The sequence below is a fragment of the Pseudophryne corroboree genome, chromosome 9 (assembly GCF_028390025.1).
Source record: "Pseudophryne corroboree isolate aPseCor3 chromosome 9, aPseCor3.hap2, whole genome shotgun sequence".
NCBI lineage: Eukaryota > Metazoa > Chordata > Amphibia > Anura > Myobatrachidae > Pseudophryne > Pseudophryne corroboree.
The window spans coordinates 358,652,905-359,806,337 of record NC_086452.1 but is presented as its reverse complement, the minus strand read 5'-3'; the positions used below and the strand labels follow the sequence as shown (position 1 = coordinate 359,806,337).

The following is a 1,153,433-nucleotide window of genomic DNA, read 5'->3' as shown; positions in this document are numbered from 1 at the left end:
TACTTGTAAATTTGTTAATATAGCTGGTAAATCTAGATTTAGCTGATATGAAAGCATATATTTGGGAGGCAATATTTAAACACTGCAGTCCACAGTCCACCTAGGGTACATTTACTGTGTACCCAAAATTGATACCTCTCCTTAGTTGGTACTGGGCATTGCAGCCTATTCCGTGGAGACCGGTGAACAGATGATGACCTGCACAGTGTTCCCTTTTAGGTAAATGCCTCACTCCAATGTAGCAGTAGCGGCCAGGTGTAACTGTGAATAGCAGAATAGCAGAGTGCGGTATTCCAGCGGCCAAAGAGTCACCAAACGCGTTTCTCCGCCTACCCTCCGGCTTCAGCGGCTTCCTCAGTGTGTAGAATCCTAGGTGGACTGTGGACTGCAGTGTTTAAATATTGCCTCCCAAATATATGCTTTCATATCAGCTAAATCTAGATTTACCAGCTATATTAACAAATTTACAAGTACTAACATGGATGGACTTTAACCAATGATATCTGCTTGATTAACATTGTGCCTTACCTGCATGTGGACTGGCTTATTAACTCCATGCTGCTTGTTGCATTAACACCTTGCACCTCACATGTGGGCTCATTAGCTAATGAAGATCTATCTATATAAGTTTGCTTGTGTCATTATTGAAGCCCCTTTAGATATTATATATATTTCTATATATCCTTTTAAATAGAGTTATATTGGGATTGCGATATCTATGTGTAATATATGTTATCTGCATGTGGTAAAACATGTTTTAAATAATACTTGTATGTTTTAGTATTGGCACTGGCCGGTGTCTTATTGTGTTTAATTTATATATGAAGTCAAAATACTTTGATACAAAGTGAGAAGCGCTGTCTTATTGTCTGGTTAATTTTGATTTATTATTGATTTTCCACATTTTTCTTCTTTGTATCATGTTCTGTTTGGGGCCTAGTTTTTTAAGTGCCATCCTGTCTGACACTGCCATACAAGTCCAGGGGTACTGCCATATAAGTCCAGGAGTACTGCCGTACAAGTCCAGTGATGCTGTATTGTGCTGCATCAGTCCACTGGTGGTGTCTTGTGCTGCCATAAGTCCAGTGGTGGTGTCCTGTGCTGTATATTATTTACTCCAAATAAAAGGGTTATATACTGACAATGCTAAATACTTTTGTCGTATAAACAACCCTTTATGAGGTCTAAGAACACTGTACGCTGTTTACTTAAGAAGTACCGTACGGGTACGCTGGTTGCGTAACGATCGCTCAGCCGTAGGCGAGACGCTCAAGCGTCACGTTCGCTCACGGCCCAGTGATCACAGGACACTTTATTGGTTATGACTAGAGTAATGATTCGCTATGGCGTAGCATACGCTCGAGACCACGAGGAGGTCACCAGCGGCGCAGACGCTCACAACGCTATACCTTTATGTCTAAACCTTTTAACAATGAAATACACAGAATACCTTAATGTGAATACAGGGTGTAAGTGCAACCTTGTGTAACCTGACTAACTACAAAGCTGCTTGTGCGTCACCGACGCTCAAGTGAACACTTAACACTATAGGAAATACACAGATACCGGTTTAGGGTCCAAAGCCTATTAACTGTATTATATCTAATATACTTGTAAAAGGGGATAACCGTACAAATGATACACTACAATATAACAAAGACTTCCTAACCACAGAACTAAACAATAAATACAAAAAGACAATACTACACTGACCTAAATGCAATACAATACAATACTATAATACTATGAGAGATATAAGAGAAAAGAGGAGAGAGAGAGAGAGAGAGAGAGAGAGAGAGAGAGAGAGAGAGAGAGAGAGAGACGGAGAGAGATGAGAGAAATTGGCTCACAGTAAGACAATGATAACATTAAATAAGAGACAACATGGTTGCAGATAAAACTACACATGTGAGAGACAATCGCTGCGCAGTTAGTCAATGCTGAATACAGCATGGGATGGAAGCTAGACTCCATTTTGAGAAACCTCCACTTGATTCCAAAGACCACACCACATGGCTGAAAGGGGGAGGGGAAGACATCCAGCAGCAGCCATTTTAGATTTGCAGGTCCAAACACATGGCACTTTATTCCAAAATGTCCAAGCCTCAAAACAATGCATATGTTCTGATTTTACAATTCCAAACCATCTAAATCACCTTTCACAATGTAATCCAACTTCCTAGAACCATCTCATAATTTCACATCCCAAACAACTTCAGTATCTCAATAACCAGAGCATATTCATCACAAGACCAGATCACAATGTAATTAACACAAACGTAACTGCATGGTGGTATTTATGATTAACAGGATATATAGTATAACTAACCAGCACAATCTATTTTAAATCTCCATAGGCAAACAAATACCACAAATACTATGCTACAGATTGTATACTGTTCCAATTTATCACAGACTTCACAGAGTATCCACAAACACCCAACAATCACACAACCAAGTTACAATATTCTATTTAAACCAGAAAGCAATCTGTCTGTTTCCTTATCTAGCCATGTGAAATTCAATACTTAGCCTTTAGTTTGGAAGATGTCCTGGGGATTTAGCTGCCATGCTGCTGGGTGCCAGGTAGCTGTGTGTGTGTGTGTGTAGCTACATTACATCTGTTCTCTGAGGCCACACCTGACCACTACCTTCCTGTTTGACCAGTACCTGGGGGAGGGGTCTTTCTTTCTCCTTTGTATATGCTAATCAGGTTCAGCCCTGAAAACTTAGTAAAAGGTTGTCTTGAGCATCCATTGTTCTAACAATGTGATCTTAGCTTTTATACATATAATCATATCTATCCGCTGCAATGTCCCACAACTTCACAACAGGCCTCAAACTAACCCACACCTCATTCTGCTTGCTTCAATACCAAACATGATGTGTTTATCTGGTTCGGTTCGAATGATACACATCCATGACATTAATTCATTAGCCAATTCTAAATCTCCATGATGTCTGGTGCTGTTCATTATTATAACCATGTACTGTATGAAACAAGTGCCGAATCCATCTCAGTGCCATGTCCGAGCAAATGCGTGTGTTTCCATATATTGCTGTGCTCGCTGCGCATATTTGCAAGTATAGCGACTTATATGTGTGCAGTTTATATGGTCTCTCTATGTAATATTTTTGACTTTGACAGTCCACCCTTTGGCAGTCACCAATAACTGCCACTTCCTAAAACATTTCAAAAAGAGAAAAATATATGTCAGGGGTTAATACATTTCCATGGTTGGGTAAGGGAGGAGAGAGGAGAAGGTGTGAAGAGGGTATGACCTAGTGAGATAGCAGAAGCATGTGTGTATGAATCCATGTTTGGGGGGTCATGTATCATCGTGCCGTACGTGTTGTACATCAAGCTTCGAGGTATTGCGAAGTATACATTTGAATTCCTTCTTATCCCGTACTAAGGGTCTGTGGATGGGCTGTCAAACTCTACCGAGCTCATTTCGGCTGTGGTTGTAACAAAATGGGGGAGCACATTTTAGTTGATGATACATGAATGGGGGAGGTATGTGGTTGCTGATATCTGTGCCTGTATTCCCTATCGACTATGTGTGTCATTACCTGAGGGTTGTAGAGATGAAGATAAAGAACACTTATGGAAAATGCAATGATATTCTATGTCAGGGAAATGTACATCTGTTGTTGAAGTTTTGTTCGGTATCTGTTGAGAGTCGTCTTCTTTGCGCTGTATTGCTCTTTGGGCATGAGCAAATAGCTTTGTCAGTGCCATCAGATTTACAAAAAATGTTGGGCTAGCGTGAGTTTAAAATACTAGGGAAACTGGGGATCCATGGCAAAGTTCATCAAGTGTCCATATCATAGGTCGTCAAAACTTCATCTTTGGTTCTTGTCTGTTGTCTGTATAGCGTCTCGTTAACTTCCTCGTCCAAGGGGTCTTTGTATCTTGGAGAAAAGCAGAAAAACAGGTGAAAGAAACGGACCGTATAATCGCATTTTCATCACATCATGGTTTCTATCATTGAGTCATATACCAAATCCAGGTTAATTACAGTTTCCTCACTCCTTAGACTCATTACCTCAGGTAGTACTTTTCCAATACAACACAATCCTTCAGAGTTTGGGGCAAGCCGCTCATACGCCTTTCTCCCGCATATGAAATATGCATCATCGGGGAGAACATATGGGACGGAATATGTCATTACCATGTTACACATTTTCCGTGTGAACTCTCCTAACCCTAATTCTCCCATCTGTTTAGTACACGTATCAGTTTGTACGATATGTGCACAGTATCCTGGTGATACTTCTCCAACTCTCGTAATCCTATTTCCTAAGGTATACCTATACCGGAAAGATTTTCCTCTACTGGCTATGTGGCGTACAAGCTCTGTATCTGTAGGCATCCTATCTGCTCTATGCGAAAAGGTCATGGTTAGGTTGCTCCATGACACTTCCCAATTTCCCGGCTTTCGGGGATTGGAGATGTTAAAACATAATAGGGACCTATCCACATGGTATTGGTGGAGCTTCAAACTAGGAGGGCTGGAGATATTAAACCTCCTGTCCACCGGTCTCCCACCCTTTAGCTCAAGTACCTCCCCTACCGTTAAAGGAAATGGTACTAGCCCTGATTTACTATGACCCTGAGGTACTTGAGAGCATACCCAACAATCTGTTTTATTTAACACACTACCCACTAAGGAGTGATAGTCACTCAATGGATGCCGGTCCATATGGACATTAAAACTGGACTGGCATTTCTTTATGCATCCATCCTCCACCAGACCGTCACAGAGCCTACAGATACAATTTTCTTTTTGAACTAACAATCCTTCACAATTGTTTACAAATAACATGGTTGTTAGATCGTGCCCGGTACTCGCCTTTGCTTGGTGATTGGGTTGCTATTGGAAATTTACACCTCCGTCTCAGTCATCAGGACCTTTCTGGATCCTCTCTCGACCTCACTGGTACTCTCACCGAAACAGACTGCTCTGGTCAACATCATGGTTAACGGGAAAATCCATATCACAGTCTCTTGGGGCAAGTCCATCTTACAGGAGGAGAAAAGAAGAAATTTTGTAAAGGGGGTATAAGAAAACAGTTTGAGGGGGAGAGAACTTGTTACGATAACAAGTTCTCTCGTCTTGTTGTTCTTCTTGTTCTGCTGTCCTCTCAAAGGTGCTGTCTCTCAGTCTTCCAAACGAACATTCTGGTGATGCAATATTCCTTCCTAACCGGCGATCTTTCTGTAAGGAGCAAAAATCTGGCATTACCATTGGTCCAACTGAGGGGTGACATACCATCTTTAAACCATGAAAACATGAGTGGGAAGAGAGAGACAACAAAAAAACAAAAGAGATAGAGAACAATTCATGTGCATATATACATTACATAACTCGACAATAACCACCAATGAGAAAAGAGAAACAAAACATTTTTAAACATTGTCAACATTAAGAAAACATTGTTAGCATTAGAAAAACATTGTCAGACTTATTAGGCTGTCATATCTATGTGTCTACTGGTCTCCTTGAGCAGTCCCTCCCCACCAGCACCTGCATTACTCCACTGTCTGTATCTGGCCAGAAATACATTGTGGCGGAGGTCATGCTGGGGTTTGGTAGACTTCTGCAAGGACCAAGCGGATATGCAATGTGTGAATTCTTACCAATACTCGTCAGAGATGGGGATAGAGAGAGAGAGAGAAAAAAAACATTTCACAGATACATTTACAACGTTTCACCTGGTCATTCCTGTGTCTTCAGGGAATGACCTCCCAATTTATTAACCGTTACCTCAGGCTTACCATCAGTCCTAATGATCACCTTTCCTGACTATATATTATGGGTGTGGCCCAAAATTCTTCCTATATGATCCCTGATTATAATTTGGTGTGTCATAACTTTTGCTCATTTTCATGTCTAGGGGGTCTGATTTTATGTGGGCTGTTGCAGTTACTGGCATAATGCCCTTCTCTTTTGCACAGATCACAAATCCTTAAGTACCTCCATGTGCCAATGGCCTGGGGTTTTGGTTGATTTGATGCCTCCTCAAACGCTTGGATGCTCATCACCATCAACCGCTTTCCCTGTACCTACCTGATTCCTTGGATACCATGATTATGTCGTTGTCTAGGGAGTTGATATACCTTCTGTGAATCTTTGATCATACAGTTAGATCTTTCCTAGGATCTGGGTAATCAGACATGATTGATCTCAATTCTGTCCGGGACCAGGGATGGCGCATTGCACTGTCCTTGACGGGAATGGTTCCCTGATCATCAGTCTTCCCATTGGGGACTGTGATCACCCTGACAGGACTAAACTCAATCACATCACCTTGTTTTGGTCTTACAATATGGGGTACATTTGTTTGTGCGTGATATAAAACATTGTACGTACCTGTGGACACGACCTCACCTGACCCTCCGTTAGGGGGTTTGATTATTGCCTTTACCAATTTGGTCGCGTCCACCTGGATGTCTTGTAGGATGGCTTCTGGAAGATGTGCCGACATCGTTCTGGGCTCACTTTCTTGTTGGTAATCCTGAGGGAAGTTTAACATGGGGTGTGACTTGCACAGGTTAACGTTTGTAATTTTTACACTTTCATTTTCATAAACATTATTACATTTAACACTTTCATTCTTAATACAGTTACTAAGTGCATTTTTATCGTACAACATTGTGCCATTTCTCTGCAACCATAATCCTCTTCAATGCCATGTCTCTCCTCTCAAGATGAAAGTTAGATATGTAAGTTACATTTCTTTGCATTTCACTTTCCTGTTGCCATAACTGCAAACAATCATCATGTTTAACTCGTTTCCAGGATTTTATGAGACTGATCCTTTGCCTTAAATTATGCAACACCTCTAAGTCAAAACTACCTATCCCGGGAAATGGTGCCTTATCCCCCGCAGTCATTCGTGTCCATTCATCACAAAAGGTCTCAGTGTGGGGACCATATTTCCCCCACATTACTAACCGAGCAGACCCTCGGGGTCTGCAAGCCTCTGGAGTCTGACTTCTTCTGCTCCGGGTATCTCCGGTCCGCCTTCTAGCAGACACGTGTAGCCGTTGCAGGCCCTATCTCTAGAGATTTTCCTGAGAAAATTCCCTTCCTTTTTCTTTACACAAATCACGCTTGCATGTGCTCCCTACAACACGTATGAGGGCAAGATTTACGCATGGATATACGACCTCATATCACGTTGCGTTATTGGTCACACATACAACCGTGCGGTCCAATCGTACCACTTATAGACACTTGTTGCCCATAAATGGTAGGATCATTGGAGTCTCCCTACTGTGCTCCAAAACAGCCAGAGCATAATACAACGAAAACTTTATCACACTCTGTTGCACGTTTTCACTCAGATCGTGCTCATCACGTTCCACATAGATCACACAGATCACAAAGTCCACAAAGCGGAATTCAATACCGTTTTATCACATAGATCACAAAGTCCACAAAGCGGGATTCAATACACTCATACCGTTTTCAACCCACTATCATTCTTATAGTTTTCTGATCAGAAAAATCATTTCCCGTAGTCTGATAGCTCTCCCCAGAGGCGTTACAGTAAAGTAAGGTATTTAAACTAAATTTTGGAAACTGAACAAATGTGTGCTATTGTCTTGTGGCTTCTGTATCGCCTTACTATAAGCGATATTTCACTATATAAACGCTTACCAAACACCACACAGTATCTTCTATGCTGTGTGCTTGTTTTTTTTTTTTGTTTTTTTTATAGCAGCAAATTTTCTCAGCACGTTATCAATGCAAATGGCAAACAGGAAGGTGAGATGTGAAACTTACACAGATGAAAATGCAATTCTAAATTTAATCTAATAACATACATTGATGTAAGCACACGCATATAGATATTACATATAAGTACCAATCACTATTACTTATGATTGACTATGATATAGATTAAATAAATGCATAAAAAAAAAAAAAACTCATTAAATGATGATTTCTTTTTGACAGTGGATGGCTGATTGTTTCCTGAGTCAACTGAAAACCAGCCGCTCAGAAAAAAAAAAAAATTTTGACCTTCGCAAAATGGCCGCTGCTCCTCCCCCTTCCACCTCCATGAGGGTCACACAAAATGGTGGACAGACCATGCGGCCTCTTGTCACAAAGAAAGTCATCATTCAAAACTCCTAAAGTTATTCTAGGCCTGAGTGTGTAGTTGGCACCAAATTGAAATAAAAACCAGATTTTCAAAGACAACAGCGTACTGTTCTTACCTCCGGTCCCGGATTCCCTCAGCACCCTTTACTAAGCGAAACAGACGCTTATCCCGTCAGCACTGCGAGACAACCTCCCACCCTTTGCTGGGGGATAATGTCTGCTGATCTACCTAGTGCAGATATGTGAAGGACTGGACGGCCCCCAATTGACAATGCTAAATACTTTTGTCGTATAAACAACCCTTTATGAGGTCTAAGAACACTGTACGCTGTTTACTTAAGAAGTACCGTACGGGTACGCTGGTTGCGTAACGATCGCTCAGCCGTAGGCGAGACGCTCAAGCGTCACGTTCGCTCACGGCCCAGTGATCACAGGACACTTTATTGGTTATGACTAGAGTAATGATTCGCTATGGCGTAGCATACGCTCGAGACCACGAGGAGGTCACCAGCGGCGCAGACGCTCACAACGCTATACCTTTATGTCTAAACCTTTTAACAATGAAATACACAGAATACCTTAATGTGAATACAGGGTGTAAGTGCAACCTTGTGTAACCTGACTAACTACAAAGCTGCTTGTGCGTCACCGATGCTCAAGTGAACACTTAACACTATAGGAAATACACAGATACCGGTTTAGGGTCCAAAGCCTATTAACTGTATTATATCTAATATACTTGTAAAAGGGGATAACCGTACAAATGATACACTACAATATAACAAAGACTTCCTAACCACAGAACTAAACAATAAATACAAAAAGACAATACTACACTGACCTAAATGCAATACAATACTATAATACTATGAGAGATATAAGAGAAAAGAGGAGAGAGAGAGAGAGAGAGAGAGAGAGAGAGAGAGAGAGAGAGAGACGGAGAGAGAGAGAGAGAGAGAGAGAGAGAGAGAGACGGAGAGAGATGAGAGAAATTGGCTCACAGTAAGACAATGATAACATTAAATAAGAAACAACATGGTTGCAGATAAAACTACACATGTGAGAGACAATCGCTGCGCAGTTAGTCAATGCTGAATACAGCATGGGATGGAAGCTAGACTCCATTTTGAGAAACCTCCACTTGATTCCAAAGACCACACCACATGGCTGAAAGGGGGAGGGGAAGACATCCAGCAGCAGCCATTTTAGATTTGCAGGTCCAAACACATGGCACTTTATTCCAAAATGTCCAAGCCTCAAAACAATGCATATGTTCTGATTTTACAATTCCAAACCATCTAAATCACCTTTCACAATGTAATCCAACTTCCTAGAACCATCTCATAATTTCACATCCCAAACAACTTCAGTATCTCAATAACCAGAGCATATTCATCACAAGACCAGATCACAATGTAATTAACACAAACGTAACTGCATGGTGGTATTTATGATTAACAGGATATATAGTATAACTAACCAGCACAATCTATTTTAAATCTCCATAGGCAAACAAATACCACAAATACTATGCTACAGATTGTATACTGTTCCAATTTATCACAGACTTCACAGAGTATCCACAAACACCCAACAATCACACAACCAAGTTACAATATTCTATTTAAACCAGAAAGCAATCTGTCTGTTTCCTTATCTAGCCATGTGAAATTCAATACTTAGCCTTTAGTTTGGAAGATGTCCTGGGGATTTAGCTGCCATGCTGCTGGGTGCCAGGTAGCTGTGTGTGTGTGTGTAGCTACATTACATCTGTTCTCTGAGGCCACACCTGACCACTACCTTCCTGTTTGACCAGTACCTGGGGGAGGGGTCTTTCTTTCTCCTTTGTATATGCTAATCAGGTTCAGCCCTGAAAACTTAGTAAAAGGTTGTCTTGAGCATCCATTGTTCTAACAATGTGATCTTAGCTTTTATACATATAATCATATCTATCCGCTGCAATGTCCCACAACTTCACAACAGGCCTCAAACTAACCCACACCTCATTCTGCTTGCTTCAATACCAAACATGATGTGTTTATCTGGTTCGGTTCGAATGATACACATCCATGACATTAATTCATTAGCCAATTCTAAATCTCCATGATGTCTGGTGCTGTTCATTATTATAACCATGTACTGTATGAAACAAGTGCCGAATCCATCTCAGTGCCATGTCCGAGCAAATGCGTGTGTTTCCATATATTGCTGTGCTCGCTGCGCATATTTGCAAGTATAGCGACTTATATGTGTGCAGTTTATATGGTCTCTCTATGTAATATTTTTGACTTTGACAATACATTACTTATATTATTATCCAAATCATTTTTACAGGGCTTCTCCTGTGTAGGGTAGGGGTACGCTCGCCTGTGCTGCATATTATTATAATAGCTTAAAATAAAAGTGTGTGTGTGTCTTTGGTTTAGGGGTACGCTATCCTGTGCCACCAATATTGTCCATGTATTACATCTGGGCAAATTCCAGCATGTCCCATGTTGTTTGTGCCACACATTTGTGTCGCTTAGCTTAGTCATACCCTCATTACACCTCTTTTTCTTCTTTGCATGATGTGCTGTTTGGGGCCTAGTTTTTTTAAGTGCCATCCTGTCTGCAAATAAAGTGCCACTCCTAGATTGGCCAGATGTTTGTGCCGCACACTTGTGTCGCTTAGCTTAGTCATCCAGCTTTCTCATTGCACCTCTTTTTCTTATTTGCATCATGTGCTGTTTGGGGCCTATTTTTTTAAATCTGCCATCCTGTCTGCCACTGCAGTGCCACTCCTAGATGGGCCAGGTGTTTCTGCCGCACACTTGTTTCGCTTAGTTTAGTAATCCAGCCACCTCGGTGCAGCCTTTTGGCCTAAAAACAATATTGTGAGGTGTAAGGTGTTCAGAATAGACTGGAAATGAGTGGAAATTAATGTTATTGAAGTTAATAATACCGTAGGAGCAAAATTACCCCCAAATTCTGTGATTTTAGCTGTTTTTATGTTTTTTCAAAAATCATCCAGATCCAAAACCAAACCACGAAAGGGTGGTTTTGGCAAAACCAAGCCAAAACCAAAACACGAGCGGGGAATTAGAGCCAAAACCAAAACACAAAGCACGAAAAGTGCCCGCCACACATCTCTAATTCATAGTGCAACAGTTAACATAATGAATGCTGACCATGGCTCTGATTTAGAGATGGACCCAATGTCGATGTATGCAGTGAAGCGATTGTTTACCAGTGTGCCTGCATCTACTGTAAGTCACACTGCACATTCGCCAATAAAGGTCTTGAGATGGAAGCTGCAGAGAAGATTTATTTGAAAAGTGATTCACAGTGGGCAGTAACAAAGGAATGGCGACTCAAACACAGTCGCATCGTATCCATTTCATGGACAATTTTTCATGGACAGTTCGTGACTGCGATCCTTTATGCTGTTAAAATGGCTCCAGTGTTTTACTTCCTAAGGCCGTGCTGCGTGACCATAGGGTCATATCCTGGTGGCTACAGCATGAGCATATTTTCATGCACCCACTGCATACGGGATTGCAGCTGCAAAGGCATTTGCATCCATCTCTGAATCAGGCGCCATGGCTCCTACCTAAACACTTTCTCAGAGCACTGTGATTGTCGCAATCTGACATAGATATCCTATTAACTTGGATTTATGGGGATATATGTGGCTATATAGGTACCATAACCCATATACTGGAGACAACCTGGGTAAGACACCTAAACTTTCCCTAAAAAGAACCCTCACTTCTCACTAGCTGGCACAGTGCAGCTGAAAGGGTTAACAGCTTCCCCTTGGTTAGGTTGCTAGGCAACGCCAGCAACCAAAGGACAGCAACTTGTGGAGCACTAGGACCCAGGTGCAGAATTGCAGAGCAGGAGGAATCGAAGCCGCTGATTGGGTGGTGCAGAGTGGGAAGAGTAGAAGGCAGAGTTACCATCCAGGGTGTGTGCTCTGAGGTAACAGCGCAGAGAATGATGCTGCGCTGAAGTGATGCTGAGGAGACAGCAGGGATAGTCCCGCTGAGGAGACGTGATGGGGAGAGACAGGGCTGCCCACGCTGCACGGCCTGAGAGCGCATCCAGACTGACATCCGGGATAGCACAGCGCGAGTATACTGGGTGCGCTCAGGGAAAGAAAGTGCCAGTGACCCGCCTCGCTTCTGCTCGGACACACGAGAGGCTGCTGTAAGAACTCTGGAGCTGGGGACCTGGCCGACCACTGCTGCTACCGACAGGTACTTACCACAGCCGCAATTGCACCCCAGTCAGCATCCGCAATCAGTGACACTTCCCACAGTTGAGCAAGACAGAGAGAGAGAGACTGTGTTAACCCACACAGTACAGTGAGATTTGAGAGTGACCCTATTGGTAATTAGCACAACCCTGCACCAGTGTGCGAGCCAGCAAGGGTTCATGAACATTTACAGACTGCTGTGAGGTGATTGGAGCACAGTACCTTAAGGAGGTCTCCCGCAGCACAGAGATCATCCCCATTATTGGGATTCAGTGAGAGGCATGGACAACATCCCAGCTCAGTGAGGGATAAGTGTGCCTGCTTTATGGACTATTGTAAGGATCTGTGCAATCCCCTACACGTTACTTTTAACATTGCCACCTCTGGGATACCTAAGGTCACTGCGATTAAATAATATAATAATATATTGATTTCTGTACATGTTTGAAAACTTGCTTATTTAACTGGAAAATAACGGAAAGCCAGCAAGACTTTACCTCACCATTTTCCTAGTTCTATCTTCCCGTCTGTTGGTGCACGTTATCATTTAGTGACTGAATTGAGTAGGCACTTGCACGCCCTGTTCGCTTTGCATTAAACAGTACACTTTATACTGTGCCTCAGTGACTGACTGCCAGCAACTAACTTGACCTGCTTCCGTTGAGCCTGCAATTAATATTTCCGTTGCTTCAGAACTTGAACTCTTAACTAGGTATAGGCATTGGTTAAACTAACTTGCAGCCTGAGAAGGGTAGACTGCCACATAATGAATGTTTAAAGTCGCTTCACTTGATAAATATTTTAGTGTAAATGTGAAGGGTATATTGTGGTCCTATACCTGTACAAGGAAATGTCATGTTGATATTAGTAATACTACTGTGTGTCTAAGTTTGCATTACTGACTTCATGTTGTGAATCACTTTTGCCTCTCAACTAACTAATTCCACAGCAGTGACCGGTTTGTTCCCGAATAATAAATCTTTATGTCACCGTCCTAATGTGTGGTGACTATTGTATTGGGTCCTCTGGGGTTGGGGTTCCTCGTTCCTCTGCCTAGTGTTCCAGTAGTGAGATCCGGTGCCAGAGGTGATTCCGGGCAAGGGATCCAGGTACGTCGAGCGACATCTGCACCTACAGTTACATCAACACTCAACCATACTTCCATGTTACATGATTAGTAGAATGTAGGCAGGTACCTAAGCACCATTGTCAGACGGTGTTTAAACCATTGAATGAGTCACTGAATAATATAGTGGGAGAGATGCATCAAGTATAAAAATGTGGCCTCTAGGAAAATGTAGGTTTGTGATGGTTGCAATGTTCCTGATCATCGACGGAATGATATTTCGACCATCGATGTTTAACAAATTTTTATTTAAAAAAAATTGTAAAATATTTTTTTATTTAAATAAAATTGTATTACTGTAGATATGTTTCAAATAGATGTTATTAACTTAGGGGGTCATTCCGAGTTGATCACTAGCTGCATTCGTTCGCTGTGCAGCAATGAGGCAAAAAACGGCAGTTCTGCGCATGCGTATGCGGCGCAATGCGCACGCGCGACGTACTATTACAACGAACGATGTAGTTTCACACAAGGTCTAGCGAAGCGTTTGAGTCGCACTTCTGGCCGCAGAGTGATTGACATGAAGTGGGCGTTTCTGGGTGTCAACTGACCGTTTTCAGGGAGTGTTCGAAAAAACGCAGGCGTGCAGGAAAAACGCAGACATGGCCGGGTGAACGCAGGGCATGTTTGTGATGTCAAAACAGGAACTGAACAGTCTGAAGTCATCGCAAGCGCTGAGTAGGTATTGAGCTACTATAAAACTGCACAAAAAACTTTGCCGCCGCTCTGCGATCCTTTCGTTCGCATTTCTGCTAAGCTAAAATACACTCCCAGTGGGCGGTGGCATAGCGTTTGCACGGCTGCTAAAAACTGCTAGCGAGCGAACAACTCAGAATGACCACCTTGATTCAATCATTAAAAAAACTTAAATTTCAGAGCGGTTTTTGGAAAAAATATTAACCAGTTAAGTGGTTAACAGCAGAAGTTTCTTTACCATCCGTAACATACACATGCCATGAAAACTATTTTATAAGAGGGGAGGAAGGTGAAGTAGAATAAGGGACTTCAACAATTTCCATTTCAAAATTAAATTGTAATTTAGAAATGACCTTAAGCAAAAAAGGGGAGTAGGAAATTTCAAAATTTGAGCTAAAGCAACCCTTGCCACCATATTACATTTATTTTAGCTTTCTTTCTTTATTTAAACAAACTTTTTTTTTTACTTTGTTGAATGATGAATCTTGAACTGGAAGACCAAACCCACCTCCAGTTCTAGTGTGGTGGCCGCACTAGAGATGACTAATGATAACTGACTAGTTTGCTGAGCACTGATACTACACTAATGGGCCCTATACACATAGCGACCCGCCACCGAGCTGCCCGTCGGCAGGGACAACCGACGGGTGACCCGGCGGTGGCGGGGGGGAGGTGATGGGGGGAGCAAAGTTTCTTCACTCCCCCCGTCACCCGGCTCCATGGCAGTGCATGCTAATATGGACAATCTCGTCCATATTGGCCTGCATGCATATGCGACGGGACACCAATGTTGAACAAGCGCGGTGACACGCATCGTTCATCGTTGGTGCCTACACACTAAACGATATGAATGAGTTCTCATTCATTAATGAACAAGAACGTTCATATCGTTTAGTAAAATCTATTAGTGTGTAGGGCCCTTAAGCTGGCCATACACCTAAAGATTTATCTGTCCAATCTGGGTGGTTGGAATGAAAATCTGGTAATGGATGAGAGCAAATGACAATTACCATTTGCTCCCAAACAATGCCGTAAAACTGACAATAAGGTCGTTCAGACAAATTGGTTAAATCAAATGGATTTAACCAATTTGTCTGAACGACCTTATTACAGTTTTACGGCATTTAGCCATTTGCTCTCATCCGTTACCAGGTTTTCATTCCAACCAGCCAGATTGGACAGATAAATCTTTAGGAGTAGGGCCAACTTTACATTGCCGATAGCAAATGCAAAGCTGCTCGCAACAGCTCTGCATTTGCAGTCCTTAGCAATGCAAATGCAGGAGGAGGTGCATACCACCTCCTGCCTGCACTTGATTACCTCCCATCTGTCCCGAATTTAGCGGAACAGTTCCGCTAATTGGACACCGTCCCGCTGTACCACCTATGCACCGCAGTGTCCTGCGGTGGGGGGGGGGGGGGGGGGTGTTGTGGGGGGGGGGGGAGAGGAAACAGTTGGGAGAGCCAGTGATCACCACTGTTCTGCTCTGCAAAGCAACCGGTGATCACTGAATAGATGCCGTGCGCATGCGGCTTATATCAGTGCAGGAGGGGAGCCGGGGACTGTCCAGCTGCTCAGGGAGCACTGGGCATGCTCCCAAAATGATGAAAAGAGGGGTCGCGGCACTAGGTCATGCCCCCTCAACTTGAGGTGCGTTCTCTCCACCCGAGGCCATGCCCCCTTTGCAGCCACGGTCGTGCCTCAGGCGCGGCATGTCCCTCTTCAGCAATGGCAGAAGTTGGAAGTTATGCATTTGCAATGCGATCATAAATCAGATGAACATCGCGCCGTGCCTTTTTCAAGAAGCTCTGCCCCCTTTGACTTCAGCACACGCAGGATTCCTCTCCCTGAACCACCAATGTTGGAAGTATGATATAGCGCAAAAAGGAGAGCTGTATGAGAGTAGTACAGTATGTATGTGTAATTGTTAGCATTACTGCCTCACAGCACTGAGGTCATGAGTTCAATTCCCACCACGGCCATAACTGTGTGGAGTTTATTTATTCTAACTGTACTTTCATGGGTTTACTCCGGGTACTTCGGTTTCCTCCCACAATCCAATAATATACTGGTAAGTTAATTGGCTTCCAACACAACAATTATCCCTAGTGGAAGTGTGTGCGTGTACATGTGTTTAATAGAGATGAGCGGGTTCGGTTTCTCTGAATCCGAACCCGCACGAACTTCATGTTTTTTTCACGGGTCCGAGCAGACTCGGATCCTCCCGCCTTGCTCGGTTAACCCGAGCGCGCCCGAACGTCATCATGACGCTGTCGGATTCTCGCGAGACTCGGATTCTATATAAGGAGCCGCGCGTCGCCGCCATTTTCACACGTGCATTGAGATTGATAGGGAGAGGACGTGGCTGGCGTCCTCTCCATTTAGATTAGGGTTGAGAGAGAGAGAGAGAGAGATTGACCTGAGGCTGTGATACTGTAGAAGAGAGTGCAGAGTTTAGTGACTGACGACCACAGTGACCACCAGACAGTGCAGTTGTTTGTTTTATTTAATATATCCGTTCTCTGCCTGAAAAAAACGATACACACAGTGACTCAGTCACATACCATATCTGTGTGCACTGCTCAGCCCAGTGTGCTGCATCAATGTATATATATATATCTGACTGTGCTCAGCTCACACAGCTTATAATTGTGGGGGAGACTGGGGAGCACTGCAGTGCCAGTTATAGGTTATAGCAGGAGCCAGGAGTACATAATATTATATTAAAATTAAACAGTGCACACTTTTGCTGCAGGAGTGCCACTGCCAGTGTGACTAGTGACCAGTGACCTGACCACCAGTATATATAATATTAGTAGTATACTATCTCTTTATCAACCAGTCTATATTAGCAGCAGACACAGTACAGTGCGGTAGTTCACGGCTGTGGCTACCTCTGTGTCGGCACTCGGCAGCCCGTCCATAATTGTATATACCACCTAACCGTGGTTTTTTTTTCTTTCTTTATAGTCATACTAGTTACGAGTATACTATCTCTTTATCAACCAGTCTATATTAGCAGCAGACACAGTACAGTGCGGTAGTTCACGGCTGTGGCTACCTCTGTGTCGGCACTCGGCAGCCCGTCCATAATTGTATATACCACCTAACCGTGGTTTTTTTTTCTTTCTTTATACATACATACTAGTTACGAGTATACTATCTCTTTATCAACCAGTCTATATTAGCAGCAGACACAGTACAGTGCGGTAGTTCACGGCTGTGGCTACCTCTGTGTCGGCACTCGGCAGCCCGTCCATAATTGTATATACCACCTAACCGTGTTTTTTTTTTCTTTCTTTATACATACATACTAGTTACGAGTATACTATCTCTTTATCAACCAGTCTATATTAGCAGCAGACACAGTACAGTGCGGTAGTTCACGGCTGTGGCTACCTCTGTGTCGGCACTCGGCAGCCCGTCCATAATTGTATATACCACCTAACCGTGGTTTTTCTTTCTTTCTTTATACATACATACTAGTTACGAGTATACTATCTCTTTATCAACCAGTCTATATATTAGCAGCAGACACAGTACAGTGCGGTAGTTCACGGCTGTGGCTACCTCTGTGTCGGCACTCGGCAGCCCGTCCATAATTGTATATACCACCTAACCGTGGTTTTTTTTTCTTTCTTTATACATACATACTAGTTACGAGTATACTATCTCTTTATCAACCAGTCTATATATTAGCAGCAGACACAGTACAGTGCGGTAGTTCACGGCTGTGGCTACCTCTGTGTCGGCACTCGGCAGCCTGTCCATAATTGTATATACCACCTAACCGTGGTTTTTTTTTTCTTTCTTTATACATACATACTAGTTACGAGTATACTATCTCTTTATCAACCAGTCTATATTAGCAGCAGACACAGTACAGTGCGGTAGTTCACGGCTGTGGCTACCTCTGTGTCGGCACTCGGCAGCCCGTCCATAATTGTATATACCACCTAACCGTGGTTTTTTTTTCTTTCTTTATACATACATACTAGTTACGAGTATACTATCTCTTTATCAACCAGTCTATATTAGCAGCAGACACAGTACAGTGCGGTAGTTCACGGCTGTGGCTACCTCTGTGTCGGCACTCGGCAGCCCGTCCATAATTGTATATACCACCTAACCGTGGTTTTTTTTTCTTTCTTTATACATACATACTAGTTACGAGTATACTATCTCTTTATCAACCAGTCTATATTAGCAGCAGACACAGTACAGTGCGGTAGTTCACGGCTGTAGCTACCTCTGTGTCGGCACTCGGCAGCCCGTCCATAATTGTATATACCACCTAACCGTGGTTTTTTTTTCTTTCTTTATACATACATACTAGTTACGAGTATACTATCTCTTTATCAACCAGTCTATATATTAGCAGCAGACACAGTACAGTGCGGTAGTTCACGGCTGTGGCTACCTCTGTGTCGGCACTCGGCAGCCCGTCCATAATTGTATATACCACCTAACCGTGGTTTTTTTTTCTTTCTTTATACATACATACTAGTTACGAGTATACTATCTCTTTATCAACCAGTCTATATATTAGCAGCAGACACAGTACAGTGCGGTAGTTCACGGCTGTGGCTACCTCTGTGTCGGCACTCGGCAGCCCGTCCATAATTGTATATACCACCTAACCGTGGTTTTTCTTTCTTTCTTTATACATACATACTAGTTACGAGTATACTATCTCTTTATCAACCAGTCTATATTAGCAGCAGACACAGTACAGTACGGTAGTTCACGGCTGTGGCTACCTCTGTGTCTGCACTCGGCAGGCAGTCCATAATTGTATACTAGTATCCATCTCCATTGTTTACCTGAGGTGCCTTTTAGTTGTGCCTATTAAAATATGGAGAACAAAAATGTTGAGGTTCCAAAATTAGGGAAAGATCAAGATCCACTTCCACCTCGTGCTGAAGCTGCTGCCACTAGTCATGGCCGAGACGATGAAATGCCAGCAACGTCGTCTGCCAAGGCCGATGCCCAATGTCATAGTACAGAGCATGTCAAATCCAAAACACCAAATATCAGAAAAAAAAGGACTCCAAAACCTAAAATAAAATTGTCGGAGGAGAAGCGTAAACTTGCCAATATGCCATTTACGACACGGAGTGGCAAGGAACGGCTGAGGCCCTGGCCTATGTTCATGGCTAGTGGTTCAGCTTCACATGAGGATGGAAGCACTCAGCCTCTCGCTAGAAAAATGAAAAGACTCAAGCTGGCAAAAGCAGCACAGCAAAGAACTGTGCATTCTTCGAAATCCCAAATCCACAAGGAGAGTCCAATTGTGTCGGTTGCGATGCCTGACCTTCCCAACACTGGACGTGAAGAGCATGCGCCTTCCACCATTTGCACGCCCCCTGCAAGTGCTGGAATGAGCACCCGCAGTCCAGTTCCTGATAGTCAGATTGAAGATGTCAGTGTTGAAGTACACCAGGATGAGGAGGATATGGGTGTTGCTGGCGCTGGGGAGGAAATTGACCAGGTGGATTCTGATGGTGAGGTGGTTTGTTTAAGTCAGGCACCCGGGGAGACACCTGTTGTCCGTGGGAGGAATATGGCCGTTGACATGCCAGGTGAAAATACCAAAAAAATCAGCTCTTCGGTGTGGAGGTATTTCACCAGAAATGCGGACAACAGGTGTCAAGCCGTGTGTTCCCTTTGTCAAGCTGTAATAAGTAGGGGTAAGGACGTTAACCACCTCGGAACATCCTCCCTTATACGTCACCTGCAGCGCATTCATAATAAGTCAGTGACAAGTTCAAAAACTTTGGGTGACAGCGGAAGCAGTCCACTGACCAGTAAATCCCTTCCTCTTGTAACCAAGCTCACGCAAACCACCCCACCAACTCCCTCAGTGTCAATTTCCTCCTTCCCCAGGAATGCCAATAGTCCTGCAGGCCATGTCACTGGCAATTCTGACGAGTCCTCTCCTGCCTGGGATTCCTCCGATGCATCCTTGCGTGTAACGCCTACTGCTGCTGGCGCTGCTGTTGATGCCGCTGGGAGTCGATGGTCATCCCAGAGGGGAAGTCGTAAGCCCACTTGTACTACTTCCAGTAAGCAATTGACTGTTCAACAGTCCTTTGCGAGGAAGATGAAATATCACAGCAGTCATCCTACTGCAAAGCGGATAACTGAGGCCTTGACAACTATGTTGGTGTTAGACGTGCGTCCGGTATCCGCCGTTAGTTCACAGGGAACTAGACAATTTATTGAGGCAGTGTGCCCCCGTTACCAAATACCATCTAGGTTCCACTTCTCTAGGCAGGCGATACCGAGAATGTACACGGACGTCAGAAAAAGACTCACCAGTGTCCTAAAAAATGCAGTTGTACCCAATGTCCACTTAACCACGGACATGTGGACAAGTGGAGCAGGGCAGGGTCAGGACTATATGACTGTGACAGCCCACTGGGTAGATGTATGGACTCCCGCCGCAAGAACAGCAGCGGCGGCACCAGTAGCAGCATCTCGCAAACGCCAACTCTTTCCTAGGCAGGCTACGCTTTGTATCACCGCTTTCCAGAATACGCACACAGCTGAAAACCTCTTACGGCAACTGAGGAAGATCATCGCGGAATGGCTTACCCCAATTGGACTCTCCTGTGGATTTGTGGCATCGGACAACGCCAGCAATATTGTGTGTGCATTAAATATGGGCAAATTCCAGCACGTCCCATGTTTTGCACATACCTTGAATTTGGTGGTGCAGAATTTTTTAAAAAACGACAGGGGCGTGCAAGAGATGCTGTCGGTGGCCAGAAGAATTGCGGGACACTTTCGGCGTACAGGCACCACGTACAGAAGACTGGAGCACCACCAAAAACTACTGAACCTGCCCTGCCATCATCTGAAGCAAGAAGTGGTAACGAGGTGGAATTCAACCCTCTATATGCTTCAGAGGTTGGAGGAGCAGCAAAAGGCCATTCAAGCCTATACAATTGAGCACGATATAGTAGGTGGAATGCACCTGTCTCAAGCGCAGTGGAGAATGATTTCAACGTTGTGCAAGGTTCTGATGCCCTTTGAACTTGCCACACGTGAAGTCAGTTCAGACACTGCCAGCCTGAGTCAGGTCATTCCCCTCATCAGGCTTTTGCAGAAGAAGCTGGAGACATTGAAGGAGGAGCTAACACGGAGCGATTCCGCTAGGCATGTGGGACTTGTGGATGGAGCCCTTAATTCGCTTAACAAGGATTCACGGGTGGTCAATCTGTTGAAATCAGAGCACTACATTTTGGCCACCGTGCTCGATCCTAGATTTAAAGCCTACCTTGGATCTCTCTTTCCGGCAGACACAAGTCTGCTGGGGTTGAAAGACCTGCTGGTGACAAAATTGTCAAGTCAAGCGGAACGCGACCTGTCAACATCTCCTCCTTCACATTCTCCCGCAACTGGGGGTGCGAGGAAAAGGCTCAGAATTCCGAGCCCACCCGCTGGCGGTGATGCAGGGCAGTCTGGAGCGACTGCTGATGCTGACATCTGGTCCGGACTGAAGGACCTGACAACGATTACGGACATGTCGTCTACTGTCACTGCATATGATTCTCTCAACATTGATAGAATGGTGGAGGATTATATGAGTGACCGCATCCAAGTAGGCACGTCACACAGTCCGTACTTATACTGGCAGGAAAAAGAGGCAATTTGGAGGCCCTTGCACAAACTGGCTTTATTCTACCTAAGTTGCCCTCCCACAAGTGTGTACTCCGAAAGAGTGTTTAGTGCCGCCGCTCACCTTGTCAGCAATCGGCGTACGAGGTTACATCCAGAAAATGTGGAGAAGATGATGTTCATTAAAATGAATTATAATCAATTCCTCCGCGGAGACATTGACCAGCAGCAATTGCCTCCACAAAGTACACAGGGAGCTGAGATGGTGGATTCCAGTGGGGACGAATTGATAATCTGTGAGGAGGGGAATGTACACGGTGATATATCGGAGGGTGAAGATGAGGTGGACATCTTGCCTCTGTAGAGCTAGTTTGTGCAAGGAGAGATTAATTGCTTCTTTTTTGGGGGGGGTCCAAACCAACCCGTCATATCAGTCACAGTCGTGTGGCAGACCCTGTCACTGAAATGATGGGTTGGTTAAAGTGTGCATGTCCTGTTTTGTTTATACAACATAAGGGTGGGTGGGAGGGCCCAAGGACAATTCCATCTTGCACCTCTTTTTTCTTTTCTTTTTCTTTGCATCATGTGCTGATTGGGGAGGGTTTTTTGGAAGGGACATCCTGCGTGACACTGCAGTGCCACTCCTAGATGGGCCCGGTGTTTGTGTCGGCCACTAGGGTCGCTAATCTTACTCACACAGTCAGCTACCTCATTGCGCCTCTTTTTTTCTTTGCGTCATGTGCTGTTTGGGGAGGGTTTTTTGGAAGGGACATCCTGCGTGACACTGCAGTGCCACTCCTAGATGGGCCCGGTGTTTGTGTCGGCCACTAGGGTCGCTAATCTTACTCACACAGCTACCTCATTGCGCCTCTTTTTTTCTTTGCGTCATGTGCTGTTTGGGGAGGGTTTTTTGGAAGGGACATCCTGCGTGACACTGCAGTGCCACTCCTAGATGGGCCCGGTGTTTGTGTCGGCCACTAGGGTCGCTAATCTTACTCACACAGCTACCTCATTGCGCCTCTTTTTTTCTTTGCGTCATGTGCTGTTTGGGGAGGGTTTTTTGGAAGGGCCATCCTGCGTGACACTGCAGTGCCACTCCTAGATGGGCCCGGTGTTTGTGTCGGCCACTAGGGTCGCTAATCTTACTCACACAGCTACCTCATTGCGCCTCTTTTTTTCTTTGCGTCATGTGCTGTTTGGGGAGGGTTTTTTGGAAGGGACATCCTGCGTGACACTGCAGTGCCACTCCTAGATGGGCCCGGTGTTTGTGTCGGCCACTAGGGTCGCTTATCTTACTCACACAGCGACCTCGGTGCAAAGTTTAGGACTAAAAATAATATTGTGAGGTGTGAGGTATTCAGAATAGACTGAAAATGAGTGTAAATTATGGTTTTTGAGGTTAATAATACTTTGGGATCAAAATGACCCCCAAATTCTATGATTTAAGCTGTTTTTTAGTGTTTTTTGAAAAAAACACCCGAATCCAAAACACACCCGAATCCGACAAAAAAAATTCGGTGAGGTTTTGCCAAAAAACGTTCGAACCCAAAACACGGCCGCGGAACCGAACCCAAAACCAAAACACAAAACCCGAAAAATTTCAGGCGCTCATCTCTAGTGTTTAAGGCAGACTAGATGGGAAAAGTGGTTCTTATCTGTCGTCACATTCTCTGTTTCTATAGCCCCGTGACCACTCAGCAGATATATCTCTCCACGCTCGGCACTGAGTGAGGGGGGCGGACGAGAGGGCCGCTCATTTCACCCAGCAATGAAATGAGCGACCTGCTAGATTGTGCTTGCATGCAGGCCAAACTAGCACCGGCGATAGCGACGCGCGGGCCCCGCACATCGCTATCGCTGTGGGGCATACACACAGAGAGATCCATGCTTAAGTTCTAATTTAAGCAATGATCTCTCCGTGTGTACCCCCCATATGACACATCTGTAGTCACTGCTCTCTAAGCCGGTCCTAACCAATATAATGCCCTAGGCAAGATTTTGACTGGTGCCCCCTAGCACAGCCGCTAATTCCGGCTGTGACCCTGCACCCCTTTCCCAGCACTATCAATCTTCAATAATAGCAGTCCTCATTTTGGTGTTCCTACCCCCTATATTTTAAATAGGAACAGTGCGCACGGCCCAAAAAGGGGTGTGTTCTTGCTGGGAAGGGGCATGGCCACACAATAGTACCCCAGTTTCAATTACAATACACAGTACTGCAACTTTATTCACATTTTATCATGCGATAGTATCTTATTCACGCTACATCACATAGTAGTACCACTTTACCGTATGTACGTTACGCCTTACAGTAGTGCCCCTTATTCACATTACATCACACTGAATTGCTTCTTATTCACATTACACCGTACCATATTGCTCTTTATTCACATTAGACCCCACAGTAGTGCCCTTTCTATACGTTGCGCCACAAAGTAGAGAACCTTATACACATAATACCACACAGTAATGCCCCATACACATATGACACACATTATTAATGTCCTTATAAACATTATGTGCCTTACACATTATGCCAACCTTTATTAATGCCCTTATACACATAATGGCCCTCATTCCAAGTTGTTAGCTTGCTGCAAATTTTAGCAGAATTGCTAATAGGCTACAATCCGGCAGTTCTGTGCATGCGTATGCACAGCAGGGCGCACGCGCTAAGCAAATTTACACAAAACTATGCTATTTTACTCACAGGTGAACGAAGCTTTTCAATCGCTCTGCTGATTGACAAGAAGTGGGTGTTTCTGGGCGGAAACTGGTCTTTTTCAGGTAGTGTGCTAAAAAACGCAGGCGTGCCAGGTAAAAATGCAGGAGTGGCTGGAGAAACGGGGGAGTGGCTGGTTGGATGCTGGGCGTGTTTGTGACGTCAAACCAGGAACTAAACGGACTGAGGTGATCGCAATCTAGGAGTAGGTCTGGAGCTACTCAGAAACTGCAAGGAAATTGCTTTCGATAGCAATTCTGCTAATATTAGCAGAATTGCTAATCTTTCGTTAGCAATTGCTAATCTTTCGTTAGCAATTCTGCTATGCTAAGATACACTCCCAGAGGGCGGCGGCTTTGTGTTTGCATTTCTGCTAAAAGTAGCTAGCGAGCGAACAACTCGGAATGAGGGCCAATGTCCCGTACACATATGCTGTATATTATTAATGCCCTTATACATATCATGACACACACAATGGGGGTCATTCCGAGTTGTTCGCTCGCAAGCTGCTTTTAGCAGCTTTGCACACGCTAAGCCGCCGCCTACTGGGAGGGAATCTTAGCTTATCAAAATTGCGAACGAAAGATTAGCAGAATTGCGAATAGACACTTCTTAGCAGTTTCTGAGTAGCTCCAGACTTACTCGGCATCTGCGATCAGTTCAGTCAGTTTCGTTCCTGGTTTGACGTCACAAACACACCCAGCGTTCGCCCAGACACTCCTCCGTTTCTCCAGCCACTCCCGCGTTTTTCCCAGAAACGGTAGCGTTTTTTCGCACACACCCATAAAACGGCCAGTTTCCGCCCAGAAACACCCACTTCCTGTCAATCACATTACGATCACCAGAACGAAGAAAAAACCTCGTAATGCCGTGAGTAAAATACCTAACTGCATAGCAAATTTACTTGGCGCAGTCGCACTGCAGACATTGCGCATGCGCATTAGCGACTAATCGCTCCGTTGCGAGAAAAAAATAACGAGCGAACAACTCGGAATGACCCCCCATGTCCCTTACACATATGCTGCACATTATTAGTGTCCTTATACACGTAATGACATACCTAATGCCTCTTAAACATATGCCGCACAATGGGGGTAATTCCAAGTTGATCGCAGCAGGATATTTTTTAGCAGTTGGGCAAAACCATGTGCACTGCAGGGGGGGCAGATATAACATTTGCAGAGAGAGTTAGATTTGGTTGGGTTATTTTGTTTCTGTGCAGGGTAAATACTGGCTGCTTTATTTTTACACTGCAATTTAGATTGCAGATTGAACACACCACACCCAAATCTCTCTCTCTCTGCACATGTTATATCTGCCCCCCCTGCAGTGCACATGGTTTTGCCCAACTGCTAAAAAAATGTCCTGCTGCGATCAACTTGGAATTACCCCCAATATTAATGCATTTATACATATGACACACATAATGCCCCTTACGCCTATGCCGAACACTATTGCACAACCAACCCACTCACACACAGCGCTCACATGGCCGCTAACACTGTGATTTGCATTGCTATGTGACTAGGATGCACAGGCAGCTTCTGCTGATTAAAATTATATGCGTCATGCCTATATTCTGGGTGCGATTGTGACTGTATCTGCATACAAAATGCTACGTTGTACACTGTAACGTAGCATTTCGTATGCAGATACAGCCACAGTCACACACAGAATATAGGCATGCCGCATATCATTTTAATCAGCAGAAGCTGCTTGTACCCCTAGGTATACCAGATGCCCTAGGCATTTGCCTAGTTTGCCTATGCTTAGGGCCGGCTCTGGCACTGCTCTCAATTGGGAAAAAATCCTAAACCCTGTGAAAGTCACCTGAAGAGTGCTGGTGCTGATTTTGCTAGTTTGAGTAAACAATAAACTGCTCAGTCAGTGTGAGACAAGCAGTGGCGTCGAGAGGGTGGTGAGGGGAGCTTTACCCAGGCCTGTGCCCATTGGAGAGGTCCCCAGGTACCCAGGCCTGTACCCATTTACAAATCATCTTTGTGTATCATATAATGGTATAAAGGACTAACAGTGAACTTCTGCATTAATTAGTCCACCTGAGGAGTGTGCACACTCTGGAGATTTTTCCATATAGTAAAGTACATCTGAGGACTTTTTAGGAATTGTAACATCTTTTAAGTATAATGAAGGGAGCCTCCCAGTGCCAATAATAAAAAGGTTACTGTATAAATCCCAGCAACATTGTAGCTTTGATAACATTTCAGCAGAAAGGTTTTTTATCAGTTTTTATTAAATTGTGTGTTTATCAGTAACAACGGTAATAAATATATTTTACATTTTTCACTGTTGGTGACAGAGCTTCTTATTTGTTTCTATATTTGTTCATATTTTTTTGAGGGTCGGCACCTCAAATACAGAAGCTGCAGCCGCCTAATCAGTGTTTTCATAGGTGTCTCACAGTCAATGCACTAGCGCCCACTTCCTTGTTGTTTTTTAAACCTCCTTTTTTTCGGTACAGTAGTCCACTGCTCTACCTACCTCTGTGTTGTCAAGTATACTATCCATCCATACCTGTGGTGCATTTCAGTTTTGCACAGTTTGCTGACCACCAGTATAACTATATATATATATATATATATATATATATATATATATAGCTGTACGGTACAGTAGTCCACTGCTCTACCTACCTCTGTGTCGTCAAGTATACTATCCATCCATACCTGTGGTGCATTTCAGTTTTGTGCAGTATATATAGTAGTAGGCCATTGCTATTGATATATTACTGGCATATAATTCCACACATTAAAAAATGGAGAACAAAAATGTGGAGGGTAAAATAAGGAAAGATCAAGATCCACTTCCACCTCGTGCTGAAGCTGCTGCCACTAGTCATGGCCGAGACGATGAAATGCCATCAACGTCGTCTGCCAAGGCCGATGCCCAATGTCATAGTAGAAAGCATGTAAAATCCAAAATAATAAAACTCAGTAAAATGACCCAAAAATCTAAATCAAAATCGTCTGAGGAGAAGCGTAAACTTGCCAATGTGCCATTTACGACACGGAGTGGCAAGGAATGGCTGATGCCCTGGCCTATGTTCAAGGCTAGTGGTTCAGCTTCACCTGAGGATGGAAGCACTCATCCTCCTGCTAGAAAACTTAAAAGAGTTAAGATGGCAAAAGCACAGCAAAGAACTCTGCGTTCTTCTAAATCACAAATCCCCAAGGAGAGTCCAATTGTGTCGGTTGCGATGCCTGACCTTCCCAACACTGGACGGGAAGAGGTTGCGCCTTCCACCATTTGCACGCCCCCTGCAAGTGCTGGATGGAGCACCCGCAGTCCAGTTCCTGATAGTCAAATTGAAGATGTCACTGTTGAAGTACACCAGGATGAGGATATGGGTGTTGCTGGCGCTGGGGAGGAAATTGACAAGGAGGATTCTGATGGTGAGGTGGTTTGTTTAAGTCAGGCACTCGGGGAGACACCTGTTGTCCGTGGGACGAATATGGCCATTGACATGCCTGGTCAAAATACAAAAAAAATCACCTCTTCGGTGTGGAATTATTTAAACAGAAATGCGGACAACTGGTGTCAAGCCATGTGTTGCCTTTGTCAAGCTGTAATAAGTAGGGATAAGGACGTTAACCACCTAGGAACATCCTCCCTTATACGTCACCTGGACCGCATTCATCAGAAGTCAGTGACAAGTTCAAAAACTTTGGATGACTGCGGAAGCAGTCCACTGACCACTAAATCCCTTCCTCTTGTAACCAAGCTCCTGCAAACCACACCACCAACTCCCTCAGTGTCAATTTCCTCCTTAGACAGGAAAGCCAATAGTCCTGCAGGCCATGTCACTGTCAAGTCTGACGAGTCCTCTCCTGCCTGGGATTCCTCCGATGAATCCTTGAGTGTAATGCCTACTGCTGCTGGCGCTGCTGTTGTTGCTGCTGGGAGTCGATCGTCATCCCAGAGGGGAAGTCGGAAGACCACTTGTACTACTTCCAGTAAGCAATTGACTGTCCAACAGTCCTTTGCGAGGAAGATGAAATATCACAGCAGTCATCCTGCTGCAAAGTGGATAACTCAGGCCTTGGCAGCCTGGATGGTGAGAAACGTGTTTCCGGTATCCACCGTTAATTCACAGGGAACTAGAGACTTGATTGAGGTACTGTGTCCCCGGTACCAAATACCATCTAGGTTCCATTTCTCTAGGCAGGCGATACCGAAAATGTACACAGACGTCAGAAAAAGGGTCACCAGTGTCCTAAAAAATGCAGTTATACCCAATGTCCACTTGACCACGGACATGTGGACAAGTGGAGCAGGGCAGACTCAGGACTATATGACTGTGACAGCCCACTGGGTAGATGTATTGCCTCCCGCAGCAAGAACAGCAGCGGCGGCACCAGTAGCAGCATCTCGCAAACGCCAACTCGTTCCTAGGCAGGCTACGCTTTGTATCACCGCTTTTCATAAGAGGCACACAGCTGACAACCTCTTACAGAAACTGAGGAACATCATCGCAGAATGGCTTACCCCAATTGGACTCTCCTGGGGATTTATGACATTGGACAACGCCACCAATATTGTGCGTGCATTACATCTGGGCAAATTCCAGCACGTCCCATGTTTTGCACATACATTGAATTTGGTGGTGCAGAATTATTTAAAAAACGACAGGGGCGTGCAAGAGATGCTGTCGGTGGCCCGAAGAATTGCGGGCCACTTTCAGCATTCAGCCACCGCGTGCCGAAGACTGGAGCACCAGCAAACAGTCCTGAACCTGCCCTGCCATCATCTGAAGCAAGAGGTGGTAACGAGGTGGAAAACAACCCTCTATATGATTCAGAGGATGGAGGAGCAGCAAAAGGCCATTCAAGCCTATACATCTGCCTACGATATAGGCAAAGGAGGGGGAATGCACCTGACTCAAGCGCAGTGGAGAATGATTTCAACGTTGTGCAAGGTTCTGCAACCCTTTGAACTTGCCACACGTGAAGTCAGTTCAGACACTGCCAGCCTGAGTCAGGTCATTCCCCAATTATCAGGCTTTTGCAGAAGAAGCTGGAGACATTGAAGGAGGAGCTAAAACAGAGCGATTCCGCTAGGCATGTGGGACTTGTGGATGGAGCCCTTAATTTGCTTAACCAGGATTCACGGGTGGTCAATCTGTTGAAATCAGAGCACTACATTTTGGCCACCGTGCTTGATCCTAGATTTAAAACCTACGTTGTATCTCTCTTTCCGGCAGACACAAGTCTGCAGAGGTTCAAAGACCTGCTGGTGAGAAAATTGTCAAGTCAAGCGGAACGTGACCCGTCAACAGCTCCTCCTTCACATTCTACCGCAACTGGGGCTGTGAGGAAAAGGCTAAGAATTCCGAGCCCACCCGCTGGCGGTAATGCAGGGCAGTCTGGAGCGAGTGCTGACATCTGGTCCGGACTGAAGGACCTGCCAACGATTACTGACATGTCGTCTACTGTCACTGCATATGATTCTGTCACCATTGAAAGAATGGTGGAGGATTATATGAGTGACCGCATCCAAGTAGGTACGTCAGACAATCCGTACGTATATCGGCAGGAAAAAGAGGCAATTTGGAGGCCCTTGCAGAAACTGGCTTTATTTTACCTAAGTTGCCCCCCCTCCAGTGTGTACACCGAAAGAGTGTTTAGTGCAGCCGCTCACCTTGTCAGCAATCGGCGTACGAGGTTACTTCCAGAAAATGTGGAGAAGATTATGTTCATCAAAATAAATTATAATCAATTCCTCCGTGGAGACATTCACCAGCAATTGCCTCCAGAAAGTACACAGGGACCTGAGATGGTGGATTCCAGTGGGGACGAATTAATAATCTGTGAGGAGGGGGATGTACACAGTGAAAGGGGTGAGGAATCGGACGATGAGGAGGAGGTGGACATCTTGCCTCTGTAGAGCCAGTTTGTGCAAGGAGAGATTGATTGCTTCTTTGTTGGTGGGGGCCCAAACCAACCAGTCATTTCAGTCACAGTTGTGTGGCAGACCCTGTCGCTGAAATTATGGGTTTGTTAAAGTGTGCATGTCCTGTTTATACAACATAAGGGTGGGTGGGAGGGCCCAAGGACAATTCCATCTTGCACCTCTTTTTTCTTTCATTTTTCTTTGCATCATGTGCTGTTTGGAGACTATTTTTTTGACGTGCCATCCTGCCTGACACTGCAGTGCCACTCCTAGATGGGCCAGGTGTTTGTGTCGGCCACTTGGGTCGCTTAGCTTTTCCATCCAGCGACCTTGGTGCACCTCTTTTTTTCTTTGCATCATGTGCTGTTTGGGGACTATTTTTTAAATCTGCCATCCTGTCTGACACTGCAGTGCCACTCCTAGATGGGCTAGGTGTTTGTGTCGGCCACTTGGGTCGCTTAGCTTAGTCACACAGCTACCACATTGCGCCTCTTTTTTTCTTTGCATCATGTGCTGTTTGGGGACTATTTTTTTGAAGGGCCATCCTGTCTGACACTGCAGTGCCACTCCTAGATGGGCCAGGTGTTTGTGTCGGCTACTTGGGTCGCTTAGCTTAGTCATCCAGCGACCTCGGTGCAATTTTAGGACTAAAAATAATATTGTGAGGTGTGAGGTGTTCAGAATAGACTGAAAATGAGTGGAAATTATGGTTATTGAGGTTAATAATACTATGGGATCAAAATGACCCCCAAATTCTATGATTTAAGCTGTTTTTGAGGGTTTTTTGTAAAAAAAACACCCGAATCCAAAACACCCCCGAATCCCACAAAAAATTTTCAGGGAGGTTTTGCCAAAACGCGTCCGAATCCAAAACACGGCCGCGGAACCGAATCCAAAACCAAAGCACAAAACCCGAAAAATTTCCGGTGCACATCACTACTCCTAACTTGCGATCACTGCAGACTATTTAGTTCCTGTTTTGACGTCACGAACACGCCCTGCGTTTGGCCAGCCGCGCCTACGTTTGACCAGCCACGCCTGCGTTTTTTCACTCACTCCCTGAAAACGGTCATTTGACACCCAGAAACACCCACTTCCTGTCAATCATCCTGCGGTCAGCAGTGCGACTGAAATGCTTCGCTAGACCTTGTGTGAAACTACTTAAGCTGTTGTGAAAGTACGTCGCGTGTGCGCATTGCGCCGCTTACGCATGCACAGAAGTGCCGCTTTTTTGCATGATCGCTGCGCTTCGAAGGAAAGCAGCTAGCGATCAACTCGGAATGACCCCCTTTTGTTCTTATCTTAATGAGAAGTATAAAATGCCTGAGGTTAAGTATAAAATGTGCTGTAAAGTAGTGATGAGCACCGGAAATTTTTCGGGTTTTGTGTTTTGGTTTTGGGTTCGGTTCCGCGGCCGTGTTTTGGGTTCGAACGCGTTTTGGCAAAACCTCACCGAATTTTTTTTGTCGGATTCGGGTGTGTTTTGGATTCGGGTGTTTTTTTCAAAAAACCCTAAAAAACAGCTTAAATCATAGAATTTGGGGGTCATTTTGATCCCAAAGTATTATTAACCTCAATAACCATAATTTCCACACATTTTCAGTCTATTCTGAACACCTCACACCTCACAATATTATTTTTAGTCCTAAAATTTGCACCGAGGTCGCTGGATGGCTAAGCTAAGCGACCCAAGTGGCCGACACAAACACCTGGCCCATCTAGGAGTGGCACTGCAGTGCCACGCAGGATGGCCCTTCCAAAAAACACTCCCCAAACAGCACATGACGCAAAGAAAAAAAGAGGCGCAATGAGGTAGCTGTGTGAGTAAGCTAAGCGACCCTAGTGGCCGACACAAACACCTGGCCCATCTAGGAGTGGCACTGCAGTGTCACGCAGGATGGCCCTTCCAAAAAACACTCCCCAAACAGCACATGACGCAAAGAAAAAAAGAGGCGCAATGAGGTAGCTGTGTGAGTAAGCTAAGCGACCCTAGTGGCCGACACAAACACCTGGCCCATCTAGGAGTGGCACCAGGGCCGGACTGGCCATCTGGCACTTCTGGCAGATGCCAGAAGGGCCGATGGCCACGTGGGCCGGTCCAGCGGTCACTGAGACGCGCTGCCGCTCAGTCCGGCGGCAGCGCGTCTCAGCTGTCAGGCTTGGAGAGCTGTGAGGGACGGGGGTCAGAATGCCGGGCGCCCGCCAGCACGGCTGTGTCTGGTGCAGCGCGTATAGCGGACTTCAAAGCAGCCGCCGGTTCGTGAGCCAATCAGAGCTCGCGGACCGGCAGCCAATCAGAAGCCGCCGGTCCGCGAGCTCTGATTGGCTCACGAACCGGCGGCTGGTTTGAACACTATACGCTGCCGCGCCAGACACAGCCGTGCTGGCGGGCGCCCGGCGTTCTCACCCCCGTCCCTCACAGCCCGGAGGAGGAGGAGCAGCAGCAGCAGCAACAGCAGCAGTGCAGCAGCGGTAAGCAGCTGCAGCACTGGCTGCTGTGGGGGCAATTGTATACCTGGCACTGTGAGGGCAATTGGCTGGCACTGTGGGGCAATTGTATACCTGGCACTGTGGGGGCAATTGGCTGGCACTGTGGGGCATTTGTATACCTGGCACTGTGGGGGGCATTTGTGGATCTGGCACTGTGGGGGCATTTGTGTACCTGGCACTGTGGGGGCAATTGTTTACCTGGCACTGTAGGGGCAATTGGTTACCTGGCACTGTGGGGGCATTTGTATACCTGGCACTGTGGGGTCCTCTGTATACCTGGCACTGTGGGGGCATCTGTATACCTGGCACTGCGGGGGCATTTGTATACCTGGCACTGTGGGGGCATTTGTGGATCTGGCACTGTGGGGGCATTTGTATACATGGCACTGTGGGGGCATTTGTATACCTGGCACTGTGGGGGCATTTGTATACCTGGCACTGTGGTGGGCATTTGTGGATCTGGCACTGTGGGGGCATTTGTGTACCTGGCACTGTGGGGGCAATTGTTTACCTGGCACTGTGGGGGCAATTGTTTACCTGGCACTGTGGGGGCATCTGTATACCTGGCACTGTGGGGGCATTTGTATACCTGGCACTGTGGGGGCATTTGTATACCTGGCACTGCACTATCGGGGGCATATAATGTAAATTTCGACTCATACCAGGTGCTGTAATGTGAATTTTGTCTCATACTGTGTGGTATAATGTGAAAGGGGCAGCAGTACTAGATAGTATAAGGGGTCCTACTATTGTGGTGCATAATGCGTATAAGGGGTGTATGGTGTGGTAAATTACACTGAAGACCACACCCCTTTTTGAGTGGACACGCCCCCTTTGAGTGGCCACGCCCCCTTTTCCGGAGCGCGCGCGCCTTCGGCGCACGCTTAATTACAAGCCTCACATTTCCATACCCCCACTTAAAAATTTTCACTTCAACCACTGGTTGTGTATATTTTAATAGAGAATGATGTACGCCTGTATGTTGTTAGAATATTAATTATATTTGTAAGAACATAGACTAATAAGTGGGAGGAGTCAGGAATAGTAAGGGGAGGAGTCACAGAGGTGGGCCTGTGTGCTTCAAAAATGCCAGGGCCTATTTTTAGTCCCAGTCCGGCCCTGAGTGGCACTGCAGTGTCACGCAGGATGGCCCTTCCAAAAAACACTCCCCAAACAGCACATGACGCAAAGAAAAAAAGAGGCGCAATGAGGTAGCTGTGTGAGTAAGCTAAGCGACCCTAGTGGCCGACATAAACACCTGGCCCATCTAGGAGTGGCACTGCAGTGTCACGCAGGATGGCCCTTCCAAAAAACACCCCCCAAACAGCACATGACGCAAAGAAAAATGAAAGAAAAAAGAGGTGCAAGATGGAATTGTCCTTGGGCCCTCCCACCCACCCTTATGTTGTATAAACAGGACATGCACACTTTAACCAACCCATCATTTCAGTGACAGGGTCTGCCACACGACTGTGACTGAAATGACGGGTTGGTTTGGACCCCCACCAAAAAAGAAGCAATTAATCTCTCCTTGCACAAACTGGCTCTACAGAGGCAAGATGTCCACCTCATCATCATCCTCCGATATATCACCGTGTACATCCCCCTCCTCACAGATTATCAATTCGTCCCCACTGGAATCCACCATCTCAGCTCCCTGTGTACTTTGTGGAGGCAATTGCTGCTGGTCAATGTCTCCACGGAGGAATTGATTATAATTCATTTTAATGAACATCATCTTCTCCACATTTTCTGGATGTAACCTCGTACGCCGATTGCTGACAAGGTGAGCGGCGGCACTAAACACTCTTTCGGAGTACACACTTGTGGGAGGGCAACTTAGGTAGAATAAAGCCAGTTTGTGCAAGGGCCTCCAAATTGCCTCTTTTTGCTGCCAGTATAAGTACGGACTGTCTGACATGCCTACTTGGATGCGGTCACTCATATAATCCTCCACCATTCTTTCAATGGGGAGAGAATCATATGCAGTGACAGTAGACGACATGTCCGTAATCGTTGTCAGGTCCTTCAGTCCGGACCAGATGTCAGCATCAGCAGTCGCTCCAGACTGCCCTGCATCACCGCCAGCGGGTGGGCTCGGAATTCTGAGCCTTTTCCTCGCACCCCCAGTTGCGGGAGAATGTGAAGGAGGAGATGTTGACAGGTCGCGTTCCGCTTGACTTGAAAATTTTGTCACCAGCAGTTCTTTGAACCCCAGCAGACTTGTGTCTGCCGGAAAGAGAGATCCAAGGTAGGTTTTAAATCTAGGATCGAGCACGGTGGCCAAAATGTAGTGCTCTGATTTCAACAGATTGACCACCCGTGAATCCTTGTTAAGCGAATTAAGGGCTCCATCCACAAGTCCCACATGCCTAGCGGAATCGCTCTGTGTTAGCTCCTCCTTCAATGTCTCCAGCTTCTTCTGCAAAAGCCTGATGAGGGGAATGACCTGACTCAGGCTGGCAGTGTCTGAACTGACTTCACGTGTGGCAAGTTCAAAAGGTTGCAGAACCTTGCACAACGTTGAAATCATTCTCCACTGCGCTTGAGACAGGTGCATTCCACCTCCTATATCGTGCTCAGTTGTATAGGCTTGAATGGCCTTTTGCTGCTCCTCCAACCTCTGAAGCATATAGAGGGTTGAATTCCACCTCGTTACCACTTCTTGCTTCAGATGATGGCAGGGCAGGTTCAGGCGTTTTTGGTGGTGCTCCAGTCTTCTGTACGTGGTGCCTGTACGCCGAAAGTGTCCCGCAATTCTTCTGGCCACCGACAGCATCTCTTGCACGCCCCTCTCGTTTTTTAAATAATTCTGCACCACCAAATTCAAGGTATGTGCAAAACATGGGACGTGCTGGAATTTGCCCAGATTTAATGCACACACAATATTGCTGGCGTTGTCCGATGCCACAAATCCACAGGAGAGTCCAATTGGGGTAAGCCATTCTGCGATGATCTTCCTCAGTTGCCGTAAGAGGTTTTTAGCTGTGTGCGTATTCTGGAAAGCGGTGATACAAAGCGTAGCCTGCCTAGGAAAGAGTTGGCGTTTGCGAGATGCTGCTACTGGTGCCGCCGCTGCTGTTCTTGCGGCGGGAGTCCATACATCTACCCAGTGGGCTGTCACAGTCATATAGTCCTGAGCCTGCCCTGCTCCACTTGTCCACATGTCCGTGGTTAAGTGGACATTGCGTACAACTGCATTTTTTAGGACACTGGTGAGTCTTTTTCTGAGGTCTGTGTACATTTTCGGTATCGCCTGCCTAGAGAAATGGAACCTAGATGGTATTTGGTACCGGGGACACAGTACCTCCAACAAGTCTCTAGTTGGCTCTGCAGTAATGATGGATACCGGAACCACGTTTCTCACCGCCCAGGATGCCAAGGCCTCAGTTATCCGCTTTGCAGCAGGATGACTGCTGTGATATTTCATCTTCCTCGCAAAGGACTGTTGGACAGTCAATTGCTTGGTGGAAGTAGTACAAGTGGTCTTACGAGTACGACTTCCCCTCTGGGATGACCATCGACTCCCAGCAGCAACAACAGCAGCGCCAGCAGCAGTAGGCGTTACACGCAAGGATGCATCGGAGGAATCCCAGGCAGGAGAGGACTCGTCAGAATTGCCAGTGACATGGCCTGCAGGACTATTGGCATTCCTGGGGAAGGAGGAAATTGACACTGAGGGAGTTGGTGGGGTGGTTTGCGTGAGCTTGGTTACAAGAGGAAGGGATTTACTGGTCAGTGGACTGCTTCCGCTGTCGCCCAAAGTTTTTGAACTTGTCACTGACTTATGATGAATGCGCTGCAGGTGACGTATAAGGGAGAATGTTCCGAGGTGGTTAACGTCCTTACCCCTACTTATTACAGCTTGACAAAGGCAACACACGGCTTGACAAATGTTGTCCGCATTTCTGTTGAAATACTTCCACACCGAAGAGCTGATTTTTTTTGTATTTTCACCAGGCATGTCAATGGCCCTATTTCTCCCACGGACAACAGGTGTCTCCCCGGGTGCCTGACTTAAACAAACCACCTCACCATCAGAATCCTCCTCGTCAATTTCCTCCCCAGCGCCAGCAACACCCATATCCTCCTCATCCTGGTGTACTTCAACACTGACATCTTCAATCTGACTATCAGGAACTGGACTGCGGGTGCTCCTTCCAGCACTTGCAGGGGGCGTGCAAATGGTTGAAGGCGCATGCTCTTCACGTCCAGTGTTGGGAAGGTCAGGCATCGCAAACGACACAATTGGACTCTCCTTGTGGATTTGTGATTTCGAAGAACGCACAGTTCTTTGCTGTGCTTTTGCCAGCTTGAGTCTTTTCATTTTTCTAGCGAGAGGCTGAGTGCTTCCATCCTCATGTGAAGCTGAACCACTAGCCATGAACATAGGCCAGGGCCTCAGCCGTTCCTTGCCACTCCGTGTGGTAAATGGCATATTGGCAAGTTTACGCTTCTCCTCTGACAATTTTATTTTAGATTTTTGAGTCCTTTTTTTACTGATATTTGGTGTTTTGGATTTTACATGCTCTGTACTATGACATTGGGCATCGGCCTTGGCAGACGACGTTGCTGGCATTTCATCGTCTCGGCCATGACTAGTGGCAGCAGCTTCAGCACGAGGTGGAAGTCGATCTTGATCTTTCCCTATTTTTGGAACCTCAACATTTTTGTTCTCCATATTTTAATAGGCACAACTAAAAGGCACCTCAGGTAAACAATGGAGATGGATGGATACTAGTATACTTATGGATGGACGAGCGACTGCCGACACAGAGGTAGCTACAGCCATGGACTACCGTACTGCGTCTGCTGCTAATATAGACTGGATGATAATGATATAAAAAATATATATATATCACTACTGCAGCCGGACAGGTATATATTATATAATGACGGACCTGCTGGACACTGTCAGCACTGCAGACTCCTAAAATAAGCTACTAGTATCAAGAAGATAGAAAAAAAAAAACACCACAGGTAGGTGGTATACAATTATGGATGGACGAGCGACTGCCGACACAGAGGTAGCTACAGCCGTGGACTACCGTACTGCGTCTGCTGCTAATATAGACTGGATGATAATGATATAAAAAATATATATATATATCACTACTGCAGCCGGACAGGTATATATTATATAATGACGGACCTGCTGGACACTGTCAGCTCAGCACTGCAGACTCCTAAAGTAAGCTACTAGTATCAAGAAGATAGAAAGAAAAAACACCACGGGTAGGTGGTATACAATTATGGATGGACGAGCGACTGCCGACACAGAGGTAGCTACAGCCGTGGACTACCGTACTGCATCTGCTGCTAATATAGACTGGATGATAATGATATAAAAAATATATATATATCACTACTGCAGCCGGACAGGTATATATTATATAATGACGGACCTGCTGGACACTGTCAGCTCAGCACTGCAGACTCCTAAAGTAAGCTACTAGTATCAAGAAGATAGAAAAAAAAAAAAAACACCACGGGTAGGTGGTATACAATTATGGATGGACGAGCGACTGCCGACACAGAGGTAGCTACAGCCGTGGACTACCGTACTGCGTCTGCTGCTAATATAGACTGGATGATAATGAGATATAAAATATATATATATATATATCCCTACTGCAGCCGGACAGGTATATATTATATAATGACGGACCTGCTGGACACTGTCAGCTCAGCACTGCAGACTCCTAAAGTAAGCTACTAGTATCAAGAAGATAGAAAGAAAAAAAAAACACCACGGGTAGGTGGTATACAATTATGGATGGACGAGCGACTGCCGACACAGAGGTAGCTACAGCCGTGGACTACCGTACTGCGTCTGCTGCAGTGCTAATATAGACTGGATGATAATGATATAAAAAATATATATATATCACTACTGCAGCCGGACAGGTATATATTATATAATGACGGACCTGCTGGACACTGTCAGCAGAATGCGTTTATAGAATAAAAACACCACACGACGAGTGTTTAACTTTTTCAGGCAGACAATCACAATATACTGGTGGTCAGTGGTCACTGGTCAGTCACACTGGCAGTGGCACTCTGGCAGCAAAAGTGTGCACTGTTAAAATATGTACTCCTGCTATAACTGCTCCCCAGTCTCCCCCACAATTAAGCTGTGTGAGCAGTGAGCACTCAGCACAGTCAGATATACAGTATTACATAGATGATGCAGCACACTGAGGCTGAGCACAGATATGGTATGTGACTGTGTCACACTGTGTATCGTTTTTTTTTTCAGGCAGAGAACGGATTAATTAAACTGGTGGTCACTGGTCACACTATCAGCAAGTAGTACTCCTAATATGCTCCCCAAAATTAGTAAATCAAGTATCTCTACTACTCTCTAGTCTACTCTAAACGGAGAGGACGCCAGCCACGTCCTCTCCCTATCAATCTCAATGCACGTGTGAAAATGGCGGCGACGCGCGGCTCCTTATATAGAATCCGAATCTCGCGATAGAATACGAGCCTCGCGAGAATCCGACAGCGGGATGATGACGTTCGGGCGCGCTCGGGTTAACCGAGCAAGGCGGGAAGATCCGAGTCTGCCTCGGACCCGTGTAAAAAGGCTGAAGTTCGGGGGGGTTCGGTTTCCGAGAAACCGAACCCGCTCATCACTACTGTAAAGCCATGCGGCTGATTCCTGAAATTGAGTGTCAGTAAGGTCCCTGCATCTTAATGGATGGAATACAGAGACCGATGTGTGACATTTGATAAATGATGTGTCGCATACATCTTAAAATGTTTTTTAAATGTTGATGCTAAGCAAAAGGCTGCTGCTTGTAAGGCTGGTAAATGTTTGTAAATGTGTGAGATAGCATAAAACAGGAGAGCGTTACACCTTTTTACGATCAGGCAATGCGCTTTATCATAGAGATAAGCTGCCTGGGACCAGCTTTTAGCATGTCACTGATAGTGAACAAATGTCTGTGTTAAATTGAAAGAGCATTGAATCCCATGTTATCATTGTAGATTGATTTAGATAAGGTCGTACTTAATTTAGAGAATTACATCAGAAATGTTCAAAAAACGATATATCCACTTCTGATAAAAAAAAATAATCAAACATCAAATATGAAGATGTATTGAGAATTAAAAATGAAAGATGAAAGATGTTCCTAATAATTAAAAAAATGCTAAACAGGAAAATGTATTAGAACCTAGAAAATAGGTTACATTACTGTAATGCCTCCTCTGTCCAGCATTTTGTGCCAAGATTTGTGAACCATAGAGCGGAATTGTGCAGGCTTTCAGGATATTACTGCTCTAGTTTTATGTATTACCAAAGTGCAGTCACTGGCATAGGCAAACGCGTGGGGGGGGGGGGGGGTTCCGGTTGCCTGGAAACCCCCCTCCTCTTGGCAAGTGGCTCAATTTATGACAACAATAACAAGCTGCCACCACATCATGAAGCTTCTTCTACCAAGTTTGCTGTGCGTGTCGATCCGAGTCCTAAAATCAGTGCACTGGACCAGAGAGTAGCTACCAGGAAGAAGAGACAGAACCCTTACCATGAGGTGGGAGTATAAGACAGAACCCTTACCATGAGGTGGGAGAATGTGTGCTTAGAAGTGAAGTACTGGTTCTATTATGTTTGTGTATTTATTATTTAAATATATTTGATACAGGCTATACTATAGACCATCTTTGTTGTGTTCAGGGCCGGCGCTACCACTAGGCAGCTTTAGGCAGCTGCCTATGAGCGCCGGCCACTGGAGGGCGGCACAACACGCTGAAGATGATCAAAAGCCACATGCTGCAGTGTGCTCACACAGAAGCAGAGCAGCTACCTCCCAATGCTCTGCTGGCTGAGCTTACTTCCTGCATGGACAGGAACAGGAAGTCACTTGGTGCACATGTGACTGCACTGGAGGAACCTTCAGACGTGAGGAGCAGCAGCCCAGCAGGTCTAGCAGCCAGCCATACTATACAGGGGAGCACAGACTCAGGTACATTCTGCTGCTCACACAAGAGGGAAAGTGATAAATTTACTGTGTGCTGGGGAGGGGAGGGGAGGGGGGTATATTAGTGTGTGCTGGAGAGGGGGGGGGGATTTGGAGGTATATTAATGTGTGCAGGGGAGGGGGGGTATATTAATGTGTGCAGTGGAGGGGGGTGGTGGTATATTAATGTGTGCAGTGGAGGGGGGTATATTAATGTGTGCAGGAGAGGGGGGGGTATATTAATGTGGGGAGGGTATATTAATGTGTGCAGGGGAGGGTTGGTCGTTTATTAATGTGTGCAGGGGAGGGGGGGTTTATTAATGTGTGCAGGGGAGGGTGGGTGGTATATTAATGTGTGCAGGGGAGGGGGGTTTATTAGTGTGTGCAGGGGAGGGTGGGTGGTATATTAATGTGTGCTGGGGAGGGGGAGGTATATTAATCATACTTGCCTACCTGACCCTCTCCATGAGGGAGGAAATGCTCTGTTCCTGGACTTTCCTGGTAATGTATGATTGCCATCACCTGTGGTGAGCTAGTTAATTGATAAGAAAGGTGTTTCACCATAGGTGATGGCAATCATACATTACCAGGAAAGTCCAGGAATAGAGCATTTTCTCCCTCATGGAGAGGGTCAGGTAGGCAAGTATGATATTAATGTGTGCAGGGGAGGGGGGGTTTATTAATGTGTGTAGGGGAGGGTGGTTGGTATATTAATGTGTGCTGGGGAGGGGGGGGGTATATTAATGTGTGCAGGGGAGTGGGGTATATTAATGTGTGCAGTGGAGGGGGGGTATATTAATGTGTGCAGGGGAGGGGGGTATATTAATGTGTGCAGTGGAGGGGGGTATATTAATGTGTGCAGGGGAGGGGGGGGTATATTAATGTGTGCAGGAGAGGGTTGGTTGTTTATTAATGTGTGCAGGGGAGGGGGGTTTATTAATGTGTGCAGGGGAGGGTGGGTGGTATATTAATGTGTGCAGGGGTGGGGAGTTTATTAATGTGTGCAGGGGAGGGTGGGTGGTATATTAATGTGTGCTGGGGAGGGGGAGGTATATTAATGTGTGCAGGGGAGGGGGGTATATTAATGTGTGCAGGGGAGGGTGGGTGGTATATTAATATGTGCCGGCGGAGGGTGGGTGGTATATTAATGTGTGCTTGGGAGGGGGGTATATTTATGTGTGCTGGGGAGGGGGGTATATTAATGTGTGCAAGGGAGGGTTTTTTTTTTTAATGTGTGCAGGGGAGGGTGGGTGGTATATTAATGTGTGCTGGGGAGGGGGGGGGGGTATATTAATGTGTGCAGGGGAGTGGGGTATATTAATGTGTGCAGGGGAGGGTGGGTGGTATATTAATATGTGCAGGAGAGAGTGGGTGGTATATTAATGTGTGCTGGGGAGGGGGGGTATATTAATGTGTGCTGGGGAGGGGGGTATATTAATGTGTGCAGGGAAGGGGGGACGGTATATTAATGTGTGCAGGGGAGGAGGGGATGGTATATTAATGTGTGCAGGGGAGGGGGGGACGGTATATTAATGTGTGCAGGGGAGAGGGGGTGGTATATTAATGTGTGCAGGGGAGGGGGGATGGTATATTAATGTGTGCAGGGGAGGGGGGACGGTATATTAATGTGTGCAGGGGAGGGGGGGACGGTATATTAATGTGTGCAGGGGAGGGGGGGACGGTATATTAATGTGTGCAGGGGAGGGGGGTATATCAGAGGCGTAACTAGGGTTTTTGGAGCCCAGGGCAAGATCAATAATGGCGCCCCCCCCGCAAAAAAAAAAAACTACAAAGGAAACTATGTGCGCACACCACTGGCACGCACTGAAAAAAATGGCCACTGTGTATAAAGATGTCAGGATGTGTATGTATATATGGAGGTGCAGTGGTTGAAGTGTAAATTTTTAAGTGGGGGTATGGAAAGGTGAAGGATGCAATTATGCGCTCCGGAAAAGGGGGCGTGGCCATTCTAAAGGGGACGTGTCCTTCAGTGTAGTAGGACCCATTAGTACTGGTGCCCCTTTAACATTATAGCACACGGTATGAGCCGAAATTCACATACTAGCACATGGTATGAGCCGAAATTCACATTATACCACACGGTGTGAGCCGAAATTTACATTATACCACACGGTATGAGCCGAAATTCACATACTAGCACACGGTATGAGCTGAAATTCCCATTATACCACACGGTATGAGCCGAAATTCACATTATACCACACGGTGTGAGCCGAAATTCCCATTATACCACACGGTATGAGCTGAAATTCCCATACTAGTACACGGTATGAGCTGAAATTCACATTATACCACATGGTATGAGCCGAAATTCACATACTAGCACACGGTATGAGCTGAAATTTACATTATACCACACGGTATGAGCCAAAATTCACATACTAGTACACGGTATAAGCTCAAATTCACATTATACCACACGGTATGAGCCGAAATTAACATACTAGCACACGGTATGAGCCGAAATTCACATTATACCACACGGTATGAGCCGAAATTCACATACTAGTACACGGTATAAGCCGAAATTCACATTACACCACACGGTATGAGCCGAAATTCACATTATACCACACGGTATGAGCCGAAATTCACATTATACCACACGGTATGAGCCGAAATTCACATACTAGCACACGGTATGAGCCGAAATTCACATTACACCACACGGTATGAGCCGAAATTCACATACTAGCATACGGTATGAGCTGAAATTCGCATTATACCACACGGTATGAGCCGAAATTCACATACTAGCACACGGTATGAGCCGAAATTCGCATTACACCACACGGTATGAGCCGAAATTCACATACTAGCACACGGTATGAGCCGAAATTCGCATTACACCACACGGTATGAGCCGAAATTCACATACTGGCACACGGTATGAGCCGAAATTCGCATTAAACCACACGGTATGAGCCAAAATTCACATACTAGCACACGGTATGAGCCGAAATTCGCATTACACCACACGGTATGAGCCAAAATTCACATACTAGCACACGGTATGAGCTGAAATTCATATTTCTCTAACGTCCTAGTGGATGCTGGGGACTCCGTAAGGACCATGGGGATAGACGGGCTCCGCAGGAGACATGGGCACTTTAAGAAAGAATTTAGGTTCTGGTGTGCTCTGGCTCCTCCCTCTATGCCCCTCCTCCAGACCTCAGTTTGATACTGTGCCCAGAGCGAGCTGGGTGCTTTTCAGTGAGCTCTCCTGAGTTTGCTGAGAGAAAGTATTTTGTTAGGTTTTTTATTTTCAGGGAGCTCTGCTGGCAACAGACTCCCTGCATTGTGGGACTGAGGGGAGAGAAGCAGCCCTACTCTCTGAAGCTAGGTCCTGCTTCTTAGGCTACTGGACACCATTAGCTCCAGAGGGATCGTACGCAGGATCTCACCCTCGCTGTCCGATCCCAGAGCCGCGCCGCCGTCCCCCTCGCAGAGCCGGAAGACAGAAGCCGGGTGAGTATGAGAAGCAAGAAGACTTCGAAATCGGCGGCAGAAGACTCCGTTCTTCACTGAGGTAACGCACAGCACTGCAGCTGTGCGCCATTGCTCCCACACACCTCACATACTCCGGTCACTGTAAGGGCGCAGGGCGCAGGGGGGGGGGGCGCCCTGGGCAGCATTTGGACCTCCTTTTGGCAAAAGTAAACATATATACAGTTGGGCACTGTATATATGTATGAGCCCCCGCCAAGAAAATTTATATTTAAGCGGGACAGAAGCCCACCGTCGAGGTGGCGGGGCTTCTTCCTCAGCACTCACCAGCGCCATGTTTTTTTCTCCACAGCACCGCTGAGAGGAAGCTCCCCAGTCTCTCCCCTGCTTATACCACGGTAGAAGAGAGGGTTTTAAAGAAGATGGGGGGCACATAATTTGGCGCAGATAATAACAGTGCTACTGGGTAAACATTAAATTGCTGTGTTTTTTCCTGGGTCATATAGCGCTGGGGTGTGTGCTGGCATACTCTCTCTCTGTCTCTCCAAAGGGCCTTGTGGGGGAATTATCTTCAGATGAGCATTCCCGGAGTGTGTGGTGTGTCAGTACGTGTGTGTCGACGTGTCTGAGGTAAAAGGCTCTCCTAAGGAGGTGATGGAGCAAATGTGTGTGTGGTGTCTCCGTCGACAACGCCGACACCTGATTGGATATGTGAAATTAAGTGCTGAGGTAAATTTATTGCACAAAAGATTAGAGAACAGACAGGGGGGTATATTTACTAACATTCGTAATTTTCGGAAAAAGGTCAAAGTTCAATCACGAATGACATCGAAAGTGTAAAAGTGCAACTTTTTGAATTTATTACGCCTAATTTACTAAGCTGTCGTATTCGGATTTTTCATTTGTTCCGATGTCGATGTCATTCGTGTTTTTTTCCCATTTTTTACGGCAGTGATTAGCAAAACACTGCCGACTTTATCACAATGAATCTCGGCCGGATCTGTGTGATCCGTGCTGGGGTTCATTTTTTTTTATTTTTAAAAAATAAACACTGTAAAACTTAAAAAAAAATGCGTGGGGTCCCCCCTCCTAAGCATAACCAGCCTCGGGCTCTTTGAGCCGACCCTGGTTGCAGAAATATGGGGGGAAAAATGACAGTGGTTCCCCCATATTTAAGCAACCAGCATCGGGCTCTGCGCCTGGTCCTGGTTCCAAAAATACGGGGGACAAAAAGAGTAGGGGTCCCCCGTATTTCTAAAACCAGCACCGGGCTCCACTAGCTGGACAGATAATGCCACAGCCGGGGGTCACTTTTATATAGTGCCCTGCGGCCGTGGCATCAAAAATCCAACTAGTCACCCCTGGCCGGGGTACCCTGGGGGAGTGGGGACCCCTTCAATCAAGGGGTCCCCCCCCCAGCCACCCAAGGGCCAGGGGTGAAGCCCGAGGCTGTCCCCCCCCATCCAATTGGCTGCGGATGGGGGGCTGATAGCCTTTTGTGAAAATGAAAAGATATTGTTTTTAGTAGCAGTACTACAAGGCCCAGCAAGCCTCCCCCGCATGCTGGTACTTGGAGAACCACAAGTACCAGCATGCAGCGGAAAAACGAGCCCGCTGGTACCTGTAGTACTACTACTAAAAAAATACCCAAAAAAAGACAATACACACACACCTTGAAAGTAAAGTTTTATTACATGCATCCACACAAACATACATACATACTTACCTTATGTTCACACGAGGGTCGGTCCTCTTCTCCAGTAGAATCCATGGGGTACCTGTTGAATAAATTCTACTCACCAGATCCAGGGTACCAGGCTCCTCGGATAATCCTTTTGTAATCCACGTACTTGATTAAAATAAAAAAACGGAGAGCCGAGCCACGCACTGAAAGGGGACCCATGTTTTCACATGGGTCCCCTTTCCCCGAATGCCAGAAACCCACTCTGACTGATGTCTAAGTGGGTTTCTTCAGCCAATCAGGGAGCGCCACGTTGTAGCACCCTCCTGATCGGCTGTGTGCTCCTGTACTGTCTGACAGGTGGCACACGGCAGTGTTACAATGTAGCGCCTATGCGCTCCATTGTAACCAATGGTGGGAACTTTGTAGTCAGCGGTTGACCGAAAGTGACCTCACCGCTGATCACAAAGTTCCCACCATTGGTTACAATGGAGCGCATAGGCGCTACATTGTAACACTGCCGTGTGCCGCCTGTCAGACAGTACAGGAGCACACAGCCGATCAGGAGGGTGCTACAACGTGGCGCTCCCTGATTGGCTGAAGAAACCCACTTAGACATCAGTCAGAGTGGGTTTCTGGCATTCGGGGAAAGGGGACCCATGTGAAAACATGGGTCCCCTTTCAGTGCGTGGCTCGGCTCTCCGTTTTTTTATTTTAATCAAGTACGTGGATTACAAAAGGATTATCCGAGGAGCCTGGTACCCTGGATCTGGTGAGTAGAATTTATTCAACAGGTACCCCATGGATTCTACTGGAGAAGAGGACCGACCCTCGTGTGAGCATAAGGTAAGTATGTATGTATGTTTGTGTGGATGCATGTAATAAAACTTTACTTTCAAGGTGTGTGTGTATTGTCTTTTTTTGGGTATTTTTTTTGTAGTAGTACTACAGGTACCAGCGGGCCCGTTTTTCCGCCGCATGCTGGTACTTGTGGTTCTCCAAGTACCAGCATGCGGGGGAGGCTTGCTGGGCCTTGTAGTACTGCTACTAAAAACAATATCTTTTCATTTTCACAAAAGGCTATCAGCCCCCCATCCGCAGCCAATTGGATGGGGGGGACAGCCTCGGGCTTCACCCCTGGCCCTTGGGTGGCTGGGGGGGGGACCCCTTGATTGAAGGGGTCCCCACTCCCCCAGGGTACCCCCGCCAGGGGTGACTAGTTGGATTTTTGATGCCACGGCCGCAGGGCACTATATAAAAGTGACCCCCGGCTGTGGCATTATCTGTCCAGCTAGTGGAGCCCGGTGCTGGTTTTAAAAATACGGGGGACCCCTACTCTTTTTGTCCCCCGTATTTTTGGAACCAGGACCAGGCGCAGAGCCCGATGCTGGTTGCTTAAATATGGGGGAACCCCTGTCAATTTTTTCCCCATATTTCTGCAACCAGGATCGGCTCAAAGAGCCCGAGGCTGGTTATGCTTAGGAGGGGGGACCCCACGCAATTTTTTTAAAGAAAATAACCACTTTCCCACCCCTTCCCACTGATATACATGCACGGATCTCATGGATCCCTGCATGCCTATGCAATCACGGATTAAAAAAGCAGGTCTGTTTTTTTTTAGCACTTTTTTACGAGTTGTAATTTTTCACGGCAGTGTTTTTTTTTTTTTTGCTTTGCACTTCTTAGTAAATTACCGAGATTCATGCTTAAACAGCCGCGTTTTGACCGATGGTGTATTCATTCGTAATTTTTTTCTTGGACTTCCAAAAAATTACGAATGCCCTCATCACTGCCGTGATTATTGCTTAGTAAATTACCGAGATGACACTTTGATGAAAAAACGGCATCTCGGTCAAAATCGGGACCTTAGTAAATATACCCCAGGGAATCTATAAATGTCTGTCCCTATGTCGCAGAGACATTCAGAGTCTCACAACGCTCACTATCCAAAATAATAGACACTGATATCGACACGGAGTCTGACTCCAGTGTCGACTACGATAATGCAAAGTTACAGCCAAAATGGCAGGAAAGTATTCAATATATGATTATTGTAATGAAAAATGTGTTGCATATCACTAATGACTCATCTGTCCCTGACACAAGGGTACACATGTTTAAGGGGAAGAAAGCTGAGGTAAATTTCCCTCCTCTCATGAAGAAAAAGAGCGGGAATCTCCAGACAAGAAGCTGCAGCTTCCCACAAAGAATTCTCAGGGAGTATCCTTTCCCTACTAGGGCCAGGATACGATGGGAATCTTCCCCTAGGGTGGACAAAGCTTGTCACGTTTACCCAAAAGGTAGCGCTGACTTAACAGCTATCCTCAGGGATCCTGCAGATAGCATGCAGTAAAAGTACTTTGAAGTCCATTTACACACATGCTGGTACACTACTCAGACCGGCGATTGTGTCGGCATGGGGTTATACCGCTGTAGCAGCGTGGACATTGAGACCCTAGTATGTGTATACATATGTATATACATATATATATTTAAAAGATGCTCTCTTATATATATATATATATATATATATATATATATAACATGCCCAAAGAGACATTAGTCTACTGGGTTCTAGAGTCAACGCTATGTCGATTTCTGCTAGACGTGTCCTGTGGAACAGGCACAGGTAATGCCGACTAAAAGAGGCATATGCAAGGTTTACCTTACAAGGCTGAGGCATTGTGTGGAGAAGGGCTCTCGGACCTGGTCTCCACAGCTATAGCTGGTAATTCTAATCTTTTGCCTTATATTCACGCACAGCCTAAGAGAGCACGACATTATCAAATGCAGTCCTTTCGATCACAAAGCAAGAAAGTCCGAGGTGCGTCCTTTCTTGCCAGAGGCAGGGGTAGAGGAAAGATGCTGCAAAACACAGCTAGTTCCCAGGAACAGAAGTCCTCCCCGGCCTCTACAAAATCCACCGCAGGACGCTGGGGCTCCACAGGCGGAACTAGGCCTGGTGGGGGCACGTCTTCGAAATTTCAGCCACAAGTGGGTTCACTCCCAGATGGATCCCTGGGCAATAAAAATTGTGTCTCAGGGATACAAGCTGGAAGTCGAAGAGATGCCCCCTCACCGATACCTCAAATCGGCCCGACCAGCTTCCCCCCACGAGAGGGAAATAGTCTTAACTGCAATTCACAAATTGTATCTTCAACAGGTGGTGGTCGAGGTTCCCCTCCTTCAACAGGGAAGGGGTTATTATTCGACCATGTTTGTGGTCCCGAAACCGAACGGTTTGGTCAGACCCATATTGAATTTAAAATCCCTGAACATATACCTGAAAAGGTTCAAGTTCAAGATGGAATCGCTGAGAGCGGTCATCGCAAGCCTGGAAGGGGGGGATTTTATGGTGTCTCTGGATATAAAGGATGCATACCTTCATGTCCCCATTTATCCACCTCATCAGGCGTACCTCAGATTTGTTGTACAGGATTGTCATTACCAATTTCAGACATTGCCGTTTGGTCTCTCCTGTCAAAGTCAGAAAAATATCATGCTACACGTTGCCATATATTCACCCCATGCGCTTGCCCGCTGCACATGCACATTCTCTCCCGTGCGTGCGCATATTCGCAGTTGCGTGACGGCGCCTCCTCGGACATGCGCTTGAGCACGTGGTATGTGCATTTATGGTAGAGTTTGTGTGCGTCTAGCGGGCGACTCAATCGTTACATAGTAAATCCAAATAGTATGTTTTATAGGTAATGTTCCCCTTAATAATAACTGTAAGTTTGTTTATTGTAACTGGTCGCTGGACAGAGGAATTCCTCTTTGCATGATACGAAGGGTCAGACAGGGTTTGAGCAGTGGTGTTTGGTACCTAACTAAAGAACATTTTATTATAAACAATCCGGTGCTGGTTAGGTAAAGATTAATCGCTCCTGCGTATAGTTATGTCTATTAGTAGTTTCTGGACATTTACTATATTTGCGGTTCATTATCCATGCGGCGGGAATCCTGAGATTCCCTCCCACCTGAGCAGTTCGATATAGTCACAGCCCACCTGTTCAAACTAACCTATGACCTTTTGTTATGATGCGGGGAGACATTCCTGTGTCCAATGAACAATGAGATTATAGGTCCCTTTGTAGTGTACTGTACGCAGTGTATATAAGAACAGCCAGCCTGGCCAGCTCAGTCTTCTCTCCACAACGGTTTTCATCATTGACTAACTAGAGAGCTGGTACCAGGACTGCGCAGCGATCATTCCCAGTGTGCAAGTTCTTCTCTGTGACCAACTTGTTCTCTGTTTGTATTTTGCCACGTTCTCTCTTTTACTCTTTCTCATTGTATGTTATTGTTTGCGATTGTGACGCTATTGTATATTTATGTGTAGTTATTCTGCTTAGATATTGATGTTAGTCTGTAGTGTATGAACTGTTAACTGTTTTCCCCTTTTTACATAGCTAAATATTGTTAGTAAAGGTTTTGGAGCCTTAGCAAGGTATTGTGTGTTTATTACATTGCTGAGGGTAATCGGAGTGTCTCAATCGCTCAAGCAGCTTTTGTATTAACAAGGTTAAGCAGCGTTATATCGCTACAGTATTTCAGTAATAAGGTTTACAGTATAAACTCAATCTTTCAGTGTGTTGCATACAAGGTTTACTGAGTGTCATCCCGTGAGCGTCTGGGCCGCTCGTGTTCCCCTCGTGGTCACGAGCATCCGCTACGCTAGTAGCGTAGCATTACGGTAGTCGGCCGCCCATAGCGTGCTCGACACCAAGCGTTAACTGTGAGCGAGCGTGCCGCATGCGCGTCTCGACCACAGCTAAACGTCTGCAACGCTAAGTGCGTACCCTTACGGTACCCCATACGCCAATTGCGTACTGAGTCTCTTACCCATATATAGTGTATGTTATAAGATAAATATTTAGCTTTATCAATTGGCGGCTCGTCCGTCCTCCACATATCCGCACTAGCGAACACAGACTTTATCTGTCAGCAAGGGCGGGAAGGCAGTATCCCTTCGTATCCGTATTGGTGGTGAGGGATACAGTAGTGCTGACTAGATAAGCGTCTGCATCGCTACGCTGTAGGAGTGCTGGTGGAATCCGGAACCGGAAGGTAAGAACAAAACGCTATTGTCTTTTAAAACTGTTTATCTGTTTTGCGTACGCAACACACACCTGCATTTCTTTTTATTTGTGTCATTTTCACATCTCGCCTTCCTGTTTGCCATTTATCATTGATAACGTGCTGAGAAAGATTTGTTGCTATTGGTAGTTAAAAGTAATATTAATACGTTAAGGAGTAAATTGTAAAACACGCACACGGCTTTACCTAAAGATACAAGGAAAGATCTGTGTGGTGCTCGGTAGATGATTACAGTTAAAGATCATCTACATTGATATAAACGTGTTAGTTGTATTTCTGTGGATATACCTGGCTTGCGTACACGTGTCTCTAACAAAGGGCGGGACTAGCGTACGCGACGCAAGGGCCGACGCACGGAGCTTATATTACGCAACGGAGCGTCTGGGTACGCCCACATAATACAAATCACACGATAGTATTGTTTTAGCAGGCGATACGGAGGCAACGCGATAATAGCGCAAATCAATCTCAGTGTCCAAAATTTTAAGCTAATAGATCCTTCTCTAGTTGCAACTCCTCTGGATTAGCCTGCGATACTGAATGAAAGGGATTTCTGCGCAGAAACGAAAGTAAAGAGTATATGAGGTGAAAGTGTGTGTATACATATATATAAGTTTCTAATTTTTGGGTGGAACCACAGGAAATCATCGAGTTCTCGTGAGGTACATACGTGTAAGTGACGGCACGGTGGCTTGGGAGGCATCCCTTGTTAAACATATTAAAAGAAGAGCATTAGAGTATAGCAGACTAGGAGGTCTACTGTAGCACAGACCAGGAGATCACGGACCAGGAGGTCCAGGTACAGCAGACTAGGAAGTCCGCTATAGATAAAGAGTAAAGAAGCACAACACCAGGAAGGGTTGGTGCGGTACCCATATAGGCCATTAAGCTCTGGCTGAAGGAATTCGTAGCCACAATTTTCGATTCCACTGGTCGTTCCGCACATAAGATTAGTTGCTTATGTGCAGAACGATTGTACCGCATGTAATTGTGTGCATTAGTTAGTAACTTGACCCAGTACCATTTGCGTACGCTAGAGTGGTCATAAACGCTATTTGTACATTCTAACGTGATTTGTGTAATTTTTTTTATTTTAAGGGAGGTTCGCTGGTCACTCGGGAATTCTCTAACAACCAATAGTTACTGGGAAGGGTTAAGTGCTCTTCGGATCACACCCACATGTTCCAGTAAATAGAGCTTCAGGTCGCAGGGGCCCTAGGTTGAGTACGCCAGCGCTAAGGCAGTGTGTGGGCGTATTGGTCGACGTGGGCGAGTGAGTGGAGGTACTCGGTAAACTTCCGCCGCCGGCCTACCCCGGACATCTTGGTTTTTGTAAGGGTTCGCTGAAGACCCTGATTTGAAGGTCAGAGGTAGTGAAAGCAACACCTGCAAAGATGGGGGCCAGTTGTTCAGGTAGGGGGCGATCAACCTCGGTTCAGGTTGACTTAGTAAACCGACCAATCGGGTCGGCAAGGTATATCATGTGTGAGAAATACGGTTCACACACAGAGGTTTTGTGCGATGAATGGGAAAGAATGACTGTGCATGATGGGGAAAAGTTCCCACGGGTAGGCAGTTTTAGTCCCGAGGTGTTACAAAATATAAGGAGAAGGATATGTCTCATTAAATCTGCAAAGAGACGGATCAAACATTATGATTATTTACAGTTATGGCAACAGGAAGGTGAAATACAAAGAGGATTGGCTCAAGCGGCTGGATCTAACCCTATCAGGAAACTGATAGCCACCGCGCCACCACCACCATACATAACGGGAGAGAAAGTGGTTACAGAGAATGACACACTGGTGTATGATAAACATGCACTTAGTAACTGTATAAATGTTAAGAATAATGTAACTAAGATTGTTGATGCTAATACTAACCCGTGCAAGCTGTACCCTGTTTTAAACTTTCCCCAGGATTGTGACCAAGAGGATGATCCCACAACAATATCGGCACTCTCTCTAGCAGCCACCATAGAAGAAACAACAGTGGGCACGGCCCAACCAGTAAGAGCAGTATCAAAGGCCCCTAGTGGAGGGACAGGTGAGGTCGTATCAACTGGTAAGTACGGCACTGTACACTATGCTGAAACCATTACACCACATGTTGTAGAATCTACTCAGAATGATGTTATTGAACTTAATCCCGTTAGGGTAATTGCAGTACCAAATGGGAAAACTGATACTTCAGGAGTCACTCCTGTCAGACACATCGCCATGCACTGCCCCTTTTCCCGAACGGAATTAAGATCAATGGTGTCTGAATTCCCTGATCCTAGGAAAGATCTAGTTGCAAGCCAGAAGTACATTAGAGAGCTAGGAAATACTGTGGAGCCCAATAACAAAGACTGGCGGATATTGCTGAGGGCATGTTTACCCCCCAATGTCGACTCAGCAAGATTTATAGCTGACTGTAAATTAGACGAAGAGGTACCCCTTATGGATGTGTACAACCAAGATAATGTAAAGAGAATAAATTTACAGTTAGGAGAGTATTTCCCAGCTGTTTCCAAATGGAACAAAATTTTCTCCATCAAACAAAAAGAGGGAGAAACAGCTGCTGATTATTTTCATCGGGCACTGCTGGAAATGGCTAAGTATACAGGGATAGAAGACATTAAAACAAATGTGAATCATAGAGAAGTAGCAGTATCTGTATTAATGGATGGTTTAAAGGAAGTATTGAGGACGAGGGTACAGACCACCCAACCATGTTGGAGAGGTTTGTCAGTGGCTACTTTGAGAGAGGCCGCTAGTGATCATGATCGAAACATCACCAGACACAGGGAGTCGCAGAGTGATAAGTTAATGGCCGTAAGTATACAGGCCCTGACCACAAGGCCACCTCAGTATAAGTCTCCGACCCCTGTGGGTAAGTCAAATGTGGTAACTTGTTATTACTGTCATAAAGAGGGACGTTTTGCACGAGACTGTAGATCGAAAAATGCACAAAAATCATATCAACCCCCTAGACAACGACATGACACACGAAATTGGGATCAAGGACCGCAGAGACGGAGTTATGAGCCACACGCAGGGGAAACAAAAAGGTATCCCCCAAGAAGAGACTGGCAACTCTCTGATAGTTTCCATTTACCCCCTTCACAGGTAATAGCTGCCAGCGCAATGCAGGGAGGCCACCACATACTATAGGGGTGGGGCCACACCTGTAGTCTGCAGCCAGTGAAATTAATTGCGAGCCTTGGAAATGAACCTGAGGTCACAATTGATGTAGCTGGTAAATCTCTAAATTTCCTTGTAGATACGGGGGCGGCCAAGTCAGTGATAAATTCGACCGTGGGCTTGAGAACCACTGGTAAAACAATTCCAGCCATGGGAGTAACAGGAGTAGTACAGCACTACCCTTTAAGCAAACCTGCAGAGATTACGATAGGGCCTTTGCATACCAAGCATTCTTTTCTGCTGGCTGCATCGGCTCCGACTAATCTCCTAGGGAGAGATTTACTGTGCAAAATGGGATGTGTCATATATTGTACTCCTGAAGGTGTGTTCTTGGACATACCCGAAAACCACGCACAGGAAGTGCAGGATATGCTAGACTCCCCAACAAGATTAATGTCCCACACTGTTGTTGTAAATAGGTGTCCGTCCAAGGTAGAGGAAATGATTTCCCAGATACCGGAATCACTTTGGACCAAGGATGGACAAGACACTGGATTAATGGCAAACGTAGCCCCAGTAGTTGTACAAGTAAAAGAAGGTAGGATAGCTCCAAAAATCCTACAATACCCTCTGAAGCCAGAGGTGGAGTTAGTTTTTCCTGTAATAGAGCGCTTGCTACAACAGGGCATTCTGGTAAGAACGTCCAGCACTGCCAATAGTCCCATCTTCCCTGTTAAAAAGAGTGGGGGGAGGGGTTACAGATTAGTGCAGGATCTAAGAGGGATCAACAAAATAGTTGAGAGTCAATTCCCCGTAGTGCCAAATTCAGCTGTCATCCTTATGCAAATCCCTCCCACTGCCAAATTTTTCACTGTGATTGACCTCTGCTCCGCCTTCTTCTCGGTACCTCTGCACCCTGACAGTCAATACTTATTCGCATTTACAAACAGAGGAGTTCAGTACACCTGGACTCGATTACCACAAGGTTTCATTGACAGTCCAAGTATTTTCTCTCAGGCCTTGCATGATTGTTTACAATCTTTCCAACCTGAGAGTGGATCAGTATTAATACAGTACGTGGATGATTTACTGCTGTGTTCTGATTCACTAGAAGCGTCCCTGAGAGATACAAAACAACTCCTGTTTCATCTTTCAGACACTGGACACAAGGTTTCCAAAGATAAGTTACAATTATGCCAGACCAGGGTGAAGTATTTGGGACACTGCCTAACACAAGGACTGAGACACCTTACCGCTGATAGAATTCAAGCAATTCGTGACATGACCCTGCCACAAACCCAGCAACAGATTAGAACGTTTTTAGGAATGTGTGGGTATTGCCGTAACTGGATCCCAGGTTTTTCCATACTAGCCTTGCCTTTGCAGGAGATGGTCTCCTCAAACAAACCTGACCGGATTTCGCACACAGACGAGTCTGAAATGGCATTTGAGAGACTTAAACAGTGCCTAACGCAGGCACCAGCATTAGGTATGCCAGATTACGGAAAACCCTTTGAACTGTACGGAACAGAGAGTGCTGGGTGCGCAGCAGGTGTCTTAACCCAAAAGCATGGTGATGCCAGCAGGCCGGTAGCCTACTATAGCGCTCAGCTAGACACGGTAGCGCGATCCCTCCCCACATGCTTGCAAAGTGTTGCAGCAATAGCATTGCTAGTAAGTAAAAGCGAAGATGTAGTGCTAGGACACAACCTCACAATTCATACACCACATGCAGTGTCAGCTTTACTGAATTCTGCCCAAACCAGACACGTCTCATCAGCGCGGTTTACAAGATGGGAATTGGCATTGATGGCCCCGGTAAACATTACTATAAAGAGATGCAGTGCACTAAATCCTGCAACATATCTCCCAGGTGTGCCTGGACAGCCACAAAGGGTGGAGGATGAGAGTGATGGTGAAGGAGGATTTAGTAAGGACAGCGACACACATGATTGTATGGAATATTTGACCCAAAATTTCACGGCAAGGCCTGACATCAGTGACAACCCACTGGAAGATGTAGATTTTACTTTCTACACTGACGGTAGTTGTCACAGACAGACGGACTCGGGAGACTTGTGTACTGGATACGCAGTCGTAGATGACCAAGGTACCATAGAAGCGGAACCCCTAGGCCCACCACACTCAGCACAAGTTGCTGAACTGGTTGCCCTAACCAGAGCATGCGAATTGGCTAAGGGCAAGTCAGCCAATATCTATACAGATTCTAGGTACGCCTTCGGAGTAGTCCATGGTTTCGGGGCCCTATGGCGCCTCAGAAATTTCATGACGGCAGCTGGCACACCAGTAGCGCATGCAGCCCACATCTAAAGACTTCTAACAGCGATACAGGAACCCGACAGAGTGGCTGTTATCAAGTGTAAAGCTCACACGTATAGCCAAGACCCGGTATCACTTGGTAACAGCCGAGCAGACGAAGCTGCTAAATCAGCAGCCGGTAACCCCATACAAACAGACAGTACACAAGTGATGGTATTTGATACTGTAAACACACAGAAATTATATGAAATGCAAAATTTGTGTTCACCACAAGAAAAGGCAGTTTGGAGGTCAAAAGGATATGGCCAGGAGTCCTCAGGACTCTGGACAGATGGACAGGGTAAGCCAGTGGCACACAGAGCATACCTTCCAAGTCTAGTGGAAGCGGCACATGGGCTGACTCATCTAGGCAAAGAAGGAATGTGTAAGTTGGTAAGAGCTTATTGGTGCGCCCCAGGATTTTCTTCCCATGCGGGTAAAAGAGCGATGACATGTCTCACCTGCTTGAGGAAGAATATCGGAAAGGCAATACCGACAGAGCCATCCCATATCCCTCCGACAGATGGCCCTTTTCAGGTAATACAAATTGATTTCATACAATTGCCACCTTGTAGAAATTTAAAGTATGTATTGGTCTGTATTGATGTGTTCTCAAATTGGGTTGAAGCATTTCCCGCGGCCACAAATACCGCTGTGTTTACTGCAAAGAAAATTGTGCAGGAATTTGTGTGCAGGTATGGTATCCCTAGAATCATTGAGAGTGATAGGGGTACCCATTTTACAGGTGAAGTCTTTCAAACAATGTGTAAGTTGATGGGAATTAATAGTAAGCTGCACACTCCGTACCGCCCCCAGGCGAGTGCGAAGGTGGAAAGAGTAAACAGCACTATTAAAAACAAATTAAGCAAGGTAATGGCTGAAACAGGATTGTTGTGGCCCGAAGCTTTGCCAATCGTATTATACAGCATCAGAACCACTCCCAGGTCCCCTCTTAATCTGTCTCCTTTTGAAATTCTGTTTGGTCGACAACCCCATGTTATGATTAACCCCCAGGATGATTTGAAGTGTAACAATGAAGTAACCGTAAAGTACTTGATTAAGATGAGTAAGCAATTGAGGAATCAGAATGATAATCTAAAGTTGGTGATTCCTGATTTGCCAGACAATAATTGTCATGACATTGAACCTGGGGATTATGTAATGATACGGAATTTTCTACGCTCAGGTTGCCTTATTGACAGATGGGAAGGACCATATCAAGTCTTATTGACCAGCACAACAGCATTGAAGGTTGCCGAGAGAGAGACTTGGGTCCATTCGTCTCATTGTAAAAAGGTCACTGACCCAGAGAGGTCCCGTGATAAAGAACAGACGGTAGAGGTTGTATCACTTGAGTGTCTGTTCAGGGAAGATTGAGACGACACCTGAGCGCTGAGAATAATAAGATCGGAGGCGTTTGTCGAGCCAGATTTCTTTTCCCCATTTGTTATTTTCTCCAGTTCCCATCTCCCTCCTATTTCCCTTCCCCCTTCTTATTTTTCTCCTTTCACTCCTCTAAGATGGACTTGCCCCAAGAGACTGTGATCCGGATTTTCCTGTTGACCATGATGTTGACCAGAGCAGTCTGTTTCGGTGAGAGTACCATGGAGGTCGAGGAAGGATCGGGAATGGGTTCTGATGACCAGGATGGAGGCGTAAATTTCCAAGAGCAACATAATCTCAGAGTAAAGGCGAGTATCAGAAAACGATCTGGTAGCATTGACGAATAGAAGGAATTGTGAAGGATTGTTAGCTGAAGAGAACTTCATCTGTAGGCATTGTGACAATATAGTTGAGGATGGGTGCATCAAGAAATGTCAGTCCAGTTTTAATGGCCACATGGACCGGCATCCATTGAGTGACTATCACTCCTTAGTTGGTAAAGTGTTAAACCAGACAGACTGTTGGGTATGCTCTCAAGTACCTCAAGGTCATAGCAAATCAGGACTAGTACCATTCCCTTTAACTGTAGGAGAGGTACTTGAGTTAAGTGGTGGGAGGCCGGTGGACAAGAGGTTTAATATCTCTAGTCCTCCTAGTTTGAAGCTCCACCAGTATCATGTGGATAGGTCTTTAGTATGCTTTAACATTTCCAATCCCCAAAAGCCGGGAAATTGGGAAGTGTCATGGAGTAATCAAACCATGACCTTTTCATACAGAGCCGACAGAATGCCCATAGACACAGAACTTATACGCCAGATAGCCGACCATGGAAGATTTTTCCGGTATAGGTACACTTTAGGAAGTAGGACCATGCGAGTTGGAGAAGTATCACCAGGATACTGTGCACATATCGTACAAACAGATACGTGTACTAAACAGATGGGAGAATTAGGGTTAGGAGGTTTCACATGGAAAGTTTGTAACATGGTAATGTCATACTCAGTCCCATATGTTCTCCCCGATGATGCATATTTCATATGCGGGAGAAAGGCGTATAAGTGGCTTGCCCCAAACTCAGAGGGATTGTGTTACATTGGAAAAGTACTGCCTGAAGTAATGACTGTAACCCATAACAAAATGAAAGATATTCACCGCAGTGCCCAAGCTCCTTATACTCACACTCATTACGAGCACATCGTTAAACGGCACCTGATAGAAAGAACAGAGCATCCAGCCTCTGATCTGATCCATGAATCCACCGGGATTCAATTCCTACTCGCGTTAGATATCACTCGTACCGCCAGAGGAGTGATAAATTATAAATATATATCTGCGCTTGCAAATTTGTTAGACAATATCACCGAAATGTATGACGACACGTTCAGGTACACTGGGAAAGAGTTACAAGCCTACAAAACAGAAATGGTTCAGCATAGGATGATTCTCAATTACCTCACAGCTGTGACAGGCGGCTATTGTGTTACCCTAGCAACTCAATATGGAATAAAGTGCTGCACGTACATTACAAACAGCATGGAGGACCCAGCCGAGGTCATAGACCAAAAGATGGATGACATTTTACAATTAAAGTGGGAGTTTCGAAGGAAACACAATCTCACACTCGCTGCTGTGGGTAATGAGCTGACCAGTTGGGTGTCATGGTTGAACCCATGAAATTGGTTCTCTGGTTTAGGAGAATGGACCCAAAATATTATAATGGATGTAGGAAAATTTCTCTTGTGTATTCTGGGAGTCGTCATATTGGTTGGCCTGATATTTAGATGCGTTCGGACTTTAACGAAGTGTAAAGGTAGTACTAGAGTGATGAGTCTGAGGAGCGAGGACACTGTAATAACAACAACTAATTTGATTTATGACCCAACGATAGAGACAGTGTTGTGATAAAAATGTGATTCCACGGTCCGTTTCTTTCACCCGTTTCTCCTTTGTTTTCCTCCAAGGTACAAAGACATCTGCTTGGAAGAAGAATTTGACAACCTCTTTTATACAGACCATTGATGGACTATGCCACAGACCCCCAATATCCCTAGTGACTTTAACTTTTACGATAGCCCAATACTTTAGAGACTGTAATTTTATGGACAATGGAACAACTTTTGCTCGCTATTTATAGCAAAAGCACCGAGAGACATCAGACAACATGTACATCAAGACAAGACATCAGACAAGACCTCAATCGGCGACGGTTTATTTAAACTCACATAGTTTACGACTGCATTTACAATGATTGTTTCTTATCTTCATCTCTACAACCTCCAGGTAATGACACACATAGTCGACAGGGAATATAGACACATATATCAGCATTCACATGTTCCCCCCTTCATGTATCATCAACTAAATGTGCTCCCCATTTGTTGCAACCAAAAGCCGAAAAGAGCTCGGTAGAGTTTGACAGCCCATCCAAAGACCCTTGATACGGGATAAGAAGGATTCAAATGTATACTTCGCAATACCTCGAAGCTTGATTTAAAACACCTACGGCACGATGATACATGACCCCTCAAACATGGATTCATACACACATGCTTCTACTATCTCACTAGGTCATACCTTTTTCCCACCTTCTCCTCTCCTCCCTTTACCCAATCATAAAAAGGTATTTACATGATGACATATATTTTTCTTTTTTTTTTTTTTGGAACTGTTTTAGGAAGTGGCAGTTATTGATGACTGCCAAAGGTTGGACTGTCAAAGTCAGAAAAATATCATGCTACACGTTGCCATATATTCACCCCATGCGCTTGCCCGCAGCACATGCACATTCTCTCCCATGCGTGCGCATATTCGCAGTTGCGTGACGGCGCCTCCTCGGACATGCGCTCGAGCGCGTGGTATGTGCATTTACGGTAGAGTTTGTGTGCGTCTAGCGGGCGACTCAATCGTTACATAGTAAATCCAAATAATATGTTTTATAGGTAATGTTCCCCTTAATAATAACTGTAAGTTTGTTTATTGTAACTGGTCGCTGGACAGAGGAATTCCTCTTTGCATGATACGAAGGGTCAGACAGGGTTTGAGCAGTGGTGTTTGGTACCTAACTAAAGAACATTTTATTAGAAACAATCCGGTGCTGGTTAGGTAAAGATTAATCGCTCCTGCGTATAGTTATGTCTATTAGTGGTTTCTGGACATTTACTATATTTGCGGTTCATTATCCATGCGGCGGGAATCCTGAGATTCCCTCCCACCTGAGCAGTTCGATATAGTCACAGCCCACCTTTTCAAACTAACCTATGACCTTTTGTTATGATGCGGGGAGACATTCCTGTGTCCAATGAACAATGAGATTATAGGTCCCTTTGTAGTGTACTGTACGCAGTGTATATAAGAACAGCCAGCCTGGCCAGCTCAGTCTTCTCTCCACAACGGTTTTCATCATTGACTAACTAGAGAGCTGGTACCAGGACTGCGCAGCGATCATTCCCAGTGTGTAAGTTCTTCTCTGTGACCAACTTGTTCTCTGTTTGTATTTTGCCACGTTCTCTCTTTTACTCTTTCTCATTGTATGTTATTGTTTGCGATTGTGACGCTATTGTATATTTATGTGTAGTTATTCTGCTTAGATATTGATGTTAGTCTGTAGTGTATGAACTGTTAACTGTTTTCCCCTTTTTACATAGCTAAATATTGTTAGTAAAGGTTTTGGAGCCTTAGCAAGGTATTGTGTGTTTATTACATTGCTGAGGGTAATCGGAGCGTCTCAATCGCTCAAGCAGCTTTTGTATTAACAAGGTTAAGCAGCGTTATATCACTACAGTATTTCAGTAATAAGGTTTACAGTATAAACTCAATCTTTCAGTGTGTTGCATACAAGGTTTACTGAGTGTCATCCCGTGAGCGTCTGGGCCGCTCGTGTTCCCCTCGTGGTCACGAGCGTCCGCTACGCTAGTAGCGGAGCATTACGGTAGTCGGCCGCCCATAGCGTGCTCGACACCAAGCGTTAACTGTGAGCGGGTGTGCCGCATGCGCGTCTCGAACACGGCTAAACGTCTGCAACGCTAAGTGCGTACCCTTACGGTACCCCATACGCCAATTGCGTACTGAGTCTCTTACCCATATATAGTGTATGTTATAAGATAAATATTTAGCTTTATCAATTGGCGGCTCGTCCGTCCTCCACATATCCGCACTAGCGAACACAGACTTTATCTGTCAGCAAGGGCGGGAAGGCAGTACCCATATATAGTGTATGTTATAAGATAAATATTTAGCTTTATCACTCCATGGCACCGAGAATATTTACCAAGGTAATGGCGGAAATGATGGTACTCCTGAGGAAGCAAGGGGTCACAATTATCCCATACTTGGACGATCTCCTCATAAGGCGAGATCAAGAGAGCAGTTGCTGATCAGCGTAGCACTTTCTCTGGAAGTGTTACGGCAACACGGCTGGATTCTAAATATTCCAAAGTCGCAGTTGGTTCCTACGACTAGTCTGCCTTTCCTGGGCATGATTCTAGACACAGACCAGAAAAGGGTTTATCTCCCGATAGAGAAAGCTCAGGAACTCATGACACTGGTCAGGAACCTATTAAAACCAAAACAGGTGTCAGTGCATCACTGCACTCGAGTCCTGGGAAAGATGGTGGCATCATAGAGGCCATTCCCTTCGGTAGGTTCCATGAGAGGACCTTTTAATGGGACTTACTGGACAAGTGGTCCGGATCACATCTTCAGATGCCTCGGTTAATCACCCTATCCCCCAGGGCCAGGGTGTCTCTTCTGTGGTGACTGCAGAGCGCTCACCTTCTAGAGGGCCGCAGATTCGGCATTCAGGACTGGGTCCTGGTGACCACGGATGCAAGCCTCCGAGGGTGGGGAGCAGTCACACAGGGAAGAAATTTCCAAGGTCTGTGGTCAAGTCAAGAGACTTGCCTTCACATAAACATCTTGGAACTAAGGGCCGTATACAACGCCCTGCGTCAAGTGGAGAACTTGCTTCGCGACCAACCGGTTCTGATTCAGTCAGACAACATCACCGCAGTGGCTCATGTAAACCGACAAGGCGGCACAAGGAGCAGAGTGGCGATGGCGGAAGCCACCAGAATTCTTCGCTGGGCGGAAAATCACGTAAGCGCACTGTCAGCAGTGTTCATCCCGGGAGTGGACAACTGGGAAGCAGACTTCCTCAGCAGACACCATCTCCACCCGGGAGAGTGGGGACTTCATCAGGAAGTCTTCGCACAGATTACAAGTCGGTGGGGACTGCCACAGGTGGACATGATGGCATCCCGCTTCAACAAAAAGCTACAGAGGTATTGCGCCAAGTCAAGAGACCCTCAGGCGATAGCTGTAGACGCCATGGTGACACCGTGGGTGTTCCAGTCGGTCTATGTATTCCCTCTTCTTCCTCTCATACCCAAAGTGCTGAGGATAATAAGAAAAAGAGGAGTGAGAACAATACTCTTTGTTCCAGATTGGCCATGAAGGACTTGGTATCCAGATCTGCAAGAAATGCTCACAGAGGACCCGTGGCCTCTTCCTCTAAGACAGGACTTGTTGCAACAAGGGCCCTGTCTGTTCCAAGACTTGCCGCGGCTGCGTTGGACGGCATGGCGGTTGAACGCCGGATCCTAGCAGAGAAAGGCATTCCGGATGAGGTCATTCCTACGCTGATAAAGGCTAGGAAGGACGTAACAGCTCAACATTATCACCGTATATGGCGAAAATATGTTGCTTGGTGTGAGGCCAGGAATGCCCCTACGGAGGAATTCCAGCTGGGCCGTTCCTTCACTTCCTACAGTCAAGAGTGAATTTGGGCCTAAAATTGGGTTCCATTAAGGTCCAGATTTCGGCCCTATCCATTTTATTTCAAAAGGAGTTGACTTCTCTACCTGAAGTTCAGACGTTTGTAAAGGGAGTGCTGCATATTCAGCCCCCTTTTGTGCCTCCAGTGGCACCTTGGGATCTTAACGTGGTGTTGAGTTTCCTGAAATCCCACTGGTTTGGACCACTCAAAACGGTGGAGTTGAAATATCTCACGTGGAAGGTGGTCATGCTATTAGCCTTGGCTTCGGCTAGGCGTGTGTCAGAGTTGGCGGCTTTGTCACATAAAAGCCCCTATCTGGTTTTCCATGCGGATAGAGCAGAATTGCGGACCCGTCCATCATTTCTGCCGAAAGTGGTTTCTTCCTTTCATATAAACCAACCTATCGTGGTGCCTGTGGCTACTACTGACTTGGTGGATTCCGAGTTGCTTGATGTGGTCAGGGTTTTGAAGGTTTATGTAGCCAGAACGGCTAGGGTCAGGAAAACAGAGTCTTTGTTTCTCCTGTATGCTTCCAACAAGCTTGGTGCTCCTGCTTCAAAGCAAACTATTGCTCGCTGGATCTGTAACACGATTCAGCAGGCTCATTCTGCGGCTGGATTGCCGCTGCCAAAATCAGTTAAGGCCCATTCCACTAGGAAGGTGGGCTCTTCTTGAGCGGCTGCCCGAGGGGTCTCGGCATTACAGCTTTGCCGAGCGGCTACTTGGTCAGGTTCAAACACTTTTGCAAAGTTCTACAAGTTTGATACCCTGGCTGAGGAGGACCTTGTGTTTGCTCAATCGGTGCTGCAGAGTCATCCGCACTCTCCCGCCCGTTTGGGAGCTTTGGTATAATCCCCATGGTCCTTACGGAGTCCCCAGCATCCACTAGGACGTTAGAGAAAATAAGATTTTACTTACCGGTAAATCTATTTCTCGTAGTCCGTAGTGGATGCTGGGCGCCCGTCCCAAGTGCGGACTTCTTCTGCAATGCTTATACATAGTTATTGCTTCAATAAGGGTTATGTTATGGTTGCATCAGGGTTGGACCTGATGCTCTGTTGTTGTCATACTGTTGACTGGTTGTTATAAACTCAGGTTATACGGTGTGATTGGTGTGGCTGGTATGAATCTTGCCCTGGATTACCAAAATCCTTTCCTTGTACTGTCAGCTCTTCTGGGCACAGTTTCTCTAACTGAGGTCTGGAGGAGGGGCATAGAGGGAGGAGCCAGAGCACACCAGAACCTAAATTATTTCTTAAAGTGCCCATGTCTACTGCGGAGCCCGTCTATCCCCATGGTCCTTACGGAGTCCCCAGCATCCACTACGGACTACGAGAAATAGATTTACCGGTAAGTAAAATCTTATTTACTTATGAGCCGAAATTCACATACTAGCACATGATATAAGCCGAAATTCACATTACACCACATGGTATGAGCCGAAATTCACATACTAGCACACGGTATGAGCCGAAATTCACATTATACCACACGGTATGAGCCAAAATTCACATTATAGCACATAGAATGAGCCGAAATACACATTATAGAGTGAGGGGATCTTACCCCCCTAATTAACAAAGCCCGCGGGGCACTGCGGTGAGGGGAGTCTACCCCCTTAATTAACTAATCCTGCGGGGCACTGTGGTGAGGTGAGTTTACCCCCTCAATTGACTAATTGCAGAGTTTTGCAGCGGAAGTGTTACAGCGATTTCTCACCCCAAGCTGCGGCGCTTCTGCCACCTCCGACACTCCACGTCTTCGGCGCCACCCGGGATGCAGAGCACCGCACCGGGAATGCACCCTTTTCAGTGTGGTCTGCTGTGCTCCGAAGGGGGGTCTTCTCTCCAGCTGCAGGATCCCGATCTGCGCCATCCTCCCCGCTATTCTGCGCCGTCTTTTTTAAGCCAGCCGGGTTTCTTCTATGGGTCCTTGCTCTGGTAAGCGGGTGTCCTCCACGATGCTGGTGCTCCCGTCGTTGGTCAGTCTCCTCCCTTGCTGCAGGGTCCCGGTCCGCTGAAGGTTGGATGTCCTTCCCTGATCCTGCGGCTGGCTGGATTCCTCTTCTGCGGCGTCTTCTCCACTCAGCGCGGACGGCTCTGGTCACTCCGGTGACAGGCGTAGGCGTGGGCAGCTCCTCCCTGGCGTTGGTCCTCTCCTGGTCCTGCGGCACGCTCCCTCGCGTCTCTTCAGCCGGTGCGCAGGTCTCCGTTCCTGGGGTGCGCAGCCATCTCCCTCTTCCAGGGTGAGTCCTCCAGGACCTCCGGCCTCCTTCCTACATGCTGCTGTCTGCACACTGCTAATTTAAAAAAAAAAAAAAAAAATATTCTATATATATATATATATATATATACATACACACACTTCCGGGTCTGTGGAGAAGTGCCGGTATGCCATAGCGCAGTATACCGGCCCACTTCGACCACTGTGTACATATATATATATATATATATATATATACATACAGACATATATACACACACACACATAATACATACATGCAAAACACACACACACACACACACACACACACACATACACAATTATACACAGACACACTGAACATATACACACATAAATATACACACACACGTAGAAGACATACACACAAACATGTAGACAAACACACACTTACACTGACACTGACACCTGAACGAGGCTGAGGTATGCTGCAGGAGATCACTGGCAGTGCTGTGCTGACTGGTGGCTCGGGCAGGACCAGGGGAATGCTCATCGCTAGGCTCCGCCCCCTCGCGGCCGTTTGCCGCGATTTGCGGGTCAGTGGGAGAAGGGGCGGAGCCAATATGACACCCTTCAATGTGAAACGTCATGTTGGCTCCACCACTCACCGACCCGCGAATCGTGGCATAAAGCTGCGAGGGGGCGGGGCTACAATCGCTGGCTGATGCCTGCACACTGACTCGGCTGTGGGCGCATGGGGCGAGCAGGCCGTGCAGGTGCTGGTGGCGCCCCCCTCTGCTGGGGCTGCCACGGCGCCCAGGTCACGTGCCCTGCTCGCCCTGTGCTTGTTACCCCTCTGGGGTATATTAAAAATTTATGTGGGGGAGTGGCATATTAATGTGTTTTTATTTTTTAATTAATGCACTTTCCCACTGCCTATCACCCACTGCCTCTCCCCGCCCGTCACCTCTCTCCTGACACCCTCTCCCTATCACTCACTCTTATACCGCTTTTAGACCAACAGCGCGGGTCGCAGCCGGGAGCCTGACACTGGTGCTACCCGGCTGCGCCCGAGTTGTTAGCTCGCTAGCTGCTTTTAGCAGCATTGCACACGCTAAGCCGCCGCCCTCTGGGAGTGTATCTTAGCATAGCAGAATAGCGATCGAAAGATTCGCAGAATAGCGAAAATAAATTTCTTAGCAGTTTCTGAGTAGCTCCAGACCTACTCACAAATAACGATCAGTTCAGGACGTTTCGTTCCTGATTTGACGTCACACACATGCCCAGCGTCCGGCCAGCCACTCCCCCGTTTCTCCAGACACTCCGGCGTTTTTCCCTGGCACGCCTGCGTTTTTCCGCACACTCCCAGAAAACGGACAGTTTCCGCCCAGAAACACCCACTTCCTGTCAATCACACTACGATCACTTCAACGATGAAACATCTTCGTTCGGCCGTGAGTAAATCTACTAAGTTTTGTGGTAAAATACTAACCGCATGCGCACAGCGAACCATGTGCATGCGCATTTTTGCCTTAATTGCTCCGTTGCGAAAATCAGCAATGAGCAAACAACTCGGAATGACCCCCGGTGTGTACACTCCTGCGAATGGGACGCAGCTTGCCATGGCTAGTCATCAGCGCAATGTGGCTGCTTGCTGGTAGGATGAGAGTGTCCACATCTGTATTTGTAGGAGGGCGCAAAATGTATAGTTTGCAGGAGGGCGCTGAACAACCTAGCACCGGCCCTGCCTGCAACCCCCGCATGATGCCCGCACGCCTGCTCTGCAAATTGCGGACTCGGGCATGATGCCCGCACCCCTTCTCCCCCGCAATTGTGGACTCGGTAATGATGCCCGCACAACGACTACTATATACATGATGTATATTATATCTATATCCCACGGAAACCCTTCCACACAAATCCTGTCTTTGCCCCTGGATGCCCATGCAACCCTCCCCCCCCACACACACACACACGAATTGCGGACACTCGGGCATGACATGCCCACACCTCTCCACAAATTGCAGGCTCAGGCATGATGCCTGCACCTGCCTCCTCACGAATTGCAGACTTGGCCATGATGCCTGCATCCCCCCATGATTGTGAAAACGGGCATGATACCCGCACAACACCCCCCCCCACTGCGCGAATTGCGGACTCGGGCATGATGCCTGCACCCCCCACGATTGCGGACCGGGCATGATTCTCTCCCTCACCCCCCCTGCGAATTGCGTTCTCGGGCATGATGTCCAATCGCCAATAATCCTCCGCCCCCTCCGATTGCAGACTCCAGCTTGTTGCCCTCAACACCCCCACTATTGCAGAGTTGGGGGCATGTAGCATGCACCACCAAATCCGCCCCCCACACCCCGGCGCGACTGCAGATTCTGGGATGTTTCAGTCTCCCCCATCCCCTGGATGGCAGACTCAGGTACCGCTCCCCCGTGATTGCAGACTCCCACATGTTGCCCACAAATGCCCCCCCCCCTCCCCACACCTTCTATTGCAGACTCTGTGATGTTTCCTTTTCTCTCCCTCGCAATTGCAAACTCCTGCTTGTTGCCCACCCCCCCCCCCCCCACATACTGCGATTGTAGAATTGGGCATGTTGCCCGCAAAACACTAATCCCCCCCCCCTCGCGATTGCAAATTCCCGCCTGTTGCCCGCAGCCCCCGCCCAAGCGATTGCAGTTAGTTTCCGCACCTCGCCCATTCGCAGACTATGGCATGTTGTCCGCATCCCCTCCCCCCCACACACCCCCCGCGATTGCAGACTCCCACATGTTGCCCCCCCCTGCGATTGCAGACTCGTGCAAGTTGCCCGCTAGCCCCCACCCCCACATTTGCAGACTCCTGTATGTACGGCATCCACCACGTACCACTGTGTAAACATGGGGAAGTGAAAGGGGGGGGGGGGGCGGGGAGCAGACTAAAGTTTTGCCTAGGGTGTCGAGAAACCTTGCACCGGCCCTGGTTGTGTTAAATATAAATATTGTATTCAATACAGCAGTGGTTCTCAAACTCAGTCCTCAGGACCCCACACAGTGAATGTTTTGCAGGTAACCCAGCAAGTGCACAGGTATATTAATTACTCACTGACACAAGTGGAGCTAATTATTTCACTTGTGATTTTGTGAGGAGACCTGCAAAACATGTAGTGTGTGGGGTCCTGAGGACCGAGTTTGAGAACCTGTGCAATACAGTATCCAGTGTATAAAAAAAACAATGCTTACATTAATATCCAGGTTCATTACTAGGGTCTTCTACCGCTCTCCCAGACTCCCGCACTTGCTCCAATGTTCTGCAGAGTGGGAGATTGGACTGCATTTGGAAACCTCCCTCTAGGAATCCTGCGTTTTCCAATGACTGGAGGGAGACAAGCCTGTATCCTCCATCTGCTAAATAAACAGTGTTTTTGCTGTATTAAAGTGGAACTCACACAGGCATTATCAAATCAGCTGTAGGCAGAACCAATACAGAAGTAGGTGTGGTTTGGCATAACCTGTGAAACCCGCAACGGGTATAAGCTCCCATCAACGCAAGGTGGATCCTGTCATACTAGGTTATAGAGGACACGCATTGCGGCACAGAATAATAAAATAACAGGAGCACTAAATTACTAGTGATGTGCACCGGACATTTTTCGGGTTTTGTGTTTTGGTTTTGGATTCGGTTCCGCGGCCGTGTTTTGGATTCGGACGCGTTTTGGCAAAACCTCACCGAATTTTTTTTGTCGGATTCGGGTGTGTTTTGGATTCGGATGTTTTTTACAAAAAAACCTAAAAAACAGCTTAAATCATAGAATTTGGGGGTCATTTTGATCCCATAGTATTATTAACCTCAATTACCAAAATTTCCACTCATTTCCAGTCTATTCTGAACACCTCACACCTCACAATATTATTTTTAGTCCTACAATTTGCACCGAGGTCGCTGGATGGCTAAGCTAAGCGACACAAGTGGCCGACACAAACACCTGGCCCATCTAGGAGTGGCACTGCAGTGTCAGGCAGGATGGCACTTCCAAAAAATTGTCCCCAAACAGCACATGATGCAAAGAAAAAAAGAGGCGCACCAAGGTCGCTGTGTGACTACGTTAAGCGACACAAGTGGCCGACACAAACACCTAGCCCATCTAGGAGTGGCACTGCAGTGTCAGGCAGGATGGCACTTCAAAAAAATTGTCCCCAAACAGCACATGATGCAAAGAAAAAAAGAGGCGCACCAAGGTCGCTGGATGGCTAAGCTAAGCGACACAAGTGGCCGACACAAACACCTGGCCCATCTAGGAGTGGCACTGCAGTGTCAGGCAGGATGGCACTTCAAAAAAATTGTCCCCAAACAGCACATGATGCAAAGAAAAATGAAAGAAAAAAGAGGTGCGAGATGGAATTGTCCTTGGGCCCTCCCACCCACCCTTATGTTGTATAAACAGGACATGCACACTTTAACGAACCCATCATTTCAGCGACAGGGTCTGACACACGACTGTGACTGCAATGACTGGTTGGTTTGGGCCCCACCAAAAAAAGAAGCAATCAATCTCTCCTTGCACAAACTGGCTCTACAGAGGCAAGATGTCCACCTCATCATCATCCTCCGATTCCTCACCCCTTTCACTGTGTACATCCCCCTCCTCACAGATTATTAATTTATCCCCACTGGAATCCACCATCTCAGGTCCCTGTGTACTTTCTGGAGGCAATTGCTGCTGGTGAATGTCTCCACGGAGGAATTGATTATAATTCATTTTGATGAACATCATCTTCTCCACATTTTCTGGAAGTAACCTCGTACGCCGATTGCTGACAAGGTGAGCGGCTGCACTAAACACTCTTTCGGAGTACACACTGGAGGGGGGGGCAATTTAGGTAAAATAAAGCCAGTTTCTGCAAGGGCCTCCAAATTGCCTCTTTTTCCTGCCGATATACGTACGGATTGTCTGACGTACCTCGCTCCAGACTGCCCTGCATCACCGCCAGCGGGTGGGCTCGGAATTCTTAGCCTTTTCCTCGCACCCCCAGTTGCGGGAGAATGTGAAGGAGGAGATGTTGACGGGTCACGTTCCGCTTGACTTGACAATTTTCTCACCAGCAGGTCTTTGAACCTCTGCAGACTTGCGTCTGCCGGAAAGAGAGATACAACGTAGGTTTTAAATCTAGGATCGAGCACGGTGGCCAAAATGTAGTGCTCTGATTTCAACAGATTGACCACCCTTGAATCCTAGTTAAGCGAATCAAGGGCTCCATCCACAAGTCCCACATGCCTAGCGGAATCGCTCTGTGTTAGCTCCTCTTTCAATGTCTCCAGCTTCTTCTGCAAAAGCCTGATGAGGGGATTGACCTGACTCAGGCTGGCAGTGTCTGAACTGACTTCACGTGTGGCAAGTTCAAAGGGTTGCAGAACCTTGCACAACGTTGAAATCATTCTCCACTGCGCTTGAATCAGGTGCATTCCCCCTCCTTTGCCTATATCGTGGGCAGATGTATAGGCTTGAATGGCCTTTTGCTGCTCCTCCATCCTCTGAAGCATATAGAGGGTTGAATTCCACCTCGTTACCACCTGTTGCTTCAGATGATGGCAGGGCAGGTTCAGGAATGTTTGGTGGTGCTCCAGTCTTCTGTACGCGGTGCCTAAATGCGGAAAGTGGCCCGCAATTCTTCGGGCCACCGACAGCATCTCTTGCACGCCCCTGTCGTTTTTTAAATAATTCTGCACCACCAAATTCAATGTATGTGCAAAACATGGGACGTGCTGGAATTTGCCCAGATGTAATGCACGCACAATATTGCTGGCGTTGTCCGATGTCACAAATCCCCAGGAGAGTCCAATTGGGGTAAGCCATTCTGCGATGATCTTCCTCAGTTGCCGTAAGAGGTTGTCAGCTGTGTGCCTATTCTGGAAAGCGGTGATACAAAGCGTAGCCTGCCTAGGAACGAGTTGGCGTTTGCGAGATGCTGCTACTGGTGCCGCCGCTGCTGTTCTTGCTGCGGGAGGCAATACATCTACCCAGTGGGCTGTCACAGTCATATAGTCCTGAGTCTGCCCTGCTCCACTTGTCCACATGTCCGTGGTTAAGTGGACATTGGGTACAACTGCATTTTTTAGGACACTGGTGAGTATTTTTCTGAGGTCTGTGTACATTTTCGGTATCGCCTGCCTAGAGAAATGGAACCTAGATGGTATTTGGTACCGGGGACACAGTACCTCAATCAAGTCTATAGTTGCCTCTGAATTAACGATGGATACCGGAACCACGTTTCTCACCGCCCAGGCTGCCAAGGCCTGAGTTATCTGCTTTGCAGCAGGATGACTGCTGTGATATTTCATCTTCCTCGCAAAGGACTGTTGGACAGTCAATTGCTTACTGGAAGTAGTACAAGTGGTCTTTCGACTTCCCCTATGGGATGACGATCGACTCCCAGCAGCAACAACAGCAGCGCCAGCAGCAGTAGGCGTTACACTCAAGGATGCATCAGAGGAATCCCAGGCAGGAGAGGACTCGTCAGACTTGACAGTGACATGGCCTGCAGGACTATTGGCTTTCCTGGGTAAGGAGGAAATTGACACTGAGGGAGTTGGTGGTGTGGTTTGCAGGAGCTTGGTTACAAAAGGAAGGGATTTAGTGGTCAGTGGACTGCTTCCGCTGTCACCCAAAGTTTTTGAACTTGTCACTGACTTATGATGAATGCGCTGCAGGTGATGTATAAGGGAGGATGTTCCGAGGTGGTTAACGTCTTTACCCCTACTTATTACAGCTTGACAAAGGCAACACACGGCTTGACACCTGTTGTCCGCATTTGTGTTGAAATAATTCCACACCGAAGAGCTGATTTTTTTTGTATTTTGACCAGGCATGTCAATGGCCATATTCCTCCCACGGACAACAGGTGTCTCCCCGGGTGCCTGACTTAAACAAACCACCTCACCATCAGAATCCTCCTTGTCAATTTCCTCCCCAGCGCCAGCAACACCCATATCCTCATCCTGGTGTACTTCAACAGTGACATCTTCAATTTGACTATCAGGAACTGGACTGCGGGTGCTCCTTCCAGCACTTGCAGGGGACGTGCAAATGGTGGAAGGCGCAAGCTCTTCCCGTCCAGTGTTGGGAAGGTCAGGCATCGCAACCGACACAATTTGACTCTCCTTGGGGATTTGTGATTTAGAAGAACGCACAGTTCTTTGCTGTGCTTTTGCCAGCTTAAGTCTTTTCATTTTTCTAGCGAGAGGATGAGTGCTTCCATGCTCATGTGAAGCTGAACCACTAGCCATGAACATAGGCCAGGGCCTCAGCCGTTCCTTGCCACTCCGTGTCGTAAATGGCATATTGGCAAGTTTACGCTTCTCCTCAGACGATTTTAATTTTGATTTTTGGGTCATTTTACTGAACTTTTGTTTTTTGGATTTTACATGCTCTCTACTATGACATTGGGCATCGGCCTTGGCAGACGACGTTGATGGCATTTCATCGTCTCGGCCATGACTAGTGGCAGCAGCTTCAGCACGAGGTGGAAGTGGATCTTGATCTTTCCCTATTTTAACCTCCACATTTTTGTTCTCCATTTTTTAATGTGTGGAATTATATGCCAGTATCAATAGAAATGGCCTACTAGTATATTTACTGCGCACAACTGAAATGCACCACAGGTATGGATGGATAGTATACTTGACGACACAGAGGTAGGTACAGCAGTGGCCTACCGTACTGCTATATATAGTATACTGGTGGTCACTGTGTCAGCAAACTGCAAAATTAAAATGCACCACAGGTATAGAATGTAGATGGATAGTATACTTAATGGATGACGACACAGAGGTAGGTACAGCAGTGGCCTACCGTACTGCTATATATAGTATACTGGTGGTCACTGTGTCAGCAAACTGCAAAACTAAAATGCACCACAGGCAGGGTAGGTGCTAGGGTGTTCGGCGCCCCCCTGCAAACTATAAATTTGCGCCCTCCCATATTCCTCTGGCGCGCGCCGGTAAAAGTGGTGTGGTCTCACAAGTAAGGGGCATGGCCACACAGTAGTACCCCTATTTAAAATTACACCACAATGTAGCACAATCTTTTTAATCTTATACGTAATGCCCCACCTGTAGTAGTAGCGTCCTTTTATGTAATGCACCCCAGTAGTAGTAGCATCCTTATACGTAATGCCCCCCCAGTAGTAGTAGCATCCTTATACGTAATGCCCCCCCAGTAGTAGTAGCATCCTTATACGTAATGCACCCCAGTAGTAGTAGCATCCTTATACATAATACTTCCCAGTAGTAGTAGCATCCTTATATGTAATGCCCCCCCAGTAGTAGTAGCATCCTTATACGTAATGCACCCCAGTAGTAGTAGCATCCTTATACATAATACCCCCCAGTAGTAGTAGCGTCCTTATATGTAATGCACCCCAGTAGTAGTAGCATCCTTATACGTAATGCACCCCAGTAGTAGTAGCATCCTTATACATAATACCCCCCAGTAGTAGTAGCATCCTTATACATAATTCCCCCAGAAGTAGTAGCATCCTTATACATAATGCCCCCCCCGTAGTAGTAGTGTCCTTATACATAATGCCCCCCCAGTAGTTGTAGCATCCTTATACATAATGCACCCATAGTAGTAGTAGCGTCCTTTTACATAGTGCACCCCCAGTAGTAGACGTGTCCTAATACGTAATAACCCCCAGTAGTAGTAGCGTCCTTATATATAGTGCACCCCCAGTAGTAGAAGCGTCCTTATACGTAATGCCCTCCCAGTAGTAGTAGCGTTCTTATACGTAATGCGCCCCCAGTAGTAGTACCGTCCTTATACATAATGCCCCCCGCAGTAGTAGCATCCTTATACGTAATGCCCTCCCCCCAGTAGTAGTAGCATTGTTATACGTAATGCCCTCCCAGTAATAGTAGCGTCCTTATACATAATGCCCCCAAGTAGTAGTATCGTCCTTATACGTAATGCCCCCCCAGTAGTAGTAGCGTCCTTATACGTAGTGCACCCCAGTAGTAGTATCGTCCTTATACGTAATGCCCCCCCCCCCAGTAGTAGTAGCGTCCTTATACGTAGTGCACCCAAGTAGTAGTATCGTCCTTATACGTAATGCCCCCCCCCCAGTAGTAGTAGCATCCTTATACGTAGTGCACCCCAGTAGTAGTATCGTCCTTATACGTAATGCCCCCAGCCCCAGTAGTAGTAGCGTCCTTACACGTAAAGGTCCCCCCAGTACTGTAGCGTTGTTACACGTAATGCCCCCCCCAGTAGTAGTAGCGTCCTTATACGTAATGCCCCCCCAGTAGTAGTAGCGTCCTTACATGTAATGCCCCCCCAGTAGTAGCGTCGTTATACGTAATGCCCCCACAGTAGTAGTAGCGTCCATAAAGAGCGTGCACAGACATACCACACACACTTCACACATACACACCCACCATATACACACACACACACACACACACTTCTCTCTCACCCTCCACTTACCTAAGCCAGTCTCCCTCTGTACAGCAGCTTGGTCCGTGTAGCTCCGCCCCTTTTGTCCCGTTTAGCCACGCCCCTTCCATCCCGTGTAGCTCCGCCCCCTTCTGTCCCGTACTCGGCGCTGTCACACAGGTGAGGGGAGGGGAGGGAGGAGCCTTTTCATGCTGCAGGTGCCCGCTGCCAGTGCCTGTCATACAGTGACAGACACAGCACTGGCAGCAGCACCAGCAGGAGGGGGGACAGGACGGCGCAGCAGGGAAGGAATGCAGAGCAGGGGAAGCGCCTCTCCGTCCCAGCGCCTCCCTGCACTGCATCCCTTCGCTGAGCGGGTAGCGCCGGGCCTGACCACAGGTATAGAATGTAGATGGATAGTATACTTAATGGATGATGACACAGAGGTAGGTACAGCAGTGGCCTACCGTACTGCTATATATAGTATACTGGTGGTCACTGTGTCAGCAAACTGCAAAACTAAAATGCACCACAGGTATAGAATGTAGATGGATAGTATACTTAATGGATGACGACACAGAGGTAGGTACAGCAGTGGCCTACCGTACTGCTATATATAGTATACTGGTGGTCACTGTGTCAGCAAACTGCAAAACTAAAATGCACCACAGGTATAGAATGTAGATGGATAGTATACTTAATGGATGACGACACAGAGGTAGGTACAGCAGTGGCCTACCGTACTGCTATATATAGTATACTGGTGGTCACTGTGTCAGCAAACTGCAAAACTAAAATGCACCACAGGTATAGAATGTAGATGGATAGTATACTTAATGGATGACGACACAGAGGTAGGTACAGCAGTGGCCTACCGTACTGCTATATATAGTATACTGGTGGTCACTGTGTCAGCAAACTGCAAAACTAAAATGCACCACAGGTATAGAATGTAGATGGATAGTATACTTAATGGATGATGACACAGTGGTAGGTACAGCAGTGGCCTACCGTACTGCTATATATAGTATACTGGTGGTCACTGTGTCAGCAAACTGCAAAACTAAAATGCACCACAGGTATAGAATGTAGATGGATAGTATACTTAATGGATGACGACACAGAGGTAGGTACAGCAGTGGCTTACCGTACTGCTATATATAGTATACTGGTGGTCACTGTGTCAGCAAACTGCAAAACTAAAATGCACCACAGGTATAGAATGTAGATGGATAGTATACTTAATGGATGACGACACAGAGGTAGGTACAGCAGTGGCCTACCGTACTGCTATATATAGTATACTGGTGGTCACTGTGTCAGCAAACTGCAAAACTAAAATGCACCACAGGTATAGAATGTAGATGGATAGTATACTTAATGGATGACGACACAGAGGTTGGTACAGCAGTGGCCTTCCGTACCGTACTGCTATATATAGTATACTGGTGGTCACTGTGTCAGCAAACTGCAAAACTAAAATGCACCACAGGTATAGAATGTAGATGGATAGTATACTTAATGGATGACGACACAGAGGTAGGTACAGCAGTGGCCTACCGTACTGCTATATATAGTATACTGGTGGTCACTGTGTCAGCAAACTGCAAAACTAAAATGCACCACAGGTATAGAATGTAGATGGATAGTATACTTCATGGATGATGACACAGAGGTAGGTACAGCAGTGGCCTACCGTACTGCTATATATAGTATACTGGTGGTCACTGTGTCAGCAAACTGCAAAACTAAAATGCACCACAGGTATAGAATGTAGATGGATAGTATACTTAATGGATGACGACACAGAGGTAGGTACAGCAGTGCACTCTGCACTGTACTCCTCCTATATAATATTAATTATACTGGTGGTCCCCAGTCCCCACAATAAAGCAGCACACTGAGCACAGATATGGAGTGTTTTTCAGGCAGACAACGTATACTGGTGGTCACTGTCAGCAAAACTCTGCACTGTACTCCTGCTTTATAAATAATACAGCTGCTCCCCAGTCCCCACAATTAAGCAGTGTGAGCACTCAGCACAGATATATTATGCAGCACACTGAGCACAGATATGGTATGGAGCGTTTTTTTCAGGCAGAGAACGGATAAAAACTGGTGGTCACTTATCAGCAAAACTCTGCACTGTACTCCTCCTAACAGCTGCTCCCCAGTCCTCCCCACAATTAAGCAATAAAGCAATCAACTTCAACAATAAACGGAGAGGACGCCAGCCACGTCCTCTTCCTATCATCTCCAATGCACGAGTGAAAATGGCGGCGACGCGCGGCTGCTTATATAGAATCCGACAGCGGGATGATGACGTTCGGGCGCGCTCGGGTTACCCGAGCAAGGCGGGAAGGTTCGAACCTGCCTCGGACCCGTGTAAAAAGGGAGAAGTTCGGGGGGGTTCGGTTTCTGAGAAACCGAACCCGCTCATCACTAATTAATAACATAATTAATAATTATGTTCCATTTGGATCCTACTTATAGTACCTACATTCAAGGTCTCTTGTCCGGGAGAAGCCAAGAGGAGAGCTGCTGGCCACTTTGGGTGACAGGGCTGGACTGTCACATCATTAGGCCCAGCTGTGACCAGACGCCGGCCCTCACTGGCTTTTACCAGTGATCACACATCGCGTTTGGTCACATGGGACCTCGCCAATAAGGGATTCCCTCTTAATGTCAGTAACCGCCTGTTACTGACTCCACCCACTGCGCACTGGGCAGGAATTTTGCTACCACCACCAGACTCTTACCATCGGCACCTGAATACCGCTTGCTGCTGTGTATGCACCACCACGCTACTGACACACCTCCTGAATGGCGTTCTTTGTCCCCCTGGTCACTGACCAGGCCTCTGCATTGGTATTTGTCAGAAGACGGAAAATGGAGACGCTGGGCTCAATCCAGGACAGGCGGAGAACGGGACTGCGTCTTGAGGCAATGATGTTTATTTGCCCAAATGGCCTTTGAATACCCCTCCATGCCGGCCTCCCTTTTTATCTCAATCCAACACACAACACCACAGGGGTAGGCCCTCTTTATCCAGTCACTGTAAGTTCATGAGCTATGCATGTGCTGTCCACATGCATGTTTAATGTTCTCCCCTATGGACAGTGGAGAGTGTTTACTCCTCTGGGCTTCAGCCCACCTGGAGTTTTAGTCGCCACCCAGGAGTCGGCTTGTCTGGTGTGTGGGGGAAGGTTCCCTCCAAAAATAACTCTAGGAATCTGCTTAGGGACCCAGCTCACCATCTTTAGCCTGAAACTGAGCTCCAGAGATAGGCAGCCTATATCTCCTGGTAGAGTTTCCTGCCCACTGAGTGGGAGCTCTTTGGAGCTCCATGAAAACATTTATCTGGCTGTGTTGGCAAGTCCGTCTTCTGCTTTCTCATGCTACTCTCATGTGGGAGACCAGAGCAGAAGGCATTCCGCTTGCCTGAGAGGGGGCAGAGGGTCCCAGCAGCCCTAGACCACCATGAAACCAGTAAGTACATTTTACCTTGATATACATTTTAAATACATTACACAGATATGCATCCCTTGTGCCTGGTGCCATGCATACCTAGCAGTGCCTTATACAGTAATACAAGATTTGGTTTAATACATTCATACATTTGTTTTATACACTGTGCCCAGTGCCCAGCACTGGGCTTTGGTTAACAGATCCCTGCAGCATGGGACTGCTGGGGCTCTCCATATATTTTCTCCATCCCCCATTGCAGCACACCAGGAGTTAATAGTATTGTGCCTGAGTGCCCCAGCCCATGGACTCAGTCTAGGCTGCGGGCACTCAGTACTGTCCTCTCTCTTTGCTGTGGATGCGAGGAGCTGGCTCTTCCTGTCCCAAGGTGTGTGGCACCACTGTAATGCTGAGATCGGACCTCAGCAATCAGCACACAGTGAATTGTCAGCTAGCCCAGTCCCCATTTGTGCTGTTCACTCAGGGCTGCTGCAAATCTGTTCTCCCCGGCGCAATATGGTAAACACAGCACCCAACAACTTGTGTTGCTGGGGTGCTGGAAGCGGAGCGGACCCTAGCGGTCCGCTCCTTACATCCCAACCAACCAGGCACACTGTACCAGGGGTTAACCCATCACTGCTGCAGCCACCGGAGAGGAAACATTTTAAAAAACATACATTTAAACTAGAGATGAGCGGGTTCGGTTCCTCGGAAACCGAACCCGCCCGAACTTCAGGTTTTTTTACACGGGTCCGAGCGACTCGGATCTTCCCTCCTTGCTCGGTTAACCCGAGCGCGCCCGAACGTCATCATCCCGCTGTTGGATTCTCGCGAGGCTCGGATTCTATCGCGAGACTCGGATTCTATATAAGGAGCCGCGCGTTGCCGCCATTTTCACACGTGCATTGAGATTCATAGGGAGAGGACGTGGCTGGCGTCCTCTCCGTTTAGAGAAGAGAGTGAGACAGTAGAGAGAGACACAGTAGTAGTAATTTTGGGGAGCATTATTAGGAGGAGTACTACTATACTACTACTACTTGCTGAAGTGATATAGATTAGATAGTGTGACTGTATTAATTATCTGACTTGTGGGGGAGACACTGACAGTGGGGAGCAGTTAGAGTCTGAGAGCAGGACTCAGGAGTACATATAACGTACAGTGCACACTTTTGCTGCCAGAGTCAGTGCCACACTGCCATTGTGACCACACTGACCACCAGACCAGTATAATATATTTTGTGATTGTCTGCTTAGGAGTACTACTTGCAAGTTGCTGATAGTGTGACCAGTGACCTGACCACCAGTTTAATAATCAATCACCACCACCAGTTTAATATATATATATATATATATATATATATAATTGTATATAATATATATATATATATAATATTGTATACCACCTACCCGTGGTTTTTTTTTTTCATTCTTCTTTATACATACTACTATAGTAGCTTACTGTAGCAGTCTGCGGTGCTGCTGAGCTGACAGTGTCCAGCAGGTCCGTCATCAGTCATTACATAATAAATATATATACCTGTCCGGCTGCAGTACTAGTGATATTATATATACATATATATTGATTTCATCTCATTATCATCCAGTCTATATTAGCAGCAGACACAGTACGTTAGTCCACGGCTGTAGCTACCTCTGTGTCGGCACTCGGCAGTCCATCCATAATTGTATACCACCTCCCCGTGGTTTTTTTTTTCTTTCTTCTTTGTACATACTACTATAGTATAGTAGCTTACTGTAGCAGTCTGCGGTGCTGCTGAGCTGACAGTGTCCAGCAGGTCCGTCATCAGTCATTACATAATAAATATACATACCTGTCCGGCTGCAGTACTAGTGATATTATATTGATTTCATCTCATTATCATCCAGTCTATATTAGCAGCAGACACAGTACGTTAGTCCACGGCTGTAGCTACCTCTGTGTCGGCACTCGGCAGTCCATCCATAATTGTATACCACCTCCCCGTGTTTTTTTTTTTTCTTTCTTATTTGTACATACTACTATAGTATAGTAGCTTACTGTAGCAGTCTGCGGTGCTGCTGAGCTGACAGTGTCCAGCAGGTCCGTCATCAGTCATTACATAATAAATATACATACCTGTCCGGCTGCAGTACTAGTGATATTATATTGATTTCATCTCATTATCATCCAGTCTATATTAGCAGCAGACACAGTACGTTAGTCCACGGCTGTAGCTACCTCTGTGTCGGCACTCGGCAGTCCATCCATAATTGTATACCACCTCCCCGTGGTTTTTTTTTTCTTTCTTCTTTGTACATACTACTATAGTATAGTAGCTTACTGTAGCAGTCTGCGGTGCTGCTGAGCTGACAGTGTCCAGCAGGTCCGTCATCAGTCATTACATAATAAATATACATACCTGTCCGGCTGCAGTACTAGTGATATTATATTGATTTCATCTCATTATCATCCAGTCTATATTAGCAGCAGACACAGTACGTTAGTCCACGGCTGTAGCTACCTCTGTGTCGGCACTCGGCAGTCCATCCATAATTGTATACCACCTCCCCGTGGTTTTTTTTTTTTCTTTCTTCTTTGTACATACTACTATAGTATAGTAGCTTACTGTAGCAGTCTGCGGTGCTGCTGAGCTGACAGTGTCCAGCAGGTCCGTCATCAGTCATTACATAATAAATATACATACCTGTCCGGCTGCAGTACTAGTGATATTATATTGATTTCATCTCATTATCATCCAGTCTATATTAGCAGCAGACACAGTACGTTAGTCCACGGCTGTAGCTACCTCTGTGTCGGCACTCGGCAGTCCATCCATAATTGTATACCACCTCCCCGTGGTTTTTTTTTTTTCTTTCTTCTTTGTACATACTACTATAGTATAGTAGCTTACTGTAGCAGTCTGCGGTGCTGCTGAGCTGACAGTGTCCAGCAGGTCCGTCATCAGTCATTACATAATAAATATACATACCTGTCCGGCTGCAGTACTAGTGATATTATATTGATTTCATCTCATTATCATCCAGTCTATATTAGCAGCAGACACAGTACGGTAGTCCACGGCTGTAGCTACCTCTGTGTCGGCACTCGGCAGTCCATCCATAATTGTATACCACCTCCCCGTGGTTTTTTTTTTTTCTTTCTTCTTTGTACATACTACTATAGTATAGTAGCTTACTGTAGCAGTCTGTGGTGCTGCTGAGCTGACAGTGTCCAGCAGGTCCATCATCAGTCATTACATAATAAATATACATACCTGTCCGGCTGCAGTACTAGTGATATTATATTGATTTCATCTCATTATCATCCAGTCTATATTAGCAGCAGACACAGTACGGTAGTCCACGGCTGTAGCTACCTCTGTGTCGGCACTCGGCAGTCCATCCATAATTGTATACTAGTATCCATCCATCTCCATTGTTTACCTGAGGTGCCTTTTAGTTGTGCCTATTAAAATATGGAGAACAAAAATGTTGAGGTTCCAAAATTAGGGAAAGATCAAGATCCACTTCCACCTCGTGCTGATGCTGCTGCCACTAGTCATGGCCGAGACGATGAAATGCCAGCAACGTCGTCTGCCAAGGCCGATGCCCAATGTCATAGTACAGAGCATGTAAAATCCAATACACCAAATATCAGTAAAAAAAGGACTCCAAAATCTAAAATAAAATTGTCGGAGGAGAAGCGTAAACTTGCCAATATGCCATTTACCACACGGAGTGGCAAGGAACGGCTGAGGCCCTGGCCTATGTTCATGGCTAGTGGTTCAGCTTCACATGAGGATGGAAGCACTCAGCCTCTCGCTAGAAAAATGAAAAGACTCAAGCTGGCAAAAGCACCGCAAAGAACTGTGCGTTCTTCGAAATCCCAAATCCACAAGGAGAGTCCGACTCCAATTGTGTCGGTTGCGATGCCTGACCTTCCCAACACTGGACGTGAAGAGCATGCGCCTTCCACCATTTGCACGCCCCCTGCAAGTGCTGGAAGGAGCACCCGCAGTCCAGTTCCTGATAGTCAGATTGAAGATGTCAGTGTTGAAGTACACCAGGATGAGGAGGATATGGGTGTTGCTGGCGCTGGGGAGGAAATTGACCAGGAGGATTCTGATGGTGAGGTGGTTTGTTTAAGTCAGGCACCCGGGGAGACACCTGTTGTCCGTGGGAGGAATAGGGCCATTGACATGCCTGGTCAAAATACCAAAAAAATCAGCTCTTCGGTGTGGAAGTATTTAACCAGAAATGCGGACAACATTTGTCAAGCCATGTGTTGCCTTTGTCAAGCTGTAATAAGTAGGGGTAAGGACGTTAACCACCTCGGAACATCCTCCCTTATACGTCACCTGCAGCGCATTCATAATAAGTCAGTGACAAGTTCAAAAACTTTGGGCGACAGCGGAAGCAGTCCACTGACCAGTAAATCCCTTCCTCTTGTAACCAAGCTCACGCAAACCACCCCACCAACTCCCTCAGTGTCAATTTCCTCCTTCCCCAGGAATGCCAATAGTCCTGCAGGCCATGTCACTGGCAATTCTGACGATTCCTCTACTGCCTGGGATTCCTCCGATGCATCCTTGCGTGTAACGCCTACTGCTGCTGGCGCTGCTGTTGTTGCTGCTGGGAGTCGATGGTCATCCCAGAGGGGAAGTCGTAAGCCCACTTGTACTACTTCCAGTAAGCAATTGACTGTCCAACAGTCCTTTGCGAGGAAGATGAAATATCACAGCAGTCATCCTGCTGCAAAGCGGATAACTGATGCCTTGACAACTATGTTGGTGTTAGACGTGCGTCCGGTATCCGCCGTTAGTTCACAGGGAACTAGACAATTTCTTGAGGTAGTGTGCCCCCGTTACCAAATACCATCTAGGTTCCACTTCTCTAGGCAGGCGATACCGATAATGTACACGGACGTCAGAAAAAGACTCACCAGTGTCCTAAAAAATGCAGTTGTACCCAATGTCCACTTAACCACGGACATGTGGACAAGTGGAGCAGGGCAGGGTCAGGACTATATGACTGTGACAGCCCACTGGGTAGATGTATGGACTCCCGCCGCAAGAACAGCAGCGGCGGCACCAGTAGCAGCATCTCGCAAACGCCAACTCTTTCCTAGGCAGGCTACGCTTTGTATCACCGCTTTCCAGAATACGCACACAGCTAAAAACCTCTTACGGCAACTGAGGAAGATCATCGCAGAATGGCTTACCCCAATTGGACTCTCCTGTGGATTTGTGGCATCGGACAACGCCAGCAATATTGTGTGTGCATTAAATATGGGCAAATTCCAGCACGACCCATGTTTTGCACATACCTTGAATTTGGTGGTGCAGAATTTTTTAAAAAACGACAGGGGCGTGCAAGAGATGCTGTCGGTGGCCAGAAGAATTGTGGGACACTTTCGGCGTACAGGCACCACGTACAGAAGACTGGAGCACCACCAAAAACAACTGAACCTGCCCTGCCATCATCTGAAGCAAGAAGTGGTAACGAGGTGGAATTCAACCCTCTATATGCTTCAGAGGTTGGAGGAGCAGCAAAAGGCCATTCAAGCCTATACAATTGAGCACGATATAGGAGGTGGAATGCACCTGTCTCAAGCGCAGTGGAGAATGATTTCAACATTGTGCAAGGTTCTGATGCCCTTTGAACTTGCCACAGTGAAGTCAGTTCAGACACTGCCAGCCTGAGTCAGGTCATTCCCCTCATCAGGCTTTTGCAGAAGAAGCTGGAGACATTGAAGGAGGAGCTAACACGGAGCGATTCCGCTAGGTATGTGGGACTTGTGGGGAGCCCTTAATTCGCTTAACAAGGATTCACGGGTGGTCAATCTGTTGAAATCAGAGCACTACATTTTGGCCACCGTGCTCGATCCTAGATTTAAAGCCTACCTTGGATCTCTCTTTCCGGCAGACACAAGTCTGCTGGGGTTCAAAGACCTGCTGGTGACAAAATTGTCAAGTCAAGCGGAACGCGACCTGTCAACATCTCCTCCTTCACATTCTCCCGCAACTGGGGGTGCGAGGAAAAGGCTCGGAATTCCGAGCCCATCCGCTGGCGGTGATGCAGGGCAGTCTGGAGCGACTGCTGATGCTGACATCTGGTCCGGACTGAAGGACCTGACAACGATTACGGACATGTCGTCTACTGTCACTGCATATGATTCTCTCTCCATTGAAAGAATGGTGGAGGATTATATGAGTGACCGCATCCAAGTAGGCACGTCACACAGTCCGTACTTATACTGGCAGGAAAAAGAGGCAATTTGGAGGCCCTTGCACAAACTGGCTTTATTCTACCTAAGTTGCCCTCCCACAAGTGTGTACTCCGAAAGAGTGTTTAGTGCCGCCGCTCACCTTGTCAGCAATCGGCGTACGAGGTTACATCCAGAAAATGTGGAGAAGATGATGTTCATTAAAATGAATTATAATCAATTCCATCGTGGAGACATTCACCAGCAGCAATTGCCTCCACAAAGTACACAGGGAGCTGAGATGGTGGATTCCAGTGGGGACGAATTGATAATCTGTGAGGAGGGGGATGTACACGGTGATATATCGGAGGATGATGATGAGGTGGAGATCGTGCCTCTGTAGAGCCAGTTTGTGCAAGGAGCGATTAATTGCTTCTTTTTTGGTGGGGGTCCAAACCAACCCGTCATTTCAGTCACAGTCGTGTGGCAGACCCTGTCACTGAAATGATGGGTTGGTTAAAGTGTGCATGTCCTGTTTATACAACATAAGGGTGGGTGGGAGGGCCCAAGGACAATTCCATCTTGAACCTCTTTTTTCTTTAATTTTTCTTAATTTAATTAATTAATTAATTTTTCTTAATTTAATTTTTTGCGTCATGTGCTGTTTGGGGAGGGTTTTTTGGAAGGGCCATCCTGCGTGCCACTGCAGTGCCACTCCTAGGTGGGCCCGGTGTTTGTGTCGGCCACTAGGGTCGCTTATCTTACTCACACAGCTACCTCATTGCGCCTCTTTTTTTCTTTGCGTCATGTGCTGTTTGGGGAGGGTTTTTTGGAAGGGACATCCTGCGTGACACTGCAGTGCCACTCCTAGATGGGCCCGGTGTTTGTGTCGGCCACTAGGGTCGCTTAGCTTACTCACACAGCTACCTCATTGCGCCTCTTTTTTTCTTTGCGTCATGTGCTGTTTGGGGAGGGTTTTTTGGAAGGGACATCCTGCGTGACACTGTAGTGCCACTCCTAGATGGGCCCGGTGTTTGTGTCGGCCACTAGGGTCGCTTATCTTACTCACACAGCTACCTCATTGCGCCTCTTTTTTTCTTTGCGTCATGTGCTGTTTGGGGAGGGTTTTTTGGAAGGGCCATCCTGCGTGCCACTGCAGTGCCACTCCTAGATGGGCCCGGTGTTTGTGTCGGCCACTAGGGTCGCTTATCTTACTCACACAGCTACCTCATTGCGCCTCTTTTTTTCTTTGCGTCATGTGCTGTTTGGGGAGGGTTTTTTGGAAGGGACATCCTGCGTGACACTGCAGTGCCACTCCTAGATGGGCCCGGTGTTTGTGTCGACCACTAGGGTCGCTTAGCTTACTCACACAGCTACCTCATTGCGCCTCTTTTTTTCTTTGCGTCATGTGCTGTTTGGGGAGGGTTTTTTGGAAGGGACATCCTGCGTGACACTGCAGTGCCACTCCTAGATGGGCCCGGTGTTTGTGTCGGCCACTAGGGTCGCTTATCTTACTCACACAGCTACCTCATTGCGCCTCTTTTTTTCTTTGCGTCATGTGCTGTTTGGGGAGGGTTTTTTGGAAGGGCCATCCTGCGTGCCACTGCAGTGCCACTCCTAGATGGGCCCGGTGTTTGTGTCGGCCACTAGGGTCGCTTATCTTACTCACACAGCTACCTCATTGCGCCTCTTTTTTTCTTTGCGTCATGTGCTGTTTGGGGAGGGTTTTTTGGAAGGGACATCCTGCGTGACACTGCAGTGCCACTCCTAGATGGGCCCGGTGTTTGTGTCGGCCACTAGGGTCGCTTAGCTTACTCACACAGCTACCTCATTGCGCCTCTTTTTTTCTTTGCGTCATGTGCTGTTTGGGGAGGGTTTTTTGGAAGGGACATCCTGCGTGACACTGCAGTGCCACTCCTAGATGGGCCCGGTGTTTGTGTCGGCCACTAGGGTCGCTTAGCTTACTCACACAGCTACCTCATTGCGCCTCTTTTTTTCTTTGCGTCATGTGCTGTTTGGGGAGGGTTTTTTGGAAGGGACATCCTGCGTGACACTGCAGTGCCACTCCTAGTTGGGCCCGGTGTTTGTGTCGGCCACTAGGGTCGCTTATCTTACTCACACAGCTACCTCATTGCGCCTCTTTTTTTCTTTGCGTCATGTGCTGTTTGGGGAGGGTTTTTTGGAAGGGCCATCCTGCGTGCCACTGCAGTGCCACTCCTAGATGGGCCCGGTGTTTGTGTCGGCCACTAGGGTCGCTTATCTTACTCACACAGCTACCTCATTGCGCCTCTTTTTTTCTTTGCGTCATGTGCTGTTTGGGGAGGGTTTTTTGGAAGGGACATCCTGCGTGACACTGCAGTGCCACTCCTAGATGGGCCAGGTGTTTGTGTCGGCCACTAGGGTCGCTTAGCTTACTCACACAGCTACCTCATTGCGCCTCTTTTTTTCTTTGCGTCATGTGCTGTTTGGGGAGGGTTTTTTGGAAGGGACATCCTGCGTGACACTGCAGTGCCACTCCTAGATGGGCCAGGTGTTTGTGTCGGCCACTAGGGTCGCTTAGCTTAGTCATCCAGCGACCTCGGTGCAAATTTTAGGACTAAAAATAATATTGTGAGGTGTGAAGTATTCAGAATAGACTGAAAATGAGTGGAAATTATGGTTTTTGAGGTTAATAATACTTTGGGATCAAAATGACCCCCAAATTCTATGATTTAAGCTGTTTTTTAGTGTTTTTTTAAAAAAACACCCGAATCCAAAACACACCCGAATCCGACAAAAAAAAATCGGTGAGGTTTTGCCAAAACGCGGTCGAACCCAAAACACGGCCGCGGAACCGAACCCAAAACCAAAACACAAAACCCGAAAAATTTCCGGCGCTCATCTCTAATTTAAACTAGAGATGTGTGCTGGCACTTTTCGTGTTTTGTGTTTTGGTTTTGGTTCTAATTTCACTTTCGTGTTTTGGTTTTGGCTTGGTTTTGCCAAAACCACTGTTTTGTGTTTTGGTTTTGGATCTGGATGATTATTTTTTTTTAAACATAAAAACAGCTAAAATCATAGAATTTGGGGGTAATTTTGCTCTTATTGTATTATTAACCTAAATAACATTCATTTCCACTAATTTCCAGTCTATTCTGAACACCTCACACCTCACACCTCACAATATTGTTTTTAGGCCTAAAAGTTGCACCGAGGTGGCTGTATGACTAAGCTAAGCAACACAAGTGTGCGGCACAAACATCTAGGAGTGGCACTGCAGTTGTAGACAAGATGACACTATTCAAAAACTAGCCCCCAAACAGAACATGAGGCACAGAAGAAAAAGAGGTGCAATTAGGTAGCTGGATGGCCAAGCTAAGCGACACAAGTGTGCGGCACAAACACCTGGCCCATCAAGGTGTGGCACTGCAGTGTCAGACAGGATGGCACTTTTCAAAAACTAGGCCCCAAACAGCACCTCATGCAAAGATGTCGAAGAGGTGCAATGAGGTAGCTGTATGACTAAGCCAAGCGACACAAACAATTCCAACTGGAATTATACGTCCAAATCACTGGAATTATACATCCAAATCACTGGAATTATACATCCAAATCACTGGAATTATACATCCAAATCACTGAAATTAAATGGCAAAATCACTGGAATTAAATGGCAGTACCACTGGACATTTACGGAAGTGTCAGACAGGATGGCACTTTAAAAAAAATAGTCCCCAAACAGCACATGATGATAAGAAGAAAAAAAGGTACAAGATGGAATTGTCCTTGGGCCCTCCCACCCACCCTTATGTTGTATAAACAGGACATGCACACTTTAACAAACCAATCATTTCAGCAACAGGGTCTGCCACATGACTGTGGCTGAAATGACTGGTTTGTTTGGGCCCCCACCAAAAAAGAAGCAATCAATCTCTCCTTGCACAACTGGCTCTACAGAGGCAAGATGTCAACCTCATCCTCATCCTCCGATTACTCACCCCTTTCACTGTGTACATCCTCCTCCTCACAGAGTATTAATTTGTCCCCACTGGAATCCACCATCACTGGTCCCTCTGTACTTTCTGGAGGCAATTGCTGGTTCAAGTCTTCCAAGAGGAATTTATAATACATTTTGATGAACATCATCTTCTCCACATTTTATGGAAGTAACCTCGTACGCCGATCACTGACAAGGTTACCGGCTGCACTAAACACTCTTTCAGAGTACACACTGGAGCAGGGGCAACTTAGGTAAAATAAAGCCAGTTTGTGCAAGGGCCTCCAAATTGCCTCTTTATCCTGTCAGTATACGTACGGACTGTCTGACATGCCTACTTGGATGCTGTCACTCATATAATCGTTCACCATTCTTTCAATGGTGACAGAATCATATGCAGTGACAGTAGACATGTCAGTAATCATTGGCAGGTCCTTCAGTTCAGACCAGATGTCAGCACTCGGTCCTCACTGCCCTGCATCACCTCCAGTGGGTGGGCAAGGAAATATTATCCTTTTCCTTGCAGCCCCAGTGACAGAAGAAATTGAAGGAGGAGCTGTTGACGGGTCATGTTCCGCTTGAGTTGACAATTTTCTCACCAGTAGGTCTTTGCACCTCTGCAGACTTGTGTCTGCCGGAAAGAGAGATACAACGTAGGCTTTAAACCTAGGATCGAGCTTGGTGGCCAAAATGATTTCAACAGATTGATCACCCTTGAATCCTGGCAAAGCAAATGAAGAGCTCCATCCACAAGTCCCACATACTTTGCGGAATCGCTCCATCTTAGCTCCTCCTTCAGTTTCTTCAGCTGCTTCTGCAAAAGCCTGATGAGGAAAATGACCTGACTCAAGCTGGCAGTGTCTGAACTGACTTCACATGTGGCAAGTTCGAAGGGTTGGAGAACCTTGCACAAGACAGAAATCATTCTCCACTGCGCTTGAGTCAGGTGCATTCCCCCTCCTTTGCCTATATCGTAAGTGGATGTATAGGCTTTAATGGCCTTTTGCTGCTCCTCCATCCTCTAAAACAAATAGAGTGTTGAATTCCATCTCGTTACCACCTTTTGCTTCAGGTGATGGCAGGGCAGGTTCAGGGGTGTTTGCTGTCGCTCCAGTCTTCGGCACGCGGTGGCAGAATGTTCGAAAGTGGCACGCAAATTTTCGGGCCACCAACAGCATCTCCTGTACACCCCTGTCATTTTTCAAAAAATTCTGCACCACCAAATTAATTGTATGTGCAAAACATGGGACGTGCTGGAATTTGCCCAGATGTAATGCATGCTTAATATTGGTGGCGTTGTCCGATGTCACAAATCTCCAGGAGAGTCTAACTGGGGTAAGCTATTCTGCGATGATGTCCCTCAGTTTCCGTAAGAGGTTGTCAGCTGTGTGCCTCTTATGGAAAGCTGTGATACATAGCGTAGTCTGCCTAGGAACGAGTTAGCCTTTGCGAGATGCTGCTACTGTTGCCGCTGTTGTTGTTGCTGCAGGAGGCCATACATCTACCCAGTGGGCTGTCACAGTCATATAGTCCTTAGTTTGCCCTGTTCCACTTGTCCACATGTCCGTGGTTAAGTGGACGCTGGATACAGCTGCATTTTGTAGGACACTGGTGACTCTTTTTCTGACTTCTTTGTACATTCTCGGTATCGCCTGCCTAGTATAGTGGAACCTAGATGGGATTTGGTACCACAATACCTCCATCATTTGTTTAAATCCCACTGCACTAATGTCGGATACCGGACGCACGTCTAACACCAACATAGCTGTCAAGGCCTCAGTTATCTGCTTTGAAATAGGATGACTGCTGTCATATTTCATCTTCCTCACAAAGGACTGTTGGACAGTCAATTGCTTAGTTGAAGTTGTACAAGTGGTCTTCCTTCCCCTCTAGGATGATGATTGACTCCCAGCAGCAACAACAGCAGCGGCAGCAACAGCAGGCGTACCACTCAAGGATCCTCCAGAGGAATCCCGGTTAGGAGAGGACTCCTCAGCCTTGACAGTGACATGGCCTGCAGGACTACTGACGTTCCTGACTGAGGAAGAAGTTGACATTGAGGGAGTTGGTGCTGTGGCTTGAAGGAGCTTGGGTACAGGAGGAAGAGGGATTTAGGTGTCAGTGGACTGCTTATGCTCTTATCCAAAGTTTCACAACTTGACACTGACTGCTGATGAATGCGCTGCAGGTGACGTATAAGGGAAGATGTTCCTAGGTGGTTAACATCCTTACCCCTACTTATTACAGATTGACAGAGGTAACAGATGGCTTGACTACTGTTGTCCGGATTTGTGGAGAAATAAATCCACACCGAAGAGGTGGCTTTTTTGGTAGTTTGCCCAGGCATCACAATGGGCTTCTTCATCTTACGGACAACAAGTGTTTTCCCCGATGCCTGACTTAAACCACTTCACCATCAGAATCGTCATCGTCAACTTCCTCCTCAGCGCCAGCAACACCCATATCCTCATCCTGGTGTACTTCAACAGTGACATCTTCAATTTCAATATCAGGAACTGGACTGTGGGTGCTCCTTCCAGTGCTTGCAGAGGGTGTCCAAATGGTGGAAGGAGCCACCTCTTCCCGTCCAGTGTTGGGAAGGTTAGGCATCACAACCGCTGACACACTTGGACTCACCTTGGGGATTTGTGATACCATCTCAGAACGCACAGTTCTTTTCTGTGCTCTTTCCAGCATAACCCTTTTAATTTTTCTAGCGGGAGGATGAGGGCTTCCATCGTCATGTGAAGCTGAACCACTAGTCATGAACATAGGCCAGGGCCTCAGCCGTTCCTTGCCACTCCGTGTCGTAAATTACATATTGGCAAGTTTACGTTTCTCCTCAGACCATTAACATTTCTTATTTTGGGTCTTTTTATTGAACTTTGGCTTTTTAGATTTTACATGCCCTCTACTATCACATTGGGCATCGGCCTTGGCAGACTTCGTTGATGGCATTTCATGGTCTATGTCATGGCTAGTGGCAGCAGCTTCAGCACTAGGAGGAATTGGTTCTTGATCTTTCCCTATTTAATCCTCCAAATTTTTTCTCTCCATTATTTTTTGGGAGTTATATAACACAATGGGGGTCATTCCGAGTTGTTCGCTCGTTGCCGATTTTCGCAACGGAGCGATTAAGGCAAAAATGCGCATGCGCATGGTACGCAGCGCGCATGCGCTAAGTATTTTAGCACAAAACTTAGTAGCTTTACTCACGTCCGAACGAAGAATTTTCATCGCTGAAGTGATCGGAGTGTGATTGACAGGAAGTGGGTGTTTCTGAGCGGAAACTGACCGTTTTCTGGGAGTGTGCGGAAAAACGCAGGCGTGCCAGGATAAAACGCAGGAGTGTCTGGAGAAACGGGGGAGTGGCTGGCCAAACGCAGGGCGTGTTTGTGACGTCAAACCAGGGACGAAACGGGCTGAGCTGATCGCAGTGTAGGAGTAAGTCTCGAGCTACTCAGAAACTGCTAAGAATTATTTAATCGCAATTCTGCTACTCTTTCGTTCACTATTCTGCTAAGCTAAGATACACTCCCAGAGGGAGGCGGCCTAGCGTCTGCAATGCTGCTAAAAGCAGCTAGCGAGCAAACAACTCCGAATGAGGGCCAATATGCGGCGCAGGAATGACTGATGGCTGATGGCCAGGACACTACCACTGGTCTGATGCAGCACAACACAGCAACACTGTAAGGGACTTGTTGTTGTTGTTTTTGTTGTTGTTATTATTATTATAATATGGCAGCAGAGGATATATAGCAGCAGCGTATACCACTGTGACTGCCTGGTCACTGGAATGACTGATGACCAGGACACTACCACTGGTCTTATGCAGCACAACACAGCAACACTGTAAGGGACTTGTTGTTGTTGTTGTTGTTGTTGTTGTTGTTGTTGTTGTTGTTGTTGTTGTTGTTGTTGTTATTATTATTATTATAATACGGCAGCAGTGGACATATAGCAGCAGTGTATACCACTGTGACTGCCTGGTCACTGGAATGACTGATGGCCAGGGCACTACCACTGGTCTGATGCAGCACAACACAGCAACACTGTAAGGGTCTTGTTGTTGTTATAATTATTATAATACGGCAGCAGTGGACATATAGCAGCAGCGTTTACCACTGTGACTGCCTGGTCACTGGAATGACTGATGGACAGGACACTACCACTGGTCTGATGCAGCACAACACAGCAACACTGAACTGATGCAGCACAACACAGCACCAATGGACATATGGCAGCAAGATGACACAAACACTGTGACTGCCTGGTCACTGGAATGACTAATGGCTGATGCACAGAACACTATCACTGGACTGATGCAGCACAATACCCCACCACTGAACTTATGCAGCACAACACAGCAGTAATGGACATATGGCAGCAAGAGGACACAAACACTGTGACTGGACAAATACAGCACAAGACACTACCACCGAGGACACTGACGGAGAAACGTCCTCTCTCTACACTCTCCAATGACGGAGTGAAAATGGCGTGGACGCGCGGCTCCTTATATGGAGTCCAAACCTCGCGAGAATCCGACAGTGGGATGATGACGTTTTGCCTCGTTTTGGTTTCCGAGTTAGGCGGGAAAACCTGAGCCTGGCTCGGAACTGGACTCAAATGGTGAAGTTCGGTACGGTTCGGTTCTCTGAGAACCGAACCCGCTCATCCCTTATTTAAACATGGCGCCTAGCACCTATTGTCCTTTCTCTACACGTGGGTTGGGCACACCCGCCCCCACGACAGAAACATTTTGTTGTTTCATAGGTCCACAAGGAGGGGTTCAGTGTCAGACCTTATCTCTGCTGTGCGTTTTCGCACAGCGAACGATTATTTATAGACTGCACATGCATATACACCGCAATGCGCACACACATCGCCAAACAACAGGCATCGCCGAACAGCGACAAGCTGGTGCAAAAATTTAAATTGCACACCAATTTGCAAGCTGATTGACATGAACAGTCCATTTGTGGGTGGTAACTGACCATTTTCTAGGAGTATCAGGAAAAATGTAGGCGTTCCCAAGCATTTTCAGGGAGAGTGTGTGACGTCAGCTCCGGACACGATCAGCCTGTTCTCATCGCACTGTAGGAGTATGTCCTGGTCTGCGCTCAGACTGCACACAGTGGTAAAAACATTTGATGGTGAGTGTGATGCGAATGGATTTGCAGCTGTCCGCTGAATGAGGGACATTTTTAGCTTGCATACACATGCGATCGCACACTTGCATGGGGCAAATTTACACTCCCCTTGGGCGATGACTATCTGATCATGGGACGACAAAATTAGCAGCACAGCGATCAGGACTGAATTAGGCCCTATAGATCTACACTAAAAAGTTCTACAGTCAATAGGTCTGCCACTAATGGTAGACATGGATGAGGTCGATAGGTTCAAAAGGTCGACAGGGTCAAAAGTTCGACATGTAAAAGGAAGACAGGGTCAAAAGGACGACATGACAATGGTCAACACACATATGGTAGACACAAGTTTTTTCATTTTATTTTTATTTTTTCAACTTTTTCATACTTTACCATCCACACGGACTATGATTGTGAATAGTAACCTGCCTTTGCTCACCATGCAAGGGGACGTGGTACACTAATGGGGCTTGTTTGTGGCAGAAAAGTAACAAAAACCCCTAAAAAACTGCAAAAATTGTCTACTTTTTTGTGTCGACAAATTACATGTTGACCTTTTGATCCTGTCATCCTTTTGACCGTCAACCTTTCCTACTGTCTACCTATTCTATGTCGACATTTTGACCCTGTCGACCTAATGCATGTCCACCAATAGTGGCAGACCTATTGCCTGTGTAGATTTTTAGTGTAGATCTAATAATCCACACCCGTTGTTAGCATTAGCTTAGAGATGTGCGGCGGGCACTTTTCGTGTTTTGTGTTTTGCTTCTGGTTCCATCCTCGTGTTTTGGATCTGGATTGGTTTTGCCAAAACCACCCTTGCGTGTTTCGGTTTTGGTTTTGGATCTGGATGATTTTTTTAAAAAACATAAGAACAGCTAAAATCACAGAATTTGGGGGTAATTTTGATCCTACTGTATTATTGACCTCAATAATATTAATTTCCACTCATGTCCAGTCTATTCTGAACACCTCACACCTCACAATATTGTTTTTAGGCCTAAAAGTTGCACTGAGGTGGCTGTATGACTAAGCTAAGTGACACAAATGTGCGGCACAAACACCTGGCCCATCTAGGAGTGGCACTGCAGTGGCAGACAGGATGGCACTTTAAAAAAACTAGGCCCCAAACAGCACATGATGCAAAGAAGAAAAAGAGGTGCAAGATGGTAATGTCCATGGGCTCTCCCACTCACCCGGTGCAAGATGGAAATGTCTATGGGTCCTCCCACCCACCCCTATGTTGTATAAACAGGACATGCACACTTTAACAAAGCAATCATTTCAGCGACAGGGACTGCCACACGACTGTGGCTGAAATGACTGGTTGATGTGGGCCCCCACCAAAAAAAGAAGCAATCAATCTCTCCTTGCACAACTGGCTCTACAGAGGCAATATGTCGACATCATCCTCATCCTCCGATTACTCACCCCTTTCACTGTGTACATCCTCCTCCTCACAGAGTATTAATTTGTCCCCACTGGTCCCTGTGTAACTTCTGGAGGCAATTGCTGGTAAAGGTCTTCCCGGAGGAATTTATAATTCATTTTGATGAACATCATCGCTGACAAGGTTACCGGCTGCACTAAACACTCTTTCGGAGTACACACTGAAGGGGGGGGGGGGGAACTTATGTAAAATAAAGCCAGTTTGTGCAAGGGCATCCAAATTGCCTCTATTTCCTGCCAGTATAAGTACGGACTGTCTGGCATGCCTACTTGGATGCTGTCACTCATATAATCGTTCACCATTCTTTCAATGGTGACAGAATCATATGCAGTGAGAGTAGACATGTCAGTAAACACTGGCAGCTCATTCAGTCCGGACCAGGTGTCAGCACTCGCTCCTGACTGCCCTGCATCACCACCAGCGGGTGGGCTAAGAACTCTTATCCTTTTCCTTTTCAGCCCTAGTGGCGGGAGAAAATAAAGGAGCAGCTGTTGACGGGTTACGTTTCGCTTGAGTTGAGAATTTTCTCACCAGCAGGTCTTTGAACCTCTGCAGACTTGTGTCTTCCTGAAAGAGAGATACAACGTAGGCTTTAAACCTAGGATCGAGCACGGTGGCCAAAATGTAGTGCTCTGATTTCAACAGATTGACCACCCTTGAATCCTGGCAAAGCGAATGAAGGGCTCCACCCACAAGTCCCACATACCTTGCGGAATCGCTCCATCTTAGCTCCTCCTTCAATTTCTCCAGCTGCTTCTGCAAAAGCCTGATGTGGGGAATGACCTGACTCAAGCTGGCAGTGTCTGTACTGACTTCACATGTGGCAAATTCGAAGGGTTGCACAAGACGGAAATCATTCTCCACTGCGCTTGAGTCAGGTGCAGTTCCCGTCCTTTGCCTATATCATAGGTGGATGTATAGGCTTGAATGGCCTTTTACTGCTCCTCCATCCTCTGAAGCATATAGAGTGTTGAATTCCACCTCGTTACCACCTCTTGCTTCAGGTGATGGCAGGGCAGGTTCAGGAGTGTTTGATGGCACTCCAGTCTTTGGCATGCAGTGGCTGAATGCCGAGAGTGGCCCGTAATTTTTCGGGCCACCGACAGCATCTCCTGCACGCCCTTGCCATTTTTCAAAAAATTCTGCACCACCAAATTAATTGTATGTGCAAAACATGGGATGTGCTGGAATTTGCCCAGCTGTAATGCACGCACAATATTGGTGGCGTTGTCTGATATCACAAATCTCCAAGAGAGTCTAATTGGGGTAAGCCATTGTGCAATGATGTCCCTCAGTTTCTGTAAAAGAGGTTGTCAGCTTTGTGCCTCTTATGGAAAGCAGTGATACATAGCGTAGCCTGCCTAGGAACGAGTTGGCGTTTGTGAAATGCTGCTACTGGTGCCGCTACTGTTGTTGCTGCGGGAGGCCATATAACTACCCAGTGGGCTGTCAGTCATATAGTCCTTAGTCTGCCCTGTTCCACTTGTCCACATGTCCGTGATTAAGTGGACACGGATACAACTGCATTTTTTAGAACACTGTGGACACTTTTTCTGACGTCTCTGTACATTCTCGGTATTGCCTGCCTAGTGAAGTGGAACCTAGATGTGATTTGATACCAGGGATGCAGTACCTCAAACATTTCTCTAAGTTCCACTGAACTAATGGCGAATACCGGACGCACATCTAACACCAACATAGCTGTCAAGGCCTCAGTTATCCGCTTTGCAAAAGGATGACTGCTGTCATATTTCATCTTCCTCACAAAGGACTGTTGGACAGTCAATTGCTTAGTTGAAGTAGTACAAGTGGTCTTCTGACTTCCCTTCTGGGATGACGGTCGATTCCTAGCAGCAACAACAACAGTCTTGACAGTGACATGGCCTTCAGGACTACTGACGTTCCTGACTGAGGAGGAAGTTGACATTGCAGGAGTTGGTGGTGTTGCTTGTAGGAGCTTGGGACCAGATTTGTGGTAAAATAATTCAACACAGAAGAGGTGGCTTTTTGGGTATTTCGCCCAGGCATCACAATGGGCTTATTCATCCCACGGACAACAGGTGTCCCACCATCAGAAGTGGTTCTTGATCTTTCCCTATTTTGTTCTCCATTATTTTTCTGGAGTTATATAACAATGGGGGTCATTCCAACCCGATCGCTCGCTGCAGTTTATCGCAGCGCAGTGATCGGGTCGGATCTGTGCATGTGCCGGCAGCACAGTGCGCTGGCGCATGCTGGATGGTTAAAGGCCGTTGTACCCTAGCGAACGCCTCTGCCTGATTGACAGGCAGAGGCAGTCGCTGGACGGGAGAGGGCTGGACGTTAAGCCGCCGTTTAGGGTGCGCGGTCCAGCCAAAGCAGGCGTGGCCAGACCGTTGGGGGGGGTAGGCCACGGCGGTTGCATGATGTCACACGCGAGCAGGGGCAGCGTCAATCATTTCCCGGCCAGCCGCAGGAGCTGCACTGGCCGGGAGTTACTCCACAAGTACAAAAGCATCGCCGCTGTGCGATGCTTTTGTACTTGTGCGGGGGGTGGGTGCGGAATGACATGCGGGGTGGACTAGCCCTGTGCTGGTCGTCCCCCCGCATGTCAGGGAAGATGATCGTAGCTGTGCTAAATTTAGCACAGTTATGATCAACTCGGAATGACCCCCAATAGGCGGTACAGGAGAGCGTACCTCTACACCACACAGGGCAAACCCTGTTAAAATTATTTTGATTAAATATTAATAACCCCTTTATTTGGAGTAAATAATATACAGCACAGTACAGCACCACTGAACTTATATGGAAGCACCACTGAACTGGACTTATACAGCAGTACTACTGGACATATACGGCAGTATCACTGGACTGGATTTATATGCCAGTACAACTGGAATTATATGGCAGGATCACTGGAATTATACGGCAGTATCACTGGAATTATAAGGCAGTACCACTGGATTTATACGGCAGTACCACTGGACATATACGGCAGTATCACTGTACTGGATTTAAATGACAGTACCACAGGAATTATACGACAGGATCACTGGATTTATAAGACAGTACCACTGGAATTATACTGCAGGATCACTGGAATTATACGGCAGATCACTGGAATTATACGGCAGTAACACTGGATTTATACGGCAGTACCACTGGACATATATGGCAGTATCACTGGACTGGATTTATATGCCAGTACCACTGAAATTATATGGCAGGATCACTGGAATTATACGCCAGTACCACTGGAATTATACGGCAGGATCACTGGAATTATACGGCAGTACCACTGGATTTATGAGGCAGTACCACTGGACATATTCGGCAGTATCACCGGACTGGACTTATACGCCAGTACAACTGGAATTATACGGCAGAATCACTGGATTTATACACCAGTACCACTGGAATTATACAGCAGGATCACTGGAATTATACGTCAAGATCACTGGATTTATACGGCAGTACCACTGTACTGGATTTATATGACAGTACCACTGGAATTATACGACAGGATCACTGGATTTATAAGCCAGTACCACTGGAATTATACTGCAGGATCACTGGAATTATACGGCAGATCACTGGAATTATACGGCAGTATCACTGGATTTATACGGCAGTACCACAGGACATATATGGCAGTATCACTGGAATTATACGCCAGTACCACTGGAATTATACGGCAGGATCACTGGAATTATACGGCAGTACCACTGGACTTATGAGGCAGTACCACTGGACATATTCAGCAGTATCACTGGACTGGACTTATACGCCAGTACAACTGGAATTATACGGCAGGATCACTGGACTTATACGCCAGTACCACTGGTATTATACAGCAGGATCACTGGAATTATACGTCAAGATCACTGGATTTATACGGCAGTACCACTGGATTTATACGGCAGTACCACTGGACATATACGGCAGTATCACTGGACTGGATTTATATGCCAGTACCTCTGGAATTATACGGCAGTATCACTGGATTTATACGCCAGTACCATTGGAATTATACGGCAGGGTCACTAGAATTATACGGCAGGATCACTGGAATTATACGGCTGTACCACTGGATTTATACGGCAGTACAACTGGACATATATGGCAGTATCACTGGACATATACGGCAGTATCACTGGACTGGATTTATACGCCAGTACAACTGGAATTATACGGCAGGATCACTGGAATTATATGGCAGAATCACTGGATTTATACAGTAGGATAACTGCAATTATACAGCAAGATCACTGGAATTATATGGCAGTACCGCTGGAATTATACGGCAAGATTACTGGATTTATACGCCAGTACCACTGGAATTATATGGCAGGATCACTGGAATTATACGGCAGGATCACTGGAATTATATGGCAGTACCACTGAATTTATACGACAGTACCACTGGACATATACGGCAGTATCACTGGACTAAATTTATACGCCAGTACAACTGGAATTATACGGCAGGATCACTGGATTTATACGCCAGTATCACTGGAATTATACGGCAGGATCACTGGATTTATATGGCAGTAACACTGGATTTATAAGGCAGTACCACTGGACATATACGGCAGTATCACTGGGCTGGACTTATACGCCAGTACCTCTGGAATTATACGTCAGTATCACTGGACTTGCCAGTATCACTGGAATTATACGTCAAGATCACTGGAATTATACAGCAGGATCACTGAAATTATATGGCAGTACCAGTGGACTTATACGGCAGTACCACTGGACATATATGGCAGTATCACTGGACATATACGGCAGTATCACTGGACTGGATTTATACGCCATTACCACTGGAATTATACGGCAGGATCACTGGAATTATATGGCAGGATCACTGGATTTATACAGTAAAATCACAGCAATTATACGGCACGACCACTGGAATTATACAGCAAGATCACTTGAATTATACGGCAGGATCACTGGATTTATACGCCAGTACCACTGGAATTATACGGCAGGATCACTGGATTTATATGCCAGTACCACTGAAATTATACGGCAGGATCACTGGAATTATACGGCAGGATCACTGGATTTATACGGCAGTACCGCTGGACATATACGGCAGTATAAATGGACATATACGGCAGTATCACTGGACATATATGGCAGTACCACTGGACATATACAGCAGCACATGGACACCACCACTGGACTAATGCAGGACAACACAGCACCACTGCAATGGACTGGACATATACAGCAGTACTGGACATATAGCAGCAGAGGACACCACCACTGTGACTGGACTGATGCAACACAAGATACCACCACTGGACTGATGCAGCACAACACAGCACCACTGGACTGGACTTATACAGCAGCACTGTACATATGGCAGCAGAGGACACAACCACTGTGACTGGACTGATGCAGCACAAGACACTAACACTGAACTGATGCAGGACACTGAGGACGGAGACACGTCCTCTCTCTACACTCTCCAATGCCGGAGTGAAAATGGCGGCAACGCGCGGCTCCTTATATGGAATCCAAACCCCGCAAGAATCCGACAGCGGGATGATGACGTTTTGCCTCGTTCTGGTCTCCGAGTCAGGCGGGAAAACCCGAGCCTGACTCGGATCCGGGCTCGTGACATCAAGTTCGGGGGGTTCGGTTCTCTGAGAACCGAACCCGCTCATCTCTAATTAGCATTACTATGTCACATCACTGAGGTAATGGGTTTGAGTCCCACGAGGCCATATCTCTATGGAGTTTATATGTTTTCCCTGTGTTTGCATGTGTTTCCTCCAGTGGCGTAACTAGAAATTTTTCTCCCCCAAGCCAAAAAATTCTTCGGCGCCCCCCCCCCCCCCATCCCCCATAATTGGCACTATTAAAGGGATAAATGCGCGCGCGCCGCAAAATAGGGGTGTGGCTTCGTTGGTATGGGCGTGGCTTCACATAAAGGGGCGTGGCATTGCAGGAAAAGACTACGTTATACCCCAGTTTTCCAACCTGCACGCCCAGACGTTAGCCACCACGGGAAAGTAAAATAATCCTGATTCATGCCCCTTACATTATTTGTAATTTTTCCTCCTTATAGTAATGCCCAGTATACATTATGCCACATACTGCAATGGCCCTTAGACATTATGCCACACACAATAATGCACATGACACAATATGCACACACCATAATGCCCCCGACACATTATGCCACACACCGTAATGCCCCCGACACATTATGACAGGAATCGCAATGCCCGTTATACATTATGCTACACACTGCAATGCCCCTGATACATTATACCACATACCACAATGCCCGTGATATAGTATACAACACACCGTAATGCCCCCGACACATTATGACAGGAATCGCAATGCCCGTTATACAATATGCTACACACTGCAATGCCCCTGATACATTATACCACATACCACAATGCCCGTGATATAGTATACAACACACCGTAATGCCTGACACATACCGCAATGCCCGTTATACCCTATGCCACACACCGCAATGGCCGTTATACATTATGCCACACTGCAATGACCCTGAGACATTATACCACATACCACAATGCCCGTGATATAGTATGCCACACACCGCAATGTCCGTGATACATTATGCCACACACCGTAATGCCCATTACACATTAAGTCGTACAGTAAGGCTTCTAATTACTTTTAAATTACCTGCTCGTTGCCAGGGGTTTCATGCACTGGGTGTCATGCTCGTTGCCAGGGGTTTCATGCACTGGGTGTCATGCTCGTTGCCAGGGGTTTCATGCTCTTGGTTCCATGCACGGTGCCAGGGGTTTTCATGCTCAGGGTGTCATGCTCGTTGCTAGGGGGTAGTGCTTGTTGCTAGGGCTGTGCTCCCAGTGCCACATATGTCCCCAGTGCCAGATATTACCCCACGGTGCCAGGTACTCACATGATCCCAGTGCACAATATAGCCCCCCCCCCCTATGTGCCAGGTACACATATACCCCCCCCCCCAGTGCCACATATGCCTCCAGTGCCAGATATTCCCCCTCAGTGCCACAAATGCCCCCAGTGCCAGATACCCCCCCCCCAGTGCCAGATATTCTCCCAGTGCCAGATTCCCCCCCCCCAGTGCCACATATGCCCCCAGTGCCAAATATGCCCCCAGTGCCAGATATCCCCCCCAGTGCCAGATATGCTCACAGTGCCAGATTCCCCCACCCCCCCCAGTGCCACATATGCCCCCAGTGCCAGATATTCCCCCCCCCCAGTGCCAGATATGCTCCCAGTGCCAGATTCCCCCACCCCCCCAGTGCCACATATGCCCCCAGTGCCAGATATTCCCCCCCAGTGCCATATATGCCCCCTCCCCCCTCCTCCGCCGCCGCTCCCCCGCTGGTTTGTGTCGGAGGGACACGGAGGGCACAGCGCGCGCCTCTCCTGTGTCCCTCCTGCATCATCTCCGGCGGCCGCGGGTCTAATAAATGAAGTGCCGGTTCTCGAGCCAATCAGAGCTCACGAACGGCACTTTGTTTATTAGGCCCGCGGCCGCCGGAGATGATGCAGGAGGGACACAGGAGAGGCACGCGCTGTGCCCTCAGTGTCCCTCCAACACAGCAGGGAGGGTTAGCAGGAGCAGATTGACATGCGGACGCTCGTCCGCATGTCAATCTGCGCTAAATCAGTGGCGCCCCCGCAGCCCCTCGCCCCCAAGCCACCGCGAGGGCTGCGGGGGCAGTAGTTACGCCACTGGTTTCCTCCCACAATTGAAAGGCATATAGGCTGGGCCATCTTAACAGCAGTGTATGCCCCTGGGCACAGCAATGCACTGGGCCCCCTACCCGTCCTCCAGCGGTAGGGGTGGCAGGTGCTATCAGCGGCAGCTTTGATGTCCCGCGGACGGTAAGGGGTGTTCTATCTTCCGCTCAGCATGTAGGACCTGGAGCAGTAATTTCTGCTAATTACTCCTTTATTGCACAGATGGGGCTAAACTGTAGAAGGGGCATTGGGCTGAATAAAGAAGCCCTGGTACATGACTTCCAGGGTGGTAAGGGGTATTTAATACGTAGGGGAGGGCTGGATAGTGGAGTGGGCTTAATATTCATCATTTTCCTGTGGGAGGGCAGCTTGCTTGACTGCAGATATCTCAAGTTCCTGAAAATATATTTCTTAGCTTTGAATGGCCGAAAAAAACTAGAGAGTCCCACCTTTCAGAAGGTTCTGGGGACTTTCGGATCAGAGTTCAGGAGCCAGAGCAATTCAACAACGAAATCTAAAACTGCATATTAGGCGTGTGGAGCTGGAGCAGGGACCAGCTGCTTGAAGGCTGATAACTCTGGTTCTGGCCATAGTAGAGACAAGCTGACAGTGTCCACCAAAAGGGGAGAGTCACAGCTTTAGGATTGTACCCTCATAAAAACTCGAAGTCAGACAGAACCCGAGATATCTGGCTGGGAAGAGCAATTAACTGGCTCAGATGGGGACCACTGCTTTCAAGTCAGACCACTGGAAAGAGGGTACCCTCAGCTATCAGCCTAGGGCCCTTATACTCCTGGGGCCCTTGGACAAGAGTCCATTGACCCCATATGAAAAGACAGCCCTGCATATAGGTACTGCAGGTCAGTTGGATTCTGTTGAGAAATAAACCCTGGTGGATATGTACATATGCTATAGAGTATATAGATTGTAAACTCTACTGGGGCAGTGAGTTTGTGCATGGACTGTACTACTATAACACTCCTGCTGTGCCTCATTACTGAGGCAAAGCAGGAAGGAACATCGACAAGATATAGCAACATCTTGTCTGCCGAAGTGGGGGAGTCAAAAAACTCTCCCCTCTGGTGTTCCCTGCCTGAGACCACATCGCATCAGCATAGTGCTGATGCGTGGGAGAACGAATTGACAGAATAGGAGAGGAGTGGGTTAAACCTCAGCTAGTCTGGGGACAGGACGGTAAGGCATTATAGGAGTTTTATGGTTAGCCAATAGGAATGAATGTTGGAGATAGGTGGAATGGGTTCTTACACATACTGTATGGGTGATTCTGCAGAAAGTGAACATAAAGTCCCGTGCATCACACGCATTTCATTTTTTTTCCTTTTAAACTGGTCTGCTAAGAATTTGTTATTTGAAAACTTAGGGTCCGACTCAGACCTGATTGCTAGGCTGCGTTTTCTAACGTCCTGCGATCAGATCTGAACTGCACATGCGTATGCACTGCAATGCACAGGCGCGACAGACTGCCGCAACGGGGATAGCCGGTCTGCGACGAAATGGTGCGAAATTTCCGAGCGCCCGGGCAATCGCAAGGAGATTGACAGGAAGAGGGGGTTTGTGGGTGGCAACTGATCGTTTTCTGGGAGTGTTTGGAAAAACGCAGATGTGATCGCAGCGGCTGAGTAAGTCCTGGGCTGCGCAGAGACTGCACAAAATCAGTTTGTACGTTCGCACACTTGCGCAGTTAAAATACACTCCCCCTGTAGGTGGCGACTATCTGATCGCAGCAGTGCAAAAATCACTGCCTAGCAATCAGGTCTCAATTACCCCCTTTTCTCTTACGTCCTAGAGGATACTGGGTCCACATTAGTACCATGGGGTATAGACGGGGTCCACTAGGAGTCATGGGCACTTTAAGAAATTGATAGTGTGGACTGGCTCCTCCCTCTATGCCCCTCCTACCAGACTCAGTGTAGAAAATGTTCCCAGAGGAGTCAGTCACTCTTGGGAAGCTCCTGAAGAGTTTTCTGCATTTATTTTCCTTTTTATTGTTTTCAGGCAGGTCTGGCTGGCACCAGACGGACTGCTTCATGGGACTTAGCGGGGAAAATGGTCCAACCTCCCTAGGATTAATGGTCCCGCTCCCCGCTGACAGGACACTGAGCTCCTGAGGGTCCTATTCACAAGCACCACCACGGCGAGCGTACAGACCCGCAGCACGCCCCCTCCCCTAACAGAGCCAGAAGTAAGAAGAGTGGTGAGAAGGTGGCCGGCGTCCCGGTAAGCGGGTCACAAGCTGTAATTGCGGCACAAGGGGTAGGAGCGCAGCTCTGACAAGCAGGCTGCGGCTCCAGGCTTCAGAGGCATACAGGGTGCTGTGCAGAGCCGGCCCTAACCAATATGATGCCCTAGGCAAAATTTTGGCTGGTGCCCCCTAGCACCACCGCTAGTTCCACCTCTGACCCTGCACCCCTTTCTCAGCGCCATCACCCCCCACCCATAGCAGTCCTTTTTTTTGTTTTCCTAGCTCCTGTAATTTAAATAAGAACAATAAGTACATTCGGCGCACAGCCCAAAAAGGTATGTGTTTTTGCTGGGAAGGGGCATGGCCACACAATAGTACCCCCAATTCAAATTATGCCCCACAGTACTGCAACTTTATTCACAATTTATCATACAATAGTGCCCCTTATTCACATTACATCACACAGTAGTACCAATTTACCTTATATACGTTACTCCTGACAGTAGTGCCCCTCATTCACATAACATCATACTGAATTGCTCCTTATTCACATTACACCACACCATATTGCTCTTTATTCACATTAGACCACACAGTAGTGCCCTTTCTATACGTTACCCCACACAGTAGAGCACTTATATACATAATGCCACACATTGGTAATGTATTTATACACATACAGTAATACCACACAGTAATGCCCCTTACACATATGACATACATTATTAATGTCCTTATAAACATAATGCACCTTACACATTATGCCAACCCTTATTAATGCCATTATACACATAATTTCTCTTACACATATGCCGCACATTGTTAATGCCCTTATACACATAATGACACACATAATGTCCCTTACACATATGCCGCACATTATTAGTGCCCTTATACACATAATGACACACATTATTAATGCCCTTATACACATAATGACACATATGGTTCCTGGCATGAGTCAACTGGAAGCTCTGCTAACGTTGGGTGCCTATTTTTTATGAAAATGCATCTTATTTGCATTGCTATGTGGCTAGGATGCACAAGCAGCTTCTGCTGATTAAAATGATATGTGGCATGCCTATATACTGTGTGCGACTGTGGCTCATACGAAATGCTACACACAGAATATAGACATGCCACATATCATTTTAATCAGCAGAAGCTGCTTGTGCCCCTAGGCATACCAGATGCCCTAGGCAATTGCCTAGTTTGCCTATGCCTAGGGCCGGCTCTGGTGCTGTGTGTTCCGCTGTGAGGGGCGAGCTGAAGCCACAACACACATATACCCACACTGGCAGCAATTCTACAGGAGTTTTAACCCACTGTAGAACAGAAATTACCTCAGCCAGTATAAAAAAAAACAGGAAGACCGTGTGCCATTAAGGGGGCGGGGCTTCACTATGAGCAGATCCAGCAGCTCATCAGTGCCATTTTCCCTCTGCAGCTATACACAGGCAGACTGACAGGGAAGCGCAGCTCCTCCACAAGGATTCCAGAGCACCTCAGCGGTACCAGGAGGTCATAGCAAGGGGGGGGGAAGCAAAATTTGGTATACTAAACCCTATTTAGGGGTGTGTGTGTGTGTGTGTGTGTGTGTGTGTGTGTGTGTGTGTGTGTGTGTGTGTGTGTGTGTGTGTGTATTCTTTTACATTTACTATGGGGAGAGTGAGGTGGACTCGGGAGGGGGATGCAGCTTTGCAACAGGGTATACAGGCCCTGCCAGAAGCTATAAGGTGCCCATAATTTTATTGCGATTGACATAAACACTTCTTTAAGCTAGCTTATCACTAAAATAACGACACACTAAAATAACGACACGGACACGGTTAGCTGTAGTTAAAGGCCAGACGATATTTATTGATCGCTGACCTGTTCTTTAAACTATAATTGTAATTGAATTGATTTTATATTGGAGGATGGCAAAGGACCAGTCGCTACCAGACACCAGCTCCAGTCCGTTGGATGAAATCCAACCACCAAGGAGGGGAGTACCCAAACCCCGCCTCCTCCCTGCATAACCCGCATTGTGCAGGACTCACCACTCTTTTCTCTGGCAAACGTTCGGTTCCCGCAGGGGAACGTCTAAATGTCCAACCGCAAGGTAAGGACACACCTGCCGTCCTTCTAAAGAGGGTGCCCCACAATGACCACTTATGCCCATCTGACCGCTGGTTGGTAGCGACTTCCCGCCACAAAGGTTTAACAAACCGCCCCGCCATCCAAACCAATAAAAACCAGGAAAAGAAGAAAGCTAACTGAAAGGACCAAAACCCCAGGTAAGACAAAACCTGCAAAACTCCAGCCGGAGAAGACGAACGCCTTCCCCACTTGTCGAAACTGCGGCTGACGCAGTACAAGCAGAGGATGCCTGACCACCTAAAAGCCATAACCCAAAACATCAGCTGTCCTATGCGCCAAGTAATGCCCTGCCGCCCAAAAATGTAAGAGTGGCCAAACCAGCCATTCCTGTTCAAACCATCGACGGCTGCAAAAGAAAAACACCCTAAAATCATCACACTGACATACATCACATAGGAAAACCAAGTGACAGATAACAGAATTAACCCAAGTGAAGGAGAAAACTCAAAAAACCTCCCGTGGACCTTTGATGAGCCAATTGTAATTAGGCCCCCTCGGAGGAAAATTTAAAAATTCACTTCACACCCTCGATTCCTGAACGCTACCCGTTCAAAAACCGACGGGTAAACAAGTTTTTGGGTTAGCGCAACAGGCGCAACTAAACATCATCCATATGCAGAAGGCTTATAGTAAGCATCCCTCCACGGAGCACCTCCTGAATAGCTGCCGTGGAGGACCCTGTGCTGCCGCACGGTAGCCACCCCCATCCGCAAGGAATAGGACCCCAAAAAGTATACCTCCAACGGCCCACCTCCTGCATAGCCGCCGTGGAGGAACCTGTGGCTTCCGCATGGTAGCCACCCCCATCCGTATGGAATAGGACCTAAGAAGTATATCTCCAACGAACCACCCCTTGAATAGCTGCCGAGGGGGACCCTATGTCTGCCGCATGGCAGCCACCCCCATCCACAAGGAATGGACCTAAAAAACAAATATACCTCCAGCGGACCACCTCCTGAATAGCTGCCGCGGAGGACCCTGTGTCTGCCGCATGGTAGCCACCCCCATCCGCAAGGAATAGGACCCAAGAAGTACACCCCCAATGCCTCAGCTCCTGGACCGCTGCCGTGGGGGACCCTGTGACTGCCGCACATCAGCCACCCCAATCCACAAGGAATAGGACCTATAAGGAGTAAACCTCCAACGCCCCAGCTCCTGAACAAACCGCCGTGGAGGACCCTGTGGTTGCCGCATGGCAGACTCCCCCATCCGCAAGGAACAGGACCTAAAAAGTATACCTCCAACGGCCCAACACTGGAACCGCTGCCGAGGGGGACCCCGTGGCTGCCGCATGGTAGCCTCCCCAATCCGCCAGGACAGGACCTGCCACAAGCATACCCCCAGCGACCCTGCTCCTGAACCGCTGCCGTGGAGGACCCTGTGGCTGCCACATGGTCAGCCTCCCCAGTCCGCCGGAGATAGGACCTATAAGAAGCATACCCCCCACAGCCCTGCTCCTTAACAGCTGCCGAGGAGGACCCCGTGGCTGCGGCAAGGTAGCCACCCCATCTCCAACGGCCCAGCCCCTGAATAGCTGCTGTGGAGGCCCCTGTGGCTGTCGCACATCCGCCAGGAATAGGACCTAAGAAGTATACCGCCAACGGGCCAGCTCCTGAACAGCAGCCGAGGAGGACCCTGTGGCTGCCGCATGGTAGCCACCCCAACCCGCAAGGAATAGGACCTAAGAAGTATACCCCCAACGGCCCAGCTCCTGAATAGCTGCTGCGGAGGCCCCTGTGGCATGGCAGCCTCCCCCATCCGTAAGGAATAGGACCCAAGAAGTATACCGCCAACGTGCCAGCACCTGAACAGCCGCCGTGACGGACCCTGTGGCTGCCGCATGGCCAGCAGCCCCATTCCGCAAGGAATGGGTACCGAACCCAAACACAGCAGCAACACTGTACCTTAGTGAGAGGACCAGCGAGCGTCTGTATCAGCAACTGGTCGCCCCCCCCCCCCTGGAGGCCCATCTATACTCATGCGCCAGGCGCAGCGGGCAGACACCCACCACCTCCTGGGCCTCCAAGGACACCCAGCGACCCCCAGCTGCTTGATCCGATTTGGATCACACCATCCTGCAGAGCAACCGACCACCCTGCAACCCGCGTTACAGAGAAAGGTCCTGGCATCCCGAAATGCCTGGTGCTCACCACCACTCGCTTACTCGCAAAACCCAGAAGAAAGCCAAAGCAAGGATAATCTAAACAGGGGCCACCTCCAACACCGACTCGTTGACAGGAGGCAGCACACCCAGCAACTCCGCCAAAACTTGCCATGTAGCAGGCCTACGGCTATCCGCAGGCGCGGGGCACACCCTTACCCCAACACTTAAGCGCCCCCGCAAGGAGCGAAAGACCAGGCGTGGTCCACCAGCCCGCACAGCCTAGAACGGAAGGAAAAGCCCGCAAGGGCAGGATACATGGCTGCCTTGGACCTACCTCCCGATAACGCTCGAACATAAAAAAAAACAAAAAAAAAACATCAAACCGTCTACCAGGGACACACCCGCTGTATCCAACCTACTGAAAAACACCAGGACGCAGCAGACACCCCAAACGAGGAAGGAGCCAACGCATACCTAGTCCGAGTAGCCACCCGTACATTCCGCCCGACAGAAGACGGGCATGAGAAAAACCTATGTCCCCCACCCCCGGAACCCACTCACGGCACTTCTAAAACGAAAGTGAGACAAAGCATCCGCAAACCCATTCCGACACCGGGAGCGTGATGGGAAAACTGCGCCACCAGCAGACAAGCAGATGTCGCAATAGTCGCAAAACCTGTGGGGATCGGAGGCAACAAGGAGGAGGAGGCCCAAAAAACCTCCCTGTAAAAAGACTATAGGAATGAAGACCAAATCCACCAAAACATCTCTGATCTCGCGGGAAGGGAAACTGCGGGACGCTACCTGACCGCCCCCGCAGCGGCCCATATGTCCTGCAAACTATGCCACCCATGGGGATAAACCTGATCGCAAAAGGGGAGGAGCTAACAACGAGTGCACCCGCTTAAGCCGAACGTCGCTTTACCCCAAGCAGTCGTTACTAAAACCCAAAAGTGACGGTACCTTGTCAGCGAAAAGGGGACAGCAACCTGCAATTGTGCCCAGCGCCAACCCCCGAAAACTCAGGCAACCGGTAGGGCCCAAGCGGCATACCGGGGCAATGGGAACACCCCGGATCCTGAACAAAAACCTGGCCAACTACAGAGGATAGCTGTTAACCGAAATGCCTCCCAATTTCTCAAAAGAGGCACATGAGACAGAAAACCCCAGGGGCACCCACTTGTCAGCATAAAACTGGCCCCTAATCGAGGCCCGGAAACTTGCCGGTAATAGGGGCGCAGGGGGAGAGGGGAAAAACACGACCAGATGTACAAGTTAACCAAAAGGAGGTACCCAGCCCATATTCCCGAAACCAAAAGGCAGAGTCCATAAAAGACAGATACTCACCCTGCGCACGGTATCGGAAATGGAGCATGAAAAGAAAACCCCATGAGGATAAGACAAATGTAGGATAAGGCGGAACTAACCTGGGGTCCTTGGGCACCAACCCCACGGGGAAGATGCACAAGTCGGGACGAGAGGAAAAAACGGCATACAGCCCTCACGAGCCCCAAGCCGGATCTGCGTCCACCTTCCGCCAGACCTGATGCGGGACAGCGTGAGCGCACCATCACTGGACGGGTGACAGGCCTCACAAATTTGCATGAGTGATGAAAACGGGAGTGTATATCTATGGTGTACTTGCCCCTGCCATAAGCGAAAAAACCCCACCCCTACCAAGGAACGCAAAACAGAAGCGCCAAATGCGAGGGGCCGGCGACCTGGGACCCCACTGTGCGGTCCGACCTGCCGGGCGACACCCAACCACAACCTCAAGGAAAAACGGCGTTACCGTCCCGAACACGATGGACTTGACGTCATAATCCCCCACGCGTAAACCTGGGATTTAAATCGCGTGCGCTGACACAAAACTGCACCATGTGGGGATACGCGGCAGGTCGCGACCCGGTGCCACAAGCAGTAAAATCCAAAAACCGTAACCCCCGATGAAAGTACGGGCAAACCGCCACACGCCGCACCAGGAGCCTAGCCAACTAATGCGGGCGCCAAGGAGAACCAGAGGAACACTACAGAAGTTAAACGTACTGTAACAATAAGGAGAAACAACAGCATGCTCACCGGCGCCCGAAGGACCTGGAACACCATCCGCTGATGCCACCGCCACCGATCTCAGCGATGCGTCTTCCGCTGCCGCTGCAGCCCTCCTTGGCCTCCGGTTCCTCCGCGCCGAAGCCCTGACTCCCCCGGACCGGCCGACACCTGAACGGACAAAACAGAGGGGACAACAAGCACAGGAAACGCCCGCCCTTCAACAACAAAACAGGAGGCACAGGCAGTAGGGGGGGCAAGTAAAACGCCGCAACCCGGAGGGGGGGCAGCTGGCAGAGGCGGCGGGGACCCCCGCGCCGTAGGGAGGAAATCGTGAGAAGGGCAGCCATGACCCACGGGGCGTCCTACATGGTGTAGGCCGTAAGCCCTGGGAGGGGAAAATAACCGCAGCCCGGGAAAACATGGAGGAACCGCGGGGAACTGCGCGGGAGCGGGGAAGGCTGTAAAAACTGGGCCTGCGGGCCGTTGCGGGGAATTACCGAGCCGGCAGCCCGCGTGGCTGAATCCCAGGGGACGAAACTGAGCACCAGGGGGATAAATTGAGGGTAGGCGGGCAGGGGACCCGGGGAGCGCACAATGGAAGATGTGGTGACCGCCACGCAACGGGCCAGGTACGAGCTGCGGAAAAACCAAGGAAAACCCAGCCGACACCGAAAAACAAGACGGAGGGCCAGGCAGGTGGAACGATGCAGTCGAAGACGACAGCGCCGCCCCCTCCGCACCGTACCAGCCCGCAATGCGGGGGCACATGCAAGACGGGAAATGGGGGGGGGCGCAGGCGGAACAACCAAGCGTGAGAAAGGGAGCCACCCAGGTGAGACCCCACCGCGGGTACCGTGGCCGGAGGCCCCCACTAAAGGGGAGGGGCCACCCCAATGCACCCATGAAACGGAGCCCACCAGTGGAAACCTGCACCAAAACACAGGGCGCCCTGGCCGCGATCCCCTACCCACACCCAGTGAGGAACCCAACAGCCGGACCCCCTGACTAGGGAGCACCCCAGCTGCACCCAGCGCAGCAGAAGCCGTGTGGACGCTGAATAGCCGCCGCCCCCGCTACGACCCGCCCACCAGGACACGATGCGCACCCCCCTTTGCCAGCAGCCAGCCCCGGGCCGACGGGCACCACGTGGGCGCCGGAGCCTTAATCCAGGGCCGCAAACGGGGAGGAGGTAGGGGACGAGCCGGAAAAGCATGCCGGGGGAGAGAGCCTCCTGCAGCCCAACGGCCGCTGGGGATGACCCCCTGTGACCGCGGCCGCACTTACCCGCAACTGCTGCGGCAGGGGCACAGCGTAGCCCGCCGGGCGATCAGCAGGGGGAGAAGCGCTGGCCGCAGCAGTCCGACCCCACCACGCTTTATCCAGCGCCGGGCTGGAGACAGGGGTGGCCATGCTCCGGGGCTGAGAGCGCCGGAAGCCTGCGCCGCAGGCAAGCCACGGGGGAGGGGGAGAGGACTCATATGGATGCAGCAGAGAAGCGAGGGGGGGGGAGACAGGAACAACAAGCACAAACGATGGAATAATAAAATAAAAAACTAGTAGGGAGGGGAAGGGGCTAAACAGTGCTAAAGGACACAACCAGCTATAACAGTATAATGCAATCCGTACTCAGCCTTCCTGGAGCATTCCAAAATGGCAAGAGGAAGTCTGAGTCACATGACCATGGCTTATATATTATTCCAAGACCAACCCCTACATCCTTGATGGACAGCCCTATAATCCTATAGGAAAATACCCAAGAACACACTGATCTGCCTAGCAACTGCTTAGTCACCAACAACCAATCACAAAAAATTGGGCTCTTATATGGCTTCAGGCTTATGCAGCCTTCAGCTTATCTTAGAGATGTCCTGCACATCATCTGATAAGGTATCAGATGACAAGGAGGAATCTTATTTTAATGTGAAAAGGAAATCCTCAGCTACTTTCCCTGCATCTAAGGAATTAAATTTCTTATTTGAAGCAACTTGGGTAAATCCTGACAAGAAGTTTCAGGTTCCAAAATGGTTACTCACATCCTTCCCGTTTCCTCAGGATGACAGAAAAAAATGGGAAATCCCACCGATAGTTGATGCATCGGTTTCTAGGCTGTCACGTAAGATAGTTTTACCTGTTCCTGGGGCAGCTTTCATGAAGGATGCTGCAGACTGCAAGTTTGAGACCACTCTCAAATCACAGCTTCGAGGGTGGCCCAGAGACCCACTATAGCTTGTGCATGGATCTCTAGGCCCATTGCTAAATGGTCAGGTAATCTAATTGATGGGTTACATTTCTTATCCAGAGGGGAGATAATTTTACTCCCTCAGCATATACAGGATTCGGCTAACTTTATGGTGGAGGCCATAATGGAAATTGGTTTACTCAATGCACGCACCACTTCCATGGCAGTGTCAGCACGAAGGCGCTTGTGGCTACGCCAGTGGACTGCGGACGCGGATTCCAGGAAAGGCGTGGAAAGCCTACCTTTCACAGGTGAAGCCCTTTTTGGAGATGATATATTGAAAGCATTGGTCACCTATGAACCGTGCTTTAAATTAGGAAGCCTTACAGTACAAAGTATCCAAAGGGTGTATCTCCCAATACCACCCTAGAAAACAATTAGTTATGAAAACAGAAAGCGGATACGTTTCCTGCCAGGCGCCACAAGGTAAATAAATCATATAGGAAAACTTGAAGATCGATCAAACACAATCATATAGAAAACAATAATACATCCCTTGGGTAGATGCAATTTCTGCTTGTTGAAAGCATCTTCTTTCAATATGTTGACATGTCGACACCACTTAGTATATGAGAAGGAAAGATAAAAATGACATGTGTAGTACAGTACATTTAATCAGTAAAACTCATACATTCCAACAAAAGAGTATTAAAAACAGTAATAAAAATATGGGAATCCCCTCCAGTCCCTGCTGTAGTTAAAGTGCAGTACAATTACCAAAAAGGAATGAGAACCAATATTTCATAGTTCTCAAACAAGCTTGTCTTTGTTATAATCACCAGACGTCTCCCGGGAAGATCACTCTGGGAATTCTTTCAGGTACGTGTTCAGCAGTCTTGCTCCTTAAGCAGGTATGGTGGGGTCCCCTGTAGATAACCAACGCATTTCAACCCTTGTCTAGGGTCTTTTTCAAGGCAGGAAAATAGTCCCAAGTACGTGTGAGATTTGCTGGAATAAAATTAATTAAGGGCAATTATCGTCAGAAAGATACCATGTCCGCTCTTGCAAGAAGCTAAATGAAATGTATTTATGAGTGTAACACATTGCATCCACATGGGCTCAATAAGGACTTCGAAATTAAGTGGTTCCTTTAACGTATCTTTTATAATTTATGTTTTTAACTTGTCCACTTATTTATCCACTTTTCCTGTATATGAAGAATTTTTATGAAATCGAAATTTATATTTTTAGAAAAACTCCAGGGATGATGTGGCTCATATATTTATTTACTTTTATTCTAAATAGGCTGTCCATCCTACTTGATTTTATATGTGGGCTTTTGAACAAGGACATTATATCAATATTTCGGGATGACCCTATGATAGAGGAGAAGCCTTGACTTTTTTGATCCCTCCTATTAAAACAACTTGGATATAAAGCTGTAAAGGGGCTAACGATGGATATGTGATCATGGAGGAGTGCTAATTAATATGTATCCATGGGGGTGCTCTGTATTACCCGCTTGCTGTCCTCTGATGTGATGTGGTGGAGAGGACGCGGCAGGTCGGAGCTGGCGGCTTCCCTCATCGCTGGGGCAACAAGGGAATTCCCTGTTGCTGGAAGTGACGTAACGGGAATTGTGCTCTGCTCGGAGTCGGGCGGCTTTCCCCGTTGCCCAGGCAACCGGATGTCACACGAAAGAGTGCAAAAGATGGTCAGGGTAAGGAAGTCCCTTTATCAGAAGTCCAACAATGATGGTAGGGGGACTTGGTCCAGGTCTCTCGGTCCTCTGTTAATAAGTGTCCATGGGAGAAGATACGTGCAGCAGCAATCACCAACGCGTTTCGTTGCGTTCACGCAACTTTTTCAAGGTGTTATCAGTACTGCTGTTAAGGGTTTCTATACCCAAACAATATGGCTGCTCATTAGCATGTGAAATTGAATCTGATCTACTCAACTCATAGTGTGACCAAAAAATGACAGACACCTAAACTCATACTGGGCCTTATGTTATTACATAGTGCTCGATATACTGCATGAGTGAAAAAGCTAAATATAAATCATACATCATTATTTGTATGATATGGTCACATGACCACTAGTTGTAAAACAAAAATGTGTCCAGAATAATACATGGATAAAACTTTGAGCTTTCTACCTATATCCATAGTCAGGATACATGTGGGGATAGACTCCACATATTATTTCTAACCTTCCTATAGGTTCCCCGCCTCCTCTTTGATTGAATACAGATTCCATCTGGACCAAAAGGTGCAGCCGGATCGCATCCCGTTGCGTCATGCTGCCGCGCGTTGGGCGCATCGAGAGTGACGCGCCACCCAAAGATAAACAACACAAGACTCCGGCGTGACCCGGCATGTGCACAGTGATGCGGCGGGAGACCATCAGTATTCCCCCAGCGTCCAGTCTGTAAGCGGAGCATCATTTCTGGGCGTCCCGGCGTGCACAAAATGATGCGGCAGAGGGCTCCATCGGTTGCCCTGGCAACATATGTCTCCAATACATTAACCAGACAGCTGGTGGGGAATACCTTTGGTTACCAAGGCAACGCGCTGTTCTCCTGTTGTTACTGAGACAGCGTGTTACCAAAATATTGTGTATTAAAAGTATAATAAACTATTTTCCCCAAAGTATCACAAATATTATTATTAATTAAACATACCCAGTTGTTATGGATGTGGTGTAGACCCAATTATGCGCTATATATGAGCTGCAAACCTTATGACGTACTCTCTGTTAGCTAGAGTACAGATAATAGGATACAAAAATACAGAATGTCAAAGGGAGCTGTATATGTTGATTGTGTAAAATACTCTTCTGGATTATGACCACAAAGTGATAAAATAACAGTTGGTTTATTCACATATTATCTATGCACATTATACTTTGATGAACATAGATTATCACATAAAAATCAAATGGTGAACATATTTAAAATACAGATTCCAATTTTGTTGAAGACATGATATAATCAGTGTATTCCATCCAATAGTATTATATACAGGATGTCTGATGTTCTCACAGAAAAACCATACCCGACGCGTTTCGTCTCAAAGGACTTCATCAGGGGTTCATGTCTAGATAATACATATGAATCAAGTGAGACTTCTATACAATATATCATGGTGATCATAATCTAAGATGGTGTTTTTATACATACCAATCAATATTGGAAGAGTTATGGGGGAAAGAAACCGATTTAGCGGTAATGTTGTTCCCACAAGTAAATTCTGAAAGAACCATATCATAGTATGAATTAGATAATTAAATAATCAAGATCAATAGATAATCCACTACTATGGGGGGGGGGGGGAGGAAGAGGTGGGGAGGAGTGTAAGATCCATATATATGAATATAAAATTTCTCCTTGATAGTCATGAAACACTTATATATGGACCTAATAGTCTTGGTGGTATATTATTAACAGTGTATATAATATTACCAAAAAATTGATGTAAAAAGACTCATATAGAAAGAGTCCATACATATAATATTGTCATAATTAGAGGTCTCCTAAAGAAAGAGTACCTCATATATCTATACGATGATCCATATATAAATTACATGTAATCCAAAATGGCACTTACATTTTTTTATACATACCAAGGAATTAAAATCAAAACAAAATCACGCTGAGTGCACCAGTGTTCACCATTGGTCCAGCCTATAATACAAATATTGACTTTAAGGAACATTTTTTCCTCTATGAGGATAGGAGGTAGATTACTCCAGAAAGAAGGGGGCATAAAACTTGATCATACATACCCTCATATAAGTGCAAACTGGGAGGTTTTGCTGTTGTATTCCCTATCAGCTACAACCACAGTTATAATGATCCGGCCTATAAAACAATTAGTGATAACTTATAGTATTTTTCTAAATGTAACATAAGCTAACATGTTTTATATGTAACTTGTTTCACATCGTTTTTATACAACAGAACTTAATTCTCCATTACATTCATTGTATGAAAAGTCAGGGTAATAGTTTGGGCTTTAATCATACAGAGGATTCCCATATTCAATCACTGTTGTTACATAATAACAAATAATGGTTATTATGAACAAACATCTAAGTATCAGCCCAGCCTTCCAGTGTAAATAAATCAGTGAAATACGTAGTCTGCTACAAAATCCAGCACCCAAAAAGCAACATTGTAACTTACTTTGAATAGTGACAGGCTCTCCTGAACAGCAGTGTAACATAGTGCTGAACAGGTGGGTTTATATACCCTTAGCCTTAATGACTCACTTCCTGTGTGTCTCTACTTCAAACTAATTTAATCAATGAATCTACTTAGCCTTCCGTTTAATTAAGTAAATCTGTGATTTATTAGAATCTTATTTTATTATCAAATTGGGGTTTTGCTTAAGTTAAATCTGTTTTTAACCGTAGTGGACGCATTAATTGTCTATGCGTTCCACTGCGGTCCCGGCGTGCGTTCCATTGCCTTCACTTCCGGTGTATTAGGCGGAAGTGATGCGGCAGTGAGAACGGCTCAGTGCGGCCGTGGTGGCTGTCCCAATAGGTATAATTACCAACACGTACCTCTCTTCTCTCCTCAGTGTGTTCCCTGCTTAATGTGTACATATCAAATATGCCAATCCAACTTCTGAGGTCCGTGAATATACTTTTCATTTATGCGTTCCACGGCACCTCCGATTGCGTTTCACTGACATCACTTCCGCCATATCCAACGGGAGTGATGCAGAATACTGTGTAGCTATTTACTAATCCAATCCACTAATATTTTTATATTTTTTATATTTTCAATGCTTGTGATCCTTATCTAATATATAGTGCAATATACTTAATGTATAATATACCTATTTAAACATTTTATTTCTTTTTAAACTCTTTTAACCCCGTGTGTGCCATCTTTATCTCTCTTAGATATTAAATCAGAGAGAATGATGCAATGGTGGTGGATCAATAAATTTAATCTGACCTAATGGTTGTGTCTTATTTATATATAATTCTATTAGGTGCTAATTAAATCTAATATTCATTTATTCAGTGTTTGATCTTATTTATATATGAATCTATGGGGTGCTAATTAATTGTAATAATTCATTTATTCAGTGTTGAATTTATACGAATACCTTTATCTGCTTTAACGATAAAGTCTCCTATATTATTATGTGTTGTTAATTGGTGCCCATTAAATAATTAAATTTTGTATAAGTGTCCCTAAAGGATCCACCCCATATTTAATATACCTACTAATTAGTGCTATATTTAACTATTATTTAATTAGGTGCTATTATGCTATTTTTTATGTTTTTTATATATTAATTCCGTTTTAGAACTGCTCATTTAATTCTTTTACCCTTCATTATCTATTAAATGAATAGTCACCACCCCCTGTAACTTAAAGAAGTTCTCTAACTGGTTAGGCTGGGTATATACATACATGTCCGTCCACTTACAGCAAATTTGTTTGATACAATCATATTCAAAAGCCATTATCTTACACAGATTTTTTACAGAAACGAAACAATGTCACATCCTTCATTATGTCCGTTAGGGGTCTGAGTGTCTAGGGTATAAATCCAAAATGTTTCTTTTTTGGATAATATAAGATCTCTATTTCCACCCTTTGGATCTACCTGAATGTGCTCTAGAATGGTAAAAGAAAAATTGCTTTTATCAATTTTTGACCCATGTTTATCCCTGTAGTGTCTGGGTAAATTATGCGTACACACTTTATTTTTGATGTTTCTAATGTGTTCTTGTATTCTAATTTTCACCTGTCTTTTTGTTTTACCTATATAGGATAACTTGCAACTGCAAGTAATCCTATAGATCACATACTCCGTATTGCAGTTTACCAATTGATTGAGCTTATAGGTACGACCTGTATGTATCTCGCAGCTAAATGGTTTTCTTTCCATATAGCTGCAACAAATGCATTTTGAACAGGGGAAGCAACCTTTGGAAGAGATGAAACTTCCCTGATTGGGGGTGATCTTCCTTCCTTCCTCCACTTTACTGGGTGCTATAATGCTTTTCAGATTGTTGGCTCTACGAAATATAAATTCAGGTTTGTTCGGTAATTCTGGACCAAGGATGGGGTCTTTTTTTTTAAATTCCCCAATGTTTTTCCACTATCTTTCTTACACTGCAATTTTCACAGTTGTACTGGGTGATGAAAGGTCTGGAATGTTGATACCTATCCCCTCCAGGTTTTTTCTTAGGAATTAGCATTGTTTCCCTTTCTCTATTTCCCGCTTTGATCTTAGCTGTTTCTATTAATTCTTTACTGTATCCTCGTTCCAAGAATCTTTCTGTTAGAATGGATGCCTGTTCCCAATAGTCCTTTAGGGTAGTACAATTACGTCTAATGCGCAAGAATTGTGCATATGGTACTCCCTCTTTTCACCTTGCTAGATGGCAACTGGTCTGGGGGATATAACTGTTGGCATCGACTTCTTTAAAATGTGTCTTCGTTTGTATTACTTTGCCGGGAATGCCTACCAATACTAAATCCAAGAACACGATGGTAGTGGTGTTTGTTTGATGGGTGAATTTAAGATTGAAATCATTTTCATGAATGAAAATGAGAAATTGATCGATACTAGAGGGGTCACCACGCCAAATGAATAGGAGGTCATCTATAAATCTCTGATAAAACAGTATATTTTCCTTATACTCTGATTGGTATATAAATGACTCTTCCCATACACCCATATACAGATTCGCGTAAGCCGGGGCGAATTTCGTCCCCATGGTTGTCCCCTGTACCTGTAAGTAATGTTTCTGATTATACTCAAAAAAGTTATGTTCAAGAATGAATTTAATGCTTTCGAGCATAAATTCCCTGCTTAACATAGTTGTTCCAGGATCTTCTAAAAGGATTTTTTTCTATTGTTTGCAGACCTTTTTTATGTGGGATGGTAGAGTACAAAGATTGTACATCGATGGTCAGCCATCTCATGTCCTCAGTCCATACAACTGTGCTAAGTTTTTGGAGGACGCTGGTGGAATCCCTCAGATGAGATTTTAATTGTAAAACATAGGGTTGCAGTTTTATGTCCAGATAATGAGATAGATTTGACGATAATGAGTTGATTCCAGCAACTATAGGCCTTCCAGGAGGAGTGGTTTTGTTCTTATGCACTTTAGGGATGTGATAAAAAGTGGGCATGGTCGGATACTTAATGTAGAGGAAATCAAATTCTTCCTTACATATTACTTCCTTTTTTAAGGCTCCTGATAGGAGTACTGATAATTTTTCTTGATATAACTCCGTTGGGTTCTCTGATAATTCTACATATGTGATGTTATCATAAAGTATTTTGGTGGCTTCATCTGTATATGCTTTTTTTGATTGTAAGACCACAGCTCCACCTTTGTCAGCTCCCTTTATTACTAAATCCTTGTCCTCTCTCAGAGTTTTCATAGCCTTTTTCTCTTGGGGGTTCAAATTTGCGCTGTATTTATTTTCCTTGATGTTTAACTTCCTGAAATCGCTTTTTACCGTGTCATAGGATACCTCTAAATGGCTACCCCTAGACTCTACCGGGTAGATAATATGTGAATAAACCAAGTGTTATTTTATCACTTTGTGGTCATAATCCGGAAGAGTATTTTACACAATCAACATATACAGCTCCCTTTGACATTCTGTATTTTTGTATCCTATTATCTGTACTCTAGCTAACAGAGAGTACGTCATAAGGTTTGCAGCTCATATATAGCGCATAATTGGGTCTACACCACATCCATTCTATAGTAGTCTGTTAGAAGACCCGATATTGCAGCTAATAATGACCATTTTTGGAGATAGATCCAAACGGTCGACAAAAGTCAGAAATATTTTTGATGAGGAAGAACATATCATTCCATTTGATAATGAGGATTATTATGGGTATCTAAATTCAGTAGAGAAATTGGCTATTAAGGAACTAAAAAACTGGTATGACATCATCACGTTAGAAAAATACCTAGAAGTAGGACGTATCCCAAGGGGTTTACACCTTCAAAAGACACCTACTATAGGAGGGGGGAATAAGGATTTCATCATGAATTGGAATGCCACATTGGATGACTGCTCTTCCAAATTAATTGCCCTTATCATAGGGGAGAGAAAAAAAGAGTTGAATAGGTTAGATGAGGAGATAAAGAATATAGAAACATCGGCAGACAAATTTGAGGAAAGTGAGGAATTCAAGAGAGACGTTTATGATCTGCAGTACAAATTAGACACTGTAGAAAATGAGATCATCTCCCAGAAACATAGCAAGTTTATCAGAGACAAAAATAATTATATCTCAGGACATGTTCATCATATACCTGTCCCTGAGGAAAGATCAGATAAGGGGAAAATACAGTTTCAACATAATAGGAACACACGGCAAGAGAATTATTCACGGAACTATCCTACACGTTATGAAGATTCACGTGCCAATCATGTAAACCGAGGTCGGCCATACAATTACAGTACATACCAATCCCCAAAAAGACAATATAGACAACAACATAGGAATAGAATTCCCTCGTATAGAGATGACAACAGACCACGAAGGTATCAAGCTGACGTTAAGGAGAAATACCAATATGGCAGGGGAAGATACAGAAGTGCCAGATCACCTACTCCAGAAGTTTATCCATCAAGACATTTTTTAGAAGAAAGAAGGGGCCCTCGGCTCCCATATTTACAACAAACAGAATTGTTACATACCTGAATGAACTCCCCACAAGGTTTAAAGAGAAGTCTGGTTGGAGACAACGAGGAACCAGAGGGGGCAGAAAAAAGCCCCCAAAAAAGACGGGCACTATTTCACCAAGAAAAACCTCGTCAGGAATCATCACTACTACAACGAGAGAATTATCTACAGCGGAGGAGTCATTATTGAAGAAAGGCTTGAAATTTGCGCCAGACACCCATATCAATAAGTTTGACTTATTCATTGATCTAAATAAATATATACGAAAACTAACTATTCAGAGACACTTCATAAAAAACTCACAAGTGACACAAACAGCAAGTGGGAAAAAGCCAGTGGTTTCCTTGCCGTCCAAATTCTACCCGGTAGAGTCTAGGGGTAGCCGTTTAGAGGTATTCTATGACACGGTAAAAAGCGAATTCAGGAAGTTAAACATCAAGGAAAATAAATACAGCGCAAATTTGAACCCCCAAGAGAAAAAGGCTATGAAAACTCTGAGAGAGGACAAGGATTTAGTAATAAAGGGAGCTGACAAAGGTGGAGCTGTGGTCTTACAATCAAAAAAAGCATATACAGATGAAGTCACCAAAATACTTTATGATAACATCACATATGTAGAATTATCAGAGAACCCAACGGAGTTATATCAAGAAAAATTATCAGTACTCCTATCAGGAGCCTTAAAAAAGGAAGTAATATGTAAGGAAGAATTTGATTTCCTCTACATTAAGTATCCGACCATGCCCACTTTTTATCACATCCCTAAAGTGCATAAGAACAAAACCACTCCTCCTGGAAGGCCTATAGTTGCTGGAATCAACTCATTATCGTCAAATCTATCTCATTATCTGGACATAAAACTGCAACCCTATGTTTTACAGTTAAAATCTCATCTGAGGGATTCCACCAGCGTCCTCCAAAAACTTAGCACAGTTGTATGGACTGAGGACATGAGATGGCTGACCATCGATGTACAATCTTTGTACTCTACCATCCCACATAAAAAAGGTCTGCAAACAATAGAAAAAATCCTTTTAGAAGATCCTGGAACAACTATGTTAAGCAGGGAATTTATGCTCGAAAGCATTAAATTCATTCTTGAACATAACTTTTTTGAGTATAATCAGAAACATTACTTACAGGTACAGGGGACAGCCATGGGGACGAAATTCGCCCCGGCTTACGCGAATCTGTATATGGGTGTATGGGAAGAGTCATTTATATACCAATCAGAGTATAAGGAAAATATACTGTTTTATCAGAGATTTATAGATGACCTCCTATTCATTTGGCGTGGTGACCCCTCTAGTATCGATCAATTTCTCATTTTCATTCATGAAAATGATTTCAATCTTAAATTCACCCATCAAACAAACACCACTACCATCGAGTTCTTGGATTTAGTATTGGTAGGCATTCCCGGCAAAGTAATACAAACGAAGACACATTTTAAAGAAGTCGATGCCAACAGTTATATCCCCCAGACCAGTTGCCATCTAGCAAGGTGGAAAGAGGGAGTACCATATGCACAATTCTTGCGCATTAGACGTAATTGTACTACCCAAAAGGACTATTGGGAACAGGCATCCATTCTAACAGAAAGATTCTTGGAACGAGGATACAGTAAAGAATTAATAAAAATAGCTAAGATCAAAGCGGGAAATAGAGAAAGGGAAACAATGCTAATTCCTAAGAAAAAACCTGGAGGGGATAGGTATCAACATTCCAGACCTTTCATCACCCAGTACAACTGTGAAAATTACAGTGTAAGAAAGATAGTGGAAAAACATTGGGGAATTTAAAAAAAAAGACCCCATCCTTGGTCCAGAATTACCGAACAAACCTGAATTTATATTTCGTAGAGCCAACAATCTGAAAAGCATTATAGCACCCAGTAAAGTGGAGGAAGGAAGGAAGATCACCCCCAATCAGGGAAGTTTCATCTCTTCCAAAGGTTGCTTCCCCTGTTCAAAATGCATTTGTTGCAGCTATATGGAAAGAAAACCATTTAGCTGCGAGATACATACAGGTCGTACCTATAAGCTCAATCAATTGGTAAACTGCAATACGGAGTATGTGATCTATAGGATTACTTGCAGTTGCAAGTTATCCTATATAGGTAAAACAAAAAGACAGGTGAAAATTAGAATACAAGAACACATTAGAAACATCAAAAATAAAGTGTGTACGCATAGTTTACCCAGACACTACAGGGATAAACATGGGTCAAAAATTGATAAAAGCAATTTTTCTTTTACCATTCTAGAGCACATTCAGGTAGATCCAAAGGTTGGAAATAGAGATCAGATATTATCCAAAAAAGAAACATTTTGGATTTATACCCTAGACACTCAGACCCCTAACGGACATAATGAAGGATGTGACATTGTTTCGTTTCTGTAAAAAATCTGTGTAAGATAATGGCTTTTGAATATGATTGTATCAAACAAATTTGCTGTAAGTGGACGGACATGTATGTATATACCCAGCCTAACCAGTTAGAGAACTTCTTTAAGTTACAGGGGGTGGTGACTATTCATTTAATAGATAATGAAGGGTAAAAGAATTAAATGAGCAGTTCTAAAATGGAATTAATATATAAAAAACATAAAAAATAGCATAATAGCACCTAATTTAAATAATAGTTAAATATAGCACTAATTAGTAGGTATATTAAATATGGGGTGGATCCTTTAGGGACACTTATACAAAATTTAATTATTTAATGGGCACAAATTAACAACACATAATAATATAGGAGACTTTATCGTTAAAGGAGATAAAGGTATTCGTATAAATTCAACACTGAATAAATGAATTATTACAATTAATTAGCACCCCATAGATTCATATATAAATAAGATCAAACACTGAATAAATTAATATTAGATTTAATTAGCACCTAATAGAATTATATATAAATAAGACACAACCATTGGGTCAGATTAAATTTATTGATCCACCACCATTGCATCATTCTCTCTGATTTAATATCTAAGAGAGATAAAGATGGCACACACGGGGTTAAAAGAGTTTAAAAAGAAATAAAATGTTTAAATAGGTATATTATACATTAAGTATATTGCACTATATATTAGATAAGGATCACAAGCATTGAAAATATAAAAAATATAAAAATATTAGTGGATTGGATTAGTAAATAGCTACACAGTATTCTGCATCACTCCCGTTGGATATGGCGGAAGTGATGTCAGTGAAACGCAATCGGAGGTGCCGTGGAACGCATAAATGAAAAGTATATTCACGGACCTCAGAAGTTGGATTGGCATATTTGATATGTACACATTAAGCAGGGAACACACTGAGGAGAGAAGAGAGGTGCGTGTTGGTAATTATACCTATTGGGACAGCCACCACGGCCGCACTGAGCCGTTCTCACTGCCGCATCACTTCCGCCTAATACACCGGAAGTGAAGGCAATGGAACGCACGCCGGGACCGCAGTGGAACGCATAGACAATTAATGCGTCCACTACGGTTAAAAACAGATTTAACTTAAGCAAAACCCCAATTTGATAATAAAATAAGATTCTAATAAGTCACAGATTTACTTAATTAAACGGAAGGCTAAGTAGATTAATTGATTAAATTAGTTTGAAGTAGAGACACACAGGAAGTGAGTCATTAAGGCTAAAGGTATATAAACCCACCTGTTCAGCACTATGTTACACTGCTGTTCAGGAGAGCCTGTCACTATTCAAAGTAAGTTACAATGTTGCTTTTTGGGTGCTGGATTTTGTAGCAGACTACGTATTTCACTGATTTATTTACACTGGAAGGCTGGGCTGATACTTAGATGTTTGTTCATAATAACCATTATTTGTTATTATGTAACAACAGTGATTGAATATGGGAATCCTCTGTATGATTAAAGCCCAAACTATTACCCTGACTTTTCATACAATGAATGTAATGGAGAATTAAGTTCTGTTGTATAAAAACGATGTGAAACAAGTTACATATAAAACATGTTAGCTTATGTTACTTTTAGAAAAATACTATAAGTTATCACTAATTGTTTTATAGGCCGGATCATTATAAGTGTGGTTGTAGCTGATAGGGAATACAACAGCACAACCTCCCAGTTTGCACTTATATGAGGGTATGTATGATCAAGTTTTATGCCCCCTTCTTTCTGGAGTAATCTACCTCCTATCCTCATAGAGGAAAAAATGTTCCTTAAAGTCAATATTTGTATTATAGGCTGGACCAATGGTGAACACTGGTGCACTCAGCGTGATTTTGTTTTGATTTTAATTCCTTGGTATGTATAAAAAAAATGAAGTGCCATTTTGGATTACATGTAATTTATATATGGATCATCGTATAGATATATGAGGTACTCTTTCTATAGGAGACCTCTAATTATGACAATATTATATGTATGGACTCTTTCTATATGAGTCTTTTTACATCAATTTTTTGGTAATATTATATACACTGTTAATAATATACCACCAAGACTATTAGGTCCATATATAAGTGTTTCATGACTATCAAGGAGAAATTTAATATTCATATGTATGGATCTTACACTCCTCCCCACCTCTTCCTCCCCCCCCCCCCCCTATAGTAGTGGATTATCTATTGATCTTGATTATTTAATTATCTAATTCATACTATGATATGGTTCTTTCAGAATTTACTTGTGGGAACAACATTACCGCTAAATCGGTTTCTTTCCCCCATAACTCTTCCAATATTGATTGGTATGTATAAAAACACCGTCTTAGATTATGATCACCATGATATATTGTATAGAAGTCTCACTTGATTCATATGTATTATCTAGACATGAACCCCTGATGAAGTCCTTTGGGACGAAACACGTCGGGTATGGTTTTTCTGTGAGAACATCAGACATCCTGTATATAATACTATTGCATGGACTACACTGATTATATCATGTCTTCAACAAAATTGGAATCTGTATTTTAAATATGTTCACCATTTGATTTTTATGTGATAATCTATGTTCATCAAAGTATAATGTGCATAGATAATATGTGAATAAACCAAGTGTTATTTTATCACTTTGTGGTCATAATCCGGAAGAGTATTTTACACAATTAACATATACAGCTCCCTTTGACATTCTGTATTTTTATACCCAGTTGTTATATTCATCGAGGGAGCACTACAAAACAAACAGTTATGGGACTCTCTTATTGTTAGTCTTTCTCCTTATATTTTCACCATATTGAGAGTGACATACTGTTTGTATAATTAGTACATTAAGTAACATATATAGTATATATGGTACAGCTAGATTGTTGGCAGAGCCATTTTCTGATGATTCCACCAGTATACTAGTATCCATATAACAAATTGGTTCAACCCACAAATAATTCTAAAATATTTGATCAAAAAATATATCTTAATCCAAAAGTATAAAGATGTAGATAAATATTTAGGAGCCACATAATATAAAATATTGTTATTATTTATGCAGATCAAGTACCTAAAAAAGATGGAAGGGCAATACATCATATTATACACCAAAGGAGAACAAAAGAAAGGAAAGAACAAGTGAATTCGTTTTTCTCAATGGGGGAATGTAATCAGAAGAATAAACAAATCACAACACTGCGTTGAGGTCAACTGCTTCATTTAGTCCTAATGGATATATAGTATTCAATTTAAACATCCAGTATAGCTCCTGCTTACATAATACTTTATAACGGTCACCACCTCTCTTTGTCACCTCAACATGTTCTATTGCTACCAGATGAAGAGAGCTAGGGTCACCACCGTGATGGTCCCTAAAATGTCTTAAAACACTGTGTGTGGGCACTTTATTCATAGTATTACGGCGGAGTTCCATAAACCGTACTTTTAAGCTTCTTGTTGTGCGTTCCACATATTTCTGATTACAGCCACATGTCAAGAGATAAACAATATATGTTGTGTCACAATTCATAAAACTGGTCAGCTCGTATTCCTCTCCATCTTAGACATGCAAATTAGTAGTTTTTCTCGACATATATTTACAGGTGGTGCATCTAGTTGCTCCACACCGAAAAAAACTCTTTGTTTTGGCGGTAACCAGTTTAAACTGTGAATTTATTCCCCTCTTGTGATGGTTTCTTCTTAATAAAGCTGGGAGCAAGGATAGTTTTTAGGGATCTACTTTTTTTGAAAATAAATGGTAGCGGCCCACACTCACCCACACACTCACAGGTCACAGCGTCAGCGTCAGCAGCAGCTAATCCTCCTGCTGTACGCTGTGCTCAGCCCATCACCAGCCCGACCTCGCCTATCACCAGCCGGACTGCTTAATTTCCGGGTCACCGCTTCCTTCACTTCCGGGTGAACGTCTCCATTGATAATCACGGTTATGGATAACAGCCCTCCAATGTGTAAGAACATCTGCTCCCCCCTCCGGCGAAGTCCCCCTGAGCACACAGCACTTCAGCTCAGTGCTGAAGCACTGTGTCTCTCTGTCCCGGAAGGTTCCTCTGCGCATGCGCAGGATCTCGCTACTCACGCGAGATGATTGATAGGATGACATTTACGTGAGGTAAATAACATGAGGGGGTTCTCTGAGATAGCATACAAGGGCTTAAGGGGGTCCACTGATCTGGTATATAAAGGCAAGAGAGGGAGTTTGAGGACTGAGCTATATACAGTATATATAGTATATATATGTGGACCCCCGGAAAATGGTGTGTGTGCCCTTTAAAGTTTTACTTACATCTTTGCAGCAGAAAGGGAAGTGCTAGCACAGCAGGAGTTAAGTGTGCACCCTGGTACGATCATATGGTCTGAATACTGATGGATGATTAGGCATGGCAGTCTGGGAGCAGAGGAGCCATGTGGGAAGAAGGCAGAGGAGTCGGCAGTAGTGTCGAGAGGTGCTGGACACATGCTGAGTGAGAAGCAGAGCGGGAGCTGAGAACGGATGACAACCACAGGGTCCCAGTGGGCGGTGAGAGTACCGCTGCAGTGTAGAAGCAGCAGAGAGGCTACCGGGATGCCAAGAAACATGTGAGGGATTGTGAGACATCGCAACCGGAGACCAGACACCGCCAGGCCATATTTGAAAAGTGGGGAGCCGCTGGTCCAGCAAGTAAATACCTTTGTCCTAGAGTTCTGAGTGAGTACATTGAGACTGACTGTGACCTAAGGTATGGGCAGACCAGACACCCAGCCCAACTATCCAAGTTGTCACACGCTGTGCAGTGTAAAGGGTGCGGACAGCATATCGCCTTATCCACAGGTTAATCCTTGTTAAGGGGTCAGTAAAGGCATCCATCCTTTTAAGGGGTCAGTAAAGGCATCCATCCTTTACAGCAGGGAACCGTGCAGGGGCATGTGACCAACACCACTCACCAGATTGGCCCACTGCAGAGTTGGATTGATCCGGGGACTCAAGCAGCCAAGGTGTTAAAGGACAAGAATTGTACTGCCGCTGGTTAGTGTTTCTCCAATAATAATAAACAATCGTGGATTGATAGAAATAAATGAACAATTTATTTACTAGACAATAAATAGAGAAATACTCTCATTAAAAAACATAAAATAAGGGCATATAAGACTGAGAACAAAAATGAAAAGCAGCTGCTGGTGTGTATCCAAATGGGATCCTGGACTCAAAGGATAATGTTCCCTGGGGAATAATGTTGTTAAATACAGCTTGTGTTACCCATGGCGATGGAGGTTTCCTGGTGCTTGAAAATTAACAGCAAGCAAGCTGTGATGATTGTGCAAAGGTTGGGTCTCTCCAATCAAAGCTGTAATAATGCAGTCCCTCAGAGAAAGTTCCAAAGGCAAGGAATACATATTAAAAGTCCATATCCGGATCCTCATGTAATGGAGCACATTTGGTGATGGCAGCTTAACACTTAATGCGTTTCCCTAGGCACGGTCGCCTAGCTTCATCAGAAGTAAAACTCAGTCTGAATGTGGGATCTATTTAAACCCCTTTAACGACCTGATGCCCATCAGGTGTGACAAAGACATTCAATTCAATCATCCACGATCTTAATAAAAACATCACTTTATATAGTGAATATATATTAAAAAGTACTTAGAAATAATAATTAGGAGGCAAACCTACGTAAAAATTAATGGAAAAGCAACTTTATTCCTTAAATAGAGCTGATTCATTCAAACAGTATAGGGGGTCAGAGGTCAAAGTGATCACATGACTCTCCTACAGAGTGAAATTGATAACCTATATTATTCCTTATCCTCCCTGTGGTTATACGATCTTTATCACTGCAGGGACAGGATATAACAAAATCTAATGATAGCCCAAAGTAAAGCAGTGTAAATACCTCTATGCTATGTAATGTGATTGTACCTGTCAGCAAGACCACAGAGAACTCATAGCGTGATTCTTTCGGGTCACGTGGATGGGATACGTTAAGCTCCACCAATGGAGAACAGATGTAAAGAAGTTATCGGTTGCTAGGTAACTGGTACGGGACACTGCATGGTGCGCGATGACATAGGCTCCGCCGTGTATCATGTGACTGGGAACATAGAGGGCCGCAGAAGGACTCTGTATATAAAGAGAATACTTAGTGGGTAACTAGTGGAATTACCATAAAAACCCTCACATTACTACGTGCTGTCACGTGAGCGAAAAGAGGGTGAACACTGACCAATGAAAATTCATAAGTAATAAATAATATAGAGTGCCTCACGTGACTGATCAAAGTCACGTGACTGAAAAGGCTAGAGCTATGACCAATGAGGAATTCATGGATAGTAATTAGTGTGGTTGCTAAGCAACCTAACACGTGGACCCTATAATCTAAACAAAGATAATTATTACCTCTAGAAACAGAGTATGTACTCAGGGCTAGTGGGAGTGCGCCCCCCCACCACCACCACCAACCCATACCGGGAGTCTGCACAGCCCTGGATTATCTCCCACAAAAGAGGAGATTCCATGTCACTAGGAAGGTAACCGAGTGACCACTCGCCTGGTCCGAGCTGACAGGGAGAAATCCTCTGTCCCATCACAGGCAAGTGTGGAAGCCTCCAGGGCCATGCAGAACACAAACAGGTGCCACATGGTTGTCACCTGTACCAGCCGGATGTGTAGGTGACCAGTACCACCAGTCCTGATTAATATGTAACAATGATAGATAAACATTAATACAGGGTATATGAATCCTATATATAATGTCTAAATGCATTCTTTCTAATACCATCAACAAAATAAAAAAATAAAAAAAATAAAAAAGGGGGAGAAAAGAAAAAATGTATAATTTTCAGACATTGACAAAAGCTCCCTCATATAAACAATACGTAAGTATATGACAGTTTAGTGATTTAATCAAAAGAGGGGGAGGAGTCAAAAAATGAACACAGTGATAAATAGACATAAATAGAATTAAATCCTAATATAAATAAGAGAGAAGGAGAAGGAGAAAATTGGGACAACCAACTCCAAATACCCATAATATAGTATTCAAAGGACTACATTTAATTCCATTGATTCATTTAGGCCAGTCGGATGTACAGAATTGAATTGGAGCATCCAATAAATTTCTCTTTTACATAAAGTTGAAAATCTATCTCCACCTCTAATGGTCGGGGCCACCTGTTCTAATGCTAAAATGGAGAGACATCTAGGGTCTCCTTGATGTGTACAATAGAAATGGCGTGAAACGCTATGTTTTAAATAACCCTTGATGATATTTCTTTTATGTTCCATAAATCTGGTTCGAAGTTTCCTGGTGGTGCGACCCACATAATATAGATGGCAGCTACACCAAAGAAGATAAATGATATATGACGAATCACAGTTAATAAATGTTTTAATTGTATGTACATCTTTTTTATTTGGTAATTCAATTGACAGTGTTTTTCTAGGCATATGGGAACACATTTGGCATTTATTTTTGCCACAGTGAAAAAAACCCAGTGTTTTCTTAGTCAACCATTCAGAGCCCTGTTCCTGTTTCCTGGTAATATTACCATTAGCCACACTCTTCAAGAGACTTGGAGCTAAAAGATTCTTCAATGATTTGTTCTTTCTATATATTATTTGTGGAACACGGGGAAGTGTCTCCACCAAAATCTGATCTTGTTTCAAAATTTTAAAATTTCTATTTACTATATTTCGAATCTGTCCAGCACAACTATTGTATCTACATATAAAAGAGGCACTTTTATCTTCATTATTATTACACTTATGTTTCTTAGGACAATATTGTAAAAGTGTATTTCTATCTAAATCGGACACCTCCCTGAGGGCTTGTTGTAAGATATTCTCTGGATACCCACATTCCCTAAAGGAGGTTAGTAGGGTGTCTGCTGTTCAAAAAAGTGACAGAGTTGGAACAATTTCTTTTGAGACAAATAAGTTGTCCCTTGGGAATATTTTGCTTCCAGGGTCGAAAATGTGAACTGGTGAAGTGTAAATAAGAATTGATATTTGTTTTTTTATTATATGTGGACGTGACTATCTTATTATTAATAATCTCTAGACTGATGTCTAAAAAGTTAATTTTTGTAGTGTGAAAGACGGAGGTGAAAGATAAATTGTATTTATTGGAAGACAATGACTGAATAAACTGTGAAGCAGAGTGAAAATCCCCATCCCAAATAATAAATAGATCATCAATGTAGCGGCCATAGAGGACCAGATTCGATGCCCAGCTGCCACCCCACACATGGGTTTGTTCGAACTCCCCCATGTAGAGGTTGGCATAGCTGGCCGCGAACCTGGTCCCCATAGCCGTACCCATCAGCTGTAGATAGAAAACACAGAGAAATAAAAAGTGATTATGTGATAAAATAAATAAAATAGAATCAGTGAGAAAAAATTTTGTTCCTCACTGAGGTCATCATCATCATCATCCAATCGTCTTTTGATGAAATCACATCCTAGGGAGTGTGGAATATGTGTATACAAAGCAGATACATCCAAAGTGAGGAAGGCGTATGTTTCCATCCATGTGATAGTATTTATTAAATTAAGAAAATGTGTAGTATCTTTAATATGAGACCTCAGTGATGACACTCTAGATTGAAGAAAAGAATCAACATAAAAAGAAAGATTAGAAGTCAAAGAATCAATACCGGAAATAATAGGTCGCCCAGGAGGTGCGGTGATGGATTTATGAATTTTAGGAAGATAATAAAAAACAGGTATGAGTGGGTGTGAAGAAAAAATAAAATGATATGTGTCCCTAAATATAGTCCCAGATTGCAAGGCTCCTTCTAGTAGGATTTTCAACTCAGTCTGGAATCTTATTGTTGGATCTCCCTCTAGTGTACAATAATGTTCCAGATTATTCAATTGTCTAAGGGATTCTGATACATAGTCAGTGCGCTTAAGAATTACTAACCCCCCTCCCCCTTGTCTGCTTCTTTTATTATAATAGGTGAATCATCTGTAAGTAATTTAAGGGCTTCTCTCTCCTTCCTATTTAAATTAGATGGTTGTTTCTTAGCATAATACTTATGGCACATCTCCTTGAAATCCTCCAAAGTAATACGGTAGAAGGTTTCAATAGAGCTGCTTTTGGCACTAATAGGAAAGAATTCAGATTTTTTCTTAAATCTATCCGAATTCTTAATATCAAATATTTTGGTCTCAGTATTCATAGAGTCATTGTACTCTGTATTATTTTCCTGCCATAAACTTTCCAGAGTATTCAATAAAATGGCATCTGTACTATCCAATATTATGAGGATAGAAGTATCCTGCATTTCTCTTAGACGTTTGTTGGCAAAATATCGTTTGCGGCAAAGGGTGCGTACAAATTTATTTAAGTCCACATAAAGGTCAAAAATGTTGGGCCCACTCATAGGGGCGAATTTTAGCCCCTTTTCTAAGAGTGCTATTTCCGACTCACTAAGTTGTTTTGAAGATGGAACACTTTTTTAGATTTCTTAGAATGGTCAGCAGTTGTAACCCTGCCATTCTGTTTACGGGCATAGCTATGTCTTAATCGTCCTCCTCTAGTGCCTCTGCGCTTGAATTTGTTAAAGGACAGTGCAGCCGGCGGGAAAGAGTGCAGTGTGAGCGGACAGTGTGTGAGGATCATAGACTGGCTCCGTACAGGCAGCGCAGCACCTTTAGTAACCGAAGGTGCCGGCGTTCTGTACAAGCAACAACAACCCCAGCAGTTTAGTAAGGGGTGCAGCCTGAAAAGCAGAGGCACAGTGAGAGCATTGGGAGCAGGGCTGCACAGTAATCTCATCGGCCATATAAGGAGTCGGACACAGGAAGTTTATGCAGCAAATGGAAGCCTGAGATGGAGAGAGTGAGTCTGTGCAGCCTAGCAGCAGTCCCCAACATAAGGACACACAGCAGAGACTGTTTACAAACCTCCCGACAGCCTGGCAAGCAGCCACAGAGACCAAAGCAGCTATCGCAGGGAGGCCCCAGAGGAGCACAGCCGACAGTTGTAAGTAGCCTGTTACAAACTTCAGCGGACAAGTAATTGCACTCATCATGTTATAGCTATTCCTGGTATTAGTGAGAGCCCACGTCAGACACAGGCAGTCACAGAGATACTCCTGCATTCAAAGAGTTAGGCACCAGTGAAACTAGGACTACTGTATACTGTGTTGTCCAGACAGGCTACCGTACTACAAAAAGGATATCCTGGAGCTTGAAAAGGTACAGAGGAGGGCGACCAAACTAATTAAGGGCATGGAGACGATGGAATACAAGGAAAGGCTTGAAAGACTAGGCATGTTTACATTGGAAAAGCGGAGACTAAAGGTCCATACACACTTAACGATATAATGAGCGACGTCGCTCATTTTCCCCCTCCTTGAGCGACGTCGCTCATTTTATCGTTAAGTGTGTATGCCGCCAGCGACGACCTATGCGCGGCCCCGCGGGTCGGCAACGGCCGTCGCTGTCGGTAGGGCATGCATGAAGGATGTGGACTGTCGTCCACGACCTTCATGCAGGGCTGGCGGGGGCGTGATGTCACTGAGCGATATGAGCGGTCATATCGCTCAGTGCGTACAGGCGGCCGCCGACCGGCCGGCCCGGGAGGGGGAAACGTTAGACGATGTCGCTCACAGAGCAACATTGTCTAATGTGTATGGGCCTTAAGAGGGGATATGATCAACATCTACAAATATATAAGGGGACAATACACAGCTTGCGCGGGACCTGTTTTTGGTTAGATCAACACAGAGGACTCGTGGACACTCGCTCAGGTTAGAGGAGAGGAGATTCCGCACAATACGGCGTAAAGGCTTTTTCACGGTAAGGACAATACGTGTTTGGAATTCCCTGCCCGAGGGAGTTGTAATGGCGGAATCTGTCAACACCTTTAAGAATGGGTTAGATAAATTCCTAATGGATAAGGATATCAAAGGAGTATGGTGCATAGTCATGCATTATAGTTACTATAAATAGGGAAAAAATGCAACGGCTGACAGCAGCATCAGACAGAAATTTTAGTCAAATCATCATGCATAGAAGACCACAAATAGGTTGAACTCGATGGACAATTGTCTTTTCTCTGACGTCCTAAGTGGATGCTGGGGACTCCGTCAGGACCATGGGGATTAGCGGCTCCGCAGGAGACAGGGCACAAAAGTAAAAGCTTTAGGACTAGGTGGTGTGCACTGGCTCCTCCCCCTATGACCCTCCTCCAAGCCTCAGTTAGGTTTTTGTGCCCGGCCGAGAAGGGTGCAATCTAGGTAGCTCTCCTGAGCTGCTTAGAATAAAAGTATAGACTTAGGTTTTTTTATTTTCAGTGAGTCCTGCTGGCAACAGGCTCACTGCATCGAGGGACTAAGGGGAGAAGAAGCGAACTCACCTGCGTGCAGAGTGGATTGGGCTTCTTGGCTACTGGACATTAGCTCCAGAGGGACGATCACAGGCCCAGCCATGGATGGGTCCCGGCCCCGCGCCGCCGGCCCCCTTACAGAGCCAGAAGAGTGAAGAGGTCCAGAAATCGGCGGCAGAAGGCATCTTGTCTTCAAGAAAGGTAGCGCACAGCACTGCAGCTGTGCGCCATTGCTCTCAGCACACTTCACACTCCGGTCACTGAGGGTGCAGGGAGCTGGGGGGGGGGCGCCCTGAGACGCAATGAAAACACTATTTATGGTAAAAAATACATCACATATAGCTCCTGGGCTATATGGATGTATTTAACCCCTGCCATTTTACCTCATAAAAAGCGGGAGAAAGGCCGCCGTGAAGGGGGCGGAGCCTATCTCCTCAGCACACAAGCGCCAGTTTCCCTCACAGCTCCGCTGGAAGGACGTCTCCCTGACTCTCCCCTGCAGTCCTGCACTACAGAAACAGGGTAAAAAAGAGAGGGGGGGGGGGGGGCACTAATTTCGCATATAAAAACATATATAGCAGCTATAAGGGAGAAACACTTATTTATAAGGTTGCCCCTATACATATATAGCGCTCTGGTGTGTGCTGGCAAACTCTCCCTCTGTCTCCCCAAAGGGCTAGTGGGGTCCTGTCCTCTATCAGAGCATTCCCTGTGTGTGTGCTGTGTGTCGGTACGCGTGTGTCGACATGTATGAGGAGGAAAATGGTGTGGAGGCGGAGCAATTGCCTGTATTAGTGATGTCACCCCCTAGGGAGTCGACACCTGACTGGATGGTCTTATTTAAGGAATTACGTGATAGTGTCAGCACTTTACAAAAAACTGTTGACGACATGAGACAGCCGGCAAGTCAGTTAGTGCCTGTCCAGGCGTCTCAAACACCGTCAGGGGCTCTAAAGCGCCCATTACCTCAGTCGGTCGACACAGACACAGACACGGACACTGACTCCAGTGTCGACGGTGAAGAAACAAACGTATTTTCCAGTAGGGCCACACGTTACATGATCACGGCAATGAAGGAGGCTTTGCATATTTCTGAACAAGTACCACAAAAAAGGGTATTATGTGGGGTGTGAAAAAACTACCTGTAGTTTTTCCTGAATCAGAAGAATTAAATGAAGTGTGTGATGATGCGTGGGTCTCCCCCGATAAAAAATTGCTGATATCTAAGAAATTATTGGCATTATACCCTTTCCCGCCAGAAGTTAGGGCGCGTTGGGAAACACCCCCTATGGTGGATAAGGCACTCACACGCTTATCAAAACAAGTGGCGTTACCGTCTCCTGATACGGCCGCCCTCAAGGAGCCAGTTGATAGGAAGCTGGAAAATGTCCTAAAAAGTATATACACACATACTGGTGTTATACTGCGACCAGCGATTGCCTCAGCCTGGATGTGCAGCGCTGGGGTGGTGTGGTCGGAGTCCCTGACTGAAAATATTGATACCCTGGACAGGGACAGTATTTTATTGACTATAGAGCGTTTAAAAGATGCGTTTCTATATATGCGTGATGCACAGAGGGATATTTGCACCCTGGCATCAAGAGTAAGTGCGATGTCCATTTCTGCCAGAAGATGTTTATGGACACGACAGTGGTCAGGTGATGCGGATTCCAAACGGCATATGGAAGTATTGCCGTATAAAGGGGAGGAGTTATTTGGGGTCGGTCTTTCGGACCTGGTGGCCACGGCAACAGCTGGAAAATCCACCTTTTTACCCCAACTCACCTCTCAGCAGAAAAAGACACCGTCTTTTCAGCCTCAGTCCTTTCGTCCCCATAAGGGCAAGCGGGCAAAAGGCCAGTCATATCTCCCCCGGGGTAGAGGAAAGGGAAAAAGACTGCAGCAGACAGCCTCTTCCCAGGAACAGAAGCCCTCCACCGCTTCTGCCAAGTCCTCAGCATGACGCTGGGGCCTTACAAGCGGACTCAGGTGCGGTGGGGGGTCATCTCAAGAGTTTCAGCGCGCAGTGGGCTCACTCGCAAGTGGACCCCTGGATCCTACAGGTAGTATCCCAGGGGTACAGATTGGAATTCGAGACGTCTCCCCCTCGCAGGTTCCTGAAGTCTGCTTTACCAACGTCTCCCTCCGACAGGAAGGCAGTATTGGAAGCAATTCACAAGCTGTATTCCCAGCAGGTGATAATCAAAGTACCCCTCCTACAACAGGGAAAGGGGTATTATTCCACACTATTTGTGGTACCGAAGCCAGACGGCTCGGTGAGACCTATTCTAAATCTGAAATCTTTGAACACTTACATACAAAGGTTCAAATTCAAGATGGAGTCACTCAGAGCAGTGATAGCGAACCTGGAAGAAGGGGACTATATGGTGTCCATGGACATCAAGGATGCTTACCTTCTTGTCCCAATTTGCCCTTCTCACCAAGGGTACCTCAGGTTCGTAGTACAGAACTGTCATTATCAGTTTCAGACGCTGCCGTTTGGATTGTCCACGGCACCCCGGGTCTTTACCAAGGTAATGGCCGAAATGATGATTCTTCTTCGAAGAAAAGGCGTCTTAATTATCCCTTACTTGGACGATCTCCTGATAAGGGCAAAGTCCAGGGAACAGTTGGAGGTCGGAGTAGCACTATCTCGGGTACTGCTACAACAGCACGGGTGGATTCTAAATATTCCAAAATCGCAGCTGATCCCGACGACACGTCTGCTGTTCCTAGGGATGATTCTGGACACAGTCCAGAAAAAGGTGTTTCTCCCGGAGGAGAAAGCCAGGGAGTTATCCGAGCTAGTCAGGAACCTCCTAAAACCAGGAAAAGTGTCAGTGCATCATTGCACAAGGATCCTGGGAAAAATGGTGGCTTCTTACGAAGCGATTCCATTCGGCAGATTTCACGCAAGAACTTTTCAGTGGGATCTGCTGGACAAATGGTCCGGATCGCATCTTCCGATGCATCAGCGGATAACCCTGTCTCCAAGGACAAGGGTGTCTCTTCTGTGGTGGCTGCAGAGTGCTCATCTACTAGAGGGCCGCAGATTCGGCATTCAGGATTGGATCCTGGTGACCACGGATGCCAGCCTGAGAGGCTGGGGAGCAGTCACACAGGGAAGAAATTTCCAGGGAACGTGGTCAAGTCTAGAGACTTCTCTCCACATAAATATACTGGAGCTAAGGGCAATTTACAATGCTCTATGCCTAGCAAGACCTCTGCTTCAAGGTCAGCCGGTGCTGATCCAGTCGGACAACATCACGGCAGTCACCCACGTAAACAGACAGGGCGGCACATGAAGCAGGAGGGCAATGGCAGAAGCTGCAAGGATTCTTCGCTGGGCGGAAAATCATGTGATAGCACTGTCAGCAGTGTTCATTCCGGGAGTGGACAACTGGGAAGCAGACTTCCTCAGCAGGCACGACCTCCACCCGGGAGAGTGGGGACTTCACACGGAAGTCTTCCACATGATTGTGAACCGTTGGGAAAACCCAAAGGTGGACATGATGGCGTCCCGCCTCAACAAAAAACTGGACAGGTATTGCGCCAGGTCAAGGGACCCTCAGGCAATAGCTGTGGACGCTCTGGTAACAACGTGGGTGTACCAGTCAGTGTATGTGTTCCCTCCTCTTCCTCTCATACCCAAGGTACTGAGAATTATAAGACGGAGAGGAGTAAGAACTATACTCGTGGCTCCGGATTGGCCAAGGAGGACTTGGTACCCGGAACTTCAAGAGATGCTCACAGAGGACCCATGGCCTCTGCCGTTAAGAAGGGACTTGCTTCAGCAAGGACCCTGTCTGTTCCAAGACTTACCGCGGCTGCGTTTGACGGCATGGCGGTTGAACGCCGGATCCTAAGGGAAAAAGGCATTCCGGAAGAGGTCATACCTACCCTGGTCAAAGCCAGGAAGGAGGTGACCGCACAACATTATCATCGCATTTGGCGAAAATATGTTGCGTGGTGTGAGGCCAGGAAGGCCCCCACGGAGGAATTTCAACTCGGTCGATTCCTGCATTTCCTGCAAACAGGAGTGTCTATGGGCCTCAAATTGGGGTCCATTAAGGTTCAAATTTCGGCCCTGTCGATTTTCTTCCAGAAAGAATTGGCTTCAGTTCCTGAAGTCCAGACATTCGTCAAGGGAGTACTGCATATACAACCCCCTTCTGTGCCTCCAGTGGCACCGTGGGATCTCAACGTAGTTCTGGGATTCCTCAAATCACATTGGTTTGAACCGCTCAAATCTGTGGATTTGAAATATCTCACATGGAAAGTGACCATGCTGTTGGCCCTGGCCTCGGCCAGGCGAGTGTCAGAATTGGCGGCTTTGTCTCACAAAAGCCCATATCTGATTTTCCATTCGGACAGGGCAGAACTGCGGACTCGTCCCCAGTTTCTCCCTAAGGTGGTGTCAGCGTTTCAACTGAACCAACCTATTGTGGTGCCTGCGGCTACTAGGGACTTGGAGGACTCCAAGTTGCTAGACGTTGTCAGGGCCCTGAAAATATATATTTCCAGGACGGCTGGAGTCAGGAAAACTGACTCGCTGTTTATCCTATATGCACCCAACAAGCTGGGTGCTCCTGCTTCTAAGCAGACGATTGCTCGTTGGATTTGTAGTACAATTCAGCTTGCACATTCTGTGGCAGGCCTGCCACAGCCAAAATCTGTAAATGCCCATTCCACAAGGAAGGTGGGCTCATCTTGGGCGGCTGCCCGAGGGGTCTCGGCTTTACAACTTTGCCGAGCTGCTACTTGGTCGGGGGGCAAACACGTTTGCTAAATTCTACAAATTTGATACCCTGGCTGAGGAGGACCTGGAGTTCTCTCATTCGGTGCTGCAGAGTCATCCGCACTCTCCCGCCCGTTTGGGAGCTTTGGTATAATCCCCATGGTCCTGACAGGGTCCCCAGCATCCACTTAGGATGTCAGAGAAAATAAGAATTTACTTACCGATAATTCTATTTCTCGTAGTCCGTAGTGGATGCTGGGCGCCCATCCCAAGTGCGGATTGTCTGCAATACTTGTACATAGTTATTGTTACAAAAATCGGGTTATTATTGTTGTGAGCCATCTTTTCAGAGGCTCCTCTGTTATCATGCTGTTAACTGGGTTCAGATCACAAGTTGTACAGTGTGATTGGTGTGGCTGGTATGAGTCTTACCCGGGATTCAAGATCTTTCCTTATTGTGTACGCTCGTCCGGGCACAGTATCCTAACTGAGGCTTGGAGGAGGGTCATAGGGGGAGGAGCCAGTGCATACCACCTAGTCCTAAAGCTTTTACTTTTGTGCCCTGTCTCCTGCGGAGCCGCTAATCCCCATGGTCCTGACGGAGTCCCCAGCATTCACTACGGACTACGAGAAATAGAATTATCGGTAAGTAAATTCTTATTTTTTCAACCTCAGATACTATGTTACTTTGTATGACACCTGCCATAGTCAGGCAGAAATACCTTTGACATTCACCCTGAAATACTGTATAATATAATTACTGTCAGCCTACCCCACAACGCCTTTCTTTCTGTAACTGTTACTTGCTCTCTAGTGAACTTTGTGAGCTACAAGGAGGACTGTCATACCCCTCAGGATGTGCTCTCACAAAGCAGCACTTTGCTCTACCGACGGGCAGCATTAACTGAGAAAAGTAGCTGGGCAGCGCCACTTAGCGTTGAACATTCATATGGCAACTTGGACCATTACACATAGTTTACAAGGCTCCTCTCTAATCTGAACACCTAGGGAGTGGCAGAAGCCCCATTTACAAACATTGTAGTTCTCAAACAAATACATTTTCCTAACTGGAAACTTATTATTCTACTGGCACCTTGTTCTGCACAGGAGGAGATAGCTAAACTGAATGCTGATATTTGGAGGATGTCTGTGTCTTTGAGGCCTCCACTGCCTCAGAGAGCCACCAAAAGACATTTTGCCTGGACTACTGTGTACTCTCAAGGGCAGAGATTTCCAGAGGGACATAGACACCTCTCGCAAGCTGTGACACTGAAAAAATCATATGCTACTCTTGCAGGGCTGGAAGATACAACTAATAGAGGCACTACAGAACAGGAGGATATGCAGACATCTACTAAATATAGGAACAGGAAAAGGAACAGGAAAATTGCATTTCCAAAAAGGACTGCACTTCTCTTGTGAGATTCCATTATTAGAGGAATACATCTGGGAAATGCAAATGAAGTAGAGGAACAAGGTGCTTACCTGAAGCCACAGTTCCAAGGGATAAAGAGCGCATACTAAGAATTGTGAAGGCAGCAAGAAAAGATGGGAAGGTGGATGACATTGTCTACCTAGGGACAAATGACCTGGCTAATGCTGAACTCATGGCCATAAAAGATGAACTGTAACTTTTTCAGAAGTATTGCCAGTACACAGAGGGGAAGACAGAACTCATTGCATCAGAAACTTCAATGTTTGGCTAAAGACATGGTACAGTGAGCAGAGGTTTATAATTTATTGGCCATAGTCACACCGCCTGGCAAGATAGGAGTTTATACAAAATTGACGGCCTACACCCATCTTCAAGGGGAATGATAATACTAACTGAACGGTTTGGATGCTTCATCATGAACTATTTAAACTAACAGAGGGGGGCGGTGAACCAAATAGTAATAAAGCAATCTGTTTCCCCAACACAGAGGTATTGTTTCTGCAGGGAAAGGGAATAGGAAGAATATCCACAGCAACAGAAGATAATTCAAATCAAAACCAAATAAACATAGGCATAGAAAAGAACATAGCTAGGAACAGGAAAAGCACAAACAAAACTCCAAAAGCTATGTGTGCAAATGCTAGGAGTTTAGAAAATAAAATACTCTAGAACTAACTGCAATAATGACAAGAGATGATCCAGATATTGTGGCAATTACCGAGTCATGGGGCCCAATTCAGAGTTGATTGCAGCAGCAAATTTGTTAGCAGTTGGGCAAATCCATGTGCACTGCAGGGGGGGGGGGGGGGTGGCAGATATAACATGTGCAGATATAACATGTACTTACAAATGGAGACAGAATATCGGGCGTAAAAGTGGGTGACAACCTGGGATCCAGTGATCATCAAGCAGTATGGTTCAGCATAAAGACAGAGACTGACTCATCCCATACAAAAGCAAAGGTGTTGGATTTTAGGAAGGCTGATTTTGTAGGGATGAGAAAATGTGTAAGCGATTCTTTGGCAGAGTGTAGGAACTTGGAAGCAGTGCAGGAGAGGTGGGGAACATTAAAAAGTGCAATATTAAAGGCAACAGACCTTTGTATCAAAAGTGTTAGGAAAAACACAAGGAAACGGAAGCTATTGTGGTTTGCTAAAGAAGTAGCAAATATTGTGAAAGCAAAAAATATGGCTTTTAGGAAATATAAGCAGACACAAAATAATGAAGACAAAGAGATATACAATATCTTGTTAGACAGAAGGAGACTAAGAAGGTAATCAGATGTGCAAAGGCACAGGCTGAGGATAAAATGGCCCAGTCAGTGGGTAAAGTAGGCAAAACCTTCTTTAGGTATATAAGCTAAAGGAGAAAAACAAAAGGAGAAAATAAAACTAAAGACAGAGAGTCTTGTTGAGGGAGACAATGTAATAGCAGATCATTTTAATAATTATTTTTGCTCAGTATTCACTACTAAAAGAGATGGGAAGGGGCCACAGTTAAGTTGCAGGGATATTCAGGAAAATGAAACAAGTACATTTACTGAGAAGAAGGTCCTAACAGAACTCTCAAAACTGAAAGTGGACAAATCTATGGGACCAGATGGGATACAGCCAAGGATATTAAAAGAACTTAAAGAGGTGCTGGTAGCACCATTGACAGAATTATTCAACCAGTCATTAGCTACAGGAGTAATTCCAGAGGACTGGAAAAGAGTGAACGTAGTCCCACTGCACAAAAGTGGAAGCAAGGAAGAGGTAAACAACTACAGACCAGTGAGACTTACATCAGTAGTAGGGAAATTTATGGAAACACTCTTAAAAGAAAGAGTTGTATATTATCTTAAATCCAGCAATTTACAGAATCCCAAACAGCTTGGATTCACTGGGGGGAGATCATGTCAAACAAATCTTATTGACTTTTTTGACTGTGTGACTAAAGTGATGGATAAAGGTGGAGCAATGGATATAGCTCATCTAGACTTTAGTAAGGCCTTTGACACTGTTCCACATCGCAGACTGCTAAATAAACTTGAAAGCTTGAGATTGGATACTAGGATCATTGAATGGATAAGATCTTGGTTGCAGGATAGAAAACTGAGAGTTGTGGTAAATGGAGTGCATTCACAGGAGGGAAATGTTACCAGCGGAGTACCCCAGCGATCTGTACTTGGACCAGTGCTTTTTAATATCTTTATTGGTGACATTGCAAATGGCATTAAAGGGAAATTATGCCTTATTGCAGATGACACAAAGGTATACAACAGAGTAGACACACCAGGTAGGGTAAAACAAATGATTGAGGATCTAGGTAGACTAGAGGAATTGTCAAGTGTCGCAATTAAAGTTTAATGCCAAAAAATGCAAAATCATGCACTTGGGTCCCAAAAATCCAAAGGGTAAATATAGTATTAATGGCACTATACTAGAAACTACTGAGGAGGAAAGGGATCTAGGAGTCACTATTTCAGGTGACTTAAAGGCAGGTAAGCAATGTAACAAAGCAATGAGGAAGGCTAGTCAGATGCTTGACTGCATTGGGAGAGGAATCAGCAGCAGAAAGAAAGAAGTAATAATGCCACTGTATAGGTCATTGGTAAGGCCTCATCTAGAATACCCTGTTCAGTTCTGGAGGCCATATCTTCAAACGGATATTAATACATTAGAGACTACTGTACAAAGAAGGGCAACTAAAATGGTGCATGGCCTACATCACAAAACATACCCAGAAAGACTAAAAAATCTCAATATGTATAGTTTGGAGCAGAGAAGGGGAAGGGAGGACATGATAGAAACTTTCAAATATATCAAGGGTTTTAACAAAGACCAGGAGGGAAACATTCTTCAAATGTAGAGAAGCAATAGGACACGAGGACATGCACTGAGGCTGGAGGGGGGAAGGATCAGGGGAAATTTGAGGAAAAATTACTTCACAGAAAGGGTAGTGGACAAGTGGAATAGACTTCCATCAGAGGTGATAGAGGCTAAGACAGTAGAGCAATTTAAACATGCATAGGATAGACATAAGGATATCCTTACAACGAAATAAGGATCAAATAAAGTTTGAGATAAAAATATGGTAAAAAATAGGGGCAGACTAGATGGTCCAAGTGGTTCTGCCGTCAGATTCTATGTTTCTATCTTAAGCTGCACACGTGAAAGTAGCTTCAAATTGACTCTCCTCGCATATATATGCATATATATTAATATACCTAGCCACGTGACCCTGTTTAAGAGTAATTACATAACCTGGGCCCTGGTAAAAGGACGCAAATTGAGCTAAGAGACAGGCATACTGTTGCAGAACCTATATTATTCAATTTTAAAGGTTGACTAATTTGACATGTCTTGGGTTAACAATGTGATTTATGCTTAAAGTGTCAAATGCTTACTGTTCATTGCAGTTGCTATGTGAGGCTTTGAGCACTTGCTCATTTACCGAAAGCGGGTACCCTGAATTATGTATTTCATGTCTCAGTGACGTATTTATTACATTATACTTATACCAGTGTTTGTGTGTAGAGGTATATTCTACCTAAGTGTTAACTTTTGCTTTGGTATAATGTACATCATTTGAGTTGTCATTTCATAAATAAATTGTATCCAGCTGAGAATTACTGTTCCACATCACCACCCGTGGCGACTTACCTTTATTGCCCCTCCAAGTTACCGGGAAGGACGGACAGTATGTATAGTGACTTGGCAGTCCAGATCAGCTACGTGTAAGACCCTGAACCAAAAGCCAGTGAGCCCTCTTCGCACATATACACTCCTACCCACCCGTGCAAGTGAGATACTTAATTTGGAGAAGACTGCGTTATTTGTGCAAGTGAAAGTAAGATCCTTTACCTTAAAGAGACTGAGTTTATAAAACCTAAAGACCTTTTTGCCAACCGAGTTATATTATATTTGCAGAGCGGCAATGCTTTCACACCTGGTGAGTAGTTCCACGCCTATGCAGCCTAGCTGCGGATGCAGGCGAATACCCTACATGTTTTTGACCACGCTCCCTTAACACCTTTCGAACGTCGCCAGCACGTCCCCTCCCACCTCTGCCTGTCAATCAGGCAGAGGCGATCGCATCAGTGAGATTCTTTCGCATCTCACTGTGTGCGCACCCGCAGTGCGGCCGCTGTGTGTGCACACACGACATAGGCCTTCAGCCTGCAATTGCTGCCGTTGCAACGACCAGGTCTGAATTAGGCCCTATGTACACACCTATCCTCAAATCGCACCAAATAGCCCCGTTTGGTGCATCACAGACTTTGCAACCTTTTCTTAACATACAGGTATGAATCATAATCAGGCCCTTGGTGCACTATTGGCAAACTTCATATGAGTTCTCTAGCACACAATTGCGCCAGGCATATCAACCCATATGGCACAAAAAGGAAAGGTGTATGAGGACACATCTGTAGTAACAGTTGGGGCATTAAGGTATGGAATATTATGAATTGGGGATACTGCTGTGTGGCCTATTATGCGGGATATAGTTAATGTCCCAGTGCTCAGAATCCTGATGGTCAGAATGCCGACAGAAGCATCCCGTTAGGCAGAATCCCTACTGTAGGTACTAGGGCAAGGGTTAGTTTTAGGGTTAGGCACTAGGGAGAGGGTTAGGGTTTGGCACTAGGGTGAGGGGTTGGCTGCAGGAGAGAGCGTTAGGGTTAGGCTACAGGAGAGATTGGTTAGGGTTGAGTGCAGAAGGGGTGGGTTAGGGTTAAAATACTTACCAAAATCCATTGGTATTTTGAATGTCGGGATGCCACTGTCAGCATTCTGTTGTGATCATGTGTGCTGGGATATCGATACCAGCCCATATTATGCATCTCATTGTAGTGAGCAAAATAGAAATCCAAATTCATTCTAAATATGTTTATTTCAAATGATTTGTTTTAATTATAGTGTTTCTTAGTATACAATTTACTCAGCAAAGGTGCAGTTGGCTGCACTGAGGTCTCGTTAAAGTGCTGAGGACCAGGATGCCTTGTAACCATAGCTACACAGCGGAGCCCTGCAGCCCAGAGCAGTGTCTGATGAGTTGTGTGGTGGCAGCTATGGTTCCAGCTGCTCCGCTATGATGCAGCATTAGAATTGAACCACTGGAAGTGTGCCTCATAGTGATAGCAATACTGCTGGGGTATGCTGCTGCTATACTGGCTTGGGGCATTACACCAACGACTACCATGCTGGGCATGCCCAAATGGACAGACGACAGAGCAGCTGATCTCCATGGAGGCTGCTGGAGCTCTCTAAGTGAGAAGTAGCCATAGCAGATTTATTGGATCATTGCCCAGTAAGAGAATGCTTGGCTACCCCCTGGTGTTAGTGAGCACCAGTAGCAACACTATAAAAGTATCCTGTGGCCTTTATAACTGGCTAAGCTCAGACCCCCATCTCCTTCTCCCCTTCATTACCTCCAACATCTCCACTGCCACAACCCCACAAAACACCTCACCCCAAGTCCACTCATCAGGCATTTAAAAATCAGCTGATTTTCCCAGCATGACTTGCTTTCCCTGCATAGTAGGGCCATGCTTACCTTCACCTAGATCTTGGAAGCTAATCAATGGTAGGCCTGGTTAGTAATTGCTTGGGAGACCGTCAATGAATACCAGGTGCAGTAAACATATAAGCTGAAAAGCAGACGGAAGCTATCTCTTTATTTTCTACTGTTTACTCTCCTGATTCCTGTTTGATATTCATATTTTCAAGTATCTCATGTGTGGTTTGGCCTAAATAGATCAAGCCAAACCAACATAAAGGTACAAAAACCTAACCTAAGTGTAATAGTATCAGACATCTGGCATCCTGCCTGTTTCTACGCATAAAATAGCAACTGCAGTAAAATGCCTTATGGTAACACCAGTGCCCAATATTAGAGCAAAGGGTGTTTAAACCAATATAGGCAACATTTTTACACTGTATTAGGGGCCAACATAAAGGCACCTCCTGGTGGGAGTAACAACCAGTCAAATATTGTATTAAGACTGACTGGTTCCCACCACTATATTTTGATTATATTTTCACCAAGGCGCTATGTTACATGCACTACAATTAATTAATGGATGCATTGGTATCAGAAATTTTTCATTAATTTGTTTATGATGTCACATTTATTTTAAAGAAAACATTAAAAGTTAAGTCTTAACGTCTACTAATTTCCTATAAGAGTGCCCCAACACAGAGTCTTTCCTTTTTTTCTTTTTGCATAAATGTTCTGCTTACTGACTCTGGGTGCACCACCGGCAGATTAATCATACATATTGTGAATTATTATCATTGCCGGTATACAGACTAGGACCCCAACGGAGGCATAGTCTGATATACTTACCTGTCACGGAACAAAATCACTTGTTGTACTAACCTTCACCTGTTTCCCCATAGGTTTCCTGTCACTCTTTCATATCTTGTCACAGGTCTGCTGTCTTGCCTGATGTCTGCCCCCTCATCATATGCCCCATATCTCTCTTTATCTTCACTTGCCTCATATATTCCCCTTACAGTTTCTCCATGTATTGCCTAATATCTGCCCCCTGTATTGCCCCATCTGTACAGATGGAGCCCTCCTCATCTATGCCTTTAATAGGATCAATTGAGCCAGACTTAATCCCCTGCTGTATTGTTCTCTCTGTATTGTATTGCAGCTGAGAACAATAGATGAAAGTCTTATGCTAATAAACCTTGGTGCACCTAGGCGCAGCAGAGAAGCTTAGATGAGTGTGGCTCCATCTGTATCTGCTGTTGTACATGATTTACAACTAATCCCACCCCCATCCCACGACACTGGTCACACCCCCTCTGGCAGCACGCAACAGGCCCTCCATAAATTTCAGTTCAAAGGCCAATGTGGACCTTATTCTGGCACTGCAAGGTTGGCCTGCACATGAAAATCGTCAGGCCTGGACTAGTGGCCTGGAATGACAGTATTCTGCTGTAGGAGAACTGTAGGGAGCAGGGAAATAAGAGAACAACTGTATTTGTTTTACAAATGGAATCACTAAGAAAAGCTCTTGTACAGAGGCTTTATTTGGCCTGATGGCTTTAGGGGATTACTCTCTCCCAGTGTCGGACTGGGGCATGCAGGGCCCACCGAGGGAATACAGTTGTAGGGGCCCATGTTTAGGGGTGTGGCCAGTCTCTAGAGGAGATGTGCCCAGCCACCACATTGGTTTACCTAACAATTTTGCAAGTGTTGGTCCCCTAGATAAATATATACAGTAAATACTGTAGTGCATGCAAGATAATGTACTAGATTAGTAACAGCACAGTCTAGAACCTGATCCCTAGAGGAGGGGGTGGCCCCCCAGTCAGTAGGGCCCACCGGTGGTTTCCCCTGTACCCCTGTGGGCCAGTCCTACCCTGGTCTCTCCCTCTTTTCCCTCATCAAAAACTTGTAGATTGTACACAAATACCCAACTAGTGGAATACAATAAAGCCTTTAGTCTGGAAATAATGTGAGCACATAAATTATTTAACAGTATAATATATGCAAAGGATACAATAATAAAACAGAACAGTGCCTTTAAATAATTTGCAAAATCACCCCCCCCCCCCTCACCCTATTGAGATAATTTGCTCTAGAACTTGCTTGTTGAACTTGGTGGAGTGGTATTGCGCATACAATGAGCTGTGCATTTTTCCTATTGATCCAAGTGCTTTATGATAAATTGTCTTTTAGTTTTAATGCATATATAAACAATATCACTTTTGTCCATTGATTCTGTCAATAAGTAATTTTGTGCAGCAGTGCTTCTTATACGTATGTGCTTCATTGCCAACAGAATTGTTTTTATAACCCCTTCAGCAAAGTTTTTTTTTTCTTTTTTAATCCACTGTAGGTTCCTTAATATTCTAACAGGCAGCTATCTGGGAAAAGGCATTGAGAGAAATCACGATTTTAACCTTTTTAAGGATTCATTAGCGCTATAGTGTTTCTGACACCTTTTACAATGACATAGGTATTTAGAGGTATGAGATAGCAAGAAGAGGTGAGTGATGGCAGAGTGTGTGAATGAGATACAGATCGCTGTGGTGTGAAAATCCAGCCCTAATGACCTGAGCCAGCTCAGTGATGAATCCATTGACTGTAGAATATAATACGTTGTTCCCATTCCGCTTTGATGGAAATGAATAAGTATTCAGGATCGGCAGCTTTCAGCATCAGAGAGCGAAGCAGATTAAACAGATAAATGTTTCTTATGACCTTTGTTTTGTTTTAAGTCATTGCTTTGCTGGTCAGGAGCACTGTGTTTTGCTCTGTTCTCTGTCACTGTGATCATGAAGCTCTGTCACTATTTACATATTCTTACTGCATCACTGGGAACAAAATGTATTTTACTAACGCTTTTGAATGCTACGCATTGGGTGACACAGTTAAGTATTTTGTTTTAACTCATGAACACTGGGCAGGAAACAAAGCAAACACTAGAGACACGCTGGATAATGCTTTTTAGCAGAACTTGCAATCCTTTTTTTCGCATACCGGGGGCTGCCCACTACAGTGCAAGGCCGACCAGCATGCTAATGGCCGCACCCCCTCTGCGACCACGCTGAAATTGCGGTTGCACCGTGTGATCACCATCTTTTTGTTCGGAGCGGCTGCGTGTGATGTCACGCAGCTACCTCGATCACGCCCATGCCATGCCCCCCGTTTGCCCCACCATTCCTTCATTCCACTAACGCTGTCCCCGCAGCGCTCCGTCTCCACCTAAGAAACATAGCATTGCCGCCCCCCTCCCGTAAATGCGGTTGGATCGCGAGTTGCAATCGAACCTAAATAGGGTCCTAAGACCACCATTCTTAAGCAGGAAACTGTTTATCATATGACAGAAGAGTCCTACTTATTATGGTGATGCATGGGGTTGCAAGCTTCACGAGATGATAGACTACATGATTTACTTTACTTCGGTTTTAGCAAAATTATGACGGCTTCAGTGATCAAGTGCAGTCCTCTCTATATGGAGTAAATTTACTAAAGGTTCTAAAAATGAAAAGTGGTGATGTTGCCCATAGCAACTAATCAGATTCTGTCTATCATTTCTCTACTGCATCGTAGAAAATAATAGACAGAATTTGGTTGGTTGCTATGGGCAACATCACCACTTTTCATTTTTAGAACCTTTACTAAATTTACCCCAATCAGTGGCTAGCCTTAATCAATCAACCATTTTAGCTGTAACTGCTACTGTTCCATGGGTATATATTCTTCTAAAATGGGAGTTCATGAAGGAGGGACATGGGAAGATACTGGTAACTGCTATTTTACAGGCTTGGGGCACATGTATTAAGCCTGGAGAAGTGATAAAGTGGTAGGTGATAACGCACCACCAGATCAGCTCCTAACTGTCAAGTTATAGGCTGGGTTTGAAAAATGACAGTTAAGAGCTAACTGGCTGGTGCGTTACCACATTCTATCAGCTGCCGCTCTCAGTTCTTCTAGCAGCTGCCACTCTTAAAGGGACCCCAAGGTCCCCTCTGCTTCCCGGTTTCTTCCTCCTGTGCCTGCTGTGCAGCCGATCACTGCTGATCGGGCAGCCCAGCAGGCAGCACCCCCTTTCATATGGCTGCTGAGAGTAGCAGACGCAGGCGAAATGTAATAGAAGTGCCCCTTACTGTGCTTGTGTAGGCGAAATGTAATAGAAGTGCCCCTTACCGTGCTTGTGTACATAGAGAAGCAGCCACTGGGAAAATGTAGGTTCCCGAACGTCATGATGTTCTGATATTTACTTTAACTTTGAGGTATGTTTTATAAGAAAAAATAAAGAGTTGATTAGTTTAGTTTGTGTTTATTTATGAAGAGAATTAATCATACACTACACGCCCCATTATTAAAAACGTTACTAGTATTACAGTGTATGACTGAGCTATTTGGCTGACAGGGAAGCAGTTAGCTTCCTGACGAACGGGATGCCAGCAGTCAATATACCGACGCCGGGATCCCGAGTTAGGTCAGAAACTCGGCATCACTATACCGTCATAATACCAACAGCCGGCATCCTGATCGTCCTCACAGCTGGACGCGCTGGCGTCCTGCTGCGGGGGATGGAGGGGTTAGGTTTAGGCTGCAGAAGGGCAGAAGGGGGGTTAGGGTTAGGCTGCAGCACCAGAATGGTTAGGGTTAGGCACCAGGGAGGGAAGGTTAGGGTAGGGATAAGGTGAGAATAAAGGGGCTTCCTGGGGGCTGTCAGGATTTTGATGGACGGGATGCCGCTGTCGGTAGACTCGACGCCAGCATCTCGTCCATTGTCAAATCATACTGATCCCGGCTGATATTATGGTGAAAGTCTCTGCATTTGGAAAAACGTCCTTGTAGATTGTTAAAACACTTGAGGTTTACCTCAAGGTTTTAGGATCCAGCTTCTCTATAGATAAGATACTGTAGATTGCTTGCACTTTCTACTCACTCTCCTGTGCCAGACACTGGTATACCAATATGGAGCTATGTCACTTATCTTTAAACCTTGCCATATTTATCATCTGGGCCAGCTAGTAATATAGGGGGTAATTCCAAGTTGATCGCAGCAGGATTTTTGTTAGCAATTGGGCAAAACCATGTGCACTGCAGGGGAGGCAGATATAACATGTGCAGAAAGAGTTAGATTTGGGTGTGGTGTTTTCAATCTGCAATCTAATTTGCAGTGTAAAAATAAAGCAGCCAGTATTTACCCTGCACAGAAATAAAATAACCCACCCAAATCTAACTCTCTCTGCACATGTTATTTCTGCCTCCCCTGCAGTGCACATGGCTTTGCCCAATTGCTATCAAAAATCCTATTGCGATCAACTTGGAATTACCACCATAATACAAGCATCTGATTGCCACCTAGTAGGACAGTCCTCTTCTCTGCTGTGTTTCACCCTTTTAGCTTGGGTCCTATCTTCAAGAGAACGACATCTTCTGGGTTCACACAAACCTTACATTTGGACAAATGTTGCTGAAGTGAAAACTACACTTCATACTATACATCTTTTTCAAAGCAGAATTTTAATCATAAAGTTGCATGCACAAACAGATCACTTTAAGACAAACATTAATTAAATGCTGGAAAGTCAGAAGCTGAAATACTCCTTGCATATGTATACTGGAACCTTTAGATCTCTGAGTTTTACACAAGTGTCAGAAATGACACTAATGATGAAAAACTAGCATCACCACGCTCAGGGGGTGCTTCTCTGCAGGGAGTCTTGTTTCAAAGAAAGAAAAATAGATAGGAACCAACACTAAATCATGGGAGAACATTTACCATGACTATGCTCCGAAATACAGGACTACATGCAACCTTAGAGAGGCAAAAAATAAAACAGGTGACTGTTGTTGAGTCATCAAGTCAAAGTCCTGTCCTCAGCACCACTGCAAGTATGTGGTATTATTATACAGTATTATATGGACTAAAAATTCTAAAAAATGATTACACATGTGAACACTCATGGGGCGAATTTAACTGCAGACGAAGGGTGCGAACTGCCGTTTAAACGCCTGCAACAGCTCTGCATCTCGCATCCATCACCTGCCTGGCCTAAATCGCACAAAATTTGCTACCCTACAGATGAAGCCATGCTCATCTGTGCTGCGGTGCCCCACGGTGCAAGATGGCTTTCTGCATGGTGCACCAGGCTTTGACTATTGGCAGACGGCAATCGCTCTATTAGTTCCTTTAATTCCATTAGCAATTAAAGGAGCCATCGCCGGCTGCCACCGAGCCCGCAGTGTGGTGAGTGCAGGAGCCCGCAAAGGGCTTTCTAGCGCTCATTAGCCTTTTTCTAGCACTCGCCACACTGCTGGCATTCTGGCAGATGTAATCCCAGTGTGAGTGTTCCATCCCAGACCCGTTTAAGTAATGCTGTTCTACTGGCATTTAAGGTTTCTTGCACATGAGAAGGATATGATAGATATGATATACCATGTTGACATTAAGATGTCGACATTCAGAATGTCAACATGGTCTGAATCTCAACATTCAGGATGTCAGTATGGTAAGAGCGTCAACATTTGAAATGTTGACATTCACAGTGTCAACACTGACATGTTCAAACTGTTGACAATACCGTTTAACTGCAGCCTAACTGTAACCCTAAACACAACCTAATCTTTATGTTTACAATGTAAACATGTGATGTCAAATTATGAACATTTTGTCATTCTGACCAAATATGTTGACATTCTGAATGTTGGCATTAGTGTTGACCTTATGAATGTTGACAACATAACTGCTACATAGCTTTGGCAAGGCCTTTTAAGTCATTTCAGCGCCCATATGAACCGATGACTTTATGATATGACACCAGTATTTTCATTGTGAATTTTTTAAAATATTTTTATTGAGGTTTTTAAAAAGTACAAGTATACAAGAAATGAGAGATAAAGAAATATAACAAACTTCAATGAGACACATCAAGACGAAAAAGAGTCCAATACAAAACAGATGTCCAAATTTGCAGTTAAATCACAGTGGAAGGAAATAATTAGAGATGTGCGGCTGGCACTTTTCGTGTTTTGTGTTTTGGTTTTGGTTCTAATTCCACTTTCGTGTTTTGGTTTTGGCTTGGTTTTGCCAAAACCACCCTTTCGTGTTTTGGTTTTGGATCTGGATGATTTTTTAAAAAAACATAAAAACAGCCAAAATCACAGAATTTGGGGGTAATTTTGCTCCTACGGTATTATTAACCTCACTAACAATCATTTCCACTCATTTCCAGTCTATTCTGAACACATCACACCTCACAATATTGTTTTTAGGCCAAAAGGTTGCACCAAGGTTGCTGATGACTAAGCTAAGCGACACAAGTGTGCGGCACAAACACCTGGCCCATCTAGGAGTGGCAATGCAGTGTCAGACAGGAGGGCAGATATAAAAAAAAGACCCCAAACAGCACATCATGCAAAGAAGAAAAAGAATTGCAATGAGGTAGTTGTATGACTAAGCCAAGCGACACAAACAACTGGCCCATCTAGGAGTGGCACTGCAGTGGCAGACAGGAGGGTAGATATAAAAAAAAAGGCCCCAAACAGCACATCATGCAAAGAAGAAAAAGAATTGCATTGAGTTAGTTGTATGACTAAGCCAAGCGACACAAACAATTGGCCCATCTAGGAGTTGCACTGCAGTGGCAGACAGGAGGGCAGATATAAAAAAAGGCCCCTAACAGCACATGATGCAAAGAAGAAAAAAGGTGCACCGAGGTTGCTGTATGACTAAGCTAAACTACACAACCACCTGGCCCGTCTAGTAGTGTCACGCAGTGGCTGAATGTCGAGAGTGGGCCACAATTGTTCAGTCCACTGACAGCATCTCCAGCACGCTCCAGTCATTTTAAAAAAATTGTGCAATTGGTGGACTTATACGGCAGTACCCCAAGACTAATACAGCAGTACCCCTGGACTCATACGGCAGTCTCAGACAGGATGGCACTTTTCAAAAACTAGGCCCCAATAAGCACCTCATGCAAAGATGTCGAAGAGGTGCAATGAGGTAGCTGTATGACTAAGCCAAGCGATATAAACAATTCCAACTGGAATTATACGTCCAAATCACTGGAATTAATTGGCAAAATCACTGGAATTATACGTCCAAATCACTGGAATTAATTGGCAAGATCACTGTAAGTAATAATTATATGTCCAAATCACTGGAATTAATTCACAAAATCACTGTAATTAATAATTATGCGTCCAAATCACTGGAATGAATTGGCAAAATCAGTGTAATTAAAAATTAGAGATGAGCGGGTTCGGTTTTACTCGGATTTACCCGAACCTCCTTATTGGCTATCGGACGTCACGTGTTTTGGTTAGCCAATATGACAAATCCAGAAAATAAGAAATGGCGATAATTCTGGTATAAAGAACCGAGTAAATCCGAACCCGCTCATCTATACTAATAATTATACGTCCAAATGACTGGAAATAATTGGCAAAATCACTGGAATTATACGTCCAAATCACTGGAATTAATTGGCAAGATCACTGGAATTAATAATTATACGTCCAAATCACTGGAATTAATTGGCAAAATCTCTGTAATTATACGTCCAAATCACTGGAATTAATTGGCAAGATCACTGTAATTAATAATTATACGTCCAAATCATTGGAATTAATTGGCAAAATCACTGTAATTATATGTCCAAATCACTGGAATTCATTGGCAAAATCACTGTAATTAATAATTATACGTCCAAATCAATGGGATTAATTGGCAAAATCACTGGAATTATAAGTCCAAATCACTGGAATTAAATGGCAAAATCTCGCTATTGCCTGCCTAGTGAAGTTGAATCTAGATGGAATTTGGTACCAGTGACACAATACCTCCATCAATTGTCTAATTCCCACTGCACTAATGGTGGATACCGGACACACGTCTAACACCAACATAAGTGTCAAGGCCTCAGTTATGTCATGTGAAGCTGAGCCATTAGTCATGAACATAGGCCAGGGCCTCAGCCGTTCCTTGCCACTCCGTATCGTAAATGGCATATTGGCAAGTTTACGTTTCTTTTCAGACCATTTTAAAAAAAATTGGAGGGTCTTTTTACTGAACTTTGGCTTTTTGGATTTTACATGCCCTCTACTGGGCATCGGCCTTGGCAGATAACGTTGATATAATTTCATCATCTATGTCATGGCTAGTGGCAGCAGCTTCAGCACTAGGAGGAAGTGGTTCTTGATCTTTCCCTATTTTATCCTCCAAATTTTTGTTCTCCATTATTTTTCTGGAGTTATATAACACAATATGCGGCACAAGAGAGCGTACGCCTACACCTCACAGGGCAAACACTAAAAATTATTTGGATTAAATATTAATAACTCCTTTATTTTGAGTAAATAATATACAGCACAGGACAGCACCACTGAATTTATATGGCAGCACCACTGGACTGGATTTATACGGAATTATATGGATTTATATGGAATTATACAGCAGGATAACTGGAACTATATGGCAGTATCACAGGAATTATATGGCAGTATCACAGGAATTATACACCAGTATTCTGAGAATTATACGCAATATCACAGGAATTATACGCCAGTATCACAGGAATTATACGCCAGTATTCCGAGAATTATATGGCAGTATCACAGGAATTAAACGCCATTATCATAGGAATTATATGGCAGTATCACAGGAATTATACGTCAGTATCACGGGAATTATATGGCAGTATCACAGGAATTATACGCCAGTATCACAGGAATTATATGGCAGTATCACAAGAATTATACGCCAGTATCACGGAAATTATATGGCAGTATCACAGGAATTATACGCCTGTATTCTGATAATTATACGGCAATATCACGGGAATTATACACCAGTATCATGGAAATTATACGCCAGTAACACTGGATATATGGCAGCAGAGGACACCACCACTGTGACTGGTCACTGGACTGATGCTGCACAAGACACTTCCCCTGGTCTAATGCAGGACAACACAGCACCACTGAAAGGGACTTATACAGCTACACTGGATATATGGCAGCAGAGGATACCACCACTATGATTGGTCACTGGACTGATGCTGCACAAGACACTACCCCTGGTCTGATGCAAGACAACACAGCAAAAATGCAAGGGAATTATACAGCAGCCAGCAGCACTGGGGACATATAGCAGCAGAGGACACCAACACTGTGACTGGCTGGTCTGATGCAGCATAAGACACTGACTACACTGGACTAGACTGAGCAGCATGCCACAGCACTAGACTCTCCACCCCACTTTCCCGCCCCCACACAGACACTGAGGCCGGAGAAACGCCCTCTCACTACACTCTCCGAGACTGGAGTGAAAATGGCCGTGACGCGTGGCTCCTTATATGGAATCCAAATCCCGCGAGAATCTGACAGCAGGATGATGACATTTTGCCTCTTTCTGGTTTCCGAGTCAGGCGGGAAAACCCGAGCCTGACTCGGAACCGGGCTCAGAGCGTGAAGTCTGGTAGGGTTCGGTTCTCTGAGAACCGAACCCGCTCATCTCTAGAAATAATAATATGATAACGTAGAGTTGAGAGATATAAACAATCCAAAATCTAAACATATGGGGTTAAAATCCCAGAGACTCTCAGAGACTCACAAACTAAATACATGTACATAAACAAGGGAGACAAAAGACAAGGATATGAAATGAAGGGATAGGAGGGGGAGGGGGGAGGGTTAAAAGGGAAATTAGCACTCAAGTATAAATATATAAGCACAAAACCTGTCAGAGCCCAATTAAATACATAATGTGAGATCAAATGTACAAAGAACACAATAAAAAGGATGATATAGCATACTCCTAAAAAGTATAGTATAAGGAATACAAAAGTACCCAGTCAAAGAGGAGGGAGGGAGCCAATGTCTTTATACTGTTTATGGACCCCATTTTTTATAGAATAAAAGAGAAGAATGCTCAATGTCAGGGAGGTTAGACTGTCATTCAAAGTAGAGCGTAGAGGTGAGCATGGATTGAAGTTGGTGCAGTCTAGGGGGAGACTTACGTATCCTTTGCTTTAGGATTAGTTTCTTTGCTAGAGTTAATAAAACATACAGGAATGGAATAATATGTTTATTAGTTAAGGCAGTGATTTTCAACATTTTTTTACTCGCGGCACACCGAACAATATTTTAAAATTGCCAAGGCACACCATCAGTTCCCCACAGAAAAAAACAAAAAACACATATTGGCCCTCACAGTAAAAAAAATTCCACACATACATTGGCCTACACAGAAAAAACAATCACATTGCTCCACACATAAATCTTATTGCTCCCCACATGAATTATTCACATTGTGTCCCCACCCCATAAATCCATAAATCCTTATTCTACCCACATAAATCCTATTGTTCCCCACAGAAGAAATAAAATAACAAATGTTAGCCCCTACCGGTCAGCTGTCCTCCTTCCTGTCCCTCAGTGGCGGGGGTTGTTCATAGTGGAGTGCTGCGAATACTGAACAGCGGGCGGTCAGGCAGGTGTGGATGTGGGTGGGCAAGGAAAGCTGTGTATGCAGGCGGGAACTGGAATATGTGTATGCAGGTGAGTGGGCTGGCTGGGTGGTGAGACGCGGCGGCCGTGACCTATGATATCACACCACTGCGTCTTCAAAGCATAGGTCACAGCCAGAGCACGACTGATCCTCTAAGAAGAACCCAGGCCAACAGTTCACTCTGAAGGTGCAGGAAGCTGCTCTAGCTCCGCGGCACACCTTGCAACTGGTCGCGGCACACTAGTGTGCCACGGCACACTGGTTGAAAAAGCCTGAGTTAAGGGAATGTCCCATTTTGAGGTTTGGAAGCCAAGGAGGGCCACTGGATCCATAGGTAGTTGAAGGCAGAAAGAGGTGTTAATACTGTATATCCTAACACTTTATAGACATTTTTTTTTTACTTTAGGACATGACCAAAAGTTATCCATCAATAGTGCATTTGGAGCTTTACATTTGGGGCAGTGACCAGTTTTGGTAGCAACCATGTGTGTTTTTTTGCCCTGGGGCAATGTAAGCCCTATGAAGAAATCTAATATGAGTTTCTTGTAGCTGGGATGAGTGCAGAGCCTTAAGAATATGACGCAAAGGGTACAGAAAGTCTTGCACCAAAGAGGTCCAGGACCAATCTGGGGTCTATTTAACAAGTATAGGAGACCCTCATTTGTCAATATTGGCTGGGAAGATATCCCAATACAACATTGAGTCTTATAGGAATTTTTTTCCTGTCTGGAGAGTAGCGATAATAGAAGATCAAAAACTTGCGCTTGGGAACATGGAGAGGAGGGGGAGGGGAGGCATGGGTAGGGTCTGTACATAGTGGTGCAATTGGAGGGGGTGTGGTACATTAGGTCGGCATGCATTAGGTCGACATACATTATGTCGACCACTGAAGGTCGACATGCATTAGGTTGACATGGTCATTAGGTCGACATGTCCAATGTTGACATGAGTTTTTTTTTACTGTTTTTGGTGTCGTTTTCTTCGTAAAGTGATGGGGAACCCCAATTAGTGCACCGCATCCCCTCGCATGGCTCGCTTCACTCGCCATGCTTCGAGCAAGGTTGTCATTCCCAACTGTAGTCCACATAGATAGTTAAGTATGAAAAAGGTGAAAAATGAAAAATATTGTGAAAAACTCATGTCGACCTTTTTTTATGTCGACCTGGCACATGTCGCCCTAATGACCATGTTGACCTAGTGACCATGTCGACCTAATGTATGTCGACCTTCAGTGGTCTACCCAATGCATGTCAACCTAATGCTTGTCGACCTAACGACCGCCTCCTGTTGGAGGTACATATAAATTCTGAATTAAGTACAACATACCTCTCAACAAGGCTCTTAAATGAAGAGTAATACCTCACCAGGATTGAAAACATCTCTGATTATATGTATCCCTTTATGCTGCCAATTTAGGAATTTTACATTATCAAAAGGTGGAGTCAACTACGGTTTCCCACAGAAAGTAATACATTTAGAGGACTTGGAGTTCCAGTCTGTGGCTTTATTCAAGGCCGGCCATGCCAAGTAAGTATCCAAGAATAAAATATTACTCATAATAGCTGATGGGAGAGAGGATTTGGGTGTATGTAGTAATGCCCTTAGGTCAAAGGGGGATACCAGAGCTTGTTCTATAGGGAAATTTACATAAGAAGAGGTAGTCAACAGCCGATCAGATGTATAGCTGAAGGCAATTGCCATCGAAAAGGCAAGGAGGTCAGGGACTGCAAGGCCACCATCTTTGCTGTGTAATTTAAGTTTAGCCAGGGATATACGTGTTTTTTTGTTATTCCACAAAAAAATTGTGAAGAGTCTATCACAGGGTAATAAATCTGACTTCATAGGTTTTAATGGTAGCATTTGGAGAACATAAGAGATCTTAAGGAATATAATACCTTTCAAAATGGCCACCCGACCCAGTATTGATAGAGGAAGAGAGGACCAGGAGGTGAGTAATTGCAAAATCTTGGAAACCACTGGAGTGTAATTCAAATTATATAAATTGGTTAATTTAGTTGGGATATAAACCACTAAATAATTCAGTTTGGCGGTGTTAAATTGAAATAGGGGGAAGACAGAGGAGGATGACAATGAGAGAGCTGCTGGAGTGAGAGGGAGGAGTTCAAACTTGGACGTATTAACCTGATAACACAAAAAGGAGCCAAACAAAGAGATCGTATGCATGATGGCTGGAATGGAGACTGAATGGTTGGAAAAGCAAAAGCAACATCTCGACTGCAAAGAGACAAGTTTTCAATTCATGATTCAATATTTTCACGCCAAAGTGGAACGGAAGCTGATGCAGTGCCATAGCCAAGGGTTTGATCGCTATTGCAAATGGCAAAGGTGATAGCGGACACCCCTATCTGGTGGCGCGGTGCAAGAGAACAGGGTCAGACAAATAACCATTACACATAATTTGGAAGGAAGTCAATGAATACAATGCTCACAGTACATCTACCAGGCCCAATGGGAACCCGAATCTTAACAGTGTTGCGTGAAGATGGTCCCAAGTCACAAGGTCGAACACCTTTTCAGCATCTAGGGACAATACAAACTGCGCATCAGGGCACCCAGTGGAGTCTAGCCAACTAGCAGCAACAATAACCTTACGTATGTTACCCAAGATGAAACCCGTTTGGTCCAAATGGATAATGGACGGAAGCATGGGTTTCATCCTGTCCGCTATAATCTTCTCAAAAAGTTTATAGTCAACGTTAAGAAGCGAAATGGGCCTGTCTTTACAAGGCTTGGGAATAAGATGGATCATGGCATCATTAAAATAAGCAGGGACTTTATGAGAGATCAATTTAACATTAAACAACTCTGTTAGTGGCTCAACTAGTTTAGATACCAAAAGGCTGTAGTATTAGCCAAGAAACCATATGGTCCCGGAGATTTAAGTGATTTAAGTTGCTTCATAGCGTTTTCCACCTCAAGAGCGGTGATAGAGTAACAAACGCCCCCTGCTAAAGAAGGGGAAAGCTCAAGGTGAGGCAGGGACTCCCAGAAGAGCGTCTTTGAATGGTCATCTATCGGCTTGGCGTAAATGCTCGAGAAGAAGACTGAGAAGACTTGAGCTATGTCCTTGGATTCGGCTACCACAGAGCCATCAGGGCGACGCAACACCTGTAACAGGGACTCAGGGGTAGAGCCTTTCAAGAGATTAGAGAGGAGTCAACCCGTCTTATTCCCAAACCTATAACACCTATGATTCTTGTGGAAAGTATGCCTATCCCCCATAATCGACAAGACAACATCAAATTGGGTCTTTGCCTTCGAATACAATTCTCTAGAGAGCAGTGAGGGGCGATGCTTGAAAGTCTGATAGACCTCGGTCAGTTGACTTTGTGAAGTCTTAAAATTGGAGGAGAATAACTTCTTCCTAGAAGAAACATATTCAATAAGATGGCCACTAATGACCGCTTTAGAGGCCTGCCAGAAAATCAAAGGGTCAGTTAGAACCATGTCAGCATTATCCATTCTGAACTCCTCCCAAAACAGTTCCAGCTTGTCTCTAAATTCGAGAGAGGAGGAAAAATCAGTGGGAAAATGCTGTTTAAAGGAGCCGACGTCTAACGTCGTAGTGAAAGTCATCCACACCAAGGAGTGATCAGACAAGGACATAGGTTCTATAGTGGATTCAATAGCATTGTGGATTAGGGAATCAGACAGGAAAAGAAAATCAATCCTAGAGAGGGTATTGTGTGCCGATGAGAGGCAGGCATACTCCTTTTCCATGTGATGAAAGAATCGCCACACATCCATTAATTTAATATATTGCTAAATATACGGAATGCCGAGCCTAGGAGCGGAGTGGGAGTGATCAGGGTAGTTGGTGTCCATTAATTTTGAGGCAATTATGTTAAAATTGCCCCCTACAATCATGGGAACTGAAGAAAAGAGAAATAGTTTAGACAACAGAGCAGCCTAAAAGACTTTGGAATAGCCGTTAGGTGCATAAACAGTACATAAAACATATTGCATAGCACACATATTAACTTCCAGTATACGGTATCACCCATCAGGGTCTATTATCGAAGAAACCACCTCTAATTGCAATCTGCATTTAGCTAGAATTAACACCCCCCTAGCCTTAGTCGTATAAGGAGAATCAGAGATCACCTTCCATCCAAGAGTACCCAGTTTTTGAGCCTCAGAAGAGAGAAGGTGGGTCTCCTGCAAAAACACCAATTCTAGGTGCAGCTTGTTCAGATACATTACTTTTTTTCCCTTTTAATAGGAGAGTGTATACCCCCCACATTCCATAGATAATAATATACATTAATAGAAAAGTATGTAATCTGGGCTAGAGACCGACCACACCCAAACGGTGGGGGCCGGGATTAGTGAGAGAGAGGGAAACTTGAGAGCAAGAAGTGGAAACACAAGAGGAAGGGAAGGGAGAGAGGCATATACCAACAAAAACATGAAGGAAAAGGAGAGGTCCAAGGGAGGGCACTTCCAACAATTATAAACAGACATACTTCACGGTAAATATATAATGGAATTATTAAGCTTGTGAGGCAGGGAGTAATAAGCTCCTAGCGATAGCCTACCCACTGTATAAGAACACAACAAAACAGTAATATCACCCATAACAGACGGATATTAAATATGTTTAAAGATAGATGTACTCCTGAGCATATAGCACAAAGATAGTCAGCAAATAAAGAAATAGAAGACATATCAAAGTAGAACAGACAGTGTCCACATATACATCATCCGTAGGTCAAACTGCCAGAACCATAACACCAGGGAGAATGTCTTGCACGGCAGTCATAAGCAGAACTCAGGGGGTGAGAGGACTAAAAAGGCATCATTCAATGGGAGTGCTCATCCATAGAAAAAGGCAAACAGGCAGGGATTGAATAATTAGCCAGCATCAAAATTGTGTGGGAATTCTTCAGACAGGTAGGCATCTGCATCCACGGGCTTGTTGAAGTCCTTAGAGGAAGAACCATCAAAAATTCTCAGGCGGGACGGGTACAGGATGGCAAACTTACGGCCAGCCTTGGTCAATTTAGAACAGGCAGGAGAGAAGGGTTTCCTAATTCTGGTAAGCTTGGGGGCGTAGTCTTGGAAGAGCAAAATCTTGGATTCTACCCAGATCAAATCTTTTTTGCAACATAAGGTGGCCCACACAGCCTCCTTATGGATGAAATTGAGACATCTAAACAACACCGCCCGTGGCCTGGAGGAAGAAGTGGAGGATCGAACCGGACTCGACTTGTGGACACGTTCAATAACCAAATCAGAGAAAACATCTAGGATCTCTAATAATTCAGGTAGTTTGTGGCACAAAAAATGGTATAAAGCCACAGGGCCGTAAATAGGTGTGTGCCGATGGTGCCTTGCCCACAGCGCAAATGCACTGAAGGCGCACCATTGGCAGCACACACCCCACGCGGCCGTCAGCTGCAGAAAGTCACCACTGAAAGTCCCGCAGCCGCCGCTTGTCTCCCCTCCTCCCTCTGCAAGGGACTGGGAGCGCTGCCGTAGCCGCCAACTGGCAGCAGCACACACCATCCCCCTGTCTCGTTGCTCAATCTCTTAGTCCCGCCGCCACCAGCCCCCGCTGCCGCTGTCCCTGAGACCTGCTGGCCACTGCCACTGCAAGTAACTGGGAGCTCTTCCACAGTACTCTTCATTCCCCAACTCCACCCTTTAGTCATGCCGCCACTGTACCTGAGTCCCGCTGGCCGCTGCAAGCAACTGGGAGCTCTTCCGCAGCTGCCAGCTGCCAGCCCCGCCGCCTGTGTCCTGCCGCTCATCCGCCTCTAGAGTGTTGCCGCTGATGGGTGTCTCTGCCATCTTCTGGATGCCGGATCGTGCCCCCCCCCAGATGCATAACACACACACATACAGACACTCACACACTCTCTCTCTATCACACACTCTCTCTATCAATCACACACTCTCTCTCTAGGACCCTGCTGATGTAATATGTGAAAAAGGGGGGACTGCCTGCCTAATCTGGAAAAAATAGGGATCCTGCTGATGTAAAATGTAAAAAAAAAGGGGGAATGCCTGCATAATGTGGAAAAAATAGGGATCCTGCTGATGTAATATGTAAAAAAAAGGGGGGGAGTGCCTGCCTAATGTGTGTAAAAAAAAAAAAAGGGAGACTGCTGATGTAATGTTTAAAAAAAAGGGGGGGGCAGGACTCTGCCTACTTAATGTGTAAAAAGGGGGACTCTATTACTGTAATGTGTACAAAAGGGGGACTCTGCCTGCTTAATGTATACAAAGGGGGACTCTGTTACTGTAATAAGTAAAAAAGGGGGACTCTGCCTGCCTAATGTGTAAAAAAAGGGGGACTCTGCTGATGTAATGTGTAAAAAAAAAAGTGGACTCTGCTACCTAATGTGTAAAAAGGGGACTCTGCTCCCTTAATGTGTAAAAAGGGGGACTCTGCTACTGAAATGTGTAAAAAAGGGGGACTGCCTGCTTAATGTGTAAAAAGGGGGACTCTGCTGCTGAAGTGTCTAAAAGGGGACTATACCTGCCGTTCTGTGTAAAAGGGAGCTCTGTGGCTACGCCCCTTCCCCATGAAGTCACGCCCCTATATTTTTGGCACGTGCATTGACCCTGTTTTGTATATTGGAGGGGAGGGGGGCGCCGATGCTGTTTCTTGCACACAGCGCTAAAATGTCTAATTACGGCACTGTAAAGCCGGACCCTTCACAGATTCCCGAAGCTCTATAAACCGTAAGTTATTGCCGTGCAACCTATTCTCAAGGTCATCAAACTTTGTCCAGACCTGTGAATCTGATTTCTGGAGTTGAATGATAGCATCAGAGAGCTCATCAGTTTTCTGGAAGTTTTCACCCACAGTATGTTCCACTTGCAAAATCCTCTTAGCAAGCTGCTTACAATGATATCTGTGGTAGATTGCTGTAGTGCTGCAACATGAGCCTGCGCTTGTTCCTGTAACATGGTCTGCACAGTCTCCTTTACAGCTTTTACCACCTCTGTATATGAGAGGGAGCGATCCTCAGGTTCTCCAGCAAGTTCAGAGAAGAGTGGGCATTTACATACACGGTGCTGTTCCTGACTCTCAGCATGTGGATCTGCCGCCAGATCTCCGGTGTCCGGGAGTGTAGCAGCGGCCATCCTAGATGTGGCCCCGTGGTCAGATTCAGGCTTGGAGTGGGACGTTTTCCCTGGCATGTTTGGTTCCAGGAACTTCTCCATACAAAGGAGACAGCGGTCTGCGGGCCCAGGGCGGCAAGTGGGTGACTGCAGATACGCCTGGAATGGCAGTAAGCGGGGTTAACGGCAGCAGGCACCAGATTTTCAGGAGCAAGCAGCTACTCCATGCAGTGCTGGAATCGGAAGTCCTTTTATTGTGTATTTAATACCAGGAAATCGAGGATGTTAAAGATCTAGGGAATACTCCTCAGTATAGTCCTCCTCTTTTCTACTGTGTTTTATGATCAACATGAATGAGGGATAATTTACCGCTTTATACTTACTTATATATACTCATATATTTACTTATATATGAGCATGTTTTCTCTCAAATACTCCGCTTACGGGAATGGAAAGCACAGCTCTCTAATTACATTGCTTGTTTGTGATCTTTGCAAATAAACTTTGTTTTTAGATGAAATTGCACCTTAGAATGGACTAGACTGCACAGCAGTGTTTATTTTTAATGTCAATGTAAGCAAGTGAATTAAAATGAGAAAGTGATGTGGTCTGATTGTAATCATTGGGTTTCGCTGAACTGCACACGCTGATTATAAGGGACGACTTAAGACCTTGTCAGTCAATAAAATTGCTCATCTCAAGACGTCTGTCCTGGGAGAAATTGAAATCTGTTTATACATATAAGTACATGTTACTTACATTACTGTTTCAATTTCTTCTTCACGCTGTTTGTCCTTCACGTGTTTATATATACAGTTGCTCTTGTTCTGTGTTTATAGCACTATTATTCTATTTACACTCTTACAATTTTCTGTAAATGATGCAATACCTGGTACAATGTCCACTTAAAGGGAACAACTATAGAATGTATAAGTAAAACAAAAATGAAAATAAAGATATTTTTTTCAAAATAATAAAATGTAACTGAATAAAATGTTTGTTTTTTTATTGTTCCTGCTTTCTCCTGCATCTATTAATGACCTGTTCATAGGCTCCATGGAAATTAATTGGGCTTTGACTCTCTCCCTCTCTTAATGCTTTGCAAGATCTTTGTGCATTCCCTTGGCACTTAACTAGACCTTGCCCAGTGTTGTGAAGTCAAAATACACCATACACTCTGAATGTCAAGTGACTAGTACTCCACAGGGGAGACAATGGGGTGTAGGTGGTGGATATGACCGAGGGCCAAACAGAGCTTCACATATCTAAGGATGCTCCAGTCCTTTCCCCCATATCCCACCAACAGCCTGAGGCAAATCTGTTTTGTTCTGGTGCCGGCAGGAGTCGGTTCACCGTTAATCAGTGGGGCTGCTCTTAATCTACCCAAACTTAATTTTATGTTTTATTTGGGGGGGGGGTTTCTTACTGAACAGAGCTAGCAGCACTAGGTAGTCCTCTGGACGCCAGCGCTGCTGCTTATTTATTTATTATTTATTTATTACCAGTTATTTATATAGCGCACACATATTCCGCAGCGCTTTACAGAGAATATTTGGCCATTCACATCAGTCCCTGCCCAGTGTAGCTTACAATCTATATTCCCTATCACATGTACACACACACACACATTCACACTAGGGTTAATTTTTGTTGAGAGCCAATTAACCTACCAGTATATTTTTGGATTGTGGGAGGAAACCGGAGTACCCGGAGGAAACCCACGCAAGTACGGGGAGAATATACAAACTCCACACAGTTAGGGCCATGGTGGGAATTGAACCCATGACCTCAGTGCTGTGAGGCAGTAATGCTAACCATTACACCATCCGTACTGCTGCTTCATCCAGGGTCATCTTAACAGCAGTGTAGGCCCCTGGGCAAAGCAGTGCACTGGGGTCCCTACCCATTCTGCATCGGTGGGGGTGGGAGGTGCTATCAGCAGCAGCTTTGATGTCACATGAGCGGTAGGGGGTGTTCTATCTTCTGCTCAGCATGTAGGACCTGGAGCTGTAATTTCTGCTAATTACTCTTTTACTGCACAAATGGTGGCAGATGGGGTGGTAGGGAGAACACTAAACTGTAGAAGGGGGAATTGGGCTGAATGAATGGACCCCGGTACATGACTTCCAGGGTGGTAGGGGGTGTTTAATATGTAGGGGAGGGGTGGATATTGCAGTGGGCATAATATTCATTATTTTCCGGAGGGAGGGCAGCTTGCTTGATTGAAGATATCTGTGGCTCCTTGAAATAGATTTCTTAGCTTTCAATTGGATAAAATACTAGAGAGTCACACCTTTAAGGAGGTATTGGGGACTTGGGGATCAGAGCTCAGGAGCTAGAGCAATGCACCAATGAATATTTAAAACTGCACACCAGGCGTGTGAAGCTGGAGCAGGGACCAGCTGCTGGTAGGCTGATATGTCTGGTTCTGGGCATAGTAGATACAACCTGCCAGAGTCCACCAAAAAGGGAGAGTCATAGCTTTTGGATTATACAATCAGAAAAACTCTAAGTCAGACAGAACCTGAGATATCTGGCTGGGAAGAGCAATTAACAGGCTAAAATGGGGACAACTGTTTAGAAGTCGGATATCTCAGGTTTCCCCTGGGCTGATTTTCAAACATCTGGTACCCCTGGAAAAAGGGGACCCTCGGCTATCAGCTGAGGGCCCTTAGACTCCTGGTGCCCTTGGGCAAGTACCCATTGAGCTCATATGGAAAGACGGCCCTGGCTCCATCAACCCCCCTCCGGTTTGGTAGTTACGGCGGGGCACCTGGGGGCATGGCTTGCACGGCTCCATGGGAGGACCTCGGACTGCAGCCAGAGCATGGGGGGAAAGGCAAGGCAGGAACCCATGTCTTTGACGCAGTCCTACCTCCATTCTTAGGAGACAAACCGGAGGTGCTGATGTTGTGGACACCGGTTTGTCCGGGACTCCACTAGACCACAAGGGCTGACTATACTGGTATGGAGATTGTTTAATAGAGGCCAGGGAACCTGTGGTTTATGTCAGAATAGGGGAGGTCAGCCATCTCCCTGTGGCCCCTCCCAGAGCCGGCCCTAACCAATATGATGCCCTAGGCAAGATTTTGGCTGGTGCCCCCTAGCACCACCGCTGGTTCTGCCTCTGACCTTGCACCTCTTTCCCAGCACCATCACCCCTCACCCATAGCAGTCCTTGTACCCCCTATATTTTAAATAGGAACAGTTCGCACATTTGACGCACAGCCCAAAAAGGGGCATCTTCTTGCTGGGAAGGGGCATGGCCACACAATAGTAACCCCAATTCCAATTACGCCACACAGTGCTGCAACTTTATTCACATTTTATCTTGCGATAGTGTCCATAATTCATATTACATCCCACAGTAGTATCACTTTACCTTATAAACGTTACTCCTCACAGTAGAGCCCCTTATTCACATTACATCACACTGAATTGCTCCTTATTCACATTACACCACACCTTATTGCTCTTTTTCACATTAGACGACACAGTAGTGCCCTTTCTATATGCAACGCAACATAGTAGAGCACCTTATACACATAATGCCACACATTAGTAATGCATTTATACACAATTTCACACAGTAATGCCCCTTACACATATGAGACACATTAATGTCCTTATAAACATAATGCACCTTACACATTATGACAACCTTTATTAATGCCCTTTTACACATAATGTCCCTTACACATATGCCGCACATTATTAATGCCCTTATACACATAATGCCACACATAGTGCCCCCTACACATTTGCTGCACATTATTAGTGCCCCTATACACGTAATGACACACATACAGTAGTACCCTGTTACACATATGCCGCACATTATTAATGTCCTTATACACATAATGACACACATAGTGGCCCTTTACACATATGTTGCACATTATTAAAGCATTTTTACAGGACACACATAATGCTCCTTACACATATTCTGAACACTACTGCACAACCAACCCACTCACATGCACACAGCACTTCCACTAACACTGTGACCTCTGCCTCTGCTTGGATACAGATGTGTCCTCACAAATCTTGCATCAATGCTAACGTCGGGCACCTTTATTTTAATGAAAATGTATCTTATTTGCATTGCTATGTGGCTAGGATGCACAAGCAGCTTCTGCTGATTACACTGATATGCAGCATGCCAATATACTGTGTGAGACTGTGGCTGTATCTGCATATGAAATGCTACATACAGAATATAGGCATGCCGCATATCATTTTAATCAGCAGAAGCTGATGATGCCCCTAGGCATATCAAATGCCCATGGCAATTGCCTAGTTTGCCTATGCCTATGGCCGGTTCTGGCCCCTCCCCCAGATCAGGGTACCATTCCACTGCAGTCTTCCCACCTCTGAGCTGCTCCTCCTTCACCCTCCTCCCCTTCAGGGACCCATGGCAGACATTTTCTGCAAGCAGCTACAGGTCTCCCGGAACGCTGGGTCCAGTTTCCCTGTATACCGCTCCTAGGAGCCAGGTTATACAGTGCTATATCCTATATGCTTCTCAAACAACCCGTAGAACAAGTGTTTAGGGGTTCAACATACTTCATGGCTACCAGTGTTTGTGAAGCTTGTCACAGTATCGAAATTGTTGCACACTGCTTACAGCCATATTATGTGTTATACTATTCTTGTCTTGTAGCTATATCTAGCAAAGGCAAGGGTCACAAGGAGGCTGCTGTTCCTGGTCTGGTCTCATGCAAGTCCTGTTCAGTGGGATTTTCCCCTCAGGACATTGTACAGGATAGTTTGTGTTCAGCTTGCTATATTCCACATAACCAACCAGGCCCTCAGGCTCCTGTGCAGGATCCCCCCTGGGCTTCTTTTTCACAGATATTAGCACAGATAGCTGACTGTCTAGCAACCCTAGCTTGGAATACATCTACTTTCCTATCCCTACAACATTTTTCATAAAGGAGGCAACAGATAGGAGGATTGAAGCCTGTCTCAAATCTGTCTATTCCCTTACAGGAGCTATTACTCGGCCTGCTATGGTCGCTGCCTTAGTGGCCAAGGCCATTGAGAGCTGGGCAGAGGCTCTGTAGGAAGGACTTCTCTCTAACATTTCCCAGGGACTTATATCTCACATCACACATAAAGTATCAGGGATACAGCCTCCTACCTAGGTGAAGCCGCGCTGGAAACTGGTCTCGTGGTTTCCAGGGCATCTGCGACCTCGGTGGTATCCCGCTGAATACTCTGGTTATGCTCATGGAAAGCAGACACGGATTCTGAGTGCTTTGGAATTGCTACCTTACACAGGGGATATCCTATTTGGAACAGAATTGGACAAGATTGTGGCTACTTTGGCAGCCGCCAAAACTGCTTTCCTGCTCTTAGCATCTACACCGAGGTCTCTGGCATCTACCTTTTGGTCCTTTCATTTTCAAGGCAAAGCTAAAGGTCAGTTCTTCCCTCAGCAGTCAGCTTCTACAAAGACTGCCAAGCCCAGGGCCAAGCAGGGCTGGGCTTTCAGACGTCCAACTACCCTCAGCCTTATGGGGTGGTCCTGCTCCTGGGGGATCGCAGGGTGGGTGGCCGACTTCTTCAATTCACACAGTCCTATCATCAGACCACCACAGACACCTGGGTGCAAGAAGTGGTCTCTCACGGATACGTGCTCCCATTCCAGAGAAGCCCCCCTCAAGGACTTGCCCATTCAGCAGGTCATTGTGTCCCTACTGCAATCAGGGGTTTTGATTCCAGTCCCTTTCTCACAACGTGGGATGGATTTTTAATCTACCCTGTTCCTGTTAGGTGCCGCGGTCCGCGGCGCCGCTCGGTCTGCTTCCGAGCGACGCTCACGGCCGCCGCACCTCTCTCCCTGCCCGCCCGGCGCCTACAACGCCAGGACGCCATGCGTACTGTAGCCACCGGGTCCCTGGCAACGCTAGGACGCCGGGCATCCACAGCCGCTGGGTCCATAGCAACGGGGACGCCATTGGCGGACCGCGTTCCCCGTTGCCAGATAAAGATTGATTAGTTGCTCGTGCAGCAGGGCAGCTGCACGGCAACTAGTAATTAGGGTCTGGGGGCTGGTCTTGCTGGCCCTCCTGTCATTGGCCAGCAGGGCCTTTTTATGGGAGCCAGCACACTACAGCCTCGCCGGTGATAGCTTCCTGTATGCTGTTCCTGCCTTGCAACGTCTGTTCCTGGTCAGCTGTATCTGGTCGATCCTGCTCCCTGCGCTCCAGAGTCCTGGAGTTCTGAAGCCGGTCCTGGGAATCCTTCCTGTCCAAGTGAACCTGTTGCAGTCATCTGGGGGTTCTCGCTTGTTGGGGTTCTCTCCCGGTTTCGTGAGTAGCGGCTTCTGCCGCGGGTTGCGGCCTAAGCCGCTTAAGTCCTTGTGTTAATTTTGTATTGGTGGTTTTTGCGGAGGTTTCCGCTTTTCACTGTTCTCCCCGGAACACGGCGGTGCTGTGTGGGGGTGTGGACAGTGGTGTCTTTTGTTGTTCTTTTCCTTTGGCGGCGTGCCGCACATATATTTAGTTTTAGGGCAGTTAGTAGCCCCTAGCTTTCTGTTTGCTTTAGTTAGAGCCGAGGTCCCCTTGTTATTATCCTGTCTCGGCTCACGCCTTGTCTCACTCTAAGACCTGGGGGCATCGGAGTTGGGCAGACCTAATCCGCCCTTCAAACGCAGCTGCCGTGGGCCAAAGAAACCATAGTCACTCAGGCGTGAACTGACCACACGGGTAAAACAATGGAGGTAGGGTGCTAGGGGCTATTCCCGTACCATCCCTTATTTCAGCGTCACGTCCTGGTGCTCTGGACTTACTACGCAACATCTCTCTAGTTCTGAGCATCAGGAACGTAACAGTTCCTGGATCAGAAACCCAATGTTTCATCAACCTATCTTCAATCTCAAATCCCTCTACAGGTTTATCAACATACCCCGGTTTCATATGGAAACTCCCCGCTCTATTGTCCTAGCTGTTGGAGCCTGGGGATTTTATGGTGTCAGGATGCTTATCTGCATATACCTATAGCACCCTCTTATCATCAGTTCCTACGATTTTCTATTCAACAACATTTCCAGTTTCGAGCACTGCCCTTTCTACTGCTCCCAGGGTCTTTACCAAAATTATGGCTGTTATTCTTACCCCCTGCATCGTCACGGAGTCAGAATACTCCCATACTTGGATGACCTGCTGATCGTCGCACACTCTCCAGAGGACCATCTTCTGCTGACCCTTGCCTTTCTGCAAAGACTGATCAACTGGCTAATCAACTGGAAAAAGTCCTCCCTTACGCCTTCTCAAAGGATGTTACCTCTGAGAGCTCTCCTGAATTCTCAGGTACAAAGAATTTTCCTGCCAGCAGACAAAATTTACAAGTGTGCAAGTTGATTCACAGTTGCCAAGTGTCAATCCACTCAGCCATGCAGGTATTGGGGACCATGGTCTCCACCTTCAACATGGTGGAGTAAGCTCAGTTCCACTCTAGACCCCTGCAACACCTCATCCTGTCCAGATGGAATGGAGAACCCCATCTGATCAGGTCCCAGATGATGGTCCTCTCTCTGGAAGTTTGTCTGTCTCTGGCTTGGTGGCTCCATATGTGCCACGCGGACAAAGGTCAACCCTTCTGGATCTCATAATAGATACTTCTGACCACAAATGCCAGTTTCCATGGATTCGAGGCGGTGTCGGGAACACTCTTTTCAGAGCTGTTGGACTCCCACCAAAATTTGCTTGCCAATCAAAATTTTGGAACTCCAAACTGTCTACAGAGCACTCACTCTGGCACGGGACATTTTATATGGCAGACAGGTCCAGGTCCAGTCCGACATCACCACTGCGGTGGCCTACCTCAACCATCAGGGAGGCACTCACAGTTGATTGGCAATGCTGGAAGTGGATCACATTCTCCGATGGGCCAAACGCTATCTCCCATCTATCTCGGCGGTGTTCATCCCAGGGATTCTTAATGACATGAATGCCAGCAAGGGGGCTCTACACTCAGAGGTCTTCCAGCTTCTAGTGGACAAGTGAGGCCTTTCTGGACGTGGACCTCATGGCCTCCCGAAACAACCACAAGGTTCCTGTGTATGGGTCCAGAACAAGAGACCCTGAAGCAGCCTTCGAGGATGCCCTGACAGTGTAGTTGACCTTCCAGCTGGCGTAACTCTCCCTCCTTCCTTGGGTCCTTGGGAAGTTCAAACAAGAAGTAGGCACCATCCTGTTGGTAGCTCCACAGCCTGGCCCAGATGCCATTGGTTCTCACATCTTCAAAGTCTTTCCATAAATGCTCCCTTTCCACTTCCACTACAACCAGATCTGTTGTCTGAAGGTCACTGTCTGCACCCGGACCTAGCCCGTCTGTCTTTGACGGCATGGCTCTTGACTCATCCCTCCTAAGGTCCAAAGGTTTCCCTCGCTCTGTGGTCCAGACCATGCTCAGAGCACAGAAGCCGGCCTCTGCCCATATCTATTACTGTGTGTGGGATACATACTTCCAGTGGTGTGCTGCAAGACGCAATGACCCTCTGGTTTTTCAAGTTTCTCGAATCTTTGCTTTTCTTCAACCTGGATTGGATCTCGAACTCCACCTGGCCTCTCTGAAAGTGCACGTCTCTGCTCTGTCAATCTGGTTCCAGCGCAGGATTACTCTACTGCCAGATGTTCTCACCTTCATCATGGTGTCCTCCATATTCAACCTCCCTTTGACCCTCCAGTGGCTCTGGGGGATTTGTCAGTGGTTCTTCATGCACTTCAGGAGCCTTTATTTGAACCCCTGGAATCAGTGGACCTCAAATGGCTTACAGCAAAGACTCTTTTTCTTCTAGCTATTACATCATCTCGAAGGGTGTCAGATTTGGGGGCACTCTCCAGTCGCTCTCCCTTTCCGATCTTTCATCAGGACAGGGCTGTTCTTCAATCTTGTCCCATATACCTTCCCATGGTGGTCTCACGTTTCCACATTAATGCAGAGATAGTGGTACTGGCCTTCCAGTCCCCAGACCTCTCGGCAGGGAAGGCCTCCTTGGATGTGGTCCGTGCCCTGCATATCTACATGAATCGTACCCACTCCATCTGGATATCGGATTCCCTCTTTGTGCTCTATGGATTCCAGAGTCTGGCCAGATGGCTTTGCATGACTATCTTATAGGCTTACATGCAGGCTGATTTCTCTGTGCCAGACACAGTCTCTGCTCATTCCCCTCACTCTGTGGGTTCTTCGTGAACTGGGGATACTGGATGTCATAATGTGAATTGGGGATATTATTTGGCATACAATGGTTCATATAATAAACTAGGGCACTACTATGATTCAGAAAATGAACTAGGGCAGTTTTATTGGGCATAAAATTGATAACTGCTGTGGAGAGGTATATCTCAGGAAGCATTGGGACAAGGCCCCCTTCAATGTGTTGCTATGAGGCCCACAAAGTTCTGGTTACGCCCCTGGGCCAGAGATTAGGCAAGTAAAAGACTCACAGTAGTGGGACAAATTTCTGGTAGACTAAATAAGCAGAAAACACAAATGACATATAAGTGAATTAAATAGGTGTTTTGTTTGGGTATTTGGGAAAGCTCAGCTCATATTTTCCACTAAAGCCACGAGCTTATCCCTTTCTACACCACTATATAGCAGATACTATATGATTATTAATATGTATATAGTTGAGCCTCCAGCATCATTATTCATATTGGTACTGTGAGCTACAAGAAAGGATTCTTTTCTGAGCCTGTTAACCCATGCCGTTTTGGACTGCTTTGTTCCCATCAATTCTCCAAAAAAGAGAATTGAAAAATAAATGTAAAGAAAAAATTTAATATGACCTACTGTATTTGGAAGACAGCACGAGAATGGTAATAGCCCCATTTGTCTTACAGTATCTGCTTATGCATTTTTCTTTCACTAGACTACAGTGCAAAGCAGTGTAGTAATGGACTGTGTTCAATGAGAGAAGGAGGTTCTTGTGTGTTTGTTTGTTTGTTTGTTTGTTTGTTTGTTTTTTTAATACAAATAGACAACACTGTTGTTTTTTAAGAATGTCTACATTTTGCTGTCTGTTGAATTTCCAAAAATAAAGATGACAAGAATAAGAGTACAAATAAAAATGAACTCACAATTAAGCCATAGAGTATTTAAAATATGTGAATGTATCTTCTAATATGATGGGTTGTAAGTTATTCCATGTGATATTATTACAAAAATAAAGTTATGGCCTTTTTAACTGAACTGTTTGCCGTTCAGCTTTTTGGGGGCCCTTAGGGTTCAGGCTTTAGACCACATAGTGCAATCACTAAGAGCTGGGGCATATAGCCAGAACTTTGTGGGCCCCAAAGCAACATTTTGTAGGGACCCTGAGTCAATGCTTCTAGAGAGAGAACTCTCCACAGCAGTTGTTGATTGTGTGCACCATAATAGTGCCCTACTGTAGTTCATTTTTGTCGAAGTCAAAAATATTACATAAAAAAGAACATACAAACTACACACATATAAGTCGCTATACTTGCAAATACGTGCAGCGAGCACAGCAATATATGGTAACACACACATTTACACGGACATGCCACAGAGATGGATTCGACACTTATTTCATACAGTACATAATTATAATAATATCAAGCGCCAGACATCATGATGATTTAAAATTATATAATGAAGTAATGTCATGTATGTGTATTATTTGAACGAAACCAGATACACCTGTCATATTTGGTATTAAAGCAAGCAGATTAATGTGTATATTCATTTGATACTTGTTATTAAGTTGTAGGACATTGCAACAAATAATTATGATTAAATGTATAAAAGATAAAATCACTTTTATTAGAACAATAGATATTCCAAACAGGTAGTGGACAGGAAGCTCAGGCCAGCCCCTTTGGACGTCCCCAAGGCTGAACCTGATTAGCATATACAAAGAGACTAGTAACTCATCATGAATGAGTAAGTTCCCTCCCCCAAAAAACTAGATTACACATTGCTGATCACACAGGAGCTCAGTTCCTGTTTTGGTCTCAGCGTAAGATGGAGTCCCAGCATGATTTTAGAGAGAGAGACATAAACATTGAGGGAATGGTATTGTATTGCTGGCCTGTAACTGTATGTAACTGTAACTGTATGTAACTGTATGTATTAACTGCTTACTGTATGAGTTGTAACTATAGGTATACTGTACATTGTAATATATTGAATCTATATCCTTTTAATAACAAACATATACATCAATGAGCTTTGGAACTCAGATAATGTGTGGGTGTATTGCTTTCTCTTATGGGATGCAGTGTTTTGCGATGTACAGCGCACTTTTATCATATATGGTAATAAGATGCGCCTGGCGTCTGCAATATATATTAGAGTGGGCATTTTAAATATTTGTGAGAAAGCAATTTGGCATTCACATTTTCTTAACCATAGTAATGCCCTTGTTCATGTTATACCCCACAGTAGTGCTCTAGTTCGTGGCTCCATCTATGACTGGGTGCGCCCGCACAGGCGCGCCTATCAACTACGGCGTCTCCGTCCGGGCGGGTGCGTGCACCTGTGACAGAGACAACCCCCATTCTAGTGAATGGGAGAGCGTTTCTGTGCACTCCCGACGGATCGCCTAGACATGCCAGGAGTGCACGCCTGCAGGGCCGGATCTTGCCCTTGTGGCGCCCCGGGCGAAATAGGGGCGTGGCTTCATATGCGGGCGTGGTCAGTTACGCCCCCATTTGTGCCCCCTGTAGCGCAGCTGAAAAAATAAATAAAAATAAAAGTATACTTACAATCCCCGCTCCTGATTCCAGACCTCCTCCTCCGCCGGCGCCGCTCTTCTACTATCCTCGGATGGTTGTGTCTGTCCTCAGATCTATGGGAGAGACGTCATTACGTCTCTCCCATAGCACAGCATAGACACTAGAGGTCAATTATGACCCCTAGAGTCTGTGCCACTATGCTGTGCGGTGCGCGATGACGTCATCGCGCACCGCACAGCAAAGGTCCTCAACATGAAGGGAAACTAGACGCTTAGCGTCTGGTTCCCTTCAAAGCGGGGGACCAGTGGCGGGTCTTGCCATGGTGCGGCGCCCTCCGGACGGCGCCGGCGCCCTCCGCAAGGCGGCGCCCCGGGCAAAAGTACTGCTTGCCCGTGGCAAGATCTGCTACTGCACGCCTGCAGTGGAGACGCCTCAGATGAGCACGGCTCCATCTGTACAATGTCCCCAGTTTATATTATGCCACATTACAGTGCCCCAGTTCATATGATGTAACATTATAATGTTCTTCAGTTCATTTTATACCTCATTAAAATGAGCAGGTCCAGAGGCGAAACTAGATATTTGTAGGTCCCGAGTCAAAAGTTATAAGGACCCCCATTTACAACCCAATGGTAAAAACATGTATATAACACATGTAACTCTGACAGGGAAGGTGGGCCCTTCTCCGCTCTGGGCCCTATAGCAACTGCGCTACCTGCACCTATGGTAGCTATGCCCCCGTATTTAACACATGTAACTCTGAAAGGGAAGGTGGGCACTCTCCACTCTGGGCCCCATAGAAGCTGCACTCCCTGCACCTATGGTATCTACTTCCTTGACTAAGAGGAAGGTTTGACTTCCGAAGTACAACACATGCACCTCTAAGATTTATTTTTTATTTTTATGACAAAGACCCCATTCTTATATCACTCTGCAAATATAGAAGTACCGTACAGTCAGTCTAATTCCATTTTCTTTTGACTCCTGGGCTCCGCCATTATTTATTTTCTGCCATATCTACTCAACAAGACATCTTCTCCATCTGCGTTCTTTTCACCTTTTCTGAAGTTGCTCATGTGCTTGATGATGCTTTGCTTTCTTTAGTTATGATATTTTCTGTATTTTTCCCTTTTTTTAATTAAATGTTTTCTGTTAAATATTTACCACTAAGTGCAAAAATATTCCTTTAAAAAAAAGATGTATTAATTGGATCTTTCAGTTTGTCCTTCAGTACTACTTTATCTCTATTCAATGATTAACAAACGTGTGCACCTGATAATACTATTCAGATCACATATTTTTACAATAAACACCAATCAGCCATAAGTAATATGTAGTGACTTCAAAGGGAAAAGCAAAACCGCAAGTTGAAAAAAAATAAATATATTTAATAACAGACATTTATAAAAAAAAATATATATACAGTATATTAAAAAAATGTAGCAATGATTTAATAAAGTGGAGATCTCAGTGTAACTAATAATAATGCTCAGATTGAGCATGACTTGTTAACACGAGAGGATGTGAGAAAAAGACTACCTACTGGGTGTCATTGCAACCCGTTCGCTTGCTGCAGTTTCTCGCAGCGCAGCGATCGGGTCGGAACTACGCATGTGCCGGCGCCGCAGTGCGCCGGCGCAAGGCAGCCATTGTTGCCTAGCGATCGCCTCTGAGACAGAGGCGGTCGCTGGGCAGGAGAGAGTTGGACGGCGGCGTTAAGCCGCCGTTTAGGGGGAGCGGTCTGGCCAACGCAGGCGTGGCCGGACCGTTTGGGGGGCGATCTGCGGTGGCTGCGTGACGTCACATGCAGCCGCTGCGGGCCGGGGAGCGACAAGTAGCTCCCGGCCAGCACTCTAAAGCTGCGCTGGTCAGAAGCTACTCTTGAAGTGCAAAGGCATCGCCGCTGTGCGGTGTCTTTGCACTTCTATGGGAAGGGGGGGCGGCACTGACATGCGGGCGGACTAGTCCTGTGCTGGGCGTCCCCCCGCATGTCAGTGTGAATGATCGTAGCTGTGTTAAATTTAGCACAGCTACGATCAACTCGGAATGACCCCCTCTGTATCTAGATCTGCTAAGTACCACTGTAATTAATGATGACTAGTCCATATACTGCATATGGTTATAACTAGTTATATTGAGAGCTCTATATTTTCATATAATTCTAGCAGGAAGGCAGTGTACAATGCACTTGTAAAAGAAGTAAGATGAACAGTAGTGGGTACATGGAAGACGTCACAAATTCTGCTCAGTTCTGCTCATTTGGGGACTGGGCTTCACATCAACTGGATTGGACAAAATGTAATTTTCAATTGAACTGAATAACTTGTGGCTATTTAGGTTATTAGGTTTATGTTAGAATTTGATGGCAGGTAAGAACCACTTGGCACAGCTAGTCTGCCCTACACACATGTACAAGCACACACTTATACACTTGGGTTAATTTTTGTTGGGAGCCAAGTAACCTACAGCATCAGTATATTTTTATATTGTGGGAGAAAGCCAGAGTACCGTCCATGGCGGGAACTGAACCCATGACCTCAGTGCTGTGAGGCAGTAATGCTAACCATTACGTCTTACATACTGCCCTTTTTAGTGTAGAGACCAACCAACCACAAGCTATTTTGCAACATCTATGGGTCATATTGTGGGATACAGCATGCCCATGTTACATGTTTGGCAGCTCGTTGAGTGAATGGCCTGGTTGCTTCTTATTGATGTGTATAGCTACCGTTCATCATGTGGTAGACCAGACACTCACCATTATGCCCTTACTGAAAAACAGAGAGGATGTGACTAAGAATGACTGTTTGTTGTCTCTGGATAATAGACATGGATTTAGTACAAGAAGTTTGCAAATACCATCCTGTGATTGATGATGCTTGTTTTCTACTGTACAATGCAAAGTTCTATATTTATGAATGCTAATGTGATCACTTTACCTCCTGGTCTGGGGGACAGCCAAGTTATTGCATATGTGCAGTCATCAGATCAAGCATGAGCAAGCGGCCATTGCTAGGAAGGGATCCTATGGATTGGCTAAATTATGTATGGGCTAAAATGGCTCTATCTACCAGAGCCAAACTCTGGGATGGTTTGCTTTCTGAAGCTTGGTAAATATTACAAATAGCAACTCCAACAGAAACCTATTGGGTATATTCAATTCAAGTTGGATCCTTTCCGACAAGCATTTCCGGAAAGGATCCGACAATGCTCTATTCAATGAGCGGCCAAATCCGACTTTCCGATTTGGCCGTTCCCAATGTCCCGTCCGTGCTGCTACACAGCCCAGTGCCGGCCGGGCGTCCTTATCCTCCCCACGCTGCTGCTGCTGCTCACCCCGGCGCCATGCGCTGCCCAGGCTGGCTCCACCGCCCAGGGCCCGAAGCAGCTGCCCCTCATCCTGGGCTTCAAGCTGGTGAGCAGCTACCAGGAGACCTGGCTGGCAGAGAGCGGGGAGCTGCTGGTGACTGCAGGTGAGGGCAGCCACATCCAGCTGCGCTTCTACAGCGTCACCCCCGCCCTCTCATCTCCTCAATCCGACTTTTTTTAAAGTCAGATTGAGAATGTCGGAAATGGGGCCAAAACCTGTCGGATTTGGCTGCGTTTCCGACAAAAGCACGTGGATCGGGAGTTACCGACTTGTCAGAAAAAAACAGCCCATATTGAATAGTTGGAACCCCTTTCGACCTAGATCAAGACGACAGCAACTGAATATACCCCTATATCTGCTGAGGCTCCCCCAAGATACTTGAAATTGGGGGATATCTTCCAAAAGGGAGTGTTTTTTCAGCAGATATCCGCCAAAGTTCTTTTGATGAATAGGTCTCATAGTGTGAGATTTCATGTGCCACAGTTTGGTTTTGCACACTGGGGGTACTTCAGAGTTCATTGTAGATGTGCTAAATTTAGCACATCTATGATCAGTTTCTCTGACATGCGGGGGGATGCCCAGCACAGTGCTAGTCTGCCCCGCATATGTCAGCCCCCCGCACAGGTACAAAAGCATGGCACGGCAGCGATGCTTTTGTACCTGACAAGTAGCTCCCTGCCAGCGCAGCTCCTGATTGCACTGGCAGGGGGCTAACTGCCGCGTCCGGGGTCGCAGTGGCTGCGTGTGATGGCACGCAGCTGCCGCGGCCCACCCCCCAATGGTCCGGACATGCCTCCATTGTCCGGACCGCTCCCGCCAATGGCGTTCTAATGCTGCTGGCACGCCCCCTCCCGCCCCACGACTGCCTCTACCTGTTAATCAGGCAGAGGAGATTGCACCAATTATTATTATTATTACATTTTATTTATAAGGCGCCACATGTGTTTCGCAGCGCCGTACAAAGGACAGTACAGGAAGACAAAACATAGCATTACAGTAAATAAATAACAGAAATAGATTACAGGTAACATAGAGCATCACACATTCTCAAGACATAATACAGCTAAGATGTAAGTATTGAGGGAGTGATCATCGTACTAATAGGGGCTGGTGGCCATAGATGGAGATGAGCCTTTACTAGCAGGGTAAAGATGGTCGTTGAGTAGGGGAGAGCTGCGAGTGAAATGTGTTGAGACGAGGGCTTAGATAACAAGAGGAAAGAGGGCCCCGCTCTGAAGACCTAACAATCTAGTGGGGAGGGGTGACAGACAGATGACAAGAGGTGCAGGCAAGCGGGAGGTAGCGTGATGGCAGTCTGTAAGCAAAGCTGAGATGTTCATGGCAGGGGGGTGGAGGCGCTGCCTCAGGACTGGGTTATGCATCAGGAGGGTATGCTTTGATGAATAGGTGGGTTTTTAGTGCCTGTTTGAAGCTTTGCAAGGTCGAGGAGAGTCTAATTAAGCGGTGGAGTGCGTTCCACTGAATGGGCATAGTCTTGAACACGAGCATGGGAAGCAGTGACCAGGGCGGTGGAGAGGCGACGGTCATTGGTCGACCGTAGGGGGCGGGAGGGAGTATGAAGGGAGAGGAGGTTGGAGATGTAGGGAGCAGTGGAATTAGAGATGGCCTTGTATGTGAAGGTGAGAAGTTTGAAGAGGATTCTGTAGGGGAATAGGAGCCAGTGTAGATTTTGTCGAAGGGGAGTGGCAGATGTGGTGCGTTGGGGGAGGAAGATAAGCCTAGCTGCGGAGTTCAGGACAGATTGGAGTGGAGCAAGATGGGAGCAAGCGAGGCCAGTGAGGAGAACACGCCCAAGCAGCGGAGTTGGGGAACGGGGGAGATGATGGTGTTGTCAACCATGATTGAGATATTGGTCGGGGGTGTTGCTCTGGATGGAGGGAAGATGATGAGTTCAGTTTTGTCCATGTTGAGCTTCAGAGAGCGCTCAGACATCCAAGAGGAGATTGATTGAGGCAGCTGGAAACCTGAGAGAGGACAGAGGGGGGACAGATCAGGAGAGGAGAGGTAGAGTTGTGTGTCATCAGCATAGAGGTGGTATTGAAGGCCAAAGGAGTTAATGAGCGCACCCAGGGAAGAGGTGTACAGGGAGAACAGAAGGGGGCCAAGGACAGAACCCTGAGGGACACAAACAGGATGGATGGAAGGGTGTGAGGTGGTGCTGGAGGCAGACACAGAGAAGGAGCGGTTAGTAAGGTAAGAAGAAAACCAGTCAAGGACAGTGCTAGAGAGGCCAGCGTTTTGGAGTGTGCGGAGGAGGAGAGGATGATCTATGGTGTCAAAGGCAGCAGTGAGGTCCAGAAGGATGAGCAGAGAGAAGTGGCCCCTGGATTTGGCCAAAAGTAGGTCATTGGTGACTTTCACCGGGGCAGTCTCAGTTGAGTGGAGTGGGCGAAAGCCAGATTGTAGTGGATCGAGCATGGAGTTGTCAGAGAGGTAGCTTGTGAGACGGCTATAGACCAGTCGTTCAAGTAATTTGGAGGCGAAAGGGAGAAGAGAGATGGGGCGGTAGTTAGTGCGTGATGAGGAGTCGAGGTTGGGTTTTTTGAGAATAGGTGAGACCTGAGCATGTTTGAATGGTGAGGGGAAGATGCCGGTAGAGAGGGACAGGTTAAAGAGGTGAGCAAGGTGGGAGCAGGCAGTGGGGGAGAGGGAGCGGAGAAGATGGGAGGGAAGGGGGTCCAGAGGACAGGTGGAGGGGGGGAGGATAAGATGAGGGAGTGCACTTCCTTTTCTGAAATGGGACAGAAGGAGGACATGGTGGGATAGATGGAGGGGACGGATGATGGGGGCATCTCACTTGCTATACACGCCCAGTGCACACGCCGCGCGAGCGCACTGCGCAAAGTAATTCAGACTGTGATCACTGCTGCTGCAATGATGCAGTCTGAATTACCCCCATTGTTTTACCAGTTTTGTTCTTAGAGTATATAGCTAGCAGTTGTGGGGTTAGGGTGTCTGTTTTTCGGTAAAAGACAAAATCAGAAGCAGCTACATTATTTATGACATTTAATGGATTATTTTTAAAATTTTCCTCGGCAGTGATAGAAGTGTGATACATTTTCAAAGCAGTCATTCTTATGGGTAATTATAGCCACAGACTGATGTATCTATTCTGCAGAGTCATAGGTCTGTACATAAAGAACATAATCACTGTACATTTACATTTTAGCTAGAGATGTGCACTGGAAATTTTTCGGGTTTTGTGTTTTGGTTTTGGATTCGGTTCCGCGGCCGTGTTTTGGATTCGGACGCGTTTTGGCAAAACCTCCCTGAAATTTTTTTGTCGGATTTGGGTGTGTTTTGGATTCGGGTGTTTTTTTTACAAAAAGCCCTCAAAAACAGCTTAAATCATAGAATTTGGGGGTAATTTTGATCCCATAGTATTATTTACCTCAATAGACACAATTTCCACTCATTTCCAGTCTATTCTGAACACCTCACAATATTATTTTTAGTCCTAAAATTTGCACCAAGGTCGCTGGATGACTAAGCTAAGCGAACCAAGTGGCCGGCACAAACACCTGGCCCATCTAGGAGTGGCACTGCAGTGTCAGACAGGATGGCACTTAAAAAAATTAGCCCCAAACATCACATGATGCAAAGATAAATAAAAAAAAAAAGAGGTGCAAGTTGGAATTGTCCTTGGGCCTTCCCACCCACCCTTATGTTGTATAAACAGGACATGCACACTTTAACAAACCCATCATTTCAGCGACAGGGTCTGCCTCACGACTGTGGCTGAAATGACTGGTTGGTTTGGGCCCCCACCAAAAAAGAAGCAATCAATCTCTCCTTGCACAAACTGGCTCTACAGAGGCAAGATGTCCACCTCCTCCTCATCCTCCGATTCATCTCCCTTTTCACTGTGTACATCCCCCTCCTCACAGAGTATTAATTTGTCCCCACTGGAATCCACCATCTCAGGTCCCTGTGTACTTTCTGGAGGCAATTGCTGGTGAATGTCTCCACGGAGGAATTGATTATAATTCATTTTGATGAACATCATCTTCTCCACATTTTGTGGAAGTAACCTCGTACGCAGATCGCTGACAAGGTTACCGGCTGCACTAAACACTCTTTCGGAGTACACACTGGAGGGGGGGCAACTTAGGTAAAATAAAGCCAGTTTGTGTAAGGGCCTCCAAATTGCCTCTTTTTCCTGCCAGTATACGTACGTACTGTCTGACGTGCCTACTTGGATGCTGTCACTCATATAATCCTCCACCATTCTTTCAATGGTGACAGAATCATATGCAGTGACAGCAGACGACATGTCAGTAATCGTTGGCAGGTCCTTCAGTCCGGACCAGATGTCAGCACATGTTCCCGACTGCCCTGCATCACCGCCAGCGGGTGGTTTTGGAAATCTGATCCTTTTCCTGGCAGCTCCAGTGGCGGGAGAAAATGAAGGAGGAGCTGTTGGCGGGTCACGTTCCGCTTGACTTGACAAGTGTCTCACCAGCAGGTCTTTGAACATCTGCAGGAAAGAGAGATACAACGTAGGCTTTAAACCTAGGATAGAGCACGGTGGGCAAAATGTAGTGCTCTGATTTCAACAGATTGACCACCCATGAATCCTGGTTAAGCGAATGAAGGGCTCCATCCACAAGTCCCACATGCCTAGCGGAATCGCTCCATTTTAGCTCCTCCTTCAATCTCTCCAGCTGCTTCTGCAAAAGCCTGATGAGGGGAATGACAAGACTCAGGCTGGCAGTATCTGAACTGATTTCACGTGTGGCAAGTTCAAAGGGTTGCAGAACCTTGCACAACGTTGAAATCATTCTCCACTGCGCTTGAGTCAGGTGCATTCCCCCTCCTTTGCCTATATCGTTGGCAGATGTATAGGATTGAATGGCCTCTTGCTGCTCCTCCATCCTCTGAAGCATATAGAGGGTTGAATTCCACCTCGTTACTACGTCTTGCTTCAGCTGATGGTGGGGCAGGTCCAGGAGTGTTTGCTGCTGCTCCAGTCTTCGGCACGCGGTGGCTGAATGCCGAAAGTGACCCGCAATTCTTCTGGCCACCGATAGCATCTCTTGCACGCCCCTGTCGTTTTTTAAATAATTCTGCACCACCAAATTCAATGTATGTGCAAAACATGGGACGTGCTGGAATTTGCCCAATTGTAATGAACGCACAATATTAGTGGCGTTGTCCGATGTCACAAATCCCCAGGAGAGTCCAATTGGGGTAAGCCAATCTGCGATGATGTTCCTCAGTTTTCGTAAGAGGTTGTCAGCTGTGTGCGTATTCTGGAAAGCGGTGATACAAAGCGTAGCCTGCCTAGGAAAGAGTTGGCGTTTGCGAGATGCTGCTACTGGTGCCGCCGCTGCTGTTCTTGCTGCGGGAGGCAATACATCTACCCAGTGGGCTGTCACAGTCATATAGTCCTGAGTCTGCCCTGCTCCACTTGTCCACATGTCCGTGGTTAAGTGGACACTGGGTACAACTGCATTTTTTAGGACACTGGTGAGTCTTTTTCTGACGTCTGTGTACATTCTCGGTATCGCCTGCCTAGAGAAGTGGAACCTAGATGGTATTTGGTACCGGGGACACACTGCCTCAAGAAATTCTCTAAGTCCCTGTGAACTAACACTGGATACCGGACGCACGTCTAACACCAACACAGCTGCCAAGGCCTGAGTTATCTGCTTTGCAACAGGATGACTGCTGTGATATTTAATCTTCCTCGCAAAGGACTGTTGGACAGTCAATTGCTTACTGGAAGTAGTACAAGTGGTCTTCCGACTTCCCCTCTGGGATGACGATCGACTCCCAGCAGCAACAACAGCAGCGCCAGCAGCAGTAGGTGTTACACTCAAGGATCCATCAGAGGAATCCCAGTCAGGAGAGGACTCATCAGACTTGCCAGTGACATGGCCTACAGGACTATTGGCATTCCTGTCTAAGGGGGAAATTGACATTGAGGGAGTTGGTAGTGTGGTTTGCAGGAGCTTGGGTACAAGAGGAAGAAGGGATTTAGTTGTCAGTGGACTGCTTCTGCTGTCACCCAAAGTTTTTGAACCTGTCAATGACTTCTGATGAATGCGCTCCAGGTGATGTTTAAGGGAGGATGTTCCTAGGTGGTTAACGTCCTTACCCCTACTTAATACAGCGTGACAAAGGCAACACACGGCTTGACACCTGTTGTCCGCATTTCTGTTAAAATAATTCCACACCGAAGAGGTGATTTTTTTTGTAATTTGACCAGGCATGTCAATGGCCATATTCATCCCACGGACAACAGTTGTCTCCCCGGGTGCCTGACTTAAACAAACCACCTCACCATCAGATTCCTCCTTGTCAATTTCCTCCTCAGCGCCAGCAACACCCATATCCTCATCCTGATGTACTTCAACAGTGACATCTTCAATTTCAATATCAGGAACTGGACTGTGGGTGCTCCTTCCAGCACTTGCAGGGGGCGTGCAAATGGTGGAAGGCGCCACCTCTCCCCGTCCAGTGTTGGGAAGGTCAGGCATCGCAACCGACACAATTGGACTCTCCTTGGGGATTTGTGATTTAGAAGAACGCACAGTTCTTTGCTGTGCTTTTGCCAGCTTAAGTCTTTTCATTTTTCTAGTGGGAGGATGAGTGCTTCCATCCTCATGTGAAGCTGAACCACTAGCCATGAACATAGGCCAGGGCCTCAGCCGTTCCTTGCCACTCCGAGTCGTGAATGGCATATTATCAAGTTTACGCTTCTCCTCAGACGATTTTAATTTAGATTTTTGGGTCATTTTACTGAACTTTTGTTTTTTGGATTTTACATACTCTCTACTATGACATTGGGCATCGGCCTTGGCAGACGACGTTGATGGCATTTCATCGTCTCGGCCATGACTAGTCGCAGCATCTTCAGCAAGAGGTGGAAGTGAATCTTGATCTTTCCCTATTTTACCCTCCACATTTTTGTTCTCCATCTTTCAATGTGTGGAATTATATGCCAGTAATATATCAATAGCAATGGCCTACTGTACCGTACTGCTATATATATATATATATATATATATGAAGTAGAAATAGCCTGGCACTCCTCCTGATGTTACTGTGCCCGGTGCCCTCAATAAGCTGAAATGGCTAGGTTAAGAAAGAAAACTGCGGCACTCCAGGTCTTGTAAAAAGTTGAATTGTATTCGAAAGATTACAACATAGTACACCAACGTTTCGGGGTGTCTAGCCCCTTTGTCAAGATGTGAGAGTGTGTAAGTGTAAAGAAAAGCTTACCTAAATAGTGACAGAGCCCGCCAAACCTGAAGAGAGAAGCCGTCAGCGGTCCCGACGTGTGCGCTGTGCGGCGCCATGCGATGACGTGTAGGCGCATCCAGAGGGTGTCGGTGTCAGTCCGTTGCGTAGCAACGGGTGAAGCGCTGGAGTGCTGGGGACTGTGCGGCTGCGTGAGACAGAGAGAGAAGGCTGATATTACAAAGACACCGCTGGGCTGACAGCTGACCTATGCGCATAGCGGCATGTGTAAAGGATATGGCAGCTGCATAATACATAAAAGTTAAGCACACGCACATGTCCCGTAGGGGGGAAGAGTGCTAAGTGCAGCTATGCTGGCGCAGGGGGGATTAACCCTGAAAGGGTTAGACCCTTGGGTTGGAAATTGCTAGTGCCAAGCAGCCGGAAACCCTGTGTATGGGATCCAAAGATGGAACAGAGTTGAGGGTGCTCGTGCTGCAAAAATACCGAATGGGGCATATTTACTGGAAAGAGGGGGAGGAAGGGGAGGGAACACCCAAGGGGGAAAAAGAACAGTATAATAGAGCATTAGGAATCCTGTTGGTGTAGGTACTGTTACTAAATACATATATACATGCTTAACATCTGAAATAGCTGAATAAAGCAATATGCAAAAAAATGTCGGTAAATCAGAGAGTCCAATGTAGTCCAAAGTGCCTGGGTAAATAGCGGGCTCTGAATTAATAAATCACAGAGAGTCCAATGAGATCCAAAAGTGACTGCCCTGTAGCGGGCTGTCATAGTTTTGCTTCTTCGCCCCCTGGTGCACGCTGGACTGATGAACATGGACCAAACCTGATTATCCAAAAGTGCTCCATACTATTCTTTCGTTAAGACCAACTGGATGTATGGTATTCAAATTGAATATCCAGGAGGCTTCCTTTCGAAGAAGTTGGTCCTCCCGGTCACCACCCCGGAGGGATTTAGGTACGTGGTCTATAATAATGTGCTTAAGATCTGAGAGCCGATGCCGGGCTTCCTGGAAGTGCCTTGCTACAGGTTGGTCAGTAGAATTGCCAGCGATAGCTGCCTTTATCGCAGAGCGGTGCAGAGCCATGCGTTCACGTAGAGATCTGATGGTTTTTCCTACGTAGGAAAATGCAGGGTTAGGTGCGCCAAATAGACAATTACTTTTAATACAAAGAAAGGATGTTGTTGTAATGATACTCGGACTAGTGACTTTATTATGTCAGATACTGTCTTTTATTTAAACTGAAAAATATGTCTTCATCTGCTGCAAACACTAAGAGCTTACGCAGTTCTATGGATGGTTGTGGTTTAAAAATGGGGAAGAGGACTTGGGATCTGTGTGCCTGGAGGTATATTAACGAGTCCGTTAATGTGAAGGAATGGAGACACTCAGGTCGGTGGCGTCCCACCTCTGTAGTGTCTATAGTTCTGTTAGAATGTCCAGAGCCTCTGATCAGTATTTGTAATGTGTCCAAATGGAAAAGGTTCAAAACAAATAGGGGTACCCCCGGAGGGCCGGTGCGGCACGGGATCCTAGTGGTTGCTATTAGTCAGGTAGTGAGGGCTCCGGACATACCGTCCACCCCTGTGCTCTGACAGTTCACGGTGTCGCTCTTTTGAGCGCACCGTGGTTGTCTGTGCAATTGGGGAAGCGGTCACCGTCTTGGAGAGGGAGGAAGACAACTGCTTCTAGCCCTATTGGGTTGTCTGCCGTGTCTTCTCCTCTCCTACGGGCATGGGCAAATAATTAAATAAATAATGTATGTGGATGTACATGTTACCGTATGGCGGATGTAGATTTTCTTGCCCGTTGCTGGCAATTCACATGCTACTCCGTGGCAGCTGCAGCACCTCACGTTTAGTGGCTTTTAAGGCGGAACACTCGTATCCCCTTGCAATAAATCTAAGGATCATTCTGTCTTTAGACCAGGCAGCTCCGACTACTTCCAAAGGAAGAGGGCGCCCACCCGCCGGGGCGGGCAGAACACGAGACTTAAAAGAACGAGCAGCAAAAAACAAAATTTAATTTACAACTTGTCCAATCACACTCTTACTTCTGTTGAAATAGACGTCCTCAATAACGGACTTTCCTTCGTCCCTACTAACCAGCACAAAGAGTTAGATTGGAAAATTGATCTTTACCAGTTCGCCAGGAAACTCCGGAGACAAGAGTTCTTCGCTCTACATCCACCCCAAGAACCCACGCCTCCATCAATCTTTCAACCATTTATAAACAAGAGGAGTAAGTCTTCCTTTGATCCCTAGTCCACGAATCCCTCCATCAAATCATTCATTCGCTTGGTTGATGAAGCCTCAAGCAAATATACCAGGGTGGGTCAACATCATCATCATAACCTTTCTAGGCAGGAAAGGACGGCCCTGCAGACAAAGGGGGCGGAGTCGTCATTCTGGACTTGGCTTACTATCGCTCGGAGATCCTTGCCCAACTGGCAGACATCAATACATACAGTCAATTGGACTGTGATCCCACTGCAACTTACAAGCAGGAATTGGACTCCATTTTGGCAGAGGCACATGTACAAGAACTCATCTCCGACAGATTACATAAGGCCCTTCTGCAGAAGTTTCCAGTGGTCCCAGTCCTCTTTACTGTGCCCAAAATTCACAAAAACCTGCAGACATCCCCCGGTCGCCCCATCATCTCAGCGCGCCAGTCTTTATACCAACCGGTGTCCCAATTTCTGGACTGCATTCTACAGCCTCTCGTTCTGAAACAGTCGACATGTTTGAAAGACACTACTTCCTTCTTACAGTTACTAGAAGGATTCGGTACAGTCCCAGAAGGGGCGCTCTTATGTACAGTCGACATCTGTAGCTTGTACACAAGTATCCCGCATGCAGATGGCCTGGAAGCCATGAGAGCTTTTTTGATTTCTGAGAAAATGGCCGATGTAGATCTGGACCTCTTCATGACTTTATTGGAGCTAACACTCACTAGAAACTACTTCCTGTTCGACGGCCGGTTCTATCTACAGAGAACCGGCTGTGCGATGGGCAGTAACGTGGCTCCTTCTTATGCCAACATTTATATGCTCAAAGAAGAGGCACAGATGTTTTTTCAAGATCGCCACATAGCTCAATTCATTGCGCTCTTTACCAGATACATAGATGACCTATTCCTCATTTGGACAGGAGGTGAAGCATCCTTGAAAACCCTGCTGGAATCTATTAACTCCGGAGTATCCCCAATCAGGATCACTTACCAATGGTCCTCCTCAACCATCAACTACTTGGATGTCCAGGTCACTGTGTGTTCTGGTAAGTTACAGACCAGTGTATACAATAAACCTACGGACAAAAACACCCTCCTCCGGGCCAACAGTCACCACCCGCAACCACTAAAATTGGGTTTCCCGTGGTCCCAGATGATCAGGGTCGCCAGGATCAACAGTCAGCCACAAACATTAGAGGCTGAATTAGACAGAATGATCCTTAGATTTATTGCAAGGGGATACGAGTGTTCCGCCTTAGAAGCCACTAAACGTGAGGTGCTGCAGCTGCCACGGAGCAGCTTGATGCAAAAAAAGGATAGATCTATGGACAACCGAATCATCTGGACTACAACATATGACACCTCGAGTCCAGTGTTGAACAGAGCCAACAGGGCCCTTTGGCCTATCGTCTCCACGGACACCCGTCTTCCCTTTAGGCACAAGACTCCGATGATGTGCTACAAGAGGGGGCGCAACATCAAAGACATGTTGGTCCACACTGACATCTCCAACTTTCCCAGTGGGCCCCCTGCACCACAGGGCAACACATTTCTGAGAAAGAAACCTGGTTGTTATCGGTGCCTAGGCTGCACCACCTGCAGCCACATGCTGACGGGCGCTGCATGCGAATTGCCAGCAACGGGCAAGAAAATCTACATCCGCCATACGGTAACATGTACATCCACATACATTATTTATTTAATTATTTGCCCATGCGGCATGGGCTACGTAGAAAAAAACATCAGATCTCTACGTGAACGCATGGCTCTGCACCGCTCAGCGATAAAGGCAGCTATCGCTGGCAATTCTACTGACCAACCTGTAGCAAGGCACTTCCAGGAAGCCCGGCATCGGCTCTCAGATCTTAAGCACATTATTATAGACCACGTACCTAAATCCCTCCGGGGTGGTGACCGGGAGGGCCAACTTCTTCGAAAGGAAGCCTCCTGGATATTCAATTTGAATACCATACATCCAGTTGGTCTTAACGAAAGAATAGTATGGAGCACTTTTGGATAATCAGGTTTGATCCATGTTCATCAGTCCAGCGTGCACCAGGGGGCGAAGAAGCAAGACTATGACAGCCCGCTACAGGGCAGTCACTTTTGGATCTCATTGGACTCTCTGTGATTTATTAATTCAAAGCCCGCTATTTACCCAGGCACTTTGGACTACATTGGACTCTGATTTACCGACATTTTTTTGCATATTGCTTTATTCAGCTATTTCAGATGTTAAGCATGTATATATGTATTTAGTAACAGTACCTACACCAACAGGATTCCTAATGCTCTATTATACTGTTCTTTTTCCCCCTTGAGTGTTCCCTCCCCTTCCTCCCCCTCTTTCCAGTAAATATGCCCCATTCGGTATTTTTGCAGCACGAGCACCCTCAACTCTGTTCCATCTTTGGATCCCATACACAGGGTTTCCGGCTGCTTGGCACTAGCAATTTCCAACCCAAGGGTCTAACCCTTTCAGGGTTAATTTCCCCTGCGCCAGCATAGCTGCACTTAGCACTCTTCCCCCCTACGGGACATGTGCGTGTGCTTAACTTTTATGTATTATGCAGCTGCCATATCCTTTACACATGCCGCTATGCGCATAGGTCAGCTGTCAGCCCAGCGGTGTCTTTGTAATATCAGCCTTCTCTCTCTGTCTCACGCAGCCGCACAGTCCCCAGCACTCCAGCGCTTCACCCGTTGCTACGCAACGGACTGACACCGACACCCTCTGGATGCGCCTACACGTCATCGCATGGCGCCGCACAGCGCACACGTCGGGACCGCTGACGGCTTCTCTCTTCAGGTTTGGCGGGCTCTGTCACTATTTAGGTAAGCTTTTCTTTACACTTACACACTCTCACATCTTGACAAAGGGGCTAGACACCCCGAAACGTTGGTGTTCTATGTTGTAATCTTTCGAATACAATTCAACTTTTTACAAGACCTGGAGTGCCGCAGTTTTCTTTCTTTACCTATATATATATATATATATATATATATATATACTGGTGGTCAGCAAAATTCTGTACTGTCTATATACTGCGCACAACTACAATGCAGCACAGATATGGATAGTATACTTGACGACACAGAGGTAGAGCAATGGACTACTGTACCGTACTGCTATATATATATATATATATATATATATATACTGGTGGTCAGCAAAATTCTGCACTGTCCTCCTACTTTATACGGTGCACAACTACAATGCAGCACAGATATGGATAGTATACTTGACGACACAGAGGTAGAGCAATGGACTAGTGTACCGTACTGCTATATATATATATATATATATATATATACTGGTGGTCAGCAAAATTCTGCACTGTCCTCCTACTATATACTGTGCACAACTACAATGTAGCACAGATATGGATAGTATACTTGACGACACAGAGGTAGAGCAATGGACTACTGTACCGTACTGCTATATATATACTGGTGAGACCCTCCTGAGGAAGCCTTTTTGAAGGTGAAACGCGTTGAGGACTTTCCTGACTACTTCCAGACTAAGGCACTCATTGTGGACAGATTCCTGGACTGCCGCTCAAAAACTTCCCCCTCCATTTTCTGTTCAGATAAGCCATTTTTTTATTTTTTTGTTTTTTTCGTGTATTTTTTATTGTTTTTTACCACTGATACGAGAATTAAAATCATTGTTGATATTATTACTGGTTTGGACCATGGAATGAGAGTGCTCATTTGCGGTGACGTATAATTCCTGTCCTGATAAAGACCTTGTACTATGCCTAAATATTCTTTTGATGTGGTACGCGTATTATCAATTGATTAACACTATAAACAGCAATACATCAGATCATACTGCACTATGAGGAGTGTATTTCGTATTTTTAATTTATAGACCCAACCGCATGCTGAGCACTGGTGGATAAAGACCGTCCGTGACGTGCTGTTATACTTCCACCTTCTGTATCTCTGAGCTGTGAGCTGATTCTATCCGAGCTTTGGAGGATAAAAAAAACCCCGTGACGTGTCGTCACCTTTCAAGTGTTCCGACCCCTTGGCTGTGAACAATAGACGGAAGACAACAGCTTTTTGATGTGCTTGCCATATTTATTCATCTGGTACGCTTAATAACTATATATGAATGTTGTCGTGACAGAGATCAAAGTCCAAAATTACTGCACCATTAGGCGCTTGTTCTTCACTTCTCTTTTCTATATATATATATATATATATATATATATATATAAAATAAGATTTTACTTACCGGTAAATCTGTTTCTCATAGTCCGTAGTGGATGCTGGGGACTCCGTAAGGACCATGGGGAATAGACGGGCTCCGCAGGAGACAGGGCACTTTAGGAAAGAATTAGGATATACTGGTGTGCACTGGCTCCTCCCTCTATGTCCCTCCTCCAGACCTCAGTTAAGGAAACTGTGCCCGGAAGAGCTGACAGTACAAGGAAAGGATTTTGGAATCCAGGGTAAGACTCATACCAGCCACACCAATCACACCGTATAACTCGTGATAAACTTACCCAGTTAACAGTATGAACAAGAACAGAGCACCAGATAAACCTGATGCAACCATAACATAATCCTTATTTAAGCAATAACTATATACAAGTATTGCAGAAGAAGTCCGCACTTGGGACGGGTGCCCAGCATCCACTACGGACTACGAGAAATAGATTTACCGGTAAGTAAAATCTTATTTTCTCTAACGTCCTAGTGGATGCTGGGGACTCGGGACCATGGGGATTATACCAAAGCTCCCAAACGGGCGGGAGAGTGCGGATGACTCTGCAGCACCGAATGAGCAAACACAAGGTCCTCCTCAGCCAGGGTATCAAACTTGTAGAACTTTGCAAAAGTGTTTGAACCCGACCAAGTAGCTGCTCGGCAAAGCTGTAATGCCGAGACCCCTTGGGCAGCCGCCCAAGAAGAGCCCACCTTCCTTGTGGAATGGGCTTTTACTGATTTTGGAGGCGGCAATCCAGCCACAGAATGAGCCTGCTGAATCGTGTTACAGATCCAGCGAGCAATAGTTTGCTTTGAAGCAGGAGCACCCAGCTTGTTGGATGCATACAGGATAAACAGCGACTCAGTTTTCCTGACTCCAGCCGTTCTGGCTACATAAACCTTCAAAGCCCTGACTACATCTAGTAACTTGGAATCCTCCAAGTCACGAGTAGCCGCAGGCACCACAATAGGTTGGTTCAAATGAAAAGAGGACACCACTTTTGGCAGAAATTGCGGACGAGTCCGTAATTCTGCCCTGTCCATATGGAAAGCCAGATAGGGGCTTTTATGTGACAAAGCCGCCAATTCTGACACACGCCTAGCCGAAGCTAAGGCCAATAGCATGACCACCTTCCACGTGAGATATTATAACTCCACGGTTTTAAGTGGCTCAAACCAGTGTGATTTCAGGAAACTCAACACCACGTTAAGATCCCAAGGTGCCACTGGTGGCACAAAAGGGGGCTGAATATGCTGCACTCCCTTTACAAACGTCTGAACTTCAGGAAGAGAAGCCAGTTCCTTTTGAAAGAAAATGGATAGGGCTGAAATCTGGACCTTAATGGACCCCAATTTTAAGCCCAAAGTCACTCCCGACTGTAGGAAGTGAAGGAAACGGCCCAGCTGGAATTCCTCTGTAGGGGCATTCCTGGCCTCACACCAAGCAACATATTTTCGCCATATACGGTGATAATGTTTAGCCGTCACGTCCTTCCTAGCCTTTATTAGCGTAGGAATAACCTCATCCGGAATGCCTTTTTCTGCTAGGATCCGGCGTTCAACTGCCATGCCATCAATCGCAGCCGCGGTAAGTCTTGGAACAGACAGGGCCCCTGTTGCAACAGATCCTGTCTGAGAGGCAGAGGCCATGGGTCCTCTGTGAGCATTTCTTGTAGTTCCGGATACCAATCCGGAACAATGAGTATTGTTCTCACTCCTCTTTTTCTTACGATTCTCAGCACCTTCGGTATGAGAGGAAGAGGAGGAAACACATAAACCGACTGGAACACCCACGGTGTCACTAGTGCGTCCACAGCTATCGCCTGAGGGTCTCTTGACCTGGCACAATACATTTGTAGCTTTTTGTTGAGGCAGGATGCCATCATGTCCACCTGTGGCAGTTCCCATCGATTTGTAATCTGTGTGAAGACTTCTTGATGAAGTACCCACTCTCCCGGGTGGAGGTCGTGCCTGCTGAGGAAGTCTGCTTCCCAGTTGTCCACTCCCGGAATGAACACTGCTGACAGTGCTTGCACGTGATTCTCCGCCCAGCGAAGAATTCTGGTGGCTCCCGCCATCGCCACCCTGATCCTTGTGCCGCCTTGACGGTTTACATGAGCCACTGCGGTGATGTTGTCTGACTGAATCAGCACCGGATGGTTGCGAAGCAAAGGTTCCGCTTGACTTAGGGCGTTGTATATGGCCCTTAGTTCCAGGATATTGATGTGCAGACAAGTGTCCTGACTTGACCACAGACCCTGGAAATTTCTTCCCTGTGTGACTGCCCCCCACCCTCGGAGGCTTACATCCGTGGTCACCAGGACCCAGTCCTGAATTCCGAACCTGCGACCCTCGAGAAGGTGAGCACTCTGCAGCCACCACAGAAGAGACACCCTGGCCCTGGGGAATAGGGTGATCAGCCGATGCATCTGAAGATGCGATCCGGACCACTTGTCCAACAGATCCCACTGAAAGGTCCTCGCATGGAACCTGCCGAAGGGAATGGCCTCGTATGACGCCACCATCTTTCCCAGGACTCGCGTGCAGTGATGCATCGACACCTGTTTTGGTTTTAAGAGGTCTCTGACCAGAGTCACGAGCTCCTGAGCCTTCTCCGTCGGGAGAAAAACCTTCTTCTGGTCTGCGTCCAGAATCATGCCCAGGAAGGGCAGATGCGTCGTAGGAATCAGCTGCGAGTTTGGAATATTCAGAATCCAGCCGTGCTGTTGCAACACTTCCCGAGAGTGTGCTACGCTGATCAGCAACTGCTCTCTGGACCTCGCCTTTATGAGGAGATCGTCCAAGTATGGGATAATTGTGACTCCTTGCTTTCGCAGGAGCACCATCATTTCTGCCATTACCTTGGTAAATATTCTCGGTGCCGTGGACAGACCAAACGGCAACGTCTGGAATTGGTAATGACAGTCCTGTACCACAAATCTGAGGTACTCCTGATGAGGTGGATAAATGGGGACATGCAGGTAAGCATCCTTTATGTCCAGAGACACCATAAAATCCCCCTCTTCCAGGCTTGCAATGACCGCTCTGAGCGATTCCATCTTGAACTTGAACCGTTTCAGGTAACTGTTCAGGGATTTTAAATTCAATATGGGTCTGACCGAACCGTCCGGTTTCGGTACCACAAACATTGTTGAATAGTAACCCCTTCCCTGTTGAAGGAGGGGAACCTTTACCACCACCTGCTGGAGATATAATTTGTGAATTGCCGCTAACACTATTTTCCTCTCTATGGGGGAAGCTGGCAGGGCCGATTTGAGGTAACGGTGAGGGGGCATCACTTCGAATTCCAGCTTGTATCCCTGAGATACAATCTGTATAGCCCAGGGATCCACCCGTGATCGAACCCACTGGTGGCTGAAATTTCGGAGACGCGCCCCCACCGATCCTGGCTCCACCTGTGGAGCCCCAGCGTCATGCGGTGGATTTAGTGGAAGCCGGGGAGGACTTCTGTTCCTGGGAACTAGCTGTATTGTGCAGCTTCTTCATTCTACCCCTGCCTCTGGCAAGAAAGGACGCACCTCGGACTCTCTTGCCTCTTTGTGAACGAAAAGACTGCATTTGGTAATAAGGTGCTTTCTTAGGTTATGAGGGAATATATGGCAAAAAATTTGACTTCCCAGCCGTAGCTGTGGAAACTAGGTCCGAGAGACCGTCCCCAAACAATTCCTCACCCTTGTAAGGTAAAACCTCCATGTGCCTTTTTGAGTCGGCATCACCTGTCCATTGCCGAGTCCACAGGACCCTTCTGGCAGAAATCGACATTGCATTTATTCTAGAGCCCAGTAGGCTAATGTCTCTCTGGGCATCTCTCATATATAGGACCGCGTCTTTTATATGCCCCAGGGTCAGTAATATAGTATCCTTAAAGTATCTGTCCATGCTGCTACAGCACTACACATCCAGGCCGACGCAATTGCCGGCCTTAGTAGGGTACCTGAATGTGTATAAATGGACTTCAGGATTCCTTCCTGCTTTCTATCCGCAGGATCTTTTAGGGTGGCCGTATCCTGTGACGGCAGGGCTACCTTCTTAGATAAGCGTGTCAAAGCTTTGTCTACCCTAGGGGAGGATTCCCAGCGTAACCTGTCCGTTGGCGGGAAAGGATACACCATAAGCAACCGTTTGGAAATCTGCATTTTTCTATCTGGAGATTCCCAAGCTTTTTCACATAACTCATTTAACTCATGTGAAGAGGGAAAGGTCACCTCATGCCTTTTTTCCCCAAACATATAAACCCTCTTGTCAGGGACTGGGTTTTCCTCTGAGATGTGCAATACATCCTTCATTGCTATAATCATGTAGCGGATGGCTTTAGCCATTTTAGGCTGCAACTTTGCATCATCGCCATCGACACTGGAGTCAGAATCCGTGTCGATATCTGTGTCAACAATTTGGGATAGTGGGCGCTTCTGAGACCCTGACGGCCTCTGTGCTGTAGGAGCAGGCATGGATTGGGGCCCTGACTGTCCCAAGGCTTCAGCTTTATCCAACCTTTTATGCAAGGAATTAACATTATCATTTAAAACCTTCCATATATCCATCCAATCGGGCGTCGGCGCCATCGGCGGCGATCCCACATTCATTTGTACCTGCTCTGCTTCCACATAGCCTTCCTCATCAAACATGCCGACACAAGCATACCGACACACCACACACACAGGGGATGCTCTATTTGAGGACAGAACCCCCACAAGGCCTTTTGGAGAGACAGAGAGAGAGTATGCCAGCACACACCCCAGCGCTATATGACCCAGGAATTACACAGTAACTTAGTGTTTACCCAGTAGCTGCTGTATATACTGATTTTGCGCTAAATTTATGTGCCCCCCCTCTCTTTTTACCCTCTTTCTACCGTGAATCTGCAGGGGAGAGCCTGGGGAGCTTCCTCTCAGCGGAGCTGTGGAGAGAAAATGGCGCTGGTGAGTACTGAGGAAGAAGCCCCGCCCCCTCAGCGGTGGGCTTCTGTCCCGCGATTTTGTGTAAAATAATGGCGGGGGCTCATGCATATATACAGTGCCCAACTGTATATATGCCCACTTTGCCAAGAGGTCTCTAATTGCTGCCCAGGGCGCCCCCCCCCCTCCCCCTGCGCCCTGCACCCTACAGTGACCGGAGTGTGTGGGTTTAATGTGGGAGCAATGGCGCACAGCTGCAGTGCTGTGCGCTACCTCATGTGAAGACTGGAGTCTTCTGCCGCCGCTTTTGAAGTCTTCTTGCTTCTCACGCCGGCTTCTGGCTTCTGGCTCTGCGAGGGGGACGGCGGCGCGGCTCTGGGATCGGACGACCAATGGTGCTGTGTTCGATCCCTCTGGAGCTAATGGTGTCCAGTAGCCTAAGAAGCATGACCTATCCACAGTGAGTAGGTCTGCTTCTCTCCTCTCAGTCCCACGTAGCAGAGAATCTGTTGCCAGCAGACCTCTCTGAAAATAAATAAAAATCCTAACAAAATACTTTCTATTCAGCAAGCTCAGGAGAGCTCACTAAAGTGCACCCAGCTCGTCCGGGCACAGATTCAAACTGAGGTCTGGAGGAGGGACATAGAGGGAGGAGCCAGTGCACACCAGTATTCCTAATTCTTTCTTAAAGTGCCCTGTCTCCTGCGGAGCCCGTCTATTCCCCATGGTCCTTACGGAGTCCCCAGCATCCACTAGGACGTTAGAGAAATATATATATATATATATATATACTGGTGGTCAGCAAAATTCTGCACTGTCCTCCTACTATATACTGCGCAGAACTACAATGCAGCACAGCACAGATATGGATAGTATACTTGACGACACAGAGGTAGAGCAGTGGACTACTGTACAGTACTGCTATATATATACTGGTGGTCAGCAAAATTCTGCACTGTCCTCCTACTATATACTGCGCACAACTACAATGCAGCACAGATATGGAGCGTTTTCAGGCAGAGAACGTAGATATTTGCAGCACACTGAGCACAGATATTTGCAGCACACTGAGCACAGATATTTGCAGCACACTGAACACAGAAACTGAGAGAACGCAACCACGTCCTCTCGCTATAATTTCCAATGCACGAGTGAAAATGGCGGCGATGCGCGGCTCTTTATATGCAATACGAATCTCGCGAGAATACGACAGCGGGATGATGACGTTCGGGCGCGTTCGTGTTAACCGAGCAAGGCGGGAAGATCCGAGGCTGGCTCGGACCCGTGTAAACCATGTGAAGTTTGGGGGGTTTGGATCTCGAGGAACCGAACCCACTCATCTCTAATTTTAGCATTACTTTTTAGTAAACAAAAAAACTCTTATCTGGAATTTGGAGTGGGAAAGTAGCAAGATAAGGATGGTATTAGAAATATAAATAAGATGGCTTAACCATGGTTACAAATGGTTTATTCCCCTCCCACACACAGTTATTCCTCTTTTTTGTAAGGTTCTAATCAGAGAAAGATATATATATAGGTCTGATCTCCGTTCACAGAGCTACCTTTAAATAGATGAATTCTTTCTCTGCACTTGACTATTAATAGATAAAGTTTTCAAAACTTGTAGAGCAATCTGCAGAGAAATATATTTATATTATATTTCTAGGAACACTGTAATTTTCCTTTGGACTGTGCATGAGGAGGTTGTAGTATGGTATGCCGGCGGTCGGGCTCCCGGCGACCAGCATACCGATACCGGGAGCCCGACCGCCGGCATATCGACAGTGTGGCGAGCGCAAATGAGCCCCTTGCGGGCTCGCTGCGCTAGCCACGCTATTTTATTCTCCCTTCAGGGTGGTCGTGCACCCCCACGAGGGAGAATAAGTGTCGGTATGCCGGCTGTCGGGATCCCGGCGCCGGTATACTGTGCGCCGGGATCCCGACAGCCGGCATACTGAAGACCACCCCATGAGGAAGTACAGATAATATACAGTATGTTATTGGACTTTTCACATGTTAAATACTGTATGTACTGACTGATTGCCTATTGCAAAAGTAACTAATGTCAATGGGGGTCATTCCGAGTTGTTCGCTCGCTAGCTGTTTTTAGCAGCCGTGCAAACGCATAGTCGCCGCCCACAGGGGAGTGTATTTTAGCCTTGCAAGTGTGCAATCGCATGTGCAGCCGAGCTGTGCAAAAACATTTTGTGCAGTTTCTGAGTAGCTCTGGACTTACTCAGCCGCTCGGATCACTTCAGTCTTTTTGGTCCCGGAATTGACGTCAGACACCCGCCCTGCAAACGCTTGGACACGCCTGCATTTTCTCTAGAGATGAGCGGGTTCGGTTTCTCTGAATCCGAACCCGCCAGAACTTCATGTTTTTTTTCACGGGTCCGAGCGACTCGGATCTTCCCGCCTTGCTCGGTTAACCCGAGCGCGCCCGAACGTCATCATGACGCTGTCGGATTCTCGCGAGGCTCGGATTCTATCGCGAGACTCGGATTCTATATAAGGAGCCGCGCGTCGCCGCCATTTTCACACGTGCATTGAGATTGATAGGGAGAGGACGTGGCTGGCGTCCTCTCCGTTTAGAATTAGAATAGATTAGAGAGACACTTGATTTACTAATTTTGGGGAGCATTAGGAGTACTCAGTAGTGTACAGTGCAGAGTTTTGCTGATAGTGACCAGTGACCACCACTTTTATTTATAATCCGTTCTCTGCCTGAAAAAAGCGATACACAGCACACAGTGACTCAGTCACATACCATATCTGTGTGCACTGCTCAGGCTCAGGCCAGTGTGCTGCATCATCTATATATATTATATATCTGTCTGACTGCTCAGCTCACACAGCTTATAATTGTGGGGGAGACTGGGGAGCACTACTGCAGTGCCAGTTATAGGTTATAGCAGGAGCCAGGAGTACATAATATTATATTAAAATTAAACAGTGCACACTTTTGCTGCAGGAGTGCCACTGCCAGTGTGACTAGTGACCAGTGACCTGACCACCAGTATATAATATTAGTAGTATACTATCTCTTTATCAACCAGTCTATATTAGCAGCAGACACAGTACAGTGCGGTAGTTCACGGCTGTGGCTACCTCTGTGTCGGCACTCGGCAGCCCGTCCATAATTGTATATACCAGTGACCTAACCGTGGTTTTTTTTTCTTTCTTTATACATACATACTAGTTACGAGTATACTATCTCTTTATCAACCAGTCTATATATTAGCAGCAGACACAGTACAGTGCGGTAGTTCACGGCTGTGGCTACCTCTGTGTCGGCACTCGGCAGCCCGTCCATAATTGTATATACCACCTAACCGTGGTTTTTTTTTCTTTCTTTATACATACATACTAGTTACGAGTATACTATCTCTTTATCAACCAGTCTATATATTAGCAGCAGACACAGTACAGTGCGGTAGTTCACGGCTGTGGCTACCTCTGTGTCGGCACTCGGCAGCCCGTCCATAATTGTATATACCACCTAACCGTGGTTTTTTTTTCTTTCTTTATACATACATACTAGTTACGAGTATACTATCTCTTTATCAACCAGTCTATATATTAGCAGCAGACACAGTACAGTGCGGTAGTTCACGGCTGTGGCTACCTCTGTGTCGGCACTCGGCAGCCCGTCCATAATTGTATATACCACCTAACCGTGGTTTTTTTTTCTTTCTTTATACATACATACTAGTTACGAGTATACTATCTCTTTATCAACCAGTCTATATATTAGCAGCAGACACAGTACAGTGCGGTAGTTCACGGCTGTGGCTACCTCTGTGTCGGCACTCGGCAGCCCGTCCATAATTGTATATACCACCTAACCGTGGTTTTTTTTTCTTTCTTTATACATACATACTAGTTACGAGTATACTATCTCTTTATCAACCAGTCTATATATTAGCAGCAGACACAGTACAGTGCGGTAGTTCACGGCTGTGGCTACCTCTGTGTCGGCACTCGGCAGCCCGTCCATAATTGTATATACCACCTAACCGTGGTTTTTTTTTCTTTCTTTATACATACATACTAGTTACGAGTATACTATCTCTTTATCAACCAGTCTATATATTAGCAGCAGACACAGTACAGTGCGGTAGTTCACGGCTGTGGCTACCTCTGTGTCGGCACTCGGCAGCCCGTCCATAATTGTATATACCACCTAACCGTGGTTTTTTTTTCTTTCTTTATACATACATACTAGTTACGAGTATACTATCTCTTTATCAACCAGTCTATATATTAGCAGCAGACACAGTACAGTGCGGTAGTTCACGGCTGTGGCTACCTCTGTGTCGGCACTCGGCAGCCCGTCCATAATTGTATATACCACCTAACCGTGGTTTTTTTTTCTTTCTTTATACATACATACTAGTTACGAGTATACTATCTCTTTATCAACCAGTCTATATATTAGCAGCAGACACAGTACAGTGCGGTAGTTCACGGCTGTGGCTACCTCTGTGTCGGCACTCGGCAGCCCGTCCATAATTGTATATACCACCTAACCGTGGGTTTTTTTTCTTTCTTTATACATACATACTAGTTACGAGTATACTATCTCTTTATCAACCAGTCTATATATTAGCAGCAGACACAGTACAGTGCGGTAGTTCACGGCTGTGGCTACCTCTGTGTCGGCACTCGGCAGCCCGTCCATAATTGTATACTAGTATCCAATCCATCCATCTCCATTGTTTACCTGAGGTGCCTTTTAGTTGTGCCTATTAAAATATGGAGAACAAAAATGTTGAGGTTCCAAAATTAGGGAAAGATCAAGATCCACTTCCACCTCGTGCTGAAGCTGCTGCCACTAGTCATGGCCGAGACGATGAAATGCCAGCAACGTCGTCTGCCAAGGCCGATGCCCAATGTCATAGTACAGAGCATGTCAAATCCAAAACACCAAATATCAGTAAAAAGCCTCTTTTTTTCTTTGCGTCATGTGCTGTTTGGGGAGGGTTTTTTGGAAGGGACATCCTGCGTGACACTGCAGTGCCACTCCTAGATGGGCCCGGTGTTTGTGTCGGCCACTAGGGTCGCTAATCTTACTCACACAGCTACCTCATTGCGCCTCTTTTTTTCTTTGCGTCATGTGCTGTTTGGGGAGGGTTTTTTGGAAGGGCCATCCTGCGTGACACTGCAGTGCCACTCCTAGATGGGCCCGGTGTTTGTGTCGGCCACTAGGGTCGCTAATCTTACTCACACAGCTACCTCATTGCGCCTCTTTTTTTCTTTGCGTCATGTGCTGTTTGGGGAGGGTTTTTTGGAAGGGACATCCTGCGTGACACTGCAGTGCCACTCCTAGATGGGCCCGGTGTTTGTGTCGGCCACTAGGGTCGCTTATCTTACTCACACAACGACCTCGGTGCAAATTTTAGGACTAAAAATAATATTGTGAGGTGTGAGGTATTCAGAATAGACTGAAAATGAGTGTAAATTATGGTTTTTGAGGTTAATAATACTTTGGGATCAAAATGACCCCCAAATTCTATGATTTAAGCTGTTTTTTAGTGTTTTTTGAAAAAAACACCCGAATCCAAAACACACCCGAATCCGACAAAAAAAATTCGGTGAGGTTTTGCCAAAACGCGTTCGAACCCAAAACACGGCCGCGGAACCGAACCCAAAACCAAAACACAAAACCCGAAAAATTTCAGGCGCTCATCTCTAATTTTCTCTGACGTCCTAGTGGATGCTGGGAACTCCGTAAGGACCATGGGGAATAGCGGCTCCGCAGGAGACTGGGCACAAAAGTAAAGCTTTAGGACTACCTGGTGTGCACTGGCTCCTCCCCCTATGACCCTCCTCCAAGCCTCAGTTAGATTTTTGTGCCCGGCCGAGAAGGGTGCACACTAGGGGCTCTCCTGAGCTTCTTAGTGAAAGTTTAGTTTTAGGTTTTTTATTTTCAGTGAGACCTGCTGGCAACAGGCTCACTGCATCGAGGGACTAAGGGGAGAAGAAGCGAACTCACCTGCGTGCAGAGTGGATTGGGCTTCTTAGGCTACTGGACACCATTAGCTCCAGAGGGACCGAACACAGGCCCAGCCTCGGAGCTCGGTCCCAGAGCCGCGCCGCCGGCCCCCTTACAGAGCCAGAAGCAAGAAGAGGTCCGGATAAATCGTCGGCAGAAGACATCCTGTCTTCACCAAGGTAGCGCACAGCACTGCAGCTGTGCGCCATTGCTCCTCAGCACACTTCACACTTCGGTCACTGAGGGTGCAGGGCGCTAGGGGGGGGCGCCCTGAGCAGCAATAAAAACACCTTGGCTGGCGAAAATACATCACATATAGCCCCCAGGGCTATATGGATGAATTTTAACCCCTGCCAGATTCCACAGAAAAACGGGAGAAAAGGCCGCCGAGAAGGGGGCGGAGCCTATCTCCTCAGCACACTGGCGCCATTTTCTCTCACAGCTCCGTTGGAGGGAAGCTCCCTGGCTCTCCCCTGCAGTTACTACACTACAGAAAGGGGTTAAAAAAGAGAGGGGGGCACTAATTAGGCGCAGTATAACATTACAGCAGCTATAAGGGGAAAAACACTTATATAAGGTTATCCCTGTATATATATATATATAGCGCTCTGGTGTGTGCTGGCATACTCTCCCTCTGTCTCCCCAAAGGGCTAGTGGGGTCCTGTCCTCTATCAGAGCATTCCCTGTGTGTGTGCTGTGTGTCGGTACGTCGTGTCGACATGTATGAGGAGGAAAATGAGGTGGAGGCGGAGCAATTGCCTGTAACAGAGATGTCACCCCCTAGGGAGTCGACACCTGAGTGGATGAGCTTATGGAAGGAATTATGTGACAGTGTCAGCTCTTTACAAAAGATTGATGACATGAGACAGCCGGCGACTCAGCCTGTGCCTGTCCAGGTGTCTCAAAAGCCATCTGGGGCTCTAAAACGCCCGTTACCGCAGATGGCAGATACAGACGCCGACACGGATACTGACTCCAGTGTCGACGATTAAGAGACGAATGTGACTTCCAGTAGGGCCACACGTTACATGATTGAGGCTATGGAAAATGTTTTTACACATTTCTGATAATACCAGTACCACTAAAAAGGGTATTAGGTTGGGTGAGAAAAAACTGCCTGTAGTTTTTCCTGCATCTGAGGAATTAAATGAAGTGTGTGATGATGCGTGGGTTTCCCCCGATAAAAACTGTTAATTCCTAAAAAGTTATTAGCATCATACCCCTTCCCGCCAGAGGATAGGGCACGTTGGGAAACACCCCTTAGGGTGAATAAAGCGCTCACACGCTTGTCTAAACAGGTGGCACTAGCGTCCCCGGATACGGCCGCCCTTAAGGAACCTGCTGACAGAAAGCAGTAAAATATCCTAAAATGTATATACACTCACACGGGTGTGATACTGCGACCAGCAATCGTCTCAGCCTGGATGTGCAGTGCTGGGGTGGCTTGGTCGGATTCCCTGACTGACAATATTGATACCCTAGATAGGGACAGTATATTACTAACTATAGAGCATTTAAAAGATGCATTTCTATATATGCGTGATGCACAGAGGGATATTTGCCGACTGGCATCAAGAGTAAGTGCGCTGTCCATTTCTGCCAGAAGAGGGTTATGGACAAGACATTGGTCAGGTGATGATGATTCCAAAAGGCATATGGAAGTATCGCCTTATAAAAGGGAGGAGTTATTTGGGGTAGGTCTAACAGACCTGGTGGCCACTGGAAACAGCCAATTCCCAGGAACAAAAGCCCTCTCCCGCCTCCGCAAAGTCCTCAGCATGACGCTGGGGCTTTACAAGCGGTCTCAGGCACGGTGAGGGCCCGTCTCAAGAAATTCGAGACGTCTCCCCCTCGCCGCTTCATAATGTCTGCTTTACCGACGTCTCCCTCAGACAGGGAGACAGTATTGCAAGCCATTCACAGGCTGTATTCCCAGCAGGTGATAATCAAGGTACCCCTCCTGCAACAGGGAAAGGGGTACTATTCCACACTATTTGTGGTACCGAAGTCGGACGGCTCGGTGAGACCATTTTTAAATTTAAAATCCTTGAACACTTACATACAAAGGTTCAAATTCAAGATGGAGTCACTCAGAGCAGTGATTGCAAACCTGGAAGAAGGGGACTATATGGTCTCTCTGGACATCAAAGATGCTTACCTACATGTCCCAATTTACCCTTTTCACCAAGGGTACCTCAGGTTTGTGGTACAGAACTGTCACTATCAGTTTCAGACGCTGCCGTTTGGATTGTCCACGGCACCCAGGGTCTTTACCAAGGTAATGGCCGAAATGATGATACTCCTTCGAAGGAAGGGAGTTTTAGTTATCCCTTACTTGGACGATCTCCTGATAAGGGCAAGATCCAGGGAACAGTTGGAAGTCGGGGTAGCACTATCTCAGATAGTGCTGCGCCAGCACGGTTGGATTCTCAATATTCCAAAAATCACAGCTGATCCCGACAACACGACCTCTATTCCTAGGGATGATCCTGGACACAGTCCAGAAAAAGGTGTTTCTCCCGGAGGAGAAAGCCAGGGAGTTATCCGAACTAGTCAGAAACCTCCTAAAACCAGGCCAGGTGTCAGTGCATCAGTGCACAAGGGTCCTGAAAAAAATGGTGGCTTCCTACGAAGCAATTCCATTCGGCAGATTCCACGCAAGAACTTTCCAGTGGGACCTGCTGGACAAATGGTCCGGATCGCATCTTCCGATGCATCAGCGGATAACCCTGTCACCAAAGACAAGGGTGTCTCTCCTGTGGTGGTTGCAGAGGGCTCATCTTCTAGAGGGCCGCAGATTCGGCATTCAGGACTGGGTCCTGGTGACCACGGATGCCAGCCTGAGAGGCTGGGGAGCAGTCACACAGGGAAAAAATTTCCAGGGCTTGTGGTCAAGCCTGGAGACATCACTTCACATAAATATTTTGGAGCTAAGGGCCATTTACAATGCCCTAAGCCAAGCAAGACCTCTGCTTCAAGGTCAGCCGGTGCTGATCCAGTCGGACAATATCACGGCAGTCGCCCACGTAAACAGACAGGGCGGCACAAGAAGCAGGAGGGCAATGGCAGAAGCTGCAAGGATTTTTCACTGGGCGGAAAATCATGTGATAGCACTGTCAGCAGTGTTCATTCCGGGAGTGGACAACTGGGAAGCAGACTTCCTCAGCAGGCACGACCTCCACCCGGAAGAGTGGGGACTTCACCCAGAAGTCTTCCACATGATTGTAAACCATTGGGAAAAACCAAAGGTGGACATGATGGCGTCCCGCCTAAACAAAAAAGTGGACAGGTATTGCGCCAGGTCAAGGGACCCTCAGGCAATAGCTGTGGACGCTCTGGTAACACCGTGGGTGTACCAGTCAGTGTATGTGTTCCCTCCTCTTCCTCTCATACCAAAAAGTACTGAAAATTATAAGACGGAGGGAAGTAAGAACAATAAGAGATGCTCACGGAGGACCCGTGGCCTCTACCTCTAAGAAGGGACCTGCTCCAGCAAGGACCCTGTCTATTCCAAGACTTACCGCGGCTGCGTTTGACGGCAGGATCCTGAAGGAAAAAGGCATTCCGGATGAAGTCATCCCTACCCTGGTCAAGCCAGGAAGGATGTAACCGCAAAGCATTATCACCGCATTTGGTGAAAATATGTTGCGTGGTGCGAGGCCAGTAAGGCCCCGATGGAGGAATTTCAACTAGGTCGATTCCTGCATTTCCTGTAAACAGGAGTGTCTATGGGCCTAAAATTGGGGTCCATTAAGGTTCAAATTTCTGCCCTGTCAATTTTCTTCCAGAAAGAACTAGCTTCACTACCGGAAGTTCAGACGTCTGTAAAAGGGGTACTGCATATACAGCCCCTTTTGGTGCCTCCAGTGGCACTTTGGGATCTCAATGTAGTTTTGGGATTCCTAAAGTCACATTGGTTGAACCACTTGAATCTGTGGAGTTAAAATATCTCACATGGAAAGTGGTCATGTTGTTGGCCCTGGCCTCGGCCAGGCACGTGTCAGAATTGGGGGCTTTATCCTGTAAAAGCCCTTATCTGATCTTCCATTCAGACAGGGCGGAATTGAGGACTCGTCCTCATTTTCTCCCTAAGGTGGTTTCAGTGTTTCATCTGAACCAACCTATTTTGGTACCTACGGCTACTAGTGACTTGGAGGACTCCAAGTTGTTGGACGTAGTCAGGGCCTTGAAAATATATGTTTCCAGGACGGCTGGAGTCAGGAAATCTGACTCGCTGTTATCCTGTATGCACCCAACAAGCTGGGTGCTCCTGCTTCTAAGCAGACTATTGCTCGTTGGATTTGTAGTACAATTCAGCTTGCACATTCTGTGGCAGGCCTGCCACAGCCAAAATCTGTAAAAGCCCATTCCACAAGGAAGGTGGGCTCATCTTGGGCGGCTGCCCGAGGGGTCTCGGCGTTACAACTTTGCCGAGCAGCTACTTGGTCAGGGGCAAACACGTTTGCTAAATTCTACAAATTTGATACCCTGGCTGAGGAGGACCTGGAGTTCTCTCATTCGGTGCTGCAGAGTCATCCGCACTCTCCCGCCCGTTTAGGAGCTTTGGTATAATCCCCATGGTCCTTACGGAGTTCCTAGCATCCACTAGGACGTCAGAGAAAATAAGAATTTACTTACCGATAATTCTATTTCTCATAGTCCGTAGTGGATGCTGGGCGCCCATCCCAAGTGCGGATTGTCTGCAATACTTGTACATAGTTATTGTTACAAAAATCGGGTTATTATTGTTGTGAGCCATCTTTTCAGAGGCTCCTCTATTATCATGCTGTTAACTGGGTTCAGATCACAGGTTGTACGGTGTGATTGGTGTGGCTGGTATGAGTCTTACCCGGGATTCAAAATCCTTCCTTATTGTGTACGCTCGTCCGGGCACAGTATCCTAACTGAGGCTTGGAGGAGGGTCATAGGGGGAGGAGCCAGTGCACACCAGGTAGTCCTAAAGCTTTACTTTTGTGCCCAGTCTCCTGCGGAGCCGCTATTCCCCATGGTCCTTACGGAGTTCCCAGCATCCACTACGGACTATGAGAAATAGAATTATCGGTAAGTAAATTCTTATTTTTCCAAACACTCCCAGAAAACGGACAGTTGACACCCACAAACGCCTTCTTCCTGTCAATCTCCTTGCAATCGGCTGGGCGAATGGATTCTTCGTACAATCCATCGCCCAGCAACGATTCACTTTGTAGCTGTACGCAGCACCTGCGCATTGCGGTGCATACGTATGCACAGTTCTGACCTGATCGCAGTGCAGCGAAAAAACCTAGCATGCGATCATGTCGGAATGACCCCCAATATTTGAAGCAGGCATAATCTGTCTTTACCGTTCAGTATAGCTACAGTAGGTTATAGGTTTATTTGGGTTTCTATGTGTTTCATATTTAAATATTGCAGTTGTGCAAAGTTCTTAAGCATGCTATACTGTTTCTAATGATTTTTTGGTGAAGTCAGCATGCATCCATGTTGTAAATGTGCGTGTGCAGGGATGTGTTTTTTTCATACACTGAGCAGAACACTATCCTAATCAATTAATGGCGTCCTGTTTAGTCATCTGAAACACATCAAGCGGGTAAATGCTTTCCTTCTGGTTTATTTCTCATATGTCCACAGGATTTCATTCAGTTTTTGTGATTTTGCCTAAGGTTACTTTAACACCATTAAATATTTACCCACTCTTCCAGGCATCCGGGAGCACCACCTGAGGTTCGGGAGCCTCTCGGATGATCTGGGAGAGTAGGCAAGTATGCACTGGCATCTGAGGAACAGTGATTTCAGAACTACTGTATTAATAATCACCAGTATCAATTGTCAGAGCAATATAAGATATACAGTATCAGCCCTTTTCTTTAAAAGGCTACAAGCCAATATTTCCATTAAGTACTGTAGGCCAGGGTTTCCAAACCTTGGATCTCAAGGCACCCTAACAGTCCCGGCTCACTGAGGTACTAATTAAATCACATATTAATATGTATGGCTATCCTTAAAACCTGGACTGTAAGGATGCCTTGAGGCCTGAAAGTAGGTAACTCTGAAATAGGCAATAATAGACATATTGAGACCAATACATAACACAACCTCCCCACCACCCAACCTCCCCCTTGCTGGAACCATGCAGTCCTCTAGTAAAGCATTCCACTGCTTTGCTCTAAATTCAACTATTGGAAAAGTCACATCTAGAAATCTGGAGTTTGCCCCAATAGGCCATATCTTAATATATAAAGTATATGAAACATGCTTATTGCTTTGCTACAATGTATTACTAGTGAAAGTTATCTCATTTATTTTTCTGCTGCCATCTGTTATATCTAAATGATGTTCATTTATTACCTGTATATATATATATATATATATAGAGGCTCTAATAAAAATATTAATCAAAGCCACATATTCTCTCGGAATCAGTGCGAGATCCCACCGGACGGGATCCCGGCAGTCGGAATACCGACACCGGGATCCTGACCGCCACAATCCCGACAGGGGGCAGAGCGCAACGCAGCCCCTTGCGGGCTCGCTACGCTGCGGGCACGGTGCCTCGCTGCGCTCGGCACACTAATTTATTCCCTGTCTGTGGGTGTCGTGGACACCCACAGAGGGAGAATATGTTGGGATTGTGCCGGTCGGGATCCCGATGTCGGTATTCCGACCGGCGGGATCTTGACCGCATCCCATTCTCTTATTGGTAAAATGTCCCACTAGCATCTTATACTAACACTGCATTAAGTACAATGGCCCTCATTCCGAGTCGTTCGCTCTGTATTTTTCATCGCATCGCAGTGAAATTCCGCATAGTGCGCATGCGCAATATTCGCACTGCGACTGCGCCAAGTATCTTTGCTATGAAGATAGTATTTTTACTCACGGCTTTTTCCTCGCTCCGGCGATCGTAATGTGATTGACAGGAAATGGGTGTTACTGGGCGGAAACACGGCGTTTTATGGGCGTGTGGCTGAAAACGCTACCGTTTCCGGAAAAAACGCAGGAGTGGCCGGAGAAACGGGGGAGTGGTTGGGCGAACGCTGGGTGTGTTTGTGACGTCAAACCAGGAACGACAAGCACTGAACTGATCGCACTGGCAGAGTAAGTGTGGAGCTACTCTAAAACTGCTAAGTAGTTTGTGATCGCAATATTGCGAATACATCGGTCGCAATTTTAAGATGCTAAGATACACTCCCAGTAGGCGTAGGCTTAGCGTGTGTAACTCTGCTAAATTCGCCTTGCGACCGATCAACTCGGAATGAGGGCCAATATACGTGCTTCTGCCAAATTGTTACACTGTCTGTCTTCTTTTATTGTTATATGGTAGTACTAGTGCCTGTTTATTTTATTATACTTTTGCCTCTAAATTACCATTTTCTTATTTGGATCACTCTTTTTTCAGGTCTGTTTATCCCTCTTTACTCTCCATCAATATTTATCCTTCTTCCGTTGTCTTTTCTCCCATCCTTATACCTTTCAGCAAAATCCTGTAAATAATTAAAAAAGAGAAGGAATACAAGAAGAAAATCCCAGAGAGATGACAGAAGGTTTTAGTTTCCATGGCTACAGCTTTTCCTGGGGCATGCAGGCTTTATTTTAGCTCTGAGCAGCGGGGGACAGGAACACAGGGGCAGAGAATCACAGAAAACCTCTCTGACTGCTCCCTGCACTTTAAAATATCTGCATACACCCTTTCCCTGTAAAAATATTTAGTGGTGCAATCTCATGAGACTCTGACGGCAACTTAACGCCTTGTACAAATAAGACCAATCTTCTGTGTACAGAAAATATTGTGAGAAATGCTTAACCACAAGTTATAAGATTCGGGAAATATAAAGCAGTGTGGCAGATGCTGGAACTTGTGCAGCAAAAGCTAGATTAACACTTTCTTTAAAGATTAATTCTCTGTAGTGGTGGTGTCCCTGCCCGACACATTCATCCAGCAGTACGTTAACATTATTATAAATGTCTTTAAAATGACACTTCGGGAACTTTAAAAAAAAAAGTTATCTAGCTCAGGGCCCGCAAATCGCCATGTGTAGGTGGCGTTAAAAAACTATGCAGTACGTTAGTATAATCCATGCCGTACACTAGTACATATGGCACCAGCGAGTATGCATTGACCAGCTATGGGGACAGATTACGTGACAAAAGTCTTGCGGGAAGCCTGGGATGTGGAAGGAGAGCAGATTTTTTTCGATAAAACTTTAATAGTACATCTGCGATAACTAAAAAGGAAACAGGAACTTACAGTACACAGCGGAAAGACTTAGTCCATCCCACCCGGGGAGAGCTGTCCTTTGCTCATGCATACAGCATTAGTAAGCATAGGGGCACAACTACTGTGTGGCAGTACATTTCTCTATTGCACCCTAGACTCTAATGGTATGTGCAATACCCCTACTTTTCATTTTAAGATTATTTAGTAAATCTACTCCCAAATCTTTCTTGACCCCACATTCACAGTAGACCTCCACTCAACTGTTATATACCTGAATAGATACTAAGGTAGGGGTGGGCAAAATATGGCCTGCGGGCGTGATGCAGCCCGTGAACCGATCCTGCCCGGCCTGCTGCCTCCCACCAGTGTGCAATGACAAGCGACCCAACCGGTTAAGCTGCTTGTCATTGCGCTGTAGCAGGGACATGCAGTCAGGGGAGGCAGTGATTTAATTAATAAAATACAAAGAAGATACTTATGACACATATTCTGTGTCATAAGTATCTTCTTTATTTTATTCTAATAATTTTAACTCATTAAATTAGTTTGGAAAGCACTGATAGCATTCCGGGTTGGCTTCAGGACATCCCGAACCATCGACTGGATTACCAATGCTTTTTCCAACAGAAGAAAAATTTCCTTTGACTCTGTGTCCAGTATCATTCCCAAAAATGGGAGCCTCCGAGTTGGCTCTAAATGAGATTTGAGGAGATTTAAAATCCACCCTTTATCCAGGAGTGGTTTGGTTGTGAGACCAATGCTGTTCAACAACCTTTCCCAATTCCCCCTTCTCCAGACCTGAGATCACCGTAAGTACGGGTTCAGTGATTTTAGATTCAAAATCGGCCTTATCGAACTGTCCGGTTTCGGTGCCACAAACAAGTTGGAATAATATCCCTTGTTTTGAAGATGAGGTGGAACTGAAACAGTGACCTGAGTCTGTACCAGTTTTTGAATGGCATCCTGTAAGGTTAGATGAGAAGTCTGGAGCCACCACATAAGGAAGATCCTGGCCTTTGCCTCTTGTAAAACTGGTATGCCTGATTTGAAGAAGCTGTGAGGTGGGAGCTCTAGAAACTCCAGTCTGTAGCCCTGGGAAATAAGATCTATGGCCCAGGGATCCTGGCATGATGTTGTCCAGATGTGACTGAATTTTTTTATTAGGGCTCCCACCTGCCAGTGTTCCAGGCCTCGCGATCCACCGTCATGCAGAAGGCTTTGAGGAAGCAGAACTGGTGCTCTGTTCCTGAGAACCGGCAGTTGATGGTTTGCGTAGTTTACCTCTAGCGCCTCTATTGGCAGTAGACGATCCTCTGACTTTGCCCTTAAACTTGGCAGTCCAACAGGACTGTACAGTAGGTGTTGAGTAGATCTGAAAGGACTGTACAGTAGGTGCTGAGGAGGTCTTCCTGGTTGGGGGAGCTGCAGAAGGAAGATATGTGGATTTACCCGCAGTAGCTTTGGAGATCCATTTGTCTAGTTTATCTCCAAATAAGCCTTCTCCTGTGAAGGGTAGGCCTTCCATGCCTTTCCTGGAGTCCGCGTCCACAGTCCACTGGCGTAACCATAATCCCCTGCATGGACTGAAAGGACTGTACAATAGGTGCTGAGGAGGTCTTCCTGGTTGGGGGAGCTGCAGAAGGAAGATATGTGGACTTACCCGCAGTAGCTTTGGAGATCCATTTGTCTAGTTTATCTCCAAATAAGCCTTCTCCTGTGAAGGGTAGGCCTTCCATGCCTTTCCTGGAGTCCGCGTCCACAGTCCACTGGCGTAACCATAATCCCTGCATGCTGACACTGCCATAGCAGTGGTGCGTGCATTAAGCAAACCTACTTCTTTTATGGTTTCCACCATAAAGTTCGCAGAGTCCTGTATATGTTGCAGGAGTAACACAAGCTTCCCCCTAATAAAAGGAATCCAACCCTTCAATAAAGTTACGCGACCATTTAGCAATGGCTTTAGTAATTCATGCACATGCTATAGAGGATCTCTGAGCCACCCCAGCAGCTGTGTACAAGGATTTGCATGTAGTCTCAATCTTACGATCATCTGTGTCTTTTAGGGAGGCTGCACCAGGGACGGGTAACACAATCTTCCGTGACAACCTGGACACAGATGCATCCACTACCGGTGGACTTTCCCATTTTTTCCTATCCTCAGGAGGAAAAGTAAAAGATGAGAGTAACCTTTTAGGGATTTTAAATTTCTTATCTGGATTAACCCACGGCTCTTCAAACAGGGTATTCAATTCCTTTGACACAGGAAAAGTGACTGAGGACTTCTTTTTTACATTAAAATAAGATTCCTCACACTCCTCTGTCACCTTATCAGGAATTTGTAGCACATCTCTGATAGCTTCAATAAGAGCCTCTATTCCCTGTGACAGAGCAGCGTCCCCCCCTTCTGAATCCCCCTCCTCCATGTCTGACCCCTGAGCATCCGAGTCAAACTGCAGGGTAGTTTTTGTGGACAAATGGCAAGGGACTGAGACGCTTGTTTGGGGGCTGAGTCTCTGTTCATAATCTCATCAAGAGACTGTCTTAAGTATTGCATCTCTTTCTCATTGCGGGACAATTTATTAGAGATATTGGAAATCATTATTTTGATGGAATCCAACCACGCTGGTTCAGCCCCGCTAGTCTGAGAAGGTGCACTACACTGAGTACATAGTAGTGAGCTCCCTGGGGAAGAGGAACACTCTGCCGTACATGAAACATACTCTTTGCCTGACATATTGTAAATGTGAAAGCACACACAGGAAAGGTTAAAAGCACAATTAACCCACAAAGAGCCCTTCCATGGAAACACAGAGGTATTTGGAGCCAGCATTATTGCTAATGCCAAGCTTAGCCGGGTTGCAGACTAAGTACCCCGATAGGGGACTCCGTACACTAATAATCGTTCCCACCTGCTATGACCACCTGGTACCGCTGAGGTAATCTGGAGTCACACCGGAGGAGCTGCGCGTCCTTTTCAGTCAGCGTCTGTGTCCACTGCAGAGGGAAAATGGTGCTGGTGAGCTGCTGGATCCGCTTATAGTGAAGCCCCGCCCTTTCAATGGTGCGCAGTCTTCCCACTTTTTTTATACTGGCTGAGGTAATTTGTGCTTAAAATGGAAAGAGAACCGTTTAAGGCTTTGTTTGCCAGTGTGGGTATTGTGTACAGTGTACTGAGACGCAGTTGTTACTGAGTCTGGAGACGCAATCCGTCCTGTTTAGAAGCCGTGCGTCTCCGTACCCTCATGCCACCATAATGTCCGGCGACCCGCTAACCAGGACACCGGCTTAGTACTCACCACTCTTCTTCCTTCTGACTCTGTTAGGGGTGGCAGCGTGCTGCGGGAATGTACGCTCGCCGTGGTGGGGCTTGCGAATAGTTCCCTCGGGAGCTAGTGTCCTGTCAGCGGGGAACTGGACCACTAACCCTTCAAGTGGTTGCCCCCCCCCCCCTTCCCCAAGTCCCATGAAGCAGGCAGGCTGGTGTCATCCAGTCCTTCCTGAAAATGACAGTCAAATAAATGCAGAAAACTCTTCAGGAACTTCCATAAACATGACCGGCTCCACCGGGCACATTTTCTAAACGGAGTCTGGTAGGAGGGAGGAGCCAGCCCACACTATCAAATTCTTAAAGTGCCCATGGCTCCTAGTGGACCCGCCTATACCCCATGGTACTAAATGGATCCCCAGTATCCTCTAAGACGTAAGAGAAAACTCATTAAAAAAAATGCTGAAAGCGGCACTTCTACAAGTGCCTCATTGACAGGGACACCACGCCCATGTCACCGAGGCAGCTGTGATTGGACAGCGGATCCAGTGCTGGATCCACTGGTGGCCCTGAAGGCGGTGACGATGGGAAGCCCAGAGTTGTGATGCTTGCAGCGGCGACGGAGGCCAGCACTCTTCCCTCTCCTTCCTCTGCCCTCCCAGCCAGCAACAGTGGCACAATCCCAGGCCCCTCCAATGTCCCGGACACACAGGTGAGAGAGGGGGCCGCTGGGCTGGGTATTGCATTGTTTTATATGTATGTACAGTGGGGATTGAAAGTTTGGGAACCCCAGGCAAAAATTCATTTTAGAGAAAATACACAGATGGAGTGCGCTGTCAATGGCAGCCTGTACTGGGAAGGTCAGTTCCCTTGATAATTTAGGTAAAATAGAAAAGATAGGTACTGGCGCCGGCTGGAATTCAAAATGAGATGAACGACTCAATAAATAAAATTTAAAAAGTTACATTTAATAAACATTCATCAAGGAGAGGTTATCCTACCCCTCAGAAGTAAAACACAAGCAATTACTACACGATAAGAAATACACTTTGTAGGATCCCACAGGATTAACCCTTTCAAGTATAGTGTCCACAATTCCTGGCTAGGACGCTGTTCCACATTTGCCCACAAGTTCAGTTAGGTATAGGGTAATTTACCAGACTGGATTCCAAATAAGTCCCCTAGGTCTCTCTTGCAGTTAGGAACCAAATAGCAAAAGGGGGTGAGTCCAGATCATATGAAGAACTTGTGTCGGAATTTCATCCTTCCTCAGGAGCTGGCACCCATCAGACCAGCGAAACGCGTTGGGATCAAGCTTGTAGGACTACAAGTATCAGCACCCATATCCACCTCCTGGTAAACTTTGGACCTATCAGTTTCCACTAGGATGAAATTCCGACACAAGTTCTTCATATGATCTGGACTCACGCCCTTTTGCTATTTGGTTCCTAACTGCAAGAGAGACCTAGGGGACTTATTTGGAATCCAGTCTGGTAAATTACCTTATATCTATTTGAACTTGTGGGTAAATGTGGAACAGCGTCCTAGCCAGGAATTGTGGACACTATACTTGAAAGGGTTAATCCTGTGGGATCCTACAAAGTGTATTTCTTATCGTTTAGCAATTGCTTGTGTTTTACTTCTGAGGGGTAGGATAACCTCTCCTTGATGAATGTTTATTAAATGTAACTTTTTAAATTTTATTTATTGAGTCGTTCATCTCATTTTGAATTCCAGCCGGCGCCAGTACCTATCTCAAAAATTCATTTTAATGTGCAAAAAGAAGCCAAGGAAAGATGGAAAAATCTCCAAAAAGCATAAAATTACAGATTAGACGTTCTTATAACAAGTCAAAAAAAGTTTGATTTTATTTCCATCATTTACACTTTCAAAAGAACATAAAACAAAAAATGGCGTCTGCAAAAGTTTGGGCACCCTGCAGTTAATACCTTGTAATGCCCCCTTTGGCAAGTATCACAGCTTGTAAACGCTTTTTGTAGCCAGCCAAGAGTCTTTCAATTCTTGTTTGAGGTATCTTTGCCCATTCTTCCTTACAAAAGTCTTCCAGTTCTTTGAGATTCCTGGGCTGTCTGTGACACACTGCTCTTTTAAGGTCTATCCATAGATTTTCAATTATGTTGAGGTCAGGAGATTGTGAAGGCCATCGCAAAACCTTCAGTTTATGCCTCTTGATGTAATCCATCGTGGATTTTGAGGAGTGTTTAGGATCATTATCCATTTGTAGAAGCCAGCCTCTCTTTAACTTCAGCTTTTTCACAGATGGCATCAAGTTAGCGTCCAAAATTTGCTGGAATCTTTTTGAATCCATTTTTCCTTCTACTCATGAAATGTTCCTTGTGCCACTGGCTGCAATACAACCCCAAAGCATGATTGATCCACCCCCATGCTTAACAGTTGGACAGAGGTTCTTTTCCTTAAATTCTGTGCCCTTCCTTCTCCAAACGTACCTTTGCTCATTCCGGCCAAAAAGTTCTATTTTAACCTCATCGGTTCACAGAACTTTATTCCAAAATGCATCAGGCTTGTCTATATGTTCATTTGCAAACTTCAAATGCTGATTTTTGTGGTGAGGACGTAGAAGAGGTTTTCTTCTGATGACTCTTCCATGAAGACCATATTTGTACAGGTATCTCTTTATAGTGGAATAGTGTACCACAACTCCAGTGTCTGCCAGATCTTCCTGGAGGGATCGTGCAGTCAAACGTGGATTCTGACTTGCTTTTCTCACAATCCTGCGAGCTGTTCTGTCTGATATTTTTCTTGGTCTTCCAGATCTTGCTTTAACTTCCACTGATCCTGATGACTGCCATTTCTTAATTACATTCCGAACAGAGGATATGGGCATCTGATAATGCTTTGCTATCTTCTTATACCCTTCTCCTGCTTTGTGAGCGTCAACTATTCTCAGTTTCAGTGTTCTACACAACTGCTTAGAGGAACCCATGGTGCTGATTGTTGGAGCAAGGTCAGATGAGTCTGGGCTTTTAAAACCTTTGAGATTGACATCACCTGGTCTTTCCAGACGATGATTTAGAACAATCCATGACACTGCCAGGTCTCAGGTGTCAAAAGGGGGCAGTACAAGGTATTAACTCTGCAGGGTGCCCAAACTTTTGCAGACGCCATTTTTTGTTTTCTGTTCTTTTGAAAGTGTAAATGATGGAAATAGGATCAAACTTTTTTTGACATGTTATAAGAATGTCTAATCTGTAATTTGATGCCTTTTGGAGATTTTTCCATCTTTCCTTGGCTTCTTTTTGCACATTAAAATGAATTTTTGCCTGGGGTGCCCAAACTTTCAAACCCCACTGTGTATATATATATATATATATATATATATATATCTCAGTGCCTCCCCAGCCTATGACCTCCCCGCACGTCACTGCGCTGTAGAACCTGCAAGTGTCCGGAGCAGCTGAAGAGATCCTAGTGTCAGTCTCGCGATCACGTCACGTGGCGCGTCACGGCAGCAGCAAGCAGCGGGAACTGAAGTTTAAAGGCATCTGAAGGAAGAGCACATAAGGTAGACATTTTTTCATTTTTAATGAAAAGTTTAAAGCATCCATCACTGCCCTCTTAGCAAAATAAAATGCTATCTATGTGTTGGATCTGGGACTCCAGGTCGACACCAATTGGTCGACGCCCCTTTGGCGTCATGGCCAAAATGTTGACGTGGGCAAAAGGTCGACATGAACAAGGTCGACATGGAAAAAGGTCGAAATTATTTTTTTATGTTTTTTTGGTGTCGTTTTCTTCGTAGAGTGACCAGGAACGCCAATTAGTGCACCACGTCCCCTTGCATGGCACACTTCACTCGCCATGCTTCGGGCAAGGTGCCTCGCTCCGCTACCGCTGTGCTCGGCACAGGTTACCATTCCCAATCGTAGTCCACGTGGATTGTAAAGTAAGAAAAAGTTTTAAAAAATGGGAAAAAATGTGAAAAACGCATGTCGACCTTTTTCCATGTCAACCTTATTCATGTCGACATTTTGTCCATGTTAACTTTTTGCCCACGTCGACCTAAGGTGTGTCGACCTTTTTGGTGTCGACCTGCAGTCCGGATACCCTGTGTGTTCTATCCTTTCTCCACACAATACTGTGGCCACTAAAGGAAACAGCTCTAACAGCACCTTACTGTACTATACTACAAATCTAGCTTGTTTTCATCCCGTTCTAATAGCAATTATGTATAGGGAGGGAAGCTGGAAATTTTGGGGGTCATTCCGAGTTGATCGTAGCTGTGCTAAATTTAGCACAGCTACAATCATCTTTCCTAACATGCGGGGGGACACCCAGCACAGGGCTAGTCCACCCCGCATGTCAGTCAACCCCCCACCCCCACCCCGCACAAGTACAAAAGCATCGCACAGCGGCTATGCTTTTGTACTTGTGGAGTAACTCCCGGCCAGCGCAGCTCCTGCGGCTGGCCGGGAGTTGATCATCACTGCTCCTTGTCGCAGCAGCTGCGTGTGATGTCACACAGCCGCTGCGGCCCGCCCCCTGCATGCCTGCGTTGGCCGGACCGCACCCCCATAATGGTGGCCAAACGCCGCCGTGCCGCCCCCTCCGGCCCAGCGACCGCCTCTGCCTGTCAATCAGGCAGAGGCGACCGCTAGGGAACAACGGCCTTCGGCTGTCCGGCATGCGCCGGCGCATGCGCGTTTCCGACCTGATCGCTGCGCTGCGATAATCTGCAGTGAGCGATCGGCTCGGAATGACCTCCTTTGTCCAGGAAGGGGGAGGGTAGGGAGCTAGTAGTTGTGTCTAGGGAGGAATGCTGATAAGTTTGTCCAGGAAGGGGGAGGATGGGGTGCTGGTAATTAGTATTATTATTATTATTATTATCCTTTATTCATATGGCGCCACATGGGATTCGCAGCGTCCAATTACAGAGTACATAAATAATTAAAACAAGAAGACAGTGACATACAATTCAATACAATATAGGCCAAGTACAGGGTATATAAACGTAGCTGCGTATGCAGACAGCACTGAAATAAGTATCAGGGCGGCAGAAAACGGAGGGATTTGGTGCCATCAAAGGGAGTATTGAAAAGAAGATAGGTTAAGTAGGAGACGAAAAAGCATGAGAGAAGAGGACCCTGCTCATGAAAGCTTACATTCTGAAGAGGAGGATTATTGTTGTTAATACTGTATAATGATTATTATTATTATTATTATTTATTGTGACGTCAACAGCGCTGCAAGTATGGCAGACACCGGGTGTTAGAGAGAGGAGAGCACAGCATGCCCCTCGGGTCTCCAGCTTCTGTACAGCTGGAAGGCGTTGGCAGCAAGGAAGGGTAACTGCGTCACACAGGCACTTCAGCGGCACCCGGAGTGTGGAGGGAGTGAGAGATGCGGCCGCACCACAGCACGGAGAAAGCAGGAACCCAGACGCTGACAGCCGAGAGAAGGGACGCCAGCTCAGTGCAGGCCGCATGTACAGCCTCCTGGCCCTGGGCTACTTTTGCCAGGCAGCGCCTATGTATAAGGGACACCGATGTGTTCCTGGTGCTTTCCGGTTTAGCCATGACCCCCTTTTATCGCCGGCTCCTCACTCTGGGTTGCTGTCGGATGTCACATGATGTCTGCAGGCCAGAGCACCGAGACAGTCACAGAGGAGGAGCGAGCGCCGCTGATGACAGACGCTGCGCTCAGTGGCTCCTCTACTACAGCAACTGCAGAATGGGTACAAATGGAACGGGGGACAACGGAGGAAGTGCCCCCTTCTGGGCTGGAACCCGGTGGCTAAAGACTCAGTTGTCTCCGGCAGTTCAGCCCCTGGACAGACACATAGATAGATAGACAGACAGATATATAGACACATAGATAGATAGACAGGCAGACCGATATATATATAGACACATAGATAGATAGACAGACAGATATATAGACACATAGATAGACAGACAGATATTTAGACACATAGAGAGATAGATAGACAGACAGACAGACAGACAGACAGACAGACAGACAGACAGACAGACAGACAGATAGATAGATAGATAGATAGATAGATAGATAGATAGATAGATAGATAGATAGATAGATAATAGATAGACAGATAGATAATAGACAGATACAGATAGATAGATAGATAGATAGATAGATAGATAGATAGATAGATAGATAGATAGATAGATAGATAGATAAACAGAAAGACAATCACACATAAAAAGAAAACTCACTTGGTTCCTCTGTACTGGTCCCGGGCAGTCTATCTATTGTTCCTGAGTCCTGACAGGTGATGACATGTCTCCGTCCATGGAGATGGAGGCATCTAGTGGCTCCTGGCAGTACTGCAGTCTTCAGTAACTGCAGCTCTCTGCTCTCGGAGTCAGTCCCGTCCCCACACCTCCTCCTGCTAGCGTCATTGTGCTGACAGAGGATGGGAGGAGATGACATCAGCAGTAGGGCTGGAAGAGCCATGATACAGGCTGCTGGCTGCCCCTGCTTGTATAGTGATAGGCGCAGCTGCAGCCGGCAGCAACAGTGCACAGCACAGGGATACAGAGCAAGGAGAGTGCCTCTCCAGCCTGGCGCCTCCCTGCACTGCATCCCTTTGCTGAGTGGGTTCCACCGGCACTGCCTGCAGGCCATGTCACTAGCATGACTGACGAGTCCTCTCCTATCTGGGATTCCTCCGGAGGATCCTTGAGTGGTACGCCTACTGCTGCTACTGCTGCTGTTGTTGCTGCTGGGAGTTGATCGTCATCCCAGAGAGGAAGTCGGAAGACCACTTGTATTACTTCAACTAAGCAATTGACTGTCCAACAGTCCTTTTGTGAGGAAGATGAAATATGACAACAGCCACTCTGTTGCAAATCGGATTACTGAGGCCATAACAACTATGCTGGTGTTAGACGTGCGTCTTGTATCCACAATTAGTGCAGTGGGATTTAGACAGTTGTTGGACGTACTGTGTCCCCGGTACCAAATCCCGTCTAGATTCCACTTCACTAGGCAAGCGATTCCTGGACTGTACAGGGACATTAAGAAAAGTGTCCTCAGTGTCCTGAAAAATGCGGATGTACCCACTGTCCACTTAACCATGGACATGTGGATAAGTGGAGCAGGGCAAGCAGGGCAAACTAAGGACTACATGACTGTGACAGCCCAATGTGTAGATATATTGCCATCCACAGCAACAACAGTAGTTGGCACCAGCGGCATCTCACAAACGCCAACTTGTTCCTACGCTGTGTATCACCGGTTTAGATAAGAGGTACACCGCTGACAACCTCTTACGGAAACTGAGGAACATCATCGCACAATGGCTTACCCCACTTAGACTCTTCTGGGGATTTGTGATATCTGACAACGCCACCGTTATTGTGCGTTCATTACTTCTGGACAAATTCCAGCATGTCCCATGTTTTGCACATACTGTACAATTAATTTGGTGGTGCAGAATTTTTTTAAAAACAACAGGGGCATGCAGGAGATGCTGCCGGTGGCCCGAACAATTGCGGGCTGCTTTCGACATTCAGCGACTGCGTGCCGAGGACTGGAGCGCCAGCAAACACTCCTGAACCTGCCCTATGATCACCTGAAGCAAGAGTTGGTAACGAGCTGAAATTTAACACTCTATATGCTTCAGAGGAAGGAGGAGCAGCAAAGGGCCATTCAAGCCTATACATCAACCTACAATGTAGGCAAAGGAGGGGGAATGCACCTAACTCAAGTGCAGTGGAGAATGATTTCCTTGTTGCGCAAGGTTCTCCAACCCTTCGAACTTGCCACACGTGAAGTCAGTTCAGACACTGCCAGCTTGAGTCAGGTCATTCCCCTCATCAGGCTTTTGCAGAAGCAGCTGGAGAAATTGAAGGAGGAGCTAAGATGGAACTAAGTATGTGGGACTTGTGGATGGAGCCCTTCATTCACTTTGTGTTATGCACACCAGTGCCTGCAGGAAAGTACTGGTGTCAGAACTGTTATGCACTCCAGTGTCTGCAGGAATGTACTGGTGTTTGAACTGTTATGCAAAACAAATGGACTCACAGACAAACTGGGGAATATGACATAACGTACACAGAAGGTATTAGGGTAACAAAATACACACAAAGTGAACAGAGAAGCCCAGAGGCTAAGGAACTGGGTATCTCCCTTGTATTAGAACTGCACAGATGGAAAAAGCAAGATGTTGTGTTTTAATACGTAGAGAACCCGAAATGCTGTTGCTAAGGGCAACAGCAAAACCCTAAAGGGTTACCAACGGGTGTGGCAGTAAACTCCTTGGTCAGAGATGGAATGATAGACACAAGGAGAGTCTCCACAATCCTATTTCTCACTTGCAGTGCACAGGTTTTAGCTTACTGCCACTAAACTGACCCCTGACACCTAGCACAGTGAGACAGGATTAGACAGGCAAGTCTTAGAATACAGCCGCAAACTTGCTAAGTTCACAGAGTAGTAACAGAACCCCAGCAAGCTAAACGACTGACTCCGGTCTTACTGCTAGGTCTGGATTGGCAGAGTGTAATACCAAATCCCCAGGCCTATTTGCAGTAAGCAACAAACAAATACAAGGCTACACAGTACTGGCTAACTTTCATGAACTGACTAACCAACAAAGATTCAGCAGCATCTGCTTACCCTGAAAAGAGGCCTTATAAAGCAGGTGCTGTCCACGCCCCACTCAGACCTCACAGACTGTGAGCACAAAAACCAGCACCGGATCCCCTGCCGTGCACAGAGCCTATAACCACTGCACAGCAAAAGACCCGAACCGGAGTATCAGCTGCGCTCAGGTTACTCCACTAGCACTTGTCTCCCGGTTGCCATGACGACGTGGCAGCACAGGGCAGGAGACCCTAACAGTACCCCCCCTCTGACGAGGGGTCAAAGAACCCCTACCACCGGGTTTATCGGGGAACTGCGAGAAGAAAGAGCGTATCAGTCTGGGGGCATGAAGATCACAACTGCGCACCCACAACCGCTCCTCCGGGCCATACCCCTTCCAGTGCACCAAAAATGACAGCCGACCCCGAACCACCTTGGAGTCAAGAATCCTTTCAACAACAAACTCCCTCTGGCCACGTATCAGAAGAGGGGAAGGTCTTCCACTGGAAGAAGGATTACTAATCGCCCGTTTTAAAAGGGAACAATGAAATGTTTTATTGATACCCAAAGAACGGGGCAGATCTAACTGAAATGCCACCGGATTGATAACCCTGGTGATCTTATAAGGGCCGATGAACCGGGGCCCTAACTTATGAGATGGCTGTCTCAACTTCAAATTCTTGGTAGACAACCAGACGAAGTCTCCTAATTTGAAGCTGCAGGGTCTTTTCCGCTTATCAAAAACCCTTTTGGTCACTAATGACACAGACACAAGGGCTTTCTTCACTTTCCGCCAAATACCTCTAAGGACCGAAACCACAGAGGAACCACCAGGCGTGGAGTCCAGGGGGTCAAAAGAATTGGCCTTAGGATGATGCCCATACACACAAAGGAAGGGAGAGATCCCTGTAGCAGAGTGAGCCGCGTTGTTATAGGCAAACTCCTCCATGGACAGATGAGCAACCCAGTCAGTCTGACACTTGGAGACATAACACCTGAGGAACTGCTCCAAGGACTGGTTCACCCTTTCAGTCTGCCCATTAGACTGCGGATGGTAGCCTGACGACAAGCTGACAGAAATCTGGAGATCGGAACAAAATGCCCTCCAGAATTTGGCCACAAACTGGGATCCGCGGTCAGAGACCACATCAAGTGGCAACCCGTGGAGACGCACAACATGCAGCATAAATAATTCAGACAGGCGTCTGGCTGATGGCAGCCCAACCAGTGGAACGAAGTGCGCCATCTTCGAAAACCTGTCAACGACAACCCAGATGGCTGTCATCCCCGAGGATTTGGGCAAGTCCACCACAAAATCCATTGAAATGTGGGTCCATGGCTTAGATGGGATAGAGAGTGGATGTAATGGGCCAACAGGAACCCCTCTAGGAGTCTTATTTCGGGCACAGATGTCACATGCCCGAACCCACTGATCCACATCCTTAGCCACCGAGGGCCACCACACCGCCCTAGATAGCAACTCCCGAGTTCTGGCAATACCCGGGTGACCTGCCGACTTCTTGGCATGGAATTCCAGGAACACTCGCTGTCTTAACCTAGGAGGCACAAACAAAAGACCTACCGGAAGGTCTGGAGGAGCCTGCTCCTGTGCTCTAAGGACTAATGATAAGAGGTCCTGGGTAATGCCCACTTTAATACATGATGGGGAAACAATGGGCAACGGCTCCTCGGTGGTCTCCTGCATTGGAGCAAAACTCAGCGAGAGCGCATCAGCCTTGATGTTTTTTGACCCAGGGCGATATGTTATCAAAAAATTAAAGCGAGCAAAAAACAAAGCCCATCGTGCCTGCCTGGCATTGAGACGCTTCGCTGACTCTAAATATGCCAGATTCTTATGGTCAGTGAGAATTGAGACCACAAACTTAGCCCCCTCAAGCCAGTGTCTCCACTCCTCGAGTGCATCCTTAATAGCCAACAATTCCCGGTTACCCACGTCATAATTCATCTCGGCAGGCGAAAATTTACGAGAAAAGTAAGCACAGGGATGAAGGCGATTATCAGACACTCCCATCTGAGAAAGCACTGCCCCAATACCCATCTCAGAGGCATCCACCTCCACCACAAAAGGACGCTCTGGATCTGGGTGTCGCAGCACCTTGGCCGAAACAAATGCCCTTTTGAGACGGGCAAAAGCCGCTTTAGCCTCACAAGACCAGTGAGCAACATCCGCCCCTTTCTTAGTGAGTGCCACCAAGGGCGCCACTATAGACGAAAATCCAGCGATAAATCGTCTATAAAAATTCGCAAAGCCCAGGAAACGCTGAAGCGCCTTCAAACTAGTGGGCTGTACCCAATCCAGGACTGCCTGTACCTTGGAACCCTCCATTTGGAAACCTTCTGGGGAGATAATATATCCTAGAAATGCGATTTGCTGAACTTCAAATTCGCACTTCTCCAGCTTCGCCCCAAGCCGGTGGTCTCTGAGTTTCTGGAGGACTAAGCGTACATGCTTCCGATGTTCCTCCAGGGAATGGGAGAAGATTAGGATGTCATCTAAGTATACAACTAAGAATCTATCCAAATATTCCCTGAGCACATCATTCATGAAATCCTGGAAGACTGCCGGGGCATTACAGAGCCCAAAAGGCATCACCAAATATTCATAATGCCCTGAGTGGGTATTAAAGGCAGTCTTCCATTCATCCCCCTCTCTTATTCGGATTAGATTGTACGCACCGCGTAGGTCAATCTTAGAAAAAATGGTGGCAGTACGAAGCTGGTCAAACAAGACCGAAATGAGAGGCAGTGGGTATGAGTTTTTAATCGTGATACGGTTCAATTCCCTGAAGTCGATGCAGGGTCGCAACGAACCGTCCTTTTTACCCACGAAGAAGAACCCCGACCCAACTGGAGACTGTGAAGGTCTGATAAATCCCTTAGCCAAGTTCTCCTGAATGTACTCTGCCATAGCCTGAGTCTCAGGACGTGACAGGGAGTACAACCTACTCTTGGGAAGCTTAGCATTTGGCAACAAATCAATGGCACAGTCATAGGGGCGATGGGGAGGTAGTACCTCTGCAACTTTTTTGGAGAACACGTCCGCAAAATCTGCATAACACCCTGGCAATCCTGGCAAACTTAGCTGCGAGAGCCTGACTGGAAGGCTCAAGCAACTCCTGAAACAATCAGTACCCCAACTAAGAATCTCCCCAGAGACCCAGTCAAATTGAGGATTGTGGGCCCTTAACCAGGGTAACCCCAACACCAATGGGGCAAAAGTACAGACAGTCACATAAAAGGACAATTTTTCAGAGTGTGTGGCTCCAATAAACAAAGAAATCTGGCTAGTGCAAGAGGTAATTTTACCTTGGGATAGTGGTTCCCCGTTTAACCCACAAATCTCAATTTCCGATGCCAAGGGTACTAAGGGAACAGAGTGTTTCAGGGCGAATTGGCGGTCCATAAAAACCCCGTCGGCCCCACTGTCCACAAAGGCCTCAGTCTTGACAGTTTGACCGAGGATCTTCAAGGTCACCGGAATGATAAAAGTCTTCTTGGGAAATTCTGACTTCTGGCCTGACAGGATATTTCCCATCACCCTCAGGCCCTGAAGTTTTCCGGCTTTTCTGGGCATGATACTACCACATGACCTTTATTCCCACAGTACAAACACAACCCCTGCTGTCTCCTCCGCATCTTCTCACGCGAGGAGAGGCGGGTAGCCCCAATCTGCATAGGCTCCTCAGTGTCTGAGGTTCTCTTGGGAAGGAAGGAAATCTCAGTCTCCCTTTCAAGCCTACGCTCTCTCAGCCGTCTATCCACCCGGATGGATAACTGCATGAGCTGATCCAAGCTATCAGGCAAGGGATATTGTACCAGTTGGTCCTTTATCTGGTTAGAAAGACCTCTTCGGTACTGGTGTCTCAGGGCTGGGTCATTCCACTGGGTATCATGGGCCAACCTCCGAAACTCCGTACAGTAAACCTCAACTGGCCTTCGCCCTTGCTTAAGGATCGAAATCTGAGCCTCGGCTGAGGCCGTCTTGTCAGGGTCATCATACAACATGCCCAGTGCCGTAAAAAAAGCATCAACACTTTTAAGCGACGGACAGTCAGGCTGCAACCCATATGCCCAGACCTGTGGGTCTCCTTGTAGCAAGGAAATCACTATGCCCACCCGCTGAATCTCCGACCCAGAAGACTGAGGCCTAAGCCGGAAGTATAGCTTGCAGCTCTCCTTGAAACAAAAGAACTGCGAGCGATCTCCAGAAAAACGATCCGGGAGATTTACTTTCGGCTCCTTAACCCCTGCAGGTGCTGCTGCTGCGGGAGCTCCGCCAGCAGCCTGGGAGGTGTGCATTTTAATGGACAAATCATTAAATTGTCGAGTCAGGACCTGCACCTGATCGACCACCTGTTGCAACGTATTTTGAGGGGTATGCTCCATATTCCCACAAAATTTCAACAGGAGTATTAGGCTGCTGAATATGTTATGCACACCAGTGCCTGCAGGAAAGTACTGGTGTCAGAACTGTTATGCACTCCAGTGTCTGCAGGAATGTACTGGTGTTTGAACTGTTATGCAAAACAAATGGACTCACAGACAAACTGGGGAATATGACATAACGTACACAGAAGGTATTAGGGTAACAAAATACACACAAAGTGAACAGAGAAGCCCAGAGGCTAAGGAACTGGGTATCTCCCTTGTATTAGAACTGCACAGATGGAAAAAGCAAGATGTTGTGTTTTAATACGTAGAGAACCCGAAATGCTGTTGCTAAGGGCAACAGCAAAACCCTAAAGGGTTACCAACGGGTGTGGCAGTAAACTCCTTGGTCAGAGATGGAATGATAGACACAAGGAGAGTCTCCACAATCCTATTTCTCACTTGCAGTGCACAGGTTTTAGCTTACTGCCACTAAACTGACCCCTGACACCTAGCACAGTGAGACAGGATTAGACAGGCAAGTCTTAGAATACAGCCGCAAACTTGCTAAGTTCACAGAGTAGTAACAGAACCCCAGCAAGCTAAACGACTGACTCCGGTCTTACTGCTAGGTCTGGATTGGCAGAGTGTAATACCAAATCCCCAGGCCTATTTGCAGTAAGCAACAAACAAATACAAGGCTACACAGTACTGGCTAACTTTCATGAACTGACTAACCAACAAAGATTCAGCAGCATCTGCTTACCCTGAAAAGAGGCCTTATAAAGCAGGTGCTGTCCACGCCCCACTCAGACCTCACAGACTGTGAGCACAAAAACCAGCACCGGATCCCCTGCCGTGCACAGAGCCTATAACCACTGCACAGCAAAAGACCCGAACCGGAGTATCAGCTGCGCTCAGGTTACTCCACTAGCACTTGTCTCCCGGTTGCCATGACGACGTGGCAGCACAGGGCAGGAGACCCTAACACTTTGCCAGGATTCAAGGGAGGTCAAAATGTTGAAATCAGAGCACTACATTTTGGCCACCGTGCTCAATCTTAGGTTTAGAGCCTACATTGTATCTCTCTTTCTTGTGGACACAAGTCTGCAGAGGTGCAAAGACCTGCTGGTGAGAATATTGTCTACTCAAGTGGAACGTGACCCGTCAACAGCTCCTCCTTCATTTTCTCCCGCAACTGGGGCTGCAAAGAAAATAATAAAATTTCCTAGGCCACCCGCTGGCAGTGATGCAGGGCAGTCAGGAGCAAGTGTTGACATCTGGTACGGACTGAAGGACCTGTCAATAATTACTGATATGTCTACTGTCACTGCATATGATGCTGTCACCATTGAAAGAATGGTGGAGGATTATATCGGTGACAACATCCAAGTAGGCATGTCAGACAGTCCGTATGTATACTGGCAGGAAAAAGGCAATTTGGAGGCCCTTGCACAAACTGGTTTTATTTTACATAAGTTGATCCCATCCAGTGTGTACCCCGAAAGAGTGTTGAACCTTGTCAACGATCGGTGTAGGAGGTCACTTCCACAAAATGTGGAGAAGATGATGTTCATCAAAATGAATTGTTAATTCCTGCAGGAAGACCTTTACCAGCAATTGCCTCCAGAAAGTACACAGGGGCCTGTGATGGTGTATTCAAGTGGGGACGAATTAATACTATGTGAGAAGGAGTATGTACACACTGAAAGGGGTGAGGAATCGGAGGATGAGGACAACATCTTGCCCCTGTAGAGCCAGTTTGTGCAAGGAGAGATTAATTACTTCCTTTTTGGTGGGGGCCAAAAAAAACAATCATTTCAGCCACAGTCGTGTAGCAGACCCTATTGCTGAAATGATTGGTTTGTTAAAGTGTGCATGTCCTGTTTATACAGTACAACATGGGTGGGAGGGCCCAAGGACAATTCCATATTGCAAGTTTTTTTTGTTTTTTTTGTCGGAAATGCGCATGCGCGGCGCTCACAATGCGCACGCGCGGCATTGCCCAGTGACAGCTGTCGCCGGGCAATGACCAGAAGAAAGTGATCGCTAGTGTGATCTCAAGAAGATTGACAGCGGGGAGGCGTTCCGGGGCAGATAATCACCGTTTTCCAGGCGTGGAGATCCAAACGCAGGCATGTCCAGGCATTTGGAGGGCATTTGTCTGACGTCAATGTCAGGACCTTCATCGCTGGATCCATTGCACAGGGTAAGTAACTGCAGGGCTGGTCTTGTTCTGCACAATGGCCCTCATTCCGAGTTGATCGCTCGCAAGGCGAATTTAGCAGAGTTGCTCACGCTAAGCCTACGCCTACTGGGAGTGTATCTTAGCTTCTTAAAATTGCGACCGATGTATTCGCAATATTGCGATTTCAAACTACTTAGCAGTTTCAGAGTAGCTTCAGACTTACTCGGCATCTGCGATCAGTTCAGTGCTTGTCGTTCCTGGTTTGACGTCATAAACACACCCAGCGTTCGCCCAGACACTCCCCCGTTTCTCCGGCCACGCCTGCGTTTTTTCCGGAAACGGTAGCGTTTTTATCCACACGCCCCTAAAACGCCGTGTTTCCGCCCAGTAACACCCATTTCCTGTCAATCACACTACGTTCGCCGGAGCGAAGAAAAAGCCGTGAGTAAAAATACTATCTTCATTGTAAAATTACTTGGCGCAGTCGCAGTGCGAATATTGCGCATGCGTACTAAGCGGAATTTCACTGCGATGCGATGAAAATTACCGAGCGAACGACTCGGAATGAGGGCCCATATTTTTTTAGCATAGCAGAGCTGCACAAGCGATCGCAGCCCTACTATGCTAAAATACACTCCCCCATAGCGGTGTCTAGTTGATCGCACGAGCAGCAAAAAGTTGCTACGTACGATCAACTCGGAATGACCTTCCCATGTGCACTGCGGGGGGGGCGGGGGGGGCGGCAGATATAGCATGGGCAGAGAGAGTTAGATTTGGGTGGGGTGTGTTCAAACTGAAATCTAAATTGCAGTGCCGACTAGACTTAGGCAGTTCAGCATGGGGCTTCAATTTTTTAAAACTATGCTCTCAAAGAAAGAACTGCTTCTATGCGGATAGCATTAGGACTCTGCTGCCATGGATTGTTTTATTTCATAAATATTGTAGAAAGATTTAAAAAAAAAAATATTGTTCTGGTGCAATACAGGTACAGAACCAGCTAACAGAGCAATAGCTAGTGTGGAACGGCCGAGCCCCCGCACAGAGAGCATATGCCCTGTTGGTGGAACTGGCCAACTCCTATTTGCTAGTGACACTAGCTGCTGTCTACCGCCAGCTGCAATGTATAATAGTAGTTATGCGTCTGGCTCCATCTTTGCCGGGTGCACCACTACTATTATACATTGCAGTGGGCAGCGCTGCAGCTGCCTGCCCTTATGCTCCGCCCCCTCCCCTGTCTCCTGCAGTATCTTCAGGGACTGGGAGGGACTTCATGACGTCTCTCACATTGCAGTCCCACAGTACCCTACATTGAGATGACGTTAGGTCAGCATTGCGGCAGCAGAAGAGCGAGGCACTGTTAGCCGCCGTGGCTGGGATGGGGCATGCCGGCTCCCGGCCATTGCTGGGCGACGCATCGTCTTATCTCTTCCGCTGCTGGGCGTCCTGTTCTGGCCGGTTGCCTGGCGACCGGAGACGCCAGTCAGCCGCTCTCTGATGCAGTCCCGGCTGTTGCTAAGCAGCATAGATGCCACGCTCAGTGCACCAATTGACAGCTGGGTTAATCTGCGTCCGGAGGGCTGGGCTGCCTTGTTCTCCCATGATTGGTTGGCAGGGCTTTATTATGAGGTTAGGACAGTGCTGCCCCGCCGGTGATAACTTCCTGTGAGTCAGTCTGCTTGCCTCTGGCCAGTTTTCAGTCTCAGCTTGTTACTCCTGGTGTTCCTGTGGTCTGCATTCCAGTCAGAGGGATCGAGTTCAGTTTGGCTTCTGGTCTGCTGCCAGTGGAGTTGGTCCGGTTCCTGTACATCTCGGAGCTCCGGTAGTTCCTGTGCTCACCTCTCGTGGTACCGTGGGTTAGCGGCGGCAGAGGTCACATCTTCCATTCTTCTTTCAGTTTGTTTTGTCTGCTCTGTCCCACGCAGCCCGTGTTGTTTGTTCGTGATGGTGTCGCATGTTGCAGCTACGGTGCAATACTTCTTTGTTGTGCACATTCAGTTGTTACGGAATCGTCTTCTTCGGTTCCGCCGTTTGCCTTGGTTCTTATCTGGGGATTTTGGCAGCCGCTCCACACATAATCTGTTTGTTGTTTTTTCTGTATTCTCTCTCGTTGGTAGTCACACTAGTCTTAGTTAGCTTTCCCCTTATTTACTCTCAGTCTCAGTTGGTGTCTTGTTACCTTGTAAGACCTGGGGGCATCAGAGTCTGTGTGGACCTAATTCGTCCATTCAAATGCGGCTGCTATAGGAGAAGACTAGCTCTGCAGGCACCAACCGACCACTGGGTGGAATAACAGAGTCAGTGGTTAGGATAGGTGTAGCTGCAGTATCCATATCTAGCCGCAGCCTCACTCATGAGTACTGGAACTCCCTAGTTGCCACCCACACCCCTGAGTTCCAGATACTCAGTTCATAACAGGCACTTAGGGCGACATGTACTAATCAGTGATAAATGTGTAGAAGTGAGCCAATGGAGAAGTTGCCTATGGCAACCAATCAGCAGCTCTGTATACTTGAATAGTATGCAAATTATAAATGTTACATCAATGCTGATTGGATGCCATGAGCAACTTCTCCACTGGCTCACGTCTCCACTTTTATCACTGCTTAGTACATGTCCCCCATAGTGAGTGTGAGGGGGATCAGAGAGCCTACAGGCAGCAGTGAGCACAGTGCAGCACCAGTCTCTGTGTACCCACCTGCTCTCAGTCACAGAGATTAGAGGTGAGTGCTGGCCTGCACAATGTTATTATTAAAAAATATAATGATTTATTGAATTATTATAGTATGCTTCACATCATCATCTTGACATAATTGTGAAGGGTGGTGAGTTGGGGAGAATTATTAAGGACGGTTATAAATGAAAGCGAGGAATAGTTTGGGGGCTAGGGGTTATTATTGGACAGATAAAATTATAAATTTAGAGAGCGTGAAGCATAGAGAGGGGATTTGGTGGAGGAGTATTAATGGCCAGAATGAGAATGATCACTTATACAGGGTGTGCAGAAAGTGCAGCAACATACTCCAGGTTTGCGGCACTAGTGTGACTGTGTACCCCCCTGCCCTGCATCACAGATTTAGTGTTGTGCTGCATATGTTGTTATTATTATTATTATTATTATTATTATTATTATTATTATTATTAAAAATACAATCCATTAATCATTCACATCATAATGACATCCTCGATTAAGGTTATAATTTATAAATGAGAGAGGTATAGGGAGTGGGTTATTAATGGCCAGGAAAGGTTATAAATGATAGAGATAGTCAGAGGGAGGGGGTTCTCTTGGGAGGAAAGGAGGAATAAAGGCCAGGTAGGGTTAAACTGTGTGGGTGTACTGTGTAAGGGGCACTGTTACTGTGTGACAACATGTAAGGGGCACTACTACTGTGTGGAATAAATGTGCAAGGGGCACTACCACTGTATAGCATAATGTGTAATGAGCAGTTCCGGGTGGCATAATGAGTATAAGGGTGGGGGGGGGGGGGTACTTCTGTGTAGACTGTATAAGCTATACTACTGTGCAGCATAACATGAATAAGGGGTACTACTGTGTGGCGTAAAGAGTATAAAGGGTACTACTGTGTGACGTAATATGAATAAAAGACACTACTGTGTGGCATAATGTGTATAAGTGTACTACTGTGTGGTGTGGTGTAATGTGAGTAAGAGTCACTATTGTGTGGCCTCACCTTTCCCCATAAGATGCACACAGGGGTAAATTTACTAAAATGGGAGTTCTATTCAAGATGGGATGTTGCCCATAGCAACCAATCAAATTCTACTTCTTATTTATCTAGCACCTTCTAGAAGATAATACCTGGAATCTGATTGGTTGCTATGGGCAACATCCCATCTTAAGTAGAACTCTCATCTTAGTAAATTTACCCCACTGACTCTATTTACAATATGTGTATGTGGGGAAGGGGAATGTTACCAATGCACTTGCTGGCCCAGGGCACTAAAATCTCTAGTTACGGCTCTGCCAGCTAGCCCTGACGTATCCAAATTAAATGACTGCAAAGGCACAAAGACAAGTGGAGAACCTGAAGTGCCAGCATGCCCAAGCCCTCTGAGATCTGCAGTATATCTAAGGAAAAAAAATTATAATATGAAAACAATACACACATGCTGTGACAAAAATTATTTGTTAAATACTCAACCACAACCCTCCCCCCCTCCCCCCATTCACCCTAGTCACTTATATCTTAAGGCTAGAGTGTGTGAACTGCTGTCTTCTGACCAATCAGAGCATCCCAATGCAATCCTAAGACAGTGACATTCAGTCAACTTTCATACATATGTTACAGGTGCACAGCAGGTACCAACAGATCATAACTGCCATGGAATGCTGGCACTTGTGGTTCTTAAGGGAGGGCCCACATTAAAAAAAAACTTCACCAGGGATTAGGTCGCAAGCCTAGGGCTGGCTGACATTATTGTGGGTGCACCTCGAGTGTCCCTCAGCTATAGTTCTCCAGGCCATGGCTGGTAATGGAAATTTCTGGGGACCCCATACTCTTTTTCCCATGACATTTCCAATATCAGCTTATGCTTGTTAACAATTTGGGTATTTCTAAATTAATGGATATAGACAGCGGGTTAAGTTTAGAATTAAAGCATCATGTTGCAAATTAATTGGTTTTGAGCATCAATCAGCGTTTGAAAATAGAAAAAGTTCTCATCTGCTGGCGATCGCCTGCAGCTTATTTAAGGATGCTATGTGTATTGTAATAATTTTACAAAAGTTTAATGACCTACAATTGTCTGTCATTTCATATAAACAGCAAATGTCTTTCTGTTCTGTAATACTGAGACAAAATCCTTCATTTCCTCACAAATTATCCGATTAAAAATGATTGGTTTAGATAAATGTTGAAAGTAACATATTTGCCTCAATTATATCAATGAATATACAGAAATGTAATAATTTATTCAGGCAAGAATAACAGATGATTATAGATAGAGAAAAAACATACTTGAACAGCACTTTGGTTTTTTTCTTAGCACAGATATATATAATATAATACATAAAGTTGAATTAGAAATATAAAGTATGGGGTTTGGTTAAAATCATTCAATTAGTAGATAAATATCAATACGGAATAAAATACATGAAAAACACAAAATTATTATATTTACCAATCGTGCTTAAAAGTCCATAGACCAGACTATTAACCACTTGCCTGGAATGGACACATCAGATGCGACCATGCCTGCAAGTGCTTTATCTGACCTGGTCGCACAGGATGCGACCAGTCAGATAAACTGTGTTAGCAGCGGCAGGGAAGGGAAACTTCCCTCCGCTGCTGCTGTCAGAGGGACCGGAAGGTCCCTCTGCCTCCCTGCACCCAGCCCCCAGTGTTTCGTGCTGCCAATCATTGCTGATCGGTCAGCACTGCAGGATCCCCCAGCGGCTGCAGACAATAGCAGCTGCTGCTAAGTGTAATCACTGCCCACAAGCCCCCCTGTGTACCTAGCAGCTGTCTGGGCTCTAAATACTAAAGTCGCGATGGTCGCAATGTTACCAATGTTCCGATGGTCGTGATGTTCCTGATAGATGTTCCGATGTTTGGGATGGGGGCATTTTAAACAAATCATTTTTATTTATTTTTAAACTAAAATCATTTTGGATATGGTTAAATTCATATTCTTCACCTAATTCACTCATTAAAAAACCCAACAATTTCTGAGCGGTTTTTGGGGGAAAAATTTTCAGGTAAGTGGTTTAAAAGCATACCAGAGGGGTGTTGGCAAATCAGTAATGCACTGAAGACGGAGATGTTATATCCCCTTTGTGGTAGTCTTGGGATACAGTCACTGGATTAAACTAAGTATAAATCCAACAGTCCGGTAGAATTCCCAGCAAGAGGGAGTTTATATAGCGGAATATTACCCAGTCCTTGTATACTGTAGAATGCCTCTTGGCAGATGATCCTAGCTTCTATTTGGCAGGTGTAATGTTGGATCCGGGATGATCAAGCGATCACTGAGGCCTTACATGTCTGGCCAACCACGATGGGCACAGAAAGGTACCCTGTGCTGGACCTTCCTCGCAGGGGTCCCACAACGATCCTCCCTGATCCTCAGCTTGACTCTCGGCGGTCTTTAACCAGATGTCTGTCAACTTCCCTACAAACACAAATTCCTGCAATTAAAACTGGTTACAAAGAGAGATGACCATCTGAGGCTGTACATGTCTAGCTGACCTCGGCGGGCACAGAGGGGTATCCTGTGCCGGCCGTTACCTGCAGGGGTCAGTGATGATCCTCCCTGATTATCGACTTCCCTATAATCTTTAACCGTATACATTCCAATCAAACAGCACTTTGTAACATTATAGTTCAGGCTCCCACATTATAGTTCAGGCTTCCCCTTCTAATCTTTCACAATAGGGACACATCACACCCATTTAACCCCGCCCCCCATTTCACATTTCACTTCACATTCTCCTCATTCCACATATCCTTCATCGGTCACCCAGTCCATTAATACTCACATGTCACCCTGTACTTTCACTACTCTGCTCACCCCGTGTCACTTACAAAACATACGCTCCTCTCACAATAGTTTACACACCACAAAATTGAAAACAAGAAGGACACACTCACACTATCATCACATTCACTTCAATACACCTTTTACAGACCATACAGTCACCATACACTACTATGCATTTGTACTTTATTTACACACTCTCCCTTCTCTACACTGACTCACACTTCCCATACACGGTTATGTACAGTAGCATAGGACATCTATCCATGTCCCAACATGATCACCAATACACACAGACAAAATGTCTACACACCCATCATCATCATCACCTCTGTGTTTTCACATTTTCAGCATCCTGTCAACATCTCTGTTTCCCTCAACATCTAGCACTCAATAGCCCTTACTCATAATCCCTATCTTATATATATCAAGTACAGCCACAGTGGGATAGACCGGTGCCTGTTGCCATACAGGGACATACCATTGCCTTCTCATATCACTATGCGCAAACCCTAAAAACCTACTTTTAGGTACTACTTAACACTTTTAGTCTTATCTTATGATATAAAATCCTTATTCCAGGTATTCTGTACCTAAAATCGTCACTTACACCCCAATATTTTTATGACACCCAGCCAGCTTGCTAGCAAGCCATACTTATACAAACATCATGCATCCTCTATTTTAGGACATGTGTATAGGAAGCCTATACACGCATATCTCTAGGACATATATGCATAAATAACTATGCATATACATAAATACCTGTACATATTCATCACCCAGCCTGGATTGAGAAACCGAATGATTGCATATGAAAAGAGGTGGGTTAAGCCTCTAGGATGGGGGCTGGCATGGCTGCTAATCAATCTTGATTTGGTAGCCTGTTGCAGGGCAGGGGCAGGTTTTTAGTGACATTTTTTTAAGGGGCTTGGTTGTTAGGCCAAAGCCTATTGGTTTCCTGGCTTTGGTGAGTGCTACAGCACTTTATTTCTGTTGCCATTGTCACTTTATATTCTTCCTTTGTACTGTACCTGCTCTTTCTATTCTTTTTTCCCTTTGCTGCTCCCTGTTCCCCTTTGATTTATCCCCCTTTTCTTTCTCTATTTTCCCTTTCTTTTCCGGGCTGTTTCCCCATGACCTGGTATGCGTACAGCGCTCAGTGCAGCCTCCCGCCTGCTACCTCCTTGCTGGGTCCCATGTGTCCTCTGCATGGTTGTACTAAAACAGGGCTGGCCAAACCGGTCCTCGAAATCTACCAACAGTTCATGTTTTCCAGGCCTACTGGAGATCTTTAGAATTGTCAGTTAGGAATGAATGCAGCACATCTTAATTAGTAATGACTACACCTGTGCACCAGCTAGGTGGTCGGGAAAATGTGAACTGTTGGTAGATCTCGAGGACTGGTTTGGCCAGCCCTGTACTAAAAGGATGATCACAGAAAGGGATGATCGGGATGATTGCCTGCAGTTCACATTCACAGCTCTAGATGTCACTATATTTTTTAACTTCAACTGAGAATGAACAAACTACTGCAAGCACATAAAGCTTTTAAATAATAAATTTATAGGTAAAAAAAAGTTATAGCATTTATATAGCATATCTGCACTAATTTATATCAACAGGACTGTATAACTAAATAAGGAAACCAGCATCCTAATATCAATATTAAGTCCTGACACCATTTTATATGTAGTTCCAGTGGGAAGATGGCTATATCTTTTTTATTTACATGGATGATCACGTTTTAAGCGCAGATATCTATACCTGGGACTGTTTTCTATGTGTTTCCAGTGGGAATATGTTATATATTTTTTTTATTTACATGGGATGATCACATTTTAAGAGCAGATATCTATACCTGGGACTGTTTTCTATATGTTTCCAGTGGGAATATGGCTATATCTTCTTCATCCACTAGGGGTCACTGGAGTACTCTTGGGATATGGATGGGGCGTTAGCAGGGACAGGCACATTTAAATATTTTTTTATTAGAAACACTCCACCCCCTCCATTCTCCCAAGGTACATTAGTGTTTTTTGTGCCTTCACAGGGATAGGACACGTGCTGGAAGTCTCAAGACTTTCACTTTCATTTTTTCTAAAACTTTACTTTTTTCTATTCACAGTCCCTTCCCAGCTTACTAAGAAGCTTGGGTCTGGGACTGTGTGTTGCTGACGTGCCGTATAGGCTTGTCGGCTCTCAAGAGAGGTGCCCTGCCATAGACCTAAATCAGCTTTTGCTGAATTGGTTTGTGCTGCAAAAAGGCAAAAAGAAGCTGGTCAGTGCTTATGAAAGAAGCCCCATCACAGCCTCCACAATGTACTGAGGTAAGAGCGGGGGGGGGGGGGGGGGGGGAGCTCACACTGTTGATGCTCCATAGGGGAGGATTGCGCTTACAATTGTTACAACTGGATGGTCGGCTCATGCTGCCGCTCTGCCATGTGTGAACACAGCACAGCCCTCTCCCCAGCGTCCCACCATGGTTAGCCATGTTACTGCTGCTGGGCACCTGCTGCACCCCGGATAGCAGCTGCGGACAGCCCCCCAGCACGGCCTTTGGCCACAGCACTGCCGCTGGGCACCTGCTGCTCCCCGACTCTCAGCGCCCGTCATGATCACCCGACGGGCCGTGGGTAGCTCTCACTGATTTCACCTGCAGACAGCTCCAGCACGCTGCCATCACTGCACCCCTCATCCTCATACAGGTGACCATGGTAGGGGAGAGAGCTGCTGTTGCCGCTGGCCGACACTGGCTCCCAGCCACCATCAGTAGTCACAGAGAGGTGACAATACAGTGGTGGGAGATGTAAAGTGTAAAGTCCTCTAGTACAATCAGGCTATTAAGCCTAGCTAAGCAGCGATTCTCTGCAAAAGGGGAGGTGACCATGAGGATTGATACAGGCTGTAAAGCCTACATAGAGTGCTTTATGAGTTTACATGTATGGTATAGTGTGTATATGTTAAAAAAGAACATGGCTGGATGCCATTTTCTAATCACTTCCTGCTTCTTGCAGGGATTTGGTGTTGATCCTACAACACGCAGCCACTAGAGGGGGCAGGGGTGTTAGTAGGACATTTAGTTTAGCACATGTTTAAAAAACTTAGTGTGTGCCAAGTGCAGTGCATTCAGTATTATACACATTTATGTAAAAAAAAAATTTTACTGAGTCGTGCGGAGTTGTGTTTCACTGTTGTACTGTCTGTCGGTGTGCATGATGAGTAAAGCTAAAGCAAATTCAAAAAAGCAGATTGTCTGTGATATCTGTGAAAACGTGTCTTGCAAAATACGGGTCCAAATATAGATGGCTGCCCTGATACTCTTTGGGCGATGATGGCAGATGTGATGGCTGTTTAAACTCAGAATTGGCCGCTGCACAAAAATAAAAATAAAACAATGGGCGTCTGTGTGTTTTTTTTTTTTTAATTATTCATATTCTCTTAATAAACAGTTAACGGAAGCATGGAAAAATCCAGATAAATGGTTTTCTATACTTCGGTGGTTTCCGTCTAACCGTTCCCAGTCTATGACTACTAAATGGGAAAATCCACCACAATGGATTCCTCGGTTTCAAAATGTTCAAATACAAAAGTTAATCATTCCAGTCCCAGCTGCAAAGATGCCTAAAGACCCATCAGAGCATAAGCTAAAGCTATGCTAAAGTCCATGTATACAGCAGTAGAAGTGTTACTTAGACCTGCTTTAGTTGGACTTGGGTTAACAAGACTGTAGTGACATGGGCAAAACAGCTCAAGTTAGGCTTACAGCAGGATATTTCCAAAGACCAGCTTATATTTCTTGCTGATCACATTTGTGAATCAGCTGAGTATTTAGGTACGGCTTCTATGGACATCGGCCAGGTTAGTTCTCGGCTTTCAGCTTCACTAATTGCAGCCCAATGGGCTCTTTGGCTGTGTTCTTGGCAGGCTGAGGCAAAACAAGGAATAGAATTGTTGCCTTATACTGGCAATATGTTATTTTGTCCTGAATTGGACAAAGCATTTTTCAGGCTACTGGGGGGAAAGTTTGTTTTCCTACCATTGTCCGCACCAGTTCCTACAAGGAAATACGCTGGACCAGTTTTCAAATCTTTTAGACCTCTGTCCTTTCGAGGACGTGCTCAAGGAACAACCGTACAAAGTAGACATGGTAGAGGACATGGTTTTCAGCAAACCATGATGTGTCATCAAGACACAAAGTCAACTGACAAACCAGTGGCATGACAAAAAGGGCTTCCAGCCCATCTCGGATCTTCTGTTGTGGGAGCACGCCTTCAAACATTTCACTTGGCGTGGTTTCAGCTGTTCACAGAAGTGTGGATCCACAATTTAGTGTTCAAAGGTTACAAAATAGAGTTTGATTGTCTACCACCAATGCGATTTTTCAAGACAGGTCTGCCTGTGTCAGGAGACAAAAAGGCGGTTCTGCAGACCGCGATTCAGTCTCTCTTAGATTCAGCAGTTTTGATTCCGTTTCCAGTTCACCAACTGGGCAAAGGTTATTATTCCAATCTTTTTGTAGTACCAAGGACGGATGGCTCAGTCAGACCAATACTGAACCTGAAGGGACTCAGGGGGTCATTCCGAGTTGTTCACTCATTGCTGATTTTCGCTATACTGCGATGTCGCTTACTGCACATGCGCAAGGTTCGCAGAGCGCATGCGCTTGGTTATTTTACACAAAAGTTAGGTATTTTACTCACGGCATAACGAAGATTTTTCATCGTTGAAGTGATCGGAGTGTGATTGACAGGAAGTGGGTGTTTCTGGGCGGAAACTGGCCATTTTATGGGAGTGTGCGGAAAAACGCAGGCGTTCGAGTTGCAAAACGCAGGAGTGGCTGGAGAAACGGGGGAGTGGTTGGGCAAACGCTGGGTGTGTTTGTGACGTCAAACCAGGAACGAAAAGGACTGAGCTGGTCGCAATGGCTGAGTAAGTCTGGAGCTACTCAGAAACTGCTAAGAAATTTCTATTCGCAATTCTGCTAATCTTTCGTTCGCAATTCTGCTAAGCTAAGATACACTCCCAGAGGGCGGCGGCTTAGCGTGTGCAATGCTGCTAAAAGCAGCTAGCGAGCGAACAACTCGGAATGAGGGCCTCAATCAGTATGTCACTTACTACAGATTCAAGATGGAATCCCTGCGGTCAGTGTTTGCAAGTTTAGAACCACAGAAATTCATGATTTCGCTGGATCTCAAGGATACGTACTTACACATTCCAATTTGGCCACCGCATCAGGCGTACTTAAGGTTTGCAGTACAACAAAACCATTGTCAATTTCATACCGTTTGGCCTCTCATCAGCGCCTCGGGTATTCACGTAGGTGATGTCTGTGATGATAGCTCATCTCAGATCCCTGGGAGTGATAATAGTTCCGTACTTAGACGACCTTCTCATCAAGGCTCCGTCTCAACAAATATGCTTTACTGACATACAATGTACTAGTTCAGCACGGTTGCATCGTCAACTTCACAAAATCAAGCCTTGTCCCATATCAAAGAATTCAAGTTTTAGGACTGATTCTGGATATGGTGGATCAACAAATGTACCTGCCAGAACCGAAAGCACACAGTATTTGTTATCTTGTACAGTTAGTACTCAAACCACGGACAGTCTCGGTGCACTTGTGCATTCGACTTTAAGAAAGATGTTTGTGTCTTTCAAAGCACTCAAGTTCGGAAGATTTCACTAACGTCCTTTTCAGCTAGATCTTCTAGCACAGTGGTCAGGCTCTAATCTACAAATTCATCAGGTGGTGCAGTTGTCTCCAAGGGCCAGAGTGTCACTACACTGGTGGCTCCACATACACAATCTCACAGCGGGAAAAATGTTTGGAGTCTGGAATTGGGTAATTCTGACGACGGATGCAAGTCTCAGAGGTTGGGGAGCAGTGGTCCTACATTGTCAGCTTCAGGGTCTATGGTCAGACCGAGAAAAGATTACTGTCAATAAATGTCCTGGAACTCAGGGCAATTTGCAACACACTACGACAGGCAGTTCACATACTCCAGTCTCAGACTGTTCAGGTTCAGTCAGACAACGTGACGGCAGTCGCACACATAAACAAACAAGGAGGGACTCGGAGTCGCATGGCCATGCAAGAAGTTGTTCAAATCCTGAATTGGGCCGAGCATCAAGAAGTGATATTATCGGCAGTTTTCATTCCAAGAGTGGACAACTGGGAAGCAGATTATCTCAGTCGTCAGGGATTTCATCCAAGAGAATGGCCCTTACATACAGAAGTGTTCCAGATGTTAGTCCAGCGGTGGGGTTACCCACAGGTGGATCTAATGGCATCTCTCCAAAATCATCAAAGGCAGTGGCAATGGATGCTCTCACAATAGCGTCGCCGTACAGCCTCGTGTATCTATTTCCACCATTTCTACTGTTTCCTCGGTTGCTAAAGCGGATCAAAAGAGAGTCCCAACTGTCATACTAGTGGCGCCTCATTGGCTTCGGAGAGTGTGGTTCTCGGATCTCGGCGGTCTACTCGCAGATGGTCCATGGCCGCTTCTGCTACGTCCAGACCTACTACAACAGGGTCCGTTCCTTTACCCCGATTTAGTGCGGCTGCGTTTGATGGGGTGGCTGTTGAAACCGCTCTCTCAAGACGAGAGGGCGTTCCAGAGTCAGTTATATCAACCATGTTACGTGCTAGGAAGCCAGTTACAGCAGCTCATTGTCACAGGATTTGGCGAGCTTATATAGGTTGGTGTGAAGCTCTGAAGTTTCCGACATCTTCTTTCAAGTTATCCTGTCTTTTGCTATTTTTACAGGCGGGATTAGATGGAGGACTACGGTTAGCGACACTAAAGGTGCAGTTCTCTGCCTTGTCAATTTTCTTTCACAGGCGTTTGGCCCTTTTGCCAACAGTTCACACTTTCCTGCAAGGTGTCCTTAGAGTTCAATCTCCATTTATACCACCTACAGCTCCATGGGACTTGAATCTAGTTTTAGATTTTTTGCAGTCTTCCTTTTTTAAACCCTTACAACAAGTGGATGTTAAGTTTCTAACTTGGAAACTAGCCTTAGCATCAGCAAGGCGTGTTTCAGAGTTTGGTGTGTTGTCATGCAAACCACCGTATCTGGTGTTTCATGAGGACATAGCGGAACTTCGGACGAATCACTAGAGATGAGCGGGTTCGGTTCCTCGGAATCCGAACCCGCCCGAACTTCATGTTTTTTTTCACGGGTCCGAGCGACTCGGATCTTCCCGCCTTGCTCGGTTAACCCGAGCGCGCCCGAACGTCATCATGACGCTGTCGGATTCTCGCGAGACTCGGATTCTATATAAGGAGCCGCGCGTCGCCGCCATTTTCACACGTGCATTGAGATTGATAGGGAGAGGACGTGGCTGGCGTCCTCTCCATTTAGATTAGAAGAGAGAGAGTGAGATTGATTTGAGACAGAGACACTTGATTTACTGGAGCTTAGGAGTACTGTAGAGAGTGCAGAGTTTAGTAGTGACTGACCACAGTGACCACCAGACAGTGCAGTTTTATTTAATATAATCCGTTCTCTGCCTGAAAAAAACGATACACAGTGACTCAGTCACATACCATATCTGTGTGCACTGCTCAGCCCAGTGTGCTGCATCATCTATGTATATATCTGACTGTGCTCACACAGCTTATAATTGTGGGGGAGACTGGGGAGCAGTGCCAGTTATAGGTTATAGCAGGAGCCAGGAGTACATATTATTAAAATTAAACAGTGCACACTTTTGCTGCAGGAGTGCCACTGCCAGTGTGACTGACCAGTGACCTGACCACACTGACCACCAGTATAGTTAGTAGTATACTATATTGTGATTGCCTGAAAAAGTTAAACACTCGTCGTGTGACTTGTGTGGTGTTTTTTTTTTATTCTATAAAAAACTCATTCTGCTGACAGACAGTGTCCAGCAGGTCCGTCATTATATAATATATACCTGTCCGGCTGCAGTAGTGATATATATATTTTTTATATCATTATTTATCATCCAGTCGCAGCAGACACAGTACGGTAGTTCACGGCTGTAGCTACCTCTGTGTCGGCACTCGGCAGTCCATCCATAATTGTATACCACCTACCCGTGGTTTTTTTTTCTTTCTTCTTTATACATACATACTACATCTCTTTATCAACCAGTCTATATTAGCAGCAGACACAGTACAGTAGTCCACGGCAGTAGCTACCTCTGTGTCGGCACTCGGCAGTCCATCCATAATTGTATACCACCTACCCGTGGTTTTTTTTTCTTTCTTCTTTATACATACATACTACATCTCTTTATCAACCAGTCTATATTAGCAGCAGACACAGTACAGTACGGTAGTCCACGGCTGTAGCTACCTCTGTGTCGGCACTCGGCAGTCCGTCCATAATTGTATACCACCTACCCGTGGTTTTTTTTTTCTTTCTTCTTTATACATACATACTACATCTCTTTATCAACCAGTCTATATTAGCAGCAGACACAGTACAGTAGTCCACGGCTGTAGCTACCTCTGTGTCGGCACTCGGCAGTCCATCCATAATTGTATACCACCTACCCGTGGTTTTTTTTTCTTTCTTCTTTATACATACATACTACATCTCTTTATCAACCAGTCTATATTAGCAGCAGACACAGTACAGTACGGTAGTCCATGGCTGTAGCTACCTCTGTGTCGGCACTCGGCAGTCCGTCCATAATTGTATACCACCTACCCGTGGTTTTTTTTTCTTTCTTCTTTATACATACATACTACATCTCTTTATCAACCAGTCTATATTAGCAGCAGACACAGTACAGTAGTCCACGGCTGTAGCTACCTCTGTGTCGGCACTCGGCAGTCCATCCATAATTGTATACCACCTACCCGTGGTTTTTTTTTCTTTCTTCTTTATACATACATACTACATCTCTTTATCAACCAGTCTATATTAGCAGCAGACACAGTACAGTACGGTAGTCCACGGCTGTAGCAACCTCTGTGTCGGCACTCGGCAGTCCGTCCATAATTGTATACCACCTACCCGTGGTTTTTTTTTCTTTCTTCTTTATACATACATACTACATCTCTTTATCAACCAGTCTATATTAGCAGCAGACACAGTACAGTAGTCCACGGCTGTAGCTACCTCTGTGTCGGCACTCGGCAGTCCATCCATAATTGTATACCACCTACCCGTGGTTTTTTTTTCTTTCTTCTTTATACATACATACTACATCTCTTTATCAACCAGTCTATATTAGCAGCAGACACAGAACAGTACGGTAGTCCACGGCTGTAGCTACCTCTGTGTCGGCACTCGGCAGTCCGTCCATAATTGTATACCACCTACCCGTGGTTTTTTTTTCTTTCTTCTTTATACATACATACTACATCTCTTTATCAACCAGTCTATATTAGCAGCAGACACAGTACAGTAGTCCACGGCTGTAGCTACCTCTGTGTCGGCACTCGGCAGTCCATCCATAATTGTATACCACCTACCCGTGGTTTTTTTTTCTTTCTTCTTTATACATACTACATCTCATTATCATCCAGTCTATATTAGCAGCAGACACAGTACAGTACGGTAGTCCACGGCTGTAGCTACCTCTGTGTCGGCACTCGGCAGTCCGTCCATAATTGTATACCACCTACCCGTGGTTTTTTTTTTCTTTCTTCTTTATACATACTACATCTCATTATCAACCAGTCTATATTAGCAGCAGACACAGTACGGTAGTCCACGGCTGTAGCTACCTCTGTGTCGGCACTCGGCAGTCCATCCATAATTGTATACCACCTACCCGTGGTTTTTTTTTTCTTTCTTCTTTATACATACATACTACATCTCTTTATCAACCAGTCTATATTAGCAGCAGACACAGTACAGTAGTCCACGGCTGTAGCTACCTCTGTGTCGGCACTCGGCAGTCCATCCATAATTGTATACCACCTACCCGTGGTTTTTTTTTCTTTCTTCTTTATACATACATACTACATCTCATTATCATCCAGTCTATATTAGCAGCAGACACAGTACAGTACAATAGTCCACGGCTGTAGCTACCTCTGTGTCGGCACTCGGCAGTCCATCCATAATTGTATACTAGTATCCATCCATCTCCATTGTTTACCTGAGGTGCCTTTTAGTTGTGCCTATTAAAATATGGAGAACAAAAATGTTGAGGTTCCAAAATTAGGGAAAGATCAAGATCCACTTCCACCTCGTGCTGAAGCTGCTGCCACTAGTCATGGCCGAGACGATGAAATGCCAGCAACGTCGTCTGCCAAGGCCGATGCCCAATGTCATAGTACAGAGCATGTCAAATCCAAAACACCAAATATCAGTAAAAAAAGGACTCCAAAACCTAAAATAAAATTGTCGGAGGAGAAGCGTAAACTTGCCAATATGCCATTTACCACACGGAGTGGCAAGGAACGGCTGAGGTCCTGGCCTATGTTCATGGCTAGTGGTTCAGCTTCACATGAGGATGGAAGCACTCAGCCTCTCGCTAGAAAACTGAAAAGACTCAAGCTGGCAAAAGCACCGCAAAGAACTGTGCGTTCTTCGAAATCCCAAATCCACAAGGAGAGTCCAATTGTGTCGGTTGCGATGCCTGACCTTCCCAACACTGGACGTGAAGAGCATGCGCCTTGCACCATTTGCACGCCCCCTGCAAGTGCTGGAAGGAGCACCCGCAGTCCAGTTCCTGATAGTCAGATTGAAGATGTCAGTGTTGAAGTACACCAGGATGAGGAGGATATGGGTGTTGCTGGCGCTGGGGAGGAAATTGACAAGGAGGATTCTGATGGTGAGGTGGTTTGTTTAAGTCAGGCACCCGGGGAGACACCTGTTGTCCGTGGGAGGAATATGGCCGTTGACATGCCTGGTGAAAATACCAAAAAAATCAGCTCTTCGGTGTGGAAGTATTTCACCAGAAATGCGGACAACATTTGTCAAGCCGTGTGTTCCCTTTGTCAAGCTGTAATAAGTAGGGGTAAGGACGTTAACCACCTCGGAACATCCTCCCTTATACGTCACCTGCAGCGCATTCATAATAAGTCAGTGACAAGTTCAAAAACTTTGGGCGACAGCGGAAGCAGTCCACTGACCAGTAAATCCCTTCCTCTTGTAACCAAGCTCACGCAAACCACCCCACCAACTCCCTCAGTGTCAATTTCCTCCTTCCCCAGGAATGCCAATAGTCCTGCAGGCCATGTCACTGGCAATTCTGACGAGTCCTCTCCTGCCTGGGATTCCTCCGATGCATCCTTGCGTGTAACGCCTACTGCTGCTGGCGCTGCTGTTGTTGCTGCTGGGAGTCGATGGTCATCCCAGAGGGGAAGTCGTAAGCCCACTTGTACTACTTCCAGTAAGCAATTGACTGTCCAACAGTCCTTTGCGAGGAAGATGAAATATCACAGCAGTCATCCTGCTGCAAAGCGGATAACTGAGGCCTTGACAACTATGTTGGTGTTAGACGTGCGTCCGGTATCCGCCGTTAGTTCACAGGGAACTAGACAATTTATTGAGGCAGTGTGCCCCCGTTACCAAATACCATCTAGGTTCCACTTCTGTAGGCAGGCGATACCGAGAATGTACACGGACGTCAGCAAAAGACTCACCAGTGTCCTAAAAAATGCAGTTGTACCCAATGTCCACTTAACCACGGACATGTGGACAAGTGGAGCAGGGCAGGGTCAGGACTATATGACTGTGACAGCCCACTGGGTAGATGTATGGACTCCCGCCGCAAGAACAGCAGCGGCGGCACCAGTAGCAGCATCTCGCAAACGCCAACTCTTTCCTAGGCAGGCTACGCTTTGTATCACCGCTTTCCAGAATACGCACACAGCTAAAAACCTCTTACGGCAACTGAGGAAGATCATCGCAGAATGGCTTACCCCAATTGGACTCTCCTGTGGATTTGTGGCATCGGACAACGCCAGCAATATTGTGTGTGCATTAAATATGGGCAAATTCCAGCACGTCCCATGTTTTGCACATACCTTGAATTTGGTGGTGCAGAATTTTTTAAAAAACGACAGGGGCGTGCAAGAGATGCTGTCGGTGGCCAGAAGAATTGCGGGACACTTTCGGCGTACAGGCACCACGTACAGAAGACTGGAGCACCACCAAAAACTACTGAACCTGCCCTGCCATCATCTGAAGCAAGAAGTGGTAACGAGGTGGAATTCAACCCTCTATATGCTTCAGAGGTTGGAGGAGCAGCAAAAGGCCATTCAAGCCTATACAATTGAGCACGATATAGGAGGTGGAATGCACCTGTCTCAAGTGCAGTGGAGAATGATTTCAACGTTGTGCAAGGTTCTGATGCCCTTTGAACTTGCCACACGTGAAGTCAGTTCAGACACTGCCAGCCTGAGTCAGGTCATTCCCCTCATCAGGCTTTTGCAGAAGAAGCTGGAGACATTGAAGGAGGAGCTAACACGGAGCGATTCCGCTAGGCATGTGGGACTTGTGGATGGAGCCCTTAATTCGCTTAACAAGGATTCACGGGTGGTCAATCTGTTGAAATCAGAGCACTACATTTTGGCCACCGTGCTCGATCCTAGATTTAAAACCTACCTTGGATCTCTCTTTCCGGCAGACACAAGTCTGCTGGGGTTGAAAGACCTGCTGGTGAGAAAATTGTCAAGTCAAGCGGAACGCGACCTGTCAACATCTCCTCCTTCACATTCTCCCGCAACTGGGGGTGCGAGGAAAAGGCTCAGAATTCCGAGCCCACCCGCTGGCGGTGATGCAGGGCAGTCTGGAGCGACTGCTGATGCTGACATCTGGTCCGGACTGAAGGACCTGACAACGATTACGGACATGTCGTCTACTGTCACTGCATATGATTCTCTCAACATTGAAAGAATGGTGGAGGATTATATGAGTGACCGCATCCAAGTAGGCACGTCACACAGTCCGTACTTATACTGGCAAAAAAAAGAGGCAATTTGGAGGCCCTTGCACAAACTGGCTTTATTCTACCTAAGTTGCCCTCCCACAAGTGTGTACTCCGAAAGAGTGTTTAGTGCTGCCGCTCACCTTGTCAGCAATCGGCGTACGAGGTTACATCCAGAAAATGTGGAGAAGATGATGTTCATTAAAATGAATTATAATCAATTCCTCCGCGGAGACATTGACCAGCAGCAATTGCCTCCACAAAGTACACAGGGAGCTGAGATGGTGGATTCCAGTGGGGACGAATTGATAATCTGTGAGGAGGGGGATGTACACGGTGATATATCGGAGGATGATGATGAGGTGGACATCTTGCCTCTGTAGAGCCAGTTTGTGCAAGGAGAGATTAATTGCTTCTTTTTTGGGGGGGGTCCAAACCAACCCGTCATATCAGTCACAGTCGTGTGGCAGACCCTGTCACTGAAATGATGGGTTGGTTAAAGTGTGCATGTCCTGTTTATACAACATAAGGGTGGGTGGGAGGGCCCAAGGACAATTCCATCTTGCACCTCTTTTTTCTTTTATTTTTCTTTGCGTCATGTGCTGTTTGGGGAGGGTTTTTTGGAAGGGCCATCCTGCGTGACACTGCAGTGCCACTCCTAGATGGGCCCGGTGTTTGTGTCGGCCACTAGGGTCGCTTATCTTACTCACACAGTCAGCTACCTCATTGCGCCTCTTTTTTTCTTTGCGTCATGTGCTGTTTGGGGAGGGTTTTTTGGAAGGGCCATCCTGCGTGACACTGCAGTGCCACTCCTAGATGGGCCCGGTGTTTGTGTCGGCCACTAGGGTCGCTTATCTTACTCACACAGTCAGCTACCTCATTGCGCCTCTTTTTTTCTTTGCGTCATGTGCTGTTTGGGGAGGGTTTTTTGGAAGGGACATCCTGCGTGACACTGCAGTGCCACTCCTAGATGGGCCCGGTGTTTGTGTCGGCCACTAGGGTCGCTTATCTTACTCACACAGCTACCTCATTGCGCCTCTTTTTTTCTTTGCGTCATGTGCTGTTTGGGGAGGGTTTTTTGGAAGGGACATCCTGCGTGACACTGCAGTGCCACTCCTAGATGGGCCCGGTGTTTGTGTCGGCCACTAGGGTCGCTTATCTTACTCACACAGCGACCTCGGTGCAAATTTTAGGACTAAAAATAATATTGTGAGGTGTGAGGTATTCAGAATAGACTGAAAATGAGTGTAAATTATGGTTTTTGAGGTTAATAATACTTTGGGATCAAAATGACCCCCAAATTCTATGATTTAAGCTGTTTTTTAGGGTTTTTTGAAAAAAACACCCGAATCCAAAACACACCCGAATCCGACAAAAAAAATTCGGTGAGGTTTTGCCAAAACGCGGTCGAACCCAAAACACGGCCGCGGAACCGAACCCAAAACCAAAACACAAAACCCGAAAAATTTCCGGCGCTCATCTCTACGAATCACTCTTTTCTACCAAAGGTAGTATCTTCTTATTACATCAATCAACGAATCGTAGTTCCTGTTTTTTCAGAAGATTCAGGAACTACAGCTACTTTGGATGTGGTACGCGCGCTTCACATTTATGTAGCCCAAACATCAACAGTTTGTAAATCAGATACATTGGGGTATATTTACTAAGGTCCCGATTTTGACCGAGATGCCGTTTTTTCTTCAAAGTGTCATCTCGGTAATTTACTAAACTCAAATCACGGCAGTGATGAGGGCATTCGTATTTTTTGGGTAGTCCATGAAAATAATTACGAATGAATACACCATCGGTCAAAACGCGGCTGTTTAAGTATGAATCTCGGTCATTTACTAAGAAGTGCAAAGCAAAAAAAAATAAAACACTGCCGTGAAAAATTACAACTCGTAAAAAAGTGCTAAAAAAAAACAGACCTGCTTTTTTAATCCGTGATTGTATAGGCATGCAGGGATCCATGAGATCCGTGCATGTATATCAGTGGGAAGGGGTGGGAAAGTGGTTATTTTCTTTAAAAAAATTGCGTGGGGTCCCCCCTCCTAAGCATAACCAGCCTCGGGCTCTTTGAGCCGATCCTGGTTGCAGAAATATGGGGAAAAAATTGACAGGGGTTCCCCCATATTTAAGCAACCAGCATCGGGCTCTGCGCCTGGTCCTGGTTCCAAAAATACGGGGGACAAAAAGAGTAGGGGTCCCCCGTATTTTTAAAACCAGCACCGGGCTCCACTAGCTGGACAGATAATGCCACAGCCGGGGGTCACTTTTATATAGTGCCCTGCGGCCGTGGCATCAAATATCCAACTAGTCACCCCTGGCCGGGGTACCCTGGGGGAGTGGGGACCCCTTCAATCAAGGGGTCCCCCCCCCAGCCACCCAAGGGCCAGGGGTGAAGCCCGAGGCTGTCCCCCCCATCCAATTGGCTGCGGATGGGGGGCTGATAGCCTTTTGTGAAAATGAAAAGATATTGTTTTTAGTAGCAGTACTACAAGGCCCAGCAAGCCTCCCCCGCATGCTGGTACTTGGAGAACCACAAGTACCAGCATGCGGCGGAAAAACGGGCCCGCTGGTACCTGTAGTACTACTACTAAAAAAATACCCAAAAAAAGACAAGACACACACACCTTGAAAGTAAAGATTTATTACATACATCCACACAAACATATACACATACTTACCTTATGTTCACACGCAGGTCGGTCCTCTTGTCCAGTAGAATCCATGGGGTACCTGTTGAAAAAATTATACTCACAAAATCCAGTGTAGATCGGTCCTCTTCAAATCCATTTGTAATCCACGTACTTGAGAAAATAAAAAAACGGAGTCCCGACCACGAACTGAAAGGGGCCCCATGTTTTCACATGGGCCCCCTTTCCCCGAATGCCAGAAACCCACTCTGACTGATGTCTAAGTGGGTTTCTTCAGCCAATCAGGGAGCGCCACGTTGTAGCACCCTCCTGATCGGCTGTGTGCTCCTGTACTGACTGACAGGCGGCACACGGCAGTGTTACAATGTAGCGCCTATGCGCTCCATTGTAACCAATGGTGGGAACTTTCTGCTCAGCGGTGAGGTCACTTTCGGTCAACCGCAGGGCAGAAAGTTCCCACCATTGGTTACAATGGAGCGCATAGGCGCTACATTGTAACACTGCCGTGTGCCGCCTGTCATACAGTACAGGAGCACACAGCCGATCAGGAGGGTGCTACAACGTGGCGCTCCCTGATTGGCTGAAGAAACCCACTTAGACATCAGTCAGAGTGGGTTTCTGGCATTCGGGGAAAGGGGGCCCATGTGAAAACATGGGGCCCCTTTCAGTTCGTGGTCGGGACTCCGTTTTTTTATTTTCTCAAGTACGGCATACTGAAGACCACCCCTCCATACATACATACTGACCTATGTTCCCACGAGGCTCGGTCCTCTTCTCCATGTAGAATCCTTGGGGGACCTGTGAAAAAAATTATACTCACATAATCCAGTGTAGATTGCGTCCAAAGTATAATCCACGTACTTGGGAAAACAAAAAGACGGAAACCCGACCACGCACTGAAAGGGGTCCCATGTTTACACATGGGACCCCTTTCCCCGACTGCCAGGACCCCCCCTGACTCCTGTCAAAGAGGGTCCCTTCAGCCAATCAGGCAGCGCCACGTCGTGGCACTTTCCTGATTGGCTGTGTGCTCCTGTAGTGTCTGTGAGGTAGCACACGGCAGAGATACAATGTAGCGCCTATGCGCTCCATTGTAGCCAATGGTGGGAACTTTGCGGTCAGCGGTGAGGTTACTTTCGGTCAACTGCTGACTGCAAAGTTCCCACCATTGGCTACAATGGAGCGCATAGGCGCTATATTGTATCTCTGCCGTGTGCTGCCTCACAGACACTACAGGAGCACACAGCCAATCAGGAGAGTGCCACGACGTGGCGCTCCCTGATTGGCTGAAGGGACCCTCTTTGACAGGAGTCAGGAGGGGGCCTGGCAGTCGGGGAAAGGGGTCCCATGTGTAAACAGTGCGTGGTCGGGTTTCCGTTTTTTTGTTTTGCCAAGTACGTGAATTATACTTTGGACACAATCTACACTGGTTTATGTGAGTATAATTTTTTTCACAGGTCCCCCAAGGATTCTACATGGAGAAGAGGACCGAGCGTCGTGGGAACATAGGTAAGTATGTATGTATGGAGGTGTGCATGTATGTAATAAACTTATACTTTCACGGTGTGTGTGTCCTGTTTTTTTGGGGTATTTTTTTTGTAGTAGTACTACAGGTACCAGCGGGCCAGGTTTTCCACCGCATGCTGGTACTTGTGGTTCTCCAAGTACCAGCTTGCGGGGGAGGCTTGCTGGGACTTGTAGTACTGCTACTAAAAACAATATTCACATTTTTTACACATGGCTATCAGCCCCCCCATCCGCCGCCCTTGGATGGGGGGGACAGCCTCGGGCTTCACCCCTGGCCCTTGGGTGGCTGGAAGGGGGGGACCCCTTGATTTAAGGGGTTCCCACTCCTCCAGGGTACCCCGGCCAGGGTTGACTAGTTGGGTATGTAATGCCAGGGCCGCAGGGACCAGTATAAAAGTGTCCCCCGGCTGTGGCATTATGTACCTGGCTAGTGGAGCCCGGTGCTGGTTTCAAAAATACGGGGGACCCCTACGCTTTTTGTCCCCTGTATTTTTGGAACCAGGACCAGGCGCAGAGCCCGGTGCTGGTTGATGAAATATGGGGGAACCCCTGTCATTTTTCCCCCCATATTTTTTCAACCAGGACCGGCTCAAAGAGCCCGAGGCTGGTTATGCCTAGGAGGGGGGACCCCACGCAATTTTTTTTCTGTTTTTACACTAAACAGACCCATAGATAACCATGCACAGATCTCACTGATCCGTGCATGGTTATCCAAACTCGACTGGAAAAAGCAGGTCTATTTTTTTGCTGCTTTTTTTAACGAATCGAAAAAAACAGACCCGTACTTGAGCACTCAGAGAGGGTGTGTACACACGGTGAGATATTTTCTTGAGATTTTGACTATATAGTCAAAATCTCAAGAAAAGTTAGTGCAGATCGCAAGGTGAAAGTCACCTTGCGATCCCGATTCGATCCCGATGCGCGGTCCTGCCAGGTCAGCATCGCAAGAAAAGATAGACTGTGCAGGCAAGTCAATCCTTGCTAGATCGGTGTACTATCTAGTTCATCTCACATGTCAATGACATCTCACATAAGCCAAAATCTCACATAAGCCAAAATCGTAAGCACAGATCTCAGATCTCAGGAAAAGTTAGTCAAAATCTGTGCTATCTGGGCTCCGGGGAGTTCAGGGGAAATCGCAAGCAAAAATCAGGCATAGCAAGGATCCCACCATGTGTACACACCCTAACACCCAAATACGAATGAATAGTGAATGCCCGTATTGTATGAAATAACAGCCGCGTATGACCGATGGTCTATTCATTCGTATTTCTGAACTTTGCCAATCAAACCATTACAAATAGACCAGACACTGCCGTGTTTTCTGCTTAGTGAATTCCCGGATTGGGACTTAGAAAAAAAAACACAAATCGTCAAAACTCGGATTTTTAGTAAATACTGTCCCTCGTCCATATCCCAAGAGTATTCCAGTGCCCTCTAAGGATTCAAAGAAAAGGATTTATCTGGTAAGTACCAAAATCCTATTTTACGTGGGATGATCACATTTTAAGAGGAGATATCTATACGTGAGACTGTTTTACATGCGTTTCCAGTGGGAAGATGGCTATATCTTTTTTATTTACATGGGATGATCACGTTTTAAGCGCAGATACATACATTATACAAGAAACAGTTTTCTATGCGTTTCCAGTGGGGAGATAGCTATATCATTTATATTTATGTGGGATGATCACGTTTTAAGCGCAGTATGTATACCTGGGACCAGGGGCGTCTTAAGCGAGGAGGGGGCGTGTGTGCAGACTCCGAGCGGGCCCCCTCCTCTCCACGGCGCCCTAGGCTCTGACATTGTGCCAGAGCCTACTGTGCATGCACAGGTCTCCAGAAACATGGTGCCCGCCATGTTCCAGAGACAAAATTCAAACTGTGCATGCGCGGTGGCCATTTTGGAGGGGATTTTTTTGAGCAATAGATGAAGCTGCAGCGCCCGACGCAGGACTCCGAAGAGGTGAGTACTAAAATATGGGTGCAATGTGTGCGGCGGAGCCCCCCTGGACCCAAGGGCCAGTGTGCACCGCACACATTGCACCCATTATAGAAACGCCAATGCCTGGGACTGTTTTCCTTGTGTTTCCAGTGGGAAGATGGTTGTATCTGTTTTATTTACGTGGAATGATCATGTTTTAAGTGCATGTACGTATACCTGGGACTTTTTTCTATCTGTTTCCAGTGGGAAGAGGGCTATATCTTTTTTTTTTATATATATATGACGGCATTAAAGCATAAATACATCCTCAAGTAAGTTTTTTTCTTGCTGGATATACTCATTATTTAAACATAACATAGAGACTGGCACGGCGTTACTCACTCAGCAAGGGTATGCAAAGCAGGGAAGGCACCAGGCTGGAGAGATGCTTTCCCTGTTTTGCATTCCTGCTGTTGCACCTGTCCCCCCTGCTGCTGTTGGCTGCTGTGCCTGTCACACTGTTTGAATGGCAGCTTGAAGCGTCCTCCCCCACTTGACAGTGACGGCATTTGGCAGAAAAGGGGGTGGAGCTTCACAGGGTTTTGGGGGCAGAGCTATATAGGAGCAGGCTGCAGAGGAGGACAAACTGCAGATCCTGCCAGCCAGACGGTAAGTGGAGGGAGCGTGCGTGAGAAGGTATATGTGTGTATCTGTGCGTGTGTTTGTATGTATGTGCATCTGTGGGAGATCATAATGAGTTTAAGTGGCACTTCTTTGGACATTATATATAAGCGGCACTACTACTAGGAGCTTTACGTACAGTATAAGCAGCACTACTACTGGGGGCATTATGTATAGGTGGCACCGATACTGGGGGCATTAAGTATAAGTTGCACCACTACTGGGGGAATTACGTATAAGTGGCACCACTATTGGGGGCATTATGAATAAGTTGCACGACTACTGGGGGCATTATGTGTATAAGTGCCACTACTACTGGAGTCAATATATGTATAAGCGGCACTACTACGTGAAATGTAATGTGAATAAGATTGTGCTCCTGTGTGGTGTAATTTGAAATGGTGGTACCATTGTGTGGCCATGCCCCTTTCTTGTGAGGCCACACCCCTTTTTCAACATGCGCTGCCCCAGGCGGCACCAAACACCCTAGCACAAGCCCTGCGTAGAGACATAGAATTTGATGGCAGATAAGAACCAATTGGCCATGTATTCTGCCCATGTACATACATCATACTTGCTGACTTTCTGGCTGCTCTCTCTGGGAGAGAGCAGCAAGGTCAGCTCAGCATGGGGCCAGGGCAGGGACATGATGGGCAAAGGTGCGGAGGCAGAACGGGGCAGAACAGAGGCAGGACGGAAGCGTAACAGGGTGTGGCAATTGCGGGGCATCATTTAAGCCACTCCCTCACTCTGTAAAGCAGATATTACCGGCATTATACTGCAGGGGGTGTGGCTATGATGACGCAATTCAGCAAGAATCGCGTCATCAACTGCACGGACCGCCCACTTTACTCACTAGTGGGCAGCCGGGCAGGGGGGACTTTAAAAATTGGGAGACTTATCTGCTCTTCTGGGGGGGCCGAGAGGGTCACCCGATTTTCAGAAGCCTCCTGGCTATTCCGGGAGAGTAGGCAAGTATGACATACACACACTTTCACACTAGGATTAATTTTGATTCCTCCGGGTACTCCAGTTTCCTCCCCAATAACAAAATATACAAACCCCACTGTCACCCACCACCACCGCTGATTATACTCATAAACACTCAGGGATCAGTGATCGGAGCTGCTGGAGGCCTGCCGGAGGAAACAAAATTAACCCTGGTGTGTAAGTGTGTGTATGTACACACCAGGGTTAATTATCTGCCTTCAAATTCTATGTCTCTATGGGGGTCATTCAGACCCGTTCGCTGCTGTGCTTTTTCGCACAGCAATTATTGGGTTTGAACTGTGCATGTGCCGGCGCCGCAGTACTCCGGCACATGCCAGACAGCCGATGGCTGTCTTTAGCTAGCGATTGCCTCTGTCTGATTGACAGGCAGAGGCAGTCAATGGGCAGGGGGGTGGTGGTCCGGCGGTGTTTGGCCGCCGTCTAGGGGGCGCAGTCCAGGCAACGCAGGCATGCCCGGACCAATGGGGGGGGCGGGCTGTGGCGGCTGCGTGATGTCACATGCAGCCGCTGCGACCCGGGCAGCGACGAATAGCTCCCTGCCAGCGCGCAGGAGCTGCCCTGGCTGGGAGCTACTCTTCAAGTACAAAAGCATTGCTGCTGTGCGATGCTTTTATACTTGTGCGACGGGGCACATGTCAGTGTGACTGATCGTAGATGTGCTAAATTAAGCACATCTACGATCAACTCTGAATCACCGCCTATGTTATGTTTAAGATATGAGTATGTCCAGCGAGAAGGATACTTACTTGAGGATGCATATGTATATATGCTATATTTCCATCATATACAGTATAAAAAAAGAAATAGCCATCTTCTCACTGGAAACATATAGAAAAAAATTCCCAGGTATACATATCTGCTCTTAAAACGTGATCATTCCACGTACATAAAATAAGATATAGCCATCTTCCCATTGGAAACGTATGGAAAACAGTCCCAGGTATACATACTGCGCTTGAAACGTGATCATCCCACGTGAATAAAAAAGCTATAGCCATCTCCCCACTGGAAACACATAGAAAACAGTCCCAGGTATATATATCTACGCTTAAAACGTGATCATCCCACGTTGACAGGCAGAGGCGGTCGCGGGGTGGAAGTGGGCAAGCCAATGGCGTTAGAACGCCGTTGGCAGAGCATGGTCAGGACAACGGAGGCGTGTCTGAACCCTTGTTGCTCTGTGTAAAGGCTTGAACGGTGGAGGAGTTGCGGGAGGGGTCACTGGTAGAAGAGGATGATGATCAGGTAGCCAGTTGGGTCACAGTTAGAAGGAAGAAAAAGAGGGGTAGGCTCGACATCTCCGAACTATCAAACCCGAACAAATTTGCCCGATTGGACGAGGAATCGGAGGATGATAGTGAAGAAATGACGGTGCCGGAGGAGACTGCTCCCTCTAGCATCCAGAGGAGCGGTTCCTCTGGCGCTGTTGGGATAAAAGAAAGAGAGGTACCTAGTCAGATGGTGGTGGTAGGGGATTCTACCATCAGGAAGGCAGATAGGGCAATCTGCTACCGGGACCGTGATCGCCGTACAGTCTGTTGTCTCCCGGGTGCTCGGGTACGGCACATCGCGGACCGGGCAGATAGATTGTTGGGAGGGGCTGGGAAAGACCCGGCGGTCTTGGTGCATGTTGGCACCAATGACAAAGTTAACGGAAGGTGGGGTGTCCTTAAGAAAGAAACTGACGGCAAGGATATCTAAGGTAATATTCTCAGAATTATTACCCGTGCCACGCGCTAGTCCAGGGAGGCAAAGGGAGATTAGGGAGGTAAATGTGTGGCTTAGGGATTGGTGCAGGAAAGAGGGGTTTGTGTTCCTGGAACACTGGGCGGACTTCTCAGTCAGGCGCCATCTCTTTTGTTGTGACGGATTGCACCTGACTGAGGAGGGGGCAGCGGTGCTGGGGGGAAGGATGGTTAGAAGGTTGGAAGAGATTTTAAACTAGGAGCCTGGGGGGAGGGTTTAGCTAGAAACTACGGGTCATGCAGTGAGAATAGTGGGGATGGCGGTAGTAAACGAAATGGGGGAGAAGTTGGGGGGAGGGTAAGAGCAGGCGGTAAGGTTACTAACATGGGTACTAAAAGAGATTTTACCAAAGCACTAACCAATGACGAATTCAGGTCATCATTGCTACATAAGGTGAAAGATGTCCCTAACGCAAGGGAAAATACTTATCTTAGTTGTATGTATGTAAACGCCAGAAGCATTACTGGTAAAAAGGGTGAACTAGAAATACTTGCAGCAAGCAAACAGTATGATATTATAGGCATTACTGAAACTTGGTGGGATGAATCTCATGATTGGACAGTCAATCTAGAGGGCTATACACTGTTTAGGAGAGACAGACTAAATAAAAAGGGTGGAGGGGTGTGTCTTTACGTAAAGCCGTTTTTAAAACCTGATATACGGGAAGATATTCAGGAGGGGACTGTAGACACTGTCGAGACATTATGGGTAGAAATTGCATGCAGGGAAAAAGGAATAAAAAAGTTAGTATTGGGTGTATGCTATAGGCCGCCTGGTATCAACGCATCTGATGAGGAATTGTTACTAAAGCAAATTGAAAGAGCAGCAGGAGTAGGAGACATAGTAGTGATGGGAGATTTTAACTATCCAGAGATAAACTGGAAAAACGATTCATGTGATACTGCTAGGGGCAATATGTTTTTAAACACACTTAATGATAACTACTTAGTCCAACTAATTGAGGAACCAACTAGGTACAATGCAATCTTAGACCTGGTATTAACAAACAATGGGGATTTGGTATCAGGTATTATAGTAGGGGAACCCATAGGAAACAGCGACCACAATATGCTCACATTCAATATCAGTTTCCATAAACAGCCCTATACTGGCTCAACTAGGACTCTAAACTTTAGCAAAGCAAATTTTGAAAAGATGAGGGTATTTTTCAGGGATATTGAATGGGAAGGTTTGTTTTTAGGAAAAAATACTACGGAGAAATGGGAGGTACTAAAATTCCTGCTAGCTAAAAATACACTTAAATTTATTCCTATGAGCAGCAAAAAAAGGAATAAAAATCATAAACCGATGTGGCTTAACAAAAAGATTAAGGAATTTATAGGCAAGAAAAGGCGAGCATTTAAAAAATACAAATCTGACGGGGAAGCAGAGTCATTTCAGCACTATAAGGAATGTAACAAAATTTGCAAAAAGGAAATAAGAGCGGCTAAAGTTAAACTGAAAAACTAGTAGCAAAGGAAAGCAATGCGAATCCCAAAAAATTCTTTAAATACATTAATAGCAAGAGATTAAAGAAGGAGAGTATAGGCCCTTTAAAAGACAAGTTGGGAGTCTTAAGCAAAAATGATAATGACATAGCGGACACACTAAATGAGTTTTTTTCAACAGTATTCACTAGAGAGGACCCAATTCAGGGACTGACACACAATCTCAATAATGAGAATATCCCACTGATAGGTACTTATTTAAGCGAGGAAGTAGTCTGTGACGGATTAAAACATTTAAAGATTAATAAATCACCAGGGCCCGATGGTATTCACCCAAGGGTTCTAATGGAGCTTCACTCTGAACTGGCAAAACCGCTATCTTTGATCTTTAAGGATTCAGTTATATCAGGTATGGTTCCCAAAGACTGGCGTATAGCGGAAGTAGTGCCTATATTCAAAAAGGGAAGTAAAGCTGAACCAGGTAATTATAGACCAGTTAGTCTTACATCTATAGTGGGGAAAGTATTGGAAGGTATTCTAAGAGATAGTATTCAGAAGTTCCTTGAAGTCAATAAGGTCATTAAAAGGAATCAACATGGGTTTATGAAGGACAGATCCTGTCAAACCAACTTACTTGGCTTTTATGAAATAGTAAGCGCAAACCTAGATCAGGGTAAAGACGTGGATGTAATCTTTTTAGACTTTGCCAAAGCGTTCGATACTGTACCACACATGAGACTTATCTACAAGCTACAAGAATCAGGGCTAGGAAGCACAATATGCACTTGGGTCAAAAACTGGTTAGATAATAGAACGACTTAGTTAAATTAGAAGCATGGGCGGCCAAATGGAGAATGAGCTTCAACACAGACAAGTGTAAGGTAATGCACTGTGGTAACAAGAACAAAAATTACACCTACCTACTAAATGGGGTAAAATTAGGGGATTCTGTACTGGAAAAGGACTTAGGTGTCCTCATAGATAGCAAGCTAAGCAGTAGTACCCAAAGTAGGACTGCAGCAAAGAAGGCTAATAAGATATTAGCATGCATAAAACGGGGTATTGATGCTAGGGACGAGAGTATTATACTCCCGTTATATAAATCACTAGTGAGGCCACACCTTAAATACTGTGTACAATTCTGGGCACCGTACTACAAAAAGGATATCCTGGAGCTAGAAAAGGTACAGAGGAGGGCAACCAAACTAATTAAGGGCATGGAGACGATGGAATACAAGGAAAGGCTTGAAAGACTAGGCATGTTTACATTGGAAAAGCGGAGACTAAGAGGGGATATGATCAACATCTACAAATATATAAGGGGACAATACACAGAGCTTGCGCGGGACCTGTTTTTGGTTAGATCAACACAGAGGACTCGTGGACACTCGCTCAGGTTAGAGGAGAGGAGATTCCGCACAATACGTCGTAAAGGCTTTTTCACGGTAAGGACAATACGTGTTTGGAATTCCCTGCCCGAGGGAGTTGTAATGGCGGAATCTGTCAACACCTTTAAGAATGGGTTAGATAAATTCCTAATGGATAAGGATATCCAGGGGTATGGTGCATAGTCATGCATTATACTTACTATAAATAGGGATAAAATGCAACGGCTGACAGCAGCATCAGTCAGAAATTTTAGTCAAATCATCATGCATAGGAGACCACAAATAGGTTGAACTCGATGAACAATTGTCTTTTTTCAACCTCAGATACTATGTTACTATGTTACTATGTCTGAACCCTTGGGGGGCGGGCCTCGGTGGCTGCGTGACATCACATGTAGCTGCTGCGAACCGGAACGCGGAGAGTAGCCGCCTGCCAGCTCGCAGGAGCTGCACAGGTCGGGAGCTACTCGCTAGGTACAAAGCATCGTCACGATGCAATGCTTTTGTACCTCTGCATGGGGGGGGGAGGGGGCAGGGCCTGACATGCGGGGTGGACTAGTCCTGTGCTGGGCATGTCAAAGTAAATGATCGTAGATGTGCTAAAATTAGCACATCTACGATCAACTCTGAATTACCCCCTAGCCATCTCCCCACTGGAATCGTATAGAAAACAGCCCTTTCTGTGATCATCCTTTTAGTATATCCCATAGTATACTGTACGTCTGACTAGGCCATGCAATCAGGAGTTGGACCCAGTTCTTTGCATTGAGGGTCATTAGAAGGGATGGCTGGGCTGTCTCTCATCTATACAAAGAGCATGGCCCAGGGCCAGTTAGCTATTCCCCAGGGCCCACATATGACCAGTGCCCAGCGACACGTGGATGGGGAGGAAGGTTAGGAGGGGTGTCCTTGTTCACTGGCCTGTCTGCACCCCGCCGGGGCCATAACAAGTGCAGCGTGAGCGGAGGTGCAGGCCAGGGCTCAAGGCCCCGTCTGGGCGACACCGCAGCCGCACACCATTGCCCCGGAGGCAGCAACCCCCTGCATCTCCATTTCCGCCGCGCTTACAACAGTCTGTTACCGGAACCGTCACAAACCTGATGCCGTGGAGACAATGCAATGTATAGGCATGGGAGAGGGATGTGAGTGACTGGCAGTCTCTACCCTATAACATAGCATAAGAGGCACCAATCCATGCATGCTTGCCCCTACAGTGTGTGTTATTGAACCCCGATATATACTGTATATTTTAACATAAGATCACCCCCCTCCCTCCAACATATACAGTGGGGATCGAAAGTTTGGGCACCCCAGGCAAAAATTCATTTTAATGTGCACAAAGAAGCCAAGGAAAGATGGAAAAATCTCCAAAAGGCATCAAATTACAGATTAGACATTCTTATAACATGTCAAAAAAAGTTTGATTTTATTTCCATCATTTACACTATCAAGAGACCAGAAAACAAAAAATGGCATCTGCAAAAGTTTGGGCACCCTGCAGAGTTAATACCTTGTACTGCCCCCTTTGGACAGCTGAGACCTGGCAGTGTCATGGATTGTTCTCAATCATCGTCTGGAAAGACCAGGTGATGTCAATCTCAAAGGTTTTAAAAGCCCAGACTCATCTGACCTTGCTCCAACAATCAGCACCATGGGTTCCTCTAAGCAGTTGTGTAGAACACTGAAACTGAGAATAGTTGACGCTCACAAAGCAGGAGAAGGCTATAAGAAGACAGCAAAGCGTTATCAGATGCCCATATCCTCTGTTCGGAATGTAATTAAGAAATGGCAGTCATCAGGAACAGTGGAAGTTAAAGCAAGATCTGGAAGACCAAGAAAAATATCAGACAGAACAGCTCGCAGGATTGTGAGAAAAGCAAGTCAAAATCCACGTTTGACTGCACGATCCCTCCAGGAAGATCTGGCAGACACTGGAGTTGTGGTACACTATTCCACTATAAAGAGATACTTGTACAAATATGGTCTTCATGGAAGAGTCATCAGAAGAAAACCTCTTCTACGTCCTCACCACAAAAATCAGCGTTTGAAGTTTGCAAATGAACATATAGACAAGCCTGATGCATTTTGGAATAAAGTTCTGTGGACCGATGAGGGTAAAATAGAACTTTTTGGCCGGAATGAGCAAAGGTACGTTTAGAGAAGGAAGGGCACAGAATTTAATGAAAAGAACCTCTGTCCAACTGTCAATCATGGGGGTGGATCAATCATGCTTTGGGGTTGTATTGCAGCCAGTGGCACAGGGAACATTTCACGAGTAGAAGGAAAAATGGATTCAATAAGATTCCAGCAAATTTTGGACGCTAACTTGATGCCATCTGTGAAAAAGCTGAATTAAAGAGAGGCTGGCTTCTACAAATGGATAATGATCCTAAACACTCCTCAAAATCCACGGTAGATTACATCTAGAGGCGTAAACTGAAGGTTTTGACATGGCCTTCACAATCTCCTGACCTCAGCATAATTGAAAATCTATGGATAGACCTTAAAAGAGCAGTGCGTCACAAACAGCACAGAAATGTCAAAGAACTGGAAGACTTTTGTAAGGAAGAATGGGCAAAGATACCTCAAACAAGAATTGAAAGACTCTTGGCTGGCTACAAAAAGCGTTTACAAGCTGGGATACTTGCCAAAGGGGGCAGTACAAGGTATTAACTCTGCAGGGTGCCCAAACTTTTGCAGACACCCTTTTTTGTTTTCTATTCTTTTATAAGTGTAAATGATGGAAATAAAATCAAGCTTTTTTTGACATGTTATAAGAATGTCTAATCTGTAATTTGATGCCTTTTGGAGATTTTTCCATCTTTCCTTGGCTTCTTTTTGCACATTAAAATGAATTTTTGCCTGGGGTGCCCAAACTTTCGATCCCCACTGTAATCATCCCTTACTGGAACAAAATCCTTGTTCAAAAATAAGTTGGTAGTTTGGGCCATAGTTTCTGGCTCCTGGCATTACCTGATATTCCTGTTTTTTGCCCTTATTTATCAATGAGTGATAAATTTCACTGTGAGTGATAAATTGCACCAGCTGATGGGATCCCGACCATTGGTCACCTGACTACATCCCTAAATCACAGCTAAGAAAGCACCCCAACAACATATTTCTTCATCCAGAGTGCCAAACATCCACAGGTATGTTAATTTTAGAATTTCCAGGCGCTAAATACTAATTACAAAATAAATATATCCTGTTAATAATTTATTCACAATATAGCTGCAGGGTGTGTTAGCATAAAAATATCCTCGTATGCACAGGGGACCAGAAAGCTACTAAGCAGAGGCGTAGCTAGGATTTTCGAAGCCCAGGGCAAGATGGAAAATGGTGCCCCCCCCCCCAAAAAAAACACACCAAAAGAAGCATGTGCGCGCGCGGTGAAAAATGGGTGTGGCCACACACCAGAAGGGGTGTGGCCACTGAAAATACCCCACAGTGCCAGTTACATTGCCCCACAGTGCCAGATACAATGCCCCACAGTGCCGGATACATGCCCCACAGTGCCGGATACATGCCCCACAGTGCCAGATACATTGCCCCACAGTGCCAGATACATTGCCCCACAGTGCCAGATACATGCCCCACAGTGCCAGATACATTGCCCCACAGTGCCAGATACATTGCCCCACAGTGCCAGTTACATTGCCCCACAGTGCCAGATACATGCCCCACAGTGCCAGATACATTGCCCCACAGCGCCAGATACATTGCCCCACAGTGCCAGTTACATTGCCCTACAGTGCCAGTTACATTGCCCCACTGCGCCAGCTACATGCCCCACAGTGCCAGATACATGCCCCACAGTGCCAGATACATTGCCCCATAGTGCCAGATACATGCCCCACTGTGCCAGACACATGCCCCACTGTGCCAGTTACATGCCCACCACTGTGCTCTCCCCCCCGTCACTCACCGTTTTTTGATATGTGAGGGGAGGAGAGCGCAGCACCTCTCCTTCCCCTCACCGCTCCAGGTCTCCGACGGCTTTGTGGCGCTGGTTCGCTAGCCAATCAGAGCTCGTGGACCGGCAGCCAATCAGGAGCCGGTCTGCAAGCTCTGATTGGCTAACGCCGTCGGATACCGGACACAGTGCTGGCAGCGGCGGTGAGGGGAGGAAGAGACGCTGCGCTCTCCTCCCCTCACATTTCGGTGTGACGGGGGTGAGTGGGGCATGATGCCCTGGTCGCCGGCGGCGCCCCCCTCTCCTGGGCCTGCCAAGGCACCCAGGGCACGTGCCCCACTCGCCCTACCCTAGTTATGCCTCTGCTACTAAGTAACACCTGCGCTAATTAAAAATATTACACACTGATTTTAATTTCACTTATTTATTTACTAAAAGAGTAAATGTATATACCAATAAACATACGGTCTTCAGTGATCTTCAAGGTAAAAAGCCATATATAAAAAAATACATACAATACACAATCTAAAACTTGTTATAGAATATGTAACCCCCTGAATGCGGATCAATTCGACACAGTAAAAATTTCGCTCTGTACCGGAGCTTTTTCAAAGAGTCTTTGAAAACGATGCTGTACAGAGCAAAACGCGTTAGAGGATGTAGTTCAGTCATACACATAAGCCGAAACCCCCGTACAGCATTCAAACTCTAACTGGAAGTGCAAGCTGCGCATCAATCTTGGAAAACGGAGATGCCAGCTATTGCTCAGCCAGGTCCTTCCACTACAGTCCGGTACGTGAAACAGGGGGAACTAGTTATATATCCGGCAAACCAGTGAAACCATCGGCATTTACACTCCCGCAGCACGAGATGGAATAGCACGGGGTGCGCCTTTTGTTACCTGGAATAAGATCTCCACCTGCGGCAATACAAGCATGACCCACTGGGGATACTTATTGCTGAACTGTTACACAGAATCAAAAAACGGTATTATATTCATTGTTCATTTTTTCTATACTGTACATACAGTATAAATGGGACAAAACATGTGGATGTTTCTATACCATCTTATATATAAAAAGAGCTCTCCCCGGGTGGGGCTGACTGACCGGTCTTTTTCTCATCAGGCCCGTTAGGGTCAAGAAACATATGTGTGATATGTGAAATATAATCTGTTTTTTAGGAAATCAATATTTTATATGTTCTATTTGTGAAAAGTGAACCATTTAATGTGGGTTTATCTCGATATAAGGGTTTGCCGTAGAGATGTGCGGCGGGCACTTTTCGTGTTTTTTGTTTTTGTTTTGGATCTGGATCCTCGCTCATGTTTTGGATCTGGATTGGTTTTGCCAAAACCACCCTTTCGGGTTTTGGTTTTGGATCTGGATGATTTTTGAAAAAAACACAAAAACAGCTACAATCTCAGAATTTGAGGGTCATTTTGATCCTTTGGTATTAATAACCTCAATAACATTAATTTCCACTCATTTCCAGTCTATTCTGAACACCTCACAATATTGTTTTTAGGCCAAAAGGTTGCACCGAGGTAGCTGGATGACTTTGCTAAGCGACGCAAGTGGGCGGCACAAACACCTGGCCCATCTAGGAGTGGCACTGCAGTAGCAGAAGGATGGCAGATTTATAAACTAGGCCCCAAATAGCACATAATGCAAAGAAGAAGAAAAAAGGTGCAACGATGTAGCTGGATGACTAAGCTATGCGACACAAGTGGGTGGCACAAACACCTGGCCCATCTAGGAGTGGCACTGCAGTGTCAGACAGGATGGCAGTTTTAATAACTATGCCCCAAAGAGCACAAAATGCAAAGAAAAAAAGAGGTGCACCAAGGTTGCTGGATGACTAAGCTAAGCGACACAAGTGGGCGGCACAAACACCTGGCCAGTCTAGGAGTGGCACTGCAGTAGCAGACAGGATGGCAGATTTATGAACTAGGCCCCAAACAGAACATCATGCAAAGAAAAAAAAGAGGTGCAACGAGGTAGCTGGATGATTAAGCTATGCGACACAAGTGGGTGGCACAAACACCTGGCCCATCTAGGAGTGGCACTGCAGTGTCAGACAGGATGGCAGTTTTAAAAACTAGGTCCCAAGCAGCTAATCATGCAAAGAAGAAAAGAGGTGCAATGAGGTAGTTGGATGACTTTACTAAGCGATACAAGTGTGCGGCACAAACACCTGGCCCATCTAGGAGTGGCACACAGTGGATTATTGTCGAAAGTGGCCCGCAATTTTTGGGCCCACTGACAGCATCTCCTGCATGCCCCTATCATTTTTCTTAAAATTCTGCACCACCAAATGAATTGTATGTGCAAAACATGGGACGTGCTGGAATTTGCTCAGGTGTAATACAAGCACAATATTGCTGGACTTATATAGCAGTACCCCTGAACTTATACGGCTGCACCACTGGACTAGACTTATACGGCAGTACCCCTGAACTTATATGGCAGTACCCCTGGACTGGACTTATACGGCAGTACCACTGGACTTATACGGCAGTATCCCTGAACTTATACGGAAGTACCACTGGACTTATATGGCAGTACCACTGGACTTATATGGCAGTACCCCTGAACTTATTTGGCTGCACCACTGTACTGGACTTATACGGCAGTACCCCTGGATTTATATGGCAGTTTCCCTGGAGTTATACGGCAGTACCACTGGTGTTAAAGTCAAATTGCTTTCTAACAAATATTTAAAATGCCAGCTCTAATATATACTGTGGATGCCTGCACATCTTATTACCATGTGCTATGAATGTGCACTATATATCGCAAAAACACTACATCCCATAAGAGTAAATAATACACCCACACATTATCTGAGTTCCAAAGCTCATTGATGTATATATTTGTTATTAAAAGGATATGTATTCAATATATCACAATGTACAGTATATATATATATATATATATATATATATATAGTTACATGGTTACAATTTACACAGTAAGCAGTTATTACAAACTAATTCAAATACATACATGGCCAGCAATACATCACCATATTTTGTTCAAATGCTCACTATGCTCCATATCACTCTCTCTCTCTCTCTCTCTCTCAGTAAAATCATGCAGCCACTGGACAGGCAGCATCTCCACCATCATCTGGGACATAAAGAACAGCCCGCTCTTGTGTCTGCAATCAGCTATATACAATGTATTTTGGGGGAGTGCACAGACTAGTCTAGGGGAGGGAACTTTCCCATTCATGATGAGTCACTGGTCAGTTCTCTCTCTCTCTCTCTCTCTCTCTCTCTCTCAGTAAAATCATGCAGCCACTGGACAGGCAGCATCTCCACCATCATCTGGGACATAAAGAACAGCCCGCTCTTGTGTCTGCAATCAGCTATATACAATGTATTTTGGGGGAGTGCACAGACTAGTCTAGGGGAGGGAACTTTCCCATTCATGATGAGTCACTGGTCAGTTCATATGCAAGCAAGGTCCAGCCTTGATGGTGTAATTACAGGAGATAGCCACTGGTCAGGCATGCTGTCTTCCAGGAAATCCATTGTTCTAATAAGAGTGACTTTAGCTTTCATACATTTAATCATATCTACTAATGGCAATGTGCTACAACTTAATAACAGGCATCAAATGAATGTACACATTAATCTGGTTACTATGACTCCAAGCACGACATGTCCATCTTGCTCTGCTCCAATAATACACATACATGACGTTACTCCATTATATAATTTAAAACATCATGATGTCTGGCGCTTGATATGTTCAAATTATGTGCTGTATGAAATATGTGTCGAATCTATCTTTGTGGCATGTCTGTGTAAATGCGTATATTACCATATATTGCTGTGCTCGCTGCGCGTATTTGCAAGCTTAGCGACTCATAATGTGAGGAGTCTGTATGTTCGCTCTATGTAATATTTTTGACTTTGACACTGGACTTATACGGTAGTACCCCTGAACTTATATGGCCGTACCCCTCAACTTATACGGCTGCACCACTGGACTGGACTTATACGGCAGTACCACTAGACTTATACGGCAGTACCCCATGACTTATATGGCAGTACCACTGGACTTATAGGGCAGTACCCCTGAACTTATACGGCAGTACCACTGGACTTATATGGCAGTACCCCTGAACTTATATGGCTGCACCACTGGACTGAACGTATACAGCAGTACCACTGGACTTATATGGCAGTACCCCATGACTTATACAGCAGTACCCCATGACTTATACAGCAGTACCACTGGACTTATACGGCAGTACCCCATAACTTATATTGCAGTACCCCTGAACTTATGTGGCTGCACCACTGGACTGGACTTTGATAAACGCTGATTATCTTTACAGGAATGAAAGCTATACCTTAAACATACCTTAAATACACTTTAAACCTTTAGCCGCTGCGGACGCTATACTTAATTCACACTCTACGCACCTTTTATGCTATTAGCGTACAGAGTCCCGTACAGTGTACAGACTTTGCGTACACACGCCGCGCTGACGGTACAAAGTACTCACAGCGCGTACACACCCAGAGATACACTTTAAACCTTCTACAGCAATGCAATGCAATAATAATACACTTTAAACCTTAGCAGGGGAATGAGGACACGACACCAATTGTGATTTTACCGCTGGGTTCCGACACCACAGTGGATTATTTCTGAAAGGGGGTTTACAATACAAATTATACACTACAATACAAGACAATATAACAGAATAATGGCTACAGTCAATGTACATACGTGATTGGAATCGCTTGCGCTACCCGGCCGGTCCCCGGTCATCTGATAAATAACTTTGTGAGTCTTGTGTGTGGCCAGGCTGCAGCAGGCTTTATTTATACAATTCTTCCAAAAGCAATACAATGGATACTGTAATCCCTTTGTTCATTGGACACAGGAATGCACTTTTACAGTACAGGAGAGGTCATAGGTTGATTTGAAAAGGTAGGCGATGTCTTTCTCAACTGCTCTAGTGGGTGGTCTCCTCTGGATTCCCGCCGCATACATAATATACAGTAAATACAGTTTATATCTATATTCTGCTTCTGCACATAACTATCCGCAGGAACATGCGATCTTCCGCAGACCAACACCGGAATGTTACCATTAAAATACCCTACAGCTGGATACCAAATACCACCTTATAACCTTAGTCTGTCCCCTCTTATCCTGTAAAGGTGAATCCCTTTGTTCTGCAACCATTTAAACAGCTATAACTTTCTGATGTGGTGCAAGGAGACTATGTGTACATTGTGCACTATTTGGATTAAATATGTAATGTGTTTTGGTGGCTCTCCATGCGTACACAAACTCTGCCGTAAATACCCATACCACACGCCGATGCGCAGGACAGCAGGAGCGACCATACGCAAATTGCGGATATGTGCACGCATGGCAAAACAAGTGCACGCGCAGTGGGCATGTGTGTGCAATTTCTACGTGATGTGTGTTCTGCAATATTTTTCGACTTTGACAACTTATACGGCAGTACCCCTGGACTAATACGGCAGTACCCCTGAAATTATATGGCAGTACCACTGTACTTATACGGCAGTACCACTGTACTTATACGGCAGTACCCCTGAAATTATACGGCAGTACCCCTGAACTTATACAGCTGCACCACTGGACTGGACTTATATGGCAGTACCCCTAGACTTGTATGGCAGCAGCACTGGACTTATGGCAGCACAGGACACCACCACTGTACTTATGGCAGCACAGGACACCACCACTGGACTGATGCCGCACAACACAGCACCACTGCACTGGACTTATACAGCAGCAGCAATGGACTTATGGCAGCACAGGACACCACCACTGGACTTATGGCAGCATAAGACACCACCACTGGACTGATGCAGCACAACACAGCACCACTGGACTGGATTATACAACAGCACTGGACTTATGGCCGCACAGGACACCACCACTGTGACTGGACTGATGCAGCACAAGACACCACCACTGGACTGATGCAGCACAAGACAGCACTGGAATGACACATAAGAGCAGGTCGCCACACCACTTTCCACTGGAATGACACTGAGGAGACACGTCCTCTTGCTACACTCTCCAGGACTGGAGTGAAAATGGCAGCGATGCGTGGCTCCTTATATGGAATCCAAAACCCGCGAGAATCTGACAGTGGGATGATGAAGTTTTGCCTCATTCTGGTTTCCAAGTCTGGCAGGAAGTCTTGAGCCAGACTCGGATCCGGTCTCGGGACATGATGTTCGGTTCTCAGAGAACTAAACCCGCTCATCTCTAGTTTTAAGTTTACTTAAATATATTATAGATATTTGTGGTTTTAGCAACTAATATTTGTGCGCTCTCCAAACACCATTTCTATTTTTTATTCTATTTGTCCTTGCTGGCAAGGGACAAGTTGGGGACATAGCTTATCCTTACAAGGACATTATTCATATATAATCCTCACTATTTGCCAATTGTGGTATTTAGCATATTGTGTGTATATATATATATATATAGAAATTTGGGTATGCAGGCACTCACCAGTAAATTCAACAGGTATTTATTAATAACTCACAGAGACATAGAGACGATGTGTCGACGTTTCGGTCATCACGTGACCTTCTTCAGGACATCATACAGGGACATCAGGAAGACAACTGTCCAGTGCATCACCATTCACCATATGTCACCCAGGCTTCCCTTAAATAGCAGAGACAGGCCCAAGCCACACCCAACCAGTAATTGCCACAGGAAGTGCCGCAAAGGGCACTAATTTCTGCACACAAACAACTTTTTTAACAAGGACATAAAGCCTATATGGGCAATAGTACTGTAATGTGACTCAAATCCTAATATTTCTACCTAGAACGTCACCAATAATTCAAAAACAAGCAAAACACAGCCGCGACCGGAAGTGCCATGCGTTCCACTGTCAGTGGAACGCATCATGACCGGAACCGGAAATGACGGCCGGGACCGGAAGTGACGTGGTACGCGTCAGAAAGAGCTTTTCGTTATGTTAAGAGGCAAGTGGGAGGTGGTGCACACGTAGTAAGCCACACTCCGCCCCCCTAGGCAAACACATCACCATGGTAACCAGCCACTTAAAAGTATATATATGGAAGTAATGACTGCTTAATTACTCTATCACAAAAATATATAATAATCAGTCTGGCCAGGCGATTATTGTGGGAGTGTCAAGTGCTACAGCCTCACCTATAAAAGGGGGAAAGCCTGAGGACAAACACCACATAAAACAAATACTTACAAAAATACCAGGAACTGCTTGTGCGGAGCAGACGAAGTCCGACCCCCATCAAACAGCTCCCAATACAACAAATAAACTATCATAACAAAAAATTAATCCTAACGAATTAACTTAAAAAATAAAAATAAAAAATATAGAATGTATATCGTACATTCCACAGATTGGAATTCCTCGGGTCCCTACCTGCCCCTAACGGAGAAAGATATTATATGGATTGTGTTCGTTTAAACCACGAGGGAACAAAGTATCCAATTGGTAAATCCAACGTGATTCACGCTGGCGCAGCAATTTATCACATGTTACCACCGCATAGAGGCATAGGAATAAAGTCAATCAGCATACACTTCAGGCTTGAAACTGAGTGGCCCATTGTTAGAAAGTGCTTAGCCACTGGCTTATCCGTCTCTTTTGTGGCCAATGCTGTGCGGATGGAGTAACGATGATTTGCCATCTTATCCCGAAAGCAACGGGACGTCATACCGACATAATATAGGCCACACGGGCAGATGATTATATATATTACATAGTCCATTTTACAATGGAGTCGATGTCGGATGTTGATTCTTTTCCCACTATGTGGATGCGTGAAGTATGTCCCGGTCTGTAAGGATCTGCATGTGGTGCAGTCTGGATACCGAAAGCAACCCTTCCGTCTAGTGGGTAGCCAACATGCAAGGGCTCCACTTGGTTGCACAGTAGGTCTCATCAGTAATTGGTTCAAGTATGGCCCCCGTCGGTAAGCACACATAGGTGGTTGTGCACTTAGAGCCTTGAAAGCAGGATCCGTAGAGATGATCGGCCAATGCCGCCTAATGGTCTTCTCCGAATAGATGGATTTATTATCATATGTAGAGGTAAAGATCATTCTACCTGCATTCTTGTTTGTTCGTGAGTTATCAACCTGTTGTGCATATTTGTTTCTAGCCCTGGTGAGGCATTTGCAGATAGTCTTTCGTGAATAGCCTCTTTCAATGAACCTCTCTGTTATATCTTGAATCTGTACCTCCGTATTGATGGGAGATATATTGTAGCGTAATATCCGTATAAACTGTGAAATTGGCAAACTGTCCTTAAGTCTATTGGGGTGGTGGCTGCGAGCGTGTAATAATGTATTCCGATCTGTCTCTTTTCGATAGAGAGTAGATATCAACCGGTTATTTTCAAACGAAATAATTACATCCAGAAAATTGAGTGAAGATTGACTAATCTGGTATGTAAACCGTATCGGGCTAGGTAGTGCATTCAGATACTCAACCATTGCCTTGAACTCAGTCTCAGTGTCACCCCAAACAAAAAATAAATCGTCAATATATCTCCCAAAATATAGTATTTTATCCCCATACTTAGGTAGTATGAATGTATTCTCATACTGTTGCATGTAAAGATTTGCGTAGGCGGGCGCCAGGTTAGACCCCATGGCTGTCCCCGCTACTTGCATAAAGTAATCTCTACCATAAAGAAAATAATTGTTGGTCAGGACCAGCCTAGCCAAATCAACCAGAAACTCAGTGGGAGGACCAGTATGTGGACTTGAAGTCAGTGCTAGCTTCATAGCTTCCAGACCCTCATTGTGCAGTATAACCATATATAATGACTGTACGTCCATAGATGCTAGCCATACATTAGCGGGCAAGACACCCAAAGATTTAATCTTGTCCAGAAAATCTGGAGTATCACGTATGTAGCTATGCATCCGCTGGACGTATGGCTGTAAGAGCTTGTCCAAGAACACTGCTACTGGCTGAAGAGTCAAACCCCTGGCTGAAATAATAGGGCGGCCAGATGGGTCAACCAGTGTCTTGTGGATCTTGGGAAGTGAGTGTAATATGGGGCGCACGGGGTGTTCAACTTTCAAATAAGCACTAACGCTGTCATCTAACCAACCGCGCTGTGCACCCAAATCTATAACAGAATCCACCAATTTTTGAACCCTGACAACAGGGCTAGCATGCAATTTATGATAGGTATTAGTGTCGGCTAAATTGACGGCGGATTTCACGATCATAAGCGTGCCAGTCTTGGACGACAATGGCCCCGCCCTTGTCCGCCTTTCTAATCTCCAAATTATCATTATGCATTAGATCATGCAATGCCTTCCGTTACTGATGAGACCTACTGTGCAACCAAGTGGAGCCCTTGCATGTTGGCTACCCACTAGACGGAAGGGTTGCTTTAGGTGTCCAGACTGCACCACATGCAGATCCTTACAGACCGGGACATACTTCACGCATCCACATAGTGGGAAAAGAATCAACATCCGACATCGACTCCATTGTAAAATGGACTATGTAATATATATAATCATCTGCCCGTGTGGCCTATATTATGTCGGTATGACGTCCCGTTGCTTTCGGGATAGGATGGCAAATCATCGTTACTCCATCCGTACAGCATTGGCCACAAAAGAGACGGATAAGCCAGTGGCTAAGCACTTTCTAACAATGGGCCACTCAGTTTCAAGCCTGAAGTGTATGCTGATTGACTTTATTCCTATGCCTCTACGCGGTGGTAACCGTGATAAATTGCTGCGCCAGCGTGAATCACGTTGGATTTACCAATTGGATACTTTGTTCCCTCGTGGTTTAAACGAACACAATCCATATAATATCTTTCTCCGTTAGGGGCAGGTAGGGACCCGAGGAATTCCAATCTGTGGAATGTACGATATACATTCTATATTTTTTATTTTTATTTTTTCAGTTAATTCGTTAGGATTAATTTTTTGTTATGATAGTTTATTTGTTGTATTGGGAGCTGTTTGATGGGGGTCGGACTTCGTCTGCTCCGCACAAGCAGTTCCTGGTATTTTTGTAAGTATTTGTTTTATGTGGTGTTTGTCTTCAGGCTTTCCCCCTTTTATAGGTGAGGCTGTAGCACTTGACACTCCCACAATAATCGCCTGGCCAGACTGATTATTATATATTTTTGTGATAGAGTAATTAAGCATTCATTACTTCCATATATATACTTTTAAGTGGCTGGTTACCATGGTGATGTGTTTGCCTAGGGGGGCGGAGTGTGGCTTACTACGTGTGCACCACCTCCCACTTGCCTCTTAACATAACGAAAAGCTCTTTCTGATGCGTACCACGCCACTTCCGGTCCGGCCGTCATTTCCGGTTCCGGTCATGATGCGTTCCACTGACAGTGGAACGCATGGCACTTCCGGTCGCTGCCATGTTTTGCTTGTTTTTTATTTATTGGTGACGTTCTAGGTAGAAATATTAGGATTTGAGTCACATTACAGTACTATTGCCCATATAGGCTTTATGTCCTTGTTAAGATAGTTGTTTGTGTGCAGAAATTAGTGCCCTTTGCGGCACTTCCTGTGGCAATTACTGGTTGGGTGTGGCTTGGGCCTGTCTCTGCTATTTAAGGGAAGCCTGGGTGACATATGGTGAATGGTGATGCACCGGACAGTTGTCTTCCTGATGTCCCTGTATGATGTCCTGAAGAAGGTCACGTGATGACCGAAACGTCGACACACCGTCTCTATGTCTCTATGAGTTATTAATAAATACCTGTTGAATTTACTGGCGAGTGCCTGCATACCCAAATTTCTATATACTGGCCTATGGGCCTTTGTGGAGCACCCCATCGCTGATCTTACCAAGTCTGGAGTGTGGACTTTACCAATATTTATATATATATATATATATATATATACATACACACACACACACACACACGCATTTTATATATATATATATATATATATATATATATAAAGTCACTCCCTGCGCCGCCTGTCCGTGTTTTCCAGAGTTTTTTTTCAACAACTCCACCAGTTTGCAGCTCAATCCAGCCCCAAGCCAGGGAGCCGTAAGTAATTGTGCTAGAAAGAATCACGAGAGCGCACTCCTGATTCTTTCTAGCATATATATATATAATTAATAATATATATATAATATTTTTGAGAACCGAGTAAAACCGAGTAAAACCGAATCCGCTCATCACTAATATATATATATATATATATATATAAAGATGCAAGGATAGGCACTCCACAATGCTCAGGTATAGAAATGCTGGTGCCTCCGTGAAGATAACATACACAGGACCAGAGACGTGGCACTCACAGCATAGTTACAACAGATCAAAAGGACATCAGTCGCTGTTTTGCAACGTTTCAGTGGTAGTCCACTGTCGTCAGGCTTTATATAATAAAGCCTGACGACAGTGGACTACCACTGAAACGTTGCAAAACAGCGACTGATGTCCTTTTGATCTGTTGTAACTATGCTGTGAGTGCCACGTCTCTGGTCCTGTATATATATATATATATATAAAACATGTAAGAATGAACTGCAGCACTCAGAGACTTTGCAGGTACAAAATGTGTATTAAAAATCACACGCCATAACCAACGTTTCTTGGCTGGCACGCCCCTTGACAAAGGGGCATGCCAGCCCTGAAACGTTGGTTATGGCGTGTGATTTTTAATACACATTTTGTACCTGCAATGCCTCTGAGTGCCCCAGTTGATTCTTACATGTTATGCTTCCTACCATACTGGAGGCACCGGAGCAGTCAGCCAGCAATTCAATGGAGTGCCGGTCCATACATCTTTACTATATATATATATATATATATATATATATATATATATGAGTATGGATAGATAGGGGTACTGGCGACCAGCTGGTGTTTTTATATACCAAAATATTTAGCGGACTTGAGTATCATATATAAAGGACTGGATTGAGAAAAAACTCCTTTTTATGTAAAAGAGAAATAACAATTTATTTTATCAATAATAAAAAATATATATTTTACACTTGCTTTCTAAAAGATACATATAAAACCGATTCCTCTACAAATATAAAAAATGTATTAAAACGGATTATATAGTAAAAAGCAGTTGTATAAAAATATTTTAAGACAAAATGGAAAGACATAAAAAAAAATTTTTTGGATTAGTAGTTATTGAAAAACAGCTTAACTTAGGGTGGAGGGTCATACAGGAGATCCCAACGCGTTTCGTCTATCTGACTTCATCAAGGGGTAGTGACTGAATGATCCCAGTGAGCTTATATACCCACTGATAAGGAGTTACTAGCTGTGACATCACTTCCTGTCAATTAGTATTGAGAAGGTGTATCATACATACAATTCATATTTATAGCATAAGAAACAAAGATGGAGCAGTGTTAGATAAGACATGGAGAGGCTTCCCATGTTTTTAGATCAAAAAAACGAGTAGTATAACTTATTTTAAACAGTTTCATGTAAAGTTTGTATTGAGAATATGCACTTCCGCCCCACTTCCGGTTTCGGCGGTTCTTGGGTGCACATGTGCAGACGCCCCACTTCCGGTTTCGCGTCTCTGGAGTGCGCATGTGCAGACGCCCCACTTCCGGTTTCGCGTCTTATTGAAAGGAGGTGTTCAGGGCTTCATGCCCCACTTCCGTCCTAGCAGTTCGGATGGTTTTAGTCCCCACTTCCGGTTTACATGTCCGGAATCACATGATGTTTATCCTTGTTGTGAGGATGTTTGGGAGAGTTCAATGTTTGAACGGCAGCCATTTTAGAGGAGTCCCTATGGGCGGACATGAATTCTCCATACGTATTGCTCAGTAACATAAAATAAAGGGAAATAAATATTCATTAGTATCGATGCGCTTTAGGTATTTCAAAAACGATTATTAATACATTTCTGGCATATAGTATGTCCACTTTTAGATGCAAGGCATTGTATTTAGATAGATAGCAATTACTTATAATGAATGGCAGAATGCAAACCGGACAGTTTAATCTAATTATATTATCATATATTATTCATAAGCAGAGAATGGCTATTTTTGAGTCTACATAAATTATACTATATATGTATATATGTGATAGGTGCACTTGTGAAGACATTTATATATGTTGGTGCATTTATTTAAACATCATATATCATATTTGTGCATTTATTAGTAAAAAATAGTCTGTGCTTGATTATGTGCTTAGTTAATAAAAAATACGTATTGCATAATTGAATCTTATTCAGACACATTAGTGTTTGTAGACCAGTTTTTTACAGTACTTTAGCTTCCCAGGGGGTCACCCTCTTGGTACTATTAAAGCCCAACACTGCTTAGCTTCCAAGATCGGACGGGCTTGGGCGTGGAGCCAGTGTGGTATGACTGTATCTTATTGGCTATGAAAAAAACACTCATTTTTGTGTCAAATATTTTTATTTTCATGCTCACGTATACAATTAGTTTATAATTTAGTGTGGTAATGTGATAATAAAACAATGACCTTATAGGAAGGGGGCAATTTCATAACCCTCATTAAATCCTGCCGGGTGCATCGTGTTGAGCTGGTAGATCCAAAACATTTCTCTTTGAGATAGTTTATTCGCCAAGTCTCCGCCTCTTTCTCCAATTTGTACGTGTTCGATTGCTTTAAATGATAAGTCTTCTGGGTTTGAATTATGTTCCAAGATGAAATGTCTGTAGATAAGGTGGGTATCAAGCTTGTTTTTGATGCTCCTGATGTGTTCCTGAATTCTTAGTTTCAGTGTACGCTTCGTTTTCCCCACATATCTCTTCTTGCATGTACATTCCAGTAAATAAATGACTGAGCTGCTGTTGCAATTGAGGAATTCTTTTATCTTGAATTCTTTGGTATCTCCGGAGTCAAAAAAAGTTTTTCTGTTTGGGTTTAGAAATTTGCAGATGTTGCATCGTCCGCATTTGAATGCTCCCGTGCACTTCATAAATGTTTGAGTAGTTCTTTCCTTATTGGTATTGCATAGCATGCTCGGTGCAAGGTGGTCTTTGAGACTTTTAGATTTACGGAATACTATCTGTGGTTTTTCCGGGAGAATTTCCTTTAGTACAGGATCCATAAGCAAGATCTTCCAATGTTCCCTGAGGGATGTTTTGATATGATTCTCATGTTGATTGAACGTGGTAATGAATGCAGTTGATTCCTTTGGGGCTTCCTTCTTTTTGTATTCTAAGAGGTCTTCCCTTCTTAAGGTGTTTGTTCTTACAGTGGCCTTGTCCAAAATTGATTTTGGGTATGACTTACCCTCAAAGCGTTTTCTGTAGATGGCTACCTGTTCATTGCAGTCCTCTTTCCTGCTACAGTTCCGTTTTATTCTATGGAACTGAGAATAAGGGATGTTGTCTTTCCATGTCTTTGCGTGGCTGCTTTGATAGTGTAGGTAGCTATTTTTGTCCACCCCTTTGATGAAGTTCCTGGTTACCACTGATGAGCCTTCACCTATTAGTATAAGATCCAAGTACTCTATGGAGGTTTTGTTTATATTATACGTGAAGGTAAGATTCATATCATTGATTTTTAAAAGATTAAAAAATTCCATAAAAAGTTCCAGACTGCCATCCCATATTATTAAAATGTCATCAATATAGCGTTTGTACAGGATCACATTATTTTTATAAAATTGAGTGTTGTACACATGAAGTTCCTCCCATTGTCCCATAAATAGGTTTGCGAAACTTGGTGCAAATATCGTACCCATCGCGGTCCCACAGCGTTGAAGATAAAAACTCTCTAAAAATTTAAAATAGTTTCGACTCAAGATAAAATTCATCACATCACAGATAAAAGATCTTTGGGTAATTGTGAGGGTGGGGTCTTTGTCTAAAAAACCCTTGCAAGCCTTGATGCCTTTAGAATGCTCGATGCACGTATACAGAGACTGGACATCTAATGTGATCCATAAAAAGGTGTCCTTCCATTCAACTGATTTCATCAGGTTCAATACCATAGTGGTGTCTTTAAGATAGGAAGGTAGTTCCTTAACATATGGGTTTAAGAAGACATCTACATATTCAGATAGTTTTGATGTTAGGGAGTCAATTCCCGCGACAATAGGTCTCCCTGGAGGGTTCAAGAGGTTTTTATGAATTTTCGGCAAATAGTAAAAAATGGGGGTTATGGGACTAGATTGCATTAAGAATTGGAATTCTTCCTTCGTGATGCTTCCATTCCGGAGTCCTTGTGTGAGGAGTATTCTCAACTCTTCTATGTAGGCATCCTTGGGATCATTCTGTAGTGGTTCATAGGATATAGTATCTCCTAATAAGCGATGAGCTTCTTTCACATAGTTGTCTCGATCCAGGATAACTAGTCCCCCCCCTTTGTCAGCCGGTTTTATCACTATTTCTGAATTTTTCTGTAATTTCTTAAGTGCCTCTTTTTCTCTGTTAGTGAGATTTTTTGTTGCAACTGGTGCAAGATTAGTGTCGCATAAATCTTTTTTCACCAGATCATAAAATATGCTGATATGGTTGCCTTTTGATTCGACCGGGTAATATTTAGATTTGCGTTTCAATCCAGACCTTGATGCTTCTTCATAGTTTGAGATGATGGCATTATCCTTACGTGCAAAGTGTCTTTTGAGTGTGAGCTTGCGGATAAATTTGTTTAGGTCTATGAATGTCTCGAATTTATTCAGCTTTTCTGTGGGTGCAAATGATAGACCTTTGCTCAATAACGAAGTTTCGTAATTTGTCAATACATGCTTTGAAATGTTGAAAATGCCCTGCTCTTCAGGGACTAGTGCTGTACATTCCTCCTTTTGGTGTTGTAATCTTTCCCTCCTGCCGCCCCGTTTTCCTCTTCTTCTACGTGGGGCCTTTTTAGAGGGGATGCATGTGTTGATTCTTCTTGTAGCGTGCCTCTGAACGTATTTTTTGGACGGGCTCCTAGGCGTGGTGATAAAAAAACCTTTTCGTCCGTTGATCTTAATCTTTGTAAAGTAGAATATTTATTATATGTCTTGATCTTTTGTGTGTGGTGAGAGTCATTTCTAGTGTTCGATCTGCCTCTGTGTGGTACTGTTTTCCACACTTGGTTCCCACGATTAGATGTATTCGTGGTGGTGAATCTGCTCCAATTCTTTGTTTTACCATTGTCATAGTCCTCCTTGTCACGAAGAAACTTCTTTTCTTTGCCCCGTATGACTTCTTCCTCTATGCGTTCTAATTTCTTATTAAGAACCAGTTCGTTAGTTCTGTAGTCCTCTTTGGTTTTATAAGGTTCTAATTCAATTTCTTTATCCTTTATGTCTTTCTCAATAGAGGATACGTTCTTTCTCCTCTCGGAGATCAATAATTTCATTAGATTTATTGAGCAAGTGTGTAGGGTAGAGTCCCATTTTTCCATAAACTCTGGATCTGATGTTCCAATGGTGGGTTGTTTCACTAGTCTCAGTCCTCTCGGTACTCTGTTGACTGAGATGTAATGTTCCAAACCTTTTATGTCCCACCATGTTTTGATTTCTTTTACTAAGAGTCTCTCCATGTCCCAAAACAGATCATCTAAGTCCCTGGAGGGAGTTGGGATGTCAGTCAGTTTGTCTTCGCTAAATATTTTCTGGCACCAATCATTTCTTTTGTTGGTACGTTCATTAATTCTGAACATGTTTTTGGGTGTTTTTTTAGACCACAGCACCAGGCAGCTAAACAATTGACCAGTCTTAAATATAAAAAATAGGAGTGAAGCGCCACGTGTGAGGGAAAACAACACCTGAAATTAAATATATTTATATGTAAAAAAACACACTCCCTTGTAAGTAATAGGGACTCCTCTAAAATGGCTGCCGTTCAAACATTGAACTCTCCCAAACATCCTCACAACAAGGATAAACATCATGTGATTCCGGACATGTAAACCGGAAGTGGGGACTAAAACCATCCGAACTGCTAGGACGGAAGTGGGGCATGAAGCCCTGAACACCTCCTTTCAATAAGACGCGAAACCGGAAGTGGGGCGTCTGCACATGCGCACTCCAGAGACGCGAAACCGGAAGTGGGGCGTCTGCACATGTGCACCCAAGAACCGCCGAAACCGGAAGTGGGGCGGAAGTGCATATTCTCAATACAAACTTTACATGAAACTGTTTAAAATAAGTTATACTACTCGTTTTTTTGATCTAAAAACATGGGAAGCCTCTCCATGTCTTATCTAACACTGCTCCATCTTTGTTTCTTATGCTATAAATATGAATTGTATGTATGATACACCTTCTCAATACTAATTGACAGGAAGTGATGTCACAGCTAGTAACTCCTTATCAGTGGGTATATAAGCTCACTGGGATCATTCAGTCACTACCCCTTGATGAAGTCAGATAGACGAAACGCGTTGGGATCTCCTGTATGACCCTCCACCCTAAGTTAAGCTGTTTTTCAATAACTACTAATCCAAAAAAATTTTTTTTATGTCTTTCCATTTTATGTCTTAAAATATTTTTATACAACTGCTTTTTACTATATAATCCGTTTTAATACATTTTTTATATTTGTAGAGGAATCGGTTTTATATGTATCTTTTAGAAAGCAAGTGTAAAATATATATTTTTTATTATTGATAAAATAAATTGTTATTTCTCTTTTACATAAAAAGGAGTTTTTTCTCAATCCAGTCCTTTATATATGATACTCAAGTCCGCTAAATATTTTGGTATATAAAAACACCAGCTGGTCGCCAGTACCCCTATCTATCCATACTCATCTCAATTTTATACAGCATCTTACCAATGCTGTAAAACTGTTTAGGGGAAGGCTGACACCCTATTACTTACAAGGGAGTGTGTTTTTTTACATATAAATATATTTAATTTCAGGTGTTGTTTTCCCTCACACGTGGCGCTTCACTCCTATTTTTTATATATATATATATATATACACATACACATACACACACACACATATATAGCAAGACCATGGTGCTTGGCAGCAGAGTTATACAGAAATGGCCGCTAATTGCGGTTATAAAGTGAGAGGGGATGCAATTTACTGTCGGCCAGATTCTAAATGGTAAGCCGTACCAGAGCATACCGATGAATTTGCAGGACTTGGACACATTATATGTGTGCTTGGGCCCACGCTGTCGGGCCCCATAAAATGTGCATTTGGGCCGCATGTTTGACATGTTTGTTATAGACTGTGTGAAGCTGGTTTGCCCCATCAATTGGAACATACTTCAATCTCCTATATTTAATTTTTGGTAATACTGGTGAAAGCTCACATTACCATAGGCTGCTCTCTGGATGTATTTATGCAAAGTATTTAGATAACTATTTTTTAATTGTCCTATGCGGTAGCAAACACTTTTGTCCAAAATCCCACTGCTGTAAAGCATGGTAGCTGCCGTGGAGATTCAGCTGGGCAAACTGATTGGCTCTTAATTGTATTTCCCACATTATCCTGTTGGGAGGACTAATGACCTGCCGCCATAGGCGTGCGCAGCTAATTTTATTAGGGGGAGCACCACAGGAGGGGCATGTCTTTGTCTAGCACTATTTTACATTCTCTCAGTAAAATCCCATGACTTAATCTAATTTCTTCTTAGTTCCTATTAAGAAAAAAGATATAATACACGCCAGAGCCGGACAGTACTGACTGTAAGTTACGGCGTAACCCTGAGTCCTAGCTGCCTCTGCATCATATCACTGTTTACACTTCCCCAACCTATCTCTGACCCAGTGGCAGAACTAGAGTGTGGTGGACCTAGGTGCATATGCATCCACCTGTAAACGCTGATTTACATACAGGACTAACAGCAACACTTTAAAAAGACATTTCATACACTTTAAATGGAGCCGCTGCAGCCGCTATAATTAACCTTTCACCTTTATATTATTCACAAACCTTAAGTACACAAAGTCGCACAGTGTACGCACTCTGCATACGTACGCCTAAAGGGCGTAGTGACTACACAGTTTGCGTACACAGGCCTATACGCTGTTAGCACAATGCAGCAGCCCGAGTGGCTGTAAATACACTTTAATACCTTAGCAGGGAAAGGAAAACATGACACCAGATTGTATTTAAAATGCCGGGTTCCGACACCACAACATATTATTACTGAAAGGGGGTTACAATAACAAAGCAATAACATACAAAAGAATAATGGCTGCAGTCAATGGTACATACTTGTTTGGATTTCGCCGCGCTACCCAGTCTGGTCCTTGGTCATCTAGATAGATAACTTTTAGAGTCTTGTGTGACCAGGCCTGCAGCTGGCTCCTTTTATACAATCTTCCAAAACTTAACACAATGGATACTGTAATCTTTATGTCCATTGGACACAGGGATGGTCATTTACAGTACAGGAGAGGTCATAGGTTGGTTTGAATAGGTGGGCGATGTCTGTTCAAGATGCACTTGCGGGTGGTCTCCTCTGAGTTCCTGCCGCGTACCTAATGTACAGTAAATACAGTTTATATCTATATTCTGCTCCTGCACATAACTATTTGCAGGAACATGTGATCTTCTGCAAACCAACACCGGAATATTACCCTTAAAATACCCTACAGCTGGATACCAAACACCACCTTATAACCTTGTTCTGTCCCCTCCTATCCTGTAAAGGTGAATCCCTTTGTTCTGATACCATTTAAACTGTTGTAACTTGCTGATGTGGTGCAGGGAGACTATGTGTACATTGTGCACTATTTGGATTAAATATGTAATGTGTTTTGATAGCTTTTCCATGCGCTCACAAACTCTACCGTAAATACTCATACCACGCGCTAATGCGCAGGACTGCAGGAGCGACCATACGCAAATTGCGAATATGCGCACACACAGCAGAACAAGTACACGCACGGAAGCCATTTGTGTGTAGTTTGTACGTGATGTGTGTACTGCAATATTTTTCAACTTTGACACACCCCCTTCCTTGCACACACACACACACACACACCCAGCCCATTCCTTGCACCTACAGCCTGATATTGAGTGGGCCGCTCCAAAAACTACGGGAGATTTAGGGGGCCAAACATTTGGGTTTTAATATAACACATGTAAAGTATAAAATGTACATGTGCCATCAGAGTCACATTTCCCTCTTTCTATGCCATCAGAATCCACCTCTGCAGGACAATAGCATTTGTCACACATGTCCCCATGCTCTCCAGCTACTGATAGAAGTGCCCCTTATTCACATTACGCTACACAGTATGAGCTGAAATTCACATTACGCCACACAGTATGAGCCAAAATTCACATTATGCCGCACGGTATGAGCTGAAATTCACATTATGCCACACAGTATGAGCCAAAATTCACATTACACCACGCAGTATGAGCTGAAATTCACATTATGCCACATGATATGAGCTGAAATTCACATTATGCCACACAGTGTGAGCCAAAATTCACATTATGCCACAGACTATGAGCCAAAATTCACATTACGCCACACACTATGAGCCTAAATTCACATTACGCAACACAGTATGAGACCGAAATTCACATTACGCAACATTGTATGAGGACGAAATTCACATTACGCTATGTGGTATGATCCAAATTCACAATACGTCACACGGTATTAGGCCGAAATTCACATTACACCATGTGGTATAAGCCAAATTCACATTATGCCACACGGTATGAGCCAAAATTCAAATTACGCCACACAGTGTGAGCCAAATCCACATTATGCCACACAGTATGAGGCCAAAATTCACATTATACCATGCAGTATGAGCCAAAATTTACATTATGCCACACGGTATGAGCCAAATTCACATTACACCACACAGTGTGAGCCAAAATTCACATTACGCCACACAGTATGAGACCGAAATTCACATTACGCAACATGGTATGAGGACAAAATTCACATTACACCATGTGGTATGAGCCAAATTCACATTACGCCACACGGTATGAGGCCGAAATTCACATTACGCCACGTGGTATGAGCCAAATTCACATTATGCCACATGGTATGAGCCAAATTCACATTACATCACACGGTATGAGCCAAATTCACATTACGCCACATGGTGGGAGCCGAAATTCACATTACGCCACGAACAGTATGAGCTGAAATTCACATTACGCCACAAATAGTATGAGCTGAAATTCACATTACGCCACACAGTATGAGACAAAATTTACATTACGCCACACAGTATGAGCCAAAATTCACATTACGCCTCACGGTATGAGGCAGAAATTCACATTACGCCACATGGTATGAGCCAAATTCACATTACGCCACATGGTATGAGCCAAATTCACACTACATCACACGGTATGAGCCAAATTCACATTACGCCACATGGTAGAAGCCGAAATTCACATTACGCCACGAACAGTATGAGCTGAAATTCACATTACGCCACACAGTATGAGCCGAAATTTACATTACACCACACAGTATGAGCCAAAATTCACATTACGCCACATGGTATGAGTATCATCACTCTGATCACCTATATTTCTATATGCTAATAGTAAAAGAGAGGTGGTGCTACCATATCAATTTCATCATTACATATAAATACAGTTACTAAAAAGGAAAGAATGAGATCTATAAGGGCATTCTGAAAACTAGTGAATGCTTGGCTCAGCTAATATACTGTATGTATGTACCCCTTCTTTTCTTTCTAATTTTTTTTTCCTGCGTGCATCCACAGATCTCTTTTTTTTGTGGCGTGACTTCATGTGTATATGTATATATATATATATATATATATATATGTCCCCCCTGGCTGGCCTCGCTTTTCCCTGCAGCACACAGCGGTGACTTACTGTCTCAGTGACACTGACAGAGTCCCACTCTCTGCTGAACTGCCTGTCTCAGCTGAATGTGTTCTTTGTTGCAGCAGCATCTCCAAGTCCTCATTAGAGGAACACTGCCGGGGCTGGACCTCTGGCATTGACACTGAGGCAGTGGATTGAGATTGTGGTCTGGAGGAGAGTAGGGACGTGAGGCGAGGGAGGGTGTACGGTGTGACACGTCACATCATGAGGAGGAGCTTGACATCAGTCCCCCACTGTGCAGCCATATAAACTGTATATCATCCGCGACGAGCCCAGCGCAGGGGCACAGAGTGCAGCAATGAGCAGCAGGTTGGCTTGGTGAGTTGGTGGCGTCTCGTGGGTCGCGGCTATCATGACAGACTGTGCTGTAGCAAGGGTGCCGGATATTAGGGGGTGCCTGTTAGAGATGAGCGGGTTCGGTTTCTCTGAATCCGAACCCGCCAGAACTTCATGGTTTTTTTCACGGGTCCGAGCGACTCGGATCTTCCCGCCTTGCTCGGTTAACCCGAGCGCGCCCGAACGTCATCATGCCGCTGTCAGATTCTCGCGAGGCTCGGATTCTATCGCGAGACTCGGATTCTATATAAGGAGCCGCGCGTCACCGCCATTTTCACACGTGCATTGAGATTGATAGGGAGAGGACGTGGCTGGCGTCCTCTCCGTTTAGAATAGATTAGAGAGACACTTGATTTACTAATTTTGGGGAGCATTAGGAGTACTCAGTACAGTGCAGAGTTTTGCTGATAGTGACCAGTGACCACCAGTTTTATTTATAATCCGTTCTCTGCCTGAAAAAAGCGATACACAGCACACAGTGACTCAGTCACATACCATATCTGTGTGCACTGCTCAGGCTCAGGCCAGTGTGCTGCATCATCTATTATCTATATATAATATTATATATATCTGTCTGACTGCTCAGCTCACACAGCTTATAATTGTGGGGGAGACTGGGGAGCACTACTGCAGTGCCAGTTATAGGTTATAGCAGGAGCCAGGAGTACATAATATATTATATAGTGAGTGACCACCAGACACACAGTGCAGTTTATTTAATATATCCGTTCTCTGCCTGAAAAAAGCGATACACACAGTGACTCAGTCAGTCACATACCATATCTGTGTGCACTGCTCAGGCTCAGGCCAGTGTGCTGCATCATCTATATATATTATATATCTGTCTGACTGCTCAGCTCACACAGCTTATAATTGTGGGGGAGACTGGGGAGCACTACTGCAGTGCCAGTTATAGGTTATAGCAGGAGCCAGGAGTACATAATATTATATTAAAATTAAACAGTGCACACTTTTGCTGCAGGAGTGCCACTGCCAGTGTGACTAGTGACCAGTGACCTGACCACCAGTATATATAATATTAGTAGTATACTATCTCTTTATCAACCAGTCTATATATTAGCAGCAGACACAGTACAGTGCGGTAGTTCACGGCTGTGGCTACCTCTGTGTCGGCACTCGGCAGCCCGTCCATAATTGTATATACCACCTAACCGTGGTTTTTTTTTCTTTCTTTATACATACATACTAGTTACGAGTATACTATCTCTTTATCAACCAGTCTATATATTAGCAGCAGACACAGTACAGTGCGGTAGTTCACGGCTGTGGCTACCTCTGTGTCGGCACTCGGCAGCCCGTCCATAATTGTATATACCACCTAACCGTGGTTTTTTTTTCTTTCTTTATACATACATACTAGTTACGAGTATACTATCTCTTTATCAACCAGTCTATATATTAGCAGCAGACACAGTACAGTGCGGTAGTTCACGGCTGTGGCTACCTCTGTGTCGGCACTCGGCAGCCCGTCCATAATTGTATATACCACCTAACCGTGGTTTTTTTTTCTTTCTTTATACATACATACTAGTTACGAGTATACTATCTCTTTATCAACCAGTCTATATATTAGCAGCAGACACAGTACAGTGCGGTAGTTCACGGCTGTGGCTACCTCTGTGTCGGCACTCGGCAGCCCGTCCATAATTGTATATACCACCTAACCGTGGTTTTTTTTTCTTTCTTTATACATACATACTAGTTACGAGTATACTATCTCTTTATCAACCAGTCTATATATTAGCAGCAGACACAGTACAGTGCGGTAGTTCACGGCTGTGGCTACCTCTGTGTCGGCACTCGGCAGCCCGTCCATAATTGTATATACCACCTAACCGTGGTTTTTTTTTCTTTCTTTATACATACATACTAGTTACGAGTATACTATCTCTTTATCAACCAGTCTATATATTAGCAGCAGACACAGTACAGTGCGGTAGTTCACGGCTGTGGCTACCTCTGTGTCGGCACTCGGCAGCCCGTCCATAATTGTATATACCACCTAACCGTGGTTTTTTTTTCTTTCTTTATACATACATACTAGTTACGAGTATACTATCTCTTTATCAACCAGTCTATATATTAGCAGCAGACACAGTACAGTGCGGTAGTTCACGGCTGTGGCTACCTCTGTGTCGGCACTCGGCAGCCCGTCCATAATTGTATACCACCTAACCTTTTTCTTTGCGTCATGTGCTGATTGGGGAGGGTTTTTTGGAAGGGACATCCTGCGTGACACTGCAGTGCCACTCCTAAATGGGCCCGGTGTTTGTGTCGGCCACTAGGGTCGCTAATCTTACTCACACAGTCAGCTACCTCATTGCGCCTCTTTTTTTCTTTGCGTCATGTGCTGTTTGGGGAGGGTTTTTTGGAAGGGACATCCTGCGTGACACTGCAGTGCCACTCCTAGATGGGCCCGGTGTTTGTGTCGGCCACTAGGGTCGCTAATCTTACTCACACAGCTACCTCATTGCGCCTCTTTTTTTCTTTGCGTCATGTGCTGTTTGGGGAGGGTTTTTTGGAAGGGACATCCTGCGTGACACTGCAGTGCCACTCCTAGATGGGCCCGGTGTTTGTGTCGGCCACTAGGGTCGCTAATCTTACTCACACAGCTACCTCATTGCGCCTCTTTTTTTCTTTGCGTCATGTGCTGTTTGGGGAGGGTTTTTTGGAAGGGACATCCTGCGTGACACTGCAGTGCCACTCCTAGATGGGCCCGGTGTTTGTGTCGGCCACTAGGGTCGCTAATCTTACTCACACAGCTACCTCATTGCGCCTCTTTTTTTCTTTGCGTCATGTGCTGTTTGGGGAGGGTTTTTTGGAAGGGACATCCTGCGTGACACTGCAGTGCCACTCCTAGATGGGCCCGGTGTTTGTGTCGGCCACTAGGGTCGCTAATCTTACTCACACAGCTACCTCATTGCGCCTCTTTTTTTCTTTGCGTCATGTGCTGTTTGGGGAGGGTTTTTTGGAAGGGCCATCCTGCGTGACACTGCAGTGCCACTCCTAGATGGGCCCGGTGTTTGTGTCGGCCACTAGGGTCGCTAATCTTACTCACACAGCTACCTCATTGCGCCTCTTTTTTTCTTTGCGTCATGTGCTGTTTGGGGAGGGTTTTTTGGAAGGGACATCCTGCGTGACACTGCAGTGCCACTCCTAGATGGGCCCGGTGTTTGTGTCGGCCACTAGGGTCGCTTATCTTACTCACACAGCGACCTCGGTGCAAATTTTAGGACTAAAAATAATATTGTGAGGTGTGAGGTATTCAGAATAGACTGAAAATGAGTGTAAATTATGGTTTTTGAGGTTAATAATACTTTGGGATCAAAATGACCCCCAAATTCTATGATTTAAGCTGTTTTTTAGTGTTTTTGGAAAAAAACACCCGAATCCAAAACACACCCGAATCCGACAAAAAAAATTCGGTGAGGTTTTGCCAAAACGCGTTCGAACCCAAAACACGGCCGCGGAACCGAACCCAAAACCAAAACACAAAACCCGAAAAATTTCAGGCGCTCATCTCTAGTGCCTGTGCGCACAAGGCACTCCCCTCCCGCGCACGCCTATGCCTGCAGCTGAGACAGAGCTTTGTGACCCTCGGCAGTATGTTTAACTCCAGAATCCCTTGATAGTCTTGCACTGAAGGTGTGGTGTTCTGGTCTATGAATTTTTTGTTCCATAAGCTCCAGTCTTGACTCATCTGTCCAAAGGACATTCTCCCAGGAACAGTGTGTCAAAATAAGAGATGAGTGGGTTCGGTTCCCTGAGAACCGAAACCCCCCGAACTTCACGCTCCGAGTCCGGCTCAGGACTTCCCGCCAGACTCGGAAACCAGAACGAGGCAAAACTTCATCAACTTGCTGTCAGTTTCTCGTGGGATTTGGATCCCATATAAACAGCCGCGCATTCCACCATTTTCACTCTGGACTTAGAGATTGAGGGAGACAGCCCTCTGTCTCTCTGTGGGTGGGGGCGTCGGGTGGGGTTAGTGTGTGCTCTGTAGGGGTGCTGCTGCAGTCACTGTGGTGTACCTGTGCTGTCTAGGCTGTCACTGGTTGTTTCATATGCTGCAGCTGTACATGGGTGTTGCTGTCATGGCTGTCACTTTGTTGTACATGGGGCAGGGGCACTGTAAAATATAGGGGTGCTGATGTATTAATAACATTACACTGGCCCTGTATGCTATAAAAATTTGCGTGCAGTTGTTAAAAATTAAAAGCACACTGCTCCTGTATGCTGTCAAATGTAAGGGTGCTGATGTCTTAATAACATTACACTGGCCCTGTCTGCTATAAAAATTTGGGTGCCGTTGTTAAAAATTAAAAGCACACTGCTCCTGTATGCTGTCAAATATAGGGGTGCTGATGTCTTAATAACATTACACTGGCCCTGTCTGCTATAAATAAAACAGGGGTGCAGTGAAAATCAATGTACACTGGCCCTGTCTTGTATGCTGTAATAATTCTAGGGTGCAGTGAAAATCAATGTACACTGGTCCTGTCTTGAATGCTGTAATAATTCTAGGGTGCAGTAAAAATCAATGTATACTGGCCCTGTCTTGTATGCAGAGCTGGCACTAACCAATATAATGCCCTAGGCAAGATTTCGGCAGGTGCCCCCTAGCACCACTGCTAGTTCCGCCTCTGACCCTGCATCCCTTTCCCAGCACCATCACCCCTCACCTATAGCAGTCCTTATTTTGGTGTTCCTATCCCCTATATTTTAAATAGGGACAGTGCGCACATTCGGCGCACAGCCCATAAAGGGGCATGTTCTTGCTGGGAAGGGACATGGCCACACAATAGTACCCGCAATTCAAATTCCACCTCACAGTAAGGCAACTTTATTCACATTTTATCATGCAATAGTGTCCCTTATTCATGTTACATCACACAGTAGTACCACGTTACCTTATAAATGTTACTCCTCACAGTAGTGCCCCTTATTCACATTACATCACACTGAATTGCTCCTTATTCACATTACACCACAACATAGACCACACAGTGGTTCACTTTCTATACATTATGCCACACGGTAGTTCCCTTTCTATATATTATGCCACACAGTATTGCCCCTTTTTCACAATACATGACACTGAATTGCTCCTTATTCACATTAAATCACACCATATTGCTCTTTATTCACATTAGACCACACAGTAGTGCCCTTTCTATACATAACACCACACAGTAGAGCACCTTATACGCATTATGACACATATTAGTAATGTATTTACAGTATACACATAATACCATACAGTAATGCCCCTTACACATGACACACATTACTAATGTCCTTATAAACATAATGCGCCTTACACATTATGATAACTTTTATTAATGCCCTTATACACGTAATGTCCCTTACATATATGCTGCGCATTAATTTATTGTTGCCCTTATACACATAATGACACACATTTGCTGCACATTATTAAAGTATTTATACACTTGACACGCATAATGCCCTTTACACATATGCCAAACACTATTGCACAAACAACCCACTGACACACAGCACTCACACAGCTGTTACCGCTGTGACCCCTGCCTGCTGGAGTGGATACAGATGTGTCCTCATAAATCTTGCCTCAATGCACCATGCAGCAGGAGATGCCTGGCATGTATCAGCTCGCAGCTCCTGGAGAGCTCTGTTAACATCGGGTACCTTTTTTTTTATGCAAAATCATCTTATTTGCATTTGATATGCCTAGGGGCACCAGCAGCTTCTGCTGATTAAAATGATATGCAGCATGCCTATATACTGTGTGCAACTGTGGCTGTATCTGCATACAAAATGCTACACACAGAATATAGCCATGCCGCATATAATTTTAATCAGCAGAAGCTGCTGGTGCCCCTAGGCATATCAAATGCCCTAGGCGTTTGCCTAGTTTGCCTATACCTAGGGCCAGCTCTGCTTGTATGCTGTAAAATTACAGGGGTGCTGTGAAAATACAGGGGTGCTGGCACTATCTGCGGTTGCGATGTCTAGGCCTGACCTTCACAACACTGTATGGGAAGAGAAGGCTCCTGCTCCCATTTGCACGTGCCCTGAATTATTTCTCCACAAATCCAGACAACAGTTGTCAAGCCGTGTGTTGCCTTTGTCAATCCGTAATAAGTAGAGATGAGCGGGTTCGGCTCTCAGAGAACTGAACCCTACCGAACTTTGCCTTCCGAGCCCAGATCCGAGTTAGGCTCGGGTTTTCCCGCCTGACTCGGAAACCCGAACACGGCAAAACGTCATCATCCCGCTGTCGGATTCTCGCGGGATTTGGATTCCATATAAGGAGCAGCGCGTCGCAGCCATTTTCCCTCCAGTCTTGGAGAGTGTATAGAGAGGACGTGTCCTCAGTGTTCAGTGCCTGTGTGGGGGCGGGAAAGTGGGGTGGCAAGTGTTGTGCTGCTCAGTCCAGTCCAGTGTAGCCACTCAGTATATTGTGCTGCACAGTGGTGGAACTAGCGAGCGGTGGGCCCAGGTGCGACAAAATGCTTTGCCCCCCCCCACCCCCCCATCCCATCCAAGTCCACCCCCTCACCCCTGGAGAGGATCTGGTGAGGGGGACCTGCTCAGGGCCAGAGAAATGGATACCTAGCAACAGTGCCGTAACTAGACATTTTAGCACTGTGTGCAAGAAACGGCATCGGAGCCCCACCCCTGCATGCAAAACAGGGGCAGTGCGCGCCGTAGGCGCACGCAAAAATACATTGTGGCGTGGCTTCGTGGGGAAGAGGTGTGGCCACAAAATAATACCAATTCATAAAACGGTGCACAGTAGTCTCCATTATTTAAATTACGCTGCACAGTAGCACCACTACACCAGGTAGAGACCCTTTTACACCTTACGGCGGACAGATTCCTCTTTTTACACATTACGGCAGACAGCGTCCCCTTTTTACACATTACGGCAGACAGCGTCCCCCTTTTTACACATTACGGCAGACAGCGTCCCCTTTTTACACATAACGGCAGACAGCGTCCCCTTTTTACACATAACGGCAGACAGCGTGCCCTTGTTACACATTACGGCAGACAGCGTCCCCCTTTTTACACATTACTGCAGGCAGATTCCCCCTTTTTACACATTACGGCAGGCAGATTCCCCCTTTTTACACATTGCGGCAGGCAGATTCCCCATTTTTACGCATTGCGGCAGGCAGATTCTCCATTTTTACACATAGCGGCAGGCAAATTCCCCCTTTTTACACATTGCGGCAGGCAGATTCCTCCTTTTGACACATTGCGGCAGGCAGATTCCCCATTTTTACACATTGCGGCAGGCAGATTCCCCATTTTTACACATTGCGGCAGGCAGATTCCCCATTTTTACACATTGCGGCTGGCAAATTCCCCCTTTTTACACATTGCGTCAGGCAGATTCCCCCTTTTTACACATTGCGGCAGGCAGATTCCCCATTTTTACACATTGCGGCAGGCAGATTCCCCATTTTTACACATTGCGGCAGGCAGTCCCAAGAAAGACAGAAAGAAAGAAAGAAAGAAAGAAAGAAAGAAAGAAAGAAAGAAAGAAAGAAAGAAAGAAGAATTATACTTACCCTCTCCGCTGGCTAAGGCTCCTCGGTGCAGCTTCTGACGATTCCCGGGCAGGAGAGAAGGAGGAGGAAGGAGGTGGAGGAGGGAGCCGCAGCAGCGCTGTGTTATTGGTGGAGGCGCTGCTGCCCCTCTGCTTCACTATAGGCTGTTCTCGGAAGACAGCCTATAGTGAAGCAGAGGGGCAGCAGCGCCTCCACCAGTAACAAAGCGCTGCTGCGGCTCCCTCCTCCACCTCCCTCCTCCTCCTTACCCCCATGCCGCTGCGCTCCTCTCCTCTCCGGGCGGCTGTGTGCTGCGGGCAGCGGTTGCCCACAGCACACAGCGACATGTAATGAGTCAGTTTGACTCATTACATGCTTTGGGCCCCTGGACAGAGGCGTGCCCCAGTGCAACGTACTGGTTGCACTGGCGGTAGTTCCGCCTCTGGTGCTGCATCAGTCCAGCCAGTCACAGTGTTGGTGTTCTCTGCTGCCATATATCCAGTGTAGCTGTATAAAGTGGTGCTGTGTTGTGCAGACCAGTCCAGTGTAGTCAGTGTATTGTGCTGCATCAGTCCAGCCAGTCACAGTGTTGGTGTTCTCTGCTGCCATATATCCAGTGTAGCTGTATAAAGTGGTGCTGTGTTGTGCAGACCAGTCCAGTGTAGTCAGTGTATTGTGCTGCATCAGTCCAGCCAGGAACAGTGTTGGTGTTCTCTGCTGCCATATATCCAGTGTAGCTGTATAAAGTGGTGCTGTGTTGTGCATACCAGTGGTAGTGTCCTGTCTCATCAGTAATTCCAGTGACGATATACGCTGCTGCTATTTGTCCACTGCTGCAGTTTAATAATTATAACAACAACATGTTGTGCTGCATCAGACCAGTGGTAGTGTCCTGTCTCATCAGTCATTCCAGTGACGATATACGCTGTTGCTATATGTCCACTGCTGCAGTATAATAATTATAACAACAACCTGTTGTGCTGCATCAGACCAGTGGTAGTGTCCTGTCTCATCAGTAATTCCAGTGATGATATACCCTGCTGCTATATGTCCACTGCTGCAGTATAATAATTATAACAACAACCTGCTGTGCTGCATCAGACCAGTGGTAGTGTCCTGTCTCATCAGTCATTCCAGTCATTCCTCTGCCGCATATTGTCTCATATAACTCCCAAAAAATAATGCAGAAAAAAAATTTTGAGGATAAAATAGGGAAAGATCAAGAAGAACCACTTCCTCCTAGTGCTGAAGCTGCTGCCACTAGCCATGACATAGATGATGAAATGCCATCAACGTCGTCTGCCAAGGCCGATGCCCAATGTGATAGTAGAGGGCATGTAAAATCCAAAAAGCCAAAGTTCAGTAAAAAGAACCAAAAAAATTAATTTAAATCGTCTGAGGAGAAACGTAAACTTGCCAATATGCCATTTACAACACGGAGTGGCAAGGAACGGCTGAGGCCCTGGCCTATGTTCATGGCTAGTGGTTCAGCTTCACATGATGATGGTAGCCCTCATCCTCCCGCTAGAAAAATTAAAAGAGTTAAGCTGGAAAGAGCACAAAAAAGAACTGTGTGCTCTTAGATGGTATCACAAATCCCCAAGGAGAGTCCAAGTGTGACGGCAGTTGCGATGCCTGACCTTCCTAACACTGGACGGGAAGAGTTGGCTCCTTCCACCATTTGCACGCCCCCTGCAAGTGCTGGAAGGAGCCCCCACAGTCCAGCTGTTGCTGCCACTGCTGTTGTTGCTGCTGGGAGTCGATCGTCGTCCCAGAGGGGAAATCATAAGACCACTTGTACTACTTCCAGTAAGCAATTGACTGTCCAACAGTCCTTTGTGAGGAAGATGAAATATGACAGCAGTCATCCTTTTGCAAAGCGGATAACTGAGGCCTTGACAGCTATGTTGGTGTTAGAGGTGCATCCAGTATCCACCATTAGTTCAGTGGGACTTAGAGAAATGATGGAGATATTGTGTCTCCGGTATCAAATCCCATCAGGGTTCCACTTCTCTAGGCAGGCGATACCGAAAATGTACACAGACATCAGAAAAAGAGTCACCAGTGTCCTTCAAAATGCGGTTGTATCCAGTGTCCACTTAACCACGGACATGTGGACAAGTGGAACAGGGCAGACTAAGGACTATATGACTGTAACAGCCCACTGGGTAGATGTATGGCCTCCCACAGCAACAACAGCAGCGGCACCAGTAGCAGCATCTGGCAAACGCCAACTCGTTCCTAGCCAGGCTACGCTATGTATCACTGCTTTCCATAAGAGGCACACAGCTGAGAACCTCTTACGGAAACTAAGGAACATCATCGCAGAATGGCTTACCCCAATTGCACTCTCCTGGAGATTTGTGATATCGGACAACGCCACCAATATTGTGCGTGCATGTTTTGCACATACAATTAATTTAGTAGTGAAGAATTTTTAAAAAATGACGGGCGTGCAGGAGATGCTGTCGTTCGCCCGAAAAATTGCGGGCCACTTTCGGCATTCAGCCACTGCTTGCCGAAGACTGGAGCGCCAGCAAACACTCCTGAACTTGCCCCGCCATCAACTGAAGCAAGAGGTGGTAACGAGGTGGAATTCAACACTCTATATGCTTCAGAGGATGGAGGAGCAGCAAAAAGCCATTCAAGCCTATACATCCACCTACGATATAGGCAAAGGAGGGGGAATGCACCTGACTCAAGCGCAGTGGAGAATGATTTCCGTCTTGTGTAAGGTTCTGCAACCCCTTGAACTTGCCACACGTGAAGTCAGTTCAGACACTGCCAGCTTGAGTCAGGTCATTCCTCTCATCACGCTTTTGCAGAAGCAGCTGGATAAATTGAAGGAGGAGCTAAAATGAAGCGATTCCGCAAAGTATGTGGGACTTGTGGATGGAGCCCTTCATTCGCTTTGCCAGGATTCAATGGTGGTCAATCTGTTGAAATCAGAGCACTACATGTTTGCCACCATGCTCGATCCTAGGTTTAAAGCCTACGTTGTGTCTCTCTTTCCAGCAGACACAAGTGTGCAGAGGTGCAAAGACCTGCTGGTTAGTAAATTGTCAACTCAAGCGGAACGTGACCCGTCAACAGCTCCTCCTTCAATTTCTCCCGCCGCTGGGGCTGCAAGGTAAAGGATAACATTTCCTAGCCCATCCGCTGGCGGTGATGCAGGGCAGTCAGGAGCGAAAGCTGACATCTGGTCCGGACTGAAGGACCTGCCAACGATTACTGACATGTCTACTGTCACTGCATATGATTCTGTCACCATTGAAAGAATGGTGGAGGATTATATGAGTGACAGCATCCAAGTAGGCATGTCAGACAGTCCGTATGTATACTGGCTGGAAAAAGAGGCAATTTGGAGGCCCTTACAGAAACTGGATTTATTTTACCTAAGTTGACCCCCCTCCAGTGTGTACTCCGAAAGAGTGTTTAGTGCAGCCGGTAACCTTGTCAGCGATCGGCGTAGGAGGTTACTTCCACTAAATGTGGAGAAGATGAAGTTCATCAAAATTAATTATAAATTCCTCCGGGAAGACCTTTACCAGCAATTGCCTCCAGAAAGTACACAGGGATCTGTGATGGTGGATTCCAGTGGGGACGAATTAATACTCAGTGAGGAGGATGTACACAGTGAAAGAGGTGAGAAATGGGAGGATGATGATGAGGTCGACATCTTGCCTCTGTAGAGCCAGTTTGTGCAAGGAGAGATTGATTGCTTCTTTTTTGGTGGGGGCCCAAACAAACCAGTCATTTCAGCCACAGTCGTGAGGCAGACCCTGTCGCTGAAATGATTGGTTTGTTAAAGTGTGCATGTCCTGTTTATACAACATAAGGGTGGGTGGGAGGGCCCAAGGACAATTCCATCTTGCATCTCTTTTTCTTCTTTGCATCATGTGCTGTTTGGGGACTAGTTTTTTTAAGTGCCATCCTGTCTGACACTGCAGTGCCACTCCTAGATGGGCCAGGTGTTTGTGTTGCACACTTGTGTCACTTAGCTTAGTCATACAGCTACTCATTGCGCCTCTTTTTCTTCTTTGCATCATGTGCTGTTTGGGGCCTATTTTTTAAATATGCCACCCTGTGTGTAACTGCAGTGTCACTCCTAGATGGGCCAGGTGTTTGTGCTGCACACTTGTGTCGCTTAGCTTGGCCATCCAGCTACCTAATTGCACCTCTCTTTCTTCTTTGCATCATGTGCTGTTGGGGACTAGTTTTTGAATAGTGTCATCTTGTCTGCAACTGCAGTGCCACTCCTAGATGGGCCAGGTGTTTGTGTCGCACACTTGAGTCTCTTAGCTTAGTCATACAGCCACCTCGGTGCAACTTTTAGGCCTAAAAACAATATTGTGAGGTGTGAGGTGTTCAAAATAGACTGGAAATGAGTGTAAATGAATGTTATTGAGGTTAATAATACCGTAGGAGCAAAATTACTCCCAAATTCTGTGATTTTAGCTGTTTTTATGTTTTTTTCCAAAAATCATCAAGATCCAAAACCAAAACACGAAAGGGTGGTTTTGGCAAAACCAAGCCAAAACAAAAACACGAAAGTGGAATTAGAACGAAAAGTGCCCGCTGCACATCTCTAGTAATGAGTAGGGGTAAGGACGTTCACCACCTAGGAACATCCTCCCTTATATATCACCAGCAGCGCATTCATCAGAAGTCATAATTAGATCAAATTAAAGTGACGTACATTGTCAAGTATGTGCTGTTTGGGGCCTAGTTTTTTAAACTGCCATCCTGTTTGCCACTGCAGTGCCACTCCTAGATGGGCCAGGTGTTTGTGCCGCCCACTTGTGTCGCTTAGCTTAGTCATCCAGCAACTTCGGTGCACCTCTTTTTTTCTTTGCATTATGTGCTCTTTGGGGTCTAGTTTTTAAAACTGCCATCCTGTCTGACATTGCAGTGCCACTCCTCCTAGATGGTCTAGAAAAAAGCAGCAAAATTGCAGCGCACAGAGAAAGCATAAATCATTAAAAAAGAAGGTTTTAATTTATTATAACCTTTGAACAAATATGTATAAAATTTAAAACACATCACCAACTAATGATATTTTCTGCACTGAACAATCCCACAAATTCATGCTGTAATCTACAGCCAAACATATATTAAAAAGCAAGAAAAGCTCTATTCATACATTTAATGTTACCTTGTAACTAATCTCAAAATGTATCAACAATGTTGCATTCATAGAGCTAATTCCAACACTTCATAAGGATCAAAAGAACTACATTCAGGTGTGTAAAAATCAATTGGTTAATGGACTTCCTCCTGATAAAACACTTAACGACCAAGGAGTTATATTATTATGAACACTTAACTCCTGTATTTAAAAGTCCAATGTCCACAATTGTACGTTTGGATCATTCCACCTCAGCCTCCTAGAAAAGACTGCCACATAAGGTTAATAGCACTTAGCAGTCGGGGAGGATGAGGTTTGGCACGCAATGTGTGGAAAGTGGGCATTTCAGTCCCCCTGAAAAGACTGCCATAAAATGGTACGGCACCAGCAGCCGAGGAGGACGTTTGCATGATTTACAGCTTATGAGGTATATGCAATTGCGGTCGAATTGCCGAAAATGTCGAAAAACGGGGCATTTTCGACAAAAAAAAAATATTGACAATGCAATATAGTACTTTTCGACAAAAAAACGGACTTTTCAGATTCGACTTTTTAAAATTCGACAGTTCACAAATTCGACATGTCTGCAATGGTAAAAATGCGGCTTTTCGACAAAAGTATATTCAATTGAAAAATGTCGATTCGACAACAGTGCTTTTCGACAGTAAATTTGTCAATTTCATTCCGCCTCACTTTGCTGGCGGAATCTAATAAAAAAAAATAAAACGTTTTATTGTGGGTTTTTTTATTGCTAATAGCATATCTATTTATATTAGAAGGGATTAGGTACTTGGTTTGTCTATTAGGATTTTCAACTATTATTTATACATTTTTTAAAATAATATTATTATTTTTTTAACTGACTAAAATTGAGAGAGCATGGTTTTCAGTGGGAAGGGGTGGGAATGGGTTAAAATTCTGGAAAAAAAATGCATGGGGTCCCCCCTCCTAAGCATAACCAGCCTCGGGCTCTTTGAGCCGGTCCTGGGTTTAAAAATACGGGGGGGAAATGGACAGGGGATCCCCCGTATTTTTAGAACCAGCATCAGGCTCTGCGTCCGGTCCTGGTGCAAAAAATACGGGGGACAAAAAGCGTAGGGGTCCCCCGTATTTTTTGAACCAGCACCGGGCTCCACTAGCTGGGGAGATAATGCCACAGCCGGGGGTCACTTTTATACCGGTCCCTGCGGCCGTGGCATTAAATACCCAACTAGTCACCCCTGGCTGGGGTACCCTGGAGGAGTGGGGACCCCTTAAATCAAGGGGTCCCCCCCTCCAGCCACCCAAGGGCCAGGGGTGAAGCCCGAGGCTGTCCCCCCCATCCAAGGGCTGTGGATGGGGGGCTGATAGCCATTTGTAAAAATGAAAGAATATTGTTTTTTGCAGAAGAACTACAAGTTCCAGCAAGCCTCCCCCGCAAGCTGGTACTTGGAGAACCACAAGTACTAACATGCGGGGGGGGGGATGGGCCCACTGGTACCTGTAGTTCTTCTGCAAAAAAAACCCCAAATAAAAACAGGACACAGACACCGTGAAAGTAAAACTTTATTACATACATGCCGACACACATACTTACCTATGTTGACATGCCGACTCTGTCCACACGTCTCCAAGTAGAATCCAGGGTACCTGTAAATAAAATTATACTCAACTAAATCCAGTGTCCTGTTCTTTTTATGTAATCCACGTACTTGGCAAAAAAACAAACCGCATTTACCCGATCCACACGGACTGAAAGGGGTCCCATGTTTACACATGGGACCCCTTTCCCCGAATGCTGAGACCCCCTGTGACTCCTGTCACAGAGGGTCCCTTCAGGCAATCAGGGAGCGCCACGTCGTGGCACTCTCCTGATTGCCTTTGCGCGTCTGAGCTGGCAGACAGCGCATCGCACAGCCCCTCCATTATCTTCAATGGTGGGAACTTTGCGGTCAGCGGTGAGGAGTCACGGGGGGTCTCAGCATTCGGGGAAAGGGGTCCCATGTGTAAACATGGGACCCCTTTCAGTCCGTGTGGATCGGGTAAATGCGGTTTGTTTTTTTGCCAAGTACGTGGATTACAAAAAAAGAACAGGACACTGTATTTAGGTGAGTATAATTTTATTTACAGGTACCCCGGATTCTACTTGGAGACGTGTGGACAGAGTCGGCGTATCAACATAGGTAAGTATGTGTGTCGGCATGTATGTAATAAAGTTTTACTTTCACGGTGTCTGTGTCCTGTTTTTATTTGGGTATTTTTTTGCAGCAGAACTACAGGTACCAGCGGGCCCGTTTCCCCCCCGCATGCTGGTACTTGTGGTTCTCCAAGTACCAGCTTGCGGGGGAGGCTTGCTTGGACTTGTAGTTCTTCTGCAAAAAACAATATTCTTTCATTTTTACACATGGCTATCAGCCCCCCATCCGCAGCCCTTGGATGGGGGGGACAGCCTCAGGCTTCACCCCTGGTCCTTGGGTGGCTGGAGGGGGGGACCCCTTGATTTAAGGGGTCCCCACTCCTCCAGGGTACCCCGGCCAGTGGTGACTAGTTGGGTATTTAATGCCACGGCCGCAGGGACCGGTATAAAAGTGTCCCCAGGCTGTGGCATTATCTCCCCAGCTAGTGGAGCCTGGTGCTGGTTCAAAAAATACGGGGGACCCCTACGCTTTTTGTCCCCCGTATTTTTTGCACCAGGACCGGACGCAGAGCCCGGTGCTGGTTCTAAAAATACGGGGGATCCCCTGTCCATTTTTTCCCCGTATTTTTACAACCAGGACCGGCTCAAAGAGTCCGAGGCTGGTTATGCTTAAGAGGGGGGGACCCCACGCTATTTTTTTTTTCGGGTTTTTTAACGATTTTTGTGCCGTCCGAAAAGTCGAATCCAGGATGCACTTATCCGTCAATTGGTCCGTTTTTCGACAGCGGGACCGTCGAATCCGTTTTTTATTGAATATGTCAAATTCCGGCACCCGCCGGCCGGAATTCGACGGTCAAATTGTGTCGAATTTAAAAACGGGCAAAAAAATATCGCAATTCGCCCGGAATTGCATATACCTATATAACTGCATCAGGGATATACAAAATAGCTGGCCATCTTATCATATACAATTGTACAATTGTGGACATTGGACTTTTAAATACAGGAGTTAAGTGTTCATAATAATATAACTCCTTGGTCGTTAAGAGTTTTATCAGGAGGAAGTCCATTAACCAATTGATTTTTATACACCTGAATGTAGTTCTTTTGATCCTTACGAAGTGTTGGAATAGCTCTATGAATGCAACATTGTTGATACATTTTGAGATTAGTTACAAGGTAACATTAAATGTATGAATAGAGCTTTTCTTGCTTTTTAATATATGTTTGGCTGTAGATTACAGCATGAATTTGTGGGATTGTTCAGTGCAGAAAATATCATTAGTTGGTGATGTGTTTTAAATTTTACACATATTTGTTCAAAGGTTATAATAAATTGTTTTAATAAATTAAAACCTTCTTTTTTAATGATTTATGCTTTCTCTGTGCGCTGCAATTTTGCTGCTTTTTTCTAGATTTTCTATATACAGGGTTGAGTGACCCCTGTCTTTTGTCAGCTGCACAGAAATCGCAATTGATTAGCGCTGGGTCAACTCTTTTTCTTATTTATTCAGTTTCCTCCTAGATGGGCCAGGTGTTTGTGCCACCCACTTGTGTCGCATTGCTTAGTTATCCAGCTACCTCGTTGCACCTCTTTATTTCTTTGCATCATGTGCTGTTTGGTGCCTAGTTTTTAAAACTGCCATCCTGTCTGACACTGCAGTACCACTCCTAGATGGGCCAGGTGTTTGTGCCGCCCACTTGTGTCGCTTAGCTTAGTCATACAGTTACCATGGCGCAAGCTTTTGGCCTAAAAACAATATTCTGAGGTGTGAGGTGTTCAGAATAGACTGGAAATGAGTCTAAATTAATGTTATTGAGGTTAATAATACCGTAGGATCTAAATTACCCCCAAATTCAGTGATTTTAGCTGTTTTTGTGTTTTTTTCTAAAATTATCCAGATCCAAAACCAAAACACGAAAGGGTGGTTTTGGCAAAACCAATCCAGATCAAAAACACAAGCGGGGATCCAGATCCAAAACCAAAACACCAAAAGTGCCCGCCGCACATCTCTAGTCAAAATGCATTTTTTTTAACAAAGTATAATCTGACTTTTTTATGTTGTTTTTTCAAAAAAACGTGGAGTTCTCCTGGGTCTTCTTCCATGGATCCCACTATTGCTCAAAAATCGTTGGATGGTGTGATCAGACACTGGCATATCTTGACTTTGGAGTTCAGCTTACATATTTTTGGCAGTTTTCTTTGGCTATTTTTCTATCAGCCAATGGTGTGACACTGGGGACAGTGGGTATAGCTAAGGGGTTCAGTCCGGGCACCAAGGAGTTAAACAGTTTGAATGCAGCATGGGAGGCCCCTCCTCCCCTATACCCAGCCTGCACCAGGCCAGTCAGTTTTTTCCTTGGTGCTCACAGGAAAGGGACCCTTTTTTCAGGGACCAGGGCATATAATGCCCTGATGACTTTTTATAATTTCTTTATTTTTATTTTTCTGTTTCACAGGGCAGCAGCCACTGCGGTCAGCACTGCCGCTGCTCACGCTTTTGGTCAGTTCTTCTGCCTGGACCCTGACTTGAGAGCCAGCCGTCCCAGCACCTCTCGGGCATCGGGAGAGGCCGCAAGCAGGACGGATACATCAGGTAAGGATTCCTGCTCGCAGGCAGACAGTATTGCGGCGTCAGCCGCCAGGGAGAGACAGCTCCGGCGGTCCTGGCAGTGGCACTGGGTCTTTTCCTGTTTTGTACCACTAGGCCACCAGGGATGGTTAACTGGTGGGATATACAGGTGGGTCCACATTTATCTTGACCTTTAATAGGATTAACTGAGACTGGCCAGTCGGACTTAATCCCCTGCTGTAATGACTTAATCCCCTGCTGTATTGTTCTCTGTATTGTATTGCAGCTGAGAACAATAGATGAAGGGTTTATGCTAATAAATCATGTTGTGCCTAGGCGCAGAAAACTAGTCAAGATAACTGTGGACCCATCTGTAGTTCTTGGGGTATCCAGGAGGGGGGAAGGTCAGTTTTCCATAGCTCCACTCCCAAACCAGTGGGTTGTTTCCTTCACACTGGATTTCACCCTCAGGGTGCTCTCTCTGCCTTGTCTACGCCCTTACCCCTCCCACCTATACAAGATCAGCGGCCATTTTAGGCTTGTCTGAGCTGCACAACACTAAGTATAAGTTTGCACCGGAGTACCTATACGGTCTCCTCTGCTGCAGACTTCTTGGAGAGAGCCATTCCTGCCTCCCTTATACCAACACTGCATCAGTGTCAGGTTGTATGTCACTTGCCTCACCTCATGGTGTGGGTAATTGGACAATTGATGCCAGTTTCTTTTCTGTACACTGCCAGGGTACTGTAGTGCAATAGTTTAATTGTATTAGTATCACTGTTTATCTAAACAGTTGCTACTCCTGTGGTGGGCTCACAGCTGCAGTACCTGAACCACTTATTTGTTTATTTGTGCCTCTATAGGCCAGTGTTACATAGCCCATATAGTTCTCTCACACATATCTTGATAAGTTTGTGTATGTGAGTGTGTCTTTTCTGCAATAGGTTGGAACATGTCCTCCAGGGGATCTTCCAAAGCTGCCCAAAAGGAGAAGGGGACGGCTGGGCTGTACGCCTACATGTGTACAGCATGCAAGGAAAATTTCTCTTGCACGGTGCAAGAGCACACAGGGCTCTTTGACCGTTGCTCTGTCGAGCCTCCAGGCGAGCCTACAGCTGGGGGTTCAATTCCATCTGAGCCAGCTTGGGCTGCCTCCTTAGCCTCAGCTATGAAGGAACTGGCTTCCCAGTAGACAGCCAAAGAAACACCACAGGTACCTGTGTTCACACCTAGCACAGACTCGTTCCCTACACAGACAAAAACCCAACATGCTGAACTGTCATGGGTCCAGGGTTTGTCACAATCCGTACAGGGATTAGTGCAGGTTTCCAATAACCTACAGCAAGCCTTGGGTTCTTCATCTAAGTGCAGAAGTAAAAGTTCCTCTGCACTATCCCTTCTAGTTTAGCCAGAGTGGAGGCCCGTGTCCCAAATGATGCACGGACTCCTCTTTTTAAGAAGAAAAAGACATTTCCCGCTTCTACACAATTGGAGGACCTTTTCAAGGAAGCTAGGTCTCATCCTCATTAAAAATTTTGGTAACCAAGAGGAACTCTTCCGTCTACCCCATGGCAGAAGCTGACTGGAAGAAATGGAAGTGTTCCCCACAGGTGGATGCACATGTAGCCTGCCTGGTTAAGTCTTCCATCTTTCCCATCCTGGATGTCACTTCTCTGAAGGAACCTACTGACAGGAAACTTGAGCAGTCCTTGAAATCCATCTACTCCAATGCAGGAGCTGCTCTTCGCTCTGCATTTGCGTCTGCCTGGGTCCCCTTAGCAATTAGCTGCTGGTTAGATGTGTTAACAGAGGGCGTCATGTCAAACATGCGTCATTCAGACCTTATCAAATATGTTGATAATATTAGGGAGGCCAACACCTTCTTAGGTGAAGCTGTGTTGGATGCGGGAATGTTTTCATCCAAAATCTCTGCTGCCTCAGTGGTGGCTAGACGCGCCCTGTGATTATGCTCTTGGCGTGCAGATGAATATTCTAAGAAAGCAATGGAGTCCTTACCTTTCTCGGGGGAGGTGCTCTTTGGTGAAGAGCTGAACAAGATTGTGGCCACGGTTGCTGCTTCCAAGACCGCTTTTCTTCCTTCGGCTGCACCAAAAGCTAGGTCTCCAACTTTTCGTTCCTTTCACCCACGGGGAAAGACCTGTAATCAGCCATCCTCCCGTTTCCAGGCTCCTTCTACCAAGGCTTCAAAATGAAAAGTACGTCAACCATGGTCAGGAAAGCGCCAGGCTCCCAAACAGACCGAAAAGCCTGCCACATGACAGTCAAGACTCCCACCTGGAGGCTTTCAGGGTGAGCGGTCATCTGCTTCGGTTCGCCGAGGTCTGGGAGCAGACTACGTCGGATGTCTGGGTTATGGATATAGTTTCCAATGAATACGCCCTCTCTTTTAAAGACAGGCCCCCAGACGTTTCCTTCCCACTGGACTGCCAGCAGACCTCAACAAGACGACCGCGCTTCAAAACGCTGTACATTCCCTACTTCTATGAGAGGTCATTGTCCCAGTGCCAGTTTTCCAACAAGGGATGGGATTTAATTCAAATCTATTTCTTGTTCCAAATCCGGGCGGCTCATTCCATCCTATACTGAACCTGCAAACCCTGAACCGGTTTCTCAGGGTTCCAAAATTTCAGATCTATCATGCAGGCCTTGGAGCAGGGAGACTTTATGGCCTCCTTAGATGTCCAGGATGCCTATCTGCTCATCCCTATTCGGGAAAGCCACCAGAGGTTTCTCAGGTTCGCTATACAGAAGAATCATTTCCAGTTCCAGGCATTGTCATTCGGACTCTACACGGCACCGTGAGTCTTCATCAAAGTGATGGCGGTGATGTAAGTACACTTGCAGTTACAGGAACTACACATTCTACCACACCTGGATGATCTCCTTCTTATGGCACAGTCTCAGGATAGTCTTCAGGAGCACATCAGCACATCAACATCACTCTTGCAGTTCTGCAGTCACACGGTTGGCTGAAAAACTGGCGAAAATCCAGCCTCACACCGTCCCAACGCATGAAACACTTGGATGCTGTATTAGACTCTCAAGTGCAGAGGATTTTTCTCCCAGACAACAAGCGGAGAGCCTTAAACGGACATGATTCGCAAGTTTCTGAATCGGAAAACTGTCTCCATCCACTTCTGCATGCAACTGTTGGGAAAGATGGTCTCTTGTTTCGAGATGGTGGAGTATGCACAGTTCCATTCCTGGCCATTGCAATTGGAACTTCTACAAAATTAAGATCACTCTCCACTACATCTCAAATCACAGAGGATTATTCTCACCAGGGACACTTGTCTATTGCTCCTTTGGTGGCTACAGACATCTCAATTAGGTCATCCTCATGATAGATGCCAGCCTAGGTGGGTGGGGCACAGTGGTGGATGATTGTTCCTTCCAAGGTCGGTGGACCCCTTAGTAGACACAGCTATCCATCAATGTACTGGAACAGCAAGCGGTGTTCAGGGCCCTGACTCAGACGGGACCCTTCTTGTATCAGCATCCCCTAAGAATCAAGTCGTACAATGCAACGGCAGTCACCTACATAAACCACCAAGGTGGCACTCGCAGCCTAGTAACTATGAAGGAAGTCAGCCACATTTTGCGGTGGGCAGAGAATTTTCTGCCAGTCCTATTTGCAGTGGACTTTCCAGGAGTGTTGAATTGTGAAGCGGACTTCCTCAGCCGCCAGGATGTCCATTCGGGTGAATTGTCTCTACACCCAGCTGTCTTCTAGATGTTGGTCCAACGATGGGGCCTACCGCAAATCGATCTATTTGCATCCCGACAAACTCACAAGCATCTCTGCTATGGAGCACGCACAAGGGATCCAGGTGCGTATCTAGTCAACGCCTTAGCGGTGCTTGGGCCATTTAAGATGGTGTATCACTTTCCACCAGTGTCCTTCACAAGCTCAAATCAGAAACGGTGATCGCTATCCTGATTGCAGCTCATTGGCCAAAGAGGGCCTGGTATGCGGATCTCCTCGCCCTATCAGTAGCTCCTCCATGGCACCTTCCTCTCCGTCCAGACTTGCTGGACGGAGATCTTCTGGGCCCAGATCTTCAATGGCTGGCTTTGACAGGCTGGCTATTGAGAAGTTGAGGTACAAGGGATTCTCTACCAATGTCATTGACGCCATGATCGCAGCTAGGAAACCTTCCACTGCTAGAATATACTATCGAGTAAGGCGCACTTTTTTCAGGTGGTGTCATACTCGTCACTTCGACCCATTTCAGTATTGCCTTTCCAGACTCTTGGCTTTTCTGCAAGCGGGACTAGACTCTGGCCTCTGTTTAGCCTCTCTCAAGATTCAGCACTTTCTGTGTTGTTCCAGAGACTGGTGGCCCACTCCTCGGCTGTTCAAACCTTCCTACAGGGACTTCTTCATCTCCAGCCACCTTATATTCCAACATTAAACCCATGGGATTTATCCTTGGTCCTTCAGAGTCTCCAGAGAGCCTCGTTTGAACCCTTGGAAGACGTGGATCTTTGCTGGCTTCCTTGGAAGATGGTATTCTTCTTGCCATTGCTTCGGCATGTAGGGTTTCGGACTTGGGAGCTCTGTCTCTCAAGTCACCCTTTTTTATTTTCCACCCAGATCGCGTGGTTCTCCGTACCTGTCTGGATTATCTACCTAAAGTAGTCTCTCGATTTCATATAAATCAAGAGATTGATGTTCCATCCTTTCCTTCCTCGGATTCTGCCTGTGATTTTGAGGCCATGGCCACTCTGGATGTGGTCAGGGCTTTGCGTATCTATGTGTAGTGCACTGGTGCATTGCGTAAAACGGATTCTTTGTTCATCCTCTATGATGAACATAAATGAGGCTGGCCAGCCTCCAAACAAACTATTGCTCGATGGTTGCAACTTACATTTCGTCAGGGTTACCTGTTAGCCTGGAAGCCGGTTCCGGCTTCAGTTAAGGCCCATTCCACTAGGTCAGTTGGGACCTCGTGGGCGGCTCACCGGGGGGCTGAGCAGAGCAACTTTGCAGGGCTGCCACATGGTCTTCAGTCCATACTTTTTTTCTGTTTCTATAGGTATGACTGATGCAGCTTTTGAGTGTTGGGTCCTCAGTGCAGCTCGGGAACGTTCCCGCCTGTGAAAGGGCAGCTTTGGGACATCCCACTGTACCCAGTGTTACACCATTGGCTGATAGAAAAAAGGCAATTTTTGTCTTACCTGTTAAATCCTTTTTTCTGAAGCCATGATTGACACTGGGCGCCCACCCTTCCGCTGCTTGCGAGTGAGTTTCTCGGACATGTTCTCCTGCTTGTCTCGTGCCTGTGTGGATGAGGTTTGCTTTGTATATTTCTGCCTTTCCTTTCCTGTTACAGACTTGTATAGTGACAAACTGACTGGCCTGGTGCAGGCTGGGTATAGGGGAGGAGGGGCCACCCAGGCTGCACTCAGTTTAAATCCTTGGTGCCCAGACTGAAGCCCTTAGCTATACCCACTGTCCCCAGTGTCAACCATGGCTTCGGAAAAAAGGATTTAACAGGTAAGACAAAAATTCCCATTTTTCTACCATTTTTACCATCCTCCTGTGTAATCTGAAGAAAATAAATTCTATTGCAGCTGTGTCCAGGGAGGTTGGCTACAGTCCCATGGACTTTAAACATCTTAATAATATTTGCAACCATTGTCACATGAAGATCAAACTGCTTTGAGCTGGCTATCTAACCTCAAACTACAACATGCTTGTCTATAATTTTCTTTCTGATCTCCTTAGAGAACTCTCCCCTTTGCTTTCTCCATGTACAGTGCGGTGCAATTGATGATACCAAACAGCATGTGATTACTTTTTAGAATATCTTTGGAGAACAAGCATTACTTGTCAGGAGGAATGAAGCGTTGGTTCAACAACCCGTAAGAGTATTATATATATATATATATATATATATATATATATATTTATTCGTATTTATGTATGTATGTATGTATGTATGTATGTATGTATATATGTTCCAGCATAACTCTGGAATGCCTAGAGCAATTTACACCAAACTTGGTACACATAAGACTTATAATCTGTGAAAAATGCTGTGGGGGTAAAACATCCCTAGCACCCCTAGGGGTGGGGTGGGAAGGGGGTGACATGTAAAAATCCATAGTTTCCAGCATAACTCTGGAATGCCTGGAGCAATTTACACAGAGGCACACATGGGTAGGGGCAGAGAGACCCATGTGTAAGGGCAGAGGCACCCACGGGTAGGGGCAGAGGCACACACGTGGAGGGGCAGAGGTACCCACGGGGAGGGGCAGAGGCACCCACGGGTAGGGGCAGAGGCACCCACGGGTAGGGGCAGAGGCACACATGGGTAGGGGCAGAGGCACCCACAGGTAAGAATAGAGGCACACACGGGTAGGGACAGAGGCACCCATGGGTAGGGGCTGAGGCACTCACAGGTAAGGATAGAGGCACACACAGATAGAGGTAGAGGCTTCCACATGTAGGGGCAGAAGCACCCACGGGTAGGGGCAGAGGCACACATGGGGAGGGGCAGAGGCACACGTGTAGGGGCAGAGGCTCACATGGGCAGAGGCACTCACAGGTAAGGATAGAGGCACACACAGATAGAGGTAGAGGCTTCCACATGTAGGGGCAGAAGCACCCACGGGTAGGGGCAGAGGCACACATGGGGAGGGGCAGAGGCACACGTGTAGGGGCAGAGGCTCACATGGGCAGAGGCACCCACAGGTAAGGATAGAGATACCCATGGGTAGGGGCAGAGGCACACATGGGGAGGGGCAGAGGCACCCATAGGTAGGGGCAGAGGCTCACATGGGTAGGGGCAGAGGCACTTACAGGTAAGGATAGAGACACCCATGGGTAGGGGCAGAGGCACCACGGGTAGGGGCAGAGGCACCCACAGGTAAGGATACAGGCACATACGGGTAGGGGCAGAGGCAAACACAGGGGCAGATTCACCCACAAGTAAGGATAGAGGCACACACGGGTAGGGGCAGAGGCACCCACGGGTAGGGGCAAAGGCACCCACAGGTAAGGATACAGGCACACACAGGTAGGGGTAGAGGCAAACACAGGTAGGGGCAGAGGCACCACGGGTAGGGGCAGAGGCACCCACAGGTAAGGATACAGGCACATACGGGTAGGGGCAGAGGCAAACACAGGGGCAGATTCACCCACAGGTAAGGATAGAGGCACACATGGGTAGGGGCAGAGGTGCCCACGGTTAGGGGCAAAGGCACACAGGTAGGGGCAGAGGCACACACAGGTAAGGAGGGTATGGGTCAAGACAAGACTTAGGTCGACAGTCATTAGGTCAACCACTATTGGTCGACATGGTCATTAGGTCGACATTAACAAGGTCGACATGGAAAAAGATCAACTTGAGTTTTTTTTACTTTTCTTGGGCTGCCTGACAAAGATTGGCATTACAATTCCGTAGCGCAGCACAGGTATTCAGCTAGTATACTGTATATGTATATATAAAAGCATGGAATGGAGGGTAGGCGGCACTCATGAAACTTAAACTGGTAAATGAACTATAAATCTTGCTTTATGCCATATCAACGTGTCCTGAGGAAGGGGTCAAGGTCCCCGAAACGTCGATATGGAATAAAGCATGATTTGTCATTCATTTAACAGTTTAAGTCTCATGGGTGCCTCCTACCTTCCATTCCATGCTTATATAGGGGTGCAATACCCTAAGGAAGGCACCAGAAAGGGCCGGTGCAAGGTCTCTCTGCACCCTAGGCAAAGCTTCATCACTAACGCCCCCTAACCTGCGATCCCCTATCTTCCGGATGGGAGAAGCATGTGGCCACTATTTGGGCTGGCGTGGATTGCATCATTATACAAAACATATACAGAGAAAAGGGACAACACTCAAGGACCTTTAAAGTGATAAAGTATATTGTAAACAAAGTCACACAATTTTGTGACTTTGCTCACAATATACTTTCACTTTAAAAGTCCTTGAGTGCCATCTATTCTTTATGTATACATGCTAGCTGGCATGTTAGGAATCGTATAGGACACTAAGGCCAATTTCACTTCTTTTTATATACTGTATATGGGGCTGGTGGGGATATTTAATTGGGGTTGGGTAGGGGATGCCGGCGATCAGAATACCAACAGTGGCATCCTGACCACCATAATCCCTATCATTTTTAATTAAATTAATTATCTCTTAACCTTCCCCTAACCTTCCTTCCCTGCAGCCTAAGTCTAACCTTAACCCTTTCTGGGATGCTAACATTCAGGATGCCGGCTGTGGGGATTCCGGCATCGGCATTCTGATAGGTGTTGGGATTCCGGTGCCGCTGTTCTGAACGCCAGCATCTCATCTGCCGGGATGCCAACTACAACCCTTTAATTGTATGTGTATACATACAGTACATATATACATACAGACATACATATATTTGCACAATATGCTCCTTATTGGTTCTATCGCCCCATCTGTAAGTTCATTACCCCCCCCCCCCCTCCTCCATTTGTACTCTATTGTGCCCCAGTGCCTGTGTTTTCGTTATTATGCTGTTTACAAATGCAAACCACCCATCGGGCTCTGAAACTGTCTGTGGTCCAGCAGAACCCCCATGGGTTACTTACCTTCAGCAGTTTTTTTGTTTTTGCCTCATCATTAGCAGGAAACCTATTGCAGGCGGCCACAGCACTACAGCGATGCTGTTGGTGCAGACATGTAGTTAGGTGCTGCTTGCTGCTGGAGAACCTGGATCAAGAGGCCTAGAGGAGGTGCATTAGGGCTATAAAAAGTGGCCATGGGGGCACCCCTCGGGAGGCTTAGTTACATTTTCCTCCTATGTGCCATAACATGACTTGATGTTACACGTCTCAGCACGGAGGAAGCGCTGAGGCGCTATGTGGTACAGCCTGATAGCGGCGGCTGCACCTGATTAGACCCAGAGCAGCGGCCATTGCAGTATAAAAGGAGGAGATCGCATAAAGAGACTTCCTTAATTTTTTTGCTAGATGAATTCAGTGGTGCCCTTCAGTGGCCGGTGCCCCATGGCAGACACCTAAAGCTGCCTAATGGTAGAGCTAGCCCTGGCACCAGAGCAAGGTCATACCATGTGGGGTATCAGATCGCCAGGGCAATTGATTGCATATATATATATACATATATATATATATATTTTTTTTTAAATATATATATATTAAAAATATAAAGAAATTATTGCGCCACTTGTGTTTAATAACAACGATTAGAGACCAATGGTATACACTATACCATACAAAAATTATTGACACTCCCTAGAGACTATAAAGGGCGTCTGCTGACCCCCAAAACAGGGATGGTGGTTCCCTGTAGCATGAAAGTAATAACACACAAGGGGGGTGGGAGATCCATACAACTAGGCACCCCCAAAAGAAACCCTTCCCCTATATATATATAAATATATCTCCTATATAATAGCCCTATTCTGTGACCTTGTGATTCATTTGCTAACGCTGGGCGGAGTCACAACAGTGGGCGGAGTCATTCAAATGAGTCACAGAGATCTGGCCAAATCTACAGGAGCAAGAAAAAAAGCAATTGTTTCCCCAGCACCCTGAATGATAACAGTAACCAGATATAAATCCCACATGATAATAGAATTCAGAGATCTTCGTTACACATATTTGCGCAAATGTGTGGTTAAGCCCCAAAGCCGCATCAAGGCCTCTCTGTATATTTGGGGTCCCTAGCGCTATATCTAGGTGCAGGGTGTGGCACCCCAAAACACCAGAATGAGCCAGAAAGCCCAGCGTGGCACACCAGTGTAAAAAACTATAGTGTTAATAAATTAGTATTTAGGAAGCCGAAGCTATAGAGGGGGTGATACAAACATGAAATGTAATTAAAATAGAGAAATAGTGTTAGAAAATTAATAAGTGAAAAGTGTTAATAGAATGTAAAGGTATGCCACACTAAAGCCATCCAGCTCAGCCAGTCCAGAGGCACCACACCTCACACCTCCATTACCCCAATCTGGGTCTAATATTAACCAGCAAGGAGCCACATGATAATGGCTCCTTACTAAAATATGTCTAAGCTAAGAGCTACCTACCTTGGAGCAACCCCATAATGCTCCATGTGGCATGTCAGGGCCTGCACCTCCTCCTAATGCAGAAACCTCTCTGCCTCTCACAACAGACATATAGATTGGTAAATGCTCAATTAGCTTAGTGATATCATTCAGGTGCTCGAAAGGAAGGGGTATTTCTGAGCAAGAAAAAAAGCAATTGTTTCCCCAGCACCCTGAATGATAACAGTAACCAGATATAAATCCCACATGATAATAGAATTCAGAGATCTTCGTTACACATATTTGCGCAAATGTGTGGTTAAGCCCCAAAGCCGCATCAAGGCCTCTCTGTATATTTGGGGTCCCTAGCGCTATATCTAGGTGCAGGGTGTGGCACCCCAAAACACCAGAATGAGCCAGAAAGCCCAGCGTGGCACACCAGTGTAAAAAACTATAGTGTTAATAAATTAGTATTTAGGAAGCCGAAGCTATAGAGGGGGTGATACAAACATGAAATGTAATTAAAATAGAGAAATAGTGTTAATAATGATTAGACCCAGAGCAGCGGCCATTGCAGTATAAAAGGAGGAGATCGCATAAAGAGACTTCCTTAATTTTTTTGCTAGATGAATTCAGTGGTGCCCTTCAGTGGCCGGTGCCCCATGGCAGACACCTAAAGCTGCCTAATGGTAGAGCTAGCCCTGGCACCAGAGCAAGGTCATACCATGTGGGGTATCAGATCGCCAGGGCAATTGATTGCATATATATATATACATATATATATATATTTTTTTTTTAAATATATATATATTAAAAATATAAAGAAATTATTGCGCCACTTGTGTTTAATAACAACGATTAGAGACCAATGGTATACACTATACCATACAAAAATTATTGACACTCCCTAGAGACTATAAAGGGCGTCTGCTGACCCCCAAAACAGGGATGGTGGTTCCCTGTAGCATGAAAGTAATAACACACAAGGGGGGTGGGAGATCCATACAACTAGGCACCCCCAAAAGAAACCCTTCCCCTATATATATATAAATATATCTCCTATATAATAGCCCTATTCTGTGACCTTGTGATTCATTTGCTAACGCTGGGCGGAGTCACAACAGTGGGCGGAGTCATTCAAATGAGTCACAGAGATCTGGCCAAATCTACAGGAGACTAGGAGCAGAAGCAGATAGCATGGACATTGGGCATGTCACAGACAGGGCTGCATACCTCCCAGCTTTCTGCAGGAGCTTTCTCCAGGCAGAAGGAGGGAAACACTCGGCGAAAAGGGGGCGTGGCTTCACGGGAGGGTCCCCGTTTTCGTCAGTGAGGGGGCATGCCCAGCGCTCTGTGAGCTGCTGGCATGCCCCCAGGGGCTGATTATGAGTCCGGGGGGCCCAGGGCACTTGAGACAGGGGAGCCCTATCTCATTGCTGTGCCTGCTGGGGGTTGGGGGCGTGGCCTAATCGCGGACCGCGCGGCCACGCCCCCTTATGCAAATTCCGATTTTTGTTTTTATTTTTTTTTATGGGATTTTGGCCCCTCAGCTAGGGCTAAATCCAGAGGAGGTGGTCGCTCCCCCCTACACACCCGCACAGGGAGAAGAAAGCAGGGAGACTGCTGCCTCCCTGCAACACCACAGACCTGCCAATATGCAGCAGCGTGTGCTGACTGTAGCACAATGCTGCCACTGTTGCTGGCAGGATGGGGGGGGGGGTGCTTCTGAGCTGGGACAGAGCTACTCCAGCCGGGGGGGCCTCTAAAACTGTGGGGCCAACGGTACGTATCCCCTGCCCCCCCCCCCCTTAATCTGGCTCTGCTGCTGGAACCCCCCCATTAATCCGTACCCCCTGATGCCCCCTCTCCCTCTGTCTCCACTATTCACCGCTGCTCTGCTAAGCAGAACAGCGAGTACAGGAGCTTTCCAACTGCCCCCCCACCGCAGGACACTGCGACCCGCGGGTGGGACAGCGGGACAGACCCCAAAAAATGGGACTGTCCCGCTAAAATCGGGACATTTGGGAGGTATGGGGGTGTGTGAGGGGTATGTCATACAGACAGACGGGCACCGGCTCACTGTGTGCTTGACCCCCCACATCGGCATACTCAGCAGGGTCTCTCTGGTGCGGAGGAGCGTCACTTTCTGACACACTCCACGCTTCTTAGCTGCAGTTTAGTGAGGCACCTGCCGCTGTGCAGGTTCCATACTGCCTCTGTTATCTCCAGCCCCGGCAACCCCACCGCTAGCTGCAGCGCTGCCACCCGCAGTGGAGTGCGCCCAGCTCATTCACACACTTTAGCTGGCGGGTAGCGCTGCAGAAATCCGAGCTGCTTGCAGGCTCTGACCCACTCCTCCCTCCAGCCGCAGCGTCTCCTGGGAGCTAACCAGTCACTCCCAGTCTCCCCTTACCACAGTGCCCGGAAGCCGTGAGGTCCGCGCCACGTGCATGCTATGACCCCCTCCTCCCTCCAGCCGCAGCATCTCCTGGGGGCTAACCAGTCATTTCCAGTCTCACCTTACCACAGTGCCCGGCAGCTGCGCGAGATCTGCGGTGTGTGACTGAGGAGGGGGGGGAGGGATGCGGACTGGCAGAGAAAGCAGGACTCCAGCCTGAGAGAGTCAGCCATGCCAAGTCTCCAGCAGCAGCAGATCCCAACAGGTTGGAATGGAACAGCAGCAGCCAGCAGCAGTGACTCCGGTAAGACACATCTGTCTGTCACCACTGTTTTGTCCCTAATACCAATCTCTCCCGTGCCCTGTGTTCTGTCATGTCCCTGGCCTTGCCCTGCCACCCTTATTCTGGCCCTTTCACCCTTATCCTGGCCCTGTCACCCTTATGCTGGCCCTGTTACCCCTATCCTGGCCCTGTCACCCCTGTGCTTGCCCTGTGAACCCTATACTGGCCCCGTCACCCCTGTCCTGGTCCTGCTGCCCCTACCCTGGCCCTGTCACCCCTATCCTGTCCCTATCATTTCTGTCCTGGCCCTGTCACCCCTGTCCTGGCCCCGTCACCCCTGTCCTGGCCCCGTCACCCCTGTCCTGGCCCCGTCAACCCTGTACTGACCCTGTCACCCCTGTCCTGGCCCTGTTACTGCATACCCTCCAACTACCTTTTATGGCATGTACAGTACCCGCAGCACCTCCATACCTCTCCCCAATGCACCACACCTCCGCACCTTCCCCTCCACCACATGCGGCACTCCACCCCTCCCCCACATGCTGTGCCTCCAGACCCCCTACACCACCCGTGGCTCCCACTCCTCCACCCCTTCACCACCCACAGCACCTCCAGGCCCCTTCCACCATTCACCCCCCTTATACGTCTCCCCCCACACCTGCCACCCCTCCACCCGCAGCATCTGCAGACACACTCCTCCATCAGCGGTCCCCCCCTCACCCACCCCTCCCCCACCAATGGCACCCCTGCACCTGCCCCTCCACCACCTGCAGCACCTCCGGACCTCCTTTCCCATCCGCCGCAACACCCGTACCTGCCCCTACCCTACCCATGGTGCCTGCGGTCCCCTACCCAACCCCCGGCACACCCGTCCCTTCCCATCCCACAGCACCTCCGGAACCCTTCACCCATCCACAACATCCCCACCCCTGCCCCTCCCCCACCTGCGCTGCCTCCGGACCCCTCCCCCATCTGCATCCCCCACTCCTCTGCCCCTCCCCCACGCGCAGCACCTCCCGAACCTTCCCCATCCGGGCCCCACCCCCACTTCTGCCTCCCCTCCACCCACAGCATCTACAGACACCATCCGCAGTCCCCCCCGCACCCGCTACATTCTGTACATCGTGCCCTGCAGGTGCTGTTCACGCCGTCGCAAGGGGCTGCGCCTCCTTCACCATCGCACGCCCTTTCATTGTGCAATATTTAACCACTAACAAAGGAATGCAGGTAATACTCCATATAATACAAATATTAAACCCCAGAAAGGCATGCAAGGGTTAAGGGGGCGTAGCCCCTTGCGACGGTGTGAAGAGCGCCCGTAGGGCGCGATGAAGCACCTAGTATATATATATATACTGCTCAAAAAAATAAAGGGAACACTTAAACAACACAATGTAACTCCAAGTCAATCACACTTCTGTGAAATCAAACTGTCCACTTAGGAAGCAACTGATAAAGCTAGATATTTATCGTATATAAAACCCTTTGTGAGGTCTAAGAACCCTGTACGCTATTTACGTATGAAGTACCGTAAGGGTACGCTTGTTGCGTAACAATCGTTTAGCCGTGGTCGAGACGCTCAAGCGTCACGTTCGCTCACGGCCAAGAGATCACAGGCAGGCACGCTATTGGCTGCTGACTAACGTAATGGTTCACTATAGCGTAACGGACGCTGTATCGGGAGCGGGCTGCTCGAGCGATACAGACGCTCACGAGAATACGCTGTTGGTATCGGGCACACTTATAGGTGAGCGACTACCGTAATGCTACGCTATCAGCGTAGCGGACGCTCGAGACCACGAGGAGATCACGAGCGGCGCTGACGCTCACAATGTTTAAACCTTTAAATCTAAACCATAAACAATGTAATATGCTGTAAAACCTTTGTGTAGAGATAGGGTGTAGATGCAACCTAGTGTAACCTTATTAACTTAAAAGCTGTTTGAGCGTCACCGACGCTCTGAGAATACTAGACACTATAAGAAATACACAGATACCTGGGCTTAGGGTCCAACGCCTAATATATATGTATATATTTTGAATGATAAACTTGCAAAAGAATTAATACAAATACAAATCATACACTACAATATAACATAGACTACCTAACCAGCTAACTACACAGGAAATATAATACAATTACTATTTAAAGGAAAATAAGAGAGAAAGAGGAGAAGGGAGAGAGAGAGAGAGAGAAATTGGCCCACAATAACAAGAAGATCAATATAGTTGCGGAGAAACACTTACGCACAAGGGGAAACGATCGCATGCGCCTCGATATCCAGCTCCCGATTATCAGCAATGAGAACCGTTGAAGAGAGTGAACTGGATATGGTCGGCCTGCCTATTTATGCCCCACACACAATGCAATTCAATGGTCCCTACAATCTCATTGTTCATTGGACACAGGAATTCGGCTTCGCATTATAACAAAAGGTCATAGGTTGATTCATACAGGTGGGCTGTGACTGCTTCCAACTGTTCAGGTGGGTGGGACACTGAGTTTCCCGCCGCATGACTAAATAAGAACAAATAATAGTAAATGGACATAAACTTCTTATGTCCATAACTATTCGCACGAGCGATTAATCCGCTCCAAACCAACACCGGAATATTGCTATTTAAATACTCTTCCGATGGGTACCAAACACCACTGTATGACCCCTGTTAGACCCTTCATACAATACAAAGAGGGATCTCTCTGTTCAGGAACATGCTATGTTAACTAAACTTTCAGAATCTATCAAAGGGACCATGATCTACAAAATACATTATATAGTGAAAATATGTAACGATTGAGTCGCACGCTACGATCACATAAACTCTACCGTAAATACGCATACCGTGCGCCTGCGGGTGCCCGCGACTGTGAGTATGCGCACGTACGGGAGAGCGCACGCATGCGCAGCACGGACCTGTGTGAGGTGCAAATATGGTAGTGTGCATAGAGATATTTTTATGACTTTGACAGTCCACCCTTTGGCAGTCAACAATAACTGCCACCTTCTAAAACATTTCAAAAAGAGAAAAATATATGTCAGGGGTTAATACATTTACATGGTTGGGTAGGGGAGGAGAGGATAAGGTAGGAAAAGGGTATGACCTAGTGAGATAGCAGAAGCATGTGTGTATGAATCCGTGCTTCGGGGTCATGTATCATCGTGCCGTACGTGTTTTAAATCAAGCTTCGAGGTATTGCGAAGTATACATTTGAATTCCTTCTTATCCCGTGGTACGGGTCTGTGGATGGGCTGTCAAACTTTACCGAGCTCTTTTCGGCTTTGGTTGTAACAAAATGGGGGAGCACATTTTAGTTGATGATACATGAATGGGGGAGATATGTGATTGCTGATATCTGTGCCTGTATTCCCTATCGACTATGTGTGTCATTACCTGAGGGTTGTAGAAATGAAGAAAAGACATAATTACGGTAAATGCGGTGGTATTCTATGTCAGGTAAATGTACATTCGTCGATTGAGGTCTTGTTTGGTGTCTGTTGAATGCAGTCTTCTTTGTGCTTTTGCCCATAAGGTGCGAGCAAAAGCTGTCAATGTCCATAGATTTACAAAAGTGTTGGGCTAGCGTAATTTTAAAATTTCTAGGGAAACTGGGGATCCATGGCATAGTTCATCAAAAATCTGTGTATCAGGTTGTCAAAACTTCTTCTTTAATCCCTCTGTTGTCTGTATATCGGCTCATCAAATTCCTCGTCCAAGTGGGTCTTTTTACCTTGGAGGAAACGGAAAAACAGGTGAAAGAAACGGACCGTAGAAATCGCATTTTCATCACATCATTGTTTCTACATTTGGGTCATAAATCAAGTCCATTGGAATTACAGTTTCCCTGCTCCTTAAACTCATTACCCTAGTACGACGATTGCACCTCATTAAAGCCTGACCGCATCTAAATATCAAACCGATCGTTATGATAACACCTAAGATACATAGGAGAAACTTCCCAACATCCATTATGACTCCTTGAGCCCAGTCTCCTAAACCAGAGAACCAATTTCGCGGGTTCAACCATGACACCCAACCAGTCAGCTCATTACCTACAGCAGCAAGAGTGAGATTGTGTCTCCTGCGAAATTCCCACTTCAGTTGGAGAATATCGTCCATCTTTTGGTCTATGACCTCGACCGGGTCCTCGGTGCTATTCGTAATATATGTGCAACATTTCACGCCGTATTGTGTTGCCAGTGTGACACAATATCCACCTGTCACTGCTGTGAGGTAATTAAGAACCATTCTATGCTGTACCAGTTCTGTTTTATAAGCTTGAAGTTCCCTTCCAGTATACCTAAACGTGTCATCATACATTTCAGTGATATTATCTAACAAATTGGAGAGCGCAGATATGTATTTATGATTCAACACTCCTCTAGCGGTGCGAGTGATATCTAACGCGATTAGAAACTGAATCCCGGTGGATTCATGGATCATGTCAGAGGCCGGATGCTCTGTTCTTTCTATCAGGTGCCGTTTAACTATGTGCTCGTAATGGGTGTGAGTATAAGGAGTTTGGGCAACACGGTGTATGTCTTTCATTTTGTCATGTGATACAGTCATTACTTCAGGCAGTACTTTTCCAATATAACACAATCCTTCAGAGTTTGGGGCAAGCCACTTATACGCCTTTCTCCCGCATATGAAATATGCATCATCGGGGAGAACATATGGGACGGAGTAGGACATAACCATATTACACACCTTCCATGTGAAATCTCCTAACCCTAATTCTTCCATCTGCTTAGTACACGTATCAGGTTGTACGATATGTGCACAGTATCCTGGTGATACCTCTCCAACTCTCGTAATCCTATTTCCTAAGGTATACCTATACCGGAAAGATTTTCCTCTACTGGCTATGTGGCGTATAAGCTCTGTATCTGTAGGCATTCTATCTGCTCTATGCGAAAAGGTCATGGTCTGATTACTCCATGACACTTCCCAATTTCCCGGCTTTCGGGGATTGGAGATGTTAAAACATAATAGGGACCTATCCACATGGTATTGGTGGAGCTTCAAACTAGGAGGGCTGGAGATATTAAACCTCCTGTCCACCGGTCTCCCACCACTTAACTCAAGTACCTCCCCTAACGTTAAAGGAAATGGTACTAGCCCTGATTTGCTATGACCTTGAGGTACTTGAGAGCATACCCAACAATCTGTTTTATTTAACACACTACCCACTAAGGAGTGATAGTCACTCAATGGATGCCGGTCCATATGGATATTAAAACTGGATTGGCATTTATTTATGCACCCATCCTCAATGACATTGTTACAGAGCCGACAGATACAGTTTTCTTCAGCTAACAATCCTTCACAATTCCTTCTATGGTCAATGCTATCGGATCGTTTTCTGATACTCGCCTTTGCTTGTTGATTATGTTGTTCTTGGAAAACTACGCCTCTATCTTTGTCATCAGAACCCATTCCAGAACCTCTCTCGACCTCCATGGTACTCTCGCCGGAACAGACTGCTCTGGTCAACATCATGGTCAACAGGAAAATCCGGATCACAGTCTCTTGGGGCAAGTCCATCTTGTAGGAGGAAACGGAGAAGAATGAGAAGGGGAAAAAAATAATTTGAGGGAGAGGGGATGGGAAGTTGGAGAAAAACAATAAAAGGGAACAGGGGATCGACAACTGCTTTTGGTCTTGTGATTTTCAATGCTCAGGTGCCGCCTCAGTCCTCCTGGAACAGACACTCCAGTGATACAACTTCCTCTACCGTCTGTTCCTTATCACGGGTCTTCTCTGGATCAGCAACCTTTTTACAGTGGGACGAATGAACCCAAGTCTCTCTCTCAGCAACCTTCAATGCTGTAGTGCTAGTCAATAAGACCTGGTATGGTCCTTCCCATCTGTCAATAAGGCAACCTGAGCGTAGAAAATTCCGTATCATTACATAATCCCCAGGTTCAATGTCATGACAATTACTATCTGGTAAATCAGGAATCACTAACTTCAGATTATCATTTTGATTCCTCAACTGTTTACTCATGTTAATCAAGTATTTTACAGTCACTTCATTGTTACACTTCAAATCATCCTGAGGGTTAATCATAACATGCGGTTGTCGACCAAACAAGATTTCAAAGGGAGACAGATTAAGAGGGGACCTGGGAGTGGTTCTGATGCTGTACAGTACAATGGGTAAAGCTTCTGGCCATGTCAATCCTGTCTCTGCCATCACTTTACTCAGTTTATTTTTAATAGTGCTGTTCACTCTTTCCACTTTCGCACTCGCCTGTGGACGGTATGGAGTGTGCAGCTTGCTATCAATTCCCATCAATTTACACATTCCTTGAAAGACATCACCTGTAAAATGGGTACCCCTATCACTTTCGATAATTCTAGGGATACCATATCTACATACAAATTCCTGCACAATTTTCTTAGCAGTAAACATAGCGGTATTTGTGGCCGCCGGAAATGCTTCGACCCAATTTGAGAAAACATCTATACAAACAAGTACATATTTCAAATTTCGACAAGGGGGTAATTGAATAAAGTCAATCTGTATTACCTGGAAAGGGCCGCCGGCAGGTGGGATATGAGATGGTTCTGTAGGTATTGTCTTTCCGATGTTCTTTCTCAGACAGGTAAGGCATGACATTGCCCTTTTACTCGCATGAGATGAAAATCCTGGGGCACACCAATATGCTCTTACCAACTTGCACATCCCTTCCTTGCCCAGATGAGTCAGCCCGTGAGCTGCCTCAGCTAAGCATGGAAGGTATGCTTTGGGGGCCACTGGTTTACCGTGTCCATCCGTCCAGAGTCCTGAGGACTCCTGACCATATCCCTTTGCCTTCCAGACTGCCCTTTCCTGTGTGGAACACAAATTTTGCATCTCACACAACTTCTGTGTGTTGATGGTATTAAATACCATCAGTTGTGTGGTGTCTGTCTGTCTGGGGGTAGCAGCTGCTAATTTAGCAGCTTCGTCTGCTCGGCTGTTACCAAGTGATACTGGGTCTTGGCTATATGTGTGTGCTTTACATTTGATAACAGCCACTCTATCGGGTTCCTGTATCGCTGTTAGAAGCCTTTTTATGTGAGCTGCATGCGCTACCGGTGTACCAGCTGCCGTCATGAAATTTCTGAGGCGCCATAGGGCTCCGAAATCATGGACTACCCCGAATGCGTATCTAGAGTCGGTGTAGATATTGGCTGATTTGCCCTTAGCCAATTCACATGCTCTGGTTAGGGCGACCAGTTCAGCAACCTGGGCTGAGTGAGGTGGGCCTAGCGGTTCCGCTTCTATGGTGCCTTGGTCATCTACGACTGCGTATCCAGTACACAAGTCTCCCGAGTCTGACTGTCTATGACAACTACCGTCCGTGTAGAACGTAAGTTCTACATCTTCCAGTGGGTTGTCACTGATGTCAGGCCTTGCGGTAAAATTTTGGGTCAAATATTCCATACAATCATGAGTGTCTTCCTTTGTGTTAAATTCTCCTTCCCCACCACTCTCATCCTCCACCCTTTGTGCCTGTCCAGGCACACCTGGGAGATATGTTGCAGGATTTAATGCACTGCATCTCCTTATGGTGATGTTTACGGGGGCCATTAGTGCCAATTCCCATCTTGTAAACCGCGCTGATGAGACGTGTCTGGTTTGTGCAGAATTTAACAAGGCTGACACTGCATGTGGTGTATGAATTGTGAGGTTGTGACCTAGCACGACGTCTTCGCTTTTCGTTACTAGCAATGCTATCGCAGCAACGCTTCGCAAGCATGTGGGGAGGGATCGCGCTACCGTATCTAGCTGAGCGCTGTAATATGCTACCGGCCTGCTGGCATCACCGTGCTTTTGGGTTAGTACGCCTGCCGCGCAACCAGCACTTTCTGTTCCGTATAGTTCAAAGGGTTTCCCATAGTCAGGCATACCTAATGCTGGTGCCTGCGTTAGGCACTGTTTAAGTCTCTCAAATGCTGTCTCAGACTCGTCTGTATGCGAAATCCGATCAGGTTTGTTTGAGGAGACCATCTCCTGCAAGGGTAACGCTAGAATGGAAAACCCTGGGATCCAGTTACGGCAATACCCACACATTCCTAAAAATGTTCTGATCTGTTGCTGGGTTTGTGGCAGAGTCATGTCTCTAATTGCTTGAATTCTATCAGCGGTCAGGTGTCTCAGTCCTTGTGTTAAACAGTGTCCCAAATATTTTACCTTAGTTTGGCATAATTGCAACTTGTCTTTGGAAACCTTGTGTCCTGTGTCTGAAAGATGAAACAGGAGCTGTTTCGTATCCTTCAGGGATGCTTCCAATGAATCAGAACACAGTAGTAGATCATCCACGTACTGTATTAATACTGATCCACTCACTGGTTGGAAAGACTGTAAACAATCATGCAAAGCCTGAGAAAATATACTTGGGCTATCTATGAATCCTTGTGGTAATCGAGTCCATGTGTATTGGACTCCTCTGTATGTAAATGCAAACAAATATTGACTGTCAGGGTGCAGAGGTACCGAAAAGAAAGCGGAGCAGAGGTCAATAACAGTGAAAAATTTCGCAGTGGGAGGGATTTGCATTAGGATGACAGCTGGATTTGGCACTACGGGGAACTGACTCTCAACTATTTTGTTAATCCCCCTTAGATCCTGCACTAGCCGGTAACCCCTCCCCCCACTCTTTTTAACAGGGAAGATGGGACTATTGGCAGTGCTGGACGTTCTTACCAGAATGCCCTGTTGTAGCAAGCGCTCTATTACGGGATACACTCCTAACTCCACCTCTGGCTTCAGAGGGTACTGTGGGATTTTTGGAGCTATCCTACCATCTTTTACTTGTACAACTACCGGAGCTACGTTTGCCATTAATCCAGTGTCCTGTCCATCTTTAGTCCAAAGTGACTCTGGTATCTGAGATGTCATTTCTTCTACTTGGGAGGGAGTCCTATTTGTCATAATGGTATGTGACATTAATTTTGACGGGGAGTCTAACATGTCTCGCACTTCCTGAGCGTGATTCTCAGGTATGTCCAAGAATACACCTTCAGGAGTACAATAAATGACGCACCCCATTTTACACAGTAAGTCTCTTCCCAGGAGATTAGTCGGTGCCGATGCAGCCAGCAAAAAGGAATGCTTGGTATGTAAAGGCCCTACTGTAATCTCGGCTGGTTTGCTAACAGGGTAGTGCTGGACTACTCCCGTTACCCCTATGGCTGGAATTGTCTTACCAGTGGTTCTCATGCCCACTGTCAAATTTATCACTGATTTGGCCGCCCCTGTGTCTACAAGAAAGTTTAATGATTTACCAGCTACATTGATTGCAATTTCTGGCTCACTTTCAAGACTTGCAATCAATTTTACTGGCTGCAGATTACAGGTATGGCCACACCCCTATTGGGTATGGTGACCTCCCTGAATCCCGCTGGCAGCAACTACTTGTGATGGAGTTAATTGGGAGCTACCAGAGGCTTGCCAGTCTCTGTTCGGGGGGTATCTTTTTGTTTCCCCTGTATGTGGCTCATAACTCCGTTTCTGCGGACCTTGCTCCCAATGTCGTGTGTCGTGTCGTTGTCTAGGGGGTTGGTATGAGTTTCGTGAATTCTTCATTCTACAATCTCGTGCCATGTGTCCCTGTTTATGACAAGAATAACAAGTAACCACACTTGACTTACCCACAGGGTTTGGTGATATAAACAAAGGCTGCCTTGTGGTCAGGGCCTGTATACTTACTGACATTAATTTATCACCTTGTTGTTCCCTGTGTCTGGTGATGTTCCTATCGTGATCAATAGCAGCCTCTCTCAAAGTAGCCACAGACAGACCTCGCCAACATGGTTGTGTGGTCTGTACCCTAGTCTTTAATGATTCTTTTAAACCATCCATCAGTACCGATACTGCTACTTCCCGATGGTTTATGTTTGTTTTAATGTCCTCTATGCCTGTGTATTTTGCCATTTCTGATAATGCTCTGTGAAAATACTCTGCAGCTGTTTCTGACTCCTTCTGTTTAATGGAGAATATTTTGTTCCATTTAACTACGGCTGGGAAATACTCTTTTAACTGTAAGCTTATTCTTTTTACATTGTCTTTGTTGTACACATCTGTAAGAGGTACATCCTGATCTAATCCACAGTCAGCTAAAAATTGAGCTGCGTCGACATTGGAGGGTAAACATGCTCTCAGCAATATCTGCCAGTCTTTGTTGTTGGGCTCTAACGTGTTACCTAGGTCTCTGATGTATTTTTGGCTGGCAACTAAGTCTTTTCTAGGGTCAGGGAATTCCGACACTATGGTCCTTAATTCCATTCGGGAAAATGGGCTGTACATGGCAATGTTCCTAACAGGAGTGACTCCTGAAGTGTCTGTTTTCCCATTTGGAACTACTATTACCTTAACAGGATTAACTCTAACAACCTCATCCTGTGTAGATTCTACAGGCTGTGGTGAAATAGTTTCAGCATAGTGTATGGTGCCGTACTTACCCGTTGATACGACCTCACCTATCCCTCCGCTAGGGGCTTTCGTTACTAATCTCGGGGGTTGAGCTGTGCCTACAGTGGTCTCTGCTATGGTGGCTGCTAGAGAGAGCGCTGAAATTGTTGCCGATTCGTCCTCTTGATCACACTCCTGAGGAAAGTTCAAAACAGGGTACAACTTGCACGGGTTAATACTTGCATTGGTTAATTGGTTAACATTATCTTTAACATTTACACAGTTGCTAAGTGTTTGTTTGTTACACCTTAATGCGTCATTCTCCGCAACCAATTTTTCTCCCGATATATATGGTGGCGGTGGGGCCGTGGCTATCAGTTTTCTGATCGAGCCAGATCCCGCCGCCTGAGCCAATCCTCTCTGTATGTCACCCTCCTGTTGCCACAACTGTAAATAATCATAATGCTTGATTCGTCTCTTGGCTGATTTAATGAGACATATCCTTCTCCTTAAATTCGTTAACACTTCTGTGCTGAAGCTACCTACTCTTGGGAATTTCTCCCCGTCATGTATTGTCATTCTCTCCCATTCATCACATAAAGCTTCTGTGTGACTTCCGTATTTCTCACACATTACGTATCTTGCCGACCCGACTGGTCGGTTCACTGAATCAACCCGAACCGAGGTTGATCGCCCCCTACCTGAACAAGTGGCCCTCATAGTTCGAAGGTGTTGCTTTATTCAACCAACCCTTACGCAAACCAAAATGTTCAAAATAGGCCGACGGTGGCGGTTTACCGAGTACCCCACTCACTCGCCCACGCCGACCAATACGACCTGATCACACCGATATGGTGCTGGCGTACTCGACCTAGGGCCCCTGCGACCTGAACCTCTATTTACTGGAACCTGTGAGGGTGATCCGAAGAACACTTACTCTTTCCAGTAACTATTGGTTGTTGGATAGTTCCTGAGTGAGCAGCGAACCTCCCTTAAAATAAAAAAAATTACACAAATCACGTTAGAATGTACAAATAGCGTTTATGACCTTCGTACACAAATAGTACCGGTCAGGTTTACTAATGCACACAAATACGTGCGGTACAATCGTTCAGCACATAAGCAACTAATCTTATGTACGGAGCGACCAGTGGAATCGAAAATTGCGGCTGCGAATTCCTTCAGCCAGAGCTTGTATGGCCTATATGGGTGTTGCACCAACCCTTTCTTGGTGTTGTGCCTGTGGACTGTATAGCGGACTTCCTTGTCTGCTGTACCTGAACCTGCTGGTCTGCTATGACCTCCTGGTCTGTTACAGTATGACCTCCTGGTCTGCTACACTCTAATGCTCAAATTGTATGTTTTAACCAGGGATGCCTCCCTAGCCACCATGTACGTCACTTACACGCATGTACCTCACGAGAACTCGACTTTTCTTGTGGTTCAACCTCAAAAATTGTAAAAACAAACACTCACTCACCACATATACACTTTTGTTTCTATTTCTATTTCTGCGCAGAAATTTCTCTTTAGACCAGATGTGTTACAAATTAGGAGAAGGATCTATTAATTTAAATTTCGAATTTTAAAATAGATTTGCGCGATTTATCGCCTTGCGTTATTTACTGCGTTGCGCTATTTATCGCGTTGGAAAAAAAAATTGACGCTTGTGATTTGAGTTACGTTGGCGTACCCGTACGCTCCATTGCGTAATATACGCTGCGTGCGTCGGCCCTTGGATTGCGTACACAAGTCTCAGTCCTTTGTTAGAGACACGTGTACGCAAAGCAAAGATCCACCGTAACTCAATTTATACGTTTATCAATGTAGATGATCCTTTATCATCTACCACGCACCACACTGACTTCGCCTTGTCTCTTAGGCACAGCTGTGTGTTTGTCTATACTTTAACTATATTACCTTTACTCTTAAACTACTAAAATAGCGGCAAATCTCTCTCAGCACGTTTATCAATTATAAAAAGGCAAACAGAAGAGTGATATACGAAAATACACAAATGAAAAAGAAATGCAGATATATATGTGCGTGCGTGTGTACGCAAGACAGAAAAATAAACAGTTTTAAATGAGACTATCGTTTTGTTCTTACCTCCGGTCCCGGATTCCTTCAGCACCCTTTACTAAGAGAAGCAGACGCTTATCCAAACAGCACTACGAGGAATATGATCTCCCGCCCTTTGCTGCTGGATAATGTCTGCTGAAATTACCTAGTGCAGATATGTGAAGGACGGGCGAGCCGCCAATTGATAAAGCTAGATATTTATCGTATATAAAACCCTTTGTGAGGTCTAAGAACCCTGTACGCTATTTACGTATGAAGTACCGTAAGGGTACGCTTGTTGCGTAACAATCGTTTAGCCGTGGTCGAGACGCTCAAGCGTCACGTTCGCTCACGGCCAAGAGATCACAGGCAGGCACGCTATTGGCTGCTGACTAACGTAATGGTTCACTATAGCGTAACGGACGCTGTATCGGGAGCGGGCTGCTCGAGCGATACAGACGCTCACGAGAATACGCTGTTGGTATCGGGCACACTTATAGGTGAGCGACTACCGTAATGCTACGCTATCAGCGTAGCGGACGCTCGAGACCACGAGGAGATCACGAGCGGCGCTGACGCTCACAATGTTTAAACCTTTAAATCTAAACCATAAACAATGTAATATGCTGTAAAACCTTTGTGTAGAGATAGGGTGTAGATGCAACCTAGTGTAACCTTATTAACTTAAAAGCTGTTTGAGCGTCACCGACGCTCTGAGAATACTAGACACTATAAGAAATACACAGATACCTGGGCTTAGGGTCCAACGCCTAATATATATGTATATATTTTGAATGATAAACTTGCAAAAGAATTAATACAAATACAAATCATACACTACAATATAACATAGACTACCTAACCAGCTAACTACACAGGAAATATAATACAATTACTATTTAAAGGAAAATAAGAGAGAAAGAGGAGAAGGGAGAGAGAGAGAGAGAAATTGGCCCACAATAACAAGAAGATCAATATAGTTGCGGAGAAACACTTACGCACAAGGGGAAACGATCGCATGCGCCTCGATATCCAGCTCCCGATTATCAGCAATGAGAACCGTTGAAGAGAGTGAACTGGATATGGTCGGCCTGCCTATTTATGCCCCACACACAATGCAATTCAATGGTCCCTACAATCTCATTGTTCATTGGACACAGGAATTCGGCTTCGCATTATAACAAAAGGTCATAGGTTGATTCATACAGGTGGGCTGTGACTGCTTCCAACTGTTCAGGTGGGTGGGACACTGAGTTTCCCGCCGCATGACTAAATAAGAACAAATAATAGTAAATGGACATAAACTTCTTATGTCCATAACTATTCGCACGAGCGATTAATCCGCTCCAAACCAACACCGGAATATTGCTATTTAAATACTCTTCCGATGGGTACCAAACACCACTGTATGACCCCTGTTAGACCCTTCGTACAATACAAAGAGGGATCTCTCTGTTCAGGAACATGCTATGTTAACTAAACTTTCAGAATCTATCAAAGGGACCATGATCTACAAAATACATTATATAGTGAAAATATGTAACGATTGAGTCGCACGCTACGATCACATAAACTCTACCGTAAATACGCATACCGTGCGCCTGCGGGTGCCCGCGACTGTGAGTATGCGCACGTACGGGAGAGCGCACGCATGCGCAGCACGGACCTGTGTGAGGTGCAAATATGGTAGTGTGCATAGAGATATTTTTATGACTTTGACACAACACTGATTGACAATCAATTTCACATGCTGTTGTGCAAATGGAATAGACAACAGGTGGAAATTATAAGCAATTAGCAAGACACCCCCAATAAAGGATTTGTTCTGCAGGTGGTGACCACAGACCACTTCTCAGCTCCTATGCTTTCTGGCTGATGTTTTGGTCACTTTTGAAAGCTGGCGGTGCTTTCACTCTAGTGGTAGCATGAGACGGAGTCTACAACCCACACAAGTGGCTCAGGTAGTGCAGCTCATCCAGGATGGCACATCAATGCGATTTGTGGCAAGAAGGTTTGCTGTGTCTGTCACCGTAGTGTCCAGAGCATGGAGGCGCTACCAGGAGACAGGCCAGTACATTAGGAGACGTGGAGGAGGCCATAGGAGGGCAACAACCCAGCAGCAGGACCGCTACCTCCGCCTTTGGGCAAGGAGGAACAGGAGGAGCACTGCCAGAGCCCTGCAAAATGACCTCCAGCAATCCACAAATGTGCATGTGTTTACTCAAACGATCAGAAACAGACTCCATGAGGGTGGTATGAGGGCCCGACGTCCACAGGTGGGGGTTGTGCTTACAGCCCAATACCGTGCAGGACGTTTTGGCATTTGCCAGAGAACACCAAGATTGGCAAATTCGCCACTGGCGCCTTGTGCTCTTCACAGATGAAAGCAGGTTCTCACTGAGCACATGTGACAGACGTGACAGAGTCTGGAGACGCCAAGGAGAACGTTCTGCTGCCTGCAACATCCTCCAGCATGACCGGTTTGGCAGTGGGTCAGTAATGGTGTGGGGTGGCATTTCTTTGGGGGGCCGCACAGCCCTCCATGTGCTCGCCAGAGGTAGCCTGACTGCTATTAGGTAACGAGATGAGATCCTCAGACCCCTTGTGAGACCATATGCTGGTGCGATTGGCCCTGGGTTCCTCCTAATGCAAGACAATGCTAGACCTCATGTGGCTGGAGTGTGTCAAGACGAAGGCATTGATGCTATGGACTGGCCCGCCCATTTCCCAGACCTGAATCCAATTGAGCACATCTGGGACATCATGTCTCCCTCCATCCACCAACGCCACGTTGCACCACAGACTGTCCAGGAGTTGGCGGATGCTTTAGTCCAGGTCTGGGAGGAGATCCCTCAGGAGACCATCCGCCACCTCATCAGGAGCATGCCCAGGCATTGTAGGGAGGTCATACAGGCACGTGGAGGCCACACACACTACTGAGCCTCATTTTGACTTGTTTTAAGGACATTACATCAAAGTTGGATCAGCCTGTAGTGTGTTTTTCCACTTTAATTTTAAGTGTGACTCCAAATCCAGACCTCCATGGGTTAATAAATTTGATTTCCATTGATAATTTGTGTGTGATTTTGTTGTCAGCACATTCAACTATGTAAAGAACAAAGTATTTAATAAGAATATTTCATTCATTCAGAGCTAGGATGTGTTATTTTAGTGTTCCCTTTATTTTTTGGAGCAGTGTATATATATATATATATATATATATATATATATATATATATACAAGAAAACAAACCAGCGGCACTCAGGGTCTTGTCTACCTCACATCTTGACAAAGGGGTTTAATTCCCCGAAACGTTGATGTCCTTTCCATTGATGCCTTAATACAAATTTACTACTCCACAAGACCCTGAGTGCCGCTGGTTTGTTTTCTTGTATCCTGATTGTATACGGAGGGCACCGGGGCAAACATTACTCATTTCAACAGGAGTGCCGGGCTGTATCTACACTGTATATATATATATATATATATATATATATATATAAAACACACAAGGGGGGTGGTGGATAAAGTGACCAATGGTGTCTTAAAACGATGAAAACTCACGATATAAATGAACAAATCTAAGAATAATAAAATGCAATGTATAAAAATATAAAATTTGAACAACAAATCTTTTTTTTTTAAATGGGATAAGAACAATATACACACTAATATATAATACCAGTTAAAATATATAAAATATATAAAAAGATTTTTGCTTAACTGGGTATGAGGTCACCGTCAGGTTTTAAAAAGAGATTTGTTGTTCAAATTTCATATGTCAATAAATTGTATTTTATTATTCTTAGATTTGTTCATTTATATTGTGAGTTTTCATCGTTTTAAGACACCATTGGTCGCTTTATCCCCCACCCCCCTTGTGTGTGATAGATAGATATATATATATATATATATATATATATATATATATATATATATACTGTATATATTATATATATAGGGGAATGGTTTCTTTTGGGGGCGCCTAGTTGTATGGATCTCTACAGGTTAATACCTTTCAGATTTATGAAACATATATAAGGTACAGAATTTGTTCAGAATACTACGACAGATTATTCGTTGAATTCAACAAAATGCAATTTATACCATATATAAGTATATTTATTAAAATAATTCTTTAAAAATTAATATAAAATATTGTAACTGACGAGACAGTAATTGTACTAATACATGAGTATGATTGAATTCTGGGCATACATTTGAAAGACAGTTCTTTTCTTTCCTTTTGAGTTTGAATAGTAAAACAATATATCACCCATAGGGCAGGTATGTGGCTATTGGCACCTTCCTGTGACTACTTTGAGCAGGGTCTGGGCATTGTGCATGGGGAACTTCCTCCATGTGTCTGTACATTGGGGCGGGAGGTGGGGGGGCTAACACTAAAACGCAATCAAAACTTTGCAAACTGCAGTCTTTGAAGGTTTAACTGCATTTCCCAAATGCCCACATGATGGAGGGGACCCTCCTATCTTAAGTGAACCAGGGCCTCCCAAATGCTTAATCCAGCCCTGGTCTAGCAGTTCTTGCACACCCTGGGTTACGGTACACCTGCAGCATTACAGCAGCAACCTGTCCTGAAGTTCCCTCTAAGAGTCAGCACACTGGGCGGGATAGGCATGTAGGTGAGACCCCAGTATTCAACATCCTGTCAAAAGTTCGGTTAGGGTTAGGCAGCATGGGGGGGGGGGGGGAGGGGGGGTTAGGGTTAGGCTGCTGGTGGGAGGGTTAGGCAGTGGGAAAGGAGGGATAGGGTAAGGCTGCGGAAGGAGAGATTAGGGTCAGGTTTAGCCTGCAGGGAAAGAGGGTTAGGGGGAGGATTAGGGTTCTCTTACCTAAGCTCCCCTGTTGGGTTTTAGCCAGTCGGAATGCCGGGATCGGTATTCTGGCCGCCGGCATCGGTATTCTGACTGCTAGCATCCTGACTGCCAGTATACCATACCCAACCTGTGGGATGTACTTACGGGAAAATGTGGTAAAAACCAAGCACCTTGAGTCCTATTGGAGAAAGAGAGCTATATAAATAAAATTATTATTATTATTATTATTATTATTATCATTAGTTTTGGGGGTTTTACCACATTTCCCTTATGCACTAAGACCCGGACGCCGGGCTTCCAAAGGGGAGGGGGGGAGGCAGGGGCAGTATTGTGTAGCTTTGCCTAGGGCTCCTAGACACCTTGCACCGGCCCTGGATCTACTCTTTAAGAGGCCCACAGTGTTTTTTGTCCTAAACCTACTAAAGTCTTAAACTGGCCTTGATGGTAAGGAGTAACTACAGTTATCCGGAACATAGTTAATTGCTGTAAAAATAAAATATATAAATATGTATACAAGTAAAAAAAACTATTACGTTTTAGTGACATAATTTACACCATGTAAATATAGTGGTTATAATTTTATAATATTATGTACTACAACCGTTTACTGTAGCTAATGACCGGGAGTTTGGAAGGTTTGGGATACAAGCTGTATCACCTGTGACCCTCTGCATCAATGCTACAGTGTAAAAAATTGCAGAGACTATGGGGCATACTCAATTGGGTGCACAATTTATGCAGTAAAAAGGACAGCGGGTATCAGTACCAGTTTTTCATTACCGCAGGTAAGCGTAGTCCCGATACCCACGGTAGCCAATTGAAAAACCCAAAGGGCAAAAAACCTAACCTCGGTTCCTGATTGGAGGATTCCTTGGCAGAGACGTGTCCCTTGAATTGACTGGTCTGTGACAGCAATGTTAGATGCGGGCGGGCGGTGTGTGTAGTAGGGAGCGATGCTAGGAGGCGGAGACTGGTGTCATATGTACAATATGTTAATTGACAAAAATGTAATATGATTGTGCTATTGCCTAACAATTTCTTAGTTTCTATCAAATTCCCATCTAATTTAAAGTTTCATGTATGCATCACCTGAGGTGCACTGACTCTCTCCCCCCTCCAGCATCTGCCTGTGGCTGAGAATTCAAATGACTGGCGCTGGCACAACCCAAATCCAGGACAATGATGAGCGCTGTGTACAGTATATGTGCCCATCTGTCATTGGGGTCAACAGCATTATTGTTATAGCAGGAATTGCATCTCAGCTTTTGTTCCAACAAATACACTTTTTGTCTGGGTAAGTGGTTTTGGAGATGTGTATGTAATATATGTGCTGGCTGGTTCCCCTGGGGATCGGCAGCGCTGCATGCAGTGCCGTAACTAGCCATGGCCGAGGGTCATTGCACACAGCAAAATGCGCTGTGAGGCGGAAAAATCTCTGCATGCACCCACCGGGTGGAGAGAACTACTAGTGTGATGGGTGCTGTGATCGCCTCTACATCTCCCTTATCCATCCTACTCCCCCCCCCCCCGGCTGCGCCGCCGCTGCTCCGCTCACCAGCGTTACTATTGTGGAGGACTGGAGGCATCACCCGGCAGCAGCTGATCTTGAGGGGAGGAGGCTGGGGCGCTGAACATGCTCTTCAGCAATCCCTTCTCCCCTCAGCTGCGCTACTCAATGCTGGGCGTGACATCATCATGCGCGCCCAGGGCAGCCAGCCAGGAAGCCTCTTCCTCTTTGCCAGCCAGCGTTCGGCACCTGACATGCATGTGGAGCTGCAACCGCAGAAGAGCCAGGGAAGACATGGAGCAGGGACCCTACACCAGCACCTGTCAGCACTGGACTCATCCATCCAGGAGTCGGACTTACACAAGCGCACACCACCACCACAGGTTAGGGACAGATAGGGACTTATTAATGCCCCCCTTCCAACCCCCGGTGGGCCTCTCACATGTTCCCTTCATAGCTCTCCCCTCTATATGCCGCTCACCTCTATCCCAAGCCCTCCCCCTCGCAATCCTCTCACTCACAATCTAAACCTCCCCCTGCATTCCACTCACCCCCTAAACCTCCCCCTGCGTTCCTCTCACCCCCTAAACCTCCCCCTGCGTTCCTCTCACCTCCTAAACCTCCCTCCGTGTTCCTCTCACCCCCTAAACCTCCCCCTGCGTTCCTCTCACCCCCTAAACCTCCTTCCGTGTTCCTCTCACTTGCTCCCACCACGTTCCTCTCACCCCCTAAACCTCCCCCCGTGTTCCTCTCACCTGCTCTCTCACTAGCCCTCCCCAGCGTTCCTCTCACCTGCTCTCTCCCTAATCCTCCCCCCGCGTTCCTCTCACCTGCTCTCTCCCTAAACCTCCCCCCGCGATCTTCTCACCTGCTGTCTCCCTAGCCCTACCCCGCGTTCCTCTCACTGCTCTCTCCCTAAACTTCCCCCATGTTCCTCTCACCTGCTCTCTCCCTAAACCTCACCCACCGTTCCTCTTACTTACTCTCTCCCTAGCCCTCCCCCCGCGTTCCTCTCAACTGCTCTCACCCTAGCCCTCCCCCTGTGTTCCTCTCACTTACTCTCTCCCTAAACCTCCCCCCACGTTCCTCTCACCTGCTCTAACCCTAGCCCTCTCCCAGTGTTCCCCTCACCTGCTCTCTCCCTAGCCCTCCCCCCACGTTCCTCTCACCTGCTCTCTCCCTAAACCTCCCCCCGCATTCTTATCACCTGCTCCCTCCCTAAACCTCCCCCCGCGTTCCTCTAACCTGCTCTCTCCCTAGCCCTCCCCCCGTGTTCCTCTCACCTGCTCTCTCCTTAGCCCTCCCCTGCGTTCCTCTCACCTGCTCTCTCCCTAATCCTCCCCCCGCGTTCTTCTCAGCTGTTTTCTCCATAATCCTCCCCCCACGTTCCTCTCACCCGCTTTCTCCCTAAACCTCCCCCCCTCCGCATTCTTCTCACCTGCTCTCTCCCTAGCACTCCCCCCGCGTTCCTCTCACCTGCTCTCTCCCTAAACCTCCCCCGCGTTCCTCTCCCCTGCTCTCTTCCTAAACCTCCCCCCACGTTCCTCTCACTCGCTTTTTCCCTAAACCTCCCCCCGTGTTCCTCTTACTTACTCTCTCCCTAGCCCTCCCCCCGTGTTCCTCTCACCTTCTCTCACCCTAGCCCTCCCCCTGCATTCCTCTTACTCTCTCCCTAAACCTCCCCCTGCATTCCTCTCACCTGCTATCTCCCTAGCCCTCCCCCCACATTCCTCTCACTCACTCTCTCCCTAAACCTCCCCCCGCATTCCTCTCACCTGCTCTCTCCCTAAACCTCCCCCCGCGTTCCTCTTACTTACTCTCTCCCTAGCCCTCCCCCCGCGTTCCTCTCAACTGCTCTCACCCTAGCTCTCCCCCTGTGTTCCTCTCACTTACTCTCTCCCTAAACCTTCCCCCGCGTTCCTCTAACCTGCTCTCTCCCTAGCCCTCCCCCCGTGTTCCTCTCACCTGCTCTCTCCCTAGCCCTCCCCTGTGTACCTCTCACCTGCTCTCTCCCTAATCCTCCCCCCGCGTTCTTCTCAGCTGTTTTCTCCATAATCCTCCCCCCACGTTCCTCTCACCCGCTTTCGCGTTCCTCTTCTCACCTGCTCCCTTCCCAGCCCTCCCCCAGCGTTCCTCTCACCTGCTCTCTCCCTAATCCTCCTCCGCGTTCTTCTCACCTGCTGTCTCCCTAATTCTCCCCCCGTGTTCCTCTCACCTTCTCTCGCCCTATCCCTCCCCCCGCGTTCCTCTCACCTGCTCTCTCCCTAATCCTCCCCCCGCATTCCTCTAACTCACTTTCTCCCTAACCCCCCCCGCGTTCCTCTCACTTACTCTCTCCCTAGCTCTCCCCCCGCTTCCTCTCACCCTAGCCCTCCCCCTGCGTTCGTCTCACTTACTCTCTCCCTAAACCTTCCCCTGCGTTCCTCTCACCTACTCTCTCCCTAGCCCTCCTCCCATGTTCCTCTCACCTACTCTCTCTCTAGCCCTCCCTCCTCCCATGTTCCTCTCACCTGCTCTCTCCCTAAACCTCCCCCCGCGTTCCTCTCACCCGCTCTCTCCCTAGCACTCGCCCCACATTCCTCTCACCTGCTCTAACCCTAGCCCTCCCCCAGTGTTCCTCTCACCTGCTTTCTCCCTAGCCCTCCCCCTGCGTGGTCCTCACCTGCTCTAACCCTCACTCTCCCCCTGCGTTCCTCTCACCTGCTCTAACCCTGCCAAATGTGTAAAAAGGGGCAATCTGCCTGCCAAATGTGTAAAAAGGGGCAATCTGCCTGCCTAATGTGTAAAAAAAGAAAAGAAGGGGGGACTCTGCTGTTATGTGTAAAAATGGAACTCTGACTGCTGTAATGTGTAAAAAGGAGGACTCTGCTGCAGTAATGTGTAAAAGGTGACTCTACCTATCGTTATGTGTAAAAGGGGCTCTGACTGCCGTAATGTGTCAAAGGAAGCTCTGTGGCCACGCCCCTTTCATATGATGCCACGCCCTTATATATTTTGCATATGTAAGGGGGGGGGGGGCGATGCGGTTTCTTGCACACAGTGCTAAAATGTCTAGTTACGGCCCTGGCTGCATATATCAGGTGCCATACGGCACCCAGAACTCTTCTAAATGATTTTCAGTGGTAACAAATCATGTAGCACTGGTATTGGTGCATCAAACAACTGTATCGCATAAAATGAGATGGTGAGACTATAGGTGATAATCTGTCCTTTACTGCATATTTATTGCAATTGATCTGCTTGATGTGATACCTTGAAGTATAATTAGGGGTTTTTGGCACCCAAAAAAATGTGAATTCATGCTGTCTATGGATATGATGTTTTATGCCTATAAACATACGATACATAATATCTCTAATTAAGCTTGGTTTAGAGATTATATCACATTTCATAACCGTGTACAGGAGTAATATGGCAAACACAGAATTAAATTGTGTGACATGTGTACACTGTTAGGAGAAGATATATTATATCATACTCTGTATTTTTTTTGTTTTTTTTAAAGGTACGAAGGGGTATTTATTCATAACAAACCAAGTAGCAAGATTTTTTTGCACTTTGTAATTTTTGTTTTTTGTTTCTGTTTCGTTCCCCCTTCTTTATATTAACTGGGTAAGGAATAAAAGTTAAGTTTTAATATTACACATCATATCTTATTATATGGATTATAATTATTATCAAAAGTGTGCTCCAAAAAGGAATTTTCTTTGGGGTTAATCCCCACATAGTAATGTCCTATGATAGTAGCCAATGGGAATCTGTAGGGGGGGGTTTAGAAGGGATGTGATGCCTTATGCTGAGTCCCGGGTGCCGCATGAGACTGATGCACACAGCGCTTCCGATACCAGGGGGATCAAGCCAGCACATATATTACATACACCAGAACATATATGTTTATACTGTATGTGTTAAGCGGTTCCTACCTGCACTATATGGTCAGGGCTGCAATATAGGTGCTGCAGCCGACGCTAAGATTGTCATTTCAGATGTGTATATCTGTGTGCAAAGTAATGGGTTTGGACGCTGCCTCCATGCCAGGCTGTATCAGTAACTGGAACCCGTGCAATGCCAGAGCAGAGCTCTGCATATGGGCAAATAACTTGCTCACCTTCCTTCGGCAGACAGCTTGATCAGATCTGATGTCATAAAAATTCATCAATTAATTGTGAGCCCATTTTTTCCCACACATACAGATGTAGGCACCCTCTTCGTGGCTGGGAAGCGGCTGCACGTGCCCTCCCGGCTAGGTGCATGCGCACCGGGTCACGACTACTGCCAATCCAATGTAAAGTGAATAGCCAGGGCTGTGATTAAGACGCACGCTGGGTGTGCACGTGCATCACGACAAATGAGGCGCACCCACGCCTAAGCGTACGTTTATACATGGTAGTGCCAAGAGTTCTAATTACAGATGTGTCTGCTTACATTGTGGGCAAAAGATAGATCCAAGGCCAATATGTGCCAGTTCCCCTTCATTGCCTTTTGTATAATTTCGATATTGGAGTCGTAAACTGTCATGACAATTATTAAATCTTTGACACAAGCAATACACTTGCACATACATTGGTACATGTGCCTGTGTGTACTAGCGGCCGATAGACCAACTGACCCGTCACTGGCCGCAGGAACCGCCGTCAATGATATCACAATTGGGTGGGCAAATTGAATAGCTTTTCCAGTTGTGATGTCCGGCCAGACATATCTATCGGCCAATTGGTAAGTGTGTATAGCTGTGTGTATATCGATGGTGTGTTTCAGGGTCTCGGGCAGATGTACTATGCCTTTACTGGCATAGTATGTACTATGATGTACTATGCCTTTACTGTATAAACTGCATCAAATTGGTCGCTTGCTCAGCAGTTCGGTCAGTTGGCCTGTCGACGGTCAGTTGTGTACCCAGCATAACAGGAGACATCTGGTTTGTCTGTCTTAAAATCCTCTCTGTTGGCATTTTTACTACACAGAACTTGTTCCTAAATAAGAGCAGACTTGTGCTCCAGTATATTCTTTCTTCTATATTTACTGTATGAATAGAGCACCTTCTACTCTTTTCCTAAGTGTTTTGTCTTGGGAGAACACTGTGTCCTGGCAGCAGCAACAAGATAAACACCTACACCAGCGTTTATTTAATTGCAGTTGACTTGCTCAGCGCCTTTGGTATATGTATTTCTTTAGTTTTCACCTTCTACTACTCTTACCTGCAGGGAGCCCTCATAATCTTAAAACTCTTTACAAAGATTGTCTGAGCTCCCAGTTCTGTTCTGCTTTATCCTCTTCAACCCTGAACTCAGATAACCGAATAACATGAGCTGTAGCCGTGGCCTTCAATTCACTATTCCAAACAAGAGGCTCTAGATTGATTTATTGCCTTGGAATGGACATATATGTCAGCTCCTGTCAGATATACAGTACACATTTTCTTTCTCACGTCTAAAAATGTTAGCAGTTGTGTTGCTGATAGAACATTTCTATGAATCGGGAAATCTTGACCATGCATATTAGAATTCTGGATCATGATTTCCGACGTTCTTAAACTAATTTTTACTCCAGATTTATAACATTTTCAGTCTTGTACAAGACGTTAATCTCTTACCTTTCCACAGCTTCTTATTTGGCAGCAGTCGGATTAATTCTTGCATGACAATGGATTAAAGAACATTTTGACATCTGTGTTATTTTTTTTATTCACATTAACAATTGTCCTATTGCAGTCCATACTGTAGCCACCTCTTTTATACCTGGATGTCCTCCCTTCTGGATGATTTTGTTACTGTGTATTTGTCAATTGGGTTATCTTTAATATTCTCATTACGGGGAGATGTATTAGTCCTTGAAGAAAGATAAAGTGGAGAAAGATAAGTACCACCCAATCAGCTTATAACATACATTTTATAGGCTGTGGGTGGGATGTACTATCCTCAAAAAATGCTGTCAAACCTCAGGAAATTGCATTTTTTTGAGATCTGCCACATTGTAATATGCATAAAAGTGGTCTCTGATATCCACTGCGGTCCACCGGCACTTCAATCCCCATAGAATGCTGTGGGGCTGCGATGTGCTGGTATGAATCAAGCTTCAGAAAGGGAAACTTTTTGGATCTTATTCCCAATTGGAAATGTCATCTTCAAGATGGCATTGCCTATAGAAGCCTATCAGCTTCCTTTTGCAAAGTTGCCCTGAGAGGGATCTGAAGGATCCCTTTCTGACACCCCCTACGGCTTGCACATGTACTGTACATGTCAGCAGCTGATCATGCACAGAAGGCTTCCCAGGACATAATCCCAGAAGTCCTCTGTTCGCAAGGGACAGCTCTTATCAGAACAGCTGTCCCTTATGTAATTATTCATCCATATGGTATTAATAAACGCCAGTATATATGTGATAAGGGGTGGGATGTGTTTGAAAAATGACAGGAGCTGATTGGTTGGTACGATTATTTATCTCCACTTTATCTCTCTCCAAGGTTTGATATATGCCCCCCTATGAGACCATGGGGTCTATTTACAAAGTGTAGACAGAAATAAAGTGGATGAAGATAAAGTACCAGCCAATCAGCTCCTAACTGCCATGTTACAGGCTGTGTTTGAAAAACATTTGATCTCTCTCCAGTGCATATTGAATAGACCCCTAAAAACTACTGTAAATATGAATATTATATAAGTAGACCGATGACCTTATTAAGCACTAGGCTGCCAGCCAACTGCTTTTATCCAGGTCATGGAATGCTAAGGTAAAGAAAAGGGGAACATGACGGTAAGGAGCTGATTGGCTGGTGCGTTATCACCTTCCACTATAGCACTTCTCCAAGCATAATACATCTGCCCCTGTATATTTTTTTATAATAGCAATTTTCACTTACCAAAACAAGCTGTTTGTATGAAGTGACTGCTATTGTGATTGTGTTACCTGAGATATATATTCTGTCATCATTCCCTCATAGAAAAACAGTATATTCAACAGATTTGTGTTCTACTATTACATTTGTTAGAAATACTGTCTGAGTAGAACACTGCAGGTGACCAGACTTCTAAATATTGATAATATGTTTATCCAATTCTGAGGTGAAAATAGATGAAACGCGTTATAACACTCTCAACCTTTTCTTTAAAAAAAAACCTAAAAACCTTTAAGGTTTATATTTCCTGTAGAGTGCAACCTCTGTTAAAGGTATAATTAGGGGCTAATGGATGCTGCACTGCAGAAGCCACGAGAGCGATGTTTAGGTGAAAGTGCTCCTTCATTTAGACATGGTAAACGTGTCATTTAAAGTTGCTTTTTTAAACAAAGGTTTTGAAAGGGCTGTTTATGTTTCCCAGTGGTTGCCGCTATTATCTGGTTCTGCGGGGAGCTGGAACATCATGGTGTGAGGGGAGGGGAAGGAGGAGAAGGTTAGCTGAAAGTTATTTACCATCTGAAAACCAGGTTGTTCAAAGCCCTTTATTAAAGAACCGCTGAGTAATGGATCAGAGAGTTTACAGACTAGGCATACGGCAGTCATCTCTCAAAATGTTCAAGATTCTTGACTGTGAATTCATCATCCATTCATATTCATACATAACTGAAAGAACATTAGTTTAAGACATGTGCTTGAGTGAAATGTGAGTAATTCTCAATTTATCTAAACATGTACAAACCTAAGTAGACACCCAGAGAACCTGGCCTTAGCCACAGTATTCGATGCACTGTTTGCGCTGTGCTTAACCCCTTCCAGACCGACATCCAAACTTAAAATGATGATGTCAGCTTGACTGAAATGCTACTATAGATGTCTGCTGTGAATCAGATTTTATGTCAAATGTTATACACTTCCAAAAATAATAATTAACTGTTTAAAGTTGGTGGTCTGACCAAAGACAACTATGTTAGACTAGTTAAATAGAAACCCCTTAAAGCTTATTTAACAAGGTGGTGCTATAATTTACAGCAATCAGATGTTTGGTTTTAGGACCTAATTCAAGGTTGGTTGCAAAATAACATTTTCCTCTAATGGGCAAAACCATGTGCACTGCAAGTGGGGCAGATGTAACCTGTTCAGAGAGTTAGATTTAGGTGGGTTATATTGTTTCTCTGCAGAGTAAATACTGGCTGCTTTATTTTTTACACTGCAATTTAGATTTCAGTTTGAACACACCCCACCCAAATCTAACTCTCTCTGCACATGTTACATCTGCCCCACCTGCACTGCACATGGGTGGTCATTCCGAGTTGTTAGCTCGGTAATTTTCTTCGCATTGCAGCGATTTTCCGCTAACTGCGCATGCGCAATGTTCGCACTGCAACTGCGCCAAGTAAATTTGCTGTGCAGTTAGGTATTTTACTCACGGCATTACGAGGTTTTTTCTTCGTTCTGGTGATCGTAATGTGATTGACAGGAAGTGGGTGTTTCTGGGCGGAAACTGGCCATTTTATGGGAGTGTTTGAAAAAACGCTACCGTTTCTGGGAAAAACGCGGGAGTGGCTGGAGAAATGGAGGAGTGTCTGGGCGAACGCTGGGTGTGTTTGTGACGTCAAACCAGGAACGACAAGCACTGAACTGATCGCACTGGCAGAGTAAGTCTCGAGCTACTCAGAAACTGCACAGAGAAGTCTTTTCGCAATATTGCGAATCTTTCGTTCGCAATTTTGATAAGCTAAGATTCACTCCCAGCAGGCGGCGGCTTAGCGTGTGCAAAGCTGCTAAAAACAGCTTGCGAGCGAGCGAACAACTCGGAATGAGGGCCATGGTTTTGCCCATTAGAGGAAAATGTTATTTGCAATCAACCTTGAATTAGGACCTTAAACCCTTAATTAGCAATAGACTAAAAACAGGTAATATATAATTAGTTGCAACACCCTTTTGCTACGTTACATCACACTTGTCAGGAGGGCAGGGGCAGTGGGTTAACAATAATTGTTATCACGGCCCGCCTCCTGGTGCAAAATGATTATTATTATTATTATTAAAATACTGCATTCTCATCATGAGATGCGGAGGGTACTCTAGTCTCCCAAGAGTCCAGGATATCTTCCTGAAAATCGTGAGTCTCCCAGACATTCTGGGAGAGTAGGCAAGTATGTACAGTATAAGATACCCTTAAGTGAACCATTTGTCTCCAAAAACTGAATTCAGCCATTTTGTGTGATGATAAAACACTTGTGACAATATAGCCAGTCAATTCACTAGGAAGCTGTGACATCAGTGGGTCCTTTGTGCATATGACTAGTGAATCGCTGGGTTGCATTCTCAGGAATATTGGTTCAGATCTCAAAATGTCTTCCATTGCTGTGTGTAGACAACAGACATACAGTACAGTTGTGGAGCTATATAAATGCATACTGTATGTCATTTTTTAGACACTGAATGTTTGTATTTGATAACAATTTTTGTACCAGTGAGAGTAGTATCTGTATGTATACAGTTTTTTCAACGGTCAGTATATTCTAGAAAGGGTCTTATAATAACAGCGATATACAGTATGCACATGTGTAGACTTTATGGGCCGAATTTAATTATCCGTGAAATCGCAGAAATTTATCACTATTGATGTTTTTTCAATTTTTGCATCTTTTTTTGCCACGAAAACTGACTTTTTGTAGGTAAGCGCACCACCGCGATTCACCCTATTCAATTGCAAATTTGTGAAAATGGGATTAATGCGAACATTGTTGCAGAAAGTGAAAAATTAAAAATGGGTACATCTGTCCAGGTAAAAATGGGTACATCAGATAATACTATAAAACGAGTTTTATGGTAAGAACTTACCTTTGTTTAAACTCTTTCTGCGAGGTACACTGGGCTCCACAAGGAATGGACAATGGGGTGTAGAGTAGGATCTTGATCCGAGGCACCAACAGGCTAAAAGCTTTGACCTTATTCCCAGAATGCATAGAACCGCCTCCTATATCACCCCGCCTCCCTGCACAGGATCTCAGTTTTTAGTTAACCAGTCCAATGCAGTAGCAGGAAAAGAGACGACAACGGTTAGTAGCCACAACACCGCATTCTCACGACAGGAGACGTGTCAGCGGCTAATGCCATACCAACCCAAAGAAGCTTAGTGCGTCAGGGTGGGCGCCTGGTGGAGCCCAGTGAGTTTTAACAAAGGTAAGTTCTTACCATAAAACTCGTTTTCTGCTGCGGGGTACACTGGGCTCCACAAGGAATGGACAATGGGGATGTACTAAAGCAGTTCCTTATGGAAGGGGATGCACTATAGCGGGCAGAAGAACCCGGCGTCCAAAGGAAGCATCCTGGGAAGCGGCAGTATCGAAGGCATAGAACCTTATGAACGTGTTCACGGAGGACCACGTAGCCGCCTTGCACAATTGTTCAAGGGTCGCACCACGTTGGGCCGCCCAAGAAGGTCCAACAGACCGAGTAGAATGGGCCTTAATGTGATCAGGAGCAGAGAGACCAGCCTTCACATAAGCATGTGCAATCACCATTCTAATCCATCTGGCCAGAGTTTGCTTGTGAGCAGGCCAGCCCCGTTTGTGAAACCCAAACACAACAAAAAGAGAATCAGATTTCCTAATAGGAGCAGTTCTCTTCACATAGATATGGAGAGCCCGTATCACATCCAAAGACCGCTCTTTGGGAGACAGATCAGGAGAAACAAGTGCCGGAACTACAAGCTCCTGATTAAGGTGGAACGAAGAAACCACCTTAGGTAGATAGCCGGGACGAGTCCTAAGAACCGCCCGGTCATGGTGAAATATCAGATATGGGGAACTACAGGACAAGGCACCCAAATCCGACACTCTTCTAGCTGAAGCAATATCCAGCAGAAACACCACCATAAGGGAAAGCCACTTAAGGTCAGCTGAACCAAGAGGTTCAAACGGAGACTCTTGTAATGCCTCCAAAACCACCGACAAGTCCCAAGGAGCCACAGGCGGGACATAGGGAGGTTGGATACGCAACACGCCCTGAGTAAAGGTATGCACATCAGGTAAGGTCGCAATTTTTCTCTGAAACCACACAGACAAGGCAGATATTTGAACCTTGAGGGAGGCCAGACGCAGGCCTAAGTCCAGGCCCTGCTGAAGAATAGCCAACAACTTGGCTATACTAAACTTGGAAGCGTTATAATCGTTAGATACGCACCAAACAAAGTAACAATGCCAGACCCTATAGTAAATCCGAGCAGAAGCTGGTTTCCAGGCCTGCAACAAAGTTTGAATGACCGCCTCAGAAAACCCTTTAGCTCTTAAGACGGAAGCTTCAAGAGCCACGCCGTCAAAGACAGCCGGGCTAGGTCCTGGTAGACACAGGGACCCTGAACGAGGAGGTCCGGGCGTTGTGGAAGTAGAATTAGATGCTCTGATGATAGGCCTTGCAGGTCTGAGAACCAGTGCCGTCTGGGCCACGCTGGAGCTATGAGAAGCAGAATTCCTTTTTCTTGCTTGAACTTCCGAATTACCCTGGGCAGGAGTGACACCGGAGGGAACATGTACGGCAGCCGAAACCTCCACTGTACCGCCAGCGCATCCACGAATGCTGCTTGAGGATCCCTTGTCCTTGCTCCGAAGACCGGAACCTTGTGATTGTGTCGAGACGCCATCAGATCTACGTCTGGAAGGCCCCACCTTTCCACTAGGAGTTGAAACACTTCTGGATGGAGGCCCCACTCGCCGGCATGCACGTCCTGACGACTGAGAAAGTCCGCTTCCCAATTCAGGACTCCCGGAATGAATATTGCCGATATGGCCAGTAGATGGCGTTCTGCCCACTGTAGAATCCGTGAGACTTCCTTCATTGCTAGGCAGCTTCGAGTGCAACCTTGATGATTTATGTAAGCCACTGTGGTGGCGTTGTCTGACTGTACTTGAACAGGACGGTTCTGAATTAAATGCTGGACTAGGTTCAAGGCATTGAAGACCGCCCGCAACTCCAGAATATTGATCGAGAGGAGAGACTCCTCCTTGGTCCACCGCCCCTGAAGGGAGTGTTGCTCCAGCACCGCGCCCCAACCTCTTAGACTGGCATCTGTCGTCAACAGGACCCAGTCGGATATCCAGAACGGACGGCCCCTGCACAGTTGTTGGTCCCGGAGCCACCAGAGCAGCGACAGACGGACCTCCGGAGTCAATGAGATCATTTGAGACCTGGGCCAAAATTTACTAAAAAATCGAGTTTGTCCGATTTGTGTTTTTTTTTTCTAAGTCCCAACACGAGAATTCACTAAGCACAAATCTCGGCAGTGTTTGGACTATTCATAATGGTTTGAATGACAAAGTTCAGAAATACGAATGAATAGACCACCGGTCAAACGCGGCTGTTATTTCCTACAACACGGGTATTCACTATTCATTCGTATTTGGGTGTTAGTCTCTGAGTGCTCAAGTGCAGGTGTATTTTTTTGCGAATCGTTAAAAAAAGCAGCAAAAAAATAGACCTGCTTTTTCCAGTCGAGTTTGGATAACCATGCACGGATTAGTGAGATCTGTGCATGGTTATCAATGGGAAAGGGTCTGTTTAATGTAAAAACTGGGAAAAATTTTTTGCATGGGGTCCCCCCTCCTAAGCATAACCAGCCTCGGGCTCTTTGAGCCGGTCCTGGTTGCAAAAATATGGGGGGAAAATTGACAGGGGTTCCCCCATATTTTAACAACCAGCACCGGGCTCTGCGCCTGGTCCTGGTGCCAAAAATACGGGGGACAAAAAGCGTAGGGGTCACCCGTATTTTTGCAATCAGCACCGGGCTCCACTAGTCAGAGAGATAATGCCACAGCCGGGGGACACTTTTATATAGGTCCCTGCAGCCCTGGCATTAAATCACTAACTAGTCACCCGTGGCCGGGGTACCCTGGAGGAGTGGGAACCCCTTAAATCAAGGGGTCCCCCCCCTCCAGCCACCCAAGGGCCAGGGGTGAAGCCTGAGGCTGTCCCCCATCCAAGGGCTGCGGATGGGGGGCTGATAGCCTTGTGAAAAAAATAGAATATTGTTTTTTGTAGCAGTACTACAAGTCCTAGCAAGCCGGTACTTGGAGAACCACAAGTACCAGCATGCGGGGGAAAAACTGGTTCGCTGGTACCTGTAGTACTACTACAATAAAAATACCCAAATAAAAACAGAACTCACACACCTTGAAAGTAAAACTTTATTACATACATGCACACCTACATTCACACATACAGTACTTACCTATGTTCACACGAGGGTCGGTCCACTTCTCAAAGTAGAATCCATGGGTTACCTGTGAATAAAATTATACTCACAAAAATCCAGTGTAGATCGGTCCTCTTCTGAGCTTGTAATCCACGTACTTGGCAAAAAAACAAACCGTAAAAACCCGACCACGCACTGAAAGGGGTCCCATGTTTACACATGGGACCCCTTTCCCCGACTGCCAGGACCCCCCCTGACTCCTGTCAAAGAGGGTCCCTTCAGCCAATCAGTGAGCGCCACGTCGTGGCACTCTCCTGATTGGCTGTGTGCTCCTGTAGTGTCAGTGAGGCTGCACACGGCAGAGATACAATGTTGCGCCTATGCGCTCCAATGTATCCAATGGTGGGAACTTTGCGGTCAGCGGTGAGGTTACTTTCGGTCAACCGCTGACTGCAAAGTTCCCACCATTGGATACAATGGAGCGCATAGGCGCAACATTGTATCTCTGCCGTGCGCAGCCTGACTGACAGCTCAGGAGCACACAGCCAATCAGGAGAGTGCCACGACGTGGCGCTCCCTGATTGGCTGAAGGGACTCTCTGTGACAGGAGTCACGGGGGGTCCCGGCAGTCAGGCAAAGGGGTCCCATGTGTAAACATGGGACCCCTTTCAGTGCGTGGTCGGGTTTTTCGGTTTGTGTTTTTGCCAAGTACGTGGATTACAAGCTCAGAAGAGGACCGATCTACACTGGATTTTTGTGAGTATAATTTTATTCACAGGTAACCCATGGATTCTACTTGGAGAAGTGGACCGACCCTCGTGTGAACATAGGTAAGTACAGTATGTGTGAATGTAGGTGTGCATGTATGTAATAAAGTTTTACTTTCAAGGTGTGTGAGTTCTGTTTTTATTTGGGTATTTTTTTTGTAGTAGTACTACAGGTACCAGCGGGCCCATTTCCCCCTCGCATGCTGGTACTTGTGGTTCTCCAAGTACCAGCTTGCGGGGGAGGCTTGCTGGGACTTGTAGTACTGCTACAAAAAACAATATTCTTTTTTTTACACATGGCTATCAGCCCCCCATCCGCAGCCCTTGGATGGGGGGGGATAGCCTCGGGCTTCACCCCTGGCCCTTGGGTGGATGGAGGGGGGGACCCCTTGATTTAAGGTGTTCCCACTCCTCCAGGGTACCCCGGCCAGTGGTGACTAGTTAGTGATTTAATGCCAGGGCCGCAGGGACCTATATAAAAGTGTCCCCCGGCTGTGGCATTATCTCTCTGACTAGTGGAGCCCGGTGCTGGTGTTAAAAATACGGGTGACCCCTACGCTTTTTGTCCCCCGTATTTTTGGCACCAGGACCAGGCGCAGAGCCCGGTGCTGGTTGTTAAAATATGGGGGAACCCCTGTCAATTTTTTCCCCATATTTTTGCAACCAGGACCGGCTCAAAGAGCCCGAGGCTGGTTTTGCTTAGGAGGGGGGACCCCACGCAATTTTTTTTTTTGAATTTTAACACTTTAATTTTTTTTTTTAAGGTGCACAATGAAGCCCTGCACGGATCTCACAGATCCGGCCGGGATTCCTTGTGTTTTGTCAGGCAGTGTTTTACTCATCACTCCCGTAAAACACTGCCTGACATTACGAATCACATCGACATCGGAAAAAACGAATGTGCCAAACTCGGCAGCTTAGTAAATGACCGTATCAGGATTCAAAAAGTTGCAGTAAAATGCACCCGATACCATTCGAGTTCAAGCACCCTTAAAAACGGCAAAAACACAAATATTAGTAAATTTTGGCCCTGATCCGGTGAGGCAGGCCGTCCCATTTGGCTAGAATCAGCCTCTGGAGAGGGCGAGAGTGAAATTGAGTGTACTCCACCATGTCGAATGCTGACACCATGAGGCCCAGCACCTGCATCGCCGAATGTATCGACACTTGCGGACGAGATCGGAAGCAACGAATCCTGTCCTGAAGTTTCAGGACTTTCTCCTGAGACAAGAACAACCGCTGGTTGCGAGTGTCCAATAGTGCTCCCAGATGCACCATGTTCTGAGCAGGGATCAGGGATGACTTCTTCCAGTTGATGAGCCACCCATGGGCTTGCAGAAACCGGACCGTCACATCTAGATGACGCAGGAGAAGTTCTGGGGAATTTGCCAGGATTAACAAGTCGTCCAAATACGGCAATATCCTGACCCCTTGACAGCGGAGTACCACCGTCATCACCGCCATGACTTTTGTAAAGACTCGCAGAGCCGTTGTTAAACCAAAAGGTAACGCCCGAAACTGGTAATGGCAGTTGCCAATCGCAAATCCCAGGTATTGCTGATCAGACACTGCTATAGGAATATGCAGGTAAGCATCCTGTATATACAGGGAGACCATGAAGTCCCCAGGTTCCAAGGCCAGAACTATAGAGCAAAGGGTTTCCATCCGGAACTTGGAAACCTTCACAAACCTGTTCAATGCCTTGAGGTTGAGAATGGGCCGGGAGAACCCATTCGGTTTCTGCGCAAGAGGCACCTGTACTACGACTCCTGTATCCAGGAGGGTCTGTAACCACCGAATGTAGAGTGTTTGCCTTTGTCTTGTCCAATGGGACATCTGTCTGGCAAAATCGATGAGGGGGTCGGTTTTTGAAGGCTATGGCGTAACCTCGAGTGACAACTTCCCATACCCAGGCATCTGAAGTGGTCTTCAACCATTCCTGGGTATACCCTAGAAGCCAGCCCCCCACCCTGGGATCCCCCAGAGGGAGGCCCGCCCTGTCATGCAGCAGGCTTATCTGTCTTGGAAGCTGGCTGACGGGCCGTCCAGGCTCTTTTGGGCTTAGGCTTACCAGGCTTGGAAGTGCGGGCCTGCTTGTTGTACGCCTGACCTTTTGCTTTACCTGAAGGACGAAAGGGGCGAAAGGAAGTACCTTTAGCTTTCGACACAGAAGGAGCGGTATTAGGCAGACAGGCAGTTTTGGCAGTAGCCAAGTCAGCCACAATCTTATTTAAATCCTCCCCAAACAGAATATCTCCCTTATAAGCGAGTACCTCCAGGGTTTTTCTAGAGTCCAGATCCACAGACCAGGATCTCAGCCACAATATCCGGCGAGCCAGGACTGACGTAGTAGAGGCCTTGGCTGCCAGGATATCGGCATCAGAAGCCACCTCTTTAATATAACGAGAAGCTGTGACAATATAAGACAAGCATTGTTTAGCATGGTCAGAGGAGATTTCAGCATCTAACTCCAAGGCCCATACTTCAATGACCTCTGCAGCCCAAGTAGCTGCAATAGTGGGCCTTTGTGCAGCACACGTGAGGGTGTAAATTGCTTTCAAACAACCCTCCACATGTTTATCCGTAGGCTCTTTTAGAGACGTGACGGTGGTGACCGGTAGAGCTGAGGAAACCACCATCCTAGCCACATGTGAGTCCACTGGAGGAGGCGTTTCCCAATTCTTAGACAGCTCCGGCACGAGGGGATAGCGAGCCAGCATCTTCTTTTGAGGCACAAACTTCGTACCCGAGTTTTTCCAGGGTTCCTGACGTATATCAATTAGGTGGTCAGAGTGAGGTAAAACTTGCTTAATTACCTTCTGACGCTTGAACCTATCTGGTTTCTTAGGAGGAACAGATGGCTCGGGATCATCCGTAATCTGTAAAATTAACTTAACAGCCTCCAAAAGATCAGGAACATCCACATGTGAACCACCCTCCCCATCAGCCGTATCTGAGTCAGAACCTTTGGGGTCAGTGTAAGTGCCGTCTTCATCCGACGAGGTGTCAGTGACAGCAGTGGATTGTGAGGAGACAAGCGCTTGCTTAGAGGACCCCTTGGACGTAGGCGAGCGATGGTCAGACTTTTTAGTAGTCAGGCACTGGTTCAACTTCTTTATTTGAGCAGTTAAATCGTCCGCCCACAGCGGGTTAGCTGCGGGGACCACAAACGTTTGCACCGGCATTGGGGTCCCATAGGGGGTGTTAGTTTATGAACTAGAGTATGCAGAAGCGTGGAAAAAGCGGCCCATGGCGGATCATTATTTGCCCCCGTTGCCACCGTCCCACTGGGGGACAAGGAGCCCCCAGAACCAGAGCCCAAAGCTGCTATATTCTCCTCATAGGTATCTGCGGCTTCAGCAACACCGGCAGTGTGTTCAGCCCCAGAACCGTTACCCTCAGAAGCAGACATGATATAACTTGCAGTATCAGGTAACACAGTACAATTTGTCAGCAGCACAATACCTTTAGCCCAAACCCCTGCGCAGTGTAGTCAGCACCAGCAGAGATAAAGGAGATATGGTGACTAAATCACAGAGAAAAATACGTAATACAGTATATCTTTGTGAAAATCCTATATTAGATAAAACCTGACGCACCAAGCCCCCTCAGGTTATAGAATATAGGGATAGCAGGTTGAGTGAAAGACACGAAATGGACACCACTCAGCTATCAAATGCACACACAAATAGTCACAGTCTGTACAATGCAGAGGTTATTACTAACAATAATACTGCACTGGACTAGCTTACACAGCTATATAACAATAGATATAACAGTACAGAACTGGATGTATATCACAGGGTAATTGTACTAGTAAACCCTGACTAAGTGCACTCTTTCTTAACTAACACTGACTAAAAAAGGCAGGTAGAATACTTAAGTGTCTTGTAAAGTCACAGCACTGACAACCAGGCGGCTTTACGTAGGAGGATTTGCCCAAGCATTCCCAGGAACAGTGAGCTGAGGGATAATGGCACCGCAGACACTGCCAGGGAGTGAGGGAGAGACAGATATGCAACTCCAGGGCGGGAACATTTGCAGAAAATGGCACCCTGGGGCTGGGGGAGGGGCTTCAGGTCCAAGCTCTATCCCCCTGCTGGCAAAACCATCGGGTACTGCGGGCTCTAATAAAACGGTTTATAGAGAAAACCTGACCTGTCCCATGCCCTGGTGATCTAGTGGGATCGCCTGTACTGCCACAGTGTCCACCGCCAGCGCGTGCGGCCTGCCTTCCACTGACCGCGCCGGATCACGATAAAGACCACCACCTCCCGAAGCGCAGCCACACGATCCCGGAGAGCCCCCGTCGTGTGTGCCTGACAAGAAGAAAACCGGAAGCCTCCTGCTGTAGTTACCCGGCAACCAGGGCTCGGGAGTGTACAGCGCTGCTGGGGAGAGCCGGAGCTGCAGTCGTGAATGTCCACTGACATGTAACACTGCTGCTGCGCTTGAAGTCTTCACTTCACTTTTTTCCTCTGTTAAGTGCCTGCTACTGCAGCACCAATTACAAAACTGAGATCCTGTGCAGGGAGACGGGGTGATATAGGAGGCGGCGCTATGCATTCTGGGAAGAAGGTCAAAGCTTTTAGCCTGTTGGTGCCTCGGATCAAGATCCTACTCTACACCCCATTGTCCATTCCTTGTGGTGCCCAGTGTACCCCGCAGCAGAAAAGTTTATTATTGGTTATAATATTATTATTTTTATTATTGGTTAACAGATTTCTGGTACTAAAATAGGGTCAAATGGCTGTTAGATGCATTTTCTAACAAATGGAAAAAAAATTGTAAAAGCTATTTTTTTTTAGCAAAAAAAAGTGCTAAAATTAAACTCGGGGTACATAAAAATGGGTAAAAGTATATATTTGGGTAATTTGGAGGATTGTTTAAAAAAAGTAGAAACAGATCGATTAAACCCATCTGCAACTCTAAAAACACTTATCCCACTCAAAAAATTCCCCAGTGTCCCATAACTTGTACCCCAATTTTAATCATTCAATCAAACTTCTAAATGCCTAATTAGTCATTCAGAAGCGTGTCCCAGGGGTTCAGAACCAAATACCGACATTTTTTATGCAAAATAGGGATTTTGCTCAGAGTTGGTGAATTGAAATTGGAATCCGTTTTCGCGGACAATTGAATAGGCGCTTTTGCAAATTTACCGCAATTCACGGTAAATTAACTTCGGCCCTATGTGCCTATTTGATGCTGTGAGCACACCCTTAAGTGGACAGCAGTCCTTTATCTTTGAAAACGGCCTTCCTACAATAACACTTTGCATAATGATTGGCCATATGGTGGATCCAGAAGGGAATGTTCATGCTTGCAGACAAAGTTCCCTCTTGCAGCACACCCTGAATTTCACCTTTCTAATTCTCACATGAAAAAATAATACTCATTGCAACTGCATTCATATCCTTAATAAGTCTTGAGAGCAAGAGGACAACACAGCAGTCTTTACTTGACCTTCATACATGCCATTTGTACTTTTAAATGTGATTCTATTACCTCAGTACCTCTGCACTTATCATCTGTTAACTTAGAAATGTGCTTTATACCTATTGTTGCATTTGGATAGTACAAAAGATGTCCTATGGAAAGTATACTCCAGTGCTTGATATTCGGCACCAAGACAACCCCTCGCTGCCAAAATAATAATAATGAAAAAAAAACCAAAAACATAATTTAAATGTGTTGTAAAAGTAGGGGCCCCAAGAGCTGGATGACTGTGTGTTTAGCCTGCATTCAGAACACAAGAGGCCTTTAAAGTCTTGTGCTGACACACATACTGTAAAAACCTATTTCTTAATGTGGAGAAGCTCTTTTGAAGCAAGTTTCTACACATAGGGGGTAATTCAGAGTTGATCGTAGAAGTGCTAAATTTAGCACACCTACGATCATTTACTCTGACATGCGGAGGGACGCCCAGCACAGGGCTAGTCCGCCCCGCATGTCAGCCGCCCCACCCTTTCCGCACAGGTAAAAAAGCATTGCACGGCGGCGATGCTTTTGGACCTGATGAGTAGCTCCCTGCCAGTGCAGCTCCCTGGCCGCGTCCCGGGTTCCAGCGGCTGCGAGTGACGTCACGCAGCCATCATGGCCCGCCCCCCCAACGCTTCGAACACATCTCTGTTGTCCGGTCCACGCCCCGCCAATGGTGTTCTAACACCGCTAGCACACCCCCTCCCGCCCTGCGTGCACCTACCGCGCGTGAGCACTGCGCGTAGTAATTCAGACTGCAATTGCTGCCGCTGCAGCGATCTAGTCTGTATTACCCCCATAGTCACCTCCCATCTTTACAACAGTAAAATAAGATTTTACTTACCGATAAATCTATTTCTCGTAGTCCGTAGTGGATGCTGGGACTCCGTAAGGACCATGGGGAATAGCGGCTCCGCAGGAGACAGGGCACAAGAATAAAAGCTTTAGGATCAGGTGGTGTGCACTGGCTCCTCCCCCTATGACCCTCCTCCAAGCCTCAGTTAGGATACTGTGCCCGGACGAGCGTACATAATAAGGAAGGATATTGAATCCCGGGTAAGACTCATACCAGCCACACCAATCACACCGTACAACTTGTGATCTGAACCCAGTTAACAGTATGATAACAACGAAGGAGCCTCTGAAAAGATGGCTCACAACAACAATAACCCGATTTAGTTAACAATAACTATGTACAAGTATTGCAGACAATCCGCACTTGGGATGGGCGCCCAGCATCCACTACGGACTACGAGAAATAGATTTATCGGTAAGTAAAATCTTATTTTCTCTGATGTCCTAGTGGATGCTGGGACTCCGTAAGGACCATGGGGATTATACCAAAGCTCCCAAACGGGCGGGAGAGTGCGGATGACTCTGCAGCACCGAATGAGAGAACTCCAGGTCCTCCTCAGCCAGGGTATCAAATTTGTAGAATTTAGCAAACGTGTTTGCCCCTGACCAAGTAGCTGCTCGGCAAAGTTGTAAAGCCGAGACCCCTCGGGCAGCCGCCCAAGATGAGCCCACTTTCCTTGTGGAATGGGCTTTCACAGATTTTGTCTGTGGCAGGCCTGCCACAGAATGTGCAAGCTGAATTGTACTACAAATCCAACGAGCAATAGTCTGCTTAGAAGCAGGAGCACCCAGCTTGTTGGGTGCATACAGGATAAACAGCGAGTCAGACTTTCTGACTCCCGCCGTCCTGGAAACATATATTTTCAGGGCCCTGACAACGTCAAGTAACTTGGAGTCCTCCAAGTCCCTAGTAGCCGCAGGCACCACAATAGGTTGGTTCATGTGAAAGGCAGAAACCACCTTAGGGAGAAATTGAGGACGAGTCCTCAATTCTGCCCTGTCAGAATGAAAAATTAAGTAAGGGCTTTTATATGATAAAGCCGCCAATTCTGACACACGCCTGGCTGAAGCCAGGGCTAACAGCATCGTCACCTTCCATGTGAGATATTTTAAGTCCACAGTGGTGAGTGGTTCAAACCAATGTGACTTAAGGAACCTCAAAACAACATTGAGATCCCAAGGTGCCACTGGAGGCACAAAAGGAGGTTGTATATGCAGTACCCCTTTTACAAATGTCTGAACTTCAGGTACTGAAGCCAGTTCTTTCTGGAAGAAAATCGACAGGGCCGAAATTTGAACCTTAATGGACCCTAATTTTAGGCCCATAGACAGTCCTGTTTGCAGGAAATGGAGGAAACGACCCAGTTGAAATTCCTCTGTAGGGGCCTTCTTGGCCTCACACCACGCAACATATTTTCGCCAAATGCGGTGATAATGTTTTGCAGTTACATCCTTCCTGGCTTTGACCAGGGTAGGGATGACTTCATCTGGAATGCCTTTTTCCTTCAGGATCCGGCGTTCAACCGCCATGCCGTCAAACGCAGCCGCGGTAAGTCTTGGAACAGACAAGGCCCCTGTTGGAGCAGGTCCTTTCTTAGAGGTAGAGGCCACGGGTCTTCCGTGAGCATCTCCTGAAGTTCCGGGTACCAAGTCCTTCTTGGCCAATCCGGAACCACGAGTATCGTTCTTACTCCTCTCCTTCTTATGATTCTCAGTACTTTTGGTATGAGAGGCAGAGGAGGGAACACATACACTGACTGGTACACCCACGGTGTCACCAGAGCGTCCACCGCTATTGCCTGAGGGTCCCTTGACCTGGCGCAATATCTGTCTAGTTTTTTGTTTAGACGTGACGCCATCATGTCCACCTTTGGTTTTTCCCAACGGTTTACAATCAGGTGGAAGACTTCTGGGTGAAGTCCCCACTCTCCCGGGTGAAGGTCGTGTCTGCTGAGGAAGTCTGCTTCCCAGTTGTCCACTCCCGGAATGAACACTGCTGACAGAGCTATCACATGATTTTCCACCCAGCGAAGAATCCTTGCAGCTTCTGCCATTGCCCTCCTGCTTCTCGTGCCGCCCTGTCTGTTTACGTGGGCGACTGACGTGATGTTGTTCGATTGGATCAATACCGCCTGACCCTGAAGCAGGGGTTTCGCTTAACTTAGGGCATTGTAAATGGCCCTTAGTTCCAGAATGTTTATATGAAGAGATGTTTCCATGCTTGACCACAAGCCCTGGAAATTTTTTCCCTGTGTGACTGCCCCCCAGCCTCTCAGGCTGGCGTCCGTGGTCACCAGGACCCAATCCTGAATGCCAAATCTGCGGCCCTCTAGTAGATGAGCACTCTGCAGCCACCACAGAAGAGACACCCTTGTCCTTGTCGACAGGGTTATCCGCTGATGCATCTGAAGATGCGATCCGGACCATTTGTCCAGTAGATCCCACTGAAACGTTCTTGCATGGTATCTTCCAAATGGAATCGCTTCGTAAGAAGCCACCATTTCTCCCAGGACCCTCGTGCACTGATGCACTGACACCTGGCCTGGTTTTAGGAGGTTCCTGACTAGCTCGGATAACTCCCTGGCCTTCTCCTCCGGGAGAAACACCTTTTTCTGGACTGTGTCCAGAATCATTCCTAGGAACAGTAGACGTGTCGTTGGAATCAGCTGCGATTTTGGAATATTTAGGATCCACCCAGGCTGACGTAACACTACCTGAGATAGTGCTACTCCGACTTCTAACTGTTCCCTGGACCTTGCCCTTATCAGGAGATCGTCCAAGTAAGGGATAATTAAGATGCCTTTTCTTCGAAGAAGAATCATCATTTCGGCCATTACCTTGGTAAAGACCCGAGGTGCCGTGGACAACCCAAACGGCAGCGTCTGAAACTGATAATGACAGTTTTGTACTACAAACCTGAGGTACCCTTGGTGAGACGGGTAGATTGGGACGTGGAGATAAGCATCCTAGATGTCCAGAGACACCATATAGTCCCCTTCTTCCAGGTTTGCTATCACCGCTCTGAGTGATTCCATCTTGAATTTGAACCTCTTTATGTAAGTGTTCAGGGATTTTAGATTTAAAATTGGTCTCACCGAGCCGTCCGGCTTCGGTACCACAAACAGCGTGGAATAATACCCCTTTCCCTTTTGTAGGAGGGGTACCTTGATTATCACCTGCTGGGAATACAGCTTGTGAATGGCTTCCAAAACTGCCTCCCTGTCGGAGGGAGACTTTGGTAGAGCAGACTTCAGGAACCGGCGAGGGGGAAACGCCTCGAATTCCAGTTTGTACCCCTGCGATACCACCTGTAGAATCCAGGGGTCCACTTGCGAGTGAGCCCACTGCGCGTTGAAATTCTTGAGACGGGCCCCCACCATGTCTGAGTCTGCTTGTAAAGTCCCAGCGTCATGCTGAAGACTTGGCAGAAGCAGGGGAGGGCTTCTGCTCCTGGAAAGCGGCTGCATGGTGCAGTCTTTTTCCCCTTCCTCTGCCCCGGGGCAGGAAGGAATGGCCTTTAGCTCGCTTGTACTTATGGGAACGAAAGGACTGAGTTTGAAAAGACGGTGTCTTTTTCTGCTGATGGGAAGTGACCTGGGGTAAAAAGGTGGATTTTCCAGCCGTTGCCGTGGCCACCAGGTCCGATAGACCAGCCCCAAATAACTCCTCCCCTTTATACGGCAATACTTCCATATGTCGTTTGGAATCCGCATCGCCTGACCACTGTCGCGTCCATAACGCTCTTCTGGCAGAAATGGACATAGCACTTACTCTTGATGCCAGGGTGCAAATATCCCTCTGTGCATCACGCATATATAGTAATGCATCCTTCAAATGCTCTATAGTTAACAGTATATTGTCCCTATCCAGGGTATCAATATTTTCAGTCAGGGAATCCGACCACGCGACGCCAGCACTGCACATCCAGGCTGAAGCGATTGCTGGTCGCAGTATAACACCAGTATGTGTGTATATACTTTTAAGAATATTTTCCAGCCTTCTATCTGCTGGTTCTTTGAGGGTGGCCGTATCAGGAGACGGTAACGCTACTTGTTTAGATAAACGTGTGAGCGCCTTATCTACCCTAGGGGGTGTTTCCCAACGTGTCCTAACCTCTAACGGGAAAGGATATAGTGCCAATAATTTTTTAGAAATTAGCAGTTTTTTGTCGGGGGAAACCCACGCTTTATCACACACCTCATTTAACTCAGACTCAGGGAAAACTATTGGTAGTTTTTTCACACCCCACATAATACCCTTCTTTGTGGTACTTGTAGTGTCAGAAATGTTCAATGCTTCCTTCATTGCCGTGATCATGTAACGTGTGGCCCTACTGGACATTACGTTTGTCTCCTCACCGTCGACACTAGACTCAGTATCTGTGTCTGGATCTGTGTCGACCCACTGAGGTAACGAGCGTTTTAGGGCCCCTGACGGTGTCTGAAACGCCTGGACAGGCACGAATTGATTTGCCGGCTGTCTCATGTCATCAACCGTTCTTTGCAAAGTGCTGACATTATCACTTAATTCTTTAAATACGATCATCCAGTCAGGTGTCGACTCCCTAGGGGGTGACATCACTAACCCAGGCAATTGCTCCGCCTCCACATAATTTTCCTCCTCATACATGTCGACACACACGTACCGACACACAGCACACACACCGGGAATGCTCTGATAGAGGACAGGACCCCACAAGCCCTTTGGAGAGACAGAGGGAGAGTCTGCCAGCACACACCAAGCGCTATATATATATATACAGGGATAACCTTATATAAGTGTTAATCCCTTATAGCTGCTGTTTATATAGTTTTTAGCTGCCAATAGTGCCCCCCCTTCTCTTTTTTACCCTGACTCAGTAGCAAGTCTGCAGGGGAGAGTCAGGGAGCCGTCCTTCCAGCGGAGCTGTGAGGGAAAATGGCGCTTGTGTGCTGAGGAGATAGGCTCCGCCCCTTCACGACGTCCTTATCTCCCGCTTTTTCTGTAAAAAATGGCAGGGGTTAAAATACATCCATATAGCCCCAGAGCTATATGTGATGTATTCTTTAGCCAATCTAAGGTATATCATGTTATATTGCGTCTCAGGGCGCTCCCCCCCAGCGCCCTGCACCCTCAGTGACCGGAGTGTGAAGTGTGCTGAGAGCAATGGCGCACAGCTGCGGTGCTGTGCGCTACCTTAGTCTGAAGACAGGATCGTCTTCTGCCGCCGATTTCACCGGACCTCTTCGCTCTTCTGGCTCTGTAAGGGGGCCGGCGGCGCGGCTCCGGTACCCATCCAGGCTGAACCTGTGATCGTCCCTCTGGAGCTAATGTCCAGTAGCCTAAGAAACCCGATCCACTCTGCACGCAGGTGAGTCCGTTTCTTCTCCCCTTAGTCCCACGATGCAGTGAGCCTGTTGCCAGCAGGACTCACTGAAAATAAAAAACCTAAAATATACTTTTATTCTAAGCAGCTCAGGAGAGCCACCTAGCCTGCACCCTTCTCGTTCGGGCACAAAAATCTAACTGAGGCTTGGAGGAGGGTCATAGGGGGAGGAGCCAGTGCACACCACCTGATCCTAAAGCTTTTATTCTTGTGCCCTGTCTCCTGCGGAGCCGCTATTCCCCATGGTCCTTACGGAGTCCCAGCATCCACTAGGACGTCAGAGAAGTGTAATTTACTTTAAACAATTTTACCTGGGCACCACAGAAGCATCGTGAGTTGAGTGGAAAAAACATACTTTTGGGCATCATACAGAGATGCATGTAAAGCTTTCCATGTTTGGGGAATAAAGGTGAATTTCTGCTTGTATTCAGAGTCTGCCGCATCTATGTGACCCCAGCACCACCCATCCATAATTTTGTGAAAGCAGTCAACCACATCTTTAGAATACATTTAAACCGGCCCTATCATTGGTGTAAGAGATCCAACAGATGCCTGACAGATCTCCATACGCTCACCTCTGAATAACCAGCAATTCTATCAACATAGCACATATATCCCTAGTGCAAATGCCTCATTGCTCCCCATCCTCACCCACTGAGTTGCAAGTTTAGTTACGACCAGTGGTGGCTGCTGCCCGTGTGCTGCAGCATCGACCACACATGGCATGGGGATCGGCAGCGCTGTGGATAACAGCTGCCGCTGCACCCGGGACTCAGCATTCAGCTTCACTTCTTATTCCTCTATAGGCACACCACCAGACCTATGAATCTACCCAATGGGAGTCTGGGGGCGGGTTTATAGAGGAAGGAGAAGTGAAGCTGAATGCTGAGTCCCGGGTGCAGCGGCGGCTGTGAAACACAACGCTGACGATTCTTGGGGTACTGTAAGTCAGCCAACAAATATATTACATACAATGTTCCATACAGTATATGTTTATATGTGTTAACCGCCAGTAATTGTCCTACGTTTGATATGCAGGCCCCAAATCATGCCCCATTTGCTACAAATCGAGAGATCTGTCCGTAGACCGAATTGAGTATCAACTCTGAATCAGGCCCATAAATGGGAGAATAGATCTTATATGATTTGAGCAATCACATTTCTAAATAAACGTGGTGCGTGGGGTGACTCTGTAATGTTCCCCCTTCCAGAATGTACCTATTAAAATGTGTGTGTGTTTCACAGATATAACATCAAAGATTGACCAAAAATGAAGGTCGTTAACTCTCCTCCACCAAATATTTGTATTGCCACATAAAGATACCTTTTATAATACAAACTTTCAGAAAGTCCAAGCAAGAGTAAAAATAAAATATATATAAATAAAATAATATATATATTATATACTATATGTAATAGCCCCAAAGGCTGGTTACAGTACAGCGGTTCTTCCACTTCGGAGCCCTAGAGCTCAGCCGACTTTCTCTCTCTTGTCTCCAGTTGCATTGCTTGGCTGGCTCACACAGTGAGGTAATGTAACGTTTCCTGCCCGTCTGTTTGAGAGCCGTAAGGCCATTCCCCTCCACTTTGCTGAGTTAGGAAATCATCCTCCAGGAAACTGACCTGCCACCCACCCAAAGAAAGATAAATAAATCTCATCTGTTCCTCCGACTATTATTGCCACAATCCACATTTCCTGAGACTCTACTTTTAGGGATCCCTCTTTCAACAGCTGGTAATTTTGCGGTACTGCTACGACTCTGTTGGTTGTCTGAGGGAGTAGAAGTTTGGTAAAAATCCATCACCCATGATGGCATTGAAAGGAAGCCCTGTGGATCAACTGTGTAAAATTGCTTTGCTCCTCTTACCCTAGAAGGAGCAACAGAAAGACTATTTACACTGCTGCATTTTTTCATGACACCACCAGGTGGTGCTAAGGAAGAAGGTGGTGAAAAAAGGGATGTGAGGGATAAACTGCTAAGTGTCTCTGAGGGCTCACTTGTGCCTCTCAGGCTTCCTCCAGCCCCTTCTTCATCAGAAGGGTCCATGGAGTCATGAAGAGTACATCCAGGACTAGTGCTACCACCGCTGCTATGACTCCGCTGATGTCGTCGAACCTTCTGAAGTGCAAAGCTAGGGCGATTGCTCCTCCTCTGCATCATGGAAAGGCTAGAGATAGGAAGGGTTGTACGATGCGATACAGGAGCTACACGGAGATCAGGAAGGTCTAAGGTACACTGGGGAGAGTCACTTAGATTTAAACTATCCTCAAGCGTGGTTTGTAGGCTGTCCTCAGAGGTTGCGCTACCGCTTTCCATTGATGAATTGCTTTCTGTTGTCTGTAAATAAAGGAACATAACATTATTTATAGATCTTTTGAAGGGTAATCGATGTTCACAAGATGCCCTAAAAGTGTCTACCAGAAAACAAGTACTATTCTGTGCTGATGTAGAGAGTTTGCAAATGTAAATACAGTTTCATGGTTAACTGAAAGTGGGTAGCAACAGAAAACACTAGAGATAATTTGCTGAGCACCCCTGCATTACATTAGCTTGCACTTGTACCTCTGTGGCCCATCCAGCAAACATCAAGGTGCACATCTCCCACTCTCATTGCGAAGAGAGATGTTAACATCTTTAGAAGGTGAACCTAGCAAAAGTGTAAACTTAGTCACATCAAAGTCCAACCTCCTATACCTTTAATTATACCCTTTCCATTATATTTATAACCAGTTATTTATATAGCGCACACATTCTCCAGTGCTTCACAGAGAATATTTAGTTATTAACATAAGTCCCTGCACCTGTGGAGCTTACAATCTATGTCCCCTACCACATGTACATGCACACATACACACTAGAGTTAATTTTAGTGCAAATTATTTTTATTGAATTATGGAGCAAAAGAACAAACACTAATTCAGACTTGATCGCAAAAGCAAAATCTTCCTCTAATGGGCAAGACCATGTGCACTGCAGGTGGGACAGATATAACATGTGCAGAGAGAGTTAGATTTGGGTGGGTTATTTTGTTTCTGTGCAGGGTAAATACTGGCTGCTTAATTTTTACACTGCAATTTATATTTCAGTTTGAACACAGCTCACCCAAATCTAACTCTCTGCACATGTTACATCTGCCCCACCTGCAGTGCACATGGTTTTGCCCATTAGAGAAAAAGTTTGCTGTTGCGATCAGGTCTGAATTAGGGGGGTAATTCCAAGTTGATCGCAGCAGGAAATTTTTTAGCAGTTGGGCAAAACCATGTGCACTGCAGGGGAGGCAGATGTAACATGTGCAGAGAGAGTTAGATTTGGGTGTGGTGTGTTCAATCTGAAATCTAAATTGCAGTGTAAAAATAAAGCAGCCAGTATTTACCCTGCACAGAAACAATATAACCCACCCAAATCTAACTCTCTCTGCACATGTTATATCTGCCCCCCTGCAGTGCACATGGTTTTGCCCAACTGCTAAAAAATGTCCTGTTGCGATCAACTTGGAATTACCCCCTAGGTCCAGAGTCTAAAAGTTAACTAACTACAATGGTGTGACACGTCAACAAATAAACCGGGGCAGCATAAATGAAGAAAACTACAGTATGAGTAGACTAGATGGGCCCAGGGCCAGATTAATAATGGGGAGGATGGAGCCCCAGCTCCAGGCCTCCACATAAAAATAGGCCCATCATCATAACAGCATGATGATGAGCAGCCACCAGCTGGTCACACGGTAGGCCATAAATCATAAGTATTAAAATTGCATTTCTATTTTCCACACAAAATTATTAAATTTTTGTACTTTTATATATTTAGGAAGACATTGAGGCTTATGGGGTACGAGGTCTACATGGCATTGGCCTCTCCTCCTTCACTTATCATATTAGGCCCTTGAACATTTTCAGCCCCAGGCTTATGACGTCCTTAATCCGGCCCTGGATGTGCCATGGGGTTCTTATTTCCCGTCAAATGCTATGTTCATTTTATGTTGGGAGCCACTTAACCTACCAGTATATTGTTGGTTGGCATGGAGAGAATATACAAACTCCACACAGTTAGGGCTGTGGTGGGATTTGAACCCGCAACTTCAGTGCTAACCATAACACAATCTGTACTGCTCAACACCATCCATGCTGTTTATGTTTATTCCTAAAATCAAATCTGTTCAGCCTTATTTACAATGCATCCAGAAAGTATTCACAGCGCTTCATTTTTTCCACATTTTATTATGTTACAGCCTTATTCCAAAATGGAATAAATTCATTTTTCCCTCAAACTTCTACACACAATACCTCATAATGACAACATGAAAAAAGTTTTTTTGGGAGATATTTGCAAATTTATTATAAATAAAAAAACTAAGAAATCACATGTACATAAGTATTCACAGCCTTTGCCATTAAGCTCAAAATTGAGCTCAGGTGCATCCTGTTTCCACTGATCATCCTTAAGATGTTCCTACAGCTTAATTTGAGTCCACCTGTGGTAAATTCAGTTGATTGGACATGATTTGGAAAGGCACAAACCTGTCTATTTAAGGCCCCACACTTGACAGTGCATGTCTGAGCACAAATCAAGCATGAAGTCAAAGGAATTGTCTGTAGACCGTCGAGACAGGATTGTCTCGAAGCACAAATCTGGGGAAGGATACAGAAAAATATCTGCTGCTTTGAAGGTCCCAATGAGCACAGTGTTATACATCATCTGTAAATGGAAGAGGTTCGGAACCACCAGGACTCTTCCTAGAGCTGGCAGGCCGTCTAAACTGAGCGATCTGGTAGAAGGGCCCTAGTCATGGTGGTGACCAAGAACCCGATGAGAGAGTAGAACCTTCCAGAAGGACAACCATCTCTGCAGCAATCCACCAATCAGGCCTGTATGGTAGAGTGGCCAGACGGAAGTCACTTCTTAGTAAATAGCATATGGCAGCCCACCTGGAGTTTGACAAAATGCACCTGAAGGACTCAAAACAAATTTCTCTGGTCTGATGAGACAAAGATTGAACGCTTTGGTGTGAATGTCAGGCGTCATGTTTGGAGGAAGTAAGGCACCGCTCATTACCAGGCCAATACCATCCCTACAGTGAAGCATGGTGGTGGCAGCATCATGCTGTGGGGATGTTTTTCAGTGGCAGGAACTGGGAGACTAGTCAGGATAGAGGGAAAGACAGTGGGGGTAATTCCAAGTTGATCACAGCAGGAATTTTGTTAGCAGTTGGGCAAAACCATGTGCACTGCAGGGGAGGCAGATATAACATGTGCAGAAAGAGTTAGAATTGGGTGGGTTATTTTGTTTCTGTGCAGGGTAAATACTAAATACTGGCTGCTTTATTTTTACACTGCAAATTAGATTGCAGATTGAACACACCACACCCAAATCTAACTCTTTCTGCACATGTTATATCTGCCTCCCCTGCAGTGCACATGGGGGGTCATTCCGAGTTGTTCGCTCATTGCCGATTTTCGCTATATTGCGATTAGTCGCTTACTGCGCATGCGCAAGGTTTGCAGAGCGCATGCGCTTAGTTATTTTACACAAAAGTTAGGTATTTTACTCACGGCATAACGAGGATTTTTCATCGTTCTGGTGATCGTACTGTGATTGACAGGAAGTGGGTGTTTCTGGGCGGAAACTGGCCGTTTTATGGGCGTGTGCAAAAAACGCTGGCGTTTCTGGGAAAAACGCAGGAGTGTCTGAAGAAACGGGGGAGTGTCTGGGCGAACGCTGGGTGTGTTTGTGACGTCAAACCAGGAACGAAACTGACTGAACTGATCGCAGTGTAGGAGTAAGTCTGGAGCTACTCAGAAACTGCTACGAAATTTCTATTCGCAATTCTGCTAATCTTTCGTTCGCAATTCTGCTAAGCTAAGATACACTCCCAGAGGGCGGCGGCTTAGCGTGTGCAATGCTGCTAAAAGCAGCTAGCGAGCGAACAACTCTGAATGAGGGCCATGGTTTTGCCCAACTGCTAACAAAATTCCCGCTGCGATCAACTTGGAATCACCCCCAATGACCCTAAGCAAACAGCCAAGATATTAAAAAAGTAGCATCAGGACAACTCTGTGAATGTCCTTGAGTGGAGAGATCTGAAAATGGCTGTGCACCGACGCTTCCCATCCAACCTGATGGAGCTTGAGATGTGCTGCAAAGAGGAATGGGTTGAAACTGCCCAAAAGATAGGTGTGCCAAGCTTGTGGCATCACATTCAAAAAGACTTGAGGCTTTAATTAAATCAAAGTATTGAGCAAAGGCTGTGAATACTTATGTACATGTGATTTCTTAGTTTTTTATTTTTAATAAATTTGCAAAAATCTCAAAAAACTTTTTTCACGTTGTCATTATGGGGTATTGAATGCAGAATTTTGAGGGAAAAAAATTAATTCCATTTTGGAATAAGGCTTTGTAACATAACAAAATGTGGAAAAAGTTAAGCGCTGTGATTACTTTCCGGATGCACTGTATAGCTTAGACAAATCATGACAGTATATAAACATTTTATAATGTCACTTTAGCTTGTAAGAAGCTTTTGATTTCACTGTTAAAAGTGCCCCTAAAATTTATTTCTCCACTAAAAACAAGTGATGATCAGGTCTCTTTCGTTAATGTTAATGAGACACACTTACAGATACATTCTATAATGGAATCTACCACACAAATGGTCCCGATGCACAGTGCAGTGTTTAATAAAATAAAATTAATAATTAAAAACAAACAGTGCGCTCGTCTGCAAATCCTCAACCTGCTAGATCTTGGGCTGGATTTCACGGGTTCACTACGGCTGGCCGGCGGTCGGGCTCCCGGCGACCAGCATCCCGGCGCCGGGAGCCCGACCGCCGGCTTACCGACAGCTTGGCGAGCGCAAATGAGCCCCTTGCGGGCTCGCTGCGCTCGCCACGCTACGGGCACGGTGGCGCGCTACGCGCGCCACACTATTTTATTCTCCCTCTATGGGGGTCGTGGACCCCCACGAGGGAAAATAATTGTCGGTATGCCGGCTGTCGGGCTCCCGGCGCCGGTATACTGAGCGCCGGGAGCCCGCCCGCCGGCAAACAGAAGACCACCCGGATTTCACTATAACAAGGAGAACAAAAGTATAGTGGGCCTAATTTATGTTTGTATGCACTTGCCGACGCAGTTGCAAATGTTTAGGAATTGATATCATTGATATCGGGGGTAATTCCAAGTTGATCGCAGCAGGAATTTAGTTAGCAATTGGGCAAAACCATGTGCACTGCAGGGGAGGTAGATATAACATGTGCAGAGAGAGTTAGATTTGGGTGTGGTGTGTTCAATCTGCAATCTAATTTGCAGTGTAAAAATAAAGCAGCCAGTATTTACCCTGCACAGAAATAAAATAACCCACCCAAATCCTTCTCTCCCTGCACATGTTATATCTGCCACACCTGCAGTGCACATGGTTTTGCCCAACTGCTAAAAAATGTCCTGCTGCGATCAACTTAGAATTACCCCCATCATTGCAAGTGAAGCTGCTGCCCAGGAAAGAAGATAGACACCCATCGCAAACTCATTGACAACTGCGTTCATATATGCAGCCTATACACAATAACGAGGAACATTGGGGGTAATTCCAAGTTGATCGCAGCAGGATTTTTGATAGCAACTGGGCAATACCATGTGCACTGCAGGGGAGGCAGATATAATATGTGCAGAGAGAGTTAGATTTGGGTGTGGTGTGTTCAATCTGCAATCTAATTTGCAGTGTAAAAATAAAGCAGACAGTATTTACCCTGCACAGAAATAAAATAACCCACCCAAATCTAACTCTTTCTGCACATGTTATATCTGCCCCACCTGCACTGCACATGGTTTTGCCCAGTTGCTATCAAAAATCCTGCTGCGATCAACTTGGAATTACCCCCATTGACTGCTAGGGAAGCCGTGTGGCTACGCAAACTGGACACTACTATAGCAACACTGGTGCCATGTTTTTGTATATACATGATAGCAGCTGAAGGTGGATAGACGCCTCGAAAAAAACACCCATGACTCCTGGATTTTTGCTGCCACTCCCTGTTAACTCCCCCAGACTGTCCATTCCTGTCAATCCCTCTGTGTTTAAAATCTCAGTGCGATCACAAAGGTACTGTACCTTGGCATATGTGCAATGCGATTGCAGCACATGCGCAGTCTGCTGATAATCGCTCCATTGGGAAAACCGACATTGCGTATAAACATGAATTAGGCCCAGATGAAACCCAGAGGTGGTAAATAGTGTAGTTATCAAGACAGGGATACCTGGAGTGTCGCACTTTTCTCCTAGTATAATGGACAGAGCTCCCTAAAATCCTTCTTCTCATTAAAGCAATAATGTGAACAGAATGAAAATAAATTAAAAAATACATTTTTAAATAGACAAATTAAATAAAATACTCTTTAAAACTTTCCTTCACTTGTATTAAATTACGTGATGGACTATTATAGTACCAAATAAGGGTTTTCTTTTTAATTTCCAATGGTGAAGACATCAGTGAACAAGTATTTTGGGGAGTCTTATTTCATTAAAGTTTATTTTCTTTTACTTTATTTAGGCTCCACAATATGGGGATCATAAAAGCACCATTACTTTTGGCAATGAGGTGTGAAGCCTCTTGGAAGAGGGGGGTTTATTATAAACAAGGTAGGGGACCACACGTTTATGGAATCCTTGTCCAGCACTGAGGATGGTAGAGCATTAGGTGAGGAGGACACAGCACTGGGGGTAGTAGAGTATTGAGTGAGGGCGGAATAGCACTGGTGCTGGTAGAGTATTCAGTGAGGAGGACACAGCACTAGGTCTGGTAGAATATTGGGTGAGTGGGATACAGCACTGGGTCTGGTAGAGTATTGGATGAGGGGGGAATAGCATTGGTGCTGGTAGAGTATTCGGTGAGGAGGGTCTGGTAGAGTATTGGGTGAGGGGGACACAGCACTGGTGCTGGTAGAGTATTCGGTGAGGAGGACACAGCACTGGCTCTGGTAGAGTACTGGGTGAGGGGGACACAGCACTGGGTCTGGTAGAGTATTGGGTGAGGGGGACACAGCACTGGGTCTGGTAGAGTATTAGGTGAGGGGGACACAGCACTGGGTCTGGTAGAGTATTAGGTGAGGGGGACACAGCACTGGGTCTGGTAGAGTATTGGGTGAGGGGGACACAGCACTGGGTCTGGTAGAGCATTAGGTGAGGAGGACACAGCACTGGGTCTGGTAGAGTATTGGATGAGGGGGGAATAGCACTGGTGCTGGTAGAGTATTGGGTAAGGTGGACACAGCACTGGGTCTGGTAGAGTATTGGGTGAGGGGGACACAGCACTGTGTCTGGTAGAGTATTGGATGAGGGGGGAATAGCACTGGTGCTGGTAGAGTATTGGATGAGGGGGGAATAGCACTGGTGCTGGTTGTCAGCGTCCGGAGTCTTACCGGTACGCTGGGGCCGCGGGGCTGGCTTCCTTGGCGTTGTGCGGGCAGCGGCAAAGGGGGGCTGCTGCGCCGGATCCGTGGGCAGCAGTAGCGGAGGTGAGGGGGTCCGCTCGTGGCGGCGGTACGCCGCTACAGCGGGTCACTCTTGCTGAACCGTTGCTTGGAGACCAGGGGCAGTGAGCAATGTGGCTTTGCAAAAAGGTCTGCATTACTGGGCGCCGCCATGTTGGAGACCAAGTTTTAAGCATAGTTCCTGTTTCCTGTTTCTTCCAGCCAATCCAGGGGAAGCTCTCCCTATAAAAGGGGGCTGGTTTAGGACAGGGATGCCAGTGCTTCAAGTTACAACCCTGTTGTAGGTGCTTTAGCCTGTGCTCCCAGGATTCCTGCTGTATCTTGGTTCCTCCTGATCCTGCTTGGTCGGTTCTCTGTTGCTGCTGCAGCCCTGCCGTTTCTTGCCTGCTACTGCCTGTGGAAGCGCTCCTGGAAAACCCGGTCCAGTAAGACTCTTTGGGCACAGTCGGCCCCGGATCTTCTGCCTCGTCTTTCAAGCCACACTCCACAGATCTCCTTCACCAGCCACGCCTTTGTACCACTGACCACAGCCTGCAGATTATTATCTTCAAGCCTCGTTTTCCAAACCAAAGTCCTTGTCTCCAGCCACGTTTTCAACTACCATCCACAGTTCCACAGTTCATCATCTACAGTCTCGTCTTTCAAATCACAGTCCGCAGTTCTTCACCTCCAGCCACGTCTTTAACCATTGTGCTTCAGCCTCAGTTCCCTACCTCAGCCCTGTACATAATAAATACTTTCCATTGACTCTCAAACCCCGCCTACTTTCTTCATTGCTCCGTGTCCCATGCGAAGGAACTATATCCAGCCCCCTCATCTGGTTCATTCACAGCCTGCTACCTCCTCGGGCAAATCTCAGCTGCCGGATCCTCAAACCCTACCAGACGTGACACTGGTAGAGTATTGGGTAAGGAGGACACAGCACTGGGTCTGGTAGAGTATTGGGTGAGGGGGACACAGCACAGTGTCTGGTAGAGTATTGGATGAGGGGGGAATAGCACTGGTGCTGGTAGAGTATTGGGTAAGGAGAACACAGCACTGGGTCTGGTAGAGTATTGGGTGAGGGGGACACAGCACTGTGTCTGGTAGAGTATTGGATGAGGGGGGAATAGCACTGGTGCTGGTAGAGTATTCGGTGAGGAGGACATAGCACTGGGTCTGGTATAGTACTGGGTCAGGGGGACATAGCACTGGATCTGGTAGAGTATTGGGTGAGGGGGACACAGCACTGGTGCTGGTAGATTATTCGGTGAGGAGGACACAGCACTGGGTCTGGTAGAGTACTGGGTCAGGGGGACACAGCACTGGGTCTGGTAGAGTACTGGGTCAGGGGGACACAGCACTGGGACTGATAGAGTACTGGGTGATGGGTACACAGCACTTAGGCTGGTAGAGTATTGGGTGAGGGTAGCAAAGCACTGGGGCTGGTATAGTATTGGGTGAGGATGGCAAAGCACTGGGGTTGGTATAGTATTGGGTGAGGGTGGCACAGCACTGGAGCTGGTAGTGTATTGGGTGAGGGTGGCACAGCACTGGGACTGGTAGAGCATTGAGTGAGAGTGGCATGTCACACATCATGAAATAATGTTTTATTTTACAAGCATACTTTAGGAATTGAATGTTAGGTAGGAAATGCATCATGAAAACAACAGAATGAGACATCTCCTACAGCAGTGAGCTAGTACAGGAATCAGGTGGGGATGGGCATACCTGGCAACAAATACATTTCCCCCCTTTTTACAATTACAATGACCTCATGTCTCAGTACGGCTCCACAACATGAGTCACATAGGTGTGCCTACTCCATACTGAACTTCAAAAGGAATGTCCTTACCCTGCCCAATTGCTCCCATCTCTGCTTCTATGCAAATGCCATGATACTGTATTGCCAGACAAACTATGACCCCCACAGAACAAATGTTGGTGCAGTTGTGCAAATGGAAGTGGGGAGAGGTACCTCACCTGCCTAAGTAGTGAGCAGTTGACATCTGGGGATCGCAGTGTGGCCCAAGATTCTGGAGAAGAAAGTTTAGAGAGGCTTCTCTGGAGTGCTGGGTCTTCGGGATCTTTGCCTGTGGTGGAGATAGAAGGATGGAAGAACTCTGCAGGGACTGGCAAAAGGGGAATCAATGTATCTGTAGGCAGAGCCGGAGGAGACACTGGAGGTAAAAGATTATAGACACAAAGTGGAAAGAAAACATTGTTATTATTCTTAATTGTCAATTCTGAGTCATTTTTATACCTACAATAGCGGAGTTTTAAAGTGGAACAGACCACTATACAGAACTGAAAAGTTCCATAAATACACTGTTTATGGTTCAAAATACTACAGCATATGGTTCCACAATTAGTAAACAATATCTTTTTCTGAATGCATAGTCTATGAATATACAGATGTGTCCTCATACATCATTGCTGCAGTCATGCCAAACAGCCCCTCTTGGTGCGCCAGATCCTGTGAGTCTCTGCTAGTGTTGGGCATTTCTTTTTTGCCGAAAATGTGTCTTAGTCTCAATGCATGCAACTAGGACCCACAAGGCAAGGGCAGTTTGGCCATATGGCTCACCAGGAAGATTCTTTGTAGGCCAACGTGTCTGTGGGGCCTGTTTTGTGTGTTGTCATGTGCCCCCACACACATACACACACATGACAGGCAGCCCATCGCACCCTGTACACTGCATTGTCCCCATTCATTCTATTATTCCATCTCTGCAGTACAGCAACTCTGCCATCCAGTGATGCTGCCATAGCTACATGGTATGTTATACCTCTTGTGCTGCCCATGTTGGGCCACTTCTACAGAGTTTTACAGAGCCACTTTAAGTTCCCAATCCGCCCCTGGTTTCAGAGAGAACTGCAGAAAAAGACGCAAAGAAGGCCACAATTGCGTGCAATCAGGCCTTATGAGGAGGGCCCCCCTCCCCCCTTCAACAGACCCCACTCCTTTAAGAGACTGCACCTCAACAGACCCCACTCCTTCATGAGACCACAGCAATTAGGGCTGCTTCCATACATTTCCTGGGCTGGTTTTCCATCCCAATCCGCCACTGGCACAAGGAGACTGCGCTGATTAATTTGATATATGACACTTTTATAACTGTGTGTGACTAAAGGCGGGTACACACTAGGCGATTTGGAATTGCCAGCGATGAATGACTATATTGTTGAATGATATAGCATTCAACGATATAGTGTGTACACACTGAACGTTATCATTCAACGATAACGTTCAGTGACGTCACCGCTGGCATTCCCGAACATGCAGCTCAGCCCAACATTGGGGGTCATTCCGAGTTGTTCGCTCGTTATTTTTTTCTCGCAACGGAGCGATTAGTCGCTAATGCGCATGCGCAATGTCCGCAGTGCGACTGCGCCAAGTAAATTTGCTATGCAGTTAGGTATTTTACTCACGGCATTACGAGGATTTTTCTTCGTTCTGGTGATCGGAGTGTGATTGACAGGAAGTGGGTGTTTCTGGGCGGAAACTGGCCGTTTTATGGGAGTGTGTGAAAAAACGCTACCGTTTCTGGGAAAAACGCGGGAGTGGCTGGAGAAACGGAGGAGTGTCTGGGCGAACGCTGGGTGTGTTTGTGACGTCAAACCAGGAACGACACTGACTGAACTGATCGCAGATGCCGAGTAAGTCTGGAGCTACTCAGAAACTGCTAAGAAGTGTCTATTCGCAATTCTGCTAATCTTTCGTTCGCAATTTTGCTAAGCTAAGATTCACTCCCAGTAGGCGGCGGCTTAGCGTGTGCAAAGCTGCTAAAAGCAGCTTGCGAGCGAACAACTCGGAATGACCCCCATTGACGGGTTGAGCTGCATGTCAGCTCAATATTGGTGATCGCTGAATGGGGTGGGGTGCATGCATCATTCATCGGTCCCCAATATCACCGCCGTATACGCTGGACGATTTCATCCTAAAAATAAATGATATTGACATTTATGCCATTATCGTTTATTTTTTAGGTTGAAATCGCCCAGTGTGTATCCCCCTTAAGTCTCCGAATCTGTACACAAAGTGCTACAATGTAGCAGCCGCACCTTTTTTCAAATACAAGCTCTGTTCTGCGCTGCATGCAGACTCAGTCACACACAATATACATCACATATCACTTTAATCAGCTCAGTCTCCTCATGTGTCCTAGTCGTATCTTGCTACAACTAAAATGCATTTTTGGCAAAAAAGACACCTGGCGCTAGTAGAGTTGCACGGGACCTGGCGAGTCACTCACACCAGGCATCTCACGCTGCATCCTGTACAAGAATACATCTGTATTTAGGATGGCATCAGTAAATTCATTCTGCTGTGGATTAGGTTTTGGAACATTGCAGCCTAAATCCCACAAGCTATACATGCAAAATTTGGTGTCAAATTGCAGAATAAAGTTAATGTTCTGCAGATTTATCTGTTAAAGTTATAGTTGTGCTGCAAAAATGTGAAAATAAATATAACATTTGTGAAATTGTCAAAACTTTTCATATATATATACATATATATATATATATATATGTGTTGCAAATGGTCCGGCACTCTAATAACAGATGCTGAGGTCCGGACGGACAGTGGTGTTTATTTGCTCTGAAAACCTGAGTGCCGCACACTGCTTTGACTCTATATATATATATATATATATATATATACACACACACACACACACATATATATATATATTTATTCATATATTTAACTTATTCCACATTTGGCGGCATTTTCATCATTTTGCCTCATCGGCTCCACTGTTACAGTACTTTGATATTCAATTTGCCGTGAGCACATTGCAAATAGATCGCTCTCTTTGCATCTGGGACCTCCTTCCCATAGCAAGGAACAGGGCCTCGGGACCTGATGTCATCTGAATATGGCGTCAGTTCCTGCAGTCAAACTCAGAAACTGTTCAGTTATCAGAGTTTGGTGAATGTAGGTCTCCATAGCAGTGTCACATCTTGACTGTGCTGATTTAAGAGATATCAGTAATAGTGTATCTCCTGTGTTGCATAGGGCCGGATTATAGGGGAGGGGGGTATGGAAGGGTCGGTTGCCCCGGGCCAGACACTGCTTGTTGACTGTCTCGCAGCCTCTCCAGGTCCTGATGTCTGCTGGCTGTAGGAGCGCTGCTTCTGATTATCTGCTGCAGCCAGTGGGCACTAGGACCCGGAGCGGCTGTTACTGGAGGCAATGCTACCAAAAGTGTAGTAAGTCATGAGAAGCCCGCCTACCCCCATCCTGCAGTGAGTGTTGGTGCACCCAGATGTTGCAGCTGCAGAGTGACAGAGGTACCCCTCTGTGTCTTTCATTCTCCTCCCTCTGCAGCATCGGAAAAAAGGGGTGGGGGGGAGTGGTGCTTGGAATCAATTTTGTTGGTCTAGGCCCTCACAACCCTTAATCCGGCCCTGGTGCTGCAGTAACACTAAATGGGTCAATTAATAAACACATGCAGATATTACTTTTGCAGCATGTATAACGGATCTATTGCACATGAACAATAGGCCCTTGAACACAAAATTCTATAGCTTTACAGGTGGAATATTTATCTAAGCATACATAATCCTACTGCAATGACACCACAATACAGAATGAACTGATCGACATTGTGCCAGGTCTATCCATAGGTGGCATGCACAATTACAAATACAGTGTGTGATGACATTCCTCTGCATGGTAAAGCAAAAACAGAACTCAATACCATATTGCCTGGAATTGGCACTTCTTCCCAAATCATATCATATTTCCTTACACGTGGCACTATGAGTATGCCATTGTGCATGCTTCTTCTCTGTTCCTGATGTGCAATATTAATTCTTTTTATTACTTTACTGCCTTTGTGAATTACTATGATATTTAATCAATGGGGGGTGATTCAATTACGTGTGAGTTACCTCATACATGATTTTAACCAGGCTATGAACAATTAAATAACAAATCCCCTGAACAGCATTGCTTCCTGGAATCGGAAATAATATCACTTGTTTTTTGAAGGTGCTAGCAAAGATGAATGGTATTAAGCCTTATTCCAGGGAGCAACGCTGATCACTGGATTTGTGATTGAATTCCTCAGACACTTTAGCAGAATTAAAAGCAAATGCGAGGTAACTTGTACTTGATTGAATTATGACTTTCACAGGTTGACCAAATGACAGTAAAAACCTGAAATAAAACCCCATATAAATGGCATACCTGCTTAGACAAACACCTGTCACTTGTTTAGAATCCCCATGGGTCGGGGGGCAAGCTAACCCTGACCACCTTACCCCCTAACCCTCCCTTACTGCAGCCTAACTCTCCCCCCGCAGCCTAACCCCCTAACACTCCCTGTTGGTGCCTAACCCTAACCTTCCCTGGGGGTGCCTAATTGTAACCCCCTTCCGGCAGCCTAAACCTATCCCCCCAACTTACCTCTCCGATGTCCCGGCAGCCTAAACCTATCCACCCAACTTACCTCTCCTATGTCCCGGCAGTCACTTGATCGGGATCCAGGCTGTCGGTATGCCGGCGCCGGCATTATATCAGTGTCGGGAGTTTGGCCATCAGTGTTTTAACAGCTGGGATCCTGACTGGGAGTAACCAGTACTTTTATTAGATGCCAGCCAATCTCATACAGTTTCTCATGCTGGTCTCTTTTAATTGACTGGTAGATGATACTGTAGGAGTCATTTATTGGTCTATTTAGTAACCTTTTTTCTCCCTGAAAACCATGCAGTTTGCACATGCTTTAAATAACTAGCCTATTTAACATAGCCTAAACCAGGGTTGTACAAACTTTTTGCAACGAGGGCCAGATTTTGTGAGGTGAATATGTGTGGGGGCCGACCATTCAGCCTGACATTCTTGCAGGGGCAGCAGGTGGAGCCGGTCGAGTCAGCCGATACACCGGGTCAAGCAGATTAGGGAGCCAGGGGACAGCCGATGCGTTTTAAGGCCAGATTCCTAAAGAGGGGCTGCGGAGCATGCACTGTCACCCGCTACCGGATGCCGCCATGTGAAGGGAGGTGGAGCACAGAGGTTCTGTGCGCTAGGAGGAGTTAGAGAAAATGCTGCTGCTCTGCTAGCCTAGTAGCCCAGTATGGCCGGCCCATGCTTATTTTTTTTAGCAAGCAAAAATCTATTTTGGCGCCCCTTGATGGGATGAAAGGGGTGTGGTCTTACAAAAAAGGGTGTGGCTACACAATTGTACTCCCTGTGGTAGAGGGTGATAGTGGGTGACAGGGAGATAATAGGCTACTGGTGAGACAGGGCTGACAGGAAGATAATGGTGGGTGACTGAGACAGGGGTAACAGGGAGATAATGGGTAAATGAGGCAGGGTGACAGGGTGATAATGGGTGACTGAGGTACGGTGACATTGAGATAGTGGGTGACTGATGTCCCCAGTGCCAGATACACATGTCCCCACAGCGCCAGATATACCCCCAGTGCAGATACATGTCTCCACAGCGCCAGATATGCCCCCAGTGTCCTCACAGCGCCAGATATGCCCCCAGTGCAGATACACATATCCACACAGCACCAGATATGCCCCCAGTGCAGATACACATATCCCCACAGTGCCAGATATGCCCCCAGTGCAGATACACATATCCCCACAGTGCCAGATATGCCTCCAGTGCAGATACACATATCCCCACAGTGCCAGATATGCCCCCAGTGCAGATACATATATCCCCACAGTGCCAGATATGCCCCCAGTGCAGATACACATATCCCCACAGTGCCAGATATGCCCCCAGTGCAGATACACATATCCCCACAGCGCCAGATATGCCCCCAGTGCAGATACACATATCCCCACAGCGCCAGATATGCCCCCAGTGCAGATACACATATCCCCACAGTGCCAGATATGCCCCCAGTGCAGATACACATATCCCCACAGTGCCAGATATGCCCCCAGTGCAGATACACATATCCCCACAGCGCCAGATATACCCCCAGTGCAGATACACATATCCCCACAGTGCCAGATATGACCCCAGTGCAGATACACATATCCCCACAGTGCCAGATATGACCCCAGTGCAGATACACATATCCCCACAGCACCAGATATGCCCCCAGTGCAGATACACATATCCCCACAGCGCCAGATATGCTCTCAGTACAGATACACATATCCCCACAGTGCCTCCCGCCAAATAGTGCTGCTCACCACGCTGCTGTGAGGGGAGGAGAGCGCAGCGTGCACCTCTCCTGCCCCGGGACCTCAGTCTCCGGCGGCGGTGTCTATCTTCAATTCGGAGCAGGCCCGTGAGCCAATCAGAGGTCGCGGTCCGGCAGCCAATCAGGAGCCTTAGCTGCCGGTCCGCAAGCTCTGATTGGCTCATGGGCCGACGCCGAATTTAAGATAGTCACTGCTGCTGGAGATGTCTGTGCACGCCGGGCAGCGGTGGCTGGGAGCGGACCAGCCGCTTGCTGGCCACCGCTGCTGTAGACAGTGAAGTCACTGTGACTCTCTGTCTGCAGCAGCGCCCTCTACTGCCTGGCGCTCAACGCGGCTACGTAGCCTGCGTATGCGTCGGGCCGGCACTGTAGCCCGGGTCTGCTGGTGCTGGAGCTGTGGGGGGGGGGGGGGGGGGGGCGATCACCCACTGCTGGATCAGCCAGTGGGCTGCGGGCCAGAAAAAATGTGAGCAGAGGCCGCAATTGGACCTCGGGACGGACTTTGGACATGCCTGGCCTAAACGCAAGGCAAACTAACTCTACAGACCACAGGCCAAATTTTATTCAGATGGCATCAGCCATTATAGCTATGATCATTGGATTCCTCTCTGGTAGTTATGGGCATCTAGGAGCAAAGTCTTTCACTATAGGGAATGTGGGACAGCATCATTTTGGAAGAACTGTATCAGCACACAAGCGTTAAGAAGTTCTGAAAAATGAATGCAATATGAATTGTTTATTATTGGAGAAAAACCCTTATAAACAGTAGATAGGCCCCCTAGTATCAGTGGTTTGTTTAGAGATATGTTTTTTTTCCTGATTTGGAGATCATGACTGAAGAAATGGTGCAAGATGGATTCGGTGTATTCAATTCAAGTATATTTTACTCTTTTGCTATAGTGGCAATACATTTTAGGGCTTAGTTAAAACCAGGAGGCGGGGCAGCCAAATGGGAGGTGTGGGGGCGCGGTGCAACAATTGTGTCATTGTGTCTCTACCACCAATGTACAAATTCATGAAGGTGGCATGGCCAATCGAATACAGTTCAAATGACTGAATCACATAATCAAATTGGCCAGACCGCCCACTTACCTGGGGAAAAGGGCATCAGCAGAACTTGCATGCGACTTAGGGCTTAATTCAAGGTTGAACGCAAATGCAAACGCATTTGCAGCGTCCAATAATCGATACACTGTGCATGTGCAAAATTAAAATCACCTCCGCTAAATTATTCAGCAGACTGGCGCATAAAACAACCCCTCAACTAAACAATGTTAAAAAGGCGTGGTGAGGAGTGTCTGTGGGCAGTCTCTGCAAGGTTACAAATCTGGGCGTGTAACAGGGGCGTGTAGTGGGAGTGGGTACCTGGGTCCAGGGCGGTGCATATGCATATCTGCAGACAGGCAACCTTAAAGAACAGAAAAAGTCAACGCAGATTCTGGGCAGGTATAAAGCTACACACACTGGGGGTCATTCCGACCCGTTCGCACACAGCGGTTCTTCACTGCAGTGCGAACGTGTTGGAAATGCGCATGCATGGTGGACACATTGCGCATGCGCGTCGTTGCCTGGTGACGATCGTCGCCGGGCAACGCCGCCGCCAGCAACAAATGTGATCGCAGCGGACAGGCGGGAGGCGTTCTGGGGTGGATTCTCACCGTTTTCCAGGCGTGGTGGGTCCAACGCAGGCGTGTCGGGGCGTTTGGAGGGCGGATGTCTGACGTCAGGACCGGGACCTTTAACGCTGGAACCATCACACTGGGTGAGTAACTGCAGGCCTGGTCTTGTTTTGCAGGAAACCTTTTTAGCACAGCAGGGCTGCACAAACCTTTGCAGCCCTGCTATGCTAAAATACACTCCCCCATAGGCGGCGGCAGGTTGATCGCACGAGCAGCAAAAAGTTGCTACGTGCGATCAACTCGGAATGACCCCCACATGCAAGTCATTATAATGGCAGCAGTAACATCGATGATTGATGCGATGGCTGCACAATTAGCAAATAATCGCACACAGCTGATGTTGTATAGTAAAATCACACACACCGTTTTATGTGCGGCCTCACCATTTTAGCTGCAGGTTTTTGACCCTTATGCATTCTGAATTTCAGGTTTGTTTCTTTGTTTAGCTTATGTTGGTAAGTGCATCATTCAGACTGTTTATGTTTTACAATTTAGGACATTAGTAACATAAGCACATTACACTGTGTTTATAGTTTAATTTACTGGAAACACTAAGGCAGAGATTCTCTTTTTGCAAATGAACGCTAATCTGCAAAGAAACTGCAGTATAATTGCTTCTAACTCATACCTCCCAACATGACCCTCTCCAGGAGGGACAAAATGCTCTGCTTCTGGACTTCTTTCTTAATTTGTGATTGGCATCACCTGTATTGAACAGGTTAATGGATAAGAAAGGTGTTTCAGCACAGGTGAGGGCAATCATAAATTACGAGGGAAGTCCAGAAGCAGAGCATTGTGTCCCTCCTGGAGAGGGTCATGTTGGGAGGTATGCTAACGCTAGTTTGCATAGCTTTCAGGATGACTCCTATTTTGTGTATTTGGAGTTTTTTTTTGTTAGTTTGCACTGTAGGCGTGTTTTTTTTTTGTGTGTGTGCAGATTTGCGTTCATTTTGCAATTGATCGCAACTTTGCCTTTGCTAATACATTTGCGTTCAGCCTTGAATTACACTGTAGGCCCTTAGGCTGATATCCTATTAGCTGCGGTGAGTTACCACAGCTAAAGGATTCCGGCGGGGCTATCATATTAGCCCCATAAGCCTTAATTTATCGGGGAATTTGCTTCGTGTGCCTCAGGCACACAAAGCAGAATCTCTGCTAACCAGCCCATGGAGACCTAATATCGGACCCGAACGCATGGGTCCGCGATGTTATCATGAATTCCCATGTGTTATTGCCCGATAATGGTTGAGTTATCGCATGGTAAAAACAGGATGCAATTGGATAACCCAATAGCATGATCAGGCTAAAAAGCCCGTTATTACCGTGTGGTAACTCACCGCACCTAACAGAATATTGGCCTCATGGTTCGTACACACTATGCTTTATTTTAAACAATATCGCTCATTTTCACCCTTCTGAGCAATATCATTTATAATATCTCCCAGTGTGAATGATGCTCAGTCCCACACATCGTTATCGGCCCCCTCCGACGCCTGTGCATGCAGGTCAATTTGGACTTACTGTCCAAAACTGCATGTTCGGACCTGTCACGGCGTGACGCCACTGAACGATATCGTTAATGATATCATTTAGTGTGTACCCACTATCAGCCGCCCAGGAGCGTAGGGGAAACACTAGGCGATATCGCTCATGGAGCGAATCGCCCAGTGTGTACGCACCAACCTCCTCTTACAGACATCTGGGAGATTAACAAACAAGAAAGAAAAGACCCTTGTCTGGCGCACTCATTAAATAGAAAAAATTGTTGTATGTATTAATTATTTAATTCTTAAAACATAACCTTTATTGTAGTTATCGTTAAAATATGATACCCCCTGTAATATATATACTTTTTATAGGGTGTATATAGGGAGCAAAAAGTATCAGAAATATTCACTTCAAATATATTATATTTTAACAGGCTATATGCCTTATATGCAGCAGGAACAAAGGGGGTAATTCCAAGTTGATCGCAGCAGGAAATTTTTTAGCAGTTGGGCAAAACCATGTGCACTGCAGGGGAGGCAGATATAACATGTGCAGAGAGAGTTAGATTTAAGTGGGGTGAGTTAAATCTGCAATCTAAATTGCAGTGTAAAAATAAAGCAGCCAGTATTTACCCTGCACAGAAACAAAATAACCCACCCAAATCTAACTCTCTCTGCAAATGTTATATCTGCCCCCCCCTGCAGTGCACATGGTTTTGCCCAACTGCTAAAAAATTTCCTGCTGCGATCAACTTGGAATTACCCCCAATATTTTAGTCCTAAAAAGGACTTGATTGCACGGCACCCTCCATTGATCAAATGGTTACTGCACAAATTTATATGTTGAATTCAAGTAGCAGTAAAGTTACCCCCGCAATCTAGTTGATACAAAATTTACTGGGAAAAATTGTGTTCATTATTGTATCCACTGGTTATACTTAATTTCCGTCTGTTGGTTATTACGCAATAAAAAAATAAGATTTTACTTACCGATAAATCTATTTCTCGTAGTCCGTAGTGGATGCTGGGACTCCGTAAGGACCATGGGGAATAGCGGCTCCGCAGGAGACAGGGCACAAGAATAAAAGCTTTAGGATCAGGTGGTGTGCACTGGCTCCTCCCCCTATGACCCTCCTCCAAGCCTCAGTTAGGATACTGTGCCCGGACGAGCGTACATAATAAGGAAGGATATTGAATCCCGGGTAAGACTCATACCAGCCACACCAATCACACCGTACAACTCGTGATCTGAACCCAGTTAACAGTATGATAACAACGAAGGAGCCTCTGGAAAGATGGCTCACAACAACAATAACCCGATTTAGTTAACAATAACTATGTACAAGTATTGCAGACAATCCGCACTTGGGATGGGCGCCCAGCATCCACTACGGACTACGAGAAATAGATTTATCGGTAAGTAAAATCTTATTTTCTCTGACGTCCTAGTGGATGCTGGGACTCCGTAAGGACCATGGGGATTATACCAAAGCTCCCAAACGGGCGGGAGAGTGCGGATGACTCTGCAGCACCGAATGAGAGAACTCCAGGTCCTCCTCAGCCAGGGTATCAAATTTGTAGAATTTAGCAAACGTGTTTGCCCCTGACCAAGTAGCTGCTCGGCAAAGTTGTAAAGCCGAGACCCCTCGGGCAGCCGCCCAAGATGAGCCCACTTTCCTTGTGGAATGGGCTTTTACAGATTTTGGCTGTGGCAGGCCTGCCACAGAATGTGCAAGCTGAATTGTTCTACAAATCCAACGAGCAATAGTCTGCTTAGAAGCAGGAGCACCCAGCTTGTTGGGTGCATACAGGATAAACAGCGAGTCAGACTTTCTGACTCCAGCCGTCCTGGAAACATATATTTTCAGGGCCCTGACAACGTCAAGTAACTTGGAGTCCTCCAAGTCCCTAGTAGCCGCAGGCACCACAATAGGTTGGTTCATGTGAAAAGCAGAAACCACCTTAGGGAGAAATTGAGGACGAGTCCTCAATTCTGCCCTGTCAGAATGAAAAATTAAGTAAGGGCTTTTATATGATAAAGCCGCCAATTCTGACACACGCCTGGCTGAAGCCAGGGCTAACAGCATCGTCACCTTCCATGTGAGATATTTTAAGTCCACAGTGGTGAGTGGTTCAAACCAATGTGACTTAAGGAACCTCAAAACAACATTGAGATCCCAAGGTGCCACTGGAGGCACAAAAGGAGGTTGTATATGCAGTACCCCTTTTACAAATGTCTGAACTTCAGGTACTGAAGCCAGTTCTTTCTGGAAGAAAATCGACAGGGCCGAAATTTGAACCTTAATGGACCCTAATTTTAGGCCCACAGACAGTCCTGTTTGCAGGAAATGGAGGAAACGACCCAGTTGAAATTCCTCTGTAGGGGCCTTCTTGGCCTCACACCACGCAACATATTTTCGCCAAATGCGGTGATAATGTTTTGCGGTTACATCCTTCCTGGCTTTGACCAGGGTAGGGATGACTTCATCTGGAATGCCTTTTTCCTTCAGGATCCGGCGTTCAACTGCCATGCCGTCAAACGCAGCCGCGGTAAGTCTGGAGCAGGTCCTTTCTTAGAGGTAGAGGCCACGGGTCTTCCGTGAGCATCTCCTGAAGTTCCGGGTACCAAGTCCTTCTTGGCCAATCCGGAACCACGAGTATCGTTCTTACTCCTCTCCTTCTTATGATTCTCAGTACTTTTGGTATGAGAGGCAGAGGAGGGAACACATACACTGACTGGTACACCCACGGTGTCACCAGAGCGTCCACCGCTATTGCCTGAGGGTCCCTTGACCTGGCGCAATATCTGTCTAATTTTTTGTTTAGACGTAACGCCATCATGTCCACCTTTGGTTTTTCCCAACGGTTTACAATCAGGTGGAAGACTTCTGGGTGAAGTCCCCACTCTCCCGGGTGAAGGTCGTGTCTGCTGAGGAAGTCTGCTTCCCAGTTGTCCACTCCCGGAATGAACACTGCTGACAGAGCTATCACATGATTTTCCACCCAGCGAAGAATCCTTGCAGCCTCTGCCATTGCCCTCCTGCTTCCCGTGCCGCCCTGTCTGTTTACGTGGGCGACTGACGTGATGTTGTCCGATTGGATCAATACCGCCTGACCCTGAAGCAGGGGTTTCGCTTGACTTAGGGCATTGTAAATGGCCCGTAGTTCCAGAATGTTTATATGAAGAGATGTTTCCATGCTTGACCACAAGCCCTGGAAGTTTTTTCCCTGTGTGACTGCTCCCCAGCCTCTCAGGCTTGCATCCGTGGTCACCAGGATCCAATCCTGAATGCCGAATCTGCGGCCCTCTAGAAGATGAGCACTCTGCAACCACCACAGGAGAGACACCCTTGTCTTTGGTGACAGGGTTATCCGCTGCTGCATCTGAAGATGCGAACCGGACCATTTGTCCAGTAGATCCCACTGAAACGTTCTTGCATGGAATCTTCCGAATGGAATTGCTTCGTAAGAAGCCACCATTTTTCCCAGGACCCTCGTGCACTGATGCACTGACACCTGGGCTGGTTTTAGGAGGTTCCTGACTAGCTCGGATAACTCCTTGGCCTTCTCCTCCGGGAGAAAAACCTTCTTCTGGACTGTGTCCAGAATCATTCCTAGGAACAGAAGACGTGTCGTTGGAATCAGCTGCGATTTTGGAATATTTAGGATCCACCCGTGCTGACGTAACACTATCTGAGATAGTGCTACTCCGACTTCTAACTGTTCCCTGGACCTTGCCCTTATCAGGAGATCGTCCAAGTAAGGGATAATTAATACGCCTTTTCTTCGAAGAAGAATCATCATTTCGGCCATTACCTTGGTAAAGACCCGAGGTGCCGTGGACAACCCAAACGGCAGCGTCTGAAACTGATAATGACAGTCTTGTACTACAAACCTGAGATACCCTTGGTGAGAAGGGTAGATTGGGACGTGGAGATAAGCATCTTTGATGTCCAGAGACACCATATAGTCCCCTTCTTCCAGGTTCGCTATCACCGCTCTGAGTGATTCCATCTTGAATTTGAACCTTTTTATGTAAGTGTTCAAGGATTTCAGATTTAAAATTGGTCTCACCGAGCCGTCCGGCTTCGGTACCACAAACAGCGTGGAATAATACCCCTTTCCTTGTTGTAGGAGGGGTACCTTGATTATCACCTGCTGGGAATACAGCTTGTGAATGGCTTCCAGAACTGCCTCCCTGTCGGAGGGAGACTTTGGCAGAGCAGACTTCAGGAACCGGCGAGGGGGAAACGCCTCGAATTCCAGTTTGTACCCCTGCGATACTACCTGTAGAATCCAGGGATCCACTTGCGAGTGAGCCCACTGCGCGTTGAAATTCTTGAGACGGGCCCCCACCAAGTCTGAGTCTGCTTGTAAAGCCCCAGCGTCATGCTGAAGACTTGGCAGAAGCAGGGGAAGGCTTCTGATCCTGGGAAGCGGCTGCATGGTGCAGTCTTTTTCCCCTTCCTCTGCCCCGGGGCAGAAAGGAATGGCCTTTTGCTCGCTTGTATTTATGGGAACGAAAGGACTGAGTTTGAAAAGACGGTGTCTTTTTCTGTTGATGTGAAGTGACCTGGGGTAAGAAGGTGGACTTTCCAGCCGTTGCCGTGGCCACCAGGTCCGAAAGACCAGCCCCAAATAACTACTCCCCTTTATACGGCAATACTTCCATATGTCGTTTGGAATCCGCATCCCCTGACCACTGACGCGTCCATAACGTTCTTCTGGCAGAGATGGACATAGCACTTACTCTTGATGCCAGGGTGCAAATATCCCTCTGTGCATCACGCATATATAGTAATGCATCCTTCAAATGCTCTATAGTTAACAATATATTGTCCCTATCCAGGGTATCAATATTTTCAGTCAGGGAATCCGACCACGCGACTCCAGCACTGCACATCCAGGCTGAAGCGATTGCTGGTCGCAGTATAACACCAGTATGTGTGTATATACTTTTTAGGATATTTTTCAGCCTTCTATCAGCTGGTTCTTTGAGTGTGGCCGTATCAGGAGACGGTAACGCTACTTGTTTAGATAAACGTGTGAGCGCCTTATCTACCCTAGGGGGTGTTTCCCAACGTGTCCTAACCTCTGATGGGAAAGGATATAGTGCCAATAATTTATTAGAAATTAGCAGTTTTTTGTCGGGAGAAACCCACGCTTTATCACATACCTCATTCAATTCATCTGACTCAGGAAAAACTATTGGTAGTTTTTTCACCCCCCACATAATACCCTTCTTAGTGGTATTTGTAGTGTCAGAAATGTGCAATGCTTCCTTCATTGCCGTGATCATGTAACGTGTGGCCCTACTGGACATTACGTTCGACTCATCACCGTCGACACTAGACTCAGTATCTGTGTCTGGGTCTGTGTCGACCCACTGAGGTAACGTGTCTGAGACGCCTGGACAGGCACTAATTGATTTGCCGGCTGTCTCATGTCGTCAACAGTTTTTTGCAAAGTGTTGACATTATCACTTAATTGTTTGAACACGATCATCCAGTCAGGTGTCGACTCCCTAGGGGGTGACATCACTAACGCAGGCAATTGCTCCGCCTCCACATCATTTTCCTCCTCATACATGTCGACACACACGTACCGACACACAGCACACACACCGGGAATGCTCTGATAGAGGACAGGACCCCACGAGCCCTTTGGAGAGACAGAGGGAGAGTCTGCCAGCACACACCCAGCGCTATATATATATACAGGGATAACCTTATATAAGTGTTATTCCCTTATAGCTGCTGTTTATATTGTCATTTGCTGCCAATAGTGTCCCCCCTTCTCTTTTTTACCCTGATTCTGAAGCAGGACTGCAGGGGAGAGTCAGGGAGCCGTCCTTCCAGCGGAACTGTGAGGGAAAATGGCGCTTGTGTGCTGAGGAGATAGGCTCCGCCCCTTCACGACGTCCTTATCTCCCGCTTTTTTGTGTAAAAATGGCAGGGGTTAAAATACATCCATATAGCCCAGGAGCTATATGTGATGTATTCTTTTGCCACCTAAGGTATTATCATTTATATTGCGTCTCAGGGCGCTCCCCCCCAAGCGCCCTGCACCCTCAGTGACCGGAGTGTGAAGTGTGCTGAGAGCAATGGCGCACAGCTGCGGTGCTGTGCGCTACCTTAGTCTGAAGACAGGATTGTCTTCTGCCGCCGATTTCACCGGACCTCTTCGTCTCTTCTGGCTCTGTAAGGGGGACGGCGGCGCGGCTCCGGTGACCCATCCAGGCTGTACCTGTGATCGTCCCTCTGGAGCTAATGTCCAGTAGCCTAAGAAGCCCAATCCACTCATGCCAGCAGGACTCACTGAAAATAAAAAACCTAAATTAAACTTTTATTCTAAGCAGCTCAGGAGAGCCACCTAGCCTGCACCCTTCTCGTTCGGGCACAAAAATCTAACTGAGGCTTGGAGGAGGGTCATAGGGGGAGGAGCCAGTGCACACCACCTGATCCTAAAGCTTTTATTCTTGTGCCCTGTCTCCTGCGGAGCCGCTATTCCCCATGGTCCTTACGGAGTCCCAGCATCCACTAGGACGTCAGAGAAATAAAAAATATATAAATAAAGACAAAATCCTGTGAGAAGGCAAGAGAAGGTGGGAAACAAGTGTAGATGTGAATCTGCTTTCAACGTTAGACTGGATTTAAGCCCAGAACTTACTACACTGGGTATTCTCTGGGGGTCCCCCTCCAGATTCTTGCCCGGCCCAACACTTTATCACTTCCAAGATCGGATGAGATTGGGCAAATCAAGTGTGGTTTGGTAGTAAGTTGAAATGCACCTCCTCCTGAATCGTTGATGAGAGTTCATGGATATAGGAAGTTAAAGGTAAAAGTGTTGTTGACATAGAATATGTGTAGGCAAATGAGACGGCTCTGCTGTTGGTGTTAGACAGCTAAAGCCTGTCAGTTGAAAAACTGCCCCAGGAAATGATTAATCTGTGCTGAATCGCCAATGAGAGTCCTTGGAATTCAGACGAAAGAAATAAGGGAAAAGTGTAAAAGGTATAGCCTTTACTTATTTGCAGGACTATTGCCTGTTGTCACGGCAACCAGCAGCAGGAAGTACACGGCGCCTTCCGGACACAGCGTCAGCAGCAGCCCTCTACCCCGGCCTACCGTCACCCGCTCTCCCCGGACGCGGCGCCCTGCTCCAGCTCTACACCACGTACTGACAGCGCAGCTTCACACCACATGCTGACAGCGGTAACGGGTATATTACCCAAGATCCTCCTTACTAATTATATTTGCTTCTTAAATACCAACATACATTTATCATAAGTGAATACAGTATTTTTTCAATTTGATATCCTACAACAGGCATGTCTAAAGTCTGTCCCGCGGGCCAATTGCGGTCCGTGCTCACATTCTCCCCGGCCCGCAGCCCACTGACTGATCCAGCAGGGGGTGATAACGGCGATCGCCCCCCCACAGCTCCAGCAGACCCGGGCTACAGTGCCGGCCCGACGCATACGCGGGCTACGCAGCCACGTTGAGCGCCAGGCAGTAGAGGGCGCTGCTGCAGACAGTGAGTCACAGTGACTTCACTCTCTACAGCAGTGGTGGCCAGCAAGCGGCTCGATCTGCTCCCGGCCACCGCTGTCCGGTGTGCACAGACGTCTCCGGCAGCAGTGACTATCTTAAATTTGGCACGGGCCTGTGAGCCAATCAGAGCTCGCGGACCAGCAGCTAAGGCTCCTGATTGGCTGCCGGACCACGAGCTCTGATTGGCTCACGGGCCGGCGCCGAATTGAAGATAGACACCACCGCCGGAGACTGAGGTCCCGGGGCAGGAGAGGCACATGCTGCGCTCTCCTCCCCTCACAGCAGCGCGGTGAGCAGCACTTTTGGGGGAAAGGCACTGTGGGGATATGTGTATCTGCACTGGGGGCATATCTGGCGCTGTGGGGATATGTGTATCTGCACTGGGGGCCTATCTGGCGCTGTGGGGATATGTGTATCTGTACTGGGGGCCTATCTGGCGCTGTGGGGATATGTGTATCTGCACTGGGGACATATCTGGTGCTGTGGGGATATGTGTATCTGCACTGAGAGCATATCTGGCGCTGTGGGGATATGTGTATCTGCACTGGGGACATATCTGGTGCTGTGGGGATATGTGTATCTGCACTGGGGGCATATCTGGCACTGTGGCGATATGTATATCTGCACTGGGGGCATATCTGGCACTGTGGCGATATGTATATCTGCACTGTGGCGATATGTGTATCTGCGGGGATATGTGTATCAGCACTGGGGGCATATCTGGTACTGTGGGGACATGTGTATGTGGCACTAGGAACATCGGTCACCCACTATCAGTCACCCACTATCTCAATGTCACCCTACTTCAGTTACCCATTATCTCCCTTTCACCCCTGTCTCAGTAACCCACCATCTCCCTGTCACCCCTGCCTCAGTCACCCACCATCTCCCTGTCAGCCCTGCCTCATCAGTAACCTATTATCTCCCTGTCACCCACTATCACCCTGTACCACAGGGAGTACAATTGTGTAGCCACACCCCTTTCTTGTAAGACCACACCCCTTTTATCCCATCAAGGGGCGCCAAAATAGATTTTTGCTTACTAAAAAAAAATAAGCTTGGGCCGGCCCTGCCTGGCTGCTAGGCTAGCAGAGCAGCAGCTGCAGCAGCAGCATTTTCCCTAACTCCTCCTAGTGCACGGAACCTCTGGGCTCCACCTCCCTTCACATGGCGGCATCCGGGGACGAGTGGCAGCGCAGGCTCCGCAGCCCCTCTTTAGGAATATGGCCTTAAAACGCATCGGCTGTCCCCCGGCTCCCTAATCTGCTTGACCCGGCGTATCGGCTGTCTCGGCCGGCTCCACCTGCTGCCCCTGCAAGAATGTTAGGCTGAATGGTCGGCCCCCATACATTTTCACCTCACCAAATCTGGCCCTATTTGCAAAAAGTTTGGACACCCCTGTCCTACAAGGTCCTACAATTGAAGCAATGCACAAAGAAGCACAGATAATGCTTCTGGGACAGGACAGATATATACTACTGCTCATTTCAGACAATTTGATACAGGATTTTTCACTGTGTTTGGGTATGTTCATTGGCATACAGGAGAATGTTCATGAGCTAATGCAGCTTTTCTGATTGTTTTAGGCCAGGGCTGGCCAAACCAGTTCTCGAGATCTACCAACAGTTCATGTTTTCTAGGCCTCCTGGAGATCTGGAGATTTGTCAGTTAGGAATGAATGCAGCACATCTTAATTAGTAATGACTACACCTGTGCACCAGCTAGGTGGTCTGGAAAATGTGCACTGTTGGTAGATCTCGAGGACTGGTTTGGCCAGCTCTGTTTTAGGCAATCTGACATAGGACATTTACTGTGTTTTCATCATTTATTGGATCAGTTAATGCAGTCTTTCTAAACCATCTTTTTGGGTTTTATAACGGATAATATGCAGATTATGCTCTTATGATTGGACAACATAACTGCTACATAATACTGATCTTTTAGGCACTCTTTGATACAGGTTATTTAACCTGTTTATATCCTGTGTTGATTGGTTCACAGGAGGAAGTATCAGTTTGGTACCTTGGCTGTTTCTTTAAGACAGGACACACATCCCACCTACTTATAGGTGGATACAGCACTATTTTATTAACTGTCACTTGGCAATAGTCCTGCAAATAAGAAAATTCTATACCTTTTACACTTTTCCTTATTTCTTTCGCCTGAATTCCAAGGACTCTCATTGGCGATTCAGTACAGATGAATCATTTCCTGGGGCAGTTTTTCAACTGACAGGCTTTAGTTGTCTAACACCAACAGCAGAGCCGTCTCGTTTGCCTACACATATTCTATGTCAACAACACTTTTACCTTTAACTTCCTATATCCATGAACTCTCATCAACGATTCAGGAGGAGGTGCATTTCAACTTACTACCAAACCACACTTAATTTGCCTAATCTCGTCCGATCTTGGAAGCGATAAAGTGTTGGGCCGGGCAAGAATCTGGAGGGGGACCCCCAGATAATACCTGGTGTAGTAAGTTCTGGGTTTAAATCCAGTCTAACGTTGAAAGCAGATTCACATCTACACTTGTTTCCCACCTTCTCTTGCCTTCTCACAGGATTTTGTCTTTATTTGTATATTTTTTATTTTTTCTTGTGTAATAACCAACAGACGGAAACTAAGTATAACCAGTGGATACAATAAAGAACAACATTTTTCCCAGTAAATTTTGTATCAACTAGTTTGCGGGGGTAATTTTACTGCTACTTGCATTCAACATATAAATTTCTGCAATAACCATTTGATCAATGGAGGTCGCCGTGCAATCAAGTCCTTTTTAGGACTAAAATATTGTTCCTGCTGCATATAGCTCGTTAAAATATAATATATTTGAAGTTAATTGATGTTATAATATCACATATTTCTGATACTTTTTGCTCCCTATATACACCCTATAAAAAGTATATATTTTACAGGGGGTATCATATTTTAACGATAACTACAATAAAGGTTATGTTTTGAGAATTAAATAATTAATACTTACAACACATTTTTCTATTTAATGAGTGCGCCAGACAAGGGTCTTTTCTTTCTTGTTTGTTAAATGACTACCAGTAGGACACTACTGAAACCTTTTGGTGCACCGCCAACAATTTCTGAAACTTGACAATATAGTGAGTAGAATCTAATAGAGTTGGTTATGACAAATACATTTTTGTAGAATTTTTTTCAGAATAATATATATTTTATCCAGTGCGGAAACACACTCTTTTTGTTTTTTTACTACAGACATCTGGGAGACCCAACTGAGATTTGTGTGTCTTCTGTACATTCAGAAGAGAATAGGTAAGTATGTTTTAGGGACACCCTGTTCATTATACTGAGACTAATGAGGTAGGTAGCAAAGTTTCTGCTCCAGGGCTCTCAATCTTGTTACTTAGCCCAAAGACTGCAAAGTGTTCTTGTGCTCTAATCCGTGGGCTGTTATACTCTGTAAGGGACTTCCTTGGGGTGTGTGTGAAGGGGGGGTTGGGGGACGACGGGAGGGGGGACGACAACAGAGTGGAACGGATGGTAGCTACCTAACGGTAGATGGAACTAGTTTCACCTCCACAGACCTGCACAGTAATTCCAACAGAATAGCCTGCCCCACCACCCACGTCTATCGATGATGCATGCGGCACTTGTGTCACTGATGAGCTGCAGCCACCTTCCCCTTCCTCAGGCCCTGACAACTTCATGGTCCTCCTCCACCTATGGCCCACCCCTCGAAGAGGAGCATGCCCTGTGCATGCTCAAGACAAGGGGATAGGGGCTGGAGGGACACAGAGATAGGGAAGCTACAGGAGGGACACAGTGCATCGAGCTGCTGGAGTGGCAGAGATTTGTAAAAGGGGCACTACTGTGGGCATTATGTATATAAGGGGCACTACTACTGGGGACATTATGTGTATAAGGGGCACTACTGTGAGCATTATGTGTATAAGCAGCACTTCTGTGGGCATTATGTGTATAAGCAGCACTTCTGTGGGCATTATGTGTAAGGGGCACTACTACTGTGGGCATTATGTGTATAAGCAGCACTACTACTGTGGGAATTGTGTATAAGGGGCACTACTGTGGGCATTTTTATAAATGGTCCTACCTTGTGGCATAACACATATAAGGGGTACCACTGTGTAATGTAACATGAATAATGGGCACTACTGAGTGACATAATGTGAATAAGGGTCATTACTAAGTGATGTAATATGAATCAGGGGCACTATGTGCAGTGTAATGTGAACAAGATTGTGTTACTGTGCGAGACATTTGAATTAGGGGTACTATTGTGTGACCATGCCCCTTCCTTGTGAGACCACTGTGCATATATAATGTATAGGAGATAGGGCACAAATTAATAGATTGCAGGGGTGGGGGATTCCAAAAACCCTAGTACAGGCCATAGCTCTGCCTAATAGGAGGAGGTTGGGTAGGTGGCAGAGGAAATTAGTTCCACTACCTCTCCAGGACCACTGTAAGCCCTGCTTGTAACTATAGCATAGGGACTATATTTGTGACTTTCCTGTTATACAGTAGTAAGAACCAGTCTAGGCTGCCTAGTACCAGTCTTGATTAAGTGATTTTCCTTTTGTAGTAAGAACCAGCCTAGGCTGCATAGTACCAGTGATGATTAAGTGATTTCCTATTTATAGCAAGAACCAGCGTAGACTGCCTAGTACCAGTGCTGATGAAGTGATTGTTTCGACTCTGCCAGCTCTAATGTTCTGACCTGCAGTACCTCTGGGCTGCCAGGAGTGCTGCTGTTGTGTTCTAGCTTGAAGTACCTCTGGGGTGCCGGAGGTGCTGTTATCTGAGAGTAGTTCCAGCTGGGGTAGTCAGCTGGAGCATGCTGCTCTCCTGATTATCTTTTCCAGCTGCAGCACATTGTGTGTTTTAGCCGCGGCGGGGTCTCGCCGGCGCCCGGACGTTGCTTGGCAATGGGGCCGGCGCGTCATGTCTGCCGCACCTCCTCCTGCTCCCCGCACAGCGCCTGGCAACGGAGGACGCTGTGCGCAGTGAGCTGCCGGGTCCTTGCCAACGGGGACGCCAGAGGCGGACAGCGTTCCCCGTTGCCATGTAATTTGCAATCCATCTGTCAGCTCTGGGTCGTGCAGCAGGGCAGCTGCATGACATCAGTAATTAGGTTCTCTGCAGCTATTGGAGGGTTCCCTGTTATATTCTCCCTCAGTGTCTGACACAGACGCCGGTGATAACTTCTGCTAAGCTGCTTCCTGCCTTGGCGTGTTCCTGTCCATAAGTCCTGTGGTATTGCCTGTTCCTGATCCAGTTATCCTGTATATTGGCGTCCTCTGGTCTGTTGTCGGAGTTCTACCTGCCCTCCAGTTCTATGAAACTGTGTCTGCGGCTTTGGGGGTTCTTGTCCGTCTACCTGTATTTAAACCGGTCTCGTGAGTAGCGGCCTTGCCGCATCTTACGGCCTTGGCCGTAGCTTCTTGTTATATTTTGCTTTGGATTTTGCAGAGGGTTCTGCATGTGCTGTCGTCGCCGGTACACAACAGTATTGTGTCGGCGTGTGGACAGTATTGCCTTTGTTGTAGTTAGTTCTGGCGGCTGTGCCGCGCATATTTCCTTTGAGTTCTGTAGCACCTCTAACTTATTTCCATCTTTAGTTAGAGGTTCCCCTTGTTATCGCCCCGTCTCAGTTTACGCCTTGTCTCCAACTAAGACCGGGGGGCATCGGAGTTGGGCAGACCTAATCCGCCCTTCAAACGTGGCTGCTGTGGGCCCAAGCAAACATAGTCTCGCAGGCGTAGACTGACCACGTAGGCGAGACAACGAAGTCAGGGCTGTGTAGGGGTTGCTGCTGGGCTCCATTTCCATTGCAGCATTACGTTCCTGTGCTCGGAGCTTGCCCACCCTGAGTACCGAGTACAGTGAACGTACAGAACGCTTTGTTCTGTTCCTGAGTCCTTGTTGTAGCCAGAATCCTGCACCTCATCTACGCCATGCTCCAGAGACTGTTACCCTTGCCCAGGTAAAGTAACCTGCTTGTGTTTTCCTTCATTTTTGCTTCAGTTATCTTGTATTCCTCGTTTGGAATTCTGCCACAACAGTTTTATCTTTTAATCATCCTGACCTCTGTCATCTTTTTAACTCCAGCATAAATCCGTATAACATTGTAACAGTGACTTTCCTGTTATAGCAAGAACCAGTCTAGGCTGCCTAGTACCAGTGCTGATTCAGTGATTTCCCTTTTATATTAAGACCCAGCCTAGGCTGCCTAGTACCAGTGCAGATTAAGGGCAGTGTCGGACTGGGGCATGAAGGGCCCACCGGGGGAAATGCATTGGGAGGGGCCCATGTTTAGGGGTGTGGCCAGTTGCCACAGAGGCTTGGCTAACCATTAGAGCGTGCATGGTCTGGGCCCTTTGGTAAATATATGTACTGTAGTAAATACCGCTAGTACATGCATGATAATTAATAACAGAAATGCACTGTAGAAAATACACCATAGTCACTCATATATATAATGAGTAATTCAAGTGCACAGTCTGGTACCTGGTCTTTAGAGGAAGAGATGGGGCCCACCAGTGGTTTCCCCTGGTCCCCTGTGGGCCAGTCCAACTCTGATTAAGGAAAGGGGCTACACTATCCATTTGTATCAAAAATATATATTACACAATATATCGTCCACACCCTGTATACTCAGATATACATGCCACATTGGTTTATAGCTCATGATGGTTGTCAGATAGAAGCGCAATGCAGTTTTACCTAAACGCCACCTATTGCATGCGTGATGACGAATACCAACTTCTGATATCTTAATGACCCATGCTTTTTTTTCTATTACTACTCTGTATTATGTGAAAGTTATAAATAAAGGGTAACCTGGTACATGATGAAACACAAGGTGCTTGGCAGACACCATTAAAGGTGGTAGGTGATATGAAGAGGTTGAGAAACCATGCTATGGAGCTTTTCAGGAAGTTTGCAGTCAGCGATTCCATCTTTTGACAGTTCAAAATCTCCCCCCCCCCCAAAAAAAAAAAAAAAGGCTTGCAAAGAATTACATTTATTCTGCAAATAAAACATTGTGTTGTAGCTGGTTATTACTTTAGAACTGAAAAGAAAACGCACAAAGGGATATAAGCCGTGTTATTGTTTCTTTGGTGAACAAAATGCTAGAACATTACATTTGTAGAGAGACATTGTTATCTAAAGGTCAGTGCCACTCCACTAAGAATTGTGTTGGTTCTACAATTTGCCTGAAAATGAGCAGTCCTTGTCAGAAAAGGCTTCAGTGAAACTCACATTTAGAACCACTTATTGCTCACCTGTGTCAGTCTCTTCTTTTAGCCAGCTATCCCACGACTCTGCTGGAGTTAATGAGACTTTGTCAATCTCACACAGGTAACGGTCAGCTATTGGGGAACCAGGGATACTAGCAAGGGGGAAAAGGTTTTCCCCAAATACTCCAATCCCCAAAGAGTCCGGACTGTCTTGTCCATCCTGTTAATAAAAGGCAATAGTGAAAATTAGTATTAGCTCATGATGATACATTGTTTTGAGACAAAATTGCTAATTAAATAATTTGTACACTAAGGTACCACAACATTATATCAACTCTGGAGCAGGCACTATACTTTTTTTCTAGACTAAAAAGTGTGATTTCTCCGTTTGATCTTATGTTTATTTATTTTGCAGAAATGAAAGGAAATGAGTATGTGAGCTATATCTGGTGGTGTAGCCATCCCATACCTATACGTTTGGATTATATCACCAGTGCGCACTTACACAAACCTTACACTAGGTGCAAAAGATACACCTGGAAAAGGGCATATTTATGCTTGTGTCCAACTCTGTATAGGCCACAGTTGTGTCGGCATGCCCTCAATGAACTTTGCTAATGTGACAATGCCATGTTGTAGGAGAGATAATTCAGTATGTGTAGATGCGACTAGAATGATTGTGACGCTACATCGCTTGTATCTGTATACTGTATGCTTAATTACAGAGCATCAAACTACAACTACAGATGCGCCCTCGTACACCTATACTGCGCCATGTGGCAAAATACACATGATGTGACTTAGACACTCTCCTCTAGGTGGCAGATATACATACTTATTTCTGAATTTACTATACCATCTTATTTGCATCGTAGTTGTATCCAAAGTCGTGGTGTCTTAGTATTTTTGTTGCCATGGCGTTGGTATAATGTCGCAGATTAATCACAGCGCCACGTGGCATGGTTCACTCATATCGGCCCTCCATCTTTTAGCTTTTTATTCAGTTTAGTTTCCAAGTTGCACATAGCAGTTGCATGCATTGCCAGCGGCAGTATCCAGGGTACTCGTGCATTATACTTTTGTTGCATTAGTGATGTGAGCCTGGGACCCGCTGCCACTACCACATCCCCCTATTGCAGGTAGCGTTTGAGTAAAGACTGCTGCTGTAGCAGCCGCTTTCCCCAGCTCAGCATATGCTGTTGTGCTGGGAAGAGAAGTTGCTGCAGAAACAGAATCATAGAACCTTGACAGCAGATAAGAACCAATTGGCCCATCTAGTCTCTCCTAAACACATGTTCACTTACACACTAGGGTTCAATTTTGGTTGGGAGCCAATTAACCTACCAGTATATTTTGCATTGTGGGAGGAAACCGAAGAACCCGGTGGAAACCCACACAAGCATTGGGAGAATATACTCTACACAGTTAGGGACGTGATGGGAATTTAACCCATGACCTCAGTGCTGTGAGGTCATGGGCTAAACCAGTATTTTGAAAGCGAGACAAATGGGGTGTGTGTGTGTGTGTATATATATATATATATATACATACATACACACACACACACACACACACACACACACACACACACACAAGGGAGATGTCCGGCACTCCAATATCTGTAAAGTCAGCTCATCTGGGTGCCCTTCCTAAGGTAATATGGAGTCAGGAGGGATGGATGGCACTCCAGCAAACGAATAAATACTCAGGAAACCAAGTCGCTCCGAAACGTTGGCTATTGACTTGGTTTCCTGAGTATTTATTCGTTTGCTGGAGTGCCATCCATCCCTCCTGACTATATATATATATATATATATACACTGTAAGTGTAGGTGACTTACGCCTGCTGTAAACTGGGCACGTAGGCTACTTGTGCTGATCTGCGTGCATGTTGTGATGTGTACGCCTCAGCATCTGGATATAAATACTGTACACTGTTTTATACAGTTTCTTGCTACCAACTCTGCACAATTTCCAAACTCTCATTCATCCACTCAGTCACTCACATTACTGCAGCTTGACCTGATCATGTGCTGGAAAGCTACTCATTTTATAAATGGGCTTACCATACTATCCCTTTAAACAGGGACACTCATGAATTACACAGGCTCTGTGGCTTGCCGACTTGGTTTTAATCAGCCACAGAACCTGTGTAATTCATGAGTGTCTCAGTTTAAAGGGATAGTATGGTAAGTCTATAAGGAAACAACATCTATCACAGTTATCTCATTGGGCAGAGGTTCCCAAACGTGGTCCTCAAGTAGACTAACCATACTATCCCTTTAAACCGGTTAATCAAATTGACGAAGATGCTAATTAAGTCACCTGTGGCCAAGCATGGATAAACTTAAAACCTGGACCATTGAGGTGCCTTGAGGACCGCATCTGAGAACCTCTGCAATAGTACAAAGATCATCATTTAGCATGAGAAAATAAATAACGTGTTGCACTTGTTCCCATGTCTGTAAATTACTTCTAAAACATATTTGTCTTTTCTTACAAGCTTCCAGGAAGTGCAACAGGGAAACAGATGGGGCTTAATGATGTGATCAACCATCAGGTGAGCAAAGCAACTGCATCAATGCAAAGTCGGACTGCCATTTTATATCAGTGGTAACAGATAAAAATCATTAAATGCTTTAACTTTTCAGTTTTAAAAAAATATATATATTTTTTTAACTTTTCATTTGTTTTTGGGAAAAGGTGAAACTAGAAGCCCAAATATAGAATTTCTGATCAGCTGCACATGCACACGTGCATATGGCTTATGTAGGTGCATGTCTGCACCCAGACCAGTGGTGAATCTATATTGGATGCAATGTTTGCAGTGCATGAGCAATTCTCAACTGCCCATACTCTAGACCAGACCTGGCCAACCTGTGACTCTCCAGCTGTTATGAAATAAGTCCCAGCATCATACTTGCCTACCTGACTCTCTCCATGAGGGAGAAAATGCTCTGTTCCTGGACTTTCCTGGTAATGTATGATTGCCATCACCTGTGGTGAGCTAGTTAATTGATAAGAAAGGTGTTTCACCACAGGTGATGGCAATCATACATTACCAGGAAAGTCCAGGAACAGAGCATTTTCTCCCTCATGGAGAGGGTCAGGTAGGCAAGTATGCTCCTCCTGTCACAGGCTGCCCTGCTCTCACTCAAGGTGTGTACACACGGTGAGATCCTTGCTATGCCCAATTTTGACTATGCAATTTCCCTTGAACTCCCCCAGAGCCCAGATAGCACAAATTTTGACTATCTTTACTCTCGATTTTGTCTATGTACGATTTTGACTAAGGGCCTAACTCAGACCTGAGCGTAGCAGCAAATTTGTTAGTAGATGGGCAAAACCATGTGCAGTGCAGGGGGGGGGCAGATATAACATGAGCAGAGAGAGTTAGGTTAGGGTGGGGTGTGTTCAAACTGAAATCTAAATTGCAGTGTAAAAATAAACCAGCCAGTATTTACCCTGCACAGAAACAATATAACCCACCCAAATCTAACTCTCTTTGTTCATGTTATATCTGCTCCCCCTGCGGTGCACATGGTTTTGTCCATCTGCTAACAAATTTGCTGCTACGATCAGGTCTGAATTAGGCCCTAAGTGCCAATTTTAACTATACTTTGTACTAGATAGTACACTAGATAAACTGTGCAGGTAAGTCAATCTTGACTGTCTAGCCTTGCGGTACCGACCCCACGGGAGTGCGCATCGAGATCGAATCAGTATCGCAAGCTGCCTTGAGATGTGCACTAATCTCACCGTGTGTACACACCTTCAGTCACAGAAGTAAAGGGCCACCCCTCCCACAGAACTAACACACTTTTCCCCTCATGATAATCTAATGCAGTGTTTTCCAAACCTGCTTCTTATTCACCCCCAACAGTTCATGTTTTCCAGGTCACCTAGCAGGTGCACAAGTGTACTCATTACTCACTGACACATTTTAAAAGATCCACAGGTCATACCTCCTAACATGACCCTCTCCAGGAGGGACAGAATGCTTTGCTTCTGGACTTTTCTCTTAATTTGTGATTGCCGGCACCTGTATTGAAGAGGTTTATGGATAAGAAAGGTGTTACAGCACAGGTGCCAGCAATCACAAATTAAGAGGAAAGTCCAGAAGCAGAACACTGTGTCCCTCCTGGAGAGGGTCATGTTGGGAGGTATGCACAGGTGGAGCTAGTTATTTCACTTGTGATTCTGTGAGGAGACCTGGAAAACGTGAACTGTCGGGGGTCCACTGATCTAATGCAGTGGTTCCCAACCGCGGTCCTCATGTACCCCCAACAGTTCATATTTTCCAGGTCTCCTCACAGGATTGCAAGTGAAATAATTAGCTCTATCTGTGGGTCTTTTAAAATGTGTCAGTGAGTAATGAATACACCTGTCCAACTGCTTGGTGACCTGGAAAACACGAACTGTTGGGGGTACTTGAGGATCGAGGTTGGGAACCACTGATCTAATGGATAAATACTGTGTTAGCCCCACCCACTTCAAACCTGGGTACATCCTTTTTGGATGACCAAAAAGGAAGAATGGAAACAAGATGCTGATAGTTAAACAGCAATGTTATTGTAAAACAGTTCAGTGGGGGATCAGGACCAGAGTCTGACTGGCCCACAGGGGTGCCAGGGAAACCACCGATAGGCCCCACTGCTTGAGGGCCCACTCCTTCCTCTAGGGATCAGGCTCCAGACTGTGCACTTGTATTATACATGGTAGATATGTTGTATTACACTGCACTAAACTATTGTGTATTTCAAGCCTCTGTGGAGGATGGCCACACCCCCTTTGTAGGCTGATAACACCCCTAAGTATGGGACCCTATAACTGCATTCTCCCGGTGGGCCCTTCATGCCCCAGTCCGACACTGATCGGGACTTGTGCCCCAGTTGGCAAACACTGTGGTTGATCCAAGACTACATCTGTTGGCAATACTGCAATTTGATATGAATAAGCTGTATTTTCACAGCTGGAGCTTATATTGAAGGAGCTACCTCCCATTCTGTGGGCTAGACAAAAATCTAGTTTACTGGGACATACATCGGGGAATCTTCTAACTTTAGGGAAATAAGGACAGCAGTGTAAGCAGTTTATGGTTTAGACTTTAAGCAGTTTAGGCTTTAGTGAATACAGGAAACATGGTAAGCCTCATGCTTGCTTAATCTTTTCACTGCCAGAGGAGAAGAGAACAAAACAAAACAAAACACATCCCCTTAAACGTGCTAGGGCCAGTAAATATATTGTATATGTATTAATATTAGTCAGTTGTGCTTGCATTAATTAGGGGCTGGTTTAATTTATTTAGGCTTTTTTGATTACAACTATTGTTTAAGCAATATATAGTTGTAAAATGACAGGGTGATTCAAAAGTCGCAGTACACCCTTTTGTTTCCAAAACTGTGCAGGAAATGGGAACACTGAATACTCCAGTAAGGTATGGGTGAAGTGTGCTATCTTTTAGGGTATGTACCGAACATGGGCGCCATCTTGAATCTTAGTCAGTTTTTTTCAAATGGAAAGGGGGTTGTGTAACATGTCAAACAACATCATTGCGGAATTTGCTGAAAAGTTTATTGCTGCAAACAGGTTTGAAATAGCAATTATGGTTCAAAAGTTACAACACTTTTCTGTTGGAATTGCAGGCTGAACTGTTCTCTATAAAGGACAGTCATTTAATGTTTTCAACATGTTGTCCCCCTTGGTAAAACACAAATTCGAAGGTGCTGGATCCAATCATCATGCACTCGCAGAAGGATTTCTGAAGAAATGCTGGTACACGCTTCTTCAATGCATTGCTGGAGATGATGTCTGTTTCTTACATAAGGCATCTTGTTCAGGCAAACTTTTAGGTCAGTGGTAAAGTTAACCGTCACAGCCACAGGTACTGGAGTGACCAGAATCCACACTGGATGGAACATTCCAAGGTTGTTAGTAACGTAAAGGTTATGGTGTGGCGTGGGATATGGGGTACCTGTGTAATTGGACCCATTTTCATTGACCAGAACCTAAATGCACAACACTACCTCGCAGGGGCGTAGCCAGAACTTTGTGGGCCCCATAGCAACATTTTGAAAGGGCCCCGGTCCCAATGCTTCTAGAGAGATGCCTCTCCACAGCAGTTGTTTATGTTGTGCCCTAGGTACTATTTTGCCCCATAGTAGTGCCCTATTATGTCACATTGAAGGGCTGTAAGTACACATTATGCCACATTACAGTATCCCCAGTTCATAGTATGCCACACTATAGTGCATCTACTTCATACTGTTACATTACAGTGCACCAGTATATTATGCAGCATTATAGTGTCATCCAGTCCATTTTATACCACATTACAATGAGCAGGTCCAGAAGCATACTAAATATATTGCAGGCCCTAACATTTGTAAGCCCCCTATGTACTATACTACAGAATGGTGAAAAAATATATAAAAACACATGTAACTGTGACAGGGAAGGTGGGCCCCTTTCAGCTTTGGGCCCCATAGCAGCTGCACTCCCTGCACCTATGGTAGCTATGCCCTTGCTACCTCGAAATGCTGCAAGAAGTGGTGTTCCCCTCAGTTCTGAATGAAGATGGCAGCTTCCCCTGTTACTTTCCACAGGATGAGGTTCCACCACAGCAAATTCTGATGTTGTTTGACATGTTACACAACCTTCTTTCCATTTGAAAAAACTGACTTAGATTCAAGAAGGGCGATTTCAAGATGGCGCCCATGTTCAGTACATACCCCAAAAGATATCCCACCTCATCTATACCTTACTGGAGTATTCAAAGGCAATGAATTGTCCATTTGTGATTGTTAGTTAAGGTAGCACTAATTATGACGGGAAATATTAAGTAGGCTTACCATACAATCCCTTTAAAGTTTTAACCCGGAACACAAATGAATTTCACAGGTTCTGTGGCTGGCTGACTTCAAGTCTGCATTTCACCTGGTTGTAATCATCCACAGAACCTGTGTAATCTATTAGTGTCCCAATTTAAATTGATGATATGGTAAGCCTATGTCCTGTATAAGGGAGGATGGAGGAAGGGCTAGGCAGCAGACTGACGGTAAACAGTGGCGTAACTACTGCCCCCGCAGCCCTCGCGGTGGCTTGGGGGCGAGGGGCTGCGGGGGCGCCGCCACTGATTTAGAGCAGATTGACATGCGGACGAACGTCCGCATGTCAATCTGTTGTCACTAGCCCCCCGCTGTGAAGTAGGGACACGGAGGGCACAGCGTGCGCCTCTCCTGTGTCCCTCTGAGTCTCCGGCGTGTCGGGGGCGTGCCCTATGAAAAGGGGGCGTGGCTTCGCGGAGGACCCGCGATCGCGGGCCACGCCCCCGTTTAGTCACTGAGGGGGCATGCCCAGCGCTCTGTGAGCTGCTGGCATGCCCTCTCTCCCACTGTCTGCGCTGAATAGACGCTGTACGCATGCGCACAGCGTCTATTCACTACTGCTCTGCTATGCAGAGCAGTGACTGTAGGAGCCTCCCAACTGCCCCCCCCATCGCGGGACACTGCGGGAGGTATGCATATATGGCACTGAGGGGGCATATATGGAACAGGGGGGGGGGCACTGAGGGGGCATATATGGCCTGAGGGGGCATATATGGCACTGGGGTGGCACTGAGGGGCATATATGGCGCTGAGGGGGCATATATGGCACTGGGGGCACTGAGGGGGCATATATGGCACTGGGGGGGCACAGAGGGGGCATATATGGCACTGGGGGGGCACAGAGGGGGCATATATGGCACTGGGGGGGCACAGAGGGGTCATATATGGCACTGAGGGGGCATATATGGCACTGCGGGGGGCACTGAGGGGGCATATATGGCACTGGGGGGCACTGAGGGCATATATGGCACTGGGGGGCACTGAGGGGGCATAGATGGCACTGAGGGGGCATATATGGCACTGGGGAGGCACTGAGGGGGCATATATGGCACTGAGGGGGCATATATGGCACTGGTGGGGCACTGAGGGGGCATATATGGCACTGGGGGGGCACTGAGGGGGCATATATGGCACTGGGGGGTACTGAGGGGGCATATATGGCACTGGGGGGCACTGAGGGGGCATATATGGCACTGGGGAGGCACTGAGGGGGCATATATGGCACTGGGGGGGCACTGAGGGGGCATATATGGCACTGTATGTGTACCTGGCACATGGGGGGCTATATTTGGCACTGGGGGCACGTGAGCACCTGGCATTGTGGGGGAATATCTGGCACTGGGGGCATATGTGGCACTGGGGGGAGAGGCTATATTTGGCACTGGGGGCATGAGAGTACCTGGCACCGTGGGGGAATATCTGGCACTGAGGACATATGTGGCACTGGGAGCACAGCCCTAGCAACAAGCACTACCCCCTAGCAATGAGCATGACACCCAGTGCATGAGACCCCTGGCAACGAGCATGACACCGAGTGCATGAAACACCTGGCAACGAGCATGACACCCTGAGCATGAAAACCCCTGGCACCGTGCATGGAACCAAGAGCATGAAACCCCTGGCAACGAGCAGGTAATTTAAAAGTAATTAGAAGCCTTAATGTAGGACTTAATGTGTAATGGGCATTACGGTGTGTGGTATAATGTATCACGGACATTGCGGTGTGTGTCAGAATGTGTCACAGGCATTACGGTGTGTGGCAAACTATATCACGGGCATTGTGGTATGTGGTATAATGTCTCAGGGGCATTGCAGTGTGGCATAGGGTATAACGGGCATTGCGGTATGTGTCACAGGCATTACGGTGTATGGTATACTAGATCACGGGCATTGTGGTATGTGGTATAATGTCTCAGGGTCATTGCAGTGTGTGGCATAATGTATAATGGGCATTGCGGTGTGTGGCATAATGTGTCAGGCATTACGGTGTCTGTATACTATATCACGGGCATTGTGGTATGTGGTATAATGTCTCAGGGTCATTGCAGTGTGGCATAATGTATAACGGGCATTGCGGTGTGTGTCATAATGTATCACGGACATTGCGGTGTGTGGTATACTATATCATGGGCATTGTGGTATGTGGTATAATGTCTCAGGTTCATTGCGGTGTGTGTCATAATGTATCACGGACATTGCGGTGTGTGGTATACTATATCATGGGCATTGTGGTATGTGCTATAATGTATCAGGGGCATTGCAGTGTGTAGCATAATGTATAACGGGCATTGCGATTCCTGTCATAATGTGTCACAGACATTACGGTGTGTGGCATAATGTGTCGGGGGCATTACGGTGTGTGCATATTGTGTCATGTGCATTATTGTGTGTGGCATAATGTCTGAGGGCCTTTGCAGTATGTGGCATAATGTATACTGGGCATTACTATAAGGAGGAAAAATGACAAATAATGGAAGGGGCATGAATCAGGATTATTTTTCTTTCCTGTGGTGGCTAACGTCTGGGCGTGCAGGTTGCAAAACTGGGGTATAAGGTAGTCCATTCCTGCAATGCCACGCCTCTTTATGCGAAGCCGCGCCCATTTAAACAAAACCACGCCCCTTTTTGGCGCCGCGCGCCTTCGGCGCGCACATGTTTGCCCCTTTCCTGGTGCCAATTATGGGGGGGGGGCGCGCCGAAGAATTTTTTGGCTTGGGGGAGAAAAATTTCTAGTTACGCCACTGACGGTGAGGGTGGGTACACACTGGCGTATCTATAATGCGTGCAGTGTGTGCGGTACACACGGGCCCCTGGGTCCAGAGGGTGCCCACACTGCACCCATTTCTTCCATACTTATCTACCGGAGTCCATTGGTGACTGTGTGTGGGCCCTCCCCATCTCATGCAGCCATCACCGCCGCTGCTAGTGCACTGAGTGCTAGAGACTCTGGCACAGTGCCATAGTCTACAGCGCATGCGCAGGACTCCGAAAAAATGCAGCGGTGGCCATTTTTCTGAGTTCTGCGCATGCGCTGTAGACTGTAGGAACGCCGCTGTGGGTACACACTAGGCGATGTGCTTGGTGAGCGACACGCCTAGTGTTTCCCCTTCCGGGCCGGGCCCCCCGATGGCGGGCATACACACTGTGTGATATCACTAATGATAGTCACAGTGATGTCATGCCGCGGCCGGCCGGAGCATGCAGCTTTGGACAATGAGTCCAAATTGAGCTGCATGCACGGCCGAGACCAAGGGTCGTTAACAACCTGCATACACACTGGGCGATATAGTAAACTATACTGCTCAGGAAGGGGAAAATGAGCGATGTAGTTCACTATATCGCTAATACCGCTTTCAGATCTCAGACAGGTCGCACCCGGGAATTGGAAACGGGTCCTTCCCGGGTGTGACCAGGCATTGGAAATTGAGAACTGACTTTCCAACCCGGCAATTTGCCAGGTCGGGTTGCTATCAGGGGCGGGGACGGCGGAGGCATCGGGGACGGGTGCAGAGGTGGCGCTGGGAGATGAGATCATTTCTGCGCCGCCTCTCCCTAGGCTGTGAACGGGTACCAGCTGGGTAACCCATTCACACTGCGCCTGACCCGGTAATAACTCGGGAATAACCCGCGTCGACCCGGCAATATACCGGGTCAATACTAGGTTATTTGTGCGGTCTGAAAGGGGTATAAGTGTATGCCTACGCTAAGATAGTGGAAGGTGCAGAATTTCCCAGCAGCACAAATATTACTGTCAAAGAAAGGAAGATGAATGCATTCCATAAGCAAAATTATGTTTCATAATTGTTTTACAAGTGCAACATACCATATTGTCTGTGCACACAATATATTGAAAGAAATTAAAGGGTTTCAAACTTGCTTCTGCCCAAAACTGCTTTTACTGTTTTACTAAGTACTGGGATGTAGCACAACCCTTATTTACTGTACAGTATTGAGCCAACTGCAAATGATAAATCTGGACATACACCTAAAGATTATCTTTCCAACCAGCCAACAGCTTGGGTGGTTGGATTGAAAATCTGGTAATGTACAGATGTGTCCACTATGGGCCTAATTCTGAGTTGATCGCAGCAGCAACTTTGTTAGCAGTTGGGCTAAACCATGTGCACTGCAGGGGAGGCAGATATAACATGTGCAGAGAGAGTTAGATTTGGGTGGGGTGTGTTCAAACTGAAATCTAAATTGCAGTGTAAAAATAAAGCAGCCAGTATTTACCCTGCACAGAAACAAAATAACCCACCCAAATCTAACTCTCTCTGCAAATGTTATATCTGCCCCACCTGCAGTGCACATGGTTTTGCCCAACTGCTAACAAAGTTGCTGCTGCGATCAACTCAGAATTACCCCCTGTGATCTTACATGTTAATACCAGCAAATGTGACTATTTTGCCATTATTAACATGCCCGCTGGGAATGTCCATAGGATCGCGTGGTGGATACTCTCCCACATAACGGTTGCAGCTTGCTGCAAAGTCGCATTTGCAGCATATTTGCACCACGACCCGTTAGCGAGTAAGATTAACCTGGGCACATCTGTTTGCGACCAAATGACAATCTGCCATTTACTCCCATACTCCAGAAAATGTTATTAGTACAAGTTGGTTATGTCCATTTAAATTAACTTAATTGTCTGAACAACAGTTTTTGTTTATTTTCCGGCATTTGGGAGGAAATGGTCCTTTGCTCCCATGCATTACCAGATTTTCGTTCCAACCCGCCAACTAGGTGTATGGCCACCTAGACTACATCATGTGTATGCTCTTAAGATGGTAGAATTATGCCCTTAATAGAGTAATGCATTGTACACAAAAGGTATACAATGCAATATAGGTGAACACTCCCTCGTGCGCAACCTAGAGCTGCACACTTCAATATCGATCAATAAAAATAAACATACACAATAAACACTGTAGATTCTCAGCAGATGGCGCTTATCGCAGATATATACAATTAATGAATAACAGTCATCAACAATGAAAAACAAAAAGATAGAGTGAAAGAATTAAAAAATTATTACAATACATCAATATATGTTTATATACTTCTGAGAGCACCCTAGTGAATGCTTAGTGTGCCTCCACCAAGTGAAAAAATCAACTCCCTTTTCAGCAGTATTCACAAGTAGGTACTTGTTAAAAAAGATACACCTACTTTTTACATTTACCGACTTGAGGTGTTCAGCTGGAAAAGTGAGTTGCTTTTTTCACCTGGTGGAGGCACACTAAGCACTTACTAGAATGGTTTCAGAAGTACAGTGGGGTATATTCAATTGAAGTCGAAAGCTGCCGTCTGTCGAAAAGATGGCATTTTTGACTTTTTTAGGTTGGAAGGGGTTCCGACCTATTTAATCTAACCCCAAATTATTCGACAAGTCGAGAAATTCGACTTGTCGAAAAGCACGTGGATCGGCGGAATAGCTGCCGATCCGCGTGCTTGTGTCGAAAACGGGGGCAAAACCGACCGGTTTTGGCCCCCTTTTTGACCATCTCAATTCGACTTTAAAAAAAGTCGAAGTGAGATGCGGGAGCAGAGACGGGGACAGCAGCGCCGGAGGATGCTGTAGCACTGCTCTCCCCCGTCTAAGCTCCCGCATGTCAATTCGACTTTTTTTAAAGTCGAACTGAGAATGCATTGAATAGCCTAGGTCGGATCCATTCCGACAAATGATTGTCGGAATCGATCCAACTTCAATTGAATATACCCCAGTATATCTTCATAAATTTATATTGATGTATTGTAGTAGTTTTTTAATTCTCTCCCTCTCTTTGGGTTAAATTCAAATGTTTGAAAAGTCAGTTTGGTGTCTGTTTTTTTCCCCTGTCTATGAGATAGGAAAAAACAGACACCAAAGAGACACGTTTGGGCGCCCAAATGGGTCTCTTCACGATCGCACCCATTAGTTTAGTCGGGTTTAGGTGCTTCGTGTGCCTAAACCAGAATGTACTGGTCGTAATCAGCGTGATAATGAGGGCCATTTGAATATTGCCCCTCTATCTCTCGTCACTTTAGACGGGAGATAGGGGGCAAGTGAACATTTGAATTCCCCACCAAAAAGGCTGATGCAGTTGGTAGTAGGTAGCCCGGATAACTAGTACATGCCCCCACTTCTCGGCACCACTGCATACAAGGAAGGGAAGGCTGCTTCTGACGAATCTCTTGCACCTAGCCTTATGGTGATGGTTAAGCACTAATGGTGATGGTTATAGTGGTATGTGTAAAATCAGTGGGCGGCACTGCATTCTGCATGCATATGCAGGGACCCCCATATTAAACCTGCGGCTTCTCACTTTGGCTTCCTGCTACTACAGCATGCAAATCAGAATCAGCCCTAAGATGTGCAACCATATGTTTACTATTATGTATATTTTTACATGCACTCTGGACTGCTTGGCTGTCATTTGCATAAACACGCACTCACTGAAACATTGCTTATATAAGAGTGTTCCGTCAAACCCTACAGTCATAGGTGTTGATGTGTCCAAATCATGGACGACCGTGCATTCTGGGTGCATGTTTTCAGAGCATGTGCAATGCAGATTCACGCAAGATCCACAAATGGCGTATGTTCAACTCTGCCTCTAACCCAAATAGTGCATTATAGAATATCAGGAAAATACCAGTGTAATGAGGGAGAAGGTACCTACAGTGTAGTAGGCAGTGTTTTGCACTATGGCACAGGAATACTTCACAGCTGTAGGTACAATGGGTGTGACCGAACATCAGGCAACTTTATGGACCAATCATAAATGAACACTCGGGAGGGCAAGGAACAGCAATTGTACCATAAACCAATGACTTTACAAGGCTTTGGTCTGGCATACTGTACATAACTACAATAACAGGTATCCAGTCAGCGGTGTGGTTCCCCTTTTGGTATCTGGTGGCCATTGCTCCGGACACCCAAGGCGGGCACACGGTGGCACCTTTGATCACGGATGCAGCAGCAGATGGACATACAACCTTAAGATTTACAGGTGTTTGTTGAGGACGAAACACCCTCTTCTTTTATCTTATTACTTTATATCATAATTTTTTATTGTGATATTTAATTAAAGGTTATGTTTTAATATACTTCTTCTTGGGATGCACAACAAGGGACTTCAATCATATGATGAATGAAATGACTGTTTGAAATAATTATAGATAAGAGTGCTCCTGGAAGATACTTCTTTGTCCTCTCTCTTCCCCTCTTGGAATTATTGTTGTCTGTATCTACAAAAAATTCCGGGAGCACCACCAATCAATTATATAAATTCTTTCTTAATTACCAGTGCGGACTCACTTCTGTTTTGTATAATAATACTGTACATAACCCCAACTGTGTTTTCAAATATAGATTATGTAAAGAGCCAAGAATACTGATTATACTTAGGATGTGGATTAAAGAATAGAATCTGTGATATGTGTCTATGCTTAATAGTATTCACCATTAAGGCAAAGAGCAATTCACTGGGCAGAATGAGATTTGAATGCAAATTTAATTACGAGTTAATGTTATCATGTTAAAATTATAGCACATTTCCACATAGTTTACCGATTAAGAATATTAGTTAAAGTGGGCCAAGATTAACGTGACTGATCACTATATTTAAGTACTGTATTAAGTACTAAAAAACCTGAAGCTAATTATGATGTAATTAGAGAGAAAATCTAATTTGTGTAGCACATGTACAATCATTGTTTGTCATCATTTTTTAAACAATTGTTAAACTGGTAATGGGTTATCAATAAAAATCTTCCATGATTAACGTTTATAAGAACTGAAATTTACACTGTGGCTAAGGCAGAATATGAGCCCGATTCAGTAAGGATTGCAAGTTCTGCTAAGTATCGCACCGCCATTTCTGCTTGATTGCTATAAATACGGGAAGCCCGCCGCCATTTTTCTGATCGTGGCTGCTGCGTGTGATCACATTCAGCCGCCCCTGTTCATGCCCCTGTTTGCGCCGCCACGCATTTTGATGCCACGCCCTGCAACGCTCCGTCTAGGAAAAGGAGCATTGCTGCCGCCTCTCCCCCCACCCTGGTGCGAACGCCGTTTTGATGCCACGCCCTGCAATGCTCTGTCTCTGCCTAGGAAATGGAGCATAGCCACTTGCATTATTTTCGTAATTTTTACGGTTGGATGGCAATTAGCGATCCAGCCTGAATCGGGCCCAATGTTCAGTTGTTACTTTCATGCAGTTTGTCACTGAGGAATAATAAAAAAAAAAACCTCTATACAGCCAGGTTTCTGTTAACACGAATTAATCAGGGTAAATGCTCCCTGTGAGTAATAATAGTGGATGCATTATTGCTTCCCTGGAAACGTTTCTTTAAGTGACTCATAACATCAGAAACGTTAACCTTGGCCATTAATGTGACTTATGCTGACCTTAAATTGATTGCACTGTAATTTATCTAAAATTATAAATTTACAGATGGTCACAGACTGCAGTGCTTAACCTACCCAGACTCCCCAAAAGCTAATGAGGAATCGTTGTTGACCAGTGAAGAACAGTCCTGGCAAAACAAACTTGCTGTTTTAATTGAATACAGAACAAGTAAAGGTGTGTACACACTAAGATTTTTTTCCTTCTGATTTTGACTTCTGATTTTGCGTTTGACCGCCATTTAGGGGGCGTGGTCCTGGCAACGCAGGCGTGCTCGGACCATTGGGGGGTGCAGGCCGCGGCGGCTGCGTGACGGCACATGCAGCCACTGCAACCAAGACAGCGATGAGTAGCTCCCTGCCAGTACGCAAGAGCTGCGCTGGCTGGGAGCTACTCTTCCAGTACAAAAGCATTGCTGCTGTGCGATTCTTTTGTACTTGTGCGCGGGGGGGTCGGGCCTGACATGTGGGATGGACTAGACCTGTGCTGGGTGTCCCTCAGCATCTCTGCAGACTGATCGTCTATGTGCTAAATTTAGCACATCTACGATCAGGTCTGAATTAGGCCCATAGTCCGTATCGCAAGCACAGTCATCTAGGCTTGCGGCTCCGACCTAGTCGCTATCGCATAGTGAGAATCGGGGTTAGCCCAAATCTCACCATGTGTACACACCTTTAGTGCTTGATAATTAGGACTCCTAAAATGATCAAATCAGGCGCTCTGATATAAGGCACAAAATAAAGCTGTTGCTCACCCAATGTATATAATAGAATTGATATACTGATATCTATATACTTATAGCTGCTCCCACATGAGTATTCTGCGATACTCAAATAGATACAAATAAATTGTGAAACATGCAATGTCATAAGAGAGCGCTAGATACTGATCATTACTATATAAACATTTTATTCAATCACATAAAATAAAAGCATAAAAAATGCAATGCATATTTTCATAAAAGAATTATTCTCACTGCTGATATTATTTACATGCTGCCATATACTGTATCCCAATTGTATATTGCACAGATGTCCACATCCAAAAGACCGGTGTGGCTGGTTCGCTCCAAAGCAAATTATAAAGTCCCAATTTGTTTTAGGGAATGTGAATGGTGTTCACTAGATGGTGAATGTTCAGCTGTATAAACGATGGGCGCTATGCTACTACCTCCCCCGACTGCCAAACAATTTTGTGCTCACCACTTATTCCTTAGAGTCTCATGTGAGGCTGGCTGTCAGCATGCGGAATCCGTTGTGGTTGGTGGGAGCGGCGGTGTTCTATTCAGTTCACCGGGGAGGTAGGACGCCGTTCGTAGCTGCAGAATTCAGGCAGTTTGCCGTGTGCTGGAATACGGACTGTGGTGCTGTGCTTGTGTAGATCTCAGGGAAAAACAGCAGCGTGAGATGTCCTTAACATGTTTCTCCGTGAAAATCAAACCACGGTTTCATCAGAAGGTCTGAACATTCACCATCTAGTGAACACCATTCACATTCCCTAAAACAAATTGGGACTTTATAATTTGCTTTGGAGCGAACCAGCCACACTGGTCTTTTGGATGTGGACATCTGTGCAATATACAATTGGGATACAGTATATGGCAGCGTGTAAATAATATCAGCAGTGAGAATAATTCTTTTATGAAAATATGCATTGCATTTTTTATGCTTTTATTTTATGTGATTGAATAAAATGTTTATATAGTAATGATCGGTATCTAGCGCTCTCTTGTGATATTGCATGTTTCACAATTACTTTACACACCTTTAGCCCTTGGTTTACTTCTAAGCAAAAAATCTCCATGAAGTTTAGGACTGTGTGAGGTTGACAAATCCCAATCATTAGTACCAGTGGAAAGGTTAAACTGATGTCATAGATGAGATGAATCTTGTAGGCGCTGGTGTATATTCAGCTCTGATATTCTGTTTCCTTATGGCGCGTACGATTATGTATTTAGTACTGGAAAAGGCCATGATCTACATTTACTGAGCTGATCATCATGTACTACAGTAGAGATATGACCGTCATTCTGTAGCATACTAGATTAGTGTAATAAATGGGATATTAAATCCTGAGGTGGCAGTGGGCTTCCTCCTCTGTTCAGCAGGTCCAGCCCTGCATCTTGCCTAGCAAGCAGGTCCCTCCTCCACACACGGTGCCAAAGTCTTTGATTTCACTGTGCGGCACCATCTTTCCGGAGATGGCACTGGGAAGATGGCGCCGCGGAGGTGGCCTCATGCTGGCAATCTCAGAGATATCTACTGCGTGTGGCAAACTAATGCTGCAGACCACAATCCCTATAAATGTCAATGCTGCTGCTGTCCCTTCTATAGTGACGGTCCCCTCTATAGTATAGCGCAATGAAAATCCAGGTGAGAACTTGGAAGTAAAGTGATAAAGAACACTATTTTACACTCTTTGCCGAGACAGGCTCTTATTGAAAGCTGTCTAGGCAAAGAGTTGAAGTTTTCTTTATTAACCAGTAAGAAAAATAATTTCTTACCACTGCAATATGATGGAATAAGAATTGATACTTTTTGGAACCCCACTGCCTCCAGTGACACATAGACCCCTTAAGTGCTATCAGTGACTTTGTATATGGCATGGACTGTCACAGCTGTGTACAAATATAATGTCCTGGTATCCATTTGAGGTAGCCATTATCCTTTTTTTACTTAGCTACATATATTTAGGACATCTATATGAACAAGTGATGTTTAATTTGTCTCTAACTGCGGACCAATGATTTACTTTGAAGGGGTTCGGGCTGTACTTCCAGCAGACGTTAATTAATGTAGATGGTTATTTATGACAATCTAGTTCTGCACAGTGAAATCCTTGGAGTATAATGAAGTATGCAGGAGGAGTAATGACAATGTGCCTGATTCAGGCTGACTTGCAAATTCTGCTAAGTAGCAGAATTGCAATCCATGACATCATCACATGCTGGGGCATTGCAGTGCAAGGCCGCCCCGCATGCTGACCGCCATCCCCCCTCCTCCCACCACCACCACCACTTTATCAAGCAGAAATTGCTTGATAGCAGAAATTAGGGTTGCGTCCTGCCGGCGCAGCTAAGCTGAGCCTGCAGGAGGCCCGCCGCCGTCTTTCCGATAGCGTCGGCTGAGTGTGACGTCACACAGCCGCCGCGATCACGCTATGCCCCCCGTTTTGAGGTTGCCAACCCCGTTTTGCCTGCCCCAGCCACGCAACGCTCTGTCTCCGCCTAGGATATGGAGTGTTGCCGCCCACCCCACAAATGTCTCTGCTTGATTGATAGGCTGAGGCATTTGTATTTTCTGCTGCCCCCCGCAGAAAATGGGGGCGCATGCGCAGGACGGGTGATAAGCATGCTCCCGCATCCTTTTCGGAACATTTGCGGTTGGATCGTGTTTTGTGATCTTACTTGAATCAGCCCCATTGTGTACAGCTAAGCAGAACCCACTAGATGCCCAATGACTTGGCTGTGCGGTTAGATGATCCAGACAGCAGACATGAAGGTGTAGACATACTTTCTGCTCACTTGGGAGTATATTTTCTAAAGGTGGATTTCCAATAATTTTTCTCAATTTACGAAAAAAACGATATAAATTGGTGTTGTACTTCCAGGACTAAAACCCATATTTACTGTTAAAAATGAATATATAAAAAAAAAAATCACCTGTTAGTAAATGTGTTTCAGTCCCTGTAACATAACATCGATTGAGATCCATATTCATCAATTTGAAAATGATAACTAACTGACCATTAGCAAATACTGTAAACCCCAAAGCAGTGAACACTGTGCACCTCTTTAGGTTCTTCCACCTCCCAGCAAACCTAGGAACCTAAAGAGGTACACAGTGTTCTTCCCATGCTATATATCTCCAGCAGCCTGCCTGGCAAAATTTCCCTGCTGTCCGGCAGTGCTATGACCAAAAGTCACGCAGCACTGATGGAAACGTCAGCACAGTGTGACTTATTGGCTGTGTCAGTTCTCTGTTCAGAGGATACCGGATGCCCCCTCCTCCTCAACCCTGGTCCAACCTGTGAGAGCCATCCCCGCTGGAAAGAGGATACTGGCAGTCCCCTCCACCACAACCCGGCCTACCCTACCACTGTAGACAAGCACATCAGCCTCCCCCTTTACTGTGCCCACCAAACCGAAAATGAGATGCCGGATGGGAGGGGGAAAGGATGCACGATGGACTGCTGTTTACCTACTGATGTAGGGTTCATTCCATCCCCTCCACCCCTTGGTTCACACACAGCCACACACCTCTCCCCACCTCCTGGTTTGCATGTAGCCACACAGCTCTTATCATCCTCCCAGTTCGCACACAGCCACACACCCACAAACCTCTCCCCACTCACATGCCACATAATGCCACCCAGCAAGAAAAGATTTCCGAGGAGAACACTGGAAAGTAGTGTATAGGACTTAGATATTATGGCCATACACTACCTCCAAACTTTTTGTTGTCCTCAATCAGGGCAGTATGATCGCACCCCAGCAAGCAGGCGCACTAAATAGTAGCAAGGCCAAATGTTTTGAAAAGATCTTTAGCCCCTTTGATTCCCTACAAAACTCCATCAGTGCCATATAGCACCTTGTATGCGTGGCATTAAAGGGGCATCTATCATTGGGACATATTACCCAACTGTAGGGCAAAATCCTGATCTGCTGGACTGTGGGATAGTCCCCTTAAATCAGGACTGTCCTGTCTAAATCAGAACAGTAGGGCAATATAGTATTGCATATATAACCTGTGTGGATGTACCGGCTCATCAGCAAATACTGCAAATATTGTATAAATTAAAGAATATCCTGCGCTAATAAAGGATATGTGTGAACTGCATATATTGTAGTTACTATAAAATACTGGCACTATAAATACCACTTTTTATTTTTCTTCTTTAGAATCCTACATGCATAAATGGCTCAGGTTGTCGAGAAAAAATGTAATGTAAAATAAAAAACATATGAGTTTTTAATAAAAATTCAAGCTTCTGCTTCCCTGTATTGTAAATGTGAATAATATTTGCGTATCATTCTGCAGCTTACGTGTTGCTTCCAATTAAATTGCAAACACAATGCATTTGCAGAAAATATGATTTGCCTGTTCTGAAGCACCATTCTTAGAACATCCAATTTGGCATTTTCATGAAGGCATAAAATGAACACATACTGTAAAATGAGCTGTTATGTAGAGCGTTCTGAGAACCCTACCCAAGATAATCTATGGGGATAAGGGCAATAATTAAAATCTCCTCTGCTTTGAATTCCATTTACATACAAAATATGCTTTTTACCTTCATCTCCTTTAACTGACTTGTGACACCTTGATCTTCTGAACTGAGATCATCAGTCAATACTGAAGAGGACTTGTCAGAGGTTAAAGAAAAGGCCTCCATTTCTGCCAGCTGGACCTAAGCAAAACCATTATTAGTGATACGGATTTGTGAGTTAACCCGTTCAAACAGTTTATTTGTTGTGTCCTGCTTAGCATACAATCTCTGACTAACGAATTAAGTTTACAGGAGCTTTAGTAAAATAACCCCTGACTGTTATGTCCACAGGAGAGCAGATATTTTATTATAATCCAATGTGCTAATCCCACAGTGCACAAAGTCAATACAACTCATAAGCAATGCATAGAAGCCAGCAGTGCTGTTTGTAGATAAACCCATTGCGGTACCCACAGGACTGTTCATCTCCGGGAGAGCACAGTGGTTCATAATGTTTAGTAACTAAGAGCTGAACTAATCAATACACATTGCAGCAACGTTAATTGGCAATTATATCAACACTTTCCACAATGCTCTTGTGTTTTTTTTCAATGGACATCATTCATCCAACAGTGGTATTACATTACAAGAAGACAGGGCTAAATTTGGACAATTACAATTTTAGCAGCAGCTTGCAACAACGAGGTTAATATGCCCATTAGTTAAACTGTGTTGGCTCCATACACACATAGAAGTAACATACAATCTTTTTGGGGAAATTTCAAATCAAGTTTTACTATAATTTTCTGTATGTGTTTTTGTTTTAGATTTTTATTTTTACTATTTATTTACTAATTTATTTCTCCTAAAAAAAAAAAATATATATATATATATATATATATATATACACCATGATTTACAAATATAATTTGCAAAGGCAGCTGAGAGATAGTTGCCACAGAGAAACATAACCAGAGTCATGAGTTATATAAGTTTGTGTTCACATAAACATTTAACACTTTCTATCTGTTTATTCAAGTTATGTCCAGGGACAAATATAGACCAATCTGGAACTTGGAAATATGCCCTGAAAACTAAGTGAGTTGGTCAAATTATTTTTATTAGGGACAGATGCACCGTAAGGGGGGTAAAGATGGCCCCATCTGGGGGCCTGGGGTTGACCCAGCCCTGTCAGGGAGGTGTACCTACATCACTTGTTAGAAGCCTCGATCTTCACAATTAGGGGTGGCTACGCCCCCTTGGCCATACCCCTGTCTAGTACTGGGGACCTGGCAGAACTCTTAGAACAACTATGGAAACTGGTCCACAGGTAACTATACAGACTATACTGTAACCCAGTGTTTCTCCTCATAGAAGCCTAAAAATGCAAGTCTACAGAACAAGGTATCCCGATGAATAATTAATACTACCTGTAAATCTATTGCATTAGTCAATTAACACACCTGTTCTCCAGCTGGGTGATCTGGAAAACATGCACTGTTAGTGTTCCATGAGGACTGGGTTTGAGAAACAGTGCTGTAACTGATACTGAGTACTACAAGTTAGATAGTAAAATAAATTGATTATTTGGTGTTAGAACACGTTTACATTGTCATTTGTGCCCAGGTTTTCATAGATGTCCCATAATATACTTACATTTCTTAACATTTAGAGCTCCATTATCAAAGCGTATAATGCCCAAAATGTGCCAAAATAAAAAAAATGTTTCTGCCAATTTTTTTAGCATTATTTATCGATCTATCTATTTATTTATTTATTTTAAATAAAGGAACTGAAAGCTCAAACTGAGCTATCAATAACATGCATGCACCAGCCCTTCACACTATGGATAATGTTTGCTGTGGCAGCTTAGCACAGCTTAGACTTTGGTTAAGCAAGTAAGCAATTGGGCAAAACCATGGCCCTCATTCCGAGTTGATCGCTCGCAAGGCGATTTTAGCAGAGTTACACACGCTAAGCCGCCGCCTACTGGGAGTGTATCTTAGCTTCTTAAAATTGCGACCGATGTATTCGCAATATTGCGATTACAAACTACTTAGCAGTTTCAGAGTAGCTTCAGACTTACTCGGCATCTGCGATCAGTTCAGTGCTTGTCGTTCCTGGTTTGACGTCATAAACACACCCAGCGTTCGCCCAGACACTCCCCCGTTTCTCCGGCCACTCCTGCGTTTTTTCCGGAAACGGTAGCGTTTTTATCCACACGCCCCTAAAACGCTGTGTTTCCGCCCAGTAACACCCATTTCCTGTCAATCACACTACGATTGCCGAAGCGAAGAAAAAGCCGTGAGTAAAAATACTATCTTCATTGTAAAATTACTTGGCGCAGTCGCAGTGCGATTATTGCGCATGCGTACTAAGCGGAATTTCACTGCGATGCGATGAAAATTACCGAGCGAACGACTCGGAATGAGGGCCCATATGCACAGCAGGTAGGGCAGATGTATTATGTGTAGAGAGAGTTAGATTTGGGTGGGGTGTGTTCAAACTGAAATCTAAATTGCAGTGTAAAAATAAAGCAGCCAGTATTTACCCTGCACAGAAACAAACTAACCCACCCAAATCTAAATCCCTCTGCACATGTTATATCTACCCCACCTGCAGTGCACATGGTTTTGCTCAATTGCTAACTTTTTTGATTTGCTAACAAACCTGAATAACCCCCTTTATTATGAATTGCTGTATAACTCCCTACACTAATGCCATTATGCAATTCACTGTTTTGCTGTATTGTTCACTGAGAATAGAATGCTAGGAATGCAATTACTATAACATGTTTTGGGTATAGTTTTTGATAACAAAGTAGTGTGAATATTCTAGACATTTCAGAGACACTATTATCTGTTATTATTTGCAGTATTCTACTGTTATAAAGCTTTTCTCTCTCTTTTTGACTTAATAACCAAATTAGATTGTAAGCTCTGCAGTTGAATATAATATGTATGCTTAGGACGGGCCTGCAGGAATGCGGAGGCTTGTACCAAATAAGGGGATCTTTTCTTACATATCACGTCTCTCAAGGCACCCAATTGGATTGGATGCAACAGCCCATAGCATCATTTTGCTGTATGTAGGACTATATAAATAGTTTAATGTATAGCTCTAATAGGCAATGTTATTTTGCTTTTGGGATATGTGAGGACCATTTTACCTTGCCAATGGAAGTAGGAGGAGTGCTATACTCCTATGTAATATATGAAAATGATCTATGGAGCTGATGAGAGATGATTAAACAGAAAATGTGGAGATATGGGCAGAATAATAAAGAAAATAGTGCCATAAAATCATCAGCATGCAAAACAAGTAAAATTAGGTAGGTACAGGCATAACCTTGCTCGCTGGTGCCTCAAACAAAAGTCAGTTTTAACAATTTAAATTTCATTTCATTCTGATTTATCGTGTTTTTCTGCCTTCGCTGGTCTTCTTCTTATTCCTGTATGGATGCATGCACCTTAAATGCCCTACACACTGGGCGATTTTAAAGACCAACGATATTATCGTTGGTCGATTTTTCATCAACAATGTTTGTATTAACACTGGATGATATCTATGGCCGATTTAGATGATATGACAGTACATTACATCTATATTGTCCAAACTGGCGAGGATAGATCAAAGATGAACGAATGTGTGGACGTGCATCGTTCATCGTTGGTACATCCACACTGGGCGGTATAAACGATTTATTGATGATTTGTGAATGATATTGTTCATATCTACCATCGTTATCTATAAGTGTATATGACCCTTTAGACTGCCTGCTCTTACTTACTGACACATATTTGCAGTTGCACTGTAAAAAGATTTTAATTACTTCACCTGTATCAACGTCACTGGAACATACTAGCCTTAACAGGTTGCCAGCTACTGTATACCTATGACATTTGCCTTCTGTAGCAAATACCCACAGCAAGCCAGGACTTAAAAAATAAGATTTTAAACCTACCAGTAAAACTTTTTCTCGTAGTCCGTAGAGGATGCTGGGGACTCTGTAAGGACTATGGGGATAGACGGGCTCCGCAGGAGACATGGGCACTTTAACAAAGACTTTAGATCTGGGGTGCACTGGCTCCTCCCTCTATGTCCCTCCTCCAGACCTCAGTTAGAGAAACTGTGCCCAGAGGAGACGGACAGTACGAGGAAAGGATTTTTGTTAATCCAAGGGCAAGATTCATACCAGCCACACCAATCACACCGTATAACTTGTGATATACTATCCAGTTAACAGTATGAAAACGACATAGCATCAGTCCAAGACCGATGAGACTATAACATAACCCTTATTTAAGCAATAACTATATACAAGTCTTGCAGAAGTAGTCCGCACTTGGGACGGGCGCCCAGCATCCTCTATGGACTACGAGAAAAAGATTTACAGGTAGGTTTAAAATCTTATTTTCTCTTACGTCCTAGAGGATGCTGGGGACTCCGTAAGGACCATGGGGATTATACCAAAGCTCCCAAACGGGCGGAAGAGTGCGGATGACTCTGCAGCACCGATTGAGCAAACAGGAGGTCCTCCTCAGCCAGGGTATCAAACTTATAGAACTTTGCAAAGGAGTTTGAACCCGACCAAGTAGTAGCTCGGCACAGCTGTAGCGCCAAGACCCCTCTGGCAGCCGCCCAAGAAGAGCCCACCTTCCTAGTGGAATGGGCCTTGACCGATTTAGGTAACGGGAATCCTGCCGTAGAATGTGCCTGCTGAATCGTGTTACAGATCCAGCGAGCGATAGTCTACTTTGAAGCAGGGGCACCAATCTTGTTGGTTGCATACATGACAAACAGTGCTTCTGTTTTTCTGACTGTAAATTTTCAAAGCCCGGACCACATCAAGGGACTCGGGATCCTCCAAGTCCCGCGTAGTCACAGGCACCACAATAGTTCATATGAAAGGATGAAACCACATTTGGCAGGAATTGAGGACGGGTCCGCAATTCCGCTCTATCCATATGGAAAACCAGATAGGGGCTTTTATGTGATAAAGCCGCTAATTCCGACACTCGCCTAGTCGAAGCCAAGGATAATAACATGACCACCTTCCAAGTGAGATTTTTCAACTCCACCGTTTTAAGTGGTTCAAACCAGTGTGACTTAATAAAACTTAACACCACGTTAAGGTCCCAAGGCGTCACCGGAGGTACAAAAGGAGGCTGAATATGCAGTACTCCCTTCACAAAAGTTTGTACTTCAGGGAGAGAGGCCAATTCCTTTTGAAAGAAAATGGATAAGGCCGAAATCTGAACCTTAATAGATCCTAATTTTAGGCCGAAATTCACTCCAGTTTGCAGGAAGTGAAGGAAACGGCCCAGATGGAATTCTACCGTAGGAGCATTCCTGGCCTCACACCAAGAAACATATTTTCGCCATATACGGTGATAATGTTTAGATGTCATGTCCTTCCTAGCCTTTATTAGCATAGGAATGACCTCATCCGGAATACCCTTATCTGCTAGGATCCGGCGTTCAACCGCCATGCCGTCCAACGCAGCCGCGGTAAGTCTTGGAATAGACATGGCCCCTGTTGAAACCGGTCTTGTCTTAGAGGAAGAGGCCACGGATCTTTTGTGAGCATTTCCTGCAGATCCGGATAACAGGTCCTTCGTGGCCAATCTGGAACAATGAGGATTGTTCTCATTCCTCTCCCTCCTACTATTCTCAACACCTTGAGAGGAAGAGGGGGAAATACATAGACCGACTGGAACACCCACGGTGTCACTAGGGCATCTACAGCTACGGCCTGAGGGTCTCTTGACCTGGTGCAATACCTCTGTAGCTTCTTGTTGAGGCGGGACGCTATCATGTCTATCTGTGGCAGTTCCCACTGACTTGCAATCTGTGCGAAGGCTTCCTAAAGAAGTCCTCTCTTGGATGCAGGTCATGTTTGCTGAGGAAGTCTGCTTCTCAGTTGTCCACTCCCGGAATGAACTGCTGAAAATGCGCTTACATGATTTTCCGCCCAGCGGAGAATCCTGGTGGCTTCTGCCATTTCCACTCTTCTCTTTGTGCTGCCTTGGCGGTTTACATGAGCCACTGCGGTGATGTTGTCTGACTGGATCAGAACCGGTAGGTCGCGAAGCAATGTTTCCGCTTGCCGAAGGGCGTTGTATATGGCCCTCAGCTCCAGGATGTTGATTTGAATACAAGTATTTTGACTTGACCCAAAGACCTTGGAAGTTTCTTCCCTGTGTGACTGCTCCCCCACCTCGGAGGCTCGCGTCCGTGGCTACCAGAATCCAGTCCTGGATGGCGAACCTGCGACCCTGCAGAAGGTGAGCACTCTGCAGCCACCATAGGAGAGACACCCTGGCCCTAGGGGACAGTGTGATTAACTGATGCATCTGTAGATGTGATCCGGACCACTTGTTCCGTAGATCCCATTGGAAAGTCCTCGCATGGAACCTGCCGAAGGGAATGGCCCCGTAAGATGCCACCATCTTTCCCAGGACCCGAGTGCAGTGATGCACTGACACCTGTTTTGGCTTTAATAGGTTTTTTACCAGAGTCATTAGTTCCTGGGCCTAGCCTATCGGAAGATAAACCCATTTCTGGTCCGTATACAGAATCATACCCAAAAAGGGCAGACGAGTCATAGGAACCAACTGTGACTTCGGGATATTGAGAATCCAGCCGAGTTGCTGTGACACCTTCAGCGAAAGTGACACGCTGTTCAACAACTGCTCTTTTGATCTCACCCTTATTAGGAGATCGTCCAAGTATGGGATAATTGTGACTCCTTGCTTGCGTAGGAGCACCATCATTTCCGCCAATTACCCTGAAATTGGTAATGACAATACTGTACCGGAATTCTCAGGTACGCCTGACGGGGTGGATAAATGGGAACATGAAGGTATGCAGCCTTTATGTCTAGATACACCATAAAATCCCTCCCTTCCAGGCTGGCGATGATCGCTCTGAGCGATTCCACTTTGAATTTGAACCTTTTCAAGTATAGGTTCAGAGATTTTAATTTTAAAATAGGTCTGACCGAACCGTCCGGTTTCGGGACTACAGCCAAGGTTGAGTAATATCCCCTTCCTTGTTGAAGGAGGGGAACCTTGAGCACCACCTGTTGGAGATACAATGTGTGAATTGTATTTAATATTATCTCCCTTTCTGGGGGAGAAGCCAGTAGGGCCGATAAGGAAAACATGCGAGGAGGCACCTCTTCGAATTCCAGCTTGTAACCCTGAGAAACAATTTCTATTGCCCAGGGATCCACCTGTGAGTGAACTCAGATGTGGCTGAAGAGTCGAAGACGTGCTCCCACTGGGGCGGACTCCCTTAGCGGAGCCCCAGCGTCATGCAGTGGATTTAGTAGAGGCCGGGGAGGACTTCTATTCCTGGGAACTAGCTGTGCCCTGCGCCCTTACCTCTGGTAAGAAAGGACGCTCCTCGTACTTTCTTGTTTTTCTGCGACCGAAAGGACTGCATTTGATAATGTCGTGCTTTCTTAGGCTGTGAGGGAATATAAGGCAAAAGATCAGATTTACCAGCTATAGCTGTGGAGACCAGGTCCGAGAGCCCTTCTCCACACAATTCCTCACCCTTGTAAGGTAAAACCTCCATATGCCTCTTTTAGTCGGCATCACCTGTCCATTGCATGTTCCACAGGACATGTCTAGCAGAAATCGACATAGCGTTGACTCTAGAACCCAGTAGACCAATGTCTCTTTGAGCATGTCTTATATATAAGACAGCATCTTTTATAAATCCTAGGGTCAATAACATGGTATCCTTATCTAGGGTTTCAATCTCCGCTGATAAGGTATCTGTCCACGCTGCTGCAGCGCTCTAAACCCCTGCCGACACAATCGCCGGTCTGAGTAGTGTACCAGAATGTGTGTAAATGGACTTCAAAGTACTTTTCTGCATGCTATCTGCAGGATCCCTGAGGGTAGCTGTATCTTGGTATGTCAGCGCTACCTTTTGGGTAAACGTGTCAACGCCTTGTCCACCCTAGGGGAGGATTCCCATCGTATCCTGGCCCTAGCAGGGAAAGGATACGCCATGAGAATTCTTTTGGGAAACTGCAGTTTCTTGTCTGGAGATTCCCGCTCTTTTTCACACAATTCATTTGGTTCATGAGAGGGGGGAAATGTTATCTCAGCTTTCTTCCCCTTAAACATGTGTACCATCGTGTCAGGGACATATGGGTCATCAGTGATATGCAAAACATCTTTTATTACAATAATCATATATTGAATACTTTTCTGCCAGTTTTGGCTGTAACTTTGCATCATCGTAGTCGACACTGGAATCAGACTCCATGTCGGTATCAGTGTCTATTATTTTGGGTAGTGGGCGTTTTGAGACTCTGAAGGTCCCTGCGACATAGGGACAGACATGGGTAGATTCCCTGTCTGTTCTCTAATCTTTTGTGCAATAAATTTACCTCAGCACTTAATTCCACATATCCAGTCAGGTGTCGGCGTTGTCGACGGAGACACCACACACACATTTGCTCCATCTCCTCCTTAAAAGAGCCTTTTACCTCAGACATGTCGACACACACGTACCGACACACCACACACTCAGGGAATCCTCTTATCTGAAGACAGTTCCCCCACAAGGCCCTTTGGAGAGACAGAGAGAGAGAGTATGCCAGCTCACACCCAGCGCTAATACCCCAGGAAAAACACACAATGTGTTTACCCAGTAGCGCTGTCCTACTATTATTTGCTGCCAATTATGTGCCCCCCCCCCTCTTCTCTGAAACCCCCTTTCACCGTGGATAAGCAGGGGAGAGTCCGGGGAGCTTCCTCTCAGCTGTGCTGTGGAGAAAATGGCGCTGGTGAGTGCTGAGGGAGAAGCCCCGCCCCCTCAGCGGCAGGCTTCTGTCCCGCTTAAATATAATAAAAACTGGCGGGGGCTCTTTATATATACAGTACCTAGCTGTATATATATCTCTTTTGCCAGAAATTAGGTTTATATTGCTGACCAGGGCACCCCCCCTGCGCCCTGCACCCTTACAGTGACTGCCGTGTGTGAGGTGTGTGGGAGCAATGGCACACAGCTGCACTGCTGTGCGTTACCTCAGTGAAGATCATGAAGTCTTCTGCCGCCTCCGAAGTCTTCTTTTCTTCTCATACTCACCCGGCTTCTATCTTCTGGCTCTGTGAGGAGGACGGCGGCGCGGCTCCGGGACGAACTCCAGGGTGAGACCTGTGTTCTGACTCCCTCTGGAGCTAATGGTGTCCAGTAGCCTAAGAACAGAGCCTTGAAACTCAGAGAAGTAGGTCTCCTTCTCTCCCCTCAGTCCCTCGATGCAGGGAGTCTGTTGCCAGCAGGCTCCCTGAAAATAAAAAACCTAACAAATATACTTTCTGTCAGAAAGCTCAGGAGAGCTCTCTGAAAAGCACCCAGTCTCCACTGGGCACAGTATCAAACTGAGGTCTGGAGGAGGGGCATAGAGGGAGGAGCCAGTGTACACCAGATCTAAAGTCTTTCTTAAAGTGCCCATGTCTCCTGCGGAGCCCGTCTATCCCCATGGTCCTTACGGAGTCCCCAGCATCCTCTAGGACGTAAGAGAAATATCTGTTCTGAAGGCATCAAATAGATCCTTAGTATTGAAGTTTCCCTGTCACAATGAACACTTTGGTTGTAGAAGCACTGCGTTCTGGTGTGCGCCTGTGACAGGAAAGTACTGTCTCCTTGTAATTTGCCACTACAGGACTGCTTCTGTATTCAGAAACTGCTGTCTCCCAGTTAAAAAACATTTTAGCCCTGACAGTAATAAGGCATATCTTTACACCCTAGAGATGCTCAATAGTTCCTTGAGGATCTGCTTTAATAATAATGAAAATAAAAAATCTCAGGTTTTACCTCCTGCTTGTCGTGGTTGCACTTTTCACATACTGCTGGAGAGGAGTAGTGATGGAAAACAGATCCGGACAGGTTATCAATTATCATTAATTCGCCTTCAAATGAATCCTTAATTATTAGTGAAACACTGTCCAGCCACAAGTTCTCCTGAAAGAAAAAGTGAAATTAAAGGATATAAGGGTTTATTTACTAAATGGTGCCTTTAAACAAATAAAACATTTTAAAGCTTTAAATCCCGAGGTAAAATTCCTCCAAAAAACACTGAAAATGGAAGTTTGTAAAACCAGAGTTTAGTAAATGTCCCCCATAGATTGCTAGAGTGTAGATATCTGACATTGCGATCATATAAGTAATGGCAAATGTGTACTTCCTTATGTGTCATGTTCATGACATGCATACATTTGTCTGTATGGGTGTGATACATTATCCCGGTGTACGGGATGCCGGTGGTCACATAACCGGCCCTGGCATCTACCTCTCCCCCTCCCCCCCATCACACACACACACACTGTAACCCTGACCCTCCGCTGGTGGTGGCTAGGGCTAAATATTGGGTGATGGCGGCTATGGCAAACCCCCCCCCCCCCCCCCATACCTAACCCTAAGTGTACCCCCCCTCCCTGGGGCCCTAACCTTAATACCCACCAAGAACTATGCCAAATGCATTTCGTCTGTATATTTTTGTACTCATGCAATGCTTTTCATGGTTTTCGTATATGCTAAATACTGTACACACATGAAAAATTGTTCTTTTAGGCAGACCACATGATTCGTTGCATGTCATATAATACAGCGACTGTACTAGGCTTTGTGTGCATGCACAGGTCTCTGGGAACATGGCGCCTGTGCCTTGTTCCTGGTGACATCTCTACTGTGCATGCGCAAATCACTAGTTGGGAGACTTCTGTCTGCAGCGCCGGCTACCACAGGATTCCGGAAGGGTAAGTATAATTATATGGGTACGCAGAGTGAGCCCCCTTGGTCACAGGGCCCCGTGTGTACCACACACTCTGCACTCATTATAGCTATGCCAATGCATACAAGTGTATGTGAGTGAGGAGGCAGACTACTACAATCCGGCACTTTTACATCCCAGTCAGAAGCAGCTGATCATGATATTTATCTGAGAGAACATAATAGCCATGTGATGCCTGCACAAATATCACTCCCCTTTTTGCTCATTTTGGTTTTCTCTGTAGCAGACTTTATAAATGCCCCTGCCTACTGATGTCTACTACACACCACCCCAGAGAACTAGGGGGTGATGTATCAAACTTTGTAGAGAGATAAAGTGGAGAAGTTGCTTATAGCAACCAATCAGCTCTGTTATTTTATAGACTCTGCTGGATAAATATAATATCTAGAACCTGATTGGTTACTATGAGCAACATCTAAAAAAAAAATTCTCTAAGGTTTTCTACATCTTTCCCTATGTTCACTAACATATCCATCATTCTTATGCACAAAACAAATGTGGGTAGAGTGATATCACTACCTTAAAGTGGTGTTTGTAGTATTGACCATTATTTCTATCTATTAGTTATTAAGGGAGAAATGTATCAAACCATGGAGAAGTAAAGTGGGGAGAGACACTCTGGGGTCTCTAGGGGTCTATTCATGAAGCAGTGAAAAGAGTGGAGAAGTGAGCCAGTGGAATAGTTGCCTATGGCAACCAATCAGCTTTTAAGGGACATTTATCAAGTGCATTCTAGAAAATTATACGTAGCAGCTCATTGGTTACCATGGGCGACTTCTCCACTCTTTTCACTGCTTCATGAATAGACCCCAATTTACTAAGCCTTGGTGAGAGATGAAGTTTACACAACTAAAGTACCAGCCAATCAGCTCCTAACTATGTTACAGGCTGTGTTTGAAAAATAACAGTTAAGTACTTTGCTGGTACTTTAGGGTCTATTTACCAAGTCTTGGACCGAGATAAAGTGGACGGGGATAAAGTATCAACCAATCAGCTCCTAACTGTCATTTTTCAAATACAGCCTGTAACATGGCAGTTAGAAGCTGAGCTGATTGGCTGGTACTTTATCTCGGTCCACTTTATCTCTTTTGAAAGCTTAGTCAATAGACCCCATATCTCCGTCCACTTTATCTCTCTCCAACGCTTAGTACCTAGGCCCCAAAGTACCAATCAATCAGCTCCTATCATTTTTCAAACACAGCCTGTAACATAGCAGTAGCTGATTGGTTAGTATTAGTATTTTATCTCTTGCCACTTTATGTCTTGCCAAGCTTTGATAGATATCCCTCTAAGGATGAGATTTATAAAATCTTTGAGAGAGATAAAAAGAAGTTTCCCAAAGCAACCAATCAGGTGAAAACTGTCATTTTATAGAATTTGCTAATAAATAATAGTTGGAAGCTGATTGCTTTGGGCAACTTATCCGCTTTGTCTCTCTTGATACATCCCTCCTAAGACAGGACTACAAGACACAACCAGTAGTGTAGTACTAGTTACAGGGCTCACAGAAGCCACATTTGTAGTATCTGTGTACATAAAGAGAGGGTCACACTAGTGATCTACATCTGGGGTGGGTTCTAGTAGAACCTAGATTGCCACAAATGTTGCAGCCACCTTGATACAATTTCAGCTACAGCTTCTCTGTGTATTTCAGAGAACGGTGACTTGTTATCTTGGCAGCTCCTCTTGATGTCACATACACTGTATGAGCTTTCAGGAAGACGATTACTGCTCTCCATAATAGACAGGGAAGCTCTTGTTACTGAGAAGCACTATTCAAGCGCCTCTAAGCCTTGTTACCCAGCACCCTCTCTCCTCGCCTGGCCTGTAGGAGATGAAAGACACCTTTGTCAGAGGTTGTAAGTTGCTTCTTCAGTGTCACGCTTACACACTGGCTTGTATTTCTGCAACAGCAGCAAGTGACATACTGACTAGATTTGCCCTAGTGAAAAAAAAAAAAAAAGAGCCAGCACAACTTCCCCCCATACCTGCTTCATTCCCTACTTCTTAGTTCCATAATGATAACATATGGGGGAACATAAAGTGGAGAGAGATAAAGTAAAAACTAAGGTACTAATGGTCATTTTACAGGCTGTGCTTGAAAAATAAGAATTTACTTACCGATAATTCTATTTCTCGGAGTCCGTAGTGGATGCTGGGGTTCCTGAAAGGACCATGGGGAATAGCGGCTCCGCAGGAGACAGGGCACAAAAAAGTAAAGCTTTACTAGGTCAGGTGGTGTGCACTGGCTCCTCCCCCTATGACCCTCCTCCAGACTCCAGTTAGGTACTGTGCCCGGACGAGCATACACAATAAGGGAGGCATTTTGAATCCCGGGTAAGACTCATACCAGCCACACCAATCACACCGTACAACTTGTGATCTAAACCCAGTTAACAGTATGACAACAGAAAGGGCCTCTTAAAGATGGCTCCTTAACAATAACCCGAATTAGTTAACAATAACTATGTACAAGTATTGCAGATAATCCGCACTTGGGATGGGCGCCCAGCATCCACTACGGACTCCGAGAAATAGAATTATCGGTAAGTAAATTCTTATTTTCTCTATCGTCCTAAGTGGATGCTGGGGTTCCTGAAAGGACCATGGGGATTATACCAAAGCTCCCAAACGGGCGGGAGAGTGCGGATGACTCTGCAGCACCGAATGAGAGAACTCCAGGTCCTCCTTTGCCAGGGTATCAAATTTGTAAAATTTTACAAACGTGTTCTCCCCCGACCACGTAGCTGCTCGGCAGAGTTGTAATGCCGAGACCCCTCGGGCAGCCGCCCAAGATGAGCCCACCTTCCTTGTGGAGTGGGCTTTTACAGTTTTAGGCTGTGGCAGGCCTGCCACAGAATGTGCAAGTTGAATTGTGTTACAAATCCAACGAGCAATCGACTGCTTAGAAGCAGGTGCGCCCAACTTGTTGGGTGCATACAATATAAACAGCGAGTCAGATTTTCTGACTCCAGCCGTCCTTGCAATGTATATTTTTAAGGCTCTGACAACGTCCAACAACTTGGAGTCCTCCAAGTCGCTAGTGGCCGCAGGCACCACAATAGGTTGGTTCAGATGAAATGCTGATACCACTTTAGGGAGAAAATGCGGACGAGTCCGCAGTTCTGCCCTATCCGAATGGAAGATTAGATAAGGACTTTTATAAGATAAAGCCGCCAATTCAGATACTCTCCTGGCAGAGGCCAGGGCTAGTAACATAGTCACTTTCAATGTGAGATATTTCAAATCCACCTTTTTCAATGGTTCAAACCAATGGGATTTGAGGAAATCTAAAACTACATTTAGATCCCACGGTGCCACCGGAGGCACCACAGGAGGCTGTATATGCAGTACTCCCTTGACAAAAGTCTGGACCTCAGGGACAGAGGCCAATTCTTTTTGGAAGAATATTGACAGGGCCGAAATTTGAACCTTAATGGATCCCAATTTGAGACCCATAGATAATCCTGATTGCAGGAAATGTAGGAAACGACCCAGTTGGAATTCCTCCGTCGGAACCCTCCGATCCTCGCACCACGCTACATATTTTCGCCAAATGCGGTGATAATGTTTCACGGTGACTTCCTTCCGTGCCTTAATCAAGGTAGGAATGACTTCTTCTGGAATGCCTTTCCCTTTTAGGATCTGGCGTTCAACCGCCATGCCGTCAAACGCAGCCGCGGTAAGTCTTGAAAAAGACAGGGACCCTGCTGTAGCAGGTCCCTTCTCAGAGGTAGAGGCCACGGTTCGTCCGTGAGCATCTCTTGAAGTTCCGGATACCAAGTCCTTCTCGGCCAATCCGGAACCACTAGTATTGTTCTTACTCTTCTTTGCCGTATGATCTTCAATACCTTTGGTATGAGCGGCAGAGGAGGAAACACATACACTGACTGGTACACCCAAGGAGTTACCAGTGCGTCCACAGCTATTGCCTGTGGATCTCTTGACCTGGCGCAATATTTGTCCAGTTTCTTGTTGAGGCGAGACGCCATCATGTCTACAATTGGTCTTTCCCAACGGTCTATTAACATGTTGAAGACTTCTGGATGTAGACCCCACTCTCCCGGATGAAGATCGTGTCTGCTGAGGAAGTCTGCTTCCCAGTTGTCCACGCCCGGGATGAACACTGCTGACAGTGCTATCACGTGATTCTCCGCCCAGCGAAGAATCTTGGCAGCTTCTGCCATTGCACTCCTGCTTCTTGTGCCGCCCTGCCTGTTTACATGGGCGACCGCCGTGATGTTGTCCGACTGAATCAACACCGGCTTTCCTTGCAGGAGAAGTTCCGCCTGGCTTAGAGCATTGTAGATTGCTCTTAGTTCCAGAATGTTTATGTGAAGAGACTTTTCCAGACTCGTCCATACTCCCTGGAAGTTTCTTCCTTGTGTGACTGCTCCCCAGCCTCTCAGGCTGGCGTCCGTGGTCACCAGGATCCAATCCTGAATGCCGAATCTGCGGCCTTCTAATAGGTGAGCCTTCTGCAACCACCACAGAAGTGACACCCTTGTCTTTGGTGACAGGGTTATTCGCAGGTGCATCTGCAGATGCGACCCTGACCATTTGTCCAACAGATCCCTTTGGAATATTCTTGCATGGAATCTGCCGAATGGAATTGCTTCGTAAGAAGCCACCATTTTTCCCAGGACTCTTGTGCATTGATGTACTGACACTTTTCCTGGTTTTAGGAGGTTCCTGACCAGATCGGATAACTCCTTGGCTTTTTCCTCTAGAAGGAAAACCTTTTTCTGAACCGTGTCCAGAATCATTCCTAGGAACAGCAGACGAGTTGTCGGGATTAAATGGGATTTTGGAATATTCAGAATCCACCCGTGTTGTCTTAGCACCTCTTGAGATAGTGCTAAAGCTGTCTCCAGCTGTTCTCTGGACCTTGCCCTTATTAGGAGATCGTCCAAGTATGGGATAACTAATACGCCTTTTCTTCGAAGAAGAATCATCATCTCGGCCATTACCTTGGTAAAGACCCGAGGCGCCGTGGACAATCCGAACGGCAGCGTCTGAAACTGATAGTGACAGTTTTGAACAATGAACCTGAGGTACCCCTGGTGTGCGGGGTAAATCGGAACGTGTAGATACGCATCCTTGATGTCCAAGGATACCATAAAGTCCCCTTCTTCCAGGTTCGCTATCACTGCTCTGAGTGACTCCATCTTGAACTTGAACTTTTTTATGTAGAGGTTCAAGGACTTCAGATTTAGAATAGGCCTTACCGAGCCATCCGGCTTCGGTACCACAAATAGAGTGGAATAATACCCCTTTCCTTGTGTGAATGGCTTCCAACACCCTCTCCCTTTCGGAAGAGACGGTTGGTAAGGCAGACTTCAGGAAACGATGAGGAGGATCCGTCTCTAATTCCAACCTGTACCCCTGAGATATTATCTGCAGGATCCAGGGGTCTACCTGCGAGTGAGCCCACTGCGCGCTGTAATTTTTGAGACGGCCCCCCACTGTCCCCGAGTCCGCTTGAGAGGCCCCAGCGTCATGCTGAGGTTTTTGCAGGAGCCGGGGAGGGCTTCTGTTCCTGGGAAGGAGCTGCCTGTTGGTGTCTCTTCCCTCTTCCTCTGCCTCGTGGCAGGTACGACAAGCCCTTTGCTCTCTTATTTTTGTAGGAGCGAAAAGGCTGCGGTTGAAAGGTCGGTGCCTTTCTCTGTTGGGGAGTGACTTGAGGTAAAAAAGTGGATTTCCCGGCAGTAGCCGTGGCCACCAAGTCTGATAGACCAACTCCAAATAACTCCTCCCCTTTATACGGCAAAACCTCCATGTGACGTTTTGAATCCGCATCGCCTGTCCACTGTCGTGTCCATAAGGCTCTTCTGGCTGAAATGGACATAGCACTCACCCGAGATGCCAGTGTGCAAATATCCCTCTGTGCATCACGCATATAGATAAATGCATCCTTTATTTGTTCTAACGACAGTAAAACATTGTCCCTATCTAGGGTATCAATATTTTCAATCAGGGATTCTGACCAAACTACTCCAGCACTGCACATCCAGGCAGTTGCTATAGCTGGTCGTAGTATAACACCTGCATGTGTGTATATATTCTTTTGAATAACTTCCATCTTTCTATCTGATGGATCCTTAAGTGCGGCCGTCTCAGGAGAGGGTAACGCCACTTGTTTGGATAAGCGTGTGAGCGCCTTGTCCACCTTAGGGGGTGTTTCCCAGCGCGCCCTAACCTCTGGCGGGAAAGGGTATAATGCCAATAACTTTTTTGAAATTATCAACTTTTTATCAGGAGCAACCCACGCTTCATCACACACGTCATTTAATTCTTCTGATTCAGGAAAAACTGTTTGTAGTTTTTTCACACCATACATAATACCCTGTTTTACGGTATCTGTAGTATCAGCTAAATGTAACGTCTCCTTCATTGCCAAAATCATATAACGTGTGGCCCTACTGGAAAATACGTTTGAATTTCTACCGTCGTCACTGGAATCAGTGCCCGTGTCTGGGTCTGTGTCGACCGACTGAGGCAAAGGGCGTTTTACAGCCCCTGACGGTGTTTGAGGCGCCTGGACAGGCATTAATTGATTGTCCGGCCGCCTCATGTCCTCAACTGACTGTTTAAGGGAAGATAAACCATCACGTAATTCCACAAATAAAGGCATCCATTCTGGTGTCGACCCCCTGGGGGGTGACATCTGCATATTTGGCAATTGCTCCGCCTCCACACCAATATCGTCCTCATACATGTCGACACCACGTACCGACACACACCGCAAACTCACAGGGAATGCTCTAATGAAGACAGGACCCACTAGCCCTTTTGGGGAGACAGAGGGAGAGTCTGCCAGCACACACCACAAAGCGCTATATATACAAGGGATATCCTTATATTAAGTGCTCCCTTATAGCTGCTTTAATATATATATATATAGCCATTAATGTGCCCCCCCTCTCTGTTTTACCCTGTTTCTGTAGTGCAGTGCAGGGGAGAGACCTGGGAGCCGTTCTGACCAGCGGAGCTGTGACAGAAAATGGCGCCGTGTGCTGAGGAGATAGGCCCCGCCCCTTTTTCGGCGGGTTCTTCTCCCGCTATTTTTCCAGTCAGGCAGGGGTTAAATATCTCCATATAGCCCCTATGGGCTATATGTGAGGTATTTTTAGCCTTGTATAAGGTTTATATTTGCCTCTCAGAGCGCCCCCCCCCAGCGCTCTGCACCCTCAGTGACTGCCCAGTGAAGTGTGCTGAGAGGAAAATGGCGCACAGCTGCAGTGCTGTGCGCTACCTTATGAAGACTGAGGAGTCTTCAGCCGCCGGTTTCCGGACCTCTTCACGCTTCAGCATCTGCAAGGGGGTCGGCGGCGCGGCTCCGGGACCGGACTCCACGGCTGGGCCTGTGTTCGATCCCTCTGGAGCTAATGGTGTCCAGTAGCCAAGCAGCAAATCCACTCTGCATGCAGGTGAGTTTACTACTTTCCCCCTAAGTCCCACGTTGCAGTGATCCTGTTGCCAGCAGGACTCACTGTAAAGAAAAAAACCTAAACTAAACTTTCTCTAAGCAGCTCTTTAGGAGAGCCACCTAGATTGCACCCTTCTCGTTCGGGCACAAAATCTAACTGGAGTCTGGAGGAGGGTCATAGGGGGAGGAGCCAGTGCACACCACCTGACCTAGTAAAGCTTTACTTTTTTGTGCCCTGTCTCCTGCGGAGCCGCTATTCCCCATGGTCCTTTCAGGAACCCCAGCATCCACTTAGGACGATAGAGAAAAATGAATGATACTTTATTTCTCTTTACTTTATCTCTCTAGAAGGCTTGGTACAGTACATCTCCCCTAAGTATGGAATGTTGGAAGGCTGCTTGTTTTCAGTCTTCCATGTCTAGGACTTGCATTTTGATACAAAGAAAACTGGTATGAGGTATAACCCCAATCTGCTGAGCCTGTGAAAGCCAACCTATTATTTTCTGTGGGTACCTAGTAAAGCAAAGTATTATGAACCAATTAGCACTACTCCTGTTCATCTAGGTGCATTTCATATCTAAAGAGTAGGAACATTTAAAGTAATGTTTCAGGGCTAAATATGGACTGCAGGGAAAACTTGTATATGCTTAAGGTCCACTTTGGAAATGAAGGCTGATCATCACATAAAAGTAGTGCAACTACAGCACTGAACAGTTATACATACTGACCATATATTGCACTAGTCTGTGAATGGACACCATGGTAATCAGTGAGTTTGGTTTAAATATGATCTTTGTGATATTCAAGTAATGTTTATAGATTATATTTGTTATTATATCGTTAGTACTCCACTGCTGGCGACCCTACTGTATGTGTTGGGTTTCCATTTTACTGTACCTGAGCAGGGGAAAAGCACCTCAAGCTACGATGCCCCTCTGTGGCCGGCCTTCCTCCACGTCCACCATTATCCACAGAGGAAACCGGGGAAGTCTGAGAACAAAGGCCATGAGCCAGCTCCATTTCAATCTCAGCATCGAGTTCAGCATCCTCCTGTGCTTCTTTATTGCTGTCATCCAAGTGCTTCATCAATACGGCCACCACCACATTTATAAGTACAAACTGGGCTGTGAGCACGAAGCTTACAAAATAGAGAGGGGAGATGAACTGTAGGTTGCTCAAGCAGCTGCGGTCATCATTGGTACAGTCACGTAGAGTATCCTGGTGACAATTGATATAGAATTTGCATTATTGTATTTCTTTTGTCCACATGAGTTTGACACACATAATATACTGTACTGATGATGTCACTGCATTAGCATTTATACATTAAATAATTGACAATTGTTAACATCTGAGAAAGGGCATCTGCCCCTGAAACATCACTAGCTTTTGGACCATTTTGTTGATGTATGAATATTGGGAAGTGGTTACAATACCGCCAGTCGGGATCCCGACGGTCACAATACCAACGCCGGAATCGCGTCAAGGGGTGAAATGCTGCCGTCGGAATACCGACGAGATGCTATTCTCCCTCTGTGGTTGTCCACAACACCCATAGTCGGGGAATATAACCTGTGCCAGCAGAGTGGCGAGTGCAGCAAGCCCACAAGGGGCTCTCTGGCGCTCACCCCGCTGCCTGTATTCTGGTGGACGGGATCCCACTGTTGGGATCAAGGGGGTAATTCAGACTGCGTCACTGCAGCGGCAGCGATTGCAGTCTGAGGTTTTCTGTGTAGTGCGCCCGCGCAGCACCCCGGGAGCCCAGTGAGATGCTGAAAGCATCTCAGGGGTGCAATCGCCTCTGCCTGATTGACAGGCAGAGGCGGTTGCGGGGTGGGGATTGCCAACGGCATTAGAACACTGTTGGTGAGGCGTGGTCCGGACAACGGAGGTGTGTCCAGACCATTGAGGGGAGGCCGCGGCAGCTGTGTGACATCACACGCAGCCGCTGCGTCCCGGGATGCAGCGGGTAGCTCCCTGTCCGGACCATTGGAGGCCGATCCGCGACAACTGCGTGCCATCACACGCAGCCGCTGCGACCCAGGATGCGGCGGTTAGCCCCCTGCCAGTGCGCAGGAGCTGCGCTGGCAGGGAGCTAGTTGTCAGGTACAAAAGCTTTGCCGCCGTGCAATGCTTTTGCACCAGTTTGGGGAGGGTAGAGCCAGACATGTGGGGCGTCTGGCTCTTCCCTGTGCTGGGCATCCCCCGCATGTCTGAGAAAATGATCGTAGATGTGCTATATTTAGCACATCTACGATCAGATCTGAATTAGGCCCCAAGACAGCCGGGATCCTGTCCGCCGGCAAATAGCACGTATCCCTGAATATTGTTTCATCCCATTATATACTAATTATTATAGTTAATACTAGCAGTGTGTGAAGGCAACAAGTGCACTGAACTGTAGGACCTCAAGTTTGAAACAAACTTCAGCGCACAAATATTACCATATACAGTATTTCTAGCTTTCCCCAAGATCAAGTCACACAGGGAAAATAGTTCAGTCTACTGTCTATAAAACCAAATAATGGCCCAGATTTATTAAGTCTTGGAGAGTGATAAAAAGCACGGTAAAGTACCAGCCAACCAGCTCCTAATTGTAATTTTTCAAACACGGCCTGTAACATGGAAGCTAGGAGCTGATTGGTTGATACTTTGTCACCGTGCTATTTATCACTTTCCACGGCTTGATAAATTGGGGCCTTTATTACAAATAAAATAATAAAATTATACTAGTATGATCCACCTTGTTATTGATTTTACCAAATACTTTTTAAAGTACAGATGTGTCCACTTACATCTAGCCTCCCTGTATGTTAAACAACCATTCAGTGAGTAGCGCTGAGCGTCTTTATGTGCGACTTTTCCATTAAAATGTGTCTAATTTGCAAAACGATGTGAATAAGCAGCTAATGCTGATTACAAAATATATGCAGCATGCCTATATTCTGTGTGCGTCTGCGACTGTATCTGCATATGAAATGCTATGCTACAGTGGTTACCCAGATATTCGCACAGCTATGCAAATAAGCTGCACTTTCAGCGAAAAAAGACACCCGTTGCTCATGGAGTTGAATGGGACCTGTCAGCTCACTCACGCCAGGCATCTCCCAGTGCGTGGTGTATTGAGGCAAGATGTATGAGGACACATCTGTCGCTATACATGTGCAGTCATGACAAACATCCCTTCTTGGATCTCAAGGTCCCGTTCTACTCTGCTTGCTACAAGATTTTATTGAGTGTACGTCTTAATCACAATGCGATGCAATGAAACACTTCACAAGACTGCATTGATTAATTGGATATGAAACACTTGTACAGTATATTTGTGTGCGACTGAGTCTGAATCTGTATACGAAGTGCTACGAAGCAGCAGCAGCCATGACTTTTTTACATGCCAAGATCTATTGTGCTTATTTATATAGGTGTATGAGGACACAGCAGGCCATAGCCTATTAAGTTGTATATTGCACAGTGTATTAAGTAGGAAAGATAGGAAACATGAGAACAGCAGATACAGTGAGTAAGTAAGTTCTTGCTGTCCTTAGTGGATAACTGGACAAAGCTAATTGTCAATGCAAGACCTGGCCACTCATTTGTTACCTTCATTATTCCATTCCAATTATCTCCAGTAGAAACCTGGAAAAGAGTCAGAAAGGCCATCCCAAAGTTTTCAAAAGTGGCATGGCGGCTCATTCCTTCACATGGGTGGTCGTCATTGCATACTGCGATGGGAAGAGCAAGAGATATATATCATTCTTGTGTCACATCACATTCAAGGACTTTCATGACGTAAATACCTTAAGTATCTATGTATAAGTTACGCACCAAGTTTCCCAAACAGCTCCACTCCCAGAGCAGCGTAAATAAAGAAGAGAAGCATGAAGAGCAGACCCAGATTTCCTACCTGAAATAGAAAACAGGACAATCACCTAACAAGAACATAAACACTACTATAGAAATTATAGCAATACAAGCGACATGAAGATAAAGTAAGAAATACTGCCTAATGGCAGGCACGTAAACAATGTGGTAAATTTACTAAGATGGAAGTTCTATTTAAGGGCCTAATTCAGAGTTGATCGCAGCAGCAAATTTGTTAGCAGTTTGGCAAAACCATGGGCCTAATTCAGACCTGATCGGTGCTGTACATTTTCACAGCGACTAGTAGCTCCCTGCCAGCGCGCAGGTAGGGAGCTACTCTTCAAGTACAAAAGCATCGCCGCTGTGCGATGCTTTTGTACTTGTGCGTGGGGTGGGGGTGGGGGGTCGGGGCTGACATGAGGAGGACAAGCCCTGTGCTGGGCGTCCCCCCGCATGTCTATGTGACTGATTGTAGATGTGCTAAATTTAGCACATCTACGATCAGATCTGAACGCATCTACGATCAGGTCTGAATTAGGGCCCTCATTCCGAGTTGATCGCTCGCTAGCTGCTTTTAGCAGCAGTGCAAACGCTAAGCCGCCGCCCTCTGGGAGTGTATCTTAGCTTAGCAGAAGTGCGAACGAAAGGTTCGCAGAATTACTACAAAAAAAGATTGTGCAGTTTCAGAGTAGCTCGAGACTTACTCCTAGCTAGCGATCACTTCAGACTGTTTAGTTCCTGTTTTGACGTAACAAACACGCCCTGCGTTCGGCCAGCCACGCCTACGTTTCCCCACCCACTCCTGCGTTTGTATCTGACACGCCTGCGTTTTTCACTCACTCCCCGAAAACGGTCAGTTACCGCCCAGAAACACCCACTTCCTGTCAATCACTCTGCGGCCAGCAGTGCGACTGAAAAGCGTCGCTAGACCTTGTGTGAAAGTACATCGGCTTTTGTGAAAGTACGACGCGCACTGCGCACCATACGCATGTGCAGAAGTGCCGCTTTTTTACCTTTTCGCTGCGCTGCGACCGAAAGCAGCTAGCGATCTACTCGGAATGAGGACCTAGGCCCCATGTGCACCACTGCAGGTGTGGCAGATGTAACATGTGCAGAGAGAGTTAGATTTGGGTGGGGTGTGTTCAAACTGAAATCTAAAGTGCAGTGTAAAAATAAAGCAGCCAGTATTTACCCTGCACAGAAACAAAATAACCCACCCAAATCTAACTCTCCCTGCAAATGTTATATCTGCCACACCTGCAGTGCACATGGGCCCTCATTCTGAGTTGTTCGCTCGCAAGCTGCTTTTAGCAGCTTTGCACACGCTAAGCCGCCGTCTACTGGGAGTGAATCTTAGCTTATCAAAATTGCGAATGAAAGATTAGCAAAATAGCGAATAGACACTTCTTAGCAGTTTCTGAGTAGCTCCACACTTACTCGGCATCTGCGAGCAGTTCAGTCAGTTTCGTTCCTGGTTTGACTTCACAAACACTCCCAGCGTTCGGCCAGACACTCCCCCGTTTCTCCAGCCACTCCCGCGTTTTTCCCAGAAACGGTAGCGTTTTTTCGCACACACCCATAAAACGGACAGTTTCCGCCCAGAAACACCCACTTCCTGTCAATCACATTACGATCACCAGAACGAAGAAAAAACCTCGTAATGCCGTGAGTAAAATACCTAACTGCATAGCAAATTTACTTGGCGCAGTCGCACTGCGGACATTGCACATGCGCATTAGCGACTAACCGCTCCGTTGCGAGAAACATATAACGAGCGAACAACTCGGAATGACCCCCATAGTTTTGCCCAACTGCTAACAAATTTCCTGCTGCGATCAACTCTGAATTACCCCCTAACATGGAATGATGCCCATAGCAACCAATCAGATTTTACTTCTCATTTATCTAGTACCTTCTAGATTCTAGAAGATAATACCTGGAATCTCATTGGTTGCTATGGGCAACATCCCATCTTAAATAGAACTCCCATCTTATTAAATTTACCCTATTGTTGGGGAAAGAATAAATCACGTAGCTTGTAAGATTTCAAACAGTAATCTAAAACATCAAAGGTTTAAATGCTGCAAAACATCTTGAAAATAGAGCAGACCGGCAGATCATCAGCTGCTGGAGACTCTGATGCTGCTGGGAATTAGACAACAGCCGTGTAGCTTCTGCCGATTAGCAACTTTAAGAGAACATCTGGTAAATGGGACAGAAGGGGAAAGAGCAGACCAAGGTCTATATATTGGTAGAATACCAGTGTGCATGCAAGGCCTCGGGAGAGTTATCTAATGTACGAACAGCTATATCGAGTAGGAATCCGCTTATCTGCTATAGGAATGGTGATATGATTTGAAATCGATATCGTTGTCTGTTTTTGTTCTTTTCTTAATGACCACCTGCCTAAGCTTCACAGGAGTAAGGCTCGCTAGGGGCCAGCTCATCCATCAGGAGACTGACACAAATCTCATTACACCTTCTGTCATTCCCACCCATTTTAAATGAAATGCATCTGGAGTTTTCAGTCTCAACCATTTTGGTTTGGGGAGTTTTGTTCCCTTAGGGAAAAGAAGATAGAGAATTGGAAGCAATTAATAGCAACTGAAGAGGTGTATTGAGTAAAGACATGGTGGCATGGGAATGATGATATCCAAAGTAAAGAAAGGAAAGTCAGCAGAACAGCAGCACAAAAGAACCACAGTCCAGACCAGCAAGTACTGGGCAGTCTAACTCTGAGAAGACCAATATGTAAAAAATAGCATAAGGAGCCTTACTGTAGTGACTCAGATAACCAGGATGGTTACAGTACATACAGTATGTAGCGTGACAGCTGGGAAGCAAAGGTTAAATAATTTATCATAATAAAACAGAAAAAAAAGGTTTACTGGAAACCTTGAACACCAGTAGTGATAATCAGATTCTGGAACCTATGTTGGGAACCCACCACTGGCGTATATATAATGGGTGCAGTGAGTCTAGGGGGTCTCACACCGCACATGCCGCACCAATGTTTTTGAATACTCACCACTCCGGAGTCCCACGCCGACATTCGCAGAGCTGTTATATCACTGTGAAAATGGTGCAGCGGCCATTTTCATGGAGTTCTGCTTATGTGCAGTAGACAAAATCACTGTGAAAATGGCCACTGCGCCATTTTCCCAGAGATCTGCGCATGCGCAGTAGAGTCTGAGCCCTCTAGCGCTCAGACTCTCAGCACTGCCGGCAGAAAGGAGGAGGCCCGAACGTCAAACGGATAAGGCAGCACACGGGCCTCCTCCTCTCATAGAGCGCCCCTGGAACCTGCTACACGTGAAAGACTGGTTAACTTCTCCAGACAGCCACTGTGTGTGTAATATTGCCACCAATCCCCAAATCATAAAGTGTGTCCCGGCTATTCTTAACCATCCAATACAGAGATCCCCACCCGGCCTCTTAGAAACCACATGGAACGGTTTGGAATAAGTTGCTAAAAGAAAGAAGTGTTATATGTCAGCTCTCTTCTGCAGGTTTAAATAAAATGTATATTTTAAATAGTCCCATAACATCAATCTATAAGTATGATGTTCCCACACTTACAGTAGGTCTAATAAAGTTGCTGTTAACTGTACGCCTGTCAGGAAGGTCCTGGCACTACCCGTGCCCTAAACCCACAGGTTTGCCACCTCTGCTTTGTACCTGTTAGTTGTAGCAGTCATCTGGAGCGCACATAAAATTACAAGTAACAGGAAGAAGGATACATTTTATCCGCATTATATATTACCTCCATTGGCAGCTTGAGATGCAAATGCACATTTTACAGCTCTGCAGTTAATGTGCTGACATTTATAAAAAAGCACCATGATCACTAATGTTTGTTAACCCTCCCCCACCACCACTTACCTGGATCTTCTACTTGTGTCCCTCTATGCCTGCGCCCTTCTGTTTAGTCCAGTGGCGCAGGCACGCAGCCTGGTCACAATCACTTGACCGGACATCAGCTAAAGATGGGTTGAGGGAGCTCTGGCAGGAGGGGGGCCCTAAGAGAGGGGGGCCCTTGGGTACTCGCCCACCTTGCCCCCCCCCCCCCCCCCCCACACACACACACACACACACACACACACACACACACACACACACACTCTCTCTCTCTCTCTCTCTCTCACTCACTTGTGGCCCTGATTTTACAGACATTATGTACTTTGCAAAATCAGGAGTAAATCAGATATAGAGGCCCAGCAACATCATCATGAAGCCAAAATGGCTTTTCATCTTCTGTATATTGCACTTGCTTGATCCCAACAGGCCCATAAATTACTCTTTAAAATTTAAAAATCTAATTTACACTCCAATACAACTTCTTTCAATTACAATACACTCTGGTCCAGTTATTCCCACTTAATTAACTAGAACAGTTACATATGCTAAATTAGTTAGTTGGCATTGAATAAAACATCCTTGACCTCAATCAATCAGTTAATTAATTACTTTATCACAGGTAACTGCAGTAATTACTAGGAAAGACATATAGTTTTGGTGAGTCGGCAGTTCTAAATATCTTGGGGCTGATTCTGAGTTGGGAGCAGAACAAATAAGCAAGTGACTTTACACTTGGACAAACCATGCTGCAATGCAAGGGCTGCAAATACATTTATTATTTTTGCATGCAGGTTACATGGGATGGTATCGCACTGCTGATATATTTGTAGAATGAGAGATACCATATATATATATTAGTTCTTAGGGGGCCCCCATTTCTTCAGTACCCCGGGCCCTTAATCCGGCTCTGATGCAGTGTGTGCAGTGCACACAGGGTCCAGGTGGGGCCCACACTGTACACCCTGCAGCCATTTAATTAATACTTACCCTCCGGAGTCCCGCGTCGGCAGCAGCAGCGCTGTGGAGACCACTAGGAAAATGGTGCTACGGCCATTTTCCCGGTGTCTCGTGCATGCGCAGTAGGAAAATCACTGGAAAATGGCTACTGTGCCATTTTCCCGGAGATCTGCACATGCATACTAGACTCTGGGCCAACGCTAGGGTCTCCTAGTGACCCTAGTGCCCAGAGTCTCTTGCTCTGCCTCCTCTCTTGATGCGCCCCTGCTCTGTCTTGAAGGCTTACTATACAAACCATATACTGTATAAAATTAAATAATGTATAATATATTTCTTAAAGAAGTAATCACAGCATTTGTTGCGCTTAATGATTTATCAGGATGCCCTCCCTTCTCAGTTTGCTGGCATTTACATTGTACAGCCTGCTTCTATTAGAATCTATTAAGAGATATTGAAATGCATGCATTGTTTAAATATGATTGTTAAATTCATTTCACAAAACAAAATTATTATTATTATTATTATTATTATTATTATTATAATATTTAGGTGACTCTACAATGTCATTAACAAATTGTATGGCAAATCTTGGTCCAAACTGGATGCACAGCACGAGCGGATCCTGAATAAACTGCAATTTGCAATGGAGAAATGAGCATCCTGTGTAGTGTATACAGTAAATCATGACTGTTTTGTCTGCAGCTTGACTGTCCACAAAGGATGTTAATGATATCATGATGAAACCACGGAGGTCAGGCGGTTCATTACCTGCGGCAAAGCTTGTACGACAGTGTCCAGTAATGCCCTCATCCCTGTTGCCATTTTCAGCAGCTTCAGTACTGTGAGTTGGAGACAATTAATAAGAACACAATGTCACAATGTGTGAGTTTCAACAGAGCAAGCACACGTGTCCCCGATCATCTCACAGCTTCATTTAGCAGAGACTATTCTGCCTCTAGAGAGCCTTCACATCACTGTTACTGTAGTCATTCTAAACAGCTTAAAAGAAAAAGTCTCATTTGAAACCCTAATGATATGATTGGATAAATTATTATTAATGTAAAACGTTATTTACACACTGCAAACAGATTTCCGGCCTTGTTACCTCTTGTGATGCGCAGCACTCTCATGATACGAATAATGGTGGGATTGATCGGTAACGCAGCATTGATCTCAATTTCTTCCAAAGTGATTCCCATTACAGATAGGAGCACAATGGCCAAGTCCAACTGGTTCCACCTTCATGGCAATAAAAAAAAGATTCATTTAATAAGACATAAGGCTTACCTAAAACACTATTAAGCATAATTCCTTGTCAATACAGGTGCTTCCTAAATCCTTGTTTTAGGACGTGTTTTCCCATGCAGGGTAGACAGTGCAAGGGCTAAGTTCCTGTAATATGAGATTAGATACAGCGGCATTCACAGACCTTACCGTGTGGCTGGCTAATAGTGGCATAGCAGTGAGCCAGGGAAGAAGAACCTTGCCCTATTTTGTACTTTTGTGGAGACAGCAGAGAAGTAGTGGAAAATTGTTCCAACTGTGTATACTAAACTACCCAGTAGTCCTTAGTTTGATGGGCCTGTCCCAATTCAGACATGAAGGAGCAAGATCTCATTACAATGTGGTCATTGTGCGTGGTCTGGACAGATCATGGGAAGAGCTTGTTTGTGTCCAGATTTAGGTTTTTGCAATATTAGGAGGTATGCTATAACACAAATATATATTCACACTGTGCAAATAAATATGCAAATGTACCCGCGATGTACTCACAGGAGCAGACTTTTAACACTTGATTGAATTGTTAGGCTGAATATTGGTACGTTATCAAAATGTGTGGCTCACTGAAGTGTTTTAAAAAGAGAAAGGACCCCGTGTTCAGTGCCCCCAACCATATACACCCCAACTGTTTTCCCTGCTCCCAATGGCTTCATCATTTTGAATTCTCTCTCTGGTGTAATGATTGAACACTCAGATCCACAGACACACACACAGCAGACTTGGTAGCAAATTCTACTGTCATTGGGCATGTGCAGCAGTGCCATTCCATCCTTTCTACTGCATGTAGTGGCCACTGGCTATGCCGTGGGGAAAGGGAGGGGGGGTTTCCAGGCAACTGGAAACACCCCTGCACTTGCCTATGTTATGGTATCCATTAACTCACCAATTTTTGTTTTCAGCTCCACAGTGCTATGTATAAAAATCTGGGAGAGTTGGGGCAATGGGCCCAATTCAGACCTGATCGTTAGGGTGCGTTTTTTGCATCCCTGCGATCAGGTAGTCGCCGCCTACAGGGGGAGGGGGAAATCGCTGTGCAGGGGTGTGATCGCATGTGCTGGAAAGCAGCACAAACAGAAGTTTGTGCAGTCTCTGCACAGACCAGGACTTACTCTTCCAGTGCGATGATCAGGGCCGGAGCTGACGTCAGAAACCCTCCCTCCAAACGCCTGGTCCCTCCTGCGTTTCTCTGGACACTCCTTAAAAACGGTCAGTTGCCACCCACAAACAGCCTCTTCCTGTTAGTCACCTTGCGATCTCCCGTGCGATCGTTTTTCTCGCTCCATCCGTCACTGCCCAGCGCTGTGAACCGACGTGCCTGCGCAATGCGGTGCATATGCATGCGCAGTTCAGACCTGATCGCAGGGTGTACGAAAATGCAGCCTAGCGATCAGGTCTGAATTAGGCCTAATATGCGTTGCCCCTGCAGCATTTCCATGCCGTTCCAACTGCACTTTCCCCTATTCTCCCCTAATTGAACTAACCATTTAAAGTCTAGAAATCTTGCACTGTTTGCACTGAGAAACTAAAGTTCTAAAATCAGTTCTATAGCCTAATAAAACTGGCTAGCTAGTAGTCTCATGACGCTATAAAGTAAACGTACAGGTGACAAATCATATGGACATACGCTTAGAGTATTATGATCATTGCAGTTTATACAGCAGAGCATTAAAATTGATGTCAATGTCAATCTGTGAACCAGAAACCTCTTAGTATTCCCTCAAGACAGAAAGCTATTCAAAGTAAAAAGAAAAAAGCACTGTGTATAAAAACAAATATAAGCCTTTTGGTCTAATATAAAAGCAACAAAACTCGTATTTCTCTGTCAGTGGTTTTAATTAGGTGAATGGTCTCTGTCCAGGTAGAGTGCCAATGTGTTAATATCATGTGACAGATATTACTCATGCTGTATGGAGCTCAGTAGGGAAGACAGCTACACGACAAGCCTTACACATAATACTGCAGATTCATCAAACAAGCCTGGGGCGCTTCACTCAGCTGCATTTCCAGTGCAAGCACCTAAGCTAATTACACTGTTCACTGAGATTGGGGCATCATTAAAGAAGTCTGCAAAGTAATCTCTCCCGCTACCCCATGTACGCCCCATTGATCAGAGGGTACAGATAATTCCTAGTTAATTACAGCATTTTCAGTATCAGCTTCTAACATATCTATCAATCCAAAGATCCAATTAGTTACCAAAGGCAATAACTATGCACTATCAATAAACCCAATAATTTGATGAGATGAATAAAATATACACATTGGTTTTCAGGAACACTAGTACCTGATCATCCCAGTAGGAAATTGGCAATAATTACAGTAGTGATATAATTCTGCCTCTTGAATGGGATAATTTGACAACATAGCTTAATGACCTATGATAAGGAGTACTGTTTGTTAGTAGCTGTTCTGATGGTTCCTAATATCTGTGCAGGATTTCTTTTGTGTTTAATAGATCATTCATTCATCATTGAGTATGCTCATGAATGTTGGGCAACCACATAATTGTTACCTTAATTGTGAAATTTACACTTTAAGAAAATATAATCATGCCAGCAGACAGCAGAGTGCTTATTATCTATTTGCTTGTAAGTTCCATAGGATTCCATGGCACTGAATAGCATATTACACCGCCATTATTTAACCTTAACAACCAGAGGCAGATTTTACCTATGGGCTGCAGGAATGCAGCCCCCTCCCAGTAAAATCTGCCACTTCAGTGAGCTCAGCTGAGCCAGCTGCAGTCTGGTGCTGCACTACCGTAGTGGCTTCACTGTGACTGGCAGTGACTTCCTATTGGAAGTCCTACCTGCCAGTCACCCGCAGAACAGGCAGTCCCATTGGGAGGTGTTTCCTCCCTCCAGGACTACCAGACCGGGCTCCGATTAGCAGAGAGTTGGCTTTCTGTAGGAAGCCACTCCCTGCCTAATCGTCAGCCCAATCTGGCTTCTATGGGTGCACCCGATGCAGTCCATAGAAGCTGGGGGTTAGTGCATGCGCACCCAACCTTCCTCACTGGCATGGGTAGCGGCATCCCCCTTACCTAGAAAAGGTAGGAGCTGCCGCTGAGAACAGCTGATTTTTATTCTCGTTGTGAAGGACTTACCTGTCAGTCTCTGAATCTGTATATGAAAGGCTACGATACGCTGCTTCTTTCCGTGCCAAGTTCCATTGTGCAGATTAAGTTGCACACAGATATATACGTGCCGGATGTCAAATCAATCAGCATAGTCTCCTGGTGCATCCTAGTCACATCGCATTGCAACTAAAATGCAATATCAGCAACAAAATGCATCCTACGCTAGCAGAGTTGCAGTTCACATCTCATGCTGCGTGTTATATTTAGTGATGAGCGGGTTCGGATCCTCGGGATCCGAACCCGGCCGAACTTCACCTTTTTTTGCACGGGTCCGAGCAACTCTGATCCTCCCGCCTTGCTCGGTTAACCCGAGCGCGCCCGAACGTCATCATCCTGCGGTCGGATTCTCGCGAGATTCGTATTCTATGTAAGGAGCAGTGCGTCGCCGCCATTTTTCACTCGTGCATTGGAGATAATCGTGAGAGGACGTGGCTGGCGTCCTCTCAGTTTCTATGTTCAGTGGGCTGCAAATATCTGTGCTCAGTGTGCTGCAAATATCTGTGCTCAGTGTGCTGCAAGTGCAAATATCTACGTTCTCTGCCTGAAAAACGCTCCATATCTGTGCTCAGTGTGCTGCAAATATCTGTGCTCAGTGTGCTAATTGTTTTATTGTGGGGACTGGCAACCAGCAGTATTATATAGTAGGAGGACAGTGCAGAGTTTTGCTGACCAGTGACCACCAGTATTATACGTTCTCTGCCTGAAAAACGCTCCATATCTGTGCTGCATTGTAGTATATAGTAGGAGGACAGTGCAGAATTTTGCTGACCACCAGTATAACTATATATATAGCAGTACGGTACAGTAGTCCACTGCTCTACCTCTGTGTCGTCAAGTATACTATCCCATCCATACCTGTGGTGCATTTCAGTTTTGCACAGTTTGCTGACCACCAGTATATAATATATAGCAGTACGGTACAGTAGGCCACTGCTCTACCTACCTCTGTGTCGTCAAGTATACTATCCATCCATACCTGTGGTGCATTTCAGTTTTGCACAGTTTGCTGACCACCAGTATATCATATACAGCAGTACGGTACAGTAGGCCACTGCTCTACCTACCTCTGTGTCGTCAAGTATACTATCCATCCATACCTGTGGTGCATTTCAGTTTTGCACAGTTTGCTGACCACCAGTATATAATATATAGCAGTACGGTACAGTAGGCCACTGCTCTACCGACCTCTGTGTCGTCAAGTATACTATCCATCCATACCTGTGGTGCATTTCAGTTTTGCACAGTTTGCTGACCACCAGTATATAATATATAGCAGTACGTTACAGTAGGCCACTGCTCTACCTACCTCTGTGTCGTCAAGTATACTATCCATCCATACCTGTGGTGCATTTCAGTTTTGCACAGTTTGCTGACCACCAGTATATCATATACAGCAGTACGGTACAGTAGGCCACTGCTCTACCTACCTCTGTGTCGTCAAGTATACTATCCATCTATACCTGTGGTGCATTTCAGTTTTGCACAGTTTGCTGACCACCAGTATATAATATATAGCAGTACGGTACAGTAGGCCTCTGCTCTACCTACCTCTGTGTCGTCAAGTATACTATCCATCCATACCTGTGGTGCATTTCAGTTTTGCACATTTTGCTGACCACCAGTATATAATATATAGCAGTACGGTACAGAAGTCCACTGCTCTACATACCTCTGTGTCGTCAAGTATACTATCCATCCATACCTGTGGTGCATTTCAGTTTTGCACAGTTTGCTGACCACCAGTATATAATATATAGCAGTACGGTACGGTAGGCCACTGTTCTACCTACCTCTGTGTCGTCAAGTATACTATCCATCCATACTGTGGTGCATTTCAGTTTTGCACAGTTTGCTGACCACCAGTATATAATATATAACAGTACGGTAAAGAAGGCCACTGCTCTACCTACCTCTGTGTCGTCAAGTATACTATCCATCCATACCTGTGGTGCATTTCAGTTTTGCACAGTTTGCTGACCACCAGTATATAATATATAGCAGTACGGTACAGTAGGCCACTGCTCTACCTACCTCTGTGTCGTCAAGTATACTATCCATCCATACCTGCGGTGCATTTCAGTTTTGCACAGTTTGCTGACCACCAGTATATAATATATAGCAGTACGGTACAGTAGGCCACTGCTCTACCTACCTCTGTGTCGTCAAGTATACTATCCACCCATACGTGTGGTGCATTTCAGTTGTGCGCAGTATATAAAGTAGTAGGCCACTGCTATTGATATATTACTGGCATATAATTCCACACATTAAAAAATGGAGAACAAAAATGTGGAGGGTAAAATACGGAAAGATCAAGATCCACTTCCACCTCGTGCTGAAGCTGCTGCCACTAGTCATGGCCGAGACGATGAAATGCCATCAACGTCGTCTGCCAAGGCCGATGCCCAATGTCATAGTAGAGAGCATGTAAAATCAAAAAAATAAAAGCTCAGAAAAATGACCCAAAAATCTAAATCAAAATCGTCTGAGGAGAAGCGTAAACTTGACAATGTGCCATTTACGACACGGAGTGGCAAGGAACAGCTGAGGGCCTGGCCTATGTTCATGGCTAGTGGTTCAGCTTCACATGAGGATGGAAGCACTCATCCTCCTGCTAAAAAACATAAAAGAGTTAAGATGGCAAAAGCACAGCAAAGGACTGTGCGTTCTTCTAAATCACAAATCCCCAAGGAGAGTCCAATTGTGTCGGTTGCGATGCCTGACCATCCCAACACTGGACGGGAAGAGGTGGCGCCTTCCACCATTTGCATGCCCCCTGCAAGTGCTGGAAGGAGCACCCGCAGTCCAGTTCCTGATAGTCAAATTGAAGATGTCACTGTTGAAATACACCAGGATGAGGATATGGGTGTTGCTGGCGCTGGGGAGGAAATTGACAAGGAGGATTCTGATGGTGAGGTGGTTTGTTTAAGTCAGGCACCCAGGGAGACACCTGTTGTCCGTGGGACGAATATGGCCATTGACATGCCTGGTCAAATTACTAAAAAAAATCACCTCGTCGGTGTGGAATTATTTTAACAGAAATGCGGACAACATTTGTCAAGCCGTGTGTGTTGCCTTTGTCAAGCTGTAATAAGTAGGGGTAAGGACATTAACCACCTAGGAACATCCTCCCTTATACGTCACCTGGAAGTCATTGACAAGTTCAAAAACTTTGGGTGACAGCGGAAGCAGTCCACTGACAACTAAATTCCTTCCTCTTGTAACCAAGCTCTTGCAAACCACACCACCAACTCCTTCAGTGTCAATTTCCTCCTTAGACAGGAACGCCAATAGTCCTGCAGGCCATGTCACTGTTAAGTCTGACGAGTCCTCTCCTGTCTGGGATTCCTCCGATGCATCCTTGAGTGTAACGCCTACTGCTGCTGGCGCTGCTGGCGCTGCTGTTGTTGCTGCTGGGAGTCGATCGTCATCCCAGAGGGGAAGTCGGAAGACCACTTGTACTACTTCCAGTAAGCAATTGACTGTCCAACAGTCCTTTGCGAGAAAGATGAAATTTCACAAAGCGGATAACTCAGGCCTTGGCAGCCTGGGCGGTGTTAAACGTGTTTCAGGTATCCACCGTTAATTCACAGGAAACTAGAGATTTGCTTGAGGTACTGTGTCCCTGGTACCAAATACCATCTAGGTTCCATTTGTCTAGGCAGGCGATACCGAGAATGTACACAGACCTCAGAAAAAGAGTCACCAGTATCCTAAAAAATGCAGTTGTACCCAATGTCCACTTAATCACGGACATGTGGACAAGTGGAGCAGGGTAGACTAAGGACTATATGACTGTGACAGCCCACTGGGTAGATGTATTGCCTCCCGCAGCAAGAACAGCAGCGGCGGCACCAGTAGCAGCATCACGCAAACGCCAACTCATTCCTAGGCAGACTACGCTTTGTATCACCGCTTTCCATAAGAGGCACACAGCTGACAACCTCTTACGGAAACTGAGGAACATCATCGCAGAATGGCTTACCCCAATTGGACTCTCCTGGGGATTTGTGACATCGGACAACGCCAGCAATATTGTGCGTGCATTACATCTGGGCAAATTCCAGCACGTCCCATGTTTTGCACATACATTGAATTTGGTGGTGCAGAATTATTTAAAAAACGACAGGGGCGTGCAAGAGATGCTGTCGGTGGCCCGAAGAATTGCGGGCCACTTTCGGCATTCAGCCACCGCGTGCCGAAGACTGAAGCACCAGCAAACACTCCTGAACCTGCCGCGCCATCATCTGAAGCAAGAGGAGGTAACGAGGTGGAATTCAACCCTCTATATGCTTCAGAGGATGGAGGAGCAGCAAAAGGCCATTCAAGCCTATACAGCTACCTATGATATAGGCAAAGGAGGGGGAATGCACCTGACTCAAGCGCAGTGGAGAATGATTTCAACGTTGTGCAAGGTTCTGCAACCCTTTGAACTTGCCACACGTGAAGTCAGTTCAGACACTGCCAGCCTGAGTCAGGTCATTCCCCTCATCAGCCTTTTGCAGAAGAAGCTGGAGAGATTGAAGGAGTCGCTAAAACAGAGCGATTCCGCTAGGCATGTGGGACTTGTGGATGGAGCCCTTAATTCGCTTAACCAGGATTCACGGGTGGTCAATCTGTTGAAATCAGAGCACTACATTTTGGCCACCGGGCTCGATCCTAGATTTAAAACCTACGTTGGATCTCTCTTTCCGGCAGACACAAGTCTGCAGAGGTTCAAAGACCTGCTGGTGAGAAAATTGTCAAGTCAAGCGGAGCGTGACCTGTCAACAGCTCCTCCTTCACATTCTCCCGCAACTGGGGCTGCGAGGAAAAGGCTAAGAATTCAGAGCACACCCGCTGGCGGTGATGCAGGGCAGTCTGGAGCGAGTGCTGACATCTGGTCCGGACTGAAGGACCTGCCAACGATTACTGACATGTCGTCTACTGTCACTGCATATGATTCTGTCACCATTGATAGAATGGTGGAGGATTATATGAGTGGCCGCATCCAAGTAGGCACGTCAGACAGTCTGTACGTATACTGGCAGGAAAAAGAGGCAATCTGGAGGCCCTTGCACAAACTGGCTTTATTTTACCTTAGTTGCCCCCCCTCCAGTGTATACTCCGAAAGAGTGTTTAGTGCAGCCGCTCACCTTGTCAGCAATCGGCATACAAGGTTACTTCCAGAAAATGTGGAGAAGATGATGTTCATCAAAATGAATTATAGTCAATTCCTCCGTGGAGACATTCACCAGCAATTGCCTCCAGAAAGTACACAGGGACCTGAGATGGTGGATTCCAGTGGGGACGAATTAATAATCTGTGAGGAGGGGGATGCACACAGTGAAAGGGGTGAGGAATCGGACGATGAGAAGGAGGTAGACATCTTGCCTCTGTAGAGCCAGTTTGTGCAAGGAGAGATTGATTGCTTCTTTTTTGGTGGGGGACCAAACCAACCAGTCATTTCAGCCACAGTCTTGTGGCAGACCCTGTCGCTGAAATGATGGGTTTGTTAAAGTGTGCATGTCCTGTTTATACAACATAAGGGTGGGTGGGAGGGCCCAAGGACAATTCCATCTTGCACCTCTTTTTTTCTTTAATTTATCTTTGCATCATGTGCTGTTTGGGGACTATTTTTTAAATCTGCCATCCTGTCTGACACTGCAGTGCCACTCCTAAATGGGCCAGTTGTTTGTGTCGGCCACTTGGGTCGCTTAGCTTAACCATCCAGCGACCTTAGTGCACCTCTTTTTTTCTTTGCATCATGTGCTGTTTGGGGACTATTTTTTAAATCTGCCATCCTGTCTGACACTGCAGTGCCACTCCTAGATGGGCGAGGTGTTTGTGTCGGCCACTTGGGTCGCTTAGCTTAGCCACACAGCGACCTCATTGCACCTCTTTTTTTCTTTGCATCATGTGCTGTTTGGGGACTATTTTTTAAATCTGCCATCCTGTCTGACACTGCAGTGACACTCCTAGATGGGCCAGGTGTTTGTGTCGGCCACTTGGGTCGCTTAGCCAAGCCACACAGCGACCTCATTGCATCTCTTTTTTTCTTTGCATCATGTGCTGTTTGGGGACTATTTTTTGAAGTGCCATCCTGTCTGACACTGCAGTGCCACTCCTAGATGGGCCAGGTGTTTGTGTCGGCCACTTAGGTCGCTTAGCTTAGTCATTCAGCGACCTCGATGCAAATTTTAGGACTAAAATTAATATTGTGAGGTGTGAGGTGTTCAGAATAGACTGGAAATGAGTGGAAATTATGGTTATTGAGGTTAATAATACTATGGGATTAAAATGACCCCCAAATTCTATGATTTAAGCTGTTTTTGAGGGTTTTTGTAAAAAAAACACCCGAATCCAAAACATACCCGAATCCGACAAAACATTTTCAGGGAGGTTTTGCCAAAACGCGTCCGAATCCAAAACACGGCTGCGGAACCGAATCCAAAACCAAAACACAAATCCCGAAAAATGTCCGGTGCACAATAGTTATATTGAGGCTAAATGTATGAGGAGACATCTGTAGCGCACACATATTCCTATGTGCTTTATAATGGGCCCAAACAACAATAAAACAAGACTAAGTAATAACAGACAGAAAGAGAGGTAAGAGGGCCCTTCTCACAAGCTTACACTCTATGGGGAAATATATTTCATACCATACATACAAGATCCAATCAGTTACCAACATACTGCAAATGATCCAGCCAGATTTCAAAGGTTCTTGGTGGGCTGTATGATCCAGACACACAGCAATGATGGCCTGGGGTCAGTGAGTTGTGTGAGTGTAGAAAGAGAACATACTATAGTTAAAGTTATGTGTGAACTGAATAGAGGGGAGGTAATTGGTAAAATAGCTTATGGAGGTTATGTGGTGGTTCTGGAATTTGATAATCTTAGCTGGAGCTGTAAATATTCAGGAAACACTTATGGAGGCTAGAAGAAAGTCTTGTTGTGCAAGGGAGTAATTCCACAGAGTGGCGTAACTAGTGAGTTGGTGTGGGAAGTAGAGAGAGTATGAAGGGGATAGCAGAGAGGATGGGTGAAGAGGATGAGAAGAGGAAAGAGGGGACATGTGAGAGGGGAGGAAATAGGAGGGGAGTGAAATGGTCAGAATACAAGAGGGGAGCAGAAGAAAGTGGAGGGGCAGAGGCTCTGGCAGTATAAGAGACTCTGGCTTTGTTTCAAATTCTGCTGTACATATGCAGGTCTCCAGGAACATGGCACTTGCGCCTGGTTCCCAGGGTCATCTCTCTTGCGCATGAGCAAATTACAGGAAAATGTCCATTTTGTAATTTTTCTGGTGAGTTCTGTCCAACACAGGACTTCAGAGAGGTAAGTACATTTATGTGGGCACAGAGTGTGCAGTGTGGGCCCCACAATGTGGATCGCTCACCTTGCACACATTATTGCTACGCCAGTGGTAGGACTGCTCCCCTCCTTTTCACTCCATCATAATGATATCTGATGATGTCAGACGTATTGTTCAGACGTTCCCCAGCAGCAACAGGACTCCCATCCAACTGGACCACCTCCATTCCTCCAACTGGACCACCCCCTTTCCTTCGTTACTCACACAGCCCACAGTGATAGCATATATAATAATGAGTCACTAAGTAGGGTTGTTATACATCCCAGTTTTCGTGGGAGTGTGCCGGAATTGGGCTCTCTGCCCCGACGTTCTGAAGACTGCCTTTGGGACACCAAAATGTCCCCGTTTTGTGGTGTCAGACTGACAGTGTAGCCGGCTGCTTCTTCCCTCTACTCTTGAATGCCTCACCCGCCCAAAGCATAACTGTTGACCTGCCCCACTGCCTGGAACCTCCTCTTATGACATGACCCAGTCAATCACTGAGTTGGCGCACAAGCAGGGCAGTTGAAAACTTGAATAACTTTCCCCAGAGATCTCAGTCAAAGACCCGATCAGTGGTCCTCAGCAGTCCTCCTCCCCCTAGTTCACTACAGACCATTCAAACCACCCAGTAAGATTTCAGTGAGGCCGGGGGAGCTGGGAGCAGAAACTCCAGGATCCAGCATCCAGCATTGTCATTAGTCAGTGTACACACAGCACCCGGGACCCCGAGGTTGAGACGTCCCCATACACTGTGGGTCTGATGATGCCCATACTGTACATACCTGCGTATATAGACTGGGCATCAGTGACTGTGCCTCTGCAAAGCCGTGACAGGGTGCTGACTACAGGCTCAGTGTCAGATAGAGGACAATGAACATGTCACATTCACAATGGATGGCATTCGGCTGAATGGGTTAAATGCAGAAGAGGTGGCACTGAATGGGATAAATGCACAGTGAGAGGACACTGGGTTCAATGCACAGGCAATAGAACTGAATGAGTTAATTGCACAGAGGATGGCACTGAATGGGTTAAATGTGCAGGGAATAGCAATGGATGGGTTAAATGCACAGGGGGTGGCAGTGAACTTGTTTATATACCCTGGCACTTGGCACTACATTGTTAATGCATGTTAGATGTACCAGTTCTTCAGTGCTCAGAGTGAGGTGGAGGAGAGAGGGAATAAGTGCCATGGGAACGATGTACTGATGTATTGGGATATATCTATACATATTATGCCTGTGTGTTATTTTTTGAAACATAGCAACTATCTACCCTAACTATCCTATCACTGAGACTCATTAGTATTGACTAATGTGAGCCAGCTACGGGGTCGCATCAGCTGCAGTGCTGCACCGCTGATAATTCCGTCCCTGTGTGAGACACAGATCTAGCGCAGAGCAGAGGGGTCGAGCTGGGAGATATTTGGAGATAAGTGAAGAAATGTATGTTGGTGTAGTGTTTACGGCATTTTTTTGTAGAATTTTTTATTTTATAGCCACTAAACCTATTGATAAGAGAAGTAAAGGAACTATTTAACACTTTTCTCATGGCAGGAGAACTGCTCCAATCAGCAGCTGTCCTAGTGAATAGTAAATACTGCTCATTCATTGGTGATCGTAGGGGTGAAAGATTCCGATTCTGGGCCCGGCCCTGGCTGTATTCACTGCATGTGAGCAGTGCCATAACTAGGCATTTTAGCGCTGTGTGCAAGAAATTGCATTGGGCCCCCCCCCCCCCAGAAATTGCATTGGGCCCCCCCCCTCCATGCAAGATAGGGACAGTGCGTGCCGTAGGTGCGCAAAAAATATATAGCGGCGTGGCTTCATGGGGAAGGGGCGTGGCCACAAAATAATACCAATTCATACTACGGTGCACAGTATCCTCCATTATTCAAATTACACTGCACAGTAGCGCCACTACACCAGGTAGAGCCCCTTTTACACATTACAGCAGACAGTCCCCCTTTTTACACATTATGGCAGACAGCGTCCCCTTTTTAAACATTACGGCAGACAGCGTCCCCCTTTTTACACGTTACGGCAGACAGCGTCCCCCTTTTTCAAAATAGAGAGAGAGAGAGATACTTCCCATCACTCCTCGTGCTGGCAGATCCCTCGGTGCAGGCAGGGGAGAAGGAGGAGGAGTGAGGGGGACTGGAGCCGCAGCAGCGCTATGTTATTGGTAGAGGCGCCGCTGCAGCAGTCCCCTCTCCTTCCGTATTGGCTGCCCGCCACCGCTGTGAATACTGGGATGAAGAAAGTGCATCCCAGCATTCACAGCAGCGCCGGGCAGCCAATACGGAAGAAGAGGGAACTGCTGTAGCGGCGCTACTACCAATGACATAGCGCTGCTGCGGCTCCAGTCCCCCTCCCTCCTCCTCCTTCTCCGCTGCCTCCGGCGCTGCTGCTCTCCTCCCCAGCGCGGCACACACAGCAGAGGCAGCATGTAATGAGTCAATTTGACTCATTACATGCCGCTGGCCGTTGCGCCCTCAGGGCAACTGCGCAGTGTGCCAGGCACACCTGGCATACACGTAGTTACGGCCCTGCATGTGAGTGACCATACAGTAGGTCAGTGAATGCTCCTACACTGATGAGGAAAGAGGGCTCTAAAGATACCCCTCTACACCTTCCGATGGCGCTCTACATAGGAAAAACTGAGCCAATTTCATCACAAAATGCCATATTGCACATAAACCTATCTGTGCTCCACCAGGATGGCCTCTAATAGTCCTTAAAGCTGGATACATTATGAGACATATTTATATACATTTATATAAAGTGAACATTTGATTAAAGCGAATAATCATGATATGAAAATACACAGTATGGTTTGAATATCCAAAAATGTCTTCACTACCAGTCCGCATTAAGGAATATGAGAATAAAAAAAAAAATAGTGATGGGAATTAAACATTTGAGTTATGGGAAAGTTCCTTGATTTTAAGTTACAATGAAACATTTCATTGCTAAATACAGAATACTGTACATACTGCTAAATACAGAATACATACGTCATGAAAACAAACCCCAGTGAATACCCTAGAAGGTCACAAAGCCATCATCTAAATCTAAGAATAGAGTTCTTTCCTGAGAGAGCCATAGACACGAATTGCATTAATACCCTCCAAATGAGGTTTGCCATTTCAAATACAATATAAAACAAAGCTACAATTCAAACTAAAGTATCAAGTCCAGTGCAGTGGCACATACTCAGCCAGGTAAAAATAGAATTTTAATGACCTACCGGTAAATCCTTTTCTCGTAGTCCGTAGAGGATGCTGGGGTCCACATTAGTACCATGGGGTATAGACGGGTCCACTAGGAGCCATTGGCACTTTAAGAGTTTGAGAGTGTGGGCTGGCTCCTCCCTCTATACCTCCTACCAGACTCAGTCTAGAAACTGTGCCCAAGGAGACGGACATCTTTGAGAGAAGGATTTTACACAGATAGTGGTGAGATTCACACCAGCTCAACACACAAGTCAAACCAAGCTAACTAGCTTGAAACATCAGCAACGGCTGAACAAGATTACTTTACAAGTAACAAAACAGTACTTAACCTAGAACTAAGCAGTACTGAACTAAATAACCACTGCAGGATCACGAAGGAGGGCGCCCAGCATCCTCTATGGACTACGAGAAAAGGATTTACCGGTAGGTAATTAAAATCCTATTTTCTCTTACGTGCTAGAGGATGCTGGAGTCCACATTAGTACCGTGGGGATGTACCAAAGCTCCCAGAACGGGAGGGAGAGCACGGAGGCTCCTGCAGAACCAATTGACCAAACTCAAGGTCCTCAGAGGCCAAAGTATCGAACTTGTAGAACTTTGCGAACGTGTTCGACCCCGACCAAGTAGCTGCTCGGCAGAGTTGTAAGGCCGAGACACCCCGGGCAGTCGCCCAGGAAGAACCCACCTTATGAGTAGAGTGGGCCTTAACAGATGTAGGACACGGCAAGCCTGCCCTAGAATACGCATGCTGGATAGTGAACCTGATCCAGGGAGAGATCGTCTGCTTAGAAGCAGGACACCCAATTTTCTTGGGATCATACAGGACAGACAGAGAGTCCGATTTTCTGTGACGAGCAGGCCTCCTCACAGATTTTTAGAGCCCTTACAACAGCTAAGGACTTTGATGAAATTGAGGAGTCAGTCGCAACTGGCACCACAATAGGTTGGTTGATATGAAATGCCGACACAACCTTCGGAAGAAACTGCTGACATGTCCGAAGCTCAGCTCTTTTACATGACAAAGCCCCCAACTCTGACACACGTCTAGCAGAAGCTAAGGCCAACAAAGTGACAGCCTTCCACGTGAGAAACTTGACCTCAACCTCCTGTAGATGCTCAAACCAGTCCAACTGGAGGAACTGCAACACCACGTTAAGATCCCAAGGCGCCGTAGGCGGTACAAAGGGAGGTTGGATGTGCAGAACCCCCTTCCAAAAAATCTGAACCTCAGGGAGGGCAGCCAACTGTTTCTGGAAGAAAATGGATAGGGCCAAAATTTGGACCTTTATGGATCCTAACCTCATGCCCATATCCACACCTGTTTGCAGGAAGAGGAGAAAACATCCCAGTTGAAACTCCACCACAGGAAACTTCTTGGACTCACACCAAGATACATATTTCTTCCAAATACGATGGTAATGTTTTGACGTTACTGGGTAGGAATAACCTTGTTCAGAATGCCCTTCCGAGCTAGTATCTGGCGTTCAACCTCCATGCCGTCAAACGTAGCCATGGTAAGTCTTGATAGGTGAGCGGCCCCTGCTGCAGCAGGTCCTCCCGAAGAGGAAGAGGCCTTGGCTCTTCTAGCAGTAGATCCAGAAGATCCGCGTACCAAGCCCTTCTTGGCCAGTCTGGAGCAATGAGGGTTGCCTGAACTCTTGTTCTCCTTATGAGTTTGAGAACTCTTGGAATGAGTGGAAGTGGAGGAAACACGTACACCGACGGAGTCACTAGGACATCCACCACCACAGCTTGCGGGTCCCTCGACCTGGAACAATACTGCCGAAGCTTCTTGTTGAGATGAGAGGCCATCATGTCGATTTGGGGTATGCCCTAAAGATCTGTTACTTCCTTGAACACCTCCGGATGGAGAACCCACTTCCCTGGATGGAGATCGTGTCTGCTGAGGAAGTCCGCTTCCCAGTTGTCTACTCCCGGGAATGAAGATTGCTGACAGCACCAACGCGTGTTTTTCTGCCCAGAGGATGATACTTGTCACCTCTGACATTGCAGCTCTGCTCTTCGTTCCGCCCTGTCAGTTTATGTAAGCCACTGTCGTTACATTGTCCGACTGTCCTTGAATGGCCCGATTTCTCAGAAGATGGGCCGCTTGGAGAAGACCGTTGTAGATGGCTCTTCGTTACAGAATGTTTATTGGCAGGCCGGCTTCCAGACTTGACCACCTTCCTTGGAAGGTTTCCCCTTAGTGACTGCGCCCCAGCCCCGGAGACTTGCATCCATGGTTAGAAGGATCCAGTCCTGAATCCCAAACCTGCGGCCCTCCAGAAGGTGTGGTAATTGCAGCTGCCAGAGGAGTGAAATCCTGGCCCTTGACGACAGACATATTCTCTGGTGCATGTGTAGATGGGATCCCGACCACTTGTCCAGGAGATCCAGTTGGAAGGACCTAGCGTGAAACCTCCCATACTGCACAGCCTCGTAAGCAGCCACCATCTTCCCCAGAAGGCGAATGCACTGATGAACCGACACCCGGGTTGACTTCAGGACATCCCGGACCATTGTTTGTATCGCCAACGCTTTTTCCTCTGGAAGAAACACCCCCTGCACTTCCGTGTCGAGGATCATTCCCAGAAAGGACAACCTCCTGGTTGGTTCCAAATGTGATTTTGGAAGATTCAGGATCCAACCATGTTCCCTGAGAAGCTGGGTCATGAGAGCTATGAACAGTAACAGCTTCTTCTTGGACAATGCTTTTATCAGCAGATCGTTCAGATATGGAATTATGTTCACCCCCTGTCTGCGGAGGAGAACCACCATTTCCACTATCACCTTGGTGAATACCCTCGGTGCTGTGGAGAGGCCGAATGGCAGGGCCTGGAACTGAAAATGCCAGTCCAACAGTGTGAATCGAAGATAAGCTTGATGGGGCAGCCAAATCGGAATGTAGAGGTACGCATCCTAGATATCCGGGGATACCAGGAATTCCCCCTCTTCCAGACCTGATATCACTGCCCTTAGAAACTCCATTTTGAACTTGAACTCCCTCAGAAAGGGGTTTAGTAATTTTAAGTTCAAAATGGGCCTGACCGAACCATCCGGTTTTGGTACCACGAAAAGGTTCGAATAGTAACCTTTGTTTTGCATCTGGGGTGGAACTGGTACGATAACCTGTGCCTCCACCAGCTTCTGGATGGCTCCCTGTAGGGTAGCCCTGTCTGCCGGCAAAGCTGGCAAGCCTGATTTGAAGAACCGGTGAGGAGGGAGATGTTGAAATTCCAGCCGGTATTCCTGGGATACAATATCTAGCACCCAGGGATCCAGGCCGGACGACACCCAGACGTGACTGAAATGTCTGAGTCTCGTCCCCACTGGCCCTACCTTCAGGCCGCGCTGTCCACCATCCTGCTGAGGACTTTGGTGTACCAGAAGCAGGTTTCTGTTCCTGGGAACCCGCAGCAGCAGGTTTCTTGGATTTTGGCCGTACTCCTCTAAAGAAGGTGCTGGACAGTGTGGCCTTTCTTGTTTTAGTAACACGAAAGGACTCTGCTGCCGCTGAAGGAAAAGGTTTCTTCACAGCAGGTGCAGCTGAGGGAAGAAAAGGAGACTTACCCGCTGTAGCCGTGGAGATCCACGTATCCAACGCTCCCCCAAAGAGAGCCTGACCTGTGTAGCGTAGGGTCTCCACTCCTCTCCTGGATTCCGCGTCGGCAGACTACTGGCGCAGCCACAGTCCTCGACGAGCTGAGACAGACATGGAAGAAATTCCTACAGCCATTGAACCCAGGTCTTTTATGGATTCCACCATAAATCCTGCAGAATCCTGAATGTTACGTAAAAACAATTCTACGTCACTTTTTATCCATAGTATCCAAATCCCCAAGTAATGTGCCTGACCACTTTACTATAGCTTTGGAAATCTATGCACAGACAATAGTAGGACATAGTATCGACCATGAAGCCGTGTATATGGATTTGAGCGTAGTATCAATTTTGCGATCAGCCGGCTCCTTTAAGGCGGTGGAATAGGTAAAACCACCTTTTTTGAGAGTCTGGATACAGACGCGTCCACTATGGGTGGGTTTTCCCATTTTTTCCTATCCTCCTCAGGGAAAGGAAAAGCAACCAGAACCTTTCTAGGGATCTGGAATTTTTTCTCCGGGTTTTCCCATGCTTTCTCAAATATAGCATTTAATTCTTTGGACGCAGGGAAGGTTAGCGAGGCTTTCTTATTGTCAGTGAAGTAAGCCTTCTCAACCTGCTCCGGTGTTGTATCTGCAATATTCAACACATCCCTTATAGCCTCTATCATTAACTGCACCCCTTTAGCAAGAGATGCGCCCCCTAAGCACATCCCCATCACCGTCTGCCATGTCAGAGTCGGTATCCGTGTCATCCTGCATAATCTGTGCAAGAGCACGTTTATGGGAACCTCCTGAGGGGGGTCCTGAGGTAACAGAACTGGACCAAACTGCCATAGAGTTCTGTAAAACCTGAGTTGCAGAAAAATTCTGTGCAACCCTAGTAGAAATCTGAGAAATCATAGATTTGATAGAGGGATAACCATTGAGGCTCCCTTGCTGGTATCTGTGCTAAAACAGTGCAATCCTGATTACATAGAATGGGATCATCCTGAGAGGACATATCCTCTGAAGCATATGACACAGAGTCCCTGGACATAGCTTAATGGAGACCACAGACACTCTTTCACCCCCAAGAATGGCAAGAGAGACACAGAGATTGGAGCCAACCCACACACAGCGCTTTACAGGTATAGGGAGACCCTAAACCAGCGCTGACTGTGTACCTTAATAGGTTACACAGTATTACACTGCCTCCCCCCCTTCTACAACCCCCTGGTACTGTGAAAGATAGCTGGAGTTGCTCTGGAGGGACTGCACATCACTGACAGCGTTTCTGCAGGCAGGAAAATGGCGCTGAACGCTGCTGGGTCCGCTCTGAGGAGAAGCTCCACCCCCCTTAATGGTGGTATCTTCATAGGATTATACTGGCCTAAGGATTTATGCTGGCAGAGATCCCGGGACCCTGACAGGCTTGAGAGGTCAGTGTAGGGTGTAGGCGCTGGCTCAGGGCGCCCCTCACAGCGCTGCACTATGTACTGCTGAGCCCCGGAGCGCAGTTAGTACTGCGCTCCATACCCTCTTGCCGCCATCTTCACACCGGCTCCCTGCTTGCTAGGGGGGCGGTGACTAACTCACTACTGGCATGCTGCCAGGGTGAGTGATCCCCTGTGGCGGCGAACGTTCTATCCCATCAGGAGTTCAGTGTCCTGTCAGCGGAGATAGTGGGTCAGACCCTGCAGGGCGGACACTACTCTCCCCCTTAGTCCCATAAAGCATTTTCTAAACTTAGTCTGGTAGGAGGGGCATAGAGGGAGGAGCCAGCCCACACTTTCAAACTCTTAAAGTGCCAATGGACCCGTCTATACCCTATGGTACTAATGTGGACCCCAGCATCCCCTAGGATGTAAGAGAAAGGCAGGTTTGGTCTAAAGTTATAATATGTAGCTATAATTCATTTCGTAGACACAAAAGATTGCAAACTTATTTTGTTTTATATTTGAAACTGATGTATATAAGCTAAGATTATGACTGCAAAATGTGTTTCGATACAAAATCAATTTACAAATCTAATGACAGCTGATAGGGGGTGTCCCTCATATCAATCACATAAATGACTAACATATAACATTGATATAACTTACTCTAAAAATAAATACATGGATACAAAAATTTTGATTCAAATGAACGGCCTAATTCAGGTTGGACCACATAAGCGATCCAACCCGCAGTTTCCCGATAGTCAGGAAAACTGTGCATACATAAGACCCGTTCTGCGCATGTGCAAAAAGGGCCCAATCGCAGAAATGTGATCGTCTCTGCCTAATTCACAGGCAGAGGATTTGACGGAGAGGGGTGGCCAGCATTGCCAGAAATGGGGGGGTGTCAATACAGGCGTGTCCAGACCGTTTGCGGTCACATGCAGCCGTTGTGGCCCAAAACATTTGCAGCTAACCTGAGTAGGCAGGGAGCTACTCGGCGGGTGCGGGGGGGGGGGGGGGGGGGGGGGGGGGGGGAGGGGGAGGCAGGCATGCATGGCAGACTAGCCCTGTGCTGGGCATCCCTCCGCATGTCAAAGATTTTGATGGTAGATGTGCATTTTTTCGCACATCTACGATCAGCTCTGAATAAGATACATTTTCAGGTGGAGAAGACACTCAGTGCAAGCAGGATTAAATGAGACCTCACTCCCGCCAGGCATCTCACGCTGCATGGCGTATTGGGGTTACAGATATGAGAATATAGCTGTATGACTTATACCCCTTTTACACCGCCAGCTTATAACATGGGTTATTGCACATGAGTGTGCATAACCCGTTTTGTTGCTCGGTGTAAAAGGACAAAGTCGGAATAGTTCGGGTCGATTGACCCGGTATTCCAACTCGGGTAATTTGCAGGGTTGAACATGTGTTCAACCCGGCAAACTGTGCAGTGTAAACGGGAGCTGGATCGCACGACCCGGCTTCCTGTTTACAGTGAATGCACAGGCGGCGCTTGGAGATCATGTGATCTCCAAGCGCTGCCCCCGTCGCGTCACCGGCAATGTCACCAACCCAGCAATATGCCGGGCTGGTGACATTGGTGGAAAAGGGGGCTGACGCGGGTGGCAGCCGTGTAGCTCCCATGTCAGGCTCTCGGCTGTGACCCGCGATTTAGGTGTAAAACAGGTGTAACTGTACTGTAATCGGTCTGAACTGTGGCGCCGGCGCATGGCAGACAGCTGACGGCTGTCGTAGCTCTGCATTGCCTCTGCCTGATTGACAGGCAGAGGCGGTCGCTGGGCGGGAGGGAGGGGGCGGGCTGGGCAATGCAGGTGTGCCTGGGCCGTTGGGGGGCAGGCCGCGGCTGTTGCATGACGTCACACGCAGCCGCTGCGACCCGACCAGCGTCGAGTAGCTCCCTGCCAGCGCGCAAGAGCTGCGTTGGCTGGGAGCTACTCCTGAAGTGCAAAAGCATCGCCACTGTGCGATACTTTTGTACTTGTGTGACGGGGCAGGGACTGACATGCGGGGCGGACTAGCCCTGTGCTGGGCGTCCCCCCGCATGTCAGTGTGACTGATCGTAGATGTGCTAAATTTAGCACATCTACGATCAGGTCTGAATCACCCCCATTGTCTGTTGTCAAGCTATAATTTCCTCTCTGTATTTATCTGTGTGTTCACAATCTCCACATCCATCTATGAAACATCTACCTCTGTCTGTCTACTTCATCTCTCTTTGCTTTCCTGTTCGAAACAACCCCTCCCACTATAAATGCATATCACTGTAAGGCCACACTCATTTTAAAAACATTGCTTTCCGCTGGCGTGACACAGTATGAACACACAGTAAACTGAATCTATATTTTGGAAACAAAAGAGAAACAAGGCATATTGATGTAAACCTCACTTCTGATTTAATGTTGTAAACAGCACAAGGGAGCTTGTAGTGCTCATAAATCGATGTGGAAATACCAGAGCAATTCCTAGATGGTAAACTGCGTAAAAAACCCAGCTAAATTCCAAGAGCTGCCTTTCTCAGCATTCAAGGTTTAGAACCTTTTCTTGGTAAGTGAAACCATTTTACCTTTTAAGATTGAGGAGGTTTTAAATCACAAAAAATGTATCCCCACTTTTTATTCAATTATAATTTCTAAACGGCTGTATAACAAAATATATGGATAACTGACACATTCTTTACCCTATTTTGTAAGGTCAACAAATATTAGCAATCCAAATCCAGTAACCCTACAACTTCCAGATCAATTGATTTTGATATTTTTTTTTTTAAGTAATTAATCTGATTTAAATTATGCCCCAGCAACTTTTATTTATATTTATTACCAGTTATTTATATATTCCGCAGAGCTTTACAGAGAATATTTAGCCAGACCTGGGCCCCAGTGGAGCTTACAATCTATACTTCCTACCACATGTACTTGCACACACATACACACTAGGTTTAATATTTCTGTCAGGAGCCAATTAACATACTGTACCAGTATATGTTTGGATTGTGGGAGGAAACAGGACTACCTGGAGGAAATCCACACAGGCACTGGGAGAATTTAATAACAAATGTATGGTGGCGAAAAAAGAATGGCCTTGTACACAGTATCGACATTTTGCTTTATAATCCAATAAAAGGAATAGATAGAGGCATCTTCCAGCCCATCACCAGCAACTCAAGGCTTAGATAGGGGTCAATTGCCAGCCCATCACCAAAAACTCAGTACTTAAGCCGGGTACACACTGCAGCAATGTTGAGACAATTTGCCATTTTGTAAAGTCAAATCCTCTACAGTACATCGTGTAGTTTGTATACCTGATTTGCACACTCCCGCAGTTGCTAGCGATGATTTCGAGTTAGCCCTGCTACAATGCCATCAAAAGATATCCCTACAGACCCCATGCAGTGTAAATGGATGGAATTATATGTTGCTCCATCCTTCGTACAGTATGTGTACAACCAATCCCCGCTGGTCCAGGGCCAAAGGAAATTCGGCTTGACTGTCACAACAATTCGCCTTCACTGTAGTGTGTTGATACGAGTCAACTGCCAGCCCATCACCAATAACTCAATGATTATATGGAGGACAACTGCCAGTCCATAACCAACAGTTCAAGGCTCAGATGGGGGCCAACTGTCAACCCTTGGCCAACAATTCTAGGCTTAGATGTGTCCAACTGCCAGTCCATAGCTAATAATTCAAGGCTTAGATGGGGGCCAACTGCTAGCTCATCGCAAACATCTGATAATATCCAAACTCCCTGCCAATGACACACAAAATGGCCCATCGAGACTGGTGGTGTCGCTGACCACAGAAGAGTATAATTAGCCTAAACCCATAAATTGGTGGGGAGAGTACCTTAATAACTACAAGCCATTGTTACTGTACTTTCCCAATAATAAAATAAAAATCACAAAAAGTGGGTAGGTGGGATGGGAACTTCCAAAGAGGCAAGAGACCTCTCTACAGGTGTCACGGGTATATAATCACTATTATATACATGTGACACTCCATTAAGCTAAATGACCCCCCTGCAGGAGTGATGCATATTTAAATATTTCTTGAAGTTCATGTAGACATACTAAGAATAAATATGTTTATATTTATATGTATTTTTATACTCACAGGGAGGAATTCTAGTTAATATGCATCCCTCATAGAGAGGAGATGGAACAGGCTAGTCCATTGGGTTAACTGTGGAGAATATATTGTGAGGCGCGTGGCAGAAGACCATACCAAGCTGCAGAGAGAGGAGACACAGCTGGGGTTTTGGCTGCATATGGAGTGGAGAGAGGTGTGGTTCATAGGGTCGACAGTGTCTAGGTAGACCATATTTGGGTCGACCACTATTGGTCGACAGTAACTAGGTCGACAGGGATGCTAGGGCGACAGGGTCTCTGGGTCGACAGGTCAACATGAGTTTTTAATATTTTTTGGGTGTCGTTTTCTCCGTACAGTGACCGGGAACCCTAATTAGTGCACCGCTCACTTCACTTGCCATGCTTCAGGCAAGGTGCCTCGCTCCGCTACCGCTGCACTCGGCACAGGTTACTATTTCCAAACGTAGTCCGCGTGGATCGTTCAGTATGAAAAAGTTAAAAAATAGAATTTTTTTAAAAAAAAACTCATGTCAACTTTTTGACCTGTCGACCTAGAGACCCTGTTGACACTGACACCCTGTCGACCTAGTTACTGTCGACCAATAGTGGTCGACCTAAACATTGTCGTCCTAGTTATTGTCAACCTAGAGACCGGATCCCGTGGAGAGGAGGTAGCGTGTGCGGTGTGCGGGACACGGACCGGCACAAGACATGGCTGATGCAAGGGGGACTAGTGAATGCTGCCAGGAAGGGTCCCCTGAGGTATTGGAGAAGATAGGAGCTAGCGATGTACTCCAGGTAAATTTACCACAGTCGGCTGGTGTGGTCACTGGCTGGGGTGTTCTGCTGATAGCTGTAGCCGGAGGCCGGGACTTGTTCCTGGTGTGTCTGCTGGGAACCTGCATCAGAGGGGCCGCCTACAAGTCCTCACCCTAATTGTGAGTGACAGCAGGGGCTCAGAGATAAGGAGGTCTTGGTACTGGTAGTGCTGAACTGCAAAGACTCTGCTAACAGGATCAGGTCTGTGCATTAAGTTAAATAAAGACAGGCACTGAATTGGAGAGTGCAGGATCCATTAACCTTTCATATGCTATGATTGTTAACCATTATGTTAAGTAAGCAGAACAGCTATTTTTTCTTCTAAACTAGCACTCAGAGGCAGATGTATTATCCTGGAGAAGGCATAAGGAAGTGATAAACCAGTGATATGTGCAAGGTAGTGATGTGCACCGGAAATTTTTCGGGTTTTGTGTTTTGGTTTTGTATTCGGTTCCGCGGCCGTGTTTTGTATTCGGACGGGTTTTGGCAAAACCTCCCTGAAATTTTTTTGTCGGATTCTGTGTTTTTTTTTACAAAAACCCCTCAAAAACAGCTTAAATCAAAGAATTTGGGGGTCATTTTGATCCCATAGTATTATTAACCTCAATAACCCTAATTTCCACTCATTTCCAGTCTATTCTGAACACCTCACACCTCACAATATTATTTTTAGTCCTAAAATTTGCACCGAGGTCGCTGGATGACTAAGCTAAGCGACCCAAGTGGCCGACACAAACACCTGGCCCATCTAGGAGTGGCACTGCAGTGTCAGACAGGATGGCACTTCAAAAAATAGTCCCCAAACAGCACATGATGCAAAGAAAAAAAGAGGTGCACCAAGGTTGCTGGATGGCTAAGCTAAGCGACCCAAGTGGCCAACACAAACACCTGGCCAATCTAGGAGTGGCACTGCAGTGTCAGACAGGATGGCACTTCAAAAAATAGTCCCCAAACAGCACATGATGCCAAGATAAATTAAAGAAAAAAGAGGTGCAAGATGGAATTGTCCTTGGGCCCTCCCACCCACCCTTATGTTGTCTAAATAGGACATGCACACTTTAACAAACCCATCATTTCAGCGACAGGGTCGGCCACATGACTGTGACTGAAATGACTGGTTGGTTTGGGCCCCCACCAAAAAAGAAGCAATCAATCTCTCCTTGCACAAACTGGCTCTACAGAGTCAAGATGTCCACCTCCTCCTCATCCTCCAATTCCTCGCCCCTTTCACTGTGTACATCCCCCTCCTCACAGAGTATTAATTCGTCCCCACTGGAATCCACCATCTCAGGTCCCTGTGTACTTTCTGGAGGCAATTGCTGGTGAATGTCTCCACGGAGGAATTGATTATAATTAATTTTGATGAACATCATCTTCTCCACATTTTCTGGAAGTAACCTTGTACGCCGATTGCTGACAAGGTGAGCGGCAGCACTAAACACTCTTTCGGAGTACACACTGGAGGGGGGGCAACTTAAATAAATAAAGCCTGTTTCTGCAAGGGCCTCCAAATTGCCTCTTTTTCCTGCCAGTATACGTACGGACTGTCTACTTGGATGCGGTCACTCATATAATCCTCCACCATTCTTTCAATGGTGACAGAATCATATGCAGTGACAGTAGATGACATGTCAGTAATCGTTGGCAGGGTTCTTCAGCCCGGACCAGATGTCAGCACTCGCTCCAGACTGCCCTGCATCACCGCCAGCGGGTGGGCTCTGAATTCTTAGCCTTTTCCTCGCAGCCCCAGTTGCGGTAGAATGTAAAGGAGGAGCTGTTGGCGGGTCACGTTCCGCTTGACTTGACAAGTGTCTCACCAGCAGGTCTTTGCACCTCTGCAGACTTGTGTCTGCCGGAAAGAGAGATACAACGTAGGCTTTAAACCTAGGATTGAGCACGGTGGCCAAAATGTAGTGCTCTGATTTCAACAGATTGACCACCCGTGAATCCTGGTTAAGCGAATTAAGGGCTCCATCCACAAGTCCCACATGCCTAGCGGAATCGCTCTGTTTTAGCTCCTCCTTCAATCTCTCCAGCTTCTTCTGCAAAAGCCTGATGAGGGGAACGACCTGACTCAGGCTGGCAGTGTCTGAACTGACTTCACGTGCGGCAAGTTCAAAGGGTTGCAGAATCTTGCACAACGTTGAAATCATTCTCCACTGCGCTTGAGTCAGGTGCATTCCCCCTCCTTTGCCTATATCGTAGGCAGATGTATAGGCTTGAATGGCCTTTTGCTGCTCCTCCATCCTCTGAAGCATATAGTGGGTTGAATTCCACCTCGTTACCACCTCTTGCTTCAGATGATGGCGGAGCAGGTTCAGGAGTGTTTGCTGGTGCTCCTGTCTTCGGTACGCGGTGGCTGAATGCCGAAAGTGGCCCGCAATTCTTCGGGCCACCGACAGCATCTCTTGCACGCCCCTGTCGTTTTTTAAAAATTCTGCACCACCAAATTCAATGTATGTACAAAACATGGGACGTGCTGGAATTTGCCCACATGTAATGCACGCACAATATTGGTGGCGTTGTCCGAAGTCACAAATCCCCAGGAGAGTCCAATTGGGGTAAGCCATTCTGCGATGATGTTCCTCAGTTTCCGTAAGAGGTTGTCAGCTGTGTGCCTCTTCTAGAAAGCGGTGATACAAAGCGTAGCCTGCCTAGGAACGAGTTGGCATTTGCGAGATGCTGCTACTGGTGCCGCCTCTGCTGTTCTTGCTGCGGGAGGCAATACATCTACCCAGTGGCCTGTCACAGTCATATAGTCCTGAGTCTGCCCTGCTCCACTTGTCCACATGTCCGTGGTTAAGTGGACATTGGGTACAACTGCATTTTTTAGGACACTGGTGACTCTTTTTCTGAGGTCTGTGTACATTCTCGGCATCGCCTGCCTAGAGAAGTGGAACCTAGATGGTATTTGGTACCGGGGACACACTAACTCAATAAATTCTCTAATTCCCTGTGAATTAACGGTGGATACTGGACACACGTTTAACACCACCCAGGCTGCCAAGGCCTGGGTTATCTGCTTTGCAGCAGGATGACTCCTGTGATATTTCATCTTCCTCGCAAAGGACTGTTGGACAGTCAATTGCTTACTGGAAGTAGTACAAGTGGTCTTCCGACTTCACCTCTGGGATGACGATCGACTGCCAGCAGCAACAACAGCAGCGCCAGCAGCAGTAGGCGTTACACTCAAGGATGCATCGGAGGAATCCCCGGCAGGAGAGGACTCGTCAGACTTGACAGTGACATGGCCTGCAGGACTATTGGCGTTCCTGTCTAAGAAGGAAATTGACACTGAGGGAGTTGGTGGTGTGGTTTGCAGGAGCTTGGTTACAAGAGGAAGGGATTTAGTTGTCAGTGGACTGCTGACCCAAAGTTTTTGAACTTGTCAATGACTTCTGATGAATGCGCTCCAGGTGACGTATAAGGGAGGATGTTCCTAGGTGGTTAACGTCCTTACCCCTACTTATTACAGCTTGACAAAGGCAACACACGGCTTGACAAATGTTGTCCGCATTTCTGTTAAAATAATTCCACACCGACGAGGTGATTTTTTTTGTAATTTGACCAGGCATGTCAATGGCCATATTCGTCCCACGGACAACAGGTGTCTCCCCGGGTGCCTGACTTAAACAAACCACCTCACCATCAGAATCCTCCTTATCAATTTTCTCCTCAGCGCCAGCAACACCCATATCCTCATCCTGGTGTACTTCAACAGTGACATCTTCAATTTGACTATCAGGAACTGGACTACGGGTGCTCCTTCCAGCACTTGCAGGGGGCGTGCAAATGGTGGAAGGCGCCACCTCTTCCCGTCCAGTGTTGGGAAGGTCAGGCATCGCAACCGACACAATTGGACTCTCCTTGGGGATTTGTGATTTAGAAGAACGCACAGTTCTTTGATGTGCTTTTGCCAGCTTAAGTCTTTTAATTTTTCTAGCGAGAGGATGAGTGCTTCCATCCTCATGTGAATCTGAACCACTAGCCATGAACATTGGCCAGGGCCTCAGCCGTTCCTTGCCACTCCGTGTCGTAAATGGCATATTGGCAAGTTTACGCTTCTCATCAGACGCTTTTAATTTTGATTTTTGGGTAATTTTAATGAACTTTTGTGTTTTTGATTTTACATGCTCTCTACTATGACATTGGGCATCGGCCTTGGCAGACGACGTTGATGGCATTTCATCGTCTCGGCCATGACTAGTGGCAGCAGCTTCAGCACGAGGTGGAAGTGGATCTTGATCTTTCCCTATTTTACCCTCCACATTTTTGTTCTCCATTTTTTAATGTGTGGAATTATATGCCAGTAATATATCAATAGCAATGGCCTACTGTACCGTACTGCTATATATATACTGGTGGTCACAGCAAAAATTCTGCACTGTCCTCCAACTATATACTGCGCACAACTAAAATGCAGCACAGGTATGGATGGATAGTATACTTGACGACACAGAGGTAGAGCAGTGGACTACTGTACCGTACTGCTATATATATACTGGTGGTCACAGCAAAATTCTGCACTGTCCTCCTACTATATAATGCGCACAACTAAAATGCAGCACAGGTATGGATGGATGGTATACTTAACGACACAGAGGTAGAGCAGTGGACTACTGTACCATACTGCTATATATATACTGGTGGTCACAGCAAAAATCTGCACTGTCCTCCTACTATATACTGCGCACAACTAAAATGCAGCACAGGTATGGATGGATAGTATACTTGACGACACAGAGTAGAGCAGTGGACTACTGTACCGTACTGCTATATATATACTGGTGGTCACAGCAAAATTCTGCACTGTCCTCCTACTATATACTGCGCACAACTAAAATGCAGCACAGGTATGGATGGATCGTATACTTGACGACACAGAGGTAGAGCAGTGGACTACTGTACCGTACTGCTATATATATAAACTGGTGGTCACAGCAAAATTCTGCACTGTCCTCCTACTATATACTGCGCACAACTAAAATGCAGCACAGGTATGGATGGATAGTATACTTGACGACACAGAGGTAGAGCAGTGGACTACTGTACCGTACTGCTATATATATACTGGTGGTCACAGCAAAATTCTGCACTGTCCTCCTACTATATACTGCGCACAACTAAAATGCAGCACAGGTATGGATGGATAGTATACTTGACGACACAGAAGTAGAGCAGTGGACTACTGTACCGTACTGCTATATATACTGGTGGTCACAGCAAAACTCTGCACTGTCCTCCTACTATATACTACAATGCAGCACAGATATGGAACGTTTTTCAGGCAGAGAACTTAGATATTTTAAGCACACTGAGCACAGATATTTGCAAGCACACTGAGCACAGATATTTGCAGCACACTGAGCACAGATATTTGCAGCACACTGAACATAGAAACTGAGAGAACGCAGCCACGTCCTCTTGCTATCATCTCCAAAGCACGAGTGAAAATGCCGGCGATGCGCGGTTCCTTATATAGAATACGAATCTCGCAAGAATCCGACAGCGGGATGATGACGTTCGGGCGCGCTCGGGTTAACCGAGCAAGGCGGGAAGATCCGAGTCTGCCTTGGAACCGTGTAAAATGGGTGAAGTTCGGGGGGGTTTGGATCTCGAGGAACCGAACCCGCTCATCACTAGTGCAAGGTGATAAAGGCACCAGCCAATCAGATCCTAACTGTTAATTTACATAAGCTGATTGGCTGGTGCCTTTATCACCTTGCACTTATCACTGGTTTATCACTTCCTTATGCCTTCTTCAGGTTATTACATTTGCCCCTCAGTCACTCAAGAGCTACAATAAAAGTGCCAGGAAAGTGTCAGGTTTACAATACAGCTGCATAGTATAATAAACTCTACTTATTTAGCTGCATTTTAGGTAGAGAGAACTAAGGAGGTCATTCCGAGTTGTTCGCTCGCAAGGCGATTTTAGCAGAGTTGCTCACGCTAAGCCACCGCCTACTGGGAGTGAATCTTAGCATCTTAAAATTGCGAACGAAGTAATCGCAATATTGCGATTACACACCTCGTAGCAGTTTCTGAGTAGCTCCAGACTTACTCGGCATCTGCGATCAGTTCAGTGCTTGTCGTTCCTGGTTTGACGTCACAAACACACCCAGCGTTCGCCCAGACACTCCTCCGTTTCTCCGGCCACTCCTGCGTTTTTTTCGGAAACTGTAGCGTTTTTCCCCACACGCCCATAAAACGGCCTGTTTCCGCCCAGTAACACCCATTTCCTGTCAATCACATTACGATCGCCAGAACGATGAAAAAGCCGTGAGTAAAATTACTAAGTGCATAGCAAATTTACTTGGCGCAGTCGCAGTGCGGACATTGCGCATGCGCATTAAGCGGAAAATAGCTGCGATGCGAAGATTTTTACCGAGCGAACAACTCGGAATGAGGGCCTAAGTCTAATTAGTATTGAAGGCTACGCAGTTTTGAAAAAAAAAAAACAGCAACATTTCATAGATGCTATTTACCACGCTATTTACCACAGAAGGACTCTAACAGTAATACACAATCTAGTGTTTGCTTTTGGAAGGATTCACAGTGTAAAAGTTGCCTAAACGCCAGAGTTAAATTCAAACAGGCCTGGGCTTGCAACATCCAAGTTCAGCAGAATGCAGTACCTTGTTAAAGCTTATATAGCCAAGAGTCTTTGATAAAGTGAATACTACTTACAGCAGCTTTACGGTCATTAGCTACTAGGAGGATTACATTCTCTACAATATGTGTACACTATAGTGCCTGGCCAGCACATACAAACTTGGGTTAGAGTCTGAGTTATAGGACATTTGGTATTCGCCTAAGAGTATTGCTGATAAGTTGTATATTTGAAAAGGTAAAGGTGTTACCTAAATGTTCTGATGGTAAAACGCTAACTATACCTACCTTTCAGCACAAGAATAGAAGAAAATTTCTGTGTAATAAAAGACGGATTTGTGTCCAGAGTGTGTGTACAGTAACTTAATTGTTATTTATTGTTATTTATTGTTATCTTCAAATAAAGTAATTTGTTGGAAACTGTAATGCTTTGTGTTTGGAAGAAAACATACTGTATTCCTCCTCACCTCTGTAGAAGATTGAAAAGACCTTTAATGGCTACAACCATCAGGTAAAGGATAACATAGACATTCTAAATTATTAACTATCCACTGACTTACTTCATGACTCAACCAAAATTCTTACCTGAGTGTCACAAACCAGCAACTCAGCCCAAAAACTCCACCCCTTACAGGACCACACAAATTAGTCTTTCAATCTTTAACCCGTATTCTAAAATGTATTCTGACACATCCTAGTACAGTAGTTTTAATTCCGACAGTTACATGAAATTACTTTTGTCTTCTATCCAGATCATTTGCAATGGAGAATATGAAAAAGTGGACTTGGTTCACTCCAATGGACAAATAGAATAATGTGTACATTAAAGAACTTACTGCATGTTTTCCTAGTTCTGAAATGACTCATATTGTGTATTTGTAAGTTTGTAAACTCTCTGAACATAACAGTCTTAATGGACACTTACCTGTCCTTGAAAAATCGTCTAAATCCAAAGGCCACCAACTTTAGTACGGCTTCAAGTACAAACACCGTAGTAAACATGTAGTTGCAGTACTTCAGGGCAATTTCAAGAGACTACAGAACAGAGGGAATAAAGGGAAAATATAAATCTTTTCACTGAAATAATGAAAGTTAATAGAATCCATAGCAAAATGAGTAATGGGCCTTTTTAAAGTAATGATGTGACTTATAAGTTTATTTCTCTGACGTCCTAGTGGATGCTGGGAACTCCGTAAGGACCATGGGGAATAGCGGGCTCCGAAGGAGGCTGGGCACTCTAGAAAGATCTTAGACTACCTGGTGTGCACTGGCTCCTCCCACTATGACCCTCCTCCAAGCCTCAGTTAGATTTCGTGCCCGGCCGAGGTTGGATGCACACTAGGGGCTCTCCTGAGCTCTTAGAAAGTAATAGTCTTAGATTTTTTTTATTTTCAGTGAGACCTGCTGGCAACAGGCTCACTGCAGCGAGGGACTAAGGGGAGAAGAAGCGAACTCGCCTGCTTGCAGCCGGATTGGGCTTCTTAGGCTACTGGACACCATTAGCTCCAGAGGGATCGACCGCAGGCCCAGCCTTGATGTTTGGTCCCGGAGCCGCGCCGCCGTCCCCCTTACAGAGCCAGAAGCAAGAAGATGGTCCGGAAAATCGGCGGCATGAAGACTCTGTCTTCACCAAGGTAGCGCACAGCACTGCAGCTGTGCGCCATTGCTCCTCTCACACACTTCACACTCCGGTCACTGAGGGTGCAGGGCGCTGGGGGGGGGCGCCCTGAGGCGCAATAAAAACACCTTGGCTGGCTAAAATACCTCAATATATAGCCCCAGGGGCTATATATGAGGTAAATACCCCTGCCAGAATTCCATAAAAAACGGGAGAATAGGCCGCGAAAAAGGGGCGGAGCCTATCTCCTCAGCACACTGGCGCCATTTTTCCCTCACAGCTCGGCTGGAAGGAAGCTCCCTGGCTCTTCCCTGCAATCTACAGTACCAGTAAGAGGGAAAAGAGAGGGGGGGCATTAAATTTGGCAGTATATATATATTTTATTGAAAAGCAGCTATTAGGGACATAACTCAGTTAGTCCCTATATATATATATATATAGCGCTCTGGTGTGTGCTGGCATACTCTTACTCTGTCCCCCCAAAGGGCTTTTTGTGGGTCCTGTCCTCTGTTTGAGCATTCCCTGTGTGTGTGGAGTGTGTCGGTACGGCTGTGTCGACATGTTTGAGGAGGATAATGATGTGGAGGGGGAGCAGATGCCTTTAGCAGGGATGTCACTCCCTGGGGGGCAGACACCTGAGTGGATGAGTTTATGGCAGGAAATGAGTGCACGTATAGACTCCTTACATAAAAAATTTGACGACATGCCGACTGTGGGACAGCCGAGTCTTCAGCTCGTGCCTGTCCAGGTGTCTCAAAAGTCATCAGGGGCTCTGAAACGCCCGCTATCTCAGATGGCACAAGTAGATGTCGACACGGATACTGACACCAGTGTCGACGACGATGAGTCAAATTTAATGCCCGTTAAGGCCATTCACTGCATGATTGAGGCAATGAAAGAGGTGTTAAATATTTCTGATTTACATCCAGGTACCACAAAAAAGGGTATTATGTTTGGGGAGAAAAAACTACCTGTAGTTTTTCCCCCGTCAGATGAATTAAATGAAGTGTGTGAAGAAGCGTGGGCTTCCCCTGATAAGAAATTGGTAATTCCTAAGAAGATACTAATGGCGTTCCCTTTCCCGCCAGAGGATAGGTTACGTTGGGAAACACCCCCTAGGGTAGATAAAGCGCTCACACGTTTGTCTAAAAAGGTGGCACTACCGTCCCAGGATACGGCCGCCCTTAAGGAACCTGCTGATAGAAAGCAGGAGGCGATCCTGAAGTCTGTATATACACACTCAGGCATTATACTTAGACCAGCTATTGCGTCAGCATGGATGTGCAGTGCTGCCGCTGCATGGTCAGATAAACTGTCAGAAAATATTGACACATTAGACAGAGACACGATTCTGCTAACAATTGACCATATCAAAGACTCAGTCTTATACATGAGAGATGCACAGAGGGAAATCTGCCGGCTGGCATCTAAAGTAAGTGCATTATCCATCTCTGCTAGGAGATGCTTATGGACTCGCCAGTGGACTGGAGATGCAGATTCCAAAAGGCACATGGAAGTTTTGCCTTATAAAGGGGAGGAATTATTTGGGGATGGTCTCTCCGACCTAGTTTCCACAGCAACGTCTGGGAAGTCAGCATTTTTACCCCATGTCCCCTCACAGCCTAAGAAGGCGCCATTTTATCAGGTTCAGTCCTTTCGGACCCAGAAAAACAAGCGGGGAAAAGGAGGGTCTTTTCTGTCTAGAGGCAGAGGTAGGGGGAAAAGGCTGCAGCAAACAGCAGGTTCCCAGGAACAAAAGTCCTCCCCCGCTTCCTCTTCCAAGTCCGCCGCATGACGGTGGGGCTCCACAGGCGGAGCCAGGTACGGTGGGGGCCCGCCTCATGAATTTCAGCGATCAGTGGGCTCGCTCACAGGTGGATCCCTGGATCCTTCAAATAGTATCTCAGGGATACAAGCTGGAATTCGAGGCGGCTCCACCCCACCGGTTCCTAAAATCTGCCTTGCCGATTGCTCCCTCAGACAGGAAGGCGGTGCTAGCAGCGATTCACAAGCTGTATTCCCAGCAGGTGATAATCAGGGTACCCCTACTTCAACAAGGCCGGGGTTACTATTCCACACTATTTGTGGTGCCGAAACCGGACGGTTCGGTGAGACCCATTTTAAATTTGAAATCCTTGAACACATACATAAAAAAATTCAAGTTCAAGATGGAATCGCTCAGGGCGGTTATTGCAAGCCTGGACGAGGGGGATTACATGGTATCCCTGGACATCAAGGATGCTTACCTGCATGTCCCCATTTACCATCCTCACCAGGAGTACCTCAGATTTGTGGTACAGGATTGCCATTACCAATTCCAGACGCTGCCGTTTGGACTCTCCACGGCACCGAGGGTATTTACCAAGGTTATGGCGGAAATGATGATACTCCTTCGAAAAAAGGGAGTTTTAATTATCCCATACTTGGACGATCTCCTAATAAAGGCACGATCCAAGGAACAGTTGTTAGTGGGAGTAGCACTATCTCAGGAAGTGCTGCGCCAGCACGGCTGGATTCTGAATATCCCAAAGTCACAGCTGGTCCCCACGACACGTCTAATGTTCCTGGGAATGATTCTGGACACAGTCCAGAAAAGAGTGTTTCTCCCGGAGGAGAAAGCCAGGGAGTTGTCTTCTCTAGTCAGAGACCTCCTAAAACCAAAACAGGTATCGGTGCATCACTGCACGCGGGTCCTGGGAAAGATGGTAGCTTCTTACGAAGCAATTCCATTCGGCAGGTTCCATGCCAGAATTTTTCAGTGGGACCTGTTGGACAAGTGGTCCGGATCGCATCTTCAGATGCATCGCTTGATAACCCTGTCCCCAAGAACCAGGGTGTCTCTTCTGTGGTGGCTGCAGAGTGCTCATCTTCTGGAGGGCCGCAGATTCGGCATACAGGACTGGGTCCTGGTGACCACGGATGCCAGCCTACGAGGCTGGGGGGCAGTCACAAAGGGAAGAAACTTCCAAGGACTATGGTCAAGTCAGGAGACTGCCCTTCACATAAATATTCTGGAACTAAGGGCCATTTACAATGCCCTAAGTCAAGCAAAATCCCTGCTCCTACACCAGCCGGTGCTGATCCAGTCAGACAACATCACGGCAGTCGCCCATGTGAATCGACAGGGCGGCACAAGAAGCAGGATGGCAATGGCAGAAGCCACAAGAATTCTCAGATGGGCGGAGAATCATGTACTAGCACTGTCAGCAGTGTTCATCCCGGGAGTGGACAACTGGGAAGCAGATTTTCTCAGCAGGCACGACCTCCACCCGGGAGAGTGGGGACTTCATCCAGAAGTCTTCCAAATGATTGTAAATCAATGGGGTCGTCCACAGGTGGACATGATGGCGTCCCGCCTAAACAAAAAACTAGAGAGGTATTGCGCCAGGTCAAGAGACCCTCAGGCGATAGCTGTGGACGCTCTAGTGACACCGTGGGTGTACCGGTCAGTTTATGTGTTCCCTCCTCTACCTCTCATACCAAAGGTATTGAGAATAATAAGAAAGCGAGGAGTAAACACAATTCTCGTGGTTCCGGATTGGCCAAGAAGAGCGTGGTACCCGGAACTTCAAGAGATGATCTCAGAGGACCCGTGGTCTCTGCCGCTCAGACAAGACCTGCTACAGCAGGGGCCCTGTCTGTTCCAAGACTTACCGCGGCTGCGTTTGACGGCATGGCGGTTGAACGCCGGATCCTGAAGGAAAAGGGCATTCCGGAGGAAGTCATTCCTACGCTTATTAAAGCCAGGAAAGAGGTCACAGCAACTCATTATCACCGCATATGGCGGAAGTATGTTGCATGGTGTGAGGCCGAAAAGGCCCCAACGGAGGAATTTCAACTAGGTCGATTTCTGCATTTCCTGCAAGCAGGAGTAAATATGGGCCTAAAACTGGGCTCCATTAAGGTACAGATCTCGGCTCTGTCGATTTTCTTTCAAAAAGAACTAGCTTCAGTACCTGAAGTTCAGACATTTGTTAAAGGAGTGCTGCATATTCAGCCCCCGTTTGTGCCCCCTGTGGCACCTTGGGATCTCAACGTGGTGTTGAGTTTCTTAAAATCACATTGGTTTGAACCACTAAAAACCGTGGATCTGAAATATCTCACGTGGAAGGTGGTTATGTTATTGGCCTTGGCTTCTGCCAGGCGAGTATCAGAATTGGCGGCTTTGTCCTGTAAAAGCCCTTATCTGATTTTCCATATGGATAGGGCAGAATTGAGGACTCGTCCCCAGTTTCTCCCAAAGGTGGTGTCAGCGTTTCACCTGAACCAGCCTATTGTGGTGCCTGCGGCTACTAGGGACTTGGAGGACTCCAAGTTGCTAGACGTTGTCAGGGCACTGAAAATATATGTTTCCAGAACGGCTACAGTCAGAAAATCTGACTCGCTGTTTATCCTATATGCACCCAACAAGCTGGGTGCTCCTGCTTCTAAGCAGACTATTGCTCGTTGGATTTGTAATACAATTCAGCTTGCACATTCTGTGGCAGGCCTGCCACAGCCAAAATCTGTCAATGCCCATTCCACAAGGAAGGTGGGCTCATCTTGGGCGGCTGCCCGAGGGGTCTCGGCTTTACAACTTTGCCGAGCTGCTACTTGGTCAGGGGCAAACACATTTGCAAAATTCTATAAATTTGATACCCTGGCTGAGGAGGACCTGGAGTTCTCTCATTCGGTGTTGCAGAGTCATCCGCACTCTCCCGCCCGTTTGGGAGCTTTGGTATAATCCCCATGGTCCTTACGGAGTTCCCAGCATCCACTAGGACGTCAGAGAAAATAAGAATTTACTCACCGGTAAATCTATTTCTCGTAGTCCGTAGTGGATGCTGGGCGGTTTATCTGCAATACTTGTACATAGTTACTGTTAACTAAATCGGGTTATTGTTGAGCCATCTGTTGAGAGGCTCTGTTGTTTCATACTGTTAACTGGGTTTCATATCACGAGTTGTACGGTGTGATTGGTGTGGCTGGTATGAGTCTTACCCGGGATTCAAAATCCTTCCTTATTGTGTACGCTCGTCCGGGCACAGTATCCTAACTGAGGCTTGGAGGAGGGTCATAGTGGGAGGAGCCAGTGCACACCAGGTAGTCTAAGATCTTTCTAGAGTGCCCAGCCTCCTTCGGAGCCCGCTATTCCCCATGGTCCTTACGGAGTTCCCAGCATCCACTACGGACTACGAGAAATAGAATTACCGGTGAGTAAATTTTTATTATTTTATTGTATTTTATATATAGGCCCAGAATGTAGCCACAGATAGACAATATATATACTGCATAGACAGATTATGTGTGGCATGTTTTAATTATAATTCTATATGCCTATTTCCATTATGTCTCTGCATGTTTATTGAAGTTTATTTTTTTTGCTGTGGCCTTGTCTCCATTATTTCATAACTCCAGATGAAAATTGGGGAGGGGGTATGAACAGCAGCAAAAATCACAAGCCATAACTAAGAGATTGCAGCTTATGATTGGTCCTTATGCTTCACAGCCATTGAGAGGTTGATGTAGGGATGGCCATTGGTGTGTTTCCCATCGATGATTGCCATCGATGAGAAACATAAGATGAACCATCGACGGTATGAAACTATGTTATACCGTACCATTGCTGGTTTCTACCATTGGCGTTTAAGCATATTTGCTGCAGATTCCCAAAATGCAGCTTCCTTATACAGTGAGTACGCCCAGAGGGGGTCATTCAGGTATGGTTTTTCTTGCGGTTATATGCTAATATGGGCAGAAGCTAACCTGTGCAAAAGGACGCCCACTGCGGTTGCATCTTTTGCATACAGCGCCAAATAATTGTGGAAACATTGTCACACATCGAGTTGCCGCACAGAGCCTGAGTGCCTCTGAACACATGCAGACTGATCTTCTCTTCCGGGATGCACAGACTTTTCCAATAGCAAGTGTGATCACAGCTGCTAATATAAGCACACCCAGAAAACGCCGTCCGAACAGCCATGACACGTCTGTTTTCGTATGCCTACTCCCTGTTACCACCCACAAATGCTGACTTCCTGTCACGCACTTTGCAACTAAAATATTGCTGTGACTGCACTCAATATGCGCACAACTGGCGCTTTAAATCCGCACCTGAATGACTCCCAGAGAGCAGGGAGCGACCAGCAGCTCGACTGCAGCAGTAGACAGGCTGGTTGTGTTAGTTTTACTATTTTATTTACTTTTTCATAATTTACAGTTCTCTGCATCAGCACAGACACACACTGACAGGCCTGCTGCAGCAGAAGTCACAGAAATACACACAAAATCCAAGGGGTCAGGATGCCGACGACCACATGACCGACAGTAGTATCCCTACTGTGAAGATCCTGACATCGGATGGGGGTAAGTATTTACCCCCCCCCCCCCCCCCACATCCCCTACCCTAACCCTCGAGGGGTGTCAGTTACGGCTAACCCTTGGGAGTGGCGGCTATGGCTAGCCACCCCCCTACTGCCTAACCCTAACCCCCCACCCGGACCTAGCCCTAACACCTTTGGCATCCTCACTGTCGGTAATCCGGCACGGAGTCCCGCGTGGTGTTGTGACTCTGGTGTTGGTCACATGAACACCAGCATCCCAACAGCCTGGATGCTAAACGCATCCCAAAGTCACAGACTCGGTGACTTCTCCTCCCTGAGGCTGCACTCCCACAGCCTATCTATGAAGTCAGTGGGGACGAGGCACCTGACTGCTGAGTCAGTCCCTAGTCAGCAAGGCGTGCCAGCCCTCCACTCCACCCCAGCCATTCTTGACACGCACTGACTGCTGCCAGCAGGGTTGTCACAGTATGTATAAGCTGTAGAGCAAGCATTAAAAATAAAACCATCAGTATGTGGCTATCATCGATGGCAGGAAACCATATGGCCAATGACAATCGATGATTTGCAAACAGGTTGATGTATCAAGCAGTGAAAAGAGTGAAGTGCACCAGTGGAGAAGTTGCCCATCATCTACCTATCATTTTATAGAATGTGCTGGTCCACTTCTCCACCCTTTTCACTGGTTGATACATCAACCCCTTAATGTTAGTTTATATTACAGAACTTGCAGCACAATGGGAAAATATGGCTTCTTGAAACTGCTCCGAGGTTCCAACTAAGGGAAGGTGCTGCCTTAGGAAAATATTTTAATATAAAACAATGCAGGTTGCAACAAAAATTGTACTTCACCATGCAAACACCCATGTAACCCTCAACAGTAATTTAAAACATATGTATAATATTTGAAGCTCTTATTGATGGACATACTGTATGTTTTCAGCTCATTTTGCTAGCCAGTTGTATATAAAAAATTACACAATCCTCTGGCATATGTGCAACACAATAAATAGGATTTTAATACCTACCGGTAAATCCTTTTCTCCTAGTCCGTAGAGGATGCTGGGGACTCCAAAAGGACCATGGGTTATAGACGGGATCCGCAGGAGACATGGGCACACTATAAGACTTTGAATGGGTGTGAACTAGCTTCTCCCTCTATGCCCCTCCTCCAGACCTCAGTTATAGGAACTGTGCCCAGGGAGACGGACATTTCGATTAAAAGGATTTTTGTTAACCAAGGGTGAGAAACACACCAGTCCACACCACAACACACCGTACAACATGGCTGTAAAGCAATACCAGTTAACAGCATGAACTAAAAACAGCAACAAGCTAAACATAACCGATACACAACCTCCATGTAACAGAAGCAATAACTATCAATACTACTGCAAAAACAGTCCGCACAGGGACGGGCGCCCAGCATCCTCTACGGACTAGGAGAAAAGGATTTACCGGTAGGTATTAAAATCCTATTTTCTCTTAAGTCCTAGAGGATGCTGGGGACTCCAAAAGGATCATGGGTCTATACCAAAGCTCCAGACCGGGCGGGAGAGTGCGGACGACTCTGAAGCACCGATTGAGCAAACATGAGGTCCTCATCAGCCAGGATATCAAACTTGTAGAACTTAGCAAAAGTGTTTGAACCCGACCACGTAGCTGCTCGGCAAAGTTGAAGCGCCGAGACTCCTCGGGCAGCCGCCCAAGATGAGCCCACCTTCCTAGTAGAATGGGCTGTCACTAACTTCGGCAATGGCAATCCAGCCATAGAATGAGCATGCCGAATCGTATTACATATCCTGCGGGCAATAGTCTGCTTGGAAGCAGGAGCCCCAATTTTGTTGGAAGCATATAGGACAAACAGAGCCTCTGATTTCCTAATTTGAGCCGTTCTGGCGACATAAATTTTCAAAGCTCTGACTATATCGAGAGATTTTGAAACAGCCAAGGTATCCGTAGCCACATGTACCACAATAGGTTGGTTTATGTGAAACGAAGAAACCACCTTCGGCAGAAATTGTTGACGAGTTCTCAATTCCACTCTATCCACGTGGAAAATCAAATAGGGGCTCTTGTGAGACAAAGCTGCCAATTTCGACACCCGTCTTGCGGACGCCAAGGCCAAAAGCATAACCACCTTCCAAGTGAGAAATTTCAACTCAACCTTTCGCAAAGGTTCAAACCAGTGAGACATAAGAAATTGCAACACCACGTCAAGATCCCACGGTGCCACGGGTGGCACAAACGGGGGATGTATGTGCAGTACTCCCTTCACGAAAGTCTGAACCTCTGGTAGGGCGGCCAGTTCTTTTTGAAAGAAAATAGATAAAGCCGAAATCTGCACTTTAATGGAACCTAATTTCAGGCCTGCATCCACACCTGCCTCTAAAAAATGGAGGAAATGACCCAGCTGAAACTCCTCCATAGGAGCCTTCTTGACTTCACACCAAGACACATACTTTCTCCAAATACGGTGATAATGCTTCGCCGTGATCTCCTTTCTAGCCTTAAGGAGAGTGGGGATGATATCCCCGGGAAAACCCTTTCGAGCTAGGATTTGGCGTTCAACCTCCACGCCGTCAAATGCAACCGCGGTAAATCCTGGAAGATGCATGGCCTCTGTAGTAACAGATCTTCTCTGAGAGGAAAAGGCCAGGGATCTTCTATGAGCAATTACTGAAGATCCGGATAGCAGGCCCTCCGTGGCCAATCTGGAACAATGAGTACCGCCTGAACCCTTGGTCTTCTTATGACCCTTATCACTTTTGGAATGAGTGGAAGTGGAGGGAACACATATACCGACTGAAACACCCACGGAGTCACCAAGACATCCACTGCACTGGCTTGAGGGTCCCTTGACCTGGAACAATATCTCTGAAGCTTCTTGTTGAGGCGAGACACCATCATGTCTATTTGAGGAATTTCCCAATGACTTGTCACTTCTGCAATCACCTCTTGATGAAGACCCCACTCTCCTGGATGGAGATCGTGTCTGCTGAGGAAATCTGCTTCCCAGTTGTCCACGCCCGGAAGGAAGACCGCTGACAGAGCGCTTACATGTTTTTCTGCCCAGCGGAGAACTTTTGTGGCCTCCGCCATCGCCGCTCTGCTCTTTGTTCTGCCCTGGCAGTTTATGTACGCCACCGCTGTTATGTTGTCTGACTGAATCAGGACAGGTAGACCTTGAAGAAAGTGTTCCGCTTGCAGAAGGCCGTTGTAGATGGCTCTTAACTCCAGAATGTTTACGTGCAGACAAGCTTCCTGGCTTGACCATTTTCCCTGGAAATTTTGTCCCTGTGTGACTGCTCCCCAGCCTCTGAGACTTGCATCAGTGGTCACGGGACCCAATCCTGAATCCTGAACTTGCGTTCCTCTAGGAGGTGAGAACTTTGAAGCCACCACAGGAGAGATATTCTTGTCCTGGAAGATAGCCTTATTTTTCGGTGCATGTGCATGTGAGACCCGGACCACTTGTAAAACAGGTCCCACTGAAATACTCGGGCATGAAACCTGCCAAACGCAATGGCTTCATAAGCTGCAACCATCTTCCCCAGCACCCGAGTGCATTGACGGATCGACACTCTTGCCGGTTTCAGAATCTCCTTGACCATGGTCTGGATTTCCAGAGCTTTTTCCACTGGGAGAAACACTCTGCAGTTCTGTGTCCAGGATCATGCCCAAGAAAGACAGCCGAGTTGTCGGAATCAACTGTGACTTTGGCAAATTTAGAATCCAACCATGGAGATCGTCCAAGTACGGGATAATTGTGACCCCCTGCTTTCGTAGGAGCACCATCATTTCCGCCATTACTTTGGTGAAGATCCTCGGGGGCCGTGGAAAGACCAAACGGCAATGTCTGAAAATGGTAATGACAATCCTGAACCGCAAACCTCAGGAAAGCTTGATGTGGAGGATATATTGTGAAACCAGACCTGACTGAAGAGTTGGAGACGCGCCCCCACCGGTACAGACTCCCGTAGAGGAGCCTCAGCATCATGCGGTGGACTTGGCAGAAGCCGTGGAGGACTTCTGCTCCTGGGAGTTTGGCACAGCAGGAGACCTTTTTCCCCGTCCTCTACCTTTTGAGGCAAGGAAGGATGACCCTCTTCCTTTTTTGTATTTATTAGGCCAAAAGGTCTGCATCTGATAATGCGGCGTCTTTTTCTGTTGTGCAGGAACATAAGGAAGAAATGATGACTTACCCGCTGTAGCTGTAGACACCAGATCAGCGAGGCCGTCATCAAACAAGACCCTACCTTTATAAGGGAGAGCTTCCATAGCTTTCTTAGAGTCGGCATCAGCATTCCATTGATGAATCCACAGTGCTCTCCTGGCCGAGACTGCCATGGCATTGGCCCTTGATCACAATAGGCTAATATCCCTTGCCGCATCCTTTAGGTAAGCTGCAGCATCCCTGATATAACCGAGAGTCAAAAGAATGCTATCCCTATCCAGGGTATCCATGTCAGATGCCAAACTATCTGCCCACTTGCCAATAGCACTACTCACCCATGCCGACGCCACGGCAGGTCTGAGCAACGCACCCGTAGTGACATAAATGGATTTTAAGGTCGTTTCCTGCTTACGATCCGCAGGGTCCTTTAGGGCAGCAGTGTCATGAGACGGAAGCGCCACCTTCTTGGACAGTCGTGATAGAGCCTTGTCCACATTGGGAGATGATTCCTACTTTTCCCTGTCGTCATAGGGGAAAGGATATGCCATTAGAATTCTCTTGGGAATCTGCCACCTTTTGTCAGGAGATTCCCAAGCTTTTTCACAAAGAGTGTTCAGCTCATGAGAGGGGGGAAACGTCTCCTCAGGCTTTTTTCCCTTATACAAACAAACCCTTGTATAAGGAACAGTAGGTACTTCTGAAATATGTAAAATGTCTTTAATTGCCACAATCATGTACTGAATACTCTTAACCAGCTTTGGATTTAAACTGGCCTCACTATAGTCGACACTGGAATCAGAGTCCGTATCAGTATCAGTATCCGCCATCTGGGTAAACGAACGCTTTTGTGACCCTGAGGGGGCCTGTACCTGAGACAAGGCGTCCTTCATGGATTTTCTCCACGTTTGTGTCTGAGAATCAGATTTATCCAGCCTTTTAGTCAATAACGCCACATTTGCATTCAATGTACTCAACATATCCACCCAATCAGCAGTCGGCGGTGCCGACAGAGTCACTCCCAGCGTCTTATCTGCCCCCACTCAATTTCCTCCGGGGAGGAGCACTCAGCCTCAGACATGTCGACACACGTACCGACACGCACAAACACACTGGCTATAGGGGACAGACCCACAGGAAAGCCTGTTAGAGAAACACAAAGGGAGTTTACCAGCTCACACCCCAGCGCCTATCCCAGTACTGAGAGTAAATACACACAGCCTCAGACCTGTCTGCGCTGTTATTATTAATGGGTTAATAGCACCAAATTACTGTACCCCCCCCCCCGTTTTGCTCCCTGACTTGTGCAGGAGTGGAGGTCCGGTCCAGTGTCTCTGCATCCTGTAAAGAGAAAATGGCACTGGTAAGCTGTGAGGCCTAAGCCACGCCCCCTCACCGGCTCGCTGCAGTCACGCTCAAATTTTAAATATTTATACTGGCGGGGGCTATATCTAGTGCCTAGGCACTTTTGACATACATATTTTGTCCAGATTCATTGTTAAAACTCCAGTAATCATGCTGCCCAGGGCGCCTCCCCTGCGCCCTGCACCCTGCAAGTGCCGCCAGAAGTGAGTGTGGAAGCATTACGCGCAGCGCGACCTCATTACTGTAGTCTTCTGCCGTCACTGAAGTCTTCTGATCTTCTTTATACTCATCCGGCTTCTTTCTTCTGGCTCTGTGAGGGGGGTGACGGCGCGGCTCCGGGAACAAGCAACTAGGCGCACCAAGTGATCGAACCCTCTGGAGCTAATGGTGTCCAGTAGCCTAAGAAGCAGAGCCTTTGAACTCAGAAGAAGTAGGTCTGCTTCTCTCCCCTCACTCCCACGAAGCAGGGAGCCTGTAGCCAGCAGGTCTTCCTGAAAATAAAAAACCTAACATAAAGTCTTTTCAGAGAAACTCAGGAGAGCTCCCCTAGTGTGTGTACAGTCTCTCTGGGCACAGAATCTAACTGAGGTTTGGAGGAGGGGCATAGAAGGAGGAGCCAGTTCACACCCATTCAGTCTTATTGTGTGCCCATGTCTCCTGCGGGTCCCGTCTATACCCCATGGTCCTTTTGGAGTCCCCAGCATCCTCTAGGACATAAGAGAAATTTAATTATTTTCCAATATTTACACATCAGAAGAAATGAATAACAATGCCAATGGGATTTACAGAATTACTTTGGGAATCAACAGGCACCAGGAATTATTTTTATACCAGGCATAGTGTAAGCAGCATCGATGTTCAGCGAGATAGAGGGCCTGATTCAGATTTGTTAGATAATCTGTTGATTAAAGCATATCTCCAATGTTTTGCACAGACCCGTTCTGCACATGTGCAAAAAGGGTCGCGCGATACCGTACGCAGTTTCCCCAAGCCTCTGCCTAATTGATAGGCTGAAGCATTTGGGGGCGATGCAGGCGCATTCCTGGCCAGCGATCCCAGAAACTGGGGCGTGTCGTTCCCCGTTTTCTGGGATGGGAGAGCTATGGGTCTGCGTGTCACCATGCAGACCTCCTGGCCGCGCAGCCCCCACTTCTGTGAGTAAGCTGGAGCTTACTCAGCTGGCCATTTGCGTGGAACATCACAACTGATGGTCGTAATGTTGGATCCTAGTTTGCAACATTGGTTGCAGTGCTGGGATCGCAGCTGCATGCAGGAGGCAATTCTCCTACTGAGATGTCTCCTGCATGCCCCTCCTTGAGTTCCGATGAAAATACAATGCAGCTTACATGCAGCATTGCACTTTTTTCTATCTCTGAATCAGGCCCAGAGAAAGAACACAAACAAGGCCAAAGTTTAAATATAATAAATAATATATTCACACAGGTCAACAAGCCAAAATGAATTCAAATTAACAAAATTGATGGTCATTAAAAAACAGCTCTAGACAAAAATATATTGCTGGGAATGACATTTCACACTATATTATGCAATAATGAATTAATGGAGAACTCCTGTGTTCTATCAAGCAAGCAAAAATAAACATACATTATTTTAATTAATCTAAGCTTAAATGTCATTACTAAAATGTAACTGGCTCGCTGAAAATAAAAAATCAGTAAATAATTATAGAGGAAATAATTACTAAAGGAAATGTAAATTTCAGATATTCAATTAGTCAATTATATTCATTAGTAACAAATTAGGACAGTGCTAATGTTAATTTTAATCGGGAATACTAATGCTTTTTTTCAACGTGATTTCTGTAGACTGTGTATTTAAAGGGGTCAATCCAAATACCTGTGAAGGGGGCACGTTGCAGTGGGGTGTATAAGAGCCAGCAGCAGTACTGCAATTCGCCCCCCTCGAGATCGGATCTCACCCTGGATTCGTAAATCCAGCGATACCATGATGAAGTCACAGGTACAGTAATTAGATTGAGCCCAAAAAGTCAATCATTTAACTCACCCTTGGTTGACTGTAGTGCTCCAAGGACATTGTAACAACATTAAGGCAAATGATGATTGTAATGAATATATCCAAGTAATGGCTAGTACAGGCTGTGTGAATTAAGAGGCGCGCAGGGCAGTAGGTGGCATAATATGGCAAACGCTGGGCTTCTGTGAAGACAAAACAGAATAGAGACAAAACTATTACACAAGATATTAAATCGAACAAGTTGCAGTGAGATAAGCAGAATATTTTAAGATATTTTAAGAAATGATAATATGTGGGAGGCATGGTGCAGATGATAAATACAGAACAGACAGATGAATGATAGCAGCAAGTAAAGGAACACAGTGAGGGTTCATTTATGTCCAGACCGGGCATCACAACTAGCGCATTTCATTTAGCGTCTTTGCAGTTGCTTTTCTGCACCATGCATCTAACACTCATACACAACATGAAATTAAATGAACTCTCTGCTCTGATGTGACGTCTATGCCTGCTCATTACATCTTGTTTGCTGCACTTCCTTGTATGCAGCTTACAAAGACAAAAAGTCTGTTCAAAGCACAATCTACAGACGTTACTCATCTGTACTACATTCTCATTAAGCGGACTTGTCATTCTTTAATACAAATGTACTGTACTGTTTCACCCTTATGTATCTGTGAAAAGTCTTCGATTTTATTAAAATTTTCATATCTATGTATTTTGTTTTTTGGAAAACATTGCTTTGCTTTATTAATAGCTATTCCTGCACATTGAAAAAAAGAGAAAATGCAGGTGCACACTCTAAACACTAAGACCAGTGGCAATCAGAACAATTACATAAACTCTGCAATTTAGCATGAAGTGAAATAGAGGTTTGTAGTACAGTGTTAAATTAAGAGCATTGGGGCATTTGGGTTGTGCTGGGTTGTTTATTATAATTATTCTGATTGCCAGTGTTCTTAGTGTGTAGCGTGTGCACCTGCATATGTTTTTTTGTTTTTTTAAAGCACCAATCATTTACAAGGCAAAACCAGGTTGGTTGTACCTTAAAAATACGGGTATTCTCGCCCGAGTTCCACACTTCTGGCAACTTGCACCCTATTACATTTACCTCCTGAAGTTATACTAAAATCAAGAGCATTTCTGACTGCGCTACTCTTTAAAGTTGGAGATGTAGTCATGTTTCATTTATCTGTAGTCCTTGCAGACTATTTATATATCTTGCAGGCAGTTTTGTTTCTGAGGTTGGCCTAATGGGAGATGCTTGTTATTTATATAAAAAATATTCCCATTATCCACAGCAAACATTCCATTTCACCACTATGCAAAACAGATCATCTTTCTGCGCTAAGGTTACAGGTATAAGTAGCACCAAAGCACATGCATCACATCACAACTAATGACAAATATCTTTGGGGCTCAAGAGTGCTGCACTGCCTGCCCATAAATGACCCCCAATCAGTCAGAGCCAACAACGACCTTTGCATAAAAGAAATGATGTAAATGGTCATAAAGAGCTCAAACATTTCACTAAAACTCCGCAAAGTTTGTCTCTTTAGTTTTATTAGTGAAGAAAGTCACCTTGAGACCCTGAGGGGCCATAAAATGTATTTCAACTCCCGACAGTGTATGAGGAATGTACTTGCAAATACATAAGTGATTTTAAGCAAAGTGGATTTAAAGATGGATAGAAACAAAATACATGAAAATGACGATGATGTTGGATAGTTAACCCAGTTCACTGCCAAAGAAAGTTTGCAGCACATTGTAGAGTAATGCCTTGCAAATCCCTATGGAAAGGAAGAGGTTAAGGATAAACAAGGACTGGCAAAGTACAACAAAGAATTATGCAAATTACGTTACAGTTTTTTTGCATAAGATTAGAAGTCACCTCCTTCTTCCCTTTTGCTTATCTTTCTTCACTCCACCTTTATCATCTGCTTTTTATGTTGATTTGGGAAATTACATTTTGACTGTCCCCATGAAACTAATATAGTACAAGTGTCGGGATTCCGGCGCCAGTATACTGTGCGCCGGGATCCCAACATTTGGCATACTGAAGACCACCCGCTTGAGCTATATTACCCATGTCTCTCCAGAACTTGTCTAGCCACAGCTTCAGACCTGAAGTCGTGGTTCAAGAGAATTTGGTGACAGGTGGCCTGAGCCTGTTGGGAATGCAGTCTATCAATTCAATGGGAATCAAAATGTGCCACATTTAGCAATATAACTGGCTCCTACTGAAGTGATAGCTTGAATTCTCATATTGCTCACCCACAATAAGGTGACTTTAAGTTGTGATTAGTATTTTTGTGCTCAAGTATTGGAGAATAATTCTCCAATGCGTGGATGGAGGAGCTTCTCTTATACATTAGAGTGCTTTTCTTGAGATATTGAATTTATGTAGACATTGCCATTAATATATCTTCCATTATACAGGTTAACCAGGCCTAGAAGCTGAAGACTCAATGTGCATGATGTGTCATGGACACTGATAGTGGCACTGGAGGAAGGAGGAAGAAGATAGGAAGAAGTTATAGTGCCTACGAACCAACCGAACACTTAGACTTTCTCTTACTCCTTCTTTTTTTTTCCAAGCGTCTCAGCCGCTTTTCCTCTCGTCTTCGGGCTTCCTCTGCCTCCTGGTGCTGCCGGCACTTGTGGAAATTCTCTACTACTACGCCCACAAACATGTTTAATACAAAGAAACTAACAATGAGCAGGAAAGAGATAAAATAGAGCAGCATCCAGGGATTGTGATTGGTAACGGGCTGGAAAGAAAGAAGAAACACAACTTTTATAGACTATTTCAAACTGGCCTGGCATTTTTGTAATACAGATATGTTAAACACACCAGTGTAGCAAGTCACTGAAGGCTTCTTAGTAGCAGAAGTGTCATGTGACCCAGAGCAACTATTCTCCTTTATTTCCAAAGTATTAACATTGTATTCTATATTGTATTAAAGTGCACCTGTCACACAGTGAGGCTCATTTACTAAGTGTAAACACTCCAAGGTATAGTGCAAAATCTTCTTTGGTAGTGCTGTACAACTTGATTTGAACAATCATGTCTAGTTTTCTGCCAGACTTCATAGGTTTATGGGGCAAAGAGATGGTATCTACTGGCAGGAGTATTTCATCATTCCTGACAACTTTTCCTGATCATCTAGGAGACTCCAGAAGAGCTAGGCAGCAACCGCATTCCACTCACATCTTCTGAAATGGCTGGGATGGAGGCCGTGATGAAGTGGTTCTTAAATTTCATCCTCAAAGCTCTGTCCCTGTAAGTGATGCCTCAGTTCACAGCATTGCATCATAGGTGGTGGGTCCATATGGTGCAATTTGCCAGGCCAGCCCCCCTCCTACAACAGTGGCCACCTCCATCTGCCCTCTAGGTGTATGGATTTCAATTTTTTTTGTTATTATTTCATTAATTTAAGATATGAATAAGGTTATGGTGAGAAAATTTCTGGAGAAAATCTGATGAACCTGACTAATGAAAAGTGGAGATTATAAAGTGGGTGGAGGTTGCTCTTTTGATGGGATGTTTATGCTTTTGCACAGTGCATCTGTTTACTGAGTACACATCTTAAATGAGGTTGAGTGGCAATGAAATAGGGCAGTCTTTATAGTCAATTCATAGACATTATTCCCATACATATTGTTTCCACCCACAAACTGGAGAATTTAAAGGCTGCATTCCTATAAATGTTGCTTCAGCCTACAAAATGTCTGTGCAAGGGTGTTACAAATATAAAACACAATACATGCAAACTGGCCCATTACTAAAGGCTTATCTTCTGGAGTAATCTGAAGTGGGCTGAGTCACTGTTCTGAGTTAAGCGAACTACATGCATTGCGGGATCACAAGAGTCTTTAAATATTTTTTTTTAACAATCTTAGGGTCGATTCATTTGCAGGCTATGCATGTGATGTGCCATTGCAACAGCGAATGCCATCAACAGCACACAAAATTGCCCCCAATATGTCTCCCAGCAACAGTCCTTACTCATCTCAGTGGAATAAAGGGGGTCATTCTGATATGATCGCTCGCTGCAGTTCTTCGTCGCGCAGCGATCAGGACAGAACTGCACCGACGCATGACTGACAGCTGACGTTGCCTAGCGATCGCCTCTGCCTGATTGACAGGCAGAGGAGGTCACTGGGCGGAAGGGGGCGGCACAGCGGCGTTTGTCCGCCGTTTTGTGAGTGTGGTCCGCCCGACACAGGTGTGGCTGGACCGTGCGGGGGGCGGGCCGCAGCAGCTGCTGCGACCCAGGCAGCGAAGAGTAACTCCCAACCAACCGCAGAAGCTGCGCTGGCCGGGAGTTACTCTTCAAGTGCTGTGCGATGCTTTTGTACGGGGGGGTGGTGGCCTGACATGCGGAGCGGACTAGCCCTGTGCTGGGCGTCCCCCCGCATGTCAGTGTAAGTGATCGTAGCTGTGCTAAATTTAGCACAGCTACGATCAGGGCGGAATGACCCTTAAAGTACTTCAATGTCTTCGAAACACAGGTAGAGAGGTAGACAGTTTTTTCTCTCTCTGCTTCTTTTTACAATTACAGTATTTCTGTGAGGAAACCTTGGTGTTTTTGTGTTCCGGCACTTTATAGTGTAATTAGGCAGGAGTATCCCTTAATCACCATACACTTCACATGCATTAAGGGGGTAATTCCAAGTTGATCGCAGCAGGAATTTTGTTAGCAGTTGGGAAAAACCATGGCCCTCATTCCGAGTTGTTCGCTCGTTGCCGATTTTCTCTATATTGCGATTAGTTGCTTACTGCGCATACGCAATGTTCGCAGAGCGCATGCGCTTAGTTATTTTACTCAACAGTTAGGTATTTTACTCACGGCATTACGAGGATTTTTCTTCGTCCTGGTGATCGGAGTGTGATTGACAGGAAGTGGGTGTTTCTGGGGGGAAACTGGCCGTTTTATGGGTGTGTGTGAAAAAACGCTGCCGTTTCTGGGAACAACGCGGGAGTGGCTGGAGAAACGGGGGGAGTGTCTGAGCGAACGCTGGGTGTGTTTGTGACGTCAAACCAGGAACGAAACTGACTGAACTGATCGCAGTGGCAGAGTAAGTGTCGAGCTACTCAGAAACTGCTAAGAAATTTCTATTCGCAATTTTGCAAATCTTTCGTTCGCAATTCTGCTAAGCTAAGATTCACTCCCAGTAGGCGGCGGCTTAGCGTGTGCAATGCTGCTAAAAGCAGCTAGCGAGCAAACAACTCGGAATGACGGCCCATGTGCACTGCAGGGAAGGCAGATTTAACATGTGCAGAGAGAGTTATAGGCCCTACACACTGGCCGATTTTTGGAAAGATATGAACAATCTCGTTCATAAATGAACGAGAACTTGTTCATATCTTTCAGTGTGGAGGCTCCAGCGATGAACGATGCGCGTCCCCGCGCTCGTTCATCGCTGGTCTCCCGTCGGCTGTGCATGCAGGCCAATATGGACGATCTCGGCCATATTTGCCTGCACTTCAATGCAGCCGCGTGACGGGGGGAGTGAAGAGACTTCACTCCCCCCGTCACTGCCCCCCCCCCCGCCGCCGGGTCGCTCGTCGGCCGTATCCGCCGTCGGGCAGCTCGGCGGCGGATCGGCTAGTGTATAGGGCCCCTTAGATTTGGGTGTGGTGTGTTCAATCTGCAATCTAATTTGCAGTGTAAAAATAAAGCAGCCAGTATTTACCCTGCACAGAAAACAAAATAACCTACCAAAATCTAACTCTTTCTGCACATGTTATATCTGCCTCCCCTGCAGTGCACATGGGCCCTCATTCCAAGTTGTTCGCTCGCTAGCTGCTTTTAGCAGCATTGCACACGCTAAGCCGCCGCCTACTGGGAGTGAATCTTAGCATAGTAAAATTGCGAACGAAAGATTCTCAAAATTGCGACTACACACCTCTTAGCAGTTTCTGAGTAGCTCCAGACTTACTCGGCATCTGCGATCAGTTCAGGGCTTGTCGTTCCTGGTTTTACGTCACAAACACACCCAGCGTTCGCCCAGACACTCCTCCGTTTCTCCAGCCACTCCCGCGTTTTTCCCAGAAACGGTAGCGTTTTTTCACACACACCCATAAAACGGTCTGTTTCCGCCCAGAAACACCCACTTCCTGTCAATCACACTCCGATCGCCTGAACGAAGAAAAAGCCGTGAGTAAAATACCTAACTGCATAGCAAATTTACTTGGCGCAGTCGCACTGCGGACATTGCGCATGCGCATTAGCGACTAATCGCTCCGTTGCGAGAAAAAAATAACGAGCGAACAACTCGGAATGACCCCCATGGTTTTGCCCAACTGCTAACAAAATTCCTGCTGCGATCAACTTGGAATTACCCCCTAAATGTCCTGACAATGGGGTCATTCTGAGTTGATCGCTCGCTAGCTAGTTTTAGCAGCCATGCAAACGCTATGCCACCGCCCACTGGAAGTGTATTTTAGCTTAGCAGAAGTGCGAACGGTTGTATCGCAGAGCGGCTACAAAAAATGTTTGTGTAGTTTCAGAGTAGCTCAAAACCTACTCAGCGCTTGCGATCACTTCAGACTATTCAGTTCGGGATTTGACGTCACAAACCTGCCCAGCGTTCGCCCAGCCACGCCTGCGTTTTTCCACACACTCCCTGAAAACGGTCAGTTGCCACCCAAAAACGCCCACTTCATGTCAATCACTCTGCGGCAAGCAGTGCGACTGAAATGCATCGCTAGACCCTGTGCAAAACTACATCAATCGTTGTGCCCATACGTCACGCATGTGCATTTGCGCCGCATGCGCAGAACTGCCGATTTTTAGCCTGATCGCTGCACTGCGACCAAATTCAGCTAGCGATCAACTCGGAATGACCCCTTATGCTTCATGTATGGCTCTAAAAAAAATAGATTTGAATAAGTCCTTCACAGCATAACTCCAGCTGCTGCTCAACTGCAACTCAGCAACATTTTGATGAATGGGCTCACTGGGCAGCAGCCTAGGGCCCCACAATTCTAGGGGCCTTCAAGCAGGGGTGAAATGAGTCATGGGGCATATGCCCTTGGGGCTAGTGCCTTCGGAGCTTCTTGGGAGGCAGGTACTGGTAGAGAATGCTGTCCAGCATCTCTGGTTGTGAAATACACACAGACCGTCCAGGCAGCATTCTCTACCAGCCTGCAGCCAGACTGTGAATGGCTGTCAGCATGCTAATTGATGGATGGATGGAGGTATACACCAATCGGAGTGCTGACAGCCATCCACTGGATGCAAGCATGTGGAGAAACAGCATAGGATTGCAGGAGGGGTCTTTTATTGTTTTAATTTATTTGTGTGAATGGGTGGGTAGAGGTCCCTGTGCATTGCTTTGCCCATGGCCTACGAGACAATCTGAGGCGTCAAAACAGGAGGGAGGGGGGAGGGGGGGGGGGGGCAAGGGGGTAGCATAACCCCCCCAAATGAGACGCAGGCGTAGGGGAGCGCTTGCCCCCGGATCCCTGCGAGCGGCTCCTCCTGTAAAAATAGTGTGGTGTCGCAGCCTGCTGTGCCCCATGTCCTCCTAGCCGGCTCTTCACAGATGCATTACTAGGAGGAGGCGTGGCCATGCTGAGACATCCTCGCGTCCTCCTAGTAATGCATCTGTGAAGAGCCGGCTAGGAGGACATGGGGCACAGCAGGCTGCAGCAGCACACTGATTTTACAGGAGGAGTCACCCAGAGGTAAACGCTCACCCGCAATGGGGGGTGGGGAGGTTTGGGGGGAGTGCCAAAATGTCATTTTTTCTTCGCCCCCACCTCAAAACATTTCAGCGCCCCTGGAGACAACCCTGCTGCAACTACTGAACTCTGAGAAAAGTGATAGGTGTTGCACTCGTTCAGCATAGTCTCTCCCTAACATATTACAGTTATTTCAGAAGTAATCAGTCACAAAAGAGAATAAAGCAAATAATAGTGTGTTAATAGACTATAAGAATTATAAAACAATATGTGTAAGTATGCTAGAATTAACTTTCTACTGTTCCCCACCTGCTATTCACTGACTGGTTCAAATATTGATAAGGGCCCTCATTCCGAGTTGTTCGCTCGCTAGCTGCTTTTAGCAGCTTTGCACACGCTAAGCCGCCGCCTACTGGGAGTGAATTTTAGCTTATCAAAATTGCGAACGAAAGTTTTCGCAATATTGCGAAAAGACTGCTCTGTGCAGTTTCTGAGTAGCTCCAGACTTACTCGGCATCTGCGATCAGTTCAGTGCTTGTCGTTCCTGGTTTGACGTCACAAACACACCCAGCGTTCGCCCAGACACTCCTCCGTTTCTCCAGCCACTCCCGCGTTTTTCCCAGAAACTGTAGCGTTTTTTCACACACTCCCATAAAACGGCCAGTTTCCGCCCAGAAACACCCACTTCCTGTCAATCACACTCCGATCACCAGAACGAAAAAAAAACCTTGTAATGCCGTGAGTAAAATACCTAACTGCATAGCAAATTTACTTGGCGCAGTCGCACTGCGGACATTGTGCATGCGCATTAGCGACTAATCGCTCTGTTGTGACAAAAAAATAACGAGCGAACAACTCGGAATGACCCCCTAGGCACGGAGACTAAATATTGGCTTATGGAACCACTTTATAGTACATACTACTCTATAAGGAAATCAGCAACACTATTTTGATGTTTGAGGCTTATGAAATAATGAACAATAAGAATCTTATAGTTGAATTTCTATGAAATCAAGACAATTTAAGGATTGGCTTAACTTTAGGTTATAATACAGTAATGAGAAGATTCCATACCTGTTGATCCACAGCAACAGCATCAAGTCCATTATACATTATATTAACCCATCCATCTTTTGATGCCAAAACAAAAAGTGACATTAAGGCCTAGAAAGAACGGAGAAAAATTATAACCGGACTATGCAATCTTCAAGCAATGACAAAACCTGTTAGTGATGTTATTATTCAGAGGTGTTAGGTATTACCTGTCCCAGGTTATCAAAGTTGTACTTGTGATGCACCCATTTATAATTGGCAGATTCACAGTCTGACCTGTTGGTGACATTCCGAACATCTACACCCAGGCAGTAGAAAAATTTACCCTTGAAGAGCTACGGTGATCAGGAAGAGGTAGAAAGAGAAATACGTTAATGGCTATTAAAGCAGAGAAGAGTAATGCAATTTCTTTCAATAATGCACAAGAATATATATTTTCTGCTCAAGTACAAGTTCACTGTTTTAAGATATGGGGTAAGGCAGAGATCCCCAAACTCCGTAATTACAGTCCAGGTTTTAAGGATAAGCATGATTGAGTCCAAATGGTTAAATCAAATTGACTGAGGTCTGTGCTTAAGCATGGATATCCTAAAATCTGGACTGTAAAGGCAGACTTTGGGAAACTCTGGGGTAAGGTACTTAATCACTCTGGGAAAGTTTGGGAAACTCTGGGGTAAGGTATTTAGGACCTCATTCAGTAAGGATTGTAAATTCTGCCTATCAGCAGAATTTACAATCGTTTGATCACATGCTGGGGGCCGCCCATCACAGGGCAAGGCCACCCAGCATGCTACCCGCTGCCTCCTTCCTGCGACCACGCTTACATTAGGGTCGCACCGCAATTTCAGTGTGATCACAGAATTTGTTGATGCCTCTTGCCGGCACAGCCTGGCTGCAACGACAGGAGGTCCGCTGCGATCTTTGTGATCCCAGACACCGCCACCGCAATACTCTGTCTAGGAAATGGAGCGTTGCCGCCCCGTGAACGCCTCTGCTTGATTGACTGGCAGAGGCGTTCGCATTTATTGTGGGGCGCCCTGCGCATGCTCCCGTATCCTCTTTGTAATTTTTAAGGTTGGATTGCGTTTTGCTATCCAACCTGAATGAGGGCCTTATTCACTAAAATACATTTGAGATTGAGGTAAAAAAAAAAAAATGCTTTCCTTATGTGTGGGAAACAGTGGGGATAGGGCATGCTAATAATGGTCAAATCTACCTGATGCCCCCATTAGCTCTCATTAATAAAAGACTACTGCCCCTGGATTTGTATCACCTCAGTGTTTAAGGGGTCTATTCATGTAGACAACGAAAACATAATTGCTACTTATCACTATACATCGCATCTCTTCGATGCGATGTATAGCTGTGATAAGTAGCAATTCATGTATACTCACCCTTCCGACGATGCGCTGCGGTGTCTGGGGCTCCTGCGGTGAGGTCTTCTCCAGAGATCCCTCCCGGCGATGCGCGGAGTCCAACGGCGGGTCCCTTTGCGCATGCGCAGAGTGTTGACCTCCCGGCCGGCCGCAGTGGTTGCTGGGAGGTCGGGGGGCGGAGCCAGCGCGAGGTGCAGAGCAGCGATCAGGGAAGCATTGAGCTTCCCTGACGTCTCCGCACTACAGTTCAGGTTACGCCGTCCTCAGATGGCGAACCTGAACTCCATGGAGAAGCGGAAAGCAGAGCTTTCCGCACCTTCATGAATTGCACTCACCATACAAAGGTATGGTGATGCGATTCAGGCACAGAGCGGGGGTACCGCTGGAGAAGTCAGAGACTTCTCCACGGTAACCGGCTCTGTGAATTGCGGTAAGCAGAGAAAAGCCCTGTTTACCGCAAAACAGGGCTTTTCACTGCTGCATGAATAGACCCCTAAGTCACCATGTGACAATATTGTAAATGTCTACTTAGATGCATTTGTTAAAAAGTGTATATGTTAAAGGACTGTATTGTAAGCAGCTTTCAGTGAGAAAGGTGCAAATAGGCAATTTTACAAGGAAAATTAAATTGCTGGCCTAGAGAAAACTAAGGAACTCCTGCTTGGTTCTGGCTGGGGACTTCAGTTGTGTTCATGGCAAACAAGGAGAGGTACTGTAGAGTTATTATTAAGCAACAACAGAATAAATGCTAAGCCATTTATTACCATTTATTTAAATTACCACTTTAAATTGATCAGTCACTGATGATAATAATGGGCAGCATTGATAAACCGTGCAATAGTAACTCTACTCCAGAGACTTTTGGACATGGCCACTGCGTTAGTTAGCTGGAAGCAGGTGAAGTGAGACCTTTTGAGGTTTTGGGTCAGAGCAATGGAGAACATTACCCCTTACAACTGGATTAACAGTTGTTCTTCCCTTGTAGCCTACCCTGTGTTTTGCCTAATTAAGTTGGCCTGATTTATGGTTTCGTACAATATTTAACATTTTAACGGCAGTCATTATAAATTTATTGTTAGAATAAATATAATTTCATTATATACCACTTCTGGGAGTATAGTTCAATTGTTGCTATTTTAGTGTAGACACACATTTCTCAGCAGGGCCCTTATGTAATAGGGTGCGATTTGCTGATACCAGTGACATTTTGATGAGATAGCCTCTAGATAATTAGTTTTAATGTAAAAACAACCTTGTTTTGCTATATAACCAATTGCCCCTTTAAACCTAAGTGTTACAGATGTGTCCTCATACATCCAGCCTCAATACGCCATGCAGCACGGGATGCCTTGTGTGATTGAGCTGCCAGGTCTCGTGCAGTTCTGCTAACATCGGGTGTCTTTATTTGTTGACATGCGGCTAGGACGCACAAGCACAATTCACAACCTATTACCTATGGGCCCCGGACTTTCTTATCCTCTGGGTACAGGGCCGGATTAAGGTCTGTGGGGGCCCCTGGGCAACAAATTTGTTGGGGCCCCCACACACTGTCCTCACAACTGCAAAAAAACCATTGGAGAAGGAGCATACTTGCCTACCTGACCCTCTCCATGAGGGAGAAAATGCAGCATTTACCTGTCTCCTCTCCGTCCTCCTCGGCAGCTGAGCTGTTACTGCTGCGGCCGCCGAGGAGCTTCACTCACAGCAGTGTGAAGTCTTGTGAGATAATGTCAAATCTCGCGAGACTTCACACTGCAGTGAGTGAAGCTCCTCGGCGGCCGCAGCTGTAATGGGACGTCTCAGCTGCCGAGGAGGACGGAGAGGAGACAGGTAAATGCTGTACTCCTACTCCGATGGTTTTTTTTTCAGTTGTGGTCAGTGTGTGGGGGCCCCGAGACGACCGCCCCTTCTGCCCCGCCGTTAATCTGGCTCTGTCTGGGTATCATCACACCATGCATCCTCTGCTTAGGCAAATGTTACCATGGGCTTGAACCAGAAATGGCTACAAAATGTTTGCAATGCAGATGTTTGCGCAGTTGAGTGATCATTGTTGTACTGCACATGCATCTGAGTCGCACTGCGGATTGGTGCTGATGGTCTTGCAATGGAGGCGCTATGAAAATTTGTACACAGAGCAATTGACATGCAGTGAGAATGTGTTGGAGGCATCAGGGGTGATGACAGAAAAGCAGACGTATCGCAACCATTTTGGAGGCATGTCTCAGCCTGCAACTGCATCCCAGCATGCAGGTGTAAAGGCTCTGGCAGCTTGTGACCGATATTCTGAGCAACCATAGGATTGCCAGAGATCCGGAGTTGCAACAGATGGTGCATCTCATACTTGCCTACCCTCCTGGAATGGCCGGAAGGCTCCTGAAAATCGAGTGCCCCTACCGGCCCCCCGGAAAGGTGGGCAAGTCTCCCGCAGCGCCGCAGCTCCCCTGCACCCCCCCTCGGCCTCCCACTTGCTGAAACGCATCATGGTAGCCCCACCCCCTGCTGTATAGTGCCCGTAATATCGGGACTGTATAGCAGGGGGCGTGGCCAGAGTGAAGTGACCGCAAGCTCCACACCCCCTGTGCAGCCTCAGATACTTGGCTACGCTTCCATGTGACATCATAACCATCCTCCTGCTGCGCCGAGCAGGCTGCCCTCACTCGGAGGGGGCTGCCAAAAAAAAAAAGTCGGCAACCCTGGTGCATCTTTGTACACAAGTAGAGAATCAGAGATGCCGTCAGTTGGTATCGCTATACAAATCCCTGTGGCTGTTTCATTAGCATATTTTTCCCAGATTCCCCGCATCTGAATGCGCAGCTCTGAAATGTATACACCTATGAATCAGGCTCTATTTCACCATCTCTTGCATACATAGGTAACACCCCCGCATTTCCCTGTTGGAGACTGTCATCAGGTCAGAGAAATTACAGCTTTGGAAATCTAACAAACTAGCTGACAAGTAACATGAAGTATTAAGGCACTCTTGTCTTTATAACAAATGAAACTAAAATATGGAAATACATGTAAAAGGGTAGAGGAGCTGGATTTCTCATTTCACCAGCCTAGGTTCCTCAATTCCTTAGTCAATAATTAGGGCACACAATAAACACTTGTAAAACACATGTAGGCTACATGGAGATTGCATGCATAGCTCTTCAGCGAGTAAAATGGGAAAACTGAATTAATACAAAGTGGATCTGAAAGTTTTTGCACCCCCTTAGAATATCAGTCAACGCTGAATTAAAAATTAATTTTCTTAGTTATACTAACATTTCAGATTTCCTTTCCATAAAAACATACAGTACAGTACCTGTACCCCAAGGATTCCAAAGATGATGAAGAAGGCACAACAGATTAGGACAATGTTGCCAATTGGCTTTAGAGAGGATATCAAAGTTTCTACCACCAATTTCAGTCCTGGAGCTCGACTTATTACCCTGGATTAAATAAAAAACAGACAGAATAATGTTTGTATGTACAGTATGTATTTCCTGTCTAACACTGTGGTACTGTATATTGATGCTCTGAAATAATCTTTATCCTATGCTGCAGCTTCCAAATGGTAACTCTTAGGTGGTTGCCAAACTGAAACATGGAAGTAGGGAAATGTGGTTTTACTGATGTAGAACAACTACAGCCACCAATCAGGCGCCACTACTGTAGCTCAATGTTATGAATTGTAGCTTTCCAGCGACTTAAGGACCACAGGTTGCCTTTTGGCATATCTACAGACCTTGCTGCATGGTAGAGGAGCATTTGGAGCTGTTTTGAATTTGACACAATACATGACAATAAAAAGCACAGTAAGTAATGTGGGTGGTGGGGATGAGAGATTCCAAGACCCTGAAATTTGCCATCTTTAAATACCAATGTCATTGGATTTATAGAGGTGGAGCCTATATTACTGCATTGCTTGGTGAATTATTATGCGCTTGCATTGCTTATGTTTTGAAGTTGTGCCTTATGACTTAGGTTGCACAATGGGGGTTATTCAGATGTAGCTGGAGGTGTGCTGTCCATCAGAAAGCGCCGATTATCCGTACTTTGCGCATGCGCAATGGGTCCTGCGATGTAGCACTTAGTCCAGTATCAGACTGTCAGTGATTGACAGTCTGATGCCATTTGTGGGAGGCAACACATAACGTTGCCGTTTAGGGGGAGGGAAGAGGCTAAGGATCTTTGCGGTTGCACAGAGATTTACGGGCGGCTTGAAAGTCACCATGGGTGCCGGAAAACCACCTGATGGGGGGAGCGAGATTCGATGCTGCATCCTAGGATGCACCTCGGATCACTACTGCAGCAGTAGGAGTCTGCATGTAATAGACGCCTCCTGCTGCTTTACCATACAGCACTATCACTGCTGCTTCCAAGGAAGCACAGTGATAGCAACTCCAACCACATCTAAATCGTGCCCAATGTGATTGGGCAGCTTTGGCTACATTGTAGTGTGGGCTCCTCTCTCTATATTAAAAACAACACAAAAAAAAGATACCTGCACAGATCTGAGTTCAGAAAGTTGCCCCATATCTAATATTTGTATTCAATATGTATAATTTGAACAGTAGGTGGTGCTATTACTGACAGTAAAAATTGTCATTAATCATGCAAAAAAGAAGGAAAGAAAGAGTTTTGTCTTACTGAGATGCATTACAATAAAATGATTGTCTTTCCTTCTTTTTGTATGATTAAATACTCTCTCTGTATGCCTTCACTCAATGGATCAGAGGTGGCTTCTTCATCAGTAGGGATTTGCAGGTGAAATTACATCTCTCTCCAGATAAAGACCCTTCACACATACAGTATTATGTAAGTATATGTAAGATTAGAGCCCTTGAAAGCAGTGTATGTAATTGGAATTTAACACATTCTGAAGTTAAAGTCCTACTACATTGACTGCGGAGAGAAAAACAAGAAACCTCACTGTTAAAATAAGAATTTACTTACCGATAATTCTATTTCTCGTAGTCCGTAGTGGATGCTGGGGACTCCGTCAGGACCATGGGGTTTAGCGGCTCCGCAGGAGAAAGGGCACAATAATAAAAGCTTTAGGATCAGGTGGTGTGCACTGGCTCCTCCCCCTATGACCCTCCTCCAAGCCTCAGTTAGGATACTGTGCCCGGACGAGCGTGCATAATAAGGAAGGATATTGAATCCCGGGTAAGACTCATACCAGCCACACCAATCACACCGTACAACCTGTGATCTGAACCCAGTTAACAGTATGATAACAACGAAGGAGCCTCTGAAAAGATGGCTCACAACAAGAATAACCCGATTTGTGTAACAATAACTATGTACAAGTATTGCAGACAATCCGCACTTGGGATGGGCGCCCAGCATCCACTACGGACTACGAGAAATAGAATTATCGGTAAGTAAATTCTTATTTTCTCTAACGTCCTAAGTGGATGCTGGGGACTCCGTCAGGACCATGGGGATTATACCAAAGCTCCCAAACGGGCGGGAGAGTGCGGATGACTCTGCAGCACCGAATGAGAGAACTCCAGGTCCTCCTCAGTCAGGGTGTGCCCCTGACCAAGTAGCAGCTCGGCAAAGTTGTAAAGCCGAGACCCCTCGGGCAGCCGCCCAAGATGAGCCCACTTCCTTGTGGAATGGGCTTTTACTGATTTTGGCTGTGGCAAGCCTGCCACAGAATGTGCAAGCTGAATTGTACTACAAATCCAGCGAGCAATCGTCTGCTTAGAAGCAGGAACACCCATCTTGTTGGGTGCATACAGGCTAAACAGCGAGTCAGATTTTCTGACTCCAGTCGTCCTGGAAACATATATTTTCAGGGCCCTGACAACGTCAAGTAACTTGGAGTCCTCCAAGTCCCTAGTAGCCGCAGGTACCACAATAGGTTGGTTCATGTGAAAAACAGAAAACACCTTAAGGAGAAATTGAGGACGAGTCCTCAATTCTGCCCTGTCAGAATGAAAAATTAAGTAAGGGCTTTTATATGATAAAGCCGCCCATTCTGACACACGCCTGGCTGAAGCCAGGGCTAATAGAATCTTCACCTTCCATGTGAAATATTTTAATTCCACAGTGGTGAGTGGATCAAACCAATGTGACTTTAGGAAACTCAAAACAACATTGAGATCCCAAGGTGCCACTGGGGGCACAAAAGGAGGCTGTATATGCAGTACCCCTTTTACAAACGTCTGAACTTCAGGCACTGAAACCAGTTCTTTCTGGAAGAAATTCGACAGGGTCGAAATTTGAACCTTAATGGACCCTAATTTTAGGCCCATAGACAATCCTGTTTTCAGGAAATGTAGGAACGACCCAGTTGGAATTCCTCTGTAGGGACCTTCTTGGCCTCACACCACGCAACATATTTTCGCCAAATGCGGTGAAAATGTTTTGCGGTTACATCCTTCCTGGCTTCGACCAGGGTAGGGATGACTTCATCTGGAATGCCCTTTCAGGATCCGGCGTTCAACTGCCATGCCGTCAAACGCAGCCGCGGTAAGTCTTGGAACAGACAAGGCCCCTGCTGGAGCAGGTCCTTTCTTAAAGGTAGAGGCCACGGTTCTTCCGTGAGCATCTCTTGAAGTTCCGGGTACCAAGTCCTTCTTGACCCATCCGGAACCACGAGTATCGTTCTTACTCATCTCCTTCTTATGATTCTCAGTACTTTTGGTATGAGATGCATAGGAGGGAACACATACCCTGACTGGTACACCCACAGTGTTACCAGAGCGTCCACCGCTATTGCCTGAGGGTCCCTTGACCTGGCGCAATATTTGTCTAGTTTTTTGTTCAGGCGGGACGCCAACATGTCCACCTTTGGTTTTTCCCAACGGTTTACAATCATGTGGAAGACTTCCCGCTGAAGTCCCCACTCTCCCGGGTGGAGGTTATGCCTGCTGAGGAAGTCTGCTTCCCAGTTTTCCACTCCCGGAATTAACACTGCTGAGAGTGTTATCACATGATTTTTCGCCCAGCGAAGAATCCTTGCAGTTTCTGCCATTTCCCTCCTGCTTCATGTGCCGCCCTGTCTGTTTACGTGGGCGACTGCCGTGATGTTGTCCCACTGGATCAATACCGGCTGACCTTGAAGCAGAGGTCTTGCTAAGCTTAGAGCCTTGTAAATTGCCCTTAGCTCCAGTATATTTATGTGGAGAGAAGTCTCCAGACTTGATCACACTCCCTGGAAATTTTTTCCTTGTGTGACTGCTCCCCAGCCACTCAGGCTGGCATCCGTGGTCACCAGGACCCAGTCCTGAATGTCGAATCTGCGGCCCTTTCATAGATGAGCACTCTGCAGCCACCGCAGAAGAAAACACCCTTGTCCTTGGAGACAGGGTTATCCGCTGATGCATCTGAAGATGCGATCCGGACCATTTTCCCAGCAGATTCCACTGAAAGGTTCTTGCGTGAAATCTACCGAATGGGATCGCTTTGTAAGAAACCACCATTTTTCACAGGACCCTTGTGCAATGATGCACTGATACTTTTCCTGGTTTTAGGAGGTTCCTGACTAGCTCGGATAACTCCCTGGCCTTCTTCTCCGGGAGAAAACATCCTTTTCTGGACTGTGTCCAGAATCATTCCTAGGAACATTAGACGTGTCGTCGGAAAAAGCTGCGATTTTGGAATATTTAGAATCCACTCGTGCTGTCGTAGAACTACTTGAGATAGTGCTACTCCGACCGCCAACTGTTCTCTGGACCTTGCCCTTATCAGGAAAGCGTCCATATTTCTTTTAGGAAGAATCATCATTTCGGCCATTACCATGGTAAAGACCCGGGGTGCCGTGGACAATCCAAACGGCAGCGTCTGAACTGATAGTGACAGTTCTGTACCACGAACCTGAGATACCCTTGGTGAGAAGGGCAAAATTTGGACATGTAGGTAAGCGTCCCTGATATCCAGTGACACCATATCGTCCTGGTTCGCTATCACTGCTCTGAGTGACTCCATCTTGATTTGAACCCTTGTATGTAATTGTTCAAATCTTTTAGATCTCACCGAGCCGTTTGGCTTCAGTACCACAATATAGTGTGGAATAATACCCCTTCCCTTGTTGTAGGAGGGGTACTTTGATTATCACCTGCTGGGAATACAGCCTGTGAATTTTTTCCCAATACTGCCTCCCTGTCGGAGGGAGACGTTGGTAAAGCAGACTTCAGGAACTTGTGAGGGGAAGACGTCTCGAATTTCCAATGTACACCTGGGATACTACGTGTAGGATCCAGGAGTCCACTTGCGAGTGAGCCCACTGCGTGCTGAAACTCTTGAGATGACCCCCCACCGCACCTGAGTCCGCTTGTATGGCCCCAGCGTCATGCTGCGGACTTGGCAGAAGCTGTGGAGGACTTCTGTTCCTGGGAATGGGCTGCCTGCTGCAGTCTTCTTCCCTTTCCTCTAACCCTGGGCAGATATGACTGGCCTTTTGCCCGCCTGCCTTTATGGGTACGAAAGGACTGAGACTGAAAAGACTGTGTCCTTTTCTGCTGAGATGTGACTTGGGGTAACAAAAGTGGATTTTCCAGCTGTTGCCATGGCCACCAGGTCCGATGGACCGCCCCTTTATACGGCAATACTTCCATGTGCCGTCTGGAATCTGCATCACCTGACCACTGTCATGTCTATAAACATCGTCTGGCAGATAAGGACATCACATCTACTCTTGATGCCAGAATGCGCATCTCGCATATATAGAAATGCATCCTTAAAATGCTCTATAGTCAATAAAATATTGTTCCTGTCAAGGGTATCAATATTTTCAGTCAGGAAATCCGACCAAGCCCCCCCAGCGCTGCACATCCAGGCTGAGGCGATTTCTGGTCGTAGTATAACACCAGTATGTGTGTATATACTTTTTAGGATATTTTTCAGCTTCCTATCAGCTGGCTCTTTGAGGGCGGCCGTATCTGGAGACGGTAACGCCACTTGTTTTTATAAGCGTGTGAGCGCCTTATCCACTCTAAGGTGTGTTTCCCAACTCGCCCTCACTTCTGGCGGGAAAGGGTATACCTCCAATAATTTTCTATCGGAGGAAACCCACGTATCATCACACACTTTAATTTATCTGATTCAGGAAAAACTACAAGTAGATTATTCCCACCCTACATAATACCCTTATTTGTGGTACTTGTAGTATCAGAAATATGTAACACCTCCTTCATTGCCCTTAACATGTAACGTGTGGCCCTAAAGGAAAATACGTTTGTTTCTTCACCGTCGACACTGAAGTCAGTGTCCGTGTCTGTGTCTGTGTCGACCAACTGAGGTAAATGGGCGTTTTTACAAGCCCCTGACGGTGTCTGAGACGCCTGGACAGGTACTAATTTGTTTGCCGGCCGTCTCATGTCGTCAACCGACCTTGCATCGTGTTGACATTATCACGTAATTCCTAAATAAGCCATCCATTCCGGTGTCGACTCCCTAGAGAGTGACATCACCAATACAGGCAATTTGCTCCGCCTCCTCACCAACATCGTCCTCCTACATGTCGACACACACGTACCGACACACAGCACACACACAGGGAATGCTCTGATAGAGGACAGGACCCCACTAGCCCTTTGGGGAGACAGAGGGAGAGTTTGCCAGCACACACCAAAAACGCTATAATTATACAGGGACAACCCCTTATACAAGTGTTTTCCCTTATAGCATTTTCACATATGTAATCATATCGCCAAATAAGTGCCCCCCCTCTCTGTTTTAACCCTGTTTCTGTAGTGCAGTGCAGGGGAGAGCCTGGGAGCCTTCCTCACAGCAGAGCTGAGCAGGAAAATGGCGCCGTGTGCTGAGGAGAATAGGCCCCGCCCCCTAAAACGGCGGGCTCTTCTCCCGGAGTTTGTGAGATCTGGCAGGGGTTAAATACATCCATATAACCTCAAGGGCTATATGTGATGTATTTTAGCCATAAAAAAGGTATAATACATTGCTGCCCAGGGCGCCCCCCCCAGCGCCCTGCACCCTCAGTGACCGCTGGTATGAAGTGTGCTGACAACAATGGCGCACAGCTGCAGTGCTGTGCGCTACCTTATGAAGACTGAAAGTCTTCTGCCGCCTGTTTCTGGACCTCTGCAACTTCGGCATCTGCAAGGGGGGTCGGCGGCACGGCTCCGGGACGAACCCCAGGGTGAGACCTGTGTTCCGACTCCCTCTGGAGCTAATGGTGTCCAGTAGCCTAAGAAGCAAATCCATCCTGCACGCAGGTGAGTTTACTTCTCTCCCCTAAGTCCCTCGTAGCAGTGAGCCTGTTGCCAGCAGGACTCACTGAAAATAAAAAACCTAACTTAAACTTTTATTCTAAGCAGCTCAGGAGAGCCACCTAGATTGCACCCTTCTCGGCCGGGCACAAAAATCTAACTGAGGCTTGGAGGAGGGTCATAGGGGGAGGAGCCAGTGCACACCACCTGATCCTAAAGCTTTTATTATTGTGCCCTGTCTCCTGCGGAGCCGCTAAACCCCATGGTCCTGATGGAGTCCCCAGCATCCACTTAGGACGTTAGAGAAATATGTTCTTAAAATCTGGACAATTCATAATATAGAACCGTCAGCTGTGGAGGACTCATAAATTAATGCGCACTCCTTTTCTCCAGTTGTTAAATATTCAGACTGTTTTCTAACTAGCAGGTACAGAGTATATACAAGCATGCCTACATTTCAGTTGCAAAAATAAAATGCTGATTTGTTATTCCCACATATAACTGTAGACTTTCATATACAAAAACATATTATACACATATACAAACACCAAAAAAGCACTAAAACATCAACTAATAAGGTGGTCGCTGGGCATGTGCTACCGTCATGGAAAGCTACATGGTTCCCTGGTGTGCCAATGGTCAGGGGGCACCTCAAACACTGTATGTGTGACATAATGGCGTAAATTTATTAAGACGGGAATTCTATTTAAGATGGGATGTTGCCCATAGCAACCAATCATATTCTACTTCTCATGTATCTAGCTCCTTCTAGCAGATAATACCTGGAATCTGATTGGTTGCTATGGCCAACATCCTACCTTAAATAGAACTCCCATCTTTACCCCAATCTCTCTTGTGCAGTGTTTGTAATATCCTCGTAGTGTCCACTTGCTGGGCACCAGCCATTGACATGGGAGAGAAGCAGTCACAGCTTCATACCTATAAAACTGTTGGCTGCTGCAAATCACTGTTAGCGGTAGGCTGGAATTATGGTGCTAGCAGTGATGTCAATGTCCAGCACCACTTTACCCAACTGAAGGTGGCAGGAAATGTCAGCTCCACTACTTTTCCTCTGCTAAAATAATGGGGCAGGAGGCACAACGGCCTGAGGGTGGGAGGGGTGCCCACATTGCTTCCCTTGCCTTAAGTAGATGTTATCATAAGGATAGGCATGAAAAAGAGAGTACATATAGAGCATACCGAACTGTTGGCCAATTTGTAGGAAAATAAGAATAGGGAAAGTTGGCTCGAAAAGAGGAACAAGTCTTTCAGGAGAGAATGCTCTCACTTATCCATATGATGTCCCATTTGAGCTCTGTTTGTTACAATCTTATGTTTATTTCCTCCACAGAAAATCTCATTGAAAGGCAAGAGATGGAATATACGACTCATCTGACATCTGTTTGCATAGTTACAGCTGCTTTTATTGCACTGTTACGTCTCTGCATGTGACTATTGGACCAATATATAATATATAATCCCTGCAAATAATACATGTCATTCAGTTCAATGGCAATGAGAGCTCTCATTATTTTGAGAACGATATAAGCAAACAGCGCCAAGGGAGGCAGCTACTAGAGTGCAGCATCTTATTTAATTGCAACTTCTACAAAACTCTGCCAGTCACCATAACATGAAATCCTGGCAGCGTATATCGTTCAGCAACAGATAACAAGCCCCTTGCCAAACCACGAGAAGGGTATCTGATGGATAGTCACCTTAGAGGCCGCAGTGTTCGTAAAAGCCGTAGCACCCTCAGGACACCAAGAATTTTTGCTCCGCCGGCAGATGCCACAGAAACCACAATGTCAATGAGAGATACAAAGACAAGGAACCCATCTAAAATATTCCAGCTGCTGCGAAGGTAGGCCTGATCCCCGAAATATAACCCGAGAGAGACTACCTGAAGGAAACAATAAAAGGCAAACAGAAATTATATTAGGAGCAAAAACAGATAAGCAGAACTTTATTTCCATGAAGGCAGAACAAATATGAATAAATCTAAAAGACTGAATTGTAGTTGAATAAAAAGACATACCTTCAATGTCATCTCAGCTACAAAGATAGCGGTAAATATATAGTTTGATATACTGAGAAACAGTCTCTCCTGCAGAAGAAGAAAATAATAATAATAATAAAAGGAATAATGGAGAAAATGGGAACAACTTTCTCTCCTATAAACATGTATGGTATATCTTCCAGTGACGTAACATAATGTATGAAATCTGTTTTTTACCCAAAAGCTTTGAAAAACATGCCAAAAAAAAATACTTTAGAGAAACTATGGACCCCATTTATCAATGAGACATATCACCCTTAGCCAGGGGCCTCCAGGTGGACCCCCTCCTCTGTACGTTGCAGTAGACTCCGGCATTGTGCCGGAGTCTTCTGTGCATGCACAGGTCTCCGGAAACATGGCACCCACCATGTTCTGGAGACCAAAATCACTACTGCACATGTGAGGTGGCCATTTTGTCGGTGATTTTCACTGCAACTGCAGCACCCTGCACTGGACTCCGGAATGGTAAGTATTAAAAATGGATGCAGTGTGTGTGGTGTGGGCCCCTTCTGGACCCAGTGGCCTTCACACATTGCACCTATTATAGAAACGCCTATGCCTTTAGCACTTCTTCTACTTTCAGTATTTAGCAGTAAGCTCAGCTTACCGCTGTTTGTCACTGTACGGCTTACGCCATCAACAAATGACACTAGCGATATGGTGCCTATTGCCGGCAACTGCCGTTCCCTCTCCAGCAAAGCCTCCCAGGCATTGCTGAGTCCCCGCTGGGTGAAAGTGTCATGCGCATGTGTGGGCTGGCTGTAGCACAGGAGCATAACATAACAATCAATCACTGGCAGCAGTAGGCTGCCAGCGATTGAGCAGAGGATGCCGCCAAGTAGAGGGACGTCACTTGATTTCACTGTCCGGTAAGTAATATTAGATAAATATTCGTTAGTATCACTGCAATACCAAAAAGAAAATGTGCTGCTGGTAAGAATAAGCGTGACTATTAAATGGTGCCGTGTATGTTTTCCCCTGCTATATGCTAGCAAATGACACAGTCAGGTACGGACTGCGGACCGAAATCGGCCATGTGTGTGCCGCGAGTCAGGAGGGCATGGACTCATGACACGCCTCCATTTCTATGGAGACAGGAGGGGAGGCGGGGGAGTGGCCAGACCAGAGAGCCGGAGGCTGCACTGTGCGCGGCCTTCCCAGCTCTCTGTGTGACAGGACCGGCCCACCAGCCCTTCTGGCATTTGCCAGTAGTGCCAGATGGGCAGTCCGGCCCCGCACACAGTTATCTGAGTTCTCCTGCTACGGTTTAACTACAACCAGCATTTTCTAACTTCAGAGCTGGGTGTAGATGTCTAATGATTTCTGGAGAAACACAGAACAATGCCATGGTGTAGAAGTAATGTCTCCTTTCTAGTATATTCGCTTTTCTAGTAGTTACTATACAAAGAGTTAAACTGAGGTTTCAGTAACCAAACAAAAATGCTAAGTTACAATGTGGTTGTTTACCCTACCCGATGGGTGACCAGACTATTAGGCAGTATGGCTATTCAAGTGAGTAACCAGACTGATCGGGCGCCCCTCAAAACTATCAGGTCACAAAGCCTCTGGTAAAATATTTGCTACACATAGGTTATCCGTTGACTTATTTTCCACCAGGATCAAATCTAGTCTGAACAAACTGAATAGTACATTCATTTTGGATCCTACACAGAATGCCCATCTCATCATGTGTTCCACATTGGTGACAGATTCAGATCCTGCCATAGACACTCCAACAGTATCAGTGGACATAACTAGGCAATGATATTATGAGAGCAGGTGGAGTGCCAAAACTAAAATGTACCTTTTATGAACGTGTGAGCATAACAAATATACTGTATCTCATACTAACCTATCAGATCCCGTCTTTTTCTAGTGCAATTTATACACTGCTGATAAATGTATGATTTGTCTTGCAACAACTTTCTTCAGCACACCAGTAAGCATAAAGAGTCTCAGAATGAACAAACAATGAAATACTATACAGTACTCTATTGACCAGGAATCCTGCAAACACCTGATTGCATTCAGTGATAATGTTATAAAGGATGTTGCATTTTTCGAAACTGTTTGGTATTTATAGGACAGTCCTAATTGGAAATTGTGTGTACTGAGCAAATCATTTGGATTGCCAGGTTTCCTATAAAAAAATAAAATACCAAACTATTCATAACACAGTAGCTGATTGCTAAGTCTATATCAAAAAATTCCTTATGCTGAAATATTAGTCACTTAATAGCATCAATGGTAATATTAGTCAGAAATATCACCATCTAGGAATTGCAAAATCACGCTTCATCATCCTGAAGCTTTCAAACTACAAATCTGAACATATATTGCAATGGAGAGCCACTGCCTATGTTTGGCATAGTGTAAATAAACACACACTTTCATCTATAGTAAAAGTGTACATCATGCTTTAGTAAAGATTAAGATCTTTGCTTAGGAGTTGTACTTGGTCATGATTTTTTCTTGCAGTCTATAAGGAGCAGATCTCATTAGCATGCTGATTGTACATTCCCTTTAATATCAGATCATACCAGATTAAGTTAATTTCTTCAGATGCTGGAAGTAGGACTGTGTATATATATATATATATATATATATATATATATACTAGGTGAGTCATCACGCCGTACGGGCACTTTTCACACCGTCGTAAGGGGCTACGCCCCCTTAACCCTTGCACACCCTTGTGGTGTGCAATATTTTTTATTATATGGAGTATTACCTGCAATCATAATTGTGTGAGTGGTTAAATATTGCACGGACAAAGGGCGTGCAATGGTTAAGGGGTCGAAGCCCCTTGCAACGGCGTGAACAGCGCACGCAGGGCCTGATGAATCACCTAGTAGGTGCTTTGGTTGGGGGAGTGGCGGGTGCGGGGAAGACGCAGATGGGATCTAGGGGTGCCGCAGGAGGGGCAGTTGTGGTGGTGCCACAGGTGGGGGAGAGGCTGGTGCAATGGTGCCGCGGGTGGAGGAGGGTGCGTGGGGGCCGCGAGTGGGGGTCCGGAGCCACCGCGGGTGGGGGAGGAGCAGTTGCGGGGGTGCCCCGGGTGGGGGAGTGGCTGATGCAATGAGAGGGGCGGGTGCGGGGTTGCTGCGGGTCGGGGAGGGGTTCCAGAGCTACCGCGGGTGCTGGAGGGGGTGTGTGGGGGTGCCGCGGATGGGACCCGGAGGTACTGTGAGTGGGGGAGGGGTGGGTAATGCTTATCCTGCTTCTCCTCCTGTCAGCAGCTAAGCTGCTGTACTCCCTTTGGCAGTGGCTCTCCTGGAGACTCACACAGCAGCCAGTCACTATTGTTAGCGCCGGTGTACCAACGCGCTGCATTACAGGGAAGAAGATGCACTCAATAAACTACAGCTCTCAGCAGCCCTAAGGGCCGGAATGCTTCGGCACTAAGGGCTGCTGGGAGCTGTAGTTTATTTAGTGCGTCTATTATCCTGTAATGCGGCGCGTTGGGACACTGGTGCTAACAATAGTGACTGGCTGGCAGAACTGAGTAACTGGCTGAATCAATGTAAAAGATGTGCTGTGCAGTGTCAGTGTTAGTGACACTGCACACAGGCCCGGCGCTAGCCGCTCGGCAAAGGGATGCAGTGCAGGGAGGCACCAGGAAGGAGAGGCGTTCTCCCTGCTCTGCATCCCTGTGCAGAGCAGCTGCTGCTATCCCTGCTGCTGCTGCCGGCTGCTGTCACACATGCAGCGGCGCCGGCAGCACAAAACCTCCTCTCCCCCTCGGCGCCGGCAGCACAAAGCCTCCTCTCCCCCTCCCCTGTGTGACATTCAGTGGCCGGGCGGGAGCCAAAGGGGGCAGAGCTAGATGGGAATAAGGGGCAGAGCTAGATGGGACCATGCTGCACCAGGAGGATCAGCTGCTTCAGCTTCGGCCAGCCAGACTTCATTAGGTAAGTGTCTGGAAAGAGAGTGAGTGTGTGTGTGTGTATATACAGGGTCTGTGTATACTGTATATATGTGTGACTGTGTATGTGTGTAATGTATGTACAGTATGTATGTGTGTGTTTGTATATATATATATATATGTGTCTGTTGTGTGTGTATGTGTGAGTATGTGTGACTGCGGCATAATGTGTGTAAGTGTCACTGGTACAGGAGGCGTTACGTGTGTAAGTGGCACTGGTACAGGGGGCGTTACGTGTGTAAGCGGCACTGCTACAGGGGGCGTTACGTATGTAAGCGGCACTGCTACAGGGGGCGTTACGTGTGTAAGCGGCACTGCTACAGGGGGCGTTACGTGTGTAAGTGGCACTGGTACAGGGGGCGTTACGTGTGTAAGCGGCACTGCTACAGGGGGCGTTACGTATGTAAGCGGCACTGGTACAGGGGGCGTTACGTGTGTAAGCGGCACTGCTACAGGGGGCGTTACGTGTGTAAGCAGCACTGATACAGGGGGTGTTACGTGTGTAAGCGGCACTGGTACAGGGGGCGTTACGTGTGTAAGCGGCACTGGTACAGGGGGCGTTACGTGTGTAAGCGGCACTGGTACAGGGGGCGTTACGTGTGTAAGCGGCACTGCTACAGGGGGGCATTACGCATGTAAGCGGCACTGGTACAGGGGGGCATTACGTGTGTAAGCGTCACTGCTACAGGGGGCGTTACGTGTGTAAGCGGCACTGCTACAGGGGGCGTTACGTGTGTAAGCGGCACTGCTACAGGGGGCGTTACGTGTGTAAGCGGCACTGATACAGGGGGTGTTACGTGTGTAAGCGGCACTGGTACAGGGGGCGTTACGTGTGTAAGCGGCACTGCTACAGGGGGCGTTACGTGTGTAAGCATCACTGGTACAGGGGGGCGTTACGTGTGTAAACGTCACTGGTACAGGGGGCGTTACATGTCTAAGCGGCACAGATACAGGGGCGTTATGTGTCTAAGCGGCACTGGTACAGAGGGCATTACGTGTGTAAGCGGCACTGGTACAGAGGGTGTTACATGCGTAAGCGTCACTGCTACAGGGGGCATTACGTGTGTAAGCATCACTGCTACAGGGGGTGTTACGTGTGTAAGCGTCACTGGTACAGGGGGCGTTACGTGTGTAAGTATCACTGCTATAGGTGGGCGTTACGTGTGTAAGCGTCACTACTACAAGGGGGCGTTACGTGTGTAAGCGTAACTGGTACAGGGGGCGTTACGTGTGTAAGCGTCACTGGTTCAGGGGCGTTACATGTGTAAGCGTCTCTGGTACAGGGTCATTACATGTGTAAGTGTCTCTACTACAGGGGGTATTATGTGCGCTGTGCCTTTGTAAAGTATGCAAGGGTGCAAATTTATAGTTTGCAGGGGGGCGCCGAACACCCTAGCACCGGCCCTGACTGCACACCCACTGCACTGCACAGCACTGTCACCTTTTACATTGATTCAGCGTCCAAACATTACCCTCTGTGATATCACCCACTCTATCCGTTACATAAGCCATTTTGGGTCTTCCAGGCCGGCAGCCCAGGTGCTGTGTTGCGGAGTCACGGCCTCTGGGGATCTGGGCGCGGCTGTGGTGGGGAGGCACTTCTGTGACATCACACGCAGAGGAGGCTCCGGGGCTCAGAGAGTATGCGGCGCATACATCTGGTCTGGACTGAAGGACCTGCCAATGATTACTGACATGTCTACTGTCACTGCATATGATGCTGTCACCATTGAAAGAATGGTGGAGGATTATATCGGTGACAGCATCCATGTAGGCATACGGAAAGACATACTGGCAGGATAAAGAAGCAATTTGGAGGCCCTTGCACAAACAGGGTTTATTCCACCTAAGTTGCCCCCCCTCCAGTGTGTACTCCGAAAGAGTGTTTAGTGCAGCCGGTCACCTTGTCAGCGATCAGCATAGGAGGTTACTTCCACAAAATGTGGAGAAGATGATGTTCATCAAAATGAATTATAAATTCCTCCAGGAAAACCTTTATCAGCAATTGCCTCCAGAAAGTACACAGGGACCAGTGATGGCGGATTCCAGTGGGGACGAATTAATACTCTGTAAGGAGGAGGATGTACACACTGAAAGGGGTGAGGAATCGGAGGATGAGGATGACATCTTGCCTCTGTAGAGTCAGTTTGTGCAAGGAGAGATGAATTGCTTCTTTTTTGGTGGAGGGATTAATTGCTTCTTTCTTTGTGGTGGCCCAAACAAACCAATCATTTCAGTCACAGTCATGTGGCAGACCCTGTAACTGAAATTATTGGTTTGTTAAAGTGTGCATGTCCTGTTTATACAACATTTGGGTGGTTGGGAGGGCTCAAGGACAATTCTAACTTGCACCTCTTATTTTTTTTCTTTGCATTTTGTGCTCTTTGGGGCCTAGTTTTTAAAAGTGCCCTCCTGTCTGCACTGCAGTGCCAACTCTAGATGGGCCAGGTGTTTGTGCCACCCACTTGTGTCGCTTAGCTTAGTCATCCAGCTACCTCATTGCACCTCTCTTTTTTCTTTGCATTATGTGCTCTTTGTCACCTAGTTTTTAAAAGTGCCATCCTGTCTGCCACTGCAGTGCCACTCCTGTCACTTATCTTAGTCATCCAGCGACCTTGGTCAACCTTTTGGCCTAAAAACAATATTGTGAGATGTGAGGGGTTCAGAATAGACTGGAAATTAATGTTATTGAGGTTAATAATACCGTAGGATCAAAATTACCCCCAAATAATTCTGTAATTTTAGCTGTTTTTGCTTTTTTTTTTTTTTTTTAAATCATCCAAAACCAATCCAGATCCAAAACACTAGCAAGGATCCAGATCCAAAACCAGAACACAAAACACAAAAAGTGCCTGCCGCACATCCCTACTCCTCACTGACAGCAGCACATCCCCACCTCACTGATAGCAGCACATCCCCCCTTACTGACAGCAGCATATCCCTGCCTCACTGACAGCAGCACATCTCTGCCTCACTGACAGCAGCACATCACCGCCTCACTGACAGCAGCACATCTCTGCCTCCCTGTTAGTAGCACATCACTGACTCACTGACAGCAGCACATCCCTGCCTCACTGACAGCAGCACATCCCCGCCACACTGACAGCAGCACATCCCCACCTCACTGACAGCAGCACATCCCTGCCTCACTGACAGCAGCACATCCCCGCCACACTGACAGCAGCACATCCCCACCTCACTGACAGCAGCACATCCCTGCCTCACTGACAGCAGCACATCTCTGCCTTCCTGTTAGCAGCCCATCACTGCCTCACTGACAGCAGCACCTCACTGACTCACCCACAGCAGCACATCCCTGCCTCACTGACAGCAGCACATCTCTGCCTTCCTGTTATCAGCCCATCACTGCCTCACTGACAGCAGCACCTCACTGACTCACCCACAGCAGCACATCCCTGCCTCACTGACAGCAGCACATCTCTGCCTTCCTGTTAGCAGCACATCACTGCCTCACTGACAGCAGCACCTCACTGACTCACCCATAGCAGCACATCCCTGCCTCACTGACAGCAGCACATCTCTGCCTTCCTGTTAGCAGCACATCACTGCCTCACTGACAGCAGCACCTCACTGACTCACCCACAGCAGCACATCCCTGCCTCACTGACAGCAGCACATCTCTGCCTTCCTGTTAGCAGCCCATCACTGCCTCACTGACAGCAGCACATCCCTGCCTCACTGACAGACATACACATTCTGACAGAAAAATGTCAACTTCTCTATGCTATCCTGTTAAATGTTTATTCATTAAAAAGAATTCAAATTAAAAAGCCTATTCTGAACTTTTTTTCCCTCCTATTCTGTATCTGTTTTGCATTATTTCATCACAACAGGGGCTATGTTGCAAGATGGATATACCCCTCTCGGGTGTGCGGTCACATGCTGATATACAAACGCCTTGGGTGATATACAGTGCTCGTGCGGTACAATGCTCACCAAAGTGTGCGTATATCACAGCATGACCACACATAACTATCTATACTGTATTTTACAGATAGATAGATAGATAGATAGATAGATAGATAGATAGATAGATAGATAGACAGAAAAATACTGAAAAACAGCTTGCACAATATATTTTAGATGGTTCTCACCGTACTCTTGTGCTCAATCTGAGGCCTCTCCAGAGCGATGGTGATGCAGTTAAGGAAAATGAATGCAAGCACCACATAGTCGAATAGCTTGTGTGCAATTACTGTCTGACACATCATGCGAAACCTACATGGAACCAAAAGCAAAGGCACATGCAATCACACACAATCCAGAGAACTTTCGAATTGATGCTCCAAAGCAATTAACAATTTAGATTGCATTTAAATTTATAATATTTCTGGCCTGTATTTTCTGCTAGACTAGGCTGAGGGTTTAGCGGATGCTTATGGCTAGCAATACTCCAAATGTTGTGGCCAGAAAATAAAATGGCATATTTTGGCTTGCTTGTACTATTTGAATGATCGCATTGTAACATACAGTTCAGTGCTCCCACAAAAGCCTTGCCGTTGCTGTCCAACGTCCTGGAACAATCTCTCAGGCTTGTAAATTTCTACAGCTTTAACTCTGTAAAGTGATTTGTGCCACTGCATGAATTTCCTCTTATATTTTCATGGCAGTTAGTGAGCTAGGAGTGGCACGAGAATGGAACCTGATGGTTTATAAGTGTTTCAGCAAACGATGTAAGAAAACAGCTTCTGAGTTTAATCACCCAGTAGCGTAGTCAAGGAATTTAATCCCCAAAATAAATTAGATCTGAGGTTTGTTTTTTTTTGTACTATAAACGCATCAAAAGTAGAGATTTGTTATATTACAGGAAATGTAGTTTTTCTTAAACTAAGAGATATATTCTTATGTGCTATCTACAAATTAACAGTATTCTAATAAGTAATTTTTATACTGAAAACGAAAGTGAAATATTTCTTGTTTCATTTTCCATCCAATCTAGTTTTAAGCTGTAAAATATACTTAGTGAGTCCCTGTAAAATAATCTGCTCACATTAGTTTTTATTACACAAAGAAACGGGACTGATATGGTATGCCTGGCTTATATACAAGCTCATATAAATGAATTGTTTCTACATCTATTTAATATGATATTTTCTGGATAACCTAGATTAAAAACAGTTTACTCGTGTTTCAGTGTTATAACTCTCAAGGGAACACCTCCACGCTTACTATCTCTTCCTACCTTAGGACATTATACAACTTATTTGTAGACTATATCTATGTCAGCTAACCATTGTAGTCACCAGTGACTCTCACTGCTTAGGATCCTCCCTTTTCCTCTGCTCTCTGTTGTTATATTAATCAATGCAAAGAAGTATTTCCACTTTTAGATTTTAAAGCATTTCCCCTCTGGTATATTCAGCGCTTGGTGGATGAATGAAGTTTAGAGAGGGCATATGTCTAGGCATCATTGCTCCCTACTGCATGTCTGATTAATATTATGGGCAGAATTCTGGGTTATATGCAAAGTGACCAAAAGCATAGACGGCCGCGGCAGCCAGTTTTACTATTTTATGCAAATGCCAGTATTAGTAAGGCTTCATGCATTCCGCCCACAGTTTTTCCATCCATAGCAGCATCTGTCATAATTATTATTGGCATTTACACCTACCCCATACTGGGTGCAAAATTTCCTCCTGAAGCAGGCATCCCTTCACCATACACATGCCTCAAAATAGCATGGAACTCTGGTTACATGCTCGCGATACTCACATGACATACCCATACAGAGCCATAACTACCTACCTTCCTATCTCTATGACTGTTTGTTATTATTACTCATTTTTTTTTATCATTGTTGTCTCCAATTGAAAAGTGCAACAGAATTTGCTGTGCTATATAAGAAATTGTTAATAAGTAGATAAATAACTAGACAGTTTGGTTCCCTGGGCAAGATAAAGTAATAGAGCCCCCCACCCCCCATAATTTTTAAACAGCAACATGAGGTGAGCCCTGGCATTCAATGAAAGCACTTGCTATGATGGCCCTTCCCATATGATATATATATATATATATATACACACACACACACACACACACACACACACACACATACATTTATAGAACACCTATACTTACAGAACACTCCCAAGAAAATGGATTTAGACACCAATCCTCTTATACCATAATTCTTACACTTAATTTGAGAGCTCTTTGTCATTTAGTTACATTGGGGGTCATTCCGAGTTGATCGCTAGCTGCATTTGTTCGCTGTGCAGCGATGAGGCAAAAAATTTGTACTTCTGCGCATGGGTATGTGGCGCAATGCGCACGCACGACGTACTATTACAACGAGCGATGTAGTTTCACACAGGGTTTAGCAAAGCTTTTCAGTTGCACTGCTGACCGCAGAGTGATTGACATGAAGTGGGCGTTTCTGGGTGTCAACTGACCATTTTCAGGGAGTGTTCGTAAAAACACAGGCGTGCCAGGAAAAACGCAGGCGTGGCTGGGCGAACGCAGAGCGTGTTTGTGACGTCAAAACAGGAACTGAATAGTCTGAAGTGATCGCAAGAGCTGAGTAGGTTTTGAGCTAATCAGAACTGCACAAAAAAACTTTGTAGCTGCTCTGCGATCCTTTCGTTCGCACTTCTGCTAAGCTAAAATACACTCCCAGTGGGAGGCGGCATAGCGTTTGCACGGCTGCTAAAAACTGCTAGCGAGCGAACAACACGGAATGACCCCCATTATCCTTTATTTGACACATTAATTAGCAGTCATACCCAGGACCTTCACATCCTCCAATATTTTAAGCACACATTTCAAAATACTGTCATAAACAGTATTCAAACCCATGACCATCCATATTGCAGTTAGACACCTTACTCATGGAGCTATTTTCTCTTGTATGGGAATTCTGAAAGTATTTTGAAATGTGTGCCATAAATAAAGGAGTGTGTGACTGAAGGTGCTTAGGGACGTGGGGAGGGGAGAAGTTGCAAGTGAGATTGATTAAAACAGGAAACTGACGTGTGCTGCAGAACAGCTCCCCCTGCCTTGCAGTGCCCTGTGCGATGACACATGTCGCACCACCCTAGTTACGGCCCTGTGCCCACAAAACATATGTCTTCCATACGTTGCAAGGCAGCCACCCAGTTCACACCCAAAAATGTCAATTTCACAGACATAGAGAACTGGCTGCAGACATAGCCTATTTCAAGGTGCATATGCATGGTGCTGCAAGTGCGCAGTTTGTTAAAAATTAACATATGCGTCTGCTTTGTCTGCTTTTGGACTTAGAATCCGGTTCTATATCTGTATCTTGAACCTTATACTATATTTGCATGATCTAAAATGGAAACACTCACTGAGCCAATAAAACAATTGGTCCAAGCCATATTTAATTTCCCTATAAACATATAGCGAGTACGTCTCACTATGATTACCTGTTTTGTGGTGAGAAAAGGAATATGGACCAGTCCTCACGTAATTCACACCAATCCGGCCGATATACCTCAATCATTTTTCTGATCCGGAAGCACAAGCTCTGCATGGAGTAGGAATAATACATTGTGACCCTGTATTTCACCCACTTCTTTTTTTATTCTCAGAACGCATTTACAAGTCGCTTGTTTATATGTAATTGAAGCTGTCAGCTCCTGTCACAATTCTGCAATGTGCCATTGTCTTTCGGTAAACTCTCTTTGCATGTCACAGGCTTATCCTTCTACAGAAATTACTACAACATCACATACACTATTACTTTCTGCTGTCATCAGTTTCTTTCATATAAATTCTAGGCCAAGATCCCGCTAAGAGTAATATCATGCTAATTATGGCCAATCCATTTTTATGCCTAACTCGGTAGATATCAGTCCTTTAGAGAAAGGGAGACACATCACATTATTTTTTTGTTGATTAAAACATCTATGTAATTACAGTATATTAATAATTATATTTCTCCCAGTAACAAATGTCAGCAACGTGGCAATTTAATTCAATCAGAACACATCAGTAAATATATATTATTTTCAGCATGTTGATATGTCTTATCTTGTTATCTTTTCACTAATCATAATTTGTTCTTGAATGACAATTTTCACTTACAGAAGTTAATGGGGGTGGGAGTATTTATGTAGCTAATATGTATGATATAACAGAGTTGATTACTGTATAATCAAGATCTAGCCTATTGTAATCGACCAGATAAAGGACACTTAGAACCTTGAAGCTTGCATTGATTTTTGATATAGAATTAGTTATCTATTAAAGCTATTAAAGTACCTAAAAATTCCACACAGGGGCACCAAAATGTTTTTAGGTTGGCGGGGCAAGATATAATTTAATTTTGGTGTCCCTAAATTGCTGAATGTTGTCCCCTCAGAGGCTGCTGGACTTACCCGTCACACCACCTACCAAAAAAATACAGATAATAATATCTATGTTTATATAGATATCTTTTTCTGTCTATCTATCTGGGGGAAAAGGGGTGCAGAGAGAGAGGGGGGAAAGGATGAAATGGGAGCTGAGGTGGGGGGGTGGACATATGCAGTGGGAGGTGAGAAGGGCGCTGGGCTTGTCACAGAGGAGTGGCCAGCCCACAGTAAATAGCCACACACTGTAGTGGCTGGAGCTGGGTGCAGCAGGGTGGATGAGGGCCCTGGAGGAGGAGAAGGGCCTTGGGGAGTGTGGAGGTGGAGCAGCCGAAGAAGAGATTATCTACTGTATATCCTGACACTACCCAAGGTAAGCCTAGATGGCCGCCGCACTGTGCCCCGCGACCCAGTACATTGACTGTCGCCTCTCAAATATTTTTGTCCGGGGCATCGATACTGAATTAAAAATTGAAAATAGTTAAAATTCGATCTAGTTCTTCAAATAAAAGACACCATTATCAATTATACAGGGAACTTAGCCATAAAGTGTGCGTATGGAATCTACAGGAACACTCTAGAAGGTGAGATAAGCAAATATTCAAAGGGTTTACTTCACAATCATTCTAAGAAATCCCCCCTCCATATATAAGTGATTCCCCACTGTCAGTTCACATATGTCAGTTGAGCGGCTTGCATTGTCTATTGTGTTTATCATGTTTCTTATCCATGAATCTCACAAATAAAAGCCAATCTAGCAAAACTGTCATATACTAAATCAGCACCACAAAGTTACCCCAAAAGTGTTCTATGATTGGCAATAAAACGAGTATTGATCAGTGTTATCCAAGGCCGTAGCTACCATAGGTGCAGGGAGTACAACGGCTATTGGGCCCAGAGTTGAGAGGGGCCACCTTCACTGTCACAGCTGCTATGGGGCCCAGAGCTAAGAGGGGCCCATCTTCTCTGTCAAAGCTACATGTGTTATATAAATTTTTCCCTTTGGGTGTTACTGTACACAGGGACCCTTACAAACTTTTGCCTTGGGGCCTACAATGTATCTAGTTACACACTGTAATATGGTATAAAATTAACTGGAGGGCTTAATAATGTTACACAATATGAACTGGGGCACTATATGAAGTGAAGGCCCAATATGTGGCATAATATGAACTGGGGGCACTGTAATGTGGTAAAAAATAAATTGGGGACACTGTATGTCATAATGTGATTTAGGAGTATCGTGTTGCATAATGTGTACTGGCATCCCAACAATGTGACATAATGTGAACTAGGGCACTACTATAATATTATTATTATTATTATTATTATTACATTTTATTTATGGGGCGCCACAAGTGTTTTGCAGCGCCGTACAAAGGCTAATACAGGGAGACAAAACTTAGCATTACAGTAAGTAAATAAATAACAAAACTAGAGTACAGGTAACAAAGAGCACCACAATTCTCAAAACATAATACAGCTTAGATGTAAGTAGCGAGGGAGTAATCATTGTACTACTTGGGGCTGGTGGCCATAGATAGAGATGAGCCTTTACCAGCAGGAAAAAAAGTGGGTAAAGATGGTTGTCGAGAAGAGGGCTTTGACAACAGGAGGAAAGAGGGCCCTGCTCTGAAGAGCTAACAATCTAGTGGGGAGGGGCGATAGACAGGTGACATGAGGTTCAAGAAAACGGAAGGAAGCTTGATGGCAGTATGTAAGCAAAGCAGAGATGTTCAAGGCATGGGGCAGGGGGCTGGAGGAGCAGCCTAAGGACTAGGTTATGCATCAGAGGGGTACGCTTTGATGAATAGGTGGGTTTTCAGTGCCCGTTTGAAGCTTTGCAAGGTCGGAGAGAGTCTAATGGAGCGGGGGAGCGCATTCCACTGAAGGGGTGCAGCACGGGCAAAATCTTGAACTCGTGCATGGGAAGCAGTGTCCAGGGCAGAGGAGAGGCAACGGTCATTGGCCGACTGTAGTGGGCGGGAGGGAGTATGAAGGGAGAGGAGGTTGGAGATGTAGGGAGCAGTGGAATTAGAGATGGCCTTGTATGTGAGAGTGAGGAGTTTGAAGAGGATTCTGTAGGGGAATGGGAGCCAGTGTAGATTTTGTCGAAGGGGAGTGGCAGATGTGGAGCGGCGGGAGAGGAAGATGAGCCTAGCTGTGGAGTTGAGGACAGATTGGAGGGGAGTGAGATAGGAGCAAGTGAGGCCAGTGAGGAAAATACTGCAGTAGTCGAGTCGTGAGATGAACAGTGAGTGGATGATAAGTTTAGTTGCACTCTGGGAGAGAAATGGCCTGATGCAAGCAATGTTGCGTAGCTGGAACCGTCAGAATTGCACCAGAGCTTGGATGTGGGGGGCAAAGGAGAGGGAGGAGTCAAGAGTGACGCCAAGGCAGCGGAGTTGGGGAACAGGGGAGATGATTGTGTTGTCAACAGTGATAGAGATATTTGTAGGGGGTGTTGCTCTGTCTGGGGGAAAGATAATGAGTTCAGTTTTGTTCATGTTGAGCTTCAGAGAGTGCTCAGACATCCAGGCGGAGATTGCAGAGAGTCAGCTGGAGACTTGAGAGAGGACAGAGGGGGACAGATCAGGAGATGAGAGGTAGAGTTGTGTGTCATCAGCATAGAGGTGGTATCGAAGGCCAAAGGAGTTAATGAGTGCACCCAGGGAAGAGGTGTACAGGGAGAACAGAAGGGGGCCTAGGACAGAACCCTGAGGGACACCAACAGGAAGGATGGAAGGGTGTGAGGTGGTGCCGGAGGCAGTCACAGAGAAGGAGCGGTTAGTGAGGTAAGAGGTAAACCAGTCAAGAACGGTGCTATCGAGGCCAACGTTTTGTAGTGGATCAAGGATGGAGTTGTCAGAGAGGTAGCTTGTGAGACGGCTGTAGACCAGTCATTCAAGTAGTTTGTAGTCAAATGGGAGAAAAGAGATGGGGCGGTAGCTAGTGAGTGATGAAGGGTCGAGGTTGGTTTTTTTGAGAATAGGTGAGACCAGAGCATGTTTGAATGTTGAGGGAAAGATGCTGGTAGAGAGCGATAGGTAAAAGAGGTGAGCAAGGTGGTAGCAGGCAGTGGGGGAGAGGGAGCGGAGAAGATGGGAGGGAAGGGAGTCCAAGAAACAGGTTGAGGGGGGGGGGGAAAGATGAGGGAGTGTACTTCCTTGTCTGAGGTGGGACGGAAGCAGGACAGGGTGGGATAGATGAAGGGGAGGGATGATGGGGGCAGGGGGGCAGCAGAGGGATGACAGGAAGAGATGTCATTTTGGATTTCCTCAATTTTGGAGATGAAGAAGGAGGCAAAAGTCAGTGGAGGCGAGGGAGGAGGGTAGGGGAGGAGGAGGGGGGGCAAAGTAGAGTGTTGAAAGTTTCAAATAGACAGCGTGGACTGGAGGACTGAGAAGAGATGAGTACTTGGAAAAATGATTGCTTGACGAGAGAAAGAGCAGAGCTGTAGGAGGAGAAAATAAACTTGAAATGGAGGAAGTCCACCAGAGAGTGAGATCTCCTCCTGGAGCATTCTGCGTAGCGTGAACATTTTTGTAGGAATCGTGTTAATTTGGTGTGCCAGGGTTGGGGTTTGGAGCGGCGTAGGGGGACAGAGGAGAGGGGGGCCACAGAGTCAAGAGCAGCGGTAAGCATACTATGGTGCATAAACTTTACCTCTGTGGAGAGGTGTCTCTCTAGAAGCATTGGGACAGGTGCCCCTTCAAACTTTGCTATGGGGCCCACAAAGTTCTGGGTATGCCCCTGGTGTTATCTTTATTATTATTTGCATGTCTAGACCTTTGATCATGATCATGGGTTTACAGGTTGAAGATTCTTCTTACAAAACACATTACTTACATAATCAATCTCCTCCTCTTCTTCTTCCTTATCTTTACGGTTGTTCATTTTGGGGAAAACATCTTTCATGATCTGTGGAGTTTTTCCAGAGATATCATGATACTCTCCAGCTGAAGAGGTTCCCTTGCTGGATGATTTATGATTAGCATGAATTCCAGATTGATCTGGAATATCAGATGAGCCCTTGTTGTCCAGGGACATTGCCCTCCTGTGTTTTAGGCTGGAGGTTCTCCTGGAATAGCCTCTATCTCTATGGTCCTCTCCCCGAGAGAGTAAAGATTCATGCTCTGCTGTACATGGTCTAGGTTTTATACTGGGACGACGTCCTAAACTGTTCCAGCTGGACCTGCGACTGCCATATGCTCCACTTCGGTTCCAGTGAGATGGTCGGGATCCTGTCTGTAAACCATAATAACACTCATGCATTGGTAGTAAACCTTCCATACTGACTCATTCATTCTTACATAATTTGTACATATTATTTGTCTACTTTTTCAACTATGCATGAAATGTGAAGTTTTATATTAGTGTTTACAATAGTTATGCTGCTTTATCCTCTTATGGAATAATCAAGAAGTACTTATTGCTTCTGATACTCCATATACCTAACTCTGCTCAGTATTATGCATGTAATATATATGTATATATATTCGGACACTTTTTTACCTTGTAATCTGTGCTTTTTGTTTTCACTTTTTATTTTTAAATGGAACTCAGTAGTCTGAGAATACTAACCACAGAGCATAATCACTAAAAATTGTGGCATTGGGAAAAGTACTATACAGTACTTCTCACTAAAGATCATAGGTGAAGTTGTGAAAAATGCTTTTGAGTAGCTCATAGGCCATTTCTCCCCCTTTTATAACATTATGTTCAATTTCTGTGCAATTACCTTCATCTGTGAGGAAAAGCATAACACTTAGCACATCATGACCTGTGTTTTAGCAGGTGGAGGAAGCAGATGAGGGTGTCCATCCCTTGCTAAATGCACTTAGGGGGTGATTCAGACCAGGCACTCGGATCCATGCCCCCCCCCCCCCCTCTGTCGTTTCTGACTTCTTCTTTTTTCAAAAGGAGAACAGCAGCAGCTATTGTTATTTCCGTCAGTCAAATTTGATAAAAGAGCCGGCAGGCACTAGGACCCGACATGGCTCTAACAGCAAGTCCGTGTGGTAACCAATGGGGAGGATGGAGCTGCAGCTCCAGCCTCCCCCTGCTCACACTGCAACCTACCTCCCCCACTGCCAGCCAGAGTCGAGCCCAGGCGCGGGGTTCAAATGCCAGTATCGAGTAAGTCTGTTACTTATAATGGTGCAGAAGGCTTCATTAGCCCTCACTGCACCGCACAGTTTCCCAGCACTTCCTTTGCCACCATGCTAGGTGCAGTCACACTCAGCCTCAGCTTTGAGAAGGCAGCCCGTGTGATTGTGACAGGGCTGTCCTGCAGAAGTCTTATGCTGCTTGTTGGAGATCCATCTGGCTGCTTCTGCTAATCAAAGATGGGCAGTTCGTGTCCTGCAGTCTGAGTCTCACTGCAGTGCCCAAAACAAGGTATGCTGCACCTGCCACCACCAACCAAAAACTATAATAATTATATTGTGCTGGGGTGCCTTCCAGGCTCCCATAACTAATGGAACAGGTGACCAACATTTCAAGGCCCAATCAGCCTTTTCATCAGGGTGAAACATTGGCAATAAACCAGAATGCGCTCCTACAGCCAATCATTACCTGATGGTGTACTCTGTGAGGCCACACCCCCTGTGATACCACTCCTCTTATCTGGGAGCATGCGTGCCTTAGGTGCATGTAAATATAACTATTACTGTTCCCCTATCATGGTGCCCCCCCCCCCCCTTTCATTTTCTTCTGGATCCGCCCCGATCAGCTTCCCTGACATGCGGGGGGGGGGGGGGGGGGGGCAACACAGGGCTAATCCACCCTGCATGTCAGGCCCTACCCCCGTCACACAAGTACAAAAGCATCACACAGCGCCATCTATTGGGGAGCACCAGATGGTTTCCCTCCATCGATGGAAAGGTATAACCAAATACTTTTTTTTCTTTATGTGGTGTTGGGACATGGAGCATAGCTCTGCCCCCCTACACCTACTAAGCCCCTCCCCTGCTTATTTATTGGTCTGCGGATCAGCCAGCACCTTTCAGTGGTGACCATAAAGTGGTGCAAGCCATCGATGGATCTCCATAGATGGTTTGTGTACAATCGATGGCTCTCATCGATGGTATCATCGATGGCAACCATCGATGGACACCCCACCGATGGCCATTCCTAGGAGCTACTCGTTGCAGCCCGGGTCACATCCGCCACAGCCTGCCCCCCCCCAACGGTCCGGGCACGCCTGCGTTGCCCGGACCGTGCCCCCTAAATGGCGGCTAAACGCCACTGGGCTGCCCCCTCCCGCCCTGTGACCGCCTCTGCCTGTCAATCAGGCAGATGCGATCGCTGGGCTAAGACACGCACAGCACCGATCAGGTCTGAATTAGCCCCTTAGTACAGTAATGCTTCTCATACTGAAAACAAATGGAATAACCAAATTATTTGTGCTATGGTAGCATTAGAAATGGAGTCTGAAGTCATAGATCCTTTTCTCCCCCACAAACCAACTTCACTTTTATACATGATCATTGCACTGCTCAGGAATTGGCATATATGGGACTGTTTATTAAGGCAGATATTTACATTCACATTTGATATTATGGACAACACTAGGACAGTCAGCTAGATATTGTATATCATTTAAGTAACACCATTGCCCAGGATTCCAGAAAAATGGGACAGTTTTCCACTCACCTGTGACCTCTGGTCAAAGGTCGTTCGACCTAATGACATCACACTACTTTTCCTGCAGTCCATAGCTACGAGCACTTGGTCCCTTTGTAGAGAATTCCTGGATGTGTTCATTACTCCTCCAGCAAGCTGCTGGCTTGTTATAGGTGTGTTCTCTAGATGCCCATTCGGAGTCATTGGAACTGTACAAAGCTTTGGATCTAAGCAAACAGAACTATAGGTATGATATGTCCATACACTAAGCTTTAGATGCATAATTTAAATTAATCATCGTTTCAGCTGATCTATACTGCAGTACTCTGAGGTGGGGACTTAGGCCCACTCATTTCAGAGCAAGTGTCAACCTTTGATTTGTTTTCCTCCATAAAATGTACCCATAACCTATACACAGAGAGCAGGCATTTTGGGCTCTGTTCATGAAGCAGCGAAAAGAGTGGAGAAGTGAGCCAGTGGAGAAGATGCCCATGGCAACCAATCAGCTGCTCCATACAATTGTATAGTATGCAAATTGTAAATGTTACTTCAATGCTGATTGGCTGCCATTAGCAACTTCTCCACTGGCTCACTTATCCACACTTTTCACTGCTTCATGAAAAGACCCCTTTGTGAGCTAAGTCAATGTTTATAAGAGTACATCCCACCAATTATCTAGAAGCCAATGACATCACTAATATGTGATATTAATGAGAATGCAGTGATTTATTAGCAGCTGGCTACAAATGGCCTGATGCAGAGATGCATGCAATTATGTCTGCATGCTATTCTCATTTTTTTTTTTGCAAACTGCACATGCATCGGGATCTGCACACAGTATGCAGCTTATAGACAATTCCGAGCTGTATCAGGGCTGTTCAGAAGGGGGAGCAATCACTGTGATGCCCACAACTCTGTAGCAGTTCTCACCTTTCTACTACCACTGGTTGCTGTATAGCAACACAGCCACAGCGGCACGCCATGCAGGGAGAGAGAGAAAAAGGAGACTGCTGCTGTTTCCTCAGATCCTCTGCAGTCCAGCACCACCTGAGCAGCAGAAGTCTTCTCTCTCTACCTGTATGATGTGCCGCTGTGGCTGTGCTGCTGTACAGCAGCCAGGGCTGTAGAGCGTTGGACTGGGCCCCAGTAGTTTTCAGAGGCCTGTCCTAATCACAGGGGGTGTGACCATGCCCCCTCAAGAAAAAGATGGAAAAAAGTATGCTGAAAAGTCGGGCGTCATGAGCCCCCAGCCAGGGGCAAATCTAAGGGGCATAGGCAAACGCAGGGGGGGTTTCTGAATGCCTGGAAACCCCTCTCCCTCTCTGCGTGTTTCTCAAATTATGACAATAATAGCAATAGTATATAATACGATTACTAGAGCTGCTGCCACATCATGCAGGTTATGGAACAGAGCGGAGCTACTGCACACGCCCAGTGGTAGCAACTTCTTCTACCAAGTTTGCTCTATGTGAGGATCTGAGTCCTCACTCCGTGCTCTGGACCAGAGAGTAGCTACCTGGAAGAAGAGACATGAGCTTACCACGTGGTGGGAGAATGTGTGCTTAGAAAGTGCAGTACTGGTTCTACTATAGTTGTGTACTTTATTTATAGTTTGTTTACCCTTTTATAGTTTGTTTAACCTTTTCCTGACCACTTCTTTATATAATTTAAATGTTTGATACAGCCCATACAATAGACCATCTAAAGTTTCAAATATTAATACTGTATTCCATACAGTATCCAGTGTATAAAAAGACTAATGTGTACATTAATGTCCAGGGACGTTGCTAGGTTCTTCTACCGCTCCCCCAGTCTCCTGCACTTACTTTAATGTTATGCAGAGTGGGAGATTGTGGACTACATTTGGAAACCCCTCTCTAGAAATCCTGCGTTTGCCACTGAAGGGGGGAGAGTAATCAGTGTGATCACTCCCCCCAACTCCTGCACAGGCTGAGCTGCCTACTGCTACTGCATCCTTGGCCACACTGCAGCCCAGCACAGAGCTGCGTGTGCTGGGCTGGGCTTACGCTACTAATAGGTAAAAGGGGGGTGGTGGCAGAACCCTCCCAGCAAGCCAGGCCCAAGTAATTAGTACCCGCCTCTCCCTAAACCCGCGGTGGCCCAACAGCGGCCAGTGGTAATGGACAGGTGAGAAGTGTTAAGGGGGTGGGAACGAACGCACTGATTGCTCCACCCCTAAGCCAAATGGTTGTCAATCATATATCCACACTTGCGGCTAAGTGGACGTAACAGGTCATACTAGTGAAAACACACATTTTTCTGAGCATGGAAAGTGCCTGCAAGTACGGCTGCTTTACTTGCAACATGAGGCACAAGGTGGGACTCTTGATGTCCAAAGTTCCTAATGAATTAATAAGCTATTTTCTTTTTAATGTTGCTTAGCTCAGAAAATTGTACTGTAGCCTGCACTTGTGTTAATGATGCTGAGGGTTTTTAAAACTCTGGCCTTTTAAATCTGCTTTGGTGTTTATAGTGCATGTAACACATAAAAGCGACATCAACTATAAAAAATTATTTAGCAAATTTTACATGAATTAGAATTTTGTGTTCTTTTATATTAGAGTGTTCTAGAAATGTTGGGCCCGTTTCATAGGGAACCTGTATAGAGGGGTATTTCTTTGCCAGATATAAAACTACAACCATATCTTACCAGACCCCGTCTGAATTTCACGATATTTGTCACAATCTTCCATGTTTGAAGAACTCCTTTCTTCATCAGAATAAGACCTGTTGGCATCCCCCTGTATGTAAATAAACAACCCTTATATTGACATTATATATTTATATACAAATTAAAATATGTATTGTCAGGGCAGGCCCAAGACCACTTTTTTTTGTAAGCGAATATACTGTATACTTCAGTGCCCTCAGAGTACTGAAAAAATTATGGGGGCATAGTCTCATGGGAAAAGCTCAGTTGTAGTGCTCCTTACACATTATGCCCTAATCCTTACAGATTATGCCCACTGTAGTAGTGCCCCTTACACATTATGCCACAGTTGTAGTGCTCCTTACACTATACCCACAATTGTAGTGACCCGTACACATTATGCCCACATCTCCTCTCCAAACAGCTGCCCCCACACTGTGTCTGGAGCTGCAACCATATTGTGGAAACTGCGCACTTAGGGCGCCAGTGCACGCACAGTTGAAATAACATCAGACAGCTATGATTGAATCTGTACAACGTCCAACTATGAATCAGCCCCAAAAGCAGTTAAGTGGAAAAACCTGTAAAGTATAATATCTTTCCAACTTCCCCTCAAATGTAGTGGTGCACACAATGTATGGATAACATAATTGGTCCAGTCAGAGAAGTGAGGTTGCTGGTGAGATAATGAACTCATTTATACCCACGTAACATATGGTGGAGACTAATTATAATTAGAGCCTTGTAATTGCTGGCTATTTAAACATGAAATCGCTCTAATGCACATTAATATACTGTACTCATAGGAAATATATACAGCTGTGCCGTCAAGCTTGCAGTATATTACTGATATGACCTGGACACAAGAGAAAAGAGTTTAATTAACAATTAGGCCCTTTGCCATCAAGCACCACTGGTATTGACTATTTGTATTAACATTGCTATAGAAATGGTGCTTTTGTTTTGTTACCAAGCAGGGAAAAGCGGAATTATGCACAGGAAATAAAGAACATTAAGAGAAGGAAGCTTAATGGATGAGAAGAGGGATGAATATGCAGACAAAAATGTGCTGCCTAGTTTGTTCAATGAAATTGCTTTGCTTTTCCGATTAAAAATAATGTGTTTGACACTTGAGACGCCCAGGTTCAAATAAGTCTGCTGACATAAAGGCAGCTAACGACAATGACAGTGTTCTATAATAAGCTAGAGATGCTATTCTTATTGCAGTAATATCTGAGTGACTGAAACAAAGCGCCATAGCTGGAACTTGAGAAGCATGACCTTGTAATCAGTATCACAATACCCGATCAGATCGCAATCCTACCAGATGAGCCAGTGGCTGAGAGCAGGAATGTTTAAGAGACATTTTCCTGTATAATGTATGAGAATTCAAGATAAAACAAATACAATCTGATTTGAACTGTTTCTGATTAGCATAACATACATGATGGCTTATTTTAGGGAACTAAGTAAATGACCCTTAAAATATGTTTGCTCTGTGCTCACAGACTCATTTCTGACAAATATTCTCATTTTATTCTCTTTGACAGCATCCCTCACTGTAAATTGATGCACTAGTTAGGTAAGGAGGTTCGTACATGCTGTCAAATTATATTTTCTATCCATGTGCTTCAGTGGCTTAAGTATTTCCCTGTACATCTCACACGGTTTATGGCTTCTTAGACACATATTCTAAACGGTCCAGTTCCCCGTGACAAGTTCCAGGCTTAGACAGTGCGCATTGGAAAACAACATAGAATATCCATTTACCTCTGCTTGAAATCCTTCTACTAGAATGGCAACCAGTAGATTGAAAAGAACGTAATTGCCAAACGTCATCAGTGCCACAAAGTAGAGTGCAGCCCATGGAGATGTGCTTGCCATCCCATTGTAGAGCACCACGTTCCAGTCTTCTTGTGTCAGGATCTATGGGAAAGTAGAGTAGGCAGAGGTTTAGAGCTTTGGTCTTGCTCAGTCTAAACCTAACTCTTCCAGTTGCAGCGGCAGGATGGCTTAGATATAAGCAGTGGCGTATCTATAATGGGTGCACACGGGCCTCTGGGTCCAGAGGAGCCCACATCGCACACCCTGCACCAATTTTTTTCAATACTTACCTCTCTGGAGTTGTGTTGCAGTGACAGGTATCTAGCAAAATGGAGTGCCGCCTATTTTTTCGGCATTTTATGCAGGCGCAATAGGGAAAATGGCTGCCGCACCATTTTGCCAGAGACCTGTGCCCCACCTAGTGCTCAGAGTCACTGTCATTGGCGCTGCCTGCTAGAGAGGCAACGGCCTGGACGGAGACTGCACAAGGGCCTCTCCTAATACACCCCTGGATATAATAAGATATATATTTTTTTATCAAAAGTTGATTTAAGCATGAAAAAAAAATTATTTTTCCATCAAGACTCCATCTAAAGAAAACTGTGAGGCTTACGTTACAATTGCTCATTTTCCTATATAATTCTGCACACCCAGTGCTTTCCAAAAAGAAGCTTCCCTGATGGATTTGACCAGTGGTATATCTATAATGGATTCTTGGTGTGCGGGCCCCACACCACACACCGTGCACCCATTTAGTGTAAATATAACATGTTAGGAACTGTAGTTGTCGGGGGCGCTCCAAAAGTTTTATACATGACCTGCATGGATATACTGGATCAGCAACTGTATCACCAGAAAATATTTTCAAACATTGGCATAGATGCCCATACATGCCAGCAGTTTTTAATACGGAGACATGCTGTGTGCATGTGACCTAACCGCAGTGCAGCCATGTAGCCTGTGTTTCATGTACTGTATCTGGATTTATGTGCAGGAGCGGATTTATTATATAGGGGTCTATTTACTAAGACTTGGATGGAAATAAAGTGGATGGAGATAAAGTACCAGCCAATCAGCACCTAACTGACATTTTTTAAACCCAGCCTGTGACATGGCAGTTAGGAGCCGATTGGATGGGACTTTATCTCCATACCAGGCTTAGTAAATAGACCCCGAGAGGGCTCGTGTGCATGCTCCGTGCTGGCCACTTCCGATCTGGCAGCGGCCACAGCACTATAGACTCTGGCTTTGAAATTTCTTAGATTGTTTAATATTTAGGTTATATTATACTAATCTACCAATCGCCAAAAAGACTTGGCCTATAGTCAAACAGCGAAAATAATAAAATTGGGTGGCAGGGGTAGCCACTTCTGTTTTGCCTAGAGCAGAGATTTTCAACCTTTTACAACTCGCGGCACATTGAACAAGATTTAAATATTGCCAAGGCACATTCAAATATAATGGTGATGCATGGTGCAGTTGCGTGTCCTAGGATGATCACCTGAGCCACATCTGGGAAAGCCAGAAGAGCCCAACACTGCCACGGCCCAAAATTAGAACTGGCTCTGCAACCACTAAACCCACCAGTATTGATTGTTACAGGGCCTCAGTAGCGGTAAAACACTGACGGGCCTGGCTGTGCTTCTATGGCGGCACACCAGGAGACTGCTCAGGGCACACTAGTGTGCCACGGCACAGTGGTTGAAAAACACTGGCCTAGAGGCTCGCTAACCCCTAAATTCACCCCTTGATACAGGGGCCCATGTACACCCATTGTAGATTTGCCAATGTTATTATTATGGTAAGCATACGTTATGTTGATACATGCACATGATATTCCAGAGCAGCTGCTTCCTGCGTTATATGTCAGATTTTATAAAAACAAATGTAAAAAAAATGTCTCACTTATAGCAGTAACGGACGTCTGACCCTATTCAGTATCAGTAGCGGATTCTGCTACAGCTGCAGATCGCATGCGGGGGACCGCCCAGCGATCACAATCTAACTGCGATCACATCGCTGACCAGAGAACAGCAGAAGCCCCCGCATTGCTGACACTTTCTTCAATGGAGTAGCTGCGTGTGGTGTCACGCAGCAGCCCCCAAAATGGTCCAGCCGCGCCTACGTTGGCTGGACCACTGCCCTGCAACATTGTAAACCCCCCGGCCCCCAATGTCAATCAAAATGAGATTGCATCCTCACAGGGTGGGAATACCATGGATCGGTCGGTATACCGGCCGCCTGCACTCCGGGATCCCGACAGCCGGTATATTAACTGCATCCTCTCCCCCATTTTATCCTTGGAACAGTTGTGTTTTTCAATGAGGACCCTTTATTATTATTATTATCCTTTATTTATATGGCGCCACAAGGGTTCCGCAGCGCCCAATTACAGAGTACATGTGCACATAATCAAAACAGGAAAACAGTGACTTAGAGTTGAAGACAGTAAAGGACAAGTACAGGGTAACTAAGCATAACTACACCAGTAAATGACATAGAGATAAGTTCCAAGGTGGCCAAGAAACTGCGGGATTTGGGCAGTTGAGGATTATTAAAGTAAGAAAAGGATAAACACATGAGGGAAGAGGGCCTTACTCGTGAGAGCTTATATTCTAAGGGGAGGGCTAGACACAGATGGGGTACATATAGAGCGTGGAATAGAGGGTTAGGATGAGATTTGGCTGGGTTTGGTAGAGAAATGGGTCTTAAGAGCCCGTTTGAAGTTTTGTAGAGAGGTGGAGAGTCTGAGGGGGAGAGTTAAAGAATTCCAGAGAAAGGGAGCAGCATGTGAAAATCTTGGAGATAGGAGTGGGAGGAAGTAATCAGAAGACAGTAGAGTCGGCGTGCATTAGCAGAGCGAAGAGGATGGGTGGGAGAGTAAAGGGAGATAAGGTCAGAGATGTAAATGGGAGAGGAGTGGGTGAGTGCTTTGTAAGTGAGTGTGAGAAGTTTGTATTGGATTCTGAAAGGGAAGGGAAGCCAGTGAAGGGCTTGTAGGAGAGGTGAGGTGGACGTAGTGCGTTTGGTGAGGAAGATGAGCCGGGCAGCAGCATGGAGGATAGATTGGAGTGGAGAGAGGTAATTGTCAGGGAGGACAGTTAGGAGGAGATTACAGTAGTCCAGTCTGGAAATAATCAGTGAGTGAATAATGATCTTAGTGGCATTCTGGGTGAGAAAAGGTCTGATCCTGGAAATGTTTTTGAGATGAAAATGACAGGTTTATGAGAGGTGCTGAATGTGTGGTTTGAAGGAGAGGGAGGAGTCAAGGATTACGCCAAAACAGCGTAGAGGAGATAGTCATGCCATCAATGGATAATGAGATTGTGGGAGGTGAGGTTGTGCGGGAGGGTGGGAAGATGATCAGCTCAGTCTTAGACATGTTGAGTTTAAGAAAGCGCTGGGACATCCAGGAAGAGATAGCAGAAAGACAGTTGGAGGTATGAGTGAGAAGAGCGGGGGAGAGATCAGGGGAGGAGAGGTAGATTGAGTGTCATCAGCATAGAGGTGGTATTGGAAGTTAAAAGAACTAATGAGTTCACCTAAAGAGGACGTATAGAGAGAGAAAAGGAGAGGACCAAGAATAGAGCCTTGGGGGACACCAACAGTTAGTGGAAGTGAAGGGGGGGGTAGCATCATGAGAGGAGACGGAGAAGGAACGATCAGAGAGGTAGGAGGACAGCCAGGAGAGGGCAGTATCACGCAGACCAAGAGAGTGAAGGATTTGCAGAAGGAGAGCCTTTGGTAAAAGGTTATAGTCAACATTGTATTTAATGCAAGATAATTTCCATTATGTTCTGCAAAGTATTAAACTATGGGGGCAATTCACTTAAAGTGACAACGATATGGTCTAAAAGCTAACAATATTGCATATTTTCCTTTGCACCCCATAGAGGAGTGTAGGATGTTACTGTAATTCTCCGTTATATGTGCTGCTGCACATAACGAGATTCATGACCACACGTGGATGCGAATTGAACTTTCGCCTATGATTGTAGCAAAATGTTGTTTAGAATACAATAAACATATTATTCTGATAATAAAGTGCTTTCAAAGGGCACATCTGGAGAAAGCACTCTATTAGCCAGAATGTACAATTATTACAAAATACAGAAATCTCCTTCTCTTACTTTTCTCCCTAAACACGTCCTCCAGCTATTGATTTATTTCAAAACAATTTTCCTGGAGAACAAAGAGCTGGACATATTGCTTCTGCAAATTTTTATTTAAAAAAACAAAGTGTATTTATTATGTATGCGAGAAAACAGCTGTTCACATTTACTAACTGAGATTTAATTATTTTAAAATGTGCTTTAATGTAGATTTCATTAATTTAAACTGTACATGCAGTGAGCATGAACAAGCTAGGAAAATAGGAAATACTATTAATAAAAGTGGGAAAATTATTTCCTACATTACCTTTGTAACTTCATTAAAGTTAAGCACAGTAGGTAGAAGAAATATCAAAGTAAATATAAAAGAAATCTTGAAAAACTAACTAGAAAGTTAAATATTTCTAGAGGCAAAAGCAGTATTTACGAGCCTGATTCTGAATCGAATGCAGTTCTAAGTGGCCGTGTCTAGTGAATATTAGCAAAATGCGCTGAGTTGGAGGCGTCTCAGCCGATTCACTCCATACAGTACATTGGGGTATGTGGATGTCAACTTGGCGGTAACTGGACAGATGCACAGAAGAGAACCATCTCATAGGAGTGTCTGTGTAGTGGGCATGCAGCCAGAGTTGCGTCCTATTCTGCGTAGTGCGTATGCGGAGGAGATGGCTATTTCAGGCAGAATTTGCATCCATCATGGAGTAGGTGTAATTATCAATACTTATAATGATAGACAAAATTAGCTGGTGGCACTATGTGTAACATATAGATGTGCGTATAGTTGCATTAGCAATCCGTTAAATGTGGCTATTAGGGACCCAGAATCAGGTCCAGAATGTTTTCAAATGTTTTCCTTAATTGCAATTTAAAAACAATGCATAGGGGCATATTTATCAAATCTTGGAGAGTTATAAAGTGGAGAGCTATAAAGTACCAACCAATCAGCTTCTGTCATTTTTCTAGTTTAGTCTTTCAAATGACAGTTAGATGCTGATTGGTTAGTAACCCCCAGAGCCATAACATGGTGGCACTAAGTTACAAGCACCAAGACCATTTCATTGTGTAAAAGGAACTATATTGATTGCTTAAAGTAGTATCCTTTTACTAATACTTTATTAATACCTTAGCAACCATTCAGACACTTGCTGTCATTGTTTCTGATGATAGGTCAACATTACTTAGGTCAACAGTCAATAGGGCGACATCATATGGTTGATATGCATTATGTCGACATAGTCCAAAGGTTGACATGTAAAAGGTCAACTGGTTCAAATGGTCGACATGACAACGGTCGACACACATATGTTTGACACAAGTTTTTTTCTCCACTTTTTTCAACTTTCTCATGATTTACTATCCACCTGGACTACGATTGGGAATAGTAACCTAGTCTGAAGCGTGGCGAAAGAAGGACACTGTAGACTAGTTTGGCTTACATTTGGTTACATTTCCAAAATTACACAAAAAACCCTTCAAAAAACTTTATCGACTTTTTTTGTGACAACCATTTCCATTTTGACCTTTTTACTGTGTCGACCTTTTGCACCTGTCAACCTTTTGTGGTGTCTACCTTTTCCATGTTGACCCATTTACCCTGTCTACCTTTTGTCCCAGTCAACTTACTGCATGTTGACCATATGGGGTTGACCTAACTCTGGTCAATCCAATGACCAATAACCTGTCTGACTTGCACCAGAGATATAAAAAGCTAATTATTGATTTACTGTTATGATGCAATACAAATTTTGCAACTCAGCATTATGGTCTGTTTGCAACGTGCCACGATATTCCACAGTGCCACAAGTGGAAACACTTTTCTGCACACAGGACACATAAAGAACAGAGATTATTTTATAAACTTCTTTTAACTTTCTTTCATTTTTTAATGTTTTAAATTTTTGTAGTATTTGTATTACCTGTGTGCGCCAAGGAAAGATTTGTATTGATTATCTAACTGATATGGCATAGCCTATGTTATTTGTTATGTATAACTAAAGTCAATCCCAAAAATGGGTATTATTGTTAGAGATGGAGCCGCGCATTTTCACTCCAGGCCTGGAGAGTGTAGCGAGAGGACGTGTCTCCTCAGTGTCTGTGTGGGAAAGTGGTGTGGCGCGTGGGGTGGCGACCTGCTCTTATGTGTCATTCCAGTGATGTTTTGTGCTGCATTAGTCCACTGGTGGTGTCTTGTGCTGCATCAGTCCAGTCACAGTGGTGGTGTCATAAGTCTAGTGCCATAAGTCTAGTGCTGCTGTATAAGTGCAGTCCAGTGGTGCTGTGTTGTGCTGCATCAGTCCAGTGGTGGTGTCCGGTGCTGCCATAAGTCCAGTGCTGCTGCCGTATAAGTCCAGGGGTACTTCCGTATAAGTGTCTAGTGGTGCAGCCGTATAAGTTCTGGGGTACTGCCGTATAAGTCCAGTGGTACTGCCGTATAAGTCCAGTGGTGCAGCCGTATAAGTTCAGGGGTACTGCCGTATAAGTCCAGTGGTGCAGCCGTATAAGTGCAGGGGTACTGCCGTATAAGTTCAGGGGTACTGGCGTATAACTCCAGTGGTACTGCCGTATAAGTCCAGTCCAGTGGTGCAGCCATATAAGTTCAGGGGTACTGCCATATAAGTCCTGGGGTACTGCAGTATAAGCCCAGTCAAGTGGTGTATCCGTATAAGTTCAGGGGTACTGCCGTATAAGTCAACCAATATTGTGTTCACTACATCTGGGCAAATTCCAGCAAGTCCCATGTTTTGCACATACAATTAATTTGGTGGTGCAGATTTTTTTTTAAATGACAGGGGCGTGTAGGAGATTCTGTCAGTGGCCTGAAAAATTGCGGGCCACTTTCGACATTCAGCCACTGCGTGCCACGCCTAGATAGGCCAGGTGTTTGTGCCACACACTTGTGTCGCTTAGCAAAGTCATCCAGATACCTCATTGCACCTCTTTTTCTTCTTTGCATGATGAGCTGTTTGGGGCCTAGTTTTTAAAAGTGCCATCCTGTCTGACACTGCAGTGCCACTCCTAGATGGGCCAGGTGTTTGTGCCGCACACTTGTGTCGCTTAGCTTAGTCACCCAGCGACCTCATTGCACCTCTCTTTCTTCTTTGCATGAGGTGCTGTTTGGGGCCTAGTTTTAAAAGTGCCATCCTGTCTGACACTGCAGTGCCACTCCTAGAGAGGCCAGGTGTTTGTGATGCACACTTGTGTCGCTTAACAAAGTCATCCAGCTACCTCATTGCACCTCTTTTTCTTCTTTGCATGATGAGCTTTGGGGCCTAGTTTTTAAAAGTGCCATCCTGTCTGACACTGCAGTGCCACACCTAGATGGGCCAGGTGTTTGTGTCGCACACTTGTGTCACTTAGAAAAGTCATCCAGCTACCGCATTGCACCTCTTTTTCTTCTTTGCATGATGAGCTGTTTGGGGCCTAGTTTTTAAAAGTGCCATCCTGTCTGACACTGCAGTGCCACTCCTAGATGGGCCAGGTGTTTGTGCCGCACACTTGTGTTGCTTAGCAAAGTCATCCAGCTACCGCATTGCACCTCTTTTTCTTCTTTGCATGATGAGCTGTTTAGGGCCTAGTTTCAAAAAAGTGCCATCCTGTCTGACACAGCAGTGCCACTCCTAGATGGGCCAGGTGTTTGTACCGCACACTTGTGTCACTTAGCAAAGTCATCCAGCTACCTCATTGCACCCCTTTTTCTTCTTTGCATGATGAGCTGTTTGGGGCCTAGTTTTTAAAAGTGCCGTCCTGTCTGACACTGCAGTGCCACTCCTAGATAGGCCAGGTGCTTGTGATGCACATTTGTGTTATTAGCAAAGTCATCCAGCTACCTCATTGCACCTCTTTTTCTTCTTTGCATGATGTGCTGTTTAGGGCCTAGTTTTTAAAAGTGGCATCCTGTCTGATACTGCAGTGCCACACCTAGATGGGCCAGTTGTTTGTGCCGCACACTTGTGTCACTTAGCAAAGTCATCCAGCTACCTCATTGCACCTGTTTATCTTCTTTGCATGATGAGCTGTTTGGGGCCTAGTTTTTAAAAGTGCCATCCTGTCTGACACTGCAGTGCCACTCCTAGATGGGCCAGGTGTTTGTGCCGCACACTTGTGTCGCTTAGCAAAGTCATCCAGTTACCGCATTGCACCTCTTTTTCTTCTTTGCATGATGAACTGTTTGGGGCCTAGTTTTAAAAGTGTCATCCTGTCTGCCACTGCAGTGCCACTCCTAGATGGGCCAGGTTTTTGTACCGCACACTTGTGTCACTTAGCTTAGTCACCCAGCAACCTCATTGCACCTCTCTTTCTTCTTTGCATGATGTGCTGTTTGGGGCCTAGTTTCAAAAAAGCGCCATCCTGTCTGACACTGCAGTGCCACGCCTAGATGGGCTAGGTGTTTGTACCGCTCACTTGTGTCACTTAGCAAAGTCATCCAGCTACCTCATTGCACCTCTTTTTCTTCTTTGCATGATGAGCTGTTTGGGGCATAGTTTTTAAAAGTGCCGTCCTGTCTGACACTGCAGTGCCACTCCTAGATAGGCCAGGTGTTTGTGATGCACATTTGTGTTATTAGCAAAGTCATCCAGCTACCTCATTGCATCTCTTTTTCTTCTTTGCACGATGAGCTGTTTGGGGCCTAGTTTTTAAAAGTGCCATCCTGTCTGATAATGCAGTGCCACTCCTAGATGGGCCAGGTTTTTGTGCCACACACTTGTGTTGCTTAGCAAAGTCATCCAGCTACCTTATAGCACCTCTTTTTCTTCTTTGCATGATAAGCTGTTTGGGGCCTAGTTTTTAAAAGTGCCATCCTGTCTGACACTGCAGTGCCAATCCTAGATGGGCCAGGTGTTTGTGCTGCACACTTGTGTCGCTTAGATTAGTCATCCAGCTACCTTGGTGCAACCTTTTGGCCTAATAACAATATTGTGAGGTGTGAGGTGTTCAGAATAGACTGTAAATCAGTGGAAATGAATGTTATTGAGTTTAATAATACCGTAGGATCAAAATTACCCCCAAATTCTGTGATTTTAGCTGTTTTTGTCAAAAATCATCCAGATCCAAAACCAAAACCAAAACCCAAAAGGGTGGTTTTGGCAAAACCAATCCAGATACAAAACACAAGCGAGAATCCAGATCCAAAACCAAAACACGAAAAGTGCCCGCCGCACATCTCTACTTATTGTATGTCATTGGGTCTTCAATAACAGTAAGCATGGACCTGAGATTATTTTGGACAATGGGGGTCATTCCGAGTTGATCGCTAGCTGCTTTCGTTCGCAGTGCAGCGATCAGGCTAAAAAACTGCACTTCTGCACATGCGTATGATGCGCAGTGCGCACGCGCGACGTACTTTCACAAAAGGCGATGCAGTTTTACACAAGGTCTAGCGACGCTTTTCAGTCGCACTGCTGATCGTTGAGTGATTGACAGGAAGTGGGTGTTTCTGGGTGGTAACTGACCGTTTTCGGGGAGTGTGTGTAAAAACGCAGGCGTGCCAGATAAAAACGCAGGAGTGGCTGGGGAAACGGGGGAGTGGCTGGCCGAACGCAGGGCGTGTTTGTGACGTCAAAACAGGAACTCAATAGTCTGAAGTCATCGCAAGGTAGGAGTAAGTCTAGAGCTACTCTGAAACTGCACAATTTTTTTTTAGTAGCAGCGCTGCGATCCTTTCGTTCGCACTTCTGCTAAGCTAAGATACACTCCAAGAGGGTGGCGGCTTAGCGTGTGCACTGCTGCTAAAAGCAGCTAGCGAGCGAACAACTCGGAATGAGGGCCAATGTTTCACAATGTAGCGGCTAATTCAGACCTGATCGTAGATGTGCTAAATTTAGCACATCTAGGATCAGCTTCCCTGACATGTGGGGGGACAACCAGTACAGGGCTAGTCCATCCCGCATGTCAGGCCCTACCCCGGTGCACAAGTACAGAAGCATCACACAGCGGCGATGCTTTTTTACTTGTAGAGTAGCTCCCTACCAGCACAGCTTCTGCGCACTGGCAGCAAGCTACTCGTCGCTGTCCGGGTTGCAGTGGCTGCACGGTCCGGGCACGCCCCTAAAACAGCGGTCAAGCGCTGCCGACCCGCCCCCTCCCGCCCAGCGACCACCTCTGCCTGTCAGTCAGGCAGAGGCGATCGAAGGGCTGAGATGGCCGTCGGCTGTATGCCATGCGCCGGCACAGCATGCGCAGTTCAGACGTGATCGGCTACTGTGCGAAAATGCACAGCAGCGATCAGGTCTGAATTATGCCCGTAGTTCTCTGCTGTTCAGTAAAAGTTGTTCACTGCTCTGTGTTCTAAATGCTACATCCCTACTACAGACAATATTACACTATTTATTTTCCCCAAAACTAATATTTGGTGGCTACAGTAAGTTCTGTGGCCAAGTAATCTTGGTAAATAAGGAGGTATCCTTGTTGAACCAATACGTGTAAAGAGCTGTTTTAGTAGGAAGCTTCTATTTTCTCTTAGAGCTGCAATCTCTACCTGGCACCTACGAAGAAAAACATTTTGCTTCTATAGAGAAGACACTGGCAAAATAAGCAATAAAGGTTGGTAGATACCTGTTCATGAGAGCTTACAATCTAGATGGAAAGCGTGATTTTAAGGCAGAGGGAACTCCCTACTCAGTGGCGTACGCAGGGGGGAGGGGGGGGGGGGGGGTTCTGAGTACCCAGAAACCCCCCCTGTTAGGGCAAATTCTTGTTTTTAGAGATGGACACAGCTGTGTCTCCGTCTCAATACAAACCGCGATCTCGACCGCTACCACGACCACAGCTTCTGCTACTGCAGGGAGCTGTAATCGTCAGAGCTCTCTGCACAGAATACTGTATACCTGGGAGCTGTTGCGCATGTTTAGCAAAACAGCAGCTCCCTCTCTGTTATGCATGATCATTATATCTACAGGGACCAGGCGGCCACCAGTTTCCTCCTCTCAGCCTGGGGTACAGTATGTGTGTATGTTTATATGTATGTACAGTGTGTGTGTGTGTGTGTGTGTGTGTGTGTGTGTGTTATGTATGTGTGTGTGTGTGTCATACTGTATATAGATTTATTTATATATATTTATATATATATATATATATATACTGCAACAATGGCTTGGCACTCTGGACTATATAGGAATAAATGTGGTGCCCTCCCCACATGCATAGATAGTTCCTCGGTTCTTATAAATAAGAATAAAGGGCGGCACTCCAATATCTTCAAAATAAATAGATTCCTTTAGTGAAACTTCATGTTAAATCGTCGTCAACGTTTCAAGGCCCTCCGGCCTTTTCGTCAGGACGCAGTTACAAAAGTGCAAAGTAGTGACTATACATATAAGAACCAATATATATATATAAGAACCGAGGAACTATATATATATATATTTATTTATTATATATACACACAGTGTGTGTGTGTGTGTGTGTGTGTGTGTGTGTGTGTGTGTGTGTGTGTGTGTGTGTATGTGTGTGTATATATACAATTCATTTGCTGGGCACTCTTTATTTTAAAGATGTCATGTGCGTGCTATATACATGTGTATACAGTATATATATATATATATATATATATATATATACATATATATATATATATATATATATATATATACAATGTGTATATATATATATATATATATATATATATATATATGTATGCAGTCCATGAGGCAGCACTCCCATATGTAAATGACCATAGGCAAATGCACGGGAGGTTCCGGTTGCCCAGATAACCCTCTCCTCTTGGCATGTGGCTTAAATTAGGACAATAGAAATGATATATAATACAAATACTAGAGCTGCTGTGAAGCTACCAGGTTCCAAATCACTCAGGGACGGTGGTAGATGAAAACCCAACAGTGGTTTATTGAACAGAATGGGTTATAAACAGCTCAGCAGACTTCTGTAATCCAATTCTACACGACAATTCCCACCACAAACTCCTGACAGAACATGGGCCCTCATTCCGAGTTGTTCGCTCGCAAGCTTCTTTTAGCAGCATTGCACACGCTAAACCGCCGCCTACTGGGAGTGAATCTTAGCATAGTAGATTCGCGACCGAAAGATTAGCAGATTTGCGAATAGATAGTTCTTAGCAGTTTCTGAGTAGCTCCAGACTTACTCTTCCAGTGCGATCAGTTCAGTCAGTTTCGTTCCTGGTTTGACGTCACAAACACACCCAGCGTTCGCCCAGACACTCCCCCGTTTCTTCAGACACTCCCGCGTTTTTCCCAGAAACAGCAGCGTTTTTTCGCACACACCCATAAAACGGCCAGTTTCCGCCCAGAAACACCCACTTCCTGTCAATCACACTACGATCACCAGAACGAAGAAAAAACCTCGTAATGCCGTGAGTAAAATACCTAACTTAATAGCAAATTTACTTGGCGCAGTGGCACTGCGGACATTGCGCATGTGCATTAGCGACTAATCGCTCCATTGCAAAAAAAAAAATAACGAGCGATTAACTCGGAATGACCACCATTACTTCTTAGTCTTGGAGCAAAGAATCTCTTCCAGCAACACAAAGTCCCAGATAAATCCAATATAATGGGTCCCACAGCAGATCCCTGGCAGAACATTACTTCTTAGCCTGGGGTCAAAGAATCTCTCTTCAGCTTTCTGGGTAGCTCTACTTATACCTCCAGAAGCTTCATATTGCAGGGGTGTGAGTGACCTCTGTGTTTTAGGATCTTACAGCATTGGAATACAATACATATTCTAATCAAGGGGATTACATAGCCAGAGAGCCACCCTGTCAGCTCACTTTTGGACAATAGAGAGTAAACAAAAAGGGACAATGATACCTTATATAACTCAACATTTGAGTGTCCACTGTGGTGTATGAAAACAATAGGAAACTAGGTCTAACATAAATACATTATCTAAAGGGTAACAGATAACATAACACAATTGCATATATTAACAATATTAAGGTTGATTTAAACACAGTATTGAGTGAGCAACAATGGACATGTTATGGAGAATGAACAAACATACGAATTGGATGTTTATGGATATGGGTATAAAAAGTACATGTTTGACACAGCAAATGAGACATAGTTATATTAATTGTCACAGACCTCATTTCTTTACATTCCTCTCCCACTTTTTAACAACTTTTTAATGTTGTAGGTAAAGTCCTCAATGTCCAAGTGAGGCTATTGGGACAATCCAGTAAGTCTTTCCTTAAGTTTGATGAGAGAGTGATTAGCAGTTCAGAAGTTCCTCCACCACTTTGAAGCCCTGTGCCTGGGCAGTACAAACTAGCTGGCACTTTAACCCCCACCTAGGTCAAAAGGACTGATGGCCATGTTTCCTGAAGAGTCTAATGACCGGCCTTTTGGGTCTGGTGACATTATGATTAGCAATCCACAATTGTTCAGTTCTTCACCAGATTCCCAATTATATGTCCCTGGTAGCAAATAACTCTGGTCCCAAAACATACTTGTAAATGCCTGTACCTCTCCCACTCATTCCATGGTCTCCCACCTGAGAACAAGCAAATAGTAAGATACTGGCTGAGAGCAGTTTCCCTCCTGGTGGTGCACTACATCCCTCGCCTCTGGCACTTCAGGAGTGGGTATTTTATCCATGTGTCCCAAACATAAATTTGTCAGTTGCATAAGGATGGGCACATGCTGGTGCTCAGCCATGGTTCCAGATACACTGTGAGGCTCTCCTCCCCCCTCCCCGAATTGCATGCCCAAAATCTGCCCAATGGCAGTAACATGTTGGGGCTCCTGCCATATTGCCAAAGGCAAATTTAACATAGGCTGCAGGGAAGTAGCAAAATCTGACAATTTGTCTCTTAACTCTTCCCCCTCAAAAGCCACTTCCACTGTTCCCTCAAATAATTCCCCATGTGGCTGCAGAGTAGCTGACAGGACTGACGGATCCCTGTACAGGTCTTCTCCCTCAAAAGCCAATTCTCCCTCCCCCAAACACAACACTGTGAATGGCTCAGTAGCCAGCACTGGTAGGTGCTCACCTGAGGAATTCCCTTGGAGGTTCTGTTGCTCAAGTGGTGGTAGGGTGACCATGGCGACTTCTTCCTTAATGACTCATTGGCACTCTGCAATGGTTTCTATATCCTCCAAGCCCGCAAAAAACAGTTGTAACACAGCTCAGGTGGGTGTAGTATGGCATGCCGGCGGCCAGCATACCAGTGCCGGGATCCTGATCACCGGCATACCAGCAGCTAGGCGAGCGCAAATGAACCCCTTGTGGGCTCGCTGTGCTCACCTCGCTGCGGGCACGGACGCTATTTATTCTATCTCCAGGGGGGTCACAGAGTGTTTCACTGCGACATTCCACCAGGAAGGAGAGAACGGGTTGCAGACAGTGCTTCCTTACATCCACCTGGTCATGGTCGGCCTTCTCCAGTGTAACATAGTGGGCAGACAGTTCTTGGCACTCTCTCACTAAGTCCTCATCTTCCATCTCAGCAAAAGGAAAGTTGTAGCATAGTTCCTCCTGGGGTGCCTGGATTGTGGTCACTGCTTTCTTCAGTTCAACGCGTGCTTCCTTCTGTATAGAACACTGAGAAACTTCTTCCCTTGGGTATGGGAGAAGCTGTTGCAGATGGTGCCTTTCAGCATCCACCCTGTAACACTGGTCTCGCCATGCTGGGGTATCCAGGGGCCACCGATCCAATGCCACTTCCTCTGGCTCTGTCTGGAAAGACAATTTACTCTGCACTTGCCCTTCCATCTCTGTATATTGTATTCTTTGTGTAATTTGGGCCACTGTGGCGATCACTTGCTCCCTGAATTCCACAAACTCTGGCTCCCCCAGCAGATTCCATGTGGCTGCTTCACTTCTGCAGTGCATGAATGCATTCCCCAGATGACACAACTTGTCCTGTATGCTGGATACTCTCCACCTGCTGATTACCCACTGCGCTTCATTCCAGTACTCCCAAATGTACTGCATCTTGGTAAATATAAATAACATATTCAGCTTCCCAGCCTGCCGATATGCTGATGAACTTCCATCCACAAGCTCCACCGCCCTGGTTCCATTACTGGTCCCCTCCACTGGGTCCTGGACCATATCCTCCTCTTCCTCCTCATCACAAGGGTGCTCCAAGTCACATTGAGCCAATTTTCCAATTAGGGGACTCCTTGGTATCCACTGCATTGATTACAATTTTTCTTGCATGACACAGTTCTTGCAGGACTCCCTTCTTGCTGTGTTTGTAGGATTGTGCTGCTGCCTCCATTCTGCTGTAATATCTTGCAATCGTGCTTCTAACCTGAGTGATCCCGCTGCCTGCAACCAAATGTGAATATACCGGGTTCCAAATCACTCAGGCAAGGTGGTAGATGAAAACCAACAGTGGTTTATTGAACAGAAAGGGTTATAAACAGTTCAGCACACTTCTGTAATCCAATTCCACACGACAATTCCCACCACAATCTCCTGACAGAACATTACTTCTTTGCCCGGGGTCAAACAATCTCTCTTCAGCTCTCTGGGTAGCTTTACTTATACCTCCAGAAGCTTCATATTGCAGGGGTGTGTGTGACCTCTGTGTCTTGGGATTTTACAGCATTGGAATACAATACATATTCTAATCAAGGGGATTGCATAGCCAGAGAGCCACCCTGTCTGGGCAGCTCACTTTTGGACAATAGGGAGTAAACAAAAAGGCACAATGGTACCTTATATGACTCAACCTTTGAGTGTCCACTGTGGTGTATGAAAACAATAGGTAACTAGGTCTAACATAAATACATTATCTAAAGGGTAACAGATAACATAACACAATTGCATATATTAACAATAGTAATGTTGATTTGAACACAGTATTGGGTGAGCAGCAATGGACATGTTATGGAGAATGAACAAACAGACAAATTGGATGTATATGTATATGGATATGGGTATAAAAGTACATATTTGACACAGGAAATGAGGCATAGCTATATTAATTGTTACAGACCTCATTTCCTCACATACATTGCTGTTACATCATGCAGTTTAAGGGACAGAGCAGAGCTGCTGCATAGTGTAGCAGCTTCATCTACTAAGTTTGCTATGTGTGAAGCTGAGTCTTCAATCAGTGCAATGGACCAAAGAGCAGCTACCAGGTAGAAGAGACAGGAGCCTTACCATGATGTTTAAGAATGTGTGCTTAGAAAGTGCAGTACTGGTTCTATTATGATTGTGTATTTATTATGGTTTGTTTAACCTTTTCCTCACCACTTATTTATATTATTTAAATGTTTGATACAGCCTATACTATAGAACATCTATAATGTTAAATATTAATACTGTATTCCATCCAGTAACCAGTGTATAAAAAGATCAATGTGAACATTAATGTCCTGGGTCTGTACTAGGTACTTCTACCTCTCACCCAGACTCCCACACTTGCTCCAATGTTCTGCAGAGTGGGAGATTATGGACTGCATTTGGAAACCCCCCTCTAGAAATCCTGCGTTTGTCACTGAAATAACAGCCCCAATGCCTTCCGATGGTGCCCACCGGCCAGGAGCCCAAATATAGCAATTGGTGTCGGCGGCACCCAGGTAATGAAAAGTAATTTCACTACCTGAGTGCCACCAACATAGCTTGCTATATATGTATATTTTATATATATATAATACGGAATCCCCCCCCCCCCAAGTAAATCCTGCATTTGCCCCTTCAGCCATGCTAATAAATGAAGTTAGCCCTAACATGCAATAGGATATGTTCATTGACTGTACTGATGACTGAGCATTGTGCTTTCCTATTGAGACATTCATATTTGTTTACTGGTAAGCAAAGTTCATGTAAGGGTGAGAATTGTGCAGTGACACACCCACACCGGTAATCCACCCATAAAATGAGCCATCTTTGTGCATCTGAATAGCCACCTACCAGTCACTGCCCAATTTCCAGAAATAAATAATACTTTATTTTGCATTTCTTTGCCAATTTCTCTCCTTTGTCACTTCTATTGCAAATAAATAAAAGGGAGCAGACAGTTTCGGAAGGCAGTCAGGTAGTTTCAAATTGATGATGACACCTACTAATGTAATTTCAGGGAAGGGAATGACAAAACTTCCATTCTGGTTCTTAGCACACAGTTAATAAATCATATCCTTACTTGGCATTTTAATAACACCAGTGCCTATTAACGTAGCCCATGATGATTCAGTCAGGAAGCTAGAATTAAACTCCCTAGCAGAAACCTAACTCCCTGATCAGGGGCATTTCTAGAGAGGAGGAGGCCCATGTGCAGGCTCCGTCTCGGCCCCCTGTTCACTAGGCAGCGGCAGCTCTGTGCTCTGGGCACTCGGGTCCTTAGGGGACCCTATTGCTGTCCCGGGGTCTATAGCAAATGCGCAGATCTCTGGAAAATGGTGCAGCGGCCATTTTACCAGTGATTTTTCTTCTGCGCATGCGCGAAACACCGGAAAAATGGTGCCACGCCATTTTCCCAGTGATTTCTGCAGCGCTGCTGCTATGACATGGGACTCCAGAGGGTAAGTATTAAAAATAATGGGTGCAGGGTGTGCAGTGTGTGCAGTCTTCGCCACAGGTTCTATTCCCACTCAGGTAGTGGCATGGACCCAACCAGCCGAGTGGGAATTAGGGGCAGCTGTCGGGATTCTGGTGTCGGTCTCCTGAACGTCAGGATCCCGACCGCCGGCATTCTGACTGTATCCCCTGCACAAAACTATGGTGTAGTTACTACAATGCATTGCTAATTTAAGCTGGAACATTATCATGTACGCACTAGCAGTATTAACTATATATATATTTATCCAGAGGTCCAGACCATGCATTTGCTAATGGTTAACCAAGCCTCTAAGCATGGGCCCCTTCCACTGCACTCTACCTGTGGGCCCTTCATGCCCCAGCCTGACACTGAACATAACATCTGTAAATGTAGCTTTAGCACAGAAAATACCAATCATGCATGTGACCAGGGCCGTAACTACGTGTGTGCCAGCGGTGCTTGGCACACAGCGTAGTCGCCCTGAAGGCGCAACTGCCCGCATCCTCTGCCTAAAGTCAGCAGCATTGTAATGAGTCAAACTGACTCACTACAAGCCGCCTGTGTGTGTGTGGTGCCGCAAGAGAGGAGAGGAGCAGCTCCGGGGGCAGGGAAGGAGGGAGGGGGACTCGGGAGCAGCAGCAGCTCAATGTAATTGGTGGCGGCGCCACTGCAGCTGTCCCTCTCCTTCACATCGGCTGGCCGCGATCACTCCCTCCCTGCTCCTGGCGCACCTCCCTTGTAATGAGTTCTGCAATCGCTGCTTCCAGCTACCTGCCCCGCACATGGACGCGATCACCACCAACAGCCAGACCAGCCCCACGCATACATGCCTGATGCCAGACACTGGACCCTCTCAGTCTCAGTGGCAGCATTAAGCAAAACTGCTGGGGCTGGGGGCATATGTGTACCTGGCACTGGGGGTACATGTGTATCTGGCACTGAGGGCATATGTGTACCTGGCACTGAGGGCATATGTGTATCTGGCACTGGGGGCATATGTGTATCTGGCACTGGGGACATATGTGTGTCTGGCACTGGGGCATGTGTACCTGGCACTGGGGGCATATGTGTACCTGGCACTGGGGGGCATATGTGTACCTGGCACTGGGGGCATATGTGTACCTGGCACTGGGGGTACATGGGGATCTGGCACTGGGGGCATATGTGTACATGGCACTGGGGGCATATGGGTATATGTGTACCTGGCATGAGGGGTATATATGTACCTGGCACTGAGGGCATATGTGTATCTGGCACTGGGGGTATATGTGTATCTGGCACTGTGGCATATGTGTATCTGGCACTGGGGATATATGTGTACCTGGTGCTGGGGGTATATGTATGTGGCACTGCACAAAATGCATATGCCGTAATGTGTAAAAGGGGACTCTACCTGCCGTAATGTGTAAAAGGGGTCTCTACCTGCCGTAATGTGTAAAAGGGGACTCTGCCTGCCAAAATGTGTAAAATGGGCTCTACCTGGTATAGTGGCGCTACTGTGTGGCATAATTTGAATAATGGAGACTACTGTGCACCGTAATATGAACTGGTATTATTTTGTGGCCACACCCTTTCCCCTTGAAGCCACGCCCTATAATTTCGGCGGGCACCTCCAGTGCGTACTGGCCCTATTTTAAATAAGAGGGGGGGGGGGGGTGTCGATGCCGTTTCTTGCACACAGCGCTGAAATGTCTAGTTACAGCACTGTATGCAGCATACTGTACTTCCACAAATATGGCATCAATAACTAGCTATCTGCTGAGGTTATTTCTTGTCACACTCCTTCTCATCTTACAGTATGTACCCTTACACTCTTGAGGCTTGCATATTAAGCCATCTTCTCTCATTGCACCTGATCTGTGGGATGCATCACCTATTGCAAAACTCCTTTATTGCACTAGCCATACTATAGTAACACAAAACTCTCTGACATCTCCAATTAACCACTCCTGCTTCCATATACTGTATCACCTAGATTTATGTAGACTGCAGGCTTGGTGCAGCATTGAATAATACTTATAAAATTGTAATACTGTTATGTTATTTCACTCTGAAGGCGCAGTACAAATATAAATCTGCAGGCAGTTACAGACAGATCAACATTACAATTGATAGCAGAGACTTACTCCTGAAATTCTGACTTCGTCGCATGATATTAGTATTGTATTCAGGGCTGGATTAAGGGACATGCAAGCCTGGGGCTGAAAATTATCAAGAACCTATAGCGGAACAGCTGTGACCAGTGCTGTGTGGGTGTGGTTAGTGCTGTGTAGGTGTGACCAGTGCTGTGTGCCATTTGGGTATGAACACCCCCCAGTGCCATTTGAGTATGTACACAATCAGTCTCAATATCTACCTAACTAAAGCTGGGTACACATTGGGCCTAATTCTGAGTTGATCGCAGCAACAAATTTGTTAGCAGTTGTGCAAAACCATGTGCACTGCAGGTGGGGCAGATATAACATGTGCAGAGTGAGTTAGATTTGGGTGGGGTGTATTCAAACTGAAATCTAAATTGCAGTAAAAATAAAGCAGCCAGTATTTACCCTGCACAGAAACAAAATAACCCACCCAAATCTAACTCTCTCTGCACGTTATATCTGTCCCCCCTACAGTGCACATGGTTTTGCCCAATTGCTAACAAACTTGCTGCTGCGATCAACTCAGAATTACCCCCATTGAGCGATACAACGGTATGATCCGTCGGATTACACAACATATTGCTCATTTCGGCACATATCAGGCAGCGTGTATGTCCGATATGCGGGTACCCGTAGGCGATAGCGGGATGCCACGGAACAATCATGTTCTTCATTAGAATACTACAGGATGCTAGTGACAGTATCAGGTTTGAGATGCTGCACAACAAAACTGACAATATCGCTAGCTTCCTGTAGTATGCTAATGAAGAACATGAATCTTCAAACCTTCATTAAAGTTGCTCCAGTGTGTACGGGCAATCCTGGCTGAGGAGGATTCATGCCGATGTCGGAACGAATCCCCGTCGCTCCAGTGTGTACCCAGCTTAGGTAAAAGTAGAAAAATTGCATTATTTTGTGAGGAAAGTAAAATATAATTGTAACACTTATGATGTATGGTTACCAACGTAGCCAGCTGGCCCTAATTGTATTGTAGTGTAGTGGTAGAAAAGTCACTTTTGATAATGAGCTGTTTTGCCCAGTGCACATTACACCTTATCTCAGGTATGCAGGGTTATAGGTAGACGCTGAGAGATAGCATTTGTATGTATGAGTCTTCCACAGAATAAAATGGTTTACCAGTATAGGCAGTCTTGAGACATTATTGATTATCACTATGGTGGTCATTCCGAGTTGTTCGCTCGGTAGCAGTTTTTAGCAGCCGTGCAAACGCTAAGCCGCCGCCCTCTGGGAGTGTATTTTAGCTTAGCAGAAGTGCGATCGAAAGAATCGCAGAGCGGCGGCAAAGTTTTTATGTGCACTTTTAGAGTAGCCCAAAACCTACTCAGCGCTTGCGATCACTTCAGACTGTTCAGTTCCTGTATTGACGTCACGAACACGCCCTGCGTTCGCCCAGCCACGCCTGCGTTTTTCCTGGCACGCCTGCATTTTTCCAATACTCCCTAAAAACTGTCAGTTGACACCCAGATACGCCCACTTCATGTCAATCACTCTGCGGCCACCAATGCGACTGAAAAGCTTCGCTAGACCCTGTGTGAAACTACATCGTTCATTGTAATAGTACATCGCGCGTGCGCATTGCGCCGCATGCGCAGAAGTGCCATTTCTTGGCCTCATCGCTGCACAGCAAAGAAATGCAGCTAGCGATCAACTCAGAATGACCACCTATGTCCTTCTGCTCAATAGTTATCATTTTTCGTTCATTACATTCATATTCCAGTTGTCCATTTAATGTGCAGGCCATTTTGGTAGTAAAGCATGCTGGACACATGGGTGCAGCGCCAGAGCAGGGCAATGTCCTCCAAACATGTGACACCATGACATGACCCTAAGGGGTGTAGTGAACACAACCAGGAGGAAAAGCACTGTCCGGAGTGTCCTTAGGACGCTCTGAGCGTCTCTACAGACTGCAGAGTGCCATTCCAGGAACCCTGAGAGACAAGTGCCATCTGACATTAACTGGGCTGTCCCCAGAGCCCTGCACCCTAGGCACAGCCACTGCTTGCACACCCCTGATTACAGCCCTGCATGGGTGCTGATGCAGAATTAGTGCTATGCCAGATTGCGTAGTATATTTTTTATGTATTTGCTCTGCGCTCACTCAGTGATTGCAGACCCACATGTATTTTGTATGAATCAACCTTATGATCAGAGACAAAAGTGGTTGACAAGAAACGTTCTCATGTAGGCAAAGTCCAGGAAGGGTGCAATCACGTAAATGTAGCTCATGTAAACCAGCAATTATACGCATATATGGCTGCTTGTATCTGTTACAGTGCAGGCAGAGGCGTAGCGTGGAGACATAACACCCGGAGCAGGGTCATGTCACGGCACCCCCACCCACCACCACACACACACATATATACATGTGTACATACATAGATTCACACACATTTAGGCACAGACATACATAAACACACAAATACAGTATACACAGATAGATAGATATATACACACACACACACACACACACACACACACAAACACACACAGACATACACATATACATACAAACATACATAAACATACACATATACTCACACATACTGTATACAAAGATATACTGTATATACACAAACACACACATACATGTATACACATTAGCACACAGACATATACACACACATTTACACACAAACACAGACATATACACATATACACACAGTATACACACAGTAATTCTCACCAAGAGGCCAGCAGCAGAGCAGCTCCTCGTTCCAGCCTATAGGGGCGGAGCTTCGATGTGATTGACAGGTTGGACCTCCATGGGTAGAAGGAAAGGACTGAGGAAAGGGAAGGGGTGGCCACCATACTGCCTGCATGTTCCAGATCACTGAATGCAGATCCCTGACAGCCAGGAAAGTTCTTCTGACAAGCCTTCAAACCTCCCCTCTTCCCTAACAACACACCACTGCACTGCACTGCACTGCACTGGACTCTCTGCACTGTGCAATCAGTGATCTGCAACATGCAGGCAGTGTGGTGGTCACCTCTTCCCACTCTTCTAGTCATTTCCTCCTACCCCTGCCCAAGATCCCGGCTCTCAGCTGTGCAGTGAGCGGGCGCCTTCTGTACCCAGCGGCGCCTGGAGCTCGAGCTCCACTTGTTCCACCCTCCCTACGCCCCTGAGTGCAGGACCAAGTACACAATGATGCTGACACAGAGCCGGAAGCATCTCCAGAGGTGGACTGTTCTGCATATATGTGGATATACCATATATTTAGGAACTATTTTATATACATAAAGTAAGTTAGTCACATTTTGCTGCCATCTGTGCATTGGCCTGGAATGTCTGTATAAATTCCTCTAGTTTCCTTTCTGTCCAGCTTTTATTTTCTATAAATGGTCAATAACTGCTTTGTCCTGCCAGTTATATTTGCTATAACTTTGATTTCTGTTTTGAAGTTGAAGTAATTTTCATGTTTATTATTTTGCACCAGTTAATATAAAGTACAATAAACCTCCTACTATAATGAAGATAGTAAAAGCTACTGTCTGTTAGTCAAGTTTTATTATACAAGTCACTGATCTCTAAGGTGACCTGTAATATACAAGTTCATGTGTAAGAGTACTGCAAAGAGCGATTCCTTCCCATTGGTGTTCGTTTATGCCGTTAGGGGGCTCGGGCGCTCATTTCGTGCACTGTACATACTGTAAAGTCAATGAGCTACATTATTCCTTTCACACATTAGTTGTGTCTGCATTCACAAGTGTTTAAACACACGTTCGTTTGCGTCTGAATAAACAATTTTTTTCTTTTTACTCTGTCCGTCTGACCATTGGTCACCATCTGTGTGTGCACTATGCAGTACAGGACTGTATATTAACATTACAGTCATCACTGACCATTTGCCAGAACTTGTACTGTAGATCAGTCCGCCGCTATTCAAACTAAAGTACTGGATTAGTGAAGCATTAGCCACCCAGTGGTGATGTGTATTGCATGCTGAGTATCTAGTCGCGCCTGTCCGTATTTAAACTCAGCAACCTAAGCTATCGCCTAGGCGTGACTAAACCTCCATCTAGGCGCAGAAACAGTCAAGATAACGGAGGACCCATCTGTATCTGTGAGAATCTACTTTATGGGTAATGCATTATAATACACAACTTCTATCCTTGAACTCTGAAGTGGTGACACCAGAATTTACTGATTATGGGGCTAATTCAGGTTGGATCGCAAATCGCTATCCAACCGGAATTTTTAAGATGGCCTCGCGGGCACATGTGCAGCGCCTGTCCTGCGCATGTGCCCGCACTTTCTACGGGGGGGGGGGGGGGGCATGGAAAGAGCGATCATCTCTGCCTGTCAGTCAGGCAGAGGAGGTCAGGGGGTGGGGGGGAGCGGCAGGGAGGAGACGGAGCATTGCAGGGGCGGGGTGGCACGAACAGTGGGCGGTGTGAATGGGGGCGTGTCATGGGTGTGATCGCGGCAGCTGCGTGATGTTACACGCAGCCCGCGCGATGGGTAAAATGGCGCCAGGTCTCCTGCGGGCGCAGCTAAGCTGCGCCGGTAGGAGGCATCAAGATTTTTTACGATCAAGCAGAAATTGCGAGGCGCTCGCAATTTCTGCTTCATCAAGGAGGGAGGCGCCGGTCAGCATGCTGGGCAGCCTTGCCCAGCGATGGGCGGTACCCAGCATGCGATCCAAAGGATAGCAAATTCTGCTGATTAGCAGAATTTGCAGTCCTTATTGAATTAGCCCCTATAAGAAATAATACTGTATCAGATTCAGAACTCACAATTTATATATATATCCCCTATATAATAGCCCAGATCTGTGACTTTGTGATTCATTTGCTAACGCTGGGTGGAGTTACATCAGTGGGCGGAGTTAGTCAAATGAGTCACAGATCTGGCCAAATCTACAGGAGACTAGGAGCAGAAGCAGATAGTATGGACATGGCACAGGCAGGGGTGCATACCTCCCAGCTTTCTGCAGGAGCTTTCTTCAGACAGAAGGAGGGACACACACTCAGCGAAAAGGGGGCGTGGCTTCACGGGAGGGCCCCGTTTTCGTCAATGAGGGGGCATGCCCAGCGCTCTGTGAGCTGCTGGCATGCCCCCAGGGGCTGATTATGAGTCCGGGGGGGCCAGGGCACTTGAGACAGGGGAGCCCTATCTCATTGCTGTGCCTGCTGTGGGTTGGGGGCGTGGCCTAATTGCGCCGCAAGGCCACGCCCCCTTATGCAAATTCCGTTTTTTTTTTTTTTTTTTTTTTTTTAATGGAATTTTGGCCCCTCAGCTAGGGGTAAATCCAGAGGAGGTGGTTGCTCCCACCTACACATCCGCACTGGCAGAAAAAAGCAGGGAGACTGCTGCCTCCCTGCAACACCACAGACCTGCCAACACGCAGCAGCGTGTGCTGACAGTAGCACAATGCTGCCGTTGTTGCTGGCAGTACGGGGGGGGGGGGGCTTCTGAGCTGGGACAGAGCTACTCGAGCCGGGGGGCCCCCTAAAACTGTGGGGCCAACGGTACGTACCCCCTGCCCCCCTTAATCCGGCTCTGCTGCTGGAACCCCCCCTTAATCCATACCCCGTGATGCCCCCTCTCCCTCTGTCTCCACTATTCACCGCTGCTCTGCTAAGCAGAACAGCGAGTACAGGAGCTTTCCAACTGACCCCCCCGTTACCGCGGGACACTGCGACCCGCGGGTGGGACAGCGGGACAGACCCAAAAAAATGGGACTGTCCCGCGAAAATTGGGACATTTGGGAGGTATGGGGGTGTGTGAGGGGGTATGCCGTACAGACAGACGGGCACCGGCTCACTGTGTGCTTGACCCCCCCCCCCCTCTCTGGCGCGGAGGAGCGTCACTTTCTGGCACACTCCACGCTTCTTAGCTGCAGTTTTGTGGGGCACCTGCCGCTGTGCAGGTTCCGTACTGCCTCTGTCATCTCCAGCCCCGGCAACCCCACCGCTAGCTGCAGCACTGCCACCCACAGTGAGGTGCGCCCAGCTCCTTCACACACTTTAGCCGGCGGGTAACGCTGCAGAAGTCCGAGCTGCTTGCAGGCTCCGACCCCCTCCTCCCTCCAGCCGCAGCATCTCCTGGGGGCTAACCAGTCACTCCCAGTCTCCCCTTACCACTGTGCCCGGCAGCTGCGCGAGGTCTGCGGTATGTGACTGAGGAGGGGGGGAGGGATGCGGACAGGCAGAGGAAGCAGGACTCCAGCCTAAGAGAGTCAGCCATGCCAAGTCTCCACCAGCAGCAGATCCCAACAGGTTGGAGTGGAACAGCAGCAGCCAGCAGCAGTGACTCCGGTAAGACACATCTGTCTGTCACCACTGTTTTGTCCCTAATACCAATCTCTCCCGTGCCCTGTGTTCTGTCATGTCCCTGTCACCCCTGGCCTTGCCCTGCCACCCTTATCCTGGCCCTGTCACCCTTATCCTGGCCCTTTCACCCTTATCCTGGCCCTTTCACCCTTATGCTGGCCCTGTTACCCCTATCCTGGCCCTGTTACCCCTGTGCTTGCCCTGTCAACCCTATACTGGCCCTGTCACCCCTGTCCTGTTCCTGCCACCCCTACCCTGGCCTGTCACCCCTATCCTGTCCCTGTCATTTCTGTCCTGGCCCCGTCGCCCCTGTCCTGGCCCCGTCACCCCTTTTCTGACCCTGTCACCCCTGTCCTGGCCCCGTCAACCCTGTTCTGACCCTGTAACCCCTGTCCTGGCCCTGTTACTGCATACCCTCCAACTACCTTTTTGGCAGGTCCAGTACCCGCAGCGCCTCCAGACCTCTCCCCAATGCACCACACCTCCGCACCTTCCCCTCCCCCACATGCTGTGCCTCCAGACCCCCTACACCACCCGCGGCTCCCACTCCTCCGCCCCTTCACCACCCACAGCACCTCCAGGCCCCCTCCACCATCCACCCCCTTTATATGTCTCCCCCCACACCTGCCCCCCTCCACCCGCAGCATCTGCAGACACCCTCCTCCATCCGCGGTCCACCCCTCCCCCACCAATGGCACCACCGCACCTGCCCCTCCACCACCAGCAGCACCTCCGGACCTCCTTCCCTATGCGCCGCACCACCCGTACCTGCCCCTCCCCTACCCCACCCCCGGCACTCCCGCCCCTTCCCATCCCACAGCACCTCCGGAACCCTTCACCCATCCACAACATCCCCACACCTGCCCCTCTCCCACCTGCAGTGCCTCCGGACCCCTCCCCAATCTGCATCCCCCACTCCTCTGCCCCTCCCCCACCCGCAGCACCTCCCGACTCTTCCCCATCCGGGCCCCACCCCCACTTCTGCCCCCCCTCCACCTGCAGCATCTACAGACACCATCCGCAGCCCCCCCCGCACCCGCTACATTCTGTACATCGTGCCCTGCAGGTGCTGTTCACGCCGTCGCAAGGGGCTGCGCCTCCTTCACCATCGCACGCCCTTTCATTGTGCAATATTTAACCACTAACAAAGGAATGCAGGTAATACTTTATATAATACAAATATTGAACCCCAGAAAGGCATGCAAGGGTTAAGGGGGTGTAGCCCCTTGCGACGGTGTGAAGAGCGCCCGTAGGGCGCGATGAAGCACCTAGTATATATATATATATATATATATATATATACACATATATTATTTACAGTTCCCACATACATTAATATACAGTACTTATTTATTGTACATTCAACAAATGCAATCTCTTAAGTAAAACATTAAGTTACATTATGAAACCCAAACAACATTGGTATTTGTGTGAAATCCCATTTCTGTAAAATGCAGCTTGCTGTGCCTGAAGTGCAAGTTACTTTCCATCATTCAGCAATATGCATTGAGAGAGGAAGCTGAAATAACAGTTGTATCTCTAGGGTTTTCATAAAATCTCCTTTGGGCTCTCAGCTCACACTAAGATTCAGGTATGAATATAAATGTATACTGGAGAAGTATCCATATATTTAAATATGTAGCAAATTCTGGTTGCAGCATAATAAATTATTATCTAACAAAGCCAAAAAAGGGGGCTATTCAGAGATGGACGCAGTTGAGTAAAAATAGCAAAACGGGTAATTTTCACTCAACTGCGCATGTGCGACCCTTTACTCTGGGATTGCATCCTAGAAGGATCCGATCGCATATTGATCGACATGCGGTGGGTGTCCGGGGGAGGGGACATGGCATTGGGAGGGAGGAGAGCAGGAAATACAGGAATGTCATGACCATTTTTGGGGCAGCTCGATGACGTTGCTTGCATTTCCTGGAAACATGGCGGCGGAGCCCATGCTTATGCAGCTAGGCTGCGTAGGCAGGGGTCAACTTCAATTTGAAGTTTTAGCAATGTGATCGCAATTGAATTGCGATCACATCGCATTGTGGCATCACACATGCTGGGTGGCCTTGCCATGTGCTGGGCGGCCCCCTGAATGTGATTTTAGTGGTCGCAGATTTTGCTAAGTTGGCAAAATCTGTGACCAACTCTGAATAACCCCCAAAGTATACAAATGTCTTATATAAACTGTAGGCAAACAATAGTTGGGCACATTGGTTAAATTAAATTTTCCCAGCTGCAAAACAGAGTTAATAAAACATGACATCGTTATTGGATCAATAATCAGTTTGTTTTTTGTCTTCACTAATTCTGTTTTGTGCTACCTGTTTTCAAAACTAGCTACTGTACATCTGTAAAGTGGGCGGGGCCTGTTTAGGGAGAGTACATATGTACAGACATAAGCAAAGGTCTTTAACAAAACACTAACCACTTAACAAAATAAGTTAGTTGCAATTGCAGTAGATTAAAGTAACAAACCTGGAAAACAGTCACAATGGCCCACAGCAAAGAATCAAAGTTTTTCCGGTCAGGAACAGTATCACCCGAATCTGTCCTCAGGCTGAATTTACATCCAAAGATATGCATCCCAAGAATACTGGATGGGAAAAAACAATATAAACAGTATATGTTGTAAAGTAGCAGATTGCAATTTTCCTGGTTTCTTATAGAGGACATAAATCTAATTTAAGCAGTTTACTCTCACTCTGTTTTTGTACAATTGTTTATTAAAAAATAAGGACATACTATAAGTAGTGATGAGCGGGTTCGGTTTCTCGGAAACCGAACCCCCCCGAACTTCACCCTTTTTACACGGGTCCGAGCCATACTCGGATTCTCCTGTATGGCTCGGTTAACCCGAGCACGCCCGAACGTCATCATCCCGCTGTCGGATTCTCGCGAGATTCGGATTCTATATAAGCAGCCGCGCGTCGCCGCCATTTTCACTCGTGCATTGGAAATGTTAGGGAGAGGACGTGGCTGGCGTCCTCTCCATTATTGTTGAACTTGATTGTGCACTATTGCTTAATTGTGGGGAGGGCTGGGGAGCAGCTGTATACTATATTAGGAGTACAGTGCAGAGTTTTGCTGATCAGTGACCACCAGTTATCCGTTCTCTGCCTGAAAAAAACGCTCCATATCTGTGCTCAGTGTGCTGCATATATCTGTGCTCACACTGCTTAATTGTGGGGACTGGGGAGCAGCTGTATTATATAGCAGGAGTACAGTGCAGAGTTTTGCTGACAGTGACCACCAGTATACGTTGTCTGCCTGAAAAACACTCCATATCTGTGCTTAGTGTGCTGCTTTATTGTGGGGACTGGGGACCACCAGTATAATATTATATAGGAGGAGAACAGTGCAGAGTTTTGCTGACCAGTGACCACCAGTATATAATATATAGCATTACGGTACAGTAGGCCACTGCTGTACCTACCTCTGTGTCGTCATTAAGTATACTATCCATCTAGATTCTATACCTGTGGTGCATTTCAGTTGTGCAGTTTGCTGACACAGTGACCACCAGTATATATAGCAGTACGGTACGGAAGGCCACTGCTGTACCTACCTCTGTGTCGTCATTAAGTATACTATCCATCTACATTCTATACCTGTGGTGCATTTTAGTTTTGCAGTTTGCTGACACAGTGACCACCAGTATACTATATATAGCAGTACGGTACAGAAGGCCACTGCTGTACCTACCTCTGTGTCGTCATTAAGTATACTATCCATCTACATTCTATACCTGTGGTGCATTTTAGTTTTGCAGTTTGCTGACACAGTGACCACCAGTATACTATATATAGCAGTACGGTACGGAAGGCCACTGCTGTACCTACCTCTGTGTCATCATTAAGTATACTATCCATCTACATTCTATACCTGTGGTGCATTTTAGTTTTGCAGTTTGCTGACACAGTGACCACCAGTATACTATATATAGCAGTACGGTACGGAAGGCCACTGCTGTACCTACCCCTGTGTCGTCATTAAGTATACTATCCATCTACATTCTATACCTGTGGTGCATTTTAGTTTTGCAGTTTGCTGACACAGTGACCACCAGTATACTATATATAGCAGTACGGTACGGAAGGCCACTGCTGTACCTACCTATGTGTCGTCATTAAGTATACTATCCATCTACATTCTATACCTGTGGTGCATTTTAGTTTTGCAGTTTGCTGACACAGTGACCACCAGTATACTATATATAGCAGTACGGTACGGAAGGCCACTGCTGTACCTACCTCTGTGTCATCATTAAGTATACTATCCATCTACATTCTATACCTGTGGTGCATTTTAGTTTTGCAGTTTGCTGACACAGTGACCACCAGTATACTATATATAGCAGTACGGTACGGAAGGCCACTGCTGTACCTACCTCTGTGTCGTCATTAAGTATACTATCCATCTACATTCTATACCTGTGGTGCATTTTAGTTTTGCAGTTTGCTGACACAGTGACCACCAGTATACTATATATAGCAGTACGGTACGGAAGGCCACTGCTGTACCTACCTCTGTGTCGTCATTAAGTATACTATCCATCTACATTCTATACCTGTGGTGCATTTTAGTTTTGCAGTTTGCTGACACAGTGACCACCAGTATACTATATATAGTAGTACGGTACGTAAGGCCACTGCTGTACCTACCTCTGTGTCGTCATTAAGTATACTATCCATCTACATTCTATACCTGTGGTGCATTTTAGTTTTGCAGTTTGCTGACACAGTGACCACCAGTATACTATATATAGCAGTACGGTACGGAAGGCCACTGCTATACCTACCTCTGTGTCGTCATTAAGTATACTATCCATCTACATTCTATACCTGTGGTGCGCCTCTTTTTTTCTTTGCATCATGTGCTGTTTGGGGACAATTTTTTTGAAGTGCTATCCTGTCTGACACTGCAGTGCCACTCCTAGATGGGCCAGGTGTTTGTGTCGGCCACTTGTGTCGCTTAGCTTAGTCACACAGCGACCTTGGTGCGACTCTTTTTTTCTTTGCATCATGTGCTGTTTGGGGACAATTTTTTTGAAGTGCCATCCTGTCTGACACTGGAGTGCCACTCCTATATGGGCCAGGTGTTTGTGTCGGACACTTGTGTCGCTTAGCTTAGCCATCCAGCGACCTCGGTGCAAATTTTAGGACTAAAAATAATATTGTGAGGTGTGAGGTGTTCAGAATAGACTGGAAATGAGTGTAAATTATGGTTATTGAGGTTAATAATACTATGGGATCAAAATGACCCCCAAATTCTATGATTTAAGCTGTTTTTTAGGGTTTTTTGAAAAAAACACCCGAATCCAAAACACACCCGAATCCGACAAAAAAATTTCAGGGAGGTTTTGCCAAAACGCGTCCGAATCCAAAACACGGCCGCGGAACCGAATCCAAAACCAAAACACAAAACCCGAAAAATGTCCGGTGCACATCACTAACTATAAGTTGCCCACCCACCAACCCATACAGCTGTTTGGTTATTTTAGACCACATTAGTCCAGTATTGTAACTAGCAATCAAAAGCTCATGGGGGCATGACAAATATCTTTGATCAAAAAACATAATTTACTGATTTGTTGGGCCACCTACTGGCCACACTAGCTAGGCAACATCCATGTGTGGCCAAATTAGACACCAATGTGATTGCTCTGCTGAATGACTTTGTCTGCCATGTACTAGCATATGGACCTTTATTCATATACAGCCCATGGAGAATATGGGAGGCAGTCAATTTACCGGCTGTCGGGATCCCGTCTTTCAAGATACCGACACCGTAATCCCGACACATGGTGAAACACCAGTGGTCAGAGTCCTGACCGTTGGCTGGAATCCCCACTTGGGCGGTGGTCCACGCCACCATCCGAGGGGTAATATAACCCTGTGGCGACCAAAGGTCGCCACCGGGCCCGAAGCGTGGCAAGCGAGGGGACACGCTGCACTCGCTGTTGGTTATCCCGGCTGTTGGGATCCCGGTGTCAGTCTCCTGCCTGCTGGGGTCATGAACGCCGGGATATCATACAGATCCCGAAAATATATATAAAGTCTACTAAATAGTGGAGAAGGGGACAACTAAACTTCTAGCTAGCATTAATCCAGTACATTCTATAACCTGATAGGTACAATAGAAATAGGTAATCTAGGCAGCATCTTCTCAGCTCTTTAGAAGGCTTGATACATCTCCCTAGGGATGTAGCCAGGATTTTGTGGGCCCCATAGCAACATTTTGACTAAAGTAATTTAGTCACATTTTGCTACCAACTCTGCGTCAGCCTTGGATGCTTCTAATAAGACACCTAACTACATAGCAGTTGGTCATTTTATGAACCAGACTAGTGCCCTTATCTATTTTATGCCCAATATTAATGCCGAAAATCATTTTATGCCCCATAGTATGCCCCAATTAATTTTGTCAATCATAATAGTATCCTAACATATACACCCTTTCAGACTGCCAGCAATAACCCGGTTTATTGCACGTGAATGCGCAGCAAGCCTGCAGTCTGAAAGGGGCCAGTTGAAATAACCTGGTAAGAGCAACCCAGTATTTCATCTGAGGTAGCGAGCAGGGTTAAACATGTGTTCATATCAGCTTGTGATGCAGTATGAACGGATAAGTGGGTCGATGCGATCCAGCATCCTTTCACTGAATAGGAAGAGGCGGCGCTTAGAGATCATCTCATCTGCAAGCGCTCCTCCGTACACATCGGCGGTGACGTCACCAACCCGGCAATAAGCCGAGTCGAGCTGCAAGCCTGATATGGGTCTTGGCCGGGTCACACGCTAGAAGGACCCGTGTACAAATCCCGCTTGCAACCCAGCTATGCAGTCTGGAAAGGGTATTAATGTTATGCCTCAAATTAGTGCCCTAATTCATTGTATGGGCCAGAACAAATTGCTTAGCAGAAATTTTGCAAACTTGCTATACATGGTATATGGTATATGTTCTGTGTGCAGGGCCCCCGGCTCTTAGCTATTGGGGCCTATAGCAACGGCACTTCCTGCACCCACTATAGCTACGCCAATGTTTCTCCCCATGTTCTTTTCACTTTCAAAGCAACCCAGCTTGATTGGCCAGGATTGATTGTATGGCTCTAATGCCTTATTAATTATTCCAGTTACTTAATTAACACAACTGCTTCTTATCAAGTCAGCCCCTTAGTTACCAGCCCGTCAAAATGATGGCACAATATAACATTAATAGCGCGCCTGATCAAAGCAACACTTTAATTGCTCCGTTGGGCACCATCTGGTGGCCACCAGTGCGCAAAACACTTGAATTCCCCCCAAAGAGGTGAGGAGCAGTATTCGCCTTATATTATATAGGATGATTGCTGCAAAGCAAAAGCATGCATAAACCAATGGAATGATGTAATTCAAGCATAAGATCGGTGGAGTACCAGGGATAAATAAACATATACTTCTCAATGTTGGCCAATTTTCAGAACATTCCACCAATAAAATTGGTGATGGACTTGATATACAGTAAATGTAATAATTTAGGAGGACATTTGGGAGGTCCCCAAACCAGCCTTGTTCTCTCACCTAAATATGAAGATGAAGAGCATGAGGAGCATGCAGAATGTAGCCACATTGTCCATTGTCTTCATTAGTACCACCAGCTGCCGCCTCAGCGCAGGCATAAACCGCACGAGTTTCAGCACCCTCAGGAGGCGAAAGGTTCTCAAAACTGACAGCCCACCATCATTCTGCCCTATAATCTCCCAGACACTGGGGAATAGATGCCAGCAGTTATTAGGAGCAATTAGCAGAAAATGTGATGAGCAGGCTGGAATAAAAATCAATATGTATTCTTAGGTCTTAACTCTCTCCTAAATTCTGGTAGGATGATATACTAACTCAGTAATTACAGTTATTTCAAAACCATTGAGCGAAAGAAGAAGCAACTTTAGCAATGGGCGATTAAGCATGCTGTAGGTATTAATAATGTTAGAGAATATGAAGAATTGTAAATGATTATTATGGAGAAATAAAGAAGACTTAATGACTACTAGATATACATATTTCATAGCTGAGTTATTAACCATGGCTTCATACAGGTTTTAATGATCCTGTTCTGTGTGAAAACATCTAAATACAGTGAATACCAGGAGGAGAAAGATGAAGGAAGAGGTAACAGAGGAACAACAAGAAAGATAACTGCACTGTACATGTGAACGATAATAGATGCTAAAGTGAACAAGTAGCGTAAAACAGAAAAAACTGTATAACAGTAAACATGTAACCAAAGGGCCAATAAAAACATTTTGTATTCATAATACATTTGATATCGCTTTCGGCAAAAACCTTATTATTGGTTATAAGTAAAGGTCGGAGGACACAAACAGTAGCAGGAACAATTGGATAATCTTCGTGACACAGATGCTGCCTTTATATAAGCGGGTAAAAATATTTTCAGAGAGAATATCTTTGAAAGTTACCTGTATATTGGGTTCAACCCATACATAAATACATTTATTTTTCTATATTAATTTTTTAGTGAACATGTTTAGACCTATTTTGTGCATCTATATTCTGCAATAGATGGTAATGTCAGGCGTAAATATAAATGTGCAAAGATATTGGAGCGATTTACTCACAGGAGTGAGACCATTATATTCTAATCCTTCGGCCATAGTTCAAGTAAATGGGATGTTGTGCAACACCATCTGAATAGGTAATGTAACTAGACCGGGAGCCTACTGTCTTCTCTGATTTTTGCATTAACTATAGAAATGACAGCACAATTAATATAAATGAAGTGCGATATTAAGGGAATAGAGGAGGGAAAATAAGCTTGTTTGATGATGCTCTGCTCACTTTGGTGGTCATTGGAGGTTGACGCAGCCGTAAAGCAATGGGCGCTCTTGGCCAATGTTTTCCCTATGCGCATGTGTCCGAGAGTCCTGATGTTTACCTCTGGGACATGCAGATCGAAATTGCATGGAGATCCATGCAATTTTGATGGGTGTTTCTGGGCAGTAACTTGTCGTGTGGCTAACAGACAGGGGGATGCCAGAAGCAAGTCGCAGGCTTGTTGGTGTCAGTGACTCTATCTACAGATGTGGTCATGTCACTCAGACATTAAGCACCTGCCATAGGCTGGTGCAATGTCCATTGGTGCACTGATGGTGCATCTTTGTATTCACATCTTTCCATTCGCGCCGCAGCCAGTTGTCATCTCAATAGGAAGCTCATCGTCCACAGCATTAGCAAAAAGACGCATCAGTTGCTGCAACAAACGTCGCAGCCGCTACTGCAACTCAGAGGTGGATATAGACCTCATGAGGTCCTGAGAAAGATATCGAGTTAGGGCTCCCCTCCCTCAAACAATCCATAGCACTACATTTTCATTCCTGATTTATGCCTCTAAGGCTGGGTACACACATGGCGATGTGCATCTGATATATCGTCCAATTTGGCAGATTGTATGATATATTTCTCTATCGTCCTAGTGGATGCTGGGGTTCCTGAAAGGACCATGGGGAATAGCGGCTCCGCAGGAGACAGGGCACAAAAGTAAAGCTTTCCGATCAGGTGGTGTGCACTGGCTCCTCCCCCTATGACCCTCCTCCAAGCCAGTTAGATTTTTGTGCCCGGCCGAGAAGGGTGCAATCTAGGTGGCTCTCCTAAAGAGCTGCTTAGAAAAGTTTAGCTTAGGTTTTTTATTTTACAGTGAGTCCTGCTGGCAACAGGATCACTGCAACGAGGGACTTAGGGGAGAAGAAGTGAACTCACCTGCGTGCAGGATGGATTGGCTTCTTGGCTACTGGACATCAGCTCCAGAGGGACGATCACAGGTACAGCCTGGATGGTCACCGGAGCCTTGCCGCCGGCCCCCTTGCAGATGCTGAAATAAGAAGAGGTCCAGAATCGGCGGCAGAAGACTCCTCAGTCTTCTAAAGGTAGCGCACAGCACTGCAGCTGTGCGCCATTTTCCTCTCAGCACACTTCACACGGCAGTCACTGAGGGTGCAGGGCGCTGGGAGGGGGGCGCCCTGGGAGGCAAATGAAAACCTATTTTGGCTAAAAATACCTCACATATAGCCTCCGGAGGCTATATGGAGATATTTAACCCCTGCCAGAATCCGTTAAGAGCGGGAGACGAGGCCGCCGAAAAAGGGGCGGGGCCTATCTCCTCAGCACACAGCGCCATTTTCCCTCACAGAAAGGCTGGAGGGAAGGCTCCCAGGCTCTCCCCTGCACTGCACTACAGAAACAGGGTTAAAACAGAGAGGGGGGGCACTAATTTGGCGTTAGAAATATATAAAAAAGATGCTATAAGGGAAAACACTTATATAAGGTTGTCCCTATATAATTATAGCGTTTTTGGTGTGTGCTGGCAAACTCTCCCTCTGTCTCTCCAAGGGGCTAGTGGGTCCTGTCCTCTATCAGAGCATTCCCTGTGTGTGTGCTGTGTGTCGGTACGTGTGTGTCGACATGTAGGAGGACGATGTTGGTGAGGAGGCGGAGCAATTGCCTGTAATGGTGATGTCACTCTCTAGGGAGTCGACACCGGAATGGATGGCTTATTTAGGGAATTACGTGATAATGTCAACACGCTGCAAGGTCGGTTGACGACATGAGACGGCCGACAAACAATTAGTACCGGTCCAGACGTCTCAAAAACACCGTCAGGGGTTTTAAAACGCCCGTTTACTTTAGTAGGTCGACACAGACACAGACAGGGACACTGAATCCAGTGTCGACGGTGAATAAACAAACGTATTCCTTATTAGGGCCACACGTTAAAGGCAATGAAGGAGGTGTTACATATTTCTGATACTACAAGTACCACAAAAGAGGGTATTATGTGGGATGTGAAAAAACTACCATAGTTTTTCCTGAATCAGATAAATTAAATAAAGTGTGTGATGATGCGTGGGTTCCCCCCGATAGAAAATTATGGGCGGTATACCCTTTCCCGCCAGAAGTTAGGGCGCGTTGGGAAACACCCCTTAGGGTGGATAAGGCGCTCACACGCTTATCAAAACAAGTGGCGGTACCGTCTATAGATAGGGCCGTCCTCAAGGACCAGCTGACAGGAGGCTGGAAAATATAATAAAAAGTATATACACACATACTGGTGTTATACTGCGACCAGCGATCGCCTCAGCCTGGATGTGCAGAGCTGGGGTGGCTTGGTCGGATTCCCTGACTAAAAATATTGATACCCTTGACAGGGACAGTATTTTATTGACTATAGAGCATTTAAAGGATGCATTTCTATATATGCGAGATGCACAGAGGGATATTTGCACTCTGGCATCAAGAGTAAATGCGATGTCCATAACTGCCAGAAGATGTTATGGACACGACAGGGGTCAGGTGATGCAGATTCCAAACGGCACAAAGGTGTATTGCCGTATAAAGGAAGAGGAGTTATTTGGGGTCGGTCCATCGGACCTGGTGGCCACGGCAACTGCTGGAAAATCCACCGTTTTTACCCTAAGTCACATCTCTGCAGAAAAAGACACCGTCTTTTCAGCCTCAGTCCTTTCGTCCCTATAAGATCATATCTGCCCAGGGATAGAGGAAAGGGAAGAAGACTGCAGCAGGCAGCCCATTCCCAGGAACAGAAGCGTTCCACCGCTTCTGACAAGTTCTCAGCATGGCGCTGAGACCGTACAGGACCCCTGGATCCTACAAGTAGTATCCCAGGGGTACAGATTGGAATGTCGAGACGTTTCCCCTTCGCAGGCTCCTGAAGTCTGCTTTACCAAGGTCTCCCTCCGACAAGGAGGCAGTATGGGAAAAAATTCACAAGCTGTATTCCCAGCAGGTGATAATTAAATTACCCCTCCTACTACAAGAAAAGGGGTATTATTCCACACTATATTGTGGTACTGAAGCCAGAAGGCTAGGTGAGACTTATTCTAAATCTAAAAATTTTTTGAACACTTACAAAGGTTCAAATCAAGATGGAGTCACTCAGAGCAGTGATAACGAACAGGAAGAAGGGGACTATATAGTGTCCCGGGACATCAGGGATGCTTACCTCTATGTCCCAAATTTGCCCTTCTCACTAAGGGTACCTCAGGTTCGTGGTGCAGAACTGTCACTATCAGTTTCAGACGCTGCCGTTTGGATTGTCCACGGCACCCCGGGTCTTTACTAAGGTAATGGCCGAAATGATGATTCTTCTTCGAAGAAAAGGCGTCTTAATTATCCCTTACTTGGACGATCTCCTGATAAGGGCATAGTCCAGGGAACAGTTGGAGGTAAGAGTAGCACTATCTCGGATACTGCTACAACAGCACGGGTGGATTCTAAATATTCCAAAATCGCAGCTGATCCCGACGACACGTCTGCTGTGCCTAGGGATGATTCTGGACACAGTCCAGAAAAAGGTGTTTCTCCCGAAAGAGAAAGCCAGGGAGTTATCCGAGCTAGTCAGGAACCTCCTAAAAACAGTGCATCATTGCACAAGGGTCCTGGTAGAAAATGGTGGCTTCCTACGAAGCAATTCCATTCGGCAGATTTCACGCAAGAACTTTTCAGTGGGATCTGCTGGACAAATGGTCCGGATCGCATCTTCAGATGCATCAGCGGATAACCCTATATCCAAGGACAAGGGTGTCTCTCCTGTGGTGGTTATAGAGTGCTCATCTTCTAGAGGGCCGCAGATTCGGCATTCAGGATTGGATGCTGGTGACCACGGAGCCCAGCCCGAGAGGCTGGGGAGCAGTCACACAAGGAAAAAATTTCCAGGGAGTGTGATCAAGTCTGGAGACTTTTCTCCACATAAATATACTGGAGCTAAGGGTAAATTTATAATGCTCTAAGCTTAGCAAGACCTCTGCTTCAAGGTCAGCCGGTATTGATCCAGTGGGAAAAACATCACGGCAGTCGCCCACGTAAACAGACAGGGCGACACAAGAAGCAGGAGGGCAATGGCAAAAACTGCAAGGACTTTTCGCTGGGCGGAAAATCATGTGATAGCACTGTCAGCAGTGTTTCATCCCGGGAATGGAAACTGGGAAGCAGACTTCCTCAGCAGGCACGACCTCCTCCCGGGAGAGTGGAAACTTCATCGGGAAGTTTTTTCCACATGATTGTAAACCGTTGGGAAATACCAAAGGTGGACATGATGGCGTCCCGTCTGAACAAAAAACGGGACAGGTATTGCGCCAGGTCAAGAGACCCTCAGGCAATAGCTGTGGACGTTCTGGTAACACCGTGGGTGTACCAGTCGGTCTATGTGTTCCCTCCTCTGCTTCTCATACCTAAGGTGCTGAGAATTATAAGACGTAGAGGAGTAAGAACTATACTCATGGCTCCGGATTGGCCAAGAAGGACTTGGTACCCGGAACTTCAAGAGATGTTTACAGAGGTCTTATGGCCTCTGCCGCTAAGAAGGGACTTGCTTCAGCAAGTACCATGTCTGTTCCAAGACTTACCGCAGCTGCGTTTGTTGGCATGGCGGTGGAACGCCGGATCCTAAGGGAAAAAGGCATTCCGGAAGAGGTCATTCCTACCCTGGTCAAAGCCAGAAAGGAGGTGACCGCACAACATTATCACCACATGTGGCGAAAATATGTTGCGTGGTGTGAGGCCAGGAAGGCCCCACAAAGAAATTTCAACTCGGTCGATTCCTGCATTTCCTGCAAACAGGAGTGTCTATGGGCCTCAAATTGGGGTCCATTAAGGTTCAAATTTCGGCCCTGTCAATTTTCTTCCAGAAAGAATTGGCTTCAGTTCCTGAAGTCCAGAACTTTGTCAAGGGAGTATTGCATATACAACCCTCTTTTGTGCCTCCAGTGGCACTGTGGGATCTCAACGTAGTTCTGGGATTCTTCAAATCACATTGGTTTAAAACCAGTCAAATCTGTGGATTTGAAGCATCTCACATGAAAAGTGACCATGTTCTTGGCCCTGGCCTGGACCAGGCGAGTGTCAAATTGGTGGTTTTTTTCTCAAAAAAGCCCATATTTGTTTGTCCATTCGGACAGGGCAGAGCTGCGGACTCGTCCCCAGTTCTCTCCCTAAGGTGGTGTCAGTGTTTCACCTGAACCAGCTTATTGTGGTGCCTTGCACCTACTAGGGACTTGGAGGACTCCAAGTTGCTAGATGTTGTCAGGGCCCTGAAAATATAGGTTCCAGGACGGCTGGAGTCAGGAAAACTGACTTGCTGTTATCCTGTATGCACCCAACAAACTGGGTGCTCTTGCTTTTAAGCAGACTATTGCTAGTTGGATGTGTAATACAATTCAGCTTGCACATTCTGTGGCAGGCCTGCCACAGCCAAAATATGTAAATGCCCATTCCACAAGGAAGGTGGGCTCATCTTGGGCGGCTGCCCGAGGGGTCTCGGCTTTACAACTTTGCCGAGCGGTTATTTAGTCAGGGGCAAACACGTTTGTAAAATCCTACAAATTTGATACCCTGGCTAAGGAGGACCTGGAGTTCTCTCATTCGGTGCTGCAGAGTCATCCGCACTCTCCCGCCCGTTTGGGAGCTTTGGTATAATCCCCATGGTCCTTTCAGGAACCCCAGCATCCACTAGGACGATAGAGAAAATAAGAATTTACTTACCGATAATTCTATTTCTCGGAGTCCGTAGTGGATGCTGGGCGCCCATCCCAAGTGCGGATTATCTGCAATACTTGTACATAGTTACAAAAATCGGGTTATTATTGTTGTGAGCCATCTTTTCAGAGGCTCCGCTGTTATCATACTGTTAACTGGGTTTAGATCACAAGTTGTACGGTGTGATTGGTGTGGCTGGTATGAGTCTTACCCGGGATTCAAAATTCCTCCCTTATTGTGTACGCTCGTCCGGGCACAGTACCTAACTGGCTTGGAGGAGGGTCATAGGGGGAGGAGCCAGTGCACACCACCTGATCGGAAAGCTTTACTTTTGTGCCCTGTCTCCTGCAGAGCCGCTATTCCCCATGGTCCTTTCAGGAACCCCAGCATCCACTACGGACTCCGAGAAATAGAATTATCGGTAAGTAAATTCTTATTATCGCTCACATCATCCAGTGTGTATTCACTATATATTTAATAATGCGCTCACCCGCAGGCCGTTAATGATGTATAATATCTTTAGTTTTCACCTAGAACTCTAAAGATATTGTACAAGACTGGATGTGGCCGGGTGCCGCCATCCAGTATAGCAAACGATATTGTTCAGTGTGTATGAACAATATCGTTTGCAGGGAGAAAACTTCCACAATGTCACATCTGATGGGCATCGGCAAGTATGTACCCAGCCTTACATTATTTGTTTTCTTTCCTCCTTATATTCTATTACAGTATTTAATTTGAAGTAGGTAAATGTTATACAACTTAAAACAATACTGTAATAAAGTACACTGGAAGACCTCATGTTCTTATCTGTGCATGTCATGGCTCCTCTCTCTGCGTGTCTAACGTCAAGGGTCAGACTGGCCCACAGGGGAACGGGAAACCACCGGTGGGCCCTCTTCCTCCTCTAGGGATCAGGTTCCAGACTCTATGCTAGTGCACTTTAATTATGCATTATACTTATGTTACATTATACTTCACAAGAATATGGTTTATTATATATTTACCAAGGGGTACAGAACATGTACTCTGTAATAGTTAGCCAAACCTCTGTGGTGGCTGGCCACGCCCCAGTGCTGCCTGGCCACACCCTACAACAGCATTTTCCCCGGTGGGCCCTTCATGCCCCAGTCTGACACTGCTAACATCTTACACTCGTGTCATGACAGGTGACACGCACAATACTGCAGGGCTGCAGACACAGGCAATGTGCTGGAGCCGACACCCAACAGCTGTCTAATCACTGACAGCCTGCCGGAAGTATTCAGCCATCCCAACTCTCAGACAATTTCGTCGGAAGGTGGTCCGTGGGAAATGCCCTTTGGGACTCACAGGGCCCTAAGCAGCCGCTGGTCTAGTACTGTACAACTACAGTACTAGCCCAAAAGAATGTTTAATTGTAAAACTAGAAATATTAAAACTTACATAAAATATATTAATCACAAGCAGCTACAACCTGTAGTATAAACAAAGGTTTCCTTCTCTTTTTGCTAGTATCAACTAAGATCTAAATACATGGAGACAGCAGATGACCTGACAGGATGGCGGCAGTTTAGGTATCTTACAGAGAATCCTGTGTTAGTTATAAGATGTTTTATTGAAACTATTCCAGTGAAAGTTCCAAGTGAGATTTTAAGACATAGGGCAGTATGTACTAAAGGAAAAATGCGTTAAAACCCCCCAAAACGGGGGTTTTACCGCATTTTCAAATGTACAAAGACCCTACCACCGGTTTTTCGCCGTCCAGGGTATCGCCATCTCTGGATGATGATACCCTATAGAAGCCTATGGGCTTCTTGTCGCAACCCGCCGCCACAGACGCCGACCCCCTCCCTCCCTGCATACCTTCCTCCAGGCAGCCCTGGTACCGGAAGGTAATCTCCTCCTCCCCCTAGCAACGCAGCCGGAGGTTCTTCCGGCTGCAGGGGGGAGGAGGAGGCGCCGGGGGCAGCCTGCTGCTGCTTCCCGGCATGTAGGCAGTGTGTAGACCCCTGGGAGGTGACGGAGACCCCCCCGCAGACCACCTCACAGGTATCGCGGGGGGCCTCCGTCACCGCATTGCGATATTGATCGCATATGTTAGTACATATGCAATCAACATTGCTGCGATGTATCTTTATACATCCCGCCCATATACAGAAGATTATCCTAAATTCAATTGGCTGGGCAGTACAAACCCTGTTTGAGGTGCATTTTTGCTCTGCCCAACAGAAGGTTAACAGAACGGAGCACAGATGGAGACACAAAGTGCTGGTGCCTTCCCTATCTATGCACCAAAATGAACCTCACACTTTCCCTAAAGTTTTCTCTCTGCCCTACTGTATATTTGCTGTGCTTCAATGCTTTTGAATGACACAAAACTTGTCCAATACTGATTCACGGGATGTTTTAGCTTCTGGCACTAGTGGGAAAAACAATTATGTTACTTTGATGTTATGTCTTTTTTGAGTGTGTGTGTTTTATTCATCTTCCAATAAACCTGTTTTGTTTTTATCATTTGGGTGAAACTTAACATTTCTCTTCTGTACTATAAAGACTTATGCAGTATCGCCTATCATTATATGAATGTTTGCTGTGGCAATCCCAAAGATCATAAAAAATGTAATTCCAAAAATATTAATACAAATAAGTTTAAAATAAATTGCTGGAGAATTTCATTTAGAGTGCTTCAGTCTCCGTAAAAGCACATTATTACCTTAATTCCAACTTAATTAGCTGTAGTAAAAGGATAAAAAATAATTACACGGCAACAACTTGCTCTCCTGCCTACCTTTTCCACACATCTCTGATCAAAACTCACCAAATTTCCAGGAGTTTATACTGCTGTACCTGTGTATAATGCTCCCATGTACCCTTTGGCTCATACAGTATATTGTGTGTAAATCTGGCTCTGGTACTAGCCAGTGCCTCCTTAGCCATTTACCTCACTGCACATCCCTGCTTCATACCTGCTTCCACTCTTAGTGACCTGACAGGAACTACAGTATTGCTTTTAGTGGATGCGGTCAAAATATCCGCAGTCGGACTCTGACAGTCAGGAGACTAACAGGGGGGTCCAGATGGCCAGAATCCCAACACATCTTGGAGGTAAGTACAAGGGTTGGGGTTAGTCAGTAGGGGGAGGGTTAGGGTTAGGCTGCGGGGGTGGTTGGTTAGGGTTAGACTGCAGGAGGGGCAGCTTAAGGGTAAGATTATGGGTAGGGGTATGGAGAATATACTTACCGGGATGTGTCGGGATTCTGGCCGTCAGTATCTCACTGTTGGTTTCCTGACTGTCAGGATCCAGACTGAGTGGATTTCGCACCCAACATATTTGAAGGATTATGGTGAGAATCTGCCGTTTACTGCAACCTTACCCAACTGATATTCCTTAAATAAGGTTTGAACATCACTCATTCTAGATTGCTCTTTAGTTTGTTAGTCACCAGTATAAAAGTAGACTTTATCCTAAACATTGTAGAGATTATTGGGTTCAAATAAATACAATTACATTTGCTTTTCTAGTGGAGCGCTGTATAGAGTAGAGAGTAGAGTAGAGATGACTGAAAGCATTCAGGAACCTTGCAGAAATAAGCTTGGGAAGTAAATTTCAGTGTTTTTTTTAATTAATACTACTGATGTGTCCTCTTACATCCTTGCTGAAGTCACGCTAAACAGCCCTTCATGTCACGCCATGCCTTGACTCGGTAGCGCCGGGCATCTTCGTGTTTTTCCTGCGAAAATGCATCTTAGATGCAATGTAATGCAATAGGACGCACAAGCAGCTTCTGCTGATTAAAACAATATGCAGCATGCATATATTCTGTGTGTAATTACGGCTCTATCTTCTTCCAAAATGAAACGTTAGTGTTTTCCAGGAAAACACTGTAGCATAGCATTTTGTATGCAAATACAGTCACAGTCACACATAGAATATAGGCATTCTGCAGATCATTTCATCAGAAGCTGCTTGTGCGTGCTATTGCATTACATTGTGACTTAGACGCATATTTGCAGGAAAAACACAAAAAAGAACGCTTGAGGCTACCATGTGACACGGCACTCGCGCAATATGTGTAACGTGACTTGTAGCGCATGGAGCAAAGATGTAAGAGGACACATCTATAGCTGACCTCCACACATTATTTCAGGATGTTACCCTTTAATGCATACCTCTCATGGACACACAATGATGACAATAAATGTGTGGGGTACACCAATAATAATAAAAGCTCATGCTATAATTCAGTAGATAGTAGTGCCAAACTGAAAAAAGACATTTCAGAGATATGTACACCTAGAATTACGTCTATCAATACATTACTGTAGTTTATCCTGCAGGTAAATGAAGGTGAAAACAAATATTAAAGCATGCAGTACCTTATAATGACAATGATACCATCGAAGATGTTATATGGGTTTCGGAGATAGTCAAACAAACCGAAGGCTGAGAGTTTCAACATCATTTCCAGAGCAAACATACTGGTGAAGACAATGTTACTGATTTCCAGGATATTGGTGAGTTCTTCTGGCTATAGGAAAAGCAGAAAAGTTTAAAGCAATTATCAATCTTGTCTACTTTAACAACATAATACTCTGTCTCTCTCTGCGTAGCTAATGTATATCTTCTTCAATGATGATTCGCTTGTCAAATCAATGTAAACTCTAGTCAAGTGGTTCTCAAACTCGGTCCTCATGTCCCCAAATAGCTCACATTTTCCAGACAACCTAGCAGGTGCACAAGTGTAGTCATTACTCACTGACACATTTTAAAAAATCCACAGTTGAAGCTAATTATTTCACTTGTGATTCTGTGATTAGACCTGGAAAACATGAGCTGTTTGGGGTCCTGAGGACCGAGTTTGAGAACCTATGCTCTACTCCATTACACTGTATATCAGGGTTTGTTCTTATTATCCAGCAAATTAGCCAAGTCTTCTATATTACAGGTCCTTTTAAGGTGAGAACTAGATTTATTCTGTCAGTGGCCTTCATCAGTGGTTTTACTCAAACGCTATGGGGAGATTTATCAAGACTTCTAAAGAGTACAGAAATTATCAAGTGGAAAAGTTTCTCCTAGCAACCATTAAGCTTCTACCTATCATTTCATGGAATGTACTTGATAAATGCTAGCTAGTAGCGGATTGGTAGGAATGGGCAATATCTCCAGTCTCTAAAAGGTCTGATGAATTAATTTTAACAGTTGTGAAAGATAATATATACACACAAAATGTGTTAGCAATTTACAAAATTAACACATTTGGTTACAAGTTGGTGCAGGTTCCGTTCATAACCCTAACATGCCTCGGTGCAGAATCAGAGACTAGAGCCCTGTCTTGTACTTGCAGAGTTCTGAATTGAGCTTACTCTACTACAAACTTCTCTACTACATATGATAATACAAACGGAAGCCATTTTAAAACAAATTATTGTCAATTTCTCCATAATTACAACTTTGTTTTTATTGGTAGAGTTCTGCACCTGAACTCAATGGATATTGAGTTGAATTACTTTTGAAAATTCATATCACAATTCCCATACAATAATTCCCACCCAGTGCTTGCCGGAAAAAGAGAAAATGCAGACGCACGCTCTAAATACTAAAAACACTGCTAATCAGAACAATTATAATAAACTCTGAAATTTAACATGGAGTAAAATTGAGGTACTTCGCATAAGTTTGGTCAAAAATATGCGCCCACCTACCGCAACCAGGTGATCCCATCAGTTGGATACTTAACATTACTAAGGTTAAATTTAAGAGCGTGAGTTTATGTATAACAAAGTGTTGCAATGATAAGAAGTCGCAAGCACTCACAGCTGCCTCTGCGCAATAACTGCCTCAGTAACTGTGGCTTTCCAAAGTGCATAGAGTCTAAACAAGATCTCAGAGGATAATGGAAAAGTGTGGAAGGGGAGCCAGGAGGGCATTGTGAAATGTCTCTTGGCTTCTGCAGAGCAGACAGTTGTTCAGTTACAGCACGGAAACAGCGCAGCATTTCAAAAGAAGGCAAATTGAAAATATATCTGTTTCACAATTGTTTTGCTTAAAAAAATTGGATGACAGCTACAATACAACTTAACAACTGTCATTCGTGATGGCGCTGCAGGGGGAAAAAAACAGTGCTTATACTCTAAAATGACAGCACATCCCATTAAGTAGATGCTACAATGGAAAAGCAAGAGTGAACAGTAAATAAATCATTACAGCAGGTACTGCAATTTCTCACTCTATTGTCCCCCTATAACACTTATATGAATTTCAAGGGCACAACAATTACAGGTCTGTATAAAGCATTCATGTTTTATTGACAAACAATCAAGCAAAACATTACCGCCCACTAAAATCAACATTCATTTGGTACAAAATATATGAACAAGAGTAGGTTAATGAAGGTCTTGACATTGATACAAAGTAAGGTTGCCCCAGATAAAATGGCAGAAAATGATACCGTACATAAAAAAAATTCTGCGCTTGTCTAACAAAATGCAGCAACACATATAGTACATGCTAGACGGGTGGAGGAAAAAGGCAACCAATAAAATATAGCGTGATTATTTGCTTTCTCTCTTGTTAATTATAGCATTGTAACATGTATTTGGTAAATCTAGTATTCTAACTTACTGTACCTAGGCATTTGTGTTTTACCTTATTCTGTAGTGCCACAGCAAACTATTATAATAGCTGCTAAGAATTTAGATAAAGGTTGTCAATCCCAAAATAATCTCAAATGGATAATGGGGGAAACTAGTGTCCTGTGCACCCTTTCAGAGTGGTAAAGTCTTGCCAGTCCCCACCTCCCATCCCCTTTCAATTTTTCTGTCCTCCATATAAAAAACTTAAGATGGGTACAGACCTATACAAGCCTATATATGCCAATATTGGCTGAATGGGCTGATGACTGTATAGGTGTATATGCAGTACCATTGCAGGAGCGTTAGCCGATAAATGGATTATAATTCTCCCGCAATCGCTGGGATCTGGAGGTTGCATCTTATGTACTGTTTCATATTTGTCTGCCCGACCTCTCAATCCTATAGAAGCCCAAACATACTGAGTTACTTCTAACACAGTGACTACAGGGCTGCGAGGAGATTGACAGGAGGTCAAGCTGGGGTCACTCTGCTGTACTGATCAGGAGCATTAACCAATCAGCATAGTGATCGTAAAAGTGTGTTGTGTCCCCATCCTTAGTCTCATTTAATAAGTTCTGCACACCCTTAAAGGCATGGGAAGACATTCAACTTTATTTATGTTTTTTAGATTACTAAACACTGTGAATTGAAAACCATTCTTCAGACAAATTAATCTAAATTGACTAGTATACAATTACCTAGACTACATGGTATAGATTTGGAAGACGGTGAAGAAGAGATATTAGCATTTTCAATCCATCTAGCTCTCAGGCTCTGCTAGCTTTGTGATAACCTACTGTATTACAGTATAAAAAAGTGTATTTTTCAAGCTAGCATTTATTTCCCTTTTAACCTCATTGCCTGGTTCAACTGCATCAGAATAGTTGGATTCCAATATCTCAGAAGTTCCATAACCAGTACATGACCCTGAGAAAGTTGAAAACTCATCCAATTACAATTCTCAAAGTAGAATACACACTTATAATATTCTTCTTCAGTTACTTTCTCACCTCAACCGCTGCATAAAGATCAGACAGGTTTTATTTAAAATAGACATACTGTACAGTACTGTAGCGTGCTCACCCTGATTCCGAAATCTACAGTGATTAATTGGGGCAATGATTTGTCTTTTTTTCTGTGTTTTGTTTCTATTGATTAAAAAACACATACAGTTAATTACATATTATTATAATTACTATGACAACTTACAGCTGCAATCATTTGTTTTACAGAAGTATTTGTCATGAGCCACCGCGGATCCCTGCCAGCGTCCAGTCATTGCTAAGCGACCGCATGCAGCCAAACTCCACACCCCGGCTGCCGGCTCCATGGCACTAGTCGCTGAGCCAGTGTGGCAGCCGGGGTTGCAGGGGAGAGAGAAATAGGGAATGAGAAGCATGGCAGCTGCACAGGATTATTAGTTAATTTAGAGGCTTGGCTGGGCTCGGCATGTTATTGACTCCTGCACCCTTTATATCTGATTCCTATCTCTCATTCAGTGCTGGTCATAGTTCCTGGTTGCTGCGGGAGCCCTTGTCACTGGGTTCAAAGTCTCAGTTTAAGGACCTCATCTCCTGTCTGTTTGTTCCCATCAGGGCCGTTTCTAGACAATTTGGCTCCCAGTGCGAGATTTCAAAATGCGCCCCCCCCCCCCTTCATTGATATAAAAAAAAATTGCGTGCCCCCCCCATATAGCCAGAAAAAAAGCATGCGCTCCCGACAAGGCTGTGTGGCCTGATTAAAATGGGCGTGGTCTCATTTCAGTGGGCGTGGCCTCGTCTGATATCACACCCACCACAGGGGGAAAAAATAAAAAAGTCCCCCTTTTACACATTACACCAGGCAAGTGTCCCCATATTACACAGCGCGGCAGGCAGGTGTCCCCATTTACAAAGTGCGGCAGGCAGGTGTCCCCATTTTACAAAGTGCGGCAGGCAGGTGTCCCCATTTAACAAAGTGCGGCAGGCAGGTGTCCCCATTTTACACAGTACGGTAAGCAGATATCCCCATTTTACACAGTACGCAGGCAGGTGTCCCCATTTTACACAGTACGCAGGCACGTGCCCCCATTTTACACAGTACGCAGGCACGTGCCCCCATTTTACACAGTGCGGCAGGTATCCCCATTTTACACAGTACGCAGGCATGTGTCCCCATTTTACACAGTGCGGTAGATATCCCCATTTTACACAGTGCGGTAGGTATCCCCATTTTTTACAGTGCGGAAGGTGCCCCCATTTTACACAGTGCGGCAGGTGCCCCCATTTTATACAGTGCGGCAGGTATCCCCACTTTATACAGTGCGGCAGGTGCCCCCATTTTACACAGTGCGGCAGGTATCCCCATTTTATACAGTGCGGCAGGTGCCCCCATTTTACACAGTGCGGCAGGTGCCCCCATTTTATACAGTGCGGCAGGTATCCCCATTTTACACAGTGCGGCAGGTGCCCCCATTTTATACAGTGCGGCAGGTGCCCCCATTTTACACAGTGCAGCAGGTATCCCCATTTTATACAGTGCGGCAGGTGCCCCCATTTTACACAGTGCGGCAGGTGCCCCCATTTTACACAGTGCGGCAGGTATCCCCATTTTACACAGTGCGGCAGGTGTCAAGTGGGGAGAGAGAGAAAGAGAATACTTACAACTTGCCGCTCTTCGGGTCCCGCGCGCCGGCCGCCTCCTCCGTCGATGGTTATCTTCTCCTGTCCTCTCCTCCCTCTCTCTTCCACCCGAGCGCTTCTGCTCGGGGGGCGGGGCTTCGCGGAATGACGCGTTTGCGTCGTGACGTCACGACGCAAACGCGTCATTCCGCGAAGCCCCGCCCCCCAAGCAGGAGCGCTCGGGGGGAGAGAGAGGGAGGAGAGGAGTAGTCACGAAGTGCCGCGGCGGGCGCCCCGTGCGGTTGCACGGCTCGCCCGCCGCTAGAAACGGCACTGGTTCCCATCTTCGAACAGTGTTCCTGTGTCCAGTCTCAATTCAGCACTAGAGTCAGCTCTCAAACTTTTGCATTTGCCTTAGGTACACTACTCTCTTGTACACCTGTGCACAAGTGTTAAGTGGAAGTTATTGCTCCTCCCAGTCCGGAGGCAGCATCCTGGTTAGGAATATTTTTGTGTATATCATCTCAGTTTCTACCTGCTCCCGGTTCGTCACTTTACCCCCTTTCTCTTGCACCTCAGTCTCAGCCCTGTCTCCATTGTTAGTCTTCCCTTTGCCTCACTCCTCCCAACTCCTCTCTTGCTTTCATACTCCTTCTCTCTACCGGCATTGATCCAGGTCCAGGGCCGTCTTTTCATATGGGCTCAATGGGCACTTGCCCAAGGGCCCCAGGGGTATAAGGGCCCTAGGCTGATAGCTGAGGGTCTCCTCTTTCCAGGGGTACCAGATTTTTTATAAATCGGCCCTGGGGAACCGGAGATATCCAACTTCAAAGCAGTGGTACCCATCCAAGCCTGTTAATTGCTCGTCCCAGCCAGATATGTTGGGTTCTGTCTGACTTACAGTTTTACTCCAAAAGCTGTGACTCTCCCCTTTCGGTGGACACTGGCAGCTTGTCTCTAGTGTGTCCAGAACCAGAGATATCAGCCTTCAAGCAGCTAGTCCCTGCTCCAGCTCCACACGCCTAATATGCAGTTTTATATTTTCATTGGTGGAGTGCTCAGGCTCCTGAACTCGGATCCCCAAGTCCCCAGTACCTCCTGAAAGGTGGGACTCTCTAGTTTTTGTTATCCTATTCAAAGCTAAGAAATCTATTTCCAGGAACTTGAGATATCTGCAGTCAAGCAAGCTGCCCTCTCACCAGAAAATTATCAATACAGGTTGAGTATCCCTTATCCAAAATGCTTGGGACCAGAGGTATTTTGGATAACGGATTTTTCCGTATTTTGGAATAATTAGATACCATAATGAGATTTCATGGTGATGGGACCTAAATCTAAGCACAGAATGCATTTATGTTTCATATACACCTTATACACACAGCTGGAAGGTAATTTTTGCCAATATTTTTTATAACTTTGTGCATTAAACAAAGTGTGTGTACATACACACAATTCATTTATGTTTCATATACACCTTGTATACACAGCCTGAAGGTCATTTAATACAATATTATTAATAACTTTGTGTATTAAACAAAGTTTGTGTACACTGAGCCATCAAAAAACAAAGATTTCACTATCTCACTCTCACTCAAAAAAGTCCGTATTTCGGAATATTCCATATTTCGGAATATATGGATATGGGATACTCAACCTGTATTAAGCCCATTCCACTATCGACCCCTCCCCTACGTATTAAACACCCCCTACCACCCTGGAAGTCATGTGCCAGGGCCCCTTAATTCAACCCAATACCCCTTCTACAGTTTACTGTTCTCCCTCCCACCCCATCTGTGCAGTAAAGGAGTAATTAGCAGAAATTATTCCTCCAGGTCCTACATGCTGAGTGGAAGATAGAACACACCTTACCACCTGTAGGACATCAAAGCTGCCACTGACAGCAACCCCACCCCAACCGCTGGATTATGGGTAGGGGCCCCAGTGCATTGCTGTGCCCAGGGGCCTACACTGCTGTTAAGACGGCCCTGTCCAGGTCACCCAGGGTTGAACTCATACTACCACCAGCAGCATCCCAGTACCGTAGGCTCACTCTGCCTTATGGGAAAAACCGTCTGTTATTGGCGAGAAGACCCGCTGGTGAGTTCTACAAGTCTCAACCCTGGGTGTACATGGGTCACTGTTCAGAAGATCCTCAGCAATCCATCCATTGCAGAGAAGAAGACCCTACAATTGTGACAGTATTGTCGCTTAGTTGTACGGAGATGGGTTTTTTCTGTCTTCTCTTAGTTCTTCCCACTTATAAAAGTCTATGCCTCACTTTAGAAGAATAAATCAGTACACCACCAGAAGCTATGTTTTTAAGTAATTGTTTGTTTTATATGGAAAAACTAACCACACATACAGTACAAAAGCTTACTTTGTCCAATTTCTTTGTCCACTGTGGTATAGCACTAATTTTGCTTGCCCATGATACTAAAATAAGATTTTACTTACCGATAAATCTATTTCTCATAGTCCGTAGTGGATACTGGGGACTCCGTCAGGACCATGGGGAATAGCGGCTCCGCAGGAGACAGGGCACAAAAGCAAGCTTTTAGGATCACATGGTGTGTACTGGCTCCTCCCCCTATGACCCTCCTCCAAGCCTCAGTTAGGTACTGTGCCCGGACGAGCGTACACAATAAGGAAGGATCTTGAATCCCGGGTAAGACTCATACCAGCCACACCAATCACACCGTACAACTTGTGATTTTAACCCAGTTAACAGTATGATAACAATGAAGTAGCCTCTAAAAAAGATGGCTCACAACAATAATAACCCGATTTTTTTGTAACAATAACTATGTACAAGTAATGCAGACAATCCGCACTTGGGATGGGCGCCCAGCATCCACTACGGACTATGAGAAATAGATTTATCGGTAAGTAAAATCTTATTTTCTCTAACGTCCTAGTGGATGCTGGGGACTCCGTCAGGACCATGGGGATTATACCAAAGCTCCCAAACGGGCGGGAGAGTGCGGATGACTCTGCAGCACCAAATGAGAGAACTCCAGGTCCTCCTCAGCCAGGGTATCAAATTTGTAGAATTTAGCAAACGTGTTTGCCCCTGACTAAGTAGCTGCTCGGCAAAGTTGTAAAGCCGAGACCCCTCGGGCAGCCGCCCAAGATGAGCCCACCTTCCTTGTGGAATGGGCATTTACAGATTTTGGCTGTGGCAGGCCTGCCACAGAATGTGCAAGCTGAATTGTACTACAAATCCAACGAGCAATAGTCTGCTTAGAAGCAGGAGCACCCAGCTTTTTGGGTGCCTACAATATAAACAGCAAGTCAGACTTTCTGACTCCAGCCGTCCTGGAATTATATATATATATATATATTTTCAGGGCCCTGACAACGTCTAGCAACTTGGAGTCCTCCAAGTCCCTAGTAGCCGCAGGCACCACAATAGGTTGTTTCAGGTGAAACGCTGACACCACCTTAGGAAGAAACTGGGGACGAGTCCGCAGTTCTGCCCTGTCCGAATGGAAAATCAAATATGGGCTTTTGTAAGACAAAGCCGCCAATTTTGACAATCGCCTGGCCTAGGCCAGGGCCAACAGCATGGTCACTTTCCATGTGAGATATTTCAAATCCACAGATTTGAGTGGTTCAAACCAATATGATTTGAGGAATCCCAACACTACGTTGAGATCCCACGGTGCCACTGGAGGCACACAAGGGCTGTATGTGCAATACTCCCTTGACAAACGTCTGGACTTCAGGAACTGAAGCCAATTCTTTCTGGAAGAAAATCTATAGGGCCGAAACTTGAACCGTAATGGACCCAATTTTAGGCTCATAGACACTCCTGTTTGCAGGAAGTGCAGAAATCGACCTAGTTGAAATTTTTTCGTGGGGCCTTCCTGGCCTCACCCACGCAACATATTTTGACCACATGTGGTGATAACGTTGTGCGGTCACCTCCTTCCTGGCTTTGACCAGGGTAGGTATGACCTCTTCCGGAATGCCTTTTCCCTTAGGATCCGGCGTTCAAACCGCCATGCCGTCAAACGCAGTCGCGGTAAGTCTTGGAACAGACAAGGTCCCTGCTGGAGCAGGTCCTTTCTTAAAGGCCGATGCCACGGTTCCTCTTGGAACAGACATGGTACTTGCTGAAAGCAAATCCCTTCTTAGCTCCCGAGGCCATTAGTCCTCTGTGAGCATCTCTTGAAGTTCCGGTTACCAAGTCCCTCTTGGCCAATCCGGAGCCACGAGTATAGTTCTTACTCCTCTATGTCTTATAATTCTCAATACCTTGGTTATGAGAAGCAGAGGAGGGAACACATACACCGACTGTTACACCCACCGTGTTACCAGGACGTCCACAGCTATCGCCTGAAGGTCTCGTGACCTGGCGCAATACCTGTCCCATTTTTTGTTCGGGCGGGACGCCATCATGTCCACCTTTGGTCTTTCCCAACGGTTCACAATCATGCGGAAAACTTCCCGATGAAGTTCCCACTCTCCCGGGTGGAGGTCGTGCCTGCTGAGGAAGTCTGCTTCCCAGTCGTCCACTCCCGGAATGAACACTGCTGACAGTGTTATCACATGATTTTCCGCCTAGCGAAAAATCCTTGCAGTTTTGCCACTGCCCTCCTGCTTCTTGTGCCGCCCTTTCTGTTTACGTGGGCGACTGCCGTGATGTTATCCCACTGGATCAATACCGGCTGACCTTGAAGCAGAGGTCTTGCTAAGCTTAGAGCATTATAAATTTGCTCTTAGCTCCAGTATATTTATGTGGAGAGAATTCTCCAGACTTGATCACACTCCTTGTGTGACTGCTCCCCAGCCTCTCAGGCTGGCCTCCGTGGTCACGAGCATCCAATCCTGAATGCCGAATCTGCGGCCCTCTAGAAGATGAGCACTCTGTAATCACCACAGGAGAGACACCCTTGTCCTTGGATATAGGGTTATCCGCTGATGCATCTGAAGATGCGATCCGGACCATTTGTCCAGCAGATCCCACTGAAGAGTTCTTGCGTGAAATCTGCCGAATGGAAGCACTTCGTAATAAGCCACCATTTTTACCAGGACTCTTGTGCAATGATGCACTGACACTTTTCCTGGTTTTAGGAGGATCCCGATTAGCTCGGATAACTCCCTGGCTTTCTCCTCTGGGAGAAACACCTTTTCCTGGACTGTGTCCAGAATCATCCCTAGGACCAGCAGACGTGTCGTCGGAACAACTGCGGTTTTGGAATATTTAGAATCCACCCGTGCTGTCGTAGAACTACTTGAGATAGTGCTACTCCGACCTCCAACTGTTCTCTGGACCTTGTTCTTATCAGGAGGTCGTCCATTTTCTTTGAAGACGAATCCTCCTTTCGGTCATTACCTTGGTAAGGACCCGGGGTGCCTTGGACAATCCAACGGCATCGTCTTGAAACTGATAGTGACAGTTCTGTACCACGAACCTGAGGTACCCTTGGTGAGAAAAGGCAAATTTTGGGACATGGAGGTAAGCATCCCTGATGTCCCGGGACACCATCTAGTCCCCTTGTTCTTTGCTATCACTGCTCTGAGTGACTCCATCTGGATTTGAACCCTTGTAAGTGTTCAAATTTTTCAGATTTAGAATAGGTCTCACCTAGCCTTCAGTACCACCATATAGTGTGGAGTAATACCCCTTTCCTTGTTGTCGGAGGGGTAATTTTATTATCACCTGCTGGGAATACAGCTTGTGAATTGTTTTCAATACTGCCTCCCTGTCGGAGGGAGACATTGGTACAGCAGACTACAGGAACCTGCGAGGGGGGAAACCTCTCGACATTCCAATCTGTACCCCTTGGATACTACTTGTAGGATCCAGGGGTCCTGTACGGTCCCAGCGTCATGCTGAGAACTTGGTAGAAGCGGTGAAAGGCTTCTGTTCCTGGGAATGGGCTGCCTGCTGCAGTCTTCTTCCCTTTCCTCTATCCCTGGGCAGATATGACTCTTATAGGGACGAAATGACTGAGGCTGAAAAGACGGTGTCTTTTTCTGCAGAGATGTGACTTAGGGTAAAAAACGGTGGATTTTCCAGCAGTTGCCCTGGCCACCAGGTCCCATGGACCGACCCCAAATAACTCCTCCCCTTTATACGGCAATACATCTTTGTGCCGTTTGGAATCTGCATCACCTGACCACTGTCGTGTCCATAAACATCTTCTTGCAGATATGGACATCGCATTTACTCTTGATGCCAGAGTGCAAATATCCCTCTGCGCATCTCGCATATATAGAAATGCATCCTTTAAATGCTCTATAGTCAATAAAATACTGTCCCTGTCAAAGGTATCAATATTTTTAGTCAGGGAATCCGACCAAGCCACCTCAGCTCTGCACATCCAGGCTGAGGCGATCGCTGGTCGCAGTATAACACCAGCATGTGTGTGTATACTTTTTAGGATATTTTTCAGCCTCCTATCAGCTGGCTCCTTAAGTACGGCCCTATCCGTAGATGGTACCGCTACTTGTTCTGATAAGCGTGTGAGCGCCTTATCCACCCTGAGGGGTGTTTCCCACCGCGCCTTAACTTCAGGCGGGCAAGGGTATACCGCCAATAATTTTCTATCGGGGGAAACCCACGCATCATCACACACTTCATTTAATTTATCTGATTCAGGAAAAACTACAGGTAGTTTTTTCACCTCACACATAATACCCTTTTTTGTGGTACTTGGAGTATCAGAAATATGTAACACCTCCTTCATTGCCCTTAACGTGTGGCCCTAAAAGAAAATACGTTTGTTTCTTCACCGTCGACACTGAAATCAGTGTCCGTGTCTGGGTCTGTGTCGACCGACTGAGGTAAATGGGCATTTTACAGCCCCTGACGGTGTTTGAGACGCCTGGACAGATACTAATTTGTTCGCCGGCCCTCTCATGTCGTCAACCGGCTTGCAGCGTGTTGACATTGTCACGTAATTTCCATAAATAAGCCATCCATTCCGGTGTCGACTCCCTAGAGAGTGACATCACCATACAGGCAATTTGCTCCGCCTCCTCACCAATATTTTCCTCATACATGTCGACACACACGTACCGACATACAGCACACACATAGGGAATGCTCTGATAGAGGACAGGACCCACTAGCCCTTTGGGGAGACAGAGGGAGAGTTTGCCAGCACACACCAAAACGCTATAATTATCCAGGGACAACCTTTATATAAGTGTTCCTCCCTTATAGCATTTTAATATATATACATATCGCCAAATCAGTGCCCCCCCTCTCTGTTTTAACCCTGTTTCTGTAGTGCAGTGGAGAGCATGGGAGCCTTCCCACCAGCCTTTCTGTGAGGGAAAATGGCGCTGTGTGCTGAGGAGAATAGGCCCCGCCCCCTTTTCGGCGGGCTTCTTCTCCGGAGTTTTAGATATCTGGCAGGGGTTAAATACATCCATATAGCCTCAAGGGCTATATGTGATGTATTTTTCGCCATACAGGTATTATACATTGCTGCCCAGGGCGCCCCCCTCCAGCGCCCTGCACCCTCCGTGACCGCTGTGTGAAGTGTGCTAACAAAAATGGCGCACAGCTGCAGTGCTGTGCGCTACCTGATGAAGACTGAGAGTCTTCTGCCGCCTGGTTCCGGACCTCTTCATCTTCAGCGTCTGCAAGGGGGGTCGGCGGCGCGGCTCCGGGACGAACCCCAGGGCGAGCCCTGTGTTCCGACTCCCTCTGGAGCTATGTCCAGTAGCCTAAGAATCCAATCCATCCTGCACGCAGGTGAGTTGAAAATCTCTCCCCTAAGTCCCTCGATGCAGTGAGCCTGTTGCCAGCAGGACTCACTGAAAATAAAGAACCTAAAAACTTTTTCTAAGTAACTCTTTAAGAGAGCCACCTAGATTGCACCCTTCTCGGCCGGGCACAAAAACCTAACTGAGGCTTGGAGGAGGGTCATAGGGGGAGGAGCCAGTACACACCATGTGATCCTAAAAGCTTGCTTTTGTGCCCTGTCTCCTGCGGAGCCGCTATTCCCCATGGTCCTGACGGAGTCCCCAGCATCCACTAGGACGTTAGAGAAATTAAGATTTTTGGTTGCCAAGAATAGAGAAGATATACAAGTAAAATACAGAGTATGTCTTACATACGATATCAATACAACTTAATAATAAAGTTAAGAAACTTTAACTAGATGGTGATCAGGTGGGTGGAGGGGTAAGGTAGGGATTGGAAAATAACAGTTGGAGGGGAGTATCTTCATAAGAAAATATCAGCTCTTCGATGAACGGGGGAAGCACGGTCTCAGAAATGTTTGGAACATGAATTGGGGTTTTTATGATGGTGACCAGTGACCAGGATATGGCCTAGTGGAAGCATGGAGATGGCTCATCTTATGGGCTTCTTATGGTAGTGTTGCCAGCATATTGTGGATAGTTCTTACATACAGAGGGGTCTATTCATGAAGCAGTGAAAAGAGTGGAGAAAAGGACCAGTAGATAAGTTGCCCAAGGCAACCAATCAGCTTTGAAGGAAGCCTTTATCAAGTACATTATATAAAATGTAAGGGAGATGCTGATTAGTTGCCATGGGCAACTTCTCTACTGGTTTGTTTCTTCATTGTTTTCACTGCTTCATGTATAAATCGCAGAGACTCATTTCAGTTGGGCTTCTGCCTTTGTCTGACCTCTGTCAACCAAATTGATATGAATGGACTATTAAAATGCATGGGAGAAGTTCCACACATTAAATAAATAAAACAGACAGGGTGCCTTATCAATTTTCTCAACTTACTCCAGAACCATACAGCATGACTGAAGGACAAGCTGGACAGTGTGGAAATGGGGCTTTTATGGAAAAGGGACTGACAAAACAAAAACAACAACTAAGCGGCCTTCCCAGCAAAATAATAGCAGTCTCTGAAAAGAGCTGGGACCCTTCCTGTCCATACTGGGCTGTGGTAGTAATCAAGGTAATAAGGAAAAGTTGGTGTGCGTTTGCTATTTTGACATTTCTGTGGTCCCAATACAATAGCTTTGTCAAAATAAAATGTAATAAAACACCTTAGAAACCAATTTATTAATTAAAATAATATAGTCTTTACATTTTTAAAAAAGAGATTTACTTTCTATTGTAATCCATTTGGAATTCTTGTAATCCACAGGAAAAATATGTAATCATTGTAAATTAATTTGGTAAAGTACAGGAAATGACCTTTGTGAAGCTTTCTTCATTTGGAAACCGCAAGGAAAAAATGTTTTACTGTACAAGGGAATTATTTTTGTAACCTATGAGAAAAATACTTAATTTGTGACCTAATGGGAACAATTATTTCTTATTGTAATAAATGGAAAGGAAAAAAAGAAGCCACACTGGCTGACATGAACTGTTTTGCTCACAAAATTAATTGAATTCACCTTGGCTTCCCGCTCCTGCTCAGTCAATCAACAATGATTTCCCACACTAGCAGTAATGTGATTGGCTGATAGTAAGCAGAGCCTTGGGATCTCACTGTCAATGCCATATCAGAGTACTTCAGATTCCTAGACAAGCCTTCAGTTCCTCCCTACCCTGCAAGGGGCGAAAGCAGGAAGCTTGGTTGTGGCAGAGTCTGAGGATGTGCCTGGTGGCTCTCCAGGTTGTTGAGCACCTAGTCAGGTATTTTATCACAAATGGACACACTTCTACTGTGCTGCTACCTCCGCATTGCCACCTTGCAGTGGATCTGGTCAATGGTACTGGTCACGCCACCCTCCTCTGTATTGTGGGTAATATTACTTCATTCAGTTCTTAAGGGATACATTATGTTAATTTTATTAAGAGAACAAAATGATGTATACATTATATTAAAACAACTATTATTTTAATTGATTGTTAATTGTTACTGTTAAATATTATTATATTACTGTATAAATGGTGCTCAGTGGCTACTAAGTATGTACATCTATATCAATCTTTTGGCAAAACTGCTATTTAGTAAATTTACTCCATGGAGTTGTGTGCAATGTGCACCAAAATCTGCTTTCAGCATGCAATGCCGGATTAATAGCAGGGCAGCCAGGACAGATGCCCATGGGGCCCCTGCATATGCCCCCCCCCCCCCCCCTCCATGCATAGCTACATCACCATCGTGGGTGGGCAATACGACATATGTGGGCTGGGGATTCCATGTGGCACAATGTTAACTAGGGGCATTACACATTTCTGGTAATGGGAGTACTTACACATTATACTTTTTAATGAAATTGTCAGCATATCATATTGACAGTTTTGTGGGTAAGGTCCCCTACAAGTTAGTGGCCCTGGGGTCCCCACAAACCTTAACTTGGCCCTGACAGTATGTATATTTTTATGTGGAACCCATGAACTGTACAGTAGTGCGTATCTTACGGTCCCATTATGCATACCTCCCAACATTTTAAACTGAGAGATAGGGACACTTGCACGTGCGGCCACCTAAAAAGGGTCGTGGCTTTGTGGAGGGCTCGCAATAACGAGCCACGCCCCCATTTTCCTCACTTAGGGGGCATGCCCAGTGCTCTGTGAGCTGCTGGTATGCCCTGTCTCCACTGAATAGACGCAAACAGAGCAGCAGTGACAGGAGGCTTCCAACTGCCCCCCCCCCCCCCCCCCACCCCACCGCGGGTTTGTACCGCGAAAATTGGGACAGTTGGGAGGTATGCATTATGTATTAAAATAAATGATAAATATAAGTATAAAAATTATATATACAGTATATTCACGTCTATTAATTAAGGAACATTAAACTGATTCCAGCATTACATTACAGCTGATTTTATTCACAGTTATACCTCAGCATTACAAAGAAGACAAGCTGTGACTAGCACTGACAAAAATTATATTTTAGCATATGTCTCAAATTAATATTTAGGAGAAGTTTGTTTTCTCCCACAGTGTGTTGTTGTCGAGATTTTACACCTCAGCAGAGCACTCACTTTAGGTGACTGTGACTTTGCCAAAGGCTAGATGTGCCTTTTGCCCTTGCTGTGTTCTGAACGTTTAGGCTTGGGGCTGATATCGCAGTAGGGATTATCCAGCAGTACGGTGTTTGCATGGAAAACGTTGCAGGTTTTTCATTGACTTTACAACAATTTACATATGGTACATATGGGATCAAAGGAATTTTCCTGGAGGAAAACTGTAGCATATCTGCCGTTTCATCATTCTTGGTAACAATGTGTAATATACACTGATTTCTTTCTTTCTCTTACGTCCTAGAGGATGCTGGGGTCCACATTAGTACCATGGGGTATAGATTAGACGAGTCCACTAGGAGCCATTGGCACTTTAAAAGTTTGAGAGTGTGGGCTGGCTCCTCCCTCTATGCCCCTCCTACCAGACTCAGTTTACAAAATGTGCCCGGAGGAGCCGGTCACAGCTAGGGGAGCTCTACAAAGCTTCTCTGGTAAAAGTTTTTTTTAGAGTTTATTATTTTACAGGGTGGCTGCTGGCAACAGCCTCCCTACTTCGTGGGACTAAGGGGGGGGTAGTGTCCGCCCTGCGGGGTCTGAGCCACTATCTCCGCTGATAGGACACTGAGGGGATTAAACGTTCCCCGCCGCAGGGGAATGCTCACCCCGGCAGCATGCCGCCACCCCCTTACAGAGCCAGTATATCTGTGGCGAGTTAGTCACCGCCCCCCCCCCCCCCCCCCGATCAAGCGGGTGGCCGATGTGAGGATGGTGGCAACAGGGTATGGAGCGCAGTACTAACTGCGCTCTGGGGCTCAGTGGTACATAGTGCGGCGCTGCGAGGGGTGCCCTGAGCCAGCGCCTACACCCTACAATGACCTCCAAGCCTGTCAGGATCCTTGCCAGCACAATTCCTCAGGCCAGTATAAATCTGCAGAAAAGCGGGAAGACAGCGCCATGATGGGGGCGGAGCTTCTCAGAGCGGACCCAGCAGCGTACAGCGCCATTTTCCTGCCTGCAGAAGTGTTGTTAATGAGAACTGTCCCTCCAATTCAACTCCAGCTTTCTCTTACGGTACAAGTGGGTTGTAGACGGAAGGGGGGGGGGGGGAGTAGGCTGTATAAAGACTGTGTAACCTATTAAGGTGCACAGTCAGCGCTGGTTGGGGGTCTCCCTATACATTAAAAGCGCTGTGTGTGGGTTGGCTCCAATCTCTGTGTCTCTCTTGCCATTCTTGGGGGTGAAACTCTGTCCGTGTGTGTGTGTGTGTGTGTGTGTGTAGTGTCTGTGGTCTCCATTAATCTATGTCCAGGGACTCTGTGTCATATGCTGCAGAGGATATGTCCTCTGAGGATGATCCCATTCCATGTAATCAGGATTGCACTGTCTTAGCTCAGATTTCTACTAGGGTTGCACAGAATGAATCTACAACTCAGGTTTTACAGAACTCTATGGCAGTTTGGTCCGGTTCTGTTACCTCAGGACCCCCTACTGTATGTTCCCACAAATGTGCTCTTGCCCAGATTATGCAAAATGATACAGATACCGTTTCTGACACGGCAGACAGTGAGGGGGATGTGCTGCGGGGGGCGGCATCTCTTGCAAAGGGATGCAGTTGATGATAGAGGCTATTAGAGATGTGTTGAATATTGCTGATATAACACCTGAACTGGTTGAGGAGGCTTACTTCACTGACAATAAAAAAGCCTCGCTAACCTTCCCTGCGTCTAAAGAATTAAATGCTATATTTGAGAAAGCATGGGAAAACCCGGAGAAAAAAATCCAGATCCCTAGGAGGGTTCTGGTTGCTTTCCCCTTCCCTAAGGAGGATAGGAAAAAATGGGAAAACCCACCCATAGTTGACGCGTCTGTATCCAGACTCTCAAAAAAGGTGGTTTTACCTGTTCCAGGATCTACCGCCTTAAAAGAGCCAGCTGATCGCAAAATCGACACTATACTCAAATCCATATACACGGCTTCAGGGGCGATACTACGTCCTACTATTGCCTATGCATGGATTTCCAAAGCTATAGTAAAGTGGTCAGGCACGTTACTTGCGGATTTGGATACAATGGATAAAAGTGATATTGAATTGTTTTTACGTAACATTCAGGATTCTGCAGGATTTATGGTGGAATCCATGAAAGACCTGGGTTCCATGGCTGCAGGGATATCTTCCATGTCTGTCTCAGCTCGTAGGGGACTTTGGCTGCGCCAGTGGTCTGCCGACGCGGAATCCAGGAGAGGTGTGGAGACCCTACCCTACACAGGTCAGGCTCTCTTTGAGGAAGCATTGGATGCGTGGATTTCCACGGCTACAGTGGGTAAGTCTCCTTTTCTTCCCTCAGCTGCACCTGCTACGAAGAAACCTTTTTCTTCAGCTGCATCACAGTCCTTTCGGACTGCCAAAGCATGAAAGGCCAAGCTGTCTAACACCTTCTTTAGAGGAGGCCGGCCAAAATCCAAGAAATCTGCTGCGGCAGGTTCCCAGGTACAGAAACCTACTTCGGGCATGCCAAAGTCCTCAGTATGATGGTGGACCATGCGGCCTGGAGGTGGGACCGGTGGGGGCGAGACTCAGGCACTTCAGTCACGTCTGGCTGTCATTCGGCCTGGATCCCTGGGTACAAGATATTGTGTCCCAGGCGTACAGGCTGGAATTTCAAGATCTCCCTCCTCACCAGTTCTTCAAATCAGGCTTGCCAGCTTTGCTGGTAGACAGGACTATTCTATAGGAAGCCATCCAGAAGTTGGTGGAGGCACAGGTTATTGTACCAGTTCCTCCCCATATGCAAAACAAAGGTTACTATTCGAACTTTTTTGTGGTACCGAAACCGGATGGTTCGGTCAGGCCCATTCTGAACTTAAAATCGCTAAACCCCTTCCTGAGGGAGTTCAAGTTGAAAATGGAGTCTCTAAGGGCGGTGATATCAGGTCTGGAGGAGCGGGAATTCCTGGTATCCCTGGATATCTTTGGATATCAAGGATGCGTACATCCACAATCTGATTTGGCCGCCACATCAAGCTTATCTCCGATTCGCACTGTTGGACTGTCATTTTCAATTCCAGGCCCTGCCATTCGGCCTCTCCACAGCATAGAGGGTATTCACCAAGGTGATAGCAGAAATGATGGTTCTGCTCCGCAGACAGGGGGTGAACATAATTCCATATCTGGACGATCTGCTGATAAAGGCATCGTCCAAGGAGAAGCTGTTACAGTCCATAGTTCTCAGAACCCATCTACTCAGGGAACACAGTTGGATCCTGAATCTTCCAAAATCACATTTGGAACCAACCAGGAGGTTGTTATTTCTGGAAATGATCCTCGACACGGAAGTGCAGAGGGTGTTTCTTCCAGAGGAAAAAGCGTTGGTGATACAAACAATGGTCCAGGATGTCCTGAAGCCAGCCTGGGTGTCGGTTCATCAGTGCATTCGCCTTCTGGGGAAGATGGTGGCCTCTTACAAGGCTCTGCAATTTGGGAGGTTTCATGCTCAGCCCTTCCAACTGGATCTCCTGGACAAGTGGTCGGGACCTCATCTACACATGCACCAGAGAATACATCTGTCGCCAAAGGCTAGGATTTCACTCCTCTGGTGGCTACAATTGCCTCACCTTCTGGAGGGTCGCAGGTTCGGGATTCAGGACTGGATCCTTTTAACCACGGATGCAAGTCTCCGTTGGCTGGGGCGCAGTCACTCAAGGGGAAACCTTCCAAAGAAGGTGGTCAAGTCTGGAAGCCGGCCTGCCGATAAACATTCTGGAACTAAGAGCCGTCTACAACGGTCTTCTCCAAGTGGCCCATCTTCTGAGAAATCGGGCCATTCAAGTGCAGTCGGACAATGGAACGACAATGGCTTACATAACCGACAGGGCGGAACGAAGAGCAGAGCTGCAATGTCAGAGGTAACAAGAATCCTCCTCTGGGCAGAAAAACACGCGTTGGCACTGTCAGCAATCTTCATTCCGGGAGTAGACTGGGAAGCGGACTTCCTCAGCAGACACGATCTCCATCCAGGGGAGTGGGGTCTCCATCCGGAGGTGTTCAAGGAGGTAACAGATCTTTGGGGTTTACCCCACATAGACATGATGGCCTCTCGTCTCAACAAGAAGATTCAGTGATATTGTCCCAGGTCGAGGGACCCGCAAGCAGTGGCAGTGGACGCCCTAGTGACTCCATGGGTATTCCAGTCAGTGTACGTGTTTCCACCACTCCCACTCACTCCAAGAGTGCTAAAGCTCATAAGGAAAACAAGGGTTCAAGCGATCTTCATTGCTCCAGTCTGGCCAAGAAGGTCTTGGTACGCGGATCTTCTGGATCTACTGCTAGAAGAGCAGAGGCCTCTTCCTCTTCGGGAGGACCTGCTGCAGCAGGGGCTGTTCGCCTATCAAGACTTACCACGGCTAAGTTTGACAGCATGGAGGTTGAACGCCAGATACTAGCTTGGAAGGGCATGCCGAACAAGGTTATTCCTACCCTGATACAGGCTAGGAAAGGTGTAAACGTCTAAACATTACCATCGTATTTGGAAAAAATATGTATCTTGGTGTGAGTCCAAGAGATTTCCTACGGTGGAGTTTCAACTGGGACCTTTTCTCCTCTTCCTGCAAGCAGGTGTGGATATGGGCCTGAGGTTAGGATCCGTAAAGGTCCCAATTTCGTCCCTATCCATTTTCTTCCAGAAACAGTTGGCTGCCCTCCCTGAGGTTCAGACTTTTTTGAAGGGAGTTCTGCACATCCAACCTCCCTTTTTTACCGCCTGGGATCTTAACGTGGTGTTGCAGTTCCTTCAGTCGGACTGGTTTGAGCCTCTACAGGAGGTTGAGGTCAAGTTTCTCACGTGGAAGGCTGTTGTTATGAGCCACGGCTGTAGCTCATTCCTGTTTTGCATTTTTGGTTATGTATTTTATGTTATACTTCTGTTCATGTTCCCCGTGGGTGTCATGGGGTGTTCGGAGTTCACCCTTAAGGAAAGGGTACTGTTATGAACCACAGGTAGTGGTTCATTCCTATTTTATGTTTATAGTTGTCTTGCAGGCCAGGTTTTCCCGTTGCTCTGGTTTAAGAATATTCTTGTTTGCTGTCAGTGGTGAGTCTGTGTAATTGCAGCTTGTTCCCATGTGTTCAGCCTCACCTGTCTGTTGATTGCACCTCTCAGTTGTGCAGCAGGGCAGCTGCACGACATAATTAATTAAGACTCTCTGTTATATTCTGGCTCAGTGCAATTCACAGACGCTGGTGATATTTCCAAGGTTCCAGAGTTCTTGAGTTCTGAGCTAGTCCCTGCCAGTTCCTGAGCTCCTGTCTAGCAGTGTCTGTCTAGCTGCTTTGAGTGTCGGTTCCTGTGTCGATTCCAGTGTCGATTCCAGTGTCTGATCCTGGGTCCTGCCGTGAAGCGTTCCTGTCCAGGAGTCCTGTGGCTTTGTCTGTGCCTGGTCGAAGATCTGGCTTCTTGGTGTCCACCGGTCTGTCGTTTGGGATTCTGCCTGTCCTCCAGTTCTGAGAGTCTGTGTCGGCTACATTGGGGGTTCCTGTCCGTTTGCCAGTGTTTGTACCGGTTCCGTGAGTAGCGGCTTTGCCGCGTCCGTCGGCCTAGGCCGCAGTATTCTTTGGTTATATTTTGTTACTGGTGTTTTGCAGAGGGTTCTGCTTATGCTGTCACCACCGGTACACAACAGTATTGTGTCAGCGAGTGGACAGCATTTCCTTGGTTGTTCTTTTCCTTTGGCGGCGTGCCGCACATATATTTAGTTTTAGGGTAGTTAGTAGCCCCTAGCTTTCTGTTGTTTTAGTCAGAGGTCCCCTTGTTATTATCCTGTCTCGGTTCACGCCTTGTCTCACGCTAAGACCTGGGGGCATCGGAGTTGGGCAGACATAATCCGCCCTTCAAACGCGGCTGCCGTGGGCCCAAGAAACCATAGTCACTCAGGCGTGAACTGACCACACGGGTAAAACAACAGAGGTAGGGTGCTAGGGGCTATTTCCACACCACACCTTGTTTCAGCGTCACGTTCTGGTGCTCAGGACTCACTACGCAACATCTCCCTTGTTCTGAGCACCAGGAACCTAACAGCTGTCACTTTGTTGGCCTGAGCTTCTGCTAGACGTGTGTCAGAGTTGGGGGCTTTGTCATGTAAAAGCCCATGCTTGATCTTCCATGAAGATAGAGCTGAGCTTCGGACATGTCAGCAGTTTCTTCCGAAGGTTGTGTCGGCATTGCTACTGACTCAATTTCTTCAAAGTCTTTAGATGTTGTAAGGACTCTATCTATGTGAGGAGGACTGCTCGTCACAGAAAATCGGACTCTCTGTTTGTCCTGTATGATCCCAAGAAAATTGGGTGTCCTGCTTCTAAGCAGACGATCTCTCGCTGGATCAGGTTCACTATCCACCATGCGTATTCTACGGCAGGATTGCCGTGTCCTACGTCTACTAAGGGCCACTCTACTCGTAAGGTGGGTTCTTCCTGGGCGGCTGCCCAGGGTGTCTCAGCTTTACAACTCTGCCGAGCGGCTACTTGGTCGGGACCGAAACACGTTCGCAAAGTTCTACAAGTTCGATTCTTTGGCCTCTGAGGACCTGAAGTTTGGTCAATCAGTTCTGCAGGAGCCTCCGCGCTCTCCCTCCCATTCTGGGAGCTTTGGTACATCCCCATGGTACTAATGTGGACCCCAGCATCCTCTAGGACGTAAGAGAAAATAGGATTTTTTTAAACCTACCGGTAAATCCTTTTCTCATAGTCCGTACAGGATGCTGGGCGCCCGCCCTGCGCTTCGTTTTCCTGCAGTGGTTTTCTGGTTCAGTACAACTTTGTTTTTAGTTATGTACTGCATTGTTACTTGGTAAGTACTGTTTCAGTAGTTGCTGAGTTTCCAAGCGTATTAGCTTGGTTTGCCTTCTGTGTGTGAGCTGGTGTTACTCTCGCCACTATCTGTGTTAAATCCTTCTCTCGAAGATGTCCGTCTCCTCGAGCATAGTTTCTAGACTGAGTCTGGTAGGAGGGGCATAGAGGGAGGAGCCAGCCCACACTCTCAAACTCTTAAAGTGCGAATGGCTCCTAGTGGACCCGTTTATACCCTATGGTACTAATGTGGACCCCAGCATCCTCTAAGGACTACGAGAAAAGGATTTACCGGTAGGTAATTAAAATCCTATTTTTTTAGGTCTGTTCAGAAAACAGCAATCCATGTTTTTTTATACTTATGTAACTATATATATATATATATATATATATATATATATATTATCGCTACAGCAAGCTAAAGAAAGAAAAAGTATTTACCATTTCTTATAGGTTTTTCAGTTTGCTATGAATATACATATATATATATATATATATATCAACCAGTCAGGTGGCACTCCATAAATCTCCGAATACTTCAGGTAAAATGCCGGTGCCTTCCCAATGGGAGAGGAATACACCTCCCTCAGAAATATCGCGTCTGTACGGGCGGCACTCTCGGCGAATAAAGCAAGACAAAACTAGTATCCTTGGAGTTTTGTCTTGCTTTATTCGCCGAGAGTGCCGCCCGTACAGACGCGATATATATATATATATATTTTAATAACATTTTTATTTAAACACAAATTTTCACACTATTTCAGTTGTATGTATATCACAGTATTCAGCATAATTTCAACAGGATGTATAAATGAATTACAAGAATTGCAATATATATCTTCAATATAATACAATATAAATAACATTGCAGTACGTTATCTTAAAACGTACACACATAATTGCAGAGTATGGCTATCAGAGCGGAGGAGAGGTGGCCTGGTACCCAACCTATCCCAATGAATTAATACCTTCTAGACTATATAGTGATCTTAATCGGCGAGTCTCCAGCAATAATCTGCGTTACATACCATTGTGTATTTTTAATGAATTCATGTATTTTACATCTCATGTCTAAATGTAGGGAAGCAATGTAACTTTCCCATGTTTCCATAAATTTCTTTACCCTTCTATCTCCATCCAAAATCATCTCAATCCATTCCATATTAAAAACATGGATGTTTTTCTTTAACCGCTTAAGTGACAATTTTTCCCCCAAAAACCGCTCCGAAATTGTAGTTTTTTTTATGAGTGAATTAGGTGAAGAACATGATTTTAGTTACTAAATAAATGAGGAAGGGGATGCGTCCCCGAAACGTCACCTGTTGTTTCCAATAAACACTTCACGGAGTGGAGTTCGTTTCACACTTCTTCAAGTCTGTGAGTGCCACCTGTTTCTCTTTGCTATATATATATATATATATATATATATATATATTTTGTAAATATTTTTTCAAACATCGAAACATTGATCGGAACATCGCGGCTTTCATTTTGAAAGCCGCGACAGCCTCCAGGTACACAGGGCTGGCTTGGGAGGGTTAATTTATACTCCCCAGTAGCTACTATTGTCTGCAGCCGCTGGAAAGGGGGGTTCCTGCCGTGCTGACCAATCAGCAGTAAACGGCAGCACGGCAATCAGTAGGGGAGAGTTCATGGAGGCAGAGGGACCCTCCGGTCCCTCTGACAGCAGCAGCAGAGGGAAGTTTCCCTTCCCTGCCGCTGCTAACACTGTTTATCTGACTGGTCGCATCCTGTGCAAACAGGTCAGATAAAGCACTTGCAGGCATGGTCGCATCTGATGACTATTTTCCCAGTCACTATTCGAAAAACTTCTTATTACACTTAGAGATGAGCGGGTTTGTTTCGGTGAGATCCGAACCCCCCCCCCCTCCCCCCCCCGAACTTCGCCTATTTTACACGGTTCCGAGGCAGCCTCGGATCTTCCCGCCTTGCTCGGTTAACCCGAATGCGCCCAAACGTCATCATCCCGCTGTCGGATTCTCGCGAGATTCATATTCTATATAAAGAGCCGCGCATCGCCACCATTTTCACTCGTGCATTGGAGATTGAACGGAGAGGACGTGGCTGCGTTCTCTCCCTGAAAAGCTCTGTAATCTGTGCTCAGTGTGCTGCAAATATCTGTGCTCAGTGTGCTGAAAATATCTACGTTCTCTGCCTGAAAACGCTCCATATCTGTGCTCAGTGTGCTGCAAATATCTGTGCTCAGTGTGCTTTATTGTGGGGACTGGGGACCACCAGTATAATAGTAGTACAGTACAGTAGGCCATTGCTGTATCTTGCAGCTCTGTGTCACTGCAAGTATCCATTTAATATCTGTGCTGCATTTTTGTGAGCAGTATATATAGTATTACAGTGCAGCATTTTGGTGGCCAACAGTATATAGTTGTACAGTAGGCCATTGCTGTATCTTGCAGCTCTGTGTCACTGCAAGTATCCATTCCATATCTGTGCTGCATTTTTGTGAGCAGTATATATAGTATTGCAGTGCAGCATTTTGGTGACCAATAGTATATAGTTGTACAGTAGGCCATTGCTGTATCTTGCAGCTCTGTGTCACTGCAAGTATCCATTCCATATCTGTGCTGCATTATTGTGAGCTGTATATAGTAGGACAGTGCAGCATTTTGGTGACCAGCAGTATACATATATAGTACAGTACAGTAGGCCATTGCTGTATCTTGCAGCTCTGTGTCACTTCTAGTATCTTGATCAGTGCTCAATATCTGCTGCATTGTTGTGACCAGTATGTATACTGTACTGTGCGACGTGTGTTATACACCTGGTGATTACTGAATATTATACATTCTGTAATCTGTACTGAGCGATGTGTGAGATACACCTGGTGATTATTATACACCCTATATTATTATTATTATTATCCTTTATTTATATGGCGCCACAAGGGTTCCGCAGCGCCCAATTACAGAGTACATAAATAGTTGATGACAGTATAGGACAAGTACAGGGTAAATAAACATAGTTACATCAGCAGATGACACTGGAATAAGTATCAGGTGGCAGAAGACTGCTGGATGTGGTACAGTTGAAGATTATTAAAGTAAGACAAAGGATAAGCACATGAGGGAAGAGGGCCCTGCTCGTGAGAGCTTACAATCTAAAGGGGAGGGGTAGACAGACAGGGGTGACACAGATGGGGTACATAGAGAACGTGGAACAGAGGGTTAGGATGAGATTTGGCAGGGTTTGGTGAAGAAGTGGACCCCCAGAAGGCACAAGTCAATACTTAACATTGCAACATTTTACTGGGCTATGCAGGAGAAAATTAAAAATAGGGAAATAAAAAAAAAAAGAATCGATAACTTCTACCGCTTTCAAAAAGGTAAATGGAAGCTGAAATAATGGACAACTACCTCATGGAAGCCAGATACAGTATACCAAACAGTACTTAGCAGAGTTAGGAATGAGTGCTTATGAAATACAGTAACATTTTGTCATAATATTTCAGAAACTGCATGGCTGGTCTCTTGCACTCTTTTGCTCTAATACACCACCTGCTTTAGGATTTATATTCAAAAACATTATGTCTCCATAATCCCAAAAAACGTCAGTCTTCTTGGAAAGTGGTTTGTTCCTTTGTAAGGGAAAGAGAACAAACGTTCTCAAACAACAGTTTCTCAATTTCTTTTTCCTCTGGGAAGGGATTGTGGACATACCTACTCTCCCGGAAGCTGCGGGAGGCTCCCGTTTTTTGGGGTAGCCCCCCGCCCCCCCCTGGAAGAGTGGGCAGGTCTCCCACATCCTGCTCGCACCCTAGTGATGCGAGCAGGATGGAGAGATAACCTCCCGCATTCGCGGGTCCGTCGGGTGGAGAAGGGGTTAAAGTGATGCAAATCGCATCATTTTAGCCCCACCCCCACCCCGCGGACCCTCGAATCGCGGTCTTTCCCGGTGCGGGGGCGGGGCTTAGTGATGTCACAGTCCGGCCCCGCTCCCTGAAGACACCTGCAGCGTCTCCTCTCCGGGCTTCTCCCGGAGAGGAGAAATACAGTGTCGGTAAGTATGATTGTGGATTCGCAGGAATATCTGAGCATTTCTGTAATCAGAAAGCAGCGACTTTCTACAAATGTTTACGAATAATTCCAGTGATTTTGTAATTTTCTTCCAGTGATTTGGACCAATAATACCATTGATTAGAACGAATAATTCCTGTGATTTTGTCATTTTCTTCCAGTGATATTGAGGCGTTTGTGTCGCTTAGTTTAGCCATCCAGCGACCACAGTGCACCTCTTTTTCTCTTTTCTTTTCATCATGTGCTGTTTGGGGCCAATTTTTTTAAGTGCCATCCTGTCTGACACTGCAGTGCCACTCCTAGATGGGCCAGGTGTTTGTGTCGGCCACTTGGCCACTTAGCTTAGTCATCCAGCGACCTCGGTGCAAATTTTAGGACTAAAAATAATATTGTGAGGTGTGAGGTGTTCAGAATAGACTGGAAATGAGTGGAAATTATGGTTATTGAGGTTAATAATACTATGGGATCAAAATGACCCCCAAATTCTATGATTTAAGCTGTTTTTGAGGGGTTTTTGAAAAAAAACACCCGAATCCAAAACACCCGAATCCGACAAAAAATATTTAGGGAAGTTTTGCCAAAACGCGTCCGAATCCAAAACACGTCCGCGGAACCGAATCCAAAACCAAAACACAAAACCCGAAAAATTTCCGGTTCCCTACCCACAACACAGCAGCGGCTCTGTGTCCCTCTTCCCTACCCACCACACAGCAGCGATTACTGTGTCCCTCTTCCCTACCCACAACACAGCAGCGGCTCTGTGTCCCTCTTCCCTACCCACAACACAGCAACGGCTCTGTGTCCCTCTTCCCTACCCACACCACAGCAGCGGGTCTGTGTCCATCTCCTACCCACAACACAGCAGCGGCTCTGTGTCCCTCTTCCCTACCCACCGCACAGCAGCGGCTCTGTGTCCCTCTTCCATACCCACAACACAGCAGCGGCTCTGTGTCCCTCTTCCCTACCCACAACACAGCAGTGGCTCTGTGTCCCTCCCCCCTACCCACAACACAGCAGCGGCTCTGTGTCTCTCTTTCCTACCCACAACACAGCAGTGGCTCTGTGTCCCTCTTCCCTACCCACAACACAGCAGCGGCTCTGTGTCCCCCTTCCCTACCCACAACACAGAAGCGGCATCACCCAGCCCCCCCCCCCTTCCCCCCAAGCTCACAGTGGTGATTTTGTGTCACCCTCCTCTGCCCACAACACATGGCTCTGTGTCCCTCTTCCCTACCCACCGCACAGCAGCGGCTCTGTGTCCCTCTTCCATACCCACAACACAGCAGCGGCTCTGTGTCCCTCTTCCCTACCCACAACACAGCAGTGGCTCTGTGTCCCTCTCCCCTACCCACAACACAGCAGCGGCTCTGTGTCTCTCTTTCCTACCCACAACACAGCAGTGGCTCTGTGTCCCTCTTCCCTACCCACAACACAGCAGCGGCTCTGTGTCCCCCTTCCCTACCCACAACACAGCAGCGGCATCACCCAGCCCCCCCCCCCTTCCCCCCAAGCTCACAGTGGCGATTTTGTGTCACCCTCCTCTGCCCACAACACAACGGTGGCTCTGTGTCCCTCTTCTCTACCCACAAAACAGCAGCAGCTCTGTATCCTCCTTCCCTACCAACAACACAGCAGCGGCTCTGTGTCCCTCTTACCTACCCACAGCACTGCAGTGGCTCTGTGTCCGTCTTCCCTAGCACCAACACAGCAGTGGCTCTGTGTCCCTCTCCCCTACCCACAACACAGCAGCGGCTCTGTGTCCCTCTTCCCTACCAACACAGCAGCGGCTCTGTATCTCTCTTTCCTACCAACAACACAGCAGCGGCTCTGTGTCCCTCTTCCCTACCCACAACACAGCAGCGGCTCTGTGTCCCTCTTCCCTACCCACAACACAGCAGTGGCTCTGTATCCCTCTTCCCTACCAACAACACAGCAGCGGCTCTGTGTCCCTCTTACCTACCCACAGCACTGCAGCGGCTCTGTGTCCCTCTCCCCTACCCACAACACAGCAACGGCTCTTTGTCCCTCTCTCCTACCCACAACACAGCAGCGGCTCTGTATCCCTCTTCCCTACCCACAACACAGCAGCGGCTCTGTGTTCCTCTTCCCTACCCACAACACAGCAATTGCCGCCTACTTCACTAGGAAGCAAACGAGATGTGGGAGATCCGGTCACTCTTCCATAGGTGCAAGGAACTGCCCAAAAGTTGGGAGTCTCCGGCAAGTTGCGGGAGAATAGGCAAGTATGCTCCAAGCTTTGATACATCTTAATAGAGGTGAAACAAGCAGAACATTAGAAGAAATGTAAAAAGTAATATTTGAGGAAGTTCAGATGGGCAAGTACAGTAGGGTGAGCTTTCATGAATCGTATTCACCCTCTGGACTTGTGCACACATGGAACTGCGCATACATTAAAGTCATTAATCATAAGCTGCTGCAACATTATTAAAACAGATGTGCATAATGGTGCCCATATGTGATACCCTACTGGTATTAGGTGTGCAAAAATCTGCAGTCACTGTGTATAGTGCATCACCCTTACCTTGCCCCGGCTGGTCATGGGTTCAGGCACAGTTACCAGAGGGTCCCCTGAAGAATCAGGTCTTTAACTACAAGTACATTGTGGGTGTGGACTACCGGTGTCGGTGCAGCGCATAAAGAATTGGGCGCCAGGCCATCTCAGAAAAACAGCATAAAGTTTATTTCAACATCAAACGGATATTTCAGGGATAACTTGTGAACACTCCTCCAGCACAAAGCATAAGTTACAGTGGATCCCATATCAGGGCACCTCCTCCAGCGCATCGCTTAGTCGCAGCGGCATATTTATAGCGAACATCAGTACATACCAGGGCATTCTGTGACCAGTAGTGCTACACATCAGGTTGCCGTCTCTCTCTCTCTCTTACTTAGCGAGGATTCTTTTCCTTGGGGGTGCTTAATCACGCCACGTGGCTTTCCGACCACTTCACCCAGATACCTCTCGAGATACTTTTCCATGGGGGCACTTACTCACGCCGCGTGGCTTCCAACCACTTCACCCAGATACCTCTTGAGACTCACACCTTGAGCACACTTTTCTCCTGGCATCACCCTTTCACTGGATTCTGCATACTGCTGCTCTCACACTGCGATGTCTCCCTCTGTCAAATGCTTTGCTGTGGCTGGCATCACTCCCCACCTAAACATGTGGGGAGCCCTCACTGGGGCTACATCTTTCTGGTTAATCCACCACACTTCAGCTAGCTAAAACATGTGCTTCTCCTCACTGTCTGTCTGCTCTCTGCTCTGCTGCTGCTGCTCTCATTCTGTTGTAGCTGTCTTGTGTCTCACTGCAGGACAACCTTTATATAACCCTGCATTCCCAGGGTCACATTCTAAATCTGGGATTTCCCGCTCTGTCTTTCCCGCTCTCAGTTTCCCGCTCTGAGTCTGCAAATGAGTGAGTCATGCCCTTTGCATTTTGCAGACTAATCTGTATAGCTATGAGCTGTGCTGTTAACTCCTTCTGTGCTGCAAGCTGTAGGCTGCTGGCACAGTGCTTATGCAACTCCAGCAAACATTTTACTTTTATTAAAGTCATGCTGGCACCTGTAGTGCCACAGTTGATTTGGGCTGCAGTTTCAGGGTATCACACATACACTTGTGCGATGCCCCGCGACGCGACATTGCGGGGCATCGCACCGGCATCGCCCCTGAACTGCCAAAGCGATTACCATGCGATCTAGCGATAGATCGCATGGTAATCACGTGATGGGCACGCCATCGCCGAGTGGGAGCGGCCTCTGGTGGGTGCCCATCGTGCATCGCAGTGCGATATATCGCATGTGTTTTTAAATACACATGCAATCGCACTGCGATGTGATAAATATTAAGTGCATTATTATTATCCTTTATTTATATGGCGCCACAAGGGTTCCGCAGCGCCCAATTACAGAGTACATAAACAAATAATAAAGCAGGAAAACAGCAACTTACAGTTGATGACAATATAGGACAAGTACAGGGTAAATAAACATAGCTACATCAGCAGATGACACTGGAATAAGTATCAGGTGGCAGAAGACTGCTGGATTTGGTGCAGTTGAATATTATTAGAGTAAGAAAAGGATAAGCACATGAGGGAAGAGGGCCCTGCTCGTGAGAGCTTACATTCTAAAGGGGAGGTGCATCACTTAATATCTTGCGACGCGACTTTCGACCGGTGTGTCTGCGCATCGCATCGCATGGTACCCAGTGGCGTAAGTTTGTCCCAGTTGCCCGGAGGCAAGAAAAATATTGGTGACACCCCCCCCAATTATATACATTTGCTCCTGCATGGCAAGCCTGCAGTTTCTAACTATATGAAGCTACTACAAAACCATTGCAACTAGGCAGATCTTTGTAGGGGTCCAGCCACAAACTACATGGATCTGCTCCATCATTCACAGTGCTGATTATTTCTCTGACAATTCATTTGCAAGTGTCATATCCAAGATTAGAACCCACAACCTATTGCACTGGTAGCATGCACCTTACTGATGGAGATATTTGCTCTTGCATAGGAAGTATGAGAATTCTAACTATATGAAGTTACTTGTAATTATCAGGGAAATAACTTCATATAGTTAGAATTCTCATGCTTCCTTTATAGGAGCAAATAGCTTCATCAGTAAGGTGTCTGCTTCCAGTGTATCTATAATAAAGAGGGTGTGATTTGTAAGGTGTAGTGACTAGTGGGGAAGTCGGCTACAGAAGAGATACCAGCTGCTGTCAATTAACTTAATTGATTAATGTCGCTGAACACACAGAACCGGAGAAGTGCCCCCCTTCAAAGCAGAAGCCCGGCGGCTGTTGACTCCGTTGCCTCCCAGAGTTCTGCCTCTGATGGTACCTAAAATGTGCATACAGTCCTTCGATTTATCTCACAGATGCGGTCAAAATTGAAGGATTGTACCTGATATCTCACAAGTGTATGGGCTACATAAGAATAGCTTATTAGGACATGAGCTGTCTGCTAATCCAGGCCTAAAAGAGTAAAAAGAAAATTAGCATGAAAAATCAGGTTTCAACAGTATTTTGGGGGTTATTCAGGTTTGTTAGCAAACCAAAAAAGCACACTAATGGGCAAAACCATGTGCACTGCAGAGAGAGAGAGAGAGAGAGAAGACTGCTGTGCTGCAGCAGTCTCCTCTCACTGCCCAATGCGCCGCTGGGCTGTGCTGCTGCTGTACAGGCACGGGCAGTGGTAGAGGGCAGAGAGAGTGTCTCCTTCATCCTTCCCTTCTCCCTTGGAGCTGCCCCCTTTTTCTAAGAGGTGGCTCCAATAGGCAAGGCCACAACTTCTCAGGTTTGGTCACGCCCCCAATACCTGCGTTCGTCACAGTTCTTCACGGCCTTTGTAATGGGCATAGGGATGGCCATTTGTGTTTGCCATCGATGGTGAAACTGTGAGTGGCCATCGAGGGCCACCAACTATGCTATGTGAGACCATTGATGGTTTCACTCATCAATATTCATCCCTGTTTTTTCAGTGAATGACCTGCGGGCCAATCACAGCCCGGGGACGGGGCTTTGCTGGTGTTGGGGAGGAGCTATGTGCCGAGTCCCGGCACCTTGCAAAAAAAAATGTAAATAATTTTTTTATGCTGTGCCATCGATGGAGGGAAACCATCTGGTTCTCTCCCATTGATGGCAAAAGCATTCAACATCGGCCATAAACCATCGATGATTAGGAATCATCGGCGGTCGATGGCCATCCCTAAATGGGCAGTACAGTAATTAATGCATACTTGCCTACCTGACCCTCTCCGTGAGGGAGAAAATGCTCTGTTCCTGGACTTTCCTGGTAATGTATGATTGCCATCACCTGTGGTGAAACACCTTTCTTATCAATTAACTAGCTCACCACAGGTGATGGCACTCATACATTACCAGGAAAGTCCTGGAACAGAGCATTTTCTCCCTCATGGAGAGGGTCAGGTAGGCAAGTATGAATTAATGCCTTATTCATTACACTGTGCTAATGATAAGGTTGATATAGATGAGTGTTCAACATGCACCTGATATGTAGAGTGAAACATATGGTATATTTTCAGTTTCATTTCAGTGTGCTGTAAGAGGGAAACGTTACAAATAAGAAATAACAAAATGTTTCTTACATAAAAAAGAACAAGTCAGAATGCAGGAGTTTATCACTAGAGCTCAGATACCCCCAGGCACCATTGTGTAGACTGTGCTGCTTCTGCCATTCACGCTCAGCACCACTGGCATAGCAATTAAATAAACTGTTTTTAGGCAAACTAGGGTGCAGACAAGGTGATGAGGGAAGGGACAATGGCAGAGAGTTGGGAGGGCTTTCTAATCTGTTTACAGGATTCCCTGCAGATCTCATGTGTATTTTCTCTTTGACATTGTTACTGTATATAGCAGACATTGTCATGTAGTTCTATGGTTCTGTGCTTTATAACACATTTCAGGCCGAACACAAAGACAGATTTTTTTGGGGTTGAAATTCTAATGTGCTTGGCAGTGCTGATAAGAGCTTGCACAAACTTCCAGGAGTCAGCGCTTACGGCACATTGCAAGCCAATCTATTCACAATATATTAAATATTTGGGTCTGCTTGACAGTGGAGATGTGAGTGTGTACATACAGGGCCAAATACAAGTAGACACTGCATCCCTAAGACATGCTCACATAAATTGGATGTGTAGGGGAAAATAAAATAAAATGCAAACAAACAAAACAAAAAAGTTTTGTCAGCAAACAGTAGTGTACAGTGTACCATGTGTGAGCGGTTCCATAATGATCACTTGCAACTTGGTAGAATTTTCACATGAAAGCCAAAATATCCAACATTTTCTAAACAAGATTTAAGCAGTTCATTTCTATCAAGTAAAATAGGTGTATCTGTGCTTTATATTTGCTGTACAAAAAGCAACTAGCGTCATGCTGACCAGTCAGGATATGATTACTATGATTTTTATTCTCCTTATGTATTCAGCAGGGCCGCCATCAGGGGTGGACTGCCAGGAAAGAGAGATGGGCCCACCAAGTGTCCGGCCTGGCTCACAGTGCCTGCTGTGTATGTATGTATGTATGTATGTATGAATGTATGGGCTGATCCATACATCTGTTGGGCAGGCTGCAGCACTTCTGGGTTTTGCAAACCAGAAGCTATCATCTGCTCCGGCTATCGGGCACTTCTAGGTACCTTTAGCCGGGAGCAGCACCTGCGACCATATACTGCACCAGTGCTGGCTGCTGTTCAGCGGCGTAGCCAGAACTTTGTGTGCCCCATAGCAACATTTTGAAGGGCCCCGTTCCAATGCTTCTAGAGAGACACTTTTCTACAGCAGTTGTTAATTTTATGCCCTATAATAGTGCCCTAGTTCATTTTCTGAACCATAGTAGTGCCTTATTTAATGTTATGCCCCATAATAGTGCCCTAGTTTCTTTTATGAATTGCAGTAGTGCTTAAATTCACCCTATGTAGTGCTCCCCGTTCATATTGTGCCTCATTACAGTGCCCCGGTTCATGTTATTTAACATTAAAATACTCACCAGTTTATTTTATACCACACTACAATAAGCAGGTCCAGGGGCATACCTAGATATATTGCAGGCCCCAAGGAAAAAGTTTGAAATTACCCCTACGTACCACCCAATGGCGAAAAATTTATATAACACATGTAACTTTGACAGGGAAGGTGGGCCCCTCTCAGCTCTGGGCCCCATAGCAGCTGCACTGCCTGCACCTATGGTAGCTACACCCTTGCTGCTGTTGTGTACTTGTTCTGCCCCCCCCCCCCCCAGCCCCCTCTGCTGACTCAGTCACCCAGCAAACCTTTGCTCCTCCCCTCAGCAGGGCAGCCGCAGCAAGTGAGTGATTAACACGGTCACTACAACTAGCTAGTAGCAGCAGCTGCCAATCATTTCCCTACCTCCGGCACCAGGGACACACACTACCCACACTATCCCCCAGCCCTCTAGACATACAGTACCCCAGGGTTATATCCTACTTTCCTGGCCCCATAGACTTAAACTATCTTCCAACCCCAGGGACATCCACTCCCCACTCTACCAACAGTCTCCTAGACATACAGTATTTTCCCAGGCCAGAGACATACACTACTTGCCCTATCACCCCCTCCCCTCTTGCTCCATGGACATACACTCCCCCCCCCCCCTTCCGGCTCCCGTAAACCTAAACTACCTTCGGACCAAGCTGGACCAAGGGACATACGCTCCCCACCCCACCAACCAGCTCCAGGGACAAACATTACTCCAAGTCCAAGGGACATAACACTACCTCTCTTCCAGCCCAAGGGACATAAATCATCTGCCCTGCGCCCCCAGCTCCGAGACATATAGTATCCTCCCTTCCCCTGGCCTCCAGAACACACACTAAACACATACTGTAGTGGGGGCTGCCCTTCGTGTACACATGTTGCATCTCAGCCCCACATTCTGGCTATGCCCAGTCCCCAGACACATTTCTGAGGCGGCACACAGAGACTTGTAGCTTAAACCAAAAACGTGTATTGTGAGGTCAAGGTTTCGGGGACACCTCCCCGTCTTCAGGACAACAGTGCAAGGTGAAAACAAACATTTATATGCATCAACTTACCCCGCATCGAATCTCCTCCCAGGCGTACGCCACGGCCCCGCCAGCCGAATTTCCTGCCTGGCGTCCTGCTGCGCACCATGTAATGCAGAAGTGACGTCCCGGCGCTCAGCCGCCCGCGTTGCCATGGCGACACTGGATCACAAGCATAAACATACAATGCAAATTCAGTTAGCGTGTAGATACCATTATGTGACATCACGTTAGTGTAATAATTTATAAATAAATATCTCATTTGACTATTTACTAATGTTAAATGTGGTGTGATCGTTATTCTGTTATATTAGTATGCAATAATACAGTTCATTGCATTCCTTACATAGGCAATCCGTGCAAATAGTGCCAAGTGTACAAGCTGCCAGGTCGGCTATCCGTTTAAAAAGTAGCATCTACACGTAATCCAAGCACATTAATACATTATATTTCTCTGACGTCCTAGTGGATGCTGGGTACTCCGTAAGGACCACGGGGGGATAGACGGGCTCCGCAGGAGACTGGGCACTTCTTTTAAGAAAAGATTAGGTACTACATCTGGTGTGCACTGGCTCCTCCCTCTATGCCCCTCCTCCAGACCTCAGTTAGAATCTGTGCCCGGCCTGAGCTGGATGCACTTAGTGGGCTCTCCTGAGTTCACTATAAAGAAAAGTATTTGTTAGGTTTTTTATTTTCAGTGAGATCTGCTAGCAACAGACTCACTGCTACGTGGGACTTAGGGGAGAGAAGCAAACCTACCTGCTTGCAGCTAGCTTGTGCTTCTAGGCTACTGGACACCATTAGCTCCAGAGGGATCGAACACAGGGCCCGACCTCGATCGTCCGTTCCCAGAGCCGCGCCGCCGTCCCCCTTGCAGAGCCAGAAGACAGAAGAAACCGGAGAAAATCGGCGGCTGAAGACTCCGGTCTTCAATAAGGTAGCGCACAGCGCTGCAGCTGTGCGCCATTGTTCCCACAGCACACCACACGCTCCGGTCACTGGTGGGTGCAGGGTGCAGGGCGCTGGGGGGGGGGGCGCCCTGGGCTGCAATTATTATACCTTTTGGCACAAAAAAGCACATAATACAGTGTATAACACTGTATATGTGCAGAAACCCCCGCCATTAACGTTATAAAAAGCGGGAGAAGCCCGCCGCTGAAGGGGCGGGGCTATCTTCCTCAGCACAGCCAGCGCCATTTTCTCTTCACAGCTCCGCTGGAAGGACGCTCCCCAGGCTCTCCCCTGCAGTATACACTACAGAAAGGGTAAAAAAGAGAGGGGGGGGGGCACATAAATTTAGGCACAAAATTGTGATATAAGCAGCTATAGGGGGAAAATTCACTTTGTGTATAGTGTATATCCCTCTGTTATATAGCGCTCTGGTGTGTGCTGGCATACTCTCTCTCTGTCTCCCCAAAGGACTTTGTGGGGTCCTGTCCTCAGTCAGAGCATTCCCTGTGTGTGTGCGGTGTGTCGGTACGGCTGTGTCGACATGTTTGATGAGGACGCTTACGTGGAGGCGGAGCAGGTGCCGATAAGTGTGATGTCGCCCCCTGCGGGGCCGACACCTGAGTGGATGGATATGTGGAAGGTATTAACCAACAGTGTCAACTCCTTGCATAAAAGGTTCGATGACGCAGCTTTGGGACAGCCGGCATCTCAGCCCGCGCCTGCCCAGGCATCTCAGAGGCCGTCAGGGGCTCAAAAACGCCCGCTACCTCAGATGGCAGACACAGATGTCGACACGGAGTCTGACTCCAGTGTCGACGAGGATGAGACAAATGTACAATCCACTAGGGTCATCCGATGCATGATTACGGCAATGAAAAATGTGGTGCACATTTCTGACATTAACCCGGTTACCACAAAAAAGGGTATTATGTTTGGGGAGAAAAAGCAGCCAGTGACTTTTCCCCCATCTGATGAGTTAAATGAATTGTGTGAAGAAGCGTGGGGTTCCCCAGATAAGAAACTAGTAATTTCTAAGCAGTTACTAATGGCGTACCCTTTATCGCCAACGGATAGGTTACGCTGGGAGACATCCCCTAAGGTGGACAAGGCGCTCACACGCTTATCAAAAAAGGTGGCACTGCCTTCTCAAGATACGGCCGCCTTAAAGGAACCTGCAGATAGAAAGCAGGAGGCTATCCTGAAGTCTGTGTATACACACTCAGGTACTATACTGAGACCTGCTATTGCTTCAGCATGGATGTGCAGTGCTGCAGCAGCGTGGTCTGATTCCCTGTCTGATAACATTGATTCCCTTGACAGGGACACTATATTGCTAACCATAGAGCATATTAAAGACGTAGTCTTATATATGAGAGATGCACAGAGGGACATTTGCCGGCTGGCATCTAGAATTAATGCAATGTCCATTTCTGCCCGGAGAGTATTATGGACTCGGCAGTGGACAGGTGATGCTGATTCTAAAAGGCACATGGAAATTTTGCCTTATAAGGGTGAGGAATTGTTTGGGGACGGTCTCTCGGACCTCGTATCCACAGCAACAGCTGGGAAGTCGACTTTTTTACCTCAGGTTCCCTCACAGCCTAAGAAAGCACCGTATTATCAAGTACAGTCCTTTCGGCCTCAGAAAGGCAAGCGGGTTAGAGGCGCGTCCTTTCTGCCCAGAGGCAGGGGTAGAGGGAAAAAGGTGCACCATACAGCCAGTTCCCAAGAACAAAAATCCTCCCCTGCTTCCACTAAGTCCACCGCATGACGCTGGGGCTCCATATGTGGAGCCAGGTGCGGTGGGGGCCCGTCTCCGGAACTTCAGCGATCAGTAGGTTCGCTCACAGGTGGATCTCTGGGTTCTACAAGTGGTATCTCAGGGATACAAGCTGGAGTTTGAGACGTCTCCCCCTCGCCGTTACCTCAAATCAGCCTTGCCAGCTACTCCCCAGGACAGGGAGGTAGTACTGGCGGCAATTCACAAGCTGTACCTCCAGCAGGTGATAATCAAAGTTCCCCTCCTTCAACAGGGACGGGGTTACTATTCCACAATGTTTGTGGTACCGAAACCAGACGGTTCGGTGAGACCCATTCTAAATTTGAAATCCTTGAACACTTATATAAGGAAGTTCAAGTTCAAAATGGAATCGCTCAGGGCGGTTATTGCAAGCCTGGAAGAGGGGGATTACATGGTATCACTGGACATCAAGGATGCTTACCTACATGTCCCCATTTACCCACCTAACCAGGTGTACCTCCGTTTTGTGGTACAGGACTGCCATTACCAATTCCAGACGTTGCCGTTTGGTCTGTCCACTGCACCGAGGGTATTTACCAAAGTAATGGCCGAAATGATGATACTCCTTCGAAAGAAGGGAGTTATAATTATCCCGTACTTGGATGATCTCCTTATAAAGGCGAGGTCCATGGAGCAGTTGTTGGTCGGAGTAACACTATCTCAGGAAGTGCTACAACAGCACGGCTGGATTCTGAATATCCCAAAGTCGCAGCTGGTTCCTACGACGCGTCTGCTGTTCCTGGGTATGATTCTGGACACAGAACAGAAGAAGGTGTTTCTCCCGGAGGAGAAGGCCAAGGAGTTGTCATCTCTGTTCAGAGACCTCCTGAAACCAAAACAGGTGTTGGTGCATCACTGCACGCGAGTCCTGGGAAAGACGGTAGCTTCTTACGAGGCAATTCCATTCGGCAGGTTCCATGCAAGGATCTTTCAGTGGGATCTGTTAGACAAGTGGTCCGGATCGCATCTTCAGATGCATCGGCTGATCACCCTGTCCCCGAGGGCCAGGGTGTCTCTGCTGTGGTGGCTGCAGAGTGCTCATCTTCTCGAGGGCCGCATATTCGGCATACAGGACTGGGTCCTGGTGACCACGGATGCAAGCCTCCGAGGTTGGGGGGCAGTCACTCAGGGAAGAAACTTCCAAGGACAATGGTCGAGTCAGGAGGCTTCCCTACACATAAATATTCTGGAACTAAGGGCCATTTACAATGCCCTAAGTCAGGCAAAACCCCTGCTTCAAATCCAGCCGGTGCTGATTCAGTCAGACAACATCACGGCGGTCGCCCATGTAAACCGACAGGGCGGCACAAGAAGCAGGATGGCGATGGCAGAAGCCACAAGGATTCTCCGATGGGCGGAAAATCACGTGATAGCACTGTCGGCATTGTTCATTCCGGGAGTGGACAACTGGGATGCAGACTTCCTCAGCAGGCACGACCTCCACCCGGGAGAGTGGGGATTTCATCCAGAAGTCTTCCAGCTGATTGTAAATCGTTGGGAAAGGCCACAGGTGGACATGATGGCGTCCCGCCTCAACAAAAAGCTAAAAAGATATTGCGCCAGGTCAAGGGACCCTCAGGCGATAGCTGTGGACGCTCTAGTGACACCGTGGGTGTACCAGTCAGTTTATGTGTTCCCTCCTCTTCCTCTCATACCAAAGGTACTGAGGTTAATAAGAAAGAGAGGAGTAAGGACTATACTCATCGTTCCGGATTGGCCAAGAAGGACTTGGTACCCGGAACTACAAGAAATTATCTCAGAGGACCCTTGACCTCTGCCGCTCCGACAGGACCTGCTACAGCAGGGGCCCTGTCTGTTCCAAGACTTACCGCGGCTGCGTTTGACGGCATGGCGGTTGAACGCCGGATCCTGATGGAAAAGGGCATTCCGGTTGAAGTCATTCCTACGCTGATAAAAGCCAGGAAGGATGTGACAGCAAAACATTATCACCGCATATGGCGAAAATATGTTGCTTGGTGTGAGGCTATGAAGGCCCCAACAGAAGAATTTCAGCTGGGTCGATTTCTGCACTTCCTACAGTCAGGAGTGACTATGGGCCTAAAATTGGGATCCATTAAAGTCCAGATTTCGGCCCTGTCGATTTTCTTTCAAAAAGAACTGGCTTCACTGCCTGAAGTTCAGACGTTTGTTAAGGGAGTGCTGCATATTCAGCCCCCTTTTGTGCCTCCAGTGGCACCTTGGGATCTCAACGTTGTGTTGGATTTCCTAAAATCACATTGGTTTGAGCCACTTCAGACCGTGGAGTTGAAATATCTCACGTGGAAAGTGGTCATGCTTTTGGCCTTGGCTTCGGTTAGGCGTGTGTCAGAATTGGCGGCTTTGTCATGTAAAAACCCCTATCTGATCTTCCATATGGACAGGGCAGAATTGAGGACTCGTCCCCAATTTCTCCCTAAGGTGGTGTCAGCGTTTCATTTGAACCAACCTATTGTGGTGCCTGCGGCTACTCGAGACTTGGAGGCTTCCAAGTTGCTGGATGTAGGCCGGGCCCTGAAAATCTATGTTTCCAGGATGGCTAGAGTCAGAAAAACTGACTCGCTGTTTATCCTGCATGCACCCAACAAGCTGGGTGCTCCTGCTTCTAAGCAGACTGTTGCTCGCTGGATCTGTAGCACGATTCAACTTGCACATTCTGCGGCTGGACTGCCGCATCCTAAATCAGTCAAAGCCCATTCCACAAGGAATGGTCGGGATCAAACACGTTTGCAAAATTCTACAAGTTTGATGCCCTGGCTGAGGAGGACCTTGAGTTTGCTCATTCGGTGCTGCAGAGTCATCCACACTCTCCCGCCCGTTTGGGAGCTTTGGTATAATCCCCATGATCCTTACGGAGTACCCAGCATCCACTAGGACGTCAGAGAAAATAAGATTTTACTCACCGGTAAATCTATTTCTCGTAGTCCGTAGTGGATGCTGGGAGCCCGTCCCAAGTGCGGAATTCTGCAATACTTGTTTATAGTTATTGCTTAACTATAGGGTTTTTTGTTCCTAGCCATCAGTTTAATGAGGCTCAGTTGTTGTTCATACTGTTAACTGGGTATAGTTATCACGAGTTGTACGGTGTGATTGGTGTGGCTGGTATGAGTCTTACCCTGGATTCCAAATCCTTTCCTTGTAATGTCAGATCTTCCGGGCACAGTTTCCCTAACTGAGGTCTGGAGGAGGGGCATAGAGGGAGGAGCCAGTGCACACCAGATGTAGTACCTAATCTTTTCTTTAAAGAAGTGCCCAGTCTCCTGCGGAGCCCGTCTATCCCCCCGTGGTCCTTACGGAGTACCCAGCATCCACTACGGACTACGAGAAATAGATTTACCAGTGAGTAAAATCTTATTTTATATATATATATAAAAACTTACATTATATATCAAAAAACGTGCAGAATAAAAATATTTGACAAAATATGTACATGAAGCAGCATTTCTACTCACAAGTGTGGAAACACCTTACCCCCCTCTATACTTTTATTCTCCATATAATTAATACTACCTATATACTCATATCAAGATATTTCAGCTGACTCAATAGCTCTAACCTGCAATTTCTTTCTCAAAATCATAGTGCCATCAGACTAATTACTAGTGATGAGCGGATTCGGTTTTACTCGGTTTTACTCGGTTTTACTCGGTTCTCAAAACGGCATCTTATTGGCTCACGGATGTCACATGTTTTGGATAGCCAATAAGATGCCGTTTTGAGAACCGAGTAAAACCGAGTAAAACCGAGTAAAACCGAACCTCGCTCATCACTACTAATTACAGCTACATTATGCATTCCATGCCCAGAATGCTAATCAATAACATCAATCTAGTTTTATAAAGAATTTTTAGTTTTATACTAAATTTAGTTTTATAGAAATTAGTCAGCCCTAAACTATCATTCAGGCCCCTGGTCTCAATGTATTTAGCCTGTGAATCCACATTGACTCTAACTGTAAAAGCTTTTTACCTCTATTTCCTCCTCTAAGAGATTCTGGTATGTAATCAATTATCCGGTGTTTGAATGTTGCCATCCGATGCCTATGTTCTAGGAAGTGGCGTGCCACAGGCTGCTCTCCACTCCCAGAGGACAATGCATTTCTAATGGCCTGCCTATGTTGTGCCATCCTGATTTTAAATTGCCATTCGGTCTTTCCTATATAGTAACGCCCACACGGGCACATAATGGCATAGACCACATATTTGGTGCTGCACGTTGGAGGCCATTTAATGGGAAATTTCTTCCCCGTAAAGGGATGAGAGATACTGTCTCCTGGTGACATGTGAGAGCAGGTTGTGCAGCTTGTGCACTTAAAAACACCCGTTCTTCCGTGTCAAGAAATTTGTAGGAATATTTTTCAGTTTTGACATGTCCGTTTTCACAATTATGTCCCTGATACTCCTACCTCTGTTATAGCTTGGCATTAGTCTTTTACCCTTAAAGACCTTTAATTCAGGGTCAGTAGACACTATTGGCCATAAAGTTTTCATCTTTTTCTTAATGAGATCAATTTTTACGTTGAACTCATTAACCCATAGTATTACTTTAGAGCTGTCTTTGGGTTTGGAGGGTTGGAGCAACATCTCCCGGCTACTCTGCCGTGCCCTTATTCAAGCTGATCTTAATAATTACAATGGGTAGCCCCTTTGTAGAAATCTCTGCTCCATCTCATCCAGTTGTTTTATGGTTTCACACTCAGAAACTGTGAGTATGGAAGGCCTTTAACAGTTGCTGGAGGATGGAAACTATTGTGTCTTAAGATGGTATTGCGGTCTGTCGGTTTCTTATATAACCTCGTCACTATCTGCCCATTTTGAATTCTGATATGTATATCTAGAAAACTGATCTCAGATTGGCTGCTAGTCATGGTCAGCTTAACGAGACTGCTAGTGGAGTTGTGCCTAGACACCAAATTATGTAGCTCCTGTTCTGTCCCCCTCCAGAAAAGTAGCAGGTCGTCTATATACCAAAAATAGACAAACAGCCGCTGCGCCACTTTAGTATCAGAAAAAAACAGTGCCCTCTCTGCTTCCCACATAAATGAGTTGGAGAACGAGGGTGCCACGGAAAAAACCTATGGCACACCCCGTTTGCTGTCTATAATATTTACCGTCAAAGATGAATAAATTGTGGGAGAGGGTAAATTCCAGCAATGACATAAAAAAATCTATATTGGGTCCCTCGTATGTCACATTCCCAGTAATTAACTGTCTTACAGCCTGCAACCCCTGAGTGGGGGGTATGCAGGTGTATAAGCTAGTGACATCAATTGTAGCCAATAAGACATCAGTTGGTACATTCTCTATTGTTAAAAAATTTCTGAGCAGATTGTTTGAATCGTTCAGGTGGGTGTGGGTTCCCTGAATACAAGGCTGCAGGAAAGCATCGAGATAAATCGCAACTGGTTCGCACAGAGACCCACAGGCCGATATAATCGGTCTGCCCGAGGTCCTCTGTGTGTCCTTGTGGATCTTAGGAATCTTATAAAATAGTGGAGTCACAGGGTGATCTGGACACAATTTGGTAACAATTGGTGTCTGCTGCAATAATGTCATCTTGTTGAGCTTGAGCTTGCTGTAATATCCTCAATGGCTCAGTTCTATAGTCCTGTGAAGGATCTTGGACAATCTGCAGTATGTGTCACCATCATTCAGATGCCTATAGCATTCAGTTTTCTAATCTTCAATTCCTTGAATCACTATGGCCCCTTCCTTATCCACATTGCGGATGATGATGTCCTTTCTATTGCCCAGTGCCTTAAGAGCCTGGCGTTCGTCCTGCTGCATGTTTTCAGTGATGCGCTCTGTTTCACGGGAACAAAACGGGACTTGGGGCACAATTTCTGTATACTCGGAGGCACTATAGGTTTTCCTTTAGATTGTACTTCTTTACTGAAATGTTCCTTCATTTTTAAAGTACGATGCAATTTGAATGTGTCCACTTTCCATCTAAAATCATTCCCGAAATTAGTAGGGACTTACGTAAGACCCTTATTTAAAACTCTCACCTCTCCGGGGGTCAAGGGGGTTGTAGACAAATTAAAAATTAGCGCTTCCTCCCCTTCCTGGGTTTTGATTTGACTTTGTCTTTGGTTTTGTACTCCCCTTCTTGTACACTTGTGTTTCCTCTCCGTGCGGCCGCCACTGCACGGGTCTTTACCCCTAAAGGGGCCTCCTCACGTGAAGACGCAAAAGAGGGTGAGTTAAAGTCCTCCGAGTCACTGGCAGAGGTACTTTGCTGTCTGCCTCTACTCCTAAATCACTGGTTGCGAGTGGGTTTTCTCCTAATTTTCTTGATGTTCGTATTTCCCAACCATGGATATACCCTATGTTGGGCATAATCCATTTGCACTTTCTGCAACTTTTTCTTCTTGAATTTTAGGAGATTATTCTTATATTGTTCCACTTGCTCATTGAGTTTATGCAACAGGATGTGGATTGATCCGAAGCCAATAATTCATAGTGCTCTGTCTCAAACTTGCGTATATTTTCCCGAGTTCTTCCAGTTCTTTCGTGGACTCTTCAATAACTAACAGGATTAGGTTCATGAAACATTTGTTAAGCACAGAGATCCACTTTTTACAAAATTCCATGCAATAACGGCCTATTGTAGGTATATTATGGACTCTAAATCCCCTTGGCAGCTGTTTCGCCCTATAATCCGAAAGAGTCCGACTATGGTACAGTAATCCAGCTCACGTTTCCTTAGACGGAATAAGTCTCACTTTGCATCCTCATTAGAAGGAGTCGTAACTTCAGAAAAAGCAGGCTCTTTATATAAAAAAAATTCTGCTTCAATATCTGAGAAGCTTAACATTTCATATGTGTCACAATGTAGTAAGAACGAGGTATTGAGGATATTACAGCATGCTCAGCAAGATGGCATTATTGCAGCAGATATTGTTACCAAATTGTGTCCAGATCACCCTGTAACTCCACTATTTTATACGATTCCTAAGATCCACAAGGACACACAGAGGACCTCGGGCAGACCGATTATATCGGCCCGTGGGTCTCTATGTGAAACAGTTGCAATTTATCTTGATGCTTTCCTGCAGCCTTGTATTCAGGGTACCTTCACCCATCTGAAGGATTCAAACACTCTGCTCAGAAAATTTTTAACAACTGAGAATGTACCAACTGATGTCTTATTGGCTACAATTGATGTCACTAGCTTATACACCTGCATACCCCACACTCAGGGGTTACAGGCTGTAAGACAGTTAATTACTGGGAATGTGAGATACGAGGGACCCGATATAGATTTCTTTATGACATTTCTGGAATTTACCCTCTCCCACAATTCTTTCATCTTTGACGGTAAATATTATAGACAGCAAACGGGGTGTGCCATGGGTTTTTCCGTGGCACCCTCGTTCTCCAACTCATTTATGTGGGAAGTAGAGAGGGCACTGTGTTTTTCTGATACTAAGGTGGCGCAGTGGCTGTTTGTCTATTTTTGGTATATAGACGACCTACTCCTTTTCTGGAGGGGGACAGAACAGGAGCTACATAATTTGGTGTCTAGGCACAACTCCACTAGCAGTCTCGTTAAGCTGACCATGACTAGCAGCAAATCTCAGATCAGTTTTCTAGATATACATATCAGAATTCAAAATGGGCAGATAGTGACGGGGTTATATAAGAAACCGACAGACCGCAATACCATCTTAAGACACAATAGTTTCCATCCTCCAGCAACTGTTAAAGGCCTTCCATACTCACAGTTTCTGAGAGTGTGCCGAGTCAATAATGATGAGGGTGAAACCATAAAACAACTGGATGAGATGGAGCGGAGATTTCTACAAAGGGGCTACCCATTGAAATTATTAAGATCAGCTTGAATAAGGGCACGGCAGAGTAGCCAGGAGATGTTGCTCCAACCCTCCAAACCCAAAGACAGCTCTAAAGTAATACCATGGGTTAATGAGTTCAACGTAAAAAGTGATCTCATTAAGAAAAAGATGAAAACTTTATGGCCAATAGTGTCTACTGACACTGAATTAAAGGTCTTTAAGGGTAAAAGACTAATGCCAAGCTATAACAGAGGTAGGAGTATCAGGGACATAATTGTGAAAACGGACATGTCAAAACTGAAAAATATTCCTACCAATTTCTTGACACGGAAGAACGGGTGTTTTAAGTGCACAAGCTGCACAACCTGCTCTCACATGTCACCAGGAGACAGTATTTCTCATCCCTTTATGGGGAAGAAATTTCCCATTAAATGGCCTCTAACGTGCAGCACCAAATATGTGGTCTATGCCATTATGTGCCCGTGTGGGCGTTACTATATAGGAAAGACCGAGTGCCAATTTAAAATCAGGATGGCACAACATAGGCAGGCCATTAGAAATGTATTGTCCTCTGGGAGTGGAGAGCAGCCTGTGGCACGCCACTTCCTAGAACATAGGCATGGAATGGCAACATTCAAACACCGGATAATTGATCACATACCAAAATCTCTTAGAGGAGGAAATAGAGGTAAAAAGCTTTTAGTTAGAGTCAATGTGGATTCACAGGTTAAATACATTGAGACCAGGGGGCCTGAATGATAGTCTAGGGCTAATTAATTTTCTATAAAACTAAATTTAGTATAAAACTAAAAATTCTTTATAAAACTAGATTGATGTAATTGATTAGCATTCTGTGTATGGAATGCATAATGTAGCTGTAATTAGTCTGATGGCACTATGATTTTTAGAAAGAAATTGCAGGTTAGAGCTATTGAGTCAGCTGAAATATCTTGATATGAGTATACAGGTAGTATTAATTATATGGAGAATAAAAGTATAGAGGGGGGTAAGGTGTTTCCACACTTGTGAGTAGTAATGCTGCTTCATGTACATATTTTGTCAAATATTTTTATTCTGCACGTTTTTTGATATATAATGTATTAATGTGCTTTGGTTACGTGTAGATGCTATTTTTTAAACGGATAGCCGACCTGGCAGCTTGTACACTTGGCACTATTTGCACTGATAGCCTATGTAAGGAATGTAATGAACTGTATTATTACATACTAATATAACAGAATAACGATCACACCACATTCAACATCAGTAAATAGTCAAATGAGATATTTATTTAAAAATTATTACACTAACGTGATGTCACATAATGGTATCTACACGCTAACTGAATTTGCATTATATGTTTATGCTTGTGATTCAGTGTCGCCATGGCAACGCGGCCGGCTGAGCACCAGGACGTCACTTCTGCATCACATGGTGCGCAGCAGGACGCCAGGCAGGAAGTTCGGCTGGCGGGGCCGTGGCGTACGCCGGCGGGAAGATTCGATGGGGGGTAAGTTGATGCATATAAATGTTTGTTTTCACATTGCGCTGTTGTCCTGAAGACGGGGAGGTGGTCCCCGAAACGTTGACCTCACAATACACGTTTTTGGTTTAAGCTACAAGTCTCTGAGTGCCGCCTATATTTCCATCTGTATTACATAAGGAACGTGGCCCCTGGGGAGGGCACCGCAGCAAGTTTACACCCTGCGGGGGAAGCCATGAGTGCCGGAGCAACACTGTAAAAAAATAAAAATTATATATATATATTAGTAATTTCATTCACCTTAATACTTAAATACATAACTAGATAAGTAATGGGGTTTTAGTTCATGAATTGTACATTGCATATAAGCTTGCAGCCCAAATCAAGGGACACCCATAAATCTATGTGAAAATGTATTAAGGTAAATGAAATTACTAAGTAGAGTGCGGGGTTCTCAGTATATGTATATTTGAGCAGGTCGTCACAGCTCACTGTACCCCAACCTGGGGGTAAGGAGTACATGAGTGCACCCCTTTCCTGAGAATGGCGAGTGCGGCGGATTCCTATAATATGTATGTAATATGCCAACAGTGATAATTATATTGCGTTAGTCTAGTTTCCCTAATAACCTATCGCATTATTAATGTTCAAGTACAATTTTTCACTTCCTCATTTATTTAACAGTCCTGAGTCTCCTGTCAGAACCCTTATTCTTGTTAATAAAACTGCAAACTCCCCCCCTTGCTAATTAGCCTTGTGGTTTAACAACCCTGAACAAATTAAATTAATCTCCTTTTCTAAATTAATTTTCTTTCTTATTCTTCCTCAGTGAAACCTAATGATACTTAAGCATTTTTCTCAAAGACATTTACGAGTATAAGCTGTAGATAGCTGCATCTGAGAGGACCAATAATGGTGAGGGTACTATTATGCACAGTAGCAACCCAACATAATAGCTATAGGTTGTATAGAAGAACACTAATTATCAGAGTCGTAGCAAGCCCTGTAAACTCGGGGCTGCCATCCATGGCACAAGGTCCAATACCTGGTGCAAGAGATCTGTCCAAAATCAGAAGGACCTCTGCAGGATACCGATGCCAGGATCCCGACTACTTTAAATGCCAACAGCCAGAATGCCGATAAACAGGGACTATTCCCACTCGTGGGTGTCCACGACACCCATAGAGTGGTGATGGAACCTGTGGCCGGCGCAGTGAGCCACCGAGCCCGCAAGGGGCTTCGTTGTGCTCACCTCCCTGCCAGCATTCTGGCGGACGTGATCCTGGTGTCCGTGTGCTGACCACTAGGATTCCGACCACCGGTTACCCAACCCCTCTGCACATACTGTACAAAACTCAGCTCAGCCAATTCTACCTGCTCGCCCAAGACACACCCTCACTCCACTTGTCCTGAGGGCAAACATCAAGGTGATACCCATTTAGGGGAAATGTATCAAGCCTTCAAAAGAGTGGACAAGTGTAGAAGCACCCCATTGTAACCAATCAGCTTTTACCTATCATTTTATAGATTGTAATTGATAAATGCTAACTAGAAGCTGATTGGTTTCTATGGGAAACTTCTCTACTTATCCATTTATCCACTCATTACATGGACATTTGCCAGTAAATTTTGGGTAAAACCAACTCCTGTAGCAATAGGTTTGCTATAGGTGTAGCTCTCATCAAGACTTTTTCTACCAATGTAGAACGTGAAAGGTTTCGTGACAGATGGCACAAACATTTGCAAAAAGATGAGCATCTGGGTCCAGGAGGGCCCACACTGCACACCCTGATGTAATGACGCTCGAGATCGCCGGAGGTGCGGGATATGATCTAGGACGATTTTTTGAAGGGGCAATCACTTAAAAGGTATGGTTTTGCCTTGTAAGTGATTGCCCCATTAAAAAAATGTCTGAGATTGGCATCTTGCACCTCTGTCAATCTGGGGCTTTATTACATCCGGCCCCGTGTCCATACATTATACTTAATGCTCTAAACTCCGACATCAGCACTATATTTGTGAGTTACATGCAAAAGCAGCAAGTTTGCAAAAAATAAATTTTGCAACCCTTACATTGCAGTGGGTTTGGTATGTTTTGTCAAATATACACACAATGCCGACAATCATTATACAGACACCATAATGTTAACATGCTCAAAATGTCACCAGCTAAAATGTTGACAGGTACAGTATGTCAAGACCCAATTTTAAGCCTAACCCTAAACCTGAAATGTCTATTGTTAACATTTTGAGTGTTTGCTGGTGTTGACACGTTGGGTGCCGACATTTTAACTAGAGATGTGCACTTGAAATTTTTCGGGTTTTGTGTTTTGGTTTTGGGTTCGGTTCCGCGGCCGTGTTTTGGGTTCGACCGCGTTTTGGCAAAACCTCACCGAATTTTTTTTGTCGGATTCGGGTGTGTTTTGGATTCGGGTGTTTTTTTTAAAAAACCCTAAAAAACAGCTTCAATCATAGAATTTGGGGGTCATTTTGATCCCAAAGTATTATTAACCTCAATAACCATTATTTCCACTCATTTTCAGTCTATTCTGAATACCTCACACCTCACAATATTATTTTTAGTCCTAAAATTTGCACCGAGGTCGCTGGATGACTAAGCTAAGCGACCCTAGTGGCCGACACAAACACCGGGCCCATCTAGGAGTGGCACTGCAGTGTCACGCAGGATGGCCCTTCCAAAAAACACTCCCCAAACAGCACATGACGCAAAGAAAAAAAGAGGCGCAATGAGGTAGCTGTGTGAGTAAGATAAGCGACCCTAGTGGCCGACACAAACACCGGGCCCATCTAGGAGTGGCACTGCAGTGTCACGCAGGATGGCCCTTCCAAAAAACACTCCCCAAACAGCACATGACGCAAAGAAAAAAAGAGGCGCAATGAGGTAGCTGTGTGAGTAAGATAAGCGACCCTAGTGGCCGACACAAACACCGGGCCCATCTAGGAGTGGCACTGCAGTGTCACGCAGGATGGCCCTTCCAAAAAACACTCCCCAAACAGCACATGACGCAAAGAAAAAAAGAGGCGCAATGAGGTAGCTGTGTGAGTAAGATAAGCGACCCTAGTGGCCGACACAAACACCGGGCCCATCTAGGAGTGTCACTGCAGTGTCACGCAGGATGGCCCTTCCAAAAAACACTCCCCAAACAGCACATGACGCAAAGAAAAATTAAAGAAAAAAGAGGTGCAAGATGGAATTGTCCTTGGGCCCTCCCACCCACCCTTATGTTGTATAAACAGGACATGCACACTTTAACCAACCCATCATTTCAGTGACAGGGTCTGCCACACGACTGTGACTGAAATGACGGGTTGGTTTGGACCCCCACCAAAAAAGAAGCAATTAATCTCTCCTTGCACAAACTGGCTCTACAGAGGCAAGATGTCCACCTCATCATCATCCTCCGATATATCACCGTGTACATCCCCCTCCTCACAGATTATCAATTCGTCCCCACTGGAATCCACCATCTCAGCTCCCTGTGTACTTTGTGGAGGCAATTGCTGCTGGTCAATGTCTCCACGGAGGAATTGATTATAATTCATTTTAATGAACATCATCTTCTCCACATTTTCTGGAAGTAACCTCGTACGCCGATTGCTGACAAGGTGAGCGGCGGCACTAAACACTCTTTCGGAGTAGACACTTGTGGGAGGGCAACTTAGGTAGAATAAAGCCAGTTTGTGCAAGGGCCTCCAAATTGCCTCTTTTTCCTGCCAGTATAAGTACGGACTGTGTGACGTGCCTACTTGGATGCGGTCACTCATATAATCCTCCACCATTCTTTCAATGGGGAGAGAATCATATGCAGTGACAGTAGACGACATGTCCGTAATCGTTGACAGGTCCTTCAGTCCGGACCAGATGTCAGCATCAGCAGTCGCTCCAGACTGCCCTGCATCACCGCCAGCGGGTGGGCTCGGAATTCTGAGCCTTTTCCTCGCACCCCCAGTTGCGGGAGAATGTGAAGGAGGAGATGTTGACAGGTCGCGTTCCGCTTGACTTGACAATTTTCTCACCAGCAGGTCTTTAAACCCCAGCAGACTTGTGTCTGCCGGAAAGAGAGATCCAAGGTAGGTTTTAAATCTAGGATCGAGCACGGTGGCCAAAATGTAGTGCTCTGATTTCAACAGATTGACCACCCGTGAATCCTTGTTAAGCGAATTAAGGGCTCCATCCACAAGTCCCACATGCCTAGCGGAATCGCTCCGTGTTAGCTCCTCCTTCAATGTCTCCAGCTTCTTCTGCAAAAGCCTGATGAGGGGAATGACCTGACTCAGGCTGGCAGTGTCTGAACTGACTTCACGTGTGGCAAGTTCAAAGGGCAGCAGAACCTTGCACAACGTTGAAATCATTCTCCACTGCGCTTGAGACAGGTGCATTCCACCTCCTATATCGTGCTGAATTGTATAGGCTTGAATGGCCTTTTGCTGCTCCTCCAACCTCTGAAGCATATATAGGGTTGAATTCCACCTCGTTACCACTTCTTGCTTCAGATGATGGCAGGGCAGGTTCAGGCGTTTTTGGTGTTGCTCCAGTCTTCTGTACGTGGTGCCTGTACACCGAAAGTGTCCCGCAATTCTTCTGGCCACCGACAGCATCTCTTGCACGCCCCTGTCGTTTTTTAAAAAATTCTGCACCACCAAATTCAAGGTATGTGCAAAACATGGGACGTGCTGGAATTTGCCCAGATTTAATGCGCACACAATATTGCTGGCGTTGTCCGATGCCACAAATCCACAGGAGAGTCCAATTGGGGTAAGCCATTCCGCGATGATCTTCCTCAGTTGCCGTAAGAGGTTTTCAGCTGTGTGCGTATTCTGGAAACCGGTGATACAAAGCGTAGCCTGCCTAGGAAAGAGTTGGCGTTTGCGAGATGCTGCTACTGGTGCCGCCGCTGCTGTTCTTGCGGCGGGAGTCCATACATCTACCCAGTGGGCTGTCACAGTCATATAGTCCTGACCCTGCCCTTCTCCACTTGTCCACATGTCCGTGGTTAAGTGGACATTGGGTACAGCTGCATTTTTTAGGACACTGGTGACTCTTTTTCTGAGGTCTGTGTACATTTTCGGTATCGCCTGCCTAGAGAAATGGAACCTAGATGGTATTTGGTAACGGGGACACAGTACCTCCAACAAGTCTCTAGTTGGCTCTGCAGTAATGATGGATACCGGAACCACGTTTCTCACCACCCAGGATGCCAAGGCCTCAGTTATCCGCTTTGCAGCAGGATGACTGCTGTGATATTTCATCTTCCTCGCAAAGGACTGTTGGACAGTCAATTGCTTGGTGGAAGTAGTAAAAGTGGGCTTACGAGTACGACTTCCCCTCTGGGATGACCATCGACTCCCAGCAGCAACAACAGCAGCGCCAGCAGCAGTAGGCGTTACACGCAAGGATGCATCGGAGGAATCCCAGGCAGGAGAGGACTCGTCAGAATTGCCAGTGACATGGCCTGCAGGACTATTGGCATTCCTGGGGAAGGAGGAAATTGACACTGAGGGAGTTGGTGGGGTGGTTTGCGTGAGCTTGGTTACAAGAGGAAGGGATTTACTGGTCAGTGGACTGCTTCCGCTGTCGCCCAAAGTTTTTGAACTTGTCACTGACTTATTATGAATGCGCTGCAGGTGACGTATAAGGGAGGATGTTCCGAGGTGGTTAACGTCCTTACCCCTACTTATTACAGCTTGACAAAGGGAACACACGGCTTGACAAATGTTGTCCGCATTTCTGTTGAAATACTTCCACACCGAAGAGCTGATTTTTTTGGTACTTTCACCAGGCATGTCAACGGCCATATTCCTCCCACGGACAACAGGTGTCTCCCCGGGTGCCTGACTTAAACAAACCACCTCACCATCAGAATCCTCCTTGTCAATTTCCTCCCCAGCGCCAGCAACACCCATATCCTCCTCATCCTGGTGTACTTCAACACTGACATCTTCAATCTGACTTTCAGGAACTGGACTGCGGGTGCTCCTTCCAGCACTTGCAGGGGGCGTGCAAATGGTGGAAGGCGCATGCTCTTCACGTCCAGTGTTGGGAAGGTCAGGCATCGCAACCGACACAATTGGACTCTCCTTGTGGATTTGGGATTTCGAAGAACGCACAGTTCTTTGCGGTGCTTTTGCCAGCTTGAGTCTTTTCATTTTTCTAGCAAGAGGCTGAGTGCTTCCATCCTCATGTGAAGCTGAACCACTAGCCATGAACATAGGCCAGGGCCTCAGCCGTTCCTTGCCACTCCGTGTGGTAAATGGCATATTGGCAAGTTTACGCTTCTCCTCCGACAATTTTATTTTAGATTTTGGAGTCCTTTTTTTACTGATATTTGGTGTTTTGGATTTTACATGCTCTGTACTATGACATTGGGCATCGGCCTTGGCAGACGACGTTGCTGGCATTTCATCGTCTCGGCCATGACTAGTGGCAGCAGCTTCAGCACGAGGTGGAAGTGGATCTTGATCTTTCCCTAATTTTGGAACCTCAACATTTTTGTTCTCCATATTTTAATAGGCACAACTAAAAGGCACCTCAGGTAAACAATGGAGATGGATGGATACTAGTATATTATGGATGGACGAGCGACTGCCGACACAGAGGTAGCTACAGCCGTGGACTACCGTACTGTGTCTGCTGCTAATATAGACTGGATGATAATGAGATGAAATCAATATATATATAATATCACTAGTACTGCAGCCGGACAGGTATATAATATATATTTATTATGTAATGACTGATGACGGACCTGCTGGACACTGTCAGCTCAGCAGCACCGCAGACTGCTACAGTAAGCTACTATAGTAGTATGTATAAAGAAGAAAGAAAAGAAAAAAACCACGGGTAGGTGGTATACAATTATGGATGGACCAGCGACTGCCGACACAGAGGTAGCTACAGCCGTGGACTACCGTACTGTGTCTGCTGCTAATATAGACTGGATGATAATGAGATGAAATCAATATATATATATATATAATCTCACACTAGTACTGCAGCCGGACAGGTAGATATATTTATTATGTAATGACTGATGACGGACCTGCTGGACACTGTCAGCTCAGCAGCACCGCAGACTGCTACAGTAAGCTACTATAGTAGTATGTATAAAGAAGAAAGAAAAAAAAAAAACACGGGTAGGTGGTATACAATTATGGATGGACCAACGACTGCCGACACAGAGGTAGCTACAGCCGTGGACTACCGTACTGTGTCTGCTGCTAATATAGACTGGATGATAATGAGATGAAATCAATATATATATATATATATAATATCACTAGTACTGCAGCCGGACAGGTATATAATATATATTTATTATGTAATGACTGATGACGGACCTGCTGGACACTGTCAGCTCAGCAGCACCGCAGACTGCTACAGTAAGCTACTATAGTAGTATGTATAAAGAATAAAGAAAAAAAAAAACCACGGGTAGGTGGTATACAATTATGGATGGACCAGCGACTGCCGACACAGAGGTAGCTACAGCCGTGGACTACCGTACTGTGTCTGCTGCTAATATAGACTGGATGATAATGAGATGAAATCAATATATATATATAATATCACACTAGTACTGCAGCCGGACAGGTAGATATATTTATTATGTAATGACTGATGACGGACCTGCTGGACACTGTCAGCTCAGCAGCACCGCAGACTGCTACAGTAAGCTACTATAGTAGTATGTATAAAGAAGAAAGAAAAAAAAAAACCACGGGTAGGTGGTATACAATTATGGATGGACCAGCGACTGCCGACACAGAGGTAGCTACAGCCGTGGACTACCGTACTGTGTCTGCTGCTAATATAGACTGGATGATAATGAGATGAAATCAATATATATATATATATATAATATCACACTAGTACTGCAGCCGGACAGGTAGATATATTTATTATGTAATGACTGATGACGGACCTGCTGGACACTGTCAGCTCAGCAGCACCGCAGACTGCTACAGTAAGCTACTATAGTAGTATGTATAAAGAAGAAAGAAAAAAAAAACCACGGGTAGGTGGTATACAATTATGGATGGACCAGCGACTGCCGACACAGAGGTAGCTACAGCCGTGGACTACCGTACTGTGTCTGCTTCTAATATAGACTGGATGATAATGAGATGAAATCAATATATATATATATAATATCACTGGTACTGCAGCCGGACAGGTATATAATATATATTTATTATGTAATGACTGATGACGGACCTGCTGGACACTGTCAGCTCAGCAGCACCGCAGACTGCTACAGTAAGCTACTATAGTAGTATGTATAAAGAAGAAAGAAAAAAAATCACGGGTAGGTGGTATACAATTATGGATGGACCAGCGACTGCCGACACAGAGGTAGCTACAGCCGTGAACTACCGTACTGTGTCTGCTGCTAATATAGACTGGATGATAATGAGATGAAATCAATATATATATATATAATATCACTAGTACTGCAGCCGGACAGGTATATAATATATATTTATTATGTAATGACTGATGACGGACCTGCTGGACACTGTCAGCTCAGCAGCACCGCAGACTGCTACAGTAAGCTACTATAGTAGTATGTATAAAGAAGAAGAAAGAAAAAAAAAAACGGGTAGGTGGTATACAATATTATATATATATTATATACAATTATATATATATATTATATATATTAAACTGGTGGTGATTATTAAACTGGTGGTCAGGTCACTGGTCACACTATCAGCAACTTGCAAGTAGTACTCCTAAGCAGACAATCACAATATATATTATACTGGTGGTCAGTGTGGTCACAATGGCAGTGTGGCACTCTGGCAGCAAGTCCTGCTCTCAGACTCTAACTGCTCGCCACTGTCAGTGTCTCCCCCACAAGTCAGATATACATTATACAGTCACACTATCTATCTATCACTTCAGCAAGTAGTAGTACTCCTCCTAAAGTACTCCTCCTAATGCTCCCCAAAATTACTACTGTGTCTCTCTCTACTCTAGTCTCACTCTCTATAAACGGAGAGGACGCCAGCCACGTCCTCTCCCTATGAATCTCAATGCACGTGTGAAAATGGCGGCGACGCGCGGCTCCTTATATAGAATCCGAGTCTCGCGATAGAATCCGAGCCTCGCGAGAATCCGACAGCGGGATGATGACGTTCGGGCGCGCTCGGGTTAACCGAGCAAGGCGGGAAGATCCGAGTCGCTCGGCCCCGTGTAAAAAAAACTGAAGTTCGGGCGGGTTCGGATTCCGAGGAACCGAACCCGCTCATCTCTAATTTTAACCATGTCCACATTAAGACATTCAACATTATGATGTCAACCTTTTGACTGTAGACATGACTGTTGACATAATAATTATATCCCCATTGTAACAGTTTGTCCAAGTGCAAAGTTACTCCTTTTTCTGCTGTGCTCCCAACTCGGAATCAGTCCAAATATGTCTAATGTTTTATTGCTGGAACCTACTGTACCTTGTGAGAGTCATTACTATTGATGTCAATTCTGGATACTTTTACTAGTTCCATATACGATCCCCCTGCCTAGATGTGACTGCCTTGTCAAGTGGTTCCCAAGCTACTGAATCTTGAATCATGGCACCCTAGAGTATGAGCAATTCAGCATTTTTGGATGATTTGGTCCTGGACTACCAACCTGAGACATCCCTGCAAGAGTCTTGTGGCACCCCAGGGTGCCTCGGCACACAGTTTGATAAACACTGTCTTAGCACCTGAATTCTACTTTATTTTGTCCAGATACATTCTCTATTGCAGTAATTCCTAACTCCAGTCCTCATGCATCCCCAATAACTTATATGTTTTATGTTTTTCTGTCTGTACAAACAGGTTAGATGGTAGCTAATCCTGCTAAATAGAATAAGTCAAAAGATTAAATGGGACGCGTTCAGCATCCATGCGATCGGGATGCCGGCGGTCATGTGACCAGCACCGGAATCCCGGCACCACTCAGGAGAATGGTTAGGGTTCAGGTTAGGGTTAAGGCTCATGGGGGTTAGGGATAGGCACTGGGGGGGGGGGAGTGTGCTAGTAACTAGGGGGGCTTAGCCCTAGCTGCCACCCTCCAAGGGTTAACCCTAGTTGCCACCACTAAAGGGTTAGCCCTAGCTGCCCCCCGGGCATTAGGGGAGGGTAAAAATACTTACCCCCTCCATTGTCGGGATCTTCATTGTTGGGATGCTGCTGAACCTGATTAAAGTGATCCTGAAAATAACATGAACTTTTGGTGGAATGTAAGGACTGAAACACTGCTCTAGCAAATCATTGCTTAAAAAAAAGTAAATACTAAGTTTAGAAATTGATCCACTCAAGAGCATAAATAGTGAATTTAGCAACTGTTTATCATGTATCTATTTATATCGTATCTATTTAATGTGACTTTTTTCATCACTGCATTAAATACACAAAATGCAGTTGTGAAGTGAATTTTCTGCATTTGTGGGGCAATGGGTTTAGATATAAGTGGTACATGATATAATAGTTGCTTATGGTAACTATTTTAGGACAGGTGTAAAGTGTCCAAAAAGCAGGACTGTCCTGCGATAATCAGCGCCATTGGGTGGTATGCACTTCGTTTTTGTTTGAGGGAGGAATAAGGTGTGGAGTTTTCTGCCTATTTTAGAAGTAGGCCTAGTGGGAACACAGCATCTGCAAACTTTTATTTTGTGGGATGAGATGAGTAAATGTTCTGCTTCACTACCAGTGTACATGTAACAGTGAGTACGGTGGTAGCAGCTATCAATAAACCAACACCACTGATTAAGTAACTGGGCTTCTCATAGTTTGAGTAATTTGCTGGTGTGTGCCTATATAACTCTGCAATACCAATACCTGCACACACATCATATCCAACAGTGAAGACCACACATGTATAAAGTCATTGCTGATTTTTCAACTACAAGTACTGTAATCAGGAATCATTACTTTGCTTAAAAAATGAATTCAGTTCCATGCTCTGTGCAACAGACGTGGGCATATAAACACACAGCGAAAACAATTTATTTAATTTAGACATGAACTATTTATCAGTAAAAAAAGGTAGCTCTCATATTGTTATGATTGAAGGAATGAATCTCTGACAGGCTGTATATGGGATGCCGGAATCCCGACACCACTCAGGACACCGGCGCCGGATCATCGACAGTAGACACTCGTAGGTGAGTATCGGGGTATTGGAAAGGGTTAGGGTCCGGGAAGAGGAGGTTTAGGGTTAGGCAATAGGGGGGTGGGGGTTTAGGATTAGGCACTAGTTGGGGGGTTAGCCCTAGCCGGCACCACCCCCACAACCCCCCCCCCCACTCACACACACACACACACACTAGAGTTAGCTACTCCTGACACCCATGGACAGTTAACCTTAGCTACCACCCCTCCGAGGGTTATGGTTAGGGTAGGGGACATGTTCGTAGAAATACTTACCCCCTCTGATGTTGGGATGCTGTGGTCAGTCATGTGACTGCCAGCATACCGACTGCTGAGATGTGGTGTATATTCCCCTGCAACAATCACACACATTAGATACCCAGAAGAGCAACCACTGCAGTGTGGCCACTGTGATCATGAAGTGTAGTTCTGCATATACAGAGTACTGAATTTTCTGCATGACTATCTACAGATGGAGCCATGCTAATCGTGGCTCCATTTGTGCCTGGTCACGCCTGGCGAGGCGGACCATTGTAGACGCACATGCGCCCTATTCACTTTGAATGGGAGCGTCAGTGTACACTTGGCGGCAAGCTGACGCGCAGGTGCGCCTAGGCACGCCGTTCGCCCCTGCCTGCGATGTAACCATGCTCAATGAGCCTGGCTCCATTTGTATGTGTTTGCAAAAAAGGCTCCATACACTTTCAGGATGGTACCACTCAGCTTTAAAGTGTTCCAAATGTACTAAAGCCACATGACCTACACTACTGCATTGTATTATCCATAAATCTATAGGTCTGCGTCTTAAGTCACCTATTATGAATCCATTATGAAGAAACTGGCACACATGCTGTAATCCCTGTTTCAGTACATTAAAAAGGATTAGGATTCCAGAAGAGAATGATGTCACTGGTAGAGATTAGCAAATTCACTCAGCATATTTGTAAATTCAACATCAGCACTGTTCAAGTACAAAATACAAATTATAAAACAAAAAAAATCAAGCAACCTGTACTACTTTTAAATCCACCAACAAATTTCAGTTCTGGATTTTATAAAAAAAAAATAGGGATCCTTGCAGGGTTGTATCTAGGGGAATGGGCATCCCTGGCAAAGTGAAGGATTTAACCAATCAAAACTTCTACACAGCTGGGTTTCCATGTCATGACGTCGCATGCTACATTTCTGGGCCACAACATCATTGAGGCTCCTTGATAGAGACCAGTGCAAAACAAGGCTGTGGTAATTTGCTGTGGGCTTTTCCTGGCATCGGGCAGCTGCAGACCCCCTAGGGGTTAACATTCGTTGGTGGCTGTGTCCACTTGCCTTTCCATGCTTTGGTGAAAACCATCTTGGCCAAGCAGCAGTTTCAGCCATGGATCCCTGATATAATGATAACCACCCCTGGTGCAGGGTTAGTGCCTCTATTGGGTGGGGGGAAGACAAGAACAGGATCTCTTGTAAACCTTCAGGGCTGCGATAGTTGTTGGGGCTGATGTAATGAACATGATAAGGGTTTCTGGCCTCAGTAGTCTAAAGGCCCCCACACATGGTACAATGTGAACCAACAATTCGACCAACAATCCGAGTGCTGACATATTGGGCAGTCCCTACAAATGGGGCGATCTGGTGCCCGACCGCCCGCTATGCCACCCCCCCCCCACCCATAGTGCTGCATGGGATCATCAGCCGTGTCACCTGATCTTTTGAATATGCAGAAAGATCAGGCGAAGCGACAGACGACCCCACGGGAGTGAGCAATGAACGATATCATGCATACACAGGAAACAATATAGCTGTTTTATCAGTCCAATGTGTCAGATAGTATTCCGTGTGTAGGGACCTTTAGGGGCAGATGTATCAAAGCTTGGAGAGAGATAAAGTAGAGAGTAATAAAATGTCTACTAATCAGTTCTGTCATTTTATAGGCTGTGTTTGAAAAATGACAGGAGGTGATTGGCTGGTACTTTTGGGTCTATTTACTAAGCCTTGGAGAGAGAGAAAGTACCAGCCGATCAGTCCATAACTGCCATTTTTCACACACAGCCTGTAACATGGCAGTTAGGAGCTCATTGGCTGGTACTTTATCTCTATCTTCCTTATCTCTCTTCTAGCTTTCATAAATATGCCACTAAGTAACAAGGGCAAAGGATTGCACCAGGGCCGTCTTTTCATATGGGCTCAATGGGCTCTTACCCAAGGGACCCAGGAGTATAAGGGCCCCGGGGTGATAGCTGAGGGTCTCCTCTTTCCAGGGGTACCAGATTTTTGAAAATCGGCCCTGTGGAACTAGAGATATCTGACTTCAAAGCAGTGGTCCCCATCCCAGCCTGTTAATTGCTCTTCACAGCCAGATATCTCAGGTTCTGTCTGACGAAGAGTTTTTATGAGGGTATACTCCAAAAGCTAGGACTCTCCCCTTTCGGATGACACTGGCAGTGGCAGCTTGTCTCTACTATGCCCAGAACCAGAGATATCAGCCTTTCAGCAGGTGGTCCCTGCTCCAGCTCCACCCGTCTGGTATGCGGATTAAAATATTTGTCTAAGGATTGCTCTGGCTCCTGAACTCTGATTCCCAAGTCCCTAGTACCGCCTGAAAGGTGTGACTCTCTAGTTTGTTATCCCATTGAAAGCCAATAAATCTATTTCCAGGAACTGGAGATATCTACAGTCAAGGAAGCTGGCCTCCCACCAAATAATTATGAATATTAAGCCCACTCCACTATCCACCCCTCCCCTACATATTATACACCCCCTACCACGCTGAAAGTCATGTACCGGGGAACCTTCATTCAGCCCAATGCCCCCTTCTAAAGCAGTGGCGGATTTAGCAGGGGGCGATTAGGGCGAACGCCCCCCCTACACATACCGGCACCGAGATGGATGGCCGGGTCCCGCCACGGTGCCGGACTGGAGAGCGGTGCAGCGCGGAGGGAGAAGGGGAGACGAAGAGAGACAGTGTAGGCGTGCGCACGGGGGTTGCCTGGTGCGCACAGGCATCCCCCCCTGCACACACGACTGCTGCTGCCGCTGATTCCCATCTCCTTGACGCTGAAGCGAGGAGAGCGCTGCGCGCACCTCTCCTGCCCACTGTGTCCCTGTCTCCGGCATTCATTTTAATTGTCTGTGGCTGTCATCCACTCAGAGCTCACGGACCGGCTCTTGATTGGCTGCCGGCCCGTGAGCTTTGATTGGCTCACAAGCCGGCGCTATATTTCAAATGGCCGCCGGAGACATGGACTCAGTGAGGGGAGGCGCAGAAGAGACACGCAGTGCGCTCGCTCCCCCTCAGCATCAGAGACGGGAATCGGCGGCAGTGGCACTGGCAGCAGGAGGGTAAGCACCACTGGGGGCATTTGTATTCTAATTGTAAAGCGCAACGGAATATGCTGCGCTATATAAGAAACTGCTAATAAATATCTGGCACCACTGGGGGCATTTGCATTCTGGCACCAGCACCACTGGGGGCATTTGTATTCTGGCACCACTGGGGGAATTTGTATTCTGGCACCACGTGGGGCATTTGTATTCTGGCACCACTGGGGGCATTTGTATTCTGGCACCACGTGGGGCATTTGTATTCTGGCACCACTGGGGGCATTTGTGTATCTGGCACCGCTGGGGGCATTTGTGTATCTGGCACCGCAGGTGGCATTTGAGTATCTGGCACCGCTGGGGTCATTTTTGGATCTGATGTGAATTTCGGCTCATTCTATGTGCTATAATGTAAATTTTCCAGAGAGTTAGCTAGTACTGTGTGACTTTGTATTTACTTGTTGCTTACTGCGAATAGGCCTTGGGATTCGGTACTTCATTCTGCCAATCCGGACCTAGCAGTAAGACTGGAGTCAGTTGTTTAACCTGCTGGGGTTCTTTTGCTATTCTGTGAACCCAGCAGGTTTGCGGCTGTACTCTCAGACCTGCTTGCTTAATCCTCCCTCACTGTGCAGGGCGTCCAGGTGTCAGTTTAGTGGCAGTAAGCTGAACCTGTGCCCTGCAAGTGGGGGTTAGGATTGTGGATACTCTCCTTGTGTCTATATTTCTATCTCTGACCAAGGAGTTTATTCCCACACCCGTTGGTAACCCTTTGGGGTTTTTCCTGTTGCTCTTACCAACAACAATTTGGGTGCTCCACATGTTAAATCACTACATCTCGCTTCATTGTCCACTCTATTCCATCTGAGCATTCCTGACACTAGGGAGACACCCAATTCCTGAGCCTTTGGGCTTCCCCGTTCATTTTGTGTTTATTAGTTATTCCATCACCTCCTGTGTAGGTTGTGTTATACTGTCTGTGAGTTCGTTTTGCCTCGCATCCCTCTCTGTTCATACACCGGTATACTCCTGTTAGCACTGGTGTGCGTAACAATTTTGGCTCATTTTGTGTGCTATAATGTGAATTTCGGCTCATTTTGTGTGCTATAATGTGAATTTCGGCTCATTTTGTGTGCTGTAATGTGAATTTCGGCTCATTCTGTGTGCTATAATGTGAATTTCAGCTCATTCTGTGTGGTATAATGTGAATTTTAGCTCATACCGTGTGGTATAATGTGATTTTCAGCTCATTCCGTGTGCTATAATGTAAATTTCGGCTCATACAGTATGCTATAATGTGAATTTCGGCTCATACCGTCTGGTGTAATGTGAATTTCGGCTCATTCTGTGTGCTATAATGTGAGTTTCGGCTCATACAGTATGCTATAATGTGAATTTCGTCTCATACCGTGTGATATAATGTGAATTTCGGCTCATTCTGTGTACTATAATGTGAATTTCGGCTCATACAGTATGCTATAATGGGAGTTTCGGCTCATACCATGTGGTATAATGTGAATTTCGGCTCATTCTGTGTGCTATGCAGGAATGGTGATTCGCCAGTCTGTTACACCAGTGCGCAGGGTTCTCTTCACTAACTGGCAACATTTTATTAGTAATGGCAACAATAGGAAATTTTTGAAGCAAACGGGAAGGGCATCTCTAAGTGGGAGGAGCTATGATTAGGGAGAGGAGTCATAATTCTTAAACCGCCCCCCTAAAAGTTAAGTCTAGATCCGCCACTGTTCTAAAGGGTAGTGTTCTGTCTCCTGCCCCATCTGTGCAGTTAAGGAGTAATTAGCAGAAATTACTGCTCCAGGTCCTACATGCTTAGCGGAAGATAGAACACCCCCTACCACCCACAGGACATCAAAGCTGCCACTGATAGCACCCCCCACTTCTACCGCTGGAGAATGGGTAGGGGCTCCAGTGCATTGCTTTGCCCAGGGGCCTACACTGCTGTTAAGATGGCCCTGGGTTGCACTGCCAATTATACTCAGAAAGTAAACAGAAAATAATAATTTGTCATAACTTTATGAGTAAAACATTCCAAACTTCCCAAATCTGTGCTCACCACTTGGTTAAGTAAGGAAAAATATATATTATACAGTATTTTCTGCAAACTTTCAGAGTGTTATTATAATATGTCCAGTAAAGTAATTAGCAACGTCGTCTAGAGTTTATGGTTAAAAAAAATGGCAATTTAATAATATGTGAGCTCTATTAGTACCAGTAGAAAGCTTCTCCAACCGTAAGTACAGTCAAACGGATAATAAAATAAATCAATAAAGATACGTTTCAATTGAGAACTCAAACATTTCTTATTCCTCAAGAAGGATCCTTATGTTGTTTAAATATAGCATTGTGCTATTGGATCTCTGTTGGAAAACACTTTTATATTAACTTACATGCTGCTGATGCAATGTAATACTATAAATCATAGTAATTTCACATAGTGAAGAACTGTTTATGTCTGTTCTCTGCTATATTGAATCTTATTTTCAATGAATCCTGCCAGCCTAACCCCTACTAAACTGACTAAACCTGGCTTACAGCAGATCTTAAAATAAGAGGACAGACATGTTGTGAGTAATTACATCTGAATAACAGAAATACATGTAATGATAAGAAATGGAACAGAACAGGGACGAATGGAATTGCAGTGAGCTAATGACAGTATCACTGAAAGCAGAACCAGATGCTAAATGGAGGTGACAATTTCACTTCCTGTTGCTTGATTGTATCTCTCCGATAATAAATGATGGGAAACGCAGTAGGTTATTTGCACAGAATGAACTTTCCAATGTGTATACATGCTTTAACTAAATAGATAAAAACACAGAAGGGGTTATAAACTGCGTAACAGTTCTTTATGAACAAAATATATATCAATATACATATATAAATCTATGGAATGGTGGAGTTAACTTATTCTGTTGTTCTTGTGTTTTACAAACCTATTTTCTTCCAGTCGATATCAGAACCTTACTATTGTTCCTGTGGTGATGATGATAACTGGCAATGTTTGTTTTGATTGATTCACATCATCGTGTGCAGAGAAGTTACTGTTTTCAGCAATCATTATAGAGCAAGTTCTGCTGTGCTTCATCTATGACATTGGGCCTAATTCAGAGGTAATACAAATGATATACCAGCTGACGGGATGCCTGCTGCCACTACGCCGACAGCTGCATCCTGGCAGCAAGTCCCTTGGGTGCTCGCTATGCTCGCCGCGCATCGGCTTCGGTAGCTCGCTTTGCTCGCCACAGGTTCAATTTCCACTCGGTTGGTGGCGTGAACCCACCAACAAAGTGAGAATACCGAGCGTTTATCGGAATACCAGCTGTCGGGATTTCTGCGTTGTTCTCCTGAATACCAGGATCCCGACAACTGGTATATTGGCTGCATTCTGATCACCGGCAGTGATGCAAGTAGAAATATTTTCTTAGTGGTACTGAGTGCAGAAAAATGGGCGTGGTCATATGTTGTGAGGGGGCGTGGCCACACACTGCTAGTGGGAGTGGCTACATGACACTAGCGGCGTGGCCACACGACAGCCCCCTTTCTTTTTTACTCTGGAGGCAAGGCTAAACATATATAGTAATGCCTCCAGTATAATAGAAATAAATAGTGATACCTCCAGTATAACAGAAATATATAGTAATGCCCCCAATTTAATAACAATATATAGTAATGCCTCCATTATAACAGGAAAATACAGCCACTGTCCCACTCCCAGTAACCCTGACAAAGTGGGAGGAGCCGTCATGCTACCAAGCATCATGGGCTTGTTGCTTTGTGGCACATTATAATTGTGGTAATGGCAAAGTGTGTGGCAGGTGGTACTGAGTACCCGCTGCCAAATTCTTATGGGTACTCCGTACCTGAGCGTACCTGCATACTTGCACCGCTGATCATCGGTCAAATCGTCGGGACACATCGTACGCAAACCTGATGGTTAATGTATATGTCCAATGTTAGGTGATCTGCTCATGCACAAGATCTGTACTGCACATGTGCAGATCTGTTTCTGCGTCGCAGTGTCCCTTGTTATGGATGGGGAAGGGGTGGCAATGGGCAGCATTTCAGAAAATGGGGTGCAACTTCACTGGCCCTGGAAGCATGATAGCACCAGCAGTGCCGGATTAAGGCTTTGGGTGCCCGGGGCATTTGAGACAGGGGGGTCTTTAAGTCCTCCCCACAAACTAATCATAGTATATTTACATACACACACACACATAGATATTTTATGTATACTTAATTTGAATTGATTAAGAAATAAAACATGACCACTTCTGCTTTACTGACCTACAGTATGTTGAGCTGCCTGGCTGCACACACTGCAGTGACAGCAGCATGCTTCTCCAATCTGTCGTCCCTCGATGCGGATGTGCTTGGCTGCCCGCTATCTTCTTTTGTCCCCCCCAGCTCCTGCTTGCAAGGTGCCAGTCAGTTGCACTGAGAGCCGGCGTAGGCTTTCAATGTGGGCGGTCGCCAGCAGCACGGCACAGCATAGCAGTGCGGCACTGTCAGTATGATGGCTCAGCTGCTAGTGCCTGCTGTTGTGGCGCTGCAGATCTGTGTTTAAAATCCGATCTGTTGTGGGCGGCAGGGGGACCTTTTAGATCGGGAGGCCCGGGGTACTTACCCCCTGTGACCCCCCTTAATCCGGCTCTGAACACCGGCCCTAAGGGTTACTCAGATGGTTGATGTTCACACAGATGATTCGATGCAGCACCTTTGGGGGTAGCATTAGCCAGCAGGAGGCATCTATTTACCTCCTCCTTCAGCATTGGCATATTATTACACAGCCGCTGCATACAAAGTTACAGTGGCTGTGCAATAGTGTTTGTCTGTGAATCAGGCCCATTGTACATGTTTAGAACTTATTCCTGTGCAGTCCTGTACAGTCCAATATCTATAAAGAGAGAGAGAGAGAGAGAGAGAGAGAGATTGCAATAAATAGGCACTCTCCAATAGTCCTCCTTAAATGTGTATCAAAGTATTTTTAATCTATTGTACTCACAAGGTTACAAATGCAAGGCTTCATATCGTATGCATGTGGACAGAAAAGCTTTTCGCTTTTCTGTCCACATGCATACGATATGAAGCCTTGCATTTGTACCCTTGTGAGTACAATACATTAAAAAAACTTTGATACACATTTAAGAAGGACTATTGAAGAGTGCCAATTTAATGGAATCTATATGTACCGGGTTCGCACTTTTAGGCAATAATCTGTATAGTGCACCCAATGGATGGACTCTCGATGTGAGTGCGGGACACCCCAATTGTGTGTGTATATATATATATATATATATATATACACACACACACATGCACCATATTTGTTTTCCTTTTTGTGTAAGGGAGGGGGGGGGGGGCACAAACTCCAACTTGCCTCCGGGTGACTGGGATGAACTTATGCCCTGGTGTCCGCTATACAATGTTGTGTACCTCACACCTTAATAAACACACTACAATTACCAAGATTATAAGTAACTACTATCTGACATAATTTCTCTAACGTCCTAGTGGATGCTGGGGACTCCGAAAGGACCATGGGGAATAGCGGCTCCGCAGGAGACTGGGCACAAAGTAAAAGCTTTAGGACTAGCTGGTGTGCACTGGCTCCTCCCCCTATGACCCTCCTCCAAGCCTCAGTTAAGATTTTGTGCCCGAACGAGAAGGGTGCAATCTAGGTGGCTCTCCTGAGCTGCTTAGAGTAAAAGTTTAAATAGGTTTTTTATTTTCAGTGAGACCTGCTGGCAACAGGCTCACTGCATCGAGGGACTAAGGGGAGAAGAAGCGAACTCACCTGCGTGCAGAGTGGATTGGGCTTCTTAGGCTACTGGACATTAGCTCCAGAGGGACGATCACAGGCCCAGCCATGGATGGGTCCCGGAGCCGCGCCGCCGGCCCCCTTACAGATGTTGAAGCAAGAAGAGGTCCATAAATCGGCGGCAGAAGACTTTCCTGTCTTCATAAGGTAGCGCACAGCACTGCAGCTGTGCGCCATTGCTCTCAGCACACTTCACACTTCGGTCACTGAGGGTGCAGGGCGCTGGGGGGGGGCGCCCTGGGAAGCAATGAATTTACCTTATTTGGCAAAAAAATACATCACATATAGCTCCTGGGCTATGTGGATGTATTTAACCCCTGCCAGTTTTCCAGAAAAAAGCGGGAGAAGAGCCCGCCGTGAAGGGGGCGGGGCCTATCTCCTCAGCACACAGCGCCATTTTTCCCACACAGCTCCGCTGGTAGGAAGGCTCCCAGAATCTCCCCTGCATCCTGCAACTACAGAAACAGGGTAAAAAAGAGAGGGGGGCACTTATTTGGCAAAATAACAGATATAAGCAGCTATAAGGGATAGACACTTATTGTAAGGTTGTCCCTATACATATATAGCGCTCTGGTGTGTGCTGGCAAACTCTCCCTCTGTCTCCCCAAGGGGCTAAGTGGGTCCTGTCCTCTATCAGAGCATTCCCTGTGTGTGTGCTGGGTGTCGGTACGTGTGTGTCGACATGTATGAGGAGGAAAATGATGTGGAGGCGGAGCAATTGCCTATAATGGTGATGTCACCCCCTAGGGAGTCGACACCTGAATGGATGGCCGTAATTAAGGAATTACGTGACAGTGTCGGCACGTTACAGAAAACTGTTGACGACATGAGACAGCCGGCAGCTCAGTTAGTGCCTGTCCAGGCGTCTCAAACACCGTCAGGGGCTATTAAACGCCCGTTACCTCAGTGGGTCGACACGGACCCAGACACAGACACTGACTCCAGTGTCGACGGTGAAGAATCAAACGTATTTTCCAGTAGGGCCACACGTTACATGATCACGGCAATGAAGGAGGTTTTGCACATCTCTGATACTGCAAGTACCACAAAAAGGGGTATTATGTGGGGTGTGAAAAAACTACCCGTAGTTTTTCCTGAATCAGATGAATTGAATGAAGTGTGTGATGAAGCGTGGGTTACCCCCGACAAAAAACTGCTAATTTCTAAAAAATTATTGGCACTATATCCCTTCCCACCAGAGGTTAGGGCTCGTTGGGAAACACCCCCTAGGGTGGATAAGGCGCTCACACGCTTATCAAAACAAGTGGCGTTACCGTCTCCAGAAACGGCCGCCCTTAAGGAGCCAGCAGATAGGAGGCTGGAAAATATCCTTAAAAGTATATACACACATACTGGTGTTATACTGCGACCAGCAATCGCCTCAGCCTGGATGTGCAGTGCTGGGGTGGCTTGGTCGGCTTCCCTGACTGAAAATATTGATACCCTGGACAGGGACAATATATTATTGACTATAGAGCATTTAAAGGATGCATTCCTATATATGCGAGATGCACAGAGAGACATTTGCACTCTGGCATCAAGAGTAAGTGCGATGTCCATTTCTGCCAGAAGAGGATTATGGACGCGACAGTGGTCAGGGGATGCGGATTCCAAACGGCATATGGAAGTATTGCCGTATAAAGGGGAGGAGTTATTTGGGGGCGGTCTATCGGACCTGGTGGCCACGGCAACGGCTGGGAAATCCACCTTTTTACCCCAAGTCACCTCGCAGCAGAAAAAGATACCGTCTTTTCAGGCTCAGTCCTTTCGTCCCCATAAGGGCAAGCGGGCAAAAGGCCACTCATATCTGCCCCGGGGCAGAGGAAGGGGAAAAAGACTGCAACAGACAGCTTCTTCCCACGAACAGAAGCCCTCCCCCGCTTCTGCCAAGTCCTCAGCATGACGCTGGGGCCTTACAAGCGGACTCAGGCACGGTGGGGGCCCGTCTCAAGAATTTCAGCGCGCAGTGGGCTCACTCGCAAGTGGACCCCTGGATCCTGCAGGTAGTATCTCAGGGGTACAAATTGGAATTCAAGACGTCTCCCCCTCGCCGGTTCCTGAAGTCTGCTTTACCAACGTCTACCCCCGACAGGGAGGCGGTATTGGAAGCCATTCACAAGCTGTATTCCCAGCAAGTGATAATCAAGGTACCCCTCCTACAACAGGGAAAGGGGTATTACTCCACGCTGTTTGTGGTACCGAAGCCGGACGGCTCGGTGAGACCCATTTTAAATCTGAAAGCCTTGAACACTTACATAAAAAGGTTCAAGTTCAAGATGGAGTCACTCAGAGCAGTGATAGCGAACCTGGAAGAAGGGGACTACATGGTGTCTCTGGACATCAAGGATGCTTACCTCCATGTCCCAATTTGCCCTTCTCACCAAGGGTACCTCAGGTTTGTGGTACAGAACTGTCACTATCAGTTTCAGACGCTGCCGTTTGGATTGTCCACGGCACCCCGGGTCTTTACCAAGGTAATGGCCGAAATGATGATTCTTCTTCGAAGAAAAGGCGTCTTAATTATCCCTTACTTGGACGATCTCCTGATAAGGGCACGGTCCAGAGAACAGTTAGAGGTCGGAGTAGCACTATCTCAAATAGTACTACGACAGCACGGATGGATTCTAAATATTCCAAAATCGCAGCTGATTCCGACGACACGTCTGCTGTTCCTAGGGATGATTCTGGACACAGTACAGAAAAAGGTGTTTCTCCCGGAAGAGAAAGCCAGGGAGTTATCCGACCTAGTCAGGAAACTCCTAAGACCAGGCCAGGTGTCAGTGCATCAGTGCACAAGGGTCCTGGGAAAGATGGTGGCTTCTTACAAAGCGATTCCATTCGGCAGATTCCACGCAAGAACTTTTCAGTTGGATCTGCTAGACAAATGGTCCGGATCGCATCTTCAAATGCATCAGCGGATAACCCTGTCTCCAAGGACAAGGGTGTCTCTCCTGTGGTGGTTACAGAGTGCTCATCTCCTAGAGGGCCGCAGATTCGGCATTCAGGATTGGGTCCTGGTGACCACGGATGCCAGCCTGAGAGGCTGGGGAGCAGTCACACAAGGAAAAAATTTCCAGGGCTTGTGGTCAAGCATGGAAACGTCACTTCACATAAATATCCTGGAACTAAGGGCCATTTACAATGCCCTAAGTCAGGCAAGGCCTCTGCTTCAGGGTCAGCCAGTATTGATCCAGTCGGACAACATCACGGCAGTCGCCCACGTAAACAGACAGGGCGGCACAAGAAGCAGGAGGGCAATGACGGAAGTGGCAAGGATTCTTCGCTGGGCGGAAAATCATGTGATAGCACTGTCAGCAGTGTTCATTCCGGGAGTGGACAACTGGGAAGCAGACTTCCTCAGCAGACACGATCTTCACCCGGGGGAGTGGGGACTTCACCCAGAAGTCTTCCACATGATTGTAAACCGTTGGGAAAAACCAAAGGTGGACATGATGGCGTCTCGCCTCAACAAAAAACTGGACAGATATTGCTCCAGGTCAAGGGACCCTCAGGCAATAGCTGTGGACGCTCTGGTAACACCGTGGGTGTACCGGTCAGTGTATGTGTTCCCTCCTCTTCCTCTCATACCAAAAGTACTGAGAATCATAAGAAGGAGAGGAGTAAAGACTATACTCGTGGCTCCGGATTGGCCAAGAAGGACTTGGTACCCGGAAATTCAAGAGATGCTCACGGAAGACCCGTGGCCTCTACCTCTAAGACAGGACCTGCTCCAGCAGGGACCATGTCTGTTCCAAGACTTACCGCGGCTGCGTTTGACGGCATGGCGGTTGAACGCCGGATCCTGAAGGAAAAAGGCATTCCGGATGAAGTCATCCCTACCCTCATCAAAGCCAGGAAGGATGTAACCGTACAACATTATCACCGTATTTGGCGTAAATATGTTGCGTGGTGCGAGGCCAGGAAGGCCCCTACGGAGGAATTTCAACTGGGTCGATTCCTGCATTTCCTGCAAACAGGACTGTCTATGGGCCTCAAATTAGGGTCCATTAAGGTTCAAATTTCGGCCCTGTCGATATTCTTCCAAAAAGAACTAGCTTCTGTTCCTGAAGTTCAGACGTTTGTCAAGGGAGTACTGCATATACAGCCTCCTTTTGTGCCTCCAGTGGCACCTTGGGATCTCAATGTAGTGTTGGGATTCCTAAAATCACATTGGTTTGAACCACTCACCACTGTGGACTTGAAATATCTCACATGGAAAGTGGTAATGCTGTTAGCCCTGGCTTCAGCCAGGCGTGTATCAGAATTGGCGGCTTTATCCTATAAAAGCCCTTACCTAATTTTTCATACGGACAGGGCAGAATTGAGGACTCGTCCTCAATTTCTCCCTAAGGTGGTTTCAGCATTTCACTTAAACCAACCTATTGTGGTGCCTGCGGCTACTAGGGACTTGGAGGATTCCAAGTTGCTGGACGTAGTCAGGGCCCTGAAAATATATGTTTCCAGGACGGCTGGAGTCAGAAAATCTGACTCGCTGTTTATCCTGTATGCACCCAACAAGCTGGGTGCTCCTGCTTCTAAGCAGACGATTGCTCGTTGGATTTGTAGTACAATTCAGCTTGCACATTCTGTGGCAGGCCTGCCACAGCCAAAATCTGTAAAAGCCCATTCCACACGGAAAGTGGGCTCATCTTGGGCGGCTGCCCGAGGGGTCTCGGCTTTACAACTTTGCCGAGCAGCTACTTGGTCAGGGGCAAACACGTTTGCTAAATTCTACAAATTTGATACCCTGGCCGAGGAGGACCTGGAGTTCTCTCATTCGGTGCTGCAGAGTCATCCGCACTCTCCCGCCCGTTTGGGAGCTTTGGTATAATCCCCATGGTCCTTTCGGAGTCCCCAGCATCCACTAGGACGTTAGAGAAAATAAGAATTTACTTACCGATAATTCTATTTCTCATAGTCCGTAGTGGATGCTGGGCGCCCATCCCAAGTGCGGATTGTCTGCATTACTTGTACATAGTTATTGTTACAAAAATCGGGTTATTGTTGTTGTGAGCCATCTTTTCAGAGGCTCCTTCTGTTATCATGCTGTTAACTGGGTTCAGATCACAAGTTGTACGGTGTGATTGGTGTGGCTGGTATGAGTCTTACCCGGGATTCAAAATCCTTCCTTATTGTGTACGCTCGTCCGGGCACAGTATCCTAACTGAGGCTTGGAGGAGGGTCATAGGGGGAGGAGCCAGTGCACACCAGCTAGTCCTAAAGCTTTTACTTTGTGCCCAGTCTCCTGCGGAGCCGCTATTCCCCATGGTCCTTTCGGAATCCCCAGCATCCACTACGGACTATGAGAAATAGAATTATCGGTAAGTAAATTCTTATTTTTACTCACATAGGACTGCTGATGCAGACAAGAGCAGTCTGCTTGCTTATCTGTGAGAACTGTCATCTTCCAACTGCACTAACAGGTGGTATGCCTGGAAGAGATCTAATTGCTCAGACAGAGCGCCAAACAACTGGATCTTTCCACTTTCACCACTTAAGTATGAAATTAAATTGGACGCTGTTGCCAAGCAACATTCACGCTCTTTGTGGCCAGGCTAACATTGCTCCTTGGCTACTCAGATGTCCTAAGAACTGATTGACTAAAAAATGTTGTGCTCCACCAAGTAATCCAGGGAACATATCTCCCTATCCACCCTGTTATCTCATCTAAATATCTAATTTAAATATCCCAACTTTTGAAAAATGACATCACATACCTAGAAAGGAATGGCCCAATTTACCCAGCTCTCTAATTGGCTGGTACAAACCTTTGGGCTCTTAAAGATACTGCGGTCTTGGCCCTCAAGTACATGCATACATGGTGCATTTGCACAAAAGTGTTATGTAACAAAAATATATTTAACTGACCTCTTATTAGTAGGAAGGATGCTCTTCCTGCGGTTACAGCCTAAAGATAATATTCAGCAATCCTTTTTAATATCATGAAAAGTAAAGCGTGAAGGGGAGTTTAAAACCCTGTGACAAGCAACTTACAATCTTTGCAGTGTTTAAAATGCCTTATACTACGTGTTACTTTCTGTGCCTTCCTGCTTTCGGTTTTAATTGCCAGTTTCCAAACTCATTGAATAACATGAAATACCTTTTAGCTGAATCAATGACTATTATTTTAGAATTGGTTGCATTTGTTTTCTGGAATTCATAGGTGTTGCGTTTACTATTGCTCCTGTCACTTTTTCTGTCAAATTTTCCAAGCCGAACATTCATCTGGTAATTTGGTCCTAATAGGCTATTAATCACCTGTCACAGCAATCCCACTGAGATGGAATGTGCAGTGGCAGAGACAAGCAGAGAGGTGGAGATAAGAAGGAAGTCTGGCAGAGAGCAGCATGTGGAAGGCGGTACACTCAGGATGAGTAACAGGCAAACAAATAATGATCGGCTGTTGGAAAAAATACCTAATTTACTGAAACCCATAATGTAGAGGTAACTTACAAAATAAATGATCTTGTGCAAAGGATTAGAATCTCCGGATATTTTCAACTGGTTTAAATCTACCAGAATAAACACGTTTGTTGTGTAGTTTTAGCTAAAACAAGTGATCTCTGACCTAACATGGTCATTACGCCAATGCCAGAACAACATATTCATATTGCAGTCTAAAACAGAACCCACCCCCTATCCATGTGTCTAATCTAAGCCTTGTAAGATTTAACATCACTTTTACATTGAACAAAGTAAAATGCTTTGGAATCTACTGTATGTCACTGGTATTTATGAAACTATACAAAAAACTTTCTCCAACCTCCAAACAATAGCCTACAGTAGTTCTCATTAGCTCATACTTTGTGATGGTCTGATTTAGAGTCATCTCTCTTCAACTTTCCTCAATGATTTCAATTCTAAGGGCCTATTGAAAGCTCTTAGTCACCAAGTTATTAATTTTTCTTGATAAATTTGACACCACTGTGGACATCATTTCAAACTTATTATTCTCCTATCACCTTCCCTTACTTACCTATGACATAATACAATCACATCCTTGACACTACTGAACAGCTTTCCTCCCATAGAAAAATAGAGAATTATAAGTATGTTGGCAGACATACTGGTTTGTGTACCTTGCATGCTTTTTTTTGTTCAAACTGCTTTTATTAGGTTTTTTTTGTTGTTCATATACCAACAGTATTACTGAGTACATAGAAGGTTATAAAAAATGACTAAAAGAAGAACAGTAGAGCATTAATTGATCCATTACAGACAAAGTTGTTAAAAAAGGGAGTATCTGATCCACGGGAGTCATTCTGAGTTGATCGCACGTAACAATTTTTTGCTGCTCATGTGATCAACTAGACGCCGCCTATGGGGGAGTGTATTTTAGCATAGCAAGGCTGCGATCGCTTATGCAGCCCTGCTATGCTAAAAATGTTTTGTGTAAAACAAGACTAGCCCTAGACATACTTACCTGGTGCGATGATTTCAGCGATGCAGGTCCCGGAATTGACGTCAGACATCCACCCTCCAAACGCCTGGACACGCCTGCGTTCGCCGAACCACTCCCGGAAAACGGTCAGTTGACACCCCGGAACACCTTCCTCCTGTCAATCTTCTTGCGGTCGCTGCTACGATCGCTTTCTTCGTACGCAGCGTCACTGCCCGGCGACGGCCGTCGCTGGGCAATGACGTGCCTGCGCATTGCGGCCGCCATGCATGTGCAGTTCCGACCCGATTGCACGGCTGCGAAGAAGTGCAGCATGCGATCGGGTCAGCATGACCCCCATATACAAAACCAAAAGAAAAAGGACAGGAACGACTATCACAAAAAATAGCTCAATAAAGCAGCAATGATAAAATATTATTAATAGAAAATTGAAGATACAATATTCCATATACTATGTAAAAACACAAAAAAACTTGTTTAAACCAAAGTTATTAGGAGAGAGTAGAAAGAGACAGAAAAGTTAGAAGAAGAAGAAAGGGAGGAGGGGGGAAGAGAAAGAGGGGGTGGATACTGAGTATTGTCGAGCAGTGAAGTGGACTGGAATGGGTAGGACTTAGTTTGAAAAGTTACCAAAAGCATATGTAGTTGGAGTATAAAGCAAACACTGGGAAAAGTTAGGGCATTCTAGCTAGAGACAGGTACAAGGGAGACTCTTTGAACTCTAGCCAAGGAAGACAAGTAGCAATAAAATTGGAAGTTTGACACGAGGAGAAAGAAATGAAGTCCTCCATCTCCATATAATAATCAATCTTCCTAAACCAGACTTTCATTGAGGGAGCTTTGGTTGATCACCAAAGAGCCGGTATCACAGCTTTCGCTGCGTTGTTAAGATGCCTCAACGAAGAGTATTTATATGTTTTAGCGTTAGCCGATGTGATATTAAGTAACCAAAAACCAGGGTCTTTTTTAACTTCATCTTTTAGAATAACTATTGAGCATTTAAAAATGTTAGACCAAAAGGAGGCAAGGGTCGGACACTCCCACCATATGTGTAAGAAACTACCAAAGGCATATTTACATCTCAAGCAGTTATTGGATACAGCAGGAAACATCTTATTCAGTCTCACGGGAATCGTATACCATCGGTATATGAGTTGATATAGAGTTTCTAAGGTATCTAGACAAAGTGAGCTTGCCTGGGTATTACGAAAAAGGACTTCCCAATCTATATCCTGAACTACCCCTTGCAATTCCATTTCCCAAGCTACTGTAAACGAGGTGGGTAAAGGAAAGGCATTCTCACTAATGGTGACATAAAGTTATGAGATAGTGTGTGATGGGGCTTGAGGATCGACACATAATCGTTCAAAAGAATTAAGGTTCCTTGTTATCTCAGTCAGTTTGAAAGAGGACGTTATAAAATGACAAAGTTGGAGATATTTCCAAAATTCATGGTCCAAAGAATGGTCCAAAGAAAGGAATGCAACCTTCCAGGACTCACCAGCTGACCCAACCTGAAGATCCCAGCCTCTGACCAATTCCGAAAAGAAGAGCCATGAAGACCTGGCGAAAATTCGTGATTGAAAAGAAAAGAGGTGAGAGGGGTGGATATGGATGAAATAAGGGGCTGCACATGGGCTTTCTTCCAAAGTTTAAGAGGAGGGATAACAGTCGGATGATCTGCCGTCGGCAAGGAGGGTAGCCAAGGGACGAACTCTATATGAGTAGAAAGGCAGCGTTGCTCTAAGGACACCCAGAGTTTTGAGTCTTTTGCATGGGTCCACTCTAAAACATGATTTAAAAAATAACCGCTTGGTAATAACTAGAGATATGAGGAAGTTTCATTTCTCCATTGGATATCGTGTTTAAATTGGGGAGAGGTATGTCCCCACATAAACATTCGGATGAGACGCTGGATAGACTGGAGCCACACTGGAGGAATATGAATAGGGAAAGTTTGTAGTTTATATCAAATCTTTGGTAGAGAATTAATTTTAACAACGTTAATCCTGCCAAACCATGATAAATCTAAAGATCTGCATTTCTGATAATCAAAGCGAAGAGCCTGCAAGAGTGGTTTGGAGTTTAAAGAGAATAGTTTGGATAAGTCTCGAGAAATTTGAACACCCAAATATTTTAGTTTGGTGTCATTCCAAGAAAAGGGAAAAGCACGTTTCAGATTATCGACAGCATGAGTGGGGGCAGTTAAGTTCATAGCAATTGACTTAGAGTAATTGACCTTAAAATTGGAGAGATCTCCAAATCTCAGAAATTCAGCCTTGAGATTCGGGAGGGATAATGTAGGTTTTGAAATCAAGGGCAAAGAGGTCATCGGCAAAGAGAGCAAGTTTATGTTCTTGACCACCGACCTGTAACCCCAAAATATTCGGGTTCAGTCTAATGGCTCTCGCGAGAGCTTCTGTACATGGTAGAAATAAGAGGGGTGATAACGGACAGCCTTGCCTCGTACCATTTGATATTTCAAAGGGATCAGATAGTAAACCATTAATCCTTACCTTTGCCATAGGCGTATCATAAAGGGCCAAGATTCTATGGAGATAGGTATGGCCCAGCCCTAGGTGGCGTAAAACACCAATCATAAATCCCCAATCAACCCTGTCAAATGCTTTTTCCGCATCTGTAGATAACACAATAGAGGACGCTGGGGATAATGAGGCATAATGTATCAAGTTGATCTCCATGAATTAATTTAGGCAATAAGAGTTTTAAGCGATTTGATGTTAACTTGGCGAAAATTTTTATATCTATATTTAATAGAGATATTGGTCTATAGCTCGAGCAGACACTAGGGTCTTTACCATCTTTCGGGATAACGGCTATGTGGGCTTCTAATGAGTGTTTAGAAAAGTGAGCTTTGTCAGAAATGGAATTAACTGCGCGTGTAAGAAGGGGGGGGGGGGCAATTTATCTTTACTTGCTTTATAGTATGCGATGGAGAAGCCAACTGGACCAGGGCTATTACCGAGGGGTGAAGATTCTATGACCTTGATCAGTTTCTCAGCCAAAAAGGGCTCGTCTAGGAAGTCCACATCCTTTTGAGTCAGACTGGAAAAGTTCAGGGAGTGTAAGTATGAGGCGACGGACTTTTGATGAGATAGTCTATGTGATTCATCCTGCACTCCCGAAAAGTTATATCATTTTGTGTAGTAAGATCAAAAAGCCTCAGCAATCGTCCGTGTTTCATTATGTACAGAGCCATCTTCATCTTTTATGGTATGTATAAAGGTAGTAGCACGCTGTTCATGGAGTGCTTTAGCCAGGAGTTTACCAGGCTTATTACCCCACTGATAATGGCGACTGCATTTACTAAATGATAATTTAATTTTGTCTGAAAGAAGTCTATTAAGGGGGGCTTGGGCCTTTTCTAGTTCAACATGGTATTTAGGAGAATGGGAGGCTTTATGGGAGGTTTCTAATAATTTAATTCTATCTAACAACTCATCACTCTTCTGTGTTTTTTTGCCTTTTTAAATAGGAGCCTAGTTGGATAGAGGTACCTCGCAGGACATATATGTGCGCTTCCCATATAGAAATTTTGGACGTCTCCTCTCGGTCATTGTCACTAATTTATGCATCAATGGTTGAGTCTAATTGGGATTTACAGTGAGCGTCTTGTAAAAAGGTATCATTAAAGCGACAAGTCGGTATCGGATGGGGGAGCTTTGGAGGAAAACAGGTGCATGGTCAGACCCCATAATAGTACCTATAGAGGTGTCTGATAAAAGGTGGAGATGTCGATGACTAAGAAACAAGTAGTCAATTCTAGTATATGACTGATGGGCGTATGAATAAAATGAGAAATCTAAATCCAAGGGTTAAGAAAGCATACAAGTTTCAATCAGCTGGTGGTCTAACAGGGTGCGTCTCATCTGCCCATATTCCTTTTCAGGTCTATACAAGGCATTGGGGGTAATTCCAAGTTGATCGCAGCAGGATTTTTTTTTAGCAATTGGGCAAAACCATGTGCACTGCAGGGGAGGCAGAAAGAGAACATGTGCAGAAAGAGTTAGATTTGGGTGGGTAATTTTGTTTCTGTGCAGGGTAAATACTGGCTGCTTTATTTTTACACTGCAAATTAGATTGCAGATTGAACATACCCCACCCAAATCTATCTCTCTCTGCACATGTTATATCTGCCTCCCCTGCAGTGCACATGGGCCCTCATTCCGAGTCGTTCGCTCGGTATATTTCATCGCATCGCAGTGAAATTCCGCTTAGTACGCATGCGCAATATTCGCACTGCGACTGCGCCAAGTAATTTAACAATGAAGATAGTATTTTTACTCACGGCTTTTTCTTCGCTCCGGCGATCGTAATGTGATTGACAGGAAATGGGTGTTACTGGGCGGAAACACGGCGTTTCAGGGGCGTGTGGTTAAAAACGCTACCGTTTCCGGAAAAAACGCAGGAGTGGCCGGAGAAACGGAGGAGTGTCTGGGCGAACGTTGGGTGTGTTTATGACGTCAAACCAGGAACGACAAGCACTGAACTGATCGCAGATGCCGAGTAAGTCTGAAGCTACTCTGAAACTGCTAAGTAGTTTGTAATCGCAATATTGTGAATACATCGGTCGCAATTTTAAGAAGCTAAGATTCACTCCCAGTAGGCGGCGGCTTAGCGTGTGTAACTCTGCTAAAATCGCCTTGCGAGCGATCAACTCGGAATGAGGGCCATGGTTTTGCCCAATTGCTAACAAAAATCCTGCTGCGATCAACTTGGAATTACCCCCATTGTTGGAAGTATCTCGAGAAGGATCCAAAGACCAATTTAAATCACCCCCCATCACCACTATCCATTCTTAAATGGGTTCCGCTTTCTCCAGTATAGATGAAAGAAAAGTGGTTTGTTTCAGATTGGGGGTGTAAATAGTGAATAAGGAAAAACGCTGTGAGTGAATATCACAATTGACTAGTAGGCCTCTGCCCTCCATTAGTTTGTGGGTTGATAGAGGTAGCACGTCTACCTCTAATGGCTGCCAAGCCATACCCCAACTATAATTTAAGTAGCAGTTTAAATCTTAGACTGACGGCAGCTGTGCCTTTTAGAAGCAGAGGTGAATCAAGACTTGTACATATTTCTCTGGCTCTGTACCCTTCAACTCCCAGTTCTTCCAACCCAGGCAGGCCAGAGCTGAAAAGGGTGCACTAAACAAGCACACCAACGGGTGCCCTGCTGTATTGGAGCTGGACGTTTGGGAGAACTGAAGCCAGCCTGGAATGATGGTGTCCCGCAGATAGGAAGTCCAGGGAGGGGAGATGCAGATATGCAGCCCACCAGGCCAACCACTTCCAGTGCGGGTGGACGCAGACACATCTCACAAGCAGGTGCCATGAGTATCAGCGCTGGTCCTATGCGCCGAGTACCTCCTTGTGGGTGACTGAGAGCTGTGTTCCCTGCAGAGAGGCCAGGCTGTGTGATCGCCGGAGGATCAGGGTGCGGTATCAGAGTGCGGAAAGGAGCCGGCCGGGAGGAGGTAACCAAGGTTCCAGCAGCGTGACCCGTCCGAAACCTGCAGGAGAGCTGTACAATCCCCGGCTCCACGATCCTGGTGACAATGGAGACACAAGGTGAGTATGCCTTTGAAGGGGGGCCGAGGGGTGCCGAGGGTTATTGTGAAGGACGAAATCTGTGGCAAATGCCCATTGCTTGCAGGAGCTCCACGACAGCACGTTTTGCCAAGATGCCCTCTAGGCCACGCCCCCTACCATGCATGCTTTTAACCACTATACAACAGAGATTTAAGATCCTGGAAGCTGGACCCTTTAAATGCCTCCAAATGAAACATTAAATTAATTCCCACCCAAAAGAGTATCTCCAGTCCTTATAAGAAATTTCGAAGCAATCTGCTATCACAAACTCTTAAGGTGGGTACACACTGATAGATATATCTGCCGATCAATTGATCGGCAGATATATCTATGGATGGATCGGGCAGTGTGTTGAGCATACACACTGCCCGATCCGTCGGGGACTGATGTCATGAACTGGGCGGGCGTGTACACACGCCCACCCAGTTCAGCTGTCAATCACTGCCGGCTGCCGCAGCATGTATACGGGCAGCTGGCTGGTCGCCCGTACACACACAGCGACGCGCCAATATATTGGTAGATATATTGGCCGTCAGCTGTGCTGCGGGGCCGACATGATACAGCTGTGAACGACGGAGTTCACAGACATATCGCCCGTACACATTGGCCGACGAACCCGTGATATAATGGCCATTCAAGAGAACGGCCGATATATCGGCCAGTGTGTACCCACCTTTAATCAAAATATGTGACATCTACCCTTTACAATACACTACTTTACAAATCCTAACACCTAAACTCAAAATTAATTGGGTGACTGATTTGGATAGGCCACAAGATGTACCACCGGACCATAGTTAGAAAAAAAATGGCATCTGGTCCCCATTAAGATTCCTATCATGTATAGGTAAATATCTCCAATTTGTTACAGAAACTGTGGGTAATAGTGTTTCCATTCTCCTCCAGTGGACTTGCCCCAAGTTCTTGCCTTTCTGGAATGACAGTTTCACCCTAATAAATAAAATCATTATGTGTCTCATCTCAATATCAAAGGATCCGAGGTCTTCCGTATGGGGCACATCATCTGAAGAAATTAACATGGACACAGGCAAATTGGGCTCCAAAATTCTATGTATGGCGCAAGCCACCCTTGCCCCTACTCCACAGCATAATCTGGAATGTAGTTGCAATGGAACAGATTATAACTTATTGTACTATAAATAATAATAATAATAATAATAATAATAATAACAGCAATAATAATAATAATAATAAAAATATGTCCAGATCAGGGAACTCTAGTTTCTATATTATAAAACTATCGCCATGGCTGTTCCACCCAAGGGCTTTCAGACCTTTTTTTCCACTTAAGTAATTTTTATTGGTGATTTAAGAAAAAGTAAAATAAACAGTAAAATTATAAGTAATAAATAAGACATATAGGCATCAGAGAAGTAGCGTATAAAAGAGCATATTATACAAATTATAATAAAGTCAACGCAAGCTACTGTATATAGTATACACAATAATAATAAAAAGAAATGAAATTAAAATAAGCCAATATTATATATACCCACTACTTCATCATACCCTCCCCCCCCCCCCCCTCTCTCTCTCTCTCTCTCTCTCTATCCCCTAAACTGGTTTAAGATGCAGATGTTCACAGCTCACTCTGCCTATTGGGGCCCATACATCAAGGTAAAATTGGGAGATTTCCCTGTTCAGTGAGCTGGGGATTTTTAACATGCAGTTTTTCCCAAATCCCCAATTGATCACCAATCATCAATGTCTACCAGTGGCGTGCGGTGAGGTCAGTTGCTGGTGAGGCACTGCAGCCACAATGTCCGCTGAATCCTGACCCCTACTGCCACCAAGCTGATGCCCACTACCGCCCCCAAGCCAATGCCTGCTACTGCCACCGCCCCTGATGCCTGCTACTGCTAAATGCTGCCACCACCGCTAATGGCCTACAAAATTGCCGCCATCAACTGCCCTTGCCGCCATTTCACATCTCAGTCCGATGCCACCAATGCCAGCAGCATGGCTGCTCATCAAACAGACGGCTAATATGTTGTACATTTTTATACAATAAAAAACAAATATTAGTGTTTGGGTCTGGCGAAGGAGTGGGAGGAGTACTTGAATGCAATGTTGTCCATTGCTGCAGTAATCCCGCAGGGGCAAACGCAGAATTTGCGAGGGGGGGGGGGGTTCCATGTGTGTTACAGCCCCAACACTCAGTGCCCAATCACATAAGATCAGGGACAGGGGCGTGCTTTCATATGAGCTGAAAGCACGCCCCTGTCAAAGAGGCACTGCTATTAGGTGCCGCTCACAGGGTTTTTCTTAATGGGTTTTTGCTGCACAATGCTTGGCCCTGCCCCCCGCTTCCGGCCCATTCACACTGACATCGGGAGGCACCAAGAGCGGTGCCTCCAACACACAATAACTGTTTATACATTGTAAAATAATATCAATGCTAAAGGATTAATTATTAAAATGAAACTAAGAAGATATTTTGTGTCATAAGTATCTTCTTAGTATTATTTTAATCAAGGACGTGCAGTCAGGGGAGACAGGGGAGGCAGTGCCTCCCCTGTGATTAATTATTAAAATCATATAAAGAAGATACTTATGACACATAGTCTGTGTCATAAGTATCTTCTTTATTTAATTGTAATAATTTGATGAGTTTAAAGTACTTTGGAATGGGAACGAGGGCAGAGCGGGGGGCGGGGCCAAGCACTGGGCTGTAAAAGCCCATTAAAACAGAGCAGGAAAGCGGCACTGAAACAAGTGCCTCGCTGACAGGGACACCACGCCCATGTTAGCGAGGCACCTGTGATTGGGCAGCGGATCCAGTGCTGGATCCGCTGCCCAATCACCCACACGATGCTGGAGGGAGAAGAGGCGGCGGGACCCGGCGGCTGTGACTGGCGTTGGAGCGATGGGCCTGAAGCAGGAGTGAGGGGTGAGTTCTATGTGATGTTTGTGTTGTCTCATGTCGCGCAGCTAAGTCCCCGCAGTGCTCACCTCTCCTCCTGGCCCTCCGCCTCCAGCCGCTGCCGCCTCTTTCCTGCCTGCGGCACTGTGACTTGTGTTGCCAGGCGCGTCCCGTTACTAAGCAACTGTTACGCACACCAGTGCTAACAGGAGTATACCGGTGTATGAACAGAGAGGGAAGCGAAGCAAACGAACTCACAGACAGTATAACATAACATACACAGGAGGTGATGGAATAACTAATAAACACAAAGTGAACGGAGAAGCCCAAAGGCTCAGGAATTGGGTGTCTCCCTAGTGTCAGGAATGCTCAAATGGAATAGAGCGGACAATGAAGCGATGTGTAGTGATTTAACATGTGGAGCACCTGAAATGATGTTGCTAAGAGCAACAGAAAAAACCCCAAAGGGTTACCAACGGGTGTGGGAATAAACTCCTTGGTCAGAGATAGAAATATAGACACAAGGAGAGTATCCACAATCCTAACCCCCACTTGCAGGGCACAGGTTCAGCTTACTGCCACTAAACTGACACCTGGACGCCCTGCACAGTGAGGGAGGATTAAGCAAGCAGGTCTGAGAGTACAGCCGCAAACCTGCTGGGTTCACAGAATAGCAAAAGAACCCCAGCAGGTCAAACAACTGACTCCAGTCTTACTGCTAGGTCCGGATTGGCAGAATGAAGTACCGAATCCCAAGGCCTATTCGCAGTAAGCAACAAGTAAATACAAAGTCACACAGTACTAGCTAACTCTCTGGAACTGACTAACAAACAAAGATTCAGCAGCATTTGCCTAGCCTGAGAGAATGGTTATATAGCAGGTGCTGTCCACGCCCCACTCAGACCTCACAGACTGTGAGCACAAAACCAGCGCCGGATTCCCTGCCGTGCACAGAGCCTGTAACCACTACAGAGTAAAAACCCAGACCGGAGTATCAGCTGCGCTCAGGTTACTTCGCTAACACTTGCCTCCCGGTTGCCATGGCGACGTGGCAGCACAAAGCAGGAGATCCTAACAGTACCCCCCCTCTGACGAGGGGTCAAAGAACCCCTACCACCGGGTTTATCGGGGAACTGCGAGAAGAAAGAGCGTATCAGTCTGGGGGCATGAAGATCACAACTGCGCACCCACGACCGCTCCTCCGGGCCATACCCCTTCCAGTGCACCAAAAATGACAGCTGACCCCGAACCATCTTGGAGTCAAGAACCCTTTCAACCACAAACTCCCTCTGACCCCGTATCAGAAGAGGAGAAGGTCTTCCACTGGAAGAAGGATTACTAACCGCCAGTTTTAAAAGGGAACAATGAAATGTTTTATTGATACCCAATGAACGGGGCAGATCTAACTGAAATGCCACCGGATTGATAACCCTGGTGATCTTATAAGGGCCGATGAACCGGGGGCCAAACTTATGAGATGGCTGTCTCAACTTCAAATTCTTGGTGGACAACCAGACGAAGTCTCCTAATTTGAAGTTGCAGGGTCTTCTCCGCTTATCAAAAACCCTTTTGGTCACTAATGACACAGACACAAGGGCTTTCTTCACTTTCCTCCAAATACCCCTAAGGACCGAAACAACAGAGGAACCACCAGACGTGGAATCCAGGGGGTCAAAAGAATTGGCCTTAGGATGATGCCCATACACACAAAGGAAGGGAGAGATCCCTGTAGCAGAGTAAGCCGCGTTGTTATAGGCAAACTCCGCCATGGACAGATGAGCAACCCAGTCAGTATGACACTTGGAGACATAACACCTGAGGAACTGCTCCAAGGACTGGTTCAGCCTCTCAGTCTGCCCCTTAGACTGTGGATGGTAGCCTGACGACAAGCTCACAGAAATCTGGAGATCAGAACAAAATGCCCTCCAGAATTTGGCCACAAACTGGGATCCACGGTCAGAGACCACATCAAGTGGCAACCCGTGGAGGCGCACAACATGCTGCATAAATAACTCAGACAGGCGTCTGGCCGATGGCAACCCAACCAGTGGAACGAAATGCGCCATCTTCGAAAACCTGTCAACGACAACCCAAATGGCTGTCATCCCCGAGGATTTGGGCAAGTCCACCACAAAATCCATGGAAATGTGGGTCCATGGCTTAGACGGAATAGAGAGTGGATGTAATGGGCCGACAGGAACCCCTCTAGGAGTTTTATTTTGGGCACAAACGTCACATGCCCGAACCCACTGATCCACATCCCTAGCCACCGAGGGCCACCACACCGCCCTAGACAGCAACTCCCGAGTTCTGGCAATACCCGGATGCCCTGCCGACCTCTTGGCATGGAATTCCAGAAACACTCGCTGTCTTAACCTAGGAGGCACAAATAAGAGACCTACCGGAAGGTCTGGAGGAGCCTGCTCCTGTGCTCTAAGGACTAATGACAAGAGGTCCTGGGTAATGCCCACTTTAATACATGATGGGGACACAATGGGCAATGGCTCCTCAGTGGTCTCTTGAACTGGAGCAAAACTCCGCGAGAGCGCAACAGCCTTGATGTTTTTTGACCCAGGGCGATATGTTATCAAAAAATTAAAGCGAGCAAAAAACAAAGCCCATCGTGCCTGCCTGGCATTGAGCCGCTTCGCTGACTCTAAATATGCAAGATTCTTATGGTCGGTGAGAATTGAGACCACAAACTTAGTCCCCTCAAGCCAGTGTCTCCACTCCCCGAGTGCATCCTTTATAGCCAACAATTCCCGGTTACCCACATCATAATTCATCTCGGCAGACGAAAATTTACGGGAAAAGTAAGCACAGGGATGAAGGCGATTATTAGACACCCCCATCTGAGAGAGCACTGCCCCAATACCTATCTCAGAGGCATCCTCTTCTACCACAAAAGGACGCTCTGGATCTGGGTGTCGCAGCACCTTGGCCGAGACAAATGCCCTTTTGAGACGGGCAAAGGCCGCTTTGGCCTCACAAGACCAGTGAGCAACATCCGCCCCTTTCTTAGTGAGTGCCACCAAGGGGGCCACTATAGACGAAAATCCAGCGATAAACCGTCTATAAAAATTCGCAAAGCCCAGAAAACGCTGAAGCGCCTTCAAACTAGTGGGCTGCACCCAATCCAGGACTGCCTGTACCTTAGAACCCTCCATTTGGAAACCTTCTGAGGAGATAATATACCCTAGAAATGCGATTTGCTGGACTTCAAACTCGCACTTCTCCAGCTTCGCCCCAAGCTGGTGGTCTCTGAGTTTCTGGAGGACTAAGCGTACATGCTTCCGATGTTCCTCCAGGGAATGAGAGAAGATTAGGATGTCATCTAGATAAACAACTAAGAATCTATCCAAATATTCCCTGAGCACATCGTTCATGAATTCCTGGAAGACTGCCGGGGCATTAGAGAGTCCAAAAGGCATCACCAAATATTCATAATGCCCTGAGTGGGTATTAAAGGCAGTCTTCCATTCATCCCCCTCTCTTATTCGGATTAGATTGTAAGCACCGCGTAGGTCAATCTTAGAAAAAATGGTGGCAGTACGAAGCTGGTCAAACAAAACCGAAATGAGAGGCAGTGGGTACGAGTTTTTAATCGTGATACGGTTCAATTCCCTGAAGTCGATGCAGGGTCGCAACGAACCATCCTTTTTACCCACGGAAAAGAACCCCGACCCAACTGGGGACTGTGAGGGTCTGATAAATCCCTTAGCCAAGTTCTCCTGAATGTACTCTGCCATAGCCTGAGTCTCAGGACGTTACAGGAAGTACAACCTGCTCTTGGGAAGCTTAGCATCCGGCAACAAATCAATGGCACAGTCATAGGGGCGATGGGGAGGTAGTACCTCCGCAACTTTTTTGGAGAACACATCCGCAAAATCTGCATAACATCCTGGCAATCCTGGCAAACTTAGCTGCGAGAGCCTGACTGGAAGGCTCAAGCAACTCCTGAAACAATCACTACCCCAACTAAGAATCTCCCCAGAGACCCAGTCAAATTGAGGGTTATGGGCCCTTAACCAGGGTAACCCCAAAACCAATGGGGCAAAAGAACAGACAGTCACATAAAAAGACAATTTTTCAGAGTGTGTGGCTCCAATAAACAAAGGAATTTGGCTGGTGCAGGAGGTAATTTTACCCTGGGACAATGGTTCCCCGTTTAACCCACAGATCTCAATCTCTGATGCCAAAGGTACTGAGGGAACAGAGTGTTCCAGGGCGAATTGACGGTCCATGAAAACCCCATCGGCCCCACTGTCAACAAAGGCCTCAGTCTTGACAGTTTGACCGAGAATCTCCAAAGTCACCGGAATGAGAAAAGTCTTTTTAGGAAATTCTGACTTCTGGCCTGACAGGATATTTCCCATCACCCTCAGGCCCTGAAGTTTTCCGTTTTTTCTGGGCATGATACTACAACATGACCTTTATTCCCACAGTACAAACACAAACCCTGCTGTCTCCTCCGCGTCTTCTCACGCGAGGAGAGGCGGGTAGCCCCAATCTGCATAGGCTCCTCGGAATATTCCTCAGAGTCTGAGGTTCCCTTAGGAAAAAGGAAACTGCGGTCTCCCTTTCAAGCCTACGCTCTCTCAGCCGTCTATCCACCCAGATGGATAACTGCATGAGCTGATCTAAGCTATCAGGCGAGGGATATTGTACCAGTTGGTCCTTTATCTGGTCAGAAAGGCCCCTTCGGTACTGGTTTCTCAGGGCTGGGTCATTCCACTGGATATCATGAGCCAACCTCCGAAACTCCGTACTATAAACCTCAGCTGGCCGTTGCCCTTGCTTAAGAACCGTAATCTGAGCCTCGGCTGAAGCCATCTTGTCAGGGCCATCATACAAAATGCCCAGTGCCGTAAAAAAAGCATCAACTCTTTTAAGCGACGGACAGTCAGGCTGCAACCCATATGCCCAGACCTGGGGGTCTCCTTGTAGCAAGGAAATCACCATGCCCACCCGCTGAATCTCCGACCCAGAAGACTGGGGCCTAAGCCTGAAATATAGCTTACAGCTCTCCTTGAAACAAAAGAACTGCGAGCGATCTCCAGAAAAACGATCTGGGAGATTTACTTTCGGCTCCTTAACCCCTGAACTTGCCGCTGCTGCTGCGGGAGCTCCGCTAGCGGCCTGCGGGGTGTTCATTTTAATGGACATCTCATTAAATTGTCGAGTCAGGACCTGCACCTGATCGACCACCTGTTGCAAAGTATTTTGAGAGGTATGCTCCATATTCCCACAAAATTTCAACAGGAGTAAAGCTGCTGAATATGTTACGCACACCAGTGCTAACAGGAGTATACCGGTGTATGAACAGAGAGGGAAGCGAAGCAAACGAACTCACAGACAGTATAACATAACATACACAGGAGGTGATGGAATAACTAATAAACACAAAGTGAACGGAGAAGCCCAAAGGCTCAGGAATTGGGTGTCTCCCTAGTGTCAGGAATGCTCAAATGGAATAGAGCGGACAATGAAGCGATGTGTAGTGATTTAACATGTGGAGCACCTGAAATGATGTTGCTAAGAGCAACAGAAAAAACCCCAAAGGGTTACCAACGGGTGTGGGAATAAACTCCTTGGTCAGAGATAGAAATATAGACACAAGGAGAGTATCCACAATCCTAACCCCCACTTGCAGTGCACAGGTTCAGCTTACTTCCACTAAACTGACACCTGGACGCCCTGCACAGTGAGGGAGGATTAAGCAAGCAGGTCTGAGAGTACAGCCGCAAACCTGCTGGGTTCACAGAATAGCAAAAGAACCCCAGCAGGTCAAACAACTGACTCCAGTCTTACTGCTAGGTCCGGATTGGCAGAATGAAGTACCGAATCCCAAGGCCTATTCGCAGTAAGCAACAAGTAAATACAAAGTCACACAGTACTAGCTAACTCTCTGGAACTGACTAACAAACAAAGATTCAGCAGCATTTGCCTAGCCTGAGAGGATGGTTTATATAGCAGGTGCTGTCCACGCCCCACTCAGACCTCACAGACTGTGAGCACAAAACCAGCGCCGGATTCCCTGCCGTGCACAGAGCCTGTAACCACTACACAGTAAAAACCCGGACCGGAGTATCAGCTGCGCTCAGGTTACTTCGCTAACACTTGCCTCCCGGTTGCCATGGCGACGTGGCAGCACAGAGCAGGAGATCCTAACAGCAACAGGCCGGGAGCTGTCTGTGAGTGAGGCCGGGTCTTCTCTCTCTCTCTCTCTCCCCCCCCCCCCCCCCCCCAGCCCCTCTGTAAGTATCTATTTTCATTCTTTTTCCAGGTGCCTGGTTCCTATAGGATTCTACTGGACAAGTGGACGTGATCGGCGTGGGATATAGGTAAGTAATCTCTCTCATTTTTACAGGAGCTACCTATTGGATTCTACTGGACAAGTGGACGTGACCGGCGTGGGATGTAGGTAAGTATGTGTGAGTGTGTAAGTGTGTTTTTAATAAACTTTTACTGTCACGGTGTGTGAGTTGTGTTTTTATTTGGGTATTTTTTGTTGTTGTAGAACTACAGGTACCAGCGGGCCCGTTATTTCCCTGCATGCTGGTACTTGAGGTTCTCCAAGTACCAGCAAACGGGGGAGGCTTGCTGGGCCTTGTAGTTCCACAACAAAAAAACAATATTCTTTTTTTTAACACTCTTATGGCTATCAGCCTGGCACCCACCGCCTAGGGGTACTGGGGACAGCCTCGGGCTTCACCCCTGGCCCTTGGGTGCCTGGAGGGGGGGACCCCTTCATATAAGGGGTCCCCACTCCTCCAGGGAACCCCGGCCAGAGGTGACTAGTTGGGGGGGTAATGCCACGGCCGCAGGGACCTACATAAATGTGTCCCCCGGCCCTGGCATTATGTCCCTGGCTAGTGGAGCCCGGTGCTGGTTTAAAAAATATGGGGGACCCCTACGTCTTTTGTCCCCCGTATTTTTTGGAACCAGGACTGGACTAAGAGCCCGGTGCTGGTTGTCTAAATACGGGGAACCCCTGTCCAATTTTTTCCCAGTATTTAAACAACCAGGACCGGCTCAAAGAGCCCGAGGCTGGTTATGCTTAGGAGGGGGGACCTCACGCATTTTTTTTTCTAACCCATTCAGACCCTTTTCCATTAAGTTAATGGAAGCCCTGGACATCAAAATTGCATTCACGTCCTCCTCCCACTCCCTTGCCAGTGCCAAACACTATTTTTTTTTCTATAAAAATGTACAATATATCACAAGTATGATGAGCAGGCAGGCAGCGGGCATTGGCGGCATCAGACTGAGATGCAAATTAGTGGCGGAGGGCTGGGTCAGTTGATGGTGGGTGAGTTTGTAAGCCATTGGCGGTGGCACAGGGCATCGACTCAGGGTCAGTAGCGGGCATTTACTCGGCGGCGGTAGGGGTCATCGGCAGATTCGGTGGACATTATGGCTGTAGTGCCTCACCAGCCACTGACCTCACCACACGCCACTGATTTGAATCAATAATGACAGGGGAGGCACTGCCTCCACTGCCTCCCCTGACTGCACGTCCTTGAATTGTCTACGGATCAGTGTTTTTGATCACCGATCAGATCATGTCAGGAAATAGCAGATTCACCGCTAGATTTATGTCCCGCATTAGAGTAGTTTCCATTAGTGATGTCTATTACTACACCACTATGGTCTGCTACCTACACACAGTAGGGCGGCTCACTGATTATTAACCATGTAGGGCTGACATGAAATAAACAATTGGTTGTCAATGTCCAATTTAACTGTCATTTATGATCACAGAACAGTACTGAAAGAGGATACTATAACACCTATGTGAGCTCAGTGACAAACTTTCAGACACTGCTTGAATAAGTACCAGTCAGATTAGTTGTTCTACTCAGTCTCCTACAGACAGACACTGACTGGGCTGCTGTTGTGTCCAGCTGGGAATGGGCAGGCATTCTGTTATCAGAGCTGGAAAATTAGCGAGACAGAAGGAAACAACAGACAGCCTGTTTAAAATACCTGTCCTGTGTAAGGCTGAAAAATTGTGTTGATTCAACCACCAATGTCATAGTCAGAGATTAGATTAAGTCAGTAAATGCTCCCAAGACGGGACATGTTTATTATTTTCTATGCAAACAATTTTGTATTCTTTCCCAACAGGCAGTATGCAAATAGCACCTATGCACAGGCACTGACCTTAATAAGAAGATGCCCTCACTCTGCAGAGTTAGGACTTCCATTTACATGACTACATGCTTTAATTAACTATAGAGTTTTTCTATAATTTTAACATTTTTAAACCAATGCTGTCATGCTGTGGGGTCTATGTATTAAGGTAAATATGGAAGAATTACTGGTGCTTTCTCACTGCTTTCTTCACATACATTCTACCACTCTGAGCTGCCATTCAATCGAAGTGTGCCCAGCATAGGAATTGGAGCAGAGCAGGGGTGTTCACCAAAATATTTTCTTGCCTCTATTCTGTACCCTGTTCCAAACATGGAGCACTAGTGCTTTATGGGGCATATTTATTTATTATCAGGTATTAGACCCCATACTTACAATTTCTTACCGCAATCAAAAATTATATACAGTATTACCGATAGGAGCCCGTACCTGCTATGTATAAAAGAAAGGTGCTGCTTTAGAAGCTGTGCTACTGTGTATGCCCGATCATCAGAACACACATATGAGTGCCCATTTCTGGTGCGGGAACCTACAGATCCCTCTCCCAGTAACTGTTGTGGTGTGTAGCCTATAGACTACAATGGCTAATGCAATCTAAATATGGCATTTTCTGGGATGCGCTCTGTGAGATTCACAAATAGCAGCCCCCATAGAAATATGCAGTGTCCCCCCCTTCCCCAGATATATCCAGGGCTGCTTGAAATTTGCAGATATCACCCACAACTATATTTTGATAAATAGGCCCTTATATATGGTAATACAAAGAGTTCTTTATACAGTATGTATGTATGTATGTATGTATGTATAGACCATTGGTTCTCAAACTTTTAAAAAAAAATCACGGCACCCTAGAGTATCTGAATTTTTTTCAGAGCACCCCTAGGACAGAAGTTTCTATTAAATTAAATTAATTGTGTTTACATGTCATCCTTAGGTCGGTTATGGGGTGAGGGACAAGATTTGCTTCTGTTTGACCACTTATTTTATGATTGACAGCCACCAGCACTGGTTTTGCCTATTACATTGACCATAAATAATTTAAATTGGTCCTGGACCACCAATCCAAGGCACCCCTGCAAGAGCCTCGTGGCAACCCAGGGTGCCACGGCACACAGTTTGAGAACCACTAGTATAGACTATAAAGAACCGTTCATCTCCAGGCTGTCAGGACTTACATAAAAATTGAGTTACTGTACATCTTAGCCCTTTTGTTTGTATATCATTCCAAATGCATAATTACAGATATAAAAGATTACATTTTACATGGGGAAAAAAGCTATAACTCAAAACTATAGTTAAACCAGGTAAAAAATTAGAATTTGTTTTGCATAGAACACAAGCAAAACATTTCTCACTGTACAATACAATGCCACTAAGAGCAGGTCACCAAAGTGACACTGAGAGGTGCCAAAGTTACATAAACAAAACCTCATTATGACAAATCCTTTATTAGGATTTGAGTTCTAAATGGGAAAATAATGCAGCCTAGAAAGCAATTGACCTGTGATGTATACGCCATGGAGATAATTGTGAGAAAGCAACATACAGATGTGTCCTCATACATCATTGCTGCCATAGCCAAATGCAGGTGGGGTTTCCAGTTGCTCAGAAACCCCCCTCCTCTTGGAATGTGGCTCAAATTATGACAACAATAGCAATGGTATATAATATGATTACTAGAGCAGCCACCACATCATGCACTTTAAGGGACCTAGCAGAGCTGCTATACATGTCCAGTGGTAGCAGCTTCTTCTACCAAGTTTGTTGTGTGTGTGGATCTGAGTTTTCATGCTGTACACTGGACCAGAGAGTAGCTACCAGGAAGAAGAGACAGGAGCCTTACCATGAGGTGGGAGAATGTGTGCTTAGGAAATGCAGTACTGGTTCTATTTGTGTATATATTTATTACGGTATGTTTAACCTTTTCCCGACCACTTATCTTATTATATCATTTAAATGTTTTATACAGCCTGTACCCTAGACCATGGTTTCTCAAACTTGGTCCTCAGGACCCCACACAGTTCATGTTTCCCAGGTTACCAGGCAGGTGCACTGTGTCTCACCAACTGTCACATTTAAAAAATCCACAGGTGTCCTGGAAAATGAACTGTGTGGGGTCCTGGGGACAGAGTTTAAGAACCTATGCCCTAGACCATCTATAGTGTTAAATATTAATACTGTGTATTCCATACATTGCCCAGTGTATAAAAAGACCAATGTTATAGGTCCAGGGTCATTACTAGGTTCCTATACTGCTTCCCCAGACTCATGCACTTGCTCCAATGTTCCACAGAGTGGGAGATTGTGGACTGTATTTAGAAACCCCCCTCTAGAAATCCTGCATTTGCCACTGATTGCTGCAGTTGGGTCGAACAGCCCCTCTCGGTGCACCAGGTCCCATGAGACTCTGCTAGCATCAGAGTCTTTTTTACCAGAAATGTGATGTAGCTAGGACACACGAGGAGACTGTGCTGATTAATTTGATACATGACACTTGTATAACTGTGTGCAACTGAGTCTCTGAATCTGTATATAAAATGCTACAATGTAGCAGCTGCAGCTTTATTCCAATACAAGTTCCATTGTACACAGTCTCAGTCACACATAATATACGGGATGTAGTTAAGATGCCGGCTGTCAGGATCACCACACAGGCAAAATACAGATACCAGAATCCCGACACTCGTCAAAATAGTAATGGTAGAATTTCAGCAGGGTCAGGAGACTGATGTTGAAATCCTTATAGCCAGCACCCTGACAGCCAGCACCCCGACCATAAGTATAACAGGCAGGTTAGGGCCAGATGGGTTTAGCTGGCACTTGGGAGGGGGGGGGGGAGTGATAGGTTTAGGCTGCAGGGAGACAGGGGTTAGGGTTAGGCACCACCGGGGGGTGGGGGGGGGGGGGGTGAGGTTTAGGCACTAAGGGGGGGGGGGGGCTAGGGTTAGGCTGCAGGGAAGGGAGTGTTAGGTTTAGGCACCACCGGGGGGGGGGGGGGGGGGTTAGGGTTAGGCCTATGGAAGGAGACTATGGTTAGGCTAAAGAAAGGGTGGATTAGAGTTAGGGGAGAGGGGGGATCATACTTGCCTCGACCTTGTCGGGATTTCACTGGTCGGGACTCCGGCGTTGGTATTGTGACTGCCAGCATCCCATTCGGGGGTTATTCACACTGAATCCCAATATACAGTACAAGTGTCGCATATCAAATGAATCAGGACATTCCCCTTGTGCATCCTATTAATATTGTGTTGCGACTAGGGTTCATATTAGGCAAAGAAAGACACCCAACAGTAGCAGAGTTTGCACTGGACCTCGCGGCTCACTTGCACCAGGCAGCTCACGCTGTGGGACATATTGAGGCTAGATGTATGGGGATACATTTGTAAATACCTAGAAATGTAGGTTTATATAAAATAAAATATGGATTATATTCTGTAATGTACAGTATGGGAGTTTAATAAATGTATTGTGGGGGAAAAAAAAAAAAAGAACAGGACAAGCGCCACTCAGTAAACATTCTGTGTTTGGTTGAGTATTTAGAGCCCAAAAATAGAGAGATCACTGTAGTCCAATTATACGTATTGCCGTTAAAAAGCTAGCCTTTGATGCTCCTATTGGTTACTGTATATGGTAGCCTTTGATGCTCCTATTGGTTACTGTATATGGTAGCCTTTGATGCTCCTATTGGTTACTGTATATGGTAGCCTTTGATGCTCCTATTGGTTACTGTATATGGTAGCCTTTGACGCTGCTATTGGTTACTGTATATGGTAGCCTTTGATGCTCCTATTGGTTACTGTATATGGTAGCCTTTGATGCTCCTATTGGTTACTGTATATGGTAGCCTTTGATGCTCCTATTGGTTACTGTATATGGTAGCCTTTGATGCTCCTATTGGTTACTGTATATGGTTCATGTAGGTTTGCTAACTGATCTTTCCTGTAAGCCAGGTCAATGGAAGACTTCAAAGGTAGACTAGAGAAATGGTGTTTTATACATGCTGTTAGCACCTATGTAGCATTGCAGAACATGCAGTCTGACTGCAGCCTCTGTGCTGTGGAGGTGGCAAAAACCCTAGTTGCCATACAGGAAGTATTTCATTATTTGGGTGCAGTAACGTTCACACAATGAATGTGTAGATAACTGCTGCTAGCATAATGTATGAGGCAATACTGGTATTTAAAATCAATGGACATGGGCACTGCAACTGGCATAATCGTTGTGAGGTATATAACTGGTAGCACAGACAATGTGATGAGGCACTACTGCAGTGCTTACATAGTATGTATGGGACACTACCTGTGCAACAGTGTCTGTGTGCTACTAGCAGAATCATGTGTTGGTAACCACTAGAGGTTGCTATAGAGTGATGCTGCATTTTTGGAGACTTGGCACTGCATATGCCCAGAATCACATGCAAATGTGTGATTACAGACCTGCACGCATATAAAATATTACAACCAGAGAGGTGGAATGGGAATGTGCAATCTCCTGGAGGTGGAGCACAGTAAGGTAAGATGATACATGCATGAAAGTAATTGTAGAATTTGCACCAACTTACGGAAAGGCAGGTATAGATAAACCATAATGATGATGAAGGCCGGCAACATAACTGTATCGATCACTGACACAGCGCCTTCATAATGCACGGCACTCTCAGCTGATTGGAGCATCACTTGTTTGTGCCACTTTCAGCAATGACAAATATGATAATGGGTTATTTAATCAGCGCATGCATGTGCCTCGCTAGCAAAGTGAGTGTCCGCAAAAGCATTGATACATAGCCAATATCATTCTCATGTTATCTTTCTTTGCTACTGTATTTTTGTACTCTTATTTGTTTTGTTTTAGGAACTCAAGTCTAGTGTCTCTTGTGAAATACTAACTTTCACATGTGTCTTCTAAATATATTATGTGTCATTACTGTCATCGTGTGATGTGTTTCTTAAAATACAGTACATCAATATTTTAGCTCTTTTCATAAAGATCTGCTTCAGTTTGTTTTGTTTATTCTCACATACATAACTGTTTTTGTTAGATTTTTATGACAAATACGCCAACAACTACAACAACATTATTATCTGTATTCCTCTAACAGCTCTCACTGGGTACAATGTGGCAATACCCTAGCAGTTCTAGCATTCAGGGGGGTCCAGTCCCACAGTAACACAGAAAATCAAGTTGTGTCAAAGTGCTCCAGGTATCACAAACCAGGGTGTGCATATGATACTTTCCAATGTATCAAACAAAGTACATATCCGGTACACTGGCCAACAGGGGCAGAGGGGGCCCCACAGCCCGGGGGCTCACCACCTTCTCTAGGGATCAAGATCCAGACTGAGCACTTGAATTATACATTATACACATGATACATTATACTGCACAGGACTATGGTGTATTCTCTGCAGTGCATTGCTGTTATTAATCTGGTACATTATCATGCATGCACTAGCAGTGTTTACTATATATATTTATCAAAGGGCCCAGACCATGCACTCCGTAATGGCTAGGAAAGCCTCTAAGCATAGGCCCCTACCTCTGCATTCACCCAGTGGGCTCTTTATGCCTCAGTTCGGCACTGCACCCATCTGTAGTAGGTTTCACAATACTAGTCAACCCCAGAGGCGTCACTGTCACAGGTGACACCCGAGGCGGAGGGGAGCGAGGCGGTAATGCAGTGCAAAAAAGGAGGCGTGGCCTCACAGGTAGGGGGCATGGCCTCGTGGCACAAGCCTCCGTTTTCTCACTACAGGTTACCCAGGGGTTGCGGGATGCACCCGGGAACCAGAGTGTGTGAGGTGCTTGCTCCTGCACAGTGACAGGAGCTGTGTGCTGCACATAATGTCACAGTGCAGCACCCGGCTCCTGTCACCGAAAAGAAGCCGCCACTTGGTGTCCCCCCTCGGCAGGTGACATCTGGGTGTGCGGGCTGCACCCCCATTGTGATGCCACTGGTTAAACCCACTGCTTGAAATCTAGCCAAAAAAATTTTTTTTTGATCATTTGGAGATGCGCAAACTTTTTATTTTTGTGTGTTAAAATTTGCTTTGGCACTTCCAACGATTTGTAATTTATAAATGTTCAGCATAAGAGAGAGGATATTTGGGACAAAAGCTTTGAATTTATGAGAAATATTTACTACTTTTTTTATTTTGATGCACCATCTGTGGCATTTGCTTTAGAATAGACTCTGTTGTTAGTAGGAAACAGCATTCTCGAAAACAATATGTGAAACAAACTTTTACAGGATCCCTAATATTTACTGTATAATGACAGTTTACTGTATCCCGAAAGTTTACTGTAAGTGTAGAGTTTCAGTATACAGTACACTTTAAGGATACAGTATTTACAAATAACTAATGATACTGTATCAACTGAATTAAGAGCAGAAAAAAATTAGAAAGGGCATTGCGCTTGCCTTTGAAGCCCGTTATGTTCGCACGTCCTCGTAGCATAGTTATACTGTAAAAAAATAGTCTTTTAGTATTCCTATTTTAAAATATTAATGAAAAAAAATAACGTGAGCAATTATTGCATCCCGAAAGTTTACTGTATACTGAAAGTTTACTTTATCTGTAATGTTTACTGTATACCGAAAGTTTACTGTAGCCCTAAAGTTTACTGTATCACAAAAGTTAACTGTATACTGAAAGTGTAAACTTTTGGGACACAGTAAACTTTCGGAATACAGTATTAAGAAATAATTATATGTGAGCAATTACTGCATCCCGAAAGTTTACTGTATACAGAAAGTTTACTGTATATGTACAGTTTATTGTATACCGAAAGTTTGCTGTAGCCCTAAAGTTTATTGTATCACAAAAGTTTACTGTATACCGAAAGTGTAAACTTTTGGGATACAGTAAACTTTTGGAATACAGTATTAAGAAATAATTATATCAACTGAATTTAGGGCAGAAAAAATCGTCAAGGCATGCTTTTTATATGGGGGGGAAAAAAGGACTTTTGCGCGCTATTCCTGAACCACTGACCACTTGTCAAAATTCTGTGACCTTATTGCACATCCACACACCCTCTCTAATGACGCCTCAAGCATCTAAATCAGTGTTGTCATTTTGGAGCAGTTTCTCTCGCAAAAAAAATAGTTTAACCGATCAAATATAAATATATAGAAAAATAGGAAAAAATAGGTACATGGATTAGGAATGGCAATATACACTGAAATGTAGAAAAAAATGTATCATTATATAAATGAAATTGATTTGTCTTGATATCAATCATCCACTTGCTGTGCTAACACAGGACTGTGTGTGTATTACCATACCTGACCCGTGTACCTATTTTTTCCTGCTTATACAGTATTGTATATTGTCTGCCACCTCTTACCATTTGATCAAGGAGAAGCACAAGATGCTGAACCTTTTATAGATTATATATTTCAACAATAATTTATGTTTAAGTATCTTGTAGACAATTATATTCATGTGTTGAATGAGAGCCCTCTCGCTGTCTCCTTGGTCCATTCCCACCCACTGCACATGCTCGACATCTGAGCAAATGTGCCTTTTGCACATGCAAGGCTTACCACGTGCCCTTCTTCCTCCGTCCTCCATACTGCAAGGATATACCCACACTGTCTCTGAGTCACTGAGCTATATATACATGCAGCAGTGCCACAGCTTACCACTGTGTCACCACTGCTAGTGGAACCACAAGACCCCCTACTATCACTGTATCTATTATCCCTGTGCAATACCCTGATTACCCACTCCTGGCTGTATCTGCCTCATGCTGCATGTACCTGCGATATGGTGCATATAAAAACCATCACTGGTTAAGTTATTCAGCGTGTGGACTGACCTCCATCACACACCACTCATACCTAGCAACATAGGTTCTGCCAATATCATGCATAGTGTTTTCTTTTGGGTAACACTTTGCAACTTAACCTCCTCATTGTAAACATATGAGTTATTTGTCTGCAAATACTAGATAAAATGCTGCAAATTATTAGGTTTTTAAACTAAATTGGTCACATTTGGTAACATTTTAAATATAAAATCATGTGGTCATATTATACACACTCATTTGTACAGTACATGTAGCATCTATTTTTTTGTGTGACGTTCATATGTAATTTAAACTACATATACTCCTTGCAACTCTGTGGTTAATGGTTATTACATTTAAAGCCATAAACCCAGATTAATGTTTGTAAACACAGATTTGTTTATTGGTGTACCTTTAAAGATTTTTTAAAAACTTTTTTTACAATATTTTAAAACAAAGATTGTCTTATTGGGACAAATATACAAGTCATCAAATGATTTCATTATTTAAAATCTTTTTCTCCCAAGGCTGATGTTATATGGTTACACCATATCTGTGTTCTGAGCACTGGGGGCTGCAGGAGGAGAGGTCTCTACTCCCTCAGGTTCAGTATCCATGGGGAGACCTATAGCATATAGACCTGTCGATTGTGGATAGCTGCCAGGGTAATGCCAAACTCTCTCCTTGAGGTCAGCATGGACCTAAGATTTTGCACCTGTCAGTCTTTAGTCTCCTTGAGGACCTGACAAATGGTGAAGGTGCGGGAACAGTAAGTGAGGAGCAGATTTGCATCACTGGCAGCTTAGTGTCCTACGCCGCGGTTTTCTCCGATAGTACTTCCATGTCCGCATGCTGGTCTTCCATGGCAGGGTGCTTCCTCCATATCTTAGAGGAAAAAAATGATGAAATATAACTGTTAATACAGTATATTTGGCGAGAAGCTTGGCAAGTATGATATCTTGTCTTACGAACATTGATGACCTGTATTATTTATAAACTTGTCATCAATACCGGTCAATATGTTCTGCTGCAGAAGTGACAGCTCCACAGAGACGCAGGAACCACCATTGTTCCTCTGGCACTCCTCAAGCTGGTCTTTCAGAACTCTTAAGAATACCATGGCCTGTAAAGATGAATAGAAATATTTTATACATATATTCTGAATTTCTAACATACATATATATATAGAAATGGGAGGAATAAGGGTACCGGCGACTAGTGTTGTTTAAAATGCAATAGTTAAAAATACTTAAAAATAGATTTTAAAAGCCAAAAGATATGTAATAATACAAGCGAGCTTTAATATCACATAAAAGCGTGTTACAACATAAAACGTACTCCAGAATATTAATAAAAGCATAAAAACATAAACATAAAAGGTCTTTGTAAAAAGGTAAGGAAGTTCTGACTTAACTCTTTAAAAATAGGCAAGGGAGTCACCACAGGGAGCCCAACGCGTTTCGTCACAACTGGCTTTTAAAATCTATTTTTAAGTATTTTTAACTATTGCATTTTAAACAACACTAGTCGCCGGTACCCTTATTCCCCCCATTTCTATACATTTCCCAGCAGTACTGTACCAGTACTGCGTTCTTAAGGGTTGGCAGACACCTTCCAGAGAGGTTACGTGTGTTTTTATCAGCAATTCTGTTTTTTTATATACTATACTGAGAACCCACCCCACAAGTGGCGCTGTGTCATTCCATTTTCCATACATATATATATATTCTGAGATATTTGTATTTTGTTTAAAGAGATTACATATACAGGTATCGGTATGCTGTCTCAGTCTCAAATGATGGACAGACGGATTTGTTTGTACCTTATTTCAAATGCAGTGATTATTGTATGAGATATAATATACCTTATTTTGAGAAACAAATACAATCAAGTACTGTGTGCTTATGTTTAGTATTGTTTTTGTGCCTAAAAACAAACAAACTATTATGACATCAGCTAAAGAAGCAGATACAACAAGTGTATATGTGTAATACATAACAATATTTATTGGGTAAGATAAAGATAAGATACATGTACATACAGTGATGCTGCTTTGGATGAGGGACACAGTGTTGATTTGGTCTCCTCCCATATTCTTTCTTTATTTCATCTCATGCAGCATTTACACCACTGGCCGCACCAGCATCTCCACTTCTTTGTAGCTGAAGTTGGTCTGGATCCACTTTGAGGGGACCTGGCTGAGGATGGTATCGGATCCCTCTGGCTGGGGCAGATTTATTTCATTTTAAAAATAAATTGTTATTTGGTGTGGTTTTTATGGCTTTAGAAAATTATCAAGTATTTTACATGATTTGTCTTTTGTGGATTATAAACAGTGTTGGGCCATATTTATGCATTTGTTGAGCAGCATTTGGCACTAATATGGAGCAGGAAACTTTTCTTAGTGCATGTGCACAAAAATAATTTATATTTAATACTAAATTAAGGAATGCTTACTTAGGGTGATTTTAGAGATCCTTGTGCGACTGTTTACAAGGATAGCTCCCATATCCTGAGATAGCCAGTCAGCATTGCTATTATTCACAAGCTTCATTCAGACGCAAGCATGATTGTAGCGCGTTTCACCATGAGGAGCTCCTTCTGAAACTATTGGTAGAGAGCTGTGGATGTCTGTTCCAAACCACAACAGTTGTCAAAACAGACTGTCATATAGAACTGCTAGGCTTATCCACCAGGAGATCAAATGCATTCCTGGCACAACTCCCGACACTACTCCACCGAAATATGGAAAATAGGTTGTACTATGACATTCTGGTGATGAATGTTCCGTTGTTCCTCTGTTCAACATTCAGACCAAAATCTATAAGCTCACAACCAACTCCTCCACCCCACACACACACACACACACACACACACACACACACACACACACACACACACACCAACTATAATATCATTATTAGGATAAAACATTGTGAATAATGGTCTACGTAAAGTGGCCTCCAGGACTAATGTGAGTTATTTTAAATATAGAAGCATAGAATTGATAATGTGAAAAGATTAACATAAAAACATAAAAGATTGATCACTGAGATCTAAAAGCTCCTTTTAGATCCTTCATTCTGCTTTTATAAAGCAGCAAAGCTAAAAAAAATTGTGTGTTTCACAGGTCAACAACTGCAACAGGCCCAAGTGGTGGAGATGTGTCCACAGTTGGTCCATTAAAAGGGCACACACATTTCCTTCCTTCCTGTCAGAAGAAAGGTCATAGGAGGGCCCAAAAAGCAGCGGGTGCCAAAAAAGGCCTTAGAGGGGGACGAGCAGCAACAAGGAGTAGCAGGAGTCTTTCTCTTTGCTAACACTGTAAGTATGAGTCCATGTTGGTCAAGAAAATTGATGGTGCTGGTACTTGTACAGTATGTATCTGATTGCATTAATTATATTACATTTTACGCTACCAAAATTTAATTTGCAAAATAGAATTAAAGAAACATACCAATATTGAAAAAGTGTGCTACTATGGCTTGCTGTAAGAATGTCAAATTGAAACTTAAAAACCATGGCTACTCACCAAGTCACTTAACCATTTGTCTGGCATGGCACCAGGCTAGGCTTTATCTGATATGGTCGCATTTCGTGTGTACCCAGTCGGCTGCTGGGAGGGAATATTTCAGTAGCTGTGCTCACAGAGACACCGCCCCCCACACACACACTGCCACCCACTCCACAGCTGAAGAGGAAATGTTAAAAAGCAGCCCCTCACCTTCCTTGTGGCCACCCGACGCTGCAGAGAGCAGCTTCCAGAAAAGTATAGAGTCGCGATGGTATGATCATCTGATATATTGTGGCTATCGATGGGTATAATTAATATATATATATATATATATATATATTCATATATATTTTTTGTTTTTAATAAAATTGTATTGGACATGTTTTAAATAAATCTTCTTAACCTAATTCAATCATTAGAAAATTGAACATTTGTGAGCAGTTTCTCTAGTGTTGAATGATGAAAATAATAATAATAATAATAAAGACGTCTATTGAAAAAACATTATATTCCACTTGTATCTGCAGATGTGGTTAAATTGACACAGAATATCAAAAAGCATCGTCAATGAGCATTTGTCACCGGGCTGTAGCAAGACTATATGAACAGCAACTGACCACATCACACATTACCTGGATCTCTATCTTGATTCTATTTTAGGGGTGGTTTTAATGAAATATTCTAATAAATTATATTTTCCAGAGTTATCACATATTTTTATTTTCTTTGACGACAATAAGTGTGGTTTAGTGCTAATGAAGTTCTGAATTTTATTTTCATCAGTTTGATGAAGGTCCTTGTGTAACAACAGCAATCATGGCATACACATAAAAAAAAAAATTCTGTTAGTTTAACCACTTAACTGTCAAATTTTGTTTTTCAAAAACTGCTCAGAAATTGTTATTTTTCTATGATTGAATTAAGTCAAGAACATCTCTTTAAAACATAGGTCTGTAAACTCGGTCCTCATTACCCCACACAGTGCATGTTTTGCAGGGAACCCAGTAGGTGCACAGGTGTATTAATTACTCACGGACACATTTTAGAAAGGTCCGCAGGTGGAGTTAATTATTTCACTTGTGAGTCTGTGAGGAGACCTGCAAAACATGCACTGTGTGGGGTCCTGAGGACCGAGTTTGCAGACCTATGCTTTAAAACTCTGATTTCCCCAGTAGCTGCTCATCTGAGCTGAGGGGGGTGGGGAGGTGGGGTTTTACATTCCCCTAGTGGCTGCTCCTCTCTGCAGCCCGCTGTGCTGACCGATCCACAGTGATTGTCAGCGCGGCAGACACTGGACTAGGGTGCAGTGAAGCAGTAGGGCCGGGAGGTCCCTCTGTGATCAGCGGCTGCTAGAAGAATATCTTTCAGCAGCCAGCCACACTGTGTTTCTGACCTGTGGCACTGTTTGTGACCAGATCAGATAACACACAAACTGGTGTGGTCGCAAATGATTGAACCGCTCCAGGTCAGTGATTAATAATTCTGATCATTTTCATTGCACGAATTCTGCTACTATAATATTTAGGTAAAAGAAAGGTTTTCATATTAGTGGTTAATGAGGTTGAAAGTAATAGATGATTTTTTTTTAAGTAACCAGTTGTAAAGTGGTTCAGTAGAATAATAAAATAGAATACCATAAATCCCCAGTGTTCATGTTGAAGAGTTAATATTAGTTCATCGGTACAAATCAGTGATGTTTTCTTAGTGATAAGGCTTATTCAGGATATGAAGGTATTTTGCATAACGATTCGGCTGAGGCCTAAATAGTATTGTGCTATGTACTGTATCCTACCATTGCTGCTTTCTGTCTGTATGTGCTGCTTTGTGTATGTGCATGCTGTATTTACATTACTTTTTAGCATATGGTGTAAATGTGATGCATTTGCAGACAATACACAGCAGAACATATTTCGTGATGTGATTCACTCTTCATGTGTGCCTCTATTGCATTTGGATCAACCCCATAATGTCTATGAAGTTCAAAACTAAAGTGAAGATGACCAGTGGAATAAATGTATAGAATATGTATCCCAAGCTACTTGATACTAATACAATTGTGATAATTTGTGTTACCCTTTACGTTATATAAAAATTCAGAGTCCACTTTAAATACTATTCATAGTCCTGTTTTATTTTCTAAACTCATTAAACACTGTAAAACTTCACAAGAAAACATCTATAAACATGTTCATTGTATTTTTTTTTTTTTTGCCTCTCTTCAAATCAAAATCCTATGTACAGTACATGCTGCTGTTGCCAGCAATATTGCTTAAGTTGCTGCCTCTACACAATGCACCATAGACATATATAATTATATTTGTTAATTTGTTTCTGTAACCAAAGTGTAGAAAGTGAATAGAAAATACTGAGATCTAAATATATACTGCATGTAAACAGATGAAAACAACAAACAGTAATCCGTAAACTGTTCAGTTCATCAGCAGCCGCTGTCCATGGTGCTGAATGCAGACACTTCTTATGGCCTCCAAATGGCTTTAGTCTTTCACAAGAACTGGCACAGGTCTCAACTAATGGTCTCAACAGCTTATGGCCCCCATACATTACAGATGGATTCCAGCAATGTCCCTAGACACTGACGCCTGGGTCGACAAATCGGGAATATTAAACATTTTTAATATTTAAACATGTTTTCAAATCTTGATTCCTCAATCCCAAAAGAAAAAATTCCCTTAATTTCCCCAACAGATCACCGATCATTGCTGGCTGACGATCGGCGGATCCAACTGGAGGATTGGCAGGTCCGGTCAGGTCAGGGAATCATTGAACATAATTGTAATTATTATTATTATTATTTTTGATTTGTAGGGCCCCACAATTCTGGGCAATTGTGAAACACTCAAAAAGTACAAGATAAGATAAAGTCATGCAGGGCAGAGGAGGTGGCTGATGGATGTGATGAAAAAGTTAAACAAACGGTATTCCTTATAGTCTATTTATTATGACCATAAAATAGGGACTGCAATCAGACAACCTGTTTTAAATATAACATTCTAGATGATAGCAGTAATGTAGCCATTTGATGGAAAAGTACTTCTCATAAGTACTTCTCAAAACCCACCATACTTTTTTTTTTAAGTGTTTACCATAATGACACCTGCAAAAGTATTTAACAGTGACACAGACTGAAACTGTATGCTTCAAATGATGTACCCTCTCAGCTAACTGATGCACAACTCATTCCTGTTCATAACGATTCTATAGCATGTGCACACACACTTTCATGCATGTACAGTTCATATCAGGTGATGGGGAGGTCCATGACGGGAGGTCATCTTTAAGCATACATTTCTGCAGAGAAATGGTCCTGACACACAGCATCACATTTATGCTAATATTGTAGCAAATACATTAGAATAGGTTATACAAATAATAGAGGTGTGTCTTTTTTTGTGGCACACAACAAGTTTGAGGCTACATTTGGCCAAAGCTATGTGGCAAATCCATGACTTTTATTTTTCAAATAATCATGTGGACTAGGAATTATTGTCAATTTAAGTCTCAACTCTATTCTACAGTATCTCCAAAATGAAATGTTTTCAGGATTCTGTTAATCAAGTCTAGTTGAATGAATCTATTTGAATGACTCAGTAATAATCTCATTCAGAAAAATTGTCAAAACATGATATTTCCATTAAAGAGAAAGGAGCAAAGAAATAATGACCAGCAAAAGTTGTACAACTGGCTGTCAGGTCTTAGGCTGAACCTCAAGGTCCATTCCAGGTGTGACAGTGAATTCACTTAAACAGTTTTTACTCTCAGATCAGATACAGATATAAGCGTTTTATGACAACTTAACCATTCCTGCATGCTGCCATGAGAATGAAATTATGAACCAGGGTGAAATTCATTGTACTTATTTTCAAACACAAAACCTTGTACTATTTGCAGCATAAATAATATCATACTGAGACAATAATGTAGCAGCGAACAAAAGAAATTATAGCTCCAATGTTTGTCATAATTTCCGTACCAACAAACGGTGACTCATACAATCAGCTACAAAATACATATAATGTTATACACTTTCCTTACTTCACATCAACACTACAACGGAAACAAATGATCGCTTTGTGGAAATCTCTCTTGATCCTACCGAACAATCTGCAGCTGACTTGTACATCCTGCAGCTCTCTACGTTACAGCTCCCACTACTAAGGGGATTAGTTATAGTTTAAACAGAACCTAAAGACTCTTTAAAGTGTCAGCGAACATTGTGGCCAGGGGCGGATCCAGAAAAAAATTACAGGGGGGGCACCATAAGGGGCGTGGCTTCATTGGAATGGGCGTGGCTTCATTGGAATGGGCGTGGTATTGCAGGAAAAGACTACCTTATACCCCAGTTTTGCAACCTGCACGCCCAGACGTTGGCCACCACAGGAAAGAAAAATAATCCTGATTCATGCCCCTTACATTATTTGTCATTTTTCCTCCTTATAGTAATGCCCAGTATACATTATTCCACATACTGCAATGGCCCTTAGACATTATTCCACACACAATAATGCACATGACACAATATGCACACACTGTAATGCCCCAGACACATTATGCCACACACCGTAATGCCTGTGACACATTATGACAGGAATCGCAATGCCCGTTATACATTATGCTACACACTGCACTGCCCCTGATACATTATAGCACATACAATGTCTGTGACACATTATGCCACACACTGCAATGACCTTGAGACATTATACCACAATGCCCGTGATATAGTATACCATACACCGTAATGCCTGTGACACATACCGCAATGCCCGTTATACCCTATGCCACACACCGCAATGCCCGTTATATATTATGCCACACTGCAATGACCCTGAGACATTATACCACATACCACAATGCCCGTGATATAGTATACCACACACCGTAATGCCTGACACATTATGACACACACCGCAATGTCCGTGATACATTATGCCACACACTGCAATGACCCTGAGACATTATACCACATATCACAATGCCAGCGATATAGTATACCATACACCGTAATGCCTGTGACACATTATGACACACACCGCAATGTCCGTGATACATTATTCCACACACCGTAATGCCCATTACACATTAAGTCCTACAGTAAGGCTTCTAATTACTTTTCAAATACCTGCTCGTTGTCAGGGGTTTCATGCACTGGGTGTCATGCTCGTTGCCAGGGGTTTCATGCTCTTGGTTCCATGCACGGTGCCAGGGGTTTTCATGCTCAGGGTGTCATGCTCGTTGCCAGGGGTTTCATGCACTGGGTGTCATGCTCGTTGCCAGGGGTTTCATGCACTGGGTGTCATGCTCGTTGCCAGGGGTTTCATGCACTGGGTGTCATGCTCGTTGCTAGGAGGTAGTCCTTGTTGCTAGGGCTGTGCTCCCAGTGCCACATATGTCCCCAGTGCCAGATATTCCCCCACGGTGCCAGGTACTCACATGCCCCCAGTGCCAAATATAGCCCCCCCCCCATGTGCCAGGTACACATATACCCCCAGTGCCAGATATTCCCCGACAGTGCCACATATGCCCCCAGTGCCAGATATCGCCCCTTCCAGTGCTATATATGCCCCCAGTGCCACATATGCCCCAGTGCCAGATATTCCCCCCCCAGTGCCACATATGCCCCCAGTGCCACATATGCCCCCAGTGCCAGATATTCCCCCCCCCAGTGCCATATATGCCCCCAGTGCCAGATATTCCCCCCAGTGCCATATATGTCCCCAGTGCCAGATATTCTCCCCCCCCCTCCATGCCAAATATGCCCCCAGTGCCAGATATTCCCTCCCCAGTGCCATATATGTCCCCAGTGCCAGATATTCCCCCCAGTGCCATATATGTCCCCAGTGCCAGATATTCCCCCCCCCCCTCCATGCCAAATATGCCCCCAGTGCCAGATATTCCCTCCCCAGTGCCATATATGTCCCCAGTGCCAGATATTCTCCCCCCCCCCCCTCCCTGCCAAATATGCCCCCAGTGCCAGATATTCCCCCCCAGTGCGTCCCCCCCCCTTCCTCCGCCGCCGCCGCCGCTGCTCCCCCCGCTCCCCTGCTGTTAGGAGGGACACGGAGGGCACAGTGCACGCCTCCCTGTGTCCCTCCTGTGTCTCCGGCGGCTGCGGGTCACTGTAATAAAGGAAGTGCTCACGAACGGCACTTCCTTTATGAGACCAGCGGCCGCCGGAGACCCAGGAGGGACACAGGAGAGGCGCGCACTGTGCCCTCCATGTCCCTAACAGCAGGGGAGGAAACGAGACCGCAGACTGACATGCGGACGCTCGTCCGCATGTCAGTCTGCACTAAAAATGACGGGGGGCACGTGCCTTGGTGCCCCCCCCCTAAATCCGCCACTGATTGTGGCGCATACAACACGGATTTAAATCAGAGATTACACACATTCTTGGATTAGCCACCTGTCTATAGAGCACATTATCTCTTTTAATTGCTACATTAATTGAATTAGCAAATGCTATACTGTATATATTTAACAAAGCCACATCAGGAAGTTGTCAGATCTTCTCCAAGCTTTTCTTCTCCACACCTGCTACACCCTCCACACTCCCCCCCCACACACACACTCATTACATACAATACATATATGAGCTCTTAAATACTCAATACTATGTAGCACATTATTACATTTCCATTCACTTTATTCAAGTAGAATGCAGGCAAGTTTGTATGACTCACTTGTTCATGGTGCTCAATACCCATACTGATTGTGTTCACAAGAATAGCTATCATGATTCCACGGTTGAAATACTTGCTGTCCACTATGCCTCTGAGCTTCACACGTATTTGTACGCAGATTCTTTCACATAGGCCTTCATCGCCATCTTCTTCTCCGTCTTTATCTAGCTCAGATGTGCTGTCACCACTTCCCTTCTCGCTCGCCTGTCCCTGGCTCCCCTCTTGGCTTGACTTTGTGCTTTCCGGGGCAGAATGCGTTCGTCCATCATCCCATTTAACTTTGGTACATTGAGGGCAATTTGAAAGGTCAGATGTAAGCGTCATTGCAATGGGTTGTACAATAGCATGAGGGGTATAATCCAATTGGTTGTGCTTTTGACATACCCCTAAGAAAAAACAGAGACAGACAACTGTGAGAATCATATGGAAATGTAGTTATTTATGTGGCTATAGAAACCAATCAGATTTTTCTTATCATTTATCTAGCATCTTATAGAAGATAACAGCTAGACTCTGATTGGTTGCTATGGGCAACATTTCCACTACTCTACACCCACACTTCAATAAATATATCCCCTAGAAATTTAGCTACTGACTCTATTTTGGGCTTTTATGCTGATGACTTTTTTTTGTCCATCTGAAATCTATAGATAATCCACCCTTATACCTGATTAAGAACATCTAAGTACAGTATAACGGAGTATTTTAGCACAGATTAGGGAGGCCAATGCTGGGCCATTTTTTCAATCCCAGGTATCGGGATTGAAAAATGGCCAGTCCCGGGATTCCCGGGATATGCGGGATTGGCTTTTAGCTATGTGGCCGCCCCATCCCACCCCGCACACATATCTCACCATATACCAGGGGCGGGCGGGTGGGGAACCACCTCTGATCTCTCCTGGCGGCTCCCTGCAGCAGCTGACGGTGCAGCGTGACCTCTCACGCTGCACTGGGGAGCCGGAAGGAGGAAGCCAGGCAGCGTCTGAGCATCCTGTGGACGCTCAACGCTGATCCCTCAATCCCCGGGATTGGAGCTTCCAAACCAGGGATTGAATCCTGGCCATTTTTGGCTCTAAATCCCGGGATCCCGCCGATCCGGATCCCGGGATTGGCCACCATAGCACAGATTTTTGTGTAGTCATTCACTGTTAGGGGATAAAAGCTTTAATGGCCTAGAAAATGTAATTAGTCATATAGATGTTTCCACACACACCTATCCCCATATCGAGGGCTAATTTGAGTGCCAGGGATTAAGCCATGCCTTGCATCCCACCACACACTATTGTACTGAAAATGCATCTTATTCGCATTACTATTGTGACAAAGGCACAATACACGAGTACCCTGGATACTAGCACTGGCAGTGCATGTGGAGTACCCTGGATACTAGCACTGGCAGTGCATGCGGAGTACCCTGGATACTAGCACTGGCAGTGCATGTGGAGTACCTTGGATACTAGCACTGGCAGTGCATGTGGAGTACCCTGGATACTAGCACTGGCAGTGCATGTGGAGTACCCTGGATACTAGCACTGGCAGTGCATGTGGAGTACCCTGGATAGTGGATACTAGCACTGGCAGTGCATGTGGAGTACCCTGGATACTAGCACTGGCAGTGCATGTGGAGTACCCTGGATACTAGCACTGGCAGTGCATGTGGAGTACCCTGGATACTAGACTCGATGGGGTAAATGAATTACTCGCGGCTGCAAGTAAGTGCGGGTATATGCCACACTTATGGTGTTTCTGGACTTGCATGTACAAAAACCAATGAGTCCAGGATGAGATCCGGCTATGAGGGGGGCATGTTGCACTGTTGTTGGTGGCAGTTTTGCGTCTAATCGAATTGACCGCTATAAGAGATTTTAGCCCAGTCAGTGTCATACTGGAGCATGAAGGGCCCACCGGAGGAAAGCAGTGATAGGGGCCCATGTTTAGGGGTGTGGCCAGTCTCCAAAGGAGGTATGGCCATCCACAACAGGGGATTGGCTAACCATTAGAGAGTGCATGGTCTGGGTCCCTTGCTACATATATATAGTAAATACTGCTAGCGCATGCATGATAATGTATCAGACTAATAACAGCAATACACTGTACTGTAGATAATACACTGTAGAATAATGTATAATTCAAGTGCACAGTGTGGAACCTGATCCCTAGAGAAGGAGGTGGGGGGGGTGGGGGGGGGCATGCAGTGGGGCCCACCAGGGTTTTCCCCTGTGCTTCTGTCCAACCTGTCCCTGGCCAGTCCAACCCTGGGCGCAGTTGCAATGCAAATAAGATGAGAAATTCAGAAATAAATGCAAAAGTCTGAGGATCCCTACTCTTGGGGCCTCTAAATCACACCATGCGCCTCGCACTGTAGGTGTACAGTATGTGGACAGATCTGTATGGGATACCTATTACTATATACAGTATATTTTATTCATGTTTATTCAAACGTTGTCATCCAAGGAAAATGTTATAATTCTGTAAGGAAAACATTCTTCAGTTTCAATTTAATATTTTCATAGACAAAATACCCGTAACTGTACAGCAATTGTCAGGTTCCCAAGTTGTGACAAGGTCATGCTGGCAGCACTGAGTTTGAATATTGGAATCTGGGCTTTTTGCAATAATGTTTATAAAGGTTTTGGTCTGCCAACCCTGCATGGTCCTATGAACTACTGCTGTGCTCTGTCTATTTTGCAAAGTATGATTTTAGTTCTGTTAGTAACTAAAGGCCTGATTCATTAAGGACTGAGAATGCAAAGCTTTTCCAGTCCTCAGCAATGCAAATGCAGGAGGAGATGCATATGTGATGTGATCGCATATCAGATGAACATCACGACCACTGATCGCTTCAGCTTACTCAGCCTTGCCATCGCAGTGCGGTTTGCGGGGCCAAGGTAACTACATCTCGCAACGCAGTCCTTGGCCTCAACATTCCTGGAAAACAGGGATGACGCGCCCCTGTTTTCCCGAACAGCAGCCGCCTCTACCCCTATCCTGCCCCACGAAAACCTCTGCCTATCAATCAGGCAGAGGCGTTTCGCATTTTTAGTGAAGTGATCACAGGACCCATTCTGCACCTGAGATCACATTAGTGATACTTAATGAATCAGGTCCTAACTTATTAGTTCCCTTTGACCAACCATGGAAACATAAAATCACTATTAGTTATTTAATTATGTCAATAGAGTAAAAATATTAAAAATGTATATATTTTTGCTTAAATAGCAGCACTAACATCAGACCCTAGAAAGCAAGCACTGCTTTGGATGATGGTTTTCCCCAATAATTACTATTTAAAGTAATTTCAGTTATGTAATCACTTAATGTGTCAGAAATTACAGCAGACAGTACTCTGTGTAAGACTCTGCATACTGTAGATCCCAGGGGCGTTTTAAGAGAGGAGGGGAGCCGTGTGCATTCTCCATCGCGAGCCCCCTCCTCTCTGGCAGAAAGTAGACTGGCTTAAAGCCAGAGCCTACTGTGCATGCACAGGTCTCCGGGAACATGGTGCCTGCACCTTGTTCCTGTAGACACATCCAGTGCAGAAATGGCCGCCCTGCAGAGCCGCTGCCACAGGACTCCAGAGGGGTAAGTATACTCTATGGGTGCAGTGTGTGCGATGTGGGCCCCCACGGACCTAGGGGACCGTGTGCACCACACACACTGCACCCATTATAGAAACGCCTATGGTAGATCCCAATTCCATCTACACTCCCTGAACAAGTATTTTGCTGGTTTAAGTGCACATCAATAATGATGTTGGCTGTCTGAACAAGCGGATGGATAGAGAAAGCACGGTTGCATAGATGCCTACAGCTCTGGAATCAGTTGAGCAACTGCATTGGGCCCGTGTTAGAGGTGGATGCAGTTGTCACCACCGCTGCTTCTTTGTACATAATAGCTGAGCGAAAATATGCAAAGGCCACAGGTTGCCCACCAACGTCTTCTCTGATCTGCTGCCTGCATCGGAAAGACACAACATCGTATCAACATCGCGACCATCGGCTGCAGCATCAGACCTCTGAGTAACCGTCAGGTTACTCAGGATGTCCGGCAAAGGTACGCTGATGAGGCCAATGAAATTACATCTAAGGATGCAGCCATTGGCTCTGGCATACACAGAAAATTGAGTCAACATAATTTTCTTGAACACTCCCCGTTGCCGCCCCAAAACGATTGCAGTCTGTCAATCAGGCTACGGCTTACCGGGCACTGCACCCGAAGTCGCAGCACGATTGTGAGACACGCGCACTGCGGCACCAGCACATGTGTATGCCCGAAAACACTGGCCAATTGGGACTGCATCCGGTTTGAATCAACCTCTTAGTTCTGTGCATGCGGTGCAGAGTTAGGCCCAACGTTTACTATGCTGTGAAATAGATGTTAAGTGAATCTAGGTAGCATTTCCACATTAAAGTGACAAGGTTCTTACACAAATGGTGCTGTTCTTTGCCATTGATCCCCAGCTTAGCATTGTTGAGCTCAAAACGACTTTGCCGCCGGCTCTGAAGACTATTGTAAAGCGCGATAGTACGACGCTTGGCCTTTCGAAGGATGTGGCACACATATTGAAAGATCTCCTCATAACAGTCTCCAGGCTCAGCATAACTAGCTACTGTGCTAGAAGATAAATACAAAGCCCTCTGCTCCTGCATCAGCTGGTGTTCCCTTTGCTTGGTCTCAGAAAACTGAGTGGCAATAACAACCAGGCACAAATTGATCATGAAGAATGATCCAACCTACAGCGAAAAGAAAAATGAGATTACAACAGCCCTTTGAAACCTCAGCATACAACAGGCACATTCATATCTCAGCATGCATTGTAAAACTCTTCCAACTCCGGGGATGGGATAGATTAATTGCTTTTCTTGCAGAAACAATGATAATAATTACGGCAAATGACTTAAAGCAGGTGCTTTTTAATTGTTGAACATGCAGAAACTGTTTCTCTTGTCCTGTAAGCACTGATCTTTGCAGCAGTATTGTAATTAATCTTTAGCATATGGAACTCTTGTCCTGCTTCAGAATGTATGTGAAGGAAATGCACATTCACCTGCGGTACTTTTGCATGATGTAGTTAAAAAATAATAATAATAAAGTTGAAATTTTTTATTTAAACTAAGCTAAACAGAAAAGCCCCATAATAACTTTGGTATATGGTATATAATATGGAAACGCTTTTTAAATGTTATTGGCTAACCAGCCAATCAAGTAGTACTGTATATCCCGAAGATAACAAAATTCTGAGATGCTGAAGGGTGGAACATGAGCAGAATACACAGTATATACAAAACGCATTAAGTCCTCATATTGGGATGAGGCTGAAATGTCGGCGGCCGGGATGCTGGCGGTCAGAATTCCAACCGTGGCATCCCGGTGTTCAGAATCTCCCTCCACGCAGCTTAAACCTACCCCCCTACAGTGCAAACCTAACCCCCCCCCCCCTCTTCCTGCAGCCTAACTGTAACCCTCCCCCCATGGCTTACTTTCCCGGTGACCCGCAGTCACTCATTCGGAATCCTGGCTGTCGGGATGCCAGCACTGGGTTTGTGATCTCATTCCGTATGCTGGCATTCCAAGCAGTGTCGGGATTACGGCAGCGGTATTTCAACTGCAGGGATCCCGACTGTCAGGATCCTAACTGAATCCCCTCATATCTGCTTGTGTCTTAACTTCATATGATTTTAAAATGAGTACAATGCATGTTGAAAAGGATGATGTAACCTTATTTCTAATATCACCATACCCATTCATATTTGTGTTTGGGGGGTTTGTGTTAGCAGCGCAGTGTGGTTTTTGGATGTTGCCTGATCTTTGAATGAACTGAGGTCACTGAAGTGTCCATAATTAACCTCCCCAAACACAAGTACGTCTGATCTTTAATTACGGCATGTCAAACCTATACATATAATAAAAGGGTAATGTCTGTAATGGTAATGTTGTGTCTGTACATAGCAATTGTTTTTTTGACATGTACTTCTAGGGACTGTTTTTGAACTTTGGAGATGAAAAAAAATGTTTTGCCTGTCTGTTCGTTCCGGCATCACGCAGAAACGACTTGATGAATTTGGACCGCTTTTTTACTATTGTATAGCTTAATGACCTAGAAAGAAACTGAAGTACTGTATGTATGATCACGATGACTCCGCCCAAGTTATGCAATGGAACCCGACTTGTAAATTGAGTGCTCTGCAGAGGAACCTAATTGAGGAGGAGATTCTAACAGGATGTGGAGCAGGTGAGACTGCGTTTATACCACATATACCCCTTATCCCCAACAATTTTCCTTTTCAATCCAAGCGCCTGCAGTGTCCTGTAAAGGCCTGCTTCGTTATGACAATCAACAAATCGCAGGGACAAATTCTCAGGGCTGCAGGCGTAGATCTCAGGACCAGTTGCTTCTCCTATGGGCAGCTTTACGTGGCTTGCTCATGAGTTATTATCCTCAATCATCTTTTTATGTTAATGCCTGAATGAAAAACTGCAAATATTGTTCGCAAAGACATATTGTGACCAATGTGTACAAGATAAAATATACATCACAATATTAAATGGCACTACTGTCTTTATAAAATAAGTTCCACTGAGCAATAACTGATATCCACATGAGCAAAGCCATGGGCAAACGTTAGTAAGTTCATATTTAACATGTGCCATAATTACTATTCTTTCCCCTCTGGTAGAGTTTCCAGAGAAGAGATGCATATGGGAACTTTGGGGCAGGAGAGAGGAGGTTTGCATCTTGATGGCCCCATCTAACATGGATGTACAGTAGGGCCGCAAATTGTTTCCATCCTTAGGCGGGGACAGGGCAATCACAATGAACACTTCTTTAATTTCTTTAATGACAATGGGGGTCATTCCGAGTTGATCGTAGCTGTGCTAAACTTAGCACAGCTACGATCATCTTCCCTGACATGCTAGTCCGCCCCACATGTCAGTGCCGTCCCCCCTTTCCCATACAAATACAAAAGCATCGCACAGCGGCAATACTTTTGTATTTGTGGAGTAACTCCCGGCCAGCGCAGCTCCTGCGGCTGGCCGGGAGTTGCTTGTCGCTGCCGCTGGCCGCAGCGGCTGCGTGAGACATCGCGCAGCCGCCGCGGCCCACCCCCCCAACAGTCCGGCCATGCCTGCGTTGGCCAGACCACGCCTCCTAAATGGCGGCTTAACGCCGCCGTTCAGACCCCTTCCACCCAGCGACCGCCTCTGTCTCAGAGGCGATCGCTAGGCAGCGACGTTCCGACCCGATCACTGCACTGCGACAAACTGCAGCGAGCGATCGGGTCGGAATGACCCCTAATATTTGATAGCTCATCTGCCTTTTCCAATATTACATAAGCAATATTGTGAAATTAAACAATAATGTCATACTGTATGTAATTGCAGAATTGTTAAATTAATTTGCTTTCTTTTCAGTATATACATACTATATTTACCAACTCTTTATTTTGCAGTTTTTAATCCGACACTTTGATTTTGATTTTTTTGCAGTTTTTAATACACTTTTATAAATGCCTATAAATAACATGCCATGTCAATTACAGTCTTCTTTAAAGAAATTAATGATAGTAGTACATCTCCCGTTTTCCATAGAAACTACAGACCAAGAATTTCTGCTGAGAGTCAGCTGTTTGACCTCTCATCCTCTCATTAGTGTGGGTCTGCTTGCCGACGCTCCAGAGTCAAACTGGTAGGAAGCTAAATAGCAGGTAACTAAAACAGTTACAATATAGTGATATTCGCCTCTGAAGATACACACAGCATGTGTGAGACACAGTGGGTCAGGAAAAGCTCCTAATTACACCCACTGATATGTTTAGATTTCTTTTGTTTTACAATATACCATTTGACAGCGTTTTCAGTGTGTATCTGTAAACAACATTTACAGGCATTTGGAGGAATTTGGAGATATTTATTTTGCTCAGCTGGATATTATAGCATAGTTGCAGACTGTAGTGTATAGACAACCTGCTGTATTTCCAATCTTTTGTCAGCGCAGTTGCTGTTGCTGGTGTTGGGTTAACATTTATATCTCTCACTTTTCCAATGAGCTATTCCATATAAATTCAGTGAATTATATGTGATGTTATTCTGCTCACAGAAAACTTACTACAAATGTAGCCACGCTCATCTATTGTCTGTATGACGTAGTGGGAAAAACTAGTCACTTTATGTATGCCTGCACCTGGTCGCAGGGCATCGCTTTCGGTCGCAGGGTGGTGTATGCAGTCGTAATGTTAAGAATTGAGTCTCCGGCAAGTGCAATACTGGTCTTTGTCCACCAGGTGTCGCTTTTGAAAACCAAAATTGCGCATGCGAGAAATCTCCAATGGAAAGTCAAATGATGCTTGCAGTGTAAGAACTACATTTTTTAGATGCTTTTTTAATTCCATCTCAAATGTACAGTATAAAATAGCATAGTATATTATGGTGGATATACATCTGCAAGCCTTACCATGATAACAGTTATTTTAGCACACACTGTAACTTGTGCCATACACATGGTACTTGCAATTTTTGCAGTGTTGGGCTGCAGTGACGCAGTAATAGCATGCCTTACAAATTAATGATTAGCTGCAGGAGTGCTCAATGAAATGATCACTCAGTCTCAGAACAGAAAAAAGTCTGCTTGTATAAAGAGTTCACTGTACATCTTTTGACACAAACAAGCAGATAATGTTTATACTATATATTGCTAGGGAGCTTGCAATCACTTACAGTAACTACAAGCATCAGCATAAATAAAGGTCTTTTTGCATTGAGCTGACTGCGCATCTTTTGCCCAACTGAAAATGATAGTGAAAAGTACCAGAGTCAGAGCAAAGTAAAAAAAAAACAAAAAAACATGACTACACAATCAGAAATGATCTGACTCTGGGGGTAATTCTGAGTTGATCGCAGCAGGAATTTTGTTAGCAGTTGGGCAAAACCATGTGCACTGCAGGAATGGCAGATATAACATGTGCAGAGAGAGTTAGATTTGGGTGTGGTGTGTTCAATCTGCAATCTAAATTGCAGTGTAAAAATAAAGCAGCCAGTATTTACCCTGCACAGAAACAAAATAACCCACCCAAATCTAACTCTCTCTGCACATGTTATATCTGCCTCCCCTGCAGTGCACATGGTTTTGCCCAACTGCTAACAAAATTCCTGCTGCGATCAACTCAGAATTACCCCCTCTGTACACTACTTTTCACTGTCATTTTCAGTTGGCTAAAGATGCACAGCCTGCTCAATGCAAAAAGACCTGTTGATCCCGGAGTCAAGATAGTTGTTGGTGCCATGGTTGTTACTCAGTTCTGCCTTAGAGGTATACGGTATATACTAAAGCACAGGTTTTTAGAAGTGATGTTGCCCATAATGAGATGTTGCAACTAATCAGAATCTACTTATTATTTAAATAACACCTTCTGAAAAATAATAGCTGGAACCTTATTTGTTGCTATGGGCAACATCTACACTTCTAAAAACCCACATTTTAGTAAATATACAGAGTGTTTAATTGATCAGAAAGAGAAGACATTGGAATTGTCTTTATTAGGTGTCACTTTTTCTTCTGAATATTATTTATAAATGGATATTTATTTACTCATATATATGCACTTAACCATATGGTATAAAATGCACCTGAGTGATTAAAATGCCATCCAATATGAGGTAAAGGATAACTCTGATCAAGATCATTTTGACTGTGCACATGTGCCACCGCCCAGTATGCCATAGCATGGTTTGTCAACTGTGGTCCCTGGCACTCAGCTGTATGTTCTCCCCAGCATCACAACAGTGCCAGCGGAGAAGAGCCAGAGAGAAATAAGACCAGTAGAAGAAAGAAGATGGGAAGGTAAGTATGGGGTGTGAAGTTGGAAGAATAGAGGAATAGGGGGTGGCACTAGAAGACCTGCCCTGGATCCAAAATGTAATTGCTCTGGAGGATTCCTGACACCTCATAAATACTATGCAGTCTCTCACTATCCAGTGAATGACCCTCTTAATGTGCCATCTACACCCTCTACACCTGCAATCTTGACCAACTGATATGGGTGTTTCTACACAAAATAGGGACATTACATCACATTGCGTTCTAAGAGTTGTGACGGCTCATTTACATGTTAAAATGTTACCCTTGTCTTAAAATAAAGTAGATAATGTTTCAGTATATAGTGACCTTTTAAACTAGTCAGACATACAATGTAAAGCAAAAGTTATTAAATATACACATATTACTTACTATAATAAGAAGAATGAAGTAGATAAAATTGTAAAAGGAATGGGCATCCATTACATAATACATGATCTCCACCCAGCCTTCCAGTGTGATTACCTACAAACCAGAAACTTTATCAATTCAAGTATACTGACATCACTATAAACTATATTTTACAGAAATACCTAAGCCTGGTAAATTTACATATTTTTACATGATACTTGCCTACTTTATTCATCTCCTCTCTGGGAGAACCCCGGAGAGGAAATGCTGTTGACATCTTTGGGGGTTAAACTGTCTCTCCACATCATTAGGCCCCGCCCCAGTCATTGCAAAATGCAGAGATTAGCAGGGGTAATGGGTATGACTAAAAATACATGATTTGCATAATTTTAGCACCATCTCCTCCCTATGGACCCAAGATTTGCATATTATCTCCCCATTCTGCCCACTTCACTAGGATATGGGTGGGATGCGGGAGATCCACCTACTGTACTCTTCTGGAGGTACGGAGGATTACCTGAAAAAATGGGAGTCTCTTGTAACTTCCGGGAGAGTAGGAAAGTATGTTTTACATATAGCACCCTAGTACCTTTTGGTTAAAATGCACTTGTTCCACATACACAGTGGAGACAGCCATTTGGAGGGCTGATCCAATAAAACCATTTGGTTCTAGGCACTTAGTAAATTTATAATAATCTTCCTCAAAATGGCTGCCACACAGTTTGTAGATACATTTAATTTTATCATAATTTGTGTTCAAATTGGAATCTGGGAAAATATTTCAATTGAGAACGTTACACTGATCGGTGCACATATACAGACTCGTGTTATTTTAAATCAAATTTACACTAAATTAAAAAAACAAATAATTTGAGCAGAATTACTTGAAAACATAAATGACAATGCTGTACCTGGAATATGACAATCCAAGCATAGCCAATGTTATCAAAATTAATGGCCCCCTTGTGTGGGTTAGTGTTGCTAGTACGACAGACATTATAGTACTGGTTCCAGTTGACACACATGCCGCTGACATTGAATTCTTGACGAATGGAATTGTAATAATAAAAGTCTTCTTTATCTAAGCAGCACTCGTGGCCCCGATCTCTGAGTGGACGGATCTCATGGCACCCCATGATGCCATTATCACCAGATAAGGAACAGATAAATGGCATCTCATCATCTTCCTCGGGCTGGTAATAAGGTGGCAATGTTATGTCACCTTGTCTGGAAGAGAGAAATGAAAGATAATGTAACTGAAGCCCATAGTGGTGAACAAGGTATACAACAGTATAGATCAAAAACAAATGCTATACAAACAGTACAATACAGATGTGTCCCAGTCACCTGATGTTTTTGTGCCATATGGTGAGAGGAGCTTGACATGACTTAGACACTCTGTAATGGGTAACAATTCATACTTTTTCTTCACAGTCACTAACAATATGCCATGGTCACTAGATTAGCACTTTTGTCACAAATGAATTGGTATAAAGTGTGTATAAAGTGACAGATTCAGGATAATGAGTTGTGGCATGCGGCATGGTCACTCATCAGAAATCTGTGTTTTGCCCTTTTTACCCATTTTGCAGCTTAGTCGCTCACAGAAGTACATAGAATGCCAACACCAATAGTCTGTGTACCCTTGCATTTTACATTTGTTGCATTAGTGATCCCAATAACTATATTTAAAGAGAAAGTTGCATGGTATGGCTAACTAACAAAGTCTGTGGCACCAAACAGGGCTATTTGGCACAATTTGTGCAAAAGTGTATGTGGACAAATGTCTACTTCACTATCAAAGTAACCTACTATACCACAATATACTGTAGGGTCTACAAGTGTAATGCAATAGATATATTGTACTCTTCTTGTGCCTTATGTTTTGAGACATGAATCTGGTGTTCTCTATTGTCTGGTGCAAGACAACACCTGGCACCAAGAGTTTGGACTGTGGAGCAGATCTGTAATTTACAAAGGCCAAAACATCTGCTCCTCATCACAAATACAGCCCTGGATCTACTGAGCATGTGAAGTTTGCTTCACAGTGGTGGAGGAATAGAAGTTTCACAGGCAGAGTTGAGGAGTTGGGTGGAGTGGAGGTGTACCACTAAAGAATCTTTTGAAGAGCACAGTAGAAACAAGACTTTTGTAGCAAGATGAAGAGGCGGAGATGGCACATTTTCAGGAGCATTTCTTCCTTACATGGATATTTGCACTCCGCAAAAGGTGATATTTGCAGCAGCACAGAACTGGTGGAAATCAGACCATGTCCTATACTTTTACACTTCCCAATCACAATGCACATTTTAACAAAAGAAAAGAGCAGCCAGCCCCTCCCACCCAATTATTCAATTAGCCCTTAGCACTAAACAGCTTGACCTGGTTTCTACTACTGTATAACAGGGAGGTCCCATGCAGTTGTCTGCAGTGCAAAGACAGGACTGGGAGTCTATGGTGCATGGGCTCCAAAAAGAAAAACCGTGCAGCATCATTCCAGAGGTAACCAGCCCCATGCCAACAAGAGCTCAGGCTGTTCCTAACTGCAGAGATAATCAACAAGATTGGGATCCCTGGAGTGGCAACCATGTTTGTTATAGGCTGGTGGTATGCTACTAGGTTATGCCTCACTGCCACAGCTACTCACGAAGCAAGAAGCAGGGATTGCGCAGTGTAGAGGGGAATGGCAGTGTCTGGGGGTTGAGAGCATAGGGTGCCCAGAATACCTATACTGGCCATCATCCCCATAAAAGAAAATAGCCCATCCGCAAACTGTGGGGCTGCTCCTACAATTTAAAAGCAGGGAGGACACAGGATGCAGTAACGTGATTCGAGGTTGCAGATTAATGTGACATTTAACTTTTGCAAAGAGCAGCTCCTAATGGTTTTCTGTATCTCCGAATACTGTATCAAGGCACATTTTTATTTTGCGTATACTACTTCTAATTGTGGCTAGAAAGAGCGTACTATAAGGTGCACTGGGAAGACCAATAACACTGCAGCAGTGCAAAACCAAATTGTTCTACTGTGCCCATCAGATGCCCTTTGTACATTAGGTCCAAACATAGTGACCAAAAAGGGCAAAGACGTTAAGCACGGATCTCTTGTGTGTATGACCCCTAGCGATAGCGATGCGTGGTCCCGCACATCGCTATAGCCGCATGCAGGCTCAATCTAGCAGGTCGCTCACTTCAGCGCTGTGTGAAGTGAGCGCCCCCCCCCCCCTTTTTCTCCCCCCCTCGCTCAGCACACGCGCTGTGCTGAGTTGGGGGAGCGATGTGAGCTGAGCGGTCTGTGATAGATCAACACACCAACTAATCTAGCCCCAGAAATAATCATCCAATTATCCATGCACAAATAGCTATCACACATTCATTATTCAGGGCAGATTCACTTTTACTATGTGACCATGGGGGAAATGTACAACAACAAATAGTAAAATCTTACAAAGTAGTGCGCAACAAATACACATAGCAGCCTGTAACAGAATTTTTTGAGGGTTTCTCAACTATACCCTCTGCTAAGACAAAGTGGAAAGTTTAATAAAATTCAATACAATGGCACTCAGTTGTAACCATACACAAAGAGTAAATGATAATGACCCCAATATTAGACTTCTTATAATACAGTCCATTGGTTAGGGGTAATCCACAGGGCAGTTCTTTTCTGTCCTGGTTCCTCCAATCGTAGAACCTGCTGAAACACAAATCTGTGTCCATTCCTCCTTTTAGCTCAATGGCATTAGGATACAGATAAGGGCCCTCATTCCGAGTCGTTCGCTCGGTATTTTTCTTCGCATCGCAGCGTTTTTCTGCTTAGTACGCATGCGCAATGTTCGCACTGCGACTGCGCCAAGTAATTTTGCTATGAAGATAGTATTTTTACTCACGGCTTTTTCTTCGCTCCGGCGATCGTAGTGTGATTGACAGGAAATGGGTGTTACTGGGCGGAAACACAGCGTTTTATGGGCGTGTGGATAAAAACGCTACCGTTTCCGGAAAAAACGCGGGAGTGGCTGGAGAAACGGAAGAGTGTCTGGCCGAACGCTGGGTGTGTTTATGACGTCAAACCAGGAACGACAAGCACTGAACTGATCGCAGATGCCGAGTAAGGTTGAAGCTACTCAGAAACTGCTAAGTAGTTTGTAATCGCAATATTGCGAATACATCGTTCGCAATTTTAAGAAGCTAAGATTCACTCCCAGTAGGCGGCGGCTTAGCGTGTGTAACTCTGCTAAAATCGCCTTGCGAGCGAACAACTCGGAATGAGGGCCAATACACAGAAGTGTCAGCAGCCGTGGTCTGGCTGCAGGGGGACATGCGTCCCGGCCGTTGCATGGGAGCCGGGATGCTGCATCTCTTCCTGCTGCAGAGGCTGCTGGTCCCTGCCCGGCGCCTAGCAACAGGCAGACACCGGGTGCTCGGAGCCGCCGGACTCTACAAATGGGGACGCCGTAGGCAGACGGCGTTCCCCGTTGCTTAAAACATAGGATTACGTACAGCAGGGCAGCTGCACTGTATTATTTAATTACTTTTCTGATTGGGAACTTACTGATTACTTACTTTTTTTTGGGAACACACATATACTTCTGCAGAAGGACCTAGGAAAGGTCTGAAACGTGTTAAGTTTGTGTGGACTCCAGTTGCTGGTCGCAAAAGTGATAACTGCTACATCTTGGAGGTCTACTGTGGTTAGAACATTATAACATTAGTGCATCCCCTTTCCATCTGTGGGAGCCCTAAGGTGACTGACCTACACCTGAGATGACCTACAGATGGAGCCACGCTAGTCATGGCACGGTTTGTGCCTGGGTGCGCCTAACAACAACATCATCCCTGTCCAGACCGGTGCGCGTCCGTGACAGAGATGCGCCCCATTCACTAGAATGGGAGAGCGTCTCCGCCCGAGGCACACGCACGTCCATGACGGAGATGCTGATGGAGACGCTCCCCATTCTAGTGAATGGGAGAGCGTCTCTGTGCACTCCCAGCGGGGCTAGGCGGACTGATTGCCTAGTCATGCCCGAGTGCATGCTTGCGATGGAGCCGTCTCAGAAGTGCGCGGCTCCATCTGGATGTGGAGTGATGTATATGCCTGTTTTTATGTTTTTATTGTGAGTGCAATGTTATTATATTAAAATCGCTTTTTGCACAAATAAAAGGATTTTGCACTATTTCTCTGACGTCCTATGTGGATGCTGGGACTCCGTAAGGACCATGGGGAATAGCGGCTCCGCAGGAGACTGGGCACAACTAAAGAAAGCTTTAGGACTACCTGGTGTGCACTGGCTCCTCCCACTATGACCCTCCTCCAGACCTCAGTTAGAATCTTGTGCCCGGCTGAGCTGGATGCACACTAGGGGCTCTCCTGAGCTCCTAGAAAGAAAGTATATTTTAGGTTTTTTATTTTACAGTGAGATCTGCTGGCAACAGACTCACTGCAGCGAGGGACTAAGGGGAGAAGAAGCGAACCTACCTAACTGATGGTAGTTTGGGCTTCTTAGACTACTGGACACCATTAGCTCCAGAGGGATCGACCGCAGGACCCGACCTTGGTGTTCGTTCCCGGAGCCGCGCCGCCGGCCCCCTTACAGAGCCAGAAGCAAGAAGTGTTCCGGAAAATCGGCGGCAGAAGACTTCAGTCTTCAACAATGTAGCGCACAGCACTGCAGCTGTGCGCCATTGCTCCTCATGTACACCTCACACTCCGGTCACTGATGGGTGCAGGGCGCTGGGGATGGGGCGCCCTGAGGGCAATATAAGACACCTTGGCTGGCAAATCATCACAATATATAGTCCCAGGGCTATATATGTGATAAATTACCCCTGCCAGAATCCATGAAAAAAGCAGGAGAAAAGTCCGCCTAAAAAGGGGCGGGGCTATCTCCCTCAGCACACTGGCGCCATTATTTCTTCACAGTGCAGCTGGAAGACGGCTCCCCAGGCTCTCCCCTGTAGTTTTCAGGCTCAAAGGGTTAAAAAGAGAGGGGGGGGCACCAAATTTAGGCGCAATATGTGTATACAAGCAGCTATTGGGGGGAAAATCACTCAGTTATAGTGTTAATCCCTGCATTATATAGCGCTCTGGTGTGTGCTGGCATACTCTCTCTCTGTCTCCCCAAAGGACTTTGTGGGTTCCTGTCCTCAGTCAGAGCATTCCCTGTGTGTGTGCGGTGTGTCGACTCGGTACGGCTGTGTCGACATGTTGGATGAGGAAGGTTACGTGGAGGCGGAGCAGAGGCCGATAAATGGGATGTCGCCCTCTGTGGGGCCGACACCAGAGTGGATGGATAGGTGGAAGGTATTAACCGACAATGTCAACTCCTTACATAAAAGGCTGGATGACGTAACAGCTGTAGGACAGCCGGCTTCTCAGCCCGCGCCTGCCCAGGCGTCTCAAAGGCCATCAGGGGCTCAAAAACGCCCGTTACCTCAGATGGCAGACACAGATGTCGACACGGAGTCTGACTCCAGTGTCGACAAGGTTGAGACATATACACAATCCACTAGGAACATCCGTTGCATGATCTCGGCAATGAAAAATGTGTTATACATTTCTGACATTAACCCAAGTACCACATAAAAAGGGTTTTATGTTTGGGGAGAAAAAGCAGCCAGTGTTTTGTTCCCCCATCAGATGAGTGAATGAAGTGTGTAAAGAAGCGTGGGTTCCCCCGATAAGAAACTGGTAATTTCTAAAAAGTTACTGCTGGCGTACCCTTTCCCGCCAGAGGATAGGTCACGTTGGGAGATATCCCCTAGGGTGGATAAGGCGCTCACACGTTTGTCAAAAAAGGTGGCACTGCGTCTTAGGATACGGCCACTTTGAAGGAGCCTGCTGATAAAAAGCAGGAGGCTATCCTGAAGTCTGTATATACACACTCAGGTACTATACTGAGACCTGCAATTGCCTCAGCATGAATAGTGCTGCTGCAGCGTGGTCTGATACCCTGTCAGATAATATTAATACCCTAGACAGGGATAATATTTTGCTAACATAGAGCATTTTAAAGACGTCGTCTTATATATGAGGGATGCACAGAGGGATATTTGCCGGCTGGCATCCAGAATTAATGCAATGTCCATTCTGCCAGGAGGGTATTAGAGACCCGGCAGTGGACAGGTGATGCTGACTTTAAAAGGCACATGGAGATTCTGCCTTATAAGGGTGAGGAATTGTTTGGGGATGGTCTCTGGGACCTCGTATCCACAGCAACAGCTGGGAAGAAAAAGATTTACCTCAGGTTTCCTCACAGCCTAAGAAAGCACCGTATTTTCAGGTACAGTCCTTTCGGCTTCAGAAAAGCAAGCGGGTCAAAGGCGCTTCCTTTCTGCACAGAGACAAGGGAAGAAGGAAAAAGCTGCACCAGACAGCCAGTTCCCAGGATCAAAAATCTTCCCCCGCTTCCTGAGTCCACCGCATGACGCTGGGGCTCCACAGGTGGAGACAGGTGCGGTGGGGGCGTGTCTCGGGAACTTCAGGGACCAGTGGGCTTGCCCACAGGTGGATCCCTAGGTTCTGCAAGTAGTATCACAGGGATACAAGCTGGAGTTCGAGGCGACTCCCCCTTGCCGTTACCTCACATCAGCCTTGCCTGCTGCCCTCGGAGAAAGGGAGGTAGTACTGGCAGCAATTCACAAGCTGTACTTCCAGCAGGTGAAATCAGGGTACCCCTCCTTCAACAAGGCCGGGGTTACTATTCCAAAATGTTTGTGGTACCGAAACCAGACGGTTCGGTGAGACCCATTCTAAAATTGAAATCCTTGAACACTTATATACGAAGGTTCAAGTTCAAAATGGAATCGCTCAGGGCGATTATTGCAAGCTTGGAGAATTTCATGGTATCACTGGACATCAAGGATGCTTACCTGCATGTCCCTATTTACCCTCCTCACCAGGATTGTCATTACCAATTCCAGACGTTGCCGTTGGTCTGTCCCCGGCACCGAGGGTATTTACCAATAATTATCCCGTACTTGGACGATCTCCTTATAAAGGCGAGGTCCAGGGAGCAGTTGTTCGTTGGAGTAGCACTATCTCGGGAAGTGCTACAACAGCACGGCTGGATTCTGAATATTCCAAAGTCGCAGCTGGTTCCTACGACGCGTCTACTGTTCCTGGGTATGGTTCTGGACACAGAACAGAAAAAAGTGTTTCTCCCGGAGGAGAAGGCCAAGGAGTTGTCATCTCTATTCAGAGACCTCCTAAAACAAATACAGGTGTCGGTGCATCAATGCACGCGAGTCCTGGGAAAGATGGTAGCTTCTTACGAAGAAATTCCATTCGGCAGGTTCCATGCGAGGATCTTCCAGTGGGATCTGTTGGACAAGTGGTCCGGGTCGCATCTTCAGATGCATCGGCTGATAACCCTGTCTCCAAGGGCCAGGGTGTCGCTGTTGTGGTGGCTGCAGAGTGCTCATCTTCTAGAGGGCCGCAGATTCGGCATACAGGACTGGGTTCTGGTGACCACGGATGCCAGCCTTCGAGGCTGGGGGGGCAGTCACACAGGGAAGAAACTCCCAAGGACTATGGACAAGTCAGGAGACTTCCCTACACAAAAAAATGTTCTGGAACTAAGGGCCATTTACTATGCCCTAGGTCAGGCTAGACCGCTGCTTCAACACCGGCCGGTGCTGATCCAGTCAGACAACATCACGGCGGTCGCTCATGTAAACCGACAGGGCGGCACAAGAAGCAGGATGGCGATGGCAGAAGCCACAAGGATTCTCCGATGGGCGGAAAATTATGTGTTAACACTGTCAGCAGTGTTCATTCCCGGAGTGGATAACTGGGAAGCAGACTTTCTCAGCAAGCACGACCTCCACCCGGGAGAGTGGGGACTTCATCCAGAAGTCTTCCAAATGATTGTACACCGTTGGGAAAGGCCACAGGTGGACATGATGGCGTCCCGCCTCAACAAAAAGCTAAAAAGATATTGCGCCAGGTCAAGGGACCCTCAGGCGATAGCTGTGGACGCTCTGGTAACACCGTGGGTGTACCAGTCGGTGTATGTGTTCCCTTCTCTGCCTCTCATACCCAGGGTAATGAGAATAATAAGAAGGAGAGGAGTAAGAACTATACTCATTGTTCCGGATTGGCCAAGAAGAGCTTGGTACCCAGAACTTCAAGAAATGATCTCAGAGGACCCGTGGCCTCTGCCGCTCAGACAGGACCTGCTGCAGCAGGGGCCCTGTCTGTTCCAAGACGTACCGCGGCTGCGTTTGACGGCATGGCGGTTGAACGCCGGATCCTGAAGGAAAAGGGCATTCCGGAGGAAGTTATTCCTACGCTAATTAAAGCTAGGAAAGAAGTGAACGCAAACCATTATCACCGCATATGGCGGAAATATGTTGCGTGCTGTGAGGCCAGGAAGGCCCCAACGGAGGAATTTCAGCTAGGTCGATTTCTGCACTTCCTACACTCAGGGGTGACTATGGGCCTAAAATTGGGTTCCATTAAGGTCCAGATTTCGGCTCTATCGATTTTCTTCAAAAATAGAACTGACTTCACTGCCTGAAGTTCAGACTTTTGTTAAGGGAGTGCTGCATAGTCAGCCCCCGTTTGTGCCTCCAGTGGCACCGTGGGATCTCAACGTGGTGTTGGATTTCCTGAAGTCGCATTGGGTTGAGCCACTTAAATCCGTGGAGCTAAAATACCTCACGTGAAAAGTGGTCATGCTGTTGGCCTTGGCGTCGGCCAGGCGTGTATCAGAATTAGCGGCTTTATCATGCAAAAGCCCTTATCTAATTTTTTTATATGGATAGGGCGGAATTGAGGACTCGTTCCCAATTCCTTCCTAAGGTGGTATCAGTTTTTCATGTGAACCAACCTATTTTGGTGCCTGCGGCTACTTGGGACTTGGAGGATTCCAAGTTACTGGACGTAGTCAGGGCCCTGAAAAATATGTTTCCAGGACGGCTGGAGTCAGGAAAACTGACTCGCTATTTATCCTGTATGCACCCAACAAACTGGGTGCTCCTGCTTCTAAGCAGACTTTTGCTCGCTGGATCTGTAGCACAATTCAACTTGCACATTCTGCGGCTGGACTGCCGCACCCTAAATCTGTAAAAGCCCATTCCACGAGGAAAGTGGGCTCTTCTTGGGCGGCTGCCCGAGGGGTCTCGGCTTTACAAATTTGCCGAGCTGTTACTTGGTCGGGTTCAAACACTTTTGCAAGAGTCTACAAGTTTGATACCCTGGCTGAGGAGGACCTAGAGTTGCTCATTCAGTGCTGCAGAGTCATCCGCACTCTCCCGCCCGTTTGGGAGCTTTGGTGTAATCCCCATGGTCCTTACGGAGTCCCAGCATCCACTTAGGACGTCAGAGAAAATAAGATTTTACTCACCGGTAAATCTATTTCTCGTAGTCCGTAGTGGATGCTGGGCGCCCATCCCAAGTGCGGATTGTCTGCAATACTTGTATATAGTTATTGCCTAACTAAAGGGTTATTGTTGAGCCATCTGTTGAGAGGCTCAGTTATATTTCATACTGTTAACTGGGTATAGTATCACGAGTTATTCGGTGTGATTGGTGTGGCTGGTATGAGTCTTACCCGGGATTCAAAATCCTTCCTTATTGTGTCAGCTCTTCCGGGCACAGTATCCTAACTGAGGTCTGGAGGAGGGTCATAGTGGGAGGAGCCAGTGCACACCAGGTAGTCCTAAAGCTTTCTTTAGTTGTGCCCAGTCTCCTGCGGAGCCGCTATTCCCCATGGTCCTTACGGAGTCCCAGCATCCACCACGGACTACGAGAAATAGATTTACCGGTGAGTAAAATCTTATTTTTTTCTTCTTCTGTGTATTCTCTGTACCCTAATGCCATTGAGCTAAAAGGAGGAATGGACACAGATTTGTGTTTCAGCAGGTTCTACGATTGGAGGAACCAGGACAAAAAAGAACTGCCCTGTGGATTACCCCTAACCAATGGACTGTATTATAACAAGTCTAATATTGCGGTGATTATCATTTACTCTTTGTGTATGGTTACAACTGCGCGCCATTGTATTGAATTGTATTTAACTTTCCACCATGGGCGAAATGTATCACACCTTCTAAAGAGTGGAAAGTGGACATACAGTATGGAGATTTTCCTATAGCAACCAATCAGCTTATAGCTAGCATTTATCAAGAACTGGATGGCCTTTAAGTGTGGAAACACCCCTATAAAAAGGAAATGAGTTAAGACATATTAATCCAGTGTCTATACATATGATATGGGAGTGGGCAAAATCTGCTTTGGGTATGTCACCAGTATGGCAGCCATCTTGATGTCGGCCACCTTGGATGCCATTCAAATTCTTTATATGGGAAGGTAGCCATGTGACATACAGTGTCAAAAAAATTTTCATAAAAGCAGTACTGTTCTTAGTTTTAATGTATCTTTATTCATTCATTTTAATTGAGTTTTCCTTAGCAGGTACTTTATAAAGCCTGGTGGAGCCAAACCATGCACCAAAAACATAGCTAGTGAAAGGTTAACATGCTCTTGGAAAATAATTGTTTTGGACATCTGAAACCATGAACAACTGTAAAGGTTCTACTATGGAACAAGCAGGCAAACCAAACATTTTCAGCATCTCCCAACTTACATAGTGAAGTTCTCTTCTAGGAAACATCGGTTCCGAAGCAGTCCTGCCCAAAGTTGCACCCCAATGATTCCAAATATGAAGAAGACAAAAAAACAGAGAAGAAGGACGTTCCCCAACATGGGCAGTGTGTCCAGCAGCAAATTCACCAGGATCCTCATACCTGTGATGGAGGAAAAGGAAGTAGAAAGAGCAGAGAGGAAGGAGAAAAGGAGGATGAAGGTTGGATTAAAAAAAAAAGTATGAGAGGGAGCAACACAAGAACACCACAGGTCATGGAGACAAAGGGAGGAGATGGACATGTAAAAGGATGTAAGATACAGTATAAAGATTATGTGTGGGGGATAAAAAAAAAAAAAAAAAAGACAACTGTAAGGTTAATCCCTCAAATACCCCAGATGGTCAGTAAGTATCTGCTGGAGTACGTGCAGGCCCTGCCATCAGAAATGGGGTTAATCTCAGTACCCAGATGTCCCAACCCATGCATACAAAGAAAGATCAGAGCACATGAAAAGCAATGAGTAAATCACAGCACACAGATGGAAGGACCTGCCACCACACCCAACATGCTGACTTTCAAATAATGTATTGTTACTGTGCATTCAGTAGTCAGACCCTGGAAAACTCTCCCTGTGGGAATTAGAATCATCATTAGCATGATAAGTGCATGTCAGTGGGTGTGCTACATAACTCTGCCACGACACAGCACCTGAAGTTAAAATGGTCCCATGGCTATAACTTTATGGATGCACATGAATAGCTACAAAATGTTCTTAAATAATCTTCAATTATGTTCATGAATGGAGACGACGGTCATTAAAACATAGTGAAAGATAAAACACCACTAAACCTCCATATTGCTTTAGTATGTATGCTATATAAAAAAAAATGTAAGTAATAAAATACACTGCCATTGAACCAAAATGAAAATAAAAATGGAGATTTATGGTAAGACTTAACATTGTTAAAACTCTTTCTGTTAGGTACACTGGATTCCACAGGGAATAACATCGGGGTGTAGAGTTGGATCTTGATCCGAGGCACCAACAGACTAAAGCTTTGACTGTTCCCAGGATGCACTGCACCGCCTCCTCTATAGCCCCGCCTCCATGCACTGAAGCTCAGTTTCGTTAACCAGTCCAATGCAGTAGCAGGTAAAAGAGACGATAGTAGCTAGTAGCCACAGAGAACCACATTCTCACAACAGGAGAAGGTACCAGCGGCTAATGCCATACAAACCCAAAGAAGCTAAGTGCGTCAGAGTGGGCGCCCTGTGGAATCCAGTGTACCTCGCAGAAAGAGATTTAACAATGGTAAGTCTTACCATAAATCTCCTTTTCTGCAGCGGGGTACACTAGTATTCCACAGGGAATAACATCGGGGATGTCCTAAAGCAGTTCCTCATGTGAGGGGATGCACTGTAGCGGGCACAAGAACTCGGCATCCAAAGGAGGCATCCTGGGAGGCGGAGGTATCAAAGGCATAGAACCTGATGAACGTGTTCACTGAGGACCACGTAGCCGCCTTGCACAATTATTCTAGGGACGCACCACGGCAGGCCTCCCAAGAAGGTCCAACAGACCGAGTAGAATGGGCCTTGATAGCAGCAGGAGCTGGAAGTCCAGCCTGCGCATAAGCTTGTGCAATCACCATTCTAATCCATCTGCCCAAAGTTTGCTTATTCGCAGGCCAGCCATGTTTGTGAAAACCAAAAAGGACAAAGAGAGAATCAGATTTCCTATGGGAGGCGGTTCTTATCACATAGATATGGAGAGCCCGTACCACATCCAAAGACCGCTCTTTGGAGGACAAACCAGGAGAGATAAAAGCTGGAACCACAATCTCTTCAATAAGGTGGAAAGATGACACCACCTTAGGTAGATAACCAGGGTGAGTTCTAAGAACCGCATGGTCACGGTGAAAAATCAGAAAGGGTGACTGACATGATAAGGCACCCAATTCTGAAACCCGTCAAGCAGAGGCAATAGCCAGCAAAAATAAAACCTTAAGCGTAAGCCATTTAAGGTCCACAGACTCAAGAGGCTCAAATGGAGACTCTTGTAGGGCATTCAGAACAACAGACAAATCCCATGGAGCCACAGGAAGGACATAGGGAGGTTGATTCCGTAAAACACCCTAAGTGAAAGTGTGAACGTCAGGAAGAGACGCAATCTTTCTCTGAAACCACACTGACAAAGCAGATATATAACCTTGAGGGAGGACAGACGAAGGCCTAAGTCCAGACCCTGTTGCATAAAAGCCAAAAGTTTGGCAGTACTGAATTTGTATGCATCATAATTCTTAGCCGCACACCAGGTGAAGTAAAAATTCCAGACCCTATAATAAATTCGAGCCGAAGCTGGTTTATGGGCTTTCAACATAGTTTGAATGACCGCCTCCGAAAATCCTTTGGCCCTCAGGAGTGAGGCTTCAAGAGCCACACCGTCAAAGCCAGTTTGGCCAGATACTGGTGTATACAAGGGCCCTGAACGAGGAGGTCTGGGCATTGCGGAAGCAGAAGAGGATGCTCTATCAAGAGACCCTGTAGGTCTGAGAACCAATGCCGTCTGGGCCACGCTGGAGCGATTAGAAGTAGTATTCCTCCTTCTTCATTGAACTTCCTTATTACCCTGGGCAGGAGTGACACCGGAGAGAACACGTACGGCATCCAAAAGTTCCACGGAATGGCCAGTGCATCCATGAACGCTGCTTGAGGATCCCTTGTCCTTTCTCCGAAGACCAGAAACTTGTGATTGTGTTGAGACGCCATCAGGTCTACATCTGGAAGGCCCCACTTGTCCACTAGGAGTTGAAAGACTTTTGGATGAAGGCTCCACTCTCCGGCGTGTATGTCCCGACGACTGAGAAAGTCCGCTTCCCAGTTGAGGACGCCCGGAATGAACACTGCCGATATGGCTGGCTGATGGCGTTCCGCCTATTGAACAATTTTTTACACTTACAACATTGCCATGCGGCTTTGCGTGCTGCCTTGATGATTTATGGAAGTCACTGTGGTGGCATTGTCTGACTGTACTTGAACAGACCTGTTCTGTACCAGAGGCAGAGCATGTTTCAGAGCACTGAACACTGCGCGCAACTCCAGAATATTTATCAGGAGGAGAGATTTCTCCCTGGTCCACCGACCCTGAAGAGAGTGTTGCTCCAACATCGCGCACCAAACCCACAGACTGGCATCCTTCGTTAAGAGGACCCAGTTGGAGATCCAGAAGGGACGACCCCTGCTCAATTGTTGGTCCTGTAGTCACCAAATCAGTGACAGACGAACCTACGGAGTAAAGGAGATCATGTGAGATCTGATCCGGTGAGGCAGACCGTCCCACTTGGCAAGGATTAGCTTCCACAGAGGGCTAGAGTGAAATTGAGCGTACTCTACCATGTCGAAAGCCGACACCATGAGGCCTAGTACTTGCATCGCCGAGTGTATCGACACTCGTGGGCAAGAAAGGAAACATCTTATCCTGTCCTGAAGCTTCAGGACCTTCTCTGGAGACAAGAACAAACGTTGATTGTGTGTGTCCAGTAATGCCCCCCGGTGCACCATGCTCTTCCAATTTATGAGCCACCCATGGGCTTGAAGGAATTGGACCGTCTGTTCCAAATGACGGATGAGAACCTCTGGGGAATTTGCTAGGATCAGCAAGTTGTTCCAATACGGCAGGATCCTGATGCCTTGACAACGGAGAATGGCCGTCATGACTGCCATGACCTTGGTGAAGATCCGAGGAGCTGTAATCAGTCCAAAAGGCAAGGCTTGGAATTGATAATGTAGGTTGCCAATAGCAAACTGCAGATATTGCTGATGCGACATGGCAATAGGTATGTGTAGGTAAGCATCCTGTATGTCCAGGGATACCATATAGTCCTTGGCCTCCAAAGCTAGAACAATAGCGCGAAGAGTTTCCATGCGGAATTTAGATACCTTCACAAATTTATTCAAAGATTTGAGGTTGAGAATGGGCTGAGAGGATCCATTCGGCTTTTTGGAAATAGGAACAGCGTTGAATAATACCCCCTGCCTCTCTGAGACTGAGGCAGCAGCACTATCACTCCTGTGTCCAGGAGGGATTGTACAACCAAATGTAGAGTTTTTGCTTTTAACGGATCCGAAGGAATAACCGTCGAGCACAACTGGCGAGGGGGACGTGTCTTGAAAGAGATGACGTATCCTTGAGAGACGACTTCCCGCACCCAGGCATCTGAAGTGGTCTGTAACCATTACTGGGCAAACTGCAGAATTCGGTCTCCTACCCTGGGAACGTTTAGGTTTGGGCTTAGAGGTTTTGGAAGCATGAGCTTGTCTCGGGTACGCCTGACCCTTTGTTTTACCTGGAGGTCGAAAGGAACGAAAGGTGGTACTCTTAGCCTTCGGAGCCGAAGGATTAGCACTTGGGAGACATGCAGTCTTGACAGACGCCAAGTCAGTCACAGTCTCATTCAGATCTTCCCCAAATAGTATATCTCCCTTAAAAGGGAGCACCTCCAAGGTCCTTTAGAGTCCAGGTCCACCGACCAGGACTGCAACCACAGAATCTGGCGAGCCAGAATGGACGTAGTAGACGCTTTGGGTGCCATAACACTGGCATCAGAGGCTGCCTCCTGAATGTAATGGGAGGCTGTGGTAATATATGGTAAACACTGTCTGGCATTATCAGGAAAATTCAGAGGTAGCTCTGCCTCAACTGCTTGAACCCAGGCTTCAATACCTTTTGCAGCCCAAGAGGCTGCCATAGTGGGTGTATATACAGCACCTGCGATAGTGTAACTAGACTTCAAGCAGCCCTCCACACGCATATCCATCGGTTCCTTCAGAGAGGTAACGGTGGTGACAGGCAGAGTAGATGACACCACAAGATGGGCTACATGTGAGTCCACTGGTGGTGGGGTTTCCCACTTGGTACTTAACTCTGTAGCGATGGGATAACGAGCCAGTATCATTTTAGACAGGGAAAATTTCTTTCCTGGAGACTCCCAGGATTCCTGACGTATGTCAATTAAGTGGTCAGAATGTGGTAAGACTAATATAGTAACCTTCTGATGTTTGAACTTATCAGGTTTCTTAGACGTATCTGGAGGGTCAGTCTCATCATCAATCTGAAAAATCAGTGTGATAGCCTCCACTAGGTCAGTTACATCAACCTGTGTTGTAGATTCCCCATCAGAAGCAGCTGTATCAGTGTCTGATGGATCAGTATATTCACTATCTTCATCGGATGAAGTATCCGAAACATGAGTGGATTGTGAGGAAGAAATGGCCCGCTTAGATGACCCTTTGGACTTAGGAGGGCGAGTGTTAGGTGTTTGTGTAACCAAGGATTGATTTAATTGCTGTAACTGAGTTGACAGAGTATCTGCCCATGGTGGATTAACTACAGGGACAATATGTGGCTGTAATGGCGCAGGAGGGTGTAAGTCTTGTTACCGGCATAGTCAGCATATTAGAGAAAGCAGCCCAAGGCGGATCTTGGTGTGCCACCGGTGCTGCAGGCTGACTAGGGGGTGCATAACACCCAGTACCTGGACCCTCAGCTGAAATATTTTCCTCAGGTAAAACCACGGCGTCAGCACTGCATGAGGCAGGAGCGTCCACGGAATTCCCGCCCTGTGTAGCAGACATTATTTGAAAACGTAGCCTTAGGGCGTAGTAGTACAATATAGCCAGACAAACACAGTACCAGACAAAAAAAAACCCAGTGTAATGTGACTGCAAATGCAGAGCACAAAACAGAGGATTTAAGTGGTATAGAGTGACTGAAAATACACAGAGAAAAATACAAATAGTATATCCTGTGAAACACTATATATATGACTCTGACGCACTTAGCCCCCCTCAGGGTATAGAATATAGGGATAGCAATACGTGTGAGATACACTGAATGGAAACCACACAGCAGCTATTGGCACACACAGTCACATGTACAATGCAGAAATTATTACATACAACAGTAAAACTGCACTGGACTAGTAATACTACATAAAGCTATGTATGTATACAGATATAACAATGCACAGTAAACACTGGATGTATATCACAGAATACTTGTAATAAATATTCATACAGTATGCACTTGTTCTTAACTAACAGTGTCAAAACGACATGTAGTATACTAAAGTGTCCTGTAAAAGCACAGCACTGATGAGGCAGGCGTCTTTTTCAGAGGAGACAGTGCCCAACAGTCCCAGAATCAGTGCAGCTCTGTATAATGGCGCCCAAACGCTGACAGGGAGTAAGAGAGAGAGAAAGATGCAGCTCTAGAGCGGGAACACCTGCTGTAGATGGCGCCTGGGGCTGGAGGAGGGGCTACAGGTCAGCGCCTTATTCCCTCTGCTGGGCTTCACCACCGGGTACTATGGAGCCTATGTGAAATGGATTTTAGTAAATCCGACCTGTGCTCCTTGCCCTGGTGGATACGCGTTTTCGGCGGGTCCCGCTTGTGGGACCCTCTTACCTCCTCCCTAGATTTGCGGCCACACGATCCAGGAGAGCAGTGGCGGTATGTGTGCCTGATGAAACTGGAGCGCCTTTGCTGTAAGTACCCGGCAACCAGAGCGCTGGAGTATACAGTGCTGCTGGGGGAGGTGAGGGAGCCGCAGCACGATATGTCAGCATGACATATAGCAACTAGTGCCTGTGCTGCAGCCCTTGAAGTCTTCTTTCTTCTTAGAAAAGCTCTTTTTAGGGCTGCTTAGAGCAGCCCATCCTGTTAGCTGCCTGTACTGCAAGCACCAACTTACAAACTGAGCTCCTGTGCCTGGAGGCGGGGCTATAGAGGAGGCGATGCAGTGCATCCTGGGAACAGTCAAAGCTTTAGCCTGTTGGTGCCTCGGATCAAGATCCAACTCTACACCCCAATGTTATTCCCTGTGGAATTCCAAGTGTACCCCGCTGCAGAAAAGTAATTGAACTGTAATAAACCAAATTATGTGAATAGAATTGTTGGCTCTTTCTTAGGCGAGAAATTCAATTTTCGGGTATGTGCAGTCACGATGTTAGGCCAACATCGCACATTTTCCTGTGTACCTCTATGGGGTCCAAGCTAGAAGGTTCGATGTTGGTGGCCATGATGTGCTGGTTTTCACATCACAGCCATCACTTTATCTTTAACTGACCCTGAACCCTGTTAATCTTTGATTGATTTCCATTCTTGTATACTGTAACTGTGATATGTTCTTTAAAGTAAAAGCAGTACAAAGGTAAAATGTATTCCCAAAGCAGATACTTACATTGACTCTGTTCAGAAATGGGCTATGTTGATATTTAGATTAAAGGAAGTCTGTGTTGTGATTCAGGTTTTTAACATGATCACCGAACAAATCAATCCTAACTTTTGATTGTGTTTAAGAAGCTACACACAGAGGCAGAACCCTGGGAGGCAATGGAGTCATCTGCCGCCGGGCTCCTGCTCTGAAGGGGGGCACCTCTCCTCCCATTCTGTGACACCATTGAATTAAGTTAATTGATAGTTGTCGCTGTCTTTTCAGTGGCCGACTTCCTCACTGGTCCCTGCAGTTTACAAATCACACCCTCTCTATTCTACTGAATATACACATTTTACAAGTGTCACACACACATTGATCTTAATATAGGAAATAGGAGGGCACCAATATTTATCTTGCCTCCGGGCAACTGGGACGAACTTACACCACTGGCTACACACAATAGTCAAGTATGTCAAGTTGCCCCATGTTTGGCCAGCATTAAAACAAAAAGACAATCTAAGTTAACCTGGCTGCAGATGGACCAACCCTTCCAATCACATGAAACACTGGGGTATATTTACTAAAATTCGTATTTTTCTGAATGAGGTTAAAGTTCAAACACGAATGACATTGAATGTGTGAAATTGCAACTTTTTGATTTTTTTACGCCTCATTTACTATGCTGTCGTATTCTGCATTTTCGAGTTTTCCGATGTCGATGTCATTCGTATTTTCGGCCAGTGTTTTACCGGAGTGAATAATAAAACACTGCCGACATTAACACAATGAATCTCGCCCATATCTGTGAGATCCGTGCAGGGCTTCATTGTGCACCTTTAAAACAAAAAAAAGTGTTGAAAATCAAGAAAAAAATTGCGTGGGGTCCCCCCTCCTAAGCAAAACCAGCCTCGGCTCTTTGAGCCGGTCCTGGTTGAAAAAATATGGGGAAAAAACTGACTGGGGATCCCCCATATTTAAACAACCAGCACCGGGCTCTGCGCCTGGTCCTGGTACAAAACATATGGGGGACAAAATGCGTAGGGGTCCCCTGTATTTTTAACACCAGCACCGGGCTCCACTAGTCAGAGAGATAATGCCACAACCGGAGGACACTTTTATCTTGGTCCCTGCGGCCCTGGCATTAAATCACTAACTAGTCACCCTGGCCGGGGAACCCTGGAGGAGTGGGGACCCTTTAAATCAGGGGTGGGGAACCTCCGGCCCGCGAAGCCGTTTGCTCCGGCCCACCCGCTTTTCTCAGTGAGACATGCCGCCGCTCAGTCTGGCGGCAGCGTGTCTCAGCTGTCAGAACAGGGAGGGGAGCACGGCTGTCGGGTGGGAGCGGCGGCGTGTAGGACTTGAAATAAGCCGCTGGTTCATGAGCCAATCAGAGCTCGTGGACCGGCAGCCAATCAGGAGCCGCGGCTGATTGGCTCTGATTGGCTCTCGAACCGGCGGCTGGTTTCAAGTCCTACACGCCGCCGCCCAACATAGCTGCGCTCTCCTCCGTATCCCGCCGAAAGGGGCGGTAAGCAGCACGGGGGGGGGGGGCATCTGTATACCTGGCACTGTGGGGACATCTGTATACTTGGCACTGGGGGGAAATCTGTATACCTGGCACTGTGAGGGGCATTTGTATACCTGGCACTGTGTGGGTATCTGTATACCTGGCACTGTGGGGGCATCTGTATACCTGGCACTGTGGGGGCATCTGTATACCTGGCACTGTGGGGACATCTGTATACCTGGCATTGTGGGGACATCTGTATAGCTGGCACTGTGAGGGGCATTTGTATACCTGGCACTGTGGGAACATCTGTATACCTGGCACTGTGAGGGGCATTTGTATAACTGGCACTGTGGGGGCATCTGTATACCTGGCACTCTGGGGGCATCTGTATACCTGGCACTGTGGGGACATCTGTATACCTGGCACTGTGAGGGGCATTTGTATACCTGGCACTGTCGGGGCATCTGTATACCTGGCACTCTGGGGGCATCTGTATACCTGGCACTGTGGGGACATCTGTGTACCTGGCACTGTGAGGGGCATTTGTATACCTGGCACTGTGTGGGACATCTGTATACCTGGCACTGTGAGGGGCATCTGTATACCTGGCACTGTGTGGGCATTTGTATACCTGGCACTGTGGGGGCAATTGGGGATCTGGCACTGCACTATTGGGGGCATATGTGTATCACGTCCCATTTTAACTGGCCACACCCATTTTTTTTGGCAGGCGCGCCTCCGGCGCGCACACACAGTACCGCTAAGGGGCTGACCCACTGGGAGGCAGGGGAATTTTTTAAGTTGAGAATATTTGTATGGCCCCCGAAGGATTTTCTAAAGATCCAAATGGCCCTCGGTAGAAAAAAGGTTCCCCACTCCTGCCTTAAATCAAGTGGTCCCCCCCTCCAGCCACCCAAGGGCCAGGGGTGAAGCCCGAGGCTGTCCCCCCCATCCAAGGGCGGTGGATGGCGGGCTGATAGCCAAGTGAAAAAAGAAGAATATTGTTTTTTGTAGCAGTACTACAAGTCCCAGCAAGCATCCCCTGCAAGCTGGTACTTGGAGAACCACAAGTACCAGCATGCGGGGGAAACCGGGCCCGCTAGTACCTGTAGTACTATTACAAAAAAATACCCAACAAAACACAGAACACACACACCGTGACAGTAAAACTTTATTATATACATGCACACCTACATACATACATACTTACCTATGTTCACACGAGGGTCGGTCCACTTCTCCATGTAGAATCCACGGGGTACCTGTGAAAAAAATTATACTCACATAATCCAGTGTAGCTTGTGTCCTCTTTATAATCCACGTACTTTGCAAAAAAACAAACCGGAAACCCGAACCACGCACTGAAAGGGGTCCCATGTTTACACATGGGACCCCTTTCCCCCGACTGCCGGAACCCCTCCTGACTCCTGTCAAAGAGGGTCCCTTCAGCAAATCAGGGAGCGCCACGTCATGGCACTCTCCTGATTGGCTGTGCGCTCCTGAGCTGTCAGGCTGCGCACCGCAGAGAAACAATGTAGCGCATAGGCGCTCCATTGTATCCAATGGTGGGAACTTTGCGGTCAGCAGTTGAGGTTACTTGCGGTCAACCGCTGACCGCAAAGTTCCCACCATTGAATACAATGGAGCGCCTATGCGCTACATTGTATCTCTGCCGTGCGCAGCCTGACTGACAGCTCAGGAGCGCACAGCCAATCAGGAGAGTGCCACGACGTGGCGCTCCCTGATTGGCTGAAGGGACCCTCTTTGACAGGAGTCAGGGGGGTCCCGGTAGTCGGGGAAAGGGATCCCATGTGTAAACACGGGACCCCTTTTAGTGCGTGGTTCGGGTTTCCGGTTTGTTTTTTTGCAAAGTACGTGGATTATAAAGAGGACACAAGCTACACTGGATTATGTGAGTATATTTTTTTTTCCACAGGTACCCCGTGGTTTCTACATGGAGAAGTGGACCGTCCCTTGTGTGAACATAGGTAAGTATGTATGTATGTAGGTGTGCATGTATGTAATAAAGTTTTACTTTCACGGTGTGTGTGTTCTGTGTTTTGTTGGGTATTTTTTTTTGTAGTAGTACCACAGGTACCAGCGGGCCTGTTTCCCCCGCATGCTGGTACTTGTGGTTCTCCAAGTACCAGCTTGCGGGGGATGCTTGCTGGGACTTGCAATACTGCTACAAAAAACAATATTCTTCTTTTTTCACTTGGCTATCAGCCCTCCATCCGCCGCCCTTGGATGGGGGGGACAGCCTCGTGCTTCACCCTGGCCCTTGGGTGGCTGGAGGGGGGGACCCCTTGATTTAAGGGGTCCCCACTCCTCCAGGGTACCCCGGCCAGGGGTGACTAGTTAGTGATTTAATGCCAGGGCCGCAGGGACCAAGATAAAATTGTCCCTCGGCTGTGGCATTATCTCTCTGACTAGTGGAGCCCGGTGCTGGTTCAAAAGATACGGGGGACCCCTACGCATTTTGTCCCCCATATTTTTCGTACCAGGACAAGGCGCAGAGCCCGGTGCTGGTTGTTCAAATATGGGGGAACCCCTGTCAATTTTTTGCCCATATTTTTACAACCAGGACCGGCTCAAAGAGCCCGAGGCTGGTTATGCTTAGGAGGGGGGATCCCCCGCACAATAAAAAAAAAAAAAAAATACTTTCCCACCCCTTCCCACTGATAAACATGCACGGATCTCACGGATCCGTGCATGCCTATCAGAACACAGTAAAAAAAAGCAGGTCTATTTTAAAACTGCTTTTTTTTTACGAATTGTATTTTTCCACGGCAGTGTTTGGCTATTGCTGACAGTGTTTGTGAAATAGAATTTTTAGTAAATTACCGAGTTGTATAAAATAACAGATGTATTTGACCGATGGTGTATTCATTCGTATTTTTTTTCTTTGACTTCCAAAAAATTACGAATGCCCTCATCACTGCCGAGATTTGAGTTTAGTAAATTCTCGAGATGACACTTTGAAGAAAAAACACCAAATCGGTCAAAATCGGGAGCTTAGTAAATATACCACACTGAATAAGGTTTAGTTTCCAATTGGGATAAGGTCCAAGAGTTCAGCTCTCAGGTTGAGCAGCCAGATCACTTCCAGATAACACACTGTGGGGCAGATATATTAAGCCTGGAGAAGTGATAAAGCTGTGATAAGTGCAAGGTGATAACACACTAGCCAATCAGCTCCTAACTGTAAATGTACATATTGGAGCTGATTGGCTGGTACCTTTCACTTCACTGATTTATCACTTCTCCAGGCTTAATTCATCTGCCCCATGGATCTGTTAAAGCATTGAGAGGATAACTGAACACAAAATGATAGCATTCTACTGACCACATTTACAGACATCCCCCATCGGGTTACAGACATCCCCCCCGAGTTGTTCGCTCGCTAGCAGATTTTAGCAGCATTGCACACGCTAGGCCGCCGCCCTCTGGGAGTGTATCTTAGTTTAGCAGAAGTGCGAACGAAAGATTAGCAGAATTACGAATGGAAAATTCTTTGCAGTTTCTGAGTAGCTCCAGACCTACTCACAGATTGCGTTCAGCTCAGCCCGTTTCGTTCCTGGTTTGACATCATACACACACCCTGCGTTCGGCCAGCCACTCCCCCGTTTCTCCAGACACTCCCGCGTTTTTCCCTGACACGCCTGCGTTTTTCCGCACACTCCCTGAAAACGGCCAGTTTCCGCCCAGAAACACCCACTTCCTGTCAATCACACTCCGATCACTTCAACGATGAAAATTTCTCAAAAGATAAAGTGTTTCCAAACTGCGCTTCTAATTGATGCAGCTGATCCCCTGATCGGGTTACACCTTTACCCGCAATCAAAACAGCATGAAAAAATAAGTAGTTCAGGTTGTCTGCGCTATATATAGTGTATTATTACCACTTCTATGAGGCAGATATATATACTACCTCTATTAGTGATGATTGAAAAAATCAACCCTTCTTTATAATCTAATCTCCAATTACTAGAGACACAATTCAATGCAATATCACACTCCCGTTCTGACACAGTAACAATTATGTGACCACACAGCTGTTACAATGTTTCTCCTTTCTGTCTAGGTCTGGCTGCTAACGTAGAAAGATTTTCCCCTTTAACTTGGCTGATGGGCCGACACTTACTTTAGTGTTCTCACCCGCAGTCATCAAAAGGTATCTTTATCGTCCACACAAATATCTCTGCAATCTGTGCTGAATGACAATTACAATTTACATTAAAATTCAGTCTCGCGTGCTCCAAAAGGTATCTTTATGGTCCCCCACTTCTTATCAGAGAAAGACGTGTAGCATAAGTCCAAAAAGAACAGGTTTATTCAACCAAACACCAGTTAAAATACAGGTATGCTGAAACCGTCACTTGTAGGGAGATGTAATGCAAAGCGTCCTTCCCGGTCTCTGTTCGTGCTGCAGCTCACGATCCGTGCCGGGCGGATCGATGTCAAGCAGTGGCTTTGCCTTCCCACGAGTGATACTCTCAGCTCCCTGTATGCAGGCGGCCTCAACGCGTTTCGGATAGTTCTTTATCCTTCCTCAAGAGATGAAAATTTCTCGTTCGGACGTGAGTAAATCTACTAAGTTTTGTGCTAAAATACTTAGCGCATGCGCACTGCGTATCATGCGCACGCGCATTTTTGCCTTAATCGCTCTGTTGCGAAAATCGGCAATGAGCGATCAACTCGGAATGACCCCCATGATCTTAACAGTTATTAGCAGGCAGAGGCGGATTGGCCATGGGGGCTACAGGGAAGATTCCCGGTGGGCCGATGCACCTGCGGGGCCTGTTTTGTTTGAGGACATGTGGTCCTATTTATAGACATAATGAATAAGATGCCAAACAATTTGCAGATATGAAAATTACTTTGCCACTTAGCCTGTGATTGAAGATGATCTAGTGTATGCTCTGTCTGCCTGCTTGGCTGACATATAAGATTGACTGAATAGTGATTGGGATACGGCTGGTGTAATAAGCAAGAAAATATATCTTTCTAAAGAATTATATAGTTTCCTAAATTCTAAAGGCAGGGCCGGCGCTACCAGTAGGCAGCTTTAAGCAGCTTACTATGGGCGGAGTCCATTGGAGGGCGGCATGGCCGGCGTTACCACTAGGCAGCTTTAGACAGCTGCCTATGGGCGGAGGCCATTGGAGGGCGGTACCTCATGCTGCTGAAAAATGCTTGGCTTAGCTGCTGAGCTCCTCCTCCTTTACGAGAAGAGCAGGGATGCCGCGGCCGCCCGGAAGCACTGAAGGTGCTCGCATAAAGTAAGTTTTGTGAAGTAGTAAGTGACTGTCACTGCTCCCAACATCTGATCTTCCCGCACCGCAGCACAACAACAGAGTCCCGTAATGTATGTGCGGGATGCAATCGTTTGGGGGGAGAGAGGATGTAATACTGTTAGGTGTTAGCATGTTATCCTCTCTGACCCCCCCCCCCCCCCGTGTTACACAACCCGCACACACACAGTTTCCTCTGCCCCCCTCCCCCCCGCATTGCATCCCGGGCCGCACACACTGTATCCTTAACACCCCCACCCCCGCGATTGCATCCCGCACGTATAGTATTACATCCTTTCCCCCCTCCCCCCCACGATTGCATCCCGCACGTACAGTATTACTTCCTCTCCCCCCCGCCGCGATTTATCCCGCACATATCGTATTACATCCCCCCCCCGCAATTGCATATCACAACACCCCTCCCACACACACACACAACATCCCCCCCCCCCCGCAATACTTCCCGCCCGCCCTGTGATCGCATGGGGGAAAGAGTGTACTGTACTATATATACACAGTATATATATATATATATATATATATATGTACCAGAGAAGCTAACAGCGCCACAGATACAGTATCTACAATCAAAACATCAGTATCGGAACCATGTATTCTGAATAATTACCAGAAATGGACCTGGTAGACACTCCCTCTAGACTATTAGGGCGTCAGCTTATTAACCTCAAAAAATATTAAGGCACTGGTATATATGCCTGAGTTTTAAATTGGTGCAAAGGGATGAGGTGTTGGCAAGCGACCAATGGTGTCAATTAATATTATGGAACCAGGTATTTATGAAAATCTAAAATTTATTTCAGAAACATAGCACTAAAAAAAGGTAGTATATAAAATAATTACAATAAAAAAGCAACCTATGCAAAATTATATATAAAAAATGATATATAAAAAAATTCAATATGCCAAATTCATAAAAGAAAACATAAAAACATAAGAGATAGGGCATAAAATATATAAGATAAAAGATATGGAAAAGGAGAGAATTAGCGTAACTTCATTTTGATTATACCTCAATCACTGAAGTTAAGCTAATTCTCTCCTTTTCCATATCTTTTATCACACCAGCTCCGTTGCCTTCCAGGAGTTAAAAACCCTTGACATATGAACAAGTTGGCGGCACTCAGAGACTTTAATTTTAAAAAGCGGCCTGGTTGGCTGGACGTTCTCTGATGACATCATGGCAGGGCCGGAGCAGCGTTCCCGCTGCACGGACTGGTTGATGCCAGCGCCCAGGGGAGGAAGCCCAGTTGTGGCCGATCAAGTAATCATCTGTATGTATGTGCGGGTATATATATATATATGTTTATATATAGAAAGACTGTAAGGACCGGCACTCCCACTCCAAGACTTAGTGCTTAGGTGCCATCTCAGGTAAGGATGGATAATGGACAACAAAGCAAGCGGCACTCTAAGTCTGTTTAAAAGTCAAGTGTATTTCACACAAAAAGTGGTCCGACGTTTCGGGGTCCAAGCGCCCCTTTGTCAAGGTGAACGAAGGGGCGCTTGGACCCCGAAAACGTCGGACCACTTTTTGTGTGAAATACACTTGACTTTTAAACAGACTTAGAGTGCCGCTTGCTTTGTTGTCCATTATGTTTATATATATATATATATATATATATATATATATACATACATACATACAGTGGTCGAAGTGGGGCGATATACGGCGGTATGGTATACTGAAAGTGCAGCAGGAGGCGAGGGAAGTGGGCATCCTGCTGCACATGTTGCTCCCCGTCCCTGCGCGGCTGCCGGTGACTGTGTAGAGCGCTGCACTCGCTCACAGCCGCTCGCCAGCTGCCCGCCGCCGCCACCCACCCACCGCACGCCGCTCACCGCCAGCCACTAGCCGCCCGCTGCCAGCAGCCCACCGCTCACCGTCGCCAGCAGCCCACCGCCGCCAGCCACCAGCAGCAAATGAGGTAATGTTCCACTGCTGTCACCTCTCTCCCTGTCGTTACCGTCCCTGTCCCTACTGTCACTCTCTCTCTCCCAGCTGTCACTGTCGTCACTCTCTCTCCCTGTCGTCACTCTCTCTCCCTGTCATCACTGTCGTCACTCTCTCTCCCTGTCGTTACTGTCGTCTCTCCGTCGTTACTGTCGTCATTCTCTCTCCCTGTCGTCACTGTCACTGTCTAGGTCAGCCGTGACAAGATGGTTCAGATCCTCACGAGGAGTCCGCATGTTTATTTTTATCCACGGCGAGAAAGAATAAAGTGAGAGTCAACCCCTGTCCTACACGGGGCCCTGTCACAAAGGATCGTATACAGGAAGCTAAGTGATATTTTACTTATATGCGTTGTTTTTACTTGCATTACATGCGCATTGGGCAGTGCTTGTATTCAGGAAGGGTCAGTTACCTTGCAATCCGATATACAGTAGTTACTCTGGGGAGAAATGGGATACTCCTTAATTTGGGTCATATCTTGAACATTGCAGCATACTGCCGCATGACTAGGAGGCCAATTACAGGGAGGTCTCGGCTAGGAGGGCGTTGTGGATTCACCAACTGAATGCTGATACTGACTCCGAGAAGAAATGGAGTCTCTTCCCTATGAAGGTGAAGCCTGGTTTGGTGATGGCCTTGTTAATATGCTCTCGGCAGATGCCACTGGTAAGGCTACCTTCTTGCCCTATGTTCCCTCACAACGGTTGGTGACACATTATGGTAGGATGCAGTCATTTCGACCGAATAGGTACAAATTCCCCTTTTCTTTGCAGATTGAGGAAGGTAAAAAAGGTAAGAGGTCAGCTGCCTTTTCAGGTTCATAGGAGCAGATATCATCTTAGATTTTCTGCTACGTCCACCGCTGGACGTTGGGTCTATCTTGCGGGAGCCCACACCGGTGGAATCACGTCTAAAATTCTTCAGTCAGTCCTGGAATGGACATGGACAATTGAGTTAAGGATAGAGTCCCTCCGGGGTCGTATGGGTTTTTTTCAGGCGTTCCACTCACCGATTTTTTCAATTCAGGTTTCCCGATTCTCCTCTGGACGGGGAGGTAGCATTGTGATGCATAGCAAGACTGGTGTGAGGATCAGGTCATTGTCCCGCTGTCCCGGTCACACACAAAATAATTAAATAAAAAAGAAGCTGTTATTCAAGCTTTTTCGTGCTCCAGAGGCCGGACGGCTCGGGTAGACCAATCCTATATCTGTAATCCCAAAATTCCTACGTAAAATCCATGAGGAAATCGTTTATTACAGGGTTCTCCAATATAAAAAAGGAGAAAGGAGATCTTATTACGGTTTCTTCCGTTTTAGGCTTATCTGAGGTTTGCGATTCAGGATTGTCGTTACCCATTCATCAGGTTAATGGCGGTATGATGGGTTTCCTTCGATAGTAAGAAGTCTTAATGATTCTGTACTGGATCATCAGGATTCCAAGTGGTGCAAAATATTGCATTCTCCCTGACAGTTCTTCAACAACAGGATTGGCTCCTGAACGTGTCGGAATCCCTGTTGGTCCCAATGATGCAGTGGTCGGCTTGGGCAATTTTATTAGATACAGAACTGATGAGATAATTTTTGGCTTCCGGTGGAAAAGGCTCTGAGGATTCAGAGTCTGGTCAGACCTGCAACAGTTGCTGATTAGGATGGTTACGGCCTATGAGGCCGTTCAGTGGGCAGGTTGCATGCCAGGGTATTTAGCGGAACCTGTTGGACAAGGGTCCGGTTCCCACCTGGGATAGTCTGATTTCAAGCCAGGATTTCATTCCTGTGGTAGCGGCGCGATTCTCACCAGGGAAAAGTGTCGAGTTAGGATACTTGTCACATTAACAGTCTAGAGTTGAGGGCCATTTATATCGGGTTTCTACAAAAAAAAAAACGGAGAAGAAATGGCTGAAGCCAGGAAGATTTTCCGCTGGGCGACGAAAACATATATGCGCTCTGTCAGCGATGTTAGATCCAAGAGTGGACAAATGGGAAGCAGACTTCCTCGGCAGACACATTCTCCATCCAGGAGAGTGGACTCTTCATGAAGAGGTTTTCACAGGAGTGACAAGTCTTTGGGGAATTCCTCAAATAGACATGATGGCGTCTCGCCTCAACAAGAAACTTCAGAGATATTGTTCCAGGTCGAGGGACCCTCAAGCAATAGCGGTGGACGCCCTGGTGACACAGTGGGTGTTTTCAGTCGGTCTATGTGTTCCCTCCACTTCCACTCATTCCAAAGGTGATAAAGATCATAAGAAGAACAAGGGTCCAGGCGATACTCATTGTTCCAGACTGGCCAAAGAGGGCCTGGTATCCAGATCTTCTGGAGTTTCTCATAGAAGATCCATGGCCTCTTCCTCTGCGAGAGGACCTGTTACAACAAGGACCATGCGTGTATCAAGACTTACCGTGGCTGCGTTTGACGGCAGGGCGGTTGAACACCAAATACTAGCCTGAAAGGGTATTCCCAGTGAAGTCATTCCCACACTTCTTCAGGCTAGAAAAGAAGTAATGGAAAAGCATTACCACTGCATTGGAGGAAATATGTGTCTTGGTGTGAATCCAAGAAGGCTCTTACGGAGGACTTTCAGCTGGGGCGCTTGCTCTTCCATGCTGATGGAGCGGAGTTGAAAACTCGTCAGCAATTTCTGCCAAAAGTGGTTTCCTAGTTTCACTTAACCAGCCTATTGTGGTGCCAGTGGCTACTGGCGCACTCGTGGACTCAAAGTCTCTGGATGTGGTCAGGGCTTTGAAAATCTTTGTAGCCAGAACGGCTCAGATTAGGAAAACAAAGGCTTTGTTTGTCATGTATGCTCTCAACAAGATTGGGGCTCCTGCTTCTGAGCAGACTATGGTACGCTGGATCTGTAATACGATTCAGCAGGCTCATTCTACAGCAAGATTGCCGTTACCGATATCGGTGAAGGCCCATTCTACCAGAAAGGTGGGCTCATCTTGGGCGGCTGCCCGTGGGGTCTCGGCGTTACAGCTTTGCAGAGCGGCTACTTGGTCGGGTTCAAACACCTTGGCGAAGTTCTACAAGTTTGATACCCGGGCTGATGAGGACCTCTTGTTTGGTCAATCGTTGCTGCAGAGTCATCCGCACTCTCCCGCCCGATCTGAAGCTTTAGTATAAACCTCATGGTCTATGAAGTGTCCCCAGCATCCTCTAGGACGTACGAGAAAATAGGATTTTAATACCTACCGGTAAATCCTTTTCTCTTAGTCCGTAGAGGATGCTGGGCGCCCGTCCCAGTGCATACTGTATCTGCAGTTGTTGGTTATGGTTACACACATGTTGTGTTGCATTTAAGTCAGCCTGTTGCTGACGTTATTCGTGCCGTGGCATGCGTTATGCTGTTATTGGTTGTGTTTACACACAGGTTGTGTTATGTTTTATGTCAGCGTATTTGCTGCGTATTTTTTCATGCTGTTGGCTGGTGTTCTCTTGAATACCACGTTCGGCGGCATGCTTGGGTGTGAGCTGGTAGGACGCTCACCGTGGTTAAACTATAAATTCTTTCCTCGAAATGTCCGTCTCCCTGGACACAGTTCTATAACTGGAGTCTGGAGGAGGGGCATAGAGGGAGGAGCCAGTTCACACCCATTCAAAGTCTTGGAGTTCCCATGTCTCCTGCGGATCCCGTCTATACCCCATGGTCTATGAAGTGTCCCCAGCATCCTCTACGGACTAAGAGAAAAGGATTTACCGGTAGGTATTAAAATCCTATTTTTTCAAGTATGTTCTAGAAAGTGATAGCTAGAAGCTGATTGGTTGAAACAAGCAACTTCTCCTCCTGTTCTCTTTAGAAGGTTTGATGCATCTCCTCCTAAACAACATCATAAAAAATACAAGCTAGGTGAGAATCTGTTATTGTGTTTTTATCCCAGCCATAATCTTTCTTGATTCAATGAGGGGTAATAAATCTGTCTGAATTAAAAGCAGCATTAGCCAGTGCAATGTAGAATAGGCTTTTTTATTTGATACAGTATGCAGTACAGCCTGTAGCCTTGTTAAGTTCTTGGGGGAAAAGAATGAAAACAATCACATTTTATCCAAGCTTTCCCAGCAGTTATCAGCACAAAGTGGATATATAGTCTATTTAGATTTGGTTTTGCTGGCAAACAGATGGCTGCATTTTCTGCTGCCATTAATCTGGCAACTTTCTCTCTGCAGAAATGGACTCCATTATTTGCGATTTTGCTTTGAAGCTCAAACTCTGTTCTTGTACGATTCAACAGAAGGATAATGTTTAGAGTAACTATCGTATGAAAGCCCGTCTGTTTAATGTCGGGCACTTTCTAATTTACTAATTAGGATTTTAGAAGCTGGTAATTAGCACAGATAGGGAGAGGGGGAGGAACCAAGACCTGATTAGGATTCCCAGAGTCCCTTTGAGCCATTGGATAAGCTAAAATCCTGATTTACATTTGCTATATCATGGACTAAAGACCCTTATACTCTATTTAAGCATCTCACATTACCTCTAATAAACACATGGACGACAGTGCAACTAATGTTCTTTGTGTCATTTAACAATAAAACCACAGTGGCATTGTTAATCTATCTCTGTTGGATTGTAGCCTTAAAGGACAAGTTAATAACACATCTGGGGCATATAATTGTAGAAAACTTGACTTATATAATATCCTATTAAGCTCTATTATAAGGTAGCACAATCTGCATTAAATCAACACTTTCTAGGACTTTCAGCAATATTCCTGCCTGCTATCTTTATTTCCCCTGAATACACAGATCAGAGGAAGATTAATTGGCTTATATGAATAAATATCATGAAGCATTGGAAAATTGCCAGCTCCAAGCTTAAATCATCAGTATTATCGGCAAGACTTTTTTATGAACTTGCTCTACATCTGTAAAGTCTCAATCATTCAGAGTGGGTCTGGCAGTCGGGGACAGTTATTCCAGGAATTAACAGCTTAATAGATGGGAATTATTTCTCTTTCGTCAAGGTCACAATTAAATGATGTAAAATTTACTTTATTAGTCCAGCAACAATAATTGAGTAATGGGCTCGAGCTAGATATATTATTTGCAATTCAAAAATAGTTACAGTTAGAAGAACAATAGATACTTTTCCTATCATTGTTATTGTAACTGCAACTGTCATTTTCTGCATGGTGACTGTAAAAAGGCATAACAATAATGTCATGTTATTAATTGCAGTATTATTTTTATAAATAACATGGTGAGGCATTTCTACTCTAGACCATAATTCAATACTCAGTTATGATACATTTTTCAATATGTGTCGGTAAGGTATTGTACTTAACAGTATGTCTATGTGAATCTGAGACATACAGTATTAGACATCCAGTCCTTTCTCAGTGGACAGTTTACAACCACGAAAGGCCCAATAACCTTTTGAAGAAGTTGATGGTTTTCAAGACTACATGTGTAGCAATCTTGCTATCATTTAACACTGGCCAATTCAGTGAGAAGCCCATGCTACATACTGTAGTTTCTCCATGTTTAAGGTTAACATTAACAGCCACAAATTTTGCTATTAAACCATTATAAATTTTGGGGCAAAGTAACTGACTCACCACACATGTCTGGTGCCAGGGGCACCGAGAGGGATGCACTTTAAAGTAGCCAGACCCAGATCTCTGTAGGGGCTTTTGGCTGTGAGGGAGGCGTAACAACACCCCCAAGTTGGTTTGGCCATGCCCAGTACAATACATGACTATGCCCCCACGCTTCCACACTCCCTACTTTATTCAATCTCTTAGCCACCCTATCTCTCACAGCTAGCATGCCCCGGGGTATGGATATAGTAAGGCCTTACAGACAGTCAATCTTATCACTGTTATCTATGGGAGGTTGGTGGTAATAGACTCTGAGGGAGGAAATCAAAGCTTTGTCACCTGTCAACCTAGCTAGAGCTGAGCTTGGGGAGCTCAGTGATTATTTTGCTTTGTGATCGATGCTGGGAAAGCTGGGCAGTCTAACAAATAGAGCAGAACTCTATTACTGTATATTAGAATCAAATTGGGCCCGATTCAGAGCTATCCAGACTCTGGCTCAATACCACTTAGGTCGACACCCATTATGTTGACACCTACTGGTCAACAGTGACTAGGTCGACACTAGAAATAGGTCGACACAACCATTAGGTTGAAATGAACAAGGTTGACATGAGTTTTTCATATATTTTTCTTTATTTGAACTTTTTCATACTTTACGATCCACGTGGACTACGATTGGGAACGTAGCAAGGGGACACGGTGCACTAATTGGGGTTCCGGGTCACCCTACGAAGAAAACGACACAAAAAAACATGAAAAACTCATGTCAACCTTTTTTCATGTCAACCTTGTTCATGTCGACATAATAGCCATGTCAACCGATTTCCAGTGCCGACCTAGGTACTGTTGACCAATATGTGTCGACCTAATGGGTTTCAACCTAGACACTGTCGACCCTGAGACCCATAAGAGATTCAGAGATGGACGCAGCTGCATTCACTCTTACGTTCCCAGAGTTGTGGCTGTGAGTCTGTGGTGTACAAATGTGCATCCGAATGTGCAAGGAATGAGATGCCCACTTCCAGCATCTTTGCATGGTGTTTCCTTAACTGTCACTATCTGTACACTATCTACACATGCACCAGCCCTATGGCTGGTACACTGTCTCTGTCTGACTCTGGCCTCCTCTGACTGTAGCTGTGCATCTGCGAATGCAGCCACTTGCATTGACATGCCAGTGAGACTCCCATTACATGTCCATGAGACAGAAATTATTTGCGTGCACATCTTCTAGTGACCGCCCAGGAACAGCCATCGCTTTTCCACAGCATTTCTGATACTGCCTGTACCAACCGCTACAGGATCATTGTCCATACACTTTGTGTAACGTATACGCCATAGGCCTTTTTAGAAATTTTCATGCATGCACATTTGCAAACAATCACTCAACTACATGAATCAGGCTAGAAGGTGCTAATCTGGTTAGAAGATGTTTCTCGTCTAGAAGGTGCTAATGTCACAATATTTAGGTAATGAAAGATGCTGACAATAATAAATAATACAAACAATTTTAAATTAATTAACAGCATCTGTGTTCTGGGAAGAGGTAACTGTCAGTCACAACACATAATAGTGAATAGTGGAGTACTGCAAGTAATTGACAGTTACCTCTGCTCAAGCCATATATATGCCCTTTAGATTGTAAACTCTCACGAGCAGGGCCCTCTTCTCTCATGTGCTCATCCTTTGTCTTACTTTAATAATCTTCAGCTGTACCACATCCAACAGTCTTCTGCCACCTGATACTTATTTCAGTGTCATCTGCTGATGTAACTATGTTTATTTATCCTGTACTTGTCCTATACTGTCATCAACTGTAAATTGCTGTTTTCCTGTTTGATTATTTATGTACTCTGTAATTGGGCACTGCGGAACCCTTGTGGCGCCATATAAATAAAGGATAATAATAATAATTTATCAATGAGTGATAAATTTCACTGTGAGTGATAAATTTCACCAGCCAATCCGCTCCTGTCATTTTTCAAACACAGTATGTAATAAGGCAGTTAGGAGCTGATTGGCTGGTGCAAGTTATCACTCACAGTGAAATTTATCACTCATTGATAAATAAGAACACTAGTGTACTGAATACAACAATTGCCCACTATCCACAAATCTTGAACCACTGCAGGGTTCTCAATTCTGTTTGCCACTGTAGGTTTCTCAACTCCAGCTTTGGAAAGGGGGCACGCAGGACATTTTTTAATTTTGCTTTTGCACAGTTTATCTTCTGTGATCTGAACACTGGTAAATGACAATGGGCCTTATTCTGGGGAGGGCTGCAAAAGGCCGCTATGCCTTTGCATGCAGCTGCTGTGCGGAAATATGTTAATACTGCAGGAGGCGTCTGAAGCCAGAAGACGTCCACTTCCGGCATCTCAGATCTGAGTGCTGCTTACAAATTGACAGTACAGATTACCATCACAACCTTCATGTGATCTCCCAGCGCCGCCCTTGCGGCGTCAGCAGCAGCGTCACCAACCCGGCAATATGCCGGGTTGGAGAGCGCAGTGTAGAAGGGGGCTCTAGCACAGGTCGCAGCCGTGTCAGGCTCCCGGCTGCGACCCATGCTAGCTAGTGGAAAAGGGGTATAACTCTCTGTGCACATGTGATATCTGCCCCTCCCTGCAGTGCACATAGGGGGTAATTCCAAGTTGATCGCAGCAGGAAAATTTTTAGCAGTTGGGCAAAACCATGTGCACTGCAGGGGGGGGGGCAGATATAACATTTGCAGAGAGAGTTAGATTTGGGTGTGGTGAGTTCAATCTGCAATCTAAATTGCAATGTAAAAATAAAGCAGACAGTATTTACACTGCACAGAAACAAAATAACCCACCCAAATCTAACTCTCTCTGCAAATGTTATATCTGCCTCCCCTGCAGTGCACATGGTTTTGCCCAACTGCTAACAAATTTGCTGCTATGATCAGGTCTGAATTACCCCCTAAGTCACCTGTGGCCAAGTATGGATAAACTTAAAATGTGAATCGTTGACCTCTGCCTTGGAGTCTTTGGCATTTCAGCTGTGTCTCCATTTATGGTTGAATGGGTGTAACTGGCAGCAACTGGGCACTTGCTTGTAAGTGGGCGTGTAGTTGGATAATCTGCATTACAGGGGTGAGTACATGCTAAAACCAGACAGATCTAGTGCAGATGGGATAGGGTGAAAATGTGCACAGATACTGTAGTAGTGTGCATACAGTAGATGTAGTCAGCTCTGAATAAGAGAGATCTGCATTTACCTGTGAGTGTGAGCATGCTTCGTGTACAAGTTTGAATCAGGCCCAAACTGTCACATTTCAGGAAAAGTTTCTCATATGTATGCGGAACAACAGATTAAAAAGGTTAACTTGAGTCTGTCTTCTGAAGGGGAACACATTCTACAAAACAGAAAAAAAGTTCAGCTCTCTTGTCTTTGTCAGCCGACTGGTCTGCCTATAGGTCAAGGTCCTTGTGTTACCCTTTTCCTTTCCAGTCCAACCATAGCCTTTACCTGTGTAAGTACAGTACCTACAAGCAGGGGTGTATCTAGGGGTCCAGGTGGCCCTGGCAAAGTATGCGACTGGCGCCCCCCATATTTGAAATAGGGAAGGTGCATGTGCAAACAAGGGTCATTATCATGTGGGAAAGGAGCATGACTATACAATAGTACCCCCTAATCAAATTACGCTACATAGTAGTACACCATAATTAATCCCCCATATATACAGACTAGGGTGGCCAATCCCGGGATCGGGATCGGCGGGATTCCGGGATTTGAGGCTCCAATCCCGGGATTCACGGGATTAAACTGCACATGCGCATTGTGTTTTTCTTGTCCGGGCAGCGCTGCTGAGCACTAGCGCTCGGCTCATCCTCAGACGCTGCCCTGGCTGTGCGTGGCGTGCGCATCCCCACACCTTCCCTCCGGCAGCCCGCAGCATCTACTCTTCAGCTGCCTTCCATCCCGCCTGATGAATGGAGGAGGCCGGCTCCCAGCTGCGCACGGCGTGACGTCAATGAGGTCACGCTGCGCATCCGCACACCTTCCCTCCGGCAGCCCGCCGTATCTGGTCTGCATCGTGCCTGCCCTCCAGCCCACCTTCTTTGATCTCAAATGGAGGAGGACGCTGCCAGACTGTGCTCATGCCTGTAGTGAGTATGTTATTTATTTATTTTTTTAATCTAAACTTGAAATGGGCAGGGCCGGGGTGGGAGAAAAATTGAATCACAGTTCAATCCCGGGATTGAGCATTTTCCAATCCCGATTCCCGGGATTGAAAAAATGCCCCGGGAATGGCCTCCCTAGTACAGACAGCACAGGCATCATGAGTAACAAACACACACACGCAGCACAGACACCATGATTATTCCCCCCTCACACAGACACACACTTACATACAGACAGCACAGGCAGACTTATAATCATCCCCCCCCCCCCCCCCCCCATAGACAGCACATGTGCCTGCCTGCCACGCTGGATCCCCGCACTGTAGGACAAGGTGACTTCCCCCGGCATATATAAACATACTACCTCGCGGCAAAAATGAGTGGAGCCTCTCACCACACACGATCAGGCTCAGCCTGAGGGGAGCACACTACCCGAAGCTCAGCGCCGCTTCACGTGACTCTCTGCGCTGCAGCAGCTGCACTGGCAGCTACTCCCCCTACTTCCCAGCAGCCAGTGCAGCTGCTGCAGCGCAGGGAGTCACGCGACGTGGCGCTGTGTTCCAGTGCGCTCCGGAGGCTCTTTAAAAAGAAAAATATATATATATATACCAGTGCTTGGCGGGTGGGTGGAGGGCCACGGAGATCAGCTCAGCGGGCCACAGGTTGAAGACCCCTGGCTTAAGGTATTCAACCCACTGGCCGAGAGTGGCAACGCCGGGTGGCGCCCCCTGCTCGGCTGGCGCCCCTGGCTAGTGCCATCCTGGACAATGGGTAAATACGCCCCTGCCTATAAGGATACATGCAAATAACCGTACAAACACAACGTCTGTACTGCGATTCTGCCTTTATGACCAAGCCAATGTGTGTGATGAAATGTTTCACCTGGACTGACCCTGGAACCTACCCCAGACTTTAGCTCTGTGTGGTCACGCTCCAACCTGTAAATGGGGCATCTGTATTAAATACGTAGATACATTTCCTGAACAAAGGGCCACTGCAATAGTGACCCCCCATCTGCCAAAATTTATGGGTGAGGTCGCCCCTAGGTACAACAGTAACAGTATGATTTTTATTAACTTTTTTTTTAAAGGTGATCAGCTTGTGTGTCCAGCGGACACACAGAGCTGATCACACTGTCCAGGTCCTGCACAGCTTTCTCTGCCATCTATAAAGTCACACTTGATGTGTGGCAGATTTCTCCCATCATCTCTTTCACCATGTGTTACAAAGTTTGCAGAATTTTACATTTATTTTTTACAGTACTGTATATAAAAAAGTGGAATGTCACTTCTACTAAGTTGAATATACAACATTCTGTATTTATGCCCTACCATGACTCAGTGACAATGGATAAAATATATTCAGTAATATACACTGCTCAAAAAAATAAAGGGAACACTTAAACAACACAATATAACTCCAAGTCAATCACACTTCTGTGAAATCAAACTGTCCACTTAGGAAGCAACACTGATTGACAATCAATTTCACATGCTGTTGTGCAAATGGAATAGACAACAGGTGGACATTATAGGCAATTAGCAAGACACCCCCAATAAAGGAGTTGTTCTGCAGGTGGTGACCACAGACCACTTCTCAGCTCCTATGTTTTCTGGCTGATGTTTTGGTCACTTTTGAAAGCTGGCGCTGCTTTCACTCTAGTGGTTGCATGAGACGGAGTCTACAACCCACACAAGTGTCTCAGGTAGTGCAGCTCATCCAGGATGGCACATCAATGCGAGCTGTGGCAAGAAGGTTTGCTGTGTCTGTCAGTGTAGTGTCCAGAGCATTGAGGCGCTACCAGGAGACAGGCCAGTACACCAGGAGATGTGGAGGAGGCCGTAGGAGGGCAACAAACCCAGCAGCAGGACCGCTACCTCCGCCTTTGTGCAAGGAGGAACAGGAGGAGCACTGCCAGAGCCCTGCAAAATGACCTCCAGCAAGCCACATATGTGCATGTGTCTACTCAAACGATCAGAAACAGACTCCATGAGGGTGGTATGAGGGCCCAATGTCCACAGGTGGGGGTTGTGCTTACAGCCCAACACCGTGCATGATGTTTGGCGTCTGCCAGAGAACACCAAGACTGGCAAATTCGCCACTGGTGCCCTGTGCTCTTCACAGATGAAAGCAGGTTTTCACTGAGCACATGTGAGAGACGTGACAGAGTCTGGAGACACCAAGGAGTACGTTCTGCTGCCTGCAACATCCTCCAGCATGACCGGTTTGGCAGTGGGTCAGTAATGGTGTGGGGTGGTATTTCTTTGGGGGGCCGCACAGTCCTCCATGTGTTCGCCAAAGGTAGCCTGACTGCCATTAGGTACCGAGATGAGATCCTCAGACCCCTTGTGAGACCATATGCCGGTGCAGTACATATGGTTCGAAAGAACTGCGCTAATTAATACCACACAGGTTTAGTTTAGCTGGTTGCTGCTGATATACTATTGGTAGGTGTACTACAGAACACCTACTCTAGAGAGAATACAGTTGTACAAGGAGATAGTTCAGCGCATCCCTAGCTTATCATAATTTTCATTGAAATTTTCATAAGAAATTCTAAAAGTGGTCTATATAGAGGCGTACATTTATAAAAAAATCAAATTCAAAGAGTCTAATATAAAAGGGTATATAAAGTTTATTTATAAATAAAGACTAATTAATAAAAAAAATTATAAAAATAAGTACCGGTACAAAGACTTCAACACATATAACACATAAAAACAATACAAGACATACAGACAAAGAACACAAAAATCCTGTGGGTACACTGAAAAAGCGATTTACCCCACTGGGAATAGTGTAATTTAAATGGGCTGGAATTGTACTTGCCACTTAATAACTCAATGTCCTTATTGAATGAAAAGTCTTATTTTTCTTCAGCTAGAGTAGCCCAGTAATATTGGTTTTATATATGCACAGAGTCAATGTAGCTGCTTATTAGCTGATGTTACTTTCCTTACACTTGTTACTGTTGCACAGATTCTGCTCCTGCTGATGCATTCAAATTTTGCACAAGATCACTGGCTGAATAAGGCAATGATTGAATCCTACCTTTTCACAGTGGGGAACAAAGTTCCTAAACGGAACAAAGGATTGCTCAGTCCTGGTTTTGGCCGCGGTATAGCGGTGGTGTTCGTCTGCCGGCAGACGTCCCGACTCCCCGTCGCTTGCTTCCAGGTGGCTGTATGAAGCGGCTCTGGCGGCTTGCTTCTGGACGGCCAAAACCAGGACTGAGCAATCCTTTGTTCCGTTTAGGAACTTTGTTCCCCACTGTGAAAAGGTAGGATTCAATCATTGCCTTATTCAGCCAGTGATCTTGTGCAAAATTTGAATGCATCAGTAGGAGCAGAATCTGTGCAACAGTAACAAGTGTAAGGAAAGTAACATCAGCTAATAAGCAGCCACATTGACTCTGTGCATATATAAAACCAATATTACTGAGCTACTCTAGCTGAAGTAAAATAAGACTTTTCATTCAATAAAGACATTGAGTTATTAAGTGGCAAGTACAATTCCAGCCCATTTAAATTACACTATTCCCAGTGGGGTAAATCGCTTTTTCAGTGTACCCACAGGATTTTGTGTTCTTTGTCTGTATGTCTTGTATTGTTTTTATGTGTTATATGTGTTGAAGTCTTTGTACCGGTACTTATTTTTCTAAATTTTTTTTATTAATTATTGTCTTTATTTATAAATAAACTTTATATACCCTTTTATATTAGACTCTTTGAATTTGCTTTTTTATAAATGTACGCCTCTATATAGACCTCTTTTAGAATTTCTTATGAAAATTTCAATGAAAATTATGATAAGCTAGGGATGCGCTAAACTATCTCCTTGTACAACCATATGCTGGTGCGGTTGGCCCTGGGTTCCTCCTAATGCAAGACAATGCTAGACCTCATGTGGCTGGAGTGTGTCAGCAGTAACTGCAAGACGAAGGCATTGATGCTATGGACTGGCCCGCCCGTTCCCCAGACCTGAATCCAATTGAGCACACCTGGGACATCATGTCTCGCTCCATCCACCAACGCCACGTTGCACCACAGACTGTCCAGGAGTTGGCGGATGCTTTAGTCCAGGTCTAGGAGGAGATCCCTGAGGAGACCATCCACCACCTCATCAGGAGCATGCCCAGGCATTGTAGGGAGGTCATACAGGCACGTGGAGGCCACACACACTACTGAGCCTCATTTTGACTTGTTTTAAGGACATTAGATCAAAGTTGGATCACCTGTAGTGTGTTTTTCCACTTTAATTTTGAGTGTGACTCCAAATCCAGACCTCCATGGGCTAATAAATTTGATTTCCATTGATAATTTTTGTGTGATTTTGTTGTCAGCACATTCAACTATGTAAAGAACAAAGTATTTAATAAAAATATATCATTCATTCAGATCTAGGATGTGTTATTTTAGTGTTCCCTTTATTTTTTTTGAGCAGTGTACAATAAGTAATGTTTATTGTAAAAAAAAAATACAGTATGTATCACTCTTTAATTTCTTAAAAATAAGTGTTTGGATACACAGGAATGGTACAGTGATTCAGGCACACTTCTCCTGAAATGCTTTTAAGTTTCATACAGGTTCTAAGGGGGACATGTACTAAGCAGTGATAAAAGTGGAGAAGGGAGCCAGTGGAGAAGTTGCCCATGGCAACCAATCAGCTGCTCTGTATACTTTTAAAGTATGCAAATTAGAATTGTTACATCAATGCTGATTGGTTGCCTTGAGCAACTTCTCCACTGGCTCAGTTCTCCACTTTTATAACTGCTTAGTACATAAGTCTGCAAACTCGGTCCTCGTTACCCCACATAGTGCATGTTTTGCAGGCAACCCAGCAGGTGCACAGGTGTATTAATTACTCACAGACCAGTGGCGGAACTAGCGAGCAGTGGGCCCAGGTGCGAAAAAATGCTTTGGGCCCCCCTTATCTCATCCAAGTCCACCCCCTCACCCCTGGAGAGGATCTGGTGAGGGGGACCTGCTCAGGGCCAGGGAAATGGATACCTAGCAACAGTGCCGTAATTAGACATTTTAGCGCTGTGTGCAAGAAACGGCATCGGAGCCCCTCCCCCTCTATGTAAAACAGGAGCAGTGTGCGCCGTAGACGTGCGCAAATAAAATAGGGGCATGGCTTTGTGGGGAAGGGGTGTGGCCACAAAGTAATACCAATTCATAAAACGGGGTACAGTAGTCTCCTTTATTCAAATTGCGCCACACACTAGCACCACTACACCAGGTAGAGCCCCTTTTACTCCTTATGGTGGACAGATTCCCCCTTTTTCACATTACAGCAAACAGCGTCCACCTTTTGCACATTACGGCAGACAGCGTCCCCTTTTTACACATTACGGCAGACAGCGTCCCCTTTTTACACATTATGGCAGACAGATTCCCCTTTTTATACATTGCGGCAGACAATGTCCCTTTTTTTACACATTACGGCAGACAGTTCCCCTTTTTACACATTACGGCAGACAGTCCACCTTTTTACACATTACGGCAGACAGAGTCCCCTTTTTTTACACATTATGGCAGACAGCGTCCCCTTTTTTTACACATTACAGCAGACAGAGTCCCCTTTTTTTACACAATACGGCAGACAGATTCCCCTTTTTACACATTACGGCAGACAGACTCCCCTTTTTTTACACATTACGGCAGACAGCGTCCCCTTTTTACACATTACGGCAGACAGATTCCCCTTTTTACACACTACGACAGACAGCGTCCCCTTTTTTACACATTACGGCAGACAGCGTCCCCTTATTACACATTCCGGCAGACAACGTCCCCTTTTTACACATTACGGCAGACAGCGTCCCCTTTTTACACATAACGGCAGACAGCGTCCCCTTTTTTTACACATTACGGCAGACAGTGTCCCCTTTTTTACACATTACGGCAGACAGCATCCTCTTTTTGCACATAACGGCAGACAGCGTCCCATTTTTTACACATTACAGCAGACAGCGTCCCCTTTTTTACACATTATGGCAGACAGCGTCCCCTTTTTACACATAACGGCAGACAGCGTCCACTTTTTGACACATTATGGCAGACAGCATCCCCTTTTTTACACATTAGGGCAGACAGCGTCCCCTTTTTACACATTACGGCAGACAGTCCCCCTTTTTACACATTACGGCAGACAGAGTCTGATATGGAATAACCTATAGATGGTTACAGGGGATGTAGTTATATGACCGGTGGTCAGGAGGCCGCCGATCACATTACCTTCCCCTACATCCCACACCCTCACAATCCCGACGGTCGACATGCCAACCAACAGGGACTATTCACACTCGTGGTTGTCCATGACACCCATAGAGTGGGAATAAAACCTGTGGCGACCACCGGTCACGCAATGCACACCCGGTTACAGAACATCTGCAGTGTTAAAGATTGCAAAACATGTTCACAAAATGGACTTCTGTTTCAGTTGTCTCCAGTATGTGCTGGATATCTTATTTATGTGTTAAACAAAACTTATACATACAGTATTTTACATGACACGTAACAGAATGAACTAAAGTGTACTTCATTCATTATTATTCATGCACTTTATGTTGTTTGAATAGTGCTATGAATAATAGTCCTCAGTAGCTGTGAAAGTGAAGATGACAGGTGAAGGAAGCATTGATATAGAGCAGTACAGTATTTCTCAAACTTAGTCCTCATGGAACCCTAACAGTGCATGTTTTCCAGATCATCTAGCTGGAGCACCGGTGTGGCAATTGACTAATACAATAGATTTACAGGTGGTGCTAACTATGCCTAAGGATATCTTGAAAACACGCACTATTAGGTTGCATGAGGACCGAGTTTGAGAAACAATGGTAAATCGAAGTGGTTTAGAGGAAAGAACCCACCAGGGGCAGATTGGGCCACTGGGTAAATCCCCACTGGGCTGCACCCAACCCCACCTCTTCCGGGCTGGCTTACCCTGCCTGCTGGCTGGCTCATCTTGCCTACCAGCCAGAGCTGACTAATAAGTCTGCCAGGCTAGTTGCCGCTGTCATCTGCTCTGGCTAGTGGGCACATCTGGATGCTGTTAACCAGGAGCAATGGCACCCTTGATTGTATGCTGAGGCACACACTTTATGAATCACCTTGCAAATACTGTATGTGAAATGGGACAGCGCTGCAATGGGGTAAGGGAGGGAAGGACCTAAACTACCCACCGGTCCCAGGAACATGCACTTCCCATCCTACTCCCCTGGCCCCCTACACACTGTATCCCCCCCAACCCAGGTCACATACTGTTGCCAGCCCAGGTAATTACAATAATGTTCTATACCCTGAATGGATAGAGCCCTTATGTGTGTCCCCCATGTTCCTGAAGAACATGTCTTGGGACACTGTGGGTGGTCTCTTTCCTAGATTCAAGTCTCCTATGTTCTAGGAATCTTGTTTTAAGTGTTCGTGTAGTCCTACCCACATACACACGTTATTAGAAATATAACAAACGTGGTTTGACAATTAATAAATCCTACAATATCAAATGTTGTATTTCTTATGTCTCTAGGGGAGGAGAAGTTAAGGCTTTTATTTTTTTATAAATTTATATGTAATGCATCTCAGTCTCTGACACTTAAAACAGCCCTTTCTAGAACCCCTCCCATTTAGACCGTCTGGGTATGGCAATTGTGAAGTTATTGCTGGTTCAAGATAACTAGGTGAAAGATAATGTTTTAGATTGTTAGCTTTTTTAAAAACCACTTTGATATTATCTTCTAAACAGCTTGAAAGTACCTTATCCATTTTTAAAATGGAAAAGTTGTTATTTAGGATCTTTTTCATTTTGTTCAAAGAATTATTATATCTGGAGATGAAGGTGGGTTCATTTCGTTGCAAGGTAGAACAAAATTTATCTTCAGGTTTCTCTAATGTTAATTGTTCCCTTCTGTCTATTTTCTGAATGTAACCCTACCCTCAATACCTTGAACGAGAGCTGTCTATGTATTCTATTAAGGGATGGTTACCTAATAGCTGTGCCTCCACTCAAGCTATGTGTAGTATTTAACTACCGTTAAGGCTTGCTTGAGTAAGCCTGATCTCTATCCTTAGGGGATGATTCCCTTATATCATAGATATATTATTTAATATACCTGTCTCTTTCTTCCAGGATCTTCAGATCAACTTCCAGACGGACCAGACACACATGGAAAGTATAACACTTTAATGACCAGTACCAAATGAATTAAGTATACATTAACATTTCATCAATTACACGTTCCCCTTTAAATCATTAATCCATGCTAACCCCCTGTCAGTTAGGCCTATACACAGTACCTGCATGCAATACAACAAATCCTTTTTCTTTTCAAGACACCCTTAGGTGTTAGAGTGACCCGGGTACTCTTAATATGATAGTGCACTATAAGGGCCCATAAACTTCCTAAAAATAACAGCAGTTAATACCGAATGTCTGACACTATGTTTTAGTATCAACTATCAGTTCTCCCTTCAGTTAAAGAGAAAGATGTTTGGCTCAGTCTACTTATGGTAGCGATTACTTTCTCCTATAAGGTTACTTATAGTTCCTCCTTGGCAGATAACAGAAAGTATCTATTTAGCTCATAGATAGTAGCATCAACAGTTGATTACCAAGGAATCTGTATCCTTTCCTCAGTAAAAATGTTACTGTAGTTGTCCAGTATTAAACTAAACTCCTAAGAAGCTGGTATGATAAACCTTTGTTATGCTGCGTCCTTGTGTCCATTTGAAGTAGCTAATGCTTTCTATATTTCAGAGCATATATAGCTTTTCGATTCCTGTATGCCTCAAATTATTGTTGTCTCTTAGGATGAGTCTATATTAAATATATCTGCAAGAGATGGTTTCTCTTATCATAGTCACAGCGAGCTCAAATCCTTTAACTTTAAAACTAATAGTCTCTTACGTGTCAGTCCTTCTTACGGGTTCACGAATATACATATAACACAGTTGTATTAAAGTGCCACAAGCTAGTCCATGAATCGGGATGATAGTCTAATCCTTTGTGGCTAAGAGGCTTTAACATCCATCCAATGTCACTGTAGTATGGCTACCTTTAATGTCCTTGACTCTAATTCTGCTAATTCAGTGGCATAAATACACACATTAGGTGGCAGCTTTAGGGTGTTACTTTCTATTTAGCGCTGCGGAACAATGTCTCTGGCTCTCCTTTGACTGATGTGATGCTGATATATGGGGGAGTTTTAAAACTATTTATGAAGCGTTAAACAGTTCAAGTTTCACTCCACTCCTCCTGTTACATATATATATCCAGTGCTTTCTACCTTCTCCTTAGCACTATGATTAAGCCATACATGGAACTGTAATTATAGGTCACTCTGACTACTGTGACCCATTACTATCCTCCTGCTTAATAGCCATTATTGCGGCCTAGCCCTGGAGTACTTAGTCCCAATATGAAATTGACTATGTACAATAGTCACCTATGGCTTGCTGTGCTTAGTGTAGGGGTAATATAAATGGCTGGATTATGCACTCACACTTCTACGATCTAGTGATGCTGCTGCAGGCTGCTCCCCCGACTCCTCCCTTACACTTACAGCCACACAGAATGGAGCCTCTGCTGCTGGTCCTGGCTTCTTTGTTGTGGCTGTCAGAGTCTGTGCCGGTAATAGGTAGGAAGGAACCCTCTCTGTCTCCCTGTCACAGATGTGCCCTTCCAATACTGCTGGGTGAGTTGACTAGCGCTGATGCCGGGTTCTATGAACAGTTCTGAGTCTCAATGCTGCTGTCACCACCTTTACAGTAAGGAAGCCCTGTTCTGGCTACACACACTAAGCCCCCTCCGGCCGCCGCAATGTATACCGCTCAGCTCTAATGCGGGCGACGGCCGGAGCAGCAAAAAACTAAGTCCTCTCACCAAGGGATATGCAGTCTCTCCTTCAGCTATACTCACAGCACCTCTCCACCCCTCTCTAGTAGTCACATGACCCACTCTGAGGTGATGCCCCGCCCACTGGCAATCACCCCACTAGGTGATTGACAGTTAGGAGCACAAGGACATTAACCCTTTAGATACACTGTGAAACCATAAAATAAGCCTTCATTGTATTCACCACTACATTTACATCAATGTACATACAATTACATATATGTGAACTGTATTATTTACCTCAAAACATGCATACAGTATTACAACATCCATTAACTTTTATATGAATAATATATATGCTTATACTCCATTTTAGTCACCATATTATAACTACCTCAGTATAAGTGTTGTTTAAACCCTAAATCAGGGTTACATTTCTCCCCCTGGTGCATTGTCACTGTTTAACATCTTTAGGTGCCAATGCACCATCTACCTTACTCACTATGCTAAAATAGTATATATTCATTCACATCCATTAGCAAGCCACCTCATCTCAACCATTTTAACTGTTGGCCAAATAGGGAGGGATGGAACTACATAGCCTTCATGCCTCCCAGGGATAGTGTTCTCTGATCGTGCTGGTTTCCCTTGCTCTTCTACACCTGATTTATTGACTTCTTTTAGTACTGGACTTCGGATGGAAGATTTAAGAGATTGTGCTAGGGTAAAGTTATCATGTATCTCACTACGATTTTCACTGAGACTAGTTTCTTTCTCTGACGAAGCTTCTAAAGTTATCAAGTCTTTAGCATCTGAATTTTCCGTTTCTTGATCCTGGTACTGATTTACTCTACCATTGAATCTCGAGAGAGGTCGGTAATGTAAGGTTGTAGAAGGATGACATGGAGCTGGATCTCTCCCTTGCCTTTGTTCTGAATATGCACTTCCTTCATCAACCGCTTTTTCTCGTGGTTGATAACAATAACTGTATGATCCTCGTCGGTTTGGAGCAAATCGACTCCCTTTCACTGGCACTCCACCTATGCCAGTCACATTTGCTGCATGTACACCCTTTTCCCCTTCCAACACTTCAAATTCTACTTTCTCTCCATCTCCTACACTGTACAACAGTTTTAGGGGGTTATTCTTCGTTATGGATGTCCAATGTACAAATATGTCTTCTCCGGTGTCATGCCTTTTAATGAAGCCATAGCCTTTCTTCACATGGAACCATATTACTGTGCCAGTCATTTTAAGAGACATATACTGTGTCCCTTTACTATCAACTTTATTCATAGAAGATTGTCTCAGCAATATACCATCCACTACCTCATTCTGTAATGCTATGTCCTTAGTATCCGGTCGCATAGAAAATTCATGGATACGGTCTTCAGGACAGTTGTTTAGGAAGTTGGCATCCTTGAGTATTTTATTCTCAGATTCTAGCTGAGACAGTCTTTCTTTCATTTCATTCAGACAAATATGATCCTCCTTTTCAGTTTCTTTACCCACTTCCAATAATTCAGACAACTCAGTTATTTTTGATTCCAGAGAATGAATATTGTCTTCCTGCTGCTGGTACATTATCAACTTTTGTTGCTCCTGATCCACTCTGGTTTGTCTTTCATCAGATGCCATGGTTTCCATCTCTCTCTGTATAAACCAAAGTTCTCTTTCAAGCTCTTTGTTCCTCTCATCAATTTTGGTGTTAAACATCTGTTCTTCTTTTAGCTTCCATCGGGTTTCATCTAGAACCTCCAACAACTGATAAATATGTTTAGACCTGTCCAGTGCTATATGTCTTATCACCTCTATCGGGGTCTGTAGATCCACTGGGCTATCTCTTCTTGTTGGTTCCTCAATGGAAGTTGGAAACAGGGAAAGCAGGTCCTTCTGTTGATCTTTTGGAAGAGCTAATACTAATTGTCCATGTTTCTTATAATCCTCAGCTATTTGCTTTAGCACAGTTTCTAATCTCTGTATACCTACATCTATCTTCACTTCCCCTGGAACTCTCTCTTTCAGTGGTAGAACATTCTTATCTCCTTTCATTCCATAATCCATGTTAGCGACCAAAGTATGAGCAAGGTTGTCACTAACACCTCCCTCACTATCCTTTAGGTGGGGATCAAGTCTGACTTTCTTGTCCTTTGATTTTTTCTTTCTCTTCTCCAACTCTACAGGGACATCTAATATTTTTTCATTTTTCACACCTAGGTTATTTACAAAAGTTCCCACAAACTTGCATGTCACCTCTTCCTTTAAGCCTGGTCCCTTATGGTACTCTTGTTTGTCCATACTTTTACATTCTCTATTGGCTTCAACTCTCCCAACTGATACAGCAATGGCTTTATGTCCAACCTTCTCCCTGTTCCTTTGCTTCTTTCCCATATTTGTATTTTATTTTTTAGGGATGTGAGGACTTTATCAATAATAATTAATGGCAGCTGACACCTGTGGTGTAACAGGGCCTGAGTGTAACTTCTATCTCACGCGGTGCCTCCAAATGTAACCCTACCCTCAATACCTTGAACGAGAGCTGTCTATGTATTCTATTAAGGGATGGTTACCTAATAGCTGTGCCTCCACTCAAGCTATGTGTAGTATTTAACTACCGTTAAGGCTTGCTTGAGTAAGCCTGATCTCTATCCTTAGGGGATGATTCCCTTATATCATAGATATATTATTTAATATACCTGTCTCTTTCTTCCAGGATCTTCAGATCAACTTCCAGACGGACCAGACACACATGGAAAGTATAACACTTTAATGACCAGTACCAAATGAATTAAGTATACATTAACATTTCATCAATTACACGTTCCCCTTTAAATCATTAATCCATGCTAACCCCCTGTCAATTAGGCCTATACACAGTACCTGCATGCAATACAACAAATCCTTTTTCTTTTCAAGACACCCTTAGGTGTTAGAGTGACCCGGGTACTCTTAATATGATAGTGCAATATAAGGGCCCATAAACTTCCTAAAAATAACAGCAGTTAATACCGAATGTCTGACACTATGTTTTAGTATCAACTATCAGTTCTCCCTTCAGTTAAAGAGAAAGATGTTTGGCTCAGTCTACTTATGGTAGCGATTACTTTCTCCTATAAGGTTACTTATAGTTCCTCCTTGGCAGATAACAGAAAGTATCTATTTAGCTCATAGATAGTAACATCAACAGTTGATTACCAAGGAATCTGTATCCTTTCCTCAGTAAAAATGTTACTGTAGTTGTCCAGTATTAAACTAAACTCCTAAGAAGCTGGTATGATAAACCTTTGTTATGCTGCGTCCTTGTGTCCATTTGAAGTAGCTGATGCTTTCTATATTTCAGAGCATATATAGCTTTTCGATTCCTGTATGCCTCAAATTATTGTTGTCTCTTAGGATGAGTCTATATTAAATATATCTGCAAGAGATGGTTTCTCTTATCATAGTCACAGCGAGCTCAAATCCTTTAACTTTAAAACTAATAGTCTCTTACGTGTCAGTCCTTCTTACGGGTTCACGAATATACATATAACACAGTTGTATTAAAGTGCCACAAGCTAGTCCATGAATCGGGATAATAGTCTAATCCTTTGTGGCTAAGAGGCTTTAACATCCATCCAATGTCACTGTAGTATGGCTACCTTTAATGTCCTTGACTCTAATTCTGCTAATTCAGTGGCATAAATACACACATTAGGTGGCAGCTTTAGGGTGTTACTTTCTATTTAGCGCTGCGGAACAATGTCTCTGGCTCTCCTTTGACTGATGTGATGCTGATATATGGGGGAGTTTTAAAACTATTTATGAAGCGTTAAACAGTTCAAGTTTCACTCCACTCCTCCTGTTACATATATATATCCAGTGCTTTCTACCTTCTCCTTAGCACTATGATTAAGCCATACATGGAACTGTAATTATAGGTCACTCTGACTACTGTGACCCATTACTATCCTCCTGCTTAATAGCCATTATTGCGGCCTAGCCCTGGAGTCCTTAGTCCCAATATGAAATTGACTATGTACAATAGTCACCTATGGCTTGCTGTGCTTAGTGTAGGGGTAATATAAATGGCTGGATTATGCACTCACACTTCTACGATCTAGTGATGCTGCTGCAGGCTGCTCCCTCGACTCCTCCCTTACACTTACAGCCACACAGAATGGAGCCTCTGCTGCTGGTCCTGGCTTCTTTGTTGTGGCTGTCAGAGTCTGTGCCGGTAATAGGTAGGAAGGAACCCTCTCTGTCTCCCTGTCATAGATGCGCCCTTCCAATACTGCTGGGTGAGTTGACTAGCGCTGATGCCGGGTTCTATGAACAGTTCTGAGTCTCAATGCTGCTGTCACCACCTTTACAGTAAGGAAGCCCTGTTCTGGCTACACACACTAAGCCCCCTCCGGCCGCCGCAATGTATACCGCTCAGCTCTAATGCGGGCGACGGCCGGAGCAGCAAAAAACTAAGTCCTCTCACCAAGGGATATGCAGTCTCTCCCTCAGCTATACTCACAGCACCTCTCCACCCCTCTCTAGTAGTCACATGACCCACTCTGAGGTGATGCCCCGCCCACTGGCAATCACCCCACTAGGTGATTGACAGTTAGGAGCACAAGGACATTAACCCTTTAGATACACTGTGAAACCATAAAATAAGCCTTCATTGTATTCACCACTACATTTACATCAATGTACATACAATTACATATATGTGAACTGTATTATTTACCTCAAAACATGCATACAGTATTACAACATCCATTAACTTTTATATGAATAATATATATGCTTATACTCCATTTTAGTCACCATATTATAACTACCTCAGTATAAGTGTTGTTTAAACCCTAAATCAGGGTTACATGAACTTCACTCAAAGCTGCATTCAATTAATATTCTGGATAACCTCTATCGCCAAGTGATTGTGTTAGTTCATTACTTTGGACTAAAAAGTAATTGTTGTCTGAGCAATTCCTTTTTATTCTAAGATATTGGCTCTTGGTTATATTATTCATCCAAGGTTTATGATGACAAATAGTGTAGTTTAAGAGAGTGATACAGTCAACTTTTTTCTAAAAGTCTTTGTTTATAATGGTACGTCACATTTCTCTGCATTTAGCGCAATTTCTAGGAATGTTATCTCCATTTTGTGAATAGTGCTAGTGAAGGTGAGACCATATGTGTTTGTGTTCAAAAACTCAATAAAGTGTCTAACCGATTGTGTATCCAAACAATAAATAAGTCATCAATGTATCGTCCATACAGCACCAGTTTTGCCCCAAAACTGCCACCCCAGATGTACTCTTCTTCAAGATTTCCCATGTATAAAAAGGCAAAACTTGGGGTGAATCTGGTGCCCATTGTGGTGCTGTGTGTCTTTAAACAATATTCCCCATTAAAAACAAAATAATTCCATGATAATATAAACTGGATACAGTCCAAAATGAATTGACAATGTTCTTCAAACATTGTTGTATCTAAATTTAAACAGTGATCTATTACTTTAAGGCCGCTCTTATGTGGTATGCTTGTATACAATGATTCTGCATCACAAGTGACTAACAAGTAGTCCTCTTGCCATTTTAAATCTTTTAGTAAATGTAAAAAGTGAATAGTGTCTCTAATGTAAGATTTTTTATTTTTTTACATGAGGCTGCAAAAAGAAATCAACATACTGTATGGTAAGCTGACAAATTAGAAGTAAGTGACCCAACACCAGAAATAATGGGGCGCCCGTGAGGTAATAACATGGATTTGTGAATTTTTGGAAGGTGATACTATGTTGGGATGATAGGGTGTACATTAAACAAAAAGTGAAATTCCGTCTCGGATATCACACCACATGCTAGGCTAAGGCATCAGTGAGAAGTATTTTTAATTCACCAACCAATCTTTTCGTTGGATCACTTTGTGATCTAGTGTAAGATTTATTATTGTTAAGCTGGCGATAGGCTTCTTCTATATAATCCAGTTTATCTTGATCCACATTCCCCCCTTCCTTATCGGCTGCCTTAATTATTATTGTATTATCCTATTTTAGGTCTCGTAAAGCTTTTCTTTCATTCATATGAAGATTATCTCGAGCATATTTTCCTTTTTTATTTTGTCTATTCTTTTTATTTTTTGCTCAATGTTATCACAAAGGTCCTTGAATTCTTGTAAAGTGGCTGTGTAAAAAGTTTCTACAAAGCCACTTTTGTGTTTTTTGGGGGTCTGAGCACAGCATGCCTGTAGAGACTGGGACTGTGTCAAATAAGACTGCTACACTATTACTTATCTAAGACGAACAGTCAGAGGATACAAATACTGTAATGAAAGATTTATGGTCTGGGAATTCATCTAAGTGAAAAGACTGTTACACAAATATGAATTGTTGAGACATCCAGTTATTGGATACAAGTAACTAAAGCGAACAGTAACACTGTGTTCTAATAGCTTAGATATTGTCTTCTGACTATTTTTATATTGTATATTTTTTTATGTTTTTTATATATGTTGATATGTGATTAAATTAATTAATCTTTATATGCGCTCCTTTTTACTGCTTTATATCAGTAATGTTACTACGTTTATATTTGACATCCACATGGTCGTATAGGAGCTGCTAATATATATTTTCTTAAAGTGACTATAATGGTAAGTAATTACATTGCTAATTTAATATGGAAAGAGTATGCCCGATTCTTCACGGTTTTCTTCATGTAGAATCTATGTGAATATCTGTGAAGAGATACATTTTATTTTTTTATCCTGTGGGGGCCAAAGTGTTTGCTTTTTTCTGTGGGGACCAATGTGTGCTTTTTCCTGTGGTCGCCAATGTGGTTTTTTTTTTGCAATGTTTCTCATGTGCACATGCATCTAAGTTGCACTGAATATGCTGCTTGATGGTGTTCATACAGATTCAGACACATGCACCATGAAGTCCCCATTTAAGTCATGTCATGCCAATGTCTGCAGGTAAGGCAAAAAAGACTAAAGTATTTAAGTTTGTGTTGAGATAGCATCTCTGTCTGCTTCAGAATTACAGCATGCAATGAACAGTTGACAATTTTTATGGTCTGTTCAATAAAAGAGTGTTAAGATATCTGGGATAAGCAGATTTTGTTTCACAGCATATGTTCTATTAAGCTGTATATTTCACATGAATTTAATGGTATAATAGCTAGTTTGGAGCTAGCGTTCCACCCACTCACTTTTTAAATATACATTTTGTTGTGGATAAAATCTTTTAATAAGCTTTTTCATGCACTGTAAATATTACTTACCTTTCTGTTTTATGTCACACACGGCCTGAAAATATCTAGTTGTGTCTGTTGGGCTTTTTTAGAGGGTGAAATAACAGCTTTGAGGTGTTCACATGTAATGATTAGTGCTTGTATGCATAGTGGTCTGATTCTGATATGTATGGTATTGCACAGCCACAGGGAGCAATACCGTCCAACTAAAATGCAAATACAGCAGGAGGCGTCTGTAGGGAATACATGTGATATTCCAGCGTTTAGGATGTTGACTGTCAAAATACTGACAGTGGCATCCAGCAACCTAACACTAAAACCCATGTAACCCTTCCACCCAACCTAACCGTTACCCCGCAGCCTAAACCTACCCCCTTCCCTGTGTAACTTTTCTCTGTAGAGTCCCTGCAGTCCTTTATTCGGTGTTTGGGATCCCAGCACCAGCATTTGGTTCTATGACGGGATCCCGGCATCGGTATTCCAAGTAGTGTCGGGATTCCGGCATCAGGCTTCTGAACACCAGGATCCTGACCAATCCCCTGCAGGAAATACACACAACCTGCATGCATCTGCAATCTGTGTGCTGCATGCATTGGATCCAGGCCTGGATTAACAGTGGGCAGGTGGAGCTACAGCTCCAGGTCCTCCCATGAAAATAGGCCCCCCCAAAGACTGACAGCATTGACAGGCTGCAACTTGCAAGCTGCAGTGCTAAACTCCCAGGCCCTGCCCATATGAAAACTGCTTGGCCTGCCAGCCTCGCCCACCCACCACTGGGAGAACATCTCCGGTCTCCATGTTTTGGCTCCTGGGCATTACAAATGGTGACACAGTGACAGGCTTCACAAGCCCTCACTGCGCCGCCTGACATCACATAGGTCCCACCCCAGACCTCACCAGTGGCCTAAGTACCGCAGCTTGGCACCTCCTCCTCCTTGCACCCAGCTCACCTCACTCATCCTGCTATGGCAACAACATGCCATAGGGGACGCACCGTGGGACTTCCTGATTCTGGACAGCCTACTACCTGCTACTCCTCTAATAACCACCTCCTCTGAGGTGGGCTGAGAAAACTACTTCAACTACTACTACTGGCTCTGCTGCCAAAGACCCCCCCCCACACCCACACACACACACACACACACACACACACACACACACACACACACACACACACACATATGTGCACATACACGCACACAGTCTCACCCTGGACATTATGGAGCAGCATAAGCCTTGCCAGCGACAGCAGCATCAGAGTCGCAACTGTGGAAAGCAACAGAGTCACCTGCCGCCGGGCTCCTGCTCTGAAGGGGGTCACCTCTTCCTCCTGTTCTGTGTGTTTAGCAACACCATTCAACTAAGTTGATTGACAGCCGCTATCTCTTCCGTGTCCGACTCCCCCACTAGTCTCTGCACCTTACAAGTCACACTCCTCTTTATTATAGATCCACATTTTACAAGTGTTATATCCAGGATTAGAAACCAAAACCTACAGTATTATACTGGAAGCCTACACTTTACTGATGGAGCCATTTGCTCCTATATAGGAAGCAAAATAATTCTAACTATATGAAGTTACTTCTCTCACAATTACAAGTAACTTCATATAATTAGAATTGTCATGCTTCCTATACAGGAGCAAATAGCTTCATCAGTAAGGTGCCTGTTTCCAGTGTAATAGGCTGTGGGTTGTAATCCTGGGTATGGCACTTGCAAAATAATTGTCAGAGAAATAATGAGCATTGTGAGTGACTGAGCAGATCTATGTCATGTGTGCCTGTATACAACATAGATCTGCTTAGTTGCAACAGTTTTGAACCGACAATTCTAGCTAGAAGATTCATATAGTTAGAATCAGCAAGGCTTGCTACGTACAGTAGGAGCAAATATCTGCCTCAAGTACAACAGGTCATGGGCTCTAATCCTGTCTATGACTGCTAAGAAATGTGCTATTTAATAAATGACTTTCTGAAACACTATATATATATATATATATATATATATATATACATGTGAGAGAAATATTGTATGTGATTGATTTTGTTTGTAATTGTTTAGTAATAATGAAGTTTTAAGTGATTACAGGTTGAGTCTCCCTTATCCAAAATGCTTGGGACCAGAGGTATTTTGGATATGGGATTTTTCCGTATTTTGGAATAATTGCCTAACATAATGAGATATCATGGTGATGGGACCTAAATCTAAGCACAGAATGCATTTATGTTACATATACACCTTATACACACAGCCTGAATGTAATTTTAGCCAATATTTTTTATAACTTTGTGCATTAAACAAAGTGTGTCTACATTCACACAATTCATTTATGTTTCATATACACCTAATACACACAGCCTGAGGGTCATTCAATACAATATTTTTAATAAAAAAAGTTTGTGTACATTGAGCCATCAAAAAACAAAGGTTTCACTATCTCACTCTCACTCAAAAAAGTCCGTATTTCGGAATATTCCGTATTTCGGAATATTTGGATATGGGATACTCAACCTGTATAAGTTTTGAAGGTTTTAATGATATAAGATAAATATATTGGAGCCGTATAATCACTGAGCTCAGGGAGCACTTCCTGATGAATTGAAATGAAAATGAGTCTTGGATAAAGAATTTCTGAGCTACACATGCTCAGAAAGCGCTATCGAGAGTGAGGCTTGACCCGCATATGTAGTGCACAAGCGTGGACCGGGAAAGATGTTATTTAAATGCCTGAATGCATACAGAGGCATTTCTAACACTGAGGAAGCCCCTGACACCAGTCTGGAGGTGGGGAAACACGTTTGCCATAAAACAGGACACGATTCTAACGATAGCAGTATTCATCTGCTTGTTTCAAATATCTTTGAGCCGGCCGGCTGGCCAATTGCTTCATTACCTTACCCCAGTGCTAAGGTGAGAAAAGCTTATATAACAAGGTGTTTAGCAGACTTTTATCTAATTTTTTGGAGATAAAAACTGCTTTTCTCTTATTGCAAAAAGATTTCCAGTCCCAAAATCATATGTATCAACTAATCCAGGCAGATTTGTATCGCAAAATGTGATATATACAGTATTTAACGGTAGCTGTAGAAGGCGTAAGATGCTTTAAAATTCTGTTATCTAGTGGTCTGATTTTTCTTAGCTTTTTTTTATTGTCATAAATAGATATTTTAAATAGTTTATTTATTTATAAATTGATCTTATGTGATTTTTTGGGGTGTCCTCCTTATACTAACCTTTCTAATAAACCTTGCATACTTTTGCCCAATTTGGGATAACTATTGGTGTGTGCACTCCAAATATCTGCTACAGATGTTGTCATGCTCATCTTACCAGGTTACCTGGTGCAATGTGTGTACGGGGCTACCCAGCACTGTATAAGAAACTTTACCTGGTGCAATGTGTATAAGGGGCTACCTGGCGCACTGTGTATAAGAGGCTCTACCTGATGTAACATGTATAAGGGGCTCTACCTAGTGCACTGTGCATAAGAGGATCTACCTGGTTCAATGTGTGTAAGGGGCTACCTGGTGCAATCTGTATAAGGAGCTCTACCTGGCGTAATGTGTGTTAAAGGCTCTACCTAATGCAATGTGTATAAGGGGCTACCTGGTGCAATGTGTATAAGAGGCTCTACCTGGTGCAATGTGTATAAGAGGCTCTACTTGGTACAATGTGTGTAAGGGGCTACCTCGTGCAGTGTGTGTAAGGGGCTACCTCTGATGCAATGTGTATAAACGGTTCTACCTGGTGCAATGTGTATAAGGGGCTACCTGGTGCACTGTTTATAAGAGTATTTAAGAGGCTCTACCTGATGCAATGTATGTAAGGGGCTACCTGAAGCAATGTATATAAGGGTCTACCTGGTGCAATGTGTGTAAGAGGCTACCTGGTGCAATGTGTATAAGAGGCTCTACCTGGTGCAATGTGTGTAAAGAGCTCTGCCTGGCACACTGTGTGTGTGTGGGGGGGTACCAAAGGAAACATTCGCCTTGGGCGCCACAAGGCCTACAACCAGCACTGACGCACAAACTCAGAGTTGAACATGTCACAGAGGCACAGACTCCCAGGTAGAACATGATGCACCCACACCCTACATAACTGCAAAAAAAAACCAGTAGAAGCATGGCACATACTCCCCAATGGACCATGAAACCCACATATTAGTCTGTTACACAGCACCCCAAATAAAAGACTCAAAGCAAACCATTCCCCCTCCCCAGGTCAAAATATGTTCCCAGTTTCCCCACTCCCCCAGACTTGTTGTAAACATGAGTATGACAAAAGTAATTTGCTCCAGAACTATGGAGCACCCAAACCCCCCCCCCCCCCCCCCATCCTTCCATAATGTTAGACATTTCAACTGTCTCACACCACAAATCATTTGCATAAATTAGGTCTGGTTAAAGTGATCTTACTGATACAGTATCTGACACTATTACATGTAGGGCTGGTGCTACCATTAGGCAGCTTTAGGCAGCTGCCTAAGGGTGCCAGCACCATGGGGGTGCCAATGAAGCCTCCTACCACAAAAAGGAAGGACTTGAATGAGACATTCTTCATCTACACGATGATAGCGGTGGCTGCAGGGCTTATCGGTCGCAGATGCCACTATCCTCACACTTTGCCCCTGCAAATCTACTCTCTCGGGTCCGGGGCAGACTGGCCGCACACAGTACTGACGTCACATGACATGTCAGATGCTGTGATGCAGCCAGCGCTGCCTGTTGCTCTCTCCTCCCCTTCCTTCCTTGCTGCACAGGGTAATTAGTATTGTGGGCAAGTCGCTAAAATGCTGTCAATATTGTATGGCGGTCACAGTAATGCTAATAGTATTGTCTGGCGTTCACTTAAATGTTCTCCGTATTTTATGTTGGTCATTTAAACGCTCTTAGGCCGGGATATAATAAAGTTCAAGTCCAGCGCCCGTGTGTGATACCGGACAAACTCAGAGATTTTTTTCAAAGGGGCAATCATGTACAAGCTAAACTATGCTTTGTACATAATTATAATTACCCCTTTAAAAAAAGTATGGGTTTGGCCAGCATCACGCATGGCTACCGAATTCAGACTTCATTACATCCCGCCCTTAGTATTACATGGTGGTCTTGTAGACAGTGTTATTGTTATTGTTATTACTGTTATAGTATCATTATTTATATCATTTACATTATTACTAAATCTAAAACATAATATATTTAAAGAAGTCAATTAAGTACTGTACGTGAACAGCTGGGCATTGGGGTATTAGAGGGAGCAGGGGCGATATTGTGCAGCATTGCCTAGGGTGTCTAGACTAGAGATGAGCGGGTTCGGTTCCTCGGAATCCGAACCCGCCCGAACTTCATGTTTTTTTACACGGGTCCGAGCGACTCGGATCTTCCCGCCTTGCTCGGTTAACCCGAGCGCGCCCGAACGTCATCATCACGCTGTCGGATTCTCGCGAGGCTCGGATTCTATATAAGGAGCCGCGCGTCGCCGCCATTTTTCACACGTGCATTGAGATTCATAGGGAGAGGACGTGGCTGGCGTCCTCTCCGTTTATAGAGATTCGAGAAGAGAGTGAGACAGTCTCACTAGAGAGAGACAGAGTAGTAATTTTGGGGAGCATTAGGAGGAGTACTACTACTACTAGTACTTGCTGAAGTGAAGTGATAGATAGTGTGACTGTATTGTATTATCTGACTTGTGGGGGAGACACTGACAGTGGGGAGCAGTTAGAGTCTGAGAGCAGGACTCAGGACTCAGGAGTACATACTACATATAACGTACAGTGCACACTTTTGCTGCCAGAGTGCCACACCAGTATAATATATATTGTGATTGTATGCTTAGGAGTACTACTTGCAAGTTGCTGATAGTGTGACCAGTGACCTGACCACCAGTTTAATAATCACCACCAGTTTAATTAATATATATATATATAATTGTATATAATTAATATATATATAATATTATAATTGTATACCACCTACCCGTGTTTTTTTTTTTTCTTTCTTCTTTATACATACTACTATAGTAGCTTACTGTAGCAGTCTGCGGTGCTGCTGAGCTGACAGTGTCCAGCAGGTCCGTCATCAGTCATTACATAATAAATATATATACCTGTCCGGCTGCAGTACTAGTGATATTATATATACATATATATATTGATTTCATATCATTATCATCCAGTCTATATTAGCAGCAGACACAGTACGTTAGTCCACGGCTGTAGCTACCTCTGTGTCGGCACTCGGCAGTCCATCCATAATTGTATACCACCTACCCGTGGTTTTTTTTTTCTTTCTTCTTGATACATACTACTATAGTAGCTTACTGTAGCAGTCTGCGGTGCTGCTGAGCTGACAGTGTCCAGCAGGTCCGTCATCAGTCATCATTACCTAATAAATATATATCTACCTGTCCGGCTGCAGTACTAGTGATATTATATATACATATATATATTGATTTCATATCATTATCATCCAGTCTATATTAGCAGCAGACACAGTACGTTAGTCCACGGCTGTAGCTACCTCTGTGTCGGCACTCGGCAGTCCATCCATAATTGTATACCACCTACCCGTGTTTTTTTTTTTCTTTCTTCTTGATACATACTACTATAGTAGCTTACTGTAGCAGTCTGCGGTGCTGCTGAGCTGACAGTGTCCAGCAGGTCCGTCATCAGTCATCATTACCTAATAAATATATATCTACCTGTCCGGCTGCAGTACTAGTGATATTATATATACATATATATATTGATTTCATATCATTATCATCCAGTCTAATTTGCAGCAGACACAGTACGGTAGTCCACGGCTGTAGCTACCTCTGTGTCGGCACTCGGCAGTCCATCCATAAGTATACTAGTATCCATCCATCTCCATTGTTTACCTGAGGTGCCTTTTAGTTGTGCCTATTAAAATATGGAGAACAAAAATGTTGAGGTTCCAAAATTAGGGAAAGATCAAGATCCACTTCCACCTCGTGCTGAAGCTGCTGCCACTAGTCATGGCCGAGACGATGAAATGCCAGTAACGTCGTCTGCCAAGGCCGATGCCCAATGTCATAGTACAGAGCATGTCAAATCCAAAACACCAAATATCAGTAAAAAAAGGACTCCAAAACCTAAAATAAAATTGTCGGAGGAGAAGCGTAAACTTGCCAATATGCCATTTACCACACGGAGTGGCAAGGAACGGCTGAGGCCCTGGCCTATGTTCATGGCTAGTGGTTCAGCTTCACATGAGGATGGAAGCACTCAGCCTCTCGCTAGAAAAATGAAAAGACTCAAGCTGGCAAAAGCAGTAGCACCGCAAAGAACTGTGCGTTCTTCGAAATCCCAAATCCACAAGGAGAGTCCGACTCCAATTGTGTCGGTTGTGATGCCTGACCTTCCCAACACTGGACGTGAAGAGCATGCGCCTTCCACCATTTGCACGCCCCCTGCAAGTGCTGGAAGGAGCACCCGCAGTCCAGTTCCTGATAGTCAGATTGAAGATGTCAGTGTTGAAGTACACCAGGATGAGGAGGATATGGGTGTTGCTGGCGCTGGGGAGAAAATTGACCAGGAGGATTCTGATGGTGAGGTGGTTTGTTTAAGTCAGGCACCCGGGGAGACACCTGTTGTCCGTGGGAGGAATATGGCCACTGACATGCCTGGTGAAAATACCAAAAAAATCAGCTCTTCGGTGTGGAAGTATTTCAACAGAAATGCGGACAACAGGTGTCAAGCCGTGTGTTGCCTTTGTCAAGCTGTAATAAGTAGGGGTAAGGACGTTAACCACCTCGGAACATCCTCCCTTATACGTCACCTGCAGCGCATTCATAATAAGTCAGTGACAAGTTCAAAAACTTTGGGTGACAGCGGAAGCAGTCCACTGACCAGTAAATACCTTCCTCTTGTAACCAAGCTCACGCAAACCACCCCACCAACTCCCTCAGTGTCAATTTCCTCCTTCCCCAGGAATGCCAATAGTCCTGCAGGCCATGTCACTGGCAAGTCTGACGATTCCTCTCCTGCCTGGGATTCCTCCGATGCATCCTTGCGTGTAACGCCTACTGCTGCTGGCGCTGCTGTTGTTGCTGCTGGGAGTCGATGGTCATCCCAGAGGGGAAGTCGTAAGACCACTTTTACTACTTCCACCAAGCAATTGACTGTCCAACAGTCCTTTGCGAGGAAGATGAAATATCACAGCAGTCATCCTACTGCAAAGCGGATAACTGAGGCCTTGGCATCCTGGGTGGTGAGAAACGTGGTTCTGGTATCCATCATTACTGCAGAGCCAACTAGAGACTTGTTGGAGGTACTGTGTCCCCGGTACCAAATACCATCTAGGTTCCATTTCTCTAGGCAGGCGATACCGAAAATGTACACAGACCTCAGAAAAAGAGTCACCAGTGTCCTAAAAAATGCAGCTGTACCCAATGTCCACTTAACCACGGACATGTGGACAAGTGGAGCAGGGCAGGGTCAGGACTATATGACTGTGACAGCCCACTGGGTAGATGTATGGACTCCCGCCGCAAGAACAGCAGCGGCGGCACCAGTAGCAGCATCTCGCAAACGCCAACTCTTTCCTAGGCAGGCTACGCTTTGTATCACCGGTTTCCAGAATACGCACACAGCTGAAAACCTCTTACGGCAACTGAGGAAGATCATCACGGAATGGCTTACCCCAATTGGACTCTCCTGTGGATTTGTGGCATCGGACAACGCCAGCAATATTGTGTGTGCATTAAATATGGGCAAATTCCAGCACGTCCCATGTTTTGCACATACCTTGAATTTGGTGGTGCAGAATTTTTTAAAAAACGACAGGGACATTGAAGGAGGAGCTAACACGGAGCGATTCCGCTAGGCATGTGGGACTTGTGGATGGAGCCCTTAATTCGCTTAACAAGGATTCACGGGTGGTCAATCTGTTGAAATCAGAGCACTACATTTTGGCCACCATGCTCGATCCTAGATTTAAAGCCTACCTTGGATCTCTCTTTCCGGCAGACACAAGTCTGCTGGGGTTGAAAGACCTGCTGGTGAGAAAATTGTCAAGTCAAGCGGAACGCGACCTGTCAACATCTCCTCCTTCACATTCTCCCGCAACTGGGGGTGCGAGGAAAAGGCTCAGAATTCCGAGCCCACCCGCTGGCGGTGATGCAGGGCAGTCTGGAGCGACTGCTGATGCTGACATCTGGTCCGGACTGAAGGACCTGACAACGATTACGGACATGTCGTCTACTGTCACTGCATATGATTCTCTCACCATTGAAAGAATGGTGGAGGATTATATGAGTGACCGCATCCAAGTAGGCACGTCACACAGTCCGTACTTATACTGGCAGGAAAAAGAGGCAATTTGGAGGCCCTTGCACAAACTGGCTTTATTCTACCTAAGTTGCCCTCCCACAAGTGTGTACTCCGAAAGAGTGTTTAGTGCCGCCGCTCACCTTGTCAGCAATCGGCGTACGAGGTTACATCCAGAAAACGTGGAGAAGATGATGTTCATTAAAATGAATTATAATCAATTCCTCCGTGGAGACATTGACCAGCAGCAATTGCCTCCACAAAGTACACAGGGAGCTGAGATGGTGGATTCCAGTGGGGACGAATTGATAATCTGTGAGGAGGGGGATGTACACGGTGATATATCGGAGGATGATGATGAGGTGGACATCTTGCCTCTGTAGAGCCAGTTTGTGCAAGGAGAGATTAATTGCTTCTTTTTTGGTGGGGGTCCAAACCATCCCGTCATTTCAGTCACAGTCATGTGGCAGACCCTGTCACTGAAATGATGGGTTGGTTAAAGTGTGCATGTCCTGTTTATACAACATAAGGGTGGGTGGGAGGGCCCAAGGACAATTCCATCTTGCACCTCTTTTTTCTTTAATTTTTCTTTGCGTCATGTGCTGTTTGTGGAGTGTTTTTTGGAAGGGCCATCCTGCGTGACACTGCAGTGCCACTCCTAGATGGGCCCGGTGTTTGTGTCGGCCACTAGGGTCGCTTATCTTACTCACACAGCTACCTCATTGCGCCTCTTTTTTTCTTTGCGTCATGTGCTGTTTGGGGAGTGTTTTTTGGAAGGGCCATCCTGCGTGACACTGCAGTGCCACTCCTAGATGGGCCCGGTGATTGTGTCGGCCACTAGGGTCGCTTATCTTACTCACACAGCTACCTCATTGCGCCTCTTTTTTTCTTTGCGTCATGTGCTGTTTGGGGAGTGTTTTTTGGAAGGGCCATCCTGCGTGACACTGCAGTGCCACTCCTAGATGGGCCCGGTGTTTGTGTCGGCCACTAGGGTCGCTTATCTTACTCACACAGCTACCTCATTGCGCCTCTTTTTTTCTTTGCGTCATGTGCTGTTTGGGGAGTGTTTTTTGGAAGGGCCATCCTGCGTGACACTGCAGTGCCACTCCTAGATGGGCCCGGTGTTTGTGTCGGCCACTAGGGTCGCTTATCTTACTCACACAGCTACCTCATTGCGCCTCTTTTTTTCTTTGCGTCATGTGCTGTTTGGGGAGTGTTTTTTGGAAGGGCCATCCTGCGTGACACTGCAGTGCCACTCCTAGATGGGCCAGGTGTTTGTGTCGGCCACTAGGGTCGCTTAGCTTAGTCATCCAGCGACCTCGGTGCAAATTTTAGGACTAAAAATAATATTGTGAGGTGTGAGGTATTCAGAATAGACTGAAAATGAGTGGAAATTATGGTTTTTGAGGTTAATAATACTTTGGGATCAAAATGACCCCCAAATTCTATGATTTAAGCTGTTTTTTAGGTTTTTTGGAAAAAAACACCCGAATCCGACAAAAAAAATTCGGTGAGGTTTTGCCAAAACGCGGTCGAACCCAAAACACGGCCGCGGAACCGAACCCAAAACCAAAACACAAAACCCGAAAAATTTCCGGCGCTCATCTCTAGTCTAGACACCTTTCACCGGCCCTGATTACGTGTTGAAAAAAACCATATCATTTTGCCAATGTAGTTTTGTGGCATCTTTTTACTAACCATAAAGAGCCTGAAGCAGCTTCATGTGAGATGGGTCGCACCACACATGTGACTGTACTGTACATATGCATTTCTGTGGCTCTGTTGCCTGATCAGAGTCGCACATAATTGAGCAACAATTCCTCTTGTGGCTACATACACGTACTACCTCCTCCCATGTCATTACTGCTTACTCTATTTTTATTTTCTTGTAATATATAAGTTGACAAAGACAAATTACCAAAATAAGAAAAGTGAATTTAGGAAACAAGGTGACCCTGGGATTTCGTATTCCTTCAATACAGCTCTGTTGGTGAGATGTGTCAAACTTTCTAAAGAGTGGACAGGCGGAGAAATTGCTGATAGCCTCTAGCTAGCATTTCTCAAGTTCATTTCATAAAATGACAGGTATGGATAACTTCTCCACTCTTTAGAAGGTTTGATACATTTCCCCCCCAATTATTAGACCTACAAGAAAGACTCTTTGGAAGGAAGAAGGATAGTAAGACATGAGTCCTGAAGAGACATTGATGAAATATAAATATTGTAATAAAATGCAATCCATAGCAGTAATGGTCTTTACCATTATTCTATATGTTAGGTTTCCGCAAGTCTATGACCATCTGCTTTGTCCAACATTTCTCTATTTTCATCAACCTGGCCCAGAGGTAGAAGAACATAATATGGGGGTGATTCAGACCTGATTGGTGCCGTGCGTTTTTGCTCAGCGGGCAATCAGGTCATAACTGTGCATGCAATGCGCATGTGCATCGGACAACAACAACGGGCATTGCCGGTCAGCGACAGGATGGTGTGAAAATTCTGATCGCACGGGTGTTCACAAGGTGATTGACAGGAAAAGGCCATTTGTGGGTGGTAACTGACCGTTTCCTGGGAGTGTCCTGAAAAATGCAGGCGTTTACAAGTGTTTTCAGGGAGGGTGCTAGCTCCGGCCCCGATCATCCTCTTCTGATCGCACTGTAGGAGTAAGTCCTGGGCTGCGCAGAGACTGCACACAGTGGATTTTTGCAGCTCGGCATACACATTGGATCGCACACTTGCATGGTGAATTTACACTCCCCCTGCGGCGGCGGCAACTATCTGAACGCAGGACAGCAAAGTGAGCAGCCCACCGATCAGGTCTGAATCACCCCCTATATGCGTGATCTCATTTCCACAATAGGAAGCTTTGCATGCTGTCCATAAAAGCCAATGTTTCGATGATAGATCAGCAGTTTAGAAAAGTAGCTGCTACTGTATGTGCATCAATCTCTGAATCATGAGTCTTTCTGCACGGTTTTGCTTTCCTGTTATGCCGTCAGTCTTCCTGCGAAGTTCTTGGCTGCCAGAGCAAATCCTTTCCTTCTGAGATAACAAGCAAATCAGTGGAGACTCAAAGATTAAATTGAGACTGATAGAGTTGGACAGAAAAAAGAAAGACAAGATGGAAATGAGAGTCAGGAAGGAACAAGAAAGGGGATGGAGAAGAAGAAAGGCATGACATAAATGTGACACAGATAAGGAAATCATGGCCTTTAACAGAAAACATAATTGGGAGAAATAAAGATGTATGATATATAAAGAGATCAAAGGAGGACATGAGCTGGAGAACTGTAGATAATCTTGCTTTGCAAGTAGACTCACATTTTATTCAGTATGGACCCTGCACATTCTGATTACAAATACAGCTGTATAAGGAGTTAAGTGCACAATCAATTACGCATTTCTGAGTATTCAGAATAAGAATGACATTGCCGCACTTGCTGCGCTGGAAAGTTTATGGTGTAGATGGTGGTTACTTTTGTACTTCACAATATTTGGTGACATGCCATGTGATACCTGGTATCCCTGCAATATACTGTACAATGGTCTCATGGTGACTGGAGTTAATTACACTGTGAATTTTGATTATGTTTTTTATTTTTTTAGATGGGTCTATCTCATTCTTTTAAGGTTAGGCAGGAGCTGATATAGGGAGGAAGGGAAAGACAGACATATTCTGATTATACAGAAATATCTCCCAAAATTCTAAGGGCTACATTTAATAATTATCAGGTTTTGGATTAGAACGTGTTATTGCCACTATTTGCAAAATTCTGTACCTCCTGTGTGTATTAAAAGTCACATCCAGGGACAGAGTCTGTGACGGGGCAGGTGAAGGGGCACCTGCATGTACAGCAGAACCTGTGTGATTCACAGTGGGATCCAAGTCTGACCGCTGCTCTTCCAACAGAACTCTGTGGCGCACCGCGGCTAGTACAGAGTTAATCGGCTCTGTCTCAGGAGCCCTGCTAACACCTGTAATCGGGAACAAGACGTCTGCTGCCTGGTACCGCTAAGCCTCAGCTGCAGCTTGTGATGGTGTACTCACTGCTGCTGTTGGACCGTGAGATGGGACCCATCAGTGAACACTGATTCTGCATGCTGCAGACGGCTAAATCTCATGATTCTGACCCTGACCTACCAGCAGGGGCATAGAGAGCCACGCCGTTTCCCGGTAAGGGGAGAAGGCGTGGCTTAAAAAGTGGGCATGACAATGCACGTTAATTTCAAATTATGTAAAAAATAAAATAATTGCTGGCTCGCAAAGTGGCCCCATGCACTCTACAGGGGTGGTTCCATTTTAACATGGGGAGCAAAGGAGGTCTGTAATTTGTGTGTATTTATATATATATATATATATATATATATATATACACACACACACACATATATATATATATATATAAATATATATATATATATATATATTTATATATGTAGAGAGGAAGCTATCAGCGCCAAAATGCGGTATCCACTGAGTACACTAGTAGTTAGACCAGAAATTAGTATTAGTAAATAAATAACATCCCTCTGATGACACTCCCTGTACAAAATAGGGCGTCCGCTAAACCTTAAAAGACAAGCACTGGTATAGGTGCTTCAAAAGAAAGTGAGAAAGAGTGAATAAGGTATTTCTAAGCGACCACTGGTGTCATATAAAATTAGGGAGAACAGGTATATTTAAAAGGTAATCACAAAATTGAATACACATACAGTATACTGTATATAGCATGATAAAATCAAAAGAGATACCAAACTCATAGGTTAAAAAGCTACTTCTATAACTGAATATATATATATAAAAAAGTACATCCATAAAATTTTGAAAAACAAGAATACATAAAAAAAATTTTTTTTAAAATATCTATAAGGAAAAATATTGCTTAACTTGAGAAGATGGATTGTATCAGGAAACCATCCATCTTCTCAAGTTAAGCAATATTTTTCCTTATAGATATGTTTTTAAATTTTTGTTTTTATGTCTTCTTGTTTTTCCAAATTTTATGGATGTACTTTTTTATATGTATATTCAGTTCTAGAAGTAGCTTTTTAACCTATGACTTTGGTATCTCTTTTGACTTTATTAGTGTTATATATATGTGTATTACATTTTGTGATTACCTTTTAAATATACCTGATCTCCCTAATTTTATATGACACCAGTGGTCGCTTAGAAATACCTTATTCATTCTTTCTTATATATATATTTCAAATATAATGTGTGTGTGTGTGTGTGTGTGTATATATATATATATATATATATATACATACACACATACAGGCTAGGGTATTCAATTATCCTCAAATTCGCGGCAATTTTTCACCCGAAAATTTTTCGCGACAATCGGGTGAAAATTGCAGCGAAAACGCTCCGTTTTTCGACCTATTTAATTCCAAACGGGTTTCACCTGAAAATTCTTAAAGTGAAAAGTGCAGGTGAAAATGGGGAAATCAGCCTGTACCCCAAAAAATGCTAAACTAACATAGGAAAACAGAAGAGAAGTGTATTAGAGATCACATTAGAGAGTTTTTGGGGACTTAAATTGTGTGAAATGGCTGTTATATGCATTTTTTAAAAAAAATGCAAAAAAATTATAGAAAGCAAGTTTTTTTGAGCAAAATAAATGCTCTCATTAAATTTGGGGTACATGAAAATGGGTATAAGTATATATTTGGGTCATTTTAGGGTACTTTAAAAAAAAGTGGAAACAGACCGATTACTCCCATCTGCAAGCCTAAAAACACCTGTCCCACTCATAAAGCACCCCAATATACCTGTCCCATACCTTGAACCCCAATTTCCATCACTTTGTACTTTTTCACCCCAAAAATGACATGTCATTATTGGCCAATTAAAAATAATTAAAAACCTCAACGTGCCTAATTAGTCATTAAGGGGGGTGTCCCAGGAGTTCTGTACCATATCCAAACATTTTTACCTTAAAATAGTGACTTTTCCCAACTTTTCACCTGCTTCAGAGTAGGTGAAGTGAAATTAGTGAAAAAATGATCACCGATAAATTTTCTAGGAAAATTGAATAGGCTGTAATTGCGTTTCGCGGGAAAAGTCCGATTTTTCGCGCGAAAACCGGACTTTTCACGCGAAAAGTCCATTATCGCTGCTAATTGAATATACCCCAAAGTATTTGTTTTCCCTTAATTTAAAGGTGAGGGGGAGGGGGGGGCACCAAACTCCCGTTGTGAACTTATACCCCTGGTCTACGATAGTATTCCACGGGACAGTTATGAGGTATCTATAGGGTATATGAACATATAAGAACCTATGAGAACATATTGTCTGCATGGGGGATAATTGGTTGCCTGGTAGCATAGAATGGTAGACGATTAGCTATGTAGTGACATGTAAGGCAATATAGGTCATGTTAGCAATATACTGGTTGATGATAGTATATGCTTATCTTAAGTATATATTGGCATGTGAAGTTATATGGAGCAACATACTTATATGTACTATATGGACAAACGTATTTGCTCACACATGTTAATTATTAAATTCAGGTGTTTCAATCAAATTTGATTTGTGTCCAGTTGCAAATTTAATAGTGAGACTCATAAATCCATAAATGTATTTAATTCAACGGGTAAAACATTATTCCCTACAGGTAGATAATGTTTGTGACGGCTCTTGCTAAATTCCCAAACCTCTAAAACTTGGCTAGTTGTGGTGTTTGCCTTGTGCTGTCCTCTTTCCCTTAGTGTTGAACATGTTCAGTAGTAATTGGTTCCCCCAGATCTGCTACTGACACCATAAAAAGCCTAATGCTCCCGCAAATAGATTAATCACGTATATGCACTGAAACTACTCACCCAGCTGTTTGAGGCAGCCAGCATTGTCCATCTACTGGAAGCAGAGGTGTTTTGTCTGAGAAGGGGGCAGTGATCAGTCTTGTGGGGGTACACATATACACCTCATGCCGGCGCATGAGAAGTGAAGACTCTGGTATAGTCCAGTCCCTGTTATTTCTTCAGAATAAGTATATTCTATAAGGGCCAACACAGCACACTCTACACCCATTATAGATACTGTATGCCAGTGACTGACACTCACCTTCCACCCAAAGGACCATCGCTTCTGTGACTGTGAGCAGGAACTGAGTAGGGTATTTGCCAACACTTTATAAGCTTTCACTGCTTAAGCATTCATGTATTTTAATACTACAAGAAGAATTCTTTAATATCTAATTGTATACTTTGGGATAGTTTATCATGTCAAACTGACTATACTATAGTAGGCATATTGATTATAATGAAAACATTTTAATACCTATACTATGATGTTAATTTGAGTCAAAAAATAAGATTTATGGTAAGAACTAACCGTTGTTAAATCTCTTTCTGCGAGGTACACTGGGCTCCACAGGGAATGACATTGGGGTGTAGAGTAGGATCTTGATCTGAGGCACCAACAGGCTAAAAGCTTTGACTGTTCCCAGAATGCATATCACCGCCTCCTCTATAACCCCGCCTCCATGCACAGGAGCTCAGTTTCGTTAACCAGTCCAATGTAGCAGCAGGTAAAAGAGACGACAACCATTAGTAGCCACATACACCACATTATCATGACAGGAGAAAGTGTCAGCGGCTAATGCCATACCAACCCAAAGAAGCTAAGTGCATCAGGGTGGGCACCCTGTGGAATCCAGTGTACCTCGCAGAAAGAGATTTAACAACGGTAAGTTCTTACCATAAATCTTGTTTTCTGCTGCGGGGTACACTGGGCTCCACAGGGAATGACATTGGGGATGTCCTAAAGCAGTTCCTCATGGGAGGGGACGCACTCTAGTGGGCATAAGAACCCAGCGTCCAAAGGAAGCATCCTAGGAGGTGGAAGTATCGAAGGCATAGAACCTTAAGAACGTGTTCACTGAGAACCACATAGCCGCCTTGCACAATTGTTCAAGGGTCGCACCACGGCGGGCCGCCCCAAGAAGGTCCAACAGACCGAGTAGAATGGGCAGTGATGGTAGCAGGAGCTGGAAGGCCAGCCTGTACATAAGCATGTGCAATCACCATTCTAATCCATCTGGCCAGGGTCTGCTTGTGAGCAGGCCAGCCACGTTTGTGAAAGCCAAACAGTGCAAAGAGAGAATCAGACTTCCAAAGGGATGCAGTTCTCTTCACATAGATACGGAGAGCCCATACCGCATCCAAAGACCGCTCTTTGGAAGACAAGCCAGGAGAAGCAAAGGCCAGATCCACGATCTCCTGATTAAGGTGGAAAGAAGACTCCACCTTAGGTAAGTACCCGGAACGTGTTCTAAGAATGGTGAAAAATCAGATATGAGGACCCACAAGACAAGGCACCCAGATCCGACACCCGTCTAGCAGAGGCAATAGCCAGCAGAAACAATACCTTAAGATAAAGCCACTTAAGGTCTGCAGATTCAACATGGTTTGAATGAACGCCTCAGAAAATCCTTTGACTCTCAGGACGGAAGCTCCAAGAGCCACGCTGTCAAAGCCAACCGGGCTAAATCCTGATACACACAGGGGCCCTGACCGAGTAGATCCAGGCACTGTGGAAGTAGAAGAGGACGCTCTATCGAGAGACCCTGAAGGTCTGAGAACCAATGCCGTCTGGGCCACGCGGGAGCGATCAGAAGTAGGATGCCTCCTTTTTGCTTGAACTTCCTTATTACTCTGGGCAGGAGTGACACTGGAGGGAACACGTATGGCAACTGAAAGTTCCATGGAATTGCCAGTGCATCCACAAATGCTGCTTGAGGATCCATTGTCCTTGCTCCGAAGAATGGAACCTTGTGATTGTGTCGAGACGCCATCAGGTCCACATCTGGAAGGCCCCACTTGTCCACGAGTAGTTGAAACAATTCAGGATGGAGGCTCCACTCTCCGGCATGTACGTCCTGATGGCTGAGAAAGTCCGCTTCCCAGTTTAGGACCCCCGGAATGAATACTGCCAATATGGCTGGCAGATGGCGTTCCGCCCACTGAAGAATCCTTGATACTTCCCTCATTGCCATGCGGCTTCGAGTACCGCCTTGATGATTGATGTACGCCACCGTGGTGGCGTTGTCCGACTGTACTTGAACAGGTCTGTTCTGTATTAAATGCTGGGCCAAGTTCAGTGAGTTGAACACCGCCTGCAGTTCCAGAATGTTTATTGGGAGGAGAGACTCCTCCCTGGTCCACCGACCCTGAAGGGAGTGGTGCTCCAACACCACGCCCCAACCTCTCAGACTGGCATCCGTCGTGAGAAGGACCCAGTTGGAGATCCAGAAGGGATGATCCCTGCTCAATCGATGGTCCTGCAGCCACCATCTTAGTGACAGACGGACCTCTGGAGACAAGGAGATCATTTGCGACCTGATCCATGAGGCAGGCCGTCCCACCTGGCAAGAATCAGCTTCTGCAGAGGGCGGGAATGGAATTGAGCGTACTCCACCATGTCGAAAGCCGACACCATGATACCTAGCGCTTGCATTGCTGAATGTATCGACACTTGCGGACGAGATAGGAAGCATCGAATCCTGTCCTGAAGCTTCAGGACTTTCTCCTGAGACAAGAACAACCGCTGGTTGTGAGTGTCCAACAATGCTCACAGGTGCACCATGCTCTGAGCAGGAACCAGGGAAGATTTCTTCCAGTTGATGAGCCACCCGTGGGCATGCAGAAACCGGATAGTCAGATCAAGATGGCGTAGGAGACTTTCTAGGGAATTTGCCAAGATCAACAAGTCATCCAGATACGGCAGGATCCTGACCCCTTGATGGTGGAACACAGCCGCCATTACCGCCATGACCTTGGTGAAGACTCGCGGAGCCGTGGTCAAACCAAAAGGTAACGCCCGAAATTGGTAATGGAGGCTGCCAACCACAAACCTCAGGTACTGCTGAAGTGACATTGCAATGGGAATATGCAGGTAAGCATCCTGTATATCCAGGGAGACCATATATTCCCCAGGTTCCAAGGCCAGAACAATAGAGCGAAAAGTTTCCATACGAAACTTGGAGACCCTCACAAATTTGTTCAAGGACTTGAGGATGAGAATGGGCCGAGAGGACCCATTCGGTTTTGGGACTAGGAACAGCGGTGAATAGTACCCCTTGCCTCTCTGAGCCACAGGCACCTGTACTACCACTCCTGTGTCCAGGAGGGACTGTACCACGGAATGAAGAGTGTTTGCCTTCACCTGATCCAAAGGGACGTCTGTCAGGCAAAATCGATGAGGGGGACGATTCTTGAAGGATACGGCGTAACCTTGAGTGACGACTTCCCGTACCCAGGCATCTGAAGTGGTCTTCAACCATTCCTGGGTAAAGCCTAGAAGTCGGCCCCCCACCCTGGGATCCCCCAGAGGGAGGCCCGCCCCATCATGCAGTAGGCTTGTCAGTTTTGGAAGCAGGCCGACTGGCGGCCCAGGCCCATTTAGGTTTGGGCTTAATGGGTATGGAAGTGCGAGCCTGTTTTGGGTACGCCTGACCCTTTGCTTTCCCTGAAGGACGAAAGGATTGAAAGGAAGTACTCTTAGCCTTCAGTACCGAAGGAGCAGTACTAGGTAGACAAGCTGTTTTAGCAGAAGCTACGTCAGCCACTATCTTGTTGAGGTCTTCGCCGAAAAGAATGTCTCCATTAAAAGGGAGCACCTCCAGGGTTTTCTTAGAGTCCAGATCCACAGACCAGGACCGCAACCAGAGAATCCGGCGAGCCAAAATGGACATAGTAGAAGCCTTGGCCGCCAGAATACCGGCATCAGAAGCCGCCTCCTTAATGTAATGAGAAGCTGTGACAATATACGACAGACGTTGTCTAGCATGATCAGAAACATTGGAAGGCAGCTCAGCTTCCAAATCCTGAGCCCACGCTTCAATAGCCTCTGCAGCCCAAATCGCTGCAATGGTGGGCCGATGCGCAGCACCAGCTAGGGTGTAAATCGCCTTTAAACAACCCATTCACACGTTTATCCGTCAGTTCTTTCAGAGACGTGATGGTCGTTACAGGCAGAGCTGAGGATACCACCAGCCGCGCCACCTGCGAATCCACTGTCTCCCAATTTTTACTAGGCTCCGCCGCGAAGGGATAGCGAGCCAGCATCTTCTTGTGAGTCGTGAATTTCTTTCCTAGATTTTCCCAGGATTCCTGATGTAATCTGACCTATGTCAACTAAATGGTCAGAGTGAGGTAAAACTTGTTTAACCACTTTCTGACGTTTAAATCTGTCCGGTTTCTTAGGGGTAGTATCAGGCTCTGGGTCATCAGTAATTTGAAGGATTAACCTGATAGTCTCCAACAAGTCAGGAACATCCACATCAGAAGTATCAGAATCAGTGTCTGTGGGGTCAGTATATACGCCATCCTCATCAGACGAGGTGTCTGGGACATTGGTGGATTGTGAGGAAGTAATTGCCCACTTACAGGAACCCTTGGTCTTAGGCGGACGAGGGTGAGATTTCTGTTTAGTCAGTGATTGGTTCAATTGCTGTAACTGAGTGGACAGTTGATCTGCCCATGGCGGATTAACCGCAGGGACCATAAGCGGTTGTACCGGCACAGGAGGTCCCATAGGGGGCATAAGTCTAGTTACCAGTGTATTCAATAACGTGAAGACAGTAGTCCAAGGTGGATCTTTTTGAACCCCCGTTGCTACGGTCCCACTGGGGGGTAAGGAAGCCCCAGAACCTGAACCCTCTGCTGCTATATTTTCCTCAAACGTGTCTGCAGCATCACCACCACACACTGCACTGTGGGATCAGCCCCAGCTCCATTGCCCCTTGTAGCTGACATATCTGAAAGCTCAATTCAAGGCAACACAGTACAATATCAGCAGCACAACACCTGACAAGAACCCCCCGTATAGTGTATTAGCACAAACAGAGAGTTCCAGAGGTATATGGTGACGAAAAATCACAGAGAAAAATACACAATAAGTATATCAGGTTACAGAATATAGGGATAGCAATCTGAGTGAGATACACAAAATGGAGGTCACACAGCAGCTATATGCACACACACATGGTCACATTGCACAATGCAGAAATTATAACATGCTATAAAACTGCACTGGATTAGCAATACAGAGTAATACTAAGTAGAGCTATACACTCAATAGATATATCAATGCACAGTAAAGACTGTATGTATATCACAGGGTACTTGTACTAAATAACCCTGACTGAATGCACTGTTTCTTAACTAACAATGTCAGCAGACATGTAGAATACTTATGTGTCCTGTAAAATGCACAGCGCTGACATGCAGGCGGCTTTACAGAGGAGGATTTGCCCAAACAGTCCCAGGATCAGCTCAGCTTGTCCCAATGGCACCCAAACGCAGACAGGGAGTGAGGAAGAGAGAGATATGCAGCTCCAGGGTGGGAACATTTACTCTAAATGGCGCCCTGGGGCTGGGGTAGGGGCTACAGATCAAAGCCTTATCCCCTTGCTGGACTTCACCACCGGGTACTACGGGCTTTATAGTAAACGTTTTTTAGTAAAATCGACCTGTGCCCTTGCCCTGGTGGTCTAGTGGGGTCCCTGTAATACCACAGAGTCCACACCAGCACGCGCGGCCCGCCTACCACCGGCCGCGCCGGCTCGCGATTTCCAGCGGGTCCCGCCTGGGGGACCCACTTACCTCCTCCCTGAGTGCGGCCACGCGATCCTGGAGAGCTGCGGTGGGGTGTGTGACTGACAGATGAAAACTGGAGCCTCTGCTGTAAGTACCTGGTAACTAGGGCGCGGGAGTATACAGCGCCACTGGGGGAGGTGATAGAGCTGCAGCAGGAGATGTCTGACTGACATCTAACACTCACAGTGTCTCTGCTGCAGCCCTTGAAGTCTTAATTTTTCACTTAAAAAAGCTCTTCTGAGGGCTGCTGGAGCAGCCCACCTGTTGTATGCCTGCACTGCATGGCACCAACTACAAAGCTGAGCTCCTGTGCACGGAGGCGGGGTTATAGAGGAGGCGGCGCTATGCATTCTGGGAACAGTCAAAGCTTTTAGCCTGTTAGTGCCTCGGATCAAGATCCTACTCTACACCCCAAAATCATTCCCTGTGGAGCCCAGTGTACCCCGCAGCAGAAATAGACATTTATAACAATTTGCAGGCACAGTTTAGTATGAAGTATATTAAAATAATTTCAACACATCTGTGATATTTAGTTGAGTAAAAGAAAGGTGTTCATACTGTGGACAAGAGTCATTGATATAATGGATTGTGGGGCAGATGTATCAGAGCCTTGGAGAACGATAAAGTGGAGAGAGATAAAATACTAACCAATGAGCTGTCATTTTAGAGGATGTGTTTGAAAAATGACATTTAGGAGCTGATTGGTTGGTACTTTATCTCTCTCCAAGCTTTGAAAAATATGCCTCTTAAGGGGGGTACACACAGAGAGATCGTGTTTAAAATCTAAGCAATCTGACTAGATTGCTTAGATTTTAAGCACGGATCTGCCGTGTGTATGCCCCCCAGCGATAGCGACGCGCGGCCCCGCGCATCGCTGTCGCCGGTGCTAGATTGAGCCTGTGCTGAGCGGGGGGAGGGATGTGTGCTGTGTGGTCTGTGTTAAGATTGCTCAGCACACATCTCCCCCGTCAGTACCCCCCTTTAGAATAAAGTAAACTAAAATAATTTAAACAAGTTACTACTGGGGATCAGTATAGATACTGGCGGTGAAATGCTGGCAGCGAGTTCAGCGTGTCCCCTTGCGGGCTCGCTGTGCCCGCCACAAATCGGGCTTGGTGAGCACTACTATATTCTCCCTCAGGTGGTGGCATGGACCATCACCCAAGAGTGAATTTTGGGCCTGTGTCGGTATTCCGCCTGCCAGCAATTCACCGGGTGCCGGGATTCCGGCGTCGATATCGACCGCTGGGATCCCGACAGCCGGGATGTTAACCACATTGTGTTTGAATTAACAAGGGGCATTTCTATATTATTATTATTATTATTATTATTATTAGATACATTTAAAAAAACAACAACATTTTAGCCACACCAAGTAAGGGATATAGGGGGTCATTCCGAGTTGTTCGCTCGTTATTTTTTTGTCGCAACGGAGCGATTAGTCGCTAATGCGCATGCGCAATGTCCGCAGTGCGACTGCGCCAAGTAAATTTGCTATGCAGTTAGGTATTTTACTCACGACATTACGAGGTTTTTTCTTCGTTCTGGTGAACGTAGTGTGATTGACAGGAAGTGGGTGTTTCTGGGCGGAAACAGGCCGTTTTATGGGAGTGTGCGAAAAAACGCTACAGTTTCTGGGAAAAACGCGGGAGTGGCTGGAGAAACGGGGGAGTGTCTGGGCGAACGCTGGGTGTGTTTGTGACGTCAAACCAGGAACGACAAGCACTGAACTGATCGCAGTGGCAGAGTAAGTTTGAAGCTACTCAGAAACTGCTAAGAAGTGTCTATTCGCAATTCTGCTAATCTTTCGTTCGCAATTTTGATATGCTAAGATTCACTCCCAGTAGGCGGCGGCTTAGCGTGTGCAAAGCTGCTAAAAGCAGCTTGCGAGCGAACAACTCGGAATGACCCCCATTGTATATACTGACAGGTACTTTGTGGCACTATACACATAAAGAGTATGAAAAGAACTTGAACTACATCAGTGTATAAAGTTCTGGTGCAATTGCAGTAAAATAAATGTAAAACAGAATAGAACATCAACTGAAATATTTGCTTGTGTGAACTGAAAGACAAATTAGCAGCATTGTTATGTTCTTGCCTAACATCAGTACGTATCTGTTTATCATCATCAGCATTGTCCTGATTACAAGTGAATAGAGAGTAGAGACATGTGCAAATGAAAGATTTGTAGTTGTTTTATAATGAAAAGGTATTTTTACGACATACTAAACCGAAATACTTAAGGTGGAAAAAGAATAAAATATTTTCCTATGATCTATAGCACCAATGAAAAAAAAGTGGCTATTATGATTTTCTAGCCATTAATTAAAAATACCTAGTATTACGGACCCGTCATTTGCCGCGTTGCTAGTTGTTGTGGCCAGCATAGACATATTTTATTCTATCCCTTATTCCACCCATATTTGGCCTAAAACTACGTCAGATTTTCACACAAATTCCAAAAGCAGATAAAGAGAATAAAATTAAACAAATGAGACAAGAAAAATTAGACATGCTAATTTTTTTTTATTTAGGGAAACGATCACATATCTATGCGTGGCAAAAGTATGTGAACCTTGCTTTCAGTATCTGGTATGACCCCCTCAGGGCTGGATTAAGACTAGTGACCACTAAAATTGAGAGAGAGTCAGGGAGAGAGACAGGAGCAAGAGAGAAAGAGAGGGTGTCAGGGAGAGAGAAAGAGGTTGTCAAGGAGGGAAACAGAGAGAGGGGGAGCAAGAGAGAGAAGGAGAGAGAGGAGGAGAGAGGACCAAGAGCAAAAGAGAGGGTGTCAGGGAGGGAGAGACAGACAGAGACAGGGAGAGAGAGGGGAGCAAGAGAGAGAGAGCGAGTCAGGAAAAAAGAGCGGGGAGAGACAGAGAGAGGGTGTGTTAGGGAGAGAAAGAGACAAATAGAGAAAGACAGAGAGGGAAGGGAGAGAGAGGGGGTGTTGGAGAGAGGGGGTGAGCGGGAGAGAGAGGGGGTGACAGAGAGGGAGAGAGAGTGAGAGGATGTCGGGGAGGGAGAGACAGAGCGAGGGGGGGAAACAAGAGACAGATAGAGAGAAAGAGGGGATCCAGAGAAAATCAGGAAGACAGAGGCAAGAGAAAGAGGGAGGGGTAGCGAGCAGGAGAGAATGTGTCATGGAGGGAGATAGAAGGGAGCAGGAGAGAGCGAGAGAGAGAGTGTCAGGGAGAGAACTGAGGGAGAGACAAATATATAGGGGGAGAGAGCAAGAAAGAGATTGTCGGGGAGAGAGAGAGGGGCAGTCGGGGAGGGAGAGAGACATAGTGAGAGGGGAAACAAGAGAGAGGGAAAGAGAAAGAGTGTCTGGAGTGAGAGAGGGGAGCAAGGGAGAGAGGGTGTCAGGGAGGGAGGGAGAGACAGAGTGAGAGGGAGGAACAAGAGAGAGGGAGAGAGAAAGAGTGTCAGGAGTGAGAGAGAGGGAAGCAAGAGAGAGAGGAAGAGAAAGAAGGTGTCAGGGAGTGAGAGAGGGGAGCAAGCAAGAGAAAGAGAGGAAGGAAGGAATACAGCAGGATAAATGCTACCTGTTTGGCTGCAGCAGTATCAGGTCACTGATGGGGGTGGGCCCTTCACAGTGTTAGGCCCTGCCCCTTCCCCATACACCTGCGAATCACGGCATTATGTCCATGAGGGGGCGAAGCTTACTGTAGAGACGGAAACAAAGTTGTCTCCATCTCAAATAAAAAACAATCATCTGCTGGCAGGACTTGCTCTGAGCCGACCAGGAAGGGTGCAGGGGGCCAGAGCGGGGCAGTGTTTGCCAGTGTGTGTGGGCCCCCGATGTGTGGGGGCCCTTGGAAGACTGCCCTCTCCGCCCCACCTATAATCCAGCTCTGGACCTCCTTGTGCAGCAATAACTGCATGTAAACATTCCCGCTAATTGTTGATTAGTCTTGACCATCAACTTGGAGGAATTTTACTCCATTCCTCCGTACAAAAAAAGCTTCAACTCTGTTATGTTGGTGGGTTTCCTCCCATAAACTGTTCGCTTCTGGTCTTTCCACAACATTTTGATTGGATTTGGCCATTCCAAAACTTCAAATTTTTTCTTCTTCAACAATTCTTTGGTTGAATGATTGTGTGCTTTGAGTCATTGTCTTACTGCATGACCCACGTTCTCTTGAGATGCAGCTCATGGACAGATGTCCTGACATTTTCTTTTGGAATATTCCGGTATAACTCAGAATTCACTGTTCCATCATTAAGCATATACCAAAAATTGCAAGTGAAAAATTGCATCCACATGTTTTCCCATTAAAAACAATGAAAATCACAAATCACCCACAAGAGTGACCTCAAATAACCTTGCGGTTAGCTGCAGACAACAATTTTCCCATCATTGACAATAAAGGAGGACCGCGATCCTCCATTATAGCCTATGCGCTCTGCCTAATTGATAGACCAGGAGCGCTCAGCCAATCAGGAGACTGTTATCACGTGGCTCTCCCTGATTGGCTTCCGGGTCCTCTAGAAACAAGAGTGACGGGAAAGGGGATCCATGTGTAAACATGGATCCCCGTTAGTTGCAAGGACCGGGATTTTTGCATTTTGTTTTTTTTAACCCTGTGGATGCCTACTTGGACCAAAGAGGACCGATCTACACAGGATTTTAGGTGAGTATATTGTTGTTGTTTTTTTACAGGTAACCTAAAGTATTCTACTTGGATGAGGGGACCGAGGTGCTGCGTGGGACACTAGGTCTGTACTGTATGTGTGAGTGTGTAAGTGTGTATAAATGAACTTTTACATTCATGGTGTGTGTGTTTTGTCTTTTTTGGGGGTATTTCTTTTGTTGTGGAACTACAGGTACCAGCGGGCCTGTTAATTCCCTGTATGCTAGTACTTGTGGTTCTCCAAGTACCAGCATGCGGGTGAAGCTTGCTGGGACTTGTAGTTCCACAACAAAAGACAATATTTTTTTTTTTTAAGCTATGAAGTTACCACCCACATCCCAGGGGTGGCGGCCATAGCCCCGGGCTTCATACCCGGCCCTTGGGTACCTGGAGGGGGGAACCCTGTATTTTAGGGGTCCCCACTCCCTTAGTGAACACCGGCCAGGCTTGACTAGATGGAGGTAGTGATGCTGCGGCTACAGGGACCTGTAAAAAAGTATCCCCGGCTGCGGCATCACCTCCCTGGCTAGTGGAGCCTGATGCTGGTTTTGTCCCCCGTATTTTTGGAACCAGGACCGTCGTTTTAAAATTTTTTTTAATACTTTCTTTACTTTTACAGACAGAAGCATGCACGGATCTCACTGATCTGTGCATTCTTCTAAATAATAAAAACATGACCTAAAAACCGCATGTTTTTATTACTAAAAATCACGTTTCCTTTACTAAAAATCGCCAATAATCGCGTGCAAATTCCATTTTAACCTTAAAATTCGCACCCTATTATATTTGGGATTTTTAGTAAAAAATTGTGAGTTACAAACGTACGATTTGGTGCGATTTTTTAGACACCTAAAAAAATCGCACCCTATTACATCTAGCCTGTGATGTTGGATTATTTTCCTAAATGAAAAAATTAGCATGTCTAATTTTTTTGTCTCATTTGTTTGATTTGGTACTCTTTATCTACTTTTAGGACTTGTGTGAAAGTCTGAGGTAGTTTAAGATAAATTTCTGCAGAAATATAAAAAAAATTCTGAAGGTTTCTCAAACTTTCAAGCACTACTGTATCCACATCAGACTGTGCATTGGAGAGGGGGATGTTTTGGTCAGAGCAACTAGTGATGATTTGCATGTAGTGAGGAGGCACATGCAGGTGGTGGGGTCCACAGGGCTGGGGTGGTGGGGTTTCTGACAGTTGGCTGGGGTTGTTTCTATGCAATTATTTGTAGCACCAGGCAATCTAATGCTGGCCATACACCAGACCAACTTTCCTCCAAACATCCAACTTTCCTCCAAACATCCAAATTACTAACCATATGTCCAACTAAAATGGTGCTGCACAAACCTAACCAACTTTTTCATCAGACTAGCCAACCAGAAAACTTTTTCATCACACCAGACTTTTGTCCAACTTGTGATGTCACAAAAGTACTATACTTCTGCATGGTTTAAATATTTGCCTGTTAAAATCCATTATATTATTTATGCAACATATTAAAAAGTATCAACACAGAAAATCATTCCATAGGACAAGGAATACAAGAAAATTGTGTTTTTGGCACTCTATACAGGCTAAATCACTGCCACTGTATAACTCAATATATCGGAATTAGAAATTCTTATTTACATATCTTGTCTCACTGAGAAACCTATTTATAAAGGCAATGTTTTATGAAATTATGCAGAAACAACAGTAAATTAGTAATAGCATAAAGGGGAATACGAAAGATTATGGAGCACTGACCCTTGTATTTAAGATTAACATTGCTTGAAGGCTTTACAGCCAATTTCAACTGAACAGAATAGAATCAGTTATTTAGAAAGAGGATATATTGCAGCAGCAATGGCGTAAGTTCGTCCCAGTTGCCCGGATGCAAGATAAATATTGGTGCCCCCCATATATAGATAAATGCATGCATGTATGTATGTATGTATGTATGTATATATATATTTATATATAGTGTTATAAAAAAAAGTATATATATATATATATATATATACAGTATATATATATATATATTTATTTCATAGTCGTTTCTTTTAAATAGCACACTTCTTAGTAGTCATAGCCAAGATTAGAACCCATGACCTGTAGATATTTGCTCCTGCATAGCAAGCCTGCAGATTCTAACTATATGAAGCTACTAGTTAGAATTGTCAGTTAAAAACTGTTGCAACTAATCAGATCTACAGTGTGTGGTGTGCAGGCACACACTCAGTCACTCACAATGCTCATTATTTCTCTGACAATTATTTTGCAAGTGCCATACCCAGGATAACAACCCACGACCTATTACACCGGAAACAGGCATCTTACTGATGGAGCTATTTGCTCCTATATAGGAAGCATGACAATTCTAAAGTATATGAAGTTACTTGTAACTGTCAGAGTAACTTCATATAGTTAGAATTCTCATGCTATACGGTGGCGTGCAGGCTCCGTACGCCACAACAGAGAATATCCACCATATTGGCACATTCATTGGGAACCCACACTCTCAATTTTCCCTTTATTCCACCGATCTCAGCAGTTTTTGGACACCTGGTTCAGCACAATAATGACATTCCAGCTGATCCTACTAGGAGATTCATATTCTCCCATCAGGTGCTTTGCTTCAGTGGTTTAGACATTCTCAGCACTTAAAGGACATCCCAGCTGATGAAACAAAAGGACCATTTGCTTCAACCATCACCACTGGTAAAAAAAGGTCTATAGACCTGAGCATTAATTCTGCTGTTGATTGTGTCTAATAGACTATACGGCTGTTCCCTAGCCATATTGAGTGGAGAACTTGGTGATTAGTGGCATTAATATTGGCATTTTTCAATATATATTGTGATTTTTATTTTATTTTTATTAAAATTTGAAACTAATTATTATTACAATAAATATAATTTATTGTTATTAAACAAGCTTAGTAGTTATTTTTTAACTCACAACCAGCACTGGTATACTCCTATTTGTATTTATTCTATTTAGTAACGGGGACTTTGACCACCCCAACACCAGCAGCTGTTGATAGCGCACCTGTACATATCTTTTTTTTCTATGTATGGAGATAGCTTTAAATTATTTCAAAAAGTTTTACATAACTCCCTATTGTCATTTTGTATTATATGTGTATGTATATATATATGCAGGTTGAGTATCCCTTATCCAAAATGCTTGGGACCAGAGGAATTTTGGATATGGGATTTTTCCGTATTTTGGAATAATTGCATATCATAATGAGATATTATGGTGATGGGACCTAAATCTAAGCACAGAATGCATTTATGTCACATATAAACCTTATACACACAGCCTGAAGGTAATTTTAGCCAATATTTTTTATAACTTTGTGCATTAAACAAAGTGTGTGTACATTCCCACAATTCATTTGTTTCATATACACCTTATACACACAGCCTGGAGGTCATTTAATACAATATTTTTAATAACTTTGAGTATTAAACAAAGTTTGTGTACATTGAGCCATCAAAAAACAAAGGTTTCACTATCTCAGTCTCACTCAAAAAAGTCCGTATTTCGGAATATTCCGTATTTCGGAATATTTGGATATGGGATACTCAACCTGTATATATATATATATATATATTTTAATCTTATGTTAAATATTGTATTCAACTTATGGCATTTGTATATATTTATTTACATTTCCCTTTTCCTCTCATCCATCCCTTCTCATTAGGGTAGTCCTAGCCTTCCCTCCCATTTTTTAATACCAGCAATCCCACTTAGATTTCACCCTAATTCTAGATAACAGTTTAGCATGCTGTGTGACCACATGCTCTGACATTTCACCACATTTACACATTAAAAGGAAAAAGGCCAAAATATTGATGAAAAAAAACTCTACTGGCAAACCTTATATTCAAGGGACGGGATTAGACATACTGTAACATACAAATGGGTAGAATGTGTGATTAAAGACTAATGATAGAAAGAGGACAATCTAAAATGTAAGGTGGGGTCTATAAGTCTAAAATAAAGCATTTATACTTTAATTTTTTAGAATCAGGAGTACACTATAAGAAAGTGGTATGCCCATGTCCCTTGGTAGTGTGTTTAGTGCATCTGAAGCACTAGCCACCCTTACAACATTACTGGTGTTGGAACAAATGTTCTGGCTGCTGTGATAGCAAGACAGTCCCTGATTCTTCCATTTATATTTGGACAGTTTGAATGATAAACATTTATTTTCTAACACAGTGTAAATATGCTGTAACCCTAGCAACCAATCAGAAATAATCTTTGTTCAACATAGTACAAAACACATTGAAAAGAATTTCCTGACTGCTGGAAATTTCACATTTGCACTTTGTTCAAAAATAATTCCTGCCTGATGGCCCCACTGCCTCCATGAGGGGTCAGTAACTTGGTGAAGTAAAATCATGGAGTGTTTGGTTTGTGTCTATGGAAACTACACCAAGATTAGCCCTCCTGCCAATCAATGGGGGTTGTCCTGACACAGCCCTGCCCTTTACTTTATAAAGAGGCCCTGGCCTTTGCATGTCCTATCTATAGTTAGCCAAGTCCTGCTGTGGTGGATGGCCACACCCCCTCTAGTCATTGGCCACAACACTTAAGCTTGGGCCCTTACCACTGCTTTCCCAGGTGGGTCTTAAAGCACGCCTTTCCGACCCTGTACGTGGCATGTGCAGTTTAATTACGAAACCAATGTTCCAGGCCCTCCTCCGAAATTGTTAAGTGTGCCAAATAAAAATGGCATCACCGCTCCCCTCCTCGCCAGGCATTTTCATTACAACAAATCCTACAGTGTCAGACATGACTAGCAGCATAGTTCATGCATAACATTTACAAACATACTGGGCAATGTTAGGACATATCAACTGCAGGGAAAATATGTAGTGATATATAGGTGTTTGCCTTTATGTTTATAATTGACTAATGATAGGAACTAAAAGAGCATCGAATGAGGGAGTTTGACATGATTTATAAAGATGTCCTATCACTCAGTTCCTTGTGATGCAGTTGCCACAAGCTCTTTTCATTAGCGTCTGACAGCAAGAGTCTTCGCTCATGTTGACAAACCTCCTGCAGCGTCTCAGGCTGTGTCAGGTTCATCCTTTTTTTTCCTGTTTATTTTCGGAAGAGTAAACTTGGCCTCTTTCTCTAATGGTAACAAGTTTAGAGGAAGTACAAACTCTTTGAAATGGTTCTCTCTGATCTTCCCCTCAGGGATTTCCAGCAAACACTTAGATCAAAAACTAGGAGGGAATAATGCTTTGATGAGCGACCGCCAGTGTTTACAGAAGGATTTCAGAGTTTGAGTTACTCGTAAGGTCTTGGTGAAAGATACAAGCGTATTAAGATCTTAATGTTGACAATGGAATCAGAATATCATCTTTGAGGCAATGAAAGATGTTTTAACTAATAGAGTCATTCTGTTAAAACTAAGTGCTGAGTGCTGGTTGTGTGAACCAAATGACACAGATGCTGGAAAAATGACACATGGGGTACAGTACTGTAAACAGTAGAAACATGGAGTAAACGAGCAAAGTTTCCTAGCGCCAATGTTTGTAACCCATAATAGCAAATACATAATCAATAACAAATTATTTTCAGCAATGTGATAATAGCAAAAATTGGTGGCTAAATATTTCAAAGATAGAGCTACAGTATAGGCTTTTCCTTATGTTGGTAGTACATAAGTACATTGCTCAAAAGAAGCATACACAGAAAAATATGGCCTAAATTCTTTCATATTCACATTTTTCTGTACAGTATACACTTCTGCTCCTCATCATTATCATGCACTTGCTCTGCGCATGTACTAGGTGCAGACCTCCAAAAAAGGCATACATTTCCTTACTACATCTGCATTTCCTCGCTGAACTTTGTTTATATGAAAACAACTGCACATCCAAGTTCCACCTCTTCCATCATAAAGTGTAGATATAACTGAAATATGCATGACTGTGCCTCACATGCACTATTTATGAATATGCATACAATTATGCACACAGTTCAGCTCAACATCACTCCCACATGGGCATATTTATCAGGGTCTGCATCAAATCCTCATACAGCACTTCTCAGAGTACCCTAAGCGTGTGACCGGTCATGTGCCTCCACCAGCTATCTAACCCCCCTCCCCCATCATGACTGATCACATTGGCTGGATCTGAGCGAGCAGGCAGAGAAGGCTGTGCAGGAGTTAAGGGTTTTGGAGAGAAGCCCTATTAACACTATCTGAAGATAGCGTTATTATCACTGGGCTCCCTCCGGTATTTCTTTACATTTAAATTTTGGGCAATTCAGGCAGATCACATTTCCCATTGCAAGTATGGGAAAATCAATCTTATTACCAAAATAGTGCAAATTTAAAGGCTTAGAGGAGAATTTTGTGAATTATTCTGGAATTGCCCTTAAGTACATTCAGGTGATACTAAAATAATGTGAAAAGGGTTGATTTTAGTAAAAATAATTTTGATAAATATGCCCATTAGTGTTGTAATTTGTGGACTCATTTTGCCTTTGAATCTGCTTTATCTACTTCCAATATTATATGGAAATATATCTTAATACAGCAATGGTGTAATCATCAATATTTGTGATGCAAAATACTATTTGTGATCTTGTAAATTAGGGTTCTTTAAACTATCAGTGTTCACTGAATACAAACAATACTGTAGGTCAGGCCTCCATCATCTGGAGACCCGTTATCCAGAATATTCAAAAAACCGGAATATCCTGAACCTGTAGTGACGTCATGATGTCACTACTACTGTAACCAATGGCTGGTGGTGGCTTAGTGGCTTTGCAGACGTTCCCTCACCGCTTAGCACACGTTGGACCCCGCAATAACCCCTGGACCCCCGCTGACCTTGCCGCAGCCCTCGCTGACCCTCCCGAACCCGCACAATGACTGCTGGACCACCTGCGACATCTGCCAGACCCCTCGCCGACCACCAGCGACAACCGCCGGAGCAGGTATTCCATTATCCAGAAAAATCCCATATCCGGGATGCCCCTGGTCCCGAGCATTCCGGATATGGGATATTAGGTAGGCTTTCATTCATTTGTATATAAAATAAATCAATACAAATATACAGTAGATGTGTTATTAAATTATCACATAATATCTCATTATCAGGGTTAATATAATGGAAATAAGGTAATTTAACAGCCATAAATAATTATCTGGTTAAATTAAAATGTGCAACAGTAAAGATGATTCTGTTTCCCAAAAAGTAAAAAAAAAGTTTGTGTACCAGTCTGTACATATAGCACATTGGATTCTGTTTCCGAAAAAGTAAAAAAAAGTTTGTGTACGAGTCTGTTCATATAGCACATTGGAACTTGGTATATAAAAGAGCCATGGCCACAGCATTGTGGTAATTTGTATACAGATCAGACTCAGTCGCACACAGATGTACAAGTGTTGCATATGAAATGAATCAGATCAGTCTCCCGGAACATCTTAGTGGCATGGCATTGTAAAATGTCAGTTTTTTGTGTGGAAAAAGATGCGTGACAAACACGCCTGGTGCTAGAAGAGTCACACGGTAACCAGGGCCGGTTCTATACCTTGAAGCGCCCAGAACTAAAGTTTCCCTTGGCGCTCCCCCCCTTCCCCCCCCCCCAAACAGGTAAAAAATAAGATTTTACTCACCGGTAAATCTATTTCTCATAGTCCGTAGTGGATGCTGGGAACTCCGTAAGGACCATGGGGAATAGCGGGCTCCGCAGGAGACTGGGCACTCTAAAGAAAGATTTAGTACTATCTGGTGTGCACTGGCTCCTCCCTCTATGCCCCTCCTCCAGACCTCAGTTAAGGAAACTGTGCCCGGAAGAGCAGACATTATAAGGAAAGGATTTTGGAATCCCGGGTAAGACTCATACCAGCCACACCAATCACACCGTATAACTTGTGATACACTTATCCAGTCAACAGTATGAACAACAACAGGGCATCAACAATGGATGCCAACATAACATAACCCTTTATTAAGCAATAACTATGTACACGTATTGCAGAAAGTCCGCACTAGGGACGGGCGCCCAGCATCCACTACGGACTATGAGAAATAGATTTACCGGTGAGTAAAATCTTATTTTCTCTAACGTCCTAGTGGATGCTGGGAACTCCGTAAGGACCATGGGGATTATACCAAAGCTCCCAAACGGGCGGGAGAGTGTGGATGACTCTGCAGCACCGAATGGGCAAACTCAAGGTCCTCCTCAGCCAGGGTATCAAACTTGTAGAATTTTGCAAATGTGTTTGAACCCGACCAAGTAGCAGCTCGGCAAAGCTGTAAAGCGAGACCCCTCGGGCAGCCGCCCAAGAAGAGCCCACCTTCCTTGTGGAATAGGCTTTCACTGATTTTGGATGCGGCAATCCAGCTGCAGAATGAGCCTGCTGAATCGTGTTACAGATCCAGCGGGCAACGGTTTGCTTTGAAGCAGGAGCCTCCAACTTGTTGGGGGCATATAGGTCAAACAGCGAGTCAGTTTTCCTGACTCCAGCCGTTCTGGCTACATAAATCTTCAAAGCCCTGACTACATCTAGTAACCTGGAATCCTCCAAGTCACGAGTAGCCGCAGGCACCACAATAGGTTGGTTCAAATGAAAAGCTGACACCACCTTTGGCAGAAATTGGGGACGAGTCCGCAATTCTGCCCTGTCCATATGAAAAACCAGATAGGGGCTTTTACATGACAAAGCCGCCAATTCTGACACACGCCTAGCCGAAGCTAAGGCCAATAGCATGACCACCTTCCACGTGAGATACTTTAGCTCCACGGTCTTAAGTGGTTCAAACCAGTGGAATTTTAGGAAACCCAACACCACGTTGAGATCCCAAGGTGCCACTGGTGGCACAAAAGGAGGCTGAATATGCAGCACTCCCTTAACAAACGTCTGAACTTCAGGAAGAGACGCCAGTTCCTTTTGAAAGAAAATGGATAGGGCCGAAATCTGGACCTTTATGGATCCCAACTTCAAACCCATAGTCACTCCAGACTGTAGAAAGTGCAGAAATCTGCCCAGTTGGAATTCCTCTGTAGGGGCCTTCCTGGCCTCACACCAAGCAACATATTTTCGCCATATGCGGTGATAATGCTTTGCTGTCACGTCCTTCCTAGCCTTTATCAGCGTAGGAATAACTTCCTCCGGAATGCCTTTTTCCGCTAGGATCCGGCGTTCAACCGCCATGCCGTCAAACGCAGCCGCAATAAGTCTTGGAACAGGCAGGGCCCCTGTTGCAACAGGTCCTGTCTGAGAGGCAGAGGCCATGGGTCCTCTGTGAGCATTTCTTGCAGTTCCGGGTACCAAGGCCTTCTTGGCCAATCCGGGACAATGAGTATTGTTCTCACTCCTCTTCTTCTTACGATTCTCAGCACCTTGGGTATGAGAGGAAGAGGAGGAAACACATAGACCGACTGGAACACCCACGGTGTTACCAGGGCGTCCACAGCTATCACCTGAGGGTCTCTTGACCTGGCGCAATACCATTGTAGCTTTTTGTTGAGACGGGACGACATCATGTCTACCTGTGGCAGTTCCCATCGATTTGTAATCTGAATGAAGACTTCGTGATGAAGTCCCCATTCTCCCGGGTGAAGGTCGTGCCTGCTGAGGAAATCTGCTTCCCAGTTGTCCACCCCCGGAATGAACACTGCTGACAGTGCTTGCACGTGATTCTCCGCCCACCGAAGAATCCTGGTGGCTTCCGCCATCGCGACTCTGCTTCTTGTGCCGCCCTGGCGGTTTACATGAGCCACTGCGGTGATGTTGTCTGACTGAATCAGCACCGGTTGGTTGCGAAGCAGGGGCTCCGCTTGACTCAGGGCGTTGAATATGGCCCTTAGTTCCAGGATATTTATGTGCAGACAAGCCTCCTGACTTGACCACAACCCTTGGAAGTTTCTTCCCTGAGTGACTGCCCCCCACCCTCGGAGGCTCGCATCCGTGGTCACCAGGACCCAGTCCTGTATGCCGAACCTGCGGCCCTCGAGAAGGTGAGCACTCTGTAGCCACCACAGAAGAGACACCCTGGCCCTGGGGGACAGGGCGATCAGCCGATGCATCTGAAGATGCGATCCGGACCATTTGTCCAACAGATCCCATTGAAAGATCCTCGCATGGAACCTGCCGAAGGGAATGGCTTCGTACGATGCCACCATCTTTCCCAGGACTCGCGTGCAGTGATGCACCGACACCTGTTTCGGTTTTAAGAGGTCTCTGACTAGAGTCACAAGCTCTTGAGCCTTCTCTGTCGGGAGAAACACCTTCTTCTGGTCTGTGTCCAGAATCATGCCCAGAAAGGGCAGATGTGTCGTAGGAATCAGCTGCGACTTTGGGATATTCAGAATCCAGCCATGCTGTTGCAACACTTCCTGAGAGTGCGCTATGCTGATCTGCAACTGCTCCCTCGACCTCGCCTTTATGAGGAGATCGTCCAAGTATGGGATAACTGTGACTCCTTGCTTTCTCAGGATCACCATCATTTCTGCCATTACCTTGGTAAATATTCTCGGTGCCGTGGAGAGCCCAAACGGCAACGTCTGGAATTGGTAATGACAGTCCTGTACCACAAATCTGAGGTACTCCTTATGGGGCGGATAAATGGGGACATGCAAGTAAGCATCCTTGATGTCCAGAGACACCATAAAATCCCCCTCTTCCAGGCTTGCAATGACCGCTCTGAGCGATTCCATTTTGAACTTGAATCTTTTCAGATAAATGTTCAGGGACTTTAAATTTAATATAGGTCGACCGAACCGTCCGGTTTCGGTACCACAAACATTGTGGAATAGTATCCCTTTCCCTGTTGAAGAAGGGGAACCTTTACCACCACCTGCTGGAGAAATAGCTTGTGAATTGCCGCTACCACTACTTCCCTTTCTATGGGGGAAGCTGGCAGGGCCGATTTTAGGTAACGTTGAGGGGGCATCACCTCGAATTCCAGCTTGTATCCCTGAGACACAATCTGTATAGCCCAGGGATCCACCTGTGAGCGAACCCACTGGTGGCTGAAATGTCGGAGACGCGCCCCCACCGCTCCTGGCTCCACCCGTGGAGCCCCAGCGTCATGCGGTGGATTTAGTGGAAGCCAAGGAGGACTTCTGTTCCTGGGAACTAGCTGTAAGGTGCAGCTTTTTTCCTCTACCCCTGCCTCTAGCAAGAAAGGAAGCACCTCTGACCTTCTTGCTTCTTTGTGCGCGAAAGGACTGCATTTGGTAATACGGTGCTTTCTTAGGTTGTGAGGGAATATATGGCAAAAAGTTTGACTTCCCAGCAGTAGCTGTGGAAACCAGGTCCGAGAGACCGTCCCCAAACAATTCCTCACCCTTGTAAGGTAACACCTCCATGTGTTTTTTGGAGTCGGCATCACCTGTCCACTGCCGAGTCCACAGGACCCTCCTGGCAGAAATTGACATTGCATTAATTCTAGAGCCCAGTAGGCAAATGTCCCTCTGGGCATCCCTCATATATAGGACAGTGTCTTTTATATGTCCCAGGGTCAGCATAATGGTATCTCTGTCCAAGGTATCCATTTCCTCCGACAGATTATCTGTCCACGCTGCTACAGCACTACACATCCACGCCGACGCAATTGCCGGCCTCAGTAGAGTACCTGAATGTGTATAAACAGATTTCAGGATACTTTCCTGCTTTCTATCTGCAGGATCCTTTAGGGTGGCCGTATCCTGTGACGGCAGGGCCACCTTCTTAGATAAGCATGTGAGAGCTTTATCTACCCTAGGGGAGGATTCCCAGCGCACCCTGTCCTCTGGCGGGAAAGGGTACGCCATAAGTAACCGTTTGGAAATCAGGACTTTCTTATCTGGGGAATCCCACGCTCTTTCACATAACTCATTTAACTCATGTGAAGGGGGAAAAGTCACCTCTTGCTTTTTCTCCCCATACATATAAACCCTCTTGTCAGGGACAGGGTTTACCTCAGATATGTGTAAAACATCCTTCATCGCTATAATCATGTAGCGTATAGCTTTTGTCATTTTCGGTTGCAATTTTGCATCATCGTCGTCGACACTGGAGTCAGAATCCGTGTCGACATCTGTGTCAACCATTTTGGATAGTGGACGCTTTTGAGACCCTGAGGGCCTCTGCGCTGTAGGATCAGGCACGGGTTGAGACCCTGACTGGCCCGAGGTATTAGCATTATCCAACCTTTTATGTAAGGAGTTTACATTATCATTTAACACCTTCCACATATCCATCCAATCAGGTGTCGGCACCGTCGGCGGCGACACGTCAGTCAACTGCACTTGCTCTGCCTCCACATAGCCCTCTTCGTCAAACATGTCGACACACGCGTACCGACACACCACACACACAGGGGAAGCTCTAAATGAGGACAGGACCCCCACAAGGCCTTTTGGAGAGACAGAGAGAGAGTATGCCAGCACACACCCCAGCGCTATATAACCCAGGGATTACACAGTACTTTAGTGTTTACCCACTAGCTGCTGTATTATGAATAATGCGCCTAAATTCATGTGCCCCCCCTCTCTTTTTCACCCTTCTACCGTGATTCTGCAGGGGAGAGCCTGGGGAGCTTCCTCTCAGCGGAGCTGTGGCAGGAAAATGGCGCTGGTGAGTGCTGAGGACGAAGGCCCCGCCCCCTCAGCGGCGGGCTTCTGTCCCGCGATTTTCTGTAAAATAAATGGCGGGGGCTCATACATATAACAGTGTCCCACTGTCTATATGCAGTTTTCGCCAGGAGGTATCAATTGCTGCCCAGGGCGCCCCCCCCTGCGCCCTGCACCCTACAGTGACCGGAGTGTGTGGGTTAATGTGGGCGCAATGGCGCACAGCTGCAGTGCTGTGCGCTACCTCATGTGAAGACAGGAGTCTTCTGCCGGCGATTTCAATGTCTTCTCCGCTTCTGCCGGCTTCTGTCTTCTGGCTCTGCGAGGGGGACGGCGGCGCGGCTCCGGGAACGGACGACAAGGTCAGGTCCTGTGTTCGATCCCTCTGGAGCTAATGGTGTCCAGTAGCCTAAGAAGCGCAACCTAGCCGCAATTAGTAAGTTTGCTTCTCTCCCCTCAGTCCCACGTAGCAGAGAGTCTGTTGCCAGCAGAAGCTCTCTGAAAATAAAAAAACCTAACTATAATACTTTCTTATTAGCAAGCTCAGGAGAGCTCACTAAAAGCACCCAGCTCTGTCCGGGCACAGATTCTAACTGAGGTCTGGAGGAGGGGCATAGAGGGAGGAGCCAGTGCACACCAGATAGTACTAAATCTTTCTTTAGAGTGCCCAGTCTTCTGCGGAGCCCGCTATTCCCCATGGTCCTTACGGAGTTCCCAGCATCCACTAGGATGTTAGAGAAAAGTGTTTGTGCGCGGCATAGGCGCATGGAAAAATAATATGGGCGTGGCCTCATAGGGAAGAGGCGTGGTCACAGTTATTCCCCCTGTAGCTGTGCCCCCAGTAGATCAGTACATTTGCCCCCTGTAGTTTTGCCCCTTGTAGCTGTGCCCTCAGTAGTTGTGCCCCTGTAGTTTTGCCCCCTGTTGCTGTGCCTTCAGTAGTTATGCCCCTGTAGTTTTGCCCCCTGCTGCTTTGCCCCTGTGGTTTTGCCCCCTGTTGCTGTGCCCTCAGTAGTTGTGCCCCTGTAGTTTTGCCCCTGTTGCTGTGCTCTCAGTAGTTGTGTCCCTGTAGTTTTGCCCCCTGTTGCTGTGCCCTCAGTAGTTGTGCCCTTGTTATTGTGCCCTCAGTAGATAGGCCCCTGTAGTTTTGCCCTCTGTTGCTGTGCCCCCAGTAATTGTGCCCCTGTAGTTTTGCACCCTGTTGCTGTGCCCTCAGTAGTTGTGCCCCTGTAGTTTTGCCCCCTGTTGCTGTGCCCTCAGTAGTTGTGCCCCTGTAGTTTTGCCCCCTGTTGCTGTGCCCTCAGTAGTTGTGCCCCTGTAGTTTTGCCCCTGTTGTTGTGCCCTCAGTAATTGGGCCCCTGTAGTTTTGCCCCCTGTTGCTGTGCCCTCAGTAGTTGTGCCACTGTAGTTTTGCCCCTGTTGCTGTGCTCTCAGTAGTTGTGTCCCTGTAGTTTTGCCCCTGTTGCTGTGCCCTCAGTAGTTGTGTCCCTGTAGTTTTGCCCCGTTGCTGTGCCCTCAGTAGTTGTGCCCTTGTTATTGTGCCCTCAGTAGATAGGCCCCTGTAGTTTTGCCCTCTGTTGCTGTGCCCCCAGTAATTGTGACCCTGTAGTTTTGCCCCCTGTTGCTGTGCCTTCAGTAGTTATGCCCCTGTAGTTTTGCCCCCTGTTGCTTTGCCCCTGTGGTTTTGCCCCCTGTTGCTGTGCCCTCAGTAGTTGTGCCCCTGTAGTTTTGCCCCCTGTTGCTGTGCCCTCAGTAGTTGTGCCCCTGTAGTTTTGCCCCCTGTTGCTGTGCCCTCAGTAGTTGTTCCCCTGTAGTTTTGCCCCTGTTGTTGTGCCCTCAGTAATTGGGCCCCTGTAGTTTTGCCCCCTGTTGCTGTGCCCTCAGTAGTTGTGTCCCTGTAGTTTTGCCCCTGTTGCTGTGCCCTCAGTAGTTGTGTCCCTGTAGTTTTGCCCCGTTGCTGTGCCCTCAGTAGTTGTGCCCTTGTTATTGTGCCCTCAGTAGATAGGCCCCTGTAGTTTTGCCCTCTGTTGCTGTGCCCCCAGTAATTGTGCCCCTGTAGTTTTGCACCCTGTTGCTGTGCCCTCAGTAGTCATGACGTCTCTCCCACAGCGCCGCACACTGCACAGACACCAGAGGTCAATTATCACCCCTAGCATCTGCGGCTACTCACACAATGCCATGCTGTGTGTGATGACGTCAGGTGCACGGCACTGGCACAGTAACGGGCGGCTCTTGCCATGGCTGCAGCGTCGGCGCCCTCAGGGCAGCGGCACCCTGGGCAAAAAGCCTGCTTGCCCATGGCAAGAGGCGCTACTGACGATAGCTGAGAACACATCTGTACAGTAGGTTGCTCCTTTGATCAGGAAGTAAATCTAAAGAGGAAGTGCCACCACTTACACAGCTGATCTCAGTCAATGATTACACAGGTTGTAATAAACCATGTGCTGACTCCTTTTTTAAATAATCCTGAACAAGAATGTTTTATATTATTGTCAATAAATTTCAACATATATCTGGTTAGTTCCAGAGGCTCAGTAAAGGCTACATTTCATGAATGTATTACTTGATTAGTCTTGATTTTGTTTTGAATGTACCTATTTCTAGTCGATACTGTATTTTTGATTTGAACTTCTTCTATGCACTGGCGTATTTAATGGGTCCAGTGTGTGCGGTGCACACGGGCCCCCGGGGGTCCGTGGTACGGGGGGGGGGGGCACACCGCACATCCTGCACCCATTAATTTAAATACTTACCCTCCAGAGACCCACGGCGCAGCGGCGCTGCCGAAATCACTGGGAAAATGGTGTGGCGACTTTTTCCCGGTGATTTGCGCATGCGCTTTAGGCTCTAGGACAGTGCTAGGGTCCCCTAGTGCCCAGAGCTGTACCGCACTGCCACCTAGAGAGGAGGGGGCCCAGACAGAGCCTGCACACTGGCCTCCTCCTCTCTAGAAATGCCCCTACTTCTATGTATCTGAAGCTATAAGTTTAAATGTCAACTTTTATTCACAAGTATTCAAAGTATTGATTATGATATGCTCCAAATTGTGTAATTTTGTCCTTAAATATTTTGTAAAACAGTAGGAAATAGAAGTAGTAGTAATTGCATTAGGGATCCAGATGATAGGTCAGCAGTCAATAGATGAACCCCATATGGTTAACATGCATTAGGCCGATGCACACAAAAGGTCAACATGATCAAAAGGTTGGCATGTAAAAGGTAGACAGTGCTTAAGGTTGACAGGTAAAAAAGGTCACCAAGATCAAACAGTCGACATGACAATGGTTGACACCAGGGGTGTATGTAGAGAGGAGGAGTCCCATGTGCAGGCTCCGTCAGGGCCCTCTCCTCTCTATCCGGCGGCAGCGCTGTGCCTCTGGATACTAGAGTCCCTAGGGGACCCTAGCATGGTCCCAGAGTCTAGAACGTATGCGCAGATCTCTGGGAAAATTGTGTGGTGTCCATTTTTTCAGTGATTTTCCTACTGCGCATACGCAAAACACTGAGAAAATGTCGCTGCTCCATTTTCCCAGTGATTTCTGAGGTGCTGCTGCTCCGCCGCGGGACTCCGGAGGGTAGTTATTACAAATAATGGGTGCAGGGTGTACCATGTGGGCCCCCCTGGACCCCGGGGGCTCGTGTGTACCGCACACACTGCACCCATTATAAATACGCCAGTGATTGATACACATATGGCTGACAAAAGTTTAAAAAATATATATATTTTCATTTTTTTCCAACTTATTTATCATTTACATATGTGTCCGCAGCACGAGTCGCCGCTTAGCAGGGCATACATGATGCATACTCTCCTGCTATGCACTTCAATGGGAGCCACCCACTGAACTCTATGGAAGCCGGCTCGTGATGCATATGGGGTGGCATGCTGCACTGAATACGTACCGTGGGACACATCTGTACCATCCACATGGACTACTATTGGGAATAGTAACCTGTGCCTAGTGCAGCAGTAACAAAGTGAGGCCCCTTGCCCGAAGCATGGTGAATAAAGCCAGCCACACAAGGGGACGTGATACACTAATTTGGGTTACATGTGGTTTAAATGGCAAATAGCAACTAAAAAAATGCAAAAACGTGTGTCGACCATTCCCATGTAGACGTTTTGATTATGTTGACCTTTGTACCCACCGATCTTTTCAAGCATCTACTTTTTATATGTCGCCCTATTGACCCTGTAGACCAATTGACCCTGTCGACCTCTTGCATGTCAACCATATGGGGTAAATCTAGTCACTGTCAACCTAATTATGGCCGTCCCAGTGACTACGCCCGTTGCATTAGTAGGTAGCAGACATATTGTAATCTGTACAGCTTTCCATGCTTAGTACCCACTTGGTGATTCCATTGCCACAACATAATGATTCCGTTACTTTATTAAAAAATGTGCCCAGGTTGCACAAATTGTCATATTCAAATTTCTGTAGATGCATCCCTAGGATGTCCCCATATTACAATAAAATTGTGTAAATCTACATTTCATTCTGGAAGCTGAATGTATCAATGTTGCATACACATATGGGGGTATTCATTAAAGCTTGAAGAGAGATAAAACTGTAAGAGCTAAAGTACCAACTAATCAGCTTCTGCCGACATGTTACATTTTACAGGCTGTTTTTGAGTAAATACAGCTTAGATAAATACCCATATGTATGTGCAAAATTGATAAATTCAGCTTCCAGAATTTACTCCAGATTTTCACAAATAGTTTTACAAGATGGGGACATCCTGGTATCCATAGTAACATGATTCCGTTACCGACCTTGAAAGTAGTCTGATTTATCAAGCATAACTTACACACGATAGCACTTAAGCTATTTTTATAGTATTTTATATGGGGTTTATTGTGTTATGATGATTTGTTCACATTAGAGTTGGCAGTTGTATGATGACTAGGATTTATCACTGTAAAAAGGTGATTCTGTTACCGGTGGATTTGCCCGAATGTTTTCAGGTGTGATATTCCACTACTATACACTGCACTTGTTTGTTTTTTAATGGCAAATCACATGAGACTTCTGTATCTGAAATGTATGCAGTAATAATACACGCTTATTGAAATTTGGAACTAAGCAAATACCGTAAGTTTACTAAACATTAGTGTGTTATTATGAAGGACCATTGCTAGATCCCATATACAGTTCACATGATCTAGTACAATTGTATTACATATACAGTAGCTAAAGTATGTCTATCATATTGGTTAAATCATTTTATTTTATCATTTATTTAACTAATTAATGCACTGTTCATATTTTTTAACAATTTCTGTGGATTATAACAGTGGTACCCAAACTTTTTTGAATCACAGCGCCCTAGAGTATCATATTTTTTTTCACGGCACCGCTAGACCAGAAGTTTCTTATTGAGAAATTCAGGAAAAAATATAAAAAGTTAAGTCAATTGTGTTTATAATTAGAGATGTGCGACAGACACTTTTTGGGTTTTGGGTTTTGGGTTTGAATCTGGATCTCCGTTCGTGTTTTAGATCTGGATTGGTTTTGCCAAAACCACCCTTTCGGGTTATGGTTTTGGTTTTGGATCTGGATGTAAAAAAAAAACAACCCATCAAAAAAGCTAAAATCACAGAATTTGGGGGTATTTTTGATCCTACAGTCAGGCTTGGACTGGCCCACAGGGGTATAGGGGAAACAACCGGTGGGCCCCACTGCCTGGGTGCCCACCTCCTGCCCTAAGGATCAGGTTCTAGACTGTGCACTTGAATTATACATTATACATATGTTACCTTGTACTGGACTATGGTGTATTTTCTACAGTGCATTGCTGTTATTAATCTGGCACATTATCATGCATGCAGCAGCTGAATTTTCTGCATATATCTCTAATGGTTAGTCAAACCGATAAGGTGGCAGGTCCTCCCAACACTTGCAGAGGGCGTGCAAATAGTGGCAGGAGCCTCCTCTTCCCATACAGTCTTGGGAAGGTCAGTCCTAGACATCGCAACCACAGACACTCTTGGACTCTCCTTGGGGATTTGTGATATCTCTGAACGCGCAGTTGTTGTTTTCCTGTGCTTTAACAAGTTTTATTGTTTTCATTTTTTGAGAGAGAGGAAGGATTCCATCTTCATGAGAAGCTGAACCACCAGTCATATCATGAAAATAGGCCAAGGCCTTAGCCTTTCCTTGCCACTTCGTGTCGTGAATGGCATATTGCCAATTTTACATTGCTTATCAAATCATTTTTTTTTTGGTTACTAATTTTTGCTTCTCTATGACATTGGGCAACGGCCTTAGCAGATGACAGTGTACATTTTTTTTCAAGGCACCCCTGTATTTTTACAGCATACAAGACATGGCTAGTGTACATTTATTTTCACAGCACCCCTGTATTTTTACAGCATACAAGACAGGGCCAGTGTACATTCAATTTCACAGCACCCCTGTATTTTTACAGCATACAAGATAGGGCCAGTGTACATTTATTTTCACAGAACCCCTGTAATTTGAAAGCATACAAGACAGGGCCAGTGTGCCTTTATTTTAACAACAGCACCCCTGTAATTTTACAGCATACAGGACAGAGCCAGCACCCCTGTATTTTCACAGCACCCCTGTATTTTTACAGCATACAAGACAGGGCCAGTGTACATTTATTATAACAACAGCATCCCTGTAATTTTACAGCATACAGAACAGGGCCAGCACCCCTGTAATTTTACAGCTTACAAGATAGAGCCAGAGTACCTTTACAACAGCCCTGTATTATTTACAGCATACAGGACAGAACCAGCAACCCTGTATTTTCACAGCACCCCTTTATTTTTACAGCATACAGGACAGGGCCAGCACCTCTGTGTTTTAACAACACCCCTGGAATTTTACAGCGTACAAGACAGGTCCAGTGTACCTTTACAACACCCCTGTATATTTTACAGCATACAGGACAGAACCAGCAACCCTGTGTTTTCACATCACCCCTTTATTTTTTACAGCATACAGGACAGGACCAGCACCTCTGTATTTTAACAACACCCCTGGAATTTTACAGCACACAAGACAGGTCCAGTGTACCTTTACAACACCCCTGTATATTTTACAGCATACAGGACAGAACCAGCACCCCTGTATTTTTACAGCATAAAGGACAGTGCCCCTGTACAGCACAGTGACAGGACAGCAACACCCATGTACAGCTGCAGCACCCCTAACAGCACAGGACACCACAGTGACAGGACAGCACCCCTAACAGCACACAGGACAGCACCCCTAGAGAGCACACACTGACCCCACCTGACGCCACCACTAACAGAGAGAGACAGAGGTCTCCCTCCCTCACTCTCCAAGTCCGGAGTGAAATTGTCGACGACGTGCGACTTTTTATATGGAATCCAAAACCCGCGAGAAGCCGACAGCGGGATGATGATGTTTTGCCTCGTTCAGCGATCTGACTCTGGCGGGAAGTCCCGAGCCAGACTCAGTTCTCGGCTTGGATCGTGAAGTTCAGGGGAGTTTGGATCTCGGTGATCTGAACCTGCTCATCTCTAGTTTATATGTCATCCTCAGGTTCAGTTTTGTGGTGAGGGACAGGATTCATATTGGTTTGTCCTCATATTGTATGATTGGCAGCCACAAGCACTGGTTTTACTTATTACATTCACCATAAATAATTTGAATTGCTCCTGGACAACCAACCCTGGGCACCCCTGTAAGTACCTCGAGGCACCCCAGGGTACCACGGTACACAGTTTGAGAACCACTGGATTATGCTAATCATATAAATAGCTGTGTTCAGTTGTCATTTAGAGCTGTATAAATGACTGTCCAATATTCATCCATTTTTAAATAACATGACATCACTGCTTAAGTCATATTTTCTCTACTTTTTGTTGCTCTACCAATGCAAGATTAAACATTTGCCACAGGATTCATTGACTCCTTACTTACTTTTTCACCATCAGTAATACAATACATTCAGCTTTTGCCTAGTTGGAAATGTTATATTGTCACTGTGTTAAATAAGGAGTGCTTTCACTTCAGTTGTACATATATAGTTTATATATTTTAAAACTGATTATAACAATTACGATCATTTCTAGCCACCAGTCCTGATACTGTAGTAGTTTTTTTTGGGACTCTTATTTACAGTATATCATAGAAGTTCGTGTGGGGTGTTTGGTATATTACTGGTAAAATGGGTGTCATTTTGCAACCAAATGCAGAATGATGTGAATATTTCAAGGAACAGTTTTATAAAAATACCATCATCTTACGTACTGATGTGTGTGTTTGGCCAGCAAGATTAAAATGTACAGCAAATTATCACTAGGAGACAGATTTGGCCTTTAGGTTCTGGCTGCAGGATTTAAAAGGGCAGAGCCGGCCATAGGCATAGGCAAACTAGGCAATTGCCTAGGGCATTTGATATGCCTAGGGGCATCAGCAGCTTCTGATGATTAAAATTATATGCAGCATGCCTATATTCTGTGTGTAACATTTCATATGCAGATACAGCCACAGTCTCACACAGTATATAAGCATGCTGCATATCATTTTAATAAGCAGAAGCTGCTTGTGCATCCTAGCCACATAGCAATGCAAATAAGATGCATTTTTATTTAAAAAAAAGGTGCCCAACATTAGCATTGAGGCAAGATTTATGAGGACACATCTGTATCCAAGCAGAGGCAGAGGTCACAGTATTAGTGGCAGTGTGAGTGCTGTGTGTATGTGAGTAGTGTTCGGAATATGTGTAAGGAGCATTATGTGTGTCATGTAAAAATGCATTAATAATGTGCAACATATGTATAAGTGGCACTATGTGTGTCATTATGTGTATAAGGGCATTAATAATGTGCGGCATATGTGTAACAGGGTACTACTGTATGTGTGTCATTATGCGTATAGGGGCACTAATAATATGCGGCATATGTGTAAGGGACATTATGTGTAAAAGGACATTAATAAAGGTTGTCATAATGCGTAAGGTGCGTTATGTTTATAAGGACATTAATAATGTGTCTCATATGTGTAAGGGGCATTACTCTGTGGCATTATGTGTATAAGGTGCTTTACTATGTGTCGTTGCGTATAGAAAGGGCACTACTGTGTCATCTAATTTGAATAAAGAGCAATAGGGTGTGGTGTAATGTGAATAAGGAGCAATTCAGTGTGATGTAATGTGAATAAGGGGCTCTACTGTGAGGAGTAACGTTTATAAGGTAAAGTGATATTACTGTGGGATGTAATATGAATTATGGACACTATCGCATGATCAAATGTGAATAAAGTTGCAGCACTGTGTGACGTAATTGGAATTGGGGTTACTATTGTGTGGCCATGCCCCTTGCCAGCAAAAACGCACCCCTTTTTGGGCTGTGTGCCAAATAAGCGAACTGTTCCTATTTAAAATATAGGGGGTACAAACACCAAAATAAGTACTGCTATGGGTGAGGGGTGATGGTGCTGGGAAAGACGTGCAAGGTCAGAGGCGGAACCAGCGGTGGTGCTAGGGGGCACCAGCCAAAATCTTGCCTAGGGCATCATATTGGTTAGGGCCGGCTCTGTAAAAGGGCAATAATATTAAATGCAAACCAGGAGTGTTTTGCATTTAATATTATTGCCCTTTTTTAATCCTGTGACTAGAATCTCCAGCAAGCTTTAAAAACCTGCCATTTAGCAAATGTAACCCTAGATGTATGTGATATTGAAAGAATAGCTATCCGCTTAAACACTTCAATACACATAATCTTTGTAAATCAAAGCAAATAGGAAAAGCTGCTGCAGAAAACGTGATCACTTATGTTCTAAAAGACATTGGCCCTCATTCCGAGTTGTTCGCTCGGTAATTTTCTTCGCATCGCAGCGATTTTCTGCTAATTGCGCATGCGCAATGTTTGCACTGCGACTGCGCCAAGTAAATTTGCTAAGAAGTTTGGTATTTTACTCACGGCATTACAAGGTTTTTTCTTTGTTCTGGTGATCGGAGTGTGATTGACAGGAAGTGGGTGTTTCTGGGCGGAAACTGACCGTTTTATGGGAGTGTGGGAAAAAACGCTACCGTTTCTGGGAAAAACGCGGGAGTGGCTGGAGAAACGGGGGAGTGTCTGGGCGAACGCTGGGTGTGTTTGTGACGTCAAACCAGGAACGAAACTGACTGAACTGATCGCAGTGGCAGAGTAAGTCCCGAGCTACTCAGAAACTGCAAAGAAATTTCTATTTGCAATTTTGAGAATCTTTCGTTCGCAATTTTGATAAGCTAAGATTCACTCCCAGTAGGCGGCGGCTTAGCGTGTGCAATGCTGCTAAAAGCAGCTTGCGAGCGAACAACTCGGAATGAGGGCCATTGAGTGAAGTTTAATTGCCTGTGAGTTGCAGGCTGTGCAGGACTTTGTACAAGTCTGGACATATTTTTAAAATGGCAATTATTTACACAGCAACCAACCTGGTTAGATGTGTTCATGCAAATGCATCCCATACAGACCAGCACAATAGCACATACCTCCCAACTGTCCCGATTCCAGCGGGACAGTCCTGCTATTTGTACACTGTCCCATTGTCCCACCAAGAAAATGGCAGCGAACCGCCTGCATACACCAATCAGGCAGAGGCGTTCGCAGCCAATGCGATCAGATCGCAGAGGCTGCTAGCGCATGAGCAGGATGGTACCTGCGCCTGCGCATTACCATCGGGAACAGGGTTATTGCGGTCGCATTGATTAGCGATGCGACCTGAATAACCCCGTTATTGTTTTAATGTATGCCTAATTTATTCCCACCTCTGTATCAGCCCCATTGCTGCCAGGCACTATTTATGTGCACCACTGATGTCAGCGATGTCATTGATTCTAGTGAACTGAGGCTGCTTCTCATGAATACTGTGCAGGAAGGCTATATTCTCATAAATTTATATATGACGGGCTCATGAGACTTCAGGTAGACCCCGATGCTAGGAGGATTAGCCACTGAGGGTGTGGCTATGCTCACTTGCTGTGTACTTATGTAAGGCATGTCGGTACGTGCTCTGAGGGGGCGTAATCGCAACATCACAGGGGGATGGGTGGAGGCCAAGGGCCTGGGTTCACTGTACCCACTTCCACTTCCCTCCCGCTGTTGCTGAAAATATGCAGCATGTTCAGATGAAAGATTCACGTCAACATTTTTTACCTACATTTTAGTAGACATTTATTGTGGAGCAATCTGTTTCTAAACATATTATAAACACTTTATCAAAACTATTATACCAAACTTCTATACATAGTAGCACAATACAGCATCACCATCTATGATGCCAGACAGTGTTTATCAATAGTTGTCAGACTAGTGTGCAACCAGGGCCGGCCCAAGCTTATTTTTTTTAGCAAGCAGAAATCAATTTTGGCACCCCTTGATGGGATACATTTTCTAAAGGTGTGCCATAAAAAGGGGTGTGGTCTTACAAGAAAAGGGTCTGACTACACAATTGTACTCCCCGTGGTACAGGGTGAAAGTGGGTGACAGGGAGATAGTAGGTAACTAGTGAGGCAGTGGTGACAGGGAGTTAGGGGGTGACTAGTGAGGCAGGGGTATCAGGGAAGTAATGGGTGACTGAGGCAGGGGTGACAGGGAGTTAGGGGATGATTGGTGAGGCAGGGATGACAGGGAGATAGTGGGTGACTGAGGCAGAGCTGACGGAGATAGTGGGCGACTGAGGCAGGGGTGACAGGGAGATAGTGGGTGAATGAGGCAGAGGTGACAGGGAGATAGTGGGTGACTGGGGCAGAGGTGACGGAGATAGTGGGTGACTGAGGCAGGGGTGACAGGGAGATAGTGGGTGACTGAGGCAGAAGTGACATGGAGATAGTGGGTGAATGAGGCAGAGGTGACAGGGAGATAGTGGGTGACTGAGGCAGGGGTGACAGGGAGATAGGGGATGACTGAGGCAGGGGTGACAGGGAGACAGTGGGTGACTGAAGCAGAGGTGACAGGAAGATAGTGACTGAGGCAGAGGTGACAGGGAGATAGTGGGTGACTGAGGCAGAGGTGACAGGGAGATAGTGGGTGACTGAGACAGAGGTGACAGGGAAATAGTGGGTGACTGAGGCAGGGGTGACAGGGAGATAGTGGGTGACTGAGGCAGGGGTGACAGGGAGATAGTGGGTGACTGAGGCAGGGGTGACAGGGAGATAGTGGGTGACTGAAGCAGAGGTGACAGGAAGATAGTGACTGAGGCAGGGGTGACAGGGAGATAGTGGGTGACTGAGGCAGGGTGACAGGGAGTTAGGGGGTGACTGGTGAGGCAGGGGTGACAGGGAGATAGTGGGTGACTGAGGCATAGGTGACAGGGAGATAGTGGGTGACTGAGGCAGAGGTGACAGGGAGACAGTGGGTGACTGAGGCAGAGGTGACAGGGAGATAGTGGGTGACTGAGACAGAGGTGACAGGGAAATAGTGGGTGAATGAGGCAGAGGTGACAGGGAGATAGTGGGTGACTGAGGCAGGGGTGACAGGGAGATAGTGGATGACTGAGGCAGGGGTGACAGGGAGATAGTGGGTGACTGAAGCAGAGGTGACAGGAAGATAGTGACTGAGGCAGGGGTGACAGGGAGATAGTGGGTGACTGAGGCATGGGTGACAGGGAGATAGTGGGTGACTGAGGCAGAGGTGACAGGAAGATAGTGACTGAGGCTGGGGTGACAGGGAGATAGTGGGTGACTGAGGCAGGGTGACAGGGAGTTAGGGGTTGACTGGTGAGGCAGGGGTGACAGGGAGATAGTGGGTGACTGAGGCATGGGTGACAGGGAGATAGTGGGTGACTGAGGCAGAGGTGACAGGGAGATAGTGGGTGACTGAGGCAGAGGTGACAGGGAGATAGTGGGTGACTAAGGCAGAGGTGACAGGGAGATAGTGGGTGACTGAGGCAGGGGTGACAGGGAGATAGTGGATGACTGAGGCAGGGGTGATAGGGAGATAGTGGGTGACTGAGGCAGAGGTGACAGGGAGATAGTGGGTGAATGAGGCAGAGGTGACAGGGAGATAGTGGGTGACTGAGGCAGAGGTGACAGGGAGATAGTGGGTGACTGAGGCAGGGGTGACAGGGAGATAGTGGGTGACTGAGGCAGAGGTGACAGGGAGATAATGGGTGACTAAGGCAGTGGTTACATCATCTATCTCTAACTGCAGCTCACTCCTTGTTCTTTTTTACTTGCTGCTTCTCCCCTGCTCTTTATAAGCTACATTAATTTCTACCCTCACCAACCTATATGAGGTGAAGCTTCATGTCTGTCATAGGCAGGGGAACTGATGAGGGAGGAGCAGGCTGAAGATTGCCTGGCTCTGGCTGGTAGCTGTTGCTCAGCTCCACCTCATACAAGCTGCTACCCATGTGGGTGGGTGCATATATCTGCAGGGTGCTGGTCACTGGTGTGGTAGAAGTGTCAATGGAAGCTGTCTGTGTGCCTTGCTGGGAAGTGAGGAGTCGGACTCCCATGAAGCTGCTCTTGCTGCTGCTGATGATCTCCATAGTTCAGAGGACCATGTGATGGCTCTCTTCCAATCAGAGCCCAGCACATGCTCCTCTGACCCTCTGCAGAATCTCCTGGGATTTATTACCCAGTAGTGCGCTGCAGATCCCTGTGTGCTCTGTGCTCTGCCCCGATCCTGTAGCTAAACACTACATACTACGGCAGAGGCAATCAGCAGGAGGGCCCCTTAAATCTCCGTTTCCAGCTATCGGGGAGGACTGGGAGCGGGGATTTGCAGTGAAGCGGTGTACAGGGCGGACACCGTGGTGCTGTAGAGAATGAGTCAAGGTGACTCACTGTCTGCAGCTGCGCCCTCTACTGCCTGGCACTCTACGTGGCCGCGTAACCCGTGTATGCGTCAGGCCGGCCCTCTGTGCAACATTAATCAGTTACTGCTTGTCCTAATAATACAAGTAAAATATGTCAAGGAGTGCTGACCTCCTATGGACCTTGCCTTCTGCACTGTACAGTCACCAACCTGTACTTATGTGACTGAGAAAGCCAAGGGACACTCATGCATACCCTCCAACTGTACCTTTTTGGCAGGTACAGTACATTTTTTTTATGGTCTGTACCGATTTTTGGCCTCTCCAAACTTACATTGAAAGTATAGGAAAAGGGGTTTGTACCGATTTTTATGTGTAAAATGTTGGAGGGTATGCACTCATGTAGTAATATTACATGTAGTATTTATACATTTTCTATATTCTATAGCTGCATTTACAATACATACAGTATGTAATGCATCTTTCCATCCAAACAGGGGAACAGGTCAGGGGACAATATAGTGAAGTGAGGAGGATGAAGAAAGAGTGGATGAGAGGAGATGATTAAACTAAGGCTTGGAAAGAAGACTACTGGCTGCAGGCAGATGAAATGTACTGTATATACATAGGGATGGTAAAGTATAGAAGGATATAGGGGCAAATTCAGTATGAATCGCAAGTAGCGATTCGTACGGAATTTTTGCTGAGGGGCCGCGGGCGCATGCGCAGCAGGCCCTACTGCGCATGCACCCGCATTTTCTGCAGGGGGCCACAGAAAATACGTTTGCCTCTGCCTGTCAATCAGTTAGAGGCGGTCTCAGGTCGAGAGGGGGTCGGCAACGCTCCGTTTTCTGAGTGGAAACGTAGCGTTAAGGCGGCGTGCCAGCACAAACGGTGGAATGGTACGCGCGAACGGGGGCGTGTCGGGGGTGTGCCCACAGCGGCTGCGTGACGTCACACGCAGCTGCTGCGACAGCAAAATGGCGCCGGGACTCCTGCAGCCGCAGCTAAGCTATGCCAGCAGGAATCATCCTTAATTTCTGCTAACAAGCAGAAATTGCGTGCTGTTCGCAATTTCTGCTTGAAGCAGGGGGAGAGGCGCCGGTCAGCATGCTGGGCGCCCTTGCCCAGCGCTGGGCGGCCCCCAGCATGCGTGCTAATGGTTAGCAAATTCTGCTGATTAATAGAATTTGCTAACCTTACTGAATTGGCCCCATAATGGAAAGTGGAAGCATGGAATAAAGGAAGCCATCAATGCACATGACGACAGTACTGTAGTAACAGATATAGAATATTTTAGGATGATTACTTCTACTGGATGCTATACAGAAGCAGCCAGTGGAGAACTTCTTATGGTGTGTGGTATAGAAGATCTACTGTAACTAGATAGACAGTCATTAGGTGGACCTCATATGGTTGACATGCATGAGGTCTAAAAGTTGACATGGAAAAGGCAGACAATACAAAAGGTCAACAGGATCAAATGGTCAACATGGAAATAGTCTTCACAAAAAGGTCACAAGTTTTTTTGGATGTCATTTTGTATGTTTCATCATCTGTGCCCACAATCAGTATAAACGTGTACCCTCTCAGGCTCACTTAGCTCGCCACGCTTCAGGCTCGCTCCACTACCAATGTGTTCATCACAAGTTACTATTCCCAACTGTAGTCCATGTGGATGGTAAATCATGCAAAAGTTGAAAAATATGTGTGAAATATGTGTTGACCATGGGGGTGTTTCAGACCTGATCGCTGGGCTACAAAACTGTCCTGCATTCAGATAGTCGCCTCCTCCAGGGGGAGTGTAAATTCGCCGTGCAAGTGTGCGATCCTATGTGTACGCCGAGCTGAAAAAATCCACTGTGTGCAGTCTCTGCGCAGCCCAGGACTTACTCCTACAGTGCGATGAGAACAGGCTGATCAGGGCCAGAGCTGACGTCAGACACCCTCCCTGAAAATGCTTCGGCACGCCCGGTGTTTTTCCGGACACTCCCAATAAACGGTCACAAACGGCTTCCTCCTGTCAATCACCTTGCAAACGCCCGTGCGATCGTATTTTTCGCACCATCCCGTCGCTGATCGATGATGCCCTTTGCTGCTGTCTGACGCGCATACGCATTGCGGTGCATATGCATGCGCAGTTACTACCTGATCGCCGGCTGTGTGAAAACGCACAGCAGTGATCAGGTCTGAATCACCCCCATATCTGTGTCGACCATTGTCATGTCAACCAATTGAACCTCTCAACCTTAAGCACTGTCTACCTTTTACCTATTGACCTAATGCATGTTGACCATATGATGTCGCTCTATCGTTTGCCTATCTAGACACTATCTATACACTGGAACCCCTTTTCATGTACATGTAAATATACAAGTAAGCAATCAAACACCAGATGATAACTTTACATTGTGCCAATTAAATAAAATTTAAGACAGAATTTTGAAGTGAAAATCCACTTTGTGTGGTAAGGGTTGAGCTAACAGCCTTCTTCTAGCTTAAGACATTGCTGTGTGGGTTTAATTAAAGGTAAAAAGATTTAATGAAAGGATAAGACACAGAGAGGCGAGCAGACACTGTGAGTGCTGGCAGCCGTGGGAACACCCGAAAGACCATGAACTGCTGGAGTAAGTGTATTTAATAGTCATTTGAGGGGAAGCGAGAGTTCCAAAGATTTCAGGAAACCAGTAGGTGTGAGAATAAGATGTAATAAGATGCAGATAATAGGCAAGAGAAAATTGGGTGTAAATGCAATAGCTATAAAATCACAGGGATAACATTCTTTTCTCATTAGCATGCAAAGTGACAGGAACTTCTTTGCAAAAAGAACCATATTATAAAGGTGTGTGGACCACAAGCTGTGATCTTCTACATTTGTTGCTTACTTAAACCACTTTCTCTTCTCTTTTGCAGGATGAAAATGAATGGATGTCCCATAAAGGAAGCAATTCTCAGTTTACTTTTATACTATTGTACAGCAGAGACAATAGCAAAGTTGTGAAAAATATCTGCAGTGGAACAGTCCATTTCACAGTGGTGTGGAACTCCAGCAATGCAGCCTATGAATTATATCATGGCTTACCCATTCTATGCAATGTCCAATGGGGGTAATTTCAAGTTGATCGCAGCAGGATTTTTTTTAGCAATTGGGCACATGGTGTGCACTGCAGGGGAGGCAGATATAACTTGTGCAGAAAGTTAGATTTGGGTGAGTTATTTTGTTTCTGTGCAGGGTAAATAATGGCTGCTTTATTTTTACACTGCAAATTAGATTGCAGATTGAACACACCCCACCCAAATCTAACTCTCTCTGCACATGTTATATCTGCCTCCCCTACAGTGCACATGGTTTTGCCCAATTGCTAACAAAAATCCTGCTGCGATCAACTTGGAATTACCCCCAATGTGAACTGTGGGCTCTATGTACTCCTACAGAGCTGTATATATATATACATATATATATAAATATATATATATATATATATATATATATACATACATACAGTTATACAGTGGGGCAAAAAAGTGTTTGGACAGCCACCGATTGTGCAAGTTTACCCGCTTAAAAAGATGAGAGATGTCTGTAATTTCCATCATAGGTACACTTCAACTGTGAGAGACAGAATCTGAAGGAAAAAAACAGGAAATCACATTGTATGATTTTTAAACAATTTACTTGTATATTCTTGTGAAAAATAAATATTTGGACACCTACCAAGCAGCAAGATTTCTGGCTCTCACAGACCTGTTACTTCTTCTTTAAGAAGCTCTTGCATCCTCCACTCGTTACCTGTATTAACCTGTTTGAACTGGTTATCTGAATAAAAGACACCTGTACACAACCTCAAACAGTCAGACTGCTACCTCTTCGCTATGGCCAAGTCCAGAGAGCTGTCTAAGGACTCCAGGAACAAAATTGTAGAGCTGCACAAGGCTGGGATGAGCTACTCGACAATAGGCAAGCAGCTTGGTGAGAAGAGATCAACTGTTGGCGTAATTATTAAAAAATGGAAGAAATACAAGATCACTGACAATCTCTTTCGGCCTGGGGCTCCATGCAAGATCTCACCTCGTGGGGTATCAATGATCTTGAGAACGGTGAGGAATCAGCCCAGAACTATACCATTAGTAACACACTACGTCGTCATGGATTGAAATCCTGCAGCGCCCGAAAGGTCCCCCTGTTTAAGCCAGTACATGTCCAGGCCCGTCTAAAGTTTGCCAGTGACCATTTGGATGATTCAGAGGAGGATTGGGAAAATGTAATGTGGTCAGATGAGAGCAAAATCGAACTTTTTGGTATAAACTCCACTCGCCGTGTTTGGAGGGAGAAGAATGATGAATAGCATCCCACTGATCCCAAGAACATCATACCCACTGTATAGCATGGGGGTGGAAACATCATGCTTTGGGGCTGCTTTTCTGCAAAGGGGACAGGACAACTGATCCGTATTAAGTAGAGGATGAATGGGGCCATGTATTGTGAGATTTTGGGCAAAAACCTCCTTCCCTCAGTAAGAGCATTGAAGATGGGACGTGGCTGGGTCTTCCAGCATGACAATGACCCCAAACACACCACCCGGGCAACTAAGGAGTGGCTCCGTAAGAAGCATTTCAAGGTCCTGGAGTGGCCTTACCAGTCTCCAGACCTCAACCCAATAGAAAATCTGTGGAGTGAGTTGAAAGTCCATGTTGTACGGTGACAGCCCCAAAACATGACAGATCTAGAGAAGATCTGCATGGAAGAGTGGGCCAAAATACCTGCTATAGTGTGTGCAAACCTGGTAGAGAACTACAGGAAACATCTGACCTCTGTAATTGTCAACCGAGGTTATATTACAAAGTATTGAGGTAAACTTTTTGATTGTCCAAATATTTATTTTCCGCAAGAATATACAAATTGTTTAAAAATCATACAATGTGATTTCATGTTTTTTTTTCTTCAGATTCTGTCTCTCACAGTTGAAGTATACCTATGATGGAAATTACAGACCTCTCTCATGTTTTTAAGTGGGTCAACTTGCACAATCGGTGGCTGTCCAAATACTTTTTTGCCCCACTGTATATATATATAATCCGCACATCTCCCCCGGCACGCCACAATCCGCAGAGGGTAACTTGGTCCGGAGACCTGCTGGAGGGTAAATCCCCTAAATATATTGTCCAGGTATCAGGCGGCATTCAGAGACTAACTGCAAGTGAAAATACCTCGAAGGGTGCGTTTAATAGTGGTCAACGTTTCGGGAACCGTATCCCCTTCCTCAGGACATGAACAAACACTGCAAACTGACAGATGTATAAATAGTGCCAAAGTAACATACCCTTAAACAGAGACTCCCATGAGTGAGCTCCATGATCCCGCCAGCAGGACCTCTAGAGCGGGCACTTGTGTAGCACGGGTCCGACGCATGCTGTACTTTGCGATGTGATCATTTGCAGTGTGGGGTCGAATGGGAAATAACCTCCTATGACATGTTTTATTTTACAGGATAAAAACAGGTAGTATGAAGTAGAATTTGCACAGTTTACTTAGATCCTGTAGTAGACTGAGTGCTAGTCCACATTAGAGATGAGCGGGTTCGGTTTCTCTGAATCCGAACCCGCACGAACTTCATGTTTTTTTTCACGGGTCCGAGCGACTCAGATCTTCCCGCCTTGCTCGGTTAACCCGAGCGCGCCCGAACGTCATCATGACGCTGTCGGATTCTCGCGAGACTCGGATTCTATATAAGGAGCCGCGCGTCGCCGCCATTTTCACACGTGCATTGAGATTGATAGGGAGAGGACGTGGCTGGCGTCCTCTCCGTTATAGTAGAAAAGAGTAAAGACTGAGTGACTTAGTTATAATTGTGGGGAGGATTGGGGACGGGGAGCAGCTGTTAGGGAGTACAGTGATTTAGATTAGGAGAGAGAGAGAGAGAGAGATTGACCTGATTTACTGGAGCTTAGGAGTACTGTAGAAGAGAGTGCAGAGTTTACTAGTGACTGACCACAGTGACCACCAGACAGTGCAGTTTTATTTAATATATCCGTTCTCTGCCTGAAAAAAACGATACACACAGTGACTCAGTCACATACCATATCTGTGTGCACTGCTCAGCCCAGTGTGCTGCATCATCTATGTATATATTATATATCTGACTGTGCTCAGCTCACACAACTTATAATTGTGGGGGAGACTGGGGAGCACTGCAGTGCCAGTTATAGGTTATAGCAGGAGCCAGGAGTACAAGACAGTCACATACCATATCTGTGTGCACTGCTCAGCCCAGTGTGCTGCATCATCTATGTATATATTATATATCTGACTGTGCTCAGCTCACACAGCTTATAATTGTGGGGGAGACTGGGGAGCACTGCAGTGCCAGTTATAGGTTATAGCAGGAGCCAGGAGTACATATTATATTAAAATTAATTAAACAGTGCACACTTTTGCTGCAGGAGTGCCACTGCCAGTGTGACTGACCAGTGACCTGACCACACTGACCACCAGTATAGTTAGTAGTATACTATATTGTGATTGCCTGAAAAAGTGAAACACTCGTCGTGTGACTTCACTTGTGTGGTGTTTTTTTTTTTATTCTATAAAAAACTCATTCTGCTGACAGACAGTGTCCAGCAGGTCCGTCATTATATAATATATATACCTGTCCGGCTGCAGTAGTGATATATATATATTTTTTATATCATTATTTATCATCCAGTCGCAGCAGACACAGTACGGTAGTTCACGGCTGTAGCTACCTCTGTGTCGGCACTCGGCAGTCCGTCCATAATTGTATACCACCTAACCGTGTTTTTTTTTTCTTTCTTCTTTATACATACATACTATGACATCTCTTTATCAACCAGTCTATATTAGCAGCAGACACAGTACAGTACGGTAGTTCACGGCTGTGGCTACCTCTGTGTCGGCACTCGGCAGTCCGTCCATAATTGTATACCACCTAACCGTGGTTTTTTTTTCTTTCTTCTTTATACATACATACTACGACATCTCTTTATCAACCAGTCTATATTAGCAGCAGACACAGTACAGTACGGTAGTTCACGGCTGTGGCTACCTCTGTGTCGGCACTCGGCAGTCCGTCCATAATTGTATACCACCTAACCGTGGTTTTTTTTTCTTCTTTATACGTACATACTACGACATCTCTTTATCAACCAGTCTATATTAGCAGCAGACACAGTACAGTACGGTAGTTCACGGCTGTGGCTACCTCTGTGTCGGCACTCGGCAGTCCGTCCATAATTGTATACCACCTAACCGTGGTTTTTTTTTCTTTCTTCTTTATACATACATACTACGACATCTCTTTATCAACCAGTCTATATTAGCTATATGTCTATATGTGCTGATTGGGGAGGGTTTTTTGGAAGGGACATCCTGCGTGACACTGCAGTGCCACTCCTAAATGGGCCCGGTGTTTGTGTCGGCCACTAGGGTCGCTTATCTTACTCACACAGTCAGCTACCTCATTGCGCCTCTTTTTTTCTTTGCGTCATGTGCTGTTTGGGGAGGGTTTTTTGGAAGGGACATCCTGCGTGACACTGCAGTGCCACTCCTAGATGGGCCAGGTGTTTGTGTCGGCCACTAGGGTCGCTTAGCTTAGTCATCCAGCGACCTCGGTGCAAATTTTAGGACTAAAAATAATATTGTGAGGTGTGAGGTATTCAGAATAGACTGAAAATGAGTGGAAATTATGGTTTTTGAGGTTAATAATAATATGGGATCAAAATGACCCCCAAATTCTATGATTTAAGCTGTTTTTTAGGGTTTTTTTAAAAAAACACCCGAATCCAAAACACACCCGAATCCGACAAAAAAAATTCGGTGAGGTTTTGCCAAAACGCGGTCGAACCCAAAACACGGCCGCGGAACCGAACCCAAAACCAAAACACAAAACCCGAAAAATTTCAGGCGCTCATCTCTAGTCCACATGTGGGAGTTTTGTACCTCTCCCTAGTGGAATTTGGCCTTAAGTGTACAGCAGAGCAGCATAATTGACGGCTTTCAGGTCGACACAACAAGGGGCTGGGCATTGACATAGGCAGACGGTGTGGGGACATGGAGGCGCGGTCGCATCATCATGGCCCCGCCCACTGCTATACAATGCCTAGATTATTATCATTGTAAAGAGGAGGTTGGAGCTACGATGATGAAATTCAGCACAAATCACGTCTTCACCCCACCCACTTTGCTCAGAAAGCGGGCAAATGTGAAGGTGTGTGAGGGGTTAGGCAGGCGGCTGAAGGCCAGCTCCGGGAAACTTGCTTACTTTTCCGGGCGGCTGGGGGTGCCACCTGATTTCTTAGTATGTAATAATAGTATTTTAATTACCTACCGGTTTTCACGTAGTCCGTAGAGGATACTGGGGATCCATTTATTACCATGGGGTATAGACGGGTCCACTAGGAGCCATGGGCACTTTAAGAATTTGATAGTGTGGGCTGGCTCCTACCTCTATGCCCCTCCTATCAGACTCAGTCTAGGAAAATGTGCCAGAGGAGGCAGACATACTTTGAGAGAAGAATAAAAGGATAATGGTGAGATTACGAACCAGTCCACTCAAACAAAAGGAAAGCGATGCTAACCAAACATGAAATAGGAACACCAACAGCTGAACAAACCAGGATACTTAACCAAGTAACAGTGCAGGAAGAACGAAGCACTAGGTGGGTACCCAGTATCCTCTACAGACTACGAGAAAAGTATTTACCGGTAGGTAATTAAAATCCTATTTTCTCTTATGTCCTAGAGGATGCTGGGGCCCATTTAGTACCATGGGGAAGTACCAAAGCTCCCAAACCGGATGGGAGAGTGCTGAGGTTCCTGCAGAACTGATTGACCAAACTCAAGGTCCTCAGAGGCCAAAGTATGGAACTTGTAGAACTTTGCAAATGTGTAGCTGGTCGGCAGAGACCCCGGGCAGCCACCCAAGAAGAACCCACCGACCTAGTCGAGTGGGCCTGTACAGATTTAGGAACCGGCAATCCTGCCATGGAATAAGCATGCTGGCTAGTAAGCCTGATCCAGCGCGCAATGGACTGCTTTGAAGCAGGACATCCAATCTTATTGGGATCATAAAGAACAAACAGCGACTCCGATTTCCTGTGACGAGCTGTTCTCTTCACATACACCTTCAAAGCCCTCACAACATCCAAAGACTTTGACGTAACAGAGGTGTCGGTAACAACGGGAACCACAATGAGCTGGTTGATGTGAAACGCAGACACCACCTTAGGAAGAAATTGCTGACGAGTCCTGAGTTCAGCTCTGTTCTCATGGAAAACTAAATAGGGGCTCTCGTGAGACAACGTCCCCAGCTCCGACACAAGTCTTGCTGAAGCCAAGGCCAACAGTGTGACGGTTTTCCACGTAAGATATTTTACGTCTACCTCCTGTAACGGTTCAAACCAGTCCGATTGGAGGAACTGCAATCCCAAGGTGCCGTGGGAGGCACAAAAGGAGGCTGGATGTGCAGAACCCCTTTCAAGAACATCTGGACCTCAGGTAGAGAAGCCAATTGTTTCTGAAAGAAAATGGACAAGGCCGAAATCTGGACTTTTATGGAGCCCAGACTTAGGCCCACATCCACACCCGACTGCAGGAAAAGCAGGAAACGTCCCAGATGAAATTCTACCGCAGAATAGTTTCTGCTCTCACACCAAGAGACGTATTTCTTCCAAATACGGTGGTATTGTTTAGACATTACCCCCTTCCTGGCTTGGATCATAGTTGGGATGACCTTGTCAGGGATGCCTCTCCTGGCTAGAATCAGCCGTTCAACTTCCATGCTGTCAAACGTAGCCGTGTTAAGTCTTGATAGACAAACGGGCCCTGTTGCAGAAGATCCTCGCGAAAGGGGTAGAGGCCACAGATCTTCCAGGAGCAACTCCAGGCGCGCGGTTTTCCCGCTTTTTTTTATATTGGCTGAGGTAATTTAGTGCTTAACATGGAGACCTAACCATCTGTGTTTGCCAGTGTGGGTACAGTGTACTCAGTCGCCCCCTTAGAAGCTGTGCGCCTGCACTGTGTACTGGGTCTGGAGAAGCAATCCGCTCCGGTTAGAAGCCGTGTGTCTCCGTACCCTCATGCCGCCATAATGGCCGGCGAGCCGCTAACCGGGATGCTGGCTTAGTACTCACCACTCTTCCCTCTTCTGGCTCTGTTAGGGGTGGTGGGGTGCTGCAGGAATGTACGCTCGCCATGGTGGGGCTTTCAAATAGTTCCCTCAGGAGCTAGCGTCCTGTCAGCGGGGAACGGGACCATTAACCCTTCAAGAGGTTGGGCCGTTCCCCCCCTAAGTCCCACGAAGCAGGCAGGCTGGTGCCATCCAGTCCTGCCTGAAAATACCAAACAGAAAAATAAATGCAGAAACCTCTTCAGGAGCTTCCATAAGCGTGACCGGCTCCTCCGGGCACATTTTCTAAAACTGAGTCTGGTAGGAGGGGCATAGAGGGAGGAGCCAGCCCACACTATCAAATTCTTAAAGTGCCCATGGCTCCTAGTGGACTCGTCTATACCCCATGGTACTAAATGGATTCCCAGTATCCTCTAGGACGTAAGAGAAAACTTAATATTAAATATGGGACCACTTTGCTCCAAAAAATGTGAACAATATGGCTCTACAACATATAACAGTACACTATTGGGCAGATGCAGCGTTGAACGCAAGGAAATTTGTGGGTGGATCTTGTGTGTTTTTTCGCACTGCGCATGTTCCGGAGTTGAATATACACAACTACAGGGTGTGTACATGGGCAACTCAGTCACATTTCCGGCTGATGGGGCATCACTGGTTGGTGTCAGGCATTCACATGTAGACTAAGTTCAGACAAGTGCAGGCTCTGCAGAGTTGTGCATATGTGTAAATACTCCTGTTGTCAGATTGATCTCTGTACCATAGATAGGGTTGGTGCAAGTGTGCCCTTTATAATTATGACAGTTATGAAACCAAGCATTGGGATAGGGGTAGTCTAGCCGCACATATGAATACAAGTACATCAGACCCCATGTACAGTATATGAACATTAATATACAGTATGTATTGTGTATATATATATATATATATATATATATATATATATATATACACACACTCAATATATATATATATATATATATATATATATTCAACATTCTGTGCATTGTTATGCTAAGCTTATTTGTAGCTTTGAATTTCATGGATTTTTTAGTCTATGAATAGAGTTTATGTGATGACTTTCATTTAAACTACATTTACTGTATATGCATTGCTATTATGATCTAATTTCTTTCAACACTCTTCCTAGTCATTTTTAAATAAAGCATTCCCTGTTGGTTATCAGGTGTGACACATGTTGAGTTAGACCAAATGACAGCACTGTGCCACAGTGGTTAGTACTACTGCCTCACACTAATGGGGTCTTAGGTCAAATGCCCAACAATGCACTGTCTTTGTGGAGTTTGAATGCTTTCCTTGCGCTTGCATGGTTATCTTCAGGTCCAAAAAACATACTGGTAAGCTGGTTGGCTTGTAGACTGTAAACTCCAATATGGCAGGAAGTAATATGGGATTCATATGCTATCCTGGCAGATGGGATGTCAGCTGTCACTATATCGACAGCGGCATGCTGTCTGCCGGAATCCCGGCAGCGAGGCCCCTCGTGGGCTTGATGTGCTCGCCACGCATTGGGCCCGGTAGCTCGCTGCACTTGCAGCAGGTTCTATTCCTACTCGGTTGGTGGCGTGGATCCACTAACCGAGTGGGAATACCAGGCCGGTGTCAAGATTCCGGCTGTCGGTTTATCGGCGGGTGTCGAGATTCCGACGTTGGTCTCCTGTACGCCGGGATCCCAATAGTCAGTAAACTGACTACATCCCAGTAATATAAATGATTACTTTGGATAGCAACTGAGCGCTCACCCTCTTCAAATATATAAAGTGCTTGGAACCGTATTGGTAGAAAGGTGCTATATAAATAATTAATATGATGTACTCATGCATTTCACTGTTTCTGTTACAAACAGGAATTGTGTTCCTTTTCCAAGAAGACAAACATGCAAATCTTTTTGTGTCTTTGTAATATAAAAGAGGTAGAATATGGCTTGGAACAAGACCTGATGCAGTACTACTATGTGTGTCAATCAGAAAGATTACAGGGAGAGGGAAATCAGATAGACGGCACACTTTTCACATGTTGTCACTTTGATATTTTAGAAGTAGTATTCAATGGAATATCTGCTAAGTATACGCAGAACATGGAATAAAACACAGTCCTCCCTGGTGTGTCTGAATGTTTAAATGATTTACGTCAAGCAAAGGTCATGTCCACATGAAAGGAAAACAGTTATAGAGACTGTAACACAAAGCAGGAAGCTAATGAATATTCAGAGGTCGTACTATATCCCAGGTAGGCAGCAGGCTGAGAGCTATCCATCTTCTTTCTCTACAATTGTTTCTGAAATGTGTTTTCAGAAAATAAAACTGGATATTGGAGATTTAACGGACTGATCCAGTAGGAGCTTTTGCAATGCTTACACAAACTACAATGCTACAATTGATCACTTGCTCATACAGTACTTTAGCCTCCTAATACCCGAGAATGTCAATTCTTTGTTGTTAATTGATACTAATTATTACCATCTTCTTTACATTGTCTGCCTGACTACCTTTTCTGCAGCATCCACTGCAATGTTAATATAGTCTATTATGCTGTGCTAGGTACAATTACAAGTTATGTTATTCATCTTCTTCTGTCTTTTATAGAAAGTAAGAACAGCAGTCACTTTAGCTGGATACACACCTATTCAATCCCCAGCTGATCTGGTTAAACGCTCCCGATCAGCCAAGCTGCACGTATCCAGCCATGACCCCCTGTGATCCCCTGTGAGGTGGCGGTAGCAGCAGTGAGTTAAGCAGCCCCTCTATGGGAACAGGGAGGTCAACTGTGCAGCACATGAAATGTGACCTCCCACTCCCGACCGTTGTAGGAGCTTTATAAGCCATGCATGGGTACTGCATACTCATCTACAGTATACAATTGTCGCATACCTCCCAACATCCGGAGACTTGAAGCCATGCGCCTCCGAAAAGGAGGCATGGCCTGTTGAAAGGGGGCGTGGTTTTGGGTGAATGATGCGATCGTGAGTCATGCCTCTCATTTTTGTCACAGTGGGGGCAGGGCCAGCGCTCTGTGAGCTGCTGGCCATGCCCCCAGTCCCTCTGGTTCACTGGACTAGACACTGTGCGCATGTGCACAGTGTCTATTCGCCGCTGCTCTGCTCTGAACTAAGCAAAGCAGCGAGTGATAGGGAGCCTCTCAACTGCCCCTGCCCCCCCACCACCACCACAGGACACTGTGGCCCACGGGAGGGACAGTGGGACAGACCCCGAAAAACGGGACTGTCCCACGAAAATCAAGACAGTTGGGAGATATGTTGCTGGCCGCTCACCCGAAATTGGGAGTACTGGCCAGCAATTGTATAGGTGTGTACTAGAGATGAGCGGGTTCGGTTCCTCGGAATCCGAACCCGCCCGAACTTCATGTTTTTTTTCACGGGTCCGAGCGACTCGGATCTTCCCGCCTTGCTCGGTTAACCCGAGCGCGCCCGAACGTCATCATGACGCTGTCGGATTCTCGCGAGGCTCGGATTCTATCGCGAGACTCGGATTCTATATAAGGAGCCGCGCGTCGCCGCCATTTTCACTCGTGCATTGAGATTGATAGGGAGAGGACGTGTCTGGCGTCCTCTCCATTAGAATAGAGATAGATTAGATAGAGAGAGAGAGATTGTGCAGAGTCGCAGACAGAGTTAGTTTACCACAGTCAGTGACCAGTGCAGTTGCTAGTTAACTTTTATTTAATATAATATATCCGTTCACTTCTCTCTGCTATATCCGTTCTCTGCCTGAAAAAAAAAACGATACACAGCACAGTCAGTCACACAGTGTGACTCAGTCTGTGTGCACTCAGCTCAGCCCAGTGTGCTGCACAGTCATCAATGTATAAATTAAAAGCTTATAATTAATTGTGGGGGAGACTGGGGAGCACTGCAGGTTGTTAGCAGGAGCCAGGAGTACAATTATATTAATTAACAGTGCACACTTTTGCTGCAGGAGTGGTGACCAGTGCCTGACCACCAGTATAGTATTGTTGTATACTACTAATATCTCTTTAAATATCAACCAGTCTATATTAGCAGCAGACACAGTACAGTGCGGTAGTTCACGGCTGTGGCTACCTCTGTGTCGGCACACGGCAGGCAGTCCGTCCGACCAGAATTGTATTATTTATTATTATATACCTACCACCTAACCGTGGTTTTTTTTTCATTCTTTATACCGTCATAGTGTCATCCTAATTGTTACGAGTATACTACTATCTCTTTATCAACCAGTGTACAGTGCGGTAGTTCACGGCTGTGGCTACCTCTGTGTCGGCACACGGCAGGCAGTCCGTCCGACCAGAATTGTATTATTTATTATTATATACCTACCACCTAACCGTGGTTTTTTTTTCATTCTTTATACCGTCATAGTGTCATCCTAATTGTTACGAGTATACTACTATCTCTTTATCAACCAGTGTACAGTGCGGTAGTTCACGGCTGTGGCTACCTCTGTGTCGGCACACGGCAGGCAGTCCGTCCGACCAGAATTGTATTATTTATTATTATATACCTACCACCTAACCGTGGTTTTTTTTTTCATTCTTTATACCGTCATAGTGTCATCCTAATTGTTACGAGTATACTACTATCTCTTTATCAACCAGTGTACAGTGCGGTAGTTCACGGCTGTGGCTACCTCTGTGTCGGCACACGGCAGGCAGTCCGTCCGACCAGAATTGTATTATTTATTATTATATACCTACCACCTAACCGTGATTTTTTTTTTCATTCTTTATACCGTCATAGTGTCATCCTAATTGTTACGAGTATACTACTATCTCTTTATCAACCAGTGTACAGTGCGGTAGTTCACGGCTGTGGCTACCTCTGTGTCGGCACACGGCAGGCAGTCCGTCCGACCAGAATTGTATTATTTATTATTATATACCTACCACCTAACCGTGGTTTTTTTTTCATTCTTTATACCGTCATAGTGTCATCCTAATTGTTACGAGTATACTACTATCTCTTTATCAACCAGTGTACAGTGCGGTAGTTCACGGCTGTGGCTACCTCTGTGTCGGCACACGGCAGGCAGTCCGTCCGACCAGAATTGTATTATTTATTATTATATACCTACCACCTAACCGTGGTTTTTTTTTCATTCTTTATACCGTCATAGTGTCATCCTAATTGTTACGAGTATACTACTATCTCTTTATCAACCAGTGTACAGTGCGGTAGTTCACGGCTGTGGCTACCTCTGTGTCGGCACACGGCAGGCAGTCCGTCCGACCAGAATTGTATTATTTATTATTATATACCTACCACCTAACCGTGGTTTTTTTTTCATTCTTTATACCGTCATAGTGTCATCCTAATTGTTACGAGTATACTACTATCTCTTTATCAACCAGTGTACAGTGCGGTAGTTCACGGCTGTGGCTACCTCTGTGTCGGCACACGGCAGGCAGTCCGTCCGACCAGAATTGTATTATTTATTATTATATACCTACCACCTAACCGTGGTTTTTTTTTCATTCTTTATACCGTCATAGTGTCATCCTAATTGTTACGAGTATACTACTATCTCTTTATCAACCAGTGTACAGTGCGGTAGTTCACGGCTGTGGCTACCTCTGTGTCGGCACACGGCAGGCAGTCCGTCCGACCAGAATTGTATTATTTATTATTATATACCTACCACCTAACCGTGGTTTTTTTTTTCATTCTTTATACCGTCATAGTGTCATCCTAATTGTTACGAGTATACTACTATCTCTTTATCAACCAGTGTACAGTGCGGTAGTTCACGGCTGTGGCTACCTCTGTGTCGGCACACGGCAGGCAGTCCGTCCGACCAGAATTGTATTATTTATTATTATATACCTACCACCTAACCGTGGTTTTTTTTTCATTCTTTATACCGTCATAGTGTCATCCTAATTGTTACGAGTATACTACTATCTCTTTATCAACCAGTGTACAGTGCGGTAGTTCACGGCTGTGGCTACCTCTGTGTCGGCACACGGCAGGCAGTCCGTCCGACCAGAATTGTATTATTTATTATTATATACCTACCACCTAACCGTGGTTTTTTTTTCATTCTTTATACCGTCATAGTGTCATCCTAATTGTTACGAGTATACTACTATCTCTTTATCAACCAGTGTACAGTGCGGTAGTTCACGGCTGTGGCTACCTCTGTGTCGGCACACGGCAGGCAGTCCGTCCGACCAGAATTGTATTATTTATTATTATATACCTACCACCTAACCGTGGTTTTTTTTTCATTCTTTATACCGTCATAGTGTCATCCTAATTGTTACGAGTATACTACTATCTCTTTATCAACCAGTGTACAGTGCGGTAGTTCACGGCTGTGGCTACCTCTGTGTCGGCACACGGCAGGCAGTCCGTCCGACCAGAATTGTATTATTTATTATTATATACCTACCACCTAACCGTGGTTTTTTTTTCATTCTTTATACCGTCATAGTGTCATCCTAATTGTTACGAGTATACTACTATCTCTTTATCAACCAGTGTACAGTGCGGTAGTTCACGGCTGTGGCTACCTCTGTGTCGGCACACGGCAGGCAGTCCGTCCGACCAGAATTGTATTATTTATTATTATATACCTACCACCTAACCGTGGTTTTTTTTTCATTCTTTATACCGTCATAGTGTCATCCTAATTGTTACGAGTATACTACTATCTCTTTATCAACCAGTGTACAGTGCGGTAGTTCACGGCTGTGGCTACCTCTGTGTCGGCACACGGCAGGCAGTCCGTCCGACCAGAATTGTATTATTTATTATTATATACCTACCACCTAACCGTGGTTTTTTTTTTCATTCTTTATACCGTCATAGTGTCATCCTAATTGTTACGAGTATACTACTATCTCTTTATCAACCAGTGTACAGTGCGGTAGTTCACGGCTGTGGCTACCTCTGTGTCGGCACACGGCAGGCAGTCCGTCCGACCAGAATTGTATTATTTATTATTATATACCTACCACCTAACCGTGGTTTTTTTTTCATTCTTTATACCGTCATAGTGTCATCCTAATTGTTACGAGTATACTACTATCTCTTTATCAACCAGTGTACAGTGCGGTAGTTCACGGCTGTGGCTACCTCTGTGTCGGCAGTCGGCAGGCAGTCCGTCCATCCATAATTGTATTATTATTATAATATATACCACCTAACCGTGGTTTTTTTATACCACCTAACCGTGGCAGTCCGTCCATAATTGTATACTAGTATCCAATCCATCCATCTCCATTGTTTACCTGAGGTGCCTTTTAGTTCTGCCTATAAAATATGGAGAACAAAAAAGTTGAGGTTCCAAAATTAGGGAAAGATCAAGATCCACTTCCACCTCGTGCTGAAGCTGCTGCCACTAGTCATGGCCGAGACGATGAAATGCCAGCAACGTCGTCTGCCAAGGCCGATGCCCAATGTCATAGTACAGAGCATGTCAAATCCAAAACACCAAATATCAGAAAAAAAAGGACTCCAAAACCTAAAATAAAATTGTCGGAGGAGAAGCGTAAACTTGCCAATATGCCATTTACCACACGGAGTGGCAAGGAACGGCTGAGGCCCTGGCCTATGTTCATGGCTAGTGGTTCAGCTTCACATGAGGATGGAAGCACTCAGCCTCTCGCTAGAAAACTGAAAAGACTCAAGCTGGCAAAAGCACCGCAAAGAACTGTGCGTTCTTTGAAATCCCAAATCCACAAGGAGAGTCCAATTGTGTCGTTTGCGATGCCTGACCTTCCCAACACTGGACGTGAAGAGCATGCGCCTTCCACTATTTGCATGCCCCCTGCAAGTGCTGGAAGGAGCACCCGCAGTCCAGTTCCTGATAGTCAGATTGAAGATGTCAGTGTTGAAGTACACCAGGATGAGGAGGATATGGGTGTTGCTGGCGCTGGGGAGGAAATTGACCAGGAGGATTCTGATGGTGAGGTGGTTTGTTTAAGTCAGGCACCCAGGGAGACACCTGTTGTCCGTGGGAGGAATATGGCCGTTGACATGCCAGGTGAAAATACCAAAAAAATCAGCTCTTCGGTGTGGAGGTATTTCACCACAAATGCGGACAACAGGTGTCAAGCCGTGTGTTCCCTTTGTCAAGCTGTAATAAGTAGGGGTAAGGACGTTAACCACCTCGGAACATCCTCCCTTATACGTCACCTGCAGCGCATTCATAATAAGTCAGTGACAAGTTCAAAAACTTTGGGTGACAGCGGAAGCAGTCCACTGACCAGTAAATCCCTTCCTCTTGTAACCAAGCTCACGCAAACCACCCCACCAACTCCCTCAGTGTCAATTTCCTCCTTCCCCAGGAATGCCAATAGTCCTGCAGGCCATGTCACTGGCAAGTCTGACGAGTCCTCTCCTGCCTGGGATTCCTCCGATGCATCCTTGCGTGTAACGCCTACTGCTGCTGGCGCTGCTGTTGTTGCCGCTGGGAGTCGATGGTCATCCCAGAGGGGAAGTCGTAAGCCCACTTGTACTACTTCCAGTAAGCAATTGACTGTTCAACAGTCCTTTGCGAGGAAGATGAAATATCACAGCAGTCATCCTACTGCAAAGCGGATAACTGAGGCCTTGGCATCCTGGGTGGTGAGAAACGTGGTTCCGGTATCCATCATTACTGCAGAGCCAACTAGAGACTTGTTGGAGGTACTGTGTCCCCGGTACCAAATACCATCTAGGTTCCATTTCTCTAGGCAGGCGATACCGAAAATGTACACAGACCTCAGAAAAAGAGTCACCAGTGTCCTAAAAAATGCAGCTGTACCCAATGTCCACTTAACCACGGACATGTGGACAAGTGGAGCAGGGCAGGGTCAGGACTATATGACTGTGACAGCCCACTGGGTAGATGTATGGACTCCCGCCGCAAGAACAGCAGCGGCGGCACCAGTAGCAGCATCTCGCAAACGCCAACTCTTTCCTAGGCAGGCTACGCTTTGTATCACCGCTTTCCAGAATACGCACACAGCTGAAAACCTCTTACGGCAACTGAGGAAGATCATCGCGGAATGGCTTACCCCAATTGGACTCTCCTGTGGATTTGTGGCATCGGACAACGCCAGCAATATTGTGTGTGCATTAAATCTGGGCCAATTCCAGCACGTCCCATGTTTTGCACATACCTTGAATTTGGTGGTGCAGAATTTTTAAAAAAACGACAGGGCCGTGCAAGAGATGCTGTCGGTGGCCAGAAGAATTGCGGGACACTTTCGGCGTACAGGCACCACGTACAGAAAACTGGAGCACCACCAAAAACTACTGAACCTGCCCTGCCATCATCTGAAGCAAGAAGTGGTAACGAGGTGGAATTCAACCCTCTATATGCTTCAGAGGTTGGAGGAGCAGCAAAAGGCCATTCAAGCCTATACAATTGAGCACGATATAGTAGGTGGAATGCACCTGTCTCAAGTGCAGTGGAGAATGATTTCAACGTTGTGCAAGGTTCTGATGCCCTTTGAACTTGCCACACGTGAAGTCAGTTCAGACACTGCCAGCCTGAGTCAGGTCATTCCCCTCATCAGGCTTTTGCAGAAGAAGCTGGAGGCATTGAAGGAGGAGCTAACACGGAGCGATTCCGCTAGGCATGTGGGACTTGTGGATGCAGCCCTTAATTCGCTTAACAAGGATTCACGGGTGGTCAATCTGTTGAAATCAGAGCACTACATTTTGGCCACCGTGCTCGATCCTAGATTTAAAGCCTACCTTGGATCTCTCTTTCCGGCAGACACAGGTCTGCTGGGGTTGAAAGACCTGCTGGTGACAAAATTGTCAAGTCAAGCGGAACGCGACCTGTCAACATCTCCTCCTTCACATTCTCCCGCAACTGGGGGTGCGAGGAAAAGGCTCAGAATTCCGAGCCCACCCGCTGGCGGTGATGCAGGGCAGTCTGGAGCGACTGCTGATGCTGACATCTGGTCCGGACTGAAGGACCTGACAACGATTACGGACATGTCGTCTACTGTCACTGCATATGATTCTCTCAACATTGATAGAATGGTGGAGGATTATATGAGTGACCGCATCCAAGTAGGCACGTCACACAGTCCGTACTTATACTGGCAGGAAAAAGAGGCAATTTGGAGGCCCTTGCACAAACTGGCTTTATTCTACCTAAGTTGCCCTCCCACAAGTGTGTACTCCGAAAGAGTGTTTAGTGCCGCCGCTCACCTTGTCAGCAATCGGCGTACGAGGTTACATCCAGAAAATGTGGAGAAGATGATGTTCATTAAAATGAATTATAATCAATTCCTCCGCGGAGACATTGACCAGCAGCAATTGCCTCCACAAAGTACACAGGGAGCTGAGATGGTGGATTCCAGTGGGGACGAATTGATAATCTGTGAGGAGGGGGATGTACACGGTGATATATCGGAGGGTGAAGATGAGGTGGACATCTTGCCTCTGTAGAGCCAGTTTGTGCAAGGAGAGATTAATTGCTTCTTTTTTGGGGGGGGTCCAAACCAACCCGTCATATCAGTCACAGTCGTGTGGCAGACCCTGTCACTGAAATGATGGGTTGGTTAAAGTGTGCATGTCCTGTTTTGTTTATACAACATAAGGGTGGGTGGGAGGGCCCAAGGATAATTCCATCTTGCACCTCTTTTTTCTTTTCTTTTTCTTTGCATCATGTGCTGATTGGGGTGGGTTTTTTGGAAGGGACACCCTGCGTGACACTGCAGTGCCACTCCTAGATGGGCCCGGTGTTTGTGTCGGCCACTAGGGTCGCTAATCTTACTCACACAGCTACCTCATTGCGCCTCTTTTTTTCTTTGCGTCATGTGCTGTTTGGGGAGGGTTTTTTGGAAGGGACATCCTGCGTGACACTGCAGTGCCACTCCTAGATGTGCCCGGTGTTTGTGTCGGCCACTAGGGTCGCTAATCTTACTCACACAGTCAGCTACCTCATTGCGCCTCTTTTTTTCTTTGCGTCATGTGCTGTTTGGGGAGGGTTTTTTGGAAGGGCCATCCTGCGTGACACTGCAGTGCCACTCCTAGATGGGCCCGGTGTTTGTGTCGGCCACTAGGGTCGCTAATCTTACTCACACAGCTACCTCATTGCGCCTCTTTTTTTCTTTGCGTCATGTGCTGTTTGGGGAGGGTTTTTTGGAAGGGACATCCTGCGTGACACTGCAGTGCCACTCCTAGATGGGCCCGGTGTTTGTGTCGGCCACTAGGGTCGCTTATCTTACTCACACAGCGACCTCGGTGCAAATTTTAGGACTAAAAATAATATTGTGAGGTGTGAGGTATTCAGAATAGACTGAAAATGAGTGTAAATTATGGTTTTTGAGGTTAATAATACTTTGGGATCAAAATGACCCCCAAATTCTATGATTTAAGCTGTTTTTTAGTGTTTTTTGAAAAAAACACCCGAATCCAAAACACACCCGAATCCGACAAAAAAAATTCGGTGAGGTTTTGCCAAAACGCGTTCGAACCCAAAACACGGCCGCGGAACCGAACCCAAAACCAAAACACAAAACCCGAAAAATTTCAGGCGCTCATCTCTAGTGTGTACCCATCTTTACGTACAGTGCAATTGATTATGTTACTGGAATCTGGAAATGACCCAGCTTCTATTACAGCAAACATAAGCACTAGCATAACTATATATATATATATATATATATATATATATACATACATACATACATACATATACTGTATATGGCTACTGTGCACAATTAGTCACCCATCTCCCATAGGCTTATCTATAACAGCTACAGGGTGTGCAGTGCACACGGGCTCCTGGGTGCCAGCAAGCCAGTCCTCCCATATGTAGAGTGCTGGTGGCACCATCTTTTCAGTGATATCTTCAGAAAGATGGCCGCATTATCTTCTGTGCATCACCCATCTTCACAAATATCACTAAGAAGAATGAGCTGGCTGGGGATGGTAGAGTGGAAGGGTCCATTGCTTTGAGGAGGGTGGCCCGCTATATACAGGCCCCCTGGGTCTTAGTATGCCCCTGCTCCCTGCATGTTGTATGTATTGTAGTACTGAGATGTAACAATGAGTAGAACATACCAATACCTGATCTATACAGTTATTAAATGTATAATTACATTAAAGGACAGCCTGTAGCATTACCAGATCTAGTTTTCCACATACTCTGGGTACGCAGCTGAGTAGGGCAAAGCACAGAGGAAGGTGCCCTCATCCTGGCTCAGCTGCTCCAAGGACATGCATAAAACCGGCCCCACCTGATATGTCCCCCTGAGCATCGCCTGCCTCGAGACTCACCGAGCAGGCAGTGGTGTTGGTGCTGCTGCGCCATGTCTGGAAGCGCACCCCGCTACAGTACTGTGAAGAAATGCAAAATAAACTACCGCTTCCAGAAGCCCTTGCTGCCGGACAGCAAGGGCTACTGGGAGTAGTAGTTTATTTTAAGATTCTTCACAGTACTGTAGTGCAGTGCAGTGCTAGGCACGGTGACAACACCACTGCATGCTCTGTGCATCTCCAGGCAGGCGCTGCACATGGTGCATATCAGGGACACTACAACAGTGGGCATAATGTGTAAGGGGTTCTACAACAGTGGGTATAAAGTGCAAGGGCATTGCTACTGTGGGTATAATGTGTAAGGGACACTACTAGTGTAACCATAAGGTGTAAGTAGCACTACAACAGTGGGCATAATGTGTAAGGGGCACTACAACTGTGGGTATACAGTGTAAGAGGCACTACTATGGTGGGAATCATGTGTAAGGGGCAATGCAACTGGGCTTTTCCCACGAGAACATGTCCCCTTAATTTCAAAAGCTCTTATGGGGGTGCTGAAGTATACATTCTCTTACAAAAAAAATTGGAACTGAGCATTACAAAGGAGAACATAATGGTACGGGACAGTGAGTGACGAGAGGTGGCCCTCTGATCCTTCATCTGTGGCCCCCAGATCTTCCCTGCTTTATTGTCAGATTTGTATGTTATAGTCTGTAACAGGTGTTTATAATGTATGCTGTTTTTTTAAAGATAGGTGTCTCTTACTTTTCTTTTTAATTATTCCTTTATCTATTACTGATATTAAGAGTCATGTGTAGCCCTTTTGGCGGTTATAGGGCCACCAATGTAAACCCAGAGGAGAATCAGGGTGCGTATCCCTGATATAGGGCGTGAGAATGTATACATAGTATAGGACCTACAGTACCCAGATATTGGAACAAGCAGATGTTATTGCCTATTTTGCAGAACAGCAGTTCAAATCGTTGGCTGTATTTTACCTTGTCATTACAGAAAGGTGGTCCTTCTTGTAGGCTTTATGATTTATACTCTCAGGGCTGGTCATAAGAAATAAAGTTCTATTCAATGATTCATACCTTTTAATTTATTTGGAAGTAGCTGAAGTCCTTTTTCTCCACCAGGGTTCTCTGTATAGATGTGATGGATGCACTCCCATCACCAGCTCACAAAAGTGTCTGAGTGTCTCCTAAATTTAGCATAATTGTGTCTGGGGTGGGCTGGGGCGATGCAGGCAGACTAACCTTTCATACATTCATTTTGCTGTTACTCTGTTACTGCTTTATTTCACCATGGCCAAAATTAAATAAATAATATAATAAAACAGCTGTAACATCTCTTGTTTAATTCAGGGTTATTAAATTTGCATATAATTGCAGCAGACGTTAACATGTTTTTGAGAATATATTTATTTTAATATATTTTTGCGATTAGGCAGTAATATGCAGAAATACAATTAGAGCAAATGTAGTTTAATAATATACAAAAACTGCATTGTGTAAAAATGTAGCTTTATAAATGGAAAATGACGTGATATTGTAACCTCAACACCAACTCCCACTGACCTCTGCCATATGTGTATTGACCTAATACAATAATGTTCACCCTCTGTACAATAACTTGCGCATTTTACCACAGTTATCCTTTGTATGAAAAATTTACATATCTTCAAAGTAGAGATGAGCGGGTTCGGTTCGTCGAGATCCGAACCCCCCCGAACTTCAGGTATTTTACACGGGTCCGAGGCAGCCTCGGATCTTCCAGCCTTGCTCGGTTAACCCGAACGAGGCCGAACGTCATCATCCCGCTGTCAGATTCTTGCGAGATTCATATTCCATATAAAGAGCCGCGCATCGCCGCCATTTTCACTCGTGCATTGGAGATTGAACGGAGAGGACATGGCTACGTTCTCTCCCTGAAATGCTCCATATCTGTGCTCAGTGTGCTGCAAATATCTGTGCTCAGTGTGCTGCATTGTGGGGACCACCAGTATATAATAGTAGTACAGTACAGTAGGCCATTGCTGTATCTTGCTGATCCGTGTCAGACTCAGTTCTAGACAGTATCCTGATCAGTGCTCAATATCTGCTGCATTATTGTGTGAGCAGTATACTATATAGTAGTACAGTGCAGCATTTCGGCGACCACCAGTATAGTACAGTACAGTAGGCCATTGCTGTATCTTGCAGCTCCGTGTCACTTCAAGTATCCATTCCATATCTGTGCTGCATTGTTGTGAGCAGTATATATATATAGTAGTACAGTGCAGCATTTTGGTGACCAACAGTATATAGTTGTACAGTACAGTAGGCCATTGCTGTATCTTGAAGCTCCGTGTCACTTCAAGTATCCATATCTGTGCTGCATTGTTGTGAGCAGTATATATAGTAGTACAGTGCAGCATTTTGGTGACCAACAGTATATAGTTGTATAGTACAGTAGGCCATTGCTGTATCTTGCAGCTCTGTGTCACTTTAAGTATCCATTCCATATCTATGCTGCATTGTTGTGAGCAGTATATATAATATAGTAGTACAGTGCAGCATTTTGGTGACCAACAGTATATAGTTGTATAGTACAGTAGGCCATTGCTGTATCTTGCAGCTCCGTGTCACTTCAAGTATCCATATCTGTGCTGCATTGTTGTGAGCAGTATATATAGTAGTACAGTGCAGCATTTTGGTGACCAACAGTTTATAGTTGTACAGTACAGTAGGCCATTGCTGTATCTTGCAGCTCTGTGTCACTTCAAGTATCCATATCTGTGCTGCATTGTTGTGAGCAGTATATATAGTAGTACAGTGCAGCATTTTGGTGACCAACAGTATATAGTTGTACAGTACAGTAGGCCATTGCTGTATCTTGCAGCTCCGTGTCACTTCAAGTATCCATATCTGTGCTGCATTGTTGTGAGCAGTATATATAGTAGTACAGTGCAGCATTTTGGTGACCAACAGTATATAGTTGTACAGTACAGTAGGCCATTGCTGTATCGTGCAGCTCCGTGTCACTTCAAGTATCCATATCTGTGCTGCATTGTTGTGAGCAGTATACATAGTAGTACAGTGCAGCATTTTGTTGACCAACAGTATATAGTTGTACAGTACAGTAGGCCATTGCTGTATCTTGCAGCTCCATGTCACTTCAAGTATCCATTCCATATCTGTGCTGCATTGTTGTGAGCAGTATATATATATAGTAGTACAATGCAGCATTTTGGTGACCAACAGTATATAGTTGTACAGTACAGTAGGCCATTGCTGTATCTTGCAGCTCTGTGTCACTGCAAGTATCCATATCTGTGCTGCATTGTTGTGAGCAGTATATATAGTGGTACAGTGCAGCATTGTGGTGACCAGTACACTACAGTTCAATAGACCAGTGCTGTTCTCGCTGCTCAGTGTCAGTTCTCCGTAGTATCATCAGTGCTCAGTAAAATCAGTGCTCAGTATAATCAGTGATTGATCAGTATAATCAGTTCTCAGTATAATCAGTGCGCTGTTAGACGTGCGCCCGTTTTCTGCCATTAGTGCATTGGGATTTAGACAATTGATGAAGTTATTGTGTCCCCGGTACAAAATCCCATCTAGATTCCACTTCACTAGGCAGGCGATAGCGAGATTTTACCAATTAATATCAGTGATTTATAATTAATTATTAATTACAGTGATCTTGCCAAATGATTCCAGTGATTTTGTCATTTTCTTCCAGTTATTTGGACCAATAATACCATTGATTAGAACAAATAATTCCTGTGATTTTGTCATTTTCTTCCAGTGATTTGGACCAATAACACCATTGATTAGAACGAATAATTCCTGTGATTTTGTCATTTTCTTCCAGTGATTTGGACCAATAACACCATTGATTAGAACGAATAATTCCTGTGATTTTGTCATTTTCTTCCAGTGATTTGGACCAATAATACCATTGATTAGAACGAATAATTCCTGTGATTTTGTCATTTTCTTCCAGTGATTTGGACCAATAACACCATTGATTAGAACGAATAATTCCTGTGATTTTGTCATTTTCTTCCAGTGATTTGGACCAATAATAACATTGATTAGAACAAATAATTCCTGTGATATTAAGGTGTTTATGTCGCTTAGCTTAGCTGTCCAGCGACCACAGTGCACCTCTTTTTCTCTTTTCTTTGCATCGTGTGCTGTTTGGGGACTATTTTTTTAAGTGCCATCCTGTCTGACACTTCCGTATATGTCCAGTGGTACTGCCATTTGATATAATTCCCGACATTACTGCCATTTAATTCCAGTGATTTGGACCAATAATACCATTGATTAGAACGAATAATTCCTGTGATTTTGTAATTTTCTTCCAGTGATTTGGACCAATAATACCATTGATTAGAACGAAAAATTCCTGTGAGTTTGTCATTTTCTTCCAGTGATTTGGACCAATAATACCATTGATTAGAACGAATAATTCCTGTGATTTTGTCATTTTCTTCCAGTGATTTGGACCAATAATACCATTGATTAGAACAAATAATTCCTGTGATATTGAGGTGTTTGTGTCGCTTAGCTTAGCCGTCTAGCGACCTCAGTTCACCTCTTTTTCTCTTTTCTTTGCATCATGTGCTGTTTGGGGCCAATTTTTTTAAGTGCCATACTGTCTGACACTGCAGTGCCACTCCTAGATGGGCCAGGTGTTTGTGCCGCCCTCTTGTGTCGCTTAGCTTAGTCATCCAGCGACCTTGGTGCAAATTTTAGGACTAAAAATAGTATTGTGAGGTGTGAGGTGTTGAGAATAGACTGGAAATGAGTGGAAATTATGGTTATTGAGGTTAATAATACTATAGGATCAAAATTACCCCCAAATTCTATTATTTAAGCTGTTTTTGAGGGTTTTTTGGAAAAAAAACACCCAAATCCAAAACACACCCGAATCCAACAAAAAATTTTAAGGGAGGTTTTGCCAAAACGCGTCCGAATCCAAAACACGGCCACGGAACCAAATCCAAAACCAAAACACAAAACCCGAAAAAATTTCCGGTGCACATCTCTACTTCAAAGTAATTCCTACGACCATATACAGGAAAAAAAATGGTAATTTTTCTACTATCTTAAAAAGCATGTTAGAACAGGTACCTATTTTTTCATGATCTCACATGACATACTGTAAATGTATGTGTATATATATATATATTAGAGATGAGCGCCTGAAATTTTTCGGGTTTTGTGTTTTGGTTTTGGGTTCGGTTCCGCGGCCGTGTTTTGGGTTCGACCGCGTTTTGGCAAAACCTCACCGAATTTTTTTTGTCGGATTCGGGTGTGTTTTGGATTCGGGTGTTTTTTTCAAAAAACCCTAAAAAACAGCTTAAATCATAGAATTTGGGGGTAATTTTGATCCCAAAGTATTATTAACCTCAAAAAACATAATTTACACTCATTTTCAGCCTATTCTGAACACATCACACCTCACAATATTATTTTTAGTCCTAAAATTTGCACCGAGGTCGCTGTGTGAGTAAGATAAGCGACCCTAGTGGCCGACACAAACACCGGGCCCATCTAGGAGTGGCACTGCAGTGTCACGCAGGATGTCCCTTCCAAAAAACCCTCCCCAAACAGCACATGACGCAAAGAAAAAAAGAGGCGCAATGAGGTAGCTGACTGTGTGAGAAAGATAAGCGACCCTAGTGGCCGACACAAACACCGGGCCCATCTAGGAGTGGCACTGCAGTGTCACGCAGGATGTCCCTTCCAAAAAACCCTCCCCAATCAGCACATGATGCAAAGAAAAAGAAAAGAAAAAAGAGGTGCAAGATGGAATTATCCTTGGGCCCTCCCACCCACCCTTATGTTGTATAAACAAAACAGGACATGCACACTTTAACCAACCCATCATTTCAGTGACAGGGTCTGCCACACGACTGTGACTGATATGACGGGTTGGTTTGGACCCCCCCCAAAAAAGAAGCAATTAATCTCTCCTTGCACAAACTGGCTCTACAGAGGCAAGATGTCCACCTCATCTTCACCCTCCGATATATCACCGTGTACATCCCCCTCCTCACAGATTATCAATTCGTCCCCACTGGAATCCACCATCTCAGCTCCCTGTGTACTTTGTGGAGGCAATTGCTGCTGGTCAATGTCTCCGCGGAGGAATTGATTATAATTCATTTTAATGAACATCATCTTCTCCACATTTTCTGGATGTAACCTCGTACGCCGATTGCTGACAAGGTGAGCGGCGGCACTAAACACTCTTTCGGAGTACACACTTGTGGGAGGGCAACTTAGGTAGAATAAAGCCAGTTTGTGCAAGGGCCTCCAAATTGCCTCTTTTTCCTGCCAGTATAAGTACGGACTGTGTGACGTGCCTACTTGGATGCGGTCACTCATATAATCCTCCACCATTCTATCAATGTTGAGAGAATCATATGCAGTGACAGTAGACGACATGTCCGTAATCGTTGTCAGGTCCTTCAGTCCGGACCAGATGTCAGCATCAGCAGTCGCTCCAGACTGCCCTGCATCACCGCCAGCGGGTGGGCTCGGAATTCTGAGCCTTTTCCTCGCACCCCCAGTTGCGGGAGAATGTGAAGGAGGAGATGTTGACAGGTCGCGTTCCGCTTGACTTGACAATTTTGTCACCAGCAGGTCTTTCAACCCCAGCAGACCTGTGTCTGCCGGAAAGAGAGATCCAAGGTAGGCTTTAAATCTAGGATCGAGCACGGTGGCCAAAATGTAGTGCTCTGATTTCAACAGATTGACCACCCGTGAATCCTTGTTAAGCGAATTAAGGGCTGCATCCACAAGTCCCACATGCCTAGCGGAATCGCTCCGTGTTAGCTCCTTCTTCAATGCCTCCAGCTTCTTCTGCAAAAGCCTGATGAGGGGAATGACCTGACTCAGGCTGGCAGTGTCTGAACTGACTTCACGTGTGGCAAGTTCAAAGGGCATCAGAACCTTGCACAACGTTGAAATCATTCTCCACTGCACTTGAGACAGGTGCATTCCATCTCCTATATCGTGCTCAATTGTATAGGCTTGAATGGCCTTTTGCTGCTCCTCCAACCTCTGAAGCATATAGAGGGTTGAATTCCACCTCGTTACCACTTCTTGCTTCAGATGATGGCAGGGCAGGTTCAGTAGTTTTTGGTGGTGCTCCAGTCTTCTGTACGTGGTGCCTGTACGCCGAAAGTGTCCCGCAATTTTTCTGGCCACCGACAGCATCTCTTGCACGCCCCTGTCGTTTTTTAAAAAATTCTGCACCACCAAATTCAAGGTATGTGCAAAACATGGGACGTGCTGGAATTTGCCCATATTTAATGCACACACAATATTGCTGGCGTTGTCCGATGCCACAAATCCACAGGAGAGTCCAATTGGGGTAAGCCATTCCGCGATGATCTTCCTCAGTTGCCGTAAGAGGTTTTCAGCTGTGTGCGTATTCTGGAAAGCGGTGATACAAAGCGTAGCCTGCCTAGGAAAGAGTTGGCGTTTGCGAGATGCTGCTACTGGTGCCGCCGCTGCTGTTCTTGCGGCGGGAGTCCATACATCTACCCAGTGGGCTGTCACAGTCATATAGTCCTGACCCTGCCCTGCTCCACTTGTCCACATGTCCGTGGTTAAGTGGACATTGGGTACAACTGCATTTTTTAGGACACTGGTGAGTCTTTTTCTGACGTCCGTGTACATTCTCGGTATCGCCTGCCTAGAGAAGTGGAACCTAGATGGTATTTGGTAACGGGGGCACACTGCCTCAATAAATTGTCTAGTTCCCTGTGAACTAACGGCGGATACCGGACGCACGTCTAACACCAACATAGTTGTCAAGGACTCAGTTATCCGCTTTGCAGTAGGATGACTGCTGTGATATTTCATCTTCCTCGCAAAGGACTGTTGAACAGTCAATTGCTTACTGGAAGTAGTACAAGTGGGCTTACGACTTCCCCTCTGGGATGACCATCGACTCCCAGCGGCAACAACAGCAGCGCCAGCAGCAGTAGGCGTTACACGCAAGGATGCATCGGAGGAATCACAGGCAGGAGAGGACTCGTCAGACTTGCCAGTGACATGGCCTGCAGGACTATTGGCATTCCTGGGGAAGGAGGAAATTGACACTGAGGGAGTTGGTGGGGTGGTTTGCGTGAGCTTGGTTACAAGAGGAAGGGATTTACTGGTCAGTGGACTGCTTCCGCTGTCACCCAAAGTTTTTGAACTTGTCACTGACTTATTATGAATGCGCTGCAGGTGACGTATAAGGGAGGATGTTCCGAGGTGGTTAACGTCCTTACCCCTACTTATTACAGCTTGACAAAGGGAACACACGGCTTGACACCTGTTGTCCGCATTTCTGGTGAAATACCTCCACACCGAAGAGCTGATTTTTTTGGTATTTTCACCTGGCATGTCAACGGCCATATTCCTCCCACGGACAACAGGTGTCTCCCCGGGTGCCTGACTTAAACAAACCACCTCACCATCAGAATCCTCCTGGTCAATTTCCTCCCCAGCGCCAGCAACACCCATATCCTCCTCATCCTGGTGTACTTCAACACTGACATCTTCAATCTGACTATCAGGAACTGGACTGCGGGTGCTCCTTCCAGCACTTGCAGGGGGCATGCAAATAGTGGAAGGCGCATGCTCTTCACGTCCAGTGTTGGGAAGGTCAGGCATCGCAAACGACACAATTGGACTCTCCTTGTGGATTTGGGATTTCAAAGAACGCACAGTTCTTTGCGGTGCTTTTGCCAGCTTGAGTCTTTTCAGTTTTCTAGCGAGAGGCTGAGTGCTTCCATCCTCATGTGAAGCTGAACCACTAGCCATGAACATAGGCCAGGGCCTCAGCCGTTCCTTGCCACTCCGTGTGGTAAATGGCATATTGGCAAGTTTACGCTTCTCCTCCGACAATTTTATTTTAGGTTTTGGAGTCCTTTTTTTTCTGATATTTGGTGTTTTGGATTTGACATGCTCTGTACTATGACATTGGGCATCGGCCTTGGCAGACGACGTTGCTGGCATTTCATCGTCTCGGCCATGACTAGTGGCAGCAGCTTCAGCACGAGGTGGAAGTGGATCTTGATCTTTCCCTAATTTTGGAACCTCAACTTTTTTGTTCTCCATATTTTATAGGCAGAACTAAAAGGCACCTCAGGTAAACAATGGAGATGGATGGATTGGATACTAGTATACAATTATGGACGGACTGCCACGGTTAGGTGGTATAAAAAAACCACGGTTAGGTGGTATATATTATAATAATAATACAATTATGGATGGACGGACTGCCTGCCGACTGCCAACACAGAGGTAGCCACAGCCGTGAACTACCGCACTGTACACTGGTTGATAAAGAGATAGTAGTATACTCGTAACAACTAGTATGACACTATGACGACGGTATAAAGAAAGAAAAAAAAATACCACAGTTAGGTGGTATATATTATAATAATAATACAATTATGGATGGACGGACTGCCTGCCGACTGCCGACACAGAGGTAGCCACAGCCGTGAACTACCGCACTGTACACTGGTTGATAAAGAGATAGTAGTATACTCGTAACAACTAGTATGACACTATGACGACGGTATAAAGAATGAAAAAAAAACCACGGTTAGGTGGTATATATTATAATAATAATACAATTATGGATGGACGGACTGCCTGCCGACTGCCGACACAGAGGTAGCCACAGCCGTGAACTACCGCACTGTACACTGGTTGATAAAGAGATAGTAGTATACTCGTAACAACTAGTATGACACTATGACGACGGTATAAAGAAAGAAAAAAAAATACCACAGTTAGGTGGTATATATTATAATAATAATACAATTATGGATGGACGGACTGCCTGCCGACTGCCGACACAGAGGTAGCCACAGCCGTGAACTACCGCACTGTACACTGGTTGATAAAGAGATAGTAGTATACTCGTAACAACTAGTATGACACTATGACGACGGTATAAAGAATGAAAAAAAAACCACGGTTAGGTGGTATATATTATAATAATAATACAATTATGGATGGACGGACTGCCTGCCGACTGCCGACACAGAGGTAGCCACAGCCGTGAACTACCGCACTGTACACTGGTTGATAAAGAGATAGTAGTATACTCGTAACAACTAGTATGACACTATGACGACGGTATAAAGAATGAAAAAAAAACCACGGTTAGGTGGTATATATTATAATAATAATACAATTATGGATGGACGGACTGCCTGCCGACTGCCGACACAGAGGTAGCCACAGCCGTGAACTACCGCACTGTACACTGGTTGATAAAGAGATAGTAGTATACTCGTAACAACTAGTATGACACTATGACGGTATAAAGAATGAAAAAAAAACCACGGTTAGGTGGTATATATTATAATAATAATACAATTATGGATGGACGGACTGCCTGCCGACTGCCGACACAGAGGTAGCCACAGCCGTGAACTACCGCACTGTACACTGGTTGATAAAGAGATAGTAGTATACTCGTAACAACTAGTATGACACTATGACGACGGTATAAAGAAAGAAAAAAAAATACCACGGTTAGGTGGTATATATTGTAATACAATTATGGATGGACGGACTGCCTGCCGAGTTCCGACTGCCGACACAGAGGTAGCCACAGCCGTGAACTACCGCACTGTACTGTGTCTGCTGCTAATATAGACTGGTTGATAAAGAGATAGTATACAATACATACAACAATATACTACTATACTGGTGGTCAGGCACTGGTCACCACTAGTCACACTGGCAGTGGCACTCCTGCAGCAAAAGTGTGCACTGTTTAATTTTAAATTAATATAATATTATGTACTCCTGGGGGCTCCTGCTATAACAACCTGCAGTGCTCCCCAGTCTCCCCCACAATTATTATAAGCTTTGCCTTTTATACATTGATGTGCAGCACACTGGGCTGAGCTGAGTGCACACAGACTGAGTCACACTGTGTGACTGGCTGCTGCTGTGTATCGTTTTTTTTCAGGCAGAGAACGGATATAGCAGAGAACGGATATATTATATTAAAATAAATAAAAGTTAACTAACAACAACTGCACTGGTCACTGTGGTAAACTCTGTCTGACTCTGCACAATCTCTCTCTCTCTTCTAATCTAATTTCTAATGGAGAGGACGCCAGCCACGTCCTCTCCCTATCAATCTCAATGCACGTGTGAAAATGGCGGCGACGCGCGGCTCCTTATATAGAATCCGAGTCTCGCGAGAATCCGACAGCGTCATGATGACGTTCGGGCGCGCTCGGGTTAACCGAGCAAGGCGGGAGGATCCGAGTCTGCTCGGACCCGTAAAAAAAACATGAAGTTCGTGCGGGTTCGGTTTCAGAGAAACCGAACCCGCTCATCTCTAATATATATATATATGTTTGACAAATGCCGGCACTCAAATCTTGCAGCAGATATTTCCTAGGTGCCCTCCAACTCCACCTCAGTAGAAAATATATCACATGTCTGTATGGCGGCACTCACAGGTCTTCAGTGTGAAAAGTAGATTTAGGCAACTGGCACCATTTGAACCATCAACCTTTCAGTTTTAATGATAAAACTTTCATCAGGCTCTATCCTGTCACACTTTGCCATCCAAACTTTTGTATTGCAATGCAATGGCATCACTAGTTTTGCCAGTTTCAGAGAACTGACACAGAAATTAAACACAAATGCCAAATTGCAATGAATTCACATGTATACCTGCAGTACTGTGTATTCTATGCAAATGTTCACAATAGATGGATGCTAATTACAATGCTGCCATGCCGCACGTGTTTTTTATGTTTCCATTTAAATGGCGACCTTGCACATGACATTAGTTTCTGATGATAAATAATTACTCCAAGGTACCTTTTACATGGCAATAACAATGGGAACAAAAAGTTCAGCTGTAATTCATCAAATAAATGTGATGCATTAAAGGAGTGAATTGGTCTGCTTTCTAACAATGTAGGGTCTGGCATAGTTCTGTGATTGCCCTTTCCATTCACAATAGAGCTAATCAAATGCAAACTCATAGCACAACTGGCCGCAGAATTAAATTTAATACCAACTCTATTAAAAATATTTCTAAGTAATTGAATCTACTGTGATCATCTGTTTATTAATCTAATATGTTCTCACTGTAGCACAATGTTGTAGCTGTATTCAAATCTACAGAAGATTCAGCTCCAGTATATGCAAACTGTCATTTACCAAAGGCAGAATGCATGACATATCAATGATAGATACCCACGTCCCCATTTTCCACAACGTGCATTGTGGCCTGGATCAATCTACACTACCAAGCTCCGCAAAACTCCGTGGGAGAGTTATCAAATCTTGGAGAGATATAAAGGGGAGAAGTTGCTAATTGCAACTGTCATTTTTCTAAGACAGCCTGTAAACTGATTGGTTGGTATGGACAACTTCTCTACTTTATCTATCTCCAAGAGTTAATAAATCTCCCCCTTAGATATTTGAAGCTGGCCTGTTATCTAATGCCATTGTATCCTATAGGATGCAGGGAGAGATTATCAAGCAGAGAAATGAGTGGAGTTGACAAGTGAAGTTGTCCATAGCAATCAATCAGTTTCAAGGTAGCATTTATCAACTACAGTCTATAAAATAATGGTAGGTTTGCTATGCTGTCTTCTCCACGAATCCACTTTTCCACTCTTTTCACTGCTTAATACATCTCCCCCCATATTTTAAAATATTGGGGCAGATGTATTAACCTGGAGAAGGCATAAGGAAGTGATAAACCAGTGATAAGTGCAAGGTGATAAACGCACCAGCCAATCAGCTCCTGTTAATTTACATATTGGAGCTTATTGGCTGCTGTGTTTATCATCTTGCACTTATCACTGGTTTATCACTTCCTTATGTCTTCTCCAGGTTAATACATCTGCCCCATTGTCTGCTGGATAGAGATCTCTCCCTGACAACAGTGGGGAAGGAGTTTTTAACAGGGAAAAAAAAAAATCACCCATACAGCCTCTTATTGTACTGTATACGCTGTCCAGCAATGATAAATTGCACCATTAAGTACTTTATTGTCACTAAGCATAAGCGTACTTTAGGAAAGAAGTAGAAAATATATTCCTTATTTATGTAGAATGATTGTCAGTGATACCCACTTAAGTTTGAAGCCTACGAGGGTTCCTGCAGGATGTGATATAGCCAGCATTGTTCTCCTCATGCTTTATGTCTTGGGCGGTCTGCCCATTAAAATTACCCTGCTGCGTGCAGAAGTTGTGCTTCACTGACATTCAGCTGCTGCTATCTTTAAGAGCCAGGTTGTGGGCAGCACCCGTTAAATTTGGCACCGTTCCTGGTTCATGAACAGGCAGCCAATCACAGGCAGCCGCAGCAAACCAATCATTGCTCTGCGCATCATAGTTCCTCCTGCTTGTGGAGTCGCCAACACAAAGCGGAGCCTTCAGTTCAGTGACAGTGGTGATCCGGAGCAGACACCTCCTGAAGATCTGAAGAAGTTTCCACTAGCCAGGACAAAAGATCAGGAGCTGCAGCTGGTAGGAAGTAAAGAGCTGAACTAGGCTCCCCACTGCAGCCTCTCCCAATGTACCGGGAGATGGCCTTAGCCACCAGTAACTTATCTTCCCTTCCCTAGACCAACAGGTGTCGGGCCTTAAGCCTGTTGGTGCAGTCAGGCCTCAAGCCTGTGGGGTATGTTAGGCAGGCAGAGGGCCTATGCCACAAGTAAACGTGACTCTGTTCATTAGTCCCAGGTCACTTTTATGAGCCCTAAGTTAGGCAGGCAATAGTCTGAGCCCCTGTTGAGTGGCTTGGCAGTAGGCCCAATCCACTCTTTAGTATCAGATAGGTAAAGGGGGACCCTACTGTGGGGTGGTGTATAAGGGGCACTACTGTATGGTACTGTAAAAGGGGCATTATTATGTGGGCATAATGTGCAATAAGGCGCCATACTGTGTGGGCATAATGTGCAATAAGGGGCCATACTATGTGGGCGTAATGTGCAATAAGGGGCCATTCTGTGTGGGCTAAATGTGCAATAAGAGGTAATACTGTGTGGGCATACTGTTCAATAATGGTCCATACTGTGTGGGCATTGGGGCTAATTCAGGTTGGACCTCAGTGTGCGATCCAACCTCAAAAATTCCAAAAAGATGCGGGCGCATGCACCCACATTTTATGCGAGAGGGGGTGCAGAAAATGTGATCGCCTCAGCCTGTCAAACAGGCAGAGACGGTCGCAGAGCAGAGGGGGAAGGGGTGGCAATGCTCCGGTTCCTAGGCTGAGACAGAGCGTTGCAGGGGCGGAGGCCCGCAAATGGGGGGCAGTGCAGCGTGAATGGGGGCGTGGATGGGCCGTGATCACGGCGGCAGCATGATGTCACACGCAGCTGCCATGATCAGAAACATGGCAGCGAGCCTCCTGCGGGTGCAGCTAAGCTGCGCCAGCAGGAAGCATCCTTAATTTCTGCTTGTTGAAGGGGGGAGGCGATAGTCAGTATGCTGGGCGGCCTTGTCCTGCGATGGGCGGTCCCCAGCATGAGAACAGAAGGATTGCAAATTCTGCTAATTAGCAGAATTTGCTATCCTTACTGAATTAGGCCCATAATGTGGAATAAGGGGCCATACTATGTGGGCATGATGTGCAATAAGGTGCCATACTGTGTGGGCATAATGTTGAATAAGGGACCATACTGTGTGGGCATAATGTGGATCAAGGGGCAATACTGTGTGGGCATAATGTGCAATAAGGGGCCATACTGTGTGGACATAATGTTTAATAAGTGGCCATAGCGTGTGGGCTTAATGTTGAATAAGGGGCCATACAGTGTGGGTATAATGTATAATAAGGGTCCATACTATGTGGGTATAATGTGCAATAAGGGGCCATACTATGTGGACATAATGTTCAATAAGGGGCCATACTGTGTGGGTATAATGTGCAATAAGGTGCCATACTGTGTGGGCATAATGTGCAATAAGGGACCATACTGTGTGGGCATAATGTGGAATAAGGGGCCATATTGTGTGGGCATAATGTGGAATAAGTGGCCATACTGTGTGGGCATAATGGGGACTAAGGGGCCATACTGTGTGGGCATAATGTGCAATAAGGGGCTATACTATGTGTGCATAATGTGCAATAAGGGGCCATACTTTGTGGCCATAATGTTCAATAAGGGGCCATACTGTGTGGACATAATGTGAAATAAGGGGCCATACTGAGTGGACATAATGTTCAATAAGGGGCCATACTGTGTGGACATAATGTTCAATAAGGGGCCATACTGTGTGGACATATGTCACAATCCTGACTGTAGGTTTCATATTTGGTGACTTACCCCTGCCATCTGTCCCGGATCCTGTGTCTTTTACTCACTGAGTTAAACAGCTTGTCAGCACTATGAGTTTTCCTGAGTTCCCTGAAAGGTAATAGTTAATTAGCTCCACCTGTGGTGATCTCCTGTGTGAGGCTGAATTCAGTAATCTGAAGTTCAGGCTTCAGTGTTCTCTCGGCCTACTAGGCCTCATTCTACATCACAGCCTAGTCTAGAGTAGTCACATGATAGTGACTGTTCACCTGAACCAGAGTTGTCCAATCCTCTGCCAGTCTGAGACACTCTGCATCACCTAATCCTGCTCTCCAATCACCAAGGACCAGGAAGTATAAGTTGGGAGACTGAGTTAGAATCTGTGCCAGTTCCTTGTGTCACACTCACAGCTATGTGTGAGTCTTCAAGCTGAGCTCCCTAAAGGTAACCTTTATACTCTAGTTCCTGTGAAAACTCTGTTCCTTGTTACCCTGTTTGGTTTACTTTTGTGTTGCCACTGATGATCACTATTTCCACGAGTCTCAAAGTAAAGGCACAGCTGCAGTGGTTCTTCTTAAAGGCACAGTATTATATTCCATAGTCTCAACTGAAAACCACAGCTGCCGTGGTTCATCTTTACTGCTGTTGTAGTTGTGATCTCCAGAGCTCCCGTATCCCTGCAGCATCTCCGTGCCTCAGCATCTCCGTGCTTCCAGCATCTCCGTGTCTTGGATCCTCGTGCCTCCGTGCCTCAGCATCTCCGTGCCTCAGCATCTCCGTGCCTCAGCATCTCAGTGCCTCGGTGCCTCAGCACCTCCGTGCCTCAGCACCCCCGTGCCTCAGCACCTCGTGCCTCCAGCATCTCCGTGCTTCCAGCATCTCCGTGCTTCCAGCATCTCCGTGTCTCAGCACCTCGTGCCTCCAGTACCTCCGTGCTTTCAGTACCTCTGTGCCTCAGCACCTCCGTGCTTCCAGCATCTCCGTGACTCAGCACCTCGTGCCTCCAGTACCTCCGTGCTTTCAGCACCTCCGTGCCTCAGCACCTCCGTGCCTCCAGCATCTCCGTGCCTCCAGCACCTCGTGCCTCCAGCACCCCTGTGCCTCCAGCACCTCGTGCCTCCAGCATCTCGTGCCTCCAGCACCTCCGTGCCTCAGTACCTCCGTGCCTCGGCACCTCCGTGCTTCCAGCACCCCAGTGTCTCTACGCACCCCAGTACCTCCAAGCACCTCAGTGCGTCCAAGCACTTCCGTGCCTCCTAGTACCTCAGTGTCTCCAAGCGCCTCCACGCCTCCTAGCATCTCAGTGTCTCCAAGCACCCAGTGCACTTTAGCGCAGTTGTACCTGGTATCTTCACTGATTCATCAGCGCCTTTCCAGTTCTGTCTTTCAGGAGACCTTCAGCGTGCCTCCTGTCTGCCGACCTAATCCTGCATGAGGAGAACCTAGATTTGGCCATCTCTACTGCGGTTCCTCTTCCCAGTCACCAGAAGAAACCCCGAGTCCACAACACTCCCAAACCAGGTCAGTGGTAGTATTCATATAATCCTCCAGTCGCCCGCACAGACTTCACTAACACCGGGTTCACAAAACCTCAGTCTTGACAACATAATGTGCAATAAGGGGCCATACTGAGTGGGCATGCCCTTTCCCTGTGAGGCCTTGCCCCTTTTTTGCACAAAGGCCCCCACCCGGCTACTCCTCGATGCCAACTGGATAGCAAAATGTTTTTGGGAGAACACTGGCCAGTCTGAGAATAAACAATCTCCGAGTAGATGGACATGATGACAAAAAAATGCGAGAGAAAAGGCCAAAGAAATAGATACAAAGTACCTGAAATCATGGCATGCTGAGCCAGAAGACCATTTAATGACAGCTGAGGAGGATCTATTCTCATGAGATCAGGCTTTGTCTTTTTCATTTTTTATTCACTTCAAGAACCTAAACAATCTCTCTCTTATAACATAAGGGTACACAATTGCGCCTGAATATGTGGTGGTAATGGTTGTAATACTAAATGACAAGTATACACTGTATATATGAAGAATTAGTGTATTTATTCTAAAACAAAATGACAGAAAGAGAATAAATAGAAAAAGATGTGAAAAAATAGAAAATTAATACATTAATGAAAGAGTGTATATATATATATATATATATATATATATATGTATATGAAAGAATTCTATACATATGTATACTTTGGTCCGCAGTCCAGTACAATAGAGTGTGGCGTCCCACCTCGTTTAATTGTGCTCAAACTTCTACCACAATGTGTGGAGGGGTATATACAACACAGTCCCAGAGGAGCTCGTTCAGTAATATATGGGGGTCACGGTCAAAGAGTCTGTTGCAGCAGCTTGATCCTGTCTTGAGAGGGAGGGGGGGTGAGGTGATCTTCTGACGGTGCTAGCAAATGAAGGGGTACCCCAGGTGGCTATGCGGGAGGGATGAGTTGCAGGAGATAGGTAATTATTGGCTCTGGACTCGCCGCTCTCTGACTCGGTCTGTGGCTGCGGAAGGTGCCCGTGTAGACAGGCGTCTGCCGCCGGCCAGATCCGAGGAGTGCGATCGTGTCTCTGGGGGGGAAAGTGTCACTGACTTCGAGACCCGGAGCGGGACTGTCCGCAGTGCACCTCCCCACTTACAGAGCCCTTACCTTGTTCTTCTGTGCTCGATTCCCAACTTCCGCTGTCACCTTGCTTCCTTGTCAGTCTTGCAGCTTTTCGTCCGGTTTCACTTTCACTTTCCTGTACCTCGCGGTCACGTGACCTGTTCCTGTTCCTCAGCAGTCTTCAGCGCCGTGGGTGATGAATGTGTCCAGAAATAGAGAGCTCTGCTGTGTTGAATATGATTAAGGCAGTCTGTTTGAAACGGTGTCCTGTTAGCTCCTACGCGTGTCGACCTTTCTAGGTCTTCCTCAGGGAGTCTATGAGTGCCATATTCAGTGTGGGCTATTTATGCCCATACTTGCTTATGTCATAGAAAAGGGGGCGTGTTTCTCGAATTATAATGGGGATTTGTTATATAACGACTATACAGACAATCATACAATAAAAAGAATATACAAGGAAAGAATGGGATATAGAAAAACAATAATAGTAATAGTAAACAAAACAAGCAAAAATGATATATGTAAAAGGTATAACGACCATAAAGAATGATTTTTGAGACTGAATCATTAGTGAATATTGCCAAAGCAAGGGAGTGATATACCTCATTGAATGCCCATGCCGACTACAGTATGTAGGCAGAACTGTAAGACCACTGAAAACTAGGATATCCGAACACATTAGGAATGTAAGGAAGGGACTAGAAACACACAACTTGTCCAATCACTTCAAAGAAACACATGAGAGGAACCCGGCGGGGATGAAAATCTTGGGGATCAAACTAGTGTCACCCAATTGGAGGGGAGGGGATTTTATTAAACAAATTAATAAAGAAGAGTTGAGGTGGATCTACACCCTAAAAACGCTGAAACCACGGGGCCTCAATCTAGACAATGAGGTGAGATCAGTAATCATGAACTAATATCGTACATGGATTTGCTTCATATTTGCTAAGCCATCAAGCCCTATTAGCGTACATTTTGGTGGGTCAAGTCATTAGAGCCTAGCAAATTTAATTTTACACCATGTAACCAATTTTGCAGTGAAATATACCAAAACACAGATAATTTTTCCGCATACAATAAGTTTTACTAATGGGTTAATAATTAATAATATATTAACATATTGTGTTTACATAACAAAATTTTTCACTTTTTATCCCAATTAGGTTTTATTCATAATCTTCGGATTGTCCATAACCCCATTTATCAACTTTTAACCCACAAACCACAGACTGTCACTACCTCCAAATGTAGTAACAGAAAATTCTCACACAACTAATAAATTCACCAGAAACGAACTCTCATCATTTCCCAATATTCACTAATGATTCAGTCTCAAAAATCATTCTTTATGGTCGTTATACCTTTTACATATATCATTTTTGCTTGTTTTGTTTACTATTACTATTATTGTTTTTCTATATCCCATTCTTTCCTTGTATATTCTTTTTATTGTATGATTGTCTGTATAGTCGTTATATAACAAATCCCCATTATAATTCGAGAAACACGCCCCCTTTTCTATGACATAAGCAAGTATGGGCATAAATAGCCCACACTGAATATGGCACTCATAGACTCCCTGAGGAAGACCTAGAAAGGTCGACACGCGTAGGAGCTAACAGGACACCGTTTCAAACAGACTGCCTTAATCATATTCAACACAGCAGAGCTCTCTATTTCTGGACACATTCATCACCCACGGCGCTGAAGACTGCTGAGGAACAGGAACAGGTCACGTGACCGCGAGGTACAGGAAAGTGAAAGTGAAACCGGACGAAAAGCTGCAAGACTGACAAGGAAGCAAGGTGACAGCGGAAGTTGGGAATCGAGCACAGAAGAACAAGGTAAGGGCTCTGTAAGTGGGGAGGTGCACTGCGGACAGTCCCGCTCCGGGTCTCGAAGTCAGTGACACTTTCCCCCCCAGAGACACGACCGCACTCCTCGGATCTGGCCGGCGGCAGACGCCTGTCTACACGGGCACCTTCCGCAGCCACAGACCGAGTCAGAGAGCGGCGAGTCCAGAGCCAATAATTACCTATCTCCTGCAACTCATCCCTCCCGCATAGCCACCTGGGGTACCCCTTCATTTGCTAGCACCGTCAGAAGATCACCTCACCCCCCCTCCCTCTCAAGACAGGATCAAGCTGCTGCAACAGACTCTTTGACCGTGACCCCCATATATTACTGAACGAGCTCCTCTGGGACTGTGTTGTATATACCCCTCCACACATTGTGGTAGAAGTTTGAGCACAATTAAACGAGGTGGGACGCCACACTCTATTGTACTGGACTGCGGACCAAAGTATACATATGTATAGAATTCTTTCATATACATATATATATATATATATATATATATACACTCTTTCATTAATGTATTAATTTTCTATTTTTTCACATCTTTTTCTATTTATTCTCTTTCTGTCATTTTGTTTTAGAATAAATACACTAATTCTTCATATATACAGTGTATACTTGTCATTTAGTATTACAACCATTACCACCACATATTCAGGCGCAATTGTGTACCCTTATGTTATATATCTTTAAAGAGGTATTGGGTTTAACCTCCACCACAATTTTGCTGCCACAGCGTTTATCCACACAAGTAGAGCGCTGGATACAATTTGTTCATAATCTCTCTCTTATGTTAGCAGTTCCAGACGCATTATATAAGATGTAATCACGTCCCTGGCGACGTGCAGGTCTCATTAGAGTTCCATTGTGTGCTGATCATTCTCTAGTGGCTGGAGTACCATCCACACCAGTGATGAGAGAATCTCCAATACCTCTGTAATAGACTGTATTAACCTGTAATCATTCAGCCCTAGGTAACAAAGCCTCTATACCATTGCAAGTGATCTGGCAACCCTACAAGTTAATTGAACTTTTTTCCTGAGACCGACTATATCAGAAATAAAAATTCTTTGACAATCTAGCTGCTGACTGAGCATTATGGGAAATATTGTCCAACAACAACTACAGTGCAGAGGTTGCCTGTCCCTGCAGTAAATCTACAAAACACTGTGTAATGACAGTAACTCTTAATTCTGAAAATGGAAGGCACAATGTATTTGAAGCAGTGAAAACAACCAGCTGAGAGAAACATTAAGATACATAAAAGAATCAAGCACTTACGTGACACAATTGGACGAAGACGCATGGAATGGGCGGGGCTTAGTAACAAAGGCAAGCCGCTGATTGGTCGGAGAAAGACAGGCGATGAGATGGAGAACTAAAGGCAGAATTGGCCCTGAGAGAAGAAGTACAGTATGGACAGACAGACAGTACAATAATACAGAGAGAGGGGGTGGAACATGTAGTGGACACCCTTAGCTCCAGGTCTGACAAGCCAAGTTATTAAACACAAATTGAAAGCCCTCATAAAGTTACCAAGAAATCCAACAGGACATTTCATAGCAGTATGTACTGACTCCACTATTATGTCAAATAAAAGTACAAATACACTATATGACAGACATAGAGCTGAAGGGGGTCCAAAACACAAATAATACAACCCCATATTCCACCAACCTCTCACCCATAACTAGAACAAATGACAAGGTCAGAGATATCTGGGTAGAGTAGGATACAACAGCTTAGGGCTCTCCAGGAGTATAACTACAAAGCCCTGTATGCGTCAACAGCTGCTGCCTGGTACAGCATGTTACGGGAAGTAGTTAACAACTGCATAGGCACAGGTTGCTACCCTTAATATAGAAAATGACACTTACTGGGTACTCGATTGATGGCCTTAAGAGGTCGGAGGACACGCACAGTGCGGATAGCAGATAGATTAATGTTCTGGAGATCCAGGGAATACTCAACCATCCTGCAAACAAAGGAATAATTTTAATAATAATGCACAATACACACAAAAAAATTTGGTACAAAGAAAGTAGGACATGACAATATCATATTTATAAACAAGGCTGGTGCGCATTTTGTCTAGCTGGAAGTTGTCTGAAACTCATTTAATGATATGCAAGCTACAATGGCAAACACTGTTACATACAAAAGTGCTTCGGCAGTGGAAATGTTCACTCTTAACTGTAACAGAAATGAATGACAGAGTTTACACGTGAAACTGACTGGGGAAAAAAAAGATGGTGTAACATGAACAGTAAAGTTATTCACAAATGTTACTATGACACTTGTTTTAAACGTTTTGTAACCCTGATGCGTAACTACAACACAACTACTACACGCCCAATATATGCAAGAAAAGAGCCAATAGATTAATATAATGGATTTTATTTGTCATAGTCAAAGTTTATTAAATTTAATCACTCAAGCCTTTGCTAAATACTGTAGACAAGCCAAAATATGCTAAATACCAAGATTCTGATTTAGAGTTATATGCAATTCAGCTGCAGCTGTGGCCACATTGCATTTGGATCATCACAATCAGTGTGCACTTGCACCAGCCTGGTGTATGATAGCCTCTGAAATCAGAAAGCTATCGGCATACGCTCAGCTCTAAGTCATACTTGCCTACTCTCCCAGATCCTGCGGGGAACTCAGGATTTTTGGGGTAGTCCCCCGCACCCCTGGAAGAGTGGTCATCCCTCCCATGTTCTGCCCACTTCCTGGTGAAGTGGGCAGAACAGTAGCAGGAATCCAAGTCCGTGCAGAGGGGTCGAGGCCTAGTAACGCGATTCTATGTTAATTGCGTCATTTAGGTCCCACCCCTATTCAAATTAGTGAAAGTGAAAGCTCCAACCATGCCCCCATCACAGCCCACCTGCTTTCCCTCCAAGGTTTCTCCTGGGAAGGACATTGTAAAAGTAGGTAAGAAGCCCACAGATCCACCTATGCTCCCACAACACATTCTTGGAACACTTTTCCTACTTACCATGGGCAGTGCGAAAAATAGTAGTGACAGTTCACAAATGGACACGTGTGCAAGTGTAACAAAGGGTCAGTTTATCTAATTGTTACAAAAAACATATGGAACTGCTGTCTCTGCATGACTTTCGTAAACTATAGTACAGTCAGAATTTACCAAAGTATTGATGAATGAGATATCAGATACAGTATTTTCTGCATTAATGAAGGACCCTCAGAATACAGCTGTTCCCATAGACCAGCAATAGGAATAGCAATGTACTTCAATTTACCAAATACAGAAAAGATTTTTGAAGCTTGGCCTGATAGCTAATGCCTTCTGCTGATTGTATTAGCCATTGATTCCATGGGGTAAATTTACTAAAATGGTTCTATTTCAGATGGGATGTTTTCCATAGCAACCAATCAGATTCTACTTATTATTTATCTAGCACCTTCTAGAAGATAATACCTGGAACCTGATTGGTTGCTATGGGCAACATTTCATCTTAAATAGAACTCCCATTTTAGTAAATTTACCCCCTATTGTCTAGACACCTTTTTAAAGAGGGATCTATCTGTCCTTCCCTGGCAGCCTAAACTTTGTTTGTGCCCAGCCCTATGGTCATGTCTTTCTAGTAGGTGAGGTGGGTGAACACCCAGGAGAGCAATCTTTCATCAATGTCACCATCGGCATAGAGAGTACTTTTTATCATTTGCTGGGATAGCCGTTTTTTGGAGTTGCCATCCCAGCATGAGAAGAATGGGAAAAAAGCTGCAGTTGGCTACACGGGCTAAATTACAAAGTGCCTGAAATTAAATCAGGTAAATGTTGCTACATAATCAACTTATTACCTGAATGAAGGACAGCCTATTACAAATGAACCAAGTCAATTTGTAAGGCGCATGTGAGGCAGTTCATCGTTTTTCTTTTTGCAATGTTATTTTGGGGAGCACCATTTTGCAAACTGTGTTTTAAGCTCCTAAAGTACAGTGGTGTAACTACAGGGAGACTAAACTGGCAAATGTCCAGAGGCCCATGAGATGAAGGAAGCCCACCGTGCTCCAACGTCCAAGCTCCAGCGCCTAGATAGACCCAAAGCCACGGCCTGGATTTCTGGACTCCTGGATCATTGTCTGCCGCAAACACACCAACGCTGCTTCCTGCTGGGCTCGCCTAACCCGCCGCTGGTTAGGGTTATGGTTGGCGTTTGGATTAGTAGTAGAGTGCTTACCAAAAATTGTCTGCATTTTCACCATTGGGGTCCTGCTCCTGGCATTCTTACAGTCGGGATTCTGTACCCAACCTGCCAGATCAAACTGCAAAATGTATATTTGACAAGAATGCTACTGTAGTTCATCCTCCTGAGTACCAAGTCCACTCATGCATGAGGGCAGGACCATGTACAGTGAAAACTCCTAGTGACCACCATATAACTCAGCGTACCAGCAGTGACCATGATATAAAACAGACTGGCATCCAATACAAACCATAATGCAATCCAAGAAGCATTTTTATGATCATCAAACAGTACAAAAAGCACTGTTATGAAACAATACATACCATAGAAAGAGTATTTTGGTAGACCAGAGAACAATACAATGACCACCATATTATACACACAGAGCTTCCCAGTTATTGACTAGAGTATCTTAGTAAACCACATAATACCGCATTTTTTGACCACAAAACAATATCATATCCTGATCATTATTTAATTCCTCTTAAAAATCATTTATTCCTTCAGCATCATCATGACAACCCCATTTAACACACTGTACAGAACTCCATTACTATTATTATTATTATTATTATTATCCTTTATTTATATGGCGCCACAAGGGATCCGCAGCGCCCATTACACAGTACATAATCAAATGAGCAAGCAAGAAAACAGCACTTACAGTACAAGACAATATAGGACAGGTATAGAAAACCCGGGGTTAGGTGCCATCACAGGGAGTATGGAGTGTAAAATAGTGTAAGAAAAGGAAAGGCACATGAGGAAAGAAGTCCCTGCTCTTGCGAGCTTACAATCATTAACTCCATCATCCCACTTATTGACTTCCACATCATCATTTATATTCATATTCATTGACACCCTAATTACCTTTCTAATTCTGATCAAGAGAACCCCTATACCACAACAACGCTACCATTATGCGGCTTTAGGCAGCTACCTAGGCACTGCTAATTAGGGGCCCAACTTGCAGCTGCTTGCTTAGAGAATGTTGGCTTACAGAAGAAAGGGCTCTGGGGAAGCATGTGCTTTAAATCCCTTTCTCAAGATACCCCCCAGGTCATAATTCAAGTCTTAGGAGAAGGAGGGGGCTAGGCAGTGTCTGAGAAGGGGGTGGGGCTTCCCAGCACAGGGTACAGCCCTGACTCCTGCAATGCACCATGGGAGATAGGAGGGATGAGACCACTAGTGATGAGTACAACCACCCAGTCTGTGAAGTATGAGGGAGAGGGAAAATTAAATTATATTGTATTGCCTCATTCACTCTGTGCAACTGTACAGTACATGTATCTGTGTATATGTGTGTGTCTGTGTAACTGTATAATAATAATAATAATAATAATAATAATAATAATTTTATTTATATAGCACTCTTTCTCCAATAGGACTCAAGGCACTTAACATAGCATAATATAGTACAGAAAATAGTGCAGTACAGAACAGCTTTTCATAAAATACAGAAGAATGTAGATACTAAAGGGACATTATGGAAATGCTTGCGTAAACTGGAAAGTCTTGAGTCTACTCTAGAAGGATTCTATAGTTGGGGCCACTCACACTGTGCGGGGAAGTGAGTTCCATGCATAGAGTCGGAGCCACATGACTAAAAGCTCGACCTCCAGATGATTTACGGGAGATTCTAGGTACTGCTAAAAGCCTTTCATCTATAGATCGCAGTAATCGAGTGGGGCAGTATGGGGTCAGAAGCTGTTTCAGGTACCTTGGGCCCTGGTCATGTAGTGCTTTGAAAGTCAGTAAGCCAATCTTGAAGATGATTCGCCATCGTACAGGCAGCCAGTGAAGGGAGTAGAGGATGGCTGTTATGTGACTAGAATGGGGCTGGTTGGTTAACAGCCTGGCAGCTGTGTTTTGTACCAGCTGTAAGTGGTGCAATTCTTTTGCTGGGAGACCAAGGTAAGGGCATAACAGTAGTCTAATCGAGATGATACAAATGCATGGATGACTTTTGGCAGATCATCTGAGGGAATTAAGAGCTTGATTCTGGCTATGTTCCTTAGGTGAAAGAATAAGGATTTGATTGTGGCTGATATCTGATGTTTAAATGTCAAGCCACCATCCAGGACAACGCCAAGATTCCGCATACGATCAGTGGTTTGTAATTCTGAATCCTCGAGTGTAAGTCCAGTTGGTTGGCTATGCTGCAGTCTTGTCTTTTGATGTTGCGGTCCTATCATAAGGACCTCTGTTTTATCCGGGTTCAGTCGCAGCCAAATGGTACTCATCCACTCCTGGAGCTCAGATAGACAGCCATTTAGGGTTGCTATTGGGTTATCAGTGCCCGGAACAAAGTACAAGTATAGTTGTGTATCATCTGCATAGCAGTGGTAGACCAGGCTATGGCGCCTGATTATTTCACCCAGCGGAAGCATGTATACTGCAAAAAACATGGGGGATAGTATAGAACCTTGTGGGACACCACATGGCAATGGCACTGATGGTGATGATGAGTATACTCCAGACAATACTTTCTGTGACCTGTCTGTGAGAAATGATTTGAACCAGCTTATGACTGTGCTATCCAGTCTACAAAAATGTATTAGTCGCTCAATCAGAAGCCCAGTATATGTGTACTGTACGTGTTAGTGTAATATTATACTGTATAGATACAGTACATTTACCACTCTTCAGTGAGCGGTCGCACTCTGATTTACGTATTGCGTTGGTTGTCTACAAGGGTCAGTGCAACAGTCAGAAGTTGAGATGTGTCCCTTTAAGTTATTGCCAGTAATGTGTTCACATCGCGGGCTGCATGCAGTGGCATAGCGTACTGTAGGGGGAAGCGTGCTTATTCACGCTCCACTACCCATTGCAGCATATGCATAAAGGGTCACATCTGTAGTTCAAGTGTGCGGTTACGCTGGAAGGTGTGTGGTCATGGGGAAATACAGATGTAGCCACGCTCATCCATCCTGCGGCATGGCCGCATGTGCACATATGCTGCAGAAGCGACTTAGTACACTGAGCTGTGGCTAGTCACACCCGCGATCGGCTCCATAGAAAGCCGATGGTCGCAAGTGTAAATTAGATGCATGCGCATCACACCAAATGAGGCGCAACCACGGCTAGGCGAGGACATGTGATCTAATGTGTCCAATCATGTTAGTGAGTTTTCTATCATTATGCCATGCCATTTTAGAGAGAGCGAGAGAGAGAGAGAGAGAAATTAAAGGAGGGTGCACTCACCAGGCTTAAACCCAGAAATTACGGTTTATTCAAATAGGGATATATCAGGTAATATTGACATTTCATTCCCCACATGGACCTTTGTCAAGATACATACAGAATGACCCCAGTCCCATACTTATACCCCAGATACTCCACGAGTGCAGCCCATAATTAGTGGGAGGTACACCCACTAGTTAATGTTGGTATCTAGGGCCCTCATTCCGAGTTGTTCGCTCGCTAACTGCTTTTAGCAGCATTGCAAACGCTAGGCCGCCGCCCTCTGGGAGTGTATCTTAGCTTAGCAAAATAGCGAACGAAAGATTTGCAGAACTGCTACTAAATAATTTGCTGCAGTTTCTGAGTAGCTCCAGACCTACTCTTAGACTGCGATCACCTCAGTCCTTTTAGTTCCTGGTTTGATGTCACAAACACGCCCTGCGTTCGGCCAGCCACTCCCCCGTTTCTCCAGCCACTCCTGCGTTTTTACCTGGCACGCCTGCGTTTTTTAGCACACTCCCTGAAAACGGCCAGTTACTGCCCAGAAACCCCCACTTCCTGTCAATCACACTACGATCACTCGAGCGATGAAAAAACGTCGCTCGAGCTTGTGTAACTTTACAAAGTTTTGTGTGAAAGTACTTAGCGTATGCGCGCTGCGTACCATGCGCATGCGCATTTTTGCTGTTTTTTTACTTAATCGCTGCACTGCTAAAATCGGCAGCGAGCGAACAACTCGGAATGACCACCCAGGTCAGGTGAACTTTAGTAGACAGAACATTTCAGCACAGTTAGCAAGTGTATATAATCATAAATATACAGCAAAGGATCAAGTAAATACATTAAGTAAGTGCAAAGCACCTGTGGCTTCATGATAGAGTACGGACACCCCACGGTGATATCCTGATACAGAAACCGGACGTGCGTTCCCTCACTCTGGCATGGAATGCAAGCCGGGGCTTAGGCTGTTAGGCAACAGATTACGGATGTATGGAGAGCCACTGATATTGGGATAACACCAGAGTAGCCGCTATTAAGTGTCACTGCACTCCGGCATGGAGCGCAAACTGGGGCTTCAGTCACCATGCAACAGGTAGCACATGTGCAGTAGTAGCAGCTCACTGCTGCTGTTGGTGACTGAACAACCAAGTTGTCACTACCTGGAGCATCTGAAAAACATGACATAATCTTAGAGTCATCCCAATCAGGGTGTCATTGCAGACCATCATAAGTGCATCCTGTATAAGTATGCAGTACTCAATGTATTGTGCAATACAGTAGGTGACAAATATCATAATACAAAAAACCACATATGAGGCCAGAGTCCCATAGATACCACATACTGTAATTCAGTAACCTGCAATGTCACAAATGTAGTATCATCTAGTAAACCTACTGTATATAAGGCAGCACTTTGTATAAATGGACCAATTACGGGGAAAATACAGGACCACCTGGTATAAGTCTGCACAAAAAGGCCATGGCAATATAATGTCAGATACAGTACATCCATATAATGTCAGTTACATCCATATAATGTCAGTTACAACCATATATGTCAACAAGTGATATAGTTATGTACATAGAATAAAATGGCTACAAACTACACAAGAAAACCAAAAATAAAAAAATAAGATACAAATAGAAAATCAAAAAGATAAAAAAATGAAGACCACACTGTATCACTCCCTTACAAAAAAACCTGTAAAAACACAAAAATCTTATGGGATCTAGACGTTCTTGTAGGGTATTAGAACCCCACATAGTCAATCCATAGGATATCTAGATCCTTTAGAGTTATCCGTCCAAAAAGATGCCATAATGTATAGAGTCATTAAATACCCATTGCCTGATGGTATCCAGCTTATGAATCCACTTTACCTCCCTACATAGCAGTATTTTCGCATGATCTCCATCCTGAAAGAGGGGCGGTATACGATCAATGATCATACATTTTAATAAGGTCAAGAGATGGCGTGCAGTGCAGAAATGTATGGCCACTGGTATATCTGAAACATCCCTCTCTATTGATGCTTGTATGGAGGACCTGTGAGTGACCATGTGTTCCTGGAACGGACAAATAGTTTTTCCAACATAGAACAGTGAATGCGGGAAACTTAGAATGTAAATAACATAGTCCGAGATGCAGGTCACCTTGTGTCTGATCTTCATTTTGCGTCCAGTATATGGATGGTGGAATGTGTCTCTGTGGTGCATCCGACATACCTGTAACAACCCAACTTCTGTGTTTTAAGCCATGCATTAGAAACTTGTTTATGGTAAAGGTCCGGACGCATCAGAAGTAGGTCGCAACTTGAAAGATTTTCTGATGCGTGTGATCATCTGATGCGTGATATGTAGACACCGATAAAATGTTGAATAGAATCTAGACAAAACATCCCTGGTAGTCTAGTGGTGACTTATCTGGTATGGGAAGACATTGTTGTCTTCTGTGACCGGCAGTCAGCTGATGAGGCGGATTCATCAACGCTTCCAACGGTCAGTATTACTAACCCAAAAATTTCCCATAGTTCCAAACCCCACCCATCCATCACGATGCCTAACCCTATCCCTCCCCTTAGTTCCTAACCCTCCCATCCTGTTGCCTAGCCCTAAACCTTCACTGCTGTTTGTGTAGCTGTAGAATGTTGACAGTTCACTTTGTAAATATGCCAACATTTAGCAAATGCGGATATGTTTAATGTCAACATTTCAACAATGTTAATATCACAACTGTAGACATTGTGGTGTGAGTGTGACTATACATGTATGAGAACTTACTGGGCATGTGCTCGAGAGACTAGCATACTCCCTGGAACAACAGTGCCCACATAATTAACAAGTACCAAAACAGGTTTTTTATTTTATTTTGCTTGTAACCTACAGTATCTGGTGTCAGTTTACGGATTTTTTTTTATATCAAGTGTACTCTGAGGTGTGTTTTATTTCCATCCGCATGTGTATTACATATGGCTGACTTGTTACATTATACATATAAGCCTATCAAAAACAGTCTTAAGTAACAGTTTCTGCATTAGCACAAACCAATTCAGCAAAAACACAAATACAGTACCAAATAACAATTATATTATACATTTTTTTTAAAGCCTTTAGCAAAAGCTGCTGTAGAGTGAATATAATAATAACGCCCCATTGGATTAAAAGAATGTTTTAGATATAATCAAGGATGTCAAGATAATTCCAGGTTTATTTTTTTTCTGTAAACTAGAAAAATAAATATTTTAGAATTTAACTTTTTCATTTCAGATGTATTTTTATGTCATGGATAATTACTAATGAAAGGATAAAAATGATCTCACACCTACAGTACAGTATAAATCAGTAGTAATCCACTGAATATTGTGATGAATATTATCTGTACTCAAGCCCCTAGCTTTAGTTCATACAGTATAATAATATACTATATAATTTACAGCATAAGACTATCCAGCACTTGAGTATCAATATATTACATTGTAAACTATAATTAAGAGTATTTGACAACAGACTCTTTTGCTGTCAGTCGTATAAATTCCTAACATTAATGCTTTATCTGTGAAGCTAGATGATGAGAGAGACCTCTGCCATATATCTGTGCATGTATTTAATAAGTGATATGCCATCTTTATGCCTCCTACCATCAATCATGTGACATTTGCAGCTCACTACCAGGAATTCATCTGGGGGTCAAGCGAACCAGATTTTACATTCTATTTGGAATACTTATTTGAATCTTGTTCCTCAGAAGTACTATTAAATCATACTGGAAGGTCATAAAAATAATTCCATTCATTAAACAAAAACCTGCCAGTGTGTCTTTGAACCAGAGAAACGTTTATATGCTCATTAAGAAAGTAATGAAAAAGTCATGAATATGCAGGCTACAGATTTAGGTCCAAAAGCCAAGAGAATGCATTACCACCACGTATAGTAGTAGCCCTACAAATGTCCAGACTATGCCAACTTCCTAATTCAACCACTCCGGGTCATTTGTGAATATTAATGCTTCATTATATGCACAAGCGCTCCTTCTAGAGCATTTATGGTGCATTGACAGTTCAAGTGCTTGTGGGAGTGAACTAGCACTGGAAAATGAATCTGAGCCTGGCTTTGCCGCTATGCCTATTTCCCCAATAGTCCACACATTTCATTTAAACTGTTCTTGTTATCTTCTAAAATGGTTCTTAGTTTAGAGGGGTGTGGTATATACATTCAAGATCTCGCCATGTACAAAATGCCAAGGTAACAACTGTCGACATTCACAATGTTGACACTGACATGATTTTAACATTGTCAGAATGGTGATATTGTGGATGTCAACAGTCGGCATATCGACAATGGGATTTCCTGTTCATCTTTAATCTAAACTTAACCTAGGGGTGTGTTCACAGAGGAGGTGGCCCGTGTGCCACTCTGGGTGTGCCCCCTCCTCTGTATGTCGCAGTAGACTCCGGCATTGTGCCGGAGTCTAATGTGCATTCACATGTCTCTGAATACATGGCGCCTGCCATGTCCCGGAGACCAAAATCACTACTGTGTCATACCCTCCAACATTGTGCACGTAAAAACCGGTACAAATGAGGAAAGGGGGCGTGGCCGCGGGTAAAAGGGGCGTGGCCACGCCCTATTTCCTATACTTTCAATGGAGATGCAGTGAGTCAAAAATCGGTACAAAGCCCTTTTTGGCCGGTACAGACCTTCAAAAAATGGTACTGTACCGGCCAAAAAGGTACAGTTGAAGGGTATGCTGTGTATGTTCGGCGGCCATTTTGGTGGCAATTTTCGCTGCGACTGCAGCACCCGATGCTGGACTCTGGAAAAGTAAATATTAAAAATGGGTGCAGTGTGTGCCCCTGCTGGACCTACTGCACACATTATAAAAACACCTGATACTTAGCCTAAACCTAATCTGACCCTAATCCTAGCCCTAACTGATACCTAGCCCTAACACTAAAACAGTGTGCCGACATTCTGGCTGTGGACATTCACATGTGCATCTTGACATGTTGAATGTCAACAATCAGACCATCCAGACAAACTGCCTGCTTACCGTTTAGACTCCTCTTGCTCCATGATGGCCTGCACAACTGTGCACTGTCATGTACAGTATACTGTAACTGTCTAGAACTGTGCACAGATAGGGCCTGATAAAGATTTGAATGTAATTCCATCTGGGTACGGACCTCACATATTTTTTTTTTAGCAAAGTGTGAATGAATCAGGAGCTACATACACAAAATAGAGCAATAACAGGTGATTCAGAGTCATACTGATATCAGTCGTATCTCTATTTGCAGCTGAGTGGGTGCCACTGGGTGGCATTGTGGCATTTGCATGTATCATAGCTGTGTTGTTTGCGTGTTACTGACAAGTCAAGCCAATAGGGCCAGGGCGTATTAACAGAGGAGGGGGCCTGGGTGCAAACTTCGCCTGATTCCCCTCCGCTCTCTCTTGCTAGCAGCTTATTCTCTGTGTCACTGTGATAGACGGCGCTGCTAGTAGACACTAGCACTGTACTAGAGTCTACTATACATGTGCCGGGTTCTGGGAAAATAGTGCAGAGATTCCTCCTACTGTGCATGCGAAAAATCCCGGGAAAAGAGCCAAAGGGCCATTTTCCTGGTGCTTTTACAGGGCTGCCACTGCCATTGCCTGCTTCCAGAGAGGTGTGTGAACTTGTGCAGGATGGATCACCTCTTCCGCACAACAGCGGACACAGCGGGAAATGCATCACATGTGATACAACCTGGCCAGGTAACATACTCCTGGCTCCGATCGCAACACATGCAATTAAGCAAGTGGTTAAGCTCTAGAAACTGATCTCTATAGGAAAGCTTACCAAATTCCTTACCCATTTTCTTAACTTCTTCCTTGTCTCTTCTATCTGAATACCACTGCACTACACAGATCCCACAAGCACACACTGTACTGTACATTTATCTACAGTATATAATCATTTCATAAGGTCCGTCTGTCCCATCTCCTGAATGCTGGGTCATGTGAGCTGGGATGGTGGCTCCCACCATGAGAGAGACAGGTCAGACCTAAGAAAAGAGCCAGAAACTTGGTAAATATGAAAATGGGCAAAAGGGGTGGAGCAGGTCAGGGTGGCTGGAAGGAGCAGGGTGACTTATGGGAAACAGCACAAATGTGGCGGATGGAGTAGAGTGCGCGTACGTGGGGGGGGGGGGTTGGCGGACTGAGCGAAGCATGGGGGTGGTGGATGGTATAGCGCTGGAGATGGTAGACAACAGGGAGAGCACCAATCAGAGCAGCAGGCAGGGCTGGATAGAGATGAAGCAAAGCCAGGGGACAGACTGAGCCAGGTCCCTTAACTATTGCAGTTCTCAGAATATCCAAAATCCTCTTAAACAGTGTTTTGCAACTCCTGTACTCCCAACAGGTCATGTTTTGTGATTGTCTTTAATCATGCACAGGTGAGTTAGGCTATTTTGCTGGGTCAGTAATTATTCCACCTAGAGAAATCCTCAAAACATGACCTGTTGCAGGTATTTGAGGGTTGGAGTTGAGAACCACTGCTCCAAAACCTGACTGTATCACAGAGCCCAGGATAATAGCCAGAACTTTGCAGGCCACATAGCAACATTTTTAGGGGACCCCTATCCCAATGCTTCTAGAGAGACACCTCTCCAAAGCAGATGATAATTTTATGTCCCAAAATATTTTTTTTCTAAAACATAGTAGTGTCTAAGTTAATGTTATGCCCCATAGTAGTGCTCTAGTTTATTTTATCAACCATCTTAATGCTCTACTTCATATTATGTCACATTTTAGGGCTGCCAGTACACATTATGCCACACACTGTACCCCTAATTCACATTAGGACAGACAGCATCCCCAGTTCATATTAGGCCACATTCCAGTGCCCCCAGTTCCTATTATGCTACACTTCATATTGTACCACAAGACTGTGTACCGGTTTATATTATGTAACATTATAATGCTCACTATGTCATTTATACCACATTACAATAAATGTAAAAAGTAAAGAGGTATAACCAGGGCCGCCGAGGGGAGGGGGGGGGGGGGGGGGGGGATGGGTAATTCTTTACCTGGGCCGAAACTTGTTGGAAGGGCCTTGCAGGCCCCCCCCCCCCCCCCCCCACACACACACACACACACACACACACACACCGCCCCCAATCATGGACAGCAGTGGCACTTTGGGCAGGGAGAAAGAAGAGACAGCAACCTCTTTGCCAGTCCAGCATACGCTGCTGTGCACTGAGCTAGGGAGAGAGGCTGCTGCGTCAGCAGTCAGTCCTCTCTCTTTCTCTGCGTGATGTGCGGTGGGGGGGAAGTGATCTCACTCAACTTCCCTATCTACCCTCTGACCAGCCACTGGTGCCCCCCTCCTATTCAACATGTGCGCCTACGGAGGGAAAATGGTCACACCTCCCCAAGATAGCCACACACCCTCCCAGTACCAGGGCCTGGCACAGCTGTCAGTAGCCCTGGGTGTAACTAGTTTAACTCTCTCTGCACATGTTACATCTGACCCACCTTGTTTTTACCCAGTTGCTTGATCATTTGCTTTACTCACAAACATGAATCAAGCACACAGGGGCGGTTGCATAGGGGGGCTCTTTGTAACCCTGGACCACCTTCTTATAGAAAGGAGCAGAGCTCCGGGAACCAATACCATCTGTATGGGCCAAATTCAATTATCCCCGTTAATTTAATGGGAGTGAAAAAGTAATTAAAGCCTAAAGCTAATCAATGACAATCTCTTTTTTTTTTTTTTTTTAACCTGAGACCCTTTTTAACGCCTGTTAAATTAACATATTTGGGCGTTAACACAAACAATCCTTGATAGGTTTTACGGACCTAAGTGTTTACAGGGTAGTGGCACTCGTTAACACACTAGTTATCATGATTTCTTTAAAAAAATCCCCTGTTAACTGCAGTCTGTGGGCTGCCTTCAGGGCTGAATAACTCCAGAGCCTCAATTAGCCAGCGGTGAGTTACCATGGCTAATTGAATTCCCCCAATATCTTGATCCTAATGACATTTACAGTAAATATAGGGGCACATGTATTTTGCCTGGAGAAGAGATAAAGCAGTGGTAAAGATGTGATAAGTGGAAGGTGATAACGAACCAGCCAATCATTACGGGTTTGAAAACTGAGAGTTAGGCGTTGATTGGCTGGTGCGTCATCACCTTCCACTTATCACTTCTTTATCACTTCTCCAGGCTTAATACATCTGGCCCTAATTTGGGATGTACTTTGTTTTTACCAGTCCTAATGTCAAAGTATGCAAATACAGTATGTGATTCAATAAATACATCTTCATATACTGAAAGAATTTGATAAATGGGAAGCTGAATTCTCAAAGGAGTCATTATCTTGGTTTCTAGTATCATCCCCATTTACCTGCAGCTTACAGACATTAAAAACACATGTAAATGGCATTTAGAAAACATCAGGCCTTAAGAAGCTTGTAATTGGCCTTATTCTCTAAAGATTGTTACTTAGTCAATGAACTTTTTGGCACACCAAGAACGATTAGTCAATTAATTAGCTAACAGTGAATGTCTGAAAATCGTCCAAATGGTGGAATTGTCCAACCCGTTTTGCCCTTCTCTAGGTAGCAGTAAGCATAAAGCTTACCTTTCATCAAAGAGCATTTTATCATCAAAGAAAAGCAGACTTCAATGAATTCCTTACACAAATTAATTTGAGCTATTAGCACAATTTCTCAGTGTCTCATCAAACCCCAACAATAGGCTTATATTTGTTTTAAATGGAAAAATGCTATACACTAAATATAATTTGTAATCATAAAATGTCATGTTATTGCTTTAAAATATTCTATGACAAATTTCATTTTTTTTTAAAAATAGGTAATAAAGAAACTGGGGCTGTAAAATAGCAAGTTGTGACCACAGAATAAATCCACAGGCTTACAATAGCCGGCCGGCATTGCCAGTTAATCAGAGGTAGAAGAATGGTCTGTGCTGGGCATTCAGTGCATCACAATGCCAGTGGTTAAATAGCTGTAAATTTAAACATGAATGTTCTCTTTGTATAAGGGGCAACCTGCCATTTTCTGCAGCAAGCTCAGCAGCCGAACCTCCTCACATTTCAAGAGGACAAATATACAAAGGGAGTAACTACAGTGAGACTGTATAACTCCTGCCCTGGCTGGAATTATTTCCAAACAGACAGGACGCAGGTGTAATTGAAAGGCATGGTTATAAAAGCTTTCTATATGGCCCTGTTAAATTACAACGTATTAAACTGAACATTTAAAGTTAGGCCAAGAATAGAAAAAGGAGTCACCAGGGAAACAATTAACAAGGTGGAATTTTGTTTGCTAAATAATTACTGTATTGCTTTCATTCATTTCCTGTCTTTCTTGTTATGGCTTCCTCTTTGTTTTCATGTGCTTTGTTTACCCCAATCTCTATCCCCAGTCTAGTGTTCTATATAATAGTGCAGTGCTTGCAGCAGCCATCTTCTGTAGACGTGACTGTCATATTGCAGGTATAGCAGAGTTTGAGGCCAGTTTCAGGGATGTACACAAGGCCAATGGTTTGCCTACATCTCTGATAATTTCAGATCTACGAATGCGCTGTATTGCACATGTGCAAATCTCTGTCTGTGACGACAGTTGCAGTGCCCTCTAAGCTGCATTAACATGGTGAATGGGGCGGCCATGGCCAGCGGACACGGCTTTACTGGCCTCAGCTGCATGAAAACATTGGCCGTCCTGAGTAACCTTAAGGCTCCTCAGATGACCGATGTTCACGCAGAGTAATCCAGTGCTGCATCTTCGGACACAGCAGCCAATCAGAGAAACTGTCAGGAGGCGTCTATATACGCAAGACACCTCCTGTGGCATTAGCATATTTTAGCACAGCAGCTGCATACAACAACTCAATGTCTGTGCTGCTGTGTCCATCTCTGTGTCAGGCCCCTGGTTAAGTTGGTCATGGTTAACACAAGGGACATTTTTTTTTTTTTTGGCTATGGCCAACACTAGTTTGTAGTCAGAACCTTTGGACCCACTTACCCATACAGACTAACAACAAGTTGGTGACACACTCAAGGAAAGGGGGGGGGGGGGTTCACATCAACTCGCAGCCACAAGCTATACTGTAATTATCTTCAATGTGAGCATTTATACACATCCCTGTGAATTAAATCGCCCCATAGATACTCAAACCATCTATATTAGTGCTTCCTAAATCCAGTCCACATGCTTTCCTCTTCCCCTAACAGCTCATGTTTTCAGGATATCTTTAATCATGCACAGGTGTTTTAGTGTATGGATGGACTAGTAACAATCCTATCTATTTTCACAGAAATAAATCCTCAAAACATGACCTGTTGAAGGGGGAGCAATGACCAGAAACACTAATCTATGATGTAGTCAAAATAAGATTACAAGTGAGCACTCCAGAAGTTAGGCTACAGTACACAATACAGGCGGAGGTAACGGGATTATTGCAGAATACATAGAGAAAAAACTTGGAGTGCAGATCAGCCTTTGTCAACATACTGTACCTCCAGTGGTGCAAGTATGCGAGTACGTTCGGGTACGGAGTACCCTTAAGAATTTGGCAGCAGGTATGCAGTACCACCCACTGCACACTTTGAACCTGTGACTGCCATTACTGCAATTATAATGCGCTGTTGAGCAACAAGACCATGGTGAAGGGCAGCATGATGGCACCTTCCACTTTGTCAGGGCTACAGGGAGAATGACGGTAACGTCATGAGATCACATCACTCTTTCTCTCCTAGCGGCCATGGCTGGCACAAAGAGAGGAGCCTGGGGACTGAGCTGGGTGACTTTTCCTGCAGTGTGCAACTGAGCGGCTTTTGTTCTTCACAGGCTGGGCTGCTGGGCATGTCTCTGTATTCACTGTGTGGGGTCATTCATTTCTAATAGAATGTGGACACTAATATATGTTTCTATTATTATTATTATTATTGGGGCATTGCTATATATTTCTATTATAATGTGGGACACTACTATATATTTATATTATTATGGGGGTATTACTATATATTTATATTATTATGGGGACATTACTATATATTTCTATTATTATGGGGACATTACTATATATTTCTATTATTATGGGGACATTACTATATATTTCTATTATTATGGGGACATTACTATATATTTCTATTATTATGGGGTATTACTACATATTTCTATTGTAATGTGGGACACTACTATATGTTTCTATTATACCAGGGGCACTATTACAGTATATATTCCTGTTATAATAGGGTCATTACTATGTATTTTTATTAAATTGGGGGTATTACAATATATTTGTATTATACTGAGGTTATTGCTATATATTTCTATTATACTGGGGTTATTACTATATATTTCTAGCCTTGCCTCCAGAGTGCAAAGAAAAGGAACTATGCTGTGTGGCCACACCCCTAGTGTAATGTAGCCACTCCCCCCAGTGTCATGTGGTCATGCCCCTTCATGACACGTGACCATGCCTATTATTGATTATGGAATAGCACTGCACTGTCTGAATTTACAAACCCAGGATAATATTATATTTATGTTTATTGGATATTGGTGGTGGGGTCAGGTAAAAGTTGACATATACCAAATAAATTATTCTAAAGTAGAAAATCATTTTAAATGTTATAATTTTAAATGATTTTTGCTCAATGCTTGAGAGTCAGACTGGGGCCAGCTAAGTCCTTATTTCTACATGTACATCCTCTCCAGAGACTTTTAGGGTAGCTTGCATTCTCCAGAGACTTTTAGGGTAGCTGCCATCTTTCCAGGCAGTCCAGGTACCACATACTGTACTTGTGAAGGTACAGTATATGCACAGTGTTATAAATCTGACCCTGTATGTCTCAGGGTACTACTGATTGCAATAATTACACTAGTATTTATGCTGCCCTGTTCACATTTTCTCTAGTTTATCAGAATAACTCATCAATCTAGCACATTGAACCTCTTGACAAGTACACTTTAATCCTTATTACAGATACATGGATGAACAACTCTGTTATGAATGAAGTGGTTCTGTGGTTAGCGTATGCTGTGAAATGAGTGATACAGTATGTGCCTGAACTACAGAAAACAAATTGCATGCAGCTCTAAGGTAAAAAAAGATACAAATTGAATTTGAGTATGAACTATAATTGATGTACAGTATTTGCCAGCATGGGGCTAATATATGGAAAAAAATGTATATATTCTGCTTGTCTGTAATCCATTCATAATCGGCCTGGTTCCCATATGTAGGGTGGAATAGAGGTAAGGTAAATTTTACAAAACGTTTGTCAAGGATCCGAGGATCTGACAATGTAGTGTGCGGATAGGAACAAGGTCATGTGATGTTACATTACAAATACCTTTAGACTCTGCTTTTTGACCGCATTGGAGCACTGTTCTACACAAAGGTGTATCTGTTCTACACAAAGGCGTGGTGCACACAGCCCCGATTCCAGGGTGACCCATATCCTGTGTCAATATATTATATTTAACTTTGTGGTGTCAGTGCAGCAGACATCAAAGGGAAAATAGCACGGCCATTTTCCTGAAGATCTGCACCGTGATCACACCATGCTCTTGGAGACCTGTGTCAGAGTCTACTGGGAAACCACACAGGCAAGAGAAAGGGAAGGTAGGTACACAGTGTCGTACTGAGGCATGAAGGGCCCACCGGGAAATGCAATGGTAGGGGCCCATGTTTAGGGGTGTGGTTAGTCTCCAGAGGGGGTGTGGCCAGCCGCTACACTGGACACTGCTGCTTGCACTGCATGCAACAGTGGTGTGAGACTCTGATGTGAACCTGGGGGAAAAGGCAAAAGGTCAACGGCCAAAACTAGTGAGGCAGACCATGCATCCTGCCATGTAATATTGTCCTTAATCTGTGACTCTGGGGGTAAATCAGACCTGTTCACTGGGCAGCGATTTTTGCAGCCTTGCGATCGGATAGTCGCTGCATACAGGGGGAGTGTATTTTAGCTGTGCAAGTGTGCAATCGCATGTGTAGCAGAGCTGCACATACTGATTTTGTGCAGACTCTGCGCAACCCAGGACTTACTCAGCCACTGCGATCACTTCAGCCTGTCCGGGACCGGATTTGACGTCAGACACCCTGCAAATACATGGACACTCCTTGAAAACGGTCAGTTGCCACCCACAAATGCCCTCTTCCTGTCAATCTCCTTGCAAACGCCCGTGCGATCGGATCCTTCGCACAAACCCATTGCTGACTGGTGGACCCCTTTGCTGCTGTCCGTCGTGCCTGCGTACTGCGGTGCATACGCATGCACAGTTTAGGCCTGATCGCTTGCTGTGCAAAAACGCACAGCAGCGATCAGGTCTGAATTACCCCCTCTATACCAACTCCATTGGTACTTAATTTTCCTAAGCACCCAACACCCAGTGCACTATAAGCGACTTTGGATGCAGGTACAATGCTAAATGAAGCATTAGGTACAGTATGACACTCCAGGAGTTGCTACCAGAGAAGCATCTAAGACAAACCATGCACCTAGCGCCAATTGGTGCAAAAAATAAGAATTTACTCACCGGTAATTCTATTTCTCGTAGTCCGTAGTGGATGCTGGGAACTCCGTAAGGACCATGGGGAATAGACGGGCTCCGCAGGAGACTGGGCACTCTAAAGAAAAGATTAGGTACTATCTGGTGTGCACTGGCTCCTCCCTCTATGCCCCTCCTCCAGACCTCAGTTAGGGAAACTGTGCCCGGAAGAGCTGACATTACAAGGAAAGGAAATTTTGAATCCAGGGTAAGACTCATACCAGCCACACCAATCACACCGTACAACTTGTGATAACCTTACCCAGTTAACAGTATGAACAACAACTGAGCCTCACTCAACGGATGGTTCATAACAATAACCCTTAGTTAAGCAATAACTATATACACGTATTGCAGAAAGTCCGCACTTGGGACGGGCTCCCAGCATCCACTACGGACTACGAGAAATAGAATTACCGGTGAGTAAATTCTTATTTTCTCTGACGTCCTAGTGGATGCTGGGAACTCCGTAAATACCATGGGGATTATACCAAAGCTCCCAAACGGGCGGGAGAGTGCGGATGACTCTGCAGCACCGAATGAGCAAACACAAGGTCCTCCTCAGCCAGGGTATCAAACTTGTAGAACTTTGCAAATGTGTTTGAACCCGACCAAGTAGCCGCTCGGCAAAGCTGTAAATCAGAGACCCCTCGGGCAGCCGCCCAAGAAGAGCCCACCTTCCTTGTGGAATGGGCTTTTACTGATTTTGGATGCGGCAATCCAGCCGCAGAATGAGCCTGCTGAATCGTGCTACAGATCCAGCGAGCAATAGTTTGCTTTGAAGCAGGAGCACCCAGCTTGTTGGGTGCATGCAAGATAAACAGCGAGTCAGTCTTCCTGACTCCAGCCATTCTGGAAACATATATTTTCAAAGCCCTGACTACGTCCAGCAACTTGGAGTCCTCCAAGTCCCGAGTAGCCGCAGGCACCACAATAGGTTGGTTCAAATGAAACGATGATACCACCTTTGGGAGAAATTGGGGACGAGTCCGCAATTCTGCCCTGTCCATATGGAAAATCAGATAGGGGCTTTTACATGACAGAGCCGCCAATTCTGACACACGCCTAGCCGATGCTAAGGCCAACAGCATGACCACTTTCCACGTGAGATACTTTAGTTCCACGGTCTTAAGTGGCTCAAACCAGTGGGATTTCAGGAAATCCAACACAACTTTAAGATCCCAAGGTGCCACTGGTGGCACAAAAGGGGGCTGAATATGCAGCACTCCCTTAACAAACGTCTGAACCTCAGGCAGTGAAGCCAGTTCTTTTTGAAAGAAAATGGATAGGGACGAAATCTGGACCCTTATGGACCCTAATTTTAGGCCCATAGACACTCCCGACTGTAGGAAGTGCAGGAATCGACCCAGCTGGAATTCCTCTGTAGGGGCCGTCCTGGCCTCACACCAAGCAACATATTTTCACCATATACGGTGATAATGCTTTGCTGTCACGTCCTTCCTAGCCTTTATCAGCGTAGGAATAACTTCATCCGGAATGCCTTTTACCGCTAGGATCCGGCGTTCAACCGCCATGCCGTCAAACGCAGCCGCGGTAAGTCTTGGAACAGACAGGGCCCTTGTTGCAGCAGGTCCTGTCTGAGAGGCAGAGGCCATGGGTCCTCTGTGCGCATTTCTTGCAGTTCCGGGTACCAAGTCCTTCTTGGCCAATCCGGAACAATGAGTATTGTTCTCACTCCCCCTTTTTCTTACAATTCTCAGCACCTTTGGTATGAGAGGAAGAGGAGGAAACACATATACCGACTGGAACACCCAAGGTGTCACTAGCGCGTCCACAGCTATCGCCTGAGGGTCCCTTGACCTGGCGCAATATCTTTTTAGCTTTTTGTTGAGGCCGGACGCCATCATGTCCACCTGTGGCAGTTCCCATCGATTTGCAATCTGTGTGAAGACTTCTTGATGAAGTCCCCACTCTCCCGGGTGGAGGTCGTGTCTGCTGAGGAAATCTGCTTCCCAGTTGTCCACTCCCGGAATGAACACTGCTGACAGTGCTTGCACGTGATTCTCCGCCCAACGAAGAATCTTTGTGGCTTCCGCCATTGCCACCCTGCTTCTTGTGCCGCCCTGGCGGTTTACATGGGCGACCGCCGTGATGTTGTCTGACTGAATCAGCACTGGTTGGTCTCGAAGCAGGGGCTCCACTTGACTCAGGGCGTTGTATATGGCCCTTAGTTCCAGTATATTTATGTGCAGACAAGTCTCCTGACTTGACCACAGCCCTTGGAAGTTTCTTCCCTGAGTGACTGCCCCCCATCCGCGGAGGCTTGCATCCGTGGTCACCAGGACCCAGTCCTGTACGCCGAACCTGCGGCCCTCGAGAAGATGAGCACTCTGATTAACCAATGCATCTGAAGATGTGATCCGGACCATTTGTCCAGTAAGTCCCATTGGAAGGACCTCGTATGGAACCTGCCGAAGGGAATGGCCTCGTATGAGGCCACCCTCCTTCCCAGGACTCGAGTGCAGTGATGCACTGACCCCTGTTTTGGTTTTAATAGATTCCTGACCAGTGTCACGAGCTCCTGAGCTCTCTCTATCGGGAGATAACCCTTTTCTGGTCTGTGTCTAGGATCATGCCTAGGAGAAGCAGATGAGCTGTAAGAACCCACTGCGACTTTGGAATATATAGAATCCAGCCGTGTTGCCATTACACTTCCAGAGAAAGTGATACGCTGTTCAGCAACTGCTCTCTTGATCTCGCTTTTATGAGGAGATCGTCCAAGTACGTGATAATAGTGACACCTTGCTTCCGCAGGAGCACCATCATTTCCGCCGTTACCTTGGTGAACATTCTCAAGGCTGTGGAGAGACCAAACGGCAACCTCTGAAATTGGTAATGACAATCCCGTACCGTAATTCTGAGGTACGCCTGATGAGGTGGATAATGGGGACCTGAAGGTATGCATCCTTTATATCCCGAGTCACCTTTCAGGCTTGCAATAACCGCTCTTAGCGATTTCAACGTGAACTTGAACCTTTTCAGGTATATGTTCAGGGATTTTAAATTCAATATGGGTCCCACCGAACCGTCAGGATTACGGGACTACAACATGGTCGAATAATAACCCCCTCCTTGTTGAAGGAGGGGAACCTTGACCACCACCTGGTGAAGATACAATCTGTGAATTGCAGTTAACACTGTTTCCCTCTCGTGGGGTGAAGCCGGCAGGGCCGTCGGTGAGGGGGTATCTACTGAAAATCCAGCTTTGTATCCCTGAGACACAATATCTGTTGCCCAGGGATCTAACAGGGAGTGAACCCACTTGTGGCTGAACTTACGAAGGCGTGCCCCCACCGGACCCAGCTCCGCCTGTGGAGCCCCAGCGACATGCGGTGGATTTTTGTAGAGGCCGGGGAGGACTTCTGTTCCTGGGAACTAGCTGTGTTGTGCAGCTTCTTTCCTCTGCCCCCGCCTCTGGCAAGAAAGGACGCACCTCAGACTTTCTTGTTTCTTTATTTGAAAGGCTGCATTTGATAATGTCGTGCTTTCCTAGGCTGTGCAGGAATATAAGGCAAATATCAGAATTACCAGCTATAGTTGTGGAGACCAGGTCCGAGAACCCTTCTCCACACAATCCTCAGCCTTCCATATGCCTCTTAAGTCGGCATCATCTGTCCATTGCATATTCTACAGGACACGTCAAGCAGAAATCGACATAGCTTTGACTCTAGGACCCAGTATACTCATGTCTCTTTGGGCATGTTTTATATATATATATATATATATATATATAGATGAAACATGAAGAAAAGCGGCACTCAAAGTCTGATAAAGAAGTCAAATGTATTTCACACGTAAAAGTGAACCGACGTTTCGGGGACCAAGCGCCCCTTTTTCAAGGTGAACAACAGTGTGTATAGGAACAAACATACCTTTTAAAGAAGTAGAAGTGCCCGCCAAAGTGCTCCAAATCGTGCCCGCCCGGCCGCTCGAAGTCCGTCTTCCGCTCCGGCCCAATTAGATGACGTCATATCCAATGCGCCCTGCATGCGCGTCTTTGCTATGGTTACCCGATGTGATCCTCGGCCGGGCTGCGGCGCTGATTGGAAACATGTATACAGTTTGTGACATACAGTATTACAGAACCCACCACCTCTAAGGCTTAATGCAGTTGTAACAATAACAATAAAGTGATACTTGAGCAAATGGGAGTTATATACAAACCCCCTAAACAAGTGAATGGCACATTGTGTGATAAGAATAAACAATAATTAATGGATAAGTGCACTGGAAACAATGGTTCCACTGGCTGGCTGAGTGGTAATCCTATTGGGACAGACTGGTATGAGAAGAATATAAAGGGATGGAAATAAGCAAAAGTGCCATTGCTGTATGCGTAACGTTGGAACTGTTGCCATGGGCAACCCTAGTTACTGAAGGGGTTGAAGGGACTGTTAAGGTGGTAAACTCGCCCCCTGCTGGACCAACTATGTTATCCCCAGGTATCACCTTAATTGCTGTCAGATATATATACTATAAAAGGGAGAAAAATTGTTATACGTGGGTGAAAACAATGAAAATGTTATGCATGAGTGAAGTCATTAAAGCATAAGAACAATCACGTCACTTGGACACTTGTTATGTTGTTATAAATTCAGTATTATTGTTACTCAAAAATATTCCAGTTCAGTCTCTCGTTCAACCCTTGGGGATTGGTGGTTTTTAGTTCAAAAATCCATTTGGTTTCCAAGCGCAAAAGTTTGCCATCTCTGTCTCCCCCTCTTATATGTTTGGGAACGTGATCAATGATCATGTGTTTCAGATCGCTCAAAGAGTGTTTGGCCATCGCAAAATGTCTTGCCACCGGTTGTTCTGACTCTTTGCCTGCCAAAGCTTGTTTGATGGCCGACCGGTGGAGAGCCATCCTTTCCCTGAAGGTCCTTACAGATTTGCCCACATAGTGGAGCCCGCATGGGCATTTAATGAGGTAGACTATGTGAGTGGTGGTGCAGGTGAGTACATGATTGATTTTATACGTTTTGTCTCGATGGGGATTGTCGAAACTGGACCCTGTCATCATGTTTTCACACGTAGTGCATTTGATGCACTTATAGCACCCGGGCTGTCTGGTCAGGAAGGTGGTTGAAGACTGTTCCTGTCGTTGGAACCCCGTGATGTCTGTGTGGACTATTACATCCTTGATGTTTTTGCCCCTTGAAAAACACATCATTGGTCGTGTCCCTCTGAGTGACGGAAGCGACTGATCTGAAGAGATAATGGGCCATAAGGCTCTAGTCGCTCTCTGTACTATCGGACTTGTGGTATTGAACCTAGAGATGAAGGGTAAAGCCTGACTTTTTGCGCGTTTGCTGGGTTGGAGGAGGATCTCTCTGGGCATTTGCATCACCTCCTGTTTATGTTTTGCAAGGAGTTGACGATTGTAACCTCGTTCTCTAAATTTTAGAACCATCTTGTCAAGCTCTTCTTCCAGCTTATCTCGATTGCTGATCAGGCGTGATACCCTGATCATTTGGGAGCGAGGCAGACCATTCTTGAGGGCTTTAGGGTGGTGACTGTTAGCTCTCAACAGGGTGTTCCTGTCTGTTGGTTTCATGTAAACCCCTGTTTGCATTGTGCCCTCCGTGATGGTGATCTGTACGTCCAGGTAATGGATGGAGCTTGTGTTGGTTTGATAGGTATATTTGATGCCTTCTGGTCTAGAGTTGGTACGGTGCATCAACTGGTCAAACCTTTCTAAACCTCCTGTCCACAGGAGGAAGAGGTCATCTATATATCGAGAAAAGAATAATATATGTTGATGGACTGTTTGTTCTTGAAAGAACACCTTTTCTTCTTCCTCAAACATGTAGATGTTCGCAAATGATGGGGAGACGTTGCTCCCCATCGCACACCCCACCTTTTGGCGATAAAATTTGCCATTAAATAGGAAGAAATTTTTTTCTAGGGTCATGCGGAGAAGGTTCATGAACAATGGAATTTCCAGTTTGTCCATGTGTTCTTTTTTCAAGAAGGCTTCCATGGCCGTTAATCCTGCCTCATGTGGTATGTTAGTGTATAAACTAACTACATCCACCACACACATGAGGGTTCCTTCCGGTACCTGCTGGATGGCTCTCAACCGATTAAGGAAACTGGTTGTGTCTTTAATGAAGTGCTTGTGCTTTAAGATCAATGGTTGCAGCATACTGTCTAGAAAGACAGAAACTGGTTGAAAGATGGATTCTCTAGCAGCAATGATGGGTCTGCCTGGTGGGGAAAGTTGGTTCTTGTGCAGTTTGGGTACCGTAAATAAAATAGGTACTAGGGGATTTTTCTGCAAAAGTGCTTTGTGCAATTTTGTGGATAACTTGCCACTGTCTTTGGCTGCGTTTAAAGTGCTTTTTAGTGCTTTGTGGTATTCAACGGAGGGATCACGGCTCAATTCCTCGTACACCTTGGTGTCTGCGAGTTGACGTTGTATGTCCTTCACGTAGTAATCCAAGTCCAGAATTACCACTCCTCCCCCTTTGTCCGCAGGGCGGATGATTATGTCTCTATATCCGCCGAGTTGTTTAAGCGCAGATTCTTCCTCTTTAGATAAATTGTGATGCTTTGGGACAGTGGCTGCCGCCTCGTTATATTTATGCACGGAGTCATCCAATAGCCTGGTAAAGGCTTTAATGGAGGCATTGGTGGACATCGGGTCAAAGGATATATATACATATCTCTTAAGACAGCATCTTTAATATATATATATATCTCTATATATACATATATATATATCTATGTGCATACTATGGTCTCAATCTCTGCTGATAATGGTACCTGTCCACGCTGCCACAGCGCTATAAACCCATGCCGACACAATCGCCGGTCTGAGTAGTGTACTAGAATGTGCACGCTATCTGCAGGATCCCTGAGAACAGCTAGTGCTACAGTCTGGGCAAACGTGACACCCTAGGGGAAGATTCCCATCACATCCTGGCCCTAGTGGGGAAAGGATACTGCCTGAGAATTCCTTGTGGGAAACTGCAGTTTCTTGTCTGGAGATTCCCGCCCTTTTTCCTCATGAGAGGAGGGAAATTTACCTCAGCTTTCTTCCCCTTAAACATGTGTACCCTTGTGTCATGGACATGAGTCATCAGTGATATGCAAATCATCTTTTATTCCAATAATCATATATTGAATACCTTTCAGCCATTTTGGCTGTAACTTTGCATTATCGTAGTCGACACTGGAGTCAAACTCTGTGTCGATATCAGTGTGTATTATTTTGGATAGTGATCATTGTGAGACTCTGAAGGTCTCTGCGACATAGGGACAGACATGGGTAGATTTCCTGTCTGTTCTCTAATCTTTTGTGCAATAAATTCACCTCTGCACTTACACATATCCAAACAGGTGTCGGCGTTGTCGACGGAGACACCCTCTCACACACATATTTTCTCTATCTCCTACTTGGGGGAGCCTTTTACGTCAGACATGTCGACACACGCATACCGACACACCACACACACAGGGGATGCTCTATTTGAAGACAGTTCCCCCACAAGGCCGTTTGGAGAGACAGAGAGAGAGTATGCCAGCACACACCCCAGCGCTATATAACCCAGGGATTACACTACAACTCAGTGTTTACCCAGTAGCTGCTGTATATACAAATTTGCGCCTAAATTTATGTGCCCCCCCTCTTTTCACCCTTTGTGTATCTGGATACTGCAGGGGAGAGCCTGGGGAGCTTCTTTCCAGCGGAGCTGTGAATAGAAAATGGCGCTGGTGTGCTGAGGAAGAAGGCCCTGCCCCCTCAGCGGCGGGCTTCTGTCCCGCTTTCTGTGAAAAAATGGCGGGGGTTTTTACATATATACAGTGCCAGACTGTATATATGTATTTTTATTGCCAAAAGGTACTTCAATTGCTGCCCAGGGCGCCCCCCCCCCCCCCCCAGCGCCCTGCACCCTACAGTGACCGGAGTGTGTAAGTGTGCTGGGAGCAATGGCGCACAGGAGTCTTCTGCCGCCGATTTTGTCGTCTTCAAGCTTCTGTTCTTCTGGCTCTGCGAGGGGGACGGCGGCGCGGTTCCGGGAACGGACGATCGAGGACAGGTGCCTGTGTTCGAACCCTCTGGAGCTAATGGTGTCCAGTAGCCTAAGAAGCCCAAGCTAGCTGCAAGCAGGTAGGTTTGCTTCTCTCCCCTTAGTCCCACGTAGCAGTGAGTCTGTTGCCAGCAGAAGCTCACTGAAAATAAAAAACCTAATAAATACTTTCTTTACTAGTAAGCTCAGGAGAGCCCACTAGGAGCACCCAGCTCTGGCCGGGCACAGATTCTAACTGGGGTCTGGAGGAGGGGCATAGAGGGAGGAGCCAGTGCACACCAGATAGTACCTAATCTTTTCTTTAGAGTGCCCAGTCTCCTGCGGAGCCCGTCTATTCCCCATGGTCCTTACGGAGTTCCCAGCATCCACTAGGACGTCAGAGAAAGGATGGGTTAATGAGGACAGATCTATGTGCCTATGCAGACTTACTAAATTCTGGCACTTATGTCAGGATGGGTGTGGTTCATCAAATCGATAGTATCTAGGTCGACAATGTTTAGGTCGACCACTATAGGTCGACAGTCACTAGGTCGACATGGATGGAAGGTCGACAGGGTTTCTAGGTTGACATGTGCTAGGTCGACATGGTCGACATGAGCATATTTTTTTTGTGTCGTTTTCTTCGTAGAATGACCGGGATCCCAAATTAGTGCACCGCGTCCCCTCGCATGGCTCGCTTTGCTCGCCATGCTTCGGGCATGGTGCCTTCGCTCCTGTACAGCTTCGCTCGGCACAGATTACCGTTCCAATCGTAGTCCACGTGGATCGTTAAGTATGAAAAAATTCAAAAAAAGAAAAAAAATGTGAAAAACTATTGTCGACCTTTAGACCTGTCGACCTAGCACATGTCGACCTAGAAACCCTGTCGACCTTCCATCCATGTCGACCTAGTGACTGTCAACCTATAGTGGTCGACCTAAACATTGTCGACCTAGACAGTGTCGATCTTCAGACCGGATCCCGTCAGGATGTAGTCATGTGACCAGCGGTCGGGATACCGCCGGTCACTATACTAATGCCGGCATCCCAATCTCTGGACAGCCGAACAGTCAGCATGCCGACTAACAGAGACTATTCCCACTCGTGGGTGTCCACAACACCCATAGAGTGGGAATAGAACCTGTGGCAAGCACAGCGAGCCACTGAGTCCGCTGCATGGCGAGCATAGTGAGCTCACAAGGGGCTTCCTTGCTCTTGCCCATCTGTCAGCAATCTGGCGACTGGGATCCTGGGGTCGGTATGGTGACCTCTGGGATCCAAAACACCGGTCTCCCGATACCAACCACTTATGTCTGTATGCGCTGGAGAGGCTTTACAGGGAAGGGAAGCGATGATCTGTAGGTTGGGTACAGTAAAGGTGCATTTTTACAAATGTGTCTTACACAGACTTACAGAAACACATATACGTCTAGTAGGAGGTGTATCTCTTGCACTTGCCACACAATAATATCCTGTTATAAACCAGGTGCATATGCAGCCAATGCAACACCTTTCAAGATATGTATGTGCAACAAAAGCAAATTTTACTGTTTTATGTTCTTTTTAGAGTAATTTAGAATAATCAACTCAGCATCAGTCCCACGCTGTCTGATCAAATTTACTTTTGCAGATGTAGGATTTATATTGACCCTGAGAGAAGAGCAGATAATATTATTTGTCTGGGTTATTGTTGCACATTTTATAGATTGATCCTATGTCTGGGATTCAGTTGGAAGACAAAGAACTCAAGTGGCTGAATAACACTGTCTATAGCTTTGCAACGTAAAAAGATCACTTTGAATCAATGACAGATGTACTTAGATATCTTGTTTTGTATCAAGATTATGTACAACATGATGACAGTGTCTGCAGGTTAACTGGGAACAGCAGCAGATGGTTTACATAAACCTGATGACCACTTAATGGCTTTGCGCTATTAGTCTAACGGGCAGATTTATCAATGTTGTTTTTACTAAAATAATGTTAAAAGGGGGGGGGGGGGGTTTCACACCCTTTTCTCATTATTTTAGTATAACCTAAATATACTAAGCCCATAAATGCACATTTTTAAAGTAAGCAGACCGCATTTCCCATACTTGTAAAAGGTAATTCGATTTGGCCGAATTTACAAAATAATGGAGGAAGCTCTGTGATAACAACGCTATCTTGCGAAAGCATTATATAAAGTTTCCTCTGGTTCTACCAATATAATTATATTCATATTATAAAAAATCAGGCACAATAGTCTAGCGCAATTACAGGTACAGACAATAGATTTTAATCTGTTAAAGTTGAAAAAAATTGTAATGCATATGCCTTTTACTAACCCCATGCACATGCCCACTGCGCGAGCACTCGCTCTGCCGTGCGTGCGCATATCCGCAATTTGCGTAACGGAGCTTTTCACGGCCATGCACCTTAGCGCGTGGTATGCGCATTTACGGTAGAGTTTGTGGACGCATAGAGGGTTATTAGAACATTACATATTTAACCCAAATAGTGTACATTGTAGATATAGCTCCCCTAGACCATGTCAGCGAGTATTAATAGTTTAAACAGTTCCTGGACTAAGGGATTCGCCTTTGCATGATAGGAAGGGTCAGATAAAGGTTGGAAGGTGATGTCTAGTATCCAGCTGTAGAGTATTTTGAGGGTAACATTCCGGTGTTGGTTAGAGAAAGATCGCTTGTTCCTGCGTATAGTTATGTGCAAAAGTAGAATATGAACATTAACTGTATTTACTGTACATTATGTATGCGGCGGGAATCCAGAGGATAGCACCCACAAGAGCAGTTGAGGAAAGACATCGCCCACCCTTTCAAATCCACCTATGACCTCTTCTGTAATGTAAGGACACATCCCTGTGTCCAATGGACAATGAGATTACAGTGACCATTGTCTTGTGTATGCATGTTGTGTATAAAAAGCCCATTGTTGCCTGGCCGGTCAGAAGACTCTGAACGCTATCTGTATGACCAGCGGAGGATCGGCCGGGTTGCGCTTGCGAACATTCTCACGTATGTACATTCTCTGTAGCCATTATTCTGTTTAGATTTACTTGTTAGCCTGTAGTGTATGATTTGTATTGTTTTACCTTTTGGAATTAATCCACTGTGGCCTTAGAACCCTGTGGTTGCAACTACAAATCAGTGTTGTGTTTTCACTTTCCTGCAAGGGCTTTAGACTGTATTTATCTGTATAAGGTGTATTGGTATTGATAAGGTGTACGCACTGCGGGTACTTTGTACAGTCAGCGCTACTTAAGGTTTAAAGGTATTACATCGTTGCAGTACTTTGCTGCTAAGGTTTAAAGTGTAATCATATCATTGCATTGTATCATTAACAAGGTTTAAAGTAGTGATGAGCGGGTTCGGTTTCTCGGAAAACGAACCCCCCCGAACTTCACCTTGTTTACACGGGTCCGATGCAGGTTCGAACCTTCCCGCCTTGCTCGGCTAACCCGAGCGCGCCTGAACGTCATCATCCCGCTGTCGGATTCTCGCGAGATTTGGATTCTATATAAGCAGCCGCGCGTCGCCGCCATTTTCACTCGTGCATTGGAGATGATAGGGAGAGGACGTGGCTGGCGTCCTCTCCGTTTATTGTAGAAGACAGTTGATTGGTTGTTTATTGCTTAATTGTGGGGAGGATTGGGGAGCAGCTGTTAGGAGTACAGTGCAGAGTTTTGCTGATAAGTGACCACCAGTTTTTATCCGTTCTCTGCCTGAAAAAAACGCTCCATACCATATCTGTGCTCAGTGTGCTGCATAATACATCTGTGCTGAGTGCTCACACTGCTTAATTGTGGGGACTGGGGAGCAGCTATAGCAGGAGTACAGTGCAGAGTTTTGCTGACAGTGACCACCAGTATACGTTGTCTGCCTGAAAAACACTCCATATCTGTGCTCAGTGTGCTGCTTTATTGTGGGGACTGGGGACCACCAGTATAATTAATATTATATAGGAGGAGTACAGTGCAGAGTGCACTGCTGTACCTACCTCTGTGTCGTCATCCATTAAGTATACTATCCATCTACATTCTATACCTGTGGTGCATTTTAGTTTTGCAGTTTGCTGACAGTGTCCACCAGTATACTATATATAGCAGTACGGTAGGCCACTGCTGTACCTACCTCTGTGTCGTCACTCGTCATCCATTAAGTATACTATCCATCTACATTCTATACCTGTGGTGCATTTTAGTTTTGCAGTTTGCTGACAGTGTCCACCAGTATACTATATATAGCAGTACGGTAGGCCACTGCTGTGTACCTACCTCTGTGTCGTCACTCGTCATTCATTAAGTATACTATCCATCTACATTCTATACCTGTGGTGCATTTTAGTTTTGCAGTTTGCTGACAGTGTCCACCAGTATACTATATATAGCAGTACGGTAGGCCACTGCTGTACCTACCTCTGTGTCGTCACTCATCATCCATTAAGTATACTATCCATCTACATTCTATACCTGTGGTGCATTTTAGTTTTGCAGTTTGCTGACAGTGTCCACCAGTATACTATATATAGCAGTACGGTAGGCCACTGCTGTACCTACCTCTGTGTCGTCACTCGTCATCCATTAAGTATACTATCCATCTACATTCTATACCTGTGGTGCATTTTAGTTTTGCAGTTTGCTGACAGTGTCCACCAGTATACTATATATAGCAGTACGGTAGGCCACTGCTGTACCTACCTCTGTGTCGTCATCCATTAAGTATACTATCCATCTACATTCTATACCTGTGGTGCATTTTAGTTTTGCAGTTTGCTGACAGTGTCCACCAGTATACTATATATAGCAGTACGGTAGGCCACTGCTGTACCTACCTCTGTGTCGTCACTCGTCATCCATTAAGTATACTATCCATCTACATTCTATACCTGTGGTGCATTTTAGTTTTGCAGTTTGCTGACAGTGTCCACCAGTATACTATATATAGCAGTACGGTAGGCCACTGCTGTGTACCTACCTCTGTGTCGTCACTCGTCATCCATTAAGTATACTATCCATCTACATTCTATACCTGTGGTGCATTTTAGTTTTGCAGTTTGCTGACAGTGTCCACCAGTATACTATATATAGCAGTACGGTAGGCCACTGCTGTACCTACCTCTGTGTCGTCACTCGTCATCCATTAAGTATACTATCCATCTACATTCTATACCTGTGGTGCATTTTAGTTTTGCAGTTTGCTGACAGTGTCCACCAGTATACTATATATAGCAGTACGGTAGTCCACTGCTGTACCTACCTCTGTGTCGTCATCCATTAAGTATACTATCCATCTACATTCTATACCTGTGGTGCATTTTAGTTTTGCGCAGTAAATATAGTAGTAGGCCATTGCTATTGATACTGGCATATAATTCCACACATTAAAAAATGGAGAACAAAAATGTGGAGGTTAAAGGGAAAGATCAAGGTCCACTTCCACCTCGTGCTGAAGCTGCTGCCACTAGTCACTAGTCATGGCCGAGACGATGAAATGCCATCAACGTCATCTGCCAAGGCCATTTCCCAATGTCATAGTAGAGAGCATGTAAAATCCAAAACACAAAAGTTCAGTAAAATGACCCAAAAATCAAAATTAAAAGCGTCTGAGGAGAAGCGTAAACTTGCCAATATGCCATTTACGACACGGAGTGGCAAGGAACGGCTGAGGCCCTGGCCTATGTTCATGGCTAGTGGTTCAGCTTCACATGAGGATGGAAGCACTCATCCTCTCGCTAGAAAAAAGAAAAGACTTAAGCTGGCAAAAGCACAGCAAAGAACTGTGCGTTCTTCAAAATCACAAATCCCCAAGGAGAGTCCAATTGTGTCGGTTGCGATGCCTGACCTTCCCAACACTGGACGGGAAGAGCTTGCACCTTCCACCATTTGCACGCCCCCTGCAAGTGCTGGAAGGAGCACCCGCAGTCCAGTTCCTGATAGTCAAATTGAAGATGTCACTGTTGAAGTACACCAGGATGAGGATATGGGTGTTGCTGGCGCTGGGGAGGAAATTGACAAGGAGGATTCTGATGGTGAGGTGGTTTGTTTAAGTCAGGCACCCGGGGAGACACTTGTTGTCCGTGGGAGGAATATGGCCATTGACATGCCTGGTCAAAATACAAAAAAAATCAGCTCTTCGGTGTGGAATTATTTCAACACAAATGCGGACAACAGGTGTCAAGCCATGTGTTGCCTTTGTCAAGCTGTAATAAGTAGGGGTAAGGATGTTAACCACCTCGGAACATCCTCCCTTATACGTCACCTGCAGCGCATTCATCATAAGTCAGTGACAAGTTCAAAAACTTTTGGTGACAGCGGAAACAGTCCACTGACCACTAAATCCCTTCCTCTTGTAACCAAGCTCCTGCAAACCACACCACCAACTCCCTCAGTGTCAATTTCCTCCTTACCCAGGAAAGCCAATAGTCCTGCAGGCCATGTCACTGTCAAGTCTGACGAGTCCTCTCCTGCCTGGGATTCCTCCAATGCATCCTTGAGTGTAACGCCTACTGCTGCTGGCGCTGCTGTTGTTGCTGCTGGGAGTCGATCGTCATCCAAGAGGGGAAGTCGGAAGACCACTTGTACTACTTCCAGTAAGCAATTGACTGTCCAACAGTCCTTTGCGAGGAAGATGAAATATCACAGCAGTCATCCTGCGGCAAAGCAGATAACTCAGGCCTTGGCAGCCTGGGCGGTGAGAAACGTGGCTCCGGTATCCATCGATAATTCAGAGGCAACTATAGACTTGATTGAGGTACTGTGTCCCCGGTACCAAATACCATCTAGGTTCCATTTCTCTAGGCAGGCGATACCGAAAATGTACACAGACCTCAGAAAAAGACTCACCAGTGTCCTAAAAAATGCAGTTGTACCCAATGTCCACTTAACCACGGACATGTGGACAAGTGGAGCAGGGCAGACTCAGGACTATATGACTGTGACAGCCCACTGGGTAGATGTATTGCCTCCCGCAGCAAGAACAGCAGCGGTGGCACGAGTAGCAGCATCTCGCAAACGCCAACTCGTTCCTAGGCAGGCTACGCTTTGTATCACCGCTTTCCAGAATAGGCACACAGCTGACAACCTCTTACGACAACTGAGGAAGATCATCGCAGAATGGCTTACCCCAATTGGACTCTCCTGGGGATTTGTGACATCGGACAACGCCAGCAATATTGTGCGTGCATTACATCTGGGCAAATTCCAGCACGTCCCATGTTTTGCACATACATTGAATTTGGTGGTGCAGAATTATTTAAAAAACGACAGGGGCGTGCAAGAGATGCTGTCGGTGGCCCGAAGAATTGCGGGCCACTTTCGGCATTCAGGCACCGCGTACAGAAGACTGGAGCACCACCAAACATTCCTGAACCTGCCCTGCCATCATCTGAAGCAAGAGGTGGTAACGAGGTGGAATTCAACCCTCTATATGCTTCAGAGGATGGAGGAGCAGCAAAAGGCCATTCAAGCCTATACATCTGCACACGATATAGGCAAAGGAGGGGGAATGCACCTGACTCAAGCGCAGTGGAGAATGATTTCAACGTTGTGCAAGGTTCTGCAACCCTTTGAACTTGCCACAGTCCGTACGTATACTGGCAGGAAAAAGAGGCAATTTGGAGGCCCTTGCACAAACTGGCTTTATTCTACCTAAATTGCCCTCCCTCCAGTGTGTACTCCGAAAGAGTGTTTAGTGCAGCCGCTCACCTTGTCAGCAATCGGCGTACGAGGTTACTTCCAGAAAATGTGGAGAAGATGATGTTCATCAAAATGAATTATAATCAATTCCTCCGTGGAGACATTCACCAGCAGCAATTGCCTCCAGAAAGTACACGGGGACCTGAGATGGTGGATTCCAGTGGGGATGAATTAATAATCTGTGAGGAGGGGGATGTACACAGTGAAAGGGGTGAGGAATCGGAGGATGATGATGAGGTGGACATCTTGCCTCTGTAGAGCCAGTTTGTGCAAGGAGAGATTGATTGCTTCTTTTTTGGTGGGGGCACAAACCAACCAGTCATTTCAGTCACAGTCGTGTGGCAGACCCTGTCGCTGAAATGATGGGTTCGTTAAAGTGTGCATGTCCTGTTTATACAACATAAGGGTGGGTGGGAAGGCCCAAGGACAATTCCATCTTGCACCTCTTTTTTCTTTCATTTTTCTTTGCATCATGTGCTGTTTGGGGACAATTTTTTGGAAGTGCCATCCTGTCTTGATTGACACTGCAGTGCCACTCCTAGATGGGCCAGGTGTTTGTGTCGGCCACTTGTGTCGCTTAGCTTAGTCACACAGCCACCTTGGTGCGCCTCTTTTTTTCTTTGCATCATGTGCTGTTTGGGGACAATTTTTTGGAAGTGCCATCCTGTCTTGATTGACACTGCAGTGCCACTCGTAGATGGGCCAGGTGTTTGTGTCGGCCACTTGTGTCGCTTAGCTTAGTCAAACAGCCACCTTGGTGCGCCTCTTTTTTTCTTTGCATCATGTGCTGTTTGGGGACAATTTTTTGGAAGTGCCATCCTGTCTTGATTGACACTGCAGTGCCACTCCTAGAAGGGCCAGGTGTTTGTGTCGGCCACTTGTGTCGCTTAGCTTAGTCAAACAGCCACCTTGGTGCGCCTCTTTTTTTCTTTGCATCATGTGCTGTTTGGGGACAATTTTTTGGTAGGGCCATCCTGCCTGACACTGCAGTGCCACTCCTAGATGGGCCAGGTGTTTGTGTCGGCCACTTGTGTCGCTTAGCTTAGTCACACAGCGACCTTGGTGCGCCTCTTTTTTTCTTTGCATCATGTGCTGTTTGGGGACAATTTTTTGGAAGGGCCATCCTGCCTGACACTGCAGTGCCGCTCCTAGATGGGCCAGGTGTTTGTGTCGGCCACTTGTGTCGCTTAGCTTAGTCACACATCGATATTGGTGCGCCTCTTTTTTTCTTTGCATCATGTGCTGTTTGGGGACAATTTTTTTGAAGGGCCATCCTGCCTGACACTGCAGTGCCACTCCTAGATGGGCCAGGTGTTTGTGTCGGCCACTTGTGTCGCTTAGCTTAGTCACACATCGATATTGGTGCGCCTCTTTTTTTCTTTGCATCATGTGCTGTTTGGGGACAATTTTTTTGAAGGGCCATCCTGCCTGACACTGCAGTGCCACTCCTAGATGGGCCAGGTGTTTGTGTCAGCCACTTGTGTCGCTTAGCTTAGTCACACAGCGACCTTGGTGAGCCTCTTTTTTTCTTTGCATCATGTGCTGTTTGGGGACAATTTTTTTGAAGGGCCATCCTGCCTGACACTGCAGTGCCACTCCTAGATGGGCCAGGTGTTTGTGTCGGCCACTTGTGTCGCTTAGCTTAGCCATCCAGCGACCTCGGTGCAAATTTTAGGACTAAAAATAATATTGTGAGGTGTGAGGTGTTCAGAATAGACTGGAAATGAGTGTAAATTATGGTTATTGAGGTTAATAATACTATGGGATCAAAATGACCCCCAAATTCTATGATTTAAGCTGTTTTTTAGGGTTTTTTGAAAAAAAAACACCCGAATCCGACAAAACATTTTCGGTGAGGTTTTGCCAAAACACGGCCGCGGAACCGAACCCAAAACCAAAACACAAAACCCGAAAAATTTCCGGTGCACATCACTAGTTTAAAGGTTATCAATTGTGTGTGCAGACGCTGTGTGGACTCTGTACACTCAGCGCGGCGTGTGTACGCCAAGTACGTACCACGTGCGGGACTCTGTACGCAAATAGCGTACAAAGTGCGTAGCACGTGTATTCAGTCTAGCGGCCATAGCGGCTCCACGGTAAAAGTGTATTTAGAGGTATAGCTTTGCGGTCTAAGATAATATCGACATTATCAAATCATAAATCAAAGTTAAATACATAGATTACTTACATGAATTACACTAATTATAATAAAACCAATATGGCAACCACAGTGATAGGCTGTAACTAGGGAGGTGTACTCATGTAGTCCTGTAAGTAATCCACTTTCAATAAGGAGCTCTGATTCTGATGCGGCTTGTATAGTAGAACCAAAGAAAAGTTTTTGTAGATGTACTGAGGACAGTACTGATGTTCGGTACTTTGTACATGTGCAGGACCCATTCTGCACATGCGCTAACAGGTCCTGCGACAAAGGATGCAGGGATGGCATCAGACTGTCAGTAAATGACAGTCTGATGCCATTTGGGTGCGGGGTGGGGGCTGAGATGGCCTCCATTTGCAAAAACAGAGGTGTGTCACCGCCATTTAGGGGGAGGGAAGAGGCCAGGGATCTCCGTCATTGCACAAAGCTTTCCTGGCCCCTGCAATGGGTGCGCATGGGTGCCGCAAACTGGCTGATGGTGTGTATGTGATCCGATGCAAAGAAAGCAGCAGTGATAGCTACCCCTGCCCACCTCTGAATAACCCTCAATATCACAGGGCTCAGTATGTCAATGGACAGTATCCTGACAGCGGGATCCTGAAGCTCAAAATCCCAATGGATCTCGACGGTAAGTATTGGACGTAAAGTTAGGTTTATGGTTAGGGGGAGGGTTAGGGTTAGGCTGCGGGAGCCGACAGTTAGGGTTAGACTGTGGGAGGGGATGGTTAGGTTTAGACTGCAGGAGGGGTGGGTTAGGGCTACAATATTTACCCAAAATTTTTATGATTTTGAACATCAGGATTCTGCTGCCGGGATTCATACCCTCGGCCAGGGTCAAACTAGTCCACAGGGTTATAGTTATGGGGTCCAGGAGAGCCCACACTGCACACCCTGCACCCATTTTTTAATACTCACCTATCTGGAGTCCCCCGTCAGCAGCAGCATCTCTCCACAGATCTCCAGTAAATAGCATTGCAGCCATTTTTCCGGCGATTTGTGCATCCACAGTAAGAATATCTCTGGGAAAATAGCCACCGCGCCATTTCCCCGGAGATTTACGCATGCACAACAGAGTCTGTGTCCCACTAGTGCTCACACTCTATTGCAATGGGCAATGGCTACAGAGGAGGGGGCCCTGACGGAGGAGCAGGGCCGGCAACAGAAATCTTGGGGCCCGATACAGAGGTATCTCTGGGGCCCCCTCAGATTATATAGAATGTGCTGCGCTATATAGGAAACGGTTAATATATATATATATATATATATATATACAGGTTGAGTATCCCTTATCCAAAATGCTTGGGACCAGACGTATTTTGGATATGGGATTTTTCCGTATTTTGGAATACTTCCATACCATAATGAGATAACATGGTGATGGGACCTAAATCTAAGCACAGAATGCATTTATGTTACATATACACCTTATACACATAGCCGGAAGGTCATTTAATACAATATTTTTAATAACTTTGTGTATTAAACAAAGTTTGTGTACATTGAGTCATCAAAAAACAAAGGTTTCACTATCTCACTCTCGTTCAAAAAAGTCTGTATTTCGGAATATTCCGAATTTCGGAATATTTGGATATGGGATACTCAACCTGTATATATATATATATACACATATATAAATATGTATCTCTCTCCACCCCCACACACACCACAGTCTGTCTCCCTCTCTTCTTCTTCCCACACACCACACAGTATAGCTCTCCTCAATGACTCCATGCTGCATTCCCAGCTACCCGACCCCATCCTAAAGCCCTGTACCTTCTCACAAATCTACTTTTACCCCAGGGAGAGAATCACTTGTACTGCACTCCCCAGTATCCAGACCTGAACACCGCACAGCAGGTACCATGCGGCCCTCACACCCCACCAGAAGGGGCCGGCGCAGGGCACGGGAATCATGGCCAGTGGAGCTGCTGCCTTTTCCTGTAACTGCCTGCAACACTGCTGGACCCGGAAGAGTGGGAGCACACTAGCACTGCAGAGTTACTGTGTGTGAGAGGCTCCTGTCACTCCGAGGCTTCTCTTCTGTTAATACGTAGAGCCGTCCTTAGGCATAGGCAAACTAGGCAAATGCCTAGGGCATTTGGTATGCTTAGGGGCACCAGCAGCTTCTGCTGATTAAAATGATATGCGGCATGCCTATATTCTGTGTGTGACTGCGGCTGAATCTGCATACGAAATGCTACGTTGCAGTGTATTCCTGGAAATCACTGTAATGTAGCATTTCGTATGCAGATACAGCCGCAGTCGCATACAGAATATAGGCACGCTGCATATAATTTTAATCAACAGAAGCTGCTTGTGCACCCTAGCCACATAGTAATTAGAGATGAGCGGGTTCGGTTTCTCTGAATCCGAACCCGCCAGAACTTCATGGTTTTTTTCACGGGTCCGAGCAGACTCGGATCTTCCCGCCTTGCTCGGTTAACCCGAGCGCGCCCGAACGTCATCATGACGCTGTCGGATTATCGCGAGGCTCGGATTCTATCGCGAGACTCGGATTCTATATAAGGAGCCGCGCGTCGCCGCCATTTTCACACGTGCATTGAGATTGATAGGGAGAGGACGTGGCTGGCGTCCTCTCCATTTAGATTATAAGAGACTGAGAGAGATTTACTGGAGCTGACTAGGAGGAGTACTGTTACTGTAGAAGTGTAGAGACTGAGTGGAGAGAGTTTACTAGTGAGGACAGTGCAGTTTACTTTATAATCCGTTCTCTGCCTGAAAAAAGCGATACACAGCACACAGTGACTCAGTCACATACCATATCTGTGTGCACTGCTCAGGCTCAGGCCAGTGTGCTGCATCATCTATTATCTATATATAATATTATATATATCTGTCTGACTGCTCAGCTCACACAGCTTATAATTGTGGGGGAGACTGGGGAGCACTACTGCAGTGCCAGTTATAGGTTATAGCAGGAGCCAGGAGTACATAATATATTATATAGTGAGTGACCACCAGACACACAGTGCAGTTTATTTAATATATCCGTTCTCTGCCTGAAAAAAGCGATACACACAGTGACTCAGTCAGTCACATACCATATCTGTGTGCACTGCTCAGGCTCAGGCCAGTGTGCTGCATCATCTATTATCTATATATAATATTATATATATCTGTCTGACTGCTCAGCTCACACAGCTTATAATTGTGGGGGAGACTGGGGAGCACTACTGCAGTGCCAGTTATAGGTTATAGCAGGAGCCAGGAGTACATAATATATTATATAGTGAGTGACCACCAGACACACAGTGCAGTTTATTTAATATATCCGTTCTCTGCCTGAAAAAAGCGATACACACAGTGACTCAGTCAGTCACATACCATATCTGTGTGCACTGCTCAGGCTCAGGCCAGTGTGCTGCATCATCTATATATATTATATATCTGTCTGACTGCTCAGCTCACACAGCTTATAATTGTGGGGGAGACTGGGGAGCACTACTGCAGTGCCAGTTATAGGTTATAGCAGGAGCCAGGAGTACATATTATATTAAAATTAAACAGTGCACACTTTTGCTGCAGGAGTGCCACTGCCAGTGTGACTGACCAGTGACCTGACCACACTGACCACCAGTATAGTTAGTAGTATACTTATATTGTGATTGCCTGAAAAAGTTAAACACTCGTCGTGTGACTTCACTTGTGTGTTTTTTTTTTTTTTATTCTATAAAAATAAAACTCATTCTGCTGACAGACAGTGTCCAGCAGGTCCGTCATTATATAATATATAATATATACCTGTCCGGCTGCAGTAGTGATATATATATATTTTTTATATCATTTATCATCCAGTCGCAGCAGACACAGTACGGTAGTTCACGGCTGTGGCTACCTCTGTGTCTCTGCACTCGGCAGGCAGTCCGTCCATAATTGTAATACCACCTAACCGTGGATTTTTTTCATTCTTCTTTATACATACATAGTTACATAGACATCTTCTCTTTATCAACCAGTCTATATTAGCTGCAGACACAGTACAGTACGGTAGTTCACGGCTGTGGCTACCTCTGTGTCTGCACTCGGCAGGCAGTCCGTCCATAATTGTATACCACCTAACCGTGGTTTTTTTTCATTCTTCTTTATACATACATAGTTACATAGACATCTTCTCTTTATCAACCAGTCTATATTAGCTGCAGACACAGTACAGTACGGTAGTTCACGGCTGTGGCTACCTCTGTGTCTGCACTCGGCAGGCAGTCCGTCCATAATTGTATACCACCTAACCGTGGATTTTTTTCAGTCTTCTTTATACATACATAGTTACATAGACATCTTCTCTTTATCAACCAGTCTATATTAGCTGCAGACACAGTACAGTACGGTAGTTCACGGCTGTGGCTACCTCTGTGTCTGCAGTCGGCAGGCAGTCCATAATTGTATACTAGTATCCATCTCCATTGTTTACCTGAGGTGCCTTTTAGTTGTGCCTATTAAAATATGGAGAACAAAAATGTTGAGGTTCCAAAATTAGGGAAAGATCAAGATCCACTTCCACCTCGTGCTGAAGCTGCTGCCACTAGTCATGGCCGAGACGATGAAATGCCAGCAACGTCGTCTGCCAAGGCCGATGCCCAATGTCATAGTACAGAGCATGTCAAATCCAAAACACCAAATATCAGAAAAAAAAGGACTCCAAAACCTAAAATAAAATTGTCGGAGGAGAAGCGTAAACTTGCCAATATGCCATTTACCACACGGAGTGGCAAGGAACGGCTGAGGCCCTGGCCTATGTTCATGGCTAGTGGTTCAGCTTCACATGAGGATGGAAGCACTCAGCCTCTCGCTAGAAAAATGAAAAGACTCAAGCTGGCAAAAGCAGCACAGCAAAGAACTGTGCATTCTTCGAAATCCCAAATCCACAAGGAGAGTCCAATTGTGTCGGTTGCGATGCCTGTCCTTCCCAACACTGGACGTGAAGAGCATGCGCCTTCCACCATTTGCACGCCCCCTGCAAGTGCTGGAAGGAGCACCCGCAGTCCAGTTCCTGATAGTCAGATTGAAGATGTCAGTGTTGAAGTACACCAGGATGAGGAGGATATGGGTGTTGCTGGCGCTGGGGAGGAAATTGACCAGGAGGATTCTGATGGTGAGGTGGTTTGTTTAAGTCAGGCACCCGGGGAGACACCTGTTGCCCGTGGGAGGAATATGGCCGTTGACATGCCAGGTGAAAATACCAAAAAAATCAGCTCTTCGGTGTGGAGGTATTTCACCAGAAATGCGGACAACAGGTGTCAAGCCGTGTGTTCCCTTTGTCAAGCTGTAATAAGTAGGGGTAAGGACGTTAACCACCTCGGAACATCCTCCCTTATACGTCACCTGCAGCGCATTCATAATAAGTCAGTGACAAGTTCAAAAACTTTGGGTGACAGCGGAAGCAGTCCACTGACCAGTAAATCCCTTCCTCTTGTAACCAAGCTCACGCAAACCACCCCACCAACTCCCTCAGTGTCAATTTCCTCCTTCCCCAGGAATGCCAATAGTCCTGCAGGCCATGTCACTGGCAATTCTGACGAGTCCTCTCCTGCCTGGGATTCCTCCGATGCATCCTTGCGTGTAACGCCTACTGCTGCTGGCGCTGCTGTTGTTGCCGCTGGGAGTCGATGGTCATCCCAGAGGGGAAGTCGTAAGCCCACTTGTACTACTTCCAGTAAGCAATTGACTGTTCAACAGTCCTTTGCGAGGAAGATGAAATATCACAGCAGTCATCCTACTGCAAAGCGGATAACTGAGGCCTTGACAACTATGTTGGTGTTAGACGTGCGTCCGGTATCCGCCGTTAGTTCACAGGGAACTAGACAATTTATTGAGGCAGTGTGCCCCCGTTACCAAATACCATCTAGGTTCCACTTCTCTAGGCAGGCGATACCGAGAATGTACACGGACGTCAGAAAAAGACTCACCAGTGTCCTAAAAAAAGCAGTTGTACCCAATGTCCACTTAACCACGGACATGTGGACAAGTGGAGCAGGGCAGGGTCAGGACTATATGACTGTGACAGCCCACTGGGTAGATGTATGGACTCCCGCCGCAAGAACAGCAGCGGCGGCACCAGTAGCAGCATCTCGCAAACGCCAACTCTTTCCTAGGCAGGCTACGCTTTGTATCACCGCTTTCCAGAATACGCACACAGCTGAAAACCTCTTACGGCAACTGAGGAAGATCATCGCGGAATGGCTTACCCCAATTGGACTCTCCTGTGGATTTGTGGCATCGGACAACGCCAGCAATATTGTGTGTGCATTAAATATGGGCAAATTCCAGCACGTCCCATGTTTTGCACATACCTTGAATTTGGTGGTGCAGAATTTTTTAAAAAACGACAGGGGCGTGCAAGAGATGCTGTCGGTGGCCAGAAGAATTGCGGGACACTTTCGGCGTACAGGCACCACGTACAGAAGACTGGAGCACCACCAAAAACTACTGAACCTGCCCTGCCATCATCTGAAGCAAGAAGTGGTAACGAGGTGGAATTCAACCCTCTATATGCTTCAGAGGTTGGAGGAGCAGCAAAAGGCCATTCAAGCCTATACAATTGAGCACGATATAGGAGGTGGAATGCACCTGTCTCAAGTGCAGTGGAGAATGATTTCAACGTTGTGCAAGGTTCTGATGCCCTTTGAACTTGCCACACGTGAAGTCAGTTCAGACACTGCCAGCCTGAGTCAGGTCATTCCCCTCATCAGGCTTTTGCAGAAGAAGCTGGAGGCATTGAAGAAGGAGCTAAAAGGGAGCGATTCCGCTAGGCATGTGGGACTTGTGGATGCAGCCCTTAATTCGCTTAACAAGGATTCACGGGTGGTCAATCTGTTGAAATCAGAGCACTACATTTTGGCCACCGTGCTCGATCCTAGATTTAAAGCCTACCTTGGATCTCTCTTTCCGGCAGACACAAGTCTGCTGGGGTTGAAAGACCTGCTGGTGACAAAATTGTCAAGTCAAGCGGAACGCGACCTGTCAACATCTCCTCCTTCACATTCTCCCGCAACTGGGGGTGCGAGGAAAAGGCTCAGAATTCCGAGCCCACCCGCTGGCGGTGATGCAGGGCAGTCTGGAGCGACTGCTGATGCTGACATCTGGTCCGGACTGAAGGACCTGACAACGATTACGGACATGTCGTCTACTGTCACTGCATATGATTCTCTCAACATTGATAGAATGGTGGAGGATTATATGAGTGACCGCATCCAAGTAGGCACGTCACACAGTCCGTACTTATACTGGCAGGAAAAAGAGGCAATTTGGAGGCCCTTGCACAAACTGGCTTTATTCTACCTAAGTTGCCCTCCCACAAGTGTGTACTCCGAAAGAGTGTTTAGTGCCGCCGCTCACCTTGTCAGCAATCGGCGTACGAGGTTACATCCAGAAAATGTGGAGAAGATGATGTTCATTAAAATGAATTATAATCAATTCCTCCGCGGAGACATTGACCAGCAGCAATTGCCTCCACAAAGTACACAGGGAGCTGAGATGGTGGATTCCAGTGGGGACGAATTGATAATCTGTGAGGAGGGGGATGTACACGGTGATATATCGGAGGGTGAAGATGAGATGGACATCTTGCCTCTGTAGAGCCAGTTTGTGCAAGGAGAGATTAATTGCTTCTTTTTTGGGGGGGGTCCAAACCAACCCGTCATATCAGTCACAGTCGTGTGGCAGACCCTGTCACTGAAATGATGGGTTGGTTAAAGTGTGCATGTCCTGTTTTGTTTATACAACATAAGGGTGGGTGGGAGGGCCCAAGGACAATTCCATCTTGCACCTCTTTTTTCTTTTCTTTTTCTTTGCATCATGTGCTGATTGGGGAGGGTTTTTTGGAAGGGACATCCTGCGTGACACTGCAGTGCCACTCCTAGATGGGCCCGGTGTTTGTGTCGGCCACTAGGGTCGCTAATCTTACTCACACAGTCAGCTACCTCATTGCGCCTCTTTTTTTCTTTGCGTCATGTGCTGTTTGGGGAGGGTTTTTTGGAAGGGACATCCTGCGTGACACTGCAGTGCCACTCCTAGATGGGCCCGGTGTTTGTGTCGGCCACTAGGGTCGCTAATCTTACTCACACAGCTACCTCATTGCGCCTCTTTTTTTCTTTGCGTCATGTGCTGTTTGGGGAGGGTTTTTTGGAAGGGACATCCTGCGTGACACTGCAGTGCCACTCCTAGATGGGCCCGGTGTTTGTGTCGGCCACTAGGGTCGCTTATCTTACTCACACAGCGACCTCGGTGCAAATTTTAGGACTAAAAATAATATTGTGAGGTATTCAGAATAGACTGAAAATGAGTGTAAATTATGGTTTTTGAGGTTAATAATACTTTGGGATCAAAATGACCCCCAAATTCTATGATTTAAGCTGTTTTTTAGTGTTTTTTGAAAAAAACACCCGAATCCAAAACACACCCGAATCCGACAAAAAAAATTCGGTGAGGTTTTGCCAAAACGCGTTCGAACCCAAAACACGGCCGCGGAACCGAACCCAAAACCAAAACACAAAACCCGAAAAATTTCAGGCGCTCATCTCTAATAATGCAAATAAGATGCATTTTCATAAACAAAAGGCGCCCGACGTTAGCAGAGCTGCCAGCTGACTCATGCCAGGCATCTCCTGCAGAACCAGTGGTGGTGCTAGGGGGCACCAGCCAAAATCTTGCCTAGGGCATCATATTGGTTAGGGCCGGCTCTGTTAATACGCACCTAGGTACAAGGGAAATCTCCTGTTGGCCCACTGCCTGGGGCCCCACCCCTTCCTAAGGGGATTAAATTCCAGTCTGTGCTGTTGAATTATACATTGTACATATGCATACCCTCCAACTGTACCTTTTTGGCCGGTACAGTACCGTTTTTTTATGGTCTGTACCGGCCAAATAGGACTTTGCACCGATTTTTGACTCACTCAATCTCCATTGAAAGTATAGGAAAGGGGGCGTGGCCACACCCCCTTTGCCTGCGACCACGCCCCATTTCCTAATTTGTACCGGGTTTTTAGTGTAAAATGTTGGAGGGTATGCATATGGGCCCTCATTCCGAGTCGTTCGCTCGGTATTTTTCATCGCATCGCAGTGAAATTCCGCTTAGTACGCATGCGCAATATTCGCACTGCGACTGCGCCAAGTAATTTTACCATGAAGATAGTATTTTTACTCACGGCTTTTTCTTCGCTCCGGCGATCGTAGTGTGATTGACAGGAAATGGGTGTTACTGGGCGGAAACACAGCGTTTTCGGGGCGTGTGGATAAAAACGCTACCGTTTCCGGAAAAAACGCAGGAGTGGCCGGAGAAACGGGGGAGTGTCTGGGCGAACGCTGGGTGTGTTTATGACGTCAAACCAGGAACGACAAGCACTGAACTGATCGCAGATGCCGAGTAAGTCTGAAGCTACTCTGAAACTGCTAAGTAGTTTGTAATCGCAATATTGCGAATACATCGGTCGCAATTTTAAGAAGCTAAGATACACTCCCAGTAGGCGTAGGCTTAGCCTGAGCAACTCTGCTAAATTCGCCTTGCGAGCGATCAACTCGGAATGAGGGCCATGGTACATTATACTGCACAGAACTATGGAGTCATTTTTAAGTGATCAGTCTGAAATTCTGTAACCACGTTCCCTACTGTATACATACTGGCACCTATTACCAACACAGCTCAGACAATCTCTGGGGGACTGTTTCATTTGAATAAACCTCCCACTATATAAAGCACAATTATATGTAATATAGAATCCCAGGATTACTTTTGTAGGCATACTGTACTTTAGAGGTATACGAATGTTATCTAGCTAACTGTTCCCAGACTGCTCCAGAATTCTTGTCAGTGTGTCATGTGAAATGGTCCAAATTTTTTAGAAAACATTTTATTCTATTTAAGGGAACACTTTCTGGGTGACTTCCTAGGATGACTACAATTTCCTGACCCATTCCCCTTTCTATGCTACTGCAAAGATTCTCATCTCCAGAGATAAAGGTTGGCGAGCATTAGTGTGAAGTGTATATCTGAAGCTAACCTACTGGAAAAGATGTTCCTGCACACATTCATAATGGTTCCTCGTGTTCAGGCTTTACACTGTAATACATTTGTTGGGGTACTTGCTATATAGCGAGCTGGAACAGGCTAAACGTAAATCTGTTAAATCAGGATTTGCTTCCATCACACTGACAGGGAGTCCCAAAACGTTTTTATTATTAAAGTGGTGTGACCAATGTCATGAATAAGTGAACACATTACTAGGTGAAGAACAATCCAGGTACATTTTACTAGGGGAATGCTACTTTTATTATGTATTCCCCACACATAATGGAGACAGGAAGTGCTGTATTTTCTGTTCACCTTTGTAAAGGATGTAATGCATTTTTAAAATGCTAGTGACACTTGTCAGAGGCTGCCTGATAAATATATTGCATCTTTATCACACACAGAGTCCTCTAGGGCTAGAGAGGATAGTCTGCAATTACTGCCCATGATGTTCCAGGTGTCTTGTTTCATTCTTCAAGCTGACTGTATGTTCCCTCTCTGTAGTGGAGCATACCTGAGAACTAAGTCAGGCAGAAGCAGGTAGTGCTGCTGATTACTGACCCAAACAGACAGCTCATTACATCTGGATGAGAGCAGCTCCAGCAGGCACAGGCCGCCTGACACTGCTTCCAGCATCCTATCAGCTACTCTAGAGAATTCCCACTCCTCTCACTACCCCCTGCAGAAAATCACTGTACACTATCTTCTTTCATTAGATAGGAAACACTAACATTGATTGCAGCATGCGTTTCTTAGGGAATGACATCTTTCCTCTTAAACAATATATTTTTTAAAGCTCTCAATGAAAGCACAATTAGCCGCACATGCCTAGTTTGCACAGTTTATAGCACGGTTTCTTAACAGAATGTGGTCTTCACAAAAGTAAATGAACTAAATATTGGTTATATTTTAATGCAGCAGGGCACTCTTACTTCTTTATTTGTCTATTATTACCCAGTCTTGTTTCTGAAATTGTAACGCACAAAGGAATTATAGTAGCGGTGCTATATGAAGCCCAGTACACACTAAACGAGTCCTGCCGACGCCGATACAGGCGGCGGCGGCGGGGACCCAGCGGGGTGCCGGCATTGGCAAGTGCATATACACTTGCCGATGGCAGCAGGGAAGGGAGCAAAGGCGGGGGAGCGGCGGGGGGAACGACACCCATGCTGCAGGACCTCCCTAGTCTGTACATGTTCATATGAGGGAGGGGGTCATTGTCACGATCCGGGTATCTGGACACCATTATTTACCTTTCAGGTGTCTCCTAAGGCTGGCTCAGCGTCCTAGGCCTGGCTCCCAGCTATGTTGCTAGCATTCATATGTCATGTCTCATCTTTGCTGATTCGTGGATATTGTCCTTCCAATGCCCGGGCGACTGGCATGGCGTCACCTGCCGGCGGGGCCTCGGGCATCGTCTCCATATTCTCAATGCATTACAGGGTATGGGGCACTCTTCACCTACTGCGGCCGCGGCCGTCCATGCTGGAGGTTTTGAGACGCAAGTCGGCGTTCTCTGTGTTCACCGCCGCCATTACAGAGGAATCTCCATGTGGTGTTGCAAACAAGGTTTCCCTCCACTGGCCGGTATGGGCGCAGCCATCTTAGTTCTAGTCACATGATCCTGACCTCCAATCCATAGCTCCGCTGAAGTCTGCCTAATTGCTCATCCAATCCCTGCCTACCTAAGGGTATAAAGGGATTGAGCCTGCACCAGGAAATCGTCAGTGCTTTGGTTGTCAAACCTTGTTTCCAGTCTCTCTCTCCTGTGGTTGTTTTCATTCCAGGTTTCCAGCTCCTGTTTCCAGTTACCACTAAGAGACCCGCACCAGCTTACCACCTTGCGGTGCAGCCTGACTCTGCAGTCTTCTGTGTTTGCTCCAGCTTCCAGCTACAGTTTCATCTGCTTCCAGCGGTCAGCTTCCAGCAGTGATCAGCTTCCTTAAAGAGCAGGTGCATCTCCAGCGGTTACCTGCATACCATCGGTACCCGCAAACCATCGGTACCCGCACACCATCGGTTCCTATATCCTCGCTCCCTAGCTTCATTCTACTATCTGGCTGGTTCCATCCAGCATCCACTCCATGTTCTAACACCTGGCTGGTTCCATCCAGCGTCCACAGCAGCTACCTCAACTACAGTGTTACCGGCTTCCAGTGATACATCTGCTGGTGTGTTCCTTGGCTACACTTAATACTACGGACGGGTCTGGTAAGGACATTCCATCTCTGGGACATTAAGAACTGTACCTACTGCTACCAGTACCCTATGGCCATTGCCAAACCCATAGTTATCCAGGAACTGTTTTATCATATCTGCTGTATATCTTCATTTCATTTATCACTGCTGTGAATACATGGAGTTCTGTTAATAAACTTTTATTGACTTTTAATCCTGGTTGTCATGGTCACGCCTTCGGGCAACCTTTCTACAGCTTACTCGTATGTCCAGGGGTCTGATTAAACCTCCGAAGTTTAGCTTCACCTCAGCCCCCACAACTGAGGCTTCCTCCCGTCAGCTCAGGCCCTCAGTTGTGAAAGTCGTTAATCGATGCGTGGGAGCGCGCATCGTTAACGACATTCAGTGTATACACTGGACGAGATTGTAAAAGAGCTCGCTCAGATTGGTCCTTCTGAGCAAGATCTTTTACTTTCTCGTCTAGTGTGTATGGGGCTTAAGAGTTACTGTTAATAAATAAATGTGCATTTATGTAGAGATAGAATCCACCACAATGACACAAATATTCCATGCATAAAACTAAATGTGGATATTCAACCACATGGAGAGTTGTATGTAATGTAATTATCCATATACTTATTATCGTAGCCGTCATTATTATTTGCATACACACTTGACCTAGCTCTATTCTTGGTGCAAGAGATTTGAGCACACACAACATAGCATAAGCCTGCAATTCCATCCACATGATTTCGACCCCCCCCCCATGCCACTTGGGCTACATGCAAAGGATTTGTTCTACCCAGTTACAGTAGACCCACTTTGCTGCAAGTGGAGAAGTGACTGAGATGCACAAGCTTCAGAATCGCCACTTATGCTTACGCTCAGTTACTGAGTATGTGCACTAAAAATTGCAAGGACCCTCTACAGAACGGACTTGAGTACAAATATGCATTGGACACTGCAAAATACATCAGTTTTCTGTATTTGTCATTACCGTTGACCATTACCTATCCATGTGCAGAAATACATGGGTGATTCACTGTGAATATTGGTTCAAAAGGCTTTACTGGTGATTTTGGGTAGGGCCACCAAGACATTGGGTAGGCACGATAGTGTGTCTGTAGGTATGCGAGGGCGGGATGGCCACTTTGGGACATGGCTACATACAGTCACAGGATCGAGGGAACATGGCTGTGGTATCTTAGGGGTCGTAACCTACGCCCTCCCTCTCAGTTCCCAGGTCACTGGCCATACTACAGAAGCCAATTCACCCAATAAAACAGCTAATTCTTGTGAAAGGGAGACCACAAGCCAAAGTGGTCACTGCAGTATACCTAGATCATACTATAGATGTAGGCCTTGGTGTAGGAATCATCCTGCAGCCTACCACTTTGGCAGAAAAAGTATGACAGCTGTGTAAGGAGATGCAATTGGGGTTTAAATTTATAGGTTTGACAGCTCCAAGCATTTTGCACACTAATTTAATAGTTCTTATTTTGTACTAGCAAAACAACAGATGACTGATAATTGCTACAAACATTAAAAAGTAGAAAAAAAGATTTACATTTTTGGTTTGTCAAATTTTTCATCAGTCATTCACTGCACCTATTCACTTAATCCATGATGAACTTACTTTTCTGTTATTGTGCTTTAGTCCTTATAGCCAAGTACTCACTTATTACCTGGCTCACTCAGGACCACATCATTGTTTGTCATCAGTAATCTGTATATTTAAACATTTTTGCGATACAAGTGTAAAATAAACCCAACAAACATATATAAATATAAAAAACATTCATATGCGGAGAGTATCCCTTAATAAATTCAGGACAAAAACACAAATGTTTCCGTTTTAGGACAGTTAGTAATCATTATAATCTATTATGGAGGCTGGAGGTGGTAACACTAAATAATTCCAAAATACACATTTTCAGTGATAAAAACAACTGTTCTGGGGAAAGTACTGCATGTGGAATCCTGCCACCATCCCACCAGCTGGCTGATTCAGTTATGTGATTTGTCATATTTGGCAAACTGGCTGACAAATCTAATTATTGAGAATTAGTTCATTTTTTATACTAATGCAATATTGTATCCTAACCGAGCGGACCTAGATCAGTCAATACACACAAAAAGCTGTATGAATTTCAGATAAAATGGACTTCTTTTTAACAGATTAAAAAATAAAACACAAACCATAGCTTGACCATATGCTTGACATGCAATGTGGTCCAAGAATATTTACACTCCAAATACTGTTGGGGACTTCAATAGCGTATAACTCCAGTGATCTGGCATCCTTACTACTGCCCAGAGTGTGTCGGGAATCCATAGCATTTCAGACATGATCAAGCGTTATCACCCTTTAGGAAGTTTTCAGTTGTTTCCAGACTTATCCCAAAATATAATCACAACCAAAATGAATCAGTGATACTATAAACCAGAGGTTCCCAAACTATGTGCCGTGGCTCCCTGGGGTGCCTCGGGACACTAGCAGGGGTGCCCTGGGTTGGTGGTTCAGGACCAATTCAAATTATTCATGGTCAATATAATAGGCAAAACCAGTGCTGGTGGCTGCCAGTCATAAAATATGTGGCCAAACAGAAGCAAATCTTGTCCCTCACCACACAACTGACCCTAAGGATGACATATAAACGCAATCTACTTAATGTAATATTTCTTTTGTAAATTTCTCAATAAGAAATTTTTGGCCTAGGGGTGCCGTGAAAAAAATTCTGATATTCTAGGGCGCTGTGATTCAAAAAAGTTTGGAAACCACTGCTATAAACCAAGCAATCCCATGTCTTTATGTAACATTTATATAACATTTAAATATATACTGTAGCTTATCATATATGTTATTTCTATGGGGGTCATTCCGAGTTGATTGGTAGCTGCCGTTGTTCGCAGCACAGAGATCAGGCTAAAAAACGTATTTTCTGCGCATGCGTATGCACCGCACATCGTACAGGTACAAAGCCCGTTGTTGTTTTGCACAGGTTCTAGCGAAGTTTTCAGTCGCACTGACGGCCGCAAGAGGATTGACAGAAAGGGGGCGTTTCTGGGTGTCAACTGACCGTTTTCAGGGAGTGTTTGCAAAATTGCAGGCGTGTCTGAAAAAATGCAGGCGTGGCTGGGCGTTCGCTGGGCGGGTGTATTACGTCAAATCCGGACACGAATAGGCTGAAGTGATCACAAGTGCTGAGTAGGATCAGAGCTACTCTGAAACTGCACAAACTGTTTTTGCAGAGCTCGGCTGCACATGCGTTCGCACTTCTGCTAAGCTAAAATACACTCCCCAGTGGGCGGCGGCATAGCGTTTGCATGGCTGCTAATACTAGCTAGCGAGCGATCAACTCGGAATGACCCACTATATGAACACAAACACAGAACATTATAACAGAGTTAAATGTAACAAAAATGTCACAAAGCTTATTTAAAAAATGGTGATAAAATTAAACACAGAAATACAATGTTAAGAGTTTCCTTTAAATAAAAACATAAACACACACTCAAGTTATCTTTACATAATTCTATCACCTATGTGAAGGCTTAAAATGGGGAACTCTTTAGTAACAGACTCACCCCCAAAACTGACAATTTTTAATTGTCTGTCTGGCTCATCCCCCTCGCTTTCAAATTCCACTCAAGGGATAGGCTCATTGGTTTTATAATCCTTTTTGACAGAAAATATATCATTTGGATATCTTTTCTCTGGTACATAATAGAGTATGGGTTTATGCACATATTCATAGAAAACATCATCAGAAATATATAGATTCTTTAGAACAATATGTCATTTTTCTATGTTTCCTATCAGACTTCTATTCATGATTGACATAATGTATCATATACATATAGGTTGTTCACTGATTTCAAATATGTACACAGTATATGTAGCAGGAATTGAAAATCCTTGGGGGCCAGGTCACCATGGCAACTACATTTTTAGTCCTGGCGACCAGATTTTATGAGAGCAAATTTGTCATTCAGCAGCACCCCGGAGTCACTAGGATGGCGCCCTCATTGGTGGTCAGTGGAAACCCACCCTTTACACTAGTTTTGTGCTGCCTGCCTCTCAGCTCCCGGATCCTTTAGCACTACTGGCTCCACCTCCTGTCCATCTGGACTGCTGGCGTTGACAGGTACAGACACTGCTGTCACAATCCTATGGCGCTTTGCCTTAGACAAGCCCTGTATGAACTACACTTCCTGTGGCTCCTAGCAAAGCTGCAATGTTTACAGCTATAGCTCTTTTGTGGTGGGGGTGCAGGTGAACATTGAGTAAATGCTAGCAGGGAAAGCTGCAGACTGGACAGCTTCTATACCCCCAGAGTGTGGCCACGTGACCCCTCTAACTGCTGGCACAAGGCAGCTACTTCCTGCTAAGGGCTGTAACACATGCTCCAGTTTTCCCCAGATGGCAAAAAGCCGGACAAACTTTGTCTTTCACTCTTTCACACACAACGGCTTGGAGCCGTGTGTAATGCTGTGCGCATGCGCAGCAGCAGCGGCGGCGGCTAAAAATACAGTTGTGTGTGAAAGCTCCCCTTCACACACACGGTTCACTGCCTACAAAGATGGCACGGCCCCGACCTGGCAGTCGGACCTTCCAGTGAATATTTCCGGCTGCAACCCGGCAGCCGTGCCAGGGCCGCGCCGTGTGAAAGGACACATTGCTCTGAATGTGTCTCAGCAGCACGGCCGCGTCAAAAAGCTATCCGGGATTTTGCCGGGCAGCAGGAGCCAGCGCGTGTGTTACAGCCCTAAAGGGTCATGTGATCGTTGTCAGTGTGCTTCGGGGCTCCAAAACTTCCCCCTACTGGCTCGCGCAGAGCGCTTACTCTATAGTAACACCTTCAAACTAGTACCCAGCAAAACCACCCCCCTCTGTTCCAAGCAGTACAACCAAATAATTATTTTTTTTCCAGTAAAACCCCTTATCCCCCAATATACTGCACTTTATACCTTTTGGTATGTATACATACATTGTGTTTTGGCATTAATGGGGCAAGTTTTTCATATTTCGCTAGTGGATGATGTTCTGGCTACTTAACTTTTAAGTTGGCTCCTAAATTTTATAAAATATGTTGTGCCCTGCAGTGTAGGAATCTGTATGAATTATAAAAAATTATGGTTTCAATTTATTTTCTATTCAGTAAAATATTCTTGCACTCATGTGGTCATACCAGATGAAACACATCCTGACAAAGCATCTGTTGATAGGTCATAAAACTTAGTTTACTTTATTTTTGACATACTGTATCATGCTTTTCTTTTTTAATATGTGTATTACTATAATTTTCTCTTATATAGATCAATTCAATTATATGGACGCACAGGCGCACAGGACCAAACTTATTTGCAGGCCCACCTGCGTCTGTGTGTGGATATAAATTCAGGCGCAGATATAAGTTTACATACAATATCCAATAAACTTTTACTAATCACTACAACTTAAAATCTAAATGCAGCTCCCACTCAGTACTCTGAAGTGTTACTAAATTCTAAACCAAAAAGAAAATCACTTATGTGAGAGAGCGCATAAAGATTTTAAACATTTTTATTTCATATTAAAAACTATGAAATTCTATTATAGCATCAACATATGCATAATATCGCTATGGGCTTTTGAAACAATATAATTAATATTGCTATACAAAGAGAACTAACCTTAAATCTAAGCACAAGTCAGTCCATGATAATGTGTTTATCACCAGCTGCCACTTATTTGCAGAATTATCTTCAAAATTCCTTTTATTTCCACTTTGTGGCTAGAATACAGCTCAATGTCCCGCATCAACAGATTCTAGATTCTTTATCCAAGAGTTGGTATATAGGTACCGCTTGAACTTCATAAATTGTAACTAATGTTCAAAAAATGCTGCAGCAAAAGTTCCCCCTTGCTCCAATACTTTATTCAAACTGTGGAGCTTGAAATAAATTTGTATATGGACAGACTTAGTTTACCATACAGGGAAAGTACCTCTTATCCATTGACACACAGATGATAACGTGTCTAACAACAGAGGGATGATTGTCAGTTTAGAGAGCTATGTCACCTCCCCGCAGCCTGGGTGTTGATATCTTCCCTCAGAGGACAGCCGTGGCCAATCACCACTGTATCTTCCCTGACACTGCTGAGCTCATAAGCGTGACGTGTCCGTCTGTGAGATGCCCAGCTGCGGCGGTATGCCTCAGGAGTCTTCCCTGTTAGAGCCGCCCGGCTTCCCCCTGCCGGAGCCTGTGGATCCAATGCGTGGTGTGATGATGTCCTGCGGCACCCAGCTACAGCAGCGCGCCGCTGGATTTCCCCTGCTGGAGCCGTCCGACTTCTCCTCACCAGAGCCCAGTTTAGACAATTATAGGCTTTGTAGTAAATCGTAATAATGCTGATCCTCCAGGTACACGGCAGAGATGTCTGTCACACAGTTCAAGTGGGGGATGTTCAAAAGCACTTAGCAGAGTGCCCTTAACGCGTTTCTCCGTTATGGAATTTTAACGGTTTCATCAGAAGGTAGCCATCTGTACTGAGCACACCTCTATTTAAGAAGAATCTCCTCCAATCAATACCTCTCATTCATTATAGGAGGCAGGTGTGCTTCAGGTGTATAAGCATATGTGCATTTTGTGGTCAGCTGAATAACTCAATCTCACTACATTACAGGGACCATATCCCACAAAAAATACAAACCAAAACATCATATATACTAATCACATCCTCACCAAGAGGATATTACATAAAATACTGTAAACGTTTTTAACATTTTTACTAGTTTTTAGCAATGGCAACACGTGAGTAAATTGTTATCACCTCTATCTATCTACAGTATTTGCTGGCGTATAAGACTACTTTTTTGCCCTGAAAAACATGCCTCCAAGTGGGGGGGTCGTCTTATACGCCGGGTGCACTTCAGTTGGGATAGACATAGCTGCCATAGTGGCCTTCCGATACTCGCCCGGTGCCCATAGTGGCCTCCCGATGCCCGCCCACCTCATTCTACTCACCATCCAGTATCGCGCGATATCCAGTGCGGCCGCGGCGGGTCACTAGTGCCAATTACAGGGAGATGCAGGGACTGGCCGGAGGCGCTGCAGTCGCGTTGTGGCCATACAATGGTGACAATGACAGGTACAGTAATGGCACTAATACTAATGGCACTCATGTGAAACCGGTAACACTAAATGCACACAGGGGTATACTTTTATACATTTTACAACTTTCTCCTCGCCCCCTCCCCCCTTCTTATGCATACCTTGATAAATACTCCCTATCCAAATTAGAGATGAGCGGGTTCGGTTTCTCTGAATCCGAACCCGCCAGAACTTCATGTTTTTTTTCACGGGTCCGAGCGACTCGGATCTTCCCGCCTTGCTCGGTTAACCCGAGCGCGCCCGAACGTCATCATGACGCTGTCGGATTCTCGCGAGGCTCGGATTCTATCGCGAGACTCGGATTCTATATAAGGAGCCGCGCGTCGCCGCCATTTTCACACGTGCATTGAGATTGATAGGGAGAGGACGTGGCTGGCGTCCTCTCCATTTAGATTATAAGAGACTGAGAGAGATTTACTGGAGCTGACTAGGAGGAGTACTGTTACTGTAGAAGTGTAGAGACTGAGTGGAGAGAGTTTACTAGTGAGGACAGTGCAGTTTACTTTATAATCCGTTCTCTGCCTGAAAAAAGCGATACACAGCACACAGTGACTCAGTCACATACCATATCTGTGTGCACTGCTCAGGCTCAGGCCAGTGTGCTGCATCATCTATTATCTATATATAATATTATATATATATCTGTCTGACTGCTCAGCTCACACAGCTTATAATTGTGGGGGAGACTGGGGAGCACTACTGCAGTGCCAGTTATAGGTTATAGCAGGAGCCAGGAGTACATAATATATTATATAGTGAGTGACCACCAGACACACAGTGCAGTTTATTTAATATATCCGTTCTCTGCCTGAAAAAAGCGATACACACAGTGACTCAGTCAGTCACATACCATATCTGTGTGCACTGCTCAGGCTCAGGCCAGTGTGCTGCATCATCTATATATATTATATATCTGTCTGACTGCTCAGCTCACACAGCTTATAATTGTGGGGGAGACTGGGGAGCACTACTGCAATGCCAGTTATAGGTTATAGCAGGAGCCAGGAGTACATAATATTATATTAAAATTAAACAGTGCACACTTTTGCTGCAGGAGTGCCACTGCCAGTGTGACTAGTGACCAGTGACCTGACCACCAGTATATATAATATTAGTAGTATACTATCTCTTTATCAACCAGTCTATATTAGCAGCAGACACAGTACAGTGCGGTAGTTCACGGCTGTGGCTACCTCTGTGTCGGCACTCGGCAGCCCGTCCATAATTGTATATACCACCTAACCGTGGTTTTTTTTTCTTTCTTTATACATACATACTAGTTACGAGTATACTATCTCTTTATCAACCAGTCTATATTAGCAGCAGACACAGTACAGTGCGGTAGTTCACGGCTGTGGCTACCTCTGTGTCGGCACTCGGCAGCCCGTCCATAATTGTATATACCACCTAACCGTGGTTTTTTTTTCTTTCTTTATACATACATACTAGTTACGAGTATACTATCTCTTTATCAACCAGTCTATATATTAGCAGCAGACACAGTACAGTGCGGTAGTTCACGGCTGTGGCTACCTCTGTGTCGGCACTCGGCAGCCCGTCCATAATTGTATATACCACCTAACCGTGGTTTTTTTTTCTTTCTTTATACATACATACTAGTTACGAGTATACTATCTCTTTATCAACCAGTCTATATTAGCAGCAGACACAGTACAGTGCGGTAGTTCACGGCTGTGGCTACCTCTGTGTCGGCACTCGGCAGCCCGTCCATAATTGTATATACCACCTAACCGTGGTTTTTTTTTCTTTCTTTATACATACATACTAGTTACGAGTATACTATCTCTTTATCAACCAGTCTATATATAAGCAGCAGACACAGTACAGTGCGGTAGTTCACGGCTGTGGCTACCTCTGTGTCGGCACTCGGCAGCCCGTCCATAATTGTATATACCACCTAACCGTGGTTTTTTTTTCTTTCTTTATACATACATACTAGTTACGAGTATACTATCTCTTTATCAACCAGTCTATATATTAGCAGCAGACACAGTACAGTGCGGTAGTTCACGGCTGTGGCTACCTCTGTGTCGGCACTCGGCAGCCCGTCCATAATTGTATATACCACCTAACCGTGGTTTTTTTTTCTTTCTTTATACATACATACTAGTTACGAGTATACTATCTCTTTATCAACCAGTCTATATATTAGCAGCAGACACAGTACAGTGCGGTAGTTCACGGCTGTGGCTACCTCTGTGTCGGCACTCGGCAGCCCGTCCATAATTGTATACTAGTATCCAATCCATCCATCTCCATTGTTTACCTGAGGTGCCTTTTAGTTGTGCCTATTAAAATATGGAGAACAAAAATGTTGAGGTTCCAAAATTAGGGAAAGATCAAGATCCACTTCCACCTCGTGCTGAAGCTGCTGCCACTAGTCATGGCCGAGACGATGAAATGCCAGCAACGTCGTCTGCCAAGGCCGATGCCCAATGTCATAGTACAGAGCATGTCAAATCCAAAACACCAAATATCAGTAAAAAAAGGACTCCAAAACCTAAAATAAAATTGTCGGAGGAGAAGCGTAAACTTGCCAATATGCCATTTACCACACGGAGTGGCAAGGAACGGCTGAGGCCCTGGCCTATGTTCATGGCTAGTGGTTCAGCTTCACATGAGGATGGAAGCACTCAGCCTCTCGCTAGAAAAATGAAAAGACTCAAGCTGGCAAAAGCAGCACAGCAAAGAACTGTGCATTCTTCGAAATCCCAAATCCACAAGGAGAGTCCAATTGTGTCGGTTGCGATGCCTGACCTTCCCAACACTGGACGTGAAGAGCATGCGCCTTCCACCATTTGCACGCCCCCTGCAAGTGCTGGAAGGAGCACCCGCAGTCCAGTTCCTGATAGTCAGATTGAAGATGTCAGTGTTGAAGTACACCAGGATGAGGAGGATATGGGTGTTGCTGGCGCTGGGGAGGAAATTGACCAGGAGGATTCTGATGGTGAGGTGGTTTGTTTAAGTCAGGCACCCGGGGAGACACCTGTTGTCCGTGGGAGGAATATGGCCGTTGACATGCCTGGTGAAAATACAAAAAAAATCAGCTCTTCGGTGTGGAGGTATTTCACCAGAAATGCGGACAACAGGTGTCAAGCCGTGTGTTCCCTTTGTCAAGCTGTAATAAGTAGGGGTAAGGACGTTAACCACCTCGGAACATCCTCCCTTATACGTCACCTGCAGCGCATTCATAATAAGTCAGTGACAAGTTCAAAAACTTTGGGTGACAGCGGAAGCAGTCCACTGACCAGTAAATCCCTTCCTCTTGTAACCAAGCTCACGCAAACCACCCCACCAACTCCCTCAGTGTCAATTTCCTCCTTCCCCAGGAATGCCAATAGTCCTGCAGGCCATGTCACTGGCAATTCTGACGAGTCCTCTCCTGCCTGGGATTCCTCCGATGCATCCTTGCGTGTAACGCCTACTGCTGCTGGCGCTGCTGTTGTTGCCGCTGGGAGTCGATGGTCATCCCAGAGGGGAAGTCGTAAGCCCACTTGTACTACTTCCAGTAAGCAATTGACTGTTCAACAGTCCTTTGCGAGGAAGATGAAATATCACAGCAGTCATCCTACTGCAAAGCGGATAACTGAGGCCTTGACAACTATGTTGGTGTTAGACGTGCGTCCGGTATCCGCCGTTAGTTCACAGGGAACTAGACAATTTATTGAGGCAGTGTGCCCCCATTACCAAATACCATCTAGGTTCCACTTCTCTAGGCAGGCGATACCGAGAATGTACACGGACGTCAGAAAAAGACTCACCAGTGTCCTAAAAAATGCAGTTGTACCCAATGTCCACTTAACCACGGACATGTGGACAAGTGGAGCAGGGCAGGGTCAGGACTATATGACTGTGACAGCCCACTGGGTAGATGTATGGACTCCCGCCGCAAGAACAGCAGCGGCGGCACCAGTAGCAGCATCTCGCAAACGCCAACTCTTTCCTAGGCAGGCTACGCTTTGTATCACCGCTTTCCAGAATACGCACACAGCTGAAAACCTCTTACGGCAACTGAGGAAGATCATCGCGGAATGGCTTACCCCAATTGGACTCTCCTGTGGATTTGTGGCATCGGACAACGCCAGCAATATTGTGTGTGCATTAAATATGGGCAAATTCCAGCACGTCCCATGTTTTGCACATACCTTGAATTTGGTGGTGCAGAATTTTTTAAAAAACGACAGGGGCGTGCAAGAGATGCTGTCGGTGGCCAGAAAAATTGCGGGACACTTTCGGCGTACAGGCACCACGTACAGAAGACTGGAGCACCACCAAAAACTACTGAACCTGCCCTGCCATCATCTGAAGCAAGAAGTGGTAACGAGGTGGAATTCAACCCTCTATATACTTCAGAGGTTGGAGGAGCAGCAAAAGGCCATTCAAGCCTATACAATTGAGCACGATATAGGAGGTGGAATGCACCTGTCTCAAGTGCAGTGGAGAATGATTTCAACGTTGTGCAAGGTTCTGATGCCCTTTGAACTTGCCACACGTGAAGTCAGTTCAGACACTGCCAGCCTGAGTCAGGTCATTCCCCTCATCAGGCTTTTGCAGAAGAAGCTGGAGGCATTGAAGAAGGAGCTAAAAGGGAGCGATTCCGCTAGGCATGTGGGACTTGTGGATGCAGCCCTTAATTCGCTTAACAAGGATTCACGGGTGGTCAATCTGTTGAAATCAGAGCACTACATTTTGGCCACCGTGCTCGATCCTAGATTTAAAGCCTACCTTGGATCTCTCTTTCCGGCAGACACAAGTCTGCTGGGGTTGAAAGACCTGCTGGTGACAAAATTGTCAAGTCAAGCGGAACGCGACCTGTCAACATCTCCTCCTTCACATTCTCCCGCAACTGGGGGTGCGAGGAAAAGGCTCAGAATTCCGAGCCCACCCGCTGACGGTGATGCAGGGCAGTCTGGAGCGACTGCTGATGCTGACATCTGGTCCGGACTGAAGGACCTGACAACGATTACGGACATGTCGTCTACTGTCACTGCATATGATTCTCTCAACATTGATAGAATGGTGGAGGATTATATGAGTGACCGCATCCAAGTAGGCACGTCACACAGTCCGTACTTATACTGGCAGGAAAAAGAGGCAATTTTGGAGGCCCTTGCACAAACTGGCTTTATTCTACCTAAGTTGCCCTCCCACAAGTGTGTACTCCGAAAGAGTGTTTAGTGCCGCCGCTCACCTTGTCAGCAATCGGCGTACGAGGTTACATCCAGAAAATGTGGAGAAGATGATGTTCATTAAAATGAATTATAATCAATTCCTCCGCGGAGACATTGACCAGCAGCAATTGCCTCCACAAAGTACACAGGGAGCTGAGATGGTGGATTCCAGTGGGGACGAATTGATAATCTGTGAGGAGGGGGATGTACACGGTGATATATCGGAGGGTGAAGATGAGGTGGACATCTTGCCTCTGTAGAGCCAGTTTGTGCAAGGAGAGATTAATTGCTTCTTTTTTGGGGGGGGTCCAAACCAACCCGTCATATCAGTCACAGTCGTGTGGCAGACCCTGTCACTGAAATGATGGGTTGGTTAAAGTGTGCATGTCCTGTTTTGTTTATACAACATTAGGGTGGGTGGGAGGGCCCAAGGACAATTCCATCTTGCACCTCTTTTTTCTTTTCTTTTTCTTTGCATCATGTGCTGATTGGGGAGGGTTTTTTGGAAGGGACATCCTGCGTGACACTGCAGTGCCACTCCTAGATGGGCCCGGTGTTTGTGTCGGCCACTAGGGTCGCTAATCTTACTCACACAGTCAGCTACCTCATTGCGCCTCTTTTTTTCTTTGCGTCATGTGCTGTTTGGGGAGGGTTTTTTGGAAGGGACATCCTGCGTGACACTGCAGTGCCACTCCTAGATGGGCCCGGTGTTTGTGTCGGCCACTAGGGTCGCTAATCTTACTCACACAGCTACCTCATTGCGCCTCTTTTTTTCTTTGCGTCATGTGCTGTTTGGGGAGGGTTTTTTGGAAGGGACATCCTGCGTGACACTGCAGTGCCACTCCTAGATGGGCCCGGTGTTTGTGTCGGCCACTAGGGTCGCTAATCTTACTCACACAGCTACCTCATTGCGCCTCTTTTTTTCTTTGCGTCATGTGCTGTTTGGGGAGGGTTTTTTGGAAGGGCCATCCTGCGTGACACTGCAGTGCCACTCCTAGATGGGCCCGGTGTTTGTGTCGGCCACTAGGGTCGCTAATCTTACTCACACAGCTACCTCATTGCGCCTCTTTTTTTCTTTGCGTCATGTGCTGTTTGGGGAGGGTTTTTTGGAAGGGACATCCTGCGTGACACTGCAGTGCCACTCCTAGATGGGCCCGGTGTTTGTGTCGGCCACTAGGGTCGCTTATCTTACTCACACAGCGACCTCGGTGCAAATTTTAGGACTAAAAATAATATTGTGAGGTGTGAGGTATTCAGAATAGACTGAAAATGAGTGTAAATTATGTTTTTTGAGGTTAATAATACTTTGGGATCAAAATGACCCCCAAATTCTATGATTTAAGCTGTTTTTTAGTGTTTTTTGAAAAAAACACCCGAATCCAAAACACACCCGAATCCGACAAAAAAAATTCGGTGAGGTTTTGCCAAAACGCGTTCGAACCCAAAACACGGCCGCGGAACCGAACCCAAAACCAAAACACAAAACCCGAAAAATTTCAGGCGCTCATCTCTAATCCAAATCTCTTATCAGGTCATAATATACAGTATGTCACAAATCTGATGTTCTTTTACGTTTTATTTGGTGTGTGGAAGGGGGTAGTCTTATACGGCGAGTATATAACAAACTCTATATTTTGAGTGGAAATGTTGGGGGTCGTCTTATACGCCCAGTCGTCTTATACGCCGGCAAATACGGTACATGTTAAGTACATATAAATTACTACCCTGGCTAGCCATGACAGGCATAGCCTCAGGGCCGGTGCAAGGTTTCCCAGAACCCTAGGCAAATCTCCAGCACTCCCCCCCCCCCTCAAAAAATTATAATTAAAAAAACAAAAAACAAATTTTATATATATATATATATATATATATATATATATATATACACATATACACACACAAAATTGTGCTAATTGATAATTTATGTGGCAATGTACATGGTCTTGTTCTTCAACACTTCTGATGGCAGCTGCCAGATATAGGGAGTGAGGAGGAGGTGGCAGACACACATGAGGAGGTAGGAAAGGAACAGAGGCACACAAGGAGGCAAGTGGAGATAGTTTCAGAGGTACAGATGGAAAAGGGGACATAGACACAGAGGGAATACAGTTATGTGACCGGCAGTCTCCCACAATACAGACACCGGCATCCCGCACCCTGAATATCCTGCCGGTTGGCATGCCGACCAACAGGGACTATTCCCACTTGTGGGTATCCATGACACCCATAGACTGGGAATAGAACATGTGGCTTCGTTGCGCTGGCCCCCCCGCCGACCATCTAACAGCCAGGATTCCAGCATTGGTATGGTGAACGGCGGCCCAACCTACACAGAGGGGTGAAGTATCAGAAGATGTAGAGGAGAGTGGGAAAAGGCACAGATGGGAAAAGTTACTGAGGCATAGCAGAGGGAGGAACAAATGCACACAAGGGGGGGGGGGCAGAGGCACAGCTGATATAGATGGCAGGGGCACATATGGGGTGGAGGGTAGAAGCACGCAGAGGCACAGCTGAGGAATTTAATTCTGAGGAGAAGGGAAGAGTCAGGAGTGAAGGAGAGGAAGCTGTGAACTAGTCCAGACACCGGAATGAAGTCCCCTGTGTCCTACGAGCATGGTAGAGGGGGCACACAACCTCCATCCACCATCTTACAGCTGGATGTAATGAGCACAAGGCTGACAGAGGGAGCCACTGGTGCTGATGATCTCACACCCTTGTTGCTTCGTTCTCACATCTGCCTGTCAGTGAACAGCAGTCTGCAGCCACGATCACCAGCGGGCCCCTCTGTCAGTGATAATGCCCACCCTCAGGAGCAAACGCAGGATTTAGTCAGGGAGGTTTCCGTGGGTATGTGTGTGTGTGTGTGTGTGTGTGTGTGTGTGTATATATATATATATATATATATATACACACACACACATACATACATACATACATATATATATATATATATATATATATATATATACACACATACCCACACATACTATCTGCCGATAGATAGATAGAACTAGTTCCAGGGAGATTTTAGCTGACAGCAGAATGTGCAGCGCCGCTGAGGGGTTGTATCTATTGCCACTCGGGGTTGTTAGCAGTATAATCCTTGGGGGGGGGAAAGTATCAGTGAGGCAATTACAGGCTTTTTTCACTAAAGTACATTCCTACCTGATATATTCTCCCCCCCCCACACTACAAGTTTTATAAACCTAAAACCATTGATTAATATCACAGGATGGAGGTTCAGCTGCTGGCTGCGGACTATCACTCCCTGATCCCAGTGACCAGTCTGATGGGCTGTCAATTGGGGGAAGCACTGGAGTAGTGGGCTATACCTGGCCTTGATCTGCTTTGCTAATTGGCTGTGTTGGTGCAGTGCTCAGTTAAATTGCACCGGCTGGCAACTTTCTCTGCCTAAGGGGCTGGAGCTGCAGTGCTGGTAGTAATTGATGGCTCCTATCTCAGCTGCTTTCTGGTCAGGCAGTGTGTGGTGGAGGAACGTGGGGGAGGGTATGAGCTTGCGGCTGGTGTCAGGAGTAGGGGCTTACAGCTGGTGTTTAGGCTCAGGGTATGGGCTTACGGCTGATGTTATGGTTCAGTGTAGCTTCCTTCCAAAATGTTTCAGCTTCTCCTAGCTACAATCTTGAAACAATATGCCCAGTCCAGATTTCTGACGGGGCAGAGGGGAATCCGGGGGTCTAAACTTTCTGTGGCAGCGGGAGACTCCCGATTCACTTTAGAGTGCAGATGTGGGAGGGCAAGCAACTATACTAAAACCGTTTGACTTATATGACAGGCAATAAACCAAATACTTTCAATTTTTAAAAAAAGCCAAGCACTTATGTGAAAACACTTTGTAACATTCATGATATATAATATACATATTTACACACACATAAATACACTTAGGTTATTGGCCGGGATGTACTAAAAATGCGGTAAAACCTCCGTTTTCGGAGGGTTTTACAGCATATTCATATGTACTAAGCCCCGACCGCCGCACAGGGTATCGCCATCTTTTGATGGCGATACCCTATAGAAGCCTATGGGCTTCTTAACGCCGGCTGCCCCAACCCGCCGCCTCGCGCCGCTGACACCGGCCCCCCTCTCCCCCGGCATACCTCTGTTAAGGCATCCTGGCACTGGAAGTCAAGCTCCTCCTCCCCCTAGCAACCCAGGCGTTGGTCCTTCCGGCTTCAGGGAGGAGGAGGCGCCGGGGACAGCCTGCTGCTGCTTCCCGGCAGTTTAGGAGTGTGAGAGCCCAGGGAGGTGATGGAGACCCCCCGCACATCACCTCACAGGTATCGCAGGCGGGCTTCCGTCACCGCATTGTGATGCTAATTGCATATGTTAGTACATATACGATCAATATTACTGTGAGGGGCAGCAATGTATGTTAATACATCCTGCCCAGAAAGTAAACCGTGAAATAGAACATTATTAGAAGCATGAGGCAGACAACAAGCGTTGGTAATGTTCTACTGGTAAAGATAGCTACTCACTTGTACTGTTTCTTCCCAACCACCTCAGGAACCAACACAGTGCTTTAGGGGCTTTGCTCTGGTGCTCCATGCTGGTTGTTCACGTGATCTGAATGACTGTAGCAATCTCTGCCACATATGACGAGCGGTCAGCAGCTCCCCCTGAACATTATGTAGACAGCTATGCTGTGTCTGCTGCTGTGGCGATCTCCGCGGTCGCGATCGCGGCTTTTCTGCTGTCTCCCCTCTCAGCTAACTTAGCTCCACCCTCACCAGTCAGCCCGGCCTCTCAGTACAGCCGGCTGACTTTGAGCACTCTCCTGTACAGCCCCGACCAGCAGCAGCTCAGCCTGTACCCTAATGGTAGAGGCTAGATCCAAGTGGCCTAAGGGACCTTTTCCGTCAGGGGGAGGAGCCACGACACAAGGAGGAGGAGCTGCGCCAGCGGTACAGTTGGTCTAGTATCCACACTACCAACTATTACCTTTAGTAATTAGGTGGCGAGCTAAGCGAGCCACCGTGCCCGAAGCGTGGCGAGCGAAGCGAGCCCGCGAGGGTACTTTTCGGGTACCTTGTTCGCCCGCAGCTCCTCCACCTGGTGACGTGTCTCCTCCCCTAGATACGTCAGAAGGTCCCTTCTCCCACTCCAATATAGAACCAACCGTACCCTAATCCCAGCCGACTGCCTGCTGCACATATGTGCTGGCCCTCTGACACCCTCCTGCTGTTCCACCTTCTGCTAACAGCCGCTGCCGGTCAGGTGGGTCACGATGTGAGAGGGGACGGATCTGCTCGCTGTTTGTTGAAGAAGTCCTTCCCTTTCCTCCCTTTGTGAAGGTGCCGCCCCCGATCATCAGGGCGGGTGGGAGCGAGCGACGCAGCAGGGGAGGAGGGAACATCCCCAGAGTGAATAGAGAGCAGGTGCCATACATTATTTAATTTTTTTGTTACTCCGCACCGCCCTTCAAGTGCCGGCGCCCATAGGCATCTGCCTAAAGCTGCCTAATGGTAGCGCCGGCCCTGCATAGCCTGATGGAGAGATCTACGGACTACCAATAGATTACCCTGGGTTTTAATCCCACTCCGGACTATACTTAACTAAATAAAATCACAGTTATATTGAGTTTTATAGAGTGTCCATTCAATTTTTATTATCCACTAATCCCTCCATTATTTATATTAAAGTAGATTTTAAGAAACATATTCCAGTGTATCAAATATCACATATTTCTCATATAGACACTAAACCTTGTTCCTAGAAACATGCATCGTATTTTCAAATAAGCACTGTCATTAGGTCAGACATACAATACATCCCCACTATATCGGGAGACATTACTTTCAAAACCTTTTTACAGGAAAATATTAAAAGATATATATTATTACAGAGAAAGAAAAAAGAAAAAATTATACTAGCATAGCTTTTTGTGCAGCAATATTAATTATGGGGGTCATTCCGAGTTGTTCGTTCGCAAGCTGCTTTTAGCAGCTTTGCACACGCTAAGCCGCCGCCTACTGGGAGTGAATCTTAGCTTATCAAAATTGCGAACGAAAGCTTAGCAAAATTGCGATTAGACACTTCTTAGCAGTTTCTGAGTAGCTTCAAACTTACTCGGCATCTGCGATCAGTTCAGTGCTTGTCGTTCCTGGTTTGACGTCATAAACACACCAAGCGTTCGCCCAGACACTCCTCCGTTTCTCCAGCCACTCCCGCGTTTTTCCCAGAAACTGTAGCGTTTTTTCACACACTCCCATAAAACGGCCAGTTTCCGCCCAGAAACACCCACTTCCTGTCAATCACATTACGATCACCAGAACGAAGAAAAAACCTCGTAATGCCGTGAGTAAAATACCTAACTGCATAGCAAATTTACTTGACGCAGTCGCAGTGCGAACATTGCGCATGCGCAGTTAGCAGAAAATCGCTGCGATGCGAAGAAAAATACAGAGCGAACAACTCGGAATGACCCCCTATATTGTTTCAAAAGCCCATAGCGATATTATGCATATGTTGATGCTATAATAGAATTTTATCGTTTTTAATATGAAATAAAAATGTTTAAAATCTTTATGCGCTCTCTCTTATATAGATGTTATTTTGCAGCTCTGTATTATTTCACATTTTGATTCATATTTTCATACAGCTTATAGTATATATAGAATACAGGTTGAGTATCCCATATCCAAATATTCCGAAATACGGAATATTCCGAAATACGGACTTTTTTGAGTGAGAGTGAGATAGTGAAACCTTTGTTTTTTGATGGCTCAATGTACACAATCTTTGTTTAATACACAAAGTTATTAAAAATATTGTATTAAATTACCTTCAGGCTGTGTGTATAAGGTGTATATGAAACATAAATGAATTGTGTGAATATAGACACACTTTGTTTAATGCACAAAGTTATAAAAAATATTGGCTAAAATTACCTTCAGGCTGTGTGTATAAGGTGTATATGTAACATAAATATTTCTAAAATACACAACGCTTTATGATAATACCACCAAGAAATCTGTTAATTACTACCCATAATTGATTAAAAAAACACACCTAATCTCTACTGCTCCCACCGGTGGTAATGTTCCACCAATTACCAAAAACCACAAAATATATTTAAACAAGGGAGCGCTAAGAACAGGGTCAGTTTAAATCACACATTTATTACAATCCACATATAAACAGCAAATAAAATCAAGGATAATATCCGGATATTAAAAACAATATAGTGCACTCTTTATTTAGTCCCATGCCCTGAGCTCGAATTAGTAATTGTCTATTCACACAGATAGATCCGTACAATCTCCACTGGTACGCATTAATTGTGTCCAATTGTAACCATGCTGTCTTGATAATTAATTGGCTTTAAGCAAGGCAACCTTCTTATTATTTGTATCCAGCAAAAATGTATCAGTCACTGGAAGGCTCCTTAATAGATAGCAGTAGGGGGAGAGCGCTGTGTAGTAAATGGATGCACAGCGGTATGCTACGACCCCTACGTCCCAGCCGCAGCACGTCTTTTGAAAGGTTACTCACAGCCGCCTCTGCTTCCCTCGGGGTGCAGACCGTTTTGCACTCGGTCCTGCTGTTGCTTGATCCCCGGTCAGGTTTCCATTGCGCTGCGTGCGGTAGTGGGATCCGTTCGTGAAAGAGCTCCGGGCACCGGAATCCAAGTAGTGAACGCCCCTCTTGCGCGTTTCTCCGCCCACGGGGCCAGCGGTTTCCTCAGAGAGTTGAGGATACCGCTGTGCATCCATTTACTATATATATTATGTAACATAAATGCATTCTGTGCTTAGATTTAGGTCCCATCACCATGATATCTCATTATGGTATGCAATTATTCCAAAATACGGAAAAATCCCATATCCAAAATACCTCTGGTCCCAAGCATTTTGGATAAGGGATACTCAACCTGTACTACAATTTACGTTGCTATATATGGTGATGATTTTCACTGGTAACTGGCAAAATATATCTAAAAATGTCAACCTTTGTAGTCATTCATATATATTATATTCTTAGTATTATAATCTCTAGTTTCTATTGTGGCAAACCAACAGTTATTTCATTCTTCAATATTTTGCATTGTTTTTTATCTACTTAAATAATACAATTTTGCGAGCAACTAAAAGGTGTTTAGCTGTGTGTGCCATTGATTTTTTTGGGGGAAAGCAAATATACTCATGTGGAGCCTGGAAATGAATGAAGTAGAATTTCCACTGATCAGATGTTTTTGGGTTTTTAAAAGCTACATTCTTCTGTTGCAGTCTAGATTTCATTATGTTTAGAAATCAGAATCTCATTACTATTAAAGCATCAGCGAATACACTTCTTTAGATACTAAGGGGGTCATTCTGAGTTGATCGCTCGCTAGCAGTTTTTAGCAGCGGTGCAAATGCTATGCCGCCGCCCACTGGGAGTTTATTTTAGCTTAGCAGAAGTGCGAATGGTTGTTTCGCAGGGCACCTGCAAAATTTTTTTGTGTAATTTCAGAGTAGCTCAAAACTTACTCAGCGCTTGCGATCACTTCAGACTATTCAGTTCTGGATTTGACGTCACACACCCGCCCAGCGTTCGCCCAGCCATGCCTGCGTTTTCCCTGGCATGCCTGCATTTTTCCTAACACTCCCTGAAAACTGTCAGTTGCCACCCAGAAACGCCCACTTCATGTCAATCACTCTGCGGCAACCAGTGCGACTGAAATGCATCGCTAGACCCTGTGCAAAACTGCATCGGTCGTTGTGCCCGTACGTCGTGCGTGCGCATTGTGCCGCATACGCATGCACAGAACTGCCATTTTTTTAGCCTGATCGCTGCGCTGCGTACAAATGCAGCTAGCGATCAACTCGGAATGACCCCCTATATGCCCTTATTTATCAGTGAGTGATACATTTCACTGTGAGTGATACATTGCACCAGCCACCCTGCTCTTAACTGTAATTTTTCAAACACAACCTGTGACTTGGAAGTTAGGAGCTGATTGGCTGGTGCAATTTATCACTCACAGTGAAATGTATCACTCACTGATAAATAATGGCATATTTTTTAAGTTAATTTTCCTCCATGTTTGCTATCATCAGGACTCCCTTCCCACTCAGTTTTGAGATTGAACTTTTCCACCCAGAACTAAGCCCTGGATTAACAGTGAGGAAGCGAACTATGCATTAGCTGGCTTTCTTTGGTCCCCTCCCCACTTTAGGCTTCCTCTCTCCTCGTTGCTTGAACCACAGGTGACTCTTGAAAGATTTGGGACAAGGTGGTTGCCAGATGTATAGAGCAGGTTTTGCAGATAAGTAATCGATCTCTCAAAGCTTTTAAAAATGAATCCCTGATTTAAACTCCAAATGTGGCCAGGGCCATCTTAACAGCATTATAGGCCCTGATAAAAGCAATACAATGGAGCCCCTGTGATCAGACACCCACTGCCCCCTCTCTACAGATAATAAAGTCAGACCTCAGATCTGTCAACACTCCCTGCATAAATGTAAAAAAAATCAGACCCTAGTAGTAATAATAAAAAATAATTATGGCATACCCCCCCCCCCGTTGCCTCGTACTGTCTCTCCACATACTTCCATACAGTGAATGGCTGTCAGCAATCTAATTGGTAGATAGCTCCTGCCATCCACCAATCAGCATGCTGACAAGCCATTCACTCTCTGGTTGCAGGCTGGGATGCAAGTAGAGAATACTGCCTGGCTGCTCTGATTGTGTGTAATTCACACTCAGAGTGGCCTGAGAGCATCTTTTCCTGCCTGTCTCTCAGCCGGTTGCCCAATGCACGGAGTGAACGGGCGCATACTCCATATGGTGTGCAGCTAATTGCTTCGTTCATAGGGCTGCTAGATACCGCCAACCTGCCCCTGCTTGAAAACTCCTAGAATATTGGGGCACTAGGCTGCCCAGTGGGAGTGGGACCATACTTAAAATGGTACTGTATCTGGTGTGCTGAGGTACTGGAATCTTTAGTGACCTACTCTTTGCAAACTCCATGCATTCCTTGCACAACTGATTTTCATTACTTCCTACAGATCTTTATAACTGGCTAACTGGCTTTCTCAAATGACCTGGTTCCATTTATACACCACCTGCTCCTCTCTTCTTGAGACTCACTACTGGGACTGCCAAACATGGCATTTCCTTTTGGTATCAATATTTTATTTGCTTGATTTCAACCTCAATATCTCATTTTCAGCTTTGATGGGAGTTTGATCTTGACAAGTCACTACCAGATACTAAGTGGTACCTTACATAGCCTACATTTTATAGTATGTTTAAATGCTTAAGTCACTCTGAAATGCAACTCAAGCTCCTTTATCACCTTTATCTCACGCCAGATTAGTTGCCTACAATGTGACACACCCAGATCAGTCAAATTTTGCAGTCACAAATGTAATGCTGTAGGACAAGTTTTTCATTCTTTGCTCCATACCCTGAGATTGCTTTGGTATACAAATCCCCACAGTCATCTCCTAAGTATCACAGATATGTCTTAGGCCATACTGTATCTTGACAGCAGCTCCTGAGGCCATTTTACAAAAGCGTAAGGACTTCTACCTCCTACTATAGCGAAAGTGTTTGCTGTGCAGCCGGGGCTGGCGTGTGAGTCGAGCGCTAGTGCTCAGCGGCACTGCCAGTGAAAAACAATCATGTGCATGCACAGCTTAATCCTGCTAATCCTGGGACTGGAGGCTCCAATCCGGGATTCAAATCCAGGCATTTTTTGGCATGAAATCCCGGGATCCCACCGTTCCCGATCCTGGGATTGGCCACCCTAATGGGTGTGTTATGGAAGTGTTGCATGTCAGTGAAAGCAGCTGCATTCCTAGACGTACAGCTGCTGTTACAGAGGCCAGAGACAGATAGTAAAACTGCACCTACTGTACCATAGGGTTAGAGCATGTGTTGATGGTGCACGTAATGGTGTGCTGATAGTTGTGTGCTGATGGTGGTGTGGCAGTATTACAGAATGCAGAGATGCTGAAAGTGGGTGTCTCTGTGCTTGTACATTCAGATGCAAGCATCTACACTGGGGAAGGCCTACCACAGCAGCAAAACCTGATCTACTATAGGTTAGATGGACCCCTAGAACCAAAAGTAGCACACAAACAGTAGGTTGACCAGGTAAGTGCTCTTGGGACCTTGGGTCTCACACAACAATGTGAAAGGAAAAATACTTCCCTTCCACTGGATTGCTGGTTCTTTATAATGCTTCCAATAGCTCCTCTCACATGATCTCCTTGACAAGGCAGTCTCTTTGTCAAGCCACTGCCTTGACAAAGAGGCAAGCTCTTGAAACACGCAGCAGGTGACTGGAGTGCTGTTCCATATTGAGACTGAAAGTTTGTTCTGGACTTTGGTGGCAGAGAGAACCAGGTTGGGGATCTGAGCCTCTATTTGTTATAACATCTTACGGCCTCTTGTGGTCACAAAGACTCGGTAATCACCCAACTTGTTCTTACCTGATTTTATTACTGGTTTTTAAATATGAAAATAAATATTGTTGACAGATTACACTATGTTCCATACAGATGGAGCCTCCCTCATCTTTGCCGTTTCTCAGCCTAAACTTAGGTTTAGTCGCACCTAGGCGATAGCTTAGGTTGCTGAGAGTTTAGGCATGGACAGGCGCGTTGAGGCACGACTACATACTCAGCATGCAATACACATCTCCACCACTGGGTGGCTAATGCTCCACTAATCCAGTACTTTAGAGCGAATAGTGGCGGATTGATCTACAAGCTCTGGCAAATGGTCAGTGACGAATGTGCGTACTGTATACTGTACACACAGACCAATGGTCAGACGGAGAGAGTAAAAAAAATAAAAAAATTTATACAGACGCAAACAAACTTGTTAAAACACTTGTCCATTGCCATGTTACTGTATGTGAGCATCCAAGTCCCAATAGTGTATACAGATGCAGACACAACTAATGTGTTAAAGCAATACTGTAGTGCATTAACGTCAAAGTATGTACAGTATGGGGTATATTCAATTAAGGTCGAAACTGCCGTCTTGTCGAAAAGACATCAGTTTTTGACTTTTTCAGGTCGGAAGTGGTTCCGACCTATTCAGTCCCCAGCATTTTTATTCGACAAGTCGGGGAATTCGACTTGTCGAATAGTACGTGAATCGGCGGTATAGCTGCCGATTCACATGCTTCTGAGGGAAACAGGGCCTCTGAGAGGAGAGGGGGGAGAACAGCGAGCAGACGGGGGAGAGCTGCGCTACAGCACAGCGCTGCAGGAGGATGTGTCATAGCTGCCGCTCATGGCAGCATCCACCCGGCTCCAGCAAGTGAGGTCCCGCTTGCTGGAGACAGATGGACGCTGCCGTGAGGTCTGGCGGCTGTGCCACATCCTCCTGCAGCGCTGCTGTCCCCCATCTGCCCGCGGCTATCCCCCGTCTCCCCGCTGGTCTCCCCCCTCTCGGTCCCTCATCTCAATTCGACTTTTTTAAAGTCGAATTCAGATGGGCATTGAATAGCCCTTGTCGGATCCATTCCGACAAATGCATGTCGGAATGGATCCGAACCTAATTGAATATACCCCTATGTTTTTAGTACTATATGATCGTCCAAATCTCGTAATGGCATAAACAAAAACCAATGAGAGGGGATCACTGCTTACAGTACATTTACACATTAGCTTGTTTATAATGAGGCGTTGTGATCGAGTGCAAATGAATCCCAGACGCAAATTTGCTGTACTGTAAAGTACAGCAGACAGCTTATGGGGACAGGACTCACTTATCCCCACCCACAGTTGCTCTGTATTTTAGATAGCGTAATGAGATTTCCCTGATTCATGTAAAACCTGTGTGCATACAGTATTTCTATTGAATGTAAAGGTACAGTACAGTATATTACAATAGAAAAAATAATAATTGTCAGAAAAAAAGGCTTGCGCACACCTCAATAGAGAGACACAAGCTCATGTCTAAATGTAAGCAGTGATCCCTTGCCATTGGTTTTAGATTATGCCCTAATGGTTACGGGACTTGGATGCTCACATACTGTACTGTACTGTATCCCTAACTTCAGTGGACCATATTGTAGCTTAAACTTGTTGTTTTGCGTCTGTATACACTACATTTATTAATTGCTCATTCTACGGGACCTCATTGCCCCTGTGTATTTTAGCTAGGGTATTGAGACGCTCCTTCAGCATTGTCCTGTAACTTGAAAAACCTGTGCCGTTGCTGGCTCCATACCTGAGGGCTTCCACGAGGCAAGGGGTCATGGGCAACTTGCTATGCGATGGAGTCTGGTGTATTGTAATGTGCATAGAGCTCGCTCACTTATCCCTATCACCCCTGTGTATTTAAACTAGGCCATTGCTCACTCCATAGCTGGCTGCCATGAGGCGCAGGGTCAGAGGCGACAGCCATTTTGTCAACTTGATACTGTATGTGATTGAGTCTGGTGTACCATAATGTGCATAGAGCTCGCTTGCTTATCCCTATCACCCCTGTGTATTTTAGCTAGGGTATTGAGACGCTCCTTCAGCATTGCCCAGATTTTTGTAAAACCGATATCGTCGCTCGCTCCAAGAGGCACAGGGTCACGGGTGGTAGCCATGTCAATAGAGTCTGGCCTGCTACAGTATTGTATGTGTACTGTATGGTGCATAGAGCTCACTTATCCTCATAGCCACTATGTATTTTAGATACGCTCCTGCAGCTTTGCCCTGCTTTATGTAAAACTTGTGTGCACACTTCTATTGAATGTGAAGGTATAGTACAATAGATACAAAAATAAAAATTAATACAGTGTCAGGAAAAAATTAGCCTCCATTCGCACTTTGGGAATCAAACCCGGGACTCTAAGCATGGGAAGTGGCACACTTCACCACTCGGACACGTCGCCGCATGACAGATGCATAAGCCCATTGGTTTTGATTATGCCATAATGGCTATGGGATTTGGATGCTCACATATCCCTAACATCAATAGACCATACCTGTAACACGTTCGTTTGCGTCTGTATATACTACTATTTTTATTTGTTGATTTGTCTGCGGGACTTGGACGCTCACCTATTCCTAACGTCAATGGACTATACTGTGGCTTTATCACGTTCATTTGCATCTGTATATACTGTACTATTTGCGTCTGTACTGTATATACTGTAATATACTGTATGACATACTGTAGCATATTGTAGCGTAATGAGACGCACCGGTAAAGTAGTTCTTACGCTGTTAGTTCAGTATTGTATTTTAATGGAGACCACACGCATGCGCAATGGTGATTTTAAAAAGTGACATCTGGTGGATGATCGCAGGTATTACACTTAAAGGTAACGCCAAACGCTCTGCGCCTCCCTACAACTAGACGTGCCTCCTTGCGCTCAGGCACGCTGAGTATGCCTGATCGCGACTAACGCCTCAGCCAGCAAAAGATAATGGAGGCTCCATCTGTATGTATACTTCCTCGACATATAATGCCTTTTGTGCCGATTGAAGAGATCATGTGTTTCATTCACGCAGCAGTGTTCACTGCTTAATCAGTGGAAGAAAAATGCCAGCTGAGGTGCCTGGCTTGAATACTCTCACTAGACTAGAAAGAAAATCATCAATAACAGTCTGATTTGGGTGAGGTAGGTCAATATGGTCCCTCAAATTATAATAAACCGCCAAAGTATTATTACTCTCAGGAGGGTTAGAGAGGTTAGCCTCCCTATCTTTGAAAGTACTATAGACTTTATATAAGACCTGGAGGTCCTACCTCGCAGCTTCCTAGCCAAGCGTCTGGAGGCTCTGTTGCCTTCTGTGATCACATGGCTTTATGTTTAAGCATTAACACTGATTACAGAAGTGTCCTCAGTCACCTAGTGTTTTTGCGCTATATGGCAAAAATGTCCTCAGTCACGCAATTTATCACGCAGATTATCACGCAATGGAGCGATTATCGTCAGACTGCGCATGTGCTGCAATCGCAATGAGCATGCATGAAGGAGCTGATGCGATCTCAGTCGCAATGAAAATTTCATACAGAAGTGATTGACAGAAAGTGACCATTTGGAGGTGTTAACGGAGTGTTTATGGGGGTGGTTGGGAAAATGCAGGCCTGTCTTGGCCGTTTTCAGGGGTGTATATCTGCTGACAGCTGCAGGGCCGTCTTAGCAGCAGTGTAGGCCCGTGGGCACAGCAATGCACTGGGCCCACTACCCATCCTCCAGCGGTAGGGGTCGGGGGTGCTAACAGTGGCAGCTTTGATGTCCTGCGGGCGGTAGGGGGTGTTCTATCTTCCGCTCAGCATGTAGGACCTGGAGCAGTAATTTCTGCTAATTACTCCTTTACTGCACAGATGGGGCTAAACTGTAGAAGGGGGCATTGGGTTGAATGAAGAAGCCCTGGTACATGACTTCCTGGGTGGTATGGGGGTGTTTAATACGTAGAGGAGGGGTGGATAGTGGAGTGGGCTTAATATTTATCATTTTCCAGTGGGAGGGCAGCTTGCTTGACTGCAGATATCTCAAGTTCCTGAAAATATATTTCTTAGCTTTGAATGGGATAAAAACTAGAAAGTCCCACCTTTCAGGAGGTACTGGGGACTTGGGGATCAGAGTTCAGAAGCCAGAGCAATTCACCAACAAAAATCTAAAACTGCATATTAGACGTGGGGAGCTGGAATAGGGACCAGGTGCTGGAAGGCTGATATCTCTGGTTAGGGGCATAGTAGAGACAAGCTGCCAGTATCCAGTGAAAGGGGAGAGTCACAGCTTTTGGAGTATACCCTCAGAAAAACTCTAAGTCATCCAGAACCCGAGATATCTGGCTGGGAAGAGCAATTAACAGGCTTGGATGGGGACCACTGCTTTCAAGTCGGATATCTCCATTTCCCCAGGGCCGATTTTCAAAAATCTGGTACCCTTATACTCATGGAGCCCTTGGGCAAGAGCCCATTGAGCCCATATGAAAAGATGGCCCTGGACAGCTGCAAGCTCATACATGCAAAAACATGGCATCTGAGTTGCTACTGCTGTATCCAGTGTGTGTAGCCATAGACCAACCCTTTGTTTCGATGTTCCTCATTTTTGCATATAGGCTGTGAATGTGTACGCAATTGCGAATAAGCTTGCGATGGTTCCAGTGGGCATCTCTCCTCATTCATGGGCGTCAATTCACTTGCTAACAGTAGCATTTCCGTAGCCTAGAAAATCGCAATTGCATTTGCGAACAAACATGAATAAGACGCAATGTTTCTTGCTTACTGTAGTTTTGTGAGTTATGTAGTTTCACAACAGCTGGAGGGCCGCAGTTTGGACATGCCTGCAATAGATGCAACTTTTCTGTGGGACAAATCAATGTTTTTCGAGACTGAAGCCTATAGAATCTGTAGATACAAACGCTGTATAATGTCATTAGTTCCTCAATGATTCACTAGTTCTTAGCTAAGTGATAAGATACAGTACATTTCTAAGAACATAAAACATAACATAACATAGCTGCTTTGACTTTGTGTTATCAAATAAATGTCTATTTTATGATAGTGATGCTGAGATATAAATTACCCAGCAGGCGTCAATTTCCAGCAGGGACATGCGTTGAGGTAAATGGCTCAGGAGGCACTGGCTAGTACCAGAGCCAGATTTACTGTACATACTATATATGAGCCAAAGGGTACATTTGGGCACTATACACAAGTGCATTAGTATATAATGACTGAAATTTGGTGAGTTTTGATCAGAGAAGTGCAGAAAAGCCTTACCTGTCATAGGGCCAGATGCATCATCGCTTGGAAAGTGATAAAATGGAGAGTGAAAAAAGTACCAGCCAATCAGCTCCTAACTGCCATTTTTCAAACATAGCCTGTGACATGGCAGTTAGGACCTGTTTGACTGGTACTTTTTAACTCTCCATTTTATCACTTTCCAAGCGATGATGCATCTAGCCCATAGACTTTTTGTCGGAGTTCATCTTTTCCTACTTTGCTATTCCCTATTACTTCTATATTCAGGGTCATGAGCTGCCATTGTTTTTAAGACAAGGTCAGGACAGCTCTGAGAGAATGGCAGGTATTTTTTATTTTTATTTTTGCAATTATGGGAAAATCAGTGCATTTTCAATTGCATCTATATGGCTGTTTATTTAGCCTCAATGACCCATACTAATAGTTGCACAACAGATTTCCCAAAAGAATTCAAGACAGGAAAGAGAAAATAGTCAAAACCATCATTTCCTTACTGCAGCGCACAGCTGCCAACACATCATGGGCTGTTATATGTGCCAACCTTTCTATCCAGTAGTTGCATGTTATTGTAAATGTGGAGCAATACTACTAGCCACTTACCAAGGTTGTTTAATGGTTAAAAAACAAAAAAAAAAAAAAACCTTTTTATTTACAAGAAAACAAAAAAAAGTGGCAACAACACTATCATTCTGAATTTTACAAACTTTATACCAATGTTACGAGAGGACCAGTACTAAATGAATTGCTTCCCCAGTTCCACTCTATCTCCTTCTAAATCTAGTATGTGTGATGCTTCCAGCTCGGCAAGGGTACTATGGGGGTCATTCCGAGTTGATCATAGCTGTGCTAAATTTAGCACAGCTATGATCATCCACACTGACATCCGTCCCTGCCCCATCACTGAAGACAAAAGCGCAATGCTTTTGTACTTCAGGAGTAGCTCCCGGCCAGCGCAGCTTTTGCGTGCTAGCCGGGAGCTAATTGTTGCTGCCGGGCTCGCAGCGGCTGCGTGTGATGTCACCCGCACGGTCCAGCCACGCCTGTGTTGGCCAGATCACATCCACAAAATGGCGGCCAAACGCCGCCGTGCCGCCCCCTCCCGCCCAGCGCCCGCCTCTGCCTGTCAATCAGGCAGAGGCGATCGCTAGACAACGACAGCCATCGGCTGTCAGTCATGTGCCAGCGCACTGTGGTGCTGGCGCATGCGCAGTTCTGACCCGATCCCTGCGCTGCGATAAACTGCAGCGAGCGATCAGGTCAGAATGACCCTCTATGTGCGTCTGGATTTGTAATATGCCTGTATCCATAGAAGCCAATAGATGTTGTAATTCAGGAGGCTACCACTAGGTGTAGATAAAGAAACAAGCCAGCAACAACATCAGGCGTTACTGGTTGCACATGCACTGTTGAGACTGTAAGGCACCAAAGAGTTGAGTGCAGTGCGGGATGAGGTGCCAGAGGTCTGCTGTGAGAGACAAGTGGTGAGAGGGACAAAAGCCACATTATATCTGTTTAGCAAAAGTTATTATGTGTTTAGAGTATGGTGAAACAACTGAGAAACTGCATTTCCCTAATTATAGTTAAAGAGGGGCTGCAGCAGTTAAGTTAAAGAATCTTGTTTAACTGTTACAAAGAGTTATTGCCTATTACTATTGTTTTGCAAACTAATGTGTTGAATTCCTTTTGTGCACTAATCCCCTGTCACATGTGTATAGTGATTATTATTTTATTATAATTACTATGACATGCCCTGGACCTACATCCTCCGACCCTCCTTTAATAAATCTACTTGATTGTTTTATTTATCCAGTCACATTATGCCATTTTATTGTGTATATGGGACTAGCTTCTGTGCCATAGCCTGAGGTGGATAAAACTCATGGAGTCATTGCCAATGAAGACGAAAGTTCTGCTGCCATCTCAGCTGTAAGGTACCATCTACACCTAATTATCTCCAACACAACACCTGGGGTACCACAGTTTACACTAGGAGATGCAATACTATGTACGACTGGTTTATGGCAGAAGGGGTGACTTCACACTGGTACAGTAGTAGTAAAAATGTAAAAATACAAAACTATTCATATACAATATAGTAGTGATGAGCGGATTCGGTTTTACTCGGTTTTACTCGGTTCTCAAAACCGAATCTTATTGGCTATCCAAAACACGTGACATCAGTGAGCCAATAAGATTCGGTTTTGAGAACCGAGTAAAACCGAGTAAAACCGAATCCGCTCATCACTACAATATAGTACGCCTTTACAGTAGGACTGGATTAAGGGCTCATAGGCCTGGGGCTGAAAATGTTCAAGGTCCTATTATGAGAACCAATGGGGGTGTCATCGGTACTGTGTGGGCGTGGCCAGTGCCATCAGCCCCAATGTCTCTCTAAATATGTAAAAGTACAAAAATTGCATCATTTTGTGTGGAAAACAAAAATACAATTTAATACTTATGATTTATGACTGATTGTATGGCCAACTGGTGGCTGGTGATCATCATGCTGTTGTTATGTGGAGGCCTGGAGCTGTAGCTCCATCCGCCCCATTGTTAATCTAGCCCTGCTGTACAGTTATTCATAACTAATAAAGTTGTATTTATCATGATAAATGAAATTAGAACAAGATGCAAAGACTTTCAATACACAACATATCCATTGGCAAAATGGAAAAACGCTATATCGCTGCAGGCTGATAGCATATATCTCTGCATTAATGTATAAGTGGGGTGCATCCAACAAATCAGAAGCATCCAAGGTTTATCATAATAATTATCTTCATCAATTTGCACTTTGCACCAGAGGTCAAACCCCCATAAATGAACCGCCTCCTAAAAGCCACATAAGTATCGTTTTTGTGGTCAACATGGAACAGATTTTGCATGAATATACTCTTACTGCAGTGGTTCCCAAACTTTTTTGAAACATGGCTCACTAGAGTATCAGAATTGTTTTCACGGCACCCCTAGGCCAAAAGTTTTATATTGAGGAAATCAGAAAAAATATAAAAATAAGTAAACAGTGTTTTTATGTCATTCTTAGGTTCAGTAATGTGGTGAGGGGCAGGTTTTGCTTCTGTTTGTTCACATATTTTATGATTGGAAGCCACAAGTACTGGTTTTGTCTATTGTATTGACTGTAATTTGAATTGGTCCTGGACCACCAACCCAGGGCACCCCTGCAAGTATCCCGAGGCACCCCAGGGAGCCACTGCACACAGTTTGAGAACCACTGCCTTACTGTATTTTGGACCTTAAGCTGGTTCACCAACCCCCTTTAAAGAAAGGGCTGATAAGTGCAAAATATGTCTCAGCATGGGAGAGGATGAAGAATTTTTTGTGTCCCTGCACAGTTGAAAAAAAGGCACAAATTGTATTTTTGTGCAACACTACATGAGCCATACACGCCAACACACCACAGCAAAATAGAGAAGTGACTGCAAATTATTCCTGTGAAAAAAGGCAAACAGTTTACTCTATGGGGTTCACTTACCCACGAGTCCACTCACGGTGTGAACAAGTGCGGCTATATGCCGTCTTATGTACGTACGTATATACAAGTCTGGGGTGAGATCATGCTGCTAAGAGAGAAAATTGCAGTGCTGTTGGTGGCGTTTCCATGATGTTACATTGGCAACTCGCCCCCCTCAGAGCTAACTAAAATTACTCCTAGGACTGTTACCTCTAGGGCAGGTCTGTGTTTGGTTTTTTGATTCACTTACTTCATTTTAGCAACAGAAAAGTGTCCTTGGAAATTACAGCCAGTTATAGGCAAAATACACCTAATGGACAACTTCAACAATAAAACATGAATAAAAAAGAAATATATTTACATCAAGCAGGAAAGTAAGGCTGGGTACACACCAGAGCGAGATGTCAGCAGATCCGTCGCTTTGCTCACCTATATACTTACTGATTGGCCAATTGGTGTGACGGTTCTGTCATCCAGCTGGGCAGGCATTTGTATTTGCCCGGCCAGATGTGATATCAGCCCGTGCAGCAAGTATATGGTCAGTGGGCGGACCGCCTGTACATACAGCCAGATGCACTGATATAGTGTATCTACAGATAAAGCGCCCATTGGCTGTGCCCCACAGTCAACACGATAAGTCTGTGAATGACGTTGTTCTCATTTGTATGCTCCTGCTGACATGTTAGCGATACTGTACATCGCCCACTCAAGCTTGAACGGCTGATATATAGCCCAGTGTGTACCCAGCTTAACTAACAGTTGCCTGATCCCCATAGCAAAATACTATTTTGGTTGAAAAATATATTGCTCGACAGGGTTTTACTTTTAAATGTTCATGAACATGCATCCACCAAGGACGTAGCTACCTTAGGTGCAGGTAGTGCAGCTGCTAAGGGGCCCAGAGCTGAGAGGGGCCACCTTCTCTGTCACAGTTACATGTGTTATATACATTCATCATTGGGTGGTATATAGGGGCCTGTACAAACCTTTGCATTGGGGTCTACAGCATATCTAGTTATGTCCCTGGACCTGCACATTATAATGTGGTATACAATGAACTGGATTGCATTATAATGTTACATAATATGTCCTAGGTCACTGTAATATATCACAATATGAAGGGGAGGCACTGTAGTGTGGTACAGTATAATATGACCTGGGGGCACTGTCAGGGCCGGCAACAGAAATCTTGGGGCCTGGTACACTGATTTCTATGGGGCCCCCCATAACCACCGAGTCCCCCCCCCCCCACTCTTCATCCCCTCCTCCAAGCATCCCTCCCTTGCATGTACATTTAAGGTACTTTAAACATAAAACTATAGATCATGTATAAAATCTGTATTTAAGATGTATATAAATGTGTGTGTATATAATATATAAAAACAATGTGCAGGCTCTTTAAAAGGTAATTTGGACTCCAGCCCGCATGTAATGTGGCAAACTGTCCTTATCTTACCCTACAGACGTTTTCTCATACCCCGGAGAGATGGTTCAGCACTGCAGATCTCACTTGCATGCTTTCTGTGTGACAGTCTCACTGCCCTCAGGTAAATGTGCTCACTCCAGAGGCTCCCCTCAGTAATGAACTATGCCCAATGGAATGCACAGGTTCCACGCTATGCGGGGGGTCCGCTGTGTTGGGATTGTGCTGCAATACAGGTGTTGGTGCAGTCACTAAAGTGGCTCCCTCCGCTGTGCCTGGGTTCTGCTGCCAGACAGGTGGAAGTGCTGTAACTGCTGCGGCTTCTTTCCTCAGTTGCACCGAGCAGTACTAGCACAGATGAGGGTGATGCGGCAGGGCATGGTGCTGTGTACAGTATACATAATAGCACTGTAATCTGAGTATATCAGATCACTGTAATCGTAGGGGCAGAATTATTATTATGAATATTTTTACCAGGCAGGTTGTTGTGTGACTTGTAGTGCTGCTACATGTGGCTATAACGTGGTGCATAGTGTGCACCAAGTTATACTCACATGTAGCTGAAGCACAAGTCACGCAACAACCTGCCTGATAATAATAATAATAATAATAATTCCCTTTCCATTAAAATGATCTGATATACTCAGTGCCGTCCTAATCTGTCTGTGTATTACATGATCATCTGACATGCATGCATGCATGTATGTATGCAGATGCATCCATGACATGTGCCTGCCCGCAGCCCGCCCCAAACCAAACCCAAAGCCCCAAACAAACTCTGAGTCTGTCCTGCTGGAGAGCTGAGTGCGCCTGCAGTGCACTGTGCACACACTTGACTTACCAGTCCAGCAACACACAGGCACAGCCGCCGGCGTCGCTAATCATCCAGGCTCCGAGTGACCAATGACCTCTATGCCGCAACAAGGTGCCAACAGTCCCGCTCCTGCTTGGCCGCGCGCTCCTCACACAGCAGAGACAGCTAGGCGGGCAGGGAGGACTCGGAGGGGAGGTCCAGATGCTGCGTCATGTGCAACGTCATTGCACTGCACACGGGGACTGGCTGACAGCTGATCTGGGGAGGGGCTGGGGCACTGACAGGTGACCACAGGGCTCGGGGGGGGGGGGGGGGGGGGGGCGGCTGAACAAAAAAAAAAAAAGGCACCTTCTGATTCCTTTTGACTACACGGCTGGCAGACCGCGGTTTGCGCGATGCAGAAATTTATAGGATTATGTAAATCTATGGCATGATGCTGCCACCGCTGGACCTTGGGGCCCCTCACAACGGGATGGATGTCCCCTTTGACCCCCCCTGTCGCCGGGCCTGGACACTGTAATGTGGCATATGAAGTGGAGGCACTATAGTATGGCATAATATGTACTGGGTCACTGTAATGTGGCATAATATCTACTGGGTCACTGTAATGTGGCATAATATGAAGTGGAAGCACTGTAGTGTAGTATATTATGAACTGGGAGCACCGTAATGTGGTATATGAACTGGAGGCACTGTGATGTGGTATAATATGAAGTGGAGGCACTATAATGTGGCATAATATGAAATGGGGACACTGTATATCGTAATGTGAATTGGGGGTACTGGGTTGCATAATGTGTACTGGCAGCCCTACAATCTAGAGCATTGGGACAGGGGCCTCTTCAGTATGTTGCTATGGGGCCCACAAAGTTTTGGCTACACCCCTGGCATCCACTATATCATGATATAATTTTAAAATGTTAAAAGTTTTGTTATGTAAGTGTTTATTGTGTTTGCATCTGCATAGTGTAAGTTGTGTTTTTTACATACGATTTTCATTGGCCCTCTCCTGGAGATCCTAGAGGGAAAGGTACTGGTAGGGGAGTGACGGTTTGGAGCTGAGAATCTGGCCATGATTACGCGATTTACAGGGGAAGTGGGCGGGATTTCTGGGCTGGTCTGTAATCCCAGAAATATAAGAGAGCTCCCTGAAAATTATTTATTTTCCTGGTAAAACCAGGAGAGTATAATTTTAGAATAATTTGAACTCAAAGTTTGCATGGGAGCATGTACATGTCTCAGGACTCCTGCAAAGTGCATTTTATGAAGGCATACATACAGATTTTTGACCTGCAGCCAAGTGGGCGGTACAGGGGGCGTGGTTCACCTAAGTGGGCAGTGCAGAATTTCAGTAGACATGTTGCTATGATTGCATTATCATGGCTCCACCCACTCTGCAATGTAAAGTGAGGGGGCGGGGTCATTTCATCAAGTCTCTCATACTGGCCACTTTTCTTGGAATGGGGTGGCCTGTTGGGCACCAATTCTGCGAGAAATGCCTAATCTTCCTGGGCTCCGGGAGAGCCACCCTGAAATTTGGGAGTCTCCTGGATGTTTGGAGCGAGAAAGCAAGTAAGTGAAGGTGGGCATGCCATGTTGTCCTATAGTAGTAACCTCCACTATCCTATTCTTATGTCATGTGGTGCTGCTCGCTTAAAAAAATATATGCTTCATCTGTATCCCTATCTACAGCCACATCTGCTGGGAAGTTTTATCACATAACTATTATTCTTTCTGACAAGATGTAGACGTATACAAAGTCAGTAGCGCAGTTCCATGGACATTTGTAGTCAACAGTCAATCCAATAAAAGATAACTGTATGAGATAAAGGATTATTTTAGCAGTAAGTAATCTCGGATCATCATTATTCGTGCCGTCTGCTTATTTTCCTTTGGTAAAGCTTTCCTGCTCTCTGGAAAAATCTTCAGTAACTTCCAATTATGGCCAGACTTAGTGAAGCAGACAGCGCTAATGTGAACGTATTATCTCTCAACATCTCTCTTTGACTCGGCAAGGTGCAGAACTGAAACACTGAGTAATGAAATATTGTTTTTCCTGTACAGATTCATCCATCAAAAAAGAAAAATATGTTTATTTTTCACTAGATAAACTGTAGTGTCCCTGCTCCAGCTGAAAAGCAAATTATGATTTTGATAAACATGTTCATAGGTGAGAAAAAGTCAACTGCCGCCATCTATTAATGTAGGTGTCAGAGTCTACTGCTATTGTTCTTCTTTCAGAAGTAGGTTAATAGGGTCCCTGTAACAGACACTACATCTCGTCGTCAGTGCAATTTAACTCTTTTTTTGGACAGTGAATGTCCATTAGTATCAGGCACTAGACTCATATAATGCTGAAAGTGGGTTCTGTGCTATTTGCATGTAACTCATGCAGAGAGTTTACTTTTATATTATATCTGCATCAGACCTGCAGTAGTGGAGAGTTTAGCGGCAGCATTATTTATGATTATGCATGAAGCTGATTGATCAATATAAATTGGACAGTACGGTATTACAGGTTGAGTATCCCATGTCCAAATATTCTGAAATACGGAATATTCTGAAATACAGACTTTTTTCAGTGAGACTGAGATAGTGAAACCTTTGTTTTCTGATGGCTCAATGTACTCAAACCTTGTTTAATACACAAAAGAATTTAAAATATTGTATTAAATGACCTTCAGGCTGTGTGTATAAGGTGTATATGAAACATAAATGAATTGTGTGAATGTACATACACTTTGTTTAATGCACAAAGTTATAAAAAATATTGGCTAAAATTACCTCCAGGCTGTGTGTATAAGGTGTATATGTAACATAAATGCATTATGTGCTTATATTTAGGTCCCATCACCATGATATCTCATTATGGTATGCAATTATTCCAAAATACGGAAAAATCCCATATCCAAAATTCCTCTGGTCCCAAGCATTTTGGATAAGGGATACTCAACCTGTATTTTGTGATTCTTGTATTAGTTCGGGGGCGGATTGGCCATAGGGCTCACCAGGCTGACGTGTCTGTGGGGCCTGTTTTGTGTGATATCATGCGGCCCTACCCTCCACATGACAGACAGCCCACCGCACAGACAGTACACTGCATTGTCCCCATTCACTCTGTTATTCCATCTCTGCAGTAGAGCAACTCTGCCATCCAGTGATGCTGCCATGGCTACACGGCAGGGCCAGATTAACAATGGGGCTGATGGAGCTGCAGCTCCAGGCCCACTCTCCAAAATAGGCCCACTGCACCCGCAGATGTCTATGCTGCTGTGGATAGCAAAAACAAATTTCCTTCTACTGCAGCCTGCAGCTCCGGACCCGTCCCCTCCAGCATCAACACCCGCTTCTAGTGCGGATTTGAGGGGGGCACCAAAGCACGTATAGTGCACTGTTTTAAATTCTGGGATTTAGCCCCGCCCCCTGTATGTAATCCACGCCTCTTAGTGATGTGCGTTTAAGCTCCGCCTCCCGGTGATGTCATCTGTCAGCCACCGGGAGGGCAGAGGGAAGCGGACTATGACAATGGGGCGTGGCCTAGCGGCACATGCTGTCTGCGGCTGCAGCCCATGATGTCAGGACCTATTCAGGTAAGTAGATAAAGTCAACCTTTCTGTCAAACTTGACAGGTACCACACCCACATCTCCTAGGCCCCGCCCCCTTTTAATATTAAATGATAGTGTTTTATATCGCTTAATATAAAATTTTATATTAAATTTTATATAAATTGATAGTGTTCGATATTAAAACGTATTAAAAATTGTCGCGTAACACCAGTCACAGAGTGTCAAGCAGCACCAGTCGCAGAATGTCACGCAACGCGGCGCGTCAAATCAGGCGGATGAAAGATGCATATTACACAGTGTTAAAACCAGGTAGTTTTAGCGGCATCGATAAATATTATGGGTCGGTTAAAAATAAATTTAAAAGATCCGACGTAAGAAAGTGGTTACAAGAACAAGACGCATACACGCTGCACAAGCCAGCAAGAAAAAACTATAAAAGGAACATGATTTGTGTATCGGGTATAAACCAACAGTGGCAATGCGATTTGGTCTCGCTGATAGATTTGTCAAAATACAACGATGGCGTTAAATACATATTAACAATCATCGATATATTCAGTAAGAGGGTGTGGGGTGAAAGTCTGACCGCTAAGAATGCAGCAACGGTCGCTAATGCTTTTGAAAAAATATTCCAGCGCGGTGATGTGCCGATGAAGCTACAAACCGATAATGGTAAAGAGTTTCTAAACAGAAACCTAAAAAAGGTGTTAGAAAAATACGGTATAAATCATTTCACGACCAATAACGATGTGAAAGCGGCTGTTATAGAGCGCTTCAATAGGACTTTAAAAACACGCATGTGGCGCTATTTCACGGCAAAGAATACCTACAGATATATAGACGTTTTACAAGATTTCATACGCAGCTATAATAACACATACCATAGAACGATTAAGTGCGCTCCAAACGATGTGAATGACTCTAACGCATTGAGTGTCTTCAAAACGACTTACGGTGATTACTTTAGAAGTAAGAAAGCACCAGTTTGTTTAGGAATCGGTGACCACGTCCGTATTTCTAAATATAAGGACATATTTCAGAAAGGTTACGAACAGAGCTTTTCTGAGGAGATTTTTGTTGTACATAGTGTGAACACTAAAGGGATTAAACCGCTTTATAAGTTGACAGATCTGTATGGTGAAGTTATAACAGGTAGTTTTTACCCCGAAGAGCTTCAAAGCATACCAAAAAACTATAACAGAGTTTACAAAGTGGAAAAGATTTTAAAAAATAAGACGGTCAGAGGCCGTAAATACGCGTTAGTCAAGTGGCGCGGTTACCCCGCAAAATTTAACAGTTGGGTCGCAGCATCGGTGATAAAAGACATATAAAGATCATCAGTATCTAACAAGACGAGCGATGGATGACAAGTCGTTCTACATAACCTTACCCAGCAACGCATCGGCTGTTACCTTCCCGCAAAATAAGATTTCTAACTATACGACAAAGTTGGCTAAACCGATAGACTTAAATGGCGAATGGGCAGTGGCACTTACTGAGATACAATACCCGCATACGTGGAATACATTGGATTTACAAGATTGTAGACTGCAATTATCATGGGATGGAACGGCGGAACAGCCGGTGGCGAGAGTCGCGAGTTTGTGCATTAAACCCGGTTTTTATGAAACAATCGAAGCGTTACTGAACGTAATCAACGCTGAAATTGTACAACTGAAACTGGACGTTGGATTAAGACTAACGTATGACCCATTTGCACGCGTTGTAACATGTGACAGTAAACTGTTGTATCAAATCCACGCCGGTTCTAAGCTGACATGGATACTGGGTTTACAACCTAAAACTAATATTTCTAAACCATGCGCCGACATCAAAGGCGGCCAATATACGATGTACGTGTACACAGACATTATCGAACACCAACGGGTCGGGGATAGTTATGTACCGCTACTTCGCACTGTTGAAATGAAGGGTTATAACAATGAGGTTGTCACAATACGATACGAGAAACCCGATTACGTACCATTGTGCAAAACACATTTTGACACGATAGCCATAGAGATAAAGAACGACCAAAACGAGAACATGGCATTTAAGTTTGGGAAAGCGATCGTGAAGCTACACTTCAGGCGCCGCAAAACTGAATTTTATTAACTAAGCAGAATGGTCGCTGTAAAAAATTATGGCGATCCGGGACTCTATGCGCAATATTATAAATCTCAAGCCGGTAATGGATTACCAGGTTTTCACGGCAGCGCATACATGTACGGCTGCGGTTTAGGCGGTATTTTTCGAAGTCTTTTCAGAAAAGCTGTTCCTCTTTTCCGGAGAGGTTTAGAGTTGGCTAAACCGCATATGAAGACAGCGGTTCGTAATATAGCGAAAGATGTTATCGGGCAAGCCACAACGGCCGTTGTGAATAAGATACACGAGGCGAACCAAGCAAAGCAAGACGGTTCAGGACTAATATATACAAGAAAAGGCGTGTCTAAAAGAAAACGGAAGCGTGTGATAACGCTTCCGCCTTGGGACATACCCTTTTTAAATAAAAAACAGAGACGACGCAACTCAAAGAAGAAGAGAAAGCCGAAGAGTGCCGTTGGTGATATTTTTTAAACATGTCTTTCATACACCACGAATCCGTTGAATGTGCAAAAACAGAGCTGGATCTTTTTGACGTGCCCCCGACACAAACTAGCATAGAGAAAAGTCTATACGTCGAAGTTCAACCTTTAGCGGCGTTATCCGACACAGCTCCGCTTGAATTTTATATAGCAGCCAGCGGTGAACACTACTACGATCTGAACAATACGCTGTTGTACGTGACATGTAAGATCGTACGAACCGATAACACGCCGATACCGCAAGGTGCGCGGGTCGCGCTTATTAATTACCCAATAGCGACTTTATTCAACCAAGTGGATGTAACTTTGGGCGACAGGCTCATATCACAATCCAACAATCTTTACGCATACCGCGCGTACATTGAGACTATATTAAATTACAGCTCGGACGCATTGTCAACAAAACACACAACAGGACTATTTTACAAAGATGTGGATGGTGAATTTAACAACACGGCGCTGGACGGCCCGAATACGGGATTCAAAAAACGAGCAGGCGCAACAGCGCAGAGTCGCACTGTTGAACTGCTAGGCCCGCTTCACTGCGACCTCTTCCATCAACATAAACTAATTTTAAACGCCGTTGATCTGAAGATTAAACTAACCAGAAACAAAGACGCATTCTGCTTGATGTCGTCTGAGGCGGATGCCTTTAAAATACAGATCACAGCTGCATCCCTGTTCGTGAAAAGAGTTCAGGTCTCACCGGCCGTGCGGATTGGGCACGCGCAGGCTCTGTTAAACGGTAACGCGAAATACGCGATTGACCGCGTTGGGATGAAAATCTACAGCGTACCAACAGGCAGTAGAGTATTTAATCTAGAAAATTTATTTTTAGGACAAGTACCGAAAACAGTTATAGCAGGTTTCGTGGATAACGAATCATTTTCAGGAATCCATAACCGGAACCCCCTGTGCTTTGAACATAAAAATGTAAGTTTTGCGTCCCTTTATCTGGATGGAACGCCGCACCCCGCCAAGCCATTTCAACCCGACTTTGAAAGCGGTAATGCTGTAAGAGAGTATATGTCACTCATACAAATCACAAATAAGCAGAAATCTGACAATGGTATACTGATTGACCGCGAAGAGTACCTCAGGGGCTACACGCTATTCGCTTTTGACCTTTCACCAGAACAGGAGTGTGGAGAACACCTTTCCCTGATAAGAACAGGCAATCTACGTGCCGAATTCCGCTTTGCAGAAGCGTTGGACCGGACAGTCAATGTGATAATATACGCTCTATTTGATAACATCATCGAGATTAATCAAAGGCGCGATGTGCTGTACGATTATCTATAAATGAAATAAACTAACACTACGCTGCTGAAAAAATGAACACATTACAGATAAACTGTATTCTGTACGCCGTGCAAAGCACAAGGCATGTTTTTAAAGGAACGTATCCGTGCGATATGTTACCGGTCAGTAAACTGTTGCAATATCCCTGCGCGTTTGTAATCAATACGCATAGCAGCGGGCAGCCGGGTGAGCACTGGTTGGCCGCTTATTTTAACGAACAACGTGAATGTTACTTTTTTGATTCTTACGGGTTAGCCCCTGACAGCCCCCTATTCCCAAAGGCAATAATACATTTTTTAAACTTGAATTCAAAAAGTGTTTATCACCAAAATATGCAGTTGCAAAATTTTAACAGTACCGTTTGCGGTCAATATTGCATATACTTTATATTTTACATGTGTAAAAAATACAAATATGTGGATGTACTGGCCCGTTTTAGTGATGACACAAAACGTAATGATTGTTTTGTTTCAAATTTTGTAAGACGACTACCAAGAAGCCATTGTCTGAATCATTATGCATATAGATATATACAGAATTGCGTAACTTGTAACCAGCGTTGTGCGTGAAACGTTTTATGTACAACGTGTCATAACTTGACACGTTGTACATAAAACGTTTCACGCACAACGCTGTGTGTGAAGCGTGTTACGCACAACGTTGTATTGTTTGTGTAACTTGTAATCAACATTCTGTTTGATACGTTTTATGTACAACGCATCATACCTATGATGTTTTTCTAATAAACAACGTTGTTTATTAAACTTTATATCGTGTGCTTGAAATTTCTTCCGTTTACAGCAATAGAAACAAAGAACAAAACGTTGTTTTATAAAGCATAAGCATATTTTATTGATATATGTATATATATATATATATATAACACGGTAAAGATGAATTTAAAACATTACATAAAATATTATTGACATAAGTTAAACATTGTGGCGCAAAATACCAACACAAAATACAGTGTATAAAAATAATATAAATTAGTTATATGTTATAGTTTCAGCCACTGTGAATCCTGAAATAGATTTACGGATCTTTTCCTAGGCAGTAAGTAACCATGCGGTGTTGTTAAACCTGGGGGACTTAAAACATTTATTCGCCCTTTGTTAAGGGTTTGTAACGACATGGGCGATGTCACAGCGCCATCAGAGTCATCCTGCATCTCAGCTTTTAATCGTTCTAAACACATTCTATTCCCCGCATTGGCTATGACGGTTGAGGGAATATTCAATTCAGACATAGCCCGCATAAATTCAGGCCAACCATTCGGTATATTACGGATCGACACACCGTTACTTTGCGTGATGCTTCTTATTAAATCTAACATGTTGGAACCAGGCACAGTGACGCCTTTGTACAGAAACTCCCCTTTACTGTTCCAGTCTGTGATGTGTTTAGAGCGTGTCATTTTACTCAATAGTATTTCACAGTTTTTCTTATACCGGTCATTAACACCGCTCAAAAGCTCATGATAAACAGCATCGGGGGCAATAGGCTGTGTTGTATTATTTGATTCATCAACAGATTTTGCAACGGGTGATAAAAGAGCTAAAGTTGACATTTCACTATCAGCCTGCTTACTCAACACCAGGTATCTCTGCAACAACATTGTATATCGCTTTGCTTTTTCATATTCTGATAAATCATTATTCTGTAGTATTTTCACGATCTCTACATCTAGACCGTGCGTTGCTGTTTTACGTATGTCGTCGCTGTTCGTTTTATTATGTAAACGTTCTATCTGATTCTGAGGCACCAGATACATTTTCTCAGCGTACTCCATCAGCGATTAGACAATAGTCCTGTAATTAGCGGTATAGCAAAACCAAGCAGCGAGCCGATAAAACCACCCGACTGTTTAACCAGAATCTTCTTTTTTCCAATGGCACATTTCTTATTACAAAGTGATTTTATAAGCGCACGCTTCTTTTTAAGGTAGTTCAGCTGCCGTTGAGACAGCGGTATTTTGCCTTTAAGCGTGTTGAGCGCTATCTCACAAATGGCCGTGACTAAATCGTTTGAAGCGTTGGATAAAATAGCATTTCTTTGGATTGGTGTTGCTTTAATTAACGTTTTTAAAAGCACCCAATTACGTCTTATCCGCCCCGACATGTTCACCGTTGTTAGAATGGCAACAAATGACTAAAGGTTGTACTGTTATAGCTTTATAGAACCACGCTTCTTAATGACAAAAGCGACAGGCTTGTCTGGTGGGAATAAGCCGCTTCGTAAACGATAATCGTCAAGAGCGTTGTTTCTTAAATCAACCAGCAAATACCCATAAGGGGCAGCCGTCGCGGATTCATAGGATTCGAGAAAAAAACGATGTTTCGATGGGTACATTTGTCTAGCCAGAATGCCCACCTGCATTTTATCCCTGGGGTTTTTGAACAGGACCATATATTTTGTGTTTAAATGTATAGTTCTGCTCTTTTTACCTTGACAAAATATGTTTTGGACAAGGTACAGGATACTGAGATTACGATGATGTACATACTTTGTGAAAGCCTTCTCAACCTCAGAATTATTACTTGCCGCGTCCATCAAATCATCAATCACTGTTAAATTAACCTTATCAGGGGGTAAAAGTTATTTTGTCAAAACGCTGTTGCAACACGCTGCAACACATATGACTCATGTACCTGATAATGTTGTTTGGTTTTACACCTGTTGGCAACCTATATACGACCAACTTCTGCGTGATTACCCCTGTACGCGCTTTATAGAGGGGTTACCAGAGTCTTTTAGCGATGATCAACTTTTTCCCCCTGATAAGGTTAATTTAACAGTGATTGATGATTTGATGGACGCGGCAAGTAATAATTCTGAGGTTGAGAAGGCTTTCACAAAGTATGTACATCATCGTAATCTCAGTATCCTGTACCTTGTCCAAAACATATTTTGTCAAGGTAAAAAGAGCAGAACTATACATTTAAACACAAAATATATGGTCCTGTTCAAAAACCCCAGGGATAAAATGCAGGTGGGCATTCTGGCTAGACAAATGTACCCATCGAAACATCGTTTTTTTCTCGAATCCTATGAATCCGCGACGGCTGCCCCTTATGGGTATTTGCTGGTTGATTTAAGAAACAACGCTCTTGACGATTATCGTTTACGAAGCGGCTTATTCCCACCAGACAAGCCTGTCGCTTTTGTCATTAAGAAGCGTGGTTCTATAAAGCTATAACAGTACAACCTTTAGTCATTTGTTGCCATTCTAACAACGGTGAACATGTCGGGGCGGATAAGACGTAATTGGGTGCTTTTAAAAACGTTAATTAAAGCAACACCAATCCAAAGAAATGCTATTTTATCCAACGCTTCAAACGATTTAGTCACGGCCATTTGTGAGATACCGCTCAACACGCTTAAAGGCAAAATACCGCTGTCTCAACGGCAGCTGAACTACCTTAAAAAGAAGCGTGCGCTTATAAAATCACTTTGTAATAAGAAATGTGCCATTGGAAAAAAGAAGATTCTGGTTAAACAGTCGGGTGGTTTTATCGGCTCGCTGCTTGGTTTTGCTATACCGCTAATTACAGGACTATTGTCTAATCGCTGATGGAGTACGCTGAGAAAATGTATCTGGTGCCTCAGAATCAGATAGAACGTTTACATAATAAAACGAACAGCGACGACATACGTAAAACAGCAACGCACGGTCTAGATGTAGAGATCGTGAAAATACTACAGAATAATGATTTATCAGAATATGAAAAAGCAAAGCGATATACAATGTTGTTGCAGAGATACCTGGTGTTGAGTAAGCAGGCTGATAGTGAAATGTCAACTTTAGCTCTTTTATCACCCGTTGCAAAATCTGTTGATGAATCAAATAATACGACACAGCCTATTGCCCCCGATGCTGTTTATCATGAGCTTTTGAGCGGTGTTAATGACCGGTATAAGAAAAACTGTGAAATACTATTGAGTAAAATGACACGCTCTAAACACATCACAGACTGGAACAGTAAAGGGGAGTTTCTGTACAAAGGCGTCACTGTGCCTGGTTCCAACATGTTAGATTTAATAAGAAGCATCACGCAAAGTAACGGTGTGTCGATCCGTAATATACCGAATGGTTGGCCTGAATTTATGCGGGCTATGTCTGAATTGAATATTCCCTCAACCGTCATAGCCAATGCGGGGAATAGAATGTGTTTAGAACGATTAAAAGCTGAGATGCAGGATGACTCTGATGGCGCTGTGACATCGCCCATGTCGTTACAAACCCTTAACAAAGGGCGAATAAATGTTTTAAGTCCCCCAGGTTTAACAACACCGCATGGTTACTTACTGCCTAGGAAAAGATCCGTAAATCTATTTCAGGATTCACAGTGGCTGAAACTATAACATATAACTAATTTATATTATTTTTATACACTGTATTTTGTGTTGGTATTTTGCGCCACAATGTTTAACTTATGTCAATAATATTTTATGTAATGTTTTAAATTCATCTTTACCGTGTTATATATATATATATATATATATACATATATCAATAAAATATGCTTATGCTTTATAAAACAACGTTTTGTTCTTTGTTTCTATTGCTGTAAACGGAAGAAATTTCAAGCACACGATATAAAGTTTAATAAACAACGTTGTTTATTAGAAAAACATCATAGGTATGATGCGTTGTACATAAAACGTATCAAACAGAATGTTGATTACAAGTTACACAAACAATACAACGTTGTGCGTAACACGCTTCACACACAGCGTTGTGCGTGAAACGTTTTATGTACAACGTGTCAAGTTATGACACGTTGTACATAAAACGTTTCACGCACAACGCTGGTTACAAGTTACGCAATTCTGTATATATCTATATGCATAATGATTCAGACAATGGCTTCTTGGTAGTCGTCTTACAAAATTTGAAACAAAACAATCATTACGTTTTGTGTCATCACTAAAACGGGCCAGTACATCCACATATTTGTATTTTTTACACATGTAAAATATAAAGTATATGCAATATTGACCGCAAACGGTACTGTTAAAATTTTGCAACTGCATATTTTGGTGATAAACACTTTTTGAATTCAAGTTTAAAAAATGTATTATTGCCTTTGGGAATAGGGGGCTGTCAGGGGCTAACCCGTAAGAATCAAAAAAGTAACATTCACGTTGTTCGTTAAAATAAGCGGCCAACCAGTGCTCACCCGGCTGCCCGCTGCTATGCGTATTGATTACAAACGCGCAGGGATATTGCAACAGTTTACTGACCGGTAACATATCGCACGGATACGTTCCTTTAAAAACATGCCTTGTGCTTTGCACGGCGTACAGAATACAGTTTATCTGTAATGTGTTCATTTTTTCAGCAGCGTAGTGTTAGTTTATTTCATTTATAGATAATCGTACAGCACATCGCGCCTTTGATTAATCTCGATGATGTTATCAAATAGAGCGTATATTATCACATTGACTGTCCGGTCCAACGCTTCTGCAAAGCGGAATTCGGCACGTAGATTGCCTGTTCTTATCAGGGAAAGGTGTTCTCCACACTCCTGTTCTGGTGAAAGGTCAAAAGCGAATAGCGTGTAGCCCCTGAGGTACTCTTCGCGGTCAATCAGTATACCATTGTCAGATTTCTGCTTATTTGTGATTTGTATGAGTGACATATACTCTCTTACAGCATTACCGCTTTCAAAGTCGGGTTGAAATGGCTTGGCGGGGTGCGGCGTTCCATCCAGATAAAGGGACGCAAAACTTACATTTTTATGTTCAAAGCACAGGGGGTTCCGGTTATGGATTCCTGAAAATGATTCGTTATCCACGAAACCTGCTATAACTGTTTTCGGTACTTGTCCTAAAAATAAATTTTCTAGATTAAATACTCTACTGCCTGTTGGTACGCTGTAGATTTTCATCCCAACGCGGTCAATCGCGTATTTCGCGTTACCGTTTAACAGAGCCTGCGCGTGCCCAATCCGCACGGCCGGTGAGACCTGAACTCTTTTCACGAACAGGGATGCAGCTGTGATCTGTATTTTAAAGGCATCCGCCTCAGACGACATCAAGCAGAATGCGTCTTTGTTTCTGGTTAGTTTAATCTTCAGATCAACGGCGTTTAAAATTAGTTTATGTTGATGGAAGAGGTCGCAGTGAAGCGGGCCTAGCAGTTCAACAGTGCGACTCTGCGCTGTTGCGCCTGCTCGTTTTTTGAATCCCGTATTCGGGCCGTCCAGCGCCGTGTTGTTAAATTCACCATCCACATCTTTGTAAAATAGTCCTGTTGTGTGTTTTGTTGACAATGCGTCCGAGCTGTAATTTAATATAGTCTCAATGTACGCGCGGTATGCGTAAAGATTGTTGGATTGTGATATGAGCCTGTCGCCCAAAGTTACATCCACTTGGTTGAATAAAGTCGCTATTGGGTAATTAATAAGCGCGACCCGCGCACCTTGCGGTATCGGCGTGTTATCGGTTCGTACGATCTTACATGTCACGTACAACAGCGTATTGTTCAGATCGTAGTAGTGTTCACCGCTGGCTGCTATATAAAATTCAAGCGGAGCTGTGTCGGATAACGCCGCTAAAGGTTGAACTTCGACGTATAGACTTTTCTCTATGCTAGTTTGTGTCGGGGGCACGTCAAAAAGATCCAGCTCTGTTTTTGCACATTCAACGGATTCGTGGTGTATGAAAGACATGTTTAAAAAATATCACCAACGGCACTCTTCGGCTTTCTCTTCTTCTTTGAGTTGCGTCGTCTCTGTTTTTTATTTAAAAAGGGTATGTCCCAAGGCGGAAGCGTTATCACACGCTTCCGTTTTCTTTTAGACACGCCTTTTCTTGTATATATTAGTCCTGAACCGTCTTGCTTTGCTTGGTTCGCCTCGTGTATCTTATTCACAACGGCCGTTGTGGCTTGCCCGATAACATCTTTCGCTATATTACGAACCGCTGTCTTCATATGCGGTTTAGCCAACTCTAAACCTCTCCGGAAAAGAGGAACAGCTTTTCTGAAAAGACTTCGAAAAATACCGCCTAAACCGCAGCCGTACATGTATGCGCTGCCGTGAAAACCTGGTAATCCATTACCGGCTTGAGATTTATAATATTGCGCATAGAGTCCCGGATCGCCATAATTTTTTACAGCGACCATTCTGCTTAGTTAATAAAATTCAGTTTTGCGGCGCCTGAAGTGTAGCTTCACGATCGCTTTCCCAAACTTAAATGCCATGTTCTCGTTTTGGTCGTTCTTTATCTCTATGGCTATCGTGTCAAAATGTGTTTTGCACAATGGTACGTAATCGGGTTTCTCGTATCGTATTGTGACAACCTCATTGTTATAACCCTTCATTTCAACAGTGCGAAGTAGCGGTACATAACTATCCCCGACCCGTTGGTGTTCGATAATGTCTGTGTACACGTACATCGCATATTGGCCGCCTTTGATGTCGGCGCATGGTTTAGAAATATTAGTTTTAGGTTGTAAACCCAGTATCCATGTCAGCTTAGAACCGGCGTGGATTTGATACAACAGTTTACTGTCACATGTTACAACGCGTGCAAATGGGTCATACGTTAGTCTTAATCCAACGTCCAGTTTCAGTTGTACAATTTCAGCGTTGATTACGTTCAGTAACGCTTCGATTGTTTCATAAAAACCGGGTTTAATGCACAAACTCGCGACTCTCGCCACCGGCTGTTCCGCCGTTCCATCCCATGATAATTGCAGTCTACAATCTTGTAAATCCAATGTATTCCACGTATGCGGGTATTGTATCTCAGTAAGTGCCACTGCCCATTCGCCATTTAAGTCTATCGGTTTAGCCAACTTTGTCGTATAGTTAGAAATCTTATTTTGCGGGAAGGTAACAGCCGATGCGTTGCTGGGTAAGGTTATGTAGAACGACTTGTCATCCATCGCTCGTCTTGTTAGATACTGATGATCTTTATATGTCTTTTATCACCGATGCTGCGACCCAACTGTTAAATTTTGCGGGGTAACCGCGCCACTTGACTAACGCGTATTTACGGCCTCTGACCGTCTTATTTTTTAAAATCTTTTCCACTTTGTAAACTCTGTTATAGTTTTTTGGTATGCTTTGAAGCTCTTCGGGGTAAAAACTACCTGTTATAACTTCACCATACAGATCTGTCAACTTATAAAGCGGTTTAATCCCTTTAGTGTTCACACTATGTACAACAAAAATCTCCTCAGAAAAGCTCTGTTCGTAACCTTTCTGAAATATGTCCTTATATTTAGAAATACGGACGTGGTCACCGATTCCTAAACAAACTGGTGCTTTCTTACTTCTAAAGTAATCACCGTAAGTCGTTTTGAAGACACTCAATGCGTTAGAGTCATTCACATCGTTTGGAGCGCACTTAATCGTTCTATGGTATGTGTTATTATAGCTGCGTATGAAATCTTGTAAAACGTCTATATATCTGTAGGTATTCTTTGCCGTGAAATAGCGCCACATGCGTGTTTTTAAAGTCCTATTGAAGCGCTCTATAACAGCCGCTTTCACATCGTTATTGGTCGTGAAATGATTTATACCGTATTTTTCTAACACCTTTTTTAGGTTTCTGTTTAGAAACTCTTTACCATTATCGGTTTGTAGCTTCATCGGCACATCACCGCGCTGGAATATTTTTTCAAAAGCATTAGCGACCGTTGCTGCATTCTTAGCGGTCAGACTTTCACCCCACACCCTCTTACTGAATATATCGATGATTGTTAATATGTATTTAACGCCATCGTTGTATTTTGACAAATCTATCAGCGAGACCAAATCGCATTGCCACTGTTGGTTTATACCCGATACACAAATCATGTTCCTTTTATAGTTTTTTCTTGCTGGCTTGTGCAGCGTGTATGCGTCTTGTTCTTGTAACCACTTTCTTACGTCGGATCTTTTAAATTTATTTTTAACCGACCCATAATATTTATCGATGCCGCTAAAACTACCTGGTTTTAACACTGTGTAATATGCATCTTTCATCCGCCTGATTTGACGCGCCGCGTTGCGTGACATTCTGCGACTGGTGCTGCTTGACACTCTGTGACTGGTGTTACGCGACAATTTTTAATACGTTTTAATATCGAACACTATCAATTTATATAAAATTTAATATAAAATTTTATATTAAGCGATATAAAACACTATCATTTAATATTAAAAGGGGGCGGGGCCTAGGAGAAGTGGGTGTGGTACCTGTCAAGTTTGACAGAAAGGTTGACTTTATCTACTCAGGTACCCGGCGTACAAGGGTAAGGATGTTTTTTTTATATTTTTGTAGCTGGGACGGGAAGAGGAACGTTCTGAGGTACACTTGGTCTGGAAGAGAGGAAGTGAGGAGAGGGGGAAGGGGGGAGGGGGGGGGGGGTTTGCATGGCATTGTCATGAGAGCACTAGCAGATTAAAGGGGAAAAGCCCTGTAAGTCCAGGGCTCCCCTACAAATTGCCCCTATGTATATACAAGAGGGGTGACCCCCCAACCAATGTCATCACACTGTAAAGAAGATCCTGTTTGTATACAAGAGGGCAAGTTGTTGGACCCTCTCACAGCAAAATGTCCATGCTGTCAACCCATTTATGAAGATGGGTCCTGGCACAGTCACAAAAAGATGGAGCGTGCAGTGGGGTGAGCCAAACCCACTGCCAGGAAACAGATCCCAGAGGTAATCGAGGATGGTAGATGATGCAGGAAGAGCTGCTCAAGTGGCTGTTGTGAACGTGAGTGCGCAGGTGCAGCAGGTCAGTGTTCCCATCCAGTGTCTGCCCCTTCTCCAGCTCTGTGTCCCCACCATTACTGATCCCCATCCCAGTGTCTCCCTGCCTTCCCTCCCCAGGCAGCCCACTGCACCCATCCCAGTGCCCTCCCACCTAGAACCCTCAGTCCAGTCCAGTGGCGGGCTTGCCAGGGGGGCAAAGTGCCAGGTGCCCCCTGGGCTATGCTATCGCCACAGGACGCAGCCTTCTCCATTGCAAAGGGCCACAGGTGGTCCAGTGTACGCGGCGGCAGCCACATGGGCTCTCCTGCTGTGTGTCCTACAGGGCTACGGAAGCCCTGTAGGACACAATTAAAAGATACGCAATCTGTGATACAGCATAGGCGGCCATATCACACGAGGGGACTGTTTGCTGTGGCTCTGTGTAATGAACAGCAAGCGGCGGGGGGCGGTGGCAGCAGTAGTGAGGTACTGACTGTGCTCAGTATACTAGTGACACAGCCACCATCCTGCTAGCGGCCTTGTCACCCTGACCCACCCTTCACAGATTACATAGGTGACCATGCCCACATTGCTCATTAATTTGCCCCCAGCAGGGTTAGGGTTAGTGTGTGTGGAAAACGGGTGCAGGGTAGTGAGTAGTGTTTGCAAAAATTGGGTGCAGGGTTAGGGGTTGTGGGTGCATAGTTAATGGTAGTGTGTGCAGGGTTAGGGGTAGTGTGTGCGGGGAGCAGATGCAGGGTAGGCAGTGGTGTAGTGTGTGTGAGGAGCGGGTGCAGAGTTAGGGGTAGTATAGTGTGTGTGGGGAGCGGGTGCAGGGTTAGCGGTAAAATGTGTGAGGAGCGGGTGTAGGGTTAGGGGTAGTATAGTGTGTACGGGGAGCGGGTGTAGGGTTAGCCGTAGTATAGTGTGTACAGGGAGCGAGTGCAGGGTTACGGGTAGTGTAGTGTGTGCGGGGAGCGGGTGTAGGGTTATTGTAGTGTGTACGGGGAGCGGGTGTAGGGTTAGCGGTAGTATAGTGTGTACGGGGAGCGGGTGCAGGGCTAGCGGTAATGTGTACGGGGAGCAGGTGTAGGGTTAGGGGTAGTATAGTGTGTGAGGGGAGCGGGTGTAGGGTTATCGGTAGTATCGTGTGTACGGGGAGCAGGTGCAGGGTTAGGGGTAGTGTAGTGTGTACGGGGAGCGGGTGTAGGGTTAGCGGTAGTATAGTGTGTACGGGGAGCGGGTGCAGGGCTAGCGGTAATGTGTACGGGGAGCGGGTGTAGGGTTAGGGGTAGTATAGTGTGTAGAGGAGCAAGTGCAGGGTTAGGGGTAGTGTTTGCGGGGAGCGGGTGTAGGGTTAGGGGTAGTGTGTGCGGGGAGCGAGTGTAGGGTTAGGGATAGTATAGTGTGTACGGGGAGCGGGTGCAGGGTTAGGGGTAGTGTGTGCGGGGAGCAGGTGTAGGGTTAGCGGTAGTATAGTGTGTACGGAGAGCGGGTGCAGGGTTAGCGGTAGTATCGTGTGTACGGGGAGCAGGTGCAGGGTTAGGGGTAGTGTAGAGTGTGTGGGGAGCGGGTGTAGGGTTAGCGGTAGTATAGTGTGTACGGGGAGCGGGTGTAGGGTTAGCGGTATTATCGTGTGTACGGGGAGCAGGTGCAGGGTTAGCGGTAGTGTAGTGTGTGTGGGGAGCGGGTGCAGGGATAGCGGTAGTATAGTGTGTATGGGGAGCGGGTGTTGGGTTAGCGGTAGTATCGTGTGTACGGGGAGCAGGTGCAGGGTTAGCGGTAGTGTGTGTGGGGAGCGGGTGTGGGGTTAGCGGTAGTATAGTGTGTACGGGGAGCGGGTGCAGGGTTAGCGGTAGTGTAGTGTGCAGGGAGCGGGTGCAGGGTTAGAAGTAGTGTACTGTGTACAGGGAGCGGGTGCAGGGTTAGAGGTAATGTAGAGTGTACGGGGAGCGGGTGCAGGATAAGGGATAGTGTAGTGTGTACGGGGAGCGGGTGCAGGGTTAGAAGTAGTGTAGTGTGTACGGGGAGCGGGTGCAGGGTTAGGGGTAGTGTAGTGTGTGCGGGGAGCGGGTGCAGGGTTAGGGGTAGTGTAGTGTGTACGGGGAGCAGGTGCAGGGTTAGAAGTAGTGTAGTGTGTACGGGAAGCGGGTGTAGGGTTAGAGTTAATGTAGTGATGACGGGGAGTGGGTGCAGGGTTAGGGGTAGTGTAGTAGGTACGGGGAGTGGGTGTAGGGTTAGAGGTAATGTAGTGTGTACGGGGAGTGGGTGCAGGCTTAGGGGTAGTGTAGTGTGTACGGGGAGTGGGTGTAGGGTTAGAAGTAGTGTAGTGTGTACGGAGAGTGGGTGTAGGGTTAGAAGTAGTGTAGTGTGTACGGGGAGCGGGTGTAGGGTTCGAGGTAATGTAGTGTGTACGGGGAGTGGGTGTAGGGTTAGAAGTAGTGTAGTGTGTACGGGGAGCAGGTGTAGGGTTAGAGGTAATGTAGTGTGTTTGGGGAGTGGGTGTAGGGTTAGGAGTAGTGTAGTGTGTACGGGGAGTGGGTGTAGGATTAGAAGTAGTGTAGTGTGTACGGGGAGCGGGTGTAGGGTTAGAGGTAATGTAGTGTGTACGGGGAGCGGGTGCAGGGTTAGAAGTAGTGTAGTGTGTAGGGGGAGTGGGTGTAGGGTTAGAGGTAATGTAGTGTGTACGGGGAGCGGGTGCAGGGTTAGGGGTAGTGTAGTCTGCGGGGAGCGGGTGTGACTAATTAAGAACTAATGAAGCTAATTGGAAACTTCAAATTATATTCTGTCTGTTTATATTTTGTTTTGTTTTTTGTATCCTGGTTTTTATCATATTCTTTAATGCATTTTTTTTTTTTTTTACATGGTAGTGGCATGTTAAAAGAAACTGAAAATGCATATTAGACAAAACCATAGCAGTATATGCTCATTAATGAGTTTAGTCATAGGATAGCTTTTTGTAAATGTTCTGGGGGAAAAATTTCCATGTGGATTGGACTGCCACCACTAACAGATCTATGGATGGTGTGATGGTTAGCTTTACTGCCTTACAGAACTAAGGTCATGGGTTCGATTCCCACCATGGCCCTAACTGCGTTGAGTTTGTATATTCTCACCGTACTTGCGTGGGTTTCCTCCCACAATCCAAATACCGTATATACCGGTAGGTTAGCTCGCAGCACAAAAAGGAACCATAGGTAGGTGGGTACCTATGCCCTCCATGGTGCTACCCACACCACACCCCCACCATGCTGATCACACAATAAGCCCTTCATAAATTACAGCTCCAGGCCCATGTGGACCTTAATCTGGCACTGCTACACAGTATGTTATACCTCTTGTGCTGACCATGTTGGGCAACTTCTACAAAATTTTACAGGGCCACTTTTAGTTCCCAATCCGCCCCTGATCTCAGACACAACTGCAGAAAAAGACGTAAGGAAGGCTGCAATTGCACAGTCAGGCCCTATGAGGTGGAATCCCGCCCCCCTCAACAGATCCCACCCCCAAGAGGGCTGCTTCCATAAATTTTCCTGGGCTGGTTTTCCATCCTAACCCCACCCTGTATTAGCTTACATGTATGCATATATTGGTTTATAAATAGCCTCCATTTTCTGAACTATTGGCGGTCATTCCGAGTTGTTCGATCGCTAGCTACTTTTAGCAGCAATGCAAACGCAAAGCCGCCGCCCTCTGGGAGTGTATCTTAGCATAGCAGAATTGCTAATGAAAGACTAGCAATTCTGCTATTAAGTATTTCCTTGCAGTTTCTGAGTAGCTCCAGACCTACTCCTAGATTGCGATCACCTCAGTCCGTTTAGTTCCTGGTTTGACGTCACAAACACGCCCAGCGTCCGGCCAGCCACTCCCCCATTTCTCCAGCCACTCCTGCGTTTTCTGCTGGCAAGCCTGCGTTTTTCATCACACTCCCGGAAAACGCTCAGTTACCACCTAGAAACACCCACTTCCTGTCAATCATTCTCCGATCAACAGAGCACTGAAAAGCTTAGTTCGCCTGTGAGTAAAATAGCATAGTTTTGTGTGAAATTGCTTAGCGCGTGCGCCCTGCGGTGCATACGCATGCACAGAACTGCTGGATTTTAGCCTATTAGCAATTCTGCTAAAAATAGCAGCAATCGAACAACTTGGAATGACCACCACTGTGCAGAATAGGTCCTACTTTTAGCAAAATGTTGGTCTAATTTAATAACATGGTGCAATACTAATATGCAGCAACCTGTTAGATAATTCATATTTCTGGCATGGCTTAGAAAATGAAAAACAAACATCTGGTTAGGGTCTATAGAACAGAGCGTACGTTCTCATACCAATAGGTTATTATGATTTCTCCCATTGTTGTTGAAATGGAACAGTTGCCAAAATTTCAATCAAACATCCAGGGGACACCTAATTGTTAAAGAGCAACAAAAGAAATAATGTTTTACAGCTCTTATTTCACAAATCAGCCAATGATGGTTGAAACGTTAAATGGCAACACATACTTAAACATAATGATACACAATTTTTCAGGTTGTTAGTAATAGTATGCTTCAAATTCTCAAATTATGTTAAAGAGCCACAGATATATATCTATTCAAAGTTCCAAGGACATGCAAAATACAGCCTCTAAAAAAAGTTATGGTTTAATATATATACATATTTTATTGACATAAAGATTGCCCCTAACAAGAGAGTCTTTCTTCTTCTCCCTAGCAATTTGTAACTTGGGAGCACCACAAATCTTGGATATTGACTAGATTGTTGAGGGTAATTTAAACTACACGTTGTTCATTTACAATTATTTTTGATAATTTATTGGAGTTTCTGTGCGGAAATAAATTCTGTAGCCTTTCTAATACATACATAGGGGTCTATTCAATGCATGTCGGATCCTCTCCGATGGAGAGGATCCAATAATGCAGCATTCAATTTGCGGGCAAATCCGACTGCTTTTGCCCGTTTTCGACAATGCGAATCCGACTTTTTTTTAAAGTCGGATTGACTTTGTAAAAACCAGGACTAAACCCATTCGGATTTGGCTGCAAATCCGTCAAAACACGTGGATCCGCGGCTGATCCGCCGATCCACGTGTTTTCCGACAAGTCGGAAAATCAGCAGGACCATTGAATAAGTCGAATCATGATTCAACCTAAAAAAGTCGGAAACTGCTATCTTTCCGACTAGACGGCAATTCCGACTTCAATTGAATAGACCCAATAGACCAACGGAACAGTTTAAAAAATCAACAGACATTTGAATAGAGCAGGATTCCTATATTTCAAATATAAAAACCGGCACACATTCGCGGAGCTCTTGCCCACGCAATCAGCCACCACCTCACCCTATTACCTATGCCCCATAATATGTGAATTATAATGCGTGAAAGGAAAATCTTGGCTGTATGTAGAATTTCTTTTCATATTTTAGAGTCTAATAACTGTATTTAAATGAAACAAAAACGTATTTTATTTGACATCTACCATCCAGGGGTGTAACACGAAATTTTCAGGTATAATAGCATAAAAGACAACCATCTGGGATGTTAGATCGCCCTCCTTATACATCACTGCTTATGTGATATATAATTAACTGATTATTATGGTATAACATCCAGCAGACTAGTGCTAGTCGGGTCTGAGCGCTGTCATTGGACACTGAGCTGTCTGTCAGACTCTAACCTCAGTGGCCATATGTCTCCATAGCTATTGTTCTGGTCAACACAGCCCCTCTGTACAGTGTGTGAGTATTTTACAGTGGAATCAATTTGTAATACTGATGACTGGGATGCCGACCGTCAGTATACCAACATCGGCATCCCAGCCGCCAGGATGCCGGCAGCGTGGCGAGCGCTAGTAAGCCTCTTGCAGGCTTGCTGCGCTCACCATGTTGCAGGCTCAGTGGCTCGTATTCTCCCTCTATGGGTGTCGTTGACACCCATAGAGGGAGAAAAGCCTGTGGTGCCGCATTGTACCGCTGTGCGGGATCCCTGTGTCGGCATTGTGATCGCCGGGATCTCGTGCAGCACTATGTTCACCGCTTCCCATTACAATGTGTGTACAGAGTATATACAGCACAAACTTACAGAGTGCCGCTCTGTGATGAAATCCACAGATGTGTGCAGAATCACTTGGTCCCTGTTCAAGCAACTGGGTCCTATTGCCAAGCAGTTCTCTGGATATGAAAAAGGCAGCACAGAGTGTGCCTCTAACAGACCAAACAAAACATTTGGTTATCCCGAAGACTGTTTCCGGTATGATCCTGGGAAAACTAGGATACAGTGGTGCAAATATGCGGGTACGCTCGGGTACGGAGTACCCTTAAGAATATGGCAGCGGGTACTCAGTACCACCTGCCATACACTTTGCACCTGTGACCGCCATTACCACTATTATAATGCGCCACAAAGTTACAAGACCATGGTGCTTGGCAGCATGACAGCTCCTCCCAGTTTGTCAGGGTTACTGGCAGTGACGTAACTAGGCATTTTAGAGCCGTGTGCAAGAAATGACATTGGCGCTAGAGATGAGCGCCGGAAATTTTTCGGGTTTTGTGTTTTGGTTTTGGGTTCGGTTCCGCGGCCGTGTTTTGGGTTCGAACGCGTTTTGGCAAAACCTCACCGAATTTTTTTTGTCGGATTCGGGTGTGTTTTGGATTCGGGTGTTTTTTTTTAAAAAACACTAAAAAACAGCTTAAATCATAGAATTTGGGGGTCATTTTGATCCCAAAGTATTATTAACCTCAAAAACCATAATTTACACTCATTTTCAGTCTATTCTGAATACCTCACACCTCACAATATTATTTTTAGTCCTAAAATTTGCACCTAGGTCGCTGGATGACTAAGCTGGGCGACCCTAGTGGCCGACACAAACACCGGGCCCATCTAGGAGTGGCACTGCAGTGTCACGCAGGATGTCCCTTCCAAAAAACCCTCCCCAAACAGCACATGACGCAAAGAAAAAAAGAGGCGCAATGAGGTAGCTGACTGTGTGAGTAAGATAAGCGACCCTAGTGGCCGACACAAACACCGGGCCCATCTAGGAGTGGCACTGCAGTGTCACGCAGGATGTCCCTTCCAAAAAACCCTCCCCAAACAGCACATGACGCAAAGAAAAAAAGAGGCGCAATGAGGTAGCTGACTGTGTGAGTAAGATAAGCGACCCTAGTGGCCGACACAAACACCGGGCCCATCTAGGAGTGGCACTGCAGTGTCACGCAGGATGTCCCTTCCAAAAAACCCTCCCCAAACAGCACATGACGCAAAGAAAAAAAGAGGCGCAATGAGGTAGCTGACTGTGTGAGTAAGATAAGCGACCCTAGTGGCCGACACAAACACCGGGCCCATCTAGGAGTGGCACTGCAGTGTCACGCAGGATGTCCCTTCCAAAAAACCCTCCCCAAACAGCACATGACGCAAAGAAAAAAAGAGGCGCAATGAGGTAGCTGACTGTGTGAGTAAGATAAGCGACCCTAGTGGCCGACACAAACACCGGGCTCATCTAGGAGTGGCACTGCAGTGTCACGCAGGATGTCCCTTCCAAAAAACCCTCCCCAAACAGCACATGACGCAAAGAAAAAAAGAGGCGCAATGAGGTAGCTGACTGTGTGAGTAAGATAAGCGACCCTAGTGGCCGACACAAACACCGGGCCCATCTAGGAGTGGCACTGCAGTGTCACGCAGGATGTCCCTTCCAAAAAACCCTCCCCAAACAGCACATGACGCAAAGAAAAAAAGAGGCGCAATGAGGTAGCTGACTGTGTGAGTAAGATAAGCGACCCTAGTGGCCGACACAAACACCGGGCCCATCTAGGAGTGGCACTGCAGTGTCACGCAGGATGTCCCTTCCAAAAAACCCTCCCCAAACAGCACATGACGCAAAGAAAAAAAGAGGCGCAATGAGGTAGCTGACTGTGTGAGTAAGATAAGCGACCCTAGTGGCCGACACAAACACCGGGCCCATCTAGGAGTGGCACTGCAGTGTCACGCAGGATGTCCCTTCCAAAAAACCCTCCCCAAACAGCACATGACGCAAAGAAAAAAAGAGGCGCAATGAGGTAGCTGACTGTGTGAGTAAGATAAGCGACCCTAGTGGCCGACACAAACACCGGGCTCATCTAGGAGTGGCACTGCAGTGTCACGCAGGATGTCCCTTCCAAAAAACCCTCCCCAAACAGCACATGACGCAAAGAAAAAAAGAGGCGCAATGAGGTAGCTGACTGTGTGAGTAAGATAAGCGACCCTAGTGGCCGACACAAACACCGGGCCCATCTAGGAGTGGCACTGCAGTGTCACGCAGGATGTCCCTTCCAAAAAAACCTCCCCAAACAGCACATGACGCAAAGAAAAAAAGAGTCGCAATGAGGTAGCTGTGTGAGTAAGATAAGCGACCCTAGTGGCCGACACAAACACCGGGCCCATCTAGGAGTGGCACTGCAGTGTCACGCAGGATGTCCCTTCCAAAAAACCCTCCCCAAACAGCACATGACGCAAAGAAAAAAAGAGGCGCAATGAGGTAGCTGACTGTGTGAGTAAGATAAGCGACCCTAGTGGCCGACACAAACACCGGGCCCATCTAGGAGTGGCACTGCAGTGTCACGCAGGATGTCCCTTCCAAAAAACCCTCCCCAAACAGCACATGACGCAAAGAAAAAAAGAGGCGCAATGAGGTAGCTGACTGTGTGAGTAAGATAAGCGACCCTAGTGGCCGACACAAACACCGGGCCCATCTAGGAGTGGCACTGCAGTGTCACGCAGGATGTCCCTTCCAAAAAACCCTCCCCAAACAGCACATGACGCAAAGAAAAAAAGAGGCGCAATGAGGTAGCTGACTGTGTGAGTAAGATAAGCGACCCTAGTGGCCGACACAAACACCGGGCCCATCTAGGAGTGGCACTGCAGTGTCACGCAGGATGTCCCTTCCAAAAAACCCTCCCCAAACAGCACATGACGCAAAGAAAAAAAGAGGCGCAATGAGGTAGCTGACTGTGTGAGTAAGATAAGCGACCCTAGTGGCCGACACAAACACCGGGCTCATCTAGGAGTGGCACTGCAGTGTCACGCAGGATGTCCCTTCCAAAAAACCCTCCCCAAACAGCACATGACGCAAAGAAAAAAAGAGGCGCAATGAGGTAGCTGACTGTGTGAGTAAGATAAGCGACCCTAGTGGCCGACACAAACACCGGGCCCATCTAGGAGTGGCACTGCAGTGTCACGCAGGATGTCCCTTCCAAAAAACCCTCCCCAAACAGCACATGACGCAAAGAAAAATTAAAGAAAAAAGAGGTGCAAGATGGAATTGTCCTTGGGCCCTCCCACCCACCCTTATGTTGTATAAACAGGACATGCACACTTTAACCAACCCATCATTTCAGTGACAGGGTCTGCCACACGACTGTGACTGATATGACGGGTTGGTTTGGACCCCCACCAAAAAAGAAGCAATTAATCTCTCCTTGCACAAACTGGCTCTACAGAGGCAAGATGTCCACCTCATCATCATCCTCCGATATATCACCGTGTACATCCCCCTCCTCACAGATTATCAATTCGTCCCCACTGGAATCCACCATCTCAGCTCCCTGTGTACTTTGTGGAGGCAATTGCTGCTGGTCAATGTCTCCGCGGAGGAATTGATTATAATTCATTTTAATGAACATCATCTTCTCCACATTTTCTGGATGTAACCTCGTACGCCGATTGCTGACAAGGTGAGCGGCGGCACTAAACACTCTTTCAGAGTACACACTTGTGGGAGGGCAACTTAGGTAGAATAAAGCCAGTTTGTGCAAGGGCCTCCAAATTGCCTCTTTTTCCTGCCAGTATAAGTACGGACTGTGTGACGTGCCTACTTGGATGCGGTCACTCATATAATCCTCCACCATTCTTTCAATGTTGAGAGAATCATATGCAGTGACAGTAGACGACATGTCCGTAATCGTTGTCAGGTCCTTCAGTCCGGACCAGATGTCAGCATCAGCAGTCGCTCCAGACTGCCCTGCATCACCGCCAGCGGGTGGGCTCGGAATTCTGAGCCTTTTCCTCGCACCCCCAGTTGCGGGAGAATGTGAAGGAGGAGATGTTGACAGGTCGCGTTCCGCTTGACTTGACAATTTTCTCACCAGCAGGTCTTTCAACCCCAGCAGACTTGTGTCTGCCGGAAAGAGAGATCCAAGGTAGGCTTTAAATCTAGGATCGAGCACGGTGGCCAAAATGTAGTGCTCTGATTTCAACAGATTGACCACCCGTGAATCCTTGTTAAGCGAATTAAGGGCTCCATCCACAAGTCCCACATGCCTAGCGGAATCGCTCCGTGTTAGCTCCTCCTTCAATGTCTCCAGCTTCTTCTGCAAAAGCCTGATGAGGGGAATGACCTGACTCAGGCTGGCAGTGTCTGAACTGACTTCACGTGTGGCAAGTTCAAAGGGCATCAGAACCTGGCACAACGTTGAAATCATTCTCCACTGCGCTTGAGACAGGTGCATTCCACCTCCTATATCGTGCTCAATTGTATAGGCTTGAATGGCCTTTTGCTGCTCCTCCAACCTCTGAAGCATATAGAGGGTTGAATTCCACCTCGTTACCACTTCTTGCTTCAGATGATGGCAGGGCAGGTTCAGTAGTTTTTGGTGGTGCTCCAGTCTTCTGTACGTGGTGCCTGTACGCCGAAAGTGTCCCGCAATTCTTCTGGCCACCGACAGCATCTCTTGCACGCCCCTGTCGTTTTTTAAAAAATTCTGCACCACCAAATTCAAGGTATGTGCAAAACATGGGACGTGCTGGAATTTGCCCATATTTAATGCACACACAATATTGCTGGCGTTGTCCGATGCCACAAATCCACAGGAGAGTCCAATTGGGGTAAGCCATTCCGCGATGATCTTCCTCAGTTGCCGTAAGAGGTTTTCAGCTGTGTGCGTATTCTGGAAACCGGTGATACAAAGCGTAGCCTGCCTAGGAAAGAGTTGGCGTTTGCAAGATGCTGCTACTGGTGCCGCCGCTGCTGTTCTTGCGGCGGGAGTCCATACATCTACCCAGTGGGCTGTCACAGTCATATAGTCCTGACCCTGCCCTGCTCCACTTGTCCACATGTCCGTGGTTAAGTGGACATTGGGTACAACTGCATTTTTTAGGACACTGGTGAGTCTTTTTCTGACGTCCGTGTACATTCTCGGTATCGCCTGCCTAGAGAAGTGGAACCTAGATGGTATTTGGTAACGGGGGCACACTGCCTCAATAAATTGTCTAGTTCCCTGTGAACTAACGGCGGATACCGGACGCACGTCTAACACCAACATAGTTGTCAAGGCCTCAGTTATCCGCTTTGCAGCAGGATGACTGCTGTGATATTTCATCTTCCTCGCAAAGGACTGTTGAACAGTCAATTGCTTACTGGAAGTAGTACAAGTGGGCTTACGACTTCCCCTCTGGGATGACCATCGACTCCCAGCAGCAACAACAGCAGCGCCAGCAGCAGTAGGCGTTACACGCAAGGATGCATCGGAGGAATCCCAGGCAGGAGAGGACTCGTCAGAATTGCCAGTGACATGGCCTGCAGGACTATTGGCATTCCTGGGGAAGGAGGAAATTGACACTGAGGGAGTTGGTGGGGTGGTTTGCGTGAGCTTGGTTACAAGAGGAAGGGATTTACTGGTCAGTGGACTGCTTCCGCTGTCGCCCAAAGTTTTTGAACTTGTCACTGACTTATTATGAATGCGCTGCAGGTGACGTATAAGGGAGGATGTTCCGAGGTGGTTAACGTTCTTACCCCTACTTATTACAGCTTGACAAAGGCAACACACGGCTTGACACCTGTTGTCCGCATTTCTGTTGAAATACTTCCACACCGAAGAGCTGATTTTTTTGGTATTTTCACCAGGCATGTCAGTGGCCATATTCCTCCCACGGACAACAGGTGTCTCCCCGGGTGCCTGACTTAAACAAACCACCTCACCATCAGAATCCTCCTGGTCAATTTCCTCCCCAGCGCCAGCAACACCCATATCCTCCTCATCCTGGTGTACTTCAACACTGACATCTTCAATCTGACTATCAGGAACTGGACTGCGGGTGCTCCTTCCAGCACTTGCAGGGGGCGTGCAAATGGTGGAAGGCGCATGCTCTTCACGTCCAGTGTTGGGAAGGTCAGGCATCGCAACCGACACAATTGGACTCTCCTTGTGGATTTGGGATTTCGAAGAACGCACAGTTCTATGCGGTGCTTTTGCCAGCTTGAGTCTTTTCAGTTTTCTAGCGAGAGGCTGAGTGCTTCCATCCTCATGTGAAGCTGAACCACTAGCCATGAACATAGGCCAGGGCCTCAGCCGTTCCTTGCCACTCCGTGTGGTAAATGGCATATTGGCAAGTTTACGCTTCTCCTCCGACAATTTTATTTTAGGTTTTGGAGTCCTTTTTTTACTGATATTTGGTGTTTTGGATTTGACATGCTCTGTACTATGACATTGGGCATCGGCCTTGGCAGACGACGTTGCTGGCATTTCATCGTCTCGGCCATGACTAGTGGCAGCAGCTTCAGCACGAGGTGGAAGTGGATCTTGATCTTTCCCTAATTTTGGAACCTCAACATTTTTGTTCTCCATATTTTAATAGGCACAACTAAAAGGCACCTCAGGTAAACAATGGAGATAGATGGATACTAGTATACAATTATGGATGGACTGCCGAGTGCCGACACAGAGGTAGCTACAGCCGTGGACTACCACACTGTACTGTGTCTGCTGCTAATATAGACTGGTTGATAATGAGATGTAGTATGTATAAAGAAGAAAGAAAAAAAAAACCACGGGTAGGTGATATACAATTATGGATGGACTGCCGAGTGCCGACACAGAGGTAGCTACAGCCGTGGACTACCGTACTGTACTGTGTCTGCTGCTAATATAGACTGGATGATAATGAGATGTAGTATGTATAAAGAAGAAAGAAAAAAAAAACCACGGGTAGGTGGTATACAATTATGGATGGACTGCAGAGTGCCGACACAGAGGTAGCTACAGCCGTGGACTACCGTACTGTACTGTGTCTGCTGCTAATATAGACTGGTTGATAATGAGATGTAGTATGTATAAAGAAGAAAGAAAAAAAAATCCACGGGTAGGTGGTATACAATTATGGATGGACTGCCGAGTGCCGACACAGAGGTAGCTACAGCCGTGGACTACCGTACTGTACTGTGTCTGCTGCTAATATAGACTGGATGATAATGAGATGTAGTATGTATAAAGAAGAAAGAAAGAAAAAACCACGGGTAGGTGGTATACAATTATGGATGGACTGCCGAGTGCCGACACAGAGGTAGCTACAGCCATGGACTACCGTACTGTACTGTGTCTGCTGCTAATATAGACTGGTTGATAATGAGATGTAGTATGTATAAAGAAGAAAGAAAAAAAAAACCACGGGTAGGTGGTATACAATTATGGATGGACTGCCGAGTGCCGACACAGAGGTAGCTACAGCCGTGGACTACCGTACTGTACTGTGTCTGCTGCTAATATAGACTGGATGATAATGAGATGTAGTATGTATAAAGAAGAAAGAAAAAAAAAACCACGGGTAGGTGGTATACAATTATGGATGGACTGCCGAGTGCCGACACAGAGGTAGCTACAGCCGTGGACTACCGTACTGTACTGTGTCTGCTGCTAATATAGACTGGATGATAATGAGATGTAGTATGTATAAAGAAGAAAGAAAAAAAAAACCACGGGTAGGTGGTATACAATTATGGATGGACTGCCGAGTGCCGACACAGAGGTAGCTACAGCCGTGAACTACCGTACTGTGTCTGCTGCTAATATAGACTGGTTGATAATGAGATGTAGTATGTATAAAGAAGAAAGAAAAAAAAAACCACGGGTAGGTGGTATACAATTATGGATGGACTGCCGAGTGCCGACACAGAGGTAGCTACAGCCGTGGACTACCGTACTGTACTGTGTCTGCTGCTAATATAGACTGGTTGATAATGAGATGTAGTATGTATAAAGAAGAAAGAAAAAAAAAACCACGGGTAGGTGGTATACAATGATGGATGGACTGCCGAGTGCCGACACAGAGATAGCTACAGCCATGGACTACCGTACTGTACTGTGTCTGCTGCTAATATAGACTGGATGATAATGAGATGTAGTATGTATAAAGAAGAAAGAAAAAAAAAACACGGGTAGGTGGTATACAATTATGGATGGACTGCCGAGTGCCGACACAGAGGTAGCTACAGCCGTGGACTACCGTACTGTACTGTGTCTGCTGCTAATATAGACTGGATGATAATGAGATGTAGTATGTATAAAGAAGAAAGAAAAAAAAAAAACCACGGGTAGGTGGTATACAATTATGGATGGACTGCCGAGTGCCGACACAGAGGTAGCTACAGCCGTGAACTACCGTACTGTGTCTGCTGCTAGTATAGACTGGATGATAAATAATGATATAAAAAATATATATATATATCACTACTGCAGCCGGACAGGTATATATTATATAATGACGGACCTGCTGGACACTGTCTGTCAGCAGAATGAGTTTTTTAATTTTTATAGAATAAAAAAACACCACACAAGTCACACGACGAGTGTACTTTTTCAGGCAGACATTCAATCACAATATACTATACTGGTGGTCAGTGTGGTCAGGTCACTGGTCACAGTGGTCAGTGGTCAGTCACACTGGCAGTGGCACTCTGGCAGCAAAAGTGTGCACTGTTTAATATGTACTCCTGGCTCCTGCTATAACCTATAACTGCTCCCCAGTCTCCCCCACAATTAAGCTGTGTGAGCACAGTCAGATATTATACATAGATGATGCAGCACACTGGGCTGAGCACAGATATGGTATGTGAGTGTGACTGAGTCACTGTGTATCGTTTTTTTCAGGCAGAGAACAAGAACAGAACGGATTATTAAATAATAATAAATTATAAAACTGCACTGGTGGTCAGGTCACTGGTCATCAGTCACTAGTATAACTCCTCCTAAGCTCCAGTAAGTAAATGAAGTGTCTCACTCTCACTCTCCTATCTATTTTAATTTCTAAACGGAGAGGACGCCAGCCACGTCCTCTCCCTATCAATCTCAATGCACGTGTAAAAATGGCCGCGACGCGCGGCTCCTTATATAGAATCCGAGTCTCGCGATAGAATCCGAGCCTCGCGAGAATCCGACAGCGTGATGATGACGTTCGGGCGCGCTCGGGTTAACCGAGCAAGGCGGGAAGATCCGAGTCGCTCGGCCCCGTGTAAAAAAAACTGAAGTTCGGGCGGGTTCGGATTCAGAGGAACCGAACCCGCTCATCTCTAATTGGCGCCCCCCCCCATGTAAGATAGGGGCAGTGTGCGCCGTAGGCGCGTGAAAAATATATAGGGGCGTGGCTTTATGGGGAAGGGGCGTGGCCACAAAATAATAGCAATTCATACTACGGTGCACAGTAGTCTCCATTATTCAAATTACGCTGCACAGTAGCGCCACTACACCAGGTAGGGACCCTTTTATACATTACAGCAGACAGCGTCCCCCTTTTTACACATTACAGCAGACAGTCCCCCTTTTTACACATTACGGCAGATGGTGTCCCCCTTTATACACATTGCAGCAGCCAACGTCCCCCTTTTTACACATTGCGGCAGCCAGTCCCCCTTTTTACACATTGCGGCAGCAAGTCCCCCTTTTTACACATTGCGGCAGCCAGTCCCCCTTTTTACACATTGCGGCAGCCAGGCCCCCTTTTTACACATTGCGGCAGCCAGGCCCCCTTTTTACACATTGCGGCAGCCAGGCCCCCTTTTTACACATTATGGCAGACGGTGTCCGAGAGAGAGATACTTACCATCTCCCTGCTGACAGGCTCCTCGTGCAGCTTCCTCGGTGCAGGCAGGTGAGAAGGAGGAGGAGGGAGGGGGACTGGAGCCGCAGCAGCGCTATGTAATTGGTAGTAAGCGCCGCTGCAGCAGTCCCCTCTTCTTCCGTATTGGCTGCCTGGCGCTGCTGTGGATGCTGGGATGGAGGAACCACATCCCAGCATCCACAGCAGCGCCAGGCAGCCAATACGGAAGGAGAGGGGGCTGCTGCAGCGGCGCTTACTACCAATGAAATGGCGCTGCTGTGGCTGCATTCCCCCTCCCTACTCCTCCTTCTCATCTGCCCGGCGCTGCTCTCTTCTCCCTCCACAGCGCGGCGGCGCACAGCACAGAACAGGCGGCATGTAATGAGTCAATTTGACTCATTACATGCCGCTGGCCGTGCGCCCTCAGGGCGACTGCGCTGTGTGCCAAGCCCACTTGGCACACACGTGGTTACGGCCCTGGTTACTGGGAGCGCAACGATGATATCATGACGCCATATCACACTTCCTCCTCTGGCGGCTAGGGCTGGCGTGAAGAGAGGAGCCTGATTGCACTTTCCCACAGTGTCTCTTGCTGGGAGCATTCCTTTCTAATATAATGTGGACACTACTATATATGTCTATTATTATGGGGATATTACTAATTATTTCTATTGTAATGTGGACACTACTATATATTTCTATGATACCAGGTGCACTACTACACGATATATTCCTTTTATAATGGATGCATTATTATATATTGTTATTACATTTGGGGCATTACTATATATATATTTATTATACTGGTACTGGGGGCATTACTATATATATATTTCTATTATACTGGAGGCATTACTATATATTTCTAGCCTTGCCTCCAGAGTGCAAAGAAAAGGGGCTTTGTAGTGTCGCCACGCCACTAGTGTCATGTAGCCACTCCCACTTGTGGAATGTAGCCACGCTCCCTCACAACACATGACCATGCCCATTTTTCAGCACTCAGTACCACTAAGAAAATATTTCTACTTGCACCACTGGATCTATAGCAACTCTAGACTTGTGTATCACAATATACTCTTGCTGTTCAGCAATTTGCATCCTATAACTTATAGCATTCTATAGACAATTTATGTCTTTCGGGCCATTTTATTAACTTTTTTTTAATAGAATAATGTGAAAAAGGGTGTTTTCACACCAGTTTCACATTATTTTAGTATCACCTGAATGTATTAAAAGGCTTTTGGAGCAGTTTTCATGAAAATACTGCTCCAAACCCTTGAAGTCATTTTTTTTTTTTGTAACCAGATCACATTTCCCATACTTATAATGAAAAATGCGATCTGGCCGAATTTACAAAAAACATTCTTAAAAAATACGTGGTGATCCCTGTGATAACTACGCCTGCTTCAGTTGGCGTAAGCACAGGGCTCACTGCAGATCTTATACTTCTGCACAGCTTTCTCTGCCCCTAGGCATAATAAGAGTTGCCAAACTAGAATAGATTGTTATAGAGAGAAATTGGAAAAGGCCTCACTTCCTATCTGACACTGCTGCTATTACTGTGCATGTGTCTACAGACAGTGAATACTTAGGACAGCGGTTCCCAAACGCGGTCCTCAAGGCACCCCAACAGTCCAGGATTTAGTTATATCCATGGCTCAGCACAGATGAATAAATCAAATTGACTGAAGTGCTGATTAAGTCACATGTGGCCAAGCATGCATACATTTAAAACCTAGACCATTGGGGTGCCTTGAGGACCGCCTTTGGGAACCTCTGACTTAGCATATAACAGCTGAGTGAAGTACTGGGAGACATAAGAAAAATATCTCCTAAAAAGGGCTATAGGGGGATTGATTTCCAGGACGGAGTATTTTGGAAAGTAAAGTGTCAGTATTCCATAATTCCAGAAGTATGAGAGAACGGAGGTGCTGTCTGTAAGTGGGGACCTGGTGTGCGCAGAGCATACTTGCCGATATTGCTGATCCCTCTTCCGGGAGGGGGCAGCCTGGTCGGCTAACAGGGGGGGGCATGTCCGGCAGTGAGGGGGCATGTTCAGGGCATGGCAGTATAGAAACGTCATTGTGCTCCGCTCCCCGCTATTCAGTGCCTGAGGAAACAGGCACTGGAGAGCGGGGGTTGGAGACACGATGACGCGATTCAGCGCAAATCGTGTCATCAGGTCCCCCTCAGGCCTCCCACTGGTGCTCCATTGTGGGCCGCGGATGCGGGACACTTGCCGATCTTTCCGGGGGGGGGGGGGGGGGGCGGTGGCGCCACCCAATTTTCGGGAGTCTCCTGGCCATTCCGGGAGGGTAGGCAAGTATGGCACACAGCCAGTGTCTCCCAAAACCTACCCGCGTTTCACCTTTGGGCCTTGGTCACGGTCCGTGAGGCCTTTTCCAATTTCTCTCTACTATATAACAATCTGTTCTAGTTTGGCAACTCTTATAATGCTTGCAAATACATATGGAGCTGTCAGTGCCATAATGGACGACTTTGAGTTAAATTGTTTTGATTTACTGCCTATACTGTGTGAGACATTTGCCACACAGTCAATGTCTGATGCAAAAAAAATTCACCCAACTGAATGTCACAACAAAATTTTTTTGTTTTTCCAATCTTAGTTATATTTAATAAAATTCACAAATATTTTTGCTGTTTATCATACTCAACCTTTGTACTTTAGCCTTACAGTCTTTACTCTCATCAGCCCGAATTCTTATTGCTGACAGCAGATGCAGCACAATCTTTTGAACACGTACATTGGATCTTGAGACTCTTATTAACCCATTTGATGCCGATGGCAGATGGTTAAAAGCAGATCTTTACTCCTATCACATGTATGTGCTTTTCCAACGGTTCTTTACAGAACAATAACCAAATTCCATACTTCTCTCAGTTATACCAAGAAGTATGTTCATAATGCATTGCTACAGAAGCATAATGCTGTTTATCTAAATATTTTTTATGAGCTGGTTTAATGGAGGGGAACCTGTTATGCTCCATTTGATGCTCCTCAATATATCATTGAAGATAGAGTAAAACAGATACTATATACTGTTAAATATATGGTATGTGTGAGGTCAATGGTATATAACTTATGAAGTCAATGGGCTGACCGCTGATTGGCTGAAAGAGCCGTGTGTCATATACTTCAGTGGGGCAAGATGAGAGCCCCCAGCGCATTGATTGTACTGCTGCCCGCACAGCTGACACTCTCACCCTGCCAGTACAATCGCACTTCCCGCACCTCTGGCACTCCAGCACTGAGGACACTGCTGACACTCCTGCTCTGCTGGCACGCCTGCACTGAGGACACCGCTGGCACTCCTGCACTGCTGACACAGCCTGCACCCCTGCACATAGAATATGACGAGCACCCCACAATGCCCACACTGCCGGTACCTCCACACAGAGGACACAGCCCGCACTCCCTCACTGCCGACACAACCAGCACTCCCGCACAGAGGACACAGCCAGCACCCGCACACTGCTAACACAGCCGGCACCCCTGCACTGAGGACACCAGCGGCACTCCCACACTGCCGACACAGCCACCATACTTGCACAGAGGACACCACTGGCACCCCCGCACTGTCGGCACCCCTGCACAGAGGACAAAGCAGACACCACCGCACAGAGGACACAGCCGGCACCCCCACACAGAGGACACCAGCAGAACACCTGCACTGCCGACACAGCTGGCACCCCTGCACAGAGGAAACAGCCGGCACCCCCATATAGAGGACACTGCCGGCACCCCCGCACTGCCGACACCGCTGGCATCATCCTCCTCACAGACCCCACCGGGGGCATTTATCATGGGAGGCCCCTCTCCCATCTGCTGTCACAGTAAGTGTACTATCGGTGTATCCAACCAACACTGTATCCGACCTGCACTGTAACCTGCACTGTATACGACCCACACTGTATATGACCCACACTGTCTGCAGCCTGCACTGTATCCAACCTGAACTGTATCCAACCCACACGGTATATGACCCACACTGTATCTGTCCCTCACTATATGAAATCTAAATTGCAGTGTAAAAATAAAGCAGCCAGTATTTACCCTGCACAGAAACAAAATAACCCACCCAATTCTAACTCTCTCAGAGCACATGGTTTTGCTCAACTGCTAACAAATTTACTGCTGCGATCAGGTCTGAATCAGGCCCCCTGTGCACAGACCACCCCATACATTTGTTAAACATTCACAGGACAGGGCAAAATATTGGTATGCTGGCGAGAGAGGGCAGCTATAGGGCATTTACAAATTCAAAATGTGGAAACCCTAAAACACATTATGTAAAAAATATAGTCAAAATTACTATAGGCAAAATAGCACAACAATGCTTCTAAAACAAAAAATATACACAAAACATTAATGACTAAAGTATGAATATTATTATTAATAAAGAATATAATAATAGCTATTAGCTACATGTGTTGAATAGATTAATACAGTGGTTCCCAAACTTTTTTTGAATCACAGCGCCCTAGAGTATCAGAATTTTTTTCACGGCACCCCTAGGCCAAAAGTTTCTTATTGAGTAATTTAGAAATAAAATATTGAACTAAGTAAATCGTGTTTATATGTTTTCCTTAGGTTCAATTGTGTGCTGAGGGACAGGAATCACTTCTGTTTGGACACATAGTTTATGATTAGAACTTAGAAGCCACCAGCACTGGTTTTGTCTATTAAATTAACCATAAATAATGTGAATTGTTCCTGGATCACCAACCCGAGGCACCCTGCAAGTGTCCCGAGGCACCGCAGGGTGCCAGGGCACACAGTTTGGGAACCAATGGACCAATTTTATATATATATAAACTCTAATTTCCTAACACAAAGGTTTCCACGTACGAAATTGACAAAAAAATAAAATCAGACATGTTAACATATAAACAAAAGTGCACGATAAAAGCAAAACTCTGTATAAATTAGTTAGTTGTGTCCACAGGACCCGAATACCATTGCAGAAGAGATAAAACATTATATCAATCTCGCTATCACACACCCACCATTATCACAAGCTCACTCCAGAAACACAGACCAGCTTCCTCAGCAGCAGCATCTGACATAAAGTTTTAGCCTGACACTGTCCCAGTCAGTCTAGGATCCCCATATATGCAGAGCCGGCCCTACCCAATATGATACCCTAGGCAAGATTTTGGCTGGTGCCCCCTAGCACCAACGCTAGTTCCGCCTCTGACCCTGCATCTCTTTCCCAGCACCATCATCCCTCACCCATAGCAGTCCTCATTTTGGTTTTCCTACCCCCTGTAATTTAAATAAGAACAGTGTGCACACTCGGCGCACAGCCCAAAATGGTATGTGTTCTTGCTGGGAAGGGGCATGGCCACACAATAGTACCCCAAATTCAAATTATGCCTCACAGTAGTGCAACTTTATTCACAATTTATTATGCGATAGTGTTCCTTATTCACATTACATCACACAGTAGTACCACTATACCTTATATACGTTACTCCTCTCGGTAGTGCCTCTCATTCACATAACATCATACTGAATTATTAATGAACTTAGCCACATTACACCACACCATATTGCTCTTTATTCTCATTACACCATACCATATTGCTCCTTATTCTCATTACACCACACCATATTGCTCTTTATTCTCATTACACCACACCATATTGCTCCTTATTCACATTACACCACACCATATTGCTCCTTATTCACATTACACCACACCATATTGCTCTTTATTCTCATTACACCACACCATATTGCTCCTTATTCACATTACACCACACCATATTGCTCTTTATTCTCATTACACCATACCATATTGCTCCTTATTCTCATTACACCACACCATATTGCTCTTTATTCTCATTACACCACACCATATTGCTCCTTATTCACATTACACCACACCATATTGCTCCTTATTCACATTACACCACACCATATTGCTCTTTATTCTCATTACACCACACCATATTGCTCCTTATTCACATTACACCACACCATATTGCTCTTTATTCTCATTACACCACACCATATTGCTCCTTATTCTCATTACACCACACCATATTGCTCCTTATTCACATTACACCACACCATATTGCTCTTTATTCTCATTACACCACACCATATTGCTCTTTATTCTCATTACACCACACCATATTGCTCCTTATTCACATTACACCACACCATATTGCTCTTTATTCTCATTACACCACACCATATTGCTCCTTATTCTCATTACACCACACCATATTGCTCCTTATTCACATTACACCACACCATATTGCTCTTTATTCTCATTACACCACACCATATTGCTCCTTATTCTCATTACACCACACCATATTGCTCCTTATTCACATTACGCCGCACCATATTGCTCTTTATTCACATTATACCACACAGTAGTGCCCTTTACACATATGACACATTATTAATATCCTTATAAACATAATGCACCTTACACATTATGCCAACCCTTATTAATGCCCTTATACACATAATGTCACTTACACATATGCCCCACATTATTAATGCCCTTATACAGATAATGACACACGTAGAGCCCCTTACACATATGTCACACATTATTAATGCCCTTATACACATAATGACACATATAGTGCCCTTTACACATTTGCTGTACATTATTAATGCATTTATATACATGAAACGCATAATTACCCTTACACATATGCTGAACACTATTGCACAACCAACACACACACACACACACACACACACACACACACACACACACACACACAGCACTCACATGGCTGCTAACACTGTGACCTCTGCCTCTGCTTGGATACAGATGTGTCCTCATAAATCTTGGCTCCATACACCATGCAGCAGGAGATGCCTGGTGCGAGTCAACTGGTAGCTCTGATAATGTCAGGTGCCTATTTTAGATGAAAATGCATCTTATTTGCATTGCTATGTGGCTAGGATGCACAAACAGCTTCTCCTGATTAAAATGATATGTGGCATGCTTATATACTGTGTGTGACTATGGCTGTATCTGCATACGAAATGCTACACACAGAATATAGGCATGCTGCATATCATTTTAATCAGCAGGAGCTGCTTATGTCCCTAGGTATACCAGATGCCCTATGCAATTGCCTAGTTTGCCTATGCCTAGGGCCGACTCTGCATATATGGGCATCAGTAGCTAATGCAGCCGCTCTTGCATGTCTCTCTTTGACTCCGCTGGTGCATATGTCTCTTGGAGCTTCATCTCAATGGCAGGTCTGTGGGGCATAGCATGTGGCCTGCGAGGCAGAGCAGGAACGGCGCTTCTCCAGCCTGGCACCCTTCTGCAATGACTCAGAAGAGACAGAATCATAATCTAGCGCAACTGCCGGAGAGGTAAAAGAGAAATTTTCTGCCAGAGCATTAGAGAGAGGTTCTTAATTATTTCATGTTAGGGACTCACTCAAATGAATGGCTCCAATTAATTAACCTTAATTTTGATTTATTATTAATTTTCCACATTTTGGGATTATTTGTTTACAAGATGCACATTTGTTGTACAGGGTTCTTTTCCTATGGGCTGCATAGGGTTATCGCAAGACCTTGCAGTGTTAGAAGAACAGAGTTTCAGTGATCTTGCATTGCATCAGCTTTCCATTGCACTGCAGCACTAGATGGGCCAGGAGCTCCTGTGAGGCACAAACAGTTATTGAATAAGGCCCAGTATAGAGTCTCATGGTGGCTTACAGCCAGGAAGATATTTGGCTTGCCAGGCTGAGACATGCTGTGTGCACAGAGGTTAGCATTGCTTCCTCCCACAGTCCTACTTATAGTATGAAATGATTTTCGACTGTAGAGTGGTAAGCTCCACTAGGGCAGGGGCTCAATAACAAAATATTCATTGCACAGTCCTGCTTAGTCCTGTACCGAACCCACCCAAACTCAACTTGCCCCATCCGTGGCTGCTGTGGGGGCTCAGTAGGGGCTGCTAAAACATCTAAAGGCTGCTTTATTTAGAAATAAAATATGAATAAAATAAACAAGACACACAGGTATGCTCACATGTGTGTAACTGGGACACACAGGAATGCTCACATGCGTTTAACTGGGAGCTGTGAAAAATGAAAATAAGGCATCTGCCACAAAATATGTAAATAAAAATGCAATAAAAAAAGAAACCCAAGAGATTTTCACAAAATAAGTCTCCAGACTTCGTGGAGGGAAAATATCCAATCTTGATCCTTTGGTATACACCAGTTTATTTGCATCCCAGCATTAATTCCGAGATTATCTTAATCCCTGAAAATGGAGAAGGGGGTTCAAATTTTGGAGGCTTTGGCCCCTAGTTTTTCAGTTTGTCCAGTAATGCAGTAATTATATATTTGCTTAATTGAATATCTTTTCGTTCCCCACCAATATAGGAGTGGAGGTGAAAGCCTGTGTGTTGTTCCTGATTGCATGTGCCTCTCTAATTCTTAATCACCTTCTTGACACTGTCCGCTTCCTCTTGCCTCTTCTCATAATGTGAAAAGTCATCAAAGAAGGAGGTGGTATGTTTGTAGCAAACTATGATTTGGAGAACTTGGCAAGCTTTTTCCAGGGGGACCACCTGTCACTGAAATGATGGGTTTATTAAACTGTGCATGTCCTGTTTAAACAACATAAGGGTGGGTGGGAGGTCTCAAGGACAATTCCATCTTGTGCCTTTTTTTTTCTTTGCATTATGTGGTCTTTGGAGCCTATTTTTAAAACTGCCATCTTGTCTGCCACTGCAGTGCCACTCCTAGAAGGGCCAGGTGTTTGTGCCGCCCACTTGTGTCACTTAACTTAGTCATCCAGCTACCTCAGTGCAACCTATTGGCCTAAAAACAATATTGTGAGGTGTGAGGTATTCAGAATAGACTGGAAATAAGTGGAAATGAATGTTATTGAGATTAATAATAACGTAGGATCAAAATTACACCCAAATTCTGTGATTTTAGCTATTTTTATGTTTTTTTTTTTAAAAAACATCCAGATCCAAAACCAGAACCTGAAAGGGTGGTTTTGGCAAAACCAATCCAGAGCCAAAACACAAATTGAGATCCAGATCCGAAACCAAAACCCAAAACCAGAAAAGTGTCCACTGCACATCTCTAGTTAAAGCAATTGTATTTAAACCAGTTATAACTAGTAATAACCAGATCTTTAATCTTGCCAGCCATGTGTGATGAAATGTGGGTGTGGCTTGATGATGTTGGGAGGAGTTGCTGAGTGTGGTAATGATGCTAAGCAGTGATATCATAAATGTCACGATCCGGGTATCTGGACGCCATTACCTGCCTTTCAGATGTCTCCTGAGGCTCGCTCAGCGTTCCAAGGCCGGATCTCATCTGTGTCCACATACTGCACATTCCTCCTGTCACGCTGAGATGCTGTCACAGCGGCGCCATGTTTGAATCCTGCATGGTGTCTCCCGTTCTCCGCGGCCTCCGCCGCCGCTCCTGTGTTATAGGTGCAGGTTGTCAGTGTGGTGTTCCATGCCTGCCGCGGCCTCCGTTGTCATCCACGAGTATCAGCATACATTTCTCAGTCTGGCATCTCCTGTCCTCTGCGGCCGGCGCCGCCATTGCAGTTATGTTTCCACATGGTTTCCTAAACCAGTTTTCCCTCCAAGTTCTAACATGGGCGCAGCCATGTTGGATTCAATCACATGCTTCAGTTCCTCCAATCCACTGCCTGGAAATCTGCATAATTGCCCAGCCAATACCTGCATTGCTGCAGGTATAAGTATCCTGTGCCTGGGCCAGCAAATGGTCAGTGCTTTGTTTGTCATACCTTGTTCCAGTCTCTCTCCTGTGGTTGTGTTTCCAGGTTCCAGCTCCTGTCTCCAGCATCCACCACAGAGACCCGCACCTGCCTACCATCCTGCGGTGCAGCCTGACTCTGCAGTCCTCCGTGGCTGATCCAGTTTCCAGCTTCCAGCTATTTCATCTGCTTCCAGCAGTATCCATACCACCGGTAATCATCCTTCAACTCCTCTGTTTCCACGCTCCCTAGCATCTTACTATATTTACTCCGTGTTTCATCACCTGGCTGGTTCCACCCAGCATTCATTCAGTGACTTTATCATCTGGCTGATTCCATTCCGCATCCACTCCGTGTCTTACCACCTGGCTGGTTCCATCCAGCAATTACAACAGCTGATTCAAGTTACTAACTTCATCTGTTCCATCTACTGGCATGTTCCTTGGATATCTTCACTACTACAGCCAGGCCTGGTAAGGTTATTCCATCTAAGGACTGTAACAGCTGTTCTTACCTACCAGTGTCCTGTGTAACCATTTCATGGTCAGAGTGCTCCAGGAATCATATTATTTATCATTGCCATTATTTACCTTGAATGCTGTTTGTTTACACGGAGTCTGTTAATAAACTTTTATTTTGACTTTTACCTGGTTGTCATGGTCACACCTTCGGGTTTCCTTTTAACACTTACATGTCCAGGGGTCTGATTAAACCTCCCCGGTTTAAGTTCCTCTCAGCCCCTACAACTGAGGCTTTCTCCTGTCAGCCAAAACCCTCAGTTGTGACAGTAAGCACTGACCATATGAATCCAGCCGGAGACCAGGATCAAGCGGCTAGGCTGATGCAAGAACTGGCAGCCAGACTCGAACATCAGGAGGCTGCACAAGGCCACATCATCCGCTGTCTCCAGGATCTCTCTACGCGGCTGGATGGGATTCAAACGACCCTCCGTGGACCTGGCACATCCGGTGCGTCCACTACAGTGACACCAGCTGTAACCCCACCCACCTTACCCATTTCCATGTCTTCATCTCCCAACGCCAGCAAAGTTTGACGGATCTCCAAGGTTCTGCAGGGGATTTCTTAACCAATGCGAAATCCACTTTGAGCTTCAGCCTGGCAATTTCCCCAGCGACCGTATTAAAATTGCTTATATCATTTCCCTTCTCAGCGGCTCAGCCCTTGACTGGGCATCACCTTTATGGGAGAAGTCTGATCCCCTGCTGTCCTCCTATACGGACTTTGTGGCAACATTCAGGCGCCGGGTAACCTCTGCTTCATCAGAGATTCTCCGTTTACGCCAGGGAACACGTACTGTGGGACAGTATCTCATACAGTTCAAAATCCTGGCATCCGAACTGGCATGGAACGACGAGGCCCTGTATGCTGCATTCTGGCATGGCTTATCAGAACGCATCAAGGATGAGTTAGCTACCAGAGACTTGCCCTCTAAGTTGGATGAGCTAATTTCTCTTTGCACGAAGGTTGATCTACGTTTCAGAGAGAGAGCAACCGAGCGAGGAAGATCGTCTGCTCCAAAATCTTCTGCTCCTCCTCTTCGTCAACCGTCTCCATCCAAGGATGAGCCCATGCAAATTGGCCGTTCCCGTCTATCTCCCGCTGAGCGCCGAAGACGTCTCTCTGAGTCTCTCTGTCTCTACTGTGCAGCTCCGTCTCACATTATCAATGCCTGTCCCAAACATCCGGGAAACTCCAAATCCTAGCTCGCCAAGGAGAGCGCCGGCTAGGAGTAATGATCTCCTCTCCATCTCCTCATGATTGTAATCTCCCAGTCTCGCTCCAAATTGCTCAACGTTACAGGAACATCATTGCCCTCCTTGATTCCGGAGCAGCTGGGAATTTCATAACCGAAGCTTATGTTAAACGGTGGTCCCTACCCACCGAGAGACTTCCTTCGTCCATCTCCTTAACTGCAGTAGATGGAAGCAAGATTTTTGACGCAGTTATTTCTCTAAGGACTCTATTTCCTTTCTAGTGATTCCAAGAGCCACACATCCAGTGGTTTTGGGCCTTCCATGGCTCCGTCTCCACAATCCGTCGATTGACTGTACGACTACGCAAATACTAGCATGGGGTCCCTCCTGTGCTAAGACTTGTTTGTCCAAAGTGCTTCCTGTTTGTTCTTCTTTCCCCAGGTCGTCTGATGTTGCACCTCCTCCATATCAAGACTACACGGACGTGTTCAGTAAGGCTTCTGCTGATATCCTTCCTCCTCATAGAGAATGGGACTGCCCAATTGATCTCATTCCAGGGAAGGTTCCACCTCGAGGCCGAACTTACCCGTTGTCTCTGCCTGAGACGCACTCCATGGAGGAGTACATCAAAGAGAACCTGGTGAAAGGTTTTATACGACCTTCTTCTTCTCCAGCTGGCGCAGGCTTCTTCTTCGTTAAGAAGAAGGACGGTGGTCTGCGACCGTGCATCGATTACAGAGGTCTGAACGACATTACCGTCAAGAACCGGTATCCCTTACCTTTGATTACAGAGCTCTTCGATAGAGTCAGCGGAGCAACCATCTTTACAAAGTTGGATTTGAGGGGTGCCTACAATCTCATCCGGATCCGTGAGGGTGACGAGTGGAAGACCGCTTTTAACACCCGTGATGGACATTATGAGTACCTCGTCATGCCCTTCGGATTGAGCAACGCTCCAGCTGTCTTCCAGCATTTCGTGAATGATATCTTCAGAGACATCTTATACCGCCATGTCATGGTTTATCTAGATGATATCCTCATCTTTGCCAATAATCTAGAGGAACATCGTTTCTGGGTAAAGGAGGTTCTGTCCCGTCTCCGTGTCAATCATCTTTATTGCAAATTGGAGAAATGTGTCTTTGAAGTTAAATCCATTCCGTTCCTAGGTTACATTGTGTCCGGTTCCGGACTAGAGATGGATCCTGAGAAACTACAAGCAATCCAGAATTGGCCGATACCCTTAACCCTCAAAGGGGTCCAGAGGTTCTTAGGGTTCGCCAATTATTACAGAAAGTTCATACGAGTCTTTTCCACCATTGTGGCGCCTATCACTGCATTAACCAAGAAGGGTGCTAACCCGTCCAAGTGGTCTGAAGAAGCTACGCAAGCTTTTCATCTTCTAAAACAACGTTTCATCTCTGCACCAGTTCTGAAACAGCCCGACACCGACTCTCCTTTCATCTTAGAGGTGGATGCCTCCTCCGTTGGAGTAGGAGCGGTGTTATCCCAAAGGGCTAAAGATGGCCATCTACATCCCTGCAGTTTCTTCACCCGGAAGTTCTCCCCAGCTGAGCGCAACTATGCCATTGGCGACCAGGAGTTGCTAGCCATCAAGCTCGCTCTTGAGGAGTGGAGATATCTGTTGGAGGGAGCTTCTCATTCAATCACGATACTTACCGACCACAAGAATCTTTTATACCTGAAAGGCGCACAATGTCTTAACCCCCGTCAGGCCAGATGGGCACTTTTCTTTTCCAGGTTCGACTTTAAACTCCAGTTCTGTCCGGGCTCTCAGAATCGCAAGGCCGATGCCCTTTCCCGCTCTTGGGAGCAAGAAAACGAGTCAGTCTTCAGACAAGCATCCTATTATTAATCCGTTGGCATTCTCCACGATAGGGATGGACTCTACGCCCCCACCAGGGAAAAGTTTTGTGAAGTCGGTGTTAAGGAAGAAGCTCATGCATTGGGCCCATGCTTCCCGTTTTGCCGGACATACAGGCATTCAGAAAACCCTTGAGTTTATCTCTAGGTCCTATTGGTGGCCAACTCTGAAGAAGGACGTCAAGGAGTTTATTGCCTCTTGCCCAAAGTGTGCCCAACACAAAGTTCCCCGCCAGTCTCCTGCAGGGCAACTGGTTCCATTATCTGTTCCCAGTCGACCGTGGACCCATTTGTCGATGGACTTTGTTACAGATCTGCCTATATGCAATAAGTTTAATACCATCTGGGTGGTAGTTGACCGGTTCACCAAGATGGCACATTTCATACCCCTCACCGGTCTCCCGTCAGCTTCCAAGTTGGCCCAAGTGTTTATCCAAGAGATCTTCCGACTTCACGGTCTTCCTGAAGAGATCATCTCCGATCGTGGAGTACAATTTGTAGCCAAATTTTGGCGAAGTTTGTGTCAAGCCCTCCAAGTCAAGTTAAAGTTTTCTACAGCTTACCATCCTCAGACCAATGGTCAAACCGAGAGGGTGAATCAGGACTTGGAGGCCTTCCTCCGCATTTATATGTCTTCCTCCCAAGATGACTGGGTTCAACTCCTTCCTTGGGCTGAGTGTAGCCACAACAATCAATACCATTCCTCATCCTCCTCAACACCATTCTTCATCAACTATGGATTTCACCCTAAGGTTCCAGAATTCCAACCACTTCCAGCAACTTCTGTTCCAGCAGTGGATGTCACCTTGCGTCAGTTTTCAAACAACTGGAAGAATGTCCGCACAGCCCTGCTTAAAGCCTCATTTAGGTACAAGAAGTTTGCCGATAGGAAGCGTAGAGCGGTTCCTGCTCTCAAGGTGAGTGATCGAGTATGGTTGTCCACGAAGAATTTGAGGTTGAGAGTTTCCAGCATGAAATTTGCTCCTCGTTACATCGGTCCTTTTAAAATTGAACAAGTCATCAATCCTGTTGCTTACAGACTCCAGTTACCTCCCTTCTTGAAAATACCCAGGACATTCCATGTTTCCCTGTTGAAACCGCTGATCCTGAATCGGTTTCATTCTGCACTTTCTCCAGCTCCTAAAGTTCAGACTCAACGGGGAGTCGAGTATGAGGTGGCCAAGATTCTGGACTCACGTTTCCGTTACGGTCAGTAGCAGTATCTTATTGACTGGAAGGGCTATGGTCCTGAAGAACGCTCTTGGACCAATGCGTCTGATGTCCATGCTCCTGCCTTGGTCCGGAATTTCCACTCGAAGTTTCCTCTAAAGCCTAAGAAGCGTCCTGGGGCCACTCCTAAAGGGGGGGGGGGTGCTGTCACGATCCGGGTATCTGGACGCCATTACCTGCCTTTCAGATGTCTCCTGAGGCTCGCTCAGCGTTCCAAGGCTGGATCTCATCTGTGTCCACATACTGCACATTCCTCCTGTCACGCTGAGATGCTGTCACAGCGGCGCCATGTTTGAATCCTGCATGGCGTCTCCCGTTCTCCGCAGCCTCCGCCGCCGCTCCTGTGTTATAGGTGCAGGTTGTCAGTGTGGTGTTCCATGCCTGCCGCGGCCTCCGTTGTCATCCACGAGTATCAGCATACATTTCTCAGTCTGGCATCTCCTGTCCTCTGCGGACGGCGCCGCCATTGCAGTTATGTTTCCACATGGTTTCCTAAACCAGTTTTCCCTCCAAGTTCTAACATGGGCGCAGCCATGTTGGATTCAATCACATGCTTCAGTTCCTCCAATCCACTGCCTGTTAATCTGCATAATTGCCCAGCCAATACCTGCATTGCTGCAGGTATAAGTATCCTGTGCCTGGGCCAGCAAATGGTCAGTGCTTTGTTTGTCATACCTTGTTCCAGTCTCTCTCCTGTGGTTGTGTTTCCAGGTTCCAGCTCCTGTCTCCAGCATCCACCAAAGAGACCCGCACCTGCATACCATCCTGCGGTGCAGCCTGACTCTGCAGTCCTCCGTGGCTGATCCAGTTTCCAGCTTCCAGCTATTTCATCTGCTTCCAGCAGTATCCACTACCACCGGTAATCATCCTTCAACTCCTCTGTTTCCACGCTCCCTAGCATCTTACTATATTTACTCCGTGTTTCATCACCTGGCTGGTTCCACCCAGCATTCATTCAGTGACTTTATCATCTGGCTGATTCCATTCCGCATCCACTCCGTGTCTTACCACCTGGCTGGTTCCATCCAGCAATTACAACAGCTGATTCAAGTTACTAACTTCATCTGTTCCATCTACTGGCATGTTCCTTGGATATCTTCACTACTACAGCCAGGCCTGGTAAGGTTATTCCATCTAAGGACTGTAACAGCGGTTCTTACCTACCAGTGTCCTGTGTAACCATTTCATGGTCAGAGTGCTCCAGGAATCATATTATTTATCATTGCCATTATTTAATAAACTTTTATTTTGACTTTTACCTGGTTGTCATGGTCACACCTTCGGGTTTCCTTTTAACACTTATATGTCCAGGGGTCTGATTAAACCTCCCCGGTTTAAGTTCCTCTCAGCCCCTACAACTGAGGCTTTCTCCTGTCAGCCAAAACCCTCAGTTGTGACAATAAATCCTCACAGGCCTATATATTGTGGAGACCTAGACAGTGGTAGCCATATGTAGCGGCAGCTTGACACTACAGTTTTGCTCAGAGCAATGGAGAAAATTTTTGGATTTATCCAAGAGCAATTCAAAAATAAGGAAGAAGATAAAAGTAAGGAAGAAGATGAAAATAAGGAAGACAATAAAAGTAAGGAAGAAGAAAAAACTGCATGACAAGATGACTGCATAAATTCTGTGCTGCGAAATGGAGACTATGGATTCCTTGCAGAGCAGCAATACTCCATGGTAAATTCATAGTGCTCTCACACGATGACTGTCCTCTGCATACTTGGGCGTTTCCCCAAATCGTCTCCATTGCAGTTCTGTCCACTGGTATTTGTGGGATGTAGTCAGGTGAACGGCGGTCGGGATCCCGGCGGTCAGCATACCGACACCGGGATCCCAACCACAAAAATGCCGGCAGGGGTCCCAGGGCTATTCCCACTATTCCCACACATGGGTGTCCACGACACCCATAGAGTGGGAATATTACCTGTGGCGAGCACAGCATGCAGCCGAGCCTGCAAGGGGCTCCGTTGCACTTGACACGCTGCTGGCATCCTGGCAGCCGGGATCCCAGCGTCGGTATACTGACCACCGGTCACCCGACCTCAGCCTATATTTGTGAGGACTTCCCAGTTGGTACTTGTGATGACTGCCCAGATTCACTGGTCATTTCAGCACATTACCCATCAGCCACAGCATATGCTGCAAGGATACAGTTGTCAAGCATGTATCCCTTATCCCAGCTTATGTTTTCTGTGACCAACATGGACCGCTGCATAATCAAAATAGACTTTACCCATGGAAAAGAATTACATCTCCAGCTAAAAGCACTTGCTGAGATCTAAGAGACGCTAGCCCGAACCTGGATTCATTGATTGATATGCTTAATGAAAAATATAAAGTAGAGGAGCCAGGAAACAAAACTGAGACCTCCACAATAAATAGAGACCTCATCAATAAAGAGCCCAGAGGTCACCCTGCAAGAAGACCAATGTGAGATTATGCAGGAGCCCCACAACAGTGAGCAGAAACCTGACATCAATCCAAATAGCATGGACCTTATTTGCATAAGCTATTTAAAAAATAACAATAATAGAAAACATGAATATAAGAACAATAGCTCAAAATAAAGTGTTTGAGAGAAGAAACCTGCCTTATTATTATTGTTAGTTAGATGCCTTTGCACTATTGTCAACAAGAGGAGGTATGTACAGTATGTAAGAAGTCACTACTCAATATTAATTTCCTATAAGGAAAATTTTATTTTCACACATATATAATTATAAATACAGATAAATTGACTAGTCAATAAAGAAAAATATGACTTATACTGTATAATATAACAAGAAATTAAACACATTTTGGGCATACTGATATACTAACTGTAGATCATGGATCACAGTAACTTAGAAAAATGCAGACATATTAAAGTTATATAATGAGAAGTGTTGTGTCCACACCTGTCTCAAATACTTCTCAGGGAATAAAATATTGTATATCCCTTTAATGCAGGTGTTAGGTCCCACAATCTTTATAAGGACATGATAAAAGGGAGTCTGTTTATAATCACACAGTTGCAGATGGGTTGGGATGCCAGCAGTCAGCATCCTGATGCCGGGATCCCGGCCGCTAGAATGCTGGCAAGAGGGCTAGCGCAACGAAGCCCCTTGCGGGCTCGCTGTGCTCACCACACTTCGGGCTCAGTTCTATTCCATCTCTATGGGGTATATTTACTAACAATTGTATTTCTGCATTTCTCGGCTGACATTGGCAGTGTGAGATTGCAACTTTTTGAAGAAAAAAAACACGATAATTTACTAAACTACCGTGTTTTTCCAATTTGAGTTCACCGATGTCGATGAAACTCATATTGCCGGCAGTGTTTTACGGGAGAGAATATGCCGGACTAAACACAATGAAGTCCGGCTGGATCAGTGAGATCTGTGCAGGGCTTCATTGTGAATAGTGTGTCAAAGAGTTTAAACAAAATTGCGTTGTGTCCTCCTCCTAAGCATAACCAGCCCCGGGCTCTTTGAGCCGGAAATGGTTGTTAAAATACTGGGGGGGAAATTGCACAGGGGTCCCCAGTATTTATACAACCAGCACCGGGCTCTTGGTCCGGTCCTGGTTCCAAAAATACGGGGGACCAAAGAAATGTCTTTGAAACCAGCACGGGGCTCCACTAGCCAGGGAGATAATGCCTCCGCAGGGGGACACATTTATGTAGGTCCCTGCGGTCGTGGCATTACCCCCCAACTAGTCAACCCCAGCCGCGGTCCCCTGGAGGAGTGGGGACCCCTTAAATCATGAGGTCCCCCCTCCAGGCACCCAAGGGCCAGGGGTGCAGCCCGAGGCTGTCCCCACCCATCCGCCCGCTGGTACCTGTAGTTCCACAACAAAAGAAATAAAAAAAAAAATACAACACACACTGTGAAAGTACACGTTTATTTACACATACATGCACACTTACACACTCACACATACTGTACTTATCCGGTGTCCCACGGAGCCCATTTGTCCCCTTGTCTAGTAGAATCCACTGGGGTACCTGTAGAAAAAAACCAATATACTGTACTAGAGATGAGCGGGTTCGGTTCCCTGAAAACCGAACCCCTCCGAGCATCACGCCCCGAGCCCGGATCCGAGTCCGGCTCGGGACTTCCTGCCAGACTCAGAAAACAAAACGAAGCAAAACGTCATCATCCCGCTTTCGGAATCTCGTGGGTCTTGGACTCCATATAAACAGACACGCGTCGCTGCCATTTTCACTCCGGACTTAGAGAGTGAGGGAGATAGACCTCTGTGGGTGGTGGCCTCAGGTGGGGTTAGTATGTGCTCTGTAGGGGTGCTGCTGCAGTCACTGTGGTGTCCTGTGCTGTGTTAGGGGTGCTGTCCTGGCTGTCACTGGTGTTTCATGTGCTGCAGAGGGTGCAGGGGCAATTTCCTCCTGTATGCTGGAAAATATAGGGGTGCTGCTGGCCCTGTATGTTGTAAAAATTCAGGGGTGCAGTTGTTAAAAATTAAAAGCACACTGCTCCTGTATGCTTTAAAATATAGGAGTGCTTCTGGCCCTGTATGTTGTAAAAATTCACTGGTGCATTTGTTTAAAATTAAAAGCACACTGCTCTTGAATGCTGTAAAATATAGGGGTGTTGCTGTTCAAATAATATTACACTGGCCCTGTATGTTGTAAAAATTCAGAGGTGCCGTTGTTAAAAATTAAACGCACACTGCTCTTATATGCTGTAAAATATACTGTAGGGGTGTAGCTGTTCAAATAACATTACATTGGCCCTGTATGTTGTAAAAATTCAGAGGTGCAGTTGTTAAAAATTAAAAGCACACTGCTCTTGTATGCTCTAAAACAGTGGTTCTCAAACTTGGTTCTCAGGACCCCACACGGTTCACGTTTTCCATGTCACCCAGCAGGTGCACTGTGTATCACCAACTGTCACATTTTAAAAATCTACAGGTGACCAGCAAAACATGAACTATGAGGGGTCCTGAGGACCGAGTTTGAGAACCTGTGCTCTAAAATATAGGGGTGTTGCTGTTCAAATAACATTACACTGGCCCTGTATGTTGTAAAAATTCAGGGGTGCAGTTGTTAAAAATTAAAAGCACACTGCCCCTGTATACTTTACACATGGATCCCCTTTTCCCGAATGCTGGGACCTCCCGTGACTGCTGTCACTAGAAGACCCGGCAGCCAATCAGGGAGCGCCACGTCATAGCGCTCTCCTGATTGGCTGTGCGCTCCTGGCCTGTCAATCAGGCGCAGCGCACTGGCTATAATGGAGGATCGCGGTTCTCCATTATTGTCTATGGCGGGAAAATTGCGGTCTGCGGCTAACCGCGAGGTTAAGGGAGGTCACCCTTGTGGGTGGGCAATTTTCCCCCCGGTATTTTAACAATCAGGACCGGCTCAAAGAGCCTGAAGCTGGTTATGCTTAGGATGGGGAACCCCACGCAATTATTATTTATTTTTTTTAACTCTTTCACACACATTTGCATAGAGAAGCATGCACGGATCTCACTGATCCGTGCATGACTATCAAACACACCAGCAATAAGCAGGTCTATTTGAAAGCTCCATTTCTGTATGAATTACATACTTTCCCAGCAGTGTTTGGCTATTGTCGACAGTGATTGAGAATATAAATTCTTAGTAAATTCCCATGTTGTATAAAATAACAGCCGCGTTTCACCAATGGTCTATTGATTCGTATTTGTGTGATAGGCTGTGTATCTCAATACGAACAGCTCCAACACTGCCGAGATTTGAGTTTAGTAAATTCCTGAGCTTAGTAAATTTCCACCTACGGGTATGGATATTAGCCCCTGTTAGCTGGCTGGCGCCATTGTCAGTGGTCGGGATTCCGGCGGCGGTATCCTGACCGCCGGGATCCCAACTGCCGGCAATATAACTACATCCCTTGCAAATGGGTAGTGCTGTTCTTCACAGACTGATTGTGTTACCTCCACTGTGGGAGACCTCGATGTGTGTCTGCATCCAAATGTATGGCTGAGGGAGGCTCAATCTCACCTGTCAAGTAGTCAGCAGTTGCGGTTGCCTGACTGCAGTGAAATCCCGGACTTTATGATAGCCGAAGCCTATTGTAAGCCTCAACCCTGTAGTCAATCAATAATCCCGAATGCGTGTTCAAATCTTCTCGCTGGAGCTCCGCAAGTAATCACAACAGGTCCGTTTAAGGGTCTTTAAACTTAATTTGTTTCGCTCCGCTTAATGGGAACTTTATCAAAGAGTAATGGGTGAATCCACAGGACCCTTATTTAACTGATTAACTGTAATTCCATCGGTATATTGGTATTAATTACACCTGTCATGATCCACCTCCTACATCAATCACAACAGCTGATGTTTGTCTATTTTTGAATCACGTACATCAATCTGGACATAATAACCCTTTTGCAAATGGTGCAGTCAGTACATACATAGTCATCCTTCCTATAATTCTAAAAATACTGCACTCATACTAGTACACAATAATATAATATAAAATACTTTACATGAATAATAAAAACAATAAATACAAAATATTAAATTAAAATATCTACCCACCCCTGGACAACAACTTGCTTCAAAGTCCTGTATATTGGGGGACCTAGCCAGTGGTAGCCATATGTAGTGGCAGCTTGACACTACAGCTTTGCTCAGAGCAATGGAGAAAATCTTTGGATTTATCCGAGAGTGATTTAAAAATAAGGAAGAAGATAAAAGTAAGGAAGAAGATAACACTGCATGACAAGATCACAGCATAAATTCTGTGCTGCGAAATGGAGACTATGGATACCTGGGCAGAGAGACGTAAAGTCAACAGGCTGCCCGGCTTTCTGCTTGAAGAGGTACAAACCCTCACATTAGTCCTAAGGATTGTTGCATTACCATAAGGTAGTAAAAAAGGTAGTAAATCCTGCTTCTGCAACTGCCTCCAAATACAGCCATTTTGCATGTGACTCAGAATTAGCCTCTAACCTCTGCACAGCAGCCGGTGATCACTGAATAGATGCGTGCACATGCAGAGCATCTATCAGTGCAGGGAGAGATTGCCCCCAAAATTATGAAAACGGGGGTCGCTGTGCCCACCCCTCTTGAGGCCCTGCCCCCTTTTCATCCTTGGCCGTATGTCCGGCACGACAGGTCCTGAATCTGATCCCCTAGAGTCGAAAGTTGGGAGATATGTTGAGGCACTTTCTAAATTAACACCAACAATAATAATAATAATTATGAAAACATAAGAAATTTGATTACAAATAGGACATTCTTTTTATGGTTAAAAAAGTCTCTGTTATCTGCAAAGCTTAGCGAGATGCAGTTTTGACAAAGCAAAGATACAACGTGTCGTAAGTCCACAAGAATTAGTGTTTTTCTAACAATGGTACATATAAAATAATTCCTGACAACTGGAAAGCCTAACTCAGCAGTTCACGTCAAAGCTCCTTAATTCACATTTCACCACAGCATCACCATATTAAAAGAAAAGTTTACTTATAAGTTAAGTTAGTAGGGAGAAAGCATGGAGGCTCCTCACACCAAACCCAAAGAAACCGTTTGGTACTTACAGCTGAATAGTGAACTGCAAAAGAAATTAGTGTTCAATTCCCGGCTATCAAAAGGTTACATTTCCTCAGGGACGCCTCTACCATTAGGGAGCCGGCCCCTGGAGGGCGCCACTGAATTCATCTAGCAAAAAACTGAAGGATGTCTCTGTATGCGACCTCCTCCTTTTATACTGTGCTGGCTGCTGCTGTGGGTCTAATTAGGTGCATCCGCTGCTATCAAATGTGCCTCTCCTCATAGCCCTGATGCACCTCCTCTAGGCATACGTTCCTACTTTTGAAACAGCATTTCAGGGAGAGTGTGAAAGTAAGACCTATCAGCGTGGACATGTACTGCTATATCTGAGAGGCGTGTCATGAAAATAACTTACATCCAAATGTAAATTAGCCCCAAAGTTAGTATACTATACACATACAGATGAAGCCCCATTCAAGTTTCTTCTGTGATTAGGCGCGCCCTCCTGGGCACACCTAGTCACTGTGAGCGTCTGGACGGGCACACGCACCCAGACAGAGACACTTTCAATGGGAAATGGCTCTGTGCACTCTCGGCGTGACTAGGCGAATGGATCGCTTAGTCACGCCGGGAGTGCATGCCTGCGCCTCGGTCAGCTAACGCTGGCTCCATCTGTATACTGTAAGTGGACATGAGAAACCTTATTTAAAATGCATGGAGCTGTAGGGATCATTGTGCCTTATAACCAATACAGGGAAACGGCTCTGATGATCCCATTTGAATGTATATTAGAGATGAGCGGGTTCGGTTCTCTGAGAACCAAACCATCCCGAACTTCACGTCCCGAGCCCGGATCAGAGTCCTGCTCGGGACTTCCCGCCAGACTCAGAAACCAAAACGAGGCAAAACGTCATCATCCCACTGTCGGATTCTCGTGGGTTTTGGATTCCATATAAGGAGCAGCGCGTCGCCGCCATTTTCACTCCAGTCCTGAAGAGTATAGCGAGAGGATGTGTCTCTCTCCTCAGTGTCTGTGCGGGAAAGTGTTGTGGCGACCTGCTCTGTCTTATGTGTGTCATTCCACTGCTGTGTTGTGCTGCATCATTCCAGTGGTGGTGTCTTGTGCTGCATCAGTCCAGTCACAGTGGTGGTGTCCTCTGCTGCCATATGTCCAATACTGCTGTATAAGTCCAGTGCAGTGGTGCTGTGTTGTGCTACATCAGTCCAGTGGTGGTGTCTTATGCTGCATCAGTCCATTCACAGTGGTGGTGTCCTTTGCTGCCATACTGCTGCTGTATAAGTCCAGTCCATTGCAGTGGTGCTGTATAAGTCCAGTGGCACTGCCGTATAAGTCCAGTGATACTGCCGTATATGTCCAGTGGTACTGCCATATAAATCCAGTGGTACTGCCGTATAAATCCAGTCCAGTGGTACTGCTGTATAAATCCGGTCCAGTTGTACTGCCGTATAAGTCCAGTGATACTGCCGTATAAGTCCAGTGATACTGCCGTATAAGTCCAGTGATACTGCCGTATAAGTCCAGTGATACTGCCGTATAAGTCCAGTGGTACTGCCGTATAAATCCAGTGATACTGCCGTATAAATCCAGTGATACTGCCGTATATGTCCAGTGGTACTGCGTATAAGTCCAGTGATACTGCCACATAAGTCCAGTGATACTGCCATATAAATCCAGTCCAGTGGCACTGCCGTATAAATCCAATGATACTGCCGTATATGTCCAGTGGTACTGCCGTATAAGTCCAGTGATACTGCCGTATAAATCCAGTGGTACTGCTGTATAAGTCCAGTGATACTGCTGTATAAGTCTAGTGATACTGCTGTATAAATCTTGTCCAATGGTACTGCTGTATAAGTCCAGTGATACTGCCGTATATGTCCAGTGGTACTGTCGTATGAGTCCAGTGATACTGCCGTATATGTCCAGTGGTACTGCCGTATAAGTCCAGTGATACTGCCGTATAAATCCAGTCCAGTGGTACTGCCGCATAAATCCAGTGAAACTGCCGTATAAATCCAGTCCAGTGGTACTGCCGTATAAATCCAGTGATACTGCCATATAAATCCAGTCCATTGGTACTGCCGTATAAATCCGGTGATACTGCCGTATAAGTCCAGTTATACTGCCATTTATGTCCAGTGGTACTGCCGTATAAGTCCAGTGGTACTACCGTATAAATCCAGTCCAGTGGTACTGCCGTATAAAACCAGTGGTACTGCCATATAAATCCAGTCCAGTGGTACTGCCGTATAAGTCCAGTCCAGTGGTACTGCCATATAAGTACAGTGGTACTATCCTGTGCTGTATATTATTTATTCCAAATAAAGGGGTTATTAATATTTAATCCAAATAATTTTTACAGGGTGGTGTAGAGGTACGCTCTCCTGTGCTGCATTTTGTAATATAACTCCAGAAAAAGAATGGAGAACAAAAGTTTGGAGGATAAAATAGGGAAAGATCAAGATCCACTTCCTCCTACTGCTGCTGGCTCGGCTGCTGCTGTTGCTGCTGGGAGTCGATCATCATCCCAGAGGGGAAGTCGGAAGACCACTTGTACTACTTCAACTAAGCAAATGACTGTCCAACAGTCCTTTGCGAGGAAGATGAAATATGACAGCAGTCATCCTGTTGCAAAGCGGATAACTGAGGCCTTGACAGCTAAGTTGGTGTTAGACGTGCGTCCTGTATCCGCCATTAGTGCAGTGGGACTGCAGTGCCACTCCTGGATGGGCCAGGTGTTTGTTCCGTACACTTGTGTCGCTTAGCTTAGTCATACAGCTACCTCATTGCACCTCGTTTACTGCTTTGCATGATGTGCTGTTTGGGGCCTTGTTTTTTTAAGTGCCATCCTGTCTGCCACTTCAGTGCCTCTCCCAGATGGACCAGGTGTTTGTGCCGCACACTTGTGTCGCTTAGCTTAGTCATACAGCTACCTCATTGCACCTCTTTTACTTCTTTGCATGATGTGCTGTTTGGGGCTAGTTTTTTTAAGTGCCATCTTGTCTGCCACTGCAGTGCTACTCCTAGATGGGCCAGGTGTTTGTGCCGCACACTTGTGTCGCTTAGCTTAGTCATACAGCTACCTCGGTGCATCTCTTAGGCCTAAAAACAATATTCAGAATAGACAGGAAATGAGTGAAAATGAATGTTATTGAGGTTAATAATACCGTAGGATCAAAATTACCCCCAAATTCTGTGATTTTAGCTATTTTTATGTTTTTTTTCCAAAAATCATCCAGATCCAAAACCAAAACTCGAAAGGGTGGTTTTGGTAAAACCTATCCAGATCCAAAACACGAGTGGGGATCCAGATCCAAAACCAAAACACAAAAAGTGCTCGCCACACATCTCTAATGTATACATCTCTGATTTATCCCCCCCTAAGAATGTAACAGCTATATAATGGGGGTAAGGTACAATCAGGGAGATTGCTGGTCTAATCCGGGAGTCAGGGTGCATGCTACTATATCAGGGAGTCTCCTGCAGAATGAGGGAGCGTAGGCAACTATGCCTCTTGGTCTCTGGATTCCGGCTCTCCAGCAGCAAGCAGCACCTGACTACATGTTTGCACCCGCAGCATTGCTGTAATGTTGCTGCCACCTGCAAGAAGTATCCTGCCAAGGGTAAAAACAAGAAAACATCTTAAGGTAAGTAACCCATGGTGGTTCTGCAGGACCACAGACATTACAGATCCTACAGCCAGATGGGTGGTTTGCACTTGTAAACAGCATAATAAGGAAAACACAGGCACTGGGGCACAATACAGTACACATTTAGGAGTGGGGGTTAAGTAATGAACTTACAGAGAGGGGGGGTGGAACACAATAAGGAGCATACAAATATATGTACGTCTGTGCGTATATATGTATGTATACACATTAGTGATGTGCACCGGAGATTTTTCGGGTTTTGTGTTTTGGTTTTGGATTCGGTTCCGCAGCCGTGTTTTGGATTCGGACGCGTTTTGGCAAAACCTCCCTGAAATTTTTTTGTCAGATTCGGGTGTGTTTTGGATTCGGGTGTTTTTTTTTCAAAAAACCCTCAAAAACAGCTTAAATCATAGAATTTGGGGGTCATTTTGATCCCATAGTATTATTAACCTCAATAACCATAATTTACACTCATTTCCAGTCTATTTGAAACACCTCACACCTCACAATATTATTTTTAGTCCTAAAATTTGCACCAAGGTTGCTGGATTGCTAAGCTAAGCGACCCAAGTGGCCGACACAAACACCTGGCCCATCTAGGAGTGGCACTGCAGTGTCAGACAGGATGGCAGATTTAAAAAAATAGTCCCCAAACAGCATATGATGCAAAGAAAAAAAAGAGGTGCAATGAGGTAGCTGTGTGACTAAGCTAAGCAACCCAAGTGGCCGACACAAACACCTGGCCCATCTAGGAGTGGCACTGCAGTGTCAGACAGGATGGCCGATTTAAATAATAGTCCGCAAACAGCACATGATGCAAAGAAAAAAAGAGGTGCAATGAGGTAGCTGTGTGACTAAGCTAAGCGACCCAAGTGGCCGACACAAACACCTGGCCCATCTAGGAGTGGCACTGCAGTGTCAGACACGATGGCAGATTTAAAAAATAGTCCCCAAACAGCACATGATGCAAAGAAAAAAAAAGGTGCAATGAGGTAGCTGTGTGACTAAGCTAAGCGAACCCAAGTGGCCGACACAAACACCTGGCCCATCTCGGAGTGGCACTGCAGTGTCAGACAGGATGGCAGATTTAAAAAATAGTCCCCAAACAGCACATGATGCAAAAAAAAAAAAAAAGAGGTGCAATGAGGTAGCTGTGTGACTAAGCTAAGCGACCCAAGTGGCCGATACAAACACCTGGCCCATCTAGGAGTGGCACTGCAGTTTTCTAGCGAGAGGATGAGTGCTTCCATCCTCATGTGAATCTGAACCACTAGCCATGAACATAGGCCAGGGCCTCAGCCATTCCTTGCCACTCCGTGTCGTAAATGGCATATTGGCAAGTCATCAGACGCTTTTAATTTTGATTTTTGGGTAATTTTACTGAACTTTTGTAGTATACTTGACGACACAGAGGTAGAGCAGTGGACTACTGTACCGTACTGCTATATATATATACTGGTGGTCACAGCAACATTCTGCACTGTCCCCTCCTACTATATACTGCACACAACTAAAATGCACCACAGGTATGGATGGATAGTATACTTGACGACAAAGAGGTAGGTAGAGCAGTGGATTACTGTACCGTACTGCTATATATTATATACTGGTGGTCAGCAAAATTCTGAACTGTCCTCCTACTATATATACTGCGCACAACTAAAATGCACCACAGGTATGGATGGATAGTATACTTGACGACGCAGAGGTAGGTAGAGCAGTGAACTACTGTACCGTGCTGCTATATATTATATACTGGTGATCAGCAAAATTCTGCACTGTCCTCCTACTATATATACTGCGCACAACTAAAATGCACCACAGGTATGGATGGATAGTATACTTGACGACACAGAGGTAGGTAGAGCAGTGGACTACTGTACCGTACTGCTATATATTATATACTGGTGGTCAGCAAAATTCTGCACTGTCCTCCTACTATATATACTGCGCACAACTAAAATGCAGCACAGGTATGGATGGATAGTATACTTGACGACACAGAGGTAGGTAGAGCAGTGGACTACTGTACCGTACTGCTATATATTATATACTGGTGGTCAGCAAAATTCTGCACTGTCCTCCTACTATATATACTGCATACAACTAAAATGCACCGCAGGTATGGATGGATAGTATACTTGACGACACAGAGGTAGGTATAGCAGTGGACTACTGTACCATACTGCTATATATTATATACTGGTGGTCAGCAAAATTCTGCACTGTCCTCCTACTATATATACTGCGCACAACTACAATGCACCACAGGTATGGTTGGATAGTATACTTGACTACACAGAGGTAGGTAGAGCAGTGGACTACTGTACCGTACTGCTATATATTATATACTGGTGGTCAGCAAAATTCTGCACTGTCCTCCTACTATATATACTGCGCACAACTAAAATGCACCACAGGTATGGATGGATAGTATACTTGACGACACAGAGGTAGGTAGAGCAGTGGACTACTGTACCGTACTGCTATATATTATATACTGGTGGTCAGCAAAATTCTGCACTGTCCTCCTACTATATATACTGCATACAACTAAAATGCACTGCAGGTATGGATGGATAGTACACTTGACGACACAGAGGTAGGTATAGCAGTGGACTACTGTACCATACTGCTATATATTATATACTGGTGGTCAGCAAAATTCTGCACTGTCATCCTACTATATATACTGCGCACAACTAAAATGCACCACAGGTATGGATGGATAGTATACTTGACGACACAGAGGTAGGTAGAGCAGTGGACTACTGTACCGTACTGCTATATATTATATACTGGTGGTCAGCAAAATTCTGCACGGTCCTCCTACTATATATACTGCGCACAACTAAAATGCACCACAGGTATGGATGGATAGTATACTTGACGACACAGAGGTAGGTAGAGCAGTGGACTACTGTACTGTACTGCTATATATTATTTACTGGTGGTCAGCAAAATTCTGCACTGTCCTCCTACTATATATACTGCGCACAACTAAAATGCACCGCAGGTATGGATGGATAGTATACTTGACGACACAGAGGTAGGTAGAGCAGTGGACTACTGTACCGTACTGCTATATATTATATACTGGTGGTCAGCAAAATTCTGCACTGTCCTCCCACTATATATACTGCGCACAACTAAAATACACCACAGGTATGGATGGATAGTATACTTGACGACACAGAGGTAGGTAGAGCAGTGGACTACTGTACTGTACTGCTATATAATACTGGTGGTCACTGGTCAGCAAAATTCTGCACTGTCCTCCTACTATATATACTGCGCACAACTAAAATGCACCACAGGTATGGATGGATAGTATACTTGACGACACAGAGGGAGGTAGAGCAGTGGACTACTGTACCGTACTGCTATATATTATATACTGGTGGTCAGCAAAATTCTGCACTGTCCTACTATATATACTGCGCACAACTAAAATGCACCACAGGTATGGATGGATAGTATACTTGACGACACAGAGGTAGGTAGAGCAGTGGACTACTGTACCGTACTGCTATATATTATATACTGGTGGTCAGCAAAATTCTGCACTGTCCTCCTACTATATATACTGCGCACAACTAAAATGCACCACAGGTATGGATCGATAGTATACTTGACGACACAGAGGTAGGTAGAGCAGTGGACTACTGTACTGTACTGCTATATATTATTTACTGGTGGTCAGCAAAATTCTGCACTGTCCTCCTACTATATATACTGCGCACAACTAAAATGCACCACAGGTATGGATGGATAGTATACATGACGACACGGAGGTAGGTAGAGCAGTGGACTACTGTACCGTACTGCTATATAATACTGGTGGTCACTGGTCAGCAAAATTCTGCACTGTCCTCCTACTATATACTACAATGCAGCACAGATATGGAGCGTTTTTAGGCAGAGAACGTAGATATTTTCAGCACACTGAGCACAGATATTTGCAAGCACACTGAGCACAGATATTTGCAGCACACTGAGCACAGAAACTGAGAGAACGCTGCACGTCCTCTCCCTATCATCTCCAATGCACGAGTGAAAATCGCGGTGACGCGCGGCTCCTTATATAGAATACGAATCTCGCGAGAATCCGACAGCAGGATGATGACGTTCGGGCACGCTCGGATCCGAGTCTGCCTCGGAACCGTGTAAAATGGGTGAAATTGGGGGGGTTCGGATTCCGAGGAACCGAACCCGTTCATCACTAATACACATACAATTAAAAATATGTAGTTGGTATCCTTGTGGACAGGATGCCAGCATTCAGAATACTGTTGCCAGAATCCTTTCACCTGTCAGAATTTCGATGCCGGAATCCTGACAGCCAGCATCCTGAATATTAGTATGCCAGAAACTGCGGGGAGGGAGGGTTAGGGGCAGGGTTAATTAATTTCATTGAAAATGTTGGGATTATGGTGGTCGGGATGCCGCTGTCAGTTTTCTGATTGCCGGCATCCCATACCAGGTAGGGGGCCCAGGGCTGAATTTTTGCCTAGGGTGCAGAGAGATCTTGCACCGGCCCTGGATATACTGTACACAGTCGTAGAACAGCAATGTTCAAGATTTGTTTCATGACAATTAGATTAGACCATGTGTCTTCAATCTGTGGCCCTCCATCTGATGAGGAACTACACATTCCACCATGCCCTGCCTTAGATTTAGCATGCATTAATATCAAAACTGTGGCAGTGCATGCTGGAATGTGTAGTTCCACAGCAGCTGTAGGTCCGCAGGTTCAAGACCCATGGATTAGACAATTAGAATCTAAATCCCTCTGCACATGTTACATCTATATTTTTGCCCAATTGCTTACTTGTTTGGTTTGTTAACAACTCTGAATATCCCCCATAGTCTGGTTATGCATGTACAGGCAGTATAGAGTCTTGCTCATTTCAGTCTCCACTTGCGACTGAGTAGGAATAATTGGACTACAACAGGGTTCTTTCATATAGGCAATGTTCAGTTAGGGCGCACTGACACAGTTGTGGACTATGCAGAGATGTAATGCATCCTTTGCAGGTTCAGTATGTAGATCATTCAAAATTTCATAATGAAGTCTATTATATTTCCACTTAAAAAAGTGTCCCGCTAGAAAAAAATACCTTTGATTTAAACACTTTTGCAAGTAATTCTATCTGACAATGCAATTACTTTCAAATGTACAAATAAATTGCTTGTTTTACTTTGATGTTTGCAAAGCAATTATTCTATTAACGTACGTGTTAGGGTCTCCTGCCCTGTGCTGCCACGTCGTCATGGCAACCGGGAGACAAGTGCTAGTGGAGTAACCTGAGCGCAGCTGATACTCCGGTTCGGGTCTTTTGCTGTGCAGTGGTTATAGGCTCTGTGCACGGCAGGGGATCCGGTGCTGGTTTTTGTGCTCACAGTCTGTGAGGTCTGAGTGGGGCGTGGACAGCACCTGCTTTATAAGGCCTCTTTTCAGGGTAAGCAGATGCTGCTGAATCTTTGTTGGTTAGTCAGTTCATGAAAGTTAGCCAGTACTGTGTAGCTTTGTATTTGTTTGTTGCTTACTGCAAATAGGCCTGGGGATTTGGTATTACACTCTGCCAATCCAGACCTAGCAGTAAGACTGGAGTCAGTCGTTTAGCTTGCTGGGGTTCTGTTACTACTCTGTGAACTTAGCAAGTTTGCGGCTGTATTCTAAGACTTGCCTGTCTAATCCTGTCTCACTGTGCTAGGTGTCAGGGGTCAGTTTAGTGGCAGTAAGCTAAAACCTGTGCACTGCAAGTGAGAAATAGGATTGTGGAGACTCTCCTTGTGTCTATCATTCCATCTCTGACCAAGGAGTTTACTGCCACACCCGTTGGTAACCCTTTAGGGTTTTGCTGTTGCCCTTAGCAACAGCATTTCGGGTTCTCTACGTATTAAAACACAACATCTTGCTTTTTCCATCTGTGCAGTTCTAATACAAGGGAGATACCCAGTTCCTTAGCCTCTGGGCTTCTCTGTTCACTTTGTGTGTATTTTGTTACCCTATTACCTTCTGTGTACGTTATGTCATATTCCCCAGTTTGTCTGTGAGTCCATTTGTTTTGCATAACAGTTCAAACACCAGTACATTCCTGCAGACACTGGAGTGCATAACAGTTCTGACACCAGTACTTTCCTGCAGGCACTGGTGTGCATAACATATTCAGCAGCCTAATACTCCTGTTGAAATTTTGTGGGAATATGGAGCATACCCCTCAAAATACGTTGCAACAGGTGGTCGATCAGGTGCAGGTCCTGACTCGACAATTTAATGATTTGTCCATTAAAATGCACACCTCCCAGGCTGCTGGCGGAGCTCCCGCAGCAGCAGCACCTGCAGGGGTTAAGGAGCCGAAAGTAAATCTCCCGGATCGTTTGTCTGGAGATCGCTCGCAGTTCTTTTGTTTCAAGGAGAGCTGCAAGCTATACTTCCGGCTTAGGCCTCAGTCTTCTGGGTCGGAGATTCAGCGGGTGGGCATAGTGATTTCCTTGCTACAAGGAGACCCACAGGTCTGGGCATATGGGTTGCAGCCTGACTGTCCGTCGCTTAAAAGTGTTGATGCTTTTTTTACGGCACTGGGCATGTTGTATGATGACCCTGACAAGACGGCCTCAGCCGAGGCTCAGATTTCGATCCTTAAGCAAGGGCGAAGGCCAGTTGAGGTTTACTGTACGGAGTTTCGGAGGTTGGCCCATGATACCCAGTGGAATGACCCAGCCCTGAGACACCAGTACCGAAGAGGTCTTTCTAACCAGATAAAGGACCAACTGGTACAATATCCCTTGCCTGATAGCTTGGATCAGCTCATGCAGTTATCCATCCGGGTGGATAGACGGCTGAGAGAGCGTAGGCTTGAAAGGGAGACTGAGATTTCCTTCCTTCCCAAGGGAACCTCAGACTCTGAGGAATTTTCTGAGGAGCCTATGCAGATTGGGGCTACCCGCCTCTCCTCGCGTGAGAAGACGCGGAGGAGACAGCAGGGGTTGTGTTTGTACTGTGGGAATAAAGGTCATGTGGTAGTATCATGCCCAGAAAAGCCGGAAAACTTCAGGGCCTGAGGGTGATGGGAAATATCCTGTCAGGCCAGAAGTCAGAATTTCCCAAGAAGACTTTTATCATTCCGGTGACCTTGAAGATCCTCGGTCAAACTGTCAAGACTGAGGCCTTTGTGGACAGTGGGGCCGACGGGGTTTTTATGGACCGCCAATTCGCCCTGAAACACTCTGTTCCCTTAGTACCCTTGGCATCGGAAATTGAGATTTGTGGGTTAAACGGGGAACCATTATCCCAAGGTAAAATTACCTCTTGCACTAGCCAGATTTCTTTGTTTATTGGAGCCACACACTCTGAAAAATTGTCCTTTTATGTTACTGTCTGTACTTTTGCCCCATTGGTGTTGGGGTTACCCTGGTTAAGGGCCCACAATCCTCAATTTGACTGGGTCTCTGGGGAGATTCTTAGTTGGGGTACTGATTGTTTCAGGAGTTGCTTGAGCCTTCCAGTCAGGCTCTCGCAGCTAAGTTTGCCAGGATTGCCAGGGTGTTATGCAGATTTTGCGGACGTGTTCTCCAAAAAAGTTGCAGAGGTACTACCTCCCCATCGCCCCTATGACTGTGCCATTGATTTGTTGCCAAATGCTAAGCTTCCCAAGAGCAGGTTGTACTCCCTGTCACGTCCTGAGACTCAGGCTATGGCAGAGTACATTCAGGAGAACTTGGCTAAGGGATTTATCAGACCTTCACAGTCTCCAGTTGGGTCGGGGTTCTTCTTCGTGGGTAAAAAGGACGGTTCGTTGCGACCCTGCATCGACTTCAGGGAATTGAACCGTATCACGATTAAAAACTCATACCCACTGCCTCTCATTTCGGTCTTGTTTGACCAGCTTCGTACTGCCACCATTTTTTCTAAGATTGACCTACGCGGTGCGTACAATCTAATCCGAATAAGAGAGGGGGATGAATGGAAGACTGCCTTTAATACCCACTCAGGGCATTATGAATATTTGGTGATGCCTTTTGGGCTCTGTAATGCCCCGGCAGTCTTCCAGGATTTCATGAATGATGTGCTCAGGGAATATTTGGATAGATTCTTAGTTGTATACTTAGATGACATCCTAATCTTCTCCCATTCCCTGGAGGAACATCGGAAGCATGTACGCTTAGTCCTCCAGAAACTCAGAGACCACCGGCTTGGGGCGAAGCTGGAGAAGTGCGAATTTGAAGTTCAGCAAATCGCATTTCTAGGATATATTATCTCCCCAGAAGGTTTCCAAATGGAGGGTTCCAAGGTACAGGCAGTCCTGGATTGGGTGCAGCCCACTAGTTTGAAGGCGCTTCAGCGTTTCCTGGGCTTTGCGAATTTTTATAGACGATTTATCGCTGGATTTTCGTCTATAGTGGCGCCCTTGGTGGCACTCACTAAGAAAGGGGCGGATGTTGCTCACTGGTCTTGTGAGGCTAAAGCGGCTTTTGCCCGTCTCAAAAGGGCATTTGTTTCGGCCAAGGTGCTGCGACACCCAGATCCAGAGCGTCCTTTTGTGGTGGAGGTGGATGCCTCTGAGATGGGTATTGGGGCAGTGCTTTCTCAGATGGGAGTGTCTGATAATCGCCTTCATCCCTGTGCTTACTTTTCCCGTAAATTTTCGCCTGCCGAGATGAATTATGACGTGGGTAACCGGGAATTGTTGGCTATTAAGGATGCACTCGAGGAGTAGAGACACTGGCTTGAGGGGGCTAAGTTTGTGGTCTCAATTCTCACTGACCATAAGAATCTGGCATATTTAGAGTCAGCGAAGCGTCTCAATGCCAGGCAGGCACGATGGGCTTTGTTTTTTGCTCGCTTTAATTTTTTGATAACATATCGCCCTGGGTCAAAAAACATCAAGGCTGATGCGCTCTCGCGGAGTTTTGCTCCAATCCAGGAGACCACCGAGGAGCCGTTGCCCATTGTTTCCCCATCATGTATTAAAGTGGGCATTACCCAGGACCTCTTATCATTAGTCCTTAGAGCACAGGAGCAGGCTCCTCCAGACCTTCCGGTAGGTCTTTTGTTTGTGCCTCCTAGGTTAAGACAGCGAGTGTTCCTGGAATTCCATGCCAAGAAGTCGGCAGGTCACCCGGGTATTGCCAGAACTCGGGAGTTGCTATCTAGGGCGGTGTGGTGGCCCTCGGTGGCTAAGGATGTGGATCAGTGGGTTCGGGCATGTGACATCTGTGCCCGAAATAAGACTCCTAGAGGGGTTCCTGTTGGCCCATTACATCCACTCTCTATCCCATCTAAGCCATGGACCCACATTTCAATGGATTTTGTGGTGGACTTGCCCAAATCCTCGGGGATGACAGCCATCTGGGTTGTCGTTGACAGGTTTTCGAAGATGGCGCACTTCGTTCCACTGGTTGGGCTGCCATCAGCCAGATGCCTGTCTGAATTATTTATGCTGCATGTTGTGCGTCTCCACGGGTTGCCACTTGATGTGGTCTCTGACCGCGGATCCCAGTTTGTGGCCAAATTCTGGAGGGCATTTTGTTCCGATCTCCAGATTTCTGTCAGCTTGTCGTCAGGCTACCATCCGCAGTCTAATGGGCAGACTGAAAGGGTGAACCAGTCCTTGGAGCAGTTCCTCAGGTGTTATGTCTCCAAGTGTCAGACTGACTGGGTTGCTCATCTGTCCATGGCGGAGTTTGCCTATAACAACGCGGCTCACTCTGCTACAGGGATCTCTCCCTTCCTTTGTGTGTATGGGCATCATCCTAAGGCCAATTCTTTTGACCCCCTGGACTCCACGCCTGGTGGTTCCTCTGTGGTTTCGGTCCTTAGAGGTATTTGGCGGAAAGTGAAGAAAGCCCTTGTGTCTGTGTCATTAGTGACCAAAAGGGTTTTTGATAAGCGGAAAAGACCCTGCAGCTTCAAATTAGGAGACTTCGTCTGGTTGTCTACCAAGAATTTGAAGTTGAGACAGCCATCTCATAAGTTAGGGCCCCGGTTCATCGGCCCTTATAAGATCACCAGGGTTATCAATCCGGTGGCATTTCAGTTAGATCTGCCCCGTTCTTTGGGTATCAATAAAACATTTCATTGTTCCCTTTTAAAACGGGCGATTAGTAATCCTTCTTCCAGTGGAAGACCTTCCCCTCTTCTGATACGTGGCCAGAGGGAGTTTGTTGTTGAAAGGATTCTTGACTCCAAGGTGGTTCGGGGTCGGCTGTCATTTTTGGTGCACTGGAAGGGGTATGGCCCGGAGGAGCGGTCGTGGGTGCGCAGTTGTGATCTTCATGCCCCCAGACTTATACGCTCTTTCTTCTCGCAGTTCCCCGATAAACCCGGTGGTAGGGGTTCTTTGACCCCTCGTCAGAGGGGGGGTACTGTTAGGGTCTCCTGCCCTGTGCTGCCACGTCGTCATGGCAACCGGGAGACAAGTGCTAGTGGAGTAACCTGAGCGCAGCTGATACTCCGGTTCGGGTCTTTTGCTGTGCAGTGGTTATAGGCTCTGTGCACGGCAGGGGATCCGGTGCTGGTTTTTGTGCTCACAGTCTGTGAGGTCTGAGTGGGGCGTGGACAGCACCTGCTTTATAAGGCCTCTTTTCAGGGTAAGCAGATGCTGCTGAATCTTTGTTGGTTAGTCAGTTCATGAAAGTTAGCCAGTACTGTGTAGCTTTGTATTTGTTTGTTGCTTACTGCAAATAGGCCTGGGGATTTGGTATTACACTCTGCCAATCCAGACCTAGCAGTAAGACTGGAGTCAGTCGTTTAGCTTGCTGGGGTTCTGTTACTACTCTGTGAACTTAGCAAGTTTGCGGCTGTATTCTAAGACTTGCCTGTCTAATCCTGTCTCACTGTGCTAGGTGTCAGGGGTCAGTTTAGTGGCAGTAAGCTAAAACCTGTGCACTGCAAGTGAGAAATAGGATTGTGGAGACTCTCCTTGTGTCTATCATTCCATCTCTGACCAAGGAGTTTACTGCCACACCCGTTGGTAACCCTTTAGGGTTTTGCTGTTGCCCTTAGCAACAGCATTTCGGGTTCTCTACGTATTAAAACACAACATCTTGCTTTTTCCATCTGTGCAGTTCTAATACAAGGGAGATACCCAGTTCCTTAGCCTCTGGGCTTCTCTGTTCACTTTGTGTGTATTTTGTTACCCTATTACCTTCTGTGTACGTTATGTCATATTCCCCAGTTTGTCTGTGAGTCCATTTGTTTTGCATAACAGTTCAAACACCAGTACATTCCTGCAGACACTGGAGTGCATAACAGTTCTGACACCAGTACTTTCCTGCAGGCACTGGTGTGCATAACAGTACGTCAAGCAAGTAAATATAAGTTAGTTTGTTCCACTAAAACTGATTGGATTAAGGTTTTGATTCAGAGCCACATGCGATCTGCATGCAATGACGATGTAAAAAAACTGGGACAGCGCACGTGTTACACAGAGTGTACACACAAAGCTGCTGCTGTGACTGAGACAGTCAGTGTGAGAGATGCTGTGGAAAAGTGATGGTTGTTCCTGTGCGGTGACTGTCAGGCGGCTAGAAATGTCTGTTCAGTAGGCGTGTTATGGATATGTCAGTGCAAGCTACATGCCAGTGACAGAGACTACTGGCAGTCCCATTGGGAGGTGTTTCCTCCCTCTGGGACTGCCAGACTGGGTTGCAATAGGCAGAGAGCTAGCTTTCTGTAGAAAGCCAGCTCCCTGCTTCGTCAGCCCTAGCTGGCTTCTATGGGCTGCAGCTGATGCAGTCCATAGAAGCTGTGGTTTTGTGCATGTGCAGTACCATCACTGTTACTGCGCATGCATCTGTGAACAGTACATAGTACAGATGTCGGGACCCAGGAGGTGGCGGAGACAAGAAGGGCGATCACCAGCGGCAGCCCTCCTCCTCATATAAGGTAGGAACCGCCGTTGAACCTGACCGCTTCCAGTTGATACAGAAACACCTGAAGTAGACACTTGCACTAAGCAGCAGACATTTTGTTCTATAAAATTACTTCTAGTGTTAGTGTTAATTAACATAACTAGAGCCCTTAGGAAAAGAACAAGTTTCCTCACATTTGTCGTAGCTGGAGAGTAATTCCTGGTGATCTGGGGGACAGGTTCATGACGCATTGCATTGTGAATGCGATGCATCCCGCCACTCATTGCATGCATATCAGTGTTTATTAACGCTGAATGCATGAAGATTTTAGCAAAGGACATCTCTCCTGGTAAGAACTGCCCTTTGCAGTGTAGGGACTTCCCAGTTTAGGACCAGGCAGTCTGTCTGCGCATGCATTGTATGACACACGAGCCGTGTGGGATGCTGAGAGGGATCCGATTGGATCCCTCTCACGCGGAAATGCGAATAGAAGCCCATAGGCCTCTATTGGGTGCACCAAGATGGCGTTACCCACCAGAGCTAGGTGCATATGCAGTAAATGGTCAAGGATGTTTGCTCATTGTAAGGAGGCTTGCATTCTAAAGTGATAGCTTGGATTTTTAAGTGTATTGTGAGTTTGAAACAACAGCAGGTGAGTTAGAATACAGAAAAAGGTGAGTTTTATAATACGCAATCAGGAACACAAATATTTGCAATACCATTAAGTCTCTGGTGAGGCTGCAAGGGGCTGACCTTGTGAGTGAGTGAGAGGGTCTCTAACTTGGAGTAGCAGAGGGGCTGTGATTGTTGCGTGTGTGAGGGACAGATATGTTGAGGGTATAGGGCTGCCTTTGTTTCTGTCTTTGTTTTTGTTCTATTTTGTGCGTGAGCATACTAGGTATTGCCCAGGGACGCTTCCGGTGGGGAAAGAGCCTACCACTGCTGCCAGCAGGTACTACCAGGGACCCACAATCGGCCTGCGGGGTCTGAATCCACCGCTGAGCTGCACAAGGGGGCAAGGAAGACTGCTGCTGCAGACATCAGAGGAGAGGACGGAAGGGGACGGAGACTGCTGAATAAAAGCAAAGGACTAGGGGACGCAAAGGATAAATAAGTATAAGCTCAACTTCATTATTGTATAGTGAGTGTTTGCCTAGATTGTTTTGCTTCTCTATTTCTTCTTGGGTAACAGGGAGTAAAGGGCCCTACACACTGGCCGATTTTTTGAAAGATATGAACGATCTCGTTCATAAATGAACGAGAACTCGTTCATATCTTTCAGTGTGGAGACTCCTGCGATGAACGATGCGCGGCCCCGCGCTCGTTCATCGCTGGTCTCCCATCGGCTGTGCATGCAGGCCAATATGGACGATCTCGTCCATATTTGCCTGCACTTCAATGCAGCCGCGTGACGGGGGGAGTGAAGAAACTTCACTCCCCCCGTCACTGCCCCCCCCCCGCCGCCGGGTCGCTCGTCGGCCGTATCCGCCGTCGGGCAGCTCGGCGGCGGATCGGCTAGTGTATAGGGCCCCTTAGACCTTACAAAAATATGGGTGGGGCTGGTATTGGGGATTTCACTCAGTGCATGTCGTGCAAGATGTACGCGCACCTGGAGCAACCGTCCCAGTGTGAATACATCTGCACGAGGTGTGTGTGAACAGTTGCCCTGGAAGCCCAGGTAACTGATATAGAGCCAACCGTTACGCGACTGAGGGATATTCACAATCTCAAGCGAAGTTTAGATAGAACGGTGGAGGAGTTGAGGGAGGGGTCAGTGGTAGATGAGGGTGACCAGGCAGTTAGCTGGATCACAGTTAGAAGGAAGAAAAAGAGGGGGAGGCTCGACATCTCTGAACTATCAAACCCGAATAAATTCGCACAACTGGACGAGGAATCGGAGGATGATAGTGAGGAAATGACGGTGCCGGAGGAGACTGTTCCATCTAGCAACCAGAGGAGCAGTCCCTCTGGCGCAGTTGGGATAAAAGTTAGTAAGGTACCTAGTCAGATTGTGGTGGTAGGGGATTCCATTATTAGGAAGACAGGGCAATCTGCTACCGGGACCGTGATCGCCGTACGGTATGTTGTCTCCAAGGTGCTCGGGTGCGGCACATCGCGGACTGGGTAAATAAATTGTTGGGAGGGGCTGGGAATGATCCAGCGGTCTTGGTGCACGTTGGCACCAATGACAAAGTTAGTGGAAGGTGGGATGTCCTTAAGAAAGATTATAGAGAATTATGCAAGAAACTTAAGGCAAGGGCATCTAAGGTAATATTCTCCGAATTATTACCCGTGCCACGCGCTAGCCCAGGGAGACAGAGGGAGATTAGGGAAGTAAATGTGTGGCTTATGGATTGGTGCAGGAAAGAAGGGTTTGTGTTCCTAGAACACTGGGCGGACTTATCAGTCAGGCGCCATCTTTTTTGTTGTGATGGATTTTACCTGAATGAGGAGGGGGCAGCGGTGCTGGGGGGAAGGATGGTTAGAAGGTTGGAGGAAATTTTAAACTAGGTGCCTGGGGGGAGGGTTTAGCAAGAAATTATGGGATATTATTCAGTAAGAATAGCAGGGGTGGCATTAGTGAACAAAACGGGGGAGGAGTAGGGGGGAGGAATAGAGCAGACGGCAAGGGTAGTAATATGGAACTAAAAAGGGTTTTAGAATAACAGTATCCAATGACGATAACGGGTCATCTTTACTGCATAAGAATTATGATGTCCCGACCATAAGGGGAAATACATATCTCAATTGTATGTATGTAAATGCTAGAAGCCTTACAGGTAAAAAAGGGGAACTAGAAATCCTCACAGCAAGCAAAGAATATGATATTATAGACATTACTGAAACAACGTGGTGGGACGAATCTCACGATTGGACAGTCAATCTAGAGGGTAACACGCTGTACAGAAGAGACAGACTAAATAAACAGGGTGGAGGGGTATGTCTTTACGTAAAGCCATTTCTAAAACCTATTATACGGGAAGCTATTCAAGAAGGGACTGTAAATACTATTGAGATGTTATGGGTAGAAATTGCATGCGGGGGTAAAGGAATAAAGCAGTTATTATTAGGGTTATGCTACAGGCAGCCTGGTATTAATGTGTCTGACGAGAAATTGTTACTGAACCAAATTGAAAGAGCAGCAGGAGTAGGAGACATAGTAGTGATGGGAGACTTTAACTATCCCGAGATAAACTGGAAAATCAATTCATGTGATACTGCTAGGGGCAATATGTTTTTAAACACGCTAAATGATAATTACTTAGTTCAATTAATTGAGGAACCAACTAGGTACAATGCAATCTTAGACCTGGTATTAACTAACAATGGGGTATTGGTATCAAATATTGAAGTAGGAGAGCCCATAGGTAACAGCGACCACAATATGGTTACATTCAATATCAGTTTTCATAAGCAGTCCTATACTGGCTCAACTAGGACTCTAAACTTTAGCAAAGCCAACTTTGACATGATGTAGGAAGCGTTAAGGGACACTGAATGGGAAATTCTGTTTCAAGGGAAAAATACTACAGAGAAATGGGATGTATTAAAATCACTGCTAATTAATAATACTCGTAAATTTATTCCCACCAGCAGCAAAAAAAGGAATAAAAATCCCAAACCAATGTGGTTTAACAAAAAAATAAAGGAATTAATGGACAAAAAAAAAGACGAGTATTTAAAAAATACAAATCTGAGGGGGATGCGGAGTCATTTCAGCACTATAAGGACCGTAACAAAATATGCAAAAAAGGAATAAGAGCGGCTAAAGTAGAAACTGAAAAACTAGTAGCAAAGGAAAGCAAAGCAAAGCGAATCCCAAAAATGTTTTTAAGTACATCAACAGCAAGAGACTAAAGAAGGAGAGTATAGGCCCTTTAAAGGACAAGAGGGGAGTCTTAATAAAAAATGATAATGACATAGCAAACAAACGAAACAAGTTTTTTTCAACGGTATTTACCAGAGAGGACCAAATGCTGGGTCTAACACAAAATTTCAACAAGATAATGTCCCACTGCTAAATGCTTATATATGTGAGAAGGTAGTCTGTGAATAATTAAAAAAGTTAAAGATTAATAAGTCACCTGGTCCCGATGGAATTCACCCGAGGGTACTTATGGAGCTGCACGCTGAACTAGCAAGACCTCTATTTTTGATCTTCATGGATTCGGTTAAATTGGGTATGGTTCCCAAAGACTGGCATATAGCGGAGGTAGTGCCGATATTTAAAAAAGGGAGCAAAGCTGAACCAGGTAATTATAGACCAGTTAGTCTTACATATATAGTGGGGAAAGTATTGGAAGCTATTCTAAGGGACAGTATTCAAAAGTTCCTTGAACTAAATAAGGTCATTAAAAGGAACCAAAATGGATTTGTGAAGGACAGATCATGTCAGACCAACTTACTTGGCTTTTATGAAACAGTATGTGCGAACCTGGATCAGGGTAAGGAGGTGGATATAATCTTTTTAGACTTTGCCAAAGCTTTCGACACTGTACCACACATGCGTCTTATCTACAAGCTACAAGAAATAGGGCTAGGGAGCACAATATGCACTTGGGTCAGTAATTGGTTAGATAATAGGAAGCAGCGCGTTGTGGTCAATGGATCATTTTCAAATTGGACTAAAGTACTAAGTGGTGTGCCACAAGGTTCTGTACTTGGACCACTTTTGTTCGTCATTTTCATCAATGACCTAACAGTAGGTCTAGAGAGCATGGTATCAATTTTCGCAGACGATACCAAATTGTGTAAAGTTATAAATACGGAGGGGGATGCTGAGTCTCTTCAGAACGACTTAACTAAACTGGAACCATGGGCAGCAAAATGGAGAATGAGATTCAACACAGACAAGTGTAAGGTAATGCACTGTGGGGGCAAGACCAAAAATAACACCTACATACTAAATGGGGTAATATTAGGGGATTCTGTACTGGAAAAAGACTTGGGGGTTCACATAGATAACAAATTAAACAGCAGTACTCAAAGTAGGAGTGCAGCAAAGAAGGCTAATAAGATATTAGCATGCATAAAACGGGGAATTGATGCAAGGGACGAGAGTATTATACTCCCATTATATAGGCCTCATCTTGAATACTGTGTGCAGTTTTGGGCACCACATTACAAAAAGGATATCCTGGAGCTAGAAAAGGTTCAGAGGCGGGTGACCAAACTAATTAAAGGCATGGAGACGCTGGAATACGAGGAAAGGCTTGCAAGGCTAGGCATGTTTACATTGGAAAAGATGAGACTAAGAGGGGACATGATCAACATCTACAAATATATAAGGGGTCAATACAGAGAGCTTGGGAGGGACCTGTTTACTATAAGATCAGCACATAGAACACGTGGTCACTCGCTTAGGTTAGAGGAGAGGAGTTTCCGCACATTAAGGCAAAAAGGTTTTTTCACAGTAAGGACAATACGTGTTTGGAATTCCCTGCCCGAGAGAGTAGTAATAGCGGACTTAGTCAACACCTTTAAGAATGTGTTAGATAAATTCCTATTGGATAAAGATATTCAGGGTTATGGTGCGTAGGCATGCATTATAGTTAATATAACTAGTCCTAACATAAAAATAACTAGTCCTATAATAAGACTGCATAGGAGACCACAAATACTGTAGGTTGAACTCGATGGACAATTGTCTTTTTTCAACCTTAGTTACTATGTTACTATGACAGGATGACTAACGGGAAAATGCGGTAAAACCCCCATTTTCTGGGTTTTACCACATTTCTGGATGTACAAAGCCCCAGGCTTAGGTGTGGAGGGTAACGGATTCCACCAAGCATTTCCCATGGCTGTGGCTCTTGTCGGGAGAGCTGGCCTTTGCAATACTAATTGCATATGTTAGTAATCTTTGCTAACTGCATTTTCAGAGGTTTGACCACAAATTACTGATTGATGCATAGTGCCCCTGGTCTCTTGGTCTGTGAATCTCTGTCAAATATAAGCATACCTTTACTAACAGGTATGTGGCACAATCGGGAGGTTATGGCAGTTTAGAGCCCAGGCCAAATGGCTGTATAATACAAGGCACCATTCGGTACAATGACCACATACTCGATGAGTCATTATTTACAAGATACACTTATAGTAGCCATCGCAGCTGGCAATTAAATTATATTTCTGACCATACACGTCCCGTAATATGCAGTCATTCATAACTTAGGCGGCCAGCAAAAATGTCATCCGGTATGGGCTACTGTGGCGCTAAGCATCTCTAATAAACTGTCCATCACTCAGTATGGCTAATGTACGCGAGCACTGTTTCTCTCAGTTCATGGTCTAGTGCAGTGGTTCCCAAACTTTTGTGAGTCACGGCACCCTGGAGTGTCAGATTTTTTTTCACGGCACCCCTAGGCCACAAGTTTCTTATTGAGAAATTTCGAAAAAAATATTAGTTTAAGTAAATTATGTTTATATGTCATCCTTAGGGTCAGTTGTGTGGTGAGGGACAAGATTTGCTTCTGTTTGTCCACATATTTTATAACTGGAAGCCATCAGCACTGGTTTTGCCTATTAAATTGACAATAAATAGTTTGAATTGGTCCTTGACCACCAACCTGAGGCACCCCTGCAAGTGTCCCGCGGCACCCCAGGGTGCCACGGCACACAGTTTGGGAACCACTGGTCTAGTGACTTAAATTACAGATTGCTGAATTAAAAATTGAACTCTCATTTGTTCCAGTTGAAATCTTTAAGTCCCAGTGCATATCATACTCATAATGCAGCAGACTTCGCTCTTATGAACACAGACTATGTTGAACCATAACTCCCAGCATGGTGTCACATTGAAAATGCTCTGTGTTGTAGTTAAGCAGCACAGCAGATTGACCCTAATAGGCAACTGACTGTTTCAAGGATACAGTATATATATATATATATATATATATATATATATATATCTCAGGACATGCTGTAATGATGGTAACAAATTATTAACACAGATGTATAGTCACTCAGTTATTTCAAACAGCCGATTAGAATGATACATTACTTTACAAAGATCAATTTGATTTGATCTTTTGAAGTGTACAGTTCATTATAAAAGATGACCACTTTCTACTTATATTGTGAACCTTGTCCTGTGTCAGGTTAGGACATCCAACATGGCAGATTGTGACATCTGACACCTTGTTCTGTAGTACGGGAGGTTGTAGCCTTTCATTTGGCTGTGTCCTCATCCAGTCTCACAAGAAATTGTCGATTGAATCAGCATTTTCCAATCCAATAACCCTGTTCCCGGAGTCTCTAATTAGCACTAATGAGTGACAGGGAAAAACAGAATGTATGGGACTGAAGGGAGCTGCATAAGATTGTGATGAAGCAGATACTCTCTATAGTACAAGCAGTTATGCAGTGTCCTAGAGACTTCTTGTCCTGGAGGTTAAGACCCTGTAGTTATGCTCCTCCAAGTGCTGTGTCATAGGAATTGAAAAAAAGAATACCATTAATTAATTCAGAGTTGGATTTTATTTCCCCTGCCCGCAGTAATAGGTGATGATGCTGGCGGAGATGTTTCCATAGCAACTAAAATATTTTTAGTGACAAAAATGTGAACCATTGAAATGCGTGGGGTGGGAGGTGGAAAAGAGCTTCCCTCTGCCATGGTGAAACATGTTGGTTTAGTGGTGTTGTCTCTTTTCACATGGCAGCCTCTGCTAAGGTGTCTGTGTCACTGCCTGGCTCCGTATATATATATATATATATATATATAAAACACATACCTTGGACTCGGTGTTCAATATGCCTCTCACAGTTTAATGCTTTTCCACATGAAAATGTGCAGAACAAGTTTATTGAAGTATCTACTGTCTTGATTTACAGGAGAGTTGCAGGTCCCCTGGCGTAGGAGTTAATGAGTCAATGTGAAAGTAAATCACACATGATGAGCTATCTATAGCCCGGGCATTTCTATACTACTGTATATAAGAGTGTAATACAGATGGTTATCTGATATAAACTGAACATAACCTAGTCAACCTTAGGAATATATTTACTAAAGGTTGAGTTACAGTACTTTTTTTTTTAATCAATTTTTGTCAATATCAAATCAATGACTGTCGATTTAAATCGATGTTGTCTGTGTTTTTTTTTACCTGTTCAAGTACACACAGCAACCAACATCTCTTTAATTACTAATCTTTTCTTTATTTTACAACTCATTATATCATTACATTACATTACACTATACTGTATGTGTTTTCCATAAGGTCCATAAAGGATTGTCAGTATATATACAGTGTGGAAAAACAAGATGGTGTTTTGAACTTTGTTTCATATACAGTACAGATATGTGTCACACTGCAGTTCTCCTGCACCAATTCTGCCAGATCTGTTTCTTCCAGTATCTAATGATTAGAGATGTGCACCGGACCTTTTTTGCTGGTTTTACAGATAAAGCCACGGTAATTGTGGCTTCATCTGTGACTGAGTACGCCCGGCGAGGTGGACCGACAGGCACGGATGGGAGGCGCGTGTGTCGTAGATGTGCACGCACCCCATTCAAAGTGAATTGGAGCGTCTCTGTGCGCTCCCTGACGTGCTTGGGCACATGTGCGCTCAGGCAAGCCGGGCACCCCCGCCTGCGAAGTAGCCACGCTCATTCTGTAGTTCTAATTTGTCGTTCGGTTTTGGTTTTGCCTAAATGCTGTGACTGGTTTTGTTTTTGTAATGTTTTTTTAAAAATGACCAAAAAAAGCTAAAATCACATAATTTATGCTTTGTTTTGTTCCTATAGTAGTATTACCCCCAATAACAAAGTGAATGGGAGCGTCTCTGTGCGCTCCCCGACGTGCTTGGGTCAGGTGTGCTCAGGCAAGCCGGGCGCCCCCGCCTGCGACGTAGCCACGCTCATTCTGTAGTTCTAATTTGTCGTTCGGTTTTGGTTTTGCCTAAATGCTGTGACTGGTTTTATTTTTGTAATGTTTTTTTAAAAATGACCAAAAAAGCTACTGTAAAATCACATAATTTGTGCTTTTTTTTGTTCCTATAGTATTATTACCCTCAATAACAAAGTGAATAGGAGCGTCTCTGTGTACTCCCCGACGTGCCCGGGCGCCCTCGCCTGCGATGCAGCCACGCTTGATGAGCGTGGCCCAATCTGTAGTTCTAATTTGTCGTTTGGTTTTGGTTTTACCTAAACGCTGTGACTAGTTTTGTTTTTGTAATTTCAAAAAAAAAAAATCCCCCCCAAAAACTAAAATCACATATATTTTTTTTGTTTCTATAGTATTATTACCCTCAATAACATTAATTTCCATTCATTTCCAGTCAATTTTGACCACCTCACAGCTCACAATATTGTTTTCACCCAGTTTAGACTAGAGATGAGCGGGTTCGGTTCCCTGAGAACCGAACCCCCTCACCCTAACTTCACTACCCGAGCCCAGATCCGAGTCAGGCTGGGGTTTTCCTGCCTGACTCGGAAACCAGAACGAGGCAAAACGTCATCATCCCACTGTTGGATTTTCACGGGGTTTGGATTCCATATAAGGAGCCGCTCGTCACCGCCATTTTCACCCCGGCATTGGAGAGTGTAGAGAGAGGACGTTTCTCTGTCCTCAGTGTCCTGCATCAGTTCAGTGGTAGTGTCTTGTGCTGCATCAGTCCAGTCACAGTGGTGGTGTCCTCTGCTGCCATATGTCCAGTGCTGCTGTATAAGTCCAGTCCAGTGGTGCTGTGTTGTGCTGCATCAGTACAGTGGTAATGTCTTGTGCTGCATCAGTCCAGTCACCGTGGTAATGTCCTCTGCTGCCATATGTCCAGTGCTGCTCTATAAGTCCAGTGCAGTGGTGCTGTGTTGTGCTGCTCAGTCCAGTGGTGGTGTCTTGTGCTGCATCAGTCCAGTCACAGTGGTGGTGTCCTCTGCTGCCATATGTCCAGTGCTGCTCTATAAGTCCAGTCCAGTGGTGCTGTGTTGTGCTGCATCAGTACAGTCACAGTGGTGGTGTCCTCTGCTGCCATATGTCCAGTGCTGCTCTATAAGTCCAGTGCAGTGGTACTGTGTTGTGCTGCTCAGTCCAGTGGTGGTGTCTTGTGCTGCATCAGTCCAGTCACAGTGGTAATGTCCTCTGCTGCCATATGTCCAGTGCTGCTGTATAAGTCCAGTCCAGTGGTGCTGTGTTGTGCTGCATCAGTTCAGTGGTGGTGTATTGTGCTGCATCAGTCCAGTCACAGTGGTGGTGTCCTCTGTTGCCATATGTCCAGTGCTACTGTATAAGTCCAGTCCAGTGGTGCTGTGTTGTGCTGCATCAGTACAGTGGTAGTGCCTTGAGCTGCATCAGTCCAGTCACAGTGGTAGTGTCCTCTGCTGCCATATGTCCAGTGCTGCTGTATAAGTCCAGTGCATTCCAGTGGTGATGTGTTATCCTGCATCAGTCCAGTGGTGGAGTCCCTGTGCTGCTGTATATGTCCAGTGGTATTGCCGTATATGTCCAGTGATACTGCCATATATGTCCAGTGATACTGCCGTATATGTCCAGTAGTACTGCCGTATAAATACAGTGGACTGCCGTATATGTCCAGTGGTACTGCCATATAATTCCAGTGGTACTGGCGTATAAATACAGTGATACTGCCATATATGTCCAGTGATACTGCCGTATATGTCCATTGGTACTGCCGTATAATTCCAATGGTACTGCCGTATAATTCCAGTGGTACTGCCGTATAATTCCAGTGGTACTGGCGTATAATTCCAGCGGTACTGGCGTATAAATCCAGTCCAGTGATACTGCTGTATATGTCCAGTGGTACTGCCATATAATTCCAGTGATACTGCCGTATATGTCCAGTGGTCATGCCGTATAAATCCAGTGGTAATGGTATATAAATCCAGTCCAGTGATACTGTCATATATGTCCAATGGTACTGCCGCATAAATCCAGTGGTACTGTCGTATAAATCCAGTCCAGTGATACTGCCGTATACAGTATGTCCAGTGGTACTGCCGTATAATTCCAGTGATACTGCCATATAATTCCAGTCGTACTGGCATATAAATCCAGTGGTACTGCCATATAAATCCAGTCCAGTGATACTGCCGTATATGTCCAGTGGTACTGCCATATAAAGCCAGTGATACTGCCTTATATGTCCAGTGGTACTACCGTATAAATCCAGTGGTACTGGCGTAAAAATCCAGTCCAGTGATACTGCCGTAAATGTCCAGTGGTACTGCCGTATAATTCCAGTGATACTGCCGTATAATTTCAGTGGTATTGGCGTATAAATCCAGTCCAGTGGTACTGCTGTGTAATTCCAGTGATACTGCCATATAAATCCAGTGATACTGCCGTAAAATTCCAGTGATACTGGCTTATAAATCCAGTGATAATGCCGTATAAATCCAGTCCACTGGTAGTGCCGTATAATTCCAGTGATACTGCTATATAATTCCAGTGGTACTGGCGTATAAGTCCAGTGATACAGCTGTATAAATCCAGTCCAGTGGTACTGTCGTATAAGTCCAGTGGTACTGCCGTATAACTCCAGTGATACTGCGGTATAATTCCAGTCGTACTGGCGTATAAGTCTAGTGGTACTGCCGTATAAATCCAGTCCAGTGATAATGTATATTTCCAGTGGTACTGCCGTATAAATCCAGTGATACTGCAGTATAATTCCAGTGGTACTGGCGTATAAATCCAGTGATACTGCTGTATAAATCCAGTCCAGTGGTACTGCCGTATAATTCCAGTGATACTGCCGTATAATTCCAGTCATACTGTCGTATAAATCCAGCAGCACTGCTGTATAAATCCAGTCCAGTGATACTGTCGTATATGTCCAGTGGTACTGCCGTATAAATCCAGTGGTACTGCTGTATAAATCCAGTGGTACTGCCGTATAAATCCAGTCCAGTGATACTGCCATAAATGTCTATTGGTACTGCCGTATAATTCCAGCGATACTACCATATAATTCCAGTGGTACTGGCATATAAATCCAGTGATAATGCCGTATACTGTAAATCCAGTCCATTGGTACTGCCGTATAATTCCAGTGGTACTGCCATATAATTCCAGTGATACTGGTGTATAATTCCAGTGATACTGCCGTATAATTCCAGTGGTACTGGCTTATAAATCCAGTGATGCTGCCGTATAAATCCAGTCCAGTGGTTCTGCCGTATAAATCCAGTGGTACTGCCGTATAAATCCAGTGGTACTGCCGTATAATTCCAGTGGTACTGGCGTATAAGTACAGTGATACTGCCATATAAATTCAGTCCAGTGGTACTGTCGTATAACTCAAGTGGTACTGCCGTATAATTTCAGTGATACTGCCGTATAATCCAGTGGTACTGGCGTATAAATCCAGTGGTACTGCCATATAATTCCAGTGGTACTGGTTTATAAATCCAGTAATACTGCCATATAAATCCAGTCCAGTGGTTCTGCCGTATAAATCCAGTGGTACTGCAGTATAATTCCAGTGATACTGCCGTATAATTCCAGTGGTACTGGCGTATAAGTACAGTGATACTGCCGTATAAATCCAGTCCAGTGGTACTGCCATATAAGACCAGTGGTACTGCCATATAAAACCAGTGGTACTGCCATATAAGTCCAGTGGTACTGCCGTATAATTCCAGTGATACTGCCGTATAATGATACTGCCGTATAATTCCAGTAGTACTGCCGTATAAATCCAGTCTAGTGGTGCTGCCATATAACTTCAGTGGTACTGTCCTGTGCTGTATATTATTTACTCCAAATAAAGGGGTTATTAATATTTAATCCAAATAATTTTCACAGAGTTTGCCCTGTGTGCTGTAGAGCTACGCTCTCCTGTACCGCATATTGTTATATAACTCCAGAAAAATAATGGAGAACAAAAATTTGGAGGATAAAGTAGGGAAAGATCAAGAACCACTTCCTCCTAGTGCTGAAGCTGCGGCCACTAGTCATGACATAGACAATAAAATGCCATCATCTGCCAAGGCCGATGTCCAATGTGATAGTAGAGGGCATGTAAAATCCAAAAAGCCAAAGTTCAGTAAAAAAGACCCCAAAAAATAAATTTAAATGGTTTGAAGAGAAACGTAAACTTGCCAATATGCCATTTACGACACGGAGTGGCAAGGAACGGCTAAGGCTCTGACCTATGTTCATGACTAGTGGTTCAGCTTCACATGACGATAGAAGCCCTCATCCTCCCGCTAGAAAAATTATAAGAGTTAAGCTGGCAAAAGCACAGCAAAGAATTGTGCGTTCTAAGATGGTATCACAAATCCCCAAGGAGAGTCCAGGTGTGTCGGCGGTTGCGATGCCTGACCTTCCCAACACTGGACGGGAAGAGGTGTCTCCTTCCACCATTTGCACGCCCTCTGCAAGTGCTGGAAGTAGCACCCACAGTCCAGTTTCTGATATTCAAATTGAAGATGTCACTATTGAAGTACACCAGGATGAGGATATGGGTGTTGCTGGCGCTGAGGAAGAAGTTGTTGATGAGGATTCTGATGGTGATGTGGTATGTTTAAATCAGGCATCGGGGGAGACACCTGTTGTCCGTGAGATGAATAAGCCCATTGTGATGTCTGGGCGAAATACCAAAAAAGCCACCTCTTCAGTGTGGAATTATTTCTCCACAAATCCGGACAACAGGGGTCAAGCCTCTGTCACTCTGTAATAAGTAGGGGCAAGGACGTTAAACACCTAGGAACATCCTCCCTTATACATCACCTGCTGCGCATTCATCAGAAGTCAGTGTCAAGTTGTGAAACTTTGGGTAAGAGCGTAAGCAGTCCACTGACACCTAAATCCCTTCTTCCTCTTGTACCCAAACTCCTGCAAGCCACATCACTGACTCCCTCAACGTCAACTTCCTCCTCAGTCAGGAACGTCAGTAGTCCTACAGGCCATGTCACTGGTAAGACTGACGAGTCCTCTCCTAACCGGGATTCCTCCAGAGGATCCTTGAGTGGTACTCCTAATGCTGCTGTTGCTGCCGCTGCTGTTGTTGCTGCTGGGAGTCGATCCTCATCCCAGATGGGAAGTCGGAAGACCACTTGTACTACTTCCAGTAAGCAATTGACTGTCCAACAGTCCTTTGTGAGGAAGATGAAATATGACAGCAGTCATCCTGTTGCAAAGCGGATAACTGAGGCCTTGACAACTATGTTGGTGTTAGATGTGCGTCCGGTATCCACCATTAGTTCAGTGGGACTTAGAGAATTGATGAAGGTAGTGTCGCCCCGGTACCAAATCCCATCTAGATTCCACTTCACTAGGCAGGCGATACCGAGAATGTACAGAAACGTCAGATAAAGTATCCTCAGTATCCTAAAAAATGCAGTTGTACCTACTGTCCACTTAATCACGGACATGTGGACAAGTGGAACAGGGCAGACTAAGGACTATGTGACTGTGACAGCCCACTGGATAGATGTATTGCCTCCCGCAGCAACAATAGCAGCGGCACCAGTAGAAGCATCTCGCAAACGCCAACTCATTCCTAGGCAGGCTATGCTATGTATTACCACTTTCCGTAAGAGGCACACCGCTGACAACCTCTTATGGAAACTGAGGGATATCATCGCACAATGGCTTACCCCACTTAGACTCTACTGGGGACTTGTGATATCGGACAACGCCACCAATATTGTGCGTGCATTTCATCTGGGTAAATTCCAGCACGTCCCATGTTTTGAACATACAATTAATTTGGTGGTGCAGAATTTTTTTTTAAAATGACAGGTGCATGCAGGAGATGCTGTCGGTGACCCGAAAAAAATTGCGGGTCACTTTCGACATTCAGCCACCGCGTGCCGAAGACTGGAGCGCCAGCAAACACTCCTGAACCTACCCTGCCATTACCTGAAACAAGAGGAAGTAACGAGGTGGAATTCAACACTCTATATGCTTCAGAGGTTGGAGGAGCAGCAAAAGGCCATTAAAGCCGATACATCCACCTACGATATAGGCAAAGGAGGGGGAATGTACCTGACTCAAGCACAGTGGAGAATGATTTACGTCTTGTGCAACGTTCTCCAACCCTTCGAACTTGCCACACTCAGTTCAGACACTGCCAGCTTGTGTCGGATCATTCCCCTCATCAGGCTTTTGCAGAACAAGCTGGAGAAATTTAAGGAGGAGCTAAGATGGAGTGATTCCACAAAGTATGTGGGACTTGTGGATGGAACCCTTCATCCGCTGTGCCAGAATTCAAGGGTGGTCAATCTGTTGAAATCAGAGCACTACATTTTGGCCACCGTGCTCGATCCTAGGTTTAAAGCCTATGTTGTATCTCTCTTTCCGGCAGACACAAGTCTGTAGAGCAGCCGTGGCCAACCTGTGGCTCTTGAGCCACATGTGGCTCTTTCTTTCTTCAAATGTGGCTCCCGACACTCAGTCACATGACCACAACAGATTCTGGAAACTGGTGCACTCCAGCCAGACACACAGCAGCACTACGGCAATTAAAAACTGAGGGAGCCAGATACTGGGCTGTAGTGACATATGAGGGTGGGCTGGCGTGACACAAGGGGGAGCTAGCTGGAGTGACACAGAAGGATCCTGGCAGGAGAGATATAATGGGGGAGCTGACTGGAGTGATACAGGAGGGTGCTGGCTGGAGTGACACAGGAGGGTGCTGGCTGGAGTGACACAGGAGGGTGCTGGCCAGATACTGTGCTGTAGTGACATATGAGGGTGGGCTGGAGTGACACAATGGGGAGCTGGCTGGAGTGACAAAGGAGAATCCTGTCAGGAGAGACACAATGGGGAGCTGACCAGAGTGACACAGGAGGGTGCTGGCTGGAGTGACATATTGACACATAGGGGAACTGGCCGGAGTGACATATGGAGGAGCTGACGTGTATTATGTGAATATGGCTTTTTCAATATATTTTATGTGGATCTGGATTTTTACATTATTTTATGTGGAAGTGTCTTTTTCAATGTATTTTATGTTGATTCTGGCTTTAAAATGTATTTTAAGTGGATCTGACATTTTCATTGTATTTTATACCAGGGGTGTGGCCTAGCAGGCACAAGGTCACACCCCATTTTTGCACACGCTCCTTTGGCTTGATGTCGGCTCTTTGACGTACCTAACAAGATTTGTTGGCTCTTTGTCTCTGACTGGTTGGCCACCCCTGCTGTAGAGGTTCAAAGACCTGCTGGTGAGAAAATGGTCAACTCAAACGGAACGTGACCCGTCAACAGCTCCTCCTTCATTTTCTCCCGCAACTGGGGCTGCGAGGAAAAGGATAAGATTTCCTAGCCCACCCACTGGCGGTGATGCAGGGCAGTCAGGAGCGAGTGCTGACATCTGGTCCGGACTGAAGGACCTGCCAAGGATTACTGACATGTCTGCTGTCACTACATATGATTCTGTCACCATTGAAAGAATGGTGGAGGATTATATGAGTGACAGCATTCAAGTAGGCATGTCAGACAGTCCGTATGTATACTGGCAGGAAAAAGAGGCAATTTGGATGCCCTTGCACAAACTGGCTTTATTTTACCTAAATTGTCCCCCTCCAGTGTGTACTCCAAAAGAGTGTTTAGTGCAGCCGGTCACCTTGTCAACGATTGGCGTAGGAGGTTACTTCCACCAAATGTGGAGAAGATGATGGTCATCAAAATGAATTATAAATTTCTCTGGGAAGAACTTTACCAGCAATTACCTCCAGAAAGTACACAGGGATCTGTGATGGTGGATTCCAGTGGGGACCAATTAATAATCTGTGAGGAGGAGGAGGATGTACACAGTGAAATGGGTGAGGAATCGGAGGATGATGATGAGGTGGACATCTTGCCTCTGTACAGCCAGTTTGTGCAAGGAGAGATTGATTGCTTCTTTTTTGGTGAGGGGCCCAAACCAACCAGTCATTTCAGCTACAGTCATGTGGCAGACCTTGTCGCTGAAATTATTGGTTTGTTAAAGTGTCCATGTCCAGTTTATACGCATGCGCAGATTAGCCGTTTTTTTATCAATGATCGCTACGCAGCGAACAATGGCTGCTAGCGATCAACTCGGAATGACCCCCTATATGCTAATGTCAAGCCACAGGAATTAGTACAGAGATGCCCACTGGCAGTGTTTCTAATCCACTACTGACGTATAAAATACGCACCATGGGCAGCATTTGTCGCATCATTGGACTTCTGGGCATTCCTAGGACCGCCGGATCTAAGGCACCAGGGTCAGTACAACTGTGAACAAAGACACATTTCATGGCTAGGGCATGCCCAGAAAACACTAGCGACAAGCCCATGTTACCTCACATTACTCCCCATAAATGCACACTGACTGTCAATCACTTTGCGACCAAATGCTCACTGCGACAGCAATTGGTAATCAATTGCCGCACGTGCACAGTGCTACTGTGCCGCATTTGCAGTCTAAACAATATATAAAAAATTGCTCAACTCTGAAAACATTGGCGTTGCATATACAATACCTCTGAATTAACCCCTGAATGATGTAGTAATATTAAGTAAAATGTTTACCTTTAGTCAAGGCCTGCAAGAGAAGGAGGGATACCTAATGGAATAGAGGGGGTCATTCTGAGTTGATCGCACGTAGAAACTTCTTGCTGCTCGTGCGATCAACTAGACGCCGCCTATGGGGGAGTGTATTTTAGCATAGCAGGGCTGTGAACGCTTGTGCAGCTCTGCTATGCTAAAAAAGTTTTGTGTAAAACAAGACTAGCCCTGCAGTTACTTACCCTGTGCGATGGATCCAGCGATGAAGGTCCCGGAATTGACGTCAGACATCCGCCCTCCAAACACCTGAACACGCCTGCATTCGGATCTCCACGCCCGGAAAACGGTGAGTTGGCACCCCGGGACGCCTTCCTCCTGTTAATTTTTTTGCGGTCGCTGCTGCGAACGCTTTCTTCATATGCGGCGCCGCGCACCTGCGCAATGCGGCCGCCGCGTATGCGCAGTTCCAACCCAGCACTCTTTCCTTTTCCTCTTCTGAATGCTGTGTGATCTCCCTTTGTGCAGAAGTGCTCATGGGACGTAGAATGATATCACTGCCCATCACTAACATTAGTAATTGGGAACCAGTTAACAAACCACATGATCTGACGTCATAGGATTTACAGAGGGAAGCCATGAACCTTAGTGCAAGACAAGGTATACCAGAAGTACTGTAGATACATATTCAGTGGATTTTAAATTGCAAAATTAATTCAAAGTAGCTTTGAGCAGTCATTCAGCTTCATAACAGTATCTGAGTAGATTCTTGCTGTGCAATATTTCAGCTGTGGGCTGGTGAGGGTTGAGCCAGCTGGAGTTCATGTTGACCATATACTGTGTCGACAATTGCCATTATGACCTTTTGACCACATACAGCAGTATTCAATTCTGGTCGGAAGTTCCAGCAGGGCGGAAAGCTGGCACTTTCCACCGATGATTGGAAATTTCCAACACTTCAATATTCAAGTGAAGTGCCGGTTTTCCGCCCTGTCGGAATTTACGACAAGTTGAAAAACACATGGATGAGCGGAATCTCTGTTCATACGGGCCATTTCTGACCATTTATTTCCGCCCATAAGAGAGGGCAGAAATTAATGGTCGAAAGGGAGGGGGAAATGGGCGGAAACAGCCGGCATCTGATTAGGCTGTAGTCGGATCCTCTCCGTCGAAGAGGATCTGACTGCAATTGAATTACCCCATAGACCTTTTGACCATGTCAACCTAATGCATGTTGACCAATAGTGGTCAACCTATTGACTGTCGACCTTAGTACTGTCGACTTATCATACGGATACCATATTGTAGTTGTTAATCATACATGCTCTATATACAGCTCACAAACCTAATTGGTTTAACTGTGGAAAGCCAGTAGGATGCACCCAACCCAGGAGATAGGTAGTTAAACATCAGTCTGTCCATCTTTTTTTAACTGCTTAAATGTGTTGGGGCATTGGAGTCTTTGGGTTTTATTGCTATGTGAATATAGTGCCTTTACTCTAATCCTACAGCTGGCACTAGAGTTACGGGACACCTGCGGGATATTATTAATTTGGGTCACGACACAAACAAAATGACTCATTCATAGTGAGAAGCTTTATCCCATATTCGAAGACAAGATGTGTCTGGACTCTGGATACAACACCCCACTGCTTCTCTTCTGAAGCACATTCCGCCTGTTGATATAACTGGATCTCTGAAATACTGCTGCTGTATTTTGCTGTCAATATTGAAGAGCACCTATTGAGACACTTTAGGAGCCAAATGTGGACACTGGTGCAGAATCTTCTGCAATATACTGTAAGCAAAGTTGTATGGAAAACGGCAATCCCCATGAAATTGTGATTCTGCAACATCCTGTACATGCTCCCAAAGTAGATCCGCAGGCATTAATGGTTGAATCACAGCAGAGGCTGAAGAAAGCACTCAGTGGCAGAAGTGAGGTGGATCCAGTTAGCAGGCAGCCGGAATAGATGAACGAGATATGCAACTCCACTTTAGGGTTGGTTGGCCTAACAATGCACAAGGCTAGATCTCCATCCTCCATTCATGTGCACCAAACATATGGCCTGCTCATCACTATATAGGACAAACATCCAATGGAAACTATTTTTTTTAGATTGTTTCCAAGTTAAAGCATCACAGAGTAGACAGAACAAAACAAAGTAGATTTTGTAGTTGCAGTCATGGATCCTCACTGCACATATATAGAGATGTGCACTTGAAATTTTTCGGGTTTTGTGTTTTGGTTTTGGGTTCGGTTCCGCGGCCGTGTTTTGGGTTCGACCGCGTTTTGGCAAAACCTCACCGAATTTTTTTTGTCGGATTCGGGTGTGTTTTGGATTCGGGTGTTTTTTTTTTAAAAAACACTAAAAAACAGCTTAAATCATAGAATTTGGGGGTCATTTTGATCCCAAAGTATTATTAACCTCAAAAACCATAATTTCCACTCATTTTCAGTCTATTCTGAATACCTCACACCTCACAATATTATTTTTAGTCCTAAAATTTGCACCGAGGTAGCTGTGTGAGTAAGATAAGCGACCCTAGTGGCCGACACAAACACCTGGCCCATCTAGGAGTGGCACTGCAGTGTCACGCAGGATGGCCCTTCCAAAAAACACTCCCCAAACAGCACATGACGCAAAGAAAAAAGGAGGCGCAATGAGGTAGCTGTGTGAGTAAGCTAAGCGACCCTAGTGGCCGACACAAACACCTGGCCCATCTAGGAGTGGCACTGCAGTGTCACGCAGGATGGCCCTTCCAAAAAACACTCCCCAAACAGCACATGACGCAAAGAAGAAAAAAAGAGGCGCAATGAGGTAGCTGTGTGAGTAAGCTAAGCGACCCTAGTGGCCGACACAAACACCTGGCCCATCTAGGAGTGGCACTGCAGTGTCACGCAGGATGGCCCTTCCAAAAAACACTCCCCAAACAGCACATGACGCAAATAAAAATGAAAGAAAAAAGAGGTGCAAGATGGAATTGTCCTTGGGCCCTCCCACCCACCCTTATGTTGTATAAACAGGACAGGCACACTTTAACCAACCCATCATTTCAGTGACAGGGTCTGCCACACGACTGTGACTGAAATGACGGGTTGGTTTGGACCCCCACCGAAAAATAAGCAATTAATCTCTCCTTGCACAAACTGGCTCTACAGAGGCAAGATGTCCACCTCATCATCATCCTCCGATATATCACCGTGTACATCCCGCTCCTCACAGATTATCAATTCGTCCCCACTGGAATCCACCATCTCAGCTCCCTGTGTACTTTGTGGAGGCAATTGCTGCTGGTCAATGTCTCCACGGAGGAATTGATTATAATTCATTTTAATGAACATCATCTTCTCCACATTTTCTGGAAGTAACCTCGTACGCCGATTGCTGACAAGGTGAGCGGCGGCACTAAACACTCTTTCGGAGTACACACTTGTGGGAGGGCAACTTAGGTAGAATAAAGCCAGTTTGTGCAAGGGCCTCCAAATTGCCTCTTTTTCCTGCCAGTATAAGTAAGGACTGTCTGACGTGCCTACTTGGATGCGGTCACTCATATAATCCTCCACCATTCTTTCAATGGTGACAGAATCATATGCAGTGACAGTAGACGACATGTCCGTAATCGTTGTCAGGTCCTTCAGTCCGGACCAGATGTCAGCATCAGCAGTCGCTCCAGACTGCCCTGCATCACCGCCAGCGGGTGGGCTCGGAATTCTGAGCCTTTTCCTCGCACCCCCAGTTGCGGGAGAATGTGAAGGAGGAGATGTTGACAGGTCGCGTTCCGCTTGACTTGACAATTTTGTCACCAGCAGGTCTTTGAACCCCAGCAGACTTGTGTCTGCCGGAAAGAGAGATCCAAGGTAGGTTTTAAATCTAGGATCGAGCACGGTGGCCAAAATGTAGTGCTCTGATTTCAACAGATTGACCACCCGTGAATCCTTGTTAAGCGAATTAAGGGCTCCATCCACAAGTCCCACATGCCTAGCGGAATCGCTCCCTTTTAGCTCCTCCTTCAATGCCTCCAGCTTCTTCTGCAAAAGCCTGATGAGGGGAATGACCTGACTCAGGCTGGCAGTGTCTGAACTGACTTCACGTGTGGCAAGTTCAAAAGGTTGCAGAACCTTGCACAACGTTGAAATCATTCTCCACTGCGCTTGAGACAGGTACATTCCACCTCCTATATCGTGCTCAATTGTATAGGCTTGAATGGCCTTTTGCTGCTCCTCCAACCTCTGAAGCATATATAGGGTTGAATTCCACCTCGTTACCACTTCTTTCTTCAGATGATGGCAGGGCAGGTTCAGGCGTTTTTGGTGGTGCTCCAGTCTTCTGTACGTGGTGCCTGTACGCCGAAAGTGTCCCGCAATTCTTCTGGCCACCGACAGCATCTCTTGCACGCCCCTCTCGTTTTTGAAATAATTCTGCACCACCAAATTCAAGGTATGTGCAAAACATGGGACGTGCTGGAATTTGCCCATATTTAATGCACACACAATATTGCTGGCGTTGTCCGATGCCACAAATCCACAGGAGAGTCCAATTGGGGTAAGCCATTCCGCGATGATCTTCCTCAGTTGCCGTAAGAGGTTTTCAGCTGTGTGCGTATTCTGGAAACCGGTGATACAAAGCGTAGCCTGCCTAGGAAAGAGTTGGCGTTTGCGAGATGCTGCTACTGGTGCCGCCGCTGCTGTTCTTGCGGCGGGAGTCCATACATCTACCCAGTGGGCTGTCACAGTCATATAGTCCTGACCCTGCCCTGCTCCACTTGTCCACATGTCCGTGGTTAAGTGGACATTGGGTACAGCTGCATTTTTTAGGACACTGGTGACTCTTTTTCTGAGGTCTGTGTACATTTTCGGTATCGCCTGCCTTGAGAAATGGAACCTAGATGGTATTTGGTACCGGGGATACAGTACCTCCAACAAGTCTCTAGTTGGCTCTGCAGTAATGATGGATACCGGAACCACGTTTCTCACCACCCAGGATGCCAAGGCCTCAGTTATCCGCTTTGCAGCAGGATGACTGCTGTGATATTTCATCTTCCTCGCAAAGGACTGTTGGACAGTCAATTGCTTGGTGGAAGTAGTAAAAGTGGTCTTACGACTTCCCCTCTGGGATGACCATCGACTCCCAGCAGCAACAACAGCAGCGCCAGCAGCAGTAGGCGTTACACGCAAGGATGCATCGGAGGAATCCCAGGCAGGAGAGGACTCGTCAGAATTGCCAGTGACATGGCCTGCAGGACTATTGGCATTCCTGGGGAAGGAGGAAATTGACACTGAGGGAGTTGGTGGGGTGGTTTGCGTGAGCTTGGTTACAAGAGGAAGGGATTTACTGGTCAGTGGACTGCTTCCGCTGTCGCCCAAAGTTTTTGAACTTGTCACTGACTTATTATGAATGCGCTGCAGGTGACGTATAAGGGAGGATGTTCCGAGGTGGTTAACGTCCTTACCCCTACTTATTACAGCTTGACAAAGGCAACACACGGCTTGACAAATGTTGTCCGCATTTCTGTTGAAATACTTCCACACCGAAGAGCTGATTTTTTTGGTATTTTCACCAGGCATGTCAATGGCCCTATTCCTCCCACGGACAACAGGTGTCTCCCCGGGTGCCTGACTTAAACAAACCACCTCACCATCAGAATCCTCCTTGTCAATTTCCTCCCCAGCGCCAGCAACACCCATATCCTCCTCATCCTGGTGTACTTCAACACTGACATCTTCAATCTGACTATCAGGAACTGGACTGCGGGTGCTCCTTCCAGCACTTGCAGGGGGTGTGCAAATGGTGGAAGGCGCATGCTCTTCACGTCCAGTGTTGGGAAGGTCAGGCATCGCAACCGACACAATTGGACTCTCCTTGTGGATTTGGGATTTCGAAGAACGCACAGTTCTTTGCTGTGCTTTTGCCAGCTTGAGTCTTTTCATTTTTCTAGCGAGAGGCTGAGTGCTTCCATCCTCATGTGAAGCTGAACCACTAGCCATGAACATAGGCCAGGGCCTCAGCCGTTCCTTGCCACTCCGTGTGGTAAATGGCATATTGGCAAGTTTACGCTTCTCCTCCGACAATTTTATTTTAGATTTTTGAGTCCTTTTTTTACTGATATTTGGTGTTTTGGATTTTACATGCTCTGTACTATGACATTGGGCATCGGCCTTGGCAGACGACGTTGCTGGCATTTCATCGTCTCGGCCATGACTAGTGGCAGCAGCTTCAGCACGAGGTGGAAGTGGATCTTGATCTTTCCCTAATTTTGGAACCTCAACATTTTTGTTCTCCATATTTTAATAGGCACAACTAAAAGGCACCTCAGGTAAACAATGGAGATGGATGGATACTAGTATACTTATGGATGGACCAGCGACTGCCGACACAGAGGTAGCTACAGCCGTGGACTACCGTACTGTGTCTGCTGCTAATATAGACTGGATGATAATGAGATGAAATTAATATATATATATAATATCACTAGTACTGCAGCCGGACAGGTATACATATTTATTATGTAATGACTGATGACGGACCTGCTGGACACTGTCAGCTCAGCAGCACCGCAGACTGCTACAGTAAGCTACTATAGTAGTATGTATCAAGAAGAAAGAAAAAAAAAAACACGGGTAGGTGGTATACAATTATGGATGGACCAGCGACTGCCGACACAGAGGTAGCTACAGCCGTGGACTACCGTACTGTGTCTGCTGCTAATATAGACTGGATGATAATGAGATGAAATTAATATATATATATATATATATATAATATCACTAGTACTGCAGCCGGACAGGTATATATATTTATTATGTAATGACTGATGACGGACCTGCTGGACACTGTCAGCTCAGCAGCACCGCAGACTGCTACAGTAAGCTACTATAGTAGTATGTATCAAGAAGAAAGAAGAAAAAAAAACACGGGTAGGTGGTATACAATTATGGATGGACCAGCGACTGCCGACACAGAGGTAGCTACAGCCATGGACTACCGTACTGTGTCTGCTGCTAATATAGACTGGATGATAATGAGATGAAATTAATATATATATATATATATATATATATAATATCACTAGTACTGCAGCCGGACAGGTATATATATTTATTATGTAATGACTGATGACGGACCTGCTGGACACTGTCAGCTCAGCAGCACCGCAGACTGCTACAGTAAGCTACTATAGTAGTATGTATCAAGAAGAAAGAAAAAAAAAAAAAACACGGGTAGGTGGTATACAATTATGGATGGACCAGCGACTGCCGACACAGAGGTAGCTACAGCCGTGGACTACCGTACTGTGTCTGCTGCTAATATAGACTGGATGATAATGAGATGAAATTAATATATATATATATATAATATCACTAGTACTGCAGCCGGACAGGTATATATATTTATTATGTAATGACTGATGACGGACCTGCTGGACACTGTCAGCTCAGCAGCACCGCAGACTGCTACAGTAAGCTACTATAGTAGTATGTATCAAGAAGAAAGAAAAAAAAAAACACGGGTAGGTGGTATACAATTATGGATGGACCAGCGACTGCCGACACAGAGGTAGCTACAGCCGTGGACTACCGTACTGTGTCTGCTGCTAATATAGACTGGATGATAATGAGATGAAATTAATATATATATATATATAATATCACTAGTACTGCAGCCGGACAGGTATATATATATTTATTATGTAATGACTGATGACGGACCTGCTGGACACTGTCAGCTCAGCAGCACCGCAGACTGCTACAGTAAGCTACTATAGTAGGATGTATCAAGAAGAAAGAAAAAAAAAAAACACGGGTAGGTGGTATACAATTATGGATGGACCAGCGACTGCCGACACAGAGGTAGCTACAGCCGTGGACTACCGTACTGTGTCTGCTGCTAATATAGACTGGATGATAATGAGATGAAATTAATATATATATATATAATATCACTAGTACTGCAGCCGGACAGGTATATATATTTATTATGTAATGACTGATGACGGACCTGCTGGACACTGTTAGCTCAGCAGCACCGCAGACTGCTACAGTAAGCTACTATAGTAGTATGTATCAAGAAGAAAAAAAAAACACGGGTAGGTGGTATACAATTATGGATGGACCAGCGACTGCCGACACAGAGGTAGCTACAGCCGTGGACTACCGTACTGTGTCTGCTGCTAATATAGACTGGATGATAATGAGATGAAATTAATATATATATATATAATATCACTAGTACTGCAGCCGGACAGGTATATATATTTATTATGTAATGACTGATGACGGACCTGCTGGACACTGTCAGCTCAGCAGCACCGCAGACTGCTACAGTAAGCTACTATAGTAGTAACTATGTATCAAGAAAAAAGAAAAAAAAAAAACACGGGTAGGTGGTATACAATTATGGATGGACCAGCGACTGCCGACACAGAGGTAGCTACAGCCGTGGACTACCGTACTGTGTCTGCTGCTAATATAGACTGGATGATAATGAGATGAAATTAATATATATATATATAATATCACTAGTACTGCAGCCGGACAGGTATATATATTTATTATGTAATGACTGATGACGGACCTGCTGGACACTGTCAGCTCAGCAGCACCGCAGACTGCTACAGTAAGCTACTATAGTAGTATGTATCAAGAAGAAAGAAAAAAAAAAACACGGGTAGGTGGTATACAATTATGGATGGACCAGCGACTGCCGACACAGAGGTAGCTACAGCCGTGGACTACCGTACTGTGTCTGCTGCTAATATAGACTGGATGATAATGAGATGAAATTAATATATATATATATATAATATCACTAGTACTGCAGCCGGACAGGTATATATATTTATTATGTAATGACTGATGACGGACCTGCTGGACACTGTCAGCTCAGCAGCACCGCAGACTGCTACAGTAAACTACTATAGTAGTATGTATCAAGAAGAAAGGAAAAAAAAAAAAAAACACGGGTAGGTGGTATACAATTATGGATGGACCAGCGACTGCCGACACAGAGGTAGCTACAGCCGTGGACTACCGTACTGTGTCTGCTGCTAATATAGACTGGATGATAATGAGATGAAATTAATATATATATGTATATATATATATATAATATCACTAGTACTGCAGCCGGACAGGTATATATATTTATTATGTAATGACTGATGACGGACCTGCTGGACACTGTCAGCTCAGCAGCACCGCAGACTGCTACAGTAAGCTACTATAGTAGTATGTATCAAGAAGAAAGAAAAAAAAAAAAAACACGGGTAGGTGGTATACAATTATATATATATATATTATATACAATTATATATATATATATATTAAACTGGTGGTGATTAATTAAACTGGTGGTCAGGTCACTGGTCACACTATCAGCAACTTGCAAGTAGTACTCCTAAGCAGACAATCACAATGTATACTGGTGGTCAGTGTGGTCACAATGGCAGTGTGGCACTCTGGCAGCAAAAGTGTGCACTGTACGTTAAAATATGTACTCCTGCTCTCAGACTCTAACTGCTCCCCACTGTCTCCCCCACAAGTCAGATATACAGTCACACTATCACTTCAGCAAGTAGTAGTACTCCTCCTAATGCTCCCCAAAATTACTAAAGTAAATACTGTGTCTCTCTCTACTCTAGTCTCACTCTCTTCTCTATAAACGGAGAGGATGCCAGCCACGTCCTCTCCCTATCAATCTCAATGCACGTGTGAAAATGGCGGCGACGCGCGGCTCCTTATATAGAATCCGAGTCTCGCGATAGAATCCGAGCCTCGCGAGAATCCGACAGCGGGATGATGACGTTCGGGCGCGCTCGGGTTAACCGAGCAAGGCGGGAAGATCCGAGTCGCTCGGACCCGTGTAAAAAAACCTGAAGTTCGGGCGGGTTCGGATTCCGAGGAACCGAACCCGCTCATCTCTACACATATATGAGCTTGATCACATACTCCAAGTCTCACAGAAAACAATTCTGTTAATGCCCAGTCTGCAGTGCTGATTGTCTTTTGTCCCAATGGAGACCTGGGTTTAAGGTCCAAAAGTCCCTATTATTATCCATCACTGATTATATGCAACTGTCTCACCCTGATACTTTCAAAGTGGTGAGTAAGGCAAGAGCAAACTCCCATGGCTCTTTATTGGGGACAGTTCATATCCATTTCTAATCATGCATTCAAAGTTTGAAATGACAAATATCACATGGCTGCTGTAAACCCTCAAATCCACAAGAGACGATCAGATTTCTCATTCCTGCTATCACTTCCCATAAATTCTTGACCATAAATTAAATCTAATGCAAACAAATATAAAATATAATTTACAGATTCTTCTAGCCATGAATCAACATAGATCTTCCTGTGTTCGAAACATTGGCAGCCATTAACCCTTTCCCTGACTTGGAGTCATGGACCTATATTAATCTATCCCAGACATTGTGGGGTAAGGAGGTCATTCCGAGTTGATTGCAGCTGTGCTAAATTTAGCACAGCTACGTTCAGGCACCCAGACATGCGGGGGGACGCCCAGCGCAGGGCTAGTCCATCCCGCATGTCACTGCCCCCCCCCCCCCGCGCAGAAGTGCAAAGCATCGCACATCGGCAATTCTTTTGCATTTGAGGAGTAACTCCCGGCCAGCGCAGCTCCTGTGGCTGGCCGGGAGAATCTCTTTGCTGCCCCTGGTCGCAGCGGCTGTGTATGATGTCACGCAGCCGCTGCATCCCGCCCCCCGCACGGTCCAGTCACGCCTGTGTTGGCCAAACGCCGCCGCGCCGCCCCCTCCCGCCCAGCAACCGCCTCTGCCTTTCAATCAGACAGAGGCGATCGCTAGGGAATAAACTGCAGCGAGCGATCGGGTCGGAATGACCCCCTAAATGTAATAGCGTCCGAGTTTGGGACATGTGCTCGTTTACTGCTGAACTCACACATTGTTTAAACTCAGACATCGTAGGATCCGGGAACATGCAAACTCACATGTTTCCAGCAAACCTGCAACTCACAATGGTCAAACTCACATCCAAATGATTTCCTGTGGAAAGCATATAACTCTACCAATTCAATAGGGTGCGAGTTTTAAACTTGGACCTAAAACCATACCAAAAACTCACCCATAAATAGACCAGCTTTTTATAGGCGAGTTTGACAGAAGTACTGTATGTTCAGATCTGCGAGAACTGTGCATGCTTCTGTCTGCAAAAGTGTTGAAAAAGTAAAAAAAAAAATAGATGTGTCCCCCAAAACCCCCTGGCCCCCTCTCCCATCCCCGGCCTCCCTTCCACAAGCATAACCAGCCCTGGGCTCTTTGATCTGGTCTGGGTTCCAAAAATACAGGGGAAAAAACGAATAGGGGCTCTCCGGTATTTTTAGAACCAGCACTGGGCACCACTAGCAGGGAGGTAATGCCACAGCCAGGGGACACACTTGATGGGGTCCCGTGTCCGATGCATTAACCTAATTTTTCAGCCCATGCTGGGGCTTTCTAGGGAAATAGGCACCACCGAAATAAAGTGGTTGCCCCCTCCAGACACTTAAGGCCTTGCTGAAGCCCGGGGCTATCCCCAAAACCCCTGGGATGGTTACCAACCTGAGAGCATTAAAGTTTGGAGAATCACAAGTTCTAGCATTAAGGGCCTGCTGGTGCCTATAGTGTCCCTGTAAAAAAAAAAATAAGGACAGGACACACACACTGTGAAAGTACAACTTTATTGTACGCACACACTCACACATACTTACCTACATTCCCTGTAGCCATTCACATCCTCTTCTCCATTCACATCCTCTTCTACATCTGTAGTGATGCCTGTAAAAAAATGCTCACTGATACATTGTAGTCAATGATGGTCAATGATGGGAACTGCATCATGGTCAGGTCAACCATTGACTTAAATGTAGCGGTTACCATCATTAAAGTCAATGGGGGAGTCTTTGATTGACAGTCTGGCCTCACATAACCAATCAGCAGTTGCTCCTACGGAGGCGCCTGCTAATTGGCTGCCAGCTCTTAGAATGACAGACGTCACGTGGATCCCAGCATTTGCGTACAGGAAATGTATATATTAACACATACACTTCCGCCATCCATTTTGGTATGCGTAATATATTTTTTTATTTTTTTTTAATCCCTTGGATGCTTACATGGAGTGAAGGGGATCTGATCTACACCAAAGATAGTTGAGTTACAGCCAGGGGCGGATTGGGAACAAAAAGTGGCCCTGGAAAAATTTGTACTAGTGGCCCCACTTGGGCAGCACCAGAGGTGTAAGGTCTAGCCATGGGCCATGGCAGCAGCACCCTCCCCCCAAGACTTTCCAGATAGTGGGGATGTCCAGCATCAAGGGGAAGTTAAATGGAAATACAATTAAATGTTATGAGCACATTATATGATACACCTTTTGAATTTAGGAAACTATATTACTCTTTAGAAAGATATATTTTCTTGCTTATTACACCAACCATATCCCAATCACTGTTCACTCAATCTTATATGTCAGCCAAGCAGGCAGACAAACAGAGCATACACTAGATCATCTGCAATCACAGGCTAAGTGGCAAAGTCATTTTCATATATGCAAATTGTTTGGCATCTTATTCATTATGTCTATAAATAGGACCACATGTCCTCAAACAAAACAGGCCCCGCAGGTGCATCAGCCCACCGGGGATCTTCCCTGTAGACCCTATGGCCAATCCGCCTCTGGTTACAGCTATCTGGGATACAGGAGGACTTCACACGTTTTTCCCCTGTATTTTTTGAACCAGAACTGTCTCAAAGAGCCCTGGTTGTGCTTTTGGGGTGGACCCCTCAACATTTTTGTTTGTTAAATTTTAACTGTTTCCTAATGTTCACAGAACCATGCACGTATCTCATTGATCTGTGCATACTTCTGTAAAACTCGAACCTTGCAATGAAAGTCGCATTACAAGGTACGAGTTTAAACGCTAAAAAACTAGCACAGACTCGCAACTGTAATAGCCTCAAACTTAAAAATTCTCAGGCTATTACATTTGCGAGTTGCAGGCCAAACTCACACCTTCAAAATGTGCAAATTTGACTTGCTTTAAAAACTCGGACCCTATTAAATCTACCCCTATATTTTGATAGTTATTGTAAATGAATAAGTAGGAATCAGTTTAATTAATGGAATGGGGTGGGAACACACTTAACGGCGGCACTTTGCAGGTAAAACATAACTTCTATTATCATGCACCCCGGTAGGGGTGCACATTAAAAGGAGCCATGTTGCTGTGCTATAATATAATCATGTTGCAGATAATTGAATCGTCATCCTAGACCTCATAAAAGCATGGTATAATGATATTGAGATAAGGTAATAGTGCACCAAAGTCCACAAAGACAGTATTGGAGGAGATAACCCTTAGATGGACCCACTCAGGCCAAGATGTTCCTGTAAACTATTGGCTATTATGACATATGAGGACGAATACTTGTGTGGGTGTATATATAGCATGATGGCTTTGCATGCAATGTGTTCTGGCTGTGCGTATACCTCTGTGTTGTTTTCTCCTCCTTGAGCTTTTCACAGTATGTGGCATTTATCTAAATGAATATTGTCAGGGCACGAATATAAAAAAAGCAGACGGAATAATCAGAAAATAAAGGTTGCAGGTAATAAAACCTAAGTAATCCCCCAGCTGATACACTGTGTTGCACAGAGCAGTGACTTTCAGGCTTGTAAGAGTCTTGTTGCAGTCACCAGGAAAGTTAACCCTTTCACGTCCAGCAGGGAATGCTTTGGAACCATTTCATTGCTGGGATGTCTACATGCAACATTCTATCAAACAGCTTGGTCTTTCTAATTCAATGCTTCATTAGGCTAATTTGCACTCGTTCCTCAGAATGCACTCTCATTGCGTTGCAGGTGCTTCCAGCGGAAAATTTATTTTGAACAGTATAAAAAAAATAATAAAGAGCTACTGTAGAATGGAAAGGTCACAAAATGTAAGCCGAACCAGAGCACACGGATGGCTTTTAGCTGTGGGCCTATTTTGCTACATCATTAGCTTAATCCCTTTTATGACTTCTTCAGAGGATTAGCATCTGTGTGTCTTCATCTAAGTGACTTGTCTAGAGAGTTGTCACTAGAGAAATAATGACTCTGACCTGCTCGCTCACATGCAACCACTGCATTGTTTCTGCCATTCTACCTCCTGATGTCACTTTCTGTAGGATTCTCTCTAGTTTTACCCCCTGCTGTTTCCACTTCATTGTTATTTATTAATGTGTGTATATCTGTATTGGGTTCATGACAGCATACGTTTTCTGCTCTCAGTTGGATGTAACAGCCTGCAGCAGCCAATATAGTATTCTGGTGCAAGACATAAGGACTGCAGAGGTCTCTATATCCAATAAATTATGAAGAGCTCTCCATGGATCAATAATACCAAAATGCTTTATAAGATTAAAAGGTATGTATCGCCTTAATTTCTTAAAATGTTCAAATGATCTGTTATAACTATAAACATTCATGATACTGTTGTTAGGAGTTAAGAATACTATAGAAAGCAACATACCAGCCTGGATAATCTCAGCATTTAATGACTTAATGTCACAGCTCTCTGCTGGGGATGATTACTGCAGTGCAAATTCTCTTATACAGTACATTGACATGAAGGGAATGGATGAGAGGGATTATCATTTAACAGATATCACGTTTTGTTCTCTCTCTCTCTCTCTTAATAGCTAGAAATATATATAGATTGGTCTAGTCAATATATTTAAGAGAGCCTGTCATGATCATTCACAATATCTGCTCCCAAAATATGGTATTGTTCAAATTGTATGCTTTATCAGTGTATAGTCTACAAAAATAAGGTACTTTCAAACTATGGGGGAATTCAATTAGCCGCGATAAATTACCATGGCTAACTGATCTCTGGGGGGTAATTCAATTGACACTGAAAGCTGGCATTATCAGGGATTTTGTTTTACCTGCCCAGAGACAGGAGAAACAACATCCCTCATACTGTAAGTGCAGTTTTTTACACTCGCGATTGCAAAAACACATGGATCCAGGAATTTATCCCAGAACCTGTGTGTTTTTGCATGAAAATGGGTAATTTTTTTTCTCGCAAAAAAAGGGCATTAATTGAATTGCTCGAGAAAAACATTGAGCAAAAAATTGCAAAAAGCACCATTTTTTTTCACGGAAAAATATATACCGAGGCTAATTGAATTCCCTCCATATGTCAATTGCAATTCTGTAATTAACAATCCAGGTAATTGAATTGAACCATTTTGTTTTGTCTTTTCACCTTCCAGATTGTAAAAGAATGTGTGTATACTCTTCACAATAGGGGGCTGTGTGTGAGCTATGGAGAAATCTTACATATTTCCTTGTCTATAGACTCTAAGTCTACATACTGTAGGTGACAAAAGTGTCTTAAGAAGGGTATACTCTCATAAATGTCAGACAGTTTAAGAGGTTAAGGCATCTGGAAGACATTTGTCAGGTAAATTAACTTCCTGACATATTCATAAATCTGGCCATAGGAGTGACAAATCACAGTGTCCTAGCCTCCAAGCAGAATTAAGCAGGTTATTAAGTGACCCTGCTGGTTCAACAGGGAAACCCTGTGTTGTAAGAACAAAGGGCTGTGAGCCCATCAAAACAAACTTAGGTTTGACCCAGGAAGTTGGGGCTAAGCAGAGAGATATCCCAATGTGCATGGGTTCACCTCTAAACAAGGCTGTTTCAATCAATTAATTTTGATACTGAGAGAGTTAAACCCAAAGGTGGGGGCCCAGGAGCAGCTTCATTGAAAGATCAAATGTCTGGTGAATCTATGGGATGTGTTTACTTCCTAGGAGAAGCAGGGATGCTGAGGTGTTCCATCAATTTTTAAGTGATCTACTTCACGCCAGTTTATACTTCATATTTCATTGTGAGTTATGCTGATTTATGTGCTTTTTATTTCTGAAATAATTCTGCTTATTGTATATCAATCTTTGTAATATTTTAACTTAAGCATAGAAATATTTTTCAAATTAATCACAGTTTATTTAGTGTACTTCTTTTTGTGTTCTTGAAGAATCCATAAGCCTCTACGTGCCAAAATCCATGCTACATGAATGTAATATTATTATTTGAATATTAAGAATTCTGTATAGGTAGAAGCGAAGGGCAACCTGGTGACAGATCACCAAATTTCCTTGCTGGTGGCATTGTGTTATTGAGTGCTAAAGTAACCAATAAGCATGAACAGCAATTTCAAATTGAGTCAGTTGGGTTGGTGACAGAACCCTTAACTACATGCCCCGATAAAGCGTACATAGGTATATGGATACAGTTAAGTAAACGAATACCCCAATATTGAATATTAACAACAATATTCAACCATAACAAAGTCTCTGAGTTTATATCATGAGATCAGTGTTATAGCCTTAGTGGTCTTTGCTTTTCAGCTCACTTAATAGGTTAGTGATGAAATGTTCTCTGATAGAGGAATATATGTTGTCCATCAAATATATGCTCCACTATATACTGTAGCAAACACTTTTTATAAATATGTGTTTCTTTATACTGTACATACATTGTGTCACATGAAAATCAAAAGGGATACAAGCAAAAGAAAGGGTCTACAAGAATATACATTGTAGCAGAAGAATGGGAATATTAAGGTGAGAGCATAAGTAATAGTGTTAATAATAATAATAATAGATACTAACAAACTAATTACACAAAATAGCAATGTGTAAGTAAAAGTAAAAATAATAACATTAGTAATAAGCTGCAGGAACCCAGAAGATGTGTGTATGTTACTTTCACAAGAAACAGCAGTCCAACTAAAAATAAGCCTACACTATATTGAACTGTTTATATTTTTATTATGGTTTGTGTGCTTTTCTGCCCTATTGAACGACAGTAATAATGCATCCATTTATAACAGCACTACCAATATATCTCATCCCAGCCACCCTCGGCATACTGCTTCTACTGTATATACGGCCCCCAACAGTGTGTATTTATGTCCCAACCAGTAGCCATGCTCCACCAAGCACCAGGGCCACACACTGCTATTGACGATCTATACAACTATCTAGAAATAAGATATACAATACAGATACGATTTTAGTGACTAAAATACAAAACAAAGAGCATTATAGTGACTGTTATACAATACATAGCAAATTCTAGTGACTAATATTCAAAAATTCCTGTCGCAGCAACTGTTGAGCAGGACAGTTTTGAAAATTTAGCTCATCTCTACCATTTTCTTGAGAAGTACCACCGCCATTCTAGTTAAATATGTGATAACTAACTTCCTATGCATTTAGTCAAACTTAGGCTCTTCCAATCTCATCCTCAAAAACATTCATGTTACATTGTTAATCAATATTAAACAACAATATTATAATTAGATACAGTATGTCTGTATCTAAAATAGAGATGTGCAGGCTCTGATCTCATCTGAAATTTGCCGATCTGAGGGAATCCAAGCAGTGTCTCTGGTTTTCCCACCAAACATCATTATCATTCATTATCAGCATTCTCGTGGGTTTTGGATCCCATATAAGGACCCCGCTGCGGTGACTTGGCGCCATTTCTAACTGTCCACACTGCTGTACTGACTGCTGGGCAGTGCTGTGTTGTGTCCAGTGGCTGCTGTGGTGTGTATCCAGTGGTTACAGTGGTGTGTATCCATCCACTCAAGTGGCTGTGCTGTGTCCAGTGGCTGCTGTGCTGTATCCATCCACTCCCTGTGTCCAGGGCTGTTGCTGTCTCCATTCACTCCTTATGTCCATCCACTCAAGTGGCTGTGCTGTATCTAGTGACTGCTGTACTGTGTCTATTTACTCCAGTGCTGCTGACATATCTGTCCATTGTTCTTACACTCCAGTGCTGCTGATGTATCTATCCAGTGTCCATCCACTGTCCATTGTCCATACACTCCAGTGCTGCTGACATATCTGTCCAGTGTTCATCCACTCCAGTGCTGCTGACGTAGCTGTCCAGTGTCCATCCACTGTCCAGTGTCCATACACTCCAGTGCTGCTGACATATCTGTCCAGTGTTCATCCACTGTCCAGTGTCCATACACTACAGTGCTGCTGACATAACTGTCCAGTGTTCATACACTCCAGTGCTGCTGACATATCTGTCCAGTGTTCATCCACTGTCCAGTGTCCATACACTACAGTGCTGCTGACATAACTGTCCAGTGTTCATACACTCCAGTGCTGCTGACGTATCTGTCCAGTATCCATACACTACAGTGCTGCTGACATATCTGTCCAGTGTTCATCCACTGTCCATTGTCCATACACTACAGTGCTGCTGACATATCTGTCCAGTGTTCATCCACTGTCCATTGTCCATACACTACAGTGCTGCTGACATATCTGTCCAGTGTTCATCCACTGTCCATTGTCCATACACTACAGTGCTGCTGACATAACACAGTGTTCATACACTCCAGTGCTGCTGACGTATCTGTCCAGTATCCATACACTACAGTGCTGCTGACATATCTGTCCAGTGTTCATCCACTGTCCATTGTCCATACACTACAGTGCTGCTGACATATCTGTCCAGTGTTCATCCACTGTCCATTGTCCATACACTACAGTGCTGCTGACATATCTGTCCAGTGTTCATCCACTGTCCATTGTCCATACACTACAGTGCTGCTGACATATCTGTCCAGTGTTCATCCACTGTCCATTGTCCATACACTACAGTGCTGCTGACATATCTGTCCAGTGTTCATCCACTGTCCATTGTCCATACACTACAGTGCTGCTGACATAACTGTCCAGTGTTCATACACTCCAGAGCTTCTGACGTATCTGTCCAGTGTTCATACACCGCAGTGCTGCTGACGTATCTGTCCTGTGATCATCCACAGTCGAGTGTCCATACACTACAGTGCTGCTGACATAACTGTCCAGTGTTCATACACTCCAGAGCTTCTGACGTATCTGTCCAGTTTTCATACACTGTCCAGTGTTCATACACCGCAGTGCTGCTGACGTATCTGTCCTGTGATCATCCACAGTCGAGTGTCCATACACTACAGTGCTGCTGATGTATCTGTCCAGTGTTCATACATTCCAGTGCTGCTGACGTATCTGTCCAGCGTTCATCCACTGTTCAGTGTCCATCCAAAATTTTTTTTAAAGTTTAAAAAAAATGATCTTATATTAGGACATTTTTTATATTGTTGGCAGGGAGATACACCTATATCCTTTATAAAGTGAAAAAAGTACAAGATAAAGAAGAACAAGTATGTTATTTATAGAAGTGTGTATACTAAAAATGAAGTTTCTTGTGTGTCTTATTCGGAATCACAACTCGTGAAAGTAATTAAATATGTCTTATGTGCGATTCAGTGCCAAAAATAAGTATACCTATATGTAATTATACAGATATACAGTATGTATTCTGTATTAATTGTGAACATACTTTATGTGATATCCATGTGCAAAATTTAATATGTCTTATATAGAATTTAAAAATGTGGACATAAATAAACTTCTAGAATATAGTTACGATTATGTATAGTATATCTCTCTTCTCAAAACATCCACTTGTATGTTAACCAATACCAACGCATTCTAACACACTCTGGGGCAGATGTATTAAGTCTAGAGAAGTGATAAAGCAGTGATAAGTGCAAGGTGATAATGCAGCAGCCAATCAGCGTCAATATGTAAATTGACAGTCAGGAGCTGACTGGCTGGTGCGTTATCACCTTTCCCTAATCACTGCTTTATCACTTCTCCAGGCTTAATACATTGTTCCAATCCATACTCACATGTATAGTTTACCGTCAAATTATTTAATTTAATCTATCAGATCAAGCAATATATCTGGAACTAGTGCTACACAAAATAAAACAATAAATAAATATATAAATATACAATATTCTTTATAAATGCAAAATAGTCATCAAATTATATTCCAGAATATGCTGCTGCATTGGCATTCCACTCCAACACCTTGTTGGTATCATGCCACTATTATACTCTATGAACCTTAAACAGATTAATATGATCAAAGTAATTGGGTTGCCAAACTCCCCCTATGATCTTGTCTTGTTTCAAATCTGGATTTGATCCAAGGGCCCCATATTTTCTAAAACTTAAGTTCTGCTTCTCTAACTTTGTATACATATTTTTGTTGGACCATTAGCCTGACCAACGATAACCATGAGGAAAGGACAGGACTTTCAGGAGCCATCCATAGCTGAGCTATGTAGACTCTAGCAAGTGCACACATATTTAATATAAATTGCTGTTCATATTTATTAACATTCTCTCCAACCATCACACCTAGGCAGCAAACCTGCAGGGTAAGCAGTGTCCGGGTAATTCCCAGCTCATTTAAAACAGATTTAATTTGATCCCAAAAGCGACTTATCTTACTACAGTACATCCCCATAGGAGATGCCAAAATGTACTGGTTCCTAGTTCCTGTCACGATCCAGGTAATTCCTTATCGGTATTTACCTTCCAAATGCCTCCTGAGACTGTCCCAGCGTTCCAAGCCTGGATTCCATCTGCACTGTCTGTGTACAGCACGCTGTATCTCATTGTCTCGAATCTCTTTACTGTGATTCTGGCAGCTTCATGGTTAAAACTCACATGCAAGTTACAAACAGTCTTTCCCTCCAAGTTCAAACATGGGCGCAGCCATGTTTGTTTTCATCACATGTTACTTTCCAGCCTATCAGCTGCACTCTGGTTTCTGCCTAATTATTCAGCAGCTGCACTCTAGACTCTGCTTAATCAGCCAGCCAATCCCTGTTTCCCAGCTGGTATAAATATCCTGTTCCTGGGCTGGAAAGTTGTCAGTGCTTCAATTGTCATCCTAGTGATAGCAGTCTCTCCTGATTGTGGTGATCGCCGTTTGCAAGCTCCACTAGAGACAGGCAACAATTCCTATCCTCATGGTGCAGCCTGACTCCACAGTATCCCATTATTGCATCCTGTGTCTGACAGATTACTACAACTCCGGCTTCCAGCATTCCAGCTTCCAGCGGTGCCCTGTCTCAATATTCCAGTAATCTGTGCACTCAAGCATCTCCTGTATATGCTCCTAAGCATCTCCTGTATATGCTCCTAAGCATCTCCGGTATATGCTCCTAAGCATCTCCGGTATATGCTCTCAAGCATCACCCGTATATTCATCGCACTCAAGCTACATTTGTGCATTCCTGCACTACCAACTCAGCTCTACTATTGGACCAGTCCCATCTGGCACAACGCTGCAGTTCAGTCATCAGCTTCTGTTTTCCATCAGCTACCCAGTGCATCGGTGTTGGTAAGGACATATCATCTCCAAGTCCTTCAAGACTGTGTTTAATTATACCACACCTAGAGACTGCCTATATGCACTCCTGGGAACTGTGACTTATACGCTGTTCTTATTATTGCTAACTGCCGACATATGCTTGTGAGCTGAGTTACAATAAAACCTTTAAACTTTCCTTTGTTGTCGTGGTCACGCCTTCGGGCTTTGGTGCTGCAGGTCCATACATATGTCTAGGAGTCCTATCTCACCACCCAAGTTCACATACACCTCAGTCCCTACAACTGAGGCTTCCCACAGCTGACACCAGCCCTCAGTTGTGACAGTTCCTAGTATACATTTGGGACATACATCTGAAGAACGACCTCCAAATGTAACTAAACGAGCTGGCATATAATATGTACAGTGGAATAGGAACAGTGGAATCTGCTGATACTTGATTGAAGTAGTAGACTCACTAGGTGATTTTAAAGTAGAAGTCCAGGTCTCATCATCAAACAGACCCATATCCCCTTCCCACTGATGTCCAAACTTAGGTAGATCATTAATATGATATGAAGACATTATAAATGAATATGAAAGGAATAAAGATTTTCGGGGGCCTAAAGCTAATAAAAACACCTGTAATGTTGACGCAACTAGAAAAGGAGAGGTCTTTGAAAATTGAGTGGCTAGAGCGTGTCTAAGTTGCAAATATCTGAAGAGATTGTGCTGAACTATATAAGAAACGTAGAAGGTAACTGATACTCCATACCAAGTTGGGCAAAAGAACAGAGTTGGGCAAAAGAACGGAGAGTAGTAACATCGTAAAGTTGCCCAATAGTGAATTTTCCTTTGGGTAGCCAAACTAATTCTGGCCGCAATGTCCCTAGATCAGGTAAAATCTTTGAGCTACATAGGGAATTATCTGGATCTATTCCTGAGGACCCTACCATGGAAGACACTTGTTTTCAAACTCGAATAGCTTGCAGTAAAAGTGGAGGGCTAGTTTTAATAATATTGCCCCCCAATAAAGCCTGTCAGTCCAGAATAGATAGTGTCAGTCCAGGCTAGAAATGGGAAACTAAAATAGAGTGTAAAGTATACCCTGACAAGTCTTGAAGCCACCATTGTAAAAGCACCAGTTGAGTAGCATAGTAATAATTTTGACATTTCTCACAGTGTCCTCATAGAAAAGCCTCTTTTACCTCCTACCACCATTTCTGCACCATCTGCACATGTGGGGAGCAGTACAAGTAAAGATGGTGATGAGGACATAAAAGAAATTGAGGATGCTTGCTGTGAAGTGGAACAGGATGAGGGGATATGTACGTACTACTACTATCTGACAATGAGGATGTTGATGATGTTGTTTGTATAAGTTAGCCACCAGTGGCTACAGTTCTTGGCTGTTATAGAAAAGAAAGTGATTGTGGTCACCTCTTGGGTGTGGGATTATTTTTAGCCAAATCCTGGCAATGTTTGTGAAGGCATCTGCTCCATTTGCGAGGCCAAAGTTAGTAGAGGTAGGGACGTTAGCCATCCTCCATGTTACGACATTTGTGGTGAGTTCATTAAATATATTTTACAAGATTATAATGTTAATAACACCCTTGTCATCAACCTCATCATTAGTGACCAGAAGCAGTCATTCCCAAAAAAATTGGTTTGTGGGGGCCCAAACAAAACAAGCACTTCATCCACAAAAGTGTCAGTCCATGTCGCTAAGGTGCTTGGTTAGTTAAACTGTGCATGTCCTAGTTTATAATTTTAGTTTTTAATATTCAACATAAGAGTGGATGGAAGAGCCCAAGGACAATTCCATCTTGCAACACTTTTCTTTTCACAATGAGCTGTATTTCTGAGGTGCATTGATGATTGTCTATTTTGCATAGATAACATCACCTCTGATAAAGGGAAAGTTTACTGCTGAAAATTTTAAAATTGGCAACATTGGAATCCACCATTACAGAAGTCTCTATACTTTGTTGCACTCATTAACATGAGTCTTTTTCCACATTTCATTAGTTGCTGCTTCAAATGTGTTTTTAAGTAGCTTGCATAAAGCAGAGAGTATTCTCCAGTGTGCTGGAGTAAGGTACATTCCCCCTCCGCTCCCTATGTTACAGTTTCTTCATGCGTAGGTTTTGATGGCTTGTTGCTATTCCTCCATTCATTGAAGCATATAAAGGGTACAATTCCACCTTGTCACTGCCTCTTGCTTCAGTTGGTGGCATGGGAAATGGAACTGTTCTTGCAGCTGCTGTAGTCTTCTACATGTGGTTGCTGAATGAATGCTGAAAATATCCAGAAATTTTTCGGGCCACAGACAGCATCTCCTGCATGCCCTGTCATTTAAATAAAAAATTCTGAATCTCCAAGTTTATCGTGTGGGCAAAACATGGGACGTGTTCAAATTCACCCAGTTGTAATGCTCTCACAACGTTACATGCGTTATCGTAAATGGCAACTCCTCAGGAGAGTCTTAGCGGGGTAAGCCATCTTGATATAACATCCCTGAGTTTTTCTAACAGATTGACACTGGTATTCCTCTTAGTGTAGCGAGTGATACAGAGAGTAGCCTGCCTGTGAGTGAGCTGGCGTTTGTTTTTACATACTGCTGCTGCTGAATGCAATACACTCACTCAGTGGGCTGTCACAGTCATATAATCAATAGCTTGACCACTACCACTTGTTCGCATATCTGTGTTTAAGTGGATAGCGGATAAAAAGGCATTTTGTAGGCCAAAATTTATGGTTTGGGTTTTTTTTTTAATGTCCAGGTACAGGCAAGGTATTGATTTTCTGGTAAAATGAAATTGAAATGTAATTTGGTATTGGGGACACAAAGTAAGTTGCCCCTTCTCCTCCTTCTTAAATTTTCTTTAGCAAACAATTAAATCTAAAACTAATCAATCCTTCTTTCTTATACAGGAACTAGGGCAGTATGGATAGTGTAATGGTTAGCCTTACTGCCTCATAGCTCAGAGTTCATGAGTTCAAGTCCTACCATGTCCCTAACCATGTGGAGTTTGTATAGTCTCCCTACATACCGGTAGGTTGACTGCTAATAACAAAAAAATGAACCCTATTGTGCATTAGATGTGCCAAGTAGTTCTTATTTGCCATCAAGTTGTAAGGTAATCCTTCTTTCTTTCTTTTACAGCAACTCAGAAGAGAACAGTCAATGAAAGAAAAAAGTTTGATCATTACCATCCCCAACGACCTTCTTGATTAACATTTTCTGGATTAAAGAATAAAATTAAATTAGTTTACGAATCAATCTTATCTTCCTTCTGATCTAGTTCTTAATTAATGAACATTTTCTTGGTTACTTTCTATGAGTTTGTACAGTATATTAAACTGCCATCCTGTCTCTCACAGCACTGCCACTCTGTTTCCCAGATGTACCATGTTTGAAGTTGAACTGCCACGTGTTTGTGCCGTCCTCTGCTGTCGCTTAGCTTAGTTAGCCAGGTAGCTCGGGGCAACCTTTTGGCCTAAACTAGATGAAAACAGTATTGTGAGCTGTGAGTCGGTCAAAATTGAGTGAAAATGCCTAGAAATGAATGTAACGTATGAGCAAAAAAATGCCTACATTTTGAGACTTTAGCCGTTTTTATAATTAAAAAAAAATATAAAAAAAAAAATATATATATATATATATATATATATACAGATCCAAAAGCCAAAACTCATGAGTGTGGTTTTGGCAAAACCAAAACCGAAATCACAAAGTTAATAGTGATCCAAAACCAAAACACTGGGGTCGGCGCACACATACATTGTGCATAAACATTGGTGTAGCTGCCCACGACACCTCCTCTGCAGTCTGACTCTGGCAACAGCATAATACATGCCTCCCAACTGTCCCATTTTTTTGGGACTGTCCCACCCGCGGGCCGCAGTGTCCCGCGGTGGGTGGGGTGGGGGGGCAGTTGGGAGGCTCCTGGCACTCTGCTCTGCCTAGCCGAGCAGTGCTGCAGTGGTGAATAGACGCTGTGCGCATGTGCACAGTGGCTATTCATGGAAGACAGAGGGGCTGGGGGCATGGCCAGCAGTTCACAGAGCGCTGGACATGCACCCAAAGTGACGAATTTGTGAGGCATGGCTTGTGGACAAATCATCCCTGTTAAGCCACACCCATTTTCCCGAGGTCACGCCCCCTCTCGGGCACTGGAGCGGCTTCGCCACGCAAGAGTCCTGACTTCCCCTTCCTCGATGTTGCGAGGTATGATAATATAAAACATAAATAGCCATATTTGTGGCTACTTTAAAGTAAGTAACAGTCTTCCTTGTAACAGAAAAACTGTATCCATTGTCAGGCCTGCTACACTTCCTCTTCATGGTACCTCCTTTGATAGGCAGCTTAAACAGTGCTTCCTATTATAACTAAATGAAGTGTTCCACATTCAATTCGGTATCCGTTCACATGGTCGACCATGTTATGGTCGACAGTCATTAGGTCGACCACTATTGGTCGACATTGACATGGTCGACATGGACACATGGTCGACACATGAAAATGGTTGACACGTGAAAGGTCGACACATGAAAAGGTCGACGTGAGTTTTTAAACTTTTTTTCTTTTGGGGAACTTTTCCATACTTTACGATCCACATGGACTACGATTGGAACGGTAAAGTGTGCCGAGCGAAGCGGTAGCGGAGCGAAGGCACCATGCCCGAAGCATGGCGAGCGAACGCGGTGCACTAATTGGGGTTCCCAGTCACTTTACGCAAAAAGCGACACCAAAAAAGTTAAAAAACTCATGTCGACCTTTTCGTGTGTCGACCTTTCATGTGTCGACCATTTTCATGTGTCGACCATGTGTCCATGTCGACCATGTCAATGTCGACCAATAGTGGTCGACCTAATGACTGTCGACCATAACATGGTCGACCATTCATACCGGAACCATTCAATTCAATGTGTCTACACTGAGCAATTAGAACCCTGTGGACACTAGTGCTCTTCTACCAGGAGAATGCCACACAGGAGCACTCAAAGGGCTTTTTTGGCACCAGCGGCGTCTGTTACAAAAACCGCAAGAAGTGGAACATCAAAACCAAACATGAAACATTACAAAACAATGATTGTCTTTCTAGGTAAATAAATACTACTCTGATCAATAAAATGTAATCTCACACAGCCTTTCAAAAGGATTGCTTCTGATGACAATTCTGCAATGAATACCCACAGTTAGTCATTTGAGAAGATCGAATGCATACACTTGTAAGATACGGAGCCACATAACAGTTTCTGTCATTTACTCTGCAGTAATTTGTAGTGATGCTATAACACATGTAATAATAATGCTATGCAAATTGTCAGTGGTGCAGGAATATATATACTATTTGCTATGCAAAGTCTTGGCTGCAAACGTTTTCTCAGTAATACTACTATATACGCCTGCATATGCATGGTATTTGTTTGCTGACACAGTGATTTATTCTTCTCTGTATTTCTTTGACTCTCATCCTGAAATTTCTGTTTATCTCACTCCTCACTGCCCCTTTCTGCATCTTCCTCCCCCGGCATGAAATGCTGTCTTCCCAGAAAGAAATTATACAGGTGAGAGGAAAGATAGGGAGAACTAGAGCAGAGAGACACAGAGAGATCTTTGTATCCTATTCGATTCACAGCGGCTTATGTGAATCGGATAAAAAAAAAAAGAATCCTGAGATCAACACTGTAGAACAGACAAACCCTTTCTATACTCTTGGTTATACATACTGAGTAATGTTAGTGAAAGGGTTAACTTCCATACAGAACCCTGAATGTGGAACCCAGAAGTTGGCATAAACCACAGAATCACCCATTTTTATTTGTTTTTGGTTTGAAGAACTGAAATTCCAGAACTGGTACCGTTGTATGGAGAAATAAGATTACTGCCCTCTTCTTCTGTCTATAAAACTGTATTTAGATTCCTTACTGTCATCTTTATGTCTATCCAGGTTAACTCTTCCTTTATCTACCCACAAACAGCAAGCTGTACACTACCTCCTGCAGTATCCTTTAGGGAACCCATGTCTCATTAATGTATTCATTATTTCTTTAAAGGGGGTAGTGAAAAAATGTACCAAAGAGTTCTTGTAATCAAGGTTAAAGTGTACAAATAATCTATTTAATAATCAGTGATGACCTGTACCCTCTCCAGTGCACAGTGGTAGCTGGCAGGCACCCCCTTCCCCCCCCCCATCCCAAAACCTCCAACACATACATACATACATACACACAAACACACACACCCAGAGACAATGGGGGTCATTCCGAGTTGATCGCTAGCTGCCGTTGTCCGCAGCGCAGCGATCAGGCTAAAAATCTGCATTTCTGCGCATGCGTATGCACCGCAATGCACACGCGCGACGTACAAGTACAAAGTCCTTTGTGGTTGTGCACAGGTTCTAGCGAAGCTTTCAGTCGCACGGAACAAAACAAGAAGATTGACAGGAAGTGGGCGTTTCTGGGTGTCAACCGACCGTTTTCTGGGAGTGTTTGGAAAAACGCCGGCGTGCCAGGGAAAACGCAGGCGTGGCTGGGCGAACGCTGGGCGGGTGTGTGACGTCAAAAACCATCCCACCAACGTTAGAAACAACGCACACGAAGAGTAGGTCCAGGGCTGGTCTTGTTCTGCACAAAATGTTTTTGCAGGCGCTCTGCTGCACAGGCGTTCGCACTTCTGCAAAGTGAAAATACACTCCCAGGTGGGCGGCAACAATCCGTTTGCACGGCTGCTAAAAACTGCTAGCGAGCCATCAACTCAGAATGACCCCCAATGGCTCCAACAGCAACTGAGACGGGACTGACAAGGATGAGAAGTTAGGTCTCATTTGGTGATGTTTCTTGCCCTATTCAACAAAACTAGCCCCACATGAAAATTAAGCTGCCATCTTGCTAGTACAGCCTGTGGCCCTTAAGGTGGTCATTCTGAACAATTCATCTTGTAATAGATTTCAATGTAACAATTTGATGTGGTTGGTAGTCAAACAAAATTGTCCACTTGTCAACCATAACTATAATAGAAACAACTGTATCAAACGCACAAGGAGTCATAGAAAATAAACCACTTCATTCCATTTTATCCACTGTGTATGTGAACTTCTTATCCAACTGATAAATACCAAGATAACAAAATAGAGAAAATGACTACTGTGTCAGCATTCTCTGGTTGTCATTCTTACTGTCTACAGATCATACCAAACCCATTATTAGCACTAAGACAAAGTTAATATGAAAAAACATACACTATGAATCAAAAAATGTTTCTGGTAAATAATAAATAGAGCATACGTATGAATATCAGCATAAAAATAAAAAACAATATTATTACATGACTGTAGTCAGCATCAGGCAATTTTAACTAAGACTGGTAGGTACCTGCAAATTGCAAAGATGATGCAAATAATTTTAAAAATGCAATTCAAATACAGATGGGTCCATGTTTATTTTGACCTTCAATAGGTTTAACTGAGACTGGGCAGTCGGATTTAATTCCCTGCTGTAATGACTTAATCCCGTAAGCACGTATTGTTCTCTGTATTGTATTGCAGCTGAGAACAATAGATGAAGGGTTTATGTTAATAAACCATGTTGTGTCTAGGTGCAGCAAACTAGTCAAGATAACCGTGGACCCATCTGTACTTCCATATGAATACATAAATAAATTCCATTATGGTCAGTGACTAATCCATGGCCCTCATTCCGAGTCGTTCGCTCGTTCTTTTTTTTCGCATCGCAGTGAAAATCAGCTTAGAGCGCATGCGCAATGTTCGCACTGCGACTGCGCTAAGTAATTCTGCTATGAAGAAAGGATTTTTACTCACGGCTTTTTGTTCGCACCGGCGAACGTAGTGTGATTGACAGGAAATGGGTGTTACTGGGCGGAAACACGGCGTTTTATGGGCGTGTGGCTGAAAACGCTACCGTTTCCGGAAAAAACGCAGGAGTGGCCGGAGAAACGGGGGAGTGTCTGGGCGAACGCTGGGAGTGTTTGTGACGTCAAACCAGGAACGACAAGCACTGAACTGATCGCACAGGCAGAGTAAGTCTGGAGCTACTCTAAAACTGCTAAGTTTTTTTTGTTCGCAATATTGCGTAAACTTCGTTCGCACTTTTAAGATGCTAAGATACACTCCCAGTAGGCGTAGACTAAGCGTGTGTAACTCTGCTAAATTCGCCTTGCGACCGATCAACTCGGAATGAGGGCCCATATAATACTTGAAAGGATAATAATACACACTCACAGAAATAAAATGTGGCCTATGCAACTAATAGCAGCAGCCAGATATCAAAATTGCAGTCTGACTTGTTCCTTAAGTGCATGTAAATATTATCTAATGACATATAAGGATTATTATAGTATCAAACACAGGAAATGCGCAGGAACAAGCCTTAACCTACCATTTCTGAAGACTTGTATGCTGGGCAATAATTCTGTGGGTGTGCACATAAAAAGAGCTGTAGAGTGGTTGAGTCCTTACCCGAGACTATCAAATCACATAGACACCACAACTTGCTCATTTCACTCACTTTGGAGATTTGTCTGGGCTGATAAAGGTCAGGACTATCTCTTTGCACCAAATTGAGTACTTTATGTATATATACAATATATATATATATTTATCATTAACAGTTTCTCATATAGCGCAGCATATTCCGTTGTGCTTTACAATTGGAACAATAGTGATAACACAAAACTGGGTAATAACGGACAGACAGAGGTAGTAAGGCCCTGCTTGCAAGCTTACAATCTATAGGTAAATAGGCATTTATGTACAAGGAAAGGTGCTATCTATTGCATAATGGTCCAGCCAGATTGCAGAGTTTCTTGTCAGGCTGTATGATATGGTAGGACTGTATGATATGGCCACACAGCAATGTTGACCAGAGGACAGGAGGATGTCAAATAGAAGAAAAAGAAAATGCTGTATGTGAGGATGTGTGGACTGTACAGCGGGTATGTAATTAGGGGGCAGATGTATTAACCTGGAGAAGGCATAAGGAAGTGATAAACCAGTGACATGTGCAAGGTGATAAATGCACCAGCCAATCAGCTCCAATATGTAAATTAACAGTTAGGATCTGATTGGCTGGTGCCTTTATTACCTTGCACATATCACTGATTTATCACTTCCTTATGCCTTCTCCAGGTTAATACATCTGCCCCTAGATAGGCTAATTGAGTACCCCACCTTGAAGGTTGGTGTAATAATTAGCATTACTGCCTGACAGCACTAAGTTTGGATTACCACCAGTGCCCTAAGTGTCTGCAGTTTGCATCTTCCACTTGTGTTTGTGAGGGTTTCCTCTGGGTGCACTGTTCCCACAATCCAAAAAACTGTTGGTAGGTTAACTGGATTGTGGTGAAAGATTAACCCTAGTGATATGTGTGTGTACATTAATGTGTGTGTGTGTGTGTGTGTGTGTGTGTGTGTGTGTGTGTGTGTGTGTGTGTGTGTGTACATGTGGTAGGGAATATAGGGGGTAATTCAGAGTTGATCGTAGCAGCACATTTGTTAGCAGTTGGGCAAAACCATGTGCACTGCAGGGGGGGGGGGGTAGATATAACATGTGCTGAGAGAGTTAGATTTGGTTGGGGTGTGTTCAAACTGAAATCTAAATTGCAGTGTAAAAATAAAGCAGCCAGTATTTACCCTGCACAGAAACATAATAACCCACCCAAATCTAACTCTCCCTGCAAATGTTATATCTGTCCCTCCTGCAGTGCACATGGTTTTGCACAACTGCTAACAAATTTGCTGCTGCGATCAACTCTGAAGTACCCCCATAGACTTTAAGCTCCACTTTGGCAAGGACTGATGTGAATGGCAAAATATTATTAAATAAATAATATGTTACATATTAGTCCTGATTTAGAGGTGGAAGTAAAGCAAAAAAGAGCAAGTAACTTTGCACCTAGGTAATAACATGTTGCACTGCAGGTGGGGCAGATGTAACATATGCAGAGAGTTAGATTTGGGAGGGGTGTGTCCAAAATGAAACCTAAATTACAGTATAAAAATAAGCTTGCCAGTATTTGTGGGCTACATGCAAAAGCAGCCGGCATTTACCCTCTATGCAAATAATACATTTATTTGAACCAATTGCCTTGCAGCATGGTTTACTCTTTTTTGTTTTACTCCAACCTTAGAATTGGACCAATTGTTTTCCAGTATATGAATGGAAGACAAAATATACCAAAAGCTAAGGCAGGGTTATCTTGAAGAGGGTTATGTGTTCTTACAGTGACCTTCATTTATAACAAACACACGCAGGCAAACACACACACACATGGAAGAAATGAAGGACCCCCATTCACTGTTGTGATGAAGAAAATAGAGGAAACTTTTAATCCAATCTAGTGAAGATAGCCTAAACTAAGGGAGTATCCAATTAGACCTGAAAATTTGGTGGGCATTTTTCACCATTTTTTTTATCCCCAATTTGTTTTCTCAAGCTATTCAATTGGCCCCCGGTTTTGTCTGCCGGAAACAATTTCCATTTTTGTGTGAAAACACATAGGATCCACGAAATGTCATGGACGTATGTGTATTCGTGGCTGTGATCGTGGAAAAAAGCCTGCTTATCACGGATTTGGTTTCAAATAAAATTCTCGATAAGTGTCGGCTTCAGGGCTAATTGGATAGTCCCGGGAGAGGAAATTAGCCTTGGTAAATTACCGCAGTTAATTGGATAGCTGAAATGGATGCCTTTGGCTGAAATGGATGCCATTTTAATTACCCAGATATAAACTGGAGTAACGATTCATGTGATAAAGCGACGGGCAGCAGGTTCTTAAGTATGTTTAGGGATCTCAGTTAGTCGAGGACCCAACTAGGGGTAAAACTACCCTGGATCTAGTAATTACTAATAATGTGGACATTATATCAAACACTAAAGTTGGGGACACTTTGGGTAACAGTGATCACTATATGATAACATTCGACATCAGTTTCAGGAAACATAGCTACAGGGATTCCACCAAAACTTTTAACTTTAGGAAGGCTAATTTCAGTATGCTTAGATGTGCACTTAACGACATAGAATGGGAGGTTCTGTTTAATAACAAGAACACTTCGGAAATGTGGGATGTTTTAAAAGCAATATTCATAACTTTATTCCCATGGGCAGTAAACGCAGGAGTATTAAACTCAAACCAATATGGCTTATCAAAGAAGGTTAAGGCAGAAATGGATTAAAAAAAGCGGGCTTTCAAAGCATTTAAATCTAATGGAAAGGAGGAGTCTTTCAAGTATTACAAGGAGTGTAATAAGAAATGCAAAAAAGCAATAAGAGCAGCTAAAATGGAAAATGGAAAGCAAATTGCTATAGAGAGTAAAACCAATCCTAAAAAGTTTATTAAATGCATAAACGGTAAAAGGTTAAAAAAGGAGAATATAGGTCCATTAAAAGATGAATTAGGAGAATTGATAAATGATGACGAAATAAAAGCGGAAATACAGAACAAATTCTTTTCATCAGTATTCACCAGTGAAGAACTGATGGTGGGAGTAGAGCATAACAATTGTGACAGTAATGATTCATGGTTAGATACTTGTTTAAGCGAAAAAGTAGTCCGGGAGAGACTAAGCAAAATTAAGATTAATAAATCACCTGGTCCTGATGGACTTCACCCGAGGGTTCTTATGGAGCTTAGTTCACAACTAGCACGACCCCTATACTTGATTTTCAATAGTTCAATTAGATCAGGCATGGTACCGAAGGATTGGCGTATAGCTGAGGTAGTGCCATTATTTAAAAAGGGATCCAAAAATCTTCCAGGAAACTACAGACCAGTTAGTTTAACATCTATAGTGGGGAAATATTGGAAGGAATTCTAAGGGACGGCATACAGGAGTATCTACAGTCCGCTAGGATTATTAGCAAGAACCAGCATGGGTTTGTGAGGGACAGGTCATGTCAGACTAACTTAATTAGCTTCTACGAGGAAGTGAGCAATAATCTTGATCAATGAAAAGCAGTGGATGTGGTCTTCCTAGATTTTGCAAAAGCCTTCGATACAGTTCCTCACAGGAGACTGATGATCAAATTAAAGGAGATTGGCCTAGGAAAAACTATTTGCACATGGATAACCAGCTGGTTGGATAGCAGGGTACAGCGAGTAGTGGTCAACGGGAAGTCCTCAAGCTGGTCCCCAGTAGTCAGTGGAATACCACAAGGGTCCGTACTCGGACCACTACTGTTCAACATATTTATCAATGACCTAGAAATAGGCCTGGAAAGCACAGTGTCAATCTTTGCAGATGATACTAAACTGTGTAAGGTAATTAATTCAGAATTGGACGTGGAGTCCTTGCAGAATGATCTATCTAAACTTGAACTCTGGGCGTCTAAATGGAAAATGAGGTTCAATACAGACAAATGCAAGGTTATGCATTTTGGGACTAAAAACAAACTTGCATCCTACATATTAAATGGGGAACGCCTAGGGGAAACAGAGTTGGAAAAAGATTTGGGGGTATTCATTGATAATAGGCTTAATAACCATACACAATGTCAAAACGCAGTAAAGAAGGCAAGTAAGGTGCTAGCATGCATAAAAAGGGGAATTGAGACAAGGGACTTGGATGTAATCATGCCGCTGTATAAGGCATTGGTACGTCCGCACCTGGAATATTGTCTTCAGTTTTGGGCACCATTGTATAAAAAAGGCATCAGTGAACTCGAAAGTGTTCAAAGGCGAGCTACTAAATTGATTAAAGGCCTAGAAGGACTGGACTATAAGGAAAGACTTACTAGGCTGAATATGTATATACTAGAAAAGAGGTGCCTAAGAGGAGATATTATTAATATCTTCAAATATGTAAAGGGACATCACAAAGAGTTATCAGAGGAATTATTTATTAAAAGAACACAGTTTAGGACACGTGGGCACTCGCTGCGACTGGAGGAGAGAAAGTTCCGAACGCAATGGAGGAAAGGGTTCTTCACTGTTAGGGCAATTAGGTTGTGGAATTCCCTGCCAGGGAAGGTGGTAATGGGGGACTCTGAAATTGGATTTAAAAAAGGAATGGATACATTTTTGAATGAAGAAGCTATCCAAGGTTATAATATTTAAAATACCAACGTGGTTAATCCGGGGGTAACATGAGTTATAGTAGCTAACTAGTCATAAAACATTATTCAGCAAGAATGTAGAATCATCACAACTTTAAACAGGTTGAACATGATGGGCAATTTGCCTCTATTCAACCTCAAATACTATGTTACTATGTTACTATCAGGTGAGTGAAGGTCCATCATTTCTTTCTATGTTTCATGGGAACATGATACTCAAATATGAAAAATTGTATCCAAAAATCCACTTTAGACAGAGTTTCAAAGAATATGCAAGAAGAAAGTAAATAAATGTTGCACACGTACATGACCACCAAGAATTTCCGACGGCATGCACTGTGAGAAGTGCTGCTAAACATGTTATATGAAAGGAAAGGTAGGCATTGCTGGAAAAGACAGTGATACATTTCAAATAAGATTTAGTATACATTTATATTTTAGTCATAGTGCCACAAAATCCAGAAACAAATGAGCATAATAGATAACAGAAACCATACCTACTTTTTTGTAAATTAATACGTTGCCGTTTCTATATCATATGGTGAATTGCTCAAGCAATCTAAGTAAACATACTGTAAATGCTTGAATTTAAATATCATTCATTTACTGTAGCTAATGTCTATCACTCTCACTTTTCATGTATTTTTTCTTAGTAACTAAGGCCCAAATGTATTACGCCTTAAAAAGTAATACAGTGGCGACAGAAAAAGAGTGATAAATGACCAGCCAATCAGCTCCTGTCATTTTTCAAACACAGCCTGTAACATGGCAGTTAGGAAGCTGATTGGCTGGTGCATAATCACTTTTTATCTGTCTCCATTTTATAACTTTTTAATTCTTAATACATTTGGGCCTAACACATAACAGGATTTCACTGCCACCTATATCATATGATCAACACAACATGGTCATTATCATGATGAGTACATTTGGCATAGCAAGAAATTAGAAATTGTGTATGTTAGTAGCTCTATTTGTTACAGTCAACATTTCAACACAGCAATCTCTGCATCTTTCCATCCACCATACTGTATTTCCTATTTAATGCATCTTATCTGGAATGTATCCTCACTACCAAGTTCTTATCTTTGTTTCCAGAAACTAAACCATACCTTGGTAATACCATGACCTTCCAACTTTACGCACATCCACTGGACTCATTGTGAGATATTCAAACATTTACTCACCCAGCCATCACAATGAAGAAATCCAATCTATTCCATGTATCTCCAAGGTAACATTTCTTCCCAAAAATCCCCAAGGCCACCATCTTCACCACCATCTCCATTGCAAAGAAGATGAAGATGAAGTCATCAAAAACCTAATATTATTAATGCAAGAAGAAGAATTTGGTTAGGAGGCAATCCAAATATACAGCGATACTACATATCACTTAATTATATTAGTGAACACAAACAAAGCCACGGCCAAGAAACTGTGGCTACAATGTTTATTGCTATTATGTTTAGTATTTTTTTGTTTTTGTTTAATAGAGGTATGCATGGAAACATTTAATATGCTTGTCCAACTTTGGAGAATCCAACCCTAAGGAGTGACCCCGGGTAGGTTTTTTCTGCTTGATATTGGACAATTTATCTTATATAGAATGGAGAGAAGCTGCCAACTGACAAACTGTAGATCACTTCCACATTCTCTAATACACAACACCTTCTGAGTTAGAAAAACCTCCTAAATTGATGGATCTCATTTTCAGGGACCCAAGCTTTAGTTCTTTAAAAAACCCATAGGTAGTGTAGTGGTCCTGAAAGCTATAAACAGCACAAGGTTGTCAGATAGCTAAGAAACCATTTAGTAATAGTAGGAATGGAAGTCTGTGATTGGGCAAAGGAGAACCTCTCTACATCAGATAAAGCGAAGCTATAAAACTTACTTAATGTTAACCAGGCCGCCACCTTATAAGTGGGTCTTACAACATGAGTGAACATTTTCCTATTCAACAGTCAACATATAACATTATTTAAGGCATGGGATTTATAACTACTATGCTCCAGATACTGTTATGTATTGTAGGTTTCTAAACTGTGATCTGTGTCTTGTTTCCCTTTGGATGGCCCTTACTAATGCCATTGGCTTTCTAACAATGCAAAAATCATGGGGCCTAATTCAGATCTGTTCGCTCGCTAGCTATTTTCTGCAGCGCTGCGATCAGATAGTTGCCGCCTATAGGGGAGTGTATTTTAGCTTTGCAAGTGTGCGAACGCATGTGCAGCCAAGCAGTACAAAAACAGTTTGTGCAGTTACTGAATAGCTCTGACCTTACTCAGCCGCTGCGATCACTTCAGCCTATTCGAGCCCGGAATTGACGTCAGACACCCGCCCTGCAAACGCTTCGACACGCCTGCATTTTTCCAATCACTCCCAGAAAACGGGTCAGTTGCCATCCACAAACGCCCTCTTCCTGTCAATCTTGCGATCGGCTGCGCAAATGGATTCTTCACTAGAACCAGTGCACAGCAACGATCCATTTTGGACCTGTACGACGCGCCTGCGCATTGCGGTGCATACGCATGCGCAGTAGTTACCTGAACGCTGCGCAGCGAAAAACGCTAGCGAGCGAACAGATCTGAATTAGGCCCATGGTCTCCTATCTAGCTGTGTAATAAATTATTTTTAATGATACTATACCGTTAATTGTTTTAACTAACATGAGGACCGGGATGTAATGAAATCCGACTTTGGCGGCCATGCGGGATGCCGGTCGAACTCAGACTTTTTTAAAAGCGACGATCATGTAAAAGGCTTAACCATGCCTTGTACACGATTTCCCATTTAAAAAAAACATCCGAGTTCGGCCGGCATCCCACACGGCCGCCAAACTTGTTGCATCATTACATTCTGCCCCATATACAGTAATAATGACACTTGACATAAACTGTTCTGGTTTTCTATTTGGATTGCTTTGTCCTTATCTAGTTTCTGTGTGGCCAGAGGGTTTCATATGTTTCATGACATTGTAAAAACTTACTTGTAGAATTTGGCACCGATCAGATGAACAGTCAACATCTTCACAGGGTTGGAACATTCCAAGAGTCACACAGTTCAGGAGGATTACCATCATGCTCAGACACTCAAACCACGTGAGAGAATTAAGGTTAAGGAAAGTAATGACCAATATTCCACCATAACATTGCACTTTTTCTGTCATGCCATTAATAGAGGTGTGTAAGTATCTTGGGCACAACATGAATGGATAAAAATCATAACATGTACAATAACTACAGTACTATAGCTTTTATAATGTTACAGTACATAGCAAGCTCATTACAGTTTAAATAAACCCATTTGGAGGTTTTCTTATTAGATCTGAATCCACTAAAGGTACATGTAGTTTGGAGTCATTGATCACTTTTGCACTTTGAGTAACAAAAAGTAATCCACTGTCACTACTAGTAGCTCAAATGATGTATGTGTACCCCATGGTGATAATTATAAGCTTATCAGATGTGTCCTAAACAATTCCATTACTCTAAAAATGTAAAAGGTCACAGGCAAAGTACTATTGTATAGGAAATAACTCTCCAAGGTAACATAACAGATATGTATAAACAGCTATGATATTATCCATTATCAAGTACTATTATTATTATTGGATTATTATAATTTCTTATTTATATGGTACCACAAGTGCTCCATAGCACCCTACACAGTACATAAACAGTATGAACAAAACAAGAAAAGTGACTTACAGTACAGCACAATGAAGGACATGGACAAGTGGTCTAATTCAAACCTGATTGCAGCACCAAATTTGTTAGCTAATGGACAAAACCATATGCACTGCAGGTGGGACAGATATAACGTGCAGAGAGAGTTAGATTTGGGTGGGTTATATTGTTTCTGTGCAGGGTAAATACTGGCTGCTTTATTTTTACACTGCAATTTAGATTTCAGTTTGAACACACCCCACCCAAATCTAACTCTCCCTGCACATGTGACATCTGCCCCACCCACACTGCACATGGTTTTGCCCGTTAGCTAACAAATTTGCTGCTGCTGCGTTCAGGTCTGAATTAGACCCAAGGTCCATAAACATTGCTGCAGCAGCAGTCAAAGGAGCTTATTCAGATTTCTTAGCAAACTGCAGGTGTGGCAGATGTAACATGTGCAGAGAGATTTAGATTTGGGTGGGGGGTGTCCAAATTGAAATCTAAATTACAGTGTAGAAATTAAGCAGCCAGTATTTGCCCTTCACAGAAACAATATAACCCACCAAATCTAAATCTCTCTTCACATGTTACATCTACCCCACCTGCAGTTTAACATGGTTTTGCCAAATTGCAAACTTTTTTTGATTTGCTAACATACCTGAATAACCCCCATAATACCCAAATAAGCAACACAACTCAAGGGCAGGGTTGGACTGGCCCACAGGAGTGCAGGGGAAACCACCGGTGGGCCCCACTGTCTGTGGGCCCCTTCCCCTCCACTATGGATCAGGTTCCAGACTGTGCGCTTGAATTGTACATTATACATGTTACCTTATACTGCACAGGACTATGGTGTATTACTCTGGTACATTATCATGCATGCATTAGCAGTATTTACTATATATATTTATCAAGGGGCCCAGACCATGCACTCTCTCATGGTTAGGCAAACCAATGTGGCGGCTTGCCACACCCCTTCAGGAGACCGGCCACACCTCTAAACGTGGGCCCCTACCACTGCATTTCCTCCGGTGGGCCCTTTATGCCTCAGTCCGACACTGCTCAAGGGTTTGGCGCCGTTGTAGGCAGTGGGGTGGAGATGATGGTATACGTGAGGAAAAGCACATGAGGGAAGATGGCCCTGCTCATGAGAGCTTACTAAAGTGATAAAATCAAATTTAAAGTTCAACTATTCCCTAAATATATCTGATGACATCACTGCTCACAGATTATTAGTGCTAACTCAATGATAACCACTTAGAAATGATAACATCATATTCACTCACTATAACTGATGGTATCACTATTCACTAATTCAACAATTATACCTAATGACATCACAAATGCAAACATTATTTACTGGAATTTAATAACGTGGTTTATAGTTAGAATAAAAAGACACCCTGCTGTTTGAGTAATGTATAAAGTACATGTTTCATAATAAATATGACTTCATTAATTATGACTTTTCTAGAAACAAATTGTTTTGATTTTAGAATATGAAATTATATTGTCACACGTATTCCATCAGACTTTATTAGCAATCCCCACTTCACTTGTGTCAGAGCTCTGCTGATTGGAAAGTTAGTCTGTTTTAACTGTATTTATTCTGTTACATTATATTTATTTACAATACAGTAGTGTAGCTGCATCATTTCTAGACATTTTGGAGACATTATAATTTAATGCATAGCCCGTCAAATAAATCAGAGCCAGTGGCGTCACAAGGCGGGTGCGGGGGGTGCGGCCCGCACCCGGGTGTGACACCTGGAGGGGGTGACACCAAATGTCAGCTCCTCCGTAGTGACAGGACCCAGGTGCTGCAGTGTGAAATTCCGCTACAGCACCCGGCTCCTGTCATAGCAGAGGAGCCGACAGCACACTGAGACCGTCTCTGGGGGAAGCCCAGCATCTCCGGAGATGCTGTGCACGCCCCCAGAGTGACGATACCAGTATCCCCGCGAAGCCACGCCCCCTAGCTGTAAAGGCCACGCCCCTTTTTTGCCGCGATCGCGGCAGTACATCAGGGGTGCGCACCGGGTGTCACCACACCTGGTGACGCCTCTGATCAGAGCTACTGTATATAAGTTAGAGGCATTCATTCTCCTGAGAATGCCCACTGTATATACTGTAAGTCACAACATATAGACCAAAGCATAAAGATCCTGGGCATGGAGGCAAGTGCTGATGACACAGCCTAGTGTCACCTTTCTGAAGGTTCTAGTTCTCATATCAATTACTGAGAGTTTCAAGGATGGTCAAAGTGACATTCCTGTGACAAATAAACCAACCCAGAGCAGTTCTGATTGAGCAGTAGTCATGGTGCTGACTTGGTAACAAGGGAGCAAGAGTAAAAATTGTTTTTTCGGGAAAAGAAATGATGTTCCTTAATAAATTATCTACAATTTAATGAAAAACAATCTGAGAGGGAACTCATAAAAATTCAGCATCCACTGTTTCTTTTACTTATGTAGACATACAGTCCAAAATTCATACATAAATTTCACGGGATAAATTAAATCCACAAACTTTTTTTAACATGACTCCAAATTCTGGGATGGGGTGTAAGAACTTTTTCTCTATATATATATATACAGTGGGGGTAATTCCAAGTTGATTGCAGCAGGATTTTTGTTAGCAATTGGGTAAAACCATGTGCACTGCAGGGGAGGCAGAAATAACATGTGCAGAGAGAGTTAGATTTGGGTGGGGTGTGTTCAGACTGCAATCTAATTTGCAGTGTAAAAATAAAGCAGCCAGTATTTACCCTGCACAGAAATAAAATAACCCACCCAAATCTAACTCTTTCTGCACATGTTATATCTGCCTCCCCTGCAGTGCACATGGTTTTGCCCAATTGCTATCAAAAATCCTGCTGCGATCAACTTGGAATTACCCCCAGTGTACACACACACACACACACACACACACACACACACACACACACACACACACACACACACACACACACACACACACACATACACACACATACACACACACATATATATATATATATAGGGCTATATATATATATATATATATATATATAGGGCCATTGCTAGGGTGTTCGGCGCCCCCCTGCAAACTATAAATTTGCTCCCTCCCATACTTTGCTGAGGGACAGCGCACGTCGAAAAAGGGATGTGGTCTCACAAGGAAGGGGCATGGCCACACAATTGTACCCCCATTTAAAACGCCCCTAGTAGTGGCGCTGCTTACACATAACACCGCAGTTGTAGCACAGCTTACACATAACGCCACAGTAGTAGCAGACCCTCCAACATGACCCGCCCCACTAGGTACAAAATGCTCTGCTCCTGGAATTCCCTCTTAATTTATGATTTCCATCACCTGTGTTGAACTAGTTAAATGATAAGAAAGCTGTTTCTTCACAGGTGATGGCAATAATAAATTAAGAGGGAAGTCCAGAAACAGAGCATTTTGTACCTAGTGTGGCAGGTCATGTTGGAGGGTATGTAGTAGCACCGCTTACACATAATGACCCCAGTAGTAGCGTGCTAACACATAACGACCCAGTAGTAGCGCCACTTACACATAATGAACCCAGTAGTAGCGCAGCTTACACGTAATTCCCCAGTAGTAGTGCAGCTTACACGTAACGCCCCAGTAGTAGCGCAGCTTACACATAACACCCCCGTAATAGCGCAGTTTACGCGTAACGCCCCAGTAGTAACGCACCAGTAGTAGAAGTGCAGTTTATTCAGATTCCCCCCTCCCCCGCACATACATAAATACACATACATACATATACACACATACATATACACACATACATACATACATACATACATACATATACACACGCGCACACACACACACTTTCTCACTTACTCTCCCTGGCTGGCAGGATCTGGAGCAGCATGTCATCCTCTGTGGCACTGCAGTCTGATGGTCCCGTGTAGCCCCACCCCCTCCACCCATTTAGCTCCACCCACTCTGTCCATGTAGCTCCGCCCCCTCCTTCCGATCAGTCACTGTTACAGGAGGGGAGGGGGAGAGGAGAGGAGGCTTTCAGCTGCCGGCGCTGCTGCCTGTCATGCAGTGACAGGCACAGCGGCCGGAAGCAGCAGGGGGCCCAGGCGCAGCAGTGGGGACGCAGAGCATGCAGAGCGCCTCTCCTGCCTGGCGCCTACCTGCACTGCATCCCTTTGCTGAGTGGGTAGTGCCGGGCCTGTATGTATATATATATATATATATATATATATACATACACACACACACACACACACACACACATAGAGACATAGAGACAGGGGCGGATTGGGATGGAAAACCAGCTTGGAAAATTTATGGAAGCAGCCCTAATGGGGGAGCAGTCTGATGAGGGGGTGTGGTCTGTTGAGGGGGGCGGGATCCCTCCTCATAGAGTCTGATTGTACGGAATTGTGGCTTTCCTTGCATCTTTTGCTGCAGTTGTTTCTGAGACCAGGGGCAAATTGGGAACTAAAAGTGGTTTTGTAAAATTTTGTAGAAGTGGCAGAGTTGCTGTACTGCAGAGATGGAATAACAGAATGAATGAGGACAATGCAGTGTACTGAGTGCGGTGGGCTGCCTGCCATGTGGGGGATAGGGCCAGATGACAATACACAAAACAGGACCTACAGACACGTTGGCCTACCAGGAATCTTCCTGGTGAGCCCTATCGCCAATCCACCCCTGCATAGAGAAGAGGTGCACTACTATATATTAGAGATGAGCGGGTTCGGATTTAACGCCAGAATTAACGCCAGATCGGTTTTATCCGGATTTTTCCTATTGGTTATCCAAAACATGTGACATCCGTGAGCCAATAAGATGCCGTTTTGAGAACCGAGCAAATCCGAGTAAAACCGAACCCGCTCATCTCTACTATATATATATATATATATATATATATATATATATATATATAGTGGAAATAGGTCGGCACTCCCAAAAAGGTGTTCTTTACTCCGGTGCCCTCCGTGATGCAGTGGACAATAATGGAACGGAATACAGTGGCACTCAGAGTCTTAATGAAAGTTGCTTGTATTGGAGAAACATCAAACAGCCACCAACATTTCGGGGACCAACACGCCCCTTTGTCATGCTGAGTAGATGTGAGTAGATCTACTCACCTTGACAAAGGGGCGTGTTGGTCCCCGAAACGTTCGTGGCTGTTTGATGTTTCTCCAATACAAGCAACTTTCATTAAGACTCTGAGTGCCGCTGTATTCTCTTCCATTATATATATATATATATATATATATATATATATACACACATACAGATTTAAATATATATATACATATTTGTATTTGAATGCAAAATGCAGTTTTGTATAACCCATTTACAGCTTGAAAAAAGTAATTTATTTGCCATTGACCTCTTAGATTAATATAAAAATTGCTACATATTTTAATTTCTACATATATTAACAATTACACCCACTCTAAATGTATTATATTAACTGTACAAAATAATGATACTACACTTGAAAAACTTGGAGTTCACGGTAAGGTTTTCTTTCACATGAGTTAGGATTTTTGCTTATGGCTCATCCTGTCCTACTGTATCTATGCAGTATTTATTAGCTGTTGTATTAAAAAATAAAATGTGAATGATTGCTAACAGTTCTTGTAAAGTTACATAATGGCATCTGATTACTATTTACGGTATTTCAATATATGAAGTCAAATTCATATAAAAAGCTGCTGGAAATATATTTTACAAGAGAACGTTTCTGGAGCTAAACAGATCTGACAAAAGTCTGACATTAGCCAAGACGTATCCTCCTTGGTATTTAATATTGAATATGCTACCTCTAATGGTATGAGTGTGTTCTGTTGTTTCCACAAAGACAAACATATTCAAGAACATTGCATTATGGGAGCATTGCCAATTCACCCATTGCTCTCAGCCTTCCCACAAAGAGTAGCAAGAACAGATTAGTTGTATTCAGACAGAGCCAGCAACCAGCATTGCAAGTACTCATGTCTAAGCAATCAGCACAATGCAAAAAATACAATTCATTTAACAAAACAACAATTAATGTAGATTATTTTTCTGGGTCAAAGTCATAAACAGCTGCGATGCCATACTTTGTGGTAGCCATGTGAATCACTTTACATCCAGCAATGTAAGCTCCCTATTCAAAGCAGTTGGCATTCACCTAACAACCACCCTATACAGAGATGATTATGCTACCTTTAGGGTTTAAGATGTAGTTTTTTAGAGTGCCCATGACTACTTTTAAAATTAGGCATACTATGGTAGGTCCATACTAACACACATCAAGCAGCGCTGTTGGAGCTCCACATCCCAACTGCATATTGCTCCTCCATCCCACGATGTAACACAGGGGGTAATTCAGAGTTGGCCACAGCAGCAAATTTGTTAGCAGTTTGGAAAAACCATGTGCACTGCTGGGGGGGGGGGGGGGGGCAGATATAACATTTGCATAGAGAGTTAGATTTGAGTGGGTTACTTTGTTTCTGTGCAGGGTAAATACTGGCTGCTTTATTTTTACACTGCATTTTAGATTTCAGTTTGAACACACCACAGCCAAATCTATCTCTCTCTGCACATGTTATATCTGCCCCCCCCCCCCCCTGCAGTGCACATGGCTTTGCCCAACTGCTAACAAATTTGCTGCTGCGATCAACTCTGAATTAGGCCCCTAGTACCAATTTCTGCACCCAAAACAGGAGTGGGCCTTGGTGATTTTGGGATGAATCTGGGATATTTAGGGTTCCATTGGTGATATGGGTGCAGTTGTTATGGATCAGCTCATGCTGTAAAATGTGCTAATTTTTAATTATTGTGAGGTTTTTTTTGTTTGTTCCTGGTTTATAGCTGAAATATATTAATTTTCCTTTTAGTCTCAGTAAATTTAAAGTTGTAATATATTATATATATATATATATAATATACATAAATACATACGCACACTGTGGATGCAGACTCCCTATACTGGTAGACTCCATAGGCAATGTCTCAGGGTGTTAAAGCATAGCTGCAGCTGCTACTTCCATGTTGGCACCTGCACCAATGGGGCACAATGAGTATATTCAGCTCAGTCTGTCTCAAAGTTTCTGCTGTATATTTTTTGGATCTCCTACCATTGACCTCACTGTGCAGATCAATCACAGCTGCTTCTCCACGCTGGGGAATGCAAGCCGTGCTGTATTTCACCACTGCTTTTCTCATCTCCTGTTCTCTGCCTCTCCTACTCTACTTTTTTCCTCTTGCTTTTTCACATTTTCTACAGTTTTCTCTTTATTTTGACAGAAAATTAATGTAATTGTGTCATGCTTATTGACTGGCAACGTTGCCATTATTAACTGGCTCATAAAACATAATCCCATCTCCATTTTAATACATTTCTACTTTCTAGCCCAGAACTGTGGGGCAGATGTATTAACCTGGAGAAGGCATAAGGAAGTGATGAACCAGTGATATGTGCAAGGTGATAAAGGCACCAGCCAATCAGCTCCAATATGTAAATCAACAGTTAGAAGCTGATTGGCTGGGGTGTTTATCACCTTACACATATCACTGGTTTATCACTTCCTTATGCCTTCTCCAGGGTAATACATCTGCCCCTGTATCTTTTATGGCAGTGATATTTCATTTGCCGTTCACTAGAAACTTTGGTCCAGAATGCGTCGATTTTTTTGTTGCAATTATGAAAATATTTTTTTTATTTTTTCTAGCTACATACAGTATTACTGGTAACTGGATACTGTATGTAAAAAATAAGTTTTAAAACAGAAAGTAAAGGAAGTGAATCACATTAATATATTAAAGACTATGGACCTCACTCACAAAACGCGTTGCATGTATACCAGACCTTGGTTTTACTAAGATTGCCTAGAAGTCCATTTAGTGAACTTCAATATGTCTACCTACTGTACTCTGTGCTCTTGGGAATCAGTCAGCAAATAGACTAAGCTAGATTCCAAAGAACCTGCAAAGGTGTAAACGTTGCATGAAAAGTCTGACGTCCTAATTTAGATTCCCCCCATTCATTAACTCAAAGTCTTTATAAATACATTATTTTCTGGTAAATATTGTTAAGTTTACCTATTACAATTCTGAATTGGAACTGGCTTTGAGTACTTATTTTCCCTACCCTACTATTTAATTTTAATAATCTTGCTCCACAAATTAAATTTTGTTTTGCACTGTTACACCATACTTGAAATTTAAAAAAAAAATCCCTTCAGGGAAATCCTTTAGGGGAGGTCCAGGGAGCAGGACAGCCATCAGGAAGGGGACTGTGGGGACTGGTGTGCCAGGCCCTTACAGAGAGGGAAGCCCATCCTTGGCTCCTACCGCCAATATCTGTAGAGCGTAGGGAGGACTTCTTAAAACAAGCCTTATCTGTGCATCAGCTCTCTGTAAACAGTTCCTGTAGGTTCACAACACTCCACTTATATGTAACGTCACATTGTATGACATCACATAGAGGTGGAGCAGTGCAGCAGAATTTTTTTTTCTTTTGGAGAGGGGGCCCTGTTTATTTTATCAGTCCCGGGCCCCACAGTTTCTGATGGCAGCCCTGCCAGGGAGCAATTGATGGTGGTGTGACAAAACGATTTGCAATGATTGTATCAACATGTCCCCTTTCTAGCACACAATGCTGCAAATTGCATCACTGCACTTCAACAGGCAGGGACTTGATTACACAATTAACATGAATCACATAATCAATCCCCATCCATTTCCCTGTATGGTGAATGTGATTAGCTCTTCTGGAAGACACCTGTCTAGGATTTGGGTGTCCCAGATTTGGGGGTCTCACTGGGGGGTATCCAATTAGCCCTGATCCGTTTTCGGCTGATAAAAACTGGTCATTATCGCGGTATCCAATTAGAGGCCATTTTCATCGGACGAAAATGGACCTGCATTTGCACGATAACACATGGGATCAGGGATAAGTCCCCGATCCCATGTGTTATCGTGGCTCCGGCAGCCCACTTATTGTGGATTATATTTCGGGTGCCTCAGGCACCCGAAGCCTAATCCCCGTAAAATGCTGGCATCGGGGGGAGGAGTGTGCGCCACATCAGGACTAATATTATAGCCCCAGCGATACAATTACCCACAGTCATTGACCGTGGGTAATTGGATACCCCCCACAGACATTCTGGAAGAGTAAGTAAGTATGAGCTACACTGGTACACCTGATGATTCACAGCAAATACCCTCACTGTGCTCAGCTCCTCCTATCAATGTGCTATGGTCTAAAATAAATGTAGCTGCACCTGCACAAACCAAGGCACACTGCTATAGGTTTACTGAGCTAAAAACTATGCCTGAAATAAAGGGATACATCTACTCAAATAAATATAACCACTGCCATCTCTTCCACCCTGGTCTCTGTACATCTAGTAAAATTGTTACTTCTTTGTATTGTACCAATGTATTGTGAACATCATGTGATGTCCAGTTACAGTACAGTACTTTAATTACAGCTGTTAACCCATATGAGCTGCCCATAGATGTGATGTTTAACACAAATGTTTTTGAATGCTCTTTATTGTGCTTACTGGATAAAGTGACTGGACAGTTGCCATCTCAAGCAGCAACTGTCTATACAACACCATGTTTGGAGCTAATTTGCCCCCTCTACCACCACTTTTACACCACCTGGGGAACAAAACTGTTGTTTTCTGGTATTAATAATATAATGACTCAAGCATATGTCTTCCAGTAAATATAGTGCATATAACCAAATGATTTTACATAGACATGTGCTTTATGAAACAGAATGATCTAATAAAGTGTGTACATCGATATAAAGCTGGAGTTATGTTTTGGAAGGTTGCAACATGTTCCTGTTTTTAGGCCTCCTTTGGTCTCCATAAAAAATCATGACTGAATTATGATGTGGATGCCCTAAGCTGTAAGATATGAAGCTGTCATGAACACTCTGCAATAAATGCTTTTCTCTTGGTGAAACAATAAATGTTAAGTCACATACAAGCTGTGCCATCCTACATACAAGTAGTAGACCAGAAATGTGAACACAATATGAAGTCACTTTCACAGGGCATTGGGCCACCAATTGCAGCCAGTATGGCCTGGCTGCAACATGGCATTGAGTCTACCACTGTCCAGAATTGTGCAGAACCAATGTCCGGAAATTGTGCAGAAGGGATGCAGCCCCATTGTTCTACAGCAGTGGTTCTCAAACTCGGTCCTCAGGACCCCACACAGTTCACATTTTGCAGGTCACCTAGCAGGAACACAGGTGTAGTCATTACTCACTTACACATTTTAAAACATCCACAGGTGGAGCTGATTATTTCACTTGCGATTCTGTGAGGAGACCTGGAAAACATGAACTGTTTGGGGTCCTGAGGACCAAGTTTGAGAACCTGTGTTCTACAGGAAACTCATTCAACTGATGCATGGATGATGTTGGTGGATAATGCAGACTACAGTGTTACTCCAGAATATCCTACAAATCTTAATTTGGTGATTCAAAAGTCAATAATATAAAAATAACACCAGTGTCATGCTGATCAAACCATTGGGTAACCCCACCTACTGCGTCATTTGGACAGTTATGACATCCTGAAAGGGGAAGCAGTCAGAATACCAACGATGGTATCCTGACACTACTCTGAATGCTGACTCTAGCATACAGAAAGGGGGCAACATCCCGGCGCCGTAATCCCAAAGACCGGGATCCCGAATGAGGAGGCACCGCGGCGCTGCACAGGTAAGCCACGGGGGTGGGGGTCAGGGGGGGTTAGGTTTAAGCTGCTTCCCGGGGGGTTAGGATTAGGCTGCGAGAAGGGGGGGTAAGGGTTAGGCTGTGGGGCGGGGTTAGGCACCCCCCTCAGAGGGTTAGGCTACGGGATGGGAGGGTTAGGTTTAGGCAGCTCCGGGGGGTGGTTAGGGTTAAGCAAAGGGCAGAGGTTAGGGTTAGGCTGCGGGTAGTGAGGGTTAGGTGGTGGGGAGACGGTAGAACACCCTTAACTCACCCATGTTGGGCTTTTAAACTCTGGGATCACGACATCTGTATTTCACACAACGTAGTTCTAGACGCTGGGATCTCATACTGATCCCCCTGGAAGACACTGTGCCCTTCAGGAAAGTAATTATGTAACATGCGGTGAAGATGATCACTCAATACCATAGGAATGACTAGACAAAATCATTCCCAGAATTTTATTCAACCACTAAACCTATGAATTTTGGAAACAAGCATTCATCTGTCTGGTAAGCACATGGTGAAGGATGATTCATCTGACATATCACGTTCAACCCCTGATTGGTAGTCTACTGCCTCAGCTCTGTGCATCATGAACAGTTCATGCATGGCAACCCAACAATGGGGCTGATTCTAAACTGGGAGCAAAGCATAACAAGCTAGTGTCTTTCCACCTGGACAAACCACAAATGTTGCGATGGAAGGGGAGCAAATACATTTATTATTTTATTTATATGCAGGATAAATGCTGGCTGCTTTTACATGTGGCCCACTTATACTACATGGCTTTATTTTGACAGTGCAAATTAGATTAGAGTTTGTACATGCCCCTCCCAAATTTAAATCTCTTTGCACATTTTACATCTGGCCGACCTGTAGTGCAACATGGTTTTATCACTGTGGTGCCTTGCATGTATATCTCTTTATCCACTGGTCCTCTTTACCGATTATATGTTTCCCATGGAAGTCTATGCTTACATAACCTTGGACACTATTGCTCATGAAACATTCAAACAATCTGAAACTTGTGCCAAAAATCACCTCTCTATCAAAGTCACCAAGGTCTCCTCCTGCAGCCATGCTAAATATAATTATAGCAGTCGGGCAATACAGCAGGGTATACATGACCCTTACCATGCTGGGATTATTGGCTTCATTGACAAATGAGCCACAGCTGTGCAGATGCCCATGCTTTCCAAATTCTTGGTGAGGTGCAGGCATAGTGCGATCTTGCTGCTGCTTCTTATATAATATAGTGATTATTATATACATAAGGGCAGCAAATGCCATAAATAAAAATAGTGGAGGTGTCCATAATAACCAATTATATTCTAGCTACCCTTTTCTAGACTGTACTAGATAAATGATAGCTCGAATCTGATTGGTGTGCTTGTTCTTTCAGAAGCTTTGGTACAGATGTGTCCTCACACACTGTGGCTTCAGTTGTGCCAGACATCCCAGGTCCCAGGTGACTGAGCAGGTGTTGGGTATGGTATGCCGGCGGACGGAACCCGGCGGTCAGCATACTGACGCTGGGATCCTGGCCACCAGAATGCTGTCTATCACTTCCTTTTCTGTGTATTATTTGTGCTGGAATATTTTCTGTCTGAGCTTGGACCATTTAGGGAAATTTTGGAAGCTTCCTCTATTCCAGACATTGACTCTTTTCACCACAAGTTTTGGTTTACACTTAATATCACATAGCCAGTGGATCACACCTGCTTATGATCATTTTATTTTCTGGGCATGTCTAAAGCTCTTTTAATATAACTAATTGATCCATGTCTGCATACGCAGGCACACCTGGGGATGACCGAGCTCTGTGAAACGCGTAGTAGTTGAGCAGAGATTAGGATTTGAACGCTAGATATTATATCACACTGCTTTTGCCTGTTTATTTTTAGAATGAAGTCTTTCTAGCAGATGAAAAAGGAACTGAATATTTATTCGTATAATCTTTAAAGGCATTCATCTCTTGTATAAAGTGTACTATTAACCTATTCATAACACTGTATTACCCTCACACAGAGGATCTTCTATAATGCACAGAGGAGTCATATAGTAGACATGCTTCACTCTTATAGAAGTAGAACTATCACCTACAGATGTGTAGCATTTTGGCACCATATACTGTGAGAAGCTTAATGTGACTTAGATGGTGGGCAATGGATTATTTTTACATTTATGCATCATCTTTGCATCACATACTGTAGAATCTTTTTGGCACCCCAGACGCAGGTCAACAAATTGGGAACTTTTTTTGTAAATTCAGATGATGGTGCATGGAGTGATGCATGGTGAATGCATCTTGCAATTTTTCTCAGGTGGGCATGTCTCTGCATTGCTAGTAGTACACAAATCCACTAGCGAAACACTGGGTGTATATGCCTATTGCATTAGCGGTGCAGATAGATGCACATTTGATAAATATTGAGTGAAAACAACACATGGTGTAGCTCAGTCACATTTTTAATGGTGTGTCAAATGGGGAAATTTGAGGATAGGTGTATGTGGACACATCTGTTTTCTTCGGAGAGTGTATGTACACTCTCACTGATTAACTTTAAACACAAGGCCCACTGCAGAGTTGGAAGCAGATAACTCAAAAGTAAAGTGTATGAAAGAAGTAGCAAATTGCCGCACTTTTGCAGAACTGTACACACCTTGAGATGTACACACTTCTGCATGGGCAGCGTATAAGCCTGTCTCACTACTAGTCATCATCAGGGTGTAAGTGCAAAGGATAACCCTCCTAACAGGCATATAAACACTTAGGTTATACTTACATTCTGGCTGCCAGGTCAACACGGTGGGGGTGTGGCCATTGGCGTTTCTATAATGGGTGCAGTGTGTGCGGTGCACATGGGCCCATGGGGGCCCACACCGCACACACTGCACCCACAAAATATACTTACCATTCCGGAGTCCTGTGGTGATGGCCCTCTAGTGTGGGCATAAATCACTCGGAGTGATTTGTGCATGCGCACTGGAGATGTCCCTGGGTACAAGGCATGGGCGCCATGTTCCCGGAGAACTGCGCATGCGCTGTAGACTCTGGCAGTCTGCCGGAGAGGAGGAGGCCCACGGTAGAGGCTGCATGCGGGTCCCCTCCTCTCTTAAACCGCCCCTGGGTGTGGCGCAGCATGGGCCAGGGGTTGGCAGGGAAAGTGATGCTGAACAGTTGGCAGAATTGGCTTGACTGCACAGTCATGTCATAACGTCATTGTGGCCCCCATTACACAGTGCCGAGATTACAGCAACACCTCCAGCTGTCCTCTTTAGATGGTGGTGTGATAAAGCTTCCCCTTACTCTCCTGGATGTCTGTGTGTATCCAGTGTACAACAAACAAACCTAGATTGAACACACATGTAGGAGACAAGTGTCCTGATGTTTTGTCAAACAGTGAAATGTTCATTTGTGTGTAAGCGAGGACAGGGTTGGCTGTGACATATGTAGAATAATAAAGTGGGAAGTACAATGGAAGCATGTAAAAAAGCCACAGACTGAGAGCTAGATGAAAAAGCGCAGGGTACCCCAAAAGCACAGAGTATGGATGTGAGGTTCCTGTCAAACCGATGTCAATAGATTTTTGTGTCCACTTATGAAGAAAAGTTTACTCATAAAACTTGTTTTAAATCTCCACATTACTGCTTGCAGAATGTATTGTATTTGACATTACCGATAAATAGCTAAAGTCTATTCAGGAAATGGATTTTTAAATGTCATAGCTAGTGGCAAGTGGAAGGCTTTAGAAATAACTGCACTTATGATCAGCTCTATGCCCTACCTCCACAATAATCATCTTCTCTGAAAGACGCAGTAAAACAGTTGAAAACTTAGAAAGGCAGTGGGAAATGACATAGTGGTACTGAGGTGTGTATTTATACCAGGGGGAGATCTGCTGCAATACCACCTCAGTAATGCTGCTAGACTCAGAGAGTTCCCCTGTCACTGCTGTTGCCATTTCTGTTCTTTCTTCAGTAATCTCTTTTGATTTACCTGTAGCAGCACCAATCTTCAGAATTTTTTTCAATATGGGGAACAAGTGTTCTGGAACTGTGTCCAGAAGAAGATGTAATTTCAAATTAAAATACAGGACACATACTCATACTGTAGCAACTTTGAACTGGTTGATGACTCAGGAGTGTCCAATCAACAAAGGACTTAAGCTTTTTCCAGAACCTGAAGAGACAGGAAGTTTAATTACTAAAAATGGCTATAGAGAGTCGTGGCTGCCAGCAGTTTGACATTGAGGCTGATAATGCTTACAGTAGCTATATATGTATTCCCCAACAGTAGGACAAGGAACAGTAGGCCCCAATATGACCCATTGTGTCCTGACCTCCCACTGAGTAATACTGTACTGCCTTGGAAACTTAGAAGAGTGCAACTGTGCTAAACTGTTGGTTAGTGCACTCATCTTACTCTTTTTTTCCCATCCGTAAAATGGATTAGATGTGGTCACAATATGCAAACACCAAGCCCTTAAGGGAGGCCCAAACCTAGGTTCCTTATATCCCATTCCCCCTCAGCTATCCTAAAGTTGAGCTGGAAATCTGAGTCATCCTATACTTTCAATGGGTTGGATTTGTTACCATCCATGGCCATTATATATCATTACCACTGCAAAATATCTATCTATATATATATATATATATGTAGAGATAGATAGATAGATAGATAGATAGGTAGATAGATAGGTAGATAGAAAGATAGATACATTTGATGTCGGCAGCGCGTAGCCCATGAAATACATCACGTGTTGTGCTCTGGCTTGTTGGGTATATAATATGTGTGATAGACCATCGTGGAAGCTGCAGAGCACCATGTGCCATTGATGTGAGAGGGGAACATCGGCTACGGAAGTGCATGAGGGCCGACCTACACGCTACAGTGGAGCAACTCACCGTCAAAATGAACCTGGGGGCTACCAGACATGTGTCTAAAATGACAGTTCAGCCCATCTAGCTGCTGCCCGTGGTGCACACGGCGGTAAAGGTGCATACACACGGAGAGATTTTGTCTATGAGAGATTTTGACTGAGCGTTTTCCCTTGAACTGGCAGTAGGAGATTCTGACTAACTTTACCAGCGATTTTGGCTATGGGCGCTTTTCCAGCGACCTAGCAAAAAAATTGACTTGCCTGCACAGTCTATTTTTAGCAGCGATAGCGACCTGGCGGGGACGCGTGTCGCTATCGCTGGCTGTGTACACATGGAGAGATATGCACTAACTTTCTGAGCGATTTTGACTATATAGTCAAAATTGCTCTGCTATATCGCTCCGTGTGTATGGACCTTTACGCTGGCTATTAGCTGGTGGTCAGAATAATGTGACTTGACCGTGTAAAGCAGGGGTGGGGAACCTTTTTTCAGCCAAGGGCCATTTGGATTTTTTAAACATCATTCGCGGGCCATTTTTTAAGCACCCGCCCACCCCCTGGAAAGTAGGTGTGGCCTTACACATAATGCCCCCATTAGTACTCCTTACAGATAATGGCCACAGTAATAGAGCGGTTGTACAGTATATCACTCCTAATCAAGCCCACACTGTCCCACACATGACAGAAAACACACACACACACACACACACACACACACACACACACACACACACACACATGTTGCCCCCACAGTGACATAATAAAACACATTGCCCCCACTGGAGAATAATAAAACATATTCATTGCCCACCCTGGAAAAAAAAAACTGACCTGGTATGAAGTGAAGGCAAAGTTATGTGGCAGAACTTGCACTAAAGTGGAAGCTGGCTCCTCGGATCCTCATCCACTCCCTCATCTTCGCGGCAGCCTAAGCAGTCTGCACTGGCACTGTAGTGTGTGGGCAGCCTCTCTGCTCCATCGCTCCTTCCCGCTACTGGTTTAAATGTGTGAGGCTGTGAGTTGCTGAGCCTCTACAGTAGTTCCAGCGCTCTCTCCCGCTGCAGCCTTAGCTCAGTTGTGTGAGCAGTGCTGCCGGCTGCCTCCCCCCTCCGCCGATCTCTGTTGATCTGCGCTCCTCAACCCCCCCTCGCCGGTCTCTGTTTAGCTGCTGACTGCCTCCCCCCGAAGCCAATCTCTGCTCAGTCAGGCAGCACAAAAGCAGAGCCACCGGCGGGTGCCCCACAAAGCCATGCACTGCATCAAGGGAGATGTAGTTTTATCACACAGTACACTGAATACAGTGCAGTGTGAGAAAACTACATCTCCCAGGATGCCGTGCGCGGCGTACGGCTTTACACCTTGGCGGCTGTCTTGCTGGCCGGTCAAAATGCTTTGCCAGGCCGTATAAGGCCCGCGGGCCGGAGGTTCCCCACCCCTGGTGTAAAGAGATAGAATAGAATAGATAGATAGATAGATAGATAGATAGATAGATAGATAGATAGATAGATAGATAGATAGATATGTAAATAGTCACATAATAATGTGACTTGACCGTGTAGAGAGATAGAATAGGATAGACAGACAGACAGACAGACAGACAGACAGATAGATAGATAGATAGATAGATAGATAGATATGTAAATAGTCACATAATAATGTGACTTGACCGTGTAAAGAGATAGATAGATAGATAGATAGATAGATAGATAGATAGATAGATAGATAGATAGATAGATAAAGTGATGTGGGGACCGGCACTCTCAAACCTAAATTACAACTGCCCCGGTGCCTCCTCCAATGATCAAAGGACCATATAAATCACCAACAATAAAGTGGCACTCGCAGGACTTCAGTCAGACAACAAAGGACACAGCGGTCACAAGTTTGGTCTAATCGACGTTTCGATAATTTAATATCGTCTTCAGGATAACCAAAGTGCATGTAAAACAACATTTAAATACCTACTCACCACCCCTCATGTGTCCACGCCATCGCTGCGGGCGCCGGGTCCTCGGACGACAGCAAACTGCGTCGCGCACTTCCTGTGCGCCCGGACGCTCGAGCGGTTGCCAGGAAACCAGAAACCATCATGTGACATAAACAAACAACGTGAAGCATTGCAGGAGCGTGTATATCTGTTCGAAATACACAAACAGGGACAGCATATTCATAGCTAGATTTATACATGGTAAATACACAATGTATATGCAGATTGCAGAATAGTAATGTGTAATAATATATTTCACTTAGCCAAACAGGGCACAGAACTCATGAAAATTACAAGAGTAAAAAACAATTCAAAGGACATTGCTGTAAAAAGAATGTTAAATGCTAACTGCAAAAACAGTGGGAAACAACACATGTGCTGATAACAACACCCGCAGGAGTTAGTATATCCCAGAAGCAACTTGTAGCTAAGCAGACCACCTCAGAGCAAGAATACCAAAAGATTGAGAGTACATATAAACTCACAAGAAACAATTCAGGGGGAGATTCTCGTTTAACCCTTTAGGCGTAATCGTATTCAGGCGGTATATCCACCTTGCTTCTCTCTGAAGTAGGGCCTTGCCCCTATCACCCCCCCTAAGGCGTTTCGGTTCAGCATCAATGATTTTGTATCGCAATGTGGAAAGGCCATGTCCCAACAATTTAAAATGGCGGGCAACTGGTTGATTGGACCCACTCTTACCCCCTTCCAAGGCAAGTCCGATGGCTGACCTGTGGAGTGCCATGCGCTCCTTGAACATCCTGGTGGTCTTCCCCACATATAGGAGACCACAGGGGCATCTAATAATATAAATCACGTAAGTGCTACTACATGTCAGAACATGGCGTATAGCGATCCGTTCCCCCGAATGTGGATGGGCAAAGGAATCACCATATTCCATGAAACTGCATGTAGTGCAACCGGTACATCTATAGCATCCCGCTTTTCTGGTAAGAAAGGTGCTAGGCCCACTCTTCCTGGCACTAGAGACATCATTTTTAACAAGCCAGTCTTTAAGATTCCTATTTCTAGTATAACTGGCTAGCACTTTAGTATTTTTTAGCATGGTCAGTTCAGGATCTGCTGTCACCACGGGCCATAAATTCTTCACTGTCTTCGCTATGCGTGGACTGGCTGAAGAATATTGTTGTACAAATGGAATGCAGTCACCAAGACGTTCTTTACTGTTCACAGATGGAGCCAGAGTTCTAGATCGTGGAATCGCAAGGGCTCTTTCTTTGGCTTTCACCAAGTCCACGTATTTGTATCCTCTAAGCATGAATTGCTTGATCATATTATCGATCTCCCTCTCTGTATTACCGATATCATCCGATATACGGTGTATCCTCAGAAATTGTGAGAAAGGTAAACCCTTCTTGGTAGAGTTAGGGTGTTGGCTACTAGCATGCAGTATCGTGTTGCGGTCAGTGGCCTTCTTGTACAATGAAGTACAGATTCTGCCATTCTCAATGGAGATTCGAACATCCAAATAATTCACAGACTGTGTACTCATGCAATACGTGAATTTAATGGTACTTTCCGTGGCATTGATGGCTGTCATCAGAATATTGAAATCTTCCTCCGTCCCTGTCCAAACCAGGAACAGATCATCAATATACCGTACGAAAAACGGGATTTTATCTGCTATGTTGGTATCACTGAAGAATGCCTGGCGTTCCACTTCAAACATGTAAGTGTTTGCGAAGGCAGGGGCCACACAGGACCCCATCGCACAGCCTTGTTGTTGGACATACCACCGAGAGTCAAACAGGAAGTAGTTTCTCTTCAGAGTCAGTTCAAGAAGTCTAATGAAGAAAGAGATATCTGGACCAGAGTATAATGTGCTGGATGACAAAAGTCTGTAAACCGCCTCTAGTCCCCCTGCATGGGGGATGTTGGTATATAGGCTCACTATATCCAGTGTACAAAGAAAAGCATTGTCAGGAAGTGTTTGTAGCTTTTGTAATTGAACTATCAGGGAGGTAGTGTCTTTTAAATAGGTCTTCTGGGCTTGGACTACTGGCTGGAGATAGACATCTAGATATTGTGAGATTCTATAATATATCGAGTCTCTGGCCGATATTATCGGACGGCCTGGGGGGGTCGTGGGGTTTTTATGGATTTTCGGCAGTGTGTATAGCACCGGGGCTACCGGATTCTCCTGTATTAGAGTGTCCCTAGTACTCCGGTTAATGAACCCCTGTGCCACTGCCTCATCCAACACTCCTTTAAGTTCCGAATTAAATCTATTTGTTGGGTCCGTAGATATTTCGAGATAGACAGAGCTGTCCTCAAGTTGTCTATAAATCTCATCTTTGTAGTTCTGTAGATCTTGTAGGACAATCCCGCCCCCCTTGTCAGCGGGGCGGATGACAATACGGTTGTCTTTGCTCAGATTATGGAGGATGTCCCAGTCACTCTTGGACATATTGGATCTACCTGGTTTCAGAGAACCAACTAGACCTTTGACCTCCTGATCCAGAGACCAGGAGGTCAAAGGTCTAGTTGGTTCTCTGAAACCAGGTAGATCCAATATGTCCAAGAGTGACTGGGACATCCTCCATAATCTGAGCAAAGACAACAGTATTGTCATCCGCCCCGCTGACAAGGGGGGCGGGATTGTCCTACAAGATCTACAGAACTACAAAGATGAGATTTATAGACAACTTGAGGACAGCTCTGTCTATCTCGAAATATCTACGGACCCAACAAATAGATTTAATTCGGAACTTAAAGGAGTGTTGGATGAGGCAGTGGCACAGGGGTTCATTAACCGGAGTACTAGGGACACTCTAATACAGGAGAATCCGGTAGCCCCGGTGCTATACACACTGCCGAAAATCCATAAAAACCCCACGACCCCCCCAGGCCGTCCGATAATATCGGCCAGAGACTCGATATATTATAGAATCTCACAATATCTAGATGTCTATCTCCAGCCAGTAGTCCAAGCCCAGAAGACCTATTTAAAAGACACTACCTCCCTGATAGTTCAATTACAAAAGCTACAAACACTTCCTGACAATGCTTTTCTTTGTACACTGGATATAGTGAGCCTATATACCAACATCCCCCATGCAGGGGGACTAGAGGCGGTTTACAGACTTTTGTCATCCAGCACATTATACTCTGGTCCAGATATCTCTTTCTTCATTAGACTTCTTGAACTGACTCTGAAGAGAAACTACTTCCTGTTTGACTCTCGGTGGTATGTCCAACAACAAGGCTGTGCGTTGGGGTCCTGTGTGGCCCCTGCCTTCGCAAACACTTACATGTTTGAAGTGGAACGCCAGGCATTCTTCAGTGATACCAACATAGCAGATAAAATCCCGTTTTTCGTACGGTATATTGATGATCTGTTCCTGGTTTGGACAGGGACGGAGGAAGATTTCAATATTCTGATGACAGCCATCAATGCCACGGAAAATACCATTAAATTCACGTATTACATGAGTACATAGTCTGTGAATTATTTGGATGTTCGAATCTCCGTTGAGAATGGCAGAATCTGTACTTCATTGTACAAGAAGGCCACTGACCGCAACACGATACTGCATGCTAGTAGCCAACACCCTAACTCTACCAAGAAGGGTTTACCTTTCTCACAATTTCTGAGGATACACCGTATATCGGATGATATCGGTAATACAGAGAGGGAGATCGATAATATGATCAAGCAATTCATGCTTAGAGGATACAAATACATGGACTTGGTGAAAGCCAAAGAAAGAGCCCTTGCGATTCCACGATCTAGAACTCTGGCTCCATCTGTGAACAGTAAAGAACGTCTTGGTGACTGCATTCCATTTGTACAACAATATTCTTCAGCCAGTCCACGCATAGCGAAGACAGTGAAGAATTTATGGCCCGTGGTGACAGCAGATCCTGAACTGACCATGCTAAAAAATACTAAAGTGCTAGCCAGTTATACTAGAAATAGGAATCTTAAAGACTGGCTTGTTAAAAATGATGTCTCTAGTGCCAGGAAGAGTGGGCCTAGCACCTTTCTTACCAGAAAAGCGGGATGCTATAGATGTACCGGTTGCACTACATGCAGTTTCATGGAATATGGTGATTCCTTTGCCCATCCACATTCGGGGGAACGGATCGCTATACGCCATGTTCTGACATGTAGTAGCACTTACGTGATTTATATTATTAGATGCCCCTGTGGTCTCCTATATGTGGAGAAGACCACCAGGATGTTCAAGGAGCGCATGGCACTCCACAGGTCAGCCATCGGACTTGCCTTGGAAGGGGGTAAGAGTGGGTCCAATCAACCAGTTGCCCGCCATTTTAAATTGTTGGGACATGGCCTTTCCACATTGCGATACAAAATCATTGATGCTGAACCGAAACGCCTTAGGGGGGGTGATAGGGGCAAGGCCCTACTTCAGAGAGAAGCAAGGTGGATATACCGCCTGAATACGATTACGCCTAAAGGGTTAAACGAGAATCTCCCCCTGAATTGTTTCTTGTGAGTTTATATGTACTCTCAATCTTTTGGTATTCTTGCTCTGAGGTGGTCTGCTTAGCTACAAGTTGCTTCTGGGATATACTAACTCCTGCGGGTGTTGTTATCAGCACATGTGTTGTTTCCCACTGTTTTTGCAGTTAGCATTTAACATTCTTTTTACAGCAATGTCCTTTGAATTGTTTTTTACTCTTGTAATTTTCATGAGTTCTGTGCCCTGTTTGGCTAAGTGAAATATATTATTACACATTACTATTCTGCAATCTGCATATACATTGTGTATTTACCATGTATAAATCTAGCTATGAATATGCTGTCCCTGTTTGTGTATTTCGAACAGATATACACGCTCCTGCAATGCTTCACGTTGTTTGTTTATGTCACATGATGGTTTCTGGTTTCCTGGCAACCGCTCGAGCGTCCGGGCGCACAGGAAGTGCGCGACGCAGTTTGCTGTCGTCCGAGGACCCGGCGCCCGCAGCGATGGCATGGACACATGAGGGGTGGTGAGTAGGTATTTAAATGTTGTTTTACATGCACTTTGGTTATCCTGAAGACGATATTAAATTATCGAAACGTCGATTAGACCAAACTTGTGACCGCTGTGTCCTTTGTTGTCTGACTGAAGTCCTGCGAGTGCCACTTTATTGTTGGTGATAGATAGATAGATAGATAGATAGATAGATAGATAGATAGATAGATATGTAGATAGTCACATAATAAGAATTTACTTACCGATAATTCTATTTCTCATAGTCCGTAGTGGATGCTGGGGACTCCGAAAGGACCATGGGGAATAGCGGCTCCGCAGGAGACTGGGCACAAAGTAAAAGCTTTAGGACTAGCTGGTGTGCACTGGCTCCTCCCCCTATGACCCTCCTCCAAGCCTCAGTTAGGATACTGTGCCCGGACGAGCGTACACAATAAGGAAGGATTTTGAATCCCGGGTAAGACTCATACCAGCCACACCAATCACACCGTACAACTTGTGATCTGAACCCAGTTAACAGCATGATAACAGAAGGAGCCTCTGAAAAGATGGCTCACAACAACAATAACCCGATTTTTGTAACAATAACTATGTACAAGTAATGCAGACAATCCGCACTTGGGATGGGCGCCCAGCATCCACTACGGACTATGAGAAATAGAATTATCGGTAAGTAAATTCTTATTTTCTCTAACGTCCTAGTGGATGCTGGGGACTCCGAAAGGACCATGGGGATTATACCAAAGCTCCCAAACTGGCGGGAGAGTGCGGATGACTCTGCAGCACCGAATGAGAGAACTCCAGGTCCTCCTCAGCCAGGGTATCAAATTTGTAGAATTTAGCAAACGTGTTTGCCCCTGACCAAGTAGCAGCTCGGCAAAGTTGTAAAGCCGAGACCCCTCGGGCAGCCGCCCAAGATGAGCCCACTTTCCGTGTGGAATGGGCTTTTACAGATTTTGGCTGTGGCAGGCCTGCCACAGAATGTGCAAGCTGAATTGTACTACAAATCCAACGAGCAATCGTCTGCTTAGAAGCAGGAGCACCCAGCTTGTTGGGTGCATACAGGATAAACAGCGAGTCAGATTTTCTGACTCCAGCCGTCCTGGAAACATATATTTTCAGGGCCCTGACTACGTCCAGCAACTTGGAATCCTCCAAGTCCCTAGTAGCCGCAGGCACCACAATAGGTTGGTTTAAGTGAAATGCTGAAACCACCTTAGGGAGAAATTGAGGACGAGTCCTCAATTCTGCCCTGTCCGTATGAAAAATTAGGTAAGGGCTTTTATAGGATAAAGCCGCCAATTCTGATACACGCCTGACTGAAGCCAGGGCTAACAGCATTACCACTTTCCATGTGAGATATTTCAAGTCCACAGTGGTGAGTGGTTCAAACCAATGTGATTTTAGGAATCCCAACACTACATTGAGATCCCAAGGTGCCACTGGAGGCACAAAAGGAGGCTGTATATGCAGTACTCCCTTGACAAACGTCTGAACTTCAGGAACAGAAGCTAGTTCTTTTTGGAAGAATATCGACAGGGCCGAAATTTGAACCTTAATGGACCCTAATTTGAGGCCCATAGACAGTCCTGTTTGCAGGAAATGCAGGAATCGACCCAGTTGAAATTCCTCCGTAGGGGCCTTCCTGGCCTCGCACCACGCAACATATTTACGCCAAATACGGTGATAATGTTGTACGGTTACATCCTTCCTGGCTTTGATCAGGGTAGGGATGACTTCATCCGGAATGCCTTTTTCCTTCAGGATCCGGCGTTCAACCGCCATGCCGTCAAACGCAGCCGCGGTAAGTCTTGGAACAGACATGGTCCCTGCTGGAGCAGGTCCTGTCTTAGAGGTAGAGGCCACGGGTCTTCCGTGAGCATCTCTTGAATTTCCGGGTACCAAGTCCTTCTTGGCCAATCCGGAGCCACGAGTATAGTCTTTACTCCTCTCCTTCTTATGATTCTCAGTACTTTTGGTATGAGAGGAAGAGGAGGGAACACATACACTGACCGGTACACCCACGGTGTTACCAGAGCGTCCACAGCTATTGCCTGAGGGTCCCTTGACCTGGAACAATATCTGTCCAGTTTTTTGTTGAGGCGAGACGCCATCATGTCCACCTTTGGTTTTTCCCAACGGTTTACAATCATGTGGAAGACTTCTGGGTGAAGTCCCCACTCCCCCGGGTGAAGATCGTGTCTGCTGAGGAAGTCTGCTTCCCAGTTGTCCACTCCCGGAATGAACACTGCTGACAGTGCTATCACATGATTTTCCGCCCAGCGAAGAATCCTTGTCACTTCCGTCATTGCCCTCCTGCTTCTTGTGCCGCCCTGTCTGTTTACGTGGGCGACTGCCATGATGTTGTCCGACTGGATCAATACTGGCTGACCCTGAAGCAGAGGCCTTGCCTGACTTAGGTCATTGTAAATGGCCCTTAGTTCCAGGATATTTATGTGAAGTGACGTTTCCATGCTTGACCACAAGCCCTGGAAATTTTTTCCCTGTGTGACTGCTCCCCAGCCACTCAGGCTGGCATCCGTGGTCACCAGGACCCAATCCTGAATGCCGAATCTGCGGCCCTCTAGGAGATGAGCACTCTGTAACCACCACAGGAGAGACACCCTTGTCCTTGGAGACAGGGTTATCCGCTGATGCATTTGAAGATGCGATCCGGACCATTTGTCTAGCAGATCCAACTGAAAAGTTCTTGCGTGGAATCTGCCGAATGGAATCGCTTCGTAAGAAGCCACCATCTTTCCCAGGACCCTTGTGCACTGATGCACTGACACCTGGCCTGGTCTTAGGAGTTTCCTGACTAGGTCGGATAACTCCCTGGCTTTCTCTTCCGGGAGAAACACCTTTTTCTGTACTGTGTCCAGAATAATCCCTAGGAACAGCAGACGTGTCGTCGGAATCAGCTGCGATTTTGGAATATTTAGAATCCATCCGTGCTGTCGTAGTACTATTTGAGATAGTGCTACTCCGACCTCTAACTGTTCTCTGGACCGTGCCCTTATCAGGAGATCGTCCAAGTAAGGGATAATTAAGACGCCTTTTCTTCGAAGAAGAATCATCATTTCGGCCATTACCTTGGTAAAGACCCGGGGTGCCGTGGACAATCCAAACGGCAGCGTCTGAAACTGATAGTGACAGTTCTGTACCACAAACCTGAGGTACCCTTGGTGAGAAGGGCAAATTGGGACATGGAGGTAAGCATCCTTGATGTCCAGAGACACCATGTAGTCCCCTTCTTCCAGGTTCGCTATCACTGCTCTGAGTGACTCCATCTTGAACTTGAACCTTTTTATGTAAGTGTTCAAGGCTTTCAGATTTAAAATGGGTCTCACCGAGCCGTCCGGCTTCGGTACCACAAACAGCGTGGAGTAATACCCCTTTCCCTGTTGTAGGAGGGGTACCTTGATTATCACTTGCTGGGAATACAGCTTGTGAATGGCTTCCAATACCGCCTCCCTGTCGGGGGTAGACGTTGGTAAAGCAGACTTCAGGAACCGGCGAGGGGGAGACGTCTCGAATTCCAATTTGTACCCCTGAGATACTACCTGCAGGATCCAGGGGTCCACTTGCGAGTGAGCCCACTGCACGCTGAAATTCTTGAGACGGGCCCCCACCGTGCCTGAGTCCGCTTGTAAGGCCACAGCGTCATGCTGAGGACTTGGCAGAAGCGGGGGAGGGCTTCTGGTCGTGGGAAGAAGCTGTCTGTTGCAGTCTTTTTCCCCTTCCTCTGCCCCGGGGCAGATATGAGTGGCCTTTTGCCCGCTTGCCCTTATGGGGACGAAAGGATTGAGCCTGAAAAGGCGGTATCTTTTTCTGCTGCGAGGTGACTTGGGGTAAAAAGGTGGATTTCCCAGCCGTTGCCGTGGCCACCAGGTCCGATAGACCGCCCCCTAATAACTCCTCCCCTTTATACGGCAATACTTCCATATGCCGTTTGGAATCCGCATCCCCTGACCACTGTCGCGTCCATAATCCTCTTCTGGCAGAAATGGACATCGCACTTACTCTTGATGCCAGAGTGCAAATGTCTCTCTGTGCATCTCGCATATATAGGAATGCATCCTTTAAATGCTCTATAGTCAATAATATATTGTCCCTGTCCAGGGTATCAATATTTTCAGTCAGGGAATCCGACCAAGCCACCCCAGCACTGCACATCCAGGCTGAGGCGATTGCTGGTCGCAGTATAACACCAGTATGTGTGTATATACTTTTAAGGATATTTTCCAGCCTCCTATCTGCTGGCTCCTTAAGGGCGGCCGTTTCTGGAGACGGTAACGCCACTTGTTTTGATAAGCGTGTGAGCGCCTTATCCACCCTAGGGGGTGTTTCCCAACGAGCCCTAACCTCTGGTGGGAAGGGATATAGTGCCAATAATTTTTTAGAAATTAGCAGTTTTTTGTCGGGGGTAACCCACGCTTCATCACATACTTCATTCAATTCATCTGATTCAGGAAAAACTACGGGTAGTTTTTTCACACCCCACATAATACCCCTTTTTGTGGTACTTGCAGTATCAGAGATGTGCAAAACCTCCTTCATTGCCGTGATCATGTAACGTGTGGCCCTACTGGAAAATAAGTTTGTTTCTTCACCGTCGACACTGGAGTCAGTGTCTGTGTCTGGGTCCGTGTCGACCCACTGAGGTAACGGGCGTTTAATAGCCCCTGACGGTGTTTGAGACGCCTGGACAGGCACTAACTGAGCTGCCGGCTGTCTCATGTCGTCAACAGTTTTCTGTAACGTGCCGACACTGTCACGTAATTCCTTAATTACGGCCATCCATTCAGGTGTCGACTCCCTAGGGGGTGACATCACCATTATAGGCAATTGCTCCGCCTCCACATCATTTTCCTCCTCATACATGTCGACACACACGTACCGACACCCAGCACACACACAGGGAATGCTCTGATAGAGGACAGGACCCACTTAGCCACTTGGGGAGACAGAGGGAGAGTTTGCCAGCACACACCAGAGCGCTATATATGTATAGGGACAACCTTACAATAAGTGTCTATCCCTTATAGCTGCTTATATCTGTTATTTTGCCAAATAAGTGCCCCCCTCTCTTTTTTACCCTGTTTCTGTAGTTGCAGGATGCAGGGGAGATTCTGGGAGCCTTCCTACCAGCGGAGCTGTGTGGGAAAAATGGCGCTGTGTGCTGAGGAGATAGGCCCCGCCCCCTTCACGGCGGGCTCTTCTCCCGCTTTTTTCTGGAAAACTGGCAGGGGTTAAATACATCCATATAGCCCAGGAGCTATATGTGATGTATTTTTTGCCAAATAAGGTAAATTCATTGCTTCCCAGGGCGCCCCCCCCCCCAGCGTCCTGCACCCTCAGTGACCGAAGTGTGCTGAGAGCAATGGCGCACAGCTGCAGTGCTGTGCGCTACCTTATGAAGACAGGAAAGTCTTCTGCCGCCGATTTATGGACCTCTTCTTGCTTCAGCATCTGTAAGGGGGCCGGCGGCGCGGCTCCGGGACCCATCCATGGCTGGGCCTGTGATCGTCCCTCTGGAGCTAATGTCCAGTAGCCTAAGAAGCCCAATCCACTCTGCACGCAGGTGAGTTCGCTTCTTCTCCCCTTAGTCCCTCGATGCAGTGAGCCTGTTGCCAGCAGGTCTCACTGAAAATAAAAAAACCTATTTAAACTTTTACTCTAAGCAGCTCAGGAGAGCCACCTAGATTGCACCCTTCTCGTTCGGGCACAAAATCTTAACTGAGGCTTGGAGGAGGGTCATAGGGGGAGGAGCCAGTGCACACCAGCTAGTCCTAAAGCTTTTACTTTGTGCCCAGTCTCCCGCTATTCCCCATGGTCCTTTCGGAGTCCCCAGCATCCACTAGGACGTTAGAGAAAATAATGTGACTTGATCGTGTAAAGAGATAGAGAGATAGATAGATAGATAGATAGATAGATAGATAGATAGATAGATAGATAGATAGACACATAATAATGTGACTTGACCGTGTAGAGAGATAGAATAGGATAGACAGACAGACAGACAGACAGACAGACAGACAGACAGACAGACAGACAGACAGATAGATAGATAGATAGATAGATAGATAGATAGATAGATAGATAGATAGATAGATAGAATATAATAGGTGCATTGGCAAACAACTAATCTAAAGCCCATATACTTTATGTGGAATGTAAATAGCCCTTAAAAAGAAAATTAAAAACAGGAAAAGTGAATTAAAAAAATTATGTATTGAGAAGTTGTCACAGTGCACCCATTACACAGCACCTTATTTTCTAGTTACAATATAAACATATAAATACTATGTAGTGAATATATCTTTATATTTTTGAGAGTTGTGGTAAAGCATCCTGGTAACATCATTTTATTTTCATTCTTTTTGTATGAATTGATTTTTTTTTTGCATTTTAATAAATGATGATGGCAAACAAAGACATAGCATACTGTACAATATGCACTATGTTTATAAACAGGGTAAATTATTTAGTGTTGTTTTGTGCCAGATTTATATTAACTACACATTGATAACACAATAATGCTGCATATTCTTTTTCTGATTGTTACTATTATCATTTTTGTTAATTATTATTATTTATAATATAAAGTTTAATCGTTCAAGTGGGATATATTAATGTCAACAATTGGATCCTGTTAACCTCAGCCTGACTTAGTTTTTTTTTTAATCATTATACAGTGTAAAACAAAGTGATGTCATCCTACAAAGTATATTGATGTTGTAGGAAAGCTGCGAGCTACAAAACAAAACAAATGGAGAGCTTAACCTGGCCTTCGGGCCACACATTCTATCGATAAAGAGAAACATACACTGCTGAGTTCTCTTGTAGGTTGTTAGTATATAACAATTACATTAAAGGTGGGTACACACTGGCCGATATATATCGCGGGTCCGTCGGCCAGTGTGTGTACGGGCGGTCGGCCGACCACCCATACACTGGCTGCGGCAGCCGGCAGTGACTGACAGCTGAACTGGGCGGGCGTTTGTACATGCCCGCCCAGTTCATGACATCAGTCCCTGACGGATCCGGCAGTGTGTATGCTCAACACACTGCCCGATCCGTCCATAGATATATCTTCCGATCAATTGATCGGCAGATATATTTTTCCAGTGTGTACCCACCTTAACATTCCTTTTTTTTAAATAAATAAAGCGCAGTCATCAAGCATCATGCAGGTAATCCTGTGCATTCCTGTCCATTGAGAAGATACACAGTAATGACACAATGAAAGGTCAGAACCTGTCTGATGAAAGACACAATGAAGGGAACATTTTTAGTTATCCTAATAAAAATAAGATCACAAGGAAATGTTTCAGTCAGTGTAACCCATTTAGTCATATATGTTCAGTATGAATTTCTTGTAACATTTAAAATACAATTAGATTTACCACTCACAATATATAAAAATGTGACGTGTTTTCAAAAGTTTGGAATCTCCCCGTTTTTTTCATCAAGGATCATGTGCTACGACTTGTTTAGCACGATTTAATGTCAGTGCAGTGAGCGGAGGAGGAAAGCATGAATTCTTTAGCTTGTATCATTAGATTACATCTCCATTGCATGAAATCTGTCGTGGTTTCTTACATCTTGCCAAAGCTTCTTGCCTCTTTAAATACACAACACCTAAATTCAGCATTAGCCTTGTTTGACCTAATTTCTTTCTGGCTCAGTTTACAAACAGCATTGCGTATGCAATTTATTTTGTATTGTGGAAATTGCATAGATAAATATAGCATGTTACCAAAAGCAATAAGTGAAAAAATATTCAGCTTATTAGAAATCTGAAATTAGATCCAATCTACAGACATGTACCGCTACAGATAAAAATGGACAACCTACTGTAATGCTGTTTCCGAAATAAGGTTTAGATATAACCCTAAAAGTGTATTTAATGGGGTTGATGTAGGGCTGAACCTAAGTGTTTACTTATTGTTATTGTTGCATAATATACTCATTTAATAACTACACATATGGTTTGCACAAAAAGTGTTCCGTATGCAGAATCTGTGCATCTTGCGCTTATGTCTACTTGCACTTAGAGAGGCAGAATGTGGGAGGGAAATGGCGTACAGGCCTTATATAGAAAGGACATTTTCACGTAAATGAGTCAGGAGGGGTATATCTTACTAGTTTTGGAACCCTGGTGCAAAATATGCATTAATGATGATGAAAATCAGCAGCATTGATGATTGAATGATCACATCTACATGCCTACGGTTGATTAGATATAAGAAAAACTGATAAACTGTACTGTACGGTGAGCTATAGCTGCCTCCAGGCTGATTTATCGGCTGATGCTCCATTCTGCTGCCCCCTACCCTCTTCCCCCTGCTCCATACTTACTGTGTTCCTAGTGGTTGGTCCCTCTCTTCCTCCAGGTCTGTTCCCGTATCCAATGCAGTAGGACCAGTTTGGCGTGCACAGGCTTCCAGCACACGTGCATTGGGGTGATGGGTACTGTAACTTTGGCATTCCCTATTCATTCATATCACCTGCCATAAACCAGGCAATTACTGTGTATTACTGTTTTATATTATCATAAGCCTAGTGTAAATTCCTTACTACTGCTTTCTCCTGGCATACAATTGCACCATATGTTACCCTTGCAGTGCTAGACACATCTTGAAATGTTCTGCATGCTTCACAGAACGAGTATTATGATAAACACTGATAGCTACACCAACATCTATCTACCCCTTGTATAAATAAATAAATAAATACATTAAGGGGTATATTTACTAATTATGGTTAATCTGACAGCTTTGCAGCCCCACAGAAACCTACGGGGGCTGTGCTTACTAAAGAAAATGGAGGGACCACCGCAGATATAGCGATATCTGCTGTGGTACCACCTTCATACATTTGAGTGATCCTTAATATTTGCAGGTACCCCAGGAAAATGTGTGTTTTGGGGGTGATAATGTATGTATGTTAAACATAATATTTGATAAACAGACCCCTAAATGAGTCTAAATCTATATCTGCTTGAAGGTGTTTAAATACAGTAGATGGATTAAAATGATTCAGTGTCATAGCCTGGCTAATAGAAGGATCACACAAGCAGAGCTTTTTATCCTACTCACCTACAGTTACACATTTATACAAGATTTATACAGTAGTTGCTCCCATGCTTTGGATAAGTGAGCAGACAGTAGTTATTTTATTAATTTTTGAATTAATAGACTTTCTTTCTGTTTCTGTAACCAGGGTTCAGGAACTGTGGGCGGGGTAGAGGTGAGTAATGCTGTGGGTGGAGCTACCAAAAGGGGCGAGGCATCAATTGGTACATACATTTTTTTAAACAAATAATGTCCCAAGTACTGCCATATATTCACATAATGCCACCAGTAGTAACAGATACACACAATGCCCCCAGCAGTGCCAGTTATACAATGCCCCCAGCAGTGCCAGATACACAATGTCCCCAGCACTGCCAGTTACACAATGCCCTCAGCACTGCAAGTTACACAATGCCCCCAGTAGTGGCAGATAAACAATGCCCCCTGCAGTGACAGAGACACAATGCCCTCAGCAGTGCCAGATACACAATGCCCCCAGCAGTGCCAGATACACAATGTCCCAAACACTGCCAGTTACACAATGCCCCCAGCAGTGCCAGCTACACAATACCACCAGTAGTGGCAGATAAACAATGCCCCTTGCAGTGACAGAGACACAATGCCCTCAGCAGTGCCAGATACACAATGCCCCCAGCAGTGCCAGTTACACAATGTCCCAAGCACTACCAGTTACACAATTCCCCCAGCAGTGCCAGTTACACAATGCCAGCAGTAGTGGCAGATAAACAATGCCCCCTGCAATGACAGAGACACAATGCCCCCAGCAGTGCCGGGCACACAATGCCCCCAGCAGTGGCAGATACACAATGCCAGTTACACCAGTACTATTATTATTTTTTTAAATAGGTTTAGGAAGTACGGAGTTATTAAAAAAGTTGCAGACAGACAGACAATAGATAGATAGTTTATAGAAAAGAAGGCACTCAAAATGGACTTTAAAATAAAACTTATCTTATAGAAAATAAATTTTGGCCCAAGACAGGTTCGAGAACCCAGTTCCTGATGATGTCATATTTAATCAGAGGTTCAGGAACTCGGTTCCTGCTGAAAAATAGCACTGTCTATAACTAGCTATCAAAATGACACCAAAAATGAATAAATAAAAGGTGCTTGTACTGCATGTCACTGACTGCCACCACAAAAAAGCACTGCATACGAGCAATTGGAAGAATGTGGTTACACTGTGGCACATTAATTATGTGTGTTTACTGGCACATTCCTGTACATATAGTATTTATATGTTGCACAGCACAAAATGGTTTTTAAAACATAAGCATATATTCAACTCCCGTTAGTTTATTTTAACCATATGTATATTGATTTAAAATTTAAATATCTCTATCTATCTATCTATCTATCTATCTATCTATCTATCTATCTATCTATCTATCTATCTATCTATATATATATATAGAGAGAGAGAGAGAGAGAGAGAGAGAGAGAGAGAGAGAGAAGAATTTACTGTATTTATAGTTAGCATAAGCACTGTAGGAATGCAGTTAATATACCGGGTGTCAGGATCCCAGGGTTCAGGAGACCGATGCCGGAATCCCGACAGCCAGTGAAATTCCGCCACACAGTATCTTGACAAGCGCAGGGTATTCCCACTCGGTTGATGGGTCCATGTTACCAACCGAGTGGGAACATAACCTGTGGCGAGGGAAGTGAGACCCCGGGCCCGAAGCATGGCAAACATAGCAAGCCCAAGAGATGACTCGCTGCCTCACTGCCGGGATTCCGATAGACAGGATGCTGCTGTTGGTATAGTGACAGCTGGAATCCCGTCTGCCGGTCAAACATATGTATTCCATACTGTATACTGTAGTATTGTATTAAATATTATACTGTATGTTATGAATGTATTTGCAAAATATCATAACAACATGATTAAAACACTAGAATTCTAAAGACTAACAATCAATACAGTATTATCTCATTAATCCCATTTTCACTGATCTGATCAACATTTTATATACTATGTCTCCTTTAATACAAAAAAAAAATGACAGGAGACAAGATTTTCGGAGTTCAGCACCACTGACAGCTCCACATACTGCAATGCCTCCTTGAAAGACAGGGGCAATGGGGGTCATTCCGAGTTGATCGCTCGCTAGCTATTTTTTGCAGCGCTGCGAACAGATAGTCGCCGCCTATAGAGGAGTGTATATTTGCTTTGCAAGTGTGCGAACGCACGTGCAGACGAGCACTACAAAAGCGTTTTGTGCAGTTTTTGAGTAGCTCAGAACTTACTCAGCGCTGCGATCATTTCAGCCTGCTCTTGTCCGGAATTGACGTCAGACACTTGTCCTGCAAATGCTTGAACACGCCTGCGTTTTTCCAGCCACTCCCAGAAAATGGTCAGTTGACACCCACAAACGCTCTCTTCTTGTCAATCTCCTTGCGATCGGCTGTGCGAATGGATTCTTCGTTAAATCCATCGCTCAGCAACAATCCGCTTTGTACCCGTGCGACGCGCCTGCACATTGCGGTGCATACGCATGCGCAGTAGTGACCTGATCGCAGCGCAGCGACAAATCCTAGCTTGCGATCAGGTTGGAATGACCCCCACTGTGCTAAAGTGCTGTGTTTTGGGCCATTTTATGTGTAGTTTTGAAAACATGAGATTTACTAAAGGGAAAATCTGACCTAAAATAGTAGTTTTTAAACGGGTGTGGTATGCGTGACCGCCGGTCAGGAGACCGCGATCAGCATACCGAGGCTGGTATCCCAGCAGCGGAATGCTGATGGGGGAGAGTGGGCAAGTGCAACAAGCCCCTTGCAGGCTCGGTGGCAACACAGGTTCTATTCCCACTCTATGGGTGTCGTGGACACCCACGAGTGGGAATAGTCCCTGTTGGTCGGCATGCCGACAGTCAAGATTGTGAGGGGGAGGGATGCAGGGGGAGGCATTGTGACCGGCGGTCTCCTGACCCCCTGCCCCTCCAAAACCATCAGAACACACATATCTGCGAATACACCCAACAAAAGGCTGTTGTATTTCTGCTGCTGTAATACCCAGTAACAGCTGCCGATACTGCCCAATTAGGGGCCTCCAATATATCCACAGAGACGCTTTACTAGTCATACGTAGAAAAGGGCCAAACACACCTACCTATCTGTACCAGGACTACTTAATTCAAAACTAAAATAAAGATTTTTAATAATACTGTTTTCTAACAATTTATTTTGGTTTATAAATAAATGCCCTACCATTAATTTCAACCTAATTAGAGTGACATTTCTGTTCTAACCTGCACTTATTCCTCTTTCTTTTGACCCTTTCAGCACAGGTAGTAATGTACCATTACAGTACTTCTGAACGATATTCAGCGTCAGTTGCCAGGCTACCAATCAGGGCTGCTCTACACAGTAGTACTTTTCACCCTCAGAGGAACAAGAAAAATAAGATCTGTAAATAGAATAAATGTCACATTCTCATGTATGATCATAGAATATTGGTTGTTAATGTATACTGGATAAAGAGTTAGTTTATATTATTATTCTAACAGAAGTTTTGCTATATACAAATATTATTTTTATTACAATTACTGTTTTATTGCATGAGCAGTCTTGGAGCAAGGGTGGTCATTCTGAGTTGTTCGCTCGCTAGCTGCTTTTAGCAGCATTGCAAACGCTAGGCCGCCGCCCTCTGGGAGTGTATCTTAATATAGCAGAATAGCGAACGAAAGATTAGCAGAACTGCTACTATATAATTTCCTGCAGTTTCTGAGTACCTCCAGACCTACTCCTAGATTGCGATCAGCTCAGTCCGTTTAGTTCCTGGTTTGACATCACAAACACGCCCTGCGTTCGGCCAGCCACTCCCCCGTTTCTCCAGCCACTCCTGCGTTTTTCCCTGACACGCCTGCGTTTTTTAGCACACTCCCGGAAAACGCTCAGTTACCACCCAGAAACTCCCCTTTCCTGTCAATCACTCACCGATCAGCAGTGCGACTGAAAAGCGCCACACGAACAACAGCAAAACTGCTAAGTTTTTAGTTAAATAACTAAGCGCATGCACGCTGTGTACCATGCGCATTTAGCAGCAAATCGCAGCATAGCGAAAATCGGCAACGAGCGAACAACTCGGAATGACCACCAAGGTGTTTATATATCACAATCAATGGTGGAAAAAAAACAGGTTTCCTGACTAAAATCCTCTTCTGTTTGTGTTGTAGCCGGTTATCTGATGCCACCATATCCAGTAATGTTGCATTTCACAAAAAGGCAGTGATTTGTGTGATTTAATCAATGTATAATTGTGTTGGAAATTACCAACAGTGCAAGTTTACATTTGGCTCAATCAATACTAACTTATATAGTGCAGAAAATTAACAAAAAATAAACAAATGCTTTCACTGACTATAAAGCTATTGTTTGCATTCTTGCATTAAGTTTTTACAAAGGGTTTATGTATTATGTATTATACTGTGTATGAAAATTCCACCCAGGTGTTCCTTTTGTAACAGGTATTTTCAAAAAGTTCAAACTTATATGATCTCAAACATCATAATAAGGGTACAGTCTCAATATGTTTTAGACTTTCATGTAAATTCTGACCAAAGGCCATGTAGAAAGCTAAATAAATAAAAAACAAATGTGTATTTAAAAAAAATGCATACATATGGATAAAAACAAAAACCTTAAAACAAAAAACTTTGAAAATATGAATAAAAATGTACATGTCCCTGTAATCGAGATCTGGAAATTTAAATGATGTCTCCTCCTTTCAGTTTAACTCAGTCTACTCTCCCGGTTCCTTCAGGAGACACACGATTTTTTGGGTATTCCCCTCTCACACCTGGACGATTAAGCATCCCTCTTCCATTCTGTCCACTTCCTAGAGAAATGGTCAGAATGTGCAAGTAATGTGTAGGAAAATAGTGAATCTGCGATCCCCTAATTATGCAATTCTATGCTAATCATGTAATTTTAGCCACACCCGCTATGCAAATAGGCTCCATCTGAATTGTTTTCCCACAAGTGGGTGGGGCCTAATGACTTAGCTTAGCCCATACCTTATCTTCGCCCACCTACTTCTCCTCTCCGGGCATATCCTGGGGAGGAAATATTGAATGTAGGTAAGTATGAATTAACTACAGTAGATTAGTGATTCTCAAACTCGGTCCTCAGGACCCCTAACAGTTCACGTTTCCATACCACCTAGCAGGTGCACAGGTGTATGCATTACTACAGTAACTTACATTTTAAAAGATTCACAAGTGGTATGGAAAACCTGAGCTGTTGTGTTGAGGGTTCGGAAGGGGCCAAATTTGGATTGATTTAGGTAAAGCAGTATAATGAATGCATACCTCCCAACTGTCCCGATTTTCGCGGGACAGTCCCGTTTTTTTGGGTCTGTCCCGCTGTCCCTCCCGCGGGCCGCAGTATCCCGCGGTGGGGGGGCGGGGCAGTTAGGAGGCTCCTGATCACTTGCTGCTCTGCTCAGTTCAGAGCAGAGCAGTGGAGAATAGATGCTGTGCGCATGCATTCCAGTGAGGGAGAGACTGGGGGCATGGCCAGCGTCTCACAGAGCACTGGCCGTGCCCCCACTGTGATGAAATTTGGAGGCGTGGCTCGCGATCGCGTCACCCACGTGAAGCCATGTCCCCTTTCCATTAGGTCATGCCCCCTTTTTGGCGCCGCGCAGTCCCTCCTTGCAACACCAGAATGTTGGGAGGTATATGAATGAATGAATAAGCATGTGTGTTAATCTCAGAGCCAATGAAGATGCCTGCCCTCGGGCTCCAATCTTGGAAGGGGCACCTGCGTGTACGGCAACACCTATATGGGTCACACTGGGATCCAAGTGTGACCGGTGCTCTTCCAACAAAGATCTGCAGCGCACTGGCTGCTGCTGCAGAGTTAATTGGATCTGTGTCGGGAGCTGTTCTACCACCTGCAATAGGGGACAGGACGGCTCCCGCCTGGCACTGCTCAGCCTGCGCTGCAGCAAGTGATGGGTAACCTGCTACTGGACTGTAAGATGGGACCCACAATTGTACGCTGATTCTTTATGCTGCTGACACACACACCATATTTATTTTCCTTTTTTTTTAAGGGAGGCGGGCATCAAATGCCAACTTGCTCCCAGGCGACTGGGTTGAACCTATGCCCCTGAATGATAGACAGCTTGTTCTGAGAAAGCTGCAGGAGTAACCCACTGGAGTGTCCACTGAAATCATGCAACTGGGACCAGGGAAGTTAGTGAGTGCCCAGGGTACCCATGTTTGCATTACCCAGGTGGGCCCTTAATGTCCCAGTCCAACAGTGATCAAGTGTATACTCATACACTTGCATATTATCTAATGATAAGTGCAACGCAAAATACATTTGCTGCCACACCTTGAAGTTACAACACTATACCAGGCCCAAAGCGTGCATTCAAAATATAGTCAATTTCTTTCTAGGTCCACTAGCACCCACCTTTCATGGCACCACCCTGAGGAGTGGTGCGGGGGGCGGCACTGGAGCCTGACAAGTGTTTTATGTACTTTACCTTTTGTCTGTAGATCAATTCCTGCCATAAGAGGAGATAACTGGCGTGACAGTTGCAGCAGGAGTGGCAGGGACCGAGCAAAAGGTGCACTGATGAACGCAGGTGAGCGGCAAAAGCAACAGGCCACTAGCCAAACCCCCAACACCACAGATTGAGCATACATAGACGTGACCATGACAATTTCATGTTGCACAATTATTACAAAGGAATACATTTATTTTTAAATGCTTTCAGCTGCTGATAGTATTTACGTCTTCTCTATCTGATATTTGCACCATCCTATATCCCGTCTGGGATTAATTACACTATGAGCCGATACTACCTTTCCCTCTGATGCATTGAATGCAGTTTAACTTTTAGCCAAATCAGCTCCTATGAAAAAAGCATCTTATTCTTTAGCAATGGGTTACCAACAAGTTATGCCAGAAATATCACAGCTCTCACCTTATGACCAGACGAGGAAAAGAGCCAGAGATCATTCACGGATCATTCTATGCGGAAACCAGCCCAGGGCATTGAACAGATGGTGTCTCAGATGGGTAGCACAGCCAGGGAGTAGCAAGTCAGCACAGGGCACATCACAGCAAGAACTTCATCATGTTTACACTTGTTTGGGCAAATATATTGCCCAAGAAAAAGCTCTCCCAGAGAGAAAAGTCTCTGCGAGGGTCACATTGATTAGAAGAGCATACTCTGCGTAGTGTGGGGAGTGCAGGCACTCTCCTGGTACATGATACATTCTCTGATTGTGCAAATAGACCCTGATGAGCTTCTTTGTGTTTCCTGTCAGTCCTGATTTATGAGGTCTATGCTCATTCCCCGGATAGATTTGCATTTCAATTTCTATTAGCTGTATCATTTCCCCGTAGCTTTACTCTTCTTTGGAGAAATGTTTCTGTGCCTTAGAATCGGTTATCATCCAGGCTGGCACATACCGGGCACTGCAGTGGTCTTGGTACTGCTCTCAAGAAGAATAAACTGCTTAAACTGCCCCAGTGGCCCTGCTGTAAATGAGTGGAGCAACAGGACAGTACACAATAAAGCAATAGGGAACATACTTCCACATGTCTTCACAACTCCTATCAACATTACTTGACATAAAGGTTCGTACTTGTTAATTAAAGTCCTAATATTACCATAAAACTCTCAGACTAACTACAATTCTTTATATTGCATGACTACTTCTCGGACTATTGGTGCAATTTACTATGGAATGGCGTTAGCTAAGGTTTTCTATTGCCACCTATCACAGCAATCTAAAATATTCTATTTCCAGTATTATATGGAGAAAACCAATTTCTCCAGAGCAAACAGGTATTTTTGGCAAAGATAGGTATTTTCCCTATTTACCAATCTCTCTGTGATGTTGAAGGCTATCATAGGCGATGTTGAAGGCTATCATAATTATGGACCCTTTCATGTAGATTTGTAAAGCTATTTAGCTATTTTGATTACTGAATGTGGAACTGGAAGTCCATGTCTGGGCTGCCAGATGAACTGGCAAAGTTGGGTTACACATGTTCAGAGACTTACAGAAATGGTTGGGGAAGTGGTTAGAGTACTCTAACCTTTGCCAACCAGTATCACCTGGTAGCTGAGTATCATTCAAATACCCCAGCAAGCTATTCTTAAGAGGCCTGTTATTAGGACACAATGGCCCCATGTGACTTACGCATCCAACTCGATGCGGGTTGCAGCAACAGATACCAATCCATTGGAGCAATTCTGTATGGAAAAGAAGCTGTCCCACATGCCCTACCATTACAGCTTTCATTGTTTACTCTGCCAGGCAATGTTAGTACGCATGCATAAGTTTTGTTCAGCTATGTGTACAGTTTGGGCCAGAGGAGGCAGAAGGATCCGAATGGATTTCTCTTCACACTCATGATCTCCTTCCAATAGGAAGGAGCAGAGCTCCGTGAGCTAATGCCATCAGGAGATACTGACAGCCGACAGACATATCGTATCCGCGGTACAAATCAGAACGATGTTCTGTCCTTCATTAAGCTGCACGGTGCCGCATGCAATATTGTCCGGTTGCCCTTGAAGCACAGCCGGCTGGAAGATATCGCTAACGACCGTGTGAGCGCGCAGATTGGCTGTATACATGGACCAGGGCTGGTGCAAGGTTTCTTAGCACCCTAGGCAAAACTTTGGTCTACTGCACCCCACCACCACCACCTCCCTTTCCAGCCAGGAAAGGAGAGCGGGATAAAGGTGTGTGAAGGCAGTATTGTGACTAGACAGGCTAGGCTCCAGCCACAGGGTGGGATGCACTGGGTTCAGTATGATATACCGGTGGCTGGGATACCGGCCGTCAGTAAACCGACAGCGGCATCCTGGCCACCAGTATGCTGGCAGCGAGGTAGAAAGCCCCTTTCGGGCTCGCTGCGCTCGCCACACTGCGGGCACAGTGGCTCGCAGCACTCACCACAAGTTATATTCTCCCTCTAGGGGTGTCATGGACACCCACAGAAGGACAATAGCCTGTGTTGCTGGTATTCTGGCATCGGCATTTCACCGCTTGTCGGGATTCCGGCGTCTGCATTGTGATCGCAGAGATCCCAACTGGCGGTATTGTAACCGATTCCCGATGCACTCTGTGTAACCACTTCTGTCACAATCACACTCACCTGAGTCCATATAGTGCTGCTCCAGGACACTCTGCTGATAACGGGTCTCCCGTTGGTTGCCCATGCTTCCACAAAGAGTTGCAGGGATGAACGAGCCTGGTGATGCCATGACACAGGACCTGGGCACATGAAGGGTGAGGGGGTGAAACGGGACATGAGGGTGGGAGGGGAGGAGGGACACAGGACCTGGGTACATGAGAAGAGGTGACAAGGGAACTAGGTACATGAGTGGGTAGGGGGTGACCTGGGACATAAGTGGGGCAGGAGAAGGAGAGACACAAAACCTAGGGACATGAGGAGGGGGAGGTGACACAGGACCTTGGGGGTTGACACAGGACCTGGGCACATGAAGTGGGAAGGGGGTGACACAAGACATGAGGGGGTGAAGGGAGGAGGGACACAGGACCTGGGGACATATGGGGGGGGGGATTACACAGGAATTAGGGGGATGACAAAGGTTCTTGTCACATGAGGGGGGGAGGGCAACATGGGAAATGGGGGAGGGGGGCTGGAGGTACACAAGACCTGGGGGCATGAGGGGGGATTAACACAGGACGTGGTTTTTTTTTACAGACCCTTGGCACATGAGGGGGAAGGTGGTGACATAGGACATGGGAGGAGTTTGGACACAGGACCTAGCACATGAGCGGGAATGACACAGGTCCTAGGTACATGGAGGGGGAGGTGGTGTCACTGGACATGATAGAGACATGAGGGAGGTGGAGAGGGGGAGGAAGGACACAGGGTATGGGGACATGAGGCGGGAACACATGACCTGGGGGGTTTTTACGGGACATTGGCACATGAGAGGGAAGGTGGTGACATAGGACATGGGTGGAGAGGGGGAGTTTGGGACACAAGACCGTGGCACATGAAGGGGAATGACACAATACCGTGGCACATGAAGGGGAATGACACAATACCGGGGCACATGAGGGGGCATTACGAGACATACGGACACCGGACCTGGGGACATGAGAGTACAAGATACATGATACAGGACGTTGCACTGTGCCGGCAGTCCAGCGCTGGAGCGGAGGGGGGGGGGCTCTTCTCTCACCTCGGAGTAGTTTCTCCTCCTCCACCAGGCGGCTCTGGCTCTTATCTAGCGCTGCGTAGGAGGCTCTGGTCAGGGCGGTTTGGCTATGTCTGTTTGGCGGTACCTCAGCAAACTACAAACTGACACCGCTGGCCAGGTACCGCGTCTGTGCATGCGCTCCGTCCTCCTCTCTCTTTGGTGCCTGTGAGGCTTTCAGCGCTGCGCCCTCTCTCCCTGGTGCTGAACTCTATGGCTGTGCCTGAGTCCCTGATCAGCTAGCTGGTCACACACACTGCTCTGCATTATGCCCGCCAGTAGAACACTGGTCTTTCAGAGACATCTTTCTTTTTTCCTTCCAGGCAGCCTCAGCAGGCCGCCCCGTCAGGTCCCGGCGCCCATAGGCAGCTGCCTAAAGCTGCCTAGTGGTAGCGCCGGCCCTGACATGGACCAATCCTGCCAATATGTTATTCTGATTTGGCTGGAAAAGATTTACTGGGCTGATATCGCTCCAATGTTTACCTAGCTTTAGTTCCTGCAGTCAAGCTTGAAGAATGTACCGTGCCTACATAGGTGCACAAATGATTAATGGGTCTGTTACAACTTACAAAAACTAGTGTTTCCACATATATAATGGGCCAGTTGATCTTAATGAATAGGCCCTTAAATGAAAGAAAAAAATATTGTCAGTCTTAGGGGGAGATGTATCAAACCTTGGAGAGAGATAAAGTAGGAGAGGCTGAAAATAAAGTGGAGAGAGATAAAGTACAAGCCAATCAGCTGCTGCCATTTTTCAAACACAGCCTGTAACATGGCAGTTAGGAGCTGACTGGTTGGTACTTTATCTCTCTCCAATGCTTAGTACATATGCCCCTTAGGGAGTTATGGAAAGATGGAGTTCAGTGGAAATGAACTTTTCTGCTTAACCTTAAATAATTCCATTACAAGCTATTTTTCATCACAATTTTTGTTAGGGGTGACCTGTAGCAGACACCTTACAATCCAGCAAAGACTAGGCCAAGGCGTGCAGCTACAGTACCTCATGAATGCTTTAAATCACTGTAATACAACAATTTATAGAGAGTACAGTGCTTCGATTGAGGAACAAGTGCAAGCTAAATCAATATTAGAGAGCTGTACTCCCTCTGGGCATGGTGTATATACATAGAATGGAAATAATACTATAACTATAAGTCCACTAAAGTATAACCACAGCAGAGTATATTTCATAAAATTAATTGTATGATTTTTGTGGCTATGAAGCTTTGAGAAATTTCCCATTCATCTCATTTACATTTTAACTTGCTGGATTTTTTCCTCTATTCACATAAAAGACTGTTATATCTCCATGCAAAAACACTAAGGCTTACCTGGCCCCATTTGCTGTCAAATTGTGTGTTCCATGCATTGTTCCATGTGAGACTCATCATTATTTTTCTCTGGTGTGATTGCACAGGTCAGAAAAACCTTTTCAATTTAAGTTCCTAACTTAACTAGGGAATATTTTCTGTGTTTTTGATCACTAAGTTTTTTTGAGTCTTCATAAAGACTTTTTGTTCTACATGGCAATAAATGTTGAAATGGAACTAAAAATAAGTTATCCCCAGACTGCGGAACAATTGTACGCTGTGCAACCCTAATGAGGGCCTCGCATTTTTCTCCTGTCACCCTGCCTTATGCCTACGCCACTGTTCCACTCTATATGTCTACGAAATGCTTTAACAATTGAGGAAATTGGGACACTCACAGCTACATTAGTAGAGAATTTTCAGATATTTTTAAAAGTAGACATTCTTGGTGGTACCAAAGCTAGAAATGGATCTGTCAGAGAGCCTTCACTTTGCTTCCGGTTGAAAGCCATTCTACAAAAAGTTGTGATATTTACAGTATGTTGGCAGAGTGTTCTGGGCTATCTGGTGCAGTGACGTCAGTCCACACACTTTGTGACTTAAACAGTAATGCAGGTTTATTTAGTGAACACAGGTGACTCAGATGTAACACTGATATCAGTAATCAGGAGCCCATATATCACACAAGGCAACAACATTAGGTAGTGGTACTTATCAGGAGATGCCTGTGGTGGTGAGGCATGGAGGACTGCACAGCCGTGCAGTCTGACTCCCACTATAAAGAAGATGATGCGGTGCCCGGCTCAGTGTCAGCTCTGGAGCTGGGATGCATGCACTGGAACACTGTGAGTCTCTGCAGCTGAGATCTGCTCCCAGTCCCAGCTCTGCACACTTGTACACCAGGACTCTCAATCTTTCTGTGTGTCACATTCTCCTCACTCTCCCTGAGATGGCGGAACAGGAACTGACAACATATAACTCTGCCTCCCAGTGACTCCTGGCACTAGAGCTCTAACACTAGGGTATGTTCCCATAGACTGGTACACAGAAGGAGACAGGTACAGAGTGCACTATGGCCCTCATTCCGAGTTGATCACTCGCTAGCTACTTTTTGCAGCCGCCCATGGGGGAGTGTATTTTTCCTTTGCAAGTGTGTGATCGCATGTAGGTCTGAACTTACTCAGCCCATGCGATCACTTCAGCCTGTCCGGTCCCGGAATTGACGTCAGACGCCCACCCTGCAAACACCTGGACACGCCTGCGTTTTCCCTACCACTCCCAGGAAACGGTCAGTTGACACCCATAAACGCCCTCTTTCTGTCAATCTCCTTGCGATCACCCGTGCGAATGGATTTGTCGCTAGAAGCATTGCCCAGCAACTATGCTGTTTGTACCCGTACGACACACGAGCGCATTGCGGTGCATACGAATGCGCAGTAGTAACCTGATCGCTGCGCTGCGAAAATCGGCAGCGTGTGATCAACTCGGAATGACCCCCTATATCCAAACAATTTAAACATAAAAAAGGTCCATACTAGTGCCCAGATTTACAGTATTTACAGTATCAAGCCTTGGAAAGCGATAAATTGCACGGTGATAAAGTACCAACCAACCAGCACCTAACTGCCATGTTAAAGGCTGTGGGGTCTATTCATGAAACAGTGAAAAAGGTGGAGAAGTGAGGCAGTGGAGAAGCTGCCCATGGCAACCAATCAGCATTGAAGTAACATTTATAATTTGCATACTATACAATTGTCTGGAGCAGCTGATTGGTTGCCATGGGCAAATTCTCCACAGGCTCACTTTTGCACTCTTTTCACTGCTTCTTGAATAGACCCCTGTGTTTAAAAAATGACAGGAGCTGATTGGTTGGTACTTTATCACCGTGCAATTTATCACTCTCCAAGGCTTGATAAATCTTGGCCTAGGTTTTATATTGATAACTTCTATGCTTCCAGTTGCTCAACTTGCACATGATGTGGGCTATACATTCAGGATGTCACCATTCGGAGTATTGACATGGACAGAATGTCATCTTTCAACATATCGACATTCACAATGTTGACATTCTTGATGCACAGATGCACAGAAAGTCGACAACTGATTTTTGCTGATTTTAGTGTTAGGGTTAAATTTCAGTTAGGGTTAGTCTGTGGTTAGGGTTAGTTGTTTAGTCTATAGAAACCCACTGTGTCAAGATGCCGACTGTGAATATTCTGAATGTCGACATTTTCTTTCACACCCTGATGTGCACATGCATCTCTCTACAGATGGTGATGTTCAGTTGTTGTAAAGGTTTACAGATAACCAGCTATGCAATTCAAGCAAACAGCAGATGGTTCCCTTTACCAGTGACTCGTGAAAAGGAAGGCTGCTTTATTATACTGGTGTTGTTTATGTTATAGATAGGCTTACACTGCGGTTCTGACCAGAGTTATTCCCGTGTTGATGCTGTTTACACTGCACACAGGTGCAGTGTTAACTGTTCTGCCGGCTCTTGGAGATGACATCACCTTCAAGCGCTGGTGATCCAGACCTGGGTCGGATGATCCGAGTAGGACCTATAACACTGCTCCATTACATGGGTAGTTCCTATTTCCAACCCTGCTCGTTACCTGGATTTTTTTTGGGATGCTCTTTAAAACCGAGCCACGACCTGCTAAAAACCAGGGTCAAAGGGCTTATTAGTCACTACAAACCATAAACCCAAGTCAAGGGAGTATTATTACATACCTCTCAACTTTACCTTTATGGGAGTAGGGAGATACAAATAGGGGTGTGGCCTCGTCACGAGGGCGTGGCCTTACCCGAGTGGGCATGGCCTAGCCAAATGGAGCATTTTCCAGCCTTTTGGGGGCGTACCCAGCGCTCCCCGAGCAGCTGAGCAGCCCCATGCTCCCCTCCTAGCACACGCACAGCATGTATTCAGTGATCACCGGCTGCTTTGTAGAGCAGAGGGTGATCAAAGGCTCCCCCAACGCCCCCCCACCCCCCACCCCCCGCCCGCACGCAGGACACTGCTGCCCGTGGTAGGGACAGTGGTACAGTGTCCGAATAGCGGGACCTTCCCACTGGAATCGGGACAGTTGGGAGGTACAGTATGCTATTAGTACCTGTTCAACAATATATCTTCTTTAAAAGTGAAGGAATTCTTACTCTGGACTATTGTGCAGTTGTCAGTGAACAAGGCAAATGTTATGTGAAGGACAATGTTTTGTATTTTATTAGTTATTGTATATTATTATATTTAAGTTTTTACTGCACTTTAGTCTACAGAATGCTGGATGGATTTTTCATGTTATTTTAGAATTGCTGTTAGTGCAGTACTGTAAGTTTTTTTAGGAAATATGTCTTCCTCACTGTACTCAGTTACATGTATGCTGGATGGATGAATAGAAGAATAGAGGAGAAATACATTTTTAAAATCAGCATCAATGGATTTACTGCAATGGTTTTATTGCAGATAATGGGTCTGATGTAGAGTATCACACAAGCGGGCCACTCTCTCATTTGCATAGAATAAAGGGTCACCAATATACACTGTTGTATGCATCGCCCCTTTCCATCTGCTTGTGAGATCACTGTCATCAATTTCAGTGCACTGAAGAGCACATGATGAATATGAACGAATGTAACAACTTTGGAATCCACTACCAAACACAGTCATCCAATGACTCTACCCTCAAAGCACAATGGTAGAGTGGGTGGGAACATTTTGGTCTCACTATCTTGATACCAGTGAGGCCAGTGGCCTAGCAATAGTGATGGCAGCAGTTTCACTAGGGCACTGGGGCTCTGCAGGCCACTAAGGGTCTATATACTAAGTACTGGAGAGAGATAAAGTATCAACTAATCAGTTCCTAACTGCCATGTTACAGACTGTATTTGAAATATGATAGTTAGGGGCTGATTGGCTGGAACTTTATATCTCTCCACCAGGGGTGTATCTAGGGGTCCGAGCACCCCTGGCAAAGTAAGGGACTGGCGCCCCCCCCCCCCCCCCCCCCATTTTAAATAAATAAATCCATCTATCTATCTATATATATACTGTATACACACACACACACTGCCGGAGGTGCGGCACTCACAGATAAAGAGCACACTTGTTACCACAGCATATCCACACAAATACCTGTGTGTTCCCACGGGTGGTGCCTCGCCTGCAGTGACGCCCGGCAACAAGCTGCAGCCACTTCATACCCTCCCTTCACTGGCGCTGGTGTCTGGCACTGTGCTTCACTGTACAAAATTAAACTGTAAATAAACTACAGCTCCCAGCAGCCATTGCTTCCAGAAGCTCACGGCAGCAATGGCTGCTGGGAGCTGTAGTTTATTTACAGTTTCACAGTTACAGTGAAGTACGGTGCCGGACACCAGTGCCAGTGAAGGGAGGGTATGAAGTGGCTGCAGCTTGTTGCCAGGCATCACTGCAGGCAAGGCACTACCCGGGGGAACACACAGGTACTGGCTGCCTCTACAAAGTTAGTCTACCCCCTGGCCATGGGTGGCACCGCCAGGCTGCGCCCCTCCAAGGCTGGCTCCCCTGGCGAGTGCCATCCTGGCCAATGGGTAGATACGCCCCTGCTTTCCACTTTACCCCTCTCTCCAAGGCTTAGTACATAGACCCCTTAGTGCTTTCTTTTGCTCTGAGAAAGCCAGAGCATCAACACAGCTTGTTATAGAAAGTTTACTATTGTGAGACGGGGTCTGGTATGATATACCTGCAGACAGGATGCCGGCTGTCAGTATACCAACAGTGGCATCCCGTCAGCCGGAATCCTGGCAGATAATGCATCGAGTCCCCTCGCAGGCTCGCTGGGGTACTATTCCCACTCAGTTGGTGGCATGGACCCACCAGCCAAGTGGGTATATTGGGTGGCGGTCTGGTTTTCTCCAGTCGGTATTTCACTGGCTGTCGGGTTTATGGCGTCGGTCTCCTGAATGCCGGCATCCCGACAGCTGGCATTGTAACTGCATTCCGTGAGATGACAGGGGTTGAACAGGCACTTCTACATGTCTAGGGGCCCGGTACAGATATTGCAGTGGGAGTGGTGCCCATAGGTTAGCTATATAACCATTTGCGACTTATTAACTGTTTCCTGAAATTACATACCTGATAGAACTATTGGTACTTTATCTCTCTCTCCACTTTATCTCCCTCCAAGCTTTGATAAATCTGGGCCACAATGTCTATGAAATAAGGCATACAATTGTTTATTATTAGTAGCATCAAACATGAAGGGATCTACTAGTTATGTGACCGGTGGTCAGGAGACCACCGGTCACAATACCAACCCCTGCATCCCATCCGCACAAGATCCCGACAGTCGGCATGCCGACTAGCAGGGACTATTCCCACTCGTGAGTGTCCACGACACCCATAGAGTGGGAATATAACCTGCGGTGAGCGCAGCTTGCCACTGAGCTCGCAAGGGGCTTTGTTGCGCTTGCCCCCCCCCCCCCCACCACCACCACCACCAAACCCAACATGAAAAAGTATCATCACTAATAAAAGTGAATAAAAGAAACCCTGAACATGGGAGACAGACACTTTGGACAAAAAAACAAAACCTGTAACCAGGAAAATCTTTAGACCGTACTAAAATCCATTGTAACAAGAAAATAAAGAGAGACCGGGATCTCGTACAGAAATGTAGTTTTATGCCATAAATAAAGAGATGAATGTACTTACACTTGTGTCTATCCATATCTACCCTCTGAGCCGGATTAAAGAGGGGGCTCTGGGGGTAAGTACTAGAGATGAGCGCCTGAAATTTTTCGGGTTTTGTGTTTTGGTTTTGGGTTCGGTTCCGCGGCCGTGTTTTGGGTTCGAACGCGTTTTGGCAAAACCTCACCGAATTTTTTTTGTCGGATTCGGGTGTGTTTTGGATTCGGGTGTTTTTTTCCAAAAACACTAAAAAACAGCTTAAATCATAGAATTTGGGGGTCATTTTGATCCCAAAGTATTATTAACCTCAAAAACCATAATTTCCACTCATTTTCAGTCTATTCTGAATACCTCACACCTCACAATATTATTTTTAGTCCTAAAATTTGCACCGAGGTCGCTGTGTGAGTAAGATAAGCGACCCTAGTGGCCGACACAAACACCGGGCCCATCTAGGAGTGGCACTGCAGTGTCACGCAGGATGTCCCTTCCAAAAAACCCTCCCCAAACAGCACATGACGCAAAGAAAAAAAGAGGCGCAATGAGGTAGCTGTGTGAGTAAGATTAGCGACCCTAGTGGCCGACACAAACACCGGGCCCATCTAGGAGTGGCACTGCAGTGTCACGCAGGATGTCCCTTCCAAAAAACCCTCCCCAAACAGCACATGACGCAAAGAAAAAAAGAGGCGCAATGAGGTAGCTGACTGTGTGAGTAAGATTAGCGACCCTAGTGGCCGTCACAAACACCGGGCCCATCTAGGAGTGGCACTGCAGTGTCACGCAGGATGTCCCTTCCAAAAAAACCCTCCCCAATCAGCACATGATGCAAAGAAAAAGAAAAGAAAAAAGAGGTGCAAGATGGAATTGTCCTTGGGCCCTCCCACCCACCCTTATGTTGTATAAACAAAACAGGACATGCACACTTTAACCAACCCATCATTTCAGTGACAGGGTCTGCCACACGACTGTGACTGATATGACGGGTTGGTTTGGACCCCCCCCAAAAAAGAAGCAATTAATCTCTCCTTGCACAAACTGGCTCTACAGAGGCAAGATGTCCACCTCATCTTCACCCTCCGATATATCACCGTGTACATCCCCCTCCTCACAGATTATCAATTCGTCCCCACTGGAATCCACCATCTCAGCTCCCTGTGTACTTTGTGGAGGCAATTGCTGCTGGTCAATGTCTCCGCGGAGGAATTGATTATAATTCATTTTAATGAACATCATCTTCTCCACATTTTCTGGATGTAACCTCGTACGCCGATTGCTGACAAGGTGAGCGGCGGCACTAAACACTCTTTCGGAGTACACACTTGTGGGAGGGCAACTTAGGTAGAATAAAGCCAGTTTGTGCAAGGGCCTCCAAATTGCCTCTTTTTCCTGCCAGTATAAGTACGGACTGTGTGACGTGCCTACTTGGATGCGGTCACTCATATAATCCTCCACCATTCTTTCAATGGTGAGAGAATCATATGCAGTGACAGTAGACGACATGTCCGTAATCGTTGTCAGGTCCTTCAGTCCGGACCAGATGTCAGCATCAGCAGTCGCTCCAGACTGCCCTGCATCACCGCCAGCGGGTGGGCTCGGAATTCTGAGCCTTTTCCTCGCACCCCCAGTTGCGGGAGAATGTGAAGGAGGAGATGTTGACAGGTCGCGTTCCGCTTGACTTGACAATTTTGTCACCAGCAGGTCTTTCAACCCCAGCAGACCTGTGTCTGCCGGAAAGAGAGATCCAAGGTAGGCTTTAAATCTAGGATCGAGCACGGTGGCCAAAATGTAGTGCTCTGATTTCAACAGATTGACCACCCGTGAATCCTTGTTAAGCGAATTAAGGGCTGCATCCACAAGTCCCACATGCCTAGCGGAATCGCTCCCTTTTAGCTCCTTCTTCAATGCCTCCAGCTTCTTCTGCAAAAGCCTGATGAGGGGAATGACCTGACTCAGGCTGGCAGTGTCTGAACTGACTTCACGTGTGGCAAGTTCAAAGGGCATCAGAACCTTGCACAACGTTGAAATCATTCTCCACTGCACTTGAGACAGGTGCATTCCATCTCCTATATCGTGCTCAATTGTATAGGCTTGAATGGCCTTTTGCTGCTCCTCCAACCTCTGAAGCATATAGAGGGTTGAATTCCACCTCGTTACCACTTCTTGCTTCAGATGATGGCAGGGCAGGTTCAGTAGTTTTTGGTGGTGCTCCAGTCTTCTGTACGTGGTGCCTGTACGCCGAAAGTGTCCCGCAATTTTTCTGGCCACCGACAGCATCTCTTGCACGCCCCTGTCGTTTTTTAAAAAATTCTGCACCACCAAATTCAAGGTATGTGCAAAACATGGGACGTGCTGGAATTTGCCCATATTTAATGCACACACAATATTGCTGGCGTTGTCCGATGCCACAAATCCACAGGAGAGTCCAATTGGGGTAAGCCATTCCGCGATGATCTTCCTCAGTTGCCGTAAGAGGTTTTCAGCTGTGTGCGTATTCTGGAAAGCGGTGATACAAAGCGTAGCCTGCCTAGGAAAGAGTTGGCGTTTGCGAGATGCTGCTACTGGTGCCGCCGCTGCTGTTCTTGCGGCGGGAGTCCATACATCTACCCAGTGGGCTGTCACAGTCATATAGTCCTGACCCTGCCCTGCTCCACTTGTCCACATGTCCGTGGTTAAGTGGACATTGGGTACAACTGCATTTTTTAGGAGACTGGTGAGTCTTTTTCTGACGTCCGTGTACATTCTCGGTATCGCCTGCCTAGAGAAGTGGAACCTAGATGGTATTTGGTAACGGGGGCACACTGCCTCAATAAATTGTCTAGTTCCCTGTGAACTAACGGCGGATACCGGACGCACGTCTAACACCAACATAGTTGTCAAGGACTCAGTTATCCGCTTTGCAGTAGGATGACTGCTGTGATATTTCATCTTCCTCGCAAAGGACTGTTGAACAGTCAATTGCTTACTGGAAGTAGTACAAGTGGGCTTACGACTTCCCCTCTGGGATGACCATCGACTCCCAGCGGCAACAACAGCAGCGCCAGCAGCAGTAGGCGTTACACGCAAGGATGCATCGGAGGAATCCCAGGCAGGAGAGGACTCGTCAGACTTGCCAGTGACATGGCCTGCAGGACTATTGGCATTCCTGGGGAAGGAGGAAATTGACACTGAGGGAGTTGGTGGGGTGGTTTGCGTGAGCTTGGTTACAAGAGGAAGGGATTTACTGGTCAGTGGACTGCTTCCGCTGTCACCCAAAGTTTTTGAACTTGTCACTGACTTATTATGAATGCGCTGCAGGTGACGTATAAGGGAGGATGTTCCGAGGTGGTTAACGTCCTTACCCCTACTTATTACAGCTTGACAAAGGGAACACACGGCTTGACACCTGTTGTCCGCATTTCTGGTGAAATACCTCCACACCGAAGAGCTGATTTTTTTGGTATTTTCACCTGGCATGTCAACGGCCATATTCCTCCCACGGACAACAGGTGTCTCCCCGGGTGCCTGACTTAAACAAACCACCTCACCATCAGAATCCTCCTGGTCAATTTCCTCCCCAGCGCCAGCAACACCCATATCCTCCTCATCCTGGTGTACTTCAACACTGACATCTTCAATCTGACTATCAGGAACTGGACTGCGGGTGCTCCTTCCAGCACTTGCAGGGGGCGTGCAAATGGTGGAAGGCGCATGCTCTTCACGTCCAGTGTTGGGAAGGTCAGGCATCGCAACCGACACAATTGGACTCTCCTTGTGGATTTGGGATTTCAAAGAACGCACAGTTCTTTGCGGTGCTTTTGCCAGCTTGAGTCTTTTCAGTTTTCTAGCGAGAGGCTGAGTGCTTCCATCCTCATGTGAAGCTGAACCACTAGCCATGAACATAGGCCAGGGCCTCAGCCGTTCCTTGCCACTCCGTGTGGTAAATGGCATATTGGCAAGTTTACGCTTCTCCTCCGACAATTTTATTTTAGGTTTTGGAGTCCTTTTTTTACTGATATTTGGTGTTTTGGTTTTGACATGCTCTGTACTATGCCATTGGGCATCGGCCTTGGCAGACGACGTTGCTGGCATTTCATCGTCTCGGCCATGACTAGTGGCAGCAGCTTCAGCACGAGGTGGAAGTGGATCTTGATCTTTCCCTAATTTTGGAACCTCAACATTTTTGTTCTCCATATTTTAATAGGCACAACTAAAAGGCACCTCAGGTAAACAATGGAGATGGATGGATTGGATACTAGTATACAATTATGGACGGGCTGCCGAGTGCCGACACAGAGGTAGCCACAGCCGTGAACTACCGCACTGTACTGTGTCTGCTGCTAATATATAGACTGGTTGATAAAGAGATAGTATACTCGTAACTAGTATGTATGTATAAAGAAAGAAAAAAAAACCACGGTTAGGTGGTATATACAATTATGGACGGGCTGCCGAGTGCCGACACAGAGGTAGCCACAGCCGTGAACTACCGCACTGTACTGTGTCTGCTGCTAATATATAGACTGGTTGATAAAGAGATAGTATACTCGTAACTAGTATGTATGTATAAAGAAAGAAAAAAAACCACGGTTAGGTGGTATATACAATTATGGACGGGCTGCCGAGTGCCGACACAGAGGTAGCCACAGCCGTGAACTACCGCACTGTACTGTGTCTGCTGCTAATATATAGACTGGTTGATAAAGAGATAGTATACTCGTAACTAGTATGTATGTATAAAGAAAGAAAAAAAAACCACGGTTAGGTGGTATATACAATTATGGACGGGCTGCCGAGTGCCGACACAGAGGTAGCCACAGCCGTGAACTACCGCACTGTACTGTGTCTGCTGCTAATATATAGACTGGTTGATAAAGAGATAGTATACTCGTAACTAGTATGTATGTATAAAGAAAGAAAAAAAAACCACGGTTAGGTGGTATATACAATTATGGACGGGCTGCCGAGTGCCGACACAGAGGTAGCCACAGCCGTGAACTACCGCACTGTACTGTGTCTGCTGCTAATATATAGACTGGTTGATAAAGAGATAGTATACTCGTAACTAGTATGTATGTATAAAGAAAGAAAAAAAAACCACGGTTAGGTGGTATATACAATTATGGACGGGCTGCCGAGTGCCGACACAGAGGTAGCCACAGCCGTGAACTACCGCACTGTACTGTGTCTGCTGCTAATATATAGACTGGTTGATAAAGAGATAGTATACTCGTAACTAGTATGTATGTATAAAGAAAGAAAAAAAAACCACGGTTAGGTGGTATATACAATTATGGACGGGCTGCCGAGTGCCGACACAGAGGTAGCCACAGCCGTGAACTACCGCACTGTACTGTGTCTGCTGCTAATATATAGACTGGTTGATAAAGAGATAGTATACTCGTAACTAGTATGTATGTATAAAGAAAGAAAAAAAAACCACGGTTAGGTGGTATATACAATTATGGACGGGCTGCCGAGTGCCGACACAGAGGTAGCCACAGCCGTGAACTACCGCACTGTACTGTGTCTGCTGCTAATATATAGACTGGTTGATAAAGAGATAGTATACTCGTAACTAGTATGTATGTATAAAGAAAGAAAAAAAAACCACGGTTAGGTCACTGGTATATACAATTATGGACGTGCTGCCGAGTGCCGACACAGAGGTAGCCACAGCCGTGAACTACCGCACTGTACTGTGTCTGCTGCTAATATAGACTGGTTGATAAAGAGATAGTATACTACTAATATTATATACTGGTGGTCAGGTCACTGGTCACTAGTCACACTGGCAGTGGCACTCCTGCAGCAAAAGTGTGCACTGTTTAATTTTAATATAATATTATGTACTCCTGGCTCCTGCTATAACCTATAACTGGCACTGCAGTAGTGCTCCCCAGTCTCCCCCACAATTATAAGCTGTGTGAGCTGAGCAGTCAGACAGATATATAATATATATAGATGATGCAGCACACTGGCCTGAGCCTGAGCAGTGCACACAGATATGGTATGTGACTGAGTCACTGTGTGCTGTGTATCGCTTTTTTCAGGCAGAGAACGGATTATAAATAAAAGTGGTGGTCGCTGGTCACTATCAGCAAAACTCTGCACTGTACACTACTGAGTACTCCTAATGCTCCCCAAAATTAGTAAATCAAGTGTCTAAACGGAGAGGACGCCAGCCACGTCCTCTCCCTATCAATCTCAATGCACGTGTGAAAATGGCGGCGACGCGCGGCTCCTTATATAGAATCCGAGTCTCGCGATAGAATCCGAGCCTCGCGAGAATCCGACAGCGTCATGATGACGTTCGGGCGCGCTCGGGTTAACCGAGCAAGGCGGGAAGATCCGAGTCGCTCGGACCCATGAAAAAAAACATGAAGTTCTGGCGGGTTCGGATTCAGAGAAACCGAACCCGCTCATCTCTAGTAAGTACCCCGGGCCCCCCTGTATGAAAGGGCCCCCTGCCACCCGCCACAGATCAGATCTCTATTACCGATCCGCGGCGTGGTGCTGTGCTCCCCACTGACAGTCGTCGTACTCACAGTCTCACACTCTCACTGCCTAGTAACCAATGAACCCGCCCGCACATGAAACGAAGATGTCACGCCGTGCGCTCTCTCCTCCTGTGCGCTGTCTTCTAATGTACCCGTATCCTATATCCTCTCCTCCTCTACCTGCCGTGCTGTGTGCTGTCTTTCCTGTACCCGCGTCCTGTACTCTCTCCTCTACCCTCCGTGCGCTCGCTCCTGCTGTGCACTGTCTTTCCTGTACCCGCATCCTGTACTCTCTCCTCCTCTACCCTCCGTGCGCTCTCTCCTGCTGTGCGCTGTCTTTCCTGTACCCGCATCCTGTACCCTCTCCTCCTCTACCCACAGTGCACTCTTTCCTCCTCTACCTGCTGTGCGCTGTCTCCTACTGTAACTGCCATCTATGAGGAGCGTTAGGAGGCACAAACGCTCCTCCCGGTCCTAGGATGCCAGCCAGTGGGACAAAGCTGTAAGGTATTTGCTACGTGTGATGCCTGGTGTGAGATTGTCAGGGAAACCTTTATTATTTAGATTATTTTGATTTAGAAAGTATGATTTTTTAAGGATAGTATTATCTTATCAAGTGTATATAATATATATTTATTTTCTGATAAAAATTTTATGTCCCTGTAACTCCCCCTCAGCACCCTCACCCTCCCTGTATCTTCCCCTCAGCACCCTCACCCTCCCTGTATCTTCCCCTCAGCACCCTCACCCTCCCTGTATCTCCCCCTCAGCACTCCCACCCTCCTTGTATCTCCCCTCTCAGTACCCTCAACCTCTCTGTATCTACCCCTCAGCACCCTCCCTGTATCTCCCCCTCAGCTCTCCCACCCTCCTTATATCTCCCCCCTCAGCACTCCCACCCTACTTGTATCTCCCCTCTCAGTTCCCTCCCCCTCCCTGTATCTCCCCCTTAGGGTCCCTGCTATCACCTTCCCTGTATCTCCACCTCAGCACCCTCACCCTCCCTGTATCTCCCCCTTAGGGTCCCTGCTATCACCTTCCCTGTATCTCCACCTCAGCACCCTCACCCTCCCTGTATCTCCCCCTTAGGGTCCCTGCTATCACCTTCCCTGTATCTTCCCCTCAGCACCCTCACCCTCCCTGTATCTTCTCCTCAGCACCCTCACCCTCCCTGTATCTTCCCCTCAGCACCCTCACCCTCCCTGTATCTCCCCCTCAGCACTCCCACCCTCCTTGTATCTCACCCCTCAGTACCTTCAACCTCTCTGTATCTACCCCTCAGCACCCTCCCTATATCTCCCCCTGAGCACTCCCACCCTCCTTGTATCTCCCCCCTCAGCACTCCCACCCTACTTGTATCTCCCCTCTCAGTACCCTCACCCTCCCTGTATCTCCCCCTTAGGGTCCCTGCCATCACCCTCCCTGTATCTCCACCTCAGCACCCTCACCCTCCCTGTATCTCCCTCTCAGCGTCCCTGCCATCCTCCTCCCTGTATCTTCCCTCAGCACCCTCACTCTCCCTGTATCTCCACTTCAGCACACCCACCCCCCTTGTATCTTCACCTCAGCACCCACACCCTCTCTGTATCTCCCCCTCAGCCTCCCTGTATCTCCCCCTCAGCACCCTCACCCTCCTTGTATCTTCACCTCAGCACCCTCACCCTCTTTGTATCTCCCCCTCAGCGTCCCTGCCATCACCCTCCCTATATTTCCCCCTCAGCACCCTCACCCTCCCTGTATCTCCCCCTCAGCGTCCCTGCCATCACCCTCCCTATATCTCCCCCTCAGCACCCTCAACCTCCCTGTATCACCCCCTCAGCACCCTCACCCTCCCTGTATCTCCCCCTCAGTGTCTCTGCCATCCCCCTCCCTGTATCTCCCCCTCAGCACCCTCACCCTCCCTCTATCTCCACCTCAGCACCCTCACCCTCCCTGTATCTCCCCCTCAGCACCCTCACCCTCCCTCTATCTCCACCTCAGCACCCTCGCCCTCCCTGTATCTCCATCTCAGCACCCTCACCCTCCCTGTATCTCCCCCCTCAGCACCCTCACCCTCCCTGTATCTCCATCTCAGCACCCTCACCCTCCCTGTATCTCCATCTCAGCGTCCCTGCCATCCCCCTCCCCGTATCTCCACCTCAGCACCCTCACCCTCTTTGTATCTCCCTCTCAGCATCCCTGCCATCCCCCTCCCCGTATCTCCACCTCAGCACCCTCACCCTCTTTGTATCTCCCTCTCAGCGTCCCTGCCATCCCCCTCCCCGTATCTTCTCAGCACACTCACCCTCCCTGTATCTCCACCTCAGCACCCTCAGCACCCTCCCTGTATCTCCCCCTCAGCAACCTCCTTGTATCTGCACCTCAGCGTCCCTGCCATCACCCTCCCTGTATCTCCACCTTAGCACCCTCACCCTCCCTGTATCTCCCCCTCAGCACCCTCGCCCTCCTTGTATCTCCCCCTCAGCACCCTCACCCTCCCTGTATCTCCCCCTCAGCATCCCTGCCATCACCCTCCTTGTATCTCCCCCTCAGCACCCTCACCCTCCCTGTATCTCCACCTCAGCACCCTCACCCTCCCTGTATCTCCATCTCAGCACCCTCACCCTCCCTGTATCTCCCCCCTCAGCACCCTCACCCTCCCTGTATCTCCATCTCAGCACCCTCACCCTCCCTGTATCTCCCCCCTCAGCACCCTTACCCTCCCTGTATCTCCATCTCAGCACCCTCACCCTCCCTGTATCTCCACCTCAGCACCCTCACCCTCCCTGTATCTCCACCTCAGCACCCTCACCCTCCCTGTATCTCCACCTCAGCACCCTCACCCTCCCTGTATCTCCATCTCAGCACCCTCACCCTCCCTGTATCTCCCCCCTCAGCACCCTCACCCTCCCTGTATCTCCATCTCAGCACCCTCACCCTCCCTGTATCTCCCCCCTCAGCACCCTTACCCTCCTTGTATCTCCACCTCAGCACCCTCACCCTCCCTGTATCTCCACCTCAGCACCCCTACCCTTATATCAATATAAAGAATTAGGCACATTGTACATCTGTCTTTAGAACCACACATTGCAGTTCTATCAACCCTACATTCTGCCTTTGGAGTCGTGTGACCCAAATTCACTTCTTGCTACATCAAACTGTAAATTCCCAACTACATTCCTGACATAATATCTGAGCATCTATCTCACACACACCAATCACACTGTGCACATTATTCTGAGACAATTTACAGCTGACACAGCAATCTATGCTACAACGGGAAAATAACATAACAAATAGTAATAGTGGAATGAAATACTAATATTGCTTCTTGTGGTTTTAGAATGATGGTTTCTGTATTTTACAGATACTGGATGGACTGTAAGCTGTTAGACTACGTTTCAATTTGTGAAACTTACGAGAGCAAATTTATAGACAATCAAGACGTGTATGGAAATATTAATGTGAAAAATGGGCTCCATGCCGATGTAAGAATCACTACACAAATAAAAAAGATACAATAAAATAAAACTGCACCAGTCATCCTGTAACCTGAGGTCCACAGACAACTATAAGCAGCACTGCATTTCAAAATGTTGCTGTCAATTTTAAAGCAAGAGAAGCACCACCAAGACATGGATACTATGGAGAGTATAAAATCACAGTCGGAAGTTCCGAAAGGGCACTTTCCACCGATAATTGGAACTTTCCAACACTTCAATATTCAATTGAAGTGCCGTTCTTCCATCCTGTTGGAAATTCCGGCAAGTTGAAAAACACATGGAAGAGCGGAATCTCTGCTCATCCATGTGTTTTCGACCCCACCGTTGTCAAAAACAAGCCAATTTCGACCATTAATTTCCGCCCATAAGATAGGGGGGAAATGAATGGTCGGAATGGGAGAGGGAAATGGGCGGAAATGGCCTACTATTGATCAGTGAAGTGTCTGCGATTGAATACTCCTTTAAGGCACACAGTGTTTCCCAACTTCAGTCCTCAGGGGACTCTAACAGTGCATGTTTTTACGTACTCTGTGCTTCAGCACAGGTGTATATATTACAGGCTGACATACTGTATTTGAAAAGGTGGAACTAATTATTTCACTTGTGTCTTCATGAGAAGATCTGGAAAACATGCACTGTTAGGGTTCCCTGAGGACTGATTACAGTTGGAAAACACGGATTTAGGATATCGCCTATTGCAACAAATTGTCCATAAAAATGCATGTGCTTCATCGTGTTCAAAAATCAAAATATAAGGATTTGCCTATTAACAAATTTACTTATTTGGATACAAAATGGAGTATTAACAACTAATTATTGCACATTTAAAACCTGCCATATCCAAAGCTTTGCATAATTTATTTATGGGACTTACGCCTGTGGATTCTAAAGAGATTGGGGAAAAGCACCTTAAAAGGAATGTGACAGAGTTCTGGATTTATATTGATCGTTTTTAACTACAAAGCGTTAAAATAATGCATTGCATACAGTTTATACAGTTTAGCATTTGCTTATAGGTTGTATTAACATTCTTATTGTATGTTATTAAACTTCCTTTCATTATAGTGGAGTCATTCACCTTTCACTACACGTGAAATCTGCCGTATCGAGATGTTACATCTGTGTCCTGATGAAGGGTTAACATCCCTCAAAGCGTTGAAATAAACATTGCTTTTCTTCACTGTACTGATAGTCTAGGAGTGCAGCCCCATTTTCACTTCTGCAAAACCTGTGTCAGCTGTTTTCCTAGCAGTTTTGCAGGAGCTATTCTTGTTGACTGTCTCACCTTTAATAGCCATAAGTCAGTTGGCAGGTGAGCTTTAAATCAGTTAGCATACCTTAAGTTTAACTCTGATGTGATAGCAGTTACCAGGTTTATATTTCTGAGTGATAGAGTAATGGGCCCTACACACTGGGCGATAATACTGAAAGATATGAACGATCTTGTTCATTAATGAACGAGATACCATTCATATCTTTCAGTGTGGAGGCAGCAACGATGAACGATGCTCGGCCCCACGCTCGTTCATCGCTTGTGCCCCGTCGCTTGTGTATGCAGGCCAATATGGACGAGATTGTCCATATTTGCCTGCACTGCTATGGAGCCGGGTGACGGGGGGAGTGAAGAAACTTCACTCCCCCCGTCATTGCCCCCCGCCGCCGGGTCGGCCGTATCCGCCGTCGGGCAGCTCGGCGGCAGATCGCAAACTGTGTGTAGGGCCCATAAGACTTGCAAAAAAAATGGGATGCCTTAAACGTATGGATAAATATATGATCCAAAACCCCATTGTTTATTATGGTGAGTGCTGATCTCTGTGTGTTATCTATCTATCTGTCTGTCTATCTATCTATCTATCTATCTATCTATCTATCTATCTATCTATATAAAATCATACCTCCAAACTTTGTGTACAGGGGAAGAGGGACTGTGACACGGCGCCCGGAAAAAAGGGGCATGGCCTAAGCAAAGGGACGCGGCCTCGCTGTAATGCCGTGATCGCGTGCCATGCCCCCATTCTCCGTCACTATGGGGGCATGGCCAGTGCTCTGTGAGTTGCTGGCATGCCCCCTCTCCCTCATGTCTCCGTGAATAGCAAAGCAGCAGTGATAGGAGCCTCCCAAATGCCCCACCCCCCACCACCGCGGGACACTGTGTCCCGCGGGTGGGATAGCGGGACTGTCCGGCGAAAATCGGGACAGTTGGGAGGTATGATAAAATTCATAACATGTACTATGGTATTTCAAAGGCTCAAAATCTGTAGAGTAGCAAGTGCCCTGGTCGTTGGCCAGTTGTGGGGGTTGGGTGTCACTATGAAATATGAAAAGTGAGGAATGATGTCTATAGCAGGTTAAGAAAACTCTTTATACCTTTTCAAAATCATTGTAGGTTACAGAGTGAATTTGCAATTCAGATTAGTACAATTTGCTGCATTTTCAACACCTATTTAAAAAGACGCAACCAGAGAACATCAAAGCTGCCATGCTTTAAAATAGGTGATATAGAACAGTTTACAAGTTTGAGAGCTACAGTTAGTATGAAATTCTTAGATGTGTTCAGGGGATGCAAACTAAGAAGGGAATAGCCACATGTGGCCGCTAAGATACCATACTGACGTGCCTGTGCCTGAGTGTTAGGTAAGTAATCAGTGACACTTGTCAGCGATGAAGGACGTACATGCTTTAGGCATCTGTCTTTCAGGTGTAGTCTGGTACAGAAATAGTGCACATAATTATAAGTCTTGTCATGATCACATTATATTGCTACAAGCAAACAAACCTGCACAAGTGATGTCTACTGCAATGTTCTTCTGCAGGTGCAATTGAGAGAAATTGTGTCATTTTGTTGTAAAAAAGACTTAGAAAAGTGATCATCCTTATGAGCAGATGGTGATTATACAAGAAGCAAATACTTTATTTAAAATATCCTGCAGTGCAGTTAAAAGGGACGAGGGCATGGCCCTGTAGCCTATGGAGTAAGTAGAATATTTGTGATCTTCGCTGTATCATAGCCCTTTTCTTTGCTTCAAATTTTCAACTAATTTCTGCTTGTGAATTGAGCACAAATTGCAGGAGATGATTGTATACTGTATCTTGGGGTAGGAATTAAGTTTATCCCATAGGGAAGAATAAATATTATTAATATGCTAAAACTAACATACCCCCAAGAATGCTTTTCTTCTGCTGTTAGCTTCGTACAAATCTGCATTCACCAGATCTACTTAAACTTTCATTATATATGCTAGACTTCATCTGGATTGCCACTGTATATTCCAAATTATCTTAGTGATATACAGTACTACAGACAAGGGGTGCATTCAATGGCTGACTCAGAATTTCCTGGCAGCACGACTCATACACTTTACTCTTCACCAATCTCCTGTCACTGGGTTAAAATTAAAGCTCTCTTAGGGGGACATTTACTAAGCAGTGATAAGAGCAGAGAAGTGAGCCAGAGGAGAAGTTGCCCATGGCAACCAATCAGCACTGAAGTAACATCTATAATTTGCATACTATAAAATTATACAGAGGTGCTGATTGGTTGATGGGGCAACTTCTCCACTGGCTCACTTCTCTGATCTTGTCACTGCTTAGTAAATGTCCCCCTATATCCATAAACTACTGACCTCCTTAGCCATACAGCACTGTCCACTTCATTGGTGACAGCATCTTCTACTTTGAGAAAAGATGTCTCCTCTATTTTAAAACTGTCCATACTTCCCCAACCTCCAACCGGCCCACATGAGACAGGAAGACAAGGTATTGATGGTGACCATTTTCCAAACTTGTCAAGATCTTTCCAACTCTTAAGACCTTTTGATTCCATTAGCTGTAACATTTTGTTCAGTCTTTCCCTTCTGAACCAGCTAATACAGAATTATCCAGAACAATGGAATTCCTCTGTAGAAATCATAGATCAAGAGAGCATCAATGATCTAATAACGGATGTTGTACTCTCTGCTTAAACCATATTCTGCTTATCTTAAAACAAAACATATACTCTGACGGAAGAGATACCTATGAAAGACTTTATCAGAAAAAGAATTGGCGCATAAAGTTGAGAATCTTTCAAAAACATCCATCTGTATCCATATCACAGATTAGGAGATTGCCTACAAAACATCCAATACAAATAGGTACTTTTCCTAGCTTCGGTGTACAAGGTGTGTCCTCCATGTTGTTGCTGCAGTCTCGTTAAATAGCCCTACCAGTCGTGCTTAGTCTTTAGTAGTGATGTGCACCGGAAATTTTGGGTTTGGATTCGGTTCCGCGGCCGTGTTTTGGATTCGGACGCGTTTTGGCAAAACCTCCCTGAAAATTTTTTGTTGGATTCGGGTGTGTTTTGGATTCGTTTTTTTTTTTTTACAAAAAACCCTCAAAAACAGCTTAAATCATAGAATTTGGGGGTCATTTTGATCCCATAGTATTATTAACCTCAATAACCATAATTTCCACTCATTTCCAGTCTATTCTGAACACCTCACACCTCACAATATTATTTTTAGTCCTAAAATTTGCACTGAGGTCGCTGGATGACTAAGCTAAGCGACCCAAGTGGCCGACACAAACACCTGGCCCATCTAGGAGTAGCACTGCAGTGTCAGACAGGATGGCCGATTTAAAAAATAGTCCCCAAACAGCACATGATGCAAAGAAAAAAAGAGGTGCACCAAGGTCGCTGGATGGCTAAGCTAAGCGACCCAAGTTGCCGACACAAACACCTGGCCCATCTAGGAGTGGCACTGCAGTGTCAGACAGGATGGCCGATTTAAAAAATAGTCCCCAAACAGCACATGATGCAAAGAAAAAAAGAGGTGCACCAAGGTCGCTGTATGGCTAAGCTAAGCGACCCAAGTGGCCGACACAAACACCTGGCCCACCTAGGCGTGGCACTGCAGTTTTCTAGCGAGAGGATGAGTGCTTCCATCCTCATGTGAATCTGAACCACTAGCCATGAACATAGGCCAGGGCCTCGGCCGTTCCTTGCCACTCCGTGTCGTAAATGGCATAATGGCAAGTTTACGCTTCTCATCAGATGCTTTTAATTTTGATTTTTGGGTCATTTTACTGAACTTTTGTAGTATACTTGACGACACAGAGGTAGAGCAATGGACTACTGTACCGTACTGCTATATATATACTGGTGGTCAGCAAAATTCTGCACTGTCCTCCTACTATATAGTATACTGCGCACAACTAAAATGCAGCACAGGTATGGATGCATAGTAGACTTGATGACACAGAGGTAGAGCAGTGGACTACTGTACCGTACTGCTATATATATATACTGGTGGTCAGCAAAATTCTGCACTGTCCTCCTACTATATAGTATACTGCGCACAACTAAAATGCAGCACAGGTATGGATGCATAGTAGACTTGACGACACAGAGGTAGAGCAGTGGACTACTGTACCGTACTGCTATATATATACTGGTGGTCAGCAAAATTCTGCACTGTCCTCCTACTATATACTACAATGCAGCACAGATATGGAGCGTTTTTTAGGCAGAGAACGTAGATATTTTCAGCACACTGAGCACAGATATTTGCAAGCACACTGAGCACAGATATTTGCAGCACACTGAACACAGAAACTGAGAGAACGCTGCACGTCCTCTCCCTATCATCTTCAATGCACGAGTGAAAATGGCGGCGACGCGCGGCTCCTTATATAGAATACGAATCTCGCGAGAATCCGACAGCGGGATGATGACGTTCGGACGCGCTCGGGTTAACCGAGCAAGGCGGGAGGATCCGAGGCTGCCTCGGAACCGTGTAAAATGGGTGAAGTTTGGGGGGGTTCAGATTTTGAGGAACCGAACTCGCTCATCACTAGTCTTTAGTACATTTAATAACGCCGGGAAGCTTCTTTTGTATTTTTTCCCTGAACATGTGTCTTATTTACATCATTAATATCCATATCGTTACGTGAATAAGATGCACAAGCCTATATTCTGTGTGCGACCGTGACTGTATTTGCATCTGTGTTTTCCAGCAGAGTTGCACGGGAACTGCCGGAACACTCAAGCCAGGCATCTCGGGGTGCATGACGTAATGAGACTAGATGTATGATGACACATCGGTACTTCAATGCCCTTTTACAGAAGATGTGGGACTGTTGAACATAGGCCCTAAATCAGACCTGATCGCAAAAGCAAAATCTTTCTCTAATGGGCAAAACCATGTGCAGTGCAGGTGGGGGAGATATAACATGTGCAGAGAGAGTTAGATTTGGGTGGGTTATATTGTTTCTGTGCAGGGTAAATACTAGAGATGAGCGCCTGAAATTTTTCGGGTTTTGTGTTTTGGTTTTGGGTTCGGTTCCGCGGCCGTGTTTTGGGTTCGACCGCGTTTTGGCAAAACCTCACCGAATTTTTTTTGTCGGATTCGGGTGTGTTTTGGATTCGGGTGTTTTTTTCAAAAAACACTAAAAAACAGCATAAATCATAGAATTTGGGGGTCATTTTGATCCCAAAGTATTATTAACCTCAAAAACCATAATTTACACTCATTTTCAGTCTATTCTGAATACCTCACACCTCACAATATTATTTTTAGTCCTAAAATTTGCACCGAGGTCGCTGTGTGAGTAAGATAAGCGACCCTAGTGGCCGACACAAACACCGGGCCCATCTAGGAGTGGCACTGCAGTGTCACGCAGGATGTCCCTTCCAAAAAACCCTCCCCAAACAGCACATGACGCAAAGAAAAAAAGAGGCGCAATGAGGTAGCTGTGTGAGTAAGATTAGCGACCCTAGTGGCCGACACAAACACCGGGCCCATTTAGGAGTGGCACTGCAGTGTCACGCAGGATGTCCCTTCCAAAAAACCCTCCCCAATCAGCACATGATGCAAAGAAAAAGGTTAGGTGGTATACAATTATGGACGGGCTGCCGAGTGCCGACACAGAGGTAGCCACAGCCGTGAACTACCGCACTGTACTGTGTCTGCTGCTAATATATAGACTGGTTGATAAAGAGATAGTATACTCGTAACTAGTATGTATGTATAAAGAAAGAAAAAAAAACCACGGTTAGGTGGTATATACAATTATGGACGGGCTGCCGAGTGCCGACACAGAGGTAGCCACAGCCGTGAACTACCGCACTGTACTGTGTCTGCTGCTAATATATAGACTGGTTGATAAAGAGATAGTATACTCGTAACTAGTATGTATTTATAAAGAAAGAAAAAAAAACCACGGTTAGGTGGTATATACAATTATGGACGGGCTGCCGAGTGCCGACACAGAGGTAACCACAGCCGTGAACTACCGCACTGTACTGTGTCTGCTGCTAATATATAGACTGGTTGATAAAGAGATAGTATACTCGTAACTAGTATGTATGTATAAAGAAAGAAAAAAAAACCACGGTTAGGTGGTATATACAATTATGGACGGGCTGCCGAGTGCCGACACAGAGGTAGCCACAGCCGTGAACTACCGCACTGTACTGTGTCTGCTGCTAATATATAGACTGGTTGATAAAGAGATAGTATACTCGTAACTAGTATGTATGTATAAAGAAAGAAAAAAAAACCACGGTTAGGTCACTGGTATATACAATTATGGACGGGCTGCCGAGTGCCGACACAGAGGTAGCCACAGCCGTGAACTACCGCACTGTACTGTGTCTGCTGCTAATATATAGACTGGTTGATAAAGAGATAGTATACTCGTAACTAGTATGTATGTATAAAGAAAGAAAAAAAAACCACGGTTAGGTGGTATATACAATTATGGACGGGCTGCCGAGTGCCGACACAGAGGTAGCCACAGCCGTGAACTACCGCACTGTACTGTGTCTGCTGCTAATATATAGACTGGTTGATAAAGAGATAGTATACTCGTAACTAGTATGTATGTATAAAGAAAGAAAAAAAAACCACGGTTAGGTGGTATATACAATTATGGACGGGCTGCCGAGTGCCGACACAGAGGTAGCCACAGCCGTGAACTACCGCACTGTACTGTGTCTGCTGCTAATATAGACTGGTTGATAAAGAGATAGTATACTCGTAACTAGTATGTATGTATAAAGAAAGAAAAAAAAACCACGGTTAGGTGGTATATACAATTATGGACGGGCTGCCGAGTGCCGACACAGAGGTAGCCACAGCCGTGAACTACCGCACTGTACTGTGTCTGCTGCTAATATATAGACTGGTTGATAAAGAGATAGTATACTCGTAACTAGTATGTATGTATAAAGAAAGAAAAAAAAACCACGGTTAGGTGGTATATACAATTATGGACGGGCTGCCGAGTGCCGACACAGAGGTAGCCACAGCCGTGAACTACCGCACTGTACTGTGTCTGCTGCTAATATATAGACTGGTTGATAAAGAGATAGTATACTCGTAACTAGTATGTATGTATAAAGAAAGAAAAAAAAACCACGGTTAGGTGGTATATACAATTATGGACGGGCTGCCGAGTGCCGACACAGAGGTAGCCACAGCCGTGAACTACCGCACTGTACTGTGTCTGCTGCTAATATAGACTGGTTGATAAAGAGATAGTATACTACTAATATTATATACTGGTGGTCAGGTCACTGGTCACTAGTCACACTGGCAGTGGCACTCCTGCAGCAAAAGTGTGCACTGTTTAATTTTAATATAATATTATGTACTCCTGGCTCCTGCTATAACCTATAACTGGCACTGCAGTAGTGCTCCCCAGTCTCCCCCACAATTATAAGCTGTGTGAGCTGAGCAGTCAGACAGATATATATAATATTATATATAGATAATAGATGATGCAGCACACTGGCCTGAGCCTGAGCAGTGCACACAGATATGGTATGTGACTGAGTCACTGTGTGCTGTGTATCGCTTTTTTCAGGCAGAGAACGGATTATAAATAAAAGTGGTGGTCACTGGTCACTATCAGCAAAACTCTGCACTGTACACTACTGAGTACTCCTAATGCTCCCCAAAATTAGTAAATCAAGTGTCTCTCTAATCTATTCTAATTCTAAACGGAGAGGACGCCAGCCACGTCCTCTCCCTATCAATCTCAATGCACGTGTGAAAATGGCGGCGACGCGCGGCTCCTTATATAGAATCCGAGTCTCGCGATAGAATCCGAGCCTCGCGAGAATCCGACAGCGTCATGATGACGTTCGGGCGCGCTCGGGTTAACCGAGCAAGGCGGGAAGATCCGAGTCGCTCGGACCCGTGAAAAAAAACATGAAGTTCTGGCGGGTTCGGATTCAGAGAAACCGAACCCGCTCATCTCTAGTAAATATTGGCTGCTTTAGTTTTACACTGAAATTTAGATTTCAGTTTGAACACACCCCACCTAAATCTAACTCTCTCTGCACATGTTATATCTGCCACACCTGCAGTGCACATCGGTTTGCCCATTAGAGAAAAATGTTACTGCTGCGATCAGGTCTGAATTAGGCCCTTAATCTCCATATGTGATGGAACTGTTCTAAATTCCATTAGGTGTGTAGAGAGGTTATTTTAATTGAATTAGCTTGGCTTCCAAATGACCTGTGGGTATATATACCATTGACACGTAAAAGTCAGTTTACCAATTGATGAACCAAATCTGCTTAATAATAACATGGGTTGCTAGAACTTAATCAATTTGATCCAAAATATTGTGTATGTACTTAATAAAAAACAGGTAACCTACCCATTATGTATTTTACTTTTGCTTGTTTATTTATTTTGTTTTGGTCTTGTACTACGCGCTACTTTCCTATTGAGTAGTTCTATAAAATTTTGCATAAATAATTATATAATATGAGCAACTCTGCTGTCAGATGGCCTAATCTTTCATGATACCTTGGGGTTTATTTACTAAGCGCCAGGTTCTAAAACTCCTTTCAATGTTCTCTCACAACATTAACTTACACTCTTATCACAGTATTTTCATTTTCTTATTATACTCATATTCATCGCAATATTGAAGTTATTGTACTATATTTGATGTGTCTATTGCATTAATTTGCTGTAATTGTTTTATTTATTGTATTCCTGCTTATTTTATTTACACCACCTGCTTTTTATTCTTAGAGACCTACATATAACAATGGTTACACTACAATCCATTATTTACCAACGTTTAGTTACACTGTAAGGGGGGATTCAATTAGCCATGGCAAAATACCACAGGCTAATTGATCCTATTCAATTAGCCCCAAAGCTGGCAGTCATTTGGGATTTTTTTTCACCTGGTTGAGGCTGGCGATAACACATAGATCCATGAACTTATCACAGATTTTATGTGTTTTCACCCAAAAATAGATATATTTTCCGGTAGAAAAATTGGGGGGCTAACTAAATAGCCCGTAAAAAATTGTCCCCCCCCCCCCCCCCCCAAAAAAAAAAATCAGGGCTTATTGGATTCCCCCAATTCTCATACATATTACTTTCATGTTTTTCCCTAGTATTTGTCTCAATAGTCTATTGGTTTATTATATTTCTTCTCCCTGATAAATGATTTATTTTTATACATACCTAGAATAATTTTATATTTTTATTATTATATGGCAATTCTCATATCTGTTATTATAAAACTGCGCCCTGATCCAAATTAGGTCATCAGACATATTTGTGTGATCCCATAATTAAGGCTGTTGTACATGCACGTCAAACTTAATGTGCACTGCGTGTGCCCCAGACCCCACTGCGCACGACATGTATGTTAGGTGTGAAAGCGTGAGCCGCACAGACAGGAAAGAAGAGGACCAGGAACGTTAGTGGTAAGTATACAGGTCGGGAGGGGGTGGGGATGGGAGGGTCCATTTATTTACTAGTCAAAAATATACACTTCTTTTCCCCAATCCATCTGTCCATCATAAGACCCCAGATGCTACCCCTTACTAGAGTGTCGGACTGGGGCATTAAGGGCCCACCAGGGAAATGCAGTGCTAGGGACCCATGTTTACCGGTGTGGTCAACATTCAGAGAGGGTGTGGCCAATCACCATAGAGGCTTGTCTAACCATTAGAGAGTGCACGGTCTACATTGATAAATATATTAAATACTGGTAGTGCATGCATGATAATGTATCAGACAAATAACAACAATGCACCATAGTGCTGTGCAGTATGGAACCTGAATCCTAGATGAGGGGGTGGGTGCCCAGGTAGTGGGGCCCACCAGGGGTTTCCCCTGTGCCCCTGTGGGCCAGTCCAACCTTGTGCACTACACTGTTTGTCACATCTTACCAGACCTGTACCAGAGAAATATCACCAATACACAGTAAACTACACCAAGCCATCCAATGGAAGGAAAATATCACAAGGACTCACAGTTACACTGTAACAACAAGCTGAAAACCTAACCATTATTTATTTATTTATTTTGTAAATGCTGGTTTTCTCCTAATAAAAGATACCACTGAACATTGCCTCAGTTCATGCATGGTCCACGTCACTAGTACCAGAGTGGGAATATAACCTGTGGCGACCTAAACTCGCCACTGGGCCCGAACAGTAGCGAGCGCGCACCAGGGGACTTGCTGCTGGGATTCCAGCTGATAGGATGCCACTGTCGGTATTGTGATAGCTGGCATCCGTCAGCCAGTCTCTCGTAGGTATTCCATTCAACAAAGACCCTTGTACAGTATTGTTTCTTTATACCCAAACAAGTAATTATTCCCTGACAATCAGGTGAAAAGATGCTGTACGCATGACTGAATAACTAATTGCAATGAATGTATAGTATAGCACGTGGAGGCTTTATTTTTTTTTTGGAAATGTAAATATTTAAAGAGTGATTGTATAAAAATATTAATGTTAAATGACTGTAATTATTTTTTATGCTGCTAAATAGTGTGCCTGCAGATGTCACTATTTATTCCTTTTTATTTCCATCCAGGGTCATCCAAACAATTTAATTAGCTAGTTATAATAATCCTTGCTGAATACAATATTTAGAGATTGTGGCAAACTGAAAAGGAATATGTCTATGGGTGGGTACACACTAGGCGACGTGCTCTATGAGCGACATTGCCTAGTGTTTCCCCTCCCGGGCGGTCAGCGGCTGGGCATACACACTGAGCAATCTGACGTTCATATCGCTAAGTGACGTCAGGCAGCGGCCGGGCCTTGCAGGCAGAACTTGGACGACAGTCTAAACTGAGCTGCCTGCACGGCCGACAGCAAGGGTCGTTAACGACCCACGGGTCGCGCATCGCTAGTCGTCGGCGGCGTACACACTTGCTGAGAAAGTGAGCGACGTCACTCAGGAACGGTGAAACTGAGCGACGCCGCTCATTTTCTCGGCAAGTGTGTATGGGCCTTTAGTGTGATATTATTGGTAGTGGTGTATGATGTCAATGGTGTCATGTCTGCAATAGAATAATAATAATAATAATAATAATAATAATAATAATAATAATAATGGCAGAAAAAAGACAAGGATGTAGCAGACATGACCCACCTTCCTCATATCCTGCAAAGGATCCCATCTAACAAAAACATTCTCTTGCGCTAAGCATGATGACCAAGCAGTGAAAAGAGTTGAGAAATGGGCCAATGGAGAAGTTGCCCATGGCAACCAATCAGCACTGAAGCAGTATTTATCAAGTACATTGTATAACATAACAGGCAGAAGCTGGATGCTATGGGCAACTACCCTGTTTCCCCTCTCTTTGAACTGCTTGATACATCAACCCCTTTAATATGTTATAGACCTTTTAATATTTTCTTTTCTGTTGCGGGGTACACTGGGCTCCACAAGGATAGACATTGGGGTGTAGAGTAGGATCTTGATCCGAAGCACCAACAGGCTCAAAAGCTTTGACCTTCTTCCCAAGATGCATAGCGCCGCCTCCTATATCACCCCGCCTCCGTGCACAGGAGCTCAGTTTGTAGTTGGTGCTTGCAGTGCAAGCATGTAACAGGAACAGCTGCTCACAGCAGCTCTATAAAAGCTTTTTCTGAGGAAAAAAGAAGACTACAAGGGCTGCAGCAGAGGCACAGATTGTGCTGGATGTCACTCCCGTGCCCTGGTTGCCGGGTACCTACAGCAGGAGGCTCCGGTCTTATTCCAAGTTAGTCACACACGGCTGGGGCTCTCCGGGATCACGTGGCCGCACTTCAGGAGGAGGTAAGTGGGTCCCGCTCGCGGGACCCGCACTTTATCGCGATCCGGCGCGGCCGGTGGGAGGCGGGCCGCGCGCGCTGGCGGTGGAAACTGTGGCAGTACAGGCGATCCCACTAGATCACCAGGGCATGGGTGCAGGTCAGGTTTTCTCTCTAAACCTTTTTTTCAAGTAGCCCGCAGTACCCGGTGGTTTTGTCAGCAGAGGGGATAAGGCTTAGACCTGGAGCCCCTCCCCCAGCCCCAGGGCGCCATTTTCTGCAAATGTTCCCGCCCTGGAGCTGCATATCTGTCTCTCCCTCACTCCCTGGCAGTGTCTGCGGCGCCATTATCCCTCAGCTCACTGTTCCTGGGAATGCTTGGGCAAATCCTCCTATGTAAAGCCACTTGGTTGTCAGTGCTGTGACTTTACAAGACACTTAAGTATTCTGCCTGCCTTTTTTAGTCAGTGTTAGTAAGAAAGAGTGCACTTAGTCAGGGTTTTATAGTACAATTACCCTGTGATATACATCCAGTTCTTACTGTGTACTGTTATATCTATTGTTATATAGCTGTGTAAGCTAGTCCAGTGCAGTATTATTGTTAGTAATAACCTCTGCATTGTACAAACTGTGACTATCTGTGTGTGCATTTGATAGCTGAGTGGTGTCCATTTCGTGTCTTTCACTCAACTTGCTATCCCTATATTCTATAACCTGAGGGGGCTTGGTGCGTCAGGTTTTATCTAATATAGGATTTTCACAAAGATATACTGTATTACGTATTTTTCTCTGTGATTTAGTCACCATATCTCTCCTTTATCTCTGCTAGTGATGACTACACGGCACAGGGGTTTGGGCTAGAGGTATTGTGCTGCTGACAAATTATACTGTGTTACCTGATACTGCAAGTTATATCATGTCTGCTTCTGAGGGTAACGGTTCTGGGGCTGAACACACTGCCGGTGTTGCTGAAGCCGCAGATACCTATGAGGAGAATATAGCAGCTTTGGGCTCTGGTTCTGGGGGCTCCTTGCCCCCCATTGGGATGGTGGCAACGGGGGCAAATAATGACCCGCAGTGGGCCGCTTTTTCCACGCTTCTGCATACGCTAGTTCATAAACTAACACCCCTTATGGGACCCCAATGCCGGTGCAACCGTTTGTGGTCCCTGCAGCTAACCTGCCGTGGGCGGACGATTTATCTGCTCAAATAAAGAAGTTGAACCAGTCCCTGAATACTAAAAAGTCTCACCGTCGCTCGCCTACGTCCAAGGGGTCCTCTAAGCGAGCGCTTGTCTCCTCACAATCCACTGCTGTCACTGACACCTCGTCGGATGAAGACGGCACTTACACTGACCCCACAGGTTCTGACTCAGATACGGCTGATGGGGAGGGTGGTTCACATGTGGATGTCCTGATCTTTTGGAGGCTATTAAGTTAATTTTACAGATTACGGATGATCCCGAGCCATCCGTTCCTCCTAAGAAACCAGATAGGTTCAAGCGTCAGAAGGTGATTAAACAAGTTTTACCTCACTCTAACCACCTAATTGATATACATCAGGAACCCTGGGAAAACCCGGGTACGAAGTTTGTGCCGCAAAAGAAGATGCTGGCTCGCTATCCCCTCGCGCCGGAGCTGTAAGAATTGGGAAACGCCTCCTCCAGTGGACTCACATGTGGCTAGGATGGTGGTTTCCTCAGCTCTACCTGTCACCACCGTCACGTCTCTAAAAGAGCCTACGGATAAACGTGTGGAGGGTTGTCTGAAAGCGATTTACACCCTCACGGGTGCTGCACAAAGGCCCACTACTGCAGCTACTTGGGCTGCAGAGGCCATTGAAGCATGGGCCTTGGAGTTAGATGCTGAAATCTCCTCTGACCATGCTAGACAATGCTTGTCTTATATTGTCACAGCTTCTCGTTATATTAAAGAGGTGGCTTCTGATGCTGGTATCCTGGCAGCCAAGGCCTCTACTACGTCAGTCCTGGCTTGCCGGATATTGTGGCTGAGATCCTGGTCTGTGGATCTGGATTCTAGAAAAACCCTGGAGGTACTCCCTTTTAAGGGAGATATTCTGTTTGGGGAGGATTTAAATAAGATTGTGGCTGACTTGGCTACTGCCAAAACTGCCTGTCTGCCAAGTACCGCTCCTTCTGTGTCGAAGGCTAAAGGTACTTCCTTTCGCCCCTTTCGTCCTTCAGGTAAAGCAAAAGGTCAGGCGTACAACAAGCAGGTCCACACTTCCAAACCTGGTAAGCCTAAGCCCAAAAGAGCCTGGGCGGCCCATCAGCCAGCTTCCAAGACAAATATGCCTGCTGCATGACGGGGCGGGGCTCCCTCTGGGGGATCCCAGGGTGGGGGGCCGGCTTCTAGGGTATACCCAGGAATGGTTGAAGACCACTTCAGATGCCTGGGTAAGGGAAGTCGTCACGCGAGGTTACGCCATAGCCTTCTAAAACCGACCCCCTCATCGATTTTGCCAGACAGATGTCCCATTGGACAAGACAAAGGCAAACACTCTACATTCAGTGGTACAGACCCTCCTGGATACAGGAGTCACAGTACAGGTGCCTCTTGCGCAGAGGGGCCGGGGGTACTGTTCTCCGCTGTTTCTAGTCCCGAAACCGAATGGGTCCTCACGGCCCATTCTCAACCTCAAGGCATTGAACAGGTTTGTGAAGGTTTCCAGGTTCCGGATGGAAACCCTTCGCTCTATAGTTCTGGCCTTGGAACCTGGGGACTTGATGGTCTCCCTGGATATACAGGATGCTTACCTGCATATTCCTATAGCAGTGTCTCATCAGCAATACCTCAGATTTGCGATTGGCAACTGCCATTACCAGTTTCGGGCATTACCTTTTGGTTTAACAACGGCTCCACGAGTATTTACAAAAGTCATGGCGGTGATGACGGTGGTACTCCGCCGTCAATGGGTCAGGATACTGCCGTATTTGGATGACTTGTTAATCCTGGTAAATTCCCCAGAACTTCTCCTGCGTCATCTAGATGTGGCGGTCCAGTTTCTGCAAGCCCACGGTTGGCTCATCAACTGGAAGAAATCATCCCTGATCCCTGCTCAGAGCATGGTGCATCTGGGAGCACTATTGGACACTCACAACCAGCGGTTGTTCCTGTCTCAGGAGAAAGTCCTGAAACTTCAGGACAGGATTCGTTGCTTCCCATCTCGTCCGCAAGTGTCGATACATTCGGTGATGCTGGTGCTGGGCCTCATGGTGTCAGCATTCGACATGGTGGAATACGTTCAATTTCACTCTCGCCCTCTCCAGAGGCTAATTCTAGCCAAATGGGACGGCGTGCCTCACCAGATCAGGTCTCAAATTATCTCATTGACTCCGGAGGTCCATCTGTCGCTGCTCTGGTGGCTCCGGGACCAACAACTGTGCAGGGGCCGTCCGTTCTGGATATCTGACTGGGTCCTGTTGACGACAGATGCCAGTCTAAGAGGTGCTGGAGCAACACTCCCTTCAGGGTCGGTGGACCAAGGAGGAGTCCCTCCTCTCGATCAATATTCTGGAGTTGCGGGCGGTCTTCAATGTCTTGAACCTAGCCCAGCATTTAATTCAGAACCGTCCTGTTCAAGTACAGTCAGACAACGCCACCACAGTGGCTTACATAAATCATCAAGGCGGCACTCGAAGCCGCCTAGCAATGAAAGAAGTCTCACAGATTCTACAGTGGGCAGAACGCCATCTACCAGCCATATCGGCAATATTCATTCCGGGAGTCCTGAATTGGGACTTTCTCAGTCGTCAGGACGTGCATGCCGGCAAGTGGGGTCTCCTTCCAGAAGTGTTTCAACTCCTAGTGGAAAGTTGGGGCCTTCCAGACGTAGATCTGATGGCGTCTCTACACAATCACAAGGTTCCGGTCTTCAGAGCAAGGACAAGGGATCCTCAAGCAGCATTCGTGGATGCGCTGGCGGTACCGTGGAGGTTTCGACTGCCGTACGTGTTCCCTCCGGTGTCACTCCTGCCCAGGGTAATTCGGAAGTTCAAGCAAGAAAAAGGATTTCTGCTTCTAATAGCTCCAGCGTGGCCCAGACGGCACTGGTTCTCAGACCTGCAAGGCCTTTCGTCAGAGCATCCAATTCTACTTCCACAATGCCCAGACCTCCTCGTTCAGGGCCCGTGTGTCTACTAGGACCTAGCCCAGCTGTCTTTGACGGCATGGCTCTTGAAGCTTCCGTCTTAAGGGCTAAAGGATTTTCTGAGGCGGTCATTCAAACTATGTTGCGGGCCCGGAAACCGGCTTCGGCTCGGATTTACTATAGGGTCTGGCATTCTTACTTTGTTTGGTGCGCATCTAACGATTATGACGCTTCCAAGTTTAGTATAGCCAAGTTGTTGGCTTTTCTTCAGCAGGGCCTGGACTTAGGCCTGCGTCTGGCCTCCCTCAAGGTTCAAATATCTGCCTTGTCGGTGTGGTTTGGGAGAAAAATTGCGACCTTACATGATGTGCATACCTTTACTCAGGGTGTGTTGCGTATCCAACCTCCCTATGTCCCGCCTGTGGCTCCTTGGGACTTGTAGGTGGTTTTGGAGGCGTTACAAGAGTCTCCGTTTGAAACTCTTGGTTCAGCTGATCTTAAGTGGCTTTCCCTTAAGGTGGTGTTTGTGCTGGCTATTGCTTCAGCTAGAAGAGTGTCGGATTTGGGTGCCTTGTCTTGTAGTTCCCCATATCTGATATTTCACTGTGACCGTGCGGTTCTTAGGACTCGTCCCGTTTATTTGCCTAAGGTGGTTTCTTCGTTCCACCTTACCCAGAAGATAGTGGTTCCGGCACTTGTTTCTCCTGATCTGTCTCCCAAAGAGCGGTCTTTGGATGTGGTACGGGCTCTCCGTATCTATGTGAAGAGAACTGCTTCTGTTAGGAAATCTGATTCTCTCTTTATTCTGTTTGGATTTCACAAACGGGGCTGGCCTGCTCACAAGCAGTGGCGTCATGAGGTGGGTGCGGGGAGTGCGGCCCGCACCCGGGTGTCACCCTTCAATAGGGTGACACCAAGACGAGCCGCACACTCACACGCACCCCCATAATAGGCGTGCGCACGGGGGTGCCCGATGCACACAGGCACCCCCTAATGTCTGGTCCCCTCACACACGCGCGCACTGCAGACGGACATTGGAGGGGTCCTCTCCACGAAGGGGATCCAGAGTTGCTTGCTACCGATGCTCCAGCTCCCCTACTACCAAGCGCAGTGGAGCTTTTGTTCTGACGTCGCTGGAGCGGGGGCCGGGCTCAGTTTTGTGCTGCGTCCTCTCCGTGTTCTGCACAGGGAGAGGAGCTGACAAGTTCAAGAAGTTCAAGTGCGCCCACAGAAGAAAAGGTGAGGTGCTGCTAGGAGTAGGGGTAAGGAGAGTTGTTTGCGGCAGAGGCATGGGTGACCACGTTCATTAGGTTCTATGCCTGCGATACCGCCGCTTCCCAGGATGCTTCCTTTGGACGCCGGGTTCTTGTGCCTGCTACAGTGCGTCCCCTCCCATAAGGAACTGCTTTAGGACATCCCCAATGTCTATCTTTGTGGAGCCCAGCAGAAAACGAGTTTTATGGTAAGAACTTACCTTTGTTAAAATTCTTTCTGCGAGGTACACTGGGCTCCACAAGGCGCCCACCCTGACGCACTTAGCTTCTTTGGGTTGGTATGGTATTAGCCACTGACACTTCTCCTGTCGGGAGAGTGTGGTGTTTGTGGCAACTGGCAGTTGTCGTTTCTTTTACTTACTACTGCATTGGGCTGGTTAACAAAACTGAGCTCCTGTGCACGGAGGCGGGGTGATATAGGAGGCGGCGCTATGCATCTTGGGAAAAAGGTCAAAGCTTTTGAGCCTGTTGGTGCTTCGAATCAAGATCCTACTCTACACCCCAATGTCTATCCTTGTGGAGCCCAGTGTACCTCGCAGAAAGAGTTTTAACAAAGGTAAGTTCTTACCATAAAACTCGTTTTTTGTTTCAATGCCAACTTTTACAATGATAGCAGAATATTATCATATGTTCTTGATGGCAATCAATATTGACACAGGCTAATAATTAGCAAAAATAATAATAATTTCAGTGCCAGACAGTACAGGCAAATTACACACTTCATAACACAAAGCAAATAAGGTTTTTCTGCAATGGAAGGTATAGGAAATAAATGGTGAACTATTTACATATATCTGATGTCAAATTGTATTTTGATATGCTGCATAACAGTGGGCCTATACATACGTTGTATATCTACAGTATGTATGCAAAGGTGCTGAGAAAAAAAAGGCCTGCTGATCTTTTAATGATTACATAAAACAAAAAAAAACTATTGTGACGAGTATCTAACTAGGGTTTCTGTACCAATCAATATCAGCAGATCACAGGAAGTACTCAGCTGCAGTATAATGCATACTAAATTACAAATCATGGCTAAGGATTAGAGATGAGCGGGTTTGGTTCCCTGAGAACTGAACCCTACCAGACTTCACTACCCGAGCCCGGCTCGGGTTTTTTACCGCCTGACTCGGAAACCAGAACGAGGCAAAACGTCATCATCCCGCTGTCGGATTATCGCGGATTTTGGATTCCATATAAGGAGCCGCGCATCGCCGCCATTTTCACTCCAGTCCCGGAGAGTGTAACGATAGGACATGTCTCCGTCCTCAGTGTCTGTGCGGGACGGAAAGTGGGGTGGCGAATCCAGTGCTGTCTTGTGCTGCTCAATCCAGTGTAGTGTCTTATGCTGCATCAGTCCAGTCACAGTGGTGGTGTCCTCTGCTGCCATATGTCCAGTGTAGCTGCATAAGTCCAGTGCAGTGGTGATGTGTTGTGCTTCATCAGTCCAGTGGTGGTGTCTTGTGCTGCATCAGTCCAGTCACAGTGGTGATGTCCTCTGCTGCCATATGTCCAGTGCTGCTGTATAATTCTAGTCCAGTGGTGCTGTGTTGTGCTGAATCAGTCCAGTGGTGGTGTCTTGTGCTGCATCAGTCCAGTCACAGTGGTGGTGTCCTCTGCTGCCATATGTCCAGTACTGCTGTATATATAGTCCATTGCAGTGGTGCTGTGTTGTCCTGCATCAGTCCAGTGGTGGTGTCCCTGTGCTGCTGTATAAGTCCAGTGGTACTGCCGTATAAGTTCAGTGATACTGCCATATATGTCCAGTGATACTGCCGTATATGTCCAGCGATACTGACGTATAAATCCAGTGATACTGCCATATAATTCCAGTGATACTGCCATATATGTCCAGTGGTACTGCCGTATAAATCCAGTGGTACTGGTGTATAAATCCAGTCCAGTGGTACTGCTGTATAAATCCAGTGGTACTGCTGTATATGTCCAGTGGTACTGCCATATAATTCCAGTGATACTGCCGTATATGTCCAGTGGTACTGCCGTATAAATCCAGTGGCACTGGCGTATAAATCCAGTCCAGTGGTACTGCCGTATATGTCCAGTGGTACTGCCCTATAATTCCAGTGATACTACTGTATATGTCCAGTGGTACTGTCGTATAAATCCAGTGGTACTGGTGTATAAATCCAGTCCAGTGGTACTGCCATATAAATCCAGTGGTACTGTCGTATATGTCCAGTGGTACTGCCATATAATTCCAGTGATACTGCCGTATATGTCCAGTGGTACTGCCGTATAAATCCAGTCCAGTGGTACTGCCGTATATGTCCAGTGGTACTGCCGTATAAATCCAGTGGTACTGGCGTATAAATCCAGTCCAGTGATACTGCCGTATATGTCCAGCGGTACTGCTGTATAATTCCACTGATACTGCCATATAATTCCAGTGATACTGCTGTATAATTCCAGTGGTACTGGTGTAAAAGTCTTGTGATACAGCCATATAATTGCATTCCAGTGGTACTGCCATATAAGTCCAGTGGTACTGCCGTATAATTCCAGTGATACTGCCATATAATTCCAGTGGTACTTGCGTATAATAAGGATGGAGACCTTATTAAAATCTGAGATCATGTGATTTATGTTTGCAATTTTTTCATTCCCATTTGTATTGAACTTCTTATAATTAATGACATTTGTATAATTCAAAGAACGTCATCATGGTTCACTGTCCTATAAAATATGCATGCATGCTTAGGGTCCCTATTTACAGTCTATAATTGTGGCATCTAAAATATTTTAGCTTTGTGGAACACGACTTGGGTTGAATGTGGGTGTGGTGGGTATGCCGGGGTAGTCTCAAAAGTTTTAAGACAGAATGTGAGTTGTACACAAGTCTGAATGCAAACAGATCCTGCGGATATCTGCAAGTGTGCCATAGAAAGCAATCACAGACCATGTATGCACCATACTCTGCGAATGTGCGGATCCATCTTGTAGGAGTCCCGTGGGCATGTGGCCAGACTTCTGTGCTAGTTTGAGGCGTACATAGGAACAAGGGATATCCATTTCAGATGGATCTTTTGCACCAAGCATGGAGTGAGTGTAAGTCCTGATACTACTACATGTCTGCAAACTCATATTAGCATAAGAGAGCAAGAAGGCTTCCACATACGGCCACATAAGCAGCCTCAGATCCGTCCAACTCAGAATCAGGCCCTTAATCCTCATTTTGAAACCTGGAAGGACTGCTAAAATGTGAATTTACTCTTCTATTTCCCCACGGACTAGTAAATGGCCCGGACTAGAGTTTCACTGAACTGACAGTTTCTCCCATCGATCAATCTCAATGTTTAGGTCAAAAACTTCTGCAGTACCAAATAAGCCATAGAGAAATAAATAGGACCACCTTATGTCTGTAGGCAACCAGAGAGAGTGACTTTGAATAGTTGTAATTAGCAGTGATGTGCGGTGGGGTGAGGCAGGTGAGACAGAGCCTTGCCTGTCATACTAACGTTTGTACCAGAGTTTTGACTGTATAAAGTATATGAAAAATACAAAGAATATGTTTGAAATATCTTCTTTGCATTATTCTAATAATTTTTATAGCCAAAACTCTGGAGTAAAAAGTATATGGCAGGTGAGGCAGTGCCTCACCTGGCTAACTTCTCCGCACATCTCTGATCAAAACTCACCAAATTTCCAGGAGTTTACACTGCTGCACCTGTGTATAATGCCCAGATGTATCATTTGGCTCATACATTGCGTGTAAATCTGGCTCTGGTGCTAGCCAGTGCCTCCTGATCTATTTAGCTCACCGCACGTCCCTGGTAATTAGAGAAACAGTGGTATAGTAGGGTTACCATTGCTGTAAAGAAAGAGAGGGAGATGGATTTGACTCTATAGTAGCCCATGTAATGTTAAATTGTTGTTTTAAGTTTGCAAAGGAAGACTGTTGTTTCTGACTATTGCTGTTTGTCATAGAAGCCATCAAGCAGATTTAAAATCCCTTCTAAGAAGAGAGTGATAGAAGAGATCTGAGTATAATCACATTATGGCATAGTACAGTACAGTACAGTACAGTAAGGGTATAACTCTTTCTTCGCTACAATATGTTTATTAAAATAAAATAGGTTTTAAGTCATATCACAGAGGATGCATTAATGACAGTTCCCTAGGAATAATTTATCTTCTTTTGACAAGGGTACATCAACAAAATCCCTTGAACCTGATATGAACAATTTATAACAACTGCAGGACCATTGTCTCTCATCATATCCATTCAATAATTCACAAACCCAAGCATAACATTTCCCCACATGCTGCTATAGCCCTGTTATATCATATGCATCAATGTTTTAATATAACATCTTGCAGTATTCTATAGCACAGCCATTCACTTCACAGCATACTCATAATTCCCGTTGTTTATCTATTTTATTATGCTTCAACTGCAAACGGCCCAGTTTAAGATAACTGAGACTTTATATTGAACGCATCCCAGTTTGGATCACCCATTGCTGCCTGACTCCTGAACTTTAATCACAGGGATCTCAGCAGTAATAGGACCTAGTATTTGCAAGATGCAGCCTTTATTACGCATGAAGGAAATCTCTGCAGACCCCACGTGGCGATATCTCCATGGGTTGCAATTATTCTGTTCAACAGGCAGTAGCTTAATCCAACCTTTGCTTCCTTTCCACTCTTGACGTCTTGTGTTCTTATTTCAAATTGCAATGTGGGTGCATTCCTGGCAGCATTGCAAGGAGTGTAAAAAGATATTATGGGGTATATTTACTAAAATTCATATTTTTCCGAATGAGGTTAAAGTTCAATCACGAATGACATCGAAAGTGTAAAATTGCAACTTTTTGAATTTATTACGACTAATTTACTAAGCTGTCGTATTCTGCATTTTCGTATTTACCGATGTCGATGTCATTCGTATTTTTTGGCAGTGTTTTACGTGAGTGAATTGTAAAACACTGCCGACTTTAACACAATGAATCTCGGCCGGATCTGTGAGATCCGTGCTGGGCTTCATTTGTGCACCTTTCGTAAAAAATAAAACATTGTTAAAAATAAAAATAAAAAATGCGTGGGGTCCCCCCTCCTAAGCAAAACCAGCCTCGGGCTCTTTGAGCCGTCCTGGTTGAAAAAATATGGGGGAATAATTGACCGGGATTCCCCCATATTTAATCAACCAGCACCGGGCTCTGCGCCTGGTCCTGGTTCCAAAAATACGGGGGACAAAAAGCGTAGGGGTCCCCCGTATTTCTGAAACCAGCACCGGGCTCCACTAGCCAGATACATAATGCCACAGCCGGGGGACACTTTTATATTGGTCCCTGCGGCCCTGGCATTACATTCCCAACTAGTCACCCCTGGCCGGGGTACCCTGGAGGAGTGGGAACCCCTTAAATCAAGGGGTCCCCCCCCTCCAGCCACCCAAGGGCCAGGGGTGAAGCCCGAGGCTGTCACCCCCATCCAAGGGCGGCGGATGGGGGGCTGATAGCCTTTTTGTCAAAATTTGAATATTGTTTTTAGTAGCAGTACTACAAGTCCCAGCAAGCCTCCCCCGCAAGCTGGTACTTGGAGAACCACAAGTACCAGCATGCGGTGGAAAACCGGGCCCGCTGGTACCTGTAGTACTACTACTAAAAAAATACCCCAATAAAAACAGAAGACACACACCTTGAAAGTAAAAGTTTAATTCATACATCCTCACCTCCAAACATACATACTTACCTATGTTCACAAGAGGGTCGGTCCTCTTCTCCATGTAGAATCCATGGGGTACCTGTTGGAAAAATTATACTCACATAATCCAGTGTAGATCGGTCCTCTTCTGTTCTATTTGTAATCCACGTACTTTGCAAAATAAAAAAACGGACACCCGACCACGCACTGAAAGGGGCCCCATGTTTTCACATGGGACCCCTTTCCCCGACTGCCAGGAACCCCCCCCCTGACTTCTGTCTAAGAGGGTTCCTTCAGCCAATCAGGGAGCGCCACGTCGTGGCACCCTCCTGATTGGCTGTGTGCTCCTGTAGTGTATGTCAGGCAGCACACGGCAGTGATACAATGTAGCGCCTATGCGCTCCATTGTAACCAATGGTGGGAACTTTGTGGTCAGCGGTGAGGTTACTTTCGGTCAACCGCTGACCACAAAGTCATATTTTTTCAACCAGGACCGGCTCAAAGAGCCCGAGGCTGGTTTTGCTTAGGAGGGGGGACCCTACGCATTTTTTTTTTGGCAAATTTAGCACTCCCCCCCCCCTCCCACTGATAAACATGCACGGATCTCATGGATCCGTGCATGCCTATCAGAACACGGTAAAAAAAAGCAGGTCTGTTTTATATTAGCACTTTTTCACGATTGGTATTTTTTCACGGCAGTGTTTGGCTATTGTCGGCAGTGTTTGTGAATTACACTTTTTAGTAAATGACCGAGTTCTACCAAATTACAGGCGAATTTGACCGATGGTGTATTCATTCGTATTTTTTTACTTGGACTTCCAAAAAAATACGAATGCCCTCATCACTGCTGTGATTTGAGTTTAGTAAAATTCCCGAGATGACACTTTGAAGAAAAAACACCATCTCGGTCAAAATCGGGACCTTAGTAAATATACCCCTATAAATGCTTTTGATGCACATAACAAAGTGCTTTATTCAGAGGTGACTAGAGGGGAGGAGTTAGGTAAAATGTGCATGAGTCGTGGCCTTGGGAACCCAGAAGTGGTGCATTATAATGAGATCAGTAAGGGCCACCACTGGGGCCCAGGAGAGAACAGGGGATAAAACAGAGGCAGGTGAATTAGTGGACCAACAACAGAGAGCTTGAGACTTCATACTGCTCCAGAGGTGTAGCGTGGAGCCCAGAGCAAGTTCACCTCAACCCCATCCTGCAGTACTGAGGTACTCACAGGGAAGGGGCATGGCCAGCATTTGGAAATAAGTTCAAGAGATAAAAAAAAACAACAACTAGCAATGGTATTTGTCGGACTTGTGCACGATGGGAAAAAGGCAAATGTAAGGGCCAAGGAAACCGCGCAACACATTTCTACAATTCCTACCATTTCAGCATGTCACCCCCTTCCTCTGTTACCTGACTGTAGGCTCTCAAACCAAAACTTGTGCATTGCCTGTTGTGATCCTCACTCTTACACACAGTAGCATCCTTATACTGAATAACACAACATGCAAACATCCTGATGACATGACTGGTAGAATGCACCCTCCTGTCAGTCAACTCCTGTCAGTGATCTTCTCCTATCATACCCTGCCATCCACTGTGCATAAAGACAACTCCTGCATACTGTATATAGCTACACACATAGTAGTCACTAATTGTCACACACAGAGACAGCAGTCACCCTTCATCATACACAGCTGCCACCATTCGTCTCACACACACGCATGCACGCACACACACACACACACACACACACACACACACACACACACACACACAAACACACACACTGCACCTAGACCCCACACCAGTAGTCTCACATAGCATCACCTCACAGATTCTGTAGAGCTGGCTGTGATGGCCTATCATCCGTACCATGCACCTCAGAATCTTCTCCATAGCTCTGTGGCTGATGTTGAATCTGCCTCCCAGGGAATTCCAATGACTGTGCTAAGGAAAGCCTGCCTCTTCTGGCAATGTTTAAAAAAAATAAGGAGCAGAAGTCAGATGGAGGAGCATTAATGAGGTCAGGGGGCAGCGTATACATAAGAAGAGCTGTGCCCCTGTGCTAATAGCAGGCTGGCATTTCTCTCCCAATGTCTCAATTGCCCCAGATGTCGTCAGAATCAGAATCATCTTTATTGGCCAGGTATACTTGCGTATACTAGGAATTTGTCTTCGGTTTGCTATACAACAGCCAAGTAGGTAACAGATAAGCAGGTGGGGGCAAGTAAAGTCATACAGATAGGTATACCGTAGGGACACAAGTTACATGTACGTCTAGGCAGTCAATGTTCAGGAGTTCAGTAGGCGGACCGTTTGGGGAAAGAAACTTTTAAGGCTTCTGGTGGACCCTGCGGGGATGGCCCTGTAACGCCTGTCTGAAGGAAGCAAGTTAAACATGCTGTGGCTGGGGTGTAGCTGGTCCTTTACTATCTTCGTTGCCCGCTTTTTAGCCCTGGACAGATCTTGGACTGAGGGAAGGTAAGCCCCGATGATCTTCTCTGTGGTTCTGTCCACCTTTTGAAGCCTGCATCTGTCCCTCGCGCTGGTGGAGCCGTACCATACCAGTATCGAGGAGCATAGTACCGACTCCACAATCGCGGAGTAGAAGAGGAGCAGAAGCTTCTGTGGGATGTTGAACTTCCTTAGTTGCCTGAGGAAGAACAACCTCTGCTGCACTTTCCCGACAGTGGTGTCAGCGTTGGACCCCCATTTAAGGTCCTGGGAGATTGTGGTACCTAGGAACTTGAAGGTGTCCACTAGTAATACCACACTTTCAGCGAACATGAGCGGAGGTGCACTAGCTGACTTCTTCCTGAAGTCCAATATCATCTCGACAGTATTGAGGGGGTTGAGCTCAAGGTTGTTGTGGCTGCACCACTGGGCCAACCGGTCTACTTCCCATCTATAGGCCGATTCATTCCCGTCCTTGATGAGGCCGATGACGGTGGTGTTGTCGGTGAATTTGATGATCTTTACTGATTGCGCCTCTGAGGTGCAGTCATTTGTGTACAGGGAGAAGAGCGGGGGTGAGAGGACACAGCCCTGGGGGGCCCCTGTAGTAATGGACTGCGCTTGAGAGGTGAATTCCCCCGCTTTCACCACCTATGTCCTATCTGTCAGGAAGTCTACTATCCAGGAACAGGTAGCTTCTGGGACCCCTAGGCGAAGTAATTTGGGGTGGAGGATACTGGGGACGATTGTACTGAAGGCCGAACTGAAATCGACAAACAGGACCTACCGGGAATATCTAGGTGCTGTAGAATGTAGTGCAGGCCCAGGTTGACTGCATCCTCGATACACCAATTCGATCTATAGGCGAACTCTAGAGGGTCAAGTTGGGGGCCAGTCACAGTTTTCAGCTGATTCAAAACCAGACACATGAACGTTTTAATGACCACAGACGTCCGTGCTATTGGCCGGTAGTCTTTCAGGTTCTTGATAGAGGATTTCTTGGGGATCGGGACAATAGTGGACCTTTTGAGGCAGGAAGGGACTTTCTGTACCTCCAGTGATTTGTTGAAGAACTTGGTGAATATGGGGGCGAGCTGACCCGTACATGCTTTCAGGGCAGATGGTGACACTCCATCAGGACCGGAGCTTTCAGCTCATCTGCTAGGTCTTGGTGCACGGTGGTGGACTTCAATGTTTTCTTGTAGTTGGTTATGTATTGCATTCCTTTACAGATACGGGGTCATTGGTGGAGAGAGCGTTTGTCAGCTTGTCCGAGAGCTGCCTTTTTGCTAG

The 1,153,433-nt window shown here is 45.4% G+C and overlaps 1 protein-coding gene, 1 long non-coding RNA gene and 1 pseudogene across 2 annotated transcripts; 1 reads left to right on the top strand and 2 right to left on the bottom strand.

Annotated features, from left to right (window-relative positions):
• Nucleotides 1–281,893: 281,893 nt before the first annotated feature.
• On the bottom strand, nt 281,894–282,013 carry LOC134963237 (5S ribosomal RNA; annotated as a pseudogene).
• An 84,461-nt stretch (nt 282,014–366,474) lies between these two features.
• Nucleotides 366,475–1,066,231, bottom strand: CACNA1I (calcium voltage-gated channel subunit alpha1 I). Its single transcript, XM_063940720.1, has 35 exons — nt 1,066,125–1,066,231; nt 1,064,326–1,064,459; nt 856,858–856,955; nt 717,246–717,405; nt 706,570–706,885; nt 705,680–705,772; nt 699,881–700,187; nt 695,455–695,840; nt 585,869–586,020; nt 574,526–574,711; nt 569,445–569,562; nt 540,892–541,047; nt 539,122–539,212; nt 536,481–536,677; nt 533,673–534,071; nt 528,897–528,997; nt 525,606–525,729; nt 517,545–517,613; nt 517,225–517,409; nt 508,645–508,771; nt 504,171–504,296; nt 503,983–504,072; nt 497,794–497,986; nt 495,246–495,397; nt 480,669–480,778; nt 449,299–449,432; nt 448,962–449,032; nt 443,343–443,421; nt 443,118–443,239; nt 440,415–440,735; nt 431,113–431,259; nt 421,357–421,473; nt 400,833–401,007; nt 376,634–376,830; nt 366,475–367,528 (listed from the first exon to the last, which is right to left on the bottom strand). Exons 1-35 carry the CDS (start codon nt 1,066,215–1,066,217, stop codon nt 366,845–366,847), a joined length of 6,210 nt encoding a protein of 2,069 aa, XP_063796790.1. The 5' UTR covers nt 1,066,218–1,066,231; the 3' UTR covers nt 366,475–366,844.
• Nucleotides 403,233–497,800, top strand: LOC134958253 (uncharacterized). The gene is made up of 3 exons (XR_010186923.1): nt 403,233–403,347; nt 416,113–416,241; nt 497,655–497,800. It is a non-coding gene; the product is annotated as an uncharacterized LOC134958253 (long non-coding RNA).
• Nucleotides 1,066,232–1,153,433: the final 87,202 nt, after the last annotated feature.

Bases quoted from the DNA above. Each gene is read 5' to 3' on its own strand.
- CACNA1I (XM_063940720.1), bottom strand. From the start codon at position 1,066,217: ATGATGGTAATCCTCCTGAACTGTGTGACTCTTGGAATGTTCCAACCC. The intron at 497,987-503,982 runs GTATGGAATCTT...CTTTCTTTCCAG, and splicing joins CTGTTGCTGTGGATCAACAG to CCCGTTACCAATCACAATCC. The intron at 495,398-497,793 runs GTAAGAGAAAGT...TTGTCTTCACAG, and splicing joins CTTGGAAAAAAAAAGAAGGA to AAGCCCAGCGTTTGCCATAT.